This window comes from Peromyscus maniculatus, chromosome 14, assembly GCF_049852395.1.
Source record: "Peromyscus maniculatus bairdii isolate BWxNUB_F1_BW_parent chromosome 14, HU_Pman_BW_mat_3.1, whole genome shotgun sequence".
NCBI lineage: Eukaryota > Metazoa > Chordata > Mammalia > Rodentia > Cricetidae > Peromyscus > Peromyscus maniculatus.
Genome location: NC_134865.1, coordinates 31,758,160 through 32,888,124, shown reverse-complemented (window position 1 = coordinate 32,888,124; position 1,129,965 = coordinate 31,758,160). Strand labels below are relative to the sequence as shown.

The following is a 1,129,965-nucleotide window of genomic DNA, read 5'->3' as shown; positions in this document are numbered from 1 at the left end:
TCAAAACCTTTATGTTGGTGGTGAGATGAATAGAAATTCTAATGGATAACAGTAATAATACTGTTAAATCAAGAAACTAGTGACGCATACATTGTTAGATGTGAGATTATTAGTATCCAGAGAGATATAGTCATAGCCTAAAATACCTTATATACTCAGAATAGTAAGTTATCTAGAGAGATACTTGAGAAAATGATACTAAACACAGAGAGACGGTGTATTTTCTTTCAGGCATCAGATTTAGTAGTGTGTGAGGTTTTAAAGAACTTTTGGTCTTGGAGATTGTAGCAGAGCCTTGCACATGCTAAGCAGGTGCTCAGCCATTGAACAACGCATGGCAAAAAGAATGGGTATAATAGATGGACCTACATTCCCATCAGTGGAGGACTGTATGTTGAGAGTCTGCTACACCAGGTTGGATCTTACTCAAGACTAATTGGAAATTCTTCTACAAACATGAGTGAACACTGACAGAGCTTGTGAGGTCTCAAAACTGCCGCCGTATTTACAAATACAAATTACAAATTTACAATAGCCTCAAATAATATAAAATATCTTGGTGTAACTCTAGCCAAGCAAGTGAAACACTTCTATGATAAGAACTTCAAGTCGTTGAAGAGAGAAACTGAAGAAGAGATCAGATGGAAAGATCTCCCATGCTCATGGACCGGTAAGATCAACATAGTAAAAATGGCTATCCTATCAAATGCAATCTACAGATTCAATGCAATCCCCATTAAAATTCCAACACAATTCTTTATATGCTACTTTAGGTGGATAAATTTATATTAGACACTGAAAATGAACTAACATCTTAAAGGCCAAAACAATTGTAGCAGCTGGGTTGATTGAAGCTCTAACGAGATGTTAGAGGCAGATTCCTTGATACATTTGTCAAATAGATTTGGATTTATCCAATCAGAAGCAAGCATAAAATCTCGACTATTTGGACTACTCCTTATTTACCTCTTTCAATAATTAAAATTATGACAGAAACTTCTATCCATCAGCCATATATTTTCAAGACAAGTCAGTATTACCATAATTTAAGTGTGAAGGTTTTCTTAGCATTGTTTTGAACATATGATTATACATTTTTATATTTTGAAAAAATGTAGTGTAACAGATTTGAGAAAACTGTTGTATAAATCCAGCTATTGATATATTTTAGTGAAATAAATGCACTTTTCTGTATATATGGGTATGAGAGCAACTCTGGTCAGAGGTCTAGATGATCACTGTTGACAGCATTCTTCCACACTCTTCAACACTGACAAGTCCTTCTATTTTGAAGATATAGAAGTGGATCTAGGCATTTAGATTTTCTTATATTCTGAAGATACCAATCTGATAAAGATAAGAAACATTTTACAATCTTTACTAACTGATAAAACATTGACCTAGACCTTGTGAGACACTTCAGTGTGCAAAAGGGTTTGCTGTTCAAGCCTGGCCCAAGACTTAAATTTGAACATACATTCCATGTTGGAAAATGGGAACGTAGTCCTCAAAGTTGTCCTCTGACCTTCACACACCCACCTCCACACACCCACACACCGCAACATGTTTTTGAACATGATCATTCTGTAATCCACTCTATTTAAAGCTTGATTTTGGACATCTTAATGATGAGTCGAGTAACTGGAATGGAGCACGCTGTGTGGTATTTGATGTTGAGGCTACACAATGATATCTGACTGGGTCGATGGTCCTAGGTTTAGAGGTTAAGGTTTCTCTGTATCAAAACACTGGTTTTTTCTAAGCCCTCATCTCAGACGTAAGAGAACAGCAGTCTCTAGTATCTGTCGAAATCAATAGCTCCCGCATAGAATTATTTGCACCATAAAATTCCATGAATCTCTGCCTTTGAGGGAAACGGGTTCATTTACCCCCAGATCTTAATTAAGAAACCATGTCCCATTGAACCTGGTCTAAAATTTTCTCTCCTGCTATGCAACAACAAAAATCTTTACATCGATCTATAAAGCATGAATTTTGTTTAATAATTTCAGCAAAACACCTGATACCACTTTCAAGCTATTTCAAATAATGTTTTCTTCAAATAAAAATTTTAAATTGTAACACATACAGCAAATGACTGACTTTCTTCGAAATGAGTTTCACTTGGCTAAGGAAAATGAATGTTGGGCTGCACTTAGACTGGGCTGATAAGTTAGGGACTTACTGTTGACTAAGCATAGAAAGTAACAGAAATAAGGATCACACGTCCTCATATCCACGTCTGAAAGTCCATTGTCTTCAGATCTTTATAGGACAGAGAAATAGGATCCCTGGAGCAATCATGTCCATGGTCCTTTGCTAGTCCAACTCTGCAGTTCATCCAAATTGCTTTCATGCTGTAAAGAAAATGTATTTAGTGAGCTGTCTCGGTTGCTAACGTGCTTGTCATGCAAGCGTGGGTACCTGAGTTTGATTCCACCCCACACCTATGTTACCACAGGGTGCGAGCAGTATCCATCTGTGATCTCAGCATTGGAGAGTCAGTCACCGCAGAGAATTCATGGAGCTAACTAGCCAGCCTGTCTGGTTGAATTGGATAGCTTTAGGTCTTGTGAGAACTCTGTCTGTCTAAAAATTAACATCGAGCAGGACTGAGCACTGAGCATCGACTTCTGGCTTCCTTGTGCCTGCACACCCACATACAAAAGCACACCCAAAAAGATATGCATGAGGGCACACACATGTACCGCTCTGACTTTCTATAATTTGTTAGGCCAGTACTGAATTAGTACAGTTTAGAATTGCTCATTATAATCAGCTTAGAAAAAAGATAAGAAAACTATAGAATTATAAAGCAAACACCTTTAATTTCCTTCCCCCAGATCAAAATTTAAGCATCATTTACAAACTTCATGTCTTTTTAGACGAGCCTCGCTTTCTAACGGTTGTCCTCAATAGCCACGCCCCTGAGCACTCTCCACCTAATGTGCTCTCTGAAGTCCTTCCTGAGCTCTGTGTGTTTCCATCTGTGGCATCCACCACTTTTGCTCTGTTCTATATGCTTGGGTTAGGATAAGTTCCATAGAAAGTTTGTTCTGCATTCCTTTCCATGTGCTCATTTTAGCCCCCATGTTTTTACTTGTTAGTGCTGTATTGCCTTTTTATTCTTTTGCAGAGTAAAAATGCTCAGAGAATTTCCTCAATGAGCATTTCCTCTGCTATTAAAATTGAATAAACATCAGCCCAGTTCATATGCAGCGCTTGCAAAGCTTGAGAACACAGACTTCACAAACAACTCAGGAAATTCAGGTCATCTGCTCCATATGGTTGTAAGTAGCACCATGTAGAAGCAGGGAAGGTCTTGGGACACCAAAGGAAATTGCTTACTATATCAGGAAACATTCACATTTTTATTTTACTATTAAATATGAGTGGTAAACAATATTTTACTGAAAGTATGAGCACAATTTTTCAGAGACATAACCTATCAGCATAAAAATGCAACAAGAAATTTATGCTATGGATACTCTCTCTGCTAGGACATATGGGAGGCCGCAATCATCTATTAAAAGGGGCTTAATTTGGCTATCTCGATAACTGAACTTTACAACCCCAATTCTGCATCCCGAAGAGGCCCTGGGTGGAATGGGAAGGGGGCGTTATGCTGCTGACAGGACTCTGCTGTCCCTGCACATTTGTTGACCTCTTTACATCCAGCCAACAGTGGTGGCGATACAATTGTTCTGTCCAGTTCTCTAATGGAAGGGAGGCCTTGAAATGTTCACAAGATGAAAGCTGTTTTCCTAAGTCATTTTCAAAGGGTTGTTGTTGCCAATCTCCATTAAAAAGTATCTTCGGGTTTGAAAATGGCTTACTCATTTGGTTCCCTGACAATGAATTTTAACCAAATGAAATCTCAGTGAAGATATTGTTTTCCTCACTACAATTTCTCTCTCTCTCTCTCTCTCTCTCTCTCTCTCTCTCTCTCTCTCTCTCTCTCTCTCTCTCTCTCTCTCTCTCTCTCTCGCACACACACACACTCCAAAGAGAGTTTCTTCTTTGTTTCTGTGTTTTACTCTTCTGTTGCAAAGCTAAGATGACTTGGGTTTACTTGTGTTGTGTGTGTGTGTGTGTGTGTGTGTGTGTGTGTGTGTGTGTGTTCTGCTATTCACAAAGAGTTCCTCAGACCAAAAACTGATAGTTTTCTTGAAATATTTTCCCAGCATCTCATATAATGCTGTCACATGAGAGAAAATTAATAACATTAATTAATAGCATTAATAACCGTTAATGCTTTCTTTGCTCAAAACTATATCCAGAGCCCAAGGAAAAACTGAAACTCAGTATTGGCTGACTTTCAAGATAATAATTACCAGCCAATCCTAGATTGAAAGAGGGATTATAGAAGCCATGACAGACAGAAATTATCTACAGTGAGCACTAAGATCCTTGATTACTTCCACAGAAGTCCACGTAGACGTGAGAGTCTAGGAGATAGACTCAAAGGAGAGGATTTCTGTACAGAGCAATGGTAATAGCAAGTTGCCCAAAGGCAGAGCAGATGGCCCTTTTCAAGCCCAAGGCATTGCTGATCTTTCATTCTTTGAAGTTTGTTTTTCTCAGCAGAGTTCTGATGGTCTTATCTGCTACTCATATGGCCCCTAGCTTCATTCAGGAAATAAATTCACTCAGTATGCCTGAGAACAAGTTCCCAGGAATCAGACACAAGAGAGCCCACACCAGGTATCAGTGGAATCAGAAGCAAGAAAGCCCACACCAGGTATCAGTGGAATCAGAAGCATGAGAGACTATACCAGGTGTCAGTGGAATCAGAGGCAAGAGAGCCCACACCAGGTATCAGTAGAATTAGAAGCAAGAGAAACCACACCAAGTATCAATGGAATCAGAAGCAAGAGAGCACACACCAGGTATCAGTGGAATCTGAAGCAAGAGAGCCCACACCAGGTATCAGTGGAAGAGACTGGCAATGAAGATTTACATATAGGGAAGGGGAAGAACCATGGGAGGTCCTACTAAGACCCTAGCTTCAGCCATTGCCAGTCCGAGACAAGGCAGACACAGTATGATATTAGAGGTGCCCAGCAAACCTGCTCCTGCCTCCTGCTTAGGAGGTAAAACCCACAGAGTGAGAAGAAACCAAAACCAAATCCCCAGCACACAACGATCTGTCTCTTGACCTTCCCCAACTTCCTTCCCCAATTCCCTTCCCCCAGCTTCCTTCCCCCAACTTCCTTCCCCCCAGTTCCCTTCCCCAACTTCCTTCTCCCCAACTCTCTTCCTCAACTCCCTTCCCCCAACTTCCTTCTCCCAACTTTCTTCCCTCAATTTCCAATTCCCCAACTTGCCTCCCTCCAACTTCTTTCCTTCCAATTACCTTCCTCTCAAAATTCTCCCCAGATGAGCTGGGAAAATAGAAGTTTCTAGAAATGGAGAAAAATTAACTTTTATAAACTTTATTTTTAATCATAAATATTGACACATTAGTTTCCAGAGAATAGTTTTATAATTATTGTGACAAAAGAAATTTTATTATTTAAAAATTAAAATGTTTTCTAAAACTCAAAGGTTAAAAAAAAAAGAAAGGGGTGGAGGGCTCTGCAGAGATTAGATAGACAGAAGGAAAAACTATTGCAGGATCCGTGTTTTCAGAATTCAACACAAAAATTGTGCAAACAAGGAAAATTAAATTCTTACATAAATAATTGACAGTTTTAAGATCCAATGCTTAAGCTTTGTGTGGAATAAATGACATACACTTTGATTTCCCCAAATAAGTGAAGCATCCATAATAATTTATTCAAAAGTCCAAAAGAAGTATGTACAATTATGTAAACTTATCTAACATGAAATTGCTACCTTGAACTTCTGGGAGATTGCATAAGCTCACGTATTTACTTGTTTACTCATTTCTCCCTTAAAAAGAAATTATTTTACAAATGACTTCCATGACTAGCAGTGTGGGAAAGGTGAATAGGTCTAAATTCATTTTCTTCTCGATTTCAGCACTTTTAAAAGGCTCAAAAGGAAATAAGACCAATCCAGAGATTCATTCTTTCTGTCTAACTTTTCCTTTTCCCATATGAGCAAAACCGGGAAGTGCCCAGATCCATTAGGGAATGTTTCCACTGTGTGGGAGAAACATCTGCAGCAGAGAGCTTGGTGGACCACCAGAAGAGGACTGGAGGAAGCATGAGGGGGTGGAGGCGGCAGACAATGAAAAGAAAAACTGGGCGCTGTTTGGGACCAAACATCCCCCTGAACCGCCTAACCTTTAGTTTACCTTTTGCATTATATAAGAAACATACGAATCCTAGCATGCATATTAAAGACAGTCTTATAACGGCGATTAAATAGAATTGAGGCCATGCTTTAGGAGCCGTTCCTTCTGTGAGCGTGGGAAATTTTGTGCTTTGCAAGTCACACTTTACAAAAGCCTAAGCGGGTGGTTTACATGAGCTTCTCCCTGGTTGTCCTGGGCGGCCATTTGTTGAGGAGGCTGTGTGAAAGACCAGGAGCTGCAAACCTCCTGTTAACCAAGAGGGAGGCATGGTGAAGATGGGAGTGAACTCATTATAAAACATCAGGGACCAACGGGGTCCTGGAAATGCAAATGATTATCATTAGAAAGTAATATGCTACTACTGAAGAAACATTTGAAGGAATAATGTGGTTTGCAAAACAAGCCTGCAATCTGCATTCAATCAAAACTGACCAAAAATGCTTGCAAGGATCCTTTGTGTTGTCTGGAGCCAAATGCTTTCTGGAACTCATGAAGAAAGCTTTGCACAGTGGCATCTTACCAACAGAATATTAGTGAAACAATAACCAGCCTTAGAGTTGACTTTTGTAATAAAGAGGAGCCAATTCCAAGAGTTAGAGAGTAGGGAGGTGTATTCATATACCTGTCAAACGCATGTGGGTTTGCTCTGGTCTACAGAACCATGTGCCTGTCCATTCTGCACAGCTCAAAGCTCACGTATGAGGCTGTTTAGAACTAACTGCAGAGTTCCCAAAAATCACTTGGGCCTGAACTACACTGAGAAGACTGGATAAAAAGAAAAATGCTAGCATGAACTTTTGGAACCTGAGTAATTAATTTTGATTCTGGACCAATTTAATAAGTCTCCAATACACACTGGTAATGAAATTCTATTAACCTTACTTTCATAGAAAACAAGATGTAAGTGCTTCATAGATTACAGCTTGCACTGTTCACCTTTGGTTCAGGACCTTAGTGAACCAGGTTTTGTCTCCAGTTTTAAAACGAAAAAAGTCCAAGAGTCTTTACAGCTAGTGAACTGTGTTAAATTCCAGGCACACCATCTTCCTTTCTTGCTTATAGCTCATTCCTGGAATCCATGAGCATTAAGGCTTCCTTAGGATGCTGGTCAGCAGGTCTAAAGTACTCACCACTGACTGCACCTCACTGTCATCATCCACTAAAGAACTGTTTATGAAGTTGCTATGGAGATTAGGTAAACAAAGTGGGAGCTACAGAAGACCTTTAGTGTACCCAGGAGATGGTGGGTTCATTCATTTACCAACAGGAGAAATAGTTGTGGGTACCTTTTCAACAAAACACCATAAAATTAAAATGAAACCAAGAGCCAAAGACAATAGATATCACTCACACAAATAGAAATATACATAAAATAGTTACCTGGGACTTTCTATTTAAATGTTTCATACACTCAGTTTATATTTTTCTAAAAGAGAGACTAGTAAGATTAGTTTAAATTAATATACAAACCAAAGTAAACATTGAATAGTAACAGTAAAGATGATGATGCCATGCCTGAGCACAGCACATGAAATATTTTAATATGTATACAAAATAAATACATTTTATGAAATTTAACCTTATAGAAACATTTTCTGTTATATTCTAGAGTGAGTTTTTAACAATAGATTTCTAGTTTACTTTCGTTTCTAGCCTTGAATAGCCGAAAATGTACTCATAAAATAAAGCAATTCTTTATTGCTTTATTGTCGCTCGAATAATTTATTTAAATATCCCGCCCTCTCCCTCTCTTCCTCCTTCTACCCTCACCCTCACCCCTTCTTTTCCTCCTTGGGTTTTTGCTCTTCTCCTCTCCTTCCCTCCCTTCTCATTTTTCTTCTTTTCCCCTCTCTTTCCTTCCTTTCTTTGATTCTATTTTTCTTTTCTCTCTTTCCCTTGGAGATACACCTTTTAAATTTCTTTTAAAGTTTTAGAAGTTCTATTCCAAATGAGCATGTAGTATTTGAAAAAAAAACTGAACTCTGATAGGAACTATAGGATACTTCTAAATATATTCAGATTTGTGAATGGTGAGGATTAAATAAAATCTGCTTCCACAGGAAATATTTCTAACAATACTTTCAAGCAATTCATTAAAACATTCACTTTTCTGCCTGATTAAAATGTGCTTAAAAATATCCACCACATTATGGAAAACCACTTCCATGGGAGCAGCTCTCTCGTTTTCTTGGTTTAATAACAGGGACCATTAAATCCCAGTTGTTTGTTGAGTCCCTCAACAAAGTAATTAAAAAGAATTTTTTTATATAATTTTTCATTTGGGTATAACTGCTGAATGCTAGAAGAAATAATTTGGTTTACTTTAATTGCAGTGTGGCCAGAAAATGGTTAATGGAGGTTGTGGAGTGAGTACTGTCAATTCCTCCAATAGTGCATGAACTCCCCAAATCACCCACTGAATTTCTTAAGCAGCCATTATCTTTATTTCACAATTCAGGAAATTGGGCCTCAGAGAAAACAAAAGGCTATCTGAAAGTCTTCTGTTTGTTAAATGTAAGAATCCGAAGGAAACCTGGTGTTTGAATTTACAGTATGTGAATCTCCATACACTGAACAGCGCCCACACCAGCCAGCAACAAATGAGGGTGTTTACAAGAGAATGCTGTGGGTAAAAGCGTCCTACAGAGAGCTCCATGGAATCAATGCTGTTTGTGTTGGAAAGAGAAGCTCTAGAATATTCTGACAGGGGATCCAAAGTAAACATGTACTTGTAAGGTTCAAACACTCATTTTGTTTGCTTTTGTATTACTGAATCACAGAGCACAGTTAGTCCCAGTGAAGGGCCAATTACTTGATAGTCTTCCAATTGTGTGGGTTCTGAAAATGAGAAATAATTATTTTCCCTAAACTTGAAAATAAGCAAGACCAAAACTAAAAAATATAAAGATGGTAAACTACGCATATAAAGGAATTGTTCTCCTTTGCTAGTATACATTGTTACACTAGAACAACTTAATGGATATTGGAACAAAAGAGATGCCTTCTCCAGTTATTTGCCAAGTTTTTCCATGATTTTATATACATACATATATATATATATACATATATATATATATATAATTTGCCATTTTGAACATTGATAAGAGCATACCACTATTCTATTAAACATATATTCACTGTTATTGGATGATCCATACCCAAGACTTTTTAATCTAAACTGAAACTTCATCCATGGAGGAGCGAGTCTCCATTCCCCCGGATCTCAAACCCACAAATCCCATTTTGTCTTCTGTATTATGACTATTGCTATTCCATGCACCTTTTGTAAGTAGAAGCCCACAACACTCCCCTCCTTTTTATATTAACTTGTATTGTATTTTCAAGAGTTCTCCATGTAAACGTGTCACAATCTCCTTCCTTTTTGAGGCTGAATAATAAAATTTGCTACATATTCATAGCTATTTTGTTTATCCTTTCATTCAGTGATGAACATTTGGGTTGTTTCCACATTTTGGCCAGTATGACTAATGCTGCTCTAAACATGCATAATGTATTTAGATAGAATATAATGATTATAAATTTCATCAGAAAATGTAAATAATAAGACTAACTACAACATATCAAAACAAAGTAGTAGGACTAAAATCAGAAGTAAGGGAATCCTTGCTTCTAGAAGGCGAGAATGTCTAGTGGGTGGGGATTTTCTGTTTGTTTCTTTTAGGTATTTTGTTTTATATATATGAACGAGAAGAACTTACTTAAGGAAAGCCAGGTCCAACGCAAAGGGACTCATGGAAATAAAGGACCAGGTCTAGCTTTTCTTTTGTTAGCTCTAATGGTGAGCTTTTTTGTTTGTTTCTGGCATTGTGTCAGTGGTATAAACTGCACCTCATTAAAAATGATGTCTGTAAGGTTTTTGGAGAGAACAGATGGTTTCTTTCATCTGCAAAAGTAATCTGGGTCCAGCAGAACTGATTTAAAATCCTGGTCTTTCTACCGTGATTTTCAGAATATTTTATAGGCATTATCTTTCAGTGCTGGTGGAGTGCTTTAGAAATTCTGTCAAGAGTCCACCTGCCACAGCTCTGGGGTGCCCAGGTCCAAGAGATAAGAAGAGGGCCTATTCCTGTGATCAGGCAGTGCCACGGAGTTAGGACCAAAGTCTGCTTGAAACTTGACCCAGAAGACTCCACCTCCACTTAGGTTCTGGAGGTAGTGTCCTGCAGGTTGGGTCTGAGGCTTCTCGTTTTAGCAGTCATTAAGTGTTGCTCTTAGGGGATGGGGAGCTAGCTGTGGAGCTTGTAAAGGAGTTTGCTGTGGAGCCTGACAACTTGAATTCAACCCCAGGACCCCACACAATGGGAGAGGGCTCGCTCTAACTCCAACTCAAGTCTCTGATTGACCTCCACAGGCACACAGGGGCATGTGCATATGCAAACATATACAAGGACACATAATAAAGAGGTGGTGGTGGCCTTTGAAGGTGCCTCCCAAAGATTATAAAATTTACAGCTACAGAACATGGTAAGTTTGGGGATTTAGTGTTCAGTAGTTCGATCGTAGTTAACTCTGTTATTCAGTAGAATTTTCTTAGGCAGGTTTTCATGGGTCCACTTGGCAATAAATGTGTGTACCCACACATGACTGTGTAGTATTGAGCTGTCCCACATATGATCGTACGTATCTGTGTGCCATAAGGATATGTAGATTGTGTGAAGGTGACGATAGCCACACCATATGTTCAGATCACATTGTGAAGTGATCGAATTTGCTTTTACCATTTATTTATTGAAATAAATAGAACTAGACCTAGTAAAGAAAACAGGGATTATCCAGAAAATGTCCAGACACTCCTTTCTTTACTCACTTTAGTCATCATAATTAACTTATACTAAATATGTGAACAGTTTCCACCACAAATAATAAATGTTTTGTGTTTTAAAACTGTTATCCTTACATGGGAAAAGAAATAAAGACAATGATATTCTCCATTATACTGCAAGATAGAAGGAAAGGTTGCTTTTCTGTTTCCCTTTTTGATACTGACATCTATTGGAAAGCAGAAGAATATGTTGGTACATTTGCTTTTATTTTAAAGGAAAATAAAAACTAAAGTTGCAAACAACAATTTGAAAAATCATGAATTTAAACGTAAAAAAATTAACTATTTTAATACCAGTCTCTACTTGCTTAAAAATACATTTGCAACCTCACAAAATTTCTTGTGAAGCCAGTATCTCCCCAATCCCCAGATAATTAGATGCCTTTAAAATTTAACTCATGCACCTGAGGTCGTGTGTCAGGTAAAGTTGTCATTATGGAAATTAACAAGACATTAACGATCTCTTACTTGTTCCTCTAAAATCTTGTTGCTGTAAGAAAATCAAGTGAATGTTAGGAATAGCACTTTCCTTAAATTTTATTTTTTTGATTAACAATGAGACTTAACAGAATGGAAGCAAACAGCGCAAAGTGACTTACCTCTGTAATTGCAGGACTCGGGGCACAGCATCAGGGGATTACTGTGAGGTCCAAGCCAGCTTGAACTACACAGCACATTTCAGTCCAGTCAGGCCCTGTCCAAACAAGAATTTGTCAAACAACATATGAGTGTGTTATAAATATAAATAATATAAAGTAAAAGGTGACAATTTGTTCATGCCTTTCCCAATATGTTCTTAATCTCTTAGAAAAATTGCTCTAATCTTCATTTATTTACATGTCAAAATGATCACATATATGTATGTATGTATGTGTGTATGTGTGTGTATATATATATATATATATATATATATATATATATATATATATATATATATAGTGAGGGAAAATATACATTTTAGAAATTCAACGATATTTTTCTTCATTTTACATTTTTATTGAAAACATTTTAACAATATATTCTGATTATGATTTCCCCTCCTCCAACTCCTCACACATCCTCCCCACCTCCCCTCACACACAAATCCATATAATTTCTTGCTCTCTCTCACTAGAAAACAGGCATCTACAAAAAGAAAAAAACAGTAAGATAAAATAAAAACCAACAAACCCAAACAGGAAAAAAGAAACAGAAAAACAAAGATCCAAAGGAAAAGCATGAGAAAAACATACACACTGACAAGTACAGAAGTACTTGTCATAGAAGTACGAAGTTAGAAACCATAATATATAAGCCAAAGACTTGTAGGATAAGGAAAATAAGACAAAGCATTATGAAATAAAAAAGAACCATTGTTTTGTGTTGCCCATCTCCTAGACATGGGGTCTGGCCTTAAGAGTGGTTCATATACTAAATGAGAGCCTGTCTGAGAAAACCAAATTTTCATTTTCAAGGGGCTATCAATTGGAGAGAGTTTCTGGGTGAGGGATGTGAGCTTGTGCTCATTTCCACTCTCGGCTCTGAGATCCCATCAGACCCAGACACGCACAGGCTCTGTGTGCATTGTCACAGTCTCTGAGTGTGTATGTACATCACTCCTGTTCTGTTTGGACACTCTTTCCTTAGTGCTCTCCATCCCTTCTGGCTCTTACAATTTTTCCACCTCCCTTTCCACAGGATTCCCCAAGTCTTGAGGGGAGGAAATTGGGGTAAACATCCCAGGTAGGATAAATGTTCTAAAGTCTCTGTGTCCCCCATTATTTGGCAATTTTATTTAGATTGCTTTCTTATATGTGTGTATTTTATAAAGCTTCTACCATATTAAGTTTCCATGTAACCCCACAGATGCCCTTAGTTCTGGCTGTTCCTCTCTGTATCCCCTGCAACCTCCCTTTTCTCTCCCCTTCCCCACTGGATCCCGCTGCACCAGTTTCACCCATCCATCCATAACTCTTTTTTATATTTCTGCTTCCCAGGGTGCTGCAATCCACCTGTCAATTCCTTACTCTATACCTAACCTCTTTGGTTATATGAATCATTGCCTGTTTATCAAAGACTTACTAACTAACATTCACATATAAGTAAACACATGCCATATTTGTCCTCTGGGGTCTCAGTTACCCCCCTTGGGATGATATTTTCTAAATCTACCCATTTACCTATGAACTTCATGATTTCATTTTTTTATTGACTGAGTAATATTCTGTTGTGTAAATGTCCAACTTGGTTAATATGTCGTTTAGCTCCAGAATTTCTCTGTTTAGTCTCTTATAGATGTAACCAACCATCTTATTAAATAAGAAACACAGAACCAATGCAAAGAAGAAAGCCAAGAGATCAGAGCTAAGAGCTAAAATCTTACCCTTCCTCCTGCAGTGGTCCTACCACTCTGAACCAGAACCATTTTCTGTGTGTCTGTCTTTTTATAGTGTTTCTGTTCTACCTTCTCATTGGTTGTAAACCCAACCACATGACTGCCTCATCATGGCCTGTCTGTATAGACCTCCAGGTTTTCTATGATTGGTATTGAGATTAAAGGCATGTTTATCCAATACTGGCTGTATCCCTGAACACACAGAGACTTACCTAACTCTGCCTACCAAGTGCTGGGATTACAAACGTACAACACCACTGCCCTGCTTTCCTATGGCTTGCTAATAGCTCTGACCCCCAGGGAACTTTATTTATTAACATACAAATAATATTTGAATACAAATAAAATATCACCATATTTTCCCTTTTCTATTTTAATAAAAAAGGAAAAAGCTTATAACTAACACAAGAAAAAATATATACAAAAGTACAATAACTATATACAATATATACAAGTAATAAATAACTAAACAATGTCTAGTTCATTTCTCTGAATGAGAAAATAATTCCATTATCTATCCTATTGTAGCTGTCTCTATTGAAAAGTTGGGTGTTATTCTAACAGGTCTGGTTTTATATTTTATTTGATATTTTCCCTTGTAGCATTTAATATTTTTTTCTTTTTCTGTAAACTTAATAATTTGATTATTATACAGCATGGGGAAAATTCTTTTCTGGTTCAGCTAATTAGTGTTATGAATGATTATTGGACTTCGATAAGCACCTCCTTCTTTAAGTTAGGGAAATCTTCAATGATTTTGTTGAAGACATTTTCTGTGCCTTTGACCTGGGTTATGGTGGGTGAGACAAAGGAGTCAAGGACATTTTTCTAAAGTTTCATTTTTAATTTTATGCATTATTGGTTCTTATTTAGTGTGCTTAATAAGAAAATTTATAAATTAAACTCCCTTTTCATTTCTTATCCTATCATTTCACTATGCCAAATTAATTTTATATGGCCATGGTTTTGTAGTCATGAATCTTATAACTTGTATGTCTCAGGTGACAATAGGGATATTGAGTGCCTATTTCAAAAAATTAATGGGAGAACTGAATGATATAGATAAGATAAACTCTGTGTGTGTGTGTGTGTGTGTGTGTGTGTGTGTGTGTGTGTGTGTGTGTGTATCAAATGGCAAGGTACTTGGCAAAAGGTCAGTAACAGCAGTATGAATGCAACAGATATTGATTCAAGAAAGTAACTTCAGGTTGTCCATAAAAACTTCCCTAAATTTGCATCAAACCAGAGTAATATTTGTTGTCTGAAAACTTAATCGAGCCAAAGAGAAGAATCAGGCCATCTAAAAGGAATGGCAATTATCTGGATGTCTGTGTAGCAGCTACTTTGAAAGCCAACTCTAAACCAGGCTGTACTATTTTCAATGCACTACTAGTGTAGAATTTACTATCTACAAAACTCTTCCAAGAATAAGGTAGTTTTTAAAGGATCAATTATTCTTTTGTCTATAAAACCTATCTCTCTTACTCAATCCTTTGGAATATTTATTATATTTTATGAACTGAAATGTTGCTCATTTCCAGAGTCAAAATAAAAAGCAATTAAAATAAGTTAGTAGAGACTATGGGAAAATACACTTTGACATGAGCATTCTGCCACTAACAAAACTTCCCTAGAGCAAATAGTAAAATGTAGATTTTAAACACAAGGAGAATAATCTTAGATAGAAGAATCGAAGCACAAGAAGGAATAGTAAGCAAACATGTTAAATGTATTTAGACAAGAGTCAACATTAACTATATTAAAAAATAAGATCAAAGCTAGTAGTTAGACATTCATCCAAGTGCTGGGACTCTAAGAGCATCTTTGCTAAATCAAACAAAATTTCACTGCATGACTTTATTGAGAACCACTAATCTTACTTGATTGCAGAATGTTCTAAAATTGGGAGGTAAATTTGATGCTAGATGGGTACTCCATATTGAATAAAAGTAAAAATAGTAATTCTTATTTAAACACAGGTGCAAGGAAAATCATAGATCATTATAAGACTCAGCGACTTGATGGAGATTGTTGTAAATATGACTACAGCAGAGGCTACTGGGTTTCTCTCACTTATTCTCAGTCTTTCTTGACGAGACAGGATTTCTTGTTTTTTGTTAAGCATTCCTGGAATAGCTTCTGCTTTCCATTCTCCCTGCTAGCTAGTTGTCACTCGGATACACACAGTTCTGTCCCGGGAAATAACATAAGATTGTAAGAGTTATAATTTGTAGGAGAACCTTCAAAATGAAGAAGTGAGCTGTTGACTGACTATTTCCACTTCCTCAAATCTGGACTAGGACTGTGTATGAGCTTCCTTGAACCCTGGAAAGGAAGAAGAAAGACCAAGCAACAAAAGAAAGAGCCTTGACCTCACACTGTAGACCACCTCATTTCAGGGAATTGGACCATTTTTTTAAAGACTGTTGCACATCTGCTCACAACTGCCATAATCTATAAAGTTAAAAACAGACTATAAAATAAATATATAAATTTAAAAGCAATTAGACAAATTCTATTTCAAAGATTAAATATTTTCAGTCAAAATACAACAGCTATTTGTATTGCTGTTAATGTTGCAGAGATTTTCAAGTGCTAAGTTTCTGTCTTAGAAAGTCTGCAGGGAATGAATGTTTTACAGAGTAATACTTTAATCCATGTTCTCCTGATAGAAAGCGTGGGCCATTAAACATAAGATTTGTTGTGTCCTGTCCAAATGAATTGATCATGTTAAGTAATGAAAAGTAAAAAGCAATCCTGTGGGTGTTGAGTTTAAATATAACTGTTATGGAGACTTAGCACCAAGACAGCAAACATACATAATTATTTAATTTTTAACACAGAGAACTAAGGAAGAAAATACAACAGCACTGTTCTCTTTGTCTAGATAAAATCACTCTGTGAGATTGTATACAGCTAAGCCTAGAAAACGATTGAACTATATGATACTTTTGTTTTTATATAAAGTACCTAATTTGATTTTCTCTTAGTAATTCAATTGGGGAAACATCAGTTGAGCCCCATGCTGAGCTTGGTATTACATAAGTAATACCAAGACTTATAGTATATAAGTCATTTGCATTGTTTATTTCTTTCTCTACCATGGCAAAAGCCTACTTTTAAGTATATTTATGTACATTTTGAAAACATACTGACTTATGATAAGATCATAAACTAATAGCAGTAGAAGGATGTCTTATATTGTTTGCCATTTTTCTTATAATGCTAGAGATCTAAACCTTTCTGGACAAGTGCTTCCTCCCTGGGCCTCCTTCACAAGCACACAACAATAATGCCATGCAATGCTGAAATCTATTGGAAATTTGGCAGAATGTTGAAGGATTCAACATTTACATATAAAACTAAACAATAATTCTATTTGTAATATCCTCCAACAACTTGATCGCAACAGGGTTAATACATAAGGCCACATATAGTCAAAAATACTTGTCAGACCACTACCAATATTATTACAAAGAAGAAGGGGAGAAGTGTGGTGGAATGCTGTCATCAGGACATGAGATGGCTGATGGACATACAAACTCACAGCAATTGTGGTTGCATATATGACACCTGCAAGATGAAGCCAGTCAAAAGTTCCAGCATCATTGGTTTAGGGACTCTCAGATTCTTCCCTACAGAGAAGGGATTGGTAGGTGCTAGTGGAGGAAGAGTTATTATTGTTTAGGAATATGGCCACTGGGCAATATGTTTCCTTTGCTCTAGTGGTGAACCTCACACCCATGTGTATGGGCAGCACTAATGTGAGTCAGTGGGTCAAAAAATGAATAGATAAGAAAAATTATAAAAGTAGGGCATGAACTTAAAAGAGATATGTGATCGGTAGTCCAGGAGAAGATGGAAAGGGAGTTTGATTAAGCATGTTTAAGAACACATTACATTGGATACATGTATGAAACTTTCAAAAAAGAAATAGAAATTAAAAGAAAAAAAGGAATAAAAAGTAACAATTCTAAAACTTATTTTCAAGAAAATGAATGTTATAAGCCATGAAAATGTATGAACATAGAAGTGTAAGTTCCCTGAAAACATGGTGTATATTGAAGATTCTGAAGACTGTGTAATCAGAACTTTCTGACTATGGGAAGTTGGAAAGTTGCAGGTGAAAACTAAAATTATCTTGAGCTATTTTTAGTATCCTTACTAGCTGTTTATCACCCACTGCTATATCTGATCTATGATCCAGGTATAATTATTATTATATTTATATTTATATTATATAATAACAATAATTTTTATTATTGTTATTTCCAGGTATAATTTATCAGCTGTATTCTTAGCACAGCTAATCCCAAAGCCAAGAATATCATTAAACAGCATCTAAAACTAAAGAGGTATCCCTGCTTTTCTGTAACCCACCGAACTACAGTTTGCACCAATATATTTGATTAATCCATTGACTTATGTCTTCTTTTTTCTCCTGTGAATATAAAAATGTATTTACCCACTTCCAAGGAGGAATATGCCATTTGTAGCAACCTGAATATTTGCTTCCAGGCTTTGGTCACTGGTCACCTCTTACAATAAGCTAACTCTTGCTTTCTGTGAAATGAGATCTGTGTTTTGAATTGTTAGTTTGGAAACAACATATGGGACCTCAAGGATGATTCACTTTCACCAGAGGAAATTAGGTAGATTGGAACTAGGTACCCACTGTGCTGAACTATCTGTATTTCCTCTGGGGATGGATGATGCTGAATTCTTTCTGGGGCCCTTCAGCTTGGTCAATGATCCTTCAGTTTAGATTGCTGGGTATCCACTTACCTGTGTTCATCAAAACCTTATGCAGTATTTCCCCTTTTCTCCTGTTACTCCTCCAGTATCTGTTTAGTTTGCTGGGTTTTGCTCTGTCTCATTTAGCCTCGTTATTTCATCCTTGCTCTTTTTAATTTTGAAATTTTGTGTATCTCCAATCATACAAATTACTGATAAGAGTCATTTCTCTTCCAGCCCAACAGGGTAGAGGTACCAGAGAGAACTCCACAGGACATCCACAGTCTCACAGGGATGCCAGGACAGCATGTTCCATTTCTTGGTTGGAAGTCATCTTATTGTCTTAGCTGGGAGGAAACACATATGTATCATCAGTCAGTCCTGAACCCATTCATGTTCCCACATATGTAGAGGATAAATTGAGACAGGATAGGGAGGAATCTTGACAGGATCTTACACCCTCAGGGTAAGATCCAAGGGAACTGCTCTCCTGGGCACCAAAGAAAGCTGAGTCAAAAATCAAATCCTGATGGAGCAATGTTTTTCTGTATGCTGTGAATATGTGCTGCTCTGATTGGTTGATAAATAAAGCAGTTTGGCCTATGGCAAGGCAGCTTAGAGGCAGGCAGGAAATTCAAAGAGAGATCCAGGAAGAAGGTGGGGAGACAGCCAGCTCTGCTGTCGAGGGAACAGCATGTAATGGCACACAGGTAAAGCCACGGAATGTGTGGCAACATATAGATGAACAGAAATGGGCTGAGTTTAAGTGTAAGAGCTAGTCAGTGGTAGGCCTGAGCTGACGACTGAGCAGTTTTAATTAATATAAATAAGTCTCTGTGTGTTTACTTGGGTCTGAGTGGCTGCAGAACCAGGCAGGACACAGAAAAACATCCACAAAATCCTACCAGCACTCAAAAATACTACCAGAAGGAAGAGAAATTCAAAGGAGGAATTTGCCATTTATTTCTAGTTGTTTTTATTTTTGATAATTTAAAAAATTCAATGTATAAGCACTTGTAAACTGAGCAATGTTTGATATTTCTAAATTTTGGAGATATGTTAAACTAGAAATAATAAGTGATAAAACTAGAGATGATAAATAAGTAATCTAATTAGAACATGAAAGCATCTAATAGTAGAAACTGTGAAGTTATAAAAAAAAGTTTTGAAAATTCTATAAAAATTTCAAGAAATAGGCCGGGTGGTGGTACATACCTTTAATCCTGGCAATCGGGAGGCAGATGCAGGTGGATCTCTAAGTTTGAGGCCAGCCTGGTCTACAGAGAGAGTGTCATGACAGCCAGGGCTACACAGAGAAACCCTGTCTTGGGAAAAAATGAATTTAGAGGTTGTCTCATGATGAATGATGGATTCTGAAGAATTGAATATTTTTCAATTCTTTCCTCTTACCTGTCCTTCTCTGGCCTTACTCTTACTGTTCTACTCTTCCATTATCTTCTCCAGCAATCCCAAGAGAAACAAAATTCCATGTTAAAAAAAATATTGTTATGGATTCCTTTAAGATCATGTGTAACAGGCGAAGAAATCTGGTGAAATTCACATTCCCTGGACAAAACCAGAGTTTTCTTCCTTCTATTAATTAATGCCCTTCCTTGCTAAGCTTCTCTTCAAGAAAGGATATTAGCCTGCCTACACTGTAAGGTTTACCAGTTGATCTTTGTTTGTTTTCACTTACTCCCAGTCCAATTCGGATTACATCCTATGTCTGTGAGAAGTAAATATCTCACATTCTTTTTCAAGGGTTCACTCTGAATGTAATTGTGTCATGCGTCCTTTCTGTGACTTGCTAGTCTATGTCTACAGTAATTGTTGATTTCATATGACTCTCTATGTGTCATGTTTGTCTGTTAGTCTACTTGTTAGCCTATCTTTAAGATTTAATGTTATTTGTATATGTCTAAACACATATTTTTGTCTGTTCTTTGTTTTGTTTTGTTTTTCTACCTTTTATCTCTAAGAAAGAGGTTTTTCAAGGCTCAAACCCATCTTACCTAAAATACAGACATGGAAGTGTTAGTTATCAAACTGGCTTATGACTAAGGAAGAAAATACAGAAACAGAAAAAAACAAAAGGACATCTTAAAAATCTAGGCAGAAATGTGGAGGAAGTTTTCTTAAAACAACAGTAAGAATTAGTTTTAGAGTTTGACAAAATAATAAAGTGATCTTAACTTATTTCACCATTATAAATTTTGATTCAGTATTTTATTTTTACATTGATGAATTTGGTGTCCTGTTTTACTTTATCTTATGTGTAAAACTTTAATTGGAAAGTTTTTAAACATATCATACACATATGCACAACTATACACATGCATACACTTATATGGCTTGTGAAGTTTTTTTCATAAGTTATCTTTAGATGTGTGTTATATGAAATGATTACATGATATATTCTCCCCAAAAATAATTAGATTTAAATTTAAATTAATTTGTACATAAGTAAGTAAGTTTTCATGTAAACTTAATTAAAACCCCTTTTACTATGTAGGAATTAAAGAGATCTTTAAAAATTAGTCAATTTAAATTGTTTGTGTAGTGGTTACCTTTCTGTTGCTGTGACTAAACACCATGATCAAGGTAACTGAGAGAAGAAAAGTTTACTTGGGCTTCTGCTCCCTAATGATAAGTGGGGAACTGATAGTAGCAGGCAGCCGGCATGCAACTGGAGCAGGAAACTGAGGGCTCGGATCTCAAACTGCAGGCATGAAGAACTAAATGAATTCCAAGTATTACAAGGATTTTAACCTCAAAATCCAACCCCCCAGTGACATACTACCTCCAGCAAGAATTTTGCACCTAACCCCCGCCCCCAGAAATAGTGCCACCAGCTAGGGATAAGTGTACAAATGACCCTGAACTTCTCATCCAAACCACCACAACTGACAAGAAAAAATAGAAATGTCTTCAGGACGCCAATCATGTTTTGGCTCTATTTTTAATCATAGATATTTAACATATAATATCATGCCTTCTGTGATTCACATACAGCTTCATGAGTTTTGATTAAAACATCAGGGTTGTTTTTTTGTGTTTTTAAGTTTCTAAATTCAGTTTTTAAAAGCCAATGGAACTATAAAGTATGAAAAAGGAATAGAAAGTATTAAACATGTAGAAATATATTTTATTAGAAAAAAAGAGAATAGAAATTGTTTCTAGATATAACTTTGTATATTAAAATAAAATTGTGATGTAAAAGATTGCTTCAAAATGGAAATAGGTAAGGTTTAAACTGGAAAGTTAAAGTATGCCATAAAACCATTTCAGAAATACAAAGATTAAGATGATATGTATATAATTAGCTTGATACAATACAGCTATTAGAAATTCCATAGGTCTCAATTAGAGTCACTGATATAAATTAAGACACAAAATTCTTTTTAACATGGTAGTAGGAGCTTACAGCTATAGAAAATGGCTTAGAAATAAAGGCTTTTATGTTTTACAGAATAGAGTATTTAAAACCTGAATTCTTTTTGGATATCTTGCACATGAGTGTCAGGGACAAGGACAGAATCTCTAGGTAGTGGAAAAATACAGACCCCCAATAAGACAGGGAACTAGATCAGCTTACAGTTAGGTGCCTAGCAACAGGACATTGAGTCAGAGCCCTTGACCCTCTCACCCTGTAAACATCCTATACAAACATCCTGTTAGCTTGCCCCACCTTATGCAGATGGCAGCTTCTTGCTCCCCTCACCCTGCAGGAACTATATAAACCTTTGTGGAAGGAAATAAATTGGCACCTTGATCAGAATCTAGACTTGGTGTCTTTTCTTTGTATCTCCTGTCCCTACATTTCCTCCTTAGGATGGTCAAGAACCCGTTGTAGCCCTGCAGGCGGGGCACATGAGGCTGTCAATCTGTCTTAATGCTAACCCTATATGTTTTATCATGGGTTGGAATCATCCCTTGAAGAAAGCCTCTGCTTTAGCAATCGGGAAAATACATTCCAAAGATCATTCCTGCCTAAATACATACTGATCAATTACAGACTAAAAGTAGAACTCATTTTGATAGACAAATATTTAAACCTGTTTACAAAATTTGATCTATTGTACACAAATTTATTGTATTTACTACTTCCATCACTCTACATTTATATAACGATAAAACTGCAATAAAAATGAATCAGCAAATCGAACTGATGTATTATCTGCCTTATCTAAGGACACTCCTGCTAGTTCTAGCTGGCTCTTTAGAAAACATCAGTTATCCCCTTTTAAATTAAGTACTGGACATTCTACAGAAACGGACAAAGGAATCTCTGCTGAAATCTCTTATATACCATTATAGAAGTCTCTTTAAAAATGACAAACCAGCTTGACATTAAATAGGATATCCATATTGCCCCTTCAAGACCCCAGCACCAGCTTAGAAAAGGAGGTAGAAAGAGTGTAAGAGATGAACAATAGAAAGATAATTGAGAAGTGCTGTGTTATGGTCATGATTCAGCCACGACATTCATAGACTTTCAAAAGTTGTGACTGTATATATAAGGACCACATACAATGAAACCACTAAACATTCAGTCACAGATGGGGAGAGCCTCCTTGGGTTTTTGGCCACCTAGGGGGGCTAACAGCAGTCATGGGCTGTCGAACCAAAAGCAATCAGTGATGTAGTCCCTGGGGTGTTAGTCATGATCTTGCAGATATCAGCACACTCAGACTCATGCTAATGGCTTTGGTAGAATCCAGTGAGTCATGACACAAGTACAAAAACAAAGCAAAAGTAGTAACTTAAGAATTGGTTACACAGTCTTTTCTCAATGAGCTCCAGAGACTTGTAGAACAAAGCGTTAAGGATGAAATGAGGTTATTGCATCAGTTATAAAAGACATCACATCAAAGATGCCCTTCAGCTGGTTTGGAAAGGACTTTGTTGTGAAGTATTATGAGTGCATATCTGACTTTGAACGACACCTATTTCCATTCTCTGTGTCACAATGCTATGAACTAGACCAGAAAATGGGCTACTGAGTTGAGGAAAGAGGCCCGAAAGCACTAAACAATGATGGTGTGACACTATATCATCTCCATAAACTGGCCTTTTCTATGTTTGCTTACTACAGGCTTTTCTTGACCATGCTCTGGCTTTTTTTTTTTTTTTTTTTGGTTGTTGTTGTTGTTGTTAGTGAAACCCAGGTGTGAAAAGGACTGTTACATTCCCTTTCCATTTGCAAAACTTTAGAAATTATTCTCCTGTGTTTATATTTATCACCTCAAATTTCTACTACCTGCTTCTGAGCACATATCTACACGGACTTCAGAAAAGCTGGCTGTTGTTCATCATCAATCATGCCAACAATTCTAGAAACCAAGTATGAACTCAAACTCTTCCAACATTTTTAACAGCTCTTATTAATATCATATCTCTAAATACTTTTATATTGAGACATTTTAAAAAACTGTCTGTAATAGTTGAATTTGTCTTGCTATGCTTTCTTACAGTATAGGAATGGTGATGGCCTGAGTTTTAGTGAAATTGAAAACAAGGATGATATTATTGTGAGCTCTCATTAATATTGATTTTGTTATTACTGTTTGCTTACCCAGACCCTTACTTTGTCTTTACAAAATTTCAGACATTTCCCTACCCACACAAAAGAACCCTTTCATTATTAAGTATAATTTGGATTTGAACAGTTCCAGTTTTAGACTGACAAAAGAATGTTTTCAATCTTTATAAAGAAACTTTGTTTGGAGGATACCTCTATTTTATTTCCAAAATTCCTATAACAAAAATAAAATCTTATCAAGTAAAAGAGGAGACTGCTGATGGATCCAAACAATTGGGTTTCTGGGATGTTATTGATAATGAAAGCATTAAAGTAGCAATCTCTAGATACAATAATCAATCTGTTATAGTTTTTTTTTCCTACCACAACACAACATATCCTAATGATGATCTGCTTTTTAAATATGGCTGGATATACTGCTGCTTGAAACCCAATGACACCTATAAAACACAGTTTACAGGGAATAACTTGATGCATCATAATTGTAGAAGATGAAGACACTCCCCGAGTCACAGACAGCTGCGGAAAAGCCAATGGCACATTCAGACTTCTCCCCACCTCAGAATGATTTGAACTCTATTGACTCATTTTAGGATGTTCAAAAATTTAGGGTTGACAACTTTTATTGCTCAGAAACTCCACTCTGTAATGGCAAACAGAATCCATGTGTTTTTGTCAACTGGTCACAGAGCTCTAGGTACTGGAAAAAAAGAATTTTAAGATAGCTGAATTTACTAAAATTTATGAAGGTACACATTTTTAAAATATTTATGTTCAAACATAGAACACATAGAGAAACAAAGAAGACTTGTGGCCTAAGAGACTATACCTTATGAATGTGTGTTCTGATTAAAGAACTCCTCAAATTATCCCTTGGTATCGTCAGCTGGTGTGGGAGTTACTTGCCTTGTTGTTGACAAATACATGAGCAAAGCAACTTAAGGAAAGCAGGGTTTGTGTTGGCTCACACGTTAGGATCCTGTCCTTTGTGGTGGGAAGTCATGGCACTTGGGGCTTGTTGCAGCTGCTCTCACTGGATCTGCTGCCAGGAACAGACACTGATGAACAGAATTATTCATTTCCCTTTCTTTTTTTTATTCAGTCCAGGACTCCAGGACACAGAATGCTGCCACCCACATTGAGGATCAATCTTCTCACTTAAATTAATCTAATCTAGAAAATCCACCAAGATATGCCCAGAAGTTTGTTGCCATTGTAATTCTAAATCCTATCAGATTTATAATCAAGACTAACCATCACAAATGGGATTGGAAAAACACTAAATAACACTCATATTTTTCCAAAAGGAGATAGAGGCAGTATTACAAAATGACTCCTATTGGAGTCCCATTTCTTTTCAGACTATAAAATAGAATGGCATTTGGTTACAGATATAAAAAATTGTGGAACCATATTTCTTACAAATTTCATCTCTTGTCTTTACCCCTATCATTAATAATATTTAGCACATAGTGAAAGGGTAATTTTAATGGTAAAAAAAACTTGAAATAGTATTGTTATTATTTAATTTCCTCTATAATATGACCATTTTTTCCAAATTGTAATTGGATCTAATACCAAAATGATAAGACAATGAAATTATTAGTCACAATAAAAGTCACAATTATTTATATGCTAAAATCCAATATTTCATAAAGTTAGAACTAGCTACTCCATGTGAAATTATGGCTAGAAGATAAATTTAATGGAAAAAGGGAGATGAAAAGAGTGAATCATGACAAATACTCCAAGCATCACCATTCCATGGAATACAAGTAAATCTAGACACAGGAAGGAAATCAGTTAGTCTAGTGAAAGACAGTAATGATACAACCTGGTGACTTATTTACTTAATGAGAATGCCTATGTTCTCATCTTTTATTCCTAATGTTATGAATTATTCTTTGGGCTGAACAATTCTATTTTATCTAAATGTAAATTGCATGTCAGATGTGGAGGGTGGAAAGAAAGAAAGAAAACTTAGACTCACATCTTGATAGATGATAATAGTACAATGCAGGGACCTTTCTAAATAACTTTAACAAGTATTTCTCTCTCTTGAAGTCTAAACTCCTGCCCAACTATTTTTAACTTTATCATATCCTAGCACTGAGCCATCCCATTGCCAAGGGACATAAAAACAGCTTTCATGATGTGCACAAAATATATTGCTTAGCAGAGAGAACTGTGAGCTGATGTTCCCTGAAAAACTCTTATCTATGTTGAAGTTTCTGCAGCCTGATTGATGGACTAGGATTCCTTATTGAAGTGAGTTGGAAAGTTGTGGATTGAAAGCCAGATTTATCTTGGGCTGTTTGCTGTCCTTAATGGTCATTTATCACCCTCCTCTGCATCTGATACAACATACCTTTGACTCTTAGGTAAAATCTTTGAGATGTCTTTGTAATAGACCACCAACTTTCCCCAACCAGAAAGCAAAAATCACATCACTTCATATCTGAATCAAGCAATAGAGTTTCCGTTGCTTAGCTGTTACCCACTGCCCACATCCGTGTGTTTGATATATCCATTGATTTATTACTGTTGTTGTCCTATGACTACAAATATTCATTCAACAACTTTCATGACGGTCTGAATCAGTGTTCCTTGCCTGTGGTCACTCATGGTAGACTCAGAAGAAACTCTCTTATTCCTTTGATGTGGAGATTATGTGTTACATTGGCAAAAAAAAAGCTACACAGACAGACCTACTTGGATAAGACACAGAAATCATTATGAATGAATAAGTGAGATGACAATATGCACTAGCCTGGTAAGTTGGAAGTCACATTTTAGAGAATTCATAAACAGAAAACAGAGTTAAAATAACAGATCATCTGGAGGTACATGTGATATTATCTTAGCATGGCAGTGTGTTTTCTTGTTGTTCTGGTCATAACATGACCATCCATGGCCATCATGGAAAAAAGATGACTTTGTTCCCACAGGTAGAGCAGCAAAATAAGCAGAACAACACAGTAATAGTTAGATCTGTGAAAACTGTGCTAGCAACACTTCACTCTCTAGCAGACTGGGAGAGGGTGGGAGCCAGAATATCCATATTTCGTATTCCAGCCAATAGACCCTCTTGTCCCTCAGATGCATTTGGTCTTGGGAAAAGAGTACATAGGCAATGAAAAGCTAACTGAAGTGGGAATTTACATGTATAGAGACTTCAGGGAGGCATCACACATACCACATGCTGGGGGCGGGGGGGCATTTTCCAATGATGCAGCTATTTAAGAATAACCTGTGTTTCTGGTCAATCATGGATACATTGTTTTATGTCAGGGTGAAGAGACTTTTTTCACATATCTTCAGAAAGAGGAATGTAACAGATACATAATAAAAGTAATAAAAATGGCAAATAGGATATTTACTACTGTCTTCTAATGCTTCTGTCCTGCCCATGGAGCACACTGTGTGATGAGCACCTATAGATTTAGACTTCACTCAGCTCTGCCAATCAGTCATGCCCCGGGATCAGGACTCATGAGCTTCAGTCCCAATGGAAGTAGCACTTGATATCAGTGCCTACATTCAGAGCTTCAGCCCCAATGGCAGGAAGATCAATGTCCACATGTCAAGGCTCCACCCACAAAAGAGCATCAACTATTCCATCACTGAACTTCACACAGCTGTGGATCTGGAAGTCTTGCCCTTGACCACTGAAAAACAAAACACACATACATATAAACCAGAAACAGGGAAATTACTCCACCTCTCCTTTTTTCTTGTTATTTGTGGTTGGATTGCAGGTGTGATTATATTTTCATTTTGTTTGGGGTCTTGGGGGCTTGTAGTTTTTATATATTGTGGAACTCGTTTTTATTTTCTCTGTTTTCTAATGTTTTAATTAGTTTTTCCTTCTAATTAGTTATGTTTTATAACTACTTGCAATGTTATTCATTAATCATTACTTCTACCTCAACAGAATAGACCTCTGTGATTTACCTTCAGGATCTAAAACCACAAAGGTATTTTCTAGAGAGGCCTGAGAACGGCTTGGTAGTTAAGAGCTGGCTGCCTTTCCAGAGGCTATGATTTGTAGTACTGTGGCAGATTATTACTATAGTGCCAGTTCCAGGGGATCCAGCTCCCTCTGGTCTCTGTGGGTACTAGACACACAAATAGTTCACAGACTACATGTCTACATGTCTACTACATGCCTACTACATGTAGACAAAACACCCCCTACATACAAAAATAAGATAAAAGCTAAAAAATTTTCTATGTTTTTATATCTAAAGTAGTTCTCTATGGCCCACAAACCTTCTTTCTCAAATGGTATCTCCTGTTCTTCTTTTCTCCATCCCTTCTTCATTTTGTTACCAAATAATGATTGTTACCAAATAATGATTATTCCCTTTGCTTTTAAAAAGGAAAAAAATCAAAGAATCTCAGCTTTTCCAAATAGTAGCCCTGTACTACTGTCTCTGAATACTGTCCCTGCACAACTGTCTCTTTGCATTACAGGGCAATGCAAAGGGCTCTCCTAAGTTCAGAAAACTCAAGACTGACATTGAGTCAGGTCATCACCAGTGCATCTCCCTCTATATAGTCAGAACACACAACTCCTAGTAAATAGTCTTCTGTAGAACCATACACAACCAACCAAATAGATTAGGAAAGGCAGCAGGGGAGGAAGGGTAAACTTCGAACACACATTCGTTCCAGTAGATACGTCAAACAAAACAAAGAAACACAGAGAAACAGCACAGTACAGTCCATTCTCAACTTCCAGCTCTCCTATTATGGTAGCCCAAAACAAGAAGAAAGCTGAAATGTCTAAGAAAGAATTTAGAATCCTTCTTTTAAAAATGATGAATGGCCTTGTAAAAGACTCAATCATGCGGTGAGTGAACGTAAGAAATGTATTTAAAACCTTGACAAAGTTAACCCAACACTTAGCAAACTAGAGAAGAAAATCCAGTGAAGGATTGAAACACTGGAAAATAACTTATTGAGAATTCTAAAAATGAAAGAAAAAAGTCAATAAACTATATTAGAGAGCACCAATAAGACAATGCAGACAATATACTTCAGGGGCAGAGAACAGAGTGGAGGTAAAAACACATGCAGACATTTGTAAATTTTGATGAAATCAAGGAGCAGGATTAATAAATGCTTTCCACACATCTGAAGTTTATTCAAGGGACTCCATGGAGTAAAACAATGAGCTGAGATAAAAATCAAAAAGAACAGACATTATTAATGGAATCACAGCAGAGATTTTAGTAATACACATTGGAATGAACACTGGGTCACTGGAGAAATCAGAAGGGAAGAATAAAATAGACTAGAAACAGATGTGAATGGCATCACCACCCACTGGGCACACTGGAATACAGCTAAGGTTGTCCAAAGAAGAAAATTTATAGCTGTAAGAATTTGTGGTAAGGAAGATTTCACATAAAAAAAGGAGTGATGGACTTTAAGTCTTTTGAACAAGGAAACAGTAGATAACAGGAAATAATGAAGACTGGGGAGAGATTAATGAAATAGAAACTGAAGCAAAACACGTGGAATCTACCAGTGCTGCGTCCACAAACGAGGTGACACGGTGGACAAGACTTTGGCCAGAGTAACCCAAAGGAAGGGAAGACCCAACTACAGTTAGAAATGAAGCGAGAGTGTCACAACAGACCCTGGGGAAATCTAGAAGACCATGGGAAATAGGATGAAACTCTTTTCTAAAAAGCTTGATAATCTTGGCAACATGAGAAGAACTTCCAGAATCCTGGACTGACAGAATTTGCATTGAAAGCAAAGATGGGTATATTATCAAAAGGCATCTGTATGTTCAGTATAATCCCCATCAAAATTCTAATTATTTTCTTTTTAAAATTAATTTATTTTTACTTAAAATTTTTAAACAATATATTTTGATCATATTATTTTCCTTCTCCCAAAATTTTCCCACTTCCCTACCTACCCAATTTCACGTCCACCTTTAAAAAAAAACCCAAAAAACAAAAATCAAAACAAGCTATGCGAAAAATACCAAAACTAAAAAAAAAAAGCCCCACAAAATACATAGTATATTTTCTGCTTGCCAATTGCTCCTGAGCATGCGGCCTGCACTTGTGTGTGGTTGATATACTCAATGACATTTCATTCAAGAAAATCCATTTTTTATTTCCCAGCAGGTATTAATTGCAAATATTTTATTTTTATTATTAGAGGTGGGAGCCAGTGTGCTCTTACCCTTCTCAGTGATGGAATGTTGCCTGATTTGAACCTGAACAGGCCTTCTGCAAACAGTCATATTCTGTGAGTTCAAATGTGCATCAGTCGTATAACATTGGGAAGATCCCATTTCCTCGGTGTCTTGGTCAGGGTTCCTATTGCTATAATGAAACCCCATGACCAAGTGCAACTTGGGCAGGAAAGAGTTTATTTGGTTTACATATCCTGAATTATTGTCCACTGAAGAGAGACAAGGCAAGAGCTCAAACTGGGCAGAAACTTGCACTTGGCTGGGCCCTCCCATATCACTAATTAAGAAAATATTCTACAGCCTTGCCTACAGGCCAGTCTTATGGAGGCATTTTCTCAGATGAGGTTCTCTCCTCTCAGATGACTAAGAAGATGGCATAAAACTAGCTATCACACTTGGAAACATTCATCACCTCTGGCTCTTACAATACTTCTCTCCTCTTCCCCATAGATCCCTGAGCCTTGATGGAAGGGAGTTAGTAAAGATTTCATTTAGTCCTGAGTGCTCTAAAGTCTCCCATTCTCTACACATGTTCAACTATGGTTCTCTGTGGTGATTACCATTTGCTGTAAGAAGATTCTCTGATAAGAGCTGAACAATGCTTTGGTCTATGGGTATAGCAAAATATCCTTAGGAGTAATTTTATTGCTATATTCCTTTAGCAGAATAATTGATAGGTTTTTCACCAGGACCCATGACTCCCTTAATATCAAGTTCCTGACCAATTTAGCAGTGTCATGTATGGGCTGTAAATCATAGAGTGAGCCTTAAATACAAAAAAAAAAGTGATGGTTTGTTCCAGAATATTTATGCCACTCTTTCCCTAGCATATATTTCAGGGAGGTCACTGCCATAGGTCACAGAGTTTGTAGGTGGATGACATTGATAATTGCTTTTCTGCTCAGAGATGGCCTTTCTGTACACTGTGAATATGTGTTGTTCTCATTGCTTAATAATATAGCTATTTCGACAATGGCAAGACTGAATAAGGTTAGGCAGTACAATCAAACTGAGGACTGAGATGAAGAAGGGTGGAGTCAAGACAGACAATCCAGTCACCCAAGGAGCAATATGTAAAAGGATCAGCAAGCCATAAGCCACCTGGTGATGCATAGATTAGTAGAAATGGGTTAATTTATATATAAGGGTTAGTTAGTTATTAGCCTGTGCCATTGGCCAAGCATTTATAATTAATATAACCCTCTTAGTGATTATTTGGAAGTGGCTTCAGGATGAGGTGGAACAGAGAAAAGCCTCCATTTATACTTTTTTCTTCCAGTAATGTCCCAAGTACCTTTGGACCATGAATGCTATTGAGTATGGGTAAAGCTTTTAGATGAGCACCAGCTTAATTTCTTTTGGTTCAGTGATATAAGGAAATGGAATTTTTAGCAAAACAGCCTCACCATCAGGTTATAGCGAGTAACCAATAGTCTTGGCAATAGGCTGTGGTATTTGGGGGCATATGGGACCTCCTTAGCTAACAACTCAACAAGATGTCCTGCCATGGGAGGTTTTACTTGGTGGCATAAGCTGTCTAGTCAGAAACTTAAAACAGCCTAGGTCTCCAACACCTGATGAACGGATAGTAAAGTGTGCTACATTTCCACAGTGGAATATTATTCAGCTGTTAATAATAATGAAATTTACATGTAAATGGATAGAGCATGGAACATCCTAAGCAAGATAACTCAGACAAAATTACAAACATCGCATGTTTTCTCTTATATGTGGGTATTAACTTTTCATAACTTCAGATATGTGTGTTTCAATCTGAATAACCACCAAGGTTAGGTAGATATTAAGGGACAAACTAAGAGAAGGGACTTTTCCAGGGAAACAGAGTACAGTGTTATGATGTGATAAAGGAACTATAGAAGAGGAAGATTAAATGGAAAGGAACATAAGAGGAAGGTAAAGCAGGGAATATGAGGAGGGGCAATTAACATTAAAGGCTGTTTGAAAGTTACATGGAAATCTACATTCACAAAAGTTCTTTGAAATATTGACATACATGAAAATGATTTTAAAAGATTTATCATATAAGGGGAGAAACAATGTCTCATCTAAAGACATTTTTTCATAAAACTAGAAAAAAAGTCCAAAAATTCTTGAAGAAACACAAAAGACCAACACAACTATGTAGTGATAAGTAGAAAATACAGTGCTACAGGTATCATGGTGTCTGACTTCAAATTATGGCACAGGTCTACATTTTGATGTAGACACAATGAGACAAAAATAGACATGGGATTGGGTGATATCTAATTGAGTTCCTGGCTGGAGGGATCCAATGGGAACCCCAGAAACAACACACACCACTGTCAATGTTATTGATGGCTCTCTAGACACTAATGGTAAGTCCCTATTACTGAAGGCAACACTTACACAACTCATCGAACATGGAGAACTTGAATTTATGCCTACATAGAGCCTTCATCTCTAGGGACTAGTGTTCCTGGAACTAGAAAGTTCTCTGCATGCTACCAAAGGAGAAATGTAAACAACAACCCAAATACAAACCTTTTGATTGACAATGGCCTGCAAGATACACTGGTGCAATAGTGTCACAAAGCTTATGGGAGTGACGAACCAATATCTCACTTGAGTTAAGGCTCACTCCATGAATTGGTATCCATAGGTAGGCAGAATTTTTCTGTCCCATCAACCAATTCCCAAATAGCTACAGAGAGACTTATTGATTATAAATGTTCAGTAGATGGCTTAAGCTTGTCTCCAGCCAGCTCTTACAACTTAAATTTACCTATTTTTATTAATCTATGTGCTCCTCTGAGGCTCATTCACCTCATCTATGAACTTCCCTATGATTCTTCTGTGTCTTACTCTCCTGCCCAATCTCTTCCCGACCAGCTATAGGCCAGTCAGCTCTTTATTAACCAATGAGAGTAATATACATTTGCAGTGTACAAAGGTTGTTCCACAGCATTTCCCCCTTTTTCTCTAATTAAAAAAGAAGGTTTTAACTTTAACATAGTAAAATTATATACAACAACAACAGTTATCAAGTATGAATTAGAGTTACAATATCCAGTTCATTTGTATTGGACAAAATTAGATAAAATATTACTTATCTGTATGATTCTAATGTTTTCTACCTAATGTATATTTTATCATAACTAAGGAAAAATTTAAAAACTAATTATTTAGTCTTTACCTCTATCAAAGGCCCCAGAAGGGTATAACATTACCTAATTACAGGGACATCAGGCTGCCTGGACCCAATATTCTTTTATAACATTGGGGCATCCATCTTTGGCCTATAGGCCAAGTATATTTGACAGACATTTTTGAAAAACAGGGAATTTTGAAGGACTGTCCTACCTTGTCTTGGCAAAGTTTGGCAGTCAGTAATTTTGTATGTCCTGCTGGTCCAGTTTGAACACTGTACTGTCAGCAATTGAAGCAATGGCAGTTTTTTCCCCAAATGACTAACCTTTGCCATAAAGAAAGCAAATTCCATATTGAGGTTCTTCAATGCTCATCATCTTCTTTTAAAGTAAATTGGTGCTGCCAAGAGCAGAAGTGTCTCACTGTCATGAAAAGAATTAGACTATTAAACCTATTAAATGCCACATTCTATAGGCCTTTAAAGTGTTTGGAGACCATCTATCTATCTAAAGGTATCTGTGAATGACCTTGACATTTAACATAGCTGTAAGTTTGACTATGATAGATGACTATTTATCTGCATTTCTTAGTTATACCATTAGATTTTTAATACCCCCAAAGACAAGTAGAAACATACATACAGTATAACAAAATTAACTTTAAATTTGTATCAATTAACCAAAATCCATACCATGTAAAATATTTTTAGATTAGTAGTTGTATTTTTTAATAAAATAGATTCACTAATCTACCCCTTTACCTCATCATTTCTATATCATATCCCCCCTTTTTCATTTAAAAAGAGATCTTTGAATTTAACTTTTTTGTTTGAGTTTTTATTATGACAAATAGCAACTTGTAAACAACCCCTGAAACAATAACAACCATCCATATTCCACTGAAAAACCAAAACCCAGCCAGGAGGTGGTGGCACATGTCTTTATTCCCGCACTCTGGAGGCAGAGGCAGGAGGATCTCTGTGAGTTCAATGCCACACTGGAAACAGCCAAGCTTGGTGACTCATGCCTTTAATCCCAGGAAGTGATGGCAGGAGGCAGAAAGGTATATAAGGTGTGAGGACCAGAAACTAGAAGCTTTTAGCCTGGTTAAGCTTTCAGGCTTTCGAGAAGCAGTTCAGCTGAGATCCATTTGGATAAGGATAAAGAGGCTCCCACTCTGAGGAAACAGGATCAGCTGAGAAGCTAGCCAGGTAAGGTTGGCTGTGGCTTGTTCTGTTTCTCTGATCTTCCAGCGTTGACCCCAATACCTGGCATCAGGTTTGATTTTATTAATAAGACCATTTGATATTCCTGCTACACTTATGGCTTCTGGTTTTCTGTTTTTATAGGTTTCCTGTGTGCAAATATATGTGTCTTTATATCTATATATGTATTTTTTTGTGCTTTTTATTTGACTTTTTGTTTGGTTGTTTTGTCCTATTCCAATTTGTTTGATTTTGCTTCATCTTATTTTATTTATTTTTTTAACATTTTATTCATTCTTTGTGAATTTCACATCATGCATCCTGATCCCATTCATCTCCCTTCACTTCTGCCCTCTGCTCTTGTGACCTCCCTGACAAAACAAAACAAAGTTTAAAAATTAAAAAAAAAAAAAAAGAACTCAATGTAGAAGCTATAGTGTAACCAAATGAATCACACAGTATATCCTTTAGTCCATACAGCTTTACTTTTAGGTGTTTATTGCAATTAGTCATTGGTATGGTTTGAGGCCTCTGGCTTCTGCTATACTATCAATACTAGACCCTAACCGGGACTCTTCATGGATATCCTGTTGTTGTCCTGTGTCATGGAGATCCTGTAGCTTTGGATCTGCAGGTCTGGCCCCTTTACATACTCTAGCAGCTCATAGATGAGGTTGGTGTTGGGGTGGGCTAACACATAGCCCTGGTTCTAGGCCTGGGTGGTAGCTGGGTTTGTCAGCCCACCAGCTTTCCCTCATCATCACCACCCAGATGAGCTCCCAGCACTGCCCCAAACATCTCACCCAATGCAGCAGGTGGCTAGGAACAGGGCCAGTTCTCCTGCTTTCACACCTTCAGTTCCAGCTCACCCATCCTCACACCATCAGGGCCAGCTCTACTGTTTCACCAGGCAGGGTACAGGGCCTGTTTTCCCATTGCCACAGTTGGTGAGGGGCAGAACCAGCTCTCCTATTCTCATGTCCCCAAGGCTGGCTTTCCCCTGTCAAGTGGTGGTGAGGGAGAACATATTTTCCTCACCCATGCCACCACATGACAAACAGTGGGCTATCTCTCTGACTCTCAATGTCTTCAGGGTCAGCTCACCTTCACTCACTTCACAATGGGGACAACACTACTGTGCTGCCCAGACCATGTTCAGGGCTCGTTCTCCAGAGTGCTGCAGTCCATAAGGGTCAGGTCCCGTTTCCCCTAGTGCTGCAGCCAGTCGGGAATGGGAGCAACTTTGTGCAGCCCTATCATCACTGCCTTTGGTGGTAACAGCAGCCACAGAACTCAACACAGATTGTGGCTGCACCAGGGACATAGATCAAGACATGGACCCTGGCAGTAGCCAAGGTCCAGACAACACCATGACCCTGGGTGGCAGTACACAGGCCACCCAGATCTGTATGGCCCAGCCAAGGCTCTGCCCTTGGACACCAACATGGTCCCAGGTGACAGCCCAAGCCCCTGACATCTGTGTGGCTCCCAGTGACAACATGAGCCTTAGACATCTACACAAACCCAGTTGCAGTTGGACCACAGACCCAAACACGGTCTTTGGCAGCAGCCTGGGTACAGATGCCACCATGGCCCTGGTTAGCAGCACAGGTCATGTAGACCAGAATGGAGCAGTGTCATCATGGCCCTTAAGGCCCACCTAGCCCCAGGTGATAGACCAGATCTTTGGCATCTGCACAGCCTTCAACGGTAACAGGAACCTTGGTTGGACCATGGACCCAAACATGGTCTTTGGCAGCAGCCTGGGTTCAGATGTCACCATGGCCCCACTTGGCAGAACAGATCATGCAGACCAGCATGGATCCAGTGTCAGCATGGCCTTTGAATGCCCACCTGGCCCCAGGTAACAGCCCAGATCCCAGATATCTGCACAGCCTTTGATGGCAACATGAATTTCTGATATCAATGCAGACCATGGCTGCAGCAGTGTCATGGACCTTGACATGGCCTTGGCCACAGCTCAGGACCATATGACGCCATTGTCCTAAGTTGTAGCACATGTCACTCAGATCTATACGGGGCCTGCATTGGTACAGCCCTTGAACACCAACATGGACACAGATAATGGCACAGATCTGGGCCTCCACGTGACCTTTGGTGGCAACATGGGCCACAGACATCAACACAGACTCAGGCTGTCATAGGACCATGGTCTCAGACATGGTCCTTGGCAGCACCCTGAGCCAGCATGTCTTCATGTCCCTAGTTGGCATTTAAAATCTCTGTGGGTCTCCTTTTTCCTTGAGGATCATTGGCTATTAGTCCATGAGGGAAGAGGGAGCAGAAGTGGGCGGCAGGGTTCAGACAGCTTGTGGGTACACACATGGAAGAAGTTTTCCAGGAGACAGTTTTCAATGTTACAGATCAGCTTTATTCCAGAGTGATGGGAACTGTATAGGATGGGAACAGTAGCTGAGGCATCTCCCAGTTTGCATTTGGCAGCAATGTCCTACCATATTGCTGGGAGCATAAAACCTAATTCTGATATGGGCAGTAGGGGGAGAGCCTCCACAGGGGTCTGTTGTACAATATTATTTTAAGATGTGTTACTTTTTTTATGCTGTAGAACATTTGTTTAATGATGCAAAGATGTGTTGCATTCTTTTATGTTGCATTTGTTTAACTCTGTGAAGCTGTGCTACTGTGCCTGCCTAAAACACTCAATCAGCCGATAAAGGGGCAGGAGGAAGGCTAGGCAGGGCTGGCAGGCAGGGAGAATAAATAGAAGGAGAAATCTGAGAGAAGTGAAAGAAAGGGTATGAGAACAAGGAGAGGAGGATGTTAGGGACCAGCCACCCAGCTACACAGCCAGACATGGAGGAAGAAGGAAAGATATACAGAAGAGAATGGTAAAAGCCCAGAGGCAAAAGGTAGACAGAATAATTTAAATTAAGAAAAGCTGGCAAGAAACAAGCCAAGCTAAGGCTGGGTGTTTATAATTAAGAATAAACCTCCAAGTGTGGTATTTGGGAGCTGGTTGGTGGGCCCCCTAAAAGAGCAAAACCAACCAACCACAGGGATCTGTACAGTCAAAGGTCACACTTGAGATAGGTCAGGCATCTAGGCTTAGGGACAAATTCCAGATAAAGCCAGGCTTCTCTGAGCCTGGAGACAGGGAGGGAGGGAGCCCTGCTGAAAATGGAGTCCTCCATTCTATGTTGAGCACATAGAGCTATCTGACATGAGAGACTGAAACCTTAAGTGCATGGTACTCCAACATCTCCCTCTGTTTTATTTTATAGTGGAGAGGTGTGGAGAGGTGTCCTCATAAGCCTTGAGGGGTCATCTGGATTGGAGGGATCCAGGACCTGGTAGTGAACCATGGCCTGATTGGTGGTAATTCTAGTGAGGGTGGTAATCTTCCACTGAAGGAATTGAACAAGGCAGGTGCCAGGCATCAAAATAAAATATAACATAATTAGGGACTAATAGGCATAGGGGCCAAGAAAACAAAGAGTTATCAAACCAGGATAAAGATTCCTGAGCCAGATAGCATCCCAGATCTTTGTGTAGAGCTTTAAGGGTTTTTACATTTTGCTCCCCTAAACTGGATTCATTGATGACAAAATAACACTCTTCCCCCCAAGAACACACAAGTCTCCCATGTTCTGCAGTTATTAGGTCAAGGGTTCTTTGATTCTGGAGAACTACTCCTGTAAGGGAGTTCATCTGTCTTTGGAGTGACTCCTCGAGGCTTTAAGTCGTCAGTGTCATGGCTTGATCAAGTTTTTCTCAGAAGTCCCCTGCCAGATGATGAATCTGTACCAAGGCAGCAGTGGCTGCCTGCATCCAGAGAAAGGGTGAGCCCAAGTCCCACTAACAGAGGGATGAAAATCTCTCTCTGTGAGTGGCTGTGAAGGAGAAAGGCAGCTTCTTCCCTGAACAGGTATACCTGGGGGGGGGGGTAGTCATCACAGGTACACAAAAGATAGGCAAGGAAGAGTTAACATGTGGTTGGGCTTTTCCCCTGCACCAAAGATGAAGGGGAAAGTGATGCACATTGGCCTCTGACAAGCAGTGTCAGTGAGACATTGGATAAGTAGGCCTGTCCTGACTAGAAATACAATCTGGAGAGTTGGATAGCTGCTCCAATAGGGGAATATCTAAAAGGCAAGAACCAGTGAAATTATTTAAGATCCCAGGGTGAAAGAGAGTGGTATTGACTGGTACAGCTGTCCGGAGAGGTCGATTGCTGGGTGTGCAAGAGAAGCAGTTAGAATAGAGGCATCAGGGTGAGCAGTGACAAGGAGAAAGTCTGCAACATGTTGAATGTGTGGGTTCCATGTGATGGTAGCTTTGATCTATTGAGGAACTTGTTTGTCATGAGAGAGAATATTGTGATGCGTTAGAATGGGTCAAGATGCCGTGACAAGTTGTCAAGATACATGAAGACCAGCCACAGGTGTTGGAGCCATGGGTGAAGCATAGAACTTCCCATGAGCTACCAGCCAGCACTCATTCTAGGGATCAGGTATTGTGAAGGAGCAGCCTTTCCATGATGAAAACATGGTGTTTAGATTATAGGCCTCTTCCATTTTACAGTACAGTCTCTTGCATCCCCTGTAGGTTTCTATGTCAACCAGGCATTCTTGTTTGATTCTGGATTGTCTGTATGGGAAGCAAATGAAAGGGACATTTGAACATGTGGTGGAATTGGAGTAGAGGGTCAAGGAGACAGCATTCTGGCACCTTTCAATTCATATTTCCTGTTCCTGGAAACTTTAATGATGTTGTGAACTTGGTAAACCTCCCTATCAAACAAATGCCAATGAAAAATATTTTGGGGGGCTGGGCAAATCATGAGCATTAGCATCTAAAAGAACAAAAATGACCATGAGAATAACAGAGAAGATTGGCATGGGCAGCCACATCCGGTTGTATCAATAAGAGCATGTATGTCTTACCAGGGATGTGGTTGCATGTTTCCAGGTGCCTGCACTGCTTCCTCTTTGTCTTCTCCTTGATTGACAAGTGTACCATCTTTTTGACTAAAGGTGTCATGACAGACATTGTGGGCTGGTACCCAGACAGGGAGAGATTGATCCTGTGGGAAGACCCAAGCAAATCCCATTCCAATTGTTAGCAAGAGGTCATGCACTTTCCAACACCCACCAAATACATTCTTCCACTGTACCAAAATGGGTGGTGTGTGTGGTGGGTGGCCCCAGTGACAGACAATGGGGGGTTTGTGCTGAGTAGCATAGAAATTCAACACACTGAGTGTGAATAATGCCATATTTAATTGAATGTTTGGGGGTAGTGAGCCCTGTGCTTGTTTGACTACTTTTAAAGTGATTGTTGTATTTTTTCAATGATGGCTTGGCCCTAAGACTTGTGCAGGATGCCAGTGTAGTGGGCTATTTTCCAAGTCTCACAAATTTGTTCAAATTGGTAGCTCTTAAAGGCCAGTCCATTATCACTTTTAATCTGGAGGGGGACCCATGTGACAGCAAAAGTGGAGAGCATGTGATTAACTAGTTTTTTGAGTTTTCACCAGTCTGTGTTGTAGCCCAGGTGAAATGTGAATAGTTGTCAATAGTGATGAATATATATTTCTGTCTAGCAAATAATTGAATATGAGTGATATCAATCTGCCAGAGGGCATTGGCCTTAAGGCCTCTGGGATTGGTGTCCAATTGTTGCATAGCAGGAGTGTGGATTAATATTGCTAGGTCCTAATGGTTCCCTTGGGGGAGGGGGTGAGAAGGTGAGGTGTCAGCGACACAGACACCAGAAGTCTGCTGTTTGCCTTCACCTGACTCCTGGTGTCTGTGCCGTTGACCCCACGCCTTCTCACAGACACCCCCAAGGGAGCTGTTAGGACCCAGCAACATCTGGCGACTGTACGTGGGACTTCTGTTAATGTTGCTTTACTTCACCAGTTCTGATCATTTCCCTCCCTCACTCACAGTGCTGGACAGCATCCCCAAGATGGTGTGTTTGGTGAGAAGACCCCTCTGTGTTGTGTTCTTTCTGTCCCTTTGTCAGGGAAGCATTGGGACCCCCATTTCTTCCCTCATTTTGTGTTGTCTATCATGTTTGTCTGTCCATCCCATTAGGAAGGTACACTTTTTTCTGTTTCATCTGCCCGGCACCTTCACATAAAGGCTGATTCCCCAGGAGGTGGAACCAAGGTTTGGCTCCCAAATACCATCCCTGATCCAGAGACACCATGTGGGCATACAGCTGTGGCCTAACAAAAACCACAGATGTCCTCCACTAAGCACAAGATGGAAGGGTCTGATGCCAATTTCCACCCCTGTTGACTGCCATCTTCTCCCTGTCGTTTGCCTGCTGTCTCCCTCTACAAGATGGGTAAGCTCTTCATCACCTCCTCCCCTTCCATGTCTGACCTCTCTATGGCATTTGATGATGAAGAAGCCGACAGTTCAGACCCATGAAATCTGTCATTAAGACCCCATGCGCTGCTCTCCCCTCAGTCCCCCTCCTGCCACAGGTGTCAGTCCCACCACCACCACCAGGGTATCCCCTCAGCAATCTGCCCCAGGGCCTACCTGCCTCAGAGGCTGGTCACTCTGCTGCTCCACTGTACACCCCTCACTGCCCACAGCCAACTCCATTTGTAACCGGAAGGCCTGCAGAGGCTTATCCAGTTAACCTGGATCCAAATGCTGCTGTCCAGCACTGGATTCCCACCCCCATATCTGAACTCTCCCTCAGTTGGAAGGCAGTTAATGAGTCAGCCCAGACTCACCTTACTTCAAACAGGTCCTCACTCAATGGGCAATGCAACTACAGACTTCCTTTGATATAGTCTGTATCGTCTACAGGGTATAGTCTACTCAAAGCTGTGCTGGAGCCGCTGCACCTTTCTTAGCTGGAAATCGGCTTATGATGATCAAGCAGAAGCTCAAGCGTGAACTAAACTCTTAAATAACATTCCAGGGACCCTTGCCATGCTCACTGGACTAGGTAACTTTGTCCATCTCATCCATCAGGCACATATTGGCTATCAAGCCTACTACCAATAGGTTTCTGGCCTGGCCTTTAAGGCTCTTAAGGCATGCATCCTCCAGGACCCTTGAGTTTACTTTCCCAGTCTTATCCAACAGCCAGGGAAGCTCCTCACTGACTTCCTGGTCCATATCAATGAGGCAGCAGAGCACAGAGTGGATGCAGGGACAACTAGAGATACGTTGATTAAACAGCTGACTTGGGGCTCAGTACCCAAGCCTGTAAGGTGGTTGGAGCTGTGCACAATGAGGACATACATAAATGGGTGTGGGCCACCAGAGATCTCGATCACAGCTCTGATCCCATTACTGCTCTTACCATCTCCCTGGATGCTCTCCTCATTGACAAGCAGTGTGCTAATGACACCCCCAAGTAGCCCCAGGTAGATAGAACTTGCTGGGGATTCGACAAACCAGACCACTTGCAGCATGACTGCCCCCAGGCAAAACCTAGGACCTGATGCTCCAGATGCAAAAGAGGATTTCATTGGGCAAAGATTGCATGTCACAGCCTGCCAAAACACCAGCCTCTTTAAACTCCAGGTGGGGCATTCCTCAGCCCCACCAGTGAGAGAAGGTTCTGGTAAATCCAAAAATCTATTGGGCAATGCCCATTTTCTACACTTCCCAATGCTGACCATCTATCTTGATGGACAAACTGTCAAAGACTTGGTTGACATGGGTGCAGATGCCAGTATTTTAATGGAAACTGGAGCATTTCACTTCCCTCATTGGAAGTTTAAACCAGGCCTCCCCATCAGTTGTGTGGGAGGACAACAAGACACTAAGATGACCACCCGTCCAGTCCATTGGAAGGACCCTGATGGCAGTTGGGGAGCCACTCACCCTATCATTTCCACTGTATCTAGGAATCTGTAGGGCAGAGATATTTTGGAGGCTATGGATGTTGTCCTAACTACAGATGACTGGGCCTTTTTTGATGATATCAAGGTCCACAAAAAGGTGAGTCTTGCAGTCTACAACCCTGCATGAGATATGCGCCCCCAATTCTAAGGGCTACTGTCTCCATAAGATCCACCACAATTGATCCCCCAGCCCCATTCCATTGATATGTCTCTTGGATCAAGAAGTATGGGTGGGACAGTGACCTATAATTGAACCCAAGCTGTCAATCCTAAAGGATTTAGTTGCAGAACAGCTGAAGATGGGGTACATAGAACCATCCACAAGTAAACATGACACCCCCATATTTGTTTCCCCAAGAAATAGGGACACTACTGCCACCTGCAGGATCTTCGTATAGTTAATGATGTAATGGAAAAGATGGGGTCTACACAGCCAGGCCTCCCCCACCCTAGTGCTTTTCCTCCATTTTATCATATATTAGCTTTAGATATTAAGGATTGCTTTTTTCAGATTCCTCTGGCACCACAGGATCAAGATCGTTTTGCCTTTACTCTGTGGGAACCTAATATGCATAAACCAGCTAAGAGATACCAATGGACCGTTTTACCCCAAAGAACAAACATCCCCACATTGAGTGCCAGATGTTGCTGGGTCCTAATGGCTCCCTTGGAGGAGGGGGTGAGAAGGCGCAGCATCAATGACACAGATGCCTAGAGTCAGGTGAATGCAAACTGCAGTCTCCTGGTGTCTGTGTGGTTGATGCCAAACCTTCTCACCCCCTTCTCCAAGGGAGCCATTAGGACCCAGCAACAGATTAAGGAGGCACAAAAGGAGCAATTTTTGAGAAAATATTTAAAGTGATTTATTGGAGTGTTGAGGAATGTAAGTTGTAGTCCTCTTAAATTGATAGGGGTCAGCTGATGGAATTCCTTAGCATTAGAGGTGGTATAGTGAAGGCCCCAGTTGTGGCAATTTTATCAACTAAAGCATTGCCACCAGAAAGAGTCTCAAGGAGGGATGAGTAAGCTTGGATATGACTGATAAAAATAGGACATGTCCTTGTTTGAAGTATATTTGAAATTTTTATTAGTAGTGGGGAGAGAGGATTACCATCAAGCTTAACATAAGAGCAGGCTAGCCAAGGGGGCAGATTAACCACAGAGATGCTGTCTGAATATAAATTAAATGGTTCTCTAAGATATGTCAGAACCAGGAAGGTGGCATATAGTTCATTGAATTGGGGAGATTTATCTGGGAGGAGGAAACGATGGGACTCAGTGTCATTGTCTCCTCGATATATTGCATTTGTGGCTCCTTGTTTACCCCCACCCCTAATCTGTGAAAGCCATTGGAGCCTGTCCGAGATTGAGAGAATGAGTAGGGAGGAAGCCACCTAAGGAGGTATATGGTTGCCAGAAATTTTTCCTTGGGGTAGTGGTTATCTCTGTCCTGGGAAGCTGATGAGGCTGTTCACAAAAGAAGTGTGGAGCCATTGGATGTCTCAGAGGGAAGAAGAGTAAGACAATCAAATCAGATTCTTTCCCTATGATTTGTAAGGTGTCTTCTCTTCCTCTTTGTCTTGGTGGGTAGTGTTGACCCCAGGTAATAGCTCCCCCTACTGGTGTATGGAGCCATTTTTGGATCCTTTGAGAACAGTATACTGTCTGACTACTGTGGGGGTAGAATTAAATATTGGGTTGGTCGTTGTGAATCATAATGGGTTAGGCAGGCATTTTTAAAATAGATGTTAATAGAAAAAAGGCCTCTTTAGCTGCTGGTGTCAGAGAGTGAGCAGAGGAGGGGTTTTGTCTCTCTTAACTAAGTCAAATAGGGATTGCAACTGGCTGGTCAATATGGGGAGCCAAGGCCTCAGCCAGTTAATATTGCTTAAGAAGCTTTGAAGGGCATTTCAGGTTAATGGGTTGGGGAAGTCAATGACAGGTTTAGCAGGCCGGACTGAAGTCAGGGTGATTTCTGTCCCTAGGAATATGATTGGGGTGGAGTTTGGGGAGTTGGATCTTATCTCCTGCTATCATAAATCCTCTTTCTTTCAGAGCCTTTATGGCTTGCTGTTTGATATTTTATAAGGTCAGTTTTTTGATCCTGTCTTTTCTTCTGGCACATTAATAGGTTATCCATGTAATGATATATTTGAGGACTTGATTTAATAAGGGGTTTTAATGTATGGTGGAGATGTTAGCCATGCCTTGAGGGAGTATCCTCCACTCATATCTATCAACTGGTCCTGAGTTGTAGATTTTAGTATTGAGAAGGGGAAGCACTTGAAATCTTGTTCACAGGGTGGTATTGAAAAGAAGAAATCTTTAATGTCTAAAACTAATATCAGGATATTTACTAGTATAACAGAGGGAAGGGACAGGTCAAGCAGGAGCAAACCTCACATCTTCATGATTTTATTAATTGTTTTTAGATCCTGGAGGAGCCTCTGGGTCTTGTTTTATTTATTTATTTTTTAATTACAAAAACACGAGTGTTCCAGGGGCTTCTAATGGGATGAATGTGTCCCATGTCTAATTGGTGTTTAACCAACTGTTGTAAAATAGTTCATTTCTCCCTGACAAGCCTGCCTATATTCTAGTGTCGTTCCTTTCCAGATAAGATTGTTTAGGAACATTGCTTTAGTTGTGGAGTCTGTTATCTCTCTGTCTAGACTTGAACTCTTAGTATGGATTCTGGAAGAGTTTCGGTTGGTTTTGTTTTAAGGTCAGTGAGGAGGCCTCTCCAGGTCCTATGGACAAGAGAGTCAAATAGTCCCAGGCTTGAGGTGCACGTAGACGGACCTGTTCAAATCAGCTGGTGGGGAGTGGGGCCCGTTGTACTCCTGTGGAAAGGTCACCCTGGGTGAATGATTGGTTATAATTCAGTTATGAATTAACCTGGGGGTGTCTTTGTTGTAGTCCTATTTGTTGATTATGTAATACCTTTTCATCCAGACTGCACTTGACATTCATCTCTAAACAGGGCTTCCCATTGCACAAATAGAAGAGTGGGAAGAGTAGATCAACACACGTGTCTCCAGTCTTGGGGAGTTAAAAGTATGCTATTGAAACTCTAGAAATACACTTGGTCCAAGGCACATGAATTCTGTCCTTGAGGATGGCTTGCTATAAGTCTTTGGAATCTGTTGCCAAGGGAGGGTACCAATCTAACAGAAACTGTCTTGTAGAAAGTAGATTAACAGGGAGATCTCTATGGGTGAGGGCTCTGGATCCCCGGGCCATTGTGGCTGAGGGGACTGGGCACATTTGTTTCCAGTGTCTCTGAGATTGCAGAGCTGCTCCAAGGCTGTGAGGGGAGTTGCCACAGATGGTGGTTGCTGTGGGATGTTCTGTATGTCCTGTGGGAGCCCTTCTTGGGTTCTTTGTGGCGTTACCCAGCAGGTCCGCATAGAGGATGATTAGGACCATGGGCCTGAGTGCAGGTGTCTGAGATGGTCTGCACTTGGCTGTGCTGGGGGATGGTCTGTATGTCAAGTTGTTCTGATTGATCAATAAATAAAACCTGATTGGCTGTGGCTAGGCAGGAAGGATAGGCGGGACTAACAGAGAGGAGAAATAAAAGGACAGGAAGGCAGAAGGACTGGCTGCAGCCGCCGCCGCCATGACCAGCAGCATGTGAAGATGCCGGTAAGCCACCAGCCACGTGGCAAGGTATAGATTTATGGAAATGAACTAATTTAAGCTATAAGCACAGTTAGCAAGAAGCCTGCCACGGCCATACAGTTTGAAAGCAATATAAGTCTCTGTGTTTACTTGGTTGGGTCTGAGCGGCTGTGGGACTGGCGGGTGACAGAGATTTGTCCTGACTGTGGGCAAGGCAGGAAAACTCTAGCAACAGGTGGTGCTGAGGGTTTGGGAGCTTATCTGGGTGTTTTTAGGAGCCTCTGTTCTCTGTACTCAGTGAGGGCCCTGTTCTTTGTAAGGGGGGAGGGAGGTAGAGGGGGCAAGAGTGTCTTGGGTTGGGGTATAACCTTTGCCTAATCTGATTGCTTTTTCCAGGGTAAGTAAGTCAGACACAGGGCAGTCTTCAGGGTCTTCCTCCTCATTTGAGCCTTGCCCTCTGTCTTCCTGTGCCTTTTTCTCTAATGGGTCATCCTGAGGTTCTAGGGTTCCTAAACATTGGTTAACAGCAGCTAATATAAGAAGGAAGGAGAGGGCCATGAGATCGTCTTCCTTGATTTTCTTTTTACGAGCCAGGCAGCACAGGTCCAGACATCAGGGGCAGAGATATCTGCCAACAGGACCCAGGGTGTGAAGTGAAGCACCTTGTTCCAGAACTCTAGGCCTTCATCATTTTGGAAGATTTTAAGTCCTCTTGATTTACGTAAGGCTCTGAGGGAACAGATTTGGAGATATCTCTGGGATGAAGTTGCATTTCTCATTATAGAAAGGAGAAGAAGGCTTCCAGTGATGTCAACTTTCCCGAGGCAATTTTGCCCCTTGATGAGAGGGGATTGGAGTGTCCTAATAAACAGAAGCCTATCCACACTTTTAAGAAACCGGCAACCATCTCAATGATGTTTAAATGGGTTGCTGCTTTACCAGGTTTTTCTGAGAGATAAAAATGGTTATAGCGTATGCCCAGTCAGACTCTTGAGGTCTGGAGGACCCTTAGCCAACGTCAGAGAGTTGCCCTGACTGAGAAGCTTCAGTTGCCGGTGACCTGTATCCGGACCCTCATGAAGGCACAAACCAGAAGTAAAGAGAGAAAGAGAGGACCTCCAGTCTTCTTGCAGGGTGGCCAGGTGAGAAATGCCACTATTTCTGATGATGGCAGGAGCGTACTCACAAATTCCTGTGTCGTCCTTGGAAGAGTCCCCGTTGGGGAGTCCCTGTTCATGGCCACCAGCTGAGGGTCTCCTTCTGCCTCAAGGGTCGTTGGCTACTGCTCCACAAGGAAAGAGAGAGCAGAAGTGGGGGACAGAGTTCAGAGGGCTTGTGGGTACGCGGAGGAAGTTTTCCGGGAGATCGGTTTCCGTTTTACAGTTTAGCTTTATTCCAGAGTGAGGGGAAATGTATAAGATGGGAACAGGAGCTCTGGCATCTCCCAATTTGCATTTGGCAGCAAGGTCGTACCATGCAGCTGGGAGCACAAAACCTAAGTATCATATATACAACAAAGGAAGATCCTCTTCAGGGATCTGTGTCACAGGTCACACTTGAGATAGGTCAGGCATCCAAGCTTAGGGACAAACTTCAAGATAAGTTCAGGCCTCCAATCCAGGTAGGGAGGGAGCCCTGCTTGGCAAAAAATGGAAGACTCCCTTTAGAGCAGGTCTCCCTCCCTGGTAGAACCATGGGCCCGGACATGGCCTTGGATAGCAATTCAGGTTCAGATGACATCATGGCTCCTGGTTGATTCTGCAGGGATTATTTTATTATATTATCTCTTAGATGCCTGTTTATTTTCTAAGGAGAGACAGAAAGGATGTGGATCTTGATGGGAGGGGATATGGTAAGGAATTAGGAGAAATGAAGGGAGGAAAAACTGTAGTCTGAAAAATTATGTAAAAAAAATAAATCTGTTTACAGTTTTAGTAAAGGAAAAAATTAAATTAGATATGCATCCCTTACTCTAAAACTGATTCAAAATTAGACCTTAATTAAATACAAGTATGTAGAGTAGAAACTTTTAGAGGAAAACATAAAACATTTACTTCAAATGGCAGGTATAGGCAAGAACTTTTTGGAAAAAAAAAATCTAATAGCACAGAAAGTAATCCAAAAATAAACCACAGGAAATCAAAATTTTCCACATGGAAAAGAAAGTATGAGCAGGGTCAATAGAGGACTGACGAAATGGGAGAAAATTTAGTGAGCATGGGTTGATGTCTCGAATATATACAGTCCTACAATAATTAAACACCCAAACAACAAGCTGTCACTCAGGAAAGGGGCCAATGAAATAAACAGACTGTTCTGAAATGAATAAAGATGACTTTTTTTTTTTTAAAGTTCAACATCCTTAGCTGTTACAGAAACAAATTTAAGCCATTTTGAGAATATACCTCCCTCCAGTTAGAGTGGCAAAGACTGAGAGAACAAATAACCACACGCGTTGGTCAGGCTATGAGGAGAGGTAGTCATTGCTAGGGAGACTAAAAACTACTAAACCATATGGGCATCAATACCGAGATTTCCCCCAAATTAAAAATAACTCTGCCTTGGTCAAACCACCCAGCTACACCACTGCGCCCACATTTTATTCTGTTTTTTTTGTTTTGTTTTGTTGTTTGCCACATTTACAACACTGAAGAAATAAAGTTAACTTTCCACATTTACAATATGGAGGAAATGTGGCATATTACACAATGGGATTTTACATAGCCTCAAAGAAAAACGAAAATGTCAGGGTAATAGATAAATTTGGGGAAATGTAGTAAATAAAGGAATCCAGACCCAGAAAGACAAAACAACAACAACAAAACACTTCACATCATGTCCTTTCTCCCTCATTTTTGGGGGGATGCTGACCTCTGTGGGTGTATATGCAAACACAGGGTGTGAAAGTGAGTGGAGACTGAAACTTAGAGGCCTGATGAGAGGGGAACAGGAGGAACTGAGGAGGGCGGGGATGGCGATGACTGGAGGGGGGGGGGCACAGGAGAGGAAAGTGGAAAGAAAGCTCCTGGTGTGGGAGCTGGAGGAGAGGAAGTGGATTGGGGGGAACTGGGAAAGGCAAATAACAAAAGCCAATGTTGTTTTAAATGTGCCACAATAAAACCTAATGCTCTGAATCCTGATGAACAAAAACACATGGTAAGTACGTGAGAATTGTTAATTTCTGGAAGGTGGCTCTTTGGGAGTAGGCAGAGGTGACAGAAAGCACAGGTAGATTCAAAGATGTTCAAAAATCTCTAGATGATCATTTGAGTGAACAAAAGTGAATGTTAATTGCTTTATTAAGTTTCCTCATTTGTGGACCTGAGATACACAGGCATATGTACAAGTATTATTTGAAATGTGTAAGATAGCACTAATAACATTTTAAAAAACTGGGTCAAAATTACCAACTTATAGGCCAAGAAGTGGCTGAAAAAGTAAAGTTTTCTGCAGCCAAGATTGACAAGACAACCCATGCTTGAACCCTGGAAAGAACATACCAGCTCACACAGGAGTTCTCTCACCTCTGGTCACTCACATGTAAACACACACACACACACACACACACACACACACACAATAAATGTAAAAACTAAATCAGTTTATCATTACTAAGAATTTTACTTACAAATTCAGGTCTTGCACTGTATTTCATTACTTATAAGCTCCATGGGTGTTTTGCTGTTCCTCAAGCATATTTAAATTTCTGTTTATAAATTTCATAAATTGATTGCTATTTTGCCCTTTCCACCTATAAATTATCTGTGGTAAGGCAAATATTGAAGCATTGATATTTAGGTAATGGCTCCTTCTGTCCTTCCCTCCTTAATTGAAACCTGATTATATGCAAACTCATGCCCCAGGAAATCAAGTTTCTATAAATTCTTTCTGCTTGATTTATGACTCCTTGGTTTTACATAGAATATATTTCTCATGTGGATAATTGGAATTTACTTTATAGCATTAAGCTTGATAAACACTGATTCAACAGTGCAGAATGCATACTATATTTGGAATGCAATGATTAAGCCTCAGCTTGCCAAATGGTACAGTAAAATCCAATTACATGCTGTGTCTTTCACTCTGTTTAAATCATCTGGGAGGTCACAAAGACATTCATTGGCTTATAGAACATCTACTTTGTCATTACTGCCTACCATCAGTTTCACAAAGATTTTTTGACTGATGAGTGAATAAAACAGAACACCTATCTCTGGGACTCTATAGGAAATGAGTTTAGAATAAATAACAATAGATCCAGATATGGGTATTAATAACAGATATCCTAAAAATGGAAAAATAGAGATTTTCATTGACTAAGGAAAGGTGATTCTGCTTTGGTTGGTACTATAAGGCAAGGAGTGAAGGAGCTTGGGAGTTGAGCAGGAATTAAAATGGGTGTATCATTTGCAGGGTGAAAAGGATGATGACCCCAGAGGCCAAACTATAACATGAGCAGAATGTCAAAGCTGTTGAGGACCAAGGAGTGCTGCAGAGACTAGAGTTCTCAGGAACAGAATCAGAAGCACCATGCCTGTCTGTTCTGCTCCCTCTGGCCTCAGGGCTTTACTCTCTCCTTGTCGTTATCATATCCAGACATACATTCTCCTTCAAGCACTTTCACATAATAAACAGATATATGTTCCAAAAAGTTTTCAATCTTGGCATTCCCCGGCTTCTGTATACTTATTAGCCTCTTTCACATGTTATTCTATACTAGTAAAAATGTTTTTTGGCTTGAACTACATCTGAATATAACCTAGTAGTTCTTCTGAAGTATCATCTCTAGTAATCTCCTACAAAACACTCTTTTATATATAAAAAAAATGTTTATATTTTTTAATTTTCTCTGATCTGTTTGCTGTCTTGGTCTTTACATGCTACCTCAAACATCACTATACATATCTTTCCCTACCTCTTTCAAGATATATACCAAGTCCCCTTTCTCAAAAGCAGTACAAAATCCCAGAGAAATTTTTTTTTTTTTTCACAAAAATTCTGTAAAGCACTCTGAGTACAAATACAAAGAGCTTAAGATTTTTGGGGTGATATTTTATTTGTGCTCTACAAATAAAACTTATCTGGGGATCAGATAACCAGCCACTAGATTAGACATAGAGGCCAGACAGTGGGGGCACACACCCTTAATCCTAACACTTGGGAGGCAGAGATCCTTCTGGATCTCTGTGAGTTCAAGGCCACATCCAGAACAGAGCCAGGCATGGTGGCACACACCTTTAATCCCAGCACTTGAGATCTCATGCCTTTGCTACCAAGTACTTGGGAGGCACACTCCTTTAATCCCAGCACTAGGAAGGAAGGAAGACAGCAGTGATAGTAAACAGTGCTGGTTGGTGGCGCTGGTTACCGACAGAAAAGTCATGGACCACGGCAGAAACCAACGTTAGTTTTTAGAGCTTTATCACGAGGGAAAATGGGTGTAGGGAAGGGGACCAGGCCTGGTGAGAGAGAAAGATGGGGGAGGGAGTGGAACAGAGCAGAGAGCAGAGAGGAAACAGAGATAGTGGGGAGGGGGGGGTGTCCAGGCTTTTAAAGGAGGGGATTACATGACCATGTGTGTGTGGGGGGGTGGTACATAGTCGCCAGTGCCCGCTGATGGTGTAAGACGTAAGACACAGGACCCCGAGCTGTGCATGTACAGAATCCTAACAGGCAGGGAACAGAAAGGTACATAAGGTGAGAGTAAACAGGAAGTCTCACTCTGGAGGCTGAGGAGTTGGTAAGGTGAGGTTGGTTGTGGCTTGTTCTGTTTCTTTGATCTTCCAGCTTTCACCCCAATATCTGACTCTAGGGTTTTTTTTTTATTATTAATAAGACCGTTTAGCAGTTCATGTTACAGATTTTCTTTATATATCATTTTTATTTTATGTGTATGAGTGTTTTGCCTGCATGCATTTGTGTACATCTCATGCAAGCAATTCCTATGGTGACCAGAAGGGGGCATCAGACCTTCCCCCATGGAACTGGAATTATAGGCCAATGTGAGCTGTCATGTTGGTTCTAGGAATCTAACCTGGGTCCTCTGTAATCGCAGCTAGTGCATTTAATAGCTAAACCACTGATCTAGTCACAGCATAAATTCTAAAAGCAGAAAATTAAGAGCAGAGAATGGCAAAAAATTAAAGAGAAATCTTCAAAGGTGTAGAACATAGGTCATCAAATGAAAAATATCTGTGGGTTTTCTTGTAACATCTTTAAAACTATTCTTCCAGATGATACAGGAGGATTATAAATGATGACAATGTCTTGGCTCCAGAGTTCAAGTCCAACGTGAGTAAGTAGTGAAACCTGGCTTCAAAACACAAAGTACAAAGATGTCTTGGTGTGTTTAGTTCAGTGGTACAATGGTAGACTGACCTAATCAGGAGGCCATAGTTTAAATCCAGGAGAGAATGCCTCACCAGAATACACAAGTTTGAAATTTGTGAGTAGCATAAATCGAAAGAAAATTAACTTTTTCTACAGATAAAACAAATTTCTAGAGATAATGGGCAACAAAAATCAGAAACTCTGCACAGCTGCTAATTGTACAATATAGGCACATATCAGAAGAAATGATTTTCAGCCTATGACTTCATATTGAGCTGACATAGTTAAGTAAGTGTGAAATGTGAATAAATAAATCATCCCCCAGACTTTCAAAATCAAAGAAAGCTTAAATTCTGTGGACTCTGTGTGTTTGATGTTTTCTGAAGATGTAATTTAGCAAGTCAAGGAGTTAAACCAGGGGAGAGAGAGGCATGAAACCCTCAAAACAGAGGCCTTAAGAGAATTTCAGTTCATGGGTATCACTGTATGACATCTGTGAAGGAGATCTAGAAAGCAACATTGTGTGTGTGTGTCGGGGGGGGGGGGATTCTGAAGGATAAAAGCTTGACAAAAGTGAACAATAGATAGCAGGAGAAAATAAGAATTATAGAAGTCTGCATTCAACAAAACCAAGCACAATACTATTAGAATCAAAGTTGTTCAGAGTAAATAAAAGACAATGTAGTTGTAAGCAATTTGTGTCTGGCCAATGTAGATCTTGACCAAAGTAAGCTAAGGGAGGAAGTGTCCATTTGAGAGGCTCCAATGCATCATGCAGGGATGGTGCAGAATGTGGTACCAGTTTCAGATCATAACAGGTATGAGGCAGCTGCTCACACAGCAGTTACAAATATTAATTAGCCATGGCAAGAAGTGGAGCAAGACTGTAACTCTCAAAGACCTTGCCCAGTGACTCACTACACTGTCCATACCTTCCTCTCCACAGGCTCCTTAATTTCACAAATCAGTGCCACCAGTTGGGTACTCACCAAGTGTTCGCAGCCACAACCCTTCAAACTTAAGAGTAAGAAGAAAGATGAGTTGCCTTATTGGAGAGAAATTTCATGTTCAAGTAGTAAAGATATGGTTAGAAAAAGTTGAGAAGCAGACGGGGATCACATGTCATCAAAGCCTCAGAAACGTCCTCACCTGCCACATGGAAAGTCAATGCATTTTTTCTTAGGTTTTTATATTCAAAAGTAGAGGATTATGTATATTACTTAGAGCTATGTAGGCAATCACTGAAGAAATGAAACATGAGCATTTAAGGGCGAGTCCTCTGAGAAGCAGGACTGTGGTATGAGCAACAACTGCTTTTTATCTTTTAATTTCATTCTTGTTTTACTTCCTACTTGTCCTAATTTGTTTTCCATTGCTGTGATAAAGACTATGACCAAAACCACTGAGGGAAGCTGGAAGCCAAAGCAGAAACTGAAGATAGGACCCGAAGCAGAGTTCCTGGAGGAATACACTTACCTCCTTGTCTCACAAGACTTGCTCAGCCTGTTCTCTCATATTAGCCAAGACCACCTGGCCAGGGGTGGCACCTCCAACCATGGGATGCATTAACCACTGATCAAGAAAATGCCCCACAGATTTGCCTACAGAGCAATTCCTCAACTGAAGTTCCCTCTTCCCAGGCGACTCTAGTTTGTGTGAAATTGACAAAAACAAACAAACAAATAAATAAATAACGAGCATGTTGCTATTCTGAATACACATTGATAAAAATGTAGAATTTTGACTTTGTATTGTGACACATACCTATAATTCTGGTACTTTGAGAATCAGAGGCAGAAAGAACCCAAATTCCTGGAGAGACAATATTTTAAAAAAAATGCAGAATATTTTACATGTTGCTTTTTATAATATGTCTCCTATAAAGAAAAGCTCTGTATTTATTACCTATGTGAGTCTGTTTTGAAATACTTAGGAAAGCCAAGATACGGGGATATTTAATTTACTACAGCAACTGTTTCACTTGGGAAGAAAAATGTCTCTTGATGTTGACACTAGAAATCTTCTACAAAAATTATGGGGAGGGGAGCCCTAGAACACCTGGACAGGTCAGAGCCTCTGCTCTGTTTGGATTTCTCTCTGCATTTTGTTTGCACAGTGAGTCTTCAAAGTCTTGGTAAAATTCTCTGAACTGCTAGACTGATTTTTGAAAAGGCAAACATATGGCCATTCACACTAAGATAAACAAGCTTTGATTATTGATATAAATTAGTCAGCTTTCTGTTAGTATAAGGAATCTCTGAAATAAATCAGCATATGAAAAAAATAGTTTATTTAGGGATCATAGCTTCTCAGAGGCTGCCCGCCAGGCTCGGCTGGCCAGGCTGGGAAGGCTGTATATCACAGCGGAAGTATGTGGTACAGCAGAGAGCCTCATGCAGCCACAGCAACGTGGAAGAACCTGGATTCTCACTATCTGCTTTGAGGGTTCACCACTCCATGACCTGAAGCCCTCGTAAAGGGCTTCTACTAGACAACACCTCCCTCGTAAAGCTTACACTATCAATAGAGCCCTTGATCGGAACCCAGGACTTGAGCACATGGCTGAAAGATCCGAGATTCAGATACTGCTTGCTATTTACTTGGATAATTAAAGATCCATTTACACAAAGATAGCTTATTTCTTAATTATTTAGATTTTAATTTTTATAATGTTATAATATAGTAAACAAAATATTCACTGAAAATATCAAAACTTCATTCACATGTAAACTAGTTTTCCATTATTGATTTAGTTAGATTGAATTCCCTAATAATGTTATGTTGTCTCTCAACTATAGACATCTGTGGTGATATTTTATTTGTATGTTAATAAATAAAGTGTTTCTGGAGATCAGAGGTAATAGCAAGCCATTAACACAAAAGTCAGGCGGTGGTAGTACATGCCCTTAATCTGATCAAATGGCAAGCAGAGTCTCTATTTGTTCAAGGACATACTAGGGAACAGCCAAGTGGTGACACAGGCCTTTAATCCCAGTACCAACCATAGAGACCTAGAGACAGGCAGTAACAAAGAAGTGAGGTAGCTGGGCTAAGAGCCAGTAAGAGGGTAGAACAGCAAGGTAATAAAAGCCTGGGTAGAGAGGAAGTAGCTCTCTTGGGAAGCTACGGCAGTGTGGTGAGTTAAGTCTAGCTGGTGGCTCTCATTATTTTCCTGATCTCTAAGGCTTTCACTCCTATATTTAGCTCTGTGTTTCTTATTTAATAAGACTGTTTAGAAATTCATTTACAGATATCTGCAATGTTACACAGAAAACATTTTAATTACTTTCTGTGGTAGTTTGAATAAGAATGGCCCCCAATAGGCTCATATGTTTAAATTCTTGGTCCCTAGTTGGTGATATTGTTTTGGGGAAGAATTAGAAGGTGGGTAGGCTTTGAGAGTTTAAAATCCCAGACCAGGTCCAACACCACACCTACATAACTGGTATAATACTCCCCATCATGGTGATCATGGACTAATCCTCTGAAGCTATAAGCAAGTTGTCCAATCAAATGTTTTCTTACATAAGTTGCCTTGGTCATGGTGTCTTTTCATAGCAACAGGAGAGTAACTAAGACATTTTCTTCCCCTCCATTTTCAAAATGTCTGCCCCTTATACCCAAAATCCTCTGGAATTTATCATTCTACTTTTCTCATTAATGCTACTGACTGCTCCCCTAATCTTTCTTCTATACTCACTCACAACACTAGCTCATCAATAAATTGTATCTATTCTCTAATTCCTTTGTCATTGTTATCCAGGATTATTGTCTCCTGATGTTCATATCTTGGGTTATCCCTCCATGCAACCATAAACTGTGATTTGCAGATAAACACCATAACAAGAATGATGGGATGTCACCCCCATGATTACATTATATATGATTGAAATATTCTTTTTGGAGACATTTTATTTCCCTGTGGTTTTGACAAAGTTAAGTGCCCATTTTGGAAGCACTTGGAGTTAGGAATGGAGGACACTTTGGGGGATAGGGAAGCCTCAATCCAATAGCCACCAAGAAATTGAAGAATCAAGAGTTCTTAGGCCACCAACCTAGTAATCTTATAAGATTTTTTCCCATAATTAGGCTTTTAAGATGAGACCCAATCCATAACATGTCAATTGTAATATTGTGGAACCTCAAACAGAAAGCTAGATTCTGACATACAGTGACTGAAAGATGAATATGCATTGTTATACCCCACTAACTATGTGGATCTGCTTTTTAGCCTTAATAGAAAACTGATAAAGCACTTATAATGTTCTTCTATCTACTTATCTGCCTTAGCTATGCACATTTGGAAAACTGTTGAATATATATATATATATATATATATATATATATATATATCCATCTTCAACAATATTCTAAATTGCATATACACATGGGGTGGTTTGGATAATTATGGCCTCCATAGGGTCATATTTTTGAATGCTTAGTCATCAAGGAGTGGCACTGATTGAGAAGGATTGGGAAGTGTGGCCTGTTGGAGGAAGTGTGTCTCTGGGAGTTGGCTTTGAGGTTTCAAAAGCCCAAGCCATGCCCAGTGGCTCTCCCTGGGATCATGATGTAGAACTGTCAGCTTCATGTCTGCCTGCATGTCACCATGATCCCCTATCATGATAATAACAGACTAAACCTCTGAAACTATAAGCAAGCCCCAAGGAAATATTTTCTTTTATAAGAGTTGCTGTGGACATGGTGTTTCTTCACAGCAATAGAACACTAAGACAGAAGTCGGTACCAGGGAGTGCGATATTGCTGTGATCAACCTGACCATCTTGTTTTGGGAGTATTGTGGAAGGATTTTGGAACTTAGGGTTAGAAAAGTCATTGAATATTAAGAGCTCAGCAGGATGTTCTGTAGAAGCTCAAAAGATAAGAATGTTGAGAGCAGTGCAGACAATGGAGGCCAGGCTGGTTTCACAGGGAAGTAAATAATAATGGGGCCATTTATGTGAAGAATCTGTAGTGTCCAGTCAGGTGGAGCTGGAGTCAGCTGTGATTAATAATAGACCCAAGGGTAGTGGTGGCACACACCTTTAATCCCAGCACTTGGGAGGCAGAGGCAGGTAGAGCTCTATGAGTTCAAGGCCAGCCTTGTCTACAGAGTGAGCTCTAGGACACCCAGGGCTATACAAAGAAATCCTGGGGTGGGGGAGTGCATGCCTTCATTCCTAGCACTTGGCTAGAGGCTGGCAGACCTCAACTCTGAGTTTGAGATCAACTTGGTCTACCAAGAGAGTTCCAAGACATATAGAAACCCTGTCTTGAGGGGCCTGGAGAGATGGCTCAGAGGTTAAGAGCACCAACTGTTCTTCCAGAGGTCCTGAGTTCAGTTCTCAGCACCCACATGGTGGCTCACAACCATCTGTAATGAGATCTGGTGCCCACTTCTGTGTACATAATAAATAAATAAATCTTAAAAAACAAAAAGAAAGAAACCCTGTTTTGAAAAACCAAAAATAAATGAAGGAAGGAAGGGAGGAAGGAAGGGAGGGAGAAAGGAAGAAAAGCAAGCAAGCAAACAAGCAAACAAGCAAGCCAGCAAGAAAGAAAGAAAGGAAGGAAGGAAGGAAGGAAGGAAGGAAGGAAGGAAGGAAGGAAGGAAGGAAGGAAGGAAGAAAGAAAGAAAGAAAGAAAGAAAGAAAGAAAGAAAGAAAGAAAGAAAGAAAGAAAGAAAGAAAAGAAGAGACCTGAAGCACTAAAGTAAAACCTTTGCTTTGCTGGTCTGCTGGGACTGAAGAATTATCTGTGAGTAAGAAGAGATCAACATCATTGAGGTGAAATTTTCTGGGAACTATTTCTTTGGGGTCATTCTACAGAAGCTGTGTTCTAGAAGTGGTCAACGTTGTACCTCCTGTTGGCAGCCAGACTTGGAAGAGTCACCCAGATGGTACTAGTTTTGAAGGCATGAAAAGCAGCTGAGTCTTGGCACTGTGAGAGGCCAGGAGAGGACATGAGAGAAGGTGCAGCCTCGTTAGCAATTGGAACCCCCGGACTGAGATAATGTGAGGCTTGGCACCATGAGGAGAGCCTACGAGAGGCTATTGGTGAAGTGCAGCCCAGCCACAGCAGAAGATTTTGGCATTTTGAAGATGTCACCGACGTGGAATGGCCACTGAGAGCAGCAGAACAAGCTTAGAAGACAAACTGTGTATACTGCAGAGGGCAGAGCCAGAGTAGAGACTCCAGCCCCATGGAGGAGCCCAGAGACCTTGACTGAATTTCAGATATTGGACTTTGAATTATTTACACTGTTGGAGTGTGGTTATGTTTTGTCCAGATTGGGACTGTGCCCTGGTTCTTTCCTCTTGAAGTAAGAAGGAATTTAGCTTTTTTTTTTTATTTTATAGGCTCCCACAGTTGAGAGATTTTGAATTTCTAAAAAGAGATTTTGGATTTTAGAAGGAACTTTGGATTTTTATAGAGACTAAACTTTTAAAGTGTTTTTGAATTAGTAAAGACTATGAGAAATTTGTTTGTAAAATGTTTTATATTGGTAGTATTTATTAATCTGAGATCTTAGGGATAAACAATCAAAAAGGGAAAAGTTATGTCTTAAAAAGTCTATCAAGTGAACATGAGGTCAGTTGTGGTGGCAGGCAGGCGCTGATGCAGAGGACATGGAAGAGTACTGCTTACTTTCTTGCTCAGCCTTTGCTCAGTCTTTGCTCAGCCTGTCTTTTATAGAACCTAGGACCACTAGTCCAGGGATGGCAGCACCCAAAATAGGCTGGGCCCTCCCACATCAATCAATGATTAAGAAAATGCCTTACAGGCCTCCTACAACCTAATCTTATGAAGGAACTTTCTTATTTGTGGGTGTCCTATTGTGTGTAGGACTACCCATGTCCTGATGGTTCTGAGTTGTTAGGACCTACCTCCTCTATATTGCCTAGCCTCCCTACTTCCTAAAACGTACAGTCATTAAGCTAACCATTCCAGGAAGAAGAGCTGCTGCTTCCCTCTCTCTTTCTTCCTTGTGTTCTAAGTCCCCTTTTCGTCCCAGTTATCTCTGTTCACTGTGCTTTCACCTGAGAAGCTGAGCGTTGCTGCAGAAGCACCCATAATAGGAAGAGCTACTTCTGTTCTAAAATTATGACTGCAGTTCCTAAACAGGCTGCAGCACTGCTTGTCAATCATTGCCTAGCATTCTCCCTCTCCCACGCTACCACAGGATTATTCCATATTAGCTGCTACCTCTTCAAACCTTCCCAAGATACTGAATAGCTAATTTGTCACAAATAATAGAGTAAAAAGCTACATTGCATGTGAATACCCAACTTCCCACAAGTTTTAATCGTCATATTGACTGTTTAAATCGGGAGATAATAGTTCTATCAATGTATCAATGTTAAACTACATGTCAGGGCTCTTCTGGTACTAACTCTCATCTTCCTAAAGACTTAGCCCTCTCATTGTGGACTTTTTTTCTCCCCAGTGACCAATAGGTCTTGGAATATGGTCACCCTTACTAACAACTAAATCAACTCTAATAATGCTTGACTGCAAAGGAAAAATTAGTGAGAAAAAAGAAAACAAACCCTCCTTGTCTGCAATCTGCTGTTTTGTCTTTATTTCATTGCTTTTTCTCCTTAAAAGTTGCTCTCTCTTCTGCCTGGCTTCTGTTCTATTTTTGACTCACTTCAATTGATCTCTGGTCACAATCACTTCCCCAAGATTGCTTTTATTAATGTCAGCAGTTACCTCCATGTTGTCAAGTTCACTTCCCGGGTCCCGGATTACATGACTTAGAGACAATTGTTTTCTGTGTGATAAATGACAATTGCCCTTTGAAGCTCTCTTCTTTTAGATTCTATTACATCACACTCCAGTTTGCCTTTTATCCAGACAGTCTCATTTACTGATTGTTTCTCCCTCTATCGATTTATACTTAGAATATATACCGTTATTTTCCCCTGTACCAGAGTGGGGGCTTGTGGAGGCCCACAGAGGTTTTCTAGTGAGATCTGAGCTTGCTGTATCCAGCAGGGCTGCCTTAGAAGATGGCTTGACCATGTGCATGGTTTCCAAGTGATTGGAAGGGTCTACACTTGGCTGAGCAAGGGGGAGGTCTTTTGCTGCACCCCTTGGCATTCCTATAAAAAAAAATCTTTTGAAGAGACGGAAGGGGCCAGTGGATATTGATCCAGACCCTTCAGTGTTTCTACCTGTTTCTCTCCCCCTCTATCTTTCTATCTAAATATTTTTCCCTCAAGAGTACCCTGGGGAAAAAGTGGGAGCGGGCCTCCCACAGCAAAATGGGTAGGCCTCCCACAGGGTCTTTATTGAGACAGAGAAGTACACTGAATATTTATTTTTTCCTATATTCCCCAAACCTAAAACATGTTACCATATAGCAATCAACATTATTTGTTAAATGAATAGATGTTTGTCTACTTGTCAATTTGTACCATGGCTGTTGTTTCAATTCTGCAGCTGCTGATCAATCCTAATATGATAAACACTAAGATCAGTGAGAACAATAAATGAAAGGTATATACAGGGGCCAGAGTTAATTCTGGTATTTCATGTTTCAGACCAAAGCTCACGGACACCTTCTCCAAGCCACCTCCATTGATGATTGTATCTAAGAAGACCTGTGACCCAAGTCACACTGATTATTTTGTTCTGTTGTATTTATAATAAACCATTAGTGGATATTACATGATTGCTGTTTCTTTTCCCCACTCCATCTGTCCCTTGTGAACTCAGTTAGGACTTTCCGGAAAAGCCTGGACTCACGCTTGTTGTACAGTTTCACCCTCTTCTCTCTCCCTGGACTTTAAAGTAGATTTTTTTTTCTTCATAAACTTCTACTTTTCTTTCAAAAACAAACTAGAAAGAACTGAATTCCAACTCTTAAAACAATGTTTAAAAGAAAAATATTGCATTCAAGTATTAACAAACAGTTGTTCAACCAATTTATGAATACTGAACATTAGTGTTCTTTTACACTTCTGAAAACAAAAACCACTGCGGCTGCCCATCTGAAATTTTGATTTGATGTCCTTCAGGGTTAGAAATCTCTTGATGCTTTGTGTCTTCTACATGTCCCTTGAGATCCAGCCCTCTTTTCTTCTGTCAATCTTATAGAGGCTAGCCTGGATGGTAGCACCAACAAGTACCTCACTATCTGTTTTATGGTAACATTTGCCTAATTGGAAGCCCAATTGGATACTGTGAGAAGGGTGGGCTCAGGGGTTTTATTCCTACAAATCCTTCACTGTGGACTATTTCTGAGCTCACCATATTTCCTCAATGCAGAGTTCTCTCTGAAGCACCACATAACCTTTCTTTGTTATTGCTGTTTTTATATTCTGTGCCTCAGTGTGGTTTTTTATCAAATCATTCTCCAAATATCCAACTGTGATTATATCTCCTTCATTGTTATAAAATTTCAGGATAAATACAAGATTTTCTCCACAGAATCCTTTTCCATTCTCATGTACAATGTGGGATAGTCTAGCTCTAGCAATGGTCGGTTGTGTTCACACGTCCACACCACTGTTTCCAGACCACTAATAGGAAACAGCTTGTTGATTTACACATTACTAGAATGTGGAAGAGAGTAAGATGGAAGTACATGGAGACTTGGCAGCTGCAAGTAGAGTCAGTGTCCATGAGTTCCCAGAACTTGCCACAGTTCTGGAACTCAGGATGACTGATGTGTGTCTTGTCATGTCAGATGCTGGGCTCTGACCCCTTTGCAAACTGCTCAGCCATAATTTGCCATTCTTAAACATTGCTTTACTCACTAGTGACAAAAGGTGTTTTATAAATAAATGAGCCTCTGGTTTTTGTATGAAAGCATTATCTAAGCTAAGACACCAATTAGGCTGAGGAAATAAACTCTTGACTTTTCTGATCTCAGTTCTTTTTAAAGGAAAGTTTTGGCCCATTGACAAAAAAATGACAGGGAAAGACAGACTTGATACAGAATCATAGAAATATTGACACGAGAAGTTTAAGAGGTTTTAAAGCATTATCATTTTTATCTTATGAAATTGATTTGCATAAATCAAGACTATGTGTTCAAAGGTCATTATGCCAAAGAGTAATATAGCTTGTGCAGCATGATAATGGAGAACATTGTTCTCTTATGCTTCTGTTCTGAGACGCACACATAGACACACACATCTGAGCATAAATACATGTACATTATAGACACACATATGCATACATGCAAACACATACGTACAGACACATACACCCATACATGGACATTATTTACAGGAACACACAAATGCATATACATGCTAGATGTATACCATTGAGTTAAATTTATTTCCTTGATAACAATGTACTTTCTCACCTATTTACTCTTAAAAATAATATCTTAAATAAAAATGTTTTCTTTACTATAAAGCCAATAGCCAAGTGTAGTTATTCAATTAGTTATGCAGATTTTGTATCTGGAGTATTGAGATTGTAAGCATTGACTTTTACATTTTCAGTTCTTGTTAAATGGTTTCCAGAGCTAACCTGTTCTGGGAAAGGGCAGAGAAAGAGTGGAAAGGGGAGTAGAGAAAGGTGTGGGAATATGGTGACAACAGCAGTGAAAATATTTGATTGTTTCGGGAAACAAAACATCAAGCATGCTTCTTAAAGGACATATCTACAACCAGGGAAAATTATGGAAAATATTTGCAAATTTTAATGCAATCTTAATTTTAAACATAGAAGTGAGATGAAATAACTTTTGAAAGTCCTTGAAATGTAATTACCATAATAAATTTGAAAACCATTGCCCTCAACAAGTTCATGTGGTCAAAAACTAATTTTAAATACATTTCATAATATTATAGAAAATATATTTGTAGTTTGATTTTATTTTCAATAAGCTGACATTAAAATTGAAAACAAGGAAATCATTGTATGTAGCATTTTACAATTTCCTATTTCTAGAACATATGTCCTAGACCCCTATTCTTATGCAAGGCAGCTTGTGTGATTCTTATTTTATATGGAACCTTTGGGACTACTCATGCATGACTGATACACTTAGATAATATCAGACAAGCAATATGCACTATGTGCCTTTGATTTACCTGACAAGTGACAACAAGTCTATATTGAGTTAAGTGCAGACACTATCACTAAATGAACATTTGCAGGACTGGACTGTGGTTATTGTCATATAAGAACAGAACTCTGTCTCAATATCCTGTCTAGCAAGCAACTTTTACCAGATGCTTACAAAGAAGGGCAAACACCACCCATAATGCGATTGGATGGATATGCAATTTTATACCTCTGAGGGGAAACACTTCATCCTGGTCCCAGATGGTGGGACATTCATATTCTGTTTATATTCCTATGAGAACTGATGTCTTAAAACATTTGTTTTGTGGGACTTTCAGCAGGATAAAATTTAACTTTAAATAAAATATTAAATTGCTCAAAATGAATTATTTTCTCTATTCTATAAAATGTGTAGTGCTATCTTTCTATATTTATTCATTTCATCATATCATACATATACACAAATAAATAATCTGATAAAATATGTAGTAAAAATAAAATCAGTGTGTACATGAAATTGAACAATGGGCAAGTAATGTCTAGCAAATCAGAACACTGTTTCACACATCTGCTACTAGCTTAAGAAGCCAAACATCAAGTTTGGCAGAAGGTAATCAGTAATTAAAACCACATTCACATAGCATTAACACCCAAAGTATTGAGTTGGTGGAAGACTTGCAGTTCATCAATCTTATCCCCTCTCTGTCAATCTCAAACTCAGGACCAACTATGGAAGCTGTCTTAGTTAGGGTCTTATTGCTGTGAGGAGACACAATGACCACTGAAACTCTTATAAAGGAAAATGTTTAACTAGGACTGACTTACAGGTTCAGAGATTTAGTCCATTATTGTCATGACAGGAAGCACAGTGGCATGCAGGCAGAAATGGTGCTGAAGAAGTAGCTGAGAGTTCTACACCCTGATCCACAGACAGCAGAAGGAGATTACTACCCTAGGCAGTGAAATAACTGCCTAATACTATTACACAGACACTACTTCAATCAGGCATGTCATTTTACAGCTACTCACATTACAACTTTTGTGTGATATAAGTGAAATCTTCAATGCTTCCTTAAAATCTAAATTTACTAAGTATAGTAATAACTAAGATTATTATCTGGTTTGGTTTTAAGCATAAGGCCCAAACTCTACCTTACCCCATTATTGCTAATTTATTTCTACAGTTGTGGTTAAAAATTAGAAAATTTCCAGTAGGCTGCTTACCTTCTCAAGGAATCATTGAAGTATGAGACTATCAGTTGCCTCATAGATCTGATATGAGAGCCAATCACTGTAATATGTTATAAATACCATACATTTTGGAGTTCTATGTGAATAAACAAAGTTATTCAATCATTTGTTGATATATAAATACTTATTCTGATAATTCTTGGATTTTAGGATAAAAATAAAAATAAATAAATTCTCAGATTTTGCCTGCTTCTTGTTTAACTTAGGAAACAAAGGTTAAAAAAGATTGAAAATCAAATTGTCTTTTAATGTTAAAACACAGTTTCCAGAGATAAATTAAAAGGTACAAGACAAAGTTTTCAGCACAAAAGACATTTATTTGGCCCTGAAGGACAAAGGGCAGGGAAACAGAGACAAATGTAGGAAGAGGGAGAAGAGGAAAGGAACCAGGGAGGGGGAAGGGATATTTGTCCTGGAGGGGGGACTAAGACAAAAGACTGCCTCTGGATAAAGGACAGACATAGCTCATGGGCAACTGGCAGTTTATAAGGGAAATAAGGGAAACCCTTGGTTTGGATGATTTGTTTGTTTTGATTGGGCATGCTAATCAGCCTGGCTAAAAGGGAGCTTTTGAGAGCTGGAACTTGGTTGTCAGCCTCAGGGAGGAGGAAGTGCAGACATAAGGGGACAGATCTTGGCAGCCAGCTTTAGGAATGTGATCTAACAGTTTAGCAAGACAGAGGGAATGGGGGAAGGGCAAGGCCTGCCAGAGCCATGTTTGCCTTGTTGGGGCTGCCTGGAGCCCTTCACAAATAACAAGCAGAGCAGAGGCCTGGGAGTGAGTGAGTCAAGTCAAGAACAACATCACTGAGTAGACATGGATCTTGCTAAGACTTTTGGGTTTGAAAAATCTGGTTCTGGGGACACTTAGGGAAAGGGCACATCCTGTCCAGGTCTCTGAAGCAAGAGTGTGACTAATACATTCTAGAAACAGCAAGGGGGGCAGTCTGGCTGGAGACCTGAGAATGTTAAAGGTGGTAATAAAACATGGTTGGAGTCAGAAGGTCACAAGAGGGCCAGATCACATAGTGCCCTGTGGTGATCACAAGAATTCTATTTGTAGTCAAGGAAATGCTTGGGAAAGAATGGTCTTGTCATAGTTGAGTTTAAGAGGCACTGTGCTTCCTTTCTTAAAGTGAAATACTGGGTAGGACAGAAGTAAGGGAGACAAAGGCCTGTGTGGCACAGACATGATGACTCCTGTGAGAAGGAAGGCTATCTTTGAAATTTTACTACAAACATTTCCTGAAGGATGGCTATTGTTGTGAGAGAAAGGAAGGACTGTGAGGGGTTGGGAATGAGCAGTGGAAAGACGGGAAATGTAGCTGCATGCAGTGAGTCAACATTTTGAGATTTGCAGACTGAGGAGAGATGAGAAGAGAAGGAGCTCACACTGAAAAGGAGGATTCTGAGCCCAGCACTTGCTGGTAGAGATGCTGATGGTGAATTAAATAACCAAGTTTGTCCTTTGGGAGATGACTCTGAGCAGGAAAGGCTCATTTGCAGCTGTGACAAGACCATTGAAGTGTAGATGCAGATAGAGGAGGAGATGGGAACAAGACTGAGCCTGGAGCCTGAAGGAAAGCAGGTAGAAAGGAATTGAGTCCTGACAGAGCATACCGAGAGAACAATTACATAGCAAAGAATTTGTAGGAATACAGTAGAAAGTGATTACCCAGGAGTCAAAAAGATAGGATAGAGATAGAGACAGAGAAGGAGAGACGAGAGGAGAGAAGAGAGTAGGGAGGGAGGGAGGCAGGTTGAAAGGGAGGAGAGAACAGAGTAAGAACTGCATTATTTTGGTCTCCTCAGATTGCTCTAACAAGATACCACTGAATGGATAATTTAAACTACAGGTACTTACTTCTCACAGCTCTGAATGCAGGGAAGTCCAATACTAAGTAGCCAATTGACTTAGTGAAGTTCCCTGGCTTGCAGTTGACCTGCTGTGGCTAAGGTCTTATAGACTTGAGAGAGAGTTCTGCTCCCTTCTGATTCATTTCAGGACATTAATTTCACCATGGAGTAATACTCATGATTTCATTTAAAACTAATCCTCTCCCCCCAAAGTCCCGCTTGCCTTTGTACTAGGAATTAGAACTTCAACATAAATTATGAAAAGACTTAAACATCTCATTCAGAACACACTAACATAAATTTAAGAGGAAAGAGTAATAATTTGGTGTCAAATACTGCTATATACCATGTATGACAAGTTCAAAGAACTGAGTATTAGATTTATCATAATTTAGAATCACTAGTGACTTCAGAACCTACTCCCAATAGAATAGTATGATCTACAGACAATGTCAGAAAGATAACTGAAGACAGTGACTATGTATGACCTTGCAAAGAGCTCCAGAAAGGAATGTGCAAGATAAAAACAGTAGACAGAAAAACAAAAATTGAGGCAACTGTTATTTGGTTAGGGGCTAGATAAGTAGCAAGAAACCTATGGAATAATCTAGTAAAAGGTGAATGTTCAAATATGTGCATGAAAGGAGGGAATAGCTGAAATCTACTGATGGAAGGGAGCCAGAAGACCTAGTGTAGAAGAGGGCAGACTGGCCAAGCAGGAACTTGGATGATTCATCTCTGGTACATTTATAAGACAGCCTATGGAAGACAATTGTAAGGTTGGTAAGTGTGAAATGGGAATGTGGACAAGTTCTCTTCTGCAAGATAGAAAAAATAGCTGTGATTGAAGCTGTCGTAGAAAGCACTTTTCCAGATTATGTCTTATTTTTTTGTCTAATTGTGTCTATGCTTGTGTGTGTGTGTGTGTGTGTGTGTGTGTGTGTGTGTGTGTGTGTGTGTGACGGAATGCCATCAAACATATGTAGAGTTCGGTGGAAAGCATTTGGGACTCAATTCACCATGTGGATCCAAGCATGGCTTTGTCTCAAGAGCCTTAATCTGCTGAGCCATCTTATAGGCCCAGAAAGTACCTTTTAAAGAAAAGTTATAGAATATAGACAGTAGAAATCTAGTATGGTTGCCTGGGAACAAGAAGGGCACCATGACTGGATAACACCAATCAAACATTGGTTTTCCTCTGGCCATATTATGTGGCAATCATGCCCAACATTGGCCCATATCAGTCAAGGCAGTGTCATAAAATTAGAGGTGTACAAAGAGTGAGGAGGTTTAGAAGAGGTTTTTTGTTTTGTTTTGTTTTTAATAATAACTGACGTTTAGAGCTAAGCTGCATAACGATAGAGATCAAAGTTAAAAGTCAATACAGTAATAATTTAACACTATAGAAATTGGAAGTATGACTTTGTCTACATTAGAGTGTGCACACTTATGTTGTCTTCTTTTTTATTAGTCTGTTTAACTTAATTATACTATATATCAGCTTTAACTTTCTCCACTGACTAGTTCTTTTTACCAAAGAAAGTTTTAGACAATTCTAGGCATTTAGGTGTACAAATGGAACATTAACTGATAACAATACATAAAGATTTTTTAAAAATTTAAATCACTTTTATTTTAGATAGTTTAGAACATTTATATAATGATTTTAGCATTTTTCAACCCCATCCATCTCTGTTTTATTCCACTGAAGAAAATTATGATCTTGCCCCAAAACTCATCACTGCAAACAGTACCTCCAGGGAACATGGGTCTTAAAGGGCACATCCATTGGTGTTTACATCCTGACTTCCCTCTCCCTCATGATGTTTCCTGAGAGATGGAGAGGGTGGTGTACTGACCTCTGTGGGACTGAGCACAACTCTATCACATAGTATCATCATCAGCACCCTGCATTCACTACTGCCTGCTGCAGTACGAAACTTCTCATAGGAAGACTGGATGCAACACTAATCTAGAAGCTTAAGCATAAATATTTAGGTGTTCTGATGGCATGATCATGTACCAAAACAATAGTAGTCATATTTTTAAGGCAAATTTCAGCTGAACAAGGTCAATACCAATGAAAATGCCAAAGCAGATAGGGGGAAGCCTCCAGGGCCTCACTCCTACAGAAAGAACTGTAAGCAACCAAGGAAGGCTGGGAGCAGGAGAGGTGATCTCCATGGCAACTGAGGAAGGCTGGAAGTGGGAGAGGTGATCTCCTTGGCAACTAAGGAAGGCTGGGAGTGGGAGAGGTGATCTCCTCCATGGCAACTGAGGAAGGCTGGGAGTGGGAGAGGTGATCTCCTCCATGGCAGAGCCCACTAATCAATTACCCAGTGCCAAAGGGTCAGCTCTGAGAACACACATACAAGTAAGAGTACACAGTCTGAACATACTGTATTTAGGAATATATATGTGTGTACACATATGCATGCAATAACAACTAATAAAAAAAGAGGCCATAAATATGAAAGAGACTGTGGGTGGGGAGTATATAGGAAGATTTAATGGGGGGAAAGGAAGAGATAAATGTAATTCTGTTATAATCTCAAAACTGAAAAGAAATAAAACAAAATACCAACAACAACAAAAGCCAGCCAGCAAACAAAACTAAAGAAACAGACAAAAACAACAGTGGTAAGCTTTCTGTCTGGAGTCTTAGCCATGGAATTCTGAGCAGGCTTAGAGAGTCAAGCATGAGTTCCCTCCAGTAGTCTAGGCTTCAAATTCAAACAGAAAGTGATTTGTCAATGATAGACCCCAGACCCAGGGTACTACCTTCTCGGGTGGGCGCCCCCAAAATCCAGACTCCTGTCTAGTTGATGCAAACAGCAAGAGGTTTATTGATGCAGATGTATAGTCAGGCTACTCTCCTCCCAAGAGCAAGAGTCGCGCCCACTGCAGCCACATGGGTACTTTTAAAGGAAAAACTCACAAAACCATAAGATTACAATTCCCATACAATTTCATTTCGATTGATTTATGTCTAGAGGCTAATTTCACAAGATCATGGCCTGATCACAGGGTGGGTACAGTCACGAAACCTCAAGGGGGGTATCAGGGTAGGAGTGAAAGTTACACAAAGGTTACAGTGGTCTTTCCTGGAACACTTGCAATTATCCCAGTCATAGTTGAGCGCATCTCTTAATAGAAATCTCTCTACATTGTTACATTGTGGCAGGGGTGGTTGAGTAATGGCTGAGTCAGTTTGCCCTTGGAACTAGCCTTTTAGTTCCTCATTCTCCTGGAGCTTGGGGTGGGGTGTGTAAGCCTGAAGGGTTAGGGTCTTTCAGTCAACAACTATGTCACCGTGGTTCTAGAAAGCACAGCTTACCTACCAGGTAATTCTAGTGGCTTATGGGATTCACAGCTAGGTAAGACCACTGATGGCTTTTCTACACCAGTAGCCTGCACAGAAGCATCTGGCACTGTGGATGAGGGCCAGGAGGGATGGTACTCTAGCTCAGCTCTAGCCTAATTTCTCCAAGTCCTATGGCCAAAATGTTAGTGATCTCCAGCGATAGTGTCTTTCCATCATGCTCTTGTGTGAAACCCAGAGGGTGGCAATGGCTGGTATTGTTTGAGGGGAAGGAATTTATATAATTCTTTGGTGTGCACTTAATTTTCTATTTATTAAATAGAAAAGCAAACTAATAACATGGATTTGGTTCTTTTTTTTACATTAAATATTAAATCTTTACTGAATCTTTGATTCTGCAGAATATAGAATATTTCTTCATTTTCCTGAGTGGATCAAATTTTTATTTTATAATCATCAGTACTGAGAACATTTCTTTGTATAACTGTGTAGCAGAAGTATGTTTACAGCCATTTCACAAATTGTTGGAAATTCATTATCTCTAAGTCAAAACTTACATAATAATTGCATATCAGACTCAAATCAGAAATTCAAAAGGTAAATTTTAAAAATCAAACATTCTGATACAGTTCAATCAAAAGATACATTAATATGAGATATGCTGAAAAATGGTAGCAGGAAAGATATTAAAACTTTAAGATGATAGCCCGTATATGCCAGGTCAATCTTGATGCCCAGATCTCAATGCCACTGTCTTAGTTAGGGTTACTATTGCTGTGATGAAACACCATGACCAAAGCAAGTTGGGGAGGAAAGAGTTTATTAAGCTTACTTTTCCAGCAGTCATCATTGAAGGAAGTCATGTCAGGAAACCAAACAGGGCAGGAACCTAGAAACAGGAGCCGGTACAGAGGCCATGGAGGAGTGCTGCTTAATGGCTTGCTCATCATGGCTTGTTCAGCCTGCTTTGCTTTGTGAGAACTCAGGCTCACCAGCCCAGGGAGAGCACCATTCACAATGGGCTAGGTCCTCTCCATTACTCGATAATTAAGATATTCCCTTCAGCTGGATCTTATGGAGGCATTTTCCCAATTGAGGTTCCTTCCTTTCAGATAACTCCAGCCTGTATCAAACTGACACAAAACCAGCCAGAAAACCATATATTTCAAATAAATGATTAATTTATTTTTAAAATTAATACTCAAATATGTAAAAGGCAAAATTCCTAATTTACATTGGATTCAAGATCTTGTTAAGTACAATGAGCAAATTATATGTTTTCTTTGGTGTCAGTTATATTTTTACTTTCAAATTTCATTTGTTAATGTTCCTGAGGTTTAAATTATGTCAGTCTTTATACTTATATATGTATGAAGCATATAAACTTAATTTCCCTCAGAAGTGTTGAAAATGTGTACTGCCTATTATTCCTGTACAAGTAAATATCTCTAATATTAGAGATAACCTTAGAAGTCTGGGTTCCATATACTTAATCAAAAAGGGTAGATTCAATTTGCAAAATAGCTGTATACAATGGTGATAATAAAGATAGTTCTGCGTGTGTTTTTTCTTTTCTGTGTTTTAGATGCCCACATCCTTTTATTGTTTACTCATTGCTCTTTGAGCAGGTGGGAGAAATCAGTATTGTTGACATTCATACCAATCAATATTGTATTCAATCCAGTTCACATAAAGGTCAAAAGAGTGAAAAACTATATAATAGCTTTGGTGTCTTTCAAATGGAAGCAGAATCACTTTGTAAACTCTTAAAAAGTACTGGGATTTGGGCTTTGTCTCTGACCACTAAGCTAGAGTATCTGTAGTGGAATAATAACATTGCTTTTCTATAGGCTTTAAAGCTCTTCAGGCGATATGCGTAGGAAGCCAAGACTGAAAACCCATAACTTGGACAAAATACTTATTTATCTAGTTATACCAATCAGTGCTTCCTTCAACAGAGATAATCAGAGGTTGGCAAAAGCAAATTACAGTCATTATTTTCCTGGTTCCATAATTCAGAGTGTGCCTTTTGTAGCAGACACAAAAGACAACCAACAGTATTATATATGATGGAAACAACTTTTTTCAAAAGGCAAAATCATTATGGCAACTTGTTGTTTGTTAGGAAGGAAAACATGCACCATGTGACAGAGCATATGTTGAGAAAAAAATGTCTTTCCCTCTTCCAGTCACCATCAATTAATAATATCTCCTTATCTAGAGGAGGGACTTCCTCATTATATCCCACTTTTAACATTGGGATTTTGTTTAGTCTTATCTTTGGCAGGTCTTGTGCATACTGTCACAACTGCTATGATTCTTAAGTGCAGTTTTTCTGCATGTGCAGAAAACAGTTGCTATAGTCATCTACCTCCTCTGTAATTATCAAACATTGTTGAATGTTTACAGCCTGTTCTCTGTGATGATCTTTGAGCCTTAGGGTGAGTGGGTAAGATACAAGTGTTCCATTGAGTCACTTATTCTTTACACCTTGGCCAGTTGTATATCTTTGTGTGAAATCAATATCTACTAATGAAAAAAAAACCTATGATAAGAGTTGAGCAATACACTTATCTATGGATATAAAAATTGATCATCTAATACTATTTCCAGTTAGCAGAATAACAGTATTAGATTCTTCTGTAGAACCTATGGCCTATAGCCCTGAGTTCCTTGATCATGGAACCAGGAATGGGTTCCTTTCTGTGAGGCAGGTGTAAATCCGATCAGACAGTGGTTGGTTACTCCCGTGGTGTTTTGCCAGTGTTACACCAGTGAGCATGTCTAGCCAGACCTGCAGCTGTAGCTCGAGGTCCACAATGGGTAAGGTCACTGATTACCTTCCTCCTCCAGCAGTGCACACAGCACCTTCCAGCACTGTGAGAAAGAGCCAATAGGAATAAAACTTCCCGGTGACTACCAGCTTGAAATACCCATGCTCTGTGACTCAAACGTGTAGTGTCGTTGGCAATAGGTCTTACAATCAAGTGCTGGAAGGCAAGCAAGAACAATGGAAATAACCTATAATATTTGGATATCCTTGGGGTCCTACTGACCAACAGCTCAAAGAAAAGTCAACCATTCTTGGCACTGGGCTTTTTATGTGATAATTCATAGTATGCAGGGGGATTATTGTTCCCTTATTTTGAGATAAGTCCGTTTAAACTCATTTTGTATGTGTACATTATATTTTAGGAGGCTGCTTCAGTAGTGCATTTCTGTATGATTTTTTCCCCAAATGTTTTTAGTATATGTTATCCCTCCCTATACTCCCTCCTCTACCCTACCCTCTCATTCTTTATCCCATTTTATTCTTCCTGTTTCATTATTCCCCCTTTACCCTTTATATTTCCTACATTCTATCTCCTTCTTTTGAAAGCTATTTACTACAGTCCCTTATTACTTCCCCGGCCTCTATAAGATATTCCAATTTAAAAGCATAAATCTAAAAATTCAAAGTTATTGTCTATATATGACATAGACTATAGAGTGTTTATCTTCCTGAAACATGATTAATTCATTCTTAATGATTATTTATAGTTTTATTCATTTAACTGAGAATTTTATAAGTTTTTTGCTTAAGAGTTGAGCAATATTCCATTGTGCAAATGTATCACATTTTCACTATCCACTCATCAGTCAGTAGACATCTATCTATGTAGCTGAAAGTTTTCCTGTGTCCCACCCGGTCCGCAGCAGACTTAAGTGAACACACAGAGGCTTATATTAATTAAAGCTGCTCGGCCATTAGCTCAGGCCTACCACTGACTAACTCTTACACTTAATTAACCCATTTCTGTTCATCTATATGTTGCCACATTTTCCTTGGCTTTATTTGTGTGCCATTATATGCTGTTCCCTGGAAGGCAGGCTGGCATCTCCTGACTCAGCCTTCTTCTTCCCAGAATTCTCCTTGTCTGCTTATTCTGCTTATACTTGCTTCCTGGTTACTGGCCAATCAGTGTTTTATCAAACCAGTGTACAAAAGCACATCTATGCTATTTCCACTTCTTGGCTGCATTCACAAGAATGCAGCCACAATAAATATGGATGAGCAAGCACCTCTGTAAAAGGATAGAATCCAAAAAACTACACACTGATTTCATAGTGTCTACACCAGCTTCCACTCCCAGTGGTGAGTTGCCCTTTCTCCACATTCATGACAGTGTTTGTTGTCACCTGGTTTTTGATCTGGCCATTCCAATGGCCTAAGATGAAATCTTAAAGTAGTTTTCATTTGCATTTCCCCAATAGCTAAAGATGCTGAAAAATTTTGAAAGTATTTCAGCATGAATCTCTACTCGGGGCAACACATGGAGTACCATGAGGTCCTCTGCAGGTGAAAGGGAAAAGTGGGGAGTGGGGGATTCATATCTGCAACCTTTTCAGTATCTCAGTGACTTCTCAAAAATGAAAAATGTTTGATATCTATTGAAATAAATGTTTTTATCCTCTTATCCAGAGTTGCTAAAAAACTTTCTCCTATGATTCCTTCTAGGAATCTAGTTTTAGGTCTGACATTGCATTCTGTAATACATTTGAATCAAGCATGTGAAGTATAAATAAAGTTCATTTATATTGTACAATAATTTGTTGAAAAGATTATCTTTTCTCCACCAAATTAACTAGGTATTTGTCAAAATTCTTTTGACCATATATTGGGTGCATATTTAGATTCATAAGATATTCTAGGGATCAAAATGTCTTCCCAGCAGTCAAGAACAGATTGCCTTCAATTTTATAAACAGATGAACAATATCTAAATCAGATAGTTTGAATTCTCTTTTATAGTTTATCAAATTAATTTGCCAATTTTTGCTCTTTGGTTTATAATTTTGAAAATTTTTATCAGAAAAGCTGAAAGCACACTTCATATGCTATATTTCAGCTTGAAATATGCTATAGATCTCAGTGTATATTCTCATCATATTGAGATCTAACTGAAAATATCTGTTGAGATTTTGATAACAATTTTACAGAATATATTATTTTACTTAAAGGTAATTGGCATCATAGTAATAACCTAATACTCTATTTATATGGTTGGGTTTTTTTTTTAACTCCAATTAGATGTTCTGTAACTTCAGTCATCAAAGATTTAAAGTTCATGTATTATAGTAAATTTATATAATTTCTACATGTCATTATAAATATTCCAATTTTATTCATATCTTTTCTTTTTTTTCTATTTTCTTTTTTGGTTTTCCGAGACAGGGTTTCTCTGTGTAGCTTTGCACCTCTCCTGGATCTCGCTCTCTAGACCAGGCTGGCCTTGAACATTAGTCATATCTTTTCATTGTTAGTATATAAACATAAAATTAAATGGTTGCGGGCCGGGCGTGGTGGCGCACGCCTTTAATCCCAGCACTCGGGAGGCAGAGGCAGGCGGATCTTTGTGAGTTTGAGGCCAGCCTGGGCTACCAAGTGAGCTCCAGGAAAGGCGCAAAGCTACACAGAGAAACCCTGTCTCGAAAAAAACCAAAAAAAAAAAAAAAAAAAAAAAAATTAAATGGTTGCATTGACCTCATTATCCTGGAAACTTACTGAATTTCCTTTTACATACTAATTCCAGTATCACTTTTTCTAATGGCCTTTGTAGTAGTTTGCATAAATACATATGTCATATGTGACCAAAGATATTTTTATATTTTAATTTTCAAAATGTGCAATTTTTATTTTTCCTGGTTAAATTGGTTGTGATATTTAACACAATCCTTGCTAGGAGTAGCAGAAGCTACCCTTGTCCTTTTCCCCGACTCTGGAAAAGAAAAGTCAGTCTCTCAATATTACATACAATATATTAGTTGTCAGAATGTCATAGGTGCTATTAAGTTGAGAGAGTTTCTAATATTTTCTAAGTTGAGTGAAGTAGACAGAGAGAAAGAAGGAGAATGAGAGAGAGACTATGAATCTTTAAAGCTTAGGCTGGCCTCCAATGCAATATTCTTTCCTGCCCATCCCTAGTGTTGGGATTATGCCCAGCTTTCTTTTAGGCCTTTTGTTTATATGTGTATGTGTAGTTTTTCTGCTTCTGTTCACTGTGAATATGTATTACTCTCATTGGTCAATAAAGAAGCTGATTGTCCTATAGCAAGGCAAGATGAACTTAGGCAGGAAAATCAAACTGAAGAGACAGGGATGAATAAGGGCAGAGTCGGGGAAATGTCAGCCAAACCCCAAGGAAGCAGGACATGTAGAAAATGAGGTAACACCCCATAAGCCACATGGCAAATCATAGATAAGAAATGTATGTTAATTTAAGTGTAAGAGGTAGATAGTAACAACCTGAGCTATCAACCGAGCATTATAAATAATATTAAGCCTCTGTGTTAGTTACTTGTAAGCAGGAGGTCGGGACAGGAAAACTCCACCTACATATAGTGTTCCAACATGTGGCTGAGATTGCCACATAAAACCTGACAAAGCATTAAAAAGTATTCTAGACGTACAAGAACAGAGTCAAGCCAGCTTCTTGGTAGCATTTTTTCAAGTGTACTCTGTTTGCTGGCAGAGGCATGTGAGCAGAGGCATGGCTCCTTTAAGAGACGGCTTCCTGGCATGGTGCTAGTGGCAAAAACAGGTGGCTCTTTTAAGCTGCCCTGCTACCAAACACTTATATGATGTTTATGAGCAGCAGGCAGCAAGCTATTTGTTGGTGGCATGAACCCAGAAATATCCCAGAGTTTGGGTGGTAAACATGGCTCCCAGAGCTGGTGATATAAACATACCTCAGCTGTAAGACCAGCCTCTTAGGGAATCAAGGTGGAGGACCCAGCCACCAAAATGCCATGATTTAAGACACAGAGCAGGGTTTTTGTTTTTGTTTTGTTTTTTGTTTGTTTGTTTGTTTTTGTTCTTTGTTTTTTGTTTTTTTTTTTGTTTTTTGCCCATGCAGGGAGAAAAGGTTACAGATACACATAAGGACAGATTCAGACAAAAAGAGCCTCTAAATGGGTCACAGTGTGTGCATAGGCTTGAGAGTCATGTCTCATAAAGATGGAAAATACACAGACAGTTTGAATCCTGTATGTTACTGTGTTGTCTTTGAATTTTTAGGCTGCTTAGAAACATTGGAAACTACTGGATTAAACTAGCCTATATATATTTAAAATATCTTGACTTCAAAATTTAAGTTAAAGATATTTTACTTTGGGAAGGGGGGTCATTCTTTTGTTTCCACAGGAAATGAGAGGCTATGGATTCATTCTGCATTAAGGAAAATCAGGTTTGATCAAGGAAGACCCCCTGGAAATCCTGGCTACAAACATTAAAAAAAAAAAAAAAAAACCCAAAAGAACTCCAAGACACATGATGTATATTTTATCTGCACAAACACATACCAATAAATCATCTTTAACTGACTTATATACAATGCACTATCTATACTATATTACCTTTAAAAGTTTATATATTTTCAGAACAAGGGACCACACACTAAAGAAAACAATAACCTAGATGATCCAGCATCCAGAACAGCTTCCAGGCTGCTGACTGAGTTGATCCAGCCTTAGAATAATACAGCTAAGATGTAACAATTATCCAAATTTTCTCAAAGGTCCATCAAAGATTACCAGAACCCCCAACCAACAGGAAGTAGTCTAGAAAAATATGCCCACATTTCCCAAAAAAATGGATTATGGATATTTATTATCATTTAAGAGAGGCTGGTTACAAGTTTTTGGTAATGGTCACACAAAAAAGCTGAACAAAGGAATTTAGATTCAGGGATCTCATTCTAAAAAGAAAAGAGGGATATAGAAATGATAGGATAAAATGGTAGGTTATTAAATCTACTTTAATCCAAAAACAACTATTAATCTTAAATATTTTACATTGTTATGGATATTACTTTACTGGTTCAGATTTAAAGTTAATTTGTTATATAATTTCTACTCTTCTTTCAGGTATTGTGTTTATGCGGCTCATTTAAAAATATAATGTATAATTCATAAATACAGATTAATAGTCATCTAGAGTAGTCAAACTTATAATCTTGTTAGGTATGTTTTAAAGGTCAACAGATATATTTAGATAGATAGATGGTCTTCACACACTTCAAAGAACTGCAGAATATGGCATTTAATATGTTTAGTAACCTAAGGCTTTTCATGACAGTGAGACACGTCTGCTCCTGGAAGCACCAATTTACTTCAGAGAAGATGATGAGCATTGAAAAAAATTTCATATGGAGTTTGTTTTCTGTATGAAAAAAACTAGCTATGTGGGGCAAAGAAACTGCCCTTGTCTCAATTGCTGACAATATACTGTCCAAACTGGACTAGCAAAACACCAAAAGGGAGACTGCTAAATTTTGCCATGACAAGGTAAGACAGTCCTTCCAAATTCCCTGCTTCACAGAAAAGTCTGTCAGATATGCTAGGTCTGTAGGCCAGAGCTGGATTCTTCAATGTTGCAGAAGAACTTTGTGTGACTGTCCAGACAGCCTGATGCCCCTATCATTAGGTAACATTTCATCCTTCTGGGGTCTTTGATGGAGTTAAAGATTAGATAATTAAACTTACAGTTTTTCTTAGTTATGATAGAAAAACAAATTAGGCATAAAACTTTAGACTCACCAACATAAGGTAGATAATAGAGTATTTTCTCTAAATTTGCTAAATACAAATGGACTGTGTATTGTAGCTGTGAGTTTTGCTTAATAACTGCTTTGTTATATATAGTTTTACTATGTTAAGGTTAAAACCTTCTTTTTTAATTAGATAAAAATGGAGAAATTCTGTGAAATGATCCTTCTGTATACTATGAATATGTATTACTCTCATGGGTTAGTAAAGAATCTTCGTGGCTGTTAGCAACACAGGATAAACTTAGGCAGGACATTTAAACTGAGGATACTGAGATGAAGAAAGGCAGAGTCAGGGGAGATGCCAGCCAGCACCAAAGGAAGTAGGGCATGTAGAAAATGAGGTAACAAGCAATAAACCACATGGCAGAATATAGATAAGAAATATGGGTTAATTTAAGTGTAAGAGTTAGCTAGTAACAAGCATGAGTTATCAACTGAGCATTTATAAGTAATATGCCTGTGTTGGTCATTTGGGAGCAGGCAGTCAGGACAAGAAAACTTTGCCAATTTTTTTCTCATTATTAAATATTGTGTTTTGTCTTTTCTTTATCTATTAAAATGATGCATGATTTTTCTCCTTTAGAAAATAAGATTTTTCAGTAATATGAATTGAATTTTGAAGTTGAACCCTCCTCACATTTTTATGACAGGCAGAATTGCTTGTGAAATATTATCTTTGTCATATATTTCTACTTGTAGTTTAATTTACTATTCATGCCATAAATATTTATGAACCCCTATACATTAGGGATATTGTTCTGTAACTTTCTTTCCTTCCGGTTTTCCTTCTTCCTTTTTCCTTCTTCCTTTTTCCTCCCTCCCTCCCTCCTTCCTTCCTTCCTCCCTCCCTCCCTCCCTTCCTTCCTCCCTTCCTTCCTTCCTTCCTTCCTTCCTTCCTTCCTTCCTTCCTTCCTTCCTCCCTCCCTTCCTTCCTTCTATCTTTGTCAGGTTTAGCTTTCAGTTTAATAATGGCTTTATAAAAAGAGTCAGGACATTTCTTCCCTATTCTATTTACTGTGAGGTTTTCGTGTAACTGGCATTTCATCTTCAAAATTTTGGTGGAATTTGCCAAGAGTACTTTCAGAATACAGGCATTGGAGTTTTGAAGACTGTAAAAACATGAATTTACTGTATTTGATACTTGAATTTCCAGATCATTTATTTTCTTTGGAATTAGTTTTGACTAAAGAATGCTGGCAGTGGGGGAGTGGTGCCAAGCACTGGATGCTCTGTAGAGTAAATACAATACCCTGGGACACCAGTTCCACCAGGGACTACCATCTTCGTGACATATTACACGGCAGTCACCAACAAGAAAAATCATGGAGTAAACTTATTTACTCATTTCATAGAATGTAGTATTACTCCAATTTCTAAACTAGACAGAGACAAAGATATAGCATATCTATATCTACAGAGAGGGGACATTAATTAGAATGATTGACAAGCTTCAGTCCAGTTAATTTAAAATTGGCTGCCTATGTACAGAAGGTCCAAGAATCTAGTCGTTGTTCAGCTAGACATCTCAGCTGGCCTTCAAGTATGCACTGGAATCTGAAGAAGTAGACTCTAATGCTAGTGAAGGAATGGACTTGCTGGCAGGGCAAGAGCTGGCAGGCAAAGAGCAAGAGCTTCCCTTTTCCATGTCTTTTATATAGGCTCCCAGCAGAAGGCATGGCCCAGATTAGAGGTGGGTCTTCCCACCTCCAAAGATCTGGATTAAAGTTGTGTCTCCCCACTTCAAAAATCCAGATCATAAGTGGACTTTCCCACTTCAAATGATCAAACTAAGCAAAAATTCCTCCAAGTGTGCACATCCCTTTTTAGATTTTAGTTAATTCTAGATATAGTCAACATCACAACCATGAATAGCCATAACAGAAGTATAGAGTAACATCAGTGAATTCCATAATTATAAAATGCTTACAGTCCTATACTGGCTGAAAAATAAATCTTGAACTAACATTTATGCTTTAAATTCAAGAATGGTGGTTTTAGAATAAGCTCTGGGACTGGGGAAAGGAAATGTACGTCAAGAGCAAGTGTGAAGTCCATTCAGAAAATCAAGGCTCTTCTAGTCATCTAGTTTAACCATCCTGTCACAGGGTAGCTGGCCTACCCTTCCACCCCTCCTCCTTCAGGAAACAATTTCCTTTGAAAAGACATTCAAAATCTTGTGCTGTACACTTATAGAACAGCAATTAAAACTTGATAAGAAAGAGCATATGTTGCAGGATCTCTGCAGAACTTCTGTTCCTCCCACCACTTTCCTATCATCTTACTTCACAAGCCAACTGTATGACCATCACTGATAGTTTTTCCTACTAGGGCATGCTTCCATGGAGAGTCGCATATGCTACAAATATCTCCAGCTGGTTGTCCATTCAGGAATGTTTATCAAATGTCCTACTTGAAAAGAAATTTTCAATTATGTCCTGTTTAATTATCTGAAAATTAAGTGAAACTAGAAGCTAAAGTTCATGAATTCATTATAAGACATTTTCTGTCCATATATTCTCCACTAGAAGCAGCACATTTTTCAACTACTGCTGGTTTGATAGTCTTATGGTTAACCTCCTTGTTAATTTGAGTGGATTTGTAGTCATATAAAAAACATACCTCTAGGAGTGTGTGTGGGCTTTTCTAGAGAGATTTAACTGGGGAAGGAAGACATATTTTGATGTAGGTAGCACTGTAGCACTGTACCATAGATTTGTGTCATGGACTAAATCAAAAGGAAAAAGGTAGGTGGAGCACCAGCATTCTTCTTTCTAATTCATCCTATGGACATAATGTGACCAAGCATTCATACCTCTATTGCTGTGACTTTCCCACCATGATGGGCTGTACCTGCTCAAATTATGAGTCAAAATAAACCCTCCCCTCTTTAAATTGCTGTTGTCAAGACTTTGTGACAGCCCTAGAATGGTAATCAATACATGTATATTTATCTTGATCACTGCTTGTCAGAGCAACTCCAAAGACTATTGTACTCAACTTGTCAAATTTGGATGGCAACTTGTTATTACATAATCCATGTACTTTAATTTCAAGTTCTTTTCTATTCAAATTATAATAGACATTTACAATGAAAAGCATAGGTCCACAGTCAGCAATAGAAGGTAACTTTACAGGAATAAGCACCATCAGTATTCACACCATTTGCTCATCTGAATAGTTTGCACCATTGTCTTGGAGCTTCTACTACTGTGACAAAACACTATGACCAAATGCAAATTTGGTAGGAAGGGGTTTATTCAACTTACAACTCTCAGTTCATTGTCCAACACTGAGGGAATTTAGAGCAAGAACTCAAACTGGGCAGACCTCTGGAGTCAGGAACTGTAAAAGATGCTATGGAGGAATCCTGCTTACTGGCTTGCATCTCCTTACTTGCTCAGCCTACCTTTTTATAGCATCCACGACCAGCAGGCCAGGGGTAGTACTACCCATTGTGACATGGGTACTCTCATATCAATCACCAATAAAGAAAATGTACCATAGATTTTCCCACAGGCCCATCTTATGGGGACAGCTTCTCTATTGAAGGTCCTTTTTTAAAAGCTTGTGACAAGTTGGCATAAACTAGTCAGCATAGCCACTAACACCTGTTGAAGAATGTCAGTTCCATTTGATGATGGTACATCAATATCCATATATACATGCTATCTTACTTTTCCACTGTTGTGTTGTGAAACCATGTAATTTATAGAAGACAGAGTTTATTGGGAGCTTGCTTAAAGTTTCAGAAAGTTAGGTCCTTGTTATCATGGTGAGGAGCATGGCAGTATGCAGGCATGATTCTGGAGCACTAGTGAGAACTTAATATGTTGGAACAACAACCACTGTAAGTAAATTGGTTACAACTCTGTGGGTTTGTTCCCAGGTTTCAGCACCAACAATATAAGTAAATTGGTTGCAACAACTCTGGGTTTGGTCCTGGATTTTGGCACCAAAACATGAGTTTTGCAACTCTGGGGAAAGGTGTCCTGACTGCCTGGGGAGTCAGGTAATACCTTGAGCTGCTTAAGACAGCTCTGATGGCTGGAGCTGCAGGGAGACAGTTCAGCCCTGGAGGGCGAGGTATCCTGGACAACAGCTCTGCCCTGAAGTGGTCCCAGACACCTGGAACTGTTTAGCACAGCTTTGACAGCTGGAACTGCAAAGAAGCAGCCCAACCCTGGAAGGGAAATTTTTCTGACTTCTTGGGAAAGTCAGGCCTGGAACTGATGGGGATGGTCTCCCTGCAGGATATAGCAATCCTGCTCCTCTCCTGGAGAGCCGCTACAGCTGAGCTTTGCTCAGACCCCATTTAAGGGGGTATTCCTAGCAGAGCTCCGCTTCTCTGGCCTAAGATGTTGCTTCTTTTGCTTCATTCTGCAAAAGGGGAAGCCCCTGCAGAAATGTAGCAATCTCCTCTGGCTCCTGAGAAAACGGTTACTTTTCAGCTCTCTCTTGCTCTGTCCACTGACGGATGTCTCAGCAAAGATTTTCTGTTCAGCTCCTCCTTGCTCTGCTGTTTCAGCTCTCCCTTGTTTTGTCAACTGGGGGAACGTCTCAGAAAGGATCTTCTCTATGCCAGTGAATGAAGATCTTCACACCCAAAACTCTTTTGAGGAAGAGATTTATTTGGAAGAAGGAGTCCAGTAGAGTAGCTGCCTCTACCAGGGTGGAGATAACTGCCTTTTTCTAACTGACCAGACAGAGCAGTTTATACAGGATGTCTTGGGGGAGTAGTCAACCAGGGGTTGACTTGGGGTCCAGGGTTCTACTGTCCTGCTCTGTGATTGGTTGGTTTCACAAGTCAGTTGGCCAGGGGCAGAGATGTCTCTGATCACACTGAGCCAAACTGTGTTTCTTTCTGCCCTGATCTGAGCCATCTTTCCCTAGTTCTGGGCTCCAGGATCAGGGTGGGTTTCTTTAGCCAGCCCCTTTCCCCTACAACCACAGAGAATGATGTGGGCTTTTCAAACCTGAAAACCCAACTCTAGAGATACAGTTCATTCAACAAGTCCAAACCTCCTGATTCTTCTCAAATAATTCCACCAACTTCAGAATAGGCAATCAAGCATATGAGCCTACGGAGGTCATTCTCATTTAATCCACCACATATGTTTATAGTTTACTAAGTCAGGCACTACTCAGTTTATGATAGGTGATTCATTTACAGGATAAAGTTGGGGTCATGGTCAAACACTGAATCCATTCTAAAGCCTACTGGTCAACTAAAATCTATATCTCAAAAGGAAGAAAAATTCATTAAAAATTGTAGCACTAAGGATGTTTGGAAATAACTATATATATATATGTATATATATATATATGAATATATATGAATAACAAAAACATATGAATATAAATTGAGTTACTTTATATGGCATATAATATAATCCAAAAGAGCACAATGCCACATGTAGGATACCATCCTTTGTGTTGTTGGTCAGTTAAGTTACATAAACCTCTAAAACAAGATAAATTATTGCCATTGCTTTTGGTTGTTCAGAAGAATTAAATGGTAAGATCCTACTGTCAAGGACACTGCACATGTGGGTCACAGGACACAAAGAAATTGAGCTGGTACTGAACATGGAATTAGCTTTTTTAGATTCGGAAGATACTATATAGGCTGCTGAGAGAGAATAATAACAATAAACAGTTTTACCAAGTGTGAATCCTGGATGCCCCAATAATAATATGCCCATTGGTGAAATAATGATATGACTACTGTGGAGCTAACCATCCACTGATTTGATTTAAGGGCCATTCCAAGTGACAAAAGTCATGTCTGGTTCTACAATCTTGCATAGAACCATGAGGAGGTCATAAACACTAGGGGAAAACCTATTAATGTGTTTCTGATAAATGGATATAGTATTAAACTGCTTTCTAAATACTTATTTCTATAACCATACATTAGTGAATCAACCCTCATCAGAGAAGATTTTTATCCATTTATTTTTGTATTATGTATGTCAGTGTTTGAGATATATATATATATATATATATATATATATATCAATTTATAGTCATATATTTTGTTATTCATATAGATTCATATATACATACCTGTTAGGTCATAAGTGGGTTATAGATTACCTAGAACTGGGGTCACAAGTAGTCGTAAGGTACCAGGTGGGTGTGATAAACCTACCCAAGTACAATGTAAAAAAAGAAAGTTCTCTTAACCACTGCAAAACCTTTAAAGCCCAAGAAGCTCCTTTTTACAGTTCATGGTAATTAATACAGAGATTAGTAACAGCTGTGCAGAGTTGAGAGAACATGTAAGTATACACTGTTTAGCCCTAAATTTTCCATTAACAGCATGCATCCTCCACCTCTCCATGTTGCTCATGTACCTCTGTAGAATAAGAGGCAGAAAAATGGTAAGAATCATAAGTTAGGAAAGACTGCTGTAAGCCAGTATCTTCTAGGCAGGACATGGCTATTGTCCTCATGAACTCACAGGTTACCTTACAAAGCCTACAAGAGATCAAACCAGCTGAAACTCCAGAACATATAGTGGTAGGATTACTTACCATCAACAATAAAAAATAATTGAGCATCATTGGTGTTTGCAGGCACCTGAGGTAGAAAGAGTTATGGGGAAATGACCCTTGGTAGGCTGTCTACATGCCAGTGATAACCCTATACTGTGCACATATAGACAGCACTGATTAGACCCAAGGAGTTATGAAAAAGGGACATGAATTTGATAATAGAATTTAGGAAGGGTTTCTAGGAAAAATTAGAATGTGAGGATTGATATGTTCAACATACATTATACATACATATAAGAGATTCTTTAAAAACTTGATATTTCATTAGATTTTTCTGATGAGCATGGAGTAGCAACTACTCTAGACATATTGACAAGATAACTTTTGTGCCAGATTTTTGATAGTAAAATCTAAAAAAAAAATAAATCTATATAAAACATTGCAAAAATTTCACAGTCTAGAATATGTTAATTATTTTCTTCAGTTATTTAGAAGGAATTGCTACAGCTGGCTCTTCCTATCACTCATAAAGCATAAAACTATTAAGTGAATTGTTGGACTTTCAAAGTGGTACATACCTTACTTGGGTGTATTGCTTCAATCTTCTTGATGAGTGATATAAAATGTGTGACTTCTACAACACATTCACATTGCTCTTTAATCAGGTCTATCATTGTTGTAAAATATTATTTTAAGATGTGTTACATTTATTTATGCTCTGGAACATTTGTTTAATGATGCAAAGATGTGTTGCTTTTGTTTAACTGTGAAGCTGTGTTACTGTGCCTGTCTAAAATACCTGATTGGTCTAAGAGTTGAATAGCCAATACCAAGCAGGATAAAGGATAGGTGGGGCTGGCATCAGAGATAATAATAGAAGAAGAATAATAGAAGAAGAAATAGTAGAATAATAGAAGAAATCTGGAAGAAGGAAGAAGAATGAGCAAGAGAACAAGGAAAGGAGGATGCTAGGGGCCAGCCACCCAGCTACACAGTCAGCCATGGAGTATGAGTGAAAGTACAATATACAGAAGTAAGGAAAGGAAAAAAACAGAGGCAAAAGGTAGATGGGCTCATTTAAAGTTAAGAAAAGCTATAAAGAAATAAGCCAAGCTAAGGCCAGGCATTTATAAGTAACAATAAATCTCCATGTGTGATTTATTTGGTAGCTTGGTGGTGGGTCCCCTGAAATACCAAAAATAAACAACAACATTTTTTCTTAATTATAAATAAGAATATTTTAAATATAATTTTTACTTGATAACTGTTTTTATTGTGTGTAGTTTTTCTATGTTAAAGTGAAAACCCTGCATTTTTATTTAGACAAAAAGGGGGAAATGTTGTGGGATATTATTTTAAAATGTGTTACATTTGTTTATGCTGTGGAACATTTGTTTAATGTTGCAAAGCTGTGTTACATTCTTTTGTGTTCCATTTGTTTAACTTTATGAAGCTGTGTTACTTTGCCTATATAAAACACCTGGTGGTCTAATAAAAAGCTGAACAGCCTATAGCAAGACAGGAGAAAGGGTAGGCAGGGCTGGCTGGCAGAGAGAATAAACAGAAGGAGAAACCTGGGAGGAAAAAAAGAAGCAAGAGAGCAAAGAGAGGGGGATGCTAGGGGCCAGCCAGCCAGCCACACAGCCAGTCACAGAGTAAGAGTGAAAGTAAGATATACAGAAGTAAGAAAAGGAAAAAGTCCAGAGGCAAAAGGTAGAAAGGATAATTGTTAAGAAAGCTGGCAAGAAACAAGCCAAGTTAAGGCCAAGCATTTATAATTAAGAATAAGGAGCTTGTGTGATTTTTGGGGGGGGTGGGGGGAGCTGGGTGGTAGGCCCTCCAAAGAGCCTAGGAAAACAAACAAACAACTAGAAAATCTCCTAACAATATTTGGATATGTAGCCTGAACCACCCATCTCCTATGACTAAGTGAGACTTCCATTGGAGGGATTGGGACACCAACCCAGTCACATAACCTCCTACTTAGTCTGTCCTGCCTGTGAGATATGCTGGGTAAGGATGGCGTAGAGATTGAAGGAGTGGCCAACCAATGACTAGTCTAGCCTGAGACCCATGCCAAGAGAGCAATCCCACCAGTGACACTGCCTGGAGCACCATGACCCAGAGGCAGAATGACCCATACACCTAGGATAGAACCAAACACGATTAAAGAAAAAAACATGTCAATGCAATGATGCCCAATGACGTTTTGCTATATTTCTAGGTTTGTGCCTAGCCCAAGTGTTGTCACAGAGGCTTCAACCAGCACCTGATGGAAACAGAGACAGAGACTCACAGCCATATAATGCTGAGATTGGGGAATCCTGCTGAAGAGAGGGAGGAAGGATTGTCAGAGCCAGAGGAGTGAAAGACATCACAAGAAATCTCACAAAATCAATTAACCTGGGCTCACAGGATCTCACTGAGTCTGAACTGACAACCAGGGAGCCTGCATGGGATTGACCTAGTCCCTTTGAATATATGGGACAGTTGTGTAGCTTGATCTTCCTATGGAACTCCTAACAGTGGGAGCAGGGACTGTCTCTAACTCTTTTGCTGGCTTTTGGGACCCTATCCTCATAGTGGGTTGCCTTGTCCGGCCTTAATGGGAGGGTGCTTAATCTTACTGAAACTTGATATGCCATGTTTTATTAATATTCATAGGAGACCTGCCCTTTTCTGAAGAGAAATGGAGGGAGACTGGATTGGGGGAAGGGCATATTGAAGGTGAGGTGAGGGACAGGGAGGAGAGGAGAAAGGAGACATTGTGGTCAGGATATAAAATAAATAGATTTGAAATAAAAAGAAAAAATATCATGGGAAATTGTTTTATAATAACAATTTAAACAAATTTGAAAGGGTCTCAGCATGTGACTCAGGTTGCTCTGGAACTCCCATTGTAGACCAGACTGCCTCTGAACACAGAGATCTCCTACTTCTGCCTCCAGAGTAAAGGCTTGTACCACCATACCAGTCACTAAGATTTGAACATTAAAAATGTTTAATATTCATTATGGGAAAGCCATACATTACTAGAAAGGTTGGGTGAACTTCTCAATCTTTAGGATTTTAGCAGTTATAGCAAATTCCTAAAATTATACCATAAAATAAAGGATTGGTTCACATGTATATGAATTTGACTGACTGTAGCAGAGGTATTCCTAGTTTATGTAGGATCATAAACTTTAGAAAAGATCCAGAAGAGATTTCCTCTAGATGAAAAGCACAATTGGCAAATACAAACTTTCAATTGGGAACGTTTTCCTTACTTTCAGCTATTTATTGAGATGGCATTCAGTAAATGCCTGAGCCAAGGAAGGCCAGTGATTCAAGTGAGTGCCAGGATGTCATGTCCACTATGCTATGAGAAAGGAAGTTATCCCAAAGGAAGGGTTGTAAGAGTCATACTCAAAACACTAGTATTTCAAGTGTGACTTCAGTGCAAGAAAATCATTTTCAAATCCTTTTTGGAGTGAAATAGGATATTCTGAATAGTCATATTTAAGCAAGATTATGTCAAGGAGTATTAGTTTTTATGCCTAAGAGATATTGATTCTCAACTAAGTATGTGTTTTAAAATAAAATTTTAATCTTCTAAAGTTATTCAAGAAGGAATTATTTCAGTTGTTTAAGTTCATACCAATTTTGAGGAGATATTCATGGCTTATGAGACTTAAAATTTTGAGAGCATATTTTAAAACAAAAAATACAATCATCAAGAAAGAGTAGATATCCTAAGATGGAGTCAATAAGCACAAACAATGCTTTATGTTGGAGCCCACTCCTGCACAATTGTGCAATAACAATTCAAAGAATGTGTCTACTAAAATCTATATTATGAAAGCAACAAAAAAACACTCACAATTGATTCTGAATTTGAGAAAGTAAATGATACCCCCTACTCTATCCTTTAGAAGAGCAATTCCAGCTACAAAATACTGTAAAGGCACTTTAGATGAAAGACAAAGAAAGCCAGGAGTAGTGCTACATGCCTTTGATCTCAGCACTTGGGAGGTAAAGACAGACATTTAAGGAGTTCAAGGTTGTCCTTCTCTCTAAAAGTCCAAGCTCACCCTTGGGCTACTTGAGTATATGCCTTAAGACACAAAAACTAGAGAATGTAACTAATGAATAAATTACAAATGGATACATACTAGTTGGTAGCAGACAGCAGAAATTAGGGTGAGATGTTTGAGACATCAGGTATACTTCATCCTAATTTAAAACTTGTTTATCACCTTAGAGTTTTGCTGAATATATATTTTAAGCAGAACGGAAATATGATCAGTTTTTTCTTAAAAAAGATAACTCTTAAAAAGTAGTAACTTTGGAAATAGCATGTTTAGAAATGTATCCTCCACCAAGTCATGGGCTGAAGATTCAAGTTACGAAAGAGGAAGCATGAGTAGGTATAAATCAAAGTGATGGTTATGATAATGGTGCTGATGATAGTAATGCTAGTGTTGATGAGGGCAGTGATGTCATCACTGCTTCCAAGGATGCTGATTGCAGGTGCCATCTTTGAACACTTACAAAGTGATAGATACTATGAAAATTTTATTGCATAAAACTATTTCAAGCAATCCCTCTGACAGTCCTTTAAGATCAGGTCTATTTTTATTTTTCTTTGAAAGAAGAGGAAATTTTTCCTTAAAAAGTGAAAAGCAGAGTAATTTTATGTTCAAGGAAATGTAAAAGTGAAAGTTGGAGATTGAATTTATTTATTTTTAACAAAGTTGTCTGGATTCCGCTTTAAGGTCATTTCAATATTTCACATCTCAGTAAACATCCAGGAGATAAAGTAGTCTCACACTACTGGGTAGTGTGAGATGAGTAGAATTAGGGGAGAACTGGGATTTAATCTTGACATTCTAACTTAGAAATTAGGATAAGAGTGACATTACAGATATAAAAAATGACAAAAGGTAGATTATTAAATCCATTATGAAAAGAAAAAAGAGAATATGGATATGATAAGATAAAAAGGTCAGTGATTGAATCTACTTTTAAAAAGGAACTACTTGTTTTAAATAGGGTAAGTGGATAAGTAATGAAAATTTTTTTGTATGAATTTGTCAAATGTTAATGGACTGGACATTGTTTATATATAATGGAGTTTTTTGTCTGAACCTGTCAAATGTTAATGGACTAGACACTGTTAATGTAATTCTTGATGGTATATATTGTATATACTTATTGGATATGGTTTTCTTGTATTAGTTATAAGCTTTTTTATTTTAGACAAAAAAAGGGAAATGTGGTTGATATATTATGCACCCCAATAAACTTATCTGGGAGTCAGAGATCAGAACAGCCATAATATTAGACATAAAGGTTAGGCAGTGGTAGCACATGCCTTTAATCCTAGCATTCCAGAGGCAGAGATCCATCAGGATTTCTGTGAGTTGAAAGCCACACTGGAAACAGCCAGACATGGTGACTCACACCTTTAATCTCAGGAAGTGATGGCAGTTCAGGTGAGATTCATTTGGATGAGGACTCAGAGACTTCCAGTCTGAGGAAACAGGATCAGCTGAGGAACTGGAAAGGTGAGGTGGCTCTAGCTTGTTCTGTCTCTCTGATCTTTCAGTTACCCCCAATACTAGGGTTTGTTTTTATTAATAAGACCTTTTAAGATTCATGCTATACATTACTATTTTGACTAAGAATGGGGTGGTAGCTATTGTTAGCAGTTGGGTAATTATTAGTTGTGTGGAAGAAAAGAGTATAGTGAAATATGAGCTGAAACATGTTTTGCTTTATCTTTTTTTTTTTTTTTTTGGTTTTTCAAGACAGGGTTTCTCTGTGTAGCTTTGCGCCTTTCCTGGAACTCACTTGGTAGACCAGGCTGGCCTCGAACTCACAGAGATCCGCCTGCCTCTGCCTCCCGAGTGCTGGGATTAAAATCTTCTTAGAGAGATAAACAACAGATTTTTACAAATATGATGGAGAAAACTACTTTACAAATACATTTACCAGGGCCAGCTATTGATCATGATCACACTGATTTGATAAATTTGGGGGTTGTTCTTACCTTTTTTGTCAGAAATGTCTTATGACTTTTTCAGCTTTTACTAATTTTTTTTTAAAGATTTATTTATTTATTATGTATACAGTGTTCTGCCTGCATGTCTGCAGGCCAGAAGGGGGTGCCAGATCTCACTACAGATGGTTGTAAGCCACCATGTGGGTACTGGGAATTGAACTCGACCTCTGGAAGAGCAGTCAGTGCTCTTAACCTCTGAGCCATCTCTCCAGCCCCCAGCTTTTACTAATTTGATACATTAAAATTTATATAAAAAATTTTTAAACATTGACTTGTGGGGTAAACTACAAAATTAAGAACAAAATGTTATCAAATTCAAATAAACATACAGTTGTGAGTTTTTTTTTTTTTTTTTTTTTCTTTTTTTGGTTTTTTGAGACAGGGTTTCTCTGTGTAGCTTTGCGCCTTTCCTGGGACTCACTTGGTAGCCCAGGCTGGCCTTGAACTCACAGAGATCCGCCTGGCTCTGCCTCCCGAGTGCTGGGATTAAAGGCGTGTGCCACCACGGCCCTGCTAAACATACAGTTTTGAAGAAAATATATATTGAAAATCTTTCAGAGTATAATGATAACAATTTCTATTATCTGCAAAATTCCACTTGAAACAAAGAGCCCATGCTGCTTCTAATCTCACTGCAAGCCCACACCAACTATTCAACTGACAAACTATACTTGTGCTGTCTTTGACATCTTTATTAGATCTGTATGTGAGCTCAGGTGGTCTGGGTTCACAATTCTATAATTGCTTGTATGACATCATCTTTCCAATCCAAAATAAATAAATAAATACATTTATAAAACACTGAAAATGTGAAGGCAATATGAAGGCCTAGACTTGACTTTGCAGACTCCATCTTTTAGAGAAGGACCACCATCTTAGACTATTTGGTGACTGGGGACTGTACTTAGTTCCAGGAAGAACCTCAGGAGTGTGCCACGACAATGAAATCTGAACAGATACCCTAGAAGCAGCCAATTGAGAAACAGGGCAGTGAAGTTTAACAAGAACCAGATGTTCCCGAAGGCATCCTGTTGGTGGTTTATGGACCTTGCAGATATCCGGACACCCTGTCAGCAGGTTGTGGTTTCACACCAAAAGTTTAACCAATACTTTCAAAAACATCACCTTGCCCCATATCTCTTTACCCAGTCCCCAAACACCAAGGCATGTAGTTCCCGGCTTGCAGTTTTTTCCTTTAAAAGCTCTCCTACCCCTGAGCCTGCTGCCGCCCCATTTCCCTCCATCCACTGAGTAGGAGTGTAGGGCAGTGGTCTGGGTTTGAATCTGACAGTGAAAAGGCCCTTGTGTACTTGCATCAGACACCGGCTCCTTGGTGGTCTCTGGGCGTTTCTCAACACAGGTACAACAAAACACCCTTTTGAGAAATATCTAGAATAAACACATTTCTATTATCAAGTTTATTGAAAATAGATCATTTTTCTCTCATAATATATTCTGATTATGGTTTCTCCTCCCTCGACACCTCCCAGTTCCTCCCCACCTCAACCTCTATCCAAATCCACTGTTTTCTGTCTGTCATTAGAAAACAAACAGGCTCCTTGGTTGTTGGTTCAGACTATGAGTTTCTATGAGCTGGGTGAGTTGTTTTTGTGGGTGTTTCTTTTGATGTCTTTGACCCTTCTGACTCCTACAATCCTTTCTCCCTCTCTTCACGGGACTGACCTAGGCCCTCTACATATGTGATAGCTGTGTAGCTTGGTCTACTTGTGAGATTTCTAGCAGTGGAATCAGGACTGTCCCTATTGCTTTGGCTTGTTCTTGAGAACCTATTCCTCATACTGGGTATCCTTGCCTAGAATTAATACAAGAGAAGATGCACAGGCTTACTGCAAATTGCTGTGCCCTGCTTTGTTGATACTCATGGGAGGCCTTCCCTTTTCTAAACAAAAACAGGAGAAATAGATCAAGAGGGTGGTGGAGGGGAGGTAGGGTGGAAAGGATGAGAGGAGAGGAGGTAGGGTAAACTGCATTTGGGGTGTAAAATAAATAAAAAAATAAATAATAAAAAAAGAAAAAGAAAACAAACAGACTTCTAAGCCTTAGAACCTAAGGGATATGATATGATATAATGTGACATGACTTGATGTGATATGACATGATATGAAATGATATGATATGATATGTATGATGATATGATTATATGACAAAGACAAACATATTGGGATAGGACAAAACAGAGAAAAGAAAAAGAGACCAGAAAAGTAGTGTTACTTTTTTTGCATATGGTAGGTGCTCTTGTGTTTGGTTATGTTACAAATTGCAAAATCCTCTTTGCAGATTTTTTTCTTTCATTAATATGTAGTATCCTTCCCTATCTCTTCTGATTAGTTTGGTTTGAAATCTATATTTTTAAATATTAAAATAATCAAACCAGCTCATTCCTTGTATCCATTTGCTTAGAATATCGTTTTCTACCATTTTGCCTTGAGGTGATGTCTGTCCTTGATGTCAAATATTTCTTGGATATAGCAGAGGGATGGATTCTGTTTCCAAATCCATCCTTTGGTCTGTGTCTCTTTACTGGGGAATTGAGACCATTGGTGTTGAGAGATATCAATGAGCAGTGTTTGTTGCTTCTTGCTACTTTTTGTTGATATTCGGGGTAGTGATATTGTTATTGTTGTTGGTGGTGGTGATGGTGTCTTTGTGTGTGTGTTTTCTTTTGATTTATTGGTGTAAGATTATTTATTCCTTGTATATTTTTGGGTGTGATTAACTCCCTTAGGTTTGAGTTTTTCTTCTAATGCCTCCTGTAGGGATGGATTTGTAGATAGATATTGCTTAAATTTGGTTTTATTAAGAATGTCTTATTTATTCCATCTATCGTGATTGAAAGTTTTGTTGGGTATAGTAATCTGGTTTAGCATATATGGTTTCTTAGAATCTGTAGAACATCTTTATAATCCCTTTTGGCTATTAGAGTGTCCATTGAGAAGTCAAATATTATACTGATAGTTATGTGTTTATATGTTGCGTGTTCTTTTTCTCTTGCTTCTTGCATTATTCTTTCTTTATATATATATAAATAGTGTTTTGATTATTATGTGCCAAGGGGAATTTCTTTTCTGGTACAGTCTATTTGTTATTCTGTATAATTCTTATACTTTGATATGTACATGGGAATTTTTTTCATGATTTTATTGAAAATATTTTCTGTGTCTTTGATCTGGGCTTATTCTTACTACTCTATTTTTAATTCTTAAATTATTCTTATTTGGCCTTTTCATGACTTCCCAAATTTTCTGGATCTTTTGTGGCAGGATTTTTTTTTTTATATTCAACATTTTCCTTGACTGAAGTATCTATTTTTACCGTGTCCATTTTGCCTGAGATTCTCACTTCCATCTTTTGTAGGGCTTGCCTCTGAGGTTCCTGTTTGAGTTCCTAATGTTTCCACTTCAGATAATTCCCCAGTTTGGATTTTCTTTATTGGGTCTGTTTTCACATTCAGGTCTTGAATTGCTTTATTCATTTCCTTCCACAGGTTGTGTTTTTATAAATTTCTTTAAAGGATTTATTCATTTCCTCTTTAAGGATCCCTATTAAATTCATAAACACTATTTTAAGGTCTTTGTCTTGTGTTTCAGTAATGTTGCTATTCTTAGGGCCTAATGTAGTAAGTTTGTTGAACTATAATAAAGACATAAATACATTGCTGCTATGTATTTATGCTGGATTTGGGCATCTGGATTCGGGACTATTATAATTCTAGGTGCTGATATGTGATATTGTCTTTGTTGGGTGGGCATTTTGTTCCTTGTTTTTTATTATCTTCTCTGGTTCATAGGAAGATGTTGTGCATGTTAGGGAATTCTGAATTCTTCTTGGATTCTGCTAAATGTGGCCACTGAGGATTCATTTTAAAATGTATTTCTAGGTCTTGGCAGCTGACATTTATAAATGGGAATGGTTTGGGAGTGAAGGGACTAATGGAGTCCACAGAAGTGAGGAATCAAGGTGTTCCACTGGGGTCTGCTTAGTTCCTTGGGAGTAGACATGGAGAATGAAGAGAGGCCACAACAGGTAGTCTTCTGCAGAGCTGGAGATGGGACTGGCAGATTGGATTTGGAGGAAAGAAAAGAAAGTGACATGTGCAGTTTACCTTCCTGCTTTGCGGGCTTTCTTGCGTCTCTCACAACCTTGGCTGGAGGCTTCCCGGGAAATGCCTGTTACAAGAGTTGGGAGCTGGGGTAACAGGATGAGCGGTGAGGAAGATTGTAGGAGATTTGCCTGCTATGTTGATGATGAGGGCAGAGAGGAGAGGTGGGCCACAGCAAGCTGTCTGCCACAGAGTTGGGATGAGGGGGCGTTGGACTTAAAGGAGAGAAGGGAGAGGTGAAGATCTGTAGTTAGCCCACCTGCTTCCCTGGCCTGAGTAGCATTTCAGTTTCCAGAAAATGCCTTCTGGGATAAAGGGGTGAGTTGGAGGAAAAATCTCTGTGATTCACTGGAGCTGAGGGCAGGGCGGGAAGGGACGCTGTATCAGACGGTCTGCTACAGAGCTGAGAACGAGGCTGGAGGATGGGATTTGGAGGAGCAGAAGGAAAATAAAGATCTTCAGTTAGCCTAAATGCTTTCCTCACAAGTTTTCTTATAACAAAATATGTTTAATCATTTATATTGTCAAATTGTATGATGATTATGGTGTAAAATACTAAAGTCTGTGTTTCTCACTCTAACTTTTCAGCATGATAGAGCTTAAAGGGACTGAGAATGGAGATTAAGAACCTCTATGGGAAGAAGAATAGGAAGAAGCATAGAAATGAGCATGGCCCTGGATTCATGTTTTTGAAACAAGGGCTACACACATTTGTTTAAGGCTTTCAGTTTATTGATCCCTTAGAGTGATGCCTCTTTCATTGCAAAATCATAGATTAAAAACATATTGAACTCCTCAGTAAATATCCCCTCAACAAGTATCAGGATCAACAGTGCCATCAATAATATCTGAGTGTCTTCTGATTGATTAAAAGTAATTAAATATCTAATTAAATAGTCATTTCTCTTCTAGTGTTTATGCTACATCCGATGTTGATTGTCAGTAATTTTCTCTGAACAAATAAAGCCACATGTTTTACTGTTGACATCATTGAACATCTCATTCACAAGTGATTTATCTGTGTCTAAACAAAGAAAACAAATGAGGAACTGGGCAATTAAGGAAGGAATTTGTTTGCAACTGGTCAGATTAGATTAAGATATTTTCTCAATAATTCCACTGACTCTCCACTTCCAGATTCTGTAAGTAAAACATAAAGTTCATACTTCTTTATTTTTATATAGTTCATGATCCTGTGTTTGAAAAGAGATCTCTTTGTGGTGTTTTTATTGTTTGTGAATTTTATACATGTGTGTAATATATTTTGGGCATAAACATCCTTATTTCTCTCTCCAACTTGCTCCAGATATCTCCTTCAATGTATTCCCTTTCCAGTTCCATGTCCTTTTTTATTTTATTTTATTTTATTTTATTTTATTTTATTTATATTACACCGAGACCAGTTAGTACTGCCCATATACACACAGGGGTGTGATTATCCACAAGAGCATAATCTTCCCTTATCCTGAAGACATTCACTGCCAATAACTCCTTAGCTCAGGGCAGAACCTTGTGAGCCCGTCCATGCCTCCATGCTGGATTCTGACTGGCTTGATTTTATGCAAATCTGTGCAGATAAGCACAGTAGCTTTGAGTTCGTTAATACAACAACTACAGCATGTCTAGAAATAGCATCTAAGGAGAAATTTCAATAAGGTATAGGAGACTAGACAATGGTATTGAGACTTCCAGGAGAAAATTAGTCCCATTCAATACACACATGGTGTTTAAGAGGGTTATATAATAAAAACATCTCTGTGAGTCTAAAAGTGACACCTCCTGGCTCTCAATGAATTCCTAATGAGTGGAACTGATATTTCATCTAATAGTTTATTGGAAAACTTCAATTGTTAAGATGGATATTTACAATAATAGGATCATAAAAAAACAGAGATGAGAGATGGTTACTACAATTTAGTTAAAAGTATGCTTTATAAAAATGAGAATACACATACAATACATGCAGGACAAAACTTTTATGTGAAGCTAGAGAGAAGGAGGGTTCAGTTGGTAAAGCACTTGCTGAGTAAGACTGAAGAACCTAGTCAATCTCCATCATTCACATCAAAATTTGAACACAGTGATTTGTGCTTGTGTGGTGGTTTGAAAGAAAATGGCCCCCAAAATGGCACTATTAGGAGGTGTGGCCTTGTTGGAGGAAGTGTGTCACTGTGAGAGCAGGCTTTGAGGTCTCTTTTGCTCAAGCTTCTCTCAGTGTGACTGTTAGTTGATTTCCTGTTGCTTATAAGATGTAGGACTCTCAGCTATTTCTCCAGTACCACATCTGCCTGCATGCCACCATGTTCTCTGCCGTGATGATAATGGATTGAACTTCTGAGACTGTAAGCCAGCCCCCCAATTTAAATGTTTTCCTTTATAGAAGTTGCCATGGTCCTGGTGTCTCTTCACAACAATAGAAATCCTAACTGAGACAGCTTGTAACCCCAGAGCTAGAAAGGCAGAGAGAAGAGAGTCCTTATGGCTTACTGGCCAGCAAGTCTTGATGAATCAGTTAGTTCTAGGTTCAAGGAGAGACCATATATAATATGGTAACTTACTGGGGAAAATACACAACACCAGCCTCCACACACAAACAAACAGATGTGCACAGGCAATCAGTTACACATGTATAGACACAAGCACACATACACAAAAAGCTTCTGATATGTGTGTAGATATACATATTTATAGTCTCTATTTTTCTCTCTTTATTATACACATATATGCATACATATGTGTGTATAGCACAGAGTAAAAGACATTCTAAAATGAAGAAATATAAGAGTCAACAGTAAAGCAAGTTGGCTTACACATTTAGTAATTAGTATAAGAGAATAATTAGTTCACTGCTTAATGTATATTCTGATGTGATCAAAAATTTCAGTATCATATTTAAAAAAGTTTCAAAGACCTCAAATTATTCAGTATCACACACTGGTGAAAAATGGGACAAAACAGTATTGATGGTGAAATTTATGAAGCAAAGAATTGCAACTATCTGCACTAATACCCTTCTCAACCCAGTTTTTTCTTCTTTGGATACTCTTTCTCCTGTTGAGCTAAGTAGCAAAAGTACTCAAAAAGATGATTTTTAAAATATTCCTCTTCTATTTTAATTTTTTTCATTTGACAAACATTTCAAAAAACCCAGTTTTTCATGAGTGTGGTGGTTTGAATGAGAGATGTCCAGGCCATGCTCATGTGTTTGAATATTTGCTCCCCAGTTAGTGACTCTGTTTGGTTGTGGAATTTGGGGAGGTAGAGTCTAGTTGGCGGAAATGTATCACAGGAGTGGACTTGAGAGTCATCATCTTGTCTCACGTCTAGTTCTTCCTGCTTCCTGTTCCTGGTTGAAGATGTGATCATCCAGCTTTTTGCTCAATTCTCCTGTTGCCACACATCCCTTATTATTATGGATTCTCCATCTGGGACCATAAACCAAATCAAATAAACTCTTCATTCTGTAAGCTGCCTTGTCATTGTATGTTATCATAACAGCAAAAAGGTAATTCACGAAATGATGCTGCTGAAGAATCATTGTATGGTTTGTCATCCATGGGAAGGCATTTTATTTTTAACTCTCTGTTGTGAGCATTTTAATCATTCTGTTGGTGATATACACATGGCGTTTAGTTAAGAGCATTGGAATCCAATCAATATATTGGAAAACATATCAAATTTTAAGACAAATTGTATCATCAAAGTTTTGTAGCAATACACGCATTTTTACAATAAACTAAGTTATGCTGCCTTCAATACGTGCAAAAAAAATCTCAGATTAAAACCAAGTATATTTCTCACTTGTGACACTTTGGGTTATTTTTGAGAAATTGATAGTTCCACTCCAGCAGTCCTTACTATATATCTAAAAGAGTGGTTGCAGTCTGGCTGATTGCTTGGCAACCAATAGGCAAGCAGCTGTTTTTATAAATACAATTTTCCCGTGTCACAGTCATGCCCATCTGTTTATGCGTTGTTCATGGCTATTGTGGACCACAGCAGCACAGCCAATAGCCACAGCAAAGGTTTGGAAGCCTGCAAAGCCTGAAGTATTTAATGTCTGGTTCTTCTTTTCCTCTAGTCAGGTGGGGAGGCATTGTGGCAGCATAGAAGGAACTTGGCAAGGTAGATTATGCCACGGTTCTTGAAATTTTATGCCCGATGGAATTTTATCACATATTCTCTTGTAGAAAAAAAATCATAATTTCTATTTATCGTGGCTTATTTCTAGTGTAGCGCTCTCTGTGTCGTATCTTTCTATTGTAAATTGAGCCTGCATAATTGAGTGAACCATATTTTCAACCTGAAAAATCATAGTCTTTGTTCTACTATATTTGTGGTATGACATACTGATGAAATAATAGCTAATCTTGGTTGTAATTTTAACTGGTTTGAGAAGCAGCTGAGAGACAAACCTCTTGGCACAGCTGTGAAGGATTCTTTTTCAGACTAGTTGAAATTGGAATGTGAGCTCCCAAAATGGATGACATCTTCTCTTGTCCCAGCTATGAGAAGATAACAACGGGGAGGCATGTGGTATCTACCTGCGTGCCTTTGCCTCTCCTTGCAAATTCGTTTACCCTGCTGCTGCTACTTTCCCCTGCAACTGTCATCCTCTAATGACATGGAACCAAGCTTCTCTGGCCCTCCCCTGCAGACTGACCAGTGGCTCTCCAGGATTCCTCCAGACCTTCAGAGCTACATTGAGACCGCTGAGGCACCCAGCTTGAGTGACTGAGCAGCTATTCTCTCAGTCTTTCCAGTGTGAACATCTTTCATTGTTGGACTGCACAGACAAGACTATGCCCAACAATCCAGTGAATCTCATTTCCATACAATTAATTTTGTTGCTTGTGTTCCTCTAGAAGACCCTGAAGTACATGTAAACATGTGATGAAGTCTGCCAGTCTGACTTCTTTTCCAAATGCTTAATAACTTAATAAGTTATTTTTTTCCTTCACTGACTGATGGAAGAATTCCCGCTGAGCTACCCCTGGTCTGGCTCCAGAGTGTTAACACCTAGCCTTAACCCTCTTTCTGTTTCTCGGTTGCCTTTTCTTTCTCTTGTTGCCCTCCATGTGAATCTTGTCTGAGAGTTTCCCAAGGGTACAAAGCCTATGCAAAACTCGGCTGGGAAAAGTCCAGCACACTGTGATCTTCCTTAATTGAGAATTTTCATTTGCTGTTGTACCTTTGGAAGCTTAGGTAGGATGTTTGGGGGAAAGGGGATCAACTTGCTGAAAGTGTAAATTGGAGGGTGGGTGTCTCAGCCCATGAGAGGCTAAGTCCCCTTGCAGCTGGAAAGGCTAAGATATCCTTAAAGTGAGCTGTGTCTTCTTCCCACAGGCCACGTGGTGAACCCACACCCATTCAACAACTGACAAATATGTTGTTCATGTGTCTCTTTTAATATTTTCCTATTTGTGAGTTAGATGGTCTATCTAACAGTCACAGATTATGTTTTGTTTATCTTCATTCTCCGTATCTAATGTATCATTTTATTTATTATTTTGTATGTAGTATAAATGTATGTACATGTTTATGTGTGTGCACATATGCATGAGGATGTATGTCTATTTGTAGGCAAGAAGTTGATGTCGCATGTTTTTCTCTGTTGCTTTCTACCTTATATTTTTGAGACAAGATTGCTCACTGAATCTGCAGCTTACTGACTGGGCAAGACTAACTATTCAGGGAGCTTGAGGAATCCTCTTGTTTTTTACCTTTTAAGTTCTAGATTTACAGGCACTTAAAACTATATTTTTATGCTGTTACTGAAGATTCAAATTCAGTTCCTCATGTGTATGTGGTAAGCATTTCACTGAGTTCTTAAGTCTGTGGTTGTTTTAATAATCTATTTCTGTAGTATTTTCTGTTCACACTAATTATTTAATACTTTTTCCTCTACTAATAATCCTTCCTTTCAGTTTCTTTATTTTCATCTTTTATGTGGGAGCCCACAGAGGCTTCCTAGTGAGAATTTACTCAGGGTCAAAGAATCTGAGCTTGCTTTACCCAGCAGGGCTGCATAAAGAGATACTTTGTTCATTGGTGTGTTTACCATATGTTTGGAAGGGTCTACATTTGGCTGTATGGTGTGCTTTGATCTTGCAAAGAGGAGGTCTTTTACCTCTCTCCTTGGCATATTATAAAAAGCCCTTTTCAATAAAGGATGAGGCTGTTGGATATTGACTGAGGCCCTCCTGAAGCTATGCTGTGTTTCTGTCTTTCTTCTAATTGGCTAGGTCTCTCTTTCTATCTGACATTTCCTCATTTCTCTCTCTTCCACCCGAGAACCCTTCAAAAGATGGGAGTATGCTCCCACACTTTCATAATAATTCTAATACCCATGTTTTTAGAGTTTCATATTCTTTTATCCAATAATTTGAAGAGATGAAAAAGGAAAGAAAAGGAAAATAATTTACCTTAGTATTAACACTATTTGTCATACTTTTCCTTCTTGTGTATTTCATAGAAAACTCAAATGATAATTATTTTTGTCTTCCATCTTTTTTACAATGAATGACCCTAGGTAGATAGAATTATTCTGCTCTTCCATAAAATTTTTCCTTTAACAGAAATGCAAAATGCCAGCTTCCATCAGTGACACTTTTCATGGTGAAGAATAATGATTCTTTCTACATTGATTGCTGATCTAGCTACTTCTTCACTTTATATTAAAAGGCATTGAAACAGTGTTTCAGACATTGATGTGTAGACTGAAGTGTCAACCATGCCAATGTTCTTCTAATAGTGTACGTTATTGTAGGTTTCTTCTTCTCACTCAGTGTTAGTACATGTGAGCTATATCAAATTGATAAATTGATATTTTTTCATTAACTTTTTATTTATAGCACAAATTTTTTTCTTTTGTCAACAATGATATTAATTTATTCATTATTTTCAGACTTTACCTGTAATCTCTCATAAATATAATGTACATGTATTAAATGCATTAATAAATAATTAATGTATACCAACATTCTAAATTGTCTTCAGACATTTTCACTCTTCATCTTTTCTCCTACATTCCATAGTTCAAAAAATGAAATTTTTATGTGGTGGGAAGATTGTTGTTATGTTCTTAAAGTCTTTGCTCATTGACTTTAGGCTTTAACATGAGGGATGAAACGTAACTTAAAGCCTGCAGTTCTGGGGAAAAAAACTTTTTCAACACTTATTTTAACTAAATAAACCAATAATTTCATATCAGAAATTCCAAATCATTATTTGATGATCCATTTTTAGGACCAATAATTACTGACCTTTGAGGGCTCAGTGAATAATTATTTTTCTTATTTCTTGTTTTCTTCACAGGACAATTATGGTGCTGCATGTGCAAAAACCAGAGGCCCCTCTAAAATGGCACATGGCACTTAGCAATATAAATCTACACTTTCTGTGACTGAATAAGTCTGAATATTTCCTCCTCTTGAACAGAGACTGTAATGCATTCCTGGTGTTCTCTGTAGAAAACCGGATCAACATCACACATGGAATATATTTGTGAAGAGACAGACAGAATTATGTCATACCCAGAGGGAAAAGGCCTACATTTGCTATATTAATCATATTTTTCTGACTAAGTGGAGTACAGAGTTGGTTATTAAACTCAAGGTGACTTGGTTTTTAGTCTCCAGTTTGATGTTGCAAATCCAGTGACATGTCTGTTCATGGGTTATTGCATAAGTAAGGTTAATAATGTCCAATACCAGTTTACTAGCTCAGGGCTACAGAATGTAATTTTATGTGGTTGTTATTCTTGTGTATGTGTGATCTGAAAAATTTTGTGGTATTCAGTCTCTACTGATTTTTGATGGGAAAGAAAATCAGAACGTATACATTTTGACAAATAATAATTTCATTATTTTATGAAAATTGTTTAATTGGCATTAAAATAAAAATGTTGGTAATAAATCTATTGGGATTTCAAGGATGTAATAATGTAAAGATTTGAAAAGAGTTTTTATTTAGAAAGCATTATTTCTGACATTTGGTGACTCAGTCAGTAGCTTTGGATATAACTTACCATCTAAGAAATTAGAAATTAGAAATTAGTAAGATGTAAAATTTGAAGTTTACTAAAGGCTTTTGGAGAAACCAATGCATTTGATACATTTAAATTTTAAAATTAGTATAATAGCACAAATATACCATATGGAATATATTAATATTGGAATAAGACAAATATATACAAATATAATTATTTAGAATAATTGAAAACAAAAAAAAGGTAACAAGTGAAAAAAATTTTATTTCTGAAGGTAAAATGTAGCACTATAAGCTATAGAATTGATTTCTATTTTCTATGTCTTATTCATTAATATTGTACAGGCAATCAGTCTTAAGTAATGTGGGAGTATACAGTTATTGATAATAATGGATTAGTGGGATCAACATCTTAAGCACTGCATTAAAATAATTTCTACTTATTATTTTAGAATTATGTAAATCTGTGCATAACCTATTGCTAATCCTCCAAATGTTAGACAAATCATGAATAAAGAAAGACAGGAGACTTCCTATTATAACAAAGTTAATTTCCTAACTGATATCTCATTGAAAAGTAGTCACACATATCTGTCAGTGTCAATGTGAAGACAGAGAAGTATGCAGAGTGGGGTGGAGCCTGTGTTTTCCTTTAAGTCAGAGAAGATAGACCTGAGAGCCTAGGCATTAGATATACTAAAGGAATAATAATGTATTTCAGAGTTTAAATGTCACAATTTCACACAGCAAAAGATATGATGGTAATTCAATTTCTGTACTAAATTTCTGCCATGTATATAGAATGCATTCTAGAACTCTAGTCCAAGAGACATAAACAAAAACATCTACAGGGCCATTTTCAAAATAACTATTTTTTTTCACCAGCAACAAGTAAAAGTAAAATACTTTTGGTTCGATGTTTTTGCTACACACGAAATTTTGGCAGTCACTTGAGAACTCGAGGAGAGGAGGCATAAGAGTTTAATTCAGCACATACATAGACAGAGGAAAATCACAGGGACAGCATGAGTGCTTCTGGTGTAATATAGCATGTCAGCCAGTCATTCTGCCTCTTTTTAAATATGGAATATTGAATTTCTACATTGCCCACTTATTTGTCTTTGACTCTTCCTTTACTTGGATGAGAGTTATACTGTTACCCAATACACAAAGGCAAGTGTTTATAGGAGACATTCTATTGCAGTTGAGATGAAACTAGGAACACTGAAAAGCTGTTACTGATGCAGGACTGGAAATAAGCAATGTGTTTATGTCAATGTATGTAGCATGAATCTTAAAGGTCTTATTAATAAAATCAAACCTGGAGCCAGGTATTGGGGTAAACACTGGAAGATCGGAGAAGCAGAACAAGCCCCAAATTCCTCACCTTGCCAATTCCTCAGCTGATCCTTAGACTGGAAGCCTCTGAGTCCTCATCCAAATGGATCTCACCTGAACTGGTTCTATAAGCCGAAAAGCTTAACCAGCCTAGTTCTTGGTTTTCATGCCTTATATACCTTTCTGCCCTCACTTCCTGGGATTAAAGGCTCACTTCTTGGGATTAAAGGTGTGAGTCACCATGCCTGGCTGTTTACAGTGTGGCTTTAAACTCACAGAGAGTGATAGGATTAAAGGAGTGTGTGTCACCATTTTCTGGCCTCTGTATCTAGTGGCTGTTCTGTTCTGACCCAGAGAAGTTTATTAGGGTGCACAATATTTTGGGGAACACAGTATCACCACAAATGTATAGCAACGATATTTAAAATTAGAACATGAAACTGCCTTTGACAAATTTATTTAACTCTCTTTCCAATCATCATTGTCCAGTGGATGCATTGAGCCCCAGAAATATTAAATTAGCTGATTAAAGTGCCCAAGTTCTCTGTATTTCGTGTCATTTTTATTTCTATTCCAATTTCCCTTCCATTATACTACATGTTTTCTAGAATACTGGAAATCAAGCCAAATATCTGATTTTAATTAGCACCTTAAAAGCCTTGTTATGCAGCTGACCTTCTTTCTAAAACCTGTGGTATTTATGAATCTTCCAGATTAATCCACAGACTGGGCTGAGCAGTTGGTGCGAGTGAGTCACTGTCCATGGTACTGTGACAGAGGAAGGGAAGATGTAACCTTTACATCGGAGAGTGGAAAGTTATGTGCACGTGGTATCACTTATGTGTAAAATTCATATGCTGATTCTTGTCTGTTCAGTGAACATATTAACCATACTTCCTCACTGTTCAATCTTAGAGTCTTCTCAGTATATCAGATTCTGCATCGCATTTTTCTCACTGGCAAAGAGACATAGATTTTTCCTTCCTAAACAAAATTTTCTCTCTCTAACATCCCTTCCTCCATTTCCTTCCCTTTGGATGAAGCTCAAAAGCATCATCTGCGCTTATCGCGACTGACTCCTTTCTTACCATTCCTTTGTAATGCTTTCTACTTGAGCCTTGCATCAACTCGATGTGTCAGAGATGTTTACATTGTGAAATCGAAAGACCAGTTCTCAAAATCTAATTTTTAACTATTAATAGCACTTCAGTAAATGTAGGAATTTTTAAGTACTTATTAATGTTTAAACTTTGACTTAAAAAAATGTTTCTGGCTTTATCCAGTGACCATCTCAATTATTCAGCGTGCATGATCACCAGTTGCCCGTTCCTTCCACTCATTTCCTGTGTGTCAATCTGTTCTTTTCCCCATAGCTCACCATCCACAATTCTCAATGTGTTTTGTGGATGCTTTAAGTCTTGTCTGAATGATGACTTACTACAGCAGTACTGCAGAGTTAAGTTTTTAGATTCTTTGTCTTTTTCTGTTTGCAGTCACTGACTTGGTGATCTCATTTATTCCTGTTATAATCAGTGAAACTTTTTTTCTTAAATTTTAAGTGTGTATGCCCAGGCTGTACCTCTCTTCTGAACCTGAGGTTTCTACATACAATTGTCATTTAGCTTGAACAGTGAGTATCATCAGTACTGCTTGTCTTTATGTTTAAAAATCATTTTAACGTGATTTTCTCCACCTACCTTTTTGTACCTCAGTTGATGAAAATTCCATCCATAATGATCAGCTTCTTCAGAGTCACAGTCTGTTCTGTTCTAACTTAATGTTATAAACTTTCAATATTCCTGATGCTATTTTTATTTTTTCAAGCCTATTTTCAACAGAGTAGCCAGTGTAGCTCTTGTAAAATGGAAATGTGACCATTATCCTCCATTCCTCAAAACCCATTAAGAGCTTACCGTGTCCTCTCTGAGTCAACACCGTGACTTTGCTGAGGACTGCGAAGCGGTGCATGGTCTTGTCCTCACATTGCCGCCCTACTAGCCCTTTAACTTGCTCTGCACTCACCACTTCCTGAGGTTCTTGAAATAAGGGCAGCATGCTCTCACTTGCAGAATTAGTTCCAACTCCTTCTTCCTCAATTACTCTTTCTCCAATCTGTTGACAGACTTCCTCTACCTACATATACTATGGAGTAAAGTGGCTCTTTCTCTAAAGAATAAAGGAACTAGAATTAAAATTAGTTTAAAAGTTGGCAATATGATCAAAAGTTGACCATAAAATAAAAGGCCCATTAAATCATAATCAAAACTTCCAAAAATATTGTCAGGATATTAGAAACATACCATAAACTTTTTCTCATACTAACAACAGAGACTAACTCTCTTTGAGACTGTTTTTGTCTCAGGCATCATGTTTAAAACTTTGGTATTAGTTTTTATTTAAACAAAATATAACTAATCTACTCCACTAATTACAGGTTAAAAGACTAAGACTGGGGCCACTTGATTTTTAAATGATAAAAATATGAAGGATTCATTTTTAAATCAATTAATTGTTCAAATATCTACAATGTATTATATAAAGACTACTTATTGTGGTGATATTTTATTTGTGCTGAAATGTGATCTTTTATATGTGCTTTAATAAATAAAGCTTGCCTGGAGATCAAAGGAAAAAGGCCAGCCATTATAAGTAAACAAAGAAGTCAGGCCGTGGTAGCACTTGCCCTGAATCCTATCACTTAGCAGGCAGGATCTCTGTGTGTTCAAGGCCACACTGGAAACAGAGCCAGGTGTGGTAGCACACACCTTAATTCCAACACTAGTTATCCATGGAGGTCTGGAGGTCAGTACAGACAGACAGGAAGTGACAGAGCTGTGTAGGAAGAAGTGAGGTAGCTAGACAGAGAGAGCAAATCAGATGGCAGAACAGCAAGGCATATGTGCTTGGGTAGACAGGAAGTAACTCACATTTGGAAGCTGCAGAGTTGGTGAGGTCAGGTTGGCTGGTGGCTTTCCCTATTTCCCTGATCTCTCTAAGGCTTTCATCCCTATATTTGGCTTCATGTTTTTTATTTAATAAAACCATTTTAAAATTTATCTACAACTCATAGAAGTGCCAGACAAATGTTTTAGCTATTGAGAGGTCTCACTGCTCTTACAGAGGAATAGAGTTTGTTCCCGGTTCCATGTCAAATCCACCAGCAACATCAGCTCCAGGGGATCCAAAGCTCTCTTCCGAACCCAGCAAGCGCCAGCTCTTCACATGTGCACCTTCCACATACATACTCAGATTAAACACAAAAGTACCGTAAAAGAATGCTAATAGAGCCTGGCATTGTGGTTAATGTCTACATTCATTGAGTTAGAGGTGACATGGGGTTACAGGGTGAATTCCAGACTAGCCTGAGATACAGAGTGAGAAGCTGGCTCAGTGTGTGGTGAAAAGAAATGGAAAGAAAGAGAAATGGGGAGCACTTATATAGTTGAACGTCCCTTTCTTCAATAAACTTTGGACTTTTTTTTTTTAATCAGCTTTTAGAAGGTTTTCAAAACCAGGATAAATTACTTCACTAAAAGACTTCTAATTTTTCTTAATTTTTTTCAACATGGAAAACATAGTAAATCCTGGATTTCCTTGTTGAAATACAGTTTTACATCATCTGGAACTACAAAAAATTGGCTATTTTACCAAAGAATCTTGAGCTCCAATTCCTTTTTGAATTCCAATTTTTCTCTTGATTTTTGATTCTGAATAAGTTTCAGCTATAGCTCTGTTTCTTCAGAATTTGAGCAAAAAAAAAAAACCCACAAATAGTTCATTCTGCAGAAATCTTTATAACATTTAAAAAAATTCAGTAAATCAAAAACATCCTGTCCTGGTGTGGCCTTAGTGGATCCAATGAAGACTTATGAAAACAAGGGACCTTTTGAGTATCTTGTTATACCATGAAGAAAGAGATACCAGTTTGGCCATCTTAGAATCTTTGAGTGTCTTCAACCAGTACACTTTATTAAAACATGGTAAATTACTCAACATATCTTTCATAATTACCATATTAGCCTATGGCTACTACTTCTTTTGTCTACTTACATAGTTATCTGAAGCATGGTCATTCTATTCCTAAAATAAACAGTTTGATTTTATCATTTTTAATACTTTTATTTATTTTATCTGATGAATGTTTTGGCTGGATGTGTACACATGCTTTACAACATGTGTGTCTGGTCCTGGTGGAGGGCAGAAGAGGTCACCAGATCTCCTGGAACTTGAGTTTTAGGTGGTTGCTGTGTAGGTATTGGGAATCAAACCCGGGCCCTCTGCAACAGCATCTAGTGCCCTTAAGCACTGAACCATCTCTTCAGTCCCCTAAAATGAATATTTTACAATGAAAGAAAAATAAAGCAGAACTGAAAGGAAAGAAATTTCAATAATAGAATAGATTCTCGTGGTGCATGAAAGGGGTAAGAAGGAAATAATATGTTCATATAGATTTTTATAGGAAAAAATTACTAAGAAACATTTATAGATTAAAAACAAGTGTTTTCTCAAACTCTATCACAATTTTCTCTATGTACAATTAACAGTAGTTTTCAACATACCTGCTTTTTTTTTTTTTTTTTTTTTTTTGATGCATCATCTTTGGAAAAAGCAATTATGTGCCAAATAACTGGTCTTTTGACCATGAACCCGATGGCTCTGGTTTAATTTTCCTGCCACAATTTATTTTGACACTTCATTCTACACTTGCCTTTTCTGCTGCCTCTTAACCTTCCTACTTCAATTTGTCTAAGTGGCTGAAGGCGAAATGTTCTGACCTGAGGAGACAATCCTGAAATGAAATGAGGCACTAGACACATGATGCCATCAAGTAAACCCCACTCCTAACAGTTCAGTTACCGCAGTCTAAATGTGAAGGAGACAGAAAGAAGCTTGCGACGAAAGAACAAAACAGGAAAGGAAGATTTAAAAACAAGCACCAGTAACCGTGTCAAAGAAAGAAAACGGATTCACTGTCGGGGCAAGCTATTGTATTACTGCGCTGAAAATACCGACTCGGGCTTGGCTTCCTTCTCTGTTCTCACCAGTGGTAAAAACAGTCTCATTTTGATCCAAAGGAATATACGTACTCATTTCCTGACATTTATTGAGGTCTGCTAACATAGGTGGTATTTCACATTAGTGTAACATTTTCTGTGGGCACAGACTTAGTCACCCCCAGTTTGTGAATCCTTCAACGCCCATCATGCCTGGATGTCAAATGTCTTTTTGTTTTAGTCTTTTCTTTGTTTCTGTCCTCTTGCTTTTCTTCTACTGATTGAGTGATTGCATTGTTACAGGAAACAGCTCTTGTCGTCTAAGTTCTTATGTGCAGGAGTGTTCAGATACTCCATTGTCAAGAAAAGTTATACAACCAAATGACCCAGGAAGGACAGGAAATTCAAACCAGGCATCCTTCATGGAGTTTCTGAGTTATAAAAATGTATACGTTCTAAGTAGCTGCACTTGAATTTTGTCTCTCTGGAAAAAAAATAGAAGAAAAAATATGGTTAATTTGCCAAATTCAAAATAAACACTATAGCATGGAATTTTCCATTTCAATTTTTTTCAAATAAAAACTTGGTGTGTGTTTTCAAGATTGCATCTAATCACCTTTCTGTCTTTCCTCTAGGTTTCTACATCATGGCATCCTGTGTATAATGAACAACTAGAATCTTTAAATCACAAGAGTGATGTCCTAAAAAGTTTCCTTTGAAAACCTCTTTCTAGATCCGCTTTTCTGTTTGCTTTGTTTTGTTTTTCAAGACAGGGTTTCTCTGTGTAGCTCCAGCTATCCTGGAGCTCATTCTGTAGACCAGCTAAACACTGGCCTTGAACTCTCAGAGATCCACCTGCCTCTGCCTCCCCAGTGCTAGTTTTAAACATGCATGCCACCACCACCAGGCTGATCAATTTTTTTTTTTTTTTACTTTGTCCAAATATCCTGATCTTTTCATTCATGCTAGGTTTTTCACAAAACATTAAATGCACAGGCGACTGCTACTTAGTAAGGTCCTCAAACATTCTGGTGTATGTAGGCCAGATTACTGAAAGTGCTAGAGATTGCTAGGTTAAAACTGAGAGACAAAGGCAGTCCTCAGGTGAGGGTTATTTCTGTTCATTGGTTTTCTCCCCCAAGTAATAAATAGAGTGCATCTCCATATACATCTCCTCTATATACGGGATAATGTATCAGTTATTAAAAGACTATTGAAAACAGATAATTATATTCAGCTGTATGGCAGAATATGTATTTAAAATACATATGAATCCCTTGTGATCATTTAGTGTGCTATAAAAATGAACATAAATTGGTTATACTGGAGAGAGACAATATTTCTTACTTATACTTTTATATGTAAATATGTATTCTAAGTGTATATTTACTTATAGTATTAATTTCCATAATGGCATTTGCATGTATTGTTATTCATAAGTGATAACTGACATGTATTTGTCCATAAAAAGTTAAAATAATATTAAGTGTAAACAACTGAACAAAAAAATCCTTCAAATTTATGCGTATTATTTATTCCACTAGCCTTGCTTAGTGCATATTTTCAGATGCAGATTTAATTATCTTCAGTGATAAAACTCTAACTGTGGCACTTCCGAAGGAAGCATAATGGATTAAATATTTATACCATCTGTGTCAGGCACAAATCCTGCTTGTCTGAATCACCCGTTACTCACTGGAAAGAAATAGCTTATTTCCCACTATGCTTATTCACTTATTTGGTATACTGCACAAAACCCCCTTCTTCATTCTTTGAATTTTATATAAACAATGATAATCAGAATCAGAAACAAATAATTTATTTCCTGAAATTGTGTGTCGGGTTTCTTTTGACATGCCTATCTTGATAGCCACACGCCTGCAGTCTCATAGCTTACCGTCATCAGTGGGCAAGCACTTTAGTGAGCTGGACTGGACTTGCTTACAGTGACTGGAAACTGGACATCCAGTTCCATGGGCTAGTGAAGGCTTTTCTTAGCTCTGTTTGGTTCTCTGATTGCCACGCCTAACTCTGTGCTAATAATATACAATGAAAATATACAAACTCTTTCTTAAGCCTCTGCTTCTGAAACAATTGCTTTCCAATAGCCAAATCATATCTATTTAAAGAACATGGCTAGAGGGATAGGGGGAAAATAAATGCACAGTAATGAAATCATCTCACATAGGCCACAAATACACTGAGTCCCATCAAGAGTAAAACTCCTCCATGGCAGGTTCCACTGTGGTGTCTTTTCCTCAAACAATCCCATGAAAGGAGTCCGTGTATTGAAATCTCCACACAGATGATCTAAACTTACAATCTGATTGAGAAAAACTAGGGCAGTAAAAATAATGACAGAGGTATGACAGGGCTATGTGATTGCCCTCCAAAATTATGCTTGCATTTTAGATACTGTCAAAACAGTTTACAAAGTTTAAGCTACACACCAAAATTGAGGAGGACGAAAGAAAGAAACACATGATACTTAAGTAACTACCTTCCTTGGGTCTTATGATTTAACCCTTTATGGTTGCCTTGTAGAACACAAAAGTCAAACAATAAATAATAAGCTGTGGTTCAATAAGGTCTTCCTATATCCCATATTTTGTATTTTTACTCTGTCTACTACATACTTCCTTTATAGTTTAGTTTTCCCCCTTTGTCCTGATTTCCCATAGGATTGACTTTCATTTTGTGATTCATTCTTACTCAATGGCTGAGTCTAATAACTTAGTAATGAACTCTGACTGTAGCCTGCATGACAAAATCACTTTGGCTTTAGCCTTTCCATGTTGTCCCAGACAATAATAAGAAAGCACTGCTGTCCACTTTCCTCATACTGTTTTATTATAAATATCTTGGTATTCCAGAAAATGCATTAAAGTATGGAAATAATATATATATAAAAACTAACTCACAACTACAGGCACACATGCACCACAGTTTTAACCTCCCAAATAAAAATATAGATAACTTGAAATCCTTTTTCCCTAATTTTTTATGCTCTTCGATGATCTACTTTCATTCAAATTCCTCATTAAGAAACTTCAACAACTCATCAAAAATTAAGGTTATTTGGAGGGACTGTGAACATTATTTGGTATCATATAACAATAAAATACTTTATTTGAGGAAGCAAATTAAATACACAGTCCACCTACTCATGGTCTGAGACTGGTTTCAGAAATTCAGGCCAGAAAAATTCCACAGAGGCGCCTGAGGCATGCTTCCTGACTGTGCCTTACATCACCTTTTCTGACTCTATAGCCAAGAGCTTTAAGAGTTGGATGTTGATTGCCAATATGATACTAATAAAAAGTTAAGCCCTCAGATTTCTAAACCAGACATATTTGCAAAATGACAGTGAACTTACCTCTCTTCCTGTATCAGCTATTCATCCCACACTCCTGAGGAGTGATGCATGACTTCATTCAGTCTGATCTCGGCTTCAGTCTGAACAATTCAGGAATATTCATCAAGATTTGCCATTAATCAGTTAAAGATGTTCATAAACAAAGCCAATGAATAATTCATGTAAATTCGAGTAAGTGTGTCTCTAATGATGAATAATCATGAACTGATCTGGAATTTGTTAATGACTTATGAATATGTATCTCTAGATGGTACTCCTATACCAATTCACAATTCCATGAAAACTGTTTCCTTTTCTATTGCATCCTGCACATTCGCTGAAGATGCCTTTGGGACCTTTAAGCATCTTTGTTAGAGGTCTAAATGCAGTAAAAATTTGTGGAAATGATGTCATCTGCAGACCTTGCTAAACCACTAAAGATACCTATTTATTTCCATAATCTCATTCTAATGGGTTTTTCTCAGGTAATATTGTCTTTCAACATTTGATCTCCTTACCTATGACAGGAAGATTGCTATGCAAAACCCACTGAGAAAATGTGGGGAAAAAAACTAAATTGAGAACTGAATGCCGGAAATAACATTTTCCCTGTGCAGCCACTAATCCCATGCCAGGTGCAGGATGGGCTGTTTCTCCACGAATGTCTCAGTGTGCCCTCTGGCCACTTGCAAATTGGAAATTCCACAGTGACTATGGCCCGAGTGTCTGTCTGAGATGAGACACTTCAGCCCAGGGCTGTCATCAGCTGGCCCTTCTTAGAATGAGGAGAATTAGCAAACAACCTTTTCAGAAAACTTCATGTCTTCCGAGTGCTTGGCAATCATTTAGCAACTAATTCTGTGAGGGAGGTCAGACCTCTGCTTGGATTTTCACGGGAAGAATTCCACACAGATGTGAAACAATTTCTAAGAAGGTCATAGTGCAGCAAGTCAGGGGTAATAAAAATAACAAGAGACAGACCTGAGAAAAATTAGGGCCCAAGAAATGTGCATTATTCGTTGCCCACCTGGATGATCTTTCTGAGTGCTTCTCACAAGAAAACAGTCACTGTTGTGCACTGTGTTAGGAACTATTGTAAACCCTTCTGCATTGTAGCACAGTTTGTCTTCAGTCCTAATAAATTAGTGCTATCATTCCCTCTGTCGCACATTAAGGAAACTGAGGAACACATAGTTAAATCGGTTTTCCAGAATACAACCAATAGGTGACAGAATCAGGACACAAAAATGTTCACCAGGGCTCTACACGGGCTCTCTGAGCCCTGAACGTCCCTGCTGCTTCACGGTTTCTCCTGACCATCCCACCTTAACGTCCCCACCTAGCAATTACCTACAATATACATTTCTGATGACTCTCCCCAACAAAATGTATTTTGTATCCAGTGACTCACTACCTTTTCCTTGGTAGGTAACAACTAAATTATACTTAAAGGACCTGTAGTAGCACAAGACACCCCAAGACTAAGTTCTCAGCACAAAGGAGATTCATTTGCCACAGACGGACAAAGGGCAGGAAAAAAGGGAAAGACAAGAGAAAGAGGATGAGGGAGAAGGTCAAAGGAACAAGGGAATGCTGGAGAGATATTTGTCCCAGCGGTGTGGGGGACAAAGGGCTGCCTCTGGATAAAAAGGAGCTGGACATGACCCACAGGAGGTTGATGGTTTGTAAAGGTAAAGGGGGAAACCCTGTGTTAGGATGAGGTATGTAATTTTAACTGGGCATGTTAATTAGGGCAGCCAAGTGGGGGCTTTTGATTGCTGGACTTCAATATTTCATAGCCGGACCTTGGTAGTCAGCCTCAGGAGGAGGAAGTAGCCAAGTAAGGGAACAGACCGTGTAATATAACGGCTTTAGCAAGGAAGAAGGACTGTGGGAAGGACAAGGCCTGCCAGAGCCGTTTGCCATGCTCTGGCCTCCTAGAGTCCCTTCATTTATAAGGAGCCTGAATTTGATCACTAGGATTTCTTTAAGAGAGCCTGTCAAAATTATTTTTAAATACCATCTAAATTAACACATATTACAGTCTTCTTCAAAGACCACCTCTATGGGGGAATATAACATTTTCTGTCACTGTTTTCTGAAGATCTTGAAAGTTACCAGGTCCCTCACAGAAGGAGCAAGCCTGTTACCATTGCAAGAAGGGGCTCACAACTATACTGCACAGATGTTAAGGATTAGGATGAGATTCAGTCAAAGCAGATCACATCCTTGTCTAGACATTTACCCACTGTACCATGATACCTTCCCAAGTGCCAAATGACCTTCTGTGTATGTTACTCCAAATTCCTGTGAGCTAGTATATTCCACTGATGTCACACATTGGGTGGTTAAAATCCTCAATTTATTAGGAAAATTAAGGGTATCTATGAAGCCAGTTCCAATTCATAATAACTACTACATTTTGCAGAACTAAAGAGGAAATCTATGCATTGTTTTCTTTTTGAGTTTGGCTCTATGATCAAACTGTTTGCAGTGTTCCTCTCTGAACTAAAGTTTAAATACAGTTTGTACAATTTAAAACAAAAATAAAAATCTTCATAAAGCCCATCTCATTCATTTCATTAAAAAGGTGATAATCCTTGAATAATCAAGAATGATACAGAGATATTAATATGCAATAGGAATTAAATTTGGAGTGTTTCTCTTCAAAGGGTTACAATTACACAATGATAAATAAATAATACAACAAAGAAGCAAACTGAAATGTATTTAAGGGTACAAACTGGAAAAAAAGTTAGCCTTACAGACAATTTTGAAATTACCCCAAATTTACATGTTCCCAGAAATTTCTATTTCTACATGTGGGTTTAAGACATTACTAATTGGTATTCTAAATGCCTATAAAATTTTATAAAATATTTTCCATTTTTCCTTGTGTTGAAAATAGGTTGGCTTCTCACATAACGTATCCTGATTGCATTTTCTCTTCCTCCACTCTTCCCACTTCCTCCCACATCCGATCCCTCCGGAATCTACCCCCTCTCTGTCTCTCATTAGAAAAGGACAGAATTCTAAGAGATAACAACCAATGCGACAAAATAAAATATAATAAGATAAAATAAAAACTATCACATCACAGTGGGACAAAACAAACAATAGTAAAAGAGATAAGGAGATGGCACAAAAGCAGAAACCTGCTCATTTTCCCACTCAGAAATCCCTTCAAACCATGAAGTAGAAGCCCTAATATATACACAGAGGGCCTGGTGCCGACCCAGGCGGGCCTGCGCATACTGCCTCAGACTCTGTGAGTTCATATGAGCTTTGGTCAAACTGATTTAGAGGATCTTGTTTCCTTGGTGTCCTCTATCCTCTCGGGCTCTTACACTCCTCCCAACTCCTCTTCTGCAAGGTTCTCTGAGCCCCGAGGGGAGGAATTTGATGGCTACGGCATCCCATGAAGGGCTTTTACTCTCTGTGTACTGTCTGGCTGTGAGCCTCTCTTTTGTTCCCATCTGCTGCAGGAGGAAGCGTCTGATGATGGCTGAGCAAGGCTTTGATCTATGAGTATAGCAGATGTCACTGGGAGTCATTTTAGTTGTATTTGGTTTTACACTGGGCTGCTGGGCTGTGTAATCTCTGGTTCTCAGCCACGCAAGCAGTGTCTGGTATGGTTTCCGTCTTGTGGACTGGGCCTCAAGCCAAATCAGACATCAGTTGGTTAGTCCCACAAGCTCTGTGCCACCGCTGCCCGAGCATGCTTTGCTGTAGGATACCACTGTAGTTCAAAGGCTAGAGTCTTTGAAAGAAGACAACCGCAAATGCCTCCATAAGATGCAGCTGCAGGGCATTTTCTTGATTAGGGATTGAAGGTAGAGGGCCCAGCCCATTGGTGGTGCTATGCTTGGGCTCCTGGTCCTAGGTTCTACAAGAAAGCAGTGTGAGCAAGCTATAAGGAGCAAGCCAGTGAGCAGCACTCCTCCCCAACCCATGGCCTCTGTGTCAGTTGCTGTCACAAGGAACCTGCTGTGTTTGAGTTCCTGCTCTGGCTTTTTTAAGTGATGGACTAGGACATAGAGTGTAAACCAAATAAACCTTTCCTCCCCAAGTTTCCTTTTGGTTGTGGTGTTTCATTGCAGCAATAAAAACCCTAGCTAAGACATGTTGGTACCATGAGAGTAGAGTGTTGCTATAACAGACCTGACAATGTTGGTTTGGGGAGGCTTGTGGAAGGACTTTGGAACTTTGGACTAGAAAAGTCACTGAGCATTTTGACTTTAGTAAGCTGCTCTGTAGGAGCTTGGGAGATGATAGTGTTGAGACCAGCACAGATGTTGCAGGACTGGACTTTGAGGTTTCAGAAGGAAGCAAATACTTTACTGGGCCATTCTAGTTAAGAATCCATGTTTCTGGATAGCAGGACTGAAGATTTGGTAGTGATGAGAAGAAACAACAGCTACTAAAGAGAAATCTTGGCTTCACTGGGACAATGGAGAATGGTCAGCTGGGGCTGAAGAATCAGCTATGATTAAGGAAAGATTGGCGCCATTGAGAACACGTCTTCTGGGAAGCGTTTGCTCAGAGTGAGCACACAGAAGGTGTGTTCCAGAAGTGGCCGAGGTTGTGCCTACTGATGGTATCAGAACCTGGTCGTTTAAGAGTCACCAAAGTTGGATTAGATTTGAAGGCATGAAGGGGTCCCTGAGAACAGCTGAGGCTTGGTACTGTGTGGTAAGTCAAGAGTCTCTGAAGACAGCCAGGAGAGGCTTGGTAAAAGTGCAGCTTAGTTGCAACAAAAGACCTTAGCATTTTGGAGATGCCATTAAAATGGAATGATCAGCAAGTGGAGCGAACCATGAGCCTAGAAGACAATCTGTGTGCTGCAGAAGGGAAAGCCAGAGGAGTGACTTGAATGGACTTTAGAGGAGACCAAAAAATTGTGAGCAAATCCTGGATAATTAGACATTAAGTTATCCACACTTTTGGAGTTTGATTATGCTTTGTTAATGTTGTGACTGTGTGTCCCTGCTATTCATTTTTTAATTAAGAAAATTTAAATTAAAGTATTTAAATTAAAGTATTTAACTTTAATTTAACTTTACATTTAAATTAAAGTATTTAACTTATTTTTATTTTATAGGAGATCACAGTTGATTTTAAGTTTTAAAAGAGATTTAGATTTTTAAAGAGACTGAATTTTAAAGTGTTTCAATTTGTAAAAAGTGAGATACTTGTAAAATGTTTTATATTGTGAAGTTGATGTTAATGTTTGATGTTTGGGATTAACAAGAAGGGAAAAGTTGTTGTTTAGCAGTGATATGTTTGCATGTCAAGCTGACTAGGAGTCAGTTGTCCTAGCTAGTTTTATGTCAACTCTGTATGAGCTGGTATCATCTGAAAGGAGAGAAGATCAATTGAGAAAATGCCTCCATTGCTGCAGCCTGCCTGCTGCTTTGTCAAATTACCATGTTCTTTTCCCTGAGAAGTTTCTCAGTTTCATGAGATCCCATTCAATAACTGTTACTCTTAATGCCTATGATAATAGTGTTCTGTTCAGAAAGATTTTCCTCTGCTGATGAGTTCAAGGCTATTTCTCACTTTCTTTTCTATCAATTTCAGCATATCTGGTTCAATGTTAAGGTCTATGATCCATTAGGAGGTGAGTCTTGTGCAGGGTGGTAAGTATAGACCTATTTGGATTCTCCTACACCTAGGCATCAGGTTTGACCAGCACTATTTGTTGAATATGCTCTCTTTTTCTCCAGTGCGTATTTATTGCTTCTTTATCAAAAATCAGGTGTCAAATAGGTGTGTGGATTTATGTCTGGGTCTTCAATTTCAGTCCATTGATCAAAGTGTCTGGTTTTGTGCCAGTGCCATGCTGTTTTTTATCACTATAACTCTGTAGTATAATTTGAGGTTAGGAACAGTTATACATGCAGCAGTTCTTTTATTGTTGAGGATTGTTTTAGCTATCTTGAGTTTATTGTGTTTCCATATGAAGCTGAAAATTGTCCTTTATGGAATCTGTGAAGAATTGTGTTGAATTTTGATGGGATTTGCGTTGAATCTGTGGAATGCTCTTGTTAGGATGTCCATTTATTCATTTATTACTATATTAATCCTACTGATTCATCAGCATGGGAAACATCCATTAGCAACTTAACTATTGTGACTATTAAGTTGTTAATATGTGATCTCTCTGATGTTTAATTCAGACACTTAATTATTTGAAGTTTCCTATTAGCATTGTTTTCATTGTGTCCCATAGGTTTGGGTATGCTGTGTATTCATTTTCATTGAATTCTAGAGAGTCTAACTTCTTCAATTCTTTCTATTTTGATCCATTTTTTCATTCGGCAGAGAGCTATTCAGGTTTCATGAATTTGTAGACTCTCCGTTTTATTTCTGTTGTTGATATCGAGCTTTAATCTTTGGTGGTCAGACAGGATTGTGGAGTTACTTCAGTTTTGTTGTATCTGTTGAGATTTGCTTTGTGTCCAAGTATGTGGTCAGTTTTGGAGAATGATCCATGTGGTGCTGAGAAGGACCTTCTTTTGCTTGGGTGAAATATTCTATAAATATCTGTTAGGTCCATTTGGTTTATAAAATCTGTTAGCTCCAGTATTTTTCTGTTTAGTTTTTATCTGGATGACTGGTCTATTGGTGAGAGTTAGGTATTAAAATCTCTCACTATAAGTGTGTGTGTGTGTGTGTGTGTGTGTGTGTGTGTGTGTGTGTGTGTGTGTGTAATTCCCTTCCTTTGGTATTGCTTGTATATTTCCTGTGTTTCATAGGTATAGCTGAAGTTTTCCTTCTAGTACATTTTTAGATTTTTAGATGTAGATTTATCAATAGATATTATTAAAATTTGACTTTATTATGTAGTATCTTATTTTTTCCATCTATGTGTTTGAAAGATTTTCTGTGTATAGTATATGGGTTGGCATCTGTGGTCTCTTGGAGTCTGCAGCACATCTGTCCAGGCTCTAAATTTTTTAGAATTAACAGTTTCTTTGACTGATATATCCATTTTTTCTGTGTTCTCTTCAATGCCTGAGATTATCTCTTCCATATCTTGTATTCTTTAGTTCATGTTTTCATTGCTAAATTTTAATTTCCAGGATTTCCTCAGTTTCTGTTTTCTGTATTGCTTCTATTTCTATTTTCAGGTCTTGAAAATTATTAATTATTTCCTTCAACTGCTTGTTTGGTTTTTTCTGGCTCTCTTTAGGGGATTTATTCATTTCCTCCAAATGTTTGTTTGTGTTTTCCTGACTTTCTTTGAGAGATTTATTCATCCATTTCTTCTATTGTGTTTTCAGTGCCTGAGATTCCCTTTTGATCTCTTGTATTCTGTGGTTTTCTTCTGAGGTTCCTGTTTGAATTCCTGGATTTTTCTAGATTTCTCTGTCTGGGTTTTCTTTATGAATTCTGTGTCTCCTTTAAGAACTGTTTTATTCATTTTCTTCCTTGCTTTTTGTTTGTTTGTTTGTTGTGTGTGTTCATAGATTTCTTTATGGGATTTATTCATTTTTCTCTTCAAGGACTTCTATCATATTCATAAAAGCTATTTTAACATCTTTTTTCTGTGCTTCAGTTATGTTGGAATATACAGGACTTGCTGTGGGTAAGGTTTCTGGACTCTAGTGGAGACATTTTGTCCCAGTTGTTATTGATTTTGTTTTTATACTGTCATAAGTTTTAGGCATCTGAGATTGTGACGATTGTAATTCTAGGTGCTGTTATCTGGTCTTGTCTTTGTTGGATAGGCATTATGTTCCTTGGTTTTTGTTTCCTCTCTGGTTCTTTGGAGAGTGTAGTGGCTATGTTTTGTTTACTGGGAAAACTTTCTGTGGTCCTGACAGCTGTGGCCTCCTGGGCAGCCATGTAAAATGTGATTCTGTGTGTTGGGAGCTGACACTTAGGAATGGGGATGTGCTGGGAGGTTACCAAGGTGGTTCAAAGGAAGGAGTAAAGCAACCTGTTACACCAGGATCTACTTAGTTAGTTCCCTGGGAATTGGGGCAGAGAGTGAGGAGAGGCCACATTAGGTCTGTGGAGAACAGAGATGGGGAAGTGACTAGGGGATAGGACTTGGAAGATCTGCAGCTAGCCTACTTGCTTCCCTGGTCAGATTGGCCAGTGGGTTCCTAGGGAGTGTCAGCAGAAGTTGGGGACTTGGACAAAGCAATGGCGGGAAGGAGGAAGTTTGGAGTGGAAGATCTGTATGATCCACTGAAGATGGGACGAGGGAAGCTGCCATGCATATTCTGCTACGTAGCTGGATATGAGACCCGAGAACTGGGTTTGGAAGAGCAGAGCAAGAGGTAGAGATCTGCAGTGAAGCTGCCTGCTTGGCCAGAGTGGCCTGTGGTTTCCCAGGGAATGCCTTCTGGATTTGGGGTCTGGGACAAAGCAACAGATGAGGGAAAGGAAGCTATTTGGGAGGAAGAGATCAGTGGAATCCACTTGGGATGAGGGGTGGAGCAAAAAAGGCTGCAGCAGGGGTTCTGTTGCAGAGCTGGGGATGAAACGGGGTTTGGGTCTAGAGGAGCAGAAAGAAAAGGGAATGTATGCATCAGGCCTGTTCTCTAGGAGTCGATATGAAATAGTTTATGTCTTATATACATTATCTACAAATAAAACAGCCAGAGTCAGCAGCATTAAAAACATTTATTTCATTATCAGAATTAACATAAATTTAAAGTGCATAAACCACACTCATTACTTTTGAAGACTATTACCTCCTTCAACTTGTTTATGCTTTGAACAAGCCTTACATAGTATTAGTATAGATTATTCCTTTGAAAATTTGTCATTGCATGAGGTAAGCCTTTGCTTATTTTGTATCTTATACTACTTTTAAAAATTGTAATGCCTATTTTCTTTAAATAATGCATGTATTTAAATTAGATGCCTTAAATATACTGATTCCCTTAGCCTTTCATTTCTCCTAAGTAGTCATAAGAAAAACTAAACAAATAGGAGATGATCTAATTACTCAGTTACACACTTAGGACGTTGACAAGTTGAAGCATAGGCTTTTTAAATACAGAGTGTGAATTCATAAGCAATACTCTTTGGTTTTAAGTGCCCAGTAATCGGGTTGGAGAGGTTGCCCAATGGCACTGGCTACTCTTTCAGGGGACCCTGGTTCCATTCCTAGCACTCACATGGCAGCTTACAACAATCCATATGTACAGTTCCAGGAGATCTGATATCCTCTTCTAACCTCTGCAGGCATCAGGCTCACATTTGGAACAAATCCATATGGACAGGAAAGCACTCATACAAAAAAATAAAATATATAATAACTCTTTAAAATGATTTAAATTTCTAATAATACTTCAAAGATCATAACCAGGATGCCTGTCTTAGTTTGCTATGAAGAGACACTTTGACCATGACAACACTCATAAAAGAAAACATGTAATTGGGGCTGGATTACACTTTTGGAGGTTTAGTCCATTATCCCATTATCCTCATGGCAGGAAGTATGATGGCATGGAGGCAGGCATTGTGATGGAAGGAGCTGAGAGTTCTGTAGCATCAGCAGCCATCAGCCAGAGAGCTGGATTGAGCTTCTAAGACCTCAAAGCCCACCCTCCTGTCATACACTTCCTTCAACACAGCCACACCTACTCCAACAATGCCATGCCTCTAATACTGCCACCTTGTGTGGATCAAGTATTCAAATACATGAGTCCATGGGGGCCATTCCTGTTCAAACCATCACAACCATGCACTTTCATTCTTTTTCTTTTGTTTTTTGAAACAGGGTTTCTCCGTGTGGTTTTTTGTTTTGTTTTGTTTAGTTTTGTTTTGTTTTTCAAGACAGGGTTTCTCTGTGTAACTTTGTACCTTTCCTGGATCTTGCTCTGTAGACCAGGCTGGCCTCAAACTCACAGAAATTTGCCTGGCTCTGCCTCCCCAGTGCTGGGATTAAAGGCATGCGCTACCACCACCTAACCTATGATGCCCAGCCCTCATGAGTCACTATTTTTCTTATAAACCCCATATTCTGCAATTCGAAAAGTAATCATCTCCAAATATCTATCTGCATAGTTTATAGTCATTTCTTTGCTTTATAATGGTAGGTATTCAGTATCAAATACTTTATACAAGATCATAATTTAACTCACAGAATTTTCTTTCATTTGAGAACTATATTTTCTATAGTGAGCCTCAAAAAACTTATCATCCCACTTTCTCATTAAATGAGTGTAAGGAACATGTAAGGCCTAGGGTGAACAACTCTGGTCAGGAGTGGTAAGCAATAGGATGACGTGAGTAAAACACAAATGGAGTAGTGATAAGCTATAAGCTATGTGTGGAAGTCCTAGGGATAAGACTAGAAACCTACCCAGAAAGGGGTATAAAAGATGAAGCCTCAGACACAACCAACAGAGCTTGTCAGACCCTGGAGTGAGCTGACTTTCCTCCACCAGAGACAAAAGATCCTGTCCTCAGTGCAGACCAGGTTGACCACAGGAAGGCTGACCCAAGATCCAGAGGAACAGACGTGGTGAGTCCCAACCTGTACACCCGGAGAGGTATTCCCGCTTCCACTTGGTAGATGGGATAATACTGCTTGTAATCTTATTGTGTGCATAAATGAGTGTTATACCAAGTCTAAATCAAGAGTGATTATTCTTCCCCCATAACCAGGGTACGTGCTTGCTGCAATGAAAATGTGGTGTTCAAGTTTTTATGAACTTGCAAAAATTACCCTGTTGAGCCACTGATAGAACTATCACACTTAACTTTTAAACTGATGGGTCAGTGAGATAAAATGGTTTAGCAAATAAAAGTATTTGCTACCAAGACTGATAATATGAGTTCAATCCTGGGAACCCACATGGTGAAAAGAAAACAACAAATCTCACAAATTGTTCTCTGACCTCCCTCCACACGTTTCCTTGCATGTATACACACACCACCCAGCCCACATGCATGCATACCACTAACATTAACGAATTCTCCCCAAGTGCCTGCCTTGAGGAGATTTCTATCAGGGTCCAGAAGAGATGCTACAAGTGGCTAAGGATACTAATCTGAGGGATCTAAATGAATCTAAATACATTGAGTTCTTTAGTCCATTCACTTTATTCTTTTAAGTCAATTCCATCTACACAGCTTCTTTTCTGTTCTCATACTTAGCTCCTGTCAGTCCCTTCTGCTCTCAGTCCCTTCTGCTGTTCTCTCATCTCTATCTCATTCTTTCCATCTCTGTCCTCATCTTTGTTCTTCTAAATCCATTCTCCCCAACTCTCAGAGAACCAGTATATATATGAAAGGACCAAGAAGATGCCATAACAGGCTGCTCAGTCTTGTCTCAGAGATCAGGCCTCAATTTCAGTTTCCTGAGACTGAGCAAGCAGTCTTTGGGAGGGCTATGAACAAAAGACATAGTCCTTGCAGTAGCTCCCTTTCTGCACATACTCTGACTGCTGAAAGTTCAGCCAGATGTTTATTGTCTGGGGCCCCTCACCAACTTAGAGTTATGTGTATGACATGCTAGGCCAGCCAGTCCCCATGGCGGCTCAAGGACAAAGCCTGGGACCTGTGCTGGACAGCCCCCAAAGTGATAATTGTAACCACCAACCAGTAAATTCAAAGGTTACATACCCTCACCCAATTAAAAGAGGACAGAGATAAAAAATAAACCAATCCGAGTTTCACCCGTGCAAACCCCCCTACCCTCCATGAAGGGCTTGTGGTTTTTGCCTTTAAATAGCCAGCCACACAAAGAAAGAGGAACTCCTCCCTGCCTCACTGTGTTGGGTGTAGGAATGAGTCCCCTGTCTAGCTAGACTTGTATCTACAGAATAAACCTTGCTGTTGCATTCTGGACATCCAATGCCTTTGGTGGTCTCTTTGGGGGGTCACAATCTGGGCATAACAATATACACATGCAGTAACTCCTTGGCAAAGCAGTTTGAGGCTTGAAGTTCTCAGGGTCACAGAGAGAGGTGATAAGGATCCACACATAAAGCAATAAATGTCAGCTTCCAATTACAACCCAAAAGGGGAGTGACTAAGAGTTCTCCGGTAGGGTCAACTAAAGGCTAAGATCAATTAGGGAATCTGGGAATAGCACCTGACTGAGGAGGAACTAAAACTTAATTTGCAAGCCGGGCGGTGGTGGCGCACGCCTTTAATCCCAGCACTCGGGAGGCAGAGCCAGGCGGATCTCTGTGAGTTCGAGGCCAGCCTGGGCTACCAAGTGAGTCCCAGGAAAGGCGCAAAGCTACACAGAGAAACCCTGTCTCGAAAAACCAAAAAAAAAAAAAAAAAAAAAAAAAACTTAATTTGCACAAGAAAGAAGCTTGGCTCCTATCACCGGCCTGGCCTTGAAGGCAATCTCCTTGGGTCAGTGGGACATAACTACCTTAACCCAGTAACTAGCAAGTAGCTAAAACATCATCCCAGTAATGTGAGCAGTAAATCTCTTAAATTAAGGTCTTGTGTAAATCACCCGGGGTGAAGGTAAGGACTTGAGGATGTAATTGGAAATAGCTCGTGAATACATACTGAAAGGTCTATTTCTCCCTCAGAAACATGTCTTCTGAACCTATCCTCTCATTCTTGTCCAATCCGAACAAGTAGTTCACTAAGCCTACTGCACATCTTCTTCTGCCTTTAATCCCAGCACTCTGGAGGCAGAGGCAGGTGGATCTCTGTGAGTTCCAGGCCAGCCTGGTCTATGGAGTGTGTTTCAGGACAGGCTCCAATGCTATGCAGAGAAACCCTGTCTCTGAAAACAACAACAACAAATCTCACCCTTATCTGGGCATCCTGCGAATTTCCTCTCCCTTCATCTCTGCTTATTGACTTGTTTCAATTTTGTATCTTTCTCTGTTGTCCTTACTCTTCAAATTATATGCCACACCCTCTCCGAGACCATGAGCGTCGTGCTTAGCAACCTTATGTGACAAGAGAGTGGACTTACTTCATCATTTCTTGGCATTAGACATGCTATGCAAAATAATCCAAATGCATTATTCATTACATTAAATGCAAATTACATTAAAGTAAGATTTAGACACCTCTCTTTCATTGGTACAACATTTTTTTCTTTTGCTGCTCATTTTATCTAGAGATTCTGAATGCAGACCAAAGTAATGGCACTTATAGTACCTTCTAGTTTAATATTAGTGAAACTAGTCTCATATTAGCTTTCGGTTTAGAAACATTTCTACTTTTATTTTCCAAGTAATTTTAATTAAAGACAGTTTAATTAGATTCCCTGATGAGATCTGTTAAGGTAATTGTGAATGTTTCCTTCTCTGGTTTTTTTTGCTTCTGATGGAGTGACTTTATAATGAAAATGACTCTTTCATTACTAGTACTTTAGCTATGTTTTCATCACTATAATGAATACGTGTCAGATTACTCAGGAAGAAAAAGAGACTTATTCAGCTCACCGTTTTGGACTTGAGAGTCTAAAAAAGCATGGCACTGGTTCTGGCAGCTGAGATAAGGAACCCATGCAGACAGTAGATGGTGAGCAAACAGGAGGAAAACCACACGTTAGAAGCAGAAGTAGAGACAGGGTTATCCAAGCAGGTAATATCAGCAAGCTTCTTGACAAAAATCACCAGGGACCCCCAGGATAACCATCTCCAAGGGCTCAGTGCCAGTGACCCAAGGCCACTCCCAAATATCCTGTCACTGCCTCACTCTAATGTCACTATAGGAACAAGAACAAAGAAGATGCTTGAGTGACACCAAATTATATCCAAATCACAGCAAACAGGATGCACCTGTGCCTACCACGGTGCTTACTTCAATTACCTAAGCCACAAGTTGATTTCAATATCTGAATCTACCTTTTGTTACTATATAATAATAATCTTTGAAACACACAAACACACACACACACACACACACACACACACACACACACACACACACACACCACACACTGTTATTTTAAACTATGCAGATGGGCCTAGATGAAAGGAATGTTAACTGTACTGAATTGAAATGGCCAACAATGGTTGTGTTTTTGTTTTCTCTCTTGCATCCATGGAACATTTTAATTCACAGCTTCCAAAGGTGAGGGTGCTAAGAACACAAATATAAATGTGATAGAAGCTAAATGGCCAAGTCCCTGAATTAAAAAAAAAAAGTTCTAGGGTCTGGAGAGATGGCTAAGGGGGTAAAGTTCTTGCTGTGCAAACCAGAGGTCCATATGCATTGATAAAAGATATAATAAAATAATATGTGTGTGTGTGTGTGTGTGTGTGTGTGTGTGTGTGTGTGTGTGTGTTTCCAAGATTATATAGGAACAAAAGGGTAGATTCAGATTTTGAACTCAACTTGTGGCTTAGGTAATTGAAGCAAGCACCGTGGTGGGCACAGGTGCGTCCTGTTTGCTGTGATTTGGATATAATTTGGTGTCACCCAAGCATCTTCTTTGTTCTTGTTCCTATAGTGACATTAGAGTGAGGCAGTGACAGGATATTTGGGAGTGGCCTTGGGTCACTGGCACTGAGCCCTTGGAGATGGTTATCCTGGGGGTCTCTGGTGATTTTTTTTTCAAGAAGCTTGTTATTAATATCTGTTTAGAATAATCTCCAGTTCCCTCGTAAAAGCTGGTTTGGTTGTTAAGACACAAATCTTTAACCCTAGATTGGGGGGGGGGGGGGGCGGGCAAAGAAAGGAAGGGATGAGGACATTGGCCAGCCAGTCTAGACTCTGTTTTTAAAAATGAAGTAAGTTGGAGATAAATATAAAAATGGACTCAGTATTAATGCCTGACCTCCACAGGCATACATATCCCTCACATGCTTGCACAGACATGCATATCCTACACACACACACACACACACACACACACACACACACACACACACATACACAAAGGCCTCTAGATTTGTTATCATTGGCTATGTGTCCCTCATGAGATGTGATAATTGACCCAAAAAGTTTCATTTTATGTTGAGTAATATTCCAGTTCCTATCATTTGGCAAAGTTTAATAGCTCAGCTGTTTGAAATTTGTGACTTTGATCTATCCATATGCTAACTTCTCATAGTGAGAACTAAGTCTTGAGTATTCTGACTTTTTGAAAAACAAAACATGAGATTATACAACATGAATTTTTATTTCTTTTTACAAGTGTGAAAAGACTTGCTCATCAACCGTATGGCCCCAAGTCTTATTTTGCATTATGATTTGAATCTAAAATGTTCTCCATAGGCTCACATTTTTGTTTTTGTTTATTTGTTTTTTGCTACTCAGATTGCATCTATTTGATATTTAGGAAGTTCATTAATTTCTCCTAGTTACTTTTTGTGCTGCTATGATAAAATATACCATAGGGGAAAATGAGTTAAATTCAGTTCACAATCTCAGGCTATAGTCTATCACTGGAAGGAGGTAAAAAAAAAAAAAATGGCAGGAACTTGAAACAGCTAGTCCTAACATAGACAAACAAAAAGAGAGTGGGTGAATATTGCCAGTGCTCAGCTGGAGCTCTTGTTTTCATTCATCAGCCCAATTGTAGCTGAATTTCTAAACGGTTTTATTAAATTAACAAAACAAAACAAAACAAAACATGGAGCCAGATATAGGGGTGAAAACCCGAGAGAGATCAGAGGAATAGGAACAGCCACACGCTAACCTCACCTCATCAACTCCACAGCCTCCGAAAGTGAGTGACTTCCTGTCTACTCACACCTATATGCCCTCCTGTTCTGCCATCTGATTTGCTCTCTGTCCAGTTACATCACTTCCTGCCCAGCTCTGTCACTTCCTGTCTGTCTGTACACACCTCCAGACCTCCATGGTTAACTAGTGTTGGAATTTAAGGCGTGTGCCACCACACCTGGCTCTGTTTCCAGTGTGGCCTTGAACACAGAGAGATCCAGATAGATCCCTGCCTGCTAAGTGATAGGATGAAAGATGTGTGCTAACATTGCCTGACTTCTTTGTTTACTTATAATGGCTTGCTTTTTCCTGTGATCTCCAGGCAAGTTTTATTTATTAAAGCACAAATAAAATATCACCACATTTCAGCACAAATAAAATATCACCACACCCAACTCACAAAACAGTGCCATCTGCATTCCTATTGGTTCTTACCATCTCAATTAACCCATCAAGAAAACCCCTCACAGGTATGTCCACATACCAACTCAATGCAGACAATCCAACAATCCACATTGAACCTCTCTTCTGAGGAGAATATAGATTGTGTCAAATTGACAATTAAAGTGAACCATCATAAACCAATTATGAATTAAAACCAATTTGTGGTCATAGCTGCTATTTATAATTTTCTAAGTCTTCTTAACATATGTTGGAAATATTCAACAATGCAAATTAATCAAAGTTAAATACTATAGGAGGCAAAAATAGAGAAAGGCAGTAGTTTGGATTTTCTTTGAAAGAAAATATTCAGTCACCTAGAAACTTTGCATCTTATGCTTTCTTTAAAGTGGAAAGCAGTTCATTACATTGCTTTTTTTTTTTTTTTTTTTTTTCAAGACAGGGTTTCTCTGTGTAGCTTTGCACCTTTCCTGGAACTCACTTGGTAGCCCAGGCTGGCCTCGAACTCACAGAGATCCGCCTGGCTCTGCCTCCCTAGTGCTGGGATTAAAGGCGTGCACCACTACCGCCCGGCATCATTACATTGACTTAGCAGACATAAATATTATTTTTAACATAAACCTAAGGTAACCTTTTCTATTTAGCACAATGCAATTCTAACAAAACTTTACTATTAGAATTATTAGAGAATTTGAATTTTCATCACATGACCAAGTTAAAAGTTAAATTGGCCAAGTAGAAACAAGTACATGCATACTGTTATTTTTCAAACTCTAAGTTATTTTTGGAAAAAAATTAAATTTATTTCTTGAAATTATATTTTAGCATCTATCATTTTGCTGTCAGGAAAATCAGGGTCCCTTCTAAGAGTTCTTAGTCTCATCAACAAAATTATTTAAGACTAGACTCCAGAAGAAGCTTGTGGATAAATAGAGTTTTGCAGAAAACCCTAATGTCAGGCAACCTGCCAGAAGAAGGGAGGATGAAGAGAGAAAGCCATTGCATTTGAGTTAGGCATGGAGATGAGGTTTGCGGTGAATAAGCTGACAGAAAAATAATAAAATGAGCTTTAGAGAAAAAATAAGGGAGACCAAAGTTCAAGAACAAAAACAAAAGTCAAACTCAGGCTCTGGCAAGTATCTGAAAGAAAATAAAAGAAAAAAAATAAGAAAAGTTACAGTTTTCTGAGTCAGGACTCTAAAACCTGGGAGACCCAAGGGAACTTCAAAACGACTGTGGTAACTCCACTCCAGATGGTGGGGAACTGGAGAAAGAAAAGTATGTTATGTTGTTACTGAGATAATTGTTCCCTCTGTCTGTTTATCATGCCCTAATGTAAATCTGCCCGCCTGAGGTGACTAGCCTGCCTAACTGGCATGGTAGGTCTCTATACAAGATAAATACTACTTTTACCTGTGCAGAATAGTTTTCATTTAATGAGCTTTCACTGCTCCTCTTTCAAATTTGAGAACCATTTTTGAAAATAGTTCAAATATGGACTGAATAAATGGCTGAGTAGAACATTTGCCTCATAAACATTTCAGTTGCTCAGCTGCTCAGCACTGTGGTCAGTGCTGGGTGGATGTAGCAGCCAATCTTTGGTCCCAATCATCAGAAAACAGGAAAAGGAGAGTAGAACAGCCAATCAGTGACCTGCAGGTTCAGCCAGAGACTATGATTCAATAGGTAAGGTGAAGAGTGATAGAGGAAGCTACATCAGCCTCTGGCCTCCACACATATGTGAACATGCACACTCACCCCACACACATTGCAACAGTGCAAAACAATGCAGAGGTTTCTCCATCTTGTATTCTTGCTGAAGCCATTTCAGGTTCAACTAGAATTTGATCTCCTTGATGAAGAATCCCGTGGAATATTACCCAGCTCTATTCTGGGAAGCAGACATCAAGATGTCCCGGCTCTACTATCTTAGCCCCTACTAAACTGCTTGCTTGTGCAGATTTCCCTCTGCAGCTAATGGCTTTTCTTAGTTCCTATAAAACTGCTTGCTTGCATAAAACTCCTTACCTCCACCTTCTGCTGAGTGAGATACAAGCATGTAGTTTTTGCCTTTGAAAACCCTTTACCCTCAACATTGGATGCTACATTTGGGTCACAAATACCTAAGTATAGTCCCAGCTGGCTGAAATAAAAATTTTAAATTGGCTATAAACTGTGAGTAGTCAGCTCTAGTAGGCTACCTGTAACATTTTGGAGACTTTAGTAAGATCCACTGAGACTAGACCCAGACATTTAGGGGTCTCAAGACCCCCAGAAACAAGGAAGAGTGCACTGGCTGGAAAGAACTCTCAAAAGGTGTGCAATCTGAGACCCTGTATCACTTCAGATGAAAAATTATCCTGGCAGTTTGGAGCCAAAGAATACCACAAGTCACACCACACAGCAAACCTCACACAAGAAATTAATTGGGAGGGAAAAAACTCAGGAGGGTGACTTCCTTTGCTCATATGAGGAGCAGCAGAGAACAGAGGAGAAGACAGTTTATATAATGTTTCTTGGGGATGGAGCTTTCTAGGGTGGCCTGGAATTAGAGGGATTATGTGGACTGATTTGGGGGCAAGCTCAGGGATTAATGGAATATTTTCCTGTAAAGCAGTGCCTGGCCACTCTCTTCCCTAGGGACTGGGAAAGGCCAATAAGGCTCTAGGGAAGTCTGAGGGTGAAATCTGGCCACTTTCCTGCCTCAAGAAGCTGGGAACAGCCATTAAGGCCATTAGGGAAGTCAGGGGGCAAGGCCTAGCTGGTGGAGCTCCTCAGATGGGAGCCTATCATTCATGCACCTTAAGGGGTCATGTCCAGCCACCAGGGTAGTCTAGAAGCCTGGTGGCCAGAGGTCTCCAGGGGCAGGTTCTACAAGGAGTCTGAGTATGACAGGGAAACCTGTCCTGTCTGAGTTGGGATGACTAGTCAACATCTCCCCCACACCTTTTTGTGTACTATTGGTAAACTATCAGGAGTCATAAAGGGGGCAATGTAGTCATTAGACTGCTTCCTGCTGAATGAGGGCATCAAAGTCCTGGGAGCAAGCTCAGCGTTTACAGTTTCAGAGGTTCAGTCCGTTATTATCATGGTGGGGAGTATGACAGTGTGCACACATGGTGCTGAGCTGAGTGCTACATTTTGCAGGCAACAGGAAGCTGACTGACAGTCACACTGCATGGAGCTTGATCAAGAGAACGTAAAGCCCGCCTGCACAGTGACAAACATCTTCCAACAAGGCCACACCTCCCAATAATGCCACTCCCTTTTGGGGCCATTTTTCTTTTAAATCACCACACTGGGCAATCCAGTGTGCCTACAGTGTGTTTCTGAGGAATTAAAGCTATCTATAATACCAAAGTGAGAACCATGGGAAAGATAAGGGCTGGTCATGATATATGGCTTAGAGCACTTAATGAGTAGCAAGATAACAGAGTCTAATAACATGAGTGAGGCCACAAATGGTGGTTATGAGTTGGACCCAGGAGGGACACACAACCAACATTCTCCAAAGCAGTCAGGCAAAGCATTATTCAGTAGTTGATACATAGAGGTTAAGTTCTGAAACAAGAAGTGGTGTGACAGGCAAGTAGAGTCAACATCATCTCAAAGGGGTGATATTAGGGACATAAGGACCTCTGAAGAGCTTTGAACCACTTCTTCTACTATGTCTATACCCGGTGGGTTGAGAGAACGAAATGTGTCCCCTCTGTATTTTGATCATGCCTGATGGGTGTGATAAATGCTATAGTAAAGTTTACCAATGACTTTCATCTTCCATCTGGGGTGTGGATCCTTAATTAAGATATAAAAGATCCTCCATTCTGCATAAAGGGTTCCTTCCTTCTGAACATGCATTCTGTCTCCTCCAGGACCAAAAAGGGCATCCTTCATAAGGCTCTGGCCAACATTGACAGTAATCCTTAGTTTGACCACAGAGAAAGCAAGAACAGGGGATGGATGTTTAGGAGTTGATTTAGGTATTATAGGGATAAGAATCTCCTTTTGGCAACCTGATGGTGAGTGAGCAGTCTCCAGACCCCACCATGTCTTCTATTTTTTTATTTTCTTTTGCTTTTCTTTTTTACATACCAACCACAGATCAGATCCCCCTCTTATCCTTCCCCCCATACTCCCCTCACCTTTCCCCAATCCACCCTTCATCCCCTCCCCCAAAGGGCAAGTCCTCCCATGGGGGTCAGCAAAGCCTGGTACATTCAGTTGAGTCAGGACAAAGCCCCTCTCCCCTGCATCAAGAGTTAGCCAGGTGTTCAATCATAGGTAATGGAATCCAGAAAGCCAGCTCATGCACCAGGGATAGGTTCTGACCACACTGCCAGGGGCCCCTGAAACAGACCCAGCTACACAACCATCTCCCATTTGTAGAGGGTTTAGTCTGGTCCCACACAGGCTTCACAGCTATCGGTCCAAAGTTTGTGAGTTCCTATGAGCTTGGTAGAGTTGTCTCTGTAGATTTCCCCATCATGATCTTGACCCGCCTTGCTCATATAATTCCTCTTCATTCTCTTCAACTGGGCCTCCTCTGGAGCTCTGCCTGGTGCTTGGTTGTAGATCTCTGCATCTGCTTCCATCAGTTACTGGATGTAGGCTCTATGATGACAGGGTATTCACCAATCTGATTGCCAGGGTAGGCCAGTTCAGGCACCCTCTCCACTATTGCCAAAAGTCTAATCTGGGGTCATCCATGTGGATTTCTGGGAATTTCTCTAGTACCAGGTTTCTCCCTTAATTCATAATGTCACCCTCTAGCAAGATATCTTTTTCATTGCTTTTTCAATCCATCCTTCCCCCAGCTTGACCATCCTGTTCTTTCCTGTTCTCATCCCCCATCTCTTTCCCTCTACTGCTCCCTCCTCATCCCCAGTTTACTCATGGATATCTCCTCTGTTTCCCCTTTCCAAGGTGATCCATGCATCCTTCTCAGGGTCCTTCTTATTTCCTAGCTTCTCTGAAGCTGTAGGTTGTAGTCTGATTATCCTTTGCTTAACAACTAGTATCCACTTATGAGTGAATATATACCATGTTTATCTTTCTGAGTCTGGGTTACTTCATTCGAGATGATATTTTCTAGTTCCATCCATTTGCCTGCAAACCTCATGATGTCATTGTTTTTTGCAGCTGAGTAATAATCCATTGTATATATGTACCACATTTTCCTTATCCATTCTTTGGTTGAGGGGCATCTAGGTTGTTTCCAGGTTCCAGCTATTATGAATAATGCTACTATGAACATAGTTGAGCAAGTGTCCTTGTGGTATGATTGAGCATCTCTTGGGTATATGCCCAAGAGTGATCTCCTTGGGTCTTGAAGAATGATTTCCCGATTTTCTGAGAAAATGCTATACTCATGTCCAAAGTTTGCAATCCCACCAACAGTGGTTGAGTGTTCCCCTTGCTCCACATCCTCTCCAACATAAGCTGTCATCAGTGTTTTTGATCTTAGCCATTCTGACAGGTGTAAGATGGTATCTCAGAGTCATTTTGATTTGCATTTTCCTGATGACTAAGGATGTTGAGCAATTTCTTAAATGTCTTTTGGTCATTTGAGATTCTTTTATTGAAAATTCTCTGCTTAGATCTGTAGCTCATTTTTTAATTCTATTGTTTGGTATTTTGCTCCCTAGCTTCTTGAGTTCTTTATATATTTTGGAGATTAGCCCTCTGTCAGATATGGGGTTGGTGAAGATCTTTTCCAATTCTGTAGGCTGTCGTTTTATCTTATTTACTATGTCCTTTGCCTTACAGAAGCTTCTCAGTTTCAGGAGGTCCCATTATTAATTGTTGCTCTCAGGGTTTGTGCTACTGGTGTTATATTTAGGAAGTGGTCTCCTATGCTAATGCATTCTAGGCAACTTCCTAGTTTCTCCTCTATGAGGTTCAGTGTAGCTGGATTTATGTTGAGGTCTTTGACCAACTTGGACTTGAGTTTTTTGCACAGTGACTGAAATGGATCTATTTGCAGTCTTCTACATGTTGACATCTAGTTATGCCACCAACATTTGTTGAAAATGCTTTCTTTTTTCGATTGTACAATTTTGGCTTCTTTGTCAAAAATCAGGTGTTCATAGGTGTGTGGATTAATGTCAGGATATTCAATTTGATTTCATTGATTCATGTGTCATTTTTTATGCCAGTACCAAACTGTTTTTATTACTATAGCTCTATAGTAGAGCTTGAGGTCAGGGATGGTGATGCCTCCAGAACTGCTTTATTGTAAAAAATTGTTTTAGCTATCCTAGATTTTTGTTTTGTTTTGTTTTTCCATATGAATTTGAGTATTGTTCCTTCCCGGTCTGTGAAGAATTGTGTTGGGATTTTGATGGGGATTGCATTGAATCTGTAGATTGCTTTAGGTAAGATTGTCATTTTTATTATGTTGGTTCTACCTATACATGAGCATGGGAGATCTTTCCATGTTCTGATACCTTCTTCAATTTCTTCAAAGACTTAAAGTTCTTGTCATACAGGTCTTTCACTTGTTTGGTTAGAATTACCACAAGGTATTTTATATTACTTGTGGCTATTGTAAAGGATGATGTTTGTCTGATTTCTTTCTTGGTGCATTTATTATTTGTATATAGCAGGGCTAATGATTTTTTTTTTAGTTAATCTTGTATCCTACCACATGACTGAAGGTATAGGAGTTCCTTGGTAGAATTTTTGAGGTCACTTATGTATACATACTATCATATGTCTACAAATAGTGAAAGTTTGACTTCTTCCTTTCCAATTTGTATTCCCTTAATCTCCTTTTGTTGTCTTATTGCTCTAGCTAGAACTTCCAGTATCAATAGATATAGGTAGATGGACAGCCTTTTCTTGTTCCTAATTTTAGTGGAATCACTTTGAGTTTCTCTCCATTTAATTTGATGTTGGCTATTGGCTTGCTGTATATTGTCTTTATTATGTTTAGGTGTGTTACTCATATTCCCGATTTCTCCAAGACCTTTATCATGAAAGGGTATTAGATTTCTGTCAAAGGCTTTTATAGCATCTAATGTAATGATCATGTGGTTTTTTTTTCTTTCAGTTTGTTTATATGATGTATTACCTATAGACAGATTTTTATGTGTTGAACCATCCCTGCATCTCAAAGATGAAGCCTACTTGATCAAGGTGGATGATTTTTTGATGTCTTCTTAGATTTGGTTTGCCAGTATTTTATTGAGTATTTTTGCATCAATGTTCATGAGGAAGATTGGTATGTAGTTCTCTTTCTTTGTTGCATTTGGTGCAGTTTGGGTATTAGGGTAACTGTAGCCTCATAGAAAGGGTTTGACAATGTTTCTTTTGTTTCTATTGTGTGGAATGATTTGAGGAGTATTGGTATTAGCTCTTCTTTGACATTCTGGTACAATTCTGCACTGAAACCATCTCGCCATGGGCTTTTTTTGGTTGGGAGCCTTTTAATGACTGCTTCTCTTTCCATAGGCATTATCGGTCTATTTAAGTAGTTTATCTGGTCTTAATTTAACTTGAGTATGTGGTATCTATCCAGAAAATTGTCCATTTCTTTTAGAATTTCCAATTTTGTGCAGTATAGGTTTTTGAAGCGTGACCTGATGATTTTTCTGGATTTCCTCATCATCAATCCTTATGTCTCCCTTTTTGTTTCTGTTTTTTTTTTTCTTTAAATTTGGATATTCTCTCTCTGCCTTTTGGTTAGTTTGGATAAGGGTTTGTCTATCTTGTTGGTTTTCTCAAAGAACCAAGTATTTGTTTCATTGATTTCTTTGTATTGTTCTCTTTGTTTCTATTTTATTGATTTCAGCCCTCAATTTGATTATTTCTTGGCATCTACTCCTCCTGAGTGGATTTGCTTCTTTTTCTTCTAAAGCTTTCAGGTGTGGTGTTACATTACTAATGTGAGACTTCTCCAGTTTCTTTATGTAGGCATTTAGTGCTATGAACTTTCGTCTTACTACTGCTTTCATAGTGTCCCATAAGTGTGGGTATATTGTACACTCATTTTCATTGAATTCTAGGAAGTCTTTACTTTTTTCTCTATTTCTTCCTTGATCCATTGGTGATTCAGGTGAGCACTATTCAGTTTCCATGAGTTTGTACATTCTCTGTAATTTGTGTTGTTGTTCAATTCTAACTTTAAGTCATGGTGATCCAATAAAATACAGGAGATTATTTCAATATTTTTTTTTTGTATCTTTTGAGATTTGCTTTGTGACTGAGTATGTGGTCAATTTTAGAGAAGGTTCCTTGAGGTGCTGAGCCCAAATGGTTCTCAAAGTAGCTGGTGTCATCCCTTGAAAAAAAGGGACCACTGAGGACAATGACAGATGGACCATCACTTATATCTTGGACCCTTTAAGAATAAGATTAACCACAGTTTGCTAACCCAGTATATACAATCCCATCATCTCCAACCTGGATGTGTAGCAGGCTTTCTTTTAGTCACCAACAGGCTCACAAATCATGACATGGAGACTTAATCATTAATTATGAATGCTTGGTCTTATCATTTGCTTGTCCCTCTAACTCTTATAAATTAATTTAACCCATTTCTTTTCATTTCTGTTTTGTCTTGGGGCTTTTACCTTCCTCTCCTTCTGTATGTCTTACTAAGTGTCTGGCTGGCTGACACTGGGCATCTTCATCCCTTTCTCCCTCATTCTTTTCTTTTCTTCCCTGCTACTTCCTGCCAACTAGTTGCTAAGCTAATCCCACCTCTCTGAGTCCAGGTTAATTTTATTTAATTAACACAAATGCAACACATCTTTACATAGTTAAACAAATGCAGCGTAAACAAATGTAACACATCTTTGCCTAGTTAAAGAAATATTCCACAATATTTCCCCCCTTTTATCTAAATAAAAAGAAAGGTTTTAACTTTAACATAGTAAAATTATATGCAATAAGAACATTTGTCAAGTAAGAATTACATTTACAATATCTAGACCCTTTGCATTTGACAAATTCAGAGAAATCACTCTATTATCTATCCTATCTTGATGAGTCCAAAGCTCTGTACCTAATTTACTTTCTATAATCACTAAGAAAATCTGTAACTATAACTATCTAGTTTTCAAATACATCAAAGACCCCAGAATAATACAATATTACCTGAGTAAACAGGAAGTGCAGTGAAGGAAACTTCTAAAAGTATAGAAACTACAGAGATATACAGCAGCCTGGAGTCACCAAAGTTCCTCTGCAATGTTGGGGCATCCATCCACAGCCTAAAGCCTAGAGCTTCTGGCAGACCTTTCTATGAAGCAGGAATTTTGAAGGACTGTTAAACCTTGACTTGGTAAAGTTGAATAGTCTTTTGCCTTTGTGTCCTGCTTGTTCCATTTGGATGGTATACTGTCAGAAGTTGAGGTAAGGACAGCTTCTTGCTCAAATGGGTAACTTTGACACATTGAAAGCAAACCCCATATGAAGGTTCTTTGATGCCCATCATCCTTCTATGAAGTAGATTTGTGCTATCCAGAGCAGACATATCTCACTATCATGAAAAGCCCTATGCTAACAAAGCATTTTAAATGCAGTATTCTGTAGATCTTTGAAGTATTTGAAGATCATATATCTATCTAAAACATGTCTCTGTATGATCTTGAAAACATACCTAACATAACTACAAGTTTGTTATTTATTATAGATGACAAACTACTAAGCTATGTTCTTTAATTATCCTAAATGATTCATAATAATAGCTTTCAAGGACTAGAACTTTACATTTTTAAATGAACTGCTTGGGTACAATACCTTAGACAAGAGTAGAAACACACAAATAGTACAAGAAAAATGACTTCAAATTTGTATCAATATACCCAAATCTATACCAAAGTATAATATTTGTGGTTAATTATTGTCTTTTTATCCTATATTCCCATATCTTCCCTAAACAATGACAAGTATCCATAACCCACTGAATGACAAAAAAAATCACCCATCCCAACAACTGGGAATGTGGGCAATGTGTTCTTTAGACTGCAACACTAGTATCACCAGGGACCCTGAGAAAATTGAGACAATGGTGAAGTCCTGGGAAAACTAGTTATAACATTTGTTGTCCAGTCTCAGAACGGTTCTCATGCAGAGGGATCAATATATGCATCATCTGTCTTGTAGTTTTTTTTTTTTTGTTTTTGTTTTTTTTTTCTGTGGATGTTGCTCTGTATGCTGTGAATGTGTTGGTCTGATTGGTTCATAAGTAAAATGCGGATTGGCTGGTAGCCAGGCAGGAAGTATAATCAGGATAAACAAACAAGAAGAACTTTGGGAAGGCTGGAAGGCTGAGTCAGGAGAAGCCAGCCTGTGGTCCATGGAGTAGCATGTAATGGCACACAGGTAAAGCCACAGAAAATGTGGCGACATACAGATTAACAGAAATGAGTTAGTTTAAATCTAAGAGCTAGTTAGTGGTAAGCCTGAGCTAATGGCCAAGCAGTTTTAATTAATATAAACTTCTAAGTGATTATTTTTATAAGTAACTGCAGGGTCTGTGGGACTGAGCAGGACCAGAGAAAACTTTAGCTACGATTTTTCTTGGTTTATTTCTTTATGTCTATAGTCAAGATTTTCAGGAGATCTACCCCAATCAAACCTGATCTCTATTAACCTTAAGGAATTTATAGCTTTTCATTTCCTGTTGAAACAAAAGCATAGCTTCTTCCCCAATGCAATACATTTTTTGAATTCCATTTTAAAGTTAAGACATTCCTAAAGTATATAGGCTGGTTTAATTCTGCAGTTTCTTTTACAATCCAATGTCTTTTAGCAGCTGTTGTTTACTCATAAGTATTCAAAAATTTTGAAATCAACACAATACCATATAGGATCGAGACTCCCTGTGTATTTCCTGTCTTTACACGGGCTTTTTTCTTTTATATTACTTTACGCTCTCTTTTTTTTATTTTATTTATTTATTTATTTATTTTTTGGTTTTTCGAGACAGGGTTTCTCTGTGTAGCTTTGCGCCTTTCCTGGAGCTCACTTGGTAGCCCAGGCTGGCCTCGAACTCACAGAGATCCGCCTGCCTCCGCCTCCCGAGTGCTGGGATTAAAGGCGTGCGCCACCAACGCCCGGCACTTTACTCTCTCTTTAAAGACTTTATTGTTTATAAATTATTTTTTCTATGACTGTCTATACACATTTTCTTTCTCTCTTGATTGCCTATGCACATGTTTAAACATACTGTAAACTTTTCAGAGGTTGTTTTTTTTTTTCCCCCAGTCTGTCTTTACTACCAATCTCTAGCCTTTTCTGACCACATGAGCCAAATATTAAGCTCCTAAGTGGCTGTGCACTGGTAGCTGGTTCTGCCCTGCTCAGGTCTGTGAAAGTCAAGCTTTATGTCCCGCAAGCCTGGCCAAGAGCTGCATTCAACTGCCCCAGTTCTAGGACTTGGGTTCCCTGCACTGTGGCAGGCATTTTTACTTAGCTTGCTGTATACTCAAGTGCTTGCTGTAAGGCAAAACCTCTTAAAGTAGCCATATCTGTTTTATTTTTGTCTTATTTTTCAGGTTTCTCAAGCCCTATGTAGAAAGATATGTCCCATATTGGAACAGCAAATACAGCAGGCTTTCTTTTGGCCATGAACCAGCTCCCAAATCATGAAACAGAGACTTATTATTAATTATTGCTTGTCCTTCTTTTATGCTTGTTCCACTAGCTCTTATAATTTAATTTAACCCATTTCTCTTCATCTATGTTTTGCCTCTAGGCTTTTTTCCTTTTTTTCATTCTGTTTGTCCGACTTTCACTGCTTGTTCTGTGTCTGTCTGTCTGTCTTCTCCCAGGTATCTCCCTATCTTTCTCCCTCATTCTCTTTTTCTCTGTTACTTCCTGTCAACTAGCTGCTAAGCCTACCTCTCTGAGCCCAGGTTAATTTTATTTAATTAGCACAAGTATAACACATCTTTACATAGTTAAAACAAATGCAGCATAAACAATGTAACACACCATTGTATAGTTAAAGTAATATTTCATAGCACATGAGAATTCAGAAAACCAAGCTAGAGCCTAGACACGTTTTGTGTTACATTTTCTGTTTTCCATTGTTGATGGTTTCCTTTGCTGCTTAAGCTTTCCTTTAATTCCTTTTTCACAAATTAGAAGATTATCTATGTGGGGTCTTTCCCTAAGAGTGCCACTTCCTTTATCCATTATAAATCGGGCTTTTTAAAAACCTTTCTCTCTCCTTGAGCACAGGACTTAGTCCAACATTCTATTTCCTGGCAGTCTTCTTTTTAATTTCTCTTTGCACTTCTTTCTCTTTTTCATTGTAGATCTGCATGAGCCTGTGATCATTAATAACCAAATGGCATAGTCAATACTGGGCTGTCTTAAAATCACTTTTGCCAATGACATAAGTACAAAACTCTTCTGTTGTGAGATAGATTATTTAACTATGTAAAGATGTGTTGCATTTGTTTGTGCTGCATTTGTTTAACTATGTAAAGATGTGTTGCTGTTTTACCTTGCCTGCCTAAGGCACGTTATTGGTCTAATAAAATCTGAATGGCCAATAGGTAGGCAGAGGAGAGATAGGTGGAGCTGGCTGGTATAGAGAAAAGGGGAGCCAGTCAGCCAGTTGTGGGTTAGCCAGTGGCCAGCCAGTCAGGGGCCAGACAGACAGAGGAATCAGGAAAACAGAATGGACAATACATAGATGAGGTAAGGTAAACAAGCCTCAGGGAAGTACATAGATTAATAGAAGTGGGTTAATTTAAGTTATACAAAAAAAAAAAAAAAAAAAGGAGCTAGCTAGAAACAAGCCTAAGCTAAGGTTGAGCATTCATAATTAATAATAAGTCTCCATGTCATGATTTGGGGGCTAGTGGTCCAAGAATGCTTGCTACACTCAATTTAGACTCCAGGAAATTGTTAGGACACTGATAGAATCAACCACATTCTTTGCAAATATATCACAAGAATGATATCTAGGCTACTTGATACGGTTTACCCCTGAAATCCCATGACATCGGCCTGCTTTGTTAAAATCACCATCTGCATTTTGTGTTTCATGTGCCTACTACTTTGACCCATTAAACCCAATTTAAAATGTCCATACTACTTTTCTAGTTCAAAATCCTGAAGTCGTCCCTATTCTTCAAGACAAAAGCATGTTCAGGCCAGTCACAGAAGCACCCCACTCACTGGTACCAACTTCTATTTTAGTTACTGCTCTATTTCTGTGAAGAAACACTTTGATGAAGGCAACTTATAGAAGAAAACATTTAACTGGGGGCTTGCTTACACTTTCAGAGGATTAGTTCCCAGTCATTATGGTGGGAAACAGAAAGGCATGGTGCTGGAGCAGTAGCTGAGAACTTTACATCCTGAACTAAAGGCAGCAGGAAAAGGGAGAGAGACACTGGGCCTGGCTTGGGCTTCTATAACCTCACAGTAGTGACACACATCCTGTAGCAAGACCACACCTCTTTCAACAGGACCACACTGTCTAATCATTTCCAGAAAGTTCCACTAACTGGGAACACAAATTCCAACATATGAGCCTACAAAGGCCATTCTCACTCAAACTACCACAATTGTTGGCCATTATGCTGGTTTAATAAAGTAGTGGTTGTGGGTTTTCTTTCAATTAATTAAAATATTGTAAGAAAATTAACTAATTATTGTAAAATATCTTAAATAAAAATTAATGTTAACAAAATAATTTACTCAGAACTGGGAGTGAGAATAAAACATAGTTGAGAAATATTATTGCTAGTATCATTATACTATCACTTTGTGATTTTTTTAAACTAAAGAGCTTAAGATTTTCTGTTGATTTCACTGAAGTAATTATACAACTTTTATTTTTCTTTAACTATTTTATGACTAATATTTGAAGAACAAAGTCAAATGTTTCTTTGAATTAATTTTCAAATTAAATAAATATCTTAGATTTTTTGTGGTTTTCTTTTTCATAATTAGAAGTTTAATTTCAGTTAAGATATACTCTCTAATGTACTACAAGCCTTTCCTCTTGTGTTTTTGTATTGCTTCTAGGAAAACAACTCATAAAAATTATTGACAAAAGAGTTTAGAGTACATTGTCTAATATTCTAACATTTCCTTTAAGTATAAAATAACCTTGTATTTAAATTATGATAACTTTCTCTTCTTGAAGAAAGTATTCTTCCAGATGAAACTATGCACACACACTCACACACACACACACACACACACACACACACACACACACACACACATGCATGTACCTAGAAATTAGTTAAGTATGCCATCTGAATCTCATTTAGTTTTCTTGAAATTTTATATGCAAAACATATGACAGACCTGGGAATAGATAACAATAAAGACACAATTTATTTACCTACTTAAGTTAATTGAAGTCAGTTGGTTAAATGGTGCCAACCCTAGACAAGGGACGAATGCAAAGGAAATATCTACAGTTCACTTTTCAACCAATAGGGAAATGTGAGGTGAGAGACAGATGATTTCTCGGTGATAATGACACCTACTGTCACTTGTCTGTTGGAGAAGTCACTTTGTCTCCTTATCAGCTTGTTTGTGTTTAACCTTCTTGGAAATAGGAAATTTTTTCATCTTTGTACTATAAAATGCCAGTAACAGTGTCCTACCAGGAAGAAAGTGATTATCCAAGTGATTATGCCAACTTTGATATCTGTTACAAATAAAACATTTTGGATAGTTCCTTCTGATATTTTTGACAGTGTGAATAAAGATGCTATCTTACTTTCTATCCTTGTTGCTATGATGAAATACTTTAACACATGCAACCTAAGATAGAAGGTTTGTTTTGGCATACTTCTCTAGGTAAATTACATCGTGACAGGGAAATTGAGGCTGCAGGGCTTTGAAACAGCTGTTCATATCACATCCATAACCAGACGAACACAGCAAACAATGCATGAATACTGACACTTATTTCCTTTTCTCTATTATACCCTCCAGGATATCCTGCCAGTGAACTGTCTCACTCAGAATTAATGTGAGTCTTTTCACATCATTTAGCATAAGCAAGATAATCCTCCATAGATGAGTACAGGAAATTCCATTTTTTTTTTTTTACCGATTCTAAAATCTGTCAAGTTGACAATGGATGCTAACCACACCATCATAGGTAGCTTTATCTACTTAGCAATCAAGTTAGCATATTTGAAATTATTTTAGACCATAGTAGCCTTAGTCTGTAAATCTCTAAACAAGAAAATTCTAAATCTAAAGATTACTTCAGAAAATTCTAAGTCTTTAGAAACAGGTTAATTCTTTAGACGACACCAATGTCTTTGACATACTCTAACAAATTTTCATTTGCATTCTGCAGAGCCCGTCAACAGAAATTATCAATCAGGTGTGACCAATAGTGTCACTTCTAGCCATTTCAACTGAGTTTAAGAATGCCCTCAAGTATATCTGAGATACTGTGTGCTACCACCATTTCATGGCTCTACAACACACAAATCTTAGATGCATTGAGTATTCTTGCTCTGCGTTATTCTCTGGATACTGATTTAACTACTACAAAAAAATTAAAATTAAAATTTTTGTTGCACGATATTATACCCTGAAACAATTAATGTATACCCCAAAACTTGCTTTGCTAAGTACTTAACATTCTTTTTCTGGCATTAAGGCAATATAGAGTAAATATCTTAATACTGAAATTGAGATGTTAAATTCCTGTCTTCATGATATATATGTTTTTAAATGCTAAAAAACATGATTCTCACATATATTTCTTTGTGTATATAAGATGAACATATGTCGGAATTTGTCTAATACATTGAGAAAAGAATTTATAAGATGTAGAAGTAGTGGATTATTTATAAGCATTTTATAAAATATTAGAATACTTTCCTTCTATACATATAAAATTAATAATATCTCATAGGGTAATAAAATCAGAGAGACCCTTCAGGCCTTTTTCTTTCCAGCAAATAGAAATCTTCAAGGCAATGTGCTATTTCCAAGTTTGAGCTTTAATCAGAAAGTAAATAGAATTGCAGGCTCTGAAAACAGCTGAGCACAATTGTGAAAGAACATTACACATTTTTGCTTTCTTATAAATTTTGAACCATTTTTATAGCTTCTCCATTTTATATTCTACAAAGATTGTTTGGACACGAAAATTAAACTACCTTTTTTTAAGCTGGGGAGAGATTAATTTACTAGACAATCCTGAGTTTTATAGCGAGGATAGTGCCTTCCCAGTGAGTTCGTATGTGTGAACAGCCACTCAAGGTGATGTTAGGAAGCAGGGCCTTCATTAGGAGAATTGGTTATGGTCACAAAGCTTTTGTAAATGTGATTAGTGTTCTGATGAAAAATTTCAGTGAAAGAGTGTCACTATTTTCAACTTATGAAGTAGTAAGACAGTAGCTGAGTGTGAAGAGTGGACCCTGAGTCAGACCCCAAATCTGCTCACACCTTGAATTTGAACTCCTCAGTCTCAGTGCTGTGAAAAGTAATATTAATTTTCTGTTTGTTATTAATCACTCTATGTTTGATATTTTTATTATAAAGTCCTGAAAAATAGTAAATCATGCAGCACATAATTATGAATCATCATGAAATTGCTACCAGAGAAATAAATCTGTAAAAATTCTTAGAATTTTCAGTCTTGATAATTAGAATGGATTCATCTATTTACTCAAGCATTAATTTATTTATTCTGCAGTGTCATTGAATCCAGGCCCCCAAATATGCTTCACAGACTCGATATCACTATACCCACAGATAATTTATCTAAAATTATTTTATTATTTATTTTTAAAAAACTATTAGAATTTCGAACCAAGAAAGTCATTCTTATAAATTGAGGAAACTTTGCTTTCATTGAGATATGTACAGTTTATTACAGTCAGTAGTATCTCAACAAGCCATTCAGAGGTCTGTCCCATCAAGACCCAGCATTTGTAGGAAGTGAATGATGGTTTACCTGAGAGGCCTTGAGAAACATTGCTGCTATGTGTAGATGTGTTCTCCAGTGTGAGCTTCCCATATGACGCAATGAGAAACAGTCTCAATTTGATACTCAGGGGTACCATCTTGGGAGTCATGATCAATTTTCCTAACCATTGCTTAGTAAAAGAAAAACAGTGTTTGGAGACAATTATATTTTATTTATTAAAAATAATTATTTAATTGAGTTGTTTGCTTCTGAAGTCTGAGGTAACAAGGAGACTGGTAACTTGAAAATTAGACATGGATAAAGAAGTGAACAAACAACAGAAAACAGAACACAAAAATTAATTCACCGTTATTGCAAATAGACACAATTTGATTTCCCTAATTAGTTCAGTGAGCCCAGCGAGACTATTTTTTTCTGTTACTGATTCACATGGGTCAGCTGTCTGTTTTTAATGACGCTTTCTGCTTCAGTTTTACAAAGGACTTGAGTGTCCAGCCTCAATCTGCCGGTACATCAAAATAGTTGTTTGAATGACATTAACTTTGGACTTTAAAGTAGACTCTAAGTGTGATCCTTCCAGCTTCCACAGTTCAAATCTTGGATATGTCGCTGTCCATAAGACCATGAGCATTGTTAGCATTCAGGCATCTGTACCGGCCTGTCTTTAGGGTCCTGACAGGATACATCCTCAGCGGCAGCCACTAAGGGCACCCCTGTGCGCACTTACTACACTTCCTTTATAAAAGGCGGCCCTTACCCACCTCCCTTCTCTTTCTCCTCCTCTTCCTTCACTCTCATCCCCAAGGACTGGTCTCTTCCCTCTTCTCTGTTTCTTCTCTTCCCTCCCCTCAATAAGCCCCCCACTTGGGGCTTCTTGTATGCTATGACTCCTGCCAGCCATTTTTAAGATACTACAAGCATAACTTTGTTTGTATTGGACAAAAATTTCTCAGTAAGAGAACCTTCAATAAAATGTAAGGTACAGCAAAGAAATCTACAGATAATATTGAATGATTGTGGTTCCTGTGTCCCAGAGCCAAAGACACCAATGTACAGAGAATGGACATCATTTATTGTATAGAGTGTATGGCTAGCTGTTTTGTTTGTTCCTTTTTGAGACAGGGTCTTTCTATGTAGCTTTGAACTCACTATGTACATCAGGGTGTCCTCGAACTCACAGAGATCTACCTGCCTATGTCTCAACAGTGCTGGAATTAAAGGCATGCGCCACCAAGCATGGCACAATTGATTCTTGACCCTTTTCTGAGAGTTGTACCAGTATCACCTCTGAGAACATAGTAAGGACAGAGGACGCTGGAAAATCTTGTGAGCTTTCCAATCTATTCAGGAAACGGTAGAATTTGTACAATATTCACGCCATTCACAAGTCACTCTGCTAGGGACCAGCCTCAGCAGTTTCGAGGGTTTCAAAGGGCAAGGATGTCTGGCAGGTGCAAGAAAAGACTGGGACACAGGAGTTGGTGCAAGCTGATGAATCTTGTCAGATCTGGAGATGTGCATTTTCTCCACCTTCTTTCTCCCGATCTGGCTCAACCCCAGTCTTTTATTGTAATAATACAAGGAAATAGGGGGTGAGAAGATGCAACAGGTGGTTGGGTTCTTCACAATAGTTTCAAAAGTTCTTTTTGGAAATCAGCAAAGTGTACTCGTGCCCCTTGATTGTACATAGAAGTTCCCAGGAAGAAAGCCAAAGCATGCCAGCTTATTCTTTGGCAGGTTAATGATTATCAGAACATCTGAGGTTAGCACCCCAGAGGCCATCTACTTGCAGTTTCCCAGAAATCACAGAAATACAAGCAATGGTTTAAGGTACCAGACTGTCAGCTTCCTCTCAGCTCAAGTCCTTCTTCATCTCTCTGTAATTCGTCAGGTTGTCTTCTAACTAGTTCTTGGCAACTCTTGTCTTCTGTCCCATCTGCAGTTTTCTGCCACCAGCCTTCGGGGTTTTCCCCATGACCTGCAGAGCAGCTCTAACTCCTGCCGTTGTCACAATCTCAAAATCATTTCTAATTTCATGGAAACCACCGCAGGAGAGAGAAAGAAAGTCATAAAGAGCAAATGGAGTAGGAGGATCACAAGAACCAGTAACAGTTGGATGGGTGAGACCATGACATGCATACACCATAAAGTCTGCCCTCAGAATACAAGGACTGTTTTCTCCCTGGCCTGCAGAAGGCAGGCTTAGTGGAATATCCGGTGGGGCAGGCCCTGAGGGGTTGATGTCCTCATTCTTGGGTACCTCCAGCACAGATTCCACTGGTAACACGTCAGGCTTTTTATATGCCGTCTCCAGCATTACTCAAATCAAGGTATTACTAGTGTGGTATCTTTTATTATTATGATATCTTTTAGTATTGTGATCTTTTAGTATTATGATATATTTTTGCACTAATGTGATGCTAGCTAAGAGAGGGAAAGCTTATATGAATCTGAATTCTTTCAAGGTTCTTTTTTGATAAAGTGAAAGGAAAAGACTGTTTGATTCCCCCATAAATATTTGAGAAACATAAATTTTAGCTATCAAGGCATTCAATATTCCTCCACTAAATTCAGTGTCTGATTTGGTAGATGACAACATACAAAACATTAGTATAACATTTGGTTATTTAGTTAAAACAGATATGAGAATATCTACATGGAATTAGTCAGTGTGACAAAAATGATGTCGAAAATACACACAAAGCAGGGAATGGAATTGTTTGGAACCTCTGTTGTTTCTATTATAAAAAAATGTTTATTCACTGTTTCAAACTCAAGGGCATGCCAAATGAAAAAGAAAGCAATGGATTATTCAATTGTCCTGATAGGGGTTGCAAACTCAGCTACCTGGGCAGAGCTTTGTTAATAAAAGACTGGAAATTTCAGGCCTGAAGCAATGACTTAATGGCTTAGAGCATTAGCTGCTTTTCTAGAGGACCCAGGTTCAATCACCAGCTCCTATAAGGTAGCCTCATAATGTATTACTCAAGCACCAGGGGATCCAATGCTTCCACAGAACATTAAGTGGTACACAGACATAAATGAGGCAAAACACTCCTGAACACACACAGAAACCACAACAAAATAACAGAAATTAGTAAATACTTCTCCTTAATACTCTCAATATTAATTCTCATAATTCCCCAATAAAAACACACAGACTCACAGATTATTGAACTATAAAACCAGCTCTACCATTCTGCTTTATCTAGGAAATTTACCTCACCGTAACCATCTAGGATGGATATCACCTCAGGGTAAAAGAATGGAAAAGGTATTCCAAGCAAATCTGCCCAAATAATCTTCAAACCAAAACTATTCAGAAATCATAGGAAAGACAGTACTTGGTCATTCAAGGGAAAAAATCAGAAAGATGATAATACAATTCTAAGCATATATGCACCAAGTACAAGGGCACTGGACTTAATATAAGCAAAATATAAGCAAAACACTACTACAGCAAAAATCACGTATTTATCCTAATACAGTGATGGTGGGTGACTTCAATACCCAACTCTTGCCAGTTAATCAGGTCATTGAAACAACTAAACATGGAATGACATAAAAACGTATGGCATTAAATAATGCCATAAATCAAATGGCTCTAACAGATATCTACGGAGCATTCTACCAAATCACTAAAGAATACACTTTCTTCTCAGTGGTCCATGGAACTTTATTCAAAATTTACCATAAATTAGGACATAAAATAAGTCTCAATATTTACATTTAAAAAAAATGATATAACATCTTATAACCTATCTGGCAATAATAGAATAAAGCTGGACACTTCTGATGTTATACAGAAAGTATACAAATTCATGAAAGCTGAAGAACTCACTAGTAAATGAAAATTTGGTCAAGATAGAAAGTATACAAATTCATGAAAGCTGAAGAACTCACTAGTAAATGAAAATTTGATCAAGATAGAAATCAAGAAGGAAATTTAAAACTTTCTATAAGTGAATAAAAATATAAACGCAGTATATCTAAACCCATGGGACATAATGACTGCATTTTCAAGAGTTTAAGAGACTGTTCATAGCCCTAGATTCTACAAAAAAAAAAAAGTCCTGGAGAAATCTTACAAATAACTTAATGACACACTCAAAAGCTCTAGCAAAAGAAGAGATAATACCCAAAGGGAGTAGAAGGGAAGAAATACTCAAACTCTGGGCTAAGATAAATGAAACAAAAACAAACAAATCAACAGAAATTGCAAAGAATCAATGAAATGAACAGATTAATTTTTTTTTTAGAAAATCAACAAGTTTGACAAAGTTTTATTCAAATTAACCAAAAGATGGACAGAGAGGATCAAAATTCACAAAATTGGAGATTAAAAGGGAGATATTACAACAGACACCAAGGAAATAAAAAATCATTAAGAACATACTTTAAGAATTTGTCCTTCATCATGGATGAATTTTTTGATATATACAACTTACCAGAGTTAAAATAAATCAAAATAAAATTTAAAAAAACTTAAATAGACCCATAATACCCAGTGAAACAAAACCAGCAATTTAAATTCCCTAGCCAAAAATTATCCTATGGCCAGATGGATTTGGTGCAGAATTTGGATTTGGTACCAGACCTTCAAAGAAGATTTAACACCAATACTCATCAAATTATTTCACAAAATAGAAAATGAAAAAATTGTTCTTAATTCTTTATACAAAGCCACTATTACCCTAATACCCAAACTGTGCAAAAACCAAATGGAAAAAAATTCTCAAAAAATTACTTGCAAACTCATTTCAAGAGCACATTCAAAAGATTATCTACAAGGATCAAGTTAGTTTCATCCCAGAGAGGCAGGGATGGTTCAACATATGTAAATTAGTAAATATCCACCAGTAAGGAGACAGAAAGGCAAAAACCACATGATTATCTCATTCTATGTAGAAAAGGTCCCTGACAAAATTCAGCACCCCTACATGATAAAAGGACTGGAAAGATTAGGAAAATAAGGGAGATAACCTCAACAGAAAAGGCAGTTTACAGCAAGCCCATAGACAACATCAACTTAAGTGGAGAGAAACTCAAAGCAATTCTACTAAAATCAGCAATCAAAGTTGTCTACTCCATTTCTATTCAATCCATGAAATTTTCACGAGAGCAGCAATACAACCGAACACCAGCAAGGGCTTCAAAGGGAAAAGATGTCCAAGTACCTTTACTCACAGATTATATGATAAAATATATTTTTAAGGGCTGGAGAGATGGCTCAGAGGTTAAGAACACCGACTGCTCTTCCAGAGGTCCTGAGTTCAATTCCCAGCACCCACATGGTGGCTCACAACCATCTGTAATGAGATCTGGCACCCTCTTCTGTGTACATAATAAATAAATAAATCTTTAAATATATATATATAATATATATATATATTTTTTTAAAAAAACCTAAAATAAAATGTAAAAGACTAGAAAGTTAATTTTCACAATATTAGATAACAAAATTTGGTTCTATGATTACAATCTATAACAACATGAACTTCATAAACTTATTAAAAATACATTGTTAGTAAATCCATCAAAATAAGATTTTTACCACATTTTAACAGATTTTGTTGCTTTTTCTCAGACTTACTTTCCTAAAAAACATTCTAATCTTAAACTTATTACAAATTGTCAAGTGTTTTCTTTGACCTTCATATTCAAAAATGACTTGAAAAGCTTCCTTTAAAAAAACTAAACTCATCTTCTCTCAAACCTCAATACTAATTACAATTTTTAATGAATTTAACTTCTATTCCACAAGAAAATGAAAATGTGGTGACTAATAACTGTCTCTATCACACATATTGGCAGAAAGCAACAGCCATTAGAAGCATTACAAACATTTACTGACAAGCACATCAGTTTCCTAATCCCCAAGGTAGATAAATAGAAATTCCCATCAACTTGACACAAAATACAGATATTCTGTAACATATTGAAGAATCAATCAAAGAAGTAAAAGTATAGAGATATTTATTTGTGCTATGGTTTGAATGTGTCTCCCAAACTTTCTAGTGCAATGTTGTTCAATGTGATTGGAGGAGGAGGTGGGATTGCATTGGCTCTTCTTTTATGAGTGGATTATTTCATTCTTGGATTCATGGAACAGTGGAATAACACATTATTACTAGGCTATTGCAGGAGTTGCTTTATTATGGACTCACACTCTCTCTGGCTCACTTCTGTCTACCACCGTGTAGAGGCAACTTGTGTGATTTGGATATTTCCTCCTACCACGTGAATTCTGATGTTCCTCAGGTTGTCACATTGTCAAGTGCCTTTACCCACAGCGCTCCTTTTCTACTCCATTAATTCTTAAAATACTGGCACATCCAGAGTATCAAAGTTTAAGATGCTTTTGTTCATCTGAGCATTCTCGAAGGAAGTCTCTAAAATTTTATTTGCTAGTCTCCATAAATAGACAAAAACAACATTTCTTCTATTTAAAAGTTTATTATGTAACTTATTGACATGCCCCAAGGAATATATTGCAAACTTACTATAGGAATTACAAGTATTTCCCTGTCACAAATACAAATATACCAGCATTTGTAGACTTGTTTGTACTGAGTCACAAGTTAAGGAAAAATACAGAATGGCCTGGCCTGGCTGTGTAGCTCAGTGGTTGAGCACATACATATCATACCCAAGGCCCTGATTTCAATTTCCAACACAAAATTTAATTTCATTCATGGCAAAATTTGCCTAACACGGATCTCAAGCTATTTCTCTCCTTTGTAGAGGGCACAGAATGGAGACTGTCAGATGTTCAGATCATAACATTAAATCTGAACAGGAACCTAAATAAAAGTAAAATAATGGGTTTAGGCAACAATTGGAACTATTTCTAAGAATCTAAAAGATTTATAACCAATTAATGAGGAAATCAATAATATAGAAAAGCTGTTTGCAAAGCCCTCATAAGCTATGTGCTTCTAGTTGGAGAAGAAGGAGGGCAGAATTAGAAGCATGAGAAAAAGGTGAGGATATGATTAGCTAAACTATAATTGCAGTTGATGTCCTACATGACAAAAATAACCCCCATAACCTTGGGACTATTCTTTTCCATCTGATAGAAATCTACAAATTAATATGTAAGATCATGGTGTCTGAGCTCCAGTTAAACATTAAACATGAAGTAAAAGTCATATACATAATTCAAGGGGCTGGAAATTGATACTGAAAAGGCAAATGGTGAGATCACTTTTTTCTTGCATGTTTCTGACCTGATCCTTAAGAACCTGTTGTTTCAATTCTCAGAGACAGCTACCTGCCAGGCTGCTTTCTCTACACACCTATGCTTCAGAATTATCACATGGGTTCTCACAGCATGCTGCCTAATGACTTCACAATGTTGTTGACATGAGCCTCTAGGATTTACTAGTTTACTAAAATGCCCTAGTAGTTTTATATATTTTTCACTATATCTTAATATATTCTTCAATTCTTAAAACTGAAGTATTATACTTAATATACTTGGACATTTTTTAATGTCAATTATTTTCAATCACAAAAGGAAAAATCAGGAACACAAATAGATTCATTTCTTTATATTAATGGGGTAAGTAAAGGCCTGTCTTCAAGTCTATTGTGTGCTGCTTTCTACTTACATATCTTCCTTAGTGGTGACTAAGGGGCAAATTCTCAGTAAAGGAAGCTTTGAGCCATGCTCATGATCTCAAAGTAATGAGAATAACACAGACTTCTATTTAGCTGGGTTCTTCGTAGTTATGAAGAACTCCCTTAAAATTTAAACCTACTTCCTCATTCCAGTAAGAGAAGCTACAATTAAATCATGAAGCATTAGATTCTTTATATCATGTCTAGTTGCTCTCAGGAAACACACATTTTCAGAGAGTGTCCAGAGAGTTAAATTAACACAGTTCTTTTCATCTTTTTGTGTAAAAGTTTGTTCTTTAGTGGTTCCAAAAAATGTGGAGCTTCTAAATCACTGTGACTTTTAAAGTTCTTTCTCTAAATTATGCACACATTTCTTTCATAGTAAAGAGTATACTGCAGTAAGTCTTCAGTTAAAATGGATAACATCTTTGCCAAGTCATCGGGCTGTCCTCTAAGTTGTTGCACGAGGATGATGCCAATTCTCAAAGCCACTGACCCTCTCTTTAATGCCACTGCTGATGTTAGATTAGACTTCCCAGGCCAGGAGTTTTCCATTACAGACAAATCTATCATACTCCTAATTGCATCCCTACAAGCCAGTTTCCATCTGTTCTTCCAATTCTATCAAATATATCCCAATGTACATTCTGGATTTGGATAAAAATAATTTCCCTACAGGACTCTGTGGGGCCCTTCAAGTAATACAAGGCAGAACCCATGCATCTACGTTCACCTGTCAGCATCTTTCTTATCATCCCTCATCCAGAACAAGTGCATTGCAGAATGCTGAAGGTAGATAATATAATTCAAACTTTTCTGATTTTTAATGTCATTAACTTTCCATGATACAGCCAGAAATGTTATTTATTTGTATTTTTTAAGTAAAAGTTGAAATATGTGGAACTTTTCCTATCATTTCTTAGGTTAAAAAAAATAACTTCTTTATGGTATACTACATAATGTAAAAACCTTTGACTTGACACATTTAAATAAAAATGGAGCCACATCACTCATGCCTGTGAACCTAGAGCTCACTACTATGTAGTTGATGAATACCAACCTGATCCTTCAGTACAGAAGAAAATTTACTAAGCAAATGTCCCAGTGCCCATGTCAGAGGAGCAGCAGGTGGCAATCTAAGCTCAGGGCTGGCTCAAATTCTTTTAATCTTAATGCTGAAAGACACAGTCACAGGTTTCAGTGTGAATCATTAGCTGAAACAAAGCCTGATAATAACTTCAGGCTAAATCAGATGTTTTGATATTAGCCTTAAGATGAAAAACCCCCAGAAAACAATCGAAAGTTCACAAGGACACACAGCTGAGGTAAAAATACAAAGTGGCCCAACTGGTACTGGCTGATGTATTTTCTTGCTACAGTTGGTTGATGATTAAAGGTAGGATTAATTCCTTCTAACCATTCATGTCTTCAATCTTTTGATTAAAAAAAACTATTGATAAATGCATAGGCACCCTAAAGATTTAAAATACAGCTGACTGATTGTTTTTTATGTATAAAAGTTTAGGTTTATGATTCTTTAAGATTCCTTATAAGACTAACTTTCAAGATAAATAATAAAATGATTGATTCTTTGTGACTGCAAACAATAGAGTTGGCTATGAAAAAATACATGTTTTTATCTGGAGGAACTTAACAGAATCACTGTATAGGATAAATATTAGAATGAACAGCTGTTTTTAGAAGTACTTTGACCTTGAAGAATCCTTGTGGAAAACAGTGATTGTTTTGCTAAAATGGCTTTGCAGCCATCCCATGACTTTGGTCACAAGATGCCTCAGGCACACGTGAGGCTCTTGTATTATTGTGTATCACACACAATACACGATACACAATAATGGGCTAGAGTTATGGAGGCATGTGATATTCTCTTTCAGCAAGACATGGAAATTAAGATTAGGGACCCTGATGTGAGGAAATCCTTTGCTTAACAATAAATAAATGTACCTTTTTATGGCTGTTCAGGGTCCAATCCAATCCAGTACATCAGAAGAGTCTGGGCCTTCCTTCTGTCATATGGGCCTTAAAATTTCATCTTGGAGTGACTTTTTTCTTCAACTGACAGTGAAAGAACACAGAAAGAACATGGGAGAATAGAGAACCAAGAAGGAAATCATCAAAAGAGCGTGAGTGTCTTTTTCCCTAACCCAATCAGATTTTTAAAAAAGTCTAGTACATGCCGATGCTGTGGATTAATTTTGAGCCCTGTGCCGGTGAAGGCTAGCCCCCCAGGCAATGGTACATATGACCTCCGATAAATGTGTCAAAAATGTGTTTTATTTATGTAGTATATTTTAACACTAAGCTTTATTACTACTCATTTTTATGGACATTATTTTTCATGTTCTTTGTTATAATCTCAACATCTTTGCTACAATTAATGTATCCTTATTAGGATAAGGAGAAAAATAAACAGATTGAGCATTTTAAAATGACTGTTTTGAGGCTTAAAAAAACAGAATGACTGCTATCTATGAATATGATTTTAGTCTCCTGACTAAAAGCTGGAAACTTAGGCCAGCAAGATGGCTCAGTGGGTAAAGGTCCCTACCACAAAGCCTGACGACATGAGTTCAATACCGAAGACCCACTTGGTGGAAGGAGAGAACCATAAAGAACCAGATCCTCTAACTATTCCCCTAACATCCACATGTATCATACACACCATTTACATATACTAATAGAAGTAAAAAGGGAAATTTGTGTTTTGTTTTTTGGTCTTTTCTCTTGGTAACTATTAAGATCAATCCATGTGAGTTTATTAAATGTGTAACAGAATTTATTAAGATATAAATTGAGGAAATACACTCACAAATACAGAATGGAGTAGACAGCTGAAGTATTCTTCTGATCTGAACGGGAGTGAATCTACCTTGCAGGCAGCAGGGAGAAGGAGCATGTGAGCCTTCTCCCTTTCCTTGTAAGAGGTCATGTACAATGGCAAGAAGCACTGCTTCCTTCTGGCCCTATAGCCCAAGGTCATGGGTGGAGCAAACCCCTCACATTTCCCCTTTTTGTCTAAATAAGAAGGTTCTAAATTTAATGAAAACTGTATATAATAAGAATGATTATCAAGTATTGTCCAGGAAAAACAAAAGAATAATAACATAAACAAAAATGTAACTACAACTACAAGTAACAAGAACAACATCAAACAAGAAAGACATGCTAAATGTCCAGAAATGTCCATATCATAGGTGTTAATCGTATGGTATACATATTTTTATCTTCTAAATTCTGCAAAATGAAACATATCCATCTGCCAAATTTTATTTCTTTGTATCCCTTTAGGATTACTTCCTACAGGTAATGGAGTTTGGTTATAGAAGGAACAAGTAGGACATTTTTTTACAATTTCCTTGGCTTGTTGCCAAGTGACAGAAAAGTCCTTTTTCAAACCTTTGCTATTTACATGGTATTTATTCTGAGGCTTCTAGCACATTAGCTATTAATAACTGATCAACCTCATTGTTACCTTGTACTAGAGGACCTGGCAAACCTGTAGGGGATCTGATGTATGTTATATATGTAGAATGTTCCCTATTTCTGATGATTTCCTGCAACTGTATGAATAATGAAGTTAATTCTGTATTATCAGGAATAAATTCAGCAGTATGTAAAACAACTCTGTCTGCATATTGAGAGTTGGTAATTATATTGAGAGGTTCCATGAAGTCCATTAGTACCATAAGAATGGCATACAGTTCTGCCTTTTATACAGGACTGTAGGAGCTTTGAACCACTTTACTTAAATCTTCTGATTTATATCCTACCTTTCCTGATTTATTGGCATCAGTCTAGAATGTGGGGACTCTAGAGATTGATTTTTGCTGTACAATGTGAGGAAAGTCCCATTCAGTTCTCTTTATGAATTCTATTCTTGTGTTTTCAGGATAACGGTTCTTAATCTCTCCCAAAAAGTTACTGCAACTCTCTGACAGTATTCATTATCTTTCCATAAAGAGGAAATTTCCTCACTAGGTAAAGGCACTACAATTTCTGTTGGGCCCACTCCTGTCAACTGATGAAGCCTTAATTTTCCTTTAAGGATCAAATCAGAGATCTTTTTTACATAAGTCTTTAACTTCTTACTCAGTTTATGTGGTAGAAATATCCATTCCAATATAATATCTTCCCTCTGTATCAAAATCCCTATGAGTGAGTGAGAGAGAGAGAGAGAGAGAGAGAGAGAGAGAGAGAGAGAGAGAGAGAGAGAGAGACCAGCAGCTGCCCACTTGCGTTAGGGGTTGGTCATGTGAGTAGCCCCAGTTGGGGGGGTACATGGGGCTCAGATCCACACAGTTGAAACCAAGCAGCTTGGAGGTGCTACTGAGGCAGGCTTGCAGCGAGCACAGGATCCTCTGAGCAAACCTGCCACCACTGCCATGGAGGCTGTGGGCTGTGGGGTCTTTTTGTCTTGTGGGCATCACTTATTAAGATCAATCTACATAAGTCTATTTAGTGGGTAATATGAATTTATTAAGATATAAATTGAGGAAATACACTCACAAATACCGAACAGAGTAGATAGCTGAAGTCGTCCTCTGATCTGACCGAGAGTGAATCCACCTTACAGGCATCAGGGATCCTTTCCCACTTTCCTTATAAGAGGTCAAGTACAATGGCAAGAAGCACTGCTCCTTTGGGCTCTATAGCCCAAGGTCATGGGTGGAGCAAACACCACTACAGGTAACTTTAGTTATTTTTCACAATATAGTGTTTATGCTGAAAATGGATCTGTTGCCTGGATATCTGGGGCCAGTGTATCTTCCAGTATAAAATACATTGCCTGCTTTTGTGGTGCACAGTGCTTAAATAAGTGAGAATAGAAATTTAGACGTTCATTCTTCTTCAGACACTCTATTTTAGAAAACAGAATTATTAATTTTCTTGCACAAATCCATTCTACATTACCCTGCAAATATGCAACAATTGTATCGTACAGCTGAACTTTACAGCAAAACAAATTGTAGTTATTTGTAAAACCATCTAAGTTCAGGCTGTGGCAATGCTTTACATACTTCCTTATGTAGGAATGTAGTGTGTTCTTTATATGATGATAAGTTTGCAGTTAGAAGACTTTCACTGAGAGAAAACAATTAGAATAATTATAGCATTAATAGTCAGCTACATATTTTAATACATATGTAATCAGTTTAAAGTTAATACTTGTTTTCTTTAAAAATATTACTAACAACCTTGGTGTTATTTGCACATCCCCTCTTTTGTACTGACCTCCTCCCATCCTTTCTAGTTACACCATTTCCCGTTTCTTATCACCTGTGCCCTGCTATTCCACTACTGACTCTCCTGCCATATGGTCCCTCTATATCAGTGGTTCTCAACCTGTGGGTGGTGAACCCTTTGGGGACTGAATGAATTTAACAGCTGTAGCTTTAAACCATCTACATACCAAATATTTCCATTATGATTCATAACAGCAGCAAAATTAGAGTTGTGAAGTAGCAACAAAACTAATTTTATTGCCAGTGTCACCACAGCATGAGGCACTTATTAAAGGGTGACAGTGTTAGTAAGTTTGAGACCACTGCTCTATACTTTCCTGGGTTTTGTGATTAATCCATGCTTTGACTGACATCTGAGTCATAGTGGTCATAGTGGTCAGCCTTGAAATCATATAGGCACCAACTACAGAAACAGACTCAGCAGGTTGTATTTACATACATTCAAACATGTCACACACACACACACACACACACACACACACACACACACACACACATAAAAACAACAATCAAAAAGAGCCTAGCTGCTTAAGAGTGAGAGACATGAGGGAGGCTCAGGAAGGATAACTGGAGGGGCCTAAAGTGAGAAAAGTTAGAAGAAAAAATAATGGAATTCTATTTCAATTAAAATACATTTTAAAACAGTAAAATAAAACATTAATAACTAATAGAGCAATAATTTTACTCTTTAACCCCATAACCCAATTTTTAACGGTCTAGAAGAATAAGACAACCTGTTCTCAGACCAGGATCTTTTGTGGCTTCAAGGATGCTAGACCAAAATAAAATCTTCAAGACAGCCCAGGCATATTGCCATACACTGTAGATGTATTTCTAAACAGTCTTATTAAATAGGAAACACAGAGCCAAATAGAGAGGAGTAAGCCATAGGGATCAGAGCAATAGCTGCCAACTAACCTTAGTTTACCACCTTGCCATAGCTTCCCAAGAGAGCCTCTTCCTGTCTAACCTGCGCCGTTATTGCCTTGCTGTTCTGCCTTCTCATTGGCTATCTTAGCCCAGCCACATCACTTCCTCATCACTGCCTGTCTATACAGACCTTCAGGTCTCTGTGGTTGGTACTGGGATTAAAGGCGTGTGTCACCACACTTGTGTTCTTGAACATACAAAGGCTCTGCCTGTCATGTGATCAGATTAACGATGTGTGCCACCACTACCTGACATCTGTTTATAGCTGGCTATTTCCTCTGATCTTCAGGCAAACTTTATTTATTAATATACAAATAAAATATCACATTTCAGCACAAATAAAATATCATGACAATGTCTCAGTGTATTATTAATTATTAATGGTCAGATTCCTCAGAAAAACCCTCAGGACAAAGTGGCTACAGTTATTATTTAAATTCTGTCATAATACAATGTTTACATTTTATGTATTTATAGAATTTTTTGTATGTCTAATCCTGGTATTCTATTGTTCCTTGGTCATATAATGCCACAGTGGCTCTGTATATGCTAAATTTTCTAAGAAAGGGAGGTTCTGACATCTCATTCTTACATCTTTTTACATTATTCTTTGTTTATCAATAAGTCTCTGTATAGGGCAGAGGTAACTCCAGCCAATCTAACTTTGTTGCTGTATATGCCCCTTAGTTGCTTGAGGGTATCATGAGAAGAGGCTTGCAATCTGATCTGTGGTCAACTCCTCTAGCCCACTGAATCTTGTTGAACCTTTTCAAGTTTACTTTGTTTTGAATACCTTGTTGCTGAGTAAATACAAGAACAGATGTTTCAAGAATATCTTATAGCCTCATAAAGAGACTTCTGCTTTCTTTATGTGTGCTACATCCTCCAAGGCATAAGGAAGACCGTTGAGTAAATAAGGATATCTCTCTAAAAGCAAGAGAAGTAGTATGTTCAAGACTTTCCTGGGGAAAGCTTAGATAGAAGACTGCTGAAAGAAAGCATAAATGATTCATAGAAAATATTCCATCAATCCAATATTCCTAAATTATACAAATATTAAAAGTCCCCCAAGTATGCAGCAGGTGGAGATGAAAATCAAATGTGACATGGTGACCATCATGTGGCTCAGCTTTGCTGGATCTTTGTCAAGCAGCTGTGCTGGCTTTATGACTTTTGCCATTCCCATCCCATATGACTATGCCATCCAGGCTCTTCTGGATTTTATGGTCTCCATTGGGAAGTCAGGTGTGATATGCCTTTATGTGTTACTTGGTATTTTTCCTTGCATCTTTTAATATTTTTTCTATGTTCTGTATGTTTAGAGTTTTTATTATTATATGGCTGGGGGTCTTCTTTCTCTGCTCCAATATATTTGGTGTTGTGTATCTGTCTTGTACTTTTATAGACATTTCCTTCTTTTGGTTAGGAAAATTTTCTTCTATGACTTTGCTGAAAATATTTTCTGAGTCTTTGAGCTGGGATTCGTCTCCTTCAGTTCCTATTATTCTTAGGTTTGGGCTTTTCATAGTGTTCCAGATTTCTTGGATGCTTTGTGTCAGGAAGTTTTTAGATTTAATATTTTCTTTGATTGATGTATCTATTTCTTCTATGGTATCTTCCTTCAATGCCTGAGATTCTCTCTTCCATCTCTTGTGTTCTGTTGGTGATGATTGTATCTGTAGTTCCTGTTCATTTACCTAGATTTTTCATTTCCATATTTCTTTTAGTTTGTGTTTTCTTTGTTGCTTCTATTTCCATTTTCTGGTCTCAAAAAGTTTTATTTGTTTACTTTAACTTTTTCTTTTTTTTTCTTGGCCTTCTTTAAGTATTTCTTGGCTTTTTAAAATTTATTAAAGACTTTAATAAATATTCATTACCTCCAATTTTTGTTTGTCTTTTCCTCAATTTCTTTAAGAGATTTATTCATTTCCTCTTTACGGATCTCTATCCATCTTCATAAATTTGGTTTTACGTTCTTTCCCACGCGTTTCAGCTGTGTTGGAACATTCAGGACCTGCATTAGCAGGATAAATGTCTGTGGTGGTGACACCCTGCCGTGGCTGTTCAGGATGATGCTCTTGTGCTGGTGTCCTGGCGTCTGCATACAGAGTGATTATAGGTCTGGGTAAAAATTCCTCCGTTTTTTTTTATTGGATGAGTGTTTTGTTCCTTGATTTCTGTTTCTGCTCTAGTCTTCTGGCCATTTTGGCTTCTGGTTGAGCAGGAAGAGGTCTTCACCCGAGTTAGGGGTTGGAGCATGGTGACAAGGAGAGAGGGGAGGATTGCAGATATGGTTGGGGACACTGAAAGGCTGAGAGGAATTCTTGGGTGGGTGGCTTATCTGGAGTTCTGGTGACCAGTATGACCTGGTCAAGCAGGTGGTCTCTGCCCAAGTTGGGGGCTGAGACATGGTGACAAAGAGGACTTGAGCTTCTCTTGGAAGTTTTGATATGTACTATTTTGTTTTCAATATAAGCAGATGTGACTTTGATTGAAAAGGAGCTGAGTATCATACTTCCTGTATTACAAAGGGTAATGGAAAATTAGTGAGGAGATTATACATGAATTCTTCAAAGTTTTCAAAGTTCTGGAGTTGAGTGAAAGTCTGGTCTCTTCCATTAGGGGATGTGTTTGGCAGTACTTGACAATGCTTCAGTAAATCTATCTTCTCACTGAGACAAAAATAATACCAGCTCTGCAAAACTCTATTTATTGCAGTGATAATAGCTATTCTTGTCACACACACAAAAAGAAGCACTAGAACTACTTTGGGACCATGAGGATGAGATTGAAAAAGAGTGACATCATTTCAGATGCTATACATCAATATCAGGGGACATTATTCATGGTACTAAGAAAAGTGTTGTGCTGTGCAAGAGACAAATGAAAAAAATCAGAGCTGAAGAAACAGGAAAAAACCCAAGAAAGCATCAGCACATTAGGAAGCAGGGTAACGGACTCATCATGAAGAACACCATCAGGATTGCTGATGTGCTGGAAAGCATCCGTTTTCACCTGCTGTCTTAGTGAAAACTGTATGGACAGTACATCAGCATCAGGACCACTGGTGTCACAAAAGGGAAAGCAAGGTTATTGATTGGTTAGACATTAACTAGAAGTTCCTTAGTGCTGCTAACTTAAGTGCCCCACCTGAAAGAGTAAAATGACCAACATTTCTATAAACAAAAACTACAGCCAGCACCTGGACAGTGGTGAAATGCAGGTCTGCAGTGTAAGTCCAAAGCTTCTCCTTGAAGCTGTGGCCATGAGCTGAAGTGAGTTAAAGTGTGAAACACAGCTCTGCAGAAAACAAGTGGAATGCATTTATGGTTTAGAAAAAGAGAGGAAACATCTGAATGCGAATGAGACCATCAGCTTGATTCATCGAAGCTGAAGGTTGAAACAAAGGATTGGAGAGACTGTTTGCTTCAATCAAAGGGATCATCTCATTAAAGGAAGTGCCAGAAAGTTTGTCAGCTGCAGTTTGACCTAGATATAGACAGCCCAGTGAACTAAGGAAAGGAGAAAGTCATAACAGACAAAATTAGGTGAACTCAGAGTTTGAAGTACACTTTTTCAGAGAAGCCTCTGTGCTGTAGCCTAAGGTAGAAGAGAGGGTCAGGACAGCTCCTGTCCAGGGTCTCAGTGCCACAGAGGAACAAGCTTTGATGGTTCTGGCTTAAAGTACAGTGACTGAGTTCTCCACATCTGCAAGCTTAAGAGGACATTTCCTATTTCAAGCCAATTCTGATTGATGCTTTCCAGCTTTATCCTGTTCCTTAATTGACATAGTGTTCATTTTATTTAAAATTATATGCAAATTTTATACAATTAGCAGCTCAAGATACTGTTTTTAGAGTGCAGAAGAGTTTAATATGGTTCTCAAGAATACATTTCATTCCATTATGCCTTATCGAATTTTTGTCTTGCTGTACTGTATTCTAACTTACTGAATTTGTCCACCATCAGGTAAACTGTAGGTGACATTGGATCTGACAAAGAAAACACCTGAAATAGTTATGAAATGTGGAAACAAAAAAATTGGTTTTAAATAATGTAATTTTTTATAATGAGCACACTTATATCTTGAAGAAATCTCTTTATACTTTTTTGTTAGTTTTGTTCTAATTTTAAAGGTTGATCTTGAAGCATTGACATTAAATAACATTTTTCTTAGGTTTTGATGCTGCTTAGTATACAGTAGTTTAAAAATTTTAAAGTGTGGCTTGTCAAAAACAATTATAATTGTATCATTTCTAGGTTTTATGTCTGATAATCTCAATCAATTTTTTAAAAGTTGTGTCTCACTGAAATTTATATGATTTCTTAGAACTCTTCTATCCTAAACATTTTACATAAAGAAGGAATTAAAAATCTGACATTATCTCCCAGCAAATCCTAATGTGGTTCTACAATAATTTCATGAGAGTTTACATGATTCGATGCTTCCTAAAATGTAATTGTCCATTTGTCACTATCAGGATTCACTCTGGAACTACTGCTTTCTCATAATAAGCCACAGATATTTAAACCTACCCAAAATAGGAAGTTCCTCATGATAAAAAAAAAAATCCCTTTCTTCTTGTTCTTGTTCTTCTTCTTCCTCCTCATCCTCTTCTTCTCTCCTTATCTTCTCCTTCTCCTCCTCCTTTTCTTCTTCTTCTTCTTCTTCTTCTTCTTCTTCTTCTTCTTCTTCTTCTTCTTCTTCTTCTTCTTCTTCTTCTTCTTCTTCTTCTTTCTCTGTCTCTCTGTCTCTGTCTCTGTCTCTGTCTCTCTCTCTCTCTCTCTCTTTCTCTCTCCCTCTCTCTCTCTGTGCTGGAACTCATTCTGTAGACCAAGCTGAAGTCAAATTCAGATTCACATACACCTGCCTCCCAAGTGCTGGGATTAAAAGCATGCACCACCATTGCCAGGCCAAAAACTTCCCCTTCTAAGTTCTCCTAGGTAATTTAATATTTCTTATGACTATAATTGAACTGGGTTAAGGCCCTCTTCATTCCCAAGAATGAAAAAGTAACACATAGATTTGGGAGAGTTGATGTAATGTCTTCTTGTCTAAATTCAATGCACTTTGTATTTATCTGTGCTTACATTATATGCTAACATTGTCTTTATTCATGTGCTTCACATTTCCTATTAAGTTTGAGGCTAGGCCAAATTAAAGTTATTCATAGATAAAGCATTTGATATTCTAAGCTATTGCTTGTTTTCTCATTTGCCCCTCTCTTTCCTTTCTTTCATTACACACTGGGTATGATGCCTTAGGAAAGAAAGGGGTGTTGTGAAAGATAAACCCCAAGTGAACAACACATTTTTCCCTTTTGTTTGTAATAATCTGGATAGTAAAGAATACATCTCAGCAACAAAAGAATTCTGATGGATAGTGCCTTCCAACTGTCTCTCACAAACACAGATATACATGGTCATCCGTTACACTTATCCAGAAACTGAGAAATAGGGAGAGGTGTTGAGCTGCATTTCCTAGTGCTCACATATCTTGCTACTGTGTTTAGGACATGAGAAACATTTTCCTGCAGCAGTTTGAGGGGCTGGAAGTCTTGAGTGATGAGACCGATGTCCATTGCATGGGATAAGCAGAGGAGAGGAAGCTCTCACCTTGTGCAAAGACTGCTTGCTCTCCACAGACATGCTCTCCAGAGACATGCATAATAAGACCACAGCCACCTAGCCACCCCTAAGCCCTCCCCCACCAAAGCCATACCATTGATTCTTCCAGAACACCCATTTAACCTAAGACTCAGATGGGATCATTAAGTTTGTGTTAGTTTTGTAACTATAGCATGGCTCTGCTCATTTGCCCATCTCTAAAAATATACTTATTTCCTTTCAATGACCACTGTCATTTCATATTAAATCCAGAAACATGATAAATAGAATTCCACATTAGCTCTTATTTTTTAAATGATTTACGTACTATACTTCCTTTACTTTCTGTATAGTTATCTTAACAATAGTTTATTTATTATCACACAAATTCCTGCTGAGAATTCATCTAGAATGCTATTGAATGTCACAATAATGTGAAGAATCAGTCTGTGAAAGGTAGACTGGGGGTAATCAACTGTGCATGGTGAGCCATCCTTCTTGGATTGTTTGAAAATTCTTGGACAGCATGGAAATTAAACCTGCTACATAAAAACATGTTCATCAAATCAGAAAATGTTAAGCCCCATAAAGAAAGAATACCTCATCATTTGTCACAGCATGAATGGACTTGGGGGTCATTTGTTACCTTGAACAAGGACTGCCACCCCACAGGCATACATTCTAAGTCCATGGCCACACTGCCCTACACCAAGCCCTGTCCTTCCATTGCCATACCAGTAAGTCAGTTACAGAAGGAAAATACTGCATGGTTCTGGCTATAAAAAGTATTTAAAACAGTCAAGCTCAGAGAGACTGAGAGCATAACAGTGGTTGCTAAGAGCTGACAGAGAAAATGGGCAACTGGTATGAAGGTTCAGTTACAAAATACAGATAAGTCCTACAGCTCTGCCTTACGATACTCTGCTTACATGGAACGGTGTGTTACTTAGAACTTAAAATGTTAAGAGAATAGTCATCACATGAATATTCCTATTGCAAAATAAAATAAATGAAGAGACCCAAAAGATATTTAGATGAGATGGGTATGTCAATCACATTTTATCCAGTGATGTTTTGATGGGCATCTGTCTGTGTCCAAACTCATGTGATTCTAAGTGTTAATTATGAGCAGGTTTTTGGAGGGGTATGGATCTGGAAAAGGAGGATGGCCCCTGGGAGCACAGACGAGGATACGTTTACAGTCTGGACGTTGAAGGCAAAGCTCTTTATAATTTATCTTCCATTTAGTATCTCTACAAAATTATAGATGTCTCAATGCCTAAATTTGTAGGACCTCCAGTAATCATTATGACCATGAAAGTTTGCCAGGTAGTGTATTTTGGAAGAAGATAAATCTAACCAAGAACCTGTATTACTGAAGTACAGGAGTTAATCAGCTCCTTTTACCCTTTCTCTTGTATGAATTCTTGTAGTCAAGTTTGGATTCTTGTGTGACTCAATTTGTGGACTTTTAGTTCAGTTTTGCTTTTTGTTTGTTTTATCACTAAAACCAGGCTTCTTTCTCCCCTCCTCCCTCCTTTAGTCCCTTCCTTCTGCCACTTGTCCGTCTTTTCTGTCCTTCCTCTAGGATTTTGCTGTGATATCAGCTTGTGTGTATGTCCTTATGTATGTATGCAGGTGCCTATGTTTTCGTGTTTAAAGGGTCCACTCTACATTGCCATGACTCATACACTTATTGTTTCAGAGACCCCTACATCACGATCACTTTGGTTAGTGGTTCCTCCAAAGCTGATGGTTTGCCATATTGGACTTAAACATGAAGGACTCAAATCATGCTTGAGCTAATAATGCCTTTGCTATTTTATAGTTGCATATTGGCTGACCCTTCTACCACTGGAGGCACTGAATTGTCAGAATAACACAAAAAGCTCACAATAGACCTGGCAGTCTTTCTGGTACAGTCACTTTATAGCACTGCTATGAACATGGCACATAAACATGCAATGGAATATTCTGAACGAGAAGGATAAATATTCTAGTTGGTTTGTTTTTCTTTTTAACCATTGCTTGGTGTCTTAATCAGAGTTACTAACTGCTGTCTTGAAATAAGACAACCAAAGCAACTTGAGAAGAAAGTGTTTATTTAGCTTACATTTTGATATCACTATTCACCATAATCAAAGGAAGGCAGGAAAAGAACTCAGACATGATAGGAATCTGGAGGCAGGAGCTGATGCAGAGACTATGGAGTGGTGCTGCTTTCTAGCTTGCTCCTCATGACTTGTTCAGCCTGCTTTCTTATAGAACCCAGGACCACCAGCCCAGGGATAGCACCACCCACAATGGGCTGGGCTCTCCCCATCAGCCACTAATTAAGAAAATGCCCTACATGCTTGCCTAGAGCCTGCTCTTATAGATGCATTTTCCTAATTAAGACTCCTCTGATAACCGTACCTTGTGTTAAGTTGACATAAAACTAACCAGCACAGTTGGGCTGAATATTTTTAGGTTCCTGGCCTTTTTTTTTCCTAGTGGAATTGAAATAAAGGCTCATATAGATTGCAAGCGATCAGGGACAATTTATTCACAACAAACTGACAGCATAAATAACAAAGAAATATGTTATCAAGAATAACAGTAACAAAGAAGTGATGGTACCTGATACTGTACAGATGTTATCAGTGGCAATTTAGTAGCCATGTATACGCAGAGACCCAGAGAGGAGGACACTGTATGCTCTAGGAGACAACACAGACTTTACCTTTGAGAACTGTGTATTAGCAGGAGTGTGGGAGTAAGAAAGTGGAAACCTGCTATTCAGAAAGAAATAGGAATTGTGCCTGTGTCTTTGGCTCAGAAACTCTACAAAAGAGGGAGTGGGAAGAGAGCTTGCCCTTAGACCACTCAGGGTGTGCTTTCACTAGATGTCATAGGAGAGCAGAAGAGTGGGCTTAATTGTAGACCTCACACCATTGGTGGATTCTAACATTTTGCCAAATATATTTTAAAGCTCTGTTAAAAGTCATGTTAATATTTAAGTCCATTACCTCTTCTCAAAAACCAAGTTGCTTTATATTGCTAATTGAAAATCATACATGTGATAGAGGATGTGTATCTAGACTGTGTAAAGATACAACTCACTATATAAACATAAATTTACAAATGAATAAAGAGCTTGAAAAAGCATTACTTCAAATTAAGCACAAGAAAATATTGTTTAATAAGCACAAGGAAGATGTCCTAAATGAACAATACATTTCATTCATCAGGTAAGTGCAAATAAAAACTTACGGTGACTGATATCAAAACCACAAAGGATTACAAGGAAAAATAGGAACATTTTCAGGTTAATGCTTAGTATATTAAATGCTTAAGCTAGTACCCAAATCAGAGTCAGTTCATGCTTGCTATAGAAGAAGCATCATTCAAAGCAACAAAATGATGTAAACATCCACATATCTAGCAGTTTATGAGTGGTAAAATACAGTGCTGTATATTCATGCAATGAAATATTTTGTAATAAGAAATGAAGAACTAATGTGTTACAAAAGAAATAAACCTTGATAACAGTATGCTTAGTGTTACAAAGCCAAGTATCTCGTTTATGTGGAATATCTTGAAAAAGGAAGTCTATAGTAGAGTTAGTAGTTGTAGAGGTCTTGGGGGTTTGGAAATACAAAGTGGCTATTACTCGGTCTATAATTTCTTTTGGGGAGTAATTTTCTAAATGTACTATAATTATGAGTTTCCAATTTGTGAATACAATAAAAATGAATTAATTTCATGGTTGAAATGAGTACATTGTGTGGTGTGCTATGCATTAATAAAGCTGTTACATTAAGCAACAATAAGCATCCTAATAGAGGCTGGAGAAATGGCTCATCAGTTATGAATTCTTACTGTTCTTGCAGAGGACAAGAGTTTGGTTCCTAGGACCCATCTCCGGCAGCTCACTGCCATCTATAACTGCTGCAGAGTTATATATCATCTATAACCTGATATCCTCGTCTGGACTCTAAGCACACTTGTATGCTACAACAAACACATACATTTAAATAATTTAAAACAAAATAAATTCTAAAAATACAAAATAAATGTCTTTCTAGAAAGAATCTGTAGGGTGGAGGATTTCATTGTTTAGCCAAGAAACATGTCCTACAATTGTCTGGTAAAATATTTCAGAATGTAGAGAAAAAAAAACCCAATACTTTCTTGGTTTATTTTATAAAGTCAATGTAACATTGATATCAAAACCAACACACTTTGAAGGTGAAGTTACAGCCTAATTTTCTTATTACATAAGTGCTAAAAATTTCTTTAAAAATCCCAAATGGGCATGATTTTATGCAGCTTTTATCCCAATACTTAGGCAGATCTCTGTGAGTTTGAGGCCAGCCTGGTCTACATAGCAAATTACAGGCCAGATAAGGCTACATAGTGAAATCCTGTCTCCAAAATATCCAAAATGAAGAAAACATATGGTAAATCAAAACAAAATTGCATTTATTTTAGGAGTAAATACATAGATTTATCAGTCAAAAGTTTTCATACATTATTGGGATGAAAATAAGAAAAACTGACCTGATTTTATTAATGGCTACAGAGCAAACATTGGATAAATTTTGCAGCAAAACATAACTTAGGCAAAAAAAACCCAAAACTTAATTTTTTCAATATAGCACAGCATAGCTACAAGGTTTAAAACTCTTCTTTCTTAGATCAGGAAGACCACCAAGATGCAGTCTCCTGGCAGCCACTATTCTAAGAGTATAAATTAGGTAAAAAATATCAAAATATAAAATATATTGCATAAGGATACTAAAGATGAAAAATGTGCAATTGTAAGTGGGAAAGCTTTATGAATGGAAAATCTAAGAAATTCAGCCCATGGCATCATAAACCTGTTAATTCATTAAGATTATTTGGCAACGGGTCTATAAATAAGATTTTGTTTCATTTCCAGATAATACAACTAATAGAAAATCATTTCAAGTGGAAGTATTGAAATTACTATCAAAACAGTAACTGAGCATAAATATAAAAATACATATGCAACAAAAATTTTACTACAGCTGAAGTTTACAAATTATTGTTGAGAGAATTAAAAGCCTAACTACGATGCAAGATATGTCCTACTATTAATTAGCTAGAAGGTTAATATTAATAATATGACATACCGATGTCATTTCTCCTCAAGTTTTTCTGTGTTTTGTAAAACCCATACTAAAATGCTGGCTGGCTACTTTCATGGGGATTAAAAGAGATCAGTCTAGAAGTTATCCAACCCTATACAGACAGAATGATAACAGATCTACTTAGGTGCATTCTCCTGTCTGACTTTCCAGTGCAGTCTCTCAGGTAGCACTGATCTTCTACAGCTCAATGTTTCTTTCTGTCCTTTCCAGCATCAGAACACCTACATTTCACCTGAAGATTATGCTCTGCCTATGACGCCATATCAAAAACTACAGAATCAACGAGCCCTCAGAGGAAGAAATGAACTTATTGAGCTACTCATTACCAGCCCTGGGGGAAGTTGGATTCATTTCCTCCATGATGATGTAGGTTCCTTGGCTATGTTGTGAAAACTATAAAGCCACTCCGATCTTGCATTCCATGGAGTTCCCAATTGCTCATTTATCTTGAGTTTCCCTTTGACATGGACCTATTGAGTTCATATTTACCCTTAGCTCTTTGGTCCTTTTGGGTGCTAGGACTCTGAAATAATTATACATCGCAAGTGCAGATATATTTTATTAATGCTTATTTTTGGCATTTCATTAAGTTTTTCAATAGAAATTACAAAATACGTGTATTTTTAATGTCCCATCTTGACCTAGAGCTTTCATAACTCTGTTGGTATTGCCTGCCAGTATGACTGGTCTTGAGGTGACTGGTTTTGAATCTTAAGAAGACTTATTGTGGTGGTAATCTAATTGTACTGAAATGTGATTTTGATTGTATGTTAATAAATAAAGTTGTCCGGGGGTCAGAGCTATTAGAGCCATAGCAAGAGTGTGGCGGTGGTGGCACACGCCTTTAATCCTATAGATCTCTGTGTGTTCAGGGATACAGCCAGCATTGGAGACATATAGCTTTAAGACCTAGGGGGCTATACATTCAGACAGTGACGAGGCAGTCACGTGTTTGGGTTTACAACCAATGAGAAGGCAGAACAAAATACTATAAATAGACGAACAGACAGGAAATAGGTCTCTTTTCGGGAAGCTGGGACACCGCAGGCAGAAGGGTGAGATTTTAGCTCTGAGTTCTGACCTCTCGGCTTTCTCTTTTACATTGTTTCTGTGTTTCTTATTTAATAAGACGGTTGGTTACATCAACAACTTATGGTGACCAACTAATGACTAAGTCAAAAGATTAAGAGAAAGAGCAAAGTTTCTAAAATTTTTAAAAACATTTGTGATTTTTCCTCGTTATTTGGAAGTATTTATATCCATGGTGCTGGTTTGGGTTTTTTTTTTTTTCATGTCTATTGAAATTTAGCATTTCATATTTTCTAAAAGGATTGTATACAACAAAGCCTTTGTTAAAGAGTTGGTAATTTGTATACCTATTGATTTAAGAACTAGAATGTATTATTAATGTAAGTAGATAGATGTGAGCAGGTTTTGAACACTGAGAAGTAAATTGGTGAGTTTTATGAATTGGTTTCTTATTCAGTTAGTAGCAAAGCTTCCATAAAATTAAATGTCTGAAAAAATTAAATGCCTGAAAGATTTTAATAGCAAATAATCGACTTTCCATGCATTTATTACTACTATTCCTCATTTCTGTTTTCTTGGCACCAAATAACCTAGTCTGAGAAGTGTATTGAGTTGAGTAGCTTTGATGCAAATGGAAAATTGACATATTGTTTGTGAAAGGGAGCAGAACAGTTATAGTAAAACTATTGGACTGCCTTTCTTGTTAAATATAAGCTCCTACAAGTGTTTTTCAAAAACCTATACTCTTGGCTCTCCATATCCATTGCCATTGCCCCAGTTTCCTTCCTGGACCCGTAGAAGACCTCCTCTGTTCTGTTTATATTCACCCTACCCTCATCCAGTTACTTTTCAGACAGGAGTCAGACAGTCTAATACTTTGCCAAATTATGTGCCATTTCTCTGGCCTAAAGATAATATCTTTCAATGTTCTGAGTTCTTTTACTCTCACTTTTCCACCCACTCTTGTAGTTTATTTCCTTTTCCCAGTTCCAAGGGATTTCTTGCTAAACATGAGTTAGAAAAGATGATGTATCCTATCACTTATGTTCAATAGAATGAATAGCTGTGTGCAGGTGCCCATCAATAATGCTGAACAGGATCCAGTTTTGTCCACTTCTATTCAGACTTAGTCATGGGCAAAGGGCTTATAGTCAATCAGCTCTTTTGGCTTGAACCGCATACTGATTTCCAGGTCAGCAGTGCTGACTTGGGTATTCTCCATAGGCCCAAAGGAAGTTCATGACCAGAAGGTAGAATGTTTTCTGTCTGAAACAATTGATAACCTTACTTACCAGGCCACCGTGAATGTCATCTGGCTTGACAGTGTTGATGGTTCACATGAGACTGGCCTTGCAAGAGAAAGCTCTTGGATACATCGTGCTTGTCTTAAACAAGTCCTCTACTGAGATAAGATTCTAACATATTTTTTAAATTCTTTCATACGGTATTTTCTTTGCTTAAAACTCACTAATTATATAAACATTATAAGCTGATTGGTTTGGTGCTTCCAGGCCACTTTAGGAAGTGAGTCGACCATGTACAGTTCCCAAGTTCCTGTGGTAATTTTGATGAGTAACATCAGATACAGTCCTTCCCCTGAGGCAACCACAGCACAGGGACAAAAGTCAACACTCAGCAGGTACTGATGCAAGTTTACTCAGGAACAAAATGTGTTACAAGAACATGTGATGAGCACATTATACCGAGATGTTAGCTAAGAAAGAAGCCAGACAAATTGCCCAGAAGGAATGCTTATTACCGAAATGTGAATAAATTATCAGCTCAGGAGACAAAATGAAGAGAACCACAGCAAAAAGACTGGAAGTAAACACATGGATTACAATTCCTGGAAGTTTCCTTTCCATCTCAAGCCCTGAAATGAGTGCTGAGATGTCCCTACAAATGATTGTCATCATTCTCTGTCCTCCTCCTGATCCTCTCTGTCTCCCAGTTAAGTTTCTATGTCAGGGTTGATTCCTCTGTCTGTTGCTTGGGTGGATGGGTGGTTTCATGCAGGCAGTATTTAGATTATGAAGTCCAGAGAAGAACATCAATGGCCCTGACAGGTGATGTGCTTGGCATCATTGTTTGCTTGACCTGGGTTCTGTGCTCACTGTTGTAACCCAGGGCCAAGGTCTGTTACCAGACTAAAGCACACAGGGAACAACTGTGCTAGACACCCGCCCACAATCATCATGAGAGTCCTCAGGCACGCTCAAGCCCTTACACACTCCACTGATTTCAGACTCATTCTGGGTTCTATGGGAGTCCTACTCAGTTTGAAAGGCTTCTTCAAATATTTAGGAAAAGGACACATTAAAAGTAAAACACTAAAATCCATTTAAAAGTTGACTAATGTAAACATATTAAACTTAATTTCAAGTGTGGTTTTCCACAGAAATGTGTTGTAAAGAAACACTTGAAATCATATTAGAATTGAGAAGCATTTTATAACCACTAGAGAAAGAGGCAGATTTAAACTAGACTTTCCAGCTTAAGTCTTTTTCTGCACTCACTCATAAAACAAGAACTGGTCACACTAACATTTCCATTTCTATTGCAAATTGCAGTTTTACCCATGAAATCCTTTAACATATGGTAAATTCTTCACAGGGAAAATAGTGCATTGATTATGGAAATAGTCCACCATCCTCAATACAATATAATATGGATAAAAATCTGAATAAAGATTATAAATGGTCCATGATTAAATAGATAGGTTCAGACACAGTAGGCATTAACTGTGTTAGGTTCCAATCTATGTTACTTGTCATAATAAATTTCAGAGAATAGAGAGCATTTGCCTTATTCTTTCAAAATCCCTAGGCCTCATTCAAGGGTATGAAAAATAAACCAACAGTCCCAAGTTGTCTGTAGAAATATATTTTTCTCAGTTGTGCTAAATCTAAATAGCAATAATTTTAATTTTTTAATTTTTGAAATTATAATTATATTTTTCCCAAACCTTTCCTTCCTCCTTATATTCTTTCATGCTCTCTTTCAGATTCATGGCCTCTTACTCTATTAATTGTTATTGAATGTATGTATGTATGTATAGATATATAGATAGATAGATACATACATACATATTACTAAATTTAACCTTCTCAGTCTGTATAATGTTACACATATACATTATACATGTGTTGCACATATACATTATAAAGACTAAGAAGGTTAAATTTCGGAATGCATATGTATATGTACATCTATCATATGTATGTGTGTGTGTGTCTGTGTCTGTGTGTGTGTGTGTGTGTGTGTGTGTGTGTGTGTGTGTGTGTGTGTGTGTGTCTGTGTCTGTGTCTGTGTGTGTGTTTTCAGGACCATTTGGTATTGGGAAGCCGATTCATGTGCTCTTCCCTGAGAAGACTCTTCCGTCTGCTCTCAGGATTCCTTAGTTGCCTGTAGTTCTTTGTGTGGGTTAAAAGGCCTGTGGGCGTTCCCCACACCTTTTGTCATTCCCCTTGGTGTCACCCTTGTTTAGCTTATGTGTGGGTACATATGTCAGTGAGACTTTGTGGGTGCAGCTTCTGGTGTTACTAGGAAAAACAATCTCACAGCAAGCTGCCTGGTATGTTAGGGCTTATGCTTCTTCTGCCCCCTCTTCCATAATAGTGTATGACCCTTAGGTGCTAGAGTCTCTTGTAGACATATCCACTGGGACTGTGCTCTATCACTCTGCATTTTGATTGGTTGTGTTTTTCTGTAGTGTCTCTATCTGCTGCAAAGTGAAGTTTCTTTGATAAGAGATGAGGACTACACTTACCTGTGAGTATAAAGACAAATAATTAAATTATTGTTAGGGATTATGCTGATTTAGTACAGTAGTGGTTATAGGCACTACCCTAACATCCATGACTCCATTAGCACTGAGTAGTTAGCTAGAGTTCTAGTACCAGGCATGGTCTATCCCTTGTTGCCTGGGTCTTAAGTCCAATTAGAGAGTTGTTGACAAATGCCAGGGGATGACTGCCACTACTGCACGCTCAGGGTTATTTATTATTCAATGCTTGTCATTGGTGTGGTTCAAAGGCCTCATAGGACCGTTGGGTGTCTCCTTCCTTTCACATAGTGCCTTCTGGTATCATTAAAGTCAGTCCTCAGGGAGAAGGCATTCACGTTTGTTCCAGGTCAGGGACCTCTGGGCCCTGTGTCTAAAGTGTGTGATGTCTTCATCAATAGGGACTTACCTTCCACCTCTGGGGGTGGGGGGCGAAGCAGGAGCAACAGTCATTGACTGTAGGTTTGGGGAGTCTCTCAGACATCCCTAGACAGCAACTCAAAGAAAAGGGTTTCTCATGCCTGGTATTGGGGTTTTTGTTAGGTGGTCATCAGCTCGGGCCAGGGGGTGCATTTTAATCTCAGGTGAGGAAGGTTCATTAGAACTGTGTGTGTGTGTGTGTGTGTGTGTGTGTGTGTGTGTGTGTGTGTGTGTGTGTACATATACAGACCTGTAGAGTTTAGGATAAATAATTAATGGCATGATTCCTTTTGATTTTTCAGACATCCTTGTTGTTATTTTACCCCCTTCGTTATATGCTTCCTTCCCCCTCCCTCAGTGGCCCCCTTTTCCACATCCCATTGGGTCACTTGTAACTTGTTATTCCCCTTTGCCCCCCTTCGTCTGTTTCTTCCCTCCTTCTCAGTCCATAAGGAGACCACTCTTTCTCACACTTCTCTGATCCCTTGTTCCCTTCTGTCTTTTCTCCTGGCATAGACCCCATTTTATTCTTCTGGTTCCTGCAGTTATTCCAGTCTTAGTATTTATATGAAAATGGAGCTAGTGACCACAAATGACAGAGAACAAGCAATGTTCATATTCCAGTCTTAGTACTCATATGAAAATGGAGCTAGTAGCCTCCAATGACAGAGAACAAGCAATGTTTATCATTCTGTGTCTGGCTAACCTCACTCAATATGATCTTTTCTAGTTCCATTCACTTACCTGCAAAGTTCATAATTTTGTGCTTTTCTTCCAGCCAAATAACATTTCATTTAATGAAAGTATTCCAACACAGATTTATAGAACACTTAATCTATGTTATGAACTATTCTGGACACTTTGGATATGTCGATAAATTATGTGAACTTGTCTGTATTTGTAGGGATTATGTTCTAGAAGATTCCATTAAGTATTTATATAGAGATTTCAAAACTTCCAGTAATTAGAGCACCTGGCATGTTATATCTATCTACTAATCCCCATCAAATTTTCCATTATCTTGTAGAGATCAGCTCACTGCCTCATCTGGAATACAATAGAGATTAAAGAACCCCAATATCAAATATATTATATGGTACATCACCTTTTACAGAATTCAATTAGCAAAATTCTTAGACACCAGCAAATACAACAAAAATACCAATTTCCTGAGTTAATTGAAAATGACTGAGACGGCTGTACAGAAAATGAACAATTAATTTTCTCTGTGGATAAAATTAGAACGCAGCAAAACAATAGTTGTCAGATTGTTTGTAAAGCATGGCATTATAAAGCAGGAGTTATAGGCAAGTTGCAAATATTTGCAACATGAGGTTTTAAAGATTCCCAGCTCCAAGTTGTTGTGTGAATCATTTTGCCTCCTCTGACGTTACTCTGCAGTACATGCTGAGAGCACAGAATGCACACATCATTCTTGATGATTGCTAGGAAGAACAGAGTGTACAGAGTGTCTAACGAGGAATGGCAAGCTTCCCCTCACCCTTCTCTCAGATCTACCTACCAACCTGGGAAGTAAACAGAGGGAAAGTGCAGAAAATAATGGATTGCAGAGCCTTTGTCTCTTGCTAGATGACATCACAGAAAATATAACAGTGTTAAACCAAAACTTCATGTTCCTCTGAAAACCCAGTTCAAAATTTATGATGGATACATGGAGTTTCTTTACAGTTTGTAGCATTTTAGGAATGTATAGAGCTACCCCCCACACACATAAACACACACACACACACACACACACACACACACACACACACGAACACTTTAAACTCATTTGAAATCAATCAATATTTTGGTAAGAAGTCAGAATAATTTCACTGATTTGCTTTCTCCAGATAAAACTAAATTTTAAGTCCCTGTATTTCTCAAGTGTTTAATAATGTACATTTTTTTCAGTTATTGATATTGCTTTTTTCTTAACATTTTGGATTTTGTCTAGTGTCCTTATTTATTTTTTAGAACTTAATATATGAACTTAAAATTCAGTTGTACAAGGAGAGAAAAATGAATTAGCATTCTGGAGTGGATAGGAGTGAAAAGTACAGTCATGTTATAATGCTTCTCAAATATTAAAATGTAAGAAAATTTAATTTCACTGCCTTAGCTTATAAAGTTTCACACTCTGGTGATAAATTATGGAATATGGAAGGAAAATCATAAAATATGTGGAATTGAAATGGATAATATGAGACCAGAGATATGGCTTTGTGGATGAGAGTACTATTGGAATCATGAAGAAGGCCTGAGTTCAAATCCCTAGCACTCACATAGAAAGCTGAACTTAGCTGAGTGTGGGCTTGTAACCCCAGCGCTGTATGGGGTGGAGGCAGGAGGACTATTGGGCTTGCTGACAGACAGCCTAACCCGGGTTTCAGTCAGAGACTAGTCTTGAGACCACATGATGGAAGGAGCAGAAGAAGGCAGCCGTGACCCTCCTCTGGCCTCCACACATGTGCACAGCTATGCACAATCACATGAACATATGCACATGAACATATGCACACAATACACACTCACATATAAGCAAATGTATATTTTAATTGCAAAAAAGGAGAGAAGAAACACATAGTTTATTAGTAATATTTAGAGGTCAATATATGAGTAATCTATTGAGGAGTGGATGTTAATAACATTTAAACATTGAGCACTGAATCTTATAACTACAATGAAAACAGTAGAATCTACTGCAATTTTCATGTATATTTGCTGTCAGTTTTACCTACCAGCTCTAATACAATAGAAACAGCCCATCTTTGTCTTCACGGTGTCACCGATTCCTTGCATCAAACTCAGTGGTTTCATTGTTTTGTTTAGGCTCATGTTTCATCTGACACGTTGTCTTTTGAGATCACATTTCCCACTGATGTCTACATTTAGTTCAGCTCCCATCACCTTCTCTCTGTGGCTTAAAATTTAGTTTGTTCAGCTGCTCAGACAAAGCATTCCACCACATTAGCAAAGACTGAATGATAAGCACAGAGGAGTAAATCTTAATGTTCAACTGCGGACATCCTATGTGTTTCTTGGCATGGTCCATGAACCCCACACAATATTCTGTAAGAACTGGCTTCTGCTGTTATGCAGTGACTTAGCCTCGTGTCTCCTTCACTGTGTCATATGAGGAAATATCCGTGGTCTCACTGAGACTCAGCCCCCTTCAATCATGGAAAAAACAATCCTCTAGGGTTGATATTGAAAGTGATTTTTGTTTTACAGCATCTATATGTGTACTATAGCTTTCTCAATGTTCCTTTTATTACAACAATTTTAGGTACATACAATAACTGATATGAGAATGGGCAAGATGCATGTCATTTCCAGGCACTGCTGAATAATTCATTTCAAAGTTCATTACTTTAGAAATATGCCATCCATTAAAACCCTAGGTACAGAAGTTGAGACAGAATACATTTCTTTTAAAAGCAAAGTACCTTAGAATTTAATCTCTTTTCCTAGAGCTGTTTGACAGTGGAAAAATTCATCTAGATTTCAAACTGTTTATTAAATTCTGAGGCTATTATTCAAGAAGGAAACATAGAAATAAAAATAATTATTTCCTAATGTATGATGACCATGAACATGAACATAATTTAACTGTTGATTACTAGAAAATTACTTCTACTCGAACATGATTTATGGTGTTTTTCTTATTTTAAATATATGGTTATGTGATCATTTTATTATATTTTTTAAATGTAAAATAAGAAAAAAAACACAAAATGGAAAGTTGTTCAAAGAAACCTAATCATCTTGAGTATGTAATTTTTGAATGGTTAAGAGAACTGTTAAGAAATTTTAATGTATTTCACTGTAGCATATGAACATTGACGTATGTGTTTATTATAGAATTATTTGATTCCTCCAAATATGTTAGTGCTAAATTAAATCAAATAATATGTAGAGTATGCCCTCCCAATCATCCTGCTATCTATTGTGTTTCATTTCACTTCCGTGAATAATTTCAGTTGTCTTTCTTATCCATAGTCTTCACGTTAGCCCCCTACTTTCTTCCTTATTTTTTTATACCATTTTCCACAGAACAAGCTGCTATCTTCTATTGCACTCAGACAGCCAATGACCCAGTGTTGATGGTGATAATTGCAATTTCCTGGCTAAGGCTCAGTCTCTTTCTCTGTGAAAGTTCTCTCAAGAGATTACCCAAAGGACACAGAATCACAAGCAGGGGTAGCAGTGGTGCACGCCTTTAATCTCAGCTCTCAGAAGGCAGAGGCAGGTGGATCTCTCTGAGTTCAAGACCAGACTGGTTTACAGAGCAAATTTGGACAGCCAGGGCTACACAGGGAAATCCTGTCTTGAAAAACCAAAACAAACAAACAGAAAAAGGGGCATGAGAGAGAAAGAATCACAAGCAGGAACAAGAAGATGAGAAAATCTCTTCAGGAACTTTAAAATGTACTTAGAGAAAAGTAAGTCTTAATATTTCCATTACCTTATTGGACTGGTTAACACTCTCCTCCAGCTGTAGCCCAACATTCTCCAGATGGTGTCTCACATATACCCTTGGCCCAGTAGTTCACCAAGAAAGACTACATTACTCTAATACAGAAATAGTTCTGATGGTTTCTGGTCTGTTGTGGAAACAATCTTAAGATTGTTTACTACAGCATTATTCAATGCTCATTTATTCTTCTTGCTCAGTATCATTAAAAGTGGAGAAGAGTAAAACCAGGACAAAGGATTTTCCATGTTGCTTACCAGAACTGAGGAATAGATAAATAAACTATAGGCTTTAGATTAGTCTGTTTGCCATTGAAATAAAAACTCTTCTAAAAGAACAAACTAGGAAACCCATTCTCTCACATGTACAACTCTGGGCTAATCTATGGTAGCCTTTAAAATGTTGATTGACGGTGACAAAATAAACATACAAATATATATTCTTCTCAGGAAGGAGTCCATAAATGGTGCTTTAACCTGTTCAAAGGCCCATGGTTCAGAAGGTCATGACTCTAGTGGAAGAACTCACTAATATTGTTTAACTAAATGGACATGTTATCAAAGTGTCTTCTAAATATTTGCATTAATATTTATAGATTAATACTACTCTGAATCCTGCCCAGAGAAGCTTCTTCTGCAGAAGACAGCAGTAAATGAAAAGACTCACAACTGGTCAAAGTGCTGAGAATAAGCAACTATTGAGTACTCAGCCCTAAATGGAACATCTATACAATGCCTTCACCTTGCATACACACATATACACATGAGAAGAAGAGGGGAAATGAATGCAAGAGTCAGAGGATAGGGAAGAGTGCTCTGAAATGCAGTCTTCTGGACATGACATGCTCTGTGACTGTTGTATACAGAAACTCATGCAGTCATCATTGCCTTCAAAAGACCTGTGCAAACTCAATCCAACAAAACTAGCCATAGCAAAGAAGTCAAAAAGTTAAATATAAAGAAAACAACCTATTTAAAAATGGGGCATGTAACTAAACAGAGAGTTCTCACACTATGAAATACAAATGGCTGAGAAATGTTTTTTTTTTTTTAAATATTCAATGTTCTAAGCCATCACGGAAATTTAAATTAAAACCACCTTCCGCTGTGTTAAAAACAATGATGACAAACATTGGCATGGATGGGGAAAGAGAAACATTTATTTATTGCTGGTGGGATTATAAATGGCTGCATTCATTGGAAACATCCTCTACACAGATCTATGGAAGTTCCTCAGAAAGCTCTAAATATATCTGATGTGGAATATTATATTAAGGTGTGTTATATGTTTTTATGCTGTGTGTTGCTGAGTCCTAACCGCTCCCTTGAGGGAGAGGGTGAGAAGGTGCAGTGTCAAAAACAGACACTGGGAGTCAGGTGAAGGCAAACAGTAGATTTGTTTATTTAATAATGAGGAAGGCCTTATATACGCTCCTCCCAGCACCCAGGCTGTGTCCCAATCTGGCAACATTTCATGGTTGACTTTCATTGGCTAGGCATGATCAGGAACTGACAGCAATTTGTTGACATTGTATGGTCATCCCTCATTGGCTGGGCATGATCAAGAGCTGACAGCATTCTGGGGACATTGTGTAGTTGCCCTTCATCATTGAGGTATGATCAGGACCCATTGCTAGGCCCTCAGGCAGACTCTATGTTGACTCGTAAGGAACTATGTCATGTGCACACCTTGGCAACTGATTTGAGCCAATTTCCTTAACCCTATGGGCCTGTCCTACTATATTTCTACCCTTTTATTTTATTACATGAGTGCTCAGTGGGAGTAGGAGTTCTTTGCTCCAGCCTTGATGACCCTGCCTTGGGGGTGGGGGTGGGGGGGCTCAGCAACTGGACTGTGCCTGTCTTAGGTTGGCTTGCCAAACAAGCTCTAACCCATAATTGACTGTCAGCCCTCGAAGAGCATCCATCCCTGAAGTGTCATCCCCGGTGGGGAGGATTAGGCAGTAGCCTTTTGAATTTCAGAAAGCCAGGCATGCATAACCTCCTGTGGAGGGCTATTAGTTGGATGTCTAAGAGCCATTAATACCTGTAGTGTTGCCTTAGTGGCTGCCCATTGTTGCTGGATGTGCTGTAGGAGATATTTAAAAAGGAGACAGATTAAAAGCACCAGCCCATCATTCAAAACATAAGTGAGAATCTAGGAGGGATCAAACAGCCTTTTTATATTATGTCAAACCTTTCAAAAAATAAAGAGTCAAAGGCCACAACCTCTGTCCTTGTCTGATTTAATTGAGAAATGTTGTGTGTTCGCTGTAATGAATAAGAAACTTAGCTGACCATGGGCCCTTAACATATTTAGCTAGCTCCCAGGAATGTCACCAATGTTCCTCATCTCAAAAGGCATCACACAAAATGAGGAAAAGTGAGGGTCAACAAGTCTTCAGCTTTTATTGAGGCAGTGAGAGCAAGAAATGGCAGTATAAACATTACCCATCCTGGGTGATTTCCTCCTTGGTGGAAGCAGATTGATCTGTGGCCAGGTGCACATCTCTTGCTGGGACCCATATTGGCATAGTGGCACTCAGAGGAAACACACAAGCATACCCTCTCCCATGGGTCAGCAAGGGGGTTGGTGGCTGCCATTGAAGGGAGATAGGATCTCTCCATCTCACCAGAGACAGGAGCGTGTTCCTTGGCAGAGATGCCCAATACTTATAGGTTGGGCTGAGCCCCTTGTCATCAAAACTGAGAAAGTTCATATGGAAAAGGACCTCTGTTAAGGCAAGCTAAGGATCTCTCCTAGCCTCTGGTAAGATAGTCCCTGCCAACAGCCTTAAGAACAGTTGGTCCTCTCCACAATGGTTTGTTCCTGTGGATTATAGGAAATGCCAGTTGTATGGGAAATCTTCCAGGAGTCCAGAAAGTCATTGAATGGTTGAGAGGCATAGGCAGATCCATTGTCAGTCTTAAGTGCCCAAGATACCCCTATAACTACCATGGCCAATTTAAGGTCCTTGATAGCATTAATGGCCTTCTCTCTAGAAAGGGAAAGGGCATAGACAAAGGAGGAACAGGTATCTATTATTATATGAACATATTTAAGATTGCCAAAGGGGCATGATGTGTGATATTCATCTGCCAGATGGTTTTAGGCAACAAGCCCCAGGGATTAGCTTCTGCATGTTGAAATGGTCCTAAGGGGGCAAGAGAGGCACATGTTGCACATGTCCAGGACCAATGTTTGCATTGGGAAATGGTAAGAAGTCTATGTAAATTCTATGGAGACAGATGGAGCTGCTAGTGAAGAGTCCTGGCTTGCTCTAGGAGATCCATACTGGTTGTTATTTCCTTGGGCCAATATTCAGGGTGATTTTAAGTGAGACTAATATGTGACAGGTAACAATGCTCAGTCCTCTGATTTAGGACATCTTGTATGAGCAGCATGGTGCTAGCGATGGGGGTCAGTGAGTCTTTGACTGAAGAAAAGGCCAGAACACGGATTGCCTACTGTACAGCATACTGGCTGTCAGAAAAAATATTAACAGGCTCAGTCTGGCACTGTACTAGAAACTATAAGAGGGCCAATAGCTCTCCCAGCTGAATGGAACCAGGGTTAGGGATAACATGTGTAACATCTTCGGAGCCAGGACGCTGGATAAGGACACCATATCTGTTTTTATTAGAATCTGAAAAGGCCAGAGTGGCGTGAGGGATGGGAGTGGAGGAGGGGACTGCATGGGGCTGTATCTGAATTGGAACTGTGGGGAGTTCTGCTAAGATCTTGATTTTTGGCAAACAATTGTCAATAGTTCCTGTGAATCCTGCAACCATTTCCTGGAATGAGATAGAATCTGCCATGAGGGACTGGGTATTCTTTAAAGACAAGGGGAAGGCAAGCTTATCTGACTCTCATCCATATGTTCTCTGTGCCAGCATCCCTGCCTTAAGACCAAGTTGGAAGGACTGGTCAAACTTAGAGGTGACCTTGTGCAGGTCAGAATGTGCTTAATGTATCCATAGAAGGGGCTCAGATTGCCATAACACTCCCTAAGAATCCCTTGAGTGTCCAGAGGACCATTGCCAATAAGGGCCATTGGGGATCATGACCTTGCATGCTAGAGGTGGCTAGAATGGCCAAAACCTTTTGTAGCAAATCATTGGCTTCCTGGGTAATACTAACCCTAGTGGAAGGACAGGTAAGGACCTCCAACAATGAAAATAGGTGTCTCATCTTGTGGTCAGGGATGGATAGGAGAGGTTTAAGCCAATTAACCTAATGCCATGTAATTGTAGTTCTGAGAGTGAGTACAATTCCTTCATTTCCCATTTAAAGGAAAGGGGTCATACCTGCTTAGCAATGGAAAATCCTAAAAAGGCAAAAGGGGTACCATTTGGACCTTATCTGGAGCCACCATCAGATGTAATGATTCAAGATCTTCTAATACTCCCTTGGCAGTCTTTTCAGGTAGGCTGCATCTGGGTGGGCCAGGAGGAGATCGTCCATATAATGGATCAAAAGGACATCCCTGGGGACATTGGCCAAAGCTTGAGGAACATATAACTGGCAAAAAGTGGGGCTGTTTTTCATTCCTTGGGATAAAACAGTCCATTGATATCTCTTAGCTGGTTTATGCATATTAGGTTCCCACAGAGTAAAGGCAAAATGATCTTGATCCTGTGGTGCCAGAGGAATTTGAAAAAAGCAGTCCTTAATACCTAAAACTAATACATAATAAGATGGAGGAATAGTGCTAGGGTGGGGGAGGCCTGGCTGTGTAGACCTCATTTTTTCCATTAGACCATTAACTTCATGAAGATCCTGTAGGAGGTAGTAGTGTCCTGATCCCTTGGGGATAACAAATTTGGGGGTATTATGCTTACTTGTGGATGGTTCTATGTACCCCATCTTTAACTGTTCTGTAACTAATTACTTTAGCATTGACAGCTTGGGTTCAGTTATAGGCCTCTGTTCCACCCATACTTTTTGATCCAAGAGCCACATCAATGGAATGGAACTAGAGGGCTTGATCAGTGGTGGTGGATCTTATGGAGACAGTGACCCTTAGAATTAGGGGTGTGAATCTTGTACAGGGTTGTGGACCATAATGCCTGCCTTTTCATTGACCTCAATGTCATCTAAAAAGGTCCTGTCATCTGTAGTTAGGATAACACCCATATCCTCCAAAATATCTCTGCCACACAGGTTCCTAGGTACAGTGGAAATGATAGGGTGAATGGTTCCTCAATTGCCATCAAGGGCCTTCCAATGGACCAGACTCATGGTCATCTTAGAATCTTGTTGGTTTCCCATACCACTGATAGAGGGGCTGGGTTTAAACTTCCAATGAGAGAAATGAAGTGTTTCAGTCTCAATAAAAATGATAGCATCTACACCCATGTAACCAAGCCTTTGACAGCATGTCCATCAAGATAGATAGTCAGGATCGGGGAGTGTTGATAAATGGGCATTGTCCAACAGACTTTGTATTACTGGTAGGGCTAAGGATTGTGCCCCCCTACCCCCGAGTTTAAAGGGGCTGGTGTTTCAGCAGGCTGTGACCTGCAATCCTTTGCCCAATGAAATCCCTTATTGCATCTAGAGCATCCAGTCCCAGGTTATGCCCAGGGTAAACCATACCACAAATGGCCTCCCTGGTTTGCGGCATCCCCAGCAAGCTCCATCTACCTGGGGGCCCCTGAGGGTGTCATTAGCACACTACCCATCAGCCAGGAGAGTGTCCAGGGAGGTGGTAAGAGTGGCGATGGGACCGGTGATGGGGTCCAGTGCTCTGGTGGCCTGCACCCATTTATGTATGTCCTCATTGGCATGGCTGCAACCGCATATGGGTTTGGGCAGTGAGCCCCTCCCAAGTCAGCTGTGTAATCAACATCTCTCTAGTGGGGCCCACAACCACTCTGCACTCTACTGCTCATTGACATGGGCCAGGAGGTTGGTGAAGAGCTCCCCTGGCTGTTGGATAAGATTGAAAAAGTAAGCTCAGTGGTCCCCTGGGCTGCATTCCTTAAGAGCTTTGAGGCCAGGTAAGAAACCTGTTGGTAAAAGATTAGATGACCAATCTTTGCCTGATAGATGGGACAGGCAATGTTATCTCATCCAGTGGTCATGTCAAGGGTCAATGGAATGTTAATTAGGAGGTTCATTCATGCTTAAGCTTCTGCTTGATTGTTGTAAGAGGATTTACAGCTAAGAAAGGCTGCTAGCTCTAGCACAGCTTTGAGCACACTATACCAATCAAAGTGTGTTTATAGTTGCATTGCCCATTAAGTGACCTGTTTGAAGTAAGGTAAGTCTGGGCTGACTCATTAGCTGCCTTCTGGATGAGGGAGAGTTCAGCTATGGGGGTGGGAATCCTGGGCTGGACAGTGACATTTGGACCCAGGTTAACCAGATAAGCCTCCTCAGGCCTCCCATTTATGAATGGGGCTGGCTGTGGGTAGTGAGGAATATACAGTGAAGCAAGGGAGTGGCCATCCTCTGAGGCAGGTGGAGCTTGGGGCAGATCACCCCAGAGATACCCCAGTGGTGGTGGAGTTTTGACACTCATGGCGGAAGTGGGGCCGATGAGGGAGCAACACATGAGGTCTTAATGGCAGATGCATTCTCCTTGACAGATGTCATGGGGCCTGAACCATCTGCCTCCTCCTCATCAGATGCTGTAGAGAGGTCAGACATGGAAGTGGAGGAGGTGATGAAGAGGTTGCCCTTCTTGTTGAGGGGGACAGCAAGCAACTAACAGTCAGAGAGAAGATGACAACCAACAGGGGTGGAAATTTGTATCAGACTCATGTCTTGTGCTTAGTGGGGGACTTCTGTGTATGTGTGTGTGTTTTTTTAATGCCATGGCTGATAACCTACACAGTATCTCTGAATGATGGATGGCGTTTGGGAGCTGAGCCTTGGTTCCACCTCCTGGGAGATCAGTCCTTTTGTGCAGGTATTGGGTGAACCAATACAGAAAAAATGTGCCTTCCTAATGAGACTGCCAGACAACCGTGACAGACAACACAAATGAAGGAAAGAAATGGGGATCCTAATGCTTCCCTGCCAAAGGTACCGAAAGAACACAATACTGAGGGGTCTTCTCACCAAAATACACCATCTTTACAGTGCTGTCCAGCACCATGAGTGAAGGAAGGGAGATGATCAGATCTGGTGCAGGGAAGTGACAGTAACAGAAGTCCCATGTTCAGGAGACAGATGTTGCTGGGTCCTAATGGCTCCCTCAGGCGAGAAGGTGAGAAAGCATGGCATCAACAACACAGACACCAGCAGTCAGGTGAAGGCAAACAGCAGACTCATTTATTTAATAACAGGGAAGGCCTTATACACCCTCCTCCCAACACCCAGGCTGTGTCCCAATCTGGTGACATGTCATGATCATCCCTCATTGGCTGGGCACAATCAGAAACTGACCATGATCTGGTGATACTGTGTGGTCACCCCTCATTAGCTAGGTATGATCAGGAACTCTGACAGCACCTGTTGCTAGGCCTTCAGGCAGACTCTGTGTGATCAGGAACTACTGTGGAATTTGGTTTAATGATGCAAAGATGTGTTGCATTCTTTTATGTTGGATTTGTTTAACTCTGTGAAGCTGTGTTACTGTGCCTGTCTAAAACACCTGATTGGTCTAATAAAGAGCTGAACGGCCAATAGCAAGGCAGGAGAGAGAAACAGGTGGGGCTGGCAGGCAGAGAGAATAAATGGAAGGAGAAATCTGGGAGTAAAAAGAAGAGCAAGAGAACAAGGAGAGGACTTCAAGGGCCAGCCATCCAGTCACTCAGCTACATAGCCAGACATGGAGTAAAGAAGGAAAGAAAAGGTATACAGAAACAGAGAAAGGCAAAATTCCAGAGGCAAAAGATAGATGAGATAATTTAAAGTTAAGAAAAGCTGGCTAGAAACAAGCCAAGCCAAGGCCAGGTATTTATAAATAAGAATAAACCTCCATGTGTGATTTGTTTGGGAGCTGGGTGGTGGGCCTCCAAAAGAGCCAAAAACGTAAAAACAACCAACAACATATATCATCAATGTAATCCAGTTAAACCAGTCTTGGGCATGAACCCAAAGGACATTATATCCTGCTGTACTGATGCCTTTTCATCTGTATTCACTATTGCTTTATCAGGAAATGAAGGCAACCTAAATGTCCATGAATGGATAGTGAAAATGTGGTACATTCACACAAAAGAATATTAGTCAGCTTTCAAGAAACATAAAATTATGAGATTGAAAGGTACATGGATGGAATTTGCAGCAATCATTTTGAGTGAGGTAACTTAAATGCTGAAAGACAGATGTCACACATTTTATCTCATTTCTGGATATTAACTTTGAATCTTTATATATGTGTTCATTGCTTGGAATACCCATAGAGGTCAGCACATTTTTTTCCATAGGATGGGACCTTAGAGGAAGGTAGATAAAACAGTGGTATAAATCACTGAAGGTAAGTAATGGAATAGGAAGGGATAAAGTGAGGTAGCAAATGTGTGGACAGGGTAGAGAAGGAAACATGGAGAGTGATAATCAACAGGAAGTTTGTAAAAAGTCATATGGAAACCCACTACTGTAGAAGCTCCCTAAAGGATAATCATATACATACAAACAAAAAGTTTAAAAGTAGTTACCCTAAAAAGGGGTAGCAAAGTCCCTTACCAGATACCATAGGTTAACAAATAAAAAGAGCTGAGAATGAGTTACTTCTTTAGGGGTTGTTGGTTAGTGAGGTCTCATAGACTCTAAGCATTACAGAGTATTCCCTGTTCTTTTTTACTCTCCAGAACTTGAACTTCTTGTATATTATTAAAGGACCAGCCTTAATAATATACTTCCCAGAGACTCAGAAGAGAAACTATGAACAGCAAAAACTATTTTCGGGAAATAAATCAAGTTCACCAAGCTCTTTGTCCATCTACTTTATTCCTCTGAGATAAAATCCTATCTACACAGCTTCAGTTCTGTACTCAAGCCTATTCCTTTCTGTTTAATTCTCTCTATATTTATCTGTTGTCCCCTCTAAGTTCTATCTTAATTCTCTCATCTTAGTTCTGCCCCATCTAGGTTCTCATCGATCTAGTTCCTTCCCATCGTAGCTCCTCTCCCTTCGTCTTCTCCCTCATCTTGTTCTTCCCATCTTTCTCTTCCTCATCTTCCATCTTGTTCCTCTAGTACTCTCATTTAGCCTTTCAATCTATTTCTTCCCATCTACTCCATTCCTCTCCAGTTCCTGCCCATCTAGTTCTTCCATTCTCTCTTTTTTCTCTCTCCTCCTCTCAGTCTCCTTATTCTCTCAGTTCTCTCTAAGTCTCTCAGGAATCCAGTTATAAACCCAAGCAATAGCAATCCTCCCACAGAGCAAGGTCACTAGGCTTGAATTCTAATGGGGTCATAAAGGCAGGTAAGAATTTTCCTCAGGCAGTGACCACCAGGCTTTCTTTTACAACTCAAAAGGAGAGTGGTAAAGGAGGTCAATAGAGAGCTAATGATCAGTAAGTATATCAAGAAGGGAATTTAAGTGCTCAACCTACATTCCTAGAAGTAGTTAGGTAAGAAATTAGTAGTCTATTAGTAAGGCTATAAGGAAGGAGGGTCTCACCCTAAATTGTATAAGAAATAAAGCTATCCACCAGACTTAGGAGACAGGTGGTGTTTCATATGGCTTTGGATGCTTGAGAGATATTTTAGATAAATACACTGTTAGGAGTTCTTGGAAGCACACATAACATTAAAAGAAAATCACTGTAGGAACCAGCTAATATATATATTAGTATGCATGTGTGTGTACACACACACACACACACACACACACACACACACACACGCATACATATATATACTTTGCTACCCCTTTTTAGGGTAACTATTTTTGTTTGTATGTATATATACATATATATATATATATATACATATATATATATGCTAAAATATCACCAAGACTTCTTAAGCCATTGCTTGACCTTTGGAGAAGTCCTTGACTTTTCCAAGTAGTAGCTTTTGTGATAGTGGCTGAATTCCATTACGTTTTCCTGCAGCTTTCAGCATGAACTTTAGATTATTAATGAAGGTACTAGGTATTTGACCCATGGAATATAGAAGAATAACTGGTACACACATGAGAGCCTCATCCCCACTGACCAGCTCTCATAGTGCTAGAAGGTTCTTTACACACTACCAGAGGAGAAAAGTGACCTTTGGTCTTACCCAAATTTGTACCCATTGGTACAACGGTGGCATAAACATCATGTGAGTACCCAACTACTTCCTGATTGAAATTGAGACCACTCCACAACTTAAAGCCTATACCTTATACCATTTTCAGAATGTAGAACCTGTGGCAGATAGGTCATAGGCACTGGAGAAGAATCTACTGCTAACATTCTGCTGAATGGATACTCCTAATGACTTGTCATTATACCCAGAGATCAGTGCTCCTCTCAACCCTCATCAGAAAATCATTTTTTTTTTTTTGCAGTAGACAGTGATTAACACAGAGACCCACGACTGGCCCAGGTGCAGAGGGTAAGGGACTGTAAAAAAATCACCCCTAACGTGGACATTTTTCCTACAACTCCTTATCCCAAGGTATCATTGTACAAGATCAGGAAGAAAGACTATAGGAGCCAGAAGAATGGATTACTGCATGGAAAAGGTGTCTTCTGGACACAGCAGGGCAGCTGCATGCATGATCTCTCAGTGGTTGTGACCACATGAACAAGACCTGTGATAACTTAAGCCAGACAAAATTCTTGTGAAGAGGGGAAATAGGTAGGTAGTCCTATCCCTAACTAAGGAGCTATTGCCAATTAATAGCTTAGGGGACAGGGAGGTTTAGTTATCTTTAGGAGTGTGTCCCTAAGAAAGGATGGTAAGTAGACCGTACTCTGGTATAAGGCCATAGACATATGGGCAGCACAAATTGTGCTTTATGAGTATGAATTTTTCTTTCAAGGAAGAGGACACAGAATTGGATGAGTAGAGGAGGGAGAATCTTAAAGGAGTTGGGACTGAGCATGATTAAAATACAGTAAAATTTGTTTAAAAATGCACAAAGAGCTCATTTAAATAATTTTGGCAACTCTAAGTTATAAGATGAGTCTTAAACAGTCTTATAGTAAAAAACCCAGAGCCAGATATTGGGGTGAAAGTTGAAAGATCAGAGAAGTGGAACAGCCAGCCACTAGCTTATCTCTATGAAATCCTCAGGCTCAAGAGAGAAAGTTCCTGTTTCCTCGTGCCTTATATTCCTTTCTGTGTCCTGCCATATTACTTCCTGGGGTTAAAGGCGTGTGTCACCACTGCCTGGTTCTTTTTCTCTCATGTAGCCCAGTGTGGTCTTGAACTCAAAGAGATCTAGACAGATCACTGCCTCCTGAGTGATAGGATTAAAGGTTTGTGCCACCACTGCCTGACCTCTATGTCTAATTTAGTGGCTGGCTCTGTCCTCTGATGCCCAGGTAAGCTTTATTGAGGTACACAAAATATCACCACACTAAATGGACTCAATGGATTCATTAAATTTTAAAAAGAAGTGTAGATGTGAAGGGGGAAGGTAGAAGGATGGTAGGAAGGGCATGTTGGAAGGAGTCTGGGGGCATAAAGCAGGGGAGTACTGGGAATGGATATGATCAATGTATATATGTGTAAAAATAACTTTAATTAATAACTATATATATATAAAATAACTATATTAAAATATATATATATGTATATATGTGTGTGTATAAAGATAAAGTTAGTACAAGTTCTCCACTATTATAAAAATAAAGAACACACTCATACACGATCAGATAAAAAGGTAAATTATTGAATCTATTTTTAAAAGGCAATTACTAGTTTTAAATATTTTATATTGGATTGGATTTTTGTATATTGTATACAATTTATGTATATTGTTACAAATTTGAGATTGATTTATATAGATATGATAAGATAAAAAGGTAGATTATTGAATCTACTTTTAGAAAGCAATTACTAGTTTTAAATATTTTATATTTGATTGGATTTTTGTATATTGTACACAAATTATGCATATTGATACAAATTTGAGATTGATTTTGTTAGAAAATATTGTATATATATTTCTAATCTTGTTTAAGGTATTGTACATATACAGTTCATTTAACAATGTAATGCAAATTGCTAATCCTTGAAAATTATTATTACCAAATAATTATGATAAAAAGAAATGTAAGTTAGTAATTAGTCATTACAATTGAACTTGTAGTCATATTATGTATGTTTTCAAGGTCAAACAGAGATATCTTTTAAATAGGTCATCTTCAAACACTTCAGAGATCTGAAGAATATGGCATTGAAGATGTTTCAATAACATGTTTTTTATGATAATGAGACATGTCTGCTCCTGGCAGCACAAATCTACTTCAGAGAAGATGATGGGCATTGAAGAAACTTCTTATGGAGTTTACTTTCATTGTAGTAAAAGTTAGCCACTGGGCAAGAAAATGCCCTTGCATCAACTGTTGACAGTATGCTGTCCAAAATGGACAAGCAGGACACAAAAGTAAGGACTGCTGATCCTTGCCAAGACAAGGTAGGAAGGCTCTAAAGAAAACCCTGCTTCACAGATGAGTCGGTCAGATATGCTGTAGGCCAAAGAATGGATGTCCCAACATTGCAGAGGACCTCAGGTGACTGTCCAGGAAGCTGGCTCACAGTTTTTGGAAGTCTCTTGTTTGCACTTCCTGCTTACTCAGTTAATATTATTTCCTTCTCGGGTCTCTGAGGGAGTTGAAGACTAGATAGTTATAGTTTTACTTGTTAAGAAATTCAGAAAAGAAACTCACTAAGAGGTGTAAAGTGTGAAAGTTTGAAAGACACCAAAAGGTAGTGTTCAGTTGGTAAAACAAGTTAGGATAGAAAGTGAATTAGGTAAATTTTGGACTCACCAAAATAAGATAGATAATGGAGTATTTTCTCTGAATTTATCAAATGCAAATGGACTAGACATTATTGATGTATTTATTGCCTTATATATTGTATATAGTTATACTTATTGTATGTAGTTTTTCTTATATTAGTTATAACTTTATAACTTTATCTTAGACAAAATATTTTATTTGTGTACCCCAATAAAGCTTATCTGTCGATTAGAGGACAGAGCCAGCTACTTGATTAGACATAGAGGCCAGGCAATGGCAGCACATGCCTTTAATCCTAGCATTCAGAAGGCAGAGCTTCATCTGTATCCTATGAGTTCAAGGCCACACTGGGAACAGAGCCAGGTGTGGTGGCACACGCCTTTAATTCCCAGCACTAGTTAACCATAGAGATTTGGAGGTCTGTACAGACAGACAGGAAGTGATAGAACTGGGCAGAAAGAGGAAATGATGTAGCTGAGTGGAGAGAGGAAGTGAGATGGCAGGGCACAGAAAAGATATAGGTATGAATACACAGGAAGCAGCTCTCTCTTTGGCTGAGGATTTCCTAGCAGTAAGAACATGGCTGACTTCTTTCTGTTTCTCTGATCTCTCAGTTTTCACCCTAATATCTGGCTCTGGGATTTTTATTAATAAGACCTTTTAAGATTAGCCTTACACGCACGCATGCATATACACATGCATATATATGTATCAGATTGTATGTATATATATATATGTGTGTGTGTGTGTGTGTGTGTGTGTGTGTGTGTGTGTGTGTGTGTGAATCAGATTGTTCTTTTTTGAGATAAGTTCTCATGTAACTCAGATTGGACTTGACCTTCTGTGTGGATAAGTCTGACCTTCAGTGTGTCATCCTTCTGCCTCCACAACACAACTGCTGAGAGTTGAGCCATGCACCAACACCCTTAGCTCTGTATAGCTTACTTTTGAATAATTCTTACACTTGTATAAAAGATATGTCAATCTATTGACTTCTTGCATACAACAACGCAACATAAAGATACAATATCTCTAAAATATATCAGGATGAAGAAAAATCAAAGCTACCGACAGCTTTTGTGAAAGTCATTGTCTTTCCTCTCCTATCAGTTGCCTGCCAGCAAGGAGGCCAGTTGGGGTGTTTTTACCTTGGACAACTGAATAGGTTGTCCAAGAAAATAATTTTAATCACTTATAGATACTTTTGAAAAGCTTTGGAACAGACACATTGATTATATGTATAATATATATATATATATATATATATATATATATATATAATGTCTACTAGAGTCCTCTGTGAATGGTTCTTTCTTAGACTAAGTATTTATGCTTCCTGTATTAGAATTTCCCAAACTCACACTACAGATCAAGTGCCTTGGAGAGAAAGATACACCAGACAAAAAAAGGCAAGTCTGTACTTATTTACTGTCTATATGAATGTATATTATTAAGAATCAGATGCAATTGGCATTTCTAACAGAAAATCACCATAGTTTGGCTTTGCATTGTTTCATGCTACTAATTTTCTATACCAAGTGTCAAAAGTAAAGCACTCCATTAGAAAGCAGCAGCTCAATGCTTGATGCATGATCCTAATTAGTCTTAATAATAAAAACCCAGAGTCAGATATCAGGGTAAAAGCTGAAATACCAGAGAAATAAAGGAGCAGCCACAGTCACCTCTTACCTCTCCGACTTCTCCGACTGAAAAAGGTTTAGCTCTCATTTCCGCCCTACCTTATCACTTCCTGTCTCCTGTCTGTACAGCCCTCCAGACCTCTGTGATTATTTAGTGGCTACTCTACTCTCTGATCTTCAGACAAGTTTTATTTGTCACAACACAAACAAAATATCACAACAAATGCTCACTCTTTGCCACTTCAAACTTAGCCCTGCTGTCTGAGAAGATGAATTTAATCAAATGTCTGATTTTTGTGTTGATTTGCAAGTTAACTATATGGCAAAGAGAAGATTGATGTGGCTGAGCCATAGTAGCAAAGCATCAGATGAAGTTAGAGGTCCTGTTCAGAGGGGGTCTTTGCCCTGTGAAGACTCGGCGCTTGACCTCTGTATTTCAGTATAATTCTTCTGCATGGGTACTAAGAATAGAATCCAGGTTCAAAGGAAGTAAGTAAGCACAATCTATTCAGAGGACACATTCCAATGCCCAGGGAGGAGTTGAAAGAGTTTGGGACTAAAGTGGAGCTGGAGACTGGGGAGAAGAAGAGCTGGAGTGTGAATAAAGTGGAGCTGAAGACCGGTGAGAAGAGCTGGAGTGTGGATAAAGTGAGCTGGAGAATGATGGTGAGAAGAGCCGGAGTGTGGATAAAGTGAGCTGGAGAATGGTGAGAAGAAGAGCTGGAGTGCTGGATAAAGTGAGCTGGAGAATGATGGTGGGAAGTGTCGGAGTGTGGTTAAAGGTTTTATAGACAGAAAGGATATAGTTCATACAAAAAGATTAGTTCTAATCTTGCCATCCAGATACCTCAGGCATTCTACAGAAGCAGCTTTGTAGAGAATGTGTTTCTGTGTCTATCGTAGAAATCTCCTGAAGAATTAGGTCAGTTGTATTCACCTGGATTATTTCATCTCTCCAACTCTCTATATAGCTGAGGGTGACCTTCAACTCCCGTATTTCACTGGGCAGATAGTATCTTGAAATATCGAGAGGGTGCTTAACTTTACTCAAATAAATGTGAATAAATCTATGTAATGTTATGTTCCTTTTATCAATTTGGCTAAAGCATGAAGTTTCATAGTATACGTGGTAACAAGATGTAAGAAGGCAGACATTTTGTACAGAATTTGACAATGGGAGAATACATTTTTAGAACTATACATATTAGAAATAGTATTTTAGCTTATATTTGTAAAATTATAGTACTCAAAATATCCCAAAAGCCTTACAGGCATCTTTCAAATGTAAGGATATGCATATTCCCTCTTTATTTGGAAAGAAAACCCCAAATACAACCTAAATACCTATATGTTTATTGGTTGAATAAACTTTTTATCTACTATTTATATTCACAGATCTGTAGGTTTATCAATAAGTTACTATACAATATTGTAGCTTGAGTTTTCCAGCCTTGCCCACAGTCAGGACAAATCTTTGTCACCCGCCAGTCCCACAGCCGCTCAGACCCAACCAAGTAAACACAGAGACTTATATTGCTTACAAACTGTATGGCCATGGCAGGCTTCTTGCTAACTGTTCTTATAGCTTAAATTAATCCATTTCCATAAATCTATACCTTGCCACGTGGCTGGTGGCTTACTGGTGTCTTCACATGCTGCTGGTCATGGCGGCTGCTGGCAGTGTCTCTCTGCTTCAGCCTTCTGCTTCCCAGCATTCTCCTCTCTCCTTGTCCCACCTACTTCCTGCCTGACCACTGGCCAATCAGTGTTTTATTTATTGACCAATCAGAGCAATTTGACATACAGACCATCCCACAGCACAATATATTATAAAATGCGATTAGTTCTATCTATATGATCTATTAAGTATGAAGTAAAATCTAAAATTACAAACAGCCTTCATATAAAGTAATTTTGCATATAAAATTCTTTTGCAAGTGTGTGTGCACATATGTATATGGAGACCAGAGTACAAGCTTATGTATCATTCCTCAGGAGCCTCCCATGTTGAAGACAGTATCTGTTACCAACTACTGGCCTGGGGGTCACTGAGTAGGTTAGGCTGGATGACCAGATAGCGGCCTGGATCCTCCTGTCTCTGCCTTCTCATCTCTAGGACGAGAAGCATTTAGCATCAGACCTGATTTTGCATGCTTAAGCAGCAAATGAATTACCAATTGAGCTCCAATCCCACATATAAAAACCCCTGGTGCATATATAAATGACTAATATAACTAGCCTTTGTGGGGAAGTACTGTGTGTGATGGGAGCATGTTTGTACTTTTTTATGAAGGCCTGGAGTTATTTCTTCATGTGCTTGGATTATATATTTAATTACTTAGTAATATAAATTGAGTATCTCAGAGATATGCTATGATCCAGTTAGACCTAACAATCTATAAATGTCCATCTGTTCTCATCTGAATTGGTTTAATTTGAAACTGTTCTGAAATAGCTATGACATCTGATGTATGCAATAAAAATCACCTGACTAATTGGCTCATTAAATACCTCTTAAGTTCAGCTTTGGGCTTCAAATGATCACTTGTGCATTTAATTGAGATGGAACATCAATTAATCAGCAGCTGCTAAACTTCCTTGCTGTTCAGTCTTCATTTTCCTGGGTTTCTTTCCGGCATCACCTCCTATGGTTCTCACTACCTGCTGGTGGATGCCACTGTCTCCATTGGCCCCTCCAAGTCCACCTCCCCATGATCCGCACAGGATTAGTCGCCCTCAGCCCTGGGCCTCTGTCATTCTAAACCAGATATTGAGACTCACGTGCCTCAGTTTTGCTCTTAGAATGCTATTTCTAAGAGTTGTGAATTTAGACAAGGAAATAATTATAGTTTTATTATATTTTTCTCATGTTTTGGATGTAGGCAAGAATCAGGGCAAGATCATAATGCTTTGTCTGAAATAGAAAGTAGATGTTTTCAGATCATGCAACAGTGACTGTACATATTTAACATCATTTTCACATATTACAAGCTTGAAGGTAAAGGAGGAATAATATTTTGTGCAAAAGCTTGTTATTTATTTGATAATAATAACAAAAAAAACAGATAAAGGGGTTAGAGAAATGACTCATCAGTTAAGTGCATGTACTACTCTTCCAAAGGACTCAAGTTTGGTTCCCATATAACACACAGCTTAATATAATTCCAACTCCAAGGGATCTGACTTTCCCTTCCAGAAAGGTGAACACCTACACTTGCATATGTACACACATATATATAATTAAAACGACAAAATAAATAAAAAATAAGCAAGTAAATGTATCATAAATAGTTGAATAATTGCCCAGGTTTTCTTGAAACATTTAAACATTTGATATGGTTTTTATCCAATTGACTCCAGTTAATATATTTACATGGATAAATGTGTGTGTATTAGTTTCTCTTTAAAAAAATGGATAGCTTTGATAATTTCATAGATGGTGTTTTGACTGTATTCAACCCTCATTCTAACTCCTACCAAATCCAACTCGATTTCCTACCCACCAAACCCGTGTCCTCTCTTCTACCTACCCATCAAGTCAAATGTGTATTGCCTATGTATTCCTAGCTGTGTGTTTTTCCTCTGAAGTGTGGTTGACTTACCAGAAGCTCCACTCTTATAGAAAATTGATTCTCCCTCTTCCAGCAATGATCAGTTGTAGAAGGATTCTCAGCTACAGGGGAACTTTGTGGCCAACTTCCTTCCCCATGTTCAACTGATAAGTTCTGCCTGGAATAAGTTTCTTTCCTTAACTCATCCACTGCTCCGGGCTCTTGTGCTTTTTCCACCTCAGCTTCTGCAAGGATCCCTAAGCTTTGGGGAGGGGATAAATAAAATACATGTTATATTTTGACAATAGTGTGAGAAGTATATTCAGAGACTCAATAATACTTTGAGAATGATTATTCTTAAAAGATTCAGTGCTTATAATATTTAAAATATAAATATCTTAATATAAATATAATATTTAAAAATTCATAAATAAAAAGAGAAAAGTAGATCATGTAATATCTTGTACACAAATACCATTAATGATCAGATTATCATTTCACTGCTATTTCAAGCATCTCTAACATGAGCAAAATACATTAGTTAGATAGACCATAGCTAAATGAAAGATTATAGACGGATAGACAGACAGATAGATAGATATGAAATTTTCTTGATAAAAATTGAATGGCATATGAAACTATAATTTAAATTATAATATTTTTAAAAGCATTTTATCAGTTGGCAAACTTTAAGCCAGTTCAGACAAAAAGAATAAAACATAATTAGAGCTGGGTGGTGGTGGCGCAGGCTATTAATCCCAGCACTCAGAAGGCAGAGGCAAGCGGATCTCTGTGAGTTCGAGGCCAGCCTGGGCTAGAGTGAGTACCAGGACAAGCATCAAAACTACACAGAGAAACCCTGTCTCGGAAAGCCAAAAAAACAAAACAAACAAACAAAAAAACCCTAATTAGAGATTTAACATGAGATTAATTGTTCAATTGAGAGAAGAAATCTGCTGCAATTGCTTAGTTGACACCATTAGCTGGTGTTGGAAAGCCACAAAAACTATAACTAAAGAACAAACATTATCATCATTATCATAGTGTTAGTCTTATTAATTGTGAGGGAAAAAATCTTGCCCCTCAAAACAATCCAAAAGGCTATTCATTTCTAGTAGCTGTCATGATGGCCATTTTCCTTTGAGAATTAACCTTAATAGCATATCTTTCTCACCCTGTATCCTTCTATGCTTATCATAAGAGCAACATTCCTAGACTTATTTTATTCTTGCAATGATGGATGCTACAAGGTGACCAAAATCCATCAGTCTGTTTCAACTTCCTCTTTCCACAGTCATAACAGTAAACTTTTCTTTGAATTGTATATCTATCCAGATACTGATAATTCACATATGATCAACTACTCATCTTCATACTTGAAGATCTGTATATCTGTACTACACACACACACACACACACACACACACACACACACACACACACACACACACACACACGGCCATGGCTTGGCCTCTGCAGCTTTATATAATAAGCATGTTTTGCATTGCTGCTTTTATTAATTTGCTCATCTACAAAAGTTTTCAGTGGGGGTAAGGTGTACTAATGCTTTCTAAAACATGAAGAAATGTAAAAAAGTAGCTGTTTAATAATTTATAAGAAGTCACAGAACGGAGTTAGCTCAAGCAGAGCCAAGCACCAAGAGCTGTGATGTCTAAAGCAGAGCATTCGCCTCTCCCTCTTGACACACCTTGATCACATTAATTGTGAGAAGGGAACAGTAAAAAACTTTTTAGAAAGGACAGGCAAATATTGCCCACTGAATTTTAATACAGATGAGCTATTATTAATACTATTATGAACATATTCCAAGTCTAATAGATTATGGTTAATTTGATTCAGAAAAGACATTTTACTCAATTTCTTTTAAATCACTGCAGTTATTTCCTTTTAGAAAGCTCATTAACTGAAACAAAAATAGAAGAATAAGTTGTTCCATGAAATTTGGAACATCTGCATCTAGGTGCAATTCATGCGTGCCTGTCTGTTTGACTCCTAAAGGAAACAAACATTCGCCTGCTAGGAAAAAAAAATGTGTAGGAAAATTGACTATATTTTTGTGTAAGGCTCTATGTTTCTTCATAAGCTAAGATGTTAATTTTTGACTTTAATTAGGTCAAAACCTGAGCACTTTCAGTATCCATAACTTAACAGATGGCAGACCTTAGTATCACCTCCCAGTTGTTATTCATCTTCATCACTCCTTAGGATAAAAATGGTCCAAGAAAAAATGTTAATGTAGGCCAAGCATTCTAAGAGGCATGCAAGCTCCTTTCCTTGCTTTCTCTGCTCAACTTTTTTATCTATTTTGTTGTCTTTACAGTCTGGTTGCCCTTCAAAATCCATTAAATCTAAATTGATATCTCCAGTATGTGAAGGCTTAATTGAAAATAAGATCTGTCAGTTTTGCCCTATTCAGGTTTGTTTGTTTTCATTTTAATCTTCTTTCATTTTATTATTTTTAGATACCTGTTTGTTTTATAATGAGAGCAAGAAAGGATATGGATTTGTGTGGATGGGGAAGTAGGGAAGATCTGGGAAGTGTTGGGGGAGGGGAGGATATAATCAGAACATATTGTATGAAAAAATCTACTTTCAATTAAAAGAGAGGGGGGAGAGAGGGAGAGAGAGAGAGAGAGAGAGAGAGAGAGAGAGAGAGAGAGAGAGAGAGAGAGAGAGAGAGATTCTATCAACTCATGTAAACTTGGGCACTTTGAGCATAGATCACAGTTTGTCTCAATAGTGTTTCGTTTATGGAGCTGAACAATAGTTTGGCCCATATGATTTGGACACTGAAGTATTAGATTGATGAATCTTCAGTAATTTGAGCGTGGAAGGCATTTGCCAATTACACCAGAAAAAGAATAAGAAACTTGGTGTGGGGCTGGAGAGATGGTTCAGAGATTAAGAGCAATGGCTGCTCTTCCAGAGGTCCTGAGTTCAATTCCCACCAACCACATGGTGGCTCACAACCATCTATAATGAGATCTGATGCCCTCTTCTGGTGAAAGCAGAATACTCACTGTACACATAGTAAATAAATAAATCTTTAAAAAAATTTTGTTTGAAAACTTTTATACTATCTTTGGTAATATGTTGTTTTTGCATTATCTTGAAACAGAGGAATTTAAAATGACTGATTTAATTTCCAAAGAAAAGGAATTTGGTATGAATCTTTCACATATTTAGTGCATGGGAATAAAATATGCCTAGTGAAATACTGAACAACAAATCTAGAGTTTTGAGGTTTTATGAATATTAGAAACTGAAAGAGTGGAAAAGATACTAATAACAGATAGGTAAGCAGTTTGAGAGTCAAGGGGTGGTAAAATATTTTATGTTGTTTTTAAGAAAATCTCAATCATTTGATTTTTTTTAAATAAAGTCTCATGTGGTAGTTTGAATGTAATTGGGCCCCATCATTTCATAGAGAGTGGCGCCATTAGGAAGTGTGGCTTTGTTGAAGTGGGTATGGCCTTGTTGCAGGAAGTGTGTCACCATCGGAGTGAACTTTCGGGGTTCTTATGCTCAGGATAGGCACCCAGTGTGTCTGTCGACTGCCTGTTACCTGCAAGATGTAGGAATCTCAGCTACTCCTCCAGCACCATGTCTGCCTGCATGCCACCATGCTCCCCACCATGATGATAATGGACTGAACCTATGAAACTGTGAGTCACCCCAACTAAATGTTTACTTTATAAAAGTTGCCATGGTTTATATATCCAAAGAATGCTTAATCATCCCACAAGGACACTTGTCAACTATGTTCATAGCAGCTTTATTTGTAATAACCAGAACTTAGAAGAAAACTAGATGTTCCTCAACTGAAGAATGGATAAAGAAAATGTGGTACATTTACACAATGGAGTATTACTCAAATGTTAAAAACAAGAACATCTGTAAGACGAAGTGCTAAATGGTCTTATTAATAAAAAACCCAGAGCCTGATATTGGGGTTAAAACCAAGAGATCAGAAAAGCAGAAAGAAGCCAGACACGCTCTCACTACTTGGAGAACCTCAGCCAAAGAGACCAATTTCCTGTATACCCATGCCTATATGCCTTTCTGTTCTTCCTTCTGTTCTTCTTTCTCATTTCCTCTCTCTGCCCAGATAAATCACTTCCTCTTCCTACCCAGCTCTGTCACTTCCTGTCTGTCTTTATGGTTAATGCTGGGATCAAAGGTATGTACCACCATTCCTGGCTCTGTTCCCAGTGTGGCCTTGAACTGGAAGAGATCCTGGATCTCTGCCTTCTGAGTGATAGGATTAAAGGCATGTGCTACCATTGCCTGACCTCTATGTTTACTATAGTGGCTGGCATTTTCCTCTGATCCTCAAATAAACTTTATTGGGGTGCACAGATTTCATTACAGACTTGGGGAAATCTGAAGGCAAATGGATGGAACTAGAAAAAAAATCATCCTGAGTGAGGTAACCTAGACTGAGAAAGACAAACACAGTACATATTGACTCATAAGTGCACATTAGCTGTGAAATCAAAGACAACAATGCTACAATCCACTGTCTCAGAGAAGCTATATAACAAGGAGAGTTCATGGGGAGACACTCAGTTCTCCTTCTGAAAGGAAAATAGAAGAGGTTTTGTGAGTAGACTAAGGGTAGGTGGGGATGAGAACATGAGCCATCAGGTTGTGATGGAAGGGGAGAATACTGAAAGAGAATACAGGAAAGGTGGGCATTTAGGGGTCAGGTAAAAGCCTGGTGCAAGAGAATATCCCAGGAATCTACAAGGAAGAAACCCAGTCCCCAGCCTGAACTGATCATTTCTTGTGACAAACAACCAGGGGCCTGAATGGGACTGCCCTAGACCCTCTGCATATGTTACAGTTGTGTAGTGTGGTCCTCTTGTGGGACTCCTAACAGTGGGTATAGGGGCTGTCTCTGACATTTTTACAGGCTTTTGGGACCCTACTCCTCAGACTTTGTCACCTTGTCCAGCCTTAATTTCATGGAAAGGTGCTTTGTCTTACCAAGATAGGCCATGTTTTGTTGATTCTAATGGGAGACCTGCTGTTCCTAAATGGAAATGGAGGAAGAGTGGGTTGGGGGTGGGAACAAAGCAGGGATGGGGAAGGGACTGGGAGGAGAGGAGGGGAAACTGAGGCCAGGATGTAAAATGGATAAAATTATTTAAAATAAAAAAGACTGCTCTTCCCAGCAATAGAAACCCTAACTAAAATACCTCTGGAGTCAGATGCTGGGGTCAAAGCCTGCTAGCTCAGAGACGCAGACAAAGCACCCAGCTAACCTTCCTCCTCAGCCAAAGTCCCTGAAGCCTCCTTCTCCTATCCCATCTCAAAAGAATCTCCCATGACTCAATGTCCCTCCCTTCTACTTCCTGTTTGTCTCTCTAGCCATCCTCCTGACCCCCCCTTACTCTCTCTGGTTTTTCCTCAATTATCCTGTGTTCACTTCCTGTCAAGTGCTCACCCCACCTCTTGACCAGGGCTTGACTTTAATCCAGTTTACAAGGCTATAGAACTGAGCCACACAATTGGAAACAGATTTTTCCAGTAAATGACACAATCTCAGGGTTCAGAGCATAATCAAATAATATTTTGCAACAATCGGAGTTCCTACCGAGGATTGTATACATGTGTATATATGGGTGTGTGTGTGTGTGTGTGTGTGTGTGTGTGTGTGTGTGTGTGTGTGAGTGTGTGTGTGTGTGAGAGAGTGCATGCATGTTCAGATGAGAAAAGGGTAAGTTAAGAAAACCTCTAAAGAAGAAGGAAATATTTTTAAGGCATTGTATTTTTTTAGTTATAGAGTGAAAAAAATAGTATAATAATATTTCAGAGGGCATCATATAAGCAGAGATACTACTATTTAACACAGGGAGATCTAAAGTCTAAAATGTATTAGTATAGTTAGCCGAAAGTATTCATCAAATAGCCATGGCCTCTGTGTCCTCAGAACAAAGGATGACAGTCTGTTCAAACAGAATATTTTTAGAGGACATAACAACACTAAATCTCTCCTGCTCCCATCACCAGACCCCTCAACTGCACAGCACTTCATGCCAAGGAGAGATAAGGTTTCCTTTTGGTGCTCTGAAGAAATGATACCTATATTTCCCGTCATGCATGAAATGCTTTAAAAGCAAATAAAACAACAAAATAAATCATCCATGCTAATTTGTGAATTCTGCCTCTCCTTGAAACAGTTTTATGGAAGTGAATCCAGATGGAACATTGTTTTCAAGGAGAAATGGGAAGGCTTCATGGGTAGTCTTTAGAAACATATACAGAGACATGGGCATGATTTTCTCTTGGTGCCCTTCTTCCTAGAAACCAGAGAAAGTCATGATTGAAAGGTCTGTGTTATAGTAGGCCTTAGTGTAGCTGTACTGGTTATCAGAGGGCTTAGTGAGAAACTGGGAGAAAACTGTGCAAGGGGTCATCATTCAGTAATGATAATTCCTCTAGGCCATGGCTCCATTAACACTGTTATTTACCATGGGAAAGGCGGCCTAGGGAACTGATTTTGCAAGATTTTATGTTGTTCAACTCTCAGAAGAAGCTTAATAAATACCCAAGGAGAAGTTTTAAAAGCACCCAGTGCCGAAGTTAAGTAAATACACAGGGAAAATATTTTGTCTGCTCTTGAAAAATGTAGTGAGTACAGAGAAATATGTGACAATACACATATTTTTACACACTGGGCCATCATCACTCCCATTCGCATATTTAAGTTGGTTTAAATCATATTTCTGGTGCCTTTGAAGTCCTTTAACCCAAAAAATAAACTGTCCTTTGCTGGCCTTCTGGTTATTGTGAAAACGATTCACCTGTGGGGCTTTTGCAGTTGCTCATGGGATTGTTTCTAAGAAATCCTGGCCTGTAACACATAGAGACAGACACTAGGCAAGAGCTGGGATTGGATGTGTTGCCGCTCATGTGGACAGTGTCACGGTGTGGGGGACGCTGAGATGAGAAGATCATCTCTTTTTTCTGGAAGGCAGCTGGCAGGAATTTAGATCAGTGTTGTTCCTGGCACAGTACATGGTAACCTTGGCATTTCCATTGTCTTCTGAGCCTCAGTCATGTCCTTTATAATTCGGGGGTGATACTTGCATGCCACGGATTAATTTTAAGGACTAAGTGTTTTTTCTTAATTAAAAAAAATGTCTTTCCTTTTACATACCAACCCCTGTTCCCCTTCCTCTCCTTCTTTTGCTCCCCCTCCCCTCCCCTCATCCCACCCCTATGGGTAAGCCAACCTCCCTTGGGTAATCAACACAGGCTGGCACACCAAGATGGGGCTGGACCCAACCCCTCCGTGCTACATCAAGGCTGAGTAAGGCACTGCACCTTAGGGAATGGGCTCTAAAGAGCCAGTTCATGTACCCGGGATAAGTCCTGGTCCCACTGCCAGGGCACCTACAAGCATATCAAGCCACGCAACTTTCACCCACATTCAGCGGGCCTAGTGTGGTCCCATGCAGGCTTCCCAGCTGTCAGTCCAGAGTCCATGAGCTCCCACTAGCTTAGGTCAGCTGTCTCTGTGGTTTTTCCCATCATGATTCTGATCACCCTTCCTCCCTCTCTTCACCTGAACTCCAAGATCTTGGTCAAGTGCTTGGCTGTGGGTCTCTGCATCTGCTTCCATTAGTCACTGGATGTAGGTAGGTTCTTTGATGACAATTAGGGTAGACACCAATCTCAGTGCAGGCCAAGGCTAGTTCAAGCACCCTCTCTGCCATTGCTATGAGTCTTAGCTGGGGACAGTCTTGTGAGTTCCTGGGGTTTTCCCTAGCTGCAGATTTCTCCCTATCCCCTTAATGGTACACTCTGTCAAGTTATCTCTTTCATTGCTCTCTCTACCAGTCTCTCCCCCAACTCGGCCATCTAGAGCCCTCACATTCCCACCTCCCATTTCCTCCCCTCTATTCCCCCTCCCAGTTTACCCAAGAGATCTTGACCCTTTCACTTTCCATATGTGTCCCTCTTAGGGTCCTCCTCTTTAGCTAACTTCTCTAGGGTTGTGGATTGTAGCCTGGTTGTCCTTTGCTTTGCATCTAATATTCACTTATGAGTGAGTACATACCATGTTTGTCTTTCTGGGTCTGGGTTATCTCACTCAGTATGATTTTTTCTAGTTCTATCCATTTGCCTACAAATTTCATGATGACATTGTTTTTTACTGCTGTGTGATACTCCAATATGTAAATGTACTACACTTTCTTTATCCATTCTTTGGTTGAAGGACATCTAGGTTGTTTCCAGGTTCTGGCTGTTATGAATAATGCTGTTATGAACATAATTGAGCAAATGTCCTTGTGGTATGATTGAATATCTTTTGTGTTTATGCCTAGGAGTTCTATTGAGGTAGGTTGATTCCCAATTTTCTGAGATACCACCATATTGATTTCCAGAGTGGCTGTACAAGTTTGCATTCCCATCAGCAATGGAGGACTGTTCCCCATTCTCCACATCTCTTCCAACATATGCTGAGAACTAACTTTTAAACTGTAAGAAATTATGCAAATAGTTGCTAGATAATCATATTGTTATAATATATTGATATACAAGACAATAAGTATGCCATGTTTCATATAACTTATTCTTTTTTCTTCCACCAAAGTCTTGCTGGATAGCTTTCATCAATTGATATATGTGAAGTAGAGCTGGTCCTATATGCACAAAATTGACAGTACCATCTCCACCTTATCTTACTGGCCTGTGTAGGTTCAAAGGAAAAGGAAAATTTCAGACTTTTGACATGGAGAAGGACCCCATTAGGGGAGTTTCGAATCTGAGCTGACTTATTACCTTTAAGTGTTTAAATTTCTTCTTTATGGTTTACATTTCAACATGACCTTTTACCGCTCCTTTACATGATAAACACTTGTGAACACTAAACATACTTTCCTAAAGGCAGCGAGTACCTGCTGTTTAATCACCTAGAAATATGACTTGACATTTGTGCTCTCTTTTGTTCCACTGACAACTTAAAGTAGAATAATGACCCTCAGGTGCGGAAAGTGTATGAGATGTCAAGGAGGAATACTTATAGTTTGTTTTAGAGAGGCTATTCTAGTTCTAAAGAATAATTGAAGTTTGAAGCCTCAGGCAGCCTGCTGATGAACATATTTTATGGAGTGAGCACTGTGGAAACAGCGAAGTTCTCTGAATGAGACCAGCCATGACGTTCAGAAAGGAGAAGTGTGGAGACACATTTGCGGTGTATGTACTAACTACATCACCTTTGGTGCTATAGCCACTCTTGTCCTCAGAGGAGTTTACCACATAGACTGCCAGTTTCCTCATCATGGCAGAAAGCAGGGGCATTCATTTTGCTCTATCCCTTCACCAGTTTTCTTATTACTATTTCCTGTGACAATAACATGGCCTTTGCATTGAGTCTGATGATCATGATCAAAGTCTTCCTGCAGCAGGACTCCACACTCTGACCCAGATGTCGGAGATCATTTGTTGCCTATTTACTCATTGGCCTTTTAGCCGCATCCGTCTTGCATCCATCTGAGGAAATTCCAGTATCAGTCTCTTTTCCTCTTCCGGTACTGTCTTCTTGGCATCAATTCCTCTGATGTTTGCTTCTCATGCATTGTTCCGTTTCTAAAATGGTTTGGTCACTCCCTGTAGTAAATTACATCCTAGGAAGATTCTGCTGCTCCTCCTGTGTCAAGAGCTTGAACCCTACTCTGGCCGCTATTCTCACTTCCACTTGAGTTCTCCTTCGCTGCTTCAATCTGAAACAATCAAAGTGAATAGGGAGATTCACTACCTCAACATCAACAAACGCTTCACAGGAAGCATGGAGGAATAATGAAGAGTTGATGTAAATTAAGAGTTCACCTGTGTTTTAGTTTTTTTTTCTCTCTCTCTCTTTCTCCATTCACTTATGCAGTTCAGACATGAGTTTAAAAAAGCATCGTTCTACTGGATGAAATATTGATTGATCAGAACCGCAGTGATAGGGAAAGTTTGGCATGTTGTGAGTCCAGACCCAAATTATTCAAATATTCTGGGCCATCTTTAGGTTCCTTCATAGTTGTTTATTCATAGTTATTTATTATGCCCTCCTCTGCATGTAGCCCAACATATTTGTGACCATTGGGTAAACCTTTTCAGGATATTTAAGAAGACTTCCAGTCTCCATCAATAAAGGGGCTAGGAATGCAGTTAGATGGAATCCAAGACCTACGATGGAGCTTTCCCCACGCTGTTGAAACCTGATGTTTTCCCCAATGATTCTGAAATGTTGATCTATGACCTTCTTTGTTTTGCCTCTATAAAAACGCTCTGCAAGTGTTACCCCATTGTAATGTAGAACGTGTGGTGGCCTGACACTGGTACACAAATGAGTTCTAGAATAAACTGTCCCTTATCCCCTTGGAGGTGACAATTGTATTTTTATGTTGATAAATATTATTATCTCTACTGATTAGAAGCATGGGAAAATTCAGAACTTTCATTAAACAAATTCTACTTTAATGTAACCTCTTCCAACTTATAAAAGCTTATGACTATTTGAAAAATTTTAAAATGGAAATACTATTCTACAGTACTGAACACATCATGAGCCAGATTTTGCCAGTGGACTACTGGGTTCTACATCTTTCATCTCCTCTACCTCATGACACTTCCCTTCTTCTTGATTTCTGGATTTGTAACTAACTGATGCTATGATACATTTATCAAATACCTAAGACCCCTCATGTTTAACATACCCAGAGCAGAGTTTTTAGTCCTTCCATACTTTCCTGTCTCAGAAAATGGCTCCGTTATGAGTTTAGTAGTTAGACTGCATCATGCCTTTCTGTTCATATCACAATTCAACTCATCCACAGCTTTCAGATTTTCCAAATGTAGAAAAAAAATCATTTTATCCTGTCTTCAGGACGATTTATGATTTTTGACTCAATTTCATTCTCCTCTATGTACCAATCTGGATCAGAATAATTTCTGATTCGATATTTTCTCCCTCTTCAACCCTTTCAGCATAGAAGAAATATTTGATGACAGAAAGAAAATCAACAGAAACAAAATTAATTTACCCATAAAATCTTTCTGGAACTTTCGCTGTAATTACATTAAATGTCACATTTTTCCAGACCTTCACCCTTGCTAGTGTTACTCCCTCATTTGCTATTCTTGAGTCACATTAGAGTCCACTTGACCATTGCTCTTGTCCATCTCAGGATGGTGCATTTACTTCTCCCCGGAGGACTTGAATAGTTAGGGGTTTTCCTTCCATGCTTCAGCCCAAACAGCATTCCCTGACTGTTCCTTGATTTTTCTTTTTTTTTTTTTTTTTTTGATTGTTCAGACATGGTCTTATTATGAGAGCCAGGTGTTGCATTTACTTTCCCTGTGGAGACATGAACAAATAAAAACCACATCAAAGAGAAACAAATGAGTGTGTTGGGCTTGTTTAAATAGCACAGCTAAGGGACAGTTACAGGAGCACAAGTAACCTTCCCCCCCAACAGCTTTATCACTGCAGAAACAAACCCATTCCATTCTGGATGATCGCCGTGTGGAAGCTGCACCATCCAGATCCTTTCAAAATCAACCTTCTGCTCCTGTGTATTGGGTTATCTCCCAAGATTCCTTGTATCTGGGAGAGGAAATAATAGCTGGAATTCTAGGAGAGGCTGTCTGGGTTGTCCCAAGGGGCGTCAATTGTTTCATTACCACTAGCTATCACTCTATTCGCCTGCTCTAGTTTCCATGGTTATAGGGGTGGGGTCTTGAGAAGGAAAATTTCATCATAACACCATATTACATCCGGAATTAAAAACAACAACAACAACAACAACAAAACTGCCATACAATCTCAGGCTTGCCTGAAATTTGCTATGTATCTCTGTCTTTGAATTTCGGATTTTCCTGCCTTCATGAATATACTATAGCTACAATATGGTTTTACTCATTTTTTTTTTACTATGTCTGGCACATAATACTTTAAAAGCATGCATATTTGAGGCAAGTGGTTTGAGTATCTATTAGAAAAAAAAAATTTCACATGAAGACATCAGTATTTTATGAAAAACCTGAAGCTCTGATGTCTGAGTCATCCTGACCTGGCTACAATGGTCAGTACCAGCATTCCTCTGCCTTTTGAACCAGCCAAACAACTGCCTCTTTTAGCATCTCCACAGTTACATTCCTGCCCTTATCTTCCTGTTACCAGGGAAATCAAGGTTCTCTCTAATAGCTTCTTTGTCTCATTAATAAGACGGTTTGCAAGGTCAATGAGAATTGTATTAGCATCTGGCAGAAAAGCAGCAGAACAGACAAGCTATCCACAGCTGTCCAGAGGCGGGGGTGGGGGGGGGAGGCCTGCTTTGGCCTGCTTTTCCCAATGGAGGTTAGCAAACAGCAGCATTGCAGATGTGGGTGTGGAGCAGAGCCTCAGGGAATGAGGAAGGAGGTCCAGAGTGTCATGGACGTCACCCCAGGCTTGGGTCAATATCCCACAGAAGGAAAAATTAGGCTCGCCTGAGTCAGGACTCAGGTAAGTAGGCAAGCCTATGAGCACAGACTGTAAGGGACCAAGAAGGGGCTTCTGGGAAGGAAAAGGCACATTATCGCATTGAGGAAGTAGCAATACCCTAGCATGTCTGCAGATAACAGATTTCTAAGGGATGGGAGTGGGAAGGCTCCATGCCAGGTAAAACTATTCTAAAAAGACATTTATGCCTCTCACTCTGGCTATCATACTGTTTAAAAATAGACCCTAAAGAAATGGGAATTTCTTTAGGAACCTCACTTTTAAAAACAGATGATGCCCTAGTCTAAGTTACTCTACTTGGTATAAAACTGGTTTTTCCAGCTGTAACTTGCCCCAAGAAACTCCATTTTCCAAGTAGCTGTTGATTTCACTCTAAGAAAGGTTGACTGGCTCCTGGGTGGACTCAGAAACTGCACTGTCTGCCAGCCACCACCCGCAATAAGACGTACTCCTAGGAACAGCAAAGGAGCCAGTCTACAAGTTTGCTGAGGGAGACATGAAACTGTGGGGAACGTTAAAATCCTATCAGAGAAAGCAAGCCCGACAACTTGTTGGACACATAAGACAGAGGAAAGGGGTAATTCCCTTGCTTGCCCTCCCATCTATGGTAGAAGCCTAACCCTGTGATGGCATAGTCCATACCAACGTACTATTGGATGCCTGATGTACGGGGCAGGGATCAGATTTGCATCTGCCCCAGTGTTCACACAGCCCACTCAACCGCCTGCCTGCCTGCTTGTTTAATGGTCTGCTCCTGAACCCGACCCATTTCCTGTTCTGGACCTGGCTCACCCTTGATACCTTGAATTCCACATGCCAGTCCTCAAACCTGATACCAACAGTCTCTAGCAGCCAACTCCTCCTCCTGACACCAATCTGGCTTTTGACCTGAAGTCTACAGACTTCTTCTCAGGTCACTTCTAAAGCCTTTTGAGCCCTGCCACAGTCTCCCTAACATATGCATGTGTGTTTGTGTGATGAGCGCTCAATTAGTAAATAAGACAGAAATAAAAAAATCTGCGTTCACCTCAACCAAGCTACTGTGACGGGTGGACTTTATGACAAATTACCACCATCAAACCTGCTAAACCTTGTGATTTTTGTGGCTAAATTCTGACACCATGGAAAGAAAGTGTGTGTTTGTTGATTTAGGGAGCATCTGGATAAGGGAGTCAGGTATGCTGAGACAAGGGAAACTTGTCTCAGAGAAGAGATGTCCCATGGTTCTGACAACTTACCAGACCACGGTACAGGGTGAGAGACTAAAGACCAGGCAATGGCAGACTAGAGCTGTGGTGGACAGGACCACACATGCACAAGAAGTTCATATCCCTCATCTTTTGTTTAAACTTCAGTCACTTCAGGAACCTCCCCAAAAGCAGACTTGAGGGGTTACTGGATCTCTTTGTCCCCTACCCCACTGTCATTATATTGAATAGATAAATTTGCCTTTTCTATTTTCTACTATTAAATTGGCTATTTAATTGGCTTATTGTGGATAGATGGCCAAACCTGGAAAAAGAAATCAGTATTTGTTGACAAAGGAATGCATGTAGGTTTGTGGAAGAGAAGTCCACCAATGCAGAACTTACTTCTCTGCCATACCTGTTGCCCTAGAATTCACAATAGCGTGAACAGCAATCACTTAGCATGGCGGAAGTTCTCACCTCCAGTTATTAATATAGGGCTGCAATTCTGTGAACTATAGTATTCTGGAGAAATTTACAAGCATACTTGGGAGTTACTCCTGTTCCATACTTGCTGGTTCCTGTTCTCTCCATCCATTGCCTAATCCACATTTGTGAGCAGCGGATCTCTGAGAAGAGTTCTTGCAACAGTGCTCCAATCTCTAAGTGAGGCAGACTTCTTCATCTGCCATCTTTGGTACCTTGCTCATCTCCAACATCACATCTGACAACTGTTCTGGAAATATTGAATATTTTGAACATGGGGGGGTACCCATGCTACTGAGCCATATTTTTACAAAATAAGAAGGTTCCAAGCTTTCTTGGATTAAATAAACATTACAGTAATCTTACTCTAGTAGACTGAAAATTTTTCCAAGAATCCGACTGTCTCTATATTTTATATGTTTGTGGCCACCTCTCTTATTAGGATGCAGACCTGAATGAATGAGGCTTTTAGTGGGGCCGCAAACTTAATGACTATTTCCTACTTTATTAAGACCAGTCTTTGCCTCTGATCACTGAAAGTTCGATGTGTTTCAATATATCAGTCTTAGGAGAATCTTTTCCCACCCAGCACACACATAGATCACTGAGAAACATCTCTCCCCCATTTCTTGGATATGACTACCACTGAGAATCCCACAATCATTTACATTTTGTTTTAGTGAGAAAACAAGTAGACACACCAGTGAAAAGCACAGAAAATGCTAGAACTCAAGCATAAAGAGCTGGCCTCAATTGCCATCCACTGTACTTCTCCACAGGCAAAATAGTCAGTATGGTTTGGCTCCAGGTGGGGAGGTAATGGTGTGGAGTGTAGATCAGGGTATGGCAAACCCATCATGGACTAGACAATTTCAAACAGTGCCCACCCACCACCCCCCACACACATACACACATACCACCTCCGGTGATGCCAATAAATTTCCTACACAGATGAAGGAGGGAACAGAAATATGAGGCCAAGAGCTAAGAATGAGTGAGTCATTTGCTCTTTGAGAGGAATATTTTTAAAATCTTTACATGTAGGCTGGGTGTGATGGCACACGCCTTTAATCCCACCACACAGGAGGCAGAGGCAGGTGAATGAGTTCAAGGCCAGCTCTGGTCTACAGAGTAAGTTCCAGAGCAGCCAGGTCACACAGAGAAACCCTGTCTCAAAAACAAGACAAAAACCAGTATCTGTACATAGAACAAACTTCACAGAAACAAACAATCAAACAAAATCCCATTTGGTAAATTAGCCATAGATAACGACCAAAGAAAGGATGCTAGATTCTGTGCAGTCTAGAGACAGCCTGCCCTGCCTTTTATAGCTTTCCAGAAGCCAACTCAGGCTCTGAGTCGTGCAGTGAGCCAGTGCTTGAGCATTACAGAAGCACCAGGAGAGTCTTCAGAAGAGATTCAGTGCTAGATGGAAGAGATGGAATTAGTAGAAATCCTCCTCATAGGGAAATTAGTAGAGAAGGAATGGCCTGTTATAACAAGATTTCAATCAAAGCAAATAAAAATCCTAAGGGGAAACTGCAGACAGGTTGAAGACTGTCATCTCACAATACTGGCTTATGAAGAGGGGTCGGTAGGGATGATAAATGCAGAGAAAGCAAAGACCTTGCTAAGAACAACCAACTCTTAACAATAAGCTCAAGCAAATTAGTTTTGCAATATTTAAATTTATTGCACGGTTTAGGGACAAAGAACTGCATGAATTAAAGTCTCCTAATGTATTTTTAACTATATGCAACAGCATTGAAAGATAACATTTCATGACAGTGATTCAGGAATATGAGAATACGTTTTGCACATTGAGTATGGATGTGTTTAAAGGATGCAGTCATGGAAAAACTTGTAATTAAACCAAACGGCCACCAGGGGGAGGAAGGGAACAAATTTCAAAGCCTGGTGTCCAGGCACCTCTCCAACTCTAGGAACATTGGATTCCAGAGGAAATGGCTCACTTTTTTATTTTATATTTTAAATGTTCTTCTTCAGCTGGTGGATCGTTAGCACCCTGCATTTCTCTGTGGGATTTTTTTTTTTCCAAATTTATGTTCTCTGGTGTCTCGGCAATTTTCCTATGTTGTAAATCCATCCTGCGGTTGAGTTGCTAAGTCACATTCGAGCGAGATTCAGCATGGATGCATTTTCATACAGGATTGCTAAAACCTTGCACATTCATTTACAGGAGAGCCTCTCCCAGTACCACGCTGACGGTAGCTCCCTGAGCACCACAGCTAAGAAAGGGGATAAAATTAGAAGAGGAGGGGACTCACTTCTTAGGGAAGCTTTAGCGACTCTTTAATGACTCAGAAAGAAACTGGAAAAGCAGGCGGGTCAGCACAATAGAATGTAATTAGCAAATGCAATTAGCATCAGCATATAAATCCCTCCCCCTTGACATTCTCCTTTGTATTGCCAAGGCAACCCAGGCAGCCCCCTCCTTTCCCACTCTCTCCCCTTTTCAGCCGCTGACTGCATCCTCCTTGGAACCGGTATTAACCAGGTTGCACCTGTATGAACTTGGGTGGGCGTGGAGAAGGAGTAAAGCGGGGCAAGGAGGTGAATGTGCAGAGAATGCAGATCGGGGCAGCGCGGCTGTTATTTTTATAATTGGATGGCTCACACACTTTTAGGGATAACAACCTTCATGCCAGTGTGGGAAAGCCTTATTTTTTCTTGTGACCATCAGTTGACGTAAAATAGGTTTTCTTCCGTTCAGCCAGTACAGCAGCTTGCAAATAAACAGATGCACACTCAGCTCAAGCTCTCTGTCACATGCTCTCAGTGAACGCGTCTGAATCTTCATTAGAGGTACTGTGTTATGAAGCAAACAATATTCCAACTCATTTTTCGTGTTTCCGGTCTCCAGAAAAGGAGGGAAGGAGTGCACGCCCGCGTGCGTCTTTTTCATCTCCCTCTCCCTGTTCTGATTCTTCCTGTGGCCCCTCAACCCCAAGCTCCTTTTCTGATTCATGACCTCTTCCCCTATAATTATTGTCACACTGCCCTCAACACACAGAGTAGTAACACCCGGATGAGAAGTGGTGATGATGAAAGATGACTTCTTTTTTAATTTAGTTTATTTTTAGTTATATATGTGTGTTTGTTCACGTGAGTGAGTCCCCATGGAGTCCAGAGGGCTCACATCCTGTGGAGCTGGAGTGACAGGCATGTGTGCTGGGAACTAATCTCAGGTCCTCTGCAGGAGCATCATGAACTTCTAAATACTGAGCTATCTCTCCAGACCTTTTAATATTTTGTAATAGTTTCTATTTTATTAGTCAAAAGTTCAATTCTGTCTCAAGGTGCCTTTCTAAGATGTCAGTGGATTTTCCTTTCTTCACTTTACATACACCCAGAGTGAGCTGAGGTGCTGGCTTCCTTGGAAAAGTGTTTGACACACAACGTGACAACGTGAGAGCCTGAGTTCAATATCCTGCCCAGGGGAAAGGGAAAATGTGTTAATACCAAAGATGTGAGGAAAAAGGCCACTCACCCAAATCATCTTGGCCAAACTAACTATAGCAAGAAATTAATTACAGCAAGTACTTTTTTTTTCCCAGAGGCCACCTCCCCCTAAGGTGGGGTTCAAGGGATCAGCATTGAACATGAGGAAGACAATGTTTTTATAGCTCAGAGGTGAGGGATTTCCAAATGGGGATTTGGTGAGAAAGAGGTGGTGTTACAGACGGTGAATGAGCATAAACATAATAAGTTACTCATAACGACCTCCTTATTCTAGAATGATCTACTGTCAAATGAGATAGGCCTGAAAAATTCTTTATGGGCAGATTTTACTCAGAAACATGGAGAAAGATTAGGGCAATGTGGGGGAATGTTCCTAAGCTTTATGCAGGGCTTCAAGGGAAAGGAAGCATACTAGTTTCTACGCTTCCTGTAGGGCAAAGAGAATTCTAAATACTTCGACCAGTTTAGAGAACAAAGGGAGTCAGGAGACAGGAAGAGATGCATTCTGAGGCCATTCTAATGCCCTTCACAGAACTCAGCATGCCAGAGTGTCTATCTTTGGAGTTATCACTTTCTGAGCCTAGGATAATTAAAGGCAGAGTTCCTCATTGCCACACTCTTCTGCCAACTCCACATTGTTGGCCTAGTTCCTTGGCTTTGTCCCCTATGAACACAGCATGATCTTGTGTTTCCAAGAATCACATCCTCAAGTGTCCCAGAGGAAGGGCAGATGGCAGTGTAGAAAGAGTTCATCAGCCTTCTTCTGAAAAGCCAGGGCTCTTCCTGGACTCCACGGCAGTTGACTTGGCCCTCACCTTCCAGAATCACTGGCCAGGAGAATGTCACTACCTCGAGTGGGATAGAATAACCTAGACCTACCCCTGATTTATCTTGAGGTGATGACACATCTATGAGACAGAAAGTTTCTGTCACCAAGGAAGAAGTAGTAAGTCTCAGGTGTTGTTATTTGGACAGGGAGTGAGCATGTTTAAGAGACAGCCTAAGAAATTAATTCTAAATTATCTTCGCTGTCCTTACCCATGGACCATAAGTGAGATCTTGACAGACTTATTTCATTTCTTATGGGCCTTCTAAGAAAGAATGTGGTAATTAAGAAACCAGAGTGTAACTAGAGTTTTCCTGCTTTGCCCACAGTCAGGACAAATCTTCGTCACCCGCCAGTCCCACAGCCGCTCAGACCCAACCAAGTAAACACAGAAACTTATATTGCTTACAAACTGTATGGCCATGGCAGGCTTCTTGCTAACTGTTCTTATATCTTAAATTAACCCATTTATATAAATCTATACCTTGCCACATGGCTCGTGGCTTACCGGCATCTTTACATGCTGCTTGTCCTGGCAGTGTCTCCTTCCGCCTTCCTGTTCTTTCTTTTCTCCTCTCTGTTAGTCCCATCTATATTTCCTGCCTGGCCCCTGGCCAATCAGTGTTTTCTTTATTGACCAATCAGAGTAATTTGACATATAGACCATCCCACAGCACCAGAGTGCTAAGGGAAGTTGGGGACATCTGGAAACTGCAATGTCATAGCAGCTATACTTGGATCCACAAGGGAGTAAGACCCTGGAGCCAGGAGAAAGGACCCCAGTGTTTCTCACAGGTTATGATCCTCTAGTGATGAAGTCTTTCTCTGCAAAATGGGCAGAAGGGGATGCCTTCCAACCCTGATGGTGAAATCAAAGCTTCTTACCACGGGCAGGTCACACCATCTTTCTAGCTCACATCTTCTTTCCAGTGTAAAGGTAAATGGAATCCTCCCAATTATCTGAGCATGACTTCACATTCACTATGTTATCACTGTCTGTGAGTAACTCAGGAAGAAGAGGTAAACAACTCACGCTAATGTACTGAACCCAAAGTATAAAAACACCACACACACAAAAGTGCCAAAATTACTTTCTTTCAAGAAAGTATAAGAGCCAGCAAGATTGCTAAGCAGCTAATGTTTGCTGCCTAAGAGTGATGGCCTGCTTCTGATCCTAAAAACCAACTTGGGAAAAGCAAGAATGAACTGTAGCAAACTGCCCTCTGAGTTCCTCACATGTGCGGCAGCACACCTGCTCCCATGAACACACACACACACACACACACACACACACACACACACACACACACACACACACCAATAGTACATAAAATGCAAGAACCATTTCACTTTAGAAATGATGGCGGAATTATTTTAAAGCATTACAAGTCACAAATGGAATGAATTTATAATAGTTCTGACACTGACTGACTAAAAGTGTTGCTTTACAAATCTAAAAGTAGTGATGATATGCTTTTGGAAGTTTGAAACAATTGTGATGTTTGCTTTCCCAAGAGAGGATCATCCTGTTGTTCTATGTAACCAAATTATAAAACATCCTTTTGAAATGGAGTGGTTAATTAAAACCGAAGTCATAAACCTCCATGCTTCAAGAAGAAAGAAAACATGACAGCCAGTAAGAAGAACCATGCCAAGATCCAAGTTCAGATCATCAGCAGTGCCTTCAGTGGCATTCATTTTACAAATCACTACAGCAGGAAATTTGCTGTGGCCAAGACCAGGCTGCAGTGAGTCATTTTAAATAGCAGACATTTTTATTCTTCTGTTCAAAAGAGCCAATTAGAAATTTGCTGAGATGATCTGAGATGTTGTCTCAATCACTCTCTAGGCTGGTTCTCTCGATTCTTTGAACTACTTTCTCTCTCTCTCTCCATAATATATACTAGGAATACTTCATTCTAGGCATGGGTTTATGCATTAGAGACAGAGCTTTAAACAGGGCCTTAGGTTTACAGAAAATTATCTACTCATATTCATCTTTAACATATTAAATGGAATAATTTAGAAGAAAAGAAGTATAATGCTTATTGTGTTAAAGACATAACCTGAAGTTAATGTTCTGCTTCCTGTGATCAGTTCCAGTTGTAGATCTTTTACCATTTTTCCTTTCTTCACTGTCCGTGGACTCTCCTAGTTCTGACAAATAGTGTGGAATTTCAGACATCCTTTCACAAAGAGAAGACTTTTTCAACTACATTACAAATTTTCCTTTTTATCTCAATAACTACAGTGATCACAGTTTGAGATAAACAAGGACTCTGGTGCATTCTTGGGAATGGTTCAGCTGAGGACTTCTAAGTCAATGGATCCTACCATAGCGCCTCTCAAGATTAAGTCCCCATAAAGCATGCTATTCTGACATTGTAAGTAAGCCTTAGCATGCTAAAGTTTAAGGAACTAGGTTTACTTCAAAAATTCACAGCTACACTCACTGTGAAAGTACAACACAGTATAACTACTTCAATGCAATACTTTTAACTAACTTGAAAATTATTATCATAGCAGTACTTGCCTTATATAGTACGAATAGGCAATATGGCAGATGTCCTAAAATGCATGAATTCTTTTAGATATTGTAAAGTTGGTTGTTAGCACATTAGCACACTCAAAACAGAGCAGTAACAACAAATATAAAGTATTTTTACCTTTGTTTTTCTGAAAATATTATCAAGATTTTTCATCTTAAAATGAGAGATCTCCCACATGGGCGGTGAGAATGCTTTTCTTTATAGTACCAAGTCACTCTTTGTAAATTCAGCTATAGGGACAATAGCATCCCACAGGCCCTGATTATCATCCCAAGTGCTGTGGGGCTTAATGAAGTCATAAAATCAGACGCCCATGGACATTGTAGAATATCAGCAGAGAATGGAAACTGAACAGGACTAAATGAATGTCTGTCTATAGATAAGTCAAAATGGGATTCTACCTTTCCACAATCTATTTAAAGGACTCTAGGGGACAGAGAATAAATAATAGCCTTGGGCCGTGAGACAAGAAACGGGCTACATAACGTGTGTGTCTCTAGTCTCAAGCAGAATAAACTATGCTTTTCAACCTGATGTTTGCCTCACAGGGTCTTCTATAAGTTCCCAATTCTCATGTCTTACTGAGAAATCTATTTGACTTTAAAATTCGTTTTAAATATCCGCAAGGGGTCATTTCACCCTTTTCCAGTTAGCATTTTTCCTTAGTGGTAGAACTCAGAGAGAATACAACAGAAACGGATGCCCAAAATGTATGGATGTATTAAAATAAAATGTATTAGAGCATAATAACTAGAATTTTTCATTAGGAGATAATTTGTTGCCTAGTCATTTGAGTCACAATGATAACATAATTCCTTAGATTCTCTTGTGTTCTTCATGAAGTAATAGGCATCATCTTTATGGGCCTGTGGACTGCACTGAAGCAGGAAATAGGCTATTTAAAATCAACATGTATGTGATATTTAGAAACTGAATGAAGCAATAAACAAAATATGAAACTATCATAAATCACTGCTTTACACTTTATTATCTCAAATAAATCAAATGGCAACCGTTTCATGTGCAAACCAAATGTGTTGGCAGCTTCTGAATTGATGCTGATGCTCATCCACAAGAAGCCCATTAAAATTGTTCCCTCTGTCCATGCAGTAGCAATTGCATATTCGATGGAAATCATTTAATAGCTGCTGTTTTTGGTACACCACTTGTTTCAGGCAGCTCCCCACCAATTTTGAGGAAGAAAAAGAACAAAATTAGAACTGAGCTGTTATGCCATTGACAAAATAATAAGTAGGAACCCAAATAAAATATGCTGAAATCACAGAGGCATGAGCTATCCAGTACAGGATTCAGTTTGCTGCATCTCAGTGTAACCCAGTGCAATATTTCAAAGATTAAACATAGACCAGAGAAGTGACATGGACATATTTCAACTATCTTTTTCTAAATAATTCTTTAACATTGTTTATTTTCTCAATGGTCAAATAAAAGAAAAAGAGCTAAATATATTATGGCACCCCAAGTGGGAGAGTATAACTCCATTAGAGTAGATACTGAAGAAGGCTGCTTTGGGACTAATGCAACAACATTTCAAGTGGCTGGGATTTGTCTGGTTCACAGCAGAGCCCTTCCCCAGTACTTACTCCCCAGCAAAGAGTAAGCTCTCCACTGGTTCATGCTTCAGTTAGGGGAAACTCTAAGGGGTCATGACAGTACATCCCAATCATCAGCTAAATCTGCCCACCTGCTCTCTCTCTGTCTATCCTGTTCTTCAAAACAGGGCCTCTGTCTCTGTCTGTCATCTGTCTCTGTTTCTCTCTCTCTCTCTCTCTCTCTCTCTCTCTCTCTCTCTCTCTCTCTCTCTCTCTCTCTCTCTCTCTCTTACTTCCTCCTTTCTCCCTCTAACTCCTCTCTGAAGAGCTTTACCCAATACATCAACTCTCTATAAATGTCTACCTCACATTCAGCCTCCTCAAGTGCCTGACCTTGACATTGGCATCCTCCTTAATTAATTATATCAAGACTGCACACATTATAACAGGAAATTGAAAATGCTATGCATTTTTTCATTACTTTGTCATCATTTTATTAAAACTTTGCCCATTTGTCTTAAATTTCCTCCAAAGCTTTCCCTTTACTTTCAACTACATTGTTGATCAAATTCTGATCACATCAGGAGTACAGGAAACTGAGTATTTTTTCCTAGATGATAAAAATCATGATTTAATAAGGACAACGGAATTTGAAAGGTCACTGAATCCAATTTGAGTTCTAGTTTCAAAAGCCAATAGACTATGAAAATTCTATTCAGTCCTCCAAATTAGCATTAGTCATCCCAATTCAATGACATCTCTGCCTGACAGTACACTCAGATTTATGTTCCCAGACCTTGAGCCACTAGAAGATAAAGTTTAGAAGAAATAAAGATTTATATCAGGAATATTGCCTAATCTTAATTGCATACAAATAATATGTATTTTTCTGCTGCACATAAGCATGAAAAAGACAAATAGTTTCACTAGGTATTGATCAGACAAAGGCTGAGTTGAACTGAAGGGTCCAAACTTGTATAAGTCACATGCTATGTGCCAGAGTGGATGTGACTGTACAGCTGGGCTCTGTGAGGCCCTTCTTCTTTCCCTAGTAGACTTCAGGTTTGCCACAGAAAATTTCCTTAGCACAGAAACTCAGGCTTGCCCATACTTTGATAACTAAACATAGAATTAGAAAAGTTTTACTTTTGCCAATACCATAAATAAAAGTTGTCACAGGTCACCAAAATTTAAAAGGAGATCTAAGAGACTCCACCTATTCTAAAGAGTGCCAAAGCATGTGGGGCTGTACTTAATGTGGACAAGAATGTTATATATTTAGGAAAATACTTTAAATTTTATTTTAGCAACTTATATCAACCTTGGTTTTGAAGCTAAAATGGATTGTTGAGTAAGATTTTTTTAAAACAAGATAACTATTTTCTGTTTAATATCTTTTATGCAAAGACATTTTTGAGCTTAGAATCACATTATAGATTAATGCAGACATTAAAACAAAGTAATATATCTAAGTGACTAATTAAACTATCGGGCTCTTTAGAAATCTCTTACTTATTAATGAAAACATCAATTTTATGTTCAACATGCTAAAAACCATAAATTAAGAGTTACTAATTTGTAATGTGATTTAGTTAAATAATCTGTTATAAACTATGTAATTGAAACTAAATTACATCTGAAAATTTTTAAGTTAAAAGTCACTGTTTCTTTAGGTAAATTTTATTAAGATTTCATGGGTGCAGCTTCTGTATCATATATCCAAGATACTATCTTACATCAGACATCCTGGTTCTCTAGCTCTTTCAGCCTCTTTCGTTCTGTAAAGTTCTCTGAGCATTCAAGTTGACATGCAAACATGGATGAAGAAATCTCACAGAACCCTATCCCTATGTGAAAAACTGTCCACAATTAATGGCTGCTGTGAAAGGGAGAATCAATCTTCTCTAAGAAGGAGCTCTGTGACAGATAATCCAATCCCAACTGGTCAGCCTTAAACATGTAAGTGGGCTGGGGACATAGAGTGCAAAAAGGGGAAAGAGAAATAAACACCAGTGTCCATCACTGTCTCTGTTTCTTTAAGAAGATTGGAAGGGGAATATTTTCCTTTAAAAGTTTCATTGCTAGGAGTCTTAGCTGGGATCACCCTTTTAGATCCCTGGGAATTTGCCTGGTAGCAGGTTTCTACCGGACCCTGAAATGTTCCTTCCATTCCAGTATTTTCAGTACTCTTCCCCTCCATCTACCCCCAAACCCGATCCTCAATTCCCATCTCCAACCCCCATCCCCAGTTGACCAGGAGATCTGTTCTGTTTCCCCTTCCCAGTGGAAGCCCCTCCACCCCCAACCTTGGGCCCTAAGTAGCCTGAACATGTCATCTCCTGTGATCAGGTTGTTAATTACCTCAATTTTCATCAGAGAGCCTTCATCCAGTAACTGATGGAAACAGATGCAGAGACCCACAGCCAAACTAAGAGGGAGAAAAGATTGTAGCAGCCAGAGGGGGTCAAGGACATCACAAGAAAATCCACCCACAGAAAAAGGTATCATGGCTCATAGGAACTCAGAGTCTGAACCAACAACTCGGGAGCCTGCATGGGACCGACCTAGGCTCTTGATATATATGTGACAGTTGTGTAGCTTAGTCTACTTGTGGGACTACTAACAATGGGAGCAGGGGTTGTCCCTATTGCTTTGGCTGGCTCCTGGGAACCGATTCCTCATACTGGATTGATTTTCCCAACCTTAGTACAAGGGGAGGTGGTTAGTCTTACTGCAACATGATATGCTATGTTTTCGTGATAACCATAGAAAGCCTGTCTCTTTCTGAAGAGAAACAGAGAAGTGGATCGGAGGCAGGGGGAGGGAGGTGAGGGAATGGGAGAAAGGAGGGAGGGAAAACTTCAGTCAAGATGTAAAGTAAATAAATTAATTAAATAAAAATTTCATTGCTTTTATTTATTTGTGTATTTTCATATGCCATGGTGCAGATGCGAAGGCCAGAAGAAACTTGCAGTATTCAAAGCGGCAACATTAAATAAACTCAACAGTGTATATGTGTGGATGTGTAGGGGTGTGTGGTGTAAAAATAGTAATTATAGAAGAAGAGGTACTGAGTTAGAAAGAGAAATTGGGATGGGAGGACACAGTAAGAGTTAGGACAAGGAGAAGGAGTTGAAAATATGTAAGCCACAGGGTCTGTTTACCTGGACAAGGGTGTGCCAAACTCGACCAGCCATAGTGATGGAAGTATTTATTGAGAATATTCCCATAAGAACACTTAAAGAGTCATACACATGCCTTAAAAAAATCTTTTATGAATGTTGCCTTGTACAAGGACTAAGAAAAGGCTGGACTATCAAAATAATTGGGAAGTCTGTGACATTTCTCTTATAAATTGACCTTTCTTCAGTAGAGAAGGCAGGAGAAAATGCAATGACGGTACATTAGAGAAATGCCAAGTGTTCTTTTCCCTGGAAGCCTTGGAGCCGTTTGTCTGTCTTCGGTTTGGAAAGGGAGATGATCTGAATGGAGTTAAAGACTGCGGCTCGCTTTTGACAGGAATGTGCATCCAAGAGACTGAGTGAGTCATGATCCAAATGAAGGTGAAGTGCCTGGCAGGGTATGAGATTTGCATGATGTGCAACCAGGGGGTGGGAGGGCTGAATAGTTGATGCAAAGTACAGGTACATTCTGAACACATTTCCCTCAGATGTAGCCCACTCAGTGCAACAGCTAATCTCTAAGATGTAGGATCAGACCTCTCATGCTGTTATCAAGTTTTATATGTATTAAACCACAGTCTCAAGTTTTTGGTAGAAATCAATTTAATGTTGGAACTTAATCTTTTATGTATTTCAGTGCCAGTGATGTTGTCTTTTAAATGGAGACTGAAGAGAACTGACTGTAGCAGCCACCCATCAGTTCTGTTCCTGACTTACGGGAGCGGAGTAAGATGCCCTCAGTAGGCTTTTCCCCCTTCTCTTTTCAATGTATTCTTTCAATTTCTAGGTGCCTGACTTGCCACATTCTGTATTTGCTCAAATACAGTTATTTTTCCTTCTTTTCTTTTTGTTTCTTTATAGTAGTGAAGAGACAGAACTAAGAGGAAGTAAGAAGGTAAGTTTCTTGTAGGAACGTACGTACGTTCTGTTTGATTACTTATGGATAGGCTTGTTTATAGGAAAATAGACTTTAATGAGAAAGAAAAAAATCCATATTTAGTTATTAAACAGCCTAAAGAACATTTAGTAGCTAATTCTTTAAATTATCTCTGATGCTTTAGATAACTGAAACAAAAATATTGGTATAGCTGTTACACAAAACTGTTTTTTTAAAACAAAGCTTTCCTTTGATTTATATATTTGTAAATTGTTAAGAGCTGGTATTTCTCAATTTCCCACTTTATATTTTTCTTCTTAAATTATTACCAAAAAACCCCCACAAAACCTAGAGCATTTGAATGGCATATGCCAAGTTTAAGGATGGGTATCTCCATTTCAGTTAAGCATTGTATAAGAATTACGTGAGTATATTGAAACTACTTTGAGCCTACAAGTATGTGTTATCACAAATTATTAAAGGCCTTATCCTGTACTTCTCATAAAACAAAAACACAGTTTGACTACAGACTCCCAGGCTATCAGATTTGGTTGGCATCATCTCACATTGTCTCTAACACTCTGTTTGTGACAAAGCTCGCTCGGCTGAGCAGGACTCCTCACCTAATGCAGGAGTTGAATCAGTGAGAAGTTCTACCAACTGTTGACCATATCCAGAGTATTTATCCTCACAAACATTTCCTTCTTGTCTCCAGATAGCACAGATGGCACTGTCCCAAGGTGTAAAAGAAAAAAAAATGGAATAGAACAGTTTTTATTTTGTATTTGCTGTGCTGAAAATTCAAAACCAAGTATTCGTGAGGGCCGACTTGCCTCTATTTGCCTCCCTGCCTTCCTGAGCCTTAATACCTTAATTAATCATGCGTTTGAGCCTCTCAGGGCTGACGCTACAGCTTGAGAGCTGGGTCTGGTGTTAGGAGGAACAGGGAAACCAGTAGAAAGGCTGGAAAGCAGAGACCTAAGCTTTATTCGTTTAATTAACAGTACAGTGGTTTGTTCTATTTTGTGCCATAATAAATGTGCACACTAATATGGAAATTGCATTAATTTGATCAGGTTTCCATAGTATTTCCTGAATTAGATAAGGTGTCTTAGAGTTTCTATTGCTGTGAAGAGACATCATGACCATGGTAACTCTTAAAGAGAAAACATTTAGTTGGGGTGGTTCACTTAAAGGTTCAGAGGTTTAGTCTATTAGCATCATGGCGGGGCGCATGGCAGCATACGGGCAGCCATGGTGCTGGCTACATCTTGCAGCTAATAGGAAGTTGACTGACACACTGGGCAGTATCCTGAGCATAGGAACCCTCAAAGGCTACCCCCCACAGTGACACACTTCCTCCATCAAGGCCACACCTCCTAATAGTGCCACTCCCTTTGTAGGCCATTGTCCTTCAGAACACCACTTAAGAGAAGCTAAATGTCTTTACCCACAAAATATAAAGGGCTGGGCAGAAAAACCACACATTTGTCCATAGGCAAGTCCAAGGTAGCACATTCCCAATTCTGGCCCTGATAGAAATAACTTGGGAGCTTCTCAAACTGAGAATTCTGGAGACCTAGCCACCTGGAGCAAACCTTCCCTGTGATTCAGATATGTGTTAGAATGTGAAGTACATCAAACAGTTTTTCCAACTTGGGGATATGTGTGTGCACAGAAGTTGCTTTTACTCTATGCGCTGACTCACAAGCTCATGCTGTCAGTCAGTATCTGCAATCCCCAACATGCCCACATTAAAGGGAAAGAGCAGATTGTGAGGCACATGAGGTGTGGCCCAGATAGTTACCATATTTCTCATGTGACTTTGGAGAGGAAGTCCACAATATAGTCGCACCAAACTGCAGTGGGCTGAGAAACGTACCGTAGATGAACAATAATGCCCAGGGGCCACAATCAAAGGCAGAGGGAAACTGTTATGGGAACATTTTCTGTGTTGTGGTCCCATGTCCAATGGAGCTGAGCATTTGGTTTGAGAGTTGGAGTTCACATTCAGCTGGTCAGAATGGATCATGGAGTTCACTGGCCGACTCAGGACAAGAGAAAGAAAGGCCCTTGGAAGAGGAAGAGGAAGGGAAGTGGACACTGGTGATATCATGGTCGCTTGCAATTATCTCAGGTTTTCATCTTTAATATTTGTTGCCAACTTTTATTTTATTATAAATGATAAAAGAAATTGCCATAGGAAGCCAGGTGTGTTAATGCACACCCGTAATCCTGGCATTTGGAAGACCCAATTTGGGAGGATCACTGAGTCCAGCCTGACTACCTAGAAAGTTTCAGGAAAGAGTAGGCAGCAGATTGAGACTATCCCAAAAAAACAAAAAACAAAAAACAAAAAACAAAAAAGGAGGAGAGCTGGCTCAGGGTTTAAGGGAATGTACTGTTGTTAATGCACAGCTCTTCAGAGAATCAGAGTTCCGTTCCCACCATCCATGTTGGACTGCTCACAGGTTCTTATAACTCCAGTTCTGGGTGTCTGATACCCTCTGCTGGCCTCTGGAGGCACTGTACTCACATGCACATATTCACACAGATACATATAGTTAAAAATAAATCTAAAAATAAAGATAGAAAGAGAAGGAGAGAGAGGTAGAGAGGAAAGAAGGAGAAAGTGGTTAGTACAGGACAAAGGAAAAAAACAAAAGATAAGGGATTTTGTGGATTGTTGGTTGATAGTGTTTGGCATGATTACATGTTTATATTGTAACAATTGGTTTGCAAAGATGTGTTTTGTTCAGTTTTTCTTGCATTCTCATTGCCATTGTATTAATTTAGTTACTTTCTCATTGTCTCTGACATTGTTCAAGAGGACAATATCACAAAAATTGAAGTTTAAGAAAGCAGGAACAGTTGGTGGTATTAGAAGCTGCTGGAAAATGAATTACATGGAGAGTAATGTGCTCTAAATTTGTTATGTTAGAGGCCATTAGCATCTGTAGGAAGGAGACTGTCATGTTACAGAAGGTATGCTGATATAATGTCTTAGGAAGTATATAGGAAGTCAGAAAAAGAACAGAGTAAATTAATGTGATTTTTAGAAGATCAGCTGTAGAGTGGAAGAAAGATAGGGTGTGGTGATATTGTGTTCCCCAATATATCGGGCACCTCAAATAAATTTATCTGGGGTCAGAGAACAGAACAGCCACTAGACAGACATATAGGCCAGAAAATGGTGGCACTCACACCTTTAATCCTAGCAACCCAGAGGTGGAGATCCATCTGATTCCCTGAGTTCAAAGCCACACTGGAAACAGCTAGGCATGGTAACAAGAGCCTTTAATCTCAGGAAGTGATGGCCGGAAGCAGAAAGGTATATAAGTGTGAGGACCAGAAACTAGAAGCTTTTGGCAGGATAAGCTTTCAGGCTTTCAAGAAGCAGTTCAGCTGAGATCCATTTGGATAAGGATACAGAGGCTTCCAGTCTGAGGAAACAGGATCAGCTGAGGAATTGGAAAGGTGAGGAAGTTGTGGATTGTTCTGCTTCTCTGATCTTCCAGCATTGACCCCAGTACCTGGCCCAGATTTGTTTTTATTAATAAGACCTTTTAAGATTCATGATACAATAGGGCTAAGTGTGGAAAGAGCTGGAGCAGAGGCCTGAGAATAATTACACCTTGTAAAATATGGCTGATGAGGTGCAGCTGAATATTCAGGAAAGGCAGGTTGAGGTTTAATGGACTCCAAACATACATATAGGATGAGAGAGAAAGATAACAAAAATTTGGGAGACACTTGGGGCTAGAAAAAATGCAAGCAGTCCTTACGATAATTGAGTCAGAACGTTTACTGAATAACTGAGGAGTTACTGAGCAGTGATAGACAGTATGGTAAATCATTTGAATAAACTTACCCAAACCCAAGGGAGCCACATATTCATATTACTGTAGTTATTTGGATGCTAAAATGTCCTAACCTATGCATATTAGAATTTCTCTCACTACTGTCTTCCTACTGTAAAAAAGTAATAATAATAATTCCCCTTTCTGCAGGAAGGAAAGCTAAGATTTCTGCAGGAAGGAAAGCTAAGATATTCTCTTTTGCCCAAACCTGCCTGATGAATCTGTATAAGGTATTCTCTAGTCAGTTTGTTTATAACAAATTCAGACCTTTATAGATTTCAGTGACCTCTCAAGTCTTCAAAGGTTCCTATGGGAGGCTTCAAGAACTGACATCTTTTTATTGGAATTACAGGAAATTCTAAAAGGAAACCCATCAAATGAACCAGTGTTCAGGTTTATAAAAAGGTAATTAAGAATACTGATTATGTACTTTAACATTCAGATTCAGTTATAAGGAGTGAAACTAAAATATGAGTTTCTCAATAATTAAGCATCTAATTTAAAAAATAAAAACTCAAAGTGCTTACTTATTGTAGTGTGATCTGTAAACCCATACGGAGCCATGCTATACCGCTTCACAGTATGGATGTTTTAACTATCTGTGCATATGTGCTTTGTGGTGTGTAAATGTGTAGAGTACATATTCCCATGTGCACATATGGAGACAGGAGTCAACATTGATGCCTATCTCTGTTATCCTCTACTCTTTGGGGACAAAATCTTTCATTGAACCAGGAGCTCCATAGCTAGCCAGCCAGCCTCTGAGGTCTGCCATTTTTCTTTATCCCCAGTGCTGTCCTCATAGATTTACCAGCCAGTTTTTTAATGTGGTTGCTGAGGTAAGAACCTAGAACCTCATCTATTTACCTATCTGTCTGTCTGTCTGTCTATCTATCTAATATATATCCACTTAGCTTTCATCTCTCATCTATCACACGTTCTACCCACTCGAGAGAACATTTGTTAGGAGAATTAGCATGCATGATTGCAGCAGCAGAGAAGTTACAGTGGCATGAGGTTCTGCAGGATGGAAACATCAAACTATGTGAACATTGCTTAGTCCAGGTCAAAAGCATTCACAGAAAAAACTAACAATGTGAGTCTCAGTTGAAAACCAAAGTCTTGAGATCCTAGAGTTCTAATACCAAGTGCAGCAGGAATAGGGTCTATACCATATGTCTTAGTATGTTCTTTCTTTCTATTAAAAAAAAAAAAAACTACCTGAAACTGTGTAATTTGTTAAGAGTTGAGCTTTATGTGGGAGTACCTGGTTTCAGAAATCAAGAAGAAAAGAGCCTAGAGCTGGTATTTGATCAGCATCTGGTTAGGTGCTAGGTGCTGCTGGCTCCATGATATAGCTTGGCAGGAAGTGTCACATGATAAAACACACTAAGAATGTTAATGTAGCCTTTCTTCCTTTGACTGTAAAGACAGGAATGGCCTCATGGGAGTCCCAGTGCTCATTACCTTATCTAACGTTAGTTACCCTCACAAGGCTTTCCTGCAAGTAGAATTAACATTTGGGGGCTAAGTCACCAATAAAAGATTATTTTTGATAGGGTCTACATTCAAACCACAGCAGCAGTTGACTTTCCAGTTTAGACATGAAAGATTTAGGCTAACATATTCAAGGAGGATCAGGGTGGGGAAGTACAGTGAGAGAGGGAGTCCCAAGAATTTGTTGACATCATTAGGGGCAACAAATGAAACAGTTCATGTGGGCTAGAGGTCACAGTAAGGATTTGACTGTTAATCTGGTTAAAGAGATCACTATCTATAAGGGTTGGGCAGAGGAAGTACACTTTGTATTTTTTTCCTTTTATTGAAAATATATTTTTTTTTACCTAATACAATCCTAATTACCGTTTCCCCTCCCTCAACAACTCTTACTCCCTCCATAACTCTCCTCCCATCCCAATCCACTCTCTCATTAGAAAGCAAACAGGCTTCTAAGGGATAATAATACAATAAAATAGAATAGGATGAATCAAAACTAACACATTGGAATTAGATACCAAAAAATTAAAAAAAAAAGAAAGAAAGAAAGTGCCCAAGAGAAGACACAAGAAACAGAGACACACTTGTTCACACACTTGCAAATCCCATAAACACTCTAAAATGGAAGCCATACTGTACACACATAGAACCTTGGGCAGACCTGTGCTGGCCCTGTGCATGCTGCTTCAGTCTCTGTGAGTTCATATGTGCTTTGATCATGTTGAGTTAGAGGGCTTTGTTTTCTTGGTAGCCTCCATCTCCTCTGGTTCTTATACTCTTTCTGCCTCCTCTTCTACAGGGTTCCCTGCCCTGAGGGGAGGAATTTAATGGAGACAACCCATTTAGGAATGAGTGTTCTAAGGTCTTTCTTTCTCTGCATAATATTTGGAAGTGGGTCTCTATATTAGAAAAACAATTTTTGTTTCAATTATGAAATGATTTTTTTAGTTGTGATGTACAATGTATTCCCTGAAGATGAATTAAAATAGAAAACTAGTTACAAGAATGTTTTATTTTGCTTTATTGTTTTATTTTATTATTAAAGACATTTTTGAAGGGGAGATGGTGTAGCCACTCTGGAAATTAATATGTAGAATACTCAAAAAACTAAAACTAAAAATCCTACATATGACCCAGTTACACCTCTCCTCAGCATGTAATCAAATGACAGATATCCTGCTCCACAGATATTTGCTTGTAGTTCATTGTGCCCTATTCACCAAAGCTAGGAAATGGAAACACCCTGAATGTCCTTCAACAGATGGGTGAATAGTGAAAATGTGGTACATATGCACAATGAAATGTATATAATGGAATACTATTCAGCTGTAAAGAAAAATACAATCATGAAATCTGCAGGTAAATGGATAGACCTAGAAAAGACTATATTGAGTGAATTAACTTTGACTCAGGAAGACAAATGAAGCATATTCCCTCTTAACTATGGTTTCTAACTACAAATCCTCAGAGGTGAATATCCAGCATGGTTTAACCATAGGAACTAGCAAAGTATAGATCAGTGGTTCTCAACCTGTGGGTCAAGACCCCTTTGGAGGTCCAGGGACCCTTTCACAGAGGTCACCTAAGACCATCAAAAACACAGTTATTTATATTATGATTCATAACAGCAACAAAATTACAGTTACAAAATAGTAACAAAAATAATTTTATGGTTGGGGTTCACAACCACATGAAGAACTGTATTAAAGGATCACAGCATTAGAAAGGTTGAGAACCACTGGTATGGGGGTGTCATGATAGGGAGAGGGGCCTTGGGAGGTTATTAGTGGGATATAAATGATAAGAAGTAGGAAACAGAATAATTGAGAAGGGGCTCCAACTGGGGTGGGAAGGGAGGTCAGTACAGAAAAAAGGAAAGGCTGCACTGTGGAATAATCCTCTTGTACACTGTAAAGATATGTCACTCGAATTGTTTTAATAAAATGCTGATTGGCCAGTAGCCAAGCAGGAAGTATGGGTGGGGTGACCAAACTGAGAATGCTGGGGAGGAGAAGGGTGGAGTTAGGAGTAGCCAGCCAGACACAGAGGGAGCAGGAGATAAATCTGCCATGCTCATGAAGTTTACCATGTGGTAAAGCATAAATAGACATATGGGTTAATTTAAGTGTAAGACTTAGCTAGTAACAAGCCCTAGCTATTGGCCAAACATTTGTAAGTAGTATTAAGCCTCCAAGCAATTATTTGGGAAGTGGCTGCCAGGTATTTGGAAACAGGTGGGCAGGAGAGAAATGTCTGATTATAAGGCTGAGGAACAAATAACACCAGGACTGTTTGATAAAGTTCCAAGGAATAATATTACTTTATAATATACCTAAAATTATAACATGTATGTAAAATTAACCCACTTGGGATGACCAAGTTCCCCCCCAAAACCGTGAGCTAACATAACAAAAAACCCAGCACCAAGCATAAGAAATCTTTCAAATGGTTGGTCAGGGTAGTCCAAGTGGCTCCCAAAACAGTATAGATTATCAGTGTAGATGTAGTCCTTGACTGCCTCTCAGAAGTGGGCAACCTGCTATTGAAAAATAGATTGTACACTTAGGGTGAAGAACTCACATGATTTAAGTTGGACCTGACCTTCAAGCCTCTTTGCTGTGGTCTTGCTTCCATGGTTCCAGAAAATACCATCCAAGCTGGTAAAGAAGGGAAATAATTACATAATACTACCCAGCTGCTTTACCTATGAATCACAATAATTATCAACATGGACAATATATATAAAGGTTCAAAAAGTGGCAGTCACATGGCATTGAGAACTAACACCTGTCTAATTGTACTTATAACCCACTCAATAGGAGGGAAATAATGCATGGTACTGGATACTTAGCTTCCTGGGGCCAGTGAAGGCATAAACCTTAGAAAGGAGTTTACTACTACCACTGTGCTAGAACAGCATGATTTCTAACTATATTTTAAATTGTATTCTTATACCCAAAGGAGATATAGATATATATGTACATTTATATCTATATCTATATATACATATATATATATATATATATATATATGTGTGTGTGTGTGTGTGTGTGTGTGTGTGTCTACTACCTTCAATAAAGAGGCCTCTCTTTACAGCAAATAGAGACCATCACAGAAAACAAAGCTGGAGACAAGAGCAAAGGCAGACACAATGCAGAGATAACCCGGTCTTGTGGAGTCTAGCCCCAGTGGATATATCTGCAGTGCAGGTAGGTCCTTCATGCTTCTCAGGGAACATCCAGGGAAAGGAGACAGAAAGACAGTAAGAATCATAACAGTAGAAAATCTGCTGTGAGGCAGTCTCTTGTAGAAATGGCTGGACAAACAAGACTAGAACCAAGACAATGTCCATGGACATGCTAATGTGGAAGGGGAAAGTTTTGCAAGGTCCCACCCCTAGGTAAATAACTACAGGCAACTAAAGACTTCTAGAATAAGGAGAATTAGCATTGCCAGGGAATGAGCGCATCATTAAGTTTCCCATGCAGAATGATCAGATTTTGTCTTAGTTGTGGTTGATGTACAATGATGAAAAACCATGACCAAAAGCAAGTTGGAGAGGGAAGGGTTTATTTGACCTATACTTCCATATCACTGTTCATCAGTGAAGGAAGTCAGGACAGGAACTCATACATGGGTGCAACCTGAAGGCAGGAGCTGCTGCATAGGCCATAAAGCAGTGATCCTTACTGGCTTGCTCATCATGGTTTACTCAACCTGCTTTGTTATGAAACCCATGACCGCCAATCCAAGGATGGTACCAGACACAATGGGCTGGGTCCTCCCACATTAATCACTAATTAAGAAATTACTTCCAACCGGATCTTATGGAGCCATTTTCTCAACTGAGGTTCCCTCCTTTCAGATAACCCTAGCTTTCATCAAATTGACATGAAACTAGCCAGCACAGCCTGGAAACTGTGTACATACAACTAACAAAAGGACTCAGTGGGTTGTATTCATATATGTTTGTGCATGTACATACGTGTGTGTGTATGCAACAACAATAATAAAAAAGAGGCTATCAGTTTGAAAGGGAACATATAAAGGGAGGAGGAAAGTGATGTGATTGTACTTCAATTAATTTTTTAAAAAATGAAGCTTTAAAAATCAATGTAAAAGATATTCTGGTACAGAGAATAAGAGAGGCTGTATAATTGTGACCTATTTTGAAGTTTTCTCAAGAGGTTTTTTAATGTGAATCTGATAACCATAGGACATTCATGATGACTAGTCCTGCCTCCTCACCCTGGAAAATTGTTTGCATAAGGTCCTGAGTGCAAACTGTGACAGAAGCTAAACCCCAGTGGTTTATTAGGATCAATGCAGTTTGACATCATCATTTGAAATTATACAGTGAAACCGATCATTGGATAGAGGAATCTAGGTCTTATTGAGGATCATAAGGCAGCAATACGAACTTCAAATTGTCAGTGTACGGAGTCTTTTTAGGTCCATCAAAGAAGAACAGGTCATTGAATGAAGTTTTTTTATATCCTTCACAAAAGTAATAAAAGAATATGTGTGCTTTATTTTTATCTAAACTGCAATGTGTTTTTACATTTAGATACATCATGTTATTTTCATCAATAGAACTTACCAGAATTATGATTTGTGTCATTATATAAATTTTCATAGGTCATGAACTCACATGCCTCCAAACACATTTGCTGAGTTTAAATTACCTTGCTTACTACAGAAGCCATCTAATAGATCTCTCCCACCTCCATCCAAACTTTCATTCACCATCATAATTATTAATGACGATTCTGATGTATACAGACTCACCTCACTTACCTAATGGTGGTTATTTTATTACATCTTTTACACAAATTTCAGTTTTTGAACACAATATTCTATTCCAATACCTTTTTACTTATTCAGTGTATGTTAGCTGTGGTTCAATATTAGCTGTGTTTTGGGCTCAGTTGTAGTGGTTGGGAACATAGCAAAGCTCTCTCTATATAAGACTCTGAATTTGAAATTCAAATTCTAAAATAATAAATGTTCATGTTCGTATATTTTAAGGTTTTTAGTCCAATAGTATTTTTTAATTGATAAGAATTGATGTAGGAATTGTCCATAATTTAAATAATTCTTTATTGCTACTTTTAGCAGTCAAACGTGCATTTATAAATGTAATCTGTAAATAAATACTTCAAAGTGATATTACTAGGGTAAAGAAATTTGCATTTATCTGGCACATTTTATCAAATTATTACTTGTACCACATATAAATATGTTTTCAGTTATCCTTGGTTGGTCTATTAATTATCTTTAACATGTATTGGCCTTAGGTGATGATGGGTGGCTACCATAGGAAGTCAACCTATTTGGTTCTGTGCTACATGCCAGCAATTAAAAAAAAAATTAGTCTACCTTCAGTAAAGCATCTCAAAATTAAATCTGTAAATTAAAGTCACCTGCCTCTGAAGGGACACACACCTGGTTTATACAGGCACTAGTCTGGAAGAACCAGAGCAAGTCACAGCATTAGCTGACTTCACCTGCTCCTCTTGGGTGGCTTCTCATGTCAATGTGCTTTTATTGACCAGGCTTCTAAAGCCTATGCAAAGGTCCTGAAATCCTGGATGTCTTGAGAGTTGAAAATACCTTTCACCTAGATGGGCACAATCTTGGCTGTGCCTCGCTGACCCCACCTCACACACACATAAGATTAGAAAGGATCACCTACCTGCACTTAACTATGCTGCATGAGGCAAGACCTTCAGGGATCATCCTCTGAATCATTTCACTGATCCACACTGGTGAGAAAGCCTTTCATTTATGCAGTTAAAATCTCTGATCAAAAATTCACCAGGAAGTCTAATTGGAAGGAATGTTTTTACATGAAAACATAAAATCAGTAAAAAATGAAATGTATGCAATGAAGAGGGCCGTAACAAGTCATTTAAAAACACCAGCATCTGGATATCCATCAGTGCCAGAACCATGGCATTCACTTCACCCAGAGACAGTTCAGAGTGGGCAGATCACAAAGGCAATGTATGTATAGGGATGCTCTTTTATGGCAAAATTGAAGAAGGAGCTTCAAAATAAGTGGGAGAAAATAATATGAAATATGCCTGGAGACACACTAGTGCAAAGTTATTTCAATAACATCTGAACTCATGTCTCAAAATTGGACATATGCCCATATCCAGAGAAGACTGTGGCAGAACCTCCATGCAGATGTATAACATCAAGAGCCATACCCCCCTTCTGTGGTAAAACACCCTTTCACATGTACACATGACAGCTGTAGAGATAATCTGCCATGAAATAGTCTTATCAACCTGTGTATCATATCTGATCATGAGAAAGAGGAAACAAAGTCAAAGGAAAACCATCTCCTACTACACATCATCTAAATGGACCTATCCCTTCTCCAAAAAGCAAGAATAAAGATTATCCCTGTCTGAAAATGGGCACTGATCTGTTCTGATGTCAGCAGCCATAGCACATATCCACAGATAAATGCCAGGTCATTTTGTCTAAAAAACTAAATCCAATGAGATCAGTTATTTTATAATCACATTTCTCAGCACAAGGATATTTGGTAGGAGAAAATGACAGGATCTTGACTGCCATGGGTGCCCCAGGGCTGCTGACAAAAGCAGGACTGCTGCTCTCTGTGCTGTGCTTCACATCAGTAAGCAAATGGTGCTGGCCATCTACTAGGTCCTCCTAGCAAGCGACAGAGGGAGTCACAATCTCTTCGCTTCCATGCCAAGTTTCCTACTCTTCCTTGGGTCATAAACTAGCACCCCCCTAAATCAGAAAGGCTACTAAGCCCTTCTTGATACAGGACAGAGCTAAACCTGTGCCTGTGTCATTATCTACCTGGAGAAAGATGTGGCTGACTCTATCCTCAGACTCTCTTGTCTGCAGCCACATGTAGGAAGGACCCCTTGGGTATGTGAGTACCATGATATTAACTAAATAAGCAGCAATGAGAGTTACAGATTATCCAATGGCCCGTCTTCCCATAGGTGATATAACTCAGTGGAATGTTGCTATTTTCCAATCCTTTATCATGTCAATGATAAAGGACAGGACTTGAAGGCAGTAATATTGGCCAAACTTCTAGTGGTCATCGTGTCCCTGTGTGGCCTACTCAATGTATTGCTCATCTGCACAATTTATAAATTTTCATGTCTTTATCTAAGAGGTTACCCTTGAGTAATAAACATTGTGAACCTCCCACTTAACAGATATACCGAATATATAATAAAGCAAAGTCACCTGTGTCTCAACATGCTAAAACCACAGTACATGGTTGTACCAGGACAACCTTTATCTGAATTATTTAAGTTCCAGACATTATCTCTCAAAACATGCTTCAGTATTCAGAATTCCAGCACTGGACTTTTTGAAGACACATCTAATGGAAGCTTCATTTGCCTAGTAGAGTACAGATAACTGTTTACTTGAGAGATTTAACGAACTCCTCCAAGAACTCTCATGTAAATTACAAAATAACCATTAGATTCCTCAGTGATTCTCTGTCTTGCCCAAGAATTTTAAATCTATTAATTCAAGGCTATTTGGCTGCATGTCTCACAGGAACATCAAAATGCCCTCCTATTCCATTTCCTTCATTTAAAGTATGTGTGCTGGGATGGGGGGGTGGGGTACCTCACACCTGTGATCATAAAGATTCATTACATATTTGGTCCGTTAATAATACACCCTCCTGAGGATATTTAGTCCTATCTCCACTCCATAAGTTATTATACCAGAAGTAAGGCAAGGACTCCTTTGGACCCATTAAGTAAGGGTTTCCCCATGGTTCAGGAGCTTGATAACCTGATATAGAAGCCATTTGAGATGAACCATCCTCTAATCAAAATACCTTCTTCAATATTTAGGTTATAAAATGTGTGGCTGATCCAGGGTTGCCTTCTAGGTCCTTTTTAGTAAATTAAAGTTAATTTTTAAGTTCATCACATTGTGGGCAATCAAGAAATGAAACAGAAAGATCCATTTAATAAACAAAATAGAAGTACCATTCTGAGATAACAAGGAAATTGACACTGTGTCCCATAACGACGGAATGAGATAACCCAATGCTTGGTGATCACAGTGTGGGATAATCAACACTGAACAGTAGGGTCCTGTCAAATGGAGCCACACACTAGGCTGCTGGCTGCTGACTCTGTTACTACTGCTCTGGATGCTCCCAATGCTTTGCAGTCCACAGCTCAAACTTTCCAAGTCAGCCATTGTTTCCACATTGCAAATGCAGACCTTCACATTCCAGGGAATTTGGCTAGCCCTTGCAACTACTGGACTTATCTGGGACACCAGTAACTGTAATAAAGCCATTCAGCTAAATTTGTGGACCGCCCACAGGCTAACACTGGTCTCCAGGCATGGATATTTTTATTAATAAATTGTGTGGCATGTCACGAATGAGAGGCATCTACCCCTGATCAGATTGTTAAACCACACTGCGGCAGATCCTCTCTCATCACCCATCTGGCCCCACCTGGGATTGTAGAGGGCGTTCCGGTGCAGCCACACCTAAGTTATGCTTTGATTGTGTCACTCCTGCCCTGAGCCACACTTTGCTGCTTTGGACATAGTCATCGGGCAAATTAAAACAATATCAAAATGTCAATGTCTCTTTTCTTTTCTTTCTTTCTTTCTTTCTTTTTTTTTTTTTTTTTTTTTTTTTTTGGTTTTTCGAGACAGGGTTTCTCTGTGTAGCTTTGCGCCTTTCCTGGAACTCACTTGGTAGCCCAGGCTGGCCTCGAACTCACAGGGATCCGCCTGGCTCTGCCTCCCGAGTGTTGGGATTAAAGGCGTGCGCCACCACCGCCCGGCTGTCTCTTTTCTTAACTGTAAATCTTGACTTAAAAAAAGAAAAAACAAAAAACACTTAAAGTCAAAAGCTTCTAGGCTCAGTTTTGCCATCATCATTTTTCTTTTTTCTTTTTTCTTTATCTTATTTTGAGACAGGGTTTCTCTGTGTAGTTTTGGTTCCTGTCCTGAATCTTGCTCTGTGGACCAGGCTGGCCTCGAACTCACAGAAATATGCCTGGCTCTGCCTCGAGAGTGCTGGGATTAAAGACGTGCGCCACACCGCCCAGCTTGCCATCAACATCTTTAAGAGGCTCAGTGTCAATACCAAGAATAATACTAAGAAACAGGACCCACACCACCTCTACTGTATATACACTTTAAAGGGTTTTCCAAGGGGCTGGGCATGTGGCTTGTTTGGTTAAGTACTTGCCTGGCATGCCCAAAGTCTGTAAACAAGGCAGGGCTGTGCATACCTAAACTGCAGCACTGAGTCGACTGAGACAATAGAATCCGAAGCCTACATACTGAGTTTGAGGCCAGCCTGAACTACATGAGAGCCCATTCTCAACATATGAAATAATACCACAGCTGTAAATTATGACTACATGGACCTGGACAAGTACGTTGCCTTGGAGACAACATTGCCTCAGATAATATCACACCACAGCCAGGTCTCATAATGAAAGATGGCTTCATCATCCATTCTGGATACAACTTCACTCCAAACCCTGTGACCACCACACAGTCAGTACCCTGGGAGTCTCTTCTCTGAGGCTTCCAAGTGGGACAGAGATGTTATTATCTTTCTGCCATTGATAGCAGGGATTCTCTAATATTCCCAACTTAGTCTATTATCCTATGTACTTTGATGAGTAAAAGAAAATATAGAAAACTACTACTTTCTGTGCTATTCTGAGAACTGAAGAACCTTGAAGTGCTGAACACTGGACCTCTCTCTTCTAAACTTTCTCCTGCTCTTCCCTCCATCTTGCCAACACTGTCTTCTCCCCTTGTCTGCGACTGTGACAAGAACACATAATTCTCCATGTTGAACACAGAAAATGTCAGCATTCTTTATGCAAGTCTAACTCAACTGTCAATTCATATCCTTCAACAATGAAGAGTTACCTTAGTACAAGGTATACAGCAATGTAGGATCATTTCCTCTGAAACTCATCACATTAAACATAATTAACAACTTATCCACAATGTTGTCTTTCTAGATGTTTGTCAGTTATGTAGGACATGTGATTACAGACTGGTCACAAGGAGTCACAAAGATGCCTCACTTCTATGTGTTGGCTTCTTTTCTCTGCACTTTCCTGAGGAATGTGTACTCTATCCTCTAAAACTCTCTGTTGTGGTTTGGTGCTTGAATTTTCAATATAATTGAACTTAAAACCAGTGTCAAAACAATAAGGATGTCAATAAACATAGATTTTTGTTGTTGTTGTGATCTGAGTTCAAGCTCCGTCTTGATGCCAGTCAGCTGTACACGACTGCCAGCTCTGTTTAGCAGTTTCATGTCTGTCTCTCTGTCAATGTACCATGTCCTCCCATAAAATAGTTTCTCTTTGCACCATACAAATGTTGGTGTCAATTCAACTGTAAAGCAATTAGAGAAATGTCTTAGCCCTACCCGAAATTTTCTAAAGTGTTAGATTCATCACAACTCAAAAGAGTCACATTCTTAAAAAGAAAGATAATATGACATTTCTACTTCAATACATTCAAGTAACCTAAATGTCAAAGGAAGATTACATTTCTTAGATATTGATTTATCAAAAAGTTCTTTGGCTTAGTATTTCTGTTTTATTCTTGTTTAAATAGGTCTTATCTGCTTCTTTGAAACTCAATATCTTTTTCTTTATTTTCCTTCTCCTATGGGAGTGTGTAGGTATGATATGTGTGCATAGGGAGGGTACGGGACATATGGAAGTCAGAGGACAACTTTTACTTTTGCTTCTACCTTAAGGTCTGGGGCTTGAGCTGAGGTCTTCCTGTTTGCACAGCATCCAGTTCTTCTGAGGAGTCGAGCCATGTTAATAGTCCTCCTCATCAGTTTTGTAAACCGAATTATTTAAAACAATAGTTGGTAGATAAATAATTTCATTAAAATAATTGAAAATTTCAATTAAAAATTGAATTTTAAAATTAATTTTCTAGCCAAGGGCGGTGGTACTCCTCTAATCCCAGTTCCCAGGAGGCAGGGTCAGGAGGATCTCTGTGAGTTATAGATTAGCATGGTTGACATAGTGAGTTCCAGATCAGCCAAAGATGCCTGGTGAGATCCTGTCTCAGTCACACTTCAATGTCTCTGTGCATAATGTGGCTACTTGCTGCCATGCTGGCCCATTCAACAAAGATCTACTTCATAACAGAAGTCCTGATGCCAGTAGCCATGTTGGAGGACAACAGGTGAGGATTGAGGTTCAGGGTGTCAGCCCACCAGGAGGCAACCTTCTGGTGTATAGTTCTCGGGTAGGCAAAACCCCTGAGACCACAGACCACAGAATGTCTTCTGCTCCTGCTGTTCTTTGCATGGTTGCTGTTACTATCTTTTCCTAATATCTGGCATGGCAGAATTGGGTGTGGGAAAATTCTCCACTGCCTGTAAGGTAATGTGTTTATCTCATGGAAACTTCCTGTTTTACTGGACAGTTTTGCCTGCAAATTATTATGAAGATGACTTTCTCCCTAAGCTGTACAGTCTAATTGATAATAATGTTAGCTTATACAGAGCTTTGATGAATAAATGTATATACAACGATATGTTCCACAGCTAAAGACCTATGACTTTCACCTTAGGAGCTGCTTTAGATCACAGCTCAGGTTCATAATTCGGAGAACAATTGAATTCCCTGGGAGGTAGGCTGGTCTTAATTCTCTTAATGCTAAAAAGATGCAGTTTTTGATGTGCATCATTTGGTTGAAATAAACCTCGTAACAACTTCAGATTTGATAAAGTGTTTTGACAATAACTTTAAAATGAAATAACCACAGAAAACAATCTAATGTATGTAGGTACATAGATGAGGTTAAAAATACAAAGCAGCCCAATTATTAAGATTGGTTGTTGGTCAAAGGTGATTAACTCCTGCCCATTCCTGCCCTCAATCTCTTGCTGTAAGAAACAATTGATAAATGATTATACACTATGAAGATCTAAATTACAGCTGACTGATTGTCTTTTATGTACAAAAGTTTAAGTTTATGATTCCTTTATAATTCCTTGTAAGAATAACTTTCAAAATAAACAGTAGAATTCTTTCCTGGTAGCCTTGGCATGTGGCCTACCAGCAAGGGAGTTGGCTGTAAAAAGATGCTTTCTGTCTACTCATGCTCTGTTGATCTCTAATAAGTTACTTAGATATAAATGTATATGGGATAGTGGGATGACTTCATTTTTAAGTATGTAAGGGAGAAGAATAACATGCTACCTGTACTCTGTAGGAATTTAACAAAATCACTGCACAGGCTAGAGATTGGAATGAACAGATGTTTTTCAGAAGTACCTTGACCTTAAAGTATCCTTTTGTAAAACAATGGTTGTTTTACTGAGGGGGCCTTGCGACCATCTCATGAGCTTGGTCACAAGACACTTCAGACACACCTGGGTCTTGTTTCATTGTGTATTGCACAACATACATAATAAAGGACTAGATAGAGTCATGGAGGCATGCAATGCTACCCTTTAGCAAGACACATAAATTAAGGTTAGGGACCCTGGAATGAGGAAATACTTTATATAACAATCTATAAATACACTTTTGTATAGCTGTTCAGCCACCCAAAGCCAGCCAAATCCAAACCAGCCGGGTCCAGCCCAGTCAGTACACCAGAAGAGATGGATGAATAAACAAGGAAATGATCAAAAGAATGTGAGTGTCTCTTTCCTAATCCCCTCAGAGAGAAAAGGTCTTTGCCAGTGCCTTGGATTCCCTCCAAGCCCTAGGCTGTCTAGAGGCAGGTGCAGTAGACAGCAATATCCTTTACTCTGAGATTTCTACAATGTGAGCTTCGGAATGTTCTCAGTTGCTTCTAGCTTTGCTTATTGGAAAGAGTTTGTGTAGTGTATCATAAGTAATTTAGGGAAATATTGGTTAATCAATGAGACAGGACAGTCTGGAAGAAAGCAATGGAAAATGAGAACCAAAATATAGCTAAGAGTTAGTGCTGTAGCTGAAGAATAGAACATTTTACTTGATTTTGTGAAGCAGGAGTTTCAATGTCCATTGTTGGAGACAGTTGACAGAGAAATTCTCGGAGTAGGAGCAAGCATATAACTAAAAAATTCATTTTCCTAAGATAAAGAAGGTGGTTATATATATTTATAATAAAAGATTTAGTGACATTGGTATTTATGACCCCCTGTGTGTGGAGAGGGACTTGTGTATACTAACAATGCAGTATATCTGCAGATTTGTGTCAACAGGTGTTCACATGAGTGGAGGCTGGAGGTCAAATTTGTTGTGCCCAGATCGTGACCCCCAGAGAGACCACCAAGTACAAGTGTACCAGAATGCAAAAGCAAGGTTTATTTCTGTTACAAGTCGTGACAGGGAACTCATCACAAGCACTCACTGGCAGGGAGGAGTTACTCTTTCCTGGGGAAGTTAGTTTTTATAGGCAAAACCCACAAAATTTCTTAGAGGGGAGGGGGTTAGTACAAGTCCATCCTTCATTGGTCCAATTTTTCCCAGGCCTGGACTTTGTCTTATTTCAGCTTATCTGTTTGCCCTGTCAGGAGTTTTACAACCCATCTCCGGGGTCTGGTCATGTTATCTCCAGAGAGGAGCATCTCATGGTTAATCGGTCACCACCAGACATCCTGACTTTGTTCTTTTGAAAACACCTGACTTCACCCTCTCCATGAAGGGAAAACTGACTCAGTTCTGTTTATTTTAAGATATCTCTTCCCTCAGCTCTTCTGGGTTTTTAGGGGAACTGTGTCTGGGCCTTTGGTAGGGGTTTTTCAAAAGTCAGGTATCTTTTCCAGTCACTCTGCACCTCATATTTGAGACAAGTTCTCTCATTTATTTATTTTTATCAGCAAATGTACATAACCATGGGTTTCACTTTCACTTTTCTAGATGGTTTTTTCCTTAGTAAATGTTTCCTAATACAAAAATGCAAACAAAGTAACTATCTGTTTTTCACAACATAGAAAAGCCTCCTTGGATGTGCCTACAAATGTGCCTACAAACTCATAAGACAGCATTACAGAACAAGCATGTCCATTGAGAAGTCCATCCTTGGTGACTGGACCTTGTGATGTAGTTTGCCAAACTGAAGCATGACAAAATTCACTGGTGTAGAGACATGACCACAGTATTATATTTCAGTTCAACACGTTATAAGGTTATAAGCTCATCTATAACATATAAGGAAAGTTTTCAAAGTGTGGCAGTGCATGCCTTTTATTCCAGCACTCCAGAGGCAGGAGCAGGTGGGTCTCTGTGAGCTCAATGATAGCCTGGTCTACAGATCACCTTCCAGGACAACCAGAGATGTATAACAGAGAGAGCATGTCTCAGGAGGAGAAGGAGAAAGAGGAAGAGGAAAGAAAGCAAAAAAAAAAAAAAAAAAAAAAAAAGACAGACAGATGGACAGATAGAAAGGAAGGAATGAAGGAAGGAAGAAGGAAGGGTGTTAACGTGAGAATGTTCAATCCTGAGACAGCCCAGGTGTTCAGTCCTGTGTTTTAGCTCAGAGTGTCGTTGAACTAGGTCTGCGCACTGCATGGCATTTGTAGATTAATCATTCTTAAAGAATCATTTGCATATGGCATAGGTTATCTGACATGTGCTTTACGGAAATGAATTGTGGCATGTTTATCAGTTAGTTGTATAGTCCCCCTTCCCTCTCCCTCTTGGTTTCCCACCCCCTCTCTCATGTGTGTCTGTGTGTAAGTGTGTCTCTGCCACGGCAAGGCTAACGTCTAAGGAATTTGAAGCAGCCGTAACTTGTGTTGAAGGACACGTTCTAAGCCCTGCTCTCTAGAAATCAGTAACAGCCTTTTACACTTTCACCCAAGTTCTCCGGACAAAAATGTCTTTAGATGTTGCCAGTGTCTTCTTGGAGGTGAAACAGTCTATAGAGTTGTGGAGCACCAGTTAACAGTCATCTCTCTAAAAGGAGGCTGTGAAAGGTTTCATAATGGCAAGTCACAAATGCTGCCATAGATCAAAGGCACATTTTATTAAAGGATATGAAAAGATTCCTGTGTGTGCTTGCAAAGGGATAAGGAAGAAGAACATGATGCAAGCACCATCCTTAACCGCTGCTCTCAGTCTCTCCCAGCCATGTGGTTAAGCCACTGGTCAAATGGACTGTGTGGTCTTCATTTGTTTATTCTGGCCCAGTCTTCAAATGCATCATATACACACAAAATTGTAATGTATTAAAAGTCTTGGAGCAGAAGAAATGGCTCGATGATGAAGAGCCCTTGTTGCCCTTGTTGCTCTTGCGGAGGACTGGAGTTGATTCCAATCATCCAAGTGGTGCAGCTCGCAACCACCTGTTACTCTGGGTTCAGGGAATCTGATGCCTCTTTCTGGCCTCTGTAAATATCCATATACATGTGCATATAGTCACACACAGACACCCACATGCACATAAGTTAGAAAAATAAAATAAAATCATTCAAAAGAAGTTTTGCCTAAATGACACAATCGTCTCTCCTCCTTGTTCTACTTCACAGAACTTAGACTCAGGAGACAAAGTCATCTACTGTGTTCTTGTTACTGCTCTCCTAAGTTTGTGTTTGAGTCCTTGGCTGTGCTCACTCAGAGGTATGTCATACAAAAGTGGATTTGTGTAGGAGAAATGTGGGCTTTGAGTTGACAATCTCTGTTATGTTCCCTATCACTGTGGAGAATTCTGTATTCCCTGGGTGTCTCCTGAACTGTAGTTACAGGCATCACTCTAGAATAAAACCACTCAGATCTCTACTGTTTAGACCAGACTGCTGCCTTCTGTAAGGCGGAAGTCCAAAGCAAACTCTCTGGAGGATTTCAAACCTTCACTTACTTACTTTGCTTTAGTGACAATCTTATGCTGATCTAGGAATGGCTCAATCAGCCTGCTCTCACTTTCTGGGGGACATCGGTAAGACATACTCTGGACTTTGGTTGCCTAGCATTAAAATAGTGTTATATATCCTGGGATTATGTGAAGTTGAAAAGTTAAAATATGCAAAAGGCCCTGACAAATTGTACTCCAAGAATGCTCATTCCATCCATTTTCCTGGGAAGACAGGTGGGGAACGTCATGATCATGTGATATACTCACATACGTACAAGGTGGCCATCCTGTCTTGCTGAATTTAGTTTCCAGCTCAGAATTCCTAGCAGTTGAAGACAAAAGCTGCTGTTCTGTCTGTCTGTCTGTCTGTCTGTCTGTCTGTCTCTCTCTCTCTCTCTCTCTCACACACACACACACACATACACACACACACACACACACACACACACACACACACACACACACACACAAGTTAATATCTACTGAGTATTTAGAGCTTCCTGTTTGCATGTGTGCAAAGCATGGACAGCCTCCCAAGGTCTCCACCCTTAATGACTCTCCTCCCCCTGAAGTTATCAATAACCCACAGTTCCTCAGCTAGGAATGGGAACCCTGAGCTCCTCCCAGCCATGCTGAGAATTTGACTTGATCTTGTACAATTACCTGCTCTCCCAGCTGCTGGGAGTTTGTGTGGGCAACAGTCCTGTCACGTCACCACAGACAGTCACTACCTCTGGCTCTTAGAATCTTTCTGCTCTCTTTTCCAGGATGATCATAAAACCTTGGATTTAAGGGGTGTGACATAGAGATTCCATGTAAAGCTAAGCGTTCCATAGTCTCATTGTCGGCACATTTACTGGTTATCTGTAAATTAATAGCCATCATTAATCGCTTGTCTAATGAGCATTGAGAGACTCACTGATCTCTTCAGTGTGGCTATTGTGTATGGTCATGTCTATGTCACTCTTTCTGAAGGAAACAAAAGGAACGGCAATGATACTTTTCAGTAAATTTAAAAGAATGATCAATGGCCGGGCATTGGTGGCGCACGCCTTTAATCCCAGCACTAGGGAGGCAGAGGCAGGCGGATTTCTGTGAGTTTGAGGCCAGCCTGGGCTACCAAGTGAGCTCCAGGAAAGGCGCAAAGCTACACAGAGAAACCCTGTCTCGAAAAACCAAAAAAAAAAAAAAAAAAAAAAAAAGAATGATCAATGAAGATAATAGTTAATTGAAAGTAATCCAACTAAAGTTTACATACTTTATCTTCTATAAATTGGCATCTTAAAAACAAATCAGAAAATCTTTAAGACATGAACTTTTACTGATCTAGAATTCAGGAATAATAATGCATGCTCTGCACTCTATTTTCATCAGAATTAATTATGCTTAGCAGACAGGGGCCTGTTCTCTGTTCAAGTTCATGTATTCATGAAGACCATCACAGCCTTTTCCACATGTGGCACAGTCAGCCCAGACACAGGTCTCCAGCAGGGAAAGAGGAGACTATACCCCCAAATTTCAGCATGAGTTCACATAATAGCCAACACCCATGGTTCATTTTAAAATGTTCTTAGTTATTCAAATAATTGTTTATGCATTGTTTTTTTATTTCATTCATGAATATAATGTATTTTAAATTATATCTATCCTTACCCCACAGCCTCTTCCAGAATTTTCCTCACAACCCTGTGGAACTTCATTTCTTCTTTTTTTTCTCTTTCTTTTCTTTTTCTTCCTTCCTTCCTTCCTTCCTTCCTTCCTTCCTTCCTTCCTTCCTTCCTTCCTTCCTTCCTCCCTCTCTCCTTCCCTTCCTTCCTTTCTTCCTTTCTCTTTTTCCTCCCTTCTTTTCCTCCTGCCTTCCTCCTCTTCTTTTAATAACCTGGATCCAATTAGTTGTGTCCACAATCCCCTATGTGGAAAGTGTCATTCACTGGCCCATGATCAATCTACATTGGGCCATATTGCTGAAGAAAATGAATTCTCTAATTTTTAATTTTTTTTCTAGAAAATTCAGTTATACCATGGTTTGGTATTAAAAAACAGTTTTTAAATTAATCATTTAAACTATATAAATGATGATGATATTTCTCTTTCATTCTTGAAGTGCTGATGACATAAAAACGTAGGATGCCTGCTGGAGAGATTCTGCCAATGTTATTTCATTGTTTATCATGATGCCAGCATGCACAGCCTGGAGTAAGTGGTAACTGAACCACTGAACGCAGAATATTTGGCACTTCAATAACAGCCTTTGGCATAAATGGTGGTGACGGGGAACATTTTGCCAAAGTTGTGTAGGATGGAATCTAGCATGTGGAACTATCATCGAAAAATCATTCTAGGACTCCAAAAAAATATTTAAAAGGATTTAAAAATAATTAAAATGAGCTCTTGTTGACAGAAAAGCTTTAGTATTTGGCAAAGGCACTTGAGAGAAAAATTCTGCTTCACCACCAGTTAACCATGATCTCTTGGCCATGTTCAGCAGTGTCTTGATCATCCCTCAGGCACTTGTGTTGTATCCACATTTCTAGATGTATGTCTCCATCAATTAATCCAATGCCCCTGGCAGCTACTTGACTCCCGTTCACTAGCATATTAAATAGCATATTTTACAGTGTTTCAAAAAATATATACCAGGAATCAGTGCTGATTTTTTTTTCAGATAAAGCCCTGTGCTGATTACCATGAAGTACTTTGATGTCGCTGTCACTATGACAACTTATGACAAGAACTAGTTGCTGGAAGCTACCTAGTAAAAGGAAATGTCATCTGTATTTCTCAATAAAAATGAGACACATAGGACCAGTGCTTTAATACCTAAATTAGTATGTGAATGGTAAAGGAATGTTAAATCACCACTGGACAAAGAAACACCTCAGGCTAACGAGTCTCTTAAGGTAAGACTTGGATAATTGAAAAACGTATATTGGAATTTTTGGTCATTTAGAAAGGAAAACATTATTTTACAATCATAATATAATAAACTATTTAAGGATATAAACAGCTCTTTGTTTGTTTATTTCTGCTTTGTGTTTATAACCTACAACTCAGTGAGAGCCATAAGCAGTTTACCTATGTAACCATGCTCCAGAATCTACTGGAAGGTTCTTAGGGGAAGCAACATTTGATTCACTCTTTGTATTTTTAGTGCATTGCATAATTTTTAATTTTCAGCTTTTTAAGATAGAAGTGAGTCATCCACTTGTACTGTTCCATTTTTAATTAAACAAGGACTTAAAGTCTTTTTTTCCTAACTTTAAAAATAACTCTAACCTCACGTGTTTTCTGCCCCTTCCCCTCAGGGGTGTCCTACAGAGAAGAAACACAAAGCTGCTGGAGGCCTGGGAAGCTTCTGCTAGTCTCTCAACACCATTCATTTGCACGTGAACCCTGCCAATACTCTTGGATAATTTATGCTCCATTTTGTGCTTGTTTAGGTTTGTTCAGTAGAGTGTCAGTATTCTGACATTTGCTGTGTAAGAACAGTGTCACCACACGATTCGACACAGAACGGTTGACAAATGGCAATTTTCCCAGTTATGTTTGCCTTTCGGTTTGATCGGAGGCAAATCTGAAACTCTTAGTGGGATTCCTTCCCCGGAGACTTTGCTGGGTTACGATGTACATCACCTGTTTCCATCTTAAAATTCGAATCCTCCTTTGAGAAATTATGAGACCACTACATTCATATATGAATATAGGTTGGAATCACGGCCAAGGTCACTTGGATCCTTTTCCAACTTAGTAGACCCACAAACATAATGTAAAGATGATCATGTTTTTTCCTTCAAAATATATCAGTTAGCATTAGAGACACTGAAAGAAAAACAAAATATTCTTTCTGAAAAATGAGGTATTCTGAGTATATTATTTAATATAAAACATCAAGAATGTTTTCAGTATTGGGCAAATACACCTATAACAAATGAGAAAAAAAATGCAAAATGAAAATTGGAAAATAGCTTAAATTCTCCCCAGTAACTGATATGATCAGATACCTTAGTACTCAATCTATATTTTATTCTATCATTCTATTTTAAAACTTAGCTAGGCATAGTGTGGCTATTTGTTTTAATTAAATAATATTTCTCATATCCTATCATCTATAAAAAGAAGAGGTAAATTTAATTGCAATGAAGAATATTTTGGAAATACCTAAAGAGAATTCACAGAAAAGGGTATATATGAATAAACATAGATACAAACAAGGAAAAAAAATGGTCAAATGTCTGCTGGCTATGCAGGCGCTTCAAGAAGGAATATGGACTTCAATTTCCAGTGAAAATATTTAAAAATCCATTGCAGAGACATTTGTTTTCTGAGGTATAGTTTCCTTACCAGTCATAGCCTCCACTAAAATAAGTCTTTAAGAGACCACATTTTGCATATCTCACGCAGACGACACATGCACACACCACACCTCTTTACCATCATCCACCTAACCTATTTCACAACCTATATTATAAGCAATATTTATGACTAGAGTAAGTATTCTAGAATGGCTTTGGTGAGAGCTATGTCCCAATATAAAGTGGCCTGAAGCAATGCCCCCCAAGTTGCAAGTTTAGACATTGCTCTGACTTTACAAAGTAAATAAATGAAAACTCTGATCTGTCCTGGGATCCCCACATGCACTAAGGCCTTTGCTGAGCTTAGCGCTCATGGCTGTTTTTTTTCCTTCACACTTTTCTCCCTGAGTAAGCCTAATTGGCATCAGGAGTGTTTATTTTAAACTCCGTTGACTCTGTTAAACAGTAAATAATGTGGAATATTGGCCAGATACTTTTACTCGGCTACAAATCTTGAACTGAATAATCATTTAAAAGTTACTATATTTAACACCCACAAAGGGTTCAATGTCTTGTGGTTAAGGTTTTCTGCCAAATACTCACCACAAGCTCTGTGTGGATGGTACTCAGAAGTGATAAAGGAGGTAGAAATCTGTTGTGCAATGTGAGTGAGTCCCTCCCCCGACCCTGCTGACATCCCAGAGCTCAGTGAACCTAAGACACCTTGAAGTCTATTTATTTATGATAATTGTTCTTTTGATGAGCCCAGGCATTCTCCCACCTCTGAAATACACAGGTCCTATTTACTTGCTATCACCATCTGTCAGGATACATTTGAGTTGAACAAAGCCGCAAAAAGACTAATCCCACCTGCAGATGCTGCGCAACCGAGAAATTAATCCCAACAAAGAAAAGCATCATGGAGCAAGCATAGGCACAGCTCTTTTCATTGTGGCATAATCGTTTACCTCACTTGACTCCCTGGGAAAAGGAAAGAAAATTCTAGTTATTTTCCAAGCAAATCTACATTTGAAACTTCACTGTAGGACTTGACATGAAAAGAGATGGAAATCCCTGTGGTATCTTCTCGCTTTTGTTCTAGCATTTGCTGTTCTCTGAACTCCAGTCATGCCTGGGGTCCATGACCAGGGGGATGTCTGGCTTAAGCTTGGGAAGAAGTTTCAGGAATGTGCTGTCTGTTCTTGGGCTCCAGACTGACACCTTTGTTAAAACAAGAGAAACGTGAATGCAACGGCTTTGGGTGAAGGCAAAGGCCAGGAAAACAGGCACTTTGGAGGAGTGTGCGGGCACGTGTGAAGCTAATTCACCTGCCTTGCCTTTGTGGTTGATGAAATGATGGTGCTTTGAGGATGATTTGTAACCTGCTGGCCTTTTTCTCCTGTACGTCATTCATTCAACTTTCCCTCGAGCTATTGATCTTTCATTTCCATGGATACCCTGAACTCCCGTTTGCCGATCATGTTAGTTTTATGACTACTGTGTCGTTTCTCATTGCCCTGTGGTATTTCTTGGGCATCTGTCACCTGTTGGAACTGTCTCATTTGTTTGATACATTGTTTCTTTCCCTCCCAGGAGTGTGAATTGAAGGAGAAAAGGAAATTCTATGTGTGGTTCAACGATGCTGCAGTAATCCTCATCATGCCTAAGGGGTTGCAGCCATGCTGAGATGGTGCATGGAGGGTTAACCACCGGCAGCAACAGCTAATTTTTACAAAATACGAAGATGTTTGATTAATAAATGAAAGAGTGAATGATTAAAGTCACACTGTGGAATTTATTGAAATTAATTGGACCCAGATTGTGTCATATAATGATCTATTTATTGCTTCCTCGATTTTCGCTTTAAGTTAGCTCAGATTTTCCTAAAGCTAGAGGGTATTTGCAATAAATTCCTCTCTACTGCTCCCTAGGCACATGCTGCTTAGAGATAGATCACCGTCTCTTTCTGCAAGATCTGAAAATATTAAGCGACTATCCCCCTACATTGATTTATGATTCATGGAGCCTGAGAGAGAGCTGCTGTGCCACCAGGCTTTAACATTTGGGATCTCTGGAATCATCACCTGCTGCTCAAGCCGAGGCTGTTTTGTAAGCTGTTTTCCAAACAGCATGAAGCTAGGCATGGCAATTAACACTCAAAGTCATTTCCACAAACTGGAAAACACATCAAGAGAAACAAATGGCTAAAACAAACTACAGCTGTACAAAAATTAACGGAATCCCTTGTATTCGAATTTTTCAAAAATGCTAATACCTGCTAACACTCAGAATAATAGTTTTGATATCAAAACAAAGCATACCATGGTACTTGCTTAATATAAATGTAAGGTAAATGTGATAAAAGCATGAAATTTCATGTGCTATATATGGATTGACTCCAATCCCAGGGAGATAATACAATTTGCTTTCATTTGCATAGGACCAGTTTAATTTATACCATGATTTGTTCCCATAAAGCACCTAACACTCACCATGGAAGATGTTTCAGTAGAAACAAGGAAGCACCCTTGGTAAGCTGGCTGGAAATTCTCTGCAGTTGGCCTTAGAGCTTCATGACAATTCAAGCTCCTGGCAAGTCTAAATTCTGATTATCAGATAAATTCCTCCAGAATTGATGTCCCAAAATAGAAGTCCAAGAAGATGAGTAAGGAAAAACTGTAACACTCTTGCTATTTCCTATCTTCAAGGATAGAATCAAGGATACTTTCCCCACTAAGAGTTTTCCTGAGGACCTTACACTGTCATCTTTAAAACCTGCACAAACCAGTGAATTATCTTCACCATGGATACAAGCAACGGCAGATGTAGCTTGATTCAAATACTCACACACACAATCATTCAGCTATCACTTAAGCTGGGCATAGTGGCACAGCCCAATAACCCCAGCATTTGGAGACTGAGGGAGGAAGCCTACAAGTTCAAGACTAACCTGGACTGTACAGCAAGATTCTATCTCAAAAGAAAAACAATTTGAATAGAATGTCCTAAGGCCTAAGGTTAGGAACTCACTTAAAAGCATTGCTCATGTGGGGCAACGGAGAGGCAGCTCAGGGTCTACGAGCTCTCTCTTGTTTCTCTTCCAGTTGTAAGGGCACCATGTCCAGTTGACTGACAAGGGTTCAGTGACCCAGTCCACTGAACCCTTGTCCAGTTCTCAGTATCCACATGGTGCCCTTACAACTGCCTGTAACGCTAGCCTCAGGGGCTGACACCTTCCTCTGTGCCCTGCAGGCACTATGTGTACATCATGCACAGACATGCATGCAAAACACCCACACATGTAAAATAAGATGTATATTAAAAGATATTGCTCCCATTATGTCCAGGCTTTCTTTTGGGCCACCAATCAGCTTCCAAATCATGACAGGAGACTTACTGTTAGTTGTGAATGCTCAGCCGTACTGTGTGCTTGTCCACTGGCTCTTATAACTTAAATCAACCTGTTTCTCTTCATCTATGTTTTGCCTCGGGTCTTTTTAACTTTTTTTTCACTCTATATGGCTACTTTCACTGCTTGCTCTGTGTCTGTCTGTCTGTCTGACCCAGGCCTCTCCCTCTCTTTCTCCCTTGTTCTCTCCTCTCAAGACTACATTCCTCTTACTGCTCATTCTCTCTGCCTGCCAGCCCCGCCTATCCCTCTTCTGCCTGGCTATTGGCCATTTTGCTTTTTATTAGACCAATCAGGTGCCTTAGGCAGGCAAGGTGAAATGATAACACATCTTTACACAATGGAGCAAGTGCAGCATAAACAAATGTAACTTGTTGTGCCCAGATCGTAACCCCCAGAGAGACCACCAAGGACGAGCATACCTGAATGCAAAAGCAAGGTTTATCTGTTACAAGTCATGACAAGGAACTCAACTCAAGCCATCTCAAGTGAGGCAGAGAAGAGTTATTCTCTCTTGGGGAAGTTAGCTTTTATAGGCAAAACCCATAAAATTTCTTAGAGGGGGAGGGGGTTAGTACGTGTCCATCCTTGATTGGTCCAGTTTTTCCCCGCGCCTGGACTTTATCTTATTCTAGCTTATCTGTTTGCCCTGTCAGGAGTTTTACAACTCCTCTCCAGGGTCTGGTCATGTTATCTCCGGAGAGGGGCATCTCTTGGTTAATTGGTTACCATCAGACATCCTGACTCTGTTCTTTTGTTCCTGGGGCTGGCGCCATCATTTCTGGGGACTTGAAACTGGCCTGGGTCTATCTATATTGAGATATCTTTGTCTAAGGCCCCCTTTTTGAGACAATAGAGTGAGGGTCTTTTTGTGCCTAGATCACATCCCCAAAGCCGCCACTGGAGACTTTAGGTACAGAATGCAAAAGTAAGGTGTTGTCTAAGTATACAAGCCTCCAGGGAGGCTCTTCTAAATCTCTCACTCACAGCAGGGAGGTTGGAAGGAGCACTCCCCTTTCTTTGTGAGGCTAGTTCTTAAAGGCACAGACCATATAATTTATTTTAACCCGCCTCCCTTTTTAGTCTTTTGGTCAAATATCCTTACTGTGTTTTCCAAAGTCCCTGTAGCAGATACAGCCACCTGGGGAAAAGGGGTCTAAGTTCTTATCTACACTTAGGAATCCTGGTTTAAGCTTCTCTTTGTCTGTAGGGGATAGAGTGGGGGGTTTTACTGAGGTATCACATAACTCACCTTTACACAGCTAAAGTAATATTCCACAACACCTTACATTTGTTACTTTTTAGCTGAAAATGGGCTTAAAGTAGAAACTGATCATAAGTAAATGGAAGTATCTTTGTATTATTCTTACACTAGAGTACTCTTTTTAAAAAGGAGTTAAGAGAAAAAAGGATCAACCATGTTACAAACAAAGCAAAATAGAAAGATGTTTGTGGAGACATGCACCCCCCCACCTCTGAGTTAAGCAGAGGAGGGCAGAAGTAGCTCACAGCGGAGTCACAGCTGTGGGCAGTGGCTGCCCTATCTCATCCTCTCCCCTGTAGGGCTCGCCTCAGATGTAGGCTAACACCACAGTCCTCCTTGTTAGTAGAATGAGCTGAGCCTTTTGACCTCAGCTAGTTCTGCCCCACCCTCCCCTCTGGCTCTTTATGGCCTTTAGTGTGATGGTTATCTAGGTAAATCCTTGGGTAGAATTCATTAGTCTAATACTCTTTACTGGCTTTTTAGCATTTTAAAGAAGATTGTTTTCCAATAAAGTGAAGTCAAGTTTCTTCAATTCAATTACATTTTGGGAAAAAAAAAATCTGAAACTAAGTCAATCAAAAGCTCATCTTCTTCTTAATTACAGCAGTCATTCTTCTTTAAAAAGCCAAACTTATGCTTTTAAAGTGAGAAAATACTTGTTTGTTTACATTATATAGGAGTTATTTTAATCCTTTTAGACTTTTTTCCAGCACATATGGAGTAATTTTTCATTAGAAAATGCTCTCATCTTTCACGTAAAAAATAAAATGTGCGGTGAACCAGCTGAAGCTCCAGTCTAAAACGAAACGATAAAATTAATTCGGTGATTTGAGTCAGTGATCAGAAACACCATTGGACTGATTCATTCCAAATAACTGTCTCAATTTGGCAACGGTTTACAATGAACAAAATGTGTCAGGATCTGTCCTGAAAAGCATTGTTTCTGCACAACAGACCCTCTTACGGATGAATCCAGCTGTCACTCTTCCATCACTTAATTTCTAGGTGTTCTACAGTGGAATCTTTTTCTCATATATTTTAGTGAAATTATGTTATTAATGGGAGAATGCATTTTTGTCTCCTCTGATTCTCAACTGTCTTCCCAGCATCTCTTTATTCTAGTTGACCAAAAGGGAGAGAGAGAGAGAGAGAGAGAGAGAGAGAGAGAGACAGAGACAGAGACAGAGACAGAGACAGAGACAGAGAGACAGACAGAGAGAGACAGAGACAGAGACAGAGACAGAGACAGAGAAGAGAGAGGTAGAGAGACAGAGAGGGAAGGAGCAAGGGAGGGAGGGAGGGAGAGAGAGAAGAGAGAGAGAGAGAGAGAGAGAGAGAGAGAGAGAGAGAGAGAGAGAGAGAGAGAGAGAAGAAAGGTTATTAGAGTGCCTGAGTGTATTATGGAATGGAGCCAAGCAAAAATTCCAAAGGGATTGGTCATGGGTCAGTGTGTTTCAGTGGAAGCTGCACAGGCTGGCAGCAAACATTATCTATTGGCTGTCCTCTTCAAAACACCAGCCAGGGCAACCATATTAAGTCCTTTCTTGAATAAGGAGCATGATAACAATCCATTGTAATTTTACCTGTGGGGATTGTTACACTTTATCCAGTAAGCATTTTCTATATGATTTTGTATGTGTGGCGTGACTGTGAGGCACTGGACAGCCTTTTAAAACCAAATGCTTCCAGCAAGGGCTTGCCCACTTGGGACACAATTTTAAAATCGAAATTGGATTTTACTCATCGTTTGTAGGAAACAGAAGGGAGCTGTCAGCATGGAATGCCACCCTAAAATGTTCACAGAGGAAGGAGACTATGGCCAGCAAATAGAGTTGGTGAGGCAATAGCAGTGTTGGCAGCAATATGGAGGCTTGGGATGATGGGAGACAATATAATCCAAAGAGGAACCAGGAATGGCTGTTTTGAATATGTTTATATATAAGTTGGAAATGGTTTTCAGTACCTAGGCCTGCTGCCAGATAGTGGAGAACATGGCAGAGCTGAATGTGACTTTGGATGAGAAAACATTTTCATGACATTCTATATTTTTCTTTATGTCGGATCTACATAAACTTATCAAACCATGCATAGTAGAAATAACATCACTCGGTTTTGTTCCATTTCTATGACAAATATAAACCACCATTCTTGTGTAATCAAGAGATAAATATTTTTATGCAGCTTATTTGTTTTATTTAATGTTTATTTTAATTTTTAGAGGAAATATTTTTAGAAGCCATGCCATAAAGAGTGCTCAAGTTTCTGTAAGCAATCTTCACAAGATGTCTTTAAACCATAAAGCCTGCTTGGCCAAAGTTTCTCAAGTAAAGAGGTGTGCTGAGCTGTAATTTGGCATGTTACCTACTGATCTGAGCTCATACTTAAGGGTTGATTTCCACTACCAGCTTCCAGCTGTTGCCTACATGCTTATTAGAGTGTGTTTATTCTTCAAATATTATTGTCTCCTAAATAGCTTCAACACTAACCCTGTCGCCTCTAAACCTACACAAATCCCCACTGCTGGGAGAGCTCTATGTGTGGAACATTTGAATTCTATGTCTCTAAAACCAGCTTTGCTCTCTGCAGGCTCACTGCTTACCTCCCAGTCCTCTCCACTTCCCAAAGGAAGTTACTGTGAACAGATTGTGAAAAGGGGCATGGTCGGAAACCACCACTTCTTTTGCTATGCTACCCACTGCTTTCAACTACCCAATCCATAGCCTTGCTCTATGCATACAATATCTGTTTATGTTTTCCAAGTTGTATCCATACTGAGATCATGTGAGCCAACATTTCCTCTTAGGTAGAATTCCTAGCCACTGCTCCAGCTACATAACCACACATGCGCTGTCCAGTAGCCAAGCAAGAACGAGGCTTAGTCATCCCAGGGCCTTATGTCCTATATAATCCATATGCTATGTGATCATGTAATCTGTGCACATGAGTGATGTAGCTATGTAAACCCACATACACATGTGTGTGGGGAATCTATAAAAGCGTGTCCCACATATCCCTCCCTCCCTCTTCCTGCACGATCATTTCCATAGGCCTAAGCACGTCCTTTCTGTTCTCCTTCTCCTAATAAACTCTTATAGTGGGTTTTGTTGCACCTTGTGGCTTTTCTCTCACAGTAAACATCGCTGCTTAATGAATAACCTTGCTTGTGCCGCTTAATAAATAACACTCTTACTTATGTTAATCTGTCTAGTATCTCTCACTGGCAACTAACAGAATCTGAATGCAGTAAAAGCCTATCATGTCCTTAAGTATGACAGATTTGGCTCAAAAAATTATACTGCTTGCCTCCTATTTTTTTTTAATAGCTAATATTTTCATGTTTATTTCTGCTACATCTTTGCCATCAAGCTCTCTTAAAAATGAAAATAAATTCTTTTCATTTCTCTGTAGGTTAATCAACTCCTATTTACCAAATTTCATCTAAATTCAAATTAATTTCAATATAAAATGCAAGTGTTTTTTTCCCTGATCTTAGCTAAGTAGTATAAAAACCCACTCCTGTGTTTTACTATTTATTCAAAATGCTTATAATTCTTCAAAATATCTTGTAGTTTTGTCAATCTATGCCTCAACATCATTTCCTTTTTGCCTTAATCTTATTTTTAACTCAATCATGTTCATTTTCTCAAGTATTTATGAGGCATTTCATCTGATGTAAAATCTCTTCCTACCCTCTAATTTTTAGTTTTCCCCAATATAACAAATCATTATCATTGTGGTTTTTAAATGTAACTTTATTAAGAACAAATATTCCTATGTGGGTGTACATAGACACTTTATAATTTTATTTTTTTTAGCTTTGTATCTGACTAATTTTAGTAAGTAGTATTCCATGGCAATGTCTATATGCTATGTAGGTAAAGTCAGTTGGCTAATGTGCCTGGGCTGTGGTGTATTTTGTTAAGATTCATCAAGTCTACTTAGAGAAAGTTTACTGTTACTGCAGAAAAGCCCTAATAATTCCAAAGGTAATTTGAATGCGAAAACAGTAGATATTAAAACCAGGAGGTCTGACAACCTGCATGGAGACTGAAATTGCCTCTATCACTTCCTACGATACCAGATATTTTTCAAACAATTGTCTTGGAGTTTTAGTAAATAAGCTAATTCTAAAAAATCTGACATGTGAACTCTATATATGTGGGTTTTGATACAGCTTTAAATATATATTCAGACTATTTTTTTCATAAAGAGGTTAAAATTTTAAATGCTCACATATTTGTTAATTTGTTTGGAATTTATAGACTAAATTTTCTAAGTTCTATCTGTTTCAGTAGCTTTTACTGTGGCTAGTTGATAAGTTACTTCAATTGACAGTTAATGGAAACTTACACCAAGTTAGAAGGAATGAAATAGACTAGACATCTATCAACTTTCCCTAGGTAATACATTAGCCATCATTTTTGTAGGAACTGAAAGCACAATTTGTATGTTTGTATATTTATATGTTTTCACACAAAGTGCTTAGCAGAGAAATGAAATTTTTCCATGAGATTTCCCTATTAGTAATCTCCTGAGAGGGCACAGGAGGAAGCTCTGAGCAAGAAAAATCATCAAAGGCCCATTTCATGAATTTTTAAAGATAGAACTATGAAAAAACAAACAACAACAACAAAAAAAAAGAGAGAGAAGGGAATCTTGGGAGGTCACATTGAAAGATGAGACCCTAGCACATGGGTGGGTCAATGATTCCCCTGGGTTCATCAAGATGGATATTGGAGAAAAGGAAGAAATCCTGCAAAGAACAGCGTGTATGAGAAGTGCAGAGCTTAAGGACTGAAATGGCCCATTCTCTGATCCAGTCACTCTGAAGAACCAGGATGATAAACATCTGGCTGAAGCTGACATCATTGGAATGACTGTCTCAGCAACCAGTAGGAAGGTGTGTTACAAATGGGCAGTCAGGAGATTTAATGTTTGATAAAAATAATAAAACAAAAAGAAAATGAAAAGTCACTTGAAATATTTGCTCATTAGCCTTGTAGGTACTATTATGTTTCTGTTCACACATACACATTCACACAGGAATCCATTCATACGTATATATTTATGTTTTTATATATAACTTTATTTTCAATAAACATTAATAAAATTTGTGAAAGCACACAGATAGTTGTTTCATTGTATTTCTTTTGCTTTGTGGTTTTGTGTGGGTTTTTTCTTTGTTTCATTTTGTTTTAATTTGAGCTAGGACCTTCTCTACTACGTAGCCCAAATCAGTCTCCAGCCTCCAAAACCCTGGGATTAAATAGTCCTGAAACATCACACTTGGCTTACAGTTGAGTGAGGGGAAACAAAAAAGATATTTGATCAATCAGAATCATCATGGAAGGTTTCTGTTTCTAAACACAAACATCCAGCCTGTACCCTAGAAAGAACAACTTTCTTCACAATCTAGCACTTCGGGTGATTTTGAATTTTGCAGAGGGCAGTTGGTGTATGGCTTTGTCAACTTTTGCGCTCTGTTGCTATTTTAATACCTAGATGGAAAGGACATGCAATTTCTCTCAAACTCTGCTGCAGAAGTAAGGAATGTCGTTAAGCACAGCTATTCTGAAGTTTCAAGGCCACTATCCACTTGTGACACTGTTGAGACAGGAGACTGTCTCAAATACAGACGCAAGCAGGAATCTGCCTGATGTTTTGATGATCTACAAATAAATACCCAGGAACCAAAGGACTGCAGGCTTCTGTGTGAGGAACAAGTGAAGTCCTGAGTGATTGTATGTTATGACTGCAGCTATACCAAAGACCAATGCCTCAGACCCACGGGAGTGGCAAAGTGTTCCCTAGGCGGGTCTCCGAGGCATGTCTGGTCTGAGTGAGGATGTTCACAGTTGGTCCAGAAAATGTCCACCACAGCTTTCTGGATGTTCATGGTCTGAAGATGGCTCTGATATAAAGACTGCTCCTACTGAGAGGAGCCAAGCCTGTCTCCTTGTTTGCCTATGTATGGTAACTGCTTCCTTATTCAGCTGTGTACCAGAAAGCACATCTCCTTGTTCAGCTGTGTGCAATAATGCTGTCTTCCAGTTCAACTGTACATAATAAACCTGCTAAGCTTTTGGGAGACTGTAGCTTCCCATTTCATGAACCCAGACCACCAGATCCCAGCTCTTTCTGTCCATGTATCTGTGTATGCCAGTCCTTTCTCTACTTCTTCAGTGTCTTCAGTCAGGGTTCTGGACCCAAGCTGTGTAAGAACACAGCATTCCTGTCAAGTTCATAAATTCTGTCAATCCGAACAGACAGGACAAGGTCATAAGTTTTGGCAGTTCTAGATATGAAATTTCATTGTTTTTGAGACTGAGATTTCAAAAATATATAAACACCATCCTGCATTATACATCAAATCTAAGTGGTCATGTGCTTGCATCATGGACAGTTTACTTAGTCTGTCTTTCCTTGAGCTAATGTTACTAGGAGATAAACTCTTTGTCCGACGAAATCTTGATGCCCTATGACCCCTGTGTAGGAGAGACCAAGGCTTGGGTTTAAAAGTGCTAGAAATTTTAATCTGTTCTTATTTCCTATTTAAAAGGGGGGCATGGGAGAATAAGAAGTTTCTATAGGAAGCCAGGTGGTGGTGGCACACACCTTTAATCCCAGCACTCGGGAGGCAGAGCCAGGTGGATCTCTGTGAGTTCAAGGCCAGACTGGTCTACAGAGCGAGATCCAGGACAGGCTCCAAAGCTAAACAGAGAAACCCTGTTTTGAAAAATAAAACAAAACAAAACAAAAAAGAAGTTTCTATAGGAGAAACGTTCAGACTCTAGATTGGTTGTTAAAGCAAATGCATGAGCCCAACAGATAAGTGAAAAAGAACAATTGGCATTATTGTTCTTTTATTATTTTATTATATAAAATATATTATTTTATTATATAAAATCATGTATAGAGAAAGAATGGCTGGAATTTCATCTCATAATTTGTTCATCAGGAGTAAATCAGAAGTTGTGGTGAACTGGGGTTCACTCACTGGAAACTTTCCTCATAACACTCTTCGGCACTGTGAAAGTGCCTTCTTTGCAGCTCTATAATTCTGCTTCATGTTGTATTTGAGATACATCAGCCTAGTAAAAAAGAGGGCATCTTGACCATGTGATAAAAGTCACAGAGCCATGACCATTGAGAATAATCCCAAATGATTTATTTCTAAAGTGCATAAGGTTGATTTTTATGAGTCATGGGTTTCTACAAGAGAATGTATTAGTAAAGAAAGATTTGGAAATTAATATTCTGCCCAATACATTTTATTAATTTAAAGTAAATTTTGTGCGTTTAAATATTCAAAACAATGCAAACTAAGAGAAAACATTTTCAAAATTCAGTAAAATTTGAGGAAAAGAGGAAATAAAGCAAACAAAAACAAACTAGTGGATGTAGGTCAAAGAAAGAATGGTAGAATAAGGAAAGAGGCTAGAAAAGTAATTTTTTAACAATGCATATCAAAGAATCTTCATTGTCATTGATCCCTAGTCAAAACTTACAGTAAGATTAATGTCACAAAGACTGGAGTTTCTGGAATATACATGAATCCAATAAGCTGTAATATCATAAATCTCTAAATTGGGGTGCTATGTTCATCCATGTTTGTTCTGGGCCATTCTGTCTGAGACTCCAGGTAATGAAACATTTACCAATGGCTCAAAGTGCCTCAATTAGGCAGGCAAGAGAAGTATGTGTTGTGATAAGTTATAGAATCTTGTAGAAAAGATAAATAGATTCATAATGCTATATAAGGAACCCATATTGATTTTAGGATGGATGCAGAATGATCTGCTATGTGACACTGGTACAAGAATCCCTCCCTCAGATGGATGAAATAGTGTCACATGAAGTGTGGAGGGAAATTATCACTATCATGGTCAATCTATTCCTTTACCAGATTTCCTCTGACTTCATTATATAAGATGATTTTGTAGCCTCTCTTCCTCAAATTGCAATATGTAGGTGTTTAGATTTATATTTTCTATTTACATTTGTCTTTCCTATAGTAATTCATAAGGATACTTCTAAAGTGTACTTTATTTGAAAATAATCAAGTTCTTAGGTTATTCTTAGAAAATACCTAGAAAATTAAGTCAGAAGATTGTTTAAAGATCTAGTATATGCAAACATTTTTGATCCATTCTAAAATAACAAGACAAATGCTGGTTGCTGTAATAACTACAGTACATAAAAGTGTAGCTAGAGTTTTCCAGCCTGGCCCACAGTCAGGACAAATCTTTGTCACCCACCAGTCCCACAGCCACTCAGACCCAGCCAAGTAAACACACAGACTTATATTTCTTACAAACTGTATGGCCATGGCAGGCTTCTTGCTATCTGTTCTTATATCTTAAATTAATCCATTCCCACAAATCTATACCCTGCCACACGGCTCGTGGCTTACCGGCATCTTTTCATGCTGCTTGTCAGGGTGGCGGCTGGCATTGACTCCTTCTGCCTTCCTGTTCTTTTATTTCTCCTCTCTGTTAGTCCTGCCTATTTTTCCTGCCTAGCCACTGGCCAATTAGGTTTTATTTATTGACCAATCAGAGCAATTTGACATACAGACCATCCCCCAGCACAGCCAAGTGCAGACCATCTCAGACACCTGCACTCAGGCCCGTGGTCCTAATCATCCCCTATGCGGACCTTCTGGGTAAAGCCACGAGGAACCCAAGAACGGGCTCCCACAGGACATACAGAACATCCCACAGCATAAAAGTCTCAAGGTTAGGAATGCCCACAGCCTTTCCACAGGAGCAGGGTTTTACACACAGCACCCATATCAGGTGGCCTCACAACTGCCTGTACTCCAGCTCCAGAGGATCCTAAGCCCCTTTTATGGCTTCCACGGGCACCTGCACACATGTGGGCATACACAGACACAGACAGATAAACATGGACACATAAAAAAAAAAAAACACATTTCTTTCTAGAAAGCCTAAAGTAAAAAATAAACTGGAGTCGTTAAAAAAAAAATCTGAGGTCTTTGCTCTTGGTTCTCACGCCAGTGCTCTGATATACCCTATGGTCTTTAGGCACATACTAAAGAGCAGCGTAGTAGTCTACAAAGTTAAGGAAACACTTTCGGTGCACTACAGTATTTGAACCATGTTTTTCCCATGGATCTTCAGAGCTTATAGGAACAACTGAGGAAAGTTGAGAGTGGGATCTTCCTTACCATCAGGGCACGTAAGCAAAGAAAGGACTAGAGAAGAATGGGACTCCCAAAGAAGCAGCTTCAAACTCCCCAAGGCTAATTTCTACAAGCTGTCTTCCAAGTGCTTGTCACAGGCTGGTTAAATAAAACCAGAATAGCTGCTCAGAGTCACCAAGCTTGAGTAAACTGATGACAAAAACCATGTCATTTGTAGCCTTTCCTGGTACAAAGCAAACAAAACTTCAAAAGGTAAACTCATGGTAACAATTGTGATTAGCTATCTTCCATCCCAAACACCAAGCTACTCTAGACTGCCACTAACTGAAAAGTTAATCCAATAATAACTGAAATGTGGTTAACAATTTCCTCCTCAGTTGACTCAAGTAGGTACAGCACAGTTGTCATGCCCAAGGCTAATGCGGAATGTTCTTCTGATGCCTCTGTCAATCAAACCCTCAACGGACAGCCTTGACCCAACCAGTTCCTGTTCTTCCCCAGCTTACCCTCTTCCAAGCTGTGTTAACCTCCCTTTGCACTTTATTCATTAAGATCTCCTTTGCTCTTTCTATTGTGGGATGTTTTGATAAGACTCTGACACTACTAAGACTTGCTGTAAAGTTAAACCTTGAATCAGGGGTCGGAGCTAGTGACTAGCTGACCAAAATTGTCCATAAAGAAGCCAGCAATTTGGATAGAGAAGATGCACAGGAAGGAAAGGGTAGAGACTTGAGTTTGGAACCTCTTTTTTGGCTCTTGGACACCAGAAGAGACCTGTCTCTTGTAGTTGCAGTGTCTCCGGCCAAAGATCAAGGTCAGCTAGTTGCTAACTCAACCTCTCTGAGCTAGCAGGTTTTCACCCCAGCCTTTGACTCCTTACTCTTATTAATAAATAGAATGAGAGAGACTCTGGGCACAGTACCAGAAGCTTGCCAGGCAGCAGTCTGAGTGGCCAGTGGGGGCACTGACTGGGGCCATGGAGCTACAGATGATAATTAAAATATCAGTAGATTCATGTGCCGCCACTAAGCCAACAGAAAACATCATTTATGGCCCATCTTTGGCTCTTTTTCTGGGAAGGTGTCCTGACCTTATCTGCCTCGTCCAACTACAAAGGTCCCAAGTTATATTCTCTTATATTTGAGTTTAGAAAGCAAATTGGTCTCTAAGAGGCACAAACAGGTGGCTCTTCAACTTGTGGATCAGACCTATGGTAACAAGTGACCAGTGATAAACTTTGTCTTCTCTGTGAAAAAGATATAAAAATGATCAATTTGTGGAGAAGCTGTGAAGGAAGAGAAAAGATGAAAATCGACTCACTATGCCTGAAGGAAACTCTGGATGTTTCTTAGTCATATGATAAATATATATGTATATTTATTCACATATTCCTATGCCCATAGTAACTTTCATATGCAGTGGGAAAATATTTTGGGTAAATAGATTTAAAGTGAGGGGGAAATACTGGAGCGAACTACTTTTTCTCTTTCAGTGAAAACAAATGCTATACTGCATAACTTTCCATCCCCCCACCCCCACCCCACGGAAGCATTACCATTACCTCTCCAGACCTGAAGTGTTTAAATAGCTCAGTTGACCAGTGACATCTCCTAGTCTGACACGATGCAGTTACTTAGCTAGCAGGACATGAGTGTGGTTACTAGGTTGCAAAAGAGTCATGTTGTCCTCAGTGAACTCAAGGGCTGTGAGCACCCAATCAGTTTCCTCCTCCAAATCCCTAATTAAAAAATATTTACTTCAAGAGCTAGAGCTGGGGGTGCATTTGGTTGTAGATCATGTCCTGAGCACTCATGAGCTTGTGCTTAATATGTACAGTGTTCAACCCCTGCAAAGCAAGAGAGAAGGAAAAAGTGATGAAGGAGGGAGGGAGGCAGGGAGGGAGGGAGGGAGGGAGGGAGGAAGGCAGGGAACTGAATCATAGTGGTGGATAGAATTAAAAAGAACATATAACTCCTCTCCCAGAACAAATACCCTAAAAGAACCTCTCTCTCTCTCTCTCTCTCTCTCTCTCTCTCTCTCTCTCTCTCTCTCTCACACACACACACACACACACACACACACACACACACACACACGGTTTTCAAAAACCTACGTGTAATAAAATCCCTAATCCAGGTTTAAACTCAGTTTGTCTATACCAATAGCTTTTATATAAACTATGAGAAAATGTAAATGAAATAAAGCTATAAAAGCTATATTTAAAAGCTTGATGATAAATATATTCATTTCATGAAAAAATTTACATTTTACTGACTAATATAAGATTTGAGAAGATATGAAGATAGTCAATATTGCTAAATGAGAAGACATGTTGGTAAAGATCTCAGGCTTCAACTAGCTCCTGTTGATCTACATTCACTAAAATCCCAAATAAAATAGAATTATGAAAGCAACATCAATGACTATTCAACCCCATCACAAGGATGAATTATAAGAATAATTTCCAGAATGGAACTATGGATTTATGTGGTCAGATTTTTCTTTTGTTTCTGATACAAATCTAGATGAAGTGCTCAGAGATAACTTTGGGCATTTCCTTCTGTATAGATCTTAAGCTCCTCTAAAGTTCCCTGCTCAGGTAGTCAGACTACTGGGGGAAGAGCAAGACCCCCCCCCAGAACAGGAATTGATAACATCCTAGCTGCATCCAGCTGGGTGCCCACTAGGTACCAGGATTCTTACCTTTTGACAGTAGTTGTATTTCAATGTAAGAATCTGCACAAAATGGCTAAGAATGTGCATAACACTCCCGTGGGCATAAATAATGAAACTAGAAAAAATAAGACAATGGGAATATTGATTAATTAGGGAAGTCATTTTGGGGCATCTGGTAATAAAACTCATCTATAATGGAAAAAGTCAGGCATGTTTGGCTTCAATTACTGGAAATGAAATTTCTTGAAGCGAATCCTTCCTTCCTGTCCCTTTCCCCACTTTTCCTTTTCCTTTTTGGTAATTTATGAGAGTCAGTGTAGTGTGTGAGGATGTGTGTGGGTGCGCATGCAGGGGTATGCATGCTCAGAGTGAGGTTGGTGATGGATTTAATCAGGAAACCTCACCCAATAAGATACAATCGATTCCTCCCGTTAACTCTTTCCGTTTCTCTAAAATCATACCACCATGTTTTACGTAAATGGTCTTGACAGGAAGGACCGTCCTCACGAGAACAGGAGAAGCTTCCAGAGGTCCTCTTAGCTGCATAGAAGAGTTGGACTGCTCAAAGAGAAGAAATGCCTACTGCTGTTTGGCTGCTGCAGTCATGGGCAGGAACCTGATGCCAGACATGACTGGATGATTTAACTCTCTCGAGTGGATGAAGCCATAATCGTTTAAATAATAGAAGGAAAAAAATAGATCTTGTTTAAAGCTTTCTAACTAATGCATCTAAGGGCTGAGTAGAAGGCTCAGTAAGTAAAGTGCTTGTCCTAAGAACGATGGCTGCTTTTTATCTCCACAATGGACATTTAAAAAAACAGGTATGCTGCTACACATTTACCATCTCAGGGCAGGGTACACAGAGACAGAAGGATGCCTGACACTCTCTGGCCAGCCAGCCTAGCCTGTGTGGTAAGTACAAGTCCTGTGCCAGATGCTGTTGCAAAAAAAGAAGAAAGGACATATGGTGGCTAAGAAATCATCTGAAGTTGACCTCTGACCTCTGTGTGTGTACACATGTGCATTTGTGTACAGACATGCGTCTGCACACACAGAAACACATACACATACATACATAAATCATTGCCTTTGAATTATGTGTACAACATAACAAATTCTACAGTGAAACACTGCATAAACACAGTTATTATTAACTAAGCAATATTTTTTGAAAATAATTGTAAATCAATACTTTTAAAATGTATGCTTTGATAGGCTATAGAGTGTGAATTATACTTTACATTTCACTGTATGTTTTCATTTTACTTACATGTCTCCATTAAAATTTCATAAATAGACCACTAACATTAATTATCAACTATTTATTGATAGGCAAACACATATATTAAGTTTTGGGCAAGGATTTAAAACCCATAATATAGACATAATAATATGAACAATAGTACATTCTATGAATCTCATAAAAAATAAGGGATTATCATGTAAGATGTATGATGATATGGAATATAAGGACTGATTTCAATTATTACATGATAATAGCTACTCAGGGAATATATGCACATGGCTCTATTCATTTTGCTAGACAGTTTTCTGAAAATTCTTCCTTAATATTTCTGGATAGAATTAATCTCAATCTTTTCCCAATGTTCTTTTGCACAGTAATATCACATTTTATCTTGTGTTATATTTGCTTATACAAAAGATGTCTCCAATACTCAATCATACTATACTTCCCTCTCATGGCAACACAAAATGATTCTTTATATAGATAACAGTAGCGTTCTAAATCTCTCTTCTTGGAATATATATTTACAGAAATCTCCCAAAGCTTTTCTCTCAACTTCCACATATTTGCTGTGGTATTGGTGCCTGCACTCACATACACATGCACCATGTACACACGAGCACAATAATAATAAAAATAATTGTATATGTCTTATTCGTATCTTCATTTCCTTTTAATTTATAGTTAACAAATAAAGAAGTATTGGTTCTTTCTGTACGTGATATCAAAAAGCAAATGCACATATGCATGTCCTGTCACCATAAAATAGAAGAGTATTTTACTGTGTGGTATAAGAACTAACATACTTGCCTAGGCAATTGCAATCTCCTGTTAGTCTCGTTTCACCACGGTTTTTCTCATAGTTTATTCTCAACTCTGTTGCTGGAGTCATTGCTCAGCATGCATATGTAGTCACACTGCTCCTCGGCTAGCTCTATTTATAAACTTCCTTTGACAGAGCACTCAGAATTTGGGATTGCTTAGAAAGCTTTCCATGCTTTTTCTTCTTGTCTATAGCCTCATCTCATTTTTCTCTACTTGACTGTTAATGAAGTCCTACAGGGTTCCATATCTCTGAGTCAAAAGCCAAAATGGTCTCTGTCTTCAGCAAGAGACTGTCCTTCAGGTCAAACCATAGACATCAGTTGCCAAGTTATTACAATTCATATTCTTAGCACAGGGTGAACGTTTCAGCATGCATGTGGGGAAGTCGATGTGCAGTCAACATTTTTTATTGTGCAAGGAGAACCATGCATCCTTCCCTTCCCATCTCTGAATAAATTCGGGAACTCATAATGGTTACACGCAAACAATTCTCAAATTAGAGCAGTATTAAAATTATATATGGAGGATTCAGTAAAATGGAGACTGTTGGGCCCCACCAAGATTATCTTACTTAGTCAGTCTAGAAAGCTATGAAGCATTTCGGTGGGTTTCTTATCAGTTCCCAGATGAGGCTGCTCCTGTGGGTCCAGGGACCACACTTGAAGAACCAGTGCTTTTAAGAATCTCACGAAAGGATTATGGGAGTGGGACTTAGACATGGGCAAATATGAGATCCTATGAGGTAATTTCTGCTCCTATCCAAGTTTGAGACATACTGTGAGCTGGCATACATGTTCTCACCTTAGACCATGGAGTATTGTTTAACTGGCTCATTAAAGTTTGTGACTATGTGGTTGTTTGGCTATTTGATATTTCTTTTATAAAGCTATTTATCTCATGAGTTAATAAGAATATATTAACATCTTTCTCAACTTCACGCAAAAAGAGACACTCAGTGGCTTTTTTTTTTTTTTTTTTGAGACAAGGTTCTCACTATATAGCTTGGGATGGACTGGAACTACATATACTAGGTAGGCCTTGAACTAACAAACATCCACCTGCTTCTGGCTCCCAAGTGCTGAGATTACTGACATGTGTCACCATGTCAGCCTTGGTAAACTTTCCTTTTTATTAAATCACTGAAATAATGGAATGTAGAGGAGGATGAATTGGTGAATAATTGAAAATTCAAATATTTAGTGTTGACAAATTATGTTCTTGTGAGACATAAAAAGTCATTCTGTTGAAATGATAGTCAGGTGAGAGGTAGAGTGATGGAAACTGATGGAATGGTAGAAAGTAGAGACAATAACTCAAGGCAGACTTTCAGGTTGAAGTAATGCCCAAGGTGACAAAATAATAATGTTTGCAATTAAGTTTTCCTTTTAAAGGCAATAATTTCATCTATGATATGTACTGAATAGAAAAGACTAGAAATAACAGATACATTGTTACTGGCAGAAACTGTGCTGATGCTATGAGGTGCTTATGTTATAGAAATGAAATCGAAGACAGAAATAGAAGCTTGACCTTGAAGGAACGAAAAGCGATCTCTTACTGGAACATCACAGGCTGAAAGAGTCTACAGTGCTAAGATGAACCAATGTATAGATGAAAATGAAAAGACTACTTTTCAAATGGGTTGGTTTTCTCTTTCACAATATTAGGTAACAGGAATTAGAAACACAACTGTATTTTTATTTTTAATAAACTTCATTTTTAATAGTTTCATGTTTGCCAAGTGAAGAGAAAGTCCCCATGTACTCACTCAGCACTTCCCCTCCCCTCAATTCTGTCATTAGCATGGCCTGTTGGCACGGTGCGCTGCTCACGGCTGATGAGACGACATTAACATCGCTGCGCTATCAGGCGAAGCCCACAGTGCATCCTGAAGCTGGCTCTGCGCTGTTCATTCTACGGGCTTTGACAGATGTATGATGACTCATATCCAGCATTACGGTATCATGTAGAATAGTTTGGCTGTTCTAAAGATTCTCTGTGGTTCACCTACTCACCGTCCTTCCCCCACCCCACCCGTGGGCATCTGGCGTCCACTGATATTTTCATTGTTTCCATAGCTTTGCCTTTTCTAGAATGTCACACAAATTGAATCATACAATATGTAGCCTTTTTCTGATTGGCTTCTTTCTCCTGACAATATGTAATTTAAGGTTCTCCCATCACATCTCATTTGAAATCTCATTTATTTTGCCATAGTTTATCCATTTACCTTTCTAAGCACATCAAATTCATTTTCAAGTATTGACAACTGTGAATGAAAGGGCCATAAATATTTGTATATAAATTTCTGAGTGGAATAGGAATGGGAAGAGCAGAACATGTGCACATTTTTGAAATGTTTCATAACCTTCAGAAAAAGTTGATGAACTCATTGGTGAACCTTCATGGTTGATCTCCTATTGTACCTAGTAAATAATCTAAGCTATTATGAGAAAGTATATTTATAAAAAAAATAGGATATGCAGTGTCTGGTGCTACCCTTTACTTCAGCCATTCACTGAGGTTATAGAATACATGCCTATGGACAGAGGGGCTAAAAAGGAATTCAGGCACATCACACATACACATACACACACACCTCTCCAGGATTATTTGATTGTTTTTAAGCTATTCATATATGCAAACTTGGAAGAATACTTTTATTCTACAGGTAGTATTATTCATATTTACTAATGATAATATAATTACATTAAGTTGACTGTCAAGTTCTCAGTATAATCTCATTACTTTAATATAAGGGTTCCAGGTTAATATATGTATACTTTGAATATATGTTTTACCAAGTCAAAGAACAACTCTTCAGAAACAAGTATACATGTTAACAATAATTCAACCAGAAAAGAGTGAATGCCAGAAATATAAATTAGAAGATTCATGAGAGAACAGTTTTGTTTTTCCCATTTCTATATAAAGGACTTTGTTTTACAAGCAAAGTAACAAATGGCTTAAAACAATCCCCTTGTTGCTAGGCTCTCAGATACCTAACAGCCCTTATGATTTTTAAGTTTAAGCATAACAGACTGAAATGTTATAAAGATGCTTGGTGAAAAGATGACTCATCACAAAAATGAGGATTTCTTTCCTTAACATAAGTCCTTGATATTGTATACAACAGACATAACTTTCCCTTTTAGATTTCTTCCTCTCAACCTTTGAAGCCACAACCTTATGACCCCAATTAATCTTATACACCCGCATATGCATGTGCACGCACACACACACACACTCACTCACTCAAACTCATACTGAATAAATAAATAAATAAATAAATAAATAAATAAATATAAAAAAGTTTAAAAATATATCCCCCAAAGATGTCTTGATTATAGATTATGTCTCTTATAGACAAAAGTTTCACTTATTCTGCCTGTAAGTTTTCAATATAACAAAGAATCATTTGTGTCATACACTCCAGGGAGTGTAACAAAGGCAGATTCACAATAAAGGATTTGGTTCAAATACTAGAGGAGTCAAATAGTGCAGACACCATGAGAAACAAACGAGAAGGGAGCAGAGAAATGAAATCTCAGAACATCTGTGAGCTATTCCTGTTTCATTGTTTAGTAGCTGAGTTGAGGCAGGTCACACCCACTTCACAGTTCCAGTTCAACGTTGGAAGACAGAGGAGTCTGATGCTTCTGTGTGTGTATGTGTGCCATTCGAAGTGTTGGTGGGGATCCTGCTATTGAATTGTATTACAATTTTAAATTTTTTCATTTCATATGTGGTATTTATTTGTGTTGGGTGGAGGGGGGAATTCAGTTAGAACCAAAGATGGTAGTCATCTGGATGCAGAGAAACAATGTTAGTATTAAAGCAAGTAAGGTATTTGCCTAAATAATGTGGTGCTTAGGAAATAGAATCCGTCAATATTTCATTTATTGAACACCCCCTACTCCCTGCCTATTGTTCTGTTTCTGCCCTAAAATTTTGCTGGAGATTTCTTAGACATCAGAGAAATATTAATCAAATTCACAGAGATTCTACCTCACCTTGGTCAAATAGAAGTCATTAGGAAGATAAGCAACAACGTAAAACAAGAGAAAGAAAGAACATAGATTTGAGTGGACAAGGAGGAGGAGGAGATCTAGAAGAAGTTGTAGAGGGGAAAAATATAGTCAAGCATACTGCATGAAAAATATTTTAATTAAAAAGAACAATTTTTAGTGAGGATGTTGGGGGAAGAAACCCTTATGTGCTGCTGGTGAGAATATAAATTAATACAATCACAATGGAAATCAATGTGGAAGTCCCTCCAGAAATTAAAAATATAACTATCATATGACCTAGCTATATCATTTATAGGAAAATAAATACCAGAAGGAGTCTAAATTAGCATTTAAAAGTGATACCTGAGAATTTATGTTTATTGCTGTACTCTTTACAATTTATAATTTATATATAGTAGCAATTGAATTTTCAGTCAAAAGGATGATGAAATGGTAGCATTGAATTTGCCTGAAAATGGACAGAACTGGAGACCATCGTGTTAAGTAAACTAAACCACACTCAGGAAGACAAATATTACTTATGTCTCATGCAAAGAACCTATATTTAAAGAATATGTATCATGTAAGAGAAGAAGAGGGACTATTTGGAAGAGGAAGCAGGCTAGAGTGGGGAGTGAGGACCATAGTAATGAAGGTGTGGTGGTTTGACTAGAACTGGTCCCTATGGGCCCATAGGGAGTGGCACTATTAGGAGGTGTGGCTTTGGGGAGTAGGTGTGGCTTTGTAGGAGGAAATGTGTCACTGAGATGGGCTTTGAGGTCTCAGATGCTCAAGCCAGGCCCAGTGTGGCGTTCTCTCTTCCTTCTACCCGCCAAACCTGACTTAAGACTCCCAGTCTTTCTCTAGCACCATGTCTGCCTGCATGTTGCCATGATTTCTGCCATGATGACAATGGACTAAACCTCTGAACTTCAAGGCAGCCCTAATTAAATGCTTTCCTTTACAAGAATTGCCATGGAAATGGTGTCTCTTCACAACAATAGAAACTCTAATGAAGACAAGGATATAAATCAGAATGGAGTATATGTTACACATATATGAAAAATGTTTTAGTTGTTTTGCTATTACTGTGGTAAGACACTATGACCAAGGATATTTATAAAATAAATTTTATTTGGGTCTCAAGGTTTCAGAGGGTTAGTCTATAACCATCATGGCATGGCAGACTGTCATGTCACTGGAGCAGTTAGCTAGGCATTCTCATCTTGAGACACAAATGCAATGCAGAGAAAGCTAGCTGGGAATGATCCTAGACTTTTGAAAACTCAAAGCCCATCTCCAGGGATGGATCTCATCTAAGTAGACCATACCTACTAGTCCTTCCTAAACTATTCTGACAACTGGGGACCAAATATTCAAATACATGAGTCTGGGGTGTGTGTGTGGGGGTATTATCATTCAAACTATCAGAGAAAGTGTTATATTGAAGACTATCATTTCTATAAAGAATAAAAGAAATAAGAAAAAAAGAAGAAAAACCTGTTAGAAGTAAAGATTAAAATCCACTGAAAATGTTAAGCAGATTATTAAAAAAAAAAAAAAAAAGAGTACAGAACCTGTATAGAAGACTACAAAATAAACTGAGGAAAATATACAGAAGACACATACCATTTTAATAACTCATCATTTTAATATATAATCACTTTAAGTATTATGTTTTGAATTGAGAATATTTTACTTAGCAGTGTCTTACATGTTAAATATTTAATAAAAATTCAATCTATTGTATATGTAATGAAAATATTTAACTTCTAAGCAGTGTGTAATATTAGTATTCAGTATTTTTCCTGTAATTTCAAGGTTTTATTTTAGATAATTCCTGATAGAGAAAACTAAAAAGAATGTTGTAGGTTAGTGCTGCACGCTGTCCATTTGATATGCTGCTGTCTGATTCTGTGTTATTCTGTCTGTGTTTACATCTAAATTACACATTTTGTATTGGCTTGTGTCCCAGCTCTTCACAATAATCATTAACTCATCATTTCAATATATAATTTTAAAATATTGTACCTGAATTTGAGAATTTCATACTTGCAGTTGATATTTTCATATTTCTGGTTGATACAATTATCCTAAGCTATTATTGAAATGCTCATCTGTGTTTGAAACATTATGTTGGCTAAGAATTTGAGGGCAATTTTGTCAGTGTTTTTCATAAGACAGGCCGAAGATAGATTTGTCATGTACTTCACGGCATATGGTTGAGAAATTTCTCACTGAGCATCAGAGGAATCCTACATCCAAGCACTAAATAAGAATACTCAATCATTGATTTTAGGTCAGACGGAGGCCTGCAATTAGATAGTTCTAGGACTGCTCTGTATATAGACTGGCTCTCAGGAAAGCGCTGAGGCATGGTTCTTCACATGGCTCTCTGATGGACTGAACACAGTAACCTTTGCCTCAATGCCAATCTAGAAAAGAAGAGAATCATGTTTCAGTTCCTCCTCCTCCTTCTCTTTTGGACTAGAGTGACTGATTTGAAAATATGTGATGTTGTTTAGGACACAATTAGTTTGATTTGTAATCATTCCTGTTGACCATTCCCTACTAAGGTCCGTTGACCTGTAATTTGAGAGTGAACAAGTGCCAATACATCTTCATGAGAAAGAAAAAAAAAAAAAAACACGAAACAAAAGAACCTAATTGTTCCATTTATATGGAGTGCTGAAATCACTGTCCACAGCGTAGCAACAGATTTATTGTCTTCTGACAAAAGTCTTATTTCAGAAACATTATTTAAAGATAGTGTAACAAACTGTCAAGTATCAATTATAATTTTCAGTGGCCTTAAATTTTAAAAAATAGAATTTTGCCTTCTAATCCACATGTATATACAAAAACTAAAATAGAATTAATCAATGTCTTTAATTCTTGTAGAAACGCAGCACTTGAAAAGTTTGATGAGCTGGGCATAGTGGCCTTTACCTGTAATCCCAGCACCTAGGAGGCAGAAGCAGAGGCTGGAGGATTGTGTACATTCTGGACCAGCCAGGACTACATAGTGGGACATTGCCAAAAAAATGTTTTTAGTATTTTTCATTGGGAATTGCTTTGCTGTATGCATGTATACATTTTCATGTTTGTGTACACAGATGTCTGAGAAGCCAGAGGTTGGCACTGGATATTTGCATCTGCCTATTTTTCAAAATAATTTTTAGGTTATAATATAATTACCTCATTTCTCCCTTTCCTCCAAATCCTCTCTAGACCCTCTCCTTGCTTTCTCTCACATTCAAGACCTCCTTTTTCATTAAATGCTGTATTCCTAAATACATAGATACAGCCTGCCTATGTTCTGAGACAACATTCACTGAGTGAACCAGACAACCTGGACAGAGTGCCTGAAGCACGTCTTTTTGTTTCTTCTTCCTAGCTCTTGAATCACATGCACACACAACACACATGCATTTTACATGAGTGCTAGAGATCACATTACTGCCTGAGCCATTTCACCAGCCCATAGAGTTGATTTTGTATTCTTGTCAAGATATAGTCAAAATTAAATGTACCTCATTGTAAAATACATATTTTATTATATATGTTGGTCTTTTCCTTTAAAGATGTCTTTATAAATTTTATGTTATGACCTGAGACAATGCATCTGGAAGTTTTACTTAGTCGATTTTGCTAGAAAATTCAGTGCTAATTAATTACCTGTTCTTACCAGTCTATCTCACAGGCCTGCAGAAACCTAATTGTTTCAGGCTCTCTTTCTTTTTGTTTTGTCTCTTTGATAACTTTGTCTAAAATTATAGCCGGAAGCCCTTTCTCAGACTTTTTTAAAAAATAGGCAAAGCTTAAATGTTTCTTCAGCATTTGGTGTTTTGTATGTTCTGAAGATCTGGACATGCTGAATGGCCATACTTCTTCAGTTCACTCTTGCATGGATGTGTGCTTAAACATGTCTGCTTGTTTGTATCTTTGAGTGTTTGTTTATAAATGTTGATATGTATCAGAACAAAAAAAAAAAAAAAGGAAAAGGCCACAGAAGTAACAGGAAGTTCAGACTGGGAAGCTTCAGGACATCACATTGCATTATATCCTTTCATCTTACAACTACACTTTTGGAGTTGGTATAATCATCCTTTCATTTCATGTGTGTAGAGAGATGCACATAGTAATGTTATTAGATGAAGAACAATGCACTCAGTTAGAACTCAAGCCATATGCACATGTTAGTATGAATGTCTAGTGTCTAGGACTAAATTACCCGTTGTTGCAAGCCCTAGATGGATAAAGGACTGGATTCCTATATATTTGTGAATGCATGATTGACACCATCCTTTTAAAGAATACTCTATTTCCATAGAAAATCTTTTATAGAAACTTAACTACAGTCAGAGTTTGGATGCTTATAAAATTGAGCTATTTTTAGAAACACAGAAAATGCTTTTATCCATCTAATTTTTAATCAATGAAAGAAATCAGCAGACCAATAAACTGATAATATTCATGTGATGATAGTTATGAATATATGCTAGATAATAAATTATATACATATATACACATATGTACATATATTTCTGGTAAATGTAAATCAATCAGATCAGTACTTAAAATACTTCAATAGGGAGTCAATAGAAATAACTACTAACCAGAACGAGAGATTTTTAAATGAATTTCCGTAAGAGTGAATTCTAATTTTTCAGTAAGACCTTAAATATTTCTTAAAGACAAAAATTGGTTATGAGGTCTGTAAGTTTCATAAACTAATGTAAGTCATGAGCCATCCACCACTCATCCAGGTTCTTTACTGAACACAGTCCTGAATTTTAAATATTAATTAAACCGTGCATTTGATCTTTTTTGTTTTGTTTTGTTTTTTTGTTTTTTGTTTTTCTAGACAGGCTTTCTCTGTGTAGTTTTGGTGCCTGTCCTGGATCTCACTCTGTAGACCAGGCAGGCTGTCCTCGAACTCACAGAGACCTATCTGCCTGGCTCTGCCTCCCGAGTGCTGGGATTAAATGCGTGCACCACCACCGCCTGGTGCATTTGACCTTTCTTAAATAACTTTAAATAAGCTTAAAGATATCTAAGAACACATGAATTCTGATTGTGTTAAGATGTCCTCTACAATTCTGGACAAGTGTAATGTATCTGCTCTGTTACTCCTTGAATGCCTTTGGTTCTTATGCGATTTGTTTTTTCAGAATCTGAGTATTTCATTCAGATAGATTTAAATATTGGAAATACTTTCTTTTCTTCCTTTTTTCTTTGATACATGGTTTCTCTGTGCAGCCTTGGTTCTCCTGGAACTCTCTTTGTAGATCAGCCTGCCCTCAAACTTGGAGATCTGCCTGCCTCTGCTTCCAAAGTGCTGGAATTAAAGGCATGTGCTACAATGGCCTTCATGGAAGCATTTTCTTATTACTAAGATTAACAGTAAGATATTTGTAACATGGAGTTTCTTATCATTTCACAGACCACTAAATAGTTATACATTATCAAAAGCAAGTAAAAATGATGCTGATATTGTGGAAACACATTAGAACACACAGAAAAAGGCCTGCCCAATTAATATATATAATACCCTGTGAAAACTACCTGTGTAGTATGCCTCTGCCTGATCAATACAGAATTAAATGCATGACGTAGCTGAAGGGATGGCTCAGTGGTTAAGGGCACATGCTGCTCCTACACAAGACCTGTATTTAGTCCCTACTTCCAGGTAGGACAGCTCGATGTCACCTACAACTCCAGTAGCGCTGTTCCAGGGGATCAAAACCTCTGACTGCCACAAACACGGACACTCCTGTGCATTTACCCACACACATGAACATAATTAAAAAATAGAATATGATCTGAGTTACAGGCATGCCTGGGTTACATTCTGAGACCCTTTCACATGCAAATCAAAGGGGTTGCTGGATGTCTGTCTGTTTGTTTGTTTTTGTTGTTTTTTTTAAATAAAAGGTAATGAATAAAATACGCTTCAGAAACTCCCAGTAAGTAAAATAGTTTAAAAGCACAGAATATAAATATTTTAATACATATTTTGAACCTGAAAAATTTAATATCTGGTGAAGGAGTCAGACTAAGACGTTCATGCACAATGGAAGAAGTACACTTATCTATGTCTAGAAGTTTGAATTTATCTTCTCAGAAACAATGAATAAAATGGATTTCTCTATATTAAATGTCATTCTGTGCTCTCGTGCAACACTGCTCCAAGTTTCAGCATGCGTGGAGAGGACATGGAGACCAGAGTAAAACATTCAACAGGAGCGCATGGGAAGGAGCAAGGGAGCCATGAGGCTCAAGTGAGAATCTAGCTCTGGTGCTAACGGAAGGCATAGGCAGTACTGGGCACCCACACTGCCTTCCTTAGGCTAACGTGCAATCCCAACATTGTAGGTGAATCGCATTTAACCAAGACCTCTAAGTCTTAAAAAGCATTACAGAATTTACTCTAGAGATGCCCATCTGCTACTTCACTGATCCTTGCTGATGTACCTGCTAGAAACTCCCAAACCTAGTCTTCATGGCTATCCTTTGCATTCTGCTCCTGTGATGAGGATTCTTCTCCATTTAGATTTAATGCTTTCAGGGATGGTCTTCATCCAGTTTGGTCTGTTTTCCACACACCTCATCAGTTTTCTCTTCTCTTGTTTGTATAGTCCTTTTCTCTGTGTGACCTCACCTGCCTCTGACAATGAATTCCATCTAGCTTGTCTCTAAGGAGAAATGAAACAAAATGAATCACGCTTGTTATTGTCTCCGCCAGACCATCTCTGTTCCTCCTAATTGCTTTTTATTTAAAAATTTACACCATGTCTGTTATGCTCATTTACTCCTTCCTATTTATTACTCAGGTTTTGGTCTTTGATCCTGAACAAGCAGTCAATTGTCTCAAAAACTCTTTTTAGCTAACAGCTGAAATCCTTGGGTCTTTCCTTCCACAGTCACACTACCTGGAGCTTTTGTCAGAGTCGCCGTTAAACTTTCCCTTCTCTCCCCTCTCAGTTCCTTGATATCTGGGCATTCTCTAGATCTGCTATCTCTGTTTCTGCCTCTTCCATAACATTTCTTTGTCTGCTTCAATATCATGAGTATCTTCCATGTATTGCTCCTTGAGCACGTTGTCTTCATGTTACTCTTTAGACATCCATTGAACGGGTAGATAGAAATCAGAGTCTCTTCCTTACTCCAGAACTGTGTTTCTAGTGAATGCTTAGAGACCCTAACCTATTTCTAGGCTGGTGACTCAATCAAACCAATTAATGTTCCCTGGCAAAACCCATTGATGCGTCTTTGCTTGTATTAAGAACATTGGCTTTCTGCTTATCAGCAATGTTAAAAAGAGCAAGGGCAATACAAACAAGCAGAAAATGTTCTTTGTTGTGTAAACTCAAGGCTCTGGAAAGGGCACTCACTTCCCTTTTTCCTTGCTCAGTCTTCTGGGAAGCTTATGTAAGAAGTATTTTTCTATGGATATGATGTCTGTGGGATCTCTAGAGACAGGGAAGTAGGAGTGAAGGAAGGAGGAACCCAGAACAAGAGAAGGGTTGGTGGCATGAGAAGGAGAAGGAGAGGGAAAGGAGAGGACTGGAACCACAAAAGGAGATGAAAGAGAGGGCCGGGGAAAAGCTGCAGAGAACACAGCAACAGAAAACATTATTTGCTCTTGTATACCCAGATTCATGAAGCTAACGTATGTCTTATAGAAAACAGGGAACATTCCTCATGGTATGTACGTGGTGTAGTAGTCAGTTGTTAACCCAATACTCTAGAGTCACCTGGAAAGCCCGGCTCATTGAGGGATTTTCTAGAGCCCATTGGCCAGTGAGCATGTCTATGGGAGATTATTGTCATTCTATTCATTAATGTGCGGAGACTCACCCAGTGTCAGTGTCAGTCTTCTCCAGGCAGAGTGTCCTGCACTGTTTACTAATGGAGAAGGAATGCGAGTGCAACCATTCACGCATTCTGTCTGTTTCTGATTGTGAGAATGATGTCATCAACTCTCCAGCTCCAGGCTCCATGGCCTCCTTCGATGATAGGTGGTACCCAAGAATTGTGAGCCAAATAAATCCCTTCACTTTTAAGTTGCTGTTATCAGAGTATATAGTCATAGTAATAGGAAATAGAACTAGTACACATGATATATTCATGAAAATATTCCTTGTTTTCCATCTCTTTATGGAATTATTGCTGTTATTTGGGGTGGTATAACCTGTTAGTAGATAACCAATGGAAAGATTCAGTAAAAGTTTTCAGTAAAAATTGTATGTGATGAGTTCATTAAAATATTTTCACTTGCCAGGCAGTGGTAGCACCTGCCATTAATCCTAGCACTTAGGAGGCAGAGGCAGGTGGATCTCTGTGAGTTCAAGGCCAGCCTGGGCTACAGAGAGTTCCAGGAAAGGCTCCAAAACTACACAGAGAAACTCTGTCTCAAAAAAATTTTTTTTTCACTTAATCCACACCCTGAAACCTGAGCTCCGTTCCTGAGGCTCATTGAGACTCTTTATTTGTTCAGACTTCTAGTTTGCTGTGCTGCTGTTGTTATAAAACACATTGTGATTTTTCTTCTCTATAAATAGCTTGCTGGGACATCAATATTATGTATTTTCACAATAAACATTGTCTTCTTTGCTACTAAATCCCTTTAAAAACAACCAGAGTTCCCTGGTTGATAATCTTCCAAAGGCGCTTTAAACTGAGATGCCATTTTCAGACTCATTAGAGCAAACGAAGACATGTAACAGGAACCTGCCACTCATCATCAGCTGGTACTCGGAGGAAAAAGCAGGCCCTTGAATGTTTTCCTGCCCAATAACACTCAAATTGGATCTAAGGCTTATCTCTGTGTCCCTAATGTGCTTTTAGAACCACAAGTGTCCAGATGTAACATCAAACTGTAGGTAAAATTATAACTGAAAAGAAATTTAGTTACATGGGCTTCTTCATGTTTATTTCAGTCACTGGTACAAATATATTGAATCTAAACAGCAGCTGCAAAAATGTCAAATACAGATCAATATACCACATGGAGCTTTGAGACACATTAAGGAATTGATTGCAAAGGGCATTCTTTATTGTAATCACTTGGCTTTAACTGTCTTTCATCTGTTTTAAGTAGTGTTAATTCTGAAACATATCTCTCACTGCATAATAATTTTGCATGGTAAAATTAATGCATCTTAACTAATTATATCACTTCCCACTTTCTTTCCTCCAGTCCCTCCAACATTCCCTCCCTCCATTCCCACCCATGTCTCCCCCCCTCAAAGTAGTAGCCATTTTTTCTTTGGTTGCTGTTTTATATGTGTGTATGTGTATGTATGTATACATATATATGTATGCATATATGTATATGTGTGTGCACAAATTTATAAATACAAACTGCTCAGTCCATTTTTGGTGGTAGTGTATGTATGATTTCAAGGCTGACCACTTATTTTGGATAATCAATTGGAAGGTCCATCCCCCCGAAAGAGGCTAATTCTTCCTCTTTCAGCAGGCGGGGGGTGGGGGGGTGGGGGATGGGGGATGGAGCACTATTCGTATCATCATTGTTTGGGTTTTGTTTATGAAGCCATTTCTAGCAGACACAGTCTAACAGCAGACTTCCTGGTATTTTGGCTCTTACAGTCTTTCCACCCTACTCTCCTACAGTGTTCCCTGAGCCACAGATGCAGGAGCTGCTGCAGATGTGTCCACTGGGGCTGGCCTCCTCATAGCCTGGCGAGCTCTCCATTGTGTTGAGCTGTGGTTTCCAGGGATGTTTTCCATTTGCTATTAGGAGAAGCTTCTCTGATGAATAGTGATGGCTTCACTTATCTATAGGCATGAGGATGAGACTCACATTGTAGTTAGGGATTGCACTTGTCTATCAAAATAAGGGTAGTAGATTTGCTTCTAAATCCATGGCTTCACTAGCCCCAGTAGTTGGCTAAGTTTCCAGCACCAGACATGATTTCCATCCTGTTGAGAAGTCCAGTCAGCTGTTCATTGTCCTCATGTGAATGCCCCTTATTGCCCCTTTACAGATATCCAGCCCTGCTGGTCACTGTTGCTATTCATAGGGGTCACAGCTGGATAAGGCTATTAATTGCTTCCCTCCCTTAGAAGCATGCATAGTAATTTTTCGTACTATGTAAGCTAGACCACAGAAACAAGGCTTTCAGGTTAGATCCAGCAGGAATCACATGAATCTTGTATCCTAAGTGTGTAGTGTCTTCAGCAATAGGAGTGTACTTTTAACCTTTTGGGAGGCAGCCAAACGATGGTCTACATCGTTTTGTGAGTTAGAGTTTCCTGACCAATCACTCAAAAGGTGTCTTGTGCCTGGTACTGGGGTTTTTGTCAATGTATGGTTTTTATGGTGAGCATTGTCAGCCCACTTGGCATAACTTTATTTAATACCAATCTGAGATATATTAACACAGGTTTGTGTATTTAACCATACATGTATATGTATTGTAAATAGTTTAGGTGAAAATAAATAGGATTCCTTGAGGTTTCATCTGACAGCCTTGGTGTTATTTTTTCCTCCTCCCTCCTTTGCCTTCTGTATCACTCTCCCTCCCCTTCCCTAAGTGGATCTCTGCTCCTTTCCCTGTTTTTCTTTTCCCTATTGTATATTGCCTGTATCCTGCTATTTTCCTCTCAAACTCCATGCTATGGCTCCGTTATACTTTCCTGCCTTCTACAGTTACTCCATGTTTTATACTCACATCTGAAGACTTAGAACTAGGAACCTCAGATTAGAGACAACATTCGGTATTTGTCTTCGGGGTCTTGGGTAACTCACTCAGAATGATCCTTTCTGGGTCCATCTATTTACCTTCAAATGCCATCTCACTTTTCTTTATAGCTACGTAGCATTCCATTGTGTCTATGCAGCATTTTTTATTGTCCTTTCACTTGTTGAAGGGCGTTTGGGTTCTTTCTACTTCCTAGATGTGAAAAAGGTACAATGAACATTGCCAAGCAAGCGTCTGTGGGGTAGGATGCCAGATCCTTTGGGTATATGCCAAAGAGTGGCATTGTTGGGTCATATGGTAGATTTCTTTCTAGTTTTTTGAAGATTCTCCATACTGATCCCCAGAGAGGTTGATCAATTTGCATTCCCACAGAAAGTGAACAAGGCTTTTCCTTTCCCCAAGTCTGGCCAGCACTTGTTGTCAGTTGTTTTGGTTAACTTATCAGTTCTGAATGCAGGATGACCCATATCTCTCACTCTGCACCTAAAATTAACTCCAAATGCATCAAATAACTCAAGTTGGGAGCAGAAATGCTAAAACTATCAGAACAAAACATAGGCAGCACTCTATAAAATATACAGGTAGGAAAGGACTTTCTGAACAGGACTTCATTTCCCTAGGAATTAAGGTGAACAATGACTTCATAAAACCAAAAAGCTTGTGTAAAACAAAGGAAACAGCAATGGAAGGAAGAAGAAACCCACAGAATAAAACAGACTCTTTGCCAGCTCTACATCTGACAGAGGATTAATACCAATAATTTGTTAATGAGTTAATATCAAAGAACTTAAAGAACAGTCAAAGAAGCAAATGGTCCAATTAAAAACTGGGCTAGGGGCCTAAATAGAGTTCTCCAAAGAAGAAATAAAAATAGCTTAGAAATAACTCAAAAAGTGTTCATGATGCCCAGCAATTAGGGAGAAAACTTTGTGCATTGGAAAGCATGCTATCGACACATATGTAAAATCAAAGCTTTATGGAATACTGACAATAAGATCACTTAATTTTGAAAATCTGTATTTAGTAGTTTCCTACAATTTATAGCTTCTGTAACTTGATGTGTTCTACCAGCACATGCATAATCTTTTAAGGCTTAGGTCCAAAATGAAGATTGAGAGTAAATGAATAAAACTGATTTTTAATTCAATGAGCTCATGATTGGCGGCTGTGTGCTCAGCATTTTTACACCCAGAGACTTAACAATCCTGCAATTCATCTGCGTCTTGCTTGGTCTCATGTCATAATTTTAGTTTTATATTATAAATGCTTATTTATAATATCAACATCCAAATGGATAAGGTTTATCTTTAAGGTGACTTCTCTCTGGTCAGCTAAATTTATAAAACAGCTCATTTTAGATATTAGTGGTATCAAGAGAGAATATTATTTTCTCGGTGATCAAAAAATTTGAGATTATTCGTGGCATTATTCATGAAGTATTGAGTCTACCTTATCGAACTTGGAACTGATAGGTAATTCAATGTGTCTTTTCTCCTGGGGCCTCTAACCATCTGCAGATAGCAAAAACAATGGATGCATATTTAGTTCCATAGACTTTTGCTATGCTATGAAAAAACATGACAGCTGGCAGGACGTCCCTTTTCTGCAGAATCAGGATAGATGCCAGAGAGAAACTACTGGGATATCATGTAGGTCGGGACGCAGCTTTCCGACGTCTTTGCTTACATGTCATTATGATCATAAAGAAGTAAAGAAAAAGAAATACCTTGTGATTTTCCAACATCAACTGGACAGGGGCACTTCTGGAACTTTTGAGAGTTAGATACTTGTAACCACTTAAATATTAATCATCATGGAAGACGAACAAGACAAAGTACAGAAACTTAGAAATGTATGTTGTGACAAAGCTAATCTCTGCTTTTCTGATTAAAGGTATTAAATTAATTCATATATTCATAAGACCTATATTGCTTTTCTATCTTTGTATACATTCATTTAGGTAATTCTATCAATCAATGACCATTTAACATTTGGGATGTGCAGACAATAATGAGGTAACATTTCTAAACTGGGGGAGCTTGTGGGTGAGACAATTAGCACAACAATAGTTATGTGGAGAAAGAGGCCAACTGCTGTGATCTTGAGAGAGATACAAATGCAAATGGGAAACAAATTCCAACCACTCTTCATGTAAAGGTACTGTGGGCTTTATTCTAAGACGCACAAAACACAAGCATTTAGCATAATGAAAAAAGTCTTTTTGAATAAAATTAGAAAGAGAAACTAAGGATTGATAGATGTAATATACCAATGATAAAGGAGAAACAGGATTGTACTCTGGGGCTGTAAAATATCTTGTTGTGATGACCAAAATGAAAAATTTTAATGTGTTCTGGTGACAGAGGCAAATCTAATAGAAGACAATTGGTGATGCTTGAGCAGCAGATGAACCTAGAAGCAAAGGTTTATCTTAAATGGAGGAAGCTGTCATAGATAGTGTGCCCCTGCCTGTGCTAGAATCACCAGTTTTATAATATACTCTTTTATACTGGGGATAGACATCTGCAAACTCATTCTATTAAGAGTGTCTAACCATTTAGGGCTTAATGACTTGAGACTGTTAGGTCAGAAGAGCAGATAAGGGCCTCTCTCCTGTCTCCAGCTGCAGCATGCTTCTAGCAAGAGCATACAGTAGTAGCTTGTTAGCAGCTGTTTCTTCTAGATCTAGAACAAAGACATAGCACTTCCAAGGTGGCACAAGAATAAAGTTCTGATGACTTTGCTCCCACTGACTCCACTCTACACCTACAGCTGAATCACCCTTGATCCTACACCAACTAAGTGGTCAACACAGGAGTTCAGCTAAAGTTATATTTTCTGGTGATACCCCTAGCTCTGAAGCCTTGGATCTTGTAGTCAGTTTTTGTGGTTCTCATGTTTTGTTTTGGTTTTGGTTTGCCTTTCTAATATGAGTTGTTTTTATGTTAAATGACCTGTATTGAGAATTTCTGGATTAATTTCTTTTTATTAACTGTACCTTGTCTGATAAGGAGCACATTGAAAGATTTGGCCCATAAGATTGGCATAAAACATAGTGCTTTACTAAGAATAATACTGTGGTTGTGGGTTTTTTTTTTTTTTGTAGGACTAAGATATGATAATCAGGAAGAATTTTTTTTGAAGGTCTACTGGTGATTCATGTAAAAATATGATAGGACTTTGTTTTAACAATAGACAAGCCATAGGTAACATTTAAAGAACAGCTCAGCAACTTGTTGTATACAAATGCAGCTAACAGTGAGCTGGAACACTCCCCAAATTAATTCAGCCTGTGTTAATCAGTGTCTGGAAATGTTTGACTTTGAATGAACAGGGAAATAATATGAAGAAAGGGACTACAGCTCAATAGTAGAGACCTTGCCTAACATGCACAAAGACTAGGATTCAATTCACACCACTGTAAGATAATGAACAGTATATGTTTAGGATCAAATAATTGTTTTCAATTGGACAAAGAAAATACCATTTCTCTGCTCATTATTATGAAATGCTAATGGCTTAAGTAATCTGAGAATTTTTTATTAACTTGAATATTAGGAGTAATTGTAGGTATTTAGATAGTTAATGTTCTATTGTTGTTGTTTTGTTTCTAATTTTTTTTTAGATTAGGTCTCATGTGTCCCACTGACCTCAACATGTTATGCAGCTGAATTGATCTTGAACTTCTGATCCTCCTACTTCATCTTGAGATTCTTTATTTCAAGATTTTATATTTACCCAAGTCACCTATGCACTACCAATAATAGTCACTTATAATATATTTATTAAGGGAACTAATCTATATATTATATTGTCTACATTTTTATTAACAGTTGCATGAAAAAAGAGGATTTAAAATAGATATTCGTTCCCAAGTTGAAAGGACTTCTGCAAGAAAATCTTACTCATTGTTCAAATTCCAGTCTATTCTGTTAACTGGCCTTGTGGTGACATCTAGAGCAAGCACTCTGGGGATATATTTATAGGACCAATCTTGCTTTCTCACAGACTGACTCAGAACTGGTGAGAAGATGCCACCAAAAATCTAGTACACAGTCTAGTTCTTGTACATAGACTATGTACAGGAATTTTAAGCTCAAAGATTTTATAATGAATTTTGGAGACAAATATTTAGGAAAAAGTAAAATATAAAATGTGAATCAGCTACTGTTAGTTTATATATTTTGAAAAACCTTGAATTCTTTCTGTGTTTTCTCTATGAAATAATACAGCTTGAGGAGAAAGAAGAATAATTAAGGCAAGGCATGTTATTTTTCTTCATACAAAGCTGGAGGGCAGCATATCCTTGTAAAAGAAGATAAAATATCATTTCAAGGTAGTGTTTGAGGACTTCTTAACCATGACATTTATGTTTCATACTGCAATATTTGTGTAGGAGTTTGCAGTACTTTCTTATGGTTTAAAGTATTGTCATCTAGAGAACCAAAGGAAAACAAGCTGGCTGGCCTTCTTCCTGCACAGATTAGTTACACGTTAAAGATATGCACAGGGTACAGTGGACTGGGTATTCTAGCACACCTACTTAGAGAAAGCAAACACAGTGTTTGATAAATGTTTCAACTTTGAAATACTAAACTGGAAATAAGATTAGCATTTAGTGGTCCAAAGGAGAGAAGAAAAGCAGGAGCCGAGTGAGCAGAGCCCTGAGCTGGCTTCTCTGTCCTGAGGGCATTTGTCAAAACAAGTGGACATGATGCTTCTTCTAACCAGGAGAAAGGAGGATACACACTGTGCTGCCTGCCCCTCTTTGCATGCAACCAGAACCCACAAGGTCTGAGTCATCACTGGAAGGTAGGAGAAATATCCACCCAGGTTTTCCAATCACAGGAACTTGAAGAAAAATTTCCTGTCTTGAAGCATGGTACGTGCTGTAGGAAGAGAAGAAGGACGCATTGCGGGGAATTTGTAATGTTCAGCAGGTCCTGCATGTCTGCAGGCAGCATTCCCATTCATTGGGAGGTGGAAAACAGAAAACCCCAAACTGATCAATTTGCTTTGAAAAAAAATCAAGTAAAAACAAAACAAAAAAAAATAAATAAATAAAAAACGAGAAATACGGAACTTCAGGCACTGTGACAATATACAGTACTGTAGTCAGATTGTCCTACTCACAACTTTAAAAAACAAACAATAATAACAACACCCTCATCCCTCCCCAATAAAACCAGAACATAGTGAGACGATGAGGATGAGGAGAAAGAGAGGGGAGAGAGAGAGAGAGAGAGAGAGAGAGAGAGAGAGAGAGAGAGAGAGAGAGAGAGAGAGAGAGAGAGAGGAGACATTCTGGAATACCTGAAAAATGGATGAAAAGAAGACAGGCTGTCTAGCTACAAATATAAATATTCCAACATACAATCAAACATTACATATTTTATCATGAATATAATAACTAAGTGAGAAAAGAAAGTCATTAAATGCCTGTACCAAAACAACCAAATTTTCTAGATGCTCTAGCTTGGATTAAAGGGTCCCTTCAAAGGCTCATGTGTCAAAGCCTTAGTCCTGTGGAGTGGTAGTTTTGAGAGATGACAAAGCCACAGGCATCCTTATCAATGGATGTATTCATTCACAGTGCATGGGCATGCAGAAGTAGGGCTGGCTTGGAGACAGGCCATGGAGGCTTGCCTTTGCGTGCGTGTGTGTGTGTGTGTGTGTGTGTGTGTGTGTGTGTGTGTGTGTGTGTGTGTGTGTGATCTGTTGCTCCCTCTTCCTGCTTTGTGGCTGCAGGAGATCAGAATGATGGCTTTTTACCATGCTGTTGTTTTACTACATGCTAAAAACATGGAACCAGGTATCTATGGACAAGAGATCTTTTCCCTCTTAAACTGTTTACTTCTGATATTTAGTCACAGTTGAATGACACAGATATGGTAATTATCAGATTACATGCCTGTTATATCAGTTCTTGATAGGCTAAAACAGAAAGGAACGAAAGTCCTAGGCAAGCCAGTCTTGCTTATATAATGAACTTGAATCATACCATGCCTCAAAATACAAAAATACAAATAACATTGTATGACTGAGCAGGTTGTACTTACATATTTAGGAATATGTACACATAATGATTAAGGAATAAGAGTCCGTGATTTGAGAGGGATCACGAGAGGAGTGTATATGAGAGAGAATGGAGAGAAGGGGAAAGGGTAACAACGATGCTATATTTTAATTTAAAAACTAAAACTGAAAATACTTTAAAATACAAAAATGAAATAAAAATTATGAAGTCACTTGAAACCAGTGGGAGGAAAATGTATGAAATATAATGCAGGAATCACTTGAGTTTGAACTCAGCAAGCTAGTATCTGAGGATCTTCTTCAACTTGATACAGAATATACACGAAAGCTTACAGCTCATGTATAGAGTTGAAATACTAAAGGTCCAGGATAAGAAAAAATCTTTTCTCTTTACTCCTATTCAACATGATATTGGAACTCCTAGACACTTCAATGCAGTAGGGAAAAGAAATAAAATGCATACAAAATAAAACTACCCCATTATGCAGAATATATGAGTGGCTACAAGAAAAAGAATCATGAAATCTAAAACATAGACAAATAAACAGAATTCTAGAGCAATGCATAAATTTTTTCAAGGTTTAACGAACTGAGATTAAAGCACACATAACTTGCTTCTGTAAGTACTAATAATGAACATGAGTTAAAATTAAAAGCAGCATCACTTGTAATGTTTTAACAAAAATGTAGTTATAAAAATATTTTGTAATTACTTCTCCAATTAGTTTTTTCCTCCAAATTCTATTCCTTATACTCAACTCTACACATCCTTTTGTCTCCACTAAGCATCAGAGGGCACAATCACTTAAGAAAGTCGCTTTAATCCCCATCTCCATGTGAGCATGTCTGCTGAAGTCATGTGGCTTCATGCAATTGAATGGAGCGGTCCTATGAAGGGTCATATAAGTTCCCAAATTTTGTTTTCCTGTTTGTAAATATTTTCCTGTATTTTTAAAAATTACATTGTGTCTGTGTATAGGTGTGGGCATTCCCAGTGCATACAAGGTGGTAAGAGGACAGCTTGCAGGAACTGCTATCTGGGTTCTGGGGATGGAATTCAGATTGTCAGGTATGGCCCCCTTGCTCTTGAGTCAGCCCTAGACAGCTTTTGAAAATTCTTGCTGTATTTCAAGTAATGAATGGCTTTTTGTCATATGAGTTAAACAACTAGAACATGTTGAGGGATGAAGGAACCAAGATTAAAATCAGACATAGTGTGTTGCTGTGAAAGTGACCTTTAAAAATGAAAATTTAAATATGGGAGTTTATTGCAGTTATACTTACAATATTTACAATGTTTCAATTTTTTAAATATAGTTGACACAGTTGTCTGTGATTTAGTTTTTGGCTTCAGTCCCTGGATTCCCCAATACAGTAGTTTAATATTTTCAGAACCATTGTACTAAATATGCTGTGTAGAGAGGCCAGGCAGTTTTGTTGTAAGGGGTCTATTCAGAGATGTCGTAGCATCTGAACTCAACCCACTTATACAAATGTCACTGCTTGTCCACTGGCTGTGACAAAGAAGGCATCTTTAGGCTTTGTAAATACCCTCTGGGTCATAAAATAATCCTTTGTGATTCAAAAACACTATGTTACTTAGTCATAACTTTCTCATTTAGACTACATTATCTTCTATTTCTAATCTCAGTTTGAAACAGACATCATGCTTCCTTATTATCCAACCACCTTAAAAATAGTGTGATCTTACAGAAAAATTGAGCAAATACCATGGGAGTTACCCATGCTCTCACTTTGCATCCTTTCGGCACACATATATTAGGGTCATGCATGTTATATATTTAATAGATCCATGATTGTTGATACAGTCATTGTTACCGAAATCCTCCTGCCTCAGTGCCAATGTGCTTGAATTACAAGTGTGAGCCAGCACTCCCAGATTTCTATGTGTCGGATTTCTGTATCTTTTTTTATACAGTGTCTGTTTGGGTCATTTTTCAGTTGGGTTATTTCCTTCTGATGAATTATAAGAGTTCTTTGTGGCTTTTAAATTCAAGTGCTTTATTGTGTCTTTAAAACACTTATTTTAATTGTTTTATTTATGGGTGTGTGCATCATCTGGGTGTATGAATGGGTACATTGCTGTGGATGTTTATAGAGACCAGATGAGGGCATCAGTTGCCTTGGAGTGGGAGTCACAGGTGCTCTTAAGTCGCCTGGTACAGGTTCTGGAAACCAAACAGCGAGCGTTCTAACTACTGAGCCATCTCGCTAACCCCCAAGTTGTAAATATTTATCTCTAACATCTTTTCATTTTCCTAAAAATGACTTTCAAAGAAGAATTTTAAAATCAGACTATGTTTTCTTTCTTGGGTAATGCTCTGAGCAATGTATATCAAAGCTCACAGCCAAATATAAGTCACCTTGATTTTTAACTTATTTTACCTTCTACATATTTTATAATTTTGTGTTCTTTGTCTATGTATTTTATTTACTTTGAATGAAGTTTTGTGAAAGGTACAAAGAGTGTCTAGATTTATTCATATATGCATGTATCCATGCTTGCTTTGGCCACATTGTTGGAAATTATCTTTTACCCACTGGATTGCCTTACATCTTTCTCAAGGAGATACTGACTATATTTCAGTGAGTGCATTTCTGGATGCCTTATTTGATTTGTTTGTTTGTTTTGTTTTTACTGTTCTTTGCCATGCTATCTGGATACTCCTACTGTATAATGTCTTAAAGTCACCCAAAGCCAACTTCCAATTATGTGCACCTTTCCCATTGCTCAGTAGTCTGCATCTATTATTGTCATGTTCATAAATACTTAAGAACCATCTCATCAGCACCCACAGAATAACTTGCCAAAGTTTTCTTCATCTTGAAGATTTCATTCCTCAGCTCTAGGAATTAAATTGGGAAGAACTGACTGTTATAAAAATATTGTCTTCCTATCCTCAAATGTATTTCCATTTATAGAGATCTCTGATTTCATTTATTAGAGATTTATAGTTTTCATACATATCCTATACATAGTTTTTTTAGTGACTTAGCTAAGAATTTGATTTAGTCATTCAAATGATGATGTGTTATAAAATTCATATTCTAATTTTTCCACTGATGGTTAAATACAAAGCAATTGTTTATTTTATATTTACATATAATTAATGCACATAGGTAATTTATGTATTGAATATAATTCATGTAGCATACATTTTACATTTGTATATATCATATATGTATATGTGTGTAGGAAGGTCTGTGTCCTGTAACTTGGCCTTGTTTAGTGCACCTGCTTGTCTGTTCCAGGAGGATTCATTTTGTCAATTCTTTGAGATTTCTATCCAGACAGTCATGTAACTACAAATAAAAATTTAAATTTATACCCCAGTTGTTTTGTCTAGGAACGTCAATACAGTCTTGAATAGTTGTGATAAGAGGAAATGTCCATCTGCTTACTACTGATTGTGATAAGGGATGATGCCCGCTGTAGCAGTACCAAGTTAAAGGTATTCTCTACTCACAGTGGCAGAAGTGTTTTTAATTTTATTGTTACTCTGATTTCCAAATTCCTTTTACTGGTTATTTCAGATTTACATTCTCTACTTTATCTAGCCTCTTAAGATGGAAGTTTAGATGGCAAATTTTAGATCAATCTTGTAGTGATATTGTGTTCCCCAAAATATTGTGCACCCTAATAAACTTATCTGGGGTCAGAGAACAGAACAGCCACTAGATACAGAGGTCAGAAAATGGTGGCACACACACCTTTAATCCTAGCATTCCAGAGGCAGAGATCCCTCTAGATCTCTGTGAGTTCAAAGCCACACTGGAAACAGCCAGGCATAGTGACTCACGCCTTTAGTCCCAGGAAGTGATGGCAGAACGATTTATAAGGCATGAGGACCAGGAACTAGAGCTGGTTAAGTTTTTAGACTTTTGAGCAGCAGTTCAGCTGAGATCCATTTGGATGAGGACTCAGAGGCTTCCAGTCTGAGGAAACAGGATCAGCTGAGGAATTGGCAGGTGAGGTGGCTGTGGCTTGTTCTGCTTCTCTGATCTAGCATTCACCCCAATACCTGGCTTCAGGTTTGTTTTATTAATAAGAACTTTTAAGATTCATGATCATGAAAAGAACACATATTTTGTGATTTTGGACAAGTCTGTTAGAGATGTCAATTAGGTAGGTTTATCTGTTAGGTGGTAAGAATCAGTTCAGTTATACTGTTGCTGATTTTCTGCCTGTCAGCTGTCAATGACTGTTAGAAGACTGTTAGATCCCCAAACTCTAATTGATTTCCTAAGTCTCTTTGTGCTCTGTATTTGCCTCATGGATTTTACTGCTCTGTTAGGAGGTACATGCTAGGACTGTTGCTCCTCATCTTCCTCCAGTGGCCTTTTCTTCTTTATCAGTTCTATTTATACTTATAAACATACTCTGGTGTGTGTGTGTGTGTGTGTGTGTGTGTGTGTGTGTGTGTCTGTGTCTGTGTGTGTGTGTGTGTGTGTAGTTTTTACTTATTTTCATTTTGTTTTGGCATTTTTTGTTTTACTAATTTTCTTTAGTTTGTTTTTGCTTTATGGGTTTTTGTTTGGGGTTTTGGTGTTCTGCTTTGCTTTTTGTTTTTTATTGTTTTATTTGTTTTTAAGAGAGAAAGAACATTAAGTTGGTAGGTGGGGAAGATATGGGAGGAGCTGTGGAAAAGAATAATATTAAAATATATTATATAAAAATTTGTAATAAAATTTTAAAAATAGAATTAGGCCGGGCGGTGGTGGCGCACGCCTTTAATCCCAGCACTCGGGAGGCAGAGGCAGGCGGATCTTTGTGAGTTCGAGGCCAGCCTGGGCTACCAAGTGAGTTCCAGGAAAGGCGCAAAGCTACACAGAGAAACCCTGTCTGAAAAAACCAAAAAAAAAAAAAATAGAATTAGATAAAGGTTCAATGAAAATGAGAGAAGAGAATACAAGGAAAAATTTATAAGAAGTAATTCAAAGGTTACACAGCAGTTAGAAAAGTATGGTAGATGCCAATCTTAACTAACACCCATTTGAATGTGGCTAGTCTAAACACATAGGAGGATTACAGACAAAGCTTCAAAGTAAATAAATAAGTTAATAACAGATGTGTTGTGAACAAGAAGGCCTCTCTAAGTATAAAGACTTGGGTTAATAAGTATAAAGAGAAAAGAACATTCCAACCAATAACTAATCAGAATAGCACTAAATTAACTGTATTAGATTAAGACACAGTATACGTCAAAGTGAAGAAATTCATAAAATGATAAAATGCATTTGTTATGATATAATCTGATAGAGAATGACTTAGAGATAAGACAGAAAGAGCGAGACGAAATATTTGATTTTACAATAGCTGGAACATGAACATCGTGAGAATGAATAAACAGACAAGCATTCAATACCAGTTGCCAACATCTTGTAACCCTTGAATGTCTGTTTCCCCTTTTTCTTGCTTGTTTTGTGTTCAATTTCAAGTGTACCCTTCTGTGATATCTTTAAGCCCTCCAAATCTCTTGTCTCTGCTCAGGCTATTGATGAGGCTCTAGTAACCATCTTCATTTCTATTGCAGCATTAAGAATTTGGTTTTCTAGGACTTTTTAAACTTTCTTAGAGCCTTCCTCTTTCTCTTTACATTACTCGTTCTTCTTAAATGCTCTCTGCTTTTTCACTGTAGCCTTTAATATTAATCATTGTTATATTTTTATTTAATAAGGTTTTGTTCTGTAAAACGAATATGTAATAAATCTGGTGCCACAGACCTATAATCCCATCTACTCCAGTGCCTGAAGTAGGGAGATCTCAATCTCAAAGGCAGCCTAATGTAATAACAGTAATAATAGCAATGGCTCTTCCCAAAATATGATTTAAAGTTGGGACTGTAGGGTACTTGTCTATCATGAGTGTTGCTGAGCAAACAAGTAAGAAGAAACAAATAAAGATGTTGTGTCTGATAATAAAACTGAGGTAGCCAGGCTTTAATGTCATAATTTATGCAATATAGCTAGGTCCTGGTCTTGTACTATTGAGTATTTGCCTTATTGTAGTTGCTGGAGGATTAGGTTTCTGCATAACCCTAAGAAGTCAGGTATTTGAATGGCAGTAATAATCAGATCAATCATTATTTTAAATTGTTGCTATATCCAGAGTGCCCCAAAGACCATCAAGAGACCAAATCTGATACAAAAGCCAATAGTCTTTTTATTGTTGTGAGTTAACTCAGGCCTCTGCAGCAGCAAAGCAGGAGAGATCCTGAGTAGCAATGGGGCAGGGTTTTTATAGGGAGTAAAGCAAGGGGGAGTCTTGGGGTCTACAGGGTACCTAGGAACAGATTCAGAATTATTTATGCAAGTGGCAATCATGTTAGTAACTTTTAATTGGCTAGGGTTAGTTGGGGGTTACAGTTACTTGTTTGGGGGCAGGCCTGGACAAGTCCCAGACTTTGTCCTTGAGCTGCTGTAGAGACTGGTTGGCCAAGCACATACTGACTGTGGGGGCTAGTTCAGTGGCCCAGGCTTGATGCATCCTACTTCCCTGTCCCTGATGACAATGACATCAGTGGTTAATTTGTTCATGGCCCTCTCAGAAACTGTTTGCTCAGTCTCAGGAAACTAAAATTTAGGTCTCATCACTGAGAGAAGACTGAGTAGCCTGTTATGGCATCTGCTTGGTCCTTTCACTGTGTCTTCCAATGAAAAGACATGAGCTGAGTACAGAGTGATGTGTTGCTGTTTGCAAGGCAAAGCAAGGAAGAGTTACAAGGCAGAAAAGATACCTTGAGTAGGGTATGACAGAAAATGACATACAGTTGTAGAAGACTTGCTGATCCATGGTTCTAGAACATTGTGTGTGAGAGTGAAGTTGAGCATGCTGTGTGAGATCACATTTCTTGTTGAAGTGAAGGGTAATGTCTTCTTTCTGAGTGAGAAGGCTGAACAAAGTAAACCAAGATGTAAGAAGGAAATGAGATTCAATAATTAACTTTGAAAAATTAAATAAGTCCAGTGCTTTAAACTATTGAGGGACAACTTAAACAAAAAAGGATGTTCTGACAAGACAATATGAAAAATTGTCTATAAGTAGGCCAGGCAGGAAGTAGCTTCAAATACTGCCCTAAAAAGAGGCTGGGACCACTGTTGATACAGAAAAATGACTGATTGTGAATGAAGCGTTTTGATGAATTTCAACAACAGTATTTATCCCTGACACAGGCATCCAAAGAAGTTGCTTCTCTTGTTGCTGTCACAAAATATCTGCAAAAGCAACTTAAGGAAGGATTTATTTTGGTTCACAATTTGAGACCACAGCCTATTATGGCAGGAAAGCATGGCTGCAGGAGTCAGCTGGTCACACTGTATCCACACTCGGGAAGCATGGCTGCAGGAGTCAGCTGGTCACACTGTATCCACACTCAGGAAGCATGGCTTCAGGAGCAGGAGTCAGCTGGTCACATTGTATCCAAACTCAGGAAGCATGGCTGCAGGAGTCAGCTGGTCACACTGTATCCACACTCAGGAAGCATGGCTTCAGGAGCAGGAGTCAGCTGGTCACATTGTATCCATGTTTAGAAAGTAGAGATAAATGATCATCCCTTCTCAGCTCACTTTCTCCTCTTTCATTCCCTCTGGGACCCAGGCCCAGATGCTGCCCAGATTTAGGTGGGCATACCCACCTCAATTAGCCCAAACTAGAAGCTCCATCATGGACATTCCATAAAAGTGCACTCTTCTGTGAGTCTAGGCCCTGTCAAGTTAACAATCAATATTAACCATTATGATACCAGTTTAGTCTGAAGGAACATTGAATAATTTATGACTGACTATATGTAACATTAAATACTTTTTATTTAACTCAATTAAAAGTCTTGACTTCTCTAATAATCTCTTTGGCAATGCTTTTTAACCTGTTTTACTGGTTATCACCTTTCTTCTATTATATTACTAGATGAATCACCCTAACCATTCAATCAAGAAGCCCATTCTTCTTAGGAAAACCAGATGGTCAGTTGTTGCTATGTTAAATTGCTAATGTTATTGCTTACAAATTGAGTAGATTTCTATTATTTAGTATAGAATTTTATCACTCAACAAACAGAATAGTTAAAAGGTTGAAAGATTTCACATACGTTAGTCCCATTAGAAGTGCTGCATAAAAATATCTGAGAATGGATCTGTTGTGCCCTATAGTGTTGAAGCTCACCTCTCTCTCTCTCTCTCTCTCTCTCTCTCTCTCTCTCTCTCTCTCTCTCTCTCTCTCTCTCTCTCCTCCCTCCCTCCCTCCCTCTCCCTCTCTCTCTCTCTGGAGAGAGGATCTCTCTGTGTAGCTTTAGAGCCTGTCCTGGAACTTGGTCTGTAGACCAGGCTGACCTTGAACTCACAGAAATCTGACCACCTCTGCCTTCTGAATGCTAGGATGTATTTTGAACTTAACTCGGATGTCTCAGCTTTACTCAATCTTTTTCTTCTGGGATTTGTATACTGTTTAACTAAAATAGAATACTTCAATATCTAATTATGTAAAAATGTGAAGAAATGCATATGAGAGAATTCTCTATCATTTCAACAATCATTGTCCTTTCATTTGAGATTGAATGACTCACAGTACTCCTGCAAATGGCTGCCTGCTCCTGGCCCTAGATCTTTTTGCTCCCAAGAACAAGTGGAGGCCTACATCTTACTCACACAGTGTTTGGATAAAAATAAAGAAAAACAACAGATTTACCAATTGTTCATCAATTTGTTAGTTTAATTGAGATATGGATAATTGAAAGATCATCTGTTAGATACTGATCTAAATATTAATGAACAGCGAAGGGATTCTCACAGCCCTGTCCTTTGTATGTCTTGCAGATTAGTGTGACTAGCAATTGTCAAAATGCATCAAATACATTATAAATTAATTCTCCTATGACCGATGAAAGAAAAATTTAAAATACAAATTCTTGAATTCTAACATTTGGTTATAAATTTTACAACCTTTTCACTGAAATCCTGAAATACGTTCAGCATTTGGACAGATCCCAACAAAAGCAGGCTAATACTGTGTGAATTTGGGCAATATTTCTTATTCCATGCATTTTTCAAGTACCTAAATAGAGACAAAATATGGCCATTGATTGCACAATGAGTTTATAGTAAAACTGAAGAAATTTATAGATAAACTGCTAAGTATAACAATATGGTGAAATTTAATATATATACCTATATAATATGTTTTATATGTGTATGTATTATAAATCCAACACAATTAAGATTAAAATTAATGTGGTTTTTAAATTATTTAATTATTAATGTGTTGTATGATATTTTGTTTGTGTTTTGACAAATAAAGTTTGGCTGGAGATCAGAGGGTGGAGCTAGCCACTAGTTAACCATAGAGGCCAGATAGTGGTGGTTCACATCTTTAATTCCAGCACTTGGGAGGAGGAAGCAGAAAGATCAAGAGTTCAAGGCCACCCTGAGCTACATAAGATTGAACCAGTTTAAATGAGAAACAGAGCCGCAGCAGTGGCACACACCTTTGGTCACAGCACTTGGGATCTCATGCTTTTGATCGCAGCACATGGGAGGCTCATACCTTTAACCCAAGCACTTGGGAGGCTCATGCCTGTAATTCCATCATCAGGAGATGGAGACAGAAATACAAGGCAGGTGGAGACAGGATTACCCCCATTCAGTTTGAGGATTCATAGAGGTAAGAAGTTACTGGTTGCTGCTCTATTTCTCTGATCTTTCAGCTTTCACTTTTGATGTCTGACTCCGTTTTTTTTTATTGTTAAGATGAATTAGGACTTTATCATGCTTTATTAAGTTTATTTCTACATAGTTATTTATTAGTTTTAAAGGAAGCATGTTAGATACAACCTATAAGTTGTAATGAATATGTATATACTTGGAATAGATTATAACAAGAAAAAAATGTAAAAAAACCTTTCAATATGGAGCTTAGTAATGACATTAAGTTGTGTTTAACTTTGCAAGTACCTGGCACATATACCAAAACATGCATATGGCACACATGGTAATATTAAATGGTCTTATAGATTGTACTAAGAACTTTATTTTAGTTCTTTTAAAGCTAATATAGATATTCAAGTTACATTTTTTGTTGCTGTGATAAAATATCCTGGTAAAAGCCAGAGAAAGATTTTTGTTGGTTCACAGTTTGCAGGAACAGTTTATCATGGTGGAGAAATTAGGGAGGTAGGAACATCACAGTCAGGAGAAAGAGAGTGATGGATGTTTGTGTTAAACTAATTTTTCCGTTTTCATTAATATGCATTCTAGGATTACAGCCTATAGAATAGCACCGTCTCAACTAATCTGATAATCTCCCATGTATATGCTCAGAGTACTGTCTCCCAGGTGATTCTGTATCTCAATAAGTTGATAATTGAGATTAGCCATCATAAAAAATCATTGACATTCCAAGTGTTACTAAATTGTATATTGATTTAACATTGGTTAAAACAGTGCATGTCATATTGCCTTAGCCATTCTAATCTCAGATTCAAATTGTTAGAAGTAGAGAGGTAATATGGCTCACCTGTTAGAATACTGAAACCAGATAATGGAGTGTCTTTGGCTCATATGCAAATTCAATGTTTTCAAATAAGTTAGTTAAATCCTCTGTTATTCTGCTTTTTTATTTGAATGGGCTTAGTACGTATCATATAAGATACTTGCATATTTAAGTGATATGACATTTGTTAATTCTCTTGGTTATTAGCTTTGTCAAAAATAAAATAGTTTTATTGGACAAAATATGACAAAATATTTTTCCAGTCTTTAAAAGCTTTGCTTGGGCCAGGACTGGTGGTATACATCTTTAATTCCAGCACTTAGGAGGAAGAGACAGGCAGATCTCTGTGAGTCTGAGGCCAGCCTGGTCTACAAAGTGAGCCCCCAGGACAGCCAGGGCTACCCAATAAGAAACAAACAAAGAAAAAGACTTTTCTTGCAAGAACTCTTTGAAATAAAAATAAAAACCACAAGTATTAGTGTATACACATAAATTTATGTTTTTGTATGAAACTATAATTGTGATAACATAGTATAATGGGATCCCATAGTAACCGTTCTACAGTTCCCCAGTCCTGGTGATCTCCACTGAAAGAATTCAGACAAGACACACAGGACAAAGACTAGAAGACAGGGTTTTCTGAAGAGCAAAGTGGGGCATGCAGAAGGGATGGGCAATGGCCAAGGTAAAGGAACATGCTCCTAAGAGGTAAGCGTGGATAATATCCAGGGAGACCACTATTTTAAACATGTTTCCTACAGTTGTAGAATACACAGTTCCTTGAGGGGCATTTCTCTGTCCAGATAACTGGCATACTTCTTTTTTTTTTTTTTTTTTTTTTTTTTTAGTTTTTTCGAGACAGGGTTTCTCTGTGTAGCTTTGCGCCTTTCCTGGGACTCACTTGGTAGCCCAGGCTGGCCTCGAACTCACAGAGATCCGCCTGCCTCTGCCTCCCGAGTGCTGGGATTAAAGGCGTGCGCCACCACCGCCCGGCTATGGCATACTTCTTTAGATTAACCTTTAAGGTTATGAACAATGATATGTCTTTCTCTTTACCATAAAGCCTTGGTAATACTTTTAATATCTTTAGGGAAGTCATTTCTCTACTTAAAGCAAGAGGACAGACTCAAATCTAACCCTATAGACTTCAAATCAAATCCTGCACTTTTAGTCCTTGGTTTTACCAGCTGCTAGTTATGAGAGAGATCCATACACAGTGAACTTCAAGCCTGTCAATATCCCAATAGCTAGCTATGAATCACTTCCAGATCAACACAGTGGGTAACAGTTGTTTGCTCCTGCTTTGAACTACTATTCATGTAAAAGTGATTACATGATTTTGTCTTTCATAAAAATATTTAAACTGGGAAATCTTTTTAGGCTAAATCATTCAAGACAATATTATCTTTGAATACATGCCATATAAGTTGAGGGGAAAAGTAACTGTTTTTTTAAAATATAATTATCCATTGTGTTATTTAGTCTTATTTTCCAAGACATGTAATAATGACTATTTGAAGACTTAAAATGGCATCTTAGTTAGGCAAACCGTTTGAGCATCAGCCTGCACATATGTATTATTAAACAAAGTATCAAAATTAAACCTATTATTGCATTTAATTGCTTAATGTGTATGCTCACACATGAACTCTCTCTCTCTCTCTCTCTCTCTCTCTCTCTCTCTCTCTCTCTCTCTCTCTCTCTCTCTCTCACACACACACACACACACACACACACACACCATAGCATGCATGTAAAGGTCAGAGGACAACTTGTAGGAATTTATTCTCTCCTTCCACTATTTGGGTTCAGGATATCAAACTCAAGTCTTTGTGTTCTCCAGCTTTGAAAAATACTTTTATTTTCATTTCTACAAATAATTAAATTCTATCCACAATACTTCAAGATGAGCTATATAACAGAATTTCAATAACGTAATGTATATATGTTATTGGTATTGATAAGAATAAAAAACTATAAATAACATAGCAACAAGTAGTAGACTATAATTGACAAAGCCCCTCATTCAAGCAATCCTTTTTATGTTGTTCTTTTAATATGTCATTTTAAAATTGGTTATAATACATGGACAAAAATTATTCACTGTAGGATCAAATGAACGGGTTTTAACAGACATTGCTGTGTGGGTCACATAGATAATTAAGCTTTTCCTTGGTCAACTCTTCAGGCTGGAGGCAGAGAAATTTCACAATAAAAAGCCATCACAAAGAACAGTTGAGTTCAGTTTTAAGTGATTTAATTGAGCCTAAAATGAGGTTTCCTCTTGCAAGCACATTTTATTATCTTAATATCCTTATTTATCTCCCAGCCAGTAGAGACTGAGCAGGTTAATTGAAGAAATGTATTCTGTTTTCTGCAAGTACCTTCAAGGACAAACACTGTGAGGATGGCTGATTTTTAACAGTGAAGATAATGATAATAAATTCTGTTATGAAATTTGCACGATCATACTGTACCTATGATTTCAGCAATGTGCTATTCAACCTAACATCAAACCAAACTGCTTGCCTATTGGCTTTGAAGGACTATCACTTGTGGCTGTCAGCCCTGCTGCACATGTTCAGGCTCCTCCTTTCAGCTCATCCATCTTTCTTGTAGTTAGAGAAATCTTTGTTTCAATTCAGTAGAAAAATTCAGTAACTGTAAAAGATACTACAAAATGCTGTTCAAGGTCTGAACTCAAAAAAATTCTGCATTTTTGCTTAAAGTGTTCTTCTTTAAGCTGTAAACATTGCTGTTCAGATGTAATCATTTAAATAGTTTAAAAATAATGTGTTTATTTGATTTAAATTTATAGGTGGTATTTTAACTTAGGTATTAATTATCCAGAAACAATCTGTTCCTTAAAAAAATGACATTTAGGATTATTATTTGGTTCTATTGAATTTCAATGCAATTTAAAATTTGAATAATGTCTGGTATAGAACAGTGAACAATGTGAACATATTTCTGTAAATCTTTTAAAGCAGCAGAAATTTAGAACATTAGAGAGGGTGAGAGGATTCCTTCAAGAGAATCAGCACAGCACAGTGTTGTAAAACCCACTTCTCCGATTTCTTAGAAGACAATAAAGACAGTCATCCCAGAATATGAATGCCTTGTCTTTGTTATCAACTACTGACCTCAGGAATAAAGTTATGGCATGCAATATAAAATACAGGCACTTTCAGGAACTCTATGTGGACGTCCATTGCTAAATCAATTACATTGTGCTCTACATCCATCATGGAGACAGCCAATAAATGGCTAGACTGTATTACAGCCTGGTAATTTTCCACATAAAAGTTCAATTGCAGAATTACAATTTCTTTGTCTTAGATTTCCCATTTCATGCTCCAAATCCTCTTTTGCTGCATTTTCTGCAGATCCTTAATTATGTACCTAGCTTAGGATTTTTCATACTGTGTGTGCCTATGAAAGTTTGACTGAATGGCTTCTTCATTAATTTGTGTTACTGATTATTCCTGCTCAGGTAACTCTACAACACTAATTACCTTCTTTGAAACAGAGGAAATAACTTTTTGAATCTGATTTAAAAAACTGTGCTTTTGTTCCTAAATGAGTCATTTAGATTCTGTGATCTCTACTCAGTTATAAATTCATTTATAAATAAGTAAATTAAAAGTTATTTGAGTCAAGCACCCAAATGTTTAACCTTAGAAATGATGCTTTGAATGAAGAGATGGTGCACTGGTCATGAAAACCACTATCCCATGTGTGTATGTACATGCATATGTGTTTCCATGTGTATGTGACATGATCTACTTGTATCATGTGCCTTGAATTCTCCAGCCACAGTTTTATGGGACACATGCTATAGTGCTTCTGTTTATAACTTCACAAGCAAAAGTATGAAAAAGACAATTTTCTCAAGGCTACATCTCCTTGACCTAGTTGGGACTTGAGATACCTGCAGTTTTCTCAAGGCCACATCTCCTTGACCTAGTTGGGACTTGAAGCATCTGCTGTTTGGTGTCACAGTGGGAAGATCGGTGACATGGCTTTCCAGCTGCAGGTGGTGGTCATCCACTCTGTTACCGTCTTCTGCTGTAAAAGATGAGAATCAGATTAGGTGAGGTCTAAGGGCCCATTCAAATCTAATGTGTGAAAGTCGTTGTTCTTTTAAAAATGAACACAATAGAATGAAATCTTTTCTGTATCCCTCCTAACCTCCCAACCTATATACAGTATTCATAGATTTGAAACTAATGAAAAAGTTCTCAGGAGAGTGTTCAATTTAGAAAGTAGTTCTTCTCGCAGTTCAAGTCAAAGTTAATAAGACTCAAATCGAGTGACTAAGAATTTGAAGAATTTGATTTTTCTGAACTTGAATCATTCAAAGTTGCATATAAGAATACATTTGTTTATTGAATCTATATCCTTTAAAAGCTGACCTTATAACCAGCTGAACTGTTTCTTTTTCCACTTTTTTTTAAAGATATAATTAACATGTCATGTCATTTCTAAGCATTAATTAAAGCTCATACCGTTTTAGGAATACAGGCCCATTCAGAAGTTGTAAGGAGTTGCTTCTCTGAAGCCTCTTTAGTCCAGCCTCCTCAGACTGGACAGAGCTTTGGGAAGCAGTGGGTGAAGGAGGCTCTATAGGCTTCGTGGGATAAGAATATCTTGATTTTAGCCATTTGTCCCTGTGCTTTTTCCAATCATGATCTCAATATCTCTAGCTGAGGAGCCCCCACGGAACTGGATCAGGCCCTCTGGATAAGTGAAACTGTCAATTAGCTTGAACTCTTTGGGAGGTCCCCAGGCAGTGGGAGCAGGACCTGTCCTTGGTGCATGGGCTGCCTTTTTGGAACCTAGGGCCTATGGTGAGACACTTTGCTTAACCTCGGTGCAGGGAGGAGGGAACTGGACCTGTCTCAACTGAATCTACCAGGCTGGGCTGACTCCCCAGGGGAGACCCTGCCTTGGAGGATTGGGGGGAAGGCTGGGAGGTAGGAGGAAGGAGGACAGGGGGAATCCATGGCTGACATGTAAAATTAAATTAATTATAAAATAAAAATATTCATATAAAAAAAGAATGTCTTGATTTTAGTTCCTCGCTGATCTGGGGGTGAGATTCTAGGAAATTTATTAATTGTATTTGTGGAGGAGAAACTCATTTCTGAGGAGTCTTGAGGGGCAGATATTAATCACACTGTGCTGTAGAGTTTGTGAGTGATAGATATGAAAGGATACTTGGAGGCCATGCCAAGTGAGTCACATCATTATAGTGCTACATGTATGTACAAGCAAAATGAAGACAGGACGAGTTCAAATATCTGCATCTTGCTGCCATAAATTATTTTATTTACCCCTTTGTTTTATTTATTCATAACCTATTGACTCTGGATAGCCATGCTGTAAACCTTTTGACATATGTAGCAATATATAAGGAAACTATACACACAATGTTTTTTGGTTTTCTTTTTGGTTGTTTTGATTTGTTTGTTTGTTTGTTTGTCACGCTAGCCCTTACACAATTTTGGCTTTCCTCCAAGAAAGGAGTATTGTTAATGACTTCAGATTGAGCTGTCACATGTTGACAGTGAAAGAGATTTAGACAAAATTTAAGATTGCTTCATTCTAGCTGCTGAGGTAACTAATTCAACAAATTTTTTGCCACATCAGCCTCAGGACCTGAGTTTAGGTCCCTGGGATCTATACCAGAAGCTTAGTGAGGGTCATGTCTATCACCACAGAAACAGGAGGACCACTGGTCCACTGAGGCAAGGCGGCCTGGTCAGAGCTCCAGGCTCCTGAGTGACTTGCCTAGAGCAATAGAGGAAGACACTCAATACTGACTCCTAGCCTCCACCCTCATGTGTACATATCTGCATAAGCACTTACACACACACACACACACACACACACACACACACACACACACCCCTAAAAATCAGGATTTTTTGATGTGCCATTTAAAAAAAATGAATATTTACAAGGCAGTTTTTATTTTTTTCTCACTATCTTTAGATTTACTAATTACATAAATATACTCATGAAGATTTTAATTTAAATCTAATCACAGGAACATGTTAAAGAAAGAGAGTCCTGTGAAGCAGTGATTTCAAGTTTTCTTACAAAATGAAAAGTCCTCTAATTGTAAGCGGCAGAACTGAGGATCAGTACTCAGTCCTCTGCTGAAGATTCCCTTCCTCCATCACCAAGCTCTGAATTTGGTCAGAAGTTCTGTTATTTGTTTTTAAATCTCAGCAATGCTGTCAGCAATTTTTTAAAAAAGTACTTAACTAGATTTTAATAGTTGTTACAATTATTTCAATATCTTTCGTCACTTCCATTTTGACCAAGATCAGATGTTAACATTGAAATGAAAAAAATTTAAATGAAAAATAAATAAATAAAAAATATATAAAATTGAAAAAAATTATTGCTTTTCCTAGAATATAGATTTCAAAATAAGAGTAAAGGCTAAAACAGAATTGCAAGTGTTAAGTAGTAGTGATAGTTTCTGATCCCAGTCTTCTGGAGACCAAAGCAGGAAGACCATGAGCTGGAAGACCAGGAGCTGGATGACCAGGAGCTAGAAGACCACTATCTAGAAGACTGACCATGAGTTGGAAGACAGACCATGAGCCGGAATACTAAGAACTAGAAGACAGACCATGAGCCAGAAGACCATGAGCTGAAAGACAGACCATGAGCTGGAAGACCACGAGCTGGAAGATAGACTATAAGCTGGAAGACTACAAGCTGGTAGACAGAACGTGAGCTGGAAGACCACGAGCAGGAAGACAGACCATGAGCTGGAAGACCATGAGCAGGAAGACAGACCAGGAGCTGGAAGACTATGAACTGGAAGACCATGAACAGGAAGATAGACCTGGAGCTGGAAGACTGTTAGCTGAAAGACTACACACTGGACTTTTCAGATGCTGGAATATTTGTTAGAGTGAGTTTGAAATGAAACAGACTTTCTCATCAGAATGTGTTTCTCAGAGGTGGAGATTAATCCCTTATATTGTCTGTACTACATATGCATGAAACTTTAGAATTTACTTTTTTCATTTTAATGATTTTTTTATGTGCTACTTAGCACTTCCTCACAAAAAAAGCCATGAAAGGGTGAAATGTGGTATCATGATTTTATTAAAATTTTTTTTTTCTGGTTTTTCGAGACAGGGTTTCTCTGTAGCTTTGTGCCTTTCCTGGAACTCGCTCTGTAGACCAGGCTGGCCTCGAACTCACAGAGATCTGCCTGCCTCTGCCTCCCGAGTGCTGGGATTAAAGGCGTGCACCACCACCGCCCGGCATATTAAAATTTTATACTTAAAATTTCTTAGTATGGTATATGATTTTTCAAATAAAGTATTGATATTTTATTTTCACTATAATTATAGTAAAGTCTGTTTTTTTTGTAAATTGATACCTATTAAATAATTGATAAATGCTTTGTTCATTAATTAGTCCTTGTTTATCTAACAGCTATAACTTTCTTATATAAAACAAACCAAGAGAAGATACATTATTAATTCTTTAGGCTTCTTTTTCCTTCTTTTGGATTTGTTATATTTCCAGGGTTTGACTTTTTCATGTTTCTATCTATCTTGTTTAACCTTGATTATATAAGCCCTATGATAGAGTTAAATATGACAGATATGAAAAAGCATTCATAGCAAGGCAGAAATGATTAAATATAATGCATTACAAATAAAATTAAAAAGATGTAGTTATTTTTAACTCAGACAACTGAAAGCAAACAATAGAGTATAAGTACTGTTCATTAAAGGTGTGTGTGTGTGCACGCGCGTGCGTGTGTGTGTGTGTGTGCGTGTGTGTGTGTGTGTTTGTGTGTGTGTGTTATTCATTATTTCTGATCTATTATAAAACTATAACATGAACACAACTATTGCTAGATCAAATGATGTTAGACATTAAGATGCTGCTAATCATTTGGGAAGAATGTAACTTCTGCTAGCTAATAATTTTCATATCATTGTAAATTGAAGACAAATAGGAGCAGTGAGTGAATAAGCAAGGAGAGAAAGTGTGTATCCACAGAAATAACAGGTAGGCTTCACCAGCGTTTGCATCTTACAAACTGATGCTAGTATGTTGAAACCACAGTGGATATCCTGCGAGGAGGCTGAGAACCATCACAACATATCCATCAGTGTAACCCTCATTGGAGGAAGTGAACATGCACCTTAATTGCTAGCAGGTTTTGCACACATTGGATCATGTAACTAGAAGCTATATATATATATATTTTATTACCCAATACATTACTTTTAGCACATTATCTGTGTCCTGGTTGGTTACAATTGCATACCATTTTTCTTCTTCATCACCTGCCTTTGTAGTTGATCCTCATTCATCTTCCATTCACCTGCTCTCAGTCACCAAGCAGGAATGAAGCAACAGAGAGCATTAAATGGATGAGGGGAGTGGGCAATCACCCAGCAGCCAGAGTATACACTTGAGTAATAAGGAGAGGGGAGACAGGCATCAGATTTCTGGTGGAGGGAAAATGTACACTAAATGACAGCAATTGCAGACAATCCCGCTAGAAGTCTCAATAACAGCTACTAACGCCTGCATTGTCTCCCCCACCGTCTGGTCATAACTCAGCCAGCAGTTAAACAGCTGGGAAGCCCTGTCTGCCTATCTTATTTCCCCCGTGCTCAACAGCTACACTAGCAACAGCAGCCTCAGCAGCCAGGCAGGGCTGTAGCTTGCAGCCACGCAGACCGCCGCCTCACCACCACACACACATTGCACACACTTCCCGAATCAACGCGTTCTCACACAAATCCTGGACCAAGAGAGATGAGAGAAGAGCCTTAGGCACGGACAACAGGTATTTTCTCTCTGGCAAATTCAGTTTCATTCCTGATGCCTAGTGGTTTGCATAAGGAAACAAGCCTTTGCAATACCTAGGCTGTGCGAAAGACCAGAGGACTGGAGGTGGCCTCGGCAGAGGAGGGTGAAGTGGGAGGAGTGAGATGTGGGGAAGAGGAGATGCCAAAATTGACTTTCAGGCTCCGGAAGCCTACAGCTCTCAGCCTCCGCTGTTTTTGAGTTGCAAATGATCTGGGAGTGGTGGGTTGCAAGCAGCCCGTGACATTGCCTGGAAGAAGACTTCCATCTTTCAGTCACTAGTTCCAACGGGCCGTGTGTTCTGGAAGCGGGTGGCAGCGGGGAGGAGGATGCTCTGAGCAGAGTTCTTGAAGCTCCGCTCTTGGGGGAAGCCGGGCTGTGTGGGAGCCTTCTGACTGAGCAGAGTGCGTGTGAATTGGAAAGGATCCTGAGAGCTGGCTGGTCCCAGTTCCTCTCCGGAAAAGCTGTCGCTCTCGCTTCCGAGATGCGCCTAGCCTTCGCCTGCATCACGCTGCAGTAAGTTCAACTCAGCACGGTTGGTTGGCAGTTTGAGTGGCCTCTGGGTATGTGGTGCGGGGGAAGGGAAGCCGAGAAGAAATGGCGAGGAAAGTTAGGGAAGCAGAGCTTCGGCTTCTCCATGCAAATCTGAAAGCATGTGCTAGTTATTAGTCGCCTTACTGTTATCTGCGGCAGGGAACCTCATGTTAGGTGAGTCTGGGCAAAGTGCTCAGTTAATTGTGATTACAGGCAAGGAGACTGGCGAGTGAGTGTGATCCCCTGAAAGTTACTGATGAGATGGCAGGTTGCCTGTGGGGGTGGATGGAGAGGAATCATAGAAGCTGGCTTCGATTTTTAAATGGCCCGTTTGTCCTAAATTTCATTCCAGATTCATTTTCTGATTTGTCAACAAACAAGCAAACAAAACAAGCATGTCTTTTATTTACTTTTACAATATTAAAATTAAACGTGAACTTGATTGATAGCTAGCTTCGTGGCGACAGTCTGAGCGACACTGATGATATGATAAACATTCAAATTCTTCCCAGTGGGTGGGGTGGAGTCTCCCAGGTTCTTGTTGCTACAATTATCCCCACTGCCTGGTTAGTATGATTTGAAATCTTCGTGATTTCCAAGGGATGATTTTCACATAGATGTCATTGTACTTAGCTACTTAGCAGGACTGTGTTCACTGGAAGAAGAAAATGAAGGCTTAAGAACTTTCAAAAACAACTCCAGCCTGTTTGTTCAAACTGCAGATAACCAACTCTTAAAAATAGGTCAGCAAGGGCTAGCCCATTGTAAAGCAAATTACCAAATAAACAAAATGTTGGCAGGATACTAAAGGTCTTTTCTAAAAGGGAAACAAGAAATAATTAACTTAAAACAGTGGGACTATCTGGCCAGTTTCACTCTCATGGAAAACCACCCCCAATTTTTCAAATGACAGAAACCAACAGAAAGGAGAAATAAACGAATCTCTTAATTAGAACGGGTATGTTAGACTTAGTTGGAGGATCAGTGGAGAAATGACTGTTTCACTGTACTTTACTCCAGGAACAATTATAGTTACAGCAGAAGTTTCCTAAAACAGGCTCCAGGACTCCAGGATCTTCAAATAGACACTTGCACTTATACTATCATGGGTTTTTTTTTTTTTTATAGGTCAAAGTCTTTTCAAACTTTTGAGGCAAATTCTGTGGCCAGACACGACTTGCACCTGTTAGCCTACCCAGTTCTGAAACAGGAGGATTCTCATAAACATGAGACCAGACAGAGTTACACAAGGAGTTTCCGATTATGAAGTGAGACCCTGTCTAAAACTGAGAAAGAGACGACATTAAGATTAGTAATTGCTGTGAAATGAATGTAACTCTGAAACCCTCTATCACAAGATAAAAGGAAATCCAGGGCTGCAGCTATCCTGCCATTTTAGTTTACAATTTTCTGACTCTGCCTAAACCATCCAATCTATTTCCAAATAAGACAAGCCAAGGAATAACCAGAGTTGTTTTGTTTAATCATTCACTCACCTCAGAAATCTCTAGATATAAGAGTTTACTTAGTAATGTGGCATTTTTGTTGAAATAACCAATTATTTTAGGCAACCATTCTGCCTATAAAATTTTTTCATGCATAATCCCTAAATGTAACTCTGTGAATTAGTGAGTAACCTGTGATCCAGGGAATGTGTTTGTCTTGTGAAGGCAGGTAAACCTTTTACACAGCAATGAGAGAGAGAGAGAGAGAGAGAGAGAGAGAGAGAGAGAGAGAGAGAGAGAGAGAGAGAGAGAGAGACAGAGAGAGAGAGAGAGAGAGACAGAGAGAGAGACAGACAGAGAGAGAGAGACAGAGAGAGAGAAACAGAGACAGAGACAGAGACAGAGACAGAGACACAGAGAGAGATGGGGGGGAGAAACATCCATACACAAATTAAAGTATACTGCTCTGAGTTTCCAAGCAGTTCCATAATACTCTAAAGACACTGAGTGCTTGGAGTTAGACATTCAGCCAACTGAAGGAAAACCAGGCTAAGAACTTGCAGCCATTTATCAAGAGTTCTTCAAAGACAGGAGCTTATTAGAGCCGAGTCATAGCAATGTGTTTTTTTCATACTTCAGGGTGTTGTCATACTGCAAGAAGAGGAGGTACTGTACCTGGGAAGAGGATTGTCAAAATTACTTTGCAGCGAAATTATTTTAATGTTTAAAGCATTAGTCAATTTGTTGGGACAGTGTCTGAAGTAGGCAAGGAGCTTGTGACTCATGCTTTCCTGAGAACGCTGTTGGAAGAAATAGCCGGAGTCAGAAATCTCAAAGTTAGTAGCAGTTCTCTGAGTCTAAATCTGCCTGCTAATAATGACTGAGGTCATGCATGGCTAGAGAAGCCATTCTAATATTATCCTTTCCTGGCTGGCTTCAGGATCTGAGCTGTATTTGTATATGCACAACAGCGACAGAATTCCCTTAGGAGTCATACCTCTAGCCCAGAGCACCGCTGCACACAGGAAGCTCCAGGCAGAGCCGGGAAGAAGATTGTTCCCCTTTCTGTAGAATTTTTTCTATCATGAAACGTTGAAATTTAACCTCAAGGAAGAGTTCTGAGTACTTGTTCATCATTGGGTATTAGAAGAAAGTAGATTCAAGTACTTGAAAGCTTTTTGCATTCTTACCAAGTACGGTTTCTTACCACGTGAAGAAAGGGCAATTGACAATTATTACAAATTCAGTAACTGCAAATAAAGCACTTACAATATGTTGTCTTATTTATGGTTCAAAAGCTATAGGCGGAAGATATTTGCTACCGTTTAAGATAAATATGACCCAATACTGAACTTAAAAAGAGAATATGTTAAGAAAATACAGTTGACAATGGTAGACTAGGATAGCCCCCCTGGTGTGACTGACTCACCTTCCTAGTCACTTTGTTACCTGTTCTACTAGGAAAGAACTCTGCTGTGGATCAGGGGCCCAAGTGCATCATTTTTGTAGGCGCTGTTATTTGGACTTACTTGAGAAATCATTCTAGGTAAGAGAGATTACCTTGCTCTCTTTATACTCGAGATAGGAATAACGAAAATTGGAATCTCAGTTGACCCCAGGTCCAAAGCTTGGCATAGCCACCATTTCAATTGCTGGCTTTACAAACTGTAGAAATGAAACTGGGGTTGATGCCAGGAAAAAAGATGATGGGGCTAATAAGGGAGGAAATAATTTGAAAGTTCCAAGAAGGAAGTACTCCCCAGGAGGCTGCTGTAAAAATATGTGTACCTGTTTTGTTCTGTGAGATGTGGAGATATGAGTTCTTTGGGCCGTGTTTGGGATAGAGACCTTCAAAGTCAAGGACAAAGCAGAGACTCAAACATCTCCTATTAAGTTTAATTATAAAATTAGATTGGGCTTAACTTTGGGCAATCCTTATGTATTTTTTTAAAAGAGAAAAAAAAGATAAAGCAATATGATGGGGAAGATCCAGATGATGAGATAAAAAAGTGCATGGAAATACTGCTGGATTTTGCATAATCATTTCTTGAAAAATTGCCAGGAAAGCTAAAGACCATCTTTAACTAGCGAGGATTAGACCAAAGTGGTCAGGTGTGAATGAGCCTAACCTGGTTAATGCCACTTATCTTCTTCTCAAGACAAACACTAACAAGAATAAAATGAAAATGTTATAGGCTTAGAGCCAAACAATATTTTAGGGTTGGTCTTTCTTAGCATGCTGAATTTAAACGGCAGAATTTTATTTTTCTTTAAGGATTATCTGAGTCAACAACTTGAAATGAAGGACTTGCCTTTTAACAGGAAGTTTGCATTGCATTGTAAATTCAAAACACAGTGTTCTTGACTCAGTTATTTTTGACTGGCAGCCGCCAATCAGCCAACCACTCTAAATATAAGGACCAAAAGCTATTAACTTAAAATCAGAAAGTGTAAGAATATGCTCTATAAACAGGGTCCATGCTACAGAGCTCTTCTCACACACATGTGTAATGAAGGAGGTTTGCAAACATATTTCTTGGTCTTGATTCATTCTTTTGTCATTTGTAACATTTCTATTTGAGGATGGACACTGAGTCTTGAAAGCTGACTTTTAAATAATTATTAACATTGGCTTCCTTGCACATTGGTTTTCACTCTCTTATGACTTAAAGATAATGCCAGCGGAGTGAGTGTATTGTGTGCTTACTACATGATGGTGCTTTTACAAGTCTCATACATTTAAATCTTGACAATACCCTTAACTTGACAATCTTATCCATATTCTTCCTTCCCATTATATAAAGGAGAAAACTGAAGGATGACAGGATCAAGTGACTTTTTTACAGTCACAAATTGGTAGATGTAGACCAGAGCTTTAAATCTAGACAGTCTAGCTCTGGAAACCATGCTTTTAAACAAAAAGTTGCAAGCTCACTAACTGCCTGGGCTTAGTATAACCTGGCAGAGTTTACACCATTTCTAACCTCTTTTGTTTCATTTGCTCCTCTGTCTGCAATTTGTTTCTTGACACTCAAACTCCTCTTGGCTTTCCTACACACTGAAGTGTTTCCCTTCAAGATGAATCTTTATGCTTCCCTTCAAGATGAATCTTTATGCTTTAAATTTCTCCTGGAGATTCTGTCTGGATTCTAACCACTGGCTCCACAGTATGTGAGGTTACTCCAACTTGTTCTTTCCTCATTGGTAAAGGTGAGCATTTTCCAGTTTCTGTGTTGAGGACCAGAGCCAAGGCCTACTGGTTTATTTCTGAAACATCAGTGCTTTGCAGAACACAGTTTTGGAGAATAGTCAGCACTTTATCTAATCAACTGAATCCAACCCCTTGAATAATAGGGAGACACACGTATATAATAATTAGAATCAATGCCCTTCTCAACAAATCAAAGAATTGTATTTCAAAAGCTAGCTATAAAGTCTTGAGCCAGAGTAATATTGGGATAGGTAGAACTTATAAAAATGCTATAAAATCATTCAAAACACATTTACTACCCTCTATATTTTAGATTGTGAATCTATTTTGCAAAATTCTTGGGATTTGAAGTGTGTTTCATATTTTTGGGGGGTATTTTTAGGCATCAGTATTATGTCTTGGGGGATGAGAGTCATATCAAAGCAAAAAATTCATTTTTTATGTACAATTTGTACAAGTAGCTTGAAGGTTAGTTTCCATGGTATTTTCTGTATGACTGTATTTTGACTTTATGTGCTATTTGAAGTTAGTTGTGGAATTCTCTGTTTCTTGTCTGTACTTAGAAAGCTTTTAATTCAGGGGCATTTAAGATTTCTTATTATGTATTTATTATAGAGGGGATAACATTAATATGAAAAATGCATGTATTATTATCAAAACACATAATACAAATATTCATTGATATCTAATTTCTGGGTTTGCAGTATTAAGTTATCTTTAGACAGAAAATAAAAACAAATTTCATAATAAGAGAAGTATAAAATGTTAGTAGTTTGAAGTTGTAAAACAATTCATGGTAGTAATATGGTAGTAGCATGTTATAATTCATTTATTTGGAGACAGGTTCTCAAATAGCCCAAGGTGGTCTCAAACTCATTATGTAGCTGAAGATGACATTAAATGTTCATGTGCGATATTCCTCACTCCACTTTCTACATATTGACATTATATATGTGTGCTACCACATCTGGCATGATTTGGTGCTGGGAATGAAACCCAGGGCTTCTTGCAGAGTAAGCAAGCAATCTACTGATTGAGCTACATCCCCAGCCAAAAACAAAGTGATGATATTGTTTTATATCTTCTTTTTATTAAAGAAAAACACCTTACATGGTTTTAATTTAAGCATGACTACCTATTGTTCAGTCATTCTACAAGCAGACTTTGCATTCTTCAGTATCACCAAAGAAGAAACTATAGTTAACAGAGGGAAAAATCAGTCTTCAATCTGTCTTCCAAAGAAGTGTGTTCAGTTCTTGGAATAATTTAATTCTACTTTTAATGAGGTTATTGTAAGCTTTTCTTTACATATTTAAATTCCATAATGATGTGAATTGGCTATAGCATGTGACTTTTCAAATAGAAGACTTATTTAACAGTACCTTCTGAGGTCAAATCATTTAATATTATTCTTCTCTAATCCCCATAAATCAGTTATCACATAAAAATTTTAATCAGTAGGAGGACAAGTGGGAAGAAAAGTGTGTTAGCTATTTAAATATCTTTAGAGTTTCATTAACTGAGTAATCACAGTATGATGCTTCCCCTAGCAAAACAGCTGGACCTTGCTTTATAATTTATTTCCTTTGCCATTAGATAATTCCACATTTTGATTGTTCAGGATGAGATAGAAATATAGATAATGATTTGGAAAAAATCAACTGCACATAAAATTGCTCAATATGCAAAGACTCTAATTTGAATTTTGTTTCATTTACTTCTTATGTATTGTGAAATACCATTAAACGCTTCTAACTGCATTAAAAATGCCTGCCAGGACTCAAATCCTTAATACTTGATTAAACTTTAGTCTATTATTTAAAATGCTATGGCTTAGATTTTTTTTATACATCAGGCATGATGAAAAATGAAATCAATTTCATATAAATATGTGCTTTAATCGTGTATGATGACACTCGTAAAAAGAAAATTCATAATAAATATTAAAAAATGTGAGACTGTAGAGATGGCTTAGGAGGAAAAGTGCTGTTATATCACCTCCAAAGCTTGAGTTTGGATCCCCAGAACCCACATGTAAGCTAGCCATGGTGCTTTGCCTCTGTAATCCCAGTGCTATGGGCTATGGAGACAATAGGGTCCCAGGAGCTCCCTGGCCAGGCTGTCCGGCTGGCTGAATCAGTTAGCTCTAGGTTCAGAAAGAAATAGAAAAAAAAAAAAACAATCTGAAAAATAAAAAGGTGGAGAGCTATAGAGAAGACACCCGAAGTCAGCTTCTGGCCCCCATACCCGCACAGATGTGCACACATCCATGCCAAGCATATAAACCACACATTTATAGCACATATATGCCATATACACAACCTCACACACATTCATAAACACACACACACACACACACACACACACACACACATTAGTTACTTCTAGTCCCAGATGACTTGGAACCTTATTTCTGATATATTAAGGAAAATATTCTAAAGGGACTCTAAATGTAGACAGTCCTTATTTTTGTTTTATAGTAATAAAATCATTTACTGACACTTGTAAAGCTGTTTATTATCTTAAGCTTTTTTTCTACATTGTCTTCATTATTATTTTACCAAAAAGGATTTTCTTGAATTGTTTAAAAAGAGGTTACTGATAATATAGATAAATCAGAAATGAACTGTAAACTCCCCAAGAGGAGTAAATGGCACAGTTAAACCTCAGAAATTTTAACATTTTTACACCATTCCTAAAACCACAATGAGAAGTATTTCATTTTTTTTTAGAACTCTGAAAACACTGTCATAATATCCATTTATACTAATCAACATAGAGCAATACAGATAGCATTCTGTTTTCCTCTATGTTGATTCACCTGCTTTTTTTTTTTCTATGTGTACCTCTTGTGTGAGGAAATCTATTACTGCCTTTGAGTTATATGAACTAGAAGGAATGGAGTGTCCTATGGGAAACCATCACAGAATCCTTGACCTGAAGACAAAACCTGAAGCAGAAAAGATGAATGTGTGGTTTTTTCAGCCACTTGTTTTGCTGACACAGAGAACATAAGGAAGTGTTGTTTCCTTGGCTTTTCACCAAGACTCCCCTTTGCTGGCTAATGAAAGTAGAGCTGGAGAATTCTCACTCATCCTGCCTTTCTGCAAGTGAATTTTGGATTCTATAACCAGTCCCCAGCTACTTGTGGGAAGATTAAGAGTCATTTAAATGAAGTTACTAAGATTGTCACCTCAAGAGACAGACACATTAACACCGTGCTCCTATATCTAATGCTGTTTTTCAGCCATTGATAGATTTCCTTTGTGAAGCGTCCTGCTAGGGTCAGCAAAGGATGAGTCAGGAAATCCGAGAAATCCCTACAGTGTTCAAAGTTACCCTCACTGCAGTGACTGGGAAGGGCTCAAGGAAACATACCGAGTACTGAGCCAAGTACATGATTTGCTCCTACAGTCTTGCTTTGATGGAAACCAAGAGCTGATACTGACCACAGGGGAGCCACGTCCATGGGAAGACCTGGTCGCAAGAACCCTTAGCCTCCGTCCCTCACCCCTGCTTGTCCCAGTCCCTCGTGTTGTCTTCCATTTCAACTCTACTGTGTGCAGCTTCCAGCAATCATGGGAGGTAACAGTGAGTTCAAGGGGTCATGCCTAACCTAACGTGGTCATCAGACCAAGGCTGCATTCAGGGTTAATCATCTTCTCAGAACACAACATTTTCATTCAGTTCAAAACATGACTCCCACATTACCTTTCTTTTCCCTTTAGATTATAGAATTATTCAGCTTTGGGCAGCTCTGAAAGAATAGGAAAATACAAGTACTTAATGTTGCTTAGTAACTTCTCTCATCTGTCATTTTGGGCTGCACATTAACAACTGTAACTTCCCCACACTTGTCCCAAATTACTAGAATCAAGAAAAAGCACACAAGCTGATGAGTCACTTTGCTATCATGTTGTTCTTAATAAGAGAGCTGAATATCAGGATGGGTGTTCTATTGTTACATAAGGTTGTTTGTCGCAGCATATGTTAGAACTTTCTCTTTGCGAAATAGAGGTTCCCGTCTGTCACCTGTTAACAAAGGCTCAGCATAAAAACCATTCAGAGGACAACTGTTACTATTTGTTTAAGGCGGTGTCACGACCACTTTGGGATAGAACAACCATTTCACAGGGCTCACCTAAAACCATCAGAAAACACAGATATTTACATTAAATTCATAACAGTAGCAAAATCCCACTTATAAAGAAGCAGTGCAAAAAATTCTATGCTTGGGGGTCACCATAACAGGAGGAGCTGTATTAAGAGGTTGCAGCATTAGGAAGGTGAGAACCCCTGGCAAAGTCTCCGGTTTGGAATGTGCTCTATCCAAACCCACAGACACTCTGAAACAGCGGACTAAGGTTCGATCTTCAGTTGGAAATCTTGTCTTGTATCTATTGATGTGGCTTTCATCCAAGCTGCCTGGATGCCTACTTGGTGGAAAATTAGATACTTAACATAGAGATTGTATCTGCTACTGTTACTTAAAAAGAAAATGTCTTAAATTTGACTATAATATATTTTTTTATGATTTAACCAGTGGCCTTTGATTCTGAACATTAGTGACAGTGTTAAACAAAACCAAGTATCTGTTACATTTGGTGTACTTTTCATTTCTTAGCAGCACCACATTGATCAGAATATACCAAAGGCACACTGAAACAGTTCTTCCGACACAGTATGTATTACAGATTTGAAAGAAACTTCCCTAGTTGTTTAATCACAGAATATCTCATTCTGGGAACATACATTAAAATGTCTTTGAAAATTAGAACACAGTTAGGAAGTACTGATCTATTAGCATTCAATTATTCATTTAAAATATTTTAGCACCTACCATACATCCAAGTAGATGGTTCTGGAAACAAACTTATAACTATAACCTGACCTTGACACTGTGGAACTCCTAAATACGGATGTAGAAGGAAACACATGGGTGCAGAAATTAGAGGCGTTCAAGCTGTGTGAAGTAATGTGTGTAGGCACCTGTAGTGTAGAGTCATGGAGAGAGAAGACTAATACATTAATGAGATTAATATAATCTGAGTTGAGTCTTGAGGAGAGAATATGAGTTCATTCAAAAAAGGACAAGGGCACTTATAAAGAAATAGCTAGTGATTATTTTTCTCTTATTCCCTATGAATGCCAGCATAATAAAATGAATTTCCATCATTTAGGCAAGCATAATTCTTTAGTGAACAGTGACCTATAATGAACAAAGAGATGAGAACAGCAAACCACAAAAGAGAAATTCATTTGTTTATGTGGTTGGTAATTGAAACATTTGGCATAGATCAGGATATCTGGGAAACAAAATGAATAAAGATAATATTAAGAAAAAATTAGGTACATTTTAATATCTTTGTAATAGACTGTCTTGCAAAGAGTGAAAATGTGTTGTCACAGAGATGAAAAACCACACCAGAAATGAGTGGCATTAAAGGCCAGGTAACAATGTCCTGTAATAATAGCAAAGTGATTGCCTTTGTTAGATGTTACTGAGTGTTAAGTGAGACAGGACTGAAAAAATATCAGTCAGATTTAAACACAGAGAGTTTGCTGCTGATCTAAAGGTGTAAAGTCATGGGGTGGAAATCAAAGCCCAGATGAAATGTGCTGAGTGAGTAGGAGTTGAGGAGAGAGAAGCAACATGACTCATTCCAAAAGTCTATCCATGAAAGTTTGAAGAAAGAACTGTTTCTTGAGAATAAGTGGGTTTGGAGAAACTCTTATCTTCCTGAAATGGAATCATTTGTAGTATATTTACATATCCATGATAAGATGAGCATGAAGGAAATTATTTAGAAGAGAAGGGCATTTAATGGATGTCTAGGGTTATGGTACTGATTTTTAAAACTATGACATACAGATATTGTTTGTCTTTCACAAGGGGAAACATTCCCTGTAAATAAAAGGCAAGTGCAGGGCACAATCAGCACATCAACTTGAAGGCATTTTTGGAATTTTAATTTTCCTGCTTGAGTTTTAATAAATTGGAAAACGTTTGAAATTCTGGAAGGTTAGAGAAGACACATAGCATGGTCTATGTTGAGAGGACACTCTTTGAGTGGGTTATCAAGAATTTATAGTGCAAGTCAGGTCAGTTCCCTGGGAAGAGGCATGGGAAATGAAATGAGTTGATCTATGTTGTTTTATTTTATTTTTCCTTGACTTTAAAAGGCCCCACCTACCCAGCAGGGCCACTGGCATCTTCCTTGTTTTCCTTTCTGATCTGGAAATCTGAAGGGCTGTGTTCTTCATCCACATCCCTTCTCAGCACAAGAACTGGTTACAGTGTATAGACTGGGAAGCCAATTGCTCGGGCAGACACAATCTCTGCACTGACTTTCTTCTTCATTGTGTGTTAACCACTGGTCGTTGACCACTCAGATTTGGAATCATGAAACAAAGGACTGCCTATACACTGTGTCCTGCCCTCCAAGACCAGTGCTTCCAAACCTTCTTTCCTTCCACTCACCACCCAAACAAGACCCAGCAGACAGCTTCAATCTCTGCCTCTCCAGATCTTTATTTCTTGTGCTCCTTTTCTTCCATTTTACATTTGGCCAAACCTTCTCAACCGCGCATCCGCGCATCCGCGCATCCGAGCGTTCTGCCTTCGCCTCTTCTCTGCGGTTACTGAATGCTGCTCCAATCAGAGCTGTGAAAACTGGTGCCCTAATAGATTTGGGATCACTCTTCCTCCCTCAGTTCCTCTTCTGAGCACCCATGCTGTGTTTTCTTTTCCACTCTCGCCTGCAGCGCCTGATAACCCCCTGCCACACCTGAAGTTAATGTTTCATTGAAACCAAAACTATTTTAACGGTGTTCTCTCCACGCTATCTTTATTTTGTTCTTAACATTTGAACATTTAAGTTAAATTTTGATTATAACTGGAAAATTGCCATTATCCACTGTGGTTTAATCTTATTTTCTGCCTGGCTCTGTGTTCCTTGAGTCTTTGGTGCTGGCAGCATCCTTGCTCTATGGCTACTCTTTCACGTTATTTGAACCCCTGCTGTGCCTGCCAGTTTTTAAATATACAAAGAACAAAACCCAAAGCTTCTTCAATAATTAGAAAAGTTCATGGCACAAACTAGGCGTCTAATACGTACTGAGTTAAATGCTGTGTCAATTTGGACGTCCCTTTATCGGCAATGTTTAAATTGTCTCACTCTGTGGACCAGGCCAGCCTCGAACTCACAGACACCCTCTGCCTCTCGAGTGCTGGGATTAAAGGCGTGTACCGCTGCCACCTGAAATTGCTTTGTCTCGGAATTGTTTCTCTGGGACAACAATATTTTCACCCTTCAGTCTGCTTCTGAAAGTGTGTCACTTATATTTCTCCCACTTGATACTGAAAGTACTAAGTGTGTTGTTTATTGTAGACATATAGAATCATTCATACTTCGAGCCTTTGAGCAAATGAGATTATTTTTAGTTTGAGTAAGTAAAATGATTACAGACTTATGTCAACATGTTTAACTACTTAAGTTAGATGTAGTCATTAAGTTAGGTGTGTGTGGGTATCAATGTGTATGTGTGTGTGTACATGTGTATGTGGATGTATGCACTTGTGAGTTCTGTTCCCAAGGAAAGCTGTCAACTTTGTGTTTTCATGAGGTTTCTCACTGGGTCCTTGGCCTTAGAATTAGGCTAGTCTGGCTGGTCAGTGAACCATAGAAAACCTCAGTCTTTCCCTCTTTAGTGCTAGGATTGTGTGTACCACCACCACATCCAGCTTGTCTTTCGGGGTTGTGGGGATCAAAGTCAGGGCTTCTTACTTGTCTGGATAGCACTTTACCAAAGGAGCTGTCTCTAGCGGTGTGTGTGTGTGTGTGTGTGTGTGTGTGTGTGTGTGTGTGTGTTGGGTGTATTGGTGTTCAGATTGTGAGCTTGAATATAAAAATATTCTTCCATAATTTTACCTAAATAATATAAATAAGGTTAGCTGTGACCTAAAAAGGGTATAATTAGTCAATTTTTGGAATTCAGTGTAGTATTGTCCTCATTATTTTATCTGTGATATTTAAAGAATATAACTTTACAAGGAAATGAAAATTATATGAAATGCAAAAACTCTTAGACTACAATATCCTGTTAGATTTATAGTTAGGTAAATCATGGTAAACTGAGGTGGTGTGTGTGTTTGGTTTTAGGTGTTACTGAGAGAGGCAGCCAATGCATTTCAGTATGATAAAGAGGACAATGATGGAAATATAGTTTGAAGCTTGGACTTTCTTGATAGCACAATTGAAGGTCACTTTTAGTCTGGTCAGAATCCCCTCTCTCCCATGTTCTTCAGATACCTCTCATTTGGCATTTTTCCCCCACAAGTAGAATTTTACTTCCTTATTTTAGGATTCTTTTCTTTCCATTTCTGTTAGTTGCTAAGTGATTGAATATAAATGATGATTTGATTCCTGTGAAGACTTATTTTCTTTTTCCCCTGAATAATGAATACAATATTGCTAGCCTATTATTGCCCAGTAGTGCTTGTTCCTGGCTGATGAGTAACCCCAGCTTTCTAAATTGAGCAGCAGCAGTGTGTTCCCTGAGCTGGTTCAGGTCTCTGTGGTGGTGAAGGTTGCCCATAGCCAGCCCCACTACACTGAAAGTACTAAGAGGTAAGACACAGAGTGTTTTTATTTAGAGCAACAGAGTTCTCCAAAGGAAAGGTGCAGACATGAGGACCTCCCGTTCAGATGGCTCCAGATGCTCCAACTGCCAACATCTGCATCGTGATGGCTAAGAGGATCCCCACCTCTGTACGGGAGGCCAGTAGTACTGAACTGTGAAAGCAACCTCTTGTGGAAAGAGGCAAGGCCTCAGGGAGGATCTTCTCACTTGCATTCCTCATCTTGTGTTTATTCTTTGAAAGGCTTATTTGGTAGTTTGCTAGTGAATCACACTGAATGCTAAACAAGCCGAGTCATGGGCCTCCTCCTTGCCAGTGCTAAAACCCAAACCAGCCCTTTGTTCTGACTGGTTTACAGAGTCAACGATGAGAATGCCTTTGCTGAGCCAGCTCGTGGATTCATTTCGTGACCAGTGAGCAAGAGGGCCATGAGCAGTGCCTGGCCCTGCTTCTCTGGTGCTCTTCTCCATTCGAGCTGTACTCACTGAGGTGCAAACCATCTAATCTTGTTAATCTTTCCCAGATCATCATGACGGGAAACATGCCTCCAAACTGGCCCTGGTACACTTGTTCTCCCCAACTTGATGGTTAGATGAGAGGATCTACACCACTGGCTACATGCAGGCAACCTTGACGCTCAACTTCATGCTAATATTCTGCCTTCAGTTTTTAGAGGAATGAGGACAAAGAGGACAACTTGAAGAGTCAACAAGCATTCTCTTTAGATTCCTTAGGTTTTTATCTGCATCCCAAGTCACATTGGTCTGCCAGTGACTTTTTCATTTCTTGGTTTCCTTGAACTAACAAATAAGAAAGGTTGACATTATAATTTGACTGTAACCGCTGAACAAAATGTAATGAATTCTAAACAATGCTCTGTCCTTGAGTGTTTCACAGGCAAGTCTCCTTATTCACACAGAGATGCAAATAGATCCTTTAAGATTTAAGACACAAAAAAAGAGGAGGGCGTGTGTGGGATGATGGAGGAAATTCCTGCAGTAGTTTGTAGGAGTAAAAGAACTAACATGTTAGGAATTGCATTCACTGTAACATGATGACGTTGGGGTCTCTAGTCTGTGTCTCCCCTCATTCTTTACCTAAATATCATCTACTGTCTGTATGTTAACTTCTCCCTAAATGCATTCATAATTACCTAATTATCAAATATGCTTGCCTATTATCAATTCTTCTAGTTTACTATTTTTGGGTAGCTTTCCTTCTTTTTGCAATTTTAAACTTCTTTGTCCTTGGTGAGATAGCATTACCCTAATATTGTTTTAGTCAAACAGTTCAAAGTATTTAATAAAAAAAATCACTTGAGAAGCTGTGAAAAAATACATACATAAACAATTTCTTGTCAGACTGAGGCTTCAGTTTAATGAGAGTGATGGACATTAATTATCTGTGAACTAATTTAGCAACGATTTTTTAAACGTGTGTGTGCATGAATAGAAGTGTGGATGCCCTTGCGAGGTGTGTTGTTTAGGCCAGAGGACCACCTCCTCCAGTCCGTTGTTCTCTCCTTCCGCCCTGCAGCAGTTCCAATTTGCAGGGTGGAGAGGTGAGTGTCTTCACCCACGGTGCCAACTCACCAGGTCTAACAAAAACATTTGGAAGACGTACTGACTGGCAGCTTTTGTTCTAGGCACCAGAACTGCTGCTGAAATAGTATACTCACGAATTTTGGTTTTCTTGGAAGGGATAGAAATGACACATTAAGAATGTAGCAGGATTTTATGCACACATTCACTTATGTGACTGTGTAAGGCAGACTTGATGAGATAAAGAAAAAAGTAAAGGCAAGGAGAAAAAGTGCAGAAGGGTGAGTGCTGTTTTCAATAATGTGCCGTTTTAGATTCATTTAAAACTATGAAGAAGTCTACAAACAACTGACATCGGAAATGCCTCTGAGCTATTTACGTGGTGCCATTAAAGCAGCAGTAGGCTGTGAGGCTAAAGGAGGGAATTTGTTGAGAATAGAATTGTGGGAGCACATGTAGACCTGGAAGCTGTAGTGATCACACAGGAACAGGGCAGAAAGAGAGAAGTTCAGTGCTGAGACCAGTACAAGACATCCCTAAATTAATGAGTTAATTACATGTGTGGTTTTGCCTGTGACCATGATGTGTGTTAATGTGCACAGGCATGGTATGTGTTAGAGACCAGGGGACAGCGATGGGGACTTGATTCTCACTCCCTCTGCTGCTTGGGTCTTTTATTGCTTGTAGTATTAAGGCAACTCCATGTAGTTAAAAGGCAGGTGTATTTTGTGGGGTAACTTACAAGTAAAGGGATAGGTTACAGGGTCCAGGAAAGGTATGGCACAGTCCACCGGTGTTCTCTGGAGAACTCTGCTTGGTCTACCTCCAGTGTCCAGGATCCAGGAACCAAGAGAGCCAGCACATCCGGATCTCGGGTCTTAAGGGCTCCTGTCTCCGCCCTGCCTCATAGGCGTGACAGTTACTGGAAGCCTCAATAGGGGTAGTACTTCCAGGTCAAAGCTGGAACAGCTCCCCACTACAGTCTTTCTTATTGCTTCGGACTTGGTGGTGCATGCTCTAGGCCAGCTGGCTCAGGGGCTTCTGGGCAATTTCCCATCTTGCCTTAGAAGAACTGAGATTATAGATGTGCACGACCACGTCAGTTTCTTACATGTGTTCGAGGGATCAAACACATACTGCAGACTTTCGTGGCAACTGCTTTACCTATTGAGCCATCTGCAGGTTCTCCTCACAATAGAAAAGAGGCTGAGACGTGTTCCAAGGTGAGAAGGAAGAAAGCCTGAGAATCTGCCGCCCTAGATGCCAAGTCACTGTTTCAAGAAGGAAGACTGGGGAGATGTGTAGTTTGCTGCTTAGAAGACAAGGCTATGGGTCGGCTATGGGGTAGGCAAAAATAGTCTTTGCTGACCGGAAAGGGCTCTTTCAGTACAGTAGTGAAATAACCAACAGACAGAAATGGATTAATTCTGAACGATTAGCACTGAAGTGGAGAAGAAACAAATAGGAAAAGCCATACAAGTAAAATAGAAAATACACTGGAAATGTCTCAATATGCCTGGTCCAGAGAGTTTAAAGACTTGGAAGTGACCATAAACCGAGCTCGGAAGGATGTTCCAATATTAGCTAGCTATGGGATAAAGAACAGAGAGGTGTGAAAAGAGAGGTCAGTGCAAGGCAAACTTGAGAGCTCAGGGGAGCCCATACTGGCTGGAGTGGGTAGCCGTGAGAGTAAGTCGGTGTCAGACGGTGCGGAGCTACATTGTCTTCAGAGCATCGTGGATGAGTGAGGAATTAAGAGGCATTCCAATATGTGGCCATGTAATGCAGACGTGATGAGATTATACTAGCTTTTGTGAACAGAGTGACCTCTAGGTCAGCCACATGGGAGCTGGAGATCAGTCAGGAAGCCACTGCTGCAATAAAGGGGAGTGATTACTTTTGTCTGCTTTCAGGAAAATCCGGTAAACAGAAAGATACATAGTAGTGAAATTTATGAAGGGCAGTTTGGCAGGTTTTATGACAGTGTGTGTGTGTGTGTGTGTGTGTGTGTGAGAGAGAGGGGGGGGAGCGAGCGCGAGCATGACTGCTCACATGCTCAAGTGCACTATGGAGGCTAGAAGACTTCATCACTACCCTTTCTGCCTTACTCCTTTGGGATTGCGTCACCCACTAAACCCTGAAGCTCACTTAGGCTGGCTAGGCTTCTTAGCTAGGGAGCTCACAATCTCTAGCGTTGGACTCACAGGTAAACAAGGCCAAGAGGAGCTTTTTGTTTTGTTTTTACATGAGTTCAGGATTCAAACCCAGATCCTTATTCTTTCTGTGTGTTTCTTAGCCATTGAGCAATCTTTTCAGCTTCATAGTTTGTTCTAAGTTTTGTGAGGGTAATGAATTTTATTTAAATATGTCTGAGAGACTTCTGGGCGTCTTCTAGACTTTTCTGCCTATGTCCTCGAGATGCGAAGGATTGGCTCAGAACTGAGATTGTTAGATCCTTGCAAATTCTCCTTCCACTATGTGGGTGCCACTCATCTTGGGATGTCCCCTCTTCCTGCATGTTCCCAGTCTCCAGAGTAGCTGTCTCACTTTCTATCACGTGACTTTTCCCTTTCTTCTCTGTGGCCCTGTGCTTTCCACTTTGACCCTGTCACAGGCAGTTTTAGACTCTAATTTCCTTCAAGTGTTCCCTTAACTTCCACACTCTCAGTTTCTAGTCTCTACATTTGCAAACCATTCTTGGCCTGATCCATTGTTTTCCATTCTTAGTTCATTTTTTCAAGAGGAGGTTCTATTTCCTCTCTTCTTACTAAACACGTTGTATATTCTCTTTGGTCTGACATTCAGACAAATGAAAACCCATTTCCCCGTGATTTTCCTTCATCTAGTCACAGCTGTCAGCACAGAGCCCCAAAACTACATGTTTTAAATCCTACATTTAAGTCCTCGCTGATTGTATGATTCAGATTGACTTATTTAATCACCATTTTCTCATTTTCATGTAAGCTTAAATAGAACAATACATTTACTGGGGCATTTTAAAGCCCAAACTCATAGGACTGTTTTCAAGCACTACCTGGAATGACGCTGGTGTGAGTGGGTGTGTTTTTCGGTTCTGTTCTGCTGCCTCCCACTCATCCCCATCCACGCACACAGGTCTGCCTGACTACTGGCTGAGTACACCTGATAGCTCCCTCTCTGTGCACTTTCCTACTCTTTGTATTCAACTGCTGAGAAGAATTTCCATTTTTGGAGGACTTCCTAACAACACAGTCTCTTCCATCTAAATTCTTTTCCGTTTCCAGGAATAGCGCTCTCTCTCTCTCTCTCTCTCTCTCTCTCTCTCTCTCTCTCTCTCTCTCTCTCTCTCTCTCGGAAAAGAACTTTTGTTCTTAACTTTCTCTGCCCCCAAATCTAGATGTTGTTATCCTACCTTGATGCCTGTTGACATATGGTTCATAAGCTCCATAATAAGCATATCTGTCCCTGTGGTGCACAGGGATCCGTGAGTCTAAGGGAGAATCTCTGTAGCACTCACTTACTCATGGCTGAGAATGACGATTGCCTGAAAGTGGACTGTCCTTCCTACACCTGCAGCTTCTCTTTCCCTTCCCACACAGACTGGCTTGGGTTCCATACTCAGTCAAGGGACATCCAATGACCTGGCCTAGATCTTTTTCTTAGGGACAGCACCTTTCGGGTCAGAATTCTTCCATACTGAGGAGGGTTGAAGCTCTCTGTCCTGTGCTCCCAGGAACTCCTGAGAGTTTTCTAACTAAGCCCTTGTGGCTCAAATGTCACTGCTTTTGTGTTCCAAGTCCTTATGTTTTTCTTCCTCTCCATTTTACATAATTACAAGGAAGTGTTTTTAGGACAGGTGGTGAACTAGCAGCTTCACACTGTTCTGTGCAGAGAGACTCAATAATTGAATTCTTTAAAATGGCACAAAGAGGAATATTTAATATCTTTTCTGTTTTCTGCCTAATTTCCTCCAGTCTGAGTTCTCCTGAGCAATGGCCTTAAGGGCATGAACTGAATTTTTTTTTGGTTGTTCTGAAATCATGAATCAGGACTGATCCTCATTTTATTCATGGCTATCCTTAGTAATTTACAGAGCCTGCGAGGAGGGTTTATTTTTCCCCACTGAAAGCTTCAGGGATGTTTTTGTCAAGATTGGAGAATGTGCTCCAGGAGCAGAGTGATAAATTGAGTGCCGCCTCAGAAAAAGTCAGGCTGTCAGGGAACATATTTATCTCCGTCCAGGAAGCAGAGCAGGCTAAGTGCAGATCTTTGAACAGCTGAGTGAAAACTTTCTCAGGTAAGGGAGGTCAATGTGACATGGTGTTCTGCTTATTCATAACTTGTTGGCTGCCTGGATGTAACGAGCACACTGAAGTCCACGTCCACTCAGACACAAGCTTTATTTCTTCCTTGTGCTAGTGTGTTAAAAAGAAAAGATGGCGGATCTTAATGGGACATAAGATTCTGATGTGCTAGCCACAGAAAGTAACGGTAGGACTTAATACAGGATTGCTGGTTTGTATAAAAGGTGAAGGAGTCCTTAACTTTAAGGCAGGTGCTGAGTGGGCAAGAGATTAGGCAGATTCAGAATAAGAGAATGAGAAATATGTTTCTTATAAAGCAACTTCAATTGTGGTTACAATCAAACATTTCACTAACAATATTTCTTCCAGGAAAACATGCTTTTATGCTCCCAATAAGAGGTTTCGTTTTCATGTGCAGAGGTGCTGGGCGGCAACCCTGGCCCTACGCATGTTAGGTGAGTCCTGCACCACTGGGCGACATTGCTGGGTGACTTTCACTGAATCTTCCACTCTTCATAAAACTTCAGCCCCAGGGTGGGCCAGTAAGTGAGGTAGCTCAGCAGGGACTTGCCACCCTCGCTGATGCCCTGGCTAATCCTCTGAACACATATTGGAAGGAGAGAACGGAGCCTGTAACTTGACCTTTGACCTCTGCATGAGGGCTGAGACAAGCACATCCTGCTCCTTCACACTGCCCACTGAATAAAGGTGGGGAATGAAAAACTTCAGTCACTCTCATCCAACCAGCTCTCAGATATTTAAGGTCCATGTTTTATGTGCAATATAAAAAGGGAATTTAAAATAGGAATATTTCCTTTTTATCTACACCTGCTCCACCGACATCCCTCTTGCGACTCCTATTGTAAGAGGAAGATTTAGTCCTTCCATAGAATACCAAACTTTAGAGAATATGAAACTTTTTTGGAGCAAGATTCGTCAGCTACTCATTCTCACTCTTCTCCTTCTCTCTCAAGACTGAGAACCATGTCCACATTCTATTTATACCATTTTTTTTCATTCAAACTATACTTCTCTCTCTAAAAAGTCATACAACTTGAGATTATCAAGATCTCTTGCTAGGGACATGCCCAGTAAAGTAGATTTCAAAGAGAATCTGGTGAAGGAGCCAGAGAGATTGCTCATTACGTAAAGCTGTCTGATGCTAGAACTGATGCCCTGAGTTGGATACCACTTCCCACACGGTGAAAGAAAAGGAGCAAATATGGGAAGTTGTCCTCTGACCTGGACATGTGCCCTGTGGCAGCTGTGTGCCCCTCCCCAGATGCCCCCATCCCCAATTTCCTCTGACATAAAATGTAATACTGAATGAAAAGGAAAACTTGCATTTCGGGGAATAGAAGATAAATTCAGTTCAGTGGGAACTTCAGTTCCTTGTTTATTTTTTTCCCTACTCAGTTAATGAAATAAGGTAGCAGTAGTCAGCAATGATTAAAATGAAATTAGAATGTGTGAGTTTGAGAGTTAGCAAACAGATTCAAATTAGCCACAAGACACAGGAGCGGTGAACGGAACACAAGGGAGTAAATGACGATCTTTGAGTAACGTAGAAGTTATACACACACACACACACACACACACACACACACACACGTAGATGTATATATATATATATATATGTATATATATATACATATAGATATACATCAGAAGTTATTTAAATTTCTTTTAGAAATAAACCATTTAAAATTCAGAAAATGATTGGCATTTTTTTTCTTGTTCAATTTTCTACAAGTTAACCAATTACTCTATGAGACTGAAACATATAAGATCAATAGTAATTTAGCGGTGGATCAAGATCCACATTCCTAGAATATGGGAAAATTTCCAAACAGCATCTGCTGTTCAGCAGCCAGTACTAGACGGAAATGATACCCAGAGAGCCACTGGCCTGGTTTCAAATGCTAATAAATGTTGATGATTTTGTTGTTTGCACACTAAGCTGCCTATCTCCTCTCTAGAAACTCTAAGAACTTTATTTTGACAGCTTTATTACATAGAATAATTGAATTATTCTTAAGCTTACTTTTATTTAAAATTTCTTTTGTAAAATACATTTTGATCATACCCCCCCCACTTCCCTAGATCCTCTTTTTATCCATACCAATCTAACTTTTTCCTCTTTCTCTTTGTGTGTCTCTTAAACCACCCTCCCTCCAAAATGGAAATCAAAGTAGATGACAAAAAAAAAAAAAGGAACTTCTAAGATTTAAAAATATCAGAATTAAAAGCTCCCACAACACAAAACAAAACCATGGAGACCGTTTTCTTTTGGTCAACTAATTCACCAATAAAAAGACACAGGCTAACAGATTAAATTAGAAGTCAGGACCAATCTGTCTGCTGCACCCAAAAAACATGCCCCACCATCAAGGACAGATATTGTGTTAGGGTAAAGGAAGGAAAAGTTATTCCAAGAAAATGAAATCAAGTGTGCAGGGGTAGCTATTTAAGTCTCTTAAAAAAAAAAAAAAGACTTCAAACAAAAATACATCTGAAGAGATGGGGAAGGTACCTCATATGCATTAAAGGAAAAATCCATCAAAAGGATGTGATGATTCTGTTTATCCACCAATCACAAGGGTACCCAAGTTCACCAAAGAAACACTGTTATCCTAAAATCACACATTAACCATCACACAGTAATAGTGGGAACTTCAATACACTCTTCCCAGTAGACAGACCAGCCAGACAAAAATAAAGAGAAATTCTGGAGTTAAATAATGACATGAATCAAATGACCTTACACACTTCTATAGAACATTGTGCCCAAATGCTAAAGAATACACTTTGCTCTCACCCTCTCATTGAACTTTCTCCAAAATCAGTCCCAAATTAGAACACAAAGCAAGTCTTATCAGTTATAAACAAAAAATGAAGTAACAACCCGCTTCCTATCTGAGCACCGTGGATTGAAGCTGGGTATCAACAATCACTGACATTCTAATCAGGTCACCAGCCTTGTATAAGACTTAATACAAGAAGCAGCTCATTCTGGGCCATTTCATTCACATTATGAAATCTCAAAAAGATTTTTAGAAATGTAAATATCGAAACAGAAACAAACAGGACTGGTGACTCGCAACTGAGAATTTTTCAGTAATATGAAAGCTCTAGGCATTCCTTAAAAAAAGTAGTACTTTTATTGTGTGCGTGCGTGCGTGCGTGCATGCGTGCGTGTGTACTCGTGTGTTGGCACACAAATTCCATGGCACATATATGGAGATCAGATGACAACTTGCAAGAGCTAACTCTCGCCTTCCACCGCGTGTGTCCTAGGGATCAAATTCAGGTCATCCGGCTTGGTGGCAAGCGGCTTTACCCATTGAGCCGTATCATTGATCCAAAGAATCTAAATATTATTTACATGAGGAACTAGGTAATTATTCATTACTTGAAATTTCGTAAAACTAGAGTCCTCTAATGAGAGAAAGCAAGGATCAGATGTACAACTAATTTGCATTGTTACTTTGAGCACCTGTAGAGAACTTCAACTCATACAAATGTCTTATATAATGTGATTATTTCAGTAGAATTAATTTACTGTTGAGAAAAATATGAATATTATACTTGAATTTCTTTCCAGCTATAGGTGCCGTTAATACAGACATTTTCTTTCTTAAAAATGGTAGTTGATTATATATGCAGCATCATTGGAAGAGTGCTTGAGCTTTATATATTACTTATTCCAGATATGGAAAAAAGTAGCCACTTGGGCAAAACCATATTATTATTATTATTATTATTATTATTATTATTATTATTATTATGGTTTTTTGAGACAGGGTTTCTCTGTGTAGCTTTGCGCTTTTCCTTGAACTCACTTGGTAGCCCAGGCTGGCCTCGAACTCACAGAGATCTGCCTTGCTTTGCCTCCCGGGTGCTGAGATTAAAGGTGTGCGCCATCACCACCCTGGCTGCAAAACCATATTAAATGTACAAAAATTTACATGGAACAAGTATTAATTTATGAGATCCTGACATGCTAAGGTATAAACATTTTTAATACATGAAGAAAAAGTAGATGCTTCCAGTTTGGGGAACAAGATCCCACATGAAATGATGGAAACAGAGAAGAAATCTATCTCTTTCTAGCAATATGTACTCGACTGTATTACTATATTCATTTCTAAGCACAGAATAAATTTCATATTATTTCAATAGATATGCTTTGTCAAACAACATAGACATGACAGGAAAATAGAAAAGATACTCTACATTTCAGCTGCTGAATATTTTGAAAATATATTAATACAGATTATTTGTAATTCTTTAGGAATAATGAAGAATACCATTACTAACAGTGGTGGGTTACCATTTCATATGCATTACAGTTTTGCTGAAACTGTTTCTAGAATCTGTGTGCTATTTTTGCTTGTCTGGTAACCTGATGCAACTGGATTTTAATTTATTATGATCAAATAACTGCTTGGACTTTTGAGCACAAAGCTATAATGATTCATAGCATTTATTTTGGTAGTAGTGCTTAAGTAGAATTGAATAGGTTTTTGAAGCTAATAGAGTGATCTGGGGATCTTTTGATTGGCATCCCTTTTACTAGCACATGTGAAACTCATAAGTTCAATAATAGGAAATCAAGTTTAGTTTATAAGATATTTTAATGGATCATACCATGTAAATTAGAAATATCTACTAATAGAACATTTTATGCCCTAGGAAAAAATAGTGCTTAAAACTGTTCTATCAGCTGGGCGGTGGTGGCGGTGCACACCTTTAATCCCAGCACTTGGGTGGCAGAGGCAGGAGGTTCTCTGTGAGTTCGAGGCCAGCCTGGGCTACAGAGTGAGTTCTAGGAAAGGGGCAAGCTACACAAAGAAACTCTGTCTCAAAAAACCAAAAAAAAAAAAAACAAAAAACAAAAACAAAAACAAAAAAAAAAAAAACAAAAAAAACCAACCAACCAAACAAACAAAAAAAAACTGTTCTGTAGCAGGAATCTTAAAAGTTCTTATTAATAAAATCAAACCCGAGGCCAGTTATTGGGGTCCATGCTGGTAGATCAGAGAGACAGAACAAGCCACAGCTATCTCACCTCACCAGTTCCTCAGCTGGTCCTGTTTCCTCAGACTGGAAGCCTCTGAGTTCTCATCCAGAATGAATCTCAGCTGAACTGTGTTGCTCCAAAGCCTGAAAGCTTAACCAGCCAAATGCTTAACCAGCCAAATGCTTCTAGTTTCTGGTCCTCACGCCTTATATATCTTTCTGCTTTCTACTACCACTCCCTGGGATTAAAGGCTGGCTTTCTGGGATTAAAGGTGTGTGTCACCATGCTTGGCTATTTCCAATGTGGCCTTGAACTCACAGAGATCCACAGGGATTTCTATCTCTGGAATGCTAGGATTAAAGGTGTGAGTGCCACCATTTTCTAGCCTTTGTATTTAGTGGCTGTCTGTTCTCTGACCCCAGATAAATTTATTAGAGTACACAATATTTTGGGGAACACAATACCACCACACTGTTCTATCAACTTAAAAGTTATTCAGTACAATATATAGTTTGGTGATTGACAGGTTTGAGCTGTATGGGGTGGACAACAGATCATTTACAATGAGAGTAATAAAAAGTAAACGATTTTACTCTATATCCCCATTTATGGAAGAAAAACAATGAAGACAAAAAGAGGAAGTAGAAATTGGGGGGGGGGTTGTTATTATTAGCATGGCTTTTTTTCTTGCAAATTTCAAAGATTTGTATGTGCAAAAGAACATGAAGTTTTTGATTGTCTTTATTTATGTGTGTACACACCTATTTTATCAATAATTTATTATTTTTCTTTCTGTTTTGCGGTAATCACAAATATCAGTTTAGTTAGAATGAAAATCTATTGCCCTTCTCTACAAATTTTGTTACAAATACAAGTTACGTTTTAAACATATACTCACATAAAATGTTATAATAGAAAATATACAAGATGGAAATTAGCCCCTAAAAGCTAGGAGTTTGATTTAATTTTTCCCAAAGATGATTTAATCCTACAAGTCATATTTTCAAAAACCTCAAGAGACTGTTGTTGGTAGAACTCTGCATTATGGAGAATTATTTAATCATTTCCTAGGAAAACTTTAAATTGTACAGCGAGCTTGGTGAATAAACATATGTGTTAAGCATCTGTTGCAAGCTCGGTTCTCTGGGAACTTGTCAAAACAAAACTTACATATACATTCTAAACCACCACCATGCAAATCAGACAAGCCACGCACAGCAGCGAGGCAAGTGTGATACTGGAGTCACTGCCCAGAGCTTTGCAAAGGAAATTGGACTTAAAATCAGACAGAAGAATTGTCCAAATTCCAAGTTATAGCTGCCTATCACATGTACCTCCTTGGAACAAGGCACACAGTTCTGAAACTTCCTTAGCAGCATCAGCTAGGCAAGAGCTTTAAAATTAACTGTGGTCTCATTGATTCTTTATATCTTTGCTTATTAGTCTAAAACTAATAAGTTTATTTGTAAGTATCTTTGTAGTCCTTTGTACATAAAATAGAAAAGGAAAATTGAAAACACTGATTAGTTCTTTCCTAAACATGAAATTTGGTGAGATATCATGGTTGAATGGAACATAGTGCTTGAAAATGTAATTCAGAATATAGTTAGAGCCTGAACTAGCCTTCTCTTGTGATCAGACTATCCCAGTTGTCATCAGAGAGCCTTCATCCCGTAACTAATGGAAACAGATACAGAGAACCACAGCAAAACATTAGGTCGAGCTTGGGGAATCCTGCTGAAGAGGGGGAGGAAGGATTGCAGGAGCCAGAGGGGTCAAGGACATCACAAGAAAACTTAAAGAAACAACTAACCCAGTTCATAGGAACTCACAGAGTCTGAACTAACAACCATGGAGCCTGTGTGGAACTGACCTAGGTCCTCTACATATATGTGACAGTTATGTAGCTTGGTCTATTTGTGGGACTCCTAACACTGGGAATAGGGGCTGTCCGCAATGCTTTCTCTGGTTCTTGGGGATGTCTTTCTCATACTGGATTGCCTTGCCCAGCCTTAATACAAGGGGAGGTGCTTAGTCTTACTCCAACTTGATATGCCACTCTTGGTTGATGGGAGATGGGAGGCCTGCCCCTTTCTGAACAGAACCTGAAAAGGAGTGGATTTAGGGGGACAGGGGAAGTTGGGGATTAAATGGGAGGAGAGGAGGGAGGAGAAACTGCAGTCAGAATGCAAAATAATTAAATTAAACAAAAAATGAAAAAGAACAAAATATAGCTAGCTTTTAAACTGTGATTAGTTTTACATGAATATTTACAAATATTTCTACTGCATATCCACAAGCTCAACTAAAAACCAATCATAAAATGTGTGTACTGCTCAAGGAGATAACCAGACATTTATGTCACTAAATAACAATAAAGTGAATGATGTGATTTTAATATCATTTAGAAAAATGAAAGTATAGGAAGGCAGGGTTGTGTTGATTTGAACTTGAGGCAGCCTAATTAAAATAATGTCAAACTAACACTAAGTAGGCACAATTGCATAGGAAGCATTGAAACCTTAGACCTGAGAAGGCAAACAATTAAAGATAGTTGATTGGATTCTAGCTTCACTTGCCTTAGCCAAACTGAGGGCAAAGTAGTTACAAAATGTTTGCTATTTACTAAGCCAATCCTTCGGGTATATTAGCAGAAAGAATTTCTTTTTTTATCCTTACCTGACTTCTTCAGTGGACTCATGAAAATTCAATACACATGCATAAAAAAAAATTTATATGATTTCAAAAAGTCTTTATTTTCAACCAGAATGATGGTGGTTTTAATAATTTCATTTTATCTACTTTTATCAGTTAATAAATAAGCAAATGAATAAATACAAAAATATGTTATATTGAATTCTACTTGACAAAATAATTTTTATTTGACCAATCATGGCAGATTGATGTATTTTATATAGGTAGGGCATGGACACCTATGTCACTTCGAAAGTCATGATGATTTCTACAAGACAATATTCTTCTAGATATTAATCTCCGAGTAGACATAAAAAGCTATTTCTTTTGAAAGCAGGGCATAGTATTTGGCTATCTAGAAGTGTGCTATAGAAGGTTATGATCTGGTTAGGCTTCGGTTAGGAAACAAAGGAGGCAGTGCCCATTTTCCTACTCACTTGCCACTTAGTAAACAGAACGTTTGGAGTTTTTGTGGTTTGTTGAAAAATAGTCAAGGGTCTGTAATGGTCTTTATTCACAACTTTATTTATCCTCACTGCATGCAACATATCTGTGACCAATAGTGCCCAAGCTTACTCTACATGAAACTTGTAGAGGTAGCTTCATTTCTCCATTGTTACATCCCTTAATATATCTATTAAGCCATCATTACTATATCTGTTTTTTATTTTATTTTATACTTTCCCATCTCCCACTCAACCTGATCCCTTCCATTGCTGTTCCCACCTGGTCCCAGTCTACCCATACATTTTATTCTATTTTCCTTTTACAGGAAGATCCATGCATCCCCACAGACCTCTCATCTTTACCTAACCCCACGGTCTATGGATTGTAGCTTGTTTATCATTTATTTAATGGCTAATGTCCACATATAAGTGAATACATATAATATTTGTCTTTCTGGGTCTGAGTTACCTTACTCAGGATGATTTTCTCTAGTTTATCCATTTGCCTACAAATTTTATGATGTCACTTTTTTCAACAGCTGAGTACCAACTTTTGTTTATCCATTCTTCTGTTAAGGAACATCTAGGTTGTTTCCAGTTTCTGGCTATTGGAATAAAACTATAATAAACGTGGTTGAACAAGTGTCCTTGTAGTAGAATGGAGCGTACTTTGTTATATGCCCAAGAGTGGTACAGCTGGGCTCTGAGGTAGATCAATTCTCATCTTTCTAAAGAACCTCTATATTGATTTCCATAGTGTCTGTACAAGTTTGCATTGCCACCAGCAGTGGGGGAGTGTTCCTCTTGCACCACATCTTCCCCAGAATGATCTGTCACTTGTGTTATTAATCTTAGCCATTCTGACATGCGATGGAATTTCCAAGTCATTTTGATTTGTATTTCCTTGATGACTAAATATGTTGAGCAATTCTTTAAGTGTTTCTCAGCCATTTGAGATTCCTCTATTGATAATTCTGTTTAGATCTGTACCCCATTTTTAATTGGATTATGTGGTTTATTGATGTCTAATTTCTTGAATTCTTTATATAATTTTGGATATTAGTCTTCTATCAAATGTGGAGTTGATAAAAATTATTCTGTAGGATGACAGTTTGTCTGATGTTATATAATATTTTTGTGTGTGTTTTGGCAAATAACGCTTGCCTGGAGATCAGAGGGCAGAGCTAGCCACTAGTTTACCACAGACACCAGGCAGTGGTGGCTCACACCTTTAGTACCAGCACTTGGGAGGCTCACGCCTTTGATCCCAGTGCAATAGGGAGGTGGAGACAGGCTCTGGGGCCCACTTTCCATCTGAGGATTCGTAGAGGTGAGAAGTCTATAATGGCAGCTGTTCTGCTTCTCTGATCTTTAAGGTTATCACCCTGATATTTGACTCTTGGTTTTTATTGATAAGACTAATTAGGATCATGCTTCAGATTGACAGTGTTCTTTGCCTTACAGAACCCATACAATTCCATTTATAAATTGCTGTTCTTGGTGCCTGTGCTGTCGGTGTTATGTTCAGGAGGTTGTCTCCTGTGCCTGTGCATTCCAGGCTAATCCCTACTTTTTCTTCTATCTCGTTTTTAGTATCTTCCTTTATGTTGAGGTCTTTGACCTACTTGGACTTGAGTCTTGTGCAGGGTGATAAGTATGGATTTACTTGCAGTCTTCTACATACAGACATCCAGTTTGACCAGCACCATTTGCTAAAGGTGCTTTCTTTTTTCTATTGTATAATTTGGCTTCTTTGTAGAAAACCAGGTGTCCATATGCATTTAGATTTGTCTGGGTTTTCAATTTGATTCCATTGATCAACTTGTTTGTTTTTCAATTCTAATACCATGGTTTTTATTGCTATAGTTCTGAAGTACAACTTGAAATCAGGGCTAGTGGGTGATACCTTCCACAGTTCTTTTATTGTTCATATGAAGTTGAGAGTTTTACTTTCAAGGTCTGTAAAAAATTGTGTTGGGATTTTGATGGGGATTGCACTGAATCTGTATTGCCATTATAACTATGTTATTCCTACTGATCCATGAGCATAAGAGGTCTTTCCATCTTCTGATATCTTTTTCAATTTTTTTTCAAAAACTTGAAGTTTATGTCATACAAGTCTTTTACTTGCTTTATTAGATTTTCTCCAAGATATTTTATATCATTTGAGGCTAGTGTGAAAGGTTGTTTTCCTGATTTCTTTCTCAGTCCATTTGTCATTTGTATATAGGAGAGCTACTGATTTATTCAGTTATTCTTAGATTGTGCTACTTCACTGAAAGTGTTTATCAGCTGTAAGAGTTTCCTGGAATTTTTAGGATCACTTATGTACACTATCCTATAATCTATAAAAGATAGTTTGACTTATTGGTTTCCAGTTTATATTCTTTTGATCTTCAGTTGTCTTATTAATCTAGCTAAAATTTCAAGTGCTATAATGAATTGATATTGAGAGGGTGGACAACCTTGTCTTGTTCCTGATTTTAGTGGAATTGTTTTGAGTTTTTCCCCATTTAATTTGATGTTGGCTATAGGCTTGTAATTTCCCTTTATAATGTTTAGGTATTTCCCTTGTATCACTAATATCTCCAGGACTTTTGTTAAGAAAGGGTGTTAAATTTTGCCAAAGACTTTTTTGTATCTAATGAGATGATCATGTGTTGTCTTTATTTCAGTTTGTTTATATGGTAAATTACATTTACTGGTTTTCATATATTGAAATATCCCTGTGTTTCTGAGATAAATCCTACTTGATAATGGTGAATGATCTTTTTAATGTATTCTTGGATTGGGTTTGTGAGTATTATTTTCTATAAGTATTATTCATGTTATATATTAGTTTGTAAGTATTATTTGGTTTGTAAGAATATTTTTTTGCATCTATTTCCATAAGAGAAATTGGTCTGTAATTATTTTTATTGAGTCTTAATGTAGTTTGGATATGAAAGTAACTGTGGCCTCGTAAAATGAATTGTGCAATGCTCCTTATGTTTCTATTTTGTGGAATAATTTGGAGAAATATTGGCATTAATTCTTCTTTGAAAGTCTGATAGAATTCTGTGCAAAAACCATCTAGCCCTGAGCTCTCTTTGGTTGGGAGACATTTAGTGATTGTTTCTATATCATGAGGGGTTATAGGTATATTTAAACTGTTTAACTTGATTCAATTTTAGTAAGTGGTACCTATCGAGAAAATTATCCATTTCCTTCAGATTTCCCGGTTTGGTTTGATCTCAGACCTCACTTTGATTATTTCTTGTAATCTCCTCTTGCTTACTTCTATTTGTTCTAGAGATTTCAGGTGTGCTGATAAGTTGCTAGAATGAGATCTCTCCAATTTTTTTTTTATGTAATCCCTTAGTGCTATGGACGTTCCTCATAGCATCACTTTTATTGTGCCCCTTACATTTGAATATGCTTTGTATTCACTCTCATTGACTTCTAGAAAGGCTTATTTCTTTCTTGACCTGTTTTTCACTCAGTAAAGAGTTGTTCAGTTTCTGTGAGTTGGTAAGCTTTCTGTTGTTGATATCCATCTTTAATCTGTGGTGGACTTATATGATGCAGAGTTATTTCAGTTTTCTTTCATCTATTGAGACTTGATTAGTGTCTGAGTATATGGTCAATTTTGGAGAAAGTTCTGTGAAGTGCAGACAGGAAGATATTTTGTTTTGTGTTTGGGTGAAATGTTCTGTTAATATGTTAGGTCTGTTTGGTTTATAATGTCTGTTGGCTCTAGTGTTTATCTGTTTAGTTTTTGTCTGGTTGTTCATGGGGGAAAGTGGGATATTGAAGTCTTCCACCATCATGTGTGGGGAGGCCAGTATGTGATTTCAGCTGAAGTATTTTTTCTTTTACAAAAGTTGGTGCCCGTGAGTTTGGGGAATAAATGTTAAGAATTGAAATTTTATATTGGTGGATTTTTCCTTTGATGAGTATGTAATGTCCTTCCCTGTGTGGTTTTATTTGAAGTCTATTTTCTTGGATATTAAAATGGTTATACCAGCTTGGTTCTTAGGTCCATTTGCTTGATATATCTTTTTCTAAGTCTTTACCATGAGGTAATGTCTATCTTTGATGTTGAGGTAAGCTTCTTGGATGCAGAAGAAGGATGGATTCTGTTTGTGCATCCATCCTGTTAGCCTGTGTCTTTTTACTGGAGATTGAAAACACTGATACTGAGAGATATCAATAAACAATGACAATTGATTGCTGTTATTTTGTTGTTCTTGGTGGTGGTGGTGGTGGTGGTGTGTGTGTACGTGTTTGTTTATGTGTGTGTTTCTCTTTTTTTTTTTTTGTTTTGCTGGTGTGAAATTATTTATTTCTTGTGTTTTCATGGGTGTGGGTATTAGGCTTGAATTTTCCTCCTAACAATTTCTCTAAGACTGGATTGTAGATATTATTTAAATTTTATTTCATCATGGAATATCTGATTTTCTTCCATATGTGGTGATTGAAAGCTTTCCTGTGTATAGTATTCTGGACTCACATCTATGGATATGAATCTGTAGCACATCTATCCAGGCTCTTCTGGCATTTAGAGTCTCCAATGAGGTTAGGTATAATTTTAATAGGTCTGCATTTATATGTTACTTGGTCTTTTCCCCTTTGGAACTTTTAATATTCTTCCTTTGTTCTGTATGTTTAGTGTTTTGATTATTATGAGGCAGGAGGACTTTTTTTTCTAGTCTAGTCTATTTGGGTTAAAGTAAGTTTCTTGTACCTTATAGGAATGTGCTTCTTTAGATTAGGAAAGTTTTCTTCTATGGTTTTGTTGAAAATATTTTCTGGACCTTTGAGCTGGGATTCTTTACCTTCTTTTATTTTTATTATTTTTAGGTTTTGTCATTTTGTGGTGTCCCACATTTCCTGGATGTTTTGTGTCAGGAACTTTTTAGATTTTCATTTTCTTTGACCGATGTATCTATTTCTTCTATGGTATCGTCAAGTGCCGGAGATTTCCTCTTCCATCTCTTGTATTCTGTGGTTCAAGTTTGCCTCTGTAGGTACTGTTTAAATTCACAAATTTTTCATCTCCAGAATTCTCTCAGTCTCAGTTTTTTTTTAATTGTTCCATTTCCATTTTCTGGTCTTGGGACGTTTCATTCAGCTTTTTTTTTTTTTTTTCTTGATTTTCTTTGAAGGATTTTTTGTTTCCTCTAATTGTTTGTGTTTTCCTTGATTTCTTTAAGGTATTTATTCATTTCCTCTTAAGGACCTCTATCATCTCCATATATTTGCTTTTAAGGTCTTTTTCCTGTGCTTCAGCTATGTTGGAATATTCAGGGCCTGCTGTGGTAGGATGGCTGGGCTCTAGTGGAGACATATTGCCCAGACAGTTATTGATTGCATTTTTATTCTGGTGAGTAGGCATCTGGGTGTGGGATGATTATAGGTCAAGGTGCTGATTTCTGGGTCTGTCTTTGTTGCATGGGTGTGTTTTTTTTTCTTTGGGTTTCTGTTTCCTCTGTGGATTTCAGAGAGTGTGATGGTTGTGTGTTGCCTGTTGTACTGATCTGCTCAACAGTTTTGTTCACAGAGAAAGACTGCTGATGTTGGAGGCTGGGATGCAGTGATGAGTGGGGGGCGGGGTTAGGAGGAGAAGGTCTGTGGGATCCACAGGAGGTGTGGGCAGGGGAGGGGGAGGTCAGGAGGAGAAGGCCTGTGGGATCCACAGGAGTTGTGGGCAGGGGAGGGAGGAGGTCAGGAGAAGAAAGTCCGTGGGATCCACAGGAGGTGAGGGCAGGGGAGGGAGGAGGTCAGGAGGAGAAGGTCTGTGGGATCCACAGGAGGTGTGGGCAGGGGAGGGAGGAGGTCAGGAGGAGAAGGTCTGTGGGATCCACAGGAGGTGAGGGCAGGGGAGGGAGGCTGCAGCAGGAGTTCTGTTGCAGAGCGAGGGAGGAGACTCAGGGATTGGGTCTGCGGGAGCAGAGAGAGAGGAGAAGGTCTGCAGGCCGCCTACCTGGTTTTCTGATGCCATCTTATACTTCATTTGTAATCTCTGTCTCTCAGAGACCTCATCTTAGTCTCATCCCATGGCACAGTTCAGTCTAAGAAAATGACTCTTTTCCTTTTTCATTCATCCATTCTTTCTCTTTTTATGTGCTTCTTTGTTTGTTTGTTTTTCAAAACAGGGTTTCTCTGTATAGCCCTGGCTCTCCTGGAACTCAGAAATTCACCTTCGACTGCTTCCCAAGTGCAGGGATTAAAGGTGTGCATTTCCCGTACTGGGCTTAACTATTGCTGTGTGTGTGTGTGTGTGTGTGTGTAAGAAGAAAAACCCCTTACTCTGTAAAGATTCTATAGGATTATGCAAAAATCTAATTGTTGGATTTTTTTCTTTCTTCTCTTAAAAGCTGGTAAAGAGAAAAAAGGAATTGTGTAAGGTAAAATATTGCAAAGTTATTTTTTCCATCTCCTTTGGAAAAACAACTTTAAAATGTACATGTAGGAGATTGTGTCATCCAAGGCTTTGCAAGGCATCTAATAATAAATCTATGTGGGGGGCTGTAGAGCAGAGCCTTGAAGCTCAGGGTACAATAAATTCTGTCACACTTGTTACTTTTGGAGTAGCTACTGAATAAAAAAAAGGAATGTTTCAGACGAATCCAAGCTTTTGTAGCAATATTTCTCTACTTCTATCAGTTTCTCTGCATACAGGCAGCATATTAACTATTCCATTGTTTGTATGTTTTATATAGAAACCCAATTATAAGCTACAGGACACTATAAAATAATAGTATTTATTAATATAATCCCATTGTGAGATTTTGTACGTGGAAAAATTGAGATTCTCATAGTTTATTAACCTGTGATTATGTTACTCTAAATGAACGCAAATTTATGATATTATCTTATTTACTTATTTTTTGAGGTGTGTGTGTGTGTGTGTGTGTGTGTGTGTGTGTGTGTGTGTGTGCCACAGCTTGTGTGTGGAGTTCAGAAGATGACTGGATAACTTCACGAGATCCATGTTTTTCCATCATGTCTGTTCTGGGGATCAAGCTGGCTTGTCAGAGTTGGCTGTAAGCATTCTTACCACTGAGCCATCTCACGGGCATTTATTTATTATTATTTATCTTAGTGAGCTTAATTTAAAGTATGGACTCTGCACTGTCTCACTTGCTAAGCTGTTAACTAGCTTCTCTCCAAACACTTTCATTATGGTAAATGGATGTCTACTTAAATAAGTGAAGTCAGTGTGGCACAGTAAATCCTGAGTAAAGAGAGAAGTCTCAGGTAACCAAAGAGCTTGAGGTTCCACAGACACACACACTAGCCGTTTATCCGAGAGCTGGAGATCCAACCTCGGGTCTTCGGTCTTGCGTGGCAGGCACTGTTTTGACTGGCCCCATTTCCTCAGACCTCACATTAAATTTTGCAACAGATTCTCTCACTAAACCTTGGGCTCAGTGACTGACCGACTGCCTAGCTGGCATACGCAAGGTATCCTTCTGCCTTTGCTTCCGAAGCTCTGAGACGACACATGTGAGCCATCATGCCAAGGTTTGTTTTGTTTTATTTTGTTTTAATGTGGGTGGTAGGGATTGAACTCAGGTCCTTAGCAAGCAATTTACCAATTCAATCATCTACCTGGCTCCTTTATTCTTGATTGATAAAATTATTATATCATCTTTAGAATAAACTTTTTGTGCAATGATTTATTAAAAGTTGTTTATTGTAATATAGATAAGAGACAAGGACAATTAATGAATTGGACAAATATTTCTTTAAAATAAAAAAGCTGAAGAATACTTAAATAGTTGTCACTCAATTTAACAGTATTTGTAATAGTGGATCTCTTGTACCCAGAGTCCCGAAAAGACCAAGAGGACCAATTCCAATGTAAAAGCAAAGTCTTTTTATTGCGAGTTAACTCGGGACTCTCCTTCCTTCTGATAAAGCAGCAGAGCAGGAGAGACCCTGAATAGCAATGGGGCAGGGTTTTTAAAGTAAGCGGGGCTTGGGGTCTACAGACTACATAGGAACAGACTCAGGATTGGTTTATGCGAGTGGCAATCATGTTAATAACTTTTAATTGGCTAGGGTTAGTTGGGGCTTACAGTTATTCATTTTTGGGCAGGCCTGGACAAGTCGCAGGCTTTGTCTTTGAGCTGCCATGGAGGCTGGCTGGCCTAGCACATACTACTTGTGGGGGCTGACTCAGTGGCCCAGCTGTCACATTGACTCATACACGTGTAGCTCTAAGTTGGTGAGGAATCCCAGACAGTAAACAATTGGCTGAACCTTGAGCAGTCAGAGTACGTGCAGAAAGGGAGCTTCTGCAAGGACTATGTCTTTTGTTCATGGCCCTCCCAGAAACTGCTTGCTCAAGTCTCAGGAAACTGAAATTGAGACCTGATCTCTAAGAGAAGAAGACTGAGCAGCCTGTTATGGCGTCTGCTTGATCCTTTCAGATCTAGATGTTGGATGGTGATGGCAACTGGTTAGAAATATCAGAATTGAAATTTATCTGTAAATTGTACATGCATATAATTCACCACAAATCATGTTATGTGATGATATGTATATTAGGTGAATATAGCTCTCTAGTAAGATAATATTAAAGATAACTGATATTAAGTTGGTCATTTTTATATTTATTTCTTCCATGTGAATCTTTATGTATCAAAACCATACTTGTACATCAGGCTTGGTGGACAGGCCTGTAATTCCAGCTACTTGGGTGGCTGAGGTAGTGAGTTTAAGGTAAACCTATGTAAGACCTTATGTCAAGTTTTAAAATATTTCCTTTTCAAAAGAAGTAGAATTGTGCTAATCTGGCATTTGTATCATAGATTCGAACTCTAGTACTTACCACATCCCAAAGAAGAAAGAACCCTAAAATAGTCATCCCTCCCTATCAAAAGTAGGTATACTGTCAAAAAAATTAAGTTGTTTGACCTTCTGTCATATGCCCTATAGCTGAGTGACATTCTAATTTATCATTCTTACTGTTCTCCTGCCTCGTTCACTTCCATGCTGACCAATGTATAGGAAATGAAACCATTATATATTTCAATTATGTGATAGTAATTAGGACATTAGTATGGCATTAATAATTAGGCTATTATCCAGATTAAGAAATAATGGAGAAATGTCTATTTGCCCTTCACCTGTTGAACAAGCAACATTGGGCGGCACTGAAAGAGTGTTTTAATGGACAACTGCTGTGGTAAAAGAAAAGATGCTGTCCATAATCTCCTGTTTGCCAGAGTTATTATCAAACAAGAATCAATGGTTCCTGGACCAGTGAGCTAGCTCAGCATCTACAAGTGTTTGTCCCACATGCCTGGCAACCTGAGTTCCATGCCTGAGAGAACCATCTCTAGAAAGCTGTCCTCTGAAAACCACATGAACACTGTCATGCACACACACACACACACACACACACACACACACACACACACACACACTCACACACTCCATCCCCCTATACCACACATACCTCACATGTCACACACAGAAACCACAAACACAACTGCCCAAATACACCCCACCATGTCTCCCTCACATACCCAGAATGTACACAAAAATATATACCATGCCTCCCCTATATGTGCTCAGAAAGATAAATTCTTCTTAGTTACCTGCCACTTTGGAAGAGCCTGTTTCTTAGCCAGAATGCTTTTCTTATCATTCACTTCTCATTTCCTTTGTTCTTCCTTGGACATGATTCAACCATTTGATTAGTTATAAATTCTACATTGGAATTAATGTTTTATGATGTCAATAAACTAGCCAATAAATACTCAAGTTTTTGCTCTTAATTATGAAATAAAATGGACAATTATTACCTGTTTCATATTGGCTCACATTCTTAAGTAGGACAAGTTTTTCAGATAAATATTTGTTTCACAAAAATGTGAATATTTGAGAAGTCAGGCATCCTTTCCTGTGAATCACGAGTGAGACCAAAATGGCATCTTAGAGAAGGGAACCTAAAAAGGAAATAATTATCTAACATCAAGTTTACTTAACATCAAAAAGATTAGAAAGTTGCAGTTTCAGAATTTTTGTGGCAACTTGAGATTTTCTAGAAGTTGTAATGGTAATGCAACTTTGCTGTACAAAGGTTCACCCACAGATTGCATTATTCACTCAGCCAACATTTCCATAGCTCCAATGCTGTCAGGCTGCTCACTGGGCATTGAGAGCACAGTATCTTGTGGCTGAACACTGCTGTACAGCTACCTTTTGCAAAGTGAGTATTGGTCAGTGGGTTTCATCATATACACTGACATCAATCATCTATTAGTATTTACCTGAAGTGCTGTATGGGAGGGATTCTGTAGCTGCCTCTGGGCTCAACAGCAAAATACTCTAGTATCTAAAACTGTGACTGTGAGTGTTGGGCAGTCAGATAGATGTTAGTGGTAGCCAGTATAATATATATTCGTTATTTTGACTCCATTACATGACTTTTGAGTTTAGAAGTAGCATTTTGTAAAGTGGTATATTTATGTAGAAAGCAGTGTGATTAGATTCAGGGCTGATTATTGGTTATATTAAATCCAGAAATAAATTAATAAATTATAATAATTCTTCTTCTTCATCTTCCTCTTTTTCTCTTTCTCCTCCTCCCCTTCCTCCTCCCCCTCCCCCTTCTCCTCCTCCTTTTTCCTTCTTCAAAAACAAGAGCTTGTTTTTCTATCTACTGACTCATCATTCTGCTCTTTGCTTTGCAAAGATCTTAGGGAGGTTCAGAATCTTGAGAATCACACTCCTGTCTCCATGATGTCTTTTTTAAAAAAAATCCTCAGACATTACAATTCAAATTTCCAAAGGTTAAATGTCAAACAACTAAATGAGTAAATATAAAATTTCATTTTGATAGTGAACAGCTAATATCTGTGTCATAAACCCCACCTTTATATCTCCCCATATATGTAGCCGAATTTCTAAGTGGTCTTATTAAATAAAATTTCTAAGTGGGAGCCAAATATAGGGGTGAAAGCCTTAGACATCAGGGAAATAGTGAGAGCCACCAACCAACCTTACCTCACCAGCTCTGCAACTTCCAAAATGCCACAACTTCCTATCTACCCAGGCTTTTATTGCCTTGCTGTTCTGCCCTCTCATTGGCTCTTAGCCCAGCTACCTCACTTCCTTGCCTGTCTGTACAGACCTCTAGGTCTCTATGGTTGGTCCTGGGATTAAAGGCGTGTGTCACCATGCTTGGCTCTGTTCCTTAGGGTGGCCTTGAACACACAGAGACCCTGCCTGTCAAGTGATCAGATTAAGGATGTGTGCTACCACTGCCTGAATTCTGTGTTTATTTAAAACAGCTTGCTATTTCCTCTGATCTCCAGGCAAACTTTATTTATTAACATACAAATAAAATATCACCACACATATACGCCACGTAGCATAGAATTATGGTAATATTTTCATAAGGTCTAGGCAGTGTTGAGCTCATTAAATACCTGCTAACAATCTGATGAATGAGTGATCTATGTGTTTCTAAAGTGTTTTCCAACATGGAAAACATTCATGAGAAATAATTTTAACACATCACAGTAGATCTACATTCTAGGTGACAGTGGTGTAACAAAAACCTTGACATATTAGCATGTCTCAAAAAACAATGAGAATTCACAAATTAGTAATGAACTTAGCAGGATGGATCATGATAGGTGAAGACTGACCTCTCCCCTTCCCTTATCTGGCTCCCAAATTTGAGCCTCTGTAAACTGGAAAGCACATTCTGCTGTTCCATTGTGCAGCAGAGTGATGGCAGTGAACAGCAATGTGTTGGATACTTCCACACTTCCAAAAGGATGGATTGCAAAGGTTTTCATCACAGAGGAATGGTAAGCAGACAAAATGAAGGATTTGCTTATTGAACCATTCGACATATGACATTCTACCTCATAAATGTAGACAATTATTCTGTCAGATTAAAACAAAATAATTTCATAAGAACAAGATCAAATTTGTTAGTCTTTACTAGTTTCCAATAATTAAACAGAGAAGAAAATAACTTTTTACAGGTGATAAGGAGATTATCTTGAGCAAACTCAAAATTATTTTCTGAAGTATTGATTTATTAATTCTTGTTGGAGTACATGGCAATGTAAATTTCAGGAAGTGACAAGATAGAACAGGCAGAGGGGTAGACGGGACACCTCGTGTGGAGTCTGTACTAGCTGGAGAGATGAGGCTGCCAGTTGGGATGCACCCTTACATGTGCGGTGAGACCGTAAGCTCTGGGAATGTTTAGAAGGCTCTTTCACCTTGGTGAGAGCAGAAGCCACAGATGTGAATGACAAGTCAAGAAAAAGGTTACTAAATCCTGAAGAAATGCAGCATGGCAGGAAATCTCAATATTCAAGATGATAAAAGAAGAAAGTTTGCTACAGGAGAATTCTTAAAGTCAAGAATACAAACAGTTAATATCTTCTGAATCATATACTAGATGTGCTAGATGACTGGATATCAGTGACTAATATTTCCTTTATTATTGATTAGTTCTATCTATGCATGTTTTAACCCATATAGATACTAAGCAAAATAACACACACACATAAACATGCACACACAGTATCATTATTTAAAAGGATAAATTAGTTTTGGAACAAAGAAATATACATTGGGTGTGTAAATAAAAGAGATCTTTTAATTGTTCATATGTTCCAGTGTGGAGGATAAGGCCTTACTATGGAACATAAGCTTACCTAAAACTTCTTTTATGTAGCTTATCCTGGCTGGCAACTTACTAAGTAATCTAGGATGGCTTGTAACTTACTATATAGCCTAAGATGTCCTCAAGTTTGGAAGATACATGTTCCTGCCTTCCTTTTTTCATTCTGTATGTCAGACTCTCTCCAGGTCTCATTGGCATCTCCCCTGTGTCTCAATTATCTCCTCCTACTCCCATTCAATACCCAGAAATCCCACCTCTACCTTCTACTTAGCTATTGGCCACTCAGTTTTTTTATTACACCAATCACAACAAATATATCTTCACACAGTGTATGAATAGCCCACAACAGAAAGCACTTAATTTCTTGTTATGAGTTAGTATATTTAAATATGAACATTAATAATACTATGATATGTCATAAAAACTTATTTTCCTCAGAAATAATATTTCCTATTTGGAGGGATGGGCACTTACTTATAAATTTCTAACAACTTAAGTATACTATAAAGGGAAACATTCAAATTTTAAAATTGAAAAGAAATCTCTGGATGTGGTGGCATGCATAGGTAATCCTTGCACTTGAGGAGACTGAAGCAGAAAAATTTTAAGTTCCTGGCCAGCCTAAAATACATAGAGAACTTGATCTCAATCAATCAATCAAAAATTAAATACAACCTATCAAAACCGTAAGACAACATAAGTAAGGTTTAATTATTTAATCGTATCCAACACAGGATCTCAAAAATCTCCAAAGTGCTGTATGAAACAATGTTGTTTTAAGCTTTATTTTCTGTGCACTCTATCTGTTGTTTAGATTTTCTCCACTCATTGTGATGAGAAACGCATTTTTTCTTTGTAGGTAATATTTCCTTAGGCACTCTGCTTCTTCATCTTCGCAGACTTGGTTATTTTAGACTCTGTTGTGGTGGGGTAGAATTCTTCACATCTATTCATAAGAATTCTGTCAACATTTAGATTATAATATCCAGAAGGGCCATCCGTCCAGTTTGATAAAGATGTTCTATCTTTACCTCCAGCACAAACAAGCATGAGGGGTGCTTCTTCCAAATGCCACTGAGGGACTGTTTTATGTCATCATCTTCCCTGAGGAATTCGAGATTTGCATCCATGCAAGGAAGCATGGAACTAAGAATTTACTAACACTAATCAAGCACTAACTATACAAAAGGGACTATGCTAGATTTTGAAGCCTGTGGAGGAGGGTCCTGTTACCCTGGGACTATACTTCCAAGGTAAATTTACCTTGTCTTCCTTTTTCCAAAAACCGAGAATGAGTAATTGGAGAAGTTGAAGGGGGAACATTCTCTCACGAAAAGTATGATGATGGAGAGAATTAGCAGAAGGAGGACAAAGGATTGGGATGAATGTAGAGTCGGAGCTGATTCAGGCAGGTGTGGAAAGCGTAACATCGTGAAGTGAGGCCAAGGTGACAAAAGGGAAAGTGTACCAGAGGTGCCGCTTCTTTATGCAGCCACGAAACACTCCATAAAGCTCATATGTCAGTGTGAGATTAGTCCAGGAGCCTCCTAGGTAGCTCAGAGCCAGAGGAAGTAGGACCAGTTAGTTATGTGGAGAGATGTTAGGATCCAGGTCCTCTGACTCTCCAGCTCATCGTTCTGTTACTGTATCATCATACACAGATTTTGAAATCAGCAGTAAGTCCTGTGGGCCACACTTGAAAAAGACTGGAGCATCTATTGTTGATGCTACCTTAGGATGGTTCTAACCCCTTGTTGCTGGACTAGAGCATCCATTATTTAGAATGGTTCTAACCCCTGTGGCTGGACTAGAGCATCCATTGTTGATGCTGCCTTAGGATGCTTCTAACCCCTGTGGCTGGACTAGAGCATCCATTGTTGATGCTACCTTAAGATGGTTCTAACCCCTGTGCCTGGACTTTTGATTTATTGTTTTGTCACGTATTTAACTTATAATTAGACATCCATTAAAAGATTGATTCTTATTTTTGTTTTGTTTTATCTTTTCTTGTGGGTTGAAGTCAGGAATGTAATACAAGTGAGCCGTTTCTCAACCCAGGGTGTTCTTTTATTCATTCTAGGGAGTTATATTTCCTGTGCCCTTTCAGTATTATTTATAAAGATGATTCTCAAAGGAGTAAACAGCCTGAGTTGGTTCTATATTCTATTAAAAGCAGAATAGAAAATATAATTCATAAGGGATCTGTATGTAGGTTATTTAATTTAATTTTTAATAATTTATAAATATTTAGCGCTTTATTATTTTTACCTTCAAGATTTAGCGAATGACTTTTAAAAAAAATAATGCCCCAGTTTCAGAAAACAAAAAGTGAGTGTTTAAATTTAAGGAGTCATTTAACAAGTACCATTTTCACTTAAAGAAATAAATTAAATATAATATATGTAAGCAAAATATTAGATTAAAATATTTTATACACTGTTGGATATTAGGTCTTTAAATACTTGAGTCATTAAATAGGTAATACTTTAGAAAAAATTAATTAGAAAACCAATGTTGTTTAAAAGTCTTCCTAAAAAATGTGTGTGAGTGTGTGAAGACCTGGACCACTTTCTTTTGATGAATCGATGACCTGGAATAAGATCACCAGCACGATCCAGCCAGCTTCATCATTTTAATAGCTAAGAAGCACCAGCCTCCCTTGCGATGCTGCATAATTCTTTAAGCCTGAGAATTGCTTTCTGTGAGCGCTGTGCTGTGCTGTGCTGGAGACTCAGCAGGTCCCCTGTCACCATGCGGAAGCTTCCCTCACCACGTTCTCACAGCAGTGACAAACTCTCTGGGTATTGAAGGATGTCTCCTGAGAACACCTCCACTTAACTCCTCCTGAAAGATGCTGTTCATTATTTTATCGTCCATATATGCTAACCATCATGGTTAAAATCACTTAGACATTCCACTTGCTGACATTTTAGAACTTTGACTGGTATAGCTAAAAAAAAAAAAATTAATACTAGTACATAATGCATTCTCTCTTTGTCATCCAAAAATATTATTTACTACCAACAAATGATTAGAAGTTATCTTTTTAAGGAAACTCTTCAGAAGATCTAAACTGGTGAGAAATTGGGACGTCTAATTAGGCTGAATTGTATTTGAGAATAATTACTATCTTTTTGGCAGTCTCCAGATAGGAACCACACTTTTAAAAGTAAATGAAAGAAAACAAACCTCATTCTTGAAAGTGATTAAAATCTGTGTCCATTTAGTGCAGAGTTTTGTGTAATGTTTTCCAGTTATATTTGAAGGTCATCACAGGATTTCACTGACAACTCTGTTGACTTTCTAGAACAAAGTTGTTTGGTGTCAATTTTATTTCAAATTATGCACTTTTCCAAGGAAGAGCCAAATAAATTGAAAACTTAGGAACCATTGGTAATCCAGCCTTAGATGAACTTACCTCAAGTACCTGACATTAATCACATTTCCACTTTGCTATGAGATAGTTTCTGTAGAATAGTTAAGCTGTTCCTAACACTAACAAAGGCTAACTGCTATCTATAAATATAAACGTTTTCTATGTGTTAGAGGCTTATTACAAAACCTAGTCATGAATATAGAGCACCTTATTCCCTTCACATAAGTCACTACCATATCAATACAGACCCATTTATAGTCATGAATATAGATCATCTTCTTCCCTTCACATACCTCACTACCATATCAATAAAGACTCATTTATTGAAGTCCCTTCACTGTTGTGCATCACGTCGAGGTGTCATAAAAATTACAAGAAATACCAAAAGACATACAAACAAGTAATGTAAAAGAACTAAGTTCTAAACAAGATCGCTGAGAAGATTCCAGGGATTAAAATACACACGTTTAAACCTTACCACACTCTCTTTGTTTGTGTAGTTCAACAACTATTGGCTTGGCTTCCGGGAGACATCACCATGTGCAGTTACAGACTGTGACAGCAATCTTAAGTCATTCAAAGAACACTCTACACTTCAATCCAGTACCTTCAGTGGGAACACTTTTATAATTTAAATGGAAATCTGGTCATAAAGACTTTGTCTTCTGGTAAGAGCTCTTGATGAGAGAAAGCTCATAGAGCAGGAACAATGTTCATGCCACATCATAACTGAAATTCTTTAAACTCATGCATTTTGGAACTCAATGATATACACATGGCAAGGTAAAATCATTTAATATCCATTTCTCAATATTTTCTTTTTGAAGTAATTGATTTACTTTGATCACTTTTCAATGCCCATTCTTAATGTAGGAAAAAACAAACTCCTAAGAATATTATCTAGATGTAGTAGAAGGCACAGATTGATGGTGACGTCATTTACAACCTTAATTAGGATGTTTTCAATAGAGGTTTCAAAAATGATGCTTGATGGATATGCTCTTCAGGATTAAAGAGACAAAGGAATTCAAGTAACAGTGCACATCCTCCAAGTCAATCTTCACTTGCTTATTCACCAGAAACATGGTGGAAATTATTTCCAAACCTCATTGTATTTTACACTTTATCTTAATGTAAATTGACAGGTCATAAGAAAATATTTAAAATCACAAAACATTGAATTTCCTTCATAAATAACTCATAATAAGGAGAATCTACTCCCACAAAGTACAACATTCAAATTTAACAGCAAATCTGTTGTTATTTTTTTCCTTTGCAAATTCTGTATTTCTACAGAATGATTAAGTTTGCAAAACAATGTTTCATGAAGATCAATTATAGTCTCAGAGGAAGTCAAGGAAATGTTGTGTTTTTGATTACTTGACAGTTCAGTGCTAAGAAAGAAAACAAAGGAAGAATGTGAAAGGGAGTGAGAGAGAGAGAGAGAGAGAGAGAGAGAGAGAGAGAGAGAGAGAGAGAGAGAGAGAGGAAGAAGGAAGGAAGAAAGAGAGGAAGGAAGGAAGGTAGGAAGGAAGGAAGAGAGAGAAAGAGAAGATAAAGGGAAAAGGCTGATCTGACCTATTGAGGAACATCCTTCTCCGTCCAACTTCACTTTAGAAACCATGTCAGACAAGTAGAATTACCTACTTAAAGTATTTCTAGAAACCAAACAAACAACCAAGAATTTCTACTTCCTAACACTTGTCCTTGTAAAATGAAGAGGGAAAAAATAAAAGGAAATTAGGACTTTTTCAAACAAACAAAAAGTTAAGGGTATTTGTTGCTGATAGACACGTATTGCAAGACTTGTTACAGAAAGTCTTCTGATAGAAAAAAAGTCAAATAATGAAGGTCAGAAGCTCTACAAAAAGAAAGAATATCAAAGAAAGCAGATGTGAACTTAAAGCAAAAACTTACTTTGCCATTGACTTGAAAGATAACATGTTCAAATTATTAGCAATGGTGAACTTAATTATGTGGACTAATTAATTCATCACTTATGCATAAGCAGGTCTGCTAATGTGTAAGTAAAATGAATACCAGCAATAATGCAGGTATATAAAAGTAAAAGGAACTACTGGGAAAAGCAGAGGAAGTTAGGGATATTTTCTTGTAAGTGCTACTATCACTTGTGACTCAGCATATTGACTTGGACCAGTTGTAATGCATATGCCAAATTCTAATGCATCAATGAGAAAAATGTTTTAACGAGTGTCATTGGCATATAGAATAAATAAAAATGGTCAGATAAGACTGCAAGAGGCACGAAATGTGTGTGTGGAAATTCCAAACTGGTACAAAAAATAGTAGTGGCAAATGGAAAACAGAAAAGAAAAACATTAATCCTATTATGTCAATAACCAGTTTGCACATCTGTGGCATACATGCAACAATTAAAAGACAGGAGTTGTCATAGTTATCAGAGCCCTGAGGTCAATTATGCATTATTTATGAAAACCCACTTTAAATATAAAGAGATATAGAAATCAAAAGTAAAGGTATAGAAAATAGACCATGCTAATAGTAATAAAAATATCATAGGAAAAACTCTGTGTACTTTGGAAAGAGAAGACTTCAAGACAAGAAAATTATTACACACAAAACAAGGTATCACACATAAAAATTATCATGCATTAAAAACTTAACCGAGGGGTTAACTCCCAATAAAAATCGCATATTATGTATACCTAGCAACACAGCAATAAGTGTCATCAGATACAATAAAACTGTAAAGAAAATGGTGACTATATCATTGGAGATCATCTTTGTCAAAAATGGGAGACGCCATCATGCAGAAAACCAGGAGGACAGAGTTGAACTCAGCAACAACCTAATCAGCTGTGCAGAGATGGTAGCTACAGACTGCTTGATCCAATAACAGCAACACCACAGCCTTCTCAGGATGACATAGGACACTCAACAACTTAAATCATACTACGACTCATTAAACAAACCTATACAAATCCAATGAATAAAAATTGTACCGGGCTTTTTCTTTTGGGCCAGCAACCAGCTCCCAAATCATGACACCTCCGTGTATCTTTTAGTTATTGATGTCTAGCTTATTTCCTTCAATTCCGTGGTGGTATGACAGCAAACACTGTATGATTTTCTATTGTGGAATATTATTTTAACGAAGCAAAGATGTGTGTCATTTGTTTATAGTCCAGAATATTACTTAATATTAGTTATGAATGCTCGGCCTAAATTAAGCTCATTTCTGGCTACATTTTATAACTTAAATTAACCTGTTTCTCTTTATCTATCTTTGCTTCAGAGCTTTTTATCTTTTCTTTATGTATGTCTTACTCTCCTGATTCCTCCAGTGTCTGTCCGTCTGTCTGGTGGCCACACACTTTCTGGCTCCGGGCGTGTTCCCCTCTTCCTTCCGCTTTCTTATCTCCTTTTCCCGACTCTCTCGAGCCTAGATTTCTCCTCTTACTTATTTCTCTGCCTAGCTGTTGGTCATTCAACTCTTTATTAGACCAATCAAGTGCCTTAGGCAGTAAAGGTGAAACAGATACAACACATCTTTACATAATTATACACACATCCTTACATCATTAAACAAATGTTGCATAAACAAATGTAACACACCTTTACACAGATAAATTAATATTCTGAAGCATAAACAAATGAAACACATCTTTCCTAGCTAAAATAATATTCCACAATAGAAAATCATATGTTTGCTGGCAGGTCACCATGGAATTTTTGGAACTAAATTAGACATCAATAACTAAAAGAAAACTTGAAAAATAATCCCAAAATAGGAGTGATTAGACAACACATTAGCCAAATAAGTATCAAAAGGAATTTAAAAATGTCCTGAATTTAAAAGAAAATAAAAATTCAAATTACCAGCTGCTTTGAAAGCTGAGGCAGGATGAACACAAATTCAATGTTAGACTAAGCAACATAATCAGAATGTTTCAAATTTGTAAAAAGCAACAATATTCAATATGAAGATATAACTAAGTGGTTAGAGCTCATGCCTAGAGTATGTCATACCTTGTCTTCAATCTCATCACTAGAATAAATAAATAAACAAAAAATGCAAAAAAAACACATCAAAATTAAAGCAAAAATCAATGAAATAGAAAGTAGAAAACTGTTGGAGGAAACAAAAAGAACCAAAAAAAATCAATTAAATCGATAAGTTTGTAGTCAGGCTTATTATGAAGAGGGCATGGGGTATTAATAAAACAAACAAAAAAACTTTTTTATTTTATTTTTCCCACCATAGGGAATGGCCTCTAAAAAGCTAGTTCATGTACCTGGAATTGGTCCTGGTCCCATTGCCAGGGGCCCCACAAACAGATCAAGCCACACACTGTCACCCACATTCAGAGAGCCTAGTGGGGTCCCATGCAGGCTCCTCAGCTGTCAGTTAGAGTCCATGAGCTCCCACTAGCTTGGGTCCACTGTGGTTTTCCCCACCATGATCTTGACCTATGCCTTGTTCCTATAATCCCTCCTCATGCTCTTCAACTGAAGTCAGGATCTTGGCCAAGTGCTTGGCTGTGGGTTGCAGAAAATACTCTTGCAGGCAGTAAAAGGACGTGAAATGAATAATGAGAACAGCTTAATATCCAGGAATTTATAAGACACAGCATGATGATGGTAATTGTGATTTTCACCTTGATTGAAGTAGAACTCTCAGAGGCATTAGTATAGCTTACTTTGGGGTGTTTTTCTGAAGTCATTCTAGAGAGGATTAACTGAGAAGAAGAGCTTGTCTGAATGCGGGCAGCAGCATCTCAGAGTTGGTGAGGTGCTCAACTGAGGAAGGAAAAGGGATAGAGAACAATCCATGTACCATCATAGTAGATCATGTCATCTGTATAGAAGACTGAATGAGAAAACACACACACACACACACACACAGCTAATAAACAATTGTAACACAGCTAAACAATTGGGGGCAACATGAAAAATCCACGACTTTCTTATATACCAGTGGAAGATATGGAATGTGAAACTGAAAACACAACATAATTAACATCTGCATCCCAAATGAAAGGAAACACTTGGCATAAATCTAAGAAAATATGTAATGCAATGCTAGGTTTGGTGATGCATTCTACAGTAGGAAGGTGTGTGTGTGTGTGTGTGTGTGTGTGTGTGTGTGTGTGTGTGTGTATTATGTTTAAAAACTATAAAATACAGATGTATGATAATAAACATACCAAACAAACGTACGAATAGTTGTATTCATGAATAGGAGAGTAAATACAATTAAGATGTCAATTCTTCTCAACTTGAACTATAATCTCATGCCATTTCCAATAAAAAACACAAAAAGTTTATGGTTTGAATCACAAATGTTCCCAGAAATTACAAGTGTTAAATCCTTGTTTGCCAGATGTTGGACTTCTAAGAAGTGAGGACTTTGGCTTAATCAATGGATAAATAATTTGACAGATTTATAATATTCATAACAGTAGTACTGGGGCATGTTGAAGAACTAAGAAGCAAGGCCAAGTTGAAGAAAGTAGGTCCCTGGGATCAAGATGTCTTAGTTATGGTTTTATTGTTGTAAAGAGACACCAAGACTACAACAACTCTTATAAAGGAAAACATTTCATTGTGGCTGGCTTACAGTTTCAGAGGTTCAGTCCATTATTGTCATGGCAGGAAGCATGGTGGCATGCAGGTAGACAAGGTATTGGAGAAAGAGCCGAGATTTCTACATCTGAATCTGCAGGCCACAGAAAGAGACATCAACGCCTGCCTCCACAGAGACATACTTCCTGCAACAAGGCCACACCTACTCCAACAAAGCCACACTTCCTAATAGTGCCACTCCTTGTGGGCCAAGCATTCAATCACATAAGTATATGGGGCCATTCCTGTTCAAACCACCACTCTAGGAAGAAACTCCCATAGTGGATAGCATGTGAAACTATGAGGATGAAGTCAAACATAAAGAGAGCACTCCACGACATTAGAAATGCTAAGAATGCCACAAAAGGAAAGCTGTGGGTCAAGAGTAAAGACAGCAAATAAAGCAGCTATGTGTACTGCCGCTAGCAAGCCCATGGTGGTGAGGCTTCCCAAGACATTTAGAGCTCACATATGCTCACTGTCTTCTCTAGATATCAGGAATGAAGTGGCAGGACTTAACATTTGCCTTTCTGGGATTTGCTCTGGCTTGGGTCCCATCCCTCATAACTATGAGTCATTTCTCTCTGTTGGAGTAGGAATATTCACCATGCATCTTTGTCTGATGAACACTTCTGTACTTTTCCCTCTATGCCATGTTGTTCTGTCTCAAAACCAGTCTAGAAACACAAAGGCAAAGTCCTTAAACTGAAACCATAATAATTAAGACAGTGGCTTTGTTAAAACAGCAGAAAGATGGATTGCTGAAGCAGATTAGAGAGTCGATAGAAGCAAATAATAATAGTAAACTGATCTTTGACAGAGAAACAGGAAGTCTAATGGAGCAAAGATAATTTCACCAACAAATAGAACAGGCAGACATAGACACTGAAAAAAATGAACAAACAGCAAGGAAGAAGGAGAAGGAGGAGGAGGAGGAGAACCAGTGAATCTAAAAACAGACATTACATCATTTTCCAACTTAGCTCAAAATAGATCACACACAAAACTTACAAAGCATATAGAAATTAATGTAGGAGAATATCCACATTAGTTGGGTATGACAATAACTTTTTGGTCACATAAAAAGCATAGTTCATGGAAGAAATAATTGATCAACTTCATCTCATTAAAATTTAAAAATGAGATTCTATGGATGTTACTAAAGAATTATAGTAAAATTCATATACATTTGAAAAATGTTACAAAATATACATATGGCTAAAAGACTTTTATCCAAACTGTACAATCAATTTTTAAAACTCAACAACAAAAAAAAAAAAAAACCAAAAAAGACAATTGAAATATGACAGATAGGTCACAAAAGAGATGTACAGATGTCTGAGAAGAATAAGATAAGATGCTCAACTTTCCATGTCATGAAAAAGATGAAAAATTAAAATAATGAGCTATTACAATACAAATAATTCCAGTGATCAAAAGTAGAAACACTGAGAATATAACATGCTATAGAATGTGTGATATAACAGAAAGGTTCATCCATCTTGGTGGGAAAAACTTACTGCCATGTTGGAAATATTTTTTTAACATATATATGGTCCATTACGTGTGCTGATTCATATTTACTCAGAGGAAAAGAAAACTTTGTTAACACAAAAACTTGAATACAGATGTTTATGGCAGCTTTAATGTCCAGTAAACTGTAAGCCATTAAGGTCTCTTTCAGGAGAGGAATGGGTTGATGAACCATGATGCAATTAATGGCATCTCATTAGTTTTTGTTAGTTACCAGGAGGTGAAAAACACAGGGAGGAATCTTATACACATCAAAATAGGTGAAAGAGGCCAATCTGAAAGGGTTACATACTGTAGTACTACAACTATGTGACTCGATGGAAGACAAAATATGGACACAATAAAAGAATGTGTATTTCCCAGCGGGCAAAGGGATGGATAAGTAGAGCAAAGGTGACATTCCATGCATTGGAGCTCCTCTATCTGTGATACAAAAATTGTCTTAGTCAGAGTTTCTATTTTTGTGAAGAGACACTATGACCACGGCAGTTCTTATAAAGGAAAACATTTAATTGGGGCTGGCTTACAGTTTGAGAGTTTGAGTCTATCATTGTCATGAAAAGAAGCATGGTAGCATTCAGGCAGACATGATGTTTGAGAAGGAGCTGAGAGTTCTACACCTTGATCTGTATGTAGCAGAAGGAGATTGAGACACACTGGCCAGACTTGAGCTTCTGAGACTTGAAAGCCTGCCTTCAGTGACCCACCCCTTCCAACAAGTCCACCCTTACTCTAATAAGGCCACACCTCCTCTTAATCGTGCCACTCCAATGAGACAGGCATTCAAACACATGAGTCTATGGGGGCCACTCCTATTCAAACCACCACAACGATGAAGGATAAATGGCGTTGAACATCTGCACAATCCTGTAGAATGTATACAGTCAATCTTACTACATACTGAGGTCTTTGAATAATTGAGCTATGTTAGTGTAGACTGAGCAACTGTGCCCAATGTAACACTCAAACAGAAGATGGAACATTGTGGGAATGTGTGTGTGTGTACTATAGCAGATGATAAATGAGATTTGTAGTTCTTAATTTTTTTTTTAGTGAACTTTGAGTAGCTATAAAGAAGACAAAAGTTCTTTAAAAATTATCTGCTTACCGAACCCGGACTCTTCCACCTGGGAAGTAATTCTCCCAGCAACACTTCTTATTTCGTCTCCACCCACTTAACTCTGTTGATGCTTACACAGTCTGTGTCAACAGGAACACCTTATTGTTTTATCTCAACACTAGAGCAACTTTAGCTGCATTTTATATTCCACATTTATGAGTTCTTTTTGACTTTTTGTGCTGTCTCCCCACTTTTCCTCTCAATTCCATCTTAATTTCTGATTCTCTTTTGACTCAACACAATCTCATTGAGCAGTCATCCCAGAAATGTGCAGATCGCTCTGGGACCGTTGGCTTTCACTAGGTACTCTACCCTGTGTTTATTCCTCTTCAGTGTATATGATTTTCACAGATCATCCCCTAGTTCTTAGGTCACATGCAGAAGACATCTCAGACTTTTGGTAACAAAACAGAAGAAAAGACGAACAGAATTGTTGCTAGAGTTTTCCTGCCTTGCCCACAGTCAGGACAAATCTTTGTCACCGGCCAGTCCCACAGCCGCTCAGACCCAACCAAGTAAACACAGAGACTTATATTGCTTACAAACTGTATGGCCGTGGCAGGCTTCTTGCTAACTGTTCTTATAACTTAAATTAATCCATTTCCATAAATCTATACCTTGCCACGTGGCTGGTGGCTTACCGGCGACTTCACATGCTGCTGGTCATGGCGGCAGCTGGCAGTGTCTCTCCACCTCAGCCTTCTGCTTCCCACAATTCTCCTCTCTCTTTGTCCCACCTACTTCCTGCCTGGCCACTGGCCAATCAGTGTTTTATTTATTGACCAATCAGAGCAATTTGACATACAGACCGTCCCACAGCACAGAATAGAAACAGAAAATCACTACTTCCTTAGAGGTGAATACCCTCTGTAAGGTAAAGGTGAGAAGGTTCCACAAGAATCCAGATGTCAGGAGATGCCAGTGCTTTCTGCTCTCTGCTTCCTTATCCTTTGGGGTGTGGGGAGTCTCAGTCACATATTTATGCTATTATGCACTGTCATGCCATCCTCAGAATGATGGTCTGTATTCTTATAAATCATGAACCAAAGTAAATCCATTTTCCCTGAAATTGCTTACATCTGGTATTTCCACAGCAGTAAAAATAATTACATAATTTAGAAAATTGGAGCTGGGTAGTGGGATCATTACTGCAGTAGACTTGACTGAGTGGTCTATAGCCCTTGGGAACACTTTGGGAGAAGAGCCCGAAGAGTTTGGAGTTCTCAAAAGCTATAAGTTTAATGGGCCATCCTGGTAGAAAATCAGAAGCCAGAATGCTCATAGAAAAACAGTAAAACTTGTGCTCATGAGGTTTCAGAGGAGAATGAGTATTCTACCATGTACTGGGCCAGAGGTTGTCATGTTACCTCTTTCAAAGACTCTGGCTATATTCTGACTGTATCCTAAAAATTAAACTGAGGCTTACTTCAAAACAAATGTGTTAACTTGTTTGGTGAATCGGATTTCAAGACAGTATAAAGATCAGGCTGTGGAATGATCACTGCTTACTGCTTTCAGTCAGGTTTACAGTAAGAAAGAGCAGAAAAATATGAAAAATGAGCAGTTTGGAGAGTAAAAGCACCGGAGAAAGTATAAAAATAAATGAGTCAGAGACAGCCTAAGGACATGTAATTGTCCAATAAATCAGTGTGACTAGAGGCTGGAAGACAGCTCAAGAATTAGGAGCACTTGCTGCTCTTGCAGAGAATCAGGGTTGGAGTCCCATCACCTGCATAGTGGTTCACAACTATCTGTAATTCCAGTTACATGTCTCCAGTCTCTGCTGACGCCCTTGGGCACCAGACATACATGTGTACACGTACATACATGCAAACAAAACACTATACACATTAAATGAAAGAAACAAGCCTTTGAAAATCAGTGTAAGTAAAGAGAACCCAAGAACGCTGCCCTGACACCATAGGAAAGGTGACTTGTAGGCAAGTTATCAACCGTGAAGAGATCCAGGGAATAACAAACTACTTGAAAACTTTTTAGTTGAAAAAAGACTGGCTAAACAAAGGGAGCTTCCAGGTCATACTGTTTTACCGGGGTCACATAGGGAAGTATGTTCCCATCCTTTGCAGCAAAGGTACACAGAGAGAACCGTAGCTGGCTGCAAGGAGGGAAGGCTGTATATCATGTTGGCTGAGGAATTCGGGACTCTCTACATGGTGCTCATTTTGTAGACATGGAAAATGCAAGAGTTACAGGCTCACAGATAATGTCCTAGTCTGCTTTCTATTACTGTGAACAAACAACACGACTCCAAACAACTTGAGGGAAAAAATAGTTTATTTGGCTTACAGATGACAGTCCATATCATTGAGGGGAGCCAAGGCAGAAACTCAAGGCAGGACCCTGTAGGGAAGAATTGAAGCAGAAGGGACACTGTTTACTGGCTTGATCCCCATTCCTTGCTCACCTTGCTTTCTTTTGCAATCCAGGACTACATGTGGGTGGGAATGGTCCATAATCAATCATTAACCAAAAAAATGCCCACACTGACCTGCCCACAGGACAATCTGATGGAACCAGTTCTTCAATTAAGATTCTTTCTTCCCCAATATGTCTAGATTTGTGTCCATTTCACAAAAACCAATGAGCACAGATAGTAACATCAGGTTTTCTAAAGCCACAGAGGCAAAGGCAATGTGCTATGGTGTGGATATAAATATTATCAAATTGGCAGGCTCTAGAATAATCCAGCAGAAAAGCTTGTGGGTGTGACTGTGAGGGATTATTCTAATTAGGCTAATTAAGTGGGAAGACTCACATCAACTGTGGGTAGCATTGTCTGATGTGATGAAATCCTGGACTGAATTTAAAGAAGAAAGCGAGCTGAGCATCAGCAGTCATCACACTCTGGTTCCTGACTGTGGGACCCATGACCCACGTGACACATCTGACTGCCCCAGCACCTGAAGCCAAGACTTCCTGTGAGATCCATGACCACTTGCTCCAAGTACCTGGTGCCAAGACTTACTCACTATGATGGGCTGTAACCTCAAACCTTGAGCCAAAATAAAACTCTTTCCTCCCTAAATTGCGTTTGCCAGTGTATGTCATTGCAGCTACAGAAAGAGTAACAGAGACAAGCATGTTGAGACTCCTTTATGTAGCTTCTGGGGGTTGCGTATGAAGCTGTGAAGGTTAAGGTTAATTGTGGAGCCCTAGGATATTAGTAATGCTACATACGTAGGATGCTTTTCAAGGAAAGCTACAGACACTGACTGAAAGAAGTTATTCTAAAAGAGAGGTCACATGTGCCACGGGCAACAGACTAGAGAGATGAGGAGCCTGTTGGAACCCAGGTAATTTTATCATGAGTTACAACTGCTGGCCCTAGGGCTTCTGGGTTTGCTATTTTCTGTCCTGAGTTTCAGTTTTACTGTGTTCTGACTTTTCCCTTGCTATTTCTCACTCCTTCAATTTTAGAATAGAAAACGTGACTCTGTCATTATATATTGGGAGCATGAAACCTGTATTTTGATTTTATAGGTGCTCACAGTTAAGACAATGTCTTAAGTTTCAGAGGAAACCTTAGGGTTTTGGACAGTACTGATATTGTTAAGGGTAGGGACATTTTGAATTGGATTGAATGCTTTTTGCATTATGAGATGGCCATGAGTCTATAGGAACCAGGCTGGGGTTATTTATGGATTATATATCAGAATGGTAAAGGGTGGACTTCTGGTGGTTAATTTTGATTGCCATGTTGACTGGTTAATAATGCCTATGGCATTAGTGAGGCAGTTCTAGAGACATTTCTAGAAAGGACTGATGAGCTGAAAGTGGAAGACCAAACCTAAATGTGTGTAGACCTGTCTTATGTGATGGGGATCCAGATCAATTAAAGAGAAAAAGGAAATCCACCAGAGCACAAGCACTTCTTGCTCTCTGCTTCCCAATCTTTGCGGATGTAAAGATTTCCAGCTGCAAGTTCTGTACCAATAATTCTGCCCTTCTTCCTCTGCCATCATAAACTGTGTTTTCTTAAGCTGGGAGCCAAAACAAATCCTCCCCTTAAAAAAGAAACAAAAAGTTATGTCATCAAACAATCTAGGCTCTGTGGGGAGAGCTGAGCACAGTAGATGTTCCCAGCATTGCTTGCTATATCCACTTGGCAACAAAGCCAAGAAAAAGGGATAGAAAAATTGAAATTTGAGGATGACTAAATATGGACCGAATCTCCAGATATCACTAATCTAACCTATTTTCCATTAAATTTATTCATCCTTAACCTGAACCCAAATCTATTTTTTCTAGAATCCCATTAGCAGAATTGACATTTAGAGAAGTCATGCTCGGCCTCCACTTAGTTAGCCAATAAATAGGTCATTGGTTCTTTCTAGTTTTAACTCTGGAATATCACCAAAATTGCCATTTTCCCTCTCTACTGATGTGGCCTTTGAAAACCTGTCTTTTCTTGATATAATTCTAATTATGACCCATGCAAATATGCTTGCTAGAAGCTCTGTGTCCCACCCTTCCATGTACCAGCAGAAGTTGGTCTGTATTATCAATAAAATAATGCAATTTTCAGGTATTTTATTTGAATAGTTCTCTCTCACCTAAGAAATATAAGACATCAACTTGAATTGTGGCTTCACTTATCATCATCATCATCATCATCATCATATCATTGTTCATAGCATCTGCTCTCTATGATTAATTGTCTCCAAACGTCTCCAGCTGTTAAACATTTCACTGTCTTTATTACATATCACTTTGATAGTTGTTCAATTTCTAATGCTTTACAGCATTCGGATCAAATGACTGCTTTCTCTGAAGTATCTTTCAGATGGCTGTTTCTTAACATTTGAAAATAACCCATAATTCTATTTAGGTTAATCTCTCTGCATTTTAAATGTGTGTTCATACACCCCATTCCAAATATTCCAAATTTTCAACCTCAACTAGTATTTTATTTTACTGTGTTGAACTAGAATATGGGCATATGATAAGCTTGTTTTTTTTTTTTTAGATTCCACATCAGTGTTTACTAATAAGGCATGGCACAATTCTAGTTTTCTCATCATCCCCAGAATAATCCAACCTGGCTGGGATGAGTGTGCTCCTATTCGAATATGTGTGACATATAGACTCTCTTTTTAGCATGATTTAATGAGCAGTGAAAATTCCTACAGTAATGTATCTGTATAAAATATTGTGTAGAATATAAATGGTCTAGAATAACTCTGGAAGCAAACTAAATTGCTTGAAAAATCCTCAAGTAATTACAATTTTGCAGTCAATGTTCTCCCATTTTCTACTTAGATTTTCCTAAACTTAGCAAGTTCCAACTATAACATAGTCTCACCACAAAAAGTAGGTTGACATTGAAATGTATACATTATTTGCCATGCATGAAACTCTTTATAATGTATTCAGAAATCAAAATTCTAACATGTAACAAATATGTATATATAATTAGTTACTCATTCACAAAAATTCAACTATTTAAATTCATATTATAATATTCTATTTTTATTTATATATAAAGATGTAGTATATTTCCTTTCATTTTGAGCTTGTGATCTTTTTTTCCTCATACATCAGCTACACATTTTAGAATTAAGAAAAAAGTTAAGTTTTCCACATTTTAAATAACTTTAATACAGATTTTATTGCTTCATATTTTACCACAGTTAAAAGATCTGACCAGAATCTTTTGAATTGCCAATGATGAAATATTTGTAAGATAGAATATTCATAGTATGAGGTACAAATGATGACTACTTAGTATGAAACATTATATTTAGAAAATTAGAAAGAAAAATATAAAATCTAAGTGGTTTGAACATACAGTTCACACATACAAGTGCAAACACACACACACACCACATGCAACATATATGTACATACATGTATGTAAACACACATACACATGCACATACACACAAAAATTGCAAACATTTAGAACACATTCTGTCACAGCTCTGGAAATTTAAAGACGTAATTTAAAGACGTATAACTTTTTGGCATTCTGGATCATTAAAATAATATACATTTAAAATTGTTAAAAATACTGAACATTTAACTTGGGCTCACACCATGACTGAATCTGTAATTTTAAAATAATTGCTAATTTTTTAAGAAAATACTTTTATAGTACTATGTATAATGAATTCAAGAAAAATCACAGGAAAAGAATTTGAAAGTCAATGAAGTGTTTTGTAATGTGTAGAATACATTTCATTCTGTAAGAAAATGTAACTGAAATGGAACCCAAATATTCAAAAATGGCCAAGTAGAACTGAGGCAAAACTACTTTATTTATAACGGACTGTAAAACAAAGAAATTATTTACACAATGACATAATATGGTTCCCTTTGTCTTCTTTTTCACCTTTTTTTTTTTTTGGAAAAAATCTAGTATCTTAATGTAAACATTAAACATTTAGTCTACATAGAAAATTTCTACCAGATTGTGTGGTAGGTGCAATTGGTTGAGAGTAGAGTAATAAATGTGTGGTGTGAGAATACTAGATTGAATATATTTATTCTTTCCTTTCAATGTTCTTGACTTTAAATTTGAAATACTATTATATCCACAGAGTTGTTATTATCACTACATAGAAATATACCTAAGTTACAGACTGCACTTAACTGTGAGCGCTTGCTGCTGCATGAACATGAGAAACAAAATTCGAATCCCCAGGACTTGTGCCAAAGCCCAGCGTGCCCTTCTGCTCCCATAGCGTCAAGCACTGGGGGACAGCCACAGGAGGACCCCAGTGTTTCCTATCCAGTCTGTAACCGAAATGGTGACTTGGGGTTAAGTGAGTGACCCTGACTAATGAGACATAGATGGAGGGCATCAATGTAGCTATATCAGTCAAACCATCACACTGCACACCTTGAACAGACTGTTGACCATTAGTAGGAATTTTCAAAGTGTACACTCATTCTCACACAGTGTTGTCCACATGAAGCTGTTCAAATCTCTCCCTCTAACTGTACAATAGTAAAAATGTCCTCAAGAACAGATTCAAGTGAAATCAGCTTATGCATTCTTTTCAACACAGCACAGAGCTGCAAAAACCATAGACAACTGTAAAAGCATCCAGTTCATTTCCTCTACTTAATATTCTGCCACTGGTACACATTTTAGAAATTATGTTATCTTCTTTTGTACTGTTACAAAGAGAGAATTAAACAGTAGTTTGTGGGAAAAAAACCACAAATTAACATTTTACATTTTATAGTATTTCCTTTCTTGTGCCTTTTTTTTTTTTTTTTTTAGTAAAATTCACAAAATGATACACTGGAACTATATGCACATAAAAATAAGTAGGTAATGGGAGACATACATTAGATTAAATTATTTTTATTTGAGTTTAAATTTGTTTTAAGAAGTGTTTACATTACAAAATAGACCATGCATTGTAAAGCACAGAATTTTTTTCTTTTATTTTACAATACAATTCCGTTCTTCATATCAGCCATGGATTCCCTTGTTATCGCCCCTCCCGCCCCTCTCTCCTTCCCCCCAGCTCACCCCCCATTCCCACTTCCTCCAGGGCAAAGCCTCCCCCAAGGACTGAGATCAGCCTGGTAGACTCAGTCCAGGCAGGTCCAGTCCCCCCCTCCCAGGCAGAGCCAAGCGACCCAGCATAAGCCCCAGGTTTCAAACAGCCAGCTCATGCAATGAGCACAGGACCCGGTCCCACTGCCTGGATGCCTCCTAAACAGATCAAGCCAATCAACTGTCTCAACCATTCGGAGGGCCTGATCTAGTTGGGGGCCCCTTAGCCATTGGTTCATAGTTCATGTGTTTCCATTCGCTTGGCTATTTGTCCCTGTGCTTTATCCAACCTTGGTTTCAACAATTCTCGCTCATGTAAACCCTCCTCTTTCTCGCTAATTAGACTCCTGGAGCTCCACCTGGAGCCTAGCCATGGATCTCTGCATCTAGATCCCTCAGTCGTTGGATGGGGTTTCTGGCACGACTGTCAGGGTGTTTGGCCATCCCATCACCAGAGTAGGTCAGTTCCGGCTGTCTCTCGACCATTGCCAGCAGTCTATTGTGGGGGTATCTTTGTGGGCCTCTCTAGCACTTTGCTTCTTCCTATTCTCATGTGGTCTTCACTTACCATGGTCTCCTCTTCCTTGTTCTCCCTCTCTGTTCTTGATCCAGCTGGGATCTCCCGCTCCCCCAAGCTCTCTTTCACTCGACCCTCACCCTTCATTACCCCCACTCATGTCCAGGCTGTTCATGTAGATCTCATCCATTTCTCCGTCATTGGGCGATCCCTGTGTCTTTCTTGGGGTCCTGTTTTCCAGATAGCCTCCCTGGTGATGTGAATAGCAGTCCAGTCATCCTTGTTCCACATCTAGTATCCTCCTATGAGTGAGTACATACCATGTTTGTCTTTCTGAGTCTGGGTTACCTCACTCAGGATGATTTTTTTCTAGATCCATCCATTTGCCTGCAAACCTCATGATGTCATTGTTTTTCTCTGCTGAGTAGTATTCCATTGTGTATATGTACCACATTTTATTTATCCATTCTTCAGTTGAAGGGCATCTAGGTTGTTTCTAGGTTTTGGCTATTACAAGCAATGCTGATATGATTGAGCATTCCTTGGGTATATGCCCAAGAGTTGTATAGCTGGATCTTGGGGGAGATTGATTCCCAATTTTTTAAGAAAGCGCCATATTGATTTCCAAAATGGTTGTACAAGCTTGCATTCCCACCAGCAGTGGAGGAGAGTTCCCCTAGCTCCACATCATTTCCAGCATAAGGTGTCTTCAGTGTTTTTGATCTTAGCCATTCTGACAGGCGTAAGGTGGTATCTCAGAGTTGTTTTGATTTGCATTTCCCTGATGATTAGGGGTGTTGAGCAATTCCTTAAATGTCTTTCGGCCATTTGAGTTTCCTCTGTTGAGAATTCCCTGTTTAGTTCTATAGCCCATTTCTTAATTGGACTGTTGGGCATTTTGATGTCTAATTTCTTGAGTTCCTTTATATTCTGGATATCAGTCCTCTGTCAGATGTGGGGTTGGTGAAGACCTTTTCCCATTCTGTAGGCTGTCGCTTTGCCTTGTAGACTGTATTCTTTGCTCTACAAAAGCTTCTCAGTTTCAAGAGGTCCCGTTGATTGATTGTTTCTCTCAGTGTCTGAAAGCATAGAATTTATATCTTGTAAAAAACCTGCTCCTTTATAGATCTGCAATTGAAGACATTTGTAAGTTGTATGCCTTAAGATATCAAAAGTCATAAAATGGAAGCAAATATAGATATATTTTAAATATAACTAAAGCTGTTCTTTGTAGTAAAAATATATATATTTAGTGAATTACCTGAAGCTGTTCTTTGTAGTAAAAATATATATATTTAGTGAATTACCTGACATATTGTTGCAAAACATCACTTAAGTATCAAAATACAACATTTCTCTTCCATTGATTGAATACTAAATGAAATTGTTTCTTATTTTCATTTTATTGGTGGCAATGAGAAATAACTAAGCAACATCAGATTGGTACTTTTAAATGCTTTTGATCACATGCAAAAATTTGTGCTTCTGGGCATGCGGAACAATTTTGGCTGGTGCTGAGTCTAATCCATCAGGTGCCCAATGTGTGTACTGAATGTGGCCCAATAGCCTAAGACACCCTTGGCTTTGACACAGCTGTAGTGAGGTGCCTGGATACCCCAGTTTAGGACAGGAGGTGAGGGAAAAACAGGAACACGTTTGTTAAAACATGGAAAGTTCATAGTTGAAGTCCTAGAGGACATGCTGCCTTAAGAGAATATAATGTTCTCCTTCAACAGCCTGGTAGAAAAATGAAGGAGGGAATTTGTGCATTGTAATATCAGTAATGAAGATCAGAGAAAGGTACCACTTCTGGGTGTCTTTCTCAGCTATTCGGTTTGTACTGTTACTTCCTTTCCTGTCCTTACCCCTCAATTTCCTTTATGTTCTTATCACTTATCAACCTCTCACACCAAGGTCCCTATACTCCAGCTCCCTTGGTGAAGTGTAAGAGGTCAAGACCTTTCTTCTTTCTCATGAGTTATGTCATCGGCTTCTGACTGAATAAACTTGTGTGCAATGAAATAATGGCAAAATACTGTGGCTGCTTCCACATCCAATGAGGAAAAATTGCTGATACTACTAGCAAGAACACCTGCCCTTTATTCTGCATCCCTTTTCACTTCACCCTCTTCCAAATACCCACTCCCCTTGTCCAGTATCAATCCCTCTTCCCAGACTTTGGTTTTCTGTTCCTGGTGTCCACCAACAGCACACACATTCTGCCTGGATCATTTCATAGTTACTGTTGCCGGCAATGACTTCATGTGTTTCATCCTCCTGATGAACAAGTAGTTCAAGGTCAAACTCTTATTGCATTTCTTTTCATAGCTTTTCCTAATCTCCCCAGTCAGAGTCACACCTCAGCACTAAGCTTCGGAAGCGCTGTATTATTCATCAACTGCCTTCTGGAAAGATGAATGTGGTTAAGTCTGCCTTTGAGGATGCACTGAGATCATAGAAACCTGGGACCACTGTTAATTATCTTGTTTTCCCCCAGAGCCTGTGACAGGGATAGCTACTTGCCACTAGATGAGTGCTTGACGGGGCTGTCTCTATCCTGTCTATCAGTTCTAGTTTTGATATATTGTCTTGATGACTCCCTTAATTTACTTTCTCTTTATGTTGTTCAGATTGCCTTATGTCACTCTTCCTGTGCTTTGCTCTTCTTTCCTTTATTCTTTCTCTCCCTTTACACCTTTATCTGCTGCCATTTGACATCACAACAGAGTTACAGCCCACATTTTAAGCTGTGGTCTAATGATAACACGTATTCTCCAGGCCAAGAAAGGATATTGCTTTGGAACTGCCATTCATTTAACCCATCATGCTCACTTGTGCTCCTCAGGGAGTATCTAATCTCTACAGAGCACACTATTTCTTACATGCATCATCCACTGCCTTCACATATGTTGTTTCTGTACACAAATGCATTATTTTTTTCAGGAGAAATTAATATCCTAAACAAACACCAGAGCATAATAATCAAACTTGTTCTTTGTGCATTGCCTTTGCTGTCTAAATCCTTTCATATACAGTCATTTTGAACATGGAGATCTGTTGTGGAAATCTAGTTTAACCAAGAAACACAAACAACTGCAGTTCTAGCTGTTTATAGTGAAGAAGAATCTTACTGAGACAATCAAAACAGCGAACAGGCCCTGTGGTGTGGTCCCTGGCTCTGTCTGTAGAGCAGAGCTGTGCTGATTATTGGAAATCAGTTTTATTTTTACATGCCAATACCTCTCCAGAGTCCTGATGATTTACGTGTATTTTGTGGGAAATGTTGTTATATGTAACAGAGGCAGGAGTATCAATCATAACTAAAATTTGGTATCCTATAAATGTTAGTTGCAAGATGTCAGTTACCTACATAGTTAAACAGTAAATTCACATTAAACACATTTTTCTAGTCTGGTTTTCTCTCTCTTTCTTTTCTTTTATTATCATTTTTTAAAATAAGATATAATTATGTCATGGCCCCCTTCCCTTTGCTCCATCTAGCTTCTGCCATATACCCTGTACCTCACTCCCTTTCAAAATAATGGCTTCTTTTTCTTGGACTATTGTTGTTACAAAGCTCTTGCTCTCTCCTGCTCCCCCCCCGACTCTCCATTCCTTCATTTCTCTCTTTTTGTCTTCTTTTTCATATCTTGAGACTCATTCTCACTATGTAGCACAGGCTACCTTAAAAATTACTCATGATATTCCTGTTTTAGCCTCCCAAGATAAACTGCTTTTCTTTCTTTCCTTCCTTTCTTCATCCGTTCCTTCCTTTCTTTTCTTCTTTTCTTCCTTAATATTTATCCTTTTATTTTAATTATATGTATGCTATGTATGCACATATCTGAGTAGTGTGTGAGTGGATGTGCCCATAGAGATCAGGAGAAGTGATCAGAATCCATGAAGCTGAAGTTAAAGGTGGTTGGGAGCTACCCAGTGTGGGCGCTGGGATCCCTGCTGAGATCCTTTGCAAGAGCACTATGCATTTGTAACTGGTGAGCTATATCGACATCTTGTAGAATTTGTTTGTTAATAGAGATATTTAGAACTACATGTAGTATTAAAACATATGCCATAAAATAAAAATCAACACATTTAGATAAAGCAGAATTTTAAATCCTGGTAACAGCTATCATTGACAGCTGAAAATGTTCGTAGCAAAATGATTATATGAAGATTCTTTGTGACTGAAGCAGGGGTCAGAAAGAATTACATTTGACTTTCCAGATTTGTATATCCCTCATCTGTAAGTCAAATAAGCTGCAGCCTGGAACTGTTTAGGAAAAAGAAATTGTGTGTATACTGATCATGTACACTTTGTTGTTATTCCCCAAGAAATACAAAATTATTATTTGAATTACACTTAAAGGTTATCGGATTTTAGTAGCAATCTAGAAATGAAGTAAATGCTCATGATAATTTATATAGAACACATACAAATATATCATTTTATATAAAGGACTTGTGTATCAGCAAATGGAGTATCCACAGGGGATTATAGAATTAATCCTCTGTTGATACTGAGGGATGATGATGTCCGCATGGAAACATCAGACACAGGTTCATGACTACCTCAACAGGATATCTGAATATCTGGAGAATACATTCCGAGGTGCTCAGTGTCCCAGACTCTGAAAAATCTAAATGAAAAAGAAAATAAGGTGTCATGTGACAAGCACTGTGATAGCCGCTGGGTCCGTTTTGTGAACTCCTTTTAAGTTACTCCTGGGTTTTCAGTTTCCAATAGTGCTTCTCACCATTTGTGTAACCAGGAATCGGGCCACGGCTTGCTCTGTTCTCTTCTTAGGATCCCACAAGGTGGAAATATCATAGGGCTGTGTCGTCACCTGTAGGTCTGACTGGAGAAATATCCATTTTAAGCCCCATCAGGTGGCTTGATAGAATGCATTCTCTTTTGATTTGAGAAATTATAGGGGGAGAGAGAGAGAGAGAGAGAGAGAGAGAGAGAGAGAGAGAGAGAGAGAGAGAGAGAGAGAGAGAGAGAGAGCTAGAGCTGGTTTGGTTTTCTAACCTCTGTTTAATGTACTCACCTGGTGAGAAGGAATCCTTTCAAGATAATCTATTTGGATGAAATAAAATAAACTGATGAGGAAACTTCATTACAGATGAAAACCTCACTAATCTCATTATCTGGTGTCAAGGAAGAATCTCAGTTGATAGGTTGGTTGCCTAGAATGCACCAAGCTCCGGATGGTTCCCAGCACTTCATATTAGCCTTGCATGGTGGGAGATGACTCTAGAGTACTTTAACCCCAGTACTCCAGAGATGACCACAGATGGATCAAGAGTTCAAGGTTATCACTGGCTATACAAAGAGTCTTAGGCCTGTATGTTCTCCCAGAAACACTGTCTCAAAACATCTCAGGATCTATGTGATATAAGTAGTCCAACCAAAGGAATAAAATTCTATCCTTTGATCATGATTTATTCTGATTAGGATCTTTTGTTTGGGAAGAATTCATATATTCTCTCACAAGGGAACTAGGGATTGAGAAACGGAGGCAGATGGCCAGAGGTGCTCATTCTCAAGTGGAGCGGTCACTTTTCATTCACTGGCCCCTTCTGACCTTGCACCTGGAAAACCCGCTTTCTAACTTGGAGGATTTTCTCTTGTGTCTCATTCTCTAGCTCAAACTTATGTAAAGAACCTGTCAATGTCTTTTCTAAGTCTTTTGGCTCCTCCCCATCTATGGTTTGTATTGCAGTACCGACCAATGCTCAGGTCACCCGGAACTGCACTGCAATACTTTCTCCTTTTTTTGTTTTTTCAAGACAGGATTTCTCTACGTAGTTTTGGTGCCTGTCCTGGATCTCGATCTGTAGACCAGGCTGGCCTCGAAGTCATAGAGATTCGCCTGGCTCTGCCTCCAGAGTGCTGGGATTAAAGGCGTGCGCTGCCGCCACCACCACCCAGCCAATGGTGTTTTCTTTAATTTGATCCCATACTCTGGGATCTAGAATGTCCTTTTCTGGAAATCAAGGATTAGATTCTGTTATTAAACCTCAGCATTTTTTGTAGCTGGGCTTTAGACATTGAAAACACCACTTTTTTAATTATTATTTTTTAGGAATTTTTAAAAATTCATTTTATATACCAACTACAGATCCCCTTCTCATGCCTCCTCCTGCTCCCCCTACCAACCTTCCTCCTCCCTCAACTGAGTGTTGCAGACTTCAGTAATATCATTCTTTTTTAAGAAATGATGTATCAACTCAGTATATGGTGTCGGTTTTCCTACTTTCAGGCCGGTATTAATCCCAGTGCACCTCTTTCTGCAGGAGCCCTCACGTTCTCTCATAGTTTTTTACTCAGGTCTCTGAATTGAGTGCCATTTGGGAACTTTCAGTTGACCTGTGCAGATCTTGTCTGCTGGGCCTGGGATCTGAGGACCTGAAAGAATGGGGCAGACTGCAATCTAATGCTGTAGACAACCTTACTTCAGTTTCAGTGTGCTTTTGTACATGAATGAAACAAAGGAAGGAATGATCCAAGGAAGATCGTTTGAGTTCAGAAAAGCATGGTTATAAAAGCATGATCATAAAAACATGTAAATAGACACCAATAAGCACATACTAAATATTAAACAGAACAGCCCTTTCCCAGAACTTCCTCAGGACAGACCAATTTAAACACAATTCCCTGATGTGTACCATAGATTATATGAAAGCATGAAAGCAAGGCAGAGGTGCACTGAGGACAGCATTCAGCATATTCTTTTACCAGACTGCGTTCTATAGCTCTGTTCTGACATCTAAGGAGAATAAACATGCTTATAAATTGAACGCGTATATTTGTTGCAGGAGGTATAAAATCACGCTCAAGAACAATCCAGGGAACAAAATGCACCTGAGGCAAAAGGCCCTCTGCCTTTTTCCCTGGAGCCTCTCTCACAGTTCCCAAGGCATTGTTCACCATGCCTTAGTCTTTTGACCTTGTTCCAACACAGGTTTTCGTGTATCCAGACTAGACTCAGATTTAGTGTGTAGCTGAGGATGATCTTAAACATCTGCTCCTCTTGCCTTCATCTCTGAGTGCTAGGGTTGCATGTGTGCAGCATCCTGAAAAACAAATCCAGGCCTTCACTCATCCTAGGCAAGCATCGTACTGATTGAGCTGCATCCCAGCTCACATTGTTGATTTTTTTTATAACTAGAATTTAGAGATAAAACTTAAATTTCCACAAAGAAAAGATTAGAATAAACTGAGTATATTTGGACAATTAGTACTTTTATTTCACAATAGTGACAATCTGTGATCCACATATAGATGGATATGGATACATGTAAGAAACTGAATATACAATGTAAGTTATGGAAAAGTATGGCAGTGTGATATAAATTATGTAGTTTTAAAAATATACAAAAGTTGGGCTGGAGAGATGGCTCAGAGGTTAAGAGCATTGGCTGCTCTTCCAGAGGTCCTGAGTTCAATTCCCAGCAACCATAGGTTGGCTCACAAACATCTATAATGAGATCTGATGTTCTCTACTGGTGTGCAGGCAAAAATGAAGACAAAACACTATTCATAATAAATAATTTTTTTTTAAAAAAAGAAATATACAAAAGTTACCATACTGTATTCATATTATATGTTTTACATAAAAATTAAAGAATAAGGAAGCACAGAAGTAATAAACAGTAATGTCAACATCTGAAATTTAAAAATTGCATAAGCTTGTGAGTGTGAAAAAAAACCTTTTGCTTACCTCATAGAAAAAGATCAATTATAACCGTACACTTTTAGTTTTGTATTTCAATGAAAATTGGATTTCAAAAGACAGTTTAGGATTTCTATGTTTTCTGTTCCATTCAGACAGCTTCTGAATTTTAATCTCAGGTTTTTCAACTCTTAGATAAGTGCCTCAAGGGGTTTGTAAGGAATAGGCCACAAGTCAAAATTAGTTCATGGGCGGGAGATAGGACACCGCTGGTAATGTAGTCAACAAAAGAATGAGCACGTGAGTTTAGATCTCCTACACCATGTAAACGTCAAAGGAAGGAGGTGCGTTTCTGTAGCCCAATGTTAGGAAGACCGTCCATCGATTGGATTTCTGGAGCTGACTGTTAACCAGACTAAAAGAACCAGTGAGATCCAGGTTCAGTGAGATTCTCTTTGAAAAATCAGGTAAAAGGTGATTCAGAAAGACAGGAATCATCAGCTCTTGCCCTGCCCATGCATTTGCATACTACTGCACCTACCCACACATGTTCAGATTTACAAACAGGGATATCCATACACAGCATATACAAACACAAATAAAGTAAGTTTATTTTTTAAATGTCCTATAAGAGTATTTTGGATGCTATCAGATCATTTTCTACCTGACTAAGTCTGATTTTATATTTGATTCAACGTGGTAGACATGGTCATAGATTTAGGAAGATGCCAATCATTCTGTAGTCATTTGCCATGTGCAAAAGGATATTGGCACTGTTACCATGTTTCAGTTTGCATGGCTTCCTACATGAAAACCAGGTATAAATTATTTATCCTTTTTCCCTCGAGATAACATGTGTAAAGGTACCTGCGCAACACTCCTCACCAGCAAAAAGTGAGTTACAACTAAATCCTTTCAAGTCCACATAGAACTTGATATTTAGGATCTAAAATGAGAGCAGAAAGGACATATCTGTATTTTCTGAAAATATATTCTGAAAATACATTCAGAAGAATATTACTTAATATGTAAAGCAGCGTCTGAGACACAGAGAGCTTGGCCACTTACAGCTGGAAGGCTGACTGCTGAACCAGCTGCTGACAGATTTCACACATGTATTTGTGTTCATCTCTGTGTGTATGTATGCTTATTTGTATTGGGGTCAGCTGTGTCTCTTGGTTATGGAAATACAAACTTTTATAACAGTATTTTCAGTTCCTCATCCCTTTCTAGTAAACAGTGTGTGTGTGTGTGTGTGTGTGTTCATATGCTAATGTTTTACAATAAAGACTATGTTCCTTAGTGTAAATGGTCTACATTTTTCTCCCCTACACCACACTAAAGAAACTATAGGTTTGTTGGAAGTAAATCATACACGGTGGCTAAGGTCTTCCTTGGATTTCTAAGTGTTGCAATATTTTGGTCATTGGCAGGTGTTCTATTAAAGAGCTGCTGCTCACCATTGTTCCTTAGATAGACCTGGCTGACAATAGTATGGGTGTTTCTAACACTTTAGGTTTTTGTTCCAAGGAGTAATTGACTTTCAGTGTTATTTTAAAGAAACTAGTGTGAGAACCTTTGTGATATGATACAGCTTGTTCCATCTTGCCCATATCCTAGTTCAGAATTTGATTCTTTTTAAATCTCTCTTACTTGTAAGAATGGATAATTAAAAAACATCTTCTATAGGTCATTAACATGAAATTGACCAATCTTGTTAGGCACAAAACTACGATGAACTCCTGTAGTTTGCAAGAGAACGCATCACTAGTGAAAACACCACTTGCTTCAGTTTAGCTGTTGTGCTACAAAACATTTCCTGGGGTGACAAAATACACACATCTACTCACCCCAGGCAGACATCCCCGGACAGGCAAAGTGTGGACACCACCAAAGTGGTGAAGCAGGAAGTTTCATTGGGGTTCATTCAGGAATGTGGGTGAGAGGTTAGTTACAGGAGCGGAAATAACCCAAAGGCAGCTGCATCACCAAAGCCCACCCCAGCATGAGTGACAGCTCACAGAAGCTGGGAAGCTGAAGCACACTGCACAGCCCACAGACAGCTCAGCAGGGTGATGATGGTCCTTTTCAAGAGACTCAGTTGTTCTAAATCTCTTCCAGGAAGTTCCGCTGGTTTCTGTTTGGTCTCGGAGTCTTTGCAGATGGGCTTGTCAGAGTCTTTGTTGCTTGTTCTGGGAAGGAGGAGTGCAGTGGGATCTAAACCAGTTTCACAGCCTTCCTGAAGCTTTTTGTGTCATCTTCTGACTTAAGGAGCTTCCTTGAATGTCGAAATATTTCAGTCTGAGAGGAAACTGGTACAAATTATCAGCCATATATTCTTTTTTAGTGGTGAAAAATGTGTCTTTAGAATTGGACTTAGTTTGGTTCCTAGTTTTATTAATAATATGCAAGGCACCACAACCAGGAGCCAGCAGAAGATATGCCTTCTCTGTGTCAGGCTTACCAGGGCATTGACTTTGGCCCCATCAATGTGGTAGAGTTTCTTCACAGCCTATTGACTGGGTTCTGATTTCAGCCATCTCTTCTAATGGACATGGAGTTTATGGCAGGCACTGAGGCGTTAGAGCCTCACTCTTTTTTTTTTGTTGTTGTTTGTTTGTTTGTTTTGTTTTTGGTATGGTAGGGAGTTCTTCAAGGGTGTTTCTTTGTGTAGCCTTGGTTGTTCTTGACTAATTCTGTAGACCAGGCTGCCCTCCAACTCAGAGTACTGCCTGTCTTTGCCTCCTGAGTGCTGGGATTAAAATTAAAAGCCCAGAGCACCAGAGCCAGGCTGAAAGCCTTACTCTTTATGGCCCTCCCACCCAAGATGAGAATCAGTTGTAAAAGCATTGCACTTTAAAGTAATAGAGTCAGGCCAAATTCACCTCCAAAGCTACCTTACTAAAATGTCCTGCACTTAACCTGCTTAGAGTTTATGGTGGAATAACTGCAGCTTAGATGCTATTCTGTTGGTAACCAAGAACCAGTAGAGGAAGTTCGATATAGGAATCACATACACTCACTCACTCATAGAGGTAAATCGGGACTAGTGGAATGGTACAATGGGAAAGATGTTTGGTGTCAATCCTGATGACCTCAGCTGCATCCTCAGGATCTACCTGGTGAAAATAGAAACGACTCCCACAGATTGTTCTCTGATGTCCATACCAGTGCTGCAGTGCACCATCACACACACACACACACACACACACACACACACACACACACACACACACACACGTTGGAAAGGTAACTGGAATACAGTGTGGGTAATGGAGTAAAGAGAGCTATTACTAATACTGGAGAGGAATGTGCTAAGAATGTGGTGGAATGTCAAGGCAGAGGAGCAGGGACAGAATTTTTTTTTTAATAGATTTTTTAATGTAATGTGAAATTCATCTCAGTTATCATTTAATATTTTTTTAGACAATAATGATTATAATCCAAAAGACTCTCAAGCTAGTTTCTAAAAAAGTGTCAGTTTATGACTAAAGAACAGTATATCATTGTTGGGTAACAAAAAGCTGATATTCAAATAAGCGGTAGAAGGAAGTATTTATTTTCATTACTTGTAGCACTGGAAAAACATTGTATGTGTTGCTCAGTTGTGTGCGCGTGCGTGCGTGCGTGCGTGCGTGCGTGCGTGTGTGTGTGTGTGTGTGTGTGTGTGTGTGTGTGTGTAAAGCAGGATGTGGGTGGCATGTTCAAGTCAGTGGTGTTTTATAAAAAAATAATAAAGCTTCCTGCAGCCCCAATCCATGGATTTTGTATTGCTCTCACCCCTATGTTTATGTTGTATTGACTGCATCTCTGTTTATACTGTGGATTTACTACAAATGCTCCTTGCCTCTCAGAACATGCAGCAAATATCCCCAGTGTTCTTCAGTGCTGGCTTTCCTCAGGCAGTGAGCACTGTATGTCCTTTAGTTGAATAACAGCCTTAAAGTACATCATTTTCAAGGAATTCAAGATTTGAAAGATATTATTTCCTCGCCAGTAGTCATCAATTTCCAGAAAATGCTTGAGACTTAATTTATTCTTTATTAATTAATAGAACCAAAACATATAACCAAATTTGTATATTCAAATTATATAAATGCACATGCATTCAACATAAAATCTGAATAAATATTCCATTCTAGATTGATCTGGAAATGGGATTAATAGTTGGAGACCTCTTTTTTTGTGTGTCTGCTTTCATTAGCTGATCATAGAATGGCACACAGATAAACCTATCAGTGATTGTGTTCTAAGAAACGCCTCTTTCCTGTGTCAAACCTCGGGTTGGAGGGACGGAGAAACCATGAGCTGCAGTCAGTGCCCCTTGACTGTGCTCCACCTGAGGGGGAGGGGGAGAGCTGTCCTTCATCCGGGTTGATGTCCTTCTCTACATTTATGCTTATATTTACATTTGTAAAGTTTTATTTTCAAAAGCCAATGAAATAAACTTGTGTTTCTAGGTTTAGAATTTTGTTTTTTCCTAAACAGTGTGTTATGCCAAAATCCTATTTTTTATTCTGTTTCTCATGTCTTTTTAAGGATCCACAGCTGTGAAGTACAAGCCTGGAAAAAAAAACAGGTTCAATGTTTCCATTCTACTCCGTATTTGAGTGTTTGTACTCAGCTCCAAGTAGTCTCTTCAAGGAGCTGGGATGCGCTTTCTTAGGGTTGGCTGGCTAGCTCCCAAGGAGACAGGAAGGCTGAGGGACATTTGCATATTTGGGCAAGGAAGTTGTTTCCCTCACTTCTCTGCTGGCTGTTGTCTAAGGAGGCCACAGAGTCAAATGTCACCGTCCTTTGAACAGGTGTAACAGGAATCCAGAAGAGATACAGAATAGCATTGTGCCCACTCTGTCGGAGGTCACTTGCTTGGGTCCTTGGATTTTAAAAGAAATGAGGATACAGAAACTAATAAAAACTGGATTTGTTTATAGTCTGGCTGTAACTTGGGAGGAAAATATTCTTAGTTTCTGTCTTTCCTTTAGTGGTATTATAATTCTGCTGAAAAACAAAATGCAATCACAGCCAGGAAATATGCATATGCCAATTTATCTGTGAAATAAGCTGTCAGAACATGAGGAGTGTCTTCCTGGGATCCACATTCCCACTTTGGTAACAGAGCTTCAGTTTTCCATTTCTGGCCTGGAAGTCCTGGAGAAACTTCCCTTTAGAAGGGCCTGTTGTTTCAGGGGACCTATTTCAGTTCTAGGAACATAGAATCTGCCAGACCACTTTACACTTAGGATTTCGTGTTGAGAAATATTCTATGATTATACGGGTTCCTCATTTTCACCCAACCTGCCCAAATCTATTCTGAAATGTGCTCTTAAAGTTTTAAGTGATATGAAAGAGGATTTAAGCTTCATTTAAGCTTTAAAGAAGCATTTTTAAACAGACTAAAACACAATAACAATCCAAATTCAAAACTCTCACTTCAGAACTGTATACAATGCAAAGTTTATGTTTCCCTTTAGCATATCCACAGATTTCCCTTGATGTTTTTCTTTTAGACTGTTTTTTTAATGTGTCAGTAGACTCCCAAAATAACTCAATTGTGGATATTCTATTAATCCACCCACATAATCTTAGAAAAGGCTTGCAGATTTTCAGTCATTTACCCCCAGGATACATGCTGTAAATATGTCCAGACTCGGTAGTACATCCTGTACCTGACATATACATATACAAAAGCAATAAAGTAATTGCCTTCATTGAGAACCTTTTGTCATATATTGGGCATGTACAATACCATTAAGTGCTAACACCTCCTCGAGGTGGGTGTCTGTCACTCATTTTTCCTGAGACTAAAGTAGGCTAAGTGATTTACTTTTTGCATGTGGGGATCATGGCTCAGAATTTGAATGGCAACCTAGGTCCAACCGATTAAAATAGAAATAATGAGATTATTTGTCATGTAGAAATTTTGATCTGAAAATTTATCATTTAAAAGTCATAGGACTGTTACAGTTTGAAATTAAACAAATTGTGATATCCAGTTGGCTTTTAATTTGCTTGGCATCTTCACTGAATGCCTTCATTGACACTACTTCCTCATAGTTTTGTATATTTATTTTCATATTTTCCTGTACTTCCTCCCCCATCATTACTTTATAACTCAATACTCTGCTGATTATTTGGACACATTACTGAGAAAACAGTAGTCACCTAGCAAATTTTGATTTCCTAGAGACAAAAATCTGTAGAATGTGCCTGTACCCATCCTTAAGAATATTTTCAGCTCTTACATGCTTTCTAGAACTAATCCCCTGGCTTTTTAAAGATTTTGACAGACTAGTTACTTCAGCTCTCTCTTAAAATTCAAGAATAAGCCAGGCGGTGGTGGTGCACGCCTTTAATCCCAGCACTCGGGAGGCAGAGCCAGGCGGATCTCTGTGAGTTCGAGGCCAGCCTGGGCTACCAAGTGAGTTCCAGGAAAGGCGCAAAGCTACGCAGAGAAATGCTGTCTCGAAAAACCAAAAAATAAATAAATAAATAAATAAATAAATAAATAAATAAATAAATAAATAAATAAATAAATAAAATTCAAGAATAATAACTAATAAAATTAAAATAATTATAAAAATTCTATTTTGGTAATTTCTACCCAGGTAATTAAATGAATAAATAAATGAATAAAAGTCTTAGCTGAATTTCCATTCTTCTGTCCTTGTACTTCTCTCTTAAGTAAGAGTTGATGACATTTGCAGTCCTCAGTTTAAACTCTGCTCCATTAAGGCAACCTTTGCAGTCTGGCTCGCCTAGCTTCAAACAAATTATTGTGCTAAGATCACCACCATTGACAAATATATTATAGGTCAATTGGACGCTTCAGACAACATTTTATTTAATTGCGCAGCAGCTTTGGAAAAAAGTGACTTCTGCCCTCTCTTTGGAAGGTGCTTTCTTCCTTTTTGGTTCTCTTTTTTGATACCATACTCTTCTAATTGTTTGTTAGAGCTGTGGTGTGGTGTGTGTGGGAGGTCTCAGTTGTTAGAGGTGTGCTGGGGTGTGTGTGGGAGGTCTCAGTTGTTAGAGGTGTGCTGGGGTGTGCTGTGGGAGGTCTCAGGTGTTAGAGGTGTGTTGGGCTGTGCTGTGGGAGGTCTCAGTGGTTAGAGGTGTGGTGGGGTGTGTGTGGGAGGTCTCAGTTGTTAGAGGTGTGCTGGGGTGTGTGTGGGAGGTCTCAGGTGTTTGTTAGAGGTGTGGCAGGGTGTGCTGTGGGAGGTCTCAGTTGTTTGTTAGAGGTGTGCTGGGGTGTGTGTGGGAGGTCTCAGATGTTTGTTAGAGGTGTGCTGGGGTGTGTGTGGGAGGTCTCAGTTGTTAGAGGTGTGCTGGGGTGTGTGTGGGAGGTCTCAGTTGTTAGAGGTGTGCTGGGGTGTGCTGTGGGAGGTCTCAGTTGTTAGAGTTGTGGTGTGGTGTGTGTGTGGGAGGTCTCAGTTGTTAGAGCTGTGGCGGGGTGTGCTGTGGGAGGTCTCAGTTGTTTGTTAGAGGTGTGGTGGGGTGTGTGTGGGAGGTCTCAGTTGTTAGAGGTGTGGTGTGGTGTGTGTGGGAGGTCTCAGTTGTTAGAGGTGTGCTGGGGTGTGTGGGGGAGGTCTCAGTTGTTAGAGGTGTGGTGGGGTGTGTGTGGGAGGTCTCAGTTGTTTGTTAGAGGTGTGGTGGGGTGTGCTGTGGGAGGTCTTTTAAGGACCTTGTTTATATCTGTGACAACTCACTCATTACAAGTTTACCCGGATGCTTCTCTTTGATACTAAACTCTTGCACCAGGGGAGTTAAATAATTCTTATTTGCCACCTTAATAACCTTGTTTTTCTTTTCTCATCTTGCCGTGTGCTTCTTGAGCCTGCTTTATATAAAGACTACACCAAAGATTGGTCATTGACCTCTGGATTATGGTTCGATTTGACCAATGTGATGTAATGAAGGAGACTGGTGACGTGGCAAGACTAGTGGAGAATTCACCCCCCTGCTTCCAGCGTGGCCAGCTCCCTGAGAGGGTCATGTGTTCTTTCTCCAAACCATGCTTTTATCTCAGTCCATTGTATGCAGCTGTAATAGGGTCTTTGAAGATGGATAATTTAAAATGAACAGGAATTCATTTCTTACAATTCTACAGGATAAGAAATTCAGTATAGGGTTGCTGAGATAGCTCATAGGGTAAAGACACTGGTCACCAAGTCTGACAACGGCAGTTTCATTTCTAAGACACACGTGGTAGAAGGATGGATCTGATTAGTGTCTGTTGCCTTCTAACATATGCCACGCCACACGTGTGTATGATGCTCATGTGTATACAACACACATGTGGGATAAATAAACAAAATATATGAAAACAGAAATTTGTAACGTAACTGTCATGGATCTTCATGTTTGGGTAGATGACAAAGAGGGCAAAGAAGGCCATATCTCCCCTTCCACAAGGGTACTAATCCACATAGGGCGGAAGAACTCTCGTAGTCTAATACCCCACCTCAGATCCTACTCTTTACACCGCTGTGATGGCAATAGTATTTTTTGCTCAAGTTTAGAAGGGACATGACTTTAGACCATCTGTCCATAGCTCTCCAAGATTTGTTATTCCTTCCAGTACAGAGTCAGTAAGCTTTCAAGCATTGTTAGTGCAGGCCCCTACACAATGCTCTATTAGCTTTCCAAAACCTAGCCAATACTTCTGAAATAATCCCGTCATTAAACTCTAACTCAATTTAAGGATACCATCTGCTTTGTACTGGGATCTTTTTCCAGGAAATATTGAGATGGAATTAGGAATGTAAAGCCCAGAGGAAAGCATGCCCATAAAAGACAATAGAGGAGAAAAGCAAGCCAGGAACAGACCACTTTCTAATTATCATCACATGTGACACCTGTAACTTGAGTGTTTGAGGAAGCTTCCAGTCCAGGTCCAGCTTCATTTCTCCTTGGCCTATGGTCAAACTGTGTCGTGTCCTTAGCAACAGTATCTTAAAATTAATTTCTGGTGGTCAACCAAAAACAATGGCAATGTCCTATATTTTGGGGGGCCTCTGGGACCTCCCCAACCAACCACTCACAGGAAGGTATCTCACATCTGGCATAGAGATGCATGTTTAAGAACCTAGGGCTTCTGGATGGAGCAATATTTTCCCCAACCCCACACACCCAATAGAATACTTCTGCTCTAAATACTTCTACTCTTTTTTAAATTTTATTTTAATGAACTTGCACAAGATTTACATACACATTTTTCTACACCCTCCCCATTGCTCTACACTGCTTTCCCACTCTCTGTGGCTGTGAACCCTGTGTTACAAGAATAACCAGCCTGGCATGGCATATCCACAGGTATAATAGTGGTATGAATTAGGTAACCACCCCCTTATGATTGGATTTGAGGTGTGATACATGGGAGAGAACTTATTTCTAGTACTGTACTTCTGACCAAGGACCCAAGGGTACGTTCGAGATTCTAGGTTTTAGGGGAGAACCTACAACTGATGTTTTACTGACTAGACAAAGAATTCAACTGACTGTAAATACTGAGGTGACTAAGGGAAGTGTCATTTCTTCAATAGTGTGGGCACTGAGAAGTTATCAGTGTTCTAATCAATAACTCCATTTATGATTATACACCTAATTCAACTCTATGGGTCACACTGGAAAGAAATGTGTGTTTATGAGTTGGGTCTACTGGAAAAAAACAAGGTCTAAATGGTAGATGAGGGGAATAAGACAAGGTAAATCAGGGTCAAATAGGACTAAAATTCATTATCTACGTGTATAAAACTAAAAAAAAAAAAAACAAACAAACAGTAAAAACAAATGTGAGAGAGCTTAATGGAGAGGGGAGCTTTGGGATCTGTGTGGACCAGTCAGGAATTCTCACTGGCCGTCAGTGGCATCTGTTTTCACCTTTCTCACTGGCCTGTATCTGAACAATCCAAGTTGGCTTCCACAGAGAGCAAAGAGTCGAGGCTGTCAGCCGGTTGCAGCCTTTGCAGGTGAACAGTGAGCAGGTAAAGGCAGAGCTTTGCTTACAGCATCTTTGCTTACACATATGGCACACATTTTTGTCTCCAGACACTGTGAATACTGGACAACATAGAAAATCCTACCTCATCAATCAGTACTTTTAATTAGGAATCTGATATTCATTGCAAAGTTCATAATGATTACAATCAAATTTGAAATGTTCTGCTCCTATTAACCTGGTGTTATTCAAGTACTTAGGGATTCTTCAGCTTCTCTTTGTGTCTCCTAAATAATAAGTAATCTATCCACTATGAAATATTGTTTCAAAATTTCACATTATTTTAAGATTTCTTTTCACATTTAATTGAGTGTTTGTCTCTGAATACAGTCATCTGTCTGTGTGTGCTGGTGTCTGTGAAATTCAGGCATTGGACATCAGATCCCCTGGAGCTGGACTCACTGGTATTTGTCAGCTGCCTAATGTGGGTGCTGCTGTGACCCAAATATGGGTCCTCTGTAAGAGCGGTGCATGATCTCAACTGAAGAGCCGTTTCTCCAATCCCTCAAAAATGCATCTCAACTTCAGTGTATTTCCTGCATCTGAACTGCCACTTCCTAGTTATACAGCTGCGAGCTGTCCCATATTGGACTGGTCTGCTAATTGATCTTCCCACTGTTAATACTGTGCTCTCAATTATCCACCGAGGAGATGAACTTCTTAATCCCCCTCACAGGGTTTTATAATTTACTTATAACACATCATATTATCTTTAATAATATCTTCAATATCAAGTTTTAACCATTTTCCAAGTCTAACTCCTATGGCCTGGTATTTCTTGCTCACCAGAGTCTAATACTATTGCTTCTCTAGAAATACCCTACAATTCTGAAATAGGGTTATTATTGCTGTGGTGAAACACTATAACCAAAAGCAACTTGAGGAGGAAAGGGTTAAGTTTTACAATTCTGCATCACTGTTCACCAATGAAGGAAGACAGGGCAGGAACCTGGAGGCAGGAGCTGATGAAGAGGCCACAGAGGGATGCTGCTTACTGGCTTGCTCCTCATGACATGCTTTGTCTGCTTTCCTATAGAAGAAAGATCCATCAGCCCAGGGATAGCACCACCCACAATGGGCTGGGCCCTCCCACATTAATGACTATTTAAGAGAATGCCCTACAACACTGTCTACAACCTTGCCTTAAAGAAGCGTTTTCTCAACTGAGGCATCTTCATCTCCACTGACTCTAGTGTGTGTCAAGTTGTGTGAATAATTGTAAACCTTTATCACTTAGTTTATAGAATCCTTCTTTTGTTGCTTTTGGAATATTGCAAACTAAATCAAGCCATATTTTTTCTTCCATATAAAATATTATTGCCTGTTTTTTTTTTTAAATGTAACTTAGCATAGTTTCTAATCATTTACTATGGCAGTTGGTTTACTTAATTTAGGTCATTCACCTAAAGAAATCTGGGAGCCCAAGTGTCATATCTAATTAGCATATTACTGAATTCTCATTGTTTAGCACAGTGCCTACCTGCTGTCAAGTCTCAAATTTAGACTTCTCAGAGTTAAATGAATAAGGATTTATAAATTAAAGCATTGATAGTCTGTTTGGCTTGACGCTGCTTTCATTGGACAAACTATGGGAATTAGATGCTCTTGTATCTTTACTCATTTTTATTTATTTTTTTTTTCATTTTGTTTCCCCTCAGACAAGGAATTTATGGTTCTTGAGATCCTGGCAGTAGTTTCCATCCTTGTAACACTATAAATTTGTATGTGCGTGTTCTTTTTCAATTCCCCAGGATGTCTTAAGATTCACTGAATCTTATTCAGTGATTAGAGTCATGACATGCTGACTTCATATAATTATTAAAAACCCACACTGGCCGACAAACTGCAGATTCTTTTATCGAGATATTACTTGACAATTTTTTTTTCTCATGAGGACATCGAGTCCCTCCTGCAATATGGAGATTGTTTTTCAGCCTAGGTACAATGGGCCAAATAGCTTTCTTCAGCTCCTCCAATGTAATTATTTCCTGCCACTAACTAAGCAAAGTGGCACATCTGTTGACTAGATGAGAAAGCCAGAATTAGACTGCTTTCCAAAAGCCAGCACAGTGGTTCCCTCCTGGCACTCATTTCGTGTGCCTAAAGAAAGCCGTCTGCAGGGGAACGGAAATCTGCGAACACACCATGGGGATTCCCAATTGAATATTGTCACGTTCTTTCTAACCATTTGTGAAGAGGCAGAGACTGTGAGAAAGTGCTGCTGTGATTTTCAACACCTTCTGTGGCATGAAGCGTAGCTGTGTCTCTGGAGCTGATATTATACAAGCTACATTTATCTTTTCATGGGCTCCATGTATTGGTTCATCTAGTTAGGAGTTTTAAAGGAACATCATTTTTCTGCCTGCACACCACTAATTAAAACTAAGAAACTGAAGTTTAAAGCGACCTGTGACCTGAGTTGCTTGTACTGTGTGCTCAGCATGGCCACGCTTGTCGTTCTGTCTGAAATTGCACATTCACAGACAGCATCACCCCTGCATTTGTTCAAATACAATGTTTTACCACCTAATATTTAACTTACACTATTTAATATTTGTCTTCTCATGATAGAATTAAGGGCAATGTGAGTTGTCTTGGGACTTGTAAGTTACTAGACATAATAATTGATTAGTTATCATTTTGGCAATTTGTCAGACTGGCAAATTTTCAGTTCATGAATATCTAAGTACAACAGGGGAATTTGGAAATTGCCTGTGATAAGAAAAGGAGTTTAAAGTCCAGTTAGAAGCAATTTCCCAGGGAATTATAGGAGGATAATGATACAGTTTCATTTTGTTTTTTTTCTAAAATGGAAGATTGCTGAGGTTTTCAGGATTCTGGGTTAGTCTTTCATTGTTGTTGCAGTGTTTTATAATTCTTCAAAGAGAAAAAATAGGCCTCTTGCTAGTTTCTCTAAGAAAGCTTTATTCATAGAACAGGAATGGCTTGAATTGGTTCTGCTGTTTGTTATTTTTATATCCCAGACTAATGCCTTGAGCTTTCCCAAGCTCACAGCTTCCAGCCTAGCATTTGCCTCCACAGTACCAGAGACTCTTCAACACACACCCAATGTGCCACCAGGAAGGAAGACCAGATAAGAAGGCTTAATGGCACACTTACCACATTTTATTCCAACAGAACATTCCTGCATGCCTCAATGTACATCTTCTTATCTTTTATTCCAATTCTTCATTCCAGGAACCTGGTAACAGAGTCTAAATGTATATATACACTCTGGAGTTCTGTTATCAAGATGTTGAGTATAGAGACTGAAAGGACTAGAGATTAAGTATGGAGACTGTTACACTCCCATGATGCCAATCACTCCATGCCAATTTCCTCACTTGATGAAAGTCTATCAGTGCCTGTCTCAGGGAGCTTGAATGAGAAGACTGCATGCTATAACACACACTCTGTGAACTGTACAGTCTCCTTGATAGCTGATGTATTTTAAGCATCAGCATTATTTTCATTTTCTCCATGTTTGGCTCTTTGCTATGTCTCCATTGACTACAATGTTGGATAACAGAGATTCAACAAACCCTTTTAGAATAAATTATGAATTATCATCATCACAAGAGATTGGGGGTTATAGAGATCAGAAACTGATCTGCCCATTTTATCTGTGATTTTTTAAAAAAATTGGTTGATGTATATTAATTGTACATATGTGTGATAGTCTTGGTATATCTTTACTTTTAATTCTTTAATAAAGGGTCATCACTAATTTGTGAAAGCGACAAGAAATCTGGCTAATGAGTCAGGCTCAAACAGGAACATGTATCCAACTATTTTTGTAATGATTTAGTTATAACCATTTTTACCCTGTCCTTCACCCACTGCACTCAACATTTAAATCCCCGGGAAGGAGCATGTAATGAGGCAAATGTGACTGAATCATCTGTCTCTCCCTGGATAAGGATGACAGAGTGCATCATTTTACCCAGCTGCATGGGGCTGGAGAGCAGCAAAGAGTCAGGGTAAACTAGTGTTGATGATGAAATCAACAGACAGAAACAGATGGAGACACAGGTATATCCATTACGTGTGTCCTGACTGATTTAAAAGAGCTTGGCCATTTGTTAACACATCTGGATTGCTCTGTTTTTCTCACCAATTAACAAGCTACTGTCTTGCAAAAAAAAAAAAAAAAAAAAAAAGGTACCAAAAATAAAACAATAAATTTTTGTTTGGTGTATTTTTTTTGTGTTGTTTTTTCTCAGTCATGCTATAGGTATTGTGGCTTTTACTAGTTGTACCTGTTTTCATAAATCTTCTAATATGTAATTTTAGAGATAAAGTAATTCTTCTCAGGCTTCAGTTTCTATAAAGATTCCAATGCCAGACTGGTTGAGTACTGAGCAATTGATTACAGTCTCTGATAAAACACCGAAACCAGATGGAGTTTGCTTTTTGTCTTTATGAATTTGCCAGTGAATTTAAGCCTGTGACAACTTGGGGATTTATTTTAAAATGTGAGTCACACTAGAGTCATTCACTCTCATTAAGGAAGTCTTTCAGACATTTGGAATTACTTTGATTTGGCACATTTATTGAAATTTTTAAAGAGTATAAAACTAAAAGTATTCTCTAATTTAATTGCTATATAGCAATTATATAGGACCCCCAAACTGACTTGCATGATGGTAGATACATACTTTAGTTCTGAGTACCATTCAAGAACACTATTAGAAGTCTAGTACATTAGCAAATTGTACATGATTTCCAATCTCTTTAGTAAGTTGGGTCTAGATTCTGTTTTTAGTACTGCTTAGAGATTTTAAAAATTATTTGTTCAAATCATAAAAACAATGTTCCGGTCTATCCTTGGTATGTGGATTTTATAAAACCAGACACAAATAAATTTACTTTGGTCAGCATACTTTGATTAAGCAAAATGTTCTTCACATTTTGTACTCTTAGTTACATTTATTTATGTGATTTGGTTGTAGAGAAAGAACATGGGATGCCATTAAAGAATGAAGAGGCAATTAAAGATTGAAAATATGCAAAATAAAATAAATCCATAATGTATTACCTAGGACAGATAAACCTTACCATTTTCTCTTTTATGTTTTCTCCTTATCATTTTTCTTTGTTCAATATTGCTAATCTTTTGATCTTCGTGTTTTTCTTTTCACAGTATTTTAGCCCAGTATTGAAACTACAAACATCCACAGCAGTTTCATGTGGTCAGATTGGATATTCTGAAAGCCTGAGGTAGTTCATCATGAAACACACTGTGTAGAATCTTTGAAGCATAGAGCTCTGCCCAACACCTGGATAAGGAATCTCTCCTCTGGTCTGGAAGGCCTTCCTCACGTACACCATGACAAACCAGGAGAAATGGGCCCATCTCAGCCCCTCAGAATTTTCCCAACTTCAGAAATACGCTGAGTGTAAGTATTCATATTGACGATATGATCTAATTTGACATTTTTGTTAAACAAGGTATGATTCATTACAAGAACAGATCACAGATAGTGTTTGTCCTGTGTACAGATGCAGGTCAACTTAGAACTGCCTTTTATAACAAGAGAAATGGTATTTATTCCTCCAGGAGTTTCCCAGGTAATTAAGAAGCAAAGCGTATTGTGATTAGAATGCATTCTTGCATAATAAATTGCCATTATCAAAAGTGACTGAAAATATACTCATCATGTAAAGATTACAAGTCATATACTTCTCTCAACATTCAGTATATGGCATTAGCTTAGAGATCAGAGTTTTCATTATATAATTTAACATTACATTAGGAATGAACATTCCTTAATAGTCTATCAGAGAAATAGCATATTGGACTAACATTCTTAATATTTATTTCTTTAATCGTTCAACAATAAATTGTTATTTTAAATGCATTAATGGGTAGTTTTTAAAATAAGTTGTTGATCATAGTTAAATTTGAAACAAGCTAGGACTATGCATATCAAATATTAAATAAGTGTTTTTGTGCTTTGAGGGAATGGAGTATGGCTATGGGATACTTAAGAAGATTGAATGATCTGAAACCCTTCCCATAGCAAAATTAAGTCCAAACTGAACCCAGAGAATATAACAAAGACCACCTTCTCATTTCTTACCTGATTGTGGATTCTCCCCACATTACTGCAATAGAAATTGTAACTGTGATACCTCTCTAGACCTCCTGGCTGTTTTCCCAATGGACAAAGGATGAACGGGGTGAAACTGTGAAAACAGTCCCTGTAGCAGCCAGCACCCCTGAAGGTGTGTGCAGAAATCCTAATCCTGTACCCGACATTGGGCAACTTTCCTAACATCTCTGTACATTATTTTTTGTACCTTTAGCAATAAAATGATGAAAATAATGGAAGTAATAATTATTACACATATCAAATTGAATAAGTTATGTTAGGGAAGTAAGCAGAATGCCTGGAAAATGTTTGCTGCTAAAACTGTTTACAATCGCTGTATTAACATAGAGCTAATATGCCGTGTTGGCCATTTGAACTTATTGTTTGCAATTAAGCAGAAAAGTGCCACATTTGGGGCATGAAGAGTCACTGTCCTTTTTTTTATCTGCTATGAGACTAGAGCCTGCTCACAAGGTAAACGCCCCTGTGCAATTGGCGGCCTTAGCACCGTGTTGTCCCCACACATGCGGCAGACAGCTAATGCGAAGCCTGCTGTGGCTGCCTGCGGCATGCTGTGACCAGGCTCCTGTTTAGGGTTGCAGGCTGAGTCACTCCATGGGAAGCATTTTCATTGAGATGTGGGAGGGTAGTCTAATTTCTGTCTCCACACTTTATATAAAGTCATCTGAACTGTTGTTACAAGACAGAGCGCTCACTCCTGCTGTGTATAGAATTGAGCTTATCTCATTATGGCTCACTATATGCTTCCTGCTGTGGTTTCAGGGCCCAGCAAAGGGTTAAGAGACTCCAAGTTTTGTCTTGAGTAGGAATGTCTTCTGAGTACAGGAGATGGGATATTTCCAAATGGTTCATTATCTGCCTGCTGTCATTTTGGATTAGGCTTTCTGTTTACAGTGTAGAAAGTGTGTTCTACTGCATGTGAATTATTTTTGAAAGGTATTGGGTTATGCGAGAAACAGTTCCAAACATTCATAAATTTCATACTGTTTATAGCAGCTGGCAGTGTAGATTCATGTAAAATTATGGTGAATTGAAGACCAAGGTGCCTAATACTCTGATTCAGGTTATAATTTCTTCCACAGGAGAGAGGTACTCAGATTGACTCCATGGGAAAAACCCTTTAGCTTTATAAGCAAACTTTTTTTTTTAACTTGTTTTGAGAAAAGGTCTCATGTATCCCAGGCTGCCCTCAAATTCTAGATATAGCCAAGAATAAAACTGAACCTGGGATCCTCTGGCCCCTACCTCCTGAATGCTGGGATTACAGAGCTGTGCTGCTATGACCACTTTAAGATGTACTGGGGATAGAATCCAAGGTTGCCCGTATGGAAGGCAAACACTCAGCCAGCTAGAGTATATACCCAGCCCCCACACTAAGAGTTGATAGTATTAACCCCATCTTGTCTACATCTGCTTAGTGCTATTGTAACTAAATGTAATACATTCATATCTTAGTGAATGCAAATGCAAAAGAAGCAGTCAAGATATAAAATGATGGGAAAGATTCATTACCTAAAGTAGCCAAGGACAGCTTACGTGTCATTTCCTAAGCAATGATTTCCCCAAACAAAAGGAACATGGGGATTTTGTTCAAGAATCCTATATGTGCAGGTGGATCCAGTCCTGAACATGCTCAACTTAAGACCATGGAGATTAAAGTGATGGACAGGAATGCTTCTGGGCATAGTCACCTTGCACCATAAAGTTTTAGCTGACAACAAATGAAAGGATACTTTGAAGGCCCATTAACACAAGGATCTGCCCCTGAAGATGCCTGTCTCATGCGCTGTCTGACGGTATAACCTGGGAGGTGGTGCTTTCACAAATATATGAACAAACATGCTAATGAATAAAATTTTTATTCTGGCTTGGTTTCGATGTAACACCATGACAGCCAGGAAAGAGGGGAGAGAAAGAGACAAAGAAAAAGATATAGCTAGATGATAGAAGATAGATAGATAGATAGCAGGGACTCTCACTTCCCTCCTTTATTCTATCCTGAATCCCAGTCTACCTAATTTTCAAAATAACCAAGCTGACAAAATTAAACATCACAGAATGTGACATAAAGTATAAGATTTTCATCTTTTTCAATTAAAAAACATAGACTTTCACTTTGGAATATTTTTATTGTGGTGCTTAATAAAGCATTGATCGTCACAAATAAATGATATTTACTGCCCTACTGTAAACAATTTATAAGCATTACCTCATCAAAGCTATAATAATCCTGAGTGGAAAGTAAATTATATTCCCTGAGAAATAAATCTTTCTGGAAAGTAGCTGGTTTGGATCCTCAGCAGGGTAAATGACAAGATCAAAACAATAGTAGTTTGTCTATATTTCTTATATATATTGTTGCAAAAAAAATACATCAAACTAAAATCCACCAGCCACAGTTATCATCTACACTTTTTTTCTTTTTCTTTTACATGCAGGACAGTGGAAAAAAAAAAGTGTAGCTATTAACTAGAGTGTCGGCTCCATTGTTACCAAAATCTGAGGTTAATGGTTGTCACCTGTAGGAAACATTTATTCAAGGTCAGTCCTGAGGAAAATTAAAGAGATCTTCTATCCCAAATTTTGATTCTGAATATCTCTTGAGATTTGAATGGTTTTATAGGACATGGGGAATTAGAGTGACATAGGAAGGAACCCCCCATTGTAGATAAATTTCTAAACAGTCTTATTAAATAAGAAACACAGAGCCAAATACAGAGGTGCAAGCCTTAGAGATCAGAGCAACAGCCACCAACTAACCTTAGTTTACCACCTCGCTGTAGCTTCCCAAGAGAGCTTCTTCCTGTCTAACCTGTGCCTTTATTGTCTTCCTGTTCTGCCTTCTCATTGGCTCTAAGCCCAGCCACATGACTTCCTCGTCACTGCCTGTCTATACAGAACTCTAGGTCTCTGTGATTGGTACTGGGATTAAAGGCATCACCGTGCTTGGCTGTGTCCCTGAGCAAGCAGAGACTTTGCCTGCCATGTGATCGGATTAAGGGCGTGTGCTACCACCGCCTGACTTCTGTTTATGCCTGACTATGACCTCTGATCTCCAGGCAAACTTTATTTATTAACATACAAATAAAATATCACATTTAAGCACAGATAAAGTATCACCACACCCCATGGTGGGTGAGGAATTCCTCCTCTGAGGGTTAGCTTCTTTCCTTGAAAGATGATCCAGGTCTTGACTTCTTCAAGGTAGGATGTAAATTTTCTTTTCAGGTAAACATGCCACTTTTCTGCAATTCACTCCTTATTTCATGAAGGTCAGTGGTTGAGGTGAACCGCTGAGAATATCTTGTGAAAAGTGTCCATATTTTCAAAATTAGGCAAAAATATCAGTTCCCATTCATTCCTCATGGCAACCCCTTCACTCCAAATCTCTGGGAGCTGCGCATGACGAGGTACACATAGGTCAAGGGAGAAACTGGGGAGGCCAGATGTGTCCTTCCCCATGGGAGCACAAGAGTAGTATTCCTGAGGCTAGTTGATGGAAATCGAAGGGAGGGCTTCCGTTCTGTAGAGAGAAATAGAGAATGGTAGAGAGACAGGGTGGGTGGTGGAAGGAGAGAACAGTTCCAAATGAATCATGTTAAACCAACATGCACAGGCCCCATTCCAGCGCACTGGGGTGGTTGTTCGTGAAGCTCAGTGTGGCTCTGTCTGATGGACATGCAGACTTCAGTGCTCCACTCCCATCCATTCATTCTCTTCACCAAGTCTCCCTCACTTTTCCTTCACTATACACACGGAGGGCTGGGAGTAGGATGGAAGGATGCTTGTTTAGTGTGGTTGAGGCCCTAGATTCAATCCCCCAAACCACACACCAAGAAAAGACAAAGGAGAAGAAAAGAGATGTGAGGGAAGAAGAGAGGGAGGTGGAGGATGAAGAGGAGAAGGGGAAAATATATACATGGGACAGAAAAGGACATCAACAAGAAGAAAACCACGAAGCATCCAACAATGACATCTTTTTCTCATTTTAAGAGATTTATTCCCCTCTTTAAGAAATCCCTCTTTAGACATGAAAAGCTAATTGTGCCTTTTTGATATGTTTTGTGCTTTGTCCATACAAGATGACATAGGAAAGAAAGAAAAGAATCCTGACAGTGTGTGTGTGTGTGTGTGTGAGTGTGTGTGTGTGTACCCGCATATATGCACACACAGTGTTTGTATGTGTGCATGTGTGTGTATGATGTGTGTGTGTGTGTCTGTGCATTCGCCCTGGCTGTGTGTGTATCTAATTCATTGTTAAACAAATTAGATCACATGCTAGTCCTCTTTCTAATTCATCATGCTGAGATTTGCTTTTACTTCTGTCTTGTGCCCTGTGTTAGCTCAGCTCTATTTTGGGAGGACAAGGCACTTACTGGTAATTACTCTCTTCATGCACGTCGGATTGGATGGATAAATGGCACAGAGCCAGCTAACACACTGTCTGAGAACACATAATTTGGTGTCAGATCAAGATGGACTGGAGTCCTAGTGCTGTGGTGTGTGCCTCGCTTTCCTGGGATCACACAGATTCGGGGGTTCAGTGTGCAGAAGTGTGCCAGGTACCTTGCAGTCAATGAATGCCCTGGTCATGACCAGCACTGCACAGCTGGCGACTGCGGTGGTTTAATTTCAGACAACTTGTGCTTCTCCTTTGACTGAAGCCTTCTGGCTGTGCTGTCTTGGCTTACCTGCCCTGTTCTGACTTTACCCTCACCATCGCCCTGAAATTTGCATTTGAGGACCTATTTTAGATGCATCTCTCATTTCTGACCTTATTTCTTCTGATTCACATCGATGGACTTGCCAGCTCCTGGCCCTGACCCAGACTGTATTTCTGGAATGTATGTTGGCAGCATAACATTTTTTGTCTCATCTTTGGCTCTGTTTGCTAAAGTCTTCAAGCTCAATTTCCTGCTTGTCTGCCTGTCTTTTGTGTATCTGTCACATTCATTCTATGCTTGAATCTTGCAGTAGAAAAAGAAGGTAGCAAGTATATTTTCCCATTATTTTACACCCGGTAGACATGTAATTTTGATGAGTTTTTAGCATTAATTTATTTAACATTTTTAGACTCTCAAAATCGGTTTATTTAAATTTGTGTTTCAATAGACTAATATTGAAGTATGACTTCTGTGGGATATTTGTCAAAATGAGTTCAATATCTGCTTTGATTTAAATGCTCACACTATCTTAGTATGTTGACAAAACAGTGTTTTTGTTCCCTCTTCCTATTATATTTATAATTTTAGAAGTTATTTCTGATAAACTTTATTATAAAAAAACTTTGCAAATAAATAAAATCATCACACACCAACATTAACCAGATCTAACATTTGGAAAGCTTAGTGAGCTTCTACACAGTTAGAACTGAGATATGAAACAGAAGCTATGAAGCTTAAATTTTAAACTTTCAGTATCAAATGTATTTTGTGCCCTCTAGTTATTTACAGTGAATGCAGGAAATGGACAGGAGGTACAAGGAGAATATCACATAAACTGTTTTCCTAGTTCTAATTCTGTTACAGATTTTTTGGTTTGGTCTTAGATAACTGAATAAAATATGCCCTATCACATTTTTAAAATCTGATCTAACATGAGTTAGGTTCAATTTTGTATTCAACTGTAACTCCTGGGGTGATGGAGCAGCCATCACCTTTGGAAATTGGCAGAAGAAAAAGGAACAAGCTTAAAAATTGGTGGCTACTTCTGAGACTGTGTCTCACTGGCAGGGACAGACACAAATGTCTTTGGCCCAAGCTACTCAGACATCTACATCGCACTTTCAGCCTACGGAAGAAGACAGTCATTCCATGTTCCTGTGTACAAAAGCATGCGGTGAAAACCATTACCATGACCAGTGTCAAAGGAGTAAAATACAAACTACTGTTTATTTTAGACCAGAATTAACAGAGTAAAAAATAGTTTACTATTTACTTTAGGGAATTACATAATCAATCGCTTCAAATTTCCATATCTTCATACATAAAACAAAATAATAATTTCCATCTTAAAATGGTAATAAACCATTTTATTAATTATAATAATGCCATCAATTACAACAAAAATATTCTGAAGGCTTGTGTTTCTTTTTTCTTCTTTCTTCTTTTTTTTTCCTTTTAACACAATTTTTTATTGATTCTTTGGGAATTTCACATCATGCACCTCAATTCCACTCATTTCCCAGTCCCTCCATATCGGCCTCTCACCCCTGTAATGTTCCTCCAAAAGGAAAAATTTATAAATATTAATTAAAAATAAAACAAGGTGTCTTAGGGTTTCTATTGTTGTGAAGAGACACCATGACCATGGCAACTCTTATAGAGGAAAATCATATAATTGGGGAAGCTCACTTACATTTCAGAGGTTTGTTTCATTATCATCATGACAGAACCATGGCAACATGCAGGCAGACAGGGTGTTGGCTAAGTATCTGGTAGTCTTACATCTAGTAGGCAACAGGAAATGGCCTGAAACACCAGGCAGTATCCTAAACATCAGAAACCTCAAAGCCTGCCCCCAGTGACACACTTCCTCCAACAAGGCCACACCTAATAGTGCCACTCCCTATGAGTTTCAGGCTGTGTGTGTGTGTGTGTGTGTGTGTGTGTGTGTGTGTGTGTGTGTGTGGCAATTTTGTTTAAACTACCACACAAACCACTTTGCTCCTCCTTCCATCTTTCCTGCCTCCCCAACACCTCTTCATTTGTCTTAGTGGCATTGGAAGCTGTGGTGTGTTGTGCAGTATATCCTTTTGTCCATTCAGCTTTACTTGTAAATGTTCATTGCAGAATGTATTGTTGACCAAGTTCAAGGCCTCTGGCTTCTGGTACATCATCAATGCTGGGCCCTCTCTGAGACGCCTTTTGGAAAACCTGCTGCTATATGGAGTCATAGGCTTATGCATCTTAATGATATGCTTCATCTTCAATTTTGTTGTGCTTAAACATTGCTATTTTTATTAGAGGTTGCTTTGGACTCCACCTCACTCATCATCTTAGGGAATAAAGCAGGGAGAAAGTATAAATACAAGTAGAGGAACTTAATTTTCTTCCTTTGTCGATCACTTCATGCACCATGCTTGTGGTATATTTTCTTCCTAGGCTTCATTTTTATATCTCGTAATATGATATTGAATAGTATAATACTTTCATTTTAAAAGACATCAGTTTATTCAGAGAGACATATATTATAGTATATAATAATAAATCAATCATTTGAATACGATATACTTAAGACTCTTGGATTTTTACTCAGTTTCATATGAGTAAAAGGTAAAAGGCAATGAGATTTTAATTTTACCTGACAATAATGCAAAGAGGTTAGAGAAGCAGAGTTCATGGAGTTATCACAACAGATACGTAAGGATGGAAGAATGTTGTTTATCAGGGATGATTCTGAAGTACTGGTGGGTATGTGTGTTTATTGCTGTATAGTACACTTCTGTGTACATGGCTATGCAAGTAAGTCCTGAGAATAGGTGTGAAGAATTCAGCAATAATCACAAATGTGACAGTATGAGTACTTTTAGGAAAAGGTTGTCAATTGTCATTGGAATGCACTAAAGTTGCTAATTTTGGGGGTAGTGAAATAATATTACATTTTATACCAAATGATATATCCAGTGTACTTGAAGAAAGGGACTGTTTGATATGCAGAGCTACATGAAGTTAAGACATTGAAACAGAGGATAGCAGTCATGAGAGAGAGATTCTGGAGGAAAATGAACAAATGTTCTCTCCAATTAAATTTGAGATCTAAAGAAAAGAAATTAGTCATTTTGATTTGTACACCTAAGTCAGTGTGATTCATTTAATACTGCAATGGAGTACAAAAAAAAGTTTAGAGAGAAAATGGAGTATTTTGATACTGAACAATTGAGCTATAGGATTCTATGGGGTTTCATACTGAGGTACAAATTAAATACTTTGGCACGAAGGTTTGAAGCTCAAGAAAGAATTCAGACTTAGCAATACAGTGCTGTGCCATTGCATAGTGAGTGGTTATCAAATCAAGGCCATATATGAGAAGGCCTAGGGCAGCCCACTGAGAAAGAGGGAAGGAATGGGAGGAAACAAGAGGGAACACCATGAGTGAAAGAACTAGATGGGTGTCTTAGTTAGTGTTTCCATTGCCATGATGAAACACCTTCACCAAAGCAACTTGGGGAGGCAAGAGTTTATCTGGCTTATACTACCATATCACAGTTCATTATCAAAGGAAGTCAGAACAGGAATTCAAATGGGAGGAACCTGGAAGAAGGAGCTGATGCAAAGGCCATGGAAGAGTATTGGCTTGCTCTTCATGGCCTGCTCAGCCTGTTTTCTCATAGAACCTAGGACCACCAGCCCAGGGATGGTACCAATGAAAATGCCCTGTAATACAGGCTTGCCTACAATCTGATCTTATGGAGGCATTTTCTTAATTGCGGTTTCCTTCTGTCAGATGTCTTTAGCTTAGGTCAAGTTGAAATAAAATTAGCCAGCACTGGTTTTATGAGAGACCCATTAGAATGGTCAAGCAATAGTAACTTGAAATACAGGTGAAAATGGGTAAGTGAAAAGTTAATCCACAATCAAAAGACCAAAGCATTTCATATGGTCAGGTCTATTTGAACCTGCTGGTGCACACCTGTCCTTGTGAGGCTCAAAAGACCAAGACAGAAGGATCACCACAGGTATAAGTCTAGCCTGGTCTACAGATGGAATCTAGACTAGTCAGGGCAACATATTACAGCTCTGTCCCAAATGCACAAAAGCAAACATACAAAAATAACAACACAAACGATGAGCTCTGAGGATTACTACAATGTGTGCAGATTTTAGAACATTTGGAATTCAAGGGGATTGGAGGTTCTTATTTATTTGTTTTAGTGTTGTGGGTGCAGTGAATTGAATGGAAACAAAGCAGTGGGAGAATATGAGCCCCTTTGCAGGATGAAATGGGAAAAAGACTATTATAGCTAAAGTGCACAGAGTAAGTATAAGACGTCTGTTCTTCTCCATGAGCGAGAAAGGAGGGTTTACAGAGGAGCAAAACTAAAATGGATGATTCTGAAAATAAAAGGGATAGTTGGTCACAAAATATCGTAAGCCTATTGACAAATACTGCTCTCATTTTGGTGTTCATTTAATTTCCTTAGGTCTATCTATACTCTTTGTTTTCCAACTAGTAGTTTGGGGTTTTGGCAAGTGATACAACCTTCTTAAACTTTAATCTCCTCTGCTATGTAATTAAGGAAATAAAGAAGCCTATCTCCAAAGAGTTTCATAAGACACAAATAAAATATTGTATATGGAATTGCCTTGTAAACAGCAAGCTCCCATGGAGAGTTAATTATCACTTCTAGCATTATTATAGAGTATTCAGAGTTTTTGTTCAACTCTCCTACATTCCCTGGAGTTCAATATCTCTGCTTCTCCCAAATATATATTCTATTTTTATTATTTGCTGAATAATGTAGTTTGCTTCTTTGAGACTCTGTGAGATATGGACTTGAGCTACAAGGAGCTCTCATTTACCTATTTTACACAGTTTATCTTCAAATCCCACAGCTGCTTTATAACCTTTCCCAGGTATCTCAAGACCCTATTTCTCATTCCCAAACCAGATTTTATATGGATGAATACTGCCAAGTTTTGAGAATCTGAGATTTTCCCCTCCTGATGATGTAATAAAGTTAGCATGCTGAAGACTCATGGGTGCCAGAAGACACAACACCCCTGGGTCAGAGGCAAGGGGCTTCATTAATCATGTCAGAGTGAGCTGCATGCACCTCATGCGTGTAAAGGTTCCTTCCCTGGGTCCCCATAGGAAAATATGAAAAGAGGAGGTCACATTTGCACAGGCAGAGAATTAAGTTGTAGGAAGAAAACGCCGAGTTAAGGTTCTTGGCAGCTTTTACAATGGACAATAAAAATGCCTAATCTCTGCTCAAGATAGTTATAAAATGTTTGATATAAAAGATCCTTGAAAGGCTAGACTGGAATCCAGGCAGTTGGCTGGTATCTCTGCTTGCAAAATCCACAGAACATGAAGGGGGCCCAGGGGTGTCTTTCAGTAAACAGAAGCTAATAGCAGCCATTAACACCATAGTGGCCAGAGGGGATGAGCATGCGCATTTTCCATTCAGGCAGCCTTTCAGAGCAAAGCGTTGTTTGTTTGTTTGTTTCTGGTCTGTTTCCTCTCCCTTCTCCCTGCTCCAGGTTATGGCATCCCATTTTTGGCCTCCATTGTCAATATTGAAAGTTCACCCACTTTCTATATTCATCCCAGGATCAGGAAGCTGAATGAAGTTGTTGAGTGTTTTTAGATCATACTTGTGAAAAATGAGCTTAAATTTATTTTATTTAAAGAAATGATTTCCTCTCTCTTAACTCTCTTTTGGACCCCCCCTTCTCTCTCTCTCTCTCTCTCTCTCACACACACACACACACACACACACACACAATTTTCTGTCAAGTATCAGTCACAATTACCTTATTTTTAAATGTTTTATTATCAACCACAGAAAAGGCGGATGTGGAGAAGGCATCAGGTGGCCCCCACCTAGCCACATCCTCTCCTTTGCCAAGTGCTTTGCAATCTCAGCAAGGGGATAAATTCCAGAAAGCTGCTGCCCTTTCTTCCAGTGTCCATGCTATGGAGCCTTTGGCAGGAAGAGTGGTACTATTGTTGGAGCTCCTGAAGCTGCCGGGGGTGAATGGCTTCCAGAAGCTATTCAGGTTAGTTATCACAGCTCTGCCACAGACAGACCAGTCACCCAGAAGTTTCCAAACATCAGTTCAGTGTCTATGGCTTATAGTTTCCTTACAAATATTAGAGGTTAGTTATGTTATTTTTAAAAAATTAGACCCGTTGAAAGTCAGACTTTAGAAATTGACTTCCCTTCTCTGCTGTAGTTACATGTTATTTCATGAAGAAGTATAAGAGGAAAAGACTCATGGTTTTCATGGAACAGAGGACTCATTCTTGTCATTGATGGGATATGATTTATTATGACTATTATCAAGATCAAATTGACTAATTTTGATGAGGGTGTGTGTGTGTGTGTGTCTCTCTCTGTGTGTGTGTGTGTGTGTGTGTTTGCCCAATGTGCAAGCGCATGCGCACGCGTGCACGCATCTTCCTCAAAGCCATGGAAAAGAACGTTATCTCCCCAACCCCATTTCACTATTCTTATTTCACAGGTGCAAAATTTAAATAAAGACAAAACAAAAAACATTAAATAACTTGGGGCTCCTTGGGCCAGAAACTACCTAGTTATTTCTAGTAACTTGTTTTCTTTTCTAGGAGTCAAATGATCTCCAGGGTCTTCTCTTCTTGGATCTTAAAGATGGTAAACACTTCTCTCAGCATATCTGGAAGGATTTCTGAAGCCGTGGCCACAGCTGCCACTGTAATGAGCACCTCCCTTGTACCGGCTTCTTCTTTTTGGGCCACCACCCAGCTCCCAAATCATGACATGGAGACGTCTTAGTTTTAAATGCTTAGCCTAGCTTAGGCTCATTTTTTGGCGAGCTCTTTTAATTTAAATCAACCAGTTCCTTTTTAATTTAACTTTTCCATTGGGCTTTTTAACCTTTCTTCCTTCTGTATAACTTACTTCTGCAGCTTCTTCTATGTGTCTGTTTGGAGACTTCTTGGCTTCTAGGCCCTGGTCTCTCCTTCGTTCTCTCTTCGTTTCTTCTTCTCATTCCTCTTCTTCCCTTGAGCCTAGATTTCTCATCCTATTTATTCTTTCTGCCTGCCAGCCTACAAATCCCTCTCCTGCCTAGCTATTGGCCATTCAGCTTTTTATTAACCCAATCAGGTGCCTTAGGCCGGCAAGGTAAAACAAATACAACACATCTTAACAAAATTAAACACACGTACTTACATGATTACTTACATGATTAAAGAAATGAACATAAACAAATGCACCACACCTTTACACGGTTAAAGTAATAGTCCACAGAATAAACAAATGTAGCAATCTTTGCAAAATTAAATATTCCTCAACATTCCATATTGTCCTTATTGCGCTGCTAGTTTTGTGGGAGTTTTTACCAACTTAAACAAGATAGTGTTGTCTTGCAAGAGGGAACATCAATTGAGAAACTACCCCCACCAAGTTTGCCTGTGGGCAAACCTACGGGGCATTTCCTTGAGTACTGACTAATGTGGATGGGTCCATCCTACACTGGAAGCAGCAGCAGTGCCACACCTATGCTCCTGGTCCAGAGCTGTACAGTAAAGCAGGCTGAGCAATCCGTGTCAAGCCAGTAAGCATCATTTTTCCATGGTCTCTGCTCTAGTTTATGCCTCCAGGTGCTTTCCCTGACTTACTTCAGTGATGGACTGTGATATGGAACTGCAAGCTAAACTAACTTCTCCTCCCCAAGAAGGACCACTATAATCATCATGCTAAGTTCTATGCTAATTTTTGTTGTTGTCGTTTTTTGGGACAGGGTTTCTCTGTGTAGCTTTTGTGCCTTTCCTGGAACTCACGCTGTAGCCCAGGCTGGCCTCGAACTCACAGAGATCTGCCTGGCTCTGCCTCTCGAGTGCTAGGATTAAAGGCATGCACCACCACCACCCTACATTCTATGCTAATTTGATGTGTTATTTTGTCTAGCACCATGATCAAGCATGAAGAATCTACAATGTAAAAACAGTCATTTAAGCCGGGCGGTGGTGGCGCACGCCTTTAATCCCAGCACTCGGGAGGCAGAGGCAGGCGGATCTCTGTGAGTTCGAGGCCAGCCTGGGCTACCAAGTGAGTTCCAGGAAAGGCGCAAAACTACACAGAGAAACCCTGTCTCGAGAAACGAAAAAAAAAAAAAAAAACAGTCATTTAAGCAATCTCTGAAAAAGGTCAGCATTGAAAACCAAATTTATGAAATGGCCACTGATAAAACTCTATTCAAGATAATATTAATTGTATATAGTTCCACTGTTTCTGAGTCTGCATTACATATGAAATGAAAGAATTCTTCCAACTTGTTTCTTTTTTTTCTATTCTTTCAAGTGTTTGAAGATTGAAAAAGTCCCAGTATCATAATTTTTGTTGGTTTGTGGTATTCACCAGAGTAGCCTGAGATGTTTAAATACCACTGTGATACCTACTGACTTCACTCTGATCATACAATTTGACACAAAAGCATGATAAGTTGCCATCAACCTCTCTCATAAGTGGTCAGTACTTTTATTTGTTACTTTCTATTGCTGTTCAAAATGCCCTCACTACGGCATTTAATTGAGCTTATGGTTTCGGAGGGTTAGCGTCTATGATGGTGAAGCAAAGGCATGGTGGCAGGAACAACTGAGATCTCACGTCTCAACCCATAATCCTGAGGCAGAGAGGACTAGCTTGAAATGGAATAACCCTTTTGAAACCTCAAAATCTACCCCAAGTGAGACACCTCCTCCAACAAGTCCATTCCTCCTAATCCTTCCAGAACAGTTCCACCAACTGGGGACCAAATGTTCAAACCTGTGAGTCTTGGGTGGACATTTGCATTCAAACTGGCACAGTATCTAAAACAAGTTAGAATAGATACCAGTTAGCAACATTAGTCTGATTATAAGTTAGTATTTTTAAAGCAGCAGGTCTCTGGTCATCTTACAATTTTTTTTAGTACTTCAGAGTTCCTAGGGTCACACTCTTAGGTTTAAAAACAACTTTCCCTTGAGATCTAGAGAGTTATATCACATTCATTGATGGGAATTGTATGTAATGCCCAGAGATGGAATGAATATTCTTCCCCCTCAGACCTTCACCCAGAATGCATTTTTATTTATTAGGTTAGATAATAAATGTTTGCTTTTGTCTTAAGGTCTTCCAAGATCCCCAGTAGGATACAGTAATCAGCAACTTGGCCAAATCTAATGCTCTAGAATTTTGTGGGAGTCTAGGAAAATACATAATTTACCAACTTTTTGATCCTCAGTCTCACCCAAGTGATCCTTGTGGTGGAAGGTGTCTTTTTGATGGAAATCTAATTATCTTGATCATGATACCACTCCTATAAATACTAGACTGCATTTCAACTGTCTGTTCTACCCATCCCAATCTCAGCTATAAGTCAGACATACCTCTTCAATTGACATACAATCTTTCCCTCTTGAATTAATGTTATTTTCTTAGTTTCCCATTCTTTTTGAGTTTTTGCTTGGATTTAGTCAAAGCCAGAGAATGTTCAAGTATCTTAGATAAATGGAGTTTGACAGGTAATAGACTATGTGTTGTTGTAGCCAGCTTGTCACTGAGACTTAAGTTGCTCCCTTTTCCAAAGTCTTCCTCTCAAGTGTCATTTCAATAGCTTTCACATATGACAAGATTTTTTTGTTTACATATTTTTATTAAATTTTTTATTTATTTTACCTATCAACCACAGTGTTCCCTCCCTCCTCATCTCTCATTCCTTCATCTTACCTCCTTTCTATCCCCCCCCCATCCACTCCTCAGAAAGGGAAAGGTCTACCATGGGAGTCAACAAAGCATGGCATACCAAGTTGAGGTAGGACCAAGTACTTTTGACACTGCATCAAGGCTGAGTAAGACATCCCACCATAGGGAATAGGTTCCAAAAAGCCAGCTCACACATCAGGGACAGATCCTACTGCTAGGGGCTGCACAAACAGACCAAGCTACACAACTATTACCCACAAGTAGAGGGCCTAGGTTAGTCCCATGCAGGCTCCCTAGCAGTCAGTCTAGGGTCTGTGAGCTCCCACCACAAGCTTGGGTCAGCTGTCTCTGTGGGTTTCCCTGTCATGATCTTGAACTCCCTTGCTCGTACAATCCCTCCTCCCTCTCTTTGACTGGACTCCTGGAGCCCAGTACTTGGCTGTGGATCTCTGCATCTGCTTCCATCAGTTACTGGATGAAGATTCTATGATGACAGTTAGAGTATTCACCAATCGGATTACAGGAGAAGAGCAGTTCAGGCACCCTCTCCACTATTGCTAGAAGTCTTAGCTGGGGTCATTCTTGTGGATTCCTGGGAATTTCCCTGGCACCAGATTTCTCCCTGAGCCCATAATGCCTCCCTCAATTTCCATTGCTCTCTCTCTCCATCCCTCCCCTAACTCGGTCATCTTGACTCCTCATGTTTCCATTGCCCATCCACTCTATACCTAGTTTACCCAGGAGATCCCATTTATTTCCCTTTCCCAGGGCTATCCATACGTTCCTCTTAGGATCCTTGAAACCTAGCTTCTCTGGGGCTGTGGATTGTAGTCGGTTATCCTTTGTTTTACATCTAATATCCACTTATGAATGAGTACCTACTGTGTTTGTCTTTTTTAGTCTGGGTTACCTCACTCAAGCTGATTTTTTTTTTCCAGTTCCATTCATTTGTCTGCAAATGTCAGTATGGTGGTTTCTCAGAAAATTGGGAATCAATCTACCTCAAGACCCAGCGATACCACTCTTGGGGATATACTCAAGGATGCTCAATTATACCACAAGGACACTTGCTCAACTATGTTCATAGCAGCATTATTCGTAATAGCTGGAATCTGGAAACATCCTAGATGCCCCTAAACCAAAAATGGATAAAGAAAATGTGGTACATCTACACAATGGAATATTACTCAGTGGTTAAAAGTAATGACAAGATTTTTTTATGCTTCATATTCTCTTTCACAAGTGGTAAAGAACTTATCCTAGCATTTTTCTAACATTTTAATATTTACTTTTTAGTAATAACACAGACCTCAGGGAAGCTCCTCTCCCTGAATCCCATTTGTGTTCCAGGATCTGTAGTTCTAATGTGTAAGTATGGCTTATTAAAATTGTTCTTTCCTGGAACTTGCTTAAAAGTATAATAAATATATTGAGATGTCATCATCTGATAAAATATGATACAATATGTGCCACTTACCAGAGTGCACAGAGAGACTCAATGGATGCCTCAGTTAAATCGTTTCCCTCACAGGCCTCAATTTTTTGCATACATTGCATAATAAATATGCAATATTTGTAGCAAATCCCTTAGCAAAATTTTCCTACAGGGAATTTCTGTAAAAGCTCTTTGTGATAAACACACATCACTCCTGGTTTCTGACGTTTAAAGTTTAGTTTCCATTAGCAAGTTCATTACTAGAGTCTCATATTGTTGGTGTTTGTCTCTCAAAGCTTTGTGCCTATCTCTTATCGTTGGTGTAAATACCACAGTAGAGCTTTTTGGAACTTTCAGTGGTATATATGAATTTGGCACAAAAGTGTAGAGCATTCTTTAACTTGGCTGGAAATCATGAGTAGTGACAGGAGGTTATGAGCTATGCTTCAAGCTCATAGGCCATTAGTTCCTCAGGGTGTGAGACCTAAGCTAAAGATTTATACATGTAAGTCTCACTGTGGCATTATTGGTGCCAAGATGCAAGTTTATTTCTCTGTGTTTTCAAGAGTAGACCATGGTTCTGGGCCCTGAGATCTATTACTTCCAAAAATAGAAGTCCTCAACTTTATAAAACTTTGAATGTTAGTGACTCTGCACACAGCTGCAGTTAGGTTCAGATGCCAGGTCTCAGATTTTAACTCCAGTGGCTCGACTGAACTCCTCAGTGGCTAGGATCTGCAATCTTATACTCAGCTCTTCAGAGTCTCTCTTCTTCTAGTCTTGGCTCTTCCTACCCTCTGCTCTAGTTGTTGTCTAGAGCACATTAGCTGCTTCCAGCCATTGTGGTGAAGGAGGCATTCTAGCTCTGATACTCCCTAAAAACCTAAGAAAGATTCAGCACCTTCCAGTTGCTGGATGCAAAAGCCCCCCTTTGTCTGCTCTTTAGGTATTCTACTTTAGACTTCTCTATTCATGATCAAGTTCACAAGCAAGCACTCTACTTTAGACTTCTCTACTCAAGACTGAGTTCACAAGCAAGCACTCTACTTTAGACTTCTCTACTCATGATTGAGTTCACAAGCAAGCACTCTACTTTAGACTTCCCTACACATGACTGAGTTCACAAGCAAGCATTAAAGCCCATTTAAAAGACGTTGGGCTGGGGAGATGATGACATGATACAAGGCAGTATGCAGAAATCCTTCTGGGTTGTACTCAAAAACTGTAAAGTGCACAGTCAAAAGGAGGCTGCAGGAGCCAGTGGTAGCTGTGGCAGTTGTGATTAGAGGAAGACCCTCTGTAGACAGTTGTGACTCTAGGAAGACCCTCTGTAGGCAGTTGTGACTAGAGGAAGACCCTCTGTAGACAGTTTTGACTCTAGGAAGACCCTCTGTAGACAGTTGTGACTAGAGGAAGACCCTCTGTAGACAGTTGTGACTAGAGGAACACCCTCTGTAGACAGTTGTGACTAGAGGAACACCCTCTGTAGACAGTTGTGACTAGAGGAACACCCTCTGTAGACAGTTGTGACTAGAGGAACACCCTCTGTAGACAGTTGTGACTAGAGGAACACCCTCTGTAGACAAGCCAGGGCTCCAGCAAAGCCTGGACCACAGTGATCTCTGAGGATGGAGTCAAGGGGGCCTTCCCAATCTTCTTACACTCTCAACACTCTTTCAAAAAAAAAAAAACTTTTAATATTCTTATATGATTACAACATTTCTCATTTCCTTTTCCTCCATATAAATTTTTTCATATACCTGTCCTTGATCTCTTTCAAATTCATGACTTCTTTTTTCATTAATTGTTATTGCATGTATATATGTATTTCCAAAATATATATATTTCCAATGCTCATAATGTCACTACACTTTTTGGCTTAAGAAAGTTTTATGATACTTTAGGTATATATAGGTACATAAAATAGGGTAGAATAAAAATGTACTGATAATAAATTATAAAGAAATTAATTTTAGTACAATACTTAAGATGCCTATAATTTTATAATTCATGAAAGATAAAAGCAAATTTGCATGTTAATACAACGAATGAAACTGTTTTGAAATAAAGAATGGTATTTTGATTGAATATTTGATACATAGTGTAGGATCTTCAATGTATTTTCATGATGATCAATGTCATGATTTACAGTTGTCCACATTCACAATGCCATGTCACATAATTACATAGCAAAACAGGGCAGGCCGGGCGGTGGTGGCGCACGCCTTTAATCCCAGCACTCGGGAGGCAGAGCCAGGCGGATCTCTGTGAGTTCGAGGCCAGCCTGGGCTACCAAGTGAGCTCCAGGAAAGGCGCAAAGCTACGCAGAGAAACCCTGTCTCGAAAAACCAAAAAAAAAAAAAAAAAAAAAACAAAAAAAAAAAAAACAAAAAACAGGGCAGAATTATGTTTAAGATAAACTGAAAAATTGTTGAAAAATTCTACCCCTGCTCCTAAGTCAAATTTGCTTATGAATTTCTTTTAAAACCCAAGTCAGCAGCACAAATATAATTTTTAAAATTTTAAATTTTTAAATAAAAATTTAGTAATTTTTAAATTCCATTACAACACAACACTATAAATAGGCAATGATTTGATAAGTATATGCTGAAAGTTTACAACAGAAAAAATAATATTAACAGTGTTGTTTGTAATTAAGCTATGATATTTTTGCAAGAAGGCAAAACTGTGCATGCACAGTAAAAACACTGTAATCTGTAACCTACTCTATAATCTCAAATCTGAAAGAAGGTAGTTTAGACAGCATTCCTTATCACAGGAGGTATGACAGCATGCACGGTACAACTGCGCATGCGGTGTCTTCAGAACCAAGATTGCAGTAGAGCTGCATGGATACACACTACCAGAAACACCTTCATCTCACTGAGTGTTGGATGTTTGAATTTTGTTGGTTGTTCTGTTATGTTCAGAAACCTCTTCCTGTTGCTAAATTTTTCATGACCCCTACATTCAGTTACTTAAACACAAATCCTCACTTTCGGGAACTGTGAAGTGGTTTCCTCTGTGAATCTGTGGAGTGTTTAAAGCCTTTGGAATGCCATAAGGACAATGTGGCCATGTACTAAAAATGTTGGCTTCTGGGCTGGCCTCGAGAAGCTTAGCACAAGGCAAGTGAGTGGCAGCTGCCAATTAAGTGACCAACCCCCCTGGCCACGCCAACTTCGTTCGTCTATAAATGAAAACATACAAAGATGCTTAAAATAGTGCGAGAGACCCCTGACAGGGGGATCTATTCTGGGTGCATGAGCTGGCTTTCTGGAGCCCATTGCCTATGGTGGGAGGCCTTGCTCAACCTTGATGCTGCAGGGAAGGGCTTAACTGAATGTACCAGACTTTGCTGACTCCCCATGGGAGACCTTACCTTGGAGGAGGGGATGGGAGATGGGTCAGGGTTAAGGCTGAGGTGAAGTGGGAGGAGGGATGAGAGGGGGATCTGTGGTTGGTATATAAAATGAACAAAAAATTCTTAAATAAATAAAAGAAAATAAAGACCTTCAATTAACCTTCTCAACAGTACTTAACAGTGCTTAGCCCCTACTCAACTAACCTGAAGAAGTGGAGAGCTTCTGATCTACCTGCTTTAGGTGTGATCTTTCTACAAGTCAGAAATCCCAAGCAATTTCTTCTCCAGTGTTTTCCTGATGATTATTATTGCAATGTACTAAAAGGAGGCTAAGTACAGTTCACATCACAAAAAAAAGAGCAATATTGTGAGTTACTGATCAAAATTACACACAGAGACAAAGGGTAGGAGAGAAAATTTATTCTTTTTATCCTGCAAACTTACTCTGTTTCTCTTCTTTTCACAGTAATGTGCAACATCTTATCTATGCACCACATGAGTCCAGTGAGGTTAAAGTTAGCAAGACTCTACTTTGGTGTCCTATGTACAATAGGTCAGCTACTTAATTCCCATGGAGTCATTCTCTGGAAGTAAAAGGTGTTTCATTAGATCTGTTTGACAATCAAGTAGTTCATTTTTGAGAAAAATCAGTCTAATAAATGTGTTTATATGATGATATTTATTGTCATTCAAAGCATATCTTGGATATAAATACAATATGATAACCTAATACTTACAAAGATCTATTAAGAGTACATACAAGTGATATTATTCTAAGTAGCTGTATCATAACTATACTAACACATTAACAGCAAACCTATAAGATGATGATGATTATAGCCATACTGCAGATGAGCAAACTGATATTCACAGAAATTCAGAAGTTTGCTTAAATTTATAGAAAGCTTCAGTTAGAACCTTTCTTCAAAGCGTGCAGAATTCCAATGTTTAGTTGTTTTGTCTATTCTGGTTCTTGATATATTATTATTGGAGTAATCACTAAACAAGAATAAAAGTACATACCTGCTAGATTGTTCCCTAACAAGGAAGAGGAGACAGTAGAACTTTCATAAAAGAGCCAGGGATTTCTATTCTGCCATAAATTGAATTATTTATAAAATATGCAAGTTACTTTCTAGCACTAAGATGATAAAATGTAAAAATATTGGTGTTTCCTGGAGTCCCCTGGGAGTAATGCATAATTTTGTGTATCTAGTATATCCTTGAAGATAGGTTTGAGATGATTCAAGGGAGTTTTGAAGAGAGTTACACATGTATACATATCATTCATAAACATAGACATAGACATACATTTCACAAATTACCCAGGCCAGCAGAAATGGTACTAAATTTTCATTTATCAGCATTGTCCTGAGTGTGCTCCAGAGTGCTGGGTCAGAGCAATTCCTTTTTAGGCCAGCACTGTGTTTCAAATGGCTTCAGATGTTCAGCTCACCTCTGCATAGCAATATGCCCTTGTCAGCTTCAAAACTCATCTTAAAAGGCTCACAGTCTAAATGATTTAGGAAATTTCTTCTGTCGATAAATTTAACTCTCTACTCAAAGCAAAACTATGAGCATTTAGGATGCTGAGGCAGGAATGTGAGTTCAAAGCCAGCTAAGGCTACATAGTGAACGCCTATCTCAAAAATGCGTACACAAATATTAGGTTTCCTGATTAATTTGCCTCTTTGTCTTTTATCCATTATGTGAATTCCCCTCATTTCCCCTTGCACACTGAAGCTGTGGCATCATTGTTCTCCTAGGCAGCCTATTGTATTTTACCTGCTTGCTTAGGGATTAGTGCCCTGTAACAGGAGGAGGCATGCAGGGAGAGGGAGGCGAGCTTGTTCAGCCTTTACACAACACCTCGCCTGAATCTACAGTCCCTTCCATAAAAGCCCACAATGGATTCTGCTTGATGGAAACATATCTCCTCATGGAATAATCTGTCTATAACTTCAGATTGCTTCATGAGTAACTTTCTGCTTTCAAAATGATTCCAAACTCTCTTGCATCATCTCAAACTTACCTTCAAGTGTAGTGGGTAGTTGCCTTAATATTTTAACTAATATCCAAGTCTATACTAGAAACACAAAATTATCCATTACTCCCAGAGGACTCCAGGAAACACCAATATTTTTACATTTTATCATCTTAGTGTTACAAAGTAACTTGCATATTTTATAAATAATTCAATTTATGGCAGAATAGAAATATCTTGCTCCTTTATGTCCTATACTATGATATCCAAAAGCAAAGACCAAACCAACTTAGCAGTTTTGAGGAGGTAAAGGTAAATGATCTTAATCTCTATTCTAATCTCTCGTAAATCTCACCTGGTTGTTTCACATGAAACCATATGTAAGATGTCTGTCCATGTTGAGAAATGGCAAATAAAACATGAAGGTTCTTGAAGATGGTTCCAACTGTGGCCTTTTCATGATATAATGCAGTTTTCTGAATTCTATCAAGGGATAGAAATACAAGAATATTTTGCTATTTTTATTACATGGAATAAATACCTTTGCCACCTCCTCTTTTCCCCAATCTTTTGTCCTTTCCTGTCCCAAGTCCCCTGTGGTGGTTCCTGTTAATTGTCAACTTGACAAATCTAGACTCTCACTGAGGAAATGACTCTCTGCAAATCCCAGAGAGGGGTTATCTGGATTGCATTCATTTATGTAGGAAGATCTGTGTCCTATGCTTGGGACGCTTCCCTGGGCAGGAAAGCTGGACTGGGTAAAATGGAGGGAGGGAGCCCCCCATGCCAGGCACCAGTTCATCATCTCTTCCTATGCCTGCCTTCACGGTGGGTGTGAAATGACCAGCTACCTCCAGTCTCCTCACAGCTCATTATTCCTTCCTTGATGGACTCTACCCCCGAACTGGAAGCCAAAACAAACCTTTCCTTCCTTAAGTTAAGATAGTATTTGTTAGGTGTTAGAGTGTTTTATTGCAGCAACCAGAACAGCTACTAAGACACTCTCACCTCTCACTTGACCTTTATCCTATATGTGATATATATATATATATATATACAAAATTATATTCCAAAGCATGAAAATTTATGTATCACTTGGTATTATTTTAGGGTGAAAAGAAAAATATTATGACTCTAAAAGAAAAACCAACAGCAATAAGGTTATATTACTAGAGGCAGGTGAGTAAAATTAACTAAAGAAATTGAACTTATTTCTCATTTTAATTTTAATTTAAGTGTATTTAATTTAACTTTAAAAAGTTGCCTTGAGGCTGGGCCTGGTGGGGTGGTGTCTGCTTGAAAGTCCAGCACTTGGGAGACTGAGGCTGGAGCTGGGGAGGTCAAGGCCAGCATTGATAAACAGGGGACAACTCCCTGAGGAAACACAAAACACTGTGATGGCTAAGTAGAGAATGGATTTATGGGAAGGTCAGTTAGTTCAGCATGCATGGGTCCAAAGGCAGCCCAGAAAATGTTGTCATTGAATCAAATCGAGGTCATCTAGTTCAGGAGAGGCTTCCTGAGTTTGGAAGAGCTGACTCATACAGGCTGGGCCATGTCCTGTGTCATTTCTGTTGCTCTCCTCAGCACACCCCCCGCCCCACTGTGAGCACCCACAGTGGGGACCTGGCTTCCTTCCCAAACCCGAAAATGATAGAGTCAAAGTGACCATCACGCTTTGCCAGGTGCTGTCCTTTTCCTCTTCAACACGGCTCAGGAGCTCCCCTGAGAATTATAGAGCAAGCATCCGGTACTTTTAATACAACATTCAAGCAATTCCGAAGAACAGGGCCCCTTTGGCTCCCGATGTCTGCTCCCCAGAGTTCCGCCATGCTGTTTTCACATATGGGAAAACACAGATGGAGTTTTCTCTCTGATCTCCACGTGCTCTGGTTAAGTCATGTGCTTTCACTTCCAGCCACTCTGTCCAAACATGTTTTCCCAATGAAGCATTATATTCCCATGAAATAAAGATGTTTTCCCTCAAAACTAATATTTTGTTTTAAAATAACGTTTATAATGAATTTTTATTAGTTTGTGGACAATAACATTATATATATAGCTCCCAATATTATGGAAAATTGCCATAGTTTAGTTTTGATATATAATGTTATTGTCCACAAACTAATAAAAATTCATTATAAACGTTCATTTATGCTGCAAAAAATGTATTTTGGATACATGGTTTCTCATCGAATTTGCTATATGTAGTATATGTTTCCAAGCTAGATCATGCAATTGTGCTTAATTAAATGAATAAAGTTTATAAAAACACCATTGTTAAACATTCCCCGACCCCCACCCGCCCCAGAGCAAGGACTGAACCCAGGGCCTTGCGCTTGCTAGGCAAGCGCTCTACCACTGAGCTAAACCCCCAACCCCATTAAACTTATTCGAAAACAGACACATGAATTATTTTTAGATGTGAATCATGAAAAAAGTTTAATGCTCTCAGCCTTACTTCCTTCTAGATTGTTTCATTTAATTCACTTAATTTTTTTTTTTTATTGTGGTAAAAGTTTTTCTGGAATGTTGGAACCTAAACCTCACTTTTCCGTCTTATTGGTGAAGTCAGTAATCAGGGTTAGTAAGAAGATTCATCATTTTAAAATCTGACATTATAAAGTGAACATGACTAAGTCTCTTAAGTTTTAATTGAGATTGCAGAGTTTTATAATTTTTTATTTAATAAGATGTTATTATAACTATTATTATTCTCCAAAGACTGATTTCTAATAATTTGAAAATAGCCTATATTTAGAATGTCTTAGGGATCAATTTTTTAAGTTGAGAGAACAGTTTTTAATCTAGTGACTTAAGTATGAAAAGTAGTAATTGAGGAAATTAGAAATATGAATTAAGAGAATCAATTAAAATGTCATGTTGCCCCTTCTGTACGGATTTCAATAGTCTATTCATTACTTTACTCATTTTGTCTTCTGCATAATTTAATTTCAGTTGGACTGAAATTTCTCTGTTTTCTTAATTACTGTTTTTGAACAGTTTCCTCACTTAAATTTACCTTAATGTGAAAAAGACATATAGTCAATGTTCTTGAGTGACTTTACATGAATGCTTAAAATTATTTGACTTGCATTACAATACTTCTTCATTGAAAGTGTCTACTTTTTTGCTTCTAGGCTCATGCTTTTAATTTTCTTGTCTATATCTGGAGTAGTTTCTCCAATTTTCCCTTCAGATTCTGCTTATAAACACATGGCTTCTTTCTAGATTATAATCCCTTATAAAACTTCACATTCATTTCCTGTGTGATCATCTGTTCTAAGATTTTAAATAGCACATATGTGGCAGTGTTTCCCAAATTTATTTTTCTAAGTCAATCTCTCGATCTCTGCTCTAAATGTGTAGCTGTCTAGTTGACATCCTCAACTTGATGGCTCATTGGATTTTCATATTTAACTCCTCAAAAATTGAAATTTTTATTCCTTTTGTGAACTATGAACATAAAGTAACATTAAAAATATAAAGTTCCCTGTTAACATCATACATTGAAGAACTCACAGTTATCTTTCCATAAATTGTGAGAAAATGTCTTCAAAGTGTTAGCAAATACATTGTGGATTATTCTTATAAATTTGAGCATGGTTTTCTACTTTGTCTTCTGGCAGTGCACACACACACACATACACACATGTACATACAGATCTTATCTACACATACACATGGAAAGACAGAAAGATATTTGCTCTCACAAAGTCCTTTTTCCTTTGTTAAGATGGTACAAACTGATCAATTCTGCAAAAGAAATTAGCACTGTTTATTAAAGAATAGTTAAATAGAAAAACAACACCCTAGTTAAAGATTGAGGCCAAGTCATTCTTTTTCTCATGTATGTTATGGGATATTTGTACACTGTGTGAAAATGTGTCAGTATGACTGATTTAATAAAGAGCTGAATGGCCAATAGCTCGGCAGGAATAGGTTAGACAGGACTTCCTGGGATAGAGAGCACTCTGGGAAAAAGAAAGGTGGGGACTTGAGGAGACTCAGAACAAGCAGGAGATGCAAGATGAAAGAGAAGTAATGCCTCGTGACAGAACACAGATTAATATAAATGAATTAATTAAGGTTATAAGAGACAGTTGAGACAAGCCTAAGCTAAAGGCTGAGCTTTCTTAGTTAATATAAGTCTCCGTGTTGTTATTTGGGAGCTGGCTGAAAAACTCATTATATACTTACAATATTATCTTTCCATAAATTGCAAGGAAATGTTATTCCTCAAAACAGGCAATCTTTTAAATCTCAAAATAATTTCTCAGTTTTTTTTTTAATTTATGAAGCTTTCATTGCAAACTCACCACCATCCCATTATTATTGAGTAATAACAACTTCCTCTCTCTTTGTTTTCCATCTCCTCTGGATCTCTGTTCCAACATACTTATCTCCAAGACTCTAGAAAAATCCTCAGAAGACTTAAATCCAGCTATGTCTTTCTCCTATATAATACTTTGAACTTGCATGGTATGTAAAGAAGGGGCCAGTTTGCAACTTGCTGTAAAGCTATAGGAACACTTGTCCCACCTTTCAAACTAGCTCACCGCGTTCTCTTTGGTGTGCCTTATTCAGCCACACAGTCCTGCCATTCACTGTTCTGGTTATGGATTCTTTTTGAATTTTAAGCAGGCAGCTTCTTTACCATCTTTCAAAATGTTAGCCTCTCCTGGCCATTGTACTTCTATCATAAACTCTCTTCATTTTCTTCAATAGTTAATATAGCTCATATTTATGCATCAATTTTCATTATTTCTGTATTTGACGTTAGTGAATTCTTTCAAAAACCTATGTTAAACTTAAAAAATATAGTATATAGTAAGCAAATGCTTAGTAAATATGGATCATGTTTAAGGTAAGGTAAATACAAAAAATAACTTTTGCCTTTTTATGTAGCAAGGGGCACATTAGAACTGGAAGGGGCACTGATAGTGATTAAGCTTTTGGACTACATTTTCACCCTCTACTCAAGGAGTATTTCTACTAATGACTTGGGAGTGAATATGCTTAAAAATTTTAGTGATGAGGTGAGCATAGAATAGATGCTCTTCCTGGAGTCCAGCCGAATACATCTACTAAGAGGACATCTGGCTCAGCATCCTCTCTCTAGTCACCAGAATTGCCACTTAAAAGCCTGGTCTAAACTGACAACCAGACATTTAGAGCCAAAATGTAGACACACAACAGTTTTCCAGGTCTAGTGTGACTTGGCCATTCTGTATTTCCTTAGTTTTAGTGCGAAAATGAATCTCAACAATAATTTTGGGTTAGAGGACCTGGCTTGAAATTGAGCAGATTTATGTCAGAAGAGTCATTGTTCTGTGCTGCGTTTCATCAATAGTGCACTCACAATGAGCATGTCACTGCTACCCATTCAGAATCCTTGTGTAGTGTTTCATCAATAGTGCACTCACAATGAGCATGTCACTGCTACCCATTCAGAATCCTTGCTGCTTTCTTGTTGCTCTGATCGGCAATGATTGGAGAGCTTCAATGAGCTTAGCTGAGTAGAGAAGTAAGGTAACCAGAGATCACTGAGGTAAGCATCCTGGTTGTATGTAGAGGTTAAGAACTGAAATGTTTCATTTGAAAATGTTTTTAAAATGTCCTTATGCATTCTGGTCAGGTACTCTACTCTGACCTCTTTCTTTCTCATAGAGCTACTAGTTTTCAGTTCTAATTATCACCTGGATTAATTTTTCTAGTCCTAATCGCCCGCATAGACTCTATATCTAAACACCACAGTCAACTTATGATTCCATGCTCTCAAAACCCTGCTTTAGGATTAACTGTTCACACGTGGGCCGTCGTGTGACACCGTCAAACCTTATCCAGACCACAGTGAGTTCTAACAGCAGTGAACATGCCATTGGTCTGGTCATCATTTCCTTCTCTCGTGTAAGGAAAAAACTAGTTAAAGCTATTGAGGGTCCCTGTAGTCCCCAAGAAGTGACTCACTTGTTTATTCTCCTTTGTTGTCGCTGCTCCCAAGTCCTCCTTTCTGTTCTTTTGTGTGATAGTTGTTTCCACAGGTCCTTTCTTCATGCCTTCCACTTACAGTGTTACCCAGAAGGCCTTGGAGTCTGTGGCCGGACATGAGGAGGCAGCAGGGAAAAGTTACCTGCAGCTGTCTAGTGAGCTGTCAGTCATTACTACCGGGGAACCCAGCCTCATCTAGCCAGGCTACTTAGAGCTCCCTTTCACAGATGGATATTAGAATTCACCAACACTTGCTAGTTTAAGATTCTAGAGCTGAATGCATTACGGGGTGTAGAGCTAAGCATTTGATTTAATAATGGATAGAAATTGGACCTCCCCTGACTTCTCCATTTTACTTCTATTTCTGGAAAATACCTTTAAACTACTTTCAATAGTTACTTGTAGGAGGATTATACAATGGCCCAATTTCCCTTGATATTTTTGAAACAAATATGCTTAGCTGTTAAGTGCCCCCCTTGGGTGAGTGTATAGAGGCTTAAGGATCTTAAGAATTCATGTTCTAATCTTTGGGAACATTGGTATTATCACAGTTTCCTGGCAGAAGTCACGATTTTGGCTCCCAAGGGAAACTCTGGAGTTTTTCCCAGTTGGTGACTGAGTTGCATTTAGTTCTATTAGTGCATAGCAGAGAACGCAGAATTGATCTTGGCAGGTGCAGGAGGTTGCTCCTGGGTCTGTTCTTTGCTTTTGGTATTGCACCTGGAACTGAGTCTTGCTACCATGCCACACCATAATTTGTATGCTTCTGCATGTTTCTGTGTATTTGTGTTATTATATTTCAGTAGGAACAGATTAAAATGGACTTCTCTGTGTACTGTATCATTATCAAGATCCTTGGTGGAAATTAGGAAATATACATTAAAGATTCAATTAGTTTTGATATTATGTTAGAAATATTGTGTCATTTGTGCTTATTTTAATTGAAAATGTGCATTTCCCAGCAAGAAGAAAAATGTGTGTTAATTAAAACACCTGTGATTCAACTTCCTAAAATAAATAAATTCTTACAGAAGCATAGATGTAAAACACCTCAAAAAATGAAAAAAAAATCATCCAAATTACAATTCAAAGTTTGCTCATTTTAAAATTACCTTTGTTACCTTTCTTGGACTGTTTATGTTAAAGTTTATATCTTATGCAAATGTATATTTATGTCTATCTAGGTTTTCATTTGATTTTTTTTAAATATTCTGATGTCTGACTAGATTTCCTTCTTTTATTTGCAAATCAAACTAAACTTTGAACCTGGGATTTTTGTAAACTATTTCTTATTTTTGATATAACCATGTATGTCTTATAATAGAAAAAGTAAAACTTGTAACATTAGGTAAACTCTGAGGGAGGAAAAAAACTTAAAATACTCCAAAGATATTTAGGCATGCATATGTGATGTGAATGCACATGTACATGTAGTGTGTGTGTGTGTGTGTGTGTGTGCATGTGTATGTATGTGTATGTGTGTGTATTTGATGTCTGGGTGTGTGCATGTGTTTGTGATGTGTGTTATGTTTGTGGGGGGTTATATGTATGTTTGTGTGGTATGTGTGTATATGTATTGTGGTATGTATGAGGTATATATGTGGGTATATAGGGTGTATGCATATATAGCATGTGGTTTGTATGTGGTAAGCCTGATGCATAGTATGTGTGTGCGTATTGCATGTATGTGCATGAGGTATGTCGTGTGTGTGTGTGTGTGTGTGTGTGTGTGTGTATGTGTGTGTGTGTGTGTGTGTTCTGTGTATAATATGTGTCTGTGTGGTTGCCAGTGTGCATGGTATATGTTTATGTGGTTGGGGGTGTACATAATATGTGTCTATGTGGTTGGGGTGTATATGATATATGTCTGTGTGTGGATGGTGTGTATGACATGTGTCCATGTGTGGGTGATGTGTATGATATATATCTGTGTGCTTGAGGTGTGTATGAGATGTGTCTGTGTGTGAGTGGTGTGTATGATATGTGTCTGTGTGTGTGTGTGTGGTGCACATAATATATATCTGTGTGGTTGGAGTTTGTATGATACATGTCTGTTTGTGATTGGTATGTATGATATGTGTCTGTGTGTGTGTGTGTGTTGTGTATGATATGTGTCTGTGTGGTTAGGGGGTATAGAGGGTAATTAAATGATATCAGAAGTGAAGTTCTACAAAGGTTTAGGCAACTCTTAGCCTTTGTTTATTTCTCAAAACCTCCATAAAAAGGCTGAATTTTAGCAGGGATATGAAAAGAGGACAACCAGTGATATGTACTGTGAAAGACACAGAAGAAACCCGTAGCAACTTAGGTTGAATGTATTAAGATGCCCAGCAGTTGGTGCAGAACACAAAGGCAAAGCCATCACCAGCTTATTTCTAGATGACGCTTGCTGATTGGTTGTTGGCTACACTGGGCTCTTTGTGTTGTTGCTAAGACCAAAATGACCACAGAGAATGTAGCTGCCATCTGACCGTGACACACTATATGTGCCAACGTGCAAACTGTGCTGAGTTCTTACTTCATAGTGCCTATTCAATCTTTACATCAAGCTCAAAGGATAGTACTGTTATTTCGATTTTTCTGAGCAAGAAAATCAAAGTGTAATGAGGTGGTATGTCTTTAACAGACAGACAGATGTGGACCCTCCTGATGTTCTCATGCAGCTGTTACTCAGATGAGTGGCTGCAAGCTGAAAAGAACTGGAGACTGAAACATCACAACAGCCTCAATAACCCCTAAGCAGCAACGTGGATGAGACTTAAGATGAGGAAAACACGGCAACCAGCAGCCTTAGCTCAGAGCAGCTGTCGGATCTGGGTTTCTACTTTTCTTTTTTTTTAATTTGACAGAAGAAGGAAGTGATGTTGGCTTCTGGGATGGTAAAAATAACCTAATATTATTAGGTTTCTGTTTTTTTTCCATCTCTCCGGGGCTATTTTTGGTGCATGTTTGACCTCACTCTCTGAGCCATGTAGCTGGAGTATTTGTAGCCAATGTCCAGAAGTTGAAAAACACCATTTTTCTCATGGCTTTATTAGGAAAGAAGATATTTTCTTCTGGAGCTCCTTAAAAGATACTATTCTCTCATCTCTTGACGAACTCAATTGGGCGACTCAGTCATCCCTGAAGCAGTCTTTCATAGTTTTTGATGAGACGTCTGAGAGTAAACACAGGGAAGACATTCACATTGCCTACTTGGGTCATCTAACAACTAAGAGAGAGGTAAATCAAATATAAACTTAAGGAAAGTCCATAACATAAAAGATTAGAAACAATAATTAAAATAAACAATTAATAAAATGTTCTATATAATTATTTCAAATGTATTCATGGGATAGAAATTTTCAAAATTATTCTTCAAAAGCAAACATGTAATATAAAAGTGAGCAGTTTTTAGTTCTTAGGCCATGCCACAAAGTTCCCAAATATTGTAATTAGTATATCGTTGTGTAATAATGTAATGTATGCCATCTGTTTAAATCACAATACAATTCCATCAAAGAAAGCATGAACTCAAAGATATAAAGCAGGAAGTTTGAAAACATGAAAGTAGATGACAGGATGAAGTTATGACAGAGTAAAGAGATTTAATCACTCTCTGAATCACACATTCCCTCACTGTGATTAAAAATGGAAGTCCACCCATGCACCATTTAGAACAGACCAAGATAATCCAAGATGAAGAGAAAGGTTAGATGAGCAAGGGATGAGATCCATGTGCCATCAGGAAGGAGAAGCTGGAGACTGACATGCTGTGCCGTGTTTCCCATCCTGGACCCTGTAGGCCTCCCAAATGGGTTGTATTCAGAGTCAGCCTCCTGCCTTTCTCTCTACCATTGCTTATTCATGTGGAAGCTTGGCATTCCTAAGAACAACCTTGGTTGCAGAAAGCTGGGGGAGTTTGCCTGATTGCTGTAATGAGTTTGAAAGTACATCATTTATTACAAATGAAGCAAAAACCTAAATGTAGTATTTCAAACTCTATCCATCTCTTCCTTTCCCTTTTGATTTGCTGACAGAAATATCCAGACGGAGGGGACATTGTGTTAGAAAGGCAAACCATGGAAGTCCTTGGAATAGTTGTACTTATTAATAAAATCATCATGCCTTTCACAAGTCTTTGAACACTAAATAGGGCATTGAAAGGCAAGGGAGCAGTCTGTGTTGCTGTGACTACTTCTCAGGATTTCATGGGCTGTGATATGCTATTTTGGGACAAAATTCAGTACTTCGTTATGTTTACTCTTCTCTTTCCTTTGGATCATGTGTCCCCCAAAGCTGTATTTTCTAAAAGGGAAGAGATCACAATGCTGTGCCAGCTGTGTGTTGGGGATAAAGATGGACAGAGGTGAAGGCGAGGAGCACATTCCTGATGCTAAACTGCTCAACTACAGTCTCCCAGAGCCACATTTAACATAACAACCACACATGGCATTTCAGTTGTTGAAAATATAGTCAATTAAAATAAGTTTTTAATACCAAAAATAGTTCATATGTGGGAGCTGAGAGGAGAATTAATATAATGAAGAGAATTGAAAGTTTGAAGCCTGGAGTATTTGACAGGTAAATTCTAATAGAAACTGTGAAAGTAGCATAATTCATCTGAGGCCCTGGGAGCAATAGCTTAGAATATTTTTGGCATTTTTTTTAATTTTAAGAACTCAGTACACTAACATTTCTATGTGTAAAATGACTCAATATAAAAAATTGAATCAGAAAATTGACTTCAGAAAAAGAAGGGGCAATCAGAACTAGGACATGAGTGCAGAAAAATTTACAATGCATCTGTGAGACCATTGTGTTTTAATGGAGAGGAAAACTGCAGATTTTATCAATACAAAAAGGTGATACTCAAATCTATTTCATTCTAAAGTAAAATATTTGTAAGTATTTTAATAGACTGAAAACAGGACAGAGAAAAGCGGTGGTGGCGCAACCCTTTAATCCCAGCACTCAGGAGGCAGAGGCAGGCGGATCTCTGTGAGTTCAAGGCCAGCCTGGATTACAGAGTGAGTTCCAGGAAAGGTGCAAAGCTACACAGAGAAACCCTGTCTTGAAAAACCGAGAGAGAGAGAGAGAGAGAGAGAGAGAGAGAGAGAGAGAGAGAGAGAGAGAGAGACTCTCTTAGACTTTCAGGATTGTGTTTTTTTTTTTTTCAGGAACAGTTCTAATTATATAAAGTCATTGGTGTTTGTAGCATGTATCAATTCCTTCAAATCCCCAGGACTTAGATAAATTTAAGGAAAAGAACCAGATGGAGCCTTTAATGATGTGAAGAGTGACTGAAGGATTTGTGTCTGCCTGACTCTTGACTTACTTCTGCAGCAGATAAGGTACAAAAGAGAGAAATCAATCACTTCTAGATGCCTCCAGTTGGAGGTCTGCAGAGCTACTGTCCTAAAGCAAGGGCATGTAAAGGTGTGCTGCTACCTAGTGTCCTGTAACTAGTGTTCTCATGAACAGCAAAGCTCCTATGGTAGAGAGGAGATGTGCATGAGATCCTCTACAGACTCCCGTTTCAATGCCTCCATTTTCCACCATATTTATTTCGTTGTGAGTATGCATTGATACTGAGCTCAGCAGTGTGGTCTGTCACCATAGTTGATAAGTATTTTTGAAGTCCACTATCTCAGTTCTTCAAGATGATTTTCCATGTGATGAAATAGAATAAAAATAACATTTATTTTCTATAAACTCAAGATATGTAACACAGAATTACAGATTAAGCTATTTGGTAGTTTAATTGGTAATTATCATAATTATATAATCTTTGAAAATTAGTACTTATTTGCTCTTTCTTTTTTTAGTTGAGTGACTTAACATTATAGTAAGGACCGACCATAAAACAGCTAGCAAGCTGTTTTTGGTCTTTGATAAACAAGACTATATTGTTTATAGCAGTCACACAGAGAAGAGAATGGTTACTTACAAATATAGTCTGAGGTAAGAAATCCCTACAGTGAGAAACTCAACCTTAATTGGTTTCTACAGTAGAAGGAGCAAAGAAAGAAGTTATAGGCTCAGTTAAAATGTTTTATAGCTGTTCCAGCCTCAGGCATAGCTTCATGCACTTACAAACCTGTCTTCATCTCTCGACTCTTTATTCTCTCTCCATGGGCTTCATGGTCTTTAGTTTTGTTAGCAGAGTGTCTCCAGCAGTGGTAGGCACCTGACCAAGAGCAGCCCTACACTTTTATTTCTTGGGATCTCCAGAGCTAATGGTGCTCACAGACCCACCATCACATTTGCTCATTTCTGTAATTACTATGCTGGCTGTACCTGCCCGGGCTTACACTACATGCCCATTCCTAGGACTGTGAGATAGGGAGACCTCTGAAGCAACACAGTCTGAGAATAGACGAAAGCAGGGATGCTTAGGCATACAAATGTGTTAGCTGAAATGGGAGGGCAGCTTATGCGTACCAAATACACAGCTTTAATAGACCCCCATGGCATACAAATGTACTGTGGGAAAACACAGAGACATATATCTATAAAATGCTACAATGTGTGAATTAAGTGCATATATATTCATAATATATGTGTTCATATGTTCTAAATTAAAGCAGTACTGCTAATATTGGCATATTTTATAGAATAGAGAAAAATTCTGAAGTGCCTACTTATAACTTCTATTTCCTTTACTTGGAGTCATAGTATTTATACTATTTTCAGTGAATTAATAGGAAAAGTATTACTCCTTTAAAAAATTGTTTTATTTATTTTTAATTTTATGTGCATTAGTGTTTTGTCTGCATGCATGTCTGTGTGAGATGCTGGATCCCTTGGACCTGGACTTACAAACAGTTGTGAGCTACCATGTGGGTGCTAGGAATTGAACCCAAGTTTTCTGGAAGAACTAGAAGTACTCTTAGCCACTGAACCATCTCTGCAGCCCAAGTGTTTTATCTTAATTAACTTTTAATATATACAGATATTCTAGGCTTAGATTACATCAGGATCTTCAGTATGGGTTTTAAAACCAAGGAATTGGAGCACACAACACAATGCTAGTCATCTTAGTTAGAACTCTACAAACGACAAGCGGTTGAAGCAGTTTTTATCTTTCTGAACACTGTAGCATTGTGGAGTGCCACCACCACTCAGTGAAAACTTCCAATTAAACTGGAGTCTTAGCAAGAAGCACATCTAAGCCCCCATGAAAACTTACAGTGAGTGAGTCAAGAAATACTGCACCATTTTGAATATAAATTTGTTTTTAAGAAGTCATTCAAATTATTTTTAAAGTAGAATATGAGGGTTTGTAAATAATACATAAAATAATAATTTTGCTTAAAAGTAATGCAAAAACCATTACTCTAAAACTTTTTAAGATTCAAAACTAGTTTAACTTAGAGTGATTTGAGTTAGTAGAGCGATGTCTTCTAAAACATATTTATAACTCTGAAATGCTTTAGTGAAAGGATATAAATAAACCCCAGATTCAAATTCCATGAACATTTGCTAAGATTACTCTGGAAGGAAGATTTACAGATTAGGAAAAGATATTGAGCCAAAAGGAAACATAAGGATCATTTTCTTTGAATTCTTATGAAGTTGGAGTTGTAAGTCCACATGCTTTGAACAGCATTTGTTAATGTTGATAAATTAGGTATCGTAAGCATTGAAGAAAATAGTTTTTCTAAAAAAGGAAAGAGTCATCTCTACAGACCTGTAGCTGCAGAGATACACAAAATACTATACATGCAAAGAACATTCAACCTTGAAAGACTTTGCTTTGTGTTCAAAAACAGAGATAATGAAACTTCATATCCTGTATATGAAAGGAAGCTGAAAGGACCTCAGACAAATGAGATATATGAAGTAAGCTCAAAGGCAGAACCCCCATACTAGGTGAATGTAGCCACACAGAATAAAAGAAGTACAAAAATGATGTGCCTACATCACTGAGCAGCATATACAGACAGAAGAATAAGCAGATCATATCCAATGGATAGCCCCATTTTTACTGCTATTATTTTCTAGGGCATCTATCTAAAGGGTATAGACAGTATGTAGGCTAGCTCTCAAGGATATCATTCACTTAGTTGTTTAAGTGAATAGGTCCATCGAAGATGTGTGGTAATAACCCCATGCTGCCATCCTGGAGACAATCATTCATCCACATAAATATTTGTGTAGGCGGTAGACTTTAGGATTGAATAGAGACATATACAAAGTTATTTAAGAAAGTGATAAAATATACAAAGAGAATTAATATATTTTGCTTAGAATGTATCTTAAAAAAAAAACAAGGTATTATAACCCAAAAATGAATCAAAGGCAATACTAATAGAGTATGTTCTAAAAGAAATATTAAAATAATTTTATAATGGCTAAAAATTTTAATTAATACAAATAAATAAAAGTTATACAACACCATTAAGGTTAATTAAAATGAAAGGAAGTAAAACAAAGGCGTGGATATCTGAAAAGATCCAAAAAAACTTAGAAGAAATAAGTTATGACCCCTAAGATACTGCCAACAACAGCTGAAAAATTCTGTGGACTTGAAACAAAAAGCTTAATAAAGCAAAACAGGCTCGAGGGTCATTTTCCAATTATAGCACGAATAAAGCTTAAGATAATAAAGGAATAGTTAAAATCAGATTTACCAACTGTAGATACATAATATACAGTGTATGATCATTGGCTGCTGTGCCACAAGAAAGTAGAGACTGAAAGGTGATGTTTGAACAACAAACTCTAAGAATTATCTGAAATCAAAGGAAATTATGAGTCTTCTAATTAAAACTGGACCCTCAGTGCTGACCAGTCAAATTAGAGAGACAGAGATTAATGAAGGATGGAAGGATGGCTCTATGTAGGAATGGCTGAATGGGTCAATTTGATAGAGGAATAGACAGCATGATAGAATACACATACATATCTGCATTTGCTTATAGACAGAGAACAGACTATTATAATGTGGAACTGTAGAATATACAACAAGAGGAAAAATAAAGCATCTGGAAAGAAAAAAAACACATTATAAAATTTTGTTTTAGAAAATGCATGACAGCTTTCTCCAAATAAGATGTCAGAAAACAATGGAAAAACAATCCGGAATGCTTGAGAAAATTTGCTATAAAGTATATAAACTATTTATTAAATTTTCCTAAAATACATTTAGTATACTAATTCATTTTTTGAGGAAAGATTTTTTATTAGTAGTAGTAACGAAATTTATTCATTTATTTTACATTCTGATGGCTGTTTCCCCTCTCTCCTCTCCTTCCATTCCACCCATGGCATATCAGGTCGTTAGGACTTAGCTCCTCTCCTTGTATTAAGGGTGGACAAGGCAACTCAGTGTGGGGAATAGGTTCCTGGAAGCCAGCCAAAGCCTTAGGGACAGGCTCTGCTCCAACCACTACAAGTCCTACAGTAAATCAAACTAGACAACTGTCTCACGTATGTAGAGGGCCTAGGTCAGTCCCATGCAGACTCCCTAGCTCTCAGTCCAGACTCTGTGAGCTCCTCTAACCCAGGTTAGTTGTTTCTGTGGGTTCCTTTGACCCCTGTAGCTTGTACAATCCTGTTTCCCTCTCTTCAACAGGATTCCCCAAGTTCAGCCCAATGCTTGACTGTGGGTCTGCATCTGGTTCCATCAGTCACTGGATGAATGATGACAACTGTGGTAGTCACCAATCTGATTACAGGAAATGGCCAGTTCAGGCTACATATCCACTATTGCTAGCAGTTTTGCTGAGATCATCTTGTAGATTTGTGCTATATATAAGAAGAACTTCAAGTCTCTGAAAAAAGAAACTGGAGAAGATATCAGAAGATGGAAAGATCTCCTATGCTCCTGGATTGGTAGGATTAACAGTAAAAATAGCCAAAAACAATCTTATCAAAAGCAATCTACAGATTCAATGCAATCCCAATCAAAATTGCAACCTAATTCTTAATTCTTTACCGACCTTGAAAGAACATACTCAACTTCACATGGAAAAACAAAAAAAAACCCAGGATAGCTTAAACAATCCTGTACAAAAGAAGCTTCCAGAGGTATCACCATCTCTTATTTCAAGCTCAATTACAGAGCTATAGTAATAAAAACAGCATGGTATTGGCATAAAAACAGACAGGTGGATCAATAGAATTGAATCAAAGACCCTGACATAAATCCACACACCTATGAACACCTGATTTTTGACAAAGAGGATAGAATTATACAATGGCAAAAAGAAAGCATCTTCAACAAATGGTGCTGGCATAACTGGATGTCTGCATGTAGAAGAAAGCAAATAGATCATATCCATCACCTTGCACAAAACTCAAGTCCAAGTGGATCACAGACCTCAACATAAATCCAGTTACACTGAATCTTATAGAATAGAAATTAGGGAAATGCAAGAGCACAGAAGACAACTTCCTGAATAGAGCATCAGTAGCAGAGACACTAAGATTAACAATTAATAAAGAAAACCTCATGAAACTGAAAAGCTTCTATAAGACAAAGGACAATGTCAATAGGACAAAATGGCAGCCTACAAAATGGGAGAAGATCTTCACCAACCCCACAGACAGAAGGCTGATCTCCAAAATAAATAAAAAAAAACTAAGAAAATAGACATAAAAAACCCCAAATAATCCATTAAAAAATGGATACAGATCTAAATAGAGAATTCTCAACAGAAGAATCTCAAATGAATGAGAGACACTTAAAGAATTGTTCAACATCCTTAGCCATCAGGGAAATGCAAATCAAAACATCTCTGAGATTACACCTTATACCAGTCAGAATGGCTAAGATCTAAAACATTAATGACAACTTATACTGGAGAGGCTGTGGAGCAAGGAATGCACTCCTCCATTGCTGGTGGGAGTAGAAACTTGTACAGCCACTTTGGAAATCAATATGGAGGTTTCTCAGAAAAGTGGGAATCAATATACCCAGCTATATCACTCTTGGGCATATACCCAAAGGATACTCTATAGTAACTCACTTAAAGTACAAATAAACCTTGATGAAAACAAACTACCAGATATATTTGCAAAACCTAAAAATGAATTATTGAATGCCAAGAATATCTTATATGGTTTAACATATTAAGTTTCTGGATAGTAGGTGTAAAGAAAAAAAAAAAAGAAGACCATGGGCCAGGCAATGGTGGCACACACCTTTAATCCCAGCACTTGGGAGGCAGAGGCAGGAGGATCTCTGTGATGTAAAGGTCACTCTGGTCTACAAAGTGAGTTCTAGGACATCCATGGCTACACAAAGAAGCCCTGTCTCAAAAAACAAAACAAAAAAAAATGAAGAAAGGAGAAAGAAAAAAGTATGATAGAATTATTTTTCAATAATTATAGAAAATTAAATTATTCCAGATATTATAAATATCGTATACTGGTTATTTATGTTAAGCAGTATGAGAACCAATTTAAAAACTGACTTATAATTTGTAAGGGTCATATTAAGTTAAGAAAGCATCACTGTTTATCCTCAGTAGCCAGTAGGACAAAAGAAATGAGCAGAGAAAAAAATAATAGTAGACAAAGTGTTTTATAAATTAACATATTAAGAATATCAGCACATAAGTTAATTTATAAGACACTATTGAACTGACATTTTAAGAAAATATGACAGATAGTATATCAACAGTAATATTGAAGACAGAAAAGTTTAGAGAATAAATTCACAAATACCTATTAGATCATTGCTGTTATAACTGCAAATTAAGACTAAACACAGAAACCAGGACTGTAATTGCCATGTGTTTCCTGCTTATTTGAACTGAATAAGTGTGTGTGTGTGTGTGTGTGTGTGTGTGTGTGTGTGTGTGTGTGCGCGCGCGCGCATGCGTGCTCCACAGTTCCTTCTTTAGGGAAGAATTGGTGAAATGTTGGTTATATATAAGGCAGATCTATCATGAAAGGCAGAAGTAGAACTGTATTAGAATCTTTATTTTCCAATGATTGTGGCTTAGATGGTATATATTGGTTCCAGGTTGGCATGGGGTGGACTTGTGATGGCTAATTTTATGAGTCTAATTCATCAGTCATGAGTCTCTGTTCAAATAAAACTTGATTTTTCAATGTGTCTGAGAGATTTGCTGGTAAGATTGGTGAATCATTGAAATGCTGAAGTAAGGGAGCATCGTTCATTGATTGAAGGCTTGGTTAGAAGACAGGTAAATGCAAGAGACCTTTATACCTTTTATTTCTGCCTGAGTTCCATGGTTGGCTAGTCTGTTCTCCCTTAGATAGTCAGGACCAATCACTGTGTTATAGCTTTCTTCTTTGCCTGGTGACAAATGAATAAGGAAAGTTCAAGAATCTGGGTCATAGTCTTAAATTCCAATTTACCAGAAACACATTTTCTGATGGAACCACTTATTACCACAAACCCAGCATTTCTAAGTTAGGAGAACAGAGAACATGGAAACAGGAAGCAAAACCTTTACCAAGAGGTTACTCAATGGAACAGTGTGCTGCTCTAATTCTGTCAATCATGTCTACAGAAGTAACTGTACCACAAACAGGACAGCAATTGAGACCATATACACCTTTCTGTAGAATCTCGCTCTACCCTAGCTGACATTGTAATTTAATATTACAGCAGTGACTGTAAAGGTTTGCAGTTTTTTTCAACCCAGTCCTCTAAAAATAGGAAGAACATGGTACAACTTCATCACTTCCATGGGACCATGGCCACATTTCTTTCAATGCAGACTGACATCATTGATTAGAAGCCTTGCAGTAGAGGTTTATCACCATAGTTGATGAAAGGTCTGAACATCAGGGCGACAGATTTCAGAATGATAGTTTGAGCAATGAAGACAAGCTATAATCAGCCAAATAAATGTCTATTGTAGTAAAAAGCACGACACTGTCCCATTAACAACGAAAGCACTCTAATATAATCAATCAGCCATCAGATAGCTGGCAAATCAGCTCAAGGGTCTACCAGGGATCTGATGTTGGACTCTTGTCAGCAGACTTCACACTCAGTGGTCTGGTTGCTATTGAAGTCCCCATTGCTAAACCCATTTAACATTTCCTCCCTCCCACCATGGCCATTTTGCTCATTGGCCTTTGCGGGACGAAAAGGGTCACCAGAGAAGAGGCTGAATCAGGATCATCCCACAATCATGGAAGTTCTCCTGTGCTTCCCTGTTTGACTGTTTGTCACATGAGACAGGGATAATTTCATAGTTGTGTTTGTTTCTTTTATATTTGCCTGCTCAAGGCTTATTCACATACAGATTCCTCCAACTTATTTGCCATCAATTTTCTAATATTATTTCCTTCAAATTCATGACTACCCAGCAAAACCAATCTTTGTCCATAGAAATATGAACTATGTTATCCTGCATCTTTAAAAGAACCTCTAGACATACTTGAAGCCCTAGGAGTTTCACTGAGATACAAGGCCCTAGAAATGTTGTTAGTTTTGCTTTACACCTGCAACAGGCACATGAATACCAACAACTGTAGAGCATGTGAGGTTTCTTACTCCATAGGGCCAGTTAGCAGAGTGGAGAGGAGATGGTAACAAAAATTCCTTCAAATTAAGTTAATACACAGAGGATCACAGTCCTCCTGAGAAAAGATGTGTGTTGCTGGTCTTGTGAGCTAAAATAACCTGCTTCTGGTTGACTTTATGGATTATGTCTAGAAAAATGAATGTGCATGGTCAACAGCTGTACCAAATACCAGGGTATCAACTAGCTCAAGAAATGAAGCTGCATGTGATGCAGAAGCTGCTCTTCGAATGAACACCTGCTTTCATTTATGCCAATATACTATTGCTCTGTCGTCTCCATTTTCTGAAAGCTAAATTTCCCAGTAAAGCTTAGCTAGGGTATAGGAGACACAAAAGGGAAAGAGACTTCAGTTGGTTTTGAGGGAAAGGGGCTAGAAATTACTGTCGCAGTTGGGTAGCATGAGGGCACAATCCCGCAATCCTGTGTTCTCTGAATATGTCATTTTAGCTCTCATTTCTGTCTCATAAATGTATCCCTAAAGGTTTCTCCAAGAACGGCTGTTATTGTTACTCCTAAATGTCACAATAACAATTATGTGAACTAGCGACTGCACCCACCCCTGGTTTTTATAGCCTCCTAATAAACTCAGGTGCGTCTCCTCTCTCATTTGCACCTTCCTCTATGTTATGAAATGGAGATCACTTACAAATACGGTTCTATCAGACTACTTATGCTAGGAATATACGTGCTCTTTCTTTAAAAATCTCACTTGGTTGGTGCTGCAGAGATGGCTCAGTGGTTCAGTGCATTGGCTGCAGGCTGGCTATCCAACACCCATTCGGTGGGACACAACCATTCACGACTCTCCTTTCAGGGTATTTGATGCCCACGTCTGGCTTCCTCAGGCACCAGCTACGCACATGGTACACAAGATATATATGCAAATGAAACATAAATTTGAATGAAATGTTAAATTAAAAAAGAATCCCAGTAGGTGTTTGCACTTTCTGAGACTACTTGTGTCTATTTCTGTCTGCATTTTTCTTTTCTTTTTAATAAAATGTTAGTGTTTCTCCTAAAAGCCTATATTTGCATATCCAGTTATCATTTTCCTGATTTATGAGTTCAAGCAGTTTAAAAAGGAAAATACTTTAAAAATAATTTACAATGGGCACATAATAGAAAGCATATGAACAGAAAAAGTATTAAGGAGTAATAATAACAACATAAACTGGTTTCCATGTCCATAATCTTAAAGCCTGACGTGTGAAAACCCCACAAATCTGAATCATCTTGTCTTAGGGTTTCTATTGCTGTGAAAAAAAATGACCAAAAGTAGTTTGTTGAGGAAAAGGTTTCTATGTGATCTACATCCCAAACACAGTCCATCATGAAGGGAAGTCAGGAAGCAACTCAAGGCAGGAACCTGGCAGCGGAGCTGCAGCAGAAGCCAATGAAGAAAGCCAGTTGGCCTGTTCCCTAGGGCTTGCTCAATCTGTTTTCTTATACCACCAGGACCACCTGCCCAGTGCTGGACTACTCTGAGTAGGTTGGGCCTTCCCACATCAATCATTAGTCAAGAAAATATTCCATAGACTTGCCTATAGACAAATTCTGTGGAGCCATGTTCTTAAACGAGGTTCTTTCTGCTCAATAATGAGTGCTCGTATCAAGTTGGCAAACATACAAAACACACACAGTAGACCCCTTGAGTGCTAACTGTGTTAGTGAGAAATTTCACACTGGATGACCATGGAACATTTGCTTTTAAAACACATGAGTACTAACTAACCTGTTCTATAAAATTATCTTCATAACGTATGGAAAAGGTGTGCGTATGAAGCACAGGTGAATTTCATTTTGAGGTTTCAGTCCTTTTCTGAGGCATCTTCTTGTACATAAACAAAAGAAGTTTGGGAACTTCAAACTCACAATATTTATACTCCCACACCTCTTGGATAAGGGATATCCAACCTGCGCTGATGGTATAGGACCCTTAACTTAGATCATTTATGATAAAACATGAAGCATACTTATAATAAACTTTAATATTTTGACATGATATTTATAAAATAATTTTCAAAGTTTTGTCAAAATGTTTTAGCTGATCTCTTAAATTCTTTAATTTGAGCCTTCCAGACCATTTTTCCTGCACCTATGAAAACATTTCAGGATACTGGGGTTGCCATATAGGCAAAGATTTGAAAAAGTGCTTGATTTGTCTCAAAACCTGAAATGTCCTTCCTTAAGTTCCAGTTATCTAACTATTTTAGTGAGGATTTTCTAGTCCCAGGTCTAATGGTTTCCAAATATCCCTTCATTATCTAATGCCAAAAATAAGTATGAAAAGAATGTCATTAATGATAGGGACTTTTAACTGTGTATAAAGGACATAATGTGGGGTCAATACCTTACATTCATTATTTTGTTTAGTTTTAGAATATCCTTTTGAAGTCAGCAGCAAATTTATTAGAAATAACTGAAAAGCAACCTCAAGTATAAACCAAATAAAAAATAAAAACTCTGTAGTTTGTATTCAAGTTGTTTGGAACTCTGCCTAATTTTCACCAACTAAACTTTAGTCTTATACTGAAATTTAAGTAGAGCCCCCTTATCTTGTTGCTGAGTAGAGCAGGAAATGAGCTGTGGAAGATTCTCTTCAGCAACAATGCCTGGGGCCCCCAGGCATCCCTTTCCTCACCCCTGTTTTTCTATTCCAAATGTTTTTATTAGTTTCTTATTTAGATCTCCTTGCCTTTCAAAAAATCTAAATGTCTCCATTAGGTCTCTCCTCTCAGCTTTGGGACCCCTGGGGTAGAGGAGGAGGAAATATTGTAGGAGTCAGAGGGGATGGAGAACACCAGGAAAACATGGCCCATGCAACGAATCAGCTACACAGGGCTCATAAGAGCTCCCAGAGTCAGAAGCAGCAAGCACAGGGCCCGTATGGGTCTGCACCAGGTCCTCTGAGTGTAAGTTATGACTTTTAGCTTTCTGTTTTTGTGAGACTCCTAACAGTGGGTGCGAGTGTGTATCCGATTCTTTTGCCTGCCCTTGGGACTCTTTTCCTCCTATTGGGCTGACTTGTTCAGCCTGGATATGAGGGCTTTTGTCTCTTCTTACTGTATTCTATTTTGTTGTTGTCCCTTTAGGCCTTCTCTTTTCTGAGGGGAAATGGAGGGGGAGTGGGTCTGGAGGATAAAGAAGGGGAGAGGGGAGAGGAGAGGTGTGGAGGGAAGAGAAAATATGGTTGGGATGTATTGTATGAGAGAAGAATCTATTTCTATAAAGTAGTAAGGTTTCTTTTGTTACTTTCAAGGAGGTCTTAAATGTTAATTAGTCCTCCTTATATTCTCTTCTCTATCTAGCTTATCTATCCTCTAAACTATTATTCCATCTTTTCCCTTTATACTAATGCATTCTGTCTCCCCTCCTTTGAAAATCCTCCCCACTACACCATACATATTCATTGATCACTGTACATATTCTAAATGAATTACAAATATCTGGAGATTCAGAGCTAACATCCCCAAATCTAAGAAATGAGATGGTTGTTTCCTGGGTCTGCATTATTTTACTCAGAAATATTGCTTCCAGTTGCATCCATGTACACGTGAATTTCATACTTCCATTTTTTGACATCTGAATAACACTCCGTTGTGTGAGCCTACCATGTTGCATTATCCCTTCATTAGATGATAGACATTTAAGTTGTTTCCATTCTTCGGTTATTATGAATAGAGCAGCACTGAACATGGATAACCAGGTATCTCTACAGTAGGACTGTAGGATGTACAGTCCTTTTAGTATATGTCCAGGAATGATATAACTGTACCATGCAGTATATCTGCATATAGTTTTTTGAGGAGCACCTCACACAGATTTCCACAGTGATTTTTGTTGTTGTTGTTGTTTATTTGTTTTGATTTAGTGTGTGTGTGTGTGTGTGTGTGTGTGTGTGTGTGTGTGTGTATGTGTGTGTGTTTGCACTCTAACCAGGAGTGAGTAAGTGTTCCCCTTTCCCCACATCTATGCCAGCATTTGTCATCACCTGCGCCTTGTTTTTTGTTGTTGTTTTGTTTTGTTTTGTTTTTAGCCATTTTGACTAGAATATGCCAAAATACCCAGGTAGCTGATTTAGATTTCCTTGATGGCTAAGAATGTTTAACATTAAAAAAAAATGTTTTTCAGATGTCTTTATTTCCTATTTTAAGATAATGCTGTTTATTTCCATGCCCCATTTTGTAAATGGTTTTTTTTTCATGATGTTTAATCTTTCCAGTTCTTTCTAAAGTCTATAAACTAGCCATCTCTAAGTTGTATGTCTGGTAAAAAAATTTTTATAGGGTTTCTCTTCATTTGAATGATAGTGTCCTTCATATTACAGAAACTATTTAATTTCACTGTTGATCATAATGTCTGCACTACCAGGTGTCTATTTTGAAATTCCTTTTGAGGTCTTAAAAGTTCACGTGTATCCCCTACATTCTCTTTTATCAGATTTAAGGTATCAGATATTGTGTTGAGGGTCTTGATTCACTTGGAGCTGAATTTTGTTCACTGTAGCAGATAAAGATCTAGTTCCTTTCTTCTACATGTAGACACCTAATTTGACTAGCACCATTTTTTGAAGATCCTCTCTTTTCTTTAACTTTTGTTATTGGCATCTTTGCCAAAATCAGGTAGCTGTAGAAAGTAGACTTACATGTGATCTTCAGTTTTATTCCATTTATCAATCTGTACAGCTTTGTATCATTGCTATGCTGTTTTTATTAGTATACCTCAATAGTATAATTTGAAATTTGGGATGGTGATCTTTTTTTTCATTGTTCAAGATTATTTTGGCTATCCTGTGTCTTTATTATTTCCATATAAAATTTAAGATTATTTTTCAAGTTTCTGAGAAGCATCATATTGGAACTGGATGGAGACTGAATTGAATGTACAGATTGCTTTTGGTAGGATGGACATGTTCACATTATTAATCCCACAAATTCCTGAGCATTGGGCATCTTTCCATCTGTATCTTCTTTATTTTCCTATTTTAGCATCTTAAAGGTTTCATTGCACAAGTTTTATATTTCCTTGGTTATATTTATTCCAAGATATATATTTGAAGATATTGTACTTTCATTCTTTATAAGTTTATCGCTTGCATATAGGAAGGCTACCAAAATCTTGTATTAATTTGGCATCCTGCTACTTCACTAAATATATCTATCAGTTGTGTATGTTTTATAATAGAGATTTTAGAGTGTCTTATGTATTGACTCACACTATTTTCAAATAAGGACAGTTTGGCTGCTTCATTGAGTCTTTAAGCTCTCTCTCTCTCTCTCTCTCTCTCTCTCTCTCTCTCTCTCTCTCTCTCTCTCTCTCTCTCTCCATCCCATTCTTTGGCACAGTTGGTACTATATTAACTTTCCTCTTAGGACTGCCTTCATTGTGGGTCATAGATTTTGATGTGTTGCTGTTTTTCAGTCAATTCTAAGAATACTTAAATTCCCATCTTGATTTCTTCTTTGATTCAGTTATGAGTTAGTAGTGTGTTGTTTGGTTTTCATGAGTTGGTGTACTTTCTGTAATTTCTATTGGTGTTGATTCATAGCTTTATTCCACTATGGTCAGAAAGAATGAAGGCCCTTACTTCCCGGGCCCAGTCTCCTGGCTGGGGACCAGTCTTCAGGAGGGTGGGTTCATCTTGAGCCATACTAACGAGATAGGAGGAGAAAGTACCCCTTTAATGAGATAGGAGGAGAAAGTCCCATTTAATGAGATAATTTACTTTTCTTCCCAGTATCCCCACTTTCACTTGCACTCCTGTACTCTGTGTTGTGAAGTTTGGTGGATCTGCCCTCCCTTTTGTCCTGATTCGGAATGGTATAATTTTTCCTTTTCCTCATCTTTTTCTTTCTGATCCTTGCCAGAGTCTTAAGTACCTTGTACTCTGCCCCCTTATTTTTTTTCCTAAAGCTCCCTTCCTTGCTATATTGCTACTTGTGGGGTTTTTCTCCCCTCACCAGTGGCTTGGTAGGGGAGGGCTGAGGGGTGACAGAGTTATGAGGAGACCAGCATCAGGTGTAGATCTGGTTTAATGTTATGGTAACTTGCATGTATGCATACATTAATCAGCTAAGGTCACATCAAGTTACAATGAGCCGAAATGACACACAACCAGTGTTATATGAGGATGTGTGTGTTGGGGTGGGCAGTATGTCCAGGCAGTGTGTCCACAGACAAAGGGCAGGGGGCAGGCAATGCCCTGGGCTTTGGCAACAAATTAGAGGCTCTCCAGTTAAGGGAGACTCGTTTATGCGTCATCAAGTGTACCAGAGACTGAGATCTGCTCAAACAGCCCCAGGAGGTATTGGAACTTCTCAAGTTCCCTGTCTTTAAGTGAGAACAGTGAACAGAGACTCACCCCTCAGCTACTCGTTCGTGTAGCTGACCTTCCTGTTAGCTTAAGCCATATGCATGCCTCTTTCCCTCTTGTGCTCCTACCTAAGAATCTTTAATCAAATTATCTATAGAAAAAACATCTTAGGCCAAGTTGCTTTTTATGGTATTGGGTAGGAGCAACATTGCCTTGCAGTTATGAATACATGTGTAATCCTAAACTTAGATTTATTTCCAAGTAATTATTTCAATGGTGAAAAGGGATTTATTTTTATAAGTTACTAATATATTAAAGCCATAAATGTGAGATCTTTTGACCCAACATTGCACTCTAAAATTCTGGCCTGCTATTACTGCCCAAGGCAAAGAATGGTGTTCGTTGAAAGGGTTATCATTTTAATACCCAAGCATATCTTAAAAATTGTTGATTTAAAACTACTATTTAGCCCTATATATTATCCTATATGACACACATAATATGGAAAGAAGACAAGGTAACTTTATCTAAATGGCATTGCTTTTAGGGTAAACTACAGGGGACACTAAGTTACCTTTATTGAACATTTTTCTTGACAATATAATGTATCTTCATAAAAATTGTATTACTCTTAATAATTTCCTGAGTAAACTGGAGTCTGTCTTATTTGTAAAGTTTGATTTTCTTTATTTTTTAATATAAAATAACATTAATTTTATCTTATAAATTTACTGGACTTTGAGAGTCATGTAACAAAGTACATGAAAATTGTAAGGCAAAATAAAATATACAGATAAAGCCTCTCTTGCAATATCTTGCAAGAGGCTTTTGCTCAATTAACACTTCTTGCTGTTCCAAGAGAGGTGCCTTGTTATCTCTACCGTAAAGTGGAGATAGACATGGATGACACTGTAGAGTCAGATACACACAGCTTCCCAACTCTTGATGCCTGTGCTATCAAGATTGAGAGTCTTCGTCTTCTGGTACTGTCACACAGAAGTCATATCTCTCAATAATAAACTTGCATTGGTTTTTTTTTTTTTTTTGAGGTTTCAATAACTGTGTTAACATTCCAAAGATCAGAAAGTGAGAAAAATGCAGGGAAGAAGAAAGGAAGGAAGATAGGAAGACAGAGAGATAACAAAGAGGAAAAGTAAAAGAAATTATTTACACAAGAAAGGGAATAGAACAGAGGAGTCAGGTTGCTTTGGAGACTAAGCTAACCACTGGAAACTAAGTGGATTTTAAATTATATAAAAATTCCAATAATTTTCTATGATTATCAAAAATAAGTAACTAGTGTCTTATGGGAAAATGTTATATAATGTATAAGAAAGAGAAACATGAAATAATTTAAAATCTGTTGTATTATTCATATTTCACTAAAGTTAGACTTCAAGATTTAATAATAAGTATTCTCTGTATAGAGTGACCCAAGCATAAGTTTGAAGATAAACCATACAAAGGAAGAGAGAGAGAGAGGAGCTGAGAAAAGGAAGGAATAAGGACTGAAAAGAATAAACAAATGGACAATAATAAGTAACAGATGTAATGTGCCAAAACCTGAATGCATATAATCCAGGACAGCAGCCCCATTTTAAAATTTTAAATTGATTTTAATGCACTTTTATATTGATTTTCACAATCAAAAGGGAAGGGAAGCAGGGAAGGTGCTCGTGTGAACTCTCGGTGGTTGTGAGAGTCTGCAGAAGAGCTGTGTGAGCTCAAGTCGGCCGACATCCAACATTAATGGGAAATGAGCATGAAGTGCAGCCCTCAGCTAAGGAGCTCTTGGCAACTGATAGCTCCCGGGAGAAGGAGAGCCAGTTTTCTTTAAGGATGTGTTTCCTGGTACAGTGAGCAAGCTAGCGCGGAAGGCCGCACATCCAAGAGGGCGGGAGAAGCCCAAACTTGACTAACCAAGCAGAACAAACACTAAGACTGGAAGCTAGGTGGTGGGGAAGGGAGGTGAATCTGGAAGTTAGAGGAGGGGAGTGAATGGGATCAGAAGACATTGTACAAACTTTTCAAAGAATGAATGAAAACTGCAAAAAAGGTCCCAAATTTAAAAAAGTTAAAAATCATGTGAATTCAATTTTATACTGATATTCATGTTTTATATAAAAAAAAGAAGAATGTATTTATAATTCAACAATCTTTGTAAAACAGGAGACTTTAAAAATGTACTTAATCTCTAAAAGTACTTAGAATAAGAGTAAAAGAACTGTTATTTTCAGTGGCAAATCAATGCAAGCATTTTCTTCCAAAAATAGAAATAGGACAGGTGTTCACAGCATATTCTGTTAAACATTGCAATGGAGGTACTCACCGGTAAAATATGGAGTGAAACAAAGGATACAAAGTGTGGCATAGAAACTATCTGAGGATAATTTGTTTATCTATTTTTTAATGTTATGACATTGGACACGTTTAGTGAATTAGTAATTGCTGTAGCTAGGTTAATGATAGTAAAAGGAATATAGAATATGTGTCTTCCAGTTTATATTCCAAAGCCAGCAACTAAAAAATATATTTAAAAATAATAGAAATGTCATTTAAAACAGAAATAAAAATATACATACTATCCATAAATTTAAATGAAATACAATGGGAAAATTCAGTATTTCCACAAAACAAACAAAAAACACAAGGAAATTTATAACAACACCAAAAAACAATTTCAGAGTTGTTGTCACAGCATGCACAGGACCTGTGCATGCTCATACTTGAAACAATTTCAGAATGAGTGGAGGACTGGAGATGAGCATATATTCCCATCCCAAGTAAGGAGTTATTGGCAAAAGCCACATGGCCGTGTGCATCACAACAAAAGCCACCTGGACTGGCTCATTACCTCAGTCAACTAACTCTGGGGACCAATTCATGTCCTAGTTTCCTCTCCTACTCTGGGACACAATAAAGCAACTTAGCAAAGAAAGGATTCACTCCAGCTCTCAGTTGTGGTTATAGTCCATCACCGTGGGAAAACCAATGTGGAAGACACTCGACACAGCTAGTCACATCCTACCTGCAATCAAGAGAAGAGAGAGAAAGAATATGCACACTTGCCAGTGTCGTTCTTTTCCATTCAGTCCAGGGGCCAGCCTGTAAAATGGTATCACTCACATTTTGGCTGGATCTTCCCACCTCTACTAATTTAATTAAGGAAACCCCTCACAGGCATTTCCACAGGCCAGCACAGTCCATATAGCCTTTCCCAATTGATTCTTGGTCATGTCAACTTGACAATTACAAATGACCATCATAACACACAGTGGATTTTACTGATGTTCATATTAAACAGGTTAAACTGAGTGGAAGTATAAGTGCATGTATGTGCATTTTTATTATTATGACAAATTTAGTATTTTATGTATATGAAATATATTTTAATAAAATAAACACTACTGAAGAGAGACATTGCTGTCATTCCATAGTTAGAAGACATGATTAAGTTATTGAATCTATGATAGCTTCAGTTTATTCATTGGAAAATATAATGTTGCATTACCTTCTTGTTATTTAAATTTCCCCTTTTCTTTGTAAACTGTAAACTCAGTTGAAAAAGGTGCTTGCAAAATAAGTAATGATAAAATAAAAGCAGAGATATTTGTATTTGCAAATTTAATAGTAATTCATGTTCTGGAGTTTCCAAATGAACAGAATTTGTTATTTAGAAATCAATATACAGAATGAATCCAACCATCAATTCCCTAATTCAAACCAAGAGAGAGAGAAAGAGAGGAGAAAGTTCTATTTCTTTTTCTTTTTATTATTAAGAAATTTTCTATTCATTTTACATACCAAACTACAGATCCCCCTCTCCTCCCTCCTCCCACCCCCCAGCCTTCCCACCAACTGCTCCCCATTCCCACCTCTTCCAAGGCAAAGTCTCCCATGGGGAGTCAGCAGAGCCTGGTACATTCAGTTGAGGCAGGTCCAAGCCCCTCCCCACTGTACCAAGGCTGTGCAAGGTGTCCCACCAAAGACATTGGGCTTTAAAAAGCCAGCTCATGCACTAGGGATGGATCCCGATCCCACTGCCTGGGCGTCCCCTAAATAGTTCAAGCTAAACAACTATCTCGCCTATCCAGAGGTCCTAGTCCATGGGGCCTCCACAGCTATTGATCCACAGTTCATGAGTTCCCACTAGTTTGGCTGGCTGTCTATACATTTTCCTACTATGATCTCCATATCCCTTGGTCATAGAATTCCTCCTCTCTCTCATCCACTGGACTCCTGGAGCTCGGTCTGACTCCCGGCCGTGGCTCTCTGCATCTGCTTCCATCAGTTATTGGATGAAGGCTCTATGGTGACAGTTCTATTAAGAGGGAAATAAAATGTAAGAACACATCACACTGAAAAAGTGAATTAACATATTCCCATTCACATAATAGTTTCCAAACTCTCACAGTTCCTTCAGGTATTTTGTGATCAGCAATTCTGGAATATAGATCACAGACACACACACACACACACACACACACACACACACACACACACACACATCATATACATTTATATGATATGTTTGTATATGTGTGTGTGTGTGTGTGTGTGTGTGTATATATATATCCTGCTTTTTTATCTTGTGTGGAGTAACAAATAAGCGCAGAGGTTAGGATTTTCCTAAAAAACTTGAGTTGCTTAGAGTACAATTGCTCTGCTGTTCACTTTTCAAATACTGTTTATTATGGTCTACTTTTGACTGATACAAATACTACCAGGGAAGGCAGAAAGAAGAACATATGTGATCTGAGTCTTCAAATAGCTTATCGAAGGAAAAAAATCCTTAGAAAATATTTAATACCTACATGAGTATTAAAAAACAGATGAACTATAAAAATATTTAAAAAGGACAATGTAAAATGTGAAAACTGGTGATCCAGTCACAGAGGTTTGCTCAGTTTGTCAGTTTGTTTTTACAAGGCATAGAATCTAATTTGTCGGCTTGTTTATGACTTCTCTTTTGAACTTCTCCCCCTCCCCCAAATGTTCACTGCCCTGAATGAATATTCCTGTCTCCCTGATTAATCCTTCCTCTGTCGCACACTCTCCTTTATCAGCTCCATTCTCTAGTATTAATTACTTCTGGCATAACATTTATCTTCTTTTCCTCTTATTTGCTCATCATACATTTCGATAAAAGAGCAAATACCTCTGTGTTCAATGTATTTTCTCCTAATGCTCAAAGGTCAGAAAAGGAATTGAAAACATATTCTTGAATCAACAATCCTATTAATTGGCTAGGAAAGATATCCAGAAATTGTGGCATCAGTTAGCTGATGGAAGGTTTGTTTTCAAGATGGGAGCAGCATGTTAATATCTATTAATAGTGTCATCTTAGTATTATTTATTTAACTCACTCATTAAATGATTCATATAATTACATAATCTTTAAAGTCCTTTCATGAGGTTAAGTATTTGCTATGATTAAGGATTAATGATGAGCAAACAGTCATACCTTAAGGAACAACGAGTGAATGAATAATTAATCTACACAGAAACAAACAAACAAAAAGCCCACTTCAGTGTTCAAAGTACTTACAAAGATTTGGTTTGACAAATATGCAATCTTGGTACATAGTATATAGAGCTACATACAACACCATTTATCACATATAAAAATGCTATTTATAACAAACTGCATTTTTTTTCAAGTTAGTATGTTTAAATAACAATGTGCTCATTCCCATTTCCTGATTAAAAGTGAATATCTGGATACTTTTTACTGTAATTGGAAAATAAATATGATTGGACACCAAAGCAAAGGAAACAAAAACCCAGAAAAAGAAGCTTGTTTAGGAAATAATGAGTGGAGCAAACAATGGCTATAAGTAAGGTCTCTGTTGGCAGGAGAGATAAATTGTGGTGCCGTGCTGGTTATCTGTTGCCCTTTCCATGGCCAGTGTTTTCAGAGGGAAGATTATGGAATTTACAAACATCAGAGTATACCTAATGAGGACCCAGGATGGAATCTTAGTTGGAAGATGAGCAGTGCTAGAAAAGTCCCATGCCAATGTACCAGGACACTTTGTATCTTTATATCTGCTTCCTTAATGGTCTAAGTATCACACAGTTTTCATGTGGCAAAAACAGGAAGGGAAGAGAAACCCTGCCAAAGGCGCTGTTGATGTTTTCTAGCTCCGAGCTGGGAAAGATCACCTTTTTTGTACTTCATATCTCCTCACACCCTGGCTGATCTTTCCTCCAGATACACTAACTATAAAATAAGGTCAGTGTCCACCCAAGAATGAAAGTGACATTAAGAAATGAGCATTCATCTATTTACTGAGATCCATACAGCATACACAATAGAGTCTGGAACTGACAGACCAAGATAAGTTTTTAATGAAATAGTTACAAACTGTCAGTCATTTTTAGCATGTAGGCAGTAAATTGTGAATATCTTTGTGTATGTTTGAAGCCCATTTCTCATCTTTTATATTTAGGAATCAATAATGTCTTACAACAACAGAAATGGATTAAATGTTTAATTCTAGGGTTTTGGGTGCCTTTGGTTTTGATTTTACATTATTATTGTTTAAATATTTGATCATGTAGATTTAACAATGTTAATATTAAATGATGCTTATAATTATTACCTTCATAACTGAAAATTGAATAATACTAAAAGAGTTGCTGTGTCTTCTAATGAATAATGGCAAGCCTTTCAATGTTTCATTTCCATTCATTTAAGCAATTGACATCAGAATAAATGTAGGGATTTCTCTCTTTCTACTAATCTATAAATATTTTACTTAAAAATAACAAAGAATGAATAACTATACATACATTCCAAAATTATCTAAGGGTAAAGATTAAAGTTAATTGCTACTATTGGTGATATGCAAGAAATATAAAGCCAACTACTTCTTAGTTGGCTGAACATTTTCTTATTAATAACTTTGCATGAGACCATAATTAACTTTTTTCCTTTTTATTTTGTTTAAAAAAAGTAAGGAATGGAAGAGTGGTTCCATTTGCCAAGAAATATAGAGTAATTGGTAGTGGAAAATCAATTCTTGTTTTACGTGCTTATGTAATGAGATTTGCCTCCAAAACCATCTAGCTTTCTCACTTACAAATTGTCTTTAATGTAACTGGTGAAGTATAAAAATGTGAAGGTTCTATATGAGATGTTAATGCTTTGGAAAAATAAGAAAATCATTTTCATTGTTCTACTGATTTAGTGTTTTAGAATTAAAACATAGTTATACCACCTCCCACCTTCCTCTCTAATTCTCTTATTAATTATTGTATGTAATTATGTAGCGAGGCTTATGAACTAAGTGTTTGGTTTCATATATAGAGAGATACAGTCAACACTTTCGTCATTGTAAGCACCCAGGACTATATCTGCCTGGTGCTATTGTCTCATGATTGTGAACCTTTTTCTTTCTCTATCACTGTGCTTGTCTTCCAAGGCCACTTGTCTCCTTCAGTCCTGTCTGTATGGGCACGATGCTCAGTATTCACTATGCTATGAAACCTACGGCATTTTCTAGTAATATCTAGGTCCATGTAGTTACTTCCCAGTGATGTGAAACTGAGTTAATATGGCATTTTATTTGCACATTTGATTATTGATGGAAAAAGATATATGCATCTATAAATTATTTTTAGACAATGGATATTGACTGACATGATATTACTGATGATGATGTTATTGACAATGGATGATGCTTCTCTGCAGCTAAAGTTTTCCTGCATGGCCCACGGTCAGGACAAATCTCTCTCACCGGCCAGTCCTGCAGCTGCTCAAACCCAACCAAGTAAACACACAGAGACTTATATTGCTTACAAACTGTATGGCCGTGGCAGGCTTCTTGCTAACTGCTCATATATCTTTAATCAACCCATTTCTATTAATCTATAAGTTGTCACGTGTCTCATGGCTTAGCGGTATCTTAACATCTCATGGAGGCAGTTGGCAGCATCTCTCTCACTTAGCCTTCTGTTCCCAGAATTCTCTTCTCTGCTTGTCCCACCTATGCTTCCTGCCTGGCTACTGGCCAATCAGTGTTTTATTTATTAACCAATCAGAGCAATACATTTAACATACAGAACATCCCACAGCACTTCTCTGTTGCATTCTGCTATGAAAAAAGAAAACAGTTCAAACCTGCTGAACATCAAGTTAGCAAAACTGAAAAATTTGCGAATATTTTGGTCTTATCTGTACTGTTTTGATGATTTTATAGTAATAATAAAAAGAAATGTGTCTTAAGATGTACACACACACACAAACACATACTTTCTTACAATTTCAATATTAATAAAAATTTTGAAGTACTCTGAATTCTCAAAATTAATATGCTGGTGAATGAACTTATGACAAGGGTACCTGAAAAAACACTGTTTAACCATTGATATTGATAGCATCAAAATATATGTGATAACATGGATATCTATTTAAATGAAACATTTGAAGTGAAAAAACACATTATCAATACCATGTAATCTCATCTTTGTACTCATTGATAGCAATTTATTGATTTATATTCATGTTCCTTCATGGAAGATATCCCAAAAGACATCAATATACTAATATTTATAGTCATTTCTGGATTTTGAAATTATCAATAAGTGTACTTCCTCTAATTACTTTTTTAGAGTTCTCTAACTGGATAATATTAATTGTGTAGTCACAAAAATTCCAGTGATTTTGGCTTCAAGCTAGAAGTCACTTGCAGTTTAGCAGTGAAGGAACACATGCCATTTAATCTGGACAGTTAGAGCCAAGGCAGCAGAGGCAGTCTGTTACAGGAAGAAGACCAAATAGAATAAGGGAAAAAGTTAAAGACTTTTAAGACAATGACATTTATTTCTTTAACTCTTATAAATTCAGATAAATTGGCTGACAGTTTTGCTCTGCTGGCCATCTGTCTTTATTAACTTAGACTTGATGAGAAAATCTAATAATTTTGAAACCATTACATATGACTAAATAGAATCTAATGTTGAAGAAAGTATGACTGATTTGCAATCATAATTTAGTTAAATTTTAAGTAATATTTTCAAATGGCTAGTTATTTAAATGTCATTAATAATAATAAGATTTGGGACTATTTTGCTTTCATATTCTCTCTTCTTGGTTTTTCTATCATTTCAGTTTTAAGTGTAACAAATATGCAGTTCGTTGAGAACCATTTCTCCAATGTTGTGTGTGCTTAGATACTTTGCCTAAGGCAAACTTCCTACAAGCTAACATTGGAGTTTGATTTCATCTATTTAAAGAGTTTTTCGTCCACAAAAATCTTTACCTTTGTAGAAATTCTTTTTCTAGTTTTTGTTAGTCTCTTTCCATTCTAGAGATAATGTGCAGAAGATTTCTACTGTTAGGGTCCTGTTAGGCCCACAAAAGACCATAATCCACATATTCTATCAGCAGGACCATTTATTATCTTGAGAAAGCTTCCAGCATGCTGGGGCCAGCTGTGGAACACAAACGCAAAATGGCAATGGTCCTGTGAGTACCTTGTATGTGTCTTTTAAGCACAGCAAGGGGGGGGTTGTCCTAGGGCAGTTAGGTCACTTTCAATATGATTGGCTTAAGCAAGTGCCAATCATATTAGTAAATTTTAATTGGCTAGGGCTAGTAGGGGTTGGCTATGCCTACAGTTTTTCCATTTTGGGGCAGGCCTGAACAAGTCCAAGACTTTGTTCTTATTTGTTTATCATCTTGAGCTGCTGACTGTGGCTCAGGCCTGGCCTGCTCTGATACTGCATGTATCAGGCCTCCTTGTCCTTGTTGTCATGGGTGTTGGAGAATGATTGTCCTTTGTTGGTAAGCACCCTCAGAAACTGCTTGTTCAGTCTCAGGAAACTGAAACTGAAGCCCGATCTATGGCGTCTACTCAGTCTTCTCATCTACAGAGAACATATAACTTCCCAGTGAAATCATTCAGACTTCAGCTGGCTTTTATGGATCTCTCAGTCCTGTAAGTGAAATCAAATAATACCAGTTATTTGAAAGATATAATCGGGCAATTGTCACAAATTTGGTAACTTTAAAGTCTATTTTCAGAAGCTGCACTCATTAGCAACATGAGTTTATTGCTCAGGGAAATTTTTTCATTGCAATAAGATTATGCCAGTATGGACAAATGTGAGTTCATGAAAATATAACTGTCTAATGCTAACATACTTTTATCACACTTATGTCTCCTGGTGATCTCATCTTTTGTTCAGTGTAGAGATTCCCCTATGCTTCCTTGAAGAGCTTTATCTAAACAGAGGTAGTTTGATTCTATCTCTCTCTAGACCTCATTATTGGCTCTCTGAAAACAGTGAGGATAGGTTCTTTAGAAGAGCCAACACTGATGACTGAGGCTGGTCAATATCCACTCTGCTTGATTGAATTCCATTGTTGCTCTTCACTTTTCTTACAATGATCACTTCCTTGTTGCTTCCTTACCCTTCAATTACTTTTACTGACTATAGAATTTTGTTTTGACTTCTCAATAGTAATGTGTTTATTTCTTATTATCTAGATCTAGCACATTATTTAAAATATGTTGAATATTGATTTTCTTTAAGAAGAACTGATACACCATTATTTCTAATAGAAGAAAATTTATTCTTTTTTTTTGTTTGTTTGTTTTTTTGAGACAGGGTTTCTCTATGTAGCTTTGCACCTTTCCTGGAACTCACTTGGTAGCCCAGGATGGCCTCGAACTCACAAAGATTGGCCTGTCTCTGTCTCCTGAGTGCTGAGATTAAAGGCGGGCGCCACCACGGCCCGGCTGAAAATCTATTCTTAACTTATGAAAATACTCAATCAAAAATGTTCAACTAATAATAACTATTTAAATACCTGTATGAAATTTACCAAAGACTTCTGTATTGTAGAAAGCACTAAAGTACCAATTACCTAATCTTTAAATATCTATTTAGCAGTATGTGTGCTTATTATTGCATGGGTGTGAAGTACACAGCAATGCTGTTCTGTATTCAATATAAAGAATGCTTTATTTATAAACAGAAATGAAGAATAAATAATGTAACAGGTGCTCTTAAAAATAAAGACAACTAGACCATTATATTAAATGCCAGGTTTGTTCTTATTAAAATATTGAAGACATCCAAATGAAGATTCATAGGAACAAATAAAAAGTTGAAGAGGAAGAGAGATGGGAAAAGAGCTAGTGAAGGCTGAGAGATAGGAAGTAAATGTTTGTCCATGCTCAAGGACAAGGGACTAGTGGATAATTTTTATCTTTTTGTTGTTAATTTTCTTTTGACTGGAAATTCATGCCATCTATTAACTACTGCCATGGAAAACACAAGTAGAGAACATGAAGCGACCATTCTGTGTCTGTCTCCATGCACTCTGCTTGTGTCAATGCAAGAAGCAATAGAATGAGTGGAATGTGTATGCTTACAAAAGTATTGTACCACCAAGTTATTTTCAACTTCATGGTTTACCATTTTCTACAGATTTGCTTCAAGTGCTTATATCTTTGCCAACCAAAAACACTGGATTACTTAAACTCTTATATATTGTAATTTGGGGACGGGGGAAGCAGTTCTTTGTAAGACAAATTGCTAAATGGTCTTATTAATAAAAAAAAAAAAAACTCAGACCCAGATATTGGAATGAAAACTGAAAAATCAGAAGAATAGGACAAGCCACAACCAACCTCACCTTACCAACTCCTCAGCCTCCAGAGAGCTACTTTCTGTATACTCATACCTCTGTACCTTTCTGTGCCCTGCCATCTTACTTCCTCTCTCAGCCCAGCTGCATTCCTTCCTTCCTCTTTCCACCCAGTTCTACCACTTCCTGTCTGTCTGTCCAGACCTCCTGAACTCCATGGTTAACTAGCGCTTGGATTAAAGGTGTGTGCAACCACACCTGGCTCTGTTCCCAATGTGATCTTTAACTCACAGAGATCCAGATAAATCTCTGCCTTCCAAATGCTAAGATTAAAAGCGTGTGCTACACTGCCTGACCTCTATGTTTAATAAAGTGGCTGGCTTTTTCCTCTGAATCCCAAATAAGCTTTATTGGGGTGCACAAATAAAGTATCACATTTCCCTTTTTTGTCTAAAATTTTAAATATGAGAAAAACTATATACCATAAGTACAATAACTATATACAATATATAGGCAATAAATATATCAACAATGTCTAGTTCATTTGCATTTGACAAATTCAGAGAAAATATTCTATTATGTATCCTATCTTTGTAAATCCAAAGAATTGTATCTAATTGACCTTCTATCCTAATTTGCATTACCCAAACTCCATATGGGATTTCTTCAATGCCCATCATCTTCTTTGAAGTACATTGGTGCTGCCAGCAACAGACATGTCTCATAGTCATATATATAATTAAAACATCTTAAATGCCATATTCTGCAGATCTCTGAAGTGCTTGAAAATGACCTGTCTATCTAAAATATATTTCTGCTTGACCTTGAAAACATACCTAATATGACTACAAGTTTGATTGTAATGACCAACTACTAACCTGCATTTCTTTATTATCCTAAATAGTTGGTAATAACTATCAAAGACTAGAAAATTGCATTATATTGGTAAATTAACTGTATAGGTACAATACCTTGAACAAGAGTTTGATTTGATCTTTCCATGACTGCTTGGCCTAGAGGCTTGTGTGGTATACCTGTAATATGCTTTATGTTATAATAAACAAAAAACAGTTTCATTTTACCAGAGACATATGCCAGAGTATTGTCAGTCTTAATTTGTGCAGGTATATCCATGATGGCCATAACTTCTACCAAATGCATGATTATAGAATCAGTCTTTCCGGAATTCAGAGCAGTTGTCCATTGAAATCCTGAATAGGTATCAATGGTGTGGTGAACATATTTCAATTTTCCAGATTCCAGAAAAGGAAACATATCCATCTGCCAGATTTCATTCCTCTGAGTACCCTTTGGGTTACATCTTGCTGGTAATGGAGTTTGGTTGTAAAAAAAAAACCAAAAAAACAAAACAAGAAAGACATTTCCTTACTTGGCTTGTTGTCAGGTTATGGAAAAAAATCCTTTTTTAAACCCTTACTACTGACATGATTGTTTAAATGAAATTCTGAGGCCTCCAGCACATTTCCTATCAATAATTTATCAACCTCATCACTTCTTAGTGCTAGAGGGCCTGGCAGACCCATATGGGATCAGATGTGAGTTATATATAAGAGATGATTCCTATTTCTGATTATATCTTATAACTGAATAAATAATGAAGTTAATTCTGACTCATCAGAGATAAATCTGCTGTTTCAATATGTAAGACCACACTTTCACCATATTGAAAGTCAGTAACTATGGTGAGGAGTTCTAAATAATCTATTAATACCATCAGAGTAGCATATAATTCTGATTTTTGAACTGAATTATAAGGACTTTGAACCACTTTACTTTAATTTTCTGATTTGTAACCTCTCTTTCCTTGTTTTTTTATGCCTGTATAAAATATTGGGACACCAGATATTGGTGTTTCCCATTCAATGCAAGGCAGGACACAGTTAGCTTTCTTTATAAGTTGAATTCTATCACTTTTGAGATATTTGTTGTTAATCTCTCCCAAAAATTACTGCAAACTCTTTGCCAGGGTTCACTTTCTGTTCATAATTTAGTCAATTTCATAATTAGTTAAAGGTACTACAATTTCTGCTGTGTCTATTCCTGCTAACTGATGAAGTCTCAATTTTCCTTTTAAAATCAACTCAGAAATATTTTTCACGTAGGTTTTTAATTTTTTTCTCTTTATTTTTTAGAAATATCTATTCCAATATAATATCTTCCTTCTGCATTAAAGTTCCTGTAGGATAATGCTCAGAGGGTAAAATAACCAAAATGAAATCAAGCTTTAGATCCACATGATCTACATATGCATCCTGTATTTTCTTTTTCACCAAAGCCAATTCTCTCTCAGATTCAGCTGATAATTCTCTTTGACTATTTAAGTCCTGTCTTCCTCTTAGGTTTGGAACAAATTACTCAGTCCATCATTTTTTACCCCAACAATGATCTGTAGATGGGAAATGTCTTCAAATAATCTTTGAAAGTCATTAAGAGTCTATAATCGATCTCTCCTAATTTGCACATTTGGGGGTTTAAGTTTTTGTAGACTGCTGTGGGATGGTCTATATGTCAAATGCTTTGATTGGTCAATAAATAAAACACTGATTGGCCAGTGGCCAAGCAGGAAGTATAGGCGGGACTAACAGAGAGGAGAATTGAGAGAACAGGAAGGTGGGAGGAGTCACTGCCACCTGCCACCATGACAAGCAGCATGTGAAGATGCCGGTAAGCCACGAGCCACGTGGCAAGGTATAGGTTTATGGAAATGGATTAATTTAAGCTATAAGAACAGTTAGCAAGAAACCTGCCATGGCAATACAGTTTGTAAGCAATATAAGTCTCTGTGTTTACTTGGTTGGGACTGAGTGGCTGTGGGACTGGCGGGTGACAAAGATTTGTCCTGACTGTGGGCAAGGCAGGAAAACTCTAGTTACAGTAGACCTATTTTTATTCCTAAATAATTAATAGAATCTCCTCTTTGTATCTTTTCAGGAATGATTTGTAATACTCAACAAGGCAAAATTTTCTTTACTTCTTCAAACATTCTTTCTAAGGTATCTTCATTAGAATCAGCTAGTAAAATATCGTCTATGTAATAATAAATTATAGATTTAGGAAACTGTTTTTGTTGTTGTTGTTGTTGTTTTCAAGACAGGGTTTCTTTGTGTAGCTTTGCACCTTTCCTGGAACTCACTTGGTAGCCCAGGCTGTCCTCGAACTCACAGAGATCCGCCTGCCTCTGCCTCCTGAGTGCTGGGATAAAGGCGTGTGCCACCACCGCCCGGCGAAACTGTTTATGTATTACTTTCAATGGCTGTTGTACAAAATATTGGCACAGGGTTTGGCTATTTAACATTCCCTGTGGGTAAAACCTTTCACTGATATCTTTTGACTGGCTGGGGATTATTAAAAGTAGGCACCCTGAAGGCAAATCTTTCTCTGTCTAAAAAGAGGATACCTTGTAAGGGTACTGAGAAGAATACCTTCTAAATCAATAACTATAAGAGGCCATCCTTTAGGTAACAGACAAGGCAAAGGCATTCTATATTATAGAGAGCCCATTGGCTGAATTACCTTGTTAATTGCTCTTAAGTCTGTTACCATTCTCCACTTACCAGATTTCTTTTTAATGATAAATATAAGAGAATTCCAAGGTCTGGTTGATTCTTCAATATGCTGAGCATTTAACTTCTCTTGTACAAGCTGTTCTAAGGCCTGTAGTTTCTCTGTTGTTAAAGGCCATTGCTGAACCCATACAGGCTTGTCTGTTAACCATTTTAAAGGTAGAGCTGTTGGTGTCTTTGAAAGATCAGCTGTTGTGCCTCATTCTTGTACAATCTGGATGATTGGTGACTGTTCTTTATATCTTCTAATATTTTTCTCAGAAACATATGTTAGTTTCTGGTTTGTTTCTGAGGTTGGAGGAATGTTAATCTGGGTATTCCATTGCTGTAATAAATAACATCCCCATAGACTCATAGCCATATTAGTCACATATGGCTTTAAACTTTCCTCTCTGTCCTTCTGGTCCTATGCATTCAACCCATCTTGCACTCTTTCACTTGAGATAATGTTCCAATCTCTAACAGTTGAACATTTACCTCCTGAAGAGGTCAATTTGGATGGCAAGATTCTGGTGCAATTATTGCTATGTCCGCACCTGTGTCTACAAGACCTTTAATGAGAATGTCATTTATTTGTATTTTTAATTTTGGTCTTTGTTCATTTATAGAAGTTTGCCAAAAATTTTACCTTATGGTTTCTCCCAAATTTTTTGTTCTCTCTGTTATAATTGTACTATCACCATGAAGAGTATGGCTTCTTACAATAGGCATTTGGTTATTTAATTGCTCTGTGAAGGGGTTTCTTTTATGAAGGCAAGAAAGGACTGAACTGAATTTTCCATAGGGGCCTGCAAGAGGCTCCTTGGGGAGTTTCCCAGTGGCAAAGGCAAAGGATTACCTTGTTTGTCCCTTGGTGATCTACATTCATTAGTCCAATGTTTGCCTTTACCACACCTTCTGCATAAACAAGAAGGGAGGGGGTTCTGTTGCTATTGTCCCTCGAAATAACATTGTGTCTTGGATCACCCTGTTTGCAGTCCCTTTTTAGGTGACCTTGTTTGCTGTAATTAAAGCATCTGATCTTATTATTTTTCTTCAAACCTGTGGAAATCACCTCTTCTATCCAATTACCATCATGGTCATTAGATTCATTATTAACTGTATCTCAGATCCATTCCTCCAAGGGTACTAATCATGCCTTTAATGGTCTAATTACCCTTTTGCATTGTGAATTAGCATTTTCAAAAGCCAGAGATTTCATTATTATCTGTCTAGTTTCTGAATTTGGTATCATTCTATTTACTGCTGTAGACAGCCTTTGTAAGAAATCCATGAAGGTTTCTTTTGGGCCCTGTATAACTTTTATAAATGACTCAATTTTCTTTCCTACTTCTTCAATTCTGTTTCAAGCATTCAAGGCTGCCATGTGGCATAGAATCATAGTGTGATCATTATATAAAGATTGTCTTTGTATATCAGCATAATCATTTTCTCCAAGAAGTTGATCCTGGGAAATTTCCATACCTCTAGCCCTACATCATTGTTCTATAGTCTTAGCCTCCTTTTTCCACCAGTTTTTTCCATTGTAACTATGGACCACCTTTTAGGACAGCTGTAACCAAATCTTTCCAGTCTTGATGGATAATTCTATTACAAGTTAATCATGAGTTTAATATCTGCTTTACAAATGGAGAATGCATACCATATGAGACTATAGCTTCTTTAAATCTCCTCAAATCCAACATTTCCACAGGAGTTGAGTTAACTCATACACAACCTTGAGCATTTGGCAGTTCCTGTAAGGTGACAGGATAGTTTATGGTTGGCTGTCTGAAAACTTTAGGCTGTTTCTCTGTAACCATGTAATTCAATGCTGAGATGGGTTCACCTTTAAATTCTTCTGTCTGGGTCTGAATTTCTCTATGAATTGTTTTAACATGTTTTTCTAAAACATTTATCTTGGCACTCAAATTAACCAAACCTTTTAATGATAAAACAAAAATGACCAAACAAATAATATTCATAATTGATGTTTTATGTAAATGCCATCAACATTAATTATCCTCTCATTTAATTGCTCCATTTTCAGACTGTCTAATGTGTTATCAAACAAAGACCAAATTCCCTCCATTGTAAAAACATTAAAAATTTTCCTATTAACTAATTTCTCCCTTTATGATATCTTAATTGACTTACCAAATTTACTGACACTGATGATTCAGATGGGAGACTGACTCCTCTTCATAGAACAATAGAAGCCCAAGCAGATTTTGTTGTTGTTGTTGTTTTAAGACAGGGTTTCTCTGTGTAGTTTTGGTGTCTGTCCGGGATCTTACTCTGTAGACCAGGTTTGCCTCAAACTCAGAGATCCACCTGGCTCTGCCTCCTGAGTGCTGGGATTAAAGGCTTATGCCACCACCACCTGGCTCTCCAATCAGGTTTTAAGACAGCTACTTAGTGTGGTGTCAGCCCAAGATGGGGGTCCAGAGAGAGCCCACAATCTGCCAAGAGTGCAGAAATGAAAGATCTAGCCATCTGGATCCAGCTGGTTAGGGACTCCAGCCCAGGTGGGATGGAGATTCCAGCCATGAACCTTATATGCTTGAGCTGGGGCCTGTAAGGCCATAAGCAAGTGACTTTTTCCTGAACTCATGCCTCAGACATTGGAGTACTAGATGTAAGATAAATTGCTAAACAGTCTTATTAATAAAAAAAAAAAAAAAAAAAAACCCAAAGCCAGATACTGGAGTAAAAACTGAAAAATCAGAGGAATAGGACAAGTCACAGCCAACCTCACCTTACCAACTCCTCAACCTCCAGAGAGAGCTACTTCCCGTATACTCATGCCTATATGCCTTTCTGTTCTGCCATCTCACTTCCTCTCTGCCCAGATATATCACTTCCTCTTTCCAGCCAGTGCTATCACTTCCTGTCTGTCTGTCCAGACCTCCAAACATCTATGGTTAACTAGCACTGGAATGAAAGGCATGTACCATTATTCTAATCCCTAACAGCTGAACATTTACCTCCTGAAGAGGCCAATTTTGATGCCAAAATTCTGGTGCAATTATTGTCACATCCACACCTATGTTTACTGAACCTTCCAAGAAAATGTCATTTATTCATATTTTAAATTTTGGTCTTTTTTTTTTTTTTATAGAAGTTTGCCAAAAATATTAGCTTTATGGTTTCTCCTGAATTTTCTGTTCTCTCTGCTACAGCCTGGTTAATTCCAACAGGCATTTGGTTATTTAATTGCTCTGAGAAGGGGTTTCTTCTATGATGGCAGGAAAGGTCTGAACTGAATTTGGGAGTTTCCTGAGGACAGAGGCAAAGGATTACCTTGGCTGTCCCTTGTTGATCTACATTTGTTAGTTCAGTGTTTACCCTTACCATACCTTCTGCATAATCCAGACAGTAGGCGCATTCTGTTGCTATTGATCCTTGAATAAACATTCTATGAATTCTCTGTTTACACTCCCTTTTCAAATGACCTTGTTTTCCACCCCCAAAACAGCTGACATTTTCCCTCAAACCTTTTGAAATTACTTCTCTTATCCACATATCATCATGAGCATGAGACTCAATATTAATTGTGTCCCTGATCCAATCCTCCAAGGGCCTGATTGTTCTTTTGTATGCTGTATTCTCATTCTCAAAAGCCAAAGATTCAATTATTATTTGTCTAGCTTCTGAATTTGGTATCATTCTATTTACTGATGAAGACAGCCTTTGTAAGAAATCCATGAAGGATTCTCTGGGGCCCTGTATAATTTTTGTGAATGAGTCAATCTTTTTCCTGCTTCCTCAATTCTGTCCCATGCATTCATGGCTGCCATGCAGCATAGAATTGAGGTTTGGTTATCATATAAACATTGTCTTTGTATATCAGCGTATTTGCCTTCTCCAAAAGCTGATCCTAGGAAATTTCCACACCTCTAGTTCTACATTGGTGTTCTATTGCCTTAGCCTCCTCCTTACGCCAGGTTTGGCACTGTAATTGTGTTCCGGACTCCAGGACAGCTGTTGCCAATTCTTTCCAGTCCTGAGGAATAATCCTATTACAAGTTGACCATGAGTTTAACATTTGCCTTATGAATGGAGAATGATATAATACTATAGCTTCCTTAAATCTAACATTTCCACTGGAGTCCAATTAGCTTGTACATGCCCTTAAGCAGGTTGTTCCTGTAAGGGTACCGGACAAATTAAATTGGGTTGTTTGAAAACAGACTGTCTTTCTGTAACCTTATAATTCAATCTGGAAATAATTTCACCTTTAAAATCTTCTGTCTGGGTGTGAATTTCTTTATAACTCACTTTTTATAAGTTTTTCTAAAGCTTTTATCTTGGCACTTAAGTTGAACAACTTTTTTAATACTAAAATAAAGATAATTAAACAAATAATATTCATAATTGATGTTACATACATCTCATCAACATTAATTATCCTCTCATTTAATTGTTTCATTTTCAGACTGGCCAATGTGTTATCAAACAAAGACCAATTTTCTTCAATTGTAAAAATATTTCCCATTTTTCAATGTGAGGAAAATTTTTTCTCTTTTAACTAAATAGTTTCCCCGTTTAAGACATCTGACATCTTAATTGACTTACCTAGTCTGTGTAGAACAGTAGAAGTCTGAGGGAATGTTAAAGCAACTACCTAGCGTGGTGACAGTCGAGATGGATATCCAGAGAGAGAGAGAGAGATAAGTGCCTACTAAAAGCTAAAAGCTAAAGAAAGTCCAGCAATGTGCTCTGGCCTGAGCAGTACCAGGCCTGAGCCAGGGCCTCTGCATCCCCACAAGCAGTCTGGTTGCTTGCAGCCATGGCCGAGTGCAGCTATGGCTGCATGGAGCCGGGATCATTTGTGTCTCTGGCCAAGCCTGGGGGCCTGTAAGCTCCAGCCGAGCTACGGGCCTGTAACCCCTGGCCTGTGAGGCTACCAATGGTTTTTAAATGAATTCTTGCCACATGGGAACCAATTGCAGATGAATCTCTAAGTCATCTTATTAAATAAAGAACACTGAGCTGTAGCAGGAATCTTAAAAGTTCTTATTAATAAAATCAAACCCGAGGCCAGTTATTGGGGTCCATGCTGGTAGATCAGAGAGACAGAACAAGCCACAGCTATCTCACCTTGTCAATTTCTCAGCTGGTCCTGTTTCCTCAGACTGGAAGCTTCTGTGTCCTCATCCCAATGGCTCTCAGCTGAACTGTGTTGCTCCATAGCCTGAAAGCTTAACCAGGCCAAATGCTTAACCAGCCAAAAGCCTCTTGTTTCTGGTCCTCACGCTTTATATATCTTTTTGCTTTCTACCACCACTCCCTGGGATTAAAGGCTGGCTTTCTGGGATTAAAGGTGTGTGTCACCATGCTTGGCTATTTCCAATGTGGCCTTGAACTCACAGAGATCCAGAGGGATTTCTATCTCTGGAATGCTAGGATTAAAGGCGTGTGCTATCACTGACTAACTAGTGGCTTGTCTGTTCTCTGACCCCAGGTAAGTTTATTAAGGTACACAATATTTTGGGGAACACAATACCACCACACTGAGCCAAATATAGGAGTGAAAGTATTAGAGATCAGGGAAATAGTGAGAGCCACCAACTTTACCTCTCCAGCTCTGCAGCTACCAAAAGTGAGCTACTTCCTGTCTACCCACACCTTTATTGCCTTGCTGTTCTGCCCTCTCATTGGCTTTTAGCCCAGCTACCTCACTTCCTTGTTATTGCCTGTCTGTACAGACCTCCAGGTCCCTGTGGTTGGTACTGGGATTAAAAGACTGTGCCACCACACTTGGCTGTTCCCTAGTGTGTCCTTGAACACACAGAGACTCTGCCCACCACATGATCAGATTAAGGGTATGTGCTACCACTGCCTGAATTCTGTGTTTATTTAATGGCTTACTATTTCCTCTGATCTCCAGGCAAATTTTATTTATTAACACACAAAAAATATCACCACATTTTAGCACAAATAAAATATCACCATAGTTGTCAGATAAAAGCATTAATAGATTTTATTTGAACATACCCTGTAATCAGAATTTTTTTAACCTAAAACTGGTCCTTTTTGACATAATAGTTTTTAAGAAGATACACTTAAGTCATACTCTATAAACCGAAATATAATTTTTACTTGGTGGGGTGTGGACCGTCAGGAACTTTGCAAATTTATCTTGTATTTTGGATGGGCTAGTGCTGAGTCCAACAGCCAGGATCCTACAACTTAGAATAAAAGAAAGCCATCTAAACCATGTGAAAAATGAGGCAGAGATGGAGTGATGGATCCATAATCCAAGGCCAGCCAAGAATTCTGGCAGCCTCCTAGAGGTGTGAAAGAAGGAGGAACATGCTCTACCAGCCTCAGCATCAACCAGTCTTGCTGAAGCCTTGATTCCACACCTCTGAGCTCCAGCTCTCTGAAAGACTGTGCCTAGTCCTCCTCCTTTTACTTCCTCATTCCTTCTCCTTTTCTTTCCTCCCCTTTCTCCTTCCCTTTTCCCCTTCCTCCTTTTTCGATATTCAAAAGTGTTTAAACAATGTGCGGCAACCTTGGCCCTTTTAGATGAATATATGAGAAATAGTTGAGACACATCATCAAGAAATACAAATGCAGTTACAGAGCACTTGGGTAGTACTTTTTTTGAAAACACACTTTAGAAAAGTTCATTTTCAGTTCCAATAAAGAACATCCCAGTGTTAGAATAGACTGTAACACATGCCATTTCATGAACCACCAATATTGGTGTCTCTTCTAAGGATATGTCCACAAGATATTTGGAGGAACTAAGGAACTCTCCATACACGTAGTGTACTCCTCCAATCAACTCAATTTTTGAATTTTTGGTAAAGTACTAAGATTGATTGTCACAGTATAATAGAGCTCAAAGTGTAATGTAATGAACTTAATCTTTAAGGCAGCTAGATCAAAGCTGACTACTTTTAAATGTATGGAATATTATTCTGAATCTCTTCTGAAATAAAAATAGTAACACTGAGGAAACAGAATTTCTGATACCACTGTCTTCTGGAATGTTTGTTCAACTATACAAAGGTGTATTGCATTTGTTTAATTATGTAAAGATGTATTGTTGTTTTACCTTGCCTGCCTGAGGCACCTAATTGGTCTAATGAAAAGCTGAAAGGCCAATAGTGAGGGAGGAAGTACAGGCAAGACTTCAGTGTAAACATAGTGGAGTTTTCTGTCCCGATCACATGATCCCAAATAAACACACAGAAGTTTATATTAATTACAGAATGCTTGGCTGATGGCTCAGGCTTATTACTAACTAGCTTTTACATTTAAATTAACCTATTTCTATTAATCTATGTATTACTACATGGCCATGGCTTTACCAGGCCTTGACAACTTGCTTCTAGGGTGGCTGGCTGGAGTCTCTCTTGACTCCTCCCATCCACATCAGTCCTCAGTTTGATTGTTCCACCTAACCTTTTTCTGCCTTACCATTGGCCAAACAGCTTTATTATCAACCAATGAGAGCAACACACATTCACAGTATGCAGAAGGAACCTCCCACAGCACTTCAGGGCAGGGAGAATAAGTAGGAGGAGGAATTTAGGCTTGAAAGAAAAAGAGACACCAGGAGCCAGTTGATCAGACATGGAGGAAGCAGGAAAATAGGACCTATAGAATGAAAGAAAAGTAAAAAGCCCTGAGATGAAATGTAGATGAACATGTTAAATTAAATTAAAAGAGTTAGTGGAACAAGCCTAAGCTAAGGCCAAACATTCATAATTAATAGTAAGTCTCCGTGTCTTTATTTGGGAGATGGTTGGCAGCCCAACAAAAATTCTAACTACACCTTTGAAAAATTTGACATATCACAAAGTCAAGTTCCTTTCAGAACTGATTTCTTACCTTCATCTTTGATCAGCTTACTCAGTAAAAAGTTTAAAATTTTCAAGTTCATATATATATATATATATATATATATATATATATATATATATATATATATTTCCCTTCAAATATTGCAATAAGAGTTAAGGCCAAAATTAGGCCTGGAAACACCAGGGGGGAAACATTTAGTGCATCTGGAAATTTTTATTTCAATACAATCTTTGAACATTATAGAATGCAAGATACTGTCCTGCTAATGTCTCCAATATTCAGATATAGAGAACAGGACAGGACTGGGTAAGGAGTAAATTTTGTGAGAAAACTACTCTATTGGTCATCTAAAAAGCAAGTCTATTTAATGAATAATGTAAATATATAAGTATTATATAATTACATATAATTTGCATATAATATATAAATACAATATGATTATATAAATAAAATATGCTGTATTTTATAGTCTTTTTTTTCCACACTAAGTCCTTTACAACTCCCTGAGTTATCATAATGAGGTACATAAAGTCAGGCTAGAACTGAACTATGCCTCGCCCTCTTGCCTTCCATTCAGCATGTCCTGTATGGTTCTGAGAACTATTTCTCACAGCCAATCTTTTGGTTTTGAATGAGTAATTGATTAACTATATATTAAAAATAATTAAAAGAATCAGTGCAAATTGTGGATAGATAGATTGACAAAGAGCAGGACATAATTAGATTTGATGTTGATACATCCAGTAGAAATTGACTGGGGACTCCTACCAGAAGGCAGTCAGCTACCATTTCTTTTAGAGTGCCCCCAAAGAGTAGACTGTCCTCACAAAAGAGGCTTCCAAGTAACAGTGGGAAGGAAATATCTTCAAACTGGATTCACAAACATTCATCAGGAATTGACTGGGGAAGCTGTCAGCTGGAACTGCCAGGTGAGTCTCCATGGCTGAGCTCGCCATGGCTGACTTCCTGCTTCTCTTTCCCATCATAGGCTCATAGGCGATTTTTTTTTTTTAATCTCGTGGAATAAACAATAGTAACTTCTGTTGAAAACGTTTATCTTCTGGCTGTTCTCAAGAACACAATGTCCTACTCGGACTATTTGCTCTTCTCTCTTCTATGGCACAGGATTAAGGGGAGCACACTATCTCAAGACACAAGTTCTGAAAGGACACGTTGAAATAAATATTTCTGGGGTTGAAGTGGAGGGAAGGCAACTCCATTCCCAGTCAGCTTTTCAGTGAACTCAAATAACATATGACAACTTAGCAATGTTGTGCACAATTCACAGGTTCAGGATTTGAGTCAGTATTTTGCAATTTTAAGTTCTTCTAAATATGTATACCCAGGAGTATAGCTCAGACATTAAAGGTACTTGCTGCCAAGGCAGAAAACCTGAGTTTAGTCCCTGAGTCTCACATGTTGAAAGAGACAACTGACTCCCACAAGGTGTCTTCTGACCATACAAGTAACATGACATAAATACACACACGCACACGCACACACACATGAAATATATATATTATAAATTTCAGCATATTCAGACACATTTAAATTTTTATGTTCATACTGAGGATTTGAACTCAGGTCCTCCTGGTTATAGAGCATTTGCTCTTTCTCATTGAACCATATCCCTGGCCAAATTATGTTTTTTACAGAATCAGTAGACTTTGGTTTCTACATTTTACTGAATATTATGTCTGTTTCTAAATGTACAGAGAGCTGAAAATTGTATTCAGACATTAACTGCTAACTTTAACGTTTTGCATTGTTCTAAAACAGGATGTTATTAACAGCGTGACTGGAGAATGTAGTATTGTTGCCAGAATGTCTGCTTTCTCACTAAGTGTTTTCCAACCCACATAAGAACTTTTAAAAAACAAAACTGTCATCTCCTGAACTAGTGTGGGCTTATTTTTTAATAATGTAGAGATTCAAAACAGTAACTCAAAATTCTGTTTTACTAAATGTTTTGATTTAACACATATAATGACTGCGCTTAATTCTATTGCCCACAGAAGTGAATTTGCTACAACAAAAGATTTTAAACGGGTACATTAAATATTATTTTAGAGTAGTTTATATTACATTCTTTTTCTTTGTTCAGAAAAGAAGCTTAAGGCATCTAGATAGAAACTAAAGAAATACTAAGGAAATTTGGTGATAGCCTGAATTTCTGGTTGGAAAAATCTAATTGCAGATGTCATAGTAAGATTGCTAGCAAAGATGATACTAAGAGCATAATATCTTGTTCTGCACCAGATACTACCCCTAGCAAAAGCACAAGGATAAAGTGGTTGTTTTGACCCTTGTTGGTCAGTAAATATGGGAACCAGGGCATCATATACTTGGATAAGAGGACTACACTACCAATGTAGTCTATTAACAATATGTTATTTAGAAAAAAAATGACAGATGCATTTTATATGTTGGATAGACCTAATGACAATAGTTGAAAATAGTATCCTCTTCTAATGACAGCTATGACTACTATCTAACAGGTAAAATCTTTGCCCTTGGTACACATGCATACACACACACACACACACACACACACACAGCCAGATATACATGGTGGAGGCAGGGAGATACAATAAGACTGTCTCAGCAAACAATCAACTAAAATTATAACTATAGGCACCCATGTCATATATTTAAATATATATATTTAAGTATATAATTTATTTGGGAACAGTTGAAATCTGATATTCTTATGAAGAAGAATGAGACCGGGCTTTGCCAAACTTAGTGTGTAATAATTTTATAGCTTGTTATCTAGTGGTGTAGCATAAACAAGTTTGTTTATTTTGTAAACTCCCTGTGAGGGCTGAGAAGATGGGTCAGTGGCTGAAGTACCTCCTGTCAAAGCATGAAGATTAGATTTCAAATTCACATGCATAGTAAAATTCAGGCGGATGCTTCATCCCCCTCTAATACCAGAGAAGAGGCAAACCCAGGGGAACCATGGGGCAAAGCGCCTCCCTAGACTAGCCAAAGTGGTGAGCACTGGAGGCAAGTGGGAGACCCTTACTCAATACATAAGGATGAAAGCAATATAAAAGGAGACTCCAGCTCAATGTCAAATCTTCACAAACATGCTAGCAGCACATGGATATACACACATGTGCATGTGTACCCTCCCCACAGGTGTATATGCATACAGATATTGATTATGCATATGTATGTGCACACACAGCACACACATTCTAATTTTTTTTGTCTTATTGAATGAGATTTATTTTCAGTAAAAAAGCCACATTACCAAAAACATTCTACAGATTCACTGCAATCCCCATCTTCACATACTATAAAAGGACAATGTTCAGCTTCATATGGAAATACACACACACACACACACAAAACAAAAAAACAACCAACCAGCCAAACAAACAAAAAACAGGATAGGTAAATCAATCCCCAAAAATAAAATAACAACTTAGGGTCTCACCATTCTATATTTCAATTATACTACAAAGCTATAATTAATAAAAACATTATATTGGCATAAAAACAGACATGTTGATAAATGGAATAAAATTGAAGACCCACAAATAAATCCACATACCAGTGGACACCTGATTTTTGATAAAGAAGCTAGAAATATACACTGGAAAACAGACAGCATTTTTCACAAATGGTGCTGCTATAACTGGATGTCTGCATGTAGAAGAATGCAAATAGACCCATACTTATTTCCCTGCACAAAAGTCAAGTATAAGTGTATCAAAAATCTCACCATAGAACCAGGTACACTGAATCTGATAGAAGAGGAAGTGCAGAGTATCCTTGAACTCATTGGCACAGGACACAAATTTCTGAATAGAATACCAAAGCACAGACACTCAGATTGACAGTTAATAAATGGGACCTCATGAAACTGAAACCATTTGTAATGAGAAGGACACCATCATTCAGACAAAATGGCTTCCTACAGAAAAGATTTTTACCAACTACACATCTGACAAAAGGTTAATATCCAAAATATATATAAAAAAAACTCAAGAAACTTGACTTCAAAAAACCAAATAAACCAATTTAAAAATGGAGTACAGATCTAAAAAGATAATTATCAATAGCAGAATATCAAATGGCTGAGAAACACTTGAAGAAATGTTCAACATCCATATCCAGCAAGGAAATGCAAATCAAATTTACTTTGAGATTCCACTTTACACCTGTGAGAAAGGTTAAGATCAAAAACACAAGTGACAATTTATGCTGGTGAGGATGTTGAGCAAGGGGAACACTCCTCCTCTGCTGGAGGGAGTACAAACTTCTACAGTCATGTTGCAAATTAGTATGGTGGTTACTCAGAAAGATGGGAATCAATTTACCTCAATATCCGGCTATACCACTTGGACATATTCTTAAAGGGCACTTCATCCTACTGCAAGGACACTTGCTCAAGAATATTCATTACTGTTCTATTCATAGTAGCCAGAAATTGGAAACAACCTAGATGTCCCTTGACAAAAGAATGGACAAAGAAAATGGTACATTTACAGTATGGAGTATTACTTAGCCCTTAAAAATATGAAATCATGAAATTTGCAAGCAAATAGATGGAACTAAAAAAAAATCATCCTGAGTGAAGTAACCCAGACCTAGAAAGATAAGTATGACATATATTTGCTTGTATCTGGATACTAGCCATTAAATAAATGATGTTACAATTCATAGACTCAAGGAGGTTAGGCATAGAGGAGGGAATTTGTGGGGGGCACATGGATCTTCCTGGGAGGGGAAAATTGAATATATATTATGGATGGACTGGAACTTGGGTAGGAGAGACATGAATGGGAGATTCAGGTGGGAGGGGCGAGTGAAGATGGGATTGATGAAGGGAATGAGGGGAGAGAAAGCTAGAACTGAAGGGCACTTGAGGGGTAATGTGGAAATCTCATGCAGTGGGAACTTCCTATAATATAGGAAGGCAATCCTAATGATGTGTCCAAACAGTGAGAAAGACGGAATCCCTACTGGTCACCAGACAAAGCTTCCAGTGCCAGGAATAAGTGACATCTGAGTGAAATGTTGGCTGAAAATATCTCATGGTTTTCCCCAAACAACCCAGGCTGTTAGCAACACAATTGGTAGCTCTTCACATACTGACAGCAGGACCCCATTGGTGAAGGCAACACCTACACAATTCACTGAACATGGATAGGTTTGAGCTGATGCCTACATAAAACCTTCACCCTATGTTCTAGTGTCTATGACATGGAAAAGTATTCTGCAGCCACAAAATCTTTCAGTCTGTTCTGCCTACAAAATTTGCTAGGACAATGGTAATCAGTGGCAATGGGTTATCTGATTTGACTTAAGGCCTATTCCACCATATGTGACACTGCTTGGGTGACCAAGAACCAGAGTCTAGACAGCCCAGAGACCTAGGATAAAACTAAATACTACTGGTGTATAAAAAAAAGTAACAAGAAAATGGCTCCCCATGGTAATCTGCAATGCTTTAATCAGCCATCATCAGAGAAGCTTCCTACTGCAGCAGAATGGAACAAATACAAAGACCCAGTCAGACATTATGCAGAAAGAGAGACCTTGGAACACACAACTCTAAATGAGATGTCTCCATTAAATCTCTCCCTACAGGGCTCAGGGAACCCAGTGGAAGATAAGGCTGAATAAGTCAGGGAGAGAGAGGGGATGTAAGACACCAGGAGAGCAAAGCCTTCTAAAGCAACTGAGTAAAGTTCTTATGAACTCACAGAGACCGAAGCCCCAAGACTGTGAGAGTCTTTACCAGGTCCTCTGCATATATGCTATAGCTTACAGTTAGCACTTTTATGGGATTTCTGAATGTGCAAATGAGTGGGTCTCTGACTCTTGTGAATTCTCTTGTGGCTCTTTTATTTTTCACTTGAGTTTTCTTGTCTAACTTCGATATGATGGTTTTTGTTTTGTCTTATTATATTTTATTTTATTTTTTGTGTTATCTGTTAGAAGCCTGTTCTTTTCTAATGAGAGACAAAACTGGAGTGCATCTGGATTGGAAAGGAGGTGAGGAAGAACTGAAATCACCAAATAATGGGGACCAACATAGTACTTGTGGCATTTTTAGAAAAAAAAATAACACACATTGAGAGTTTATCTTTTAATTTAGCTCCCTCCCTCCCTATTAACAATGGCATAATGTAAACTGGGTGGCAACTTATTACAATCTGACATGTATAATTTGAACAACTTTTGTAAATTATTGCTGAGTTTGTTATGTAATCCATTATTAAAGAAACTACAATCTGCCAAAAAATGATGTTCCAGAATGAGCGCTTCATTACAGGAGCATGTCTTGGTGACTATGCATAGCTGTTCTGCACCTGCCTCTATGAACAAGAAAGAAAAAGGTTTGCCCACTGAGAATAGCCCCTTATCATTTTCAAAGGATACATTTGGAATAAGGAGGTTTGTAAAAAAACGTAAAATCTGATCTCTGTACTTGCATAAGTCTTGACAAGATGCACGTGAAAGCAATCAATGCCATCCTTGTAATGTTGGGACCAAGTCTACAGAAAGCAATCTTAGCTTTGCTGGCTTTTAATGGTGAAGTTCACAGACACTGGGTGGGGCCCGCACCTGTCTGGATGACTCCTTTGCTCTCAGCTAATTCCTTGTGTTTGTTTAATTTTATAACTTTAAGTTCATAATAAAACTGAAAATTGTGCCTAGATGGTATGCATATTTCTTTCCTAACGTTTCCTAAGATCCAGTGCCTGAGATGACAGCAAATCAAATCTGATCACAGCCAGAAAATGTTAGTAAAATACTTATCAAAAGGAAAAGCTTAGGAAGATGGACAGATGTCAAGCAAATAAACACACCCCCAGAGGATTTTAACAACAAATATGCAAGCAACCCTGTGACAAGGGTCAAAAGAGTTGAATAGATGTTCCACTCATAAATATGTAAGTGGGCAAAGACTGCGGAGACGGCTCAGGTGTTAAAGCAATTGCAAGTATGAGAATTGTCCAATTCTAAGCCTTTGCATTAAATTTAGGTAAACAAAACAGGTACATTGGTGGGTAGTGGGGAGTTATAATATCTGGGGTGTTTGGGATATTTGTACACTGTAAAGACATATTGTGCTGATTTATTTAATAAATAATTGAAAGACCAATAGCTAGGCAGTGGGTATAGGTGGGACTTCCAGACAGAGACAGAGAAAGAGGGAGATCAATGAAGGCATGAAAGATGCCACTGAGATGCAAAATGTGTAGGACACAGAAATGGGGAGAAAGGTAAAAGCCACATGGTAGAATGCAGATTAATAAAAATATGGGTTCATTTAAGTTATAAGAGCTAGTGGGACAAGCCTAAGCTAAGGTCAAGCTTTAACAATTACTAATAAGTCTCTGTGTCATTTTTTTGTGAGCTGGCAGCTCTTGCGGGCCACAAGAATATATCACAGAGATTCAGTTGTGTATTAAAGCTGAACTATGACCGGCCAAGGGTCTGTCAAAAGGCAAAGCCATTTTTATTATGAATATTTGGTGTTATCCAGCCTTTAATATTCCAGCTGTCTTCTGCTATGAAATCCTTGTGTGTCCAGACCAATTGGTAAACAGTTTAGCTCCCCAGACCTACTGAACTTAGTAAAGTTACTAACTCCCCTGATGAGCTTAGGAGACAAACTGGTGGGAGACACATAGCTTTATTTCCCGTGCTAATGAAGCTCAGCCCATTCCCTCCCGCCTTGAGGAGGCCTAGTGGTTCTCAATTGACTGAGAACAAACGAGGTTTTTACATATCAAGGTTAGAGGGAAAAAAACAGTCCTGCAGAGTCAGGGAACCCCTTGCACAGGGGAAAAACGTCAGGCATTTTCTGTAGACAGTGACAGAACAGCAGGGTGAGAGAGAAGAGAAGAAGAGGAATAGAGGGTAAGCAGATCTCGAGTCGAGTTTTCTGAGTGCCAGGAGTAGAGAGCAGCAGAGATGGAGAAAGAGGACACAGAGGACGAAGATGAGGCTGGAAGCATAGGAGTTTAGTCGTTAGCTGGACTATGAGCTAGGGAACTGGACGGAACTGAAGTTATGGAGACAGGATTTCATTCCAGAGAAATAAAGTAGATGGATAAAGAGCTTGGTATGTCTAGAGTTATTCCTGCCTTGAGTGCCTGGTGAACTATAGCTGTCTTGATGTCATTTTGTCTTAGAGGAATAAAGTTAGCAGACATAAGAACATAGTGTACATAGATTTTTTTTTCCCTCAGATATCTCATGCCCCACGTAGCTAAGCCCCTGGACCCTGAGTCATCCATAGGTGGCCCAAAGGGAAGTCCAGTTTACACGGGGGAGGCAACAACAGGAGCATCTCTGGGGCACGCAGACTGACTAGTCAATGTACAAGCTTCAGGCCAAATGTGGGAACTCTTCTCCCACAACAAGGCGATGTCTCCTGAGGAATGAATGACACGCGCAGCTGCCCATTTGTGCACCTCTCCACACACAGTTAGTTCCACACATGCAAACACACATGTACACACATCAATCAAAAATAAACAATAATCACATGAAAATACGCTCATCATTCCTTAGCAACTGACTAATTAGATACGTAAGAAAAACATTGCCCAACCACAGATGACTATGATAGATCAGAAAATAACAAGTGTTGGATCTGAACAGAAAGGGTTAAGAAATTATACCCTTTACTCATGACTGTGAGACTATAAAATGGTACGCTGTTGTGAAAAGCCTCGTATCAGTTCCCTAAATGATCAGACATGGGATGACTGAGCACTTCTCTTACCCAGGAGAATAGAAACATGCTTTCTCTAAAACTTACATGTTTTTGTGTTGCACCATTTTTCATATTAACCCAAATGAAATACAAGTCAAATGTACATTTGTTGATAAACATTTCTTATATAATGGAGTGTTAGTCAATTATAGAAAGGAAAGAAATATGCTTCACATGGTTAGAACTTGAAGACACTATGATAATGGAATGAAATCAGACACAAGAGCAGTGCATGATGAGATTTCATTCCCCTTCCCCAAAAGTGCTCAGGACAGGCAAATCCATAGACAGAGGAAGTATATTCATTGTGATGGGGCTGAAGAGGAAAAAAAGGGAAAGAGGAATTAAAGATTTCACACTTCCTGCTCATGTTGGTGAAAATGTTCTGACGTGAGAGATTGTGATGGAAACTGTGACAGTGGTGCACTGTAAACTCAGATTAATGTCCCCAGACACCCAAACCCACATAAATTACAATATGAGGGAAAGACACCATACAATTCGGGCGAAAGCCAAGTCCACCAAATACACGCAAAATATGCGACAGGATGGGTCAAAGCTTCATTGAAGGGTCAGTTTTTATTTTTTTTTTTAAGTAAAAATATTTTACTGTTCACAGTTCATGATTACTAAGTCTCAGGAAATATCAGGGGGAATTATAATTAAATGCTGGAAAACACTTACTCATGTTCTCGTCCATAACAAAGAAGCTGAAGAATTTCATTTCCCACATTTCAAACTCAACATTTCTTACTCTGTTGTATAAACAAGGAACACTTATATAGTTTGTCTTTGTCTTCTGTTTCTCCAACTTAAGTGAATAATAAATTTCTAATGACTTGATCAGAAATCATAATTTTATGAGAGAATTTATAGTAAAAACTTTAGTAGTAACATTTATCAGCTTCTGAAATTATTTAATACAATATTACTTATCATTTCTCAATGTGAAAGGCTCCTATGGTGTTATTAGTTTTGTTCACACAAAACCTGATCCATTTGCATGTTCAAAGCAGCATTTTTTTAATTTTATTTATTTATTTATTTATTTTGGTTTTTCGAGACAGGGTTTTTCTGTGTAGCTTTGCGCCTTTCCTGGGACTCACTTGGTAGCCCAGGCTGGCCTCGAACTCACAGAGATCTGCCTGGCTCTGCCTCTCGAGTGCTGGGATTAAAGGCGTGAGCCAACACCGCCCGGCTCAAAGCAGCATTATTTAGAATAATCCAAACCCAGAAAAAAATTCAAATGTACATGTGCTAATGAAAATATGATATGGGCATAGAATGTTTTTTTACAGTTGTTGAAAAATGACATAATATAATTTACAATAGTGATATGAGAGCTGTAGGCTGCAGTTTGAAGAGGGATGATGATTCTCTTTTTTCCTTTTTAAACTAGGTTTATTATATTCAACTAGATATTACATGATCAAAATACAGCAAAGAAACAAAAATTTCTTCATTTATTTGCCTCCTACTCACATATAATAGATAGATGTTGACCTGAATCTCAAAGGATCTACTTGATCAAAATACATAGTTTTAGTCCCTTTCATGGCAGGTCATTATCTTTTATGCCTGAATGGACGTTGACTCTGGAGATGGTACTCCAGCCATAGCATGCTTATCTAGTTTGTGCAAGGACCTGGCTTACTTCCTCGGCTTCCCCACTCCCTCCAAGACATCTCATGTGTTGACTTTAAAACTGGGTTTCCCTTGGTGATTATTTATATCATTTATCTTTGTTTTTTAAATGAGTTACATAAACACATTAGGAATATGTAAATATTTTTTGTCTTTTTTCCCTGTTTGTTGTTGTAGATTCTACGAAGAAATTAAAAGACGTTCTTGAAGAATTCCATGGTAATGGCGTGCTTGCAAAGTATAATCCTGAAGGGGTAAAGCTTCTTTTTTTCTTTATCAGTTTAATGATGTGCTTGCTGGGTGAATTTTCTTTATGGAAAATTCTAGGAAAATATGTATATGCGTGTTTACATAAATGCCCACATACATATACTTCTGTGTGTATATATATATATATATATATATATACATATATACACTTACATGTATATATCTCACATACCATAAACCATTTAGCACATTCCACACAATAAAGTTCATAACAAATTGATATTCTGGCAGGCCATTAAATATAGTATATTTTAATAACAACATTTATTGATGAAAATACTTCTAGAGTGTTCGTGCTTGAAAAAATGTTTATCATGCTGGGCGGTGGTGGCACACGCCTTTAATCCCAGCACTTGGGAAGTGGATCTCTGTGAGTTCGAGGCCAGCCTGGGCTACCAAGTGAGTTCCAGGAAAGGCGCAAAGCTACACAGAGAAACCCTGTCTTGAAAAATCAAAAAAAAAAAAAAAAAAAAAAAAGAAAGAAAGAAAGAAAGAAAAAATGCTTATCATTAAAATACATTGTTTGGGGGCTTTTTTTCTAGAGTTAGGAAACAGGATTAGATAGAAGAAAGAAGGACACACTTTAATTCCTACCCTATGATCTGCAGCTTTTAATCCAAAATGGGCATGTAAGGGACAGGGAGTAATTGCTTTCTGGAAATTATTATTAAAGACTTTTGAGATGGTTATAACCATGTGTCTTAAAGAGCCAGACAATCAAATTTTCATTTTATCTTGTATATTTTTTTGTATATAAAATTTTTGCCTGATTATCAATTCATTTTAAATGCCATATTTTACAGAGTTCATTTCCAAATTATTTGTTAAGTAATTCTCCATTTTATATCAGCTGAAAGATGTTATGTTTTGAATGTCTGATCAAAATTACTCTGAGTTCATTTGTAGCCTCACCAACTGAAATTTGGATATATAAGAATAAAAACAGATCTTTGCAAAAACCAATTATGTTTAAATATGTCATCAAGATAGATTTGTTTGCATACTGAAATATGACTTTGTGGTTTTTGCATATTTATAAGAACATACTTCCTACTTATCTTTCAAGATCTTCCTTCTGTGGAATTTGAAGTCCAACATCTAAATTACAACCTTAGAGTTTTCACAAGGTTTTAGAATTCTCAACACTTTCTCATTGTTTCTCCTTATAGATAAGACCTCACCGTGTAACCCAGGCTGGTCTCAAGCTTGCAAACTCTTTTATTTTTTTTAAAAGAAATTCTTTTTATCCATTTTATACACCAACCACAGATCCCCCTCTCATCCCACCTTCCACCCCCGCAAGCCTTCTCTCCCCCCCCCATCCCCTCCTCCAAAAGGGTAAGGCCTCCTCTCTTGCCCCAGTCATCCAGGTGTGAAGAGTGCATGCACACACTACCACATCTGCCTCTGTTTCGTGTTTTCTTATTCTCTCAACATTATGACACATAATTACACATTTCAAAAGTAACTCATGCTTTCTTCTTTTAACAAATGTGATTTTGGTGATTTCTAATGATGGAGAATGTATCAGTGGTTTTGGTGCCATTTCCTCTATCCAGTTCTAAGAAAAAACACATCCATGGCCTGTGTTTACCTGCTATTTTGATTCTTTTTAATGTTGCAGAATAAAAGATATAAAATTAATGGAATGGTATGTAACACAGAAAGTCTCAAAGTCCAGGAAAATAGATTGGGGGATAGAAGACAACATTGCTGAACTGCTGTCACACTACAAATGCCATTAACACTCAATGCTGCAGTGATGCCTGAAAACACACATCCTTACATGTACACTTGAGATATTTGTCCTCTCAACATAGCATCTGATCATCATTGACTTAGAATTTGTATGCCGAGATATTGTTTGCATTGTAGTCCTTTACTCTTAAGGATTCCTTGGATAAATAACTAAACTCTCTTTATTACTATTATTTATTTCATGATAATTAACAGCCATCATAGGATTTAGTACAGTAATTACCAGATGTGTTACTAAATACAACCCCTCCATAAATATGCAAATTTATTGAGTGCATTTAGGTAATAATAGTTGATACACAGAAAGCTACATTTCATATAGCCTTTTAGTAATTCTAAATTAAGAGTAAGAAGAATAAAGCTACTACTTAAACTAAATATTAACCAGAACTTTTCCCTTTAAAAGAAAAAAAAAAGAGCAATTTGTGTTTTATAAAAGCCACTAGAAAATAATTAGGAATACCTATCATTGACAATGAAACCACTTGAGATTTTTTTCCTAGAGATTTCATGTGGTTTATTAAAAATTAAATCAACAATGTGAAACAATTCTTACTCTCAATAGTAAAGAAATACTAGACAAAAGATAATGGACAGAATCAAGTATAGTTAATCTTTGTATTTAAAAACAATTTGATAATCCTTTCTACATAAATTATGCAAGAGAAATTTAAATAAAACTTTTAAATGTTCTCTAAAATTTAAAATCTTAAAAATTCTGATGTTCTTAAATTAATTAAAAGTAATATTTTAAAATGAATATCTTTTCAGCAAGACACAGTGATGCTTCTCATGAAAACAGTGAACTTTGGTATATGAGAAAATCCGGCTTGTTTTTGCATGTTTGGTTTTTTGTTTGTTTTTGTCTTGAATGTCAAATTTGATTAAAAAATATTTTAGCCTTTTAAGGCATTGAGGACAATTTGATATGTTTTACTAATGAAAGGAAACATTGCAAGAGAGGAATAAAAAAACTCTAATAAAATTTATAGATACACATTCTTTGTTACCCTCTCTGGAAGGTTTTAATCACACTGTGTTTTATTTATTATATTTGATTCACATCAATAGGAACTATGGCTGTAGTTATGCTCAAAGACTGGTCTAGTCAATTGTTCTCAATTTTTTGTTTACATCAGACTTACATAGGCCTACTTAAAGCATGGATTGTTGCCTGCCTCCTCCCTGTTCTAAAAGCTCCTTGAGTGTGTCTGGGGTTGGGCTCATAACTTGCTTTTCTGACATTTTCCCAGCGTATGTTGATGCTGTTGTTTTACAACAGCATTTTGAGACCCATTTACCCAGGGTACATTTTATAATCAATACATAGTCTTGAACTTTTAGTGAAAATATCAGCAAAATGAGATAATGGGTACAAATTCTCTCACATTAACACATGTATTCTTTCTTTCCTTGCATGCACAGAAACAAGACATTCTTAACCAAGTAAGACATTTTCTTTTCTATTGAAATCTGCCTTCTTATTTAGACTATGAATTCCTTACTCATACCACTAAGCTATACTTATATACTAACTAGGACCTCATAGCATACTAGATCTCCTACAATACCTAAATTTGTAACTGAACAATAGAAAATTTCCCAATAAATATCTCTAGTAGAGACCTGATGCCTTGATGGGATGAAAGTGTTCAAAGTATGGATTTGGTCTTAGAGACTCTAGAGTTTAATTTTCAAACTCGAATGGGTAACCAAACATATTAGTTTCAGGTAAGTTAATTTATTTGAGGGAATGGTTAGTTTATTAGTTTACAGTGTGTGATTTGAAAACTGAATGTAAAATATAATAGTAAGGACTTTTTGTTTCATTTTTGTCTATAATCCTATGTTAACTTTGTGGAGAAAACAGATTTAACAGGCTCCTGATATTCCCCTCTTGGGAGAAAGGTAAGCCATCCATTGCATCCACATTGTGTGCCAATGAATTCCACACTAACAAAGCTCTGTTAGTAGTTCAGTGAGGGCACAGAATCTCTGATCTTTATTGGCTGTTCTAAATGGATATTTCCAATACAGAAGAAATACTACGTTTTTGTCGATTCAGTAATATTTCTGGACCCAGGAAAAAGGCCCAATACGTCCTATGCTTCTTGTGTAGGTTTAAGGTCCTGATTGCGGGTACCTAGCACCCAAATGAGAAGGCTAGCATGGAAGTGCTGTACAGCAATTCCAATTCTGCAAGGCAGAGAGAGAAAGATCCTGGAAGCTTGTTGGCCAAACAGTCTAAACAATCAGTGAGCTCTAGCTTCAGTGAGAAACAGTGTCTCAAAGGATGGAGAACAATAAAGGAAGACAGATGGCACCCACCTCTGGTCTTCCATTATGAAAACATACTCATTGCCATACATATGTGTGTATATATATATATATATATATATATATATATATATATATATATATATATATATATATATATATACTTATATTTCTATTGCTGTGACAAAACACTGTGACCAAGGCAGCTTAACAGGATAAAGAGCACGTTTGGGGCTTATGGTGTCAGATATTTGATTCTGTGATGATCATGGTGTGAAGCACAGTGATTTGGTTCTGTGGTGATCATGGTGTGAAGCACAGTGATTTGGTTCTGCGATGATCATGGTGTGCAGCACAGTGATTTGGTTCTGTGGTGATCATGGTGTGAAGCACAGTGATTTGGTTCTGTGGTGATCATGGTGTGAAGCACAGTGATTTGATTCTGTGGTGATCATGGTGTGAAGCACAGTGATTTGTTTCTGTGATGATCATGGTGTGAAGCACAGTGATTTGTTTCTGTAATGATCATGGTGTGAAGCACAGGGATAGGCACACTGCTGGAGCACTAGCTGAGAGCTTATGTTTGAAAGTTCACAGCCACAAGGCAGAAGAGGCGGAGACACTGGCAACAGCAGCTTCTAAAACCTCCAGTCTCACTTTCCGTGTCACACTTTCCCCAACAAAGCCACATCTCTTAATCTGTCCTAGGTGGTTCCACCAACTGGGGACCAAGTATTCCAATATATGAGCCTATAAGGGACATTCTTATTCAATGTACTTCAGTTCAATGAGGATTCATTCCATCAACACACAAGACATGTCATTTACCTAGTATTGCCATTATATATGATTAGCAGTCTCCATAAGTATCTAATGTTATCTTTCAAGTTAAGGATAATAAAGTAGTCCCAACTCAGAAGAATAAAAAGAAAGATATGTGTGGTGTATGTACATTCAAGTATATTCTCCTAAGATGAGGTTTCACTGAGATTGTAATCACTGACCATAATAACAGTTACCATCCTCCATTGTAGAGAGCAGCCATTCATCACTTTGTCTCTCAATTTTGTGAAAACATATTAGCTCCTCGAATTCAGGTATTTATATCGCAGTATTTAACGATTCTTTGGAGGCGGTTGCACAGAGTCTGCCAGCCTGTTCATCACCAACTAAGATTGCTCAGCATCTTTACTCAACAAACCCATCTTTCCACACCACCTGCCCCGCCACTTGAGCTGTTCAAAAGTTGGTGTTAGAGTCAGCTCCTGCTTCCTTTTAGTCCGCAGAATGTTTCTGTGTTGTATTATTGGGCCCAGCCTGTGTTCCATGTGCTAACATACCTCAGCAGGCATCTGATCAACTGGAGAGCAGAATGAGGAGGCCAAGCTGAGAAGAAGCACAGTGAGAGCAGGTGCTAAGAGTGTGAATGTGTTGTTGTTCTGTGTCTGCTCCGTTCCTGACTGGGATGGGGAGTTCTCCACACACATTTCCTGTTAGTAGTGATACTTGACTTAAGGCTCGGGTATGCTTTTACAGCTCCTATACCTTGCCTCAACTGTGGTACTCTGTTTTATAGTTTCTGCTAAAATCTAGACCTTTCATATTCAGACAAGTGAGATATTCTGATCTTATTCTAAGAAACCTGGAAACTCAGAACATACAGAGCATAATGTTGACAACTAAAGTATATTTTAAATGACTTCAGTAAGGATATTGATGTTAATACAATTAACACTAAAATTAACACTCTTGTAAAATAATATTAAAATAAGATAATTATCCCCCAAAGTCAGTTCAACATTTTCTATTAAATGTGAGAAATGTACAACAGGAAAACGTGAGATTTTTTTTGAGGGACAGTATTGGTTCAAATTCCTCACATCTGCCACCTTCAAAGACAAGCTTTCTGGCTTTAGTATGTTTATCTATGAAATGTAGATATTTTTAAATGTTTTATGTTGGTAAATTTGAAATTTCAAAGTAATTGAGGAATATATAACTCTTTGTCTGTTTCAAAGCAGGTGTCACATTAGTGCTGAGTGACAGTGATTAGGACCACACTTTGGGAACAGCATCATTTTACTCAGAACTCCTCAATCATGTACCGAAGCTGTGTGTGAGGATGTCTAACATCTCTACTCCTAACCAATAATGAATTCTCAAATTCCTCAAAGGCTCATTTCCTCATTTCCGCTTAAGTCAAACATAGTATCATTGTCCTTTATAGCACTAAGACCGTCTGTTTTCTTGTTAGCAACCATGCTATATGCTTCTTCGCCAGGGCATTCCCTCATGCTGCCAGGGACAGCAGCACCAATCCCTTGCAATTTGCTGTTCCGCACAACTGTCAGGTGCCAGGTCAGTGTGAACGCCAGGAACACAAGGAGACTGACTGGGCACTTCCGCCTCCCTTCCCTGTTAGCATCAATACAGCTGCAGTGACGTTCTTGTCTTACCAATCTGAAGCTGGTTGGAGTTTCGAACACACACCAGCAGACTGCACAGTGCCCTGTGCACCGCAACTCTGTATGCTCTACCTGATAAGGATGATTATCCTTGGAATCTTGGAATTTCCTCTTGGTACATGGGCTCAATTTTTAATGCCAGACACTAGGGGAATCGCTCTAGTAAAGAAAGAATTCTGGTGCCAAGTCTTGATATGGTATTTATATAGGTACTTATGAGACTGACTATATCATAATGTAGTTAAATTAATAGGAACGACTTCTTGGAGATGTCTAATTATTAATCACAGGATCAAGACTTTGCATGTTTACTACGATTCACTATCTTAAGACCTATGGAAACATCGAAAATTTTAGAGTGGACCATCTGCTATAACGTTCCTCATAGAGAGGCTGGATTAATGATGTGGCAATTTAATAGCTATAAAAATCATGATAAATGCTAGTAAACCACAGAGAAATAAACTGTAAGTTAATATGTATAATTCATAAAACAAAATTGTACCAACTGGGCCAGTTACTTTCGCAACAATGAGATATAAAGGCAAGCTTTAATGGATTTGGAATGACTTTGTTACTTTCCTTAGGTTAATACTAACATCCAAGTTTATGTGTAGATCTTAGACAGTCTAACAGCTAAGGCTTTGTCTCTTCATTCCTTTGATGACATTCATTAGATAGGAATTACAAGCCCTCTTAGGGTAAATAGTGCCTTTGAAATATTTAAATGACCTATTGGCTCATTTTCAAAAATAGTTTTATTAATGCTGCCTTGAAACATTGATTATTTTGGAATTTTGTCTCATTATTATTTATATATTTCTATCACTGGAGACAGCACTTTCAGAAAACCACTGGAAGACACTAGAAGAAAGTTCGTCGAGGTATTCTGGTGGGAGGGAATGGAGTATCTAAAATTTTTGAAAGAATTTTAGGTATTTTTTAGCTACAAAAAAGTATAAATAGTTTTTTTTTAAATGAGTGATGTAAATTTTCACTTGTGAACATTATTTCAAAGGTAGCACGCTCAACTGTCTTGCATGGAGGAGGAGATATCATTTACTAAAGCTGTGTGTGCAAGTGCAGAGCCAGGATGTGCCCCTATGCAGAAAGCTTCCAGAAAGATAAAGTGTCTTGCACTTCCACACCCAGCACAGTAGGACACACTGAGCAGTCAAAGTAACACAACAGTCACAGGTGTTTCCAAAGTTTGCAATTGAACACTTCTTCACTTTTATTTTTATACTTTTTAATTTATATCTCTTACTTTTGAAACAGCAGGCTTATTTACATATAATTAATGCTTTTATCATGAAGACCAGCTGCAAGGCAGATGAGAGAGATTAGAAATCCTAGCATATGGGACATGGAATCAGGAGGATTAGGAGTTCAAGGGTCTCAACTACATAGTAAGTTTCTAAATAGCCTGGAATACCCGAGACACATTTTTTTAATGAATAAATAAAATAAATATAAAAAGTTGCAAAACATCTTGTAGTGTTTGCGAACACTGAAAATAAGGCCATGAAAATATATTCTTCTCCTTGAAGTTGGAAAAACTTTTAGATCCATGGTGTCAACTAGAAGCATTGATGACAAGCAGTTTAATTCACCTTTAAAGACTTGTTTGTCTATAAAAAGGAGCAAAGTTAGCACTCACCTCTTGATTTTGTGAGGATTCCATCAACACACAAGACATGTCATATACCTAGTATTTCCATTATATACAATTAGCAGTCTCTGTGAGCCTCCAATATTATCTTTCAATTTAAGGAAAATAAAGCAGGCAGTCCTGACTCAGAAGAATAAAAAGAAAGCTTAAAGGCTTCTAGAAGAAATAAATTCCCGGACTCAACTGTAGAGTCTTAAACCCTAACTCGCATGTGCTGACAGAATATGTTTCTCCGAATACTAACTCTGGTAGCTGGGTGACTGATGGAACCTTTACCCCAGCACCTGAGACTGAACCTGGTATGATCATTGAGAATTTCATAAATAGAGAAGGCTCCAAGCCCAAACCTGCCAAAGGAAAAGAAGGAGAAAGTGACACGTGGTTTTATTCATTTTCATGTACTAGAATAAATATTAATGTTACAGCTTTAACGTTAAGGGGGCTTTGAGAGAAGAGGATCCACATGGCCAAATATAATAATGAACAGGATGGGGAAGTGTGTTTTGAATTTATGCCAACTTGGCAGTAGCAGCTGAGAAGTCTGTGTTCTTTATAAAATTTTCTGTTATCATTCTAATTAGTCTGTGGCTGCTTCATAAAGAAAAATATTAAAAATAATTTTAAAAATTAAGCATGGTGTGTGTATGTGTGTGTATGTGTGTGTGTGTGTGTGTGTGTGTTAGAATCAATAGCCAATTTTTCTTTAAATATTCAAGTTCCATGCTGTTTCTTCCATTCATGTTTCCATTAACGAGCATTATAAATGATCTTATTCTATTCAAAAGTGAATTTTCCAAAACTAATGACAGCAGTAAAACTCACATATAAATGTGAAATTTCCCTGCAATTATATACTGTAAAGGAATTATGTAAAGTAAGTATATCAGGCACTTATCACTAAAGTCTTATCATTTAGACGGCATGATTGTAGGTGACACTTGAAATCATTCTATAGAGAAAATAACTCAGAAAACATTGGAAAATATTCCATGATAACTGTGAGTTGGAAACATTGAGTCAGATAAGTTTGGGCTGTAAGTCATGTGGGTGTCACAGCACTGTGCTGTATATAACATCAGAAGTTCAGCAGAAAGATTTGCCCCCAAGAATCCTATGAGGATGATGGGAAACAACTTCACTTCTTCCATAAAAACTTTCACCTTAGATCTTATGACATCATCTCCTAGAATTCATTGAAGAACTAACAGAACCCTCTATTCTTAGTCTGTGATGGTCCTCTTTTAGGAAGTGAAATATTTGAAAATGTTTTGCTTTCTGAACTCAGGAGTTTGAAAGTGTTGCTTGATTACAGAACCAAAAGGAAAAGTAAAGTTTTAATTTAAGAGGAGACAGTGAATTTTATCATTTTTGAGCCAATAAAAAAGACAAATTCATATGCAAAATAACCCATGTATTTTCAAGACGTAACTACCTTTTATGATTTTTTTATTTTCCAATGAATAAACCCAAGGTTCTGTAATGTACTTTATACAGATTTTTATTCAGACAACAACTGTGAAGTGTTGATTTCATACACATTTTTATAAAGAAATTACTAATAACAAAGGTAATGGGTTATTATATTCTTGAGATTACATTCAATAAAAAACAATACAAACTATATATATTATATATAACTTAATTAATTACTCATATTTTAAAAATTTATGTTTTAGGTGATATCTTGAAAAGATAACAGTTAAGTTTACCAAAAATAATAACCAGACATCAGTATGTTCATACTGATTAACAATATAGGTGGTACACATTCTTTCTCCTTCTCAAGTACTACTAAACATACAAGATGGGAAATTTTTCATTTAAAAAGAAATAGTTTAGAGAAAATTTTCTTATCTTTTAGGTATTCTGAAAAAAATGAAAAATAATCCACTACCAGGTTTTCCTGACTTATCTTCATCTCAGTGTTCTAACTAACCTGGGTGAGGGAAGGTCCCGCCAGGGCTCTGTGAGGCAGGTCTTCCGATGCACACTGTTGCTGCTCACTGACCTGGTTTTACTCTGCCTTCTTCTCTGTAACTTTTCTAGGCCTCTTAGCTGATTAGTACACTTCCCTAAGCCTTTCACTGTTCACCACCTGCATCTGTTTCCAGAAAGCACTCCTCTAACATGTTCCCTCAGTCACAGGAGTATTAGGCAGGCCTGGTCAATATTATCCACATGCTTTTGTTCCCAGGGCACCCACAGCTGCTCGGTTTCTCTGCAACAGTCAGTCATCTTGCCTGTTGTCCTCTGCCTCAAGAAGGCGTGCTTACTGGAGACTCCTGTGTAGTCCATACTAAGCTGGAAGTGAGACTCTGGCTTCTTTCAGTAGCTTTTCAAGGGGACTTGGTACTCTTACTCTGAAATGACTGCCTTCAGATGAATAGGGATTTGAGAAGGGCTAAAGACCTTACAATATGTTCCATTAGAGGTCTGTATGCGATGTTGTGGGATGCTTAATCAATTGGGGTTGGTTTTGATTTAAAATTACTGTTGATCACTTTTTACAATTTTCAAAAGGAATAATCACCATTGTCGTGAAGAAAAGATGTGGAAGTTCTAGCTTTCTGTGTGCCCTCTGTTTAAATATGTGAATCTACATTAGCTTGTTTTGCTAAGTTTCTGAGCTACTCAGAACAAACCTGGGGGTTTGGAAATAGCAGTCCCAGTTGATGGAGGTAGAAAGAAAATTTCAAAGGGTAAAATTTGATGTCACATGGTTGCCATGGAGATAGAAACATCTAACTAGAAATCATGTTATCTTTGTTCTACACTATCAAAGGGAGACACGTACCTGTCATCGCCAACGATAGCATAGAACTGCCAAGCCTTGGCCTCATATTACTATCTTTCTTTTTTAGACTTGGCTATAGAAAACATCTCAGGTAATTTCTGTTACTAATGATTTGAACAATGTACAAATGAAATGTCTTGTCATTTCACTGGATCTGAAATTACATATTTAAATTTGTTTTTTCAGACCATAGATTTTGAAGGCTTCAAGCTGTTCATGAAGACCTTTCTGGAAGCTGAGCTCCCTGACGATTTCACTGCACACCTTTTCATGTCGTTCAGCAACAAATTCCCCCATTCCAGCCCAAATGCCAAGAGCAAGCCCGCTCTCCTTTCAGGTGGTAAGTATGCTTAGAAAGGAACATATAGTAAGCCTTGTAAAGGATACGTGGGTTTCACATCATCAGACTGAAAACTGTCTGTGTGTCTTCAGTGGAATCTATACTTGAGAGTGATTTTTAAAATATCCCAGTGCAATAAACAATATAGAAAATAGGATTCATTATGACTTATAATTTGACATGGAAGTCCATTTTTCTGTAATGATCTTAAGAGACACTTTCATCAAATTTGGAAAAAAATTTAATTACTGGACAAATATAAATAACTATATATTTGAAAATATAATAATAAGGAACCTATACATAAGAAATATATAATATGTATAATCAACTGTGACATTTATCAATATACATTTAGATTCAGATCTGTGAGCTCAGAACGTTTTAATTTTTCTTACATTCCTGCAGCACAGTGTGGTTGGTTCTTTGACCATGTATAGCTTTTAACAGAAGCATAGTGCATTAGTAGCTATTGGTAACTAGTCCAATCAAGAAGTCAGATTCTTCATTTCCCCAAGAATATAAAACATGAATTTGTTTAGTAGGTGATAGAGAACTGAAAAAAGATAGCACGTAAAAATGAGGTTGCTGGAACAATAAGCAGCCTGTACAGTCCTTAGGTTAGAGGATCCGAAAACCAGAGCCTTGCAGCTGAAACACAGCTCTGAGGTAAGAGCAGTGTTTGGGGGATTTAATCCAGGATATTCTGTGTAGGACAGCTTCCTTGGCAGCTTCCTTAGGTCAGTTCAGTGGATTTACCAGCAGACTTGAACCTCAGACTCCTTGAGTACATAAAAGAACAGCTGTGCTTTACTAACTAGCAGGAGATTCATTGTGTCTCAATTAGTGCCAACTCAAGCTGGAGATGGAACACCTCTGCTACCCAAATCCTGTGCTGTGGGATGAAATGCTAAGGTAGTTATTCCAGAAGAAGCTGACGCTGTCCTTGCTCCCATGTCCTCATCTCTGACTGCACCTCTTTAGACCTAAAGGGCATTCAGTTCCTATATTGCATGTTGCAATGCAGTCTTAAAAGATCTTAGGAATATTCCGATTCAGAAAACAAATTTGTGTGATACTTATTAATATTTCCTTCAATAAAGATGAGACATTCTAGAAGTAACATAAATGAACCCATCACAGAACAAAGTAACTCATTTAAAAAAAATTACTATCCTTAAAAGCAAAACCAAAGTGGTTTTTGAAGCATAATATTCCACTGTTGAAACTCTTTGCATATGGCTTCCTGTAAGTCAGCTGGATGCTCACATCTACATCTGTCTATTTTTGTGTGTTCTGTCAAGTGGTCTCTTACATACTTCAGTGTACATTCCTGAGAAAGTGAGGATAAGAAAAACACTTAGTATCGTTAGGAAAATCATTCAGACATCAACAGATCCCCCAAAGCTCTCAGAGTCCTCAGGAGAGTGAATGGTCTGGAGTGTCAGCCATCGTACCATGGACTGAAGTGTAATGACAGGTAGTGAGGGGAAGAGTGTGACCCCTGCACTGTGATCACACAGCCATCGTACCACGGTCTGCAGTGTAATGACCAGTAGTGTGGGGAAGAGTGTGATCCCTGCACTGTGATCACACATTTAAAAAATGAATAGCTGGTAGAGGTCAGCAGACCACAAGCCAGGCAGTCTGATAATCGTCCGGCACCATGGCAGCTTGTGCTACTTCCATCCACACAAATGGCAATACCACTTTTTTCAAGCAGAATCGGATGTGGTGCCCGCCCTCTAAAATCAAGCGTCCATGGGATGATGCTTCACGATACATGACAACTAGGCAGCCTTATCATAATTGGCTTCTTGCTGCACATTCAGTTATTTGAGCACCACTCACTTTATAATAGCTGGAGGAGGCTCTCCATGCTAGCCCCTTGGTTTCCTGGTATGTCTTCTTAACAGTTGGAACTGTGCGATCTTCTGGACTGAACATTTGCAGAGGAGACAGTTTCTAACTTCAATCTACAAGCAGAATTCACCTGAGCAACACTGTCCTTGAGTTCCAGGGAAACAAAATACATGTTTATCTGTATCCTACAAATGTATTTGCCTATATCAAATAATGGAAATAGAGACTTTCTTTTTTTTTTAAAGAAGTGTGTGTGTGTGTGTGTGTGTGTGTGTGTGTGTACGTACGCGTGCACACGTCTGCACACACACATGTGAGTGTGTGATATTTTAAAAATAACAAAAGTATGCCTCAAATGTAGACATGGCAATAGTCTCTTTTTTTTTATTCTGAAAGTTTTTTTTCTTTCATTTTACAATACTATTCAGTTCTACACAACAGCGACAGATTCCCTTGTTCTCCCACTTCCTGCCCCCCTCCCCTTCCCCCCAGCCCACCCCCCATTCCCACCACCTCCAGATCAAGGCCACCCCTGAGGACTGAGATCGACCTGATAGACTAGTCCAGGCAGGTCCAGTCCCCTCCTACCCGATTGAGCCAAGCGTCCCTGCATAAATCCCAGGTTTCAAACAGCCAACTCATGCAATGAGCACAGGACCCGGTCCCACTTCCTGGATGCCTCCCAAACAGATCAAGCCAATCAACTGTCTCACCTATTCAGAGGGCCTGATCCAGTTGGGGGCCCCTCAGCCCTTGGTTCATAGTTCATGTGTCTCCAGGAAATAGAGACTATTTCTAATGACTTAAGTGGGCTTATAAAGAATTTAGACCTCTAACGTCCTGTTTCCCCCAACATCACATACTAGTACAAAGTAGGAATGTCCAGTTTAATAGGAAAAACAATCAAATTAGGCTTCAAAATACAGACAAATGAAGCATTATTCAGACTGTACCTCATTTGGAATAACTTCATATCCTGTGTAGATCTACTTGAAGGGAATAAGTGCTGTGCAACTCCCATGCAGAAACATAAGTCAATGCACATTCCTTTTCAAAGCATGGCTCCTTACTGAAGAACTGAGTGTCCAGTGTCCTTCCTATGACTGCTTCTGCCCATCTTTGCAGAAACACTTTTGCTGTTTTTTCCTGAGGAACAAGGAACAATGGACACAATACAGAAGTGCAAGGGCTGGGGTATCGTTGGCTCAGAAATTGAAAACATAAATCTTTTGCTATTCCTAGGAACTTGTTTTAAAATAGTCTGTTATCTACACAGAATGTAGTTGAATTTGGAAAAATCTCAGATTACTTCTGAACAGAAAGTTTTTGTAATGACCGTGATCACCCTCATGGGACTTCATTTTACTTTGTTAGAACAATGCCAGCAGAAATAAGATACTCTGTGTGAACTGAAAAATAGGACCTCCTCAATAAAATAGAAACAAAAAAAATAGGAATAAAGGTATTACCACCAATATATTATGCTCAAATATGGTACATATTATAAAAAAATAAAACATTCAATTTTCCTTGCATAAAGATGCTAACTATCATGTATAGCAACGAAGGTTTTGTATGTAAATTTGCATGTGTACAGATACGCTTTGTCACTGAATGTTAATAATCTGTGTGGCATTTTATGAAATAGAGAAATTAGTTTTGTGAGAACCTTTATTGAATCTGTTCCACACTACTTATTGATAGTTAGCCTTGGATTTGGATGTGTGGAGCTGCTCCTGAGGTGGTTGGCGAGTTCTCCGCTGCCACCTCGACCTCTTCAAAGTCTTAGGTACCCTGTGTGCCACTGCAATCACCATCTTCTGATTTCTCTTCCATTCTAAGAAAATTCCTGAATTGCAGACATACCCAGTATGAAGAATAGGTTCCCAAAGCCAGCCAAAGCATTAGGGATAGCCTCTTCTCCCACTGATACCTAAGTAGATCAAGCTACACAAATGTCACATATATGTAGAGGGCCTATATCAGTCCCATACAGGCTCCCTGGTTGTCAGTCAAACTCTGTGAGCTCCTATGAGCCCAGGTTAGTTGTTTCTGTTGGTTTTCTTGTAGCGTCCTTGACCACTCTGGCTCCTACAATCCTTCCTCTCCCTTCTCTGCAGGATTCCCCAAGGTTGGCCTAATGTTTGGCGGTGGGTCTTTGCATCTGTTTCCATCAATTGCTGGATGAAGGCTCTCTGACGACAATTGGGGTGGTCACCAATCTATGAGTACAGCAGAATATCTTTAGGCATCATTACATTGATATTTTTTCCCAATCACATTTGGTCCTATCCTAGGTTTCTGGGTCATCCAGCCTCTGGGTCCTAGCACCCCAGGTAGTGCCAGAGGTGGACTCACTCTCATGGCATGGGCTTCAGTCTGGACCATTGGGTGGCCACTCCCATAATCTCCCCCAGCGCATCCCATAGGTCACACAGTCTGTAGGTCAAAGGTTGTGTGGCTGGTTGGTGTCCAGGTCCCTCCACTAGAAGTCTTGCCTGGTCACAGGAGATGACCAGTTTAGGCTACATATCCCCTGTTGCTAGGAGTCTTAGCTGGGGTCATTCTTGTAGATTATTGGGAGCTTTCCATGTACCAGGTTTCTATTTGACCCCAAAATGTCTCCCCCATTCCAGTCATCTCTTTCAGTACTCTCCCCCTCCATCCAACCCCAAACCAATCCCTCAAGTTCCCATTCCCACCCTTCTCCAATCCACCCACAAGCTTCCCAGGGAGATCCTTGTGTCCCTACTTGCGGTTTCCTTGTTACCTAGCCTCTCTGGGACTGGGGATTGTAGCCTGGTTATCCTTTACTTTATAGCTAATATTCACTTATAAGTGAGAACATAGCATGTTTGTCTTTCTGGGTCTGGGTTACCTTACTCAGGATGATTTTTTTTTCTAGTTCCACCCATTTGCCTTCAATTTTCATTATGCCACTGTTTTTAACATCTGAGTAGTACTCCATTGTGTAAATGTACCATATTTTCTTTTTCCATTCTTCAGTTGAGGGGCATCTAGGTTGTTTCCAGGTTCTGGCTATAATGAATAGTGGCTATGAACATAATTGAGCATGTGTTATTGTGGTATGATTGAGCATCCCTTGGGTATATGCCCAAAAGTGGGATCGCTGGGTCTTGAGGTAGATTGATTCCCAGTTTTCTAAGAAACTGTCATATTGATTTCCAAAGTGGCTGCACAAGTTTGCACTCCCACCAGGAGCAGAGGAGTGCTCCCTTGGTTCTGCTTCCTGTCATTTGTGTTTTGGGTCTTAGCCATTCTGACAGATGTAAGCTGGAATCTCCAATCATTTTGATTTGCAGTTCCGTTATGGCTAAAGAGGTTTGAACATTTCTTTAAGGGTTTCTTAACTATTTGAGAGTCTTCTGTTGAGAAAAATTCTTCTGTATCCCATTTTTTAATTGGATTATTTGCTTTTTTGATGTCTAGTTTCCTGAGTTCTTTATACATTATGGAAATCAGCCCTCTGTCACATATGGAGTTGTTGAAGATCTTTTCCTTTTCTGGAGGCTGGCTTGTTGTCCTATTGATAGTGTCCTTTGCCTTACAGAATCCTTTTAATTTCCTGAGGTCCCTTTTATTAACTATGTATCCTAATGCCTTTGCTACCAGTGTTCTATTCAGGAACTTGTCTCCATGCCAGTGCATTGAAGGGTACTTCCCACTTTCTCTTCTATCAGGTTCAGTGTAACTGGATTTATGTTGAGATCTTTTGATCCACTTGGACTTGAGTTTGGTGCAGGTTGATGGATATGTATCTATTTGTATTCTTCTACATGCCAACATCCAGTTATGCCAGCACCATTTGTTAAAGATGCTTTCTTTTTTCTTTTGTAAAATTTTGGCTTCTTAGTAAAAAAATTAGGTATCCACAGGTGTGTGGATTTATGTCTGTGACTTCAGTTTGGTTCCACTCTTCCATTTGTCTGTTTTTATTCTGACACCATGTGGTTTGTATTACTATAGCTCTGCAGTAGAGATTGAAATTGTAGTAGGGATGGTGATGCCTCTTGAATTTCTTTTATTATATAGGATTGTTCTAGTTGTCCTGTTTTTCATTTGGTTGTTTTTTCATATGGGGTTACGTATTTTTCTTTCAATATCTATAAAGAATTGTGTTGGAATTTGATGAGGATTGTATGGAGTCTGTAGATTGCTTTTGGTAAGATGGTCATTTTTATTATGTTAATCCTACCAATCCATGACAAATTCAACACCCCTTCATGATTTATCTTTTAAGTTTTAGAGAGATCGAGGATACAAGGAACATACCTAATCATATTAAAAGCAATATACAGCAAGCCGACAGTCAACATCAAATTAAGTAGAGAGAAACTCCAAACAATTCCAGTAGAATCAGAAACAAGACAAGGCTGTCCATTCTTACCACATTATTCAATACAGTACACAGAGTTCTAGCTAGAGCAATAAAACAGCAAAAGTATATCAAGGGGATGCAAATTGGAAAGGAAGATGTCCAAGTGTGGCTATTTGCAGATGATCTGATAGTATATATATGTGACCCCCAAAATTCCACGGGGAACTCCTACAGCTGATAAACACCTTTAGTGAAGTGGCTGGATACAAGATCAATTCATAAATTCAGTAGTCCTTCTATATACAGTTGACAAAAGGACTGAGAAAGAAATCAGGAGAACATCACCCTTCACAATAGCCATGCGTAATATAAAACATTTTGTGGTAACTCTAACCAAGCAAATAAAAGACATGTATCACAAGAACTGCAAATCTTTAAAGGAAGAAATTAAAGAAGATATCAGAAGATAGAAAGATCTCCCATGCCATGCATTGGTAGTATTAAACTTATTTTAAATTCTGAAAGTTTATTCAATTTTTACCCCCAGTCTAAATATATGATGTATTTTTCTCCATATCCTAAAGAAGATAGGCACTTGGGGTGATGAAACAGCTCAGCAGGTAGAGGCACTTGCTGTCAAAACTGATATCCTGAGTTCCAACAGCAAGACTCACATTGAGAACGGAGAATAGACGCAGAAAACTAGTCTTTGATCTACACATGTGTAATGTAGGATGCACCTGCCCCACCATAAATAAAATAAAAGCTTTAAAAAGGTAAAATATAAGAAATTGAAAAGCTTAAACAATTGAAAGAAAATAGGTATTCTGAAACATTACATGCCTAGAGGCCTCCTCATGGTCTGATCATTCAGCCCACAAGCCATGCATATGTACCAAAGAGCTGGCTTTCTGGATGTTTCATAAGGCAGCACTCTTACAGTCCACAGGCCAATTACATTCTACTCAAACCTTTCTCTACTTGTCTTGATGACTTGCATCCTCAAATTGTTCATTTCCAAAGGTTACAATGTATCCTTCTTCCTCTCTACTGCTTTGTGTTGAGTTAAACACACGTGCTTTCCAGCACTTGTTATGACCAGACTTGTCTAGCCACTGAAAAGACCGCAGTTGCATTAATTGTTGTTTGTGTCTTACAGCAAGATCCCAAATCCCAGTCTCTAAAACGTGCTAGCAGAAACATGACAACATTACCTCCGGGTTTACAAGTTCAAGTTTAATGAATATGCTTATATAAAAGTATTATTTTCTAAGCAAATTAAAATCCTTGGCACCCAAAACCTATGAAAGTGGACTTGTATTCATAAGTCAGTGGGTGCAAGAGAGAAGGAACGCATGCAATCCTGATCACTCCAGACTTCTGAGATACCTTATTCTGCTATAACCTATGCTGGGATTAAAGGTATGCAACACCATACCTGGTTTCTTTGAGAATTTTATACAGGCATATAATGTACTTTGCTCATATTCACCTCCACTGGTCATTCCTAAATCTTCTCAAATCCACCTCCACATCCCCCTATGAACTTCCTCTCCTCTTTTATCATCATCACCCTCATAATCATCATAATCATCATCACCATCATCATCATCATCATCATCATCATCAACATCAACACAACCACCACTCACTGAGTACATCTAGTGCTGCCATATATACATGGATCTGCAGTCATTCACTAGAGTATGATCACCTACCAGGGGCCACACTCTGTGCCTCCACACAGAGCTATCAACCGTCAATAGTTCTAAAGACAAAGGCTAGGTCTCTTGTTTCCTGCCCCCTCCCCAAGTCCATATAGAAATTCCATTTTGATTTTGTACAGGTCTTGTCCAGGATTCTGTGAGCTTATTGCACTTTTACTTTTTATTCAAGATTCGGTTGTGTTTTGAGATAGGGTCTCACTTTATATAGACCAGCCTTGCCTCATCCTGAGTGCTGGAGTCAAAGGTATATGCCACCATGACTGGTTTGCTGTGAGTTCATGAGTGCAATGGCCCTGTCATGTCTAAAAGATACTTTCACAATAGTCCCCCCAGTGACCCAAAGGCCTATTGGTAATCCCTGTGACTCCCAAACCCCTCAGTAATCCTTACCTCCTAAAGACTCACTCCCTCTTAATAGCATCACCTGACCTTTACCATTACGTTTGTTGGGGGACAAGGGTCAGACTCACTCCCTCTTAATAGCATCACCTGACCTTTACCATTACGTTTGTTGGGGGACAAGGGTCAAGGTCTAAAGCACAGCACCTTTTTAAAGAAGGTAAATGCACACAGATAAGAATGAGTGAGATAGACAAGGATGAGCAAGACAGAAGACAGACAGTGTAGGCAAAGGCTCATATCACGGGGAGCTCTGGCTTTCTCGTGACTTACATGGAACTGAGTAAGGGTTGCTAAGAATCAATACTGTCCACCCAGAGTGAATGATTGGTTAGGACCTTGCAGCGCAGAGAAGGTGAGAAACTTTTGGCAGGGTCGAAATCCTGAGGAATGCTTAAGAGGATGGAGGAAGGTCAAGTTCTTAGAAGTACTGATTGATTAGTGTCTGCCTGGCGGATGCTGATGAAGTGAGCGGAGACCAGCAGGAGGTTGCCGGGGTGGAAGCGAAGCCCAGGTGTGGAAGAGATTTGCTTGTCATGCTTCGTTATGACTTTCATCCAAATGAACTTAGAGATCCGTTACAAGATTTTCAGTCTGAAAATAAGCTTGCTGCCAGTGATCTGGAAGATGTTGTGAGGAATGATGAATCAGAAACAATAAAAGGTACAGAGGATATTTAATATTGAGAGAAATCTCACACACATTTATTAACTTGAAAAAGTTTAGCTACCTTTTCTTTGCTAAATATTTCCATTGTTTAACTGTCATGCAATGCTTAATCAGTGTGAGTTGTTAAACTATGTGTATCAGGATGCCACAATACAAAAAGCCAAATTTATCTCATTTCATGTTTTCTATGAAATGAGGGATATAATACCAGTGCCTATTGTAGATTGAAAAAAGAGAAAGAAATCAATTTTTGTTCACAAGGAAATTAATAAACTAAGAACAGAAAATTATATAGTGAAAACAAGGTACCTGTATTAAAAGCCTCTTTTTATCAAATAGCCTTAGAATATTCTTACCTAGTTAAATTGTTTTCTGATATGTTGTTGTTTATTTGTTTTGTGAATGTGACAGAAATAGAGAGAGTGTATGTTTTGTGTGAATGTGAATCTGTGTGGGTGTATCTCTCTCACACACACACTGAGAGAGAGAGAGAGAGAGAGAGAGAGAGAGAGAGAGAGAGAGAGAGAGAGAGAGAGAGACTGTATGTGTGTTTTTCACTACAAAGCAGCTTGATATGTTTTTCATGCTAATGAGCTACTTGAGTTTCTAGAAGTGAACCAAGGGCAGACAGGGTCTCCTCACACTCAAACCACATAGACAGTAATGTTTGCATGACAGTGAACAAGACTTCTGGTATGTAGTCAGCATTTAAAATACAGTGCTCCATAAAATGATATCAATATAATTGTTCTTCTTGATGAAATAGGCTTTGAAACTGACATAAAAATGCTCTAGAAAACAAAACAAAACAAAAACAAAAACAACTAAGCATTTCAGCCACTAAGGGTTTCCTTTATTTATACAAACCATTGCATGCCTCACACTGCTTTAGCACCAGATCCACTCTTCTAATTGTCATTGGTCGTGGTACCCGTAATTTGCACTTATTTTACTTCAGCAAATATTTTATACTGCCACCAACAAAACTTCCAACTTCAAGACCCTTACACATGCCACGTAAAGAAGAGTTCTCTCTAGTTATAACTACTGAGTGGATTTTTCATTTTAAAAAATATTTTCCTGCCTGAATTTTCTCCATAATTGGACTTCAAAATGTAAACATTTTGTTATTAAATTTAGTCTTTGCAGAATAAAGGATAAAAAACATTTACATCTTAATGATTCAATGTTAAATAATAGTATTATCTTAATATTTTTTTACTTACATGTTCAAAAACACTTCCAGAGTTTGCAATACTTTAGTTAAGGCAAATGATGCAGTTAATACTGTAGATACCCAGCACATTTTTTTTAACAGGGCACTTGCTGCATCACTATCTCACAGTAGCAAGAAAAAAAAAAACTATTGAGATCCTGAGAGCTTGCCTTCTCCCTCTGTGACAATGCTCTATTAAAGCAGTAAGTTGAAATCTGTTTTCATCAGTACTTGACTGTCACTACTCAAGAACTGTTTAAATGCTTAATGATAAATGCCTTGTGCGTTAATTCAGATTGGTGTTTTTAAACATCATGCTAGTTCTATATCTGTGTCAAAAGTATAGATAAGAAAAATAATTTATAAACCATTTCACTATAATCAACTTTGGTAAAAATTTGGTAAACATGTGGGCATGTGTGTAATTATGAGTATAAAAATGTGTGTGGATACACTCATTCACAAATGCATAGTATTGTAATAACTGTTACAAGTCATGGCCAAATGGAAAATGAAAATTTAGACCTCTTAGCTGTGGCTGGGATTCCTTATTTTCCTCCAACTGTCTATGGACTAATCAATGCGCCTCTTAGATCATTTACTGAGAGTCAGGAGATAGATTATCTGCTCTCTCTGTCTCCACTTTCCCCTCTTTCCTTCTCATCACACAAATATGTTTAAAGTTCACAGCTGCAAGTCAAACTGCCTTTGAATTGTTCTTGAACAGTCTCTTAATCTTTGTTTTTTAAAATGGGAATAATGAACGTTCCTGTTTCACTTGGTTTAAAGAGTAAAAATCATCATGCATGGAAATCTTTAAAATAAAAATAGATACACTGTTAATGATCAATAAATGTCAGCATATCACCACTATGCTTTGAACTAGTGTTTTGGTTTGCACACATCACGGTCTAATTTCTCTTTCATTTCATTTTTTTTTTTTTGTATAATGTCATACATTCTGAACGAGGAGTCATGAGTTTAAAGTGTTATATTGGAATTTCATTCAATATGCAGGCTATGGGTAAATGGAAATTATGCTCCCTAATAAGTAGCTGACATATGCATGTTTATATATACGTACATGTATATAAACTCGAAATAACAAGAAATAAGGCATCCAACTCTTTTCTTTTTTGGCCAGGTCCTCACATTGTAGCTCAAGTTCACCTAGAACTCATGACCCTCTGCCTTGAAGGCTGGTATTACAGGTGGATTCCACCATGACCAGCTTCAGTCAACTTCCAGTTATCGATGAGTACTAGCAGTAATAGAAAAGAATCCTTGGGGCTTGGTAGTCAAACAGCATCTGAATCTTCAAGCTCCAGGTGAAGCGAGAGGTCCTATCTCAAAAGACACAACAGAGAATTTTTAGGAAAACATGGATGTCACCCTCTGGCTTCCACATCCACAACCTGGATGGGCAATATACAATATGGCAGCCATTAACTACTGATAGCTACTAAAATTTAAATGAAGCAAAGTGTCCCTTTTCACTCATTACCTGGTATCTTGTCAAAAGCCCTATGTAGTTTGTGCTGTTGTACTAAGGAGTGCTAACTGGGCCTGCTGTGGCAAGCCTATGACCTCACTCATCATTTTAGAGAGAGAAAATGCAATGTCGGGCATTCCAGGCCAGTCTCAGTAAACCAGTGAGCTAGAGAGCCAGCCTTGGCTACATAAGACCTTTTCTCAAACAAAACGAAGTGAAACAATCAAACAAATAAAAATAGGCAAAAGAAACAAAGCAAACAAGACTCATTTATCAAATCCTGGACCTTGTGAGGCTGAGGTACCACTCAGGCTTTAACTGCTTGCTCTGCAAGCTTGGGAATCTGAGTTTGATACCCATCCTCTACATAAATGTCCTCTCCGAAGAAAGACTGAGACACAATGCCTGCTTTCAGAAAGTGAATATATGAAGGAGGATTTTTTAATCGCCTAAGCAAGAGTGTGTTGGTGTTATAGAGGTCTTGGGAATAGGAATAAACCTGTTTGAATAATCACTTGTCTTTGATTACCCATTTCAAGTTTATTCAATTCTGAGATGGATAAAGTTAGTATCCAGGCAATGGAATGTTACTCAATGCAAAAAGAAATTATTAACTCATAAGAAGTCACGGAGGAAAGTAAACTGCATGCTATTAAGTGAAAAAGCTTCTTTGAAAAGCCTACCATACAATTCCTGCTAAGTGATACTCAGTTACTGTGCTCTGAAATATTCAAATGCCAACGTATTTGTTGAGACTGAGAAATGTTTTTAACTTCGGCACAGTGGCTGTGCCTTAATCTACTGCTATTTCAGCCAATAACTCCAACTCAGCATTGATTCCATAATCAGACTGGGTAATAGAATTCCTGTATAAGTCACTGTGTTAGTTGGGGTTTCTAGTGCTGCATCAACACACCATGACCAAAAAGTACGTTGGGAAGGAAATGGTTTATTTGGCTTCCACTTCCATATCACTGTCCATCACTGAAGGAAACCAAGGAAGAAATTCAAACAGGGCAGGAACCTGGAGGCAGGAGCTGATGCAGAGGCCATGGAGGAGTGCTGCTTACTAGCTTGCTCCAAGTGACTTGCTCAGACTATTTTCCTATAGATCCCAGGCCTAGCAGCCCAGGGATGGTACCACCCACAGTGGGCCGGTCCCTCCCCAATGGATCACTAGTTAGGAAAATGGCTTACAGCTGGATCTTATGGAGGCATTTTCTTAATTGAGATTTCCTTGTTTCAGATAACTGTTTTTGTGTGTGTGTGTGTGTGTGTGTGTGTGTGTGTGTGTGTGTGTGTGTGTGTGTATGTGTGTGTGTCCAGTTGATGTAAGACTAGTTGATGTAAGACTAGCCAGCACAGTTGCTAGTAAGAACTGGAAGGGAATGTTAATAGTGAGGATTTCTGCATAGTGAGGAGGGTACACAGGTGAGAAATGAGATCTTTCTTCCTTTATCATGATTTCCATTTGCAAAAAAAAGTCTTCACAAATATAGATTTAAAACATTAATAATATCTACTTTGATTTTTTTTGTCAAAATGATTGTGAAAAATGTCTTGTCTTATCCAAGTAAAGTTTCTTTATTTTATCTGAGTAACTACATGAATCATTACAAAGGGTACATATTTTACCACTCAGATTTGTTTAATTAGTCTTTTGGAAACACTTGTTAGTTTTTCAATGTACAGATTGCATATATGCCCATATTTTTGCACCTTAAAAATTTTAAATATAATGATGACAGTTAAATGCACAATGAAGCCTTTATTTAGAAAATGTTATCAGCACAAAAAGAGAAATATTTACTAATCTTCAAACAAGCACAATAATAATATTTTCTTTCAAAAAGTGATGTTAAAAATCTGTAGAGACAGGAAGTGGATGAGTCTGTCACTGAGTAGAGGGAGGCAGAGTAGCTGCCGATGAATGCGGATATTTTGAACAACAATAAAAATTAAACGTTGATGGTCACGATGGTTGCCCAATTCTGTGAACGGGCTAAAGCCATTGAGCTACATATTTTATTTTATTTTTTGTTGAGCTACATATTTTAAATAAGGGAATTGCATGGGACATTAATTTCATATTTGTCATAAAGCTGATATTTTATTTACAAAGTGATGTGAAATGAAGTGTGTATGTGTATAGATTTTCTTACAATATACTCTGTACCCTGGAAAGACAAAAAGGAGATGATGTGGTCTCCATTGTCTCCATTTTACCTTGAATGCAGTATTATGAAAATGAGTAGTCAGATACCTTAACCTTTAAAAATATACAGCTGAACTATCTTCCACATAAATGAGACCGTGTTCCTTCCTTTCTTTCCTTGTTCTATTTGGAAAATTTGTGTGAGGGAGTTAAGATAAATTGAGCTGATTAAGTCATCAGGACCCTGGGCTGGGCATTTGGGAAGGAGAGTTAGCTCCCCAGCTGGATGACGCATGTTGTAGTTTATCACCATAATTCACTGCTATGTTTGGGGAATCTTCAAAGGTCAGCACCACAACGTCTTCTATTGTAAGTCAGACGCCCTGACTCCAGCAGCTGGATGAACTTTAGTTGGTCAGTTGTAATTATTTGGGGGAATTGTGAAATCCTTTTAAAGCTCAGTATTACAGTTGAAGTTATGCTCCCTTTCAAGTAAAAAGAAATATCAGTTTGTATTGGATGTGCAGTGATCTGTGCATTATGAGGAAAAATTAATTTAAAATGTATAACTCCCTGAGAACTGTGAATGAGAGTGGAGTTGGCAGATAATGAAGAACTGTTTTGCCGTAAGTAAGAACAAAGGGAGGAGGTGAAAAGTGTCCCACAGACGGGGCCCTGATAGGCACACGTGCAGGTGATTCAGTCGGAGGTTCTCTGATGCAATTTTAAGGGTGAAGTGAGATGTAATAATCATGATAAGTTATAATAGAAAATATTTATGTTTATGAAAGCCACAAATTATGCTTGTGTGTGTCTATATTAAGGTGTCAATTATTTTCCTTATTTTCACAGTGTCCTGAATGGAAAAATACTACATAGGTTGGCAGGGTTGAATGAGGAAGACAGATGTGTATGGCTGGCAGTGAAACTCTGGGGCAGCCATAATCATAAGCCTGTTTCTCCTCTGTGAGGATAATATAGTTGATCTCACAAGGTTAATTTAAGCGTTAAGTGAGATGATGCATGAAAGCCCCTGTTAGTGATTCCTGTCTGATACTAGAAACACTCTAAATGAGGCTTATTATTAGGGGCAATATCAGCAATGATAAAAGCCAAAGACAGTTTTGTAAAGCATTTGATATTTGAGGCCATCGAGACACCCAGATGATATAACAAGAAGAACAGAAAGAGTTAGAGTTGCAAACAGTTCTGTCAGGAGGTTTTATGCCAAGGAAGGACAGCTGGTCAAACTACATTTGGTTCAAAATATTCTTCCCCATAATTGTTGACAGATTAGGAATCCATGATATACTCAGTCCCCCAGTAACTGTGGTCAAATGCTTCTTGGCAATGTATATCTCAGTTAGAATTGAGATTTACCTCAGGCCTTTTTGGGTTCTCTTGATGTAGTTTCAAAGGCTTCTCTGTGAGATGAATTTTCTCTGTGAAGAAGCTCCTGTTACATCACCATCAACAGTTGTAAAGAAATATTTAATTCCTCCACCATTGTCTTAGAACAGGACAACTCATGAGATTTTTGGAAACAGGGACCATGGAGATGAAGGCCCAGGCACTAAAAGTCCTTGTTGCTGAGCCTTATGATCTGAGTTCCATACATGATGGAAAGAGAAGAGCAACATCCACAAGTGGTCCTGTGATCTCCACATGAGTGCCATAACGTGTGTGTGTGTGTGTGTGTGTGTGTGTGTGTATGTGTTGCTAAAAGTTTTTTTTTTTTTTTTTTTTTTTTTAAGATTTTGAAAGTAACACGAAGATTTTTTTTAAAAGAGAAAGTCTCAATGTTTTTATGTGTCTGGCTTATAATTTACCAGTCTGATCTTGAATGCAGCAAATGAAGACTATATTGAAATCAAACTACAATCATATGCATTGCCTTTTCTCAGAATGCCCACCATGCTGGTTCTGATCCCACTTTATGTTGTGCTCATTCATACTCATGGACAGCAGGGTGGTAGGTGGATATCTTATGCTAGCAAATACTTGACATAAATGTGTATTTTATGAAGGATTACTTACCCTCATTATATAAATCATAATATGACAGACTCCCATCACCTTTTCAGTATGTTATGAAAGGACAATTATTGGTATCTTTCAAGTAAATTTTTATTTGTCACTGCCTAATACAGAGACAAGAAGACTGGATGTGGGTTCATTATATCTTCACTCTTTGCATCATCTCACACACCCTGGGCAATGCTAAGATACATCTGCCCCCGCCACTGAATCCTGGAAGTTTCTGTCTTATTTGCATTATTTACAACACACATGGAAAGATAATATATTGGTGTTTGAATGCATTTGACATTTCATATTTAAGGAATATATATATATATATAAACAAACACACGTGTGTGTGTGTGTGTGTTCATAATATTTAGTGCTATTTCCTTTAGAAATATTTTAGAGCACAGTGAATATTTTAAATATATGAATATAAATATATTTTCCAGGTCTGAGAATGAATAAGGGTGCCATCACCCCTCCGCGTTCTTCTCCAGCAAATACATGCTCCCCAGAAGTGATCCACCTCAAGGACATTGTCTGCTATCTGTCTCTTCTGGAAAGAGGAAGACCCGAGGATAAACTTGAGTGTATGTTTCGGGAATTGTGTTTACTCACCAAGCTGGGGGTGGGAGTAAGGACTGTGTGTTGATATAATTATAATTGCCTAAATTGTTAAAAAAAAATGCCTTTTTTTCAGAGTCAGTCAAAAAGTTACTATTAAATTTAACTACAAATGCATCTTAATTGGAATTCTGAAACATATTTTGTTAAGAAATGTTGAAATTTGGTTATTATTATGTGCAAATCTATCCATTTTCTGATAAATTATCAAATTACATTTGTTTCCATTGGCTTTTTAAACATGTCTATCCATCACATGGATTCTAAATGTTTTCTCCTTGGCTCTTTTGAGATAACAAGAAGTAACTGGATACTTTGAACTATTAGATAGAGAAAATGCTCTAAGAAATACCAAATGCCCAATTCCTGCATCACACACACATTCAAGAGCATCAAACACACACACACACACACACACACACACACACACACACACACACACACACACCTTATACTCTTCTCCATGGCAACCTCCCTTCGACATCAGGTTAACACTCTCTTTAGCAGAGAACAATTTCTCAAATGCCTCATTTACAGGACTTGGTTCTGTGTGTTATAAATAATTAAATAGTATTTTTGTTTCTTTTACAATATGACAGGCAGGGACTTTTTTCTAAGTACCTAGTTAACACTCTTATTAAACTGCAGTGACTGAGCTCTCTCTGGTGGTAGCATGTACACACTACAACGAAAGAGCACACTCTTTAAACACTGACTCAACTGATCACTGATAATCTGATCTCCCTGTAAAGCTCATTATAACTAAAGCCGTTGCTGTATACTCGGTGGCTAGATTAACTGGGTTATATTAGAGATCATTAAAATGAATTAAAATTTTACTACTGAAATAACAGTGAAGGTCATAAAACCAAACTTCAGTATTTCTTAACAAAATTTAAAATATTGTAATGTATTAATATTATAATTACAAAGCAGTTTAGTTAAATTTAATAAAACTTAATAATTTAATAATTTTTTTTATTTTTCTCACAAGTAAAGCATTTACTATGCTTATTTAGGAGTCACACCAGCTTAGGTTATGAATAAATCATATGGCTATTATTCTTTAAATATGTATTTATTATTCATAAACATTGAATACTTGCATTTCAAGATTTATTTTGTATTCCTAAGAACATGGAGAAATCTTTCATTCCAAAGTAAACAGTGAGTTTCTATTGAAGCGATGGCCAAAAAGAAAGTTTGCTCAGGTGTCTTCATGGCCATGTTTGGGTTGATGATGAAGATAAATATTTTTTTCCAGATCTGAGAATTAATGAAGGCACCATCCATCTCCCCCCAAAAAGGACTTTGGCACTGCAGTTTAATTATTTCTATGCCACCTAGAAGAACATTGCTTTTATTTTGGATCCGTAAGAATCGCGCTTCTTGGTTCTGTTCTTAACGCCATGCATCCTTTGTCCACAATCGAACATTCACTCATTCTGAAGCACTGGATGACCCCAGTGAAACTGACCTGCTGTTGACTGCTCTTCAGTGGCATTCTTTCTTCTATGAGTTTCCCAGCTCTTTGTCAAGCTCACAGCTGGCTCGGGGTCATTTTCCTCAGTTTACAATTATGCCTTCAAACTTTTCTCCAAACCATAGAAAGTTTCTGGTGTTGCTACACTTTTTATCAGATGGCTTAAAGTATACCCTTGCTTTCTGACCTCTTGATTTTATGTCCATTACTATGAATATACATCAACATATTCAGGAATTCTGTGTTTTTACTTTTTCTTTTTAAATGTCTGATATTTTCCCACATCAATGAATCAAATCTACCCTTCATCTACTTCCTTAGCAATTTGTGGGTTTTAACCTGTCTGCGGTTGCACATTTACAAATTCTTAACATTCTTCTACAGTTTCAGTTCCTATAATTATTTGCAATAAGATGTACATTAATAGTGGCTAATGAACTACATAGTTACTTACTATAGACTTATGCCATATTAAACATAACATGAACTGGAACTTAAGAGAAGAAAAGGTATTTATTTTAAAGGAGCATAAGTGGATGTGAAGAACGGAAAATAGTTCCTCGTGAGGGAGAGAAATGAATTTGGATCTTCCGTTGACGTAGCTCACCAAAATGGGATGTGCACACCTGGGTTTAGGTCAGACGCTCTCACACAATTACTTACCAGAGTCACTCGCAGGACCTGTCGACAGGTTACTGGGTGCCCCAGGATGTAGGACCTGACAACTGTCTGATTGAAAGGAATGTGCTGGAGGCAGGGCTGCTTTTGGCCCAGCACCCCATTTAGAAGAGGAATAGATTATGCACCTTCTCCTCTGCAGTGACACCTCACTGCCACAGTTTACCTGAAAGGACTGTTTCCTGGGCAGCGGTGTTTAGGATTCTCTCCTGTTGGCATTAGATAGAGTGCCTACATTGTTACCAACATTCATGAAAGGAGTGTGTCCTCCACTCAAGTGATGGTTCTATTTACTGCTTCCCATCTTGTCCGTCTTCCCGTCAGTTCTTTCCAGCAAGCATTTGTGCAAGAGTCAGCTTAAAGTCTGCCCCATTAAACAAAGCAAGCACTAATGCTGGGGCATACATCATTTCTTCACCTGCATTTGCTTAACCCAGTCCTCATGTTTCTGTCAATGTCTGCCCTACTCACTTGCAAAGTGTGCAACATAGGTACGTGTGGTGGGGATGCAAGAAGATTCCTTCTTTCTTTCCCGGTGGCTGTCATATGTCTGGCTCTCATATGGGCCAGCGGATCCACCGCGTTGCCAACGGCCTCCATATTCACTGTTTTCCCCTAGTGTTTCTGACCCAGCCCAGTGCCACTTGAGGACCCCCTCCCATTATGAATCCCTCTGCCATTTCCCCATATTCTCTTGATCCTTAAGCCTTGTAGTAGTGAAAAGTGTATAAAAGAGAAGTCAACAGGAAAGCATTTAGGAAGTGTATGACTATCATTAGAACTGCCTTGTTGCCACTGTGTGTAAAATTAACCTGAAAAATTCTGAAATGTATTACTAACAGGCCCTACTGGCCACCACTTATTTGGATTTCCTATAGATTACAAATGAAAGTAATTTCAGCCACCAGTCTTTTTATTCAAAGAAGGCTCATGACTTCTGAGCTACAGTATGATCTATTTTTATTTGAAAAATTCAGTAGTTACACTTTTTATTTCTCTTATAGGAAATATGGAAAGAGTATTTTTGCATTATGTTGGATATCAAATTTTTCTAGGCAATCAATTTTTTAAACCCCTGTCTTTAAACTTTAATATTAGATATTGAAAAGTAGGTAACTAAAAATTGCATATTGAAGAATTTCCAAGTTAAATATCATTAAAATGTATACTTTGTCTAAGGAATTCAGCATTATGTTTTCATAACAGTAGCATATCAGGGTAAGTACAAAGACTATATAGTTTGTGTTGTGAGATATTCAGCAAAAAAAAAAATAGACAGAAATTTTCAAAAGTTTTGAAAGACGAAAAGTTTTAGAAAGGTAGAAAATTTCTCATCTTACATAATGTGACTCTGCTCTGACCTTTTAGCTAACTTCAAGTGTGGGCACATAACTGTTGCTACATAAAGTAAGTTGACATGGGTATAAAAATAGAAAAAGTGGGCCAAGTTAGCGCAAAACTTCATAGCGAGTCCCCACCTTTGAAATACATCAAGTTGACAGAACAATCTGAATAGTGGGCTTATTTTGGCATGGAAACATCTATAAATCTATAATGGTCTATCTCTACTTTTAAATATTATGAAGAAAGGGTATTGCTCATATTTAAGGTTCAAAAGTTACTTTTACCAATATTATTTAGAAAGATGATTTTTTAAAAGGAAAAGTATTCAATGACATAGTGGACAGAATAACTTTTGTTTTCCATGGAGCTAATGACTGCCTCTCCCTTATTTGATTACTTTTCTCTCTCCCTGTAACTAGTCAATTTTCAAGTTCTCAACTGTGTATTTTGTTTGAGCACTTGTAATCTTTTTACGTTTTCATTAATAATCTTCCCCCTCCCCCCTCATGATACTTGTTACATTCTCTGGAACCATTATTTGAATATTGTACTTCAAAGGCAGAATTTTAAATTCTTGGTTGGATTTATTTATTTATTTTTTTTACTGTTCTTTTTTGTTGCATTCCACATTCTGGGACGTATTTTGCATCTTGTGACGACCTTTTCTCTATTTTTCTGATTTTTCTTAATTTCATATAGATTCTGTTTGCATCCAGGAGGAACTTTCTTTGCTCTTATTCTCGTTCCTCGGTTAAAACTTTTCTTTTCTTATTGAGTCCCTGGGCTCAGCTGCCAGTGGTCAGAAAACTGCAGCAAGTTTGAGCCGTTTAAGTTGGTTTCACAGACATTTTCTCCAGTGGAAATAGGCAGAGCTGCTGTCCTACTTCTGAGATAGAGCTGGGCTTGGCTTGCCTTAGCCTTTCTTGGTGTGGGACACTTCTCTGGGTAGTCTCTGAATTCTTTTCACTTACAAAAGTATTCTTAGTATTTTCTGCTTATACTAGAAAATCTTAGATGCTCTGTGTCTATGTTGTGGGAGGCTTTCTTCCTTTGACTTTTACCATTTTATTCTCAGTTACTGAATATTTGAGGGAGATCAATATTAACATGGTTAATTATCTTAAAATTTTAACCAACCCTAATTCCATAAATACACATTTCTTCTGATGTTATATCTTTAAGGCTTGTTTTCCTATTGTAAAAGAATATGAAGTCATAGTTAATTTGATGACATTGAAAAATGTATAGTGATACACAGAGTAATTTTGTGTCTTGTGTCCATTATGTCTTGGTTGGTGGAATTCTCTAAGCAGTAACTTCAAGAACAATTACAGTGATGCACACTCTCCAAGTTACCAGTGTCGCCGTAAGCATGCAGAACTCAGGCATAAGCTCCTCCAGGAAATTATGCAAACTCAACATAAACCTTCACTTCCACTCTTCTGTTTTTACAGCTGTGACATTCTGCCATGTGTTTGCCTTAAGATGACACCTGCATCCTCTTCTATGGCCTCCTTGGGGTCTGTGAATTATACCAGGGAGCCCTCAGGCCTTGGACTTCTCTTCCACTTTTCTTAGCTCATTAGGAGTGTCTGTGTTCCGAGTGTCTGTACTTGAATAGTTTAAAGATGAAGTCTGGCTGCAGATCCAACCTGAGACACGAAAATGGTTGTTCTGATACTGTATGCCTAGGAGCTGAGATTCCCCCACTAGAGAGAATCTCATTATAAGCTTCTGTTTCCTCTCTCACATTCTTTGTAATGAATGATAATAGTGACTTGTGTTTATGTAGTGGGCTCCAGCTTCTGGGATGCACCTGTGTGTCCCATTTCACTTGACTGCCACAGCAAAGGTGAGCCCAGCAGCTGGGTGAGCATTCACATGTTAGGCATAAGAAAACAGTCCCACGAATTCTAAATTTTAACTGATTTCTGAAATTCTAAATTGGCTGTTTTTTTCTATCTCCACTCTGCCCTTTAATAACCAGATGCTGAATATTTCAACTCCCCCTTCATATTTGAATTCACAGCTAAGGATCAAAAAATCAAATTTAAGCAAACAATGCTATTTAATTCTCTCTAGTTACAAATACGATTTTGTAAACTTAATGTTTGAAATCCAATATTTTTATTAACCAGTTATTTTATTTTCAGTTTAGCAAAAGCAAACAAACAAGAAAAAAAACTCACAAATAAAGGTTTTGAGCTGGGGAATTGAAGTATTTGTTTTAAACAGAAACTTAATTTTGAGAAATCTATCCTAATCCAACATGACCTTTCTCATTGCTAATTTCTTTATTTTCCATGTTTTTTTTTTTTTTTCATTCTAGTTATGTTTCGGCTTTATGACACAGATGGGAACGGCTTCCTGGACAGCTCGGTAACTTTTTCTTCAAACTTCTCTGAAAATTGCAAAATAGTTTCTTTTTTCTTTTTCTGTTTTCTGTTGGAAAGAAGCAATGGTTATATTCGTAGTTATCACCGTAGAAGGCACACCTCATAGAATTTACATCTGCTCACATAGAATTTTTGTCATCTGACTAAGCAGGACTGTGAGCATGCTATCCAAAGGTTTTGAAAACCAATGACGTTATTTCTGCATTAAGCTTAGTAAACGAGGAGAATTCTAGCCTCATGAACAAAACAGGCCAGAGTTGAAACCACTACTTAGAAAAGCAAGAAAACTGCTTGTAAGATTTGCCTGTAAGGAAAAGTAGTGAGTAAGCATGTAGAATCTAAATAGATTGTGAAACTGGTTTATAATTTCCCTCTCCTATAGTATTTTTACTCATAAATGCAGTGTAGTGGATTAAATGGATTTACAGCTTGATGTGAGAAATCTTTTTTGACAAGATCTTATCTAATTTTGTGTGAAGCTTTCATTGTATAGCTTAAGCCAGAGAAAATAGTGAAAGGAAGAGTACATCTGAATGATAACCTGAGAGGTGTAATTAGATGTTTGTTTCATGTATCATATGTGGGAATAAATGGCAGCTTTCCAGGGAGTAGAAATGAGACCCCAGTGTGAACATAAGTACTGCATGTTGCACTCAGTTCTAGTCTATCTTTGCTGATAATATGTTTGGGGTCTCGAGGAAACTAAGCAGTAATAGAAGAATTAATGCTGGAGTTGTGTTAGGCATTTCCAAGTGTGTGGGCACATCAAATTCTGTATTGTTGTTTTGGTGGTGGTGTTAACGGTTGAACACAGGGGAGCCCTGAAGCACGCAGTGAGGGAATCGCACACAAGCCGATGAGCTCGTTTGTCAGAGGGCTTTTCTGTTCATCTGATAGGACTTGCTGTGACTCAAGCAGACCTAAGCATTTTTTACTGTATTTATTTGTGTGTATGTTTATGTGCATTGCTGCTGTGTGAACGCGCCGAGGTCAAAGGACAACCTGCAGGCTTCATCTCTTTCTTCCACTCGTTCAGGTGGCCAAGCTTGTTGACAAATGCCTTAACCTGCTGAGCCGTGTTGCCACATAGACTTTTACAAGGATATTAGTGACGTTAGACATATCTTTCTATAGCACCAAGTAGGATAATTACATGCTTGCTTCTCCAGAGGGAAGAAAAACCCTGCAATCCCTACTTCAGGGAATGAACACCACCGTGAATTGACACTGTGACTCAGGGACTTCCTAGGTTTAAACCACAGAGTTCCTTTGTTCTTCTTCTGTGTATTAAGCTACACCTAGAAATACTGAAATTCAGAATGAGCTTACTCATTTTTTCTGGTGCCATTTCATGGAAAGGCATTTAGATTTCTTGTAGATGTTTAAAAATGTTTATTGTATCATTCATGTCTACACTAATGCAAATTATATTCTAATACATCTAATGCAGATTTGTTTTATGTAATGTTTCTTTTTAATTAAATTAAAATGATATGTCTCAACTAGGCTTTTAGCCATGGGTTGGCAGCTGATTTGAAAATTTAGTCAAGTGCTTTTTTTTTTTTCCTGGATTTTGGCCATTTTAAGGGAACATATGTAGCTGATTGCTGCAAACACTTATAACTAGATGCCCAATATCAAACACTGACTTCAGAATAAATGGATTTGCTCATAATTTGTTCTTAATTTTCTTTTTTCTCTTTTATTTAAGTTAAATTCAAGATATAATCCAAGGGTTTATTTTTTCTACACAGTCCACTAACTTCAATATATTTCCTTTAATAACTAACTGCTTAAAATTTTGCCTTCTAAAATAATTTACATTGATATGTTAAAGATCTCACAGTTCACTATTTAGAAGTAAAAGAGAAAGAAAACTGTTGACTTGAATGCTGACTGTATCTCACACTAATAATTAATAATTATTGATTATTTTCAACACTCTGGTGATGGGATGAATGTATTTCTTATGATAACACATACTATCTTTGTAGTAATCATGAATTTGGTTAAGTTAGGATTTCCATTTCATTTGTGAGGCAACTATTAAGAGAGGGTAAATGATTCATTCGATTGACATCTATGAAGCATAGGTTCTGTTCTTTGATTCAGAAGCTTGAGTTCCTCCACAGAATTGAGCAAAGGTGGAGTGAATGAGAGGTTAGTGATTCCACTGAATTGTTAGCAGGCATTGGAGTTTTTCAGTCTCCAATAAGTTGACTTATATTGTATTTTCTATGACAATATTTATCACATGACATATTTGTTAGTCATATTTCTTCTGGGAGTAGAGTAGCTCTCATTCATTACTTAGGGGACTCTTGGGTCCCCATGAGTTAACCTCTTCTTACCATATTACTGTTTTTATCTCATGAACTGTGACCAAATGTGACAGGGATTCCAATAGAAAAATCTTTGATTTTTATATAATTTCAAGCGTCATCTTTATATAATTTTATACTTAAACAAATATCACTTTTTAAAATAACATAACTTCTATATTATAAATAAACAAATATCTTATGAAAAATTGTAATTGTTTTTCTGGCGATAGCTGGAAAGCAAAACAAGCTTTAGGTATATACATTAAAAAATAATTCAAATTCATTTAACTAAGTCATATGTATTCACTGGCAGTTGCTCAAAGAGCTGAGATTAGGACAGAACATGAAAATTTAAACTAAAATTTGACCTTCTCAGCAAATAAATTCTGCATATGCTTTGCCTCCAAACCTTGACCTCACAACACCTTTCTAGTGAAGCATCCTGAGAAGCGGATAGCACAGTCAGTATATTTTCTCAGTGCACAAAAAATAAAAATAGACCTCTCAGTTATCTGCCCATGCTTCCAGCCCTCAGGACTTCCAGTCACTTCAAATATCACAGCCTGAGAAAATACACAAGTACTCCTGTTTTCTGGAAAGCATGGCTTGATGAAAGCCCTGCTCGGTACTGTGGCGCCCTCTCCTGGTGAAAGTTTCAACTAAAAGGAAAGATGGATTATAGAAATCTATAACAGCTAATAAAATTTAGATTTAGCTACTCATTTCTATGTTGTTAAGAGGTATCTAAATAACTTCTATGTATGTATATGATTTTAGGAAACTGGTTCATATAACCATTGTACTAACTGAACAAAAATACTCTAAATCCAAGACTAACCAGTTCTTTTCTCTGTCTCCCTCACTCCCTCACACCCTCCATTCCCCCTCCCACCTATTCCAGGAATTAGAAAATATCATCAGTCAGATGATGCACGTGGCAGAGTACCTTGAATGGGATGTCACTGAACTTAATCCGGTAGGCATATGGGTGGGTGACGTGTTGTCTAATTTGTTCATGGGCTATTTCCTTTTTAGTGTTTTTGGAATCTGCATATATTATGATCATTCATTTTTAAATTTTGTGACTCGATTATTATGTCTAACCAGAAGTTGAGTCGAGTCTGCATGGGACGATAGGGTGCATATGGTGTTTGTCAGGCAGTCACCCCGGCTTTCTTCCTCCTGGTTTTTGAATGGGGAGGTTACATACATGGGGGAAGTGGATGCTGCTGATGGACACTGCCGCCGAGGTCCGTGCTACAGAAGAGGCTGCTGTATTTATATCCAAGGTGTACTGTGCTGCTCCTGTGCATGTGTTGTGTAGTGCCTGTAATTCTTGGATGCACTCTTTTATTTATTCCTTAGGTGGGTGAATTGAGATCAAAATATGTTGAAACTGCTTACTCAAAGCTCTACAGTTAGTTAAAAACACAGCCAGGAAATTTTTACCAATTTGTTTAAAGAAATTATGTTTAAAAATGCTTCTAAGAAAATAAAGATGCCTTATTATGTATGAATTTATAAAACTCCAGCATCATTAAAATGTATTGAAACCTTCCCTTTTAGGCAATTTAATTTTATACATAAATAACATTTTGGGAGAAATTGAGGGGAGACAGTTGCCCATTTTATTGTTGAAACCCATTAAGTTTATGAAGTGTCCATGAAGAAAGCAATTCAGTTTTATTTAAAAGATCTGTATACCATACGAATCTGGGAAGCTTCTTTGTAAATCACCACTCACATTTATACAGCTACTACCACGATAAAGATAGGACACTGAGGCCAGACATGATGGTGCACGCATTTAATCCCAGCACTCAGGAGGCAGAACTCTCTGTGAGTTCTAAGCCAGCCTGGTCTACAGAGTGAGTTCCAGGACATCCAATGCTGTTATACAGGGAAACCCTGTCCTGAAAACCAAATAAATGAATAAATGAATAGATAGATAGATAGATAGATAGATAGATAGATAGATAGATAGATAGATAGATAGATAGATAGATAAAAAAAGAGGACAGTGAGGCAGAAGCTCATTTGCTTTCCCCTTCTGTCTTAATCAAAGGGAGGGAAGGCCTGAGTCCAGTGAAAAATGGAAACATAATTCTCCCCACATTTGAGACTTCTTCCCATTCTAATTCAACTGTATTTCAATTTCACTTGTTTGATGGTGGAAATTTGCCTGCTGTGTTCACAGCAAGTGACACTGTCATTCACGACTGTAGTTTGTCTATGGAGTTCAAGGAATTGGTAAATTGTATATTGAATTTATTAAAGAATACATCTTAGTATTCTATTGAAATCATGTGATTTATTAGAAGTTCTATTGTTCCTTTTGATCGAAAAAAATTGAAATACCTCTTTACCTTTCTGTGACAAGTGTTCATCTATCAGTGAAGTCTGCTTATTCTCCTGGGGGAGACTGAAGGAGGGGATCTGTTTTCTATCAATTTTCAGAGCAGAAATTGGATACAACCAACTTCTCAGAAAATATAGTTGTGGTGTCTAGTGCTGTACCAAAGTGAGATATGGATGTTGCAAAGGAGGTAACGGTTGGTGGCTGGACAGTTAACTGAGACTACTATCTACTGGAGATCACAAATAACAACCATGGCATTATTTCTCCTGAGCAATCCCGATATGTCGGCCTCCCATCTGGATGGTCCAAAGAGTGGAGTTAGGGAAACAACCTTACTTTGAACACGTGTTTGCGGTCATAGCTCGCCACCTCATCTTGCCTACAGCCTCAACAGCTCTTTCCCTTTAACATCCGTAGGCCCTTTTCAGGTCTGCACAAACAGAGCAAAGTGACATGAGGTTTGTAGAAACTAACAGGAAGCCAAACATGTCCTTACAAAGAACATTTGTTGAGTGAACCTGGCTCTACCATTGGGTTTACTAAACATACATTATTACTGTATGAGGCAGAGGACAATGGTGCATGGTTTCAGTCCCATCGTTGTGGTACTAAAGAAGGTGAGTCATTGAGCCAACTTGAGCTAACTACAGGAAACCTGCCTCACAAAGCCGAAAAACAGGCATAGGGTTATGAGAGAACTCTCACTGTGCCTTGTTTTTTTTTATGGTTCTTTGCTTTGGTAGGATCTCATAATTTAGTCTAGTGTTGCTCAAACTCGCCGTCTTCCTGCCCTCGGGTCCCGATGCTGGCATCTCAGGTTTGTGCCATCACAACAAACTCAATTCTCCTGATCGATCATCTCTACTCATCTGTTGATGTACCCAAGAAGCACGATATTTTAATCAGATCTTATGTCATTTTATCAAATTCTAAACCTTTGGTCGTTTATTTTGAAGATAATGAAATAACAATGGTGGTGTGCCCTTTCTACCATTGAGCATATAGTAAGTTTCTCAACTTCCCCAAAGTCTTCTTTTTCATCCAGTAGATCTGGCAAACAATCTGACAAAAGACACCAAGCAACCAAGCAGAATGCTAGGAAAATACTACTTGCACTTCCAGTTCAAGGATCACATTCATAGCATCTTTTCACATCTTTGTTGTTAAGGTGTTTGGATGTATTTTTCCAAACTGCTTAAAATGTCCATATTGTATCAAGGCAATGCTCTTCCAAGGTTTTTGTTTGTTTGTTTGTTTGGTTTTTACCTTCCATGATTTTCCTAGATTGAAAGCTTGTTGCCATTCACAGCAACCAAGGATAACATAATTGGAACTTTTGTGTATTTTATAATAATTATCACTCAAACACTACATGGAACTTTCTGTATATGCCAGCCATCTTTAACTTATAATACATTGTCTCATTATATCTTCACAACCCTTTAAAATAAGTACCCACATCATCACCACACTATAAAGAGGCAACTGTATCACACCTGCATATTGTTGGACATCACTTGCAAGCCATCTTCAAAGAAGTCTAATCAAATGTGATCAAGTCATTAAGTTTGAGCTCTGTTAAATTGTTATAGGCAATTAAGAACAACTTAATTCCCTCACCCATTACTACTTAACAAAGAATTATTTGAGCTCTTTGCCATGATGTTAATTTGCCCAGACACTTTCTGGCATATATATGAACTTAAAAAATGATCTTGAGGAAGTAATTAGAGACTACTTTTATCCTTACATTATAAGTACCTTTTAATTTTCACTGTGCTGCTGTTCCTTGGAAAAATAGTATAAAAGTTGAGCACCTGTTTCTAAAACTTGATCATCATGGAAAAAGCTTGGTTCTAGAAATCATAACAAAGTCAACTATCTTCCCAATAACAGTATTAACATATTTATTTACAGACATTTTTTTCCTACTCTCACTCAGTTTCTAGTCACAATATAGTATAACCAGTTGGAGGCAATGGTCTGTTAAACTATAAGGATTTTAAAAATCAATTCTTTGCATATTTTTCTCATCTCCTTTTTCCAGATCCTCCATGAAATGATGGAAGAAATTGACTATGACCGAGATGGCACTGTGTCACTGGAGGAGTGGATTCAAGGAGGAATGACCACCATCCCACTTCTTGTCCTCCTGGGTTTGGAAAATGTAAGCCTTTGCACTGAGCAGGGTGTGTGGCTAGGTCTGTGAGATGCTCTTTGGCAACATTTGATGATCAGTTGTCTGGGCCATTTTCTACCATTGAGCACATAGTAAGTTTCTCAACTCCTAATGATTCCACCATGTGATTTTGTGAAACACAAAGCATGTAAAAAGTGTTGCACGTGTGTATGTAGGAAATATAAATGGGATTAGGGCTTAGGAGTATCTGTAGATGTAGGAAAACATAAATGGGCTTCAGGAGATTGGCATTTGACTGATTTCCATCTTGATCTGGTTTTCTGCAGTAAAGTCCAGCCATCAGGTGATTTAGATTAGGACCTTCCAAAAGTACCCCTTTCCCAGAAATTAACATCATAATTTCAAAGCTAAAATTTGGCTATTTTAAGTGGAAGTGATCATATAGGAGGAGGGGAGGTTTGGGATGTGTGGGGGATGTGTGGTTGTCAGGGGCTGGTGCAGTGGCACAGTGGGACATCACCTGCCTAACACACCTTAGGCCCCGAGTTCCAACCCGGGCTCCACAAGAAGAAAATCAAAAAGCAATTGCTAGCTTGAGGTGAGGGAAGAAAAAAGGATGGACAAGATATTTTTATTTGGAAGTAATTGTTTATCAATTTTTAAATCATATTTTATATAAATACTTTGTAAAATTATAAAAACATTGTATTATTTAACTACAGATCTATAAAAATTTAAATTTTTAGATAGAGTATTTTTAAAGAAGTAGGATCCTTTTAATGTGACAGTAACTGGATGACCATCTTTAGATTTTAATATCATAGCAGTTAGTTATATGTAGTTTATATAAAATATAAAACTGTATTTTAATATTTTTTTTTATGTTTTTGGTGCAGAAGGATTATTGGAATTTAACAGAAATCAATTGGGGGGTACTTAGTCATCGGGACTGTGTTCCTAACAATAGCCACTAGATGGCAGGGCGACATTGCTTAACACAAAGAGCAATTTATGGGATTGGACATTTTTTTCGCTATAAAGAACCATTCTAAAAGAGAAATTTCACTTCTTTTAGTTTTTTTTATAAACGTATAATGCAACAATTTAAAATCAATTTTAATTAAACGATAACCCCTGTAAAACGTCATCACCATAAACTACATGAACTAGTGAGCTAACCCGTAAAGACAACTTAGTGATGAGAGACAGCCACTGTTTTTCGGATCTGAAACTTAACTTCCTTGCTGCGGGCAGGTACTGTGTTCTCTCTCACAGAGGACTGGATTCATGATCCTCTGTGTCCCCTCCACTTCCACCCTGGTCTTTGGCTGTCAAATTGGGAATGTGGGTGCTTCATCTTGAACTTGGCCATTCATGTAAAGTCTGCTTTGTTAAATTGTCCTGTGCGTTTGTGCATACTGTCCGTTATGACCTTGGGGAGTCGATTCTAATTGACCACGTGCTGAACATCATGGTATATTCGAAAGCGGCTGCAGTGTGCTAGCCACACTGCCCCGACAAGAGTGGCATCCTGGGAGAGCGCGACTCTCATGCAAAGCACGGCGGCACTTGATGACTTCATTGTACTTTATTATTTCTCAGCACACTTCCAGGAGCTTCCCATTTTCAAGAGTGTCTGCTTTGCTTCCCACACCAGAAGCATCGTTCCTCGAGACCTGATACTAAATTACTGGAGAGTGGCTGCCGTTTCTTTTCCTGTCCAAGAGTTTCTATAAACTTTACAAAGTTCAAAATCAGCTAATCAGAAACAGACAAAGTATTGCAGTCTCACACCTCCGAGGGGAAATTCAGAGCTTTGTGAGTTCGAGAACCACAAAATATTTACACCTGAGTTATGTCCTCCCTTTTCAGGATTCACATCACTGAATAATGTTTTAGGGATTTTGTTTCTTTGTTTTGCTTTTGTTTTCTGGGTAGCACTTTTTCTTAAATATTACTTAACTCAGTTTTATTAACAAACAAACAAAACAAACCCCTGAAACACATGTCTTCCAAGGCCATTGTTATACAAGGCTTGCTTAAAATAGTATGTTTCATCTTGGCTTTTTTTTTTTTTCACCTCAAAACTTAGAAAACAAATTTCTCATCATTACTTCACTGTGCCATTTCAGAATAGCATCCTTGGGAAATCTTGAGAGAAGTCTAAATTCTCTCTGTAGGTCTTCAGGCTTTGAGCAAGGTAGAAGAGCTTGCACAGGATGCCAGAACACTGAGCGCTGGCCTGAGGAGTCTACCTGACCTCAGATATGGCTCTGACAGTACTGAGAACCAGCCATGAGCAGCTGATGGCATTGATTCCCAGCAAGCCTCTTCTCCCTGTCCACTCTCCTGACAGCCCCACAAGTGCTGGCTGTGGCTTTATTTCCCCAAGCCAGAAGCTGATTTAACACCAACACAGTTTATGAGTCATCCAGAGGTAGAAGAGAGGCCCACAGTTGAAGAAAGCTCTCAGGTTTGTGACAGGACCAAGGCTAACATGTTTTAAATTGTCAGTGAACAAACATGTCACTCTTTGTTAACAGTTACTGCTTCTTTAGAGAGTAGAAACTGACTGTAAAGGATCTGAAATAAATTAGGTCCCAGGGCCGAAAGTCTTTATCGAAACTGCCATCCATGCTGTGATAGGATAAAAGCAATCACAGCTCTTGTATCAATGATTGAACAAAGCTGTGGTTCAATAAAACTTTATTTACAAAAGCAAGTTACTAGGCAGATTTGACTAGTGCTATGGTTTGTCAGATTCTGATCTGTTCTGTCACTGTCTTGTTTGTTTGCTTATTTTGTTTAATTTGTAAGGTCTGACTCTGTAGTCCTCGTCTGCCTCAAACCTAAAACAATCTTCCTTCCCTCTTGAGAGGCAGAGAAAGGAAAAAGGGACTGGAGCAGAGACACCTTCAGAAAGACAGACAGCCGAGCTTTCCTTGACTAAGGCGGTTATTTTGTGATAGGTAGTTAATCCCTCTAGAAAAATGAGAAGAAATGGTCCTGAACATGCCTGTCCTTTGCTGACACTTCAAAGTTTGAACATTCCTTCCTTCAGATGCCAGAGATAATAATGCTTCAATTCTGAAATCTATGGTCTTCACAATTTAGTAACATATAATCTATAATTATTAACATTAACATTTTTCACTATATTCTCATAAAATATCACCACCTACCTAAACAGTTGTCTCCCTGAAATAAGAAACTTTAACTCCTCTTAAGAAATTACTTGGTTTTAGCAAGCATGGCGGCACAGGCTTCCACAGGCCTTTAACTCCAGCACACAGGAGGTAGAGTGAGACTTGTAGTGAGCTTGAGGGCAGCCTGCTCAACACAGAGTCCCAGGCTAGCCAGGGCTATATAGTGACAGCCTATGCCAAATAAATAAATAAATAAATAAATAAATAAATAAATAAATAAATAAATAAATAAATAAATACATAAATAAATAAATAAATAAATAAATAAATAAAAACAAAAGCAAAACAAACAAAAATAATTTATGTTATTTTAAATTTATTCTTTGGGAATTTCATACCTGTATACAACAAAAGGTGATCAGATCCTGCTCCACCCTCCCTAATCTCCACCTCCATTTCCACTCAGAGCAACCCTCAGATGTATGGGAACAGGGCCACTCACGGGAGCAAGGGTAACATGCCGCTGCCGCAGTCCCGAAGAATGAGTCTCTCTCCTTAGTACAGTCGTTCTCAACCTGTGGGTTAGGACCCCTTTGGGGGGGTTGAACCCTTTCACAGGGGTCACCTAAGACCATTGGAAGACACATTATGACTCATAACCGTAGCAAAATTACAGTTATGAAATAGTAATACAAATAATTTTATGGTTGGGGGGGTCACCACAACTGGAGGAACTGTATTAAAGGGTCACAGCATTAGGGAAGTTAAGAACCACTACCTTAGCATCTCTCAGCTGCCAATAGCATTCGAGTTTAGGATGAGATCTCATGGCCTCCCTCATTCGTGCATAGATTTTGGCTGGCTTGAGGTGTGTGGGTCTTGGGCCGATAAGCACGTGTGCCGTGAGTTCATGAGTACAAGAGCTATGTGAGGTCCAGACGACTGTGTTCCCAGTACGCCTCCCCATCACTTCCGCTTCTTCACGGACCTCCCATGAGCCTTCCATGTCGGGGATAAAGATGCCCCATTTGGAACTGAGCACTCACAGACACCTATTCCAACACTGACCAGTGATTGGTCTCTGTATCCACGGCTGCCTGCCTCGGAATGAAGTGTCTCCGACGATGATTTACAGCAGGCCTGGTGGACAGGTACAAACATAGATACTTAGAAGGCAGTCTCACAGCATGACCAGTTAGCACAATAACACTAGAAGGAAGACCCTCAACTATGTGACTGTACAAGATATAGCCACATTTAGCCTGAGCTGTATTTGGAGGGAATGTTTTCATTTCACTACATGGCTTCAAAGAAATACTGTATTTAGTTTTATATGTAATATCTATGACGCCTTTGATTAATAAAGTTTAAGGGCACATTTTTCTTCATACTTTTGCTTGGATTAATAACAAAGAAAGGATGTGTTCCCTGGTGAGATTTTTGAGTGACAAGCAGTGATGTGCTTTGATTAAACTAAATCATATTTGGAAAAAAACTGATATTCCACATTTCAATTAAAAATTTTAATTTGGTGAGGAATTTTTTCCCCACTCTCTATATTATACATGGATCAATCTATTCAGGAGTTGAAAAAACAGACAAGATCCAGGAGCCCATTACAGGTTATTGAATGAAAACTATTATCTTATTATACAGTATGATATGGCAAACACTTTGATTGGAGCCTCAAGGATGACAAGGCCCTGTTCTGACTGCAAAAAGCACAGTCTGGAAATTAGCAACCAGCTGTGACTCTGCCCAGATGTTAATACACCTCTCTGAGTTCTTTTTGCCCAGACTTAATATGGCCCAATTTTTGCCAAAGAGAACAGCTTTTATTATAGTGGTATAATTTTTAGAGTTACTAGACAAAATATGCACTACATCATAATGGTTGCTCTCTAACAATGGAATTAACTTGCAACAATCACTCTTCTTTGTATTCAAGGCACTTGGTGAGATGTGGGATTGGGGGGATTTGGCATGGGATGTCAGTAAAATATCTCTTTAAAGTCTTTTGCAAATAAATATCATTTAGAGCAGCCCTAATTCATCTGAACAGTGCCTATATCCGGGGAAGTGCTGAGAAAAAATACTAAAACTTTCAAAAACTATAGAATAAACAGGCAAATAACATCAAAACCAAAGGGCATTCCTTTTTAAATTTCTTTCCACATTCGTTTGACTTTTAGATAATTGAAGGTTGGGGAAGTCTACCGAGAGCTCTTCCTTACTCTGAACTTGGCCAGGAATCACTGAACAGTCAGTCTTCCCTGTCATAGGCACAGAGCAGTGTCACATCTGGTACAGAGATGAGGGAGGAAAAGCAATATTTTATGAAATAAAGTACGGTGCACCTAGAAAGATTCTTCTTGAGTCTTGGATGTTCTACAGTTCAACCCTATGATGGTGATTATATTTGCTGTTTATATAACACTCGTCCTCAAGGAGCTAAATTAACTTCACGGGTATTATATAATGAAAACTCACACTATGGCCTGAGAAAGGAAAGAGTGTGCTTTCATTTTATTAGAGCAGTAGAACAGTGAGACATGACAGTGTTTCCTAGTAGGCCAGGATTCAGGCCTTTTGGATTCTGTGCTCTTCCTTAAAAAAAATGTGAATTCCTTCTTGATAATAAATATTTATTTCCTATAAAACATTAATAAAAATGCATTCTGATGATAGAATGAAACTGAGTCTCTCTCCTCTATCAAGTTTACAATCTAAATAAGACAAGATAAGACATGAAAATCCAGGGAGTCAGGGTACAATTTGCACTAGTGAGAGGAGTTGGCTCTTGGTTCCATTTCTCCTCTGAAAGAAGGCACATGCATATTTCATCTCTGGCATATTTGGGCAGTGCATCAGGCTAAGAGCTACAAAGCTATTTAATTTTTTTTTCTTTCTTTCTCTCTCTTTTTTTTTTTTGGTAAAGCATTTTATGCCTGGGTAATAGATTTGCACATCACTTGCAGCCTGTAACATGGCTAAGTATTCTGATTGACAGAACACCCACGTTCAGACTTGTTTGTTTTTTGATAAGGAAAATGCCAGCTAACTTCGTCCATATGTGCTCTCCAACAGGATGAGGCTTATTCACATGGAATGGACAATCACTTAAAGTGAAATGACAGGGAGTACAGAAACAGCAAACATAGGAAAATTAGAACGTTTCCCGTTCTCCTTTTACTTGAAAATTTCTTAAAGCAATGCACTACTATTTTAAAGATTATCAAAAATCAACAGTCTCATGATAATATTTTTATATCAAGAGGTTTAATTCTTTTATTATGATAGAAACTAAAAATATAGATTACAAAATATTGCAAAGCTAAAAATTTATTATCCTACTTAGATTATAGAGCTACTAAAATTATGATGATATATCCAAACCAGTATTGGACTCAGAAATTACTTTGAAGCTTATTGTTTTAAATTATGGAGGAAAATATTTAAAATTCTGTCTCCTGATGTGGTCTCTATGATAATCATCTGCATCTTCTCACAGCTGCAAATTTGAATATTGCTAATACATTGAAAAGGGATCAATTAGTCCAGTTCCCAAGTACCAGAGAACATGAGACTCCCTGGGCCAGAGACTTTATTACTCACAGCAAAGCAAGCAATAGGCGTTTCCCATCTGAGCTGGCTTGCCTTTCTCCCTTAGTGTGAGGAGACTGAGGAATGTAAACCAAGTAAATGCAGCACTCAACTCAGAGCGTGGTCACCAAGCCTCCATGTGGGACAGAAGTCTGGCCCGTCTTCATTAGCAAGGACATTTCTCTCCTCTGGAGAGAGTTGCTCCTCTGTTGTACAAGGTATTTAGTAATCACTTGTGTTTCAAATGTCTTCTTGGGACAAAAACATGGCAGTACTTCTGCCTTCAAAACTTGCAGAAATTCAAGGGGCCCATTGACAAGTACCTCCCAGGAAGCATTTTCATTAATGTTTCATCTTATGATGCAAATTTGACATTTCTAATTCTAATGTGAGAATTAGTTACTATGGATTTATGGATATTATAAATCAGTGTCCTAGCTCTCACTGTGGTAAGAGAAAGGTTAGAAACATTATTGTTAATATTTTATTATTAATAAAAAGATAACCTGTGCTTGTGTTTTCCTTCTATAGTCCCCAAATACACAATACATACTCAGACATTAGTTGATAAACACACTGAAAGAAGTATTTATTTTTGCTAACTTGAAAAATTGTGAATTATGTCAGTGTTGATAGAATATCTATCAATAATTTCAAAATTTAGTTTCACACAAATTGGTGAATGAGATACGAAGGATATGTAATAATATATAAAATGATGATAACAAATGATGGCAACATGATAACATCATGTAATGCTTTTGGCCCATTTATGGGGATTTAAACAGAGTAGCATCCTATAAATTTGTGTTATTTTAATCCTGAGCAATACAGATGTAATTAATGCCATTAGTTATTAAAATATTATATAGATTTACTTAGCATAGTAAACAATATAGCACTTTTCTTTACTAAAATTGCAAGTTAATGTAAACCCAGGGTCTTATTGTGACATGTAGCTACAGTGATTGTTATAAACATGGTAAGTTTTTATGCTCTTACCATCTTTCATTAAGGATAAAATAACTGTTCTTACAAGACAGCCACAGACATAATCATATAAGTATGCCTTTGTCCTCTTCATCAAAATTAGTCTCTAATGCAGCACATATTCTTGAAGCCTCCATTAGGGATCTGCGGGTGACGTCCTGGGATGACCACATCGGACTTGGAAGCATTGCTTCTGCCGTTATATCCCGTTTTGCTGCCTTACAAAATCTAACTTCATTCTGAGTTCTCTGTTTCCCAACATAAAGCCAGAATTAACAATTTTTACAAGTTTCCACTTCTCACACCTGCACCTAGGTCTTTTCTCTCTCTTAGGTCGCTTATTTGTGGAATTGTGTTCTAACCATGAGCTGCTCAAAGGTGAAGCTTGCGTGCCCTGCGTCGGGGAGCGCTCTGTTGGGCAGGTCATTGTGGTGGCGGCAGGGAATGCTGTTGAGCTGTTGACATGAGACAAGATTCCCTGGGTTGCTACAGCATCTCGGAATCTTTGGCAGTATCTCATCGGGCTAGAGCACACGTGTCTCTGTGGCGATCTTGAAATGTAGGGAGTCAGAGATGAGGGAACAGATTGTCTTGAGACACTTGGGTCCAGCCTGAGCTTTATTGGCACTTACAGATTCTACTGTTTATTTCACTGAGTGCAATCTGTTTCTCTCACGTCCTGTGCAGAATGTGAAGGATGACGGACAGCATGTGTGGCGACTCAAGCACTTTAACAAGCCGGCCTACTGCAATCTCTGCCTGAACATGCTGATTGGCGTGGGGAAGCAGGGCCTCTGCTGCTCCTGTGAGTACACTGGCTCTGCTTGATGTCATCACTTTGCTGAGGGAAACTGAGCTCATGCAATCATCCTTTTTGTGTGACATACCTCAGGGCATGGTGCTTATAGCGTAGATTTCCCTGTAGCTGCTCAACGCTCAGGTCTCCGGCAAACTTCCTATCAAGAGGAATCAATGATACCAGGCAACTCCTTAGACATTTCTTTTTACTGTATTTTAATTTTCATGTATTCATGTTTCTCATTTTTCCTTGGAATATTTAGACATCTTCCACTGGTTTCTCATACTTAGCTCTTATTTATATTTTATATTCACCCCGTAAGTTAACTACTTTTTTGTAATTAGCTTTTCAAGGTGAGACGATTCCTTCAAATCTTAAAATAATAAAAAAAGACTTAGATCAATTGAATAAAAATAAATTTTGTTCATTCAAATGATCAAAAAAGTTAAAGTTCCTTCCACTGAATGAGTGTGTGTGTGCGTGTGTGCGTGTGTGTGTGTGTGTGTGTGTGTGTGTTCCCATGTGTCATTGTGTGTTCATGTGGAGGTCCAAGGTTGACTTCCTTTGTTTCTCACACCTTACATATTGACTTAGCTTCTCCTACTGACCCACATCTCAACTAGTCCAGCAAGCCATCTTTCTCCTGGGAGACTCTGTCTCGATTACCTATGCTAGCATCACAGATGGTCATTTTTTTTAACAAGTTCTTAGGGGCTCAACTCTAGTCTTTGTGTGACAAGTCCTTTACCTGCTAATCTGTCTAATTTCCCCAATCCCTCTGACACATTATTTTTACATAAAGGTAAATTTCATATGGCTTCTATAGCAATAGGAATATAAGGCATTATAAGTGGTGTTCATTTTAATAACTTCAGTCTCCTTGTCTTACAAGATGTATTTTATTCCAATAAATCCACTCTACCAGTTAGAGATTCATTAAGAGGGTAGGTGTGTACATGTGTGTTAATTAATTTATAAAATTATCTAGTATCTATTTAATTTATAGCATTGTTACCTAAAAATAAAGTTGATATTCCCTGAGGCAGAATGACGTTCTCCGTTGATCCAATAGTTCGGCCATATTGTTTTCTGCATTACAGTATGCTTTGAAATTTTATTTCTCTGGATGTATTATTTGACATTAAAACTACACTTAATGTCATAAATGTATTTAATTTCTAAAACATTAGGATCTTTTACGGTTTCATAACATACTTGTCACTTATCACATAAGAGCAATATTTCTGATGGCCACTTTGGAAGATTCAGATATACTAGAACATTCTCCATGTACAAAACCAAGCAATCAACCAAACAAAAAAACCTGTTTCAGAACTTTATAGCTTTTTAAGAGAGTGAACAAATTTAGGGTAGATTTAATTGATTGAAACAAGACAGTTTTCAAAGAAGGGGTATGGTGTAATAAAAAAAAAACAGATTTTTACCATTTATGAAGAAGTCATCATGAAGAAGTATGTGCTCCTCCTGGCTCTTGCCTAAGGAACTCACAGACAGGATATTTTTGAGTTTTATTAGAAAATGCTATATGCATTGTATGCATTTCATTCATAATTCAAGAGTAGATTTTAAGGTGCTAATCTGTTTATTTATATAAACATCTACATATTTATGAACTCTGAGATGTTAATTTGGGGTCAGCCTTCAGCTTGGAGAACGTCTGCAAGTGCCCCTACAAATATTTAGATGGAAACCGTGAGATGTGGGGATGCACCCCCAATGTGTATGATATTGTTTTATGATACAGATTTTACATATATACACATTTGATGGCATTTATGTATGTATATGTGTTTTCATATAAATACTAAGTTTTTCTTCCTAGCACCATAGGTTACCTAGTGAAAGTAGTTGCTTTGGAGAAATAATATCATGATGAAAAATGAAAGATGAACTTCCCTGAAGGCCTGGCATGGATGATGAAATCTGTTTTCTAGAAATAGACAAATCTGCCCTTTAGCGTTTAGATAAGTCAGTACACAAAGCAGTCTGAAGCCATAGGCATTTGCTCCCATGCCTGCCAGCTGCTCTCATGCCTACACTTTGTGAAATATAGACCTCTTCCTTCTAGCAAATGACACCAAGCCATTTGGCAGCCATCAATTTGTCTTTAATATTTTTGTCATCTGGGAATTATTGTGAAAAATTTGAGCAAGGACTGATTTAATTAAGCATTTCCTGCTATGCCATGATAGAGGAGCCTTGGTTTCTCATATGCATACTATTTCCTGTACTAATTGGCCTTTTGTATTCCATGATAAAAACAGCCGACTTGGACTTTTTTCCTTGATGTGGCTGATTGGATTGATTAGGGAACTGTGGATGTGAAATGAGGTTCTGTTAATGTCATTCTCCCCTCATAAAATTTCAATCAGGCCCAGGGTCAGCTCTGAATCTGTGTACCTGTTTCCTTTCAGTCTGCAAGTACACAGTCCATGAGCGCTGTGTGGCCAGAGCCCCTCCCTCCTGCATCAAGACCTACGTGAAGTCCAAGAAGAACACGGAGGTAAGTTTGGCAGCACGGGCTTTCTACCCATGTCATCCTGGGCACCTCCTCTTACCACCCTGTTCTTCTCTGTTCCAGGTCATGCACCATTATTGGGTTGAAGGCAACTGCCCAACCAAGTGTGATAAGTGCCACAAGACAGTGAAATGTTACCAGGGCCTGACGGGGCTGCACTGCGTTTGGTGTCAGACCACAGTGAGTAACACAAGAGAGCACTGCCCTTGAAGGGCTTCCTGCTTAGAATAAATCAACTCAAACCTTAGGGGCTTCTTACATCACCTACCTGAGATCAGATTTGTCCTCATAGAAGCCAGGATTGTCGGACTGATCTTAGAGCTGACACGTTTATATAGCTCTTCACATAAGGTCCCACAGAGCTCTAGAAGGTCCCAGGAAAGCAATCCAAAACCACAGATGAGAAGTTGGCCAACAAGAAGGGGCTCATTTCTATTGGGGCACTGTTGCTTCTTGGGACATCCAACCATTCTCCCAAGCGCGTTGCTTTCTTCCAGGTACAGTGTGTACTGGAACACAAGAGGTTTTGAAGTAGTACTCATTAAGGTCCTTCATGAGAAGCTCTGGGGCATTACCATGTTGACTGTCAAAGCGCTTCAGCTAACTTTGGAATAATAACAGTTATCAGATGGTCCCACCGTATCTGTTTAATTTCTGAAATGTAACGCAAACAAACATTTCTTCTTCTTGAATGTTTATTAGCCTGGAGGAGTGTTTTGTTATCCTTGCTTTTTGTTTTTCACAGAGTAGCATGTTGGTTCTTCCGTTCTTAACAATCTTCCATTTGTCAGAAGAAACAGCAGAGGGCACTGTATTAGTTATGCACATTGGTCTTTTGGTAGAGCTACAGGTTCTGCCCAAAGCTACATGTTAAACAGGCTTCATAAGTACACACACAACACACAGAATAATGAGAAAAACAAGTTGACTTATGCTTCAAAATGGAATTGAGTATTTAAAAAACTGAACACACTGTCTCTGCTCATTTTCAGCTGTCTTTGAGTAATTTCAGAATTTTAATTTTCAGCAAGAGTAAGGACACTTTTATTAATTTATTGATTTTGTAGCTAGCTGACAGAATATTTAGTTTTTTTTCATAACTTTCTTTGAGCTATTTTATGAAAATTTTAGCCTAAGACTTCTCTCTCAATTAATGGGGCCTGTTGAGAAAGCTCTCTAAAGAACTAAAGGCCATCTTCACTGTCTGGGAATCAGGGGAGCAGAGGGATGTGGTGCTGTCCATAATAAACAGTGAAGGGGCCACCTGTGTGTATTCCATAAGGAAGACCAAACTGGAAGCCTGGCCGAGTCAAGATTCTCCAAAAAGCCATTATATAGTTTGTATGACTCGAAATCATAACTTGAGAAAACCAGATTATTAACATGGCCTCTGTCCCTTGCAAGCTGTACCATTATACCCATGTGTTGAACCGGTTTAGGACAATATTCTACATTGTGACGTGGACATACCTACCTTATAGGATTGCCATAAGGATTGAGTGGGTAAAATGTCAGTGTACGTGTGTTTAGAGATGGAGCATATACTTAGCAATTGCTTAGTGACTAAACATCAGCTCAGTGGGAAAAAGGAGAAATAGGTAAAATTTGGCATGGCTGCCTATGCCAATCCTGGTGTTCACAGAGAACTCCCTGAATGGGATTCATGATATTTATGTCTCATCTAGGGAAGATTTATAATGGGAAACTGCCCAGTCCTAGTCAGAATAATACTTACATCTCTCTAAGCATCACTAACTTTCATGTCAAGGTCATAGACCTGCATCGTCAAGAGCCAGTACTCAACTCTTACCATGCATGCCCCTTACCCTGCTGGTACCAGCATGGATTTCTAGTCACTGTGGTAGTCTGGAGTCAGTTTTTCTTCGTCTTTCACGTTGTTATCTCCTTCACAGAGCCTAGTGCTAAGCCCTCACATTTCTTCCTTAAAATATCTCTTCCAGATCGAGATTTTGACTTAATGTTCCCAACCTCAGCACAAACTCTCAGCACATCCCAACTAGATCAGAGTAAGAATCTCTTGGCTCATTTCCATGACAGAAGGTACTTCTCTAATGTAGGCTTCTGTACCACCACCAGAAAAATCTTTGGAAAATACTCATTTGTTATAATATGCCCTCTTCAGCAATCTATAATAATCCCATGCAGCCTCCCTACCACTTACCTCATTTTGATTTTGAGTCCCACAAATCTCAGACTTAAGTTTGAAGCACACGTTTTTGCATTTTCCTTCCCACTGACTCTTGTATTGGAGCAGGGCTTCTGCTGAGGAACCCCTGAGAAGGCTATGGTTAATTCCTGCCTTTTATTTAACCTTCCCACCCCTTGGACTGCACTTGTCTTAAATACTTTCTAGGAACCAACTTCAGTTCTGTATTTCTCTTGATGTTTTCTTTAGTGCTAATATTTTCTTCTTCAGATTTTTTTTTCTACTTTATTCTAAAGGATGGAGTAGATTGTTCTCCATTGGTTTCATTTCTTCATAACATCACTCCTATGCCTCGATTTCCTCCAGTGCCACATGTTGATGGCATACGTTGTTTTCTAATCATCTGAAGTTCTGGTCAGTGTCAGGTTTTGAGGAGGTCCTCAGGTTCACTAGACTGACTAGTGTGCTAATCTTAGTGTTAAGTATTGAATTGCAAATACGCTTTCTCTTGAAATTGTATTTCCCAATATCGTGTAATTCTCAAACTACATCAGATGGTGCAGTGAATTTTCAAAGATCCATTTCTGCACTTCTGAGTCAGTGGAACCTCATCGCAGCTGAGGCTTTATTGTAGCCTACCGTCTTGTAGGTGTTCAACTAAGTTCTAAGAATGAAGCTCCACATCTTCTGAAGCTTCCTCCTTAGCAAGGAAAGTCAGTAAAAGCCTAGGAAGAGAACAGTGAAAAGCTGCATCTCCCACATAAGCAGCTACTTTCTGTGCTTTCAGCTCCAGACCTCTGACCCAGGAAAATGTCCTGCCACCATGCAGACCCCACTGCCAAGCCCACGGCTGCTGAGGGTGTCCTTGCCATGGTGTTTACCCTGTGTGCTGAGCTGCTCCTGGTCGAAAAAAAACAACCCTTGACAGGCAGGAATCACTAGGATGTGAGGTTCTTACAGTTACTGAGACTAATAGGAGAAGGCCTATCTTATACATCCAAATGACTAACTTGATATTCTATAAGGAATCAATTTTAATGAAAAGATTAAGCTCCTGACAATGAATTTAAAATTTTTCAAGCCATAGGCAGTTTTTTTTTCTTTAGCAAATAGCAACATTGAGGAAGTACCCTGTATTTGTAAAATATTGATGTCATGGAAAAGTGTTACCTAACAAATTCTTTAGGTCAGGCCACTAAGCTTTTGTTCATAAGGATTAACTTCCTTCTTTTTTGAATCTCTAGATCCCAATAGCCAGTTTTCCCACTTTCCTTCCCTTTCTCCACGATTAAGTTCTCTCATTAGCTCAGCTCCACTCTATAACACACACACACACACACACACACACACACACACACACACACACACGTTCTTTTTCATCCAAACTTGAGACAGATTTTTCTAATAAACATAGAGCTGGCTCTAAATTAGGTGCTACTGTGAGCTGTCAAATTCTGAAATTATTTCCAAGTGTTTAATTCAAGTCCAAGAAAAGCTGGTTCATATTATATGACTTTCTTAGATATAATCCTGTATCTGTTATCCTCAAAAAGAGTTTCTGGGCATATTAAAATGAAATTTTTTCCTGTTTCATCTTTAAAAAAATACACAAGGATAGCTGTGGACATTTTCAAAAAGACTTTTGGGAGGTGGCAACTATTCCCTTTGGAAACTTTGCTCAGGAGACAGGATGCATCTGCGCTCTAGTTCATATAACTGCAGGGAAGACCTGAGTATCTCTGTTCTTGCTTACTTTGCACCCACATGCATTCTTGAAGACAGTCAACAATCCTTGGCATCTTGCTCACACTATCTTTTTCATACATTCTGACCCATGGAATAACATGGCAGCACGATGTCCTAACCCAATTGTACTGCTATCATACAATACCACGAAGTAGGTAATCTTCCACGAAAAGGGATTTGTTTCTCATAATCTGGAGTTTAAGGACTTCCAGGCCTAGGGGGTATGTCATATTAAAGCTTCTTTCTGAATGGTAACTTGACAGATGACATTATATGTCAAGACAAAATAAATATTTGCTCTTCTGCTTTCTTCTGTTTCATTGTAAGGTTGCTAATCCTCTCACACCTCCATCTAGCTCAAATGAGCTTTCTAAGGCTCTGTTTGGAAATACTGTCCACATATGAATGTAGAGGTTGCTCCCAGTATATGGAATGTAAAAATTGTATTTAAGGTACAGTGCCAATGTGAGAAACTTGCTATTGTTGCTGATGGGTATTAACAGCCGTCTGTCCCTTTGTGACTTGTTTTGAAAAGACACATGCTCACCCATGCAGAAAACACAATGTTACCAGTAAACTAAAGAAAACTGATTTTGTTTGAATTCAATGATGTTGTTTCTGTGTTATTGATACTTGCTTTTGTGGTAGACTTTTTATGTTTAGAGCATCTTACCTTTACAAGAAACATAGCACAATTTGTGTTTGACAGTCTTGGTTTCCAGCTTTCTTCATTTGTATTACTAGTTTCTATTTTGTGGTCAGGGACATTCTGGGCAAGGGAGGCATCAATGACATCTGTTACACAATTTGACTCACAGCTTGTAAAAATGGTCAGGCTTTTACATGTTGCCCACACCTTTGACCTTTCCCTTTATAAACAATGTCATGCAATGGACAGCCATTAGAATATATTTTCCAGATGTTTGATTGTAGTTTTCATTAAAAAACAACAACAACAACAACAACAAAAACAACAACAAAGTATTCCAGTAAATTGTTACTTAACACAAAGCTTTTTCTTAAGAAAAGTTCCTTTTAGTATGTATTTTTGTTTTACTGACAGGCAGGATACTTACTGACATTATGGACCCTGCTACATGCTGATGCTTTAGGACTGCCTCATGTTGCCCAGAAAACCTCAGAGTTGTGGAATTACGGCAGTACACTTGAAAATATCTTACAGGGTTAGTTATGTCTATGGAGGCAGAATTCCACGGGATCTATTGGGAGCTACACCCTTACTCTAGTTTCCTGGTCAATTGAATATTTCTACATCCTACTTCTTTCCATTTAGGCCTTAAAATGAATTGTGAGCACTAACTGTATTTATTGTTTATATTGGATAGATGAGATGCAGGGCCAAGAGAGTTGAGACTCAAATGGTACCTGTGAGTAGTGCTCCTTCTTGACCTGCATATGCGTCCTTCTAAATTTCTCTAAGAGGAAGAATCCAGGGCAGCCTCACCATGAACACAGGAAGACTGCTCATCAGAAAGTTCTGAGCCTCTGACCCCCAATTTCAAGGTGTTTGTACAATCTCAAAGTGTAAAATGTGGTGGTACTGTGTTCCCCAAAATATTGTGTACCTTAATAAACTTATCCAGGGTCAGAGAACAGAAAAGTCACTAGATACTTAAGATAGGCAGTGATAGCACACGTCTTTAATCCTAGCATTCCAGAGGCAGAAATCCATGTGTTCAAGGATACAGCCAGGCATGGTGACTCATCATGCCTTTAATCCCAGAAAGCAAGCCTTTAATCCCAGGGAGTGGTGGTAGAAAGCAGAAGGGTATATAAGGCGTGAGGACCAGAAACTAGATGCATTTGGCTGGTTAAGCATTTGGCCTGGTTAAGCATTTGGCTGGTTAAGCATTCAGGCTTCTAGCAGCACAGTTCAGCTGAGAGCCATTTGGATACAAGGACACAGAGGCTTCCAGTCTGAGGAAACAAGACCAACTGAGAAGTTGCCTGAAACACAGGATCTGCCTTGGGGTTTTCACGGTGGCAGTGTGTTCATTTTCTAGAACTCCTATAACAAAATGTCCTAAGCTAGGTGGTCTATGACAACATAGATTTGTTTTCTTATCACCTGGGAGATAAGAAGTCTAACATATCAATGTCAGGCAGCCTGCTGAAGGATTTGGGGAAGAATCCTTTGCCTTTTCCTGGCTTCTGATGCTCTCTGGAAGTCCTTGGTGTTGCATGCTTTGTAAAGCCAGCATGCACATCTCAGCCTGGCCTGTCACATGCACCATGCTCGTGGTCCAGATTTCCTTCTCCCTAGAAGGCTTCCAGTCAATGGATCTGGCCCAGATAAATCCATCATGAGTGCACCTTAGCTAGTATATATTAGCACAGACTCTATTTGCAAAAAAGTTTCACATTCGCTGTTATCAAGAGTTAATATTTTGACTTTTACACATTATCCAGAATAGACCCCATTTACCTCACACTTGACAGCTTGTTACCACTGCATCCAAATCTGAAGAACCATATTTATTTTATGAGAATAGCTTCAATAAACTAATAATATATTTTAGAGTTAAGTTAAGGAAGCTGTGGTTTTTTTTTTTTTTTTTGCTCAAGCAGGGTATAGGTTTACTTGGCTCCTTTGTACAAAAGGATTCAGCTGCTGCTGCTTCTTGAATGCCTTTTATTTTTTGTCAAAAGTCATCAGTGACTAAGAAGATGCCTACCCCACCTCTCTGTAGAGAAGTTTATGTGAGAAAGAGATGCTAATTGCAGATGGATGCATGAAGATACTTTTATTTCCTATAATGCAGCCTAATGGGCACTAATTATACTAGAAACATTTGAACTCTGAGGCAGGGCCTCTGTGTGGCAAATGTTTTAGAATATAGGACAGCAGAAATCCTTTTTCAATGCAGTTCCATCACTAACAGTAAATCAACAATGAGCCTGCAGAAATCCTCTTTCAGTGCAGTTCCATCACTAACAGTAAATCACCAATGAGCCTACACTCAGTACCTAATTAACTGCTTATGGGGGTGGGGGAGTTAGTACAGCTAAAGATAATGGAGTGGACTTCTGCCCAGAGAGGGGAGTTGATACAGCTAAGGATAAATGGAGTGGACTTCTGCTCAGAGAGGCGAGGGGGAGTTGATACAGCTAAGGATAAATGGAGTGGACTTCTGCCTAGAGAGGGGAGTTGATACAGCTAAGGATAAATGGAGTGGACTTCTGAAATGAGTTGCCAAGCTGAAAATTGCTATGGTTCTATTTTTTTAACAAGACACATTGTACTGTTAAAAATATATAATTTTCCTGAAGTATGAGTATTTTATACTAAATTTATATAAAGTGATGAAGGGAGAAATTTCTAAATTTTTTGAACAAGAATTATTTTTATCAAATCTGATCAAGACCATCACATTGATTTAAAAACATCACTACTTAATATATTTTATTTTACATAAACTTGAAATTAAACCTGTGATCAGAGTTGATAAAAATATCAGCTAAGGTTCATACATATTGTAAAATAAATATCACATTATATGATTACATTCTAACTGAGTGTCGGGCTGGTAAATACAATATAAAGATACACTTTTATAATCATAATCATCTTCTTTTATTTATATCCTGCTCCTACTGAGATGAATCTCAGGTTACATTTACATATTGAATTACAAAGTTAAAACTAATGATGGGATCAATTATGCCCCATACTGAGCTCTGCACTTCGGAATGACTTTGAGAAAACAGGAGGGTCAAAAAGAAAAAAAAAAAAAAACATCCACAGCGCACAGTGGTTTCAAGATCATGCTGAAAGATAAGCAGGGAAACTGTAACGGGAAATGATTTGTGTTTGTCACAGAAAGCGGGATTGTTAGATATAAAATTGGCAGCAGATTTTGGAGCCACTTTGTTCTTACAATTCTAGTACAGTTATAACGTCGTATTGCATCTAGGCTGCAGTTCACTCTTCCCTAGATGCCATGTCGTGTGGAGTTGATACTATTTCTTTCTCCTTTCCTAGCTGCACAACAAATGTGCTTCTCATCTGAGGCCTGAATGTGACTGTGGACCCTTGAAGGACCATATTTTACCACCCACCACAATCTGCCCCGTGGTACTGGTGAGTTTGCCCTTATCATCTGGACGTCACTTGTGGACACTGGGAATAACTGGAACACTATAGAAATAAGCAAATAATTTTTCATGTGTCAAGACAAAACCCACCTCATCACTCCTGAGCAGAAACCTCTGCTCATGGCGTTCTCTTTGTCCTCATGTACAATCACAGTGGGGTACAGTATGATAGAAATGCAGCTGATGCGAGTGTTGTCTTAGTCATGCTGACCTTACCAGAAATGATATGGACAGAACACTTCTACATTTTATATATTTTATAGATCTACCTTCCCAGAATAATGAAGTTATTCTTGTGGGTATTTTTGATAGGAATACACATTCTGTGTCTATACTTTTGAAGTTTCTCCCTTAGGGTCCGAGGCTATCTGAAGTGATAACACAGATCTTGTAACATGTTGTGCACTCTTACTAGCTGTTTTTTTTTTTAATTTAACAATAATGTTTACTACATGCAGACTAATTTCCTAATTAAATAAATACAGAAATGAAAAATGAAGGAGAGAAGTAGTTCTGAGAAGGCTCTTGATAAGGATAGACATAGGCGTTCCAAGACAATATTCATTTTCAGAATCCAAAATTATTTCTAAATGGAAGGCTATTTCACAAAACAAACTACTTTATGTAACACACATCTCATTCTCAAGAACAAGGTGGGAATTAAATGGCTGGAACTTTGGTTTTATATAACAAAATCTCAACAACTAAGAAATATTAGATGAATACTTTTATAAAGGTCAACTGAGAAATTAATCAAATTACTCAATTTTCACCCACTTATAATTCATTTTGTGATTATCTGCAAAAAAGCTGATGGTGTTTTAAATACCTTTACTTACAAAGTTATTATAAACCCTTTATTTTGTCAAATTACTAAAAGAAAAGAAAATATCTTCATATTGCTGAAGATAGTGTTAACTAATTTTAATTTTTTCTCAATGTAATATTTGTTGAGTGTATGTAATAAACAAAGTTAATTATAAATACTGAATCATAAAATACTTTAGACTTTAAATTAATTTGTTGTTATCTTTATGCTTTTAGAGAGATGAAAGGATTATAGAATTTTTACATTATTTTTCTTTAAAAATATTACAATGTTCCTAACTTAGATGCATCTTTGACATGAAGTTTTAATTTCCACAAAAAAGGCAAATTCATTTTTCTGCCATCAAGATTCAGTTGGGATACCCTGCTCAGTAAGGACTTTTTTTTGCCAGGATATGTTACAGAATGTCAACCATGAGGCTTAGTCTTATTTTTCTATTACTCCCTTCTTTGGGAAATTGAAAACTTAGTAACATGTGTCTCATGGATATTCCTGCCTTCCAACAATCTACAAAAAATTTTCATTGCTACATTTGAATACTTTTGATTCTGAAAACTTATTTTCTATCATCAAATATTTATATGGTGTCTACCATGCTTTGTATCTCAACATTTGAATCATTGAATCATTCAACTATGGTCTATTCTGAGATGTGTTCCTCTCTGAGGCAAAACTTTATCTACATTTAAATGACTTCCATTATGCCGCACTCAGTCCATTCTTATTCTTGGGGCTCTTCCCCTGTCATCTTTTCAGGGGTTATGATGACACCTTGCCTGTTATTGGTGTATCACTTGGGTCTGGCTTTTTGTGGCAATGGTTTACGCATTTACTATTCTTCCTAAAGGGATCTTATGTCTCTGGTTGATTTTATTTCCTGTGCTAACCATGGACATGCAGAGCTATAACCTAGAAGTTCCGTCCTGTGTTCATTGCAGCACATTCAGCATATTATTATTAATTAATGTAGTAACACTAGTGCTTGTTTACTGAGTTCACATACTATAGTAGATGCTGTGTTAAAAGTATTAGTTCATTCAGCAAGCATTATTGAGTGTCAAAGAATATTTTGTGTAGTATCAAATAGTGAAAAGGAAAAACCACACCACTGCCTTCATAGATCTCACATTCCAGTTGGGTGATAAAATGGCCAAGGGTAATACAAATAAGTAAACGATTTGGCCCCTGGCTCTACTAAAACACATGGGAACAGAAGGGTGGTTACCAAGAGTTGGGGAAGGAGAAGAGGGTTGTGCTGGCTAGTTATATGTCAGCTTGACACAAGCTAGAGTCATTGTAAAAGAGTGAGCCTCAACTGAAAATATTTCTCTGTAAGATCAAGCTGTATTCAGGCCTGTAGGGCATTTTCTTAATTAGTGATGGATGTGGGAGGGCCCAGGCCAAGGTGGGTGGTGCCTGCCCTGGCTGGGTTCTATAAGATTGCAGTCTGGGCAAGCTATGTGGAACAAGCCAAGAAACAGCATCTCCCCGTGGCTTCTGCATCAGTCCTGACTCCGAGCTTTAGCCCTGTTTCAGTTCCTGCCCTGGCTTCCTTTAGTGATGCATGATGACATGTGAGGAGAAACCAAACAAACCCCTTTCTTCCAGCCATGCTGTTGGTCATGGTTTCATCATAGCAGTACCGTAACTGGGATAAAGAGCTGTTGTCCAAAAGGAGGAACAATTCCAATTGCATAGGAATTGTCAATTTAGAAGTGCAATTTCAAGGGTGATATCTATAAATAATAATGCTATACAGGACATTGAAAAAGTGTAAAGAGACTACATTTCGGTTGCCTTTCCCATAAAAAATGCCCATAAGAATAGGTCATTTGATGATCTCTAGTATTGATATAATTCAAGAATAAAATCACAACAAAGTCATTATTTGCCTTTATTTGTGATTCATTAATCATGGGAGTAGGATGAAGGTCCTAACTGAAGTATACAGTGGAATATTTTGTATGAACAAGTAATACAATGACAGAAGAATAAAATGTTACTATCGTGTTTAATAATAAGCATTAAAATAGAGGGACCTCTTTCAATGTATTGACAGAGGCAAACTCTTTATTTTTTTTTAGAGAAAAGAGTCTGTTTTGGAATCTATTTGCTTCCTTGGGCTTTTGGTTTGTTTGTAAGAATTAACTCTGAGTAACTTTGGTCTGGACTTTTGGGATTAATGCAAGAGTTCAGGACAATGTAATATTTTCCAATATATTTTATTAAATAATATTGGAATGTTATTTTTAATATTTTATATATACCCAAACAAAAAGATGTATGATAGTATTAGTGTAAAGAACAAAATAAAAATTACATAGAAGAAATTCTGAATCTACATACAAGAAGGAGTTTACTGAAGAAAGGAATTTGAAGGAGACACCATAAGACTTTCTGGGGACAGGGCTTAATAAAAGTCTAGCAAGAACATAATCTCTGAGGCAGGAGATACTGGACATATTGAAAGGACAATGAAGGATATTAATAGCTGGACCAGAGTCTTTAGAGGAAGAATTGTACAAATGAAGGACATTTCATACTGTGTAGGGTGGTCAGACTATTATAACTTAGTTACATTTTATTCTGAATTATATTAGAATTTGTCAGAAGATTTTGCCTAGATAAGGAGTGATATGATTTATAATTTCGAGTAAAAATTTTGTCTGCTATGATGGGACAAAGATACAGAATTTACATATTTGGAGAGAGGGAACTGGATCCTTGCTTGTAAGTGGGGATGTTGCAAGATCTGTAAGAAGTCTGAAGATTGGCTAGAAGTTAATTCTGAAGTCACCCAGTAAGATAAAAACTAAAGGGATCAAACAAACCCAGTATAGCTACCAAGGAGTGAGAGGCAACCATCTCTAGTTAACGTCCTACATTTAGCACATGGCTAGGGAGCTTGAGTGAACGTGGTTCTCTAGTTAAACCTTACCTCATATTTATTTCTAGGTATATTCCAATTCCAAGAGCAGAAAAGTCAATCCCTGCATAAATGATTCTATCAACTTATTCCATATGAGGTGAATAGAGAGAATTAGGGAGCTTAAAATGTCTGCACAACAACAATTTCATAAAAAAAAAAATAACCTTGGTTCATCAGGGAAATGAGAGAATGGTCCATTGGAGGCTACTGTGGATCGGGTGAGTCGTAGAGTTAGGGTTAATGGCATTAGGTAACAATAACGAAGGAGAGAGAAAGAGCAATTACCAAAGAGTAGAGTTATTGGTAATAAGAAGTACAAACTTATTTGAAAATCACAGTGAGCTCATAAACTCAAGACAGTAATTGTTCCAAGTTCATATGCAAGTAAATAGGGCAATGAAGGATAAAACAATAAATCCACAGGAGTCTGTTTAAGAAGTATTCGGGAAAATTATTAAGATAAATTGAGGAAATACACTCACAAATACAGAACAGAGTAGACAACTGAAGTCATCCCCTGATCTGACTAGGAGCAAATCCACCTCACAGGCAGGAGTATTGAGAAGGGGCATGTGACCCTTCCCCCTCTCCTTTTAAGAGGTCACTTACAATGGCAGAGAGCACAGCCTCCTTTGGGCCCTATAGCCCAAGGCCATGGGCAGAGCAAACACCACTACAGAAGGAGATAAAAGGATGCCATAGGAGCAAAAGCCAAGTATTACCACTCCAGAACTGCATGGAATCAATTTCTCTACCTTCTTCCAGATTCCAGGCCAAGCCTCCTGTGCGTCTTATCTGAGACAACATTCACAAATCTTATCTTGTATTCCTCACCATGAATTGCAAGTTAATCACTGAGTCTGCTATTGTAACATTCATAATCTTGTCTTTTTATGTCCCATGCATCCATGGCAATTTTTGCCTTGGGGCTGACTAACCCCGTGGCATCCTTACCGAACGTATTCCTTTCCATACATCTCTAAGCTGCTTTCTGGGTCTACAGTCTAAAATGCAAACATGAAATATCTCTTTCATGCATAAATTAATTGCAAAAATTTTCTTATTTGAATTCCAAGCTCTCTTCTATAGTAAACAAAGTTCTTACCTGGATCAACCCACCCAGTCTCTTGCGAACCGCATTAGACACTGGAAATCAAGGATAATTGAACTACTTGTAATTCTCAAAGTACACCTGTTCTTTCAAGCTTCTGCAGTCTTGTATATGTTAATAAATGAGGTGAAATTACTTCATCTTAGGATTCCTCCTGCCTTGCTATGCAAGAATTAAAGGTCATTTTTGTATAATGGAGTAAATACATTGAATATTTCACCCATTAACTATTTAAAGGCTCATCTTTTAAACAAAATAATGTTCTGCTTAGAGAATTTGTTAAACTGTTCAAACAAGTGGCCACTAAACCTTTTCTAACCTGTGGCCCCTCATGACTATACCAGGAATGAATGTACACTGTTACCTGCTATAAAATTTTAATATTTCTTTAAAGAAAAGTAGTAGACCTCACACAAAATAAAAATTAACTAGGTATTTTTGTTATTGTTGCATTCCTTTAGTGGAAGTTTCATCCCTTGTAACGTGTATAACTCAGTTTTTTGAGATAGTATTCACCATGAATACCAGGGGTGTTGAGCTTAGTTATTATGAAATGACCATTCATGTCATCTTTATCACACCATACAAAGCATAAAAGAAGAACTTAAGATACCTAGTTGTATGCTATTATTCCTTAGCTATTTTGATGAAAACAGCTATATTGAAATAAGATAAATAGGCCATAACATTTGCCCTCTTAAGGAGCGCATTCAGTAATGCTCAGTGGACTCAATGCAGCTGCCATTACCTCATCTCACGACAATGTACATATCTGTTTTGGGCATGTCTTCATTTCTTTTTGGTATGCACCTATAAATGCAAGAGTTGAGTTACATTAGAGATTCTGGTTAGTGTTAGTATGTATCATCAGAAATGCCATTCTACAGCCTTACAACAGTTCAAAGGTCAGTGTTTTCCACTGCAGCTGTTCTGGTATCTGAACAGTTTCCTATCATAATTACTCCCCCTTGTTTCAGCTCCCTACTGCAGAAAAGACACGTTACAAGAGAAAGAAGGATGTGTTTTCCTTGTCAAGAAGTTATATTTATTTAATATAAATAGTTGTTTCATGATTAGCTTTGTTTTGTAAAATGAGAAGTTTGCTATCTATGCGATGTTATATAAATTTAAGCATAATTTTATTAAGATATTATTTTACTGATGTGGGCCTGTGATATGCTCAGCCAAAAGACATCTACAGCTGACGAAGTAAGGGAAGTTGAAGAAGATTCTAGCAGACAGCAGAATTTTGGAATTAACCTTATGTTGAATTAGTTCATATGATGGTTAGGAAATCTGCAGCCATGGATCTGGTATAGAGAGTGTCTACTATGTATTTGAAAGTTAAGGAACTCTGAGAATAGTTTATTGGATGCTGCTCCTAACATAACTCCGAGGCCTTGTAACAACGATCACTCTAAGTCAGTGACGGATGAGGGAGATGGTAGAACTATTAGGTTTTGTGGGACTCCATGTTAGTGCTAGAAGAGTACTTTTAGTTGGAAGCCAATAGCTTCTCTATTGGAACTATAGAACTAGTAGTGGCTGAGAATGTGAACAACCTTTTTTTTTTTTTTTTTTTTTTTTGAGTATTACAAGCAGAGTGACTAAAGAAGAAGATGCAACCGGTTCATAGTTCACAGATCACCCAGGGAAACTTTTGTAAAAGGAGAGACATGGAAGACTTAGGGTAAAAAAGAGCATTTGGACAGTGGTGTCAGGATCTTTAATGAGAAGGTGGCATTTAAGTGCGAACCCTGAATATAAGAGTATGACTTTTCCTTCAAAATGTCCCAGAATGACTGATTATATAGAGATACATACTGATTATGCACACATGCACGTGAAATATTGTGTCAATAATACAAAAATCATTAATAAGCAAACAATCCAATTCAAAAGGCTAAGAGACCCAAACAAGCACTTGAAATAAATATGTATATGCTTTGTCTATAAACATTTGTAAGTGGACCTTCTCTCATCACTCATCAGGAAAATACATGATACAAACTACAGAATTATAACACATAGCCACCTGAAATGTAAGATAAGTTATAAACCTAAATTTCATCTAAGCATGTGACTGCTCCTCCGCTGCAGGTGGAAGAGTGGACCTACCACTCCAGACCACACACAGTGAGTGACCTGCGTCTGAGCCCTGACAGGCACGACTTTATTATGCCGCATTAGTTAATAACATTTTTTCCCAATTTCCCTTTGGAAAATAGAAAGATGTGATAGTTCATGAAAACTGACTTAAAATATACCTAGCATTTAGAAAATGATTACTTTATATCATCTGTTATGATAAGGATTACACTAGAATTTAAAAATTAAATTTTAAACTTGTATTGTAAAATAACAAAATATTCATAAAATCTAAAAAGTCATAAATTTTAGATCTTTAATTCAGTAAAATAAAAGAACCATATAATAAATAACCTCTTTGGTACTTAGATCTTTTCCTTATGTTTCTGTAACTAAATTAGATATGTCAAGTGACATGCTACTTTAATATTTAAATAGATATAATTAAATGTATTTCCATGTATTGTGAATTATTATGAGGATTGGCTACATAATGTTTCTAACAAAGCACATCTAAAGTATGCACTGTTTGTGGCTACCTACTTTCCTATTCCTTATTTAGTTATAAGTAACCCTTTAGTGGATGTCTTCAGAAAGAACACACTCTCCTGACTTCTGACCACCAGTACAAAGTATCGCTGTCACATCCTGTTTTGTCCTATAAGTGATTATAATTTACAGAGATTTAGTTCCTTCTGTACTACAAACACATCTGCAACACAAGGCATAATAGCTGGAATATTTGAAATAGACACCTTGTATTGACAGAAATAATACACTTGAAATTCTAAATTAGTTTCAACGATCATGTCATCTCCATTTAAACTTCTACATTTCACTGGAAGGCATAATCAAAGCAATATCCATCAACAGGAAGAGATGGCATATTAAAGAATATATATATATCTGGGCGGTGGTGGCGCACGCCTTTAATCCCAGCACTCGGGAGGCAGAGCCAGGTGGATCTCTGTGGGTTTGAGGCCAGCCTGGTCTACAGAGCAAGATCCGGGACAGGCACCAAAACTACACGGAAAAACCCTGTCTCAAAAAACAAAAACAAACAAACAAAAAAAAAAAGAAAAGAAAAAAAAGAATTGCTATTTCAAGCATTTTGTCTAATTTTAGACAATTGAGACATTCTTTCTGGTGTAAATTCTCACATTATAGTATCTTATTAAGTTTTAGTCGTGAAGTCTATACTAATGCCAACAAGATAAACAGTGAAACTTCTTAGATCACAGAAAGGGAAACACAATTATTTGGGGAATTTGGGATCTATGAATATTCTTCATCTCTGAGTCAAATGGTCTCGATTCCACCTCTCTTTCTTCTTCAGTGTTAACTCTGTAATGTGGCCAATTATGGTGTTACTGCAGCAGCTCTCTACGTAGTCCTACGTATAACACCCTCAGAGAACCATATGCCATATTAACTTCTCCTCTTCCGATCTCTCTCACTCTTCCACAGTTTTAAGAATTCTAAATTATACATTGTAAATATGGTGATTACATCTTAAATAGCAGAGGGTATGTGAAGTCTTCCTTAGAGCATGTGTTAAACGAAGTCACTACTCCACAGAATGTCAGAAGGTCTGTTAGGGAGTGAATACGATATTCGAGTCTTCTTCACAGCTCGGTTATTATGGGATCTTTTTGCGTCTACCTATCACTTACCTCACACAAGTGAGAATTAATAATGACAAGCCCAACGCTGAGCATCAGCCGGTGATAGGAGATATACATCTGAATTCCCTTCAGTTCTGAAAGTTGTGAGCGGTCGGTAGCTTTCTTCCCTCTGCGAGCTCTTGAACTCCCCTAGCTGTGGTGTGTGGCGGGGAGGTGTGAAGACTTGAATGAGCTTGGGGCTGCTCTGGGTGTCACGGTTTAGCTTTCTACTGTTTAGACTGCTTCACTCTTCCTTTCCACTCACCTCTTTTACCTTAAGCGATAGCCACTGAGCTCATGTATCGCTTTGAAATATTGTGCATAACCTACCTACAATTTGTACCCATGTAGTTTTCTTCTTCACCTTTTTTTTTTTTGTCAAAAGAATGGGGATAAAGTACAATGTCAGTACTCAATAAATGTTTCATCAGTGTCATTACTTAATATTCATTTAATTAATATTCATTATAGGTCAATTCATAATTGTCATCATGGTAATGATAGGCAAAAGGAATCTCATTTTTTTCTATATTTTGAAACTCTAAAAGATTCGGTTTCATATTATTATTCATAAAGGAAAGTTGCTTTGTATTTATTTAATTTTTAGATGGGTGATGTTAAATTATAGCATTCAAATCCCAGTGAGCAGTACAAAGCACTAGAGTATTATGGTGTATATAAAATAGGTCTACATTTGTTTCTAGCTTGGTATATTCCTCATACACAATACTAAAGTATGTATCATAGGAAAGGGGGCAACACAAAATGCCATTGTGTAACTATTACATCATCTATGCTGTGAGATCGACCATAATTCATTACATTGTCCTGGTTAGAGTAACCTTGCTATGTTCTGAGGAAACCATCTGTATGCTGATGTGAGATAATACACACACACACACACACACACACACACACACACACACACACACACACACACGGATGTCATTTTTTAAGAAAAAGGTCATTATCTATGTTGAGTTATATTTGTTTCTACCTAAAATCATAGAGTTCTATTTTTGTGTTTATTTTTAATAGGACTATGACAATATTTCTATAAGTTTCTATGATAGTTTCTACTTAAAATATAGTAGTAGATACTGCAAGTTATAACTCTTTTTAAGGAAACAAACTGTGCCATGGAAAGTTTATCGCAGCTCATAGAAAAGCCAAAACACAGTGCCAGTAAAACATAATTTGGAAGTTTGATGAAGATAAAATCTAATGGAAATCAAAAATCTGTACCCATACATAAACATATCAAAGGGATTTACAACCCTAACAAGATGAAAAACTTAAAATAAATTCAAATGAAACAAAAAACTCACGTGTGTTTGTGGTTCAAAAATAAGGATGATTTAGGCTGTTCTACAAGTAATTGCCAACAATGTTTAAGGTAGGTCACAGAAGAATACAATATGCAGCAGAAGCATGAGCAAATTCATACCAAAACTGACTGAGAACTAGAGATTTCTGTCACAAAATGTTAACAATTTGACAGTGGTTGTTTGTATTTTCCTAACCTTTGGTTTTAGTAGCTTTAGAAAAGAACGAAAGATCCAAGTTTGGTAGTATTTATCTAGAGAAACACTTTCAAGTTTTGCTTTTATGCCATCCTGAGATCACAATATGGCAGGGCTAGGCTTTGCCTTGCATCTCATCAATACCACAACTGCCAGTGCAACGTGGAAGTCTTGTTCCTGCGTTTTTGTTGTGCATTTTTATAACAATCATTAATCTAGATGTTGAATCACGGCTTATGGCTAAAGGTCATTTTAGTATTGCCAAGACTAGTAATAATTCTGCAGCTACAGAATGAGGAAGTAGCATATTGAATAGATTTTATAGAGAGTGCATGCCTGACGATTCACTGCATACAATGAAAGAAATAGCAATTGCAATCTTTATTGATAAAGGATATTAACGCAGGATTCTACTCCAAATTAACACAGTTGAAACATAGGACTAGAGGCTGAAGGATAAAGATGGAAAAGAGGAGAGAAAAAATAAGCCAAAGTGTACCAGCATCAGAGTAATACACAGTTAACGTGGAGGGCAACTGATCCTCCCCAATGCATAGGAGTACTGAGATTGCATTGGATTCCAGGAGAATATCATTCAAGGGGAAGACATCATGCTATTCCTAAAAATAAGAAATAAAACTAAAAGGTTTGCTTATTTTTAAGTACACTGAGAAAAAAAATCAAACTAAAAAAAGGAATCCGTGTCTTCAATTTGACTGATCTCCTTTGGGCAATTCCTATACAATTCTTTTTTGCTTCATGAAATTATTCCAAAGTTACCTGGAAAGGAAAATGTACTAAAGCACATAAAATTGAAAAGAATAAAGAGCAAGACCTATTCTAAGAGTCCTAGCAATATTTTTATCTTGTTAAAGGTGCCTTGATTAAATAATGTGGACATGGGCCTAGATATTAAGAACCAGTGGAAAGTATCAAGACACATAGAATCATGTGTGATAATGAAATATATTATGTAACCTCATGTCACATTTACTAGAGCATCAGCCATGTTGAGATTATTGTGTAACTACATGGAACACTCAAAAGAAAATTAAATTCCATGTCATGTCTAACCTCAAATAATCCAAATGAATTAAATATTTAATTTCTTAATCAAACCACCATCAAAGCCCCCTTTTTTTTCTAAAAGAAAAAGAAAAAAAGAGTGTTAAAATGTAGGCTAAATCATAAAATTAAATAGTTTTAAATGGCAAATATTAAAATTTTCAAGTCAGGGTAAAAACTTGCTGTGGTACACTACATCTAAAAGGAATCCTTCATAAAATTCATGTAATTGCTAAAATCGCCCACTGTCATCAAATGTGTGCCAAAGTGACTGTTCTAGTAAGACATTGACAAGGCGACTGTGCCACAAACTATGGCATGAAGATGCCCTGATAATTTCACTTCTCTATTATTTTTCTGCTTGTTCTCTTCCTGGGGCGATTATGGTGGGCAGGACAGACATCCTGATCTAATAACATCAGAAATTAATACTTTGTATTACTGTCACCTCTTAAGCTCAAGATGGTGAATGCAGCCTAAACAAGACTGTCTGAAAGCCATTAGGCATATAAGGATAGATTCCACCTAGAGAACATAATCTCTGCATTTAATGTTTCTTTCTGAGAGAGAAGAGATCACAAAGGATTCATGTCCATGCCTTCTTTCACATTCAGTGTTGATTATATGTTTCTTTTTTTCTTTTTTGCTTGAAACCTAAGGACAGATACATGTATATGTAAGTTGTTTCATACACTCTTTTTCACATAGTCCAGGGATCTCCAGGTCACTCCTATTTTCATTGCCTAGGTCAACCTGTGTTGCTGTTTACCCAGGAAGTGTGGTCATTCTGTTGGGGGCCTCTAGACCCCCTCCTTGCATCAAATCCAGATGATAAAACCTGTCACTTGAAGGTCTCCCTTCTTTTCCTCACCCTTTTCCTGGTTAGTTGGTTTTTGTTTGTTTAGTTTGTTTTGTCCAATGGACAAGAACTAGGTTTATTTGGAAAGAGGGAGCCTCAAATGAGCTGTCTCCACCACTTTGGCCAGTGGGAAAGCCTGTGGAGTGTTTTCCAAATTAGGCTGGTCCTTGGTTGTATAAGAAAGCAGGCTGAGCAAGTCATGAGGAGCCAGGCAACATGCAGAGCTCTTCTGAGGCCTTTGCTTCAGTCCATACACCCAGGTTTAGGCCTGGAGTTACTGCTCTGCCTTCCTTCAGCTGTGGAATGTGCCACGAGAGTTGTAAGCTGAAATGAACCTTTTCATGCCCTAGTTGCTTTTGGTCATGGTGTTTTATCATAGCAAGAGAAACCTTAAAACACCTTCTCAAGAGTTGTAGCATTTCTAGCTTCCTTTACCTGAGCTACACCAACCCTAAATGAATGCTGCTGAGAAACCTTCTCTGGTCTTCTATAGTAAGCTTGCTCTATACCATCCACAAGTGTTTTTCAAATTATTTCCTTCGATTATTTTTCTTCCATACCCATGAATTTTACTGTGTCCATGTGCCTCCCCTTTTCATTCTAGTATTCTCTACCCTCTCTCTTGCTGTAACTAATTATTTTTCTGAATTTATTACACCTATCATAATCTTTCCTATGTTTACACTGTAATTTAAATAGAAAAAAACAAAACCTCTGGCCATGCACCTTTCTTATTGGTACCATTGTGTGCTTGAGAGTCCAACCTCATAGAACAGCCATCGTGTCTTGTGGGCAGAGGCATTTCCTGTGTTTGCACATAAATCTGTCTCTTGACAGTTGCTTCAAGCATACTCAGATGTGTAGATCCATTCTCAAAGGTTTGTCTTTCTTCCTTCTCAGTCCACCTTATTCTTCCTTCTGAGTATGAATTCTTTCTGACTCTTATTAAAGTAATTTGAATGTTTCAGGTAGGGTGGCACAGCAGTTGACCATGAAAGAGGGATTTGGCTGTATGTGATTATGAAGGCATGTGAGCTCTTTGGAGGGAAACAAGAAAGTCTTTAGAGAAAAGCAGAGAAGTAGAAACATAGACCAGTTATCGAGAACGTGCTCAGAGGGACAGTTAGCCTTGGTCAGAATTTCACTGGGGAATTAGGGACAAAAAGTCATACCACAGAATTACTCTGAACTACCTGAAGTTCAGGGTTAGGCCTTTCTAACTACTGCGATAGGTCATGGATGTCAGTGACCCATTTCATTGATCTCTGAAACCAGGGACATTCCTGGGAGAATCTGTTCCCGTGAACAAAGAATGATTCTCCAGAAAACAGGGCTGGGAGCTCTCAGTAGCGTCTGTGCTCGGTGTAGGTGCTTCCTGGAGGGAGCCACAGATGAGCGCTGGGCTCCCAAGGGACTTGACTAGAAATCCTTTCTAACTCCTCTGTGCTGCTTGACATGTCAGAAACACTCTTCTTCCATGTTCCTTCCATATGGCTCGTCTACCATATTCCTTTAATTTTAATTTTTCTTCTCCAAGCGTGCTTATGAAAAAATATGGTTGCATATGCATTTCATTATTAAAATACTAAGAACATTTTTATGTTAGAAAAGAACATGCCTCTACCTGTTTGTTATAGAGTTGTCCAACTGTTCATTTCATTATTTAGTTTCCAACAAGATGCATTTAATGTCTGGGTGTAGTTTATGCTAGGATATAAGCAAAACATAGATTCCTACCATATACATATGCATACACACACTCACACACATGTACACACAAATATAATGCCATAGAATAAATATGCTTAAAAACTAAAAGGATTATTTACAAACTCATTGGAGTTTACTCCTAAAAAGCATATGGAAAACAGCAATTTACCCTACTGCTGACCCCAAATTTCTATTCAAAATTAGTATATGTCTGTCTTTTTATAATGAATGTCAAATTCTAATAACAGAACTAAGTTTTATAAAATCTATTTGTAAATCCAATTTTTAAAATATAAAAGCTTCAACAATGAATATATATTAATTTGTTGCACATAGATCTTTAAAATATTGTTCTGATTCATGACATTGTTCTTTTTTAAATCCTAAATATTCATTTAAGGATAATTTATTTATTTGATACAATTTTATTGAAATGGTCCATAACCCTTGTATTGGTGAAACATAAATAAATAGATTGTAGGTAGATTATTTCCATATGAATTCACACTCTGTTGTGGGAAGCATCACATGTCCTTCAGATTCCTTATGCATTTACTATTTTTACCGTGTTTTATATAATCTGAATGTGTGGTATGATATAATATGCATCGTTTAAAAAGGAATATATTCTTAGGTGGATACATATGTTCAGCTTAAAGAAAATATGGTATTGAAATAGCTTAAGCTAGGTTAAGTGGTTTGGGGTGTTTTATTAAAAGACGAAAATAGTTTGTACTTTTCTAAGTCCAGGAATTTTCAATCATTATTTCACAAGCTTTATAAGTACAAATATTTATTTTAATATCCATATTTGTAAATGAGTATAGGGGATATAAATAGTTGTCTAGATATTTTTAAATTAAAATGATTTTGTGCACGAATACATTTAAGTTCATGACGACATCTTTATGGAGTTTTCAGAAGACAGTGGTGTATTTAGAGGCTTACCCAAGCATTAAAGATATTTTAGGCACTGTCTAATAAATGCTTTTCAAAAACATTTGTTTAGTCAGATTTCATAGTACAGTGCTTGTAGCTCCTACTACATGCCAAAGTTCCTACTCATGCTAAATGGGTTTGAACATAAACTGTGCATGCAGATCTCAAGTGGTAGTCTCTTAATAGATGCCAGCCACTCTTTATTGCTACCCTCTTTTATTTCAGTAACATTTTAATTAATTCACACTGATTGAATAAATGTACATTGAGACTTATTTCCTAATGAGGGCGCATTTAGAGGAAAGGTTCCGCATCATCCTGATATCCTGTGGGTAATTATATTCTAATTATATGGTCAGGGGAAAAGAGGCTATAACTCAGTACTGATATTGTTCGCTGGGCCCAATTAATTACAAGCACATAATGAAAGTTCATGATAAGGTTGACTGGCAGTCAGTGTAAATTTTTGACTCAATTCAATTGTACCTAAAGTGAACACAGAGCTGGACTTTAATCTGGTTAGAAAATGCTCTGGCATGAGATCAGTGGGTATTCAGATGGACAAAAGATCAGAATGAATTCTGTCATACTCTGCCTTAAAGGTTTTTTTCAAAGGATGATGAAAAGGAACACTAAGCTCTGATTGTAAATATTATTATCAGTATTCTTTCATTATCTATACTGATCCTGAAAAGCAGTAAGAGAATTCTAGAACTAGCGGTATTTTATGAAGAAGAGCAGGTACAACAGACAGTGTATTAGATGTCTTATGGGTAGCAGATGATAGGTATTAATATGTTATGTCAGCTTTTGGAAGGTGGATTCTCTCCTCTCTCCTACTGCTTGGGTGTCATTCACTTTCTCTTCCATTAGACTCAACTGATCCATATGCAGATGTTTCCATCAGACATTAATGTGTTGCTCTTGGATGCTTATTAGTAGCAGAAATAGTGAAGTAATCATAATAAAAACCATCTCTCTGTGTGTGAATGTAGTGTGTGCAGGTGCATATGTATTCTTGTGAAACATTTTAAATGAAAATTTTATCAGAATATTTAAAAGTACATGTTGAGAGCATAGAACAATGAACGACAGTGAGATCAAAATAAAGTGAAACTCAATTAAGAGTAAAATGTGTAGAAATTCTTTTCCATTTTTTAAAAATTGAGGTCATAATATATCATTTATGCTTTGCCTTTCCTCCTTTCACACCCTTTTAAGTACTCCTCCTGCTCTGCTTCCAATGAACGGTCTATCTTGTTAGTGCATGCATACATGTACATGTATATGGAAATATGTCCCTAAATACAACCTGCTCAGTTCATATAATGTTACTTGTTTATTTGTTTTTAGGGAGAAATATTTTTACGGCAAGGTCTTTACTTTCCTAGTGATTGCCAAGTATGCTAGGCTGCTTGGCCACTTAGTCCTAGGCATCTGCCTGTCTCCACCCTCCTGGGGCTGAGGTTTAAAATCACACGTCACCATGCCAGCTCTTTTCTGTGGATTCTGGGGTTCGAGTTTAGGTTCATAAATTTGCATATCAAGTATTTTTCCAACTGATGTCCACAGCACAAGTAAAATAATTACGCCATTAAATTTCTGAAATACAAGCTTATATACAAACTGACTTTGGTAGAAAGTGATTAGGCAAGAGACTGCCTTCTCCAATGGCATCTCACACGTTATACCAACCATTCTGCCCCATGCCCAGCTGTCAAAGCCAGCAAGCAACAAACTCAGAGGCATTTTTGGAGGTTCTTTGTCTTACCATGCTTGGTCAGAGCATTGTCTTAACCTTGCAATCATTTTGTGCGTGTATTCTGTTTCCCGGGCCTATGTTTCTATGGGATTTCCGTGTGTGCAAACACGTGAGGTTCTGCAGCTGTATGTGTTTCTTGTGCATTTTCTTTGGCTCTTTTTCTTTTGTTTCTTTGTTTTGTCCTGTTCTGGTTTGTTTTCTGTTTATTTTTGTTATTGTGTTTTAGATGCCTGTTTGTTTTCTAACAAGAGAGAGAAAGAAGGAGTGTGAGCAGGGGTGGGAGTGGCCTGGGGAGGAACTGAGAGGAATGGAAGAGGGGAACCATAACCAGAATAGTGTATGGAAAAAAAAAACATATTTGTCTTTCTGAGTCTGGGTTACCTCACTCAGGATGATTTTTTCTAGATCCCAGAAACCCCATCCAAGGACTGAGGAATCTGGATGCAGACATCCACAGCTAGGCCCCCTGTGGAGCGCTGGGAGTCTAATTAGTGAGAAAGAGGGGGGTTTATATGAGTGAGAATTGTTGAAACCAAGGTTGGATAAAGCACAGGGACAAATAACCAAACGAATGGAAACACATGAACTATGAACCAAAGGCTGAGGGGCCCCCAACTGGATCAGGCCCTCTGAATGGGTGAGACAGTTGATTGGCTTGATCTGTTTGGGAGGCATCTAGGCAGTGGTACCAGGTCCTGGGCTCATTGCATGAGTTAGCTGTTTGAAACCTGGAACTTATGCAGGGACACTTGGCTCAGTCTGGGAGGAGGGGACTGGACCTGCCTGGACTGAGTCTATCAGGTCGATCCCAGTCCTCGGGGGAGACCTTGATCTGGAGGAGGTGGGAATGGGGGGTGGGCTGGGAGAAAGGGGAGGGGTACAGGAAAGGAGAGAACAAGGGAATCTGTGGCTATTATGTAGAACTGAATAGTATTGTAAAATTAAAAAAAAAACACTTTCAACGGAAGAAAACAGACTCTTCTGTATATGGATTCTAAAGGTTTTATTTTTCATATTTACATTTTAATTGGATATAAGAAGTATTTATAAGAAATAAAAAATAATTTACAGTCCTTTGGACTCACACAATGCATTCAACTGGACTTTACTAAAAGACACCAGTATCGATAGAACCACGTAAAAATTGTGTTGTGAGTGTGTGTCTGAGTCTACACATGTGGGAGCCCACAAAATTATGAAGCTTAGATTGTGAAACCAGAATATGAAAAAAAAGTTCATGAGAAACTAAAATGTATGTTTACCCTGGTTATACCCCCAATATGTTTTATTCTGATGTGTGAGTAAAACATAACTTTATCCCTCAAGCTTAGACTATGTGGCCCATTATGAGCAAATTGTTTTCTTTATTCTGATTTCCTCTTTCTTTTATATTTTTATTTTTTTCCTTTTACTGAAAATACTCTTATCACTGATTTTTTTTAATGTCAGTGACATACGCTTGCATGTAAAAGAAAGCACGCAATTTAAAATAGTTATATTTGTGTACTTTCAGAACACCACTGCAGGAAAAGTGTGTTGAATTAATCCATATTGTCCTTTAAGAGTGCTTCGCCACCACCACCGGCTATAGGACATCTTTTTAATTAGCTATTGGCATGGGAGGGCACAGCCCATTCTGGGTGTGACCATCCTGGGCTGGTGGTCCTGGGTTCTCTAAGAAAGCAGGCTGAGTAAGCCCGCAAGCATCCTCCCATCATAGCCTCTGCATCAGCTTTTACCTCAAGATTCTTACCGTTTGAATTTCTGTCTTAACGACTTTCAGTTATGGACTATAATGTAGGAGTGTAAGCCAAATAAAGCCTTTCCTCCCCCACCCCCCAAAAAAGAGTGCTTTGCATCATTTATTTTTTCTGAATATTTTGAATTCTTCATTAACATTTAAAGATATTTTATTTTTTAATCACCCAGAAAGTAGAAACTTATTTACAGAAGTAACAGAAGTATGTGTTTCTGTGTCTGTCTCTCTCTAACTCTTTCTGTTTCTCTGTCTTCCTCTATCTGTCAGTCTCCATCTCTGTCTCTGTCTCTGTGTCTCTGTTTCTGTGTGTGTGTGTGACTGTGTGTGTGTGTGACTGTGTGTGTGACTGTGTGTGTATGTGTGTGTAAGTGTGTGTGTATGTGTGTGTGTATGTGTGTGTGAATGTGTGTGTGAGTGTGTGTGTGAGTGAGTGAATGTGTGAGTGAGTGAGTGTGTGTGTGTGTGTGTGTGTGTGTGTGTGTGTGTTGTACCGAGAATCAAACCTGGACCTTAGTATGCTAGGCAACCTCATGACCGTTAAGCTACATATTCAGCTCCAATAACTTAAAATTATTTTTCTGTTATTTCAATACTGAGAGCACTGGCCAGCAAAATGAGTTTCTGTTTCTAACTCAAATTTGGATGCCAATCATTAAAATTTTAAAACATTGGTGCTCCCAATCTGAAAATAGCTTAGTTTGGTTCAATAAGAGAGCTAAATGGGATTTCCGATGTAAAAGCAACTTTCTAAAATTATGAACTTTCATATGTAAGTGTAGGCCTAATTTTGATAATTTTACTTTAGTCTTGAAATAACTGATGACTCTTTTAATGTGAGTACGGTGTCCCTATAATATTAACTGAAACCTCCAATAATTTCCACCAAAGATTTTTCTTTGTCCTGTGACAATTTGGATTAAATTGTCAATTTAAAATGATTACATATTAGAAAATACAAAGGCAAGAAATATCCTAATACATACTTAAGAATAATAGGATTCTAAAATTTCTTTGATATTAAATTGAACTTAATAAGTGCCCTGAAGGCAAATGCATCTTTTAAACTAATTATCTGTTCTGTGTATTCTATTTAATATTAAAAAGATACTGATTAAATAAAATCAATCACATTCCTCTGTAGTCACATCTCTCATTGATTAAATAAAAATATACAGTTCCTGTATTAATTCTAATTAAAAATATATTACATTGAGAATTATATACTGAAGATAATTTTCAAAACTAAAACATTTATTCTTTTCATCTTCAATATTTAAAAATATGTATAGAAGAGAGGAAAAGCAGTAATATGATATCTGAGTTTGTGTTCTGAGAAGTAACAACTGATTTTTTTTTCTGCCTGAGGCCTTAATGTAATTCAAGAAGGAGCAACCAGTGACATGTTAATTTACCTACCCTTTACCTACTCATTCTGATTCTAAGGATGCTCAGTGGTGGGGCAATTTCATCATTTTCATTCTTCAAGCGTCTCTCAGGAGGCAGAGTACTACCTCCAATGCACCAGCAAGGGGCCGGTGGCTTCCTGGTTTAGGTATTGATGTCTTCACCTGACCTGAGGTAGGCCTGCAGCTTTGCTGGCTTCTCTCTCTCATCCTTAGGTACTCTATTCCAATGTTCAGAGAAGTTCAGCCTGTTTCTTGACTGTCTCCATCTCCACACCTCCCTGCCAGGCCCACACACTCTGAGTCCACAGCAGTGGCCAGCTAACATCCCTCCGGAGCTAAGGAAGAGAGCGCCTCCACATTAGTATCCATAAACTACTAACTCAAGACAGGTGATGGCAAAGTGATAGAGGGGGTTTGAGTTCCTTTTACAATAATTCCTTTGTTTGCTTTTATGTCTGAACTCTTGGGTTTTGTTTGTTTGTTTGTTTTTACCAATGTGATATATAGCTTTGGCTTTTTTACTTTAGATCATAGCACTCAGACCCCCTGTGAGGTTAACTACACACGCGTGTTTCTTAACCATCAGGCACTGGCATGGTATCAGCACAATGGGAAAAATGCAATACCTGTCTGTGTCGACTCCACCTTGTCTGAATGTTCATGGGAACTAGTTCGTTTTTATCACTCCCACACCCAACTCTCTCTGCTATTCTTTTCCAGCAGCCTACTTACCTGTATTTCTTTATTTGGGGGAATAGAGCTTTAAGTCAGCATGAAAACATTGCTTGTTATCTCTCTCCTCTCCATGTACAGCCATTCCTTTTTCTAAACCTAGAAACTTCATTGCTTTTACCAGATAATATACATTTTTTTATTCTAATACCACTGAGAAAATAATCTAATGTATTTTTAAAACCAAGAATAGAAATGTAGCACATAATTTATTTTCTCACAACTATACAATGCTTACCAAACACATTACAGTGAATCCTAGGAAATCTTGAACTTATATTCAATCACTGCTATTATTTTTGTTATGTATTTATAAGTATTTCTTCATATGTGAGGCTATAGAGATTCATTTTAATGCATTTCAGATGAATGCAATGTATTTATATAGATAAATATTACATAACATGTACTATGTACACCTATATATGCATAATCTATATTACTTATTAATTTACATTTTTACAGTAAATCACATCTATTGTGATACAAAATCCCTAACTATTTCAGCAAGCACCTTCTACTATTAATCATGATTTTCTGCATAATGAAATTACTATACTTACACCTACGAAAATTAGTAGCAATTCTATATAATCACTTGTTATCCTGCTCATATTTAAGTGTGTGTGAGTATCCGAAATATAGGTTTCATTGCTTTCATTTGTTTATTAAGCTCTTAGAGGAATGGGGTGTCATTTTGGACACGTGCATTGTATTTGGTTGTTATCCTGAACAATTGATAGAACTACAGCCACCTCAGTTAGCTAGAAGCTTGCTTCCTCATACAAGACAAAGGAGAATGTGCTTTGCTAAGTTGGAAACCTCTTGCAATTCTGTTCAGGGTCTTTGAGAAAGGTCTCACTTTGGTTGCTCAAGAGTCTCACAATTCCCCAGCTCATAGCATAACATTGGTTAAAGATCAGTAGGTAGGAGATAGTTCGGTAATGTGGCTGACACATAGCTTTGAACTGGCTTTGGTAGAAAGGAACACATTTTACTCATCACTCACTGGCTTACCTGTTCCATATATTGAGAGGATTGGGAGTCAGGATTATTATTGAAATCAAGAATGTCTCAGTGAAAACTCAATCTACCATTAAAATAACATAAATAACTTCTTTATTTTTTCCTGTCAATGAGATATTTGACCAAAGTTCCTGTTTATAACTTACTGGTTTTTTGATCAGCAACCTATGGCAGTAGTGTTTGCTACTCATGCCATAGAAGGGTCTTCTAAACAGAGCTGTAGTCTCTTCTAGCTGTAATTTCTTCTAGAACTCTCTTAGACACATTTCAGCTGCACCAGATTCCTCCTTCTGTTGCACTGCACAGCTCTGAGGATGCCTGGGGTTTTACCCATCTTAGACATGGGTATACATTTATTATTTATTTTTAATTTCCTGCTCTTCCTGGAGTTTTACTGGTTAAAAGAGTAAAACAGAATTCTGTGTGTCTGTTGTTTTTAAAGTCCACCATGGCAAGCTAACATTATCTCATTATATGCATCTTCCTTCACATGACCTAGATCTCGGGAAATATAATTGTATGCATTTACATGAGAAATTCAAGTTTGAAAACATTAGGAAATTTTGTTCAAGTTAGAAAACAGTAGGAAATTTTGTTCAGTAAGGCCAACTAGCCTTGCAAAGTGGTGTTTTCTATACTAAGTTCCACAGAAGCCAGGGCTGTAGGCTTTTGGAATTAGTTAATCTTCTCTTTGTTTCTTACATACATGTGAACCCACACACAGACACATATGCACACGTATTTCTCACGTGACACAGAAAGTCATGGCAGTGGTAGATAATGGAAGATATACTATCATGAAGGTGAAAAGCTTTAGATTTAGCCTAATCTTTTTAAACTACTTTCAAATAAAAAGGTGGTACTTAGCCGGGCGGTGGTGGCGCACACCTTTAATCCCAGCACTCGGGAGGCAGAGCCGGGCGGATCTCTGTGAGTTCGAGGCCAGCCTGGGCTACTAAGTGAGTTCCAGGAAAGGCGCAAAGCTACACAGAGAAACCCTGTCTCGAAAAACCAAAAAAAAAAAAAAAAAAAAAAAAAAAAAAAAGGTGGTACTTATTTAATTATATATAAATTCTCTAGATTTATGAATAGTAATGGAATTTACTAATAATAATGTTTCCATATTATGGTAAGTAGCAAATACCATTAGTTCTGCCTGCATCCAAAAGGGACAGTCTAGCGGAAGACATGAGAGCATGCTGGAAAATGGAATGTTGGGATTGATGAGGAGGACCATATAAAGTTGTGGGGATTACTGTATGAAGGTCTACGCCAGCTGAGAATGAGTTCTTTCACAAACAAAGCCGTCTCTGGAGGTTTCTTGTCTCATAATGTTGTGCAGGACTTCCAAATTTTTAAAATATTTTTAATTGTTAATATGTTTACATACTTTTTCACCCTTCAGGTCCTTTGTGTCAGTATTCTGGCTTCTGGTTTTGTGTTTTTCTGGGATTCCTGAGTGTGTGTATGATTGGGTCTCTGTGTCTATATATGTTTCTTATGCTTTTTCGTGGGCTCTTTTCCTTCTGTTTGATTGTTTGGTCCTGTTCTGATGTGTTTGTTTTTGTTTTGTTTTGTTTTATAGTTATTCCCTAGAAGCCTGTTTGTTTCCTTATGAGAGCAGAGAGTAGGTAGACTTGAACGGGAGGGGAGGTGGGGAGACTTTGCGAGGAGCAGAGGAGGGCAAATTGTAATCTGGATATAATATATGAAAAAAAAAATCTGTTTTAGTGAAAAAGGAAAGGATTCCTAATGATTAAGCTAATGATTAAATTGATATTAATAAAGTTATCACCGTAATAAAAGGGTGTTCACAAAGGCAGTGGAAGCCTGTGTAGTTGGCAGGAATGCTCATCAGTGTAGCCTGAAAATGAAGTCATCCTGTGGGTAAGTTATTCCACAATCTGACATATTCTGCTTTGAGCATTCCTTATTTAACGGAAAGATGCCCATTTATTTAATCCAGGGGAACAAAAAAAAAAATACATGAAGAGACTGTGGTTCCAATTCATGTACCTCACAGATGTGTGGTTGGGTGGATTTTATTGTCAACCTTGGTTTTTCGGCTTTTATATAAACTTCTCTTTCTCAGCAGACTATGCCCACTGGAGGAGTTTCAGTTCCTGAGGTATGTAAGAAAAATGTTATAACTGTTACAACTAAAAATCATGATCATCTTAGATTGGTGCAAGGGATATTTTCAAAGATTCCAAATAATACATGATATTAACACTTTAAAATTAATGCAATAATGTTAATTTTTATATTGGACACAAAATTCTTTGTATTTTCAATTATGGGATAGTCTTAGAGAATTTTCAAATTATATTTGTGACAAAAATTAGAATTATCAGAAATTATGTGTCATAAAATATCTAGAGAAATTCAAAGTCACTTTTCAAAGAATATGAGCACTATACACCATGTTCACATATGAAATTCTCAATATCAATGGAAGGACATGACAAAAAATTCTAATCACCTCCAATCTTTGAGACTATTAGTATGCAGCACTTGATAATAATGTGCTGGGAAACTTTTGCTCAATAGGAGCAGCTTCACTTCCAAAGAGTGGCTAAGCAAGTATTATGGAGCATATGGCTTTGTTTGCAACTTCATTAGAGTACTATGAAGTCAAAAGTAAATGCCTTTTGTTTGGAAATAACTGTACATATTGCCAAAGCTTTTGGTTAACTGTTTAATGAAATTTTATGTTTTGTCATTTAATTAATGAAACAAAACTTTGTTCTATGATAATATCCCATTCAATAGTTATTATCATCTCTATAGGAACTGCTAATTGGGTTTTTGTTTGTTTGTTTGTTTGTTTTTAGCATGAAAATCAAATTTACCTGCTTGGGAATGAATTGTTTATAATACATGACTACTACAACAAAACACATTGAATCAGAGAATGGTTTAATTGTAAAAACCATACCTGTTCTCGCCTCCCAACAACAAGTAGTTTTGTTTTTTTTTGTTTTTTTGTTTTTTTTTAATAGGATAGGCTCCTAAGAATTATCGTAAGTCAGTTTCAATGAGAAACTCACTAGAAAATGTACTTGAAGATTTTTTTGAAATATGATGTTTATAATCTGAAAGAAATATGAAACAGTGTCTATAAGTAAATTGACTTCATTACTATCAATTTAATATAGAACAGAGATGCTAGATTATATGCTAAAGTGACAGACAATTTAAATAGTTGATTTATTGCTTTCGGAAGGGTGAGCGAATTGGTTTCACATCTTCATGTCCCTGATTTTATTCCTGCCCCTCCTGTAGGTCTAGCAAGTGGCAACAAATTAGTCTTCATCATCTAGTTTGGTTCATCTAGAAAGGTACCCATATTTGCCAAAAGTTGTGATTCAGGGCAATTGATTGAAAAGATTCCAAGTATCTGTTATTATGATATGCTATTTGAGTTTTAGAAAACAGAAATTTTAAGTTATTGTATTTTTAAAAGTCTTCCTATAGTATGTTTTATTTTCATAGTGAGATACAATGTTCTCTATAAAATTTAGTTTTTCCCTAACCCTCAAAATTATTGTATATATTTTATTTTCATCCATTTTGTTCTATAATATTCTCAGACCCAGATATGGATATATGCATGAGGGAATGCACACATGCTCACTCCAAATGCATCCTTAAGATCTATTCTATGGCATGACTTCTAACAAGTTACTGAAAATACATTTAAAATATTAAGAAACACAAAGAAATTACATATATATTAAGCATTTAACTTTTAAACTATTAATAACTGGTAACACCTCTTACAAAAGACCCAGAACTTTCCTATGAAGCCATCTTCTAATGAGCAACACACGGCATTTCTTGAATATAGCACAGTCTTGTCCCATGGCATTTTTTAAATGCTGGTTTTAGAGTATTACAAAAATCAAGGCATCTGTGTGATAGTTTCATTATTTTTATTATTCATTCCCCAACACAGTTGTGTCTACATATAACTGGAACACTCCCATTCCCTTACATACAGTTTTCAAAATGGTTTCTATCCAGAGCCTCCAAGCTAGTTTTTATATCAACAAAGCTATCAATTTATATCCTAAAATTGAAAGAGTGAATAATAATTAAATTTTAACTCCTCTTAAGAAAATAAAAAAGTTTACTTAAAACCAGCTGAACTTTTTGAGAATGCCACGGGAGTCGCTATGTTGAACTTTGAACTTAGTTAGCAGAGACAACAAGGGTAAGCGGTCCATGAGCTCTGTCTCCAGTCTTTAAGATACTTTAGATGGTAGGCTGTAGTTCATCAAGCTGATTTTCAGTTATGCATACCATGGTGTTATTTTGTGATTGCGTGGTCATATGTTAGAATAAAGTAAAAATTCAATTACTTAGACATAGGTACTCCCATTCTTTAAGTTTCTTCTTTCCACTTAGGATTTTTTTTTAATGGAAATACTGTACTATATATCCATCTTTGAAGTTATCTGGGGGTATATGAACCCTGTGTGAGATATGTAAACCCATCACATGGAGTTCACATCATAAAGCATGCCTTCACATTTGGGCATGAGTACCACCTAGAGCTACTTTAAACTAGGCTGCAGTTTCTTCAGATTTGTGGTATCCTCTCTCCCCAGGGATACACAATATTATAACAGCAATTTCCAAGTTAGGAGGCCTTGGTAAGCAGTGGAGGCACCAGGAGTGCTTCTCACAGCACCGTTCATAACCGAGCACAGCCTCAGCAGCACGTGATGAACTCACAGACAACTTGTAGTAAGGCTTTCCTCACTCTTTCAAATTACCACCACTTACTGAATTGTTATTTAGTACTAGTACCAGTTCCTCCATTTTCTCTGTTTATCCTGGCAGAAATCCTCCCACTTTTAAGGTGACTTTGCAGTGGGAAATAACGTGCCTAAGCTTGCACAATGATAAGCAGCAAGGCATGGAATTGGGTCTAAACGCAATGCAAATGCCTTTGTCCAGAGTTACTTTTTTTTAAGTAGATGCTTATTTAGATTGAGAAGTGGGGGCTGGGAAAACAGTTAGGTGTTTGGTTAAAAGCATTTGCTCCTTTTGCAGAGGGCCCAGGTTCCATTGCCACCATCCACATGGCAGCTCACAACCCTCTGTTCCACTAGTTCCACGGGATCTCACACCCTTTTCTGACACCCTCCTCTGACCTCCGAGGCACACACGTGGAACACAGATATATATGCAGGCAAATCATATATAAAATAAAATTAAAGATAAAGAAATAAACCTAAAATTAAGAATTTAATAAGAAATAAGAAACAGGTATCATTAGATTTTATGCCATTCCTTTTATTTGTGCTTAACTTTTATAATTAATTTAATTAATATTTCTGGCCAACAACTAAATTTTACTATAGCTACGTAGGATTCCCAATAGATTTCGAGGCTTTGGCTTTCTTGAGTTAAATCTCGCCAGTAAAATATTTAAACTGTAGAGCAGGTTCCTCCCAAGGCAGGTATAGCTGTGGAGCGGTTTTTTAGAGTTGATTTGTGTCTCAAAGCTGTTAAATTTGTGAGCCCTGATGTATGGAAAAAAAGTCCTTAAATACCATAAACACGCAAATGAAATGATGGGTTAAGATCACAGCATTTCAGGGCGGTTCCTGTGGCCTGCTCCAGTCTCAGAAAGGGCTGTAATCCCATGCAGACCACTTGCTTGGCAAGTTCTGGGATCCAAGTGATGGCTGCTGCTAACCACAGAGCGCCTTTCTTTGTGGCTTTGTATGAAGCCCAGTGCTCTGCGGCTGCCTGTTTTTCATGCTGAGATCGCATAGAGAAAGGAGAAACTCCCGCGCTGGAGGCAATCATCGCTTGCTGCTCATAGTTATCGAGAGATCGATAGCAGCAGACTTAAGTATTGTCATGAACATCTCTTCTGAGGGAGCAGTTTTCACCAATGAACAAACCCTACACTCTTAGAATCAGCATGGGACAGAAATCTTGTTTGTAAAGCATGTATTTAAAACGAGGTCTTTTTATTTCGTTTATTCCATCATTCTGTTTTCTGTGAATGGTGCCTGGCTTTTCTGCTCTGTTTATTATGATGATTATTCTCCTGGAATTCGAATACAATGCATTTCCCCGTTAAAATCTGTTTCGTGACTGGCGGAGTCAGAGAATCACAAAACATTGAATTCTGTGTTTAAAATGTGCATACAAACACAAGTAGTTGATATTTTAAAATGCTCATATATCAATAACTATATTTTCTACGTTGTGGTTAAATGTTCTATATTCTTTCTTGGTCTTTTAGAGTAGTTCTTTTCAGTGTTTGAATAATTTCTATTGACTGAAGCAATAATTTCCCCACTCTTTTTCATCTAGGATAATTTATCTGGCAGAAGGAAACTTGTCCTAACTTGTGGTTTACAACTCAAAAAGTTGAACAAATGAAACTGTAGATTAAAAGCCAAGGCCAGCCCGCTCTTGTTCTCACAGCATTTTCCTGTGTGATGTTAGGGGAAAATGTGGGAAGCTCTTCCTGAAACTGAGTAGTTTTAACATTGTAAATTCACTTTCTTAATATCGAAATGGAGTTTGCCAGGTGAGGTTAATGCACTGTTAGACTGGCAGGTGAAACAGGCTGGGTAGAATTTTTCAAGGATGTGTTTCCCCTCCTTGACCTTCATAGGACCAGAAAACGAGTAAGGGTTTTCTAAGTGGACATTAGACCCCGTGTCTAACCACCATCTTGGTTAACTTACGTTGCATACATCAAATACCACAAACATGTCAGAGAACTCCTAGACAGGTTGGAAACAGATGTTAAACAGAGGAGTATTATAATAAGCAAACACTGGGGGAAATTAAGTGATTCGATTCTCCTGACTTTTTACTTACAGTCTTGATTACTTTTCCAAATTCATCTAACTAACATTTCTCCCCAAACCAAGAAATACCCTTGTTTTTCTTAATATATGTGTTTTTAAATGAATGTTTACCATTTTACTATTTGGTAAATAATACATGGAAATACACAAAAAAACAGCATGTAGCTTTTTTTGTAGTGTGGGATTTGAGAAGCTAGGCGAGTGCTCCAACACAAGTCATCACCTCCCAATCTACTGAAGATTTTGGAAATTGCTTCATAGATCACTTTTCTTGTAAATAGATCTCAAAAATAAAATTCCATCAGCTGAAAACTGAATTTTGAATTTTAATTTTTTAATGTTTCATAATTTTGTGCTCTACAGCATTTATTTATGTATTTAAAAAGAATATTTCTATGTAAGAATGTCCTTCCAAATTACAGAAAGGAAAACCCCACATTAACAAGTATATAGAGCTAATACCACATGTGTGCAAGGAAGTGATTGGAAATGCGTGGGCACTAAACCAGTAAAATGTCCATGGCCAGACATTACTTATCAATTAGCAGATTGTTTCTTATTGAAACCAGATATTACCCAAGAATTCTAAATGCAATGTTTAATGAACTTTAGAAATTTTAGTGTTTAACCTTAGTTGCCACTCAATTCTTTATCTATTTATCTTGACTTATCAGACAGTGATAAAGGTCTGTGTATATCAGTAGGACAACATCCTCTTCCATATGAGACTTTGAGTGAAATCCTCAGCACTATGAAATTGGTATTGAAACACAGCTTAAAGGAATAGAGAAACCTTCTATCATCAGGCCAGAGAACTGGATATCAAGACCAAGTTTTCAAAATATCCAGAGCCAGTTTTCCACAGAGTGAAGAACAGTTGCAGAAGTCCTGAATTAGAAGGGTGGTTGCTGTCCTCAAGGGGCAATGAGGATGCCAAGGCAGTTGTATAGAGCAAAAGGGAGTGTGTCAGATTGTAGAGTATTGACTATGGGAAGGAAAGATAAAAGGATGTTGGTTCACAAGGTGACTCTCACAAAAATGTAGGGAAAAATGATAATATTATATTTGCTTAAGCCATTGATGAGTAGTGTGTAGCTGTTTAAGGAATGCTAAGTATTTTGGGTACATACAGGGAGAGACTGAGAGGGCATTTATATATAAGAGCTAAGTTTTAGGATGATACATGAATTGAAGTTATGCGTTTAGACATCTTCATAAAAGTGAAGTTAAGTTACCTTGGAAGCAAGTATGTACTGTCAGGATGATTGGGTGAAGGCAGTGGCTTACTACAGATCCTGAAGTGGACCAAAGAGTAAGCAAAAGAGACTGAGACAGCACATAGTGAAGTATCTCAAGAGACATGAGCAGGAGCGGTATCCTCAGAGCAGAGTGAGGCAAGAGTTCAACAAGTAGGAGGACATTCCTCTGTCACAAGCTGTGCTTTAGGCAGAGAAAAACACCATTCAATGGATCAGTGAGAAGCTTATTGATAAATTGAATACAAGCTGAGTAGTGGTAATAATTGATGATTAATTTAAAAAGAGTAAGAAGAGAGGAAAGAAGCAAACAATTCTTACTCTTACACATATTCGCACACATTATAGGCATATTTACTTGTTCTTCTCTTTATTTCATTATGGAATTAGAAGGAATAGAAACTGAATTTCCCAATACATAAATCTCTAATGTACACAGTAGCTTCAAAATTCATCATTCAGTTAGAAGTCATTTTCAGTGTTGAATGTATTTATAAGTACTAATTTTAGTACTTAATCTCAAAACATGTAAATTTAATCTATCTGATTGATAATGAAAGTAATAAATTTTAATAGTTCTTACATACCTTTAATAATGGGTGCTTCCGGCATTACAATTTTGGTTTCTTCCCCATGTTGTTTTTTTAACTGGTAGAATATTTTGATCATGTTGGTATAAAGTATATTGATTTGGTTGAAAAAAAAAGCTTTTGTATTTTTCAGAACACATTCCAGATTAGCTATTTGGGCCCAAGTTCACGATCATGGAGGTCTTTCAAGCCTCCCTTTAACAAACCATTTCTGACTCTTAATTTTTAACATAATTTGTCAAATATATTTTATATATGTTTTTTCTTTTTCACAGGAGAAACAGTCAACAGCTAAAAAGGAAAAAGGCAGCTCCCAGCAGCCCAATAAAGTGACAGATAAGAACAAAATGCAAAGAGCTAATTCTGTTACTATGGATGGACAAGGTTTGCAGGTAAGGCTTTTCAGAGTCCAAATTACAGTAGCATTCATATTTGTTACTTTCATATTCTGAGAAGGGCATATGTTTGGTTATCAACACATTCTCTCATCATTTATATTATCTCAGTAGACTTCTTCAGAACGATCATTATTAATTTATCAAAATGTCAGTCTTATACTTGATTGACAGAATGACATTCTGGGTAGATTAATCATTCATAATGTTATCTCCATTTAAAATAAAATTGGCAAAAAATCTTCTGTGAATCTGAAAGTTAGAACTAATATATAACTTTATTATGTGCACATGTGTTATTTACACCTATTATCTGTCTCAATCCACTTATAATACACACACATACATACATGCATATGTACACACACATGCACATGTTTTGTATGTGTCTAATTTTGAAGAGTTTATTGATTGTGAAATTATGCCTTTAGGAAAGAAAAACATGCATTCTGTGCAAACAATTTTCTTTTAAATAAAATAATAAAAATGAGGTATTAAGTGAATATATCCATATTTCTACATTTTAAATTAAACTCAAACATCATACATATTTCTAGTTTAGACAAAGAGAAGTGGTCGAAATTTTTTTTTTATAAATCTGTTAATTTTAACTATGTCCCCCAACATAAAAGACCCACCCTATCCACCCACATTATAAAATATTTTGTGCAATAAATCCATTTAACTAATTTGCCAATGTTAATAAAAATAAGTATTTGTTAAAGTAAAAAACATCGTTTTAGTCTTTAGAATTGTATGACTATTTCATTTTTTCACCTATAGTTTCTATGAATTATATATTCTTTTCTTCTTAGTGTATTTGAAGTTTCAAACTTCTTAGCAACTGTCGACCACATAGATGACTGTGGCACACATTTACATACAACACATGTGGTTCTGATACATATAATTTTAATCAGATTTAATTAATGATTTTATCTTTTTTAGTTGTGATTTTATTTGTGATACTAGGTATCGCATACTTCATATGCCATAAGTAGCACAGTTAAGAGTAAACAGAATATGTCTAATAATTGCTTGATAAAAATGTTGAAAAGTTCATGCAACTTAAATAATAATTGCTTACCTATTGATAATTTTTGTAATCTAAAAAGATACATGACAAATAGAAACTCTTTCCTGAATAACTAAACATAAATGTAAAAAGAAATTTTGAACAAAAATTATTATTTTCATGTATGTATAATTCAATTATGAAATACTATGTCTGAGCATCATTTTTGGAAATCATATCCATGTGTTTAACAATATCTCATGTGACTCATCTCAAATTTGAAATCTGTCCACAATTTTAATAGCAAAAATTTTACTGCGTGATCCCATAGATTTTTGCCAAGCACCATCAACACTTACATTTAAAACAAAAATTATAAAGACAGATAAGTTTAAATTGCTAATCACTCTGGATTACTGCCTAAAAGCTCAATTTGTAAATTTAAGAGTATTAAACACATGCTTAGGTACATATTTCTCTTCATGAAAAGCAAGCATAGATCATTTACTAATGTTTACAAGAACACAAGAACTATGGCACTATTCTACATAAATTTTGCATAGTTTAAATCTGTTTGATAATCTTCTCAACTAACATGAGCTTGGTGTCATTATATATCTTATTACCATTTTAGAAACCATTGTTTTGATTCTCTGAACTTAACAATTTCCCCATGTCCCTGCCAATAGTCAGTGATAGAGCCAAAGTCTGACTGAGGAATACGTTGGCTTACATCCTGTGTGTTTGACTCCTCCAATATCTTTTATCTTACTCAACAAATCCAGACGTGTGTCAGTGCCGAGCTTGTGAGCACTGTCTTCTTCGTGCAATTTTGTGTTGTGTCAAGGTCTAAGACAATGATTGTTAACTAGAACAGTAATGTCTGTGTCTCTGTTTCCTAAGATTAAGTAGTCAAATTTGAACAGTCTCAGTTTAAAGCAAGAATTGAAAGGTATGTGCAGAGTATCATAAAGGTTTTATATGAGGCAGTAATATAAGTTACATTTTAATATTTATTAGAGACAAAGCTGAAATATTTAACCTTCTATAGACAGGGATAGTCATGTTAAAATACAGATGATCAGCATTTTTACACTTGTGGTTCTATGACAATAATAAATTTTCAAAACAATGTTGACATGTGAAATTATTACCTGAAGTTGTCAGTTGGCAAATTGCAGACATCAATTCAGACAAAACAGTAGCAAATAAAACTGTGAGTTTCAAAATTTTTTGAGTTTAAATTGGTATATTATCCTTTACATAATTGAGTTCATCTTGGATGTGGGAACTCACATAGTATTGAAGATAATGGAAAAATGGGAAAAAATCCCTTAATTATTTTATGCAAAACAGAAAATATATTATGCCTGCTTACCATTTTTGAAACAATACAATTTTTGTTTTTTGAGGTAAGGTAAAAATATATACCAAAATAAATTAATTTTCTGTTAGGTTAAAAGGTCTATGTCATGGAAAAGCATTGAGCTGCAGCCCAGTTTGCATATAACTCATTGACAGGATAGGTCTACACTGCTTAAAGAAGATTAATCATAGTTAGGCACATTCATCTTCCTCCTTTTCAGTTAACCAGTATAATGATCAGGATTATTATTTCTAATTAGAGGAAGTAATAGATCATGCATAACCCTAGGATGAGTCTCATTAATTAACCCAAGTCCTAGGGGACTTCAGATAGCAGTGGCCTGGCACTCTGTCTTTGTCATAGCGACACCATAGGTTTACACTTCAAACACAATATCAAATGTAATGGAAATGTCAGTTTTTAACATACGAGAACTTCAATAATAATGAGGGTAATCGTATGTGAACAAATAAAGAAAAAAACAATAATTGGTTAAACTTTATTATGAGATGTTTATCTTGATTATAAATATTATGTAAAATTTCTGAATCAAAACATTGGGGAATGAAAGAATCCAGCTTGTAAGAGTTCAAATCTATGACAAAGTGACGTTAATACTTAATATCTAAATCCAAACTGATGTGTTCTTCCACACAATTCATTTACCCTGTTATCCAGTAAAACTTTGTGTTTTATAATCACCAATGAACTGAACATAAACATATGCACTATGACAACTATTTAGTATGTATACAAGTCAGTTCATTTCCTTGATCAGTGTGTATAATGCCTTAATCTTATTGACTCATTTCTAATTAGTTCTTTATAGTCATTCTAACTCCATGTTTCTGTGCAAAGTTATTGGTCTATAGTTTTTAAGAACTACAACTTTTCAGCAGGGCACAAGGCAGTGGTGGCACATGCCTTTAAAATTCCAGCATTCAGGAGGCAGAGGCAGGCAGATCTCTGAGTTCGAGGTCAGCCTGGTTTATAGAGTGAGTTCCAGGATAGCCAGGAATACACACAGAAACTCTATCTTGGGGGAAAAAAAGAACCACAATTTTCAGCTGAGTTCACCTCACCATACATATGTTATGTTATAAATAATACACACGATACAGAGCTGAGTAAGACAAATACCAGGCAAAAAGTTGGGGGTGTATATAGTTAAAGAGACAGCCTAGAAGGTAATACATGGGTAACTGATTCAAACTGACAAGATCATTAGCCATTTGGATTTATGGGCAATGTGTAACTCTAAGCACTGTCAAGAGTATGCCTCCCAAGCTTTAGGAACAGCAAGGACTTTAAGGCTAGAGAAAGACAGTCCACACGGAAAGTTACTACTTTAGAGAAGTAGCAAGTACTACATGTTCTAAGTTCTGGAAAGCTTTTATGAGCACTTTAACTTGTGTTGTGAGCAGAAAAAGAATGTGGTTCGCAGTATATTTTAAAGGTCTCACTCTTGTTAAGACTGGTTTATTAGAAAATTGGTTGGCCAGTACATAACTACACGGGCAATTAAAGGTGACAGGATAAAAGGCTCACCGTAGAGTTTTGTAGGTAGAGAAATGTTTTGAGAACAGAAGCAAACTAATAAAATAAGGACTAACTAGAATGCTGGCATTTTAGTCACTGGCAGTGATTAAAATGGCAGAGTTGACATCAACTGAGAAGCTAAAGTGCTTGGATGATTGTGGTTTGAGGAGAAATTCCTAATGCCAAAGAACTTACCACCAAGTAGTCAGACAGACAGGTAAATCTGCAATTCAGGGGCAAGAGTGAGTATGGATTTGGAAGTAAAACATGTCCTCATGGTACTCAAAATGATCAAATAAGATGAGATTACTGAAGGCAGGAGCCTATGTTGGGAGGTGCTGCATTGGATCCATAACTAGCTTAACTCCAGAATCCCACTCTTTAAATTTACTCTGCTAGACTGCCCCTATATAAGAATAAGGAAAACTTAAATTGATGAAATCTGTGCAGCATAGAGGAGAATCCAATATTAACCATCTCTTCATTCATGGTTTTTCACTACTTTGAGAAGACTCAGCATGTTTCAGACATTTCAAGCACAGAGGTTGAGTGACGGACAACTGAGAGAATACCCAAATGTGGCTTTCATCATTTTCACATGTTATTCTACTCTACAATGATCTTGTAAGCCATGGGAATATGTGCCTTCAAGTGTTCATAGTTTAGGGGAAAAAAACCAAATTTTTGATGGTTATTTCTTTTGTGTTGTCATCTCAACAAAGTGTACTTATATTTTAGCATCAGTGAACGAGTTTTCATTGTAAAAACATACTTGTTTTTACTTTATTTCAAAATGTTTTCATAACAATAATTATTAACACTAACGGGACTTACGACCCACTCAACTTGGGGGAAACCATTCCTGACATTGGAAAACTAGCCCACTACTCTTTGCTGGTGATGTCATGGATCTTGAAGGAGAACCTACAACCCCCACCTTTCTTAACCAGCATAATTCATAACAACCACCTAAGCATTCGTGCTTGTAGTCACAAATACACATAGCCCTCCTCCATCACCAAGGAAACTCATCTTTGCAATGCACAATACAGAAAAACACAACCAATCAAAAGGCAGAGTTGTGGATCCCACTCCTCACTGATATATCTACAAAACATTCCCACACCTAAGGTTCAGGGAACATTGCTGAAAAGGCGTCAAAAGAGTTTAAAAGCAAGAGGATTAAGGAGTTTGCTGTAAGATTGTGTCTCCTCCTAATGACAGAAGCTACACCTATAAAGACTCACCAAAATGACAGCCTAAAACATGAACTGAACAAGAAGAATAAAAGTAGACATGCCAAAATGGATGGCACAGGCCCAAGGGGCCTCGACCCTACACAAAATCTTTGGGAAACTAAGGGAGGCTTGCACTGTGAGAAATCTTCTTCCCTAGGGAAGAGCACACCAGTGGGTATTCCAATACAAAATGGTGAGCTCTGAAAATATACACACAAGTAACAGTAAAAAGACTGAGCAGGTTCTATTTAGGATATATATGTATATACATGTACATGAATGCTTATGGTCACAGTCAAAATAAAGAGGCCATGAATTTGAAAGGGAGAAAAGAGGGGTATCTGGGAGAGTTTGAAGGAAGGAAAGGGAAGGGTGAAATAATGTAATTATATTATAACTTCAAAAAAGTTCCTTGGTAAAGGATAAATTAGATGTAAGAAAGTAAACGAGTATAAATAACATTGATGCATGCCTGTTATGGAGCCCTTAGGTCTTTCTTATTTTACAAATTATCTTAACAATATACTTTAGGTAAAGGAAACTACTCCAGGGCTGAGGATGAGATTCAGTTAGTAGAGTGCTCAGCTGATGTCCAGGAAGCTCTGGCTTGGATACCCAGCACTGATAAAGTGTAATGGTGGTGTGTGCCTGTAATCCCTGATACAGGAGAACCAAGTTCACTCATCCTCTGCTAAATAGTGATTTTGAGACCAGAACTTATCTCAAAGTAAAGAAAATAAGAGAAGTAAACGTGACAAGGAGTGAGGGGGATAGAGCTAAGGAGAGAGGGAAGAAATCAGGAGAGGAAAGGAAAAAGTACATACTAACCCAGAAGTACATTAACTTCTGAGTTTAATAATTGGATTGAATCAGTGCAAGAGAACATTTCTTTGGGTAGGCAATGATAAAATAAAGAAATAAAGTACAATTTTAGTAATACATTTTTAGATGGTTTGGTGTAAAAGCTCTTTTTATAGTTCTTGAAACATGTTTGTGAATATGAAATTATTATAAGAATTTTAAATAGTTAAAAAAATTTAAAACAATTGTGTGATGTTTCCATAAAACTTTATTCATATATATATATGAATCAGTCATGCCAAGTTGTAGAAGCCAAGCCAAGTGTTTATGTTCACTTCATCAGTACATATGATTTACATTATAATACAAATCAGTTGCTTTAGACTGAGTTCTGTCATGGGAAGAACATAATTTCACTGGACAGATCTCTCTGAAAATCAGGAGGCAGATTTTGAATGAATTAATAGGTGAAGTACCACATCTAATGTTTCATGTTTTCCTTTATCAGAGATAATTTAAGTTATGAAAATGAGTATTCCCATTATCTTAACTGAGGGTGGCATAATGTAAGATAAAAAAGAGGTTTTTCCATGGTTTTGCTATCAAGTTTTAAATTTCTTTTTCTGAGCTAGTAGGTATATTAGTATGTTTGATAAACAATGAAGTGTTTCACTGTGCCTGATTCCATATGTATCTTATGCTGAGCCCTCATGGGTCTTGCTTTCCTTTAGGTTATGCAGCATATAAAAAATTAAAAAAGAATGAACCACAAGGCAGTGGCAGAGCCAAGATCACCGTCACTATTTTTGTCCTCACTTACTTGGAGTGCATGGGTAGGGTGTAGGGACAGTTCCACATTGTCATCAGCAGTAGTGCTCAGTCTGTGGCATCTTCGAAGTCACCTTTAGGTTCTCTCAATTTACAAGTCCCACTCTGGGTAGGAAGGAGAGGGGTCGATTCTCTTCTTCCTTTAGAGAGCACATGCTCCAGCCATCTTATATTTGGATCCTGGGTCTACAATGACAAAATGGCTTATGTTGAGACTTTTCTTCTCACACGGATCAAGGTTTGAGGTGTCCAAGAACATGGAACAGGCAAACTTATTGACTATGAGGTGTCTTCTTTGGGTTTATAGGCAGCAAGTAGCTCATTGTGTGTGCACATGTGTGTGCCGGGAGAAATGGAGACAGGGGAATGCCATCCTAGCGACTGTCAGTATATTTCACCAGATGACAAATGAGCATGTTTTTCGACTTGTTATTTATTCTCTTACCTGACAAGTCATTGGAAGCTCAATATCTTAAACGTTCATCTATATTTGTACACACATGCATATGGACACACTCGGGTTCTGCAAGCATCAGAAGCCACCAAGATGAAAACAGTGTAGGAAGATCACTCAATGCTATTCTTCCCACTCCTTTTCTCAGAGCAGGAAACGTCTTAACTTGTCAAACCTGACAGAGAGTAGACAGCACTGCAGGTCTTTGGCTCTCAAACCTAAGACTTCTGTCTTCTTAGCACCCGCATTTACTCAAGCAGATAGGCCTTCTTTTTATAGAAGCAAAGGTTATCGCAATTTTAAAGCTTTTTCTCTGAGCATAGAAAAAGATGCCAGACTTGCCTGGAATAACATTTCTGGTCTGACAGACATTCTCTGTTCCCTCCACACCTGAGCCTCACCACCAGTGCTTCCTCACCCTCGGATCAGACTGGAGAGACACGAGGGATTGGGTGGGTTGGTCAGCCTCTACCGAAGGAGCCCAGCTCCACCCTGGCTGGCGGGGTACCCAGATGTCTTTGACATTGTCATATTTTATAAGCACAGTGGTGCAGAGAGACGTGCTTCAGCCAGCCTTACTCCTTCCCTAGTTCCATCTTGGACATTTGACTTTCTTGAATGTGAAACATCGTCATTCTAAATTCTTCAAGTTCTCTGACATTTCTCTAAGTCATTTTATTGATAATCCATTTAACTAGACTCAAAATTATATATATAATTTTGTGTTATTCTACAGAACACCATTGATTTTATGATGTGTTCTGTGATGTATTTCTTAGTTCATAAAAGCATGGAAATTTGGAACTAAATTTTTAATAATCTTTGTTATAATTTATAATGACACTTACAAACATTTCAATAGTTATTTTAGAAAAGCGTTTCAAAATATTTCAAGAGAATTCTGACCACGAGTGAATTTTAAATATAAAATGATATAATAATTAACCATGTAAGAGGTTAAGAAAGAAAAAAATCATCATGATAGATATTTGAATTTTTATTACTTTGCTCAAGCCCTAGTTTATGAGCTATGGAGATGGCTCAGTCAGGAAAGTAGTTGCCATACAAGAATGAGGACCTGAGTTCAGTTCCCCAGTACCCTTCTAGAACACCCAAGAGCAGCACTTTACTGTTGTAATATGAACACTGTGGGTTCAGAGACAGGAAGGCCCCAGATCTTAATGGTCAATGAACTACAGACACTGAGAGATATAGTTTCAAAAAATAAGATAGAGAAGTGCTTGAAGAAGACATTTAACTTACACACACATAAACAAATATACACACTCACATATGCATATACACCCACATATGCACACACACATATATACATGCATATTCACACATACACTCAGTCTTATTTTGAAGTGTTCATGTTTAAAACCAATGAATAACAATGCAAATTAAGCTTAAAAATAAAATAAAATGAACATATGTTATCATTCCTTTTTTTGCATAGGATAAATTTAAGGGTTCCAGTTTTGCAATATGAAGGAATGTAAAGGAATTTGTATGCAAGTCTTCAGATAGAGGTTTTATGTTTTGATGTTTCCTCATTGTGGTTTTTGATGGGTAAAACTGACATCTATTTCATGCCATCAGGACCAAGGTTTTATGACTGTGGACACTTCATTCACATTAACTGAGCACATTTGTTACAGGGAGGAACAGGAAGTAACTACAGACCCTACAGCTCTCCTGCCCTTGATGACCTGGTTAGAGGTAAAATAGGACAGAAGGACCTTCATTCTCTTTATTAGGGAAAGTAAAACGCAGATAGATACAATGACTAACTTCAGAATTAGTTGGTTTACAGTAGAAAAATGAAGACTATCCCATCCATCATTCACATTTAGCCTATGTGAAGATTATAACATTTCTTCCTTGCCCACACTCATTACAAAGATGCCATTTCACTTAAGATTTGGAGGAAGGAATATTTAAACTGATATCATTAGAGCAGACAGCAAGAAAGGGCATGATGTAATGAAATGATTGCTTTCAATTTTCACATTAAATATTTAAGGATCATCTCTAGAGGAGAAAAAACACCACATCAAGGATAACCTAATCTACTTCCTAACTTAATATTTAACATGTCCTATTGGTTTCATAATTTTTTTTGCTAAAATAGTTTTAATTTTGTTCAAAGCTCCATTTAAACATGTTATCAATAGTTTTTGAATAATGGTGTTCCTACCCAGTATACATTTATTGGTGTCTACCTAATAACAGTGAAACCAGATACAAGGTTTCTTTTCCACTCTACCTACAATGATCCCATGTTATCACCGCACTGGCACAATACCAGTATTGTATTCTTTCCTGGCCCACTTCTCCAAATTTGTCCATGTGCTTGCTTGTGGAGTGAGGTTCACTTCTTGTTAAATTAAAATTCCACCAGGAAGCCTTCTTGATCCATAGCAGCATAAATAGTGATGAAAGCAGCACAGTGAGAGATCCCTGCCCACACCATTTACAGGAGGAGAGCAGCAGTTAGGAGACTGCTGCTTAGACAACAGTCAGCGCTCCCTGGGACTCTCTTTTCAAAACGAGGAAAAAAAGTGTTGAGGTGAGATGGTGTGAACTGAAGTACTAGGTCTGAAAGAGGCCCCCAAAGGAAGATGGATTCCATGTCGAATATCAGCTTTAAGTTAGGGGCACTTAACTTAACTTGTGCAAAAACAAGCTTTTCTATACGTAACAGGTTTCTTTGATCCCCTTAAACTGACTTATTGTTGCTAGTTTACGGAATGTTCCACAAACTGTAGCTTTTCTTTTTTCATTTCTTGCCTGTTATTCTGGAGGCTGCAGACACACTTTAAAAAAAGGCTAAGAGATCACAGGTGTCCTCTTCCTATAGCACATACTAATAATTTCCCCCTTTTCCTTCTAGATCACTCCTGTTCCTGGTACACATCCACTTCTAGTTTTTGTCAATCCCAAAAGTGGTGGAAAGCAAGGAGAAAGGTATGTTTTAAAAGTTGTGCCCCTTTTTCTATATCATAGAAGTCAAAAGATAAACTACATTCATGATGTAAACAACACTACTTCTCAATGGGGAGTAATTCAATTGATGCTAGCTAACACCTATACATAACAGATTGATATCAATTACTTTTTTTTATATTTGAAAATTTCATACAATGGCCTTTTGTAAGTATTTTAACTATCAGAGTTCATGAATCTTCATTTTTCTCTATCCCATGTATGACCCTTGCCTCTTAGCAAAGAGCTTGGTATGACAAGGATTCATAAACAGTGTTGAGTGGAAATTGGTTTTCTAAGTGGTCAACAGGTGGACCCTAGGTGAATCACAGCCCTTACCAAGGAACAGAAATTATATGCAACTACCCGGCAAAATATATTACGGTAATTTTCTGCATACATTTTAGAGTTCATGATACTGTGTTTCCAGGCGAAGCACAGTATATCTAATACAAATCAAAACAAGCTACAATGTCAGACATCTCAGTATTTATTCTAATCGAAAATACTAAATTTTTCTTTTGTAATGGATTAATAATTAAGCCATAGTATGTAACCAAATATGAAAAGCAAACCACAGGTAAAAGCAGACATTAGGACTATAGATCAAAGTCCATTGTTGTTTACAACAAATTAGAAATATTTCCTTCTCAATAATAGGATTTTGAAAATTATTTTTTCTGCTGTTATTGAACTTTTTAGTTACTTTGATTAAATGAAGCTTGTTCTTTTGTCTTCTAATAAAATATTATAAACTTTTCCTTTTTCAAAGCATGTAGCTATGTTCTACTCTGGCAAATAGATAACATAATAATCACTCAAAACTTTTAAGTTCTATGATATTTCATTGCAGAGATCAGTTACTTCAGTCATGAAAATAGAAATTAAATAATAATATAAAATTACTTTTTCTGACAAGTTTAATATATTACATGTACCTTTGTAATTCAATTTATTTCAGAACTAATTAAAACATTAAAAATGGTAAATATTAATAGTTTGTCTTGTGGTATTTGTAACACATTGTTTATAATCAGGTTAAACATATCTCCTCAAATGCTTATCATTTCTTTGTGGTGAAAACGGAAAATTCTTTTTTCTAGCCTAATGAAATGCACATTATCCTTTGCTACTTAACTGGCAATAGCACACCGGAACATTTTGCTCCTATGTAACTGTACCTTAGTGACCATTTATCAACCTTTTCACAGCTGCTTTTTCTCCATAATTATTACAGCCTTTGATAACTTACAATGTACTCTCACCTCCAAGATTATCATATTTATATTCCACTAGTGTGATCATGCTGTACTTATCTATCTTTGCATAGCCCATTGCACTTAGAATCTAGGTCTATCCATGGGGTGACAAGGCAACAGGCTTCCATGCTGTTAATTCACAGTGAATCTGTGCCACACACACTTTATCTGCTCATAAGATGGTAGCCATGTTGGTTGTTTCTAGTTCTTGTCTATTGTGAGCCATAGGGCAGTGCAGGTGCTTCTTGAACACATTATTTTAATGACTTGGGATACACCATCTATTAGTGGATCAAACAGTAGTTCAGTCTTTCTACTCTTTCCAAAAAGAAATAATACCACTAATACCTACAGGTGGGGGATGCTTTTTATCCAAATCCTCATCAGTCTTTAGTCATTTTAATACTAGCCACTCTTACTGAGGTCAAGTGATCTTTCATTATGGTTTTCACTTGTTTTTCCCTAAGGGTTTGTTGTTTTGTTTTTCTTTTTGGTATGTCCTATTGGCCATTCATAAGTCTTCTTTTGAGAAGGTCTATTTCACTATATTTCTGATTTTAAACAGAATTTTTCCAATTTTTAAATTCATATGAATGCTGATATCAGCTCCTTATAAGTTGCATATTTGGGGAATACTTTCTCCTATTCTATGGGTTATGTCTGTGTGTTGCAGAGATGTTTTTATCTATAGTAGCATGTCAATAAAGGCAGAATATTTTGTAGTCAGATTTTTCCTTGGGCCACCAGCTTTCAAATAACAACATGGAAACCTATTTTTAATTACAAAAGCTTGGCCTAGTTTAGGCTTGTTCCTAACTAGCTTGACCATTTGACTCTTTTTTAAACAAATCAGAAGGTGCCTTGGCGAAGATATATCTTTATATGTACAAAAAGATTATTCCACAACAAGATTTAACACCCTTATTGGAAAAATAGTGAAGAAATTGATATAGAAGAAATGAACTTGTGCATAGTACAATGTCATTCCTGAACACCTCCCTAATAACATCACAAGAAATGTAGGAAAGCTGAAAGCATCTGTTCTGAGGTCATTTCAGACAACCATGTCCACCTCATCACTACTGAATGCAGTCCTGGAAATCTATGCAAAGCAATCTTATAAGAGGAATCAATTAGGACATCCAAATTAGTAAAAAAAAAATCACTCTAGCATAGAAAACACCAAGCACAACTTCAAAAATATGAGCATTTATACACAATCTCTGCTAAAAGGAAGATACAAATCACCACAAAGCATTAGTACTGTTGCTACAGGTCCATGGTGAATTATTTATAATAGAAATTAAGAAAGGAAACCCAAACAGCTATTGTGGTGCAGGCCTGTATTCCTGGCACTTAAACTTATGAGCTTAGCCCAGGTTGCATAGTAAGAGTTTTTGTAAGCTAACCTGACTCAACAGTGAAATACCTTCTCAGCAACAATCAAAATCATAGCTACTAAAATCAAATTAGTTTCTAAAATACTTTAAATTCAGAAACCAAAATTTCTGTAATGAAATTTGTAAAACCTTAATTAAATATCTGTTGGCAAAATAAAACATAGGTGTCTTCTCATTTTCATCAGTTGGAATAATCAATTTGGTACAATATATATATTACCCAAATGATTCTATAGGCTCAATATAATCTCATGAAAATGCCAAGGATATTCTTTTTTTCTTTTCTTTTCTTTTCTTTCTTTCTTTCTTTCTTTCTTTCTTTCTTTCTTTCTTTCTTTCTTTCTTTCTCTCTCTCTCTCTCTCTCTCTCTCTCTCTCTCTCTCTCTCTCTCTCTCTCTCTTTTTTTGAGAGAGGGTTTCTCTGTGTAGCTTTGAAGCCTGTCCTGGAACTCACTCTGTAGACCAGGCTGGCCTCGAACTCACAGAGATATATATGCCTCTTTCTACCTCCTGAGCCAAGGATATTCTTTATAGATTAGAAAAAAATCTTAAGTTTATATCATCTCACAGGCAGAAAAAGAAAAGAGAAAGAAAGAGAGAGAGAATCAAGTACAACAAAATGGCTAAAGGGAAAAAATCCAGAGAAATTATACAACTTGAATTCAAAATCTACCACAAATCTATAATTATCAAACTGGCATTGAACTGGCTCAGACACACAACAAAAGAGAATAAAGAGTTTAGAAATCAGTTTCTGCCTAGAGAGCCATCTGCTTTGGACAGGGGTGCAAGGACGTACAGTGGAGAAAGGCCAGCCTATCCAGTAAGCAGAACTGGGAAACTTCAGCATCCAGCTGCAGAAGACTACACCAGCTTTGTCACCCTTACCAGTTATAACAATTAACCAAATCACATTGAAGACTTCACAAAATATGAAGTTGATAAAGGAAAATGTCTCAACATGTTAACATTAGTAAAGGATTTTGGACAAGACTCCTCAAAACATAGAAAATGAAAGCAAAAGTATCATGAATATTTTGAAGACAAAATGTATACTGTCCACAAAGAATTAAACATAACTCTGTTTTGGACACTAAGGATAAAGACTTAGTAGAAAAAATATAAAACATGCTTTTAAAGGAAACTATATTCTTCTACATTTAGTTTGATACCCTACACAATATAGAGTAATCCTTAGCTTAATATCATGTTCCCAATTGTTAAATACGTATTTTTCTTAAGAGCAAGTTATGTAGAAGTACTTTGAAGTCATAAGGATGTCAGTGAGGACAGTGATGCTGTGAGTGCTCTTACACTAGTCACATGTCTTTGTTATTTGTATGGTGACCTTCACCATTAAATGTCAAAGTAAGGGACCTTGAGGGTTTGTAGGGTAATACTAACAGGGAGGCCTAGCTATTACTCTACTCTTGACTGAAGACCAGTTCTCCACCAGGTAAGGGTTTCCTCTTTCACTGTGGGCACAGCCTAAGAAAAAATGAATATGGGATGGTAGGAGAAGAAAGGGACACCCTCCTAACAGCCAGATCAGTGGAGTTAGCCCTAGTTATCAATGGGGTGACTGCTAAAGCATGGGGAGGATTCTGGGAAATTCTGTCTCCTGAACATAATACAGCTTTTCATTCATGAACTCACACTAGCTATATTTATCTTTTGAAGGCCTGACAAGATCAAGCCAGTTAAAATTCTGGTATAGATGGTGCAAGAACTTGTGAGAACTACTTCTGAGTAGCTGTTGTTAGCCTATGGCTGCTGGAGGTGTGTGTGGGTGGGGCATCATTCTCTTGAGGCTGTGATGTTTGATACGTTGCACATGATCCAGTAAATGGTTGCATAGCCATGCTCAGATTGGGAGTACCAAATGGAGTTAGTGGGCAATTTTACAAAAGAATGAGAGGACCTGAAGGAGGAGGCAGGTGCATGGCTGATAATCGCTTTACTGATCCCAGGTGTTGAGTCAGCAGACCTAGTTCTCTTTTTCCTTACCATTGAATTCATTTCTTCTGAGGCTGTGCTCACACTGAAGAGGAAAACCTCAAGCAGAAATGGCCTTCAGACAACAGTCGCTAAGTGCCTTTGTTCAAAACTCTAAACAAGCTCTCAAGGCCACTTCTATTTATGTTTAATGGTCAAGTTCAACATATAAATGGCAAAGACACATGCATATACTTAGGAACTCTCAAAGCAACATTGCCTTCACTAATGAAACCAGTGAGTGGAAACAGGTGAGGGGTGATTACGACCATGTTTCATTTTACACATGTGTAAAATTCTCAAAGAATAAAAGATTTGGCAAATAAAATGAAAAGATGAGTTAAAAGATAACTATTTAGAATGTAAACAATTTTCCTGTGAGCGGTTTCACAATAGAACTCCATACAGACATTTCCTTTTAATTTTTTTCTTTTTTTAAACTTTGATATGTTGGATAAGTTGCAAAATGTCACAGAATTATATATCCATAAAAAGTTTCTTTTAATAGCCAACAGGTGTGAAAATTTTCACATATCATTTATTCAGACAGCTCCTACTAGGCACATCGAAACTCCACTAGTACCTTTTATCACAGGGTAAAAGACTGTATGTCTTTTACCCTGTGGTAAAAGGTACTAGTGGGGGCATGTCAACACACATTTTGCAAAAGCACATGAAGAATGTTAACACAGAAAGTTTTAAAGTATGGTTGCTATGGAAGTTCAGAGGAGGAAATACTCATGAAAACTGAGAAATCTCAGAATAAGTACTCTTGTATTGGCTGTTACATAAATAGATATTCGCCAGATGAATGGAGTAGAAAGTAGATTCGTGAAAGGGCATGTTGTCAACCAGGAGCATCTCATCAAGGATGGAGTCGAAGGGGAAGCTTAAGAGATGGGCTGTGGGCTCACGGTGAAGATGTTTGTGTATTACCATGTGACTGACTAGTGGGTAGGAATAGCCAGGAGTGAGCGACCCCTCTCCCTTAGAAGGCAAAGGACTGTTCTAAACTTTCTGTTCAAGGACATGGAAAGGAAAGTAACTGAGAATGACTCTAATGTCTTTGAGACACTATATAATATAAATTAAGGTAAAACGGTTTGTTTGTTTGTTTGTTGGAGATTTAGAGATGGGTAGTAGATTGGTTTCTTTCAGATAGGAAAGGATTTAAGATTTACATGTTGGAACAATTTGGCAGTTTTGTGAGCTGAAATGTTCATGTGCAGCAAGGAAGCTTATGTCATTTGCTTACAGGAATGTATATCATAAAGCATATAATCCTATTCCATATGGGATAACTCTTATCTTTATTACTTAGGTCCATTATACTATTAAGATCTGTGGAAAGAAGATATTCTTCTCATAGTCATCTATTAAGAGAGTATATTTAAGAATTTTATGCTGAAATATTTTAAAATATTTATTTAAATTCTAATCAATAAGAAAAGGCTCAATGGAGGACTAGCAGTGGCTGCAGTGTGGCAGCGTGAGCTGAGCATCATTTCTTACTTCCAAGCTCTATTATCTTCATGTCTGTGTCCTTTCTGTTGAAGACCACTAGTTCTTTGAGCATTATACATGTGATATTATAAAGGATGAATTCATAAAATATCTTTAAGTAGAAACCTGTATGCTTGTGAAAACTGAGCTGTGTAATGTTTCTGAAAAAAAAATTATTATTGGTTTTTACTAAAATCCCTACCTTCCACATTTTCACATTTGTAGAATTTACAGAAAATTCCAGTATCTACTAAATCCTCGTCAGGTTTACAGTCTTTCTGGGAATGGACCAATGCCAGGGTAAGTAAGCATGAGGATAACTTGGTTATCATTGACTCACTTGCTAGTCACTAATTAAATAACCGGTGTGATACGCACAGAGAAGTCATTTAACTTCTGGAGGGATCAGTATGTGAACAAAGTTATGGTAAGTACATAAGGAGAGAAAACCCACATGATGTTCTGCAAAATAGCTAGCAAAAACACTTCAGGTTGGTGTCTGTTCTTAGTAGTGTAAACACTACTCATAATATCACACACACACACACACACACACACACACACACACACACGCACACACACAGAGCAAGAATTAAAGCTACTAAACCTTGTTTGAAGAATGGCTTTTACTTGTTTAATATTAAGTATAGATTTGTTACAGACTGAAAAAAGAAACTAATTAACAAAGACTAGAAGTCATAATATAATTTTCTCATTTATTATCTGCAGAATCTAATGAATACCACTCTCTGATAACATAGTTTATTATTAATAGGTAAGGCATAGTGGAATAAAATTATATTTTCAACCTGAAACATGTACTATTGATGAAATAAATATAGACCGAACTAAATTATCATTAATTTGCCCTCATTAAGTTATTAATGTCATCCTCTTGCGGTGACCTCTTTTCTCTCTATCAGCGTGGCAGCAACCATTTGACCACATAAAGAAAAGAGAAGCTGAATAAGCTGTAGTGTTCCCTGTAGAAACAAAAGAAAACACAAATGAGTAGGGTTTAAAATAAGTCCTGTAGGCTGTTTCCCAAGAACTAGAAGTGAGTACTCAATGGTTTGTTCTTTAAAAACTGAATAAAATTTGTATCATGATAGTATATGTAAAATAGTGTTAATAAAGCACAATTATCATAGTATCCCACAGCTGTATCTGTCTTTTACCCCTCACTGCTTGCCATCCAGGACAGATTTCCAAACACCGAGTACTGTCTACAGGAGCCTCTTTGCCATCAGTGGCAGGGTTTTTCCTAGGACCAATTCCCCAAGGCTGCCTTGTCCAGTTTTATAACTGCCAGCTAGGTTCACAACTGTTCATGGGCATCAAGTCTTCACAAATGACGTCAAGGCCAGGACAAGTCGTGAGGCTGGCTCAGACACTTTCCTGAGATCAAGCTTTTCTTTGCTCTTGAGTCGTCTCTGTACTTCTCAGAAGTAGTTTATTCTGAGGGGTTGAGGAAAACCCTTTTGAATGTTTATCCACTCAACCTAACTGGATCCTGGGTAGCCTAGCCTCTGTGTGCCTTCGGTATCTCACTGTATGGAGAGGAATGAGTTAATGACTTGCCAGGAGAGCTGGGATGTTAAGTGGGCCAGTGTCTTCCAGACACATCTCTGCATAGTATGGCTTTAGTAAAGGACACTCATCTGCAGCATTCTTGGGAGGAATATTAATTGATGGTTAGTAATAACATGCTTATCTTGAATGCAAATACATTGTAATAATATTGAGTTTTAGAAGGGTTTCCTCATTTCAGTTCTTTTCAACTACTTGAAGTATCACATGCTTGATTTTCTCTTTACATTTCATGTATCCTGATATTCTCCACTCCTTTTTATAGTAAATAAGAGAAAGTTTTCTAAATCTATGTAATTGTAGTACACCTTCACCACAGAGACTCCATTTAGAGAAAAGTTCCACCCCGCTACCTCTCCTCCTTTGTAACTGATGTGTTTATCTTGTACATATCCATTAAATAATTTACCTACACAACTGCCTGTCACATGCAATCATGTACATGCTTATGTAACTTGGAAGATAAACTTAGTTTGCTATATGAATTGTTATTCTCATATTCTCCCTTGAATGAACGTAGGAGGGCGTTATTTCATTTGTGTAGAAATTTACATTTCAGTTTTTCTAAGGGATGAATTAAAATCCATAAGTTAATTATCATTTTTATTATTGGCTATTTAGATGTGTTATTTTTAAATTATCAAACATTACCAAATCCACTCTAAGAAAATGTTACTATAAACTTATGTATATTTTTGAAAGTATTTTGAAAAAAATTCATAGAATAAATTACAACAGGTTAAGTGTCTTGTTTTATATTTTAAGTCTTAAAGTTATTTCCTCCTAAATTTCTATGAAAAGTTTGAATTAAAATTAAAATTAAACTCCAAAACAAGCATATAATGTGTATTTCTCTTAACACTTCACACATTGACTGCCTTTTGTGGTTTTTATAGCTCTGTAATTTGATAGGTGAGAGTCCATAATTATCATTTCTGTGTGCATGTCTGATCAATTACACAATTTTCTCTTTCCTGTATCTTCTTTGCTAGCAACAGGTACACAGCCTCCTCGTTATAGAAAACCATGGAAAAATTGTGAAGTTTACTGAATTGGGGAAAAATGGAGAAAGCAGAGGTTTCAGAACAGATAGGAGAGAGGAAAGTTTAAGAAATCAAAAACCTAGAAGAACCAATAGTCCTGAGAAATCACATCTGATTGGTTTTGCTGCTCTCTGAAAAGCAAGAAAGGAGAGGGCAGACCCCGAGCAGCATGCACATCTGTCTCCCTGTAGTCTTGTCCAGCGTGCAGTTGACAACCTTGGCTACTGTTCTATTAAACTATCTAAATGGGTTGTTTCCTCAGAGACAGTGAAAGGAAATCCTAGTAGTGAAAGGCTCTGCCTGTCTCCAACAGTGACAATTACAGCCACACGCCCTGTGAGTGTTCTCTGGGATACTCCATGTAATGACATTTTTTTTCCCTCTTTTTTTTTTTTTTTTTTTTTTTTTTTTTATTGAGTCTCAGCATATACAGATTCAAGCAGAAAAATTGAAGCATACCTTCAAATACAAATTTGTTAAAATGATACTTTATTTTTAGAAAATACTTTTTATATAGCCCATCAAATGGACATGTAGTCAAACTATAGTAGAACAACATATTGTAATTTTAAGCAGAAATTAAAAGAGAAAACCTTTAGGTGATAAACCCCTCCTCCCAGGAAATTTTGTGGGATGACTTGGAGGGAGTAAAGGAAGGAGAAAGATGATTTATTTAAATTATAATTTCAAAATATAAAATAATAATAAAACACCTTTCCCCCAAAATTGGTCAATATAACAAATGTATTAAGTGATGGGTCATGTTACTTTCCATTGCATTAATGGTCAGGGAAATTCAAGGGAGCTCAGCTTTCACAGTTATTGATTCACGGGAAGAACATATATTGGAATTATTTTCTTTTAAAATGTAAAAATTTGCCGGGCAGTGGTGGCGTTCACCTTTAATGCCAGCACTCGGGAGGCAGAGTCAGGAGGATCTCTGTGAGTTCGAGGCTAGCCTGGGCTACCAAGTGAGTTCCAGGAAAGGCACAAAGCTACACAGAGAAACCCTGTCTAGAAAAAACAAAACAACAAAAAAAATGTAAAAATTCTTCTTGCTACTTCAGTACACAGAACATTGAGTAATATTGTACTTTATATTTTTACATTTTTCTTTACAACCAAATAATATTACATTGTGTTATTTCTTGTCTACTGTGAATAAACATGGGTGTGCAAGTTTCCTTGTGGTAGGATATGGAGTTCCTGGGCTATATGTTCAAGAGTGGAATACTGAACCATAGTATAGTTACATATATATATATATATATATATATATATATATATATATATATATATATATATATATGTGTGTGTGTGTGTGTGTGTGAGAGAGAGAGAGAGAGAGAGATAGTTAAACATAGTTTTATATATGTGTATGTATAATTATGTGTGTATGTACATGTGTATATGTATATGTGTATATAGAACTCTCAAACTGATTTCCATAATAGCTGTACTATTTTGCTCTCCGACCAGTAGTGAATGATGGTTTCTTATTCTTTATTCTCTCTTCAGCATCTGTTGTCTGATGCCTTGAAGATAGCCACTCTGATTAGGTGAGGTGGTGTTTCCCATCCTAGCTGTAGAGCAGCAAAGCATACAACCTGGGCAAATTGTGGCAGTGCCAGCAGCCAATATCAGATCTATTTTTGTGCATGTTTTCTGAGTGCTATGTACAAATAGCCTGAAAATATCAAGTTGGTCATTTCATCTTCCAATCCAGGGAAAGCATCATTGTAACTCATAGTGGCTTGTCTTTTGTTGTTGTTGTTTCAAAACTTCTAAACTGTTTGTGCTGGAGACTACGAGAATGGGAAGCAATTTCATGTTTATGGGTAGCTATCAGCAAGCATGCAATCAATACTCAAGAGGCAGAGGCAGGGGGATTGTTGCAAGTTTAAAGTCAACCTGGTGTATATAGTGAGTTTTAGGCTGGTGAGGGCTACCTAGCAGGAAGTCACTGTCAGAAAATCACCACACCCCAAACAAAGAAACGAAAGGGGGATGATTATACTCAGGTGTGTGGAGATGCACCAAGTTACTGAACAGTTTGCTGTCTGGATGTCCCAGATATGACAGAACAGCTGTCACCTTCCAAATAAAGTACTAGTTATTTTCAACTGTTACAAAATCAGTATTTTTTATTACTTCAGCAGGTTGCCATATTACAATGACTGAGCACATCATGTTGAGCTTGGTGTCTTTCTGCCAAAGACTCAAGTTCTACAAAAGTGAATACCTCATGGGCCGAGCCTGTGATCAAATGACTCTTAGCAGTCTTATGAGATACTGAAGTCAAATAAGGATCAAACTAAAGCTGTTTCAAACATGGACCTTCCCTCACACACACTAACCTTTTCTGTGCTTCTCACATGAAACATGGATTCTTTCCTTTTCTCAATTTCCTTTTATCACTTTAATGTTTACTTAAATTTACAGTACCATAAATATTAATGTACTCACTTAGAATTATTCAAATTTGTTCTTTGTAATTTCAGTTTATAGTTTTTTCTCTCTTTTTTTCCATGTACACATTGATTAGTTTTTTTAGTAACTAGTTCTATGTTAAATGAATTCTCAATATTTTATAATTTGTGGGAAACTCTTATCTGTAGAATTGGGTCATTAAACTATTCTTCCTTTATTACCTATACATTGCTAAAAATGTAATAATGTATTAGTTATGCAGAATACTGGGCTTCATTATGACAATTTCATAACTGTATATAATATACTTCTGTCAACTCTCACTCCACTCCTCGTCTTCCATGCTTTTATATACTTTTGATTTTGATATTTAATCCTTTTTCAAAGCTGTATTATTCTTTCCATAGAGGTTCTTTAGAAAATAAATGAGGCAGGGACCAAACATATGTTTTCTAGATTTAAATCAAATAGATTCTCCAAAAGCTGTTCATTAGTTCCGTTCCGTCAGAATGTTCTGTGTTAGACCACTGATAACCACGTCTCAGATGTGGGCCTGCACTTCCCCGTGAAGCCGTCCTTTGCACTCTGCCAAGGCAAGCTCTGCAGGCTGTCTTGTCTCCCCCCTGCCCCTTTATCTCACTACCCCGTGGCCCGTGTCTCCTTCTGCTCCTGGTTCTAGCTATGTTCTCCTTGGTTATAGGTCAGTCCCTTTGCAAGTTTCCTCTTCCCACACATTGCTTTTGAAGTGTTCCAATCTGTATAATCTCTGGGTTAACCTAATAGCCTTTGTAATTTTTACATTTCAACTGAATCACCTTTCTGGTCTATTTTCTCCCCAGTGCTACAATAGATTTGCATATGCATATATATACATATACATGTGCACTTGTGCATGTGTGTGTGTGTGCATGCATTGGTGCATGTGTATGTGCCTGTGTGTGTGTGTGGCATATCCTCCAAGGGCTTTCTCTATGGTTCTGATTATCATTTTCGTGGCATCTGAAGTTTGAGTGTTTTATACAAGTGGACTCTTTCCTGATAATGAATATAATTAGCTGAATATATTACTAAGAAATATGTTAGTTGGTTAAAAGTGTTATATGATGAATATTGCTCTCTGGTCTTCATAGAATGAGGTTATTTTTCTCCCACACTATTAAAATAAACAACCATGTCTCTTTTAATATATTCTTCACTTGCTACTGTTACTTACACCAAAGCTATCTCAAGCTTTTTGGCTACCTATAAAGTAGCTGACAGGGCCAGGCAAATATCATGACAGCCTGCCCTAGTAACTCAATTAAAAACTAGGCCTCAGTCCCTGCTTCTTGGAACTGAGCAAGCAGTTTCCAAGAGCCACGAACAAAGGACAATCAATCTCCATCACCCCCGAAAGCAAGGATAAGAAGGCCTGGTACAGGTAATAACCAAATTAGGACAGAGCCTGGTATTTGTCCAGGCCTCCCCCAAAATGCAAAAACTGTACTCTTAACTAGCCCCTGACTAGCCCTGACCAATTAGAATGTACTAATATGATTTCCAGTCATATCTGTGATGACCTAACTGCCCTAGTAATTCCTCTTAGCTGTGCTTAAAATGAGTCTACTAGCTTCTCTCAGGGTCATGACATTTTGCCTTTGTGTAGAATGGATGGCCTCAGCATTCTGGTAATAAACACTCTTGTTGACTGCATCCATGGATGGTGATCTTTTGCGGGACTTCTCCAGGACCCTAGCAGTAGCTAGTGTATTGTCATTTGACTATAAACTAAAAAAAGCACAATTTATTCACAGATCACCATTAAAAAATTAATTATAAGTGTATTTCATGAATTGAGACAAAATATAATATTCTTAACAAAGGGAAATTCTTTTACACATTGCTCATCATTAATAAGAATATGCTTAATTTTGAGAAATATACTTTTTAGATTATCTTGTTTTATATACTAAGACTAAATATAAACAAGTATTAATTTTAAAATATAACTTAACAGTCAGTCTATAGATTCACACTCAACTATCAGACATATTTCTAAAAGTGAAATCTTGAGAGGTATATTCCTATTAACAACTTGGAATTTTTTGTAACAGATTCCCCATATTTTGTCATTTTCTTAATTTAAAATATCATTTTATATAACAAACTTTCTACCATATTTTTATTTAAATAAAATCTCTCTTCAGTCAGAGCTTATGACCTCTTACATATGTCTCTTGTTACAGCATCATGTTAGAGATAATGCTGTCACATCACAAAATGCCTCACAAAACTAACAAAGTGCTTAACAAAATTCAACCAAACCCTATTACAACTGTCTACAAAATGCAAAAATCTGTTATTCCCTAATGTAAATATGAAGTACTCATCCCACTTCTTCACAGGAATGACCATAAAATATAATGCAGGCAGGACTGATACTCTTCTACAATTAAATATATAGGCATATTTCTGGGTTTGTCTTGGGCACTGAAATGATGGCATTTCATTTTCAATTTTAAAATCCAACTTAAAGATCTATAGATTAATGAAGGTAAGAAAACATAACAGACTGATGTAATGAATATTACCAACTTTTTTGTCTTACACATATGTTCCCTCACCTGAGGTCTTCTAGTCTTTATCCACTATGTTGTTCATTAATTGAATCAGGACCACAAAGATATTGAAAATTCTAAACTTTTATTGTTCAGACAGTTAAACAATTGGAATAGTATTTAGAATGGTATACGTCATTATTTATAAATAACTATTTATCCAGACTGCAAAAACACTCTAACAATGAAGAAAATATTATAACAAGGATACTCACATGAGTAAATATTTAAACATTAATATCATCCACATGCATGTGTTACACACACACCACAGGAACACACATTAAAAAAAACCTGTTAGTTGCTTTTCTGTTCCTATGAAAAAATACCATGATCCAGGGCAAAGCCAAAAAAGTCATTTAGGCTTACATTTTCAGAGGGAGAGTCTATTATTGTCATGCAGGGAGCCAAGGAAAATGAGGCTGAGAGAGCACACCTTCAATTTCAAAACAGAGAAAAGGAATTGGAATTGGAGTGAGGTTATAAACTCTCAAATCCCACCCCTAGTTATATACTTTCTTGGACAAGGCTCCATCTTCAAAAAGTTCTACAACTTTCCTAAATAGCACCATCAATTTGGGACCAAATCTCCAAACACAGGAGCCTATGAGGAAAAATTCTCATCCAAACTTCTGTAAAAAGTACCAACATCTACTGCACAACTTAACTGTTAATTTTCTGACAAAGAAAAGTTTAAATTAAAGAAAGACCCATCTAACAGTATCAAACAGGGGGAGACCAATGTCAGAGCCAGGGTTTCAGAGAGTCTGCTGCGAGACTATGTCTCCTGGTCATCTCAGAATCCATACCCATAGCATCTCAGCAAAATGTTGACTTAAACATGAGCTGAACTAAGACAACAGGCATGCCAAAGTGGGTGGGAAAAAGAACATAAGGCCTTGACTCTTGGTACAGTAAACTCAGTGATGCTGAAAACTAAGAAATAAGTCTTCCTCAGGGAAGTGCACGCCAATTGGTTATCCAATACCAAATGGTCAGACCTGAAAACATGCATACAAGTAACATTATACAGACCATATATATATATATATATATATATCCATATTTCATGTAATAACAATTAGTAAAAGAAAAATGACCATGAATTTGAAAGAGAATGATGAGGTATATGTGGAAGTCTTTGGAGGGAAGAAAGGAAAGGGAAGAAGAGGAGGAGGAAGAGGAAGAAGAGGAGGAAGAAGAACAAGAAAAAGAACAACAAGAAAAAAACAAAAGTCCTCTTCCCCCGCTCCATCTTTCCCAACTCTCCAACACCTCTTCATTTGCCATCGTGGCATTGGGAGCTGTGGTGTGTCACACATTTACCCTTTTGTCCAATCAGTCCCACCTGAAATGTTCAGTGCAATGAGTCATTGGTCTGGTTCAAGGCCTTGGGTACATCATCATCACTGGACTAGTTCAGATAGCCTTCTGTGGCCTGAGTCTTGGAGATCCCATGGTTATCACTCCAGCATGACCCTGTTGATAGCATGGCTGTCAGACTCCGGCACAGCCACAGCTTGTGGTCTAGACCCTGGGCATCTGTGTCACCTTTGGTAGCAACATGGACCACAGACACCAACACAGACTACAGCTGTGGTAGGACCAGAGACCCAGACATGGTTTTTGGCAGCAGCACCATAGCTCCAGGTCTCAGCACAGGCCACTCTGATTAGTGTGGCACCACCAGGAGCATGGCCCTACATGGCAGCCCAGACCCTTGGCTTAAGTATGACCTTCAATGGTATCAGGAGATTTGGACATCAACACAATATTCTTCTTATTTTTTAATATTTATTTTTCTAAACCACATACCCTTTCTAATAACCTATTAATCATTTTCCTTATAGTTCCTTGACTTGCCAACTATTTAGCTTTTACCCAAACTTCAACATTCAATTCTTATATATTCACTTCTACTGAGAAATGTTTCATTTCTACATAATGTACTTTAACTACACTAAAAAATATCTCAAAGTTATTTGGAACTTTTGTCTGCCTTCAGTAAATCCATAAAATATTTGAAGACAAGAATTGTATTTTGTGTAACTCAGCTCACTTTATAGAGTCGTAATCCATAAACCTATGTTAAATAATTGAATGGGTGTAGATATTACATGATTTAGGAGTCACTTTCCTGAGAACAATATATAGATTTCATATATGATTATAAATCAATAATGTTTAACTATTCAGTACTTTTAAGGAGAGGAGCTTTTATAGTACAATTATAAACTTCATTGCACATGTACAGCAGTAAACATGGTGTGGAAACCACAAAATAAGTTTGATTAACTTTCTTTTCGGGCAAATAATAGGCAGTTTTTATTAATTGATCCTGACAAAGTAAGTTTAATTTTTTCTAAGAAAGTCTAAATGTATATCCTTTCAAAATGTTTTCTTATATCACATTCTAAGTTAATTCAAAAAATCATCATATACAAAATAAAAACTAAACTATTCATCATAAAAATTTTAGTATAAAACTATAAGTTTGTATAGATTTACTAAACTGACCTGAATAGATTAACCATGCTGCTGTTCTAGTATAGAATTAGAAATTGTGAACTTTGAAGCATAAATTATAACTGTGGGTTTTATTTGGAAACATTACGATCAAAGTTCATTTATTGAAAAATCTGGAAGAATTGTTTTGTATGTCTTTTAGTACTCTCACTCACTTTGGTATTCATTTATTTATATTACAATCACAAAATAGCATGCTCTTGGGCTAAATACCAAAGCAAAATTGCTTGTCTAAATCTTCATTTGCCTTAAACCCAATTAAACCAAGGTGTGTTCTTGCCTGAAACATGCTCCCTTGGGTAGCTTGGCTCTCTAGGAGCCCTGCAATATCCCAGAGCCCCTGCCCCCAGAGACAGGCAGCAGAGTTACAGGCTGGAAGCAGATGTAGAACCCTGGTAACTGAGTAAACCCATGTGAAGGTACCAAGGCATCCAAACATCTCCACCACTGACATCACAGGCAGACTCCGTGTCAACCATTTAAGGCCATTGCTAGTTCTGGTGTGACTGACAATCCAGTTTTCCTATCAGAGTGCTTTCACCCTGCCTCTTTGCTTTGATATTTTGCTATGTTTTCAACATATGGAGGGAATCCCCTTGAGATTCATAGGAAACATTATTCTACTCCACCCTTAAATTTAAAAGCCCAACTGTTGGGTGGGGGTTCCTACCTCTGTCTTGTGACAGCTCTTCTTGAATTTTGATTTCAATTTCCTAAGTGCCTTTTTTTGAAATTGAAAATAGGTTCTTGTCTCAGACCACAATTTCCCCTCCCTCTACTTCTCCCACCTGTTTCCAACCTCCCTCTCCCCCAGATCTGTTCCCTTTATTAAAGTTTTCACTTCAGCCATACCAATTTAAAATTTTTCAGTAAGTTTTCCAGTCATAGAGCTTATATTTTAAGTTAGATTTCCAAATAGATGTATACATGTTACCACACACACACACACCATATAAACATTCAAAAAAAAGAGGCTCATGTAGATTTGCCATAAAATTCCGTGCATATTTGTAGCATAAAGTGCAAAATTAAATACTGAGTTCTGTTAATTGACTTTGAGCACAAGACAACACACAGTTATAGATGAGAAAAATGGCCACAAACAAGCATTGTATTGTGTTCTTCAGGATTCAAAGAGAAAATCACAACTAATCTTGGTGTAATGTCCCAACATTCTCTTGCTATTCTAGACTTGGAGGTCAGGTGTGTTGGCACAATCGTGTGGTCCCAGAGTTTGGAAGCTTACAGAGGGAGATTTGGTTTTTGACAATAGCCAGACCTATAACCCAGTTCCAGGTCAATCTGTGCTTCGTAGTCAGAACCTCAACTCCTCAAACGTAGTTAGGGTTCCTCTTTCTCTAAAGGGGAGTGCATGTGAGTGTTCCTCAGACGAACACAGCGGATTGGCCTCCTATGTAAGAACATTCAGAGAGGGTGAGTGAAAGGGGGACCTGTCCTTCCAAGTGAGCACAGATTATGTGATTCAAGTATCACAGATGCCCCTATCTTCCTGTGTCAGTTAAGCTGCACCTTTCTCTTGTCTATTTCTGTTGCTCTGAATCTCAGTGTTTTATTTTCAGAAAATGAAACCAACAAAACAAATCCCAGCTCATCACAAATCATAGTGGAGCATAGTCAAAAATAAAAATAATCTAGAATTTTTATTTCAAATTAGTTACTTGGTCCTTAATATAAATGTGTATTTATAACTATTTAAGGTATCTTTCAAAAGTCACTATTTCTGCCTGGGAGGTGGATTAGTAGGTAAAGTGCTTGTTGCAGAACCAATAGAGCCGGAGTTCAGATTCCCTGTAGTAGGGGACCAGGGCCAAGGAAGGGAGACACGTGGATAACTGGAGCTCACTGACAACCCAGTCTAGCTAATCAGTAAATTACAGTTTTAGAGTTGAGACCCTATATCAAGAAATAAAATCTATAGGCCAGGAATGAATGCTCAGGCATTGAATATTGACTTCTCTTTCAGATAACCTAGGTTTATTCCCAACAACCCCACAGGGGTGCACAACTGTCTGTAACTCTAGTTCTGGCCTTCATGGGCACTAGGTATGCATATGGCATACATACAAATGCACAAACAAAACAGTCATATATGTAAACTAATAATAAAAACTTTTAAAAAGACATAAAGGGTAGAGAGATGGAAAAACCAGCATCTGGCCTCCACTTGCATATATAAACTCCTGTCTCTGCACACACACAAACAAATAAGCATGCATACGGTACACACACACACACACACACACACACACACACACACACGTGAACATTTCCCAGCTAGTATAAGAACTTGTGTTACAAAAAAATGTTCGTGAAGGTATTTTAATATATTAATGAACTTATGAATAGTTCTCTATAAGATAAAATGCTTTAACTAAACATTATTCTTTGTTAATCATTGAAAATGACTTGAAAGAAATTTTATACACCTTTAATAATATTTTCCAAACCTCATGCACACTTGTCAAGAAGACAGTTTTACAGAACTTATTGTTTACTGACTTCTTGTACTTTTTATAATACCACAAAGATTAATACTTAATGAGATAGCATCAGTGGTTTGCAGAAATTAATGCTCACATGTATTTTCTCACTTTATCTTTTATTCTTCTCTCTATCTCTTCTCTCCACTCTTAAAACTGGCATTTGCATAAGCAGTGTGTCTGAGATATCAATGGATAAAGAACTTGATGTTTCATTTTTTTTTATGTTTTACTGAACTATTTCTCAAATCTATGAAATGAGTTCTGGTTATGATGGTAATGGCATTGACTTGTACTTTAAGATCATAAATAAGAGTTCTAATTATTCTGTACAACTAATCTACTTGTCCTGATGGAATGTACCCCCATGTGGCTAAAATTTGTCTTCCACACAATAGCTTAGCAACCTACACAAGTCTATTAAAAATGGTTGCATTTTCTGGCATCCAAGTTATCAAATTAAAGTGAGGATGCTTTGACAAGGAAATCATTCTTATAGTTAGCTTTCCTCTTGGCTGGACCCACTGGGGAGGGTTATCTTAGGTCGGCAAGCCCTGTGTTCGACACAGATCTTTACAAGTTTTAGGGGAAAATTGTTAAAAGAAAAATCCCTTCTTCTGTAACATCACTTTGTTGTACAAGATGTAGAATGAAACTTTGGGAGACTTAAATGCATCTTGAATCCATTTTGAGAAGTCACTGAAGTTTCAGTAACATTATCAATGAGTATATGGTGTTCATAGACACCACCTGGGTCTAAGAAAACAAGAGAGAAGCTATGAAGAATCGGCTTTCTAGCTTAGTGTGCCAGCTGATACCTGTGCTTATAGTACCTGAAGGCTTAAACAGGAAGCTCATCACCAATTTAAGTATAGCCTAGTTTACATAGTGAGTTTCAGTCCTACCGAAAAAATAAAACTCACTTTTGGGCATTATAAATCCAGTGGCAAAACAAAAATAGTATCACAAACTAGAAATCCACCATGAATTAGGAGCCAGCTATGAAGCCATGGGATATTGTGATTTTAAGAAAAATATGAAAGGGAATACATGCAACTGTGACTATGAATTGAGCACAGTAATAAGAGAGGAGTGTGTACGCTGAAGTCAGAACTGATAACTTTTGAAGCGTGCTCCTGAAGTGACTCTATGTGCTAAAGAGAAGGAGTAAAATCGACAGCTGGTGACATGATAATGCTGTTTGTGAGCCCTCAGCCTCATAGTTATTCAATGCAAAGAACACAGACATAAATAATAAAATAAGCATTAGTGCTGTCAAAACATTTAAGTCCCTCTTAGTATAAATACTGCCTAATATATACACTACTTAATACCATACACTTATTGGTTCGGTATGTTCAGTCTAGTTCTGACTATTACAGGAATATCTTGTGTAAATACCAATGTCTGTGCTCTCTGAATAACAAATTTTAACCTTAGAATCAAAATGAATACCTGAATTTTCTGAAGAAATCTGATTATCATACACTTCTAAAATTATAGTGTGTGGACTAGAAGTCTTTTTCTTTCTGAAAATATTTCTCATCTGTGTTATCAAAATACTGTTGTCAGAAATGAGAGCTTTCTGACATTTACAGCTATTCCATCTCAAAACGTAAAAGGAATGTGAGCTTTTGAGAGTAAGCATGGACATTGCCCCAGATGCTTTTTGTTGAGTCCGGAAGGCCTACAAGACCTGTCTTCCCAAGAGTGTTTTAAATGTACAGTACCACATTGTTAACTAAGGAGAGATTGTTGTACAGCAGAACTCTACAATGTGGTCCACTTGAATAACTGGGCCTTTACAACTTGCTCTGGAGACGGCTGTTGAACATTTGCAGTGGAGCAACTGAGCTCAATTATTAGCATAAGATTGTTTTCAAATGTAACAATTGCAGATAAATTCTCTAGGGAAACCAGTGATGTTGTAGACCACATTGAAAATTTAATAATAATTAATATTCATAATAATCCATTTGAAGTTTTAGATTTAAAAATTATGCACTAAATAACCGAGACAGACTCAGGTACAAACCAAGATAATTTCCTTGTAAACTGATTATACCCATTGATCTTCCCGATAAAATAATTACAACTGATAGACAGAAAGTGCAGCATAGGTTACTAAACTTTCCACAGCGGCATCCTTCTGGAATCTTCTCAGTACCTCATCCCTTATTACTGGGAGGAAGAATAAGAAGCAGGTGTTCTTGACTGCTGTCCTGGGTAAAAAAATGTAACTTGAGACTTCATTTTGGCTCTTAACAAATCTCTTGATTGATGCAATATTGTAGCTGCATCTTCTGTTCTGATTGCTGTGAGCATCTTTCCCCACTGTCCACTGGATACTGTTTCCAGCTGTAAGCAGAACTATTCTCTCTGCCCAATTGAGCCTGACCTTTGAGGTTTAGAAAATTGTCTTTGTGGCTCCTTTGCTTCAATGTGGTAGGCAAGAGAGTTGGGAAAATATACGAGTATTTCTTGACCTACAATCACACACACACACACACACACACACACACACACACACACACACACACACACACACTGGGTAGAGGAGAGACAGGAAGAGAGAGAGAGAGAGAGAGAGAGAGAGAGAGAGAGAGAGAGAGAGAGAGAGAGAGAGAGAGAGAGAGAGAATAATTATTGATAGTATAACACGTAATCTTTTTATTTATGTATTTACATGTAAAGAGCACAGGAAAGCAGGAGGTGATAATTCCATTTTAATGATAAGCAGAAGAAGGCTCACACTAAGAATGTACAGGATTTTTCTAGCCTCCTATTCAGTGAATGGGTGGAATAAGGAATGAATGAATCCCTAAGGAAAATTGCATAGATTGAGAGAAGAACCAATGATGAGAATTTTAAAAGAGAACAAGACTGAATTACAGGTGACGCAGCCACCTTGAATAGAAGAACGGTGGTGAGTTTGGATGGGTAGACATCACTGCTGTCAGCCACGTGACAACTTCTGCTGACATGCTTTGAAAGCTTCTTCAGCCTCCAGTGCCAATGTGTTCAGAAATATAGATGAGGGCTATGATCTCCTACAGAATTGTAACTAGAAAAAGCTGAGTTAGGAAGAATTACAAAGCACATATTTTCAGTAATATTATTTATATTTAATAATCTGTCAATAATTATTAAAGGGGGTTAAGCATATAGAACCCTCTATTTAAAAGGAATCTCCAGCAATTGTTTCTATCCAAATGTTACCAGATTTAAGAAACTTACAAAATGATACACATTTCAAAAGTGAAAGAAATCATACATAGTGTATTCTAAGACTTCTATTTTATTTAGCAATATAAATCTGGCAAAGATTTTAATTGATAAGAAGAAAGAGTAGGTCATTTATGACCCTGGGTATCAAGTTGGCAAACTGAATCTTCTTTCCTAAAGTCATGTAAGTCCACAGTTGCCCGTGGAATGAAGGAAAGGCTGCAAGATGTTTCCACAGAGCAGGCAATATGTGAGTGCACATCTTCATACTAACAATTTAAACTAGAGAAATCATACCAGCGTCTGCACAGAGTACTTACTTGTACGAAAAATATTAGTACAGAAGTAGAAACTCATTTTATTGACCTCCTAGAGTTTACTGATCAAAAAAGAGAAGGGAAAAGAAATTTTGTATAACAAATATCATTTGAATTGAATGTATACTAGAATTATTCCATTTAACACAAAGAACAAAAAATGATTAGTCTGTATGAGTACTCACATTTGGCTAAATACTAGAATTCTAGCGAGGAATATGAAACAGAGAAGCAGACGTATTATAAAATTGAAATCACTAATGCTATTTTAATTAGTATGTAGTCCAACTATATGCAAAAATATAAATAAATAAAAGATAGGTTTAAACAGTAATATGACTGCTTTTATAAACAATATATAATAGGTACATTGTTTCCCAGTGACAAGTAACATTAGTATTAGCAGACATAATTTTATATCTCATTAAAATGCAAATAAAACTATCTGAACAGATATAAAACATTTGTAATATTTGATATTTCTATTCAGAAAATTTAAATTTTATTCAAAAATACTAAGTAATAAGTATATCCAATACCTTATATTCAAATAAGAGGAATTTTATTATACTTATGATTAATTAGTTATATATGTTCAACATTGATTTTTGTTTCTTCTTAATTTTGGAGAATATCAGCTTACTTTAAAAGCATATATTTATTTTTATTTATTATTTTTTTTATTTTGGTTTTTCGAGACAGGGTTTCTCTGTGTAGTTTTGGTGCCTTTCCTGCATCTCACTCTGTAGAACAGGCTGGCCTTGAACTCATAGAGATCTACCTGGCTCTGCCTCCTGAGTGCTGGGATTAAAGGCATGCACCACTGCCAACCGGCTAAAAGCATATATTTGAAAACAAAGAATTTAAGCCAATAATCTTCCTGTCTTTTGACATATATACTTCTTAGAAAGCAAAAGTGATTGAAAGAGTGTGGTACTGATGCACAGATGGACAAATCCATGAAAGGGCAGGAAAGAATGAGCTCTCATGCTTTAAAATTAGGTTTAAATTGCAGTTGTCTGAGTGGAAACAATTATTTAGTAAATGTAACAGTAAATAAAAACATATAGAAAAACTTGCTAGACTAAAACAAAGGTAGATAGACAATAAGGTGAAAGAGAAACTATATATGAATCCCTTTCTTATTGCAAACAGGGAACGTTCACTTACACAAGTCTCAGTTATTTATCATATTTATAAATTTGAATACACTACAACTGAATTAATTTTCATTGAAATCCATATCAATGGATATCTGAGTAAAAAGAATGTTCAGTTTATAAATGATTTCTACAAAATACAAACTAAATGATTAAAATCAAGACAAATTAAGAAATTTTAACAAGAATCAAAGCAATAGAAAGTAATAAAAATTTTCCTTTTAAGGAACTGAAAAGTAAAGAACCAAAATATTGGAGAGAATGGACTAAATGAAATGTATTTGTTAAAACATTTTTGATGTCTTTCAGAAATCAATTGCACTGTCTTGTAGTGTTGCATATTATTATACTCTCCAAGTAAACCCTGCTTGTAATAGTAGTAAGCACATACAAAAATCATCGTTATAACAACGTGAGTCTACCAGCCCAAGTGCCTCTTGAAATGGATTTGAAAAGCACATTCACATAATTGGAATTTCATACATTAGTAAAAATAAAAAAGAAACAGTTATACATAGAGCAATAGCATTGATAAAAGTTAGTTCCATTGCTGGGGAGAAAGATGCAAAATGCTGAATAAAGTATACACATGGCAACCCAATATTAAGATGGGCTAAGCTGTGTGAGTGAGGAGGAACTGTTATAGGGAAAAGGACAGAAGGCTATGCAGGTGGTCAGGGTGTCCTGCTAAAGCAGGAGAGTGGTACATAGGCATTTATCACATTGTGCATAGTCCAGGTATAACTAGTGGTGAACGAATGAAAGAAACTGTCTGCAACATATACAAAAGAGTGCAAATATACACATCATAATACCCAAAGGAATGAGTGAAATGTCCATGTTAAATATCTATGGCTTTTATTACCAGATGATAGGTTCAGGTAAGTCTTATGTTTTTTTTCTAATATAACAGTAAACTGTTTGTATAGCTTTGAAAAGTACCTTTAATAAAATTTAATTTAAATGTAAACTATCACTCATAATATGTAAATGCTGGTTAAATAACATTAACACTAAACTGAAGAGATTATTAAGCTTTGGATAGTACTGTTCATGGAAAAGTTATGTACCTATGGGAATGCTCAACTATGTTCCAAATAGAGACATTAGATTACACACATACTGTCAACCTGGTGTTTAAAGTCTTGGAAGCCATGTTGTAATATTCAAGGGTTTCAAGGTATTGTACACTCTCTTTCTACTCCGGGAATCACTAAGAGTGTTAAAGCAAATCTAGCAGAACATTCTGCTCTAAAACGGCCTTCACACACATGCACATTTTCATACAAATGGGACTTGGAGAGTTAGTAGAGTAGTAATTTTTGTAATAGTGAACAAATCTTGAAAATTTATGTTCCTGGGGTTTGAACTCAGCACCTCACACATGCCAAGGAAGTAATTTTGCCACCAAGCCACTTCTCCAGCCCATAATAATGAAATCCCAGACACCATCTAAAAGGTCATAAAAGCAAAGTATTTAATGTTGGAATCTGTTCACTCATGGGACAACTGGCATACAGCGCAATTCCATATGGAATCATAAAGACTTTCCTAAATAATGGAATCCGTGAAGAACCCTATACATCTGCAGTTGGGGGGAATACAGACAGATGTCTCCTTGTTATTTAAAGCTAAAAGATTTTTTTAATGTGTAAATAGTATGGTCTCATTGATGTTTAAAAACGAGCACACTAGCCAGGTGGCAGTGGCACACACTTTTAATTCCAGCACTTGTGAGGCAGAGCCAGGCAGGTATCTGTGAGTTCGAGGCCAACCTGGTCTACAGTGTGAGATCCGGGACAGGCACAAAAACGATGTGGAGAAACTCTGTCTTGAAAAACAAACAAACAAACATACAAAAAAATAGCACAGTAGTGATGAAGAGGTGGCGAAGTGATTTAAGAGCACCTGATGCTCCACGAGGGACCAGCCTTTGGCTCCCAGCATCCACACCACGCTGTTGCCATTCACACATGTAGCCGCTGCCCCTGCTTTCCTCTCTCTCCCTCCCTCTTTCTTCCTCCCCCTCCCTCCCACCTTCATATAAATAAAATACTAAAGTAAATAAGATATATAAGATGTATAATGAAGCTTTCTAGATGGCTATTTGCATATTTGTATTCCATGTAGGGAAAAATGACTTTGGTGTTTCCATACCGTATTGTTTCCAATGTTCATACACGGGACAAGGAGGAGGAGGGCGCACCAGCTTCTGCTGTGCTTGCATGCTGTATTTGCTATAAAATGGCATGTAGGGTTTTATAATTGGACACATCGCCTGCCTTTGTGACTTTGCTCAAGGTAGGTTGTATTAATGAGTGCCCTGCATGCAGCGGCCGCAGGAGCAGTGGGTATTTAGCACAGCTGACCCAGCAATTAAGCTTGAGCACTCCCGGGTAGTAAAGCTGTTGGCCAGGACAGAGACAAGGTGAATGAAGTTTGGTTCCTGTATTGGCAGATCAGAAGTCATAAGGAAATTCTGAAGGCTAAAATCCTAACTGCAGATTGAACAGTTTCTCCCAGTAATGAAAAAAGTGTAGCATGCATTATGTCAACTCACGTGGTAATCATATCTAAACACTTTTTCAAAGGACAATGGCTGATTGACAAAGCTTATTAAAGAAATTATACCACATAAGCTAGTCTGGATTGTGTGTTTCCAATACATCTGGGAGGATGTCCAAATGAATGTCATAATTTAATATTATATAATTTTGTAATTTGGCTGTTTACAAAAATAAATTACATTCTCTAGAGAACATGGAATATATAAATTTAAACAATTTTAAAAAGGCAAACTCTGGAATATATATTCACAAAAATGTATTTGAATGTGTCAGATAGCAATGAAACACTTAAAGTTTTCATAAGTCAACAATCTAATTTGTGAGAGGAAAAGCTAAGAATAAAAGACCATGAGGAAGTTCTCCTGAAATGTAAATGTGTCATGAACTACTTATTTTTCAGGTTGCACTTTTTCCGGGATGTCCCTGACTTCAGAGTGTTAGCATGCGGTGGAGATGGGACAGTGGGCTGGATTTTGGATTGTATAGGTATGAAGACCTCTGTTTAATGTGGCTTGGGTGAGACTAGTAATCATACCTTCTGCTGGGTTTCTGCCATCTGTCAATCTTTCTGTCTATCAAGTATCAAGTATCTAGATGGATGAATTCTGAAAATTCTCACATTTTTCTTTCTTTTCAAATGTGTCTCTTGTTGGAATGCTTTAATAGTTTAAGACATATAATGACTTGATATTGAGAAGCTGATAGATTTTAAACAAATATTTTCTTTAAAGTGTTTCAGTCTCTGAGTTGAGTATTTTTTATTAGATAAAAGTTCTTTCCAAAGAAGTATTAATTCAAACAAAGTATGTTCTCTCTATATAAATAATTTTTTTTGCTGTTAAAGAAGTGAAAATCAGAACATTCTGTCTTGTTATTCACTGAAAAACATTTCAAATTGAAAATGTCATGATGGGAGTGGCAATCATTAGTCCCAGCCTGGAGGCCAACCTCCCATCCTCCAGGTGCCTATTTGCAGTCACTCAAAGAAAGTACATGTTGTCATCAACACTTTTCTTATAAATCTAACAACTTAAATTTAATCTAACAATTTAACTAATATTTCATGAAAATAGTCAGTGAAAATTCTGGTATTGAAATTCTAATAAAAGAAATTATTTATAAATTATTCCTATGCAAAAAATTAAATTCAAGAATTATAAAAATTTATCAGCAAATACATAACTGGTTATATACTGACTGATAAGGATTTTAAAATGAAAACAGTGGGAATTTTTGGTTCATTGTATCCTCTCAATTCAGCAGTATTACAGTGTTAAACCCATAAGTCATCTCATCAACTAATTTGTACACATAGCCACACACTGATTTTATGAACTTAGAAGGAAAAAGGAAAGAAAATATATATTTGTGGGGTTCTCTCAAAGTTTGTGATTATTCAAATAAAAGCATATGGAATTGTGATGACTATCTATACTGCTTAGAACCTAAAATACTATGAGATATAAAGGTAAAGCTAAATAAATAACAAGCAAACAAACCTGATGTACTCAGGTAATAACAATAATGTTCTGTTCATTTGCTTTGAAATATTGCAATACTATGGATAGGAATACTTGATCAGCATTACTAAGAATACATTTATTTTAGGAATTCTACTCTTCTAAAATAAAAGATTGTCCTTAGATTTAATGTTGCAAAAGAAACTTATATAGGACCCTACCTATGTTCTCTAGGGACATGTATTCCTGTGCTTCATGTACCTAAATTCATGGGGTTTTAATAAAGATAAAACAGAAGCAATCACACACACACACACACACACACACACACACACACACACACACACACACACGCTCTTTTCTACTTTCTGAAGAACGATATATGATGTATATTTATCTAATACGTCAGTTACCACAAGTGCATAAAAACATTGTCATTTGTAATCGTATTTATAAAATTCAGCTTGTTGCTATTTACTTGTACTTTGTGGATTTATTCAGTGTAAGTTTGTTTGCTTGTTACTATTGATGAACTTGAGTTAAAATTTTTATTTCCATCTCCAATTCCACAGAAAAAGCCAATGTAGTCAAGCACCCTCCAGTTGCTATTCTGCCTCTTGGGACTGGCAATGACCTAGCAAGATGCCTGCGGTGGGGTGGAGGTAAGACAATAGAATTTATCAGAAAAGCAGAAGAGTGCCTTTATTGCATAATAGTTGCCATGTGAACAAAATGGGCTGAGCAGTTTAGATTGGGTGATGGGCTTGAATTAAATATCAATTACAGATTTGGTCTTCATAGGACAAATTTTCAAGCATTTCTTGTTTGGGCTTCTCTTGCTTAGAAAATGAGATACACTTGAAGAACTCTAAGTCAATATTTAGGATTTTAATTTGCAATTATTATCTTCTAGTGTAGAATCTATTTGAAGTTATTACATGCTAATGTGGAACATGCTCAAGGAGTACCAGTGAACAATGGACAAAGAGATCATTTTCTAGACTGACTTTATTACTGATGTGATGAAAAAAAAAATGGAAAAAAATAAAAACACTAATGTGTGACCTTCTCAGGAGTGAATATACTAAGCACTGTTATTTGAGATTTACATTATGTTAACCATTGGCTTCTATATTTGGTGTGTAAGAGTGGGAGGAGCAAGGCAAAATAATAGAAATTTTAGTCATATGTGAAGTCGTGTGCAACACTGAAGACTTTCTAATAACAAGTGACTTGATCCCAATAAGGAAAAGCCCTCTCAATCACATAGAGGAGAACACTAATAGAATGGTAGTGATGAGGTCACATAAAACTGGGTGTGGACTTCATACGCAGAGGGGACAAAGGTCAGTCAGTGTTCAAGGACTTGGGAGTGCTAAGGAGCCATTTTTACTTACAGAACTGACAGTGGGATGGTGGATCAAGCAGAATGCAAATGGAGACAATATTTCAAGAAGGAGTCTAAGATACTTTCATGAGTCATTATAGTTACCTACAGATTACTGTAGAACCCCTGAACTGATAAAGAAACAATAATTAAATTGTAAATATTTATTTATTTTTATTCTTTACGTACATTATATCCAGACTGAAGTTCTCCCACCCTCCTCCCAGCCCCCTGCCACATCCTCTTTTCCATAGATCCACTCATCCTCATTTTCTCTTCAAAAGGAAAAAAAAAAGCAGTCCTGCTAGGCATATCAACCAAATATGGCATAACAAGCTAATAAGGCTAGGCAAAAGCCCTCATATCAATATTGGATGGGGCAAAGCAGTAGAAGGAAAATGTTCACACGTGTAAGGAAAAGCAACAGAGACAGGCCCCATGCTCACTCGCCAGGGTCCCCACAAGAACACCAAGGTATACAACCCTATTGTCTATACAGAGGACCCGGCTCAGACCCATACAGGGTCTGTGATGTCACTTCAGTCTCTGTGAGCCCCTGTGAGCCCTTAGTTGATTCTGTGAGTCATGTTCTCATGGAGTCCTCAACCCCTCTGGTTCCTAGAATCCTTCCTCTCCCTCTTCTGTGCCTTCCCAAGGCTTCTCCTAGGGTTTGCCTGTGGGTCTCTCCTGTCAGTTGCTGGACAATGCCTTTGGGCTAGGCATTGTTCTATGAGCATAGCACAATTATATTAGGCATCATGTCATTGACTTTTTTTCCAATTGTACTTCCTTCTATCCTGGGTCTCTGAGGTGCCCAGCCTCTGGTTCCTGGACAACCACACAGTCTCAGGTGTGGGCTTCTTCTTGATATCCCCCATAACTAGGAGACTTCATGAGGGTCACACTCATAGATTCCAGGGAATTTTCACAGCACCAAGTTTCTACATTATCCTCCAAATGCTCCCCAATTCCAGTTGTCTCTCCATCTATCCAACACCCCCTCTGTCCTGGACCCTCCTGTTTCCATCCCTACCCACCGCAAGTCTGCCCACAAACACATTTCCCCTTCCCATGGAGATGCATACATCCCACCTTGAGCTCTCCTTGTTACTTTGCCTGTCTGGGTCTGTGGATTGTAGCACGTGTAGTTGGAAGTTTCTCCAGTCTTGCCCAGGCCCTGTGGTCGGGATGAATCTCTCCCACCCAGTCCTGCAGCTGCTCAAACCCAAATAAACATACAAAGGCTTATGATTAATTATGAACCGTATGGCCATTAGCTCATGCTTATTATTGACTAGCTCTTACACTTAAATTAACCCATAATTCTTATCTATGTTTAACCATGTGGCTTGGTACCTTTTCTCAGTTCTGCCTTGCTTCCTCTGTGTCTGACTGGTAACTCCTGACTCAGCCTTCTTCTTCCCAGAATTCTCCTTGTCTGCTTATCCTGCCTATATTTCCTGCCTGGCTACTGGCCAATCAACATTTTATTATCAACCAATCAGAGTAACACACATTCACAGCATGCAGAATGACATTCCACAGCTCTTACCCTTTTCTGTCTAATCAAAAAGGAAGATTTTAACTTTAACCTAGTAAAATTACATATAATAGAATAGTTATCAAGCAAGAATTACAGTTACAATACCTAGTCTATTTGTATTTGCCATAAAGAAAAAAATCCTATCTATCGAATATTTGTGAGTCTAAAGTTTTATATCTAATTTATCTTTTATCATAACCAAGGAAAATTATAACTAGTCTTCAACTACATCCAAGTTCTCAGAAGGATATAATATTACCTAAGTAAACAGGAAATGCATTGTAAGTAACTTTCAAAACTCCAGAAATGACAGAGACAGCTGGCTGCCTGGATAATCATCCAAAGTTACTGTGTAATGTTGGGGCATCTATCTTTAGCCTTAGGCTTAGAGTCTTTTAGTTGCTTCTTCCTGTTTCTTGTAGAATGTCTTGGCAGTTTCTTCTGTGAAGCAAGAACCTGAAGGACTATCTCACCTTTCAAACTTCAGTGGTCACCTTCCTATGGGTCCAACGTACAGTCAAAGTTCACACAGGAGCAATTTTTTGCCCACTGTCTAACTTTTGTCAAAAAGAAAGCAAACTCCATAATGAGTTTCTTCAATGCCCATTATCTTCTCTGAAGTATGTTGGTGCTGCCAGGAGCAGACATGTCTCAATGTCCAGAAAGACAAATTTCTTAAAACATTTTAAATGCCATATTCTGTGGGTCTTTGAAGTGTTTGAAGATTACCTACCTAATTGAAATATAGCTATGCCTATCTAGAAAACTTAACTAACACAACTATAAGTGTGATAATCATTGATGACTAGTTATTAATCTGTATTTCTTAATTATACATTACAATTTTAAATGAGTTGCACAAACATAATACCTTAAACAAGAGTAGAAATATACATAATATACATAAAGTATAACAAAATCAACTTTAAATTTGTATCAGCAAACTAGTTGTGGGCCCATATCTCCATCCAGCAGCATGTAGCCCAGAAACCTTTGTTTTTTTTTTTTTTATTGTACTAGCAAAAGCTAAATCCAACACCATGCACCATGCTGCACAGCTTGCAGATGCCATTTTGCACAGTGGCAGGAATCCTCCATGCTGTGTTCAAGCCAATATGCCATGAACTCACCATACTGTAGCTCAAGTCCGCATGCCATGGCATCTCTGTACCTTGGTGTCTCTGTGTCTTGACCCACATGAGACATGAAGTAGAAAGCTATTTTTGCCTCCATTATTGTATGTTTAGAAGCCCTTTTTAAGCTGTTTTAGGCCTTATGGAAATTCAAGAGCCCCATGTTGGTACGCCAAATGTAGTTGGAAGTTTTCCTGGTCCCACAGATGTTCAGAACCAAGTGAACACACAGAGGCTTATATTAATTATGAACTATATGGCCCAATGGCTCAGGCTTCTCACTAGCTAGCTTTTACATCTTAAATTAACCCATTTTTATAAATCTATACTTTGCCACATGGCTCATGGCTTACTGGTATCTTTACATCTTGCTTGTCATAGTGGTGGGTGGCAGTGTCTCCTCTGTTCTGATTGGTTGATAAATAAAGCTGTTTGGCCAATGGTGAGGCAGAATAAGGTTAGGCAGGGCATTCTAACTAAAGAGAGAGGAAGGAGACAGACAGAATAGATCATTGTTATTAACAGTTGAAAATGTACCACATTTTCTTTATCCATTCTTTGGTTGAGGGGCATCTTAATTGTTTTCAGTTTCTGGTTATTAGGAATGTAGCCACTATGAACATAGTTGAGCACATGTCCTTGTGGTAGGATGGAGTGTCCTTTGGGTATATGCCCAAGAATGGTATAGCTGGGTCTTCAGTTTGAACAATTTCCAGTTCTCTTCAGAACCTCCATATTGGTTTCCAAAGTTGCTGTTCAAGTTTGCACTCCCTTGGAGTGCTGTGGAGGAGGGTTCTCCATGCTCCATATTCCCTCTAGCATGAGTTGTCACTTGTGTATTTGATCTTAGCCATTCTAACAGTTATAAGATGGAATCTCAAAGTCATTTTGATTTGCATTTTCCTGATGGCTAAGGACGTTAAATATTTCCAAGTGTTTCTCAGCCACATTGAGAGTTCTCTGTTTAGATCTGCACCCCATTTTTAATTGGATAAATATTTGTGGATGTCAAGTTTCTTGAATTATTTATGTATTTTGATTACTAGCATGCTATTAGATGTGGAGTTGGTGAAAGTCTTTACCCATTCTATGGGCTGCTGTTTTGTCCTATTGATGGTGTCCTTTGTCTTAGAGAAGCTTTTAAGTTTCACGAGGTTCCATTTATTTGTTATTGTTCTTAGGATTTATGCTATCAGTGTTCTGTTCAGGAAGTTGTCTCCTGTGCTCATGCAATCAAGGCTATTCCCCACTTCCATTAGGTTCAGTGGGTCTGGTTTTATGTTGAGTTCTTTGATCTGTTTGGACTATAAGAATCCAAATATGGATCTGTTTGCATTCTTCTACATGCTAAGTGCCATTAAAACCAGCACCAAAAAGATGCTTTCTTTTTTCCAGTTTGTATCTCTGGTTTCTTTATAAAAACAAAACAAAACAAAACAAAACAAAACAAAACAAAACAAAACAAAACAAAACAAAAAAAACAAGTGTCCATAGCTTTTTGGACTTGTGAATGGGTCTTAAATTTAATTGTATTGATCAACATGTCTGTTTTTATGCCAATACCACATGGTTTTCATTACTATAACTCTGTAGTATAGCTTGAAATCATGGATGATGATACCTCTAGATGTTCTTTTATTGTAGAGTATTGTTTTAGCTATCCTGTTTTTTTTCCATATAAAGTCTGTAAGAATTGTGTTGGAATGTTTCTGAGGATTGAATTGAATCTGTAGATTGCTTTTGGTAGGATGGCCATTTTTACTATGTTAATCCTACCAATCCATGAGAATGGGAGATATTTCCACCTTCTGATATCTTCTTCAAATTCTTTCATCAAAGATTTGAAGTTCTTATCATACAAGTCTTTCACTTGCTTTGTTGGAGTTACTCCAAGATATTTTATATTATTTGTGCCTATTTTGAAAGGTGTTGTTTCTCTTATTTCTTTCTTAGTTAGCTTGTCATTTGTATACAGGAGGATTACTGATTTTTTTCTAGTTAATCTTGTATTCATCCACTTCAGTAAAGGTGTTTATCAGCTATAGGAGTTCCCTGGTAGAATTTTTGGGTTGATTATGCATACTATCATATCACCTGCAAATAATGATATTCTGACTTCTTCCTTTCCAATTTATATCCTCTTGAGCTCCTTCAGCTGTCTTATTTCTCCAGAAAGAACTTCAATTACTATATTGAATAGATATAGAGAAAGTGGACAACCTTGTCTAGTTCCAGATTTTACTGGAATTGCTTTGATTTTCTCTCCATTTAATTTTATAGTGACTATTGGCTTGCTGTAAATTACCTTTATTATGTTTATGTATGTTCCTTGTATAAGTTATCTCTCCAAAACTTTTATCATGAAGGGTTGTTGGATTTTGTCAAAGGTTTTTCCAGCACCTACTAAGATGATTATGTGATTTTTTACTTTCACTTTGTTTATATGGTGGATTACATTGACAGATTTTTATATGTTGAACCATCCCTGCATCTCTGGGATGAAGACTAATTGATTATTTTGGATGATCTTTTTATATGTTCTTGGAATTGGTTTACAAGTATTTTATTGAGTAATTTTGCATCCATGTTCATGAGGAAAATTGGTCTGTGATTTTCTTTCTTTGTTGAATCTTTGTGTAGTTTGGGTTTCAGGGTAACTGTGTCCTCATAAAATCAATTTGGCAATGTTCCTTCTGCTTATATGTTATATAATAATTTGCGGAATATTGACATTAGCTCTTCTCTAAAAGTCTGCTAGAATTCTGTACTAAAACCATCTGGTCCTGGGATTTTTTTTTTGGTTGATAAACTTTTAATGACTGCTTCTATTTCCTTCTGTGTTATATGTCTATTTAAACTGTTTATCTTATCTTGATTTAACATCAACAAGTAGTATCTATCAATAAAACTATCAATTTCTTTTAGATTTTTCAGTTTTTTTTTAAGTGTGGTTTTTAAAGTATGACCTAATGATTCTTTGGATTTCCTTGATATCTACTACTTTATCCCCCTTTTTGTTTCTACATTTGTTAATTTGGATATTTTCTCTCTGTCATGTAGTGAGTTTGGATAAGGATTTTCAATTGTTGGTTTTCTCAAAGAAACAGCTGTTTGTTTCCTTTGTTCTTTGTATTGTTCTCTTTGTTTGTGTTTTATTGATTTCACCCCTCAGTATAATTATTTCTTGTCATCTACTACTCTGGGGTGAGCTTGCTTCTTTTTGTTCTAGAGCTCTCAGGAGTGCTGTTAAGTTGCTAGTATAAAATCTCTCCAATTTCTTTATGTGGGCACTTATGCTATAAATTTTCCTATTAGCATTGCTTTCATTGTGTCCTATATGATTGGTGGGTATGTTGTACGTTCCTTTTCAATAAATGCTAGGAAGTCTTTAATTTCTTTATTTATTTCTGACTCAGCCCAGTCATCATTCAGTAGAGAGTTGCTCAGTTTCCATGAGTTTGTAAGCTTTCTGTTGTTTCTGTTGTTGTTAAAATTTAGCTTTAATCCATGGTGGTCTGTTAAGATGTAGGGGGCTATTTCATTTTTTTTTTTTTGTATCTGTGGAGACTGGCCTTGTGACTGAGTGTGTGGTAAATTTTGGAGAATGTTTCCTGAGATGCAGTAAAGATTTATTCTTCTGTGTTTGGGTAAAATGTTCTGTAGATACCTGTTAGGTCCATTCCATTCATAACATCTATTATTTCCCTGATTTCTCTATTTAGTTTTTGTCTAGATGATCTGTCCATTGGTGAGAGTGGGGTACTGAAATCTCCCACTCTCAATGTATGAGGGTCAATGTGTGATTTTATGCTTTATTTGTGTTTCCTTTACATATGTGGGAGCCCTTGTGTTTGAGGCATAGATGTTAAGAATTGGAAAATCATCTTGATTGGTTTTTCCTTTAATGAGTATGAAGTGTGCTTCCCTCTCTCTTTTGATTAACTTAGTTTAGGAGTCTATTTTGTTAGATATTAGAATGGCTACACAAGTTTGTTTCTTGGGTCAATTTGCTTTGAAAATCTTTTTCTAACTCTTACCTCTGAGACAATGTCTGTCTTTGATGTTGAGATGTGTTTCTTGTCTGCAACACCAGAATGGATCCTGTTTTCACATCCATAATGTTAGTCTGAGTCTTTTTATTAGGAAAATGATTCCATTCGTATTGAAAGGTATCACTGAAAGAATTATTAGTAATTCCTGTCATCTTATTGCTGTTGTTTTTGTTTGTGGTGGTGGTGGTGGTGATCTCTCTCTCTCTCTCTCTCTCTCTCTCTCTCTCTCTCTCTCTCTCTCTCTCTCTCTGTGTGTGTGTTTAGTTTCCTTCTCTTGATTTTTCTGGTGTGAGATTATTTTTTTCTCTGATTTTATGGGTATAGTTAACCTTGTTTGATTGGAGTTTTCCTTCTAGTACATTCTTTGTGGCTGGACGTGTGGGCAGATATTGTTTAAATTTGACTTTATTATGAAATATCTTGTTTTCTTCATCTATGGTGATTGAAAGTTTTGCTGGGTATAGTAGTCTTAGCTGGCATCTGTTCTCTCTGACAGTTTGCAGGACATCTTTTCAGGCCCTTCTGTCTTTTAGAGTCTCCATTGTGAAGTGTAGTATAATTCTAATATATCTGCCTTTGTATGTTATCTGGCTTTTTTTTTACCTTACTGCTTTTAATATTTTTTGTTGTTCTTAATGTTTTGTGTTTTGATTATTATGTGGCCATTGGTCTTCCCTTTCTGGTCCAATCTATTTGCTGTTCTGTAAGCTTCTTGTCCCTTTATAAGCATGTCCTTTAGATTAGGGATGTTTTATAATTTTGTTTACAATGTTTTCTGGACCTTTGAGGTGTGATTCTTTTCCTTCTATTCCTATTATTCTTAGGTTTGTTCTTTTCAAAGTATCCAAGATTTCCTGGAAGTCTTGTGTCAGGAATATTTCAGATTTAACATTTTATTTGGCCAATGTATCTATTTCTTCTATCATGTCTCCAACACCTGAGATTCTTTCTTCCATCTCTTGTATTCTGTTGGTGATGCTTGTATCTCTAGTTGCTGTTAACTTCCCTAGATTTTCCATTTCCTGAATTCCTTTGGTTTTTGTTTTATTTCCTTCTATTTCTATTTTCATGTCTTCAGAGTTTTATTGGTTTCCTTCAACTGTTGGTTTGCTTTTCTTGGCTTTCTTTTTAAGGGATGTATTCATTTCCTCTTTAAGGACCTCTATCATCTTCATAAAGTTAGTTTTAACTTGTGCATCAGATGTGTTGGAATACTCAGTGCTTACTATAATAGTATGGTTGATCTCTGGTGGTGACATTGCCCTGACTGTTGTTGATTGTATTCTTTCACTGATGACTAGGCATCTGGAATTGGGGTGATTATAAAACTAGATGCGGATTTCTGATTTTGTCTTTGTTGGATGGGTGTTTTGTTCTTGATTTCTGTTTCCCTTCTAGACTTCTGGCAGGTGTGGCCTATGGTTGATTAGAAGGTCTCTGTCCAAGTTTAGGGCTAGACATCTGATGGCTGGGGTGGCATCTTTTCAAGCAGGGTATTTCCAACCATGTTGAGGCCTGGAGTTCTGGAGGCTGACATGGCCTCTGATCTAGCCAGGGGTTCTAAGGTTCTGGGTGTACATGTGGCCTCTGCTGGAGCAGAGGGCTTCCACCAGAGGTATGGGCCATGTTTCAGTGATGAGGATGAGAGACTGAATGAGGGTAGGCTGGATGAGCCCTGGAGGAGTGTTGTTGGTCCACAGGCAAGGGGTTACCTGGCTATCTGTGTGCCTGAGTAGCCTTTTGTGGTGCAATGTGCTTTTGTCAGATATATGGCAAATTCTAAATATTTTCTTTTAATCTAAATAAACTTTGAAAAGTTTGGAAGAGTCTCCAAAGACAGAAGCCCTTGGGAGCTTGTTAAAAATAAAGTGGTTGACCCTACCTTCAATATGCTGAATAAAAATCCCTTGGGAGGGGACTCTGGCAGTCAACTGTCATTTGAAAAAGAAAACTACCTAAGCAAACATAATTTGCAACAAAGTTGAGAACTTTTGCTCCATAGACATTCATTTAACTGTTGTATTTGTTACATAGACAGAATTGGAAGTAAATAAAATACTTAGTCTATATTCTATTTGGATTTTCTAAAGGGTGTTATAGTAAAATGATATTATTAGTATTTAGTTAGATACCATGAAACTGGGAGAGGTAAAGAAATAACCATTGCAGGATGTTTTTGTTCACTGATTTTTAGATATGTGTATTGGTTGAAGAGAGGGAATTATCAGTATGTCTTATTGTAGTCTTTTGGCACATATATTTGATCTTTTAAAAATTGATCTTTGAAAACTTAGTACATTATATTTTGTTTTCTAATTACCAAGTGAATTAAACCTCAAATTGAATAAAGAATTCCACATTTATACAGATTAATTCATTCAAAACCACATAAATATTTATATGTGTCAAATCAGATTAAAGATGAATTCTCAAAGTGCTTACTGTGTTCTGGCCCAATAGAGGGGAAATAAATAAGTGGCTCTTATCCTTTTAGAAACTAAATCTTCATTAAGTAACATGAACTATAAATCTGGGGGAAATAACATAGATTCAGCAAAGCTCAGAGCTACAGATGAGTGAATTATAGAAAAGAGCTAGCATTAGCTAGATGGTCAATAAGGCCCTCCTAAGGAGGTCACATTTCACTAGGTGTTAAATGGTAAGGAAGGACACATAGTTTCTAGTATTGCGGTGACTAAAGGAAGCCTGGAGGGATCATCAAATTACTCATTGCTTAGGTGTTAATATTAGAGTTGGGAGCCTGGACTGCAATGTTTAGTGATGTCCCCGAAGTAGAGAAGCTGGATGTAGTTTCACCCTCAAAATGACTGAACCTGCCAGAAGACTAGAAAGGGCTTCCAGGAAAATCAAGGACCCAACACTCCCCAGCAGAGCCATCTGGGAAATGGGACAACTGTTGGTTCAGATTCTGAAGAAGAACATGTGCAGGTGTACTGTTTCTCACCAGTTGTGCAACACTGAGCATGTTGGTCAAGAACTGCCAATGTTAGGTTCCTCAGAAGAATCAGGAGAGCGCCTAGCTGAGATAGCCCATTTGAAATTATTCAGTTGCTATGTTCACTATGTATTTGGAGTACCCTACAATCATTGTAATTACTATTTTTCTTAAAATTTGAAATAAAGTACCTCATCTATATAACATTGTTAACTATTCACATAACATAAGTGAAATATATTAATTTGCAGCCATTTTAACATAATGTTTCCATATATTTTAGTATAAACTATTCTATGATTTGACAGTGAGTCATTATAAACATATTATTCATATTTATATTTTAAAATTATGTATTAAACAATATATTTTAAGATAGTTCCCAGTAGTGCCTATGTAATCATTATTTATTCTAATCTTTGATTTTTCTATTTAATAGTGCTTAGTTTTAAAATCTAGCATGAAAGTTATAGTGAGCTCCAACAGTGGGATTTCTAGTGTTGCTGTTTGAACAAGTCTATCTTAAATGTAATGTTGTCTCCTTTAGAGAACGTTGTATTTGAGGATGTCTCTTCCTTTTTCTTTTAACCAAGTGATTTCTACCACTAATACAAATGCTATTAGATGTAATGACTACTTCCAGCTGCTAACAGTTATTTGTTCAACGAATAAACTATTGTTAGAGGCCAAAAGTTGGAGACAGAAACTATTTAAAGTGTTCCAACTTAGGCTATCATTTTAGGAGTATATGACTGTACATGCATGTGTGCATATGGTTGTATTAGAGAAAGAGAGAGATACAGCTTTGTAGATGTAACCAACCATCTTATTAAATAAGAAACACAGAACCAATGCAAAGAAGAAAGCCAAGAGATCAGAGCTAAGAGCCTTACCAGCCTGCTGCAGCTAGCCTCTTAAGCCAAGAGACCTCTCCAAAAGAGAGACCTACTTCCTGTGTGTTTGTCTTTATATAGTCTTTCTGTTCTGCCTTCTCATTGGTTGTAAACGCAAATAAATGACTGCCGCATCACTGCCTGTCTGTAGAGACTTCCAGGTTTTCTATGGTTGGTATTGAGATTAAAGGCGTGTGTCTCCAATGCTGGCTGTATCCTTGAACACACAGAGATCTACCTAGCTCTGCCTACCAAGTGCTGGGATTAAAGGCGTGCACCAAGAACGCCGAGCTCTGCTATGGCTTGCTATTAGCTCTGACCCCCAGGCAACTTTATTAACATACAAATAAAATCACATTTCAGTACAAATAAAATATCACCATACAGCTTACTTAGAAGCATTATTTTATTTTTAAATAGTTTTATTTGCTCTTTGAGAATTCAATACATGTATTTTGATCATATCCACCTCCACTACCCCCTTTCAATGCTTCCTGAAGACCATCCCCAACAATGTCCCCTTTCACCTTTATATACTTTGTGTGGCCCATTGAATCAATTATTCCTGCTAGTCTGTGTATAGGTGTACACCATCCACTAGAGCATTAGTAACGTATACCCCCAAAGAAAATAACTATCTCTGCAACAGCTGCCGTCAGTTGACAAAAGTTCCCTGCATATATGCCTCCTGAGCTATTTCCCCATCCAAGATAGAAGGCTGAATGACTTGATCCTCTGCGGGTGATCAAAGCTGCTGGAGGTTCATAAGTGCAGCAGTGGTAGCATGTCCTGAAGACAGTGATTTACATCACTATTCTGTCCTGCTTTTGAGTTCTTTTTATCCCCTCTCTTGTGATATTTTCTGTACTCTAAGGGAGGGGAGAGTTGATACCAATATTCCAGTTAGCACTCATAGTCACCTCTCAGTGCTCTGACCAGGCATGTGTCTCTGCATTAACTACAGCCAACCACAAAAAAAGAAACTTTGTTGTCAAGGTGAAAGTAGCACTAACCTATGGATATAAGTGCAAATATTTAGAAGACATTTTGACATGTCTGTTTTGCCAAAAAAAAGTAGTAAGTTTCCTGAGCTATGACCTTCCCAGTTATGGACCTATGTTGGGTTTGCCATAGTAGGCATAAATTCCCTCCTACAAAGGAAGCCTCAAATCTAACCAGAAAGCAGTTGATTAACCCCTTAACAGTTCTGATTCTGTATCAGTGAATACATTTTGTCAGGCAGGTCAGTATTATAACACGTAGGGCCCAGTGCTGATCAGATTGTTGATGGCTTTCCTCCCTCCATCTACCTTACAGAGAGGCCTCTGGAATTACAATGATCCAGAAGATATGACATTACTGCTTTGGTTCAAGATTAATTTCTCTATGTCTAGTAATCCAAAAATGTGTTGCTTTCAACAATATGTTCTTACCATCAGTTTATTAGTTATGGTGAGCAACTGAAAACAATTATCAATAGTGTGTGCTGTGTTGGGAACTTCTGAGGCTTCCCTGAACAATAACTGCAAGGAGGTATCTCACTCCTTATTAAATTTTCATTTTATGAGTCATGTGTTTTGGGAGTAGCATTGTCCACCAATTCAGGGGATTCCCATTCAAGCTCATATTATTTTACTAAAAGATATTTTAATTAACACACAAACGAGTAAATTTCCATTTTTCTTTACTGTATCCTTAACTTTACATAATTTACTCTCTATCTTCTCCTCACAATCTTCTTTATACCCATCCCTCCATAAATCCCTAGTGTGCTTTCAAGCCTCTCCTCTTTCATGTAACACGTATTTGACTGTCTCTTCCAATTTTGTATTTTTTTTTAGTGAAATTGTAAAATAGTATATTTCTGTATGGCTTCTTCATATACCTTCATTTTGGTTAATTCTCCTCCCAGCCTCCAGGTTTCTCCCTTCTTTCCCTTAATCCCTCACTGCTTAAACATTTCCCCTTTAGCATTCTTCCTCTGTGCTCTTATTCATTTTATTGGATTGGTTTATTCTTAGTTATTTTATTTATTTTTGTTTATTAAAACATTTTATGTCTCTTTGTTCATCTACCTGTTTGTCTGTCACTACCCCATCATGTGTGTGTGTGTGAGGGAGCACACATATCTACACACATGCAAACACACACACACACACACACACACACACACACACACACAGACACACAAGCATGTCATCACACATATGTGGAAGTGAGATTTCAGAAGTAGATTGCCTCTTTCCTTCTCTGTGCTTTGGAAAAACTGTAGTTTTCTAATTATTTTTCTTCTCTGAAGTTCTGGTAAGATTCTGCACGTGATCCCATCTGGTCTTATACTTTGGCTTTTGTGGGGAGAATTTTTATGACTATTTAAATCTCATTACTATTTATAGATCTCTTCAGATTATTTATTTCATTATAGTTTATTTTTTGTACATTTACACATCAAGGAATTTATCCATTTCTTTACAAAATCTATTTTAGTGAAGTAAAATTATTTAAGGTATTGTCATAGAATTTTCTATATTTCACTGGCACCTTTGGTAATGCATCCATTTTCATAATTTTAATTATTTGTAACCTTTCTTTTAGTAAATTTGGCTAAGATTTAATATATTTTTTATCTTTTCAATGAATTACTACTGGATGTAAAGCTTAATTAACATGCACAATAACATTCCCCATGTTAGTCTTCAGTCCTCATTGGATGGTATACACTCACAGATAAATTTAAGAGAATATATTATCAAATCATCAGGGGCTGGCACGTTAAACATCTATAGCTAATCCATTAAAGCAGGGATTTGGCAATGTGGCAAGGGAGGCCTGTAGTGATAACAAAAACAAACAGAAAATGCAGTGCTCTTATTCTAAGAGAAGGGCAGTTTTGAGCACAGGGGTTGAGTGTTGCACTAATGTCCAACTAATGTTTTATGTTGGGAGGTGGCTGACAAAAGAAGTGCTCTCTGAGTTGAAACCATAGTGAAAAAATAAAAGCAAGCCATCTAGAAAGCAGAGGTGCATAGGTGCACTGCAAGTAGATAAATTATGAAATGGAATGAAATATGCCAAAAATGAGCAGCTTATCTTCTTTAAAGTTTCTCTTTGCCATCAGAAGGAAATGGGAAGATGAGGGACAGATGGGAAATCTTACACGGCAACTAAGTTTGCAGTTTCAGCAATACGGTGGAAGTTGGTATTTTCTATGAAAGGATGCTGAGGAAGTATAGAATTGAAAATTAATTACATTTTAATATATTAATACACAAGTGTCAAAGAATATGTGGTAGAAATATTGTTTAGCAGTTGGATAAACAGAAGATTTATACCACAAGAAAGAAATATTTGTTGCAAGTAAAAAGTAATCATAAAATCTTGGTGCCAGTATAAGATTATAGTCAATTCTTAATTTACATTAAATTTAAGTATATTAGTTAATATACTTATATTGTGGCTTCAGAATAATTCATATAATTAAACAGACACATATAAGTGTAACTCCTTGTGGTTTGCTTATATTTTATCTCACCATAACATTTTTTTATTAGGCTATGAAGGTGAAAATCTGATGAAAATCCTAAAAGACATTGAAAGCAGTACAGAAATCATGCTGGACAGATGGAAGTTTGAAGTCATACCCAATGACAAAGATGAGAAAGGAGATCCTGTGCCTTACAGCATCATCAATAATTACTTTTCCATTGGCGTGGTAAGATTTTTTTCACTAAATCTTATAATTTTTTACCTGTCTTAAATAATCAATGAAATGTCTTAATCTATGAAAATTTACTGATCATAAAAAAATTATCCTAACATTTTGTTGGGAAATACCTTTTGTTCCCCTCTTCTTTTAAAATTTACACACCTATAGTCTATGGGCTAGAGAGTTCTGGCTGCATGTATGTCTGAATACCACATATGTGCATGGTCACATGTAGAGGCCCCCAAAGGTTTCATAGTGAGATCTGAGCTTGCTTTGTCCAGTAGGGCTGTATTAGAGGATTTCTTGATCATGTGTGTAGTTACCAGTTGATTGGAAAGGGTCTGCATTTGGCTGTTCTAGGGGGACATCTTTTGCTCTACTCCTTGGCATTCCTGTAAATAGTCCTTTAGAAGAGAGGAAAGTGTCTGATGGATAATGATCCAGGCCCTCCTGAGTCTATCCTGTGCTTCTGTCTGTTTCGCTCCCCTCTATCCTTCTATCTAATATCTCTTATGCCTTTCTCATCAAGAGTTCCCTGTTGTAAAATGTGGGAGCCCATCTCCGACCTGGGCTCCCACACATGGCATCAGGAACAGAGGCACCGGACTTGGTGAAAGGAGAGAGGGGCATCACAGTTGTAAGGGGGGCATGCCCAATAAGGAATTAAAAATAAAGATGATGGCATTTTGTTCTCGGGAGTGAAAGTAAGGCAGCTGAATGCTGAAGTTGAAAAGTGAGGCTGCAGCATACATTTCTCTCTATCTAGGTTTCTTTATTTCTCTCTCTCTTAATTTCTGTCTATAAAAAGTAAGGGAAAAGTGTAAGGTAGAATATAGAAATATAGTGTAGAAAAAACTTAGGATAAGATAAGCAACCAAATGGAGGAACTATGTCCTTGATTTTCCAACTATGAGACTGTGAATGCAAACTCCTGGAGAAGAATCAGTGAAAAAAAATCTATCAAAGAGGATAAAAAACCAGCAGAAAAAGATTCCTGTGGAAGCTTTTGGCCGGTGGACAGCTTAAATTTAAGTTTTGAGTGGCAGAGGAAAGAATTTTCCCTGAGATGGATGCAAGTGAAATAAAACTCTTCACTCCACTAACATTATTACTATATGATAACATTATACTATCGGAATTAGTTTCCTTGGCCACGAAGCCAAGTTTAGAGAACAGAAGTATTAGAAAAAAACTCAGTAATCTTTCTCTAAAAAATTGAAAGCTTTTTCAAGTCTTTCCTTCTCAAATCTCTTTTCTTCCTGTAAGAACAAAATTAAACTCACCTGGAAAATCTATCAGAATGATAAAATCACCCGTATTTGCCCCAGAAAACAAACAAACAAATCCCCCCATGGAATATGGCAAATACTTTCTATTGGTACTGTCTCTCTTTCAAGCTAGAATTCCCTGTGGCCAGAGCCTATGCCCAAGAAAGTGCAGGCAGAAGTCCCAGCAGGAACAGCTTCCCCCAGGGTGGAGAGGCAGCAGAGGAAGTAAGGGACCTGGGGAGGAGCTGCTGATGTGAAGGCAACAATGGAGGCTTCAAAATCCTCCCTGTAATGAGGGAGGCAGGGTCGAAGTTCCTAGATTGAGGACTCAAGACCCTACCCCCAAACAGAAAGCAGTTAGCAGAGAAACTGAGCCTCAACTAAGACATCAGAGACTCTGCATCTTGGAGGACAAGTGAAGACAAGCAGGATATCTATCAGGGGAAAAAATCTCCTTGAAAAGGCTAAAAATGCTTTTATTTCAAGGACTTTATTTGCTTTCACTAACCTGGTAAGGTGGGAAACAAGCGCTGATCCATAAGCATGTGTGGGTGGGCATGGCCTGCTCTGGGAAAAATATCAGCAAAATGAAATGTGCCTATCAATGCCAGCTCAGGGAGAACAGAAATCTCCTGTAGTAAAAGAACAAAATCTTGACTCAAAAACCCCCCATGGTTTGTTTGTTTGTTTTCTGGGGAAAATACTGGTGATTTTATCATTCTGATAGGTTTTCCAGGTGAGTTTAATTTTGTCCTTACAGGAAGAAAAGAGATCTGAGAAGGAAAAGCTTGAATACAGAACATGTAAAGAGAAGTTTTCTCCCAGACCCAGAAAGGCAGCTTGGGAAATGTAGTCTGTAAAAGAGATACCTGTACAGCACTGCCCCAAAACTTTGCTTTTTTAGTGTTTATTCAGTTCAAAATGCTATTTTTTTCCCATAAGCTTTGCTGGCTTGCCTTTTGAGAACTAGAAACAAGTGAAAAGCTTTCCTATCAGGAAGCAATTAAAATACTAATATTGTTTGTCAACAAGTCACTTTGAAACCCTTTAGAAAGCTAGGGAAAGGGGTCCATACACTGGGAAATTACTTTGGGTGTGGAAAAAGAAAAAAAACTTATGGGCAAATAAAAATAAAAAATAAGAAATTTGGGTTGTGTTTGAAATGTAAGAGAGAAACATTGACATCATTGAAACAATCATGATAATCTTAGAAACCAGCTTTGAAAAATTAAGAAGAGGGAATTTTACACTCAGTCAAGTTTAGAGCACTGATGAATTAGGGTCTGACTGCAAACTGTCAGAAAACCTTTCTTAATGATATCAAAGCTGACTATGAACTGCAAACTTTAGAAATGATTCATGTACTTCCGTTTTTGTTAATAGTGCAGTTAAGAAATCTTCTCTAGATGCTTGCTAAAGTGGGTAAAGTAGTCCTATAGAGTTTGATTTGAATAGGTTAGTTTTGTTAATAATTCTTCTAGATATGTGCTGAAATTTATAAACTAGTTCTATAAAGTTGCCTTTTGAATATAAGTTTGTAAAATAGTTCTATAAAGTTTCCTCTTGAATATAAGAATGTAAAACATGTAAATATTGAATGTAAAAATTGAATGTAAAAAGTGTAAATGTTGAATGTAAGTTTGTAAAAAAGTGTATAGTGATGTTCATATTAGAATTGTTTTTATTGTTCCATTAATATCTGTCTATTCTAGACAAATTAGATAGCATTAATTTTATAGGATAAACCAAATCAATCAAATTAAAGGCAGTTAAAGTTTTTATTACTCTTTTACCTTCAGATATATTTGAATACTTTTTATGAAAGTTCAAAATATATTTTTATGGTCTCAGTGGCCCTTGGAAAACTTAAGTGAAGGTGTCATAATTAAGGGAGTTTTTCTGTCTTCTTCCTAGATGTTTCCACTCCTTCTGTTTGTTTAGAAAGGGGTAGGCCTCCCACAAAGGGATACGCCTCTCACAATCATGTTAGTTTGTAAAAGTGTCTTTATAATTAGCATGGGTTATTGTTTAATTGAGTAGATACTTTGAAGTGTTTTGAAATGAATGTTTTGTCCTGGGAATCAAAACAGTCTCTTGAAATTCATATTGAACATCTGTTAGGAGAGAGTTTTGAAAAGGGCTTGGTGCAAATATGACTGATGTAGTCATGTTAGACGCATTCCAAAAAGGATATTCCATCTTTATTATCCTCTACGCCTTTACTGGGAGGCGTGGCAGTTGTGGAGATCACTGAGGATGTTTGCAAGCTCTTAGTAGGGACCTGGACCAGAGCTGAGTTAGGCTCTGTACCTCCTCTTGCCAGAGGCTGGTAGCCAAAGACGGGCAATTTTCTGCGTGATTGCTTCCTGAATGTATTTATGTAAAATTAATCAAGAAGAATTACCTAAGATAGGCACAGTCTATCTGAGGGGCCTGGATGGCCCTTTATTATGTCAAGAAGGGGCAGTTGTGGAGGCCCACAAAGGTTTCCTAGTGATAGCTGAGCTTGCTTTACCCAGCCAGGCTGCATTAGAGGATTGCTTGACCAAATGTGTGGTTACCAGGTAATTAGAAAGGGTCTGCACTTGGCTGTGCCAGGGGGAGGTCTTTTGCTCTATTCCTTGGAATTTCTATAAATAGCCCTATAGAAGAGACAGAAGGGGATGGTGAATAATGATCCAGGCCCTCCTGAGGCTATCCTGTGTTTCTATCTGTTTCTCTCCCCTTTATCCTTCTATCTAATATCTTTTATCCCTCTCTCCTCAAGAGTTCCCTGTTGTAAAACATGGGAGCCAGTCTGCCAGCTGGGCTCTGAGAGTCACATGGAGGCCAGAAGAGAGTATGGAACCCTGGGTTGAACTGGAGTTACAGATGGCTGTGAGCCACCATGAGGTGCTGGGAATTGAATCCAGCTCCTCTAGAAGTGCACCAAGTGCTCTTAACTGCTGAGCCATCTCAATGGCTCTTGAAATACCTCTTCTAATGCACAATAATACAGCTTACAAATTCATTTGAAGTCAGACAATCAGCAATTGATAAATTTTTATGTTTTTAACAAAGAAATTATATCCATCACTTCTGACTTGTCTGTCTTGTTACCAAATGAAGCTTAGAATGATTGAGAACATACTTACACACTTTTGACTATAGGAAGGTGTCTAGCATGCATGAAAATATATCAAATTTATATTACCATCCATGGTACAAATATAACCAACCAAGAATGTACGAGATGGCTGCTACTATGCTCCAATTTTAAAAAAATCAAATGAGTTATTTCAATTCTCTTAAAATCCTACACATAAAGAAAAGTAGTATTTGTCAAAAGTTATTTGAAATATAATCATTAAAAGCATTCATTATATATATATATGTACATATATATATATATATATATCCAATAGTTATGAAGATTAAAATAAGATATTGGTAGTATTACATTTCATTTATTTAACTTCATTCCATGTAAATATTTCTTATGCAAATGCACACTAAAAGTTTATAAAAAGCATTGATTTTTCCTTTGAAATTAATGGTCAAACTTCCATCAAAAATAACTTTATTGAATTTTCAACAGAATATCTATTCATTTACCTTTACTATGTTGTTTCTATTACTCATAATATGATTACATATATAAAACTTGATAGGATAACATATAATAGATACCAAATTTGAATATTACCAATACTATGATAATTGTTTTTTATTTGAAAGAAAAATATAATATTTTTTCCTATTTAGAAGGCCAACTATGCTTATTCAGGTGAGAAACACAAATTTTAGCAACTTTTTGCTTTGATAACTCATACATAATTTAGCTCAGTCTTGAGAAACATCACTTAATGATTTAAAAATATTACTTCCCAAGTGCATAATATTTTATCAACTAAATAAGAGCCCCAGTGGCCAACTGTGACTTCTTCCCCAAGAACAAAGTTGTATTAGATACTCTAATGCCCTAGTGTTTATGTTTCACTGACATTTCAAAAAAGATATCATACATTACATCATCCTCTGCACCAGAATTCTTCATTTGGCCTGATTTTGAGGCTCAATACAACTAGTATAAGTCGTATTAATGCACTTTTCCTTTCTATTGCTAGGTAGTCCATTATAAGCATATATGGCATATTGTTGATTTGAAAAACAGCTGGTGTGCATTTTAATCAGTGTAGTCTTAATATTATGAAGAATGACCATTTTAATCTGTTTGGATTATATATATATTATATATATATAGTGTGTGTGTGTAATTATACACAGTGTATTTTTTCACAAAAAAATATTTATGTATATTGTGTACTTTGACTATAACCCTTCCATACCTTGCATCCCCTTACTACTCATCTCCTTTCTCAGACACTTTCACTTCAATTTTCATTTACACATGAAATTTATGTATCTATGAAAATTCTAGGAGCCATCTTTGACATGCATGAGAGAAGATTGACAATACTTTTCTTTTTGAGTCTGAGTTATTTACTCAGTATGATGATCCCCAGTTGAATTTTTTCCTGGAAATGGCATGATTTCATATTCTTTATGGCTGAATAAAACATTCTTGTACATACATACCACATTTCCTTTATCCATTCATCAGCTGTCAGGCTCCTAAGCTTATTAGACACACTAGTATGAAGAGTATATGACTAAAAATCTTTTTGTTTATAGTTATGTGTATCACTGCTTTGACCACACTGTTTCAAAAAAACATTCTTAAGAGAGAAAAGGCTTATTTTGCGTCATAGTTTGAAAGCAAGTTCAATATAGCAAGTTATTACAGAAGGAATTGAGATACGTTGTATTCTATCCATAGTTTGGAAGCAGAAAGTGATGAATGCTTGTACTCTGCTCACTTTTGCCTTTTCATTCAGTCTGGGATTCTAGTTCATGAAATGGTAAAGCCCGTACAATAGTCTGGTCTTCTCACTTCATTCAAAATAATCTACATACTCCCTCATAGACATTCCCAGAGGGTAGCCTAATCTAGAAAATCCCTCACAAGCATGTCTGGATTTCCTTCCCACAAACAACTCTAGATTACACAAGTTGGTGATGAAGATTCACCATCATGACCTCATGTCTTGTCATCTTGACATATGAAAACATCACTTTAAACCACACACTTCACCCAGCCTTGCTTTTTCAGGCTCTTGATCATCTCCTAATATAAAATGCATTCAGCTGAACATCAAGTCTCCATACTCTTGAGCAGTTTCAATAATGTTTAAAGTCCTTTTGTTGCTGGAGGGCTTCTCTCCAGGTTCCACCAAGCCCCGCAGTCCCACAATCCACGCATAAAATAATTACTCAGATGCTTATATTACTTATAAACTGTATGGTCATGGCAGGCTTTTTGCTAACTGTTCTTATACCTTAAATTAACCCATTTCTATAAATCTATACCTTGCCACGTGGCTGTTGGCTTATCAGAGTCTTCACATGCTGCTTCTCCTGGCAGTGGCTGCAGTGTCTCTCCCTCTTTCTTCCTGTTTCCCCAATTCTCTTTTCTCTTTGTCCGCCTGTCTGGTTACTGGCCATCAGTGTTTTATTTATATAGAGCGATATCCACAGCACTTCCCCTTTTCTTCTTTTTTTAAAAAGGAAGGTTTTAACTTTAACATGGTAAAATTACATATAACAAAACAATTATCGAGCAAGAATTGCAGTTACAATATTAAAGATGTCCTATCTATCTTATATTTGTGAGTTTAAGGTTTTATATCTAACTTATGTTTTATCATAACTGAGGAAATTACAACTATCTAGTCTTCAACCACATCAAAGACCTCAGAAGGATATAATATTACCTGAGAAATGGGAGAAGGATGTAAGCAACTTTTGGGAGTCTTACAGGGTAGACAGAGACAGCTGACCGCCTGGACAGTCATCTGATGTTCCTTTGTAAAGTTGGGGCATCTGTCTTTAGCTCATAGGCCTAGAGTCTCTCCATCACTTTTTTCAGTGTCCTGTAGAATGCCTGGCAGTTTTCTCTGTGAAGCAGGAACCTGAAGGACCATCTTGTCAAGCAAAGTTTAGTGGTCATCCTTCCATGGGTCTTGTATGTCCAGTTTATCAAGCAGTCCAGGCAAGAACAGTTTCTTGCCCAAATGGCTATCTTTGCCAAGGTAAAGATAAACTCCATATGGAGTGTCTTCGGTGCCCATCCTCCTCTCCGAAGTAAATCCAGTGCTACCAGGAGCAGACATGTCTCACTGTCCAGAACGTCTAAATTTTTAAAACATTTTAAATGCCATATTCTGTAGGTCATTGAAGTGTTTGAAGATTACCTATCTATCTGAAATATATCTATGTGTACCTAGAAGACTTATCTAACATGGCTATAAATATGATTATCATAGATGACTAATTATTAATCTATTTCTTAATTATCCATTACAATTTTAAATGAGTTACATAAACATATTACCTCAAACAAGAATAGAAATATATATACAGGATAACAAAATTAATTTTAAGTTTGTATCAATAAACTAAAATTTATACCAATGTAAAATATTTTAAACATAAACTAAAATCTATACCAAGGTAAAACATTTGAAACAAGTTGTTGTTCTTTAAAAGTAGGTTCATTAATCTACCCTTTTTCTTACCATCTCTATATCCTATATATCTATATCATATCCCCTTTTCTTTTTTAGAAAGAGATCACATTTATAATCAACCTATTTTAAATAAAAATATTGGTTTTTCTCTGTCTCATACCAGAGGGCTCTTCTGATTTGGGACACAAGAATCTCTTAACCATTTTTTTTTTTGAAGCAATATGTCTGGGTTTAGATGGGGAGTGAGCCAATTCCACCTCTAAAGCCAGCTTGGTATATTTGGGAATTTGGGCATAGCATCTCTTACTACTTCCTGCTGGAGGGGGGCGCTGTATCTTATGGGGATGCAAAGAAAATTTTAGGCCTATGGGGTAGTCCTTGAGGCTGTAGTGTGGGAGCCAGTTGCCTTGAAACCGTTCTGGATCTTGCATCATCTGGGCCATCATGTCATCGGAAATCTTTCAGGGGGTCTTGACTGGTCAAACCTGATGGATCTTAATCTGGAACAAATCCATAGCCTCTGGCTTTCTGTGGAAACAAAAGCAGAACCTCTTTTCCAAAGTAACATAGCCTTATATCCAAATTTTGAAGTCAAGGTACCTTTAAAATTTACATTTTGGCATAACTGAACAGCTTTTACAATCAAATGTTTTTCTTTAGTTATGAATATCAAAGGCAACATAATCCAGATTTTGTGTGTGATAGCCATCTTTACGTGGCTTATTATCTTTACTGTTTTTTTAAACACTTTATTTTTAGATACTATTTGTTTATATAACGGTATATATATATATATATGCCTACATACACTTTTACATGCATTATAAACTATTTCATCTGAATCAGTCTTACGAACCTATTGCTTTAAACTGCAGCCTTCTAAGCCTGAAACGGTGCTGTGGCTGCTGGCTCTGCCCCTTTCAGCTTTTCAACATGGTGGTGGTATGTTTTCTCCAGCTCTGGGAGTCATCAAGTCTCAGAAATAGTAGGTCTACTCTTTTATCAAAGCAGCGTGTAGCCCAGAAACCTCTTTTTTTTTTTTTTTTAAAATACTAGTAAAGACTAAATCTACCACACAGCATAATGTGCCGCTGGCAGAGGCCTCATTCCCGCCATACTGCTGGTCAAACACACGCCAGGAACCCGCCATCATTCAAACCTTTGTTTTGCCACATCTAGCTGCCCGTATGAGACAAGAAGCAGGAACCTGGTTTTGGCTCTGTTTAGAATTGGTTATTAAATATTCTCAGGTTTAAGGTGGAAACTCGAGCCATTGCGCGCCATTTGTTGCTGGAGGGATTCTCTCCAGGTTCCACCAAGCCCCGCAGTCCCACAATCCACATATAAAATAATCACTCAGACACTTATATTACTTATAAACTGTATGGCCATAGCAGGGTTCTTGCTAACTCTTCTTATATCTTAAATTAACCCATTTCTATAAATCTATACCTTGCCATGTCACTTGTGGCTTACCGGTGTTGTTTGTCCTGGCAGTGGCTACAGTGTCTCTCCCTCCTTCTTCCTGTTTCCCCAATTCTTCTCTCTCTTTGTCCCACCTATACTTCCTGTCTGGTCACTGGCTATCAGTGTTTTATTTATATGGTGCGATATCCACAGCATCCTTTTCTGGGACTCACTGCAATCTAATTAACTGTGATCTCCTAGATTAAAGAGAAATTACACAGTTCTCATATACAATGGAAACAGGATAAATATTCCCATTAAAAAAGTAATAGAGGGGTAATAGCAAGGAAAGATCAGATGAGATCAAGAATGATAAGCAATGTTCAAACATCAAATCCTGCATTCAATGTCTGGCATCTAACTCATAATATCATCACCTGGGCTCTAAAGTTCCACTCCAGTTCTGCTTCTGGAAGCATTCATAGCAGATCTCTTTGTCTGTCTCCACCCCATAACTGCAGCCTTTCTCATTGAAGTCCCCTGGTCCTGGCATCTCTAACATCCTGGGGTCCCTACTACAACTTAAGTTTCCTCACAACTTCAGAGAATAGCTTCTTTTGCTTCCCTCCAAAGAACCCAACCATGACTGACGTTGTCATCTCCTGTCACCCCATCCTTCTAGTATCCTTCATGCATGCCATGGCAGTGATATGTGGAATTGGCTGACTATGTCTGCTGCCAGCTTGAATAGAGCCAGCCTTGAGCCCTGCCCAAGACTAGAACTATAGTATTGTGTGTGTCTTGGTGGCTGAAGCTGCAAAACAATTTTCCTGGAGATTTATTTTTGAACAGGAAGCCCTTTGTAGTGTTCCCAATTCAAGCTATCTCCTGTCACATAAATTTGAATTCTCTCTGGTTGGAGCATTGGATGGGTGGGTTTTACCCTCAGGTACCTTTCCTGTTGGCCCAGTGAAGAGAATGAGGTTGGTTGTTCATAATTCCTGAGGCCTTGTTTTCTGTACCCTTCTTTGCTCTAATAAAGTTGTCTACACAATTTTATTTTAAAAACCACATTTTTTTAAGTTTTTTTGTTCTTCCTCCCTCTCTTCTGCTGTAGATCTGAATAAGAGGACTAACTAGTAGCCACCCCACAGCATGAATTCAATGCTTCTTAAAATTTCCTTCACTAAAGAAATTGATTTATTAATCCTATATTCATAATATTTAATTTCTCAGGACATTGGTCAAATGCAGCCAGATTCTTTGGTAGAATATAAAATAAATGGCTGCCTATCGCTGCCTGGTGTGTGTGTTTGGGGGAGGTGTCAACTTCCAGCAGCACAGGGCTCAAGGGGACTCCATGGAGTCAGCAAACTATGACCTTTTTGTTTGAGAAGCATAGGGGAAGGATATTCTCTGTCTCTCTGTCTGTCTCTGTCTGTCTCTCTGTCTCTGTCTGTTTCTCTGTCTCTGTCTCTGTCTCTGTCTCTGTCTCTGTCTCTGTCTCTCTCTCTCTCTCTCTCTCTCTCTCTCTCTCTCTCTCTCTCTCTCTTTCAAGACAGGGTTTCTCTGTGTAACTTTGGAGCTTGTCCTGGAACTTGCTCTGTAGACCAAACTGGTCTTGAACTCACAGAGATCCACCTGCCTCTGCTTCCTGAGTGCTGGGATTAAAGGCATGCACCACCACTGCCTGGCCTCACATTCTCTCTTGGTGGTTTCCTTCAGACCTTTTCTTTCTCTTCTTTCATATTCTATATTCTTTGTTTTCCTGGTGATTTCATTCTTTCATTCTTAATATTTCCCCTCTAGCTCCTTCTAACTCTATCTTTATTCTTTCCCTTACAGCTTACATACCCCAGCAAAATCTTTCAGGCAATATGAAAATTATAACGTGCTTATATTCTATTTGTCAAGTGAATCATTACAATAAATACAAATAAAAACAGGATGTTTTTCATATCCCTTTATGATTAAACATTTTATGTATTACATGTGAAAAACAATTATCCCAAGAACTCACATACATTCATAATCAAGCAACTTGTTGCAGATTGACAATGTAGGGAAGCAAGCTATTCTTTTACTAGCAGCTTGCATTTTGCAGTTACTAAAAATGGATCAATCTCTTTATTACTTATCTTGAAAGTAATCTTATAAGGAAACTTAAAAGAATCACAAACCAAAACTTTTATACATGAAAAACAGTAAGCTCTACTTTAAATTCTTAGGGTGCATATCCACTCATCAATAGTTTGTTTATATCAGAAGATTAAGGGCAGAAATGGATACAATGAATTAATCATAACCTTTGGTCATCAACCAATCCTAGCAAGAAAATCACATCAGCTAACGATAATTGGGCTGCTTTGTTTTTGTTCCCTGACCTTAATGAGTTCCTCACTCAACTATATGCCTTTCTAAAATGTAAGATTGTCTTCTTGGGTTTTTCAACTCAAAGCTATTTAACAAAAACATCTCAGTCTAACTTTAAGTTATTTTCCCAGCTTTGTTTTAGCTATGATGCACTCTAAAACCTCTGAACACATTTCCCAACATTAAGATTCAACTAATTGAAGCTAGCTGGTCTGCTGGGACTCAACAGTTTCCCTCAATCATTAACCTGAACTGTGATCTATGCAGCTCCTTAGGTGTAACTCATAGGCCTTAGCTTTGTTTATTTATTTTTATATTTATTTTTAATCATCAAAACTCTATTTAAACTAACATTATTATTGTCAATTAGACAATACAGCTTAGGAATAAATCATCTTCATAATAATCCACAGATAAAATGCCCAGTAGAACAGGATGCTCCCATGAAATAAACACACTACATTACAGGCAGTGGGGATCTCTCCACACCCATTCACACAATACCAAATACCAGATAAAGATGGTAGCAGTAAACATGTAAAGGCACAACAGAACCAAAAGACACTCTGGAGTCTGTGGTCTTGGAGCCATTCCTATCTGAGATTCACCCATCAGTAGTTTGCCTCTTAAAGGGCTGACACCCTAAAGTCAACTGCCATCTGCTGCTCCTCTGACATGTCCACCACCAGCTCTCAGTCAAGGTCAGGTCTTTATAGAGTCCTTACTCTCCTCTAAAGCCCTATAAGCTGTGCTTCTCCTGTCTGTGTTTCTGTCGGCACCTGTATTCAAGTCACCAGCCACATGGCCCATTGATTTCTGCATGCAGTGCTTTGGGGATTTTGTAGCAAGCAGATGAAATATCTCACACTCCTCCCACAAACCAGTTCCATGGCCATAAGAATTACATGGCCACATTTATCACAGCAGTAACCCCACATTTCTACTTGTTTTCTGTATTAGTTACTTGTCTTCTTGTGACAAAGTGTCCTGACAACTGCAATATTAGAAAAGGTTAATTTTGGCTCACAGTTTGACGGTATCGTCTCTCATGGTAGAAAAGCCCTGGAGGTAAGAGACTCTAAATAAAAAGGAGAATGTGAGTTTCACACACGCTGGTGAGATTACATCTATAGGCAGGAAACACAGACCTACAGATACATGTCAAAATTCACCTTCAGCATTTTATTCAGTGTGGTTCCCAGCACAGGAAGTGGCACTGCCTCAGTGCTCAGATATTCCCATCTTTATATCTTATCAGAGGGCTTTTTGATATGCTTACCTGTTTAATTATTTCTTAAATGTGTAATACATATTCTTATTCTCTATATATTTTTGTCAAAATCTAGAAAGTATGCGTACCATTTCTTGACAGTTCTGGATTGTCTTTCCTCCACAGGGCAAGGTTTTTATTTTTTTTTGTTGGTTTGTCTAGTGACTTGCTTATGAACATTTTCTCCCCTGCACTATGGATACTTATTTTAGATATATTTTTCTTTTTTTTTTCATAGATATCAGGTCCCAACATGGTGGAACAGAGGTTGTACTTAGAGATTTATTATTATCTTTGTTATTACATGAATACATAGGAGTCTCTGTGTGTGTGTGTGTGTGTGTGTGTGTGTGTGTGTGTGTGTGTGTGTGACATTAAAACTTTAGACATTATCTCAGCTTTGGATTTTATATTCTGATTCCCTGTGTGTCATCTGTTCATGTAAAAATTCCTTTTTAAGTGGTGGTATGAAAATAGCTGGGATCCTCATTCATGTGTAAATGACCCAGAGGACATGTAGAGACTTCAGGTAGCTAGGGATATGTACATAGTTTGTCATATTCCATTGCATGTGTCTTATCCCCAAGGTCACCTGTTAAATTTGTAGCTAGATGGATGATTGGACACTGGCCCCATATCAGTTTCACGAAGTCTGGTTATCTGTGGTACTCACACCCATCTTCATTGTCCCTCAGATGACTGATGCTTCAGATAATTCTTGGGCCACAGTTACTTTCTGACTTCCATTTCACATGAAGGAATGTCACTTAGAGTGGACTGCTTGCTTTTCTAGCTTGCCACAGTGTTCTGGGAGTGCAACAGCCCTGTGCCTGAGTGTAAGGAAACAGAACCTGGTACTAGTGGCCTTATCTGTCATGCTGTTTTTCCTGAATAAACATGTCACAATTTGTTATAGAGCTTTCCAGTGAGTTTCCAGACACTTTCAATGGAATACAATTTCCTGTTTCTAGAGACATGCACAGTTGTTGTAAGACAGGTAGCAAGGTGCTGCTGAGCCTCAACTCTTTACAGATATAACAAATGATTTAAGGCAAAAAAAAAAAGTCTGTATTATTGAGCTTGATAAATTCTGGAATCATCAAGCTGAAAAAATTAATAAGTTTTAAATTACTTTTATTAAAGAAAAGATATGTAAAATTTTAAATACAAAAATTTAGTTATAAAACAATAATCGTCAACACCCAGCTAAATGAACAACTGAAATGAAGTAAGATATAAAATAAAGCAGAGAATAACAATGATGAAAAATAATATTGTCTAAATCAAAATTGAGCCATTGAAATAATTAATTATATACATTATGATGAGCCATTGAAATAATTAATTATATACATTATGAAAATAACTTTAGAAAATATTATAGGAAAATTACAAATAAATAATTTAGAGTGAAAAAATAAACTGAAAATAAATAAATAAATATTTAGAACCATGCCTGAACATTTGTCTTGAAATTGAAAATTGTATTTTAGTCCCACCATAAATTTCTTGACAATTGTAGGAGTGAAGTGATCTTGCCAAACACAAAATGGACTTAAGCATTCAGTAATATTCTAAACATTGTTCAGATCACCCGGTTGATAATGCTGTAAAACAAGCTACCTATCAGGAATAAAAACAATAGAACCCTGATCTATATTATAAAAGCAAATGATGTAAATGTTAGAGATTTTAATTTGAAATCAAACATGGGGGTACACACTTATAATTGAAGCTTTCAGAGGTCTCAGGCAGAAGTGTCAAGAATTAAATTTGAATGACAAAATGAAGGACTTAATCAAAATGTGTCATAGGATGTGTTTAGGATGGTGAGGCAAAGCATTACTAAAGAAATAAGGAGGGGCTTTCATTTAGGGCTTCTTTCTTCCCTCCCCCCTCCTTTCGCTCTCCTTTTGTGTTTTTTTGAAGGGTCCGTGTCCTTTTGACTTGAAGCCATTTGACGCAGCATCACATGAGGAGTAGTGTGTGATAACAAGGCTCTCTTCCTGAAAGATGTACAACTTTACACAGTACTCAGGGCTGTGGGCAGAGTGACACACTTCCCAGACAGCTCTTTACAAGGTGCCTCCTGTGCAGCGGTTCGCATCCTTCTTCCCTGTCAGGGTATCTGCAATTAAAACAGGCTACCTCAAGCTGTTCTTGAATGGATAAGTCACCAGGTTGGACAGAGCTATTCAGTCAGTCACACAAAATAGAACGTACCAAAGGTAAAGCATGAAAGAAATGTCTCAAATTGTTATCACAGATACTAGACAGCAAAAGATTGACATATGACTTTTATGTATAGTTCAGTAAGATGCACTGCCACTTAAATACAGTGTGATACCATAGCATGATTGTGATATCACTATCACTTTGCCCTGCCATGCTGACTTGGAATACTCTATTATCTGTAAAGAACTTTCTCTCTAATTTCTAGGAAATTTGAGATAAAAGTATACAGTAATCTTCACACTTATTATGATAATGATATATGCATTTAATAATAAGACTGTGTTGTCACAATCCCAAAAGGCCAATGGTCTGGTAGGTCTGGTAGCCAAAAAAAAAAATTTTCTAGGGCTGAACATATGGCTCAGTAGTTAAGGCCACTGGCTGCTCTTCCAGAGGACCCAGGTTCAATTACCAGCACCTGTATGACAGCTCAAAACTGTCTGTAACCCTAGCTCCAAGGGACCTGACACTCTCACACAGATATACATGCAAGTAAAGCACTAATAAAATGAACAAGTAATTAAGACTGATATTTGGGAGTAAGTCCTGCTTCATCTTGTCAATAAGTAACCTGGGTTTCTTTTATATTGGAGGCTCATCTTCCTTTAGATGACAGTTTCTCAATTTGTGGGTCGTGACCCATTGTGAGGGAGTCAAAAGACCCTTTCAAAGGAGTCTCATGTTAAATATCCTCCACTTCAAACATTTGCATTATGATTCATAACAGTAGCAAAATTACAGTTATGAAACAGCAACAAAATAATTTTATGATTGGAGTCACCACAGCATGAGGAACTGTATTAAAGGGTCACAGCATTAGGAAGATTGAGAAAGATTGCTCTACATACTCAGAACCTTTTCTGTTCGACAACCAGACAGCAAATGAATGTGGAATGTTGGAGTAGCTTGATTTTTGTTTTGTGTTAATGGGTTATCCTTAGAACAACTCTTACTTCCATTTACTACATAGGTCTGTAGCATTTCTTGCTGTACCTAGAAGGGAGCTGCAAACATTCTGGCTGCCCAAGGGGGAAAACGCAAGTTAGTAAGAACTTAGACACTATTAATTTCATTTTTTTATAATATTTTTCCAATTTAGCTAAATCTGCTGAAGCTGATCTAAAAGATGTTGCTTTAAAGTTCTTCTACCATAGTGACCCACCAATGAAAACATGTTTGTTTAGTATTTGTGATACACTAGACACTGTGGGTGAAAAATGAATACCACCTTCCTATTCTCCAAGCTTGAAGGATAGTCATGTGAGAAACAATTGCTAGGAGATGATGAACAGATCCTCATTTGATGCCTGGGGTTAAATAAACTAAGAAATTTAACTGCTATCTACCAATTTTATTCTGGTTTTCTGTTTGTTTAACCATAGATAATATTAAGATTCCAAGGAAGAAATTTTCTAGAAACTGTGTCATCAAGGAGTACATGTATGTCATTAATTTTAATAACTGATTCTTTATCCATTTGTTTAAAAAGCGAAAATAATCAGCTTGTCAGTCAATCTCTCTTATGAACATGGATGCAAAATTCTAAGTAAAAAGCTTGCAAACTGAATTGAAGAGCACATTAAAAAATTATCCATCATTATCAAATCAGCAACATTCCAGAGATAATTCAAAATATAAAAATCAATAAATAAAATTCATCACAGAAAGTCTGAAGGATAGAAACATAATCATCTCATTAGATGAAGAAAAGGACTTTGACGAAAGCTAACATCTCTGTGTGATAAACGTTCAGGAGAGTCTAGTGATACAGGGACCATTTCTCAGTAAAATTAAGAAAATATACAGGAGACTCACAGCCAACATTAGTCTAAAAAAAAGGGAAAAAAAGACGCAAAACAACAAACAAAAACAAGAAAAACCCAAAGCATTTCCATTAAAGTCAGGAATACGATAAGGATATCCATTCTGTCCTTTTCCATTCAATAATATTGCTAGAAGAATAAAACAAGTAATGGAGATAGAGAAATAAATAGAAAAAAATCATTATTTGCTGATGATGTAATTCTATACATAAAGGCCCTGAAGACTCCACATAAAACTCACCAACTGATCAATATATTCAGCAAAGTAGCATAATACAAAATTAAAACATAAAAATCAGTAGCCTTCCTATACACAAACAAATATACAAATAAGTCATGAAAACATCCTCATTCAAAGTATCCTCAAGTATACATATATAAAAAATGTATAATAAATCTAACTAGGGAAGTGAAAGACTTGGAAAATGATAACATTAAGACATTGAGTAACAAACTGCAGAAGACACTAGATAATAGGCCGAACTTCCAAGCTCATGCTTGGTAAACTTAATGAAAATGGCAGTTTACCAAAAGATATTTAAAGATCATATTAATTACAGAAATTGAAAAATTAATCAAAAAAATCTTTAATTTTATGTATGCACTAAAATTTTTTAAAAATTAAAAACAGTAGATTAATATAAAAATAAAAAATTAAGAGTAAAGTTAGACAAATGTTAAAATATGCTAAGAAATAACAAACTTAAAGGAGAAACAATTCTACAATTTTAAATTCAAAAATACTAATCTGAGAGGGTTTGTTATTGCTGCTTAGTTTGATTGATTTGGTTTTTGAAACATGTTACATCTATATATCCCAGCCTGTCTTTGAACACGAAGTTCTTCAGGTTCAGCATCCTCAGCCTTTATAGACATATATCACTATATCCTGATTAAGTCATTATCTTTTCTTTGATAGTTTCTATACAAATAACTACATATAGATTTCTTTGATTGTATACACATGTATATATATGCATATATATGTAAACATCTATACAACCCAATAGCTAGAATACAAGTGAGAAAACTTAAGCATATTGTAAATTAAATACACATTACAAATCATGCCACAGAAATATGAAATATAAAGGTCTATTTATTATCAACAATTGTATACCAATAAATTGTATAATTTAGAGGTAGTGAATAAACTGCAAACAGTCAACTAAGACTAATAATGAAACAAATTGTCTCAGCTCATCTATAACTATCTATAACTAGTATGGAAATAGTACCAATAACTAAAATGTACCCAACAAACAAAAGATAATGATCCAATCCCTGCATTAACAAAATGTGTTAAATATTTAAAGTATGCTAATTCTCAAATTCTTCAAAAATTTTTTTATTATTATTATTACTATTATTTCCATCCCAACCACAATTTTCCCCTCCATCCACTCCTCCCAGATCCCTAATACCTCCCCTCTCCCACAGAATCACCCCCTCTCAGTTTCCTCTTCAGAATAGAGCAGAGCCTCCAGAGAAGGCAGCCTGAATGGACAAAACAAGATACAGTAAGACAAGGCGAAAGCCCTCATATTGAGGCTGGACAGGGCAACCTAATGGGAGGGAAAGAGTCTCAAGAGTAGGCAAAAGAATCAAAGATGCACCCACTCCCACTGTTAGGAGACCCACAAAAGCACGATGCTAACAGCTCTAACAGCCAAGGGCCTGTTGCAGATGCATGCAGGACCACTGCTTGTGGTCTCAGTCTCTGTGAGCTCACGTGAGCCTTATTTAGTGGATTCAGTGGCCAATGTCCTTTGCACAGTCCCCCTAATGTCCTTCATCCCCTCTGACTCCTACAGCTTTTCCTCCCCCTTTTCTGTGGGGTTCCCATCTCGGAAAGGGAGGGATCTGAAGGAAAGAGACAATTTAGACTCTTTCTGCATAATGTCTGGTTGTAGGTCTCGGTTCCTTTTCCCAGCTGCTGTCAGAGGTCTGGACAAGGCACTGATTTGAGTATAGCTATAGCAGAATACCATTAAGAGCCATGTCTTCCCCTCCCCATCTCCAGTGTGTTTGGTTCTACCCTCGGTCTCTAGGTTACCCAGTTTCCTGTTCCTGGCCGTCCAGGCAGTTTAGGTCATGGGCTAGCTCTCGGGGAGTGGGCCTCAGTTAAACCAAACATTGATTTGTCACTCCAACTTATTCTGTGTCACCATGCCCCAGCACATCTTGCAGGCAGGACAGATTGCAGGTGGGGGGTTTTGTGGCTGGATTGGTGCTCGAGTTTCTATTTCCATAGTCTGTAGAATACCTTCTCATGTCAAAAAGATTACAATGTAGGAGTAAGGCTCCAAACCCTCAGCAGCTCTCCACCTTCAATGTGCTAAGTAGAAGCTGGCCTTGGCAATGTTGCCTCCTGTCGGTTTTCAGAGGGGACCTTCTGTCTCAGCATTAGTCTGGGTTGTTTAGGGATCTTCACGGGACTCCCTCAGCAAACAACTCAATGGAATGTAACCCAGTCCCACCAGATGAGAGAACACTTTCATGTTTATGAGCTCAGTATCACCTTGAGAACAAAGTCACTTAAAGGCAACAGTATAACAACAATCTCAAGCCAATGTCACTGATAAGCATAATGCTAAGAACTTTAGCTGAACAGTAGAATCTAGCACCACGTTAAGAGCATAATATACCATGAACAATCATAACTTATCCTAGGACCAAGAGATCATTCAGCATATGAAAACCCATAGCCACAGTACCCACAATGAGAGAGTAAGAAACAAAAATCAAAGGATAGTCTCCTAAGACTTAGATAGAAATACCAATTCTATCTAATGTTCAAAACCTCGACAAATTTTAGTGATAGATCCACAGATACATATTGAACTGATTCTCCAGCAAGGGTTCCAAGAGGAAATGGAAATTTTCTTTCACAAATGGGGCCAGGAAAAATGAATATCCATGTCCAGAAGAAGAGAACTATAACCGTACCTCATACCATATACAAAATGTAATGTGGAGTTGACTATGAAGAACTAAAAGTGTAGAACTCCTTGGAGAAAGCTCTAGAACTCCTAGAAACAAAAAGAAGTTAATTGACAGGAATTCAGCTGTGACTTTCTGGATATGATGTCAAAAGTACAAGTGACAAAATAAAAAATAAGCAAGACTAAATCAAAGTATAAATCTCTGCCTATCAAAAGAGATGATGCAGGGTAAGAAGACAGTCAGTGCAGCAGTAGAAGATGAAGATGTGTGCATGCCGTGTGCCTGCAGAGCAATTAATTCATCTCCAAGGAAATAAACATCCAGACACTAACATCGGAGGATTAATAATGCAATTACTAAGTGGACATGGGCCTTGTACTAACATTTCTCTAAAGAAGATACCTAAAGGAAGAGGTGTATGAACATACACCGATTATCATTATTCACCTGTGAAGTATCATTCCAAATCACAATGACATATAATCCCATCCTGTTAGAATGTGTATTTTACAGATTTGAAGAAAACTAATATTGACAGGCTATAGAGGAATTGGAAGTATTTTACCCATACAGGCTCTGTGAATATAAGAATTTTTCCAAATAATTACTTAGATAAAATAGAAATGACACACATTAACAATAATTAGAATGTTATATAGATTTTTGTCACAGTATGATGTGGCCAAACTGTACAGTAGAAAAAAATTATAGATGCAATGGATTTGTTGGTTTTTTTTAATTTATTTTTTTTGAGAAATTCATACATGAGTACTGAATTCACTCCATTCTCCCCACCCCCAAACCTTCCTAACCACCTCAAATTTATCATCTAAAAATTCATTCTTTCTTTTTAATATTTGTGTGTATTTATATAATTAATATATAATTATACATACATCTATACAATATATATGTATAATTCACACATACACATTGCTGAGTTCATTTAGTGTTGCTTGTATGTACATGCTTTTAGGGCTAACCTCTCTATGTTGAATAACTAATGAGGAATCCCTTCTCTAGAGAACACTGATTCCCTCTCTCAGAAGCCAATAATTATCTGTAGCTCTTCAAGTATGAGGGGGTCTTATGAGAGTTTCCACATCTACACTGGCGTATCAACTGGAGTTGTGATTGTTCAGGTTTGTTTTAGGGAACCATATTGTTGAAACTCCACAGATGTGGCTTCCCTGACATTTCTAGGAGACAGTCTCAGAGCAAACTTCCTGATCCTCTGGCTCTTACAATCATTCTGATGACTTATGGAGATGCTCCCTGAGACTTAAGTATTTGTGTATTGTGTTTGAACATATGTGGGTAAGTGAATAAAAATACCCCAATATTTATTTAATTAAAAAAGAGTTGCAAAACATACAAGAAAGTTAGAGTAAAATTAATATAAAAATAAAAAGACAAACTCTAATGGCATACAAAACCCAGTTTTCTTCTCCACATAACACACAATAAATGGAATTATGAACAACTGGCCAAGGTAGCTTTTAGGAGGGGGAGGGAGGAAGCATAATAAATAGGAAGATGTAACCATGCTATGGGAGATATTTAAACAATTTTGAATGTGTCACCTGTGTTTTCTCAGTCAGTCTGAGAAATGGAACATTTTCACAGATGTGTAAAGAGCTGAAATTTGCTGAGGATGGAGGAAATTTTCCTGTGCCTATCCTCAAGGAGGAAGCAGAATCAATAGGATTTGTTCAAATGCGGCTGTGTTGCAGATCTCAGCACTCACAGTTTTTCTCTTAGGAGGTCTGAGGTGACTTCAACGCTTCTCATGTTTAAGAAGTTCCTGGGTGATCTTAATGTCTGCTTGTCTGCTATTATGTTTTTTAAGAACAATTGATCTCAGTATATAGCTGAAACAAATGTGTGTGTGTGTGCGTGTGTGTGTGTGTGTGTGTGTGTGTGTGTGTGTGTGTGTGTAGCTACTAGAACTATAGAGCTATGAACAATTCAACATACTATAAAAATGGGGAAAATTACGCTTACTTTTCCTTTGAGCATAAATCCTCAAAATTTTAAGATATTTAAGAGTGAAAGTTAGGCCAGGTGGCAGTGGTGCATGTCTTTAATCCCAGCACTCAGGAGGCAGAGCCAGGTGCATCTCTACGAGTTTGAGGCTAACCCGGTCTACAGAGTGAGTTCCAGGATAGGCACCAAAACTACAAAGAGAAACCCTGTCTCCTGTCTTGAAAAACCCAATAAATAGATAAATAGATAAATAAATAGATAAATAAATAATAAATAAATAAATAAATATAAATAAAAATTTAAAAACAGTGAAAGTTAAGAGGGTTAGTTTCCCAGTTTATTTTCCATAGCTATTAAAATTCGCCATCCTAAGCATAACTCCCCTCAAAGTAAATTCATCTATGGATAGAAGTGTAAAAGTCACAAATGAATTAATCAGCAAAGCTAGGAATCTAAGGTCCTGGGATCAATTCTCCAGCATGACAGAGGAAAAGCAACAGAGAACAAAACATAATGACTGATGGTTTGTTTCATTACAGAGATGAGCCAGAATTGTCATAATTCTTTAAAGAGAAGCAAATGTTAACATTTATCACTAAAAAAAAAAAAAACTCCATTGCTAGTTTTATCTACATTAGAAGACTGTAGCAGCATTTCATATAAAATCAGAAAGGATGAAATGATTTTTCTATCATTATTTTAGTTAAATTTTAGAAGGCAAATTGATATAGCGATGAGAAATTTAAATACAGTATGCTTGTTGTTATTTTAAGGTGATATACAGTTATAGTAATTGTGTATCAATTAAAAATAAATCTAGAAACCAAGGTAATGACCACTGAGTTGATACTTTTATTTAGAAACAAGAACTTTTATATTATATTGTAGGAAATATAGTGTGTGTGGATAATGAAGAACAATGTAAAGTTACAAAATAAGGACTTAATTATATATTTATTTTATGGAAAGATTTAATGTTATCACAAAATTCAGTGTTCCAGCAAAATTAATTTTCACATTTACATCATTGCTACTGAGAATTGTAATGGGATTAGTGGTCCTATTAATTAACTATAGTTTGTAGTTGGGTGAATGTCATTGTACTTTTCTATAATAATGTACCTCCAATGGTCAATGTTGTTGTCATATGCTAAATAATGCTAAGTAACTATAGCTAATATACTGTGATAAAAGTAAATAGAACTGAGTAGAAAGTGAAACTAAATAAGGGAGTTACCAAATGTATATAGAATGTGGTATTTAGCATATGCTAAAATTCCAGAACCCTGGATAAGATTGAAGGAAACAGTAAATGATAAGATAGAGTTACTTATCCATGTGAATGAAAATAAATTTGTATCTCACCTACCTGTTTATGTGTGATATACATCATTTATGTAGCTATTTCATCTTCCTGTCTATGTGTGATATACATCATGTATATAGCTGTCTTTAATATAGGAGAAATTTGCCTGAGGGATGGAAAAAAATCTCAAATGTTTTAAGAGGGAAAATTACATTTTTGATGGTTTTCCTCATTCAAAATGTATTTTAATACTATTTATAAGTAAATGCCACAAAAATATTTCCAGCCCTTAGTAAACATAAGATTAATAAACTAAAATATACAGTTTTATGTAATCAAAAAATGAGAGGTCCTGGAGAGATGGATCTTTGGTTAAAAGCACTTCTTTTGAGCTCCTATACAATGACTCACAACCATCTTAGTTCCAGGTCCAAGATATTTGTCACCCTCTTCTGACCTCCATGCGTGTGCATGGTGTACACACCTACATGCAGTCAAGACATTCATACACATAAAATTAAATAAATCTTTTAAAAATACCCCCCAAATGAGAATCTAATAGCAGATGTTGTGACATGTAACTGTAGTCCCGGTACTCAGGGCAGGGATATGGGATGACAGCAAGTTTCTGGCCAGCCTGCACTACAGATTAAACTACTGACTCAAAATATAAAATGTAAAATGATAACTAGATACAGGATCTAATGCAATGGTTCTCAACTTGAGGGTCACGACTCCTTTGGGAGTCCAGCAACCCTTTCACAGGGTTCTCATATCAGATATCTTGCTTATCATATATTTACATTACAATTCATAACAGTGGCAAAATTAGAGTTACGAAGGAACCACGAAAATAATTCTATGATTGGGAGTCATCACAACACCAGGAACTGTATTAACGGGTCACAGCATTAGGAAGATTGAGAACCACTGATCCAATGAAAATAAAGGACAAGACTGAGAAAATGGAAAATTGTCAAAAGGAACAGATGAAAATAGTTTTAATAAACAATGAAACGCAGTGTTATGCACTTATCATGTTTTACCTTTCAGATTTTGAAAATTACAAAGATTAATCATATATTATTGCTATGATTGAAAGTAGGCACCTTTATCAAGATCATGATGTGGAGACCTACAGAAACTAGATCAAACTAATGGGAACTCATGAAATTTAGATCAACAGCTCTGGAGCATCCATGGGACTGGACTAGGCCCCCTGCATAGCGAGACAGTTGTGTAGCTTGATCCACTTAAGGGGTCCCCTGGCAGTAGGATTGGAATCCATCCCTGGTGTATGAGCAGACTTTTTGGAGCCCACTGTCTATGATGGGACACTACACACAGCCTTGAGGCAGAGGGAGGGCCTTGGACCGGCCTCTACTAAATTTACCTCCCCATGGGAGGTCTTATCTTCTTGTAGGAGGCTGGAGGAGTGGGAGGAGGGAAGACAGGGATCTTTGATTAGTATGTAAACTGAATAATCTTAATTAAAAAAAGAAATTAGGCACCTTGATATTGTGTGATAATCCTATAAATTAAAAATGTTTAAAAAATAATTTGATGTTTGTTAAATATTAAAACCATGTATATTTTCTAAGCCATTATTCTCATTTGTCAAACTGAACCACAAGAGAAAAAGACCACCAACTGAGGGTGTGAATTATATTTATTGACATATCATTGGGAAAAAGCAAGATAATTCTGAATCCACAAGTTATATCACTGCATTGCATTCATTTCTCTTTCAATGAGAAAAGCAACTTGTCCACGAGTAAAAACTCCTTCTGCTCTTGTTTTGTGAAAGAGGCCATTGTAGAAACTACTTGGAGGCCATAATAAGGATTAGATGATTGAAGCATGCCTAAAGGTCCCACTGAGATGGCAACAAAGAGAGCAGTGGCAATCACATTTCTGTGATTTTTATGAAGCTGTGTCTCAACTCTCATGCTTTAAAAGCCCCACAATGTAATAAGATGTTATCAAAGATATCACCCACTGCATGGCAATATGGAGAAAAATGAATGTTTGTTTCTTACAGTTAATGTGATTTAAAGCTGTGGTGAGACCATAGATGACCTTCCTATTGTCACAATATGATTCAAATATACTTAAAAGCACATAAGCCCACACCACAATACTTAGCATCTCATTGAGATACTAACTTTTAACCTTATCTGCATCCGTGCCTGTTGTTAACATGAGATATGATGCTGTTTCAGTTGCCTAGAGTTAATGGTCGCTGCTGGGCTGACTTTTTCATTCATGTATACAATGCCACGGTTTCATTTGTTTATATATGTGAGTTGTTCTATATTGCTAGTGACTTTTATACTGGAAAGAAAAGAGGAATCAGTGCTCCAAGATGTATGAGCAACCCAGTTCCCTCTCACTGTAGATTTCTCAGTAGGCAAAATATTAAACCAGTGTATTTCAAATGGTCAGAGTTCTCAAATCACAGATGCAAGCTGCTGGGATAGAAAATGACAAAGACAGTTTCATGTGTTACTAGCTGTTATTGTGCTGCTCAATGGGAGCTTATTTGGTTTTTTTTTTTTTGTTTCTTATATTGTTATTGATGCATTGCACACAGGGAGTTCACCTATGCTATGCTATGTTGAGTCAATAATAGCAAATTCTTCTGTTTCTGTTGTTGTTTTCTCCTTGCCATTTGTTTCTTGAAGTTCATCTTCCTTACCTATTTCCCTTCAGGGATTCCACATGAAGCACCCCAAAGGTGGCAAATCTACTGGCTCACTGATGTGAGTTTCTGACATTCTGGCTCTGTAGACAGCTGTGGCTTCTGCAGCCTGTAACAAACCCAATTCTGCTTTGTCATGTCTTATTCTTGCCCTTGTGGCTCTGAGATGAAATATCATTTTCAAAAGGACAAAATTGCTTATGGATGTAGGAACTTTTAAATCCACATTGCATGGCAGCTACCTGTGCAAAAAAATTCATTTTTCTAAACTACACAAAAAGGAAAGCATTTCCATACTTTTGTTATCAACAAAGGTTGATAACAAATTAATGGGAGCTGCTTCATCAAAAGGTAATCTGAAGTTCTTCATGTATTATCTTCATTATGCACTATAGTACATTTTTACCCAGGCAACACACATATTACAATAGGAAGAAGATTTTGTACAAATTAGAGAGAGAGAGGGATTAGCGTGCAAATGATGTTCAGTGTAGGACACAGTCAGCCAGATTCACTCAGTTTTTCCTTCCCTGGACAGTCCTTTGGATTCATAAGTGACATTGTTGTTTGATAAACATTTCTTAACTTCTTACTGTATACTCAATATAGCATTGTAAAAAATATAATTCTGTGTTTTCATGAAAATTTAATATTTTAGTTTTCATTAGTATTTAGTTATTGGCTTCATTTACCAAATCTTTCAGTTAATGTGTTGTAAGTGTTTACTCTAAATCTCTACTTAACATTAAAGAGGATACAAATATGAACCTGGAATTAGAAAAAAATACAAATTCTAGTGAAAGTTAACATCATATTCAGAGATCTTCATGTGTGGTGAGATGAGATAAAAAAAAAATCATTGTTCCTAGAGATCATTTATTTCATTCACTTTACTTTAAATTGTTAATATATTTATATTACTGTTTATTTAATACTAAGTTATTATGAAGCACATTTAACTTTCTGAAAATAAATACATCAGGTTTTAGGTCAATTGTTAGCAACTGCTATATCTTCCTGAAATTAGAATATTGCATTGAGAATTTTAAATGAATTTTAGAACATTGGTATTATCTCTCAAATTGATTGGTTAACCATAAAATTTGACTCATTTAGACAGCAACTGGATTAGTACTTTTAATAGGGCTTTATCTTTTAATTGTAATAAATTAAATTATTGTAATTTGTAATTGTTGTAATTACAACATTTGTAATTATTGTAATTACAAATTATTAATTGTTAAATTAATTAATTAAATTATTGTAATTGTAATTAAATTAAATTATGTTAACATAATGAAACCTGTTTTTTTTTTTACTATGTGTCATGTTGGTTATCTTTGCAACTGAAAATATATATATAAAATGTGTGTGTGTGTGCGCGCGCACAAGTGCGTGTTTAAAAAATAACTACATATTATCTCCTATCTCCTAGATCTCTGAGGCCAAGTCAAAGAAAGTACATGGATCATATCCTTGAAAATTCTTAACTACCATAGATATAAATTTACCTTGGCTTGCTAACATAATTAGATACTCAATTGCAAGGCAACCCTCATGAAGACTATGCTAGACCAATTCCATTTTCCCTGCACTAAATATTGATTTTGTAGCTGCTGTTAATCATACTAGAAAGTATTAATTGGGACCCTCTACAAATTAGAAGTCAGCTAGTGGGTAGGGATAGGCAAGGCAGTAAGGAACTTCTGCAATGGTCCTCCTGTTTTGTAGAACATTTTCAGAATGCATTTGTGTCATACATAGTAAAACATGCAGTGGGAAATGTTTATCTACATTAGGCCTCCTGAATTTACTCTGGAAGTATTCTCCAAGACTAGGAAAAAATCTGACAAAGACAAGTGGACTTTTACTGCACCACGTATATTACTACCTGAATGTTCTATCAAATAGATATTTTCATAGCTATGATTTAATGTCCTTCTGCCTTAGTCAGTCACTAAGAGCCTCTTATTCTGCCAGTGTAGGAAAAATATGACTGCATAATTTTCACAGATATAAATTCCAAGTTAGTGGAGCCCTTACTGATCAGAATATCTTCAGTTTTCAGCTCCTTCTAATAGTACATAGTGTTCCTAATAATGTAATGGAAATATCTTTCTGTAGAGTATAATTTGTCACTGACTCATTTAGAAGGCAAAAATATTTGATTTGGTCTGAAGACCAATAAAATTGTCCTCTGAACGTGATCATTTTTAGTCTAATTGTATTGTTTGCTCATCTCAAATATATTTTTATTGTGAATACATAATAACTCCATGGGAAAACACTTACTTAGCATGTGCAAGTTCCTCAGTTTGATCACCAACACTGAAGAACAGATAAACACACAAATAATTATTAAAATGCTACAGTCTTGTACCACGTAAATTGATTTTTTTGGTCAAATTCTATAGGTATAAATGTATTTTTAATTATCTACTCTTGTTAATTTGATAATCATTCACTACTAATGGTAATTTAAAAATTAATACATTATTTTGTGCTTATGTTTGCATGTGTGCCATTGGTACATGAGTGGAGGTCTGAGGACATCTTGGAGGTGTCGCTTCCCTCCTCCTACCATGTAGATCCAAGGATGATGAGGATGGTGTTCTGTACACTGAATATGTATTGCTCTGATTGGTTGATAAATAAAATGCTGATTGGCCAGTAGCCAGGCAGGAAGTATAGGCAGGACAGACAAGGAGAATGCTGGGAAGAGGAAGACTGAGTCAAGGGTCACCAGCCAGACATAGAGGAAGTAAAATCATAAGGCAGAACTGAGAAAAAGTCAAGATATGGAGACTCCAAGGTACAGAGACACCATGGCATGAGGATTTGAACTACAGAATGGCAGGGTTCATGGCATATGGGCTTGAGTGCAGCAAGGCAGATTCCTGCCACTGTACACAGTGGTGTCTGCAAGCTGTGCAGCATGGTGAGTGGTGGATATAGCTTTTGCTAGTACAACAACAACAACAACATCAAAAAAGGTTTGGGGCTACAAGCTGCTAGATGGATCCATAGACCCACTGCTTCCCAGAGTCAGTGATGAGCATGGTTCCCAGAGCTGGCAGTAAATGTAGTTCTACCATGTTGAACAGCTGAGGTAGGTGTAGTCAACAGCCAAGGCTGCTGCTTCTGTTCTAACCACTCTGCAGTTTAAAGCACTAGATTTTCAATAAGACAGATTCGGATGAAATAAAACTCTAATTGGTTTACAATGTATATAAAATGTACATAGGCTTGGTAGAGAGAGGAAAAGGAATATAGACACTTATATAAAGAAGTAAAAAATAAGGTCTTTAAAGAGAAAGTAAAAGTAATATAAAAAAAAAAAGCCATTTAAAGATGAAAATTCCGCCAGGCGGTGGTGGCACACGCCTTTAATCCCAGCACTCGGGAGGCAGAGCCAGGTGGATTTCTGTGAGTTTGAGGCCAGCCTGGGCTACCAAGTGAGTTGCAGAAAGCTACACAGAGAAACCCTGTCTCAAAAAACCAAAAAAAAAAAGAAAATTCCACAGAGTCTGGATTATATTGTCTTTGGGATTTTTAACTACAGAAAGAAATTTAATTATAAAGGCTGCTCAGTTATACCAATATGTATATTTTAAAGGTATCTTGACTTCAAAATTTGAATCTAAGGATATGTTGCTTTGGAAAGGAAGCTCTGCTTTTGTTTCCACAAGAAGCAAGAGGATATGGATTTGCTCCAGGTTAAGGTAGAACAGATTTGATCAAGGCAGACCTACTGAACCTTAACAGATGGTACCTATCAACAAAGATTGTAGCTTGTCTTCCCAGGACTTGACCATTATCTCAAGTTTTCTCAGGATCCAGATATACTCTATCAGCAGGAAGTAGCCTACAACACTATGCACACATTCCAAAAAAATGGATTATGGATGTTTGTCTTTATTTAAGTTATTGGTTACAAATTGTTATTGGTCATAGTCAATCTCTTTCTAAAAGAAGAAAGGGGGATATGATATAGAAATATAGGCTATAGATATGATAGAATGAAAGGGTAGATTATTGAACCTACATTTAAAGAGTAACAACTTGTTTAAAAATGTTTTACATTGCTATGGATTTTAGTTTATTAATACAAACTTAAAGTTAATTTTGTTATACTGTATGTATATTTCTATTCTTGTTTAAGGTATTATGTTTGTATAGCTTATTTAAAATTGTAACACATAATGAAGAAATATGGATTAATGATTACTCCTCTATGATAATCAAACTTATAGTCATGTTTGTTAAGTTTTCTAGCTATATATAGATATATTTCAATTAAGGAGGTAATCTTCATACACTTCCAAGACCTAGAGAATATGGCATTTAAAATGTTTTAAAAACTTAGACTTTCCTGACAATGAGACAAGTGTGCTTCTGGCAGCACCAATTTACTTCAAACAGAAAAATGGGCTTTGAAGACACTCCATATGGAGTTTATCTTCTTCTTGGCAAAAATACCCATTTGGGCAAGAAACTGTTCTTGCCTGGACTGCTTGACAAAATGTTGTATTGACTGGACATGCAGGACCCATAAGAAGGTGACCAATGTACTTTGCAAGGAAAGATGTTCCTTCAGGTTCCTGCTTTGCAGAGGAGACTGCCAGATATTCTACCAGACACAGAGAGAAGCAACTTAAAGATGCTATACATATAGGCTGAAGATGGATGCCCCAATATTACAAAGAAACTTTGGATAACTGTCCAGGTAGGCAGCTGTCTCGGTCATTTCCAGAAAATTTGGAAGTTGCTTACAATGCTATTCCTGTTTACTTAGATAATATTATGTCCTCTGAGGTCTTTGGTGTATTTGAAGACTAGATAGTTACAGTTATAACTTTCCTTGGTTATGATAAAAGATAAATTAGATAAGAAATTTTAGACTCACAAATATGTGATATATAAAATATGTTTGCCAAATATAAATAGACCAGATATTGTAACTGTAATTCTTGCTAGGTAAGTGTTTTGTTATAAGTAATTTTACTATGTTGAAGTTAAAACCCTTGTTTTAAATAGAAAGAAAAAAGGAAATGGTGGGGATGTCGTTTTGTATGCTGTGAATGTGTGTTGCTCTGACTGGTTGATAAATAAAATGCTGATTGGCCAGTATCATGCAGGAAGTATAGGTGGGACAAGCAGACAAGAAAAATTCTGGGAAGAGGAAGGCTGAGTCAGGAGTCACCAGCCAGACACAGAGGAAGCAAGATGACAAGGCAGAACTGAGAAAAGGTACCAATCCCCATGATTAAACATAAATAAGAATTATGGTTAATTTAAGTGTAATAGCTAGTCAGTGATAAGTCTGAGCTAATGACCATACAGTTCATAATTAATATAAGCTTCTGTGTATTTATTTGTATCTGAGCAGCTGCAGGACTGCACAGGACACAGAAAAACTTCCACCTGCACAAGGACCTAACTCGGGTCACCAGGTTTGGAGGCAAGTGCCTTTACCTGATGAACCACTTCGTCAGCCCCTAATGATAAGTTTATGTAGAACAATAAATTTAGACTTTGCATTTGAGAAACTGAAAAGCTATGAGTCATAATACTAATAAATTTAAAACTATAATATCCTTTTTTCTATAATATTTATCACAGAAAACAATATTCTAAATCTAGTTGTATTTATTGTAAGAAATCTGTAGGCCTTCTGTTGTTTCTGTTGTTCTTGATATTCAGTTTTAATTCTTGGTGATCTGACAGGATATGGAGGTTATATAGATTTTCCTGTATCTTTTGAGACTTGCTCTTCTAAGAGGAAAGTTCATGGCACTAATTACCTTCATAAAGAAATTGCAGAGATCTTATACTAGTAACCCAAGAGCTGAAAGCTCTAGAACAGAAAGAAGCAAGAGCATTCAAGAGTAGACTGCAAGAAATAATAAAGAAATAATCAAACTGAGGGGTGAAATGAATCAAATATAAACAAAGAGAATAATACAAATAAATAAGAAAAAAATAATTGGTTCTTTGAAAAAATAAAAAAACATAGACAGACAGACCTTTATCTAAACTAACTAAAAGAGAGAAAATATACAAATCAACAAAATCAGAAACAAAAAGGGGGGCATTGCAGCAAAAACCAAGGAAATCCAAAGAATCATTAGGAAATGCTTTAAAAACCTGTACCCATCAAAGTTGGACAATCTAAAAGAAATGGACAATTTTCTCAATACCATTTACCAAAGTTAAATTAATATCAGACAAACAATTTAAATAGACCTATAATCACTAGAGAAATAGAAGCAGTCATTAAAAATCTCACTCCCTAAAAGCCCAGTGCCAGACAGTTTTAGTAAGGAATTCTACCAGACTTTCAAAGAAGAGCTAATGCCAATACTCTTAAAATTATTTCACCAAATAGTAACAGAAGGAACACCACCAAATTCATTTTATGAAGCCACAGTCACCATGATACTAAAACCACACAAAGATTCAACAAAGAAAGAGAATCACAGACCAATTTACCTCAAGAACATAGATGCAAAAATACTTATGATAAATTCATGTGAGTCTCATAAATGGGTAACATAATTCATTAAGATTTATATTGAGGATGTACACTCATGATTATAGAATGTAGTAGACATCAGAAGTCTTCCTCTGATCTGATCAGCAGTGAATCTACCTTTCAGGCAGGAGTAGGGAGAAGGGCAAATTCCTTATAAGAGGTTGTGTACAATGGCAGGAAGCACCGCCTCCTTTGGGCTGTATAGCCAAGGTCATGGGTAGAGCAAATACCACTATGGGGCGATATTGTGTCCCCCAATATATTGTGCACCCCAATAAACTTTTCTGGAGTCAGAGAACAGAACAGCCACTAGATAGACATAGAGGCCAGAAAATGGTGGCACACACATCTTTAATCCTATCACATGGAAGGCAGAGTTCCAGTTCCATCCAGATCTCTGTGAGTTCAAGGCCACACTAAAAACAACCAGGCATGGTGACACACACCTTTAATCCCAGGAAGTGGTGGCAGGAAGCAGAAAGGTATATAAGGCATGAGGACCAGGAACTAGAGGCTGCCAATTTTTATTTATGTGTATACCTTTTGCATTGCTTCCTGAAGGTAATGGAGTTTGGTTATAAATGGAGCAAGTTGGTCATTGTTTTACAATTTCCTTGACTTGTTGCCAAGTGATGGAAAAATCCTTCTTCAAACCCTTGTTATTTATGTGATGTCTCTTATGAAATTCTGAGGTTTCTAGCACATTACCTATTAATAACTGATCAATCTGATCGTTACTTTGTGGATGTGCTAGAGGGCCTGGCCATGTGGGATGTGTGTTCAGTATATAGGATCCTATAGTATATAGGATGTTCCCTATTTCTGATGATTTTCTGTAATTGTATGAATAGTGAAGTTAATTCTTTATTATCAGGAATAAATTCAGCAGTTTCAATATGTAAAACAACTTTCTATGTATATTGTGTCAGTGACAATATTGAGGTGTTCTGTGAAGTCCATTAGTACCATAAGAATGGCATATAGTTCTGCCTTTTGTACAGAATTATATTGGCTTTGAACCACTTTACTTAAGTCTCCTGATATATCTTGCCTTTCTTGTTTTATTTGCATCAGTATAGAATGTGGGGTCTTCAGAGATTGGTTTTTGCTGTACAGTGTTAGGAAGGACCCATTCAGTTCTCTTTATGAATTCTATTCTCATGTTTTGGAGATAACAACTGTTAATCTCTCCCAAAAATTTACTTCAGGCTCTTTGATAGTATTCATTATCTTTCCATAATGAGGAAATTTCCTCACTAGTTAAAAGTACTGCAATGTCTGCTGGGTCCATTTCTGTCAACTGATAAAGTCTTAATTTTCCTTTTAGAGTCAAACCAGAGATCTTTTCCACATAAATTTTTAACTTCTTACTTGGTTTACATGGTAGAAATATCCATTCTAATATAATATCTTCCCTCTGCCTCAAAATCCCTATAGGGGAGTGTCTGGAGGGGAGTATGACCAGAATGCATTTAAGTTCTGGATTCACACAATTCACATGCACCTTAGTATTTACTTTTCTACTAGAGCCAATACCTTCTCAGCTTCAGCTGATAATCTCTTGAACTATTTAAGTCCTTGTCCCCTTTTAGGGTATTAGCCAAATTTACTAGTCCATCTTTAGGTATTCCAATGATAATCTGTAAGTTGGAAAAACTTCCTAACTATTTTTGAAAATCACTAAAGTTTGCAATTGACCTCTCCTGAGTTGTACCCTTTGTGGTCTAATTTTTTTGTAGCTCTATCTTATATCCTAAGTAATTAATAGAATCTCCTCTTTGCACTTTTTTCAGGAACAATTTGTAGTCCCCAGTGAGGCAAAACTTTCTTTAATTTTTCAAACATGCTTTCTAAGGTACCTAACTTTGGATCAGCTAGTAAAATATCATCCATATAATGATAAATTATGCATTGTGGAAATTTCACACAAATTATTTCCGATGGTTTTTGCACATAATATTGGCACAGGGTAGGGCTATTTAATATTCCCTGTGGGAGGACCTTCCATTGATATCTCTTGACTGGCTTGGATTTATTATAATTTGGTACTATGAAGGCAAATTTTTCTCTATCCTTTTCTTGCAGAGACATGGTAAAGAAACAGTTTTTTAAGTCAATAACAATAATAGGATATTCTTTGGGTAGCAGAGAGGGCAAGGACATCCCATTCTGTAGGAAGCCCATAGGCTGAATTACTTAATTAATAGCTCTCTCAAATCTGTCAGCATTCTCCAATTACCAGACTTTTTTTTCTAATAACAAATACAGGAGAATTTCAAAGGCTGATAGAATCTTCAATGTGTTGAGACTTTTACTGCTTTTGGACCAGCTGTTCTAAAGCTTGTAGCTTCTCTTTTGTCAAAGGCCATTATCCAATCCAGACAAGGTTTATCAGTTAGCCATTTAAACGCTGGGGCTGTTCTGAGAGTTCAACAGCAGTTGTGCTCTCTTTATGTCGAGCCTGAATGGTTGGTGGCTGTTTTTTATGGTATGTTATTCCTAGAAGCATGCTTTGGTCTGTACTCCCTTTCTGAGATTGTAGGAATTTTAGTCCAAGTATTCCCCTGCTGTAACAGAACTCAGCCCCAAAGATTTACCGCTACATTTGCTGCACATGGCCTCAGACTTCCTCTCTGTTTGCACATGGCCTCAGACTTCTTCCTGTCCTTCTGGCCCTATGCATGCAACTCATCTTGAACTTTGTTTTACCTGAGATATGGTTCCAATCCCTAGAAATTAGACATCTACCTCTTGAAGAGGCCAGTTTGGATGCCATGATTTTGATGTAATTATAGTCACATCTGCACCTATGGCTACCAGGCCCTCTAGAACAATGCCTTTAATTCAAAGTCTAAGCTTTGGTCTTTGTTCATTGATGGAAATCTGCCAAAGTATTCATTTTTATTGTGTTCTTAGAAACTTTTGATTCATATATCAGAGCTGTTCTATCATCCAGTGAAGTATTGTTCTTTACATTAGGCATTGGTTTATTTAATTATCCCAGAGAGGAAAATCCTTCACAGTGGCTGGAAATTTTTGGAACACATTCAGTTTGGGGGCCTACAAGAGGCCCCCTGAGATGTTTACTGCCAGTAAAGGGTTGCCTTGTATATCTATTGTTGATCTGCACTCATTGGTCCAATGTCAGCCTTTGCCACATCTTCTACATAATTCAGAAGATTGGGGTCTCCCATTTGAGTTATTTTTTATAAGGAGTATTCCTTTTAGGAGCACCTTGTGTACAGTTTCTACTTGTATGACCTGGTGTTCCATAGTTAAAACATTGGGGAACCTCAAGATCTCCTTCCACTTCTGGAAATTGCCTCTCCTATCCAAGCCTCCTTACCATAGTTAAGAGACTCAACACCATTTTTATATTGAATCTATTCTTCCAGAGGTGTTGACCTGACCTTTGATGGTATAAGTATTCTTTTGCATTCTGCATTAGCATTGTTAAATGCTAAGGGCTCAATTAATACTTGTCTTAGTTCTTTGTCTGACACTGTGTCTGTTATAGTTGTGCTCAGCCTTTGTTAAAAAAATGAGTAAAGGGTTTTTGTGGGCCCATGAAAATTGGTTTCCTGGTTCTGGAATTTTTTCCCAAGTATTTAGAGCTGCTGTACAGCATAGGGATATTGTATGCTCATCAAAAGTAGCTTGTATATTTCTATCAGTGAAATGTCCCACACCAAGAATTTGATCTTGGGAGATCTCAAAACTGCTGGTCTTACCCTGTTGTTCTAGGACCCTTGCTTCCTCTCTCAACCAGCTTTTCCATTGTAACTGCTGGCTATATTCTATAACAGCTGAAAATAACTGATTCTAATCATCTGGTATGATTCTATTTGTGGAAGACCATGTATTTAATATCTGTTTTACATATGTTGAGTGTATGCCATATGTGACCACCGGTTCCTTGATGTTTTTTAAATCTCTCATAGCGATAGGCTGTAAAATATATTCAACATATGGTTCAGGATGTCTGTCATCTGCTGGCCTCTCATGGATGATGACAGGATAAGCCATTGTATGAGAGCCATCTGGAGGTGTTATGACTTGTATGGCTTTGCTCTTCTGCCTATTAGGTCCCTTGTTATCTTTACTGAGAGTTTCTTACAGAGCTTGCAACTAAGCACTGAGGGTCACTTGCAGTGAGTGAGCCTCCTCTGGTGTAAGGGATTCCAGAGGTTTTATAGAATCATGCAACCTTTTATGTTCTGAAACACGTAATTCAATAGACCTTATTTTATCAGTTAATGATAATCTTTCTTCCTTTTAAAGTATCTGAATAGCGGCAACATTACTCTGAAGAGTTATTGTTTTATTCATTAAGTATTCATATTTATTATCAATAGAATCAAATCTGGTTGCACATTCATTATTAATGGATTGAAATTCTTGTAGTAAGTTAGCAGATTCCAAACAAAGAAGCCTTTTATTTATGTCTTTATTGCTACCTTATAAATCCTGGGTAGCAGATTCCAGAGAAAGAGTCTTTTCATTTAAATCTTCATTGCTACCTTGTAAAGCCTGGGTAGCAGATTCTAGGGAAGGAAACTGTTTTTTTAAGTCTCATTGCTACCCTGTAAAGCCTGGGTAACAGATTCCAGAGAAAGAATCTTTTACTTAAGTATTCATTGCTACCTTGTAAAACTTTTGTCAGTCCCCAAAATGACTCATGTTTGTTATTATTATACCAGTTTTTCAATGCTATGTGAATTATTATGCTAAATGCTAAAATGATGTATATCATGTACATTCCATGAAGGTCATATATGTCATGTTAAAAATTCATTCATCATACAAGCAAAAAAGTTTTATAATTCTTGTTAAGTAACATTTTTTTGCCATGTTTTGAGAAATATTCAAAATTTGTAAATAAAATTTTATTAATTTGTTTATTTATTAATCAGTTTTAAGGTGTAAAATTATTAAGTACTTTTACCTTGGATGAAATCCTTGATTGCTGATGTTTCAGTTCTTGTGATTTGGGGGTGGGGGTATTATCGTTACTTGGCCAGTAGTTATTGCAGGTTTAGCATCAAAACCGGTCTGGTACAAGCTAATTCAGGTCCCTGAATGGCTCTTGTGAATTGAGCACTTACCCAGGCAACCCCTGAGCACTAGGTATAGTTGCTGGGACCACAACAAATTGTATACAGCAATGAGGCAATGCACCAATGAGCTGGAAGCACTCAGGCAGTCATGTACCTGGCAGGAGCCACCTGTCTGGTTGTTGCTATGGGGCTGGTGATGGCAGTCAAAGGCAGGACTACTGGGCCGAAACCAGATTCAGCTGGAATGATTGAAGCCGGTGGTTCAGTGGGAGAGCAGGCCCGCTTTCAAGGGCACTGGTGGGTGCACTCTCCAGGGCAGAATGCCAAGATGTCCTGGAATTGGCAGCTTCCACCCTCAATAATTTTAAAAGTAAAAGAACAGTCTGCTGGTAACTTCTAAACAGGCAGGAAACTGTAACCCAATCCAGCCACCAAAAAGCACCAAGTGCAGGTACTTGTCTCTGGTGCTCTATCCACTGAAGAATGGACGTGCTTCTGGCAGTGGTTACAAGAGCCGCTGCCTTGTGAGTTGCCTGGCCAGACAGTGATTGACTCACAGGCTTTGTGAGCTGCCTTGTCTACAGGCTCCCCACAGGGTTGCTGTATGTAACTGGTCACCTAAGCAGGGTTCAGGCCCTTCCTGGTGGGCTTGAGCTGTCTGGGCTCTGCAGGGTCAATAAACTCACCAGCAGCCACCTACATGTGTTAGGGTTTGGTCAGGCAAGCAGCCCCAGTGGGGACATGTGGGGCTCAGATCCACATGGTTGGGACTGGATGGCTCCAGGGTGCTAGGGGGGCTGACCTTCAGCAAGCACACTTGCCTCTGAGCCAACCTGCAAGCCAATAGCCAATAGCAAATTAAATAGAGAGAAACTCAAAGCAATTCCACTAAAATCAGAAACAAAACAAGGCTGTCCACTCTCTCCATATCTATTAAATATAATACTTGAAGTTCTAGCTAGAGCAATAATACAACTAAAGGAGATCAAGGAGATACAAATTGGAAAGGAAGAAGTCAGTGTATGGCTCTTCCCATATGATAAGATAGTATACATACTTGACGATAAGATAGATAAGATAGTATACACCAATTATTCCACCAGGGAACTCCTACAGCTGATAAACACTTCCAGTGAAATGGCTGTATACAAGATTAACTAAAAACAAAACAAAACAAACAGTTGCCCTCCTATAAACAAATGACAAATGGGTTGAGAAAGAAATTAGGGAAACAACACCCTTCACAATGACCACAAATAGTATAAAATATCTTAGGGGTAACTCTAACCAAGCAAGTAAAAGACCTCTTGGATTAAAAACTTCAGTTCCTTTGAGCTTGGTTCACTTGTCTCTGTAGATTTCACCATCATGGTCTTGACCCCCTTGTTCATGTAATCCTTCTTTGCTCTCTTCAACTGGACTCCTGGAGTTCAGCCTGGTGCCTTATCTGCTTCCATCAGTTACTGGATGAAGGCTCTTTGATGACAGTTAAGGTATTCACTGATCTGATTACCAGGGTAGGCCAGTTCAGGCACCCCCGACACTATTGCTAGTAGTCTAATCTGGGGTCATCCTTGTGGATTCCTGGGAATTTCCTTGGCACCAAGTTTCTCCCTTACCCCATAATGTCTCCCTCTATCAAGATATTGTGTTCATTGCTCTCCCAATCCATCCCTCTCCCAGCTAGACCCTGATAAAGCTGGGAGGGGCTTGGTCCTGCCTCAACTGAATATACCAAGCTTAGCTGTCCCCCCATGGGAGAATTTACCCTGTTATAGGAGGGGATGAGGGGTAGGGAGGGAAGGTGGGAGGAGCAGGGGGAGGGATGAGAAGGGGATCTATGGTTGGTGCATAAAATGAATAAAAATGAAAAACAAAACTTCAAGTCATGGAAATCTACAGAGACAACTGAACCAAGCTTGTGCGAACTCATGAACTTTAGACTAACAGCTGTGGAGCCTGCATGGGACCGGACTAGGCCCTCTGCATACGTTAGACAGTTATGTAGCTTGGTCTATTTTAGAGGCCCCTGGCAGTGGGATCAGGATCTATTCCTGGTGCATGAGCTGGCTTTCTGGAGCCCATTAACTATGGGATACCTTGCTCAGCCTTAATGCAGAGGGTAGGGGCTTGGTCCTGCCTCAGCTAAATGTACCAGGCTTTGATGACTTCCCATGGATGCCCCGACCCTTTTGGAGGAGGGGATCAGAAGTGAGGGGCAAGACTGGTGGTGAGCTGGAGGAAAGATGAGAGGGGGTTCTATGATTGATATATGAAAGGAATAAAAAATTCTTAAATAAAAAAAGAAACTAAAAACAAGCTCAAGTCTTTGAAGAAAATTGAAGAAGACATCAGAAAATGGAAAGATCCTCCATGCTCATGGATCAGTAGGATAAACCTAGTAAAAATGGCCCTCCTCCCAAAAGCAATCTGCAGATTCAATGCAGTCCCCATCAAATTCCAACACAATTCCTTACAGACCTTGAAAGAACAATACCCAACATCATATGGAAAAACAAAAAAACCTAGGATAACTAAAACAATCCTGTACAATCAAAAAACATCCAGAAGTATCACTGTCCCTGATTTCAAGCTGTAGTGCTGAACTGTAGTTATAAAAACCATATGGTATCAGCATAAAAACAGACACATTGAACACATGGAATCAAATGCAAGACCAAAATGTAAATCCACACAGTGATGGACACTCAATTTTTTTTTTTTTAATGAAGCCAAAAATATACAATGGAAGAAAAGAAAGCTTCTTCAACCAACTGTGCTGGTCTAACTGGATGTTGGTATATAGAAGAAAGCAAATAGATCCATATCTATTACTCTGCACAAAACATAAATCCAAGTGGAAAAAAGACCTCAGCATAAAACCAGATACACTGAACATGATTGAAGAGACAGTGGCGATTAGTCTTAAATATATTGGCATTTGAGAGAACTTCCTGAACAGAACATCAATAGTACAGGCTCTAAGATCAACAATTAATAAATGGGACCTCATGAAACTGAAAAGCTTCTATAAGGCAAAGGACACAGTTAATAGGGCAAAAAGAAGCCTACAGAATGGGAAAAGATTTTCACCGATTCCATATTTGACAGAGCCAATATCCAAAATATATAAAGAAATCAGCAAACTAGACATAAACAAACCAAATAATCCAGTTAAAAATGGGGTACAGGAAAGATGGCGGAGACAAGCAGACGCAGGTGGGCCTGTGGTAGCGGCTCGCGGAGGTAGACGGGCCCGGTGGCAGTGGCCGACAGGGACATTTAGGCCCAGCGGCAGCTGGCGGAGACATTCAGGCCCAGTGGCGGTCCACAGAGGTGGACAGGCCCTGCGGCGAAGATAAGCAGACGGAGGTGGACAGGACCGGCGGCGGCGGCCGACAGAGACATTCAGGCCCTGCGGCGGTCCACAGAAGTAGACAGGCCAAGCGGTGGAGACAGGCGGACGCAGGTCGGCGACTCACGGAGGTGGACAGGCCCGGTGGCAGCGGCCGACAGGGACATACAGGCCTAGCAGCAGCCGGCAGAGACATACAGGCCCGGTGGTGGCCCGCAGAGGTGGATGGGCCCGGCGGCAGTGACAAGCTGAGGTGGGTGGGCCCGCAGTGGCAGCCTGCAGAGACATACAGGCCTGTTGGCCGCCCGCAGAGGCGGACAGACCCAGCAGCAGCTGACAGGGACATACAGGCCCAGCGGCAGAGACAAGTGGATGCAGGTGGGCCTGTGGTGGCGGGCCACAGGGGTGGACAGGCCCAGGGACGGAGAGGGGCGGACGCAGCTTGGAACAGGGACGCCCCTAGCCCCAGCACCTGGGGAAGAGGCTATCTCCATGGGTTGGAACCGGGGTGAGTCTGGACACTCCGTCTGGGGACAACCCAGGGCCCAACTGCTGATCCTATGAAACTCAACAACTTGGAGGTGTTGGTGAGACTACCCTGCTCAGCTGAAACCCATCTGGGAGAGGACTCAGATGCCTACAGTTTGAAGTCTGAAGAAACAAGATCAGCTGAGGAGTTGACAAATGAACAAAACGTGACCTGGGAACACAGAAGAAGGCGCTACCCAGACACCAAACCAGATCACCAGAATCATAAGTATATAATTCAACGATTGAAATCAGCTGCCCCTGAAGAAATAGCCCAATGGCACCAATTTAACCAAGAACCCCTACTAAACCAAGACTAAAAATTAGAACAAGAGAGGCACTCTCAAACACAGACACCACCTGTACCGCACAGAGGAAAAGATGAGTAGACGCCAGTGCAAAAATACAGGCAACAACATAAAGAACTATATGGCAACATCAGAACCTAGTGATTCTACACCTGCAAGACCTAAACATACCATGACAGAAGAAACAGAAGAGATCAACCCTAAAAATGACTTTAAGAAGATGATAGAGGCCCTTAAAGAAGAAATAAAACATTCCCTCAATGAGGAAATAAAAACTTTCCTTAAAGAGGAAATGAAAAACTACCTTAAAGAGGAAATAAAAACTTTCCTTAAAGAGGAAATGAAAAACTCCCTTAAAGAGGAAATAAAAACTTCCCTTAAAGAGGAAATGAAAAACTCCATTAAAAAGGAAATAAAAAACTCCCTTAAAGAAATGGAAGAAAAAACGAACAAAAAATGGGAAAAAATCAAATCAAGCCAAGAAAAAGCAATTAAACAGATGAAAGAAACATTCCAAGATCTGAAAAATGAATTTGAGACAATAAAGAAAACACATGCTGAGGGAATGCTGGAAATAGAAATCCTGACAAAACGAACAGGAACTACAGAAACAAGCATAACCAACCGATTGCAAGAGATGGAACAGAGAATCTCTGACACTGAAGACACGATAGAGAAAATAGATTCATCAGTCAAAGAAAACACTAAAGACAAAAAAGTCGTAACACAAAACGTCCAGGAAATTTGGGACACCATGAAAAGACCAAACCTAAGAATAATAGGGATAGAAGAAGGAGAAGAATACCAACTCAAAGGCACAGAAAATATATTCAACAAAATCATAGAAGAAAACTTTCCTAACCTAAAGAAAGAAATACATATGAAGATACAAGAAGCTTACAGAACACCGAATAGGCTGGATCCAAAAAAAAAGTCCCCTTGCCACATAATAATCAAAACACTAAACACACAGAACAAAGAAAAAATATTAAGAGCCACAAAGGAAAAAGACCAAGTAACATATAAAGGTAAACCCATCAGAATAACACCAGACTACTCAATAGAGACTATGAAAGCTAGAAGATCATGGACAAATCTCATGCAGACACTAAGAGACCACAGATGCCAACCCAGACTATTATACCCAGCAAAACTCTTAATCACCATAGGCGGAGTAAACAAAATATTCCAGGATAAAACCAGATTTAATCAATACCTGTCTACAAACCCAGCCCTACAGAAAGCACTAGAATGGAAAATTCAACCCAAAGAAGCTAAACACATCCATGAAAAATCAAGCAATAGATAATCCCACACCAACATACACCACAGAAGAAACAAACTGGTGTAGCTATCCTAATATCTAGAGAAAAAGGATGTTTCAAAAGAGAAGAAGTCTTGTGGCAATGCCTCAGTGGTCCAGGTAACTACCAGAACTTGGAAAAGTTGGTTGAACTTGGGATTGACTGGGAGGCCAAAGATTTAAAAAGCAGAAGATTCTCTCAAGACACAAGTTGTGTGATAATAGTGTGTTTTGTGTCTGTGAATGAGAATTTGTAAATGTTGAATTCTAGGCTTCGACAATCATTGTCAGTGCAGATTAAGCTGCAAGTATTTATGCTTTAAAACTTAAATTATAAAGCTAGTTACGTCTTTCTAACAACTAGTTTTAATGTTTATGAGCATATTTTACCTACATTACCTTTTCAGGATGTTGAGAAAGATGCATCACAAGCACAGGCTGGAGGCTGGGGGCTAGATGGTTTTGAGGAAGAGGTCTTGGTGGACTCTTTCATAGAGCAAAGGGAAGCAATGCCTTCTGGGAAATGAGCTAAGTTTTAATCTAGTCTTTAAGATTAGAAGTCAAAAACAAAAATATTAAGGAAAGGAAAACCTAATTGATCTTTGAAGTATTGTTATGTGGAATTGAGTGGGACTTTTGAGGCCTTTCTTCCAGAAAACAAGGACTTGGTTGTCAGGCCTATATTAGGCCTAAACCTTGGTGCCATGTAGTTGTACTTAAATCATTTCAATGGAAAGTGTCTTAGTGATTGGAACTTCTAGTGCAGTTTGGAGTTCTTCCATTTGAAAAATGTGATATTTGCATGGGATTGTTTGAATCTTGTTTTCTAGTCCCTCCCCATCACCACCCTCATAGTCTGAAGGTAGATCTTTCTCTTGATAAAGGAACAAAAAAGGTGAACATCTTGTTTGTAAATAGGTATCTAGTAACTAGTGGTAAACTTGAAATGGTAGAATTCTTTAAAGCCTAATTCTAGATAGCCTTAAGAAAATGTATCTTAATTACTTTTGAACCTGTATTCACCTTGTTTTTTTCAAATATCTTAAGTTATATTTTCTTTTTCAGAGCTGCTTCTTATTTGGGGCTACTTTTTTTTTTTTTTAATTGAGGCGTAATTCATAAAAGGGTATATTGTTTTGATGAGACTTTTTACAACTGTGGCTGGATGTCTTTCTTTAGACTTCCAAGAAGGGCCATTTTACTTTTTTAGAGTTACTTTTAAAAGTCATGAGGTCAACAACTTGGACTACTATGCATGTAAGTGCTAATGCAAATTAAAGCCCAAGTTGACCTCCAGCAGCAGTTCATTCTATGTTGACAGTGAGAGAACACTTTGCCTGTTAGGATACTGTTACTCGTGGACTGAAATGCTGAAGAAACCCCTCCCCCTATTTTGTTTTTTTTTTTGCAAAAATCAAGGTATATTCTAGGGTTTCCTGGTTGACCTCAACAGATAAACTGAGATGATAGTCTTAGTTCAGAAATTATCTGAATGTAGATTTACAGTCTACGTGTACAGCTGGCTAAGTGAGATCGCTTTCACAGTTCTGCATGTATCCCATCGGCTCCCCATTAGTCACTGAACTCTTAAAACTGGTATTGTAACATTATCACAATGTTTTGCGCCAATTTTATAAACTTTACAGTGCAATATGTGTTCCTTTTCTGAGGCAAACCAAAGGTATATTTCTCAAGGTTCTGCTGCTATCAGCAGCGTTGATGGAGGATTTTTTATACATTTGTAATAGATAGAAATAAACCAGAAAAAAAGAAGAAAAAAAAGTGGTGGAGGAAAAGGTGCACACTTCAAGAATACTCAAAAGGGCTGAGAGTTGCAAATGCCAAGAATGGCTTTGCATAGTAAATGGAATAGAACAGCTCTGAACTATAGCTTACTTTTCCTGGTTTGGTCTGACAGAATGATTGAATGCTTTTGTACAAAAATCAGAGCCTTAAAAACAAGGATTTGTTGAGATTGTAAAATGGTGTGCCACTTTGGCAAAACAGTTTGGTGGTTGGTCAAAATGCAAAACATTGTTACTCTGTTACTCAACAATTCTACACTTAGGAACATAACCTCAAACTACTGAAAATGTGCACCTATGAAACATGTACATGAAGGTTTACAGCAGTGTGTTGCTAATAGTAAAAAAGTTAAAACAACTCAAATAGCTATCAAATACTGGAGAGAAATAAAATGTGGCTTATTCAATAGAATATTATTAAGACATAAAAATGAATGAGAAACTGACAGATTAAATGACTTTGGTGAACCTTCATAATTTCATTTGTAGATCTTTCCATTTCTAATTTATAAATACATTTGGGGTTATAAATTATAAATGTACTGCCTCCTGTCAACATTGTATACTTCTATTTGATGATTTCTGTGTCAAACATTATATGGAAACGTTTCCAAGTATTTTCTGTATTAACTGTGAATGAATAGAACAAAATAAATTGCCTGTGATGGGAAAAAAAATGGGGTACAGATCCAAACGGAGAATTCTCAATTGGGGAATCTTAAATGACTGGGGAACATTTAAAGAAATATTCAACATCTTTAGCCATCAGGGAAATGCAAATCAAAATGACTTTGACATTCCACCTTAAACCTGCCAGAATGGCTAAAATAAAAATTACATGTGACTGTCTATGCTGGCAAGTATGTGGATCAAGGAGAATACTCTTCCACTGCTGGTGGGAGTACAGACTTCTATAGCCATTTTGGAAATCAATATGACAGTTTCACAGAAAATTGGGAATTGATTTACTTCAAGATCCAGATATACTACTCTGGGCATATACCCACAGATGATCCATCCTATCTCAAGGACACTTGCTCAACTATATTCAAAGCTGCTTTATTCATAGTAGCCAGAAACTGGAAACAACCTAGATGTCCCTCATCTGAAGAATGGGTGAAAAAAATGTGGTGCATTTACACAATGGAGTATTACTCAGCTGTTAAAATCAATGACATCATGAAAATTGCAGGCCAATGGACAGAACTTGAAAAAAAAGTCATCATTGGTGAGGTAACCCAGACCCAGAAAGACAAACACAGTATGTATTTACTTATAAGTGGATATTAGCTGTAAAGTGAAAAATAAACCATGCTACAATCCACATTCCCAGAGACACTAAAGTAATAAGGGAGGCTTGAGAGGGATGCAAGGATCTCCTTGGGAAAGGGAAATAGAACAGAGTGTGTGGGTGGACTTGAGGGCCAGTGGGGTTGGGAACAGGCAGGATTATATTGGGGAAGTTAATACTGGGAGAACTGACAGGAACTAGGGGCATTTCCAGAGCTAGGTGGAAACCCAGTGCAAGGGATATTCCATGGAATCTATGAGAGTAACCCTAGCAAGGACTCTTAGTAATGGGGGACATAGAAGCTGAACTGATCATCTTCTGTAACCAGGGAAGGCCTCAAGTGGAGGGATCAGGACATCAAACCAGCCACAAAACTTTCAACCTATAGTTCTTCCTGCCTGCAGACTGTTCTGGGACCAGAGCCTAACAGAATCTTCAACAAAGAGACCAGAGAGATGTCATCTAGCATCTGATAGGAGGAGATGCAGAGTCTCACAGCCAAACATTAGATGGAGCTCTGGGATTCCTGAGGAAGAGGAGAGAAAGGATCAGAGGAACCAGAGCAGGTCGGGGCACCGTGACAGCATGGTTCACAGAAAAAATTGACCAAGACTCATGGGTGCTAGTGGAAATCAGGGAGCCTGTGGGGGTCTTACCTAGGTCCTCAGCATATATGTTATGGCTTAATAGTTTGGTATTCTTGTGAGATTCCTAACAGTGGGAGCAGCGGTGGTTATTGACTATTTTGCTTCCTTAAGAGACCCTTTCCCTTATATTGTGTTGCCTCATCCAGCCTTGATTTGATACTGTGTGCCTGGTCTTATTGTAGCATATAACGCTGAGTTTGATTGATATCCCTGCCCTGGGAGGTCTGCTTTTTTTCTGAGGAGAGACCTCAGGAGAATGGATCTGGGGGAGATAGCAAGTAGCAGGCAGAGACTGGTGGGAAGTGAGGGAGGGAAAACTGAGGTAATGATGTAATATATGAGAGAAGAATAAGAACATAAAAATAAATAAAAATCAGTAATTAATGAAGTTAAAAAATTTGTAGTGGCAGTCTGTAGTAGTATGAAATAACTAATTCTCCTGGGAAAATCAACTCCCTTTTTTGTTGGGAGATTTTTATTAGGACTTTGTCTTATGAAACAGGTTATTTATCTTATGAAAATTTGATTTAGTAAACTGTCCATGACAAAAAAAATCAACCTTAATATCGACTACTAGGTGATTATGAATGAATCAATTCATTTTACATATAACTTTTTACAAGTTGAATTTTAACTATTTTTAAAGATTTCATATTTTTTGTTTTAATGATTAGATGACATATAACTCTTCAGTATATAAGTATATTTAGGGAAAATATAAGTAGTTTATTTTCTACAGAGAAGCAGATACCAATACCTTATACATTAAACTAAGTATAAACTACAAGAATTTATTTCAGAAGAAGACAAACAATGATAGATACTATAATTTAATTTGGTTACCCAAATTAAAATGAAGTCTTTAATCAGAGCATAAAACACAATTCTGTTTTTACTTCATTAATAATTTGGTATAAGAAATGTTCTTTCATTAAACAATATATTGTTAATATTTTTCAAATTTTTCTTTTCCACTAGAAAACATACCATATCTTAATATTGATTATATATATATGGGAGGGTTTGTTTGCTTGTTTTTGTTTTTCAAGATGGGGTTTCACTATGTGCTGGGGCTGTACTGAAACTCACTATGTAGACCAGGGTGGCCTTGAACTCAGAGATCTTCCTGCTTCTGTCTTCCAAGTGTTAAATTTAAAGGCACATATGACTATACTTGTCTTAGATTTTAAGAGTTTATCTTTACCTGAATTTTCTTACTATTCAAAGTTTGTCATTTATTGTTCTTATTGAAAAGAGTTCCTGATCTCCAAAGAATATAAAATGTCCTGCTGGATATATTTAAAATATTTATACAAGGTATAATATGTAGAATACAAATTTGAATATAAATGGACTGAAAAGTAAGAAGACCTAGGCTTCATTTCTGAGAAAGAATTCTTTATTCCTAGCTAAATTTTGCATTTCCTCCATCCCAGGCCATGATTTCTGTTGTTGTTACTTTGTTTTGTTTCTTTATGTTGTTGTTGGTGGTGGTGATGGTGGTGTTTGTTTTGGGGGGTTTTTCTTTGCAATTATTATTTTACTTTTAATTCAGTTTTTCATCTTTGAGATTATACTATTACAATATTTCTCCCTTCCCCTCTCTCTAAAACCCTTTCATATACCCCTCTCTGCTCTCCTTCAAATCCATGGCCTCTTCTTTTCTTTGTTACTTCATCCACTTATTCTATACAATGTTACTTGTATATATGTTTTCAGGTCTACCCACTTGGCACTGACAAGCAACTCATGTGCACTCCCCTGGGGATGATCACTTCTACTCAGTTTTCTTCAGATGGCTGTAGTTCTCTGAGCAGGGTTGAGGACTTTGTTGGCTGGACTAATACTGCCTCCCCCCACTTCCTCCTCAACACACACAATTTGGCGTGTTCTTTGTTCAGCTCACATTTGGATAGCCATGTTAGTGAGACTTTATGGGTACTTCTTCTGATATACTAGGAGATACAATCTCACAGGCAACTCCCCCATCTTCTGGTTTTTCACAGTCTTTTCGCTCCTCTTCTGCAATGTTCCCTGAGTCTTAAGTGTGAGAATACTTTGTGGATGTATCTATTGGGACTGAGCTCCACAACTGCACATTTTGATAGTTGTTGATTTCTGTAGTGATCTCTGTCTGTTGCAAAGATAATTTTTCTTGACGAGGAGTAGACTACACTTATCTGTGGATATAAGGACAAATGTATATGGATTATTGTTAAGGATTATACTGGTTTAGCAAATTAGTGGTTGTCGATTCTCCTCTAATAACCATGGCTTCACTAGCCCTGAGCAGTTAGCTAGATTTCCAGATTTCCAGTAGCAGTCATGGAGTCCCTTTCATTGGGTGGATCTTAAGTGCAACCAGAGAGCTGTTCATTACAGCAAAATTATGTGCACCATTGCAGCACCCTTAGGGTTATTATGCATGTTAGTCATTGATGTGGTTCATCACATCATACCTGAGTAGGGATTCTGGTTACTGAGCCACATCTTAAATACGTTTGACATTAGATGAGTAGCTCCGGTGCTAATGATATCATATGCACCATTCCGTGGTACTATATGCTTTACAGCGTATAAGCTTGATTTGCCTGTTTTTTTTTTTTTCTTTCTGATTCTCTGACCATCTTGCTGAGAGCATGTCATCTTCAAAAGGTTTTGAATAATAAATTCCTTTGTTCTTATTTATGTTCATAGCAAATGTGTTTTAGTTTTAAACTCTTTCTTCTCTGTGTCTGTTGGGTTGTTTTAATTCTTCTTGAGGATTCAGAAGCCATTTATGAAGATGTTAGTGTTCTTTGTTGATTGAAATCTCTGCTTGACATTTTACTCTTAGCCAAGGAACAGGGTGAATATTGTCTTGGCCTCTTCTCTAAATATTTTCTTTATGGTTTTCTAAGTGCCAAGAAATGAAGATTCACTTCAGTTTTCATTTTTAACATCACCATGCCTCTTCAGGGGACCCTTTGTTTCCATTCTTCATTCTCGGGTCAGCTAGGTTCTTCCTGGTAGGTCAAGCCTTCTGGGGCCCCTGTTTGATGCCAATAGATTCTAAGTTTTGTAGGAGGTCTGGTCTCAGTTTGCCTCAGCTTCACATTGACAAACTACCTGTGGTTTCTAAGACTCGGTGTCTGGACTCTGCTCCTTTGCGTAGGCCACCAGTACTGTCAGTGGACAGTTCACCACCCTGCTGTCATTGAGTGCACTCACGCTTGCTTCATTCACAGCTCATATGGCATACTCTTGCCCAGTCTGAGGAATCATCCTGAACCTCACTTTTTGTAAAATGCCTTTTCCATACCTGTATCATTCTCTATACATTTTTATCTCATACTAACCACATCTAACATCTTGTACCTTGTCTTAATTTATCTTCTGGTTTATCTTTCCCATGAACCTTTGGTTCTTACAAACAACATTATTGCATTTATGTATTTATTTGTGTGTATTTGTGTGTGTGTGTGTGTGTGTGTGTGTGTGTGTGTGTGTGTGTGTGATTTCATATGCATGACATTCATTTGGAAGTCAGACAACAACTTCTGGGAGCCAGTTCTCTCCTACCGTGTGGGTTCTGACTAAGGTTAGTAGTCTTGTTGGTAAGTGGCTTTACCTGTGGAACCATCTCTTAAGTTTAAACCTGAGACTCAACAATTTTAGGTTATTCAAGAGTGCCTAGTCTTATTGTCTTTGGACATAACTCATGGCTAGAGAACTTACATTAGAAACCTAAGACTCTTGGATTAATTCCTATCCTATGAGAAGAAAACATAAATATATCTAATCTTTGCATGCATGTTAACATATAGCATTTATCAAATAAGTGTTAAGTGATCATTCTACTATATTTAACGCTATCAGTTTCCTTATTTCTTCATTTTGCTGGCATTTAATTACACTTCCATTGTAAGATAAAATACAGAAATTCAAATCTCTCAACATAGTTAAAACAAAACAAAACTTACAAATGCACACACAATGTACTTGTATGTGTATGCTATAAGGTAAACTATCCTTTTCAATATTTCTAATATTAAAAGAGGCTTCCTGTGTGTTCAGAAATTCATTATATGCTATACATTTCCTTACATGTATTTCAAAGCATGAAATTTTCTTGAAAAATACTAAAAAATCTAGTACCAGCTTCGAACTGACTTGAATAATTACATCGAAGTCCTTTATTTTCATACCATCAGTTGATTTCTGAGATATAAGCTTTCCTAATGTTCCATAGCTAATTTAATCCTGTCTTGTTTTAGCTGTCAGATACCTTTAATGACCAAACTTGCAAAGTGTTTCACAACGAAGGATCTTTTACCATTCCCTGTCCTCCTGCTAAGAGCTGGAGTGGTGCAAAGAGACAGTGATAAATGAGGGTGTTCCCCTGAAGATGGAACTCATCTGCAACAGGGTCAGTACAGCTCCTTAGGTAAATGAAACTAAATCAGCTGTGTAGTCTATAATTAACTTACAAGGTATTAGCGCAAGTGCAATGTTATTAATTATATACGCACATTATGATTTTCTCCATATGAAAGTTGTAATTTGCTAAGTAGTGATTAACAGTTCATCTTAATACTTTTGTCATAGTATCAGAATATAATTGTCATACATTTTCATTTTAATCTATTTACTGTTTTTGTCTGAAATGCAGAAGTAAGTGTGCATCCTTTCCTTATATGTACAGAAATGAAAAATTCAAAAATTCAATACTGATATCCTATGGTTAAATTAGGTGCAACTTGCTTAAGGTACAGCAGGCTTTTGTGGAATCTTTGAGGTTTTGGAGGTTAGTGTACTAAGCGTTGAGTCAAAACTAGATGTATTGTATTCAGTCTACATTGAGGGTTTGCTAACAGGCATTTTTTTTTTGTCATTTCCCATTCTATACATACTTTTGTTTTATTTTATATTGATCCTTCTATATTATTATTTTCTTCCCCCTCTCACATCAATGGCCCCTTTCCAGGACCCTGGATTCTATACATACTCCAAATTAAACATCAAATCTCAAGATTCAATGATAAGATTAATACACAAGTGAGTACATATGATTTTTGTTTTTCTGAGTCTGAATTACTCTGCATAATGCTCACCAGTTCTACCCATTTATCTGCAAATTTCATTTTTTAAAACTAAATGAAATCCATTTACCTAGAGGGACTACTTATTCATTGTCCTTTTATCAACTGGTAGACATCTAGGGTACTCCCATGTCCCATGTCCTAGTGACTGTGAATAGAATATCTGTGAGCATAAATGATCATGAATCTCTGTAGTAGTAAATAGAATCCTTAGTGGTATGTATATAATACCAATGCATCATATGATACATTTATTTCTTATTTTTCATAAACTTGACGTTGATTTCTATTGTGGTTGCACCAACTTATAGTCCTACCTAGAGTGCCAGAATATTCTCTGTTCCCCACATCATCACCATCATTTGTTGCCTTCTGTTTTTGTAACCCTAGCCATTCTGACTAAGGAAGGATGAAATATCAATGTTTTAGTAAAGGAACCACACAATACTGTGTACACTAATATGTTAATATACATGCAAAAGAAAAAGGAAAAACAAGGTTAATAATCAAAGTGCCTCTCCTGATAATACTAAGTTGTACTATGGGAAATAGTGGGGCATACATATGAATGGGAATAACAGTTGCAAAGGGAAAAATGGAGTGAGTATGTGGAAATTTTGGTTGATGCTAAACTAAAAAGAGGAAGGAAATAAATGTACCCAGATATCATAAACCAGGTCAACTTCTGGGCCTTGGATGATGTAACAGTAAGAGGGAGGGATATGTGGAAAGAGAGAGGAAGGCAGAAAAGAAAGAAAAAAAGACAAGGGGCACAAACACGAATGGTTAAAGATGGGAACAGTAGGGAGGTAGTGTTGGCCTGCTACACTCCCCCAGTGTAGTCTGTAAATGCTAAGGAGCTGTGGGTGAGGCGGGAGCGCAGGGCGGAGATGTGCGACAAGGGAGTCCCAGGCCTGAGTGCTGACGTCAGACCTTGGCTGACCCACCGCTTTCTGCTCCTTGTCATGGTTCAGGTTGCACACTGTTGGTTGTACAGCTCTCATTCCTCCCTGGAGGGTTCCCAGCTTTCTTGTGTGCTGGGTATTCCCGACTCTTCTGTGAACTGTGGGTTTCCTTGGAAAACCCAGTCAGCAGTCATTGAGCTGCCATTGAGCCGTCATTGAGCTGCCATTGAGCCGTCATTGAGCTGCCATTGAGCCGTCATTGAGCTGTCAGTGAGCCGTCATTGAGCTGTCATTGAGCTGCCATTGAGCTGTCACTGAGCTGTCATTGAGCTGTCAGTGAGCCGTCATTGAGCTGTCATTGAGCTGTCACTGAGCCGTCATTGAGCTGTCATTGAGCTGCCATTGAGCTGTCACTGAGCTGTCATTGAGCTGTCACTGAGCTGTCATTGAGCTGTCATTGAGCTGCCATTGAGCTGTCACTGAGCTGTCACTGAGCTGTCATTGAGCTGCCATTGAGCTGTCATTGAGCTGTCATTGAGCTGTCATTGAGCTGTCACTGAGCTGTCATTGAGCTGCCATTGAGCTGTCATTGAGCCGTCATTGAGCTGCCATTGAGGTGCCATTGAGCTGTCCCTGAGCTGTCATTGAGCTGCCATTGCTGGATTTAGCTCCCACCCTTTGCCTCTCCTGGTTCAGGCTCTGATAATGGCCCTGACAGCAGACTCTGAGAATCCTTTGTATAAAATCCCCGTCGGAGCCACTTTGTAGATTTCCTCGTAGGAGGCTATTCAGTTTACCTGGGAAAAAATGCTTTGGCAGCAGCAAGTGCAATCAGATGTTAAAGAGAGTTTCTGAGGCTGATTGGAGAAGAGATTTCTTGGGGGTGTTGATTAGATTAATTCTGGAATTGGAGAAGTGGGCTGATGGAGTGATAAAATATTCTTCTCCCCTTTATTTCCAAAACTATTCAGCTGGTATCTTAGTTAAGGCTTCTATTGCAATGATAAGATATCATAACCAAAAAGCATGCTGGGGATGGATGGGTTTATTTTATCATACAGCATGTAGTCCATCATCCAGAGAAGTCAGGGAAGGAAGTCAAGGCAGGAACTTGAAGTCAAGAAATGAAGCAGAGATCATGGAAGAGTGCTGTTTAATGTCTTGTTCATTGTGGCTTGCTTATACAACTCATGATCACCTACGTACCTGGGGAATGGGCTCACTGATATTAATCATTAATCAATAAAATGTCCTAGAGGCCAATCTAATGGAGGCATTTTCTCAGCTGAGCATCCCTCTTCCCAAATGACTCTAGCCTGTATCAAGTTGCTAAAACCAATCCAGAAAGTCAGTTTCTAGTCTGCCATCTTGTCCATAATCTCACCTGGTATAATTTATATGTCAATTCTGTGTGTCCACATGTGGTCAGGGCTCTCTGACCCACACCATTACCATCCATGTTCACAAACCCTCATATAGACGTGCATATATAGTATGCCTTTTCTGAAAGGTGTTTGACTGGCAGTGGCCTGCATTATTTTGTTTTAGGGATTTTCCCCCATGAAATAACATAAATGGCCCACTCTGGAATCCTGATGGCACCCCAAAAGAAGAGAACTGAAATATATTTAGACAACTCTAATACTATCATAGCACAGGAAATAATAGAAGAGGAAACTGACAAGCTGCTATCCAAACCACCAAATTGCCTTCCATTTACAAGTGACAATATAGACATCCTCCTTGTTAAAGAATAATAACCCCAACTGTTTTTCATTATACACTGAGCTTTGCCTAGCATATAAGGAGCAGTAAAAATTTATGAGACTAAAATAGGTTATTGATATTTTATATTAAAATTAGGTGAGTTTAAATGAATACTAATGATTTTTAATTTCAGTGGTACAGATTTTACAGTATTTGAATATTACTTAAATCATCCACTCTACCTAATAATAAATATATCCTGATAAATTTATCTACCAGGCTGATGGAAACCATTGCTGTGATGGTAGCATCTGCAAAGGCTGGATAGGAATCATTGCCATACACTTGTTACATTAATTTAGTCAGCAAATATTCTTAGTGACCATCATTCATTTAGTCTCTTAGACCTAAACAGTGAGAATATTTTTGTTTTGTTTCCTTATAACAGGAATCATCCTTCACAAGCTTTATACTAATGTGTATATATATATATATATATATATATATATATATATATATATATGTGTGTGTGTGTGTGTGTATATATATATGTGTGTGTGTGTATATTATACATTATATATTACAATATATATTGTATAATAAATATACTATATATATATATATATAACACATATTACACATATATATTACAGAGTGACAACTCAGGCTTACAGAGTAATGGCTCAGGCTTACAGGCTCTTTCAGGAGAGATGATCATGACAGAGCTGAGGAAAAGCAATAGGAGCCACTGGAAAGCAATTAGAAAGAGTTCCTACAGGAACCAAAGGTGTCGGAACACAAACAAATTTGAGTATTAGAACCCAAGCTCAGTGTCCTCTGCTAGAACTCTACATGTACTCTTTACCTATGTGCCATCTCTCCAGCCCCACAAATAATATTCTCATTGCAGCATTTCCCACAGGAAAAACCCTGGCCGGCTTCTGAAACTTTCCTATATTTAGGATGCCATGAGCAGATCTGCGGATTCATGTGAAATCGCAGTTAGGCCGGTTGGTCAGGTGTGTCACATATATTTTTTTCGAATTTGTCAGCACATCCATCAATAGTCTCTTATTCTACTAGGGCCTGCATTGGAATGTTTTTGTTTTGTTTTGTTTTGTTTTATCAGTACTTAATGACAACTCTATTCAGGAGGGCAGACTATGATTCTCTTCAACTAATATTTTGTATTTAGCATTGTTACTATTGTTTGGTTTGATGCACAATCCATTTAAAAATAAAGTAGAAGCTTGAAATAAGCCAATGGAGTAGAAAAATATTGGAAAACCACACATCAATTAGTAACTGAAACAGTGAGTGGACCAAACTACATTACCAAACTGTAAATGGTAAATCTGTACATTACCATATCAACAAACTGTCAACTGTGATGAGATTGCACAGACAGAACACACAGGAGGGTGCAATGGGAATTATGAAGACAAAAATCTTTTGAAATGAAATTGTATTGAATTGACGACTTTCGTAACTTCCCCTAGAGCCTTTTGGGTTAGACATCTCTGCTAATTTGGGTCATGAACTTTTGCTTAATTTTCTGACAAAGCACAGTCACATCTCTTCTAAGCCAATCGAGTTATTTCAGGACAATTGTCATAAGATGCTTGCAAAATAAATTACTATTGTTTTTGCCAAGGGCAAGGAAGAGACCAGCCCTTCTATGTTATCATTAAAATTTCATTTTCATAGCAAGTCCATGCAGGTTGGCTGGAAGCGTCACAGCTACAATGGCAAGGCTTAAAGCAAATACTTTACTCAAAAACAAAATATTGATGTATGGAAAAATTTTATTTAAGAGTTACTGTCAACTCTATCTATTGAGGATACCTTGAAAAACCAAATGTGGGAACCTGCTGAATATATTTCATATCAGTGAAGTCCACAAATGGGTCATGGAAGAGAGAGTCATGTTCAATATCCTTCATGTGCTTATTTAACATTTGTATTAAAAGCAATTTGTCAAAACAATTTTACAAGTTTTACTGATAATTAAAATGGTATATTGTGATCATTAATAAAAATATAAATGGTATTATACTTTTAAGCAGATACCCCTGAAGCCCAGTTATGTGCTGTGAATCTTCATTTGGTCGCAGCATGCACATTCTGATCTTGATGAAGTATTGTAGCAAATCAATAGTGTAGAGGTGAATGAAGGACGTGTACTGAATACAAAGCTTTCCAGTGCACCATAGGAGGAGTTTGGTGGCATCTTTGAGCCAAGCTTTACATTACTGAATTACTGTTGCTGTCGAGAAGACCATTTATTATATGAGTTTTGCAATTACAAACGAGATAGTTTTCAAAATCTTGTAGGGAAAGGTGGTAAGTAACCTGCTTAAGTTTCTGTCTCAGCATTATTTTTAAAACAGGCTTTGGAGATATAATTTACACACACTACAACTAGCCTCTGTAAGAATGTAGTTTAGTGATGTTTAGTAAATTTACCATCCCTTGAGGTTGTATGTTTTTGTCTTACTTGTTAAGAATTTTTAATGACTACAAATGCTTCCTACACCTTATTTAATGCCATAGATCAAGGAAAACACTGCAGTATCGGGTTTGAATCCCTTCCTCTTGCCATTATTGAGGTATAATTGGATATAAAATGAAACTACATAATACTGACTTCCTATAATTTCATGAACATGAATTTATATACATACTCATAATACTGTCATTAAAAGCAGTGTGTATATTGAGCACTTCTGAAAGTATACTCATATCCCTTGGTTCTGAATTTAGTTTTGTGTTGTAATAAGATTACTTAATGGAAGAGTTACCATATTGAATTTTAAGCATGCTTAACTTATCACTAACTCCAGAAATCACATTGTATAGCAGATTTCTAGAACTTAATACCCTCATAACCAGTGAATGATCCCTATACCATTCTCCCCCATCCTGAGTCCCCATGCCTACTAAGTTCTTTGTAGTCTTTACTTCTCTATGTGCACTCCACAAAAGGAATCACTACAGCACCACAGACTACCTTATTACATTTAACATAAAGCCAGATCACTCCAAAGTATTTCAAAATGTAGGATTTTCTTCTTGAGTACCAATGATAAATCTAAATACCATATTTTCATTATCCATTCATATGTCAATGGATATTTGTTTTATTTTGTTTCTGTCTCTTGACTGTTGTGAATAATGTTGTGAACACAGGGGCAATGATATCTTTCTGGGATTCTGGTCTTTGTTCCTTTGGGGTATATACACAGAAATGGGACTGCTATGTCATATTGTACCGAGTTTTAAATTTTTGTGTGGAAGTACCACAGTATTTTTCCTAGTAGATCTGCCATGTTACATTCCCACTAACAACATACAAGAATAAGAATTTTTTGCAGATCACCAAAACTCACTTTCCTTTATGGTAGCAATCCTGATAGCTCTAAAGTGCTAGTTCATTGCATTTAGCTGATGGTGAGCAATTCTCAATATATTACTCATCTTTTCTGTGGATAAATGTCTACCGAAGATTCACATTTTTTAACTATTTTTTATTTCTATGCTTTATAGTTATAGAGAGTCCCTATAAATTTTGGAAATTAACCATTTACTAAATATATGATTTATACACATTTTCTGCCAATATGAAGACATTGTTTTTATTTTGTTGATTGTTTCCATGCTGGGCAGATACATTTTAGTGAAATGTGATTTCACATCTTTGTTTCTATTTTTATTGTCTGTCCTTTTGGTGGGACATTCAAAAAAGTAGTTCCAAGAGCAAGAATATTTGTGTTTTTCTTCTGGAATATTTAGTTTCATATCTTATGTTTCTTTTGAATCTATTTTGAAATAATCTTTTGTGATATAAGATAATTGTCTAATTTTATTCTTTTGGATTCATATATCCAGTCTTCTTAAAACCGCTTGAACATGATTTCCTTTTCTGGGGTATAGTCTTGGCACCCCTTCTAAAGATCTGTTGGCTACATATGTGCAGATTAATGTCTAGGCTTCCCATTCTGCTCCACTGGTCTCTGTACCTGCCTTATGTCCTTGTTGTGCTATCTTGATTGCCGTAGGAAGTGTGAAGTCTCAGCTTTGTTCAAAGTTGTTCTGCTAATTTATGTATTTTTGTGATTCCATATGAATTTTAGAATTGTTTATTTCTCTTTCTATAAAAATAGTTTGAAATGTCACTGAATATGCAGATTCTGTTTAAGCGCCCTAGACATTCTAACGCCATTAAGTGTTTTAACCTATGGTCAAAAGAGGTTATCTATTTGTTTGTTACTTATTTAATGTTTTTTATCAGGCTTTTCTGGTTTTTAGAAATAATACTTTGAACACATTTTTCTATGTATTTTACTACTTTTGGTGCTGTTGGAAATGAAACTAATTTCTTAGTTTTATTTTTCATAGGTCATTTTTGATTTATAGAAACACTTATTTTGTGTTACCATGATAGCCAGTTTTGGTTGTCACCTTAATACATCTGAGAAAAAGGAACTTCAGTTGAGAAATTGCCACTGTTGGATAGGCATGTCTGTTGGACATTGCCTTGACTGATGCCTGATGTGAGTGAGTTCCGTCCACTGTGAGGGGTGCCAGTCCAGGACAGGTGGGTCTGGGCTGTGTGAATAAACTGACTGAGTGTGAGTAGGGGAAGCAAGCCAGTAGCCAGTGTTCCTCCCTGGTCTTTCCTCAGTTCCTGCCTCCAGGTTCCTGCATGAGTGGACTTCTCTCAACAATAAACTGTAACCTATAAGACAAACAAATACATTCCTCCTCCAAGTTCATTTCAGCCTCTTTTTTATCACGGCAACAGGGACGCAGACTAGTACAGTTATGTATTGTGTATATTGACTGAATCCGTTAGGTTGTTTTTTTCAATTTTGTATTTTCTCTGTAGATCATGTTATCATTAAGTAGAAAAGTTTTCTTCTGTATCTGTGATTTGGTAATTTGGACAACTTCTCCTTTTCCTCTTCCTCATTCTCTTTGTTTTTAGTTGTTGTTGAATGCCTTGGCTGAGACTTTCCATTGTATGATGAATGGAAGCGATAACACTGAGCATCCTTGCTCTCTGTAAGGCTTATTTCCACTGCTTCTCTTTGATCAAATGCATACCTCCAAATGTAAAATGAGTCTCTTGTAGAGTATCCTTTGGGAAACTGGAGGTTGCCTACTTTCTCTTCTGGTTTTGATGGAGAAGCTTAATTCATTTACTTTTAAGCACTTTATTGATTTCTGTCTGTTTCATAGTACTTTACTGTGTGCCTCTCTTTTCTCTTGGATGGGTATCATTTTCTACTAATGTTTTTGTTCTTTCCCCTTTATCTTTGTTTATAAGTGTAAGTTTATTTTATGTTTTGAGGCAATGTTGACTCTGTTATATTTTTGTGGGCATGTAATGAATTTTCTGTTATTTCTTATGGCAACTTTTTTATTTTGCTCCCTATCACACAAAAACACATTTTATGTTTTGTCAGAAACTGTTTATTCCTAGTTTGTATATCATTTCATGTTTTTTGTAGTTATAATTATTATCACTCTTTGTCTTTTAACTTTTATACTTGATTTAAAAATGGTTTCTCTGCATTTCAATATTATATTATTAGACATATATTTATGTATTTATCTTTATAGGTTAAAATAAGCTTTCTTGCTGCTGTATGCCATATATTCTTTTCAACTATAGCAAATTCTGAGGCATTTCCTGTAAAATATATCTAGTAGCAACATTTTTTTTCCTATTTTTGTTTATCTGAGAAAATCTTTCATTGCTGAAGAGAAATAGCTAAGTGTAGTATCTTTGGTTGACAGGTGTGTTTGTTTTCATACTTTTAACTTACTAGTCCACTGTTTTCAGCCCACATGCATTATGGGCTGGGCAATCGTTAAGTAGCTGATAGATATTGACTAATTGTGATAAGGTTTTTTCTTCAAAATTCTTTCCTTTCTTCTGACTTTAAAAGACTAAGTTATAATGTGTTGTGAAGGATAACGCTTTATATTTAACTTATTTGGGTTTGGGAAGGCTTCATGGAGCTAGATGTCTATTTATCTCCCCAGCTTTAGTAACTTTTTAGTAATTATTTCTTTTAAATTTGATCACTACCTGTTTCATATAGTTTGTTCTTTCTAAAATCCTGTAATGAACACACATAATTATACAAAGTGGTATTTCATATTTGTTCCATGCATTTATTCTTATTATTTTGGCTTTTCGAGGTGGTTACTTGAAAATGAGCAGATTTCAAGTTCCATAATTCTTCCTCTGGATAGGGCATAGTATCAATAATCTTTCTTCTGTGTTTTTCAGATCAGCCACTGTCCTTTTCAGCTGGAGAATTTCCTTAACAATTTCTGTATGTCAGATTCTCATCTTACTGTATTCAGTTGTTCAGTTGTCTATCTCTGTCTTCTTAAAGATCACCGAGTTTATTTGTAAAGATCAAATTGAATTCATTGTCTGGCAATGTGTAGAAATCCATTCCCTTAGGGTCAGTTATATATCCTGTCAGTTTCTATTGGTAGTTTCTTGTTTCCTTTGTTAGTGTTTGTAGTGGTATTAGTACTTTTGAAGAAATGTTGTCTCACTCTTCACAGTCTGTCTTTTTTAGGAAAACCCTGACTACTTAGCTCAGCTTCAGTTCTGAACAAGAAGGGAGTCGTGTATGGGAAGTTTCCTTTGCTGCTATAGACCATGGGAGCACACACTTGGTTGGGCTCAGTAGTTGGCCAGAGCTGTCTCACATTGCTCTGTCACTAGGCAAAATTATTTGTGTCTGCATCCTGTCTGCTAAAAATTTCTCTTACTTCTATCTCCCCTAGGTAGTGATACTATGCAAATTTTCCCTGTGTTTCCTGTGAGGCAGAACAGAAATAATCATTTCACATTTCTCTTAAATGTGAAGGCAGATGAGCAAACTCCTAAAGTCTCTCTTTCCCTTGTAAGAGAAAATGTATGCTTAGGACAGCCATCCAGGTGTTCACTGTGTTGTCATAGGGAGAGGAACAAACAAACAATACTCTCTCTCTCTCTCTCTCTCTCTCTCTCTCTCTCTCTCTGTGTGTGTGTGTGTGTGTCTCTGTCTCTCTGTCTCTCTCTCTGTCTGTGTGTGTGTGTGTGTGCGCGCGCGTGTCTCATTCTTTTAGTAAATAAGTGAGATAACCTCTCCAAGGTTGTTGTTGCTTCTCCCTTGGATTCTAGAACATTTCCATTCTTTTTTTTTCTGCTCATTTGGAAGCAGATCATTCTCCAACTTTGTATGCCAGGAAAATGCATGTCTCACCTCTCCCCAGTTTATTTTCCCAAAAATTTCAAATTAAAGAGCCATACAACATAAAGCTGTTTCTACCAAGTTCTGAAGGACCTGTCAATAATTGCTATTTATTGCTGAGGAGTTGTGTGTGTATGCGTTGTATTTATGTGGATTTCTCTGTTGGCTGATAATATGTTTTACTTTTTCATGTGCTGGGTGATGGATAGATGTATAGCAAGATGTGAGATAGATATATGAAAGATAGATGATACACAGATGTTAGATAAATAGATGATTAACAGATAGGTGATATAGAAAGATGATTGATATAGATAGATAGATGTTAGATAAAAGATGGGTAGTTGATAGATAGATGACATATAGTCTGTAGGTGGCAGATAGATGGTTGATGGATAGTGAAAGAGGCATAGATCTATCATCCAGTGTTTCTCAATTTCTTTCATCAGTGTGATAAAATTTTCATTGTAGATGTCTTTTCCTCCCTTTTGTTAGGTTCATTCCAAGATGTTTTTATTTTGTACGAATAATGTGAACAAGATTATTTTCCTAATTTCTTTCTCCTAAGTTTGCCCTTGGTTTAATAGAAAGACTATTGATTTGGGTATACTAATTTTATATAACCTGCCACTTTGCTGAAAGTGTTTGCTGAAGTGTTCTAGTTTTCTGATATAGTTTTTAGATTCTTTTATAGACAGAATATGATTATTTGCAAAAAAAGTATGCTACAATATATTCTTATTCTTATCCTTATTCCATCCTTGTATTAATGATTTAGCTAATACTTCAAGCACTGTGAGAGAGGAACACGTGGGCAGCCTTCCATTGTGACTGATCTCCGTGGCTTTGTTCACCCGAATCAGTACATATACACACTACCATTACCTGTGTTTTTCAATTGTCTGACATTCTATTTCTGTGTTCTTCACTTACTCTTTTACTTATTTGTATTATGTGTTTTTTCAGTATTATTTTTTAAACCTTGGAGTTTTTATAATAATTGAGGTATAATTTAGAAAGCCTAAAATTTACCCAATGTAAGTTAGTAATTCAATCATTTCTGTGGTATTCACTTTTCAGTTAATATCAACTTAAATCTTCATTCAGTACCACTGATGCATTTATGTCTCTACAAATCAGAGAATATAAATTTTAAAATGTTATATAGTTTTTATTTCACTTTTTGTTTGTGATTGAATTTATTTATTTATGAGCACCTGGGGAAGACAGAGGAAAACTTTCAGGAGTTGGTTTTCTCCTTACATAATGGGAGTCCCAGAGAATGAACCCAGGTTGTCAGGCTTGGAAGTAAGTGGCCTAATCTTCCAGCCAGCTCTCCAATGTGATTCATAATTTTTGATTGTTGAACCATATGCTACTATGTCAATATATAAACTATAGCATATATATATATATATTCCTTTTATTGAAAATAGATTCTCTTCTCATGTGATATATTCTGATTGCAATTTCTCCTCCCTCTACTCCTCTGAGCTCCTCTGTACTTACCCTCCCATCTGGATCCACTCCCTTTCTGGCTTTCATTAGAAAAGAACAGGCTTCTAAAAGATACTACTAAAATATAGCAAAATGAAATATAAGATAAAACAAAAACTATCACATAGGAGTTAGACAAGACAAAGAAACAGAAGGAGAAGAACTCGGGAGAAGAGTCTGGAATCAGAGACCCACCTGTCCACATACTCAGGAATCCCATAAAAACACACTAAACTGTGGGCCACTATATATGCAGATGGGTGCATACTCAGGAATCCCATAAAAACACACTAAAATGTGGGCCCATTCAGGCCCTAAGCATGCTGCTTCAGTCTCTGTGAGTTCATATGAGTTTGGTCATGTTGATGCAGAAGATCTGGTTTTCTTGGTTTCCTCCATCTCCTCTGGCTCTTACATTGTTTCTGCCTCCTCTTCTGCCATGTTTCCTGATCCCTGAGGGGAGAGATATGATAGCGACATCACATGTAGGGCTCAATGTTATAAGATCTCTCACTCCCTATATAATATGTCACTGTGTGTCTCTTTATTTCTTTCCATCTACTGAAGGGGGCAGTTTATTTAATGGTGGCTGGGGAAAACATTGATCTATGAGTATAGAAGAATGTCATTAGGACTCATTTTATCACTGCCTTTTTGTTTTTCTGAGTTTTTTTTTTTAAACTAGCAGCATTTGCTTTTACATCACGTCCATGAGCCATCTAGTTTCTGATTCTTGGTCACCCAAGCAGTGTTGGGTATGGGTTATTTCTTTTGGTGTGGGCCTTAAGTCAAATTAGATATTGTTTGGTTACTTCCACAAGTTTTGTGCCACCATTCCCCTTTTAATTTATGTTGATTTGATTATTTTCAGCTTGGAGAATTATAAATAGGATACCTTTACATGCATGCTTTGTGTATGTATAACTTCTTTTTCCTGAATGAAGTTCCAAGAATAGATTTTCTGTGCTACATTGCAAGTGTCTGTTAACCATTTCAAGAAACCAAAAAAATGCAAATAATCTTTGCAATTTTTTATTTTCATCAGTGATGAGTGGGCATTCAAGTCTCTCCACATAGTTTCCGACTCTTAAACTGTCTTAATTGAAGTCAATGCAATAGGTATGTAATCACATTCACCATAATTAGTGAGGAGATTATAACACATCTCATAATATCATTACATTGATCATCCATTGACATGGCTATAAACCATTGATGTATTCATTTAATAAAATAGCTATCTAAATTGAAAGGCTACCAATATTAACTATCCATTTTGAATACAACCATTTTCAGACATTTGATTTGAAAATGTAATCTTTTTGATTGCTTAATTGTATCTTTTAACGTAGAATAGTTTCAATTTTAACAGAGTAAAATTTTTCTAGTGGTAATATTTTTAGTGTCATACTTAAAATTTCTTTCAGAGTCCTAAATTCAGGATGATATGCTCTTTCTGTAGGAGTATTACTTTCTCACTTCATTTAGCTAAACTGTGTGACAAACTGGCAATGATATTTTTAGATTTATTTTTATTTTTAATTATGTATATATGTGTGTGTGTATGATAGGGTGCATATGTGCATATGTGAGTCAGGTTCCCATGGAGTTCAGAAGAGACCACTAAAAGTTTTTAATATGTAGCTTGAAATAACTGTGTAATTTTCATTGATATCTAATTATATTGTACACATTGTTTGATAACTCTAGTTTTCTCACCTGGTCTGTTTGAGGCCTTTGTCAGAATTCATTGGCAATAAGCATACTCTAATTATCCTACGCAGATTAGTTGAAGCCTCTAGTTTTCTCACCTGGTCTGTTTGAGGCCTTTGTCAGAATTCATTGACAGTAAGCATAAGGCTGTTTGCAATGAGATTCGCTGCATTGATCTTTAAACCCATCTACACATCAATAGCACACTCATGATTTTTACAGCATTCTTTCTTCTGAAAAAGGAATTTCACTCTTCGGAATCTCTTGTCCTTTAACATATGCCGTAGGATCGGCTTGTTGATTTCCTTTTTAAAAATTGGTATTTTAATAAGAAATTCATTAATTTTTTTTACTTTAAATATAAAAATGGGAAAATTGGTGTCTTAACAATATATTGTAACCAGAAAATATATTTTTCTTTATTTAAAATCCTCAATTTTCTCCAAAAGTATTTTAGTCCCTTAATATCATTATTAGACTTTTTGATTGTTCTTGTTTATCCCTCAATATTTTACTATTAAGAACTATAATAAATAGTATGAATAGTATTGTTTACTTGAATTTATTTTATTCCTGCTAGTTTCTAATATACAGATATATTGAAGAAATTTCTACATTGTTTCTTAGTTATAGGACCTTATAACCTAGCAATTCTACATGTAAGAGCCTGTCCTCTACAAGGAAAATAGATTTTTTTCTCCTTTCCAGTTGGAATTCCTTCACATTTTAAAAAACTTATTTATTTATTTAAACTTTTTCATTTTACAACCACCCACTGTTCCCCCTCCCTCCCCTTCCTCACTTTCCCCACCTCCCCCCATCCCACCCCTATCCACTCCGCATAATGGGTAAGGTCCCCCTTGGGTGTTCAACACAGGCTGGCATACAAGTTAGGGCCGGACCCAGGCCTGCCCCCTTGCATCAAGGCTGTTTGGGCGTCCCCTAGCCACGGGACCAGGACTTACCCCGGTCCATGAGCTGTTTGGGCGTCCCCTGGCAACGGGACCAGGACTTACTTACCCCGGTCCATGAGCTGTTTGGGCGTTCCCTGGCAACGGGACCAGGACTTACTTACCCCGGTCCATGAGCTGTTTGGGCGTCCCCTGGCAACGGGACCAGGACTTACTTACCCCGGTCCATGAGCTGTTTGGGCATCTCCTGGCAACGGGACCAGGACTTACCCCGGTCCATGAGCTGGCTTTTTGAGCCCGTTCCTTCACGTTTTGTGAAACTGCTCTCTTCCTGTTGCTGTCATTATAGTTTCAGGGAAGTTTTGAACATAAATGGTGAAAATGGACATCTCCTTTTGTGTATCAATTGTGTGAGAAACGGAGAATACATTTGAGGATACAAGCCGCCCTTTACATGTATTTGCCGATATAGAAATGTAGAATTAATTTCTACATATTTGTGATGATGTTTGATAATGTCATCTTTTTCAACACTATTAGTTAGTGTGGTTTTGAGGATTTTTGTTTTTGTTTTGCTTTAAGTTTAGATTGTCTGGGTACACTTGGTGTTTTCTTAAGTTACCTTATAAACATCCACAGGAACATGAACTAGGGAATTCAGTTTGTTCTGTGGTAATGCCACTTCTGCAAGCATCAATCTAATATGAAGATAAAGGAAAGGTTTTGTTTAAGAAAATTGCATAAGCGTTCATGCCAAGATAGTCAAGAAGTCAGTTTGAACTACCATCTTGTATCATTTTCATAAATTTGTTATGGTAGGCAGCTAGACCATGTGTATATGTTTATGGAATGCCTAATATTTTATAGATAGCTACCTTAAAATAGGAAGTGTTTTCTTAGTCATTGTTCTACTGCTGTAAAGAGACACCATGATCAAGAGAACTGCTTTAAAAAAGCATTTAATGAGGAACTTCAGTTTCAGAAGTTTACCCTATTATCATCCCGGCAGGGAGCATAGTGGCCTACATGGCACTGGAGTCCTAGCTGAGAGTTACTTCCTGATCCCCAGGTGTCAGGAAGAGAGACACCTCAAAGCCCACTCCCAGTGACACAGCTACTCCAAAGAGACCATGCCTACTCCAACAAGGCCACACCTCCTAATCCTTCTCAAGTAGTGCTACTCCCTAATGACAGAGAACTCAAATGTAAGAGTCTATAGGGCCCATTTTAATTCAAACCATCAAAAGTTTCTTTTTGTTTTTGACACATAACACCCAGTTTTCAATGTCACCTGTTAATGAAGGAGAAAAATTTTTATATTATGTAAGTTAAAAAAGAGATAAAGAATGCATACTTACTTATAAGCTATTCATACCTTGATAAGGAGAATTAAAAAGAATAAGGGAGAACTGTGAAATGTGTGTGTGTATATGTATATATATATATAATCTCAATTTATATATTATATCTTTTATATGTTATATATAATTGCAAACTAAAAGTATTATCTTGATAACTACTGTTTTGTGCTTTATGAAATCCTGTGTTAAATTGTATTCAAAACTAGAAATTTAGATTCATATTTATATAAATCATATAAGTAAATCTATCAGAAAACATAACCTAATAAAATAATTCTTCTGTAAGAAATATTATTGACACTTTCATGTAAGGTAGAGATCACTAATGGGTTCCAATTAAAAATAATACTTTAAGAATGATACATGAATTAGTTGATTCTTGTAGATTAAATTTACTACAGTCCAGTTTTTATTTCCTCTATGAGTAGCTCTTCCAGTCACAACAGTAACAACATTTTAAATGACCACCTATATTATTTTACTTAACTGCATTTATTTCTAGTTAACTGTACAAGACAGTATTTGAAATGGATTTGCAATTTATTCTAAAGTAGAACTTAAGGAAGAAGAAAATAGTAGGTTAAACTGATATATTAAGGATTAATCTAAAATAAACCATAGAAACATACACAAAGGGGCTGGAGAGATGGCTCAGCAGTTAGGGGCACTTGAGTGCTCTTCCAGAGGTCCTGAGTTCAATTCCCAGCAACCACATGGAGACTCATCTGTAATGGTATTTTACTCCCCTCTCTGATATGCATGAAGACAGAGCACTCATATACATAAAATACATGAATAAATAAAATTTTTTATAAAAAGAAACATACTCAAAGGGATATTGTGTTTCATGGAATTTTTTTAAAAATAAAGAAATGCTAAAAATTTAATAAATAAGTAAACATATAAATAGAGAAAAGAAGTCAAATTAATCCTATTTTCAGATGAATGGTATTATACATAATAGATCTGAACACTTATAGAAACTATCAACAATTTCAGCAAAGTGGCAGGAGGCAAAATCAACTTATAAAATCAGTAGCATTTCAATATACCACCAACAAACACACTCAGAAAAATATCATGGACATAATACTGTTTACAGTAGCACCAAAGACATAAAATACCTTGGAATAAACCTAACCAAAGATGTTAAAGAACTTTACATGAAAACTTCATATCTCTGAAGTAAGAGACTGAGAAAGACTAGAAAATGGCAAGGCATGCTGTGTTCATGGATCAATAGAAATAACATTGTGATAATGACCTTCCTGCCAAAAATAACTTACAGAGTCAATGCAACCCAAATCAACATAGCTACAACATTCTTCACAGCAACATAAAAACACAGTTCTAAAATTAATATGCATGCTGAAAAGTCCCAAGATAGCCAAAGCAATCCTGAGCAGATAAAGGAATTACACAGAAATTTCTATTGAAGACTAGAAGATATATTATAGAGCTATCATTATAAAAAAAACAGTATAGTACCAGAACAAATATATATATATACATATATACACATATATATATATTATATAAAGATTTATATAATATATATAAACCAATGGAATAAAATAGAAACTCAAATATGAGTACAAATGACTTTTACCATCTGATATTTTATAAAGATGCAAAAATTCACAAAAAAGAGAAAAGACAATGTCTACAACAAGACATTGAGAAAATTAGATGTTCACATGCAGATGAAGGAAATGAGACCCACATTTGTCATTCCAAGTGGACCAAAGACCTCACTCAGAATGAAATCTGAAACACTTAAACTTCTAGAAGAAAACATAGAAGATACAGGTGTAGGAATGAACTGTTTGAATAGTTCTCCATTTTCCCAGGAATTAAGGCCAAAGTCAACAATTGACAAGTGGGACAATATGAAATTTAAAAGATTCTGTAAAGCTAAGAAAACACCCCAGCACTCAGGAGGCAAGGGCAGGCAGATCTCCGTGAGTTCGAAGTCAGCTTGGTCTAGAGAGCAAGTTCTAGGACAGGCTCCAAAGCTACACAGAGAAATGCTGTTTTGAAAAACAAAACAAAACAAAACAAAACAAGCTAAGGAAACAATGGATGAGGAAGAAATCCACAGAATGGAAAAGAATCTTTGGCAGCTACACATCTAACAGAGGATTGTTATTCAGAATGTAGAAAGAATTTTTAAAAAAAAAGGAGGTCAAGGAAACAAATGATCAAATTAAAAATGAGCTAGTGATTTAAACAGAGTTCTCAATAGAAGAAAAAAGTGGCTAAGAAATACTTTAAAACATGTTCACCATAATTAACAAACAGGGAACTGCAAATCGAAACATTGAGGTTTTTTTTTTTTTCTTCTCACCCCAGTTGAATGGCTAAGATCAACAGACCTGTCAAGAAATGACGCTTGCGGGCAAGAGAAACCCGCATTTGTTGCGGGCAAGAGGAACCCGCATTGACTGTTGCTCTTGTTTGTTGCCTCAGTTTTCATGGCTGCAGGGATTGACCTAACTGGGGCAGTGAGGGAATGAAGAAAAGACAGTCTGAACGACACAGGAAAGCTGGGATCGAGTGGACCGGGCTGTCTGCTGAAGAAGCTTTAGCCCCTGGAAGCTCAGCGTGTTTATTAACTTCAGTTGAACAGGGAGGTGGTATTACAGCCTACAGCTGACTCAAGGGGGCTGCCTTCACGGTATCCAGCTGAATCAAGGAGGCTGGTTTAGCTCTTCTCAGTAGGAGCTGTCTATGTAGGTGAGCAACCTTCAGGCTGTCAATATAAACAGGGAGGAAGCGAGGATGAACAACTTCTGAACACACTATGAACACTCACACACTGACCGGAGGAAGGCTGGCCACTCCTGGGAAGCTCACTGGGATGAGCTTCTGCCATCCCCATGGTTTTGAGGTATTAGGGTTCTTGACATAGCAAAGTTCATGTCAACAGCCCACATTCACTCAAGACTCCATTCACTCAGGGCTTTCTCTGTACCCCACAAGTGGGAATGCAAATTGAGAAAACACTCTGGAAATCAGTGTGGAAAATTCTCAGAAAACTAAAAATAAATCCACTATAAGACCCAGTTATATCACAGCTTGGCATATACCTGAACCCTGTTACTGCATAGATACTTGCTCAATAATATTCATTACCGCCTGTTCACAATAGCCAGGAAATGGAAACAACCTAAATGGCCCTCAAAAGATGATTGGATAATAAACATGCCTTCCATAGATGCAATGCAACATTATTCAGCTGAAAGCAAAAATAAAATCATGAAATTCACAGATAAATGGATGGACCTAGGAAAGATTATATTGGTATAATTGATATAATTATGCCAATTATATTGATATATTGTTGACCCAAGTCCAGAAAGAGGAAGACTACATAAAAGAAGCTTTTCTTTACAGCAAGTGGATCACATCATAGGAAACCACAGCTGGACACAATGAAAAGATAGCCGAACGTGGGAAGCCCAGCCCCAGTGGATAGATCGGCATCACAGCTCCTGCATTTGTGATTCAGGGAGCATCCTGGAATCAGGACTGGAAAGACTGTGAGAGCAAAACTGCCTAGGACACCCAGGAGGAAGCGCGGCCCTACTCGGTGACATCACGGGCCGAGTGGAACAAGGAGACCTGTACGGGCATGGGGCAGCCCATCTTGGGCGCTGAGGCCAAGCCAGGCCACCAGGTGCCCCATGGTGTGGTGTGGTCAGGCACTATTACAGCAAGCAAAGGAGAGAAAGAGACAGAATGATCCATGTCCTGTGGACAGACGCATACACGAAGAGGTGAAAGCCGTGAGGCCTGGCCTGACGTGGATGGCTTGATTGCCACCCAGGGCCATGGTGATGTCTGGGCCACGGATGCTGCCAGGGCCCATGTCTAGTGTCATGTCCCTGTTGCAACCATGTTGATGTCTGTGGCTCCTGATACCACCAATAGAAAAGAGGAAAGGGCTGTACAGAGTTGGCTCTGCCCCTCATTGGCGGCAAAATTAGGGAGAACTGGTCCTACTCATCACTGACTGCAGCACTCAGAAGAGCGGGTCCTATACCTCTCCTGAGCATCACAATAGAACTGACCCTCTTTGGGTATATTTATGTGTGTGTGTGTGTGTGTGTGTGTGTGTGTGTGTGTGTGTGTGTGTGTGTGTATAACAATATTAATCAAGAAAAAGAGGCTATCAGTTTGAGAGTAAAGGATCACAGGAGGGTAGGAGGAAGGATACCTTGGAGGAGCTGGAGGGGGGGCAAGGAAGGAGTAAAGTGATGTGATTCTATTTTAATTAAAAATTACTTAAAGTTAAAACAAATTTCAATTAATAACTAATGACACTGAACTTGCCAAGAATCTTTTTTTTAAAAAAACAACATGACCATGTTTTATCCTAATGCCATCCAGATACTGTTAGACATTTTTCTCTGTCAGATGCGAGATTTAAGTCCATCACACAGAGCCTGCTTGTGAGTATATTACTATTCCATAATTCCATATGTATTTTACATATATGACATCATAATCTCTTCATGATGGAAAAATATGATCCTGTATCAGGGCTTAAATTATGAATTTTTCCAGTTGTCTTTCTTTTTCAACCAATGGAAAAGTAGCATTTTGTTTAAATAGATTTTTATAATTATTAACTTAAATTGCAAGTACTCAACACAGTAGTTAATACTGTCTCTTAGAACAAACACATGTAAACAGCATCAATTTTCCCCCTTTCATCGCTCCATATTGCCAGCCTTAAATCTCTTTCTTTTGGAGTTTCCATATTAGATGAACTGTGAGAGGAGGATTCTTAAACACTTCTTTTCAAAGTCAACAGTTAAAAATATTTTTGATAAGCGTCTTAAGTGTTTCAGCATCATCACATATAGTTTTCTACACAGTCTTCATTGAACCTGACATTCAGGAAGAACACCAGGAGAATTTTAAAGGACACCAGCTTGAATCTTATGCATTGAAATCGTGATACACTCTCTTTTATGATGTATTTTCAAGAAAACATCTTGCTGTAGAGCCTAGGCCAGACTCAAACCTGCAAGCATCTTCTCTAAGCTGTTGGAGGTGCTTGCACTGGGTTAGAGTTGTATGTATCACACCCAAGATAAGCTATACTTTTGACTTAGGTTCAGCCATGACATCAAGTGTCCAAACTCCTTTCCTGTCACTCCCAAGTTGTTTACACTGCCCCCTTTAAAATATAATACGCAAAGGAATGCGTTATCTAAAGGGATAACGGCACGTTGAAATGCCTTTTTGCCTTTTTTTTTTGAGAATTTTGTACATGTGTATAAAATGTTTTGACCAAATCCATCCATTTCCCTTCCCTCAAATGCCCTCTCCACCATTTTTCTTCCCAAATTCGGGGCTTTTTTTTTTAAATCTGTCTCTATCTCTGTGTCTGTCACCCTATCACTCTCTGTCTCTGTCTCTGCCTCTCTCTCATTTTAAAAGCATCAGATTCCATTTATTGTTACCTCTTATGGACATGGAACACTTGTTGGAGATGGGTAGATGTTCAGGACTACACACAGGAGGAAAATTCACTCTTAGCCACCAGCTGTCAATAACTTCTCAGCTAGGAATGGGACTTCATGTGCCTACCTCACCCATGATGCTGTTCTGATGGGTTGTTCTTGTACATGAAGCCAATTAACAGTGTGATCAACAAGGAGCTAACACCTCTATATTTTATATGCAGGCCATAGCCAGTCATATTTCAAATATCTATTGATTTTCTTGTAAGATATATATCAGAATTTCATCTATTTATTTCTTCAATGAAACATGTATGTTATTAGGTAAGGACTTACGCTTGATTAGCATAATACATTGGCAAAATTTCCTATGATTATATCTTGAAGCAAGTATAATGTCTATTCTGCCATCACTACTTAGGAGAATTATAATACAAATACATTTTCTATGGGTTATTTCAAGTTACCATGCAGTTCAGTGACTAATCACCATGTTACTTGCAATTTTTATATCTTGTAAGCCTGAGGTTTAAAAGACAGAAATAATCAGATAATTAGTCTTTGATTACATAGTACTCACCCTGTTCTTAAGTGTACTTACATGGTCAATAATTACCATGTAATTACACAGCAATTATTGCTGTACGTTCACTCCACCTTATGGAAGGCACTGTCCGTGATTTCATTCTCTGTGTTTAGGAATTTGTGACTCAGTCACAGAAAGGTTGCTGCAGAGTTCACTGCAGCAAAAAATTGTCTGGTGGAGCAGGATGTTATGGAGAGGTAGAGTACCTTCCAGTGCAGCAGAGAAGTCTGTCAGAGAAAGTTGTAGTGCCTGGATTGTAAGACTTTGGACATGCAAATTTATAAACCAAACAAAGAGAAAACAAAGACATTACACCAGCTGTTGAAATATTTTTGAAAGCCAGGCGGTGGTGGCACACGCTTTTAATCCCAGCACTCAGGAGGCAGAGCCAGGCAGATCTCTGTGAGTTCGAGGCCAGCCTGGACTACAGAGTGAGTTCCAGGAAAGGCGCAAAGCTACACAGAGAAATCCTGTCTCAAACACCGCCCCCCAAAAGAAATATTTTTGAAATATAGAAATCTACTCTTTTCATTAAGTCATTTTCTCTAAGGTATTTCTTTTAACTGTACACAAAGATGCTAGTAGATTCCTTAATATTAAGTAGTATAAGGTTCACACATTAATTTTTTTATATCACTTGAATATAGCAAGAATACTCATGTTCTAATACTTGGCACCTCAGCAAAAGATCATAGAACTATTTTTATTGAGATTTTGCATGGTGAGATTTGACAGTTTCTCACTCTGGAAGTTAAATAAAATGCCTCTTTAGAAATAAAACTTCATATTGTGTCTTCCTATTCATTAATTGTATAATATTTTACTATAAGTATGCTTCTCTTTATTGCAGCCATATTTCATTGAGGAAGTAAGATTACTTCTGTCAGTAAAAACAAAACCTTAAGCTCAAACAAGATCAAGGCATTTTAGGACAACAGAAAACATGCCCTTTCTTGAAGCTTCAAAAATGATTTATATGTGGTCAGGTATATATAAAATTTCTTGAAGCTAAATTGAGTTGGAAATTGTTTAACAATCTTATTCTCCAGCAATGTTTACAAAGTTGCTAATTCACAACCTATTTGGTTATTTATTTACTTATTCTTGTTCTTGTTACCATTTTTTGGAGTCCCTCCTAAATGAAAAGTAAATGACCACAACATAAGATAGTTCTTAAATATTTTCTCTTCATTCATACTTTAATCAGAACCCATGAGTAAATCATTGTTTCAGATCACTCTAGAATAATGTTGTGCATGTAATTTAAATTATGTTTATTAAATAACAATAATTTACAACACAAATAGTCATATATACATTAATTCTACTATATATGGAAAGGATACTATATTTAAGTCTAGAAAAAGTAACAATCATACCTCCATCCACAGTCAACATTTACACATTGACAGACAGACAGACACACTCCTAGGCGTCCCTTGACACATGTACACACATATGAGTGTGAACTCAAAGGGATGGATGGGGCACCTGCAATCTTTGAAGTTGCTGTTGCATCTTTCCATTTACATCTGAACAACAATTTTAAGCTAGGAACTGATGACAAGTCTCTGTACTTAGTAGAATCTCATGTTTTATTTGGTGGATGTCACATTTATTTCTTTCCAAATGTTTTATATTTTATCATTTTGAATCTGGTAGGTTTAACAAAGGGATTATAAAAATCCTGACAAAGCAGTTAGAGCAACTGCTAGAACAGTTCTTCAAAACATTTGCTTATTCACTAAAAACATCATCATAATAATTTCCATTTTTTAATTTAAATGCACACATAATATTTTATATTAAATGTAACCCTATCTCAGTACTGGAAGTTTCATTTGGTAGCAAGAGATGTCTAACTGGGGCTTTGTCTCCCCCACTATTTGGCAATTTCATTTAGATTGCCTTCAAATATGTATATATTTCAGGAAACTTCTACTGTATTAGGGTTTTATATTACCCCTCAAATAGCTTTTAATTTTATCTATCCCTCTCCATGTTCCCTCCCACTTGGTCCTCCTGATCCAATCTCACCTTGCCATTCATCGTTAACCATCTATTCTGTTTCTTTCCTAGGGAGATTAATCTGCTCCTCCAGTCCCTTGTTCCATTTCAAACATTTCTTTAGGTTTACTTACATATAATTCTGTTCTGTTTGAAACAGAAATTGCTGATGGGTGGCATGCTGATTAAAGGGTTATCTCCCATTCTACCCATGACTGTGTGCAAGTCTTTCATAGGCCATTAAGTAATGTGTTCTAATGACTCTTAAGCTAGAGATATACTGCTGTTAATGTCAAGCAAGCTATAGATGTGGTTCTAAAGATGAAACCAAGCTACCTGAGATCAGTGCTAATGTATGTGCTAGACAAGCTTTAACTAGAGTTGCTGAAGCATTTTTAGAGTGAGAAAATGTTCATTAAGCTAAATTAATGAATGAATATATTCGTATTGGTAGGATTGATAAGTACACACCATAAACCCTATTAGCTGTTGAATTGAAAAGTAGGACATCATTCTGTAGATGAACAGTCTTATTAAGTAAGAAACACAAAGCCGATTGCAAAGTTAAAAGCTCAAGAGGTCAGAGCAATAGCTAAGACCTAAAAATCTTACCCTTCACTGTTGCTGCTGTCCTCCTCAGCAAGAACGCGACTTCTGTGTATCTGTCTTTTGATAGACTTTCTGTTCTGCCTTCTTATTGGTTGTAAACCCAACCACATGACCTCCTCGTCACTGCCCATCTATACAGACCTCCAGGTCTTCTATGGTTGGTATTGAGATTAAAGGCATGTGTCTCCATGCTGGAGGTATCCTTGAACACACAGAGATCTGCCTGTCGTGATCGAGATTAAGGGCGTGTGCTACCATTGCCAGACTTCTGCTATGGCTTGCTATTAGCTCTGACCCCCAGGCAACTTTATTTATTAACATACAAATAAAATCACATTTCAGTACAAATAAAATAACACCATATCATTCTTGTGAAAAAAGAATTATACATTTTTATAAGAATGAAAGAGAAACAAAGAAGGAAGAAAGAAGGAAGGAAAGAATGTGACAGAAATAACTAAGCCCCTGTGGGAAAAGTACTTATTCACAAAAAAAATGTGTGTAGTATTTATGTGATCAATTTCAGCTGCCATGTATGAAGAATTAAATTCATCTTTTCTCTAGGATGAACTGCATCTTGGCGTAAACTTGCTGAAATGCGTTGTAGAATTACCATTTTTGTAAAAAGTGTTAGGAACTTGCCTTTTAAAAACTTGCCTTTTGACTTGTTCATTTAACTCCCACAGGGATTTTCACATTCAACACATGACACTTAAAATTATTTTCTACAGCTAATTTAGAAAATATTTTTAGTAGGTATACACCTATAATTCAAGCATGCTAGAGAACAGGCCAGATCAAAAATTTGAGGCTAGCCTAAGCTACAAAGCCAGACTACAGTTTGATATACTATTTAAAAAGTTGTTTTGAAAGAAAAAGATTTATTTATTACTCATTTTGCTTTCTGGACACATTATTTCATTGTAGTCCTTTGCAAAGTAATTGGAATTCAGACAGATTCTAAGTCAGTCTCATTATTGAAAGCACCTGTTCATGATAGAGGTGATTTTGCCTTCCAAGACACCTGCTGGTATCCGGAAATAATTTTGGTTGTCAGGATATTGAGGGGTGGGAGGGGCAGAAGGTTTGAGTGCTACTGGCTGCTAAGCAATAAGTGGAATACAGTGCCACATTGTGCAACCCTCCAGAACAAAAACTGGCCAAGTCTGCAGTTCAATAGCGCTGACATTTAAAAGTTCCACTCTGAAAGAATAAGGATACATAGTCCTTGATAATGTGTAGTTGACCGCATAGTGTTATAAAGAATGCATTTTAAGTCATTATTAGTTCAAACTTTCCCACGAAAAAATATTATGCTGTAGAGAGAAGACAAACATTCAATGAAAGTTCTAAGTTAAATATTGCATAAACTATAGAGTAAAAATTAGTCTGCATAATTTTTGAGGAGTATCGATTTACTTTTAGCATTTGTAAAAAGTCTTTCTAAATTATTTTCTCTAATTATTTAAAATTCTAAATTTTTTCCTTTCTGAGCTCATTATACTTTTCAAATACTGTTTCATTACAATTTAATTTTATAAACTCAATTGTATCATATCTACACATTAACTCATTATAGAAAATATATTAAGGTAGTCATTCACTATGTGAATGATCTAAAAATTAAAATATACTTTTTCTACTAAACAAATGAAATGACTTCACTTTCTCTACTGATTTTTTTCAAAAATTGTATCCATTGTGTGGTAATTGGGCCATCACATCTTGCCTACTATCAATAGCATTACGTGTCTAATTTAAAGGTCATTAGACCATGTCACATAAGTGACCTGCCAAGGACATGCACCCAATTATTAGGCTAACAGGAGAGTATCCCTTATTGGGCAGAATGATTTTTTTTCTGTTGCTTAATGAAGACAACTTGATAACACTCTTCACAAGACAGGGTGTAAATGTAGCAGAAGAGTATAATTTCCAGAACAGTCATTGCTTGGCTAGAAGAATCGAACTGAACCACACAGAGAATCTTCTTACTCACTTGGGACAAAAGTCACATAGGAACTCTTCAGCTTCCTGGAATGAGCGAAGATGAAGTTTGGGATCATTTAGAAAACAGTGTTTTACCTGGAATGGAGCGTGTCAGCAGGTTCAAGGGAGCAGAGTGGATGAATGAAGAAAAGATGACTTGTGTCTTAGGAGAGGTTGTGCTGTCGACATCCATGGCAAGGCCACCAAAGCAAAGAGGTAACAGTAGTAATAATTTTAAAATCAACACATTTTTAAAATTCTGGAACCACTCAACTCTACCAAAAAGGAGAGAAGCTGTGGCATTTGGCGTCTGTTCTTCATATTACTAACTGGTGACTCTCAACATCTAGACAGTTTTCTCTCTTACTCTGCTTTTCTTGTGTAAAACATTTCTTTAAGTTTAATTATAATATAATTACACCGTTCTCCCTCATCCTTCCCCCAACCCCTCTCATATCTTTCAAAATCATGGCTTCATATTCATTCATATATACATTGTGTGTGTGTGTGTGTGTGTGTGTGTGTGTGTGTGTGTGTGTGTGCATAAATATAAAAATGTGACCTGCTGAGTCTATTAAGTGTCACATGTATGTATGATGTGACCCAGGATAACCCCTTAGGAATGGATAACCATTTAGGGCACTCCGCCATGTGGAAGGCTGATTCTCCATAGTTCAGCAAATTTTTTAATCACAAAAATGATATCATTCTACTTATAGTATTTGAATATGTCTTCCATTTTGTTTATTATAAGAATATTAGTTTTCATTATACCAAATAATATTAGTAGACATCGCTCACTAATTTTGTAAGTATGAAAGAAAATAGATAACATATTCAAATTGAAATTGTTTTTAGGGAAGCAGTGCATTATATACAGATTGTTTCTGCAGAAGCATGGAGGGGTTGGAAGAGAGAACAGGAGACAGGAGGACAGGGCATGCTTATCACCAGGAAATGGTCATCTTTACGACTTACACCTTCTGAAGTGGGACAAGGAATGTTTATCTGATCCCAGAGGTAGGAGACACTGAAGTCAATGCACCAGGGATGCAATCTCACCAGAATAGTGCGGATTTTGATTTTCAAATTTAATGTTCAAATATAATGCATTTTCTAGCACATTTGAGAGTGATTTACATCTATGCTTTAATATAGCAAGAAAACTATATGATACAAACATTTAATAAATAGTCCATTTCTATGATTAAGCAAACAACACACATACTTTATGGTGTCAGAATGAGGAGATACAAAAGTCCCAGCTTATTTGATATGTCTGTTTGCCTCCCTACAGAGGTAGGAATCATACAGCACATGATTTACATGGGAATACAATGCTGAACAGATTTAGTATCTAAGTAACAAGATTAGTGTAAAGCAAATAGTTGCTAAATTACAGTGTATCACACAGATAGTATATAGTGGAGTTGGTACTCAGTGATGCATCCAAGTTCCACATTCAAGGTCTTTCTACTGCAACAAATAATATTTGATATAAGTGCATCCAGAAGTGCTGTATTAGCACAGTTTTCTGCACATAAGCCTCATAAAATATATTCAGAAACAGTTCAATATCTATATGCTTCTATTGTTTGTATAATGCACATGTACAACAATCTTTGAACTTATACCATAGATATTCATTGATATTATTCATACTACAATGGATGATAGCATAAATATTTATGTTTATATGTGGCCTAATTTTCAGTATAATTTTAGTAATAATATCCCCCAGATATTCTGAGCTTATTATATGAAAAGCTATGCTGTGGTCTGGTTATTAAAATATGTAAAGGCAAATCTCATTACTATAGGTCATGTTTAGCCAATTAAGAAGATGACTAACTGAAAATTTATTCTTGAATAAGGTGAAAAAACAGACAAAATTTTAGCTACACAGTTTAAAAAATATTAGAAAAGAAACTAGTTACCAAAATTCATAATTATAGTTACTGAAACTGAAAAATTTCTAATGAAAACATTGTATATTTAAGTTTTGAAAAATATCTTACACACACTAGAGAAAGTAAAGAATTTGTATTAAAAATGATATATGAGTCCAATAAAATTAAAACTGTTCTTTAAAAGATTCCAAATAAGAAAATAAAAAGATGATCCAGAGTGGATTTTTTTAACAATTCCTATGCATACTAATGTACAGATTTTCTAACTTGCAGAAATAATTACCTTTTCTAAAGGTTTATTATTATTATTTTAAATTATGCATATATGTGTATGCCTATGTGTGTGTGTGTTTGCACATTCATATGGTGCCTGTGAAGGTCAGTTGTGCCTAATTGCCTGAGCTGGAATTACAGGTCGTTGTGTTTGTGACATTGATGCCAACAGATTTCTCCAGCCCCTATAAACAATTCAACTATTAGTATGGACATAATATCTATAATATAGATATATCTATTAATATGGTCGCCTATAAAAAACTATCTCTTGGCCGGGCGTTGGTGGCGCACACCTTTAATCCCAGCACTCGGGAGGCAGAGCCAGGTGGATCTCTGTGAGTTCGAGGCCAGCCTGGGCTACCATGTGAGCTCCAGGAAAGGCGCAAAGCTACACAGAGAAACCCTGTCTCGTAAAAACAAAAAAACAAAACAAAACAACAACAACAAAAAACTATCTCTTAATAGTAATGACTAACAACCAAATCTGAAGTGCAAAAAAGATGTGAAATGATACTTTACCATAGTAGGTATTTCCAAAATTGTATGCTTGTTAAACAGTGAATAATATTATTTATTGTAAGTGTACCTTAGAATTATAATGTACACCTCCATATGATAGTTTATGCTTATAATCCTGTACCTTGTGAAGCCAGAGACCAATCTGACTTAAATGGCATAATGACCTTAATAAAATTGTTCAAAAACTTAATGGAGGTCTATGATATGTTCAGTTTCAATAGAAGATTCAAAATGTAGGTTGGTGCATCTTAATTAAACTGTGATCCATTCTTGGGAATTTGCTAGACATACAGAATATCAGACTCTACTGTAATCAGACAATTCTCTCCCACTTGCCAATTCCCAAATAACCACCCTGAGGCTTAAATATGTAAATGCTCAAATCATAGCTCAGGCTTGTTACTAGAAATCTCTTACATTTAAATTATTCCATAATTCATATGTATGTTTAGCCATGTGGCCTGGTAAATATATTAGCATGGCACATTCATCTCCTGCCCCATCGTGTCTACTGGCAACTCCAGACTCTGCCCTTCTCCTTCCCATCAGCCTTAGTTTGGTTGACCCACCTATCCTTCCTATCTGGCTACTGGCCAATCAACATATTATTAAACCAATTTGAGTGACAAATCTTTACGGTGTACAGGAGGATTATTCCACAGAATCTCTCCCTTTCTGTTTAATTAAAAAGGAAGGTTTTAGCTTTAACATAGTATGATTGTATACAACCAAAAAAGTTATCAAGTAAGAGCTACAACTACAATATCCAGTCTATTTGTATTTGGCAAAATTAGAGAAAATACTCAATTATCTATCTTATCTTTGTGAACCCAAAGTTTTGCTCTAATTTCTCTTTTATTAAAATTAAAGAAAACTATAGCTATCTAGTCTTCAACTCCATCAAAGACCCCAGAAGGGTGAAAAGTTGTCTAATGACAGGGACATCTCACTGCCTAAACAGTCACCCAAAGTTCTTCTGCAATGTTGGGGCATCCAACTCTGACCTACAGGCCTAGCATATCTGACATACTTTGCTGTGAAGCAGGGTAATTTGAAGGAATGTCCTACCTTGTCTTGGTAAAATTTGGCAGTCACCTTTTTTGCATCCTGCTGGTCCAGTTTGGACAATAACTGTCAGCAATTGAGGAAAGGGCAGTTTCTTGCCGTAATGGCTAGCTTTTGCCATAAAGGAATCAAACGCCATATGGAGTTTATTCAATGCCCATCATTCTATTGGAAGTAATTGGTGCTGCCAGGAGCAGACGTGTCTCATTGTCAAGAAAAGTCTAAGTTCTTAAAACATTTAAATGCCAAATTCTGTAGGTCTTTGAAGTGTTTAAAGATTGCCTACCTATCTGAAGTGTATTTCTATATGACCTTGAAAACTTAACTAACATAACGTAAGTTTGCTATTATAGATGACTATTAATCAGTATTTTAATTATATGTTACATTTTTAAATGAGCTGCATAAGCATCATACTCTAAACAAGAATAGAAATATACATACAGTATGACAAAATTAAATTTGTATCAAAAAACCAAAATCTATATCAACATAAAATATGTAAATTTATAGTTTTTTTAATTAAAGTAGATTCAATAATCTACCCTTTTATCCTATCATTTCTATATCCCCTTTATCTTTTTGGAGCAAGATCTCTGAATCTAAACTCCTTTGTTTAGCTTTTTTCCTGACCATTACCAATAACGACTTGTAACCAACTCCCCTAAACAATGACAAACATTCATAATTTATTTTTGGGAATGTGGGCATAGTACTCTAGACTACTTCCCATTGACTGGGTGCACTGGTAAGTTTTTGGTGACTCTAAGAAATATTAGAATTATGGTCAGGTCCTGACTGGAGTATTCTGTGAGTCTAAATCATCTCAGCCAGCAGCCTTGAAGCTGTTCTGGATGCAGAACTCAGAAAACTGCAACAGAGGTGCTCTGAAATGTTGGATCAGATGGGCCATCTGTTCCCATCAGAGATTTTTCAGTCTTCTGTGATCAAACCTGATTTTTCTTAACCTAGAATGAATCCAGAGCCTCTCATTTTCTGTGGAAATAAAAGCAGAACCTCTTTCCCAAAGTAACTTATCTTTTGACTTAAATGTGAAGTCAAGATATTTTTAAAACATATAGGCTTGTTTAATCTAGCAGCTTTCAGAATCAAATGTCTCAGCATATATCACTTGTTCATTAGTAATCAAAAAAATTAAAGAAAAGACAATAACATACAGTATCAAGACTATCTTCCATCTTTATGTGGCATATTATGTTTTCTATTACTCTATTCCCTTTTTAAGGACTTTATATTAAAACTATATTTTTAATCTAAGACTGTATATTCTTTCCTTTCTCTCTCCCAAACCTTTGCATATTTTTAAACACATTGTGACCCACTTAGAAGCTCTTTTTGTATGAATCTCTCCTAACTGCACATCTATAAACTTTTTTGTCTGCATGAGCCAAAACAGTGCTGTGTAACTTAGATCATGGCATGCTAGTATTGGCTCCTCCCCCTCGGTTCCCTGACAGTCTAGTCTCATGGTAGAGGTGCATTTACCACCAGCACCAGCCATGTTTACCACCTCAACTCTGGGAAGTTTCTAGGTCAATGCTGCCACTAGGGAATGTGCCACCAGCTTATCATAGACACCATATACGTGTTTGGTAGTAGGACCTCTTAAAAAAGCCACCTGTTTTTGCCACCAGCACAGAGCCACAAAGCCTCTTAAAGGAGCCACCAGAAAACAGAGCCCACCAGAGAAAAGGCAGCTACCAAAAAGCCATGCTTGACTCCATTCTTGTGTGTCCAGAATTCTTTTTTAAGCTTTGTCAGGTCTTATGTGGAAATTTTGGCCACACATGGGAATGCCATATGTAAATGGACATTTCTCTCGTGGCCTCCAGTTCTGGAATAACCATTTTGAGGCTTATATTAATTGCAAATGCTTGGCTGATAGTTCAGGCTTGTCACTAGCTAACTATTACATTTAAATTAATCCATAATTATTATTTGTATTTAGCCATGTGGTTTGGTAGTTATATTAACAGGGCATGTTCATCTCCTGCTCCCTCTGTGTCTACTGGCAACTCCAGACCCTGCCCTTCTCCTTCCCATCATCCTCTAGTTTAGTTGCCCTGCCTATACTTCCTGCCTGACTATTGGCCATCAGAATTTTATTAAACCAATTTGAGAGACAAATATTTACAGTGTACAAGAGGATTATTCCACAGCACCCTATTCTAAACCTATAAGGACATCCGGGCACTAGGGCAGGCAGCGTATATTTTAACTAGCTTAGCTCTCTGGGATATTGTGACAGAAGCCACGTGTGACAGTCACAAAAACCTATAGATTCCTAAAGGCACAGAAGTCTGTAGCTGGAAGTTTTCCTTTGTCCGGCCTGGTCCGCAGCTGCTCAGACCTAACTAAACACACAGAGGCTTATATTAGTTGAAACTGCTTGGCCATTAGCTCAGGCTAACTACTGAGTAACTCTTACAGTTAAACTCAGCCCATTTCTGTTAATCTATGTGTTGCCACATGTTCCGTGGCTTTACCTGTGTATCATTACATGCTGCTGCCTGGATGGCAGGCTGACGTCTCCTCTGCTCCTTTTTTCTCTTCCTGTTTATCTGTTCAGATTTTCTGTCTGCCTCTAAGCTGCCTTGACATAGGCCAAACAGATTTATTTATCAACCAATCAGAGCAACATATATTCACAGCATATAGAAAGACATTCCCCCATCAGAAGTCTCCCTTTTCTTTTACCCCAAACTTCCCAATTTCCTGTAACTAAAAAGTATTTATAGATTTTTAAAATATGTAATTAATATGTATTTTAAATAAAAATCTTCCAGACATAATGTATAATTTCACAAAATCCAGTAATGCTTGTGTGTCCTCTCGGCAGGACAGAGCTGGGCACAGCATTGGACACCGCTGGAGAGGCGTGGGTTCTTAGCAGTCCTTTGAAACACACAACACTTTTTATAATCTTAGTGTCCCGTTCCTGGTCATAATTGCTTCTTATTGTGTATTTCTTTTTTTTGTTTTTTGTTTTTTCTGCTTCTTATGCTGAGAATTCCAGCAACAAATTATGGGAGTAATAGATAATTTTTTCACTTGTTATATTGATTTGTTTTGTTTATTCTTTGTTTGTTTTACCAACTTGACACAAACTGGAGACAACTGGGAAGAAGAAACCTCAACCGAGGAATTATTTCCCATCAGATTGGCCTGTGGGTGAATCTGTAGGGCATGTTCTTGATTTCTAAGTGATGGATGCAGACCCTGGAAGGTGCTCACATATTGTATGATATAGTTCCTTAAACATGTGCTTGGAAGCACTACAGTAAGCAGAGCTCCTTCCTTGTGTCTGCTCTAGTTCCTGTCTAAAGATTTCTGCTTTGAGTTCCTCCCCAACGTCCCTCAATGATGAATTACAGTGAGAAAGTATAAGCCAAAATCTCTTTCCTCCCTAGTTGGTTTCAGATGGTGTTTAATCACAACAACCAAAATTAAACCTGAAACATTTTGTTTTTCCTCATGAAAGTAGCCTACCTCTTCCACACCAACAGTTCCTAGCAAGAGGTCATCGTACAGTTCTGAAAAATTCTGTTATTCATGCATAATCCTAGAAGACTTCAGAAAATAGTGAAGGTGATTATTCTAATAATGTAGTGACAGTCTGAGGGTTTATTGGGTAGAATGCAACAATGTTGCTTCATTACTTTAATGCTGGACCTTTGAAATATATTAGGTTTCCCTCTACTTGATTTGAAGATTACTGGATCTAAATCATCTATTTAAGTAGTTGACGCAAATTTTAATAGATAAACACATGGTTAAATAAAATTTAATTATTAGACCATTTAGATTGTTTGATTCTGCTTTTTTATGTATTCAAAATAGCAGAGAAAATGAGTTTGGTCTGCCTGTCGCCAACAGCAGCAACACAATCCATCTAAAAGCAAACAACTTGGCTCCTTATCATAGGACCTTAAACACAGCCATCACTGACTCGATTTTTTCCTGGCAAATAATCACAAAATCTGCTATAATCAATTTCCTCAGATACTTGGAGTCATTTCCCTATAACAGCTGATAGAATAAAAATAATTAAACAACATTATATGTTATGCTGTGTTTATGTTTCATCGGGTGATTGTTTGTCTTGAGGTGAAAGAGGTGAGCATTTAAAAAAATCGATGCAGACATTTGTTAATTTTTCTAACCCTCTAAACTTAAGAGATTTTTCTTTAGGAAATGCTTAGAGTTGGAAAAATACCCCACCTCTGAGGGCTGGTTTCGAGGTTACTAATCCTGCCTGTCTTCCTCCTTTTCTCTTTGGCCTGCTCCCTGCCCCCACTTATAATCATAAGCCAGTAGTGTCTTTCTTATAAGGCTTTGCTACCATTAACTGAAAACACTCATTTTGCTGCTATACATGATACTGCAAAAGTTTAAAAAATACATTTATCTGTGATAGAAAATAAGATGATTTCACAAGTTAATCACTATCTTTATGATTCTGAAAGGCATACATTAGCCTAGTAACGGATATTTAACCCCTAACTGTGGTGGTGGTGGTATAGTTGTGAACACAGCCTCCTTCGAGAAATCAAAGTTGCTTAGGATTTTCCTTTTTGTTTTTGTTTTTGAGATCATAATTTGATTAAAACATTTCCCTTCCCTTTCCTTCCTCCAAACCTACCCATACCTCACTCCCTGCTCTCCTTAAAACTCATGGCCTTATTTTCCACTAGTTATCGCTTGTATATATGTATTTTATATACATATATAATTCTAAATATAAGCCATTGAGTCCATACAATGCTTCTAGTATATATGTTTTCAGGGCTGACTTTTTTTTGGTATAATTAGGTTAACAATCTATAATAAGGTCATAATTAAATCTGTAAATAAGAGTTGTACTTACACTCCATTTCAATATGATACATATAGTAACTGAGATACTTTCACATCCTCTAAAAGATACAGTTGGTAAAATGAGTTCTTCTAGTGAGTAACATTTCAGAGAGTCAGCTGAGGCAAGAAGACTCCAGCAACAGCTCCATCCAATACCATGTGGCTGGGATGGACAGGATTCAACCAAATGCAACTCTGCACCAAACAGGAGCCTGTCTGGTACCAAGGCGCCAGGCAGTTGGGCACTGCCGTGATCTCTTTGCAATAAGAAAGCATGGTCCTGCCCAGTGCCATGATGGACTGAGTCGGGCAAAAAGATACACACACAGGCCTCGGGCGGCCCACCCTGGGCTCTGAGGAGAAAACATGGGCCCAGTAGATGGACACTATTACGGTGAGCAAATGTATAGTGTGGTATGGGAGAGAGAGAGACAGAATGGTTCATGTCCGGGACAGAGGCGGCAAAAGAGATAAGGAGCGGGCGGAGGTGGGCAGCCTGATTGCCAATCAGGGTCCTGGTGATGTCTGGGCTTGGCAGCTGCTGGCATGGCAGTTGCTGGGGCCCGTGTCTGAGTTCCTGGCTCTGACACAGGTGTGATCTCTGTTGATGTCTGCGGCTTCTGATACCACCAAAGGCCTAGAGGATAGGGCTGTACAGAGTTGGCCCCGCCCCTCCCCTCACTGGTGGCAGCACTAGGGGTAACGGGCCCTGCCCCTCACTGGCTGAAGCACTCAGGAGAGAGGGTCCTACACCTCACGTGGGCAGCACCAAAGAGCTGACAGGGGCATGGTCGAGCTGGCCCTGATGGTATGAAAATGAGAGAGCAGGTCACACCCCTCTTGTATGTCACATGGTAGCATGGGTGAGGGAAAGATGGCCCCCTCCCCTAGCCCCTTGCCACCTGCAGCAGATTGGGGACCTGAACCTAACCCCTCACTAGCTGCAGCACTCAGGAGTGCAGACCCTGAGGGTGTGGAAGCAGGAGATCTGCCCCACCCCTTGCACATTGCTGCATGGGGTGAACTAGCCTGGGCAATGCTGGAGCTCACTCTGGTGGTGAGGACAGGGGAGAGCTGGCAGGCTGACCAACCCTGCAACTACTCAGGCCCGGAACCATGGGATGGCCCACCCCAATATCCACCCCATCTGTGATCTGCTGGGGTATGTGAAGGGGCCAGTGCTGCAGACAAAAAGCTACAGGATCGCCACTGCACAGGTCAACAACAGGACATCCAAAGAGAGTCCCAATGAGGGTCCCGTATGATAGTGTAGCAGAAACCAGAGGCTTTGAATCAAACCAATGACTCTTTGCAATAAACACTTGCAAGTAAAGATATATGGGCAAAAGGGTTTAATGCATAACTCACTATGGCACACTATAGCTTCCTTGATGAGATTTTTCCACCCTTTTTTTCTTTTCTTAAAAAATTTTTGGGGGGAGTTGTATGGGCAGAGATCAGAATACAAAGGCAAGGAGAAATGAATGGGAAGGAGATTGTGATGTGAAAGACGCAAAGCATTAGTAAAAAGGAAAGTTAAACAAGGAGTCAACTGAGGATCTTGTTTGTATAAAGTTATTTTGAGGTGGGAAAATGATCCTCACTTATTTTCATTTGTCTGTTCTGAAGTAAAATTTCTAATTTTGAAAAATAACTTTCTATTCCTTTTTGAACATTTAGGAGGAAACATACCCTATTGATTCAACAAGAAGAATCAAGTTTTTAAGACAGTTGCATCACTATTTAGAACTAGGCAGAAATAGCGTCATTGCTAGAACTGTTTAAGACTTGAGATTTACCTCAAAGCAATGCAGCCATCTCTCAAGTTAATTAGTACAGCTTTTGTCGACATTTTCTAGATATCTAACATTTATTTTTCCATGGACTTTTAAGATTAAAATCAGCTTTGACTTAAAAAAGAATCAGGTTACTTTGGTGGTATTTCAGTGCCTAGAAATGCCAATAAACAAAAAGCAGTACTGACAAATTCTTGGTACAAACTAGAAAGTAGAACATCTTAGGAGTTAGCAACTATCAGAATCAAAAAACTAGACTGAGACTGAACAATTTATCAAATTGTTCATACATTTCTTTTTATTTAATTTTATACTTTTTTTCTAAACTAAACATTATAAGCAAGGAGGAAGGTATATTACATATCCATAAATACATTAGTGAGCTAGTCAAAGAATTTATATTTCATTTGTATTTCAGGATATATTTTTTTCAGTTTTCTTATAAGAAAAAAGTTACCTTTGAGCATAGTGCCTATACATCAATAAGTATTTTGAAAATAATTTTGATTTTAAAATTGTTTTGTTGATATAATATGAAAATAAGAAGCTCATAGTTATTTGAGTCCTAATTGCTCCAAGAATTAGACCATTTAACTCTATCAAACTCTAGTGAATTTACTTAACTCATTTTACTAGGGAAGCAGGTGAGAAGAAGATGAAACATACTCATAATAAAGATAAATTTAACTGTTATCTAAATATGTTAATTAAGTATGGTTGTTCCACATGGACATAATTGCAATGTCCAATATGGATTAAAAAAACTTTTTAGTTTTATTCTTAATTATGCATAGTACCGCCAAATGTGGTCAAACATATTTAATACATGTAGAAGATAGAATAATAAAGTATGGATTCTGTCTTAATCACTCTGTTCTATTAAATATTAAGAGGCTGTTATTAATAGCACTGGTATAATGGATGTCATTTTCTACCTTGAATGAAAACTCCATCTCCTTTCATGTGTTCATTGCTAAGGTTATATAATCTGTTCAATTCTGAATCTTGTACCACAGAGGACTTCTGTTTTTGGATACATGCCATATCTTCTTTGTATCTGCCCAAGTTCTTATGTAGTAAATTTTTACTAAGTACTTATTAAATAATCAAATGGCCACATGATTGAAGGAGAGCACAAAAACATAAAATGTCAGTAAGTAAATAGATGTCAGAAACTCCTTTGTTTAGTCCAAATAAGCTATTGTAGGTTTGGGTGTTTATACACTAGCTATAGAGTAGATATTATAATGTGTTATGTTTCAAAATCTTAGTATTGGTAAACTACATCATAATTGAACCCTACAATATAATTAAATGACAGAACAACATATATTGAGTAGAGAAAATGATAAAGTCAAAAAGATTTTGCAATTTGCATGATTCAATTATTATTGGAGAAAGCTGCATAGTATTATTATATTAGCTCCTTTGTTTGGAAATGATGTGCTTGGTAAAGCTGAGCTATTCATGGAGTTGCTTGATGACATACACAAAAGAAGATAGAGATATCAGGAAGACGTTTCTCAAAGGTTTAAAATAAACTAAGGCCATAAGTTATACTTCAAGATAAAGGCTACTTCTTCGCAAGGCATTAAATGACAAGAAAAATATTGTCTGGGTAGTCATTGGCTGGATCTATTAAGACCATATTTCTTGACAGTCAAAATTGGCCCAATGATGCCATCTGATAAATAAAGCAAGAATAGTGTGGACCTCCCAGACGTCAGCTTTTGTGATCTTGTTTCCTGTTTTGCCCACATGACCATGTGGGTATTGTTTTTGAAGTTTGCAGTCTGTATTTGCTAACCAAGATAAGCTTAACTGACATAAACTGACTAGGAATCAAGGCATAAGTGACAGCATGCTGTCCACTGATTGAAGAAATTGAAATGTCTGTGTCTGCTAAATGTTATGGAATGTGGCAGGGCTTCACCACTTAGAAAAGACACAGTGTTGTCTCCATGTTAGATAAACCACTGTACTGCTCTGACTATTTTCACCTAGGGCTCACACAGAAAGTGAATGTGGTATCCTCTCTTGCATCTTAATGTAAATGAATTATTCGGATTCTGTATCCTGACAGTATGACAGGATTGTTGAGAAAACATTGTGGATCTGGAGTGAAAAGGCGAGATTAAAATAAATAGCTCACTGACTGTGTGCTCAATACGTTCTCTAGGTCCCAGTTTAATACTTAAAAGTGTTTTCAACTTTGCCTTTAAGACTTCTACATCAACTGCTCTAAAGGATACTGTAGATGAAGTGCCTGGCCTAATGGGTAATATACCTACAGCTGATTTATCATTACCCCTAAGAGAGCTCTAGCTGAAGTGTTCCTGGGAGTCTTTCACAGTGAAAACAACGGAGCTTTTCCTGTAAAGATTTCACTTCAGCCTGCCTAAATAATCAAACCTGACTTGCCCCTATGTAAAGGCATTTTTCTTAAAAGAGGAACTTTTGTGAAATAAAGTAGCTTAGGTGGCAAGAAGTTAAGAAATTTCAGGCAAATTACTGAAACAGCAGTGATGGTCTCTGCTAATGATCGGATCCAGAGATCAGAGAGTCCAGCTTGTTCCCAGGCCCAGGGCTGGTAATAAAGTCCACTAACTCACAAAGAAATTAAAAGGTTCTCTTTCAATGGGCAGGCAGGGTCCAAAATGAGCATTTAATATCCACAGCTGGAATCTCACCGGGCTAATGACACTTGGTTTTGAAACTCACTTTACTGACATTGTTCTCAACCTACTGTTTGCTAAGTAAGTCACAATGCATTTGTTTTCGCGTTATTCACACCCTAGGATGGTATAATATTTTTAATATGTTCCTTGGCTGTCCTTTGAGGGGTCACCTGGGTAAAGTGAAAAGCCTGGACACCAACCTTCCCAGAATCATTGCATGCTTGCTAGTTATCTTCAGGAGCCAACGGTGGCTTTAAAAATATTTTTAAAAATTAACCTAACAGTGCTAGATTACTGTTGGCAAATCTGCATATCTGTAAGTATGTGCTATAAGCTTAGGGTGGACAAGTGTTTGGACTTCCATGTCTGGGAATCATGCCATCAGTACCCACAGTTGATTCTCATGTTTTTTTGGCGCTTCCCCCCATGCCATCTGTGTGCTTGGCATTGTGCCTCCTTGTGAGTTGGTCAGACTTGTGCCAACATAATGGAATTTCTATGGGTGGTTCGTAGAATGCTATAGGATGTAAGACTGTAAAGAGGAAAACCTGCTGTAGGGAGTACCACAGTGGTTCAGCATATGGCCTTCCATGGATACCTGAAGTGAGAGGGTAGTTATGGAGTCCACAGAAGTGCACAAATGGCAATAAAAATTAAAAAAAAAAACAAGAAATCTATGCAAGACACAAAATAAAAATATCTGTTAACACTTTTATGGATTAACATGTTAAATGTACATGAATTCTCCATAATAATCTGGGTCAGTATAAGACCATTGAGATTTTTACATCGCACATTCAATATTTCAGAATCATTACTTGTAGCAGGAATCTTAAAAGTTCTTATTAATAAAATAAAACCTGAGCCAGGTATTGGGGTGAACTGGAAGATCAGAGAACCAGAACAAGCCACAGCTACCTAACCTCGCCGGATCCTCAGCTGGTCTTGTTTCCTCAGACTGGAGGCCTCTAAGTCCTCATCCAGAATGGATCTCAGCTGAATTGCTGCTCAAAAGCCTGAATGCTTAGCCAGGCCAAATGCTTCTAGTTTCCAGTCCTCATGCCTTATAAACCTTTCTGCTTTCTACCACCATTCCCTGGGATTAAAGGTTCGCTTTCTGGGATTACAGGTGCCTGGCTGTTTCCAGGGCCTTGAACTCACAGAGATCCAGAGGGATTTCTGTCTATGGAATTCTAGGATTAAATGTGTGAGTGCCACCATTTTCTAGCCTTTGTATCTAGTGGCTGTTCTGTCTCTGACCCCAGATAAGTTTATTAGGGTACACAATATTTTGGGGAACACAATACCACCACATTCACTGACTGTGTGCTTAGAGTATTTACTTCATTTAAACTGGAAACATACTCTAGGGAACTATCAAAGCCTGGATGCTATTCTTAAGTCCTGAGGGCCAGTTAATGAGTTACTAGGTTTTGAAGTTAAAATTGCATAGGTCTAATTCAGACGTAGTTACATACACCAATAATCCCAGCATTTAAGAGATATTGACAGGAGAATCAAGATAGTAAGGGTAAGTCTTGGCTGTATAGTAGGTTTGACACCAAACCAAAACATGTAATATCCATCTTAAAAGAAGGGAGAGGGTCTAGAGAGATGACGTGGTGAGTGAGAACAGTTGCTGCTCTTCCAAATGAACAGATTTGTTTCCCAGCATCCATGGTGGCTCACAACAGCCTGTGACTCCAGTTTCAGAAGATCTTATACCTTCTTCTCTTATCCCCGGGCTCTCGCACACATATGTAGTGAATATATTATTTTTATATTTATATTCAGGCCCACAGACAAATAAAACAACATAAATCCTTGGAAAAATAACAGAAAGACATATTACATCTTAAGCCAGTGAGTGAAGGATTTAATTATACAGTTGTTTAGATTCAACACACTGGGGTTATGTAGCAATAATAAACTGGCCTCCATATTTCACTGGTGTAATGCAATGGAGCCATATTTATTCCTCTGCTCAGGATCTTCCTTTAAGTCACCTAGAAATCAGGTTCCAGCAGAGTATTTCTGCCATAGTATATTATCACCTTGGTATCATCCTACGATGAAGAACATCAGCTGCATCATCACACATTATCCCACATCACCACACAGTTACGTGGGAGAAATCATTTGTAGTACTCAGTTACTTTTTGTGTTTGTTTGGTTTTTTGTTGTTGTTGTTGTTGTTTGTTTGTTTTTCGAGACAGGGTTTCTCTGTGTAGCTTTGTGCCTTTCCTGGAACTTGCTTTGGAGACCAGACTAGCCTCAAACTCACAGAGATCCTCCTGGCTCTGCCTCCCAAGTGCTGGGATTAAAGACATGCACCACCACCGCCCGGCCTCAGTCACTTCTTGACTGCTATAGCAATGAACAAATATTAGAAGCTACACACAAAAATTGATGATAATGTTTCTGTCAAGACTGTATTGTTTTAATTATTTTAAACTAAGACTTGATAATTTAATATAATTTAACATGTATTTACCTATTTTATGTGCTGGGATGGGATTATATGTAGGCTGTGGTAGATGTGTACTCAGAGGATAAGGAGGGGAAAGCTTTCATTCCACTCTGTGACTTCCAGGATCTAATTTAAGTTGTCAGGCTTGGTGGGCAAGTGCATCTCACTAAACTCCATTTTTAATAATTTTTATTTTATACACTAAAAATTTTGTTTAGAGATTTACCTCAGAATATTTGTTCATTTTAAAAGCTCTATACAAAGAAATGTTTATATTTTACAGTGCCTTAGCAGTCACATAGCCCAAGTGGATGAATGATATTCTTTGAATCACAAGGAAAAAGCTACAGGAGAGAAACCAACAAGTTCAATTCTAGATACATCTTTGCTGTAAACCTCGAGCTACATTTCGTTTGTCAATACTGAACTTTAATGAGTCCGGATAAGAAGCCAGTCAATGGATATCCATTTAGCTAGTGATAATATGAAGCCCAGCTGATTGTCCTAGCAGCTGTGTGACTTCATTACCATTAGAAAGGCGTGCAGCCAAGCCAGCTGCTATCCAAACCAGCTACTCCATGCACAGAGCATATCTGTTTGTTAGTTTACACATCAGAATTACACAGGCTCCATGAAAAGTTTGGAGCATAAAATAGAATCTGCATAAAGATTTAATTTAAAGGGCTTATCATTACTATGCCAAGTGCAGCTAGTTTGTTTTGTTTTTGTTATGATATAGTATATTGTGGTTGTTTTCGGTTCTTCCATAAATGCAGCCTACATGCAAAATTTGCATTTAGATACCAAACATAACTGCACATCATAATTTCCCAGTTAAGAAAACATCTTTTTGGTTGTGTTTGTTTTAGTGCTTACAACAGTGCATTTTCATTTTCTAAGGCAACTTGAATAGAAAGCAGTTTTGGGAACTTCTTAACAGCTAGTTTAGCTCACATCTGTCCCCTGCTCCATACTCCTAATGCCACTTTGCCTAGATTAGGCCTCTGCTTGCATTGCTTTGGTCTTCTGCAAACATTTTCTAACAGGACTTGGCTCTCTACTCTCTTGCATCTGACTCTACACAACAATGATCTTGAATCTTATTCCGGTTCTCTGCAGCAGTGCTTTCTAGTGTGGTCTAGCTCATTGCCTTCGCTAGAAACAACTGGAACCTAGAAGCAGGTGGAAGGCAGAGTCCAAGCCCCATTACAGAGGCTTCAAATAAGTCTAGGAGTGAATGTTAGTCACACTAACCTTTTCAAACCACCTTTGTAACAAAGATACCATGTAGAATATTCGGCTTTTTACCTCAAGAATGCTTCCAATTTAAGGAAAGGATCAATCCTATGTGATAGATGAAAATGAGTCAAAATACGGATCATTATTTAAGTATCAATATATGTCAAGACCATCGAAGTCATCAAGTGGTGGTAACAGTGAGCTAAAGTTGTAATTCACAGTCTCCTCAGTAGACCCACATTCTAGGTAAGGGTGGATCAGTTCCTGGAGGTGATGAAAGAACATTTATGGAGTTCATTTTTAGGAGATTTTTAAGAAGCATGTCTTAGCAGCAGGAACAATATTAAAGAGGTTCAGTAGTGTGTCTTAGACAACCATGATCACACTGTCTTAGATATGAGGCACCATGATCACACTGCCATTAGATATGAGGCACTATGATCACACTGTCTTAGATATGAGGCACCACGATCACATTGTTATTAGATATGAGGCACCATCATCACATTGCCTTAGATATGAGGTGCCATGATCACACTGCCTTAGATATGAGGTACCATGATCACACTGCCTTAGATATGAGGTACCATGATCACACTGCCTTAGATATGAGGTGCCATGATCACACTGCCTTAGATATGAGGTGCCATGATCACACTGCCTTAGATATGAGGTACCATGATCACACTGCCTTAGATATGAGGTGCCATGATCACACTGCCTTAGATATGAGGTACCACGATCACACTGTCTTAGATATGAGGTACCATGATCTCATTGCCTTAGATATGAGGTGCCACAATCACACTGCCTTAGATATGAGGTACCATGAACATTTCCATCATATAGCTTTTCTTTAAGAGTAGTTTGTACTATTTTAAAATGTTGATACTGTTTATGATGGTACAAGAACTTAAAAGGTGAAATTTTGCAAAATATATGAAAATGCTGAGATATAACTTGTCTACTCTATTATTCCACTTTAGGGAAGATGATAGCTTTAGGGAAGAAGGAAAAGGAATTTTATACTTAAAACTCTACCCCGAGCCTGAAGAAATGTCCCTCTGTTCTTGGTGCTTGCTGTTCTTACAGAAGACTCTGGTCTGATTCACAGCACTGTCATCTGGCAGCTCACACAAGCCTGTGTATTCTAGTTCCAGAGGCATCTGATTTCATCTTCTGGCTTCTGTGGGCACACATGTGGCATGCACACAAGCATAGTCACACACATTAGGTTTTTAATCTTATAAAAAGTTCTAATACTAAACATACAGCAAATGTTTAATTTTAAATGTTTAATTTAATGACTAAATAAATAAATAGTAAGAAAATTAGCAATTTTAAATGCTAAGAATATGAGTATATAATTTTAGTTGAAAATTTAGTAAGTACAAATACGAACATCTTTTCAATTTTTTAACTAAAATAATGACATTTAAAAGAGCTTATAAACTAGGCCAATACAATTAAATGATAATATATTAATAAATTTCAAAATACAAGAAAGGGTTCATTGTTTATTGCTTAAAAGCCAGCATTAATTTATATCAAATAAAAGTGTACACTCAAAATTTTAAGATATGAACCGTTTTAAATATGGACAAAGAAACACAATGTATTTTATTGTCACTGATTGTTCAAGAGCTAGCAGATTGCTTGAGTGATGTCATTTTGGCTAAATGCATTTAGCTTTCGAACCTATGGAAGAAGAAATATCTTTTCAGTGTCATGAGCCATAGATCTAAGTCAATGTGATGTCACTTATGTTTCAGCATATGGAAAATAAAAAAGTCATTCCAGCCTTTGTCTTTCTACACTGGGACAGGCTTTGCATGACTTCTAACATTTAGTTTCCAAAGCTATTGTTTTCTTTACTGCTGACTCTGGGTGAAGATAAATTTTTCCATCTTCATCTCCAGCAGATCCCTCTTCTATGTTTTTCCCCATCAATCACAATATTTCCCCTACATATGGACCAAAGAACCCTTAATGTGAATGAAGAAACTGTACCACAATATAAGATTATAAGTAAATTTTGTCTGTAAGAATTAATATTGTCTCATTAAAGTCCGAATTAGATTGGCTCTCTTTTCTTTGCTGGCAAAAAGCTTATTAGTGTATAGAAAAGCTATAATCTGCAATTGATAGAATGGTATACATTTTGAGAAAAACACTCATTAAACTGACAATTCCAGAAAATTGCTTTAAATAGACCTCAATCAAATAAGTTATCATCATATATAAAAAAGATGTCTACATTTTAAATGACAAGTCTTTCATTCTGCTCTCGGTTCCATTGGAACCCTGGGTGCAAGTCATTTTGTTTTCTCAATCTATGTGCTTGAATTTCTAATTACTTTTCAAGTTCTCCAAATTCCATGTCTTGTTATTTATCCTAGTATAAAAAATTATATCAGTATGATTACATAACACTATGTGTTAATTAAGTTGGCTGTATTAATCTACCCTTAAAAGAGCAATTTAAGAAATGGGGTACTTGTATTTATGAATATACGTTAATGAGATTTAAACACATTTCAGCAAAGTCAGCATCTTTAACAGATGCTATTAACAGGAATGTGGAAGAAGACAAACTTGCTTCTCCAAAACAATGTTGATTTGCTATAAAAGATACTCATCTCAAATTACAGAGGAATTCCTATTCTATCCAAAGCTAGGAAGAGAGTCTGTATTTATCATGTTTTTAAATTAAAAGAACTTAATGAGAAAGATTACCCAAAACATACAAATAGTTAAGGGTTTCCTAAATATATATTAATATTAAGATAAATGTACAGCATACCTTAGGTTTTACACGTTTTATATTCATGTGTTTATTTATGTTTATTTTTATGGGGAGGGTGTGCATTCCATGGCACACATGTGTAGAACAGAGGATAATGTATTTCTATTATGTGAGTCTCAGGGATTTAACTCAGGCCATCGTACTTGATAGCAAGCACCTTTACCTGAGAAGCCATCTTGGCAGGCTCTATTTCGGTTTTGATAGTCTTAGAATACCAATGATCTCTGAGAATGAGAGTCGGTAATGGGAAGTAAAATTTTCAGCATCCAATAGTACTATGAAAATAATGTTATCCATTTCTAAGAACAGAAGGAAGCAATTGAACGGTTCAGACTACCAGCTGATTTTGCATTATTGCACGATTTACCACATTGATGGTCCCAGTCTCTTCAACAAATGAATAGTAATAGCAACCTTCAGGAAATTGGTGAGTGATTACTCTTCAGAGTGGCAGGGCAATGCTCTACTTCCTGTCTAGGATCTCCCCACCAGATGGCATTCTCTGTTACACAGTGGGTGCTGTAGATGCTTTCTGGCCTGGCTGCACTGTGCTGAGCACTGTATTGATCCCCTCCATTCAATGTCTATTGGAATAACTCAGGAGTATAATAAAGCAGGCTAAAGAAGACCTCTCTGATGAAAGGAAAATGGAGTTTTAGAATCCCATGTAGCATTAGCTACAAGGTCCAACACTCCTTGTATAAGGCTAGCGATGAAAGTGACTGCCCTCTGCAACGTATCTGGAAGCTTCCTCACATGTGTTTAGAAATGCATTTCTACTAATATGTTGCCTTTTCCTTCCCTGTATATGGGCCTGAAAAATAACCAAAACAATGTACTAGTTATCAAATTATTATAATATTTGAAGAAATTCTACTTCTTCAATTTCAGCATTAATGTGAAAGAAAAGCTCAACTGTTTTCAAGAATTTCAGAATAATATCCATGCTTTACTGTCACTGATTCTTTCCCATTAAGTTTTATAAAAACTAAGATGTTAAACAGAACGAGAGCTTTATAAATATTACTTTCCTATGCAAGACATAGGTTAAACTTCATTTTATCATCTAAGAATCTAGTTTGGTATGTGGCATATAATAGGTGGTTGCTAAACATTCTTCAGGAAATAACCTCAAAGTAAGTTTGATAAGAAAAAAATGACCATATATAACAATTGTATTGTGCCATATAGAACTGCTTTTTAATTGTTTTTACTTAATCACTCTTCACTGCAAGAGAAACCCAAAGCACATTTGGGTATGGGAATAGAAGGCCCATTGTACCCATCCCCACCTTCTCCTGCTGTATATGTTACTATATCTTTCTTCATAAATCCATGCACAAACTGTTCCAAGTCCTTATTAAACATTTGACCATATGGGCATTGCTTTTACAATTTACACTGTAAACAGAGGAAAAAACCCAGCACGTACATGTTTGATGAAGCAGGGGCTCTGTATTTAAAGAACAGACAAGAAAATGCTACTTCAGTGAAATTTTAAAAAGCATGTGAGTCGTTAGGTTAAATATTAATTTGAATGTCAACAATAATGGGTACCCATGTTATTTAAGGAAGTCATTAGTTTACTGTATAGTCAATAAGCATATTGATTAGAATTAATTCACTACAGAAAGTCTCCAATAATTTTTAACATCAGTTTTTCTCTTTAATAATTACCTAACCATTTTCCCCCTGGAGAAGGAGTATTTAGTAACAAATTTGCAATTATTCATTTTCCGGTTGCAGAGATTAGGCATGTCAATCTCATGTAACTCACATGGCTCAGAGGGTTTCTCTGAGCCTCATTCTCTTCCTTATGGAGACTGCTTGGTCGAGCTGTGTGTCTTAGGATGGGTCTTGCAGAGCCGTTTTAAAGGGCTGCATGGCAGCTTTAAAGAGGCACCACAGGCTGCTCAGAGGGTACTAGTGACGATATGCCCTAACTTTCTTTTGGCATTATAATAGTTGGACATCTGTTCTGACTCCTTATATGTGAAATAAAACTCATACCAGATAGTAGAATAAATGAAGGGTTTCATTATCTTAAATGTCATAACATTTGTTTGAATTATCATGTGTATATTTTAAATGCTGAAGTTGTCATCTTGGTTTTGTTTCATCTATTTGCAGCCCTTTGAGAAGTCTATTGCCTGAACAATTCTCTTTTCTATTGCATTAATAATTTAAAAGAAATAATTTACAATTTATATGTAATAAAAGTGAAATTGTTATAGGTGAGATGTACAGTCTGGTAATTTCTAGAAGCATAAATATTTTACTGAGAAACATACCCTTTTAAAGCACAAAAGGTTTCTTGTTATAATGACATTCTACTTAGTGACAAATAATGCATTTTAAAAAGCCATGTGTTGACCATTATTGTGGTTCTCTTTGTGTAATGGTATTATAGATTCTTATGTGTTCATTTATTAAAGTGCCCCCATTGTGTGTCTCAGGAAGAATTTGTCTCGGAATTCCATGGTGCCGCTGATTAGTGAACACTACCTCTAGACCTTATGGGTCAGCTTGAAACACACAGGGATATAGTTGAGGCTTTATTTTGGGTTATAAAGAACCAATAATTTGATTGTGATCATGCCAACAATGTCAGTCAATTTAATTTGAAATACCCATCACCAGCTCAGCTTTCCTCAGAGGTTCTGGGGAGTATTACCAATCAAGTGTAACTACTGTTGATCATAAAATTGTGAATCATACATCCATTAGGCTTGCAAATGTTAGTGGTCTTAAATGTTGGCTCTCTTATTTTTCCCTTTTCATGCTAAAGGAAATGAACAGCAAATAGTTTTCCAGTAAAAACTGGTTTTACTGAATCATGGAAGCAAAGCAGTGCTTTACAAATGGGTCATTTTGAAAATGTGCAAATGTCAAAGGAGCTCTCATCTTGCTTCTCGCTTTGCATATTTGATGTCAGGGAGCTGGTGGTGTTTTGCCTGGCAAATTATTTCAATCCAATGCATCCCATAATATTCTGTTTGAGAAGCCAGTATAAGGAGGTTGTTCTTCATAAGGGAACTCCATTGTGTTAGGCGTATTGCTAATTTGACAAAAGTAAAAGATGAATACTTAGTTTAATTTTGCATTGTTACATGTGCAAAAACATAATTTTCATCACTGGGGCAGTGGAAGCTATCATCCATCAAAAGTCAGAAAACAGACTACATCTCAAAAATTAAATGGAGACTGTTTCAAGCTGTTCACGTGCTTTGAATAAAACATCAGAAGTCTGGTTGGTTTATAAAATTATAAATAAATAGATAATTAATTAATATAGTGGAAAATCTATTTTAAAGACAAAATTTTAAAGGCCACCATATTTTATTTATATACTGGTCCAAACAAAGGAAGGCTTTTCTTTATAGCTTTATATAAAAGCATTTTAATATATTTTAAACCTTCAGAGAACTTTAAACATTGAAGTTGATACATTTTTACTAAAATAACCTTTCAGTCATACACAGGTTCACACATGTGATATTGGATGATGGAATGGGTCTAAGGTAGCAATTCAGCCTAGTTGCCCTGTTTTAATAGGTTGACATGAATTGAAACTCTGATATTTCTGTTTTCTCTTTGAGTTGTTATGTATGAAGTTTTCATGATAGAAGACTTCATAATTTTAGAAGACTTGATATTTTCAGCATTTATTGACTCATCAAGGGTTGGATTACTATCTTTTCCTCTTGTCTTCAAATAGAAATATAGAACATGAAAGTCCATTTTTAATTCATAATTTATGTAAACAAATATAATTTAATACATATTTAGAACCCAATCCTAGAACTACTTTGCAAAATCTAATATAAAACTTTTTTCAAAGTAGGTAAATATGCCTCTCAAAGTTTGCATAGAATAAACATTCAAAATGTATTTGTTAAAAATGATCATGACTACATAAATACACAAAGATGGTTCCACTTTTTTTTAAAATTTGACTGTGGTTAACACAATAAACTACAATCTGCAAAACTAAAGTAATGTTTTCAACTCCATTCAAGTTTGACTCTGGCTTTGTGCTCCTAACAATTTTTTATTTACTGCTATTGAATATAGACTATCAAAATAATTTTCACTTCTTAGCAACTATTGCCTTTTGTTGTGAACACTGATTCTTATTTGGGTATTGCTAGTACAAGTACTTTAGTATGAAATTACTTACATACTCAGCAATCAGAAATAAGTGATTATGAAATAGCAGTAAAAAACAATATTTAAAGATGTTAAAATGTTAGTAGGCTCCTAGAAGTATATTTATAGAATAATAGAGTTACTGAATGGTGAAGAATGCTTCCATACCAAACTTTGGCCTGGAGTAATTTTTTTTCTTTTAATATGTAGCCCAGGCTGGCCTCGAACTCGTGATCCTTCTGCCTCTGCCTCCTTCAGCAAATCCTACCAGCGTGCATCACCACCACTGGCTGGAGTAATTATTATAGAGTATATTTATGTGTCATGAACAGGACAAATCCATGGGTATAAACATAGACATTTAGAAAGCAATTTGACAATGTGACTATCTAGCAAAATAATAACCTTAAAGGTTCCCTATGACAACCCCAGCCAGGGGCTTTTGGACATGGTAGAGGCATGAAATTCCTTCCTGTCAGTTCTGTGTGAAATAACCTTAGTCAATGCAGATTCAAAATTCAAGTCAGAGCCAGTCAATTCAGACCTGGGAAAGACATCAGTCTCAGAGAGTCTTTGAAAATGTATTTCATCTCATGGACTGGCAAGAATAATCAAATATCTGTGAAGAGAAGATTAGAAGATCAACTCCAAGATGAAACATTATACATACTCATGCTTGTATTTGCATATTTATATGTGAGTATTGTGTGTTTGTTGTATGTGTGTTCATATTTGTACAAATACAGACATCTGTGCAGGTGTACATGCATGTGCACATATGCAGAGGTTTATGTTGTGTTGTGTGTCTTTTTTGATTACTCCCCTCCTTTTATATATTCAGAAATAATCATTCATTTGAACCAGACTTCTTTCTTTCAGTTAGTCTAGCTGGTCAAATTGTTCTGGAAATCCTCTGACTGTCTTTTGAATATTGGTATTTTTGGTATGCTGCCAAGTCATCCAAATTGATCTGTGTTCATCACACTTACATGGCAGGCACTGAACACCTTGGGCCATCACCATGGTCCTCATGTCTACACTTATGAAAATTATTTTATATGTTTCTTCTTCTGGTATATTTTGTCAGGAAAAATAATTGCGTACATAAGTAGGTTTCACAGAACAACTGTTTTAAATATTTAAAACTACAAAATGGATAAACAAATGAAACATCTGAGCAGCTTATACAGAAATGACATTTGAAGTCTATTTTGGAGAAGATTTCAATGTTTAATTTCTATTCATATTTCCTTTGGCTTTTGCTCTTATGTGGACCTTTCCTCTCCTGTTCGTTCTCTGGTCCTTAGGCTCTAATTCTGAACTCACTGGTTTCCCTTACATCATGTCACTGTCTTCGTATTTATTTTACTCTCCATGGTATGTCCCTAACAAGGTGTGTTCCAGATAATTGATATTCTTCTTTCTTCCTCCTCTTCTTCATGGTGCATCAGTGACTACAATTTTGTCTCATATTGTGCTTTACTCCAGAGATTCAGTCTGAAAGTGAGGATTTCTTTACAGAACACAGACAAAGGGTGAAGTTAGTTGGACAAAAGTGGCAGAGGGGGAGTTGTCGATGACTGACTGGCCCGTTCCCTCCTTTCACAGAACTGTAGACATTGTAGCAGCGAGGGTCATCCCTGACGATAGTCGGTCACTAACACTGATATTTTGCAGGACACACCCTTCCCACAAGCAATGGCTTTATCATCACGTTTTCAGATGATTTACTACACCTTTCAGGGATTACGTCCACATTCTTGGAAGCAAGGTCGTGGTAGTGGCCAATGGAAAAAGCAATGCTTGGACATCCCGTAACGGTTACAAAGCAGCCTAGGATTCCTTAGCAGATGAGTCAGGCAGATGGCTACCCAGATGAAGTGGGTAGCCAAGTAAACATGCTATGAGCTGTCATTCAGAGGTATCTTATTCAAATCAATCAAGCTATAAATAAAATTATTTTAAATATAACGAATATAATCATGTTTGAAAAATATTCCTATAATAAAGCTTGAAACTTTCAAGAAGTATGCCTCACAGGTAGACAGAACATGACTGCCTATTATCTACATATAAACATGGATATTCAGTGTTCTGTTTGGGGTGCTCCATTTGATGACTTATGATACAGAGTTTATAAATCAAATAAAGTAGGTTAATTAGATTGCTTATCATGTAAATGTACTTGCTACCAAGTCTCCTGATCAGAGTTCAAGCTTTGGGCCCAACTAATGGAAGGAAAGAACCAACTCCTGTGAGTTTTCCTCTGCTGTGCCAACACACACACACACACACACACACACACACACACACACACACGCACAAAAATGAATTAATATGTGTAAATATATTTAAATCTTAATTGAACCATTTTCCTCTAAAACAGTATCTGATCCGTTATAAATTTAATGAGGACAGTGAAACCAAAGTTATATATTTTTCTTTTTCTTCAATGCAAACTTGATACTCTTAGCATTAATTTGTGCTGATGAATATTTACATTTTTACTGTGTATTCTCTATTACTTCTAATTCTGTTCACATATACTACTAAGGGCCTTAATCTGATGTAACACTCCAGCAGATCTCTCTTAACTTCAGATATAGTATAATGTTCTCCCCACCTTTGAGATCTGTTCTCATTCCTAATAATAGACAGGAAACTGAATTTCTGTATCTTTTCTTTGTTATAATAAAATAAAACAAAAGCTAACACATCAGAATTGGATAATACAAACAAACAAAAGGAAAAGAGTTCAAGAGAAGGCACAAGAAACAGAAGCCTAAGCATTCACCCATGTAGGAATTTATAAAAAAAAAACAAAACACTAAAGTAGAAGCCATAATATATACACAGAACCTGGTGCAGACTGGTACAGGCTCTGTGCATGATGCCTCAATCTATGAAGTTCATATGAGCTTTGATCATGTTGATTTAGTGGGCCTGTTTTCTTGGTGATTTCCATGCTCTCTGGTTCTTACATTCTCTGTCTCTTCCATGGGATTCCTTAATCCCTGAGAAGAGAGATTGAATGGAGATGTCCCATTTAGGGCTGTGTTTTCCAAGGTCTCTCACTCTTTCAATTATATCTACTATGTGTCTCTGTATTATTTCCCATCTGCTACAGGAGGAAATATCTCTGATGATTACTGAGCAAGGCACAGGTCTATGAGTATAGAAAATATCATTAACAGTCATTTTACTGCTATATTCTGTTTGTCTGGTTAGTTGTATTTGTTTGTTTTTAGGAGAATGGGATTTGGTTTTACCTTGGGTTCCTGGACTAGTCTCAGGATCTTAGCCATCTCTTAGTCATCCAAGCAGGGCCATGTATGAGTTACATCTGATGAGGTGGGCCTTATTCAGATCACATGGTGGTTGGTTACACCTTAAGCTTTGTGCCACCACTGCCATAGCATATTTTTGCAGAAAGAGAACCATTGTAATTAAAGGGTTGGTGAATGGGTTGCTGTTTATGCTTCTCTTAGGGTAGCATGCGGAGGACCTTCCATTAACAAAGACACTAGAATGTAGGAGGGAAGGTTCTGTATAGGCACCAGCTTGTCTTTTCCATGTTCCATGAGTGGTATAGCTTGTGTCTTCAGTAATGCATCCTTTCCATCAGTTTGTAGAGAGTAAACTTTAGTATTGGCAATAACCTGAGTTGTCTGGGGATTCCCATGGGATCCCAATGACAAATAATTCAATTAGATATGACCCAATCTTGGGACTTGAAAATTAATTTGGTGACAAGAGATGTCTGGTTGGGGTTGTCTTCCTCCATCATTATTTGACTGTATTAGATTTCCATACTACCTCTCAAATTTTAAGTAACTTAGGCGTCTTTGCCCATATTCACTCCTGCATTCCCTTTTCTCCTTGCCCACTTCATTTGATTCTCTCATTCCAGTTACCACCATCCATCCATAATGATTTTTTTCTATTTGTCTTTTCTAAATAGATCTATCTACCCTCACTGTCCCTTACTCTATACCTGACCTCTGAAGTTCTACAGATTTTTAGCTAGGTTATCACTGACTTAAGAGCAAATACCCACAGATCGGTGAATACATAACATATCTGTCTTTCTGTGTCTAGGTTACCTCACTAGCATTTCTTCTAGTTCCATCCATTTACCTGTGAATTTAATGATTTCATTTTTTTAATGGCTAAGTAATATTCCATTGTATAATTACATTTTTTCCTTTATCCATTTTTCTGCTGAAGGACATTTGAATTGTTTCCAATTTCTGACTATTAATAATATGTCAAGATCAGATAAGTACTTTAAACAGAACTATAACCCCTAATATTAGTCATTAAAAGTCTCTCAACCAAAAACGCCCAGAGCCAGAGGGTTATAGCCTAGAATTCTATAAGACATTTAAAAAAGAGTTAATGTCAATATTCCTCAAATAATTTCCCAAAATATAAACAGAAGGAACATTGTCCAATTCATTTTATGGGGCAGCCATTATCCTGATACCCACACAACATAAATATCCAATAAAGAAAGAGAATTACAGACCAATTTCCCTCAGAAACATAGATAAAAAAATTCTCAATAAAATATTTCCAAACTGAATCCCAAAGAACATCAGAAAGATCATCAACTATGATCAAATAGGCTTTTTCGCAGAGGTGCAGGGATGGTTCAACATATGTTAATTGATAAGTGTCATCCACCATTTAAATAAACATAGAAAAAAAAAACCACGATCATCTCCTTAGATTCAGAATCCAAACACCCCCTCATGATCAAAGTTTTGTAGATATTAGGGATACAAGGGGCACACCTCAGCATAATAAAAGCAGTTTACAGGTACCCTGTAGCCAATGACAACTTAAATGAAGAGAAACACAAAGCAATTCCACTAAAATAAGGAGCAATATAAGACTGTCTTCTCTCTCCATCCTTATTAAATATAGTACTTGAAGTCTTAAATGGAGCAATAAAACAATTGCAGGAGATCAAGAGGGTACAAATTGGAAAGGAAAAAAATCAACGTATCATTGTCTGCAGATGATAAGATAGCATACATAAATGAACCCAAAAATTCTACTAGGAAACTCCTACAGCTTCAGCAAAGGAAGTGGATACAAAATTAACTAAAAAATCAGTCACCCTCCTATATACAAATGATAGACTGAGAAAGAAATCAGGGAAACATTATCTTTCACAGTAACCTCAAATAATATGAAATATTTTGGGGTAACTCTAACCAAGTGAAAGACTTGTATAATAAAAACTTTATAAAGACATTGAACAAAGAAGCTGTAAAATATGGAAAGATTGCCCATGCTCATGGATTGATATGACTGATGGAGTAATAAATGCAGTAATTCCAAAAGCAATCTCAAAATTCAAAACAATCCCCACCATAATTACAACACAGTTCTTCACATTGAAATTGAAAGGACAATTTCAGCTTCATAGGAAGCACAAAAATCCCAGGTTAGTTAAAAACAAACTTTAATAATTAAAAAACTGCTGGAAGTATCACCCTCCATAATTTTTTTTTTTTTTTTTTTTTTTTTGGTTTTTCGAGACAGGGTTTCTCTGTGTAGCTTTGTGCCTTTTCCTGGAACTCACTTGGTAGCCCAGGCTGGCCTCGAACTCACAGAGATCCGACTGCCTCTGCCTCCCGAGTGCTGGGATTAAAGGCGTGCGCCACCACCGCCCGGCTAATCATAAATCCTTGATGCTAGAGAGGTTCACAGGTTAAGGGCATTTGCTATCTTTTTTTTTTTGTTTGTTTGTTTGGGTTTTTTTTGTTTTGTTTTGGTTTTTCAAGACAGGGTTTCTCTGTGTAGCTTTGCGCCTTTCCTGGAACTCACTTGGTAGCCCAGGTTGGCCTCGAACTCACAGAGATCCGCCTGGCTCTGCCTCCCAAGTGCTGGGATTAAAGGCGTGCGCCACCACCGCCCGGCTTGGGCCACCCTCCATAATTTTAAGTTGTACTATAGAGCTGTAATAATAAAACCTGCATGATATTGGCTTAAAAACAGACATTGATCAATGGAATTTAATTGAAGATCCAGACATCAATCTTCCACCTATGAACACATAATTTTTGATAAAGAAGCCAGAAACACATACTTGTGAAAAAAGACAGCATAAAACCAGATACACTGATTCTGATAGAAGAGAAAATGGGGATTGTCTTGATTTGACTGACACAGGAAAAAAAATTTCTGAACAGAGCACTATGAGTACAGCAATAAGATCAACTAGTAAATGGGACCTCATGAAACTGAAAAAAAATGTCTGCCTGGCAAAGGACACTGTCATCTAGACAAAGTGGGGGGCCTACAGAATGGAAAAAAGATTTTTAACTACACATTGGATGGAGGGTTAATATCCAAAATTATATAAAGAACTCGTACAACTGGATATCAGAAAAAGAAATAACTCAATTTAAAAAATGGGGTACAGAACTAAACATAGAATACTCAAAAGAGGAAACTCAAATGACTGAGAAACACTTAAAGAAATGTTCAACATACTTAGCCATCGGGGAAATGCAAATCAAAACTATTTTTAGATTTCATCTTACAGCTGTCAGTACAGCTAAGATTAATAAAACAAGTGACAACTCATGCTGGCTAGAATGTAGAATAAGGGGAACACTCATCTATTGCTGCTAGGATTGCAAATTTGTACAGCCACTCTTGAAATCAGCATGGCAGTTCCTCAGGAAGATGGGAATCAATCTACCTCATGATTCAGCTATACTACTCGGGGACATATAACCAAAAGATGCTTCATCCTACTGCAGAGACACTTGTTCAACCATGTTTGTCACTGTCTCATTAATAATTTTTGTATCTTTCTTAGATTTTATTTCCTCTCTTTGTTTATGTTCACTGTTGTCTGTTTCACTTCCTCTTGCTGTGGGATGGTCTTTCTGTACGCTGTAAATATGGGTTGTTAACCATTGGTTAATAAAGAAGCTGTTATGGCCTATGGCAGGGCAGAATAACAGGAAGAAGAAGGGCAGAGTTGGAGAGATGACTGAGTGCTTCCAGGGGAGTAAGATATAATGGAACACAGATAATGCCACAAAGCCATGTGGCAATACATAGATTAATAAAATTGTGTTGAATTAAGTTATGATAAGCCTGAGCCATAGGCCAAACACTTTGTAATTAATATAAACCTCTGGGTAATTATTTTACAAGTGGCTGTGGGACCACAGGTGGGAGAGATTTGTTCAAATCGTGGGGCTAGGCAGAACAGAAAAACTTCAGTCTGCATCCTCCTCTCCTTCCTCCTTTGACATCTTAAATTATTGATTATTGCCTACATCATGGTCATTCACAACCCAAGTGGAATGCTAATGGCCTTCCATGGTGTGGTAGCATATCTTTGCTGGCCAACATGACACACTTGGAAAAAGGCAACCTCAACTGAAGAACTGTCTTCATAAAATTGGCCTGTGGGAATGACTGTGAGGCATTTTCTTAATTTTTAATTGATGAAGGGAGTCCCAATCTACCGTGAGTAGTACAGCCACTAGCAGATGTCTTAGACTGTCTAAGAAAGCTAGCTAAATAAGCTAAGGGGAGCAAGCCAACAAGCAGAGTTCCTCCATGGTCTCTGCTTCGGATAGTGCCTTCAGAATCCTGTCGTGAACTCTTACTCTGAATTCCCTCTGTGACCAACTGTAATCTATTGGAACTTTTTTCTCCCCAAGTTGTTTTTGGTCATTGTGTTTATAACAGCAACTGAGAAATCAAACTATAACACATGGAAGCTTAATTGCATTTATTTTGAAAACTGAGCATCACGATATGCATGACAATGTGACAGGTACTATCACAGGTCCACACCCTTAGTGTTTAAAACAAGTTTTATTTGCAGATTTAATGAAGTTATATGACACATTTGCAGCTATTACCAGATTAAATGATTCAATATTAACCAAATTCAGACATAAATGTAATTCATGGATCCATTATTTAGATGTGAACTGAAAAAGATACCAGGATCATTGAATATTGATATGATAAAACATTGAAACACACATAAGTGATGGACTAAGGAAAGATAATTTCAAATACGTGGCATTGACCTGACATTTATTAATTCAAGATCTCAGGCAAGTGATTATAAGACTTTAGCTATTTAAGTTCATTGATTTGTCTTTTGTTTTTCTTTTTTTCTCATATATTATGTGCTGACCACAGTTTCCCATCGCTCCAGGCCTCCTAGTCCCTCCCTCCACTTTCTTCTCTCTCCCCACCCCCAGCAGATCTACACCTACTTAGTTTCCCTTCAAAACAAAGTAAGCTTTTCAGGGATGTCCACCAATCATGGCCTAACAAATTACAATAAGACTAGGCACGAACCTTCATATCACAGGCTGGATGAAGCAACCCAGTAGGAGGAAAAGGTTCCAAGAGCAGGTGAAAGAGTCCAAGACACCCCGACTCCCACTGTTGGGAGTCTCACAAGAACACCAAGCTAACAACCCTAAGCTATATGCAAAGGACATAGCTCAGACCCACACAGGGACCATGTTTGTCCCTTCAATCTGTGTGAGTCTCTACATGCTCTGCTTAGTTGATTCTTGGGGCCATGTTTTCATGGTGTCCTCATCCCCTCTGGCTGCTAAAATCCTTCCTTCCCTGATTCTGTAGGGCTCCCTTGGCTCCACCTACTGTTTAGCTGTGAGTTTCTGTATCTGTTCCCATTGGTTGTTGAATGAGGCCCCTCTGATGACAATTGGGCTAGGAACTGATCTATGTGTATAGGAGAATATCATTACGAATCATTTCATTGACTTGTTTTTGTGTGTGCCAGTCCTGTTTGGTTCTATCCTGGGTCTCTAGGCTCTCCTGCCTCTGGTTTTTGACCATCTAGGCAGTGTCAGGTATGGATGCCCTCTCCTGCCATGGGCCTCAAGTTGGACCCATCCTTGGTTGGCCACTCCCACAAGTTCTGTGCCACCATTGCCCCAGTACATCTTGCACACAGGACAAATTCTGGAGTAAGGGTTTTCTGGCTGGGTTGATGTCCCAGTCCCACTGCTAGGAGCCTAGGAGCCTTGCCTGGCAATAGAAGATGGCCAGTTCAGACTCCATATCCACTATTACTAGAAGATTTTGATAGAATCATTCTCACAGATTCCAGAGAGTTTTCACAGAACTAGGTACTCTCCCCCTCCATACCTCCCCCTCTCCCTTTCCCCACCTGATCCCTCCTGTTCTCATATCAACCCACCCCTAGTCCATGTGCAAAATCTGTTCTTGGGAGAAGAAAGATATAAACTATGGGGTAAGAATTATATTACAAGATTTGATGTTTAAGATATATAGTAGATGTTGGCAAGATTTATGAAATGGTCAAGGTCTATACATTTTTTTGGTGAATTGTTCTCTAGTCAGATGACTTTAGTGAAGTAGAATAATACCAGATGTAGACACTGGAGTCCCTTCTGTGACACTATGCTTTGAATAGCAGTGTTTTAACACTGTGTTCAAGCACTATAATAACAGCTTTTTGTGTATTTAGTGCAGTTTTATAGAAAGAATTAAAGAAATGTATTAATATAATTGCATTCAGTGTTATTGTCAATCTTACAGGACAAATATTAGTAATTTTGGCTTGTTGAGAGAAGAAACAGGAGCAGAGAGATGATATGCCAGCTGCAGGGTTAAACTGTTGATCTTACTGCAAAACAAGGGCTTCTGTTACTAGCCTGCCAATGTGAGCAAGTCTCCTCACACCCTTAACCCTTAGCTTAACAGTAGTGCAGCTCTCTAGGCCCTTACAGCCTGGAGTATTCACCTCCTAACACTTGCAAATAAGGAGAGTACTGACTCCTTTCCTGGCAAGCACAAAATATTTCGTTCTATCAAACTAGCTGAGGTCTTCTTCTGTAAACTGAAAGCAGGTATGTGATGGCTGCAAAAAGGTGATATGTGGGCCTACCTATAACAATATGGTCCTTCGTAATTTAAAGTTTACATCAGGCTCTGGGCTGACTTGAAGTTCCTTGCCAGGTCCATCAAAACTATAAAATTACTAGACATTGTATTTTTTTCAGTAACAGGTATGGTCTGACAGTTTCTTTGCTACTGAAGCTCCAATTTCTTTGTCAATGATATGAATGATACACTCTTTCTTCTCACATGAGGTCCTATAGAAAGAGATCTGTTGATCACATAATCAACTTTAATTTAAGCTGGTATGGGCTGAAGAAATGGCTCGGGGTTAAAGCAGTTGCTGCGCATATAAAAGATGGAGTTTGGCTCCCAAGACCCCATGTGTATGCCAGGTGGGTCTAGTAGCCTGCCTGCATTCATCCTTGGAAGGCAGAGATAGGGATTCCCTGGATCCCATATTGACAAACTCTGGGTTTGACTGAGAGACCATGCCTCAAAGAATAAAGTGGAAGGGGGATTAAAGTAAGATTCACAACATTGAACAATGACTTCCTCATCATAAGCATACAGTTTCATGTAAACACACACACACACACACACACACACACACACACACACGTAGAAAGAGAAAGAAGAACAAAAGAGAGCAAAGGGCTGAGGGGAGAAATCACATACACACCTACACCTGAGAAGAACTGTAAAGAACAAAACATTCCTATTACTCCTGGAGGCTCATAACCCTGCAGGGCTATTCCTCTTACGTATTGAACATATAATAAAGCTAATCACTTGTATTGTGTACTCCATACAATGTAGGCCTCCAAGTCCAGAAAGCCTTAATTAAAATGAGTGTTCTGGAAGAAATTTAAGTTCATTCATTCAATAGAAGCAAGTTGGGAATTCACAAAGTAAAAGAAAATTTGTATATGGCAAAGTGTTTTGAACATTTAGGTCACATAATTGTAGTTTAATATGTCGATAAATTATTATTTCTTCTATAATTTATTTCAAAACTTGAGGCTAATTATTTGAAAAAATTGTTCCAGAAGTTTCTGGCAGTTCTAATACCATGTGTTTTGTGCAAGACGGAGCAATAGTGAGACTTAGCATTTACGGGCTCTTCTTGGCAGGCATCTCCAGCTTTGCTAAGGACAAGTGTTATTTTCCAAGATCCTAACTCAGGCGTCCCAGTTTCCAGAGCTCTTCTGTGTGACATATATGTAAATCAGAGGGACTGTAATGAGATTATTTAAAATATAAAGTAGATATTCCTATTCTAGCCCATGTTTTTAGGTATGGGTGTTCTATTTTGTAGTTGAAACTCAAAGGAATCAGTTGAAGATTTCTGATATATTAATTCATTTTAGATTTTGTTTTTTTCAACTAAGAAAATTTTCAGATGCCATGCAATAGCTTTTCTATTTCATCCATTTAAACTTTTTTTGTATATACTAAACATTTAATGCACATAGTTTATACTTACTAATACTTTCACTATCTTAATAATAGTGTGAGTTATTTCTAATGGATTTATACTGATGCTTGTCTACACATACAAAGATTTTCTGTTCTGCTACAGAGATTGAGCCATGGGTCCTCTGTTCCAAGTTTAACTCTTCACCTCTGTATCTCTCCTCCATTTTCCACCTTACTACCTCCCTGAGGAAGTGTCCTGTCTAGATGATATCTTAGTCATTTTTCAATTTCTGTGATAAGACACCATGAATAAGACAACTTATAGAAAAAAGGAGTTTATTATGGGCTTAATTTCAGAAGGTGAGCCCACGGCCATAACGGCAGGAAATATGGTGACAGGCGTGGGGCTGGAGCAGTAGCTTGGCACACAACCACCCACAAGGCAGAGGGAAACCACAAGAACTGTGAACAGAATGGGCATTTCAAACCTCAACGCTTACCTCTGGTGACACACGTCCTCCAACAAGGCCATGCCCTCTAATCATTTCCAGACAGTTCTACAACTGGACACCAGTATTCAAGTAAACGAGCCCGTGGGGGCCCTTCTCATTCAGACCACCACAGACAACGTCATAGTTTCTTTGTTCCCTTGTTTCTAATTGAATTGACCAACCAAGTTCCACAGTAAAGGGTATAAAAAAGGGAAGTTAAAATCAAAGTTCTTATATCGTTGGCTATCTCTATGAAAAGTTGCCCTGGACTTGATGATTTTTCCTCTCATGGTCATAAACTCTATATAACTTCTCTACTAGATGTGGTAACCAAACCCTAACATTTTACCTATGGACTTATGAGTAGCAATAAGCCTCAGTTCACATACTCCAGTATTTTGTATATCTTATACGATTTTCCACAACCATCCTTAGAAAGTGAACTTTTCACCAGTTTCACTGATGCAACCACTCAGATTCAAGTGTATCTGCACTTTCAGTGGAGCGATACCAACTCTTCCCTTTCAGTTTAGAGCAATCCCTTTCCCAAAGGACTTGTCAGAATTGAAACGATGTAGGGAGATGACAGAGTAAGTTAGGCTCTAGGTTATATATAATTCTTATCTCACATATAAATGCCACTTTGTTCTATAACATGGTCACAGACAATCACATGGCTGTGACCAACTTCACTGAACTGGTCCAAATTGTGGAAAATTACAAAATTCAAAATGTGAAATGCTAGTAATGGTCTGCCATCAGAAGGCCAAGGTCTTCTCTAAGTTACGGCACTATTATTGTAACAATATATAAACAGAAATAACAATGTAGAAGGGCATGAAGGGAGGAGTAGCTAAGACAGACATGGCTAAAAACTGATTCATAAATTCAAATACAAAAGTTCTTTCATTTAATGTGCACTTATATGTGTGTAACTACATCTATCCAAAAACCACACTGAAATTACTGTTGAAATAAAACTGTGAAATGTAAATTTATTTTGTTTAATGGAGTTGATATATTTAATTTTACTTCTTAAATTTAACTAACTTAAAATAAAACTTTTTATAAGTGAAGGAAATAATAAAATCAATTTAAAAGCCAGGAAATACATATTTGAAAATTATGCAACATTTTAAGCATGTTTTAGCATCCAATTTACTTTCAAGGACATTCTAGCATGCTCATGAACCACATGAGCATCCTGACTAAATAAAATTTGCTCTGTGGAATTGCTTCATTTAATCACCATTATAACAGAGTGGATATATTTTCTTTAAACACAAGGAAGCCCTGACTCTAGATGCATAAGCAATTTGTTGAAAGGCACATGGCCTGGAACTCAAAACCTGATCTGAATTCAGGTTATCTATGCTAGAAGTTGAAGTGAAGCTTCAAAAGTGGGTTTGGCTCCTTCAAAACTATATCACACAGAGGCAGAAAGGATAAAATTAAAATGCCACATTTGCATTTTCATATGTGATCTCTCATTAGAGAGTCTTAAGTATCTCTAAAACAATGGCTGCTGAGGAAGTTGGCAGCAGCTGGCAGTACTCCTTCAGGCCCCTTGGGGTAGAGCCAGAGGGACAGAGTCTAGCAAATTTGGTCTGAATTCTCATCCAAATGAACACCTGCTGTCATTGTCCAGTATCAATCCTGCACTCAACAAGGCCAGTTCTCTTTGTGGTGGAATCCATTCAGAGGGAAAAGGCCTGCCAGTGTTCCTCACTCCTTTTTATTTCTCTCTCCTTTTACTAAGTGGTCAATTGCCTGAGTATCTTGGAGATAGAGATAATGCTAAGTTTATCTTTGGCTAGTTGGCATAATAATGTTCTACCCTAGGCATTTACTCAAATATATTCCTGTCTAAGTATTCTGGTTTCCTACCCTTGTTATTTCTCTTTCTCTACCAAGCTTAAATTGCTTTTCAAAGACAAGATTTTTATTGCAAAAGTACATACTTGAAAGATAATCACCCTACGTCATTTGCAACTGGAAAAAACAAATAACTCAAGTAAAATTAAATTCAATGATATTCTTCCAATGGGCCAGAAGTGTTGGCCATTCACTCACTTTCTCTTTGATTCCAGTTATTTTGCTTTTGTGTAATTGTTTTCTGGATTTATGCAGTTGGTTGGTCCTACAAGGTCATTTTGCATTCAAGGAGGAATAAAGTTAAGACAAATGCTTTTTAAAACAATTACTGATCAATGATCATATATACCACAGACAGCCCAGTTTAAATTTCCATATAACTTTGTAACACTGTAAGATAAATGCATGACCTAAAATGTTACTAAGACTTATTAGTGAGTATTTATAAAAATTGCTACAAAATATGCAAACTTTAAGACCAAAAACTTGTTGTCCATGTTTCATTTTTGTTTCAAAATTACAAGTTAGAAAATTAATCCATTTTTTAATCCAGAGGGTGTTCTGAGTAATTTTTATTGCAAATGCTATTTCTATGCTCGCTCATCTCTACACGTTTGTACCCTTTTTCTTGCAAAATAACTCAATTACATGACAGTTGCTGGAGTGTAAACTGTATGTTAATAGCTGCAGCTTGCTCTGTCTTTCAGAGAGCTTCTCTGCCATCTGCAGCAATGGTCCCTCTTGTTGGGCCTTGTGCTTTGTCATGCATGAGCAAACGCATGAGCCTTTTCATTCATTCATTAGACTTTTCATCCTTGATTAGTGTTTTCAAGACTCTCTCAAATACACAACTTCTTTATTTCTTTTGTGTTAGTTTTCTTTTTCTTTTGTCTCCGCTTTGTGGCAAACTTAGAATTCAATCACAAAAGCTCCTTTCTATTAAGATGATTGGTAAATATATTAGTTTCTCATTTGAGTGATTCATTATGGGTAGCTGGAGAATGGGAAAATATCTCTTTACTTGGCATGATACAGCTAACTGTTTCATATTAATTTAAATGGTCTGACTCCAAACGCTTGTGTCACAGCCCACCACTAAGCTCACACATCGAGTGTGACTCTTGAATTAAAGAGAAACTCTGACTGGACTGCCAAAAAAAAAGTGGCTCCTGTTAGGGTTCAGAACTGCTTGCTGAATTCAGCATCTGAGAGATGAGTTAGAATTGTCAACATTTCTCTGTGACCTTCCCTTTGTTGGTGTTCTCCCTTACAGGAGATGGGTCAGAAAGCTGTGTGTGTTATGAACAGTTATTAATTACACATCTTGGACATGCTGAGCAAACTCTGAAACCAGAGAGTGCATTGCATTATTAGCTCACCAGCCTCTCACTGTCTTTTTACCACAGTTAATCTCACAGGAGCAGGAACTTCTCTACTTCGTCAGTTTCTCACTTAAGTCAATTTTTTTACTCTTATTTAGAAATACTTTAAACTGCTCTTTGACCTCATGAAAAAAAATGTACTACTTTAAGAAGAATCTAAGCATATAACCAAAACTAGGAATTAAAAGATATATAAATTAAATAGAAATCAGTTTCATATATATAAGAAATGATAGTTTTGACATGTTTTTATAGTCATCCTTTCTTGGACTTCACATGGATTGTACATCTTTCACTAATTTTAGAATATCTTCTTGTCAATAGCATTGTAAAAACAGAATTGATGGAAAAGTCATGTTTATGAATTTGTGTTTCTAAAAAATAATAAAATCACAACTATTCTCCCCCACCCCATTTCTTCTTTTAGGATGCTTCCATTGCACACAGATTCCATATCATGAGAGAAAAGCACCCAGAGAAATTCAACAGCCGGTAAGGCAACAAGTGATGGACTTTTAATTATGATTGCTATTGGTAACTGTATCATTATAGAAGATCACAATATAGTATACACCCTTTATATGTAAGAGCTGAGTGAAGTTCAATTTAGGTGTTCACATTAAGATGAAAGTATAAATGAACGTGTTTTTCTTCTTTGGTTTTAATGGTGTTATAATGCAGAGTGCAGAGGGCACCGTGTCTATTTCCATTTTCATGTGCTTTAAAGTAAGTATTTCAAGCATATGTTGGAAGTGAAAGTTAATAACACATAATACAAGCCATTGCATGGCTCATTATGTGAGAGTGATCATCCTTCATCCACGGGAAAACATGGAGTTCTGATTTGATAACTTTGAGTGATCTTATTTATACAGGTATGTCAGGCCTTTGAACCACCATCCCACATTAGCTTCAAGTAAATGCCAGAAAAAATTACCTTTCCAATAATAGCAATAGGATAAATGTAAACAGTGACCTTTGTCCCTACCCAGGGAAACAGGAAAAACTTGGCTGGTTAGCTTTTATTCTTAGGGGGAAATATGGCCTCTACCCTAGAAAAATTGGGAAAAGTGGTAAATCACCTTCTGTTCTTGGTATCTTCATTTCCACGTGGTATTTCACAGTGTGAGAAGACTATAATCTGTATGTCCAGTAGACATTATATAATTTTATATATTGGTATTCAAAGCCAAGGACTCTGTTCTCTGTATTGGCTAAGCTGATACTTGGCCATGAATACTGCATATAGTTTAGTAAATATGTGTGTTTATGCCAATTTCACCACATACTGGTACTTGACATAATTTTCTTACATGTAAACAAATTTATAGAAATAAATGCTATAAAACATATTTCTAAAGTTAAACTTTAGATTCTTTCTAAACTCTAGATTGGAAGGTCCAATTTATTGAATTATCTTAATAAAAACTGTCTCATGATTAGTCATATCCTCTCTAATTTTTTAATAGATTCATTTAAATATTTCTGGAAAACACACACTTTTAATACCTTGATTGCCTTGAGTTGTTTCTCAGACTACAAATAATAAATTGTGAGCTTATGACATGTTGTTTCTTCTGTCTTAGATCAGAGAGCTGTAAAATCATCTACTGTTTTCTTTGATAGTGATAGTTGCTTGTTTATCTGGTTTTGGTGATAAGGAAATACTAGCTTTGTAAATGAGTTGGTAGTGTTCCTTCCACATTTAGAGGAGCAGTTTGAGGAGTATTGGTATGAGAACTTCTTGAAGTTTTAGAGGAATTTTGTAGTGCATCCATATGGCCTTGGGGGTTCTTTCTGAGAAACTTTTATTACTGTCTCAATCTTGTTGCTTATTATGGAGCTCTTTGAGTATTTATATCTCTTTGATTTAATTTTGGGAAGTTATATGTGTCTGGGAATTTATTCATTGCTTCTTTTTTTTTAATTTGAATATAAGCGTTCAACGTTTCTTATACTTAAAAGATCTAAAGGACTCTGTCAGAAAACTTAGATCTAATAAAACAGCAGAATACAAAACCAACATACAGAAATCGTCAGCTCTTTATATACTGATAACAAGAAATCAAATAGGAGAATAACATTCATGGTGGCTTCAAAATAAGTCAATAAATACCTAGGAAAGAACCTTAACTGATGATTCAGATGTCTTCTAGACACTGGAGAGAAACCATTGGATGGTGAAATGAACTCTCACATCCATGGATTGAAAAAATAAATATTTTAAAAGTATCTATACTACCAAAAACAATATACAGATTAAGTGCAGTCTCCATCAAAATTCCAAGACTGTTTCTGCATAATCATGAGAAGGAATTCGAAAATTCATATTGCAGCATAGAAAATCTCAACCTGCCACAACGATTCTGAAAAGAAACAACAATGTGGAGGCATCACACTATCTGATCTCAAACTAGACTACAGAGGCATAGTTATAAAACCAGCACAAAAAGGCATATTCACAAAGAAGAGAGAAAAGCCCAAAAAGAAGAAGCAAAAATTATAGGAGAAAAATAGGAGCTCTCAGAGTCTGAACCAACAACCTAGGAGCCTGCATGGGACTGACCTAGTCCTTCTACATATACGTGACAGATGTATAGCTTGATCTACTTGTGGGATTCCTAACAATGGGAAGAGGGGCTGTCCCCAACGCTTTAGTTGGCTCTTGGGAACCTAGTCATCATATTGATTGCTTTGCCTGGCCTTAGTACAGGGGAGGTGCTTAATCTTACTGCAAAACTTGGTCTGCTCCACTTTGTTGATATCCAGGGAAGGCCTGGCCCTTTCTTTACAGAAACAGAGGAGGAGTGATGAGGAGGGGATAGAAGAAAGGAGGAAAATGTGGTAGGGATGTTAAATAAACAAACAAACAAATAAATAAATAAGTAAGTAAGTAAAACAGAAAAAGTAAATACAAAAAATGGTGAAACAACATAGTTACAGCCTCCTAATTTTTGACATAAGGATCAAAAAAGTTCATTGGAAAACGAAGTCTTTAACAAAAGCTACTGACAAGACTGGACGTCCTCCCAAAGAACAGTGATAATAGCTCGTATCTCTCATTTTGTCTTCAGATAAAAATGGCTCTCTGAAAAAACAAAGGATAAGAGATGCTGGGAAAGATGTAGGGAAAGACAAACTATTACTCACTGCTTATGAGAGTATAAACTAGACCAAAACTCCATGGAAATTGATATGAATTTCCGTCACAAATCTAAAATTACAATTTCCATATGACTCAGCTGTACCAATTTTGAACATATACCAGAAAATTTCTGTGCTAACATAGCATGGACATACTTGCACATCTCTGTTTATTGCTGAGTTGTTCACAGTGGCTAAACACTGAAATCAGCCTGGATGTCTATCAAGATGTATATGGATAAAGAATAGACGATGCATATGTATGATAGATGTCTATTCAGACACAAAGAAAACTAACTCATGACATTTTCAGGAAAGTAGATAAAACTAGAGATCCTTGTGTTAAGCAAAGTAGGTCAAAGTCAGAAAGACAAATATGTTTTTTCTCATATAAAGAAGATTCTGAATTTAAATTTGTCTGTGTATGCATATAGGGCAAATAGATAAATAGAAACAAGGTAAAATGGCATATATGCATGAAGATATCATTATGAACCTATTCTTTGTGTACTAACTTCAAAACAATAAAGAAAATAAAGTGAAACTAAATTCACAGTATGGATTTTGTCATTTGATGATGCACTTTGCATATTCTGAAAACAAACCTAGCTGTTACTGTATGTAAAACTACTTTATAAGATAGAATATGTTTTCCTAAATGTCAGTCCAGGGAGCATTCATGAGTTTATAATGATCTTTTTAAAAAGGCATTGGCCCAAAGAAGCCTCCTTGGAAGATGTAGCATGTACTGCATTTCCTTTAGAGTTCCATGCAGTAAAAAACCCATTAAAGGCTTAGAAATAGTTCAGAATGGGGGACAGCATGATATAAGACATTAACTCCACAGAAACATTCAAGAAGGAGAAAACCAGAAAGACAGTGTGAGAAAATATTAAATATGTAGAGTAACATCACAGTGTTTATATTATCAAATCAAATTTGATAACCTATAGGTAAGACTGTAACCATTTATGATCCCCTCTCAAGTGTCAGAAGATAATGAATTCCTTTTTGAAGAATAAAATTATTTTTAATTTAATTAATTTTAAATAATTTGTTAATTATTTAATTAATGTATTCTTAATTTTGTTAATTAAAATTATTTAAAATTAATAATTATATTCTTCTTAATAACAAAGGCTCTAATTATTCATGTCTTTTAATTTCTATTACAAATACAGCTAATAATTTATGACATCTTCATTGCCCAATATGTGATTAGATACTCTTTGCATGTTTCAATGCCTTGATACTTTCAGATGGGAAACTTTATGGAAACTTCTTTGGAAATTTGTGGCATGAATAAACTTGTTTATAAGTCAGTTCTAAGGATTCATTTTCTTGAAGCAAAAATAGGATATGTAATATCTATCATTGCATAAGTTTCCCCATTTTATGATGAGTTCAAAGAATACTGGTGTTATTGGTCATTCTTTGCGATATGACAGCTAGACTCCCTCTGCCCTGAAACAGGTCTAGACCCCTGGACAGACCCTATTTGTGGTTGATTCCAGACTAAGATGAAACAGAAAAAAATAATGGATTGACCTAATAGCAGACCTTGGTAGGGACTCTACAGGTGTATAGGGTAGTCGACTTGCTTCCCTTCTGATGTACTTAGGTGGTATATTTGGAACACATCTGATATTGATCACATCTATAGCATATGTATGGTCAACAGTACATGATATCTGACCATCTGAGACACTATTAGCTGATTTACCAGCGGATGCCAGGATTTCCCATTCCACAGACCAGTCCTCACTTCACGTTTTCTTTTCCACCCGAATTCTTCCTGTTTCTAACCAACTCCACTTCAGTAGAATTTTGGTTATAGACAGGGAAACTTAGAGACAGAGTCCAACACCAAATGCAAGTTTAGAACCCATCAAGAGCCGTCACAGACATTCAACCACTGCCTGAATGTTCTCACCTTCCAGGGGACTTCTTCTTACCCAAAATAGGAAAGGGAGCAGAATAGAGACCAGATGTTTTGTTTGAGGGTTTAGTTCAAATAAGTAGAACAAAAATGAGGAATTTGGGGAAGAGAAGAAGGAGGAGGTCTATTTCACATCACTCCCAGCTTTACAAACTTTTAGTCTCAAATCATTTAGCCATTTTTGTGCACTACATAAATTTATGGTTTTCATCTTATTCTTCCTCAGCATCCAGAGTCATACTACATTTCTTGCTAGGCATGTGAGAGGAGGACATATTTTAATCACTGTAACTTCTTTGCTCTAGTGGTAAATGAGAAAAAAAGATACTAAGCTGTGTTTGGCCCATCGTGCATACCACACCAGCTTCCCTCTGGAGTTCATTGGTCATGACCTTCTCCTCCCACAATGCTCTGCGTTGGACACAGTGTTCCAGCATGGGGTCTTGCTCACTCATAGCTGCTAGCAAGTAGAATTCCCTGACGAATAATTTCACTCATGGGAAATAAGAAATAGGAGGAAATAGAGAAGCGGGCAAAGAAATCTGCCTTTTCCACTTCCACGGTGGCTGCAAACCATCATTTCTACAGAACTTCGCAGCCTGGGAGGGTGTCTTCCCCGTAGCTGGTGGACACCTTTGCAAGGCTTCCCAGGATGTAGTTCTTAACCTGGAAATGTGTCACTTGGCATCCTCTCCCTTTCTTCCCAACCTCTGTTCCGTTTTACTCCACTGGGATGCATAGGATTTGTGTGTTCCAAACAAACATCAGTCTTCAGCTCTTGCTTTAGCCTCAGCATTTTAGATGACTTGGAATGGAATGAAGAGAGAGTATTGTAACGCAAAATCTAATAGGTCTTTTGATAATAAACCTGGAGACAGATATTGGGGTAAATGCTGAAATATCAGAGAGACAAAGGAACAAGCCACCGCCACGTTTCACCTCGCCAACTCCATGAATCCTCGGACTCAAAGTCTCTGAGTTCTCAGCTGAAAGACCTCAGCCTAAAGGCCTCTAGCCAAAAGGGCTCCAGTTCCTGTCTCCTCAAGCCTTATATATATATTTCTCTGCCCAGCCATTTTACTTCCTTCTTAGTACTGGGATTAAAAGCATGTGTTTCCCAAGTACGGGTAGCAAAGCCATGAAATCTCAAGTGCTGTATTGCGGAGCTGAAGGATGGTGGACAGGAATTCTGTACATCTTCAGGTTCAGCCTTACTCTGGGCCTCTGAGAAAGCATGACTCTTTTGGATATGCCTTTTCCTGTCCTCCCATTAATGCTCTGACTCAATTTCCCATGACTGTCTTGATCTGTCCTCCTTGTGGAACCAGTGTATACATTTGGTGTGTATCCTCGTTTTCTTCACACAAGTAAATGATGTGGGATGACAGGAAAAGAGAACACAGGACCATGGGTACTTACTGTGGCCTAGGCACTGCCTGTAGGGACTGAGCTCTCTTTCTGGCCCAACATCTCTCTCCCATCACTCACTGCCTTATTTTTATCTATTTTTAAAACTTCGGAGTTTCTCACTGAACCTGGAGATCACTGGTTGGCTAGAACAGCCGAGCAGTCAGTTCATGGGATGGCCGCCTTCGCTGCCCCCAGAGCCACACTTAGAGGCAATCAACAGCACCCATCTTTTCCCTTTCACATCACTGCTGGGGATCTGAACTCGGGTGCTCACGTTTTCATGGAAAGCATTTACTGCCTCAGCCATCTCCCCAGCCTATAATAACTCATCATTATTATAAAGGATAGTATATAAGGAAGAAACAGAGGATGCAGATTTACGGGCTGTGTGCCACCCCACAGTAGTGTCTAAACATGTTCTTGCCTCTAAGGCAGTCATGATCTAGTGGAAGAAATTGATTTTAGACAAGTCCAGAGGGCTGTGGGACAAGGAGCAGGGGCTCCTGTCACAAGGCAGAGGAACAAAAATATGCGCTTTGGTATTTTCTTTGCCAGTTTTTGGATTTTGAATATTTATTTTTTTACAACATATATTTATTGGTTGTTTTTCTGTAGTTTCAAACTTTTATTTGTGTATTTATTTCAGTTTCCTTATATTTCTTCTTTCTAAAGATCAAAATTTTGAAAAATGGAGAAGAGAGTCTTAGGTGTATAGATCTGACTATACAATTAATAAAATGCTTTAAAACAGAAGCCATCTCTAGCTTCAAGTCAATTAGGTATGTACATTCCACCCTCTAATTTTGTAGATGGTTTTCACTTAAAGTCCCAAGATTTTAGGCAATGCTCTAAGCTCTATTTCAAAATTTGAAAATATGACCATTTTCTGAGGTGTTTTTGTGAGGAAGCAAATTATACATAAAACAACTAGCTGGGCCTGGACAGCTATGGGATTTCAACACCGAGGCCAGCTCGGTCACCATTACACTCTCCTAGTTTCAAGAACTTGCAAATGGGTTCTTAGAAGTGATCCTAGTGACAGTGGTTCTCCTCAGATCTCCAGTCACAACAAGGCATTGGCCATTAATGCCCTACTCCAGCACACTTACCTTAAAATTCAGAGTGTAGAGAACACTCTATTTCTAAAATCATCTTAAGGAAATTAATTACCGAGGTATATATATATATATATATATATATATATATATATATATATATATATATATGTGTGTGTGTGTGTGTGTGTGTGTGTGTGTGTGTGTGTGTATTATACACACACACTTCTGATCCCTACCTTCTTATGATAGGAACCGAAGGGATTTGCAAAGATACTGATTTTCTGGTGCTTAAAAAAGTCTCTTTGCGAGCTTTATATCTTATTCTTTCCAAGTTCCTAGATAGATCTAAGTTAACTGTTAAAATGTAACACACTCTGTCTTTCTAAACTTTAAAATAAAACCGAAAGTATATAAAGACTTCTTAGATTTAGACTCAAGGAAAAATAGTGTTTGAAGTACACATGTTAATACAATTTAAAACCATATGTTACATAATATTGGTATTTAAAATATAAATATAACTTGACTGTTAGTGTCTACAATCGCTTTCAAGCTGTTGTGATTTCACAGATAGCTCACCTCTTCTGGTTATATTTAGAGTCCTTCAAATTCTTGTTTTTAAGAAATGAACATTAATAATTGTTCCCTAGCCATAAAGTGTGCTTCTGATAAAATGATAATTATGTCACCCTAATAATTTTAGAAAAAAAATGTAAATGCCAGGGGTAAGGTTACTAAATAGTGACAAGAAATTACAAGTTGGATGAAATTATGCATGCCAAAGGTGTTGGTTATGTTTCAGACTTTCACTTGAGTTCATAGAATTAATTCCCCTTCTTAATGCAATGTATCTGAAATCACTTTCTTGGCATGAACTAAAGGGTTCGGCTTGGAAACAATAAGATAAGTAATTGTAAGGCTATAATTGTTTTAGATCCACACTGAAACTTGAAAGTATCTGGTCTCTGATTTATTTAAGGAGACATAGTTTTCTTAACTTGACAGGATCTAGAATCACCTTAAGGACAAATCTCTGAGCATATCTGCAATAGATTTTCTAGATTGGGTTAATGAAGATACAAAGATTCATACATAAATGTAAGTGGCATCATTCCAAGGGATGAGCTCCTGGACTACACACAATGGAGAAAGCTAGTCGACACCGGCTTTTATCATTCTCTGCTTCAAACTGTAGACATAGGGTGACTGACTCCTGCATCTTAAAGGACCATGTTCCCTTGAACTGAAATCAAAATAAATCCTTCCTCCTTGAAATTGCTTCTTGGCCGATATTCCGTTGCATTAATGAAGAAAGGAAATGCTGTGGAAAGGAGATAACGGGAATGGAGCCGTTGCTATGATAAACCTGACCATATTGTTTTAAGCCTTTGGAGCTGGTCTGAGGGAGGAATGTAGAAGAGATTGCAGCTGCAGACTGAGGAAGCCCTAAATGGCTGTCAACAGAACTCGGCGGGTCAGTCTGGTGGGAGTGAAAGAAGACAAGCATGCTGAAGGAACCGGACAGTGAAGGTCTGACTCGTGCGACTCAGGGAGAAGCAGGGACTTTGTTTATCACAAAGGACATTCTTTTGTATAAATTATGGCAAAGAATCTGGCTGCATTCTGCCTCTGTCCTCAGAACTTGAATGAGCCTGAATCCGAAAGTAACGGCCTGTTTGTTTGCTGGAAAAGTTTCGAGACAAGAGGGCGTTCGGACTCGGGCAGCAACGCTGTCATCCAGATCTACAGTGCAAGAGGGCGAGACTCGGGAAAGATAGGAAAAGGGGCAGCTTGGCAAGGAGAGGTGTTTAAAGTGCTTGTCATTGTTAAAGAACTCAGCACCATTAAACAGGTAGTTGGAGCTCTGTACTGTGACAGTGAGAAGGGTGCTCTGAGGACAAGACCTAGCCCCTGGAAGGCTTCATCTTGTGGTATTGCAAGTTCTAGGAGAGGAGAGAACCTTAGCCAGGAGCACCACTGCCGGGTTCTCTATAGAAATCATCCAGACAGGCATTTCTCAGAGGCTGATTCAACATGTTCCAATGGGGCCGGACCACACCCCAAGCTGGCAGCAGAATTTGTTAATATAATACATGTATACTGAATTTGCAGTCTTGAAATATGAAAGGATCCTGGAGTCTTTCTCCATGGTTTCATACAGGCATTAGCACCAGGGTTAGCATCCCTGCATTGAAGGCTGGAGACACTGCTACATAAAGCCATGACAATGAAACCTGGGATGTGTAGAACATTTAGGGGACAAAGATCATCACATGTCTGCCAAGAAGAGTTACAAGTACAGACTCATATACCCCAAGATGGGCTGTATGTGCTTACTTAAGTCCTTTGAGGTCCAGGCAATTCTATCATGAGTCCCAGGTACCTGACTGGGAGCTCCAGCATTTGTTGATTTCACAGCTGGTTTTCAGTCTTGCTTTGGTCTGATCTTTCCTTCATGTACTTCTCTTACTTCCTTTTGGGATGAGAACATTTACTTTGTGCATCTGTATGTTGAAAAGATGTAACCTGTTTTTTATTGTACAGGAGCTCAATGAAGAGATTGTGTAAGTCTCACAAGAGACTCCATGTTTCCATTTTGGAGAGTGAAGAATGTTGGGATTGTTAAAGACTATGGACATTTGAAGTTGGACTGGATGCAGTTTGCATTATGAAATAACCGTGAGCCTATGGGTGGATACTTACAGCTTAAAGGTCATATAGGCAGGTAGCACGTTGACAATTGATGAACCTGTGATAGTTTATATTGACCATCAATTTGATGAGAACTATAATCAACCTAGAAACAAATCTCTGGGCTTGTCTGTGAGGGATTTTCTACATTATGTAAGTGAAGTAGGAAGACTAAGCATGGGAAGGTTGATTCCACAGGTCAGGCTGCCAGATTGCAGAAAGAGGAGAAAGAGTGCTGAGCACCAGCTTTTGTGACTTTCTGCTTTCTGCCTCAGTGTGACCAGCTGTGCCACCTTCCTGTCAACAGGCCTTCCCTGCCTTTGAAGACTGGACTCCCCTGTAGTATAAACTAAATAAAGTCTTTCTCTTTTAATTTGCATCTTGTCGGGAATTATTTCACAGCGTCTAGGGAAGGATCTACTACATGTTTATAGATTAGTTTGTCCTTCTTATTCTCCACTTGGTTGGCTAGCAATGTGTAGTGATCAGCTACGTATTAATGTTTGTCTGGTACTGGATCAAGGTACAACGTATCACCTCCTATATGTTATGAAGGTACATCTATGTATGTGTATATTTTCATTTTGTAAATTGAATGATGTGGTAGTCATTTGTTTCTTAAATCCAGCAAAATTCAACTCTAAATAAATGCTATCCATCTGGAAAGATATATTAGTGAACCAATATTTTATTAGTCAAAATAAATAGCTCATAAATCATACTTATTGATTTTTAGGACGCCAACAGCCACACAGTCGTTGAACTGTGTGGATAGTGCCTATCTAGTCTTAACTGAGAAAGAATGTTATTCTGCATATTCTATATTCCATTAAATGTGGGAAATTATAATGTACAAGATAAGAGAGAAGCAAAATCTATCCATTTTTAAGCTTCCTTCTTTGCTGTAATAGTAAAAGTAGAAAGAAAAATAATAAAAAAGAGGATTATTAGGTCTATTTTATTAATTAATCAATTAATAGTTACCCAGCCCCATCACACTTTCCCCTCCCTCATCTCCTCTCAGTCCCTCCCCCTAGTTGCCCCCCACTTCTTCTTCCTTCCCTTTAGAACAGTGCAGTCCTACCCTGTATATCAGCCAGCCATGTCATATCAAGTTGCAGCAAGACTAGGCACCTCCACTACTATTAAGGCTGGACAAGGCAATCCCATAGGAGGAAGGGGTCCAAAGAGCAGGCAACAGAGTCCGGGACAGTCCCATCTCCTTCAGCCAGGAGTCTCAGAAGAGGACCAAGCCACACAATGGCAACATATGTGCAGAGGACCCAGGTCAAAAGCTTTGAACACATTATTTCTTATCTGAACATAAAAAAAATACTTAGTTGAGACTTTCTAATGAAATATGGAGTTGAATGTAATGAAATGCTTTAGTGAGTTGGGGAGTGACTCATTCTTATAGTGTGCTTGCCTAGCATGTACAGAGTTAGCACTAACATTTGATCCCTGCCACTGAGGAAAAAAGCTTTAGCAATGTCAAACTGATGCATCACAATCACGTAATTCTATACTGCAAAGCACCATTGAGAAGTTGTTCCTTCAAATCTGATGAATTAAATTTTGAAACACCAAAGAATTGTTCAAGTTTTCTATTGATACCATGATTTTATGTGTATGTAGAACTTATTTTTAAATTACTATGTATGCACTACAGTCAAATAATACAAGTGAAGACATAATGAAATCTGTTTCTGATGTGTTTGGTAAGGTATTTTGTGTCTACATTTTCTGCCTACTAGTACCCACTTCTGTTCTTTAAGAAAACATATACTCATTTTCCATTTGACTTTGCATGAGTACTCAATTTTATCCTCCATACAAAATTTATTGAACATGTCTCTGAAAAGCATTATTATTAAATCAGTTTTTCTAGATGTATCACATCTTGCTTGCAATCAGTGATGAATACATAAGTAGATACATAGATGATAAGTTTATGTAGTCATATATGCACATCATGATGCATGGATGTGTATTTTCCCATGATATATTTCTTGAGATTCTACTTTCACATCATCATACTTAAATAAAAATTTTCATAATTATTTTATTTCTAACATAATAGTTTTGGGATAACTTATAAACCATGCTGTTCTCCTTCTAGGTTTTCATTTGTATATTGAGACTGCAGAGGTTTTGTTTGAATTGAACGAATACAAATGTGAGTAGATCAATCAGTAGAACCCTGCACACAGTGGATCACAGGTTCTGCTTCCCCTGCAGTCCTTATTACTTCCTGATGTCATTACCTGAACACAAACTTCCTTGTCCTAGATATTGAAAAGCTTGTTTGTGAAGTAGCTGCTTCAAATAGAGTCTGTAAGGCTGGGGGATGAATAAGGATGAGATTTAGTCATTTTTTTCCTCCATTGTTCTTGTTGTTGTCTCATGCTTCTTCTCCCCATCCACCCCTTTCTTCTGTCTCCAAAGTAAACCAAGAAAAAGATGAGTGAGTGCTCAGGGCTTCGATCACCTATTGCCGTTGGTATGGATAATTATTTATTTTCCAGATTAATATGTCCTGTCTTAATAGTTGTCATCCAACTAGATGGTGAGTCTTCAGAATCCCTAAGCAAATGGAAAAGTGAACTTAATGTTACAGAGAGAAATTGGTCAGAGATTCCAGGAAAGAAACGAAGGGCAGGCAACTCTCCGTTGACAAGGCGCAGAGGAAGAGATGTGGGGAAGTTAAGGTACCCACGGAGAACTAAGGGATATACTTTAAAGTAAGGGTGGTATATCAAAAAATGTATTTCTGGTTTCTATTTACAAGATACTTAGATTTCATTTGTATAGTTTCTATGCAAATATTTTAAATATTTTCCTTGATTTTCTTGTTCTAGTCTTAAGCTTTAAATTTGATTTTACATGATTTGCATGTGGTCTATTCAAAACTTTTATGTATATACTTCTTAAGAAAACATGGAGACAAGATTTAAAAAATAGAAATACGTGATTCGGAGATGTCCTCCTAAAATCCTAAAATTAGGAATTATCTAAATATTTTCTAATAAAGAAGATGCTTAACTATTAAATCAGTTTTTGAAAAACAAATCTACTCAGTAGTATAGCTTCTATACCTAAGAGTAAATTTTTGAAAAATACTTATCAAATGAAATTGCAAATTAAATACAACTTGTTCCTAACAGTCTGACAGCAAACATATGTAAAATGTATATGAAATAATATGCTGTAAATATAAATTTATCTTAAATATAAATTAGTCTGTAGTAAATTAAAAACAAAAACATAAGACTAATTTAAGCAGCAGTTAAAACTCCTTTCTTTGGATGTGACCCTTACCCTAGTTTATCAATTATTTGTTGTACTGAAGTCACAGAGCTCTGTCCTGTTCTGACCTCTTCTGTTGGTTAGCATAAGTCTAAATCTAACAAGACCAAATTGTGTTCTGGGCATGGGAGAGATTTTCTGAATTAATATACAGTGAACAACCAGCTTTGAGAAGTGAGCATACTTCCCTGATTGTTGTTGATCCAATAACGTTTTCTTCTCTTGTTCATGGGTAGGAGAGCTAGCACTTATAATTGATGATTAGAGTTTAATTTTTTTATTTTTTTAAAGTATGTAATCTTTGTGTCATCTCAGTAAGTTGATTTGACATAAAACTTACCTAATTTCTAGTCTCTAGATGCATGAGGACTCATTATATCAATAATATAATGAAAGTGTCTTGTAGCTTTTCAGGAATAAGATCAATTGGTACTTCGTAGAAATTATCCCAGGGAACAATTTGAAGACCCTTCTTGTAATGTTTCTTTATAGGGCATATTAAATATAAAATAAGTCTATCTTGAACTATTTCCAAAGAGGTTAATCACCTCATTATAAGGTAATCTTACCTAGAAAATAATCCCCTGCCATGGTTAATTGGAACTAATTAACTGTTCTCGGCTGCTTCTGGCTCCACCTAAGCATTAATTACTAATACCTTTCTGTTGGAGACTATGTGGTTACATGGGCATGTACAGCATCATTTTCTGTCTGAACAAAATGAATTCTAAAATATTAACTTTGAATGGCTGTTTTTCTTTGGGAAAAAAAGGGGGATTCCCTCACAGAAATTGTTCTTTGAAAAAAAAAATCACATGTATAGCATTTTCAAACTGCATTTTCCTCTCTGGATTTTACATGAACAATATGCATATTAAATAGAGGGTCTAACCCAAGTAACCTTTATACTTCTATATGTTAATGGGAATTAGTCCTAAAATTGAAAGAAAGCATTTTCTTGGTGGGTCAAATATCTGGAAAGCTTTAGAAAGCAACAAATATAAAACTTCAACTTGCTGTGAGTGTCATGTTCCAGTTTCCTAGGAGGATCTACCTTGTAGCTTTGCCTTCTGGGAAGAACGCTTAAGTAGGATTAACAAATATGAAATAACCAGCATGTATTTGTAATCACTGTTCTTGTCCTTATCACTTGCTTCAAATGAAAACTTCGGCCATGGAGCCCGTCCATTTGGATTCCTAGGACACTCTAACTCCCCTGGCCGTTCCTGTCCTACTTCTTTGACTGTCACTTGAGAGTTTGTGTTAGTCTTTGGGGCCACACTTGTAGTCCTCACGAACAGTAAGAAGGAGAAACTCTGACAGGGACGGAGCAGCAGCAAATGCTCGGAGACCTTCTGCTGAGCACCCATGCCCAGGTGCTCTGACCCTTGAGTCCTTCTGTCCCGCTGTGACAAAAGGCCTAAGGGAGATAGCAGACATTTGCTTTTGCCTTAAATATATCACCGATGATGACTTGGGGTGTCGCTCATTAGGTAGAGAGTCTGGTTAGCAAGCATAAAGCCATGAATGTGATCTTTATTCACCAAATAAAGCTAGGTGTGATGGTCCAGATCTGGAATCTCTGAACTTGGGTGTTGGAGGCAGGGAGATCATAAGATCAGGGTCATCCTCAACTACATAAAAGTTCAAGCCCAAACTGACTCTCTCTCTCTCTCTCTCTCTCTCTCTCTCTCTCTCTCTCTCTCTATATATATATATATATATATATATATATATATATATATATCTGTGTGTGTGTATGCCTTTGTTCATGGAGTAATAATATGAAACAGCAGATTTTATGCAGTAAGACTAAGAAAATATATTTGTGGAGGAGAAAATGCAGATTCTTGCCTTGCTTAGAAACTGATGAGAGCATGGAAGGGGAAAGCGAGAGAATGGAAATGGAAACGTGTCCACGGAGGATGGATGAAAGCAACTCCAACCAATAGGTCAAAACATAGGAAAGGTTCCTCTGGGGAGAAGATGGCCACGATGCGTCCAATTCCATATCTGTTGGCTATGAGACATTGACATCCAGGCCAATGCTGTGGAGTACAGGGTCTACTGCAGTCATTAGATGAATTCCCTGCTGCACTTTTGTTCTGTCATCTGCAAACTTAGAATGATTCCAAGTAGTGTGGTCTAGCTTGCTCAACTGAATTTGGTTATTTAAAATGTACTAAATGTGTTCTATTTGAGATATTAACTTAAAATCATTGCCAAATTATATTTCATATCTTTTGAGGAAAATTATTAAGCACACTTTGTGATTATTCATTTTTAATTGATATATCAAAAACAATATATTTGAACTATTTTGTTCTAATTTATTTAACAGAATTTCTTATTAAAGAATACAAATTCATCAAATTTTTTTCTTTTTTTTTTAATATAAGTAATGTAGGAATGTAAATTTACTATGATCTCCCAGATGTATTCATTCATAAATTTTGGAATTCAATTTAAAATATTTATTATAAGTAAGTTCCCAATATGTGGAGGGGTAGAGGGACAAAATTAGGAAGCAAGGAAGGAGGGAAGGAAGGAGGGGAGGGTGGGAGGGAGGAGGAGGAAGGAAGGAAGGAAGGAAGGAAGGAAGGAAGGAAGGAAGGAAGGAAGGAAGGAAGGAAGGAAGGAAGGAAGGAAGGAAGGAAGGAAGGAAGGAAGGAAGGAAGGAAGGAAGGAAGGAAGGAAGGAAGGAAGGAAGGAAGGAAGGAAGGAAGGAAGGAAGGAAGGAAATCAGTTTTTTAAGTCTAAAGGATTTTTCAATACGTTGAAGAAGTTTTCGAATCCAGCCAGCAGAGGGCGCGAGCGCACTCAGCCTTGCCGCAGCTCAGCCTTCTGGAGAACATTGGATGAGTCCTTGCTGAATATGCTCACTGCCAAAGTCATTGTTTGGTTGTTGCGTTGCCAGGATTTAGATTATTTACATCAGTAGTCCTTCTCATGTGGAAGTATGCATCTCTTCTAACGAAGTGTGATCTGAGTTGTGTTTGAATGGCAGCCAGTGCGCTTCAGAGTCTGTTAGAAAATGCCAAAGTTTCAGCAGCGTGCATCGGGGTCAAAGGACATCAATGCACCTCATCCTACTGACTAATTAAAGAGCTTTGATCACACTGGATGAACAAGTCCAGCCTTAACCCTATGTGGAAGGGGCTTTGCTGTGGTCAAACTGAAAGTCTCACGGTTGATACATTACTAAGTTACTAAGAAAAGCCAGAATGTCTGGTATTATTCTCTAATGGGAATGGAGGGTATTCTTAAAAATGTTCCTTATTTTTTTGTAAGTAAATACATGGAGAAATTAAATGTATCATAGCATTCCTGTGACACACGACACAGCTAATTTTGTTTGTAAACATCCAACATAATTCTGATTTTAGAAGTATGTGATGATCTTGCAAAATAATATTTTACAGATTTCAACAATGTAAGCAATGTTATCTTTTATTTAAACATGTTTTTACTAAATTTTGGGTGTTTTAGATATGCTTATTATTCCAGTTCTTGTATGTCCATTATGAAAGCAAGCAAAGAATTTAAACACACAAGCAAGCTACTTGCAAAGAGAAACTATTGGCTACTGTTCATTTGAGGTATTCAAAACCACCATTTTTTTTTTTTTTGACAATGTGGGTCCTTTTCCTGCTGTTAATGAGTGTGCTGTGATCTCTCCATACTCTGACATGCAGCATGCTTTTTCACAGTTACACATGGGAGGTATCCATGAGGCATGTGAAAACCGCTGACGTTTAAAAGCTGATGGGAGGCACATTTGTAATTTTTCTTGTATATTGTCAGTGCTATCACTTGTACTTTATGATCCAACATGGTGAACTTGCAGCAAACAGTTTAAAAACCCGTGGGAAGTTAATTCCAATGTGTAACAGTGTAAGGGGTTCCATTTCTTTTCTTCATCCAATGAGGCTTATAACAATTTTATTTGCAAAGATGGCTATTATTTCAAAAGTGACAAACTGTCCCACTGATAGGATATATTAGTTTGCTTCTAAAGCTGTTCCCTGTCTTCCGCAACAAGGTGATAATTGGGTTTTCAGATTAGAATAAAATAATCATGTCACTTATGGAGATGCCTGTTAAAATCTATTCCACCCTCATAGAAATTTGAAACAATTAAAAGCTGTAAAATACATTTCCGTGTGAACTCTTAAAGTGGTTGGAGCTGTTACATCAAGTTAATCCAAGACTGGCATGGCTCTCTCTGGAAGGCTAACAGTGGGAGAAACAAAGAAAGAAACAGTTAACTTTTCAAGATCGGCACCCATATGGAGTTGCGCTAGACTATCCAGTGTATGGTACTTTAACGTGAGCTGTGAATACACAACTTATAATGCAAAACCACTCGTGGCTTCCCAGAGGCAGACCTCTTTAACTAGCTTGGGCTCGATGATAGCACATTGGCTTAAGGATCTGAGTCCAATCTTCTCTCTTTAAATAACCAAAGGTAATTTCCTCTCCTTAAAATTCACAGGGTATTAAAAAATTCCCTAAATCTATTTCCTGAACCCAAATGGAGACTGTTCAGTGCACATTCATTTCAGATCCCTTTAAATGTTCCGACTCAATTACATTTAATAGAGTGGAGAATGTTTGGTGCAGCTTGGAGTGCACTGCATGAAAGGTTGGGGCTTTAGTTAGAAAACAGAGAAAATGAGTTCCTGTGCAAAGGTGATCTCCAGAGAGATGTAAGTAACCAAAACACTACACGGACGGCCACTGTGGGCATGCCCATGGCAGGCAGTTCCCCTGCATTTTTATGGACAGAATTATGGCATAAATGAAGTTATGGTAAGACACTGGCAAGATGAAAACAGAAGAGATTTTGTTGATAATACGCAAAATGCCACATCTGTTTTTATTCACTCTATGCTCATTTCATTGCGGGAGCATTTATACAGCTGTGAAAAGCTAGGGAGCTTTGTACAAAACAATTTTGACAAATGTTCATGATTCCACACCAGTGAGATGCATTTTAATTTCATTCAGAATCTTCTAAGTGCTGTAGCACATAAGCAGCACTACAACTCACTCCGAAGTTACTTCTGTGGGTTTGAACCTCACCGTTCAGTCTGTGCCGCCAGTTGCCCTGATGCTCACTGAGAAATGCAAGCAATTCTAATCACAATGATATTGATGATTTGGAAATGTGAATATGATATCTGGTTTCATAGATAACTTGACCACAAAACACTTCCTAATGTCACATAAAAACCACAAGCTTTTAGATCAGTCTTTTGAGAATCTGGTTCTTCTTCTTCCCAGCTGTGAACATTTGGGTAAATTATTTGTAATTTAGGATCCCCTCCCCCCACTTCACCACTTAGAACAGGGAAGTAGTAGTTCTTTTCTTAGTCCTTGCGGTGCTGAAGTTAAATTGAATAATATATATGATAAAGTTAGGATAACACCACTCTTCTTCCTCTTCATTTCCGTAGGAATTTGCTATATTAACCACTGTTCGGCACCTGTCATCCTAGCACTCAGGAGGCAGAGGCAGGAAAATCAGAAGTTCAAGGCCATTCAAAGCTTTGTAGGGAATTTCAGGCAGAACTGGATTACATGAAACCTGATCTCAAAAACAGAACAAACCATAAAAATACAAGAAAAAAACCTGTCATCTGACTCCAGTGATGAGACAAACTGACACTGTAAAAAAAAAAAAGAGTACAAAGAGCCTTTAAAACAGTGCTTCTCAACCTGTGGGTCATGACCCCTTTGGGTCCTCTATCAGATATTTACATAATGGATCCTAACAGTAGAAAATTGCATTTGTAAAGTAGCCACAAAATAATTTTATGATTGCTGGTCACCACAACATGTTAAGAACCACTGTTTTCAAACATAGGAAAGTATGTCTGACATATTGGCTGACTTTAAGAGTATGAAAATGGAGTTGGAAGCTGGAGTTGAAAACTTCAGAAGTTAAAGCTTTACATACATCTGATTGTAATTTCCCATGGTGTTTCTATGTAAAACAAAGACTGTTATCTTAAAAAAAAAAATGACATCGGACAAGGAAGAAGTATTATACTTTTTGATTGCAAAACTTACGTCCTTTGTAAATTGGAAAGGTTTTATTTTTATTTGTTTGTTTGTTTGTTGAACCCTGTGTAGCCCGGGCTGTGTAAAGATGCCTCACAGGCTGTTGTGATTAAACACAACAGTTTGTTGAAACACGGGATCCATAGGAATTGTCTTAAAATGGTTGTCCAACCAAAATCATGGTTAAGATGAGAATATCACTTTGAGAGACACACAAGGGGATGTCATGTGATTAACTGGCCTCTCTAGTGTAGAATCAAGTTTCCAGATATTATATGCTTTACTAAAAGATGGAGCAAAACAATGAGTCCCTGCCAAGTGGGATCAGGGCTTAGCAAACTAGGCTCCACATGCCAGTTCCAGGCCTCTGTTTGGGTTTAAAAAAAAAAAAGTTTTGTTGACGCATAGCCAAGGTTACTGCTTTCTCTGTCATGTGACCATACAGAGCTGAGTTATGACAGAGACCATATGACCCACAAGGCTGAAAATCTTTATTCTCAGTGAATGTGGGTCACCATGTTAGCAGATGGGATTCTCTACTGTAAGGGAAAGTATTCAGAAGGCTGAGGACTGATCCTGGAGCTGAGGATGGAATGGGAACTGCAGGTTCCATGATATGATATCCATATAGTAGACATGGGGAAGAAAAGCAGTGCATGAGTAGAATCCTACTCTGCAACATGTGGGAACTCCAGCAGTGATGGAAGCAACTTCATCAAATACAGCACATTCTGGTTCCGATCCACACAGACCACAGACAATCATGGACCAGAGTCCCTAATATATGTCAACACTGCTTGTTCATGAGGTAGAAAAAAGAACATGTATCAAAACAGAGAATTTGTGTCCATCAGAGACAGTGCACATTCTGCAACCTTCCAGCCAAAGTAAACCTTCAGGCTCCTTTGCTTGGCAGGTGACCATTGTCCATGCTACTTCATAATATGTCCTAGTCATAGTTCTTTTCCTATAGAGCAGTGGCTAAGTTCCTCATGTTGGGGTGACCCCCCCCACCCATAAAATTAATTGCTGCTTCATAACTGTAATTTTGCTGCCGTTATGAATAGTAATACTAAATATCTGTGTTTTCCAATGGCCTTAGGCGACACAGGCAAAGTGTCCTTTGACAACCCTAAGGGGTCGCAACCCACAGATTGAGAACTGCTGCTATAGAGTATAAGTGAGTAAATGGGTCAGAAGCTGAGAAAGGCACCTGGGATATAATAATCCCCAGACCTGTGAACCACAGCTAGTGTTATCTGCACAGGCCATTGTGTTAGCTTATGTTAGCTTTTTCATTTTCATATACTAACTAGACATTTCTCCGTGTGATATGAAGGCATTCTATCTCACTTTGTCATTTGTGTTTATAAAATTCTACATTAAATTCCCCTCAGAGAATTTTATCCACAAATTTCAGGGAAGAAATATCCTTCTCAAGATACACTTAACTCAAGTGATTGCCAAACAATAGATAGCAAAACCTACTCACTCTGCATGTGTTTCTTCTGTGCCTGAGTAAATGAAGTGTCACTATGTCCCAAGAATGGAGGAATTCAAGTCCTAGGCTCATAATCTTATCCTTAATTTCAAAATAGCAGTTGAAGATGATTGTGAATGGTTTGAAATTCATATGAGAACATTGTTAACGAAGTAGGTAATTGCCTCGTTGTTTCTACATTCGAAGAAGGCTGTTGACCTTTGGTGTTGTTGTGTAAATAAAGAAACAGTATACGCACACTGATTTACTGCTTTAGATTTGCACTTATGTAAAATATGTCATGTGATCTTGAAATGTTTACGCCCAGAGATGGATGCCATGCATGCTCTTTTCTATTTGGCAGGAAATATTGCAAGCATATTGATGGTGATAATTAATATTTTCTAAACAGTCAAAAACAGGTGTACCTTTCCAAATAAAATTCAAAGCAAATTTATTGAATGACTTATTTTAAAGAGGGTGAGGAGAAATGATCTTAGAAGTTTCAGATTGGGATGATTACTGGCATCAATCATTATGTTAAACTTTTAAAGGCATAGTAAGAATGATGTGACATCTGTCCTTGTATCTCCTTTGCCTGCCATGTGTTGTGGAGAGTAGCAATCTATAGTGATTAAACGATATATAGTTAAATATTTTGGTGGTTTTATGATCTATGTGTTTGTGAAATAGACTTAATGGTAATAATTGTCAAGTTAATTATATACATTTTAAAATGACTATGTTGGTACAAAGCAATTGGATATATAGCGCTCCCCTCATATGTTTATGTAAAAGGCGAGTTTTCTTTCATCTCTACAAGTGACTTTGACCTTGGGTCTCCATTCCCGTTAATGGAGTAATAACTGGATTATCAAAAATCTAGTTTTTCTGCTCCTAAATATTTTCTCAGCCACACAGCTGCCCAGGTTTCCGGAGTGTCTTTCTCTCTTTGCTGTCACTGTCCTTGTTCCCTCCTTTCCATAGTGACACTTCGGGACAAAGGCCAAATATTTCCTCTTAACATGGGTGCCTTAGGCTCTCTAGAGAAAGAGACTGGTTAGAGAGAGCCCACAGTCACCATTTATTTGTCCTAACCACCCCCTCCTCCTCCTCTTTGATCCTCGGCCCTCTTGAGTACTTATTGTGGGAAGGCCTACAGTGTGTGCTACCAGGCTCTAGCCTTCCTTGGATCCACTGGACAGGGAGCCAGTGTGAGCCACGACTGGGTTACTACTCTTGTATAATGGAAATTATTAAAACAACATTGTCTTCCTGTACATAAGAGGTTCTTCCATGACTTCTCCTAAGATTCTCTGAGAGCCTCATCTTACTCCATATTTTTCTTTTCCATTTTGACTTGATGAGGGACAGAAACAACATTTTCTTCTAAACTCTTAATTCTATATTTTTTTATGATTTTGGCTCCATCCTGCCACCCAATACCCCTACATAGAGCTTTGCCTTCCTAGCTTGGGAGATGTCTTCCACAATGTCTCTTTAGTGTATGGCATCAGTATACAGATTCTTCAGCATTCAGTCTCTTCTATCTTCCCAGTGATCTACACCTCCTACTGTGGAAATACAAAACTAAAACCTTGACATTTCCATGAGTCAGAAACAGATACTTTAGCCTCCTGGCTGGACAGTGAGAGCCTCGGTGAGGACAAATGTGTTGTTGACATGAGGGAGATTGCCAGAGATTCAAGATTTCCTATTATCTAGAATAATCATATATAACTTTATGATCTCAGAAAAATCAGGGTTTTTTGTTATATTTATTTTTTTCATAGTAAAATAACTTGTATTTTATTGTATTTTTCCATGAAATAATTTATCAAAATATCATGAGATCAAAATTAACCATTGTTGCCTAGTAAGTCATTTGCAATAAAATGTGAAGTTTAAAATATGCTCATTATAAAACAATGCATTTCATTGTTTACATTCTATAAGACAATATGTTCACAAAATCCAATTAGACAGTTTCAGTAAAAAAAAAAAAAAACACACACACACACACAATTCTATTAGAATTTGACACAAAATACTAATCAGAATACCTACTGGTTTGAATAAAATCTTGATCCAAGTCAATGTTTAGTCTCAGTATTTAGAAACTCAAATTTTTCTATTATGTCATGGAAAGAAAGCTTGTAGGAATATGCTATTATTCTAAGAAGCTAAATACCACTATATGGTATTTAGAAAATATCTTAAAGATTTTGTAATGGTAAACTATGTAAGCAGAGCTAAAAAAATGATGCAGATATTATAGGCAAAGGAAAGTAGTAGGTGGTTATTGTAGCTGGAAAGCCTCCCAGAGCAGATGGGTTTTTTGGAGTTTTTGAAGGAGAAGAGCAAGGTGGCCTGCCTGGCATGTATTAATTGGGTGTCTGTTCCAAGTGTAGGGGGTGGTTGAAGAATGTGTGATGTCTTGAGTGGGCGAATGATACAAACAGGCACAACTTCAAAATAACCTGGAATTTATATTTCAGAAACTTACAGACAATTCATAAAACCACAGTTTTGTCTGCAATGAATAAGTAAGATGCTGTGGTACATAAACAGAGTCAATACCACATGAAAAAAAGAATATAGCAAACCATGGTCCACACTTTTTCAGCTTCATATTTGCTTATACTCGCCTTCCACAGGAATAATTTCCGAATTACTGGAAAATAACTGGAGCTATTTGAAGTCTCTATACTTACACATAAAAGATTTTGGAGGGTGCACATCTGTGATCTTAGCTACTCAGGTAATGGAGGTGGGAGAATCATAAGTTGGAGGCCAGCCTAAGTAAAATTAGCAATATTCTGTCACAAAATAAAGATATTTGAGAGGGGAATGTGTTTGGGGGAATATGAAGGAATTTCAAAGGTATATATGATCATGTTTCATTGTATACATGTACAGCTTTCTCAAAAATTAAAAAAATATTAAATTAAAACAAAATTGTTAGTGATCAGTTAGTAGCAAGTTACTCCCCAATATGTGATACCCTGTGTTTAGTCCATATTTCTAATTAATTAATTAATTAGTTAATAGATATGAGCGAGAGCACTCACTCACAAGATGATTATGAAGTTCTAAAATGTTCTGTTTTGATGGGTATTCATTTTTTGAGAATAACAATTTTTACTTTGTATTCATGTTGAATATTTTATCCAAATTTATTTTGAACTGATACATAAAAGATAAAAATCATTTATACATATTTAGAGAGTTCCATATGATATTTTTAATGCATGTATCATTGTGTACTATTTAAATCAGGTTAAATATAGCCATCTCCTCAAATATTCATTTCTTTGGGGTGAAGACATTCAAAATCTTTTCTTCTACTTGTCTGAAGTATGAGGAACACTCTCAACATCTCCCAGCACCTTGCCTCACCATAGCAAATCAGAACTCCTTGCTGTTACCTACCTGTAATCTAGCACCTGCTGATGGACCTGCCTCTCTTCCCTTCCCTCCCTCTGGGCTCTGCAGCCTCTGCTGTCCACTCTCCCTCTCTCAAATCTCAGCAGAGCACTGCTTTTAGATTCCATACACCAGTGAGACCATAGGTATCCGTCCTTCCGAAACTGGCTTACTTCACTTAACGTAAGGGAGCTGAGTCCTGCTTGCTGGTGTCACACATGACAAGGTTGGATTCTTTGTGGCAAGTTAATATCTCATAGCATGTGTGTTCCACATGTTTTTCTCATTAATCATTTGATGAACACTTCTATTGTTCCCGTTTCTGGGCAACTTTGCTAGTAGTGCAATAAACATGGACATACAGCTGTCTCTTCGCAAAGCTGGTTTCACTACATTTGCATACTAGCCAAATAACTGAATCATATGGTAGTACATGTTTGCTTTTGTGTAGTGTGCTGTTGGAGGCTTGTTCACACAAAGTTGATGCATCTCATTATGTCTCTCATCTCTTTTCCTCTAGTCTTTTTCACAGCATCATGTTTCACTTTATGTCTTTAATTCCATCAAATTTACTGTCCAGATGATAAGAGATAGGGATCTGCTTTCATTCTTCTGTATATTTGCATCCAGTTTTTCCAGCACAGTTTATTGAAAAACTGCCTTTTCCTGTGAATATTCTTTAAATATACCTTAGCTGTCAGCTAGAGAGGCACAAACTGACTTCTAGACTATCTCTTCTGGGCCACCGAACTTTTATTCTTTATCTACACTAATTCCGTACTATTTTGATTATGACAGCTTTGAAGCATATCTTGCATCAAGAAAGTATCATGCTTCTTGCCATCCCACTTGTGTCTGAGAAGGCTTTGGTTCTCTGGGCCTTTGTTGTGCTGGTTTTCTGTAATTTTTGTGTTCTACAACTGTGATGAGCTCATTTATTAGATATAGTGTTATTTTTATGGTGGATTCCATTGCTCATCACATGTAAGATCTCTTTACCTGGGAACAGTGACAGTTTGACTTCAGATGCCCTTCATTGTTGTCTTCAGTGACGGGCTGACGAAGACATCCTGTGCAGTGTGGAGTAAAAGTTGGGATGCAGGTGTCCTTGTCGGCTGCGTTTTAGAGAAAAGCCCTTCAGGCTTCCCCTATGCAGCACGACGTTTGCTGTTGGATTTTTACGTTTGATATTGTTGTGCTGAAGCATGTTCCTTCTATATCTAACTTCTCCAGAGCTGTTATTATGAGGGAATGTTGGATCTTGTCACATGACTTTGCTGAGTCTGTTTCGATACAGACTGGTATTTGTCCTTCATTCAGTCAACATGTTCTGTCTTGCTTAGTGATTGTTGTTTATTGAACCCTCAGGCACCCCTGGGATGGACTCTACTTGATCATAGTGATAATCTTTCTGTTTTGTTTTGCTTGGCTTTGGAGCCCTTCTTTGTCATCTGTTTGCTTGTTTTTATAATTTTACTTTAAAGAACTTTCGCTATCAGCATGACATCTACAATAAATACCACCCCTCCTCCCACTAAAAGCTCATCTCCCATCTTCTCAGATGCATGATCTCTTCTTCAGTTATTTGTACTGTTGTCACAAGTATACAGACACACGTGGATATATAGTCAACTGAGTCCGTTGATCTTCGCTTCATTAGCTTTGCTTCTGTGTGTATGCCCCTCTTGGGACTAGAAAACCTATGTGGTAGCCTGTTCCTAAAGAAAATGATTCTCTCTCTCTCTCTCTCTCTCTCTCTCTCTCTCTCTCTCTCTCTCTCTCTCTCTCTCTCTCTCTCTCTCTCACACACACACACACACACACACATCAGGCACTTACTCCTTCTAGCTATTTATCTAGGTGTAAGAGAGTATGGAATCTGTCTTTTCCTCTTGGCATGTAAACTGGTGTTCCCATTATGCTTGTCTTGTTCAATAGGCCATATTGAGAGTTCATAGACTTACTTTCTCTACCATGTCTAGAGGATACTATCTAACAGCAGGTGTCCTGGTTCTCTGGCTCTTACAGTCTTTCTGCCCCCTCACCACATTGTGCCCTGAGCATTGTGGATAGCAGTTGCATTTCAGATGTTTCAGTTGGGGTTGGTCGCACAAAATCCCTTTTTCCCTGTATTGTGACTCATTATAGGTCTCAGTAATAGTCTCCATCTGTTGCAAAAAAGAAATTTCTCTGATAAAGGGTGAGAGCTTTACTTATATGGCCTCACCAACCACAGGTAGTAAGCTATGTTTACCTTATTTCATGAATTCCCTAATACTGAGTAGATCCTAAATGAGAAAGGTGTTGGTTATGACCAGTATATAAGTGCTACTCTTACACGTTTTAGGATAGTTTGCCATTCTGGTCATCGCTGTGGCTTGTAGGAATTGCAGCTGGATAGGGACATCAACTGTGTTTCTCTCTTGGCAACTTGCATAGCTCCTTCTGGATCTTGAGGTAGATTGATTCCCATCTTCCTGAGGTACTGCCACACTGATTTCCATAGTTGCTGTACCAGTCTTGGGCAATACCCAAAGGATGCTTCATCCTACTATAGAGACACTTGCTTAACCGTGATCATTTCTGCTCTATTCATAATGGCCAGAAGCAGGAAAAAAACTGGGTGTCCATCAATGTATGAATGGACAAAGAAAAATTTGATACATTTACACAATGGAATATTCCTGTCCTGTTTTAAAACAATGAAATCATGAAATTCAAAAATAAACAGATGGAACTAGAAAAAAAATGATCCTGAATGAGGTATCTCAGACTTAGAAAGACAAATATTGTCTTATATGTGGATATTAGTTGTTAGGTCAAAGATAGGCAAACTATAATTCATAAAACTACAGAGGTTAGGTATAGGATAAGGGACTAGAGAGGACAGATACATATCCAAAGAAGGGGAAATAGAAAAGATGGTTATGGGTACACAGTGTATGTGTGTGTGTGTGTGTGTGTGTGTAATAGTAGGACCAACTTGGGAAGGGGGAAAGAGGGACTAGGGAAGGAATATTGGTAGTGACAGATAAAATCAAGTACCATTTGAGTGTTCATATGCAAACCTATTTCAGTAGAAGCTTCCTAAATTATATACACACAAAACAGTGATTTAAACAAAATTGTCAAATTACAGGGAATGCAAAACCTCATCTAGACATCTCTCATCATCAAATGAAGCTACAGTACTGGGAATGGGATTCACCTAATCGAGTTATTAGCCAAACAGGTCCCATAGGAAACCACTAACATCCCAGGCTGTCACAAAGGGTATATACATAGGTTGCTGTCCACAAACTAAGCAAGATGCTAGTGCTAAATACATATCTATACAATTTATTGAATGTGCAGGAGAAGTTGAGCTGTGGAGCCTACACATATATAGAGCATTCACCCCTAGGGGCTAGTATTCTTTGTACCAGAAGGTGCTCTGCACACTACCAAAAGAGAAACGGAAGGACCAAACCAGCAACAAGACTTTCAACATACAGTGGTATTCTACAAGCAAGATATGCTAGGGAAATGGTGACACAAAGCTTATGTGAGTGCCCAACTAATATCTGAGTAGATTTAAGATCAACTCCATGAGATGGATCCCATACTGGAAGTTCCTTGGGTGATCAAGATCCTGAGATTAGATAACCTAAGGACCCAGGTAGAAACCAAATACTATTGTTCCACAAAAGGAACATAGCAGTAAAATGACTCTTACTGACATTCTGCTATACTTATCTATGAGTAACTTGCTCAGTCATCATCAGAGAAGTTCTTCCTAAAGCAGATGGAGATAAATTAGAGACTCACAGCCATACAACATGCAAAGAGTGAGAGATTTAGTCCTCAGAACACTCAGCACTAAATGAGATGTCTTCATCAAGTCCCTCCCCTCAGGGCTCAGAGAACCCTTTGGAAGAAAAGGCAGAAAAAGTATAAGAGCCAGAGGGATGGACACCAAGGAAATGAGGTCTCTAAATCACAATGGGACCAACACACATATGAACTCATAAAGACTGCTACAGCATGCACAGGGCCCGCATGAGTCTGTATCAATGGGGCCCTGGAGCTGAAAGGAGAAGTAGACATATGCCCTCAACCCTAATCCAGAAGCAATCTCCAATTAGTAACTGTCACAGTTGGTGCACTGTTGCTGTGAAGAGACACCATGACCAAGGCAAGTCTTATAGAAGAAAGTATTTAATTGGGACCTGCTTACAATGTCAGAGGTTTAGTCCACTGTCAACATGGTAAGTAGCATGGCAAGATGCAGGTCGATATAGTACAGTAGAGGAGCTAAGAGTTTTACATCTGGATCTGGAGGCAGCAGGAAGAGACGGTGGGACTGGCTTGGGCCCCCCTAGTGATGCATTTCCTCCAGCAAGGCCACACCTACCCCAAGAAGACCACATCTCCTAATCCTTTCAAATAGTGCCACTCCCTAAGCATTCAGTATATGAACCTGTGGAGGCCATTCTTATTCAAACCATCACAATAACTCACTTGCCAATGAAAATTTAGTTTTCTCAAGAGGAAGCTCAACTGGGAAACAAATTACTCTTAAGAGAAGGCTGTATACCCAGCAGTAGATGACCAACAGAGAATGGATTTGACAGCATCTTTGGAAGTTCCTAGTCTCGTAATGGCATATCAAGTCTTTATTTTAATTTCAGTTTTTTATTTTTAGTTTTACTTGTATTTTATTTATTATTATTTTCCTTAGCCCTACAGGTTTGGTGTATATATTATGGCTTCCAGTTTTGTGTTTTTATGGGATTCCTTAGTGTCTTCACGCGAAGGACTTTGCCTCTGCATCTGTAGTTGTTCCTAGTGCTTTTTCTCCAGCTATTTTTCCTTCTGTGAGCTTGTTTTGTCCTATTCCAATGTGTTAGTTTTTTGTTTTGTCTTCTTATATGATGTTATCTTACTTTGATTATATTATATTATGTTCCTTTAGACTCATGATGGCTTTTGAAGGAGAGACAGAAAGGGGGTGGATCTGGATGGAAGGAAATGTGGCAAGGAACTGAGAGAAGAGAGTGTAATCAGAATATATTGTATTAAAGGAAATCTATTAGAAAAAAAGTAGAACCCTGCTTCTAAACCTTAAGGTAAGAAGAAGTGGAAAGAAAGCTCAAGTAATTCAGAGGAATTCTGAAAAGAATTATTAAATGACAGCTCTGGCCATGGTGGCACATGCCTTTAATGCCAGCACTCAGGTGACAGAGGCAGGGGATCTCTGTGAGTTCAAGGCCAGCCTGGTCTAGAGAGCTAGTTCCAGGACAGCCAAGGCTATACAGAGAAATCTTGTCTCAAAAATCAAACAAAAACAAACAAACAAACAAACAAACAGAACTGGGTGTAGTAGCACACACCTTTAATCCTAGCACTGGGAGGCTGAGGCAGGCAAAGCTCTTAGTTTGAGGCCAGCCAGGTCTACAGAGGGAGTTCTAGGACAGCCAGAAATATACAGAGAAACCTTGTCCTTAAAAACTAAAAAGAAATATGTAAAATAAATATATGATGCCTAGAAAAAGCAATAACAACAAAAAACTGAAAATAATACATGTATTATAACATTATGAATTAGTCTAGACAGTTAAAGAACAGACACATTACCAGCTTTGACTTATAAAACCTTTTAAGTGATCCTGTCTTAAGAAATTATTATCTTGTAAATTATATTTTTAAATAAAATGTAAGGATTGACATTATAAATTGTTGTCAGCTACAGATAATCTACTACCCCTCCAAGGATCTGAGAGAAAAGGAGTTGGAGAAGAATGCAAGAGTTGGGAAATCCTGACAGGGTGACACAGGAATTTAATCCCAGCACTCTGGAGGCAGAGACAGGCAGATCTCTGTGAGATCAAGGACAGTCTGGTCTTCATGGAAAATTCCAAGACAGCCAGGGCTACAGAAAAAAGATTGTATCTCACAAACAAACAACAAGGACAAAAATTGAGTTGGGGGTGGAGAGAATGCTGTGTAACGCTGTTTTCTGGACCTGACGTGGTTGTTGTACACAGGAACTCACAGACATTGTAGAAAGCCCAGCACAAGGGAGACCAGGCGACAGTTGTTATTTTTGGCCAAGGCTTACAAGAGGCGCTAAGCCTGAGGTACTAGTTCAAGTTAACAGGTGCTTGGAAGGGGGGTTCATTTTCCTCCACGGTATTACCACTCTCGGTTGTGGACTCGCTGGTCACCTGCCTCCCAGCCATAGTCATACAAGCAGCCCTAATTACACTCAGTGGGTCCCCACACAAACAAACTATGTGGAAGGGGGTTGTTGGTAAGAAAGGGTTCAGCAGGAGGGGGAGGTGGAAGAGGGGGTGATTTAAAAAAGTAACCAAAGTACATTCTATACAGATCTGAGATAGTCAAACAATAAAATAACTCACAAGCTTAAAAACTCTGCTGAGCAACAGGACAAAGCAAAGAATGATGTTTAATAAAGTGCTACAGATTAAAACTTTAAAAATGGAATACGTGGTGAACTTTTAAAAATGGATAGCTGTACACACTTTGGGGGAAACTCCAAACATTAAAGAACTAACCTATTATTCCAGTCTTACACAGCCACCAGTTTATCTTTAGAGATGCAGGGGAAAACACCCAAGTCCAAATAAAAAAAAGAAAATTAAGAGCTAATTTCAAATATTGACATAGAGACAACAATCTAAGCAAATTGCTAGTAAACCATGTCTTGATTATGCAGACACACACACACATTGTATGTACATATTTTTGTATATTTATATATATCCAGATTTGTATATATACACACATTTTATTTTAAAAAATATTGCTACATCATGACAAAGTTGGATTGTATCCCCAAAATATAAAGATGATTCAATATCAGGATTTTTATTAAGAAGAAATATATCAAAAATAGTTAATCAAGTGTTAATTAAAAACAAAAAATAAATGCAACAGATAAAATTCAATATTCTTGTTTAAAAATTTTAACATATTGAGAATAAAATATGGGTCAATATATAGAATATAGTCTTTAACAAGCTATCTATACTAAAAATTGGAAGTATACTCTTTAGTTTAGGAATGATATTCCAAACCCAAAATGTTTTAGTCTTTTTGATTAGTTATTTGAGAGTTTTGAGTTTACCAAAAGGTGTCATGATCATACTCACCCTTCTCCTCTAACTCTTCCCAGATCTACACCATGCTTCCCTACCTACCCAGCTTTGTGTCTTTTATATTTTAAAACTCTTCGAGTCCAATCAATACATGTTCCTCAAATAGTCTCAGATGAGTGGTCTTCCACTGGCACATGGTCAACTTCTCAGTGGATACACTCTTGGAGAAAAGTGTCTCTCCTTCTCCCAGTACCTGTTAGTTGCTATTCACTCCATGGCTCTGGGTGGGATCCCTGCACTGAGATTTGGTGTGTCTCAGGCTCACACAGGTTTTGTGCATGTTCTCTCGATTGCTTTGAGTTCATATGTACAGATGTGTTACTCTGTCCTGGTGTTTACTTGTCTCTTTGACTGAGCCTGACTCTTTCAATCTTTCCAGTTCCTGGAGCCTTTTGAATAGAGTGGGGCGGGCAGTATAGGTATTCCTTTTAGTGATGAACATTCTGTAGTCTCTTATTTTCTCAACACTGACAAGTTATAGCTCTCTGTGTTAATCACCATGACTGCAAATAGAAGCTTCTCAGATCATGGTTGGGAGATACATTGGCCTATAGCTATAACAATAAGTAATTTGCCATCAGTTTAAAACTTAACCATTTAGCAGCATGAACATATAGGTTCTCCCTTAGGGACTATGTCTTGTCTAGGCATGTGTTCTTGGCCTAATAACGGTGCTGGATTGAAACCTATTCTTGCCACCGGCATTCACTGAGACTACTTTACGGACATCTTGCTTTATGGCGTCTGGGTCTAATTTGAGATAATGTTCTAACTATAATTCACAGCCACTCATAGGTGTGGTTCCTTGAAATCTCACCCACGCTCCAAACTTGGTCCTCTTGGAAGGAAGGTTCACAGTGCTTTTCTGTTTTTATTGAAATTAGTGAATTAAGTGTACAGAGGATGGAGCAGCAAACACTGATAGAAGTCAGGCTAATAATATCCCTTTAATGAGTGAGAGAGGATCTATACTTAATTTCATTAGTTTTCCTTTTTAGAACAGGAGTACAAAAAATAACCAAGTGTTCCTGGGGCTTTCTCTAGATTTTTTTCTCCAAATGTTGCAGGCTTTGAAGAATGGTTAAAAATCCAACTTGCTTTTCGCTCTTTTGGCCTGCTAATGCCTTTCCATTGAGTGCACAGAAAAACAGTGACAAGCTGCAACCTGATGAAGAGACAGAAAACCCCAGTGCTGTGTCTTCATTCCGACTACTCTAGCGATCCACTGACAATGTGGACCAGCCATCTGTCCAATTCAAATTAATTTGTCCTAGCATCCCTGAGTTTTTATTTCCTGTAGGTAGATTGGGAGGGGGAAGCTTGCTGAACAACTTTAAAATTCCCCAATCTTCAGTATCAGCAATAAGGCTTATCTGTTCAGGTATTGTAACAGAGCAATGGTTTGGGGCATTTGACACTCTACGAGAAAAGAAAGGTACATTGACTGGTTGATTTTGTAGTTTTGTCATTCTCGGGCTTAGGGAGGAAGTATGAACTTTCAGTTTCTTTCTTTTTTTTTTTTTTCAGTTACTTAAAAAGCAATAAAGTGTCTTTAACATGTGCCCTGGAATTCTCTACAACACACACTTAGAGTCACTTTCCTGGAAGGAATTAAGTAGAACCCTGTGGTCGAATGTGGAGGTTGCAGTGTGAATAGAGAATTAAGTTTTAAAATCTCGTGATAAATCATTGACAATAATTTTAAGTCACTAAAGACTAACAGCACTGGGGGGGGGGGGGCGCGGGCGGGCAGCGCACACCTTTAATCCCAGCACTTGGGAGGAAGAGCCAGGCAGATCTCTCTGAGTTTGAGGCCAGGCTGGTCTACAGAGCAAGTTCTAGGACAGGCTCCCAAGCTACACAGAGAACTGTGTCTCGAAAAAACAAAACAAACAAACAAAAAAGACTAACTTTGAGGCAATTCTTTCTGGAAAGATTCCCTTTAAAAATACAAATTAACACAATTATCTTTAGGAGGTATGCAATTAAAATAATAAATCCTTAAATAAAGAACACATTTTCAATTGAGTAAATACAGCCGTTCTATTTGAAGCTTTATTTTTCTAATCCAGAGACCAATAAATAAAGTGTATTCAGTATAAAAGTAAAAATTTATAAATACAAAGCATGTTATATTTTAAATGATCAAAATAATTTTATTTTAATTATCCTTTGTAGAATGAAGAAAAGATTGAAATGTTAATCTCCTGGAATTGGTTACTGAGCAGTAGGTGCAGTTAATTTTTAATTATTATGGTATTTTTCAGAACCTACATGTTTCTCTTATTAGTTTTCCAGTTCCTCCATATATTTAAAAATGAAGTGCATCTTCATAAATCATTAAGTCTTTGCTTCCAGAAGTATATTTTGTGTATAAAAGATAAAATTTATGGTTTGCTGAGTTTGCACTTTTTTTCTTGCTAAAACACACAAATAAGCAAAAAGAAACCCAAAAAGAAAGAAAAGCACAAATGTCAATTCAGGTAATTTCATTAAAAAGGGAAAATTAATTGAGTTAATTAATGGATACTATGAAATCAAGTTCATGCTCATGCAGCTTTTAATAGTTCACCCAAGCTTAATAGTTTCACACTATTTCATTAAAATATTTGTGAAGATGATGCTCTCTCTTTGGAGTGCTAGTACTTTTACTCATAAAACATTGCAACTCTGCTAATTAAAACAAAGGTCAGCATTGTATAATCGGAGCTAAGTCTGGGCCAGCTTTAGTGAATTTTGTGGTTAGAAATACCTGTGCATGTTGTTAATGAATCATTAGGAAATCACTGAAAGTGAAGTGAATAGGAAAGTAGACTTCAGTAGCATTTAGTAAGCTAAATAATATATTTGGACTTAAAACAAAATAGAAAACTTCATCAGGGAAAGCCAGGTGTGGTGGCTCACATCTATAATCTTAGCACCTAGGAGAGTGAGCATGGAGTACAACCACAAGTTTGACATCGACCTGGACAACAGAGTAATCTCCTCCATGCCGGAATAATAATTCTTATCAGTAATTTAAAGTACAATTCTATAGCTTATTTTGTTTTCCTTGGTGGTGAGACATTGCATGAGATTGATCCTCACTGAATGTTAAGTTATATAAGACATTATTGCTAATTATATGGGAACTTACACTCTGGAACGTCTTCATTTTGCATAATTGAGGTGTGCACTTTCTTAGTAAATATGCCAATACAAACAGTAGTTAAGAAAATAGACACTGAGTTCCTTTTGAAGCTTTTTGTTCCCGAGGAAAAACATGTTCTGCTGAACTTTCCTTTGATGTGGTCCTAGTTCCATTTCTGTTCCTGGGACAGAAAGCAACATAGAGGAGCAGAGAGATTGCTTGGTTTATAATTCCAGACTCCATCACTGTGGGGAAGTCAAGGCAGGAACTTAAAGCTTTATGTCCAGAGCCAAGAGGAAGGAGAGAACCAGTGTGTGATCCTGGCCTGCTTTTTTTAGTACTCGGCTAGCTTTCTCCACTCTTATTCAGTCCAGGGGCCAGTGAATGAACTAGTTCTGCTCCAAATGGCTATCGTCCTCTCATATCAATTAACAAGGAAGACAATCCCCTTCAAACATGCCCACAGAGCAAGCTGATCTTCCTAGTTTCTCATTAAAACTCTTTGGCTATATTGCCAGGCTGTGTCAAGCTGATAGTCAATGCTAACCAGCACAGATACCATTGTAAATCATAATCTGTTAGAAAAACATTTGAACTGTGCATTTGGGAGAAATAGGTTTTCTAATATCTGCCAAAAGTGAAGCATAATAAATAATTATTGGGATATCAGAAATAGCTTTTATAAATAACAACTCAAAAGACCTATTCAGACATGATATATGATAGATATTTAGATACTTTTAAAGAAAACCAGTTTCATATTGCTGGAGCCAACATTTTCATTTTTTGAAGATTGTTAAATAAGGAAAGTATTTTATAAGAGACAAGAACAAAAACACCATTGAAAGTGATATGACATTGAATATGATATTAGAAGCTTTCTCAGGACACTATTATATCATTATTTCTTTCAAAGTAACATTAAATAGCATTTATTGAATGTAACACAAATCTTAACTGGTCTTAATACTAAAAACCCAGAGCCAGATATCAGGGTAAATGTTGAAAGGTCAGAGAGACAGAAGAGAAAGCCACAGCCACCTCTTACCTCATCAACTCTTCAGCCGAAAAAGGCGGCTGAGTACCCGTCTCCTCCTGCCTTACATTACTGTCTCCACCTCCCTAGTGCTGGGAGCCTTCACCACCGAGCTCTGTTTCTCTTTTAGACTGGATTAATCTTGTGTAGACCAGGGTGGCCTTGAATTCCTGTTCGTCCTGCTTCTTCCTCCCAAGTGTTGGAATTAAAGGTGTGTGCCACCACTGCCTCGCCTCTATGGTTGACGGGTGGCTAGCTCCACACACTGATCTCCAGGCAAGCTTTGTTAGAGCACAAACAAAATATCAGCACAACTGAATTTCTTTTCTTACCAGAGGTCCTCGTGTTCCTTTAGTATTATCACATCACCTTGCTTTAAAGTGCTGGTTAAGACAATCTTGTTTGCCTAGATGAGATAACTGAGAATTAGTTAAATAGATTTCCCAGTGTCACACACTGAATAAAGTGGGGTCTGGTTGATGAATGCCAGCTTTGTAATAATTGTAAGGGTCTACAGTATGCCTTTAAAAACTTTCCAAGATTAGGTTGGCCTTTGGGCACACCTGTTGGGGGGTTATCTAAAAGACCTACCTGAACTTTAGGTGGTACCCTCCAATAGGCGGTGATCCTGAACTGAATGAAGATGTAATACAGTTCATTTATTTACATCCATACTATACCCTTATCCTAAACTTGGTCATATGTCAAAAAGATGAAGGACTTATTTTCCGTATTTTAGTATAAAAACATTTTTAATCACCATACAATTTTTTCTTTGCTATACAAATAAGCAAATGATAGTTATAAAATGACAATGGGAACAATCCTTGTTTTTGTAGAAATACTAGAAATACGAAGAAAAACTTAATTTAGAATGAAGTTGAGAGGAGAGGTAAAGTCTAGGTCAAGAGATAGATTAGTCTAGAACAACAACAACAAAAAAAAAACGGTGAGCAGTAACAAGGAAAGAGGATAGAAATTTTTTTCTCTTTGTCCATGCGAAGGCTTATAAATTGGAAATAAAGAGCTTTCCTGGTAAACTAGGTACGTAATGGGAAATGAAGAAAACAGACTACACAAGACAGAATAGAGAAAGCATGGCGGGAGATGTTCCTCCTTAAAACATGGCTGTGAGCTGGGCGGTGGTGGCGCACGCCTTTAATCCCAGCACCCGGGAGGCAGAGCCAGGTGGATCTTTGTGAGTTCGAGGCCAGCCTGGGCTACCAAGTGAGTTCCAGGAAAGGCGCAAAGCTACACAGAGAAACCCTGTCTCGAAAAACCAAAAAAAAAAAAAAAAAAAAACATGGCTGTATAAGAACACATTTTATTGCTCCATCCAATGATTACTGCCATGCTGTCATTGGTATTTCAGTATGTGTTTTTCTTCTATGGCTGAGATGCTGTAACTCCTGCATATAAACCTCAGGACAAGCTTTCTTGTTGGGAGCCTTTCTATAGAGAGGAAAGCTTTGTGGCTTGTTTGTTTGTTTGTTTGTTTGTTTGTTTCAGGGTTTTCTTTTGTTTCTGTTCTTTTGCTGTTGTTGTTTGATGCTTACTGTCTTCAAACAATGCATGTATTTGTTAAATGTATTACCCTGCACATCAAAGATTGGATATGGTCTTCGTAATCTAAAATCAAGATGCCCTGTGTGGTTGTGTTCTTTTCTAGAGATTCAAGGAGTGTCCGTTCCATCTTTTCTATCATCATCATTATCACTAGTGTGATGGGCATTCCGTAGTTCACAAACAGAGACTGAACTGAGGCCACCAGGCTTGTGTGGGAAGCACCCTTACCATGGATCAATCTATTGCCATGTTCTTCTAATGTAGCTCCTTTCCTTCATCTTTGAAACAAACCATAACTGGCTGGATCACCACACAACAGAACTCTTGCTATTTCAATAGACTTATCTCTTTCTACTTTTCTTTCCCATTTCTCAAGAATCCTATAGTTCTAAAAAAATTGTCTAGGGTAATCTGACTCTCATACCACAATTCTAACATATCTACAAAGCCCCTTTTACTAGATAGGATACATATTTAAAGAATAACATTTTTATAGTATAATATTTAGCCATAGACATATTTGGAGAAATGATATATTTTTCTGTTGAAATAGATTTAATATTCAGAGGTCAAAATAAAGATAATTAATGGTATAAAACTCTGTGTTTATCCAGCTTAAATATTTTTGGCCCAATAAATGAAACTGAAGATTGATTCTGCGATAACTTATATTATATACTTGGTAAACAGAATTGTTAATAACTTATTTTAATTTCAATTGGTTATTACTTGCTTAATGACCTATTTTAACTTTCCTCAGCATTTAGCAGGAAAAATGTTTACTGAAGATGTAGTTTGTAAAATTAAGAGCATTAAATAGCTTATATAATCTTGCATGTGAGTAGCAGTGTTTTCAGAGAATCATGTCACATAACTCTAAAGATAGTGTTCTCATAAGGCACAGTACAGCTGCTTTCATTTTATTATTTTTTCATTTCATATATATGGAATATATATATATAATTCATTTCATATATATATATATATATATATATATATATATATATATATACATCACCCATGAGATATACATATGCTTAAGAGACTAACGAATCACATTGCTAGCAAGTTAAAAATGCTTGGTTTTAAACCCAGGTGTGTGTAACTCTTAAGACTTTTCTGGTGAACCTTCGGTTGAAGGGTGAGAAGCAGAGGGCTCTAATGAGGATTTTTGTACAGAAATTTTATGAAGATAAGATCACTGAAAAGAATTGATATTCAATGAAGTTTCAAAAAACAAAGAGATGTCAGCCAACATGTGAGCTGTTCTAAAACTTGAAGGACTCTTGAGAATAACTTGAAACAAAGAAAGGAAGCAAAAGTCTTCAGTCTTCAGTGCTTTTGGTGACCAGACAATGAATGTCAGCTGCTCACTGGCTGAAGCTGTGGCCTTAAACAAGGTGGATCTCCTGCTCAGTGCTTGCCAACTCAAGTTTTGGCATCTGGAAGACTGACTACTTTAGCCTGCCAAGGTGGAATCCTAACTCTGGCCCAAGCATGTAACAATTCATGTCCTTCCCCTGTGTGCTGCCTTCCCTTGCTACGTGAGATTTCCTTCCGTAGGTATGTCTTCTTGGCTTTCCTATTCCCTTCTTTCTTCCACTGACATAATTCTGGATGCCACTTGTGATAGAGGGTAGGACTCCCAAGTAACTGAGTACAGAGGGAAGGAAGAACAGAGAGGAAATCACAGCATTCGAGAAGTTAAGGAAGGGAACAAATAGAGAAATACAAGAAGCAAGAACTTGGGAGAATGGTGGAGGCACACGTGGAAAACCACACCTAAATGTCCTCGGTCTTAAGATGGTAATTAGCGAATTGATTCTTAGGAGCTAGTTTTTACCCTTACATTTTCAAGGGAGCTGCACGATTAGGGGAGCGGATTAGGGGAGCGTGGAAAGTCACTGCAGGGGTGAGAAGACAGAGGCAGGGAGGAGAGGAGGGGGGCAATATCACAAACTAAGCCCAGAAGTTACAGGATAGCAAATGAGAAGTGAGAAACCAAGGAGCGAGCTGGAAATTGGGCCCATGGAAGTTCATCTTGTAAGAGCAAATGTATGTATAAGTACCTTGAATTAACCAACTGTGCCACTGGAGCCATAAGGAAACGTATTTGCATCAGATTTTGATACGGATTGTGTTTAGAGCCCTTTTGGGGTTTTTTTGTTTGTTTGTTTGTTGTTTTTTTTGGACAAGAATGAGTTGTGCTGGAACACATGGCTCTTGGAAAATGTCATGATTTTTATTCAATCAATATTTATACTATATATATATATATATATAAAACACGAAGCTTTAAAGACATCTTAAATTGGGATTTAATTTAACAAGTATTTGCTGAATCAAGATGTTAGCAACTTGGTATAGAACATAGATTATTATTAAAGAAAATTTAAAATTTTGGATTTAAAACCATAAATGGTTTTAATATCATTGGTTTTTTATTGGAAATAATATTTGGAAACATTGGTTTCCAAAATATTTAAATACTACTAAAAACTAACTGTATTTGGGAACTACTGCTACATTAGTGTTTGGAAAGAATTTAGAAAAATGATGAATTAGCAGGTTAAGATTTATTTCATGTCTCAATGACAAGTATAATATTTAATGAATATTTATATTTATTTCAATAAAAATATTCATTAATATTTAAATTATATATATATGAAATGGGAGAGAGAGAGAGGAGCAACCAAGTTTTGAATCCTTATATCTCAAATGTAGACTCCATGGCTTTAAATTGGTTGGTGTACTTTACAGATCTCTTGTCTACTTGTATATTTCAGGCAGAATTAGCAAGTTCCATTTGCTGTAATCCTGCATTGCATATAATTGACAAAATTGCCTTCTCTCTGTCCTACCAGTATTTTGACTATATATAAATCTAACCGATGATAAATTACCCTAAGAAGCAAATATTCAATTTTCTACTAATGTAAATTTTTAGTTATATTTACAAAAATGATTTATATCTATATTTAAAATAAAACAAGAAACAGGAGTTTGAGGACAGACAGCAGTGTTGTTTTTGTTATTTTGTTTTTGAAGTTTTTTTGTTTATTTACTTTTTTCCAGGACAGAGTTTAACTGTAAAACTGTAAAAGCTGTCCTGGAACTCACTCTGTAGACCAGGCTGGCCTCAAATTCACAGAGATCTGCCTGCCTCTGCCTCCCAGGTACTGGGACTAAAGGATAGATAACAACTTAAGGGCAGTAATCTAAATTCCTGTGGCTTTTCTTCTCAAAACATCTCTTCAAAATTTGGGTAAAAGATTTTGGTGTTTTGAAATGGCTTTGCTGGGATAGAGTAAAACATTATTACCAATCAATACTTATTTCAGCAATTAAAAGTGCTCATTTATGAGCCGGGCGTGGTGGCGCACGCCTTTAATCCCAGCACTCGGGAGGCAGAGGCAGGCGGATCTTTGTGAGTTCGAGGCCAGCCTGGGCTACCAAGTGAGCTCCAGGAAAGGCACAAAGCTACACAGAGAAACCCTGTCTCGAAAAAACCAAAAAAAAAAAAAAAAAAAAAAAAAAAAGTGCTCATTTATATGTACGCTGATATGGGATTGCACTGATTAGTCACCAAAACCACTATTCATCATAGTTGATGGATGTCTAATTACACAATCGTGTCGGTGACTTACTGCAGAAGTCACCAGGTGATGTCTCTTCTCTCTCCTGCTCTTGTGTAAATGCTGAAACAACCCGAAGTGCTTACTCACCCAGAATGCTACACTGCTGTGGTAATCAAGATCCACTTCAGCTCGGTGGTGGAGGTGCACACCTTTATTCCCAGCACTCAGGAGGCAGAAGCAGGCAGATCTCTGAGTTTGAGGCCAGCCTGGGCTACCAAGCGAGTTCTAGGACAGCTAGGGCTACACAGAGAGACTGTCTCAAAAAACAAAAACAATGACTTTCTGTTTAATATTGACTCTTGGATTATGGCTTCTAGTGTATGTGTTGTATGTGCTGGATATAGGTAGATCAGTAATAGTTTGATATATAATTGCATCTGTTCTAAAGTCCTTTGTGTCAGGATTATTTTTTATTCAAGTGTATCAGTGGCATTTTTCAGCCATAAGTTATTAACTGATTTAAAACTGTACAAGCTGTTGTCTTTATAAAACAAATCTATAATATTTACACACATCTTTACCTTTCTCTAAATATGTGCACTGTGAATCGGAGGTTTTATTTATCATAACCTCAGTGTAAAATACACTGAAAAACTTCTAAATAAATATGCTTTGTATTATGATTGTAATATATTTAAGATATTTACTAGATATTATTTGAGGGAGATTTTAATTCAAAGATCAAATCTGGATAGCAAACAAAGGGAAGTTTAACATCATGAAGAGATATAAATGTTAGCAAATAAAACACAGAAAAATCATCGGAAATTATATAAATCTCAAGTAACTTAAGTAACTTCTGGGCTAGTGTATTTCTAGGTAATATTATCCTATGTATAATTTATGGTATTTATTAGATAAGAAGTAAGTATTGGTTCATTATGACTTGATGACTGAGTAAAACCCAAATCCTAAAACATTTGGGAAATGCCGTATGCTTCTGTGGCACAGGAGCATCAGCTCTTGCTTAGGAAGAAGCACAGTGGAGCAACCAGTTGCCACTCTTCGCCTTACTTGCTTTGAGTTCTTAGACGTTGTCTTAAACCTTTGAGTCACACACTTCCTATTCAAAATTGTGAAGAAAAGTTTACTGACAAAGAGCAAGGGCTAAAATACCTATAAGTCTAGTAAGAATTTAGAAATAGTAAAACATATTTTAAAGAATTGCTTTGAAGATTATGAAATGCCAAAGGCAATGCATTTAGCAGAGTACCTACAAGTGATGGCTATTATCAGTATGACAAAGTTTCCAGAAAATGATACAGATAACTCTTTTGATTGTGGGGTGAGAGATGTTTCATCATATGATATTTGAATACACCAAAATGAAAGGATATGATAAAAGAAAGCTGGAGTAACTATATTTGGAATGGGAGATAGAATAAACATACAGGTTCGGGGTTGATCTATGTACCAAAGCAGAAGTGAGGCTGAATATGGTATTAATATGGGAGTATATGCCTGTGATCCTAGCGCTTTGAGGTGGAAGCAGGAAGATCATGAGTTTCAGGCCAGCCTGAGCTATATAAGACTTAGTCACAAAAACTCAAACAGAAACAGGAGTGTAATTGTAGTATGAATTCGCCGGGCGGTGGTGGCGCACACCTTTAATCCCAGCACTCGGGAGGCAAAGGCAGGCGGATCTCTGTGAGTTCGAGGCCAGCCTGGTCTCCAAAGTGAGTTCCAGGAAAGGCACAAAGCTACACAGAGAAACCCTGTCTCAAAAAACCAAAAAAAAAAAAAAAAAAAAAAAAATGTAGTATGAATTCTAAAAACCCAGAGTCAGATATCAGGGTGAAAGCTGAAAGATAAGAGAAGCAGAGTACCCAGATACTAGAAAGACTTCTTACCTCTAGGAATCCTCAGACTGAAAGGGCAGAGCTCCTGTCTCCATCCTGCCTTATCACTTTCTATCTCCAACCAAACACATCACTTCCTGTTTCCTCCTCCCAAGTGCTGGGATTAAAGGTGTGTGCCACCACTGCGTGGCTTCTGTGGTTAACTAGTGACTAGCTCCTCCGCACTCTGATCTCCAGGCAAGCTTTATTTGTTAGAGCGCAAACAAAATATCACCACATTTCCTCTTTTTTGTCTAAAAAAAAAAGGTTGTAACTAATATAAGAATAACTATATACATTAAGTACAGTAATTATATACAATATATACAGGCAATAAATACATCAATAATGTCTAGTCCATTCGCATTTGACAAATTCAGAGAAAATACTCTATTATCTATCCTATCTGAATCCAAAGGGTTGTTCCTAATTCACATTCTATTCTAACTTGAGTTACCAAAACAATCTTTTAATGTCTTTTAACCTTATACTCTACACGTATTTAGTAAATTTCTTTTCTGAATCTGGTAACAAGAAAAATTATAACTATAAAATCTTCAACTCCATCAGAGACCTGAAAAGAACATAAAATTACCTGAGTAAGCAGGAAGTGCAAGCAAGTGACTTCCCCAAAAATGTGAGAAATGATAGAAACAGCTGACTGCCTAGACAGTTACCCAAGTTTCCTCTGCAATGTTGGAGCATCCATCTTCCATCTACAGACCTAGAATATCTGACAGACTTATCTGTGAACCAGGATTTTCTGAAGGGCTGTCCTACCTTGTCTTAGCAAAGTTCAGCAGTTACTTTCTTTTGTGTCCTGCTTGTCCAAATTGGACAGCATACTGTCAGTAGTTGAGGCAAGGGCACTTTCTTTCCCAGTGGCTAACTTGCTACAAAGAAAGTAAACTCCATGTGGAGTTTCTTTGATGCCCATCATCTTCTCTGAAGTAGATTGGTGCTGCAAGGAGCAAACATGTTTCACTGTCATAAAAAAAAAAAAGAACCAGCCGGGCGGTGGTGGCGCACGCCTTTAATCCCAGCACTCGGGAGGCAGAGCCAGGCGGATCTCTGTGAGTTCGAGGCCAGCCTGGGCTACCAAGTGAGCTCCAGGAAAGGCGCAAAGCTACGCAGAGAAACCCTGTCTCGAAAAACCAAAAAAAAAAAAAAAAAAAAAAAAAAAAAAAGAACCTATGTTATTAAAACATCTTAAATGCCATATTCTGTAGATCTCTGAAGTGTTTGAAGACCATCTGTCTACCTAAAATACATTTGTTTGACATTGAAAACATAACTAACATGACTACAAGTTTAATTGTATTATGTGACTAACTACTAACCTGCATTTCTTTATTATCCTAAATAGTTTGTAATAATAACTTTCAAGGACTAGCAGTTTGCATTACATTGTTAAATGAGATGAATAGGTACAATACCTTGAACAAGATTAGAAATGTATATACAACATGTTCTAACAAAAATAATCTCAACTTTGTATCAATATACAAAGATCCATATTAATGTAAAATATTTAAGACTATTAGTTGCTTTTTAAAAGTAGATGAAATAATCTACCCTTTTATCCTATCATATCTATATCCCCTTTTTTATTTTCAGAGTAGATTTAATAATTTACCTTTTTTAGTCTATCATTTCTACTCCTCCTTTTTTCTTTTTCTATTTTATTTTCAAAACAAGAATGCTGAATCTAGTCTACTTTATTCAGATTTTTTTAAACCATTACCAATAACAACTTGTAACCAACCTCCCTAAACAATGACAAATATTCATAACTCATTTAATAACCAAAAGCCTCCCACCCCATCCCTTTGGAATGTGGGTATCATGTTCTTAAAATTACTTCCTGCTGTCTGATGGCAATGGCATCTTTAGGGGATCCTGAAAAGAAAAATTAGGGTTAATTGTCAAGACCTGGCAGAGGCAGCTGTATCATTTGTTGTCCAGTCTCTATGTAATGGGAAAGCGCAGGGCTTGTCTCAAGTCCTGGATATAGTAGTCTGTGAGGCTGGATCATCTCAGATAGCCACCTCAAATTTGCCCTGAGCACTTTGTAGTCCAAAACCGATATTTGGGTGGTGTTTATCAGCTTAGTGGTGTTATCATAGTTCTGGTGGAATTGTCTTTGTGGGGCCCCATCTTCCTTTCAGAGACTTCAAAGGTCACTGTTAGATGTGGGCGGTCATGGTTTATTGAGGAAAACTTAAACACTTTAAATGTCATGTGCAGTAGATCTTAAAGAGGTTAAAGGATCAGGATATGATATGTGCATCCAGAATACAAAAACTTAATTCCTGATAGAGACTCAAACCTGAAATCATGTACAGAATCCCGCTGCTCCAACCCCCAAAAGGACTGCTAAGGTGATAGCAGAGGGAGCCCACCGATCCCATCAGAAAGCTAGATGAAGCCTTTTTCTAGAATTAGTTAGTACTCTATATGACCATTAATATCACGACAAAAAGCATATATATATATATATAAAACAAATTTTGAGATATTTGTACCTTAAGAAAGTGTTAAAGAGTCAAATAAAACCAAATAATCATGAGATTATTAGTAACAATAGAATATTCCCTTAATTTTTGTTTTTCTTCTGTCCTTTATCAGGTGGTTCTTCTGACAGACATATCACCACATGTAATCACTGAAAGAAAAATGGGTCATGCAGAATGAGGATTTTAGAAGATGTCCTGGTCATACATAGCCTCAGGAGAGGTGGTAGGAGGAGATACTACGAAATAGAATGACTAGGCGAAATGTGCAGGGCACTGCATTAGTGCTTTGGGGAATGAGCACAGCAGGTGAGAGGTGGGACCAGTTAGCAACCAACTGCCCACATGGAGGCAAGGGATGATACTGGCTGCACTAAACAGATGGCGGAAAGGATGGAGAAAGACAACTGAATTCTGGATACATTTTGAAATTAATATTGATGTAATTCAATGATTGATTTGATGTGGGATGTAAGAGAGAATTAAGTAATAAAATGTTGAAGATTTAGGTCTGCATAACAACAGAGGTAGTTCACTGAAAGGCAACATGGGGCAGGGAGATTGATGGAATGGAGCTTGGGAGTTTCAGTTTCCAGATATTGCCACACACCAAATTGAAAGGTTAGCTTCCTTCTAAATGTTAACTGTGAGTCAATAGTTTTAATGTAATCATCATTGTGTTAAATGTCAATGATTTCAGTTAATTTTTTTTTATGTAGAAATGCTCCTGTTCCGAATTTTCATGTAACTTTATATTGAATCACAGTTTTATGAGTTCAGGGTGGGGAAGCCATTGCCAAGCCTTTTAAACTACATCAAAACCAATTTTATGTACTGGTAAGGAGTAATTACACAGTTAAATTTTTAAAAAAAAATCTATCGTAACTAGATTCCCTGGCTGCTTTAATACTAATTACAGGCCAGATGATATTTGAAAACCTGTTTTTTAAGACTAGAAGTATCTTTCACTGTTTAGGAGACTACTTAAAACTTCCTAAATGTCAGATGATTTTATTAGTTTTCATGTAATTAATATTCTATTGAGTATTTCAAAAGATAAATACCATTATTCTTTTTGAGAGCTATTTTAAAGGTAGGTCAAAATATTTTATCTTACATCACATAATGAAGGAGTGTAGCAAATTTCATAACATACTTTCAGTATAGCAAAGATACATTCTGAATTTGATAATACATAATACATATGACAGGTATATTCTTTCATTCTTTCCACTCTCCAGCAATATGGCAATCTTAATTGTGCAGTTTTTCATCTAAAACTTCAATAATACATTCTGTTTCTGTTGGAAAATTTAATTTAACCAAATCATGATGATTTCCTCTAAAGTAGAGCGATACATAGAGCTTGTTTATAAGATACAGTCATTATAATCAGAGTAGAATCAGGATCCGACACTGCCAATAATTGACTGTGTAGTATTGTAACAGACATTTCTTCTTGGATTAGCCCTCCCTGTGGGAATATAGTAAACTTGAGTGGCTTTCCTGGGAATGTGTTGGAATGATATATGTAAGCAACTGAAGGCCGCTCTAGAGAGGCAGGAAACACTCAAATGAATGTTAACAGTCTTTACCCATGTACTTGCTTGTATTACCATCATTACTATTAACTTTGAAGAACATGTTCTAGCTGTAGTGTTTTTAAGAGTGAAAATAAATTTAGTGATTCAATCTTCTATGTGACAATCACAAGATTAAGTATGAAAATGTCTTAATAAAGAGAATTTTTCAAAGCAAAGCATAATTATCCTGTGAGAGAAATGGAGCTTCCAGTTCTTGAGATCAAGGATATCACAACAACAAGCCTAGATTTAGGCTGACACAGTAGCCTTAGGAGTCCATGGTCAGCCTGGGTTCCATAGAAAGATCTGTCTCGAGACAAAAGTAAAGTAAATGCAACATAAAAAGCATTTCTTTTCTAGGGAGTCCTTTAATATTTGAGCTTAGTAACATCCGAAGAGTCTTTATCTTCCCTTGATGCTGTTTATGGTTAACTGGGGGAAGGTTGAATGGTCTTTATTAAGTGACATAGATTTCTAACCTTCTTGGTAATAAAGAAGCCATCAGACACAATATGTGTATTTCTTACTAGGTCTGCTCTTTGATTTAGTAACAGGGCTTTTGATTGTACTCAGTTGTTTCTGTTATAGACATTCCCAATAATAAGGATACAAAAGTAAACTTCAGAAGAATATGTACCTTCATTCTGGTTGACAGGAACAGTAGCCCCTGTGACATCTGAGAGACCAACAAGCAGCTCAAAGTGCAGTGAGATTTGTTGAAACCAGATGAATCATATTTAGGAACAATTGAAATGCATTGGATTTAGTTGTTATTTTCCTCTTAGGTTAATGGAACTGGGGAAAGTAATATGATTCAGCAAATTGATAAAGGAGATTAGTCATCACAAGTGCACTTTTAAAAATAGGTGAACATGATATATCAATATTTTATATAAAGTTTCTATAAATATGCTTATTGTTTTCCTGGGGGGCTGTAATAGCTTTTCTGGATGGTAAGAAGTACTTGAAGTAAATTTTTATGACCTACTTATAAACTCCTAAAAGAAGGGTTTAGAATGGAAAGATGATGAGACATTTAATACCAGCACTTAAATAGGTCCTTCTGAGTCCCATATTTGTTTGAAAATAGTAACAGCAGTTAGTGTTTCTCCCAGAGGTGTCTTTTCTTCAGCTACACATCTCTAAGTACAGCAATTCCAACAATGCTCTGAATGCCAGCTCAATGTCAGTACTAAACACCATTCTCCATTATCCTCCTATTCCTATTGGATAACTTTTAAGAACTCCACCCAACAAAGTGTCTGTAGAGAGTGTTTTTGTGGTTTTTGAGAGAAAGTTTGCCATTGATTAAGGTTGAAAGACAGCACATTTCCTTCTTTTGAAAGGAGAAATTCTAGAAGTAAGCAAAGACATTATTTTAGAACAAATTCTATCTGCCTTATCTAAGCATTGAACAACACTTATCATTAATCAGCATAAGCAAATACATTAGTATAATATCACATCAGTTACTATGTGTTTTCTAGATGATTATTTTAATTCTTAGCAAAAAATTGTGAGTTGTGGGGTCTTCATGATTCTCACTCCTTATCAATTACAAATGGTGATCATTTTGTCTGTAGTGAAAGAGCTGGTAAGTGGTGAGTACATGGCTTGGCTGTTCTGAACACCCCACCCCTCTGTTCCTCAGAGCAGCAGGAACTTTTCATACACAATGACTGAATTCTTCAATCACTTCAAAACTCAAATGAGCAAATTTGTAAAGTAGGATCCTGTTTTTATAGATTTCTCATCAGCCATAGAATTTTAATTGCTGAATGTTTCAATCAAGTGAGTCATCATCTAGTGTAGATTTCAGGTTTCAAATCAGGGAAGCTGAGTACCAGTCCATGTCTGCAATGCTGTCCAGAAGAACCAAAGCTTCTAGCTTTCGATCCTGAGCTCAGCTGGAACCTAAGGAGAGCTAGGTCTCCCCTCTCCTCCAAACATACATCCTCAGTGCATAACCCAGACCCAATAGCCTTGAGAGATGATGAAAGCAGCACACAATTCAGAAAGCTTGTTAACATATCAGAGACCAGGGGCTGCAAGCCAACTTTTCTCTAAAGCCATTTTTCTGAAAGTGCTGTTGACAGATAAATGGAAACAAATTGCAAACTCTTTCTGTAGATTATCATTAAAGGACAGAGGATCAAGAAAAGTTGTAAGATTAAAACATACATTTTACCAATGCCATGGTGAAAATACTACCTATTAAGACCTCAGCATATTCTTTCCCATAAAGTTGCATTAAGTCATTTATTTTAATTTATTTTATTAAAATACATCCCTTTAAAATACTAGTTTTCCATGCCTAGACCTGTATTTTAGTTAGAGTTTTTCTAAATACTAAGATAAAGGATAAGATTGATATTTGGCCCTTTGATGTTTCAAGTTTGATGTATTTGATAACTCAAATATATCTGGCAATTAAAAGTACTTCAGGAACCACTGACACTACTGAAGAAGTCAGAGCCCCACACCCAATCACCAACCAGATTCAATGGCCACTTTCCTCTATGACATATGGCCAAATACATTTCTCTTCTGAAGTCAATGGAACCCAGTGAGGGACACAAAGACTCAGAGCCCACAGATCTCATATTTACAAAATGAGGTGAAGGCTTTGTTTGGCATTTATATCTCTTTTCACATAATTTATAACTTTATAGTGAGCAGCATGCAAAGCTAACTGGGATATTGGATGTCGGTATGTCTAAACAAACTACTTACTGTTTTTTTCTGCTCATAATTACATTAATATCTGCTGGAGACCTTGACCTTCCTTCTGATATATTTTCATGTTGTGTTAAATATTTTTTGAGAATTTCATATATGCACACTGTGTTTACAACATTTCTATCACCAGCTTTTCTTTGCTCCAACTCTCAACTCTTCCCTTGCCTTCCCATCACTTCCTGGCAAATTCAGGATCACTTTAAAGTATCTATCTATCTGTCTATATAAATAGGTAGATATAGATATCAATATCAATATAGATACTGATATATCCCACCAAGTCCATTGATTGTTGCTCCTGTATTTATGTGTTTAGAGCTGACCATTTTGGATTTTATAACCAGTCGGGGTGCCAGTCACTGGGGACAACATTTTTCCTTCTCAGCAGCTATTAATTGATACAGCTTTTCATCTAAGCATGGAGCCTTGAGAGATAACCCCCATTCTTGTTGTTTTGACAGCTGATGTTGTCTATGCAGATCTTGTTTAGATGAACAAATTGTTGAGATTTCACTAGCACAGCTCACGTGTCATATACAGAAGCCATTATCTCGAAGCAAATGCCCCAGTCCTCTGGTTCTTACAATCGTTCAGCTCCCCTCCTCTGAGCAGGAGATGTAGGAGTTGCATTATCAATGTACCACTGAGGTTGTGCACCCCATTATTTGTTGTACTCTGTCTTTTGATCGGTTGTGTGCTTTTTTAACAGTCTGTATCTACTGTTAAGACCCATCTTCCATGAGAGGTGGGAGCTGCACAAACTGAACATTGAGAACACAGTAAGGAACTATGAGCTGGTTGAGGAAAGTGACAGCAGTCCGTTCTCTAGGACCCATACCCTTACCAGCCTGAGCGCTGGATAGGTTTACCATACCAGGCATGAATTCCCTCCTATTGCGCATGCCTAATCTAACTAACTCCTCGACCTTGAATAATTTTTAAAGAGAGTTTCAAAACTAGCATGGAACCCACCTAGAACAGCCATTCAGACAGCGGTCTGTAGATGTAACCAATCGTCTTATTAAAATAAGAAACACAGAGCCAATGTAAAAGAGAAAGCCGAGAGGTCAGAGCTCAGAGATAAAATCTTACCTCCTGCAGTGCTCCTAACTTCCCCGAGAGAGAGCTTCTTCCTGTTTGTCTGTCTTTAAATAGTCTTTCTGTTCTGCCTTCTCATTGGTTGTAAACCCAACCACATGACTGCCTTGTCACTGCCTGTAAGTACCGCCCTCCAGGTCTTAAAGGCGTATGTCTCCAATACTGGCTGTATCCCTGAACACACAGAAATCTACCTAGCTCTTCTAACCACCACGCTCTTGCTATGGCTCTAATAGCTCTGACCCCAGGGCAACTTTATTTATTAACATAAAATTAAAATCACATTTCAGTACAAATAAAATATCACCATAGCGGTCTACATCCAAAGTGCCAGAGAAGAATCTTCCCTGTGGTGCACTTTTAATTATCTACTAGAATTAATACCAAGATAACTGTATGTAAATTTAAAAGTAAGATATTACCAGAAACAACTTATAATACTGCCCAATATTCATATTGTGTTGCAAACCTTTAAGCAAAAAGTTGTGTAAATTACCTAAAATCATTTGAAATGGTATTTACTAATGTTTTCTGCTTAGGTTCAAGAATAATTTTCACAGTAGAGATTAAAAATGAAATTATTTGAAATTATTATTAAAAATGAATTATTTGTAAATGAATAGATTTACAGGACTATATTCTGAATCTGATGATTCCTCAGAACTCTGACAGTTCTTGTCAATCAAAACGTTCATTATTTAAGTCAATATGGGAAGAAAGATGCATCTTGCATTTTGCTTTGTTTTTAAGTCTTTTTTGTGAATGTTAAAAATTCTTAATTTTTCACAGTTTATTTCCTATTCTATAGTATATCCTTATAGTGTCTCAAAGCAACCTTAAAACAAAATCTATGAAACTGTGGAGCTAGTTGCATCTGTATATATTTAAAATATAGACCCCTAAAACATCCAAGGGAAATGAAGTTTACAAAGCACTTAGTTATGATCAGAACATAGGGGCAGAGGGAAATGAACCATCTACCTCAAGGTCACAAGGTAATTGGCTAGAAAAGTAGCATTGTAGTATCTTTATTGTCTTACTTCTTTCCATTGGATATATATATCCATAAATTAGCAGCAAACAGGAAGGCTGTTAGAACTTGGAAGCATCAGGGCATCTATGTCAGGGGGAAATGTATCCAACAAGTGATGTCTGGTGAGGGGAGTGGTCTTACCTATTGAATTCACTGGATACAACTTGGGAGTTTTCATAGGCCACCATCCAAAGGAAATGTTAAAAAATTGTGCTCAGTGTGCATGCTAAGGCAGACCAAAGCTCCTGCTGAGCTGTCAGCCACAAGGGTCTCATCTCTGCCAGAGACAAAGGGGGGTGTCACTAGTTATCACGGGCTTTACTTACATATCGAATGTACTTCAAGCATTTTCCTGTATTATCTGGAAGTCTCCAACAATATGAAAAGATGTGAACCAAGAGAAAACTGACTTAGTCGAATCGTCTAAGGCATGATGTTATCAGAGCTTTTTAACTGTAGCTCTCTACATAATGGATAGTATCTCTAGATATTCTTTGAGTGACTACTTGTACAAATAAACTTAATGGAAGGTTTTCAAGCCAAGAGTAAGCTTGTGGCCAGGAAAAACTTTCAGAGGCATCTACTGTATATACTGTTTGTACTTTGCAGAGTTTAGGAGCAGTGATCTCTCTTACCTTCTAAAAGTTCAGAATTTATCTCCATACTACAAAAGGTGTCTGAGAAGCAACATCATAGACTTTTATTCACTTAGATGAAATCAAATCAAAGCAAAGCAACGCCTAATTAAAAATACATGTATATCATGCAACTCAAGGTTAATAATTATTGCTCTGATGCATAAGGCCAAGCTAATTTCAATATATATCAGAAAATAGTTTTATTTAAAGGGATCAGAAAATCTTTATATATAATCACTTTGTATATCATATGCATTATTTATATGCATTTTAGCCTATTTACTTCTACAATTATGTATTTGACTTCTACATCTATTTTCTTTATTGGCACTTTAATTTTTTCTTTAAGCATAGATGACATAAAAAAGTCTCAAAATCACTATCCACTTTCATCAAAGTGTTTAAATTTTACACAGCTGTTAGAAATTATGCGCGCACGAGATAAGGTTTTAATAGAGAAGTTATGCAGGAGATAATGTCGACTGATTCAGCTTGTCAGAAATGTTAAGTGGCCTTCACACATCCCCGTGGCTGTGGAATGTCATTTCACACCCCTGCCAATCCACTTAGTAGTCAGGCAGGCAAAGTGTGGCACTTGATCCCATTTACAGAAACCTGCAATAAAGCGTCCTGATAGCACCCACCGTGTTAAACAGACACTGAAGGTTAAATCAATATAGTTTTTTCTTGATATCTTTTATCTTCTTTTGGAAATCTACAGAGTGTTCATGTTGTACGCACCTTCCAGATGAGACAAGGAAGCTCTCTAAATACACATTGTACACAGCTAAAATATGAGTGGATTAAACAGCACTCCACTTCATTACTGGCAGGGATAGTACTAAACCCTGCGACTGCTCCGACGGCCTTTTTTAAAGCCACCAGATTACACCATCTCTGGGACAAATCGTGTGCCACATAATATTTAAATGGTGTCCCTAATGACACAGGGCTGTTTTCATTTCAGGGTGAAATATTTTAATTGTTCAAATAAATTATTACACCACGCAAAAACTTGCCTGGTAACCTTTGTTAACCCTTTCCTCCTGCCTTCAGATTTCGTACACTTCCTTATCCCTGATGTGTGCCTTTCTCATTGTTCCTGGTAGTGTTCACTTGCTGAGCTCTAGGCATGTAGAAAGGCTGCATATTTTACTCCAATTCATTTACTTCCTCTTTTTATTGATATATAATCAATAAACCTTCACATCTCTATTAGAAATCACTTGCTTTTTCTCTTTTGAATTTTTAAACTAAATTTATTATTTTAGCAATTTTAACCCTGTATATAATGCACTCTGCTCACACTTACTCTCCCAAGCCCTCTTAAGCCCTGTATTCCTTATCAATCCTCCCATCTCCACACAAGTTCCTTCGCATTTCCTGTCTGATTCTTTTTTTTTTTTTTTTTTTTTTTGCTTTTCGTTAGAGGCCATTGAGTTTAATCAGCCTTGTGAGCATGGGTGTAACATCACCCACTAGACCATGGGAGACTCACTGTGCCAAAGCTGATGACTCCTCCCCCAAGCCCCACACACTGTCCCTAGTTCACCAGAGAGTCCCTCCCCACCAATGATTGAAAGTTTGCTTGCCTACTCTTATGCAGACCCAGTACAGGCAACCACAGCTGCTTTGAGCTCAAGATTGTAATGGTCGTGTCTTCTCTGGAAGATAGTGTTCTATAGCATTCCTCACCATCATCTGTTTCTTAATATTCTTGGCTCATTCTTCCACAATGTTCCCTAGAATTTAGCACTGAATAGTCATTTATTCTTAGCACCTAGGGAGCCATAATATTCTTAATTAACTACCACTTGCTGCAAAAAGTTCTCTGATCAAAGCTGAGAGAAGTACTTGTCTATGAATATAAACATAAATACTTAGAAGGACTTTGGACAATAAGTCCATTTAACAAAATAACAGTAAGCTCCTTCCCATACGTGAACTTTTGACCAGGTTTACATACAGTACCAATCATTAATTCTCTCCTATAATTAGTAACCAATGGTTACTCCCTTAACTGTCAGGCCACTGTTACCCTGGTGAGCACGGCTTTCCCGGCAGGTTGGTAATGTAGCATGCAAGGTCACCTGCTGGGTAAGGTTACAGATAACTGCTTCGCAGCTGCTGCACTCTACCTTCTGCTACTTTGAAAACCATCCATCAAGAACGAGGCTCCAGCTCACATCCGGCTTGATTTCCCTTGTATCCCACAACCAAAGTGTATGCTGTTTTGGAAAACAGGCCCCTAGCATCAAGTTCTGGTGGGCCACCAACTTCTTTTCCTGAATGAATCCTGAAAGACTATACCCCTCTTAATCTAAAGTATGTCTGATATGTTGAAAATGGACTGAATGTTGCTAAAATAAATACTGGGATCCTTAAAACATTGAATTAGGTGAATGTAGAGTTAGCCTTTGACTTCTGAAATCAAATCCCTGTTCCTTACATGTTCACTGAATTTCTACTAAAAGCAATCCCTTACTTTTCTCACTTGTGCCTTCTGAGTTCAGTTGGTCTATATCTTTAGCTCAGAAGCCTGACATGATTTCCTTTTCAGAAATCCTCTGCTTTCCCATCACATCTTCCTGTTCTATTTGCAGTTTGAAGTCAAATGTTGAGATTATGTCTCTTTCTATGCTTATTGCTTGCTACATAACAAGTTTGTTTCTCTTTTCTTCCTTTCTACTGCCGTATTGTATTTCTAATACAACAGCATTATAGTGGGAATTTATCAAGTGTATTTGAATGGTTCAATGCTTATAGACTTCCAATCTCTCTCTTTCTCCACTGCCCCGTGTGTGTGTGTGTGTGTGTGTGTGTGTGTGTGTGTGTGTGTGTGTGTATACTATCACACATGTATGTATACACTATCAGGCATGTTCTTAGGCATGACCTAGGTACGTAAATGCCTGCCTTTAAACCTAGTCCTTCCACATATACATGTAAAAAATTGTGTCAGTTAAACACATATTTTATATGACCTGGTTGACTTGGAATATCAGTACTTGAACATTTTTACTAAATAATTTCATTCATTTTTCTACATCATTGCCACATATTCTTTCAGTGTTTGAATCTTACACATCAAGTCAATACGCTCTTATTTTACTTTTAGAGTCAAATCTTGGTTAACAGCTTCATACACTAAAAACATTGTTTATAACAATTCCAAGATGAAAAGGGAGATGAGGAGAAAGATGACATACTAAGCAGATCTCATCTCCCAAGCAGGATCTTGTGAGAGAAAGCATGCTAAGATAAGCATGAACTATTGTGCTCATTCTGCAGCAGTATGGGGAGATGGCTCTTCTGATGCCCACTATAGAGAAGGTTAAGATTCATAGTGAAAAGTACTGAGATTATGATAACAAAGCAAGTGATGATCAATAATTTGAACCCCGTACTCTAATGGCAAAAAGACATTAAATATTAGACCTTAGGCATAATTGGTGTTCTCAAATGGTTTTAAAATAACATAGGTAACTATGCCTCTCTCTGAGCCATCACAATTACAATGATTGAGGAATAGCACCTTTATCACTTGAACATATATGTATTTTAGTAAATTTCTGTAAGTTGGAGCAAAAGTGCAAAAGTAAAATTTGATTTAGTATTTTTTAGTTATCTAGCCTTCTGTCTTGCCACTTTTATTGGTATAATTTCTTTAATTTAATTAAAGTAATCAGACCTTATGTTCATAGGACATATAACATGTGCCTGTCATGTTGGAAATATATACTTATCCTAGAATTATTTCTTGTTCTGTTTTGGATTGTTTCATTGTTTAACACTTATGTGTATACTTTTAATATTATAATCACATTAACCCCTTTATATGCCAAGTTTATTCAATCACAATTTTTACCATTCATTTGAGACTTAACTTCTGAAAACATTTCAATGATGGATAAATGTTAACCAATTCTTGAAGAAATGTGCTTGCAAATATAAACATAGTTGGTTATATAAGTGAATGTAAATGAAATCTATTTTAGATGTTCCTTACTGCATAAAAATGTCTTAGAGATAGGAATAGCAAAAGGTTTTGGAAATAGAATGAATGTACACATGAAAGGAATTTGGAACAAAATGAATAGAAAGTTATATAGAACTAGACTTTATGAAAATATGCAGTTTTATTATAAATTTTAAAATATGTTAATTACTCTGAGAGAAAAGTATAGAATGATTATATATATATATATATATATATATATATATATAAACAATAATGGTAAAAAGAAAAGTTTAGAAAATTGATGGAAGAAAATCTGAGACAATCATTTATAGGTAGAAAGCTTTGAAACTCAAGGCATCATGGTTTTGTTTTTAATGTTATTTTTTATTACTCTTAATGCTTCATATCCAATGATTATTGAGTATCAAAAAATATTAAATTTGAACCCTTAAATTCTAAATATTAAGAAAGCATTGAATTAGAAAAATGTGATAATGAAATAGGTTAGGTTTAGTAATTTTTATTGAATTTGGAAGGTTCTTACACATGGCCTGCAAGGATATTTGCCCTCATCTCTATATGCAAATTATTTAAATACCTTTCATTCACTCAAAACCCAAGTAATGTTATTACTGTAATCAGGTTCATCTGATCAAAATGATTGCTTTCTCCATGAATCCTTTCATAAATTAAGGAAGTTCTGGCCTCAGCTTTGTCACAGAACAGCCGAGAATGACTTAACCGTTGCTTAGTAATCCAAGGTGCTTCCTTGTTTCTCTCTGGTTCCATGATCACTAGCCCACCAGTGACCACTTCTCCTGAGTTCATACTTGGGCTTATGAATGCCACTCTATAAAGTGCAAACTTTGTTATTCTGTTAAAGCCCTCAGAGACTAAGATTTCAGCTAAGTAACCAATTATTAAGCTGTGAAAGGGGGTTCTGCTTGCTTTATCAGGAACCATCTGTCATTTCTTTACAATTTTGTATCTTTGGAAGAGGGTGCTTTCTTGGGTAATCAACAGGTTAAGATCCTAATGACTATTGAGCTTTCTGGGTGTTAGGGGTGTGAAAAGTGGCTTTTATTTCTTGTAGCCTTCAGCCCTCTCCAGACTGTGTTCTTTGGGGGACAAGAAGCAAGTTGTCGCTGATGTTTAATGTGTCATCCTAGTTATCCTATTTCTCCCTGTTACCACTGTTTTTCACCTCCACTCATTCCGAATAGTCACAAAGGATCACTGAAGCATCTCTTTTACAACATTTATCTTCATTATTTTCATCATAATTGGAATTCTTCACTCTCTATGCTTAATCACAGATATTGTTATAATATTTTGTAATTATGTTACAAATATTATGCTGAAATATTATGTTAGGAATATCTGATTGCAATTTGAGTCATACAATTTATTTTGGCTGGAGGCAACAGATAGGAATTGTGTTGCACATTACGAGTGTGCCTAGGGTTGCCCTTCAAGTTCTTGTCATTCATAATACTATAGATTTAAGAATTTAAATGTAAATACATGCACATATGTATAAATGTATACACATATACATGCACATATACATAATATATGCATATTATATAACAACAATTAATCTTTTAAAAAGAGGCCATAAATTTGAAAGAGAACAAGGAGGGATATTTGGGAGAGTTTGGAGGGAGAAAAGGGAAGGCAGGACTAATTTAATTATATTGTTATCTCAAAAAAATAAAAGAAATATCTTTAAAAAAAAAGAAAAAAAGAAACCCATGTAGTTTTATATTTGCCTCCCTGAGCCTTGCTTCTAAAGTGAAAGCACATAGAACAGATTTCTATCCTAGACCCAGGTCCATTAGGACAGCACTCAGAGAGGAGGGTCTCAAGAAAGCCTGTCCTATAAACAATGAATATAGCCAAACTAGAGACCCATGAACGTGACTATCCCACGTCACCTAAATCAATTGTTCAAGAGGTCACTAAGCTTACTAGAAAGAAATGGAACCTCTTTTTGGTCCTCTCTTGCTTTGTGAATCTCCCAATATTCCGAGGATTGGATAATCCCATAGTCCCAAGGAGAGTCAGTTTACTTCAGTCTAAAAACTTGTGCTTTTGTTTGCTTAGGGGGAACAAAGGACAATATTGACATTTCTTTCCCTGCTTTTGTACATGCAGCCATCATTGAAAAATGCAGTTAAAGCCTGAAAGGACCGTTTTGGAATGTGGTTTTGACAAGGACAACACACAGATCCCCAGCCTTCATCTGTGTGCGTTATGGCTTTGTATCAGTGCCTGACAGGGGCTTTTGTTGTTGTTGTTGTTGTTTGTTTTGGGTTTGTTTTTTTTGCATTTGACTAAAAATACATTGCTAAATTTATTTTTACACTGAGATTAGTTGACAAAAGTGTTAAAATTTTAATCTGTCATGACCTCAGCGATTATTTAGAGCAAACCTGAGCCCTGATTAAAAAAAAAAAAAAAAACCTTTCTCCTTTGCTTGCCCTAGTGAGGTTGCTAAGGTATGTAGGGTGTTTTTCCACCTGACATCTGAGTTCAGTCACTCATGGAGCTATCGTCCCTTCCTTTGCTCTGAGGCAGTGCCTCTGAGAGCGAGTGTGTCTCTTCAGAGGATAGGACTTCTCTTGAATGCACCGACTACAATTCTGTCTCATAGCGGGTGACTCTGCCTCTGGGAAATAACAACATGGACAGCATCTCCCTCACTGTGCTCCTGCAAGCAGCAGGGGTAGTGACTTCCTGAGAGGAGGAATCTTATAAAGCTTCACCAGCCCAGTTTGGATTCTTATCTATTCCTGAATGGCAACAAAGCATTTCCTTTCTTAATCCTTTTGTCTTTCCAGGTGCCTCACAATCACCAAGGTTTTTCTGCATCTTTTTGCAAGAGAGGCCCTTTCTCTTTCATGTCTTATCCCAATTATTGTCTTCTACAAAACTGTCCCTTGTTTTTTCCACACTCTCGAATACATAGAACCCTTTGGTTCCCTGAATGGTATGTTATACAGATGTTGACTGTGTTCTCCAACTTGATTGTAGCTCACCAACTGGCACCTAATCTGCCAGATTATCTCTGTTATCCTCAGCACCTGGAAAGAGACAGTTTAAACCTATGATGGATATTTCTCTTGTAAGTGAAAGAAAAAGAATAATTGAAGACATTCTGGTGTCAGCCTTTAGAGAACAACCTCATGTAATTCTTATTATAATCTTATGTCATAACTACGTTCATCCAAACTTAAGAAATGAAAAGGAATAACTTTATAGAGATGGGGTGGCTTGTATAATATGAATTATCTCAGAAGTCATAATAGCATAACAAATTAATAAATTCTAGAAAATGTATTTTAAAAGTAACATTTGAGTTTCCTAATGATATTGACAAGGTCATATAGCAAAAAAAATGTTCACATTTGTTTGTATATGTATTGTCTTAGTTATCCATATCTGCAATAATATCTAGGCTCACTGGTATCAGAAGCCTGGGATGAAGTGGATTTGAAATCAAGAACTGGGTTTTAACCAATATTTATGAGGTCTAAATCCAGTCATTTGCTCACATTTAAGACTTCAGATATGAACAGGTTAGGGCTCCGGTTCTGGTGTCTCCTCTGGTCTCAGAACTATGTGAGATGATTCCGGGCAAGACTGTAGAGAGGAGTGTGGTCTCTCTAGTGTTCAGTGGCCACAGAGACTGAGAAGGACCAGCCAGCAGATAGCCAGATGTGCAAAGCGTAGACATGTGCAGGAAGGAATGATTCTGTAGAATCCAGAATAAGGAAAGCACTGCGAGATGAGATCAGAGCAGAAGACAGCAGCTTTGATAGAGTGGAGGATCTTGGGAAGGAAAAATTGAGCCAACTGTGGTAGCTGAATGGCTAAAGGGTCCAGATTCCACTCTACTGGCCAGGTTGGTTATAAGGCTGCTTGCTTTCCTTCACAGGCAACAGGCTCCCCTTCCAGCACTCAGTGAAGTACTTAACACGTGTTCATTTCATGCACCTGCATGAAATTAAATACGAAATTAAAAGGTGCTTTTGAATATACTGTAGGGTGAGTATTCGGATGCTAATTTTCGGTTGGTAGAGCAGTGGATAAGAAGTCTGCTTGTAGACCTGCACTTAAAACGTTGGTTCCCATGGGAGGGAAGAGGTGTAGGTGAAATGCTGTGGCAGTTGATAAAGAGAAAGTGACATTTCCTGTTTCATGTTGGAAGAGAAAGATTGACACCGCTTCTGAAAGGAACAGTTTCAGCTGAGATGGCCGGGATGTTGTGTGATGGATCTAACTGTTCTTTTTTTTCCCTTTTACTTTATTTTACAATACCATTCAGTTCTACATATCAGCCACGGATTCTCTTGTTCTCCCTCCTCCTGCCCCCCTCCCCTTCCCCCCAGCCCAACTCGCATTCCCACCTCCTCCAGGGCAAAGCCTCCCCCTGAGGACTGAGATCAACCTGGTAGACTCAGTCCAGGCAGGTCCAGTCCCCTCCTCCCAGACTGAGCCAAGCATCCCTGCATAAGCTCCAGCTTTCAAACAGTCAACTCATGCAATGAGCACAGGACCTGGTCCCACTGCCTGGATGCCTCCCAAACAGATCAAGCCAATCAACTGTCTCACCCATTCAGAGGGCCTGATCTAGTTGGGGGCTCCTCAGTCTTTGTTTGGTTCATAGTTCATGTGTTTCCATTCTTTGGCTATTTGGCCCTATGCTTTATCCAATCTTGGTCTCAACAATTCTTGCTCATATAAACCCTCCTCTTTCTCGCTAATTAGACTCCCGGAGCTCCACCTGGGGCCTAGCCGTGGATCTCTGCATCCAGATCTCTCAGTCGTTGGATGGGGTTTCTAGCACGACTATTAGGGTGTTTGGCCATCCCATCACCAGAGTAGGTCAGTTCCGGCTGTCTCTTGGCCATTGCCAGCAGTAGACTGCTGGATCTAACTGTTCTTAACCCACTCCGCTCGGAGACTCTTCAGCGGTCTGTCACTGTAAGAGGAAAATAGCTATCCAACCTCCTTCGTCAGTGGCTAATTTTGCACATCTCACCAAGTATGCTGGCTTCTCTGTGCCATGATGAAGTTCATTGAATTTCTAAAACTATTTTCTTCAAAAGAGCTTTTAATTGAGTTTTGGTAGGAAGTTTTATCTGATGTCTAACGGACTGAAATAAAGTGTAGTTCGTGGGACACTGGCATAATGTAGCCTCACCTTTGTGTAAAAGGAAGTTGAAGAACTGACTGCTGAGAGAGCTAAAACAGCTTACATGAGTATCCCGGGGAATGATTCCCGAGGACCATCAGCTTGATTCTTTACCCCAGAACGGTTCCTGGTTTCAGGAGCAGGCCTCATTGGAGAGGAAAGCATGCTAGTGCAGTGGGAAGATAAAGTACACAGGAGTCGCGCACAAGCAGTTTCCGAGGTCTTTACTTGGGAAGTTTGCCTCCTTTTCTGAAAACTAATGGATACACTGGGACACTAATTAGGATTCCCTAAGACTTCTCCAAGAGGAATCACAGGGAGTTGATCCAGACTGGCAGAAAGCAGCAGAAAATGATTTGATCACTAAAAGGCCTTACATTTAGGGCTGTTCTGAAAGTGGAAAATGGTTCCCCAAAGAAAATATATATCACAGAAGAATTAGAGGAAGAGAAGATAAAGAAAATTGAATGTCCGTCACTGATCAATTATTCAGAATCAATTATGGTTTGCTAGGGAAAGCATGCTGGGCCAAACCAAACTCAAGTAAGCATGAGGATTAATGACTCTCCTGCTTGCACAGGACTGGGGGAGGAGACAGGCTCTGCCAGCAAAACTGCATTGCTCTCTGGAAACAGAAAATAATTCTGACACAAGGAGGGAGAAGATGTTCCTTCTGCCAGGCCTCTTGGTTTCAAAGAAGGGGATCTGAATTCAGTTTTTAAGGGAAGTACATCAGGATATATAATTTCTTTCAACGGACACAATCTTCATTAGTCGGGTTTCTTCAGAAAAGCAAAATCAAGGGATGCACAAGGAATCATCCTCATCCACAGGCATCTAGTGGACTTGATTCCAAAACTACTTGGAAAACCTGTATGTCTGAGGCTTCTGGAGATACCTCCATTGAGGTGCTTGCCAGGCTATCATGAGAGCCCGATTTCCCTCCTCTTTCAAAAGCCAGATGTGGTGATGTGTGCATGTAATCTCAGTGCTAGAGAGGCAGAGATGGGTAGGTGCCTGGGCCTCACGGGCCAGCTGCTGTAGATCACTCAGAGAGCTCCAGGCCAGTGAGAGACCATGCCTAAAAGAGTAAAGCGCATTCATGTACGCCTACACATACATATGCACTTGTACACACACTCACATGCACACACACTCACATGCACACACACATGCAGCTGTGGCAAATATGTACAAGCTTTTTTAATTATATATATAAAATATAGTACTATAAGTATTTCCACCATTTTATACATTATTATTAATATAAAGATTATTTAAAATACATAAGTGGTTGGGCATATAGTATATGTAGATACAATACCATTTTATATAAAAATTAATCATATGCAGATTTTGATTTTGAACTGGGATTCTATAATCAATCCACTGATATTTTGAAGACCACTATATGTATACCCTGTGGAGGGCTATTATTTGTACTCATAATCTTCCTACTTAAAGATTTATCAGATGTATAAAATACTATATTTATACAAGGTGTAGACTGATGTTTGATCAGACAACTGGACATCTTGCTTTAATTAACTGATACATGTAATAATACTTACTGCACCTGCTCAGAGCCTAGGTCTAGTGCTGTGGATAAGAACGCTCACATTTTGATGAATATTTTGCACATTGTTTTAATCGTAAACTGTATATAGTCACAACATTATTGCTAGTTAAACAGGGCAAACTTTTACTACAAATATGTTAATGAGGAAACTGAATTATCAAAAAATATAATTCTTGAAGGACAGTCAGGAACACTTACCAATGAACAAACAAGGAAGTAAAAACTATAATTCTTAAATTGTACCTGGTAGCCTATATCCAAAGCCATAAATATCTTCTTATTAACAGGAAGTAAAATCATTAAAAATAAACTTAATAAGATAATATGATCATGGAACTTGAATTAGGCAGGGACATAGTTTTATCATTAAATAAGAGTTATTAAATGGTTTTGGAAGAGTAGTTTTAATTTATCTTGAAATGTTTTATTTTAGATAAATAGCTATGATAAACCATTTTAATCATAAGAATCACACTGATTTTTATTTTGGACAGTAAACATTGACAATCATATGAGATAGGAAATGGATGTAAATGTTCGTGGAATCTATGTTGAGTAAGAAGAAAGTGAACCGTGATCATCAGTCCTTTCCTATAATCTGTGGTACCTGTTACCTTCTCACTGTGGGAGATTTAAAATTCTTCCCCCCATACATACCTTCAATCGATAAGGACAATGATTCTTACTAGCTGAAAAGTGTGTGGTGGGGTGTGCTCATGTGTGCATTGTGTAACTTTTTCTTAACAGAATTTCTGTCCCTATAGGAAAACCTTTTTTTGCATAGAGTCATGCATAAGAAAACAAAGACACAGGGCAATATCTCTTTTTCTCATTTGACTATCAGTGACTGACATACTTTTAAGCTGGGAGAGATGAAAAGATCTCTCATTTCCAGAGGGTGAATTGGTTAAGTGTGACACTAAAGGGGACAGTGATGCCAACTATTTGAAAGAATAAAAAAAAACCTAGCCGATTGCACACGTGATTATGCATGAGTTAATGAAGCACTGACTCCCCCAAGATAGCTGAGTAAAGGGAAGGAAGACCTTTTGCCAATAAAAATCTCATCAGGTGATGGCCTTGACAGAAAGTCCCACCATCCCTGTCAGCCAGAGCTGTTGTAAACAAGCCGCTGATGGGACAATGACAATAATTAACACAGTGCTAATGGGCTATGGAGCCTCACAGTTATTTTTTCAGCTACAGTGAACTGAATGAATGCCAAGCAGTGCACATGGCTTAACCTCATAACAGGTTTCTTATCTGTTTACTGCGGTGATGTTGGCTCTCTAGCATGACAAGTCACAGATACGTTCAGGCTCATGAGATACTCTGTTCTGGAAATCCACTGACTACATCCTCATTACTATGGAATAAAAGTGAAGAAATTAGCTTAGTCTGGACATTGTTTAGATAATACTATGGCTTTTTGGAATTGCACTGTGAAAGACATTTGGAGTTATAACTGTCATTCCTGGGGAGATTTGAGCCAAAAGCTAAAATCATCAGAGACAATGGATTTTGCTAGAGATGCTTTTGCTGGCAGATGAGGTCATGAATGTCACAAGAGGTGCTGGCCACTCCAGCTCTGTGAGTGAGCCCATTGAGTGGTCACATTCAAAAAAAGAAGGTCATGTCTCCGGTGCAGTATAGCAGACTGAACTGGGAGGCAATCAGGGACAGGCTGGGACATAGACTCCTGGAAACTCTCTCCATACTGTACATCTCCAGAGCTCAGGTTGACTTGCTTAGGCTCTTCTTTCTGTTCATCTGTCCACCCATTTCCACTTTTCAATGCGATGTTTACGGAACATACAAATTCTTCCTTAAGACACATTTCAGGCTTAAGAAACTACATCTTACAAAAGGAACAAACATGGTACGTCTAGACAAAATTCTCTTTTGCTTCTGCTTCTCCGCTTGAACTCAAATCAAAGGAAATAGCTGCGTTACATAAAACGCATTCTCTTGTGGAAAGGGAAATGTTTTGATCTCTATTAAATACTAGAAATAAAAAAAAAACTTTGAATGTACTCTGAAAAGTGGGATTATTTTTACCATCCTGAATGACAAATCTTTCTGAACAGGCTTTCCAGCAATTAGTCTTGCTCTAATGCTATTTCTACACTGGCAAGATGAAGGTGGTTCCTTGCCAGATCTCTGGAGAATATGGTGCTTTCCGTACAGGCACTAGTGTCTGTCCAAATGGCAGAGTATGTGCTTGTACTTGGCGAGGGCAGAAGCAGCAGCAGAGTCCTGAAATGCAGCTTGAATCTGCTGGGTGATTTCTCTAAGGAGTCACCGGCTGACTTCTCTACAAGTCAACATTGTTAAACCTAATGCATGGGCTCTGTGTGCTGCTATTCTGTTTACAGCAGGACAAGGACAGTGTCAGCTCCCCAGGAGATCACAGGGGTGTTCACACCTCACACTCTCAGTTTAATGAAGAGTCTGAGATGCAACTTCAAGGCGAAATTCCCGAAAGTGTCTTTACATACTCCAGTGTGCAAAAGCATTTTTTTGTTTTGGTGGTGGTGGTGGGGGGGTGATAGTTTGATAAATCACTGGTAGAACTTCCTTTAAAAAGAAATTATATTTTTCTTGCCAAAATTCATCGTAGTTTTCATAATAATCTACAAATTCCATTAATATAATTATTCATGAACTTTTCTGATGAAAGCTGAAGTATCTGGCAGTCTAGGAAGATTATTTTTTAAACATTCTTTCCTTTTTATTAGATTCAAAGGCTTGAGAAGCTTCTGTATCCTATTCTATTTTTGAGAACTTCAAGAGAAGCGACTTTTTCAAAGAACACCCTGTTGAAGTAGGTTTTCTTTGCCAATCTAGAAACACAATTTGGACGATGTCCCATACTTGGTCTCAATTTCAGCACTATCAGCTCTGAGTTTTCTTTTATCGTCAGCCAACTTTAAAATTCATTTTTCATGGAAGTAAATATATCAGATAGTCATTGTATATAATAGTTAATTCTCTCTTTTCTCATACTTGAATACTTAGTTATTAAAATAATTTAAAAGTTATTTGTTCAAGTATAGATACCACTTTTGCAGAACTGAAGACACTTTCAGTAACCTTAAGTGATAAAATGTAATTTTCCTTAAATGAATATAAAATTAATTAAATTTCCCTATTTAATATTTAGATTTTACCATATTAATAGAGCTATAGATTACTGAAAACTCACAAATGGTAAATTACTTTTCATATACAAAGTAGATCCCCATACAAAAAATCATGGGTGCCCTGGTCCTAAGTACTGAGCAATCTCTCTTGTCTTCCAGAAATATTTTAAGTACACTCTCAAATGCTTGCGATTACTGCTGCTCTAGGGGTGGTGATATTGGTATTTTGCCAAAGAGCAAATGAGGTGTAAAGGAGCTTAAGCATTAATTCATATTTTGCAATGTATAAGTTGCAGAGCAAACTCCTGGGCATGTTTGTTTACATTTCACATGACCATCTAACTTCACCATTCCTTTCCTTCAGAGCACCGAGGATAAACGTGAGCCATGTAGCCTGTTGCATTGGGGGACCTGACTTATCTCAAAATAACAAGTTTGCACTCCAGATGCCTGCAAAACTTATTGCATTGAGCTAGCCTCAATGAACGTGACCAACTTGAGAAACTTAATGACTTTTAAAATAACGGTCCCCTAAAGACAACTATTATGTCTCCGTCTGTTGCATGATTCTCTTTTCAATATCAGTCCATGGAGCATCTTGGCCTCCATATTTCTCCATAGCTGTCTCTAAATAACAAACTAGCCACAGTTCCCTCTAATTCTATTCCCATGTTGAGCTTCTAGCTGCCATTCTGAGTACACGCTCCTCACTGTGATCACCAGATTAAAATGCTCACTATAAATTCTACTTCTATAGATGATTTGCTCATTTGAGAAAAGCAAAATGATAATAAAAACAACTAAAGAGTTTACCTTTGCATGTGCCAGCCAGTATTGCTTCTTGTGAAAGTAGGATTTAGTAGCTTTTCCTCACTCTTGATTTTCAAAATGATAGTGTGAATTTGTCAAATTCATAATGTGAATTTGTGCTTAAAGCATTATCAGTTACTCAGGCTTTTAAAAAGATTATTTCTTTGATAACCACATATACATCATACCGATGTTCATTATAAGGTGTCCATTTTCATACTTTTTTTATTACAAGAACATATTTAAGGCCTCAGCTAAAGGAAATTTAGGGACTATTTATGTGTGTGTAAATGTATTCTAACACAAATCTCAAAGTGGATGCTACATAACTTGGTGTTTCTTCACTATTCTCAACTACAATCTTCTCCAGTGGTCATTACCATTGATCAGAATCATTCAAGAAGATGAGATCAAAGCAGATACTTAGGTGACTGCAGTAGGTGAACATTTCTGGTGCTGGGTCGCATTTTCTCCGATGCATAAGGCATTCTTTGAAGTAGTTCCAATGTTTATTCTAAGGCTAAATGTTCAGAGACTGCAGTAAACTCCGCCATTTAAAGTCAGCTGCATTCATCTTGAAAGAAAACAAGCATGAAAGAAAGCTTCCAGATCTATGACAACAAAGCTGAATTGATGAGCACTCAGGAACAATTAATTACTCCACTAGAGGTGGAAGACTCCAAGGTTAAACTTGCTTTAAGAAAGCACCCATGCTCTAGATGTTTGAATTAGTTGACAGGAGCAAGGCACAGAAAATTAACATGCAGCAAGACATGATCAAACCAAGGGGAAGGACATCTAAGGAAAAGAGACAGCACAGCGTAGAACCATGGACCACTAAGTTAGTGATACGGTGATTCTGTAATGCTAAGGAAAAGCTCTGAGGAAGAGACACAGAAGAAAAAGCAGTGTTTTTATCTAGGAACAGGGTAGTGCTATGGCCCCAACAGGTTTCTACTGCAAAACCCTGCTACCCATGTGGTAGTTCTGGATCCAAGATATCAAAAGGCTGAATGACAAGAGGACCTAGAAAGACTGCAAAATGCAAATGCAGAGAGTTCCAAATGTGAAGCAGTTCTTCTAACAACCCTACAATGCACTGCATTTTAGAAGTAGGTCAGTCATAATGATGGCCTGTGCACACATGGGTTTTAGACTATGCTCATTTCTATAGCAATAACACCCCCTCATTTGATATTTTAGCTATTTGTATAGACAAGTATAGTGATTTAATGCTTATCATCAAATCTCTTACTGAGAAAACTTTAAATATATCTATTTATGAAAATTTGCAAGAAAATCCAAGATTCATAGAGCTTCAGTGACCTATGAATTCATGCCCAAACTTTTTGTTAAGTCTCTCTTCCTCCCTCTATTCATCCCTTTTACCTTGCTTCCATCCCTCTCTCTGCCTCTGTCTGTCTTTCTCTGTCTGTTTAGCTCTCTCTCTGTCTCTGTCTCTTTCTCTCTCTCTCTCTCTCTCTCTCTCTCTCTCTCTCTCTCTCTCATACACACACACACACACACACACACACATACACACACACACACACACAGCATGCATGCACATGGCACACATGTTCACACTGACAGAATATTTGTTTAAGATTTATTTGTATTAATTTTGAATACATACATACATTCCTTCCTTGGAAAGGTACCAGAGGCCCTTCCCTGGTGTCAGATTACCTGGAGCTGGAGTTACATAGGTTTATGAGTCATTTGACTTAGGAACAGGAACCAAAGTCAGATCTTCTGTAAGAGCAAAATGCTCCTAACCAAGTAATTTTCCCAACCCCTCTTGTCAAGAACAGCTTATCTCTTTACTATTTTTATATAGTAATTTTTATAACAAACAATTATATAAATGAATTAGCAAGCATGTTCTCAACCCTAGCTCATTGTTTGGAATTTTCTTTCTTCTACCAGGAAAATAGAGAGAATGGGATAAACACATTATGCCTCTTTACTCAGTGAAAAACCTGTACATTTATATGGCCCTATTTCATAGAATTTCATTATTCTATAACTCAAGAGATGGTTGCATAACAGAACAGTCTTAACTATGAGAGAAGTGGGTGTGGATTGGAGCATGTTATTTCTCTAATAGGAACAATGTCCAGAAGCACTTTAAGCACAGAGCTTGGGACATGTTTTCTGTAAATGCGATCATTTGTGTTCATGGGTGCACAACTGGACATATATTTTCAGAAGCCCAAGAACGACACCAGATGTCCTCCTCTGTCACTCTCCAACTTATCCCATTGAGGCATGGTTAGATTTGCCTAGCCCCACCTAACAAGGAATTACAGGCATCTATAGCCACACCTTGATTTATGTGTGTTCTAGGGATTCAAACTTAACTCTTTATACTTGCAGAGGAAGCACTCTTACCTACTGAGCCATGTCCCCAAAACAAGTGTGTAACATTTTTAACATAAAATGCAGCTTATGTTTAAATAGAATGTCTGGACATGCAATCACTATTGTTGAATATTACGTTTTTTTTGTCATATGCAACCTTAGAGCTGGCAGTATTTTGGTCCATAGCCACATGCAGCCACAAGTGGCTAGGGCTCCTCCTGCTTTGGATGAACATGAAAATTATCTTTGCATTAAATCCACAAATACAAAGCTGACAAAAATGACTATAAATCAAAACTAGTGAGGTTCTGGATAGTAAGCCAGAGTATCTTTCCTATAAAAGATATTTTTTTAGTAATTAAATGCACTAATGTATTCCATGTAAGGTTTTGATGATAAAATGCAGAACACATTTTGTTGCCCTTTGTTTCCCATAAGACATTTTATTTTTACTAATTGACTTTTTCAAGAAAAATAGTTTTTTAAATTTATTTTTTAAATAGTATTTCTCTAGTAACACTTGCAGCCAGAATAAACCTTGTTCATTTGCATTATTAACATTTAGGAAGTGTATTTAAAATATATTGTTTCCTAACCAATAAAGTTCTTTCATAAAGGGAGAAAATCAAATCCTAACAGACATGCGAGGGTGACCTGGTCTGCCATCCCCCAGTGACATAGTCACATAATTACAGTCCAGGGGAGCAAACTTTAGTCCGCACACTGATGACTCACAATGGGAAAACTTATATTGAAGGCACATCTTCCAATGCATATTTTATAACCAAGGCATTTTACTTATTGCAGTGAGCTATAGAGCAGCATGCATTGCTTATGTTGAACCATTTTTTGGTGAAAAAGTATTTTCCTTTTTCTTTGAGAGATCAGTAATCATACAGGTTACATATAGAGTCAAGAATTTCATTTATTTTAAATTTACTGAGTTTATTCTTACTTAAATAATTTATATCTTAATTTATTGAATATAAAATAATGAAAAGATTTAATGGAGACTAGAAACAATATTCATAGATAAAAATTCCAGAATCTAAACTATTACCTTTTTGGTATTTATACAATTATGCATTTTTGTTAATGTACATATTTGCACATGGTCATTTTCTAAAATATTTTACTTTCTGAATTTAATAATGTTATCATTCTTGTTTATATCACATCTCTGTATGGTGCATTTGAGGTACAACTTAGAATGAACTATGGCAAATTTTTAGTACATCTTTACTATATTTATTCTAGAAATAAGCTCAAAATAATGTATAAAATCATTATCTGTTGAACATAAAATCATAGTAATAAAAATTAGGAAAAAATATTTTCAACCAAAATTAGCTTTCAATTGCAGAGATTATGTCAAGGATTTTGTAACACACAGGCAAGTGTAGCAGCAGGAAGTAGAAAGGGAATAAAGTGACAGGAGGAAACATATTTCATCAATTTATTCATTACCATACATCAAGGCACTGCTAGATTTGCCTTTATGTTTAGAAGAACAAGCATTTTATTGACTGTCGTTCATAATTAATAGCATTTACTCTTTAAATCAAATTAGTCCACTTTTCCTATTAAAGCCTTAGTGTAAGATCATTTTTTAAAGTACAAAGTGACCTTGACAAAAATGACGGATCGATAATATGTTGATTAGGAGTCTATTTGCTCTAATAGAAAATGTTTCCTTGCTGTTAGTTCCTGTTGCAACACTCTTGGGGGTCAGAGGTCACTGCTATCTCCTGGCAGTGGTATTCTCTACCCAGAGAAAAAGTTGATCCTACTGAGGAAAAACACTGATGGATTGACTTAGTCATCTGTATAGATTTTCTTAATACTTCTTTAATCAGCTCATTTTTGGATTCATGGTTATGTTAGAGGATATCCATCAACTCGGCAGGAAGAGAACCATGCTGTTGAATCTAGCATCTTCAGAACTTCTTGAGTCAAACTTAATCAATGAGGGTATGAGAGACATTCTTTACTGCAGAAAAAAAAAAGGCTTAATGTGATTGAGGCTTTTAGAAAATAAAAATATATGAGCATCGATGGAGAAATTGAGAGCAGGAAGAAAGTTAATATACACTATCAATTTATGGGAAAGATCATGGTTTAAAATGCTGAACAATTTAGCTAGAACATGTTTATAGAAACTACTGGGTCCGTGTGTGAATGTAAGAATTAGTCCTATTGAATAAGTTTATTTTTATTACAAGCATTTCTCCTAGCTGCTGTCCTACCTGAGCCATGGAATACAAATACTTAAACAATGATCTATTTAATAAATAACAGTCATTAATATATAGTCTTCATCAATAATACATGTAGATGATCTGAACTAAAATAAATCTAGTCAAAGAAGAGTTTGCCTTGGGTAGCCAAGGGGAATGAAGGACAAATGAGATACAATTAAGCAGAGACAATTTAGTATAACTCTAATAGCAAAATCTCTAATGATGCTTGGCTGCCGATGAATTTGAGTTAGAAATATCTCCCATGTGAAGTTGTAGAAACCCATCTCTATAGCCACTTCAGCTTGGACAGGCCAAAGTTAACGTGCTGAATGAGAAAACTGGGGCTTTGGGAACACGCTAAATGACTCAATCCATCTTCTCCGCCCTTGCTGATTTGTAGATACCAGCAGGAATAAAATTTTAAAAGGCTTTTTTTTTTTTTTTTACTATTTAAGATAATAACAAATGAACTGAACATACAAGTGAGTGCCTGCCTTTTAATTTGTCATATAGCTGAGTCTCTAGTCCCTCTGCATTCAGCCTGTGTCTTCGAGTTCATGTTGTTCTGATCACAGGCTCTGGGGGAAGCAGAACCCAAGCTTCTGTCACAGGCCTTGGAATGAGGAGTTCCCTTAGTGCTCTAGGGCACACGGTGGACACTGCGTCTCTCGTCCTGGTTCAGAGTCTAAGAAATCATCAAATTTGTGAAAGCATTGCCCTTTCCAGTTCTGTAGGCAAGACTGGCTGAACACAAGAGTTAAATCAATGGTGAGAAGAAGGGGTGGAGACTCTAGCCCCAGGACACTGTGCTGGCTGTTTCCATGGTAAATGTCTGTGATCCCCGAAAGCAAGCAGTGTATGGCCCTGGAATGTGCATTAACACATTTTTTCCCCAAAGCCAACATGAAAATAATGATGCTTTGGAAACCATGTTGCAAAACTAGTAATATTGTATAGCTTATTGTACTGCAAATAAGGAATTCATTTCCACATCATATATAGAAATTATGTAAAATGTAATGCTGAGTGAGCTTATTGTATATTGGCTTAATTAACGAAAAAAGTGGACTTTGCTTGGGCCCTCAGGCCATAGGCAAACCCCTCTCCTAAAAAAATAATTTAGCTATTTCTCATTAAATTTGCTCCTCCAAATGGGAGAACATTATAGAAATTATTTCCTCAAACTTAGTGTGAGGCATAAAGGAGTCTTTTAGTCACTTGAACTGGTCTGATAGAGTGCTCTCCATTTCTCATTTTGTAGTTGTGACTGTGTGATGTGCTCTCTGCCAATGGGGTTGTGAATTTTCACACAGAGGTCAATTGACTTGTTTGTCCATGCTCCACTCTGGGAATGCAGCAGACAGCAGCAGGTCTCCTCTGCTCGGTGGATCCATTCTGCCAAAGCCTGTGGGGGCTTCCGTGAGAGCCGAGATCCTATTGCCAAATGTCCTCAAGCCTGTCCTGCAGAAACAAAGTAAAAGATTGAATTTATAAGCATATATGTTGATTTGCTGACTTACTGATTTATTCATTTTTAACAAACATGTGTTGAAATATGTATAACAAAATGCATGTACCATTTGCTGATAATCATGAGGCTGTTGGATTTGTCACAGATATACTCATTATAGAGGTGATTATATAATGATATTAACTTTATAGAGAAATAGACAGTGCTGATTAGGTTTTTGCCAACTAGATACAAGCCAGGATCATCTGGGAAGAGAGAACTTCACTTGAGAAAATGTCTCCATCAGACTGACCAATAGACAATCTGTGGGGACATTTTCCTCACTAACTATTGATGTGGGAGGGCACAGACCACTGGGAGTGGTGCTATCCCTGGGCAGGTTGCCTGGAGTGTTATTTTAAAAGCCTGATGAGCAAGCCACGGGCAGCAAGCCAGTAAGCAGCACTCCTCCATGGCCCCTGCTTCAGTTCCTGCCTCCAGATCCCTGCCTGAGGAACTGCCCTTGAGGTGGTATTGTGTTCCCCGAAATATTGAGCACCCTAATAAACTTATCTGGGGTCAGAGACAGAACAGCCACAATATTAAACATAGAGGATAGGCAGTGGTAGCACACGCCTTTAATCCTAGCTTTCCAGTGGCAGAAATCCATCTGTTCAAGGATACAGCCAAGTATGGTTACTCATGCCTTTAATCCCAGAAAGCGAGCCTTTAATCCCAGGGAGTGAGGCAGAAAGCAGAAAGATTTACAAGGCGTGGGAACCAGAAACTAGAAGCATTTGGCTGGTTAAGCATTTGGCTGGTTAAGCTTTCAGGCTTTGGAGCAGCAGTTCTGCTGAGATCCATTCGGGTATGAGGACACAGAGGCCTCCAGTCTGAGGAAATAAGATCAGCCGAGAAGTTGGCCAGGTGAGGTTAGCTGTGGCTTGTTCTGTCTCTCTGTTCTTCCAGTGTTCACCCCAATACTTGGCTCCGGGTTTGTTTAATTAATAAGACTCGCTAAGATTCATGCTCCATGCCCTGACTTCTCTTCATGATGGACTGTAAACTGCAAGGTGAGGTGAACCCTTTCGTACCCAAGTTGCTTTTGGTCAAGTATTTATTACAATAGAATAAAGCAAATATCCAGATGGCTGGACTCCAGCTCCTTGTTTGTATCTGTGTCCTTATTGAACAGGGAAAAGTTCCTAGACAAAATCTGTAGCCTTAAATCCTTCAAATGTTTGGCTCTGGTAAGTTCAATACCAGTGACATCAGAAAAATACACAGAAAATGAAAACAGATAAAATTAATATGCATTTAAATTTCCAAAGTAAGTAGGGATCAAATGTATCTTAACTAACAAGAAGTAGTCAAGTATGCTATGGTGCCAGCAGGTTATATGGATTATATGTTTTAAGAAACACATTGAATTTATAAATTTACTGAAAGTCATCACTTTTATGTAAAATTTTGAATAATTTATCAACTTATTTTCAGATAATAATAAGTTTAATATTTTGAATTTTAATAGCATTATTCAAGAAAAATAGATAAGAATGTCAACTAAGTTTTGCAAATAAATTCCATTATTTTGGTCTAACTCTCATTTGACATAATTAGTAGAATCTCTCAATATATTTTTTCAACCAATGTACAGAATGGGACCTAGTTAATACCCAGCACCCATTTTATTATGAGATATGTATTCAGTATGCTAAATAGTAAAGAACAGAACATGAATCTCAAGTATCAATATGCCATATCTAAACAGCTATTTCCGACTGCCTTTCTGCCTTCTAGATGCTCAGTCCTCCAGTAGGTACAGGTACACAAGGTGATGTGGAACAGAAGGCTGGCTCATCCTCAAGAGACCAGATCTGACACAGGCATACTCTCCTCACAGGATTCTTCAAAATACAGTGAAAAAAAACGAAATAGAGGAAAACATATTTCCATACAAAATTAGTTGTAGCTCAGACTCTCAAAAGCGAATTAATTCTTTGCAGATCTATTTTTAATTCACCAAAGAACACTAACTAGCTAGTAGAAGTAATAAATAGGTCAAGCTGAATGCATACAAGTTTCATATTGATTTTAATATATTTTTCTCTATAGCAGATGGCCACATAATTCAATGTTTTCTATAAAACAAACTTTCTATATAACACAGAACAAAAAAAAACAGTTAAAATAAATCCTATTACTTGAAAAAAGAAATTGCAAATATTTTGTCATGACAAACGCCAGTCTCCACTCCAACAGTCATTAAAACCTTCCTACCCTAAACGAGTACCTTTGCACACATGTTCTAAGTCTAAAATACTCAGTGGATGGTTTATTTAAAATAATTTTATTTACCTTTATCAATTCTGTTACAATAATTTTAGTTGAACACACCCTAAAATGGTTCTAGCTGAAATGTTGACCAAGATATAATGAAAAGCACCAGCAACCCTCAGGGCCTAATGTGGCTTCTGTTTTTTTTCTCATAGAGCTTGTCTTGATGAAGAAACTCATGCTTGACAAATACATAAATTCAAACATTTTTAATGGCCATGGATCTGATCAGGAAAATAACACATTTTATGATGATGATTTATATAGAATATTTTAAATGAATTATTCCAACTTTATCATAACCTCCTAATAAGCCAGGAAACGCAAATGGTATCTGTAGGAGAGTACAGTCTAAGACACTGAGCAAGCAAATGAAACCAGTTCCTTTAAATAATTACTTTGCCCCCTAGCAGCCTCGTTCTAAGTCTGCTCCTCAAATTTTCTCAGCAATCATTATTAAAAATTATCATAGTTAAGTCATTTAAACCACAACAGACCTTTCATGTGCTCCTGAGCAGGGAGGACGGCATTTTTGGTTAGAGAGGTCAGAAAGGGGTATTTTAAGTCACTATTATTGTTCTAAGTCGTGCAGGTATTGAAATGTACTTGAGATGGAAGAGTCCAAGCCCTAGAGGGTCTGACGCCTGGTGTGTATAGCCCAGGCTATCCAGAAGTGATCTAGTAGCACATCCTGTCTTCACTATGCCTCCTCATATCGAAATTATTGTCTCACCCCATGTGGGGGACTTATGTCGTTTGCCAACCAGCAGAACTCTGAGCTTTACTTTGTCCCCTCTGATGAGAGTGATTCAGCGTAAAGTGGGTTCAGAGGGTGCCCTCGTCTTTTCAACTTTAACAGGGACCGCTGATGGATGTGGTCCATTTAAATGGACAACAGAGGGCCGAACTAGATAACGAACTTATTATTTCTCTCGGAGGATTATAGGTTAGTCCCGAAGGAGCGCAGTAAGCCACAGCAAATCCATATCTACTGGAGAAACAATAGCCAGAGGGCTGACTAGAAATATTGATTTACTTTCTAGGCCATTTAGGCCTTAATGGCGGAGAAAAGCTGAAGTGCTGTTTACTTTTCTGCCAGAATCGACCAAACAACCAGTCCATTTTTTACAGGTTTTTTGATTGATTTCGCTTAGAGGAATTAGAGGTGATTTATTTTTAAGCTGAAAGCAAGTCGTAAATATCTCCAACGGCACAGGTTCCCTGAGAGGAAATGTTAAGTGAAGTACTGAGAGGGACTTTGTTGCAGATCAATGCCGACAGGTACCAGGCTTCGCTGAGAGCCGTCAGGTGTCACCCACCTTTCCACAGACCTGTCAGGACTATAATCTCGTGGCTGCAGCTACTCTTCTTTTGAAAGCTCTCAAGTTCACCAGGCTTGAATAAATTGAATCGCCTGACTGAATTTCAGCCAGATGCACCCTGCTGACTTTCAACGGGTCCTAGATGGGACAGCATAATGGTGTGTGAGGCTCGTAGCGAGCATTTTCGATGTTTGATGGGTGAAAACAGTAATTTATCACACAAGTGGCAATTTTCCATGATTCTTCAATCCCACACACAGAAAATGTGTAACTCCAACAAAGGAACGAAGCAGACACACAAAAGAGGGCTCATCCAGAGTGCCCTCGGGTGAGTCTGACTTTTACACCCTCATCCAAAATGCTGCTTGCTTGTCTGACGTTTACAAACACACCAAGGCTTAAATCCCCGCTAATACTGGAAGATCCACTTCAATAACGACGATGAAAGTGCCTTGTGATGTACTCTTCAAGCTGCAAGGTGTGAGGAGGCCGCGAGGAAAGGCCAAGGGGTGTTCCATGTGATCTTCCAGCGAGTGCTTGCCTTCGCGCTCAGAATGAGTTAACAAAGCGGTGGAGGAGAGCTCGAGCGATTCTGTATAAAAGCTGGCTCCATGTTGGCAGGCGAGTTCAGCAAGCTACAGGTTTCATCTTCGTGCTGTTCTCCTCTCACAGTTTTGTCTACCCTCTTCGTGTTCTTTCTTTCTTTCTTTCTTTCTTTCTTTCTTTCTTTCTTTCTTTCTTTCTTTCTTTCTTTCTTTCTTTCTTTCTTTCTTTCTTTCTTTCCTTCCTTCCTTCCTTCCTTCCTTCCTTCTTTCCTTCTTTCTTTCTTTCTTTCTTTCTTTCTTTCTTTCTTTCTTTCTTTCTTTCTTTCTTTCTTTCTTTCTTTCTTTCTTTCTTTCTTTCTTTCTTTCTTTCTTTCTTCCTTTCTTCCTTTCTTTCTTTTTTTGTAAATGGTGCTACTTGGAGATTCCTCATTTTTTTCCCATCATACCAAATCAATTTAAAAACCATTTTTATTAATAAAAAACCAATTCAGAACCTCAGCATTCACCAATTTATTTTATTCTTAAAATTTTAGAAGATATACAGTCATCTTTATGTCAAAAGAATTATCCTTGGAGATAAAAGAAGCCCACAGATGCATATTGGTAGAACACTTCAATAATACTTCAGATTTTACACACAGAAAATATAACCCATAAATCCCTTCAGCCTAGAAGAAAAGTGGTCTTCTTAGTATTCTTCCTTTCATGTTTCTTCTGTTAGGTATTTGTGTATATTTGCTAAATCTATTTTGGGGGAGAGGGAGTTTTGAGATAGTGTTTCTCTGTGTAACTTTGGTGGCTGTCCTGGAACTCACAGAGACCCACCTACCTCTGCCTCCAGAGTGCTGGGATTAAAGGTGTGAGCCACCACTGCCCTGCATATTTGCTTAATCTTAAAAAACGAAAGATGAGTGGTGAGTTAAGTTTTATGAGATGTCCCTGCAGTCCCAGCACTCAGGAGAAAGCCAGAAGATCACTGGTTCACGACCAGCCTGAGCCGTGTAGTGACACTAACGAACACATCTGCATGCACAGTCATTCTCTTGCTCGACATGACACAGCAACATTTGCCTCATCTGCAAAGGAGGATCTTCCATCAGGTCTTGCTAACAGCACTTCCTAATGGGGAGAATTTGCAATCACTTCAGCTGGCAATGTGAAGCTATAAAACGGGAACCAAAGTAAAGGACCTTCTTCCAAAGAGCACTGAGAGGATGAAAAGGCAAGACATCAATGCATATGAAATAAATGATGACCAATTATTTGCGTCCAAGACTGCTTTCCCCAAACCTGTGTATTTTGGTTTTATTATATGTCCTGTTTTCTCTACCTATTAACTGGTACTAAAATGGAAAGCGTAAATCAATCATAAAGTGGAAGGTTTCTGTGAAATAGATCCATTCAAATAACGAAGGTTGATGCTCATAATCTGTTTCGGTTTTCATTTTTCCTGTTTGTTTTGTCCATTGTCACCCTCAAAATGCCTGAACCTTTAGAAGAGGCTAGTTCTCGTGGGCAACAGGGCACACATCTCTGCTCAGAGACTTCAAAGCCTGGTGACTGGTTTGCAGAAGCGCTTGCCTGCAGTTCTTCGGGGTCCCTGTAGATCCAGAGCACCGAGAACCTGCCGGCTCATGAGGTTCACGCTTTCTCACCCACTCTTTTCACTAAAACCTGTGCTTGTACCATGATTCCTGTGGCCAGAACTACCTTCTCACCACAGGCCCCGCTTGATAAATGAGGGTATTTAATTAGAAGGAATTAGACTTGCTGCAGGCATCATTTATGAGGGCAAAAGGCCACAAGCAGCCCAGATTCTCCCTACATGTGGAGGATGTGTGAGACAAATCATTTTCTTCTTATCTTGGGAATTTAAACAGAGATACTTGCTAAGAAGAAGTAGGAAATTTGAAGAAATTTTTAAAAAAAAATCATATCTGAAAGTGAAATACATCAGTAAAGAAAACAACAGCTGTTACTATGGAATTGAGCTGGGTTTGAAACGCTAGCTTAAGACAATGATTATAAATGCAATATTGCCTCATCCCATCACAGGCTTCCAGGCCTACAGCAGCTCAGAGAAAATTTCCCACATGCCATGTGGAACTGCAGTTCTGAAATATAGTAAAGTTCATATGTTCAAATAAGTTCAACCAAGTCCCATACCTCTCTCACTTTTAGAAATTCACAGTGAAGTTTAGTATTTTCAAAAGCTCTGCTATCTTGTTTTTTCAGACCCTCGTTTTTATTTCAGAAAAATTTACTGTTTTCTTCTGCTTGAATGACGAAAATGAGATTCGGTACCATTAGCGGTATTTGGAACTTTCTCCCTAATAAAAATGCCAGATGTTTTCAGAACGCATTACTGTTGCTGCAAGTGTTGTGAAATATAGTTTATACTCGTTGCTCTTTCCACACACATTCTCATAAACAAACCGCTTGCTTTCTTAAAGCATCGGCACAAAGGCAAATTTTTATCTGTCCATCTACAGGTTGTGCCAAGTGACACACTCCATACCATTCTTTCATTTTTATTTACAGTTTGAATACTGGTTTTAATGCAGGGGGATGAATGCATTTCCCAGCCTCTTCTGCAACATTTCCACGGGACTAAGTTATGGCTGAGGAGGCTGTTGTGGGGGACACAGAGGGATACACTTGAAGGTGGTTAAACTGGTCAGAATGGGGCCTCCTTTTTTTGCCCCTCAGACACAACTTTCACCTGGATTGGAACCCTAATATAAGGATGTCAAAATGGAAGATCAGCTAAACATCCCGTGAGGACATCAAGAAAACAGCATGTAACACATACTCTACATTTTTTCTTATTGAAAACTCTCACCTGTTTAAGCTAATATGGTTTAGAAATCTATTCTTTCTGTGGTATAATGTTGTCATCACAAGCGAATATCCCATACACTGAAAACTGATCCTAAGCCCCACTTGACGATCAGATGAAAGCCTGTCTTCCCTGGATGTTCTGGTGCACCTCAGATAGCCAAGGCAATAGACAGAAGGGGAAAGAGGTAAGAATGATGTTCAGGGGCTCTGTGATCTCAAACAATCTTCCTCAAGAGTGAAATGAGGAGGTATACACAGGAACAATGAACTCTGAACATGTCTGTTGAGTCTCGCTCTTAGCACAGGGCTCTCTCTGCAGTCTGCTCCAGAGTACAGGAGAAAGCTCTGGTGTGCTGTTGACAATGAGAACAAGCAATCAGTGTTCAGTGTCTTCACTCTACAGGACACTGTTACCATAATTTTATTCTAGTTTTCATTTTCTGGAGGAAATTAAGTAGGAAACTACTGCCTAAGTCAAGGCTCAGAAAAGTTGTATCTGACAAGTCTTCATTTTACCCCTGGATGGATTCCTTCTGTTACTTTTTCTGGATCTGTAAGTACAAGGGAAAGCCGAGCTTGTGAAATTTCATAAGCTTTATGGTCCTTCATGTCATAAATATTCCTCTTTTAACAGGCATCTAGTTGGGTCACTAAATGCTTAATTTCCCAAAAGTTCCTATATTGTCCATAATAAAGTGGTAATAACTCCTGACTGGTCAAACCTAAAAATAGGAACATTTAAAATTGCCCCTGGGCTCGTCCTTTTATAAGACAAGCTACAGGTTAGCCCTTTGGATGTATGTGTGCATGTGTGCATTGTACATGGCATGAGTGTACATATTTGTGCTCACACAAAAAATTTAAAAGGATCACTGGGAATCAATTACTGGTCAGATATCTGTCATTCTAGCAAATACCTGAAATAATCAACTTACCAAAAGGACTGGTTTTGGTTCCCAGGTTCTGGCCCTATTATCAGATAGGCCTTATACTTTAAGGCCTTTAGATGGGATTCCGGGTAGCATTTCTGAAGAGAGCATGGCAGAGAAAAATCTGTTCACCCAAGACATAGAAGCTGAAGGTTGCTTGAGATCCCTTGGGCCTATTCAAGACCTTACTCACAATAGTCTAAAGACTTCCCACTATACTTATTTCCTTCAGTTCCCAGCATGATGCAGTAGATACAAGCTGGAGACGAATCACCAATCCAGGAGCCTTTGGGAACATTCCAGATCCTCATTGTAGTAAACAGATAAGAAATGCAAAAAGTAACATAATATATTTGAGTAAATGAAAAATGTATTCTTCTCTGTGTCATATAAACCTTGCTAATAAATCATTTGAAGGAAAAAATACCATACTCTATGTATCTGTGCACAAGATAATTATAGACAAACAAGTCCAGGGATTGCACACTGTCTCACCTCTGGGTATGTGCTCTCATACTTCTAACCAGAAGCATACAGGCAGACTACTAGACTAACAGTGGAGAGATGTGGGATCAACTTGATTTATATTCCTAAAACTGAATTGTTTGATATCCATAAAATGGAAAGTGACAATGACTATTTTGAGCCCATAGGAAATGCATACATAAGGACCAAGAAGAAGGAGTTCTGAGAAAATTAAAATGACCACATTATTACAAAAAGTTTGAAGAACGAAGAACCGGCATTCTGGACTACTGTGTTTGAATGCTATTGTACTTTAAACACTGGTGGGATTTAGAAATGTGGCAAAAATCATTATGTTCCTAGCCTATTTCATTCAGGAAAATGTTGGTACTAAAATGTAATGTAAAAACAGGAGAAAATTGGGAATACCTACATTCTGACAAGGAGCAAAAAGATTGTTGTCAAATAGATGTAAATAAGTGGAGAATTGTTGGAAACCATTCTACCCCTGAGATTCTATTTTCTCATCTGTAAAATGTGTATGAAAGCTGTTGTGTTCCTAGGGTTGCCCTCTGAATTGAATGTAGTAGTGCACGCTGAGCTCTCTTCATGGTGTCTAACAAACTGTAGTCATGTGGTGAGTCTGAGCCACTTAAGTCATCCTCAGAGTGGGCACACAAATTTCTGAGCTAAATTTATTGATATCATGACTATAACGAGCTATCTATAATGATCATAGTACAACATGGGGGGCATCTCAACACACGGGTCTCACCTGAGGATGGCAGTGTAGAGAGGGACCCTGAGTCCTCAGCCTATGGCTTCCTCTTTTATCCCCAATCTGCTTTCTAGAATCTCCAAAGAGTTTTCCTGTCAACCTCTGGATTCCCCAATCTGCGCCTGTCTTTACAGAGTAGTTTTGAGGCCCCCTTGCTGCTAATGGTGCACAATTCACATCTGCCCCAGGGAAGCAAACTGTCTGGGCTCTGGAAGAGACCAGAGGTCCAGCGGGACAGAGGAGTACAGGTTGCACGATACTTGTGGTGTAGTCTTGGAGATTAAAGAGCACAGGACTTTGGGACTAATATAATCTTTATTCTGGGAACGAGGAAAGAAGGAATGCTTGAGGGTTAAGAGAGAACACTGAGTGACATCTTCAGAAAAGACGAAGTCACAGGGAACCTCTGGCTCAGAAAGAGAGCCAGCAACTAAAATTGGACACAATCCTTTGCTGGGATAGAAAATCAAGAACCTAATGGTATATGACTTTTAATTCTCATTATTTAAGACTCATAAATTAGTTGCAATGAATGCCTTCCTCTATAGGTTGTACAAGCATACAATAAAAAATAAATAAAAGTGAAAAAACAAATCTAAAGGGAAAGGTGAACCCTTCAGTGAGTTTGGTATGTGTACATGTATATGTACACAATTTATGCATTGCCTTGTTTTCATTATTTAGTTAAAAACTGTGTTAACAACTACTAGAACAGAGTATTAACAGCTCGGCAAGTTGAGTCTACATGAAAGTCTGTGTATATTAGCTCAGTTTTTGTAAGCCAAATGTCTAGATAGACTAGCCTACCTTTGTGGCCTGGTTTTCCACACTGTCAGTTCCTGTGGTCTTATCAGGAGTTTCTGGGAAGAGCACACTTCAGATCTATTCAGGGGCAACAGAGTCCAGTTCCCTTCAGTTGTAGGACCCAGGTTCCCATTGCCACTCTCGTCACCATCATTCTCTTCTTGAGATTCCTTGTCAGTACTGTGTTTAGGCCTCTGCATGGCAGAAACAGCAAGGAAGTTGTGAACTTTCATAATTACCCTCTCTGACTTCTCTTTTCTACCTATCATGAAAGTTCTCTGATTTAAAGACTTACTTTTGGAAAACCTCAACCCAAATTCTAACTTCAAGGTCCCTTTAGCAATGTAGCAAACTACAAGTTTCAGAGACTACATTTTGCTGTTCTTTCCAGCAAAATGCAATCTGAGTGGTCTGAGAAAGGAGAGGACGGCACTATTTTAAGAATGAAGGGATAGAGATAGTACTGAAGTGCAGCATTTTGTGCCCAATTTCCGTGCTCAGAAAATTACATTAAGTCAACAGATGGGAGAAGCAACAACTAACCCTTTTAAATTGTTTCTTTTGTTTTCTTTATTCTATTTTTTCAGTACATTGAGTTGAACCTAGAGACCCCGTGTGTTCTACCATAGCAGTATCCACAGACTTCTTATAACTTTCCATTTTCAGACAGGGTTTTAGTAAGTTACCAGGGCTGGCTTTGCTCCCTCTGTAGCTCAGACTCACCTTGAACTTGAGACCCTCCCACCATAGCTTCCCTTCCACCATGGGATTACGAACTGTGGTGCCAGGCCTGGCTTGAACTTCTCTTTTATAATAACCGCACAACATTTTAAGTTAACAAGTTAACTATACCTACACTGTAATCACTAATCATAAAATGGCATAGGTCGGTGGTTTATAGAAATGACAGACTCCACTCCTGTCAGAGAGCAGCAGCAGCTTCACAAGGCTCTTGCACCAATAACCAGTGTCATTTTAAGCATTCTTTGGCACCCAAGCATTTCTATCATAGTTGAAATCAATGTCATTTTACTTGTAAAAGCCACTGGTTGCTTGGCTCTTTGTCTACATTTCTTAATAGAAATTTCAAAGAATTCTACATAATTCTGGTTTAAAACAAACTGTTACCATTCTTGGCAGTAAACAAGGTTTTTATACATTAAGAACCTATTTAAAAGTCTTATGGATAGACAGTGGAAATTCTTTCAATCATGACAGATCGTTTTATGTGAGCTTTGCACATAACTAAGTATGTAAAGAGTAATGTGCCTCCTAGCATTTGAGGACAGAACCGCAAACACCCAGAGCGTGTGAGTCTCCAGCTTCCAACAGCACTTAGGACGGGTTTCAGAGTGACCAGAGCCAATGCCTCCCAGAGCTTCAATATCAATTTAGAAGAATGATTATATTAAAAACAATCATTTCAAGCCTGTGGAAATTATGGAGTAGAGGGTTACTTGACAATAATCAAAATACTCCCCTACTCTCTTTTCTATTCTCTGAATCACCAAATTTCTCAGGAATGAGCAAGAAAGTGAAAGGAGGGGGAGGCTTCCAGTTTCTTTGAATCACCGAATGACGGATTTCATCGTGGAATTTCTAGTAGCAATGGTACGTGAACTGGAAGTTGGTTCAACAAAAATGATTTTGTACATGGTTAAGGGCTTACAGATGATGAAAAGAAATGGAGGCTCTTATTTAAAGAGGGTTTCAAAACAAACACTTGCTGAATTCAGCATAATGAGACAAGAAAATGAAGCCAGGGAAATGAATTTGATATGCAAATAACAAATTTGGAAAATGAAGAAGTCTAATGTTATGGGGAAAGTCTTACAAATGTGTATGCAGCGTAGCTGTCTCCAGTACTCTTGAGAAGGATGCTGTTAAAAACTGGAAAAAAATAATTCTTTTTATTACTTGACATTTCTCCCAATCTCATTGCAATCTACTTTATTTTTAGTCAGAAGTCTCCCCTATCTTTCTAGATTCATTTTGGTAACAACTACTGCATTTTATTTTATGAATGTAAATATTTATAATGGACCAAAGCAAAAACATCAACTGACTTTTTCCATCTTAATTGTATTTGTATTATAATCAAGTAAAAGGAAGAGTGAAGAAAATGAGTTATTTATCTACATTAACTTTCTATAACCCCTTAGTTTTACATTATATATGTGTGTGTATATGTATATGTATATATATATATATATATATATATATATATATATATATATATATATGGTTGACTCATCCAGAAATGTGCATTGCTTGAACACATGATATTTTTCTCTAATGAAAATCACCAGCACTTAGGACAGGGTCTTAGACAATTTCTATTCCTATACAAATGTTGGCTGAGACATTGTCCAGAATGTAAGTGACAAATCACTGGAAATACCCCTCCACCATTCAATAATTTTTTAAAGACAATTTTTATTTTGAAATAATTTTAGATTCCCAGAAAGTCTACCAAGACGATACAGAGAATTCCTGTATGTGTTTTATCATGTCTCCCTAAAGTTAGTATCTTATGTAATCATGATATACTTACCAAACTAAGAAATGAATATTCAACACAAGAAAATAACTTCACTCTGTTTTTTGTCTTGTTTTGTTTTGTGTTACTCCTTTTATGTGGGCAAGTGGATTGGGCTGTCGTTTTCTCTTCTCCTGGAAATTACTGGACCTCTAAATCATTGTTCCAATTATTTCTACTTCAAAATTCACGGGGTAGAAAAAGAACCTTGGAGTCTACAATTGAATTACCTTGTCTGCTGTTGTGTTGAGCCTTTCTTGAAGCTAGTTATCTGAATGGTCACAAACACAAACAGGTTGGGCTGTGTTGCCTATACAGTCGAAGCAATCTCAAGAGTGTCTGAGGCAAGAACTGAGAGTCACAGGATTACAGGGTCCTAGTAGCTTTAGAAATCTAAAAAATTATCATTCTAAGAACTGAAGATTGAAGAGACAGAGATCACATGCATTAAAAAGAAGCACTCCAAGGAATGAACAGAATTCCTTTGTCTACAAAGAGCCCTCAAGGGACAGTCCCAAGACAAGGCTGGGAAGGATTCCCTACAGACAATGTGTGGCAGAAGCCAAGGTGGGATTTGTAAGACTTCCAGGTGATCTCAGAAGGGGGAGGGCAGGCGTGGGACAAAGGCAGACACCTTATTATTCCCCAGAAAAGTGGGACTCTGCCTGTGGTTATTGCTTTGACATTTACTATTTCATTAGCCCTCATTTGAGGCTACATTTGTTGCAAAGTTATCAGTATACTCTTACTAGTTTCATTTTTATGTTGAACACACTGCTACATATCCTTTAAAGATAAGAGTGTGCACTGAGTAATTTTAAAATAAAAACAAAGGCCTGACCCCAAAAGAAAGAAAGCCTATACTTTAAACCATAAAGCAAATCAAAGGAGTTTAACAAGACTACCTGCAATGCAATTTTTCATTTTCATTTTAAATTAAATCATGGGATTAAAACAATTTTCCTTTTTCTTCCTCTTTTAACAGCTTAGTACATTATAATAGCTATGACATTGAGTGATTGCTAAGTTAATGAGCCCATTGTTAGAGTTCTCTACAAGTTTAGAGCTAGATTTATAAAAGGTACATTTGGCCGCCTTGCTGCAAGGGCCTACTCTTGTTCTTTTTTCTTTGAAACAGCTTAATCAGGAAACATTTCCATACAGTGGGTCAAAAGATGAAATTCCTGAAAACAGAACCTCAAAATAACATGGCACAAAATGACCTCAAAGTTAGGGGGTTTTAGCATCCAGAGCTTTGATCCTTTAATCTATGTGCTATACCATCATAGTGCTTGAGCCTCTGAAATGCCCATGCTATTGTGCTTAAATGTCTCAGAAACAGAAAATACCAAGTTTACTAAGTACTCTTGCCCCCTTGGTTTCTAGTAAATTCTCTCTCCTGAATTTGGGAGCTAGTAAGGGGTCTCAAACTCATACAATTAAAAAAATAAATAGATAAATAAATAAAACAAAAGAAGGAAAAAAATAGAAAAACCAATTCCAAATTTTATCATTTATAGGAATCTCCTATCTGCCTCTTAGAATTGAGATTACGTTTGAGTGTCCTCACTCCTGCCAGCTATTGTGGCGCACACCTTTAATCCCAGCACTAGGAAGGCAGAGGCGGGAAGATCTCTGTGAGTTCAAGGTCAGCCTGGTCTACAAAGTGAGTTCCAGGACAGTCAGGGCTACAGAATGAAATCCTGTCTTAAAAAAACAAAATCTAAACTAACAGACAAATAATTGCTCTCACTACCCTGCGTCTATAGAAATGTTGAGCTGCTCCATTCAACCTAAAATGAGTCCTTTAGTCCACAGTGCGCACACAGTGACTTTACCTGGGCTTAACATTGGTAGGCGATGGTGAAGAAAGAGCCTGGGGTGGGAGAGCCAGCATTTCATAGGCTTTCTGTTTCAATTCTAGTCTCTGAAATTTAAAGCTCTGTTACAATGCTCTCATTAATTTGCAAATCATTCAGTGTCATCTCTGCTATAAAGCATTGGACTTTTAATGGGTTTAGGGAGAAAAGAAAATTATTCCTATGGTTTAATTTAAAATGAAAAATTATAGTTAGTAACTGTTCATTTTGGGGAAGAGTATAGAAAAATTTTCATCTGATATAAGATTATATTTTATGATGAGAATATACACATGTTTTCATTAGTTTTGAGAAAAAGAAGGATGGAAATGTATCTGAAATAGTACAATAGATTAAAGTTACTTAAGCAAACTAAAGAGTGTTTTTTGAGAAATACAGAGTTGTGGATTGTCACAGCAGGTGACTCCAGTACATCCTGAGAAGTTTTCTCAGCTCATCTGACTTTAGTCAGAGTTACTGCAGATGTTTCCTCATTTCAGACTCACCCTGGGTGGGCAGCCCCTCCACAATGTCAAGCAGGATGTTTACCTGCATTCAGCCTCAGGGCCTTCCTCTGCCATTCTGCTTTTCTCCAGCAGAGCCCAGCAATGAAGTGAGAACCAGACTGTGAACTTGCAATGCACCCTTAGTGTCACGGCCTTGTCCTTTGCAAATACAAAGATAGGCTTGGCACGAAACTCTTTTTCAAAGGCTGAATGTCTCATTTCTGTTAGGCACACGGAACCAATTCAGTTCCTACACTTCTTACTTCCACTCCCTCAAGTCTACAGATCCTACCTGCACAGTGTTCCACAGCCTGGAGTCTTGGCTTTTCCTGGGCCTTCGTCTGTGTCATCACAGACCTCATTTCGGTGTTCTGACCTGGGTGTGACAAGCACCATGGACTCAAGACTCAAAAGGCATCTCTAGTTTGAGGAGGAAGGAGGAGGAAGATTGAAAACAACTGACTATTCACAAAAAGATAAGATGGAAAGTGTTCTGTCACAAGAACTGGTTTCGTTCTAGAAGGGCTTGGGGGCTAAGGATGGCTTGGGACATTCTAAGAGAAGAAAGGGAAAGAGAAACTTCTAGAAAGAAGGGGGGAAAACATGGTAAATGAACAATTTGCCTCTTCTTCATTGGCAATTTAGAGGTATTTGATTGTGATAAAAAGGTTGGTTTATCCCTGGCATCTCCTAGAGACACACATGCATGCTGTTAAACCATCCAATGACCTTCACAATAAAGAATTATAAAGACTTATTGGTCTTCATAGTGTGGAAATTTATTGAAGGTAGTTCATGTAAGACAAATTAAGGAAGACATGTGTGACCACCTTTTATTACCACGAAATTGTTAAGCTCGGCAGGATCTAGATCATGAAGGCTTTTGTAGATTTGATTAGATTGTATCCTCAATTCATATGAAGTCACTGAAGGACTATAACGTTGGGGGTGGGAGAAGGTGGGATATGGAGGACAGGTGGGGTTGACAAGAGTTAATTTTTATTTGAGATATGTTATTTCAATGGCAGTTTCAGATGAAGTGAATTTCAAAGAAAGGTGTTAATACAAAACCAATTTAAGAACTGAAAAAGAAGGTTACCACACCAGAACTACAGAAGAGGAACTTCGCTCAACCCTTGGAGACTGAAAGGGTTTTTTAAATTAGTCTCTGCCAGAAGACATGCTGACACATCGACTCCAGCTTTTGCAATGGGCTAATCGCTTGCTAACCTGTCCTAAAAAAAATCAAAGGAAAAATTCGCAAGAGTCTGCTTGGATTGTTGATATACACCCATTGTATGTCGCTGTACATAAGGCAGATCGGAGTACAGTGAAGAATGAAACCCTATTGGCAGTTGAGGGCTTTAGTTTGAGAAAGTTGTGGTTCTTTCTGGGTTTAATGTGATAAATCGTGCAAGAGTCAGGTGGGCTACCTGTGAGGCTAAGGGCATGGGGCATATACACTGTTTGAGCATAGTCTGGAATCCTTCAGAAAGGCAAATGGAAAGGACAAAATGGGTTTCAGATTAAGATTTCCCAGAAAAGCAGAGGTGATCAAAATAGACCAGGTTTAGTGGCACTCTGCTTAACCACATTAGGAGACTACAGCTGAGATGTCCCCTATTAGGGTAAAAAGTAGATTGTAGTTTAGGCAAGAATTCCTGGAAAAGGAAAGCAAGACCCCAAAGGGAAATACATTTTTAAGAGAGCACAGCAGTCTTCCACCATGGTGGAAATCAAGACAGCCTCTGTTGATGACCTGTGCCCTCACACTATGCTGTAAGTCTGAGATGGCGGATAAGAGGGTGTGGATAAGGAAATGGTGCCAGCCAAGGGAGGCACTGGTGGGCAGTGAGTGGCAGTGTTACCTCTCTCCCCATCCGGAAACCAACTTCATTCTCCCACTAGTGTAAAGAAGTGAAAAGAAGCCTCCACAGGAGGAGTTTTAATAAAACTGACACATTAGTTACTAAACTGAAACTTGATTTGGGGCAAAGAGCTAGCACTACAAAATGCACTGGGAAATACATTTCAAAATGTATGTACTTAGGATTGCAATTTTAAATCATTTGTATTTAATTCTATAGTTTGCTTAAGAGATTTGAAGAAACAAACTAGATTCTTTTGTAAATAAGTATTTAGAAAATGGATTAAAGCTTCCCTTGAACATGATGAGTGCCCTGCTGGGGCAATAAACAGATATGGGAGGATGGTGACTCAGGTCCTCCAAGGACCATTGTCCTGCAGCATGCTCCTCACAGGAGCTGGCCAGCTTTGTCCATGATGTGGAGTCAAGGGTCCAAATAAGCAGTAGAGCCACTAACCCGAACCTTGCCGCTCAATACAAAGAAGAAACACTTCTGAAGGACTTCACTTGATAGTTAAGTGTTCCCATTTTGAAATGACCGCATCACAGTTGATACTATCTTATGTAATATGAATGAGCTGAAGCTCTGTCTCTGTCAGGAAAGGACCAAGAAATAAAATCCTACTCCAGGAGGGAGCATTTTCAAATTGCACTGATGAAATAATGAAGGCAAGTAGTGGTGATGGCTTCGATTAAAAGACAGAAAGAAAGAAACAGAGAGAGAGAGAAAGAAAGAAAAAAGAAAGAGAGAAAGAGAAAGAAAAAAGAAAAAAGGGTGAAGGAAAGAAAGAAAGAAAGCAAGGAAGGAAGGAAGGAAGGAAGGAAGGAAGGAAGGAAGGAAGGAAGGAAGGAAGGAAGGAAGAAAAGTGGATGTGGACAAATAATTGGCCATACTTAATGGGCTTTGTTGAATACATGCTTTTAGAGGGAAAGATTTGGGGAAAAAATATGCATTTATACTATTTATGCTTTCTAAGAAAATACATACACCCCAAAACAATGTGGTTTAAGTGTAATAGATTAATAAATACCAATCTAATTTATATTTAGAAGCTATTCATTATTCTGAGAAGCCACCATTATTCATAGTCCTATTACGTATGTCTGCCCTTAAAGTAAAAACCTCCCCAGACAAGCCATGCCACGCCCGGTGATGCTGAGTCTTGCTGTGGCAGGGCTTTGCCAGCTTTTCTTGAACTCATCTGCTACATGCTGCCATAAGTTACGATGCACTTGCATTTAAGGCTGTATGACAAATTGCAACTTCCTTCACAGTTGGTCTTCAAGGAATTTTCTACAGTCTTTAACACAATAAGTTATGCAAATGAAAGCATATTCCTTCACGGAAAAAATCTTTGAAGAAAGCATCAAGACTGTTAATTTTTACTAGAATTCAACTTAATAATTTCCTATATAAAAATCTTCAATCATATGCCAATATCAGGTGCCATAAAATCCCTCTCAAGTGCTGTTTGTCTACTAAACTGAGAGAAGAATGGATTTGACTTCAAGGAAAATAATTTAAATTACGAAATAAAGACTTATCAGTTCCTTGCCATGCATTAAAATAAATGAAAGAGGAAAAAAGGAATTTGAAAATAACATGTTGTAAAACACATATACAAATGATCATTCCAGTGGATTCAATATTTCTAGGACAAATGCCAATACCTGGAGGATAGATAGATTTTCATGAGGAAGGAGATGGACTCAGAAGCTGCTACCAGTTAAAGCTCACTCACCACAAGTTAGCAAACTTCCTGGAAGTACTAAGGAACATTCTCTGCACACAGTCTGCATACCAGCTTCACATGGACACGTTACATCATGACATCTGACTGTCTTTCAGCTTCTGTTTTGATGTGGATGATACGTACATACAACCCCAGACTGAAAAATTGCATTTGTAATCCTAACATGATAAACTCTGGATTCAAGCAATTGCTTTGTTAGGGCTCCCTCCCCAGTTTTGTTTGTTTTGTTTTTGTTTGCTTTATTTTGTTTTACTTTGTTTTGTTTTCTTGGGACAGTGACCTCAAATTCTCTATGTATCTGAAGATGAACTTGAATTTCTACCTTTTCCCCTCCATCTCTCAAATGCTGGGATTACAAGTGTGTACAACAAAACTGGCCTATTTGACAGGTTTAAAGACCCAAATGCTGGGATTACGATCCTTTGTAACCCCTCCTCCAGATGGATTGCAGATATCTTTGAATGAGAAATAAAATAAAGCCTGTAACCCAGATGCATAATGCGTAGGACCAAATTCTACCTTATTTTCGTAAATCTAAATACAACAGAATGTTGACCTGAATTTACATAGCCCTAGTTATGGAATAGATGTCAAGCCTCTCAGACTGCAGGAATTGAAACATAATCCTGTACTTGGACTTCATGTGTGGATATCAGGAGGGAGAAATGGCACCTTCATCAAGTTGACGATGTATCCATGACCCAAGGATAGGTACTGATCTATGCACCCGCCTCATGGAATTCCTAAAGCCGTTTATAGACTAGTCAACCTTAGAAACTACATTTCTTTTTAGTGTCTTCTTTACAAAAAACGAGAGAAAAGACTTAACGGGACATTTCTGGGATTTCTGTGTACATTGAAATGGGTGGAGAAACTGAGGCCAAGGAAAGCTGGGGTGGGAACTGGGGACTCAGCTCTGCCTTAAGTTCTGACAGAGACCACAGGCTGGGCTTTGTCTGTGATTTGAGGCCCTTACTTCTGTGTTATTTTAAAACAGCTAACAATGTAACCGCAAATAATGACAAATATGGAAGTAGCTTTTGTACTAGAATGTAGAGATTGATGGCTGTTTTGTCAAGTTTGCTTTAGAGACATGGGGTTGACTTAACCACTGTAGACTTGCGGCCTCAAGATTTCCCCCTGCCTGTATTCTAATTCCTACTGTGCACACCATCCCCACTGTGGCTGAGAAATGCATAAAGCTAAGGGTTTTGATGACTAAGGAACAAGCCTCTGAAAAGATGTATCATACTGATTGAATCTCAGGAGACAGTACTTGAATCAAATGCTCTCTCTGGTACCAATTCTTTCCAAGCTAGATGTGTTTTTTTCCCATCTACTGAGGGAAAAAAGATGAATTCTGAAGTAGTTCCCATCTGAAGCAGAGTTCACTAATAAGATATTTTTTTATTCTCATCATTAGGCTGCAAATAATGAGTGAATTAAATGCAGTGCACTGGAGAAGAGCTAACAATATATTGACTTGAGTCCTTACCCTCAAGATGTTGCCTGTCTAAAAGTTGATGTGAAACCATAAATGATCATAATATTTAAAAGTGACGAGCTTCAAAAGTAATGTAAAGATTTGATGTTTACAGCCACTGTCATAATGTGCCATTATAACTACCAAATTTATTCATTTATGTGACACATTTACAGATGGTGACCTTCTATATGATAATCCTGGTACATTTCCTTAGAAAATTCTGTTTTTCTGAGGTCTGTTGCTCCATGACTTTTGGTTCTTATGATTTATGCTCCTGTGCAGTATGGGTCTGGGCTTCATTAGCACCTGATTTACCATGAGTGCAGATGGTTGTTGGAAATAAAAAGTCAGCCATTTCCTATGATTAAATCTCTCCTGGGCGGCATCTCCCTCACAGCCACTTCCTCACGATTACGTATGATTCATCCCCAAGCTGAACAGTGATTATTATATGATTGTTAAATCTAAAGTGGAAAGGAAAGTAGAATATGAGGAAAAGTCTAGTAGCTTATTAATATATATTATGTGCTACAATGAAAATGATTTTACATAGTATTAGCAAAATGATAGATTTATGGAGGATGAGAGAAAATTACTCTATTGTGACAATTGAATGTAACAAAAAGAACTCAGAATTTTCTTCTTTCTCTGTCTTTAGTTTTTGCCCACTTGCCTGTTTTAAGAGCTTATTACTTAAAATAACAATCTCCCCCAAACGCATCCTTATTTGGGTCAGTTGAAAGGACTAGAGGTCATTTATTTTATTGGGAGCCCGTTAAGCAAAGGGAGGGAAATAGGATTGCTAATTTCTTTGCCCGGATTTTTAGATCTTAGACAAAAGCAAGACTCTTTTCCCACTAGAAATAATGCAAAGATAATTTTTACCAGTCACTTGTCTTTTATGTGGAACAATATTAGCATCGGAGACATTTCATCAAGCCGTGAATTTTCTGTTATGGTGGCTGGGTAGAGTTGGTGGCACAGAGCAGCAGCTGTCCTGACTGGAGTCCTGTTCTTTACATGGATGCCTTACTATTTTTAACCACCTATCATAGTTCATGTGAAGGTCTAATTGTTCCATTGAGAGACAACTGTGCCCAGAGGTCACCTCTCTAACTCAGGTTCATCACCGGCTTTGTTTCAGCGGCTTAGCCAGGACTGAGGGTTTCTCTGTAAAAGTCTAGTCATGACTTTAAGCAGCACTGTTGCTGCTGACTTCTAGGGCAGCTTTGCCACCACAAGAAAGCTTATGCAGCAGCAACATAAAGCAAAAGCAAAATTTGCCTTTGGAAGACAAATGGCATAGTTACAAAGAAGTAATGTGCTCTGTGTGTCTCACATAAGCACTGTTACTGACAATGACCTCCACAAGAAGCTGTGAGCTAGATCTCACATCTGTCTCCTGCCTGTTAGCAAATCCTTATTGCCCATTGCACTAACACTCTATTCCCAGCTCACAAGTTTTTCTCCTAGCTGCCTTTAGAAATCTGTTCCTTTCTGCCACAGGACCTTTGTACTTACAGTTATCTGAAAAGGAAATGTATTTCCTTCCCAAGAACAATAACTTCTTTGTGTTCTATGCTTATTTTTTGTTTATATAGTGTCATAGTAATTTTGCAGTATTCTGTACCCTTGGGTAGAAACTATAGGTCGAGCTTATGGAAGCCATGCTGATAATAACATAGGCTATCCACACAGTAACTGTCATATAATACATTTTCATGTCTTCTATCTGTAGTTACACACCACATCACCCACACCAAACAGTGGCTCGAAGCAGGAATAAATTAGTACCCATGTCTGTGGTTAGCAGAGAGTAAACTGGGAGATGAACTGAAGGCAGGAGTCTGGCATTCATCACCAAATTAGTTTCTTTTGTGAGTTTTTTTTTTTTTTTTTTACCATGTAAGTATCTACAGTGTTCCAAGAAAGAGAACTTGACATTAGCAAATCCTTTGACTCCTAAGATCTGGAGCCCGTGGACCATCATTTCTGCATCATTTCCCTGGTGAAACCACAAGACTATACTAGATTCCAGTGGGTAGAGAGAGATTTGCCTCTGGAGGAGAAAAGTAGAAAGTCCCACTCCAAAGAACTAAGTGTTTAGGGAAAGGATGAATCTGAGCTCTTGAAATACTCTTCTAGTGTGTTAGTAACAATGAAGTAATTGCAAATATGATTGGCACTTACAATAAGCATTCTGGGAATTGGTTGAATTGCCTGGTTGTTTCATGAACTTTGGGTAGGTAGTCTATTGCACACTCAACCTGCTCTAAGCACAAGAAATAGTTCATTAATTATGAGTGTTAATAAACGATCTATCATTTTGTTTAAATGAGTAATGGCTAAAAGTAATATGATGGCAAAAATTATTTATTTTGATCATTCATAAATTTTGAGCACTATACCAGGGCCTGAAGAAGAAAGAGACATTATTCAGTACTCAGTGAATGAATGTGTGAGTTAACCCTGATTAAGTTTTCTTTACTTGTAATTCTCTTTCATTTTCCTAAGGATATTGTTTTAATTGACATGTGTTTCAGGTGTCTCGGTACAAATTCCTATTGAAACAGCTATGTAGAAATAAAGACCCTGCTCACATGTATAGGCCCATAGATTTCTAGTAGAAATTTCAGCAAGATTTAAAGACAAGAAAAAATTATATAAATAAGAATATTCTGAATGTTTTTTTTTTTGACTATTAAAACCAAAAGAGCCTCTGGAATTTTATTTTCTTACTGATGGGCTCAAAATGCCAGTAGATTACTCTCACTATATACTCTATATACTCTGATCAGTCAAGAAGCATCTCAAAAGGAGTAACTATAAATAAATAGATATTAAAATTCAGAATGTGATGACTTCAAATCTGCATCTAGATTCATGTCTCAGGACTTCTTTGTGGCCAAGGTTCCCACTTCATTCTGACCCCATAGAAAAACAGATGACATCTTACTGGTGGAAATCCATGCAACATGCTGTTGTGTTTTAACATAGGAAAAGTAATTATAGCTTGGCGATTTGCTGAAATGCTTATTGAAAACAGCTTTATCTGCCGGGCGGTGGTGGCGCACGCCTTTAATCCCAGCACTCGGGAGGCAGAGGCAGGCGGATCTCTGTGAGTTCGAGGCCAGCCTGGTCTCCAAAGAGAGTTCCAGGAAAGGCGCAAAGCTACACAGAGAAACCCTGTCTCGAAAAACCAAAAAAAAAAAAAAAAAAAAAGAAAACAGCTTTATCTTTAAATAAATGATTTCCACCAGAATTGATCTCCATTTGTTAGCTGCTTACAGACACAATTTTAAACAGGAGAAAAACTATACTGGCTAGGAATGCTTTTAAAATAAAACAACAGAAACCACGCAAAGGAAAAATAAGGGAATGTCCCTTTCATGCCTATCTTAGAATCACATTACGTGTGTTTGAGTATGTTGACACATGATTAATTCCCAGATGAGACTGACTACATCTGTCAATTACTTTATGTACAAGTCAGCCTGAATACTTTATTTAAATTATAGCTTCATGATGGAAACAAAAACAGAACATGGTATTCAGGGAGTTGTCCAGGTCCCTCATGATGTAAATCAGTGACAAAAAATGTAATTTAAACAATATGGTTGTACTGATTCATGTGTTGGACTACTTAATTCTTCAGTTTGATTTAAAATATCAATACATTCAATATAACTCAAGTAATCTGATCCCTACAGCTTATCATTTTTGTGAGATAATTAATGTTTGTATAACTGCTCTTCATGGCATCATAGAAAGGGAATTGTCCTCTTTTTCAGTTCTCGTGTCAGAGAATTTTTAAGGATCACAGCATTTTCAAAATGCAAAGCTGTGCTTCTTGTTAGGGAACCTGAAAAAGACTGCTGATGTGTGAAAGAAATCGAAAGGAAAACACTTAACTAATTTTCAGAGAATAGAAACAAGTTTTATTAGAAGTATTTTTTAAGTTGTGAAGCTGTGGCAGTCCTCACAGAATACAAGTAAGGGAAATAATGTGTGAAGAGGGCAGAGGGTGTGATTTTGTTGGTTGACTTTGTTAAGTTTTACAAAATATAACATTTAAAACTTGGTTAGAAGCGACATAAAAATACAGCGGTGCATAGTAAAATAGATTCTAATGACATAGATTATAGAATTAACATGATTCACAGTAACAGAAACATCAGTTTTCCAGTGATGAATGCAAGTGTGTTTGTGTTTGTGTGTAAGTGTATTATGTGTGTATAATGCATGTATGTGTGCATGTCTATGCATATAAATGTGTCTAACTGTATGTGTGTGACTGTGTTCCGGTGTGTATATAAATATATATACTCAACTTTATTTGTCATGGTGACCCTACCATGTTGACACCACTCAGTCAACTTGATTCAAATAAATTTCAAATTTGAAGAAATTAAGCATTAGCTATTAAGCAAAGTTACTTTGTTTAATAATAGAGAGCATCTTCAAGTAATTGTTGGAAGCAAAGTCACAAATCAATTCATATTCTAGTTGTGAAGTTGTTTATGACTGAGGCAGGAAATCTCATTAGACAATTGAAACATCTACACTTAACTCATTTCTCTGGAACTTAGTAAGTGCCCTGTAAATATCTGTTAAACTATATTATCATAAAACTGAACAGCTTTTTCACTAATGACTGACAGTGGATTGAATTAAGATCAATAAATAGGACAAGAAGAAGGAACCAAGAAAGCCCGTGCAAGTGAGTTGTTGAGTGATAGAAAAGAGAGGGTGAAGCAAACTGTGATCCCCTCCCTAGCTCAGCCTATTCCGTCACCATCATCTATCTGGTGCCTGCTGCGGAGGAGGATGGCTGTTGGGCTCCCTAGAAGTTCTGCAGAGATCATGTGTCAGGGATGTGATCATGTGTCAGCCCCTTTGTAAATACACACAAGTAATTGAGTCCCGGAGCCTAAAAGTGACCAGAGCCTCTCTCATTCATCTTCACAGTGTGACTAACACTGAAGTTTATATACCACTTAAAATGGAGAGGAAATGATGATAACCCAAATGCACAATTCCAAAATTCAAGATATCACCTTCAAAATCCATGCAAAGCCAAATTTAACTTTCATATTGCTTGATGACTACAAAGTCAGAGCAAAGAGATAGAAGCTGAGGAAGTTTGTTACCCAGAGCCTTTGGAAGGCCTGTTCAATCTCTGTCCATAAGGAAGTCTTTCCTTTTATCATGTACAGATTTATAGCTTCTCTCTAGCATTTATTACCATTCCCTTAAAATAAGTTAATATACCTTTCTTCATAAAATGCATGTGCTGTTTTAAATAAAGACCTATTAGACTTTGTATACCAATACAATTTTGATGTCTTAACACTTGAGGTAGGAAATCCAAATATCAAATAAATGAATTCTTGTCTCATCAAGTTTCTGATGTCTCTTGTCTCTTGATGTCCAGAGCAAAACCCAGACTTGCTAATTGCTGCTTTCATAATGCCCTCTTCTTTGGCTTTAAATATATTAACTTATGAATATGATGATTCTTTTAATAATCTACCCATGTTTCCTATTTAAGTGACACAAGTAATTTTAATTTTAAAAATTAATTAATTTATATCCCAGCCTCAGTTTCCCCTCTCTCCTCTCTTCCCCGTCAAGTGTTACTCCCCTCTGTTCCCACCCTCCTCCCATCCACTCCTCCTCAATTTCTGTTTAGGAAAGGACAGGTCTCCATTAATATCAACAAAACATGGCATATCATGATGCAGTATGACAAGGCAACACCCGCCCCCTAATGTATTAAAGTTGAGCAAGGTGACCCATTATGAAACGTAGGGTCCCAAAAGGCAGTAAAAGAGTTGGAGACACTCTCTGTTGCCACTGTTAGGAGTCCCACAGGAACTCGCATTTATGCAGAGTGCCTAGGTCAGGCCAGTACAGGTTCCCTGGTTGTTGGTTCAGTCTCTGTGATCCCCTGTGAGCCCAGGTTCGTTGATTTTTTTGAGTTTTCTTGTGGTGTCCTTGACCATTCTGGATCCTGTAATCCACCACCCCACACACACCTTCTACAGGATTTCCAGTGTTCTGCCTAATGTTTAGCTTTGAATCTGCATCTGTTTCTCATCAGTTGCTAGATGAAGCCTCTCTGATGATAATTGGCCTAGGCACCAATCTCTGAGGATAACAGAATGTTGTTAGTTGTTGGATGAAGCCTCTCTGATGATGATTGGGCTAGGCACCAATATGAGGATAGGAGAACGTTGTTAGGCATCATTACATTGACATTTTTTCCTCCAGTCCTGTTTGGTTCTATCTTAGGTCTCTAGGTCAACCAGGCTGTGGGTCCTCATGCTCCAGGCAGTATCAAGGGTGAGCTTACTCTCCTGGCATGGGTTTTAGGTTAGACCAGTCATTGGTTGGCCACTCCCTCAATCTCTAGGCCACCCTTACCGCAGCACATCCCATAGACAGAACAGATTGTAGGTTAAAGGTTGTGTCTGGGTTGGTTTCCCACTCCCTTCACTTGAAATCTTCCCTGGTCACAGGAGATGTCCAGTTTAGGCTATGTATCTGTTATTACTAGGAGTCTTTTTTTAATTAAGAAATTTTTTATTCATTTTACATACCAATCACAGATCTCCCTCTTCCCTCCTCCCACTCCTCCAGCCTCCCCCCCCAACAACCCACTCCCCATTCCCTGCTACAAGAAGGTAAGGCCTCCCATGGGGAGTCAGCAGAGCCTGATACAGTCAGTAGAGGCAGGTCCAAGCCTCTCCCCCTGCCTCAAGGCTGTGCAAGGTGTCCCACCATAGCTAGTGGGCTCCAAAAAGCCAGCTCATGCATCAGGGATGGATCCTGATCCTACTGCCAGAGGTCTTCTTAAGCAAATCAAGCTACACAACTGTCTCCCACATGCAGAGGGCCTCGTCCAGTCCCATGGAGGCTCCACAGCTGTTGCTCTAAATCTCACGAGTAACCACTAACTTGGTTTGGTTATCTCTGTAGGTTTTCCCATCATGATCTTGATGCCCTTTGCTCATAGAATCCCTCTTCTCTCTCTTTCACTGGACTCCTAGAGTTTGGTCTGGTGTTTGGCTGTGGATTTCTGCATCTGCTTCCATCAGTTACTGGATGAAGGCTCTATGATGACAGTTAGGGTATTCACCAATCTGATTACTGGGGTAAGCCAGTTCAGGCACCCTCTCAACTATTGCTAGTAGTCTAAGCTAGGGTCATCCTTGTGGATTCCTGGGAACTTCCCTTTGCTAGGAGTCTTAACTGGGCTCATCCTTGAAGATTTCTGGGAGACTTCCTTGGGCCAGGTTTTTACCTGACCCAGAAATACCTGAGATAGCTAGGGCCTGGGGGAGATATTTCAGAAGTTAAAATAGCTTGGATGCTCTTCCAGAGGTCCTGATTTCAATTCCCAGCAACTACATGGTGGCTCACAACCATCTGTAATGGGATCTGATTCTCCTGGTGTGTATGAAGACCCAGTACTCATATACATAAAATATACAAATGTTTTTTTTTTTTCATTTAGTTGTCAATTTTGGCTAGACTGTATGCATTCCTATTTTGATTTCTAGCAGATAACTTAATTATCGCCACACCAAAGTTCAGACATCACATAATACTTTACTAGTGCAAATATTGCAAGGCCATTCTCTTTCTAAATTGGTAGAAGGGGTGTGAGCAGGTATACCGTAGAAGGCATCCCTTACTACACTTTTACAGTCTCACTAACTGCTTGCTATTCTACAATGGAGTCACTGACCACAATAAAAGCATCATAGGCAAACTGGGGCTACATTAAGAATTACGTGTTTTATGATGGATTTCCAAATGTTTACATGTGGAAATAATGCTAAGAAAATTTGAGAATACAGAAATTTAGGTAAGGAAAGTAGATTCAGGGATCTTTGCATATCTACTCATGAGATAAACACAAGGAAATGCGGTGAATACAAATCCTTCATTTTAACTATGTTCTTTCAGTTACTACTGAGTGTCACAATTAGAAAAATGGCATTGCATGGTAATAACACCACTTCATTTAGGGTTTTTCACAAGTATCATCCAGTATCAACCTGTCTCACGTATGTTCTTTATAGCCCAGGAAATGTTTCCAGGTAACGCTACAATCACTATCGCATTCAATGAGAGATATTTTCAGATGGGACAAGAGAACTCAGGAATTTCTTAAATAAGATTTAGCTACTCTCTGTGAAATGTTGAGAATCACTTGTACACCTCATTGGGTTCAGTAAGACAGTGTTGTGCTCAGTAAGAAAAGTAATTATTCCTATCATAAAATTATATTTACTCTTCCTAACTAATTTCATAAATTCATGCTTATTATGAGAAAGCATTGATTTAAATGTGAAAGTTCTAGACATGTCTGGTCATTGATTAAACATGTTATGTAGTTAGCTCAAGTAATCACGAAATTATCAGCACTCCAAGGTATTGACTGTGTCTATGTACCTCTCTGATGATTTGGTAACATCACTGCTTTGATTGTTTTTAATTTCACTTTATTAATTAGATAATATATGACAAAAAAACAAGAAAAGAATACTTAGAGCACTAATTTTTAGCCACATAAACCAAAAAAATTTTATACATATGCACCATTACATAGCCATTATATTTGAAAGAGAATTCTTAAAACACTAAAATACCATTTCTGAGAGCATATTTTTCATACACTCACATGAGAAAGTTTTTTGAGTCTTGTAAGAGTAATTCAAGTTAAAAATTACATTTGTATGACATTCATCTTTTTTTATAAGTCAAGATGGAGTATTATATGAATCTGCCTGAAGTTTCTATAGCTTGTTTCATTGTCTCCCTGGGACTCAACAAGCACATCTTATGACTGAGATAGAGACATTTCTATCCATAATTTTTTGAGATCTATATCTCAATCTCTTGTCTGGAAACCTGAGACTTATTTGCTCTCTTTGCTGCAACTATAGCATGCCCCACTGTAGTCATGGTAGAGCTTCTTCCATGGACTACTATCAACATTAGTCTCTTATTGGAAAGGACATAAATTGCTGTAAGCAAAGAAAAATAAGTCTGAGGATCTACACAGAGTAGTGTTCTTTACACAGTTTAGAAAGATAGAGGATAAGTCACTTGTCTCACTGCTATGTTCATATGGGTAGCAATTTCCAGAAGGGATATATTACCTTCAATATACTTAAGTATTAATACTATAATTTTTAGAATTTGGAGGAACAGTCCCCTTTTATTCTACTCTTCATAAATGGAATGGCATTTTTATAATTATCTACTGGTATATTTATTTTTGCCAATTTAAAACAAAAACAAAGGCTGATGATTTCATTTGAGTGGGCCAGGGTTTAGTTGTTAACACAGGGATGTTGCTAAGGGCAGCACTGATTTCCCAGGAGACTTCAAGAAGTGAGCAAACCTATGCTCCAGTTCATGGCCCTACACCCATGCCCAAAGGGGCAGAACTAAACGTACTTGGTGGCGGGAGAGGAGGGGATTGAGAGAGGAATGTGGTAAAGGAAATAGGAGAGGACTTAAGACAGGAGGCCTCAATTTGGGGTAGATATGATCAAATGATATATGCATCTTTGAATGTTAAATGAAATGTTTTAAGAAGTGAGAAGAAACATAAAATACCTCCTTAATTAATTTTCAATTGTTGTGACAAAGCACCATGGCCAAGGCAACAAGTAGAAGAGTTCTTACGATTTTAGGGAGTGAGTCTAGGACCCTTATGTCAAGAAGCATGGTCACAGACAGGCAGGTATGGTGATGGAGTAGTCGTAGCTCAGAGCTTACATCTTGAGATACAGCTTCAAGGCTGAGAGAGGTAACTGGGAATGATGTGAGCTTTTGAAATCTCAGAGCCTGTCCCCAGTGACACACCTCCCCTACAACAAGGCCATACCCTCTAATCCTCCCAAGCAGTTCTATCAACTAGGGATGAAGTATTCAAATCTATGAACCTCTGTGGGCCTTGGGATTCGGGGCCGCACCAATTCCTGTGCCTCTTTTTGCTGACCCTCTGTTAGGGCTGTTGCACTAATGAGGTCTGGAGGCCTGCGGACAGACATGCAGCTGCTGCTCTGGCTTGCACTTGCTTGTCTAACCTGCCCTTTCTAGACACTGCCCATTCACTAGTTAAATAAGGGGGGCTTCCATCTGACTCACGGTGTATTTTTTTTTTTTTTGAAGTAATTGCTTGCTATGTTTGGGAATATATGAGTAATTCTGTAGCCAATGTTTAGTGTAGAGTTTCTTGGCAGTGAAAACAAATAAAAGTGACTTGATTCCTTGCTATGACTGCAACTTTACACCCTTACCATCTGAAAATCAATCAAGCCTTGTGTCTCTTCACCAGCATCGTCAGCCAAGTCCAGGGTATTGGGGGCTTTGGAAGCCTAGAACTTAGGATACCAATCAAGTTATTCATTCTTAAAATCCTTGCCCTTCACAAGAATACCCTTTCTATGTTTAAATTGATTGTTGGAATACTTCAGGAAGAGGAAAAAAGGTGAAGCAAATTAATAAGAATGTTATGAATTTTTGGAGCACCTTAAGTAAAAGGGAAGAACATATTTGACTTGATTCCGTGTGAAAACTAAGTTACTGAGGACATGATGTTTTTGCGTGCGTTTAACATCAAAGATCAAGACTGATTTAGATTTGCATGTGCTGAATCATTAAAAAAAAAGCCTCGAAAAGTGTACACATGCCTTCTGGAAGACATTTGGCTGCATATATTGTAAACGATGTCCTCGTACTTTGTACATTCCCACTGATTACATAACCATCACACCTGTACCATCCCAACATGACCTTTAGGGATAACTCACCGAATTAAGCTTTCTGTGCATTTATGACTCGGATTCCTCCATAAGATAAACAAATGGCTACTTCCTCCCCCCTTTACTGAGCAGCCTTGTTAGAAACAGCCACCATGAGTGACGCGGCATGTCAGGACACTTTTTGCAGAAGTGCTCTGACACTTCATATTCTATTTGTTTTTTTGTGTTCAGAGCATTTATGTTACTGAAAAGCTGAAAAAAGAGTGAGATGGAAAGAGAGAAGGAGGAAGGGAGGGAGGGAAAGAGGGAGGGAGGGGGGAAGGATGGAAGGAAGGAAGGAAGGAAGGAAGGAAGGAAGGAAGGAAGGAAGGAAGGAAGGAAGGAAGGATGAAAGCTAGAAATATTCCAATGAAATACATTGCTAGAATTTGAATTACATAGTTGAAAGTTAAAAACTTGTAGAACTAAGTATTGACTAAATTTCATAATGACCCAGACAATTTTGTTTCAACAAAATGTTGCATAGCTCACACTTCTCTGAAGATATGTAAAATATGAAATCACTCTTAGTGAGAAAATGCCTGGTAAATGAGAGTTTGTTTCTTCATTTTTACCTGAACATCTGGTAACCAAGCATTTTTAATATTAATTGCAGATTTACAATTAAATTCATTAGAAAAAAGACTTCATACATTAATTAAGTTTATAATTGCATGCCTAACTTTTGCATGTGGACTTTGTGGGACATCTGTCATCTTACCTGGAGTTATAAACCCTGTCCAAATGTGCAATAAATTTGGTTCTATGTGACCATTTCACACAAGTGAATGTTCAGTTCCCATATTCTCAAGTCCAAGGTAATGTGATTTCTCTCACCAGTCCGAGTCTGAATTATTCGAATCATTTTCTATTGTGAATCATAAAAATACATGGCGTACATGCCTAAATGTGCCTCTTCTGCATTTCTACAACCTGAGGACCAGTTTGGTTAAAAAATAAAATTTAACAGCCTTTAATTTGTCATGTGGATCTGATTCTATGTGTTCTTTATTGCCTCCATATATTTATCGAAGGGAAACATAAAATGGTTGTAATAATGGAGAATTTAAAGTAGCTTTTGCACATGAGCAGTAATGCTAACTAATATGGTGAATAAAGGCTGAATGTAAATTCTCAGGATTTTTGTTTCTTATGAAGTTTTTGTGAAACTAAGTGGGTTTTTGTTGTTGTTAGCTGAAACAATATTCACATGAAAGTATAATGAACTTTGATAGACAGAACGGAAACCAAAGGGAATTATCATATGTTTATTTAATTTTCTAACTGCAATATAATATTTAGATCACAAAACCTGCAAAATTGTGAGCCATGCTCCAGTATACCCACTCAGAACTAACCTAGGTATAGCACACACCACCACAATAGAGACTTATCAATTGCTGTGGAGTCCACTTCTTCCATGTCTCTAAAATTATGCCTCTTCTCCTTTTCCCTGGCCATGGGCTTAGGTCTTCATTTGCACTGCTCTGCTATGTTCCTTTCAACAGTACAGCATTTTAATCATCCATGGCTCTGTTCCTAGACTTCCCTGCCCATAAAATAGAGTTCGCTATGTCACTGCATTGATCATAAGCTTCCTGCAGTTTTGTGTCACTCTTAACCTTGACTTTTGACATACATATTTTGAAATAGCCCCCACCCTAGTTGTTGTCCGTATTCAGCATGTCGCTATGTCCAACTGAACTGCAACAGCAAGCCAGAACCCAACTCTTCGTTTTCATTGTTTTCCGCTAATTATCCATTAATATGCCACCACTTTTCAAGCCTTTTACATTCATTGAAGCAAAATGAGTTGAGTCATTTAAGAATCCTCACACAATACTTAGATTTAATTTAGCTAATATTGTAATTATTAATTTATATGCCTGCCTGCAATTTTGCAACATTCTTCATAGTTTGAACATAATCTAACATGAACAATTGCACTTGCTTAGTTAGAATTTAACGCAGTAGCCTGTGGAGGTGAATGGAACACCTATGGAACACTTGTTAAGTAAATGAACAAACTAACAGCTGAATCCACAAACATTTGGAGATAGAGCTGCCACAAGTGTGTTACACCTGCCAATTAAAATTGTAAAAAACTAATTCCAAAAAGCAAAGACATAGAACTTGGGATCAAAATACATTCTATCTCTGTGTAAAATTCTCAATGAACTAACAAAGATATTATGTTTCTAAAGGATGTCTTGAGGGCATCTTATATAAACCAATATTTTCTTCTCATCACATAGAAGGCAGTAATTTTATCAGAGTAGTCAGTAGGGAAATACTTCAAATTTTACGTAACTTCAGCTATTGTTAATGTGAATCAGAACATAGGCACAGGTCCACAGCTTGGAATACACTAGTCATTCTTCTTTACATTTATTTCACATATGTTGTATCAGTCCATAAATTAATAAAAATATTCTTTGGGGAAAAGTAAAAGTTTATGGTACCAAGATGCTGTGAAATGTGACACCAACTTTGTTCTTCAGCTTACTGGCTTGCATGTAGTTGATACAAGAAGAGCTTGTGTAAATTTTGTAAGTAAATGAAACCCATGTGAGTCTAAACATTGCTAACTGTATCTAGATAACGTAAGATTATTTTCATACCCTGTAACTTTGTATCAGAAATTTCATTTCAATAAACAATAATAGTAAGCTGAACATTAAGTTACATGTCATATTTCAAAACAATGACTATTCAATAAATTAGTGACACCTTTGCCGAAAATCACTGTCAAAATGTTTCACAATCTAATAAAATGGTTACATATCAATATTTATAAGAAAAATGAAAGAAATTCATGTATAAATATATTCAACCAAAAAAAAAAAGTTACCAGGCAGTGGTTGCTCACGCCTTTAATGCCAGCACTCGGGAGGCAGAGGCAGGAGGATCTCTGTGAGTTCAAGGCCAGCCTGGACTACAGAGTGAGTTCCAGGAATGGTGCAAAGCTACACAGAGAAACCCTGTCTCAAACCAAAAAAATATATATATATTCACATACTATATCAAAATTTCAATATTGCTTTGATATGTGAAAATATGTATACTATTTTATATCTATTTTCTTGTAATTAAAGGCATATTCTTATCAGAAACATGAATAATTAAAAATTGAATTTATTCATAAGAAAGACTTTTAATGTATTATAGGTAGAAAATCTAGCCAAACTTTGTAGAGTTACAGTAAGTGATCATGAATTTAATTACCTGGTAAATAGAGACAAATATAGTCATCAAATGACGGAAGAGAAATAGAATATTACTTTAAGATTTGGTACTGTTTTTTAATATCTTTCTTTTAGCTTCTGGATATTATCTTTCTTGCTTAGTGCTTTCAGACTTCAGCAAGATTTCCGGCTATTGTTTATAGGAGAAAATACATTATCTGTTAAAACAATTAATGGTTCTTCTCATAAATTTTAGCTTTATGGTAACATGTGGGCTTTTTTTTAAATTATACTTTCAATCCTTTCCGTTTGAAAAGAACACATAGCTAGCTATATAAAATTTTAACTTACTGAATGTTTGTCTCTTTTCTCTCATAAAAATTTCAGAGCATTGCTGTTTTTTTCTCCTGGTTATAGAGTTGATATTTCAAAATCAAGATACTTAAGACACAAGAATTAACAGGATTATGACCACTTTTAAAAATCCAATCAACCAACAGATACAAAAGTCAAAGATGCTCAAGGTTTTGTAAGATCAGCACATCCCTGTAGTCCCTACAGGGGCTATCATGCAATTTGACACTAACAAATAAGCTTTGAAATTATATGATTATCCATTGCATTTTTTATATCACATGTCCTCAAATGTTGCCTGTTATTTATAAGATCCAAATGTTGATTAGTTTTATATCAGCTTGACACATGCTAGAGTTATTTGAGAAGAGGAACAACAATTGAGATTCTCCATAAGATATACCTATAAGCAAGTCTGTAGCAAAATTTCTTAAACAGTGATTGATGTGGGAGGACCCAGACCACTATGGGTGGTGTCATTCCCCAGAAAAGTGGTCCTGGGGTGTTGCTGGAGGGCTTCTCTCCAGGTTCCACCAAACCCCGCAGTCCCACAATCCACATATAAAATAATCACTCAGACAATTATATTACTTATAAACTGTATGGCCATGGCAGGCTTCTTGATAACTGTTCTTATATCTTAAATTAACCCATTTCTATAAATCTATACCTTGCCATGTGGCTGGTGGCTTACCGGCGTCTTTACATGCTGCTTGTCCTGGCGGTGACTGCAATGTCTCTCTTCCTTCTTCCTGTTCCCCAATTCTCCTCTCTCCTTGTCCCACCTATACTTCCTGCCTGGTCACTGGTCATCAGTGTTTTATTTATATAGAGTGATATCCACAGCACTGGGGTACAAAAGAAAGCAGGCTGATCAAGCCATAAAAAGCAAGCCAGTAAGCTGGTTCCTGCCTCCCACATTGATTTCCTGTCCTGACTTCCTCCAGTGATGGACTGTGATGTGGTAGTATATACAAAATAAACTTTTTCCTCCTCAAATTGTTTGAAGTTGTGGTGTTTTATTACAGCAATAGAAACCCTAACAAAGATAAAAGGCAAGATAGAGTTAAAACTTCCAATCCCTTCGAATATGATGACTGTCTAAGCTGCTTTTTTTCTTTTTGCAGAATGAAGAACAAATTTTGGTATTTTGAGTTTGGCACATCTGAAACCTTCTCAGCCACCTGCAAGAAGCTACATGAATCTGTAGAAATAGAAGTAAGGAAAAATGGATTCCCTTGTGTAACAGTGTGAAGTGTCTTGTGTTTGCTTTCTTAGTGTTGTGGTACGGCCCCATTAAGAAATATACTTTTAGCAATACATATAGGTTTACGCAAGATTATAAAATATAACCTTTGTCATGCATAATGAATGTATCACTATCTGAAATTAAGCTTAAGTATGGGTATGAATTGTTTCAATATCATATAAAATAGATATAGAATGTAACTTTTGAAAGCAGAGTTTACTGTGTATAGCATGAAGAAAAAGATGTCAGATTTAAAAAATATTTGATGAAAATGAAAGATTGCAAAAAAAGTCACATACATTTTCTGGAATGATTATCTCATAACTTTAAGACATTGTGCATTAAAATTTCCTTACTTTCACAGATAAATTTTAAAATATATCCTTTCCCATTCCATTCCAATCATTAGCTAGGTTTATCAGTTCACAAGGTTGCTATTCCCCATTAGAGATGTAGGATGTGAAAGCCCCAAGAAGGAGAGCAAAGATAAGAAAAGACACCTCAGAAAGATCTGGAACAAATAGGTCTACCAAAAATATCTAGACATCGTAGCACTCAAAAGTTTAAAGACATACTCTAAACAGAAATGACATATTGAGGGATTTTTAAAGGCTAAAGAAAAGTTTTATTCTGCATGAATATTAAAGATAAAACAAAGAAAGAATTGTAAAACAAATAATTTGCTGATATGAACACAAAAATATTGGCTTAGCCATTTTTAATTTTTAAAACAAATATACAGATTGTCTCCTAGTACCTAAGTTATTAGGTACATTTGTAGGTAATAATTGTGAATCAGAGTGAAAGTTGTCTAAGACACAACTCATACTCACAATTAATTTTTTATTCCCCTTTTTTGGTTTGTCAAGACAGAGTTTCTCTGTGTGGCTCTGGCTGTCCTGGAACTCTGTAGATTAGGCTGGCTATAGACTCAGAGATCTGCCTGCCTCTTCCTTCTGAGTGCTGGGATTAAAGGTGTTCACCATCATGTGTGTTTTTTCTGTACTGAATTTCTAATAGTTCTACTTTATGAGTGACAGATACCATGCTTTAGAACCTTGGGTAAATCTATGTGTTTACAATAGCCTAATGTCCTGGCTAGGCTCTACAAAAATCCCAATTTTGTAATTTACTGTTGGTGAAAATACAAAATACTAATATTCTTAATGTAACACTTTTTGTTTATTTCTTATCATAATTGGAGAATAAGACTAAATATTAAAAGTAGACTAGATAGTTAAGGAAAAGAGAAACTGTGTTCAGAACCATATTAATTCACAGAAGGTTAAAATTAAAGTCTGTCCTGTATGTCGCATACTTTTGTATACATTGATATATGTTTCTGTCTATCATGTAATTATGAATATTCATAATGTAGACTGTATTATTAATAATGCATGTGTCTTTTAATTATATGTAGTGTAATAGTATATGTAGATGTACATGCGAATATTACTTTGTATTTTATTGTTTTGTGTGTATGGTATACATGTATACATGCTCATGTATATGTCCATGTGTATTTGCACACATATATGGAAGCCATAGGTTAACATAGGGAGTCCTCCTCTTTCACTGTCCCTCATCTCATTTTATTGAGAAAGAGTCCAACTTGCTGCCCAGCAAGCTTTTGAGCTCTGCCTGTCTCTGCCTCTGCAGCCCTGGAGCAAGAGCTCACACAGTGCATCCATCTAAGCATGGGTGCAAGGAGCCCAAACTCAAGTCCTCATGCATATGAAGCAAGACTTTACCCACTGAGCCATCTCTTCAGCCCCTATGTACCATTAGATAGACAGTCATTATTGAGGTGCACAGAAATTTATTTTTAAATTATCACTTTAATTTCATAAAGCTGGTTTATATTATAGATCCTAAACCTTTTTTCTTCTTAAAAAGAAAACTATCATCAAAGAAAATCTGTAGCAGGAGCCAGACTAAGGCTTTCTGAAGTGTGATTGGAGACTCTAAGCCTTCACATGTCTCTGCCCCTTGGTGACTCTCCCTGAGCACAGACTGAAAGTTATTAATCCATTTAACAAAACAATGTGTGTCACAAAGTACAAAATTTTCAAGAAGATTTCATTAAATAGCAATGTGAATTTGAATGAAAATAACCATAGAGAGCATTAGTTTTTAAAGTTCTAAGTACAGCTAAAATGAGTGTTATTACTTCATAATGCTTTACATCTTATCAGGACTGTGATTGTTCAGGATACTCATCAAGAAATCTGGACCAGAGTTGAGCTACTTAGCTTGAGTCCCACTTTTCCATGTTTTTCTGGTCTGGCTTTCTGGCTCTGCATTTCTGTTTTTCTCAAGGAACCGTTACTACAGCATTTATAAACTGGGGTCATCAGCACTGTGTGTTCTCACCATTATATCATTGTATGTCACAAGCACGTGTGTGTGTGTGTGTGTGTGTGTGTGTGTGTGTGTGTGTGTGTGTGTGTGGTGTGTAGATAGCAATGCCAAGTGTGCCTTTCTGTTCACATTTTAATGAATCCAGTCTATCATATTAGCAGAATATGACTTTCTACCCTCAAGGTTACTTTATAATTAAATATAAGAAATCAACAGTTCGGAAATTTGATTCTGCTTGCTATTGCTTCCTATGTGGCCTAAAATCATACCAACTATGGTTTGAAAAATGTCTAATGAGAAATAAACCATGGTAGTAACAATAGAGCCTCAAGCAATGGTTATATGTTTTACTGGCAGCCCCTTCAAAAACAAGTCATTTTCTGAGTATATGTTTATGTTACAATGCTCTTTCCTGCAGGGAGCTCCTTCTGAATGGAATAAATGTTTGGGACGAAATAAATATCCTGGGAAAGTGCTTCATAATAACTACTAAAGTACATGTATTATTAAAATTTACCTTGTGTCTGGTACTAAGCAATACACCCACATTATCTGCTTTAATCTTTATACACACAGTATGAATCAAAGATATACTATAAAATCTTCATTGCATATTTAAATATTTTAATAATTTAAAAGAAAAAATAATCACATTATTGCCAGAAAAATTAAATAGAAGGGAACAAATCAATGCTATATGCATGTAAATGCAGAGGGTGAGACAGTGATTTAAAAATCAGTAGCTTCAATTTTAAGAAACTCAATTGTCTTCTAGCTTTACTACAAAAGGCAAAAATACAAATACAATGAAAAATTTCAAAATTATTAAGAAAAGATGTCAAAAGCAAAGTTTCCATTACCGTTTTAGAGGAGGGATAAAGGGTATCCAGCAACCTGAGGTCGGGGCCTGAGACTAGAGCAATCAGGTGCACAGGTTTTCTGTTTTTCTCCATGTGCCGAAGTCAATGAGAGAATTAGAATGTCCATTCCATAGAACACTCAGTCTTTTGGGGTGGTAGTGAGACTAGGAAGATAGTGAATGTTAAAGCCAAGAATTTGCTTTTATCCACCAATACTGAGATTTTTCAAAAATAATTCAGTAATATCAAGACTTAACAAATACAAGAGCCTCATGGAATCAAAATCAACTATAGGATTTGTTCATTAACCTGGAAAACAGAGTTTGTTAAGGCATTGGACTGTTATACACAGTAGTCTCAGACGTCCTGTCCTAGCCCTAAGATTGCCTGTCAATGTTTTATGCTTGTTGAGTAAAATTATTAATAACTTTCAATGACACAGGCATAAAAGCTGACTTATTATAGAAAAAATAAAGCCAGTCGTTGATTATGTCTCACCAAACTTAAAACGTGTGCTCTCAGCTCTCCCGAGTTTATTAACTAAGGTTAAGTACATATTGGCAGAAAAATGTAATTGTTCTTCTAGGTACTTTGTGTTGGGGATAAGATCTCTGGGGCGGCTCCACAGTGACACCCTGTATGTGCTCTCTCCACAGCTGGCTTAATGACCTTGTTAGACTCACAAATACTCAGAATTCACTAGACTGAGGCTCTGCAGCGGCTCCACAGTGACACCCTGTATGTGCTCTCTCCACAGCTGGCTTAATGGCCTTGTTAGACTTACAAATATTCACAATTCACTAGACTGAGGCTCTTGGCTTTGAAGCTCTTACTTTTGTTCCCACTGTACCTACTTTTTACAAAACTCATAAATCTTCAAAGCATATGAGAACATTACTCTACATGGACTTACTCCTTGTTTACATTCGTAGCCTTTACCTCAGCTTTATTTTCATAAACTCAACCGGTGCACTGCAAACCCCAGTCCCATCGGCACCAGCATGGAACTTTCCAGACTAGTCAACATGATGTCAAAGCAGAGAAAGGTGGCCTGGGATCCGATCGAGAACTAGAGAAACTAAACCACTCCTAGACACCGTTAGTTATTTAAGGACGTTGTCCTGCGCTCGGAGGAACCACCACGCTCTCCATCACTCCTAGTTCTTCCCGACTCCCTGAGTCGCTGGTTGTTGCTCTTCTTTTCCCCAGTTGTCAGAGAATGCCTAACTCGTTTCCTTCAAATGCACATGGCGTTGGCTGTGAAGAGGGGAACGCGTGGTCGTAGTACATGCTAGAGCGGCTCCATTGTCTCACCTAACTCCACCAGTTCAATTAGTCAGAAGAAAGACCTTGCAGCATGCTCTCCTTTTCTGCAGATGAACAAAGGAATCTTCCTTCACTAATTCTGAAAGTAACTTGTCACAGCAGGGTCCTAAGGCCTAGTCACATAATTGTCTTAGTGTACTACCTGCTGTGTTCAATATCGAGTGGAAATGGAAGCCAGGCCCCAGCTCCAGCGTATTTCACAATTCTTCTGTTATTTAAATGATTTTAGTCAGTTTGGGGGAAGCCAGACCTTTATAAATTAACAGCAGGGAAATACCAAAGGTGTCAGATTGCATATTTATCATCTTTTTCGTGTAATACTTAAATATGTATTAAGAAGTGACTGACATAAATTAGGCGGTTTTCAGAAGCCACAGGCCGTGGCTTGTAGAGGACCCCCTTCGGCTTGACATTTCATCCTTGTCAAAGATCAAATTATTTTAATTTAGGCTGCAAATTATACGGAATGAAGACTTCTTTGTGGGAATTCCCTGTGGTAATCTGACTTTTGTTGTTACTGCTGCTTGTCAGTGTGCAAAAGATATAATATGCATGCAAATAAGGTTAAAAACTATGTACTATCTAATTATCCAGCCAGTGCGTTCCACTTGAAGACAGTGGGAGGCCTGACACACAGTATGTGTTTGATTCATTGAGGCCTGCAGGGTATTTACACAAGATTACTTTTAATTATGAAATTAATATCTGTTTATCTAGAATATATAGTGGTGAGTGAGTATACACAGGAGCAGAATTCTTTAGTAAAAAGAAATGATCTTAATTTAATACGTAAAAAGGAAGAAAATGCACTTGTTTCTGGAAAAAAAGTGGATAATATCATCCAGAGCTGCGGCCTCTTCAGTGAAACTGAATGAGAATTTCGCTCATTTTTCCGAATTGTTTCTTCCACCGCAGAGTGGGCTCAAGATGGGTTGCTTTATCTCGCTGCATTGTTACTTTGGTGAACACAATACAGCCCTGGCTTCAGAAAGATGAGGCAAACGTGGAAAAAAACAAGATTCAGTTTGTTTTGTTGTAGTTTCTGTGGCATCTTGAATTCCATGAGAACTAAACTTAGTGTTTAAGTTAGTGATGACTTAATTATAGTAGGCCGTGGTGGCTGTAGCAATCCTTTGCTGAGCTATTGTTAGAGACATGCTGGTCCCTAACAGGGTGCTTTGAAATAATTTCAAGTTGTATCTCTTCTCTTCTCAGCTTATGATAGAAAATGGGGGGAAAATGTGAGATAGTTATAATGATTATCATTTTGGAAAATCTAAAGCAAAAAATAAAATAAAATAAACAAGTTATCACTTAAAAACTACAGGAGAGGGAGTTGGAGACAAGGCTCCGTGGTTAAGACCCCTTACTGGTCTTTCAGAGTCCCCGAGTTAGATTTCCAGGGCCCATGTTACTTGGGTCACAAGCACCTGGAACTCTGCCACATGAGCATGTGCACACACACACACACACACACACACACACACACATCACATAATAATATATATGTTAAGGCTACAGACTAACCTCATAATCCTCCACATGTGTCTATCAACAATAATGAACAGAAAATATAAAACCTCTTAAAACTGACCACTTTGGCTGTCCAAAAGTGCAGTTGCTTTGCACACTTACTTTTCATATGTAATACGGCAACTTTTTACAAAGAAAAAAGAAAAAATAACAAATCGTCTGTCAGGTTCCATTATCACAGCAACTATAAGTAACATTGTCTGGAGAATCCTGTGCTGCTGCTCCTCCGGACATCCCCCTCACTCAGTTTTGCCTGTCTTCCATGTTCCCCTGGGCAGCTGTCTTTATTTCTGATGTGTTTACAGTGTGAGCTCATGATTTACTCCAGAGTAATTGGGCTCTCTGTGATCTCCTCTTGGTACGGACTTCACTTGTTCTTTATGAATGTCCAGAAGGAAGAAAGGAAGGAAAAGAAAAACAAAAGGAAAGGACACTAAGCCAGCTGTAGAGGCAGAGGATCAGGAGTTCAAATCCGTCATTCAAAAGAGGCAATGATCAGAACAATTTCTGCATTCCTAAACTTGACCTCCTCGGCCCACAATTTGCCTATTGGAGTTGAAGAAAACATGTGCATGTTTCTCTCCCAAAGGTTTCCTATAAAGTATGACACATTGGTGATGTGGTTTGATCACTTTTAATAATTATGAATGGTAACTAGTTAATGTGCCTGTATATTTCTGTTTTGTATTGACATGAATTTAAATAGCTTTATTAAAAAACAAGGAAGTAAATAAGCAATCAAAAAGAGATGAAATACCTTCTCTCTCTCTCTCTCTCTCTCTCTCTCTCTCTCTCTCTCCAGTGTGATGGAGTACAGATAGATTTAATAAACATCTCTCTGGAAGGAATTGCAATTTTGAATATACCGAGCATGCATGGAGGATCTAATCTTTGGGGAGAATCTAAAAAAAAAAGAAGCCATCGAAGGATAGAGAAAAAAGGCTCTGACAAAAGACCCACGCTCACAGACGCCAAAGAGCTGAAGTTTGCAAGTCAAGGTAAGGTTTCCCCAGATTGTATGTTACATTGCTTGTTCCAAAGGTTACCTTAAAGAAAAGCCTTCAGATACATATGTATGATTAAATTACAGTGGATCTGAAATCATATCTATTATTTATGTTTTACTTCTTTCCTAGTCTTTCTGTAGTGAGAGATTTTTTTTTCCACAGATAAGAAAATGTAAAAGTAAAATAGAAAACACCTTACACTGAGCTCTTTTGGAATTGGCTCAGCCTGGTCAATGTTTAAGTGGCTGTATCAAGGACCCAGTTGTTTACTAAAAGACTTGACTCTTGTCTCTTCAGTCAAAATACAATATTCAAATAGTCCTGTATTAAGTTACCATTCCAAGTAACATATATAAAAGAATGCTTTGATATCACAATATATTTTTACCTGCTGCTGTTTTTCAGAAAGTTAATATCAACCATTAAAATGCCCGAGAAACAGGGAGCATGGAATACCAAAGCAGGATACATGGCTACAGGAAGATATTTTTCAACCCCAGTGTCATACAGTTCACTTTGTGACATGACAAGTAATTCCTGATAGATGTTGCAATCAAAGACACAGAAGTGGAGCTAGTCCTCATAGTTTATGTATAGGAGCCTGTAATGTTTTTAACTTCAAAAACATACCTAATATTATTAATAGCACTAAACATAAAGAAAGCTTATTAATATAGGCATGAGTACTCACCACGCCCCCGGAATTCTGTAACTTTGGTAGCTAATGCAGGAGGATTACCCTGAATTTGAACGCACCTTTGGCTAAATAGTGGGTTCTATACAGTCAGTTTCTATCAAATAAATAATACACAAATATAAATTCTACTACATCAGTGTAGCGAAAGCAAAATCTGAAGAGGCTGTAACATTAACGCCTCAGTGTAAGTGGATGAATCATATGTGAGATGGTTGGTAGGTTTGATATTCTCTTCTGTACCTGGCTTTAGTTTAGGCTTTGAGTAAGGACTTCTGTTAAATGAAACTTAGTATCACAAAGACACAAAGATCAAAGGAAAGAATGTCACATCCTCCATAAGACAAACTTACCCTAACCTGCTGGTGACAGGAAGTTTGAGCAATAAACCAATTAAAACATCCTATAGTAAGAATTCAGTACAACTGTAGGAAATGACATAAATGGAATTTTGAAGAATAAATATACAGAAAAGTCTGCAGCATTTTCTATATGAATGAGTAGAAAATTTGTGCAATTATTATTTTGTATAAATGATGGCATAAATACCTGATTTATACTAAATCAAGTAAATACAAGTAGATTTTTAAGATTATTGGTAAAAATTCTAATTATTAGAATTATCTTAGGACCTTAGTAAGATGAAGCTAAAAAAGCCTCTAATTATCCAAATTATGTATTATCATATAGTACAAAGTGTTCATTGTTTCTTAACTTACAAATACTTTTATTATGCATCTATTTTATATATGTAAGGATTTTTTCAGGCTTCTTTTCTAGTCTGTTAGTATAGTCCAGTAAATAGCATGTTCTTCCCACGTCTCTATTCCTAACGTTTGCCCGAGCTGATTTTCAGTGGCTCAGCTGACAGCCACGTTCACCACGGAGCTCTGCGAGATTCTAAGGCTCGTGGCTGTGCTCTCCCCCAGGTAGATCTGTGAAAAGGTGTGGCTCTGGCACACTTCACAGAACTATTAGACACGTCCTGTTGGGTTGGCCTCGTGACTGCCCCATTCACTTTTTCCTTAAGATTGTGGCTTGAAATAAAGCCACACAGACGCCAGCCACAACAATTCTCTGACCCTTTGAGAAGGGAAGATTCCCTTATTCCTGTTTTGCCCTTCCCACTGTGGAATGGTCGGAGCCAGGTTCTCAAACGTGAGAAAGGAGGGAGCGGGGACACTGGGAGGTCGTGGATCGGAAATACATGTTTGTACTGCAGTTCTTGAACATTTTCATCCAAGTGGTCAGAGAAACACGGGCGAGATCGACGGTGCTCGGCCCCCCGCTCCCCGTGGCTTCCTTGCGCTTACGGTCCTGACAAACCTTTCAACTGAATATTTAAAACCCAATTACTATAGCCTTTCCTTTATGTTGATTTTAGAAAGTGAAAATTGTCATTTTGGTGAATTTTGCAACTCTGTAACCAAACGTGTCTCAAAATCCTAAGTTTGGGTTTAACATTTATTCTGTTACTTCTTAAGTGGTATACTTAATGTGGGAAAAAATAAACGTACTAATAAAAGTAGGCTTATGTGCCCTTTTCCTGAATAGTACTATTTCTATTGCTTTATTTTCTTTAATTTCTTGATACAGAAACAGCTGTGATTTTAAGTGTGTCAGAGTCATTACAGACATTGTCTTTTTTGTGTGTCTGTGCTTTTTAAATTTGGTTTTATAAACTCCTTCAGAATTTATCATGTATTTTTGTCCTCTCCCACATCTCCCAGGTCCACCTCCTGTTCCAGCCCCTCCCAACTTTGTGTCCTCATTATTTCTAGAACCCTTGTTTAAAAGTCCTGTTAGTGTTGCCTATGTTCTCTTAGGTGTGTGGTCACCCACTGGAGTGTGTGAGACTTGTCTGGGGTCAGCCTCTTGGAGAAGACTGTCTCTGTGGTGGTAGTTATCAATTATCAATAACAATTCCTCAGCTAGGGGTGGGCCTGCATGCCTCCCTTTCTCCTCCATCGAGGTAATTTATCTGGCTTGAGCTTTGGCAGGTCCCTACACACTGTCACAGCCACTGTGAGTTCATTTACGTCTGAAAAACACTGTTCCTACGCAGTCAGCCATCATCTTTGGCTCTCCCGTCCTCTGTCGCGCCACCTGCGATGATGGCTGAGACTTGGAAAGAAGTGAGTGTCGTGCAGATGTTCCATTTAGGGCTGAGAGCTCTGCGATCACCTTTTCTCTCCACTTTGGCCAGTTGTGGTTCTCTGTGTTGATCACCATTTCCTGCAAAAAGAAGCTGCTGAAATGAGGTTTGAGAGACACGGTAACTTAGGGATAGCAGTCGGCGCTGTCTTTAGAGTAACTATGGTGACATTTTGAACCCAGATCACCAATTTCTACACCAATAAGATACCTAATGAATCAGTAGGAGACAGACGGCTGTGACGTTCTTCTCAGCTAGGAAACAATTACAGTACGCCCTAAAGCCTCTCAGGTTCCCCTCTGTACAAATGGACTAGGTGCCAGCTGGGTTTTTACTGTGTTTTGGAAGTGATACTTGTTTTTCTCAACTTTAGAAAGAGTTTTGGATGCCAGGAAGCATGAAGAAGTATATCGCTAAGTTCATATAATATAGAGAAATTATTTCTTCATAAAAAGAATTGAGAAAAAGTTTGCACATATTTAAACCATATTTAAAGAACTGTCATAAAAGCAAAGTGCAAGACTCGGTGTGGTCCATGAAACCCCGAGTTCTTCCTCCCGGCTGCCCAGAATGGGAGACTCCAGGCAGTTCCCTTGCTTGAAGTCTTTGAGAGCACTCATGAGATCAAAATATTTTCAGTCAGTGTTTTGGTTGGGAATTCTACTGCTGACTTAATTCAGAGTTGAACAAAATTATAAGTAATTTGCTTAATTATATTATCATTCCATTGAGACACAGTGAACTATTTGGATACAATTCTGAAACATGCACTCACATTCTCCTCATTAAGCAGACATTTTCTTTATGTGTGTTTATAAATACAAATGAGTGTATTAAATACAGACAGCATTGCCTTTAAGCAAAACTCTAAAGCAGGCCCAGTTATCCTCCACGCTCCTGCCCTTAATACTTCATCTTCCCATGTCTCTGCAGCTGCCGAGTTCATCTGTACCATCCCCTCTTCTAAATTAACCTGAGAGGGATGTCTAATAAATTCACTCACATTAATGTATAAATGACTGATTGCAGACAAAAGGAGAGGTATTTGCATTTTAAAAGACATAAAGGCCTTCAGCTAAAACATTATTTTTCATCCTGCATTCCACTGAGTTATAGCTGTGATTCTTCAGCTATTCTTAAAGACTTAGTTCAAATCCATTGCAGTATCTTGGAACAAATTAAAAGAAAACTTTAAGAAAATTAAAATAAATTATTTCTGTTAAAAATTGTTTCTCATGTTAACTATTCTCAAATTATGAATGGACAGATACTTTGGATGGTCTTCCTGTTTTCTTTTATTTTTGTTTCTTGTCTCTTCAGTCAGGAGAATAGATAAGCAGATAGATTGAAGTGTTAGATTTACAGGGAGAAACACATCATTCCTCCTGCACACTTATTTACATATAGACACGTAAGTAGATGATCACACTTTGTAAAATCTTTTCTGAATATTTATTGGAGGAAATGTAAACATGTACTATACATTGTCACCATAGGACACAGGAACCACCCACAGTTAAAGGATCAAATATTCAAATACTTTTGTTTGTCACAAGATCCAAACGGCACAAAGCAATCAGTGGAAGGAAAAAAAAGCAGTACCAGTGTTTGAAGGACAGAGAAGATCAGTGGTAACAGCACTTGTACTCCTAAGGAAATTGTATTATTTGACTATTTACAGCAGATAACAAGCTTCTTCTTATTCATACACCGAGTGTGTGACCACCAGGGTAGATTCGATTTAAACATGTTCAACACTAAACTACTTGTAAGGAGCCGGGCATAAAACTGAAAACGTTAATTCTATATGCACGATGAAATAAAACTGAGCAAATTGAACTAGGAGTGAAAATCTGAACCAGGCAGCAAATTGAATTCCATACATTTGTATGGACACACATGAAAAAATCATTTTTAATGGCCATCTTGACCAGAACAGTGAGATGGGGTTAGGTATGGCAAACACTCCCCTATATACCTGCCATATATCCAGACATTGTATAGCAGAAAAATTATTAAAATGCACCTTTGAAAAGCATTTTTAAACCAAGGTGTGAGGGACCTCATAAGGAACTGAGTCATTTTAGCTCTAATAGATTTATTTGAATGGACAGAGTCAGTCATGCAACTTACCAGTAAGATAATCATAATTATTACAGATGGCTAAGGAAAAACATGGGAAGTTATTGTTACTTCATTACATATCTGCATATCAGGACAGTCTCAATATCATACAACCAAAATAAAATATTAAAAATGGAAATAAAAAAAAAAACCTATGATATTCCCACAGCTCTTCAAAATAGGGCCAACATTCTTAGAGATTGGCCACCTTGAAATTGCTAGCAATTTGAAACTCCAAACTTTGAATCTCTAAAATCTGAACTTTCTGTACTTAGACAACATGTTATGACTTTCTCATGTTTAACTTCTTTACTACTGATTCATTTTCAAGTTGTTGACTGCTATCAAAAGTTTGAAAACTACTGAGCAAATGTTATTACATTCCAGCTTAGACCTGGAGGTGAAGGGAGGTACTGCCAGGAGCAGGGGGATTTCCTGGTTGCGCCCTCATTAAATAGGAGACTGTCAGCTCTACACATGGATATTTCTAGCTGGGCACTTCTCACAGGAAAGTTTATCTTAAAACAAATTAACATACTATGTCACCCCATTTTTTCAATGTTTTCACTCACAGTTACTAAAGCTAATTCTTTTATTTGGCCAGAATTACCAACTCTGCATTGGCACTCATTGATAGAAAATGGATTATTTACTACTCACTCAATAGTTTAAAACTCAGAGTCATAAACACAGACACACAGACAAAAACAGACACACTGACATAGACACAGACACACACACAAGCAGACAGATGCAGACACACACACACACAGACACACACACAGACACACACAGACACACACTGTGGAGTTGTCATTGTACTTCCCTTATCTTTTTTCCAGTGAGAAATTCTGTTTTTTAAATTATTGATAGTAGGGATGAAACAGTAAAATAATGAAACCAAGAAATACAGAAAGTCATTAGAGAAGGATGTAATTGTGAAGGTAAGCTAAGATAAATTAAGTTTAGAAAACTACAGTAATTAGGGCCAGGAAGAAGGTTCTGTGGGTAAAGGTGCTTGTAGCCAAACCTGATCACCTGACTTCAATCCCCAGAATACGAATAGTAGAAGTAGGGAACTGACTCCCACAAATGAACCTCTGACCTCCACACAAATGTCTTAGCACATGCTTTGCCACATACTAACACACACACACACACACACACACACACACACACACACACACTAATACAAATAAATACTTTTTAAAAAGCTGACTATAATAAGCTGATGAACTTCCTCTCCCTCTCGTACTTTGGGTAACCATGTATGCGCATGCTAAGTGTGAACATCACTTCTATTTGTCAGTGTCTTCCTACGTAAAAGTGTCCAGTATGCGAGTTCTTTTGAGAATAAGCATTCTGTGGTGTACTGCCAAACACGCTTTTATCTCACCTGCCTTCTGCGTGCACTCAGTGCTGTGGAGGTAAGATGGAAGCCGAGGCTCTGTGTGAGCCAAAGGGTAGGTAGGCCGTGTGCATTCTGATGGACTGTTAGGGAGTGGCCTCACGACATGGGGCTTTCCTGTCAGCTTCATCACAAACTGCAGACATTAGGAAGAGAAAGGGAAAGAATGCAACGTAAAGCACGTGTATCCAAGAGAATCTTCTGGAAAGTATACGCAAAACTTTGGCAAAATTTGACGTCTTCTTTTGCTTCTGGTGATAAATAAGATAATTATGTCTTCATCTTCTAAGTGAGGATGAGTTCTGAAACATGATTCTAATGTATGTATACTGTACATTGCTTTAGTCAGACTGTCACTTTCTGTGCCTTGTACAAGTCACACATATCAGCAAATCACTGCTGAGGACACTTGTCAACCGTTGTTGCCCATTCTCTAAAGATTTCTGCAGGTTATTTAGGGTAATTTAGAAGGCAGTGTTACCTCGCCTAAATATAAAAGCAATGTTCATCTTAGATCTGTAGATGCTGTATTTGGCATTCAGACCCAGGCAAGCAGAACAACTTCCAAACATTTAAATTCAGTGATTAAGTCAATTAAATTTAGAAACAAGAAAAGGATTTCATGCTACACAATTATACCTAGATGTTAAAATTGTTGAAAAAAGATCATGGCATTTGAAAGGTTTCATTTCACACACACACACAAAAATGCATGTAACAATATCATGAAAATTTCATTGGCTGAAAACAGATAGATCCAAACATTTGCTGTTTAGTAACCTTTAAAGGAGATATCTCAAAATGAGTTCTTACTTGTATGTTTTTAAACTACCTCCTTCAAAATGTATCAGCACTGGGAAATGAAATAATTACACATACTTAATAAAGCTACCTAAATACCAGAATTAAAATTTAAGTTTACATAATCTATCTGGGCATCTTAAAGTGATAGCACTGTGATATAATTTTATGGTGCATGTATGTACATGTATGCATGTTTGTATGTGTTTGTGTGCATAGGTATGCATGGGGACATAGAGGACTGAACAGAACCACAGTTACCATTCCCAGAAATACCCACACCCTTTTGAAATAAGGTCTTCTAGTGGCCTGGAACTCACTATATAAGCTAGATTGGTTTGCTACCAAGCCCTCTCATATCTGTCTTCATGACACTAGGATTTCAAATGAGCAACAACACATCTGGCTTAATACAAACACACACACACACACACACACACACACACACACATACATACACACATACACACACACACATGCACACACACATGCACACACACACACACGCACACACAGACACACATACATACATACATACACACACACACACACACACACACACACACACACACACACACACACAGAGGTTCTGGGAATCAACCAAACTGTCATTTTAGAGAGAAGAGCCACCCCAGAGACCATCATTCTGATAAGTATTTTTTTTAGTATAGATACAATCCCAGACGAAACCAGCAGTAGTAGCACAAACAAGTCTAGGAAAGCTTCAGGAAAATGAATTTTCAGTAGCAGTTTCATTTGGAAAATCAAATCCTTGTCCTAGCAGTCCATATAATGGGATCATGAGAGATAGAAAGAGATTTGTCCCCTTGGGGTTCTTAATTAAGGCTCTTGATGAACATCTTACCTTACTCCTGAAACTAAATTCTTTGGTTCCAAAGTGGTGAACCTTGTCTTAGCCCTTCTGCATTCCTGGTGACTCACTGGAATTGTATCATCAGAGAAAGATGGAAAGGAGAAATGATTCAACATGCCACATTGTGCAGTTGATGATATTGATATCAGTGACAAAATCATCATCTTCTTACCCTACAATCCTGAGTCTACTAAAAGTAATGTCAAGTTTTTATCCAGATTCAGAGTATGTGTGATTGCTACTAGATTTCAGTTTTGCAATGACTAAAATGTAAAAAAAACAACAAAAAAAAATTCAAGTTAAAACACCATGAAGAATACATGTAGTAACTAATTCACAACCTGTAAAAGAGTGTGCATGTACATAGGACTCTTGTGGAGTTTCACATTCCAAATATGAAGCCACCATTCAAGTTTCTTCAACAGAAAGTGCTGAAGCCATCTTGTCTTTTCAGAGTGACAGAAAATTTGCAGCTGTGGTTATAAATGTCCTTCAAATTATGTATAATGACTTTTCCTCTTGGGGTTGTGGGAGAGACGGACAACAACAAATTAGAAAGGTTTTTAAAAAATTGTTAACATGGAAAAACTATCAAAAAGACATGGGATCACTCCCTTGGGGGAACCTGGCTTGTGACTCTGATCCCCTCACTGCTTTTAAGGAACTCACTTTCTTTTCCATCAGGATGAAAGTACTGAGTAGGAAAATCTGTAACCCAACTCAGAAGTCAACTTCAACTGTACTGTCTTGTGGAAGGACAGTTCCCTGGAAGATTTCAACACCAGAGGGATATTGAACATTCATGCCAGTGTCATGTGCAGATTTGTTTCTGATCATTTCTGTTGGTATGACTAAATGGACACCGTCTAGCATTTGGTTCTCCTTGCACACATTTACATAACTCCAGTAAATGCTGGAGTGTCTAAAAGAGAACAAAGAAACCTGTTTCTTGAACAAACCAAATCTTGCCGTCTACTTATCTTTAAATAACAAATTTGGATTAACCAAAGCAACTTGCCACTAGAATTCCATGGCCATGAATTTGGTTTCCATGAATATAGTCTTTTATTCTAAAGACTTAATTAGCATATGAATAGTAGCTTCTTGGAAAGTATCCAGTCCATTCCATTTTTGTGGAAACTGATAAAGATTCGTGTAGCTCACAGTCCCTCTACCCCGAATAATAAAAACAGTCTTATTGTTCCCCCTTTAGTCATCTATGGATTCATAAAATCAGGCGTTCTTTTTAAATGTATGTCTCAGACAGGCTCTTTTTGATGGCTGTACATTATCTGCAATTAATCACATTAAGCTAAACATTGAAGCTCAAATGTTACAGAGTAGCAGACATCTGAAATAAGGCTAAAAATTTCCATGGATAAACATGGCTATTTTAATGAGCCCTAGGGAGCTTTTTTGAGAAAGTTTAAATGCCTGATGAATTCCACACTGTTACTCTAATTATCCCATAACAAGGCACAAAATAACAATCTCATTTCATCCTTGTATTTACAAAGCTGTTCCCATTATCCTATATTTCACCTGTTCAAGCACTGAAGAATTGCTCCTCATTGAGAGATTCATTAAAAGAGAATAATTATATTATATTTCACAGATTGGCAGAGAGAAAATGTATCTTTGAACAATTCCATTTCCCCAAAGAGTTGTTCATTTCAGAATTGGAGACAGGTCTATTAAGTATTTTCTACCCTTTTTAAATATGTCAAAGCTAACCATTAATACTGAAAGTAGTAATCTGGTTCTGATTTAATGAAAGAGTTCAGTGCTATTTGTAAAATACATTTTTGTGAATGAAACACAACTGTAACCACATTCAAAACATAGTATTTAACAACAAAGTCACAAGAATCTTTATTTGCAGAATGATTTAAACTCATGATTCTTCTCATCAAGTCTTTAGAGTCCCAAGTTTTTCCTGGACTAATGTTTCTTTATCAAAAATCTACACAAAATACATTCCTCACTAAATCTGTAGCATTAATGTCTTCAGAGTATCTTGCTGGAATATAGTAAGAGGACTCACTCAATAACAATCAATTTCATTTTTAGATTGCCTGAAAAACAAGATTACAGAATGGTGATTAGAAGTCTTTCATATGTTAAAAACTCATGAACATAAAATATGCCCGGTGAAAAAGAGTTCCAAGATGCATCATTTCATATCAGAAAATGTAAAAAGTACATTCTTGAATATCCTTGTCAGTAATTAACAATAATAAAAATGCTAATGCTTTTAGTTTGTTTCTGGAATTCTAAGTGACAATCCCACCTCTGACAGGTCTCAGCCAACCAGGCCTTGCCACATCCCCCATGAAAAGTCCAATCAGTAGTGAGTGAGGATGAACCAGACAGGAATTTATTATTCAATATACCATTTTGAGGGACATGAGGACTAGCCCCCAAACACTTTCTTCCCAAAAGCTTACCAGGGCTCCAGGATTACAGACAGGAGAGGAGGTGAGATGTTTGCAGAGTAAGGCAGTTTGGGTCTGGCTGGTCATTACTGTAGATCTGAGTCTGCAAGTTCCTACTTTCTTTAAGGAATTGACTTAAATGAGCAAGCAATTTGGCTCCCATCAAGCTAAAAGGGGCAATCTTGAGACGATTTCTCCCATAGGGAAGGCCAGTCACAATATGGACTGCCTACCTGCTTTGTTGCTCCTAGAAAAGAAAATACTGTAGTTATTCACAGTGTTTTCAGTCTTAAACAGAGAGTGTAGGTACAAGAAGAGAGGTTAGGTAAATGTAGGACTCATCAACCTTATATTATTATTAACTTTTGGTCATCAACTCCTTAAGTGATTCACTTGACTATGTAGAGTCACACAAGAATCTGACCAAAAGTTAAGGTAGCCAAAGGAACAGTTATTAGCCTCAAATAGTGGTTTTTAATCAATGGTTTTAGCAAATGGGGACTCTGTCAGTGTTTGTCCAAACTTTCTGTACTTGGTGATAACAGGTATTTAAAGTAGCCTTTGTCTTTACATCATTCCGTCTAGATCACCGATACCAAAGCAGCAGAAAAACTCATGAGCACAATGAGAAACAGAGTCAGTGCATCTTTTATCTCTTCCAGATGTAAGAAAGATGCCCTTTAGACTCTCCTAGGCCCCCCCTAAAAAAACAGTAATTTTCTCAAATTTTAACAGTAATTTATTTATGAGGAGCTTCCAAAGACTTGCAATGACTGGACCTGATTCTTTTTCCTTTGAACTGTGCTCGGATCGCATATGAACAGTGCTGCTGTGACTCAGGCTGGGGTTAGGAGTTAGACATTTCTGTCTTTGTGTGTTATCTCAGCATTCTTCAGGAATGTGTTTTCTCTCATATTTTAATTAATGAAGGCATTAACCCAATAGGCTTCAATATAATTAAATACTATAGTTTAGATTTCCATTTTAGTTTTGCGGTTTTTGACTCCTGCTCTTTTGTTTTTGAGTATTTTCTATATGTTATCTTTATAAACATTACTTCTCATCCAAATGTTCATGGAAAAGTCAGCAATCAACAAGCAGCTATAACAGGTGTTTTCAATCTCGAGAATGTGAATGAATATGCTGTTTATGATAGATACTGAAATTTAATTTCCTTCACAAATCTAGAAACCACTCTGTGATTCAAAACATGGGAAACAAACAAAAATAAAATAAATAAATCATGTTAGACATAAAGGATGTATTAAACTAAGAAAAATTTCAGATAAAAACTCCTTTGGGGTAGATTTGCATAAGAAGACTAATTACTAATAGTGCTCAGATAAAAGCCTTACAAATTCGTTGATTTTGCTGTGTGTGTGTGTGTGTGTATGTGTGTGTGTATGTGTGTATGTGTGTATGTGTGTGTATGTGTGTGTATGAGTGTGTGTATGTATGTATGAGTGTGTATGTGTGTATGTGTGTGAGTGTGTGTGTGTGTGAGTGTGTGTGTGTGTGTGAGTGTGTGTGTGTGTGTGTGTGTGTGTGTGTGTGTGAAATGGAGCATAGAATGACATCACTTGACAAATGATTGTGAAGGTCTCAATCGTAGTCAAGGCACCGCTTTTAACAGAGTGACGAGGCAGGGTGGGGAGAGAGAGGCAGAGCTTGGTACATGTTTTGCTTTCATTTTGAAAGTTGAGTGAGGGGGAGCAAAGCAGTGTTCTCTCAGATACAAACTATTGAAGCCATTATTACCAGGGAAAGACAAGAGTGGGTAAAAGGGTTAGAGAGTTTGATTGATTGATTTCTTCATTTATTTTTGGCTTTATCTTCTGGTCTCCTCCTTCGAGAACAATGGATTTGTCAAATGCCTTCCTTGTTCTTCCCTTGGACAAGAAATCCCACAGAGGCTGGCCATGTCAGCTGAGCAGTTCAGGCCTTGATTGGCTTGAAGCGGTGAAGCCGTCACACTTAACAGAGTGACCAAGCAGGAACAGCTTCTGAGTTTGTAGGAGAACTCACTTCAAAGTGCCATTGACGTTCATTCATTTCAGCTTTGATTTTAGAATTTCCCAGGATGTATATGCTGAAAAACCATTATTCTACTCATGGACACGAGAACAGTGAATTCATATGAAATGGATTAGGTTGTTTCACACAGGGCTCTTCGTACCCAGGCTGCCTTCATTCTGCCGTATTCAGTTGAATGAACCCTGATAACATTTTTGACATGGTCTTTGGATACTGAATATCTTGTATGTGAGCACTAGCTTTCAGATTGCTAGATTGTAAGTGGATGCATGAAAATTATTTGATTAAAGAGAATTTTGTGGCCTCAAACCAATTAGCTTAGCCAAGTTTGTTTGATTACTTTAAAAAAAATACTTACCATAAAAATGTAAAATGGTCTTACTCTTGGTCAACAAAATTTTAAAAATCTAGAAGGCTTTTGGTCTAGAATATTTGAAAGCACTTCCAATACTCTGCTCATATTTGTAAAGGATGAGGTGGAGGCTCAGAGGTCTTTCTTCTGCTATAGGAACAACAGTCCTTCCAGGAATAAATCCTGAACCACAGGATGATGAAAACTTGTTCATATTTCAGTTCACAGGCAATTCCCCCTTTCTGAGTAGCTATACTGTAATTAACATGCTAATATCCACAGGTCTTAAAATCCTTACATGTGGTCTAATAATGAGTGGGATTCTGACCTGGCAAGATGGCTCAGTGTATAAAAGCACTTGCGACTGAGTCTGATGACTTGAACTCAATCTCCAGAATTCACTTAGAACAAAAGAACTGACTACCGCATGTTGTCCTATCCTCCACAGGAATGACAGGCACACTTCCCCCGAACACACAAAAATCATAAACCAATAAATGTAAAAATAAATAAATAAATAATGGAATTAGAACAATTTCCGATCTACCCTTATTTGATAGATTTGTAGTTTGGGCCATCTCTTTAAAATAAGGGATCTGTTTACATTACAGTATTTGTCCCAATAAATATCAACTACAAGGCAGTTGACACAGTGGAAGTATTAAGAATACTTGAAGTGTTTCTTTTACCTAGGATATTTCTTGGTGTCTTTTTACTTATTTATTGCCTTTCCTTTTGATAAAAAAAAAAAACTTGGCACATAATATTTGCTGTCTTTATTTCCTTTGATTACAAATATGCCATCTCCGATTTTCTTGAAATCATGGTAAACACAGGAGTGATTCCCTCACAGCCACACAAGCAGGTCACCATGACCACCATCTACACTGATCTTGCAGTAAAGTCCATCTTAGTAACCAGTTCAAGTTGTATCTGCTGTGCTTGAGTTCCAGAGGCCCCTCCCAGAAGTACAATACATCCCTGGTAATGCACAGGCCTATTTACAGGAGCCTTCTCAGAAGTAGGTTTTATGGAGAGTGAAGGCTGCCTAGCAAATTAACGCTATTGTGAGCCGCTGCCTGCTTGGGTGAGAATACATTGTAGGAGAAGAAAAGGGAAAGGTAATGGGCCTCAGCTACGCAGCAAAACTCTTTTCAAACTGGTGCCAACTGTGAGCCAACAGATGTGGCAATAACTGTCAACAAAATCTACTGCGCTTTAGCTTGCCCTCAGTCAGAGGAAATCACAGGAGTGAGCATTTTGCTTCAGGTCTAGAGCATGTGCTTTGGAAACAACTTTTCCCAGGTTACAGAGTTGCTAGCAGATCTCAGGGGAACTGGGTGTGGCTTAGAACTTTCAGTAGAAATTCTGTTGTTCTTGTATGTGTTGTTTTTAATGGTGGTGATGGTGTTGGTGCTTCTAACTTAAATTAAAAATGGAAAACTCCCATAGGTTTATAACATTATAACATTGCTAGGTTCGCAAAATAAAGTATTGTCATTCTTCACATTATTTGACCACTTGATAATGAGTTCAGGTCACCTTAAATGCCATTGCCTGTCTATTTTTCAAGGACAGCCCTGGATAATAACACCCTTCAGAGTCACACAAGCCTTTCAAGCGTAGTTTCCATTGCTCCGACTGCTGTTACTACTGCCTTCTATATGATTTTCTCTCTACCCAAATCTCTCCTGCTCCCCTCACCCACACACACGTAAAACATATTCATACAGCTCTTTTTCCATAAATGACAACAAATAAACAGATTATGCTTTTCTTAACACTTTTTTCTCAACTTAATTATTTTCTTGATTAACGGATGGTTTCTGTCTTCATTAGGAACTGTGTGGGATGGACAGAACTTTAAGTGAAATGGGACTTGGTTCTTGAGTTGAGCAAACTGATTACATTTCATATGTTAAATGTGTTTTATTTTTTAAGGTTAGTAAATGTGTTTTTTAAAATATTATTTTACCATATGCTGTATATACTTAACAGACAGATAACAGGGCAAAGTTACATGAAGACCAGCAATGTCAGTGGGCACTAAAGTACAGTCATTGACTCTGAAGCTTAAGGTCTAGCCAGTCTATCTGATTTAGAAAGGCCGCTCTCTCATTCAGCCCATTTGAGCCCAAATGATCTTTTGGGTGCTCCTGGAATTCTACAAATATGATACCATATCAGAGCCTTTACATTGGTTTTCCCCGTGCCTGGAATAATCTAATCTGAAATTTCGCCTTGGTTTTTGCTTTATTTCTTTGTGGTCTCTGAAAAGAGGTCACAGTTATACACAGTACTAGAAGATTTCTCTGGCCCTCCATCGAAAACACATGCTGTTACTTCTTTCATAGGCCACCGTTTACTCCCTTTTGTAAAGCATTAAGAGCTGTAATGGACTAAAACTTCTAGTAGAACAAATATACATATTATAGATGCAGTTGATGAGGTGTTGGGTTTTTTTAGGTTTACTCCTTTCTACATTGTGAAAGGATTGTATTAGCTCTGGATCCCCCAAGATCAAGTTCTTAGCACAAAGGAGATGTATTTGTGCCCAGAGGGACAATGAGCAGGGAATAAGAGACAAAGACAGGAGACAGAGGACAAGGAAGAAAGCAATAGAAGGGAACAAGGTGGGGGAGGAACATTTGTCCCTGGGGGTAAGAGGAGGCAAAAGACTTGTCTCTGGATAGAGAGCCGAGGTGGCTTCCAGGGAAAAGGTGATTTATAAAGGTAAAAGGGGAAACCCCTTGTTGGGACAAGGTGTTTTATTAACTGGGCATGTTAATTAGGTGAGCCAAAGGGGGCTTTGGATTACTGCCTTCCATACCTTTGATAGCTGTGCCTTGGTGGTTAGCCTCAGGAGAAGGAAGTGACCAAATAAGAAAGTAGAGCTTGGGGGCTGGCATCGGGAGTGGAATCCAGCGCTTTTTAGCACGGCAGAGGGAATGCAGGAGAAGGTCAAGGTTCGCAGAGAAATGATTGCCTTGAATTTATGTTGGCTTACACTTACAGAAGTGGAGTCTGTAATGCCGGGGAAGGCATGACAACATTCAGGGGAGACAGGACAACTGGGGCAGCATGGGAAGCAGAGAGCAAGAGCAAGCAATGGGACAAGGTTCTGAACCTTCAAATCCAACCCCAGAGATACACCTCCTCCAGCAAGACCTCACTTTCTAAGGGTGCCACAACCTCCTCTTTCGGCACCACCAACTGGGGACCAAATCTTCAAATTCTCCGTAATGATCATGAAGCACACGAGTATGTCAGTGCAGATCTACTGTTTGGTGCTGTGAACAGTCTCGGGGTATACACTGAGAAATGAGCATGATGATTGTATCACATGATACACATAGTCACATGATAATTATATCACATGGTAGACATAGTTAAATGGTTTCTCTTTATAAATTCCTAGGATCATGCTCAGTGTTACTTTCCAGTTGAGTTAAATTTTTCTTCTGTAATAGTCATAGCTTTGGCCCAGAATCCTAGGAGCTAAATCATGATGCCTTTGCTGGGGCTTTCTACTAAAGCACATACAACATGTTTGCCAAACATCCAGGTACCTAATGCTGGAGGTTCTTCTCTGACTCACGTTTCTAGGCTACCTGCATCTTTGAATTAATGAAGATTCGTGTCATGTCCTGTATCTACCACAAAACCCCACTCTTTCTCTGTCACCAGATAAAGGATGCAGACCAGCTTTCACAATAAGGAACTATGCTATCTCTAAAATCTGGAAGATTTATCAGTATGGCAGTTCTTTCTTAGTGCTGGAAAGTGCACCCAGGTACAAGGCATTTGTGTGGCTTTTTACTTTGAAGAATATGTCCTGGTGTACTGCAGACCACTAGGCAATAAGGTAAAAGGGCCTGTCAAATATTCATAAAGTTTCTCTGACCACATTCTTGGAAGTCATTTACCAAAGGCCCAATATAATGTATTGTTATTCTACTCAGCAAAATAATGCTATTCTCAAAATTTTTGTCTCGAAACCTACTTATAACCTTAAACAGTATAGTGGGCCGCAAAAGACTATTGCTTATATGACATGTCTGCTATAATACATAGTTCTAGAAATTAAATTTGACAAAATAGTTTAAATAAAATTTAAAGGTAATGATAAGTCTACTGTATGCTAATATAACATACATTACATATTATGAAAAATTCATAATTTGGGCAGTATTAAATTGACTTTTTATAATCCCTCTATGGCCCAATATAATAGATGCTGGCTTCTCCTATCTGTTCTATGTCAACATGTACATTTTAGTTGAAGTGCATGAAGATAAGCAAGCCGTGCAAAGACATTCAGTTAGAGAAGGGTTTGTGCTAACAGTGTTCTCAAATAGTTTTTGATATTATTTTTTGGCTCTATATGTAAATTGAACAAGAAATAGGCTCTTAAAACTTACTTGAAATGTGGAATGTGAAAACCTTGATGAATATTTTTTACTGTTGTATAAAATCTGCAGTCATACATTGAACTTTGAATGGGTTTCTAAACTCCTCATGATTTTAATAACACTGTGAATTAACCATTTGGAAAAATATCAGCTTGCTTTAAGATTTTAAATATCAATACTGCTCATTACATGGTATAAAATGGTGCTTTTGATAATCTCTCATTGTTAAATATAAATCTTTTGAAATTCATCGTTTTTATTTTACTTTACTTTTTAAGATAGGGTGTCATCTAAGCCAGGCTGACCTCAAGCTCACTCTACAGATGCTGAGGGCTGTACCCTCCTGAGACGTTGCCTTCATCCTGAAGGCAGGACTTCAGGTGTGCACCACCACACCTGCTTTTATGTATCCAGGTAGTGCCACGCAAGGATTCCTGAATGCTAGGCAAGCAGCTGCCCAACTAAGCGGCCTCCCCAGTTTGCTAATTTTGAACAAATAATATCATATGAGTGTGTGTGTGTGTGTGTGTGTGTGTGTGTGTGTGTGTGTGTGTGTGTAAGTAAAACAAGTCTTCCAAATAACCATGGTTTCACTCTCAATAGCCCATTGAAGTTCAGAAAACAAACAAAAGATATTCCATGAGAAGCAATGGCTAGTTCAGCAGTTCAGCACACACCACCACCAAGGCACAAATGTTCTTCTTCAAGCAAGTGCTATTGTTTGATATGTGTCTGAAGTGCATTAGACATTTCCCACTTTACTACAAATAATATTTAAAAAAATATGTACTCAGGAGCAAAGAACTAGTACAATTTTTAATCATTTACTATCTTAAGGCTTCTGAAATTCTGTGATTGTTGACAACGAAGAGTGTATTTGGACTTTAGTGTAGCTGCAATTTGTTCCATGCTGGAAGACAAGTTTTATCTCATGCTGTTTTTGTCATATCAGTGAGGATATGAAAAATCTATCAAAATGGTTTTGACTGCATCAGTAGGAAATGAGATGCTTCGGGGACTGCTGGTGTCCGTATTTGGAGAACTGCTGATGTAGTGAACCAATGGGATGTTCTGCATTAATTACTTGTCTTTTCCACAATATATTTGATAAAGGTCGCGGGACAGATGACAGGACACATTAGGCTCTTCTATGTATATATAGCCTGTGCCATATAATTTCAAACATTGTAATATTACACACACACACACTTGCATTACTGTTTGATTAGGTTTACAGTTGTTCCCTGTCATATACCATGATGTATTCATATTTTATGATTTCAAGACTGATGTCGTAAGTGGAGATACACTAGCAAACACCACAGTTGCCTTCCTTTCACACTGGTAGATAGAACAGGAAATAGTGTCCCGTACATACAGAACAAGAAGCTAATGCATGGCATCTATCCAGTGCCAACATTTGTTATCCAACAGTACCTCGGGGATCTTGGCAAGGACCATGTAGTGAGTCTGCAGACTCAGTTATGAGGACAGGAGCCACATGCAGAACCCGACTGCACTTACTGCTTGGCTCCTGTGCACCTGTGTTGTGTTAGGGAACCACGACAACCGTGTAGGTTTCAGATCAGTTTCACCTTTGACTCTGCATCCGGAACCCACAAGCGTTCTGGATGTTTTTCTTTGCCTGGCTCCCAGTTACTTGAATAAGTAGTCCTAGGCCCCCGTGGAACTGGAAAACTTGGCTATGTATTTTTCCCTGAAGATAGATCCTTTTCTTCAGCCAAAAGTCAAAGAATCAAAGTCAGGTCGAGAAACTGGATAAAGTATAGAGATTTGGAGTGGAGATGCTGAAGGAACCTGCCTGTAACCTCAAACATTCATTCCTGACTTCTTTCTATTGCACATGTTCAGCAACGCCTTCAGTGATGCCCATTTAGTTTGTCTATTGAACTTCTAAATTCTTCTATTATTCTACCTTTCCCAAAGCTTAGGCTCTCTGTTTAACAGTCTATCTCTCTGTTTCTTGCAATAATTACAGCTACATTTTTATGTCCACAAATTATCTCTTCTTGGCATCTATGACTTGGAGATTCTATTTTTTTTTTCACTTTCCCCAAGAATACATGCCCTATAGTATGATCTTTAACCAGCTTCCGCACAGACGGCAGTTTCTCCTAGGATTCTCAATGACAGGACTCCTTCAGAAACATAGCCCTTACTCTTTGGTAAACAGTGTTCCAGGGCCCATCATATGCATTAAATTCATCTGGGAGATTTTCCACCTTATTTTTTCATAAGACATTTTCCTGGGTTATAATCATTATACTGAATCTTCAACTCCTCAGGGCAAATACAGAATTTCGGCCTCACTTATCAGGGGGCGTAAATTTTTCCAAGCTTGAAATAACTATCCTCGTGGGGTGTCAGATAAAACACTGCCTCTTGGGGTGCCAGAATTTTAAACCAGAGACAACTAACTGCTTCCAGGTCAGTTAACTTCCACATGCAAAATACACCGTGTCCATGATTGGAAAGGACCACTTGGATCCATGCCACGTTCGCTCTCTCCGCTGTGGGCCCTTCAGCAACTTTGAAGCCAGTGCTTTCCTAGCCCTTCTATGGTACTCTGTGTCCTGGGCTCTGGCTGTGCAAGTACTTGGCTCTCAGCATGTGCCTAGTTTTCCAAAGACATGAAGTGGGTTCACCCTGAAAGGGATGCTTCTCCCCGAGAACCTAAACTTCCAAATTCTGAATTGCATCTCTTCAGATAATGCACATAGCACATCATAACTCTCATATTTTGGAACTTCAGCTGTAGATGGGGCATTTTAACATTCTTTTGCTCTTATAATTAAGTCTGGTCTTGGTCTTCTATTTTTGCAGATTTGGAAGTGCAGAAAACCAGATTTTCTTAAATCTTACATAAAAGACCCATTGGTTTTAGTTTTTAGCTTTAGCTGACTCTATCATTATGCTATTTGCTTTCCCACAGATCTAAAAGGAAGAAATTGAAGATCTGTTCACTAACCCCAAAAGATCTACATAGAACAGTACGAACATGTCCCTGAGTTAGAAGGTTATGCCATTAAATCCTAGCAGACTTGACCAAGAATTAGTAATTTGCCATTTCCAATACTGAACAAGCACACCATTTTTTTCTCAAAATCTAGAACAAAATGGCATAAGGATATTAGACATCAGGGGTCCAAAGAGCTGGCTCAGTGGTTAAGGGCATTGTTGTTCTCCATGGCTCTCAGTTTTATCCCCAGTATTCACATGGTGGCTTACAACCATTTGTAACTCCAGTTCCAAGAGATCCAGTGCTCTCTTTTGACATCTCTGGACACCAGGTACACACATGGTTGACATACATACATGTAGGCCAAACATTCATACAGATAAAATAATAAAATAAACTGTTAAGATACTATTAGAGATCAACTGTGAAACTGAGAATAAATGTCACAAAAAATATGCCTTACTTTTTGGGTTTATTTTAAGAATGAGACCTCACTCTAATTCTATCTCAATGTTTAGGATTTTCTTCTCTTAAACTTTCCACCAGGTTGAATAGTGTTGAGACTCTCTTTTCTGTCGATAATAGAGCCTATTTACTTTCACATCTATGGCTTTACAATTGATTTTAATATAGCTCTTGATAAAAATAAAGATAGAACTTTATTTTTAGTGCTCTTGTTCAGGTCATTAGTTTCATATCCCTTCTTACCTATACTGTATATTAAACATACAACTTTTTCTGTTGGATTATGAGATTTGCCAAAAAATTGTGATTAAAAATAAAAACCCATTTGTATTCTTACTAGCCATTGAACATATACTTTTTTACTCTTAACTAATGCAATAATCTTATAAATATCTTTTATGAAGGATATTTCACTCCTTTAATTTAGCTATTATCATAAAAGAACTCTAGTATACTGAATATAATTTGTATACAAGTATTTTCATTGCATGTAGGCAAATAATGTAAATATTTAAATTGATGAATACCACTAAATAAATCAGGGTATAGTTATGGTTAGGGGGTGGTGTTCGTTTGTTTTGTTTTGTTTTTCCAGACAGTATTTTTTTGTGTAGCCCTGGCTGTCCTGGAACTCAGTCTGTAGACCAGACTGGCCTCAAAATCATAGAGATCAGCCTGCCTCTGCCTTCTGAGTGCAGGGACTAAAGACATGTGTCACCACTACCTAGTTATATCAGGGTATAGTTATAAAAGTGGATTGACAAAAGTTATGAATCTGGGGCAGAATTCATGGAAAGGGGAGAGATTAATAGGGGAATGTGGGGGAGGGAGTAAACAGAATGTGTACTGTATATTACTATATATTATTTATAATACACATAATAAAACTTTCAAATAACATAATCCATAAAAATTATTCATGAGTAGAGGAGTTAGGAACAAAATTTAATGTATGGCACTTACCTGGCATACATGAGTCCTGTGTTCAGTTCTAAACACTGCAAAACCCAAAACAAAGTGAAAATCCTGGTCATGGCCTGGGAATGGACTCAGGGACTTGAGTGCTTGCCTAGCACGATCAAAATCCTGATATCGATCTACAGCATTAGAGGAAGAAAAAGGAACTGACAGGTTTAAGAATTTCAAAATAATATCTGAGAATGTGTATGATGTAGAAGTACATGAAGTAAGCTTAGTATGAAACCACATAGGGTATTAATATTTTATTTTTAATATGTACATGTAAACTAAAAATGAAAAGCAATAATTTTCAAAACATGAAATAACAAATTTTAAAGATCTTAATTTTTAGAGTTTCTAAAATTAGTTTACAACTCTTAAAATTAAAAAAGTTCATATTTTAATGCAAAAATTACTTATATGTTTTCTTAAAGCATGAAACCAGTAGAATTTTTATATAAGCTCATTAATACATATGAGTTTAGGTAATAGAAGCATCTACATATTATAATATCTGAATCTTTAAATGGCAGAAAAGTAGAGAGTTTATATAAAATTTTAAGTAATACATGATCTTAAAAGAAAAGTAAGTTAATGACACAATATCTTACTGAGAATGAGCACAGAGGGTATAGTGGGCAATGGAAAACTGAAACACCTCACTTCCTCTAAACTGGTCATTATTACTTTTAATTCATGGTAACTACAGATGTTAAATTTTCTTTACTAATTAGAGCGCTAATGGGTTGATATTTGCTACTGTACATGATAAAGATATGTATTTTGTTTGTATACATCTAAATCTATTTCTCTAAAGAGAAGTTCCAGCTCTTCATTTCCACTTGCATGTGCAGCAGCGGAAGGCTCATCTTTCATTGAGAACATCTTCGAGTCTTTAACCTTTACTGTTATTTGACTCTCCCCAATTAATATGCCCAGTCATACATTAGAAATATGTTAAAACTTGAATTAAATGTCTGAGATGAAAGCTTATAATACCACATCATTTTCTGGCAAAGACTTTAATTAATTGAAGTATGAAAATATGAAATGCCTATAAGCATTTTCTATACTATTAAAAGTCTTTTCCTCTTACACATTAGTAGGAAGTATAGTTCGAGATCGTGACAATAGTTGTAAGTGCCTTGATTCAAATACCCTCCAAATACAAAGTTAATCATATCCTTTAATTATTTAATCTATTTTCTTTAATATTGTAATATTAGATTTCAAGAAATATGATAAATTTAAGGAAAAAAGGGAAGAGAAAGAAAGTTAAGTCAGTAATTGGAGTAATGTATATAGGTGACGTAAGTTGAGAAGTTCTGATGATAAATAAAGACAAATGAGGTGCAATCAGATCTTATTGAAAATACCAAAGGAGTTAAGTATGAATTACAGAGAGACCTGCAGCATGACAATGAACTGCTTGATCAAGAAGGGGAGTGGTTATAGTATTCTAAACAAATGCAAGGCGATGAGAGTATTTGCCAAGGGATCTCCATATGAAATCACAAGATAGCAACATGACAATGCTGCTTTTGTTTCTGACTTTCTCACTAACCTGAAAACCTAAAGAACAGCAAACAGAGCCTACCTTGTTGCACAAGGTTTAGCTGCAAAGAGAATACTTGCCCAGTAAATTTGTAGGGTGATGGCTGAGGATTGGGAGACTGGGAGGCTGAGGGGAAAATTGAGTATATCCTAGAGATACTTTTGTGCTTACCTTCATAAACCTTTCACAGCTGAGGGAGCTGAAACTGTAAGTTCTGTTGGGTGCATAGCTACGTCAGAGTAAAAACTCAGCTCTATTCAAAGTTGACGTGATTTCCAATAAAGCATGATGGTTCTTAAGAACAGATATTCCTATTACAGCTTGATCAGCCTGTAATAGTTGAGATGTATGCTTGTTTTCAGGGATGTTCCTTTGGTGTTGGATAACCATGAGTGTGCTGTAACCTGCGGAAGACTATTTCTCCCACTCCCAGCCTTCCTCCGATGCCCGCAGTTCTTTGTGTAGGTTGAAGCCTAGTGCTCTTTCCCTCATACGTTTTAGCATGTCTGTTGTGTTGTTCAATTCTTGTTTAGGCAGTCATGCTGGTGAGACCAGATGAGTGTAGCTTCCGACATTCTTAGAAGATACAATCTCACAGCAAATTCCCAGACTGTCTGGCTCTTACAGTCTTTTCTCCCCTCTTCTGCAATATTCCTTAAGCCTTAGTTGGAGGAGTTTTGTTGTGGATATATCCATTGAGACTGAGCTTAGCAACTCTGCATTTAATTGGACGTTGTTTTCTATAATAGCTTTCGTCTGTTGCAAAGAGAATTGTCCTTGAGGGAGAGTGAGAACTAAACTTAAGTGTGGGAGTAATGGCAACTATTTAGACTGTAGCTAGGGTTTAGTAAAATGATGGTTCTCCTCCAAGATCTATGACATCACTATCTCTGGGTAGGTGCCTGGGTTATAGTATCAGGCATGATTTCTCTCTTGTTGAGTAGGTCTGCAGAACTGATGGTTAATGCCAAGGTATGCATGCCGCTACTGGGTTATCATGCCACGTTGGTTGTTCTGGTTCATAAACATCATAGGTGAGTATGACTGTTCATTGCTTCCCTCCTTTGGAGCTTGCATGGTGCAAACTGGCTCACGGGGAGGAGGTAGTCAAGTCTGTACAGATCAGGAGGCTCTGGACCCTGTGTCTCAATTGAATGGCATCTTCAACTTAATAAGGACTTAACATCTACTTCTTGGGGGGCAAACAAGGCCAATAGCAATAATCTGTAATGTTTGGGGAGTCTTTGGACATCCATAACCAACAACTCAAAAGATGACTTTCTCATATCTGGTGGTAAGGTTTTTGTAGTAGGGTCTTTGGCTGTTGGAGGGAGCATTATCAGCTCAGACGAGAACTTTTCATTTAAACTATATATGTATGTATATTTATGCACAGACTTACCTGTATTGCAAGTTTTTTTTTTAAGGTAAATAGTTAATAGTATGATTTGCTGACGTCTTTACTGTTATCTTACTTGTCCTTCTCCTTCTTCTGTATTTAACTCTCTCCCCTACCTAGTCAAACTCCTTCACTTTTTCCCATTTCCCCAATCAGATCACTTGTACTCTGTTATTTTCCTCTCTATTGCACCCCCCACCTTCCACCCCAGGCAATGGTCCTTTTTTAATTTCCTGGTTTCTGTAGTTACACCAGGATATGTCCTCACATCTGAAGTTTTGAGCAATGTTTGTCTTTCTAGCCCTGAGTTACCTCACACAACGTGATCTTTTCTAGTTACATTCATTTTCCTGAAAATTTCACGATTTCATTTTCTTTCTTTCTTTTATTAAAAGTAGATTCTTTTCTCATATAATATATCCTGATTATAGTTCCCCTTTCTTTATAGCTTAATTGTATCACATGGTGTGTACATATCACATTTTCACTATCTATTTATCAGTGGAAAAACATTTAGGTTGCTTGGATCTCCTGTCTATTATAAATTGAGCATCAGTGAACATAACTGAGAAACATTTATGCGTGCGCCAACAATTAATGAAAAAAGAGGTCATGGACTTCTAAGAGAGCCAGAAGGGCTATGGAAAAGTTTGGAGAAAGGAAATTGAAGGGTAAAATAATATAACTATATTACAATCTCAAAAATATAAAATGATTTTTAAAAGTGAGTGGGGAAAAGCAGATATGCTTGGCCCACTTTGATCCTGATGTAGAATCAAAGGATTCAGGGAATTCACTTAAGTTTTGTTTCGTTTCGTTTTTTAACTCCTTTGCCATTTGGGCTCCCCACCATCCTGAGACAACTCCTGTGACTTTGAAAAATAATTCCCCAAATGAGCAGATGATAACCAAAGAGTGCCTTATATCCTATTGATTATAGTTAATATTGATCAGTAAATAACAACTAGTGTTCAAATTTTAGCTAAATTCTTATAAAATTAATTAACATATCTGTACTAATCAAAGGTTTCCACCTTTGAATTTGTTCTAATTTGATCCATCTTTAAAGTTGTTGGGTTTTGTTTTAATTTTTAATTTTGTTGTTGTTCAAATTTGTTCCATCTTTAAATTGTTGTTTTTACTTGTTTATTTATTTATTTGCTATGTGTGTATGTGCATGTGTGCGTGTACATGAGTGTGCATATGTGTGCACTTGTGTGTGCATATGTGCATACGTGTGTGTGTGTGTGTGTGTGTGTGTGTGTGTGTGTGTGTGTGTGCTTCCATGCACATGTGCATACAGATATATGAGTTCTGGGATCCAACAGTTCAGGGCCTTACACATGCTAAACAAGTTTTTTTCTACTAGGAAACATTCTAGCCTGTGTAACATAGTTCATTTTGTTCTTTTCTTATTTTGTTTTAGACTTATGCATTAAGTGTTTTATTGATTTCTAAATTTACCGTGCTGTATTGACAATACTAATTCATGCAAATATGCATATATTTGACATCACTGAGATAAAAACCAAATGATTCCAAAGAAGTAAATAATTGCTCAACTTGCTTAACTTCTTTAGGATAAACCTTAAATTCTATGCAGGGGCAGAGGAATATCTCTGTGAGTAAAGGCTCCCGAGTGTGACCCTGGAATGCAGGGGTGAATAAAGGTGAAGGCATAGAATTAACTCCCCAAAGTTGTCCCCTTACTCCAGGCATGCATCATGGTGTATGTACCTACACACACACACACACACCAATAAATGTTTAATTACTCATTTGTTGGCCTGATGATAATATCATCTCTAAGAAGGAGAGAGGGGGAATATCTCACTTAGATATTTCAGGTACAGTAGGTGAATAAATCCGAAAGTAAGCTCTAGAATTAATCTAGGTTTCCGTCACTCTTTTTTTTTTTTTTTGAGACAGGGTTTCTCTGTGTAGCTTTTTGCCTTTACAGGAACTCACTCTGTAGCCCAGCCTGGCCTCAAACTCACAGAGATCCACCTGTCTCTGCCTCCCGGTGCTGGGATTAAAGGTGTGCACCAACACTGCCCACCCATCACTCTTTTTTTTCTTAAATATTCCACTGGTTTTATCATCTGCTTATCCCACCTAAATCAACATTAATAATCAGCACATTATTAAATATAAGACTGGAAAAATGATTCCAAACAGACTAATGGTCTTTTTGTTAAGACCCAGGCAAACAGCTGATGATGGAATGAAGTGGGGAGCACTTCCCTAGGATGCTTAGAGGCCTGGCTGTCACCTGCTGCACAACACAATTGAGACAGTCATGGATGATGGCAGAGCCTTCTGCTTTCTGCCATCTGTCTTACAAAGTGGGAACCCAAGAGATTATGACAATTACAGCCACGAAGATGTTGTAAATGGGGTCTTGAAATTCCAGTCAAATAACATGTGGGACCTCTGCTAAGAAGAGTTTCTAATCCCTGAGGTTAGTAGCAATTGCATCACCTGGTGGATAAGAAACCAGTAGGCTGGGAAATCCTTGCTACTGTTGACATGTTCAGAAACCTTTGAGTTTCATCACTGAATAGTAATTCTAAATATACATAAGAGCTCTTCCTGTCGCTTCAGCTCAGGTTAATCATGGTTGTCCTTTTTCCCTCCATGTCAACTTCAGACATAGTTTCCAGAGATTAGCATTCCATTTCATATCATCAAAAATGAGGTGATGAGCCCAAACAGTATTTTTATGTGATGTGCATGCATTTTGGTTGAGTGGAAAGTCATAGAAAATATAGAGAATTTGTGCAAACCAGACTCCAAACTGAGATTTACCTCCATTGGAATCATTCTGTGCTGTTGCCCAAATAGCACCTGTTAATAATAAAAATCTTTTAATAGTTTTCATTAAGACGAAAATAGGCCTACTGTGCCATGAATGGAAAATTTTTTACTTTATCGAGTACTTGAAAAATTCCACACAATTTCCATTAAAATGTGTAGTATTTTGAAAGAAACATCTTATTTTTCAGCTTAAAAACTAAAAATCAAATGACATTTATGAGCAGAAAGCTCACTACTGGACACTAAATTGGCAATGCTTGCCTAGCAGGGGAAATATGTGTGAGCTGAGCATTGGCCAGCAATCGCAGCAAAACAATCTGTTTGGGCTGTAATGTGAGAAACTAAACCAGCAATTTCTTTTTCTGAAGCTCATCTCATTACCTGGCCTTCTGAGGCAGAAAACTGGATGTAAGTGAACGCTCTAAGGCTTAGCACAAAGTGGGACTGTGGAATGTTATGTATTATGACAAGAAAATCTTGGAATATTGCAGAAATCAAAGTATTCTTAATGGTGCAATAAAAAAATCTATAAAACACTTCAATATAAAGATAAGCTGTCTCACATTAAGTGGATAGAAGGATGCCAATCGTGACACACCAGCAATCTAGGTATGACTCAAAAAAAAATAATGAAATATAAGTAAGAAGATAATTCAACTGAAAAATGATAATTCTAGTTAGAAATATATGCATACACTTGACTTATAGTGTGAAGAACTGCAAGATTATGTACGTGTGTGTATGTGTGTGTGTATGTGTGTGTGTGTGTGTGTGTGTGTGTGTGTGTGTGTGTGTGTGTGTGTATTAAGGGTTGTGGACAGTGTTAGTTCTGTAAAGAAATGCTAAATTCAACAGCAGACAAGAAAAAACCAAAGAACAATTATATTGTCTTGTTCAGGATCTTATTAAAATGCTAAATAACATGCACATATATCACTGTTCTCCCTTCTAATAATGAAACTTTTTAAACTTTGATTGTTGGCATGATGGCAAAAGAAACTTCTGGAAGCAGAGTACATGAAAACCCCACAGTCAGCCTGGATTACCACCTGTGTGAAGACATCAAGCTCACCCAACCATGTCCTTCAGTAAAATAATAATCATTTTTCTGAAGCCAGTGTGGCAGCGTGGACCTTTGCAAATTTACTTTACTCCAACTGGATGATCCTGATGCTTGGGAAGTGAAAGCAAGGCCCCTTGACTCATTAGATGTATTTGAACTTGAACAAAATGTAGTGAAAAAACTGATCTGAGCAAAGAAATGTCGAACACTGGAAAATAACTAAAATTCAAATAAATACAGTGGTAAACTTTTATTATTTAATACATTTTAAGGAGGAGCAGTGTCAAAAACATCAGTAATCCATAAAACACAAAGTGTATCATGTCAATCGTTTATCTGTATAGTAAGGTAAATATAGTTTTCCAAAGAAGTACATAAAAGTTAGTCTTAACCGAAACACAAAGTTCAACAAACAACATAAATATTTCTTAAATAAAAGTAAAATAAAATATTTTCATTACAAAGCTTAATTTCTGTATTACTGATTTGCAATTCTTGATGAAAGGCTTGATAAAACTACTTAAGAGAGGAAAGAAGGGCTAGAGAGGTTGCTCAGTGGTTAGACATGCATGCTGCTCATTCAGAGGATGTGGGTTCTGTTCTAGCCTCCATGTGGTGACCCACAAGTTCAGACTTCAGGGTCAAGAGAACTGATGGTCTCATCTGGCTTCTCCAACACCACCCCCCACATACAGACACAGACACAGACACACACACAGTGCACATACATTCATACAGGCACACATGTATATTCATAAAAATAAAGGTTTCTTTAAAGGAGGAAATCTTAGTTTTGACTTCTGATTTCAGAAGGCTCAGTCTATGGCTGCTTGAGCCCAGTTCCTTGGGCAGAGCATCATAGTGGTAGGAACATTAGAGAGGAAACTGTTCACTTCAAGGCTAAACAGGAAGCACAAGGTAACAGAAGGATGGCCAGGGTTGATATATCTTACCGACTGTCTTCAGTCCATTCCTTCTTTCATGTAGTCCCACTTCTTAAATTTCCACAATCCTAAAAATAATCCTACCAGCTGGGAGTTGGGGGAACTATTCAAAACATGACCTTTGGGAGGACATTTCATATTCAATCACCACCTAAATGAGATTTTTTAATTTCATAATATCTCTGAAAGAAATTCTACATTTAGATGTGACAGGAAGTAAACTGTCATTTTCAAAATTGGCATTGAAAACATGTAAAAAAAATCTAAGATAATGCTAGAGGTCTGGTCTACCTAAATATCCTTATTGCCTAGCAGCAAAGTTGTGCTAACCGAATTGTATATTGGGATCTTAAGCAACCCCTACCACTGTAGGATAGTAGAATAATCTTTAGTAGTTGCAGAAAGTCTCACCTCAAATAATTTTTCTTGATACATGATTCATTCTGATGATGAACTATATTGAGAATGAAGGGGAATGGTGTATTTGCCATCTAGGTCTTACACAAGTTGAAAGATATGTTAAGCATATAATGTCTTATTATTTGAAGCCTTTTAACAAACAAGGAACAAACAATGTGTTATGGAGTAATTGGTAGGGTATCAGTTAGTAACGACTAGTCAAGGAATGCATCTCTGGGAAAGGAGTCATTACCTCGAGGTAGAAGAATGCGGAAACTATTAGGCAACAAATCAGTAGAAGGGATGGCTGGGGAAAAGGCCAAACACCTGTGTAGATTCTGAAGCCGGTAGTAGTGTTTTTAAAAGAAGAGCAAACTAGTTCATGTATCTGTAGCAAAACGAGCAAGAGAGAAAGTGGTCTGTTAACAAATGAAGACCAGAAAGCACCTGTCAGGAACTTCAAGATGTTTAATGTGCATACAACCCAGTGGATACCATAATAGTCTCAGTATAAAAAGAGCATGCATGTACACAGAGAATTCACTTGGTGATTTATCACAAACTGATCACACAAAATAGGTAAATGGTAGTGACAGTCTCAAGATATATTTCAAGCTTCTTTCTGCCAGCAGAAGAGCCATCATCTAGAGCATGAATAGAAGTATTTTCGTGATTGGCACTGCGAGCTTTAATACCTAACATATATCGCTAAATACCATATTGTATTTTGTGTGTTGACATGAAATCTTATAGTTTTTAATCCTTTTTTTCAGTTCTATTACTCCATGTTATGCTTGTAAAGTCCATTCATGTCACTGTGTTTGGCTTTCCATTGTCTTATTCAGTACAGAGTAGGATCACAAAGGTGGAAAAAATCTGGGCATAACTGCAGTTAATGTAAGAGTCTGACCCTGCTTTGCTCTTATTGCTAAAGCATTGCTATTTGGCCTCTCAACCAAGACGGGAGACAGCTTCCGAAGCTCTTCACTGATGGAACTTAGAGTCTTAATTCTGAGTCTGACAAAAGGGTTGCAGACTTTACTGTGAGCACCCCTCCTGGAGTGAAAGAAATTGATAGTGCAAAAGTAGCCATTGTCCCTCGATCATCTCCATCTTTAGTCGATGGTAAACAGAATGTTTGCTTCCGTGTTCACTGCCTAAGATATCAGATGCTCCCTCCCTCTCCTCCCCCGTGTGTGTGTGTGTGTGTGTGTGTGTGTGTGTGTGGTGGGGGTGTGCATGTGCATGTGCATGTGCATGTGTATGCTACCTATGCACCTACACATGGGCACTTGTGTGTGTCTATAAATGTGTATCATAGGAAGAATGAGCTCGGGCAAGCGTACTGGCATTCTTATTGCCAAGATTGGGCCAAATTTCTGGTTTGTGTTACAGTAAATAAAGTCTCCTAACTGAGTTTGTCAAGGGTTGATGACTACTGTTTTAAGAATTGATTGAGGCAAAAAGATCTGAAAATACGATTAAAAATACAGTGAATTCTGCTCTTGTGTATGCCATAGATGAAGCTGTTTCTCTGACAATGGTAGTCATTCATAGAAAAGTTTTTTTTTCTTTTAGGTAGATATCTGGGGACTTGATAATCATTAAGATGTGTGGAAAGTGGCAGATGTGAGAGGAGATGCAAAGACAGATTGTGAAAAATGTGAGGTCTAGGATGAAGTATTCCTGTCTTTTTGTTCCTACGGACTACAGCCAAATGAGATTTTTCTTCTTGGTTGTTATTTAACATTTAATTTTAATATTTATCCTAAGACTTTAGCCCTTGCAAATATTTTGGTAAGGTGACACATATGTTAAAATGAGTAAATTATCAAATATCACAAAATAGATAAACTAAAGGAAAAGTGCAGTCTTCTATATTTAAAACTTTGGCTATTAAAATTATATTAAACATGCACAAGGACATTGCAGGCTCTGTGTGCCATATGAAACACTGATGCCTAATGGTGTAGTCAAGCTCAAATTCAAGCAAATCTGCATGACAATAAAGGATTGTCCCAAGAAAATCCATCTGGGTGAAAACAAAGGTCATCTTTAACTGGTGAACCAGTCATGTAATGAATGTCTGTCTATGTGAGTGACTCGTTGGATCCAGTCATTCACTCTGTCTATGTGAGTGACTCATTGGATGCAGTCATTCACTCTGGTTGAGATTGAGTACCTTCAAGTTCATTTTTAATGATTAAAAAAAGAAAATCAGTCTGACAGAACCAGGAAACTTCATGAGAGTACAGCCACCAGTTTACTCAAACTTACAGCATGGTTAGTACATCAAATAGGTACATGGTGATTTCTACTAAAATAAAAAAATCTTCCAGAAGTCTGATAAGTGATAAACTGGAAGTTTTTAAAAGTTTATATCAATCCACAAATAATGTGCTTCATGATTTGAGAAAAGTAAGAACAGAGAAATAAGGACAAAGAAATGAAATAGGAAGAGTAGAGAACAACTTGCTATTATGTACTCACATTTAAAATGATGATCACTTCTAAAACGAATCCAACTTTATTGAGCTAACCTTTCAGAAAGTTTATCATAAGGACTGAGAATACAGAATTGCAGATTCTCATCTCTGTGTGTGGAAAAAAATCACTGCAGGAAAATGATGACCCTGTGCCCTATATTATAGGAACTTGTTTCTTCTTTTACATTCAGGATTGTTGTGGGTTTTTATTTGATTTATTTATCTAGTTTTGCTAAAGAACATTCAGAGGTAATGCATATGATTAACTGTAGTTCCCTCGATGGCTCTCAGTGACAAGGAAAATGTCCCTTCATGTTTGTCTCCTTTTCATTTTTTTCAAGACTTCTCTCTCTTGTCTACTTCCCTGGCCAGTCAAACCATGAGACTCTATTTTTGGTCATCAAAATATATTTGGTCACCAAAGTGTTGTGAAGGTTGTTGTCGGGAGACTAAAAAATCTAAAATGTAGAACAAGGCTTTCATTTATTACATATCACAGTTATTGATTTAAATGAAACACCCTACTGATATTAAGTGCACTTGGCTCTATCTCCTGCAACAAATCTGGCTATAACCTGTAAGCTCTCTTTAACGTGTTTCATAATTCATATATTGACTCATCCAAAAAATAACTCCTTAAAATTTATTAGCTGCTGCTTTAGAATTTTGTGACACATTGTCGAAATGGCTCCTGGTATAGAATTATCATTTGACATATTTTATAGACCTTTTTACATAGATATTTCCTATTTGCATTTTGCCCTGAAAAGTAAGCATTTAAAACCAACGTAAAACTCTTATAAGATGATCCTTTCATATTCTATTTTCTATTTTCCCTCTAATATTCCAAATACACTGATTCCTCTCTATCTGTTGTGATTGATTTGAAACAGAGTTAAAAGAATTAGTGTTGGGGTTGAGGATTTAGCTCAGTGGTAGAGTGCTTGCCTAGTAAGCACAAGGCCCTGGGTTCGGTCCTCAGCTCTGGAAAAAAAAAGAATAAGTGTTATAGAAAATCACATCAAGGTATTCAAGTAAGAGGTATGGAAAAGTAAAAATTGAGATATGTGTCAGAAGCATGAATAATATTTAAACTTTAAGAGAGTTAATGGATATAAATCAACCCAGAAAACCTTGTCTGAGACAATACTGGTGAGACTTCTGGATCCAAATTGTAAGTTTTGGCTTTGGAAAACTATAAGCCTGATATATGTTGTGTACCTGAAATGTCCTTAAGCAATGATAGAAACCAAAGTTTTCAAGTCTACAACCAGAAAGGCATCCTTGAGAAACATTAACTAGAAAATGAGTTTCAGAAATACAAAATTTGACCTGCTGGTGACATAGCACCAAACAGGACATTTATGATGATGCCATTTCCATGAAGGCTAACAACTCATTCTTTCTCTCCATCGGGGATCTGGAGAGAGCAGGCTGGCTGTCAAGATCTAGATTTACATGCTGGAGAACAAGTGATAGACGTTCTTTATTTAGTGAACAGAAAAAAACAACAAAGATATTGTCATTGCAGATCTCTGCCCTCTATAATTGATTCATCTCCGTTTGAAAACTGGGAACCCTCCCTGCACTAGAGAGCATTTGGGTGACCCTTTCTGGTTAATCTCTTTTGATATCCAATGAAACTCCCAAACCTACAGTACAAATCTTCCTCCACTGTGTTTAAAGAGGACACCTGATTTTCATTAGACTGCTAAGCCACTTGAAGGCTACTACTACCCAGTGAGCCCCTAGGGTCACCCATTTAATATGCTTAATTATCTTTAAGTAACAAGATGACAGACAGCCACAAAAAAGTTTTTGTTTTTGAAGAAATCTATAAAAGGCTAATACAAACATAAAGTCTATGTCTAGTGAGCAGGGTAAACTGATATCCGGACAATTAATCAAATGTTTTTTTATCGTCTATAAACTGGTTGAATAGATTGGTATTCTATGTGGATATTTGTTTTGCATCATCTACTTACCCATTTGTAGCAGTACAATGGTTTCAGAATTTCAAGTTTTCTGTTAGCTGAGTCCAGCAGTCTTCACATTCTAGCAGTTATCTTGAGCAAGCACAAGACTGCCTATATAGTGTCTGAAGACACATGAGAACCATCTTTAAAGAATGCATGCAAGTGTAGGAAGCAGAATGTGGGTCCTCTGCAAAGAGGTCTATATATTACTCTTTGAATTCCATGAATATATCATGTTACACTGCAAGAGAGAAATAAGGTAACAGGTGGAAACAAAGTCAATAGACTTTAAATGACAGCAGTTAGCCTGGATTAAATGGGTGGACCCAACATATTCCCTAGATTTTGTAGGTAGAAAAGAGCAATAGAAGGAGGACCAGCCAGGTAAAAGAGTGAGACTCAGGTGAATGCTCCTGGCTTTCTTGAAAGCCATGATCCAAGCAGAGCAGTAATCTCTGGGAGATAGAAAAGGAAAGGAAGGAGCTTATTGTCTATAGCCCTGCTGTAGCTTGACTGTGAATGACCCCTGTAGGCTAATATATATTTGAATACTTTATCCCAGTTTGATGGAACTGTTTGGGAAGGATTAGGAGGTGTGGCCTTTTGGAAGAGGTGTGTCACTGTGTACAGGCTTTGAGGTTTCAAAAGACTCATCACCATTCCCAGTGTGCGCTCTCTGCCTCTGGCTCAGATTCCCATAACCAACATAAAAAAGGAGGGCACCATAGTGAATACCTCTAATCCCAGCCCTGAGAGTAGAAGGTAGAGACACAGGTAGATCCTTGAAATTCATTTCCAACCAGACTAGCTGAATTGATGTCCTTCAGGTTCAGTGAGAAACACTGTCCCAAAGAATAAAAGTGATGAGCTGGATCAAAGAAAGACAGTTAAAACCACTTCTTATAATATCACCTCACTTGTGCCCTCACACACATAGACCACATATATGCCTATGAACAATTACACATACCACATACACAAATAAATTGTGCACACACACACACACAAGTGCATGCATGCATGGTTACACACATACACAGAAAGTCAGTGACTGACCTAAGAATGGATTGGAAAACAGACAGCAAGTTATAACCCAAGTATTCTGCAATAAACAACCCAAAATGTTTACCAAAAGAATACATGAGTTAAGTTAATTATATTCATGTTCAGCAAACAACAAAATCTCTGAGCAAACCAAAATAAATTTTAAAAACACATTTTAAAGACATATCTATTGATGTTTTTCCTTTTCTCCCAACTTCTCTCTCTGCTCCTCAAGATGGTTTGAATACATCCTTTGAGTTTTCTCAGTCTCTGAGTCGTACATCCAGAAGACCCAGAATGCACCACCATCTCCTTTTCTGCTTAGCAGCTGGCATCATGTGCAGATGGCCTAACATGACATCAGTAGTGCTCAAAAGCTCTGTTTCTTTCTCTTCTCCTATTTGTTCTTTAATAAAGTATAGCCATTGTCAGTCAGAATGAGCAGCTCTGAGAAATCTGATTTCAAAACAGAAGCTTCTCATTCCATGGCTTGAAATCAGATAGCAGGTACGCAGAGGCGTTTTCTAAGTCCAGAGAGGTTAAATAGTTCTCTTGGTATAGCAATAGAATTCCTCCATCAGTAAGACCACCCCGGGAACTGAATTAGAATGAGCCCCTTAATAAAATACAGTCTCACCTGCTGATTTAAGGATTGAGACTTCCAACAAGGGAATGGTATAGATTTGTCTAAAAATTGTTTGCCTATTTGGGAGCTCTGAAACACAGGACTAAAATATTCTTTTTATTTTCGTGACAATTGATAAAGAAACAAATAACTAGGTTTGAATTGCAGTCAATCCAGGATATGAATATGAGCAGATACCGTCCAGCCGACACAGAATGGGAGTGTCGCTGTGAAACTTTTCACAGCGTGAGCACACACGGAGCAGCACACACGGAGCAGCACACACCGTGAGGAAGGCTGCCTCGCCACACTGACAATCGGAGGCAGGGCCGACACTGCGGCGCCATTTTCCCAGGGCAGACCCGCAGGAGGGAGAAGGGACAGCACAAATGAGTCATTTCCTACCCACCAGAAAGGAAAGTGCAGAGAATGACAGCGCTTCTCACCGACAGGGGCTTTGAATGCAAACATTATAATTAATACCTTCCCAAAAGGCATGCACAATTATTTTTTAAAACCACAAAATATTAGACCAATATGACCCATCCAAAGTGGGACAAACAGACTGCCATAGTTCCCACTGCTCTCCATAGTGAAGATAAACAATGCTCACGATTTACAGGTGAGCATTTGTCCTTCCGAGATTGTGGCTCTTTTGTAGGAAAATTGAAAAGGAGGTATGAAGTAGAGCAAACAATGTCCAGGCAGGAGTTACCCTGTCTGGAACTCCCGAGATTAGAGCCTGGTTCTCCATGCGGGCGCCTGCTTTGTTGTCTAAAATGACAATGTGCTTAGGGAAGCAAAATGTTCAGGCAACGAGACCTTTGCTGTGCACTTATAGGGGATGTGCTTTTCACTAGGAATGGCATAATTTTCTGCTGACCTGGGATAATTCACCTGGATGTATTCCTAAAATTTACTGAACGAAACTTGTAACTTTCTTTCAGACAGTAAAATCTTAAAACTGAGAGTTTCATCAGAGTGTCTTCAAGATGATTGCCTTGAAAAAGTTCCCCTAAAATAAAAAAAAAGTGTCGAAAACAAAGAGCCTCAAGCTTCTGCTACAGTTCAGGTCATGAGGACCCCACAAACTGCAGATTCACACCATCTGAAGCAAGCCCACTTTGAATTTACCAAAAGAAGAACCAAACACTCAGAAGGTGTTTCAAGGCCAGTTTCAGTCCAAGAAGTAGTCTGATAGCTATGTGAAGCATTCGTGAAATTCTATTTAAAATGAGAGGATAAAAATGTTTTAAATCCTTGTATTTATAAGTGAGAAGACTTTTTGGTTCATCTTCTATTGCTAACACTGAGCAACCTTTGGCTACTTTTAGATAGCGCAATGTTTTTTTACCCTCAGCTTCTTTCAAGGTGGCTTCCTGGATCTGTAGTTTGTAGTCATTTTGCTTAACTGTGAATCACGATTCATCTGAGTAGCACTAAGCCAGCATTCCCCACTTTGGGTCTCCAGATTTGAGGTTTCCTCTTCCTTATCCCTGGAATATAAGCTTTCTGATGTACCTGTGCTCAGCTGTACTTTTGTCCATGAAAGTTTCTCCTGGTAGGCGTGGGAGTTAACTTGTTCCCAGCACCTGTCGAAGGCCACAAAAGTGACAGGGGTCCCCTATATGCAAAAGTTTATAAACCAATCAGGTTGTCAAAGTGTCTCCTCCATCCTGACGAAACAAACACCAGTGACCAGGCAGTGTGTGTGCCCTCTCAGCCTGGGTCTTTTCAAAGGAAAGCTGCAAACAGCTTCCAGCGCATCGGGGTTGGACAGGCAGCATGGGAGAAAACCAGAAAGGCACTGAAGTTCTTTGTGCGACAGGATAACTCAGCCTTCCACAGCTAATTCAACCTTCATCTGTCAGAGCTGTCCAGCCAAAAGAAAGCCTCACAAGTAGTCCTGACTCTTGATGTTAAATCTTGGAGAAAAAAAAATCCATTTCAGTCAGTCTCTGAAATTTAATGTTACAGAGGATATGAGATTTCTAACCTTCTATTTTCTAGATTTCTTTCTTTTTAAAAAATTTTTTGAAATTTTATGAAATATAATTTCCTCTGTTCCATCTCTCCATCCTCTCCATGTTCACTCCTCAAATTCCTCCTACTCTACCACCTGACTCTTCAAATTATGGCCTCTTTTTCCCTTGGTTATCACTGTTATATACATAAAAGCACACACACATAATATATACATTATACATGATATACATACATACATACATATATATATATACACACATATATATCTTTGTGTTTAGTGTTGCAGGCATATACATGATGTTAGATTTAAGCACCTGGTACTGGACAACCAATTAAGGGGCTCATCCCAGGGGAAAGGTTAATTCCCCTTCTCTCAACAGTCATTAGTTGCCACGAGTTCTCTGTCTAGGGAATGAGGCCTGCATGAGATTTCCTTCTTTAAATCAGTGTGTCTATTTTCGTCCTGCATTGTTAAGAAACCATGCGTGCAGCTTTCCCACCACTGCTCAGAGATAAACTCACAGCAGACTTCCGGTTCCTCTGGTTCTTACCATCTTTCTGCCCCTTGTTCTTCAACGTTCCCTAAGCCTTGGGAGCAGCAATTTTGTTGCAGGTGTGTCTGTTTGGGGCTCAGCACCCCGAGATCACTTGATCTTTGCATTTTGACAAGTTGTGTTTTTCTGTGAGTGCTACCATGGCTCACTTAGGGACATCTTGCTGGGCTGGTCATTTTTGGAGCTCAAGGGCTTCACAGCTGACTAGGACTGTTGGTTGCTTCCCTCCCTTGGCAGCTTACATAGCACCTTCCAGGGCTAGGAAAATTTAATCCTCAGGGAGGAGACTGTCCTGTCAGATCCAGCTCAAGTCCTGTGTCTCAAGTACATAGTTTATTAGCGATAGGAACTTAACTTCGATGTCTAGAAGGCAACCGAGGGCAATTATCTATACTGTTTTAGGAGTTTTTTGGACTCTCACGGTTGGTGCTCAGGCGTTTATTAGATGGTGGTATATGGCTCTTGGGGGAGTACCGTGATATAACTTCACTTATGAACATATGCATATATATAAAGGCATCATATGTAACTAGGTAGATATAAAAATAGAAAACAATCTTTCCTTAAGGCTTCTTCAAGCAACCAAGTGTTATTTATCCCCCCGCCCCCATCCTTCTGTATTGCACTTGCTCTGCCTCTAGTTAGAGCGCCCTCCACTTCCCCATTTTCTACTCCTGGAAATGACCAGCCTGAAAATGTGGGGCTTTGGGAGGAGCGAGACACACAGCTTTGCCCCAGAGCCTGTCACTGGGCTGGAGTCAGACCTGGACCTTCACACACTCCTTCCCTGCAGCTCACCTCTCAGCAGGGATGAGAAGCGCCTCTAAGACCCAGCGTTGGTGGTAGCACGTTGTCCATGGTGTCTGCCGAATCTGTGGTACTGTTGTGGACATTCCAAAATGAGACAAAGCATTTGATCTGACTCATGAATTGAGAAGCAATTAATAATTTTCTCTTCTGGTTGAACATTCTGGTATTATAAATCTAAAAGACCAAAAAAAAAAAAAATGCTGCTGTCTCTCTCCTTAGAGATGATACCAGAACCAGACTTGTTGAATCTTTTCTGTATTATAAAGGGATTTGCTGGGGAGACTAAAGACACCTCTTTCTAACCTCATTACCTGTACAGAAATACTTTTTTTTTTGAAGATTGAGAGAGCTTTTTCTTATATATTTTCGACTTTATTTTTTATACCACAGTGATAAAGAAATAGAAAGATTTTTTTTAAGCTGAAAGTAATATGGTAACTTCTTAATGGTGCTATCCCTCATGAAAAGACATTTCCTGAGTGTACCCGTATTTTTAGCTCATATCAATCATCTTCAAAGAAGAATGTATAAATGTTATTAAGAAATTATATCTTAGCAGTATAGAGTGAAATGGAACTGTGGACTCGTGCAATATATTGTTTTTCTTCAAAAGCAGTTTGTAAAACACATTCAAATATGTCTCAGAAAAACACAACTATGTCAAAACCTTAATGGTGTTTCCTCACATTGCTCTCTACTTAAACACAAAGATTCATGCTGTCGGTGAAGTTATCTTTTTTCACATCCTGAAGAAAATTTAAAAATTGGGGTTTGTCCCCTGAACAGGAGTCTCTGTTACAAGCTTCCAAAATAATTTTTCAGAATGTCTCCACTACCAAGTTTAATAGTAAACCTACCAATTGCTTCTGAATCTACAGTCATTTTGAAAGCCTGACTCTGTAATAAACAATGCATCTTGGGAAGCCTAGCAGAGTCTGTTCTTACACTCTGAAGAAGTATGCCAAGAAACAGCATGCCACAAACAGTGTTCCAAAGCGCTGTCACATCATGTCTCTGCCTCACTGTGTGTGAGGAGGGCTAAGATTTGGCTACGGCCCAGTCCATGCGGATGCTCCTGCAAGCCGTCCGCACGGGAGCAACAGTGCATATGGGTGTAGGCTGTTCTTTCTGGTAGCAGAACCACACTGACCCACAACAACATGTCGGGGAACGCCTGTTTGCATGTGTCTATCTCTGGAGAGCTTTCCAGCTGGTCTATTTGCTATACATTTGGTTGCTTTCATGAAAACAGTGACAACATTGAGGAAATTGCCCATGGAGTCTGAGTAACAACCAAAGGCTGACTTTGGCTACTCTACAAGGACCTCAGTGCTAAAAGCAAAGGGGAAAAAAAAGGGATGTGAGTAAGTTAATGGCTAAAAGGAAAACAGAGAAGATCAGGGACAAAAAGTTACCAGGAATAAAGTGATAGGTCATCTTTAAAAGTGCAAAGGACACTTTTTTCCTGGGTCTAGAAAGTGACAGCAGAGCTCATGAATGGCTCAGCAGTGGGTAGAGGGGCTTGCATGGAGGCCTGAGTTTGGTCCCCAGGATCCATAACATGGCAAGAGAGAACTGGCACCCAAGAACTGACGACCTCCACATATGTTCTGTGGTCCATATGCCTAATCTCACATGCATGCATTCATATGGGCATGTCACACACACACACACACACACACACACACACACACACACACACACATACACACACATGAGCTAAATTAAGAAAGAAATATAGATAGATAGAGGATAGATAGATAGATAGATAGATAGATAGATAGATAGATAGATAGATAGATAATAGACAGACAGACAGATAGATGATAGGGAATTTTAAAAGTGAAAGGCAGCAACTGTCAATTAGTGCTAACTCTTGGAAATACATCCTGGTAATCAATAGCTGAATGATTTCTTTTCAACATAAGAATTTAAATTGGACAAAGAGGAGGGTTTGTATGATCGAGAATTGTTGAGACCAAGATTGGAAAAAGCACAGGGACAAATAGCCAAACGAATGGAAACACATGAACTATGAACCAATAGCTGAGGAGCCCCCAACTGGATCAGGCCCTCTGGATAAGTGAGACAGTTGATTAGTTTGATTGGTTTGGGAGGCACCCAGGCAGTGGGACCAGGACCTGTCCTCAGTGCATGAGCTGGATGTTTGGAACCTGGGGCTTATACAGGGACACTTGGCTTAGCCTGGGAGGAGGAGACTGGACCTGCCTAGACTGAATCTACCAGGTTGAACTCAATCCCCAGGGGAGTCTTTGCCCTGGAGGAGATGGGAATGGGGGGTGGGCTGGGGGAAAGGCGGGGAGGGCGGGAGGGGAGAGAACAAGGGAATCCGTGGCTGATATGTAAAATTAAATTAAATTATAAAATAAAATAAAAATAAAAGTTTGATGGCAGCTTAAAATAGAAAGCTTAGGTTATGGCTACCACAACCCTCTGTTAAAAAAAAAAAGAATTTAAATTGAATGTATGAAATACACCACAGACATGACACTAGAAATGATTTTAGAATAAATGTATTTAGTGCTACAGAGATAGCTTAGTAGTTAAGACAGCTTCCTGCCCTTCCAGGAGACTAGAGTTTGGTTCCAAGCGTACAAGCATTAGGGTGTCTGATTCCCTCGTGTGGCCTCCTCAGATCCCTACACTCTGTGTACACACATACACATAAAATAAAGATAAAATCAAATTTTAAAACAAATGAGCATATTCTGACCCTTATCTTTGGGTCAGATTTAGATTGGCCACATCAATCTACAGATATAACAGCTGAGAAATAAGAGTCTTGGGAATGGGCCTAAGAAATTGTCACGCATTCTAGTAATATGCTAATGTTCAAATTTTGAGGCAATTTTTACATGGGTGATTTCTTACATGCTTTCTGGCTTCTGACGTTAACCATCACCTCTGTTTCTAAGCCTTATAGCAAACAAAGCATGAAGGTTTACAGGCACCCGCTTAGAGAGAAAGCTCTAGACCTGCAGACACGGCTACTCTGTGATTGCCTCTCCATTGCATGCTCTTGGCAATTCCAAAGCGACTAATGAGGAAATGAGTCTATGCCAGTGATAAAATCATGTTTCAAATTCCAGTCTTTCAGATGTTCTTCACAGTGACCTACATAAGGTCAAAATGTTCTTCTAGTAATTAAAAATCAAAAATTGTATCGAGGCACGTTCCAGAAAACTCGACCGACATCTCTTTGATACCCGTATTTGAGAACAGCATGTGGTCACGTGCTGAGAAAGACCTGGTTTCCTTAGCTGTCGAGTAGGATTTGCAGGGGAGGTAGGTGAAGGAGAAGAGCAGGATGATGAGTGGGTGCCCATCTAACAGTGCTCTACTGTACGGCCACCAAATGCCAAACAAGATCACCCCAGCATCCACAGCAACCCAGACATCCCTGGAAATTCCCATTAAGCAGTTTGCACATTTGAAATAGAGGCATCAAGGCGCTAGTGTTAGTACAATAAAGCTGACCTCAGCAGAGGGAAATACTGAAGTATGGAGCACCAAAGTCTTTAAAACCCTCACAATGACAAATACGAAAGAAAGTGATGAAGTTTTGGCATCTCTTATCTTCCTCATATTCAACATTCTCGAAATCATATTTGAGTTTTTGAATCTGTGAAGTCTAATATTCCATTCCACCTTAATGAGAAATTAATGAATCTATCTTTCTAATGGAAAGCCTAGTCACGGAATCTGAATGCTGGAAGAGTTGGTAGAGATTACATGGTGCTATTTTCCCTCTACCCCAACACATGACAAAAATAAACATGTTTTTCAGAAGTCCATATGTGCATGTATCACTTTACTTAGGAAAGTGTGACCAATAGGAAAGTAATTGAAGTGGCCAGTGTGTTGGTTGCAGGTGAAAAAACGGTATCATTGGTGCCTTTCTGTCCATTGAATTGCTTTTCTAAAATTGTCTAAGGTTTTTGGCACATAGTTTATATTTCTAAAAATAACCAAAATATGTTAAGTTATAATATGCTTATGTATTTATAACTACAGTTATTGAAACAGTCTGGAATCTCAGAAATTATCCAGACATTAAATGTTCAGTGAATTTACAAAAGTTTCCTACAGAAAGATCTGGGGGAAAAAATAAAGTTATGTGTTTTAGAACAAAGTTAAGGAAATGTAAAAATGAGAATTTAGGGCAACGAGAAGGATAAAGTACAAAGAAGAAGGTCAGATGAAAATAAATAAGCAAACTTTGCTATCATGTGAACATTTACTCAATCCTATTCCAACTCCCTCCTCATTTTTAAATAGAATAGTTGGCAAAAGTTACTCAGCAATTGAATTGCAAATTTTGCTTTCTCTCATATTCTTCAGGGCAAGGCTTTGAAACCCAAGTAACACCTTCTCTGTATTCTGTTACTATTCAAAGTCGACATGCCAAAAAGTTGATGTTGCTACCATGCTGACAAATTAAGCTGTATTCTCTCTCTCAAGTTTCCCCAGCTATAAGCACCCAGACCTTCCAAAGAACGATGCTCATGGCACTCAGGGATGGGAAGTGAGACCACATAGCCCTGTGCCAGACTAGTTCACAGGTGTTGTGTGAAATCTCTAAGATAGATTTCTGAAAAGGCTTCCTCTGTTGGTGATAGGGAGTTCTTGACTGTAGTCTGGCACTGATTATAAATAATGACTTCTGACATTTTGTGGGTCAGTGGCCAAGGCATTTTCCAGCTTCTAATTGCTGTCATTTTCTAAGGGGAATTAGAAAATAACATAAACTCATAATGCATCCATTGATGCATACAGTCTTAGGTAATAGAGCAAAAGCACTCCTAAAGACAGGTACCTTTGAAAAACATTTAAAATATAAAGAAGGTATTGGGCATTTCAGCATTCAAATTTATTGCAAAAAATACTGAATGTCTATTAAAACATTAAGTTTAAAACTTATCAAATACATTAAATGAAGATTTGACTAATAAGTACATTTTCTTATTTTTTAATAACTTATGACAACTCTATACATATGGATGTAATACTTAAAATATACATAATTGTTTCAAAATATAGAGATATTTAACATTTGTCTTCTCATCCATATCTGTGTGTGATTAATACACAATTTGAATTACCAGGTGCAGTTTGGCATAAACATCAGTGAAATAGATGTTTCATCCATGAAATGATCCATGAGCCTTGGTTCTCAGAATAACATTTCCCTGGCTCTGGTAAACATCTATGCATTGAGTTTTGGCTCTTTGGCTTTACTCTGCTGATTCAATATGCCTTGGAAAGATGGATGGGATGGGCAGCTTAACCACCCAGGAGAAAGGGCATCTTCTCTACAAGACACTTCCTATGTTCTTCTGAACGCCTTACCCCAACAGCAATTGGAAGCTGCTCTGGCAGAGCAGTGATTGTGGTGCAGTCAGTCAGTGACTTGACTCTCAACAATCCAGTCCATTTCCTGCCCTGGTCAACGTAGCAGCACTCAAATAATAGCAGTACATCTTAGCAGCTCCATTAGAACAGAGGATGCACACATCAAATCAATAAGAAGCATCTAAAGGAGCTTCAGTAAAAGCAAGCTATCTGCATTCAGTACGAATAATCATCATTGCTAAGATTTCTAAGGACATACAGTGAGAAAGTGTACTAAGTAATACTTAGGAGAGGAAAAGTCATGTTTCTGTTTGTTTGGTTAGTCAGTTTTTTGGAAAAAAAACTCATTTGTAGCCTTGGATAGCTTGTAGCTTTCTATGTATACCAGGCTGTTTTTGAACTCACAGAGATCTGCCTTCCTCTGGGATTAAAGATGTGTGCCATCACACTCAGCCTAATTCATTGTTTTAAAAACAAAGATGGAACTTTTATCCATTTTATTAATCATTTGTTTTGTGTAAGAGCAATGTATGTGAGTAATCTGAATATTTCTGACTAGTAGCCTTTATTGGGAAAAGCTATCTTCCACTACAGCCCATCCCTCCCCGACCCATTCTGTCCTCCGTTACAGCCCATCCCCCCATTCCGTTTAGGATACTCTTTCCTATACTGTCCTCCATTACAGTCCACCCACCCACCCCACTCTGTTTAGGATACTCTTTCTTAAGTACCAACTTCGACATGCAATGCAATCCCCCTTGCAAATTCCTGATTTTCCTTGAGTTTGCAGGTCAGATCTAAAGCCTCATTGTAGACAAAAACCTGGAATATGTTTCCCATGTTTATTTGCATAGTTTTAGAGTTTAAAGGGATTTATATCTAAATTCATTGAAGTTCATGTCCATACATAGTGAAAGATAAGGATCAAATTTCATTCTACTACATCTGCATTCAGTTTCCCAGCACCAGTTTTGAAGAGTCTATGTTTCCCTCAGCAGGTGTTTTGACATATTAACTAAAAATCAATTGAGTTGTTTATTTCTATACCTTGTGTCTCACACTCCATTGGTTAAAGTATCTATTTTTATTCCAGCACTGTGCTCTGTTGCTTACTCTACACCATATTTTAACATCAGACAATGTTGTGCCTTCAGCTCTGTTCTTTCTGCCCAGTTTTCTTTGGGATACTTGAGGCCTTGTATTTTCACATTAACTTGAAAATTGCTTTTGTTTCCACTGAAAACAATGCCTTTGGACTTTTGGCAATTAGTATCTTTACACATTTCCCCAAAGAAGGGATACAAGTAGCCAGTAGACTCCTAAGAAAATATTGACCATCACTGATCATCTGGGAATGACGAATTAGTGTTGAACTCATAGAGATTCAAAACACAGTGGTAGGTACAGGAGACTGAGATGGGCGAGGGAACAGGGATTAGCTGGTCTCACTGTGCAGTACAGAGCTTCAGTCAGAGGCAATATTGAAGACCAGGGTGATTGCAGTCAATCAATTAATCCTATATTTAAAATAACTGAGAAGATCCCAAGTACTTTATCACAAAAAATGTGCTGATATTTCAGCAAAATCATAAATGTCAAGTAGTAATTTTTAAAATACTCATAAGCACCAAAGAAGCCTAAAAATTATTCAGAATACTACACTATGGGAATTATCTTTCTATTATTTTGTGTATATATTTTCCAGCAATTTTCAACATCTATAGTGTAATGCAAATGTAAGATAGTACTATATATATATAAAACTGTATGACAAAATATACCCTGTACTATTTTTCATAATATATATATATATATATAATCTTAAAGCATAAGAATATTAACATCATAATGTTTTATCATGTAAGCACAGGTAGTGATAGGACCTATATATTATTAAATATTTTTATATTGAACAATAAAGGGGGGAAATGTAAGAAGAAACTATTTTTATTATTCCTTTTCTTCTTTTTTACCTGGCGATGAACAGGACCTTTTCCAGGGTAATCAAGCATTTCCTAGTAAACTGTAGCCCCAGCCTGAATTTAGTCATTCTGCAGCTCTGTGAGAAAGACGACTATGGCTACTTGCCTTTATTATAAGGAGTGAGGATTGTGTGGTGTGGGGCAATTGAAAGACTCTGCCACTAAATCGTGAAGCTACAGTTCTTAGCACACCCAAATTACATATAACCATTTTAGTTAAGATATTCAAACTTCAGCTGTTTATATCACGGTAATATCAATTTCATGTCATGTCATTTTTAGAAATTTAAAAACCACAAAGTATTCTTGTGTTATACTAAGCATATCACTAGCGTCCATGAGGTTGGAAACTGAAAGCATAAATAAAATTCGGAACTTAATTTCTTTGGCTTTTGGGATTTAAGAATTAACCACTAACCTAGTGTAAAAAGACATGATCAAATGGCAGTTTCTTGTGCTGTTCACAAAGTGCATTGTTCTGAAGTTTGCCTGGATTTCTCAAGGTACCATGGCAGTTCTGAATTGACATTGAGACGTTTCGTGACTTCTTTATTATTCTGTTGCTGGCAGGGCATCGTTGACAAGGTACAGTCGTTAAACTAAGAATTTCTGGTTGATTGTGTAAAAAGTACACTATTTGTTTAAGCGTCTCTTGTCATCTGTCACATGTCTCCGAGAGAGGAAGCATGGCCTTTTCAGCAGGCAGAGACCTTTTGTGAATTAGAGCTATTAAAAGTTCCCCACATGGGCAGCGTTTGACTCATTCTACACGTGCTGCAATTAAGGGCCTGCTAAATGCTGCTCTCCTCTCTCCGAATGAGAAGCAATTAGAGGGAAAACTGAAAAGACTTAAGTGTAAGCCTGCTTTTACCAAAGAGATAGATTCGTGTCGAATTATGAGCAAGGACTGTGTGTTTCGTTGGTTGAAATAAAAAAAAAAATGCTCTGATCAAACATTTTAAAGGTTTTCCTAGACAGGATTTTCACTTTGTGACTATACCCTGCCAGTGTGTATGGAGATTGCTGTAACTCTGAAGATGTATGAGATTTGGCACCTGCACCAAAATCAGGAATTTTAAAATTTCCATGCCTATAAAAAATAAAATAAAGCAAAACTAACATCTAATGCCAATAATCTTAGATGTTACATATACTCAAAGCAATGGTTACCTACGACGGGGGAACACCTCAGAGATGGTAATATCTAATCGGAATTTAATTTATACATGTGAGCAAGGCCTCTTCAAGCTAAATAAAAGGCATTTATAACAAAATTGTATACATGTGTGGTCGTGGATTAAAGTTTGTATTCTCCAAGTACACCAACGCATATTTTGCCAGAGTGATAGTGTTAAGAAACGGGTCCTTTGGGGCAATCCAATACAAATAAGATCTTTTCATTAGAGTCCTGGTGTTTGACTGGGTTCGGGCATTTGTAAGCCAACAAAGAAACTCAAGCCTTCTATGATGCCAGGTGAAGAACCTTCGAGAAGACAACGGCTACAAACCAGGAAGAGGTTCTCAACAGAAATGGAATCTGCTTTTACCTTGAACTTGAACCTGCCCGATTTCTAAGGTGGGAAAGGCACGTTGTTGTCTAAGTCATCCAGCTATTTTCTTACAGCAGTCTCAACTGAGACACACATAGAGAAAAACCAACAGCAGTCTCAACTGAGACACACATAGAGAAAAACCAATAGCGAATGAGAAACAGAAGATTTGAAGATGCTAAGGAAAGTAGTCATGTGATAAAGAGTTCAAGGAGGACAACTACAGGGGAGCCAGTTCATAAAAGTCTTGTCATGCTTGATAATAACTTTGACTCTGTGATAACAATCATCGTCTGTCATCAAGTGGACCTGATGGGTGGGGGGTTGGGGGAGTCTGAATTTTGCTATGAAAACTCTGGCTGATTATATTAAGTGAATTATTTATTGTTCAGAAGCAAAACGAGACACTTGGAGGCCATCACCAAACACAGAGGTGATCCCTTGGCATCACCGTCTGGCACCCTCCTGGAACAGATGCTGAAAGCCATGGGGTTAACACAGCCTTCTGAGGAGTGATTTTCCATCAGTCAATGGCCACATGAACAAATACCTTCTACTATATACCCTTGAACAGTGACACGGAGACCAGGCAACCATGGTATTCTGATGCTGGCCCAAGTCCACCACGCTTATCGAAAAGGGCATCATTTCTCAGATCAAGGACAAGCTTCCTCAAAACAAAGGAAATATTAAAAACTCTCTAAAACATAATTTCTGAAGTTAGTCTTGAATAATTACTGCTGAATATTGCCATGATTATCTATAAATATATATGTATATAGATAATATTAAATGGGACTTTCTTCAATGACACACACATACTCAATCTCATCCTAGGAACTAATAGGAAATATGTGAATGAAATTTATTTAGTTAGTTATCATTTAGATGTATTTTGATATGTGTTACAAACAACCAAATAGTCGGTGTTTGTACACTTTTAGACGAACCCTTTCAAGGGAAGGGAATGAGCTTAACCAGAGATGACAGAGTGATCACTCCAATCACACCCATCTTCAGAATATTAGCACTGGAAGACTCAAGTCTATGGAAGCAGAGCAATTATACCCAGAGTGCTCTTAAAACTAGCACTACTGCCTGTTGTCTCTAAAACACGTGGTAAGTCAGAGAACCCACAGCGCTTGAGGTAGTTGGACTGGGTAACCTTACAGCAATGAGCCTGAATTGCTAAGTTATAGTTGCATGTATATCCTATTTTTATTATTATCCCTGATATGAGATGGCCAAATATATTATAAGTCCTGCTGGCACTCCCAGCCTGCTTATGAAGCTAGAACCACGAGTGGAGAGCATGTCGATCTACAGTCTCTTCATCTCCTCATTCTGATATGTCAGCTATTATAATTATTATCCCAAACCACCCGATGATTTAATGTACTCTCCAAAAAAGGCTTTTATTTTCAGTTCCAAAATTGATAAATTATATAACCTCTTTCCCTTTCAAAAACTGTGAGTATTCAGAAAAGATTTGTAATCAGATTTATTTTTGTATCAAGATGCTAAGGTAGCCAGGCACGGTGGTGCAGGCCCATAATTCCAAGTGCTTGTGATTCTGCAGCAGTGGGATAACAAGTCCACCACTTGCCTATAACATTGCAGAGTTCAAGGTCAACCCGGACAACTCAATGGAGACTCTGCTCTCTAGAAGAAAGTTTAAAAAGACAGGGATGGTTTGGCTCACTGGTAGACACTGGCCTAGCATGAGTGACTGCGGTCGCTGTGAGCATGGGAGGAGGTTGGTTACTAAGCCTATGCAACAGTTAAAAATCAGCAGTATTTAAACAGCTCTGGCTTCCTGCAAGGTTTACTTTGTTGCATGGGAACACAAGCTCTTTGTGGGTGACATCTGAGTCAGAGAACAGTGGCTGTAGTTCGGAAGTGCTCAGAGCCACCAGACGAAGATCGGGACTGTGCAATACAAGCTTCCAATGACCCCATGCAGAACTCTGTCTAAGGCAGAAGATCAGGAGCGAGATGATCAGAAAGCGTGATTTGCTGAACAGAATCTTTGGATTTTTCATATTTTGTGGTCATCTGTGCAGATTTGTAATGTGTTTTTCATTACAGTTTCTTTCAACTGATAATGTTACATAGATCTATATGGTACCTAGCATTTGTATAGATTTTTTTTTTTACAAAAAAACTTTAGTCCTAAGAATCTAAGAACAGTTATCCTGTCCACCTGAGTAATATATTAAAAGGTTATTTCACATTTGTATTTATAAAGCTTTAAATTCACAGGCTGTGAATTCATCTTGCTCACCAAATGTACAGTGCACTGCCATACCATGTATTCATGAGAAACAGTATGCAAAAAAGAAATTAGCAAAAATTATTTTTAATCTCCTTTTTCTATTTAAATCAGACTAAGTCATGGATATACATAAAAATTAATGAATGTTTATTCATTTATTTTAAACCAAAACATCAAAGAGAGTAGAAGACAAAAGCATTCTACTTATGTTAGCATGAATAAAACGTTTTTATATGAATATGTGCTCTTTCTGTGAGCAAAATGGGAACAAACATAACAGTATCTCCTCTGCTTTCTTTATTCTAGTTAGCAGATATAGGAAGTACACTGTCACTAGAAAATAGTTACACTTTGAAAAGTCATCTTTGCCTTTACCCTTACCCCCTCAACAACAGCAAATACAAATACACACACACACACACACACACACACACACACACACACACACACACACACACGGACAAGACATGGACAGGGACACACACTGTCCCTGGTGAACTCAATTTATAGGGAGCTGTTTTGTTTTCCTTTGTGTCCCAACAAAAAGCCTTTGTGTTGGGGTATTTAAGCCAAGAATACCTTTCCTGTAGGGCTTTCTTCCAGAGCACTCAGGCCATGCCATGCACTTTGCCATTATTTAGAATGGTAATGCTTTCCTTTTAAATGCTTCTTGCTTTGCCCCTCAAAGGTCCCATTGTCTGCCCAGGATCCTCAGTTTGGTTGCTTTTAGCCCCTGATAAATTAGTAATGGAACATAGTCAGGAGGCTCTGTGGCCTCAGTGCCCTGTTATTAAACTGTGGTTTGATGCTAAAATGTGAGCGTACACCACAGCCTCTGTAATGACAGGTAAGTGTCGAACTGATTGGGCAAACTCAACAGAATCCTAGAGCTACGTCAATCTTTAAGATTTGTTGGTGTAATTATGTAGAGTTCAGAAGGGAGACTAAGACCTTGAGAGGTAGGAGGCTTGTAGAAGATCATCCAAACAGTGAGGCACAAGCAAATTTGCTTGATGAACCATGTGCCTTTTTTTTTTTCAAATAAGATGCCTTTATGGAATGTTTTAAGTAATTCAACTCATTAAAAATTTTGCTGGGTTATCCATTACTAAGTTATTCTTTACACATAAAAATAGAAATAGTTTTTCTTTGGAGCTTTGCTGTTAAAACATGTACTGATAAGTGTGCCCCTTCAAAACTTCAAAGTTCTCATATCCCTTACTAAATCATCAATAGTATATAAGATAGGAAACATGCTATTATCTTCACTTTACTTCTATCTATTCTGAACTACAGTAAGTATGTGTTTAAGCTTTCTCTATTTAAAAAAGTTAATTTTATATCATACTTTATGTATTTGCTGGTATAAAGCATTAATCACTGAAGGTTTTGAAGGCACAAGACCTTCTGAAGCATCCCTGGACATCCCACACATCCCAAGACATGTTTTCACAGGTAGCAAGTTTTCAGTATGTCTAATAGTAATTTTCAAGACGAATGCCTCTTTGACCAATGAGAAAACACATCCAACAATGATGTCTCAAGGTCATGTAAATAATGAACAGAAAAGATGTGAATAAAAGTATGTTGAATCTGGTATGACATGGTCAAAGGCTGCATTACCCACAGTTCCTTCTGAAAGGAGCGAATGAGCCAGCACAGGCCAGGCATAGTGGAGCATGCTGTTAGTCACAGATTTTCAGAAGTAGAGGTAGGCAGATCTCCAAGAGTTGAAGAGCAGCCTGGTCTACATAGAGAGTTCCAGCACAGCCAGGGATACTTACGAAGACCCTGTCTCAAAACAAAACAGGGTACTGCAGTCCTTGCTGAGACCCCACGCTCTGCACAGCTTGTACGTCCATCTGTCTGAACTAACTGCTTGGCTAAGAGGCTAGAGGCTGACCACATTCTCACAAGTGACGTAGACACCGAAAGGTGAGGTATAGAGAGGGACACCAGGGACTGTGGCTGTCTGTGCCAGCTTTGCAGGACAGAGCCTGAGGAAATGAGGAACTCGTTACCAGTGAGGAAGAGAGAACACTGCACATGTCCAGGAAAAGTGGAGCACAAAGCAGACTTGTTGGTCAGTGCTTCACAACTCACCTAGACTGTGCAAGGTTCTGAGCTCCAGCCTCAGGACTAAAAAAAAAAAAAAAATGGTGGGGTGACTATCTTGAGAGACAGTCCATTGCCTCTGAGGGTAAACTAAGGTTAGGGCCAAATGAACTTTGACATTATCATGCCACTATGATTCAAACATACATTAAAAATGAAATCTTTCTAATGTTAAATACATTCAATAATCTCTCTCTTTACAACAGCAAAATATAAATGTTAAGCTACATTTAGAGACAGCTGCTGTGGGATGGTCTGTATGTCAAATCTGTTGTTCTGATTGGTCAATAAATAAAACACTGATTGGCTAGTGGCCAGGCAGGAGGAAGTATAGGCGGGACAAGGAGAAGAAGAATTCTGGGAAGTGGAAGGCTGAGTCAGAGAAACTGCCAGCCGCCACCATGACAAGCCACATACACTGGTAAGCCACAAGCCACGTGACAAGTTATAGATTTATGGAAATGGATTAATTTAAGCTATAGGAACAGTTAGCAAGAAGCCTGCCACAGCCATACAGTTTGTAAGCAATATAAGTCTCTGTGTTTACTTGGTTGGGTCTGAGCGGCTGTGGGACTGGCAGGTGACAGAGATTTGTCCTAACTGTGGGCAAGGCAGGAAAACTCTAGCTACAGACAGCCAGAGACATCGATGAACCTTGATTTAGAAAGGTCAGTATCTTTCCATGTCATTCTCTGGCCTTCCTATTTGTTCTCTTATTGTTGTGCTACAAGATTTTAGTGAAATAATCAAATAGTCACCTACTTAAAAAGTCATAAAACTGCCCATATGCAGTTGATTTTAATATTTATTTTGAACTGAGATTACATTATAATATTTTTCAGGAGTGAAAGTACAATTTCCCTAACAAATATAATGGAGATAAGTAGGTTGTGCTGAGATAGGGTGTTTCTGAATCTATGACTGCAGTTCAGTGTGGTGTGCTTGCAGCCTTGTGCTGTTCCTTCCTATCGAGCAATCATCTTGACCCAGGATGCCCCAACTCGGTCAGAATATGAGGCTGTATCCTGGGAGCATATATTTAATTTTGTGAGACTCAGAAACAGAGTAAGAGAAATGGTGAATTCAGAGAAAGCCTTTGAAAAATACAACTTTCAAAACCATACTGTGACTGTGGCTTACAGCAATGAAATGCTCACTGCTTACTCTGTCACCTCTAATTCAACACCAAACAAACAAAATGAAACTGCGTCTTGTCAATTCTTTCAGTTTTCTTGGAGTTGTTTGAAAATGTGTGCAGAAACTATCTGAGACTACTTTTGGTAGGAGGTAGAACTTAGTTCCCTCCCATTGAATGTGATATAAACCTGCTGGTTCACTTCAAACAGAGAGCAAGTGGTGCCCTATGCCTTCAGAGGTGAGGTTGGAAGGGGCCTCTCAGTTTCCATCTTCATCCCTTGTTCTGAGGGATGCCTGCTACCTTATCAGTTCAATGGAGAGACCCACCTACAAGGAGACTAAGGCTTTCTAGCAGCACCCATGTGAGCAAGCTATTGTGGAAGCAGATCAGACCTTGAGTTGTAGTTGGAAGTTTTCTTGTGTCCCACCCGTTCTGAAGCTGCTCAGACCCAAATAAACACACAAAGGCTTATGTTAATTACAAATTGTATGGCATTAGCTCAGGTTTATTACTGACTAGCTCTTACACTTAAATTAACCCATAATTCTTATCTATGTTTAGCCCTGTGGCTTGGTACCTTTTCTCAGCTCTGCCTGTCATCTTGCCTCCTCTGTGTCTGCCTGGTGACTCCTGACTCAGCCTTCCTCTTCCCAGCATTCCTTCAGTCTGCACGCCCCACCTATGCTTCTTGCTTGGCTACTGGCCAATCAGTGTTTTATTAAACCAGTGTACAACATCATTATCCCATAACATTAAGCTTTTGGCAGTAGTTCACCTGTACCCTCAGGAAAGCCTGGAATGAATCACCCATCTCTCACTTTTAGATTTAACAAAATTGTGTTGTATTAAGTGTTTACTATTTCAATATTTTATGAAAAAAAATTTTTTTTCCTCTAGTGGGTCATTGATATATGGCCTTCATAGCTTACAAAGATAGCATCAAAAATGATATTCACCTAATTTCCTATTATTAAAATAATTTTCCAACAAACAATTTCCTATCAGAAATGAACCATAAAATATACTCAAAGTCTTCACTATATGTTCAAATGTGTCAGTGAGTTAGCATTGCTTCTCTAATTTTTAAATTTTATTACATGTGTGAATATTTTGCTCACTTGTATGTCTGTGTAACATGTGCATGCAGTGCCCAAGTAGGCCATAAGAGGGTGTTGGATTCTCTGGGACTGGAGTTACAGATGGTGGTGAGCTGCCCTGTGGTCCTCTAGAAAAGCAGTCAGTACTCTTTAAGTGCTGGGCTGTATCTCCAGCCTCTGTGTGTGCCCTTCTTAAAGCAAAGCAGGATTAACTTTCTTCAAAGCCATTTAGTAGCTCGATGAAGCCGTTTAAAAAGGTACATCTTTTATCATAGCCCTTTGTTTCTTCAACAACACTAGTTGGTTTCTAAATCTCAGTATGAAACTGTGAAAAGAACAGGTGTTGAGGTGTGGCAACTGGAGGAACCATTAGGCGTCTCTTCCTGCTATCGGACCCCAAGACTGGCACACTCCCCCTCTATTTAAGCAATCATACATGCTTCTAAAATGTGTTAAGAAAAGCATGAAATAATTTGTGGTAACTTTACCCCGGAAAACCTCAGTAGCATCTACTTATACATCAATGTCTCTCATGTTGCAAATATTCATAGATACAAAGTAGCTTGTCCATCTTATATGGCAAAGAAAACCCCTACTTAGACCAAAGCAGGTCAAGTTCCTTTCATTCTCAAGTGCCTTAGTGTTGTCAGTGGTTTACAAAACAGTTACAGTGTAGCACAGGGGTACAGTGCTTGCCTGGAACTCTCAAGATCCTCGGTTCAGTCTTCAGCAACCTACTAGAGAAAGAGCGTTTTAAATTATGAAACTGAATTAAAGTGAACAGTACTATCTAAGTAGTTAAGCCGATGTCTGTTCCTTAGTATATTAAATAGCAACCATACTACTAAAGTAAGCAATAAAAAAACATAAGCATATGAACTTGATTGGAGAGAATATTGTCACTTTCTTTTGAGCATTGTTGGATAAATAATGTTATCTGGCTTAGCACACTGGTATTCAGAATCTCAATAGCAATATTTAAAAGTTGAGACCCATGGAAACTCTTTACCTGGTGTAGCAAATGACATCATCTCTAGTCTTTAGAGCTACAAACATTTTTTTTTCCAGACATAGCATTTTATGGATGTTCGTCTAAGAATCAGTCAATATATTAGCTTTCTTTAAAGCACACAGCAGAGCAGCAAGCCACGTGTATTTGGTCTCACTGATGTGCTGTGAGTTTCAGGAGGTATGGATTTTTGAGATATTTGGCTGAAACTCAAAATGAAAAATCATTTCAAAAAATAGAAAAGCATTTCATTCTTTAAAAATGCTAAAAATACATAATACAAAATGTCATGGTTTGGCTGTAATAGCAAAATTCTTAGAATCAATCAGTCAAAAAATAACTGTGTTATTTAGGCATAATTTAAAGGCATAAAGACTAAAAACATCTTTATAAAGCCATCTTTAAGAGACTGATAGCTTCCACATACACTGATAGCTATTTGCCTTGTTAAAGTAATAATTGAATGAACAGAGAATAAATTACTATGGGGGAAAAGTTGCTTTTTTATATAGTACTAATTTATACTCAGTAGCATTTTCATACTTCGTCTAGAGGAGAAAAAGAAACTATTTTAACAACCCAAACTGCCTTGTTTACCATTGTTTTCACTCTGTGTCTCATTAAAAAAAAAAGCAAGTCACAAACCGAAACTGACATCAACACCCCATTTTGTGAGATATTTTATATCCATACTTTGCCAGAAAAGGGTGCATAGGAGCTTGACATGATCAACCAGGATTTTTATTCTATAATTATACTCAAATGTTATAATGAGCCTACTGTGTGTACGATATTTTTGTGAAGCCAGGAGTAGAGATAAAGAGACATTGCCCTTGCCTTGAGTACTGCAGACCAAAGGAAAGTGATAGCTAAAACAGGTGGCTTTATCACAGTTTAGAAAACGTGGTGACTAGAGCAAGACAGGACACTGTGGTGTACATAGAGGAGCCATGGTGGAGAAGTAAGGAAGGATTTTCCAAAAGGTCCCGTGGAAGGACATGTGGACGCTAATGTGGCTAAGGGAAGAATGTCGACAGCACAGTAGGAAGCAGAAATAAGAGTGTCCACCACATAGAAGAGGGGCACACGAGTGCTCTGTGCAGCTGGAAGCACAGACAGGAGAGCAAAGGAGTACTGGGTCTTAAGACAATCGATAACCTACGGCCTAAGACTAGGGCTGACACTTTAAACGCAAATATGAGAGGGGCCGCAGAGATGGCTCAGCTGTTCGAGGAGCCCACCGCTCCTGCAGAGCCCAAATTCAGTTCTTAGCAGCCGTGTGTGGTGCTCACAACTCACTGTGTCTCCAGCTCCAGTGGGATCAGAAACCTCAGGCTTCTACAAGTACTGCACTCATGCGTACCTATCCACACAGAGGCAAATAGCTAAAAACAATAAAGATAAATATTCTAAAAGAAAATAAAAGAAAGAGAGAACACTTCAGACATAGAAAAAAATTCCCTGAAGCCAAAAGTATACATGATAGGACAAAAAATAATCACAAGCCTGCCTGTGGTGTTACCAAATGGAATTTTAAAAAGTGATCCAATGTGTAGTGTTCGTACAGTTTCAGAGCTGTATTTAGTTGATGTCTTCTTGGAAAAACTGAATTTAGACTATAGGATTAGCCCTTGCTACATACACTTTTATAGAGAATGGAGACCTGGATCAGAAAAGTATTCATTTGCCACATACACTGACAGTGTCCTCAAGCTCCTTATATCACACTAGCGTTCATCACAAAGTCAACATCGCCAATTTTAAGTTATCTTAGGGTGAAACCCCTTTTCTGGTTAAGTCTTTATTTTAATTCTTCATGATTGAGGTATGTAGTCAGCTCAAATTTTCACTCAGGATGCAGAGGCAGGCAGATCTTTGAGTTTGAAGCCAACATGGTCTACAGTGAAAGTTCCAGGCCAGCCAGGGGTACTCAGAGAGACCCTCTGTCAACAAGCAAACAAAAACCATTATGTGTGGTTTAAAATGATAATGGCAACCTATGTCCTGTGACTCAGTGCAATAATTGGTCACAACCTGACAGCTTTCTCCTCCAAATAAAACTTTCCTGGGCTGTGGTCATGTGGGTGTGTTCATGGGCTGAAAGGTCCAAGGTGAGGTGGTTCACAGAGCAGCCATCCATACTGTGATCCAGGAATACCCTGAACTCCTCCCCCATGAGAGCTCACCAGAGGAAAGTGGGGAGGCTGCTCCCTTATGTAAATCAGACATGAACAAATGCAAAGCTGGAGTCTACTTTATGACTTGGCACCTGTCTATTGGTGATCTTTATTCACACACAAGACGTGTGCTCCGGGTACCACCTTCAATTAGAATCAGCACTTGCTGACAGCCTTTAGGATTCCTGCTTGAGAAAACAAACAACAGCCCCTTCCCAGAGTGTGTCATCATCCAGTCAGTGGGTCCCTAGGAGCAAATACTTTCTTTTGCCTTTACTATCAATTTGGTATGGACATTAAAGCCAGCCTGGGAGTATGTGGTTTTAGCTATTGTGGAGAAATTTGGAGTAAAATGAATGAATGCTACGAAACTGGTCCTTGCATGGTCCCTTCCTACACCAGGCTATTGGATACATACTCACACCACAGAGCATAGGTTGCCAGTTGAATACCTTCCAGCAGCATCCAGCCTCAGTCATTCTTCCTCTCCACCTGTCATTAGCAGCTCTAGATGTGTCCATTCCAATTCTGTGGAGCTTTGCAACTATCATGTAAAGTCCTGGGGTCTCTAAAGCTTCTGCTTTTGAGAAAATCCACCCATGCTTCCTTCATACCCACAGTGAAAAGAGAAAATGGCATTACTCAGAAAAGACAGTCTGTGACAAGTGGCTGGAAATGAGCCTTGGGCTGAAGTAAATGCACTAGAAGAGTTTAAATAAACACGTAGGTGGTAGGTGAAAATTCATTACCACAACATCTTGCATCCACCAAACTATTAAAGAAGAATATAGCTAAGATGTCTTAGAAATCTTAGTCTAGATTAAGGACTGTGCGAAGTAATAAAATAGATATGCTAATAATCAAACTTAAAGATCTCCCTCCTGTTGAAGGGCTACAGACTCACAGTTGGAACAGCTATATAAAAATCATTTATCCACATTTATCTTATCCACAATCAGTTTAGTGTATTTTGTTTCCACCTGCTAAGTACAGTCCTATTTCAAACTGTCTTATTCTGTTAAATGAACCTCTTTACATAACACCCAGTGTTTGTAATAGTAAAGGAAACTTTCTAATATATGAAACTTTTGGAGTTCTTAGACATACGTACCTACCACTCCTCAGATTCTATTCAAGATATGGTTGTGAGGTATGAAGAGAGTCTTATGGTCTTGGCCACCTCTGTTGTTGGAAAAAGGAAATTAGAACATGCTGAGAAAAATATTCTCCAACTTTCTTGGCCTCATGGGCCATAACCCTTCTCTATTTAATTGCTGTTTCCCCAGGAAGCATGTCCAAGTTTAATATTCCTTGTGTAATTAGTTGGAGTTGGCTTGCCCATCATTCTGAATAGGCCATCCCACATGCAGTTCCTATGAAGGTGGGTCATGTCCATCTCCTCAGACTGGTGCCATGGCAGGTACAGGATGCAGAAGTCTTTTAGGGCTTTCCTAGGAGAATGAGGACTATAACTGGGTTCCATCTGTCTTAGTCTATTCAGCCTACTATAGCAGATTATCACAAAGTGATTGGCTTATGAACAGACATTTATTTCTCATGGCTCTGGGGACTAAAAACTCCAAAATGAGGTTAATAGCAGATTCCATGTCTGCTGAGAGCTACTCGCTGACTCACAGACAGCATCTTTTCAATAAATAATTGTAATGTAGATGAGCCAAATAACATCTCCCGGGTTATTTATTGTTATTGTCATTCTTGTCATCATCATCACCATCATCATCATCACCATCACCACCACCATCATAAGGACATTAATCCCTTCAGGACTTAACAGCCTTTTTCATCTTGCTGATTCTCCATACAACCCAGAATCTAGTCAAAGTTTGTGGAGAAAACAAAAGCATTTTAAAAAAAAAATAGATTTTTCTCTCGTACAATGCACCCTGACCACAGTTTCCTCTCCCTCCTCTCCTCCCGCTCTCCTCCCCCGTGCTCTCCCAGATCCACTCCTGCTCCATTTCCCTTCAGAAAGAAGCAGGCCTCAAGAGACAACAACCAAAAACAACAGAGCATGATAGAATAAGACAAGGCAAAAGCCCTCATACAGAGGTTGGCCGGTGCTACCTGATATGAGAAAAAGAGTCGAGCATCAGGCAAGAGTCAGAGATACACCCTCTCCCACTGTTAGGGTTCCCTCAGACACCCCAAGATGAACATCCTCAGCATGGATACAAAGGACCCAGTGCAGACCCAGACAAGTACTCTGCCGCTTCAGTCTCTGTGAGCCACTGAGAGCACTGCTTTGTGGATTCAGTGGACCATGTTCTTCTGGTGTCCTCGATCCTCTGACACCTACAGTCTTTCATCCCTGCTCCAAAGGAAGGCACTCAATGGAAGCCTGTAATTTAGACTCTCTGAATACTGTCTGGCTGTGGGTCTCTGTACCCAATCCCATGCGCTTCTGGAGGAAACCTCTGATGATGACTGGACAAGGCGCTGATGCTAGGCCTTCAGCTCCTGGCTTTCCAGGTGGTGAAAAACACTTTCCAGTATTCAAAATCCTGTTCTCATAGCCTTTGAAAAGCCAGTTAATTGGGGAGCTGCATATAGGACACTTCATTTTTGCTTTGTATTCTCGACAACATCTAAAGGTGACTGCTTTTTAAGAAAGACCATATAATTAAGTTTTGAAATCAGACTAGCAAGAATATTGAGTGCTGAGGGTCAAAATCAAAAGCACCGTAAGTTGTGTTTGCACGACATCCACTTTGTTTATATCTTATATCTGTTTAAGAACTAATGGTGCTTGTTGCTTAGCCTTGAATTTCGTCAGGTATCCAGCACATACTGAGTTGACTATGTACGCAGTGAGTTTAGCTACAGAACGCACACATACCCCCACTGAGGACATGAAGTGAAAAAATAAAAATATCAACTCAACTCTCAGCATTTGGTTTTTTGTTTTTTGTTTTGTTTTGCTTTCCTTTTCATTTTGTTTGTTTTTTCTTGAACAGGTATGTCCACATCTTCTACTCCTTAGCCATCACCACAGAGCAGCAATATTACTACATGTGCACTTGTGTGTTTCTACATGAAATTTGAAGAGACTATTTATACATTTTTTAAATTATTGACTGAAAAGCAACAAAGCCAGCCTGGAACAGCCTGGTTGTTTTCTGTCTACAATGCTTAAACATTTATATTTTGACTTTCTAATTGAAATGTTTTTTTATATTCATTTAAATTATTTTGGCATTGGACAACCCAACATGATGAAAAAAAAAAAACCTGAAAGTAATGGCCTGAATGGTTTACGCATCCACAAGTATTTAGTTCATTTAATTTTCTTTTATTTGGCACATGTAAATACTGCCATTCTGAAGAGGTTGTTCCATTTATTTAATTAATTTGATCAAGCAAAGCATTGGACACAATTAGTATACTAAAGTCCTAGGTCTATATTTTTTTTTATTTTTAAAGATTTCCATGACTTTTTTGTTTCACTAAGTATATAATTGACAATATTCTCCTCTACTTTGGATCATGTAGACAAAAACTTAATGAGCAAGAAATCATCACTCTGGGGACTTAAAGCCAGTTCTAATCACAACCTTACCCAAGTTAAATGTTAACATTTTGGTTAGCAGCAAGGTTCACTAAAAGTGAAATGTTACTATAATTTCTTGGTATTAAGTGGCCACATTTAAGCCGAAGAGTTACTAAAATTAACTAGAAATGCCTAGCCGCCTGACCTTTAATAAGCTGGAGCCTCACTCTTAATTATATTGGTAGAAAGTTCCTAACCTGACTGATTTAATAGGGAGTGAAAGCTGGAGCCACTGCCAGGTTTTATCAGCTGTAACGATGTCTATCATCTGAATGAGGAGAAATGTCCCAGGTCACGAACAGTGATGAACACTGTGACAAGAGCCTCGTCAGCTCTGAGCTTCCTGGATGGCTGGATGATCACCAGCAAGGTTTAATTTTAAACTTGCAAACAAAATAGCAACTGGAAAGCAATTTGTTTTACTTTTTTCTCAGTAAAATTATGATGAAAACTGTTCACCTGGGAAAATCCAAATCCATATCATAAACATAATGCTACTTATGAGGAGTCCTAATGATATACTTTATGAATTTTAATTTCTGTTTGGAAGTCAGCAAGTATGCATTCTATAAATGTAAACCATCTGTTGGCACCTTCTAAAGACTAGATTTCAGTCCATCTCAACATGAATTATTTATTTTGATAGATTTCTTTCCTAAGCAAATTCAAGGATGTGTGTGTATGTGTGTGAGTGTGTGTGTATGCTTGTGTGTGTGGATATATGTGTTTATATGTTTTGAATGTGCAGGAGGACATGTGTAATTGCAGACTTAGAAGATGAAAGTGCTCAATAATTTGAAATGTGCTTATTTTAAATGTACAAAGTATTTATAAAATTAAGAAATGCCATTTAATATTGGATCAAATACAAAAATGGAAATGCAAAGTAAATAATAAAACATCTCTGTAATTTTCATTTTTCAATGAAAGTAGCAGACATTCTTATTACTTCCTAGAGAAAAGAAGCAAATAACTGTCTGCTAGGAATCATGTATGCACAGTCACTATAGGAATGCACAGAAACAATGGACATTTTAGCTACTTGGACTCTGTTGGATATGAAATTTAAAATATTTTGAATAAATGCACAGAAATTAATTGAAATTACCAGATCTTGTTATAGTGTCAACATTGCAGTATAGCACAATCCTTGATCAATATATGAAACTAAGTCCTAAAAAGTCAATGATTATGGCATACAATTTCACTTTTCTCCTGTAGGATATTTAACATTTGCCCTTGTGAAAAAATTCACTAGGTGGGACAGAGCCATGCTCCTTTATGAACTGTACTTATTCTGAGAGGAAAGAGATGGATGCTCAGAGGTTTGCAGTTTTTTAAGCCCTGTGAAGCAGGGAGTCAGACAGAGTTTTAAAATATATAGGTTATAAAATAGCTGCTGTGAGACTGTTGAGTGAATTTTACCAAAAGAAATGAATCCAAATTCCATATTACAAATTAGAGCACAATTTAAATCCAAGTTTAAAAAGCAAAACTTTCTTAGCTTAAAATAACCGTCTCCCAATAATAATGTGAAAGCTGTTGGTTTTGCTAAGCACACTCCTGTCTGTTGGTGGCTGGCGCTCGGGGAGGACAGGTGGCCGTACTAGAAAGAGCGCCCTTACCTTAGGGCTACGGGTTCTTCTTTATACCACTCCATTTTATAACATGGGAAAATCAAATCAACTGTGAAAAGTCCATTCCGTGCAGTAGCAAAGAGCCAGCCCCTGCTGCACATAGACCTGATTGTGCCTACGTGCATTTCCATAACACTTGTTGCCCTTGGAGAACCACAGCCGCGCCTGCCATCGCCAGGCTCCTCGCTCCCAGCCCTTTCCCCCTCCAGCCATGTTTGTTCTCTTCCACTCAGGCACATTTGAACTGATTAAATGTTCTTGAATTATGCAGGGAAAATACAGGGCCAGTGGCAGGGAGTCCTGTGACACATCCCCCTAATTTCAGTCATCTTTAAATACTGTTGGCCAGCTTTGAAATCCTCCCCCAATAAATCAAAGTTTACTCAATCCAGACGAATTACTAATGCTTACTCTAAAATTCCACATTGTCTTAACAAGAACAATCAATAGCATTCTTCAAAAATCCTCTACCAAGCATGGTTACCCCCACATTTAACACAGGAAGTCTTCCTATACTGGTTGTTTATTAAAATTCTAGATAAATGATATTATAAATATTTCTGGATTCTGAAGGCATGGGTGTCAAGTAGTATTTACACTACATCTTTTCATAAAAGAAATCCCATTACTATTTGGTGTGTTAATGGTTACTGTTCATCATTGTTTGGTTACTCCATTCTGAGACACCTACCAATAAAGAATGAACACAGAGCCCATTACCTAATGTATCTCTGTGTTGAAACTCAAATGCAAATTTGATTCTGTATCATTTGCTCTTTTCTGAACTATTATTTGTTTACCTAATGTGCAAAATATAGAGTTTCATTATGTCAAGCTAGTAAAAATATTTCATTTGTGTTTAGTTGAAGGTGAAGTAGCAAGTGACGTTAAGAGTCTAGGTAATTGAAATAAATCCTGGGTCTATTATGAATAATTCTCATTATTGAATGACAAGAGATACACCCAGAAAAGGCAAAACAAAGCTACATAATCACAGGCCATGCTTAGCATTCCCTCATGTTTTTCTTATATTTTAATCACAAGGCTTTACTTTGCCCGCAATGCTTGTTTTAAATATATTTGATTTTTTTCTTCAGTATAAGTCATTTCTCTAACCACTAACTTCAACGTGTCTCCCAACATCTTCATGGCTCTCATTTACTGTCAACAGAACAAGTAACTCTTTGAAGAATACAACAGGTGATTTCATTCTTCCACTTGATTTTTTAAAGTTCCATGACTAGTTAAAATATCAGTATACCTTAGAAATTTTAAAATATCAAAAACAGAATATGATAATGGATATTATATTATATTATTATATTATATTACACACATTCTACACATTCTATAGAGGAAAGCATATCATAGTATTTAGAGGGAAAATACATAAATATTAAGAAAGAAGAAACACTGAAAATGACTTTAAAATGTAATCAAAGCTTTAGGAGGGAAGAAATATAAAAGCAACAAGACATAAAAACACAGAAAAATGAATACTCAACACCAGTAGTTCCAGAAAAGAAGAACAACAGAGATTGATGAGTTCAGAAGTCAGCTTAGGAAGTCCAAAAATAGACAAATTAAGCACAAAATGAGAAAAAAAAAAGGAGTAAAATTTCATTAAATAGAAAAGAAAATGGAGAGTCAGCACGATGGCTCAGTGACGAAATCTCTTACTTCCTGCCTCACAATCTGAGTTCGATTTCAGAACCCACAAGAAGAGGAGAATCGACTCCCATAAGCACTGTCTGACCCCCAAGCGTGCGTGTCTGGGCCTGTGTGCACCTCCTCCCTAAATGAATGGGAAATACAAACCTTTAAGAAAACAAAATGAATAAACCTCTGCCAAGATTTATGAATGATTAATGAGTGGGGGGAAGCTATGAAAATAGTATCAAAAGGAGATAAAACTACAGAGCTGTCTAAAACTTGACCAAAGTCAAGAAAACAGAACTGAAGCAGAGGAAGTAAGTGTTGCACACAGTAGGACAGCAGAATCAATAAAAAGAAGTATCACTCCAGGTGTGCGGATGTCTTGGCAGGGGTGTTAGATTTCTGTGGACTAATTCTCATGTTTGCTACAGAGTGAGCATTATCAAATAATCTCCACATATACCTCCTATTTTACAGTTTTCTAAAAAGATCTAAAGAATCTTTATTCTTTTATCTTTCTTCCCACTTAATTAGGGGCCAAGGGAGCTGCTTTGAGTAGAGTGAAATACTGTTAATTGAATTCAGTGTCATGGTCTTTATCACCATAAGAGTATACTGTATTGACTTTGCTGATTGCATTATGTGTAGTAGCAATAGGAGGGTGATTAATATTAAAATGTTTTAATCATTAAGATGCTGCTAATTAAATTATTTTATTTTTGCCAAGTCTTAAAATGGAGATGCTTTAATTTTTTGTTTGCAAGTTGTATCTGTCTTTTGAAGTTTATTGCTTATAAACAATTGTAGGCCAGGCAATGTTAAAAGAAAGCTAAATTAATTGGCTTTGTCACCACATCTCAAGTTATCCTTCATATCTACCTTTTCTGTCACAACTTTCTTTCTTTCCAGAGCTCATTGTTTACCTGGAAACTGGTGTGTTTTTAATGTTCTTCAGTGAAACAAATATAGGTCTTCCTTCATCATGTGTTGGCTAACCTAACAAGTATAAATGTTAAGTCTGGTGAGATCACATGCCATTGTTCACTCTAGGGAAATCATTGTTCATTTTGAATATCCACAATAAAAATGCTTTCTGAGATATTGGTCAAAAGAGTATGACAGAGTCATAAAAGGAAATGCTATCTCAGTCAGCTTCTATTTGTATTTTTCTTGCTTTGGGGATCAACCAGACCCCACATTGTAGTGGTTGCTCTGGAGGCAAAGCTGGGAAAACAAACACAAAGACAATTGTGAGTCTTAAGAGACTTTTTAAATATTAAGAATAGCTCAAAATGATAACTCAAATCTATAAAGCACTTTGGTGTTGCTCAGAAATCAAGCAGAACTTTCTTGTATAGCACTATGACAATTTAAAATAAATGAAGTGTGATTATAAAACCAATTGTGAGTAAACTGAGGTTCAGTTTCTGAGTAATCTAAATAGTATATTTTTGTGTTGAAATTGAAATTCAAATCTGATTCCACATTCCCTTGTAGCTAGAGTTTTCCTGCCTTGCCCACAGTCAGGACAAATCTTTGTCACCCGCCAGTCCCACAGCCGCTCAGATGCAACCAAGTAAACACAGAGACTTATATTGCTTACAAACTGTATGGCCATGGCAGGCTTCTTGCTAACTGTTCTTATAGCTTAAATTAATCCATTTCCATAAATCTATACCTTGCCACGTGGCTCGTGGCTTACTGGCATCTTTACATGATGCTTGTCCTGGTGGTGGCTGGCAGTGACTCCTTCTGCCTTCCTGTTCTTTCTTTTCTCCCCTCTGTTAGTCCTGCCTATACTTCCTGCCTAGCCACTGGCCAATCAGTGTTTTATTTATTGACCAATCAGAGCAACACATTTGCCATACAGAACATCCCACACCATTCCCTGGCCCTTCTTTTATTATAACTTTACACATACGAATAACAAGTTTCATTGCGACATTACAGTATGTGCATATCTTTTTACTTTGCTGTTACCTGTGCTCCTTCATTGCTGTGTCTTCCTCTGGTCCTTTTAGAATAGCAGTCTTCGTCTCCATCGAGGCTGATGCCCATCCTCTATTATTAAGATCAAAGCAATAGAGTCTTGTGTCCAGTCCAGTAATTCACCAGCTGCTTGTGTATTTCCATATTCTCGACAAATAGCTCCCTACCTCCAACAAAACTGGACTGAAAGCAGAGAGAGCCTCCTTAGAATAATCTGAAATCAGTTTTGGGACACAGTATCACATCTTCAACTCCAATCTATATTCTTCCTTCTTCATAACCTCAGATAAGTTGTTTTGCCTCTAGACATCTATTTTCCATATATAGGACATAGTTGGGTCTCTATTTTCCCTTTGTATTCATCCTCATAAGTTTACTTAAATGAAAATGAAGTTCACATAGTTTTGATTCGAAGTAACAATGTTTGCAAATTGTTTAACAGTTGCAATAGAAAATAACTCAAAAGGTTTTTGCTCTTAGCCTTCACAAACTAGACAAGCATCCTTTGTTTTTGTAACATAGCTACCATTTGTCTTAATGAGATCCTATTCATCTGTTTATAGCTGAGTGTGACCATCATTGGTTTTTAAATCAAAGGTACACATTTTTATATAGTGTATTTATAAGATCAATGGCCAAGGATGTATCTAAAGAAGGGATAATGCCCAATAAATGTGCTCCACTTCAGAAGGTGACTAATAGAATTGAGCATCTCTTTTTCCTTGTGTAATTGGAAAATGAGAGGAAGGAAGACAAAGAATCTTGAAAAAAAGCTGAGTCATGAATACTATAGTTAAATGACATCCCCAGAGTAGATGCATACTTCCAGAGGATAACAAATGATGAGGAAGGCATTTCAATATCCAAGCAGAGAACATCTTAACCAAGGTATTTAAAGTTCTCATTATTTATAACAATATTCAAAAAAATAATTCATTTGGATGTCAGAGAGATTTCAGATAGAGCACTAATAACAGAGAGGTGAGAAGTGGTAGGTATTTGGGGTGTTAATAATCATTTATTAGGATTAGTCACTAGGTGTCTCAAGGCAATGTTGGACGATGCAGAGATAATGTTGAGACAGACAGGGGAAGATGCAGCCAGAACAATCAAGAGACTTCTTGAGTGAGCTCAGCAAGATGGCACAATAGGAAGCCTTAGCATTTAGTTTTTCATAGAAAAAACAGTTCTAATAATCATCTGCATATAAGTCTACTCTCTTCACGAGTGTAGAGAAATCCAGATGACAGTTTACAATAATGAGGAAGAACACAGACAGAAAAGAAATGATTCATTGAAAAGGACAGGGGGCACATTATTTACTACCCAAATATTCCCTTCTTGTAGTTTATCCAGCATGTCATGGGGTGATGTCCTCTCTGCACAAAGAAGAAGAATATAAGCAGTACACAACTTCTCATGGACCCTGGAAACAGACCTAATCCAGTAAAACGTGGCCCCAGGCAAGCTCACACACATCAACATTCCAAGACAGCTTTAATGGACAAACCATGGGCCTGCTCCTGTGTTAGAGGATCCCACAGACGCAGATTCCAGGTTCACTGCTATCATCAGTATTGTCAAGCTTGCGTCTGTGAACCCAACTACCTGGTAGATTATAATGCATCAGTTACCAGGCTGCCCACTCACTGACCTAGGGCAGTAGGTAATTCTGTTGAGCACCTACTCTGGCACCATTTACTGGCTAGTTGGTTTATTCAAAATCTGTGAGAGGGTTAATGTGAGGAAATGTTTTTCTTGACAAAGTGTCTATAAAGTAGATGAGATATGGCATCTTCAAATGATAGAGCATCAAAACAAGATTTCAACCATCATAACACATCAGCGAAATGTGATACAATCATAGTAAGATCATAGTCAGGTAACTAATTCTAAAGAAACCAACATGGCTAAATTGCCTGAAAAAAAGTTCAAATATTCATCTTTTTATTTTATTTTTTATATGTGGATGTTTTGCTTGCATGGATGCCCATGTTCCATTGCCCAAGAAGCCAGAAGAGGGTGTCAAATCTCTTAGAACTGGAGTTACGTATGGTTGTGAGCAGCTATGTAAATGCTGGGAATTAAGCCCAGGTTCTCTAGAATAGCAGTCAGTGTTATTAATTACTGAGCCATCTCTCCAGCCTTGAAATCTTAAAGAAACTCAGTGAACAAAAATTCAACAAAGGAATTGATTAACCAGAAGAAAAAAGTCAGTGACTTCAAAGAATGATTATCTGTGGGAGAAAGAAATAATAATACAATGAGAAAAACCTGTAAGGCTTATAGAACCATATCACACAAAACAAAAACATATCAGGAGAGTTTAATAAAGAAATAGAGCAAGAAAAGGACATGACAAATAAACACAATGGCAGAAAACTTCCCAAACAGTAAAACTTCCCATGAAGCCCAAAGGTCCACAAATAAATTATACCCTAAAAAAATCTCTACTGGCTGGGCAGTGGTGGTGCACACCTTTAATCCCAGCACTCAGTGAGGCAGAGGCAGTGGGATCTCTGTGATTTCGAAGCCAACCTGATCTACAGAGTGAGTTCCAGGAAAGCCAGAGCTACATAGAGAAACTCTGTCTTAAAACAATAACAACAACAAAAATTTCCACTGAATGACATTAAAAATAACGTCAAAGCAACAATAGAGAAGTAAATTATTTCAGACTAGAGAATCCCCGAAGATAATCCATAGATTCATCAATAGAAACTTTTTGGGCTGAGAGAGAGAGAGAGACAGATAACACATTTAAAAAGTCTTGAAAGGAAGATTTTCCAGTCAAAAGTATAGCAACCAGCAACATTGTTCTTCAAAAAAAACAAACAAAAAAAAAGGAGAAGAAAAGATAAAGACTTCTCTACAAATGAAAGCTGAGGGAATTGATTGCCACATGGTCTGCCATGTGAGAAATGCTAAGCAGAGTTATTTAAAGCTTATAAGCGTACTAACAACTAATAAAACACAACATACGAGAGTACAAAGAACACCAGTGGAAAAATAAGAATGCAGTTAAATTTGACACAGAGAAGATGTTGCTATTCAGAATATCTCCAAAAACTTAACAACAAGGAAACAAATAAATGACTTTTTAAAAGGTTATAAAAAGTAAAAGGAAGAGAATTGTGCCATGTATGAATAAGCCAAGCATAGAAACAAAAATGATGCTGGATCTCGCTTGTTTGTGGCATTCAAAATGACCTAATATCTAAAATTAGAAACTAGAAAAGTTCATGCCAATTGCTAGGAGATGGGGGAAGGGTAGAATGTTAATCCAACAATGATTCAGATTCAGAATGAGAAAGTTCTAAAAATCATTGTAGGCCACAAGAACTACAAAATAAATAACAATTTACAGAAATATAATTAATGAGAGTATCAGAGATTTGAAATTTTCTAAAAAAAATAGCTTGTTTATATTCATAGGATATACAAAGATTATACTATGAGAAAGACATGTTAATTAACTGTGAAATCATCTTATAACACATATGCATATACAAATACATACACATAGACACATTAAAATGCCATGCAATGCAACCTAAGTACACACAATGTTTATTCCCTAGGTATACTTCAATAAAGAAATGGGGAGGACAACTTAAAGGATTAATTTCTGAACTACATCTCCTAAGTTATCTCGAATTCCTCTGCTGAAAAGGAAATAAAAATAACTTCAAACTTTATTGAATGTGCTTTTTGCAACTTGTTACATGGTGGATGAAAGGTGAATTACAACATTCGAACCCCAGAAGATGGCTTTAGTCATTTCAACACAGTCCTAGGGATTGGTTCAATGATTGAAGAGGTGGGTTTGTATGTATACGTTGATGTCATCTTGCTTGGATTCCATTTACCAGCTACGTGACACTCCAGCACCTTAGTACCATTCACCATCAAAGGCATTTACTTTAAAACACCTAACATACGGTTATAAGAAGCACTTAAAGCAATATCTTGCAACTAATCCTCACTTAATAAATTCTGGCCTTTATACTGAGCTATTATTTTATAAAATATATTGATATGTAAAATCTATTCAGACAGAATTATATACCAATCCCTAGACTGATGGAAGTTCATGCATTGCAGAAAACAAGTTTAAGAAGTATTGCCTAAAAAGCATTTTTACATCAAGAAAGTAAATTATACACAGAATTCTAGGTTTACCTCTGCCATCCTGTTTTCTCTTTTTCCCAGCAGTGTATATTGTAGATAAGCATGCTTCCCATGTTTCTATATTTGTTACTTTTCTGTTGTGGTGATAAAACACCATGACCACTTACAGAAAGGAGAGCTTATTTGGGCTTATTGATCGAGGGGATATGAGTCCATCATAATAGAGAGGCATGGGAGCAAGCAGGCATTGAGATAGTAGCAGAAAGCCAAGAGTTCATACTCTCAAGCACAGCAGGAAGCAGAAGAGAGTCAACTGGAAGTAGAGGAAGGCTATGAACTCTAAAAGCCCACCTCCAGTTATGTGTACTTCCTCCGGCTAGAGCACACCTAAACCTTACTAAATATCACCACCAAAAGGGACCAAAATATTCTAATGTCTGAGCCCGGAGGTGGGCATTTCTCTTTTAAACTATCGCAATTTCTATAGTCAGTATTCCTGTTTAATCTAAGGCATTCAAGGTCATGTCTTCCTTGCCTGACAATACTGCTCAACAATCCTAATTAGAGTTTAGGACTTCAACAAAATTCTCTACAGAACATTTACTTTAGTGTCCAGTACTCACAGTATATGGACATGTTGATAGGTCTATAAGTATACAGACATATATATGTGTATTGCTCTAGTAAAAGTAAATCTGAAGACTGAAGTACTTTCAGATTTGAGGAGATGCTTTCATATTCTCCCCAAGAATTCCTTTTTCATTGAAAAAATTGTCCATATATGTCTCTTTTTCCATCTGAGGTGTAAAATGTATAATCAATGAGTATCCTGTTATAACCACTGTGACTGGACCTTGATGACCATCTTAGTCCACTTAGGGTTTAATAAAAACACTAGTGATTTTGTAGCTACTAAGTAAGAGTTCATCACTGTTTGATTTCCTAGCTCATCTTTGCTCTTTTCCTTGAAATGCTACAAGGGACGGGACAGTTCTCTTTTATAAAGACTCTAATTCCACTTAAGAGGACTCCATGCTTACAATGTATTTAGCTACATGTATTTAGTTGGGGACAAGCAAGCATTTGGTCAAGACCAGTAGCACTATGCTAAACCATTTTCAAAAAATGAATAATGAGAACTTTCAATGGTAACGGTAGTTGTAAACTTAATTTACTGCAACCTTCCATTCATTTTCCAAGGCTTCATCTATGTTCTTTCTCCACTTTATGTCTTCTCAATCTTATCATTCTCTCTAGAGTCTCTTTCTTTTGCTTATATGATAATGAGCACCTGGAATGATAAAATTCTCTCTCCCATAACACTCTATTCATATGTAGGAGAAAAATATTCCTATGGAAATTTAAAGGATTTAATCTCTTTGTATAGATAAGTTAGACCAATGAGAAATATCAAATATGTCTCAAGAAAATAGTTGCTATGACTCTTTTTAGTTTTCAAATTGCAATATTAGTTGTAGAAAATTAGCTTGTATGAAATCCTTTGTGTTTTGTCTCATTTGATTTTAAGCAGCTTTGCTATGTCACCCATGCTGACCTGAAATGCACCACCTCTAATATCAGGCTCCTTGGGACCTGGAATCCTAGATGTATGTCACCATATTAGGTTGATAATCATTTCAGTTAAGGATGGACAATTTTCTAAACTCACTCAGTGTGGTGGTATGAATTAAGTTCTCAGACATACTGGGAGAATAACAATATTAAGAAGAGAATTTTTTTATTTATAATAAATTGAGTGGAATATTTTGTTTCTGAGTAAAATGTTCGAAAAACAGTCTGCTTTGCCAATGATTCAAAAGACATTCTTGAACACATTTGCTTTAGAGCAACAGTTCTCAACCTTCCTAGTGCCGTGGCCCTTTAATATAGTTATTCATGTTGTACTGACCACCAACCATAAAATTACTTTCATTGCTGCTTCATAACTACAATTTTGCTACTGTTATGAATCATAATGTAAATATCTGTGTTTTCTGATGGCTGTTAGTGACCCCTGTGAAAGGCTTATTCACAGGTTGAGAAAACAACCAATAGTCCTAGCTAGTATAAAGCCTACAAGTAACAATGACTAGCCCAACTAGATATGCCCAGGATAATAGTGTGAAACTTTTATTTTGGTGACAACCAATAGTTAGACTTACTATCAGCTCAATAAATGGTATTTATGCCTGGTCCTGTAAACCTAGCCAACTAACTATGGTTGGGTAGGTCATAGACCCTAGGGAAGAATCCACTATTGCCACTTTGCTAAATAGTATCGTTCCCAACTGTTCTAAATATCGACTCTTGTACTCAAAGATACGTGAAGCTCTCACCCCTCATCAGGAAGTTTCTTTGTGGCCCAGATAGGACTATTACAAAGATCCACAACTGGTCAAAATGAAAAACATAGGTGACTGGTGCATGTCCAATCTCAGATGATACCTCTACAATGCTACCCCTACACCTAAGGCTCAGAGAAAAATCATGAGGTAGAGGACAGTGATGGTAAGAGCAAGGGAATCACAGTATTTGCTGTGGATAGTGTTTTGTCAAGATGGGGAGGAATATGTGTCCATGAAGTCTCAAAAATATGATTGCTGAAATAAGGCTTTCATCATGACGACATTGGTTGACATGCCAGTGTGGATTGGGGTATTTACAAGGAAGGCCTCATCTATAAATGAAGAGCTTCAGGAAATCAGTGGCTGTTGAGTATTGGTGGAAGTATTAAGGCAACTCCATGTAGTTAAAAGGGAGGTTTATTTTGTGGGGTAACTTACAAGTAAAGGGATAGGTAACAGGGTCCAGGAGAGGTGAAGCACAGTCTAGCAGTGTTCTCTGGAGAACTCTGCTCGATCTACATCCAGTACCCAGGATCCAGGAACCAAGAGAGCCAGCACATCCAGATCTCAGGTCTTAAGGACTCCTGTTTCAACCCCACCTTGTAGGCATGACAGTTACCAAAAGCCTCAATGTGGGTAGTACTTCCAGGTCAAAGTTGGAACAGCTACCCACTACACTTGAGAAAGGAAGAATTAGTTTTCTCCAGGAACACATCCCTGGTAGCTTATCCAATCTTGTGATCAGCCCTAAGCATTTAGGAGCAAAACTAAATAGACTCAGAAGGTGTGTGTGTGTGTGTGTGTGTGTGTGTGTGTGTGTGTGTGTGTGTGTGTGTGTGTATGTAGGTATATGTTTCAAATAATAATTAAAGAAGAGGTTATGAGGTTGAGAGGGAGTAAAAGGGCACAAGGGGAATTGGAGGGGAACAGGGGGTTGAAACGATATAAATATAGTACTACTGTATCAAAATCTCCAACAATTGTAAAAACTAAATGAAATCTCAAAGTTAGTGCCTTGCTATCCTCTGGCTCTCGGCATTCTAAACTATCTCTGAATATCTCTCCTCACCAACAGCTCTGCCCCACCGTCTCCTTCTCAGACTTCCCTCCCCTTAGAGAGCATAGGAACCGCAGGTTCTGCTTGGCTCTCTCTATCAACCAATTCCAGCTAGGTTGGGAGTCATGGGGACATAGCACTTCAGTGTCAACTCCGTTTCTGTCACTGTCACAGGCACTGGGCACAATGCTGGCAACATTTACACAACCTTAAAGCAATAAACAAATTTTCACTTAAAAGCCTCTTCAGTTCTACTTTTCTTTTCCTGCCTCTTAAACTCTGAAGAAAGGTAAAGCATCTAAAGTCATTGTAGCTGAAATTGCCTGTAGAATTTTTTTAACCTATTTACATTTAATTTCTAGGACCGCTTTCTAAAGAATATCCCCTCTGTCCTATCCTTTCCATCTCCATTCTTCATTCTTTAACCTCTGCTAACTTTTGTGCATACACTTACCATTTACACAAAGTCCAAATCCCAAACATTTGCAGTATTTCAAGGAAACCCAGAAGGCTTCATGCACTTCCTTTAAAATAAAGTAAAATAAAAGCTTTCATATACTTGGCTGTGGCTCATATATATTAACTGCTGCTGACACTTCTATTGAATTTAGAAGCACTAACATCATCTTCAGTTATTATTATTGACTTGGAGGTTAGGAAGGATATAGTTGAATTTAAGAACTATGACCCTGCTCTGGGGTCACCAATTAAATTTTATGACTTACCTTATGAAAAGCTAGAGTCAAAAGAGGGATAGAATAAGTTTTTCTCCCTCCAGGTTGCAATATAATTTATGAACAACTATGAGGATTTGCTCAAAGTATTGCCACAATGTAAGAGACTGCTTTGAAGGGCCTGGGCTGCAGTGCTGGGTGAAGTCTGACCTAGTTTCCTAAGAGAAGTGGGTCTCCCAGCTCTCTGCTCCTTCCCACACAGTGATCTGATTCTCAGGCACAGAAAGTAGTCAAGATATGTGAACTTTCCTGTGAATGACATGCGCTGAGCCACAGTAGGCGGGGAATTACCTCTCACCTTGTAGAAAGTCGCTCTTGAGGTTACCTTCAAGACAATGTAAGGACAGGTGTCCTCCTGCTTCCTTGCCATTAGGTCTTTCTCTCTAACTGATTTATCCATCCAACACACACTCTGCTCCAGTAACTCAAAGAGACCACCCTCCACTGGAGGAGATCAAGATTGGCTGCTGTGGAGGAAAATTGCCAGCTGAAGGCAGGTCATGGACTGAGGGAATCAGATGAAAACCTGTGGAGGTTTTGTACACATGAGATATCATCCGTCTAGCAAATAGGAACCAAATGATGCTCATTTGCTCCATTTTGGCCTCCTTATGATGATGTATTTAAATTACTGCAGGTCATCTCATATCCTTTGAACCTAAGAGTAATTCACTGTAATGTGTTTTCTTTTTATTAAACATTAACTCATAAGTATTTTAATATATTTAAAGACCGTTGGTATTTCTCAATGTCTTTCCTAGCACACTGTGTGTTTTATCTCTATGATTCTCCTCCCTTCTGTGATTTATGTGTTTTCCTGGTATATTCATATATTCCTGTGAGTCCAGGCAAATACATTTTACTTGTTTGTTTTAATTATTTTCCTACCTTCTCTGTTATAACAAGAAAACCTTTTTTAATTCAATTAAATAAAGAATGACTTTCTGACTTGTCATATTTCCTGTTCTCACATGCTCCTTTAAAGTCAACTTGTATGCTGAGAGAGTTTTGTGACACACAGAAGTGTAATGCGATGCTATTCAAGTGTCCTTCACATACAAAGCTCTATGATTTGAATTCAGGGACATATATGCATATTTAATTTATGTAGATTCCTTCTTCACATGGTCAGAGTAGCTCAGACCTTTAATAGCGTTTATAGAATTGTGGCTAAACATAAGGGAAAGGTGACAGACAGTCTTCACGTGGGGCTGGAGAGCTGGCTCAGCAGTTAAAAGTGCTGGCAGAGAATAGGAATGTGGTTCCCAGCATCCACATTTGGTGGTTCAAATGTGCCTTTAATTTCAGCTTGATACAATCCAAAGCTCTCTTCTAGCCTCTGAGGGTACTGCACACAAGTTGTATATATACCACATGCACACACACACACACACCATTTTTTAATTTTAAGTATGAGAAATCATGTTTGAAGTACTAAATAAAAATTATACTGGTGGCAACTTTATGTGGAAAATATTTATACTATATATCATATACAAATTCATATTGTCATTTATGGCAATCATAGTAATGAACCCAGGCTTTTTCGAATGTTCCTAGAAAGAGCCTAGAAGAAAGTTCTATTCCTTTCATTAATGTTCAGAAAGGCTGTCTAGGTCAGAAGACAATCTAAGTGACTTCCAGAATAGTTCTAGATAGTACTCGAGTTTCTAAGCACTAGAGGACATCTGTGAGTCAGACAAAACCACAGAACTGAATGGAGAGTTAGGCTGTCTGTGACCAGAGCTATTTGAAAAGGTGGAGAGCCCCTCTCTAAAAGGTTCTTGATGTGATTAGCTCTTAACTTCTACAGATTCTCTAAGCGGTACACATGAAAATTTCCAAAGACCTCCAAGGCCACCTATGCAAGCATGAATTTGTCTAACCTTCACAGTATCTCAGCTTATTAAGTTAATGAAGAAGCACATTAAAGAGAAAGATGTCAGAGTGTGAAAGTAGCCTCCTGTAGCCAGTTGTTTTCTTCTCTCCTAACTGCTATTGGTAAACATGGGATGTAAATGGCAGAGGTTTGAGGCTTTTGGCTGAATGTCTCCTTTGGGGAGGAACTGTGGGTAAGGAGGTTTTCCATACTGAGAAAGCCAGAAGAGAGAGGTAGCCTGTTTCTCCTTAGGAGTCACCATACACATCCTAGCGACACAGCCACAACTCCAATAAGGAAGCTGGAGTTCAGATTTGGAGAACCCAGGACGGCAGGACCAGAGTCAAATAATTTTACTGTTTGTCATTTGATGATAGCTTAGCAATTTCAAAGGTAACTTTCAAAATCACCATGTGTTTGGACCTGGGGAAATAGATCAGTTGGAATCTGACTTAGATACTCAAACCCCGAGTGCTATTTTGCCTTCATTACAGTGGCTGCACTTTAAACTACTAAAGGCGTAGCCTGGGACAGGGTGGAAGTAGGATTCTGTTCCCTCCAGACAATGGCTCTCTTGCTGCTTCTAAAGGAAGTTCTAACTAAATTTCTGTTGTTCTAATAAAACCAGAGATCCAAAGGCTAGGCTGAAAACCTGCGAGCTCAGGGTTAGAGTGGCAACTGGCTAACTTCTCTCTTTGCTGGCATCCCGGAAGCCTCTCTCCTTCCACACAGCCCCAACTAAAAAACAAAAACCAAAACAAAAAAACAAAAACAAGCCAAGCTCCTCCCTGCCACTTCCTGTCAACCTATTGCTAACCCCGCCTCTCTGAGCCCAGGTTAATTTTATTTAAGTAACGCAAATGTAACACATTTTTACACAGTTAACAAAGGCTTACATAGTTAAGAAAGGCAGCAGAAACAAATGTAACACACCTTCACATAGTTAAAGTGATATTCCACAGCATAAACAAATGTAACACAGCTTTGCCCAGTTTAAATAATAATCCACAACATCCAACTAAAAGAAAGCTGGGTGCAGTGGCTCTGACGCCTAATACTAGCACCGGGAAGACAAAGACGGACAAGTCTTTGGACCCATTGGCCGTCCAGCCTAGTCTACCTGGTGAGCTCCAAGCCTACACAGAATTTATCTCAAAATTAATAGTGGATAGCACTGCAGAAGGACACCTGGACTTGCCTTCCGGCCTCCACAACAATGCACATGTACTTTCTTGTGCCTACCCACATATAAACACACATGCACACATACACAAACCATAATCATGCAATTGTTTAATATTAGGATTTCTTTTTTTTAATTTTATAATTTAATTTCAATTTACATATCAGCCACAGATTCCCTTGTTCTCCTCCCTCCCCCCAAACCTCCCACCCCCTCCACCCCACCTTCCCCCCAGCCCACCCCCCATTCCCATCTCCTCCAGGGCAAAGACTCCCCTGGGGATTGAGCTCACTCTGGCAGATTCAGCCCAGGCAGGTCCAGTCCCCTCCTCCCAGACTGAGCCAAGTGTCCCTGTATAAGCCCCAGGATCCAAACAGCCAGCTCATGCACTGAGGACAGGTCCCAGTCCCACTGCCTAGATGCCTCCCAAACCAATCAAGCTAATCAACTGTCTCACTTATCCAGAGGGCCTGATCCAGTTGGGGGCTCCTCAGCTAAAAGTTCATAGTTTATGTGTTTCCATTCATTTGGCTATTTGTCCCTGTGCTTTTTCCAACCTTGGTCTCAACAATTTTCACTCATACAAACCCTCCTCATTCTTGCCAATTGGACTCCTGGAGCTCCACCTGGGGCCTGGCCATGGATCTCTGCATCCGGTTTTCTTAGTCATTGAATGAGGTTTCTAGCATGACAATTAGGGTGTTTGGCCATCCCATCACCAGAGTAGGTCAGTTCGGGCTGTCTCTCGACCATTGCCAGTAGTCTATTGTGGAAGTATCTTTGTGGATTTCTGTGGACCTCTCTAGCACTTTGCTTCTTCCTATTCTCATGTGGTCTTCATTTACCATGGTCTCCTATTCCTTGTTCTCCCCTCTGTTCTTGATCCAGCTGGGATCTCCCGCTCCCCTAAGCTCTCTTTCCCTTGACCCTTGCCCTTCATTATCCCCACTCATGTCCAAGTTGTTCATGTAGATCTCATCCATTTCTCTGTTATTGGGCAATCCCTGAGTCTTTCTTGGGGTCCTGTTTTCTAGGTAGCCTCCCTGGAGTTGTGAGTAGGAGTCTAGTCATCTTTGTTTTACATCTAGTATCCTCCTATGAGTGAGTACATACCATCAATCAATGGGGCCTCTTGAAACTGAGAAGCTTTTGTAGAGCAAAGGATATGGTCAACAAGGCAAAGCAACATCCTACAGAATGGGAAAAGGTCTTCACCAACCCCACATCTGAGAGAGGACTGATATCCAGAACATATAAAGAACTCAAGAAATTAGACATCAAAATGCCCAACAGTCCAATTATGAAATAGGCTATTGAACTAAACAGAGAATTCTCAACAGAGGAAGCTCAAATGGGTGAAAGACATCTAAGGAATTGTCCAACATCCCTAATCATCAGGGAAATGCAAATCAAAATGACTCTGAGATACCACCTTACGCCTGTCAGAATGGCTAAGATCAAAAGCACTGAAGACAGCTTATGCTGGAGAGGATATGGAGCTAAGGGAACTCTCCTCCACTGCTGGTGGGAATGCAAGCTTGTACAACCACTTTGGAAATCAATATGGCGCTTTCTTAGAAAATTGGGAATCAATCTCCCCCAAGACCCAGCTATACTACTCTTGGGCATATACCCAAGGAATGCTCAATCATACCACAAGGGCACTTGCTCAGCTATGTTCATATCAGCATTGTTTGTAATAGCCAGAACCTGGAAACAACCTAGATGCCCTTCAACTGAAGAATGGATAAATAAAATGTGGTACATATACACAATGGATACTACTCAGCAGAGAAAAACAATGACATCATGAGGTTTGCAGGCAAATGGATGGATCTAGAAAAAAGCATCCTGAGTGAGGTAATCCAGACTCAGAAACTTGATTACTTTGGTCAAATCAGATGGATTATCAAAACTCTCAAAATTTTTACAAGTACTGCATAGTTAACTCAGAAAATTTTACATGGAACCCAGACATGGGAAAATTGGATGTTTGGGGCTTTTGTTTTGTTTTGTTTTGTAGGTTAGAAAGTGTGTGGGGGGGATTGTCAATGAAGCATATTGATGAAAGTAATTTGTTAAACATGATTTCTGGTCAGAGAACAAGTACAATTGTTTGCGTGTAATTGGAAAGGAAAAATATAGAATGAACATATAACCACAAAAAGAGCTTAAATACCTTCTGAAAAGAGGCAATAAATGGTACCATGGTAAGATGCATATCCTGATGAATTAAAATCTGATTGTTTTTATTGAGAATAGATTTCTTTTCTCTTACAGTATATTCTGATTATAGTTTCCCTCTTTCTACTCCTCCCAGTTCCTCCCCATTCCATCTCCTTTGAATCCCCTCCCTTCCTGTCTCTCATTAGGAAAGAACAGGCTTCTAAGAGATAACAACCAAATGTGACAAAATTAAATATAATAAGATGTATTATTGGTCCATAGGATTGAGGAAATTGGCTCAAACCAGTTGCTAAGGCATGCATGTAACATACTTCCTTATGAGCCAACCTGCAGTATGTCTGAAGGCCTAGCAACAGGTGCTGTTGGAGTGCCTGGTCACTGTCAGAGTTCCTGATTATGCAGAGTCTGCCTGAGGGCTTAGCAACAGGAGCTGTCAGAGTTCCTGATCATGCCTAGCCAATGAGGGATGACCACACAATGCCACCAGATTGCGACACAGCCTGGGTGCTAGGAGGAGGGTATATAAGGCCTTCCCTATTACTGAATAAATGAGTCTGCTGTTTGCCTTCCACTGACTCCCGGTGTCTGTGCTGTTGTTGCTGCACCTTCTCACCCCCTCCCCTGAGGGAGCCATTAGGATCCAGCAACGATAAGATGGCACAAACTTTTTCATACTAAAATAGGAATGGCAACCCAATAAGAGGAAAAGAGTCCCAAGATCACCAAAAAGACTTATCAATCTCTTTGACAACTGCATTCCAACCCATAATAATTAGGGTAGCTTTGGTAATAGTACTACCATCTTCCTCATTCTGACTCAGCATTGTTTTGAAAACATATCCTATTTCAAATGGTTTGGTGGAGGTCTTTGACATTTAATAAAAGAAAGAGTCATATTCTAAATCTTAGAAATCCTTTACATATTTCAGAATAATAAATAAATTAGTATCTATTGTATAGAAATCTCTGCCTATTTATGATATTTTCAACAATATAAACTTAACCAAGACTAGATAGTAAAATATGGATTTTGTGTCATTTTTTATTATTCTAATTTAATTATTTATACTTTAATTTATTTTTCATTTTGATATTACTGGGTTTAAAGAAAGGAGACTGCAGCTGCTTTTGGGTGGATTGTTATGTTACTGAAGAAGTTAACAACTATATGAAAATTGAAAGTAACAATTACTTTAGATATTTGAAGGTTTAGAAAAACCAGAAAACATAATCTGAATCCAAGAGAGTATAAGTATGTCTTGATTTTGATGTTTTGAATTGGCTTTACATTCCCTGAATTAACTTGTTAAAACTAAATTAAAAAGGACATTGAGCACAAGCTGGCATGTTGCATTAGATACTTAAGGAAAAACACAGTTGGGTGACACCAAGATAATGACAATCTGGGACATACAGAGGGCTTCACAGAGGCAGGAGCCTCCTCATATAGAGGAAAAGGTTTTTGTAGTGGAACACTGGAGTTTAACATTGCTTTATTGGGTTTGGGGGGATAAAGCTGACTTAGAGTCACATGCCAAGCTATGTTCATGTGATCTAAGCTTTCCTAAATGTATCTTAGCTCTTTGGCCTGCAGAAAGCCTAGCCAGCTTCATTTGGTGAGGTTTCTCCTGGCACACACAAGGCTATCAAATAAATATAGCTTTAGGCTCAGAGATTTGTTGACCTTTTGACCTTGCATATCATTTAATTTGCTTTCTCTTTTTTGTGTGTGTGAAATGTAAAGTGAAAATTCTAATTATCTACCCTGAAAGATGAGAGGACATAATGAATGAGCAAGCATGATAAAACTGTGAAGTGCTTTATAAAGGTGAGGAATCACTATGACTGTGTCACTTGAAATTCTGGTATTAAACTGTGTAGCAAACAGAAAATTGCATAAAGCAATTTGCCACATAACGATTGAACGGTAGTGAGCTGTTCCAGAAAACACTGCTGAGATGCCATTCACCCAAAATTTCAAATTCATCCTACCTATGAGCTTCAGAGTTTCCTGAATACATGTTAGCATTTTAAAACCTTTTGAAACAAGAGATAATGTTCATAGAAATGCAAAAACATGATGTTCCTACTGCACTTTTTTTTTTATAAGCTCTGTACCCCTTTCTTGGTTTTATTGCCAAAACAACCCGTGGAAACAAAAGATGCAGAAAAGATATGAAAGGAAGTGATGGCTGCCGAGCAGTTATCCTGGAGATGAATAATAGACAAGGATGTAAACAGATGCAAGCCAAGGACCGGTACAAACCGAGTGAGCGCAGCAGGAGCAGCTAGAGGTAGGCACTAGGCATTCGTCTCTACCCCGTGGAAGACGCTTTGTGAGTCACAAAACAAAGTCCTCCTTGGTGATAAAGACTGTGCTCTAGGCAGCCAATGTTTGCTTGACAATCAAAAACACAATTATTAATACCCTTTTCAAAGTAAAGTTTAAATTTAAAATTCAGACAAAGCATGCCAGTTTCCTGCGTGTATTCTTTCATATTTCAACAAGTATAAAATGTAATAACCAAGTGCAATAGGACTAATGCATAGTCTCTCAGCTCCTGCTGGAGTGTGTCTTCTAAGAGTTCCGTGTGTGTGTGTGTGTGTGTGTGTGTGTGTGTGTGTGTGTGAGATGAGCTGAATTCATTCAATCTATGTTTACTCTTTTGAGATTGAGTAATAGCTGACATCACAGTAGAGATAGCTGAATGTCTACTGTGCACACTTCTCATGGATTCTTGTTTTCATGTAGTACAAGTTCTTTGGCTATCATAATACTTTAAGAGTTGCTAAATTTAACCCCATCCAATTGTAGAGTATTTCAATTTCCATTAGATTTTCAAATGATACAGTGAAAGATATAAATTCAATATAACTGAAAATCTTTAAGTCAGTATCAGAAAGACAAAGTGGTCGAGTAAAGAAAAGTTTCCTTAGAGTTCTGCCATAACAGAATAAAAATGCAGGGTTGTATCACTGAGAAGTTAATTAAGTAACTTTGGGTGCTGCTATAAACATCTAGGAGACTCACCTGGTAGAATCAACTACCCTCTCTTCCAGCATCTCAGCTATTATACTATGTAGAAAAATTGTCCCTTCCAGCATGAAGCTCTATCAGGATATTACAGTTTTTAGTTCAGTTAGACGTCTAGGCCAACAGCAAGGATGTCAAGAATATACTCATCTGCCAGCCCAACCCAGGGAGAAATATCCAGGAGATCCAGTCACCACAGTCTAGACACCCACCACTGGGAACATTACTGAAATACCCCCTTTGTAGTTAAACTTTGCTGGACCTACCTTCTGCACACAGAAAACAAAACCTTTAAATCTGTACTAATTTGAAAGTGGTACTTTGTTGTAATGATAGCTGGTTTTATTTGTATGAAGAAAAGGTAATCCTAGGAAGGTTGTTACAGTTAAGCCTGAAACTAAATTCTGAGATGCCTGAATACCACAGCAAGAATAAAAGGTTTAATTCATTCTTATCTCTAATGAAAGGAAGTTTATGAAATTTTCAACCCTTGAAAGGTATTTGTCAGGCCGGGCGGTGGTGGCGCACGCCTTTAGTCCCAGCACTCGGGAGGCAGAGCCAGGCGGATCTCTGTGAGTTCAAGGCCGGCCTGGGCTACCAAGTGAGTTCCAGGAAAGGCGCAAAGCTACACAGAGAAACCCTGTCTCGAAAAACCAAAAAAAAAAAAAAAAAAAAAGGATTGCACATGGCTATTTTATATGGAAGATACTGGCCAATTGGATAGACATTAAATAAAAACAGATGAATCTTCAAAAGAGAGAGCAAGATTAAACAAACAATATTAAAATTGTATAGTGCAAATTGAATACTTGGGTTAGTGATGGGTGATGTTGTTCTGTATACTGTGAATATGTGTTGTTCTGATTGGTTGATAAATAAAGCTGTTTGGCCAATGGTGAGGCAGAATAAGGTTAGGCAGGACATTCTAACTAGAGAAAGAGGAAAGAGAAAGACAGAGCAGCGAGACACTGCTAGCTGCCACCAGGAGAAGCAAAATGTAAAGTACCTGTATTCCACAAGCCACGTGGCAAAGTATAGATTTATAGAAATAGGTTAATTTAAGATGTAAGAGCTAGCTAGCAAGAAGCTTGAGCCATTAGGCCATACAATTTGTAATTAATATAAGCCTTTGTGTGTTCATTTGGGTCTGAGCGAATGCGGACTGGGTGGGACACAGGAAAACTTACAGCTACAGGTTAGTGTGCCTCACTGGTTTTTTGGTTTTCCACAACCTTGCCAAGAAATTGGGAAAATGAGGGGTTAAGATATTATGACTTAGGAAGCAAATAAATGAAAGGAGATTATGATTTTAAAAAATTATAATTAACTCGCAATGTACTTAAAGGTTGAACTGCTTATTGTCATTTATATATATGAATGTGTGTGTATGCGTGTGTGTTTGTATGTGAAAATATGTACACTTAATTCCATTTTTTTCTATTTTTATTTTATTGTAAATATTTTTTTTTCATACAGTATATTCTGGCTTCCCCTTCCCCAACTGCTCCAAGATTTTCCCTCCTTCCCCCCACCCAAACCCACAGCTTTTCTGTTTCTCCTTAGAAAAAAGGCACCCAAATAATAATAACAAATAAAATAAAGATAAAACATAAACAAAGTTGGAATAGAACAAAACAAATGAACAGAAGAAAAATATGAAAAACAACAACAACAAAATCCCACAAGAAACATATATGGATGCAGACACACACCTTTTCACAGAGAAAAATCCCATTAAAAACCCCAAACTGGAAGCCATAAGATATATATTCAAAGGACCTGTAAAGTTGAAAAAAAAAAGTGCCCTGACAAAATATTGTGAGACAAAGAACCTCCAAAGACGCCATTGAGTTCATTTTTTGTTGGCCAACTCCAGTTGGGGACGGGGCCTGCCCTTGAGGGTGGTTTGTATCCCCAGTGAGATTCTAATGGAGAAAACGCACTTTTCATTGGTGAGTACTTGTCAACTGGATATAGTTTCTGCATTAGGGAAGGAAGCTTGTGTCCACCTCTCTTCTCAGAGCTGGGACACCCATCTGGTACAGACCTGTCCAGGCCCTGTGCATGCTGCCACAATCTCTCTTAGTTCATATGTGTGTTGATCCTGTTACATTTAGAAGGCTTTGTTTCCTTGGTGTCCTCCATTCTCTCTGGCTCTTAAATTTTTTCTGCCTCCTCTTCTGCATGGTTTCCTGAGCCTTCAGGGAAAGGATTTGAAGGAGACATACTATTTAGGATTGAGTATTTCAGGTTTCATTTCCATCTGTTGCAGAAGGAAGCTTCTCTGATGATGACTGAGCACAAAGGCGATCTATAAGAAAATGAGTCATTTTATAAGTGCATTCCTTTAGCAGAACAGTAGTATTTGCTTTTCCTCCAGGTCCCTAGCCTATCTAGTCTCAGGTTCTTAACAGTGTTAGATATGGGTTGCATTTCATGAAGTGGGGCTTAAAAATCAAATCCCACAAACTTTGTACCAGTTTTATATTAGCACATCACGCAGGCAGTTAATCATTGTAGCTTGAAGGGTTTACAGCTGGGTGTTTATCTTTTCCTTTGGCAGTACACAGAGTAGCTTCTACTGCCATGAACACTAGTCCATAGGGGTAAACAGTCAAAGTAGGCACCAATTCCACTTTTTCATGTTCAATGAGTTGTGTCGGTTTTGTATTCAGCAACAGGCCTGGCTGTCAGTTTGTGGAGAGCAACCAATATCCTTGGCCTTGGTTGTTTGGGGGTTCCCATGGTAACCTTTGGGCCAACAACTTGATTGGGTATAATCCATCCCTGGTATTGGAAACTTCATTTGATGACAAGAGATGGTCAGTTGAGGTACTACTTTCTCATTATTTGGCAATTTCATTTATATCAACTTCATACCTGTGTAGATTTTTCAAAGTTTCTACTATATTGGGTTTCCAATGAGCCCTCAAGTGGCCCCTAGTCTTAGCTGCCCCTCCCCATATTCCCTCCCTCAGCCAACTCTTTTCTCCTCATCCCCATTTAGTCATTCCAGTGCCCCACATCGGCCACCCACAATTGTCTATGCTATTTCCTCTCCCTGGGGAGATCTATTGCTTCCCCCTAGTCCCTTACTCTATACCTAACTTCTATGCATGTTATATGGATTGTGGCTTGCTTATTAAAGACAGCTGTCACACATATAAGTGAATATATACCATATTTGTCTTTCTGGGTTTGAGTTACCTCACTGGGAATGATTTTTTTCTACCTTCATCCATTTACCTGAAATTATTTCATTTTTTAAAAACATTTTAAGCCAACCTTTATTCATTTTATTAAATTTATTTATTTATTTTACATCCTGACCATAGTTTCCCCTCCTTCTCCTCCCATTCCTTCTCCCCACCTCTCCTCTGCCACCCCCAATCCTTTCCTCCTCCATTTCTGTTCAGAAAAGGTCAGACCTCCCATGGAGATCAACAAAGCATGGCATATCAAGTTGCCACAAGACTAAGTACCTCTCCTTATATTAATGCTAGCATTATTTCATTGCTTACTGACTGAGTACTATTCCCAGTGTGTAAATGTACCACATGTTCTTTATCCATTCAGCTGTTGAGGGACTGTTTGTGGTTGCGTTCCTGCTAAGCGACTCCTAGCCTGCACTCCAGAGAGCAGTACCTAGCCCTTATCCATCCTTTGTTTAACCGATAATTTTTGTCTCTCTTTTTTTTTTTTTTTGAACTTTTGTTTCTCATATGGCCCGATGTGAATCTTGTCTGAGAGTCTCCCAAGGATCAAAGGACTATGCAAAACTTGGTTCAGGAAACCCAGAATACTGTGGTACCTGAGAAATCAAGGAATTTGCACTTGGCATTGTATCTTTGGGAGCTCCTTTCAGGTTGCTTTGAAGATATGGCAATTATCTGGCTAAACTGTAAATAGAGAGAAAATAAAAATGCCCTGGGCGAAGGTAAAGTGCTTCAGTCCTTAGAGACTGGACACCTCTGCGGCCATGAAAGGCTGAATTCATTCTTAAGATGCCTCTGAGTCTTCTTTCCACGGATCCATGTGAATCCCCACACCTGTCCCGTGACAATCTGCTACACAGGTTGTTTCCAATTTCTGGCTATTATGAATATAGAGCAGGAAGTAACATGGTTGAGCAAGCATCTCTGTAGTAGGATGAAGTATCCTTTGAGTATATTCCCAAAAGTGGTGTAACTGGATCTCAAGGTAGATTGATTCCCATCTTCCTGAGGAATCACTACACTGATTTCAAGAGTGTCTGTTCAAGTTTGCATTCCCACCAGTAATGAATGAATGTTCCCCTTAATCTACATCCTCACCAATGTGTTTTATTGATTTTGACTATTCTGATTGAAATAGTATAAAATCTCAAAGAAGCTTGGATTTGCATCTCCCCAATGACTAAGAATGTTGAACACTTACTTCTTCAAGTACCTCTTTGCCATTTTATAATTCCTGTTTTGAGAATTCTCTATTTAGATCCGTCCCCCATTTTTCAGTTGGGCTATTTGTTTTTTGATATCTAGTTTTATGAGTTCATTGTATATTTTGAATATTAGCCCTCTATCACATGTATAGTTGGTAAAAAAATCTTTTCCCATTCTTATAGCCTGGCACTTTGTTCAAGTGATGGTGTCCTTTGCCATTCAGAAGCTTTCCAGTTTCATGAGGTTCCATTTATTAATTGTAGATCTTCGCGCCTGTGCTACTGGTGTTCGTTTCAGAAAGTCTTCCTGTGCCAGTGAGTTCAAGACTAGTCCCCACTTTCTTTTTTTATCAGATTCAGTGTATCTGGGCTTGTGTTGAGGTCTTTGATCCCTTTGTAGTGAGTTTTGTGATTCAGTTAATTAATTCCAGCTAGTATTGTTGGAATAAGAATTAAACTGACCTGCATGTGATATTATTAGCTTTTATGCTTTTTATGACCACGTAAGAAAAGAGAAATTCATAATTAATAATTCTTTCCTGCTATGTAATTCATAGTTGGCAAACAGATAATTGTCTTGAAGTCTTAGAAAATAACTGGATTATTATTCTATTTCTTTCAAATAGGGATATCCCACCATTTCTAACATCGTTGACTAAAATTATAGTAATGTGTTATGTCATCAGGTATATGAAAATTGGTTTTCTTGGAAACAAAGCCATGAAACAAAACATATGCTGTTCATTTATTTTCACTTTTCCCCAAGTGCTACCATGACAAACACTAGGTTCTGTAGGATGCTAACATAAAGGGGTCATAGTTTCTCCTAACTTTGCTACTGTTTCCCCAATTTCTGAAGACATGAGTTTATTAGGGTTTTTTCCTCCTGTAATTGACCATTTTCTTCACTGTCCTCTGAAAACTGGCCTGTTTCTGCTGTTTGTTTCAGAAGCAGGATGTGGCCTCTCCTGTTGGTGACACTCTGGGCTGGTGCTTGGTTAGATCAAGACAGTTTTTATATCATTTAATTAATGGTTTTCAATACTAAGGATCCCTTCAAATAATGCCTATAATTTGAAGTCTAATTGAATGATAGACATATCATTTTTAAACTGTTTTTAAATTATGATTAATATGAATATTGTACAATAATATCTGACAAAAACATCATATAAATTAAGGGGCTCATTTTTTGTTGTTTTTGAAACTTCAATTTCTAGTAGCATAACCTGGAATTTGTGTATAAGTTTGTGTGTATGCAGGTATGCAGATGTGTGTGTTTGTGTGTGCCTGTGTATATGTTAGTGTTTATGTGTGTGTATGTTGTATGTGCATGTGTGTGTGTGCAGTGTGTCCTTATAGATTTACACATATAGGAGGTAAGGAAGCATTCCAGACATGTGGATTACTATTTATGCATATCTCTTATGTTGCCACAAATTTTTTTTTTTTTTTTTTTTTTGGTTTTTCGAGACAGGGTTTCTCTGGGTAGCTTTGCGCCTTTTCCTGTAACTCACTTGGTAGCCCAGGCTGGCCTCGAACTCACAGAGATCCGCCTGGCTCTGCCTCCCGAGTGCTGGGATTAAAGGCGTGCGCCACCACCGCCCGGCGCCACAAATTTTTATAGCCTCACATAACAGCCAAATTATCTTCAGGAAGCTAAACATTAATACACAACCTTTTAGGTATGCAAAGATAGATTCACTCTTTAGAGAAGTTAAAGCAGGTTTAGATGAAAAAAAATCATCTCCATTTTCAAGCACCTTTACCTGTTTGGTGGGATTTTACATTGTGTGATTACACTTTCAGCAAATGCGACATACCATATAGTCTTCTAATCTATACTTATAAAATTGTATTATGAAAGTATATGAGCTGCTGATTCCCAGATCAATAATGATCAGATATTGACATTTTGCTCTATGGATGAAATTTGACACTATTGATATCCAGTTTTATCTCCTGAAATGAGGTCCCATTAACAAAGCCCTACTCTGTTATATGGAATGACAGTTTAGTTTCTTAATATCAAATTCTTTTGCCTGTTCCAAGCAAAACAGATGGTTAAGATAATTATGATGGAAATGGCATGCTGAGAAAACTGTTGAGAGACCATTCATTCTGGATTTTTTCTTTTCCTCCTGTTAAATATAGTGAATAACACTGGCAAGAGAGAATCATGCACAGGAGTTTGTTGTTTTGTTTTGTTTTTGTGACTTTTAGGTTTTCTCTGGAAGATGATGTATGAGACTTAGGTGAGTTAGCTAACAATAAGGTGGTAGTTTCTTGTGTAAAATCAAGAGGTGGGGGGCTTCTTTACCAGGAGGCTCTCCCTCCCCCGCCGGGTACTCAGGTCGATGGAAAATGGAAAGGATTCCCGGAAGAGAAAAAGTCAACCTGAGGAAAAGAAAATGGGGTTCCAGCAAAATCAAACCCAAGTTACTTTTTTGTTGACCAAAAGAATTTTTATGCAAAAGGCATTTCAAATTAGTTTAAAACAGAGAGCAGAAATGAATCTGAAATGCCTACCGTATGCTTTTTCAGCACTTTCTAGCAATTATGACAATTTAGGTGGTTATGTAAATTACACAATTCTTGCAAAATGATATAATTATGAAATGTTGGGGCAGAAACAGAAAAGGAGTGCATTGCTTTAAAGTGAATACTGAAACTATACAAGATTGGGAATATATCCCTCCCCCTCAGTCACCTTTTAGAAGTCCCTGGAGATTCTACTCTTCCTAATAGAAAATATCAACATAAAGCAGCTGTCTGTGGAAAGAGCTTTAGTAAAACTTAGATAAAAAGGTGAAATAAACTGAGAATATTTTGAGCTGCTTTATTATTATTATTGTTATTATTCTATTATTATTTGTACTCAAATAATTATATACATTTACAAACATAAGCTTTATAAAACTATTTTCACAAATACTATCTTCATTCTTAGTAATTTATTTGGCTTGTTGAAATATTAAACTCATGAAGAAACATTTGTGACAAGTGTCTCACCTAGCATTGGGAAGCTCTTCTTTTCAAGAATAAGGATTTTGGGAGAGGACAATATTTAGCTTCAAAGATTGGCTCAAGGGTTTTAAGAACAGTTAATATTCTTATGATTTATCAAACTCTTACATTCACTTTCAGGAAAAGTACATAAAACCTCTTATCCTTATAAATCTACTATAGTTACCTTACCCCCACCAACCCTCCAGCTAATGAGCAATGCTAAGAATCTGTATATGTAACTGTGTTTGTGAAGAAGGATAGAGAATTCTTTTCTCATCACTATTTTGGAAAACATGGTTAGGGATCTGTCCTTTTTCTCCACCCTGGGTAGTTTCATCTCAAAGAGACATAAAAGGAAAGCACATAGGCAAAACTTTGCAGCTTACAGATTCTGTTACCGGCTTGTCAAAGATCACCACAAAGATAACAATACAGTCTAGGCATTTGGGGTCCTCTGGGGGGCACTTTAAAAGGTACATGTTTCACCCTAATTCAGAGTTGAAATAGCCCTTGCCAGGCTTCTGCTCACATGTGTGTATCTGTGAGGCCAGGTAGTCACAGAAACCTTATCTCTAGCTTGCTTCCCCTCTCTGGGGGATGAGGGTGAGGTAAGGTTGAGGGGGCTAGAAAGTATGAAGGGTTTCTCCCCACAGCTACCTCTGGACAAAGCACTCATCCCGCACTCTAGTCCCAAAGAACCAATTGGCATTTGCTTCTTAAGGATGTAGGTAATTGTAGTCTGGGAGGACCTCTGCTCCTTCTGCAAACACAGCTTATACTAAAGTTCTCAATATGTATACTAATAATAGATCATGGGTAATTTATAAGAAGCACCTATAATATTAATTTCAATGTGTTCGAATGAATCCCTGCTTCTTGTTCACTTACATGACCTCGTCACAGTTCTTCCAAGTGACAGAAGACCTAACTGTGTAATATGGATGTCCTGGTGGGGAAAATTTCCCTCCCCTTCTCCAGTCTAACCTCAGACTTGCTGTGACATCAAAAACAAACTTCTGAAACTCAATTTAAGGACAAGAACAAAGGGCATTGGCATGAAATCTTGCCTTTCAAAATATCAAATATGAGCATCCTCCCTTGGCTAACGTATAAAGCACAATGAAGAAAAAGGACAAACCTTCACAGTGTTGTCACTGAGTGCTTCTTCAGTGTTTCTCATTGGTCACAGGCTCACCAGACAAGGGGGCAGACTTGTCTGAAAATGGCTAGTTCCCCACCCCTTCCTTTCTATGGCCCTATTCTTCTTTCTTTGCCTACACGTAGCTTAAGGCAATCCTGCTTTTACACATAAGCTTGCATTATCTTGAGGACTCTTCATGGGTTTCCCTGCCTTCCAGTTCTAGTTGAGACACCTCAAGAAATGACTCTTCCTTTTCTGTGACCGTTAAGGCAAAATAACAAGCATGGAAAATAAGCTTGAGTTGTCTTTGTGTGGCAAAGACAAAATACCATTTTAAAGTGGCCAGCAGATGCTTCCTGTTGCTCTGGCTGTAGTCTAGATCTTAAAATCATTAGATCAGAGCCCTGCTCTGTCAGGGCTTGTGAAGGCTTCCTGCTGATGGGGTGGAGCCTTACATTAGCCCTTAGAGCAGACACTCCCATTACTCTGGTAGTTGCCAACGGAGTGAGCATATTTTAATCTTGCAACTACCTCTTTGTTGTTTTGGGATTGATAAAACTGAAACTATTTAAATAATCAGACAATTTACACTAAACAGTAAATTTCCTTACTAGCACATTCTTGGTGTTTCTATATTGAATCTATACCCTTCCAAACCTTGATTGTGTGTCTACTAAGTTAGACATTTGGTTTGTTCAATTTTGGTGTCTGTTCTATCTGGGCAGGAAAGGACGGACTCACACAAGCATTTGGTCCACTCTAATGATTCTCTTGCCTTTGCCTCCAGAGTCTAGAACACACTGTACCAAAACAAATGTCTAGCTCTCCTGGTAACGTTGTGACTTCAGGTAGGAGTGGATGGATGTACTCCTTAGGTGATTAAAGTTTTATTTTCTGTCTCTTGAACTTGCCCCAAAATTGGCAGTTAGGAATTTTGAGAGGGTTTTCATCTCAGAACCACATGTCACCTAGAAGTATTGAAGAACTCAGAACATAGTGGACCAGCAGATGGAGGTCCCTGGCAAGGCTTGACTCAAGGATTCTAGAAGAGGATGTAAACTGTCTGCTTCTATCTAGCCTTGTATTCTTTTAGAATTTTAATTCTCTTCTTTTATTCTTAGATCTCTGATTGCCTTTCTTAAATATATAAGGAGACAGGACAAACGATTCAGGAAGACAGTAAAATACAAAGAAAAGGAACTGAACAAACTAGGTTAGATCAACAGAAACTCTGGGACCAGTCTACAGGATGCATCCCCCAAGAAGAGTTGAATGGCATAAACATATTTCTAAGAATTCTCAAACTAAGAGGAAAACACAACAGATCATACCAGGTTTCATAGTGTGGGGTTATAGAATGTTAAACACTATAAAAAAGCTTAATAATGTTGGTATATTTAAATAATGTTATAGATCCACTTCAAATTGAATGTGTTTTTTTCATTTAGATGTGTCATAATTGTGTCTCAACAAGATTTGTTTTCTTCTTTTGAAAACAAGACAAGATGACCATCTTTCAGAGATTATTAGAAAATACAACCCACTAATTCACTTTAAGTATTTTTATAGGTAGTATGAAGCGCTCTTTCTCAATAAGAAACTGTGCACACATGCATATATTTGTCCATTGCATATACATGAATAATAATACACAAATACTTGCCAACATATACTTAACTTAATGCAAAATAAATGAGCCACAGTACATCACAAGATTTACTTAACTTTTTGGCTTTGTATTTCCCCTCTTACAGAAGACTTTTCATGTTTTCTTGATAGATTTAGTTCTTGAGAATGCTAATAAGCTATTTTTATTGAATATTTTTTCTTTATGGAATGTTGTCAGAACACACAGAACTTTGGAGAGTTATTAAAAAGTGTACTGTACTCTAATCTTAATGAGTCCAGTCTGTTAGCAAGCAATGAACACTAGATACTTAACCCTTAACCCTTAGGCTCCTGGAGGCTGCAGCATGCTTGTCCACATTCAAATAAGGGCAACTACTTAACTGCTGTGAAAGCATTAGCAGTAGATGTCTATGTTAGGGGCACTCACCTGGCAGGACAGGATAACATCACTTCCCTGAGCTGTTTGGCTAGGAAGCCCTATGCAGAAGGGCCTTTCCAGACAGAGGCGTGACTGTAGGTCTGAACAGAAGATGGTTGTTTTTTGACAGGGACTGAAATAAGAGTAGGCATCAAAAGGAGAGGAACTAAACTAGTGAGGGTGGTTGTCCAGTGTCCCAACATTGTTCTGAATTTGAAGTCACCTTGTTCAGGATTTTTGATATTGCAAGCTGCAACAGGACCTGGCAACATTGCTTGTATTATAGCTTCTCTCTGTTCCAGCCAGCTTTACTCTGGAACCTGTAGCCATTGCTCATCTTATCTTGAAGATTAATTTTTACTTCTTGTTGTTAATTTATTAAAGATTCTGAATTTATAGATTTCAACTAATCACACTTCAATTAATGGCATTTCACAATTAAAAAACATTTGTAAATATGCACCTTTTTTTCATACAAGTCTTCTTTTTTCCCAAGGTAATACTTTCCCTCAAGAAATGTATGAAGCTAGTAGGCCATAAAAGGTGTTATTGATGGTAGGGTTTGGGGCAAAAATACACTTACCCATTTGTGTGAAGTCATGTTTCCCAGTAAGAGAAACAATGTGGAGTGAGTTTTAGATCCAATTTTAGAGAGAATGAAGGCAAAACATCTTAGAGAGTATGACAGAATAGTGCACACAAATTCTATCATCTTTTCTTTGAGGCACTTGAGTTAAACATTCACTTTGCCCCAATAATGTAAGCTCAGATTTATTACCAGACAAATGACTCAAACAAAACTAAAAAGAGTTTTTAAGTGGTACAGTCGAATATAGTGTTATGAAGAGAGAAAGGAGAACTGAGAACAGGTGCCTTAATTGGAGTGGGTGGAGAGAAGACAGAGGAGAAGAGGGAACATGGACAGGGGCAGCAAACAGTAAAAGTCTTTCTACTGTAGATGATTCCTAAAACTTATAGACATATCAAAAAAACTTAAATGAGGTTACTATATAATATGGAGAACAATACCCCAACTAGACATCATATGCTACCAAATAAAACCACAGTATCATGAACGAGTTGTGTAACTTTGAGTTACTGGTCAATGGAGCCCAATAGACAGCCCCCTAAACACTGCAGGCAATTACCAGGGCTATTGGTTACTCCCCACAACCTACAGTATGACCCCTATTGCTGAAGACACCACATACTAACACAATTATTATTTTATACCATTAAAATTATTTGGCTATCTTAGCATGAGGTAGAATGTAACATAATTTATTATAACAAAATTAACTTAAAAATTTAACAATATTTTATTTAGAGACAGGTTTCTCAGGAAGCCTGGGAGTCATGAAACAAATACAGAATGCATTCCTCATAAAGAAATTGATCTGCTGATTTTCACATATAAAATAATTAAATTATATGTGTATTGTAAAATTTGCATTGGCCTTGTTTAGTACAATATACTTTCATAATAACATTCTGTTTTTTCTCCTTTTCTGAATGTAAGGATCAGATAATATATTCTCCAATTTTCTTCTGATTCCTATTACCACACACGTAATCACATCATTATGTGTATACACTTGTGTTTATAAGTCTGTGTGTGATTTGAGCACCTGTACCTGTTATTGTTAATGAAATTTGTATGATCAAATTTACTGTGATACCCCATTTCTTATAGGAAAATATTTTTAACATTTTGTTGATTCTTTATGGATTTCACATCATGCATCCCTATCCCATTCACCTCCCTGTCCCTTCATATCTGCCTGCTTCCCTTGCAACCCCCCCCCCCCCCCCCCCCCCCCCGCAAATAAAATCTAAAAGAAAAAAATCTCATCGTGGAAGTTGTAGTGTGACACAGTGAGTCACAGAGTATACCTATTAATCCATACATTTTCACTTGCAAGTGTTCATTAACATGAGTCACTGGTCTAGTTCAAGGCCTCTGGCTTCTACTGCACTATTTTTGGACTTTCACTGGGACTCCTTCTGGATACCCTTCTGTTGCCCTGTGTTGTGGAGATCGTGCCGCTTTGGATCTGCAGGACCAGCCCCTTCACATGCTCCAACAGTTCATAGAAAAAGTTGATATTGGGGTGGGCCAACTCAAAGCCCTGGTTCTGGGCCTGGGTGGAAGCTGGCATGGTCAACCTGTCTGTCAGCTCTCCATCATCCTCACCACCAGGCAGAGCTCTCCGGCATTGTCTGGGCTAGTTCACCCAATGCAGCAGGCAGCAGGAGGCCGGGCCAGTTCGGCTCTCAAGCCCTCCCTGGTTCACCCTTACCTACACGACCAGGGCAAGCTCTATGCTGCCCAGGTGAGGTGTAGGGCCCACTCTTTCCAGTTCTGCAGCTGGTGAGAGGTAGGACCAACTCTGCTGCTCTCATGCCCCCTAGGCCAGCTCTCCTGCCGGCAACATGTATGTGTGTGGTGGTGGTGGTGGTGGTGGTGGTGGTGGTGGTGACTTTCTTCACCACATGCCACCACAGGGGTGGGGCCGAGGCACCAGCTCTCCCACTCTCACATCCCCTAGGCCAGCTCAGCCACACCCCAGCCAACAGGGTCGGCTCTACTCTGCTACCCAGGTGAGGTGCAGGGCCCAATCGCCCAAGGGCTGCAGCAGGTGAGGAAAATATTTTTAAATGCACACAGACACATACTTAAAGAGAAACTGAAATGCTAGGTAGTTCACAGTTTAGCTGTCTTTAATGAGCTAAAGAAACAGAAGGAAATAAGATTTTACAAGGATGATTAATACGAAGTAGTTGAAGATTTATTTCAGCCTAAAAAGCTGATGTTGCATCTTTCTCATGATTTCTCTGATGGCCACAACGTGCCAAAACACCTTTGACAGCTCCACATCTGCTCCCATTTCATTTGTTCCAGGTAGAGACTTCTCTGTGGGTGGCACTGTCCTGTCCTGTCACCTCCAGTGCAGAAGTCGATTCTGTGAGTTCCTTTCTGGATGTGAGCACACAGCTTACACATATGGAATGGGGTGTCTTTCAGAATTAGTCTTTGACTGACTGTAGCAATGAGATGAATCCCTAATCAAATGGGCTACTTTAAAAGGGCACGCCATCCTGTTAGCAAGGGGTCTGTTTTCTGTGTTGATTCAGAATGTGTTGCAGAGGGGTGTGGCTTGTGCGCGGTGGCCAGCAACAGTTTCGTCTTTGTCCTCCAGTGCATTCTGACTCTCTCGGTTGCCTTCAAAGTGAAGAAGCAATAACACAAAGTGCAGCTGTTTCCCTCCTGTGCTCTCAAAGCCTAACAGGCATCAGTTGTAAAAATAAAAATAAATTACAAAGAGCCCTGTTGTCACTGGAGTGGGTGGGCCAGAGGCGTTAATGATGTAATATGCCTCAGCTCAGCAGTCAGAAATTCCTTATGATACTGAGATTCTCAGCCCAGAGAAGAAGTGTGTTAAACCACTCTGTATGTCAGCTGGTTCAAGAGGGACAATGACTAATACACACTGTCTCAAGGGAATGCATTCTTGTCAACAACAGCATAAAAAAAATCCTGTCTATATTGTCTCATGTTTTCCAGAAGCATATATGGCCAGCCAGGAAATTTGATGTATTAAACTTGTTGCTATTTCATATTTTCATACATGTATACATTGCATTCTGATTACTATCACGCCCCCTCCCTTGTTTCACGGCCACCCCTATTAGGCCCCTCTCCTCCCCACAGGTGTCTTTTTCCTCATTCACTTGTTTTTAGTTTGAGACCCAATGGGTTTAACCACGCCCACTGTGTTTGTTATGGTAGGTTTAGAACTCCCCACCCGGCCTGGTGTGCTGCTCACCAGTGGTTCCACAGCTGGTGGCAATGACTTCTATTTCCCAGAAGCTGTCAGTGACCACTAGTCCAGCTGTAGTTTTGTGGTGGTGAGAAGGAGGTTTATTTGGGGAAAAGGGGGGTGGGGGTGGGGTTGGAAGGGAGAGGCACAAGGGTCTGCCTGTCTGCTCTCCTCTTTGGAGGAGCTATGGGAAAAAGAGAGAGGAAGGGGGCTGGGGAGCGCTTTCTTTTAAAGGGGTCTTAGCGCATGCACACAGATATGCACAGACTTCCTAGTGATGTGGCAGCCATAGGACCCTGGGCTGGCCAGGTACCTGCCTGAATGTTAGCAAGTGCGTGCACACAGGAAGTGCTCTTAGTGGCTGCAGGTGAGGAGGACCCTGGCGGACAGGCCAGCAGTGTGATGCCTGAAATGCTAGCAAGCGCAAGCACGTAGGGAGTGATTGTGCTTGGTGACAGTGACGTATTCTGCTGGATCCCCAAGGGCAAGTCAGCGTAATGCCTGAATGCTAACACCAGTGGTGGGTACAGTATGGGGAAGGATGCTCTAGCAAATCTTTCCCACAGGCCGTTGACAGGCCCATTATTATACAGTCTAGGTTTAGGTGAATATAGTTGCATTAGGTTCATGATTGGAATGGCTCTGTCATGCCAAGAAGATGGCTTTCTTAGCCTCTCTCCTCATCTTCTGGCACCGTGAACAGTCATGTGTGTCTACATTTCCCACATTTTACTACAGAGGGCTCTCTGGTTAAGGTTGAAAGTGGCATTTATTTATGGATATAAACGTAAACGATTATAAGGTAATTTGATGCTATGTCAATTTAGCTAAAGATTAATAGGTTCCTCTTTGGAGTCCATTACTTCCCAAGGCAAGGGATTTCTACTGGAACTTACAGAAAAGGAAAGGATTCTCTCATCTGCAGCCAGTCTGTCACCCCAGTAACACTGGTGTCACCATTGAACAACTGGGGGTGTCTTGTCTGCAGGTTGGTTTTTAGTTTATAGAGTTATAGGTGGATGAGAACGTAGGTACTTTCTATTCTCCAGCACCGTGCATAGTGCAGGGCGGAAGCCTTTGTCTCACTTGCTCCTAGGTCTCTGTGTATCTTCCAAATGAGATGTTGGGAACCTCTTAGCATCTAGTTCTAGTGGATGATCAAGAGAAGTGGCAGGAACCTCTACTGTCTGCAGGATGCTCTGGCTCTACCTGACCAGCGAGTTAGAGGAGGTACCTCATACTTGGCACTGGGGCTTTTGTTTAATAACTTACTTGGGATTTGGAGACAGATCTGATCTTGCATTCCAGAGATCAAAGAAGGCAGATAAAATGTTGACAACATTTCAAGTGTCCTTTTATTTTTCTTCCTGATTTTTGTCTTAATAAAACAGACGTTATCGTATGGTTCATGTCAAAGCTATAACAATCACACAGCTTGTATCCATGCTTTCAGTATCAGCATATTTACTCCTTTTCACACAGGACAATGAAAAAGTGGGTCAATGAATGAATTGTACACATTCTCTCTCCTCTGCCAGCTCTTCCTTCTCCTTCTTGTGTAACTTAACCAAGATCAAACCAAATGAAGCACAGTTACTTTTGAAACAAAAATTCAGTTAAGTCATTTCTGGTTGTTCAACCCAACCGGTCTTGGCAAATTTTTTCTGGCTACATTTTTTAAATTAATTTCATAGTGTGATTATCTGTGTGCGGGTATGTGCACATGCGCACTGGTTTCTGAAGAGCACAGACACTGAATGCCCTGGAGCCGGGGTTATCGGTAGTTGCGGGTGGGTACTGGAGATTGCACTCAGTCCTGTGCAGGAACAGCATGCATCCTGAGCACCGAGCCGTCTCTCTAGCCCTTTCTGGCTACTTTGGTTTTCTGTAGACAAATTTCTAAATGGTCTTATTAAATAAAAAACACGGAGCCAAATATAGGAGTGAAAACCTTAGAAAGATCAGGGGAATAGAGAGAGCCACCAGCCAACCTTACCCCACCAACTCTGCAGCTTCCAAATGTGAGCTACTTCCTGTCTTACCCATGCCTTTATTGCCTTGCTGTTCTGCGCTCTCATTGGCTCTTAGCCCAGCTACCTCACTTCTTTGTCACTGTCTGTACAGACCTCCAGGTCTCTAAGGTTGGTAGTGGGATTAAAGGCATGTGTCACCACGCTTCGCTCTGTTCCCTAGTGTGGCCTTGAACACATAGAGACCCTGCCCGCTAAGTGATCAGAAGAATAAGGGCATGTGCTGCCTGACTTCTTGCTTACTTAAAATGACTGGCCTTTTCCCCTTGATCTCCAGGCAAGCCTTATTAAAGCACAACTAAAATATCACCTCAGTTTTCTGTCACTTTACCTTTTGCACAGGGTGGTTTGGTTACACAGTTTGACTTTGTCTCACAAATATCTGTAGACTCTTGATAAATGTTTTGGAATGTGAACATTTAGCCACTATGGATGTTTCAGAAAAGAGGTTAGTCAAAGAGAATTGTTGTCCATGTGATTTTAGTTCTGGGTCCAGGGTGCAGTGTGCAGTGTGCAGATGGGAGAGGGAGCAGTGTGTGTCTTTCAGGCCTTGCAAAGTGAACGTTCCTAGACAGAAGTTCATCAGGGTTATGAAGAAAGCATTCAGAAGGGTGTGGGGTATAACGGACTACAGGTCACAAATCCTGTAGTGTAACCCTAGACTTCTCGACAAATAGCACATTTCAAGCACCTATTTATATCATTTCTGGATGTCAGCTTTCTACTTTTTGAAAGAAAGCCTTCCCACTTATTTTTTCTGTTTGTTTGTCCTTATGATGATCTCATTATGTGGTTCTAGCTGGACTGGAACTCACTATGTAGAGTAAGCTGGCCTGGAACCGATAGAGATCTGTCGTCTCTGTCTCTCAAGTGCTAGGATTAACAGCATGAGCCACCTGGCTACAAAATTCTTTTCTTAACATGAGCTATTGGCTTTAGAAAATAGATTTAAGAGTTTATGATTTTACATAAATGGAAAACATTAGAAATTTTTATCTTCAACAATCACGAACGTGTATTGAATGTCACAGTTTTTATATGGTTGATTCAGTCCATGTATTATAAGTAAAATGAAACTGGAAATTAATGAAACACTTCATAGTTATCTTGAAAACTTTGATAACATGGACATAGTGAGCTGTAAAATTTAGTTTCATATATGTATGCATCAAAATTATAAAAACTAATGAGTAGTCTATACAAAAATTTGAATTTGTAATCTTTCTTCAAGGAAAATACCCACAAAACGAAAAAAATTAAAAATTTTATGAATGCCAGTAAAAATAGTTAATCATCAAAGCTGTGTATAATTGTTTTACTTTCAAGAAATATATATCAAACCCACTTTTCTTCTTTACCAGTTTGTTTTTTCACATTTCAAACCTAAATAATGTGCATGCCTTTAAAAAGTCTTGGAGTTAGAAGGAGCAAAAATATCTATTTTTCTTACATATAATCCTCTTAACATGAACATGCCAGATGGTGTTTCATATCAGGTCAGAAATAATGAAGGAATCTGGCTTTAAATCTAAGAATCAGGGTGTGGGGGAAGGACTGAGTAACTAAAGATTACATATTTATAATAGCATTTTCCCCCTGAAACCCAACCATTTGTAAGAATTTCTGATGTGCTTCTGTCTGAGCCTGTGGATTTATTTTTGCTTACTTCATCTCTATTATACTCTCATCTTGGGATTCTGAAAGGTTGTTTATGATGTGATTGGAATTTTTTTTTTTTTAGTTCTTAGGTAACCAGGGCCAAGTAATCATCCAACCTGCAGATATTTCAAATGGCAACAGATCAAGTAGCAGCTCATGAAAAGGGAATAAGAAAAATTCTGTCAACTGTAGAATAGACTAATGTTTGCTAATTGGTTTAAGAGAGAACTAATTAGAAGGTTAAAATCTGAATGTTTTACTAAGAAACAAATTTTGTCTTTGTAACAAAAGAGCATAATTTATAGTCATAAACATGGTTTATTATATTTAGACAATAAACTTAGATTTCTTACGTTGCAGAGTAAGAAAACATTAAAACATTAATTAATACAATAATTTGTTCTTATTGTCTCCATCTCTGGGGTATTATTATTTCCTTCCAAATACTCACATGATTGTGTTATTTGCTAAGCTAATCAAAAATAATAATTGACAATATTCTACTGATCAGTCTCTTTTAAATATCTATACAGTGATAGTCTGGCACCATCTTCCTGACTGCATTCAAGCTCCACAAAAGAGGATAGATGTTTCTTGAATATATATAGCAAGATCATTTAAATCTTGCTCCCTACTCCCACCCAAAGAAGGAAAATGTTTATCTTTACTCACGATAGTTTAAGGTGTACAATAGAATGTACAGGTGGAATGTTAAAAATGTAGTTGTATAATCAGAATATTAGAATATATATTTAAATGATTTTCTCAAAATTTATATTATATATGCCAAAATCTCCACAGAGTGTTATTGATGGCACATAAAAGTTATGTGATGATAAATAAACATTTACTCAAGAATGTCTCTGAAAACTACTGGGTCCCTCCATTCACAAAATATCTAGCACCTAAAATCCAGATGTTATTCAGAGAGAAGGGTGCTCCTGTCCCCATCCCAGGGACACTGCTCTCATTACAGGTTTTGGCGATAGGATAAATGGGATAAAGGAGGTTGAACAACAGACTGCTTCATGCATCTTTCCACATGGTTATTTTATTTATAACATAGTGCAGAGTTCAAACTGAAGGAGAAAAGATATGAGAAGGATATCAGTAGAGACACAAGCCAAGTTATAGGTTTTTTCGAAGGGATAGAGGACAGGGAGCTGCGAAGTATGTATGTTCTGGACACTGAGCATATGTCAAACACTGACTTCAGGAGCTGTCTCTTCAAGTGATCCTGTCTTAATAGATCTGCCAGTCCAGCAATTTATGTCCTAGAACGTGAAACAAGAACAAGGCAAGCTAGCTAGTAGTGAGATGGGATGGGCAGAAAAAGAGGAAGTGAAAGTGAATCCTGAACATCCCACTATCATTGCCCTAGGCCTGACTAGGCTACGCACATTCCCCAGGCTGCAATCCCTGAGGAGTATGCCAGAAGCTTCAGCAAGAGCAAGAGTGAGGGGTAATGTGGGAAGGAATCCATGTCACCAATAATCCAGCTAGCCACTAAACAAAGAAGAAAAGCTGCGATGTTCTTGGGCAGAGCAAGGGTTCAGAACCGCTAAGATTTATTATCTACAGTGTCAAGTTTTCAACAAAAATGTTTGAGTCCTGAAAGGATACAGGAAAGTTAATTCATTCACTGAGCAGGGTGTAGATGGGAAACAGACAAGAGAAGCTGTGTAGGATTGCAAGGAAAAGACCAAGTACTCCAAACTGCCGTTGAGACTGTCCAGTGAAATGCAGGAAACCAGGGACACAATAGCACATCAGACAAGTGGTATTGGAATAGTAAGGGAAACTAGTTCTACACAGAGAAATTATCTAAAGGAAATAAGTTAACCTTCAGTAGGATTGAACTGGAAGAGGAAAACATGGTTGGTAAAATGGATTGTAGAATCCAATTAATAAAGAGGAAAATAAGTGAAATATGAAGTCAGAGAAGAAAGGGACACAGAGAGCAGGCAAGTCTACACACATGCAGCATGCGGAGGAGAAGACAAAGTGGCAGAAAGTGTTGAAGACAATGATGACTAAAGCCCAATGTTACTGAAAATCATTAGGTTACACGTGCAGCAAAGCAAGCAGATTCCAAGGACAATAAACACAAGGACATCCCAACACACAGCACAGTAAATATATTGACCTCTCAAAAGAGAAAAATCTTGAAAGCAGAGACAGGTTAAAAAAAAAGAAAGAAAGAAAAGCAACAACAGCATACTACCTTCCCATGTGTGTTTTAACATTTCAACTTCAAGACAGGACACTGAACTTGAAAAGAACCATGCAACGGAGTCACACATGCACTCTTTCTCTGTCTCTCTGTGTCTGTCTGTCTGTCTGTCTGTCTCTCTCTCTCTGTCTCTCTCACACACACACACACACACACACACACACACACACACACACACACACACACACACAATACTGGGGAACACAAAGTCGCATGTGGCCCAGCACAGGTTGGACATAACTTTGTATTTACAAGTTAATTCAAATAAGATTAACAAATGACTTTTCTCTCAGAGACAATAAGGGCCAGCAGTACTAGGAAGACAGGCCTCAATAAATGAAAACTTAACAAGCAATTCCACACTGAGCAGGACATCCTTTCATAAATAAATACAACATAATTATATCCTCAAATAAGTATAAATTGAGAAAATGCACTGCAAAATCAAACACATACAAAAAATTCCCTTTTTTTTACAGAAAATATTTTTAAAATATTCTAACTGAAATCAAGTTAGTTCATAAAGTATCTTTGGTTCATGATAAAGAGCAATAATAGAGATCATTATGTAATTATAAAATGTAATTCAAGTGCAAGTTTCTTTTTTTTTTTCTCTTAGCTCTAAAACTTCCTGGAGAAATGATCACATTATATGTACAGAATGTGTGATGAGACCCAGGATACAGAAATGTAATACATTTGGTAATAATAGCACTGAGGAATTGGGGGCAATCACACAGTATTGGCTGAGGAATTGATGCCAAATTGTAATGTGATGCACAATAACCAATGAAAAGATCTAATCATTATAAACAACTTAATCAGAAAAAAAACCCACAAACATGCACTCCCTGTTCTGTTCTTCTTTCAGCTTCCAGAAAAGATACTAATTACAAATTTAATAATTGTAATGTGCATTTGTAACATTTATACATATAGTAATTAGACGAATGAGAATACAAAAATGTGGCAAAAGAATGGAGCTATGGAAGAATGAAATTTATTTGGCATGCGGATGGACTTGGTTCTGATAAGCAGTAGGTGGAAGCTTTAGAGCCACTATTAAGGCTGCTTAAGGAAATATAATAAAAATCATTAAAGCCAAGGAAATTATGCAGAAAGAAAATTTCACTTAGTACAAAGGAAAGCACTGGAAGGTTCAAGTAAACATGAAACATTTGGAAAGCAAACAGTCAAATGATAGGCACGAGTCTAGCTATATCAAGAATGCCATCAACTGGAAGTGGACTGAAAAACTCAGTCAGGAATGATCTGAGTGAGAAAGAGAAGAACTAACATGTCAGTACATGTTGATGATACAATACTTCATAGTCAAACATAAAAGCACACTGAAAGTCAGTGGTTGAGAAAATATCTATCATTCAGATAACAATCACCGGCAGATTTAAGTCCATGTGTTCCTGTTTGTGGATGCACATGTATGTAGATCTGTGTGGAAGTCAGAGGACAGCATCATGTGTTATTTCTCAGTCACCATCTGGCCACCTGCCTTCTTTTTTCTTCCTGAGACTAGATGTCTCACTGGCTCGGAACTTAACGAACTAGACTAGACTGGATGTCCAGAGAGCCCCACGGTTCCTTCTGCCTCTCCCACCTCAGCGCTGAGGCAACAAGCATGTCCCCATGCCCAGCATTTTGTATGCAGGATGTGGGGATGAAACTCCTGTCCTCACTCCTGTAATACAAGCGGTTCACCAATGAAGCAATCTCCCCAGCCTAGTAGGTAGATTTTCAATTGACTTTCAAACAAAGAATGCTACTATTGATTTAAAAGGGCAGAGGTATTGTAATCAAAGTGTCAGTCCTTCAGTAGGACATTTGCATTTTAAATATATGTCTTAACCACAAGATATCAACATGAAGGAAAAACTGAGAGTAAAAAATAGAGAAATAGACAATTCAGTATTCCTACGTAAATGACCCAGAGAAAGGGAAGCACACAGTCACACAAAGACATGCAGTAAGTATGTATTTACAGAAACATCGTTCATAACAGCTGTGGTAGGAGTTTTGAGTCACTGGGACAAAATACTAGAGGGAAATCAACTTGAGGGAAGAAAGATTTTTTTTTTTGGCTCTCGGTTTCAAAGGCCTCAGTTGGCTGTTGACTGGTTCCTTTGCCTTCAGGCTTATTATGAGGCCAAGAACAGTAGCCACTCAGGGTGGAGGAAATGCTTACTTAGTTGTGACCATGAAGCAGAAAGACATGGTTGCTTTCATAGCAAGCCACTCCAAAACTCTACAAATCAATCATTGGATGAATCCACTAATGTTACAATATCCTTCATTAGATCCCGTCCAGGCTGCAATGATATGGCTGGGCAGGTAAAGGTGCTTGCTATCAAGCCTTGATGGTCTGAGCTTGACCCACTGGCTGCTGGAAGCCAGGTAGTAGAAGGTCGGGATTGACTCCTGAAAACTGACATCCACACACATGCTGTGGTGTACTGTTGCCTAAACATATACTACACATGCATAAGCCAACGAATAAACAAATAAAGCAGGAAAGAATGGGTTCTCTTTTAAAGTCTTACCTCTGAATGCTGTTGCAACAAGAGACCAAGCTTTCAACACATGAACCTTTGGGGACACTTGAGATTCAAACTGTAACAATAGCAAATGCCTAAAGCAACTAAAATGGAAGTCAGCGGCTGGCAATGTGGCATACCACTTACCCATGATGGCAGCCACTTTGGGCTTTTAAATGGGAAGATCACGAGTTCTACACAGTAGCACCCTGCCACCTCACCCCATAAAAGTGAAACATGGCTGAAATGATAAGAAAAATAGACTACATTAACACAATGGAATCATCCATGAGTGGGGCAGAAGGGAGTAAAGTCCTGATAGATGCTGTAACTTGAAGTAACCTAAGAAACATAGTATAAAATAGAAAGAAAAAAACTATAAAAGGCCATACATAAGACTGCATTTGTTAGAACTATTTGGGATGGCCAGATTTATAGAGATGATCATTAGTTTCTCAGTTGATAGTGGAACTCACAGAGGATCAGAGAATGCACAAGCCATCCAGAGAGGATATAGGTTTCTTTCTGAGATTATGAAAATAACCTGAGCTCTACTGTGCTGATGGCTGCATGTATCTTTCAATTTACAAAAATTAATGAAATTTAAGTGGTAAATCTTATAATACAGGAATTACATTTTAATCAAGCTATTCTTAAAAATCTCTGTTACAAGAATAGCGGTTCAGCATTTTTCTCAAAGGATATTATGTATTATTCTAGCTTAGAAAGTCCATAAATGGACATAATTATGAGCAGTTTCTCTTTATCTTCTTTTAAGCCATCTCTTATTCATCATGGGCAAGAGCCACTTCCAAAACAGATCAGGCCTTCCTCTCCATTAGCATTTGGCCTTTAGTCAACTCTGAGCACAAAAAGAGCTTTTGTTGGCAGGCGCCTCAGACCACCAACACACTCACCTACAAGGCTGAGCAAATAGTATTGTGGTTTTCACTTCTTTTTTCTCATTAGACTGATATTTTTATTTAACTATTGAATGGGTTTGTGAGGTGATTTCAATGTTGAGACACATTAATCTGGATCAAGATTTCTAACTTTTAAGCTATGACATAGAAAATATGATTTCAAGTGTCATGGCTAAGTTAGGCTAAGCTCAAACTTTTCTGCTTGTAAAAGATCTCCAATCCCTCCTCCATTTCCTCCAAATAGAGCAGCACATTCTTTCTCTATTTTCTGTTTTTGAACACATCAATACTAGAGTTTCTTGTTTTTTTTTCTTAAATTGCACATTATCTGAGCTCTCTTAAGGTGATAATCCCATCAGCACAAACACTGGATGGCGTGGCTCTGTTTATATGAATCCATTATACAAAGTAAAACTTAGTTTACTTTAAAACCAAATCCCATCTAACCTTTGCTTATCAGTGGGGGTTATAATGGTAAATAGATCAAGTGATCAGGATAACTTTGGAAGGTATGTTTGCAAAGGCATGTATTACAAAGGTATTGGCAATATGTTGGGGTCAGAGGAATGGAGTCATCATCACCTATATCTAAATAATAAAAAAAAAAAACAAGGACAAGTGACTGAAGGGTAGAGTAACAACTGCCTTGAGAGAGACAGTATTAGTTTTCTGTGGAGTGATGGTACCCCACAAAGCCCTTGGTGAACCTTCATGAAATAAGGGAATACAGAGCTTGTGGAAGATTATCTGTAGTATAGGTCTTTATATGAAGGTGTGATGGTTCCTTTTCCTACATGCATTATTTTCTTTATTTTATAATATCTGTTCTGTTCTTTCCTATTTGTGTCCTTAAAGTTCTTGTGGGGTCTCTAGCATGCCTGATCACCATAGGATTTTACCTAAAGCTGCACTAAAAAGGACATGTTGCTATCAGAACCATGGTTGTGAATAAGACTCTCTAAATACAGAGTATAGTAAAAAGGGACTCAGGACAAAAGCCTCCTAATTCCGCTCTTCTTCTCATTGTTCAGTGGGGAACAAAAGAAAGCAGAAGAATCTTAAAAGAAATGGTCAGTGGTGTAGAGGAAGGAGAGAGAATACATGACAAGGAGTGTCTAAGAGAGAGGACTGTAGGAGAATAAGGGGGACTCAGAAACACAGGGACATCGCCACTGAAATGGTGAAGACACTGGACTTTAGCCACTTGAAGGGGCACAACTTACAAAATTAACAAGAGGAAGCTTACTGAGTGCAAGCAAAGAGCCAGACCTGAGTTGTTTGAGAGGTGAGGAGAACACAGTTATCAGATTTGTGAAGATGTTTGTGAAGAACTCTGGAGAGGACACAGACCCGAGAGGCTCTTCCAAGGAGAAAATCCTGAGTGACTGAGCTTCATTCTGACAACAATGATCTCAGAGGAAGACTGTGAAGACACCAGGGCCTGATGGGCTGCAGGGCAGGAAGAAAGGAGAGCTCTTTGAAATGTAAAGTCAGGAGTCACAAATCCATGGACAGGAAGCAGAGGGGCTGACTGGGGTCTGAAGGCTGAAGCAGTGGCTGCCTTATGGTTTCTGTTCTGGCCATAGGTGGGGTGCTGGTCTCTTGGGGATGGAGAGATGTGATGACTGGAGAAGTGGGATGTAATCTTCACACGGTTGGAGTTGTTGGGCATGGGGGGTTCATGTGGTGGAAACTAATGGAAGGAAGATCTCTGCCCTTCTTTTGTCTTCCACACGTACTCATTCTGAAAATCAGATATATGTTGAGACTTTGAGCCAAGTCACATTAAATCTCTGTTACAGCTCTGGCGGCACACAAAAGCCTTGTTACTTTCCTGGCAATAATATCTAGAAACAGACTTTTAAACCGAAGAGCTAAATGTCTCCAGATTACACACGTGGTTACGTAAGGCAACCAGCGAGGATAAAGCAGTCATCGTGCTGAGTGCTACGTGCTCAGCAGCCTTGGAGAGCTGGCTCGCTGCCTGTGGGCCTGAAAAGAATTCCTATTTGCCTGTGTGTTGAATTAACGAGTCGGGCATTTGCCCCCTGAAATGAAACCAAGGCATTGCCCCTTCTTGTCTGGCCACAGCACCACCAGATGTATCCCATAAATACCCGAATGGGTAGTGGTGGACTGCGAACACAGGCGCTAATGTGAAGCCGGCAGATGCTAGCAGTCAAGATTACTCAAGCTGTATTGAAATTTCCTTTGCACCTGGCACTGGAGGTGTTAGCCATGCCAGTTCAATCCCCTCAACACAGATGTTCTTGTTGTACCACTTTGCATGTATAACATTTAGGTTTCTGCTCAGTTTTGCCATAGCACACATAAATACAGTAATCCAAAGGCCACCCATTTATTAGCGCACCTGCATCTTCAACTACATTTCTTTCATTCTTTTCATTGACTCTTCAATATTAAAAAAAAAAGACACCAGTGAGTTGAAAACCTTTTTAATATGCTAGGTTGCTTCCCCAAAATGAAGATAATGATAAAAATAACAATATTCACAACCTTCCCAAAACAATGTTACTAAAACACAGAATTAAAGTGAGTCTTATTTATAGAATATAAAAATATTTTATCTTCTCATGAGTTTTTCCCTTATTCCTCACTAGCAAAGAAATAGAATATATAAACGGTTTATTTTCTAAAAGATGAACTCTCATTTCATCAAGTGAGAAATTGGTAGAGTTTACCTTCTAAAGGACAGATTTTGTTGAGTGTGGACCTCTGACACCCCCATTTTAAATTAATAGGAGTGGAGCACAGTGCAGCTGAAGGCTGCCGATGACCTCCCGAAAGCAGGATAAAAGGCCTTTGGAGACAGACAGGATCATTACTCTAGAGAATAGCCTCATGCAGTTGCTGTCCTACTGAAGGGAGAAAGAACACCGAGACACTTTGATCTTGTTCTTACCGTTGCACACAGTGTCTGTATCTATCCAAATGCCTAACTTTATCAAATATTATGAAAAGAAATTTCAGTGATGCTGCATTTTGGTTTGTGGAGAGTTGGGACTGTCTTCCATTATTCAGTTGAAGCAAATAAATGTTTAAACAAGAGATTCATTTTAAAATTTGATGAGTGGCAATTTTTTTAAGTTTTTGTTTTTGTTTTTGTTTTTGTTTTTTTTTGACCCAGTTGTGAGGTTTCTCAGGTTGACCCTCGTGTCCTCAGTTTATATGCACTGTTTGTCTCCTGAGCAGCCTGTAATTGTATTCTGTCTGAGGTATGCACCGTCGACCACTAGATCTAGATTCTCCAGAAATTGAATCGTGTTGTAAAATGTATTGGCTCCTGACAAGCCGGGTACTTTAGACACAGAGAAGGGTGAGGAGAAGGACCTAAAGGAAGAGTTAAGAAGCAAAGGAAAGATGAGTAAATAAGAGAAGTAAGTGTACCATGAGTGAGCTCATGAGTTCCCTTTGTTCATATATGACAGTCCTTGGAGACCTGGGGTGGGAGATAAACTTGAGTGGGGTTTGCAGCCAGCAGCAATCTCAGCTTCCGAGGAATCTGATAATTCCTGTGCTCCAAATGTAAAAAGATAAAGCAGAAAAAAGAGAGGGGACTAGTAACAGCTGGCTTCTTCAAATCCTCTAAAATTAATGTAACTAGTTTTATTTTGAACTCTTCTCTTCAATAGACATATGAAGATGGCATATGTGTACACAGACACAGAGAAACCTCAACCCATAAGAGAAAAAAGGGAAGGAGGAGATATAAAAATAGGGAGACCATGGGGTTATTTGGCACGCCCTAACTTCCAGTCAAGGGGAGGAGAGTTGTTTAAAGTGGAACATGATCACCCATTAACTCTTCCCTCCTTCTATGTCAAACATGAAGTAGACATCTTAGCCTTACGCTAGAGTCTTCATTCTCATCAAGATTTTAAGGCTCTGAATAGAGCCTACAACAGTTCATGGATCCTGAGTGCTGTCTCCTGCCTCAATCTTCCAGTTCATCTAATTGATTTTTACTGTTACCTGTATTATCAGCAAACACTAATGGCCCGGCTTATGCCAATCATGCTACTACTATGTATGGGGAATATTCTCTCTAAATAACTTTTTGATTTCATTTACAAGTGAAAGCACCAGTGGTTAGAAATAATAAATCAAGTTTTCAAGGTCACACAACTGATAGCGTAAGAAGCAGTAATCTATACCAGAACATGTATCATGAAGCTTGCATGTTCAGTCATGTTAACCTATTCCAGAAAGACACAATAGAACTTTACAAACAAGGATAGGAATATTCAGTTAGCTAAGAATTGTGGTGCTGATGTTCCTAAGTTATGTTTTTACTTGACTTTAAGACAGAATATTGGCAAGCATTTCTTTCTCTGTTTGTTCCATGTACAGTATCACCCTGGCTGGGCTGACCCCTAAGACTCCCAAGTATAATATTGGACAGGAAAAAAAAAGAGAAATTGCCACCTTGGGATGAAAATCAGGGTTCTACATCAGTTGAGACTTGCAAATAATAAGATCCACTCCTTTTCATTTAAGATGAAAAGTGATATCTTTAATATTACTTACCCCAAAGATTCTCCAAAGGACAGAGAAGAGGGGTCAACAGCCAGAACCTGCTCATAAAGGGCATCTCTTGCTTTTGCCTAGGGAACTTTTCTCTTTCACCTGTTCAAGGGTCTGTATGAAAGCAGGGATGCTACACAAAGGATGCTATCCCTACAAACTCTGACTCTGGACTCTCAAAAACTGGTTGTCCATGTGCCCTGGCCAGAATCAGTTCTGCCAGTACTTCCCTCTTCAGACTGTTACATTCCAAGCTAAAGCCTTCCATTGGTCTAGCTATCTGTCAAACCTAAGTCACATGCTAGTGGATTCCACTCTGATTCCATGTTGCTGGGTCACCCACTGATGAGTCAAACAGAGAAAAAGTACACACTGTTAGAGCTCACAGTGGTGAGTTACATTCAGACCCTAGGGGGCTGGGCTAGTTGACTTCTGTTCTTCTCGCTCTATCCCACCCCCCACCCCTCTTCTTTTCTCACAGGGCTTGGGGATGAACCCAGGAAGCTGTGCATGCTAGGTGAGAATTGTGCCGCTGAGCTACACCCTCTGCTCACTTCTGCTTTCTTCTGAAACCAAAATTTGTGTTCTCGAAAAAGTAAGGTCACTTAAAATGTGCTGGGCACTAAGATGCATGGCACATGTCTTCAACTCCCAGTAGGGAAAACAGAAAGCAAGATGAGGGGTGAACTCTCCCTCACACCTTTCCACCCCAGTCATTATGATTTCTGTACCATTCTTTCCTTGACTTGAATACCTGTTAATGACTTTTCAAGCTGTGCTTTTCCATCACTGTCCTAAGTGGTGAATATCACTTGTTGCTCGCTCACCTCCTACAAAATTAGTGACAGCATCATATAAACTTTGTCCAGTGCAACTTTTATTTGTACCATAGTTTGCTGAACATTAGCATATATTACTTGATTTGATTTTTCCAATGAGTCAATAAGACAATCAAAATTTTGGGGGTTTATATAAAGGGCTACTGGCCTTCAGATAAATAATTATGCTGTGGATAACACAATCATATTTTTCTCTCCCACCTTTTCCTGTTCTTGGCATGTGCTGATCCTCTTCCATATCATCTCTATTACCTATGTATTCACCTGGTGAACTTCATATTCTTCGGATTGATACTTACATAAGTTTTTCTTGAACAGCTATCCCAATTAAATTTATTAATTCCCCTTTCTGAAAGCTAACTAGCACCTTGATCAGCTACTCTAACAACCCCAATTTGGGATTTTGATGGGTGTTTAAGGACATTGTTGGCCTATGTGGGTTCTCTATACCTTCTCTTTTATTGAGCTTGTAGTCTCTGTGAAGACACACGATATATCCTTACCTCAGTAATGCCAGCTTCTCAAAGAATAGATGTCTGAAATAATACACAAAGTATTCTTTTACTCAGTGCCTTGTTAAATTAGCCAGATAATGACTTTGATCAGGAATGTTCTTCATCTGCAGCTTTTCATCCATCTATCTATCTAATAAAACAGACATCTATGTATTCCTACCCTTAGGCTGGTCTGCCTATGGTCAGACATTCTTAGATTTAATAAGATGAAATAAGACTCTGCTTTCCAGTTCCCCATTCTAGCCTTGAAATTTTTGCACAATAGAAGCTATATGTATTTAAGAACCTCAACACAGAAGAGAAAAAGCACAATAAGGCCTGTAGTAAGCTACTTGAATGGGGGCCAGAAATCAAGTTGCTTTGTAGAAGTACAAGTTCTGTCTAAGAATGTTATATACCCCAGACTTTCCAGACAGTCTCTGAAGTACATGTTTATGTGTAATCTATGTTTTTTTTTTTTTTTGTTTTTTTTTGTTTTTTTTTTTTTTTTTTTTTTTGTGTGTGTGGGGGGGGGGTTCATGTTGCATGTGGTGGTTGGAACTGGAGAGCAAAGTTATCCACAGAGATGTGTTTGCATTCCTCCTTGAATTGACTCACAGGAGTAAATGTTCATCTCCCATACCCACAACCCTGATTTTAGCATGCTTTTCTTTGTGGAGAATAATTGTTGCTGTATTGTGACAATGTAGGTCTTGTATATTTTGGAACATTGTAGAAATGTACAAATTACTTCTTAATCAGTCAACTAAGCATGTGAACCACTATATTCTTGTGGGAAAAGTGCCAATGAAAAATTTTATGAGACTGTTTAGGTCACAGGAACCACTCACCAAATCATAAGCCTTATATTTTCTCAGAAGTCTTATTTTTCCCATCTTAAAATGTGTGAGGAGAGATGGTTTCCTCCAGTGGACTAAACTACGGCTGGTGACTTAACCAGAGTCCCTCAGCTGATCATTGTTTCAACAGAGACATGGTTAGAAGGCATCGGTCATGTCAATGGACAGCTGAGGGACTCTGGTTAAGTCACCAGCCACAGTTTAGTCTACTGGAAGAAATCATCTCTACATGAGCAAACTGGGGGTGGGGGTGTAATGGAGGGCAAGGGTCGGAGGGGTGGGGGGGGAAGAGAGCTTAGGGGAGCAGGAGGTCCCAGCTGGATCAGCAACAGAGTGGGAGAACAAGGAAAGAGATACCATGATAAATAAAGACTCCATGGGAACAGGAAGAAGCAGAGTGCCAGAGAGGTCTCCAGAAATCCACAAAGATGCCTCCACTGTAGACTACTGGCAATGGTCAAGAGAGTGCCTGAGCTGACCTGCTCTGGTGATCTGATGGCCGAACACCCTTACTGTCATGATAGAACTCTCATCCAGTGACTGATGGAAGCAGATGCAGAGATCCACAGCCAAGCCCCAGGTGGAGCTCCAGGAGTCCAGTTGGAGAGAGAGAGGAGGGATTATATGAGCAAGATATATCGAGACCATGATCGGAAAAAGCACAGCGACAAATAGCCAAACTAGTAGAAACACGTGAACTGTGAACCAATAGCTGAGGAGCCCCCATGGAACTGGACCAGGCCCTCTGGTTAAGTGAGACAGTTGATGAGCTTAAACTGTTTAGGAGGACCCCAGGCAGTGGAACCTGGACCTGTCCTTGGTACATGAGATGGCTATTTGGAACCTAGAGCCTATGCTGAGACACTTTGCTCAGCCTTGGTGCAGGGAGGCAGGGACTGGACCTGCCACAACTGAATTTACCAGGCTGGGGTGACTCCCCAGCGGAGACCTTGCCTTGGAGGAGGTGGGAATTGGGGGTGAATTGGGGAGGAAGGCTGGGGTGTGGGAGGAGGGAGGACATGAGAATCTGTGGCTGATATGTAAAATTAAATTAATTATAAAATAAAAATATTTAAAAAAAAAAAAAAAGAAGAAGAAGGCGCTGGTCACCAGGACTATTCACAGAGCACTGTTGAGGAACTGAAACCCATCAAAATGGTTGAAGTTGGAGTCACATGCAAGTTGAACATGGATGCATATAGGAAGGGCCCTTGTCTGTAAGTTTCCATGTGTAAGTTTAATTACTATACTGTCCTCTCATATCCCCAATCACATTCTGACTGTCAGTCCATACTATCTCCAGGCGTCTATGTTTTCGCATAGAAGACGCTGGGAATTTAGTCGAACAAAGGACCAATTGTCCTGCAGCTGACTGGGGAGAACAGGATCAGGTCAGTACTTAAGCACCCACCCCTTACTGATGCCCCCTGATGAGAAGCTCCAGGGTGACTAAGTGTTACAGGCCACCAGTCAGCATCAGAGTCTTTGTCTCATACCCATTGAAGTGGAGGAGGACTAGGCATCTTTCCAACAGTAACCAAAACATGCCTCATGGAATATTTGATTTTAATGATTCCATCTGAACTAACTTCACATGTCTCACAGTTCTCTGGTGTTTTCCAGGATCGCCTTAGAGAAGACTATGTACAATTCATTACAAGATGTTTGAGGAGCTTCACTTAGATTAGGAATCAGATGATAACTCTTGGTCAGCCACAACACAACCAGATCCATGCATGCACAAGCTTATTGATCTTTATAACCTGAAGCTCTTCTTGGTGTTACTGCATCCTTAATGATTCCTATGTAAATGCTTTCGTGGTACATATTCTGATTAGTCATATGGAATCTCTATATGTTGTCCATGCCTATGACTTCTCATACTATTTTGGAATTTAATTATTATTGGGATAGAGAGATATTAGAATAAGGGAAACACAAATACACATACACACACACATATATAATTATATATAACATATATAAATATTCATCTCTACATCTACTGTTGATTTTGTAGTTTATTATTTATTGCTCAACCCAATTTATGATTGGTTAATCCAATTATTAACATAAAAAGTTGTGCAATTTAGTGTGTGTGTGTGTGTGTGTGTGTGTGTATCCTTTAATTAAAGTGTAGAAAACCCTTTGAGGACAGAAAGAATAAATGTTAGGATATCTTTTATGTATATACTGTTCTTTTTGGTACTGGCCCTCAAGCAGAGATGATTCGCACATCTGTTGACTTTTTTTCACGTTGCACACATTTGCACCTTTTTTTAAATGTTGACTGAATCACTTAATTGTAGACAAGCGTTCATTTTAATGTAAATCTTACAGTATTACATGAGTGAATGTATGAAAATAGCTTGGAACAGTTTAAATTGGGCAGAATTCTGCTTTGATCATAATGTGCCTCTTCAGCATTAAAATAAACTTGCAACATATGCTGAAAAACATGTGTAATAAGTAAGTGCCTCTTGCTGGTGACTTATCTGGAAAAAAATAAGTCATCATTTAATAGAAGTCAAAATCCACAACACACTGCTAGCATCCAGCAATGTGACAGTATGACTAACATCTTACATTGACAAATAGGTACTGTTTCTCCTTCCAAAGAAAGACCTTTTAGCCTTAAGATGTTATTGAGTTTAGACAATTTTTTAAAATATTTTCAAACACAAATCATTTAAAAGACTGTTATTTAACACTCTACTGTATTGCTTCAGAGTTAATCTTAATGTGTTTATGCTATTCAAAGTCAAAGGTGGCAAACTGACTTCAATTTTTCAAGTGGCCAGTAAAAGTAAACAAGATATCATTATTCCTGAGTCATTATAAGGATTGAGAAATGTTAGCAAGGTCAGAGGAGCTAGAATTATAGGGACTAGATAGTATTCTTTCTGTATAAAAGTGCTTGGAAAGATATTATTAATTAGAGACAGTCAGTCAAAGAATCCATCTGTCTGTAACCTTGATCTACCACTTATAGTTCATGGACCCTAGACTTTGAGTGAAATTGTCACAAAGAATTTACCTTCTCTGATTTTAATTCGTATGTGGACCTGGGTCAGTTGGGAATGTTTCTAGTTACAGGTAAAAACAGTTATACAGCTGGGCAGTGGTGGCGCATGCCTTTAATCCTAGCACTCGGAAGGCAGAGGCATGTGGATCTCTGTGAATTTGAGGCCAGCCTGGCCTACAGAGCAAGAACCAGGACAGGCACCAAAACTACACAGAGAAACCCGGCCTCAAAAACAAAACAACAGTTATACATAACAATAACTTACACATAACATATAAACATTGTGTGCTCACATTAAATATGCAAATGTTGGAAACTGGACAAAGCTAGATAAATATAAAAAAAATTATACAAAAAAAGATTGGCTCAGTGTGGTGGTTTCATACCTATAATCCAAGCATTTGGGAGGTGGAGGTTTGGAATATTGGGAATTCAGCCAGCCTCTGGGACATAGCAAGTTTGAGGCCAGTCTAGACATAAGGCTATGTCAAAAAATTGAAAAATACCAAAAAGCAATAGTAACAACAAAAAAAAAAAAACCACCTAAATTAAAAAAAAAATGCCAAAGATAATCCATTGATTATTACCTTTAATCAAATCCTTTTGGCTACAGTTTTATATTTGTCTCTTTAAGAAGTTTTCTCTAAGAGCCATTATTTCCCGGGTAGTATTCATTGTAAGCTAAAACTTCAGATGAATTTTTCTTTTAGCAATCAAGGAGAATGCACGCATCCTTAATTCAGTACAGTGTCATGGATTCAGCACATGTTTGAGAATCTACTTGATGATGTATCATTCTTATCCAGAAAGATTTTTAACTTAATTTGAAAACAACGTTCACATGTACAGATATTAATTCCTTGAGCAGCTTTCTCTGTAGACAGCTGTATATGGATGTTCAACACAGCCCCCAATTGTCAGTATATTATAACTGAAAATACATTTATCCGGTGTTCTCCCCCAACCTGCTTTTCTCCTAACTTTTCCTGCCATAGTTGGTGGCACCAACACTGGAACTGAACCTGGGTGTCCTCATCTCTCTTTAATAATCCCTACCTCTCTGCCAGTGAAGTTACCAGTTGTGTGCCTGGAACAATCTTCATTTTACACATAGATATAAGATTGTTTGATTCCTGGTCCTTTTTCATGAGGATTACCACAGGGCTTCTCTAAATGATCACGCGGCTTCCTGCTGGCAATCCGATTGTGGTGGATCGCATGTTTATGCCTCCTCCAACCCTCCAAAGCCTAGGTTGTTATCCTAACCACAGAGGGAATGATACTGGAAGGTGGGACTTTGGCAGGTGATTAGGTCCCAAGGCCATCATCACTGAGATTAGTGCCCTTATTTAAAGGACAGTAGAGAGCACCCTTCTCAATCCTACTTTGTGGGAGAAAACAGATAGACACAGGCCCTCACCAGACACTGCTGCTGTTTTGATGCTGAATTTCTTATCCTATATAGCTAAAAGGAAATGTGTGTTGTTAAATAGCCACCCCAAGAAGATAATGTCATATTAAACTCCCCAAATATTCTTTCAAAAATTCAATCCATGGGCTGGCAAGATAGTGCAGGGATTAATGGTACTGGAAAAAGTGACTGAAAGAGACCAAGGTAGAGGGGTATATGGTCAGGTTTGGGGGAGGAAATACACCTAACTGCACCACATACAATATGCCAACATTTCCAAATTCTAAGTAACCAAGATGCTGTACTTTTCTGGCCTTTCCCTGTACTATTCCTAGCCATACTTCCTCTAAGAACCTCCTGTTTGTTGAGTTAAACAGCCTCCATTTTCTATGACACCACATCCTATTGCTATACTTTTCACACACGTCCCTATTTTAGTATATTGCATGTGTTTCTATGGTGCACAATGTGATTTTATTGGATGAAATAAATGGATAAACCAAAAACAAATTTTATGTACAATTATGAAACTGTATGAATACTATAGCAATAAACTTGAAATACCCCCCCAAAATTAAAATTCTTGCCAAATTCCCAACCGAGAGGAAATGATAGAGAAAAGTGGAAATCAGTAGCCGTGAAAGACCGGGTGTTCTGTTTGTTGGTAGTGTAGAGGGACAGAGAAGATCAGGCTGAAACATTTGTGAGTGCCATTCCCAACAAGAAGGCCTAGAGGGATGTTCTCCTAGGTGGTGAAATAACCATAGAGAAAGATGATTTCACCCGGGTCCTGAACACTGGGGCCCATCCCGTGCATCTTCACTTCTCTGAAGACTGCTTCACAGAAAAGGTTAATCGGCAAGGGAACTAGAGATCCTGAGCGTTTAGAGCCTTTCGAGGGCCGCTGACACAGGTCGGGACGTGGGTAATAAAGGCCTCAAGGACGGGCGGCGTCTGAGTAGGGAGGGGCTGGAGCTTCCTGTACTCAGACAGTGGCATCAGGCCTCTTGAGAGAATCCGGACCAGCGTTAGGGACAAGGTCTTAGAATTTGCAGAGAGGAGTGTGAGAAATAAAGTCAAGGCTATAGATGGATAGGTCAAGGTTCTCGCTCTTTATAAAACTCAGAACAATTAAAAGTACCAGGGATGGAGAACAGCTCCACTAAGTGTACCAAGAACACGTCACTTGGGTGTCATTCGGTTGTAAGTGACACAAATACAACTGGACTGATCAAAGCAAAAAGACCTTTTTCATGTTAAATGTAACTAGTTAGAAGGCCACAGTGTGGATACACTGGCTCACTTGAGTGAAACCTCCAGGACTAGATTCAAGAACAGCTGAGCACAGGTTCTCTACCCATTTTGTGACCAGAATGAGTCTTCTGATGAACGGGGAGCTTGGACTCCCAGTGGACAGTCCTGAGCCCACGGTGGATTATAGACCTGTGCTTCCCTGCTTGTATAGAACGGGTCCCTTTTATACCTTGTTCTCTACTGCACACCTTCCCCAGCTTAGCTGACATGTGTAATTTTAATATGCTTCTTTATTATTTTGTGTGTGTTGATACTTGCTTTTGCGATTCCTGAGACTCTAATAAGCTTGTAGCAAGTAACAAATGTCTTTTTATAATACTGTTATCCAGGAACTAAGAAATGGTACATTTTATCAACACTGCTACTTTTATTTAAGAAATCATAAATCAATAGTTTAGTAAAATCTTTGTATTCATCTAATAGCTCAATGCAGAGTTTCATTACACTGGGGCACTACCCACACTGTTTTAAGGAACTTTGTTCTCCTTTAGAGTACAGTCTATTGGCCTTTTTAATTCTGCTTTATACCTAGAACATATCTAGAGTGCCATCTCTCTGTCCCCTCTCCTTGCAGCAATACACCAGTCTGGGTGTCATTTCTGGTCCAAGTTCACCGGAAGCCCAGTGCTGTCCCTTGCCACCTGCAGTGTGCTGGCCTACTTAATCTATCTGCTGTTTGACTTCGTGGCAGGCATGCCCATGCTCCGGGTCTCTCGAGAGGCATCCAGCCTAATTGCATTTCATGTTTATCTAACCCAAGGGATTTCTCTAGCATATCCCTTTTTTGTTGTTCTTTCCTTCTCTTTATTCTGCCTCCCACCACCACCTCAATAACTGTAGCCCTGTGTCTTCCACATGAGTCACACACACTTAATTAGTTTACCTCCAATATTTTCCAAGCCACTCTCAAGGAAATGTTGATCCATCAAAAGTGTAGCATTTACAGAATTCATAATTGCATCACTTAGGCATAAAGTATATTTAGTCTAGTGGATAAAGAAAGAGAATAAGCAAGAAAATTACTGTGGGATTGATTGAAACAAGAGAGTTAATCACAAGGTAAAGCATGTATCATTCCTTTTTTAGAGATCTGGTATCTTATCCCAGAAATATTTAATGATTTGCCTGAGATTACCTTTGTAGCTGAAGCAGAAGTTTGGACTTGAAATCAGAACTTCTAAGACATGTTTCAGGTTAGTACCTTCCAGTTGAATCTGGTGTTCAGTACGGCTGTACCAACAGTTAAATTAGAGAATCATTTCCATACAACTGGCTGTGACCTTCAAAGTGTGAGCTATCCCTCCCAGTGACCTTCTAGAACTAAACTCCCAGTACCTGGCCCATTCCACGCTTCTGATACGTTTTTCACTCACAACAGTTAGTATCCATTCTCATTGGCCAGTACCCTTGTAGATCCTGAAATATTTTTACACCTTCCTTATTTCAATACCAAGCTGACAGCCATTCATCTTTGACAAGAAAAATATTGATGATAGGTACACTTTCAACCCTGTTTGCACCTTGGAAAAAAGTCAGAATAGGGTTATGCCTATTTCAAAAACTCAAGTTGAACATGGTAGTGCATACCTGTAATACCAGAACTTGGGAAGCCGAGGCAGAAGGGCCAATTTGGTCTACATTCCAAGTTCCAGGCCACTGGGGCTGTGTCAGGAAACCTATTAAAAGAGACTCCAAAAGCAATGCCCTTGGTTGTCTCCCAGAAACAGAAGATAAATTCCTACTGCTAAAGATACCAAACACTTGTGACCTACTCCTCAGAGGATTGAGTTGTAACTGACTCAAAAATCTCCTCCCTTAGGATTAGCTTTTATGATACCAGAAGGTGCTCTGCTAGGTACTGAGTCAGGGAAACAATCAATAGTCCTGAGCAGCTGTGATGCCGATGAACCACAGCAATGACCAATATGATAAGATGTACCTAAAGCTGCAACAGTGGCACAGTAACTGACAGACAGCTTCCTAATTGGACTTAATGTCAATTAAACAGGATGGGAATACTGGTTAGTCCTGAAAACCTAACCAGCCAAGGAGGTTAGTTAGGTCATGGATCTTAGAGCAGAGCATACCACTGTGAATTTCCTAATACAGTATAATTCCTAATTGCACTCTTAAATACTTATCCTTATACCCACAGAGAAATGTAGCTTTCACTTCTGGTCAAAGAAGCTTCTCTTTGCAGAAGACAGGAACCATTATGGAAAGTCACGACTGGTCAAAAGGCAAAGAATAATTGATTTTATGAGGTGTTCAGACATAACTGCTACATTTGCAATACAACCCCCACATCTAAGATTCAGGAAACTTCATGGAAGAAGGAGCAAAAAGATTATAGCATTGAACCAGAAGTCTGCTGTGATATTTGTGTCTCCTCTAAATGACAGGGAATCTCAACACATGAAATCTCAACAATAGGGTTACCTAAACAAGACTTGAACAATAGAAATACCAGTTGACATGCCAATGTGGATGGAGAAACTTCATGGATGTGACTCCTGAGATATGACTGCTGAGAAAGAGACAATTTGTCTTCACCAGGGAAAAGACCCCTAATTGGGTATCTAATACCAAGTATTCAGCCCCATAAGTACATCATACAAGCAAACTTACAAATCAAACTTGGCATGTACTCATACATTTATTCATATATATTAATAATAATGAAAGAAAATGAGACTATTAATGTGAAGTAGAACAGGGGTACATGTGGAAGAGGTTGGAAGGCTAAAAGGGAGGGGGAATTCTGTGATTCTATTTTAAATAAAATAAAAAACAAATTAAGTTTGTTCAAACTGAAGTTCTATCTTCAATACCACATCCTACCTGTGTGCATGGGAATGCTTCTATGTGGGACTCTGAGATCATGGGACTACAACAGATATCTTCACCCTGCCTACTGCTATTGCAATGGGTGTTAAAGTCTGAGGTCTTTACCCCAAGATACTGCTATCAGCCTCTACAAAAGTTAAGATGTTAGCTTTCAAGCACGGAAAATTCTCAGGTGTTTCACACCTCCACAGTAGGTGTGTAGTTTCCTAATGAAACTCTTATTCTCGCCTAGGCCAATTTCAGCTTTCTAATTCTTCCTTGTGACCTCTGTTCTCTGAATTCAAAAGTTTTATATAGATTCTATGCAGAACAAATTCCTTTTTACTGGAAACACAAATTAGCACTTCTGTGTGAATCTGTTTAGTCTCAAACACTGGTTTTAATTCTTTGTTGAGGAAAAGGGAAAAGACTGAATAGATATGGAGGTCAACTCTGAAATGACACTGGATAATTCATTTTTTTGACCCAACACTCACACATTTTGAGCCCAATGTTATGTATTTATCAGTCTAAAAGACTCATTTGGGTTTGGGGGCAGACTAGGTCTATTCTGGATACAGTGACCTCAGGAGGGAGATGCAGTGACCCACTGAAGCATCTGCTTAGTAGTTCCCACCTTGTTGGATGGGTGCCTGTAAGTGTCAAACCAAAGCCATTAGTAGGTACTCTTTGAAATGTGTATTTCAGCTGTACAGTCTCTATCTGAGAAACAGACCATTCTAATAATTTTTTTTCCAATAAAGTCAATACTTATTCTGTAGTTTTTACCTGAGAGAGAAAAATAAAAGAATAATAGGGAAGCTTTCACAGGGCCTTTAAACTAGCTAGTAAAAGTGGCGATCAGTGCAAACACATTAAAATTCTATTTTCCTTTACAAGTGTTTGGTGCAGATGACCCCCACTGATCTTAAATATATTTCTGTATCTCTAACTGAATAGAGGTTTTCCGTACAGCATGTTCTAATGGCACTCTGGCCTTTAGCCAACAAGGCACTGAATAAGGCTATTTTTAAAATACAGAAGCTGGGAACAGCTGCAGCAATCAAATTTGATAAAAACAGAGAGGAACTTTGCTTTTTTTTTTCTTCTAACGGTTTGTCCAAGTTTAGTCTTCTTTCACAGAACTGCTTTTGTCCTGTTGTATGAAGGGCTCAAGACCAATACAGTGAAGCCCTTTTAAACAAATAACTTCTATAAGAATACACTAAAAAGAATCATTTTTCTTTGTACCAAGAGTATCGATGCAATGGTGTTTTGAGCTATTTTTTTAAGTTATATGTCTTGTATGAGTAGGCAGAAGAAAAGTCAAGTGCATGGGTCTAATCAGAAAACAGGCTGGTTTCCCCAACCCCCCAAAACAACTCCCTAAAAGGGAAGAGAACGTCCTTTGCTTCATCATGATACCGATCTGAAAGTTTGCCTTTGACCCCTCTCTTTCCATCCTTAGTTTTGGTGGGGGAGACACTTTCAGAGGCTGGGGGTGCACTTCCAGGGACTGGCGGGGAGGGGGGATGGAGACACTTCCAGTGGCTCTCTCTCCTTTTCACATTATTATTGGTCAACAGAGTGCTGAACTTTTCTAAACCCTGGATTCATATCAGAGCAGATCCTTCGCTAAGATAGCAAACTGCTTTTAAAATATAAAGGATTCTCTGACTCCTTCATCATGTACGCCTAGAAGTGCTTCATTTTCACTTGTATTTTTGAAACACAAGCTCTTTGGAAACTTGCAGTCCATGAGTAATGAAAACCATGAGATGACTAGATACTGAGAATCTGTGCAGTGGTAGGTGGCTGGTGCACTCGTCTAAGTGATATCTGTGTGGAATGGATTTCTCTGCTAGCATTATAATTGACATGGAAAAGGATATTGTATTTCTTTTAAGTATTTACAAATGGAATTAATTTAAAATCCCATTCAAATAAAACTGCTTGTGTCAACATTAATTCAATTTAGTTATCCAGGACAATAGTACAATTCTTTTTCTGTAGACATAAGGTCATGAAATAAAATTACCTTATAGCACTGGGAAGAAGAGGCGAAGCTAGCCACAGAATAGGAGTCAGGCATCCACCAGGCTATCTGTACTTGTTAATAGGCGGCCCATTAGATAGGATGACCCATTTGTCAGAAATCTGTTACAAGCTTTCAAACAAATAAGACAAGCTCAGTGGAGTTTTTCCCTGACTGGAATACTTCTTTCCTAGAGGCTCTGGTAAGTCAAGAACTGTTCATCTTTGTATAGCAAGGTAATATTGTTAGGAAGGGTATTCTGTGTTTAAGAAAGCAGATAACAGCTCTCATCTGGGTTCATGAGGAGAGATTCACAGTCTTTCATTAAAGCAAAACTTACACACACACACACACACACACACACACACACACACACACACACTTTCAAATAGAAACAGTTATAGTCTTAGTGCACAGGGCCTTAAAATCATCAAAATTTCAAGAGATCTTTTGCAAGACACCAAACATGAGGATATAATCCTACATATTTTGGGTATTTCAAAGGTCCAAATTAGAATTATTGGGATTTAATTCTGCTTAGCCATGTAGCCTTTGCTGTGAAGACAAACTGCCAGGAGAGTGAGATTTACTTCTGACCAGCCATGCTTTTATGTACAATAACCCCAGCTATAATCAAGTCTTTCAATCTCCAACTAGAATGTGCAATATTTATATGTAAGCAGGATAGATTGAATACCAAGACAGCTCTGATATACAGGGAAACACTCAATATAAATCACTGTTTTTTGTCATTATATTTTGTCTTTATTTGAATTCTCATTATTGAGCTTATGAATTCAAGAGTACTATGCGTTTAAGATTTTGGTTTTTGTTTTTCCTCATAATTCTTTGATGTTAAAATTAAGGAACAACAGAAGTATCTCTCTTTGCTCTATGTTTTAAGAAAATAACTGATGTCCATCAGTCTTCTAGAGAGTATTAGAAAACCCAGATAGCTTCATGGGAAAAGGGCCACTGGCTCTGTGTCCCCACTAGGTTGAGATTTTAAATATTTGTGTTTTGTTTCAAAAGTAAGGGTTGATGATGTCTCTGCTGACTACGCTCCTTCACAGGCTTCAGAGTTAGGGTACAGATGCCCCTCCAAAGGCAGTCCAGAATTTGCTGACATCAGCTTTCATTCATGAGCACTTGCTTTGTTCAGCGATGGCACTAATATGAGGAGACACATGAAGTAGCTTGGTTTATAGAGGGCAGAGGAGGCAGTGGACTGGCAAAACATTCCCACACACTAATGGCTCATTCACACAGAAAACAAGTGAGAGCCTTCAGCCCCTCCACAAAGCTCCAAGAGAGCGAGCTGACTCAAGGGCCCAGAAGCACCACTGTTCCATTCACTGCCCTCTCTTCCTCACACACACTGCGCTTGCATTTCCCGATGCTACACACTGCGGGTCAAAGCCATGGATGACTGTGGGAAATCTTTAAACTCGTTCTCTGTGGGTCTTGTGAATGGACTGATTTGGGGGTTGAGTGTCCCGCGATGAAGCTCACTTTTCAAGCAAGCTATAATCAAGTGCTTTATAGTCCTTGAACTGCTCTGGTCACAACGGGGAGGTTGTTGCCAAAATACCATACAGGGGTTTCTGGTCTTTTTAGATCTCTTAGGAAGGTTCAGAATTTTAAAATGAAAACCCATAAAGTAATAGTCAGCTCTGGCCAATTGCTTAAAAAAAAAAACAGACAGTTTTAAACAAGACAATCAGATAAATTCTTTAAAGGCCATTTTTAAAAGCAGGCATGTGGTGTGATGTGTGTGTGTGTGTGTGTGTGTGTGTGTGTATGTGTGTTTGCATTAATCCTTCATACACTTTTTATATTTTATAGGAAGTTGACTTACCAAAATCATCTCTTTCTTAGATAAAAAAAAATTTTGGATAGAAATAACCTCAAAGGATTTTGGAATTTCTTAGCTTTGGCACAGAGACTTTTCAGAGCTTCAGCACATGTGCCTTGTCATAGTCTTCATTAGCAGAATGTTGTGTGTTTGATTGCAGTAATAATATCTAAAATAATTAGTATTATTACTAGAATGACTTCAAGATACAGGATTTAGTAGCTCTCATTATCTTTTTCCATCAGTTCCTCCTGTTGGTAAGTACACACAACAGCATGAAATTGGAGCCAAGCGGGCCTCATTGAAAAAACACAGTTTTCAATCAGATGTGAGACTTCCAACACATGTTACGTTTGCCATCAGTCAAATGAGGAAAGTAGTGCTGTCCTCGAAGGACGGTGGGAGGTTTTGGTGGTTTGTTTGCCTGCTTGGTCTTTGTTTTTTTTTGACTGTTGGGAGTTTTAACTAGGAGAATGCCTATGGAGAGTCTGTTCATAGCAAGCATGCAATATGTATATTGTAATTCTTCATTTCCCTCTGTCAACTGTTGATGATATGCAGTCACGCAGTATGTTCATGGGGGTATTGAACACTTGCCACTGTGTTTATAGACAGTGAAATACAGACTTCGTGATAAGAAGATTTTACTTAAAGTCGCCCCAGCATCAGCCTCCTTCTAAACTCTGCAGCTTCTAGGTAGTGGGAGCAGGACAAAGGATCACTATGTGTAACTGAAAATCAGTGGACAGTGGGTGTAACCAATGAGAAAGAATCTTCAAAGTGTTCTCATTGGTGGATGTGTCTCCTGTACATTGAACTTGTAAAAGTTTATTAAGGGAATTTGGTGTGTAGCTCAGTTAGAATGTGTACTTGGCCTAGCCGGCACTAAGACAGTTGACCATCAGTTTAATCTCCAGTAAAATCATAAATACAAAGAATATATTACTCTGGATCCTCAGGCATGTTTGAAACTGTTACTAGACAAAGTAAACATGACTGGAAAGCACATAACCTACATATGTGCAAATACAGAACCCCAATGATGCTCAAAGGCCAACTATGGGCTTGATAAGTGGTGATATAATTAGAAATGTACTGCTCTGATAAAATGGACCTGCACCCCACATCTCCCACAGTAGGGCTGCATATTGCTGGATGCCTTACACGGGGATTTTCCTGCTCTGCTCCACGTCTCCCACAGTAGGGCAGCACATTGCTGGACACCATACATGGGGATTATCCTGCTCTGCTCCACATCTTCCACAGTAGGGCAGCACATTGCTGGATGCCGTACACGGGGATTTTCCTGCTCTGCTCCGTATCTCCCTCCTCTTCCTTCGGGACACATTCTCCTATGAAATGCTACAACCCACACTCAGCCTCTGTTTGCAGTGCCTCTTCTTCTGTTCTCTCGCATATGGCAGTCTGAAACAATTACATAATGAGACATATTATCAGGGCCTGACTGTCAAGACGAAGAGACTATGAATAAATATTACCCACTTATTAGCTCCACTGCTCCTGCGCTCCCGATCTATCTGTGCCTCTGATATTCATAGTTTCCTTTCATACCCCTGGCTTCTTGCAGAATAAAACAATGCAGCATTAACAATATTCAGGAAAGGGTTTGAAAAATCAAAGGCAGGGCTGGGACTGTGGCTAGATACAGGGCACTGCCTATACCGTGTTAGGCCCTGGGGTCTGTCCCTTGTAGTACAGAAACAAACACATGCCAAGTCCTAGCACTATTCTCAGGAAATGCACTGACTCTTCTAAGGGTAATGCTCAGACACCTGTGTGGTGGTATTGTGTTCCCCAAAATATTATGTACCTTAATAAACTTATCTGGGGTCAGAGAACAGAAAAGCCACTAGTTAGGCAGTGATAGCACACACCTTTAATCCTAGCATTCCAGAGATAGAAATCCCTCTGGATCTCTGTGAGTTCAAGGCCACATTGGAAAAAGCCAAGCATGGTGACACATGCCTTTAATCCCAGAAAGCCAGCCTTTAATCCCATAGAGTGGTGGTAGAAAGCAGAAAGATATATAAGGTGTGAGGACCAGAAACTAGAAGCATTTGGCTGGTTAAGCATGTGGCTGGTTAAGCTTCAGGCTTTCAAGCAGCAGTTCAGCTGAGAGCCATCGGGATGAGGACACAGAGGCCTCCAGTCTGAGGAGACAAGACCAGCTGAGGATCCGGCGAGGTGAGATAGCTGTGGCTTGTTCTGTCTCTCTGACCTTCCAGTATTCACCCCAATAACTGGCCTCAGGTTTGATTGTATCAATAAGAACTTTTAAGATTCCTGCTACACACCTGCTCTTTCCTCTTTCATAGGTATTATCCAAAGGCCTTCCTCAGGAGAGGAACACACATCCCACATCAGGACTTCTTTCTTTTATTTATTCAGTGTGTGTGTGTGTGTGTGTGTGTGTGTGTGTGTGTGTGTGTGTGCGCGCGCGCGCGCACGCATGTCATAACTCATATGTGGAGGTCAGAGGACAATTTGCATTCGTCTGTGTTTTCCACTGCCATGTGAATTCAGGGTTTCCAACTCAGATCATCAGGCCTGGCCACGCTTTACAACAAGTGCCTCCAACTATTGTGATTACTTGATGCTGAACAGGTGACTTCTGGAAGAATTGACTCACCCTGACCTCTAAGTCTGGCCATAATTTTGCCTTCCTGTCTGTGAGTTTAGTTCAATTTTTCACACTCAAGAAACTGAACAAGAATTTAATGACTGAGCACAAAGGAGAATGTTAGGCTGCCCTAAATCTTTTGATATAAATGGGAAACATTGCTGTTTTATGATATATCTATATTTAACAAATGGATCATGGCAAGCCTCACTGAACATGAGTGTGGTGAGACACCATGGTTTAAAGCAGCTGGGAGCCACATGGATGTGAGCAATGAAATGTGTGTCCTGATATTATGTCTTCCAGGCTACTGTGGTGCCATTTTATATCTATAGCGACAAACTAAAGTGAAAACCTCTGTGATCTGAAAGAGTTAATGTTTCTCTTAAGCAGAAGTGGACAACCATTTTTAGAAAGGCTCATACAGTGAACATTTTAGACTTTTGGGGTCCACATGGTCCCTGACACAGGACACACCCTGTCTTTGGAACCTGCTAGACAGTTACAGAACTTAAGAATGAAAACTACCTTACTAATAATGAAATTTGACATTTCACATAGTTCTTAAGTCACTATATATTATTTTTGTTAAAATGTTCCTGCTTGTTAATTGTATAAAAGTTAGTCTTAAATCCTAACTCACACAAAAACAGACAATGCAGTGGATTTTTGCTCATGACCTACAGTTTTCTATAACTCTTCTAAAATATGCCATCAATTGCCAAGATCACATTAATTTGATAAGTGAAAGTTGTCAGTGATTTGCAGAGACCTCGGTACTTAAAGGTTGGCTGGGTATGGGGTGAGGAAGCCTTGATGTTTTTAAGGTACTACAGGCAGAGTCAAAGTCAACAATATATAGATAGCAATTATGTGTCCAAAGTCAATCAAGATCCTGAACTCAAGAATTGCAGACAGACACATGGACACAGCATCAACAGACCAACATCTTATGGGAGCCGGTTTGCACAGCTCCAATGTAGAACTGTTTAGGTTTTAGCTTTTCCTTTGGTTTCCTCCTAAGACCTAAAAATGGGATTTATTTACTCTTGTTCATATTCCTCAATATTTTGCCATTTTTAGAGAATTCTTTTCATGCAAGGGTTGAAAGTACAAAAGCTGAAGTCTTCTGAATTCATGAGGTATATCTTCTTTACTGATTATTAACAGTAGAACTGATTTGCAGGGTATTTTTCATGGAGAAGAAGACAAATTAAAGATAAAAATCAGCAGGAGGGTGGTAGACAGTAGCAATATGGTGTGGGTGTAGACAAATCCCTGTGATTCATAGGAAAGTTAGGGCTCACAGATCAACTCTGTTGTGAGAAGCTGCTTTACTTGGAGAATAGTTTCTAGTCTCAGATCATTAGAAAAAAAATTGCATGAAATCTCACCTATTTCGGAACTGAGTGGTATAAAACCACAACCCCAAATATGTGCTCCATCATTGTGGTGTACATTATAACTGTTACCTTGCACACATCTGGGCCCTCAGCATCTGCCACGATGCCACTTTCTGGTTGACATATACCTAAGAAATGCGAACATTAGCACCCAGACTATAGAGCCAAGCACATTTGAGTGCCGGCTACAGCTGAAAGAATATGTTTCTATTCCTTGTCCATCTGTTCTTGGCAACAGAAATTTAAGCTAAAAACAGAGAATAAGCTTCTGAGAAACAAGTCTAAATAGGGTGAAGGCAGCAAGACGGATTCTCTAAGGTTTCAGATCCCAGCCACGGCCTGGTACACCCGTTTTGTAGCTAAATGGTTGTTTTTATTTGGGACGACTTCCTACTACAACTATGGTTCAGAGTTTTTAAAGTAATATTCTCTTATCAGTCAGTTTAAAGTATATTCTGTCTTAAGAGCTTATGTTACTTTTTTTTTTTGATGATCGTGAGCCTAATGAACTTTTGGGGGGTTTCAAAGAGCTGTTCACCACAGTTGAATTCCATTGAACATGGATCATTAACATCTCTGAACTCTGAGCTATCACACATTCCTTAGTAATTAGTGAAAGCTTCCTGTCCAAAACGGATCCCACACAAACACATTTGCTTATCCCCAAGTTCAACACTGATGGTGCAGAACTACCACATGTTTATCTGGTATAATTGCTGTGACTTCCACTGTGTGGTACCCCCTCCAGACATTTTCTTGCTACTAAAACAGTATCAAATTTATTTATGCTTGAAAATACACCAAAAACATTACAAGAATACTGCACTGGGCATGGCCACATGTGCCTTTAAGCCCAGCAGAGGCAGGTGGATCTCTTTGCTCCAGGTCAGCCTGGTCTGGTATCAAGTTCAAAGCCAGCCATGGCTACACATTGAGACCCTGTCTCCAGAAAACAAAGAGCATCACAAAAGAAAAGGGCCATGTGTGGTCACTGTCCTTTCCACATCCTACCAGGATCTCAGCATTCTGTGTTCTGTAAATGAGCAAGCCCACTATACAAGTGTGGGGGTAGGCTCCCCTGAAACTCAGCTGATAGAAGGTCACCCTCTGCTTTCAGCACTAGTCAAACCTTTGGGAAGAGCTTGTGGCTTACAAAGTACAACTTAGGCAAGAATTGTTTCTATTTTTTTAAGTATCTCCTTTGCATATAGCTAGTGCACATGGTTTGTGCTTCAGAGTGAGTGAGCTCAACTTTGTCTTCATCATGTCCTTAGTCTGTGAACATTTAAAAAGTGATCCTCTCACTTTCCGCTTCTTTAAGTTGACTTAGGACATACATCACTGAGGTCGCTCCTGTGACACATGCTTGCTACTGTAACATGTGCTTAATAAACACTTAACAGGTGGTACCAGCCCCTTTCTGATGATTCTGTTAATAATAATAAGATGATGTTTGCAATGTGCTAATTATCTCATCTACTCCCAAATGTCATTTTGCTAGAGTATATATTCCTTAACCTCAGGCAAATGTTTCCAGAAACTTCTATCATTTCTTAAACATAGCTACTTTGTGTTCAAACCACTCAATAAAGTAAGACTAAGTCTTGATAACCTATGAAATAAAAAACTTCAACTCCATGATCTCCAAGGATTCTTGTTTGAGTAATTTAACAAAATCATGTCTGACAGTAGATCTGTATGCTTTATTTATAGTGATGAAATGTGTATTTGCTGCCAAATGTCTGATGTGGGTTGTATAGCTCTTCCATGTATACATGTGGAATAACATTAAGTTTGTTGATGTTAAAAACTACTGGTATGCTTTTTTCTTTCTTTCTTTTTTTCTTTCTTTCTTTTTTTTTTGTATTATTTGGCTTTGAGTTTGTTCTTCCCACTTGTGTTAGAATAAGCTGAGAGCAAATAGTTTTCCATAGAGCCTCAAGGATTACTTAAACTAAGACTTACAGAAGTACTGCGTTTTTTTTTTTTCATTACTTTTGATTTTCAAGACAGACACTTCATAGTGTGGCCTTTGTGACTTCTGTAAGATGCAGTGGCATTACTGTGGACATGCACATTTACTGTGACTGACCATGCATCTATCTTCTTTCAGATCTGAGTGACCAGCTGCTTGAGGTTGTTGGCTTGGAAGGAGCAATGGAAATGGGCCAAATATACACAGGGCTGAAAAGTGCTGGCCGGCGGCTGGCTCAGTGCTCCTCTGTGGTTATCAGGTAGTTCTTTCACTATAATTGACAGCATACTTTGACATGACATGATCCTAAACTAACTGAAAAGATGCAAGATTTCTGACAGTGATATCTATCTTATTTGTTTCAACTAATCAATGATTAAAGCTTACATATTTCAAAATGATGGAAATTAACAGATTTTTACGGCTTTTAGTAGCTGCTTTTTGTTGGGTTCTCTAGAATCTAACCTCTTATTTACTACCTTGGTGTTTTGGTTATACTTTTATAACTGTGACCCAAAGAAATGAGTGGAAAACATCTTAAAGGAGGCAGGGTTTATTTGCTCAGAGTTGATAAGTATCAGCCCATCAAGTGGCAAAGGTGTGACAGAGCAGGTGGCTGTATCTTGCCAGCCAAGAAACAGACAGGGGACAAAGACTAGGGACAACATATTCTCAAGAGCCTACTTCCAGTGGTCAATTTCTTCCAACAAGGGTGTACCTATTGAAGTTTCTAAACCTCAAAGTTTCCAAATAGGGCTACCAGCTAGGGACCCAATCTTTAACATATGAGTGTAGCTGAAGTTTTCCTGTGTCCCACCTGGCTCTCAGGACAAAACTCTCTCACCTGCCAGTCCCGCAGCCACTTGGACCCAAGTAGACACACAGAGGCTTATATTAATTAAAACTGCTTGGCCATTAGCTCAGGTCTACTACTGGCTAGCTCTTACACTTAAACTCAGCCCATTTCTGTTAATCAATATGTTGCCACATTTATCCCTGGCTTTACCTGTGTGCCATTACATGCTATTTCCTGGACGGCAGGCTAGCATCTCCTGACTCAGCCTTCCAGCCTTCCCACAATTCTCTTTGTTTGCTTGTCACTTCCTGCCTGGCTACTGGCCAATCAACATTTTATTTATCAACCAATCAGAGCAACACATTCACAGCATACAGAGCAATATCCATAACATATGAGTCCATGGGAGATATTTCAAATTCAAGTCATGGGGATGTACCAATTAGCAGACAGTTTTAACATATCCCTGTGTTCATCCACACTGAAGCTACTGGAGCACCAAAGTATTTACTGAACAAATTATCCAAAAAAAAAAAAAAAAAAAAAAAAAACTGGTCTACTATTAAGTAGTGCACTGTTGTTCTTGTAAAACTAAATAATAAATCAGTATATGGTAAAGTTTCCAAAATTTGAATTTTTCACAATATTTCACCTGTAGAAAAACTTAGGATATATTTTGATCCCAAAATGAAACCACAGACTTAATGCAGACACAACAGATATTATTTTATGAATGTGTTGGTTCGAGAAAGTCTTTGGCACCCATCATGTTTTTATGAGATTTGCAATGAGTGCATGGTTGTGGTGGTGAAAAGACATGTGTCCACAGGAGTCCTTTGGTTTTAGGAATTCACAAACCCTGGTGTTTTCTTTTGGCCTTCAGAATTATTCTTTGTGTCACCACATTCACCAGGAAGCTTTTAACATTCTTGTGCCCAGGGAAGCTTTCAGAGTGTTCATTAATAGTTAATGAAACCCCCCTTTCAGAAGAGGTCAGCAGTGATCACATTTGCTTGGACTTATTGTCTTGTGCTTTACAGATAATTTCTTATATTAAATATTTTAGCATTATAGTTACAGTGAAATATTCTTTTCCAGGACAAGCAAGTCACTGCCAATGCAGATTGATGGAGAGCCATGGATGCAGACCCCATGCACGGTGAGTACTGAGTACTGGAGCGTCATTACTGGTATTACTCTTGCTTTCCAGAGATCATTAATTCCTACGACTAAGTTGCCTCAATACCTAATCTTTTGTCCTGCCTTCTCTAGGAACTATGTGGCAAGTCTCTTTCTTCCTCTTATTTATTTATTTATTTATTTAATTTTTTTTTTTTTTTTTTTTTTTTTTGGTTTTTCGAGACAGGGTTTCTCTGTGTAGCTTTGCGCCTTTCCTGGAGCTCACTTGGTAGCCCAGGCTGGCCTCGAACTCACAGAGATCCGCCTGGCTCTGCCTCCCGAGTGCTGGGATTAAAGGCGTGCGCCACCAACGCCCGGCCCTCTTTCTTCCTCTTATTTATGTAGAGAAGCTGTTGCATTCAGGCTGAAAGCACTGTCCCCTCTTGTCAATGACTTAGCTTTTGAATATATGTTTGAGTCTAACTTCAGATACCAAAGACCAACTGTAAATTCCAGGACAAAGCAAAATACTGAGATAACTTCTCTTAATTCTCTTGTTTAATTTATAAGCACCTAATAAGAAAACTGGTTATGGGGACCTTGACACATATTAAGAAAAAAAACCTGCTGGTGTGTTATAAATTAAATCTTGGTTGTTTTGGGGGCATTTCTTATAGATACTAGAGTCTACTATTTCCTTAGTAATAAAGTAAAAAAAAATATTTTTTTTTCTTGATAACTGCCATTCTGGTGGAGGTGAGTTAGAATCTCAAGTTTGGTTTGCATTTTTTTGATGGAGAGTGGTTGGGCACTTTTTCTTAAGTTTATTACCTCAATATTGCATCTTTTGAGAAAAGTCTGTTCATCTCATTAATATGTTTAATTTGTTAGTGTTTAGATTTTTTTAGTTCTTTGTATATTCTAAATGGTAATACTTGTAAGTTATATAGCTAACAAAAATTTTCTCACATTCTGTAAGGTTATCTCTTCATTCCTTTGACTAATTATCTTGATGTTCAGAAACTTTTTAATTTCATGAATTCCCATTTGTTGATTGTTGACATTATTTCCTGAATGAGAGTCCTATTCACAGAGCTCTTCCTTATGTCTTGAAGTGTTTACCCTACTTTCTCTTTTATCAGTTTCATAACTTATATTAAATTCCTTCATTCATTTAGAATTGATTTTTGTGTAAGGGGAGAGACGGGGATCGACTTTTACATGTTTACCTGTAGATGTGCAGTTTCCTATCACCGTCCGATGCAGAGGCTTGGACAGGTTATTTTCAAATATTTTCTGCCCTCTCTTGCTGTAAATTACAAATATCCTTTAACTTTTTTCTTTCACTTACTATATGTTTTTCATTTGTGCTTTGTCTGGTCTTCTTTAGACTCTGGGAATGGGACTGCCACATTCACATTTATACTCTCCCAGATGTTAAGTATTGCCATTGTTACTGATTGCCTTCATTAGGGTCGCTATTGTGATGAAGCATGACCAAAAGCAACTTGGGAAGGACAGGGTACACTTGGTTTTCATACCCTGAATCACAGCCCATTGGGGAAAATCAAGACAGAAACTCAAACTAAGCAGGAACCTGGAGGCAGGAGCTGAGGCAGAAGCTATGGAGGGGTTCTTTCTTTTTCTTTCTTTCCTTCTTTCTTTCTTTCCTTCCTTCTTTCTTTCTTTCTTTCTTTCTTTCTTTCTTTCTTTCTTTCTTTCTTTCTTTCTTTCTTTCTTTCTTTCTTTCTCTCTCTCTCTCTCTCTTTCTTTCTTTCTTTCTTTCTTTGTCTATCTATCTATCTATCTATCTATCTATCTATCTATCTATCTATCTATCTATCTATCTATCTAATCTATCTGTCTATCTATCTATTTGGTTTTTGTAGCCAGGGTTTCTCTGTGTAGGTTTGGTGCCTGTCCTGGATCTCGCTCTATAGACCAGGCTGGCCTTGAATTCACAGTGATGCACCTGGCTCTGCCTCCCAAGTGCTGGGATGAAAGGCATGTGCCAACCGCTGCCCAGCTTCAGGCTGCTTTCTTATAGACCCAGTACTCTCAGCTCACCATGGGCTGGGCCCTCAGCCTGCCATCACTCACTAATTAAGAAAATGCCTACAACCTTACATTGTGGAGACATTTTCTCAGTTGAGGCTCCCTCCTCTCTGATGACTGTAGCTTGTGTCAAGTTGGCACAAAGCTAGTCAGTACATTAATGGTGGCAGTAATTGTGCTGTTAGGGATAGTAGTGATGTTTCCAGTGTTGGTGGTAGCAATAGCAAAAATGACGATGGTAATGATATTATGGATGTGCTGATGCTCGTAACACCAGAGAAATCGTGGTTATGATGGCTATAGTAGGAATTATGGTAAACTTGTAGTCATGATGGTAATCAGTTTTATGATGGAGGATGGCAATGGTCATGGAAACACTAGTACTCTCATCTTTAATAGAAGACTTGTTGTTCAGTCCTGATCATGAGAGTAAGTAAAAATAAAACACAAAGAGTGGAAGCAAAGGCCTCCCTTAGGTCTTTGCATTCTTTCAGATGCCGAAGGGGTCTAGAGTAAAGAAGCAGTAATGACAGTGCTGGTACTTTAGTCTTCCTAAGATCTTCACATGTGCAGATATCAAAATACTTAATCGGTATTGACACGTGCAACACACACACACACACACACACACACACACACACACACACACACTACATATAGCTCCGTTTTATGGAATCAACACACTGAAGTGGGAAAGCTGAAATTTTTTCTCTTGTTCTACACAGCTAACACCAAGCAGATTAGTAACTAAAGCCCATGCAGCTGGACCCGGAAGCTGATTCTTCCCCACGATCCCACTGTCATCCCAAGCTGAGGAAGTCCCCGGGGACTTGAGAGCTCTCTTGGGCAAGGCCCTGGGCAAATCACCAGCTACTGTATTCCAGTTCTGGAAGGACTATATCTGTGGACAACTAATCAACATTTTAGATATGTTTAACTGATTTAATATAAGCCCTTTGGACGCTGATTTTAGGTTTTCTTTCAATTAGTAGCAGGACGCCCACTTTACCTATTAATTATTGTAATCTACAATTGTTAAATTAATAATTTTATATAATTTAAATTTAAATTTCTTTTCTTCAAAATATATTTATTCATTTAAAACATGTATTGTAACTCTCAGTGATCCAAGAACTATACTACACAAAAGCTTATTAATGTTAATTTGAATTCTGGAATATTCTACTTTTCCTAGAACCACATGGGACTTTGAACTTTAAATTTTATTTTAACTAAAGAGAATTTTTAATATTCTTAGCAGTGGTATAGTTTAACTAGAGAGAAGGGTTTTTTCCTTCAATAAAATAGCACAATGTTTTTCTTACAGAACATAAGAATTTGTAGAATGTTAAAATTCTTTGCTAAATTTAAATATCCATAAGCTGATATTCAATTTATGAAGGAGTTTCTCTAGTTATAATTTTAGAGGAAAGCAGAAGGTCTGCTTTCTTTTGAATTGAATAGATGGTGGAGAAGGGCAAGAAATGCATATGTCTTGATTCTTAAATCAATTAATACTATTTTTTTTAAATCACGATAATATAGATTCTTGAGCTTTACTGTAGTGATGGTTGCTAACAATGTAAATCTCCTTAACAACACCAATGCTGAAAACATTAAAATAAGTTGTATCATTTATCTGAATGAAAAAGGTAAGTAATGTCAAGAAAAAAATCAAATTATGTTTACTTAATGAATTTTATCAAGCCTCATCACAAATATCAAGAAAAGCAAAAACCAAAGAGGTTTAAACTCATACTTTACAATTCCTTTCATTACTTTCTAAATTCTCCCACTAAAGACAATCAACAGATATTTGTTAAATACCCATCATCACAGTATATCAGTATTCACAACATCGACAAAGAGTGGATTTTAGCCGACTATTTCTTCCTCATTTTAATAAACATCTTTAAACTGGGAGACTGTTGATTCTAGAATGCACATTGAAAGGATGGTTTGGAAAAGATGTCTGTAAGGTGAATTCTAGAGCCTCTTTATTCTCCTGAGCGCACAGAGCAGATTGACTGTATTAACAGGCATTCGTGTAATGCAAAGGGCTGCCTGAAGAGTGGAGGGAGACAGAACAGAACGGTAGGATGAGGCAGGGCACAGACTACGTCCGGTTTCATTCCATAACTGTGCAGCCACCGCTGAGAAGCTTTGTCAAGTGAGAATTGACTACACAGAATCAAGAACCTTATTGCAGCATCTCCAAATTACACTGCACACCTGCTCTCCTGCCTTATCTCCCTTCCAGATACAGAGGATTTTTATTCTTCTCCATGTTGTTTTGAGCATTGCCCATTACTCCGCCAGTGTTTCCAGAGTGGGAAATCCGAGTCATCCTACACTACATTCCATATCCCCCAAACCGATAAACATGACCAATAAATATGACCACTTGATCACATTTTCATTTCTACAGTCATTCCCTTTTTCCCCAACACTAGCACCACCATCCTAGACTTGCCCCCATTACATTTCTGGCTTCTGGAAAAAGACTAAATGTGTTTACATCTCTGCTGTTGTTCCCTTTTAATTTATTTATCTTGCCAATTCCATTTAGCCTAGTCACTGTGAACTGTAATTCCACCATAATACCTTCTACTTAGAATCCTTCCATGGCTTTCTGTTTGAAACCAGGTCAAGTTTGCTGTCTTAACAGTTTCTTCTTCTACTTATTCCTTTGCATATTTCCATGTACTCCCCAAGAGTCTGTAAAATCTTTCCCCCTTTTCTGCTGAGGGGCAAGACTCATTCTGTGGGACAGTCCTTACAGCTTCTGGTCCACAGAGCCTTCTGTGGACACTGCCTTTCCTGTCCCCTCTTCCACCCCACTAACCTCCAGCTCAGTCTTATGTCTGCTGCCTGGGATAGCACCAACCATATCACATTGAAAATACAATCATTTCCCCTCCCTGTAGACAGAAGTTCCCAGAAGTCATGGACCATCATTTGGATCCCCACTGAGCTCTCAGAATACAGAGCTGCTCCTCCTGCATAATTTGGTTGCCAATACCAAGTACATTTTGAATTTATAAATTTCTTAAATACTTCTTGGGGGTAGTATAGCATTTTAAAACATGCTTTCTACTAAATCTTCTTTCACTGAACATAATGTAGTTTGGCTAGCAATTCATTCACATATTTTTCATATCTAAATACATGTAAAAGTTATTTTGAGTTATCTTTATTCATTATATTCTCAAAGCAAAGAGTTTGAATGTATCATGGAAGGAATACTTTCCCAATCTCCAAAGATTAAACCCTTCTGTTTCCTGTTTTGGTATAACTAAACTTCTCTGGCTACTTCTGTGTTATTAGTTGTGTATTTACTGGAGGCTGTATTTTGTAAATGACTTTAAATCCTGATTGCCAATAGCTGCATACTAGTCAATTACCTGTGACACCTTCTCAAAGCATGATGCCCATGGAATTTTAATAGGATATCTATGATTAAGGACAAGAGGATTCCTGAAACTTTCTTCCACTTTGCAGAAAGCTGAAAACAGATCATAATTAAGTTATAAAATGACCACAGTTGAAATATGAATGTTCATCAGACATCCAGCTGAGTTTCAAGAGGCATTTATATACATATGCTCTCCCTAGCCCTTCTGTATTCCTCCCCTGGAACTTGCTTGCTCCATTTTGCTTTCCCATGTTAAATGCCTTCAGCACCTAGAATAGCCTGGACCTTCTGATCTGACAGTCCTGAGTTGCCTTGTATGAGACTCGATCTATGATGTTCCTCAGTCAAGCCTGCAGCCTGAATTTCCACCGTGCAGGCAACTCCATGAGATGCTCTTCTCTGACATGACTACCAGGTCCTGTCTTGGACTGTCAGCCATTACAGTTGGGCACTGACCACTTCAGCCTTTGCTACCACACTTCTCTAGAAAGGAATTGCCTTTTTCCTATCGCCCTGCCACTCTGCTTCCCTGGAGTTCATCTTCATTTTGACCCCATAAACACAAATCCTTTAAAAGACAGACTCATTAAAAAGAGGAATGGTGCAGCTGATTAATATTTCATGTAGTGGTTGGTTTTGTTATTAAGAGTAACCGTAAGTTTAAATTGCTTACTCTGTATCACTTGGTAAATACAATTTGTCTCAGACTTTTAGGACCCAAAATGGAAAATTTTGTAAATGTGAACTTTTCTCACATACAGCAATTTAGGGTCATAAAGATTAGGGCAAATAGACTTCCAAACATTTGAAATACTTTGAGCTATTCAAAGGGAAGATGGTAATGATACCTAGCATTTATTAAGTAAATACTTATTAATATCCATTAAATGTTTATGTTCAATGTACTCACATTCATTATTTATTTAATCTTCAAAAAAACTATTAAAATCAATAAGGTTATCATAATTCCATATGACAAATTAAAATAGGAAAACCTGAAGCTGGAGAAGTCAAGTACCTTACCCAAGGCCAGGTAATAATAGAGAGAAGCAGGCTGTTGGCTTTACTGCCTTATGAATTCACAGCGGTGTTTTGTCTTGTCATTTGGTAATCTCGTAAAGCCTTAAAGTATATCTAGAAATAATAATTGACTAAACTGTCATTTATAACAGAGTGCCATCTTTTGTCAAATAATATTTTATCATTATTTAATGCATTGAGTTATATTTCTCAATATAACCAAAGCCATTCATCACACTGCTGGCCCCAAGTAACACTGAACACTGCTGTTATGATGCTATGACTCTTGTGATTTTCAAATTCAATGCCTCCTCATTTCCCTGAGAATGCAATTGAGCATCCTTGTCATAGTGTTAAATTATCCTCCTGGAGCTGAGATAAACCATTGTGCACTGTAGGAGTCAGTTCCTAGAGGTTTCCTATTGTTGCAGCTTCCTTCGGTGCTGTACTTGAAATCCCATTTTTTGTTTTGAGGTTCTTTACCCTCCAACCAGACCACCAGTCAATCGGCAGCCTCTCCCTCCTGCTTTTCGAGACACAGGATTGGTGTACATTTCAGCTAATGTTGACTGTAATTTTTTTTTATTTTATTGAAAATATACTCTTTTTTCATATTATGTGTCCTGATTATAGTTTCCCCTCCCTCTATTCCTTTCCTCCTAGTTTCCCTCACCTCACCTCACCTCACCTCACCTCACCTCACCTCCAATCCACTCTTTCTGTCTCTCATTAGTAAAGAAAAGGCTTCTCAGAGATAACAGCCAAGCATAACAAATAAAATAGAATAAGAAGAAGTAAAAAACTATCATAATGAAGTTAGACATGGCAACCCAACAGGAGGAAAAGAGTCCCAAGAATAAGCATAAGAGTCAGAGACCCTCTTGTTCTCACAGTCAGGAGTTCCATAAAAATACTAAACAAATAGCTATAATATATATGCAGAGGACCTGGTGTGGACCCTTTTAGACCCTGTGCGTGCTACTTCAGTCTGTGTGAGTTCATATGCACCTTGCTTCATTGATGTAGGTCCTTGTTCTCCTGGTGTCATCAATTCCCTGTGGCTCTTACAGTCTTTCTACCTCCTCTTCTGTAGGATTTCCTGAGCTAAGAGGGGAGGGATTTGATGGAGACCTCCAACTTAGACTCTCTCTCACCTAATGTCTGACTGTGGATCTGGGCATAAGATGCCATCTACTGCTAAAGGAAGCCTCTCTGATGATGACTGGATAAGGCACTCATCTCTGAGTATATCAGAATATCATTAAGAATCATTATATTGTCATCCTTGACATTAAAGCAATTTCAAAGCCCACTATGGCTACATGAGAAATAATCTCAAAACATCACAACGAAAGACAGTCTCAACTGATTTCTATCTTAGTATTCTTTTACAAATTCTTCCACTACTCCTTAGAACACAGGTATAATAGCTGCTAAATCCTTGCTTAAGAAGATTAATATTTATGTCACCTCAGAGTTTCAATCACTGGCTGCCTTTTTTTGTTTGTTTGTTTTTGTTTTTTATTTTTTGTTTTTCGAGATGGGGTTTCTCTGTGTAGCTTTGCACCTTTCCTGGAACTCACTCTGTAGCCCAGGATGGCCTTGAACTCACAGAGATCCACCTGCCTCTGTCTCCTGAGTGCTGAATTAAAGGTGTGTGCCACTACTGCCTGGCTGCTGGCTGCCTTTTTCCTGTGGGATTTTTTGAGTTTTTTCTGATTATTTATGTACTCAGTCATGTGTTATATTCTGAGCACCTAAAACACCACGGTATGAGGTTGCTTTTTGTTTTTTTGTTTTTTTTAAATCTGGTTTTTGTTAAATTCCTACAGCGAACATTGGTTTGTTGTCATTGTTCTCATTTTAACAGGGAGCTGGCAGGTCACAAGTGCCTGTCTGTCTTCTCTGTTTACAGAACCAGCTCAGTTTTCAGTCTTTACATCAGTGTTCTGATTTCATCTGGTGTGTGAAAGTCCTGCAGACCTGTCTGGAAACCCAGTGGTGTCCATTCTCTAGTTCAGCTGTCAAACATCACTGTGTCCTTGAAAGTCAGTCCATGCTGACTTACCTAAAGTGTTAACACACATAAATTTAAATACATTTTATTAAAATATAATCATACCACCCTTTTCTCCCTCCATCCCTTCCCATACTCTCTCTATTCCCTCTCAAATTCATGCTCACTTTTTCTTTGATTATTATTGTTACATATATATGCATAAATATATAAATATGACCTGCTGGGTCCATTCAGTGTTGCTTGTGTGTATATGAGTTCATGGCAGAGTATGTGGTATTGGATAATTAAATGAGGTGCTCATCCTTGGGAAAGACTAATCATCCCTCTCTTAGCAGTCATTAGTGGTCAGTAGTCCTTTGTGTAGGGGTAGGGCAACTGTGAAATGTTTCCCTTCTATGTTGGCTTATCTCTTGGTTGTGTCATTGAACAGGTCTTGTTTAGGCAGCCATGTTAGTGAGATTTCATGAGTGTGGCTTCCCTGTTATTTCTAGAAGACACAGTCTCACAGCAAACTCATTAGTCTTCTTGGACATGTTTCAAATATGTTTCCTGAGCCTTGGGTATAGGGGTTGAATCACAGATGTATCCAGTGGTGTTAAGCACCCCACAATCAGTTGATTTCTGCATTGTATCCGGTGGTAGTTGTCTATAATAGGCTCGTTTGCTGCAAAGAGAGCTTTGTTTAATGGGGTGAAAGCTACATTTCTTCGTGGGTTTGATGATAATTATTTAGACTGCAGTTAGGAAAGTAGTAGTAGTAGGTTCTCTAAGATCCATGACCTCGCTAAGCACCTGTAGCTGGCTAGGTTTTCAGTTATATACATTATTCCCATCCTGCTGAGTGAACATTACATCCAATTAGACAGCTTTTGGTAACTGCCAGGGTAGGAATGTAGCCGGAAATTTCTCCAATCCTGCCTTGCCCAGAAGTCCAGACAAATCTTTCCTACCCATGGTCCTACAGCCACTTATAAAATAATTACTCAGAAGCTTATATTAATTACAAACTGCATGGCCTGTGGCTCAGGCATCTTGCTAACTAGCTCTTTCATCTTAAATTAACCCATTTCTTTTTTTAAAAAAAAATTATTTATTTATTATGTATATAGCTACAGTGTTCTGTGTGCATGTGTGCAGGCCAGAAGAGGGCACCAGATCTCATTACAGATGGCTGTGAGCCACCATGTGGTTGCTGGGAATTGAACTCAGGACCTCTGGAAGAGCAGCCAGTGCCCTTAACCTCTGAACCATCTCTGCAGCCCCAAATTAACCCATTTCTATAAATCTGTATGTTTCCATGTGGCCGTGGCATTACCAGTCTACTGATATCTTGTTGCTCCTTCAGTGGTGGGCTTGAGTCTCCCTCAACTCCACCCTTCTTCTTCTATTCTTCAGTTTGAATGTACCACCTAACCTTATCCTGCCCTGCCATACGCCAATGCAGCTTTATTTATTATCCAATGGGAGCCACACATATTCACAGCATACAGAAATACATCCCACAGCCTATGAATGCCACCAATGCACCTTTAAGGACACCTTGCTAGTCATTGTTGGGCTTCATAGGCACCACAGCTGCATAGGACTAATTATTACTTTCCTGCCTTCGAATCTTGCATAGCACCTTCTAGTATTATAAAAAGCTAGACCTCAGACAGGAGGCTTTCAGGTCAGATCCAGCTCAAATTGACTGAGTCCTCTGACCAAGGTATGTAGTGTCTTCAGCAACAGGTACTTCTCTTCACCCTCTGGGAGGCAGCCAGTAATTATAGCAATAGTCTATACACTGTTTTAGGAGGTTTGTGAACTATGTTGGCAGTTTTTCCTCCCTCATCTCCTCTCAAATCTTCCCTACCTTCTCATCCATCCACTCACCCAATTCCACATCTTTTCCTCTCTCTTTAGAAAGCAAACAGGCAAAAGAAAAGAAAAGCATGCAGAACATTTAAAACGGAGCTTACTCTGAAGACTTGGGGGATATAGACAGACAGGGCTTTTCCTTGTTCTTCTGAGGCCATAATTTCTCTATCAGATGAGAGTTCTCCTCTTCTGAGTTTTAGGCACCTGGCTCTGCCATGCAATTGAAAGGAGACAAGATGGAAGGCATTAGAGAGTGTGTGTGTGGTGGGGAGCAGCAGTCACCTCACTAATCTCTAATGCAGAGGGTTCTTGCTTCCTACTCCTTGAATAAGAAAAATACAATTTCTCTTCAGCCTTCCTGGATGTACTTGGGATGCACATCTGCTATAAATAAAATAGTTGTCTTTAAATGCAAGCCAGGAAGTACAAGAAAGATGGGGTGGCACTCACAAACCTTGTGCTTAATTTGGTCCACTTCACGCTCTGAATTTTCCCCAAATCAGCCTGGCTGGCTTTTCAGCCTCTCTGATAGCTGCCTCAAGCTGTCTGCCCAGGGTCTGCAGTACTGTCAGGGAGAGTGCAGTGCCTCTGACTTAATTTTTACTTAAGGAAGGACCCTGCCCCTCTGCATCAGGTTTTATTGCCTAGGGCTGTTTTGAGATCTGTTTGAATTCCCTCCATCATGTCAGCATATTATCCACAAGTGTCCATCTGCTGACTTGGAAATTTCACAATATATTTTCCACTTCCATATCTCTTTCAAAACCTCTAAACAAGTCTTATAAATGCCCTAAAACTTGACTAAGTTAAAAATCGTATTCATTCTTAAAATTTTCATTCTTTTTTTTTTGCCACACCTTAGCACTGTATTTGGGCAATTTAAGACAGTGTCTACCTTGCTTGAGTGAAAATTCTTGACCATAACAGCTTTAACGCTCTCCCACTTACCTATAAAGAAAACGTTACTATCTCAGATATTTCTGTGCTTCAGTAATGATTTGAGTAAGCACACAGATATTTTCTTTGAAGATTGTTTTGTATGTGGAAACATTTCCATGACTATTGGACATGACAGAGAAGGAGACTCTTAGACTGTGAAGTTCAGGGTAAGTGCTACCCAAGGTCGTGAGGCAGAGTTATCGGACTCTTCCCAAGCCCTTTTCTACTGCTCTTCATGTCATCTGGTCTCATACTTGTTTGCCAAAGGACAGCAGGTTCAGAGAAGAGAGGAGCAGGCTTCAGAAGCTTTCTGAATATTGCTGATAGGAAAAAGTACGGCTGTCCAATAACCAGTCAGTCCAGGAAGATGCTGGCCACTTCCTCTTTGCCCTGACCAGGGTATTGATACTCAAGAAGCTAGTTTAAGAAGAGGTTGTTTTAATGATCTTCTCAAAGTCTGTGCAGTTGAAAGGCATGAAATTGCTCTCTGTTTGGAAATATCATGCAAATAGGCATTTCATACGTGTTATTAAAAAACATAATAGTACCTGTTTTGTTTTATGTGTTTGTATTGCTTTTGTTTTTATTTTTTATTTCATTTTACTTATACAAGGTGTTATGTAACCACAGTCAGGCTTGTTTCAACTGTTGTATAGCTAAGACTGACCTTGAATTTATAGTTTTCCTTCTCTATCACTCAACAGCTGAGAGTCCAAGGCTATGCTATCAAGTCCAGATTGAGGCAGTGTGGGTCATCAAGCCCAGGGCTGCATGCATGCTACGCAAGCACTTTACCAACTAAGCCACATTCCTAGCTCTTTGGGTTTTTAAAAGAATAACAACAACAACAACAACACACATTCTTAAAGTCAACTCCAACATGGAGCAGTTCCCACCAAGAAATTCCGTCAGTCAAATAACAATACCAGGGAAGAATTAGGAGAGAATGGGACAGATTTGAGCAACAAAAACCCCACTCTAGATTTGTCCTTTTTTAATACAGCATTTGGATCTCCTTAAATTTACTATTTAAGTCACAACCCCCAGCCTGAGGACTAAAGACAGATTAGAAATTCTAAGACCTTGCCACTCTGTTTGACAGAATCACAGCCATTTTGTTAACAACTTCTTTTCATCAGTTTTTATTTGAAAACCATTCTAGGTTTTACTATTTTAAATGTTATTTTGAGCAAGCTGGCATCTGCAACCGAAATAGTCAACTTTTCTTGCACTTTAGCAGAAATTGCATGCAGTCAGAAGTTAAAAATACTTTTCAATCCTTGAAAGCAATGTTTTATGGAATTTCTGTAAGGAGGGAGGGAAAAAACCACTTAGGAAGTTAAGTGTCTCTGCATCCGGGTGAAGGGGAAATAAAGGCAGTCCAGAGCACAAGGTCTCCTCTTCTGTGGTTTATATGGCCTCTGGATTTCAGAATTACTTAAGGTTCTTGCAAAGACTCTCTTACTACTGACATCAATTACTACACATCACAAGGGGATAGTATAAGGTTGTTGAGATTATGACTGATGGTATTTAGTAACACAAAGGAAGAAACAATGATTTTATGGTGTAAGTTTAGTACTGTATTTTTACAGTACTTTTAATTTTAATTTAATGCCCTTGAAATTTCTTCCTGGGTTTTTGTTCCTTTGTTGGTTGGTTAGTTGTTTTGTGTGTGTGTGTGGCAGGGGGGGGGGGGTTGTTCATTTGTTGTTTGTTTGGTTTTTGTTTCTTTGATTTTGTTTGTCATTTTGGTTTTGGTTTCTTGAGACAAGAGCTCACTATGTAGTTCTGGCTGTTCTGGAACTATGTAGAACTAGACTGGCCTTGAACTCACAGAGGTCTGCCTACCTGAATGCTAGGCTTAGAGGTATGTGCCACCTCACCTGACTTCTTCTTGTTTTATATTTAGAGTAACTTTGCCATAATCTTAGATGGAACTGGAAAGAAGAGAAAAGTCCATCTGATTTTATGATGGGACAAAGTCTGACATATATCTAAGGTTTGGACAGAGTGTTACAGAAAAAGAAATAGTGAGTTTCATTGTTTTCCACTAGAATTTGCAGATACAGGAAAATGACAGTATGACACAATAATATGGATTATGTTTAATAATCATCTAAAAACAAAATTAGATCAGAATTTATTCAGAATAGATGAATGTTGTAAAATTATCAGTAAATTTTCCTAACTTGAATCTCTTCAGGCCCTTACACTAAACTGATTAACTTTAAGTACTCTTAGGTAATGTCTGAAGCACCAGGTTGATTATTTTCTCTTTGACAGTTATATAGCTACTGTAACTTAGCACTCCTGTGTTGCACAAATCCTAAATGGCCTTATAGTAAAAACCTGGAGCCTGACATCATGGTGAAACCTGAAAGATCAGAGAAGCAGAGCAAGCCACAGCCACTACCTCTTACCTCACCAACTCCTCACGTGACAGAGCCTCTGCAACATTGGGGCATCCATTTTTGGCCCACAGGCCTAGCAAATCTGACAGACTTATCTGTGAAGGGCTGTCCTACTTTGTCTTGGCAAAGTGTGGCAGTCCTTTCTTTTGTTTCCTGCTTGCCCCATTCCTGAGTTGACAGATATTAGTTTCAGAGAATCTTGTACTGCAGGGAGCCGGGACAATCGCCATTATAAGATGGCGCTGACTTCCTTGCATTCTGAAGATTTATTACTTCTAAGACAATGCTTTCGACGAAATACGCGCCTCGGCTTTGCACATGTGCAAGCTATATATTGGTCCCTAGCCAATCCTGTGGTGCCTGGTGGTGGCAAGCTAATTTCAGCCAGCGATCCGCGCCTCTTTTCCCTATATAAAGCAGCCACTTTTAGTGCTCCCTTAACCAAAGGCTCTCCAATAAAGTGTGATCTGAGAAGAATCCTTGAGTGGTGGTCGTTCTTTTTCGCTGGTCGAGAGGAGACCGCCGCATTGTACTATTCTAATCGTTTACTTTATAAGGGTGTGGAACAGATCCAGCAAGAAGCAAATGTATTTTTAGTTATGAATGAAAAGGAGTAATCCATAAATTATAAGTAGAAAAAATGCAAATAGTGAATTTGTGTGTGTGCCTGGAAATTGGACTGGGCCTACACACATTTCCCTGACGACTGACAGTTAATAGTTGTTAGAGGAAGAGATGTCACTTTCTCTAGTGGTGTAGCCACTGATACATGGGACATTGCCTATGTTCCAGTAACTAATCTTCCCACCCACACCCATGTAAACAATCCTAGTTGAACTTGGTAGGACACACACGCGCACACACACACACACACACACACACACACACGCACACGCACACACACGACGAGAAACTTGCTGTGAAAAGGGTTTCAGCAGGAGTGGGGAGCATGAGACAGGATGATGGGGTGAAAAAATCATCATGTACAATTATGAAACTGTCAAGGAACAAAACAAGTAAATACAGAGCAAAGGAACAAAAGAAATGACATTGGGCCTAAATATTTAAATACAGAAAAGTGATAAGTCCCCACTGAAGGAAATTCCACATTTTGTTACTTAGTGAGTATCTGTATTCCTATTTGGAGGACTGTGAAATTAACATGAAATACACTTGATCAAGCAAAGTGCTGCTACTAGGGGTGCACAACAATCTAAGGTGTCAATAGAAAGAATGCTGCAAACGAGGTTAAGATAAAGCACAGTGCACGCACCCTTTAACTAAGTCTGAATTGGTAAAGATGTTGCATACATTTACATTTCTAAACTTTAATTTTTTTTCAAAGACTGACAAGTTAGTGTTTAGGTGGGCATTATTTTATGTGTTCCTTTGTTACTTGTGCATTAATTAGTTCTGTTTACCTGTACCTAATTTTTCCTAATTTCACAACAGTTGTTGTTTTTTTGTAATTGACAACGCAATTTACTGCCTGCGCGGTCTGGCCCCCAAACAAGACTGGCAAGGCATAAAGATGCCGTCTCCTCATTTCAGGTTGTTAAAGGAAAAAAACGCACTGGTGGTGACTAATTTCCAATTAATTTTCAGTGGTTACAGGGGACAAAACAACTGCCCCTCCTAATTAAAACTTAAAATATTCCACAGTGTCATCTCTAGGTGTTTCTGGAATATATAATTTCCATTTCGGTTCATTGCTTGACAGCTCTATTAATTTAAAAACCCAGTAATACCTATTAGTATAAAACATGAAAAAAATATCATTAATCATTTATTTTAATTTTGCAGCTCTGTCATTTTCTCAGTATGCTTTAAAATGATGATGACACCATAATGTGCACAATTCAAACTGGATGAAGGGGAAATGGATCACACTACTTAGGAAAGATACTGAAGTACATTATTAGAGCTTAATTAATGCCTAACTGATTAAATTTGATTGCAATTCAAGCAAAATATTTTAAATAATTTTTATTGCCCTATTATATTTTTTAAAGTTATCCCAAATGCTATGTTTATAATTAGACTTACCTGTCTTATAGCTCTTTGCCTTAATATGTTCAGTTTAAATATTATGAATAAAACTGAAATGGTCTTTCATTCCTTATTTTCAAAGAATTGTTGGTTTCATTTTGAAAATTAATTCTATTTAGCTAAAAATAATAATCTCTCATATTTAAACCTTTCAGTAAGAATTCCAAAACCAACTGGACACAATATGTAAAAACATGCTACATAATGAGCAGTGTACCAATGCACAATACCTTACGCATTTTGAATGTTGTGATGCAAGATGGCAATTGTTACAAGAGAGAGAACTAATTGCAACTAACAGAATTCTGGACACAGCAGACAGGGAACAGAGAGCAAGGAGAGATGAATGAAGTATTAGCTTTCAATAGCACCAAAATATGTATGCAGGCCAGATTCTAGCCTCTTTCTCTACAGTGGGTCAGCTCAGAGGTGTATCCTAGCTGATGTACATCAGTAGACTGACTCACAGGATTGAGTTCTCTCAGCAATTCAAGACCATCTTCAGGTGGATCACCAGACCCGAGCCCGGCTCTTGTCTCACATTAGCCTTGTTCCCATTTCGCTGTTGCTCTGTTAGCTTTGATTTCATGCAGTAAGATTAGCAACTAAGCTAATGTACTATAAACTTTTCATAACGAGGCAAGCAACTGCAATGATTCCAAAATAAGAACCAGTACTTCATAAGAATCTTAGCCAATACAAATTTAATGACTCTTAATGAAAACAACCTGCATAGAATTTAATAATTTATTGTTTCTATTTATTTGAAAATTCTGAACACAGTTCCACAGGCTTTATTTGAGGTGACAAAAAGTGCAACCTTCAGATATTAACTGCATCATCCTCAAAGTAATTCTGTGGAGTGAAGAGACTGAATATCATCAAACAAGAGTGTGCTCTTTGGTCTTGTCAAATTGACACAAGCATAGACATTATCTGAAAGAGGGAATCTTAAAAAAGATGACTCCATAAGATTTGTGTGTTGGAAAACCTGTGGGTTATTAGTACGAATAATGATCTATATGAGATGGATCAGCCCTCTGTGGGTGGCACCACCCCTGGACAGGTGGTCCTTATGGTATAAGCTCTCTGTGGGTGGCACCACCCCTGGACAGGTGGTCCTCGATGGTATAAGGAAGCACACTGAGCAGGCCAGGAGGAACAAGCCAGTAAGCAGCACTCCTCTGCGGCCTCCGCTTCAGTTCCTGCCTCCAGGCCACTTCCGTGGGTTCCTGCCCTTACTTCTCTGGATAATAGACTACAAACTGTGAAGTAAGATAAACTCTTTCCTCAAGTTGATTTTGGTCATGGTGTTTCATTACAGCAACAGAAGCCTTAATTAATACAATGATAGTCAACTCACCAAATAAAAATTAGTAAGAAAATGCAACTATCTTATCCCAATCAAGTCAAAAGATTAGTAATTCACTTAAATGTTCCTTTGTCAAATGTTTATTAATGAATCTCATATTAATAATATTGATAACACTTTATTAATGATGTTTTATGAAGGTGCTAACATTTTTCTTATAGTTTTATAATGGAAAGGTAAAAATTCATGACATGATTTGTGAACTGAGTGTAGATATATTCTTCTTAAATAAATTTGATATTTTGTAATGAACTAAGGTCTGTGAAGGAAGGTACCTAGGGTGCATTGGGCTGAAATATACACTATTGGGCTATACTTCTGAGGCAGCATAATAAAGAGCCTGAGTCTGTATACTCTTGGATATAGACCTGTATGAAATTGTGAAAGAACTGAGAGAGAGAGAGAGAGAGAGAGAGAGAGAGAGAGAGAGAGAGAGAGAGAGAGAGAGAGACCAGGAAAACTTTCACAGAATTTCAAAGCAGACTGAAAATCAAAAGATGAATAGTAAATAACCAATCCAAAGGGGAAGAAAACATGGCCAATAGGGGAAAAGTAGCAATGTGGGAAGGTGTATGGCATGCAAGGATCTGAGAGAAAACAAGACAGAAGTTGAGCTGAAAGAAAGGAGCCCTAAGCAAAGCAGGTAGTTCAGTAGGAGTGATTCCTGTGAAGCACCAGGGCCTTGAAGTCCACAGAAAGAATCTTCAGTTTTGGGTCAAGAGTCATGTTGAACTGAGGAGAGGTTTGAGCAACAGGGATGCAGGCTGAAACGATCATGTCGAGACTGTGCACCAGGAGTAGCCAATGTTGCAGGACTTCTGCAACAGTAGAGCCTAAACACAGAAAATCAGCCTCGTTCAGTAGGAAACTGTTTAGAGAGGTAAGAAAAGGGTCATTTAAGGATGAGCTAAGTTTCCGAGTCTTCTTGAGCAGCTGAAAATGATGGAACAATTCCTTGATATGGGGGGAATCTGGAAAACTATCAGTACTTTTCTTTTTACTTCACATTAGGCTAACTAGAGTGCATTCACTCATCAATGCACTAGACACATTGTTGAGAATGTCAACTATCATGGCATCATACAATGGACATTCTGTAATAACTGTGATGTCAAAATTGTATTACCTTGAGGAGCCTTAACACTAAAGGCTGGGTTTTTCTGATCATTGCCATGATAAACTAGGGCATGGCTGAGTTAAGGAAGTGGACACTGTTGATAAAAAAAAATGCTTTTAATAATTAGCAAATTCCCCATAGTGGTATTTTTCTAGTATTTCTTTGGGTAAAGGGGGAACCTAGCATGTGTCAGAGATGCCACCAGCTATCAGAGTGAAAGCAGGTAACCATACTATGCAGCATCTCGGTGACATCCAAGGAATTTGGACGTTTTTATCTCAGATGGAAAGTTTGAAAAATGTGTTTTTCACTGGAAAACACATGATTACATTAAAAATACAAATAAATTGCTGCTGAAAAATAATAGCAACCATTAATCATATATACAGCATCAAGTGACATTTGCTGGTTATCCTCCTGGGACAGATAATGACTCAGTAGCACACACAGGGCATCCTTGACCAGACTCCAAAAGCTGGCCGGGTCCAAGTGCACCAGGGGTGAGCTCAAGCCTTGCTTTAGGTCTTTAAGTCCATGTTGTCTGTTTGTCTGTTTGGCTTTACTAGATGAAAAAGACCATACAGGAAATTTGCGATGAAGTATAATTCATAAAAAGTGAATTATGAATGTATTTTTATTGTCATTAGAGGGGGGAAGTTTCTTGTGTTATTCTCTTTATCCTGTTGTTGGTAGTGTTTTTCTCATAAGACTAAAGATTTGATGATTCTTGGAATAAAATTGTCGATATAATTCTCACTAGAGATATAGGAATAATAAAAATGCTTTAAGAATGTCCTTGACCTTCCTGGAAACCAATAAAGGCCATAAAATATTTTTTTATGATGAACAAAGTTTTTATCTTAAAAGAAATTTCAAATCCAGGTATATAACTATTTCTCCTTCAGTGTGGCCAAGTGGCTCATTGACGGCAGGAAAAAAATTTCTTTTATTCTATGTATTTAAAATTCCTATGAATTGCATTAGCCAGGAAGACCCTCAACTTCATTTTTGAGACTTTTTTTTTAATCTTCACAGTGACTTCTTTGAATTTGATGCTATTAAAGACTTAACATTAAATTTGGAAATTGTTATCATCCCAGAAAATGGAATTGTAAGGAAGTTGGGAAGATATTTCAGAAAATTGTTGTTTCATTGCTCTCACTCTCACTCGCTCTCTCGCTCTCTCTTGCTCGCTCTCTCTCTCCCTTTCCCTTCCTCTCTCTCTCTTTCCCTTCCTCCCTCCCTCTCTCTCTTTCCCTCCCTCCCTCTCTCTCTTCTCTCTCTCTTTCCCTCTCTCTCTTCTCTCTCTCTTTCCCTCCCTCCCTCTCTCTCTTCTCTCTCTCTTTCCCTCCCTCCCTCTCTCTCTTCTCTCTCTCTCTCTCTCTCTCTCTCTCTCTCTTTCCCTCCCTCCCTCTCTCTCTTCTCTCTCTCTCTCTCTCTCTCTCTCTCTCTCTCTCTCTCTCTCTCTCTCGACATTTATGGACTCACAAATTATTTTACCTGCACTTTTACACCCACCACAGTCATGTGGCTTTGTCTCATGCTTAAATTTAAAAGAGTTGCCCTTGTTCGAAGGACACAATCTTATTCTGAAATCAAACTAGGTAAACTTTTAATGTTTCAGATAATTGCTAAATTAAGCTCTCCCAACATATTTTATGGTATTTCCTTTGCTCTGGATGCTCCATTCATTTCTAAGACAGCTGAATAAACCCAGTGATAATAAATTCTTAAAGAGATGAAGCAAGGAAAGAAAATTTTGGCTAGGCTTGGTGAGAATATTTATAAAGGAAGATGCTTCCTCCTGAGGTACATCTTAAGAACCATGGTATTATTAAGCTTAACCTAGTAAAAAGCCATGAGAATCAATTAAAGGCATTATTACTGAAGCCAAATATAATCAATGAGTATATTGCCAAACTCAGAACTGTTAGCATACATTCTAATTAAGAATTTTTTACTAAAGAAATTCTGAATGATAGCACTTAATATAGCAAAGATATACCACTAAAAATTATTTTCATCATGCAGCTATTGATCATTTTCTATAACATAATTTTAAATTTAAAAATGTTTCACTTTGTAACTTTCAGTTTAGCATTGGATTTTTTCAATATAGAACTTAATTCCACTAAAGGTCACCAAATTGTTCCCATGTTTTATATGGCTGCTTATAATAATGGATCTCACGTAAATGGTAAGGAAAAAAATCAAAAGAAGAGTAATGTTTCATAATGTGAAAATTTTATGAAGTCCCAATTTCAGTTTCCACAAATAAAGTTTTATTGGAACAGTGCTACTCCTTGATTTTTCACATAGTCCAACAACCATGAATCCAAAGACATTGGACCTCTCCTTCAGAGTGTCATACTCAACACTGACATCACCAACTTCCCAGTCGTCACTCCTGCCAAAAGTGCTTTCCTTTCTATAACTTTACACATAGCAATTCAGATTTAGAGGCATAGAAGACTTAAAAACATGTTCTTTTCCAGTGCCCAGCACAACCAAATCACATGTTCCATAGGCTGTTCCCCCTTGGCGTCTCTTGACTCTGGCCCTGCTAAATTCAGTTTGGCACTCCCATAACTAAAGTCTGTTTCACTTCTTGAATGGATCACGACCTTTCCCTGCCTTCTGATTGTCCTGCCTCATGTCTGGTACCCAATCCCTAACTATGCTGATGAAAACAAAATGCAGATTACATCATGACAAATTGCCTCTTGACAGTATCTCTGCAGCTCCATGCACAACACACACAGAGCACTCCTCTGTTGCACTTTGGCTATCATCATCAGAAAGGAGGAGCTTTCCAGGAAAATAGATGATAGCAAGGTACAGAGGGGGTGGTTAGCAAGGTGGGATCAGGGAGGGTCAATTCTCAAACTCTGTTCTTGCACTTACAAATGAATGTGTTATTCAGATTACCGAAACCACATTTATTTAGCCTTTTACATAAAACAAAAATGTTGACACACACAGCTTAGGATTGATGGATGAATAAAATCAGATAAAGGAAAATGTAAAATCACGGAATTAGTGTTTGCAAAGTAGGTATGCTTACCAGATTTCTTTCAGCTTGATAAAATACTCAAGAGAAATAATGCATAGGGAGGAAAGGTTTACAACCTCAGAAGCTGTAGCCCACAGTTCCACGGTCCGGTTGTTGGGTCTATGGTGGTAGTGAATACCATGGAGCTAGCACCAGGCAGAGAAAGCAGCCATTAAACAAAAGAGAGAGAAACTACATGTTTCCATATCACTTTAAGAGCACACCCCCAATGACCTAGCTTCCTCCCATAAGACCCCATCTCCTAAAGTTCCACTGCCTCCCAACAGCACCACAAGCTACTGAGTAAACCTTTAATGCCTTTGGAGATGCTCAAGACTGAACCTATAGCAATCTGAGAGTTCCTTAAAGAAATGAAGCCCACCTCTGTTCCTGTCTTATCACAATTGATTGAAGAATTTATTTTCAGGGGGAAAGGGTGTTGTATAGCGTGTGTTCAGACTAGAAAAGCAAGGTAAACTCTACATTTCATAGGAAAACTAGGTAGAAATATTTGATGCTAGGTGACAGGAAACCACATAAATATTCACCAATGACCTGAGCCACATAATGTTTAGAAAGTAAATAAAGACGACTCATCTCTCTTCTCTCCTGCTGTATGTGTGTGCAGTAAATCTCTGAAGAAAGCACTAATGCCATGCTCTGAACACAGGAAGGTATCAGCCCCTTCCTTTATCACTTTCATGAAATGATACTTCAGTTCTATACTTTCCCATAACAAAGTTTATTTTCATTTGCATGACTTTTAGTGGAGGCCAACTCAGACCTGGATGAACCAAGCAGAATACAACAGAATGTGCAAAGCACTTAGCAGGAATCTTACTACAATAAATCTAAGTAAATCTTCATGTATTCTTGCTAATGTTCTTTAAAATTTTTACTTACCATGTATAAACTGTTTATGTATGTGCTATTATTCTTAATTTCTGATTCATATATGTGAGGACTTGCTATCAAATTCTGGAAGGTAGTCAAAAGGAATGGCAATAGCTTATAATATTTGGGGGGTCTCTGGGTCCCCCTGGCCAATAACAAAAGAAGTAACCCATTCCTGATACTGTGGCTTTCATTTGACAGCATGTGCTAGCTAGTAGGGATTATGTTCCCAGTTACAGAGTAACTCATTTGAACTCTTTCTCCCTCTCTTCCTCCCCTTCTCCACTCTGTTTCACCCTACCTCAAAGTTTCCATATGGAATTTTCTATTTGAGACTGGTTCTAGCCAGTTCTCTTCCTGCCTCAGCCTCCTGAGGGCTGGCATTACAGGCTCATATTACCACCACCATCACATTTGAATGAGTGGAAATGCCTTTCTCCCTTTCTTTTCTTTCTTTCTTTCTTTCTTTCTTTCTTTCTTTCTTTCTTTCTTTCTTTCCTTCTTTCCTTCTTTCCTTCTTCCTTCCTCTTCCTTCCTTCCTTCCTTCCTTCCTTCCTTCCTTCCTTCTTCCTTCCTTTCTTTCTTTCTTTCTTTTCTTTCTTTCTTTCTTTCTTTCTTTCTTTTCTTTGTGTGTGTGTGTGTGTGTGTGTGTGTGTGTTTCTTTGCTGGTTGGTTTGGTTTGGTTTTTGATTTTCCATTTGAGACTGGATCTAGCCATGTTCTTCTAGCCTCAGCCTCCCAGGTGTAACAATTATAGGCATGTACTAGCCCCACTCAGAAGAATTGCCTTTCTTATCCCACTATAATTTTCTAGAAGAGTAGAATACCTGGCCATTGAGGTCAACATTATCATCTTGCACATATTATAGTAATGTTCTTTGGTCTTCATGTGTCTACATACTCAATGGGATTGTTTTTACTTCAGCTAAGTACAAAGACATAATTATCCAATGAGACGCTGTATACTAACAGCTTGGATATATGTTAGAGAGTTTATGAGTGCAAATTACTTTCTTGTTATATCTTCTAGCAAAAAGGAAAATAAAACCAATTGTTTCTCATTTTGTTTTTTATAGAAATAATTTATATTTTAAAAAATATAATAGTGTACCATTGACCATAGGAAAGGTCAAACAACCAAGAGAACAGGTTGCAGATAATCACAAAACCAAAACTGGCTAAACACATGTCTTCTAACCTGAAAAATGCAAACTGAGCATAATGGCCCTGTTATATCAAAAGGACTGAGTGAGATATTATGCTGTTTTTTGATAGAATAAAAACAAGACTTATTCTTTTTAAATGATGTCCAGTATAAAAGTCTCATAGATATTCTTCATGTGAACTGTTGGTTGTAACTTCATCCTAATTCATGCTGATTTTATGTGGCTAGAAACTATTTCTTTGAAAATATTAGCAATATTGCTGATAATTATCTCATTTTCCAAAATGACCCCAATCCTATTAGAACTGATAATAGATGTAGACCACGAACTACAAATACAAAATTTATGTTTTTTATTTTGGTTTGAAGGTAGTAGAGTCATCATGTAAGTATTATACGATAACTACTTCCTTAGGTGCTCATTAAAAAACACTTTTGCATAAAATGATTCAACTTCAGAACAGAAAAATAGTCCTTTTCTGGATAACTTCCTGTTTCAGCACTTATGATACTACTGTACATGCTTCTTCATTTCTTTCTTAGGGCACTATAACTTCATGACAACAATGATTACATATTTTATTTACTCTAATTTCCTGGTACAATATAAAGTAAAAGTAGGATGATTTCAACTAAGTGAGTAAGAGATGAATGGTGCTGTATGAGATCCCATCAAAGGGATCCAGAGTTAAGTCAGTTGCTTTGAGACTGAGCCAGTAAACAGTGAGGATGGAAGAGGAGTCCCTTACCCACTAGAGAGCCAATGGTAATCCAGGGCCCCTAGAGGAGAGGATGTCTTTACAGGTGGAGCTATTGGTGAGTGAGCTGTTTGCACTCTAGAGGATAACTTAACACCCACATCTCCATAAGTGTCCTGGCCGTGATAAACCACCATGCCACTCAACAACAAGAAGAAGACAGCGTTTCCATTCGTTTGACTATTTGTCCCCTGTGCTTTATCCAACCTTGGTTTCAACAATTCTCGCTCATATAAACCCTCCTCTTTCTCACTAATTAGACTCCCAGCGCTCCACCCAGGGGCCTAGCTGTGGATGTCTGCATCCAGATTCCTCAGTCCTTGGATGGGGTTTCTGGCACAACTATTAGGGTGTTTGGCCATCCCATCACCAGAGTAGGTCAGTCCTGGCTGTCTCTCAGCCATTACCAGCAGTCTTTTGTGGGGGTATCTTTGTGGATTTCTGTGGGCCTCTTTAGCACTTTGTTTCTTTCCTTTTCTCATGTGGTCTTCATTTACCATGGTCTCCTATTCCTTGTTCTCCCTCTCTGTTCTTGATTCAGGTGGGATCTCCCGCTCTCTTTCCCTCGACCCTCGCCGTTCATTGCTCCCACTCATGTCCAGGCTGTTCTTGTAGATCTCATCCATTTCTCTGTCATTGGGTGATCCCCGTGTCTTTCTTGGGGTCCCTGTTTTACAGGTAGCCTCACTGGTGATGTGAGTAGCAGTCCAGTCATCCTTGTTCCACATCTAGTATCCTCCTATGAGTGAGTACATACCATATTTGTCTTTCTGAGTCTGGATTACCTCACTCAGGATGATTTTTTTCTAGATCCATTCATTTGCCTGCAAACCTCATGATGTCATTGTTTTTCTCTGCTGAGTAGTATCTCATTGTGTATATGTGCCACAATTTATTTATCCATTCTTCAGTTGAAGGGCATCTAGGTTGTTTCCAAGTTTTGGCTATTACACATGAACTATGAACCAAAGGCTGAGGGGCCCCCAACTGGATCAGGCCCTCTGGATAACTGAGACAGTTGATTGGCTTGATCTGTTTGGGAGGCATCTAGGCAGTAGGTACCAGGTCCTGGGCTCGCTGCATGAGATAGCTGTTTGAAACCTGGGACTTATACAGGGACGCTTCTCTCAATCTGGGAGGAGGGGACTGGACCTGCCTGGACTGAGTCTATCAGGTCAATCTCAGTCCTCGGGGTGGCCTTGATCTGGGAGGGTGGTGGGAATGGGGGGTGGGCTGGGGGGAAGGGGAGAGGGGCAGGAAGGGGGAGAACAAGGGAATCTGTGGCTGTTATGTAGAACTGAATAGTATTGTAAAATAAAAGAAAAAAGAAGAAGAAGCCAGGGAAGCAGGAAAAGGACTTGCTGAAGGGAAAAGGTAGTTGGTCAGGAGGAAGATAAGCAATATATGAATGAAACTTTCAAAGAATAAACAAATAAACAAGAATAAAAACAAATCAATTGCTTAAGATTCAGTGTGCTAAGCTGTTAAAAATAATGACATCATGAAATTTGCAGGCAAATGAATGGAAATAGAAAAAAAAAATCCTCCTGAGTGAGGTAACCCAGACCCAGAAAGAAAAGCATGGTATGTACTCACTCATAAGTGCGTATTATCTGTAAAGTAGAGGAGAACCAGGCTCCAATCCACAGATGCAGAGAGACTGGGTAACAAGGAGCGCTCAACAGGGGACACGGATCCCCTGGGAAGGGAAAAGAAAAGAGATTTAGTGAGTGGACTGAGGGCTGGTGGGGACAGGAACATGAGTGATCAGGTATGTGTGGAGGGAGGCAGACAGAGGGGGAGAGTGCTGAAAGAGACTACTGGAAGGGAGGGGCATTTCAAGGTCAGGTAAAAACCTGGTGCAGGGGAATCTCCCACAAATCTACAAGGATGGCCCCAGGTAAGAATCCTAGCAGCAGTGGACACATCTCCTGTGACCAGACAAGACTTCAAGTGGAGGGAGTAGGAAACTGACTCAACCACATAACCTTCAACCTACAGTCTGTCCTGCCTATGGGATGTGCTGGTGTAAGAGTGGCCTAGAGATTGAGGGAGTGGCCAACCAATGACCTGTCTGGCCTAAAACTCATACCAGGAGAGTGAGTCCACCCCTGACACTGCTTAGATCACCAGGACCAAGAGGCTGGATGACCCAGAGACCTAGGATAGAACCAAACACAATTGGAAGAAAAAAATGTCAATGTTAATGATGTCCAACGATATTCTGCTGTACTCATAGATTGATGCCTAGCCCACTTGTCATCAGAGAGGCTTCATCCAGTTACTGATTGAAACAGATGCAGACCCACAGTCAAAGCTTAGGCACAGCTTTGAAAATCCTGCAATGGGGGAAAGAATTGTAGGAGCCAGAGGGGTCAAGGACACCACAAGAAAACTCACAGAATCAACTAACCTGGACTCATAGGAGCTCATAGAGACTGAACCAACAACTAGAGAGTCTGCATGGGACTTACCTTGGCCCTCTGCATATATGTGACAGTTGTGCAGCTTGGTCCTCTTGTGGGTCTCCTAACAGTGGGAACAGGGGCTGTCTCTGACTCTTTTACTGGCTTTTGGGACCCAACTCTTCATAATGGGTCATCTTTCTCCCAGCCTTAACACATGGGGAGGTGCTTAGTCATACTGCAACTTGATATGCCATGTTTTGTTGATATTCATGGGAGACCTGCCCTTTCCTAAACAGAAATGGAAGAGGAGTGGATTGTGGAGTTGGGAACAGAGAGGAGCTGGAGGGGAGAGGGACAGGGAAGAGAGGAAGGAGGAGCAATTGCAGCCAGGATATAAAATAGATAGATGAAAGACAGAAAGAGAAAAAGAGTAAGGGAAGAGAGAGAGAGAGAGAGAGAGAGAGAGAGAGAGAGAGAGAGAGAGAGAGAGAGAGAGAGCTAGACAGACAGATAGATAGATGATTAAAGACCACAAACAGACAACTAGCCAAACTAGTAGAAACACATGAACTGTGAACCAATAGCTGAGGAGCCCCCATGGTACTAGACTAGGCCCTCTAGATAGGTGAGTTGTTTAGCTTAAACTGTTTAGGAGGCCTCCAGGCAGTGAGACCGGGTCCTGTCCTTAGTGCATGAACCGGCTTTTTGGAACCTTGTGCCTGTGCTGAGACACTTTGCTCAGCCTTGGTGCAGGGAGGAGGGGCTTGGACCTGCCTCAACTGAATGTACCAGGCTCTGCGTACTCCCCAGGGGAGACTTTGCCTTGGAGGAGGTGGGAATGGGGGATGGGTTGGGGGTGGGAGGCTGGGGGGTGGGAGGAGGGAGAACAGGGGAATCCATGGTTGATATGTAAAACAAATAGAAAATCTCTTAATAAAAAAATTCAGTGTGATAGAAAAATGAATTAGGGAAGTTTGGTAGAGATGATTTTTAATCTATATATGTAGTGGGTATGTTTTTCATAGACAATGAAAATAAAAATAGATTTAGCATCCACAGAATTTTGGCCATGCTGAGCATATTGGCCTTTACAAAGGCAATTTATTTTTAAAATAAAAAATATTTTTTTCAGCATAGTCTGCTTCCAACATATTTAAAGTTTTTTGCTCATTCGGTTTTTTTAAATATCTCTCTAGAATGTGAATTTTCATTTCCCAAAAGTCCTAATACTGATTTAATGATGTGATTCACGTGACAAACATCTATTTTCTTTGCTTCATTGCTATTAGTGAAAGACAAGTGAAGAATGTCAGGTATGCACTTTCGGAGATACATTTTTTCAGCTTTTAATGAGGTGGTGATTCTTTTTGAGAGGAGTCCTCATCTCTGGTGCGGATGCTGCACAGGTGACAACTGATATTTAAGAAGTGATGGTTCTTGTATTAGTCGCAGTTCGCTAAAGAAAATGTCTCAGATTGCTTTTGAAAAACTCGTAGCGTCAGTAGCCCAAAGGCAAGATGTGACCTTTTTATTACATAATGAGAATCATTTATTATCTTACAATGTATCTTAAAGTCACAGACAAAATGCCACTTTGATAATTGCTTTCAATTAGCTTTGAGCATAGCATATATTCATAAAATGTCTTCTCTAATTTAGAGTTGAATTAGAGAAAATTGCAGACATAATCTACTTTAAGGTTGTCTCATTTAAGGTGATTCGTGGTTTCATATCACAGAAATCAACATGAGTAGCTTGAGAACACTGCCTCTGAGTGTCTGAGGCTTCTTGGTGTCTGATTCTATTGTATCACCAATTAATTAACAAATTAGAAAGATCATTTCTGACCTTTGATGCATGTTAACTTTTGACTTTCATTTCTAATGATTGTTTGGAAATGAAGCCTTGCAGCTCATGTCCAAAGAGAGAAACAATCTGATTAAAAAGATAAATAAGGTTTGTCAAATGCTAAGTACCTCCTAATGCTGGGCCATGGTCAGGACTCTGAATACAGTAATGGCGACTCTTTTCCTGTTTCAATAATACAAGACTAAGGTTCAAGAAATGACACTGGGTAATCATGCACTCTGAAGTAAAAGTTCTGGGAAACTGAAGTAGGACAAGTGAGGTTAGCTAGATATAAGACCATATTGAAATCGTGACTTCAACTAATTTCTACTTTGGGTTAACATTTGGGTACCACTGAAATGTATATCCTTGTCTTCCTTAAAATATTTCTGAAATCATGAAACTCTGAAGTTGAATTTTAACCTTGTGTTATTTTCGTTACTCATGAAATATAGCTGAAGAGTTTCTCAGAATTGGTATTGTGTCCTCATATCACTCTTCCTCTGTTTTTCTCTTTCCTAGATAAAAATTACACACAAGAACCAAGCCCCAATGCTGATGGGCCCTCCCCCCAAAACTGGGTTATTCTGTTCACTCATCAAAAGAACAAGAAACCGAAGCAAGGAGTGACCCTCTGTCAGGAGAAATTTCAATAGGATGCACCATGGAACACTTTGAATGATTTCAAGTCTCCTGCTCTGACAGAATCATGGAATTAACAGTTTTTGTTATTGAGTTGATGTAAAATTTGGCTATTAGGAAATTTATTGTCTCTGTTTTTATAGGCATCTCTGCATGAAAAAAGTAGACGTTTATATGACATGATACTGCAGATTTCAGTTGCATGCATTCCCAGAGGTTTTTCTGTCTCCCATACACATCTTACTTTCATGTCCATTTACAAACTGTGAGGAAAAACCTGTGAAAGAGCAAGGAACTCTGATGGGAAATGATTCTTGATGTAATTGCTGTCATTGGCAAGCACTAATAAGTAAGGCTGCAACGATCCAGAATGCAAACTGCCATCCTTTGCCCTGCTAGAATCAGTGTATCCATGGTATTAGACCTGTGACTCAAGGAGGAGCTGAAATCAAAGATTTTATTAAGTAGTTGCCTATGATACCATGCTACATCTCAATCGTCTTTCTTCAACATCTTTACTCTTCTGAATGGACATTAAAATATCAGGCATAAGATTTTTCTTGTGCTAAAAATAGAAAATGTTTTTTGTTTAGCTTTGTTTTCAGTTCCAAAAAAAAAAAAATGAGTGAAAATATGTTACTGGCAGTAATTGTGATAATAGAAAAAGCCTTAGTCCTTTCTGCATGAGAATCTAGACACAGATGTATAATCACACTAGTAGCCAAATAGATGTTTTAAACTATGTGCCTACTGAATCCGTTTCCCACCAAAGAATCAGAAAATTATAGTTCTTATGAGTTTGTGAAAAGCAAAATGTTGGAAGAGAGTGAGTTACCCGCTTGTTGTATTAAAATGCTCACCATTCAAAAACAGTAAATCATACAACACGATCAAAGCTCAACAGCCAATTTCGTGGCTCTTTGGTCCCCCTACCATATATGACTAATTCTTAATGGCTATTTTAAGAACATTTCAAGAAGGTGAATGACTGCATTGGTTCCCTTCTAGGGTAAATTGGTACCTGCAATAATGTTGAGCTCAACAAAGCAAATCATGCATGCAATTAGCCCCTTACTTCCCATTCATTCCAGCCCCATCTCTATGACATTTCAAGTGTTTGGGAATAGAGAATGGCCTAGATCACTGTTTAAGGTGTTCGTGGCATGGTTTGAGTCTTTGGTTGTTTAAAGATATTGTGGAACTATTACTTTTCATCGTGTTTCTTTGAGGCTATCATATGAAATGAAATGCTTCTGAGCAGCCTCAGTGTGGTTCAGGCGTACTGACCTGCATCTCATCACTGCAAGTTTTATGTTTCCAAACACTCTAGCAGGAAAACGTGTGCTTGAAATGCATGATTTACCAGCTTCCCTCTCTGCTCGGCATTACAGTGCTAATGATTTATCAGTTCTATTTTTCTATTGATTCTTTCATCTTTGAATAACAAATAGCAGTTAGTGATTCTGTTGAACACAACCCTGTGCATGGATCTATTGATTTCAAGTGAAATTGCTGTAATTTTAGTTCTTTGGTTTGAAAACTCAAGTGAATGCTGTTGTATCAAATAGCTGCTCTCAAGCAATGTCTGTAATGGAAGATTATGTAGAAAGTGTATTCCTTTAGTATTCCAGGAACACGGGATGCTAAATACCAATCAACAATAACTTTAATTGCTTTAAAAATAAAAGCTTTTGAGTAGAATTCAGACATAATTTAGCTTTCCCAGGAAAATTATGATTAAAATTACAAATCAAGTACAGCAATCAGTTGTCCTAGCATAGTAATAATAAAATAGTTATTCAGCAGAACAGTAATCTAGACCAAAATAATGCTCCAAACAACCAGAAAAGCATCACTGACATAATGTCACATACCACACCCACTGCTGTTGTCCATCTACGATTACAGGTGATAAATATTTTTACACAAATTGATGAGTTTTTCGATAAATGGGGCAGGCAGACCTTGTGTCAAAATATTATTCTGAATCCACACACAAATGTATGTTCAGGAGGACACTCGGGCAGGAGCAGTTTCTCAATCCTTTGTAGCGTCTTTGCGCTGGGAAACGACTGTAGAAAATTAAAGAGCTGGCCTGTATGGTTTCAGGAATGGAAAAAGTGGGCTCTGCTGCAGGATCACAGCCTGTGCTAAGAGGCTCTACATTTCAGTCCATTGGATTCATGGGTAACACTAATAAATCTTCAAAAAGAAATCAAATTTGACTTTTCTAAACTCATTTTTTTAAAGATAAATTATGTGCTTGTCCTTTGAGTACACTACTCCTGGGGTTTGGAAAGTAGTTTTTTAAAAATCTACTTTGATGATTTTGAAATAAGAGAAGATATTCTCTTCTTTTTTATGACAGCTTCATGTGAAGAATATATATTTTAAGGAAAATTCTAAATGGAGAGTTCTATGGCATATTAAAATACTGAATAATGAATGTTAGCTTTACAAAATGGAAACTTTTCTTCCAGGCGTGTGGGTGTTGGAGGTGTTGAGTCAACCTCTTTTAGCTAGAGTAGGCATACTAGTGATAGAGTTTTAAGTGAAGGGGTGTGAAAATGAATACTGCCCTAATTTACAAGGGTCAGGATTTCGAGGATGGAGTTTCATACCCTGCTACACACTGCCATACACTAAAGTGTTAACGAGAGAAGACAGATGCCAGAATTAACCTAAAACGCACACTTTCAGGAAACAGGAAGGATGATATCTCTGTGGAACTAGAATTTCAAAGGTCACGTGTGTATTTTCTCACTTCCCACCATGTGCATATTATCTGTAATCGATGTGGAAAGTGATGATCAGGATTTTGTAATAGAAGGGAAAATCTTTTTACTTTGAATGGGTCATGTCCCTGTATTCATTCCAGATGTAACTGATCAGGTGTTCAGTCTAGACAATCTCCTGAAGGAAAAACGTAAAACAGTGAGTACTAAAGAGCCATGCACGCATTCCCCAGTTTGTCCAGTTGTCTGCTTTTAGGGGCTGGGGGCAAGTACAGTTTTCAGGGTAGAATCTGTTTGAGTCTGAGACTGTCTATGCTACTTAAGCAAGATCGGACTTCTCAATGGCCCCTTTCCTTTTTCTGTTAGTGTTAGCTGGTTTTCTGTTTGTTTTGAAAAGAAAAGTGTACCATTTATGGTACAGATAACCCTCGAAGAATTATTCAATGTATAACTTATATTTCACATTAAAAGGAAAAGCACTTTAAAGTATATTGAGGCTGTGTAATTCAATAAAAATGAATAAATAAATCTCATAAAAGCCTTTCAGTCTGTGAAAGACAGAAATCACACCCTTAAGCCAGCCAATTGAATTGCATTGTGTTTAAAGGTTGGAGTAAATTCTCATTTGAATCTTTCTATATATTCTTATTGTGTCTAAAACATAGGGTTTGTTCAATTAAAGTATCTTAATTATTTTCTCAGAAAGTGTTATGTATAAATCCTGGCTTTTGAAATAAAAGTGTTAACCATTCACTTGTGTATCATTCATTCTTCACCAAATCCTCCCTTCATTTTTAATATCCATGAGAACATCCTCAGAAGCTTTCCATTAGAGGACCTGGACCAGCCATCCTGCCTTTATCAGGAGCAAGAACTTTGTATTTAGGAATCAAACTACCTTGTGTTTTAGTTAAGGTTTTTATTGCTGGGAGGAGATGCCATGACCATGGCAACTCTTATAAAGGAAACATATAATTGAGGGTGGCTCACTTACAGTTTCAGAAGTTCAGTTCATTATCATCATAATGAGGAGCATGGCCGAGTACTGACAGACGTGGTGCTGGAGCTAAAAGTGCTACATCCTGAAGGCAACAGGAGTTAACTGAGACACTGGGTAATATCCTGAGCATAGGAAACCTCAACGCCCCCCCCCCCACACACACACATACACACACAATGACACACTTCCTCCAACAAGGTCATACCCATTTCAACAAAACCATACCTCCTAATAGTGACACTCACTATGGATTATGGGGAAAAATAGATTTAAATTATCACATTCCACTCCCTGGTCCCACAGGCTTTCAACAATATTTTAATATAAAATTAATTTAGTCCAACTTCAAAAGTCCCCAGAGTCTATCACAGTCTCAACAGTGTTTTAAAGTCTGAAGTTCAAAGCCTCTTCTGAGATTCATGCAAACACTTAACTGTAGTAATCTGTAAAAATCAAAATCAAAAAGCAGATCACACACGTCCAACCTATAATGGCACAGGCTATACATTACCATTCCAGAGTGCAGGGAAGGGAGAATAGTGAGGCTATGCTGGACCAAAACAAGACCAAAACCCAGCGGGGCAAACTCCAAATTCTGCATCGAAGTGCTCTCCAGATCTCCAACTCTGTTCAGCTTTGTTGTCTGCAACACAGGTGTTTCTTTTGGGCTGACTGTACTCCCTGTCAGCAGCTCTCCTCAGCAGGTACGCCAGCACTCTGGCGCCTCTAACATCGTGCTTGCATTCTCCAAGGCAATCCAGGCTTCAGCTTCACAAAGTCACACAAGGGCCTCTCTAGTGGGCCTCCATTCAGGGACATCCCTGACACATGCCTGGTCTCAGCAGCTTGCTTTAGGTGCAGAGGCAAATTCCATAACCTGTTTCTTCCATCCTTATCTCTAAAACCAGAACCACATGACTGAACCTGTCAAGTTTTGCTACTTTCTGCCAAGTTTTGCTTCTTATTGGGGCTAGAACATGGCCCCCTCATTCAATGAGAACTTCAATGGCTTTCTGTCCTTCACTATCTAAGCTTGGTTGTCTTAAAACTGGATCTCTAGACCAGGCTGGCCTCAAACTCAAATATCCACCAACATCTGCCTTCCCAGGGCTGGGATTAAAATTGTGCCCCACCTCTCCCAGCTCTCAGTTTTTCTTTAGTTCCTTTTCATAGGTTGGAAACTTAGCTGGGTGGGATCTTGCCCTGAGGTCACCACTCCCTATATTTTATTTCTTAATCCATTTTTCCCCTTTAACACAGGACTTATCTCCATTCCACTTCTTGGTGCACTTCTTACCCTCAAAATTTACATTTTATAATTTTCCCTGCTTAGCTTGCTTTTCCTTTTAAGTCTTTATAAGCATCAACACTAGTAAGCACGCAGTAGATTCTATACTAGGCTGTTTTGAGATTTCCTCTGTCAATGGAATTAATCCAAAACTCTTCACTTTAGCCTCAGCAGACTCTTTGGACAATGGCAAAAAGCAGCTACTTTCTTCACCAATATATCACAAGAACAATCTCTAGACAACATACTAAAATTCTTCTCCTCTGAAACATCTTGAGTGAGCACCTCACAGTTCATCAGTTCACACTCAGTACCCACTGTCTTCCATGTTTCTATTATTATATCCCATTAAGCAGCACTTAAAATGTTCAACTGCATTCTAATTCACAGTCCCAAAGTCCATATTACTCGAAAGAAAACATAGTCATGCCTTCCACAGCAATACTCCAGTCCCTTTTACCAACTTCTGTCTTAGTTAAGTTTTTTATTGCTATGAAGGTACACCATGACCAAGACAACTCTTATAAAGGAAACATTTAATTGAGGAGGCTCATTTACAGTTTTAGAGGTTCAGTCCATTGTCATCATGATGGGGAGCACGGTGGTATACAGGCAGATGTGGTGCCGGAGCTGAGAGTGCTACATCTTTTGGTCAACAGGAAGTCATCTGAGACCCAAGGAAGTATCCTGAGCATAGGCAAGCTCTAAGGCTTCCCCCACAGTGACCCACTCCCTCCAACCAGGCCATACTCACTTCAACAAAGCTATACTTCCTAATAGTGCCACTCCCTATGAGATTATGGGAGCTAATTACATTGAAACTACCACACTTTGTGATGCTTTTTGACCTACACTGTATCTGTGATTGTATAGTATTTTTACAGATACCAGAAAAGCCACAAGCTGAAGGAGAGATTGAAAGGAATAAAATTGAGCATGTATCCTTGTGGTATGATTGAGCATTCCTTGGGTATATGCCCAAGAGTTGTATAGCTGGATCTTGAGGTAGATTGATTCCCACCAAGGACACATGCTCAACTATGTTCATAGAAGCATTATTCCTAACAGCCAAAACCTGGAAACAATCTAGATGCCCCTCAACTGAAGAATGGATAAAGAAAATGTGGCACATATACACAATGGAGTACTATACAGCAGTAAGAAACAATGGTATCATGAAATTTGCAGGCAAATGGATGTAACTAGAAAATATCATTCTGAGTGAGGTAACCCAGACTCAGAAGGATAAACATGATATGCACTCACTCATAAGTGGATACTAGATGTAAAGCAAAGGATAACCAAACTGCAACCCACAGCTCCAGGGAGGCTAGCTAGCAGGGAGGACCCTAGGAGGGACACATGGATTGCCCAATGAAGGAAAAATAGATGAGATCTACATGAGCAAACTGGGGGTGGGGGGTAATGGAGGGCAAGGGTTGGGGGATGAGAACATAGGGGAACAGGAGGTTCAAGCTGGAACAGGGACAGAATGGAAGAGCAAGGAGATACCATGATAAATGAAGACATAAATGGGAACAGGGAGAAACAGAGTGCTGAGGAAGTTCCCAGGAATTCACAAGGATGACCCCACCATAGACTACCGGCAATAGTGGAGAGGGTGCCTGAACTGGCCTACTCCAGTTGTCAGATTGGTGAATACCCTAATTGTCATCATAGAGCCTTCATCCAGTAACTGACGGAAGCAGATGCAGAGATCCAGGGCCGGGTGCCAGGCTAAGCTCCAGGAGACCAACTGATGAGAGAGAGGAGGGATTCTTTGAGCAAGGGACATTGAGATCACCATGAGAAAACATACTGAGATGGCCAACCAAACTAGTGGAAACACATGAACTGTGGACAAGTAGCTGTGGAGCCCCTATGGTACTGGACTAGGCCCTCTGGATAGTCAAGAGAGTTGTTTAGCTTGAACTGTTTAGGGTCCCCCCCAGTCAGTAGGATTAGGATCCATCCCTGGTGCATAAGAGGGCTTTTTGGAGCCCAGTGCTTATGATGGGACACCTTGTGCAGCCTTGGTGCAGGGAGGAGGAGCTTGGACCTGCCTCAACTGAATATACCAGGCTTTGCTGACTCCCCATGGGAGACCTTGCCTTAGATGAGGTGAGAATGGGGGGGGGCATTGGGGAGGAAAGGCTGGGGATGGGAGGAGGGAGGAGAAGGGGAATCTGTGGTTGATATGTAAAGTGAATAGAAAATCTCTTAATAATAAATTTTTTTTAAAAAAAGTATGGCTAAAAAATAAAATTGAATTTCAAGATGAAATTAATTTCTAAATTTATTCAATAACAGGCCATTAGTTACCACTGTGCATTGGTTGAAGAAACTATTTTTCAAAGGGTCTGTAACTATCATAAAATGTTTCTCAAGGACCCATTCTTTTCCCTAAATACTTACATCTACTAGAAGAGCTAAATGTGTTAATGACTACATTATATGGTTGAGTTCTGTAAATAAAGTATGGTTTATGTCTAAGGGAAATGATGGTTTTCCCTCAAGAGAATGTAAATCCACAAAGGATATTTGTGAAGATCTAGAATTTTACCAAATAAATAAAAAATAAATAACTATAATTAAGAAAATTCAGAGTAAGAGAATATGAGCACATGGGACATAAATCAAGAAATCAAGTCTTATGTGCTCCAGTACCTTGATTCAAGGCAAAAACCTCTACCTACTAAGTCACCTTAGGATTCCCCATTATACATTTTATAAACTATTGACCACTTCAAGTTTCAGGCCTGGGACATTAGCTCCTCTTTCTACATCCACCAGTCAAGTTATATTCTTAGCATCATGCCTTCTTTTTTCTCATTCCTTAGTTACATTTTCTTGATAAGTGGTACCCACAGATACTATTTTATCACACCTAAGCACCAGTTAGAATTCTCTAATTTATATTTCTTGTCTAACCCATATATCTTTTACCTATTTCTACATCTTAAACTGAATTCCACACAGGCACAATAAACAGAAAATCTCCTTAAAACATTTACCTGAACTACCATCATTGACCTGTTTTACCTCCCAGTTTGACCTATCCTATAAATTTCATTGGTACCCACTTTGTAAGTCAAACAGGTAAAGATGAATGAATAGCTCTTTGAACCTGAGAGTTAACTAATATTTGGGGATGGTTATTCTTACCCAAGGTTTGACAGAAAAAAATTACACAAATGTACACACACGTTTCATATACCGATATAGAAGAAATCCAAGTGAAGCTTCACATTTCACTTAAATGATTCCCTCACCTCCTCGGGTGAAGGGATCATTCTTTGAGGAAAGCACTGACTTGCCTGGTGGCCCAGAACCTACTTCAAAATGGCAGTCACGTGCTTCCTGCCTTTCCACCTGGACACTGCACAGGTGCTGGGAATCCTCTTGCACAAAGTCATGACTGACCCTCACTCTCACATGACCCCATGTATGTCTGTGCTTGCCTTCCATCTCATGAACGCATGGCCCATTCGAGATACCTCATCAGTCCCCAAGACTTTTCTATCCCATTGACTTCACATCTTTTCTAGGGGCCCCCAGGGCTATTACCTCTTATCAGCTTTGTTCATGTTTTGTTTTGTTTCATTTTGAAATAATATTTCATTCTCTCATGTAGATGAGGCTGGTTTCCAACTTACAAAGCACCTGCCTCCCTTTCTCAAGTGCTAGAATTCCAGGTATGAGCTTTCTTCCTTCTCTCTTCTTTGGACTAAAAAACAATTTTCTTCTTTCAATTGGTTTTATCACAGTACAAGAAAATTTTGTGTGCATATCTGTGTGTTTGGTCTATACATGCATGTGAGTATGCATGTACATATCTGCATGTATGGTCTGTACATGCATGTAAATGTGGCTGTCCATATCTGTATGTGTGGTCTGTACATTCATGTGATTGTACATGCACCTATCTCTGTGTGTGGTCTGTATATACAAGTGAGTATGCATGCACATATGTGTGTACATGGTCTGTACATACATGTATACATATCTGTGTGTGTGGTCTGTACATGCATGTGATTGTGCATGCAGACACAGAAGAGCACATCCACCTTATTCCTTTGAGCAGGATCTCTCACTAAGCCTGAAGTTAGGCTGGCTCCAGGATCTGCCTGCCTCTGTCCCTTTACACTGGGGTTACAGGGACACACTGCCACACGCTAAACATAAACAGTGTCATACCATTCATCTGAATAGACCCTCAAACCTTCCTGTTAGGCAGTATGTTACCAATCCCCACTATAAACTTGAAAACAAGAAGGTAATAATGGTCAGCCCACAAACTGAGTGCCGAGCTGCCTTGAACTTTGCTCTTACAGATCAATTTGCCCATTTCCCGTAAAATCATCCTCCCTCAAAGTCTCAGAGCATGGATAAAATATGTATCCGTGCTATTTGCCTAGAAAGAACACGAGCAGCCTCTATTTAAATTCCCAAGTCCTCCTTTCCACCTGAAAATTCCTGAGCGCGGACTTCACCAATGCGTCCTGCTCTGCAATTCCTTGTCCCAAGCTCCCAACACAACTGAGTATTTACCTCTTACTTCCATCATTCTAGGGCTCCTTCGCATCTGTGAGTTCTCCAGATGGTTTCCACAAGCAGGTTCCAAAGGCGTCATAACCACATGACCTAGAATCCCACCGGTGATTCTGTCCCCGTCCCAGTCCCAGCTTCATTCACTGCTGTGACAACGAATTTGATGGAACTATTCAAGACAGGTTTCCCATCAGTCTCAGGGGCCCTGGGAGGAGGGGCTGGAGGACAAAGCTGTGGCCACCAATAAGCAGGAGGAGAAAACTTGAGTCTCCTGCTTTTCCATTTCCGTTTTTGTTGCATCTGGGCTCCCAGCCTAGTACCATACACATCTGGAGTGGGTTCTCACACTTTGCTTAACTGTCTCTAAGAACATTTCATAAATGCATTCAGAGATATGCTTTCCTAATGGGAGACAAGTTAACAAGCAGTATCAACCCAGAATGGGACTGCATTGTATTACATTCGCATTGTAATCTGTAGAATGACCGAGGAACACCAGAGTTCAGACTCTTCATTTACAGAATGAGGAGAAAAGTCCTTCTCACTGAAACTTCTGTTACAAAGAGCTAACATACAGCCTGATTCAAAGACACAGTGAACAAAAATGTCGTAGCATGCTTCCAGCCCTTCGCTGATTAAGCTACTGAATACATTTGGAAAAAGTGATTATGTGCTTTAAAAAAAGTAAATTATTTGGATTTCATAGAAATATGAAAAGTTTGTGTGTGGCATTGTATCCATATTCCTTTGCATTATAATAAAATATTTTGAGTGAGTAAAGGACAAAGATAATGAAAATACACATGAATTGCATATTTTCAACAGCACAGTTCTGAGCTAATTAGAGGAATGTAGGAATATTTAGCCCTTATCACTATAACACTATAGGATAATGGCCTAGAAGGCCAGTGCAACTCCCAGGTCTCCAAGGAATTCCCAGATTGCTGCCCTCATATTCTCTTTATCTTCTTCTGCCCTTGCAGCTTTAGAAAATGCATCCCTTCCATATCTAATTGTTCAGTGAAAAAGTTGTCAGAACGTTCAAAGCTTGTTTCACCATATCAAGCCATTAAACACATTGTAACTTATAATGAAATTTGTGTATAATTAATAAAAGGAGTTTCGTGTACTTCGCCATATATAAGAGCTGCAGATGGGCTACATGATATTTTCAAAATATTTATACATGTTTGTAACTCTTTCTGTGCTCTCTAGCAACTCCATGCTGGGGACTCCTCTTGCACAGCTGTGAAGAATTAGTTGGCTTTGGCTTGTAATATTTTAGATTACCTTAACATATGTAGTTCTAAATATCTGGTGTTCTTTTGAGGTTGTTATGTCATAGGTTTTTTTTCCTTATGCTCAATGTATATATTCTATCCTCGAAAACTTCTTTAGAGAGAAACACAAAATTTTCTAATATTTGTTCTCCAAAATTTCTCACACACAAATTGGTAAATTTGGTTGACAACTAGAAGGAACCCAGTTGTATATCATCTATATCAATGACAAGTCACTGAAATTCATAGTAAGGGTAAAAATCTTAAATGTTATTGAAAATACTCTATCTTGTTCCCTTACATTTTTTATTTTAAAGCACACATCACCAAAAACTGCCACCCATTTTTTTCATGCACCTGAAATCTCAAAGTAATGCCATGGTAAATGTGTTTTGTGGCCTACTAAATACACATTTAAGGTTTCATTGAGAAACCTTCTATTTACAAATAATTTTACCCTTCTTTGCTCTCATATTTCCAATCATCAATATTTGTAAATTCAAGAAAAATCCTTAACTGTTTTAAAATCTTTTACTGGGCTTGAGACATATCCATAGTTTACACATGCTCTTAAACCCCCGACAACACAAAGTAAACATTTGAAAATAAGCAACAAGAACATCAAATGAGAACTCTTTACTCGTCCTTAATCTCCTAGAGATTTTTTTCTTTTTCTTTTGTTGTTGTTGGTATTTTGGTTTTATTGTCTACATTTAGAGAAATTTTTCATGTATTTCCTAATGGGGGGATGTGGAAGTCAGAGAACTAGTTGGAGGAATCCGTTTTCTCTTCCCTCCATGAAGGTCCCAAGACTAGAACTCAGGTTGTCGGGCTTTGTGGTGAGCACCTTTACCTACTGAACCCAGTCTCCAGCCATGTTTTTATAATTTTACTAGATTTGTTTTTGCAAGTTTTGTGCATACATGCAATATACTCGATTGACTGTCACTCTTACTGATGAGACTCTCTTATCTTCCTCCATCCCCCGGAAAAGGTATTTTCCCACATTGTATTCATAGCTTTCTTTGTCTTGTTTTGGGACCCCAGCCCCCGAGTTTAACCAGTGCCATTTGTGTTATCATGAGTATGGAACTATCCATGGGTGAATTCCTCAGTGTCTACAAAACTGAAGATAATAACTTCTTCTCCTTAGAATTCATTAGCAACCAATTGTTCAGCAGGGCAAGGTGGGGCCCAGTGAGTTCTTCTCCAACCCATGATTAACTGTCCAGGCCCAGTCTTGGGCAGGCCCAGTACAGATAGCCACAGGACCTTTGCGGTCATGGTTGCAATCGCTGTCATGTTCTTCAGACGTTTGACAGATGCTTTTCTGTCTCTCACATTCTTTCCACCTCTCCCTCCACAATGTCCCTTGAACTTTAGAGGGTGTGGTACAAATGTTCTCTTTGAGGCTAAGCACACAACAATCACGTGTTCTCAGCACCTGGAGGAGTCATGATTCTCTGCATTCACCACCATTCATTGCAAAGAGAAGCTTCTCTGATTCGGGTTGAGAGTAGCATGGTTCCATGAGTATAAACCTGAGTATTTTGAAGGCAGTTTGATACCATGTCAATTTAGTGAAATTGGAATAGTTTCAGTTTCACCCTCTCTCCTAGTTTCACCCCATGGCCTAAACCCTCTTCAGTCATGGATGTGAACTAGGGTTACAGTACAGGCATACATTCTCTCCTATGGAGTGTGTCTCAAATCCAATCAAGAAGCAGACGTTACCCTTATAATTCCCACCAGCCTGAAAAGGTCTTTCCAGCACTATGAAAGGCAGCCATCAGGAAGCAAGCTTCAAAGCAGTCCAGTTCCATCTTAGTTTTTCTCTAAGTTCTGTAATAAAAGTTGGTGGTAGCTTTACCTATCAACTAGTTCTGGTCAGCAATCAGAAGGAGTAGCAAAAGACATTTATTTTCAAAGCCTTTGGTGCCTACAGAGGCTAAAGACATTGAATCCTCTTAAAGCTGGCATTACAGGGGGTTATGGGCTACCTGACTGGGTTATGGAAACCCAACGTTGGGTCCTCTGCAAGAGCAATATAAGTTCTTAACCACCAAGCTATCTTTTCAACCTGTAATTTTCATTTTATTTGGTTTACAGAGTAGTACGTTTCCATCATGCAGCATTCATTTTGGTTACGCCTCCTCTGCTCCACTCTCATCTCCTCCATCTCTCACCTCCACTCTTTATACTTTTCTCCCTCCAGTATGACCCTTCTCTACTTTCAGATCATCTATACTCTACTACCGCCACCCCCCATCATTTATAGAATTTCCTACTCAAACCAACCTTTTCTAGATGCCTGGCTTCCACAAGTACTGCAAGTTAAACATATGAAACTAAAAATCTTTAGTAAGATTTACAGATGAGAGAGAACTGTAGTAGGATATTTTAGGGTGTGTTACTTTTGTTTATGCTGCATTTGTTTAACTGTGTGAAGCTGTGTTACTGTGCCTGTGTAAAATACCTGATGGCCTAATAAAGAACTGGCCAATAGCAAGGCAGGAGAAAGGATACATGGGGCTCTTAGGCAGAGAGAATGCATAGAGGGAGAAATCTGGAAAGACGGATCTAGGATCTAGCAGCCAGAGGAGGAGGAGGACTCCAGGGGTCAGCCACCCAGCTACAGAGCAAGCCACAGAGAAAGAGTAAGATTTACAGAAGTTAGAGAAATGGAAAAGCCTAGAGGTAAAAGGTAATCGGGATAATTTAAGTTAAGGAAAACTGGCTAGAAACTAAGCCAAACTAAGGCCAGGTGTTCATAAATAAGAAAAAGCCTCTGTGTGTGATTTATTTGGGAGCTGGGTGGAGGGCCCCCCAAAAAAGAATAAAATACCAACAATAGAGAATTTGGAGCATTTGTCTTTCTTGGTCTGGGTTACCTCATTCAGTATAATTTTTCCAGTTCCATCCACTTACCTGAAAATTTCATAATTGTCTTTCTCTTTATAGCTCAGTAACGTTTCATTGTATATAAATATCTCATCTTCATATCCATTTATCAGTCAATGGACATGTAGGTTGATTCCATTTACTGACTATTGTGACAGAGCATCATTGAGTATGGATAAGCCAGTGCTTCTGTACGACAATGTAGAGACTATTGGGTACATGGTCAATAATGCTAAAATAGGTTATATTTCTAATTTTTTCAGGAACCTCCATACTGATTACACTCACATTGCCAATCAATAAGTTTCCTCCTTCCCCTATATCACTATCAGCATTTGTTGTCATTTGAAGAGTGAGGTTGGGGACGTTTTTTTCAGGATTTTAATTTATTGTGAATGAAATGCAAAACCTGAAATCACTATAGGTCATAACTAAAGTTATAATGGAAATAAATACAGAAATGCAACATCAGAAGAAAACGATATTATGGACACATTCTGAATAGGTACAGAGATAGTATTAGTAAGTCATAAAATTTAGGATCTTAAGCTCTTTTAAGTTTGTTTGGTTTCAAGACCTCAGTTTAGAAACATCATAGGAATTTGTGTGCGTCTGTGTGTCTGTGTGTCTCTGTGTGTGTACACATGCATGTGTATGTGTATACTTAGCCACTATGCTAAGGAAAATTACAACTAGCATTCTATTATCATTACATTTTAGAGAAAAACATACTCCTCTTTATTTTAACAAAGAATAAATTTATTTACTAAAAATAATAATTTAAAGTAATTTTACCAATAAATGTGTTCATTAGGTTAACACCTTCAGAAATAAAAATAGACATCATTATGTGTATTTTGTAATATACTCACACATTTTTTTGCTTTTCTTTTACCAATTTAATATGGACCAATATGGGCAAAAGTTGTCTGCTGTGGGACGGTCTGTATGTCAAATTGCTCTGATTGGTCAATAAATAAAGCACTGATTGGCCAGTGGCCAAGCAGGAAGTAGGTGGGACAAGGAGAGAGGAGAATTCTGGGAAGCGGAAGGCTGAGGCTGAGAGACACTGCAGCTGCCGCCATGACCAGCAGCATGTGAAGACGCCGGTAAGCCACCAGCCACGTGGCAAGGTATAGATTTGTGGAAATGGTTAATTTAAGATAAAAGAACAGTTAGCAAGAAGCCTGCCACGGCCATACAGTTTGTAAGCAATATAAGTCTCTGTGTTTACTTGGTTGGGTCTGAGCGGCTGTGGGACTGGCGGGTGACAAAGATTTGTCCTGACTGTGGGCAAAGCAGGAAAACTCTAGCTACAGTTGTCTCTAAGATTAGTCCTCAGCATTTGTTTTATTTTTTTTCCTCATGGGAAGGAAGACAAGCGATCTTGCTTGTGTTATCATTCCCTTCTTGCCTACCCTGATGATGATGTGCGGCCCATGTGCCGGTGTGCAGGACCAACCCAGTCTTTCTGGTGACATGTGGACTGATGGCTGTCTATGCTGTAGGGCATTTAGAAGTCCCAAGCACAGTCTCAAATGCTGGCTTTCTCTCCCCTATAATGCTTGCCAAAATACGACACTAGGCATGGTTTGCTCCAGAGTTTCCCTGGGTAAAATGCATGCTTATATCTACTCTCTTATATTACTCCTTAGGCCAGGGTCACAAGTGGAGAATCCAAACTCCTTTTTTCTTCAAGATTATTTTATTTGGGGAAACTTTTTCAGATTGTAGGCCTCATTGAGAGCATTAGACTCTCATCTCATGAACTTTCATCTCTCAGGGGGCTGAATTCCTTCTAAGCATGCCCACCATCTCCTTCTTATTTCCTGTGACCAGTACAGAAGAATGAAAGCTCCAGGAAATACGATTTCTATGATGTGTCATTAGAGAGTCCTTCAAATCCCTCAGTTGATTTTGGACCATCGTCATCTCCTATCCCTTGCCTTCCATAACTCATGCCTGTATTTACCTACATCTTTTATAGGTGCTACAAATAAGTAAAGACATTCTGCCTGTTCTAGTCCCCTTTCAACACCAGGTTATGTATCCAAGTGTGGTCTGCATCAAAATTGCAAAGTCTGCAAAATATATCTTCTCTTATATTTTTTCTCCCTCTATAATCTCCCTGCCAATGTAAACTATAGATTTGCATTTTTCCAAATGTGGTGAATGTTTCCTCTTGAAAAAGATTTTACTGTTTTAGAAGTGAAACAATTGAGGATCTTGCCCATGTTAATGGAGAATATTCATAACCATATATATATATGAGTTATCTTTGCATGTGTTTCATTTAAGAAATACCTAAGGTAACAGAATGCTCACTGTGCTAGCAATGAACCAGGCTTAGTTCCAAGATCCTGATAGAATGAAAATCACCATGAAAGAAAGGAAGGAAAAACTAAATGAGTGATGATGAATGAGCACCGGGTTTTTGAAAAGTATGTACAGTGAGACTATAAGAGAAAAGGAATTCCAGGGGGAAATATTTTGACTTATACCTTTTAAAAAGGTAAACCTGTTCCATAATGAACCAGATGTTATAAGAAGCAAATACCCATGAAGAATTTTACTACTGAGTTTGATGAAAGGAAGCATCATCTATGATCACTTCCTTCCATGAACAAGGAGGCCACCCAGGGCCATGGGATTCAAGCCTATGCTGTCTTAAATGAAAGTTCTAAGTAGAAACAGGGGACTCTCAGAAGTGCAGGATAACTATGGCGTATCACAGAGGAAAGTTAGATGCATTAAATGAAACAGAGAAAACAAGAGTTCACATTTGTAAACTTCATTAGGTTTTGAAATACGCACTTCCTCAAAGTGGTTCACAAAAGCAGTACTTTTTTATGTTAACTTTCTAAAAGTTGGTAGCTTTCTAGAATATATTAAAATGTATATGCATTTATTTTACTGACAGACATGTATTTATACACATACCTAGCTTTTCAACCTTCCTGCGTGAGTTGATTTATTGTCCTGGTGATGAAATCTTACATTTCATAGGTAGCTGTCATCATCAGGTAACATAGAAATAACACTGGCAATTTATCAATCATTCATATTTTAGCATTCTTGTTGATTTCATATACTTAGCTTGAACATCAACCATGAATGATTATTTTCATTTTCCTGTAGATGTTATCTTAGTCATTTGCTAGTGGTTTAACTTATTATTTCAGCTAGAAATGTAACTATTATTTGGGAATTAATTCAAAATAAATAAAATCTCATCAGACCCAGGTTTTGGTAGCCCAAGTGTGAAAGTCAGCAAATGCTGCAGTCTGCTTCTCCTGTGATTTACTAAAGTGTCTCCTGTGTCATAAATAATTTAGAGTTCAAAGTGAACTATGCTTCCAAGCGCTAGAAATACTCAAATCACGTTTATTTCTTTTGCTAATGTTTTCCTCATATAACCAAAACCTGAAACCACTCCATTTGACCTTTACTTGTAAATGAGAGCCCTCTGAGAGTGCCAGCTTTATGGATTCTGAAAAGGGATAGAAGAGTAAACTAAATATGAAATGTAAATTGATTATAGAACAATTTTCAGATGGATTATTACTAGTGACCACATGATTTTACATGTAATTAATACAGGGAGTTCTACATTTAATATGACCATTGCAAATCAAGATACAAAGTCAATCAATATGGATTTATTTAGAAAGGATGGTTAACAGCACCATCTAAATGATAAAAGAATTAAAAACCTGTGTGTAATTTGAGTTAGCATTAATAATTCCAGCCTGCAGCCATTCTAAGAATAAAATTGCCAATTCATTTGTTGGATAGTTCTTAAAATAGTATCTTGTGTATAACTAAAATATCTACGTTAGCAGGCGGTGAAGATGAGGCAACCCATCTCGGTGGCAGGGAGGGGCATTTTCTATTTTATCATGATTGTGCCTTCACACAGAGAAGCATACACAAAAGCTACCTTACTTTTATTATGTGGCCTGAACACGTTTTAGAATGAGGATGGGTCTAAAGGAGTATGCGATCCCTATTCTCATTTCCACGATTGATACAGAAAGAGAGGTTCAAAACCTTTTCACTTTGCCAAAGTTACAAAGTTAGACTGCAGTAGATTTTGAATCAATATTCCAGGATTCTAGTGGGAAGATCTTCCTTCGGCTTCTTCTAATTGACTTGGGACTTTCTATGGCTCTGAAAAATACATACTACCAATCTGTGTAGGGTAAGATGTCATTACAAAAATAAAAAAGAATAGTTTCTTGTCAGTAATGCAATTGTCTTAAGTACTTACTTGAAGCTAAAATATGAATAATTCTTAGGTTTCTCCTATGACTTAGTTCAGACTGGGAAACTGTCAGTCAGTTTGAGAAAATTGACTGCAACTTGCTTATCTATTCATCAACTGCGTCTGCTTTTCTTCATCTTCAGTCTGTAATGAGAGAATATTGAGTACAAATCTAGAAAAAAAGACACTATAACTATTTCTACATTTGTTTCCTCAACTGTAACATGGGTCTTACTACTAATGCTGTCCAGAAAGAACATGTAAGAAGAGTTCAATAAACTAGTTTTTAATTATTTTACTAATGAGTAGTCTTATTGAGTCATTATCTTATTCTAATATTGCTGTGGAATATAGTTCTGTATGCTGTGAATGTGTTGCCCTGATTGGTTGATAAATAAAATGCTGATTGGACAGTAGCCAGGCAGGAAATATAGGCAGGATAAACAGACAGGGAGAATTATGGGATAAGGAAGGCTGAGTCAGGAGTTGCCAGCCAGACACAGAGGAAGCAAGATGTGAAGGCAGAACTGAGAAAAGGTACCAAGCCATGTGACTAAACAAAAATAAGAATTGTGGGTAAATTTAAGTGTAAGAGCTAGTCAGTAATAAGCTTGAGCTAATGGCCATACAGTTCATAATTAATACAAGCTTCTGAGTGACTATTATATAAGCAGGCCATGGGACTGCAGGACCTGAGAAACTTCCAACTACATAATATCTTCTGGTTCAATTACTTTCTCCTTCACATGAAACGTTGTTTATTCTCATTTATATAAATTTGTTAGGGGACACAGCTCAATCATTTAACTAGTAGCTCCATAACTATTGAAGGAAAGGAGACTAACATAATGTTTCTGTTACAACAAGCCAAATACTGCCATGTGTGTCTCCATACTGACTTTCCTAATAATCTCATATGGTAGCTATTAAAACTTGATATTGTGATATTGTCTAAGACTGAACACTTGTTCATAGAAGGATGACTGAAATTCCAGTACATGAAACTGGAAGCCATTTTGGGAAGTGAAACCAGGCATTGAAGACAGGTACTATACCATAGCATCTCACTCAGTGGTAAAATATGTAAACATCGACTTTATCAAAACTGAGATAGGAAAAGTTGTCATTCTTTAGCATTTCCATATAGATTCTCATCAGGAAATGTCCAGGTGCTTCAAGGCCCTCAGGCTCAGGCAGCATCTTTAGCCTCTCTTACTCTGAGACTTCTGGCTCTAGAATGAACAGTTCCCAGTTCCCCCAGTTCTGTAGACTGCAGGCAGCCATTGCAGCCATTATCTAGCCTTGAATCATTTAAACGGATTGAAAATAATCCCCTCTGATAGCTATGTATAGATCCTATTGGTTCTGTCCCTCTGAAGAGCCCGAGTGACACAAACACCTGAAAATCAGTTTCTGAACACCGTTCCCATTCCACTTGGCACTCAAAGTTGAGGTGCTATTGGAGCCTTGGTATGTCAGGATTCATCTTGCACATGACTTCAGATGCTAGGACACTGCTTCCCTCTCAATCACATGCCAGATTCAAACACTCCGCCACTCGCTGCACACCAGTTGGTGGTCTTATAATGTTTTTCTCCCCTAGCAGTTTGAACCAAAAGCTATTTGACTTCTTTCTGTGAAAAATTTTATGGTTGGTCTCATGACCACCTGTCTCCAGTCAGTGTTCTGCTTTACATGTCTACACAACATGAGCGAGGAACCTATCAAGTCCCTGTGAGGGCCAGCTGAGGGAATGCAAGATGGCCTCCCAGATGCTTCCTGAAGACTTTTTTAACCCTAGTCAATCGATCCTTTGTTTCCAGATGTTTAAAAATCAATTCCTGGCAAGTTTCTGTAGCCTTCATATGAACTGATACTTGCATTCTTTTTAGCAATGTGTTTTGGTTAACATGATAAATGCTTACCACATATATTAGTTGCATGTGTGACCACATATATCAATTATAATAACTCTCTGCAACTGATGCTATTCTGTATCCTTGTAATGGGAATTCTCTCCGCCCATGACCTTGGGCTATCTGGCCTGAGAGAGGTGGTGTTTCTTATCTGCCTACATGACCACTAAAGAGGGAGGAGAAAGGGAGTCTCAGTCTCTTGGGTGATGAAGACTGGATCAGGCAGTGTGAAGCAGCATGTGATCTGTCCCCAGCTTTCCAAGGACTCTGCAACTGAATTTACCTTATCCTGTATCAGTGAGTCTGTTTTCCCCCACAGAACCCCTTAATAAATTGATGCAGATAGACAATTGAGGCTCTCATTACATGTCTCTGTCTCTATTTTTCAAAGTGTGAACTTGGTAAAGTGAAGAAAATTACCAAAGCAACAGAGTAAGTAGAGAATCCTGTGAGGAGGTCTGCTTCCAGGGTCTACCAGCCTTATACTTTACATCAGATAAGCAGATGCCTGAGCAGATCAGACTTAAGATGAGGATTGTCACCTGATGGTGACCATATCATATAACATATTCTCATTTTTAATATATTCAGGTTTGAGAGGCTGATTCTCTATCTCTATTCTTTCTTGTTGGGAAGTGTGCAGAATGGAGTTAAGAGGAAGTAGTTCCTCCATCATATGTGGTGATGATATGGTCAGCTTTGTATGATTTTTTAGGTCCAGACAATTTTATAAGCCAACATCTCTAATCAGTAAAATAGCCTTTGTTTCATAAGAACAGAACAACAAAAATCAAACAACCAAAGAAACAAACAAAACCCTGTTACCATCTATTAAACGTGCTCACTCTAAAACCCAAAGTTTATGGAAAACAAAAGGAATAAAATTCTCCACAAACTTTACTCTCTAAAAATGCCCTAGATTTACTATGCACACTGTCAAAAACTTCCCAACTGGTGATATAAAAACCTTTCAAAGTTTAGTATGATGCATGTTGTTGAGGACATTTTTGGACTCATTCTATTAACGTTCAGATGGCTGTAATGAATACAGCTGCTGGGAGACTTGGCAGGTGTACAAATGACGTTAGAAATGCACGTGTTTATCGCTTAGAAGCCACATACACCTACTGTTCTTCTTCACCAGGAAATAACAATTCCATACTTTATGGGCAATTGTCGTTCTTACTTTTTTGTTCCAGAGTCTTACCAAAATTCAATAGTTTCTTTTAGTGAAAACCACCTTGCTGCCTTCAGCATCCTGCCTCAGCAAACTTCCCTAAAATAAAACGAACAGTAGCAGAGTGAACAGAGCGAAAATGATCACGAGCCCATTCCTTTCCAAATGAGCTCATTACTATTAATTTCTACTGTCCTTAGAGAATATTTGAAAAAGCAAGTTCATCAGGAGAGCCAAATGTAAAAACAAAGTTGGTAAAGATATCGCTTCCTTCAAAGTTGTTTCCCGAGTGAGGCGGTCCCACAGGACTGTAACTCTCAGTGGCACAGGACATGAATAGATATGATAACCAATTAGCTATGCTTGGTTCTGAAAGCACACACAGAGGTTTTGACATTGGGATTGAACAGAGGTTAACTGCTTATATAACCACCCCAACAAACACATTACTCAGTGGATTCTTACTCCCAGGAAACTTCTGACTCTCCCTACTTGAAAATCTAGGGGAAAAAAAACTATAAAATGGGAGAAAATAAAATAGTAGAAATCAAAAGGTATTAATACATTTAAAGGCTTATCTTCAGTGGATCAAGGTTTCTGGTTATCCCCACTTCTATGAAATGAGAACTTTACTATTTATGACAGAAATATATGGATAATGACCAGAGCCTGCAGATGATAATCAGGGTGACACAGCATTTCATTTCCTCGATCCCATCACAAATGACCCTTTACAATCCTAGGTTACTTGCTTTCCAGCTATGTGATGTTAGACTGCTGGGTTTTAGTGCTTCGATTTAATATCTACAGAATGAAGGCTGTAGTGCTTCCAACACTATAAGGAATAAAATACTATATACAAAGAGCTTAGCGCAGTACTGGGCAGAGTCAAGGCAAACAACTGCTGTGGACTTGGGGACTATTCCACAGTCTCCCTTCCTGTCTTCCCTCCCACGTGGAGAATGTGCTGAGACAAATGTAGACTTCCTTTTCGGCCTTTGTAAAGGCTCATAGGTCTAGGTGGGGTTTGGAGACTCGGAAAGGACACAAAGAGATAGCCTCTATTTATTTCTATGGGTGAAATTTCTCAAGCCTCCTCAAGAACAAAGTAAATTAGTTCATTTTCAGGTCTAAGATGAAAAGGAGGAAAAAGATAAGGTAGAATGCTTGGCTCTATTTCAACTGAAATTTAAGGTTAAAAATAAAGAGAACCTTCTGGCTCTTGCAAATTCCAGTCTAGTTCAGAAGATGAAAGGGGAGTAAGCAAAGGTTGGGGGTTACTTATACCAATTTCTACTGTACACCTTTCTTGGAAACTTACAATACTGGAAAGCCACAAACACTGGACATTTGGAATTGTTGTTGTTGCCTAAATGATAACACCTTAAGATATCTCCCTTTCTTTCTGTATACTCACTTATCTACATTTAAATGCTTGTTTTTTCCAGCAAAGAGAATTTTTATTATTATCAAAATTTCCCCTGCCTCTTTTACCTGGTGAGGTCACTTAACAACATACCAGTTCCAAGCTAAGCCTGCAAAGCTAGAATGGGACTAACTAGCTGTCTCTGAATAATGCCCACAATAATTTCACTATTCATTAGTTGTCTGTGCACAGTACATAGGAAGTGGACTCAACCTAGATTCCATCAACAGATGGATGGAGAAGGGAAATGTGGTACACATTCACAATGGAATGTTACTTAGTGCTAAGGTAAAATAAAATCATTAAAGTTGCAGGTAGTGGGATAAAAATGGAAAATAGTACACTGAGTGAGATAACTCAAGCCTGAAAGACAGATGCTGTAGGCTGTCTCTCCTGCACAGAGTCTGGCTTCAAATCTTTTGCTTTATGTCTTGAAGCTAGACGCAGGTAGAAGTCAGGTATTGGAGAAATTATTTTGGCCACTCCACGTTGTTAAAAGGATATTTATTTAATGGCATAACTCACAAATTAAGTAATGGGTAGGTCACAGAGTCTGGGGAAGGTGTAACGCACTCCATCAGTGTTCTCCAGAGCTCTGCACAATCCACCTTCACTGTTCAGTGTCCCAGCACCGAGCATGCACAGAGAGAGCGCTGGCCCATCCAGCTCTCGGGTCCCCAGGCGCCTCCCCTCGCCCCGCCTCATAGGCGTGACAGTTGCCAGAGTCTCAATGGGGGTTGGAACTTCCAGATCCAAGCTGGAATGGCTACCCACTACATCTCCCCCTTTTTGTCGAAATAAGAAGGTTCTAAACTAATACAAGACTATATACAAAGGAATGGTTATCCCGGCTAGCTCAGTCGGTAGAGCATGGGACTCTTAATCCCAGGGTCATGGGTTCGGGCCCCACGTTGGGCGCCAGATATTGGAGAAATTATTTTGACCACTCCACATAGTTAAAAGGATATTTATTGAATGGCGTAACTCACAAATTAATTAATGGGTAGGTCGCAGGGTCTGGGGAAGGTGTAACGCAGTCCAGCAGTGTTCTCTGGAGCTCTGCACAGTCCACCTTCACCATTCAGCGTCCCGGCACCAAGCGTGCACAGAGAGAGCGCTGGCCCATCCAGCTCTCAGGTCCCCAGGCGCCTCCCCTCGCCCCGCCTCGTAGGTGTGACAGTTGCCAGAGTCTCAATGGGGGTTGGAACTTCCAGATCCAAGCTGGAATGGCTACCCACTACAGTCAGGGAACTAGAAAGGGCCTTTGGGGTGGCATGTTTAAGGGAATTGGGACAACAGGTTTTAGGAAAAGTGAAGTAGTGAGGTGGAATATGGGGGCAGAAGGGTTTAAGGAGGGAGCACAGCAGGACTATGGGGAAAATCAGGATGTGAAGGGGAGGGCTAAGCAAAGGGAAGGTTATGAAAACCCACAGTGACACTTACCACCTCATTACCAACAAGTAACGAGTAACTTGAATAATAGAACGTATATGAAATGAAAGAAGATGGGGAATATTGAGGGTTAATATCCTCAGTGAAAATGGAGGTGGGTTAATTTGATACAGAAATCTAGGATATAGATCTGAGAGGATAAAAGAGTAGATTATTGAATCTACTTTTAAGAACAATTGTTTAAAATGTTTTACATTGCTATAGATTTTAGCTTATTGATACAAATTTAAAATTAATTTTGTTATAGTGTATGTATATTTCTATGCTTGTTTAAGGTATTATGCTTATGTAACCCATTTAAATTGCAATGGATAATTAAGAAATATAGATTAATAATTAATCTTCTATGCTAGTCAAACTTATAGTCATGTTAAGTTTTCTAGGTTAACATAGATATAATTCAATTAGTTAGGTAATCGTCAAATACTTCAAAGACCTACAGAATATTGCATTCAAAATGTTTTAAAAACTTAGATTTTTCTGGACAGTAAGACATGTCTGCTCCTGGCAGGGACAATTTACTTCAGAGAGGAGGATGGGCACTGAAGACACTCCATATGGAGTTTATCTTCTTCCTGGCAAAAATAGCCATTTGGACAAGAAACTGTTCTTGCCTGGACTGCTTGATCAACTAGACAAGCAGGACACATAGGAAGGTGACCACCGAACTTTGCAAGGCAAAATGGTCCTTCTGGTTCCTGCTTCACAGAAGAAACTTCCAGACATTCTACGGGACACAAAGAGAAGTGACTGAGAGACTCTAAGCCTATAGGCTGAAGATGAATGCCCCAATATTGCAGAGGAACTTTGGATGACTGTCCAGGAAGCCAGCTGTCTCTGTCATTCCAGATTTTTGGAGGTTGATTACAATGCAGTTCGTGTTTACTTAGATATTGTATCCTTCTGATGTCTTTGATGTAGTTGAAGACTAGATAGTTATAATCATAATTTTCATTGATTATGATAAAAGATAAATTAGATATGAAACCTTAGACTCACAGATATAGGATAGATAGATTTTTTCTTTAATTTTACAAAGTACAAATAGACTAGATATTGTAACTGTAATTCTTGCTTGATAATTATTTTGTTATATGTAATTTTAATAGGTTAAAGTTAAAACCTTACTTTTGTTTAGACAGAAAAGGGGAAGTGATGGGGGAATGTCTTTCCGTACAGTGTGAATATGTGTTGCTTTGATTGGTTGATAAATAAAGTCAATTGGCCTATGGCAAGGCAGCTTAGAGGCAGGCAGGAAATTCAAAGAGAGAGACAGGAAGAAGGCTTGGAGAGATGCCAGCGAGCCACCCAAGGAGCAACATGTAATGGAACTCAGGTAAAGCCACACGATACATAGATTTAATAATTATGGGCTAATTTAAGATATAAGAGCTAGTTAGCAAAAGGCTTGAGACATGGCCACGCAGTTATAATTAATATAAGCCTCTGTGTGTTTTCTTGGAGGACATGAATGGGAGAGATTTGTCCCAACCGCTGACAGGCTAGGGCACAGGAAATCTTCTAGCTACAATAATTGGAAAGGGTAACAGGTGAGTTAACCAAAATTAAAGATTTTAGGAAACCTACTATTGAGCCCATTTCAATATACAACTTAAAAAGAAAAGAGTTTAACCAGAATTACCCTGCATATTCAGTTAAGATCAATATCTGAAAACATGGGTTATTAAATGAAAATCACAGTAGAATGGAAACTAGACCTCCATACGTGAGTTTTTGGTCATGGATCTCCCAGAGGTCTCCAAAACAATGCAGCTTTGCCATGATTACCCAACTTAACTACATGGTAAAACCTTATTGCTGAAGATACTGCACACGTTGGCCACAGGACATAGAGAAATCAATCTCAAACTGACGAGGAAACTTCCTCCCTGGTAGCTAGCTTTAATAATGCTGGGAATTGCTGTGCAGGCTGCTGGGGGAGAAAAGGTATCAGCGGTCTTACCCAGTACTAGGCCTTGCATGCTGTAATATTGAACTACCAGGCAAGGTGTACACATTGGTACAATAATTGCACAACTTTCATTGGTTAATTAACCGCTTTCTGGATTGGATTTGTTCCCTGCTCCACAGGAAGAAATTTCTAGCCCCTGTTATTGCTATTTTGCTACGTGGCCACATTGACAAATTGCCTTTCATCTACTATAACTATGTTTATACCAACAGACCTTGGCTGTTCTCAGCTTTGTTCAGAGAAGCTTCTTTTAGCAGTAAACAGCAGTGGAATGCCACCAAAGAAGAGGCAGAATGAATATAAGAGAAGAAAGATGGGTAAGAGTATTGTCAAAAGCTGTCTTATGGGATAGGACATGACTAACACAATAGAAGTTCAACCCAGCCAAACTCCTGACATATATGGAGTAGATCGTCTCCAGGCTCCACCCCTTATAGAGGAGCAATTGGTGATGAATAGTTACTGGGGGAGGAGAGTCTTTCTATCTTTAGAATGTGGCTACTAGTAAGTTTCCCATGGTCCAGTGGATGATCCCTTACCTGTTCATATGTGGGCAGTATTAACTGGACTTAAAGCATTATCAAAATAAACAAAAACAAAAAAATAACAACAAAAGACATGAAGTTGAGAAAGTGCCTGTTTGGAAGATGTCTTGTACATGGAAGAGGTTAGGGGAGGTAAATGAGAGACAGATAGGATCGTATTTCACTATGCATGTATGAAATACTCAAAAATTGAGAAAATCTTTTTAAAAAGAATAGAAATATGCTTGTCAAAGAAATGGTTGCTCCCCTTCATAAGCATTCAAGCTGTAAACAGAATAGAAAATGCAGAATGAGAACAGTGTTAGTACAGTTGAATATGAGGGGTATCTCTGTATTAAGAGAGCTGGCTGATGGAGGGTCGTTTAATGACCAAATCCAAAGCAGAATATTTGATAATGTTAATCATGAATTCTAGTGTTTGCAGTGACAGTTAAAATGAACCACTGACATAGGAGTTTCAAAACAAAACAAATGTTTTTTCTTTGTTTGTTTGTTTTGTTTTTACCAAGAATAAGCTTATCTTTAAAGGTATGTGCTTAGTTTCATTTCATAAGAATAAAGTTTTCCAGGTTACAACCTTTCTAAATTTCAGCTGACAGATATTGCCTGATAATGGTATAGATGTCAGGCCTAAAATGAAAGTTTCCATTTATGCCACATATTTCCCTACCTCTATTGTGTTTTCTAAATGAAGCCATGAAGAACACCTTGCAGGAAAAGGTTTTTCTCTGTATCAACCAAAATATATAGAGGGTTTGAATAATTTATCTAAAGCTGTCAATGCATATGCCCTGATGTACTCTTTCAACACAAATGCCCTGCAAGGTGAAAGAACCAACCCCTGGTTGTTCTTTCAGGCTCAAACATTTTACCACCGGAAAATATCCAGACAAGAAGCCAAAATGCCTTTTTTGAAGGAGAAAATCAGAGTCTTCTAATAATCTAAAGTTTCAAAAACAGAAAGCACCTCATGTGTAGGCCTCTAATTGCAGTTTTGTTTGTACAACATGAGGCATCAAGCAAATTCAGAAAACTGAATCAATTTTACAATTAAGAATTTAAACCTTTGGAGTTCAAGTCTTCCCTGATTCAATTCATTGTCCACATTTACTTGTTTGGTTTTATTAAAAGTCTTTTCCAAGATGTAACCATTGCTGTTTACTATGAGCAAAGTCCAATAAATGGAATGGCTTTTTCCAACCATACTCCAGTCAAAAGCTAATTGTATGTTATTCAAAATATTTAGACTGCAATTACTGATTTACAAATGTTAGGGGAAAGACATTAGAGTATTGAGAATATTCTTTGTATGGTTCTGCTGATTAGAGACAGTTTAGTATAAAATGATCACAGGGAAAGTAATAAGAATCTGAGCTATAGAGGAGAATGCAAAGTGCACACAGTATCTTCCAGAAAAGGACAGTGTGGTGCTGAGGACTTTTGAACTTTTAACACAAATCAAATAAAACCTCCTTGACTACATGTACTCATCTATGCACATACAATTAAATGCAGGCATGTAGGAGAATGAACCAAAACACAATTCGATGAAATGTTGCCATTATTACATGGCACATACTCTAATGCTTCTTTTTATCTCAACCCATCCTATTCTATTTTGTTCCGCTGGTGTCAGGGCAGCCTTTGTACACTAAATACTGTACATGGCTTTTCTTATACATAGAGGTAGTAGGATTAACTTCACCTCTATCTAGTATTTCTTGTTTTTTTCTGCTCAACCACAATTTCTTGGGTCTATATGAGAACAGGGTCAACCATTCTGATTAATGCACAGCCTTCAGAGCATGAAGCAAATATCATGTTTGAAGGTAATCACTGTGTATTAAGGGACTGGAGCCAACAGAAAAATTTTCTCTTACATTCTTCTAAGGTGTTTTACATACACATTTCCAGGAATAACCCTGTAGGATCTAAGCACCGATGTCCATGATGAGAGTAATACATGAGTCTATTTGAGTTTGTTTTTTGTGTGTTTGGTTGGTTTTTTTTTCTATTTTGCTACTCTTAGCTTCAAGTACTACATAAACTAACTTGTACATATCATCTGGTCTAAATGTCTACATTTCAGAGAAACCAAAGATATCACTTGATTGAAGAAAAACAGTGTTAGTTGTGGATAGATTTTATGAATCATTAACATTAATTTGGAAACCTGGGATCTTTGGGAAGAAGAAAACCTCCAGTGGAAAGAATGGCTTGTGGATTATGATAAAAATGAAGAATTCTCATATAGACTGGAGAAGCTAGGAAATGACTAGTGAAGGTTATTCAAGAGGCCAAGTGTATTGAATATAATGAAAATGTATTTATTTGTCACACTCACTATGCTCTGCCTCTGTGATTTCCTGTGAAAACTAAATGTAAGCCTTGTATTTCAATCCCATTTAACAAGTACTTGTTGAGGGTCTACAAATATTCTAGAATATTTCTAAAGAGATATGGTCTGGAGAGATGACTTGGTTGGTAAAACATATGCCACACAAGCATGAGGAACTGAGTTTAGGTCCCTAGCACCAACTTTCAAGGCGAAGCATGGTGGCACATACTAGTGATTCCAGAGCTGGGAAGGAAGAGGGAGGGTCTGGGGAGCTCTCTATCCAGGCAACAGGGCTGAGTTGGTGAGCTCCAGGTTCAGTAAGACATCCTGTATTGACAAGTAAGGGATAAAATAATAATGGAAGAAGTGTGATGCCCATCTCTGGCCTCAAAAGTATCCATGCAAACACACATGTACACTTGCAAGAACAAATGCACATGCACACACACACACACACACACACACACACACACACCTATTACACAAATACAAAGACACACACAGATGAAATATACATATTTCCATGATGATAAGAAATTAGAATTTATGTGGACACTGGCAATGCTTTCAACCATTTTGTTTGAAGGAACTAGAGGCCTGAAGGAAAATAAAAAAACTGGAAGTGAAAATATAAGAAGATTGGGACACTTTGGCTTAATTTAGTGTCAGAAATGTTTTTGCCCTCATGCATCTATGTTGCACAGTGTGCTCAGTGCTGAGATGCATTGATGCAGGCCCCGCAGGTGTTAATACAGGCAGTGATTTGTGAAGAAGTGAGAATGGAAACTCGGTTCAGATTGATTTTTGTCAACCTGGATCAGACTTTGGGGAGTCTAATGACAGGCAGTTCACTGTCAGCATATTTAAAACAGTACAATTTCAGAAAAGATTTCAAGGAAACTATCATTATGATCCAGGATTCCAGGCAACAATCATTCTCATCCCAGGTTCACAATAAAGCTTAAGGTGTGACTATATAGAAATTCTTTTATGAAGTACATGTGACCTTGAGAGTGGGTTCTATAGCTAAAAGGTCCTAGAGTCTATTGTGGTCTCTGACTGTGGTGATATTGTGTTTCCCAATATGTTGTACACCCTAATAAACTTATCTGGGGTCAGAGAATAGAAGTCACTAGATAGACATAGAGGCCAGAAAATATTGACAAACACACCTTTAATCTTATCACTTGGGAGGCACAGATCCATCCCGATTTCTGTGAGTTCAAGGCCACATTGGAAACAGCCAGGCATGGTGACACACACTTTTAATCCTAGGAAGTGATGATAGGAAATAGAAAGGTATATAAGGCTTGAGGACCAGGAACTAGAGACTTTTAAACTTTCAGGCTTTTAGCAGCAGTTCAGCTAAGATCCATTCAGTTGAGGACTCAGAGGCTTTCAGTTTGAGGAAACAGGATCGGCTGAGAAGTTGGCAAGGTGAGCTTAGCTGTGGCTTGTTCTGTCTTGCTGATCTTTCAGAATTTACCCCAATAGCTGGCACTGACTTTTTAATTAACAAGACCATTTAAAATTCATCTTACATCTGACTGAGATAACATAGAGTCCATGTGACATATCACCAAGGATGGGTAATGGGATAATCATTCTGATGCCTGCTTCTATAGCAAAAGGTGGATGAGATCTGCCTCCACAGATAACACAGTAGCTGCCATTTCATTAACAAACTCCACTCCCAGACCTCTGGGTGGGAAAACAGGTATTTTATCACCTCCATTGAGCAGAGGCCCCTGTGTACTTAATATTCCTGATTTCTGTAGTGCTTTTGGCACAAGGACCTGCATGCCCCCAACAGTACATGAGTACACAAAGCATAGTTTTTATTCTCAAAATGTCCTGTCTACTCATCTATCTATAACTGTTTAGTTTTGCAATACTGGAAATCAAGCCCAGAGCCTCAGACATGATAGGACAGTATATCACCACTTAGCTATATCCTTATCCTAAAAAGAATATCAAAAGGGAGAAAAACTAGCTGGGTTGTGGTGGCACACACCTTTAATCCCAGCACTCAGGAGGCAGAGCCAGGTGGATATCTGTGAGTTCGAGGCCAACCTGGGCTACAGAGTGAGATCTAGGACAGCCAGGGCTACATAGAGAAACCTTGTCTCAAAAGAAAAAAAAAAAGCAGGGGCAGACACAAATAGCTACCAAATTAAAATCACCAGAAACATAAAGTCATGCAATGTGTTAAGGGAACACAGAGGAAATAGTAGCTACCTCACTTAAGTCTGCTCAATCAACCCTCAGGTAATTATAGAGGTATTAAGAATCACAAAAGACAAGCCCTCAAAGCCAAGTCTGAATAGGACTCAGATGTTCTCAGATGTGTACAGTAACCTGATAGTGTAAACACTGACTTAGCTTGAGACCACAGGACCTTAAATGACCGTATCGTCAAAAATGTGTTAGCTTATACAACATGGAATTAGTATTGGCTAAGCTAATGTTGCATTTTGTTCATCCATTAGGCTTGGATATTGCTAGTAATCCACATTCTGTAACAGAGGTTGGCAAACTGTGACCTATGGATCAAATCCAGTTCACTGTCTATTTTCACAAGTAAAGTTGTACTGACGTACACACACGCTTATTAATTTATTTACAAATGTGACTACTTTTGCGCTACAAAGTCAATTTTGTGCCACTGTAGAAGGCCTTGTGACTTACAATTCTGAAATATTAGTATGTTGCTCATCACAGACTGGATGCTTGTCCACATGTGCAGGTATTGACTGTCCTGAATGGGAGATTGATGTTTAAATGTATTAGATAATTTTACCCCCTATGTTACCTGAAATTACGATTGCTTCCTTTTTCCAGTTCATCTTATAATTGATTTATGAATGTTCATAACTGTGATATTATTTGTTAGTGAAAGCAACACTAACTCATTAATAGTTACAAAACTCTCAGGGTGATCCACCCCCCATTCAACTGCCTCAGGCTTCTTAGTAACCTCTAAACATCACATTGTAAATCTACAGATTACTCGGCCTTTACCACTATTTCCGCTCAAAACTGCACTTAAATTGATTAGAAGGCAATTGAACTCATAGCACTGTAACAATAGAACCTATATAATGAGGTAATGTTTGCTGGATATTTAATGTTAAATTAATGAGGATTATTCAACCGTTACTACTCAGAGAGTGCCAGTAAGAGACGTTTTATTCTGTGACTCGAGAGATTCCATCTCTGCTTGTAACTGATTGATCTTATCAAGCTTCCTAAAGAATTAACTACTGAGGTGTATTTTGAATTCAAACAAGATTTTAAGAACTAGGAACTTCTTTTCCAACACAAATAACTGAGGTATATAGCTCTTTTTATAGTATTTAAAAGACCATTTATCCAGGCATTAGCATTCAGGCACATTCTTGCAGAAGTTAATATGCCCGGACGCTGGAAATGTGACAGTTGGTTTCTTTATGCTAATTAACCTGCACAAAGGCTCTCACGGTCCTCTCTCCTTGCATTTGTGCCCTTGTGTTGTGCTCTCTCACTGCTTGCACAATCTGAAAATGTTACGGAAATGTTAAACATGATGTCTACTGTTAGGACAGAGAAGATACTGCCACTTCTGCTGGGTACTCTGGAAAACCACTGTGGGCAAGCAACTGTTATTGCACAAGAACTTTTAAGAACCTTTATGGGCAAGGAACATGGTAAGTAAATGTGACTGCTTGCCAAGAACCAGCAACAGCTGTCCAGGTGTGTGACAGCGACCTAAGAAGCAGATTCTCTGGGTGCTGCACTTGTGCGATCTATCAGTGCATGGTACTTGAACTGATGTATGCTCCAGGAGCAACCAAACTTTTCAGTTTTCAGCTATCTTGACTGTCCCCTCATGAAAGCCAGAAGCACTCAATTATTCTGCACCCATCTCCATGAGCAGCAGAGAATGGAAGACGATAAATGCACCGTCAATCCTGAGTTTTGGAATCAGTTGTTCTGCACATTCAATGACAATTAGAGCAGTGGTACTATGCCTGAATAGTGACAGTGCCTTTTGCATTTGGAATCAGGGGAGAGAACTCTCCAACTCAAAGGCCGTTCAACAACTTAGGAAAATCTGATAAAGGCTTGCTCTTTGGGTAAGCTCAGTTCTATCTGTTCCCTGACCTATAATGCATGGAATGCTGCAAAGGGAAATATTTGGGATGAGAAGATAGTAGTTATCATTATTGAAGATTATTGAAATTATTTGAAGGCACATGACATTGAACATGACAATAACTTCTAAACTTTATTTTTAATAAATTTTAAGTAATTCAGTTTTTTCCTAAGTATAATAAGGGAACACACGTGAAAACATGTTTTAACACTGAAGAATTATATCCCATGTCAGTGATTATAGGTTCATAACAACTAACCTAAAATATGAACACTGCATCCTCCTTGTGTTCTTTACTGTTTATTTTTAACTTAATTGTCAGATATATATGTGACTCATATAATTGCCTTTAAAACTTTTTCCACTATATGGACATGGGTATCTATTTTATTTAAATCTCATCTTTACCAAAAATGCCTCAGAAAGGACATTCTTGTCTTACAAAAGCAATTCTCATATTTCCTGCCAAACCATCTTCATGCTGGTCTGTCTAGCCAATTTAAGAAGATTCTGGATCTCTGACATGTTTATCTGTATTTATCCTAAACTAAGACCCATCAGAGTTAAATATTCACAAAGAAACAGTTTTCTAGTCCATGTTATTCATAAATATAAAAAACATAAAGTTTCATAATGCAAACTCAATTATATTTATTAGTAGTAAATGTAGTGGCATTGTTCCAATAGAAACCACTAATATTTCTACTCAGTATCAGATGCTATTATAGGTACTAGAGATACAAAAGAGAATCAAGAACAAAACACCTGCTTCCACAGAACTTTATCTGATGAATGAGTGCACAGAGACTACAAACAAACTCTATGAAATATGCAGCATAATAGATTATGCTATTAATAAAAATGATGGAAAGGATTTTTGAAAGCACATGGAAGAAATATTTTTTAATTTCCCAATATTTCTGCATGTAGAAGATGACATTTGAGTGAAGATACAGTGGCGTTTAAAAAAAAATGCCATATGGATCTCCAAAGGAAGAGCCACCACCAGCCAATGAAGCAACCTATGCAGAGGGCCTTGTGTGGGAACAGGTTTGATTTGTTTACATATGGGGGTGCATATCGCTAAAGCAAAGTGAGCAAGAAGTATTGTAGTAGATGAGGCCAGAGGCTTTAAGGGGAATCTTTTTTTCCCCAGTAACTTGGTTTTGAGTGAGATCAGAAGCCACTGAACAACCTTGAAGATAGGACTGATCTAATTCAATTTCTGTTTTATAAGCAATAATCTGAGTTGGAAAGAAGCCAGACTGAAGGTACTAGGGTAGATGCTGATAACTCTGAGGATGCCTAAGCACTGACTCCAGGGAATGACTATGAGCTCCTGGAACAGGACGGTAAAAGCAGAGGTGGGAAGAAAAGGCCAGATTCAGCATGTACTTTTAAGGCACAGCCAAATGATTTGCTGACAGATTGAATTGGGGTGTTAGAGAAAGAGGGTTATTCAAATATTTTTGGCAGAAGGAACATCATTGATGGAGTTGTCTTTAAGTGATGGGAAAGACTAACAGGAAATTAACTTTTGAAATTAAGGCTACAAGCATTGATATCTTTCGTGTGTTAACTATGAGATACCCAAAGGGCCCTCAGATATCCAGGTGAAGATGTCAAGAAAGCAGTTAGTTATCCACCTTGGAGGCCAAAGGTGAAGTCTGGGATAAAAAAGTCCATCTAGGATGAGAAAAGATATAAATGAACTTTAAAATGATGCTTTTATAAGAAACGAGGAATAGAAAGGTTCCAAGGTCAAACCTGGAATACTTCCCTTTTACAGATATCAATATGGAAGCCTGAGAATGAGGCAGCTGAGGACTGGAGAGTGAAATAATAACATGGAGGTCAATATCCTGGAAGCAAAATGTGGGTGGCATTTCTAGGACAATACACCCTCAGCTCTGTCCAGTGCAGCTAGGCGGATGAGCAGATGGGAACTGAGGACAGAAACAACTCAGGTCAGATGTACCTTGGACAGGACCGAAGGCCACAGAGTGATAAGCACAAAGTCCTGTACATTGTGAGTTTACAAAGACCAGAGTGGAAGAAATGGGAGAGTGCTGGTGAAAAGGACCATTTCCAGAATTATGCCACCTATGTATGTGATGAAAAAAATTCATTGTATGACCAGAAAAAGGAGAAAGATCCATAGATAGCTATCATAACTAGGAGACATTACAGAAAAATTTTGTTTACCAGGGAAAAACAAACTCAGTAAAAGAAAGAATGATGGAGAAAGGGAGGCTTTCCAGAACAATGTATGTGAGTGAGGAAGTAGAACCTGGCACAGGAGTTGGCATTCGGTCATTGCTCAGTGTGAAGGTAATTTATCAACAGGCAGAGGTGATGACTGCTCATTGTACACCTTTGTGGAAGTTATTTAAACTTCTCTCGGGATTGTTTCCATATTCTCAGAAAAAGTAGTGCATTGGCTCATGAATTTATTTCATAAAGGTAAGTACTAGAGACCTGAAGAATGAAAAGCCCATTTGGAATAGTCATCAAGGGCTGGGTGTGGTGATATACACCTTTATCACAGCCTGCAGGAGGCAGAGGCAAGTGGATCTCTGTGAGTTTAAGGCCAGCCTCTTCTGCACAATGAGCTCCAAAACAGACGGGAAACATAGACTGACCTTGTCTCAAAGCTCACAAACAAACAACAAAGGCAAGCCAGCAAACAACAGCAACAAAAATAGTCATCAGGGACAAGAGAAGGGTAGCTGAATTAGGAAAACGCAGCTGTGACTTCCAGGCTTCCTTCAAAGCTCACTTGAAACTTTCGATCATATTTAACATGACAAGATGTTTTTCCAGCCATGTTCAGTTTATTGTCTGTGCAAGCCTGTAAATGGAGACCTGCTGGATGTACACATAGCACACATTGGCTTTTCCACAACAGTAAGCTGAGGAAAGTTCAAGGGAACTGAGATAGAATCCTAAGGAGTAAGTCCCTAATCAGGACAAAGAGGAAGATAAAATAGACGGGAAATGGGGATAGAAAAAGGACATGAGTCAATTGATTATAATATTCATGAGTTAAAGGGACTGATGGAAGTAAGGTTTTAAAACCAGTAAATTAAACTGATGCTGGATAATAGGATGCTTGTGAAATTGGTAGAAAACACCTTTATCAGTAATGGCAGGTTTTGACACACAGTGATTATTTGGCTTTATGCATTGAAAGAAAGAAAGTCACCGGGTGGTGGTGGAGGCAGCATCGTTGGGGCGGCGCATGCCTTTAATCCCAGCACTCGGGAGGTAGAGGCAGGCGGTGCTCTGTGAGTTTGAGGCCAGCCTGGGCTACCAAGTGAGTTCCAGGAAAGGTGCAAAGCTACACAGAGAAACCCTGTCAAAAAAAAAGAAAGGAAGGAAGGAAGGAAGGAAGGAAGGAAGGAAGGAAGAGAGTCACACAACATAAGAAGATCCAGGTGTTGAAAAGACTGTATAAGAGGGTATTAAAATTCTTAGTTATGGCACAGAGTGTGATGGAGTGACTGAACCAAGACTAAACTCTTCAAGGAATGAAAAAGGTAATAAGACACAAAGGAGTCCTGGATCAATTGGTCTGAGGCAAATTTCCATCTACCATGAAAGTAGAGAAGTGTCAAAGAGTATGAGAATGTGGTGATCTTACTGATGACTAAATATAGTCATCAATTGCATGTTTGCATAGCCCACTCATTAATAACTTTATTATAAGTTTGTATTAGTTATTTTTTTCATGTTCGTGACAAAAATCTATTAAGACATATTTTGGCTCAGACTTGGAGGATGCAGTTATTTGATCACGGCAAGGGAATCATGGCAGTGAGAAGGGCTCTGGTTGTGGCCCCAGGAGGAAGGTTGTGTGCTGTGGGATGGTCTGTATGGCAAATGTGTTGCTCTGATTGGTCAATAAATCAAACACTGATTGGCCCATGGCTAGGCAGGAAGTATAGGTGGGACTATCAGAGAGGAGAAAAGAAAGAACAGGAAGGCAGAAGGAGTCACTGCCAGCCGCCGCCCGGAAAAGCAGCATGTGAAGATTCTGGTAAGCCACGAGCCACATGGCAAGGTATAGATTTATAGAAATGGATTAATTTAAGATATAAGAACAGTTAGCAAGAAACCTGCCATGGCCATACAGTTTGTAAGCAATATAAGTCTCTGTGTTTAATTGGTTGGGTCTGAGCAGCTGTGGGACTGGCGGGTGACAGAGATTTGTCCTGACTGTGGGCCAGGCAGGAAAACTCTAGCTACAGTTGTGGCATTGCATTGGCAATCAGGAAACAGGGAAAGATGAATGAATGTAGCTATTCAACTTCCTTTCTGCTCCTTTATATTCAGCCCAGTACTCCAGTCCATGGGATGTTGCCACCGCTGTTCAAGGTAACATATTCTCCTTCAGTTAAATCTCTCTGTTAGCTCCTTCAAAGACACACACACACACACACACACACACACACACACACACACACACACACACACACACACAGTCTCCTAAAGAATTCAAAATCCACTCAAACTAGCATTGAAGGCTAATCATCACAGCATCAAAAAAAAGAAAAAAGAAAAAAAATCATTTAGAGAATCTGAAGAGACATCTTTGTAGTTAAAATGGTTACTGCACAGCCATAAAGACCTGAACTCAAATACCCAACAACCACATAAAAAGCCAAAGGTGGCACCATACATCCATAATTCTAGTGATGGAAAACAGAAATGGGGATCTGTGGGGCTCGATGGACCATCATTCTAGCCAATCACCAGTGCGGTGAAAGTTCAGAATGAGTCTGTTTCAAAAAAATTAAGGAGCTGAAGAGATAGCTCGGGGGTTAAGAGCACTTGCTATTCAGCAGCCACATGGTGGTTGACAAGAACCTGTAACTCCATTTCCTGGGGATCTGGTACCCTCTTCCAATTTCTGCAGACAACAGGCTTCCATGTGGTGAACAGACATATGTGCAGCCAAACATTCATGTACATAGAATAAATAAATATAAAAAATGGTTAAGGAACAATTGAAGAAAGTATCCAATACCAATCTCTAATATCCACACACATGCACTCCCACATGCATGTACACCTACACATATGAATATGTACACACACAAACAACCTCAAAATAGTAAGACCAGAAGATGGCAAGCATACATACATACATGACATACATACACAGGAATTGTTGAGCCAAAGCTACAGATGGTTTGCACTGTTTTATCTAGAGCTGTACACTGGCAACAGAGGGTGATGAAAGTGAAGGCTGAGAGGCAGACCGGCTCCAAGCTGACGTGAACCCTCTTTATCTGTACACCCTCTCAGTCAGCTTTTTAAAGATTTGTTTTATTTTTAATTATTTTCATGTGCTTGTATTGCCCATATGAATTAAGGTGCCCCCAGAGTTCAGAAGAGTATGTTGGATCCCCTAGAGCTGGCGGTAGAGGCAGCCAGGAACTGCCCAACATGCATACTGAAAACTAAACTGTGTGTCCTCAGCAAGAGCAGGACAAGCTTTAAATGCCAGGTTTTAGCAGCCCAGCTGTGTGGAAAGTAAAATAGTGCTTTAAGATCTGGGGAATAAGATACCAACTCTGGTATCAAAGTAAACTTGACAAGATGATAATTATATTTTCAAAACAAACAGCAAATTGATACAATTGAAAGAACTCTCCACCAGACAGGAAGCTCTTTGCTCTCAGCCACACTCACTGCCCAGACTTCAACTATCATGCAAATTGGCAAAAAGCATAATATCAGATAAATCCTAAAGTCCTGGCTACAAAATATTAAGTTCTAGCTTTACTGAAAAGATAAATAATCAACTTATTTCTCACACAGTAACTTTGTGCTTCATCTACATCCAGGTAGTATTTGAAAACTGTGTTCCTTTGCCTCATTGAAAATGTAACTCTAAAGCTTCCTCCTGCAGCAGACAGGAACACATAGAGAGACTCACAGCCATACTTGCAGACACCGAGAAACTTGAAACACTCATCTCTAAATGGGATGTCTCCATCAAATCCCTCCTCTCAGAGTTCAGTGAACTCTGTGGAAGAAGAAATGGAAAGAGCATAAGAACCAGGGGACATGGGGGTCACCAGGAGAACAGGACCTCTACATCATCATGAGAAAAGTTCACATCAACTCACAGAGACTGAAGAAGCATGCACCATGGACAGGCCTGCACAGGTTTGCACCAAGTCCTCTGGGTATACATTAGGACTCCCAATTTAACATCTTTACTCTATTCCCGAGTGTGTGAACAAGTGATCTCTGATTCTTGGGCCTTCTCTTGAGTTCTTTTCCTTCTTTTAGTTTGTCCTGTGAGACTTAAATGTCATAGTTTTGGGTTTATCTTATTATATTTCATTGTACTATATTTAAAAAGCAAATTTACACTCACCATGTGAAAGCAAAAAAAATCGTGACTCTAATTAAATATTAAATAAACATTTGTATTTTTGTTGAAGAACACAGATGTGAATCTCCGAATAAATAAATGAATATACCAAACAATATAAGTGATAAAATATATTTTTTCTAAATTCCAGGTAAAGGATAGCATATTTCTATTAATTTCTACTCCTAATCATTCCCAAATTTATCATTCAGAAATATACTTGATTTTCTGCTAATTTTTAAGCAAAGTAGGTAAATCTTCCAAAGAAGAGTGATAAGCATTAGCATAGATGATATAAAGAAAAATATGGCAACAATAAATAAAATTGGAAAAATATTTTTAAAATAAAATCTTAACCCAGTCCTGGGCATATTGTACCTGTGTCATTCTTTCATCTGCCAAAGGTCCACTCTCAGGGTAAAGACTGATGATCTTGATCCTTCACATTCTAAAGTCATGTTCATATTTGTTTTGATTAGACAAATTTACATTTTAAATATTAAATGTTTTCTTTATATATGTGTATGCCTGATGTGTGCACATGTACAAGTGTGCATCCTATCAGAGGTGTGGAGGTTGGAGGACAACCCTGTGAGGTCAGTTCTGTGCACCTTTAGTTGGGTTACATGGACGGAACACAGGTCGCCAGGCCTGAGTGGCAGGCAACTTTATTTGCTGAGTCAACTCCTCGGTTCCAATTTTTCATTTTTCCATTAAATCCTCAGAGAAAGATCAAAAGAAACAAGTTGGAAGTAGAGTAATATAAAGAAATAAACATTTCCCCCATTTTTAATTCAAAGACAGTACAATAGAGAATTAAAAATTTTAACATTGTAACTATTATTATTTCAATGTATTTATTGCTCCAAAACTTTACTCTTTTAAAAGCAACTTCCATGTTTTAATTCTCATGTTTTCCGTGATTGACAGGCTCAGGAGAAGTGGAGGTGGAGAATTCTAGCCTGAGGTTTCCCCTGATGCTTCTTCTGTTGACAACCTCAGTTGACAGAGAGTGGCAGGGACGACCTAAATGTTTCCTAAGAGGTCACCTAACAAAATCCAGGGCTCAGTCTACCTTTTCTTGGTGACAGATTCGCTCCTACTTTTTTCTAGTTATTTTTAAATAAACCACCAAAGCCAAACAGCTCTCGAGCTTTGTGACGTAAACACGAGGTGAAAGGAGCGCCAGTGTCTTGTGACTGTGAGATAGATGCTGGGATGAGGCGATTTATAAAAACGTAAAGTGACAAGGTCACAGAGAGAGGTTTTCAGGCGCCCAGTGTATGTGTGGTGTGTGATGTGGGAAGAGGAAATTGAACTGATCAGTAGATGATGCACAATACAGACCTTGCACGGACTTTCTCAGGAACAAAAGTTATTTTTTCTTTTATTTCTTATTTATTTTCATGAATAATATATGATGATGATCTCAGCACTTTCACATAGCAGTCTCCAATCCTCTCATTTTCTATCTGCAGCACCGAGACGTGGCTCTGCTGTCAATACAGGCGGTGGCATCAGTCACACAATAAAAACCAAAGCCATTTTTAGTATGGCTTACTTTTTGAATTACTCCACAACAAAAGGAGGGATAGTCTGTGCTGAGAGATGACATCATGCAACAATTTCTCAGGGACACGGGGGTAAAGTTATCTAGCAAGCCGAAGCTAAGATTAAGTCATTTCTCTACAAAGAGCAGAGAAAGCAAATGAAAACTATTATTTTAATCTCTCATAGCATATTAAAAAATATATACAATTACCTACCAGCAAGGTGTATGCCAGCTGCCTCTCAGAAAATTTCTAAAACAATTTTTTTGTTTTTTCACTTTACTCTTTAAATTATTTTAATTGGCACACTGAATATTAGATATCATTTGAGCACTTTCTAATGAAGTGTGATGTGGTGGTTCTCCCTTCTCATCTCCTTGTCCTTGACTTCCTGTTGCAGCCTCCTCTCTGTCTCCCTTCGGTTTTCATGTCCTGTGTGATGTTTTACCTTACCTCTCTCACTTCCTCAGTGCCTCAGTTTACTCTCCATTTCCTTTCTAACTTTCCAGGTCTTCCCCACATTTATACTCGTACATTATAACTAATACCCTGGAAGGAGACTTCTGGTTTTGTCTTTCTGGCACCTCACTTAATTTTATGCTTTCCAGATCTATCCATTTTTTCCTGAAATGTTCATAACTTCAATTTCCCTTATTTGTGAATAGCATTCCATTATGTACAGGAGCCACATTTCCAATTATCCATGCATCCGTCCATGGCATCTAACTGGTTCTGGCTCCTTCCTGTTGTGACTTGGAGCAATAAACAGGTTGTGCAAGGGTCTCTGTGGTGGGCTAGAGAGTCCTTTCAGGCCATGCTCAGCAGTGCTCTGGCTGGGTCCCATGCCACCTCTCTTTTCGATTTACAAGCCAGTTTATTGACTTAATTGTTTAGCCAAAGCTAGAGAAAACTTTAAATATGTAAATATCTTTGCCATTCTCAAGGCAGATTTATGCTGTACTTCCCAAAAAGATTACGGTATGGGCAGATCAAAGGCTAGCATCAAGAGAATTTTTACTGACACTGAGCATCAGAAACTTCAAAACCAGTCAGAGAAGAAAAAACCAGAAAAGGACCGTCCGTCCAAGAATGTTAGTGTGCAGTGTTCCTCCAGAGAGCTGAGTCACTTCCCATGGGTTAGTTGTAAAATTGATATTCTAACATATTGAGAAAAAAATTATGAAAAATAGTTTTAAATTCAACTGCTAAAAGGTAAAATAATTATTGGTGTGTATTTTATACAATTTGCAAAAAATCAGAGTCCCTTGACTATAACCCTGATTTCTCTTTTTATTTTAAAGATGGGCATTTTGATATCGGACTATTGTATGTGTTAGACAGTTTTATGACTTAGGAAAAGAAGATATTAGCTAATAGTTTACTCCTATGCTCACTGAGAGATTTGTAGAGCACTGGGAAATAATGAAAAGGTTAATTTATGTGTTTCTATAGGATAAACTAATCAGCAGGACATGGTAATAATTGCCTATCATCCCAGCACTGAAGAGGGGAAAGCTGGAGGATACAAAGTTCAAGGCCATCCTTGGTTAAACACAGAATTTTAGTCTAACCTGATCTATAAGGTGAGATACTGTCTCAAAGGAGGGAGGGAGGGAGGAAGGAAGGGAGGAAGGAAGGAAGGAAGGAAGGAAGGAAGGAAGGAAGGAAGGAAGGAAGGAAGGAAGGAGGGAAGGAAGGGAAGGAAGGAAGGCTCTCATTTGGTTGATCAGGGGATAAGAATCAATCACTAATAATCCTGTGTCCTTAAGTTTAACTCAGCATTTTCCAGAAGAAAGGTTTAGTAGTGTGATATTCCATAAAAGAAAGAATAATTGAATTCATTGATAATTTAAACACCCAGAAAAATTATTTTAGAGTTAAAAAGAAGCATTCGAGTTAGAGATAATCTCTCTAAAACTCTCAGAGAAAAATACAATTACTTTGAAAAATCTAATATGATACAAGATACATCAGACCAGCAAAAGCAGACATTTGCTCTAAGAAAACACTGCTCATTGATGCTATTTATTTTTAAAAATATAACAGACCCAGCTGATAAAAAAATATGAGCATTTGTTTAAAATTAAAATATTTCGATGATGAGGCTAAGTAGGAGCACATCCTAGATTCAGTTAGTGTAGCTCATAGAGAACCGGGCTGAAAAGAGTTAACTTGAAAACTTCTGTGCCATTTCAGGAGGATTGGAGAATGGAGGTGCTGTTTGATATTGCAATTCAAGAAGTATCAAAGAAGGTACAGGGTCAAACTCAAGCTGAAAGCTTTTTTCTTTCATCTAAAAGGCAGGTCAGATCATCCTATTCCTCTCATTTTTTTAAGAGGAGAGGATAAGAAGGAAGCAAAGAAAATACTCAAAGTGAAGAAGTAGACAGGCAAAGGGAGAGGACCTCCAGCTTCCCAAGGGTGAGAGACAGGGGGATTTTGAGAAGTAGACATGATAAAGGAGAAATGATATCACCAGTCCTGAGAGTGTCCTGAGCAAGGAGAAACACAGATATACAGGAGTCCCACTCTGCGATGTTGCAGAAATAAGCAACTATGAACAGTCCTTGGGAGTAATGACAAATTAGATGACAAAATATAACAGGGTTTAGGAAAAACTATGATCTTTACAAAGAATTTTTTCTGAAGATTTTTATTTCAGCAGAACTAAGAGACTGAAAGGATAAAAGGTAGTTTTCATTCTGACAGATTTTCTTTGTTTTTACCCCCTTTTTCTTGGTAAGTTCATTATTATTTTTTTACAGAGACCAGAGAGATCTTCTCCCTCTGAGATATCAGCTAATCATTATCTAGATTTCAAATAGATGACAGATAGATAGATAGATAGATAGATAGATAGACAGATAGATAGATAGATAGATGATAGATAGATAGGCAGACAGATAGTAAAAATAGAGAGATTGATTGATGGTAGGTAGTTAGTAGACATATAGATGGTAGCCAGATAGATGGCTAAAAAGATACATAGAATAATATATTTGATGGTATATAGGTGATAGATGGACAAATAGGTAGAAGATTAAAAAGTAGATAGAAAATAGCTAGAAGATAGATGATTATTAGACAACTGATAGATGATTGAATGTTGAGTGGTTTTATGTCAACTTGACACAAACTACAGTCATTTGGGAAGGATTTTCATTTAAGATTCTCCATAAGAATAACTTGTAGGAAAGACTATAGGGAATTTTCATAAATAGTGATTATTTTAGAAGGGCCTAGCCCACTGTGGGTGGTGCTGCCTCTAGAGTATGTGATCCTGGGATATAAAAGAAAGCAGACTGGACAACCCATCAAGAGTAAGTCAATAAGCAGCATTCCTCTGTGGCTTCTGCTTTGGTACCTGCCTCCAGTTTCCTGCCTTGAGTTCCTGCCCTGACTTCCCTCACCGATGGACTGTGATGTGGAAATGTAAGCAGAATAAACCCTTTCCTCCTCAAATTGCCTTTGGTCATTGTTTATCATAGCAACAGAAGCCCTAACTAAGACGGACACATTTTTAAGAAACCTTGCAGAAATGTGTGGAAGCTCTTCAGCTTGAATAGAAATAAAACTAGAATGCCGCATTTGAAATCATCCATGCTACCAAAGAAGTTTTAGAGGAGACTGGTGTCATTTCTTGAGTAACAACAGACACAGCCACTATATCTCCAAGCCTACATGACATGGGAAAATAGGTATCCATGAAGCCAGGTTACTACGATGGGACTGGAAAGTATTAGGTCAATTGTGACTGAGAATTATAAATGAGCCTTAAAGAGACATAATTCTTAACATAAATAAGAAGAGGTTGTCACTGACTTAAGCAAGGACATGACTAAGCTGTGGTTTAAGGTCCAGCTCTTCCCCTGTGTTTGTAGTTACCTTGAAGAACTCAAAGATCCTCACAGTAACAAAGCTGTGTCAAATTTAAGTTGTTTTCCTGTTCACAATAATTCAGTATAGCTTTTGAATATTAAGGAAAATGACTATTAGTTATACAAAGTATTTTTAGTATTATGTGTATCTTAAGTACAACATGGACTTTATTTGTATATGAAAATCATCTAAAACTTTGTAAATACGAAATGGAAAACCCAAGGTTTCCTCATTGAAGATGAAACAATACAAAACAAGACCATGAATAATTGGAAAATGTAACACGAGTGTAAACTATAACTTCTTAAAAGACCTGTAAACTGGTATAGAATAGCTCAAAATAACACTCTTAAGACCGTCTTAAGCCCTTCTCAATGAAGAAACCTCAGCCCATGGAACTGCTTCGTGGTGGCCTGTTATGTTGAACACACCAAATTTCTTGAACTCAAACTCAGAAGACATGACTTTCTTTCTTTCTCTTATTCATGTTCTTCATCCCAGCAGCTGCCAGGGTGTATAGCTTGCCTGCTAGGTTTTTCTCTAAAACTCTAATAAAATTGTCTTCATATTTTCAGTACACACACACACACAAATATATATATATATATATATATATATATATATATATATATATATATAGTGCATCAGATGAAGAGCTAACAGTTTGATGATGAGAATGGTCTGAAAAACTTCAGATTATAAAGAAATGAGAGATGTGGCTTATAATATGAGTGGTAAATCATGAAACAAATTAACAATCAAGAGTGCAAGTCAAAATATTTTAACATTCATAAATATGTAATCAAAATCTATGTGCAGAAGGTTTTGTGGATGTTTAACTCAGCTTAGAGGCTGTCAAGAGCTCCCTTCAGATGAGACTCAAATCAAAAATCAATGACTTGCAAAGCCCCAATGTCTTTTGAAAACCGGTAATGTGGATGGACAAATAGGAAGGACAAGCCCCAACACCAAGAGTAGTAGGGCAACAAATGTCTTTTTAATGAAAAAACATGAACTTGGTAAGGAGAGAGGGATGATCAAGGAGGAGTTGGGAGAGAGGGCTTAACGAATGATTAAATTATATAATGATGCAAGATTGGTACTTACAGTTTTATTCTCAATGCTTCGCTAAAAGATAGTGCTCTTAACATGAAGAAAGAACATGTAGAAGATTAATGAAGTGGTACAAATATAACAATATTTGAGAGGTAAATATTTTTTTATGATTGATTATAAGGGACAAGTATCTGGTTTACACCAAGAAATGGCATTGATGTCATCATAAAATATAGGATTCAATAGAAGAGGATCAAAGACAGTATGGCCTCAAATTTAAAGTGTTATTTTTGAAGAAGAGAAAACATTAGTGGTTTGAATGGATATGTTGAGTCAAACATCTGTAGGTGAAAATAATTCCAGAGGAATTTCTGGGATATAGATATTGGAGCCCATTACTGTTTACAGTTTGGGTAGGAGTTGAAGAATTGTGCCAGGTAACAATCACACGCTACTCATGCCAGCACTTGGGAAGTGAGTCCAAGAGAATCGGGAGTTCAGGGCAATCTTTGGCTGCACGACACATTGGAAAGCAGTTGTGCTGCAGGGCTCTTGGGACTGCCTGCATGAGGTCTGCAAAAGAGAGGAAAAGAGGCAATGAGGGTAGGAGAGAGACGACTTGGGCAGAAGAAGAGGGTCAGCCAGAATAACGGGAGGTCAGGAAAATTTGGGGGTAATGGATGTAATCACAGTAAATTACATACAAGGGTTATACTGTCTAAGGTTTTTTTCTTAATTAACTTTTAAAATCCTACAATTAAAAAAAATGAACTTTAAAAATGAAAAAGTTGGAAAAATTTCACCTGGCGGCGGTGGTGGCGCACGCCTTTAATCCCAACACTCGGGAAACAGAGGCAGGTGGATCTCTGTGAGTTCGAGGCTAGCCTGGTCTCCAGCGTGAGTTCCAGGAAAGGAGCAAAGCTACACAGAGAAACCCTGTCTCAAAAAAAAAAAAAAAAAAAAGAAGTTGGAAAAATTTCAAAAATTCCATTATGTAATTATACTATAATCTCAAAAAATAAAAAAGTAAATAAAATTTAGAAGTGATAGTGGTAACATTAATTAATTAAAACACTAAAAAGAAACAACCAGGTCCCTAAGACAAAAACTATGAGGGCCTTGTATTTTATGTCTCAGAAGATGAGGAAGAAAGATAAGATGTTAGTGTAGAAAGATTCTGACAGGTAAATGACAAAGATTTTTAAAAGACACCTGATTTTTATGACATGGGGCACACATTGCCATAGTTCTATTGCTAATCAGAAATTTCTAGAATGAGACCTTACTAGTTTTTCAGGTTTTCTAGAACACAAAATATTTCTATTGTGTTGACGTTTATTTTAATTTCATAATATATTCACAATCTCTTAAGAAACCGCTCATTGATCTGGGATGCAGTCATTGAACTAGCATTATTGTTAGGTGCTCCATCTCAGTGCAGTTGTTGAATAATGAATGAATAAGTCCCACAGCAGGTGCTGCCGTCACTGCAGGAATCCGTCCAGAGTGGAGAAGATTCTAAACACTCTCCAAAAGTGCAGGACCATTTATGAAGTGTAAAAATCCATCACAAATATCTTGTGTAGCACATTTTCTATATGAAGTACCGTATCTATAAAAAACTTAATACACAGCTCTTTGGATTGATAATATAAATTTAAATTCACTAATGCAAAATTCAACATATATATACAAAATGTATGATTGATTATTATTTCAGAAGCCAAAACAAGCAAAGAAAAAAACATCACTCAAAGTAATAAAAATGGAACTCATTCACTAATTCAACTTAAAACTATGATTCATTTTGTCAGATACTGTTGTAACAGTTTACAATGAGAAGCCAAAGTTGAAGAAGAAATAAATACATTGATAATCTTGCAAGTCTTATAAAGCATTATTACTACTTTTTAGAAAAAAAATAGTGCATGCTGTATACATGTGTGAAAATATCCCATGGAATCCCATCACTATGTGCAATAATGTGGCAATCCATATGAAGTATTTTAATATATATTCATTATTAATCACAGAGTAGTATAATGACATATGAACCCAACAAGTGTTTGATGCCAAGTATTTCTTTACTTTCAGCTTTTCCAAACTCTTCTATTTCGTAAGGTAACCTCAGGATAATGACATATTCTCCCTCACTCCTGAAATGCAATATAGCAATGTAGCTGTGTAGGTGACAGAGTCCAGGAAAGCATCTCCTTGGGATTGTTCTATTTTGTGTTTTTGGTTTTGCAACAGGGTGTCGCTATGTAGCCCTAGCTGTCCTGGAGCTCACTATGTAGGTAGACCCAGAGATCCTTCTCCCTCTGCCTCCTGAGTGCTGGAATGAAGGGTCAACATCACCATGCCTGGCTGTTCTAATTATTTTTACTTTCTGGATCAAAAAGAATCTCATCCTTGTACCATTGCTCGTCTTGTTCTGACAGAGGCAGCCAGGAAGTCAACAGTACTGGGTGCCAGTGAAGCTGAAGAGAAAGCAGAATCAGAAGCCATTGGCCACTAGGAATGTCAAAGCTTCCATGAACTACTCTTTGGTTTAGCAGTCTGAGCTACAGTAGATTGTGTAGGAGTGATGAGGAAGACATTTACAAACCAGATTCAATGAGAAAAAATTGTGAAATGAGTCCTCGTTTTAAATGGGGCAATTATTTCCATTTATCCTATAGGACTAGTTACTTTTATATAACAAAACTGACCCCAAATGCATTTTCAATCAGAAGAGCTGGCTATGGGTTCTTCTTTCTTTTTTATCTTACTCTTCCCTCATACATTACATTTGACTGTAGTTTACCCTCCTTCCACTCTTCCCAGTGCTCCCTCTAGACCTCCCTGCTTCCACAGATCCATTCCTCCTCACTTTGTCTTCAAAAAAGAGTAGGCCTCCAAGGGATATCAACGCAAAATGGCATAACAAGTTACAAAAAGATTAAGCAAAACCCTCATATCAAGACTGGACAAGGCAAGCCAGAGGGAAGTAAAGGGTCTTAAAATCAGGCAAAAGAGTCAGAGACACCCCCCACTTTCACCACTAAAGTCTCATAAGAACACCCAACAACACAGCCATGATGTACATGCAGAGGACCCAGCTCAGACCCATATAGGGTCCATGGTGGTAGCTTCAATTTCTGTGATACCCTATAAGCCCTGCTTTGTTGACTCTGTGGGCTGTATTCTACCAGTGTCCTCAACCCCTCTGGCTCCTGCAATCTACCCACCCCTCATGTGTGTGTTGGGGAGGGTCTCTCTGGTTCCACATAGTATTTGACTGTGGGTCTCTGCATCTGTTTCCATCATTTGCTGGATGACACCCCTCTTATGACAGTTGGGCTAGGCACCAATCTTAGTAATAAATTCATTGCATTTTTTCCCAGTTGTGTTTGGTTCTATCCTAGGTCTCTGGGCTATTTAGCATCTGGTTCCTGGCTATTCAAGAACTGTCAGGTGTAGGCTCCCTCTCCAGGCATGGAACTCAAGTTGGATTACTCATTGGTCGGCTACTCCAAGCTCTGTGTTACCATTACTCCAGCACATCTTGGTGGCAAGACAGACTGTAGATAGAAAGTTTTGTGGTCCAGTTGGTGTCTCAATCCCACTGCTGAGAGCCTTGCCTGACTATAGAAGATGTCAGTTCAGGCTTCATATCCCTCATTACTAGAAGTCTTCCCTGGGATCACTCTTGAGGATTCCAGGGAGGTTCCACTGCACTAGGTATCCACATCATCTCCCTCCCCATTGTCTCTGAATTCCAGTCATCTCTCCAAGTACCCTCTTCATTCACTCATACAACCATACCTAATCACTTCTGTTCCCATTCTCAGCTTATGCCAGTTCACCACAAAAGCTATTCTCTTTCCCCTTCCCAGAGAGATCCATGTGCTCCTCAACACCCAAACACACACACACACACACACACACACACACACACACACACACACACTTGAGGAATTTTTGTTAATCAGCTGTGGTATTGTATTCCGTCAAATATTGTACATGCTAATAAACTTATCTGGGGTCAGAGACAGAGCAGCCACAATATTAAACATAAAGGATAGGTAGTGGTAGCACATGCCTTTAATCATAGCATTCCAGAGGCAGAAATCCATGTGTTCAAGGATACAGTCAGGCATGGTGACTCATCATGCCTTTAACCCCAGAAAGCCAGCCTTTAATCCCAGGGAGTGGTGGTAGAAAGCAGAAAGGTATATAAGGCATGAGGACCAGAAACTAGAAGCATTTGGCTGGTTAAGCATTTGGTCGGTTAAGCATTCAGGCTTTTGAGCAGCAATTCAGCTGAGACCCATTCTGGATGAGGGTTCAGAGGCTTCCAGTCTGAGGAGACAAGACCAGCTGAGGATCCGGTGAGGTGAGGTAGCTGTGGCTTGTTATGCCTCTCTGATCTACCAGCATTGACCCCAATAACTGGCCTCGAGTTTGATTTTATTAATAAGAACTGTTAAGATTCCTGCTACAATCAGCCTCTCTGGGTCTGTGCTTTGTAGCATGATTATCCTTTGCTTTATCTCTAATATCCATTTATGAGTGAATACATAATCGTGTTTGTCTTTCTGGGTCTTGGTTATCTCATTCAGGATGATTTTTTTCTAGTTCCATCCATTTGCCTGAATATTTCATAATGTGACAGCTTTTAATAGCTGAGTAATATTCCATTTTATAAATGTCCCATATTTTCTTTATCCATTCTTTTGTTGAGGAACATCTAGATTGTTTCCTATTCCCAGCTATTATGAATAAATTGAATATGAACATAGTTGAATAAGTGTTATTATGGTAAGAAGGAGATTCATTTGGGTATATGCCCAAGACTGGTGTAGCTGGGTGTTGAGGTAGATAGAGTACCAATTTGCTAAGAAATAGTCATATTGACTTCCATAGTGGCTATACAAGTTTACACTCCCACCAGCAATGGAGGAGTGTTCTACTTGCTCCATATCCTCCCCAACATTAGCTGTCACTTGTACTTTTGATCTTAGCCATTTTGACAGATGTAAGATGGAATCTTAAAATAGTTTTGAAATACATTTCCCTGATGACTATGGAAGTTGAACATTTCTTTAAGTCTTTTGTGGTGATATTTTATTTGTGATTAAATGTGATATTTTATTTGTATGTTAATAAATAAAGTTGTTTGGTCAAATAACCATTAAGCAGAAATCCGGTGGTGGTAGCACACACCCTTAATCTGATCACATGGCAGGCAGAGTCTCTGTGTGGTCAAGGACACAGCCAAGTGTGGTGACCCGAGCCTTTAATCCCAGTACCAACCATAGAGACCTGAAGGTCTGTATAGACAGTCAGTGATGAGGAAGTCATGTGACTGGGCTTAGAGCCAATGAGAAAGCAGAACAGGAAGGCAATAAAAACACAAGTCAGACAGGAAGAAGCTCTCTCTCTGGGGAAGCTACTGCTGGTAGTAAGTTAAAGCTAGTCACGGCTATTGCTCTGTCTCTTTGGCTATTAACTCTGTATTTGGCTCTGTGTTTCTTATTTACTAAGACTGTTTAGAATTTCGTCTATAGTCTTTCTCAGCCATTTGAGATTCCTCTATTGAGAATTCTGTTTAGATCTGTAACTCATTTTTTAATTGATAATTATTTGACTTGTTGATATCTAGTTTTTTGTGTTCTTTATCTATTTTGGATATTAGCCCTCTGTCAGATGTGGAGTTGGTGGAAACCTTTTCCCATTCTGTAGGCTGCTGTTCTGTCCTGTGCACTGTATCCTTTGCCTCAAAGAAGCTTTTAGGTTTCATGGGTCCTATTTATTAATTGTTGATCTTAGTGCCTGCACTATTGGTGTTCTGTTCAGGAAGTTGTCTCCTCTGTAAATGCATTCCAGGCTATTCTCCAATTTCTTATCTAATAAGTTCAGTGTATCTGCTTTTATGTTAAGGTGCTTGATCCACTTGGACTTGAGTTTTGTACATGGTGATAAATATGGATCTATTGGCATTTTTCTACATTCTGACATCCAGGTGGATCAGTACCATTTTTTGAAGATGCTTCATTTTTTCAGTTGTATATTTCTGGCTTCATTATCAAAAATCAGATGTCCATAGGTATATAGATTTATGCCTGTGTCTTTAATTCAATTCCATTGATTAACCTGTCTCTTTTTCTGCCAATACATGCAGTTTTTTTTATTACTATAGCTCTATAATACAGCTTGAAACTGGGGATTGCAATATCTCCAACAGTTCTTTTATTATATATATGTTTTCAGCCATCTTAGGTTTCTTTGTTCTTCCATATGAAGTTGAGTATTGTCCTTTCAAGGTTTGTAAGAATTGTGTTGGAATTTTGATGAGGATTGATTTACTCTATAGTTTGCTTTTGGTAGGCTAGCCAGTTTTACTATGTAGATCCTACTGATCCATGAGCATGGGAGGTCTTTCTGTCTTTTGATATCTTCTTCACTTTCTTTCTTCAAAGAATTGAAGTCTTTATCATACAAGTCCTCACTTGCTTGGTTAGAGTTTTCCCAAGATATTTTGTATAGTTTGTAGCTATTGTGAAGGGTAGTGTTTCATTGATTGATTTTTCTCAGCCCATTTGTCATTTGTATGTAGGAGGGCTACTGGTTCTTTATTGTTGTTGCTACTGATTCATTGTTGTTGTTGTTGTTAATCTTGTATCCAGCCACTTCACTGAAGCTGTAGGAATTTCCTGCTAGAATTTTGAGATCATTTATGTATGTTCTCATATCAGTTATGAACATCAATACTTTGACTCTTTCCCTTCCCTTCCATTTGTATCCCTTTGATCTCCTTCAGTTATTTTATAACTCCTCCTAGAGATCCATTTTGAATTGAAATGGAGAGTACAGGCAGCCTTGTCTTGTTCCTGATTTTAGTAGAATTGCTTTCAGTTTCTCTCCATTTAATTTGATATTGGCTATCTGCTTACTATAAATTGCCTTTATTATGTTTAGCAATGTCCCTTGTATTCCTAATCTCTCTAAGACTTTTATCACGAAGGGGTGTTGGATTTTGTCAATGGCTTTATCAGTATCTAAGGAGATGATCATGTGGGTTTTTTTTCTTTCAGTTTGTTTATATGGTGGATTACATTGACAGATTTCATATGTTGAACCATCCTTGCCTCTCTGGATTGAAACTCTCTTGGTCAATGTCTATGATGTTTTTGATGTGTACTTGGATTCAGTTTGTGAGCATTTTATTGAGTAATTCTGCATCAACATTCATGAGGGAAATTGGTCTATAATTCTATTTTTTTGTTGAGTCTTTGTCTGGTTTGGGTGTCAGGGTGTCTGTGGCCACATAATATGAATTTGGCAATGTACCTCCTGTTTCAATTTTATGGAATAATTTGAAGAATATTGGCACTAACTCTTCCTTGAAAGTCTGGTAGAATTCTGCATGAAAACTGTCTGCCCTTGGGCTCTTTTAGTTGAGAGACTTTTAATGACTGCTTCTATCTCCTCATGTGTCATAAGTCTATTTAAACTGTTTATCTGATCTTGATTCAACTTTGGTAAGTGGTACCTATCAAGAAATTGGTGCATTTCTATTGGATTTTCCAATTGTGTGGTGTACAGAATTTTAAAGCAGGACCTAATGATTCTTTGGACTTCCTTGGTGTCTGTTGTTATGTCCCCCCTTTTCATTGCTGATTTTGTAATTCTCTCTGGATATTCTCTTTCTAGCTTTTAGTTAGTTTGAATAAGGGTTTGTCCATCTTGTTAATTTTCTCAAAGAATCAACTCTCTGTTTCATAGATTCTGTGTATTGTTCTCTTTGTTTCCATTTTATTGATTGCAGCCCTCACTTTGATTATTTCCTGCAGTCTACTCCTCCTGGGTGTGTGTGCTCCTTTTTGTTCCAGGGCTTTTAGGTCTGCTGTCAATTTGCCAGTATAAGATCTCTCAAATTTCTTTGTGCAGGCACTTCATGCTATGAACTTTCCTCTTAGCGCCACTTTTATTGAGTCCCATATGTTTGGGTATGTTGTGCATTCATTTTCACTGATTTCTAGGAAGTCTTTAATTTCTTTAATTCTGACTTGAACCAGTAGTCATTAAGTAGAGAGTTGTTCAATTTCCATGAATTTGCAGGCTTTCTGTTGTTGAAATCCAGTTTTAATCTGTTGTGGTCTGGTAGGATGAAGGAGGTTATTTCAATTGTCTTGTATATGTTGAGACTTTCTGTGTGACTGAGTATGTGGTCAATTTTTTAAGAATGTTCTGAGAGGTGCTGAGAAGAAAGTATAGTCTTCTGTGTTTGGGTGAAATGTTTGTGGGTATCTGTTAGGTTCATTTGGTTTATAACCTCTTTCAGTTCCAGTATTTTTCTGTTTAGTTTTTGTCAGGATGAAGTGTTCATTGGTGAGAATGGGATACTGAAGTCTCCCACTATCAATGTATGAGGTTCAATGTTTGATTTAAGCTCTAATAGTGTTCCCTTTGCACACATGGATGTCCTTGAATTTGGAATATAGACATTAAGAATTAAAATCTTGGTGGATTTTTCCTTTGAGCAATATGAAGTATCCTTCCCTTTCTCTTTTGAGTTGTTTTGACTTGATAAATATTTTGAGAGATAGTAGAATTGCTACACCAGCTTGCTTTTGGGGTCCATTTACCTGGAAAATATTTTTATATCCCTTTACTCTGAGGGAATATCTATCTTTGATGCTGAGGTGTGTTTCTTGTATGCAACAAAAGGATAGGTCCTATTTTCACATCTCTTCTGTTAATCTGTATCTGCTGTTGGTGAATTGAGTCCATAGATATTGAGAAATACCAATGACCAATGGTTGTTAATTACTATTTTTTGGTGGTTGTGTGGTAGTATGTGTTTGTATTTACCTTTTCTGGTTTTGCTTGTGTGAGATTATTTATTTCCTATATTTTCATGGGTACAGTTAACTTCCTTGGGTTGCAATTTTCTTCTAGTACCTTCTGTAGGGGATTTATGGATAGAGATCATCTAAATTTGACTTTATTGTAGAATATCTTGCTTCCTTTTTTAAATTTTATTTATTCTATGTGCTTTTCACATCATGTATCTTTTTTTTTTTTTTTTTTTTTCCGCCCAGGCTGGCCTCAAACTCACAGCGATCCACCTGGCTCTGCCTCCCGAGTGCTGGGATTAAAGGCATGCGCCACCACCGCCCGGCCTCACATCATGTATCTTGATCTTATCCATTCTCCATCTCTTTGCATCCATCCCCTGTTCCTCCTCCCTCCCCCCAAGATAAAACAGTATTCAAGAGAAAAAAATGAAGAAAATAACATGAGAACATTTTTTTAAAAAGAAAAGGAATTAAAAAATCTCATCATGGAAGCTGCAGTGCAACCCAATAAGTCACGAAGTATACCTCTTTGTCCACACATCTCTACTTACAAGTGTTCATTGCAAAGAGTCATTGGTCTGGATGAGGCCTCTGGTCTCCATTACATGTTTGATGCTGGGCCCCCACTAGGACTTTTTCTAGACATCCTGCTGGCACCCTGTATTGTGGAGATCCTGCAGCTTTGGGTCTGCAGGTCAGGTCCCTTCATTTGTTCCAGCAGATCATACATGGGGTAGATGTTGGGGCTGACCAAGTTATAACAATCCTGGGTCTGGGCCTGAGCAGCTGTAGGGTTGGTCCACCAGATAGGAAATGGGGACAGCTCTCTGATGGAATATCTTGTTTTCTCCATCTATGGTGATTGTAAATTTGCTGGGTATTGTAGTCTGAGCTGGTATCTGTGACCTCTTAGAGTTTGCAGGACATCTGTCATGATCTTCTAGCTTTTAGAGTCTCCATTGAGAAGTCAGGTGTAATTCTAATAAGTCTGCCTTTATATGTTACTTGACCTTTTTCCCTTGCCATTTTAATATTCTTTCTTTGTTCTATATGGCAAGTGTTTTGATTGTTACGTGGTGAGGGGACTTTCTTTTCCAGTCCAATATATTTGTGGGTCTGTAAGCTTCTTGTGCCTTTATAGGCATGTCCTTCTTTAGGTTAGATTTTTTTTTTGCTGGAAATATTTTCTGGGTCTTTGCACTGGGATTCTTCTCCTTCCATTATTCCTTCTATTCTTAGGTTTTGTCTTTTCATAGTGTCCCAGATTTCTTGGATATTTTGTGTTGATATTGTTTAGACTGAACATTTTCTTTGACCAATGAATCTATTTCTTCTATTGTATCTTCAATGCATGATATTCTCTCATCCATCTCTTGTATTCTGTAGGTGATGCTTATGTCTGTACTTGCTGTTTCCTTACCTAGATATTCCATTTCCAGAATTCCCTCAAACTGTGTTTTCTTTATTGTTTCTGTTTCAATTTTCAGGTCTTTAACAGCTTTATTTGTTTCTTTCAACTGTTTGTATTTTCTTGGCTTTTTTTTTGAGGGATTTATTGATTTCCTCCATTTTTTGCTTATCTTTTCCTTTATTTCTTCAAGGGATTTATTCATTTCCTCTTTAAGGACATCTATTGTCTTCATATAGTTGGTTTTAAGGTGATTTTTCTTGTGCTTCAGCTATGTTGGAATATCCATGGCTTTCTGTAGCAGAGTGAGTTCTGGTGATGACATATTGCCTTTGCTGTTCTTGGTTGTGTTCTTACACTGGTGTCTAGGCATCTGGGTTTGAGGTGATTATAGGTCTAGGTGCCAATTTCTGAGTTTGCCTTTGTTGGAGAGTATGTTGTTCCTTAGTTTTTGTTTCCTCTTTGGTCTTCTGACTGGTGTGGTCTCTAATTGAGTAGATGGTCTCTACCTGAGTTGGGAGCTAAACTTCTGACATTCAAGATGTCCCCTGATTGTACAGGGAGTTTCAGCTTGAGCTGGAGCCTGGAGTTCTGGCAGCTGGTACATGGTCTCTGTTCCAGCAGGGGGACACCTTGTCAGAGCAGTGTTTCTGGTGGTGGGAATTGCTCTGGTGGACTTGAGGCCCTGAGCAGAGATATGGCCTCAAGTTCTGGCAGCAGGCATGGCCTCTGATGGGGTAGGGGCTGTTACAGGAATCCTGTTTTTCTGTAGTCTGTTATCCAAATGAATAGAGTACTTGGTCAGAGAGGCAGAGTTCACACTCAGCTGGCCAGAATGGATCAACGAGCCTTGGTACACCCAAGAGGAGAGAAATAGTGTCCCTGGGGATAAGAGGTGGGGCCAGAAGTTTGTGAGGTCCTTTTGGAGCGAGAAGGCAGTGTGGCAGGAATATCATAGCCATGGTTACTGCCTTAGGTTCTTATATTTGTCTTCAATATTTATAATTAATATATGTTAAAAGAAATCCTTTCAGGGGCTTCTGAAAGAGTTGTGAGCTATGAATTCTTCTAAAACATGTGTTGTAGTTAAAAGTCAATAAAATTCATGTCCACTAAGCTGGTGACATCCCTGTTAGTCATCTTTTCATCACTAGACAAAATAACTTGAAGCAAATAACTTAAAGGAAGAAAATGTTTATAATGGCTCATGGTTTTAAAGGTTTCAATTCATGGCAGACCCAATTTTGGGAAGAACATGGTGAAACAAAGCATCATGGTGGAGGGAACATGTGGCAGAGAAAGAAATTCATTTCCAAGTAGATGGGAAGCAAAAATAAATAAAAAGAAACAAGTGTGGAAGAGAGGGAAGGAGGGACGGAGGGAGGGACGGAGGGACGGAGGGACGGAGGGACGGAGGGAGAGGTGGAAGTTGGGGACAAACTACACCCTTCAGGACACGATCCCCCCCACCACACACACACACACAGGCAATGACCTGTCTCCTCAAACTAGTGCCTATTTCAAAGTGTTTCCTCCATTATACAAGTTGTGATCCATAAGTAGATTGGGAGGCCATAGGCGTCACTCATGCACCAAGACCTCATCTCTGAGCTGCTAAATTAAGTGCCAAGCCTTCTGCCCGGTTTTGTGAATGATCTTCTCTCTCTCTCTCTCTCTCTCTCTCTCTCTCTCTCTCTCTCTCTCTCTCTCTCTCTCACACACACACACACACACACACACACACACTTAAAATATTTTACACTTGTTAGTAAGACTGTGAAGAAATTAAAACCATCTTTGTGCAGCAAGAAAGAAGCATAAAGTCAACATTAGTAACATGAACATCAGAAAAACATGGCATGTATTTAACTGTCACTTGATCTATGTCTGACTGATGAAATTACTTAGACATTTTGTCTATATGTAAATAGACATTGAAATAGTATCTTTCACACATGATAAGTTATGAACTAAAAAAAATGGTGTATGTAAAGAACATAGATAATGGCATTATTATGCTCTACCTAAATATTAGCTAGAATAAAGACTAGCTTCAATAATTTTCCTACTATTTTTGAAAAGGCAAATTCAATTGCTCTTAAATTTTTTTTGGTGATTAATTTGTTGGACAAAACTCAACCATCATCTGTTACAGATCATCTGGCAAAAAAAAAAAAATATCTTCCAGAGACGACAACTAGAATGTGGGGCGTGGGATTCACGCCTTTATTCAGCATGCAGTTTTAAATGCCTTCTGTGTAACAGGTGCTATTCAATTTTATAATTAAAAACAGCCATTTTTTCTCAAGGGCATCTTCATGATATTTGCAAACATGTAACAGGATATATTACATTGTAAAGTGATGTGCAATAGAAAATATGTGTGGAAATTTGCCTGGGAGCTGGGGGTGCCAGTCAATCAATCATGCCTACTTGCTGGGTCAGAAGGGACTCAGGTATAAGTAAGTTCTAGAAGCCTATTTCAGAATAAATACACTTCAGTATCAACAGGCATGAAAAAATGAACTCGGGCCTTTGAAAGCAGGTTGATGACAGAGCTTTGCTTTGTCAACTGTCCTAAGACTTCAAGTGAACAACACCCAGAAAGCAGAGGCCAGAAGATCTCTGTGATTCCAAGGCCAGCACTAGATCTAGTCTCAGCTCTTTCTTGGTTCCTTGGAGCATAAGTGACTTACACTGCCTAACCTGCCTTTCCCACTTCACCTGTCTTCACAGAGAAAATGAAATGACAGAAACATTATCCCCAAGAAGTAAGAATGGAGAAGGCTGTTACAGAAATATTTGAATACCAAAATGTACTGAGATGGCAGAATCCCATCAATGAGCACTTATCTAAAGGATAAATGGGACCATAGGCAGTCGTCATAGCATCCAGTTTTTTTTCTGTATTTTGTGCTAATGTGCAAATCCTTTTTCGTCAAGTTTGGCTTGGCAGGTGCATCCCACTCAATATGAAGGCATGTGGCAGAGGGAAGAGAAGCCAGTCAGTTTGCCCTTACTCATCTCACAGCCCAAAACCTCTCCTGATACACAGCACCACCAGCATGGAGAGAGGAGGGCTGGAGAGGCTAGCCTTCATCTGCAGAGCACTGATGAGTGGCAGACCAGCAGAGAACACACACGGTAAAAGGATGCTTCCTACTTATTACTAACCTCTATGCCATCCTCTATGTAAAAAGAGACAGGGTTTTAACTCAGGGAAGAGCAAATGGGCTGCCCCTAAATCCTTTATCTAATAGGTAGCAACATGATTTAGCAGTACTACATCCCAGAATCTTCCTGGTGGCTGTAAGTGAAAGTTCACCTTCAAATTCTGGCAGAAGGAATTTTGATGCATTCCCAAATTCAAGAACTCTGAATTCATTCCTTCAAATGCAAAGACCAGAACTGAAAATGTCAATACCTTCAGGCTTTCTGCATGTCTAGATAATATGGGCCCACAGTTTATTTACACAGCTATTGAAATAAATCTCTTCGAAGCATGTTTCCTTCTAACATTACACTTCATATTACAAGTTAATTGCCTTTTCAGATTTTACTGAAGTTTTATCTCTCACAATAAGAGCAAATTCGGGGCTATTTAGAACATTTGCTGAATCAGCTTCACAAATCACATTTTCTTGTTTCCACTACAGCTTACATTGGGCTTGACAACTGCAATTTTCCAAGCTAACATATAATATCACAACTCATACTTTATTTATGGAGAATGTGAGTTTCTAGGTAAGACCACTAATAGTTTGAAGGGATCTCCATGGTGACCAACTAGATTTCTGTACAGTGTTTTTTTCCATAGAGAAACACAATTGTGAAGGGCTTAACTGGAACTTCATAGGCTGCAAATTCAAGAGGAGAACACAAGGCCAGCATAAAATGAGGCTGCTGAGTGACCGCTTCCCCCAGCAGTCCAGTGATCACCTCTAGCTTCCTACTGTGTAATACTCACACTCTTAAATAACATAATTAGAAACTGCCATGTAAGACAGACCTCTGCACTCCGGAACCCACATAAACCTATGTATTAATCTACCTTGTCAAGGGCATGCTTTGCCTTATTGTGTCTGCCTCTGGTCTATTTGTTAGAATACATACCTTATCCCAGTTGAGTTAGCGTGTGATTTAGTTCTATAGGATGAACATTGGGAGACGTACAAAGGGCTCCCAAGCCAACATAGCATGTTACATAACCAAACCTTTCTTCTTCTCCCACTTTCAACTAGCAAACTTTATACTGTCGATTTGAGTCCCCTCTGAAGAAGCCCTTCAGTGATGTATTTAAAGCATTTTTATGGTCCTCAGAATTTCAGACAGCTCATTCCCAGAGGAGAAAGCTCATGTCTGTGATCTCCTCCTGAAGTTTGCTCTCTGCAGTTTCTCCTTCTATCACCAGGACTTTGATCCTGCCTCCAAACACAATTTTTGTGGCTAAGTCAGAAGTCTTCTCTTCAGTTGCTTACACAATTCTCCAGGTTCATGATGATCTTCGTGATTCTATCTTCTACTTCTCCTGCTTGGCAACAATCTCTTTGTACTGGAAATGTTTCTTTTCGATAGGCTAGCCTCCTGCTCTCTATTAATACAATTTAATCCATAATTCTACTGATGTTTTTGAGCTTTGGCAACTTTTTAAAACTTGGTTGTGTATGCATTACATCATATAAGATAGTGCATTTTTACAACTGACACAATCTATTTAGTTAGTAGAACTCAAAGTAAAGTTTATAAGGACCAAGAACTTATGGATCAGTCATAGTTTAAAAAGTGGTGCTTATAACTTATAGTCTGTTTTCTGTTCTAGCATTCCATATACAATCAGGAATGAACTTCCAAATATACATGATATAATAAAAGGTAACATTTTGCATTTTCAGCTTACCCTCTCATTCATGTCCCCCAAAAGAATGCAAGAGTTTCCTTGTAATATCAAAATACACCAAAGACAGAATCTAAATATTTTAGTTACACGGAAAAAAATGATAACAATTTGAAACAGAAATATTTACTTTAAAAATCTCATTGAGGAAAATGATGGACTTTCTATGATCCAAGATTTTGTAAGACATTTACCTTGCTGTTTGAAATAAGAGGAAGGGAACTGGTTTTTAAAAGAATATTATGTTTTATTTTATTTCATTAAAATGTGTTGCCATTTCAATGAAATAAAATAAAACATTCATATCAAATGTGATAATTCTTTTTAAATGGACTTAGGACATGTGGTGTAGACCCAACTGGTGAGGTCATTCTCTGAAACTCCAGAGTCTGGAGTTTGTGAAGTAGTATGATGCTAGCCTGAGATTGTCAAAGACAATCTCTTCTTAGAAACTGCAATCTGAAAGGAAAATGAATCTGTAAGAAACAAAGATGAGAAATGAGCACAAGAAGTCTTGTTTCAGCATGCCTGACCACTTGCGCTGGCATTTTATTTATAAAACTCAAGACATTTTATTTATTACTCAAGTGAAATAATGACAGGTTTATCTGTCATTAGGGAAAATCAACAGCAGGAAATAGAGGGACCAAAAATAAATAAATAAAAGAATTAAGTCCGTAAAAGGGACGCAAAACATAAAAGGACTTTTAAAATGATCATTTCTGAGAAGCATTTGGGAAGTTTCTATGACCATAAAAACAGATCAGATGGTATTTAAAAAGAACGGTACAAGAACAACAAATGGTTAAATCATTAGCAAACTACAATTCTACTTTAAAAACACCAGTGTGGCTCTGCTTCTTCCTTGGGATGTTTGGCTACATTGGTCCATGAGGGAGGAGGGAGCAGAAGCAGGAAACAGGGTTCAGACAGCTGCGAGTACAATGGAGATGGCCCTCCAGGAGATGGCTTCAGTGAATCAGCTCAGCTTTATTCCAGAGTATAGGGAATATATAGGATTGAGGAGCCTGGGGACAAACCCTAATTTGCATTAAGTGGCATGCTCCTTTCATAAGGCTTCATATGTGACAGCAGGGTCTTACAGCAAAGCTCCTAGCACAAGTCTTAGTTACCATATGTGCAGTAGAGTAAAGGCTTTTAGCAGGAAACTGTGCCAAGGGCCATGCTAAAAAATAAAATCAGACATTCAGGCTTTGAGATAGCTTTCAGATAAGGTCAGTCCTCTGGGCCCAGGGACATTCTCCAGATAAGGACAGGTAGAGATCAGGAAGTCACCCTGGGGAGGGAGTCTCCATATCATCGAGCTTTGTAAAAAGCTGCCAGGTCATGATAGACTGCAACCTCTAACCAGTAAGGCCTTCTTTCCAACACACCAGAATATATTAATATAAAATAAATCAGTACATCCTGCAACCAAAGTGTGTGACATTTTCAGCAATATGGTATCACCATCTATTTATGGTGAAAAACTAAAATCAAAGAATTTTCAAACTGTAGAGCAAGGACAAAAAAGGTGAATTTCCACTGTGTCAGGGCATGAAAGGTGTATTCGGGGACTGAAAAGATGGTCAGGGGACTTGATGCTGCTGTAGAGTACCTGGTTCGATTCCAAGAACCCACATGATTGGTGCCCTCTTCTGGCCTTTGTTTTCTATGGGTGCTGGGCATGCATATGATATACATGGAGACACAACACCCATACACAAAAACAAATTTTTAAAGGTGTTTTCAGGAACTAGATGTCTAATCCTTTGAACAATGGTTCTCAACCTGTGGGTCATAGCCCCTTTGGCAAACCTCTAGCTCCAAAAAAAATTTACATTATGATTCATAACAGTATTAAAATTACAGTTATGAAGTAGCAATGAAAATAATTTTACACTTAGGGGTCATCACAACATGAGGAACTGTATTAAAGGGTTGCAGCATTAGGAAGTTTGAGAACCACTCCCTTAGAAGATAAAAGTAACAATAAAAATGACTTGATGGATTTTTTTTCTTTTTTTATAAGGAAACAATGTTGGGTGAGTATGGAAACAAAGTTAAGTGGATCTTCAAGTCTTCAGATATAAGTGTAGTCTTCACACCTCATGGAGGAAACATCTCCTTACAATAGACAAAGACCACTACAGAAAAACTACAGCCAATCAAAATGCAGGGTTCTGGAGCCCAGTCCCAATAGACACATTTTCAGGACATCCTCTCACCTAATGCTCAGGGAACATCACAGAAGGGGGAAAGACTGTAAGAGAAAGAGGACTGGGACTTTCTGTGAGATCGTGTCTCCTAGTAGTATCAGAAGCTAGACCCATAAGGCCTCACCAACATGACCACCCAATGTGAGCTGAGCAAGGAGGACACCAGCGAACATGCCAAAGTGGATGTCGAAAAGCCCACAAGGCCTCAACCCTACACAAAGGATGATAGGTAACTGAGTAAAGCTGGAAGCAGGAGAGGTGATACTCTCCAGGGGAGAGTGCCAAATGGTCAGCCCTGAAAACATACATACAAGTAACGTTATCATGACTCAACACATTACAGTTTAAAATACATAAGTATATATGGATACATATATGCATAAAATAATAATTGATCAAGAAAAAGGGTATGAATTTGAAGAAGAACAGGAGAGAAGTATATGGCAGGGTTTGAAGGGAGGAAAGAAATGTGGTTCAGTTATAATCTTAAAAATAAACAAAAAAAATTTAAATAAGAATACAAAGTTGGGTTGATCTGGAGGAGATAGGGGAGGGGTCCAATATGCTCAAATTACAATATATAAAATTCTCAAAAAATTCACAAAATTAATTTTAAATGAAAAGGAAGAAAAGACAAAAGGAGAGAGAAAATAAGGAAGGCCAGTAGAGATGGGAATAGAATGTGAAAAGATATAATAAATTATGAAGCATATATAGCTGATAGTTTTTTTTTCAGTACTAACTATTGAACCTAGAGTTTCAGAATACTGTATATGCTAGATTGAAATTCCTACAGTTCAAGATAAAAGCATAAAAGGAACAAGATAAGTATAAGAATAAATTCTAAAATATTCCAATAATAACATTTAATTAGCTTTTTAGCGTTAAAATAGGCATTAAATTTGTCATCTGAAAATGGAAAAAAACACATTTTGTCATTAAAGTACTTCAAATCTAGTATAGGCAGAATAATATTTAAATAGATAATGAAAAATAAAGATGTTTTCACATGTACGTGATATACAGATAATTATTTCCCTTTAAAGACATGTTTCTAGAACTAGTTAATGGAGTAGATAAGAAAGGAAATAAGCGAGGTTTTGGTTGAGGTTCCCGAAGAAGCAGATCTTGAAGGATATGTTGAAGCATGGACTCTCCGATGTACTTGTTTCTCAGGTGAACAATAAAAGGGAAGCAGAGTGGAGAAACGGGAAAGGCAAAGGAGAGGAAGACAGGACAGAAACAACTACCGGAAGTTACCTTTCCAAATTCATCCTTGCTTGGGATAGAGGTCAACTGGCTGGTGTCTCACATAAATGACTGTTCAAAAAGTCTAGTCTTGAGTCTGGAGAGATGACACAATGAAGAAAATCCAGGTTTGGTTTTCAGTACCCACAGTGGTTCACAAGTGCCTATAACTCCAGTTCCAAGGGTCCTGATACTTCCAGCTTCTGCAAGCTCCTGTGCACACACAGCATACACGAACTCATGTAGACACACACAAACACACAAAGATAAAAAATAAAATCTCAAAAGGTCTAGTGTAAGAGGAAAGTGAAGGAGACCTTTATTCAGACTCCAGCATTCATTCGATTGGGCTTGGGAGTTACCGCCTTTAACCGTCCTGACTTTCAAGCTTAAAAATGGCCACTATCTCTTTATATAACCAAGAAAGAGGCAATGACATTTGAGATGAGAGATTAAGAAAGCCAGAGAAGCAGCTCATAAAGTGATCCCAATGTGTGCTCACAAGTCTCCAACAGAACAAGCCTTTCCATGGTTCTTACTAATATATGTGGATGGAGAGAGACTGGTTTTTATTAGAGTTCCATAGCTATAGACATTTGTAATAGTTTTTTTTTTTTTTTTTTTTTTTTTTTTTTTAGAGACGTAGCAAAGTAGTTCGATCATTTAGCAAAACAAAGCAATAGGTTGCATGGTCTCCCAGCAGTGGGCTTTTGATTAGGTTTATAGTAGAAGGCATGAAATCTCTGCTGTGGGACAGGCTGATCTCCAGTTTCAGAACACTTGGTTACCCTCATGACCACCATGCCACTGTTGAACCAGTATGCATATCTGGATTGCAGGAGTGTGAAGTGAGAAGAGGATTGGAAGGGCAGCAGTGGTGGCCAGATGTTATCAAAACATGTATAAATGTAAAAAACTTCAAAGTGTAAAAATGTGTTATTTTTTAAAGGATACGGCAAATATTCTGCATGGGTGGAATGTTCTTTGAAAGAAGGAACTGTAGAAGAACATTAACAGACAGCTATGTACCTTTATCAGAAAATCGTTGCACTTGTTTTAGAAACCACTAAGTTAAAGTTCTCTCCTTGACTTCTTAAATTCCACACTAGTAAAAGAGGGATAGTACATGTTATTACCCTAGTTTTTAAATAATTAGAGTAAGCTGCACTTTCACAGATAAAGCTAAGCTGGAGGTTCTGTTTCTTAATGCATCTTCCACACAGCTCCTATGTATTCCCATCACCACAGTTTTTGGGATGGCCTCTCATTTATGATAACATTTCTCAATCTCCAAAGCAGGCTTGTTTGATCTTTATTGTTTCTGACAGTTTTCTGGGCTGTCTGAGAGCTCTCAGCGATCCAAACATCTGGAAATGAAACCTTGCAATTACCAGTCACATGTTTGTCACCGGGAGTCACGAGCTTGTGAGCATCTTTGCTGTCGCCGCTCCTCTAGGTATGTTGAGAAACTGTACCATCTGGGCCTAAGGAAACAGAAGTGCAAACAGCATCCAAACACTCCCGGCAGAGCTCCCCAAGGCATCCCATGTCTTATTTCACCTAGGCATCTCTTTTACCTTTCTGGATGCTGGGAGGTTTTTTTGGTTTTTCTTTTTTAATTGCCTATTACGGAACTGCTACTGACACAAACTAGATACCAATGACCTTTCAAGATATTCAACTTTACATGAGCTGCAGTTGTAAACATAAATCTTCACTTTAAAAAAATATGTTAGTTTTATGTATCTAGTCTTGTGGTTGCTTGAATTAAGTCAAACGATTTAGGAATTTCATCATTTCTCTTGGGTGTCACACAGAAAATAATCTAATTTATGAAGCTTTATACCTCTGCATCTCTAGTTTGGGCTTCCATAGTACAGAAATAGAAAGCAACAAACTTGTTTTGTGTAGAGGCCAGAGGTCAGCATGACATGTCTTCTTTTAACTGTTTCTCTAGCTATTGAGAGATTGTTTTTTCATCAAGCCCAGAGTCAGAAACCAAGTTCTGGAGATTCACTTGTGTTTGTTCCTAGTTCTGTGTTTATAAGCACACGCTCGAATGCTTGGCTCTTCACCACAGTGTCTGGCCCTTTATGTGGGTGCTGGGCTCAAACTCAGGCCCTCTTGATTGCAGGGCAAACATTTGCCCACTCAGCCATCTCCCTACCCTCAGTGGCTTTACTTTTATGTCTCTTTGCCCTGAAGGTTTGCCAGGACAACATACAGAATATATTTTATTTAATTCCTTTAAGTGATTAACTAGACATTCTCTAGAGTGTTGACTAAGCTTTTGTGGGAATTGTTTAAATGTAAACCAAGTTTTCTACTTAGAAATTTGGGTCAGTAAATGAAATTGGAAATTGTTGATTCCAGTTTTTTAAACTGAGCTAAATGAATTTCTAGCCACTTGAAAAACCTTTTTAGACATGGATTTGATTGGAACAAGAGTGGGGAGACTGTAAATGAGGTTCCTATGAGATGGGGTCCTTATCGGGTTCCTATGAGATGGGGGTCCTTATCAGGTTCCTATGAGATGGGGGTCCTTATAGGGTTCCTATGAGATGGGGGTCCTTATAGGGTTCCTATGAGATGGGGGTCCTTATCGGGTTCCTATGAGATGGGGGTCCTTATAGGGTTCCTATGAGATGGGGGTCCTTATTAGAGAACTCTGACTCTTGTCTCTTTTTCATATTAAGCTTTTTTAATGACTTAAATTTAAGTAAACTTTTCAAGACTAAAAATTTAGTTAAACTTCAATGTTATGCCAGGCCTAATGGTGCACACCTTTTATGCCAGCACTAGGGAGGCAGAGTCAGGCATACCTCTGTGAGTTCAAGACCAGCCTGGTCTACAAAGTGAGTCATAGACCAGCCAGGGTCACACAGTGAGACCATGCCTCAAATTTTTTATAATTTTTTGTTTTTATAATAATAATAAATAAATAAATAAACTCAACTAATAATGACAATAAAACAATAAAAAATAGCTAACAGATTTGGCAGGTATGGAAAGTGTAAGGACCAGTATCCACTCAGAACAAGACCAAGTTCTCAGCACAAAGGAGAGAGACAGGGGCCAGGGAATAAGAGACAAAGACAGGAGATAGAGGATGAATGTGAAAGAGAAGAGAAGAAGTGAGTGTGGGAAAGGACACTTGTTAGGTGAGGAGTGGGGTGTAAAGTACTGCCTCTAGATAGAGAGGAGACAGACATGGCATATAGGCAAATGGTGGTTTATAAAGACAGAGAGGGGAACCCAGTGTTAGGATGAGGCATTTAGTTTTAATTAAGCATGTTAATTAGATGAACCAAAGGGGGCTTTGATAGATGGACTTCAATACTTCTATAGCTAGACCTTGATAGTCAGCCTCAGGAGGAGGAAGTGGCCAAATATGGGATAGGACCTTGGGGCTAGCTTCAGGAATGTAATGTAACCATTTTTTGTAGCAAGGCAGAGGGAATGGGTGGGGAGGGCAAGGCCTGCCAAAGCTGTGTTTGATGTATTCCTCCTTCGGGAGGGATTGGAGGGAGGATACCAGGGAGGGGCTAGAGAGAGAAAGGGAAATGATGTAATTCTATTCCAACTAAAAAGAAAATCATTTTTTTAAAATCTCAGGGCTATCATACATATGTATATGTCCCAGAGGCTAATTCACAGCTAACTCATAGCAAATTTGCAAAAGTATTGCCTTATTTTATGATTATTTTTTTAACATGGAGCAACTGAGGGACTATATAAAATATAAATAGAGAATCCAAAAGAAGAAACCATTCATTATATTACTTAAACTGAAGAATTTTCACAACCTTTTAAACAGCATACAGGTTTGGAAGAGCAGATTGGCTGGTCACTGTAGATACCTATCCCTGCTCTATAACTGATGGCTGTAGGTCAGCACGCTCCACTAGGAATCATCAGCTGAGACCACTATACTATTTCAAGGAGGAAGAACCTTCAAGAGGTGTGCACCAGCTGGACACCCTGGGTTGTCAGGAGTTTGCTCCTTGTTCCTCATTCAAAGAGGAGCCATTTGTTCTTCCATACACTTCGGCCATGATGGGACTCCATTCTCCTCTCTCACCATAGCAAAAGACAGGAGGATCACCAATGTTAACCTTGAAATTACAAAACTGTAAGCTAAATAAACTCCTCTTCTTCATAACTAGCCTGCCTTAGGCACTTCATGATAACAAGAAGGCTTAATATTATTATAACTACATGGTCTTTAGAGCTAGCTCAATAACTAGACACACATTTGACGAGCTCAAATCTTTATCATTCTTTTGTGTACATGTGTTTGTGTGTGTGTGTGTGTGTGTGTGTGTGTGTGTGTGTGTGTGTGTGTGTAAAACAGAAGTTGATGTGGGGTGTTTTTATCAATCACTCTCAGATTTAGTTTTGCTTGTTCTAATACAGAGTCTCACTCTCTGACCCTGTCAGAGCTGGAATTCACAGAGGTCTACCCGTTTCTGCTTCCTGAGTGGAGGGATTGAAGGCATGCATTATCATGACTAACTCCATCTTAGTTTTTGAAACAGGTTCTCTCAGTGAACCTGGTGCTTACTTCTAGCCTGGCTGGTCTAGCCTGGGATTATATGCCTACAGTGCCACCCCTGGCTCTCTACGTGGGTGATGGAGATTGAACTCAGGCTCTTATGCTTATCTGACAAAAACTTGACCAGCCGAGCTATCACCCCAGTTCCCTACTGTATCTTTTACTGAAAACCTCAAAACGATTCTGAAAATTCTAACTTCAACAAATGGAATATACTATTGTCGATATTAGCTGTTCCGTGTGGTATTAGCTATTCTAGTTTGCCATCATTCTCAAAAGCATGTATGACAAACATGCACTGCCTCACCTGCCCAGGCAGCTCTTGTTTGCTGAAGACACTTCTTCTACAGTCATCTGTTACAGGAGACGGTGACTAAGTCTCTAACAGTAAGATACAAAGAATGCATTTTGGGCTCCAGTGTGCAGTGATTCCGGTGAAGTTACAGATTCAGGAATCCAGTGCTTCTGTTGATCACTATCTACTTGTTTTGCAGCATTGCAGAACCAAGTCGATAATTAAAATATAGCCACAGATCACATTTTGTTCCTTTATAGTCACTTGTCAGAAACTCGTATGCATTTAACCATAGAAGTGAATGATGGAGCAATACCAGCTCAACTATTTGAGTATTTTTATTATTAGTTTGCTAAATCCTTTGTTTCTCTAGTCTTTACCCATCTGTGCTTTGGGGCAAGAGACAAGGGTTTCTTAAACATTTTCACTCTTAACTCATTTTGGTTTGAGAACGGTTTACACATCCTTGGATATATAAGTATTGGTTGTAGTATTAAGGCAACTCCATGTAGTTAAAAGGGAGGCTTATTTTCTGGGGTAACTTACAAGTAAAGGAATAAGTTACAGGGTCCGGGAAAGGTGTAGTACAGTCCAGCAGTGTTCTCTGCAAAGCTCTGCTCAATCCACCTCCAGCGTCCAAGATCCAGGAACCAAGAGAGCTGGCCTATCTGGATCCTTGGGTCTTAAGGACTCCTGTGTTGGCCCCGCCTTGTAGGCGTGACAGTTACTGAAGCCTCAATAGGTGTAGTACTTTCAGGTCAAAGCTGGAAGAGCTACCCACTACATATAAGTATATAAAGTAGGAATATAGTTCAAGCATTCGCTAATAATAAACTGTAAAGACATTTGTTTTAAAACAATGTAGTTGCTATGTATAGAACTTTACCCTTTATAAAGAATAAAGCACTTTTGCATACTAATAAAATGTATGTGCTTGTTTATTTTCACATAAAGAATTAAATCTTAGATGGATATTCTACAGTGTAGGATGGGAAGTATCTTCAACATCCTTGAAAACTGATCTTTACCTATTTGGAATCATCAATTCTGAAGACACTAATTCCACAAATGCACAGTGCAAAATGGCAAAAATATGCTTTGTCCACTTCAGAAATTAGGGGAAACAAATTTTTCTGAAGGTAAAAGTCACTTAACAATTTTTTAATGAAATTCAAGCTGGCAAATCAAATAGTAATTCTAAAACTCCAACATTCTAACCTACATACAAAGCAGGCTATTTTGATACTTGTATAGAGAAGAATGATGGCAAGAAAGTAGTGAAAGTCTTTAGTTTCTACACATAAATCTGTTTTCATAAGAACACAAAATTCTGTACGTACAGTACAAACATTGCAGATCTGTACTGTGTGACAGTCTTGATGTGTGCCGAGACATTTAAGGGGTGTGAACTGTTGATGAGAGGTGTGACAGTACACACCATGCAGAGTGCTCAAGTTGTGTGTTCAGAACTAAGGATGCAATGTGACAATGTCACAGTACAGTGCTAACTACATTCACATGGCTGTGTAACACATATCCAATATGTTTCTATCTTGTTCTACACATTAAAATTCTATTTCTGATCTCTTTCCCTCATCCTAGACCCTGTCAACCATCACGTTTCTGTTACTGTGACTTGATTACTCTAGATATCTCCCACGAGTGCAGTCATGAATTGTTTGTTCCTGTGTGAATGGCTTATTTCATTCAGCATGATGCCTTCTAGGTTACAGATATTCTCCTTTCTAGGTTGAACAATGTTTCACTTTAGCTATCTATTATACTATTTCACCCATTTATTTGTTCTATCCTGCTTTCATTTCTTGGATATTATGAATAATGCTATAATAAGCATAGTTGTGCAAATATTCCTCTAATACCCTGATTTAATGTGTGTGTGTGTGTGTGTGTGTGTGTGTGTGTGTGTGTGTGTGCGTGTATCCCCAAAGTAAGAGTGCTGGATCTTGACACAAAAATCTTTAGGATTTCTAGAAACTTGGCACTGTTTTCAATAGAGACTTCACTGATTTACAGTCCCAGCAGCATTCAGCATTGCATAAGAGTTCTGCCTTCTCCACATCCTTGCCCCTATACTTACTGCTTTTGTAAGAATAACAACAAAACCCAGTCCATTTCACTCATGGCCATGTTAATAGATATGCAGTGCTAACTCATTGTAAATTTGATTTGTATTTTTCTAATTATTAGAGATTTTTGAACATCCTTTCATCTGATTTTTCGCCTTTGTCCTTCTGTATATAGTATTTAGAAAAGTGACTTTTCAGGTCTTTTATTCTTTTATAAACAGATTATTTTCACTGTTGTTGAGTTATGTTGACGTCACTTTTGTCGCATTTTATTACCTTTTCAATATTAGTTCTCTACCCAGAAAACAGTGTTTTTACATATAATGGCCAGTGGGACAATCAGCATATATTCTTCTATTTTAGTAGCACTTATGCTTTTAACCATTTTTTTAATCATAGCCCCATTTACTGCACCCATTGGGGACATGGTTACTTATTAACACTTATGAATGCATGTGTGTTGTGATAGCTGCTGCTACCATGACTGTAGTTCCTCATAAGAGCATGAGTTCTAACACAGTACCTCACCCAAGAGCATCTGAAGCAAAACTGAAGGAACCCTTGTTTTCATGCCCCACACCACCCTCAGGGAGAAAGAAGACTGTGTGAACATTTTCCCCTTCATAACACCCCCTTAACTCACTGCACACTCTCAATAACTACCTCATCTTCCTTCCATGTTTCCAACACAAAAATTTCCTACAAGAAGACACAGGCTAGAGATTCTCTTTTTCACTCCAGTCCCAATGACATCAAGTTGCACTGAGCGTACAGAAATGGGACCATATCTACCAGGCAACCAAAAAATATTTCCAGGTCTTCGACATTTAATATATGTATATTCCAGATCTTGATAACAACATCAAATAAGATCATCAGAGAACAAAAAAAATCACCTTTCTCAAACTTTTCATAGCATTTTTAACACACTGGGAGAGAGATTATTTTTTGGCAGATGTCTGGGTCTGAAATATTTTAAGCTTTGTGGGTTTTTTGGACTTTGTCATATGACTCAACTCTGCCTAACACTGTACTGTGGAAGTAGCTATCAATACTATGTAAATGAATATGTGAATGTGTGTGACTGAGTTACAATAAAGTTTTATTTAGGTAATCAGAAACAAAAAAACAAACAAAAGTTCAGGTCATTAATAGACACTGTTTATTTGTTTGCTTTTGCTTCATCTACCTTTAGGAAAGTAGCTATAATCCAGGCACCATTGAGTCTGGAAAAGGATATATATATATATATATATATATATATATATATATATATATATATATATATATATATATACACATAACTCTGGATCACACTATTTTTTCCTAATCCCCAATTTCAACACAAACCCATAACAATGTATCTAATGAGAACAGTCAGTTCTCTTGAGTGTTGACAATTAAACATGGGTCTAGAATGAAGACTTGCAATCCTTTGTCATCTATAAGTTTTCAAACAGGTGTTTTCATTTCCCATGTCAATTTTTATTTTCCCACTACAATTTGAGGTAATGAGGGATGTAAAAACTCCACTGAGAGTAATGTTTCTGTTTCTTCAGCTAAGGCTGCAGGAAAAGTGTTTTGTTCTGATGAAATTGAATTAGGAGGATCAAACAGCTTCAATATATTTTATCTAACAACCTTGGCAGTGTTAGTGGCATTGACTACAGCTGGTAAGCATAGGCATTCAAACCAAGAACATGGATCAAGAATTGTCAATATCCATTTAAGTATCGTTTCCCCTAGCCAAAAGTAAAAAGCTTTTGGCAAGAGTGTGCTGTAGACTTTATCTTTTCTTTCGGCACACAGGGTCATTTTATGAACAGTTTGGGCTTTGGGAGAAGCCACCACTGTATACTGTCATTTGACATGTCATTGTATGGTTTGAATTCTCTTATGTTCATTCATGTCACAGACCAAAGTCACCACCACTTTGAGTTCCAACTACGAAATCAGTTTCTTAAATCCCATCACCTCAGATACTGGCCTGAGCTTGACGTGCTGAACACCACCAAGCCTTTGATTTTTCTGTCAGAATTCCCATAGAGATTTTCAAAGTGATGTACAACCACATAGGGTCCCTTTATGGTCCATTTAGCTACTTTTCTAAAATAAATGGAAAATCCAGGAGATGGTACAGATTCAAATGGTGGGTCACTTGTCTCTAGTTCTATTGGTACAAGGGACACAGACTCTAACTTGTCTCTTGCATGAATATTTTACTATGAGCTGGATGTAGAGTAACTGATTTTCATTCCAAGTTTTGACACTTGCTTCTGGAACTGCTCTGTGATCCAGGCCAATCATGAGGCATCCTTAGGCAACTGTTCAAAAGCTATGCCCATTTACCCATAGTAGTAAGAAATGCCTGAGGAAGCTCCACTGTGGTCATAGGAAGAAAAGATTCTTACTCATTAACACAATTACTTGTTTCCATTGTCCTTTGCAGGGATGCTGATATACCTATATCTACACACATGTACACATATACATGTATCTGTGTATACATATGACATTTTATTTCATCTTATGAGAGAGCATTTGGGGTCATTTCTCAAGTCTTTGAAATATTGTTCTGAAATTATCAATGCTAATGGGTACTTCAGGTATTGATACTGTAATAATTAAGTCATTTCCTTACTTAGACTGTTCTATCATAGGACCACTTAAAAATATGTAACCATCTATCAGAGAGCAGCATCTGGTAATGTTATAGTCCAAAATGACAAAGTCACCACTGAGTAGCATGTAGCATGGTCTTTGACTTTGTGAAGATTAGATCAGGACTTCCCAATACTTTTAATGCTGTTGTAACACAATAGCACCCATATTCCCAACAGAATATATATATATATATATATATATATATATATATATATATTACAGCATCTGATATGTACATGTTCTCTCAAAGTTGTATGTTGATCAGGTGGAGGCACCCTTACCAGCCTGCTGAAAGGGAGATCCCTTGTGGCTTGCACTATTTGGGGACATAGCCCTTACTTCTAATATAGAGATTTGGCAGTCAAAGGCTGTCTTCAGAATGGAGAGCAAGCTCTTAACAGAAGACAGACCTACAGAATTTGCTATATAAATTTTCACCTTCCAGAACCATGAGAAGTAAATTTCTATTGTTTTATAAATTTCCCAAAGTAAAAATGTTTTGTCATAGCAGCAGCAATAGGCTAAGACAGATGACATAACTTTGTTTCACACAGCAAATATGAACCTGTATGTTCACGATGAAAGACAAACTGATCCATGCACTCCTACTTTCATTCTTTCTCTTGTTCTTTGTTCGATCCCAACACCCCAAGATTTTATTTGAAATCATTGCTTTTCTGTCTGAATGACTATTTATAAGAAAATATCTAAAGTTCTCTTGTATCTGAGAATGTTTGTTTCCCTTTAATTCCTGAAGGTCAAGTTTTCTCAATATGCAGCTCAGATTTGACAGCTTTTTTTGATCCTCAGACTCAGATAAATTTTATTGGGGGACACAATACATCACCACAGTCACCCATTTTTTAATTGGATTATTTGGCATTTTGATGTCTTGTTCCTTGAGTTCTTTATATATTTGGGAGATTAGCCCTCTCTCAGATGTGGGGTTGGTGAAGATTTTTTGCCATTCTGTAGGCTGTCATGTCTTATTGACAGTTTCTTTTGCCATAGAGAAGCTTTTCAGTTTCAGGAGGCCCCATTTATTATCAATCTTAGTGCCTGTGCTACTGGTATTGTGTTTAGAAAGTGGTATCTTGTGCCAATGCATTCAAGACAACTTCCCACTTTCTCTTCTATCAGGTTCAGTGTAACTGGATTTATGTTGAGATCTTTTGATCCACTTGGACTTGAGTTTTGTGCTTGGTAATAGATATAGATCCATATATATTGCCATGCAGCTTTTTTATTTTTTATTTGAAATATACTGCACCACTAGCTCTGGCCTTCATGGTAGCAGGTGGAAAGAAGTTCCTTGAAATACTGTTCTCCTGGGGCTAATATGTTATCTCTCTCTGGCTGTTTTCAAAAGTTAATTATGAGTGTCTTTGTGTGTACTGGTTTATTCAGTTCATGCTTGTTGGGGTTCACTGGAGTTCTTGGATCTGAAGGTTTGTGTCTCTTCCCCTTATTGTAAATTTTCCATTCATTAATTCTTTGAGAACTCACTCAGTCTCACTGTCTTTCTCCTGTTCTGGGATTCCGGCAACATGAATAGTATATTCTTGTTCATACATACATGTCTCTGAGGTTCTGTTCATTTTCCCTCTAGTCCCTTTTCCTTGTTGTTCAAAATAGGAAAACTTTTCTGATTAGTCTCCATTTCACTGACTCTAGCCTCTCATCTCCAATCTACCATTGAGATAACTTAATAAGCTTTAAGTTCTGTCATTATATTTTTTTTTAGATTCTCCCCCCTATATCTCTCAGTGGTTCTTTTGTACAAATTCCATTCCCTTCAAACTTTTATTTCCTTCTTGAAAAGCAAAATGAGTTTCAGAAAAAAACATAATGCATGTGTGTCCCATGCTCCTCAGAGGGAAGATTTGTCCTAAAGAGGTTACTATAGCAAGAGCATAAAAATTGCTCTGATGCACTGGAGCCCCTCAGGCACATATTGGACGTGAGAAAATATCACTGCCAGGTAACCATTTCACCAATGTCAGAGAGGTTACAGAGAAGGGAAAGGTGATGCAACCATCTTTATAAATAAATGTATCCATGGAAAAGATACTCTCAAATATGAGTGCATTTATAAAAATAATTGACAACCAATATAACAGGGCATATGCTGTTTTTTTTTCTTTCATTTTTCTTTATTAAGAAATTTTCTACTCACTCCACATACTATCCACAGATCCCCCCTCCTCTCACCCCCAGCCCTCTTTCCCAAGCCACCCGGCATCCCCACATCCCCCAAATTGAGGTCTCCCATGGGGAGTCAGCAGAGCCCAGCTCACTGAGCCTAGGCAGGTCCAAGCCCCTTCCCACTGCACCAAGGCTGTGCAAGGTGTCACACCACAGGCACCGGGTTCCAGAAGCCTGCCCATGCACCAGGGACAGATCCCAATCCCCCTGCCTGGGTGCCCCCCAAACAGTTTGAGCCAAACAACTGTCTTCTGTATCCAGAGGGCCTAGTCCAGTACCATGGGGCTCCACAGCCACCAGTCCACAGTTCATGGGCTTCCACTAGTGTGGTTGTCATCTCTGCATGTCTTCCCATCATGATCTCAACGTCCCTCACCTGCAGTATCTCTCCTCTCTCTCATCAATTGGATTCCTGGAGCTCAGCCTGGTGCCTGGCCATGAGGGCTGATCTCCAAAATATATAAAGAACTCAAAAAGCTAGACATCAAAATACTGAACAATCCAATTTAAAAAATGGGCTACAGAGCTTAACAGAGAATTCTCAACAGAAGAATCTCAAATGGCTGAAAGGCATTTAAGGAACTGCTCAACATCCTTAGTCATCAGGGAAATGCAAATCAAAACAACTCTGAGATACCATCTTACACCTGTCAGAATGGCTAAGATCAAAAACACTGAAGACAGCTTATGTTGAAGAGGACGTGGAGCAAGGGGAACACTCCTCCACTGTTGGTAGGAATGCAAACTTATACAACCACTCTGGAAATCAGTATGGCAGTTTCTCAGAAAATTGGGAATAAGTCTTCCTCAAGACCAGTTATACCACTCTTGGGCATATACCCAAGGAATGCTCAATCTCACCACAAGGACAGATGTGCTATTTTTAAATGGTGTAGTAAAAGTGACATCTATGGAAGGTGGTACTGGAGCTGAGATATGAATGGTGAGATAGAGCTTGTCTGTGATGATATTTTATTTGTGCGTTAATAAATAAAGCTTGCCTGGAGATCAGGGAGGAAAGGCCAGCCATTTTAACTAAACAAGTCAGGCAGCACATGCCCTTAATCCCTTAGCAAGCAGGCTCTCTGTGTGTTCAAGACCACAGTAAGAAACAGGGCAAAGCATGGTAGTGACATACACTTTAATCCCAGGACCAACGATAGGGACCTGGAGGTCTGTACATAAAGACAGAAAGTGAAAGAGCTGTGTAGGAAGAGGAAGTGAGGTAACTGAGCTAAGAGAATCAATGAGAGAGCAGAACAGCAAGGCAATAAAGGTGTGGGTAGACAGGAAGTAACTCGATTTTGGAAGCTGCAGAGTTGGTGCGGTAAGGTTGGCTGGTGGTTCTCCCTATTTCCCTGATCTAAGGTTTTCACCCATATATTTGGCTCCATGTTTTTTTATTTAATAAGACCATTTAGGATTTGTCTACACTGGTCATTTGAAAAGCTTATCTCATCATCTTTATTCCATGTACAGTCAACATCAAGAACCCTTGTCTACTGACTGATATGCCTAATTGGGAATTGTGATAAATTAAAGAATCACAACATGGAAATTTTGAATGCAAAAGTGCCTTGAAGAACTTTTTGGAACTGACTCTGAAATACTGGAAAATGTAGTTTTCTTGAGTCAGGTGGACAGATAAGCAGATGCAGCAACGATGAGCATCTCAGGAGAAGCCCATGGGATGCGAACTGATATAAACAGTGAAGGAACTCAAATAGGGAGAAAACTGAGAGAATCCAGATCCAACTATTTCTGAAGGCTGAATCATCAGAGAGCAGTCATAAGTTTTGAGCACATCATAAAATTACAGAAAAAGTTAAAATTATGACTAAATCTGGTAGGTGAGAGTAACTCCCAAAACTGCAATAATAATGATGATCCTCAACGATGCCCACCATACTTATATGCAAATGGATACCGCTGAAAATTCCACTGTAATTAAGTTAGCATGATGATTCAAACACTCTCTATCCTCACATAATCCTCTGAGATAAACATTGCTCCTTCCTTTTACAAATGGTGACTGAGGTGAAGAAAGCTAAGGGAGCCATCCAAGTCCCTGCTGGCAATGAAACACGGAGCTCAGTGCAAGCATATCTTCAGCCAACACTGGGTGTTATGCTATGCAGCCATAGGTTCCTGGGTATTTAAAACAAAAGTAGGAATAGATGATATATTTGAACTCATTTATTCAATGTTTCAAATTTTGGCCCAAGATTTCTAAGGAATAATTGAATTCTTCATGAAACACTATTGGTTAGAGAAATGTACTTAACAACTTTATTACTAATAAAAGCAAGGCATAATAATGTCACTGGGTCTTTGTTTTGTTCTTATTGCTTAAAACAGGGTCATGTATAGTACAGGATACCCATCACAATCTCTATGTAGGTGAGAATGACTTTGAACACCTGATCCTGGGGATGGTGTTCTGCTCACTGAGGACTGGGATTACAGACATGTAGCACTCTGCCTGGTTTTATTTCCTGTAGGAGATTTAAGACAGGGCTTCCTGTATACTAGCAAGCATTCTACCAACTGCTACATCACTAACCAAAAATTTCATTTTGATATATGTATTTTTGTGCTGTTCACACAAGTTTCTTTATTGAGGCCCTGTGGTAGATGTTAGGATTTCCTCCTAGCATCTTTTCTTAACCTTCATTTTGCATGAAAATCTATTGGGAATTTTCATACTTTCTTTCTATCTCAGTTTTGCTGAATGGTTAGGATTTTAAACACCTTTGGCTTGTGCTTTAATTGTATCATTGTACTTATAAATAATGTGTTGAAGATAAAGTAAATATCCCCAAAATGCTGTTTTAAGAGCATTTTTGCTAGAATTAGCATACTTTTAGAAAAACATTAAGCCATATACAGAACATAGTTGAAAACTATTGACTTAATTCAGGAGAAAGCATTTCTGTGGTCACCCCAATTGTTTCCCCACTTCTCCTGACCAAAAACACTCATGCCGTTACGCTTTCCACCTCCACATAATACAAACACAGACTTTGCTTGAATGCTATTTTCAGAATATATTTGAAGCATTTTAAAAGCTTTACTCATGTTTTATTATTTTATTCACAATCTGATCTTAGAATTTTCAACTATAAAAGGAGAAAAGTATTCAGTTAGACTGTTGTCTATGTGTCTCTTTTCAAAGTCACTCTCTAATGTGGTATGATCTAGCCATCTTTTCTTTGAGGAGGTTAATATTTAGTTACTAATTTCTGATGACCTGCAAATACTGTATTGATTGCGTACTATGCTGTTTAATCAGCTGTTCTCAGTCCAGCTCCTCTTGGTCTCTATATTCTGAAAGATGTTTATTTGTAGAGAGCTGTACAGAAAATTATTGTGCCCTGCTCTTCTGGTATTATGACATAATTATTGATTGTCAGGCTACATTTAATTCTTTGTTAACACACTCTGCATAATTTAAATTTTTATTGTATTAAAATTTCCTCAACGTATTCCAATATGTCCTTTCTAAAAATGTCTGTTCTATATTTTTATAGAAGTGCGCACCAAAGGTAAATGGTACAATATATTTTAAACCTGTCACTGGTGTATTTAATGACTGAGTACATTTAAATATGGAATAGAGAAAAGGTGTAATACTTGCATGCCTATTTCCCAAATTTTATATTTTTTGATGCTAAAATAATCTAGTTTCTATGACTGATTCTGCAGAATTAGTTGGACATTCTTCTTAACAGAATCAATAACTGTATAAACACTGATGTTATTTTGTGACTTTTTTCTTAAATTAAGAAATTGAATTACATTCCCAGATTATATGTTGTACATGAGAAAAATAGCATGTTTTCCAGTTGGATAGGTTAGCCTCACGGCTAACAATCCCTTAAACAAAATAGCCAAATCTTATTTGGAAATGTATTCCTTTACATACCTTTGCCCGAGGTCATTGATTCCTGAGCTTGAACAAAGCTAAAATAGAAATAGGGACACATTAAGCTTCTCTGAGTCAGTTATTCCAAATACCCTTAACCTTAATTATATTGGTTTGCCCTTCTCCAGTGGCTGCTAAATATTATACTATGCAAAACTATTCCTGGGACTATTGACAAATGTGTCAAAACTTGTGCTCATCAAAACTGATCTAAGTGTCCTGTATCTTGGCATATGCAGGCAGTTGTAGACCTTTACATTAGTTTCATAAACTTCTGTGGAGAAGGATAAGTTCAGAAACACCAGAATCTCAAATGGAGGAAGTATTTTGATGCATCCTACCTGTTTGAAGCTAGCTCTTATGATCACAGGCAACACATTCATCTAAACCGGTGTGGGAGAAATGTCATTCATAAGTGAGATATATCCATCTGAACCAAAAAAGAAAGAAAGCACAGTAATCTGGACAGGGAAGTTGTAATAGGAAGAATTATTAAACAGTGATAAGGGTTAAGCTGTAAGAATGGACAGGGAACTCCGCAGGTTTATCAAGCCCGAAAGAAAGTACACAGGAAATAAAGTCAACAGGAAAGGTTAAAAGTAAGTTTCCAAGGGAGTAGAAGGTTGTTGCCTTGCTCATGAAGATAGATTTGCACTTCTCTCGATAACTCGGGTCAGAGGTAGTCAGTAATGGCTGGGCAGACGAGAAATAGGTGGCAACAAGCCAAAGTCCACACATGGGTGTGCAAAAAGGGGTGAGAAAATGTGGTGTCTGCGTGTGTGTGTATATGTGTACCCACATGTGCTGTAGCACATGTTTTGGCCTCCAAACATTCATACAATAAAATCTACCCATCAAGGTGTTGAGATTGGAATTGAGATCTTTTGGAGTCATTAGATCGTGATGGTAGGGCACTCATGAATGGCATTAACATCCTTATGAAAGAGACTCTCCCAACATGCAAGGACAGGGAGAAGGTACCATGTTTGAGAAAGAAGACCCTCACCTAATCCCTGCTTGCATCTACATCTTGACCATCCCAGGCTTCATACCTGTGATAAATGAATTTCTGTTGCTTAGGAATTCCTTGGTTTATGATGTTTGGTCATAGCAGCCCCAGGGAACTAAGACATTTCATCTGTCTGTCTGTCTATCATTGTCTTTATTCGTTAAAAGAAAAACCTATAGCCACTTTTCTACATTGTCCCTTGTCTGTATGCTCTAACTTCTTTCACAAGATCCTTTTTTTTTTTTCAATCTCATGAAATATTTTGCACTTATTTTCACTGGATCACTTTCAGATTTTTTCATAAATTCCCTTTTCAGTGTTCCAACATCAAAATGGATTTAACGTAAGCCAAAATAAACCATTTCTCTCTATAAAAAAATAAACCTAAGAAAATTTATAATGGAAGAATTGTCTCCTTGTTCTTCATTTAAATCATCTTTATGTGCTACTGGAGACCATCATAGCTGTGAGTAAAAGAAATACAACTCAAACAAATTTAAGAAGAAGAGGAAGTTCATCAGTCAGATATGTGAAACCCTTCCAGTTACTGGTAGATGTTTGGATTCACATGAGCGATCCATCCCACTTGGCTCCCCAGTCACCTGTCTTTCCACACATACTTTACTATACATTTCTTTAGCTACGTGACTGTTGCTTTTTTTTAACCAAAAGAGCAACTAATTTAGAGATAAACGTTCTTTGTAATTGTTTGTATATTAGATGTGCAGCTTATATGATTTATGTTGAGACTGGAAAACATCGTGTTACTTCCTTCCTCTTTGTCACTTCTTGTAAATATTCATGCATCGGGATCTCACTGTCAAGGTCACCTCATGAGGCACTTGTCAATATCTGGAGACATTTTTAGTTGACCTCACTATGTTTACAATAATAATATTATCCAAATCAAAGGCCAGTGGTTCTACTAAACATCATAAATTGCACAGAAAAGCCCACAGCAATGAATTTCTGGCTCTGAATGTGGATTTCACCCGAGCCTGAAGCTCTGCTCTACATGATTGGGCTTCTTCCCCCTCCATAAACTCATTGGACTCAACACAGTGTCCCAGACAACCAGTACGAGTAGGGACCGTACTTGGCATTTAGAACAAAATCTGGTTTCTCTGTAGAGATTCTTGGGAAAACAGCAATTATATTAGGCTTCACCACTCCTTTGATTATAACAGATGGAGGCCCCGTTCCATCCCATAACCAGCAGGACAAGACATAACTGGAGTGAGGTGGAAATGTTGTTAGGCTCTCCTGTGTGGAACGCAGTGGACACACTCCTCAGTCCACATGACTGGAATGGGACTGTTTTACTCACATGGCTTGGGAGGGAAATGTATACCACAGGTTTTTTTTTTTTTTTTTGGTTTTACGAGACAGGGTTTCTCTGTGTAGCTTTGCGCCTTTCCTGGAGCTCACTTGGTAGCCCAGGCTGGCCTCGAACTCACAGAGATCCGCCTGGCTCTGCCTCCCGAGTGCTGGAATTAAAGGCATGCGCCACCAACACCCGGCCAACACAGTTTTTATTTCATGTGATGTTATTGGATGGACATGGGTGCTCAGCACATGTAGTAGCCTCACTGAGGTGGATACCTGTTTATAGAGCTCCCTGGAGAGATACATGAGTCAGGCTTCTACAGAGTGTTCTGCCCATTGAGCGACCATGAATGACAATTGAAAGTTGTGTATGTAACACAGCCAAGTCTCTGCCAAGTCTTCTTTGCAACTTCCTTAAGGTAGTTAAGAACAAGGCTCACTTTTTACAATAATGATGATATTGATACACTAATGACCAATCATATTTTACTTATTCTGTTGTGTTTTTCTAATGAAGAAAAGGTTAGAAATAAAAAAAAAAAAAGCCAATCCACAGAAGAATCAATAGGTTAATCTCCAATTACGATGATCAAGCATAGATTTATACAAGGTCTAGTTAATGAGATGCTGTTAATTGTTTAATGCACAGATTAAAGCAGTTTAGGGGAAGAAATATTTTCTCACTGTGTCATGTTTATTCTCTCATCAAATATGCATTTGATGCAGACAATGTTTCTAATATTCTGCTGTTACTGGAGATATAGAATGAACATATTTCTAAATCATTCTGTGAACTCATTTTAGTAGATCTACGTGTTGTTCAGACTCCCTCTAATAGGAATCATTTCTTCCATGGATTTTAGCCAAGTATTTTAGCCACTGAAGTTCTAGACCTCAGTTCCTGCCAAAAACTGTCTCAGGCCTTCTGCTTGTTGTAATCATAGCCTCTAGGCCAGCCTAGCCAATGACTGGTAGACATAGGACAATAATGGACAACCTGGCACCTGCTTCAATTGGTACTACATGGTTGTTCCCATTATCCATGGTAGATGTGTCTCAAAGAGGTGCTCAAGACTCCTGATAGTACCCCAATCTCCCTGCCTCTCTCCACATGTATATATGTATATGTAGGTAATTATGTGTGTGTATATATGTATATATAATATATGTGTGTAACATGAATCTTAAAAGTTCTTATTAACAAAATCAAGCCTAAGCCAGGTATTGGGGTGAATGCTGGAAGATCAGAGAAGCAGAATAAACCACAGCTACCCCACCTTTCTCCAGTTCCTCAGCTGATCCTGTTTCCTCAGACTGGAAGCGTCTTAATCCTCATCCAGAATGAATCTCAGCTGAACTGCTGCTCGAAAGCCTGAAAGCTTAACCAGCCAAATGCTTCTTGTTTCTGGTCTTCACACCTTATATATCTTTCCGTTTTTGCCATCACTCCCTGGGATTAAAGGCTCACTTCTTGGGATTAAAGGCGTGTGTCACCATGCCTGGCTGTTTCCAATGTGGCCTTGAACTCACAGAGATCCAGAGGAATTTCTGCCTCTGGAATGCTAGGATTAAAAGTGTGTGTGCCACCATTTTCTAGCCTTTGTATCTAGTGGCTGCTCTGTCTCTGACCCCAGATAAGTTTATTAGGGTGCACAATATTTTGGGGAACACACTACCACCACATATGTGTGTATATCCATATATATGAATATATATATATTCCTTATTTAACTTCTGATGCCTCTTTTACATCATTAGTCATATACTTTAGGATAATTATTAGATAAATTAAGAGTTTCATTAACAATCACATTGACACCAAGAAAGGTCAATCTGATAGCAAGGGTGATTACTATGTAACTAATAAGTAGGTAGCACATATAGTGCAGTCTCCTGGTGAAAAATAGTGGTGTGATATAAATAGTCATCATATCCGTAAAACAGTGTGAAAAACCAGCACTAAAAAACCTGAGGAGGGTGGATCTCTGTGAGTTCTATGTCAGCCTGGTCTACACAGTGAGCTCCAGGGCTCAGTGACAGCCAGGGCTATAGAGAGAGACCCTATCTCAAAAGACAAAATAAAGAAAACCAGCATGAGCAAACCTACATGATGGTACATGGGTGTAACCCTAGCACTCAGGAGAGTAGTCAGGAAGATCATGGATTCAAGATCAACAGGAGCCACATAGTGTAACCTTGTCTCAAAAATAAACAAACAAGCTGCTTCTCCATGCAGGGGGCACAGATTAGGATTACCGACCACAGCTACTTCCGCAGACTATTCAGCAGTGGGTTTGGGGGCAGCAGTTGTGGTAGAGGCCTTGGCTGTGGTCTAGGCTGAGATAAAGTCACTGCTGGGGACTACAATAGTCATGTTGGCTTGGTGTAACATATGCCAAGGAGGAAGCCACTGCCATCTGAGGGGCCACCGTCTTATCGAAACTTTCCATTATCCCTGTGCAGAGAGGCTACTGGGGAATGAGACTGTCAAGCCCCACAATGTTCCATGCAAAGTGACAGACTACTGTGGCTCTGTGCTGAATCACATCATCCCTGCCCCCAGAGACACTGATGTTGTCTCTGCTCCTGTGACGATGAAGCTACCTATGACGGCCGGTATTGATGACCGCTAAATGTCAGCCAGGGGCGGTACTGCCACCCTGGGCACCTTCATCAAAGCCGCCTTTGAGGCCATCTCCAAGACCCACGGCTACCTGACCTCTGGAAAGAGACTGTGTTCAACCAAGTCTCCTTACCAGTAATTCACGGACCATCTTGTGAAAAGCCACACCAGAGTATCTGTTCAAAGGACCCAGGATCCAGATATGAATTAAATCTACTGAAAAAGAAAGAGAAGAAACAAACACAAACATTTGATGTAAAACTTCCCAGGATTTTTTTTTTTTGTGAAATTGCTATTTAATATTTCCATATAGCAGTTAACTACAAGTAACTGAACCCACAAAATGGGTAGCAAAACCATGTTGGGGGTATGGTTCAATTTTCAGAGTGCTAATTATCTTCTAGAGTTTACTTGCTCTATGTACCTATCATCTATCTATCTATCATCAATCTATCAGTTATCATCTATCTATCATCTATTATCTATCAATCATCAATCATCTATCAAAATAGCTATCATTCATCTATCATCTATCTATCTCTATCTATAATCTATAATCTATAGTCTATCTGTCTGTCTGTCTATCTATCTATCTATCTATTGGTTTTCTGAGAAAGAGTTTCACTCTGTAGCCCCAACTGTCTCAAAATTTCATAGTAGAAGAGTTTATGTCAAATGTTCATGTGTTATAATGTTCAATCTTGCTAGTTATCAAGGAGGAAAAATATTTAAAAAGAAAACTTTTTCTATTTATACTCTTTTACCAATAGAATGGACAGAATTTGAGAAAAGTTATTCTGGCTAAAATGCACCGATGTCAGGGCAGACACTAATTAACTCTTAGTGGCAACATTAATTGGCATAGTCACTTTCTCAAACATGTTGGCATCATTGTGCAAAGTCAAAGGCGGCAAATCTACCGAGGCAAGTCCATTCCTAGGCCCCACTGTCTGAGCCTCTGTACTGTGTTACAAGAGACACATTGTTCTTAAGAACTGTGCATACTAGAAAAGGCTAGGACCCACCACCCAGGAGGAAAACAGGCAAGCAATGACAGCAAGCTGGGAAAGATTATATAGCAGTAAAAAGGAGCTTCCCGCAGCCACACCAACAATATGGATGAACTTTAGATACATTATGTTGAGTTAAAAGGAAGCAGAACACATTATGTGTTGTTTTTCTAAAGCTTCAAAACAAGCAAAAGTAAACAACATATTGTTTGAGGACACATGCATATGTGGTAAGACTGTATTTAAAAAATAAGAAAAGAAAGCAAGAGAATGGTAAGTACAAGCCAGTGGGGTGCTCACTTCTCACAGAAAAGCACACCGATAGGACAGCCGGGGCAAGAAGGCAGCCCTCCAGGGCGTGGCAACTCAGGCCTACATACCTACATTCAAGGTGTTAGGGCAGGAAGATGGCTCCAAGTTCAGGGTTATCAGGTTACAAAGTGAGTTCCCGTCCAGCCTGAACAGTATTGAGACGCTGTCTAAAGAACCCATTCCTATTCGTCATTTTCTTCAGAGGTGTAACCACTGGACAGTTGCCCACATTCCAGCAAATAATCTCCCACTCTTACTCACGTAAGCAACCATAACTACACTCAGTGGGCCACAAAACAAAACAAAATATTTGGGGCATTTGTAGGGAAGAATCTGGAATTCAACAGGATGAAAGGGGTGAGAGAGAATGAAGAGGAGGGTGGGGAAGGACCAAAATGTATTACAGCATGTATAAAATTATCAAAGAGTAAAGAAAAATTTAGAAGAATCTCCTCTCAAGAAAAACCAACAAACAAACAATGAAAAATATGAAAAACCTCCCCCAAGGACTGAGATCAACCTGGTAGACTCAGTCCCTGGAGGAGGTGGGAATGGGGAGTAGGCTGGGGGGAAGGGGAGGGGGACAGGAGGGGGAAGAACAAGGGAATCTGTGGCTGATATGCAGAACTGAATTGTATTGTAAAATAAAATAAAATTTTAAAAAAGATAATAAAAAATAAAAATACATATATATCCATGCAAAGAATACACCAAGTTTAACACACACACACACACACACACACACACACACACACACACACACAATGAAAAACAAAACAAACAAACAATAACAACACAAAAACAGGTGAATTGCTGTGTTGATCAGTTTTAGCTCTGGAGTTGGGACCATGGGTACCACTATTTCTCTATGATTGTGCTTCATATCTTTTATATGTCTCCTTCTAAAAGTACTAACACTACAGAATGTGCTTCAAAAGAGAACTGACTTCGTAATTTGGACATTAATTTCAACAAACCTACAAAAATACTAGGACATCAGGGAGGCTGGAACTCTAAGTAGCATTTAATGATGTTACAGGATTATTAATAATTTCTTTGGTATGTATATCATTATGGCCATGGTGCTTTAAACCTCTCATTTGAAGACACCTACTAAAATGCTTACAGAGTAAATAGAAAATGACTGGATTTAGCCTTAATATAATCCAAAGATTAAAAAGAAATAACTGAATCTCTAGTGAAACAAGACCAGGCCTCTACTGACCATTTTAGTAATAATAATAGAGGAATTTATTTATTTCCAAATAAAGTTTTTAGTAAATGACTTTAAGTTCTTCTGCTGAGTGATTTATTCTGTTTCTTGAAAGTACATCCTAGGGGAGGAGCTCACAAGCCTGGATCCCTACCTAAGGAGTCATTGACAGTCGATGGATTCCAGAGGAAGGGCTGTCAGCTTGAAGGATGAGGTCCTGGTAGACTGATCATGCTCCATTGAACAGCCAATGACTACAGGGCCCATTACTACAGAGGCCGTGACTACAGAGCCCAGGACTACACAGCCCAGAACTATGTAGCCAGCACAGGTTAGACTCTGGTGAGTAGGGAGGAAAGGGATTGGGCCAGGGAAAGCAGATATGGAAGGAGTCAGTGGGAGTTCAGATGAATCTGACCAAAATACAATGCATGGATGAATGAAATGCTTAAGGAATTAACAGAAATACTGTATTTAATTTAAAATGCCTCCACTAAAGAAAAGACACTATCATCTTTCCTTTTCGACTTCTCCTTTTGTCAACAATTTTATCAGTTCTTCACCAGCTCAACCTAAAATTGCTAAAAATTTATATATTTTGTAACAACATTTAATAAATCAGTCAATCCTAACCTGCTAAATGTCTTTTATCAAAATATATTTTGTTCACCTCAATTTTTTCTTCCTTTTTGTTTTATATAGTCTATTCCTCTTAAATATCCATGAATTTGAAACCTCTGGTCTCTAGAGTCTAGAGGCTCTCATTAGCTACAGAAAAAAAGATCATGAACATCTTTGATTGGCCTTGATGGCCACCTCCAATTGACCATTTGAGGCTTTCTCAATGTTGGTCTTTCTGTCTTTTCAAACTGGTCCACCTACAAAGAACGCTGTATGGATCAGTCCTTCTGTCCCATGTTCAAAATCATGTTGAAATTATTCTCCAATAAGTAGCTTAACAGTTGTTCCTTCCTGTTCTAAAATCTATTCACATTTTAAGATAACTTTTCCTCAACTGATCTTCCCTACCATCCCGCCTCATCTTCCATAACCTCATTTTAGAAACACTTTCTTTCCATGGCACCCACTTAGAGTCACAGAACACTCCTGCCTGGCAGACACTCTTCTCTAATATTCTCCTTGCTGTTTCCTATCTCACTCACTACCCTCTTTCCCTCAGTCCCTCACCCCCCTTAATCTGAGTCTCCAGGACTTTCTCATTTCTCATCCCTCTCTGCAGCGAACCAGCCTGCCTCATGTTGATACTTTTATTTGAACACTAATGACTCTAAGAATTTCTATCTCTAAACTTACTATTCTGACCACTCCTTTTCTCTCTCCTCTATGACTCAGTCAGTGTTCTGCTGTTGTGGAGAGGCACCACAACCATAGCAAATCTTATGAAAGAAACCATTTCATTGGGGCTGGCTTACAGTTCCAGAGACTTAGTCTATTTTCATCATGGCAGGTGCATGGTGGCAAGCTTCTTACACGCTGGTATCCCCTCCTTGGCAATTAGTATTGTTGCACACCTAGCTGTTCAAGGCAAGCTCTAGCATTAATATCCTTTGTGTGTATGTTCAAGTATGTGCATGTGTATATGGCACACATGCATGCATGTGTGTGGAGGCCAGAGGCCAGTCTCAGATATCATCCCTCCAGCTCCACAGTATGCCGTGAATTTGTCATCACGGGCATCTGAATTCACATGCACATACTTGCGTGAAGACACACCCCCATGCGCATAACTGAAAATAAGAAGAAGCTTTTTGTTTTGTTTTGTTTTGTTTTGTTTTGTTTTGTTTTGTTTTGTTTTGTTTTGTTTTGTTTTGTTTTGTTAGACAGATCCCTCTCTGTGGCCCTGCCTGTCTTGGAACTCTTATCACCCTTGGCCTTGAACTCAGGAGGCTTTCTGCCTTCTGAGACCCAAGATTAAAGATGTGAGCCACCATGCTCAGCATCAATGTTTTTTTAATGTAAATTCGGTCTTATTGTTTCTCCTAATTTTAAGAATTTTCTGAGCAGTCAGTCACCATCCCACCTAGTTTGTACCCAAGATTGTCACTGCAGAGGCTCAGCTCTCAATAAATGTTTACCACTGTATTAGTTTCATGAACCCAGGAGAGCAGGGCCTAACAACGGAGCAGACTAAAGCCTCATGCAGCAATCAACTTTATTCTGAGCATCGGGAAATTTATACTCTGAAGGTTAAGAAGAATCACATGAGTAAGGTGTTCATCACAAGGACAAGCCACGTGTGGCAAAAGCTTGTTTTTCCCTAAAGGCCTATGAATAACAACAGGCAAAGTAAATTCACACGTGTCTGCTCCACCTGGGAGAAGCATAAAAACACATTCCAACACCATTCTGTGTTTTAAAAAAAACCATGGTCACAAGACTCTGGTCTTGTTTTCATGGTGTTTTCTCAGAAGCACTCGGAATTCTCACACAACTCCTTTCTTGGACTGTGTTCCAACAAATAAGCACCCTCTGCCCTTCATCCAGGATCCCGTAACCACACTATCATGTGTTTACAAATTCACACAATCACTGCACTGACCTGTACTGTGTGTTCCCAATCTTCACCTAGCTGATATTATTTTTCCATGCCTGTCTCAACCTAATCCCCAACTAAGAGTCTTTCCCCTCTAAAACTGCACCTGGCATCTAATTTTAATTGTGCATATGATGTTTATTCTGCTATGAGAGTTTCTTTTATTGACTGTTTTTCTTATATTCCCTTTTGAGTTTAATACCAGAAATTACCTTGCTTATTGTGTTCTTTTCCATAGCTTATTGCCTAGGACAGTATATGAAGGAAAATGTTGCTCAGTAAATATGCAGAGAATGACTGGTCACCTTCCTGTGCATTATGATAATTGTGATATTTATTATATCATTGTGCTCTACTGAATACAGCGACTGAAATGCCATAATTTGCCCACGACTCTCATTAGTCATGCCTTGTTGATGGACTACTGAATTGTAGTCCAGTCCATAGGAACCATTATGTAATGCATGAGACAGTACTGTCATTGTCACAGATGGTGTGATGGGCGTATGTCTGAAGACAGCCAAGTCCCCCTCCAACTAGCCCATTGCCTCAGCTGTGAAAATGTTTGCTAAAGAAGAAGCTATCTCCTATCATGTCCACGTAAGATGCAAACAACAGCAGACGGCAGCGAGAGCTGGAGCTCAAAGACCACGCAAGGCAGAAGAAAGAGTGTGGGACAAACACTGGAGGGTGGGCTGAAGTAGAGGTAACAATCCACAAGAAGGTACACAGCACAGACTGAAGATCCGAGAGGCAGGAAGAGAAGAGCAAGACCCACCCAGAGTTGCTAAGTTAAGTTGATGGTTCGTTCTTACGGAGCCATAGCCCTCAACTCTTCCTGATAAAGGCCCTGCACCAACATGGAGTTACAGTGGAGTAAATCTCAAATTTCTTATTTTGCTATCCATGTACTCAGAATCACTTCCCGACAACTGGGGTAAGCTTGACTACGTTACCTGTTCATGCTAAAATGAATCTAACTACTCAGATCATTTCTCTAAGTCCTGTATTTGTGGCCTGTCATGTCTGACAAATAATTGTTTTAGCCATGCCACATTTTAAGCAATGTCCTAGGTTTTAAAGTGGTGTATATACATAACATGCAGACAGTCACACATATACATACTCTAAAAATAAATAAATCTTAAGAAGGAAAAGGAGGTTTGGAGACATAGTTAGGAACACTTTCTGGTCTTTCAGGGGACTCAAGTTCAGTTCCGGGCACCTACATCTGATGATGATTGACAGCTACCTGTAAGTCCACCTTCAGTGAATCTGACACCTTCTTCTGGACTCACAGCACCTGCTCCCCACCACCACCCCCCCACACACAAGCATAATTAAAAATAACATAACTCTTAAGAAACAGAAGAAAAAGAAACAGTAGCATCTGCCTTATCTGAGGTAGAATTTACATTTTATACTCAGCAGAGGGTAATTAAGAAGTAAATGGACAGGTTCAATGCCTCACTTCACCATTTGAGAGAAAAAACACTCTAATTAAAAATATGGAGGAAGACTTGAACCCTCTGCCCACTCATTGTCTAGAAAGCTGACGTGTACTTGACTTCGCTGTCTACTACTTCAGCATGCTTTCTTGCAAACCTAGAAAAATCAAGCAAAAAAGTTCAAAAATTTCAATGACTACTCCATTAGGTGACAAGAAGGTCTAGTGTGCCACACTATAGAGTGTAGTCCCAACAGACAATAGCACCCTATGCTACATTTCAAAGATCCAAAAGGGGCTAGAGAGACGGCTCAGCAGTTAAGAGTACATGCTGCTCTTCCAAAGGGCCCAGGTTCAGTTCCCCGCGCCCACATGGTAGCTCACAACCTGCCGTAACTCCAATCCCAAGAGGTCTGTCTTCCTCTTTTGGCCTCTTTGGCCATCAGGCATAAAAGTACTGTGTAGGTACATATGCAAACAAAACACACACACACACACACACACACACACACACATTAAAAAATAAATAAAAGAACAAATTTCTAAGGGTTTTGACATAAAGAAATGAAAAGCTGTTTGAGGACATAAATATCTTTTGTCTGATTTAAGCATTGCTCAATATGTTCATACAGCCAACATTATACAATACCACTGTATATACAATTTCTATGTGTCTGTGCATTAGTCAATATTCAAAATACATTTTTAATTAGTTGGGTATGGTAGTATACACTTATTATTCCAGCACTCTATAAATGAAGCCATGAGAATTAAGAGTCTAAGCTCAGTTCATGCTACATAATAAGTTAAATACCAGCCTGTGCTATTGGAAAGACCCTGTCTCCAGATCTTCCTCTCCAAAAAAACAAAAACAAAAAAAACCCACAAAATCTGTACATTATGAGTTATTAAATTGTAGGATCTTGGGTAGTATTTACCATTAAAACATGGAAAACATGTTTTCCAGAACTAGGGCTGGTAGTTTGTTTAGCTATCATGTACTGGGCCCCAGACTTGAGTCCCAGCACCACATACCTCCTCTATTGAATGTGAGCTACTAGCATTTTGGACAGTGGCAATCCTTTTTCTATGCCTATAACATGAGCCTTGGCCAACTTGGATGAGCTCTGAGTTTATTGGCCAACTGTGTCTCATGCGTTCATTTCATCAAAATGAAAGTTTTAGACCTTCTAAATATAGTTACTCTATTTGAAAGCATATTTATTTTTAGTTTAACCCCTCATAAAATGCACCTTTAAGAGAACTCCCCATGGAGAAATCAAAGGGCATGATAATATCTATTTTAGTAAACAGATTGTGGTTAGAGAGAAAAATGGCATCTACTGTACCATCAATTTTTCAGGCAAGATTAAAGGGCACCTTTTTAAATATCTCCTCTTCATCCTTTCTCTCCTCGTCATGCCTTCTGCCTACCCTGTAAGTTGAGGAAAGATAAATACATGGAAAAAGAAATCAGAAGATTCTGGGTTACATAATACACAAAACCTAACGTACACACAAATGACTTCACGGGACCCATACTACATAAGGAATTTGAAGGCAGCCTGTTTCTAGACTCATTTTAAAAATTAGGTTGATGACTCTTTGAGCTGTTGTAAGTAGCGATAGACTTATTTTTGCTTGTCTTACATTTCTCTTTGAGATTTTCATACCCCATCTGGTGATTTCTTAATTCCTCATAAAACATTTTGAAATACAATAGTTAACAAAAAAGGCTGTCCTTGTTCTCAAAACTAAAGCTTTGGGCCAGGGAGATGACTCTGGGCACAAAGGCAATGGAGCTAAGTCTGGGGATCTGAGTTGATTTTAGGGACATACCACTGAAAAATAAAAATAAAAATTTACAAAAGTAAAATCCGGAAGAAAGAAATAATGCCTCAATGATTCCTCAGGGATTAAGAAGGAATGTGAAATTTTCCTGGTTACTTTTTTTTTCTAAAACTAAAGGCTGTATCCTCAAACACAGAAATCGATACAGATAGCATATCCAAGTACTCCAATCCAGTGCAAACTTCACGATTTTTCTTTAGGCTTCTAAATGTCACAGAAGCAAAGTTATCTAGGACATCTCATAGCAATGGTGTCATGGGATACTGAAGTTCAAATCAGCGAAGCTCTAATCACCCTGGAAGACTGCTGCGCATGGAACTTCAAAGGCACCATGAAGTCTCCCTGTCTGTCCTCAGGCAGGCCCACATCCAGACCACAGAAACGCTCTTCTAGAAGCTCATCAAGCTTTCCTTTTTTGTCTTCAGTTTTTGAGACAGAGCTTCCCTGTGCAGCTCAGGTTTACCTTGAATTCACAATTCTCCACCCCCAGCCTCCAGGGTCCCGAGATGAGAGGTCTGTAACACCATGCACTTTCCTTCCTGACGGGAGCAGCATTCAGTACCGCACTGCTACACCTGAATGGGAGAGAGTTGCTTTCCCTTATGACTTAATTTATATTACTTTCAATCGTGTGCTTCTTAATTGATCTCTGTTTAAATTTCTTTTCCTGTTGCTGTGATAAAGCCTTCTGACGAAGCAGCTTGCGGGAGAAAGCTTTTACTTGACTCTCATTTCTGGTTACAGTTCATCATGGCAGAGAAGTCTTAGCGACAAGAGCCTGAGGAGGCAGGTCACACTGCATCTGTGGTCAAAGAGCAGAATTCGGAAAGCACAGGAAGGCTCAGTGGGTAAATGTTTGCTGTAGAGCCTTTCTTTCACCTGAATTCCATGCCTGGAACCCACATAAAGGAGCAAGGAGAAAAGTGCTGTAGCTGGAGAGTCTTCTCTCCGGCTCCCACCAAGCCCCAGCAGTCCGACAGCCCACTTATCAAATAAACACACAGACGCGTATATTATTTAAACTGTTTGGCTTAATGGCTCAGGCTTCAAGCTATCTCGTTCTTACATCTTAAATTAATCCATTTCTATAAATCTATACCTTGCCACGTGGCTCCTGGCTTACCAGTGTCTTCACATGCTGCTGGTCATGGCTGCGCTGGCAGTGTCTCCCTCAGCCTTCCTATTCTCTCAATTCTCCTCTCTGTTAGTCCCGCCTATACTTCTAGCCTGGCCACTGGCCAATCAGTGTTTTATTTATTGACCAATCAGAGCAATTTGACATACAGACCATCCCACCGCAAAATGCCTCTAAAGTGACCCTTTGACCTCTGCACATGTACCAGGGCACACACAAACACATACACTCACACTAACAAAGTGTTCATAAATGAAAAAAAAAAATAGGAGAAAAAAGAGGGAATGGAGGAGGAGGAAGAGAAGGAAGAAGAACACATCAACATCTATGTTCAAGTCTCTCTCTTTCATTCAGTTCAGCATCCAGCATACAAAATGGTCCCAGCCAAGATTAAGATGGGTCCTCCCACATCGACCAACATAATCAAGGAAGTCTCCCACAGACACTTCCAAAGTCCCATATCCCACACGAGTCTAGGTTCTGTCCAGGTTAAGTTAAGCATCACAAACTTGTTGCAATGTTAGTTTCAGGATATATAAGAAATTTCCTCCCAAACAAATTTTGTCTTGTCCTTTAAATTGCCTTTAAAAAAATAAATCTTAGCAAAACATAATGACTTTGTGCAAAACACAAAACTGTCAGATTCTTAAGCTGTTTTATGCTGTATTACAGAATAAATTTTCATAAAACTATTTTGAAAGGCACAAAGCAAGATGCATGTGTTTATAAAGGATACTAATTACAATAAAATGTGGATCCTGATGACATTTTCCATTGTAAGCTCTATTAACTCATTAGATATCTACCATTTTTTGAAACAAGCATCATGGACCATAAACAGTCAGTTGTGATTCCACTAAGAAGCATGACTTTGCAGTTCTTCTGATCTCTACTGCTGGTAAATTATACTTAGTCCTTTTTATGTTGCCACCTATATCCATAATTGGAAGAAACACTAACTTTATGTTGGAAACTAATGAGAATAAATTTTTAATTTTCTCCATTGAAGCTCATAAGTTCCTAGAAATTGATTATGGACCCTGGCTTTGATATAACTCAGATCCTAACATTCTAATATAGAATTTCATATTTGACAAAAAAAATGCTTTCTTTACCATATCTTTTATTAGTTAGCTTTCCATCATCTTGCAACCATCTTAGACCAATAAACTTAACAGAGAATTCTGGCTCAAATTTTGGAGGGTACAGTCTGTATCTGGTTGGTCATTTGTGTGGTGGTATAATACATGGTGGCAAGATTCCATTACCCTCATGGTAGCTGGAAATGAAAGAAGAGAAGAGAGCAAGGCCCCAATATCCCCTCCAAAGGCACATACCCGACAGTCTAACTTCCTTCCACTAGTCCTTCCTCATAACTACCCTCCCCTCCCCCAGTGTATCACTGAGGGCAATCAAGCCCTCAGCAGATGGACCTGTGGGGGCCACTGAATCCTACTCAAAATAAAGATGCAATTTGGAGCATCACCCACTTACTCTCTCAGTTTGAGGGATTTCTTTTGTAATGGATGCAGCTTTGATTTCTTCCTTCTCTTTCTTTCTTACTTTAGCTAATAATATACGTAATTCAAATGAAATAATCTCCATACATTAGAAGCTTAGAAAATTTAAAAGAAATTTAAAAAAGTCTCTTCTTCACCACTTTCTCTTCTTCTTACATGGCATGAGCGGAGACAGGTTTAAGTCAGGGTAAATACTGCGTGGCTTCCCTATTGTGCATACGTTGGCTGAAGGTAGACAACTTCTTACTACAGGAAGTTCTACAACTTCCCTAGTCTGTCTGTGCCATAGGATTTCACTTCGATAACAGGGAGGAAGCCTTACCTGCAAGTATGAATAAGACCTTGTTTGTAGAAATGATGAACAAGGTTCTCCACTTCATGTATCTTGATGAGCTGCTTTGAAGAGAGAAATAAGAAAGCTGAAATGCTGAGTTTAAGTCATTTAGAACTAAATTACAATTATTATACAGTTAAATCTCAATCTGATTTTCCAAGATTCAGCTCAGGGACTCTTATGCTCAGTAATTTATACAAAAGATTTTCTAAAATATTTCTCAAGCATAAACATTTTAATGAAATTGCGCATTTTTCTTTTCTGGCAAGTTATTGCTATTTATCATCTATTTGGTATAAAAAGCCTAGTTTATTGTGATTTCCATTTGTTCATTTTAAAAAGTCATAATGATCCACAGAGACTCTAACCTGATCTTTTTTATGTACAACATGTGAGTTATGATCCTTTTTAAATGATATGTAGCACTTTTAACATTTTCAAGTGTTTAGAGGAGTTCAAGATGTAAGACTCTTTTCCAGTATAGACCTGAATATGCCCATTGTTTGAATATGTCATACAAGTAAATTACAGCATGTTGAAAATTGAAAATCCAACATAAAAAAGAGAAATGAGATAAAATAATTTAAAAGCAGAAAAATAAGCTGTGTAGGAGTGGTGCACCCTTTTAATCCCAATACTCAGAAGGCAGAGGCAAATGGATCTCTGGTTTCAGGACCAATCTGATCTACAGTGTGAGTTCCAGGACAGCCAGTGGGATGGTCTGTATGTCACATCTGTTGCTCTGATTGGTCAATAAACAAAACACTGATTGGCCAGTGGCCAGGCAGGAGGAAGTATAGGAGGGACAAGGAGGAGAAGAATTCTGGGAAGTGGAAGGCTGAGTCAGAGAAACTGCCAGCTGCCACCATGACAAGCCACATGTGAAGACACCGGTAAGCCAAAAGCCACGTGGCAAGGTATAGATTTATGGAAATGAATTAATTTAAGCTGTAAGAACAGTTAGCAAGAAGCCTGCCACGGCCATACAGTTTATAAGCAATATAAGTCTCTGTGTTTACTTGGTTAGGTTTGAGCAGCTGTGGGACTGGCAGGTGACAGAGATTTGTCTTGACTGTAGGCAAGGCAGGAAAATTCTAGCTACAGAAGAAGGAGAAGGAGAAGGAGAAAGGCAGACAAATAAAACACTAAATTCAAAACGAATATTTCAAAGGCAGCCTGTCACTTCACACACAGAACTTATTTTGAGTTTTCTCCTACTTATTCATGATAGAAGCCATCATATGAATGTTGCTTCAACAGATGTGTTTGATATCTGTTGTGTGACATTGTTACCAGGGAGACATGAACAAATGTCTGCTCATCTCTAGGCAGAGAACCAATGACAGACCAAAGGATAGGAAGTATGGACATCACCAAAGTCCAGCTCGTGAAGCAATGAGTATGACTGGGGTTACTCACAGGAATGTGTATGAGGGGAAACTTACTGGAGCAGAAATGACCACTGGACAGTTGCAGCACCAAAGCCCACCCTGGTATGGGTGACAGTTCTGGGAAGAAGGAAACCTGGAGCACACTGCACAGCCTAAAGGAAGTTCAACGGGTTGACAGCTGTCCTTCCCCAGTGTCTCGGGTGATCGGAGCCTCTTGCAGGCAGCTCAACTGGTCTTTGTTTCCTATGGGCAGTTCAGCTGGCCTCGGCTTCTTTCCGGTTGCTTCTTCGGAGCTGCTTCCAAGCAGCCCAGCAGGTCTGAGAGTCCGTCCACCTTGCCGTTTGCCTAGTCAGAGAGTCTTTGCAGCTCAGCTTGTCTCAGATTCTTCTCTGCTGCTTGCCTTGTCTGAGAGTGTCTCTCAGGAGTCTCTAGTGTTTACACATTCTTGAGGAGGGAGGCTCCTAGTGAATCTGTCAGTTTCAGGGACTTCCTGAAGCTGTTTTAAGCTGTTTACTTCCTATCTCCATGAGCTTCCCTAAAAGATGGAGTGTTTCACCTCCTTTTTACAGCTGTTCGGTTTATCTTCAGGTAAATATCTTCTCTTTAAATGCCCTGTTCTTTCACTTCCCTTCTACATTCTTTGTCTTGAGAAGTTTTTTCTGAGGATGGAGGGTTTTAATCTCAGAGGAAACTGTTACACAACAATAGCAAGACATTGTGATAGATGATTAGTAGTGTAATAATGGAATATGAAATGACATCTATCATTTAAAAACTAAAACAATTGATTGACTCATTCTTTTAGCAGTAACTTCAGCATACCCATTATGTGATTCTTCTTAAAGATCCTCTCTTTAAGAATCTTCATTCTAGTACCGAAACAGATGAAAGTAGGCAATAAATGCATAATTTTGGATGTTGGAATGTGCAATGAAGATCATCATGAATAAAAGGGTGAGGGGGTAAATAATAATAATAATAATAATAATAATAATAATAATAATAAAAGAAGGAAGTGGGGTCCTATTAGTATGGACTTGTGCTGGTTCGTTTTCATCAATTTGACACAAACTAGAGTCACTCTAGTAGAGGGGACCTCAGTTGAAGAATTGCCTCTGTCAGATTGGACTTGTGGCAAGACTGTCAGGCATTTTTTTTAATTTATTTATAACTTACATTGGAGGGTCCAGGCGTCTGTGAGCAGTACCCGCCCTGGACAGGTCATCCTGTGGTATAGAATAAAGCAAGCTAAGCAAGCCATGGACAGTAAACCAAGCACAACAAGCAAATAAGCAGCATTCCCACACAGTCCACTTCAGTGCCTGCTTCCGGGTTCCTGCTTCCAGGTTTCTGCCTGAACTTCCTGCCCTGACTTCACTCAGTCAGGGATTACGATCTGGGAGTCAGAAGATGAAATAAACCCTTTTTCCATCTCGGTGGTTTTGGACACCATTTTATTACAGCGTTGGAAAGCAAACCAGGACAGCGATCCTCTGACAAAATAGTGCTTGCATAGTGGTTTTAAAGAGAAGCCTTAGGATCTGCCTGTGGAAGGCATGAAGACTAGAGCAACAGCATCAAAAGTCCTGGAGATAGGAATGCACTTACATGAAAAAGTATCAAGACCATTTTCCCTGAGCTACGTGAAAGAATGTGACATGGAAAAGTTCAGGAATGGGTGCCGTTGCTAAGGATGTTCGCTTTAATGAGAGTGTGTCCCACACCCTTAGAAGTTGTCAAGCTTGAATTTACTGACTTTTTTCACAGATGCATATTTGTATGTGTTAAGGAAATACTCAAGAAAATATTTTTACAGGACAAGGTATATTTATCTACTGTATATGGATTTAAGCCCATGGTTGATTGAGCCCATTATTGTGGGGTCTGTGTGAGTCAGCATTCAAGACTGAAGTGTGTGGCAAAGCAAAGTTTCTATAGTTTGGATCAGAAAATCTCTCCTAGTTTCACACATTACAAACTTGGTTGGCAGCCTTTAGCAATAAAGGGAAGCGGTGAGTCCTTTAAGAGGTCATTCCTTATGGAAAAGGTGCTGTTGTTAGAGTGTGTCCTTGAAGGAGATATTGGGACCAGATCTTTTCTTTCATTTACTCCCCGACATTCATGGTGTGAGCCTCCTCCTCTACCACACTCACCCGCCCTGGGGCCAAAAGTTGTGAAACTGGAAGATCCTGGTCACAAAACTTTGAAATCATCATCCACAATAAACCCCTCTTCCTTATAAGTTTCTTTATCCCAAAGATTTATAAGAGGGATACATTATTTCTAACATAAAAGCCATTCCTGCCAGGGTCAGGAAGCATAGAAGAGGGAGAGGAAGAGATGGGGATCCCAGTTCCCCCTCCAATGTGTGCTTCTAGTATCCAAAAACTCTCTCCCTAGGATTCTCTTCTTAAAGTTTCAGCCACCTCCCTCCAAATAGTGAAATGGACTGGATACCAAGCCTTTAATAAAGCATAGGATAATGTCTAATAAAAGTGGGAGATGGACTGGAGCTGTATATAGGTGCCTCAGAGGCTAAAGGCACTAGCTGCTCTCTACAGAGGACCAGGGTTCAATTCCCATCACCTCCATGGAAGTTCACAAGTATCTGTAACTCAGTTTCAGGGAATTTGAACATTTTCTACAACAGCCAACAGACTGCATATGTACTGCATAGTACTTAATATGGGTACATTCTGTTACTTCAAAGGCCCTACCACCAGGGGTAGCTGCATTTTGCATTACTGAGACTAAGCGACTCCACACATGAATCCTGAAGGGACCAAGATCAGTTCTCCAAGGTGGGAAAGGACAAGAGCCACCAAACCCTTGCCCTCACCATCTTCCTCCTTCCCAGTGCCCAGCCAAACCAAGCACTTTATAAAATCATTACAAGGTTCTTGTAAGATGTACGCTAGCATTGCGTACAACTTCACATAAAAAGTTAAGACTTATCCAGGCGTGGTGGCCTAAGTTTTTTATTCTAGCACTTGAGAGGCAGAGACAGGCGGGTGGATCTCTGAATTTGAGGTCAGCCTTGTCTACAGAGCTTGTTCCAAAACAACCAGGGCTGAACAGAGAAACCCTGTCTCCAAAACAAAAACAACAACAAAAGTGAAAACAAAAAAAAAGTAAAACTCAGAAAATTTGCTTAAGATAACAAGTACATCTATTTTCAAATTCTATAAGACCAGCAACTATATTATAAATAGAGATAAATTTGGATGAGGGGTAATTTTTTTTATTCTAGGAAAAATGTGGGCATTTTAAGATTGTTCATGAGGCCAGCGAGATGCCACTTGGAATCATGTCTAACACTCTGAGTTAGATCGTTGTGATCCACATGATAGAGAAAGAGAATCAAGTCCTACAGTGTGTCTTCCGACCTCCACACTTGTGCCAAGGCATGCACCTACACATACACAAGTACATGTAAGTGCACATACACATACACACAACAGATAGCTGATAGAGATAGACAGATAGACAAATGGACAGATAGACAGATATTAGATAGATAGATAGATAGATAGATAGATAGATAGATAGATAGATAGATGATAGATAGATAGATAGATAGATGATAGATGGATGGATGGATAGATAGATAGATAGATAGATAGATAGATAGATAGATAGATAGATGTAAAAAGACCGATAGTGTTACTACACAGAAAATGGGACAGAAAGAATATCAGGTCAAGAGGATGGGAAGATGTGTAGTGAATAAGTCTGATGGACATGATGTGGCTTTTGTACTTATGCACACAGTAGCTCTTGTTACCCATACAAGATCTGTACAAGACTACATTCCATAATCGATGTGGGAGAGGGACTTGTGACCCCTAAGGGTTTATTGGTAGTTAAAGATTGCTGGGTGGGGGCGGCCATTTTCTTCAGTGCTGTAGATACTGATAAATTTCCCTTGCTAGACGAGATAATTTTCAACTCACAGGTGGAAAAGCAACCCTACTTAAACTCAATCTCTTCATCTCTCTCTCTTCTCTCTCTCTCTCTCTCTCTCTCTCTCTCTCTCTCATGCATACACCATACACACACACACACACACACACAAGAGAGACAGAAACAAAGACAGAGAGACAGAGAGTTTGGTAGTGATACAAAAACAAAAAAATCAAATATAAATACTGTCATATTTTGAATCATAGACTTTGATGAGCTTCATAAGCTGTTGGTACTTACAAATGTCTTTAATGATCTCAGCTCCTTGGGAAAGATACAGATCATTATTGGGAAAAATTGATGGATTTTTTTTTTCTTTAAGAAAGTACCATGGTAAATGAAGACCACAAGAGAAAAGGAAGAAACAAAGTGCTAGAGAGGCCCACAGAAATCCACAAAGATACCCCCACAATAGACTGCTGGCAATGGTAGAGAGACAGCCAGAACTGACCTACTCTGGTGATGGGATGGCCAAACACCCTAATAGTCATGCCAGAAACCCCATCCAAGGACTGGGGAATCTGGATGCAGAGATCCACGGCTAGGCCCTGGGTGGAGCTCCGGGAGTCTAATTAGCGAGAAAGAGGAGGGTTTATATGAGCGAGAATTGTTGAAACCAAGGTTGGATAAAGCACAGGGACAAATAGCCAAACGAATGGAAACACATGAACTATGAACCAAAGGCTGAGGGGGCCCCAACTGGATCAGGCCCTCTGAATAGTTGAGACAGTTGATTGGCTTGATCTGTTTGGGAGGCATCTAGTCAGTGGTACCGGGTCCTGTGCTCATTGCATGAATTGGCTGTTTGAAACCTGGGGCTTATGCAGGGATGCTTGGCTCAGTCTGGGAGGAGGGGACTGGACCTGCCTGGACTGAATCTACCAGGTTGATCTCAGTCCTCAGGGGAGGCTTTGCCCTGGAGGAGGTGGAAATGGGGGGTAGGCTGGGGGGAAGGGGAGGGGGCAGGAGGGGGGAGAACAAGAGAATCCATGGCTGATATGTACAACTGAACTGAATGGTATTGTAAAATAAAATAAAAGGGGGGGGGGAAAAGAAAGTACCAAAAGCTTCAAGGATGTACTTGCTTCCTATTGTAGAGGAAAATTGTTTTACAAGAAAGTCTATCTTAGCCTAACCATTTTCACTGGAAAATTGCATGAATCAGAAAAACATAGGACTTAAGCTACCTTTCAGTTAGTAAAAATTACCATTAATTCAGGTCAGTGGCATTTATGAAACTGACTCATACCCTCTGAAACAAAATTTTAGTACAACCTATTTCAACTGAATTATTTCTTTATAACAATACTTATGCTTCCTAAATATAGAAATATGGTTACTCTTTTTATAAAATACTTCTAGAATCTCATCTCAAAAATAAATACCTTAATTATGTACTATAAGAAAAAAATGTTACTTATTATTATTTTGCAGAACATTTATTCCAGTGTTTTTGGGGGGGAACAGAAGAATTTATAGGTGGCTACCGCTGCCTGATTCTTTATAGAACACAAAGGTGGAAGAGGGACGCATTCACTTGCTTGCTGGTGATGATGTATGCTCAGATCAATAATATAACGCAAGAATATTAAGCAATTTTACTTCATAATAGGTTGTGGAAAGTGACCACACTTTGCATTTCCTGACTTTGTGGTGGTTTGGGGCTTTCAGTGGCTCCATCAGCATAAAGAAGATGAGAGTCTAGTGAGCTTTACTTCTGCATCACTGTAAAAATACTTGGAAAATACGACGAGCAGGAGGAAGCAGACAGATCTATAGGGCAGTCCAACTGCCAACCTGAACTCCACCCCATATATACTTTCATGCTATTTCAAACTTCTAAGCAGTTCAAGCCAAACTATAAGCTCTTGAATGTATTAGGTCTCTCACGATTAATGATGTGGCACTGTCTTTGAGCAGAGGGAATGTTCTTTGGCATTCAGTTAGTTAAACTAAGTTCACTAGCTTCATTGTTTTACTGATGAACATCATTTACTGTCATTGAATTAGCTTTATTTACTGAGTGAAATAAAGTTCAGAATTAAGAAACTTACAGGTTCAGCTTATCCTTCTCAAAAAAATAACTGATATAGTCACGATGCAGCTGATTAATTAATATGCTAGTTATCTAACATTCTGACAAAACCAAAAGAGCTACCAGGCATGACATCATGATAGAACATGTATTGTATTTGAGGCCAAACTCTGCATACCAAGACCCAGGCCAGTCAGGGAGACATACATGGCCCTGTCTCAAAATGTAAATTAATACATATTATGTAATTTGCATTTAAGGGTGGACAATTAAATAAGATACTAGTAAAAGAATGAAACACATGCCATTTAATGTTAAGACTGTTAACATGATGACTTTTATTACAAGACAAAGCAAGAAAATTAGTACTTGATCTCCATCTTACTGATAAATTCACTGACAAAAGGATTCTGGATTCTACCAGAAGAGGAATAGTAGAAGTGAGTGAAATACATGTGCAGAGCAGAAATACATGAAACAGAAAGGCAGAAGGCAGTACCAATTCAAGACCCTTGTGATAGTAATGCTGTAAAATGCCCTGCCTGAGAATATCCTGGAGTCATAGCCTTCTGTGCCTAAACAAACAAACAACTAAATAAATAAGTTTCTCCTCTTCTGATTATTTACTTATTTATTGCCTGGCTAATCTAGAGACTTACCAGCAATGATTGCCAAAAAAAAGTATCTAGACAAATTTTGATTTAAGAACAGATGATGAGCACCAATGAAAGTCACCAGGAATTTAGGTCATCCTTGATCAGAGTTGGCTAGGGGCAGAAGCTTTGAGGAATATACAACCAAGGTAACATACAGTTCTTTTATTTCCTGGTGCTGTATGTTATCATGGGGATGTAAATATTCTTGTATGCATTCCCCAAGTAAACTTTCGAATTTATTGAAATTTAATATGGTCCATGCTGAACTTTATCTATGACCTTTGCTCTACAGAACACAAGAAATGAAAGAATCTATTTCGATCTGGTTTAATTTTATTCCATGATTTCATCTCAGAAGGTTTAAAAGATATTTAAATTCCTGGTGTACAAAACCCTACATTATTTTGATTAATATGTTGGCAGTTTTACAAAAATGTTTGTTTTTAATTACCAAAAAGAACCAATCCATATTAAAAATTAAATGGTTGCATTAAAAAAAAAGAAAGAGAAAACTCTGGCTGCTTATTAAGCTAGAGTTAGCCATAAAAACATTTTTGGCTCCCCTACAGCAAGAGAAAGATTTATCTAAGCTACACTATTAAAATATCCATTTGGGCTGTCAACAAGTATGTCAAATATCAACCAAATATGATTTAAAGTTCCAAAGCCATAAAAGAGAAATATTCCTCAGATTCTTGTAGAATCTGCATCGTTTCAAAGAATTGGGGAGAATGCCAAGCTGGCACCAGCTCTGAGGAAGATGGACAGCTGTTGGGGTAACAGAGCTGAGAACTCAGCCCGGCTCCCTGTCTCCCTGCTTCCTTGCCCAGCCTCAGTGTGACCTCTGCTTCTCTAGTTCTGATGCTTCTCTGTGCACACTCCTGCTCAGGGCCTGCCAGTTCACTTTTACAATTACAGGTTTACTAGTCCCACTCCAAGTGTGTTTTGTACTGTAATTATATTTCCTTTCCCCCCAGGGCGACTTGACATCCATCAAATGCATGGGCATTGATCATTTACCACAATTTTTAAGGATGAAAAGTGACAATAACGTCATTGTTGTCCTTGGGGATCTCATAACATAGCAATCATCTGGTAAAACCATTAAGGGAAAACTAGACTATGAATTTTTCAAATTTATTGTATCCCTAAACTCCTCTAAATAGTTTACTTAATCTTCGCAATCTCTCTTTTCATAGGTCAAAATGATTAGTATCATAAACACATAGCAACAGAGCATGCCCTGACTTTCAACCTACTGTTGTGTCCACTAAATGAATAGTTGTAGTATAACACATGTGAATGGATTTTCTAGCAAGTGACATTCTTTAACTTCTGAGTGAGCCTGATGGTTCACTTTATTTCCTTTTAACTGCATTCCAATGTCTTTTTAAGAGTCACATTTATATTATGGTTGCCTCAAGAACAAAACAGACCAATGGAACTTATTAAATAAAAGTGAATGACACTATTTAGTGAAAATATTTGGGGAAAATTTTATACATACAACTGATAAATTGTTATTATCTAAAAATACACAGAGACCTCAAGCAACTCAATAGCAAGATAAATAAACAAATAAATTACCCAAATAAAAAATTGGCCAATAGCCTTAAAAATATGTATGAAATGGAGACATGCAAATGTGTGGGAGGCATCTGGAAAAGACTCAAGATCAGTAACCATCAGGGAGATGCAAAGCAAAGCGACAATGAGCTGTTCTCTTGTAGGCACCTCACAGAGGTTTCAACAGCTAGAATCAAAGGATGACAAATGTCAGTGAACCTGTGGCAAAAGGCAACCTTCATATACCATTGCTTAGAACATAAAACAGTATTAGAGTTCCTCAGGAAAAAAAATACAACTACACATGATCTAGTAATCCCACATTGGGTTGGTTGCCAAAGGATGTGAAATCAGTGTTTTAAAGACACCTACATTCCAATGTTCATTTTATCACTGTGCACATTAGACAAGGTACCCAATCAACCTACACAACCACCATGGATGGGAGAAGAAACTGGGCTATGTAGTGGAATGCTACTCATTCTTACAAAAGAAAGAAATGTAGAACTGAATAGTATTGTAAAATAAATAAAATAAATTTAAAAAATGAAATGCTGCCTTTTCTATAGAATCTGTGAACCTAAAGGACACACAGCAAAGTGAAATCAACCAGGCATAAGACTTCAAATACCACATGGTTTCACTTACGTGTGGAACTTACAGGAGTTAAACTCTGCAGCAAAGAATACAGTAGCAAACCAAAAACAAATGTAGAAGTGGGGAGGAATGGAGAGAGACCAATCGAAGGGCCAAATATTTCAGTTAAACAAAAGAATCAACGTTTGAAGCACACGGGTCCACGTGGTGACTATACTCACTAATACATATACTTGGAAGCCTGAGAGACTCAATGGGAAAACACTTGCCTGGCTGAGGGTATAACTCAGAATTAAGGACATGCTTACACATATGAGCCCTAGGATCTGTTCTCAATGACAAAGGAGTTGGGGAACAAGACATACAGAGCAGAAACAGTAGAACCCCATGCTCAGAGAGTTCAAGGCAAGCAAGGTCCAATATTGTATTCAGTTTCCTGGGTGTGAATAAGTTGCTGGGGATTCTGACTGTTGATAACTTAGAATAAAGACCAACGTTCAGTGAAGCTAAAAGGGAAAATGAGTATCAATCTTGAAAGAGTTGTTGTGATTTTCCAACATTTCCTAAGACATGGGGAAGGAAAACTTAATCTTTTTCCATCTGAATGTTGTCATGATAAAATTCTAAAGTAACTTGGAAATAAGAATGTGAATTCCTTAGAAAGCCCAGAGAGAATGAAAAAATACTACTGCGGTTGTATGAGACTAGACATCTCTATTAACTAAAATGCCTCAAGGAAATAGAGCCAACTATGAAACTCAGAGAATCTCCAAGTAGAAAAAAGTTAGCACCATCCATGGACATTGCTGCATCATGGCTTAGTGATGTCTGAGGAATGCATGAGAGTCGTCAAACCATCTTCCCAAGGACCAACAACAGTTTCCTCCTCACTCCAACTTCTCAATTCAAACTATATCCGGGTCTACACTTCATGGTGAAGAAATTCTACTGGGGACATATTTGAGCCTAAGTTCTCCTGTTTGTACCCAATTTATGTTTTATATGTTTTGAGTTGAGCCTGCAGTCTGTATGAATCCTTGAAAATGCCTTTCTTTCTTTCTTTCTTTCTTTCTTTCTTTCTTTCTTTCTTTCTTTCTTTCTTTCTTTCTTTCTTTCTTTCTCTTTCTTTCTTTTCTTTTCTTTTCTTTTTTTTTTGAGACAGGGTTTGTCTCTGTTGTTTTGGTGCCTGTCCTGGAACTCACTCTGTAGACCAGCCTGGCCTCGAACTCACAGAGATGCACCTGCCTCTGCCTCCTGAGTGCTGGGATTAAAAGCATGCACCACCACCGCCCTGCTGAAAATGCCTTTCTAAAAATTAATCTGTAGAGCCAGGTGTGGTGGTACACATCTTTGATCCCAGCACTTGGGAGGCAGAGGCAGGTGGATCTCTCTGAGTTCGAGGTCGTCCTAGTCTACAAAGCAAGTTCCAGGATAGCCAGGGTGGTTACACAGGGAAAAAAAAAAAAAAAAAAAAAAAAAACCTGTTTCAGAAAAAAAAAAATTATTCTCCTTATAGACTTCTGTCTACTAAACTTATCGCATTGTTTTTGTGCCAACAGAGAAGCCTTTTCAGAAATGTAGATGTCTCTTTATCAAAACTTTTATCATTATCAGACTTGAGTCAGCCCCAGGTAAAAGCTCAATAGAGAGTGGGGAGCCCAAAGAGTCCCCTGAGAATTGTCTCCCTTGGTTCTTGGGCCTGGAGTTTTGCCTTTATCCTGCCACTAATGTAGAGATGGATTAGGTAATGCAGCATCCTCCTGGCTGCTTAGTCATATTTCTCTCTGAAGTGACTGAATACACACTCAGTTAAAAATGCACGAGACTGAAAGTAACCGTAGATTTTAACCTCGCAGCTGTGCTAATTGATCCTCTCGGGGAAGATACACTAGTTGGGATGCTGTGGTAGATGGAAAACTCAGAGGGGAGGGAGCCTTCAAGCCTGAATAACTCTGACCAAGTCATAACTTCACAAATAAGAATTTCAGGTGAAAACGATTTATGAGTGAGAGAGGGATGGGGTAAAGTGGGTTTTCTGAATGTAGAATCACATTTTCCATGCAGAGCCAAATGCTGAGGAGGCCCATGTAAAATCAGTGATTGTGGATTTCTCTCCCTTCCTCTGCTGGCCCTTTGTCAGACCCTGCCTCTTATTCCTTTTCCAGGGCCTCAGATCTCTCTAGGGTTCTGATCTCTCTGTCTTTTACTCTGTTCTCATTGTAAGCTAACAGTTGAGGTGAGTCATTCCCAGGCCAAGCATGATACTGGCCCCTGCTTTACACTCGCTAATAATTGTAAAGATACATGGAGATTTAGGATTTGAAGACATAATACAACCCCTGCAACCTAAACTCATTCCATATTTACATCCTTTCAACGTATCCACAGCAAATGTGCTCCAACACAAATCTAATGCATTCTAGGACTGGAAACTTCACAATCATTTTAAAGACTTCCTCTTTATGTTGGGTATAAATTGACTGTTTGAAGTCTCATTCTTCATATTTCATATGGCTATTAGGAATAAGAAATGCAATCTCATTTCATACTGTATCAGTCCAAAGGTCCAAAAAAGTATCTACCATAGCTCTTTGCTGTGGTTTAAGATTAATCAAGTCTTTTTTTTAAATCAAACATTTTTTGTGTGACATAGTTTGAGGGTCAAGATACAGTAGACTGTATAGTAATAGCCACATTCTCTCATTCTTTGTGTATATATATTAGGTTCCAATAATAGAGGGATGTAGTTTGGTGATGTACAAGAATTTTGAATCTGAGTTGGTCTTGTGGCTTGCTTTGACCAGGGGGACACATCAGAGGTGATTTTTCTGGAAGTTTTAAACATAAGCTTTTAATGACATTGCCACTCTCTTGAAACTAGCCTTACCACAGTGAATGTAACTCAACTGTCAGTTACCACTAGTCTCCAAACACTTAGAGGAGGCATCCAGCAGCAGAGTGATTGGCTGACTGCAGTTGCTTGAATGAATCAAAACAAGACCAGCAGCTCAGTTGACCAAAGTCCAAACTGAGGATCCCCCAAGATAGTGACTGTTGGGGGAGGGAAGAGGGTAGGAGAGAGTAGAGGGATGAATGTGACCAGAATGTATTATATACATGTATGAAATTTTCAAATAAATTCTAAAAAAAATTCATGCTTCTGCATAAAAAACCCAACTTTCTAGTATATATTGGTGTGTGACGTACCAGCTACACAGTGATAAATTTCCAAATCGCTTTCTCCCTGTCTTTCTGAACTTCCTTCTATCTCATCTTCTCTGATTTCTGCCCTCCACTCCTCTAAATTGTCTTGCTTATTATTAGTCAGCTACACATCACCAATTAGTGTACAAGAGTCTCTTTTAAAAAGACACACTAATTTACAGCCTGGATACTAAATAAATGAAATTATATTTGAAGAAAAAATATACAACAAAAAGCAAAAACAACTCCCTAAGTGTGTCTTGATAGCCCACATCCATAATTTGAACATCTGGGATGTTGACAAAAAAGGCTCAGGTGTTCAAAGTCATGTTCAACTTTGTCCTCAGTGACCGACCAAAATGCCAGCCTGGGATATAATGAGACACTATCATCAGCTTCCTTTCGCTGATTTCCCATCTAACATTTATGTCTTGTTGCTTTATTTTTGTTTTGGCTTTATGACTCACTGGGTTTAACCAGGGCCACTTGTGTGGGCATGATGTGTGTGACGACGCTACCTGTGAATCATGAGTAATTCATCAAAGGATGTGACACTGAAGACAATAGCAGAAGCAGCCGAAGACTACCATGATCTCCCTAATTTCCCATGAGCCTCTATCCAAATCCATAACAGAATGTTTACTGGTTCAGCGTTGTACAAGCCTTATGGAGGCAACAGCAGCTGCTCTGATTCAAGGGAGTCATGGGCATGCCATACTCATAAGACTGTCTTCTGGCCTTCCTCCTTATTGCCCAGCTCTTCGATTCTTTTTCACCCCTTCGTGATGTTCTCAAAGCCTTTGAGGAGGTGATATGGGTGTCCCCTCGAATACTGAGCATTCAGCAGTCACTTGTTCTGAGCATCTTGAGAGCCAGCCCCGAGTCTGCATGATCCGCATTCACTACAAAGCAGACCTTATTTGATAAAAGCTGAGGACTGAATTAACCTGTAGATAGAAACTGATTAGAACCATACATTCTTTAAGGGGAGTTTCCACTAGCTTTAGGGCCAATTTTCTAGCAATGAGGTATAGAAAAGGCCCCCAAGGCCTTGATTACCTTAGTTGCTGTTCATTCCTTTCTTGGGCTCCTGTTTAGATGAGTTTCCCTGTGTTCTGAGCTTTTCCTGCCTGCTGTTTATTCAGATGGAGCCTCAAGGTCCTGCTGTTTATGGAGATTCTGCTAAGATGGTGATGGTGCTGAGGAAGCAGGGATCTAGCTGGTAAAAGAGGACACCTATACAGCTTGTGTGTCCTGTAAGAGATGCCTACTCTCCCGTGATGGTCTTTCATCTTAACTTCTCTGTGAACTCATGCCTCTGAGTGCTCAGCCGCCCCAAAGTTTTGCAGCCTGAAGTGTAAGTTGGGTCACTTCTGCATGACCCTTTCTGCATAACTTTGTGCTCAGCCTCCCCAAGCGATCCAAATTATGGGGTTGCTGCTCCCCACCTTCCTTGCAGACAGAGAATCCTGTTGTGCAGGTGCCTCTCCCCCTGGCCTTGACAGACTTTTGGCTTTCCACCTATTAAAACTAGTATTTTATTGGGAATTTCAAGGGAAAGGGTAAACTCATCAAAGGCTTTGAAATACTCATTTATATTTTAAAAAACATTTAATGTGCTATGTAAACCCTACATTGTCTAGTCCCTTGGCTTTATCTCTTAAGAATGGTGGCAATGATAATACTGAAAATTAAAGAAGAAGAAGAAAAAGAAAGAGAAATTCTTAGAGGAGGTAAAGATAAGTTGCCAATTTCGGGGGGGGGGGGCGACTATAGACATCTTAAAATGGTGGCTTCAGAGTTTGATGGAAATTTTATTTTAAAATGGGAGCGCTACTTTACTGATTCACCACTACACACATGGAGATACTAATCCCTCAATCTGCTGCTGTCACTGTGCTTGGGATCAGAGTGCCAGGCCCCATGGAGCTGTCCTCTATTTTTACAAAGGAATTTACAGCCACTTGTGTGTGTGTGTGTGTGTGTGTGTGTGTGTGTGTGTGTGTGTGTGTGTGTCTGAGTGTGTGTGTGTGTCTGAGTGTGTGTGTGTCTGAGTGTGTGTGTGTGTGTGTGTTATCACTATAGTTACTTTGATTCTACAAACATCAACCAATAATCACATCTGAACTGAACAGTTTCTATTACCTGACACTTTACAGAAAACCTTGTTGGTCCTGATTATGGTTACACCTCAGGAATAGAAGTCTAACTTCATTGTTAAATGAGAAATAAATCAAATAAAGTAGAGAATCAATGTTAAGGAGAAATGAGTGGAAAATTTTAGTATTGTGAGCTAAAATGTTTTTTTTAATTATGTTATTTAAGTATAAAAGGTGAATGAACAACATAACTAGGATGGATTATATTTGAAGACATTAAAATCAGGTTCTCTTGCAACAAAACTCTTTGTGCCATTGTTTAATTACATAATGGAGCAGTGGATCAGAGAATCTGATGTAATTTCTTCACCATAACCTCAATAGATACAGCAGTATATGAGAAAAACACACCTGGGTTTGTTTCCACTCTGTATAAACAAACACCAAAGCCTTGGACAAATCCTGGGTCCTCTAGATTTTAGGCAGCTAGCCACAGAGGCAGGGGGTCAAACTGCACAGCATTACACTGACTGTGCTCCTCTCAGGTTATGAAACAGCAGGTAAGAGCGTCTTCCCTGGTGGGAGGTGATCCAGTGTTCTACTTATTTGAATATTTAAAAGAAAAGCATCCAACATTAAACTGAGGAATACTGAAACTGTGGATGTGTTATGTGCCTATTCTTTATTTGGATTGCCTTAGAAAAATCATTTATGCAATTCCATGCTCCAGTTTCCTTTTCACTAAAGCAGCAATAATAGTGTTTGTGTCTTTAGGTATGAAGATATACTATTCTTTTGGCAAAGCTATTTGGAATGATTTGGACCCAAAAAAGATGCATAAATACTAAATTCTTGTTTCAAAATTAATTTTAGGTTATTACAATAATTCAAAAATACTTAACCTCGCCCTTTAGAATTCTGCATAGAAAATGCAAATTAAATGCTAAATTCTGCATAGTCCTTACTCATGTGTGAAAAAATTAGATATTCTGCATCGTAGACAACTCTTCTGAAATAATGTCACCATGTAATATCACTGTTAGCTTTCCCAGCTGAGAAATGCTGTTTTCATGAATAGTGATAAGAAAGGAATTTGAATGGAATTTTACATTCTCATGCCTTGTTACATAAAATTGTCACCCAGGACTATAAATTTTATCCCTTTTATACCAAATATAAACTATCAATTTCAAATGTATAGTATAGATTTAAATGCATTTCTTTCCATTTAGTTTTTAAATGTCAGATAAACACTGTTGAATAAAAAGAACTTACAATATGATTAGCTAGCATCAGATATATTAAATAAAGCCAGGACCCCCATCTATTAATATATTAAAATCCTTGCTATTTGTGTAATCCATAGCAATTGAGAATGTTTGCCTTAATAATCCAACTTACAGTAACATTTTTAATATGAATATTTTTAAAGGTCTGGACCTTTAAAAATGTGATAAAACTACTTCTTTTTAAATATTCATCCTTAACATTTGATATTTATGCTGTTAATTAAAGTACTCAAAAATTATGTTGATATTTCATCAGAAAATGTGATTACCTATAATATGAGCTATGCATGTTTGTGAGAGATTGTAAATTAATTTTAAAAAGTACTTTAAATAAACATTCTACTAAATCAATTTTTTAAAATGCATTTATCTGTATATAATGTAATGATCGGGAAAGTGTAGGGCTTTGGTTGAAGATCCTGTCATTGTTTGCTGAGTCGAAATTGATTATTTAATATTTATGAAGCATCTATGAAGTTCACTGGAACCCATAAAGCCTGATCTTTGTCTGAAGGAGTGTATGCTAACATAAGCAACCTTTAAAAGGGGCTTGCTAATGAAAGAGCAGGGAGAAGAAATACCTTATCAAAACAGAGTTCTGACAACATTTTTCTCCTCTAGACCTCAGTTTGTGTTGAGAGTCCATCAAAGCCCGTTATCGTCGTTCACTGTTTTAATGTGACAATTTAGAGCCGCATCTTTGGTTTTTCTTCCACAGTAATGGTGTATTTTACCTGCACCCTTTCAAATTAAGTTTTGAACATCAGATGTAAAGTATGTGTGTTTTTGTCTCTCTGTTTGCTTTCTGAGACGTTGTCTTCTGTTCCCCAAATTAGCGTCAAATTCCCTTCACAGCTGTGAAGGGCCTTGAACTCCTGGGTCTCATCCTAAACACAGGGATTATAGCCCAACAGTGCTACACTACAGCCATTTGTAAAGTATCCCCAGGGTGGGTGTGGTCCTTGCTTCAAACTCCTGTGAAGCTCAATCTGGGTAGCTTTTGTAGTTATTCCTCTTTCCTCCTTTAAAAATGTGTAGCTATACATTTTACACATCCTATCTGAATCTGTACTTTAATATTTACGCAGTATTTTTTGATCAATCTAGCATTACAGCCACCATGGCATTTTATCTTAAGCAATGAACAAGTTCGGGACAACTGAGATAACTTCCCTCTTGTTAGTCCAGATGTACCAAAGCCCCTGGCCAGCCAGCTCCTTAGAACTCCTGAAGTCCTTTGCTTTGTGCACAATGGTGAAGACTCACAGTGATGCACTGAGTAGCCTCCTCTAAGCAACAGCTTTAAAAAACATGTGACTGACTTCAAAACAGTAGAGTACTGTGAAGTTCCCACGAAGTCACTACCATGCCGGTCACTTCAGGTAACTTCTTAGGACTTGCATACAACTTTCAAGAATTGAAAGTAACATCACACGTTTGGCCCAATGTCATGGAAGGGTATGACTCCCATATGGGAAAATAAAGAAGCCAGTGAAATGGAAGCCCAGCGATCAATAAAAAGTGACGACAAGGGTTAAAGTCAGATATGTAATGAGGAAAGGAAGGAATTATGTCGTAAGTAGCTTTCATTATGGCTCTTAGTGTTGCCTACCTCCTGACCTTAATGTTTTAATTAATGCCCACTCTTGAGTGGGGCTGATGGGCTGGACCCAGAGAAATGCTCTGAGAAAAGGTCAATTCTCAGATTAGTGTATAAAAAAGACTGGTTTATTTTGGTGAAGTTGTCTTACCATTTGTCCACTCTTTCTGACAGAAGCCAGTTTTCACATTGTGAGCTGACCTACAGATATGCCCATGAAAAGAACTGAGTCCTCCACTCAGTGACCAGCAGGCAACTGGAGACTTGTAACAGCCACATTAGAAATACTGGTGAGGACCTTGACAACTGGATCCTTCCCATCAGACAACCCCAGCTCACACCTTGTACAAAACCCTAAGATAGAGGAATGAGTTAGTGAGCAACTAGATCCTGACCCAGAAAAGAACTATGTTACTTCTTAGGACTTGGATATAACACAAACAAGTATTTCGTGTCTGAGATCATGAGGTTACAGGGTAAATTATTATGAAACGTGTGGATACACCATATAGTGCAACATCATATAGTCCTTTGCATTTTGTCTTTCACTGTGGTGGTTTTCATTCATCTTTCTGGATGAAATGTAAAACCACTGGATAATTTGGGGAATGAGCGTGAAGAGCATTTTGAAATGATCTTGAGGTATGGTATACACACTTGCAATGCCAGAAATCAACAGGCTGATGTAAGAGGATCCTGAGTTCAGATTAAACCTGGACTTCATAGAACCTATATCAGAAGAGATGGGAAAGGAAGAATTACTGATGCTCCCATACTGTCATACTGGGCACAGTTTGGGGGGCTGAAAGTCAAAAGTATCAAGAAGTATTAAGAAGCCATTGCCCTAGTTCAAGTGAGAAATTATTCAGGGATGAACTAAGGCAGAAGTTGTGGAGATGAGAAGGGGTCAGAGTCTAATACATCTGCAAGAAGAGCCAAGAGCAGTTGATAATGGAATATGGTAAGACATGAGAAAGAAGGAAGAAATCAAAGGTGTTTCCAAAATATCAGAGGAGACTGAAGTCTCAGAGATGGTAAAGGCTGTGCCAGAAGTGGGTTGGAGGTGAAAGATGCAGAGTTGCTTGATGTGAGGGCTGTTCCATTTAATATCCATACTAGATATCTTTTGTGCAGTTCCAAGTGATTAGCTCAGTATGAGTCAGATGTTCAGGGCAGAGGTCCAAGATGCAAATATGAGTTTAGAAACATTTGAAATGCAGGCAGCATTTAAAGTCCTAAGTTGAGTCTGAGAGACCATTGAGAGGGACATATTAATAGAAGCAATACAAGCACCAGACCAGGAGGCACCATAAAGATTAGAGTGCAGAGGTATCCTCAAGTTGGGCACTGAGAAGGAGCAACTATAAATAAGTAAGAAGATAAGGAAAGTTCATGTCTTAGAAATCAAGAGGAAAAATATTCAATACGATGATGTGTGGATACATGTGCTCCGTCCAGTGCTGCTGACAGGCCATCCAGAAGTAGGACTGAAAATGGAGCTTTTACTTCATCAACATGGAAATTGTCTGTGCTCATGACAGGAGCAACTTCGGGAACGCCAATGGAATGAAAGAAACAATGGGTAGGTGGAAAAACACTTAAAGAAAGTGTTGACAAATATCCACTAGAGCTTCACTGTAAAGATGAGAAGGGAGAAACTATTAGCTTAAGGAATACATGAGATCAAGAAAGGCTTTTTTAAACCAGTAAAAATAAGGAGTCCAGTTGAAGAGAGGGAGGAGGGATTGTACGAGCAAGGAGGGTCAAGATCATGATGGCGGGATTTGGGGGGAACCCACAGAGATAGCTGACCTGAGCTAGTGGGAGCTAGTTGGACTCTGGACCAACAGACAGGGAGCCTGCATGGGGCCAATGTAGGCCTCTGTATCTGTGTGACAGTTGCGTAGATTGGTCTGTTTGTGGGGCCCCTAGCAGTGAGATCAGGACCTGTCCCTGGTGCATGAGCTGCCTGGGATGTCTTGCTCAGCCTTGATGCAGAGGGAGGAGCTTGGTCCTGCCTCAACTTGGTATGCCATGCTTTGTCGACTCCCATAGGAGGCCTGCCTCTTTTGGAACAGGAGGAGTGAATGGGAGGGGCGGTACAGACAGGTGGTGGGAAGGG

The 1,129,965-nt window shown here is 38.1% G+C and overlaps 1 protein-coding gene across 6 annotated transcripts; it reads left to right on the top strand.

The window, feature by feature from the left end:
* The first annotated feature begins 308,752 nt into the window (after positions 1 to 308,752).
* On the top strand, positions 308,753 to 1,016,396 carry Dgkb (diacylglycerol kinase beta). Of its 6 annotated transcripts, none has more exons than XM_006983949.4 (26): positions 309,003 to 309,155; positions 391,613 to 391,868; positions 473,117 to 473,193; positions 476,393 to 476,413; positions 484,362 to 484,515; positions 500,850 to 500,990; positions 506,859 to 506,908; positions 510,151 to 510,225; positions 513,656 to 513,775; positions 522,175 to 522,292; positions 524,722 to 524,810; positions 524,889 to 525,005; positions 532,742 to 532,840; positions 556,352 to 556,384; positions 563,223 to 563,339; positions 573,480 to 573,553; positions 579,953 to 580,027; positions 600,084 to 600,169; positions 601,716 to 601,805; positions 616,659 to 616,819; positions 733,897 to 733,961; positions 842,236 to 842,326; positions 849,240 to 849,435; positions 982,106 to 982,226; positions 983,862 to 983,922; positions 1,012,791 to 1,016,396. In XM_006983949.4, exons 2-26 carry the CDS (start codon positions 391,799 to 391,801, stop codon positions 1,012,896 to 1,012,898), a joined length of 2,409 nt encoding a protein of 802 aa, XP_006984011.1. In that variant the 5' UTR covers positions 309,003 to 309,155; positions 391,613 to 391,798; the 3' UTR covers positions 1,012,899 to 1,016,396. The 6 variants fall into 6 exon arrangements, with proteins under 6 accessions (XP_006984012.1, XP_015857962.1, XP_006984011.1 ...); XM_042260690.2 differs by lacking the exon at positions 309,003 to 309,155 and adding an exon at positions 309,214 to 309,347 and having other exon boundaries at positions 556,349 to 556,384; XM_076550751.1 differs by lacking the exon at positions 309,003 to 309,155 and adding an exon at positions 317,244 to 317,414.
* Positions 1,016,397 to 1,129,965: the final 113,569 nt, after the last annotated feature.

Excerpts from the sequence above, each read along its gene's own strand:
- Dgkb (XM_042260690.2), top strand. The coding sequence starts at position 391,799 with ATGACAAACCAGGAGAAATGGGCCCATCTCAGCCCCTCAGAATTTTCC. Across the intron at positions 573,554-579,952 it reads GGTGGAAAGCAAGGAGAAAG|AATTTACAGAAAATTCCAGT; the intron begins GTATGTTTTAAA and ends TCACATTTGTAG. Across the intron at positions 580,028-600,083 it reads GGGAATGGACCAATGCCAGG|GTTGCACTTTTTCCGGGATG; the intron begins GTAAGTAAGCAT and ends CTTATTTTTCAG.